A 1091941-nucleotide genomic window follows, 5' to 3' on the forward strand; every position below is an offset into this window, starting at 1 on the left:
AAGGTCAGAATGAGGGCCTAAGATTTTTACTAGTATACTGGCAGCACAACTTGCCCCTTATATGCAGGGCCTCATAGAACCTGATCAGGCTGGGTGCATCCCAGAAAGAGGTTGCAGTGACAACACTTAGGCCCTGATTTCTATTTTTTGGGGCAAAACTGCATGAACACAGTTTTGCACCAAAAAGTTTAGCACCGGCTTGCACCATTTCTGTGCACCAGCCGGGCACCATATTTATGGAATGGTGCAAGCCGGTTCAAAGGGTAGGCTAGTGTAAAAAGAAATGACGTTAGTCAGGTGGGGCTGACGGTATGGAAGAAGGGGGATTTGCACCCAAAAATGATGCTAGGCAGGGTAGAGTAAAAAAAAAATGACTCTAACCTGCCTAGAGTCATTTTCTGATGCAAAACCATCCATACCACGACTCCTGTCTTAGAAAAGGCAGGAGTCATGCCCACCACCCCAATGGCCAGCACAGCGGACCCTGTGCCATGTATGCGGACCCTATGCCATGTATGGGGGTCCATTTCAGGGCCCCCTATGGCACTTTAAAAAATAAATTAAAATACTTACCTATACTTACCTGGGATGGGATCCTCCATCCTCCGCTGTCCCTCTGGTGTGCGTGTCCGTGGGGCCTGGGGAGGGCACCTGTGGGCTTATTCCATGGTGTTTCACCATGGAAATAGGCCCACAGGTCCCCTAACAACTGCCCTGACCCAGGCGTTAAAAAATGGGGCAAAGCAAGCTTTGCCCCATTTTTTGACTCCTCCTCCCTCCCGTGCACCATTTTTGCACGGAAGTATAAATATGGTGTTAAGGCCATAGAGTCATTTTTTGGACGGAAACATCTACCTTGCATCTCATTAAGGCAAGGTAGGTTTCCACGTCCCAAAAATGACTTTAACTCCATAAATTTGGCGGCAGATGGGTCTAGCGCCAAAGTATAAATATGGAGTTCGTTTTGCACTGAATTAGAGTAAAACAAATTACGCTAATTCAAACAGAGTATAAATATGCCCCTAAAAGCCTTTGTCACTTGATAGACAAAATCCACCACTCCCGTATGCCTGTGCTCTTATTGTTGGTTGATGCAGAATAGGCCTTTGACCGACTCCATTGCCCATATCTCCAGTTAGTGTTCAAAAAGGTTGGCCTTTGTGATTGGTTTTGGCGCTGCCTATGGTGCAGCTACACGAACACCAGGGCCAACGGATGGCTGTCACAATTGTTTCCTATAGGGTGTGGCATGAAGCAGGGCTGCCCCCATTGCCTCTCCTTTTTTGCTCTTTACATGGAGCAATTTGCATAGAGAGAGCACAGACATTCTGAATAGCTGGAATTCAAATAGAAGGTAGAGAGCATAAGTATGCTGACAGTGTTCTGATAGTGGTGTCAAATCCTTTGACATCCCTTCCCCTGCTGATGTGGAAACTGGAGGCTTTTGGAAGCACTTCAGGCTTTAAAGTTAACCTTCAAAAATTGCAAGCGCTTAATCTTACACTCCTCAGTTGCCAATCCCAGGTAGAGCAACTTTTGCCCTTCACATGGGCACCCCATGAGGTCACTTACTTGGGCTTACAAATACACTCTACTCTAGAACGTACGGTGCAATGTAACTACGCCAGAGTCCTTGCAGAGGCCAGATCAGACTTGCACACCTGACAGGGGCACTCTCTTTCGTGGGTGAGGAGACTGGCAGCAGTCAAAATGACTTTGTTGCCCCAGATACTATAGATAATGTAGACACTGCTGCTGCAGCCCCCACCTCATATTCTTGGTAAACTCCAACACTTAATTGAGGGCTAGATATGAGTAGGGAAAAAAGCATGTATGGCCAGAAGGCAGATGTATTTATCTATGGCTGGCGAAGTGGAGTTGGGATATCCCTCACTTGACACGCTACGCCAAGCAGCCCAGCTCAGATACTCAGTAGAATGGTCTCTGTCTCAATCAGAGAAACACTGGTGCTTTATAGATCCAGCAATAGCCAGGATACATATTTTTAAGATACCCAGGTTGCCCAAACGGCATTGCCCACCAGGGGTATATATCTCACCTACAGTCAGGGCGACAGTGGGCACGTGGGACAAAGTACAAATAACACAGAAAATTTCCACATGCATATCACCGCAAACACCATTCCTGGGGAATACAGACTTTCCACCCGCTCTACAGGGCACTACATTCTCGCCATCGCAAGACGCTAACTGTAAACAATTCGAAGACTTATTTGATTACGGTGGCGTCATGGACTTTGCTCGAGTTTAGGTTGCGTATGGCCTCCACCCTAGAATACACGGCAATGAGATATTGGGTTACACAGCCATCCATGAAACCCCATGCAAGCCGCACCCTCATTGCTTTTGAGCAACGGCTTCTCTCTTTTGTGACACGGATAAAATAATCTAATCTAACATAAATGCTTTCCTTAATGCCCGGACAGCTCCCACCAAGTCCCCAGCACAGCGCAGATGGGAACTAGAGTGTTAACGCACCTTCACCCGTAGGAAATGGGCAGATATTCTACATCGATCACTCACATCTGCTTGTAATATCTCTGGCAAAGAAACATTGATCAAGCTTGCACATTATTGATACTACACACCTGTCAGAACAGTTAGATGAAAGCCAGAAGGGAGGATGGCTGCTGGCGGCAGTGCGGGCCCCTAGGTACATTGACACACATCCTCTGACACTGCCCCAGATTTCAACAATACTGGTCAGAAGGTCTGGCCGACATTTGTGAGATGTAAAACACACACATTCCCAGGTTCCATAGTTGCATCCTGCTGGGACTACCTAATGCACTGACCTATTCCCAACGCACTGTGAGGGGCTGCGCAATTACCCTTGCTCTCTGCATAGCAAAGCAAGTTATATTGTCTAAATGGATAACCAATGGCATCCCAACAAGACCGGAATAGCTGTATAAACTCTGTAGACTCCTGGCTATGGAAAAACTAACAGCAGCAGTGCAGCACAAACTGTCATTTTAGGAAAGTAGCCTTTTCTTGGCATGGCTGCCCCCTTTTATTTCCTGATGTCAGTGTGTTTGACTGTGTTCACTGGGATCCTGCTAACCAGGACCCCAGTGATTATGCTCTCTCTCCCAAAACTCTGTATTTCACCCATAATTGGCATACTGGTGCCCCATTATAAGTCTCTAGTACATGGTACTTAGGTACCCAAGGCATTGGGGTTCCAGGGGATCTCTATGGGCTGCAGCACATATTTTGCCACCCATAGGGAGCCCAAGCAAAGAGTTGTGCAGGACTGCCATTGCAGCCTATATGAAAAGGTGCAAGCACCCTTTCACTGCCACTTTTCACTACACCCGGTTACTTATAAGCCACCCCTATGGCAAGCCTTCAAGCCCAGAGGGCAGGTTGCCAAGTACCTGTGTGTGAGGGAACCCCTGCACTAGCAGAGGTACCCCCATGAACTCCAGGCCCATTTTCCCGGACTTCATGAGTGCGGGGACGCCATTTTACACGTGTACTAGACATAGGTCTTTACCTATGTCCAGCTACATTATGGTAACTCCGGAAATAGGCATGTTTGGTATCAAACATGTTGTAATCATACCCCAAGGCTCTTGCAAGCATTGGTTGTATGATTCCATGCACTCTGGGGGCTCCTTAGAGGACTCCCAGTATTGCTATTACAGCCTTCTGAGGGTTTACAGGCAGGCCAAGCTGCTGCCACCTCCCAGACAGCTTTCTGCCCTCCTGTTGCTTGAGAAGCTCGAGCCCAGAAAGGCAGAACAAAGGATTTCCTTTGGGAGAGGGGGGTAACACCCTCTACCTTTGGAAATAGGTGTTACAGGCTTGGGAGGGGTAGCCTCCCAAAGCCACTGGAACAGCTTTGAAGGGCACATTTGGTGACCTTATTGCATAAACAAGTCTACAACGGTGCAGGGACTCCCAGTCCCTGCTCTGGTGCAAAAATGGACAATGGAAAGAGAAGTGACCACTCCCCTGTCCATCACCACCCCAGGGGTGGTGCTCAGAGCTCCTCCAGAGAGTCCCTGGGTTTTGCCATCTTGGATTCAAGGTTGGCAGGGAACTCTGGGAGCATCTGAGTGGCCAGTGCCAGCAGGTGACGTCGGGTCCAGCTAGGTGACCAGTCCCTCTTTTAGGGCTATTTAGGGTCTCTTCTTTGGGTAGTTCCTCAGATTCGGATTGCAAGACTCCAACAGGAATCCACTGCACCCTCCATTTCGACTTCTGACCAAAGAAATTGCATCTGGACTCTTCAGGACCCCACAAGCTGCAACAAAGAAGCAAGACCCCTTCCGCAACTCCGGCTCCTTCCAGCAACTGCAACATTTCCCTGGTCGTTTATCCTCTGAGGACAGCCCATCTTCAGCCTGCATCAGAAGAAAGAAGGAATCTCCCTTGGAGTGAAGAAGTCACTCCCCTGCTTCTGCAGGCACCAACTGCGACAACTACCGGCTGCTTGGATCCCCTCACCAGCTGAGTTATGTGGATCCTGCATCATGGGTGGTGGACTGAAGTAGTCCCGAAGGTCCTCTCTTCCAGCTGTCCAACTTGGATGAAGGTAAGCCCTTGCCTGCCCACGCAGGACAGTAACTCAGTGCACCTCATCCTTTGCAGCTGCCAAAGCTTGTGGGCCGCGTCCTTTGCAACTGCCAAGGCTTGTTGGCATCCTCCCTCCAAGATCTTCAGGCATCTTGAAGCTCCAGCCCCCAGCTCTCATTCCTGCGACGCACAGCTCCCTGAGTGGTTCTCCGGCGGCGTAGGAGCCTTTCCCGTAGTGCTGCGTGGGCCTCTTCTGTATCCCTCCTGTCCCTGTCCTGTGGAACTCCATTGGTTGCTGCCTGGGCTTTCCGTGGGCTTTCTGTGTTGCTGAAGGCACCCTTTGACTCTCCCTTCTAGAGGCCACCTAGTCCTTCCTGGTCCCCGGCAGCTCCACTTTCCGCTAACCACAAGTTTTGCATGTGCCAAGGCTTGTTGGCAGAATCCGAAGACGCAAACCCGACTGCAATCCTCCTTCCGGTGTGGGACATCACCTGCATCCTCCAGGAATGTGACTTCGTCTTCTTGGGAGCAGTGCTGACTCTTCTTCTTCACCGGTGGTTCACCTTTTGCACCTTCATCCTGGTGGGTAGGGGCTCCTGCCCTTCCTGGACTATGCTGTGCCTCTTGGACTTGGTCCCCTTCTTCCACAGGTCTTCTTGTCCAGGAATACACTATTCTTCTTTACTTCTGTGAGTGTGTTCTGGGAAACTTACTGTGATTTACTCCTGTTTTCCTGGTCGCTGGGGTGGGTTGTGGTACTTACTTTTGGGCTTTCCTAGTGCTCCCAGCTCCCCTCTACACACTACACTTACCTAGGTGGGGGACCGACTTTCGCATTCCACTTTCTTAGTAATTGGTTTGTGCTCCGCCTAGGCCCATTTCTTCCTATTGTGATTTTCCCTAATTGCACTGTTTTCTAATTGTTTTATGCCTATTTCTGCAAACTAGTGTATATAATTTGTGTATTTCTCACCTCCTAAGGGAGTAGAGTCTCTATGGCATTTTTGGTATTTTTGTCACCGAAATAAAGTACCTTCATTTTTGTAGCACTGAGTGTTTTCTTTCATGTGTGTAAGTACTAAGTGCAACTACAGTGGTATTGCATGAGCTTTGCATGTCTCCCAGATAAGCCTTGGCTTCTAATCCACATCTACCTCTAGAGAGCCTAGCTTCTAGACACTGACTACACTACACTAATAAGGGATACCTGGACCTGGTATATGGTGTAAGTCCCATAGGTACCCACCACACACTAGGGCAGACTCCTACAGCCACAATTTGATCAAATGTGGGGACTGTGTATTAGATTCCTCTCCCAAGAATTTAAGGAGCTTTCCTGTCCAGCACACCTACAAGTTATTTGCCTACCACAGATGCAAATTGACATTGATTCAGGAGAAGCCGCAACAAACTAACTGACACTTTTCTTCTCACCCTACACATATGCCATCTATACTATTTCAATGTAACTTATGAAGCAGACCACTTACTATCCTGTTGTTGTTTTCCTCCGCTCTCTCCCATTCCCTGGTTCAACAACCCACATCCTGTATCCCTTACTGTTTTCAATGCCCTGATTGTACCTCACAGGCCTATGGAGGTAGGCAGGTTGTTATGTAATGTTTCTTCTATTTTCTGAAAACAATAAAATAGATTTAAACCATAAAATGTGTTTTATTTGAAAATAGTAATGTGCTGTTCAATTCATTTGCATTAGCCTAAGTGAGGCCTGATAGGCCCTGTATTTCGTGACTGTGCAGAAAATGTCAAGTTATACTGATGGGCACTGTTCTCATTACAAACCTGGGAAAGCATGAAGATGTTACAAGTTGGAGTCGTATGGTTGATTTTTATTAGATGATGCCCCTTCAATGTCAAATGAACTATAGCATTGACTAATCTGCTTGCCTTATGAACACTAAAGTAGTGATGATCAGCAGGACTTTGGTAGGAATCCCTGGAGCTCTGAGACAAATCTTTTCGCACTGTGTCCTGAATGCTGAGCCCCTTGGAGAGGTATCTTCCTCTCTGCCCTTGCCCCTTAAAATGCCTTGCTGAGTTTTAAAGAATTTCTCCCTAACCCTCAAAGAAGACTCTTGACTGAGTTTCTAATAGGCTGACACTTTCCCTTTTTGCCTACTTTTTGTCGATCTTGGTTAGCAACCTGTTGTCTGAGATACCCTTTTTACAAATCATTTTTATCTTTTGCCCGCTTGTGTTCCCCCCACACATTATTCCATAATTGGCTATACTAAAGGGGCTTCCCTATGGCTAGCTAAATTGAACATTGATGATTTGATCTGACTTAGGGCCTGATTCTAACTTTGGAGGACGGTGTTAAACCGTCCCAAAAGTGGCGGATATACCACCTACCGTATTACGAGTTCCATAGGATATAATGGACTCGTAATACGGTAGGTGGTATATCCGCCACTTTTGGGACGGTTTAACACCGTCCTCCAAAGTTAGAATCAGGCCCTTAATGTTTATTAAAACTTTGCAAAGCTTGTTTTCCATTCATCAAGTTATCTTACTTATGTTCTGTATTGCTTTTGTTTAGTGCCCAGCTCTCTTAATATTAGTCCGTCTGAGCTAATTTTGTCTTCGCCAGCCCTTGCTGATACTGTATCTTTATAACTTTGCTTTGAGAATTGTCTACATGACTTTGAGATTAAGGGCCTCATTATGACCCTGGCGGGCGGCGGAGGCCGCCCGCCAGGATCGCGCCCTCCAAATTACCGCGCCGCGGTCAAAAGACCGCGGCGGGTATTACGAGTTTTCCCCTGGGCTGGCGGGCGGTTCCAGTTAAACCGCCCGCCAGCCCAGGGGAAAACGACCTTCCCACGAGGATGCCGGCTCGTAATCGAGCCGGCGGAGTGGGAAGGTGCGACGGGTGCTACTGCACCCGTCGCGTATACATTTTGGGGCCCTCTTACGGGGGCCCCTGCCGTGCCCATGCCATTGGCATGGGCACGGCAGGGGCCCCCAGGGGCCCCGCGACCCCCCCTACCGCCATCCTGTTCATGGCGGCTTTCCCGCCATGAACTGGATGGCGGTAGGGGGGGTCAGAATCCTCATGGCTGCGGAGCGCGCTCCGCAGCCATGGAGGATTCCAATGAGCAGCGGAAAGTCAGCGGGAGACCGCTGACTTTCCGCTTCTGACCGCGGCTGAACCGCCGCGGTCAGAATGCTCATTGGAGCACCGCCAGCCTGTCGGCGGTGCTCCCGTGGTCGGTGGCCCTGGCGGCCACCGGCCGCCAGGGTCAGAATGACCCTCTAAGTATGTAATAAACCCCTTAACTTTATTCCTGACCGGAGTTTTCCTTGTATAGCAACATTGGTTGTACTGTGTAATTTAATTCGGTTGTATTAAAAATGTGTTGTTTGGTTCTACCACATCCTATTCAGGGACCAAAGATCCGTTGACCTTGATGAGCATTGATTCCTGCAAAGGATTAAAATGCTCCAGCAAAAGTATAAAATAGTGTTTTGGGAGAGACAGACAGTCGGAACTCTGAGCAGCATTCAGCACTCAAAAGAGCAATTCTTGAACCCCAGTTTCAGCTTAGTATCCAGGAACAAGTGGCAAATGTAAGGCTCTGTGCTCAGACCTCCAGGTTGGCAGGGTCACAGACTAAAGCCGGGACAGGTAATCAGTGCAGTGCTCCAGATTGATTTTCCAATCACTAAAATCAGGCAATCCCTGTGAGCGATGCAGTCCTGTTTACATTTCATGTTTTACTTGACCTTGCATTTTGTATAAGAGTATATGTTAGTACTTGATGTTGTGTTTCTATAGCCTGTTTATATATAAACATGTTACTCTTGTATAGTGCATAAACAAGGAACTGATTTGCCTCTAGTGTAAATTCAGGTTATATATGGTGTAGGAAGCTGGCCTGGTTTGTAGTGGGTACCTAAGGTACTTACACCTTATAACAGGTCCACTTATCCCTTATTAGTGAAATGCAGGCAGTGTTCTAACAGCTTAGGCTGTCTAGAGGTAGCTGTAGCAGAGCAGCTTAGGCTCAACTAGGAGACATGCAAAGCTCCTGCAATACCGCTATAGTTACACAGTACTTATACACAATAAAAGACAATACTCAGGGCTACTAAAAATAAAGGTACTTTATTTTAGTGGCACAAGGCCAAAAATATCTTAGAGGGAATACTCCTTCTGAAGGTAAGTATTATACAAAATATATATATACACTAGTAACCAAAATCAGCCATAGAATAGTGCAAACAGTAGAAAATACAATAGATTACAATGGGCCTAGGGGCAACACAAACCATAAACTAAAATATTGGAATGCAGGTGTCAAATTCCCCCCTAGGCAAGTGTAATGTGTAGAGGGGTGCTGGGAGTGTAGGACAACACCAAAGGTAGCTAAGGAAAGCAGAAGTACAGCAAGTTTCCTCAGGACACACTACAAGTCGAGATAAAGGATTTTGCAAGAACCAAGCAAGACTGCAAGCAACAAATGATGGATTTCTGGACCTGAAGACCTGTGGAGAGAGGAGACCAAGTCCAGAAGTCGAAAAAGAGTCCAGCCACCCTAGTAGAAGGTGCAAAAGTGGATTCTCCGGTCAGAGGAAAAGTACAGAAGTGCACCAGAGAAAATGGCTGCAGGTTCATGCAGGAGATTTCCCACATCGAGTTCTTGGATGCAGGCTATTTGCATCGCTGAATCCTGCCAACAAGCCTTGGTTCAAGCAAGTATGCGGTTTGCATCAAAGAGGAGCTGCCTGGACCCAGGAGGGACCTGGTGGTCTCAACTCAGACTGAGGAGACAGAGGGATCTCTCAGCACTTCAGAGAGCCCTCAGAAGACCAAGCATCAACCACGGGAGTCCCAGATCACGGGGACAAAGAAGGTGCAAAGTGTGCAGCACTACACTGGAATGTCCCACACCACCGGAGAACAACGCAGGGAGTTGTGCATCGCAGGATGGAGTGCTGGGGACCTGGGATACGCTGTGCACAAAGAACTTTTGGAAGAAGTGCACAGAAGCCCAAGGAGCGGCAGAGGACGTGGTGCACAGGGGTACTGTCACAGCACGGGGAGGCAAGCTCTTACCTCCTCCAAATTTGGACAGCTGGACCTTTGACAGTCTGGGTCACTTCGGTCCACCACTTGTGTTCCAGGGAGCGCCCTCATCATCAGGAGAGGAGTCCCAGAGTACTGGTTGTCATCGCAGAAGGGTGCCTGCAGAAGCAGGGAAGTGACTCCGTCACTCCACGGAAGATTCCTTTGGTTCTTCTGGTGCAAGGTGAAGACAGGCAGTCTTCCGAGCGTGCACACCTTGGAAACTGTTGCAAATGCTGGCTGGAGCTGAAGTTGCAGGTCACAGGAGGTATCCTGGATACTTTGTTGCAGTTACAAAGGTACCTGGAGCAGTCTGCGGTTGATTCGACGGTCAGAAGCTGAAGCAGAGGAAGCAGAGGAGACCTGGAGGAATCTTGCAAACCGAATCTGAGGAAACACCAAGAGGACAGACCCTAAATAGCCCTGAGAGGGGGATTGGCTACCTATCCAGGTATGCACCTATGAGGAGGGGTCTCTGACGTCACCTGCTGGCACTGGCCACTAAGAGGTCTCCAGAGGGCCCCCACACCTTGGAATCCAAGATGGCAAACGCCAGGGACATTCTGGAGGACTCTGGGCACCACCCCAGGGGTGGTGATGAACAGGGTAGTGTTTACTACCCTTTCCTTTGTCCAGTCTTGCGCGAGAGCAGGGACTGGGGGTACCTGAACTGGTGTAGACTGGATTATACAAGGAGGGCACCATTTGTGCCCTTCAAAGCATTTCCAGAGGCTCTGAGAGACTGCCCTTCCGTGCCTGAAACACCTATTTCCAATGGGAGAGGGTGTAACACCCCTCTCATAAAGGAAATGCATTATTCTGCCTTACTGGGACTGAGCTGCTCAATCACCAAGAGGGCAGAAACCTGTCTGTGAGGTGGCAGCAGCTGGGGCTGCAGTGGAAACCTCAGAGAGCTGGTATGGCAGTACTGGGGTCCATGGTGGAGCCCCCAGTGTGCATGGGATTGGCCCCCAATACCAGATTTAGATTGGGGGGTCAATTCCATGATCTTAGACACCTCACATGGCCATATTCGGAGTTACCATTGTGACGCTACATATATGTATTGACATATATGTACTGCACGCTTATAATGGTGTCCCTCACTCACGAAGTCTGGTAAATTGGCCCTAGACAACGTGGGGACATCTTTGCTAGTGCAAGGGTGCCCTCACACACAGTAACTTTGCACCTAGCCTTCAGTAAATGAAGGTTAGACATATAGGTGACTTATACGTTACTTGGTGCAGTGTGAAATGGCTGTGAAATAGTGTGTGCACTATTTCACTCAGGCTGCAATGGCAGTCCTGATGAAAGGTGTGTATGAGCTCCTTATGGGTGGCAAAAGAAATACTGCATCCCATAAGGATCTCCAGGAACCTCAATGCCCTAGGTACCTAGGTACCATATACTAGGGACTTATAAGGGGGTCCGGTGTGTCAATCAGAATTGGAAAATGGAATCACTAAATTGTAGTAACAAATTTAGTAAGTAGAGAGAGCATAAGTACTGACGTTCTGGTTAGCAGAACTTCAGTGGCACAGTTAAGCATACTGACCACATATAGGCCACAAACTATGGGCACTGGGGGTAACATGCCAAGAAATACATATGGGCGTGCATGGGAGTGCACAACTGAGAGTACTAGAGTTGAGGATTAAGGGAGTGAAAGTTTATTACTTTGCAGGTTGGTGGCTCATGAGGTCTTTAGATCACATGCCATTCCAATCATTTGCCTCTCCGCAAAGCCTGCAGAACAATGGTAAATGTATCCCTCAAAGTAAGCTGTGGCAGTGATGCAGGCCACATTTACACTTCATACGTTACTTCATTTTATATTCCCTAGAGAATATATTTTTAAATGTGATTTCCTTTAGTTTTTTGTTTCATGCAACATGTGACTTGTTTAGTGCATAGTCTAGACAGTGCTGTTTCTATGTTCTGAATAAGTTCAGGTTATGTGTGTGTGTTCATGCAGTGACACCACTGAGAACTTTGGAACTGAGACTGAAGTCTATGAGGATTTCTCACAAAGGTATGTGGGTCATAAAGTTATTTCAACTACATGGACATCCAATCCATAGCAGTTTTCAGAACACACAGGCCAACTGTCACACATCTTCCCTTTGTGCTATGTTATTTGAAAGTGTGTGACCACAGGTGTCAATATACTGACAGCCCCACACTTATGAAAATACACTGCTGTATTTACAGATGAGGAGAGAGGAAGTATGGGTGGGAGTGTGTGTGAAAGAGAGAGAACATGGTGAAGTGGGCACACAAGGAGGTACATGCAGGAAGACAGTGAAAAGACAGTGATGAAGAGGAAGGAGATGACTTGTGAGATAAGTAGATGGATGATTTCAGAAAAAATATGAAAATAAAAAGGGCGGCAAACAGAGTGAGAAACTGAAGAGGAAAATGGAGAACAGGAGTGATGGACGAGACCACTACCACTCCTTTCTACAGATGTGGTAATTTTCAATTAAGGTCTACGATTCTCGGAACTGAAACATTTTCTGTTCTAATTCTTCCAAACTAAATCATTGTGATTACTCATTCATCTGACACTGTTAATAGGCATTAGTAACATTATTAGGCCTGGCATCTATTGTTGTATCAGGGCCGGCTTTGGGCGGTGCGAGCGGTGTGACCGCACCGGGCGTGGACCTCAGGGGGGCACTGTGTTTAGCAATTACTTACGAAACTTGCGATTTAAAAGCATCTGTTGAAAAGTTCCTTGTTTCTTTAGCCTTCAAGAAACAATTAAAATGTTAAGATACCTCTTGTGATTAATGTTCCTGCTAAAGGGAGAGATCGGAGTTTTGCCTAGTGGCAGCTTTAACTCAACAAAAAGTAGCATAGAGGGTTAATAAGCCTGCTGCTAAAAACAGAACTATGGGGCATATTTAATAAATGTGGTGCTGCATACAGTGCAGTGCCACTTTTCTTGCACCCCTTAGCGCCCCTAACGCCACCATGTGTGCGTCATATTTAAAATATGGGGCACACACATGGCGGTAGTTAGGGGACTAACGTCAAACTTTTTTACACTAGTCCGGCGCTTTGCAGGATTAGCGTCAAAAATGTTGACACTAATCTTGAAGACCCAGATCTTGGGACCCAGAGGCCGATTGTAACCAATGGAAGCCTCCTTTTAATGCCTGCTCTGGCAGGTGTTAAAAGTGGCAGGAAAAAAATGACGCAAAAAATCTGACAGATTTCTTTGCGTCATTTTTTTGGCCCCCCTATCGGAGGGATGCCCTCCTTGCATACATTGTGCCTGGCACAGGCATAATATAGTGTAAAGGGTTACAAAGTGGCGCAATGCATGCATTGTGCCTCTTTGTAAATATGGCGCAGCGTTTTTGGCATTATAATACCACATTAGTGTAAAAAAGTGACAATAATGTGGCGTTAGAATGGCAGTAGGGGCTCTTAAATATGCCCCTGTGGCAGTGCTTAATTTGTGCTTGTTGTTTCCAGTGCGGAGCACCGTCACTTATTTTTGAGGGCCTGCGCTTATTTTTCTGCCTCAAGCATTTATTGTGAGAAAAAGACACATATAGGAAAGACGGAGGAAGAGGAAAGGAAAAAGCGTCACAATGGGGGAAAAGCAGAAATTCACAAGAGTGAGCTGAAGGGGCAGGGAGTACCTGTAAATGGATGGAAGAGGCCCGAGATGGCTTCAGGATTACGCTGCCTCTGTATTATATGTTCACACATTTAATTGCAGCAGCTGCATGTTTAAGAGGAGGGCTTTGGGCACCGGCACCTTTTTATTTACAAATTAAGCACTCATATTTGAAAAAAGCGGTGCTGCACACAGTACTCCGCCACTTTACTTGTGCCCCTTAGCGCCCCCCCTAACACCACCATGTGTGCGTCATATTTAAAATACGGCACACCATGAAGGCAGTTAGAGTACTAGCTTAAGAACTGTATATGCTACTCCGGCGCTTTGCAGGATTAGCAACACAAATGTTGACACTAATCCTGCATAGCACCCAGAGGCCTACTGTAACCAATGGAAGCTTCCTTTAAATGCCTGCTCTGAGCAGGCGTTAAAAGTGCCGGAAACAAATGAGGCAAAGAAATCTGTCAGATTTCTTTGCGCCATTTTTTTAGATCCCCTAACGGGCGTTGCCCCCTTTGCATACATTATGCTTGGCGCAGGCATAATGTAGCGCAAAGGGTTACAAAGTGGTGCAATGCATGCATTGCGCCACTTTGTAAATATGGCACCGCGTTTTTTTACACCTAACGCCACATTAGCTTAAAAAAAATAACGTGAATGTGGCATTAGAATGGTACTAGGAGCTCTTAAATATGCCCCTATATTTTATGTGGCTAACTGAGTGGATTAGGAAAGCCAGTCTTTACAAGTGCTTTAAAACACATGAATGTATGTAAAAGGGAAGCGATGGAGAGATGAGGGGCACATTTGCCGGTGGTAGTGAGTGAAACCGTGGAGGAGGTCATGGGGTGGGGGGCGCCACAATAAACTGTTGCACATGGCGCCACCAGTCCTAAAGCTGGCCCTGTGTTGTATGATATGTCTGGAAGTAGCAACAGAAAACTCAGAGAGACCCTTTGTTGGAAGTTAACTTTTTTGAATGGTAGTCCCCCAGATGGTTATCGTCCGTAGCTGAAACTAACATGTTCACAGGGCCTGTAAATGAAATGCTACTGGTGGGCTGCAGCACTGATTGTCCTACTCACCAAGGGAGCATTGTAAAACATGCCTACAGGACTGCTATTACGGCCTGGATGGGCAGTTTTAACCTTCCATTTCGACTTGACAAAATAAAACTTTTGCCTGGCCTAAATTCTATAAGTCCCCCAAGGTACGCCCTAAATGGCCATAGGGCAGTATGCACTGTATTTAGAAAGTAGGATTTGTATATTTAAAGTTTTACATATCCTAGCAGTCAAAAACCTCCAAAGGTATTTTTCACTCTAGCCAGGCTGGCTTTCCCATAGAAAAACACTGGGCTACATTATAATTATAACAACTTGTAATGCTTAGTTTCGGGTTGAGAGCAGCTATAAAAATGATTCAAGGACTTAGTTTAATACAAATTTAATATCCAATTTACTGCTAACGCTGAAATCTATATTACAATGTTAAAAATGGCAATTTTAGAAAGTTGTCCTTTTCCTTCCTAAGCCGAATGTGCCTTTCCTCCAGTGCACAGTGTCAAACAACTGGTGAACAGCTCCCTTGTAGTGGGATGTGGATTGCTCCCAGGCAGTGGATAATAGGCTTGAAATGGAGAGGTCTTTCTATTCCTTGAGAAGGATAGCATGGGGCCTGTGCTTCACCCCTTTATGAGCTTCAAATGGTGCCTACCTGTCACTGGAAAATACAGCTCACATCTATGGCTCCAAACCCAGTGGGAGCTACCCCATTACCATAGCCACACCTCTGGGTAAGCACAGATAGCTCTACCAGGGCCAGAAGGGTTCTGCCATGTTGGAGTTAGGTGGAGAAGGGCACTGTGGGATAGTTCACAGAAAACACAGCAAAAGGTGCTGAAAAAGGGGGTAAGGTCATTCCCGAGTACTTTTACCCCAATGGCTAGGGAGTGGCCAGGTGTTTCCTTCATCAACAGACTGCCACTGCGTAAAAAAGTGGCATCACCAGTAACACTCTCAGAACACCCCTGGACATGTGACAGTAAGAATAAGGACAGTCCTGCAGTCTGTATCCTGAAGGAAAATCAGGCCTGCTGCTTGTCTTGAACCCAGGACTCAAGATGTGACTCCAAGTGTCAGTAAGCTGACCTCCCGTCTGAGTCGCAAAGACACAGCCAGCTGCCACAGGCTTTTTTACTGCAACTGCACAGCTGACCAGTTCCAAGTGGACCTGCCCTGAACCCTGCTGCGGGACTCTATTGGAGTGAGTCCTAACCCCCAAGTGGCGCCTCTCAGGTCATGCACTCTTGGCTGGTTTTAAGGGTGTATTCCTCCTGTCCAAACTGCAAAAGCTGGGACTTAGAAACGTTTTGACTACTTGTCCTCAAAAGAAGCTAAAGGAAATCAGGATTGCCATTGAACCAAACCCATCAACAGTGTATTGCTGGTCAGATTCAACGTACCCTGAAATCCCGCTCTTCAGCAACCCTTCATTAAGTGCTGCATCCGATCCAGCTGGCATCTTGTCCTGCTAATGACTTTCTCCAAGTACATAGGTTATCTTTCCACCGGGATGAACTTGGTTCCTGTATCTGACCATCGATCTATCACAGTCAGCCTTAACATTTAACTTTTAATGTGCATATACTGCATTCTATGATGCATTGAATAGCAGTGTGCAACTATTGCCCATGTCTGAACCCAAAAGAACCCATTGACAAACCAAGCACTATTAATTTGTACCATGTGAAGAGGTGACAACGGAGGATGCATTAGGTACACATGATATTGAAAGCCATAGCATCATGTCCTCCATAGGTACCCGCTTTTATGATGGAGGATTCGCTAACATAGCTAGATACAGTTTTTTAGACCAGACTGGTAAATTATAAAAAGTGGCAAAAGGAGTATCGATCAAAAAGGGTATATTTAAAATTCTACCACAGCAAATTTTGTTTCACTGAGGGGACTTGATTGACGGATCACATTAAATCAGCAACTAGACTGGCAAAATATGCATATATTACCTTCACGGCTATTAAAATTAAGTAATTATTTTATATTTAACAATGAAAAATGTAATAATTTTAATCTGCAAAAACTGAAAAAAGTTTAAGAAGTCTGTAATTTAAGAATGTGTCAGTGGTGCCTACAACATAGAAAGCTAAAAAGACATGAAATTCCCATCTAAAGTTATTGCCTGTTAGGATGCAGTGCGAGAGACCCTTTATCCTAGTGGACCGCTTCCATGAGGGGACACAATGCTCCAGATCTCCTGGATATGTGAACTTCCAGGACCAGAAGAGGGTATGGGTGTAGGCACCATCTGGACAGTAGCCTATGCTAAACACAGCAAGAAGGACTGCATGTGCTCCAGAGACACAGAACTCACACAACACTTGCAAATCATTGTGACCATTTTAAACGCTTACCGTGTAAATTTCTTGTGATCCATAGGATATATAGTAACTGCAGCCAGGAGTTGCGGTGCAGAAGTTTGGAATCCTCATAACTGTATTCTGGGAATTAATTGGTTTACCAAGGCATGTGTGCACATTTGCACATTTCCTTAGCTCTCCTCTGGGCTCAGTGGGAAGAAGCCCTAGGTCAGGCTCTGGAGAAAGAACGGTGGTGCTTTATTTTTGAATACCCAACAAAAATCCCCATAGTTCCTGATTCAAATTCATCCAATTTTCACTGCTACACAGAGCTTCTTTCACACCACACAAAATCTACCCTCAGGATGCTCCAGGTGTCAAACTGACCCGGCAGACCTACCGCCTATGCTTTAGTCGTGTCCTTCTTTGTAAGCTTATTCGATGGATGTACATACTGCTCTAGCAGATATAGTGAAGGCCCCCCCCACTGGAACTCAATGAAACATCCAAAACCCTGTCCGGCTTAGTCGATCTTGCACTTTTCCTAGCCAAGCAACAGATCACCAGGCAATAGAAATCCCCATGTGCCCCCTTAACGACTAGTCGGCACGAGGACGTCCTACACTGGGGCACAGCTGAAGAACGGGCCTTATGCAGGGAAGAATACCGTAGCTATGGAGTGGGACGCCCTTCTAGAAACATAGGTCCCAGGTGGATGAGAACTAAACACCATTCTGGGATGGGCCAGGATTTTCTAAAACACTTCTCTAGCTCCCCCACACCACACAAGCCACATGGGCAAGACAACTCACTCACTTGGATGAGACCGCGAATCCTTGTGGTCTCCGCGCGGGAACCCATCCCCTCCTCACTCCTCATGGCCCTCCTACGCAAAATCACAGTCCAACCAATTGCATCACACAGAATACTAGTTGGAGTTAGGGTGAGGAGTATGTTTTATTGTTTTCTTTTCCATTTTCTTTCCTTTTCCTGTCTTTTGGATATACAAATGAACTGTATATTCTGGGTACGAAAGTCACATATACGCACAAATCGACTGATGCAAATATGTCTATGTACCACTGTGCTATATTCTACTGTGCACCGATCACTGCGATGGCGCAGTTTCTATTTTCTGATATCTGCATTAATCACTGTGAATGTCAAGATCATGTGCTGATATGCATCGTTTCCTTTTTCTCTTGAAAAATCAGTAAAATGTGTTTTGGAAAAAAAACTGCGTTATGGGAAATCCATGATTGACATTTCTGAAGAGGGATACTATAGTGCAACACTCGTATAAAGTTATACACTTGCACTTGCTTATTTCTTAACAAGGAGTTGTACACTAGGATTACAAACACTTATTTTGCACTTTTTTTATTTCCACAAAGAGTCATCCGTGGGATTAGGTACTCAGTATTCACTTGCATTGTTCTGCAAAATGAGTCAGTAAAATCTTGCTTTGCATAGAATAGTAGTTCTTAGAACAAGTGTGGTATTGAGCTATGATTTTGAACGAGTACATGATTGGTGATTGTGTAGGTGGACTGTGCGATATTAATGAACGCTTTTGATCTTACAATTATCAACCATTTATATTGAACGTAGTCAGAGTCCCACATAATTGGAGGTAGCTCTCTTTACCAAACAACACACACTAGAGAAGAGGTCAACTATGTCAACTTGTGCACTAAGGTAACTATAACTCGTGCTCCCGCCATGTATAGTCTTGTCATCAATTAAGTATTCACTTGCATTGTTCTGCAAAATGAGTCAGTAAAATCTTGCTTTGCATAGAATAGTAGTTCTTAGAACAAGTGTGGTATTGAGCTATGATTTTGAACGAGTACATGATTGGTGATTGTGTAGGTGGACTGTGCGATATTAATGAACGCTTTTGATCTTACAATTATCAACCATTTATATTGAACGTAGTCAGAGTCCCACATAATTGGAGGTAGCTCTCTTTACCAAACAACACACACTAGAGAAGAGGTCAACTATGTCAACTTGTGCACTAAGGTAACTATAACTCGTGCTCCCGCCATGTATAGTCTTGTCATCAATTAAGTTATGGCAGATGTTGCAGTCATACTATCAATGATGTAATACATAATTTCATTAATGATGTAATATGTAGGTTAATTATCAGGGCATGGCAAGGATTCAGTTATAGTTACCTTAGGACATGTTATAGTTACTTGAGATCATTACAACTTGTGAATTTCAGTGTTTTTTTTGTAGTTTAAAGCATTATGTTGTGACAGAAATTTTCATTTAACTATAACACCAGTTTAACTTTATTCTTATCAGTCAATTTTTAGGGTTCTTTACCGTAAAGTAGTACGTGGAGGGGAAAAAGGTGAGTTTCTCCTCAGGAATGATGTTCAGGGAGAACAAAGAGGCACTGGACGAAAGGAAAGGGTTTCCTTCTCCCCGATGTCTCTTTGGAGTGCATTCCTGCTACATGATCGCGCATTGGTCCCCCATAGGGCAGCAGGAGTGCCCACTAGGCACCAGGGATTGTTTTAGGGAATATGTTGTTGTGGGAAGTGACCCCTTGGGCAAGGGTTGCTCCCCTTTAGAGGTAACTATTCTGTCAGTTTCTGCCCCTCTAGGATGCAGATAGGCCATATGCTTTGAGGCCCATCTTCCCCAAAGGGGAATAGAAGCCACAAGACACCAGTGATTCTGTTTTGGCTAATGTTGTTGTGGGGAGTGGCCCCTTGAGCAAGGGTCACTCCCTTTCTGGGGTTGAATGTTGTGTCCATTTCTGCCCCACTTGTGGGGCAGATCGCTCATATATTATTAGGCCCATATTCCCCCAAGAGAGGGCCTAAGCCACTAGAAACCAATGATTTTTTTTATTTATAAACAGATTTTTATTGTTTTCAGAAAAGTATATGTCTAAACATTTGGTACAGACAGAACAATGCAGTTCAGTTTTACGTATTCTTAACATTTGCACATGTGACATTTGAGGGAGTATATATGTTGCTATAGCAAGGCACAATAGTGGGAGGGTTGTTTCGGTCCAATCTATGACAATGACCCTAGCCAGGGACCCCATATCTTATAAAAGTTCCTTATGCATCCTCTCGATTCATACACTCTCTTCTCCTGATTTGCACACCAATCCATTCCTGTTCTCCATATTTGTAGGGACGAGCCAGAGGACGAGATCCAAACCGCAGCTATATCTTGTTTTGCCACTAGCAGGGCCACACCAATGAGGGTGGGCTTTGTCCGTGACCCCCACTGCGTTCTCCATTATCCCCAGTAGCACCAGACCAGCAAAGAGCTGCAACTCAGTTCCCAATATCTTGTTTAAGTCGTTTAGCACCTTCTCCCAGTAGGTCTGCACAATTGGGCAGGACCAGACCATGTGGACAAATCTGCCTGGTCTCCCATGCAGCAGGGGCATCTGCCATCTGGCCTCAACCCGGCTCGATGAAGTCTAGCAGGCGTTAGGTATGCTTTGTGTAGATATGGCTAATGTCCTAGGGGCTCTCAATGCTTCCGCCCATTCCGAGTCCTCCAGGGCACCCACCCAGGCCTCCCATCCCATTCTGGTCAGGTCCTAGAACTCTGGTGTGTTGTTAACTAACATTTTGTAGATCTGTGAAACCCCTTTTCCGCCTAGGTTCCCCATAAGTAATTTTGCTTCGAGCGGGCTAAAGTCTGGCAGTGGGTTCTTCGTGATATGTGTTCCTATGGCATGTCTAAGCTGGAGATATCTGAAGAACTGTGTTTGGGTGAGTTGGAAGTCTGACTGAAGTTCCTGAAAGGTTTTTAGTGTCTCTCCCTTCCACACATCCCCCACTAAGGAGATACCTAGTAAGTCCCACTCCGCAAATCCCTCCAGTGCAGCCGTAGCGCTTATCCACCTCCCCTCCATAATGGAGTCTGCAGAGTGATCACAGCATTCCAACGGTGTGCCTTAGCGCCGCTCAACAAGCCAGAAAAACTGCCTTGGTGGTCGCTTCTATGGAGTGTGGGGGGGGTGTGCCATATAGCAGATCAAGGATGCGCGGGAAGCCCAGAATTCCTAGTTCCACCTGGTATGCCAGGTCTGACCAGCCTCCGTTAAACCAATCATGTATTACCAGTAGCTGTGTCGCCAGATAGTACAAGTATGGGTCAGAGCCCCCAGTTCCCCTTCATATATTCCTCTCCTACAGTACCTTGCTGCCACCTGGTGTTTGGCTCCCCCCCAGAGAAATAGTGTTGTGGCTGCTTACAGAGACCGGAACCCCGAACTGGGGATTGGAAAGGGGAAATTCTGGAAGGCATACAGTAATCTAGGTAGGATCATCATCTTATATAAGGCGACACGTCCCATTACATTCAGCGGCAGCGGCTGCCATCTCTGCAAGTCGGTCTTAACCCGCGTCAACAGCGAGTCTAGGTTCTTTGCCCAAGTCAGTTCTGGTAGGAGAGTCACCCAGACACCAAGGTATTTGAAGCTCAGTCTACGAAGGGGTATCATGTCTTGCCAGTCAAAACAGTCATGGGCATTTATCAGGGGAACTAGAACTGATTTTGTGGGGTTCATTTTCAAGCCTGATGACAGTGCGTAGCTTTTGAGGAGCAGGAGACTGCGTGGACCAGATACACTTGGTGCACCCATATATAGCAGCAAGTCGTCCTCGTATAGAGCTATTCTGTCCTCCCTGGCGTGATCCCATTTCCAGCCACAATATTCCGGATCCGTTCGAAACATCTGAGCTAAGGGCTCTATAACTAGGGCAAAAAGAAGGGGGGGATAGCGGACAACCCTGTCTCATGCCCCGCCTGACTTTGAAAATTGATGACATGGTTCCATTGACCTGTACACGGGCCGAGGGGTCAGCATACAGCGCTCGAACAGGGCGACAGAACCTCGGTCCAATGCCTGCCTTTTGGAGCACCAAGAAGAGGAATTCCCAATCTACCGAGTCGAAAGCCTTCACGAAGTCGATGAAAAGCAACGTCAGATCTCGGGGCAACCAGTTTCACTCAGCGAGAGCCACGTGTAGTCGACGAATACAATGATGGGTGCTTCTGGTTGTTATGAATCCATATTGGTCGGAATGGACCAGTTGTGGCAGAACATTCTTAAGACGCGCTGCAAGAATGGTGACGAGGATTTTAACCTTGCAGTTAGTCAAAGATATCGGTCTATAGTCCGCACATTCTATCGATGGGTGTAGGGACTTGGGAATCACTACTATGGTGGCGTCGTCTAGTCCTCTCGGAAAGGATTTCCGTTCTTCCACCTCTGCAAAGAGAGTCGCCAGACGGGACACCAGTTCCTTCCCATATTTCTTATAGTATTTCTGATGGGTAGTCGTCCGGACCGGGGGTCTTTCCAGTCCCAGTCCCGAGATGGCTCAGTCTATCTCTTCCTCGCTCAGAGGCTCATCTAAGGTTCGTTCCTCCGAAGGGGGCAGCCGGGGCAGGGAGATGGTGCCCAGTAGCCTACGGGCATGGGCCAAGTCTACTGAGTCTGAGGCTCTATATAACTCTTTGTAATAGCGGGCGAAGGCCTCTGCTATGTCTTGGTGTCTCTCAACCTTACCATGTTCTTCGTCCCAAATTTCGGGAATAATGCTCGAGGCTCTATGGTGAGAGACCAGCCAGTGCAGCAGTTTTCCAGTCTTATCCCCCCACCCATATATTTTCGCAGTGCTCGCCCGCCACAGGGCATTCGCTGCCTCTAGAGATCAGTCTTTGATTTCCTTGCGTACGAGGGAGAGCTGTTGTGTCGTTCTCTCGCAGGGTTCCCCCTCCTGTGTGTGCTCGAACTCTGCCGCTCGTTCTTCTAGTAGTTCGATATTGTGGGTTCTTAGGCATTCTATCTCGCGTATTAAGCCCTTGGCCGTTCCCCTCAATACAGCCCTGCTTGCGGCCCATAAGGTACCAGGAGAGTATACCGACCCGTCATTAAGGGTAAAAAATTAAAGCAGCGCCTTTTGTAATTGCTCCCCAAACCCTTCATCCCTCAAGTACCAGGCATTAAGGGCCAGATGTAGGTAGCCTTTTGCGCCTCGCAAAACGGCGAAAAACGCCATTTGCGAGGCACAAAAGGTCTCACGCGATGCAGAATCACATTTTGCGAGTCGGTACCGACTCGCAAACTGTGATTCCGACTCGCAAATAGGAAGGGGTGTTCCCTTCCTATTTGCGACCGCATCGCGATGTAGAGTTGATTTGTGACCGCGAAAGCGGTCGCAAATCAACTCGCAGTTACCATCCACTTGAAGTGGATGGTAACTCATTCGCAAACGGGAAGGGGTCCCCATGGGACCCCTTCCCCTTTGTGAATGCCCAAAACAATATTTTTTCAGAGCAGGCAGTGGGCCACTGCCTACTCGGAAAAACCCCGAAACTAATGGTTTCGGTATTTTTTCTGTTTGCAGCTCGTTTTCCTTTAAGGAAAACGGGCTGCAAAAAGAAAAAAAAAAACTGCTTTATTAAGAAAGCAGTCACGGACATGGTGGTCTGCTGTCCCCAGCAGGCCACCATCCCCGTGAGTGCCTAGACTCGCTATGGGGTCGCAAACTGCGACCCACCTCATAAATATTCATGAGATGGGTCTTTGCAAACCCATAGCGAGTCGCAGAAGGTGTCTGAGACACCTTTCTGCATTTCCTTTTGCGAGTTGCAAATTGCGAGTCGCTGGGACTCGCAATTTACAACTCGCAAACGGAAACCTACCTACATCTGGCCCTTAGTCTCCACATGGGGCGATTCGTCGATTGGGCATGTCCTATCGCGAAACAGAGTGGTGCGTGATCAGATATACCTCTTGCTAGAATTTCGATGTGAGTCAGGGTGTTGCAGTCTGTGCTGGGTAGCAATAGTAGGTCAATTCGGGACTGTGAGCCATGTGCTGCTGAGGTGTGGGTAAACTGCCTGTGTCTCGGGTGCCACAACTGCCACATGTGGTGGACCCCTGCCGCTGACAGCCAGCTCGTGAGGTATGTCGCCATTTCGCGCCTATGGGTTGTTATTGGGCCGTATACAGCCAAGACAGGGTCTGGGGCTGCATTAAAGTCCCCCCCTAGTACCGTGAGTCCCGGGGGTAGTCCCAAGAGAAGCTGAGTCAGCTCCTTGGTTGTTCCCCGTTGTAGCATTGGGGGAAAGTACACACTGACGATGTTGACCGTCGCCCCCTCCTATCTACCTGTGATGGCCACAACCCGACCCTGGCTGTCTTTCAAGACTTGCACCACCATCAAAGGAAAGGAGCGGTGTAGTAGAATCGCGACACCTCGTGAGCCTCGTGTGAACTCCACATGGTAAATTCTGTCTGACCCTCTTCGCGCCAGGAAGGGGCATCGTTCCCCTGTAAGGTGCGTCTCTTGTAGTAGGAGCACCTCGGGTCGGTATCTATGTATGTAGGTAAATACTGCTGTGCGCTTGATTTTGTCTAACAGCCCATTAACATGCCCAAGACTTTCTCATCTTCTCTAAGCCTCGGTGGCAGTTGGTGGTCTTTCACATTGTCAGACGTGGCTAATAGTGGGGAGTTCGAGCAGGAGCCGCGGCGCTCCTGGCGCCTCGTGACCGTGTGCGGTGTCTCATAGTATTTACTCGTTTTGGTTGGGTATTGGTTCGGTTTCCGCTCTGTGTGAAGCCAGACTACTAGCTGGTCAGTCTGAGTGGCAGTTCCTCTGTCAACCATGTCCACGCCGCAGTCGGCTGCTCAAAGAAGTGTGTTTTGTGCCCATTAACCACTCGTATTTCCGCGGGGAACAGCAGGCAGTATTGAATATCCGTTGCTCTCAGTTTTTGTATGACTTCAAGAAAGGAGCACCGTTGTTGTGTACGTCTCGCGTGTAGTCGGGAAAGAGGAGGATTTTAGCCCCGTTACAGAAGAGGTCTCCTTTAGAGCGGGCCTCTTGTAGGATCACATCCCTATCTTGGAAGTTAAAAAGGCGAAGTATCACCGGTCTTGGTGGAGATACCGGCGGGGGCTTCATCTGCAGAGCTCTGTGGGCACGTTCAACGGCAAACCATGGGGTGAGGCGTTCTGCTGGGATCCAGGAGCGAAACCACTCTTCCAAGAACGTGGCAAGGGTTGCCGTCGCCGTGGCCTCCCTGAGATAATTTCATCTTGACCTATTCTCGGCGTCTTCGGCCCTGCGGTAGAGCTCTAATGTACGTGCCGTGAGTGTGGATAACTGCTTCTTAAGAGCGTTTACTTCATCCTCAACTGTGGATATCCTGGTCTCCGCCTCAGTGATACGGGCTGTGGCATTACGAAGGTCCTGACGGACCAAGGTCACTTCCTCCCTGACTTCTCCTATTTTGGCCTCCACCGCGGCCTGGGACGTGTGTATGGCTCGGAGAATCGTCTCCAGATCTCCCGGTGCCACCGATTGGTCTGCCTTTTCACACAGGGGTCGGGCCTCTGCTTGGGAGCCATTTGCGCTCGTGGTAAATTGTTCTATTCGCGTTTGGGCTGTTGGTTGCCTTGTCTTTGCCCATAGTTCTCCTGCAATACCCCGTTGATTTCTAGGTCAGAGTCTATTTGGAGATTCCCTCCGTGCGCGGCGCCAGGCCTCGGGTATCTAGCATTCCAGAGGCGGTCCGATCTGTTCTGTGCCCCTTGCTCCCCCCCCAGTGGCCACTGTCCATGCCTTAGGGGGTAAAGACCGTCAGCGCCAGGCCGCGGCTCAGCACAGATCTAGGGGCTTGCCGGTCCTCCCGGTCTCTGTTCCTGCATCAGGGGGCGATCCCACTGCGGCCCCGGGCACTGCGCGGCCCCGGGTCTCACCACGTCCTGATCCGTGTCTCCGACCCAAGAGGTGTCACGATTCACCCTGGGCTTACCGTCGATACTGGAGAGGGATGGTGAGCAGCCCGGTTCTGCAAGTCCTGCTCTGGCCGAGGTAGGGGCGACCCCTTCCGGTAGCCACGGTGCTGTTGACAATAGTAAGCCACTACAGTCCGTGCCCTCCAGAAGGAGTCCCAGAGGAAAAACCCCAAGGGGGAAAAAACCTCCAACAGAAACTCCCTGAAACAGAATGAGGACACAAGGATTAGAACTCAGGATCCTGGAAATCTGGAAGACTGAAGACAGAACAAGAACGACTGGCGTCTCAAACGAAAACCAGCTGGAGCGTGACCACCACCGCTGAAGTGTTGCAACACAATGAGAAGAAGAAAGGATTCCCCTTATATACCCCTAGACAGGAAGTGATAAACAGGAAGAAGTTACACCACCATCTTGGCTTGGGAAGAAGCCATAACTAAAGATAGAAAATATACCCCTGTACAAGAGGAACAGATGCATGCAGGGAAGAAGGGGAGTGCACAGCATGCTGGGAAGGAGAAGGCATGCTTTAAAACCATGCATGTCGAATGAGGAAAGCCCTAAGGCGCGTGGCAGGTGAGTAAAGCTAGTGGGGGGAGGCCCAGACACCCTAGAGCAGTGTGAACTACGTGCGCCGTGCGCAGCGAGAACCACAACCCAATTCTGGGTCTCCGGCCCCACCACGCTCTGAGAACAGCGTGCAACCGGAGAAAAGGGCTGCTGCGGGCGCCGTGACCCTTGACCCGGACCGCGGCTTCCCCCGCGGCCCGGCCACGGGCTGCCGCGGCTTCCCCCACGGTGTGGCCGGGATGCACCGCAGCGGCCCGCGGCGCAATAGTAGGTCCCCCCCGAGGCCCCAGGTTTGTGAGGGAAAAGACGGAAAAAACGACGGATCAAAAGAGGGGCATGAACCGAAGGTGCATCTTCCCAGGAACATTCACTCATAGGGTAGCCCTTACAATGAATGAGGTATTGGAGACGACCACGGAAGACCCGAGAATCACAGATTTCCTGGACCTCGTATTCAGGCACGTTATCAATCAATTGAGGAGGAGGGCAGGTAAATTGTCTGTGAAAAGGATCAGGGACGTAAGGTTTGAGTTGTGAGACATGGAATACAGGATGTATTTTCCAAGTCAGAGGCAAGCGAAGACGCACAGACACAGGATTGTTTTTCTAAAGAATCTGGAATGGACCATAATATCGAGGTTTAAATTTATTTTGGGTTAGTCGGAAAGGTAAGAATTTACAGGAAAGCCAGACCTTATCGTGGATCTGATAACGCTGGGCCTCACAACGTTTCTTATCAGCCATCCTTTTCATGCGTGTCTTAGTGGCTAAAAGATTAGAATGTATGACACGTTGGATACCCAGTAGTTCCCGGACATATGAGGTAATGGCAGGAAGATTGGAGGTTTCTTTCAGAGGAATAGGAAAGGCCTTTGGATGGAATCCATAAGAACAATAGAAAGGGGAGACTTTCGAAGCACTGTGTACTGAATTGTTGTAGGAGAATTCTGCAAGTGGTAGATACGTAGACCAATTAGCATTACAGAAACTACGTAAATATTGTTCAAGGCCTTGATTCAGCCGTTCAGTCTGTCCATTTGTTTGGGGATGGAAACCTGATGATAAGGCCACTTCTATTACTAGTGTCTTACAAAATTGTTTCCAAAATTGGGAGATGTATTGGGGACCCCGATCTGAGATAATTACTTGTGGTAGGCCATGAAGCCGAAAGATGTCCTGGATAAAGATTTGGCTTAGTTCCTTAGCCGTAGGTAGTTTTCTTAATGCTGTGAAATGTGCCATCTTTGTGAAGGAATCAATTGTTACCATTATTACCCGATTCCCAACCGAAGAAGGCAAAGAACACATAAAATCAGTGGATATAGTGTGCCATGGACCTGGTGGGACAGGTAACGGACGGAGTAATCCTACTGGTTTATTACGAGGTGTCTTGGCTTGTGCACAGATGGGACAGGAAGACACATAGGGGGTCATTCCGACCCTGGCGGTCATAGACCGCCGGGGACCGCGGATGCACCGCCAACAGGCTGGCGGTGCATCTAGGCCAATTCTGACCGCGGCGGTAAAGCCGCGGTCAGAAAAGGGAAACCGGCGGTTTCCCGCCGGTTTTCCCCTGGCCTGAGGAATCCTCCATGGCGGCGCTGCAGGCAGCGCCGCCATGGGGATTCTGACCCCCTTCCCGCCAGCCTGGTTCTGGCGGTTTTGACCGCCAGAACCTTGCTGGCGGGAACGGGTGTCGTGGGGCCCCTGGGGGCCCCTTGGGGCCCCTGCAGTGCCCATGCCAATGGCATGGGCACTGCAGGGGCCCCCTAACAGGGCCCCACAAAGATTTTCAGTGTCTGCATAGCAGAAATCGCGACGGGTGCAACTGCACCCGTCGCACCCTTTCCACTCCGCCGGCTCCATTCGGAGCCGGCATCCTCGTGGAAGGGGGTTTCCCGCTGGGCGGGCGGGCGGCCTTCTGGCAGTCGCCTGCCGGCCCAGCGGGAAACTCAGAATTACCGCGGCGGTCTTTTGACCGCGCTGCGGTATTCTGTCGGGGGAACTTTGGAGGGCGGCCTCCGCCACCCGCCGAAGTCAGAATGACCCCCATAGTCCTCAGTATCTGCTTTGATTGTGGGCCACCAGAAAGAGTGAAGCAGGAGCTTTTGAGTAGCCTTCATTCCGCGATGACCTGCGATGGGGGAGTCGTGGCACATACGTAGGGCTTCTGTCTGGACCATCTTAGTAGGTAGAAACAGGGCTTTTTTGTAATAATAGTATTCCTGATCTTTATGAAGCTGTGGCCGTAAATTGTTCATTTAAGTTATTTCAAGGTTGGAATATTCAGTCTTAACCTTGTCTAGGAATGTCTGTACTAGGGCAATGATCTTATTATTTTCGAATAGGTTTTGTACAGTAGAATCTTTACACTCAGGGTAGCGACGGGACAGGGCATCTGCCAAGATATTCTGAGAACCAAGGATATAGGTGATGTAAAAATTATATTGACTAAAAAAGAAGGCCCATCGAGCCTGCCGACTATTTTGGCACTGAAAGTTTCTCAAACACTGTAAATTCCTGTGATCTGTCCGTGCCTCAAAAGGTTCTTTCAATCCCATAAGAAAGTGCCTCCATTCCGTGCAAGCTGTCTTCAAGGCGAGTAGTTCTCATTCTAACACTTAATAGTTACGTTCGGAGTCGAATAGTATGTGTGAGAGATAGAATACAGGGTGCTCTAGCCCATCATCATCTTGTTTTTGTAGCAAGGCAGCCCCGATTGCTCTTTCTGAGGCGTCCGTGACAACAATGAACTGTTTGGTGGTGTCTGGATGCCGTAGAATTGGGGCTTGAATTAAGGTTTTCTTTAGCTCTTGAAAGGCAAACTCAGCGTCTTGGGTCCAACAAAAACCCTTCCTTAGATTGTCCTTCTTAAGGGTTTGTATAATATAACTGGTTCTCTGGGCAAAGTCAGCTATAAACTGTTGATAAAAATTGGCCAATCCCAAAAAACACTGAGTTTCCTTGATGGAAGAAGGGGACGGCCAATCCAGAATGGCGTGAATTTTATCGGAATCCATGGCAACTCCTACTTGGTTAAAGCAATCCCCCAAGTATTTTACCTCAGTTTGGTCAAATTCGCATTTTTCTGGCTTGCAGAATAGATGATGTTGTCTAAGTCTTTCCAATACTTGGAGTACATGTTTAGTGTGTTGTTCTGGGTGGACAGAGAATATTAGAATGTCATCCAGATAGACAACAACAGTCTGGTGTAGAAGATCAGAAAAAAAGCGTCCATGAATCTTTGAAAGATGGAGGGAGCATTGGTTAGTCCAAAAGGCATCAGCCGATATTCATAATAGTCGAAAGGTGTTCTGAAGGCGGTCTTCCATTCATCACCTTCCTTTATTCTTAAAAGATGGTATGCTCCTCTAAGATCTAACTTGGTGAATTTCTTAGCCCCTCTGACGGCTTCTAAGATGTCCTTAATAAGAGGCAGAGGGTAGCGATCCTTAGTAGTAATCTTATTTAATCCTCTAAAGTCTATGCAAGGACGCAAGTCTTTCATCTTTTTTGGTACGAAGAAGAGAGGAGCCCCTGCAGGTGAAGAGGAAGGGGCAATCAAACCACTTTGTACATTTTCCTCTAGATATTCCTTGAAGATCTTTTTCTCAGGCTTGGTTAGAGAATACATTCGCCCAAAAGGAACCACGGTATCTGGTTCCAAAGGAATGGCGCAATCGTATTCTCTATGGGGTGGCAGTTCTGGTCTTTCTGGTTTCTGGAATACATCGGCATATTCTAGATAATGTCTGGGTACTCCTTGTAGGAAGTTAATGGAACATCCCACCTTAGGTGGTGTGAGTAAGAGACTCTTCGGGGACCAATAGTTTCCTGCTAAATAACAATGGTGTTGGCAAAAGTGGGAGGAAAGAGAAATGGTTCTAGTTTCCCAATTAATGTAGGGATTATGCAGAGTTAGCCATGGGATTCCCAAGATCATTACGTGATGCAGTGAGGACATTAAGTCAAAGGAAATGTTTTCTTGATGTTTCCCGAACTGCAGACATAAGGTAGGAGTGGTATGCCGGACAGGTCCCGAGGCTAGGAGTGAACCATCCACTGTGTGGACTTGTTCTGGTACTTCCTTAGGTATTTGCAGAATCTGTCTTTCCGTGGCCCAGGTCTGGTCTAGATAGATACCACTGGCTCCACAATCCAGCAAGGCCAGTGCTCTTTCTTCACGGCCGTCTGTTAAATGTAAGGTAACAGGTAAGAGGAAAAGAGCAGTTGCTTCTTCCCTTGAGGAACAGATGGAAGGTATCTCGGAATATCCTGTCCTCACCCTTCTCACAGAGGACGGGAGTTGGCGTTTCACAATGGACGGACGGGACAGGTACGAAGTAGATGACCAGCAGCACCACAATAAAGGCAAAGTCCTTTTCTTCGCCTGTTTTCCCGCTCACTAGGTGATAATGGCCCTCGTGCCATGTCAATTTGCATAGGCTCTTCATCAGTAGTACCTTTAGGTTCAGAACGAGTCTCCTCGGAGCGATGAGGAAGGGCGCGGGACGTCATCGAGTGTGATGGTATACAACTCTTTTTCTTCTCCATCCTTCGCTCATTTAAACGATATTCTATTGCAAGGGTCAGATCCATTAAACCCTTGAGGTTCTCCACTCTGGCGGAGTGCACTAGTTCGTATTTGATGTCAACCCTGAGACCCCTGCGAAACAGGGTCACCAAAGTACGCTCCACCCAAGAAGTTTCAGCTGCCAACTGTCTGAATCGTGTGATTGTACACGTCCTGACTTCCTTGTTGAATATCGCATAGAGCTTCTTCTGCTGAAGACTCCAGTCCAGGACGCTCAAACATTTGTTTAAAGGCAGCGACAAAGCTTGAATAATTAGACAGGCTGGGGTCGTTGCCTGTCACCAAAGGGGTTGCCCAGGCCAAGGCTGGCCCAGATAGAGTGCTGATAAAATATCCAACCTTGGTCTTGTCTTGCATGAACTGTGAAGGACGGAATGCGAAATAGACTGTCAAGGCATCCAGGAACTCTCGCAACTTGTTGGGGTCCCCAGAGAAGCGAGGTGTGGTTGCAGAGACAGTAGGAACATCTGTGGCTCTAGAGGCTAAGGCTTGTCGGAAAGCCGTATTTTCGGAACGTAGCTGTTGGAGTTCTTGGGCCTGTTGTTGGATCGTCAGGAGCAAGGTCTGACTTGTTGGTTCTGTACTTATCACGGGATTCTCCATGGTTCCGGTCAGCGACTGGAGTTTTGGGCGTTGCAATCTGTCACGATTGACCCTGGGCTTACCGTCGATACTGGAGAGGGATGGTGAGCGGCCCCGGTTCCTGCAAGTCCTGCTCTGGCCGAGGTAGGGGCGACCCCTTCCGGTAGCCACAGTGCTGTTGACAATAGTAAGCCACTACAGTCCGTGCCCTCCAGAAGGAGTCCCAGAGGAAAAACCCCAAGGGGGAAAAAACCTCCAACCGGAACTCCCTGAAACAGAAGGAGGACACAAGGATTAGAACTCAGGATCCTGGAAATCTGGAAGACAGAACAAGAATGACTGGCGTCTCAAACGAAAACCAGCTGGAGCGTGACCACCACCGCTGAAGTGTTGCAACGCAATGAGAAGAAGAAAGGATTCCCCTTATATACCCCTAGACAGGAAGTGATAAACAGGAAGAAGTTACACCACAATCTTGGCTTGGGAAGAAGCCATAACTAAAGATAGAAAATATACCCCTGTACAAGAGGAACAGATGCATGCAGGGAAGAAGGGGAGTGCACAGCATGCTGTGAAGGAGAAGGCATGCTTTAAAACCATGCATGTCGAATGAGGAAAGCCCTAAGACGCGTGGCAGGTGAGAAAAGCTAGGGGGGAGGCCCAGACACCCTAGAGCAGTGTGAACTATGCGCGCCGTGTGCAGCGAGAACCGCGACCCAATTCTGGGTCTCCGGCCCGCCGCGCTCTGAGAACAGTGCGCGGCCGGAGAAAAGGGCCGCCGCGGGCGCTGCGACCCTTGACCCGGACCGCGGCTTCCCCAGCGGCCCGGCCACAAGCTGCCGCGGCTTCCCCCGCGGTGTGGCCGGGATGCGCCGCAGCGGCCCGCGGCGCAACAAGAGGTGTCGATCAGCCGGGGGGGGAAGAGAGTCTGAAACAGGAGGAAGGTAAAGGGGGGGAGAGGAAGGAGGGGGGTCCCTCCTGAGACGCCTCACCCCCAGCCCCTCCGCTCACCAGATGTCTCTTTTCGTCTTTGCCCCGGGGGGGAGAGACCGGCAGAGGCAGGGGAACCAGAAGAAGGATCAGCTGCTGGGGTGAGGCCTCTCCCCCACAGATGTCAGCGCTGCTCTCTCCGCCACATCCCAGACCCCCGGGGGGGTCACAGCTCCAGTTGCTCTTGGTCGCAGCCGCTCCGGCGGCACGTCCCACTCGCCCGATCCCGTGCTGCACCCAGCAGCTCCAGTGTTTCAAATCAACCACTGCAGCCTGGGCAGGCCCTCCAAACGGGTTTCTCCTCACCAACCCCTCGCTCCGTCCACCATCTTGGGTGAGGCTTCCGGTCTCTCACCATCGGGGACCCAGCCTGGCTGTTTGTCTGTCGACGAGGGAAGGGGGGAAAAAGCAGGCAGAGAGGGAAGGAGGCGATCTCCCACTCCCGCCTCCGAAGCTACTTCTAACACCTCGGGCCCGCTCCTTCGGATCCTCGACTGTCTCAGCGCCGCCAGCCGTCTCCGTCCACCGGCACTGGGGTCTCCGAGCACTCGGGCCCCGCCGCGCCCCGCCGTCCGTCTCAGGCACCAATCCCCATCACCAGCCCTTCAAAGGGAGAGTACTGAGGCATCCTCAACAGGAGGATGACGCCAGTTGTTGCGGATTCTGGGTGGAATCCAAGGCGGATAATGGAGGGGTCCGGAGCACTACAAAAGTGCTTCCACCATCTTGACGCCTTGACCACACACCCCCCACTGATTTATTTATATGGCAATTTGTTTGAGCAGTCACTTGGGCAAGGGGCGCTCTACTTTTGGGGGAAATGTTGGCTGGCGGTGCGTGTGCACTTGCACTTGGCTGGCAGTGTGTGTGGACTGGCACATTATTTGCATTTTTGATCGTAATGTTTTATTTCTCCTTTTTATTGTAGTGCAAAGCTTTTGATTCGTTTGCTGTGACTCCTGCTTGCGGTTTAGGCACTGGTAGATCTGCAGTTTGTGCAGGAGCATGGGTTTGGTAAGAAAAACGTTTTTGTACTGCTTTCTTCAAATGAGTATCAATGCCATGCATGAATGAGTTTTTTGTAAATGGTGTAGTAATAGCAGCATAGTTAGCTTACGTTTTATTGTGTGTGAAATTCTCCTTGGATTTGTGCACAATGTGTATTGTGTTGTTTTATGTGTAATTTTAATTTGTTTTTCCTTTTTAGTGAGATATGGTTGGTGCTTGCTGCGGCAGTGCAGAGTAGGTGCTGGTGAGTCTAGTCGTCTCTGGCAAGTGAGTGTTGTCGTTTTTGAAGTATATAAGTCTTTGTGATAAAGCCACACTTTGTTTATTAATTATTTCACACAGTGTTAGTTGTTGTTAAGTTATTTGTCAAGTTATTTTTATTACTAAGGATTATGGCTAGCCACAAAACCATCATTCAGCAGGTTGTTGGTATGCTTTTTGATTCTTCTTCTGACCATGATTATGAATTTGACTCTGCATCTGAGGCAGAGGAAGAAGTCCAAAATTCTGTCACTGAATTTTCTGTCTGAAAGGAATCATCTGATGATGAAGCCACTGGCAAAGCAGAGGAAGTGCCTGCTTTAGAGGAGGACAATGATGTACTTATAGTGCAACAAAAGGCATCTGGATTGCAGCCTGGGGCTGAAAGGCTTCCAGTTGGAAGAACTGAACTCTGGGTTGCCCCAAATATGGTGCAGCTAGTGTTGCCTGTCTTTACTCGTGTCACAGGTTGTAAAGTAGATACTGAAACATTTTTGCCTATAAATATCTTTCAGTTGTTTATGGACAATGTATTTTTGGATTAAATTGTTGAATCAATTGTTTTGCATGCTGAACAGTATTTGAGGGGCAATAGTGCCAGACTTGAGCCCCGCTGTAGAGCTACCTGGTGGACTCCCACAAATCTGGATGAGTTGAAGAATTTCTTGGGCTTAACTTTTTTGATGGGCTTGATAAGTAAGCCATTGGTGTCCTCATATTAGGCTGCCAGTCCCTTGATGATAAAGGCCATATTTCCTGCAACCATGAGTCGTGATCAGTATTTGCTTCTGCTTCAGATGTTGCATTTTGTTGATAATGCTTAAGCATTGTAACAAGATCACTCTGATTGTGGCTGTCTTTTTAAGATTCTTCCTGCCCTTGATCATGTTATAGATCGATTTTCAGAGATCTATGTTCCAGGGAAAGAAATAGCTGTGGGTGAATCTTTGATCCTGTTCAGGGGGCGTTTGGTTTTTAGGCAGTACATTCCTAGCAAGAGGGCACATAATGGAATTGAGATGTACATGCTGTCTGAGAGTAGTACAGGATATGTCTATAATTTCAGGGTGTATTCCACTATTGACCTCCTCCCCTAGTTGTCCACCCAAATTGTATGGGAGCTTAGTAGAGGAATTTTTAACAAAGGTCACCATTAATACGTAGATGACTTATACACATGTGTGCACTTGTTCAGGGAATTGTTCAAAGTAGACACTGTTTCTTGTGGGACAGTCCGTACTAACAGTAAATGTTATCCAAAGGAGCTTGTTTGTAACAAATGTGAGGGGACAGTTGTAAAAAAGACGCTCCACTGTAGTTACATTACGATGTCTTCTTTATTCAGTATTCAGGTTATAAACAGCTCATCCATCCGAGGCCCAAATCTTATCAGCTCCTCAAAGTTGTTCCCTTCACCCGATCCAACCACCATCTGCCTCACCGCCTTGAACACCGCACCTTCCCATTCTAGAATCCTCAAACCCCAACTCGAGAATACTACAACAGTGCAGTACCTTGTTGCAGACAGGAGAGATGTCTACATGCTGACTACCATCCATAATGAAAGACCTTCACCTGTGACTGTTTGGGTCAGGTTGCTGAATTGCGCAAACCTGTGTTCATTTTAGACTACAATATGCATGTGGGTGGTGTAGCTAGAGTAGATCAGAGGTTGGCACCCTACACTGCTGTTCAGAAGGCTTACATTTGGTATAAGAAGTTGGCTATCCATTTCTTTAATCTAGCAACCTTCAATGCTTTTGTTGAATTTAAAGATTGTTCTCCAGAGTTAAAAATGACATTTGTTCAGTTTCAGAAGTCCCTCATAGGCAGCCTTGTTGCAGAGAAACAGACGGGTGTTCCTAGAGTTGGAGTGGTGGAGGATGTGGCTAGATTGAAAGATCGCTACTTCACTGAATACATTCCTCCCACACCCATAAAAACAATCCCTGTAAGAAATGTAGAGTCTGTACGCGAAGAGGCGTGTGGAGAGTCATATGAATGTCAAAGCCCAGCTCACCTGAGTCCTTGTTCAGTTCTGATGGAGGTTGAAGACAATCCGACCCCACCCTGAAACTGCTTGTTCCAGCACACTAGTTTTTAAAACAGTGCACTAAGAACAGAAGCTCAAGGGAAGGGGGGAAGTGGATAAAATAAAATAAAGAGACAACAGCGTTCTTGCGTTTCCACTGTTGAAGTGCTGCACAAATCTGCGGCCCTCTCTGACTTCGGTAGAAACTGGTGCCTAATGAAACATAAACAAAGAACAGATAAGTACATCCTATTCCTAACTGGGTTCCTGACTATCCCTTTATTTATTAGAAATTTTCTTCTAAAAGTACCTCTTGGATCCTGGTCTCTGGTTTCCAGGTTTGGAATGTGTTACTGCTCTGGGATGTGCTTTCTATTACTCTAAAGCTTCTAAAACATTAAACAAATACCGTTATCAGAATTATCAATATCAAACATTCATCTTAATATAACTAAAGCCTAAATTGCCAATAGCAGACTCACTTTTCCCATATTTCCAGAATCTTTTATAAAACTTTTCACAAAGTTCCGCAAAGTATTGTTGTAACAAAGAGTTTGAATCACAATGCTCGTGGAAGGTATCTTGTTTCAAATTGTCTATACACGAATCCAGAAATTGTTGTCAAAGTTCTTTCAGGTAATAAAAGTTTTTGCACTTACTTGTTGCTGGCAAGAGATACTGATCAGTCTAACCTTGTCTTCTTTCTCTTTTGCAGGTTGCTTGTAGGAGAGAGGCTGAGGCAAGGAGGAACCGGAAACCGGAAGAAGGAAGAGCCAGCAGCTGCGCCCATTGAAGCCAATGAAAGTCTGTAGAGACCAGGAGTGCCAGCGCCGAGGGATCTGTCCTCAGGTAAGCGGGAGGTAGACGAGCACAAGCACTGGGCGAGGCTCGAGGGCTGCCTTTTATAGACAGGGCTGGGTGTGGTCCTCACATGCTGCACATGTTCTTGAAAGGTGTGCAGAGCTGGGTGTGGTTTGAAGAGCTGGGTGTGGTCCTCACATGCTGCACATGTTCTTGAAAGGTGTGCAGAGTTTCAGTTATTATGCAAATGAGTTAAATTAACACATGGCCTAGAGAGGAGTGTTTTAAAGAAGCCTTGGTAAAAGCAAGGCCCAATGTGTAAACAAAACAGCACATTAAACAACATACACAGAAGCCTGGGGGGGGGAAGGTGAGATAACAAGAAAGGCTTTCAATAGTAAGTTTAAAAGGGAGCTATTACAGAACCCACTAGTGCAGTGAGAGGGGACATGCTCTTTGCTGTGCACAAACCCTAACAATGAACTGCCCAAATTTCCTTCTAAGCGTGGGCTTTGTGCGCTTGCATGTTTTGATTGTACCACCCGCAACAGAGTTTCTGGGTGCAACCATGAGCATAAAAGTTAACTGATTGGTCCGTATCATTTTATATTTTTTATTCAGTTTCGTAGTTGGCATTAGTGTGATGTATCTAGTTAGAGCTGTTGTGTTTGTAGTTATAGTTTTGCATTTTCTTCCAATTGGTTTCTGTTTTCTTTTTTGTACAAAAAAATGTGTGTGGACTGGCGCTTGGCTGGCATGTGCGTTGGCTGGTGCTTGGCTGACAGTGTGCGTGAACTGGCACTTGGCAGGTGGTGTGTGTGGACTGGCATTTGGCTGGTAGTGTGCATGTGCTGGCACTTGGTTGGCAGTGTGTTTGTGCTGGCATTTGGCTGGTAGTGTGTGAGTAGTGACTTGCTACTGGTCACTTCACCCACCGCTAGCCAAACGCCAGTCCAAACACTCCATCAGTCACCAGCCTGTGTGATTGCTGTGTCAGTCATCTGGGTGTATGAAAGTGATGGATACTTGAATGGTGCTGTCTTTTGATGCAAGTGCTGTAATGTGCTGGGACCGCAGCTGGGGGTGTGAATGGTCTTATGTGTGTCACGTATGAAAGGTGTGTGAAAGGACTGTAAAGCGGTTGGTGCCTTGACACAGCTTTACAGCTCACAAGCTGTAAGTCATCGGTTCAGTTTTTCAACTTTTCAATTATTAAGTGTATTTAATTTTTGTGACATCTCTTGTTAACATCATTTTACATTTTGAACCATCACTCACTCTTGTGCCAAATCTATGTGTGTGTACTTGAGGAATAGATGGCTGTGCAGTAATGTTTGCCTTTGGTGCCTTGACTCGCCTTTATAGCTCATGAGCTGTGAGTCATTGGTTCACTGTTTAACCTTTCAAATATTAAAAGTGTATTTAATTTGGGGGGCGGAGCTTGCCTGGCTGCAAAATGGCCCTGCTGTGAAAGCGCTCTGTCAGCCACTTCACAATCCGTGTATAATCCTATACTACGAGCAAGCTAAGAAACCTGTTTAAGTACTGAAATTGCAGGCACCGGTGTCCCGGCGATGAAAATTGAGGTGGCAGCTGCGGAGATTGCCCACATCTGTGGTAGCTGGGACTGAGGACTAGAGAGACCTGTGTGCAGGCGTGCCTGGGAGCGGACCAGACTGGGTGGCTCCTCCTCCGGGCACTGGTTAGGGCTTGGCGGCGTCCTGCGGGGGAGCCGCAGAGGAATGTAGTGGCTGCTGTGGCCCGGATGTCAGCTGGGGTCGGACACCGCGTTGTGGTGTGCCCTGGGGTGGCGGCGGCGAGAGGGGAGGCTGCCTGATGCAGGGCTGAGGTGCGGCGCTGGAGGGCCCCTCTGTCGGAGTTCCGCGCATGGCGCGGGAGCGGCCCATTGCTGTGAAGCCCAGCGGGGAGTGTTATGCGACTGTCCGGCCGCCTGTCCAGGAGTGCGACAGTGAGATTCTCCATGCTTTGTTGAAATTGGTCCCCATTTGAAATCTGCCTTCTGAGGATGACTGCCCTGGGGCAACACACTGACAGCCCCTGCGGACTGGGGGGCAGTAGCATTGGATTTGCTCCTTGGCCAGCTTGTGATGCGGCACATCGGCTTGGATCGGGCTCCTGCCAAGGCAAGACAGTGTGGCTGGCTGGTAGTGAGTGGGGCAGTGCGGTTGGAAAGGTACGGCTGTCCGGAGAATAACAGTGTGGTGCTGCACAGAGTAGATTTGGTGCCCATGAGCAGGGGCACGTGACATTGCTGTGGTGTGGAGAGTCTTGACTGACATTGCGTGCCTCCTGAGGTCCATACAATGGGCAGGTCAGAGAAAACTCAGGCCAGGCTGCAGATCAACCGATGTAAGACAGGCGGTCCCCCCCCGGCGATGATTTGGGACCTGGCCAGACAGGGGGATCGGGTGTGCCGGCAGGTGAGGAACAGGACTTGAGACAAATCTTGGTGGCGATGCAGCACAGCTTGAACCAAATTGATGGGAAGATAGACTCCCTCTCCTACCGCATGGACAGAATGACCGAACGCTTAGACCAACATGCAGAGAGGCTGGACCAGTCGGAAAGGCGTGTATCCATGGTAGAGGATGGTCAGATGGAATTGACCACTGGGCAGACCAAACTGAGCAAAAGTGTGAGGTACTTACAGGCCAAAGTGGACAACTTGGAGGCCAGGTCAGGAGAAACAACTTACGCATAGTTGGTATAGCAAAGTCCACCGCGATCGACAACATGGAAAGTTTCATTGAACGCTTGCTAGTCCAGCTGCTGGGACGAACCACCTTCTCTGATTTGCTGGTAGTTGAAAGAGCCTTTCGCTCTTTGGTGACTCGTCCGCCTCTGGGTGCCCCTCCGCGCCCTATCATAGCGAGATTACTAAACTACAGGGAACTGAAGACTCTGCATTATGAAGGCATGACGATCTCGCTATTGCCGGATTTCACACTGCAAGTGCAGGAGGCGATACAACAGTTTATTGCTGGGGAAAAACAACTTAGAGACCTACATCTGGAATACTGTATGCTTTACCCAGCCAAGTTAGGTGTAGAGGCAGACAGGAAGCCCTTGTTTTTTACTGACTATAAAAAACTTGTTCAATTTATTAAGCGTAGAGCGGCGAGGAGTGAGGATTTTGGTGGTGAAGACAGCGATTCCCAAGCAGCTGGAGATTGAATTGTCCTTTACTTTTGTGTGCCTTTGGGGGAGGCATTGTTAGCACCATGGTGTTGTGAACTATGCTGTTATGATTTATGTGATTCGCTGTCTACAGGTGGGCAGTTGTGGAACTTATGCTCTGCTGGTTGCCATTGGCACAATTGGTACTCTTGTATTCTCTGGTACTAATGGAGGAGCTTTTTGATCCTTGCTTATCACCTTCTTAGAATATGATTCATTCTACTGCTTGCTAGTTTGTTTGTTATAACTGCAGGTGGCTGATGCATAGGTGCAGTACAAAGCGGCTGGGTAACATCCACCTAAGCGTGTACCACACTTATAGAAGGGAACAGGGTAGTTTACTCAAGTAAGGGAGGAGGTTAGTTGAGTGTTTAATGTTAGCTAGACATGTTGGGGTAGTGCCTGCTGTGGGAGCGGGGTGGGAGTTGAGGGGTATTTTGTACTTTTCACAGTAGATATTGTGCTGTATGTATCCAATCAAGCGATTGCAGACATATGAATGGGACGGGACTGGCAGGCTAAAGTGATTACCATGCACTCAATGTCACATGATTCTTTGCACTCAGATAACGAGAGGAGCCCGGGCTGACCCAGCAGAAAAGTTATCCTCTCTTGGTAAATATGATTGACTCACAGCCTCACCTAAAATCTATGCAGGCAAACCTTTCAACTTTCTAACATCTATCACCCCCAGATCCTCCTTTTACCCCACCACTGTTTGTCCATGTATTCTCTCCCCTACCCATGACACTAAGACCACTGCCAGTCCACTGAACAATCATGACAACGATGCACCTTCCATCTTGCAGGCGCATTGCCCACCAAACCAAGTGCTGCTGGCTAGGCCTGCAAGCACTTCCCAGATCAGGACCAGGTCAGTTCCAACAGAGGAACATCACCAACCACCCCAAGCCCCACGGGTAAACATTGGTATCAACCCATTTCTGCTCACTCAACCACATCTGCCAGACCAACCCCCGACAGCCAACCATACAAACCCCAGGCATTTAGACAGGATAATTCAGCCACAAACCGGGGTACGACTTGTTTCATGGAACGTGGCAGGTTTGAAATCTATTCTTCCCCTTCCATCCTTCTCCTCCTTTATTGACGAACATGACATATGTCTCCTCCAAGAGACATGGTCACTCGACCCACTTTTTCGAACAGGCTACACAAATTTCCACATCCCCGCTGTGGCCAGCACGAGAGACAGGCCCTCAGGGGGTCTGACCATCTGGATCAAAACATCACTTAGCTGGCATATATCACAGCTACCTACCGACTCTCCCGACCTGTTAGGCCTTCGTCTATCCTTTGGGCCTGACTCTGTGGTGAACATCTTTAATATCTACACTCGAGGGGTCAGGGGGGGGTCAAGTCTCCAAAACCCTCTGCGACCTCGTAGCCCTCTTACAAAATTATCCCCGCCATAACAAAACCATTGTGGCTGGGGACTTCAACGTCACATTCAAACCCCTTGACTGGGACGATCTCAGGTCCACCAACGAGGAGGATCAAGCCTGGTCTATCCCCGCCCTGTCAATCCCACCCATCAAGAGATGGACGCAGGTCGCTATTCAGGTCAAATCACTGACCATGGAGTTCGGGCTCAGGGTGCTAAGTGGCAGAACCAATTCAGACACCAATGGCAGTCACACGTTCAACAAAACCAACCACACCAGCAGAATCGACTATTGTCTATTCGATATAAGACTATGGCCTCTAGTCATCGACATGACGATCATCGAAAGGACTGAAAGTGATCACAACCCTCTCTCTGTCCACACATTAGCTCTAGGTAATCTCCCAGCCACGTCTAACTCCCCAGCAGTAGCACCCGAGGGTATTAGCCTGGCCAACAATAAACAACACTTAAAATGGGACAAGGTCGTGGCTCGGCCCGCACTCATCAACGCTGCCAATAACACCCTAAAATCCACACTAATGGGCCTAGAGGCAGGTTCTGCAATTCCCCACCAGGAAATAAGCTTAATTCACACCTCCTGCTTTAGGGATATCGCAGCTCACTTCTCAGTACCCACAGCCCACGACGACAAACGATCCATAGGTAGGCACCGCTGGTTCAACAAAACGTGTCGGTCCCTAAACAAGCGCTTAGTTCAAGCCATTAAATCCAAGGACCCCACCGCCATCCGCGTAGCTAGGAAGTCCTATAAATCTGCAATACGCATAGCCAAGTGTGACCAAGATAACAAATGGTGGACAGCACTCAGTGACGCTGTGCGCGAGAGGAACCACAGTCTGTTCTGGTCCCTGGCAGCGCGAGGCCCAGAAACTAGTGGTCTGGACATCACAACCAATATTGCCCCAAGAGACTGGATAGTTCACTTTAGTAGTCTGTACTCCCCTGATCATGATAGCCCCATCCCTGTTTGCACGGGCCCCCACCTAAATCACTCATTAGCACCCACCACTGCAGCACCCCTGTTGTTTTCCCAAAATGACATAACCTATTCTCTAAGCACTTTAAAACGCGGCAGGGCCCCTGGATCAGACTGCGTCCCAGCAGACCTGTTCTCAACAGACCTAGCATCCTGGTCAAGATACCTCACCATTATAGCTAACGCAATAGCATCTGGGGCGCCAATTCCCGAGTCTTGGAAAGCGGCTATTGTTATTCCAATCTTTAAAAAGGGCGACAGATCACTTCCTTGCAACTATAGACCTATTAGCCTAATTGACTGTGTCCAAAAAGTCTTCTGCCACTGCCTCCTAGGAAAGATCGAAGAATGGATGACTGACCGTGATATCCTTAGCCCCCTCCAAGCCGGTTTCCGAAAGAAGATTTCCACCACTGATCAAGCCCTCAGATTCCTATTATTATATTGGAAAACAGTGTTCATTGGTAAAGGCAGCCTTTATGTAGCTTTTGTGGACCTCAAATCTGCTTTTGACCTAGTACCTCGCAACAAACTATGGGACACTCTCTTTCAGATGGGAATCCCGGAGCACATTCTTGCCATTTTGATAGGACTCCACGAGGACAACTACGCACAAGTCAGGTGGGGCAACAAGGGCCAATTAACTGATAGAATCCACGTTTCCCGGGGTGTGCGGCAAGGGTGCGTACTTGCCCCGACCCTCTTTTCCCTGTATATCAATGAAACCGTCCCCTCCCTCCTCAGACTGCAAGCTGACGCACCTTCACTTGGCACACAAAAAATCCCAGTCTTACTTTTTGCCGATGACACTCTTCTGATATCCAAGACCCCCAGTGGTCTAAGGAAACTCCTTGCGTGCTTCAAGCATTTCTGCTCATCACAGGGACTCGAAATCAACACCTCGAAAACAAAACTAATGACCCTTAATCCCCACAGATCTTTTAAAGGGAAGTTTACTTTAGAGGGCTCCTCACTTGAGAAGGTGGGCATTTTCAGCTACCTGGGCATAACATTCACTGACAACATGTCCTGGAAGCCACACATAGGAAAACAAGCCCTAAAACTAAGACAAATAACAGGGGTACTACTAAAAAATTTCCACCTCTCACACACAAAACCAATTCATCCAGCATTACAGTTATACGAAGCCCAGGCTGTTTCCTCAGCGCTTTACGGGGCTGAACTATGGGGCTATACCAAAACCCAAGACTTAACCACCGCTGAAAACAACTTCCTAAGAAACCTTGTGTCCCTTCCGCTAAGCACCCCACTGTTCCCTCTTTTCAAGGATCTCGGTATCAAACGCATTGGTCACAAAGCCCGCCTGCGACCTCTGCTGTACTGGTGGCGTCTCTGGACCACTCCGGAGCTCGACATCTTCACTGAAGCTCTACAGGTCATCCTAAAAGCCGACCATCTTCACAGAATCCCCTGGCTACGATGCATCAAGGGTTCACTGTACTCACTTGGGCTCGATGATCTCTGGAACTCAACAACCACGTCAGTCTTCCCCTCGAAAAGCGAACTAAAGAAACTATACTGGCAAATGGCTAACTACGAAGACACAAGGGCTGCACTCCACACTACACTATCTTGTGACTTTGCCAACCTAAAAGAGTCATGCAAGTACGAAGCTTTTTGGGACCTAATCACGGCCCCAAGGGAAAGGAAACTGTACTTCCAGCTCCGCATTGGAACACTCCCATTAAGACTTCTCACCAGTAGCTGGTCACACAATGAATCAACCGTATGCCCAGCTTGCAAAGCCCCCGTCGAGAATCTCCTTCACGTCCTTTTTGCCTGCCCCGCGTACACCGCCCCCCGTAGGAAATGGCTGGCCCCGGCATGAAGACTACTGGGAGTCCGCAGCTCTGCGCTAGCCCTGCGAATCCTCAGATCAGACACTAGGTCAACGCTAGTGATCGCCATCGCCAAATTCCTCAGAGCTAGTTGGCTTGTTAGAGGGAAAACTCTTCTGGATAAAGACTCCAAATAAGATTGTCCCATCGTCCTGTGCAGCACATTTTATTCCATTTTTATTCAATTTTTATTCCACTTTTTCCATTTTCTCTTATCTTTTACTCCCTTTTATCATTATATTTACCTGTAATTTTCATTATGTGTATTTATTTGTATTTATTACTGCTTGCGCTTTTTTGGCTCTTGTAGCCGCAATAAAGCTCCTTTGAAATGAAATGGTTTAGATTGGTCACTTGGAATGTGAGAGGCTTAAATGATGCTCGAAAAGTTCGTAAGGTGGTCGCCTACTTACACAGACACAAAGTGGATCTTGCCATTTTGCAAGAGATGCATTTAGCGCCGGGCAGCCCCATGCTCACCCCTAGAAGGTTACAAGGGCAATTTGTGGTGGCAGGTTTCACTACTTATGCACAGGATGTATAAATCTTGGCTTCACGGTTCTCGGGTGTGGGCCCCAGGGAGGTTGTGGCAGATCCAGGATGGATTTATATAGTGGCACAGTGTGATGGGAGTGTTGCTCCGTTCTTGCTGGTGGGGATCTATGGCCCAAATTTTGATAATACTCAATTTTACTACGATTTGGCTGCTAAGGGGGCTCTTGGTGGGGTTGCCACAGATCTGGGGGGAGACTTCAACTGTACGCTGGATCCCATGCTTGAAAGATCTGGCGGGGGCGACCGTAGGCCGGCGGCTGAAGGTAGAGCAGTGGCGAAAGTGACATCTGTCTTGGGGCTGATAGATATATGGTGAGATAGGCATCCAGAGAGGGGCGGGTATACGCACTACTCGGCTGCACACAATCTGCACACACACATTGATTTGTGGCTGGTTGCCAGGAGCATCTTGGGCAGCTCACACCCGGGGGTTCCGTGACCGAGGACATATTCTGATCTCTCCCCAGTCCCATTGAATGTGACTGTAGGCATGCAGGTCCCCCCCTTCTCATGGCGATTCCCTCCCTTTTCACTGTTAGATTCAGTCTTCTGAAAAGAGCTTGCCACGGCGATCAAAGACTTTTTACAAATCAATAAGGGTTTGGTGGCTAGTGCAGGCATGGTGTGGGAGACATTCAAAGTGTATATCAGATGGGTCACAATCTCCAAGCATGCTGGAGTTCTGCAGTCGATCAGGGGGCACCTATGCACGCTAGAACCGGAGCTGGCGCAGTTAGAGCAGGAACAGGTGCTCGGCGCTGATGACCAGACTTCAGGCCGCATGCGCGCTAAATTGACTGAGTTTCAGGAAACGGCGTTGGCTGAGGTTCAGCATCCGGGGAAATATGCTACCGCTCGGGTGTATGGAGAGACCGGGATTGGCCTTGGCGAAAGTGATTCATCCCAACAAAGAAAGTAACTTGATTATAGCGATACAGGCAGACGATGGTAGGGAAATCCAGGAACCAGAGTTAATAGCCAGCAGATTCTGTGACTGCTAGGAGCCTCTTTACACTTCAAGGGTCGCTCTGGATTCAGAGGACTTGCTGAATTATTTAGTGCATATTGAGCTGCCAAGATTGGTAGACGTAGATAGAGTTTCTCGGTGCACCCCTGACACTACAAGAAATGGTCAAAGCGATAGGTGGCATGGCAGAAGGAAAGGCCCCAGGCCCTGATGGGCTCACTGTGAGGTTTTATAAAGCCTACAAAGACCTACTGTTCCCCATCTCAAAGAGGTTTATGAGGAGATGGCAGAGAATGGTCTTATGCCCCCTTCAATGCGCGAAGGTAATGCCTATCACACTACTCAAGCCGGGTAAGCCCCCAGTACAGTGCTCATCTTATCGTCCGCTGTCTTTATTAAATGTGGATGTTCAAATTTATGCTAAGATATTGGTGGACCGGTTAGCCAAGCTGCTGCCGAAAATGATGCAGCCAGAGCAATCGGGGTTTGTACCACAGTCTCACCACGGACCTCCGAACAATATTCAGCGCCATACAGAACATAAATTCAGAACTGAAGGCTGTGGCAGTTTTCTTGGACGCTGAAAAGGCATTTGACTCGGTGGAATGGTGCTTTATGAAGGCGGTTCTGCAGCGGTTTGGAGTGGGGGACATTTTTATGTGCTTGGGGCCATATTTATACTTTTTGACGCAAAACTGCGCAGACACAGTTTTGCATAAAAATTTTAACGCCATTTCATTGCGCCACCTGGGCGTCAAATTTATACTTTGATGCACGGTGGCGCTAACCACTGGTTAGAGTCATTTTCTTTTACTCAAACCAATGCGCCACATCGTAAAGAAAAATAACGTTAAAGCGGCGAAAATGACTTTAATCCGGTTTACGACATCGCAAACCTGATACGCGCCATAGTAAGAGCATAAAAAAGTGCCACAAACACAGCAAAATGTGTAAAGAAGCCACAAAATGGATTCCAGAAACTATGAGAGACCCCAGGAAGATGGCAACTGACCAGGAACCAGCCAGGAGGACACACACAAGACCCAGGAGAGGGAGAAGAAGAAAAGGAAGTGTTGGTTCAGTGCAGAGGAGCATCAAATATTGGTGAAAGAGGTCACGGAACACCAGCACCAACTTTTTGTCACCTCTAAATTGGCAATTGGTAGGAGAGAGGCAATTTGGCAACAAATTGTTGATAAGATCAACAGTGTGGCAGAAGTACAGAGAACAGTCACTGAGTGCAAGAAATGCTGGCATGACTGCAAGCGCAGGACCAAGGAAAAGATCGCGAGGAACAGGAAGGCAGCACTGCAAACTGGAGGTGGGAGTCCAGCACCGCAGGAGGCCCTGGACCACATGGAGGAGATGGTGGCAGCCGTCATCCCTGAGGAGATCGTCACAGGGATTCAAGGACAGGACAGCGCAGACTACCACGAAACAACACAGATGCAGGGTAAGTGGCAAGGGGAACTAAAATGCCTAATTGTTAACTGCAAGCGGGGAGGACATACCTACTACACAATGAATGTAAGCCATAATAATCAGGTAGTGGAAAGGGCAAAGGGGCACGGCGCATGGGCTGTGCAGGGGAAACCTCATAATCATCATCACTACATCAACAACCTTTGCATGGGGGTACTCTGCCATGCCAAGGCTGTTTGAAAAGCAAAGCCAGTTCAGGAGGGTAGGGTACAATGTAAAACTGGCCTGCTGTCACACGACAGCTGGAATTATTGCTACATGAACTAGGCCTTAATTTCCAGTCTCAGGCCATATCCACAAGTGGTATTTACCATTGACAGCAGTTGCCACCACCACCTCTGCTGTGTTTGCAGGTCAAGTAGCTAATGGCTGGTATGTGCCCATGGGTCAAACACACTCAAATTAGAGGGTTCAGGATGACAACGTTATCAGTCGCCTGCAATGAATATAAATGTGAAAATCTGGTCAAATGCCCATGTCCATAGGTGCAACAAACATCAGGTATTGTATTTAACAATATGAGGTACACAGCAGTAATGTCATAACCATGCTGCACATGTCTGGGTCTACCCTGTACCTGGGTCACAATATCTGCAATGCCACCATGCAACATCTCAAGTGTCATAGTGCAAAGACAACTGCATTGAGGGGGAGTACATATGTGTGTAGGAAGGCAAACACACCGCACTGTCATAAGGGGAAATCGAACACTGCTAGGACCATCATTGCAATCCAATGTAGCACACATTTCCCAACATCAGCAGTACACACTACCAATTCTGACACCCGTATCGTGCCATGCCAATGCAATACATAGTATATGCTAGGTCTCAGCAAAATATAGGTGGATGTGAAATATCAGAGACTAGGTCAGTTCCAGATTGTTAAGTGTTGTGCAAGTGCCAACAGAACACCCACAGCCAGTGCAAGGCACACCATGATAATGGAAGTAGACGGAGGGTTGAGTAGGACAAGAAGGTGGCAACATCCAATTTGGGCAGAACCTACACCTAGAGGATGTGACGAAGACATTTCCCCAAACTGCCCACACTACATGTGACATGCAGGTGGGGCATGGGCCCGGGATAATGCTAATATTAATGACAGGAGCAATGAACAGGAACTAAGATCACAATGTGCAACTAATAGGAAGTCAGGCAGGTCACATTACAAATGCCACAACACAGACACACTAATTGTACAATATCTCATTGCAGAGGACAATGGCTCTCTTGGGGATATGCCTGTTCTGGACTTCCCTGATGACATGAATGACGAGCTGACAAACATCAGCCAGCAGACCCTCCAAGATCTCCTTGGAATTTTCTAGACCCCACCTTCAGTCACAAGGGGAAGCACAGAAGTAGCAGCCATCACAGAGGACCCACCCACCACCCCAATTGTCCGACCTGCTAGCTCCAACCCAGCTGAGGACACTGGCACCAGCTTTGAGAGGACTGTTGTTGGAGTACAGCAGGAGCTCGCCAAGGAGGTGTAGGTGGGGATGCAAAATATGGCAGCCAGCCTAGAGAGGGTGCGTTCGTGAATGACGTCATCTGCAGAACAGGCAGCAGCCATGCAAGGGCGAACATCTATCTTGCAAGAACTTCGACAAACTGTGAAGAAAATCAGCACAGCAGTAAGGGAGTTGCCACAACACCTCGCACACTACACCTTTCACTGGGTGCACAAATACAATATTGACCCCTTCAGGGCCGACCTAGCTGCCTACCACATTGATGTAGCTGCTATACTTAAGAACCAGCAGCTCCTCCTTGCTGCAGTACTGCCCTTAATAGCCCCACAGTTGGCAGCTACTCGGATTTCTGACTCCACGTCTTCAAACGTCTTCAAACACTGAAGTGTGTGTTGCCCCTTCAAACCCACCACCACCAAGGGCAAAGGAGACAACACACACATCAGAAGATGAAGACGATGAAGACGTGGATCAGATCACCTTCACCCGTAAGAGTACCCGGTAGCACAAGTCCATGCCAAATGGGCCCTTATATCCAAGGTCCTGTGCTTCTTAATATGCCAGTCTTGAAACAGCTGCTCACATGCACATGCACTGTTCTCCAGCCACTGTTTACCTTGACACTATGCTCTGTGATTGTCTCTCACTACCTCATTGTCAATTCCTGTTCCTCTGCACTGTATGACACTTCACCCCAGCATGTCCAATGACATGTCCCTTTGCACTTGTGTAGTATCACAATAGAATGCGTCACACTAATGGACTCACAATCCTGGACTATGTAAATATTGCACAACAGCACTTTCAAATAAATAGCACTTACACAACCACTTTGTCCCTGTGTAATGTGACACATCAACCGTGTAGGAGATTAGTGATGTATGTCACATGTCAATGGCCATAGAATGTCAATACAACTGCCTTGAAAGATTGTGGGCTGATAACTGCACTGCGGTCTGGATTGTACCATCATCTGCCTTTCCTGAGGTTTATTTCTGAAGTAAATAGAAAAATAACAGTATAATGCTGTGTTGGACAGAATAAGTCCGCTTCACTGGATGTTTAAGCAGAAAAGAAGAACAGAAGTGTTCAAATTTTCCTTCTAGGTATGCGACATCTGACACTAAAATTTCATCACACACACACACCCTACAGTAGGAATGGATGTGTATGGGTCTATGGACAAATATGTGACCTTGGAGTACAATGTAAGAAATGATAGCCGTGAGTTATGCATACAATACTACATAAGATTATAACATCACTCACCTTATCATGGTTCACATGAACATCATGCTGCAGGCAGACGTACAACAGTGCCCAAGATTCCAATTCAGATCTCAAACTATAACTGACTGAAAACACACATCCAAACTTAACAACACATTTGGAGCCATAGTAACCTTGAGTGGTGGGTGCATTGGATGGCAGATGCATTGAGAAGTAGCTTTGGTGTAGCTGCCAATGTGACAGCTCAATTGGAAGTGGAAATAACCATGTCAATAATGCGATTTGGATGCCGGATGGAACACAAATGCTAATATTAAATTGACACTGTTCATCCATGCCAAGGCCCTGATCCCCAAGCATTTGACACATACTGTAAAGGAGTACATAAATATTTATTTAACAGTAAAAAACGGATACTAAAACTAGGGGAAACACCTTAACTAACCTAACCTATCCTAACTACGCATTACCCACAATTGGCCCCAACTACCCTAATCTAAACTTACTTATTACATTTAACTAAACATTCTAAACATCAACCCCCACCCCCTTATATGACGGGACACATGGAGGACAACATATACTAGCCTAAACACATACTATCTTATCCTAAACAAATATATATATATATATATATATATATATATATATATATATATATATATATATATATATATAATATTTTTAATTTTAAAATTTTATTTTTATACACAAAAACCCAACATCATCCCCTACCCACCCACCCACAAATAAAACACATGTAAAAATATAATCCCCTCCACCCCCAACCCACTTATACTAACTAATCTAACAGCCTATTCTAACCTAACACCAAGCCCCCTAAACCCACTAAATATAAGAACCAGGAAAGAGGAGGGCGGGGAGGGAATCATAGCTGAGGATCCAACAGTTACAAGTTTTCCCTCAGCAGGAACTTTTTTATCCCACGCAGTCTCCTGCTGTTGCGGGACACCTCCTGCTGCAGCCTGTCCATCCTGCGCAACATCCTTTGCATGTCACGTTGCATGTTCCTAAATTCCACATTGTCAATGACTGCAGCAGGGGTGGTCTGTGTGCCACCAGTGGATGGTTGGGCAGGTGCTGGTGCCATGCTTGTAGGGGGAGGTGCAGGAGCTGATGTTAGTGGTCCAGGAGCGGATGATGTTGAGGGACCTGCAACGGTGGCTGTCATCCTTGGTTCCACTTGGGTCAGAGTGGTGGTGCTGGTGGTGGCGGCTGTTGTGGACACAGATGGGCCCCCTTGGGCAAATGCCCTCCAGACCCCAGTGTCTCTCTCATGGCAATAGCGCTGTGCCATGTTGCGGAACCCAGATTCCACATCCAGAATGTGGTGGTAACACATCGCCCTCCTCTGGAATTCTCAGATCTGATTAGCATCCATATTGGCAGCTGTAAAAAATAAGATAGCCAAACATTAATTACATCATTGTGTGATACATCTACTAATGATATTCAAACACTTCCTCAAAATTAGCTTAGCAGTACAGATGATAGATTGTCCCTGAGGAAGTACATGCCAACGCAGCCTACACATCTCCTATCTAACAGTACAGCAATGCTCAAAATGTGGGTACCTACTTAAATGATTTATGCATCATTGTTCTGTCATTAGTCACATAACAAATGCTGCAAGTAGTCCACATGTGACAGGCCAACTAATGACTATCTTCTGGATGACAATCAAGGCCCACAAGATCTGTGATTTGTAAATGGAATTGCCAGGATGGTATGCAATTGCTAATCATGAGGGGGTATCCTAGGTCGGAACAAATGAATGTTGGAATTACATGTCTGTCTTCTACACTGGGATCCTCACACCTAGGTACACATATTTCAGAACCCTAACACTGTGCCTCAAGGGGTGATGGACATGCAACACATACTTTCAAACATCAAGGACAGCCAGGAAGCTGTGGACAGCTGTCCATGGGTATAGTCAGTCCCCCACAGGTAAGGAGGTCTTCCAACTAGCATAGACACAAACATTGGACAATCACATCCACATTTATGTTCCTAATTGCAAACAATTGTCCACATCATTTGCTACCACTAATAACCTTTCCAAAAACAAGCACATAGATTCAAGCACCCATCTGGGCTTGAGCTGCATGCACACCTATGACATTCTACTCAAGTGCCACATAAACGTAGCACAACATATGGAGCTAGATGCTGCTAGGAAGTCAAACATACAGTCCTACATGTTCATTAGTTAACAGGGAGGCTCAAGTCTGTGGGTAATACTTTGGCATCCCTGCTCTGTGTGAAACAGGGTATGAATTGCTGACTAAATAATGAAAATGGCTACCACCAAAATGTTCATTGGCATACATGTAGCAACTAATATCACCCTGTTCACCTGCCCATGCCTACAGCACAGCACTAGATTCCCAAAATATGACTCAACTCCACTGATTGTCCAACGCAAATATGGAAAAACAAGGAAAACGCCAGTCAAGTCCCATATTAGATCATGTGCCAGCACATCATACCTTGCTATGTGTCCGATATACAGGAGTCAATCACACAACAGCTGCAAACACAACACAGAACTAATATATCAACACTTACTGGATATGTCTGGGTCCACAAATCGAGCCACTTCTCCAATTGTGTAGGGGGCTGGTTCACCTGTAAGACATGGAAGGGTGAAATGTGCTTAATGTCTGCGCACTGTACAACACTTGGAACAAAATATTACTGTGTGTGACATTATATATGGTAGACCAACACCTCAGGTATGTAGACACCCCAACAGACATACCACTGCAAACATGTACTAACCCTGTCACTCCAGTGAGTGCTAAACACACATAAGCACACATGCAGTGGCCCTAACAATCATGTGGTGACAAACCTGTTTACTCAATTGGTTGCAGATTCATTTATAGAGGGTATCCATTTCTTCATTTGTTGCTATGAGAGACTTGTAAAGCCACATTCCTGTTGCACTACAATACCAGTCACTCAGGTATTGTGGCTTGTGCATCAAGGGACAATCTGTTACTGTGTGATGCTCATGTGGGTTGAGTTTAGCTCATTAATTATTATGCTTTCTATGGTCCATTACACGTGGGCCTGTGTTGTCTGTAGGTTACATATGTCACATTGCCAGTGTACCCAGAGCCGTATATGCCCCCTATAACACCATGATGGCAGGGATCCTGTGTGTTACTTGATGACAATGTTACGCTAAACATGGATTGGCCATTTATCACAATCAAAACAACAAATAAATATATGCTGACAGTGTCTATTTTGATCATCCGTGACAGAATGCATGGGCACAGGTGTAGTCATTGCACCTGAAATGTGTCATTCATTGCCCTGTGTACCTATATCGGGTATTGTAAATCACAGTTAGCCACATTCATCATCTTACATTTGCCAAGTTGGGTGATCTGCGGGTATACAACAAACTTACACTGTCCCCTAATTGAAACATGGTTTAGCAAATGTCCGGCTGTGGCAGTCTTGATGAGGTAGGTCTCAATTTGTATGCACCTTGGGAATGGCAGCAGTCCCAGGAATGCTGGTCTGCCGATCTTAGCATACACCCATGTCTGTGATAGCCCTCATACTGGGAAGTTAACTATTGTACATATGCTGCACTAGATCAGCAGGGGTGTACCAAATGTAAACTAGCAAACTATGTTGTCACTTTATATGTATGATGGAAGCGGTCAGGGGTCCCTTGCCCAACATCATGCAAGTAATGATTTGTGACCATGCATTCACCAAGTTCAGGTATCCCATGATGACCATTAACTTATGAGAATAGCATGGCTATAAAGTGACACGGATGGCAAATGCATCAGCTCTGTTCCAGCAACTGTACCCAAGGCAAATTAAAACACAGGAACAATGAACAGAGGGCCAGATATTTTGGTTCTTCAATTTGGAGCATTTGCTTCATGTTTTACACTACAGCATTGGAAAGTAGCACCAAACATTTAGATATTATCCTGTGTGCATTTCTTTGGCATCCATTTCTAATTTAAATGCTGCACAAACCAAGTCAAAGTATCAGATTAGGATATTGCCAGAGTTTAGGAAGAACTTTGCACGTATGGCCATGAATACAGTTCAGACATGTATTCCAAATAATTGAGGACTACAGTCATTCCTTGTTTTAGCATGTGAAATACATCTCATTCCTGGTAAACTCACAGACCATAAATAAATCATAAGTTTGAGCAGCATTATCATCATCTATTGACATCAAAGCAGCACTAATTTACAAGATCAAGTTGTGTTTTGTAAGTTTGTGCAGCTTTTGCATCAACAAATGACGGTAACGTGTGGTAAATATTGTATAAATCAGGGCCACTGGATATTTAACTTGCATTCCACATGTCCACAAACATTGCATGCAGCATGTCAACAAATCTGCTACTGTCACTACAGAGCATTTAACTGTGCACATTAGTCTGAATTGTACTCACCAGCAGGGCCAACAATCACCACACCCAGGTGGTCCAGCAGGTCTTGCTCTCTGGCAACAAGGTCAGCCCAGTGATGCTTGAGTTGGTGGTTGTTGCGCTGTGTGTTGAATATTCGCTTCAGATGGTACAGCACCTTGGACCACCTGAGCCTCTTCGCCTCCGTGTGATATTCCTGTATCCCCCTGACACCAGCCTCTAACATCAGGGGGAGGAAGTGGCACACCAGCCAAATGAATGCCCCCAGCTCCTCCTCACCCATTCTCCCCAGACGTGGCCTACCCATCATGGCAGAAATTATAGGGATAGGAAAGGGTAAAGAGGAAAATACAGGGAAAGGAGGGAGGAAAATGAAACTTAAATAACCCACAAACAGCCCAACAATACCCCAACTAACAATACCCACTGCACACTCCCCACAGTACAAAGACAAAATTAGACACCAGAAAAGACAAAAACACACTTACACTGAATAACTGAGACAATTACAAAAATAACAGATGACAAATAGAATGGCACACAGGAGAAAAAAGCACAATTTGGACAGACAAAACCCTCAGCACAGCGACACAGTCTAGAAGAATCACAGACTGCAAAGTGAAAGTGAAAGTACACCCACTGAACCATTTCTGTAAACAGGATATCCTATTACATCACTTCCTGTCTCAAATGTGCTGCGTTTTTATTATAATGCGTGGAAAATTTATGACGCTTATGGGCTATGCGTCAAATTTGTTTGACGCAAATGCTTCAAAATTCCCCTGCATTCAAAGTTCAATATATTTTTCATTGATAACCAATTTCATGGGGTGCAGTGTAGGAATTACCGCTAAGGACCAATGGATGTATAATGGCTGGGAGCGTCATTTTTCAACACTTATGCAGCAAAATTTGACGCATATGCGTCTTTTTTGACGCGTTTGCATCAAAATATCTCTCTTTAACTGTGTTTGTGTCATTTCTCTCATTTTTAACGTACATGAAAGCTGTAACTGTACAGAGATAAGCTGTTAGCGCCTGCATTGTGTGTTCCAGTGTTTGGGCACATGTGGCAGACCACACTGCTGCGGACCATAATACTCATGTTGTGCCGGCTGAGCACTCTTAACTGACGTAACAGTGACCCAAAGATTTGGAATATAAATTGGTACTCCAAGGTTTGAGCAGGTGGTGCATCAATAGAGGATAGCAAGGCTACGCAACGTAATACATTCACTCATTGCCTGTGTGTTTATGTCTGAATTGGCTATTTCAATTGTGTTGTGCCTCTGTGTGAATGTCACGTGTTTTTATTAATGTGCTTGTATGCATGTGTTGTAAATGTGGATAACCATCAGATGCCATTCAGTGTGGTACATCAGTCAGGATATGTGTTTGTCATACCCGTAGCATCTAATGCTGTGTGAACTTCCCTGACTTTGGGAAGCAAACATCTCCCATGACAAATTATGCACATGATAGCTAGAGGACGGTTGATAATGGCAATGTTACAAGGTAAGCCATAACATGTACTGGAATGTTGGATACCACTTCCTGGTCACTTGTTTGTATACTACCCATGAGTCAGGCATTTGAACATGCTAGGTAGGTACAGTGTTTGTGACACAGTGTCCCAAAACCAATCCAAAAATTTTATGTTACACCACAGTTTAAGTCATATAAATGACCTATGTTTCTCCTGTGGCAGTGGAGGACCAGCAGACCATGCTGCATGTGTTCACATATTTCCATTGGTTCAATGCATAAAGGTGTCTAGTTCAAGTGTGTGGCCATGTGTACCCTGTGTCAGTATTGGCCTCCATGTTGTCACAGTTCCGTGCAGGTCTAGTCATGAGTCTGAGGTGCCATTTCCTGCATTAACAGAGTATCCTTCAAAGCAGAATTGACTGAAAGCCAAAGAGAAATTGACAACACACATGGGGATAGTCTAGCTATGGCACACAGAACTTATATGAGGCTGACAACACGGCAACCTTGGTGTGCTCACAAACTTTATGGATCAGTAATATGAAACAGGCAGGTTTCATCACAACATTTACACACAGGGTAGCCTCTAAATGTCCCACTGCAACAGGGAACATCAGTGCCTCTGTGCTGATTAATCTCACAGCTAGTCACCACGCAAGCACCATCACTATGTTGCAGCCAATGTGAATCTGTGTGTGGACCGTCAGGGCACAAACATGTTTTGTCCTTTCATACACATTAGCAACCCTTGTTTGTTGTGCTGGTGGTACCCTACCAAATCCATGCATACAGCCATAGTACACTGTCAGTGTTTGCCACTCATGAATACATGAAACCCAGACAAGGGATGGGGGCTGGATTAGGCTATTTGAATGCATGTCCCATACCATGGTACGATAAGTAAACTGATTACACTATACAATCTATTTGAGGATTCATCGTAGACCTACCAGACACAATACCCCATGAGGAAAGAGAGGGCATGGAAAGCAACTATGAGACAAATGCAGCCACAGGGAACTACTATGGTAACGCAAAGACAGGAACCAGTCAGGCTAACAGGATGCAGGCTTTGTCAGGACCAAACATGAACAAGGCAAATACACAGTGAGCAGACTCTGACTGGGAAAAGCTGGGACAACACTGTGTGAACTAAACACTGTATTTGTGCTGTGGGCTGCAACATTACACAATGCCCCAAGGCCTGTGTTACACAAGTGATTTATACAGCAATGTACAACAAGGAAATTCTGAAAATGGCAGCTTCTAAGCAGTTCCAGGCAGCAGCAATGGCAGTGCAGATTGAAATGGATGGTCTGCATGGAAGTGCTCACAGGTGTGTGCAGCTTCAGTCTCTCACAAGTCCTGTAGGTGTGGATGAAGTTCAAAAGGCCAACAGTACCTTTCACATGGGAAGCAATAGACAGATGATTACAGGTCCTATCGACTACCAGGCAGTGCATTATCGGACCTGAAGTCCATGCAGACAGATGAACTATAACTATGGCATGCCATACTAAAGAGGGAAGCACACAGGAGTCAGAATGGGAGTCTGTGTGTATGTAGATGAAGGTTATCAGGGTACAAATAGTCAATTTAGAGGGGCCCCTAGAGAAGGGTGGGGAGAGACTGAAAACTTGACAGTGGCAGGACTTATTACCTGGGATGGCATGCACAGGGCATGTCTTGTAAGCAATGCTTGTCATACCTGGAGCACTCGTGCTATCCATTTTCAGCTTAGATGGACTTCTTGTCACACATGCTCCTTGCAGAGATAGCTGAGGTCACACTTACTGCTGTCAAGGGTGTGGTCATACATTCCTGTTACCAGTGCAATAGCACATCCACAGCCTCCCTCATGTATGAAACACTGGTTGACCTTAAGATTAATGGTGTCTTAGTTGTGTGTCATGTGCTGCAATGAACCATGTTGGCAACATGGATGTGTTTCATAGCTGTGGTCCTCTGATATTGCCCTTCACATGTGAAATAGACAGGACATATGTCATTTCCACTGTGTGTGATGTTGGGTGTACATTCATACCCATCAAATGTGATGTGGCTTCTTCAGTATCCTAATCTGTATTTCTGCAATGCTCCATGAGGCTAAACTACGCTTATGATTCCTAGGGATCATGTGATGCATAAATAATTACACAGACCATGATTGAGTGGTGAAGTGAGGTAGGTGTTTAGTGACATATGGTAAGAAAGTTGTGATGGTGACTATAATTAAAAGAAGTTTTGTACAATGTGTTGTCTCTAACCTGGACATCACCAGAGGCAGCCTCCTGTACTCCCCTGAAATGGTGTGCAAGATAATTTTGACCTGTGCCACCCTGCACAACATTTGTGTAAGGAGGAGCATTCCCCTCTATGCACCAGACCCACAAATGCCTGAAGAGGAGGAAGAGGAGGGTGCTGCTCCACTACTGAACCTGGTCCAGGTAAGCTGGCTAACTTGGTTGTGGGGGTGAAGGTTTAAGTGTCAGAAGGTCCATATGCTTTTGTGTATATGTGTAATGTTATTGATGTGATATTGTAACATTCATCTTCCAAGCTGTACTGCCAGTTAAGGCCATGTCATTGTCACTGTATGGTTTAAAATTGGTCCCTTGTCGCTCTGGAGTGGCATCTGTTGTTATTTGCATCTGTCATTTGTCCATAGGTGTATATCCCATTGGGTCAGGATATCAAACATGACTAGCAGTGTCACAACCTCAGTGTCTTCCTGACCAAGTGTCAATGTAGTGGTGTATGTGTTGTATGTCCTACAGGGTTGCTGTGCTGTGTGTCACTTACTGGTTTTCTGTACTTACCAACAAGTAGGCCATTTCCATATCGTCCATCCTGGAAGTGTTGATTGATGGGGCAATGGCGGAAGATGAATGAATCATGTACACTCACAGGATACTTTGCCACGATGTTGGTGATCAATCCCCCGTGATCCACAATGGCCTGCACATTGATGGAGTGTGTGTGCTTCCTGTTGCGGTATAGATGCTCCATTGCAGCAGGTGGAACAATCCGTACATTGTGCAGTCAATGGCACCAAGCCTGGGTGGGAAGCCATTGATTTGGTAGAAGCCCTGGTTGGTCTCCTGCTGCTTCAGCTGTGTGTTGGGGAAACTGATGTGGCGGGGTGTGAGGGAGATGATGGCATCCAGTACCTTAGATAGGAAGGCAGAGAATGAGAACTGTGAGATCCCGGCAACCAGGGCACCAGTGGTTTGAAAATAATCACTTGCTAACATGTGGAGGACAGCTAGCAGCTTGGTCTCTGGTGGAATGATGTGGGGTGTCTGCAAGCTGGGTGCCAACTGTGGCTCAATGTTGTGCAGCAGCTGTTGTATGGCTTGCCAGTTTAGTCTGTACCTCTAGATGATGTCATGTTCCCTGAGGCCCTGAAGGGTTGTCCTGGTCCTCTGATGTTGCTTCTGTGTGTTTTCCTTAAGTACTGGTGTGTTTGCCCCATTTTAACACCTGCCCTGACCCCTGGCGTTAATTTTTTACACAAATCGGGCTGTGCGTCATTTTTCGACTCCGCCTCCCAGCCGTGCAGCATTTTTGCGCGGATGGATAAATATGGCGCACAGGTGTTTAAGTCATTTTTTGGGATGGGAACACCTACCTTGCATTTTATTAATGCAGGGCGGTTTCACGTATCCAAAAAATGACGCACACAGCAAATTTTTGACGTTCGTGGGGTTGGGCGTCAAAGTATAAATATGGTGTTAGGTTTGAGCCGAATTTGCTTTAAAAAAAAATGACGCAAATCCGGCGCAAGTAGAGTGTAAATATGCCCCTTGGTGTCCACATTGTACGGGTAACCATCGGCTAGAGTGAGAATCAATGGGATGGTTACTGATGCATTCCCTATCACTAGGGGCACCAGGCAGGGGTGCCCGCTGTCCCCTCTCCTATACGCAATTGTAGCTGAGCCCTTGACGTGTGCCTTATGGAATACCACAGTCATCGGGTCTCCGCTTTTCCGGCTACACCCTCCTACTCTCAGCCTATGGGGATGACAAGTTACTATATATTAAAGACCCGCAGCGCAATGTTGCTCCGGTCCTGCGGGAGATTGCGCTATATGGTACCTTTTCAGGTCTTAAAGTGAACTGGGGCAAATCCATTATGTTCCCCCTGACGCCAGAGACATCACAGGTAGATGTGGGATTCCCCCTCAAGTGGGAGACACGCTCGGTCAGATACCTTGGCATCAGAGTCCATTCTGACCCAAAGGTGGTGATGACAGATAACGACACGGTCGCTCTTGAGGCACTAGCAGGTGACATTGAGAGGTGGATTGGACTCCCGCTCTTGTTGATGGGCCGCGTAGCACTTATGAAAAGGGAAGTGCTCCCTCGATTTCTGTTTCAAGTTCAGAATATCCCTATGTCATTATCGAAAACATACTTTGCAGCTTTGAGAGGGTTATTTATCGAACTAGCATGGGTGGGTAAACAGCCACGAGTTCGGTGGCACACCCTGACGCTCCTATATAAGCTGGGTGGCCTAGGAGCCCCGGACCTGGAGACCTACCATACGGTTGCGCATGCTGCGGCCGTTCATACCTCAGTCCATGGGTCCAGTGACATCCCGTTTTTGCAAATAGAGCGTGAGCTGGCATCCCTGTTACCGTTGCAGAGTAGGATATTCCATACTCCAGATAGACGTTGTAGCTAGCTGGCGTCTCTGAACTCTGTTGCACGTGCTTGGCATGGCTTATCACATAGGCAGGGGTTAGCTCTACTATACTCTTCGCATGTGCCCTTAGGGTAGTGTGCTTGGTTTGAGTTGTGGCGGGATAAGAGTTTAACACAGGCCCTGGGCACCCTAGATATCACCACTATGGGGTATCTGTTTGAGGACGGTGTTATGAGACCATGGGAAGTGATACAAGAACGAGTTGCGGGGACGACCACACTGCTCCAATATCAATATTATAGGGTGAGACATGCCTCGGCAGCTCACTTAGGGGAGGATATGGGGGAGCCTACAGATATGCTGGCCTTATCCATGGTGCTGGTGAATGACCAACCCCGGAGACTGGTATCATGTTTATATGCACACACACAGAAGACGCGTCTCAATGACTTGAACAAAGCACGACTTGCATGGCGGAGAGATTTGGGGGGTGCAGCTCACTGATGATCAGTGGCGTTATTGTTGTTCGTTGACTCGTACTGTCTCCTTGAATGGTCAACAACGTCTGATCCATTTTAAATATCTCAATAGAGTATACTACACTCCCTTTAGACTTTATAGATATGGCTTCCTCACTAATGCGGCTTGTCCCAGGTGTGGTGAAGACCACGCAGACTTTTTCCATATGTCCTGGGCCTGTGTGGGAGTGCAGCGATTCTGGGAGTCGGTTTTCAGGGAGCTGGGGGTGATATGCGGACAGCGATTTAGTTGCGAACTGATTCTGACGCTTCTGGGGTGGGACAGAGATATACTGAAATCAATTAGACGGTTGGTGGCTATTGGCCTGCTGCCAGCCAAGCGTCGAATTGCTGTACGTTGGGATCGTGGCCCAGTGCAGACAGCTGAAGACTGGCACAGAGATATGGTGTATTGTAACACACCAACAGACGTTTATAGCGAACTACTTCCACCAACTAACAAACCAGCAAAATATTGGGACATCTGCAAACAATATTTAATAGGTACATAAATAGGTGAACCAGAGGGCACGTGTGTGGGCACTTGAGGGGAGAGTGGGGTTGGATCTGTGACAGCATTGGTTTGGATGTGGATATTAACAGTAATGTGGAAGCCTCCTGCTGGAACTGTCTAGACTACGCTGGGACGGTCAGGTTCTGTATAATTGTCAGTTATACTGTGATTGGATGCAATTGTCCTCTTTTTTTGCCTTTACTGTATGTGAAAGTGTTTAAAAGCATAAATAAAATATATATTTTTTAAAACTGTATTTAATTTTTGTGAAATCTCTTGTTAATAAAATTTCACATTTTGAACCATCACTCACCTTGTGCGAAATCCAACCAGTATGTGTGCATACTTGAGGAATATAAGGTTGTGCAGTAATATTTGTATTTTCTGTCTTTCTCTGCCAGGGTTTACATTCTCTCTTCATGTGAGTATTGCAATCTGCTGGGTCCGGGGCTGGTGGTCTGAATGGTCTTATGTGTGTGACATATGTGTCTGAATAGCCTGTAAAGCATTCAATGCCTTGACTCGGCTTTACAGCTCACGCACTGTGAGTAACTGGTACAGTTTTTTAACCTTTCAATTATTAACAATGTATTTAATTTTTGTGAAATCTCTTGTTAATAAAATTTTACATTTTGAACCCTCTCTCACTCTCATGCCAAATCCAATCAGTATGTGTGTAGACTTCAGGAATAGATAGTTGTGCTTCATATTTGTCTTTTCTGTATTTCTATGCCAGGGTGTACATTGTCTCTAGGGAAAATCTACCAACTCTGGATATTTTCATAAACTAGACAGCCAGAGGCGTAGAGGGTGGTCTACCTCTTGTGGATCCCAACAAGTTTTCTTACCCACAATGCCCTGCACACTTCAAAATGTGACTAACATCACACATTATCCTTACATATATGCGCCATATTCTTCAAGAATCAGAAGGAAACCAGAACGTTTCTACCACCCAGCATTTCCCCACTTGTCCCAATAAAAATGCCGTCCCACTTGTGTGGCTGGGTCTAGAGCCCCCAACAGGAACTGATCAAACTAACATCATTGGGAGTCCTTGCAAAGGGACACCCTTGAATTGGTTTGATTCATTCTGGTGCAGGCACTAGGCCCAGACACACAAGTGAGGTACCATTTTTATTGAGAGACTTGGAGGGATGCTGGGTGGAAGGAGGTTTGTGGCTCCCCATGTATTATAGAACTTTCCATCACAGAAATTATTTGTCAAAGTTTGAGGTTTGCTAGGAATTCTGGTTAACAAAATGTGGTGAAACCCATATAATTCAGTCCAACCTAGATACCCCTAGGTGTGTAGTTTTCAAAAATGTATAGGTTGGCTGGGTTTCCCTAGGTGGCAGCTGAGCTAGGGTCCAAAATCTAGAGCTACCCACATTTGGAAAAGAGGGTTGGTTTTGTGAGGAAAAATTTACTTGCTCCATGTTGCGTTTTGGGCCGTTTCCTATCATGGGCACTAGGTCTAACCACACAAATGAGGTACCGTTTTTATCGAGAGACTTGGGGGAATGCCGGGTGGAAGGCAGTTTGTGGCTCTTCCCGAATTCTAGAACTTTGCATCACAGAAATCTTAGGAAAATGTATTTTTTTGTCAAAGTGTCAAGTTTTCAAGGGATTCTGGGTAACAAATCATGGTGAGAGCCAGGCAAGTCAGCCCACCCTGGATACCACTAGGAATCTAGCTTTCAAGACTGTATAGGTTGGCTAGGTTTCCCTGGTGGCAGCTGAGCTAGGGTCCAAAATCTAGAGCTACCCAAAGTGGGAAAAGATGGTCAGTTTTGAGTAGAAAAATGTGCAGCATCCATATTGCATTTTGGGCCATTTCCTGTCACAGGCACTAGGTCTGCCCCCACAAGTGAGCTACCATTTATATAGGGAAACTTGGCGGATTGCTAGGTGGAAGGAGGTTTTTGTCTCCCTGTGGATTCTAGAAATTTCCATCACAGAAAGGTGAGGAAATGTGTTTTTGTCAAAGTTTTAGGTTTGCAAGGGATTCTGGGTATCACAATGAGGTGGCAAATCAGCCCATCCTGGAGACTTGGGGGAATGCCAGGTTGAAGGAAGTTTGTGGCTCCCCACATATTCTAGAACCTGCCATCACAGAAATATGAGGAAAATGTATTTTTACATCAAAGTTTCAGGCTTGAAAGGGATTCTTCGTAACAAAATATCTATGCGTCATTCCACCATGGATACCCCTAAGTGTCTAGTTTTAAAAAATGTACAGGTTGGCTAGGTTTCCCCAGGTAGCAGCTGAGCTGGGGGCCAAAATCTAGAGCTACCCACACTGGAAAAATAGGGTCAGTTTCAGGTAGAAAAATTAGCTGCATCCACGTTGCCTTTTGGGCCTTTTCCTGTCAAGGGCATTAGGTCTTCCACACAAGTGAGGGACCATTTTTATCGGGAGGCTTGTGGGAGCATAAAATAGTAGAACATCTGTTATTACCAATTTGATTCCGCTGTATTTGTGCCTTTGAAATGTATACCACATATAAGAAAGATGATATTTTGAAAAAATAACCTCCAACTCATTTGCTTGTATGGGTACCCACAAATTCGGAAATGCACAAAAACACACTGCTCCAAAGTTCTATATTTTGTGCCTATTTCAGAAATACATATGTTTCCTTGATGCCAGTTTTTCACTCTGCCTATTTCACTATAAGAATTAGTCTATACTCGGTACTAAATGAAAACCCACTGTATGGTGCAGCTCAGTTGTTTGCTCTGGGTACCTTGGGTTCTTGGAGACCCACAAACCCTATATATCCACACAACTAGGGGGGTCTAGCGGACATAATTGCATATTGTTTTTGTCGATCTGCCATTGTGACAAAAAGTTACAGATGAATATGTTGTCACAAATGCCCATTTTTCCAGCCCTTGCTGAATTTGGAATTTTGTCTAGTTTTCAGAAATTTATAGCTTTTTTGAATCACCCATGAGTTTCACACTGGTTTCCACCACAAACTAGAAGTAAGTTGAAAGCACAAAAATAGGGAAAATAGGCTACCTCTTAGAAAAATGCAAAACTGTGGTATAACATAATTTTTTTCGATTCAGCTCTGAATGTTCTGAAAGCTGGGAAGATGGAGACTTTACTACAGCAAACTGTTTGTGGATGCCAGTTTTAGGACAAAAACAGACACTTTTATCTGGAGCAACTTTTCCCAATGTTTTGTTTTTTTAAACTCAGACTTTTGCTATATTTAGTTTTTTTTTTGGTTCCCTCCAGGGGAATTTACAAACTCTGGGTATCTTTAGAATCCCCAGAATTCTGGAAAAAAGGACACAAATTTGGTGTGGATGCCTTATGTTGAAACTACCCCTAATAACCAAAAAAGGCACTTGGGTGGGGAGAGTGGGATGGCCTAGCAGCGAAGGGGTTAACAGACTTTTAATTAAAAAAAAAAAACAGAACATACCTGTTCATCTTTCTGTTAACATAGGTTTTATTAGTGATGTTTGTGTTACAAGAAAGCCTCAGAGACATAATAGTCTTTAAAAAAAAAAATACAACCAACATGTCATGGAGGCCGTTTTTAACATTCATCAGCCCACAAAATGCAATCATAAAAATAGTCACAAAAGGGCCCTTCACTCCAGCTGAGGAGCACAGAGGTCTAACAATGAGTATTTAAAAAAAAAAATGGCAAGCTCTTCTGGGATCATAGATTTAATGTCCCAAGAGACTTGACATTGTTTTAATGTTGCTGGAGAGCTGCTGCAATCCCTGTAGCCCCTCCTCCCACAACATTAAAAAAGGCTTGCTTGTTGGTGACCCTGCCTCTTCTAGGGGTACAACCAGCAAGAAAATATCTATTTGAAAGAAGCCCTTGGACATTAATTGGCGCTTCTGTGCTTCTTGCTAGTAGCAGTGAGTGGCTCTTGCTGCTCATTTACTATTCATTTGACTCTTTTTTATTTTTTTATTTTTTATTTTTATTGTAGCTGTTCCAGGCCCACCATGGACACCCACCACCTTGTTTTCTAGGCGCTGGAGGGAGAACGCAATTCCTTCATTTTTTAAAAATTGGGAGAGGGTCCAGCACTGGCACCGGGGGGGGGGGGGGCATCCCCCTTGGGCAAATAGTTTTTGTTTTTTACAGGGAGGGGGCATGCAGCCCCACTCCCTGAGCCAATACTGGCCCCGGGAATCCAAACCTCTGAAGCCCAAATTCCCTTCAAGGGAGGGGGCGTGCAGCCCAACTCCCCAAGCCAACAGTGGTTTCGGGGATCCCATCCCCCAGAGCCTAAAGTGGGTGTTCTGAATATTTATGAATTAATAACAGGTAAAACAGATAAATGCCAGGCGTTCCTCCCAAAATCACTGGTTACCTTCTAGAGTTATGTTTTGTTATATTTTGTAATGTTATGTTATATTATGTTGATTTGTTCAGGTATTCTTGTCCTTTGTTGTGTAGGGATTTGTATGTTTGTGTGAGAAGTTTTAATTGGCTGCTGTTGTGAATGGAAAGACAGTGAAGCTTCCTGGGGTGTGGTGTAATGTGACTGCAGCATGGGAAGTTGAGAATGAGTCTTGCATTGGTGTCCTGGATGGTGTGGAGTCTGTGTAGTTGCTGCAGTCCAGCCTGTAGTCCAGCCTGCTGGTGATGAGGGCTTGCATGAGGGTCCGTCTGGTGTTCTGAGGCAAGCATTTCACAGCAGACGTAGGATGTGGAAGCAAGAGGTGCACACTGCTTTGACTTGAACCATCATGCTGAGTTTGTCATCTAGGATGATCCCTAGATTTCTTGCTTGGTCTGTGTGTGTTGGTCCTAGCTCAAACGGCCTCCAGAGCCCCATGGGGAAGTCTTGTTGCCGAAGACCAGTACTTCTGTCTTGTTGGAGTTGAGCTGCAGGCAGTTTGTTCGCATTCAGCCTGCTACCATGGTCATGCACCTGATGAAGTTGGTTCTGGTTGTGGTTGTTTTGCTCATCAGGGAGAAGATGAGTTGGGTGTCATCGGCGTAGGAAAAGACAGTGATGTCTTATAACCGGATTATGTTGGCAAGCGGTGTAATGTATACGTTGAAATGGGTGGGGGTGAGGGACAATCAGGGAGTTCTGTCGGTGGTGCTGTGGCTGGCTCTACATTTCTTTTCTAGCTGTTTACAGTGTTGTTTGGTGTCTCAGAGGTCTTCTGTGTATCAGCTGGCCTGCTTGTTTGATCTACTATGATTGTTGGGTGTGATAGATGTGAAGGAGTTCGCTCAGTTCTAGATCCAGTTGTTGAAGTTGTTGATGTCCTTATCAAGGTTGTCTCTGGGTTTAAGTGAATCTGTGCTGAGGGTGCTGAGCCAGTCTGCTTCTGTGATTTTGCCCCAGCTGTAGCTTGTAATGCTAAACTTCATAGGGGTATTGACTTGAGGTGTGTTGATTTGGAAGTGGATGATGGAGTGGTAAGTCCATATGAGCTGCATGGTGGAGTTGTATTTTGTGTTCGTTCTAGGATGAGTTGGGTGAGTCAGATGTTACTCAAGCTTTCGAGGAGTGCTGTGGAGCAGGGGTTGTTTCAGTCTTCCAAATGAAAGTTGAGGTCACCAAGCAGAATGTAGGCTCTGGGGTCGATGGTGAGCGGAAAGGCAAAGTTGGTAATGAGGTCGGTAAGGATGGCTAGTGATCTGGGTGATCAGTAGGCAAGGGTTCTGTTCTGGGTGACATTTTCTGACATTTGCAGCTTGAAGTGCAGGTGTTCCATAAATGGGGTAGTATTCTCTGTGGATGTGACGCGTTTGATGGATTCCTTGCAGATGACAGTGAGTCATCCTCCTTTCTTGTGAAGGGGGTCCTTTTGTGAGATCTTGTAGCCCACTGGGATTGCCGTAGCAATGTCAGGAACCACTGAGGGGTTGAGCCAGGTCTCTGTGATAAAGAGGATGTGAGGTGCATCAATACAAAGCAGGTCCTATATTTCTGTTGTGTGTTTGCTGAGTGATCGTTTGTTGAGAAGCATGCATGCGAGTGGGTGGTGACTTGCAGGTTTGCTGTGGCATGTGGGGTAAGGTGGGCATGAATGCATTGTTGGTGCTTGTGTGGCATGTGTTTTGAGAGGGGTTGTTGAGGGCGTTGTTAGAACTTGCAAGGGGGGTGTAGAAGTGTGGCTGCTGGAGAACCGGCAGTGGATGCATGGGTAAGCTCCTACTGCGGTGTGAGATGCAGCACAGCAGCAGTTGGGGGAACAGCGTCTAGGGACCTGGGGAATGTTGTGGAGTATTGCTCGGCAGTGATTGGACCAGGGTTCCTGGTGTTGGGCATGGTCCAGTCACGGACAGGCACAGACAGGCTTGCATTTGGTGCACCTTCCGCTGTGCATCTGTATTGCAGCTGCCATTAAGTAGGTCCTGGGAGGAGGGGGAAGGAGTAGCGCAGGGTGCTGTGTTGATACTTCCTGTGCTGATGGGAACGGAAGTCCTCTTGCTTGGCTTCTTCTTTAAAATATGTTTTTGGTGGGAAAGCCAGTAATGTCACTTCCTGTCTAGATTGATGATGGGAAATCCAGTGATATCACTTCATGTGTAGGTGAATAATGGGAGATCCAGTGATGCCACATCCTGTGCTGATGGGTGATGCGAAATGAAGTCCTCTTGCTTGGCTTCTTCTTTTAAAAACAATTTTGTTGGGAAAAACCATTAATGCCTCTTCCTATCCAGATGTACTACAGGAGATTCAGTGATACCACATGTTTAGGTGGAAGATTGGAGATCAAATCACTTCCTGTGTTGATGGGAAGTGAGTTAGTGTATTAATACCAAAATCCCAAATTTTCAGAGAGAACAAAATATCAAAAATAGTCATTTTGATCTGGCATCTTCAGATAAAATTCATTTATTCAATAGTCCAATTTTCAACACAGCTCTACTTTCTGATAGTTCTTATACAATAGTATTCAAATATATCATATGGATTAAAATAATAATAACAACCAGCCAGCAGGTTTGGCGATATAATTGCTTCTTCAGGGCCATCAGTTGACACAGAAAGAAAATAGCTTATACATAGAGTTTGAATACTGCAAACCAATACAACCTTCATACCTTCATTTTAACCACTTCCCCATTATACAACAATCCCACACATTTCATACTATATTTTTTGTGACTGACAAAAAACGATGACATTAAAAGTGAATCAGATTATCAAAGGTAGCCAACTTCAACTTCTTTTACAGTCCCTTTTAACCTCCAGTTTAAATAATATAACCAGGGTTGTAGCTTCAGGGGGTGTTTGGGGTGTTACACCCCCCTACAATAAATAGTTGGGTACACTTGCTTTCAGTCGGGTATAGTGAGGCCTGTGTTGGATTTTCACACACACACAACTCGTGTCTGTTTTGAAGCTCTTTAAAATGTTGGCTAGTTTGAAAAATAGTGGGGCATATTTATACTCCGTTTGCGCCGAATTTGCGTCGTTTTTTTCGACGCAAATTCGACGCAAAACTAACTCCATATTTATACTTTGTCGTTAGATGCGTCTAGCGCCAAAGTTCATGGAGTTAGCGTCATTTTTTTGCGTGAACACCTTCCTTGCTTTAATGATATGCAAGGTAGGCGTTCCCGTCTAAAAAAATGACTGCGATGCTATTGCGTCGGATTTATACTCCCGGGCAAAAATGACGCCCGGGAGTGGGCGGGACTAAAAAACCTGCATTTGCGCCGGATTTTTGCACCTGGGTCAGGGCAGGCGTTAAGGGACCTGTGGGCTCAGAATGAGCCCAGAGGTGCCCTCCCAAGCCCCCAGGGACACCCCCTGCCACCCTTGCCCACCCCAGGAGGACACCCAAGGAACGAGGGACCCACCCCAGGGGAGAGAAGGTAAGTTGTGGTAAGTATTTTTTTTTTAAAAAAATTTGGCATAGGGGGGCCTGATTTGTGCCCCCCTACATGCCACTATGCCCAATGACCATGCCCAGGGGACAGAAGTCCCCTGGGCATGGCCATTGGGCAAGGGGGCATGACTCCTGTCTTTGCTGAGACAGGAGTCATGTTAATGGCGTCTGGGCGCCCCAAAAAAATGGCGCAAATCGGGTTAAGACGTTTTTTTTGCCTCAGCCTGACTTGCCCCATTTTTGGACGCCCAAACGCCATTTTTCCCTACGCCGGTGCTGCCTGGTGTACGTGTTTTTTTTTCACGCACACCAGGCAGCGCCGGTCGGCTAACGCCGGCTAACGCCATTCAATAAATACGGCGCCCGCATGGTGCTTCAGAATGGCGTTAGCCGGCGCTAATTTTTTGGGCGCTAAACTGCGTTAGCGCAGTTTTGCGTCAAAAAGTATAAATATGGGCCAGTGTGTCTTAAGTACTCCTAACAATACGATCTGCCCCTTAAGCCCCCTCATGCCATGCTTCTCATGTAATGTATTTTCACAATATATGCAAGAGTGACTGTTCGGAAATCTCAGGTTCACACCCCCCCAATCTTACTGACCAAGCAATGCCCCGGCATATAACAGATAAAAAGCCAATTCATAAAAAAGCTACAATTCCACAAACGATTCTTGACTTTAATCACAAAAGCAGTGTATATCATTCAAGATCCCAATTATATGCAAATGGAGAGTACCCATGAAGTGTAATCCTTGTTTGTGACTCACTGGCTCTAATTAAAACCTCATTATGACTCAATTATGTAATTGATCACAATAATCTGTTTTAAAACCCAATAAAAAGAACAGATTTGTCAAGGATCAACTCCCAGTATTTAATTGCAAAACTTAAGAGAAGGCTAAATAATTAATACATTATTCACCCTAAACGGCAAGATAAAATAGTCCAATTCTCTCAGTCTCTCATTCTTAATATATCACTTTTACTTACCTATACAAAGCTTTGCAAAGTTTACAATTATCACATATCTTTCACAGCCACCAATAAATACTGACTTTTCAAAAGCTTATTATATATTAGTCACATGAATCCCTAATATCTGAAACATATCAAAATACCACCATCAACCAGCCCATATATTTTTACAACCAAACAGATTATTAGAATTGTTCTTGAATCAACAGAGTTTGGGCCTGATTACAACCTTGGCGGAGGGAGTTAATCCGTCCCAAATGTGACGGATATTCCGCCCGTCGTATTACGAGTTCCATAGGATGTAATGGACTCGTAATACGGCGGGCTGGATATCCGTCACATTTGGGACAGATTAACCACTTCCGCCAAAATTGTAATCAGGCCCTTTGTCTGGCTACAAATACAAGCCGTTATCAATCTACCTGGATTTATACTATATTCCATACCTTATTTACCATATGGCTTCTCACATCCAATTTCAAGTACTCAAAAACCATTCTCAGTTTCTCTCCAAACTAGTAGCCAAAGTCTCACACTCATAACCTCTAACAAAAATCTTAATCAGAAAAACAATATATATTTTTATTCCTGGACTACTTATCAGACTAATAAAATCTAGTGTTTATTGTATAGAAACCAAAGAGGAAGTTCCACAAACTAATTTTTAGTGGCGGCATAGGAAAGCTGCCTTTTCTTCAGGTTCACCTTAGATTGTTGGCCTTTTTGCTGGACCCTATATCTTTGCTGGTTGTAGACCTACGTGCACTTTACCACTGCTAACCAGTGATAAAGTGCCAGCACTCCCCCTTTCAACATGGTGAAATTGCCCTACTATATGGTACAAAGTGTACCCAGGGCCAGTACATTAAGGCCCATATTTATACTTTTTTAGCGCCACATTTACGCCGCTGTTTGATGCAAAATCGTCGCAAGCTTACAATATACAATTGTATTTTGTACGTTTGCGCCGATTTTGCGTCAAAAAGCGGCACAAATGCAGCGATAAAAAAGTATAAATATGGGCCTAAATCTCACCAGTAGACCTCTTTTGAAATCAGTGTCAACCCCTGCTTGAATATCAAATCTTGCTTGACAGGTCTACTGAGGATTTATATAAAAATGCTTGGGTGTGAGTTTCAAGAGGTGAGAACAGAATGCCAAAACAATTCTTGTGTATCCACTGTCTGGTTGAAGGAAAATCCTGCATTGTTGTACCAGACTCCTTTCTCTGGGTGTATTGGGTATGTAGTGACTCCTCCAAACTGAATTTTAGTGTAAGTGAATTGTAGATGTGGGAGAACACAAGGATTGCCGTTGTACACTCATCAAACACACAGCCCCCAGAGCCAGGTTTTTTTGTAAATATGTTTATTGACATGTTTTCTCATAGTGTAACGGGTACAACAAATCTCCAGTATAGTACAAAATCAAAATATTGTGGCATCAACAAATGATCTTGTGTGTCTTCAATGAGTGGTAACATGGTGCACAATCATCTTCATAGCAGGCACAGTATGCAAGAGGTGTCAAAACAATGTTAAACAATCAAACACCAGTATCCATTCTCTGTCCATATCTGTTGATCAACCAACCACCAGTGGCACAGGTCAGTGTATATTTATCCTATATACAGGATCATTCTGGGGACACCATAACAAATGCTTTTGACTGGCCCATGCTAAGAGTGAACACGCATAATAGCTCTGCATATAGAAAAACCACTCACTTAGGCTATCTGATTCTTTACCAGTACAAATCAGTCACTTATCAGCTCTCTAATCTCTAATGTCTAAGGGGGCCTGTCACCAGTTTTAGATTGCACCACTAACAATATAGTTTCCTGTTGTGTTATGCCAGTAGCTCCCCATTGTCCTCTATTCAGCCCGTTCGGGCTATTATCTCTGCCCTGCTTCATTTCTGGACTTCCGTTAGCCATGTTTTATGTCTGGGAATTGCCTGAATTTCCCTGACATTGCTATGGCATGCTAAGCTAATATTAGCCTCAAGTCTAGGAATCTGAGTGCATCTGGCCCAATATGCACGTCAGTATATCCTGAGGTGTTGATATGCCTGTTACCTTTTTGAGGATTGATATAACTTGGGTACTGTATGGTACCAGTCCAGACCATATGTAAAACATCTGCACTAGGTGTTTGTTAACAAGGACTATAGACCCCGGGTACATCTTTTTTACTCAAGCTGGAGTTAAGTATGTCAGAGGTAAATAGATAAATTCGATATATTTAAAGCATGGGGTCCTAGTAACCATCTTTGTGTATTGTAAAATCCTTTCCCATGCACTGTCCACAAGCTGTCTCCTCAGAGCATACTCCTATTTGGTTCTAATGGGCCCCAGGTTCTGTACAGTGCTGATGATTTTGCACTATGTAGGCATGTTCACACCTCCCCTCGGTGTGTAAGTATTGTACATAGAGGATCATTAAAAGGAAGTTAAATCTCTCTCTTCCCCGACATGTCTTTAATTCCTCCATGCAGGTGATGGACTGTGAGGAAATCACCAGCTCCCAGGTGTGAGAAACTGGGTTGTTGGTTGACTGGAGTGTGAACCCTAGTCTAACAACAACCACAATCCTAGTCAGGGTGTCAGGCAAACCCTAAATTAGACTGTGCTCAGCCTCTGGTAGCTTGGCACAGGGAAGACAAGCTTAACTTGGAGGCAGTGTGGAAAGTATTTGTGCAACTCTTCAAATGGTAAAGCAGTAAAAACACCACACACAAAAATACCATACCAAGTTAGAAAAATAAATATGACTTTAATTTTAAAAAAAGACTAAAATGACAAAAATCCAATAAGTAGAAATCAACATATTGATTTTTAAAGGTTTCAGGTAAAAATAGCACTAAGAAGCGTAAACCACTAAAAAGGGGTTATCTGGTTGTGATGGACTGGGACAGAGTCAAAAGTTCAGGCCAACCTCAAAGGAGCAGAGGCTGTCTACAGAGACTCAGTTAGGCCTGCTGAAAAAAAAGTAATTTAATTTGAGGTTAAGGAGCGTTATATGGAATAGGATTGAAAATGCGGTGTGCAGCAGAGGCGATGTGCCATTTCCAAGATGCGGTGAGGCTGCAGGGTGAGATTGTGTTGTGTAGACATCAGGGATCCTGTCGACGGGGTTTGCGATGTGAAGGTCAATATTGACGATGCATTGAGCAGTCAAGGCGATATGTTGGTTCCGATGAGTGGTGAAGCTACGTAGTGGCGCTTCTGCATCGTCACCAAGGCTGCCGTCAACAAGTATGCAAGGACCTTGAGCTGGGAGAAAGCGTATCACAGTGATGGTTCTGAAAGCAATTTATCCGGTCCAATCCACGTAGCAGCAGCGATGCATCAGTGTGCTTAAAGTTGAGTCGCTCAGCTGCGACTCACAGAAGGCAAAGTCCAGGTGCAGAAGCAGGGTGGTTGGAAGTCTTTTTTGTCACTGACACTTCAGATCAGGATGCCAGCCAGCTAATCCTTGGAGTCACTCTGGGTTCAAGTGACATAGGTCCAGTCATTCTCACCCAGGCAGGGGAACAGCAGGCAGCAGGGCTGCACAGCAAGGTGGGGGAGTCCTCCAGCAGCACAGCAGTCCTTCTTCCTGGCAGAGTATTCACAGGTCCAGAAGTGTACTGAAGTTGTGTTGTCAATGGTCCAGTACTTATACACAGTTGGGCCTTTGAAGTGGGGGAGACCTCAAAGAAAGGCTTTTGAATTTCACAGAGGTCCTGCCCTTCCTGCCCTGACTCCAGACTCACTACAGGAGGACACGTGGCCCTTTATGTGAGGATAGGACACAGCCTATTCAGATTTAAGTGAGGCTGGGTCCAGCTCCTCCCTCACATCCCCCCAGGATGGCCCATCAAATCACATCTAAGTTCCCATTGAGGGTGGCAGTCTAGGGGGAATACACAAAGCCTAGCTGTCACCCACTGCAGATAAGAGACCAGAGACCGTCAGCAGGCAGCAAATGGCTAAAGTAAGAAAATGTCAACTTTCTAAATGTGACATTTCCAGAACTACAATTTGCAATCCAACTTCACCATAAGGTGTGATTTTAAATTGTGATTGCAGAGACACCAAACTCAAAAGGTTTATCTCTTCTAGATTGTGAATTACACGTATAACATGTAATAAGTTAATCCCAATGTTATCCTATGGGAGAGATGGACCTTGCAGTGTGAAAAACTACTTTAGGTGTTTTTCACTGCCAAGACATATAAAACTTAAAGGTACATGTCCGTTCTTTTAAATCCCTTCCACCATGCCCTCCAGGATGTCAACGGCCTACCTTTGGGGTGACTTATATGTACAAAAAAGGGAAAGTTTGGGCCTGGCAAAAGGGTTATTTTGCCAGGTTAACATGGCAGTGAAAAACTGTATAAACAGGTTATGCAATGGCAGGCCTGTGACATGATTAAAGGGCTACTTAAGTAGGTGTCACAATCAGTGCTGCAGTTCTGCAGGCAGTAGCATTTAATGTACAAGGACTGAGCACATGTAGTGCACTTTCCTAGGCACTTATAAGTAAATTAAATATGCCAATTGTGGATAAGTCAATATTTTAAGGGGACAGCACAAGCACTCAGCAGTGGTAACGTGCACAGAGTCCTAAAGCCACCAAAAACAAATCCAGTTAAAATAAGAGGAGGAAGGCAAAAGGTTTGAGGATGACTCTGCAGAAAGTGGCAGGTCCAACACCAGGCGTCAGTGAGGTTGTCATAGAAATGTAAGGTTCCATTAGAAAATAGGCTCCCCACCGTCAGAACCTCGCCTCAGTGCACGCCTGGTGGTTATAATAACTCATAAGTGCTTTAAAAGCCAGTGAAAGCCAAAAAGAAATCTCTGTGGCTTATAATTCATCAGGTCCTTGCCTCCTCTTGAATCGTTGTGAATACTGTCTAGCCACCTAACCAGCTTGTGGGCAGTCACCTGGCAAAGGCCCACCGCCCAATACCGCCTCATATAGTGAGTTGAGTCCAGTGAATGGACAGTTCTACATGCATGGTGTATTACCCCAGTGCCAGCCATCGCATTAGCTACTGAAGATACACCGCTAGATAATAAGCCTCATAATTTGGAGCGCTGAGAACATCCCCTTCGGCAGGTCATTGAAGCTTACAAAGCAGTACTCTGCTCCTGTCTTTGCCTCACATTAATTGTCTGAAAAGAGTATTTATGTCTCTAAAAAGCCCATGGGTAAAATATTGAGAGAGATGTAAAGTAATAGATGACCAGAGGGGGAGCAGCCACATCATAGCTATTGCTATACGCCCCACAGGAGACAGTGGTAGGTTATGATAAAAATTAAGAGACTGTCTTGCATTGCCCAGAATTGGTGCAATATTGTCACTAAGCAAATAAACCCCATGTATATCTGCAACCCCAAGCATTGGTACGTATCATCTTCTAAGAGCACAGGGATGTCCCATATCTCCATCCAGTCGGGTCTGGGCATGGGATGTAGTGGATTCAGGCAGAGCTTATTCCAGTTAACCATCAACCTGCATAACCGGCCGATGGTTGTCAGCAGCGACATCACCCGCTGGAGAGTGAATTGGGGTTCTTTATGTACAATAAAATATTGTCTGCATACATGGACACAATGGGGGTCATTCTAACCCTGGCGGTAAAAACCGCCAGGGCGAATGACCGCGGTAGCACCGCCAACAGGCTGGCGGTGCACCGCTGGGCATTCTGACCGCGGCGGTTCTGCCGCGGTCAGTAGCGAGAAACCGACGGTCTCCCGCCGGTTTCCCGCTGCCCTGCAGAATCCCCCATGGCGGCGGAGCGCGCTCCGCCACCATGGGGATTCTGACACCCCCTACCCCAATCCTGTTCCTGGCGGGTCTCCCGCCAGGAACAGGATGGCGGTAGGGGGTGCCGCGGGGCCAATGGCATGGGCACTGCAGGGGCCCCCGTAAGCGTGCCCCAAAAGGAATTTCAGTGTCTGCTTTGCAGACACTGAAATTCGCGACGGGTGCTACTGCACCCGTCGCACTCCAGCAACTCCGCCGGCTCCATTCGGAGCCGGCTTCATTGTTGCTGGGTCTTTCCCGCTGTGCTGGCGGGCGGCCTTTTGGCGGTCGCCCGCCAGCACAGCGGGAAAGCCAGAATGGCCGCCGCGGTCTTGTGACCGCGGTGCGGTCATTTGGCGGTAACCACATGACGGGCGGCGACCGCCGCCCGCCGCGGTTAGAATCACCCCCAATGTGTGTTCCATGAAGTAATGTAAAACCCCATTTGTTTCCGTCCTCAGAGACCAAGTTTAAAACACCAAACCCTCATCAGCTGAATGTATTGCCCTGGGAGTACAAAGAGGAACCAGGTTTTGATGCCATTGACGTGCCACAGCATAGCAAAACTCTAGGGCTTCCTTGGCTGCGGTTACACAACCCCACTATAGATTGGGTGTTAGGATCCCTTCACTTTACATCAGAACACTGAAGGAGAAATGCATATCCACCACTATAACCACAGGCCACATTCAAGTTGAAGGGTTACTTAACACATACGTCAAATATGAGGATGTGTTCAGTGCCCAACAAATGGCCGACACTATGCCTCCACATCGCAATTTTGATTGCAAAATAGTTCTTGAATCAGGAGGACAGCTACAATGCAACCGTATTTATACTTTCACTGAACCTTAGACCAAACACCTGGATACCTAGATAAATAACTGGCCAATGGTTTCATACGTCATTCTAAATCCCCTGTCTCATCGCCATTATTCTTCATTCCTTAAGTAAACGTAGAATGGAGAATCTGTTTCAATTATAGGGCCTTGAATAATATCGCACCAACAAATTGTTACCCCCTTTCACTAATTCCTGAACTGCTAGATCAGGTCAAAAGGGCAACCATCTTTTCCAAATTAGACCTATATAGTGCATATCATTTGGTGTAGATGCGCGAAGGAGACACGTGGAAGATGGCGTTCTGCACCAAATTCGGTCTGTTTGAATATCAGGTAATGCCTTTCGGCCTGTGCAATGTCCCACTTGTCTTTCAGAATCTAGTGAACTGTGTATTAAAAAAGTACTTAGGCATCTTTACGGACGTCTATATTGACAACACTCTCATCTATTTAGCATCTGAGAGTAAACACACTATACACATTAAAAAGGTGCTCCAAGTCTTATGTGAGAACCATCTGTATGCAAAGATTAAAAAATGTGAATTCCACGTCCCATCAATCCAATTCTTAGAAAACATCATCTCTGCTGAGGGATTCATAATGGACAAGTTCAAGGTACAGGAGGTGCTACAATGGTAGAAACCCACAAGTGTAAAACAGGTGCAAAGATTTATGGGCCTTCTGAATTTTTATCATCGGTTCATTTTGAACTTCTCTACCCTTGTGACACCAATAGTAGTGCTTCTCTGTAAAGGAACCACCTTTTGCTGGTCACCAGAAGCTGACCAGGCCTTTATCAGACTCAAACTAGCATTCACCCCTGCACCCATACTCCATCCTGACACCTCACTACCATTCTAAGTCGAGGCCGATGCTTCCAATATTGCCATTGGAGCAATGTTATCCCAAAGGAAACAGGGCACTGGTCAGCTGTGCCCTGTAGCATTCTTCTCCCACAAATTAAATGATGCGGAAAGGAAGTATACATTTTTTGATTGAGAGCTGCTAACGATTAAGGCCTCCTTCCAGGAGTGGAGGCGTTACCTTATGGTGCCATTACCCTATCACTGAATATACCGACCACCGAACCTTCAATTCTTAAAAACAGCCAAGGCCTTAACTCCTAGACAATTGGTGTGGTCACTCTTTTTTGCAGACTATGATTTCATCTTAAACTATCGTCAAAGGGTAACAATTGTAAAGCTGAGGCCTTATCCTGACCCTATGACTCTGAAGAAACTCACTCAGCAAAACCTGATATGGCCAAAGCTCTTTTACAACCTACATATATTGTTACTCATGTCTGTGATTCCTTAATCACCTGGGAAGCCAAGTTGAGACAGGCTGTACATCAGGTTGACGTTCTTACTTGGTTAGCTGCAGATTCCAGTTGACAACTGGATCAGGGTCTTTTGTTCCATACTGAGAATAGGGGAGGGATCAGGAGGAGTTATGGTCCAGTGTATATTCTCCTTGTGTGAGTATTGAAAATAAGTGATACACTGTTCCAATCATACAAAACAAAAAATATAGTGACCGGGGTCCTAAATTCTAGGAGCAAGAGGCCTCACACACCCATGGGGTGTCATGCTTCATCATAGGCACTGCTCCTCGTCAGACCGGCGCTGCAATGTCTGACGGGCACCACCCCTGATGGGGGGGCTCTTTGCCGGAGATCTTAATATATGGTGGTGCCGTGACCCCAAAGATGACTAAAGTGTCAACGGAGATCAGAAGAGAATGTGGTTAAAATTGACTCTCAAAACCGCCACTGAGACTGTGGATTTTATTGGACCCAATGGACGGTCAGGGCCAAGGTTAAAAATTAGAATCAAAAGAGTGAATAAAGAAGTTAAGATCAATCACTCTTGTAATGCAGAACATATCAAAGAGAGGAGTTTGGGAATTCTCCAAAGACTACCCCCTCATGGGTCAACATGTTTCGCATCCTGGTGGTCCAAACGGATCCAGTGATGCTTCATCAGGACCTTATGTGACTGTATGTATCTCCTGAATAATGAGGGCCACATATATTTACAAAGAAGTTAATACAAGCACCTCTAGACCAGCAATTAGTTGGGAGGCGTAATAATCACTTACATGAATTTGGAATTAGTAATTTCCTAACTCGTACCCGTCCTAAAATTGAAGACGAGCATCCTAGGAATACACGGACACGTAGTCCAGCGTGGAACCACGGACCGGGGTAGGTCTCTGCCTGGCCAGAATTGCTCCAACAAAGGTTGTTTAGCGCTGGACTATGTGTCCGTGTATTCCTAGGATGCTCGTCTTCAATTTTAGGACGGGTACGAGTTAGGAAATTACTAATTCCAAATTCATGTAAGTGATTATTACGCCTCCCAACTAATTGCTGGTCTAGAGGTACTTGTATTAACTTCTTTGTAAATATATGTGGCCCTCATTATTCAGGAGATACATACAGTCACATAAGGTCCTGATGAAGCATCACTGGATCCGTTTGGACCACCAGGATGCGAAACATGTTGACCCATGAGGGGGTAGTCTTTGGAGAATTCCCAAACTCCTCTCTTTGATATGTTCTGCATTACAAGAGTGATTGATCTTAACTTCTTTATTCACTCTTTTGATTCTAATTTTTAACCTTGGCCCTGACCGTACATTGGGTCCAATAAAATCCACAGTCTTAGTGGCGGTTTTGAGAGTCAATTTTAACCACATTCTCTTCTGATCTCCGTTGACACTTTAGTCATCTTTGGGGTCACGGCACCACCATATATTAAGATCTCCGGCAAAGAGCCCCCCCATCAGGGGTGGTGCCCGTCAGACATTGCAGCGCCGGTCTGATGAGGAGCAGTGCCTATGATGAAGCATGACACCCCATGGGTGTGTGAGGCCTCTTGCTCCTAGAATTTAGGACCCCGGTCACTATATCTTTTGTTCCATAACCAGGCCCTATACCTATCATCCGAAGAACTAGGGGGTGAGGTTTTAAATTGGACTCATGCAAATCCATTAGCAGGACATCAGGGGCCACTTGGACATACGATCTCTTAAAGTGATCCATCTGGTGGGCTTCCATGTTGAAAGACTGCAAGCAACAGATATCTACTTGTGAAGTTTGCCAAAGGGTCAAAGGTTCTTCCCAAAGACCGACCGGGTTATTGCAACCCCTGCCCAACCCTCAACAGCCATGGCATACTCTTTCAATTTCATAACCTGCCTCCCCAAAGACCAGGGATGTATCATCATCCTGGTGATTGTGGATGTATTAACCAAAATGCATCACTATATTACCTTGCGAGGGCTACCAACCGCCCCAAGTTGGCAGAGTTATTTCTGCAGCATATTGTACGCTTACATGGTTTGCCATCCAATAATCATTTCTGACTGGGGACCCCAGTTCATCTCCAGGTTTTGGAGAGCATTTGGTAACTCCTTGAGGGTCACTCTCTGTCCATCCTTGGCTTATCACCCTGAATCGGATGGACAGACTGAGCGATGTAATCAGGCCCTGGAGAAGTTCCTCTGGTGCTTTGCCTAGGAAGAAGATCCTAGGTAGCCAACCTCTGGTTGGCTCAATTCTGCCACAAACATGCCATACTCTCTTCCAACTGTTATTCCCCTTTTTTACACTTACTGGGATCCACAATCGGGTCCTTCCAATTCTCGAACCTATTACTGCTCTTCCAAGTATAGAAGACAGGCTGCACTTTGGCTGCTTGAACAGGAAGTCAACCAACTGACTCTTGTAGTTCACCTTTCCTGTCTGGGGTTAGGGGATGACTTTTCCTCAAGCATGGCACTATAGGCCCAGCCCTCTCCTTGTTAGCAGAGAGCAGCAGATGCAGTCCTGTCTTTGATGCAGCCTCTCGTTGCGCAATCCAGGGATCAGCAGGACAGTCCATCTTCGATTCTCTCTCCACTGCAGTCGTGATCTGAGGCCTGGGTGCCAGGGGTGCCACTTTTATGACCACAACCTGTTGTCAGGGGATATGGTGACCACTAGACAGTGGACTACCAAGTCCCCTCCCGCCTGTTGATTTCCTGCAAAATGGGGCATCTGGATATCCCAGAGTGCAATATTCTGCGCACTCCAAAGGTGGTAGGACCCATCTCTCGGTGTATGTGGAGCTTGACAGCCCACCCTAGAAGTGTGGCTCCCTCAGGGTTACACACACATGGAAAAACTGGTTTGGCAACTGTTTTCTCCTCTCTTTCCCGAAAACCAGCCTGTCTATCCTGTCTATCAGAACAAAGAGCAGCCCCTCTTGTGTGTGTCCACCATTTGCACTTCAAAGACAGCTTCCCCTTTCAAGCTCATCCTTTGAGCTCACTCCCTGTGTAGCTTCCTGCCAGGGAGAAGTAACACCTCTTCCAATGGCAGGCCTTTATGATGTCCTTTCCTGGGAGACGTTTACTCATCTCTGCAGGCTGGCAGAAGGCTGTCTTGTGGCTAGCAACTTTAAATGGTCACTAGAAAACTTGAGCAACATATTGCAGCTTTGTAAAGTTGCCTTTTGCTCAAACGTTACATTAAATTTGACTTGGGCATCAAGTCAGTTTTAATGCACTGATTCTTTTCATACCTTGAGCTACTAACTTTAGCAGTCCCATTCAGTAGTTATCTATAGTACACATGATAATTTAGGTATTTTTAGTGTTAGGACATATAAAACAATTGTCCTACTTTTTAATATACATCCACCATGCCTTGGAGCCCGACAGGCTTACCTTAGGGCTGACATATTTGTTCAAAAAGACGTCTGGACTTTGTCATTAGTTGAAATGGCAAAGTCGAGTTAGCAGTTTAAAACTGCTCTACCAGTATGCAGTGGCAGGCTGGAAGCCATGTTTTGCCACTCACAGTGGCACAATAAGTACTGCAGTTCATAAGGGACACTTTAACTTATATGGTGTGGTACCCCTGGTACCACATTCCAGGTACTTATAAGTAACTTGACTTATGTCAATTGGGTGTCTGCCAATCACAAATATACCTTGGAGGGTCAGAGCACTGGCATGGAAGTCCAGTTATTAGGCCTCAGTGCACTCTCAGTCATTACAACAGTACATGATAATCAAAAGTGGATGTAAACCTTCAAAAAGCCATTTCCTCACAATTAGTTAATATGTTATTCTTTTTTTATATTGTTTTCAGAAATAACAGTTAAACTTACAACTTTGTTTAAGCTCCCAACCCCAGACCTACAGTCCCGCAAAAAGGAGCATGTCATAGCAGTTCAATTTTTTTTAATTAGTTTGCATTTTAAATTAGCCACCAGACAACATATGCTTCTCAAATATACAACATATATTCATTGTACCCCCCCTACATTTCCATTTCCACCCCCTCCAATTGAACTTCCGCCAGTTCCTCTGCCGGAGTCTCTACTGATTCCTCCACTTCCTCCTGTAAAAGTACCTCCTCCACATCCCATTTCGCAAGACCCCCCCCCAGCCTGTTCCATTGTACACCAATCTGTGGCATACCCCGCACTCAGCCCATGTCCATTTTGCAAATTCCCACAACCATTATTTATGAGTGGGTAGCCTGTTTGTCGCCCATCTCAGGGCTACACATTTTTTGGCCACTGCCAGGTCCATCTCTACTATTTTTTCCATACATCTAGTGTGTTGAGCTCAAGTCACCAAGCCCATCAAGCTTGGTGGATTGTTGGTTGAATTGTCAGCTCGGTCATTTCCCTCAGTGTACTGAAAACCTCCTTCCAGAAGACATCCACCCTAGGACATGTCCACCGCATGTGTATGTATGTTCCAACTGCTATCTTGCTCTTAGGGCAATGCTCTGGTTTAGTGGGATCCAATCTATGAAGCCACTGCAGCATGACATAGGCCCGCATTACAACCCTGGCGTTCGGTGATAAAGTGGCGGTAAATACCGCCAACAGGCTGGCGGTAACTACTGCCAAATTATGACCATGGTGGTGAGAACTCAGATAGACAGCCACTTTACCACACCGACCGCCAGGGCGGAAACAACAGCCACTACGGCGGTAACCACCTACAGCCAGGCAGAAGACAATGTTCCGCCCACCGTATTAAGACCCAGGAAACCGCCACCTTTTCCGGAGAGGTACCAGCAACATCAAAAGCTTGGTGGAAACACTGCACAGAAGGGAGAGGACTCACCTTTGGAGACACAAGGAAGAACCATGCCGCCATTGAGCCCGAACTGCATGTTTTCCCAATGATTTTCTACGTCCTGCTCCATCACGAACATCAACGACATGGTGAGTACAGCCGCCTAGCACACAGGGGAGGGGGGAGGAAAAAGAGAGTGACACACACACGCACAACACACACCCCCACCCCCAACTCCATATACACAATCAGCTGCAGTAATAAAACATATTTACCCTGTACCCCTGATGAATAATGCAAGGACAATAGGAATGTACGAAAGTGAGTGTAATAAGATTAATAAAGTAGAAATAAGAAAATGCAATGTAACTGTTTTATACATATCTACAGTTCAAGGGACACTGCCCAGTCCTCAGTCTGCGTGGGCCACAGGGCCACAGGCCGAAGTCCAAGGCCCCACTGGTCACCTGCATCAACACAGAGAGAACACTGCAGGGGCATCAGTTGGAAAATAGGCAGGCACCTCATGGGGATGGGGAACGGGGGGCACCTCAGCCGGCAGATGAAAGAAGACCACTGGTTCTGGAGAGGGCAATATGCTCTGTGCTTGGTCCTGGGGAGTGCAAGGCCACAGTCTCTCAAGTGGGTAACTTGCCCACATGCTCTGGAAGGGGCAACATGCCCTGTGCTTTGTCCTGGAGAATGCAAGGCCACAGTCTCTCAAGTGGGTGACTTGCCCACATGCTCTGGAGGGGGCAACATGCCCTGTGCTTGGTCCTGGGGAGGCTGGGGTAGGTGGGTGTCTTACCCACTGGTTCTGGAGGGGGCATCGTACCCTGTGCTGTTGATCCTGGGGCAGCTGGGGTTGGTAGGCTCCTTGCCCACTGGTTCTGGAGGGGGCATCGTGCTCTGTGCTCTTGATTCTGGGGAGTGCAAGGTCACTGTCTCTCAGGTGGGTGTCATACCCACTGGATTTTCAGGGGGCAGGCCACACAGCAGCCCATGGATGCAGGACTACATACCGTCCGCCAGGGGTGATGGCTTCTCAGTGGTGGTAGTGGTGCTGCTGCAGCCGCTGGTGGGGGGAGGCTCCAGCCCATCCCTTGCAGCCTCGGACAGCTGCCCACTGGTGGTGGTAGTGCTGCTGCTGCTGGTGGGGGGAGGCTCCAGCCCATCCCCTACAGCCTCAGACGGCTGCCCACTGGTGGTGGTGCTGCTGCTGGTGGGTGAAGGCTCCAGCCCATCCCCTGCAGCCTCAGGCGGCTTCCCATTGGTGGTGGTGGTGCGGCTGCTGCTGGTGGGGGGAGGCTCCAGCCCATCCCTTGCAGCCTCGGACGGCTGCACCACCCTGGTTGGTGGTGGGGTCTCCATCTGAGTCCCTGCACCAGGCCCCTTGTCCTTTCTGCCTGCTGGTGCTGGCTCCTTACCCTTCCTGGCAGCAGCCGGTGCTGGCTCCTTGCCCTTCCTGGCAGCAGCTGGGGCTAGCTCCTTGCCCTTCCGGGCAGCAGCTGGGGCTGGATCCTTGGTCCTCTGGGACGCAGCTGGGACAGGCACCATTTCCTTGATGCTGGCAGGTGCATGCTCCTTCATCCTCTGGACATGTGCCCTAGATCCCTTCCCACCACAAGTGGGTGTGGAGACTACTGGGCCCATGGACTGGTTGGCTGAGGTGCTTGCCTGGGATTTTGCCACTCTGGCCAGACGTGAAGGATGGGGGGTAGGGAAGAGGTCAATGGTGGAGAGGAAAAACTTCTTAGAGACATTGAGGCAGGAAGAAGGAGAAGGTTTGGGAGTGGAGGAAGAGGGAGTGGTTGTAGGAGGTGTCTGTCTGCTCAGTTTGGGTGCAGGTGCATGGGCTGGATGCTGTTGTGAGGTGGATGGCTGTTGGGTGTCTGAGTGCTTGCGTTTGTGTACCTTGGGAGGGGGGGGACAGACACAGTGGGAGAGGACACAGGGGACGGGTGCATGGCTGTTGTGAAGGTGTCTGCCACTGAGGTGTGTGTTCTGCTAGGTGTGGTGGTGATGCTGGTAGTGGATGAGGATGTAGTGCATGCATGTGTGAGTGTGGACGGAACTGGGAGGGAGGTGGAGGAGGAGAGGGGAGACAGTGGAAATTGTGGATGTTGGTATGTCTGCATCTGGATGGTGTTTGTGTGAGTGCCTGTGGGATGATGTGTGGTGCTTGTGTTTTCCTGTGACACTCTTGTGTGTTGTCTTGTGTGCATGCGCATCTGCCTGTGTGCTTGGGATAGGTTGGGGTTGAGGGGAATGGGATTTGGAAGAGGAAGTTGGAGGGGGAGGGTGGACACAGGGACAATGGCTGTCATCAAAGAGGAGGGCACAGCCTGGATTGATCTCTGTTGGGCAGCCAATCCAGTGTGATAGCCCTCCAGAAATAGCGGCTATACCTGTAGCTGGGGTGGTCACAGAGGTGTCCACCACCACCAGGGAGCTTCCATTGGAGGAGGTATCTGTGTCAGAACTGTCCCCTTCAGTCTCCGCTGTGGTGCTCCCCTCGCCCTCCATCCCACTGGTGCCCCCACTGTCGGTGGACTCTGCCTCCTGGGTCTTGTGGGATGCAGCTCCCTCTGTCACCAGTGCCTCTGCTCTTCTGCCAGATGATGCTAATGCATATAAGGACAGGGTGACAAAACAAAAAGTGGGGGGGAAGAGACAAAGGATACGCTGGGTCAATGGCTGCACCAACACCACTGTTGGCGTACACACCACTCCCACACACAGGGAACAGTCCTACGCACTATGCATTGCACTACCAGTTATATTGCTAGCCACCAAGGCATGGGGAGGGGCACACACCGCCAAATACAGCACACCTGGGACCCACACAGCCCTGACCAGTAGTGGATGCCTACGAGCTAGGTAGCACGTTGATCACTTCAGAACCCTGGCCACCATGGGATCTACTCTGCAATGTCAGGCCTGGCCTAGGGGCACCCACTGACACATATCCCCCACTCGGATACCACCCTACCATGAGTAAGTAGTAATGATGGGAACTGTACTCACCCCCTTGTGGCTGCTGTGATGCCCTCAAGCGCCCATCCAGCTCTGGATAGGCCATCGCCTGTATGTGGGCCATCAGGGGGCTCAGGGTTCAACGGGCACCCCTTCCTCGTTGGGAGGCCATCCCCAGCTGGGGCTCCGCCATCTTCCGTGCCCAGCGTCTCAGGTCCTCCTACCGTTTCCGACCGTGGGTGCTCCACCTGCCATAGACCCCCAGGGTCCACACGTCCTTGGCAATGGCATGCCATATACCCTTCTTTTGATGGGCGCTGGCCTGAAAGGAAGTACACACAGTAAGATAGTATCAGTCAGAAAGTCCTGCCTGTTACACTTTTGGCCCAACATACCCCTTCACATCATCATTTACACACACATGGCCCTGCACACAACTTGTAAGCCGCCCAGGTGACTTCCACCAACTCCCCCTTACATAAGGCATTTACAAACACCACTCCATGCATTCATGCCACATACATCGTGCCCACAGTGTACTCACCTGTTGGTCTGGAGGCCCATACAGCAGTCCGTATTGGGTTAGGACCTCATCCACCAGTCACTCCAACTCCGCTGAAGTGAAGGCAGGGGCCCTTTCCCCAGTCACATGGACCATAGTAGGTTACAGACACAGGTCACAGCAGCACATGCAGTGTAGGTCCTCTCCTGTTGAAGGTCAGGTAGCAAGTGAGTGATCAGATAAAAAATGGCAGTCACGTCCGCTGCAGTGCATAACGTCACCGTTGGTGTACATCACTATTGGCCACTGTAACCCATAGGGCCTAATGTTAACCAATGAGGAGTTACACAGCGGTTCCCGACTGTCTCCTGCAACGGCACACAACGTCAGCGGAATTACCGCACTTCCACCTGTCCCTCCACACAGGACAGGTGGACACCATTTCAGGTGGGGGGGGTAGGCACTGGATAATAACTGTGTTACAGTTATAATTTTGACATACAGGACAAATCCCACTTACCCATTATAAATTAACATCATGCATTGTACTGTTGTAGCTCCACTGTTCAGTTTGTGACCAACTCTTCACTCTTTTGTCCCTTAGACTGATACCGCTGCGGATGAATAGGAGATGGAGACATACCCCACGTATAGACCCCTGGTGGACTTGGCAACTAAGGAGGGCAGGCACATTATCCTCACCTATAGACTTGACAGGGCCACAATCACAGAGCTGTGTGCCCAATTGGAGCCTGACATGATATCTGCTATCCGTCACCCCACTGGGATCCCCCTCTTGTGCATCCTATCTGTGCTCCATTTCCTGGCAACTGGTTCTTTCCAAGTGACAGTGGGCTTGGCAGCAAGAATGTCACAGCCAATGTCCTCAATAGTGCTGACAAGAGTTTTGTCTGCCCTGATTAAGCACATATGCAGCTATATTGTTTTCCACCATGTGAAGGATTTGGCCACAGTGAAGGCTGACTTCTATGCAATGGGACATATCCCCAACATAATTGGGGTGATTGATGGAACTCATATTGCATTTGTCCCCCGCCAGAATGAACAGGTGTTCAGAAATTGAAAGAGTTTCCACTCCCAGAATGTCCAGATGGTGTGCTTGGCGGACCAGTACATCTCCCATGTCAATGCTAAGTATGAAGGGTCGGTGCATGATGCCTTTATCCTGAGCAATAGCAGCATCCCAAATGTGATGGCTCAACTACAGAGGCACCGGGTGTGGCTAATAGGTGAGCCCTGGTTCCCACCCAGTAGATGTTGGTGTATGGGTATGGTGTGGGCCATATGGGATAGTGTTTGGCTAAATTCTGTCCCTCGATATTTGCAGGTGACTCAGGTTACCCCAACCTATCATGGCTACTGACCCCTGTGAGGAATGCCAGGACAAGAGCAGAAGAACGTTAAAATGAGGCAGTTGGGTGAACCAGAAGGATAATCAAAAGAACCTTTGGCCTCCTGAAGGCCAGGTTCAGGTGCCTCCATCTAACAGGTGGATCCCTGTGCTACTCACCCAAGAAGGTCTGCCAGATAATCGTGGCATGCTGCATGTTACACAACCTTGCCTTGAGAGGCCATGTGCCTTTTTTGCAGGAGGAGGAGGATGGAGATGCCCTGTGGACAGTGAGGATGAGGAGGCAGGGGATGAGGACAAGCAGTGATACAACACTATTTCCAATGACACACAGGTAAGACAATGTTAATTCACATTTCTTTGTCATTATTTAGATTATCTCTGGCACTGGCATGCTGTTATTTCCCACTTCTATGCCCACTTACTGAACCCTTTGGCAATTCATTTTGCAGATGTTGGTGCCCCATTATCGCTCCTGGTGTGATCACTGCAGGAAACTACAGGTCTTTCCTATGTGAACAATTACTGTACAGTTGAATTGCAATGTTTGCACCTGGTTAAACGAATACATACTTTACAAATGTAACGTACTCCATATTTGTAGTTTTTTCAAAGGGTGTTTATTGAAGTGCTAAGAAGAAGAGGGGCAAGTGCATTGGGATTGGGTGATGATGGAGGAACATCCAGGGTATTGTCCCAGTCTATTTGTAGCACAGGTGCATTGTCCAAGGGGACATAGGAAGGGGAGCAATGGCAGTTCAAGGTGGACAGGGCGACTTAGTGGGATACAAGGGTGACAATCAGGAGAGTCTCATTTCCTGGCAGGGGTCTTGGCAGTAGTCTCTGTCTTCTGCCTGGATCGCAGGGAATGTTTGCGGAGTGGTTCACCTTCTGCAGGGGGAGGGGTGCTGGTGGCCTGTTGGCCCTATGGCTGAGCCTCCTATCCATTAGCGGCAGCAGAGGGGGAAGGCAGTTCAGATGTCTGGCTAGTGGCAGGGGCCGGCTGTTAAGAGACTGCCTCCCTCATAATGTTGGCCATGTCTGCCAGCACCCCTGCAATGTAGACCACGATGGTGTTGATGGCCTGCAAGTCCTTCCTGATCCCCTGGTACTGTCTCTCCTGCAGCCGCCAGTTCTCCTGCACATTGTCCAGGATCTGGCCCATCATGTCCTGGTAATGTTGGTAGGCTCCCAGGATCTTGGTGAGTGCCTCCTGAAGAGTCTGTTGCCTGGGCCTGTTCTCCCCCTGGCGCACAGCAGTCCTCCCAGTTTCCCTGTTGTCCTGTGCCTCTGTCCCCTGAACCGTGTGCCCAATGCCACTGACCCCAGGTCCCTGATTGTCTTGGGTATGGGGGGGTACCCTGGGGTCCCTGTAGACACACTGCTGATTGCCGTGTCCTGGGGGCAGAGGTACGGATACGCTGGTTGGGTGCTGTGTTGGTGTTTCCAGATGGAGGAGGCTTTGCGGTTGTCTGTGACTGGGCCTGGATAACCGACTGTCCAGAGGTCCCTGATGGGCAAGGTTGGTCATCCAGATCCAGGCGACCAGAGTTGCTATCATCACTGTGGGTCTCTTCAGTTGAGGGGCCGGATAGTGCTGGCACCTCTTCTCCGCTGACCTTGGCTGTGATACCTGTGGGGATGTAAATGCTGTGTTATTGTTTCTGTGTCTGACATTTTGTGCATTCATGGCTTGCTCTCTTTGATTGTATTTACCCAGGCAGTTTTAACTTGTGTAAGTTGGTATGTGGTGGGCTAGCTGATTCTCTCTAGTGTGCATGCTTTGGTGATAGGTGTCCATGCAGGGCTGTGAGTGATGTCCATGCATTGGTGGTGCATGCAGGGCATGCCATTGGGATGGGTGGGATGTGATGGTGGGGTTTGTGGGAGGTGGGAGAGTGATGGGAGTGAAGGTGAGGGTGGGGGTATGTGATAGCATGCAGGTAGGGGGGTGAAAATAGTATAGATTTGACTTATCAGAGTCGAGTCCTCCTCCTACTCCGGCCATGCCCTCAGGATGCATGATTGCCAAGACTTGCTCCTCCCATGTTGTTAGTTGTGGGGGAGGGGGTGGGGGTCCACCGCCAGTCCTCTGGATAGCTAGCTAGTGTCTTGCTACTATGGAACGCACCTTCCCCCGTAGGTCGTTCCACCTCTTCCTGATGTCGTCCCTGGTTCTTGGGTGCTGTCCCACGGCGTTGACCCTGTCCACGATCCTCTGCCATAGCTCCATCTTCCTAGCAATGGATATCTGCTGCACCTGTGCTCCAAATAGCTGTGGCTCTGATGATTTCCTCCACCATGACCCTTAGTTCCTCCTCTGATAATCGGGGGTGTCTTTGTGGTGCCATGGGTGTTGTGTGAGTTGTGTAGGTGAGGGTGTGTGGGGGTGTGTGACGTGGGGTGCGTGGGTGGTGTATAGGTGTAGGTAGTGTGTGGCTCTGGTTTTGTCTGTGGTCGTGGTGTCTGTCTTGTGCCAGTGGTTTGTAGTCGTAAGGGGTTGTGGTAATGTGGATGTGTGTTTTATAGTGGTGTGGGTGTGGGGGTGTGGTGCGTGTATGTGTGTCAGGTGTGTGCAGTTTGAATTGTCCAATGTGATGTTTTTTGTTTGAATGTGTGTATTTTGAGCACGACGGTATGTACTGCCAATAGTTTACTGCCATTGAATGTCCGCTGTGGTGATTCGTAGGTCATAATGTACTGGGCGTAGTTCTGTTGGCATGACAGTGTGGGTTTTGATACCGCCAGTTTATCACTGACCTTTGGTGTGGCTGACTTGTGTCTGTGGCTGAATTCTGTTGGATTGTAAGTGTGTGTCATAATATGGTAAACGGATATCCACAAGGGTGGCGGTATGTTGGCGGCAGTCAGCATGGCGGTAAGTGGGATTTACCACCAAAATTATAATGAGGGCCATTGTCCTTATGTAAACACTTATAATGGATCAATTTCAAGCATGCTTTACATGTGACTTTTCTTAAAGTGCTCATCATGGACAGCCACTTGGGTTCCATCAGCTCCGCCCCCAAATCATCCTTCCATTGTGACTTAGGTTTTGCCATAATGGTAGCCGTAGTCGGCAACAGCAGTGCGTACAACTGAGTTATCAGTTTACCACTATCCCCCATATCAGGTAGAGTTTGGTTTAAAACAGGTGTCCCCGGTTCCAGAGGAAATCCTTCTCAGGCCCTGTGAATAGCTGCCACCTGATCAGCATATGCCAGGAAGCCACCACCTCCCACACCCCATCTAATACAAAAATCTGCATAATTAACCATCCTGCCATCCACATGGAGGTCCCCTATGCTCTGTGGTGGGTCTCCCCCTCCTCTGGCTCTATAAAATGCAGGCATCGATGGGCTGAGACCTGTACGCCACAGAATCAGATACTGTGCAAGAATATACAGATCACCCTCTCTTTTAGATGTCCATTCTCATATCTCCAGTAGTGTCCTGACCTACAGGGGTATAATAGCCCTTTTTTCTGAGGGACTAAAGGCAATGCCAGCAGCTCCTGGGGGTGAATCAGATGCTTCAATATTCCATAAACAGGATCATTGCTCTCCCCGAAACAACGGTACTATATATTGCAGGTGAGAGGTCCAATAATAAGCCCTGAAATATAGTGCCTGTAACCCTCCACCATCCCAGGGTCAGGACCTCCAAACTTATCCTCGCCCTTCCATCTTCCCAGTACAGTAATCTGAGTAATTCATCCAGCTTGGGAAAGCAGGATTCTGGTATGCCCATCTGCATATGTTGTAACACATATGGAATTCTAGGTAACATAATAATTTTGCTGAGGGCTATGCACCACATTAGGGACATTGGAACTCGCAACCATTTATGTCTGCACTGCTCCATATTCACCAACAGATTACCCACATTTGAGTCATAAGTTTCATTCATATCTAAACTTAAGTGTACTCCTAGATATTTAACCGGAATGGTCTGTACTCTTATAGTGTGTACAGGCTTGTTCCTCACCCATTCCGATGGTGTCGGATAAAGCACTGATTTGTACGCATTCAATCTGAACCCCGAATGAGCCCCCACCTCAGTTACAGTATTGTTGATCGCTTGCCAAGTGACCATTGGATTACTCAAGGTCAACAAAACGTCATCCGCATATAGTGAGATTACCTCCCCCTTGTTCCCCAGCAAGACCCCAGAGTCTGTGTCTATGTTGTATAATCTGTGCCAGCAGTTCTATGAACATCATAAATATCAGGGACATCACTGTTGTGTACCTCTTTCTATCAGCCAGGCTCCAGATAACCTGTGCTCGACATTCATTCTCGCTTACTCTCAGTGTATAGTACGTTCACCCATCTCGGGTAGTCCACCCCTAGGTCATATTGTCTCAGTTTCCTGTCAATGAATACCCAATCAACTGTAATAAATGCCTTATGGGCATCCAAGCTGGTCATAGCACAAGGATCCTCTTGCGTTGCAGCATGTTCTATGAGAAGTAATGACTTTTGTATTTTAGTGGATGTGTTACGACCCCCAACAAAACCCGCCTGATTGGTATGTACGATCCCCTCTGCTGTTTCACCAGTCTCTTCCCTAGTCTCTTTACATCCACTGTGATCATTGATAGTGGGCGATATGATTCACATTAGGTAGGATCCCTCCCTGGTTTAGATAGACCTACTATGGGGGTGATTCTAAGCTTGGCGGTCATTCTGGGTTTCCCACTGGGCTGGCGGGCGACCGCCGAAAGTCCGCCCGCCAGCCCAGCGGGAAACACCCTTCCCACGAGGACGCCGGCTCAGAATGGATGAATGCAAAGCAGACACTGAAATTCTTTGTAGGGCCCTCTTACGGGGGCCCCTGCAGTGCCCATGCCATTGGCATGGGCACTGCAGGGGCCCCCAGGGGCCCCATGGCACCCCATACCGCCATCCTGTTCCTGGCGGGCGAACCGCCAGGAACAGGATGGCGGTATGCGGTGTCAGAATCCCCATGGCGGCATGGCGGATTCCCATGGGCAGCGGAAAGTCGGCGGTACACCGGCTTTCCGCTTCTGGCCGCGGCTGTACCGCCGCGGTCAGAATGCCCGGCGGTGCACCGCCAGCCTGTTGGCGGTGCTACCGCCAACCTCCGCCCTGGCGGTATTTACCGCCAGGGTCAGAATGACCCCCAATATGTGCTTCCCTCAGTGATGCAAATAGCACCCTCGTTTGCAATGCTTCCCAATACATGTCTAACAGTGGTGCGCACAGCAAGTCAACATAAGTTTGATAAAATTCCACTGTCAGCCCATCATTGCCCAGTGCCCTCCCCGTATTCATTTGTTTGATAGCCCATCTAATGTGTGTTTCATCTGTGGTGCATTCAGTAGGGCCCTCATGTCCTCGTTGTAGTTGCACCTCACCAGTAAGTGCCTCTATTCCTGCTTCATCTCTCCGGTTCTGTTTTGTATATAGCGCTGAGTAAAACTCAGCAAAACGATCCATGATGACATTTTGGGCCATCAGTATCCCACTGTTCACGTCCCTGTGGGCTACCACTGCTTGCACCCCCCATCTTTCTGTTTACAGCCATGCCAAAAGCCGACCAGCAGTATCACCCTGCTCCTGTTGTGTTTCCAGGTATGTGTGGTAATCATGTTTCCCTAATATGTCACGGACTTCATCTAGTTCGCCTGTGGTTTGTGTCTCACTTCCCATATCTGTATGTGGCGCCTGCCTGTCTATGTTGGCTATCTGTTCCAATCGTGTGACTGTGTCTCCTTGTGATCTACGTACCCCATTTGTTGCAGCGATACATATTCCCCTAATCATCTTGAAGGCCTCCCACACTATTCTGGCAGATGGGACCATTCCCGCATTTAGAGCAAATATTCCCGCATTGCCTCCCCCAAATATCCCCTCCTTAAGTGCCTGATTGTGTAGTACCCAGGACTGAAAGTGCCACTAAGGCACTGGTGCTACATAGGACCATCCTTGCACCTCTGCCGCAAGTGGGGCATGGTCTGAGAGAGTGCGATCCAGGTACTGCACTTCCCCAAATTCTCTGTATATGAACATGTAATCCATTCTGGAGAACGTCCCATGTGGTGATGAATAAAATGAGTAGCCCTGTGTCTGCCAATGGAGTGCCCGCCACAGTTCCATTAACTTTAGAGTATCCATACCTTCTAATAGGCCCCTTGAGGACCAACCCAGTGGTCATGTCATGGACCTCGAGCTGTTTAGGTCCCTGTTCATCACACAATTGCAGTCCCCCATCCAGAAAATGTCATAATGTCCATATGGTTTCTGGAGACGCATCTCTCCCTCATAAAAATCTGGTGTGTTGATGTTCGGTGCATAGGTATTTAACAGTACTGTGTGTTTACCACCAAGTTCCCCCTCCATTCCAATGTCATGGCCATCAGCTGCCTTTAAAATTGTCTCTGCTTTGAGAAGTATGCTAGCATTTACCCATAATAGAACGCCCCCATGCCAAGGAGGTAAAACTGGCATACCATAACTGGCCTCCCCGATTAATGGGATTTTTTTTTCATGCTCTTGTGGTAGTAGATGCATCTCCTGTAACATTACTATTCTTGCTTGTTGTTTGCGTCTGTATGACCATATTTGCTAGATATTACTTTCACCCCCATGTAGGTAATGCCCCTTCTCTATTGTGAAATAGTTGCTTCGCTTATGACATGAACTCCTCCCGTCAATGCCCCAAAATGTTACTACCTCCTCACCCCCCTCCCATGTGGCCCACCCCAACCTGGACTCCACAATTGACACATTCGGTGTCGACCCAATTCCCTCAGTACAACAAACAAACCTCTCTAGTACAGTGCGTTGCTCATTCGATTCCTGGAGTCAGAATTGTCCAATTAGCAGCGCTACCATTAAACATGCATACATGAGAGAGTGCTGTAATTAATCAGGGGTCCGAAACAACACGGCCGCTCAGGCAGCCATTTTAGCTCCTCCGCCCCAATATGCTATTCTTAAATTTCCTCACTTTCTACCAATTTGCAGTACGATTAAAGTCCATAAAAATGTCAATAATACTCCCATGTGATCGATATACCAGGGTTTGATTCAATGTGTCTGCCGTTCACTAAATATGTAGGTTTCATTCTACAATAATTTGTACCTAAAGTAATAATCGTTTAAAGAAGAAGCAGCTTTTTAATTAAATTGTGCAGTTTTGAAACAACATGATGTGTTCTACTGTTTGAATGTGATTTAAAAAAAACATATATTTTACCTAAGCACCAACCTCTGATATTGTAACACAATTAATTTAGTTATGCAAGGCAATATTTTTCAAACATTGGAGACACAACTCTCAATTATGCTGTTATTTGTATACATAGATTTGAAGTAAAAGGTATTTTACAGCTTCAAGACTGGAAAGATAAGTTTGATGTATGGTGGTGGTACACGGACAATAGTTTTGAGATATGGCCTGGATCAGAAAAATAACTAAATGAATCTGACAATTGTTTAACAGCATAACTGAATACAACTAATATTGAAGAAATTAAAACCTGATGTTCACTTTCTAGTTGTGAAAGTCAACTTTTGTATTAGAAAACTAAGGCCCTCATTACAACCCTGGCGGTAAAAGACGCTTACCGCCGTGCTGACGCCGCCAACATACCGTGACCGTGGCAGTAATCCGCTGCAGGTATTATGACCCACACATAGAAATCCTCCACTATGCAGACACCCACACAAGTCCGCCAGACCAAAGGGCAGTGATAAACTGGCGATAACAAAACCCACACCGTTACGCCAACAGGAATACGCCCACAGTATCACGACCCATGAATCAACGCAGCGGTCTTTCAACCGCAGTAATCTACTGGTGGTACACACCGCCACGTTCAAAATACACACACACTTACAAAACTACACCACATTGGACAATTCAAAATACACACACCTGACACACATACACACACCACACTCACACAACTATAAAACACACAAACCCATTACCCACAACCCTTTATGACCAAAAAAACAATTGCGAACAGAGAGAGACACATGCCAGGAGCACCCACTCAATCTGAGCCACAGAACACCATCACCCATACACCATCCACGCAACTCACAGCACACACAACAACACAGCACCCCACACCTCACCCCACACATCCTCACACATATCACTTACACCACATCCATGGCACCCCAAAGACATCCCAGGTTCTCAGAGGAGGAGCTAAGGGTCATGGTGGAGGAAATCATTCGGGGAGAGCCACAGCTATTCGGATCACAGGTGCAGCAGACATCCATTGCAAGAAAGATGGAGCTGTGGCGGAGAATCGTGGACAGGGTCAACGCCGTGGGACAGCATCCAAGAACAAGGGATGACATCAGGAAGAGGTGGAACGACCTACGGTGGAAGGTGCGTTCCGTGGTCTCAAGACGCCAGATTGCTGTACGGAGGACTGGCAGTGGACCCCGGCCTCCTCCCCCACAACTAACAACATGGGAGGAGCAAGTCTTGGCAATCATGCATCCTGAGGGTCTCGCAGGAGTAGCAGGAGGACTGGACTCTGGTAAGTCAAATCTTTACTACTTTATCCCCCCCTACCTGCATGCCATCACAAACTCCTACCCCCAGCCCTATCACTCCACCAACTAACATATACCCCACTAACACAACCCACCCATGCCAATACCAAGCACTGCATGCACCCCCAATGCATGGACACCCATCACAGACATGCACCGACACCCGTCACCCCAGCATGCCCAATACAGAGACTCACCCAGCCCACAAAATCACCACTCACACAAGTCAAAGACGACAGGGAAATCTCATTGATAGAGGGAAACACAGCCATGCACAAGATGGCACACGCAGATACATTGACAATGCATTGTCTTCCCAACAGGACCCCTACCCAACGTCACCGGAGAGGAGGTGCCAGCCACATCCAGCCCCCCCAGAAGAGGCCCACAGTGATGACAGCAGCTCTGCACGCCTGGATCACGATGACCAACCTGGCCCATGTGGGACCTCCGGATAGTCGGTTACCCTGCTAAAGTCCCAAACCACCAGTGAGCCTCCCCCTCGGGAAACACCAGCACAGCACCCACCCAGCGGGCCCATCCCTCTGGCCCCAGGTCACGTCAATCAGCAGTGTGTCCACCACTACAGGGACCCCAGGCAACCCCACAAACACAGGACGATCAGGGACCTGGGGTCAGTGGCAGTGGGCACACGGTTCAGGGAACAGAGACACATGACAACAGGGAAGCTGGGAGGACTGCTGTGCGACAGAGGGAGGACAGGCCCAGGGAACCGACCCTCCACGAGGCACCCTCAAACATCATGGGAGCGTACCATCATTCCCAGGAGACCATGGGCCAGGTACTGGCCAACTTACAGGAGACCCAGCGGCTGCAGGAGGGACAGTACCTGGGGATCAGGGTGGATCTAACAAAAATATACATCATCCTGGTCACCATTGCAGGGGTGCTGGCTGACATGGGCAAGACCATGAGGGAGGCAGTGGCACAACAACGGGCACCTGACACCAGCCAAACCGAGGAACAGCCTTCCACCTCCGCCAGCACTAGTGGAGAGGAGGCCCCGCCACAGGACCAACAGGCCACCAGCACCCCACCCACTGCAGAAGGAGAACCACCCCGCAAATGGCCCCTGCGATCTAGGCAGAAGACAGGGAACATTTCTAAGACCCCACCAGGAAATAGGACTCTCCTGATTGTCTCCCTTCTGTCCCACCATGTCACCCTGTCTACCTTGAACTGACATTGCTCCACTTCCTATATCCCCTTGGACAATGCACCTGTGATACCAATAGACTGGACTCTAACTGGACAACCTCCACCATCACCCCAGCCCCTTGCACATACCCCCATACTTATTGGTACAAAAATAAACACCCTTGAAACAAATACCATATTGGAGTCAGTGTCATGAATCGATAAATGTATTAGTACAACATTATCAAAGCATTGCAATGTATATGTACAGTGAAATGTACAACAGGATGACCTTTGGTGGGCAGCAGTACATATAGAAGGAGCCAGAATGGGGCACACAGATATGAAAATACAGAATCAAAAGGGTGCAGTCAGTGTCCATAGACAGAGGGTAAGAGGCAGCCATGTACAATGTCCAAAAGATTACTGAAAAGTAAAGTTGAGTTACAGTCTCATACTTGTGTGTCACTGGAAGTACTGCTGTATAATGTTTGTTCTGTTGTCCACATCTTCTTCATCTGCCTCCTCTTCCTCACTGTCCACAGGATCCACTGCTGCCACAAGACCATCTCCAGGCTCATCCTCCTGCAGAAAAGACACCTGACGTCTCAAGGCCAGGTTGTGCAACATACAGCATGCCACGATTATCTGGCACACCTTCTTGGGTGAGTAGTACAGGGATCCACCTGTCAGATGGAGGCACCGGAACCTGGCCTTCAGGAGGCCGAAGGTTCTCTCACTAATCCTCCTTGTACGGCCATGTGCCTCATTGCAATGTTCCTCTGCCCTTGTCCTGGGATTCCTCACTGGGGTCAGTAGCCATGACAGGTTGGGGTAACCAGAGTCACCTGTAAATATCAATGGACAACTGTTAGACACACACTAACCCTTAGGGACAACCCCATACCCACACACCTACTTATGGTGGGTGGGAACCTTGGGCTCACCTATTAGCCACGCCTGGTGCCTTTGGAGTTGGCCCATCACATAAGGGATGTTGCTATTCTTCAAGATATAGGCATCATGCACGGAGCCAGGATATTTGGAATTCACACAGGAGATGTACTGGTCCGCCAAACACACCATCTGCACATTCACTGAGTGATAGCTTTTCCTATTCCTGTAAACCTGTTCATTTCTCCAGGGGGAACAAATGCCACATGTGTACCATCAATGGCACCAATGATGTTGGGGATATATCCCAGGGCATAGAAGTCAGGTTTCACTGTGGTCAAATCCTCCACCTGGGGGAATACGATGTAGCTGCGCATGTGTTTCAGCAGGGCAGACAACAGTCTGGAAAACACGTTGGAGAACATTGGCTGAGACATCCCTGTTGCCATGGCCACTGTAGTTTGAAATGAAACACTTGCCAGGAAATGCAGCACTGACAGAACCTGCACTAGAGGGGGTATTCCTGTGGGCTGGCGGATAGCTGACATCAGGTCTGGCTCCAATTGGGCACACAACTCTTGAATTGTGGCACAATCAAGTCTGTATGGGATGATAATGTGTCTGTCCTCTATTGTTGACAGGTCCACCAGGGGTCTGTACACCGGAGGATGCCGCCATCTCATCATCTTCCTCAGTTGTTGTAGCCTATGGAAGAGAACGGTGAGCAGAAGGTCATATTTCCACATAGAATGCACAACTGTTGCAGAAGTTAGGTCACAGAAGCAGTATGTGAAGTCAAGAGTCAGTTGATGGACCAATGTCTGCTGTGACGCAGTTAGGTGCCATGCCATGTGCCCCCCTGAAATGGCGGCTGCCTGACCTGTGAGGAAGGACAAGTGGAAATGAGGTAAGTGCGCTGGCGTTGTGTGCCGTCGCGGTAGGCGGTCGTTGACTGCCGCGCAACTTCGCATTGGTTATCATTGGGCAACATGGGTTCTAGGAGCCAATGGCGATGTACCCCGGCAGTGACGGTACGCACCGCCGCGGATGTGACCAACATTTTCTAACTACTCACTCACTTGCTTCCTGACCATCAACAGGAGAAGACCTACACTGCAAGTGCTGCTGAGACCTGAGTCTGGAAGCGACAATGGCTACAGTGTCTGGGGAAAGGGCCTCTGCCTTCACTGCGGAGGAGTTGGAGAAACTGGTGGATGGGGTCCTACCCCAGTACACGTTACTCTACGGTCCTCCAGACAAACAGGTGAGTACACTGAGAGCATGATGTGTGGGCAATGCATGTTTGGAGTGGTGTTGATGTAAGCCACATGTTGGGGGGTGCTGAGGATTCCTGGCCTGAGTGCTGCATGAGAGGTGGTCAGTGTATGTGCGTCAGGGCATGGGTGGGAACTGGGGGCAATGAGTATGCCGGTCCAGACGGGTGAGTAATTTCCTTTCCTCCTGTCTTTTCCATCTCGGTCAGCGCCCACCAGAAAAAGGGTATTTGGCATGCCATTTCCAAGGAGGTGCGGTCCCTGGGGGTCTATCACAGGCAGAGCACACACTGCCGCAAGAGATGGGAGGACCTGTGCCGCTGGATGAAGAAAACGGCGGGGGCCCAGCTGGGGCTGGCCTCCCAACGTGGAAGGGGTGCCCATCGCATCATGCCCCCCTGATGTTCCGCATCCTGGCAGTGGCCTATCCGGAGTTGGATGGGCACTTGACAGCATCACAGCAGCCACAAGAGGTTGAGTACAGATTCTGAATCCTGACTTTGCGCGCTTTAGGAGGTAGCTGGGTGGGATATGTGGGCTGTATGTGACCCTAGGCCAGTGCGATCATGGCAGGGTAGGTCCCTTGTGTGCAGGCTCTGAAGCACTCCACACCCAATGGTGTAAGTGGGCATATACTACTAGGCAGAGTCCTGTGGGTGTCAGGTGTGCAGATGCTGGTCTTAGCCATTGTACCCCATGGGCTTGTGACTACCTTAGTGACTGGTTGGGCATGCCTAGTGCATAGGGCAGCTCCCTGTGTGTTGTGTACACCAAAGGTAGTGTTGTTGCTGGCATTGACCAAGTGTATCCTCTGTCTCTCCTCCCCCTTTTTGTTTTGACACCCTGTCCTTGTGTGCATTAGCCTTATCTGGCGGAGGAGCAGAGGCACCGGCGACAGAGGGAGTTGCATCCCACATGGCCCATGAGGGCAAATCCACTGAGGGTGAAGACAACAGTGGGACGGAGGGCAAGGGGAGCACCACGACGGGGAAAGGAGGGGAGAGCAGTGACAGCGACTCCTCCTCCGAAGGAAGCTCCCTGGTGGTGGAGGACACCTCTGTGCCCACTCCAACAACAGGTACAGCCGCCACCCCCCCTACCAGCACCGCCCTCCCAGCAGCCCCTTAGTGTGTTTCCCGTGCCCGCTCACCCAGGAGGGTGGGCATCTCCTTTGCCCCAGGCACCTCAGGCCCTGTCCCAGTCAGCCCTGCTACCCTCAGTGATGAGGCTATTGACCTCCTGAGATCCTCACTGTTGGGCAGTCAACCATACTGAATACCATCCAGGGTCTAGCAGGGCATTTGCAACAAACAAATGCATGCCTGGAGGGCATTCACTTTGGCGTGGCGGCCCAACAGAGAGCATTCCAGGCTCTGGCCAACTTACTGATGGCAGCCATTGTCCCTGCCTCTAGCCTCCCCCTCCAACTTCCTCTACCCAGTCCCAATCCCCTCAACCCCAGCTTAACCCAAGCACACCTTCAGACCAACAATCACCCAAAACAACACACAGAAGTGGCTCAAACACAAGCACCACACTTCATCCCACAGGCACTCACACAAGCACCATTCTCAGGCAGACACACCAACATCCACTGGCTCTACTGTGTCCCCCTCCTCCTCCTCGTCCACCCCACTCCCAGTATCATCTCCACTCACACCTGCATGCACTACATCCTCATCCACTAAGTCCATCACCAGCACACCCATCACAACACACCCCTCACAAGCAGTCACCACCCCCACAACCATGCACACGTCCCCTGTGTCCTCTCCCAGTGTGTCTGTGACCCCTCCTCCCAAAGTACACAAACGCAATCACCGACCCACCCAACAGCCATCCACCTCACAATAGCATCCAGCCCATGCACCGTCACCCAAACTCAGCAGAAAGACACCTACTACAACCACTCCCACTCCCTCCACTCCCAAACCCTCTCCATCTTCCCGTCCCAGTGTGTCTAAAAAACTTTTCCTTGCAAACTTTGACCTCTTCCCTACGCCTACCTCCCATCATTCCCATCGGGCCATGGTGTCAAGATCCCAGCCCAGCACCTCAGCCACCAAGTCAGCGTCCGCTGTGGTACCTGCAAGTCACAGGGGATCAAAGGGGGCACCCGTCAGGGCTGCCAGTGTGCCAGCGACCCCTGCAAAGGACCAACCCATTCCACCACCTGCCAAGGTGAATAGGGTGCCAGCAAGCAGCACGGCCAAAAAGCACGACCCACCCAGCAAGGTCTCCTCCAAAACTGCATCTGCCAATGCCAAGGTCCCAGGAGCAGCTGGCAAGGTGGAGAAGGGCAAGAAAACCCAAGGCAAGGCACTTCAGGCCTCCGAGCCTCGAGGTGAGGGACTGGTGCCCACCATAAGTACTGACAGCCCAGCAACCTGTACCGCGGAAGGCACCGCCACCTGCACCGCTATCTGCCCCGCCACCTGCACCGCCCCCCTGCACCGCTGCTGCCACAACAACAGTCAGCAGCATCATCTCCAGTGGGCAGCCGTCCGAGGCTGCAGGAGACGTCCTGGTGTCTCCCTCCCCTACTACCAGCACCTGCACCACGGTCAGCACTGGCAGCATCTCCGCCGCAGACACCGCCGCCAGCACCGCCACCTGCGCCACCATCTGCACCACCACATGCCCAGCTGGTGCCACTACATCTGCCATCAGCAGCATCCCAGTTGGGCAGCCGTCCAGGGATGCAGGAGGCGGTCTGGACCATCCACCCACCACTTGAAGCACCAGCACCGGCACTACCAGCAGTTTGCAGCCTAATTCGCCGCAGGATGGAGTGTGGCTCTGCCTCCATGGAGTATCTTGCTACCTGTTGCATGCACATCTCATGCCTCAAACACCCAGGTGAGGGAATGGGAACTGCCACACCCCAGGTGCAGCATTACTGGACACAAGGCTATCACTTTCCTTGGCAGGATGAAGCAGACTGGGCACAAGGCCCCCTCCAGAACCAGTGGAGATATGCATCCACTATAACTTTCCTTGGCAGGATGAAGCAGATGGGCACAAGGTGTAGGAAAGTACCATCTTGCCTGGCATGTTACCCCCATATTTCACTGTATATCTGTTTTTTTAGTCTATGTGTCACTTGGACCCTGCCAGGCAGGGCCCCAGTGCTCATAAGTATGTGCCCTGTATGTGTGCCCTGTGTGATGCCTTACTGTCTCACTGAGGCCCTGCTAACCAGAACCTCAGTGGTTATGCTCTCTCTGCTTTCCAAATTTGTCACTAACAGGCTAGTGACTAAATTTACCAATTCACATTGGCATACTGGTACACCCATATAATTCCCTAGTATATGGTACTGAGGTACGCAGGGTATTGGGGTTCCAGGAGATCCCTATGGGCTGCAGCATTTCTTTTGCCACCCATAGGGAGCTCTGACAATTCTTACACAGGCCTGCCAGTGCAGCCTGCGTGAAATAACGTCCACGTTATTTCACAGCCATTTACCACTGCACTTAAGTAACTTATAAGTCACCTATATGTCTAACCTTCACCTGGTGAAGGTTGGGTGCAAAGTTACTTGGTGTGTGGGCACCCTGGCACTAGCCAAGGTGCCCCCACATCGTTCAGGGCAAATTCCCCGGACTTTGTGAGTGCGGGGACACCATTAAACGTGTGCACTATACATAGGTCACTACCTATGTATAGCGCCACAATGGTAACTCTGAACATGGCCATGTAACATGTCTAAGATCATGGAACTGTCACCCCAATACCATTCTGGTATTGGGGTGACAATTCCATGATCCCCCGGGTCTCTAGCACAGAACCTGGGTACTGCCAAACTGCCTTTCCCGGGTCTCCACTGCAGCTGCTGCTGCTGCCAACCCCTCAGACAGGTTTCTGCCCTCCTGGGGTCCTGACAGCCCTGGCCCAGGAAGGCAGAACAAAGGATTTCCTATGAGAGAGGGTGTTAAACCCTCTCCCTTTGGAAATAGGTGTGAAGGGCTGGGGAGGAGTAGCCTCCCCCAGCCTCTAGAAATGCTTTGATGGGCACAGATGGTGCCCAGTCTACACCGGTTCAGGGATCCTCCCAGCCCTGCTCTGGCGCGAAACTGGACAAAGGAAAGGGGAGTGACCACTCCCCTGACCTGCACCTCCCAGGGGAGGTAACCAGAGCTCCTCCAGTGTGTCCCAGACCTCTGCCATCTTGGAAACAGAGGTGTTGGGGGCACACTGGACTGCTCTGAGTGGCCAGTGCCAGCAGGTGACGTCAGAGGCTCCTTCTGATAGGCTCTTACCTCTCTTGGTAGCCAATCCTCCTAACTTGGTAGCCAAACCTCCTTTTCTGGCTATTTAGGGTCTCTGCTTTGGGGAATTCTTCAGCTAACGAATGCAAGAGCTCACCAGAATTCCTCTGCATCTCCCTCTTCACCTTCTACCAAAGGATCGACCGCTGACTGCTCAGGACGCCTGCAAAACCGCAACAAAGTAGCAAGACGACTATCAGCAACATTGTAGCGCCTAATGCTGCCGGCTTTCTCGACTGTTTCCAGGTGGTGCATGCTCTGGGGGTAGCCTGCCTTCACCCTGCACCAGAAGCTCCGAAGAAATCTCCTGTGGGTCGACGGAATCTTCCCCCTGCTAACGCAGGCACCAAAAGACTGCAACACTGGTCCTCTGGGTCCCCTCTCATCCTGACGAGTGTGGTCCCTGGAACACAGCAACTCTGTCCAAGTGACTCCCACAGTCCAGTGACTCTTCAGTCCAAGTTTGGTGGAGGTAAGTCCTTGCCTCCCCACGCTAGACTGCAAAGCTGTGTACCGCGTGATTTGCAGCTGCTCCGGCTCCTGTGCACTCTTCCAGGATTTCCTTTGTGCACAGCCAAGCCTGCGTCCCCGGCACTCCATCCTGTGGTGCACAACCTTCTGAGTTGTCCTCCGGCGTCGTGGGACTCCCTTTTGTGACTTTGCGTGGACTCCAGTTCACTTTTCTTCTAAGTGCCTGTTGGGGTACTTCTGTGGGTGCTGCCTGCTTCTGTGGGGGCTCCCTGAGTTGCTGGGTGTCCCCTCTGTCTCCTCCTCCAAATGGCGACATCCTGGTCCCTCCTGGGCCACAGCAGCACCCAAAAACCTCTACTGCAACCCTTGCAGCTAGCAAGGCTTGTTTGCGGTCTTTCTGCATGGGAACACCTCTGCAAGCTTCATCGCGACGTGGGACATCCATCCTCCAAAGGAGAAGTTCCTAGTCCTCTTCTTTCTTGCAGAACTCCAAGCTTCTTCCAACAGGTGGCAGCTTTCTTGCACCTTCAGCTGGCATTTCTTGGGCTCCTGCCCACTCTCGACACTGTAACGACTATTGGACTTGGTCCCCTTGTCTTACAGGTACTCAGGTCCGGAAATCCACTGTTGTTGCATTGCTGGTGTTTGTTCTTCCTGCAGAATCCCCCTATCACAACTTCTGTGCTCTCTGGGGGTAGTAGGTGTACTTTACTCCTACTTTTCAGGGTCTTGGGGTGGGCTATTTTTCTAACCCTCACTGTTTTCTTACAGCCCTAGCAACCCTCTACAAGCTCACATAGGTTTGGGGTCCATTTGTGGTTTGCATTCCTCTTTTGGAGTATACGGTTTTTGTTGCCCCTATACCTATGTGCTCCTATTGCAATCTATTGTAATTCTACACTGTTTGCATTACTTTTCTTGCTATTACTTACCTAATTTTGGTTTGTGTACATATAACTTGTGTATATATATATATATTACCTTCTTACTGAGGGTACTCACTGAGATACTTTTGGCATATTGTCATAAAAATAAAGTACCTTTATTTTTAGTAACTCTGTGTATTGTGTTTTCTTATGATATTGTGCATATGATATAAGTGGTATAGTAGGAGCTTTACATGTCTCCTAGTTCAGCCTAATCTGCTTTGCAATAGCTACCTTCTATCAGCCTAAGCTGCTAGAAACACCTCTTCTACACTAATAAGGGATAACTGGACCTGGCACAAGGTGTAAGTACCTCTGGTACCCACTACAAGCCAGGCCAGCCTCCTACACAAGGCCCCCTCCAGAACCAGTGGAAGAAGGCATCCACTTGAGAGACTGTGACTTTGCACTCCCCAGGACCAAGCAGTGGGCAAACCACCCCCTTGAGAGACTGTGCCCTTGCACTCCCCAGGACCAAGCAGTGGGCAAACCACCCACTTGAGAGACTTCAGAGACTGTGGCTCTGCACTCCCCTGGACCAAGCAGTGGGCAAACCACCAACTTGAGAGACTGTGGCTTTGCAATCCCCAGGACATCGCTGTGGGCATGTTGCCCCCTCCAGGAGCAGTGGCGTAGTACCATCTTCCGGCTGAGGTACCCCCCTCCTCTTCCCCCTGAGGTGCCTGTGTGTTTTCGACCTGATGCCCCTGCAGTGTTCTCTCCGTTCTGAGGCAGGAATCGAGTGTAGGCTTCACCCATGTTTGTTTGCCCACTGGGCCACGAACATTTGCAAAGGACAGTGTACAGCCTTCTGTACATATTGTAAATATTTGTATATACTGTTGTTTACAATCATTAACTTTATCTGCATATTTCTAAATATCACTATTTGCCCTCAATTCCTTTTGTCCTTGCGTTCTTCCAGGGGATTACAGGGTGTAAATGTAGTGTTGCTGCATGTTTTTGTGTGTAAGGTGTTGTGGGTGAGGGTGGGGGATGGGATGTTGCGTGTGTGTGTCACTCTCTTTTTCCTCCCCCCCTCCACTGTATGCTAGGTGCAGTACTCACCGTGGTCGTTGCCGCCGCCTTCTTTGACATTTCTGGTGTATTAGCAGATACACCAGCATTGGCAGGACCTGTAGTTCAGGCTCAATGGCGTCCTGGTTCTTCATTGAGTGTCGAAAGGTGAGTGATTCCTCTTCTGTGTACGGTTTCCGCCGTGCTTTTGATGGCGTTGGTAACGCCCCAGAAAAGTTGGCCGATTGGTGGGTTATGATAGGGTGGGCGGTACATTGTCTTCCGCCTGTCTGTTGGCGGTTACTGCCACGGTGTTTGTTGCTACCGCCCAACACCGCCACGGCGGTAGCAACAAACACCGTGGCGGTCTGAGTGTTAAAGTGGCTGTCTGTGTTGGCGGTTTCAGCCTTGGTCGTGATCCCATTTTTTTTACCGCCAGCCTGTTGGCGGTGTTACCGCCGCTTTAAAACCGACCGCCAGGGTTGTAATGAGGGCCTAAGTAAATATGCTTTTTTTTAAACAAACTGATAGAAATCTATTATTATGGTCTATACATTTTCATCCAGATTCAAGGAAAAAGGGCTTACAGTTTAGTCATCTAGCAAAATTCAGAAGTATAGTATCCAAATAGATAATTTATTCAGAATCACATACAGTTCTAACACATGCAGCAGAACGAATTAAAGGAATACACTTGCTGAATAGATTACAATTCCCCTTGGGTAGGCAAAAATGAATGTAAAGAAAAACAAATGGGGGCGTGGCCTGGCAAAATGGCCATTAAGACGTATCCTGGATTGGCTCCTACCAGGCCTGTTATCAATAGACTTCCTATATACTGTGATCCATCTGAGATTATTTTTGACTTGACAGCACATACCTTGAGGCTTTCACACCAGTGATGTAGGCAGCCATCTTAATCTGGCTACATGGAAGGGCCCTGCAGGCATGCTGCACAGTGCTCCAGCAATGCCAGACCCCTGGCTGTTGATGAGCCGCCGGAGGATCCTGATGCAAGGTGGAACAGACTTTGACAGCCCACTGAGGAGGGCTCCATGCTCTGATGTTCCCTGGCTGTATGATGAAGGATGGCAAGAGGTGCAGTGTCTCCTCGGGGCCAGTCACAATCACAGGCCCTAGAAGGAGTGTTGCGTCCAGCACTATGTCCCTACCCCGCGAGGAAATATTGAAACTTCTTCAGAACATAGAAATTTGGACGGAAATGTTGTGGCTCCAGGAGCTGCGAGGTAGGCATGGAGGGAAGCATCACCACCAAACTAATTTCTAAGGCTATTTTTACATCCCCCGCTCTTCAGTCCTAATGACTTGTCCACTCCCCCGTGCGCCTCCATGCTTTTTGGGTAATTTCTATATACTTAATATAGTGCCGGGACAAAGCAATACCTAAGCAAACTACCACATAAAATGCTGCATAATACTGCATGTTCAGCTGTGGGCCTTGAAGACAGACTATGATATTGGCCACTAGTCATCCACTTATGAAATGGCTCGCCAGACTTTGAAAGCTATGCACACCATGAACCTGTAGAAAAACAACCATGCCACCAAAGAAACAGACAAAGAAAAGCATTACCGTCTTCATTGGCACACAAATGACCTCCAAGCTTTTGGTTCCCTTGCAAGACCCCAAGGCACTGAGTGAATTGTCTACCACCATAGTGATCACTAAATCACAGCAACTAGGCAGCCTCTCTATCTGTAGGGGTGAACTCTAGGTGGAACGCAAGGCAGATACTGACAAAAGCCTTGAAGATCTGAGAAAGACTTATGCCCCAAGTTATTTCAATTGAAAGCAGACGTGGAGTCAGTGGGCACAAAGATGGTGGAACTAGAAACCGCAGTGGCGTATGTTAAGGCTACGAGTCGGGCTATGGAAAAGAGGCCCCTTCACAAATCAGCATTAATGAATAAAACAATGCTAAAATATGAAGGTCTGCAAAATCGCTCACGTTGTGAAAATATTCATGTTAAAAATCTAGCAGAGGGCACAGACCTGGAGCCTTTCTTATAGGGTCCCTTCACTTACAGCCTTGAAGATCTGAAAGCTTGCCTCCTAATCGAGAGTGCTCATGGAGTGGGGTCCAGGCGAAGATGGAACATGAATAAAGCAAAATACATACTTTTAAAATGTCTAGGCCTTAAGACTAAAGAGTGCATCCTTCAAGCTGATAGGAAAATTGAATAGATCTCTTTTCAGAATTACACATGCAAACTTACTATGAAGTCAGCTGTTCTGGCTAAAAATTGACAAATTAAAGAAAGACCATGTAAGGTACAGATTAACATTCCCAATTGGCATTACATTACCTGCCTGGGACTACCAATTTTGTCACTTCTAAACTTGTTCCACCAACAGCTGATTTTGACTGCAATCACTACAACTATTCTACCTCTGTTACCTCCTTTCTTTTCTCATACTGTTTCATTCTGGACTGCTTCTTTTCAGCCAAGCTATGCATAGCTTCCTTCTCGTTGGTACTGTCAATGGGACCCCTTCCCCTATTTTTGAACCAATAGGGCTGCAAATTGTTTGAGGGGAATCTACCTCCGAATAATTCCTATATGTGTATATATATACAGTCAACGTCTTGCCAGCATCCTTGCAAAACTGGCATTCCTATATATATATATATATATACACACAGTCAACGTCGTGCCAGCATCCTTGCAAAACTGGCATTCCTATTTATATGTATATATATATATATATATATATATAGGAATGCCAGTTTTGCAAGGATGCTGGCACGACGTTGACTGTATATATATATATATATCAAAAACGAAGTTGTCCTCATGTGAAAGCGCACTCCCAACAGGTTATATAAACGGGAAGAAAAAGCAAAGCCAGCAACTCACAGTGAATTTCTTTAAGCAGTTTCATTATTCCAGGCCTTTGGTTATAAAATCATCTCTGGACACGTGTTTCTAGGTCAATCCTTTCTTCAGCAGAGAAAAATATAGAAGTGTTTCACCCTCGTAGGTGCAGCCAGTGCTGGAAGTGTTCCAGGCATTTCTTTCTTGTTGAAAAGACCGGCATGGCTTCAGCTTGTCTAATTGCAGGCACCTGATTAGTCTCTTTAAATACCAGTCCGCCCCAGTGGGCCTCTCAAGTGAGTACAGTGCATGCTGGTTATGGTGGTCCTGCAATTTTTTTATTTTTGCCCCAAGTGGGTTGCTGGAGCCAAACGAAATAATGAACCCAAGTGCAAAACCTATGTAGGCAAATCCAAAGTAAAATTGTCAGATTTGCTGTGAATAACCCAACCTGATTGCTATTATGTGACAATCCATTTTTAGTCACACAGACCTGCTTCGATGTGCAGTGGTGCTGCTTTCCCGACTGGACGGGCCAGTTAGTTATCAAAAACGAAGTTGTCCTCATGTGAAAGCGCACTCCCAACAGGTTATATAAACGGGAAGAAAAAGCAAAGCCAGCAACTCACAGTGAATTTCTTTAAGCAGTTTCATTATTCCAGGCCTTTGGTTATAAAATCATCTCTGGACACGTGTTTCTAAGTCAATCCTTTCTTCAGCAGAGAAAAATATAGAAGTGCTTCACCCTCGTAGGTGCAGCCAGTGCTGGAAGTGTTCCAGGCATTTCTTTCTTGTTGAAAAGACCGGCATGGCTTCAGCTTGTCTAATTGCAGGCACCTGATTAGTCTCTTTAAATACCAGTCCGCCCCAGTGGGCCTCTCAAGTGAGTACAGTGCATGCTGTTTATGGTGGTCCTGCAATTTTTTAAATTTTTTTAAAACTTCGTTTTTGATAATTAACCGGCCTGTCCAGCCGGGAAGGCAGCACCACTGCACATCGAAGCAGGTCTGTGTGACTAAAAATGGATTGTCACATAAGAGCAATCAGGTTGGGTTATTCACAGCAAATCTGACAATTTTACTTTGGATTCGCCTACAAAGGTTTTGCACTTTGGGTCATTATTTCGTTTGGCTCCAGCAACCCACTTGGGGCAAAATGAAAAAATTGCAGGACCACCACAACCAGCATGCACTGCTCACTTGAGAGGCCCACTGGGGCGGACTAGTATTTAAAGAGACTAATCAGGTGCCTGTAATTAGACAAGCTGAAGCCATGCCGGTCTTTTCAGTAAGAAAGAGATACCTGGAACACCTCCAGCACTGGCTGCACCTACGAGGGTGAAACACTTTCATATTTTTCTCTGCTGAAGAAAGGATTGACCTTGAAACACGTGTCCAGAGATGATTTTATAACTTAAGGCCTGGAATAATGAAACTGCTTAAAGAATTCACTGTGAGTTGCTGGCTTTGCTTTTTCTTCCCGTTTATATTAACCTGTTGGGAGTGCACTTTCACATGAGGACAACTTCGTTTTTGATATATATATTTATATATGTATATTAATCCATGTCACAGCCCATAGATGCCTACCAGTAATCTATTCTTAACTTCCTTCTAGTGCCAGTCATGCTTGTGTGTCCCTCGTGGGCTAACCCAATAATACGGGGTCTTAAAGAAATGACACCAGCATGTCACTTCTTAATGACTTAATTAATGATAACCAACTCATCTTTCACCTTCCAGTATTTTCTTTCATAAATTTATCAGGATAAACTTCAGAGACACCAAATATGTAGGGTGCTTTACATGGGTACACCAACATACAAAAGATTTGCAGTTCATACCAATTCAAACTTTTAACTCCCCAGTAGACAACATATACCTTGGCTTGTGTTGTTCTATCACTGCAACCTAAATTGTCACTAAAGACACCTTTAAGGATAATATTGTGCCCCTCATATGCATCTGGCGTGATGCAACTAGGTTGCAGTGTCTCTTTATTTGTAGTTTATCATACTCTTCTTTGGAGATGATGGTGATACGTGACCCTATATCAACCAGAATTTCAACATGGCCAGCTACGGCGGGTTCTAAGGCTATTAGAACATTCTGCCACTCGGGGGCAGACTGTTCTATTAAATAAAACAAATTCCTCACGAAGCCCGAGGAGATTAAAATCTCCTCGGGCTCTGTGAGGCTTTGTTCACAGCTGTTGCTGTGAACAAAGAGAACATTGGAATGTTGGCTCCGGGCTTTTACCGGCCAGTAAAAGCCTGGAGCACTCCATTGTCTCCAATGAAGATCTGAACATTTCAATGTTCTAATTAGTATTACATTTGCCCACGATGGCCACTAATAGTACAAGCTTGCCCAATTGTTCATTAATATCAGTGCACTCATTATCATATTCTTGCACTTTCTTCAGGTGGGTACTTGCTCGACACACCTTGGCAAAGTGGTATTTATTTCCACATTACAATATTCCTTGCCAAGTGCAGGACAATTTCTGTAGGAAGGTATGTGATTGTTAGATCCACATCAGCAGTATTCACTTCTGCTAGTTTCTTCTTGTTTATGTCTTGGTAGACTAATTTTTCCTTTAGTCTTTGAATGTTCATTTTTGTTTTGAACATTATTTCGGACAAGATTTACATTCTTGAATTTTTGTTCTGGTTTCTTAAGTAATTTAACACCTTTAGCAGAGTGTTTACAACTTTTAACCGTGTAATAACATAGTCAGGACAATTTTTTTTGTGACACAATAATCTTTCCTGTGCTTTAGCGCATAACCAATTGGTCACGTATCATTTTGTCTGTGTTGTTATCATTTCGTCTGTGTTGGTGAGAGAACACATGGATGCTAATGTGGGTAAAGGTGCAGCATATGCCTCTATGAATTTTCCTGGAGACTGGTGTCTCTAACAGAAATTATGATGTTCCATGATTATACTAACGGTAGTATGAAAATATTACTCTATTTACTATTGGGTTTCAATGTAATGATCTTCTGATTTCTCTATGGGCGTCACATTATGATACAGTCGTGTTCCTTCTGCTCCTAAGCAAATGTATAAGAAAGCATAATTTGTGCAGTGCACTATACTTCATTCCGTTAACTGCTGCTAAGTGCATCTCAGAGCTTTTTATCCACTGATACCACCTTTCCCTAGGAGGTCCCAGAAGATTTTTTAAAAAGTAGTTGGCATTGGCACTGTGTTCATCACTCCAGTCATGGTGGACTTAAGGTAAATGAGGGTACAATGTACTTGGAGCGTAAGAGAGGCTAGCAAACTTGGTGTGACCACAGCGAATAATGATGAAGATGAAAGACTAGGCATTGTTTTAAACAGAAGCAGAGATCAACTCTAATGTCTGAGCTGCAATACTGAATTGAGACAGGTGTCAGTAGAGCTTAACATTTCCAATGAATGACAATGAAGGATTGGGTAGGCTGTCCATTTGACAAGCCACCACTCAATATAGCACAGAGTGGATACTATTAAGAGGCGGCCCCCTGAACGCAATGCCCAGAAGGTAAAACTAGACTCTGCCAGAGTGAGGAAGTGACGTGCTGGAAGGAGACAGAGGTGGCAGCTAGGAAAAGGTAAGGAAAAAAAGAGCAGCACAAGAAAGGCAGTAGAGGATGCAGTAACACACCAACAAGGTCTGAAAGAGATGGATGGTAATTAGAAAGTGTTAGAGTGGGAATTATGGTAATGTTTTAGTGGCACAGAAGTCAGCATTAGGTGACTTTATATTTGCATTTAAAAAGCCTAAGATGCACGAATATGGATTTTAAAGTGTACACATTTTGTCTTACGGTAGACATTGTGTCTACCATAGGTAGGTATTGTGTTTACCATGGCAGATGTTGTGCCCAATCATGTTTTTTTTATAAACAAGTATTATTGCATTCAATGGAATTCACCAGTTAGCAATAGAAGTAATTAATAACCAGAACCATAGCCAACAAAATATACTAGGTACGAATAGCCCAGCCCTGTCGATAACCACCCACCCCGTGCAGTAATCCGGAAAGCATCAATTTAAATTAACATAACAGTCGACCTTCTCAGGAAGTCTAAAGGTGGCGAAGTTCATCATCCCGCAATTGTACAGGAGTTCATAGTGGAGGAAGGACTATACCTTGGTAGGTGGCCCACCTCGTCCATTTCTTAGAATGTCTTTGATGGGACTCTCTAGCTTGGTACACCAGTATTTCAAGTCCCATGCAATAATCCATACCCTGCTTCCATAAACAGAAGTAGCAGTGGTTGTTTTCCATGCCCTCGCTATAGCCCATTTAGCAAGTGTGAGTCTGAGGAAGAGGAGTGGGCGCTTGTACCTATTGCCCCCCAGATCACCACAAATATGTAAGAGTATCAGTTGGGGGTCCAAGAAAATAGACCATGCGAGAACCTCTCCAAGGCATTGTGTCACTTGGAGCCAAGATTGGGTCAGTCCAGGGCAGTCCATACTGTGTGCAGAAATTTACCCTCTGCGGCCTGACATCGGAAACAAGAGGGGTTGGCGATTACTTCCATACGCCACAACCCACGCCTGGTATAGTAAGCCCTATGAAGGTATTTCAGTTATATCAGGCACACGCATGCTGACACCTCCGCCTCCCTGGGCAACTTCATAGCTTCCACCCAGTCATCATCCTCCATTGCGTCAAGATCAGCCTCCCATGTTTGTTGAAGGGTTATCAAAGTGGATGGGCTATTAATTACCAATGAACAATATACATTTGTTAGAAATGGGGTCTTTGGTTGGCAGTCAGGTTACCCCCCGTCCAAGCAAGGACCCTCACTCTAATCAGGGTAAGTCACACACAATCCACATTATCATCTGTCCACCCCCTGGTAGCTTGGCACTGAGCAGTTAGGTTTAACTTAGAAGGCAATGTGTAAAGTATTTGTTCAATAAATCATTCAATAACACAGTATAAACACCACAAAAATACACCACACAGGTTTAGAAAAATAAAGAATATTTAGCTGGATAAAATTGAGTCAAAATGATCAAGGTTTGATAAGTACACATTGAAATATCACTTTGGAAAATGATAAAAAAGAGTCTTAAAAGTTCTTAAAAGCAATAAGTGTCTCTTGCAAGAACAATGTACCTGGTTTGTGTTTAAATTATCCAAAAGGGACTGCAGAGGAGGAGATGCGTGGAAAAATGGGGAGGTGTGCATTGGTTTCTCTGGGCGCACACAGACAATGGGTCAATATTTTTCACGCAGCCAGGGCCTTACGTCGATTTCTGGCATGCGGACTTGGATCCTGGGCATGCACGACGAAGTCACAGGAGCTGCGTTGATCGGGTGGGCGATGCGGGGAAATTTATGTTGCACGCAGGTGCTGCTTCGAATCTTCTCACAGGAATTCGGGCTGCGTAGTTCCGGCTCAGCTATGCATCTATCCAGTGGGCTCTAAGTCGAAGTTCCGGTCGCAATGCTGGCGCTACATCGATCTCCACTTTGGGAGCCGGGCTGCATCGATCTGGTTCAGCATGTGGTGATTTTCTCACTGCGATGCAGGCTGTGCGTTGTTTCTGGCAGGCTGTGCTTCAAAATTTCGGCGCACAAGTAGTTCTTTGCAGAGGTGAAGTCTTTTTGGCCCTGAGGCTTCTGGAACAGGAGGCAAGCTCAATCCAAGCCGTTGGAGAGCACTTCTCAGCAGAGCTAGAGGGCAACAAGGCATCAGGGCAACAGCAGGGCAGCAGTCCTTTGCAGAAAAGCAGTCAGGTGAGTCCTTTGGGCAGCCAGGATGCTTCTTTTGGCAGATTTCAGGGTCTGATTCAGAGTTCCTTTCCCAGTAGGTATCTTGTCAAGAAGTGTCTGAGTTCTTAGGGTCAGATGCCCTGTTAAAATACAGAAATGTGTCTTTAAAGTGGGGGAAACTTCAAAGAGTGGCTTAGAAGTGGACAAGTTCCACTTTCAGTTCCATCCTGTCTGCCAGGATCCCAGTAGGGGGTTTGGCAGTCCATTGTGTGAGGGCAGGCCACTGTACTTTGACATGTAAGTGTCAAGCCCTCCACCCTCTCAGCCCTGTAAGACCCATTCATTATGAAGATGTGTGCAGGTGTGACTGAGCATCCTGTGTTTGGGGTTGTCTGAGTGAAATGCACAAGGGAGCTGTCAACTAACCCAGTCAGATGTGGAATGTAAGGCACAGAAGGATTTAAGTGGAGAGAAATGCTCACTTTCTAAAAATAGCAAAATAGAAGTATTAAATCCAACTTCACCAGTCAGCAGGATTTTGTATTACCATTCTGGCCATACTAAATATGACCTTGTTACTCCTTTCAGATCAGAATCTACTAGTCAAACAGTAAAGGATGGTAGCTCTTATGTTAGCATATGAAAGGAGCAGGCCTTGCGGCAGTGTAAAACAAATTTAGGAGTTTTACACTACCAGGACATATAAACTACACAGGTACATGTCCTGCCTTTTCCTTAAATAGCATCCTGCCCTATGGGTTACCTAGGGCCTCCCTTAGGGGTGACTTATATGTAGAAAAAGGGGCGTTTAAGGCTTGGCAAGTGCTTTTAAATGCCAACTCAAATTGGTAGTGCAACTGCACACACAGGCCTTGCAATGGCAGGCCCGAGACGTGTTTAGGGGGCTACTTATGTGGGTGGCACAATCAGTGCTGCAGGCCCACTAGTAGCATTTAATCTACAGGCCCTGGGCACATGTAGTGCACTCTTACTAGGGACTTATAAGTAAATTAAATAAGCCAATTGGGCATGAGCCAATGTCACCATGTTTTAAGGGAGACAGCATATGCACTTTAGCACTGGTTAGCAGTGGTAAAGTGTGTAGAGTCCTAAAACCAGCAAAAACAGTGTCAAAAAGTGAAGGAAGGCAGGCAAAAAGTTGAAGGTGACCACCCTAAGACTGTCAGGTCTAACAACGTTAGTGATTTTGTGGTCCCCCCTGGCCCCAGAGAGGAGCTTCCCCTCCGATGTCCAATCATGTTTAATAAAATGCTAACCTGATTTATGACAATGTTTGAGAATAATTAATCATTAGAATGAATTATTCGGACTAGAACATAATTATGATTTATGATGATTTATGTGAGTTATAAGTTAAAGCTACAAGATTGCAGAAGAATAAATGCACGTCTCAGTCATATTTAGTGTAATTCCTTAACAATGATTCCAATTATTATTGAAATTGTTTTGCACATTTTATGATATATTATTATTAGATATTCATGAGTTTTCATATATTTCTTGTTTTATTAATGGTTATATTAATTCACTGAATTTCTTGTGTTAGCATAACTAAGCCCTAAGTCTCATGTTTGCAGCAGTAATGAAAAAGCTGACTCATTTCTTTCCCTTTAACCTGAATTTTTCCATTAAGTTGTCTCACATGTTTAGTAAAGAGTTCTATTGTATTGTGTGTAGGTTCATCCTGCAATAACCTTGGTTGTTGCAACACAAGAAAATGAGGACTGGAAAGTAAAGCAGTACCATTGTTTAAATGCGTGTTACCATGTGAAAGGGAAAAATTGTCATGATCCATGGGAAGATTTTGGATTGTATCAACTAATGTACAGAGTTACTAGCTATTGCTGGTGTCACACGGAAGGAGAGATGACTTCACACCTACCCTCAGAGAATCTGGAGATGTTGCAAACCCTATGGGCATTCTAACTCTCATTGGATAATTGTCCTTTTACGAAATATGATTCTACACAGTGGACCAATCAAATTATATTTTCCATTTCTAGTTAGGCAGAGACTTTTTCAACTTTTAGTCAGTTCCTTCTTTGTCTCTGATGCTATTCAGTTTTCACATTGTCAAGTCCTTCTTGTGTTGCTAAATTGCCTCTTGAATTTAATTGTCACATGCATGTTCCTGATGTGCAGCTCGTGTCTGTATTTTCCTTTGATGATGGTCCTGATGCACTTTGCTGAGTCTGACATATTCTGCTGCTAAACCTGACCTGTACGTTGTTTCCGGAAGACGTATAAAAATTACGATCCTATTTGGCCTCTTGCCTTATTTTAATTAGTTTAGCATGCTGACACTTGGTTTTTTTCCGTTAGCCTAATTTAACCCAACATAGCATGTCTGCATGTGTTAGCTCGTTCCCACACTTGCTTGTCCTACTTTGCAAGATAAATAAGCAAAACCATCCTCCTGACATTTTATGTATTAATCTTTGAAATTGAATATTGACTGATGCCACCATCTAATGAATTGAAATCTGTTTCTGTTGCACATTCCTTGTATGTGTAATTCTTTTGCAATATTTAAAGGTATTGATGTTGAGTAGATTAATCTTGTTTTGCAGATTTGGTCAGCCTATGCTTTTCATTTATCTTTATAACTTTGTTTTACATACTATTTATGTGACTTTGGCTTTGGGGTTATAATAAAGCTTTGAAACTTTTCAGTGATTGAAGTTAAGTTTCTATGACCAAATCGGTTATGGTGTTAAAATTTGTTGTTGTAGTGTTTGGGAGTTCAATTAATAAGTTTGGTTTTACTCCGCTATTCACTGGGGCCAAAGATCCCATCGACCTCAATGCAAATGTTTTAGAATCCTGACCTGGAAGAGAAAACGCACTCTCAAAAGCATGACGCAATCTAGCGCTCATCTCCAACAGAAAACTCTAAGAATGACGGGACCCTCAAGAAGAGTGCAATGATTTAACTACTACATGGCAAAGTTGCTCACAACAGAATGCCCAATTGCCCATTCCCAACCACCCTTTCTGGCCACAGCATTCCAAACACAGCATGTGATAGGATGTTGTGGGAGTGGGGGACTGTGGGAAATTGGTGATTCAAAATGTACTTTGAATTATCACTTACTCTATCAGCATACCATATGAACACTAGATTGTATGTATGGAAAATAAATAAAAAGTAATGGTTAAAAAAAATCAAGAAAAACATAATGGACCTATTACATTATTTACAGGACTGGTGTTATTTATCTGGAGGAAAAGTACATAATAAATCTGAAATACTTTGAGATATCTCGAACAGTGATGAATAGAAATTCAATATTTCAAAACCTTTAAATTATGGACATTTCAGAAAATAATAATTGAAGAAAACACATTAGAAGCCTGGGAAAAATGCCCTTGTTTCAGTTTTAGACTGAACCAGTTAACATATATTTCAGTCTGATGTCTCATTATTGTGCGTACCCGATATGAAGCTGGTCATTTATTTTTGCCTGCGTATCAGCAAGTTGGGGGTAAAAAACAAAAAAATGAGAAAGGACCATACAAAAGTTCCCAATTGCAGTGATAAACAAACAAAATCTGAAGGTCAATAACAGCTGTTGAAAGTTTTATTCTATTAAATGTTTTTGCATTTTATTGACATTCACGTGCAAACACACACGTGCATTAACAGAGCATAACTCGCCTTTAGATTTACCATCCCTAATGCAGGCTTCTGTTTAAAATGGTTAACGTCAGGGTGTCATCTGTTTTCATGAAATGTGCATTTTTATTTCTAGATGAAGGTGATCTCGCAATTTACAAATGCAATGTGCCTTTTCTTTCTTTCCCATGTGAAATGTATTCTTTTACGTGATAACTGTAGATTGTCCTGATTACACAAGTACACCTTCCAAATACAGGAAAATCCAATCTACCTTGTTTTGTTGCAGATAAATGTAAGTTTGAAAGATCCTTAGAGAAAATGTATTGTGGGGATCCCTAGATCCAAATGAGTTTAAGATTGTATTTTTGTCCTTCTACCTGACTGGATCATTTTTTATGAACTATGTGTAAGTGTAACAAATGTTAGAAGTGTAATTGCAGTTATATTTATACAGCACTTACTACCCCAGCTGAGACGTTAAAGCGCTTTTTGGTGGGTAGCACTTTACTCCAGAACCAGAAGTGGATTAATGGTGGATTAGTATAGGAAAATAGAAGTTGTTAATTCGAGCGGTGGATATGTAAGTCTATTAGTTGAACTGAATAGGCTAAAGAAGAGATAGAGGAGTTTTATTTGGGAGATCATAGTAAAATGAGGTTTAGGATGAGTCAAAGGAGGTATAGAGGAGGAAAGAGTCTAGAAAGGATTATTATGGAAATCGCAGCATTAAAATGAGGTTTGTGATGCATAACTACTAATTCTACTCCACATTAGGACATCTGCAAGTATAACACCCCCTTCACCTACAGGATACTTGGACTGCTCACTGGTACATGGCAATGACAGCATTGATGACCACAACCTAATATACTACAAACACACAAAAGCACTACCCATCAGCCCTTAAACATTGCCAGTGTTCAAGCAGCTGTCATTGCTATCACTGGAAAGCATATCAAGGCTATGATTGCAAACAACCATGTGACCAACAAGTACATTTCAACAATGTAACACACTTCCTCTCCATCCACAGGTATCCCTACTACTGCCACCCAGCAGAGGATGCCAGAGACAGACAATCAGCCCCTGGAAGTAGGGCCAATTGAGGAATACAACTCTGGATGTTTAGAAGGGGATGCCTCACCTGGTCCATCTGGGATGACCGTCAGTCCGCCACTACTAGCCTCACTTTGCCCACATCTGTGTCCCCAACCTCTGTGGCTACTACAGCACAGGAAACCCTCCTCCCCAAACCTGTGTCACAAGGACAGTTCAATATATAGTGTGCCCCACAGTAGAGGGACCTGGGTCGACCCCTAACATTCAAGATGTTGAAGGTCCTGGTGTCAGTGGGAGTGGGCACTCTTTGCCACGGTCACAGCCACAGGAGGCAAGGGGCAGTGGGATACGATTGGCCAGGAAGGCCATCTCCAGAGTCCTGGGAGCAGACCAGCAATCCCAGGACAGGATGGGTCAACTACTGACAGCTTTACAGGAAAACCAGAGGCTGCAGAGGGAATACCACCAGGAGGCCATGCAGCAGTGGCAGGAACTCAATGCCACCATGGCCTCCATTTGTGGGGTGCTCACTGAACTCAGCAGCATCCTGTGTGTGTCCTCAACCCACCAGCAGGCCCCTACCAGTAGCCAATCAACACCTGTGCCATCTACATCTGCTACAGCTACTGCAATGGAGGCCCAGCAAGAGGACCCACAGGCTATGAGCACCCCTGCTCCTGCAGCTGAGGATCCCCCATGCAAACGAGGTCGTCCATCCAGGCATCCTGCAGGACCTGAGGCGAAAACCAAAAACACCGCCAGGAAGTGATCTCTCTCCTGAAAATTCTCCCTTGTGTGCCACTGAGACACCCAGTTGACTGTCCACTGCCAAATCTCCATTTCCCAGTTGGCCCTTGGAGACTGGACCTGTGAAACCAACAGCTGGGCCACCTACGCTGATGCTTTCAAACCCCATGACCCCACTCCTCAACAAATGCATTTTGAATCACAATAAACGCACTTCAGCACAGTAATGGCTTACGTGTCATCATTGTCACCAATACCATTTAATGTGAAAGATATAAATTGGAATGCACGTATAGCTGTCAATAAGTCTGACAGATGGACAGATGTGGCAGGAATGTTCAGCATGTTGGTCATGATATCCTTCCTGTATTCTAATCCAAGGGTGCCAACAGTTTATCAGAAAGCAGATGTAACCACACATCTGACCTGAAGATAGAACAAGATAGAGTAAAGCTTCAATGATGTCTCCCATGTTGCCCATCCAATTCACATATAGAACACAATGCAATCTATAGGAATCATGTTGCAGTGGGGAGGTCACCACATTTCTACAAGGTAGCTCTGTAGGTCACAGACATGCAGAGTAAAAGAACCATTCCTCATTGCAATGTCTAAAATGGGTAGGTACCAGACATCAGCTTTGGGAACAGTGTGGATGGGTAGCAGGACTGCCATGTGATGGGATTAGGCCAGACCATTCACATCCAAACTGCAGTCTTGAATCCATGCAACATGGACAGCCCTATGCTAAAGTCATGCCATGCCAACAGCAAGTACCACATGGCTTTGGCAGTATAGCAGTTACACCTCCCCTGTTGGTAAATCAGCATCCCATCAAATTGCTTAACACAGACTGATGGATGTAGTGCACTCATAGCTCCTGATGCAAAACATGAGGAGGGACAATGTCAATAGGCAGACAGGGTTAGAGGTCCCATTAACTTTAGACCATATATACATGGCATGCATTGGAAGAATTGCCGAATCAACTCAGGTCTAGTGTCAGCTGCATCCTCCCAATCTGCCTCCTCGTCAGTTCCAGAGTCATCAGCCTGAGCCACTGGTCCAGCTGCCACCTCCTCCTCATCCAACAGTGGAATGTGTCTTCTCAGGGCATGATTGTGTAGCATGCAACAAGCTACAATGATTTGGCAGACTTTCTGTGGTCTGTACTGTAGGGCACCACCGGACACATGTAGGCATCTGAATCTTGCCTTCAGTAGGCCAAATGTCCTCTAGATTACACGCTTGGTTCGGCCGTGAGTCTCATTGTAACTGTCCTCCACATCAGTTGTAGGGTACCACACTGGTGTCAGGTGCCAGGGCAGGTTGGAGTAGCTCAATCAATCAATCAATCAATGCTTGTTAAGCACGACTACTCACCCGTTAGGGTCTCAAGGCACTTGGGGAGAGTGTAGCGTTCACAGGTGGTTCTTAAAAACATCATGGTGGTCATTACAACCCTGGCGGTCGGTGTTAAAGCGGCGGTAAAACCTACAACAGGCTGGCAAAAAAAAAATGGAATCACGACCTTGGCGGAAACTGCCAATAGACAGCCACTTTAACACTCCGACCGCCAGGGCGGTACAAACACTGCGGCGGTAACCGCCAACAGACAGGCAGAACACAATGTACCGCCCACAGTATTACAACAGTCCAATCCGCCACCTTTTCCGGGGCGGATTCACCGCAAACAAAAACACAGCGGAAACAGGACTTGGAAGGGAAAACGCTCACCACTACACACCCCACGAAGAACCAGGACGCCATGGAACCGGAACTTCAGATTCTCCCTGCTTTTGTCTTCCTGCTCCTCTACCAGGAGCACGAACGCCGCCAGCAACGGACACGGTGAGTACTGCACCTACGACACAGGGGTGTGGGGAGGGAAAAAAGAGTGACACACACACGCAACACTCAATGCCCCCACCCCCACCCTCACCCTCACCCACCACAACACACACACCAGTACATCTCAATACATTACAGTTACACCCCCCAACCCCCCCCCCGGAAGAATGCAAAGACAAAAGGAAATGATTTGAACGTTTGTAATCTATTAAAATCCAGTACTGAAAAATATATATATACACTATAAACAAATATATACACCAAGAATACAAGTCCAAGGTATTCCACCATTAAAGTCTGTGGCCCACTGGGCCCAAAATGAATGGGCGAGGCCCACACAAGTTACCCGATCAAAACGGAGAGAACACTGCTGGGGCATGAGATAGAAATACAACAGGCACCTCAGGGGGAAGTGAAGGGGGGGCACCTCAGCCGGATGAGTGCACGACGCCAGCTCCACAAGGGGGCTCCATGCCCAATGCTGTATCCTGGGGAGTGCAAAGCCCAGTCTCACAAGTCTCTCAAGTGGGTGGTTTACCCACTGCTTTATCCTGGGGAGTGCAAAGCCAGTCTCACAAGTCGCTCAAGTGGGTGGTTTGTCCACTGCTTTATCCTGGGGAGTGCTAAGCCACAGTCTCTCAAGTGGATAACAGTCTCCACTGGTTCTGGAGGGGGCTTTGTGCCCAGAATGCTTCATCCTGCCAAGGATACAGGTAGTGGATGCCTTTCTCCACTGGTTCTGGAGGGGGCTTTGTGCCCAGAGTGATTCATCCTGCCAAGGACTGAGGTAGTGGATGGGATACTCCACTGGTTCTGGAGGGGGCTTTGTGCCCAGAGTGCTTCATCCTGCTAAGGACTGAGGTAGTGGATGCCTTTCTCCACTGGTTCTGGAGGGCGCTTTGTGCCCAGAGTGCTTCATCCTGCCAAGGACGGAGGTAGTGGATGGGATACTCCACTGGTTCTGGAGGGGGCTTTGTGCCCAGAGTGCTTCATCCTGCCAAGGACTGAGGTAGTGGATGGGATACTACACTGGTTCTGGAGGGGGCTTTGTGCTCAGAATGCTTCATCCTGCTCGTGGCGGCCTCAGTAGCGTTAGAGCTTTTGGCGCTCATTGGCCTGCGGTGCTGGTGGCGGCGGTGTCCTGTGAAGCAGTGCTTGTGGCGGCAGTGTCCTTGGCAGCGGTGCTGGTGGCGGCGGTGTCCTGTGAAGCGGTGCTTGTGGCGGCGGTTTCCTTGGCAGCACTGCTGGTGGCAGTCTTGTCCGCTTTGCAGGTTTTTGGCGACTTGCCTGTCTTTCTGTGCCTCTTCCCCACCTTGGATGGTGGCACAGCTGTCATCCCACTGCCAACTGTACTCCTGGGAGAGGCTTTGGAGGTAGATATCTTGCCTTTCCCCCGCCGGGCATTGGCCAACTTTTTATGCTTTTGAGGTGGGGGACTGTCCGTGGTCTGGCTCCTTGGTACACTGGCTGCCTTGCTGCTTGGCGCACTCCAGAAGCCGGTTACTGCTGGCACCACTGTTCCGCTGATGTTGTGGCTGAGGTGCTGGGTTGGGACCTGGAAATGCGGGCCCTAGGGGACTGAAGGGGTGGGGGAGGTGAGGGGAAGAGGTCAAGGTTGGACAGGAAAAGTTTTTTGGACACACTGGGACGGATAGATGGAGGGGGTTTGGGAGTGGAGGAAGAGGTAGTGGTTGTAGGAGGTGTACGTTTGCTGACTTTGGGTGAAGGTGCATGGGCTGGAGGCTGTCGTGAGGTGGATGTCTGTTGGGTGGGTGTGTGGCTGCGTTTGTGTACCTTGGGAGGTAGGCTCACAGTCACACTGGGTGAGGACACAGGGGATGTGTGAATGGTAGTGGGTGTGGTGAGTGCAAGTGAGCGGGGTGTGGTGATGGGTGTGCTGGAGATGGACGTAGTGGCTGAAGATGTAGTGCATGCAGGTATGAGTGGAGACGAGACAGGAGGGAGATGAGGAGGAGGGGGACACAGTGGAGGCAGTGGATGTTGGTATGTCTGCCTGGGTATGATGCTTGTGTGAGTGCCTGTGGGATGTGTGGTGCTTATGTTTGCCTGAGCTTCCCTTGTGTGTTGAGGAGTGTGCATGCTGGTCTGATGGTGTGCTTGGGATAGGCTGAGGTACAGGGGTTTGGGTCTGGGTGGAGGAAGTTGGAGGGGGGAGGCTGGACACAGGGACAATGGCTGCCATCAGTGCTGAGGCCAGAGTCTGAAAAGCTCACTGTTGGGCTGCCTGAGCAGAATGAATGCCCTCCAGGTATGCACTGGTCTGTTGCAACTGCCTCTCTACACCTTGGACGGCATTCAGAATGGTAGACTGCCCAACAGTGAGGGACCTGAGGAGGTCAAAGGCCTCCTCACTGAGGGCAGCAGGGCTGACTGGGGCAGGGGCTGAGGTGCCTGGGGCAAAGGAGATGACCACCCTCCTGGGTGAGCGGCCACAGGGCACATGCTGAGGGGCTGCTGGGAGGGCGGTGCTGGTAGGGGGGGGGTGGCGGCTGTACCTGTAGATGTGGGGGGCACAGAGGAGCCCGCCACTGCAAGGGAGCTCCCATCGGAAGAGGAGTCCGTGTCACTGGTCTCAGCTCCTGTCCCTGCCGTGGAGCTCCCTTCGCCCTCCGTCCCACTGGTGGCTTCAGACTCTGTTGTCTCGTCCTCCAGGGCCATGTGGGATGCAGCTCCCTTCTGCTCCAGTGCCACTGTTCCTCCGCCTGATGATGCTAATGCACACAAGAACAGGGAGACCACAAAAAGGGGGGTGGGGGAGACAGAAGAAAGACATGTTGAGTGCACGCAATACCGCTACCGTTGGCGGACACTACAGACACAGAAGCCCCCTGTACTACGCCATGCACTTTGAGTTTCCTAATTAATTACAGGGACATGGGGTACAAGGCCTATGCCCTATTGCTGCACACATGGAAGTCACAGGAGCCTGACTGCAGTTGGCTCTGAACACAGGTGGGGTGGGGCGCCACATGGCCTGCCTTACGAAGGGACCTTGCCTACTAATCTCGTCCTGGCATAGGGGAACCCACAGCCCACCTCCCCCACTCAGACACCTCCAATGTGCGCAGAATCAGCTGAATGAGAGTGTACTCACCCCCTTGAGGCTGCTGTAGTGCCCACAAGCGCCCATCCAAATCCGGAAACGCCACCGACAGGATCCGGAACATCAGGGGGGTCATAGTTCGACGGGCGCCCCTCCCACGTTGGGAGGCCATCCCCAGCTGGGCCTCTGCCATCTTCTTGCTCCAGCGGCGAATGTCCTCCCATTTTTAACGGCAGTGGGTGCTCTGTCTGTGGTGGACCCCCGGGGTCCGGACTTCTTTGGTGATGGCACGCCAAATATCCTTCTTCTGGTGGGCGCTGACCTACAGGAATAGTACAGGGGAAAAGGAGAAGATATAACCGTCCGCACCGTCACAGTCATTGACCCGCATCCCTACCCTTGCCATGACGCACATGCACTCACCGTCGTTTCATGCACGCCTCATTCTCCCCCCTATCTTCCTTCCACACCACTCCACACACGCATTGCCCATTCGGCATGCTCACAGTATACTTACCTGTTTGTCTGGAGGACCGTAGAGTAGCGTGTACTGGGGGAGGACCCCATCCACTAATTTCTCCAACTCCTCTGTGCTGAAGGCAGGGGCCCTTTCCCCAGACACATGAGCCATTGTCTCTTCCAGACTGAGGTCACAGCAGCACTTGCAATATAGGTCCTGTCCTGTTCAAGATCAGGTATCAAGTGAGTAAACAGATCGAAAATGGCGGTCACGTCCGCAGCGGTGCATACCGTCACCGCCGGCGTACATCATCATTGGCTTCTGGAACCCATAGGGTCCAATGTTAATCAATGCAGGATTGGGCCGCGGTCTTTGACCACCTACCGCGACGGTGTACAATGCCAGCGCAGTTATCTCATATCCCCTTGTCCCACATTATAGGTCAGGCAGACGCCATTTCAGGGGGCCACATGGCATTAAATGTAGATGAGTCACACATATCTAGGCCTTGCATACACACTAATACAGGCACATAGCGCTTTAAAAAAATTGTGGAATAAAATTGTGTTTACGTACCTCAGTGCTGGTTGACTCTCTGCTCGCTGTTCTCCTCCATAGAGCACGTCCGCTGGGGGAGGGTAGGAGATGGCGGCATCCTCCGGTGTACAGACCGCTGGTGGACCTGTCGACAATGGCGGAGCGACATGTAATTGTCACCTACAGACTTGATCGTGCCACAATCCTGGAACTGTGTGCCCAGTTGGAGCCAGACCTGATGTCAGCTATCCGCCATCCCACAGGATTCCCCCCTCTAGTGCAGGTGCTTTCGGTGCTCCATTTCCTGGCAAGTGGGTCTTTTCAAACTACAGTGGCCATGGCATCAGGGATGTCCCAGCCTATGTTCTCTAAAGTGTTATCCAGAGTGTTGTCTGCCCTGCTGAAACACATGCAGAGCTACATCGTTTTCCCTCAGGTGGAGGATTTGCCTACAGTGAAAGGTGACTTCTATGCCCTGGGACATCCCCAACATCATAGGTGCCATTGATGGGACACATGTGGCCTTGGTACCCCCACCCAGGAGTGAACAGGTGTACAGAAACCGGAAGAGTTACCATTCTATGAATGTGCAGATGGTGTGTTTGGCCGACCAGTACATCTCCCATGTGAATGCCAAGTTTCCTGGCTCAGTGCATGACGCTTACATTTTGAGGAATAGCAGCATCCCTTATGTGATGGGGCATCTCCAGAGGCACCGTGTGCGGCTATTAGGTGAGGACATGGACCCTATACAGTGTGACTAGGTGTCTGGGTCTCGGGATGTCCCTAAGAGTTAGTGTGTGTCTAACAGTTGTCCCTCGACATTTGCAGGGACTCTGGCTACCCCAACCTGTCATGGCTACTGACCCCAGTGAGGAATCCCAGGACAAGGGCAGAGGAACGCTACAATGAGGCCCATGGGCGAACTAGGAGGGTTATAGAGAGGACCTTCGGCCTCCTGAAGGCCAGGTTCAGCTGCCTCCATATGACAGGTGGTTCCCTATTCTACTCACCAAAGAAGGTGTGCCAGATCATCGTGTCCTGCTGTATGCTTCACAACTTGGCTTTGTGACGACAGGTGCCTTTTCTGCAGGAGGATGGTCCAGATGGAGGTGTTGTGGCAGCTGTGGAGCCCGTGGACAGTGAAGTCGAGGAAGCTGAAGAAGAGGACATCGACAACAGAAACACAGTGATTCATCAATACTTCCAGTGAGACACAGGTAAGAAGACATCACTGCCTGCTACATCTGATATAATTGTTCTACCTCTCATCTTTCTGTCACTTTCACCCAGTGTATGGACCCTAAGTTGTCACTTTCCCTTTCAATTTCACAGATGTGGGTCCCACCGTGTGACATCTGCTTTGTTTCCGCATGGACTAGAGCTGTGTGACATAGGTATGTTGACAATACAATGGATACAAAATTTTTACATAGTTATTGCAAATACAAATTTTCGAAAGCACAGACTTACTCCAGATTGTTTTGTGGTTTAAGGGTGTTTATTTAAGTGCAAAATATTGGAGGGTGTTGTAAAATGGTCAGGGGTGATGGTGGAGGAATGTCCATGGCAGAGTCCAGTCTATTAGTCTCACAGGTGCATTGTCCAAAGGGGCATAGGAAGTGGAGCTGGGGCAGTTTAAGGATGGACAGGGTGATAAGACAGAAGAATGACAATCAGGGTGGTCTCATTTCTTGGCAGGGGTCCTGGCATTGTTCTCTGTCTTTGTCCTGGTTCTCAGGGACCGTTTGCGGGGTGGTTCTCCATCTGCAGGGGGTGGGGTGCTGGTGTTGTGGTCCTGTGGCGATGCCTCCTGACCACTAGCGCCGGCGGAGGTGGTGGGCAGTTCATCGTCCAGGATAGTGTCAGGGGCCCCTTGTTGTGCCACAGTGTCCCTCCTGGTGTTGACGAGTTCCTTCAGCCCCCCTACAATGGTGCCCAGGGTGGTATTGATGGCTTTGAGTTCCTCCCTGAACCGCAAATACTGTTCCTCCTGCAGCCGCTGGGCCTCCTGAAACTTGGCCAGTACTGTTGCCATCGTCTCCTGGGAATGGTGGTAGGCTCCCATGATGTTGGAGAGGGCTGGTTCCCTGGCCGGTCCTCCCCCTGTCACACAGCAGCCCTCCCAGTTCCCCTGTGTTCCTGGGCCTCTGTCCCCTGAACCGTGTGCCCACTACCACTGCCCCCAGGTCCCTGGTGTTGTTGGGGTGGTGGGTTGGCCTGGGTTCCCAGTAGTGGTGGACACACTGCTGCTTGACGTGTCCTAGGGACAGAGGTATGGGCCGTCTGGGTTGGTGCTGTGCTGGTGTTTCCAGAGGGGGGAGGCTCTGTTGTGGCTTGTGCCAGTGTGAGGGGAACCGACTGTCCCGAGGTCCCAGATGGGCTGGGCTGGTCATCTAGCTCCAGTTAGACAGAGCTGCTGTCATCACTGTGGGCCACTTCTGTGGGTGGAGTGGACATGTCTGGACCCTCCTGTCCGGTGATGTTGGGTAGGAGTCCTGCAGGGGTGTAAAGGCATAGTTTTAGTATCTGTGTGTGCCATGGTGTGCAATGGGTGGGTGACCCTGTACCCCAGTGCTTGCCTTCTTGTGTGGGACCTTGTGTAATAATTGTTTAGGGGGGGTTTGTGGGTATGTGCAGTGGCCATGCATTGGTGATGGGTGTCCATGCTTTGGTGTTGCATGCAGGGCTTGGTGTTGAGATGTGTGGGTTGTGATAGTGGGACATATGTGAGGAGTTGGAGTGATGGGGGTGAGGGCGAGGGTGGGGGTATGTGATAGCATGCAGGTAGGGTGGGGGATGAAATAGTGAAAGCTTTGCCTTACCAGAGTCCATTCCTCCAGCTACTCCTGCGAGGCGCTCAGGATGCAGTATAGCCAAGACCTGCTCCTCCCATGTTGTTAGTTCTGGGGGAGGAGGTGGGGTTCCGCCGCCAGTCCTCCGATATGCAATCTGGTGTCTTGAGACCACGGAACATACCTTCCCCCGCAGGTCGTTCCACCTCTTCCTGATGTCATCCCGTGTTCTTGGGTGCTGTCCCACTGCATTGACCCTGTCCACGATTCTGCGCCATAGCTCCATCTTCCTAGCTATGGTGGTGTGCTGCACCTGTGATCCGAATAGCTGTGGCTCTACCCGGATGATTTCCTCCACCATGACCCTGAGCTCCTCCTCAGGGAACCTGGGGTGTCTTTGCGGTGCCATGGGGTGGTGTGGGTGATATGTGGGGTGGTGTGTGTTGTGATGTGTGGGGTGATGTTTAGGGGTGTGTGGTGTTTTGTGCGTGGATGTTGTGTGAGTGATAGTGTTGAGTGTCTGTGGATGCTAGTTTGTAGATGGTGGTGTCTCTCTCTGGCCTTTAGTCGCAATTGTGGTCGTAAGGGTTTGTGGGTGTGTATTTTATATTATGGCGGATTGTGTGGGTGTCTAAATTTTGGCAGATTACGAGCTGTGGGTCATAATAGCTGTGGCGGAATTCTGTTGCCGCAGCAGTGTGATGGCGGTCTTCTGCACAGCGGTAAGCAGCATTTACCGGCAATGTTGTAATGACCCCCTTTGTCTTCAGTTCCTTCATGAAGCTGAGGAGGGAGGTGGTTTGTCTGATGTGGAGGGAAAGGGCATTCCAGGTGGTGTCTGCGAGGTAGGAAAAGGAGTGTCCTCCTATTCTGGTCTTCCTAATGTGTGGTACTTCAGCAAGAGAGTGCTGGGCTGAGCGTAGGGTCCTGTGGGGTACGTGGAGGTTGAGTCAATGGTTGAGGTAGTCTGGTCTGGTGTTGTGGAGGGCTTTGTGTGAGTGGGTGAGGATCTTGAAGGTGATTCTTTTATCTATGGTAAGCCAGTGCAGTGTACACAGGTGTTGCGAGATGTGGCAGTGTCGATGTAGGTCGAGGACCAGTCTGGTAGTGACATTCTGGATGTTTTGTAGTTTGTGGATGAGTTTCTTGTTGATTCCGGCGTAGAGTGCGTTGCCATAGTCCAGTCTACTGGTGATGAGGGTGTGTGTGATTGTCTTTATAGGTTTGAGGGGATCCATTTGAAGGATTTGAATAAGAGGCGGAGGGTGCGGAAGCAGGTGGAAATGACTGAGTTGATTTGATGGTTCATGCTGAGATTGGAGTCCAAGATGATCCCGAGGTTGCAGGCTTGTCTGGTGGGGGTAGGCGGGTTTCCAAGGGTGCGTGGCCATCAGGAGTCATTCCACGTGTTTGGTTGAGGGCCCATGATGAGTACTTCTGTCTTGTTTGCGACTGCTTCCATGCCTTCGTGTAAGCTGTGCCTGGCTTTGTTGGGTTAGTAGGAGAGGGGAGAATGAGTTGGGTGTCATTGGCATAGAAGATGATGTTGATTCCATAGCTTTTGATGATAGTGGCTAACGGGGCCATATAGATGTTAAACAGTGTGGGGCTGAGGGAGGATCCCTGGGGAACTGCACAGCTGGTGTGTGTGGGGTCTGGGAGGAAGGGGGTGAGTCTCACTCGTTGAGTTCTGCCGGAGAGGAAGGATTGGATCCAGTTGAGGGCCTTGTCTCTGATGCCGGCTTCGTGGAGTCTTCGTATCACAGTGTGATGGGAGACCGTATCGAAGGCCGCCGAGAGATCTAGCAGGATGAGTGCCGCCATCTCTCCCTTGTCCAGCAGGGAGTGGGTGTCATTGTTGCGCCCAGGAGGGCTGTTTCGGTGCCATGGTTTTTCCTGAATCCAGAATGGGAGATATCAAGGATGTTGTGGTCTTCTAAAAACATGGCGAGTTGGCTGTTGACTGCTTTTTTGATGACTTTCGCAGGAAAGAGGAGTAGAGAAATGGGCCTGAAGTTTTTGAAGGCGGTGGGGTCTGATGGGAGTTTCTGAAGGAGGGGGTTGATCTCGGCGTGTTTCCAGTTGTTGGGAAGGTGATGGCAGCTAGTAAGTGGTTGATGGTGAGGCAGAGCTTGGGGGAGATGGTGTCTGCAGCTCTGTTGAAAATGTGGTAGGGACATGGGTCCGTGGGGGTCCCGGAGTGTATGGAGTCACCTGTGTGCACAATGGTACAAATCATTAGTGAAATATGACAGGCATAGAGCTGACTGTGAAGTGAAGAAGCATAGACATTAGACATAGACAGTGGTAAACTTACCAATGAGCCAGGCCCTCTATCTCTGTAGTTGCAACATCATTTGTGGGACACTGCTGTTCCTCAAGATGTAAGAATCATGTTCAAATCCAGGAAACTTTGCTGTCACGTGGGCTATGGCAAGACACACCACCTGCACATTGATCGAATAGTGATTCTTCCTTTTCCTGTAGACTGGCTCATTGGCCCTGGGATGAACTAAAGCGATGTGGGTGCCATCAATAGCTCCTATTACATGTGGAATGTGTGCAGTGTCATAAGAGGCAGACTTCACAGTGTACAGATCACCACGTTGTGGGAACCTGATGTAGCTGGTCAAGTATTTGACTAAGGCATGCAGTACATCCTATAACACAAAACCGAACATCGGTTGTGACATTCCTGCAGCCAGTCCCACTGTCACCTGAAAAGATCCTGAGGCAAGGCAATGCAGGACAGATAACACCTGTACTGTTGGTGGGATGAGATGTACCATGATTACGTATGGCTGGCAGGAGATCCGGCTCCAATTGGGGACACAGTTCCCTGATGGTCTGATGGTTCAGACGATCCGTCTGTATAATGTGTCTTCATTCCAAGGTAGGAAGGTGGACTAGGGGCCGGTAGACCGGTGCTTTTCTCAATCTCCCCATTGGATGGTATGTAGGCATAGGACCAAACACATTTCAGGACATCTGTTACACTGTTGTTACTATAGTACACCATAGAAGTGGAAAACAAGACAAGTCATGTAAGGTATTTGGAACCGACACAGGGACAGTTATTCACAAACTACACAACTGCGACATCCTGGCTGTCAATTCCATTGCTATACTTGTCACAAGGGGTCTGTACAGAGAAGGAAGTCAGACATAGTAAACTCGTCCCTAAGTCGGATACAGTTATCATACATCCACACATTGAAAAGATTACACATCAGACATTTTGGCACTTCACTAGTGAGTTCACATGAGTAGACATTGTACATCAAGCAACTTGTGATTGACTTCATACTAGGATGCACTAGGATGACATAGATATAAAAAAAAAATGTAAAATGACAGCCGCCTGTCCTGCATGCAGAGGAAGTGACCTCATCCCGCTGGCGTTAGTCGTCATGGAAGAAGGCGGTCGGAACCACTGTGCAACTCCTCATAGGTTAACATTGATGTCTATGGGAAACTGGGGCCAATGATGATCACTGCCAGCAGTGACGGTCATGACCGCAGCGGCCGTGATCACCATTTTCTAGCCCAGCTGCCTGACTTCTGACACTCGAGCAAGCAAGACCTCCACTGCGTGAGCTGCTGTGTTCTGTATCTGGAAGCCACAATGGCACATCCTTCAGGAGATAGGCCCCCAGCCTTCACCCTGGAGGAACTGGAGAAGCTGGTGAAAGGGGTCCTACCCCTGTGTGGACAGTTGTATGGGGCTCCAGATAAACAGGTCAGTATAATGTGGTATACTTGTCAGCTCGGGTGGTGTTTGACGGCGAAATTGTGTGAATAAAGATATGGCATGAATGACTGCTAGGGTTGTGTTGTATGAATGATAATGGTGTATTGTAGACTCTGTATGAGCATGTGCTGTGCATGCTGTGTGTAGGCCACTGCTGTAGGTGTACTGTAACTTTACATGAATATCTCCTTTTGTCTGTGTCTCCCATGCAGGTCAGCGCCCATCAGAAAAAAGGGGTAATGGAGAGCCATTGCCATGCCAGTGCGGACCCTGGGGGTCCATAGCCGGCAGAGCATCCACTGCAGAAAGCGGTGGGAGGACCTGAGATGCTGGGCCCAGAAGACCACAGAGGCCCAGCTAGGGATGTCTTCCCAATGATGGAGGGTTGCCTTTCGGACCCTGACCACCCCTAATGTCCTGCATATGGCCTACCCAGAGAGAGATGGATGCTTGAGGGCAGCACAGCAGCCACAAGGGGTGAGTACAGACTGTTTAATATCAGTTGTATGGGCTTCTATTGTGTCAGTTAGATTACATAGGTACTAATGAGGTGTGTGTACATTAGGTAAGATTATAGTCCTGGCTATTACTTCGACTGTTTAGAAGTGATGGGAATTAGCTTTTAAACACCATGCAAGCAGTAATATGTTGGTGCGATACCTCCTTGTCCAGTTACGTTTAGTCACATTCCTATGTTGAGTGATTTCCAAACCTTATTTCCCTATCCCTGAGTCTGCTTTATTTAGCCCATGTCATCTAGTTAGGGCTGATATTGGGTAATAAGTCCTGTGAGTACGGAAATTCTACTGTGAAATCATTGCATTCTCAATGGACTTCGGTACATCAAGAGTCATTTACCAACCTGTCATATATTTTGTGTGCCATGTACCTATCGAGGACATTTTAAAAACAATGGCCCTCATTACAACCCTGGCGGTCGGTGATATGGCGGCGGTAATACCACCAACAGGCCGGCAGTAAGAAAAATGGAATTATGACCACGGCGGAAACCGCCAACACATACAGCCACTTTAACACTCTGACTGCCACGGCGGTAGCAACAAACACCGTGGCGGTAACCACCAACAGCCAGGCGGAAGACAATGTACCACCCACTGCATTATGACACACCAATCCGCCGCCTTTTCCGGGGCGGTACCAACGCCATCAAAAGCACAGCGGAAACAGTGCACAGAAGGGAAACGACTCACCTCTCGACACACAAGGAAGAACCAAAACGCCATGGAGCCCGAACTGCACATATTTTGAATGCTGGTCTACCTCCTCCTACACCAGGAACACAAACGGCGGCGAAGATGACCACGGTGAGTACTGCACCTAGCACACAAGGGAGGGGGGGAGGAAAAAGAGAGTCACACACACATGCAACATGCAACACCCCCACCCCCAACACCATAGCCACAAAGAGATGCAACAACATCACATATACACCCCGTAACTCTCAGGAATAATGCAATGACAAAATGAATTGATTAAAGTGAGTGTAATATTACAAATGTAGATAAATACGTCCTAAAAGCAATAAACAGTATGTACAATATATACAAATGGAGGGCCAATGCCCACGCCAAAATGTCCGTGGCCCACAGGGCCATAACACTTAGGCCAAGTCCACACTTGACTCCTGCCTCAATACGGATAGAACACTGCAGGGGCATCAGGTCGAAAACACACAGGCACCTTAGGGGGACAAGGAATGGGGGGGGCACCTCAGCCGGAAGATGGTACAACACCACTGCTCCTAGAGGGGGCTACATGCCCTCTGCGATGTCCTGGGGAGTGCAAAGCCACAGTCTCTCAAGTGGGTGGGTTGCCCACTGCTTGGTCCTGGGGAGTGCAAAGCCACAGTCTCTCTAGTAGGTGGTGTGCCCACTGCTTGGTTCTGGAGGGGTGCAAAGCCACAGTCTCTCTAGTGGGTGGTGTGCCCACTGCTTGGTCCTGGGGAGTGCAAAGCCACAGTCTCTCTAGTGGGTGGGTTGCCCACTGCTTGGCCCTGGGGAGTGCAAAGCCAGTCTCTCTAGTGGGTGGGTTGCCCACTGCTTGGTCCTGGGGAGTGCAAAGCCAGTCTCTCTAGTGGGTGGTTTGCCCACTGCTTGGTCCTGGAGAGTGCAAAGCCACAGTCTCTCAAGTGGGTGGGTTGCCCACTGCTTTGTCCTGGGGAGTGCAATGCCACAGTCTCTTAAGTGGATGGCTTCTCCACTGCTTCTGGAGGGGGCTTTGTGACCAGTGTGCCTCATCCTGGCAAGTAGGGGGTGAGTGGATGCCGTCTTCCACTGGTTCTGGAGGGGGCTTTGTGCTCAGTGTGCGTCATCCTGGAAAAGAAGGGGTGAGTGGATGCCTTTTTCCACTGGTTCTGGTGGGGGCCTTGTGCCCAGTGTGCCTCATCCTGGCAAGAAGGGGGTGAGTGGATGCCTTCTTCCACTGGTTCTGGAGGGGGCTTTGTGCCCAGTGTGCTTCATCCTGGCAAGGAGGGGGTGAGTGGATGCCTTTTTCCACTGGTTCTGGAGGGGGCCTTGTGCCCAGTGTGCCTCATCCTGGCAAGGAGGGGGTGAGTGGATTCCTTCTTCCACTGGTTCTGGAGGGGGGCCTTGTGACCAGTGTGCTTCATCCTGGCAAGGAGTGGGTGAGTGGATGCCGCCTTCCACTGGTTCTGGAGGGGGCTTTGTGCTCAGTGTGCTTCATCCTGGCAAGGAAGGGGTGAGTGGATGCCTTTTTCCACTGGTTCTGGAGGGGGCCTTGTGCCCAGTGTGCCTCATCCTGGCAAGGAGGGGGTGAGTGGATGCCTTCTTCCACTGGTTCTGGAGGGGGCCTTGTGCCCAGTGTGCTTCATCCTGGCAAGGAGGGGGTGAGTGGATGCCTTCTTCCACTGGTTCTGGGGGGGGGCTAGTGCCCAGTGTGCTTCATCCTGGCAAGGAGGGGGTGAGTGGATGGCTTCTCCACTTGTTCTGGAGGGGGCTTTGTGCCCAGTGTGCTTCATCCTGGCAAGGAGGGGGTGAGTGGATGGCTTCTCCACTGGTTCTGGAGGGGGCTTTGTGCCCAGTGTGCTTCATCCCGGCACGGAGGGGGTAAGTGGATGCCGTCTTCCACTGGTTCTGGAGGGGGCTTTGTGCTCAGTGTGCTTCATCCTGGCAAGGAAGGGGTGAGTGGATGCCTTTTTCCACTGGTTCTGGAGGGGGCCTTGTGCCCAGTGTGCCTCATCCTGGCAAGAAGGGGGTGAGTGGATGCCTTATTCCACTGGTTCTGGAGGGGGCCTTGTGCCCAGTGTGCTTCATCCTGGCAAGGAGGGGGTGAGTGGGTGCCTTTTTCCACTGGTTCTGGGGGGGCATAGTGCCCAGTGTGCTTCATCCTGGCAAGGAGGGGGTGAGTGGATGGCTTCTCCACTTGTTCTGGAGGGGGCTTCGTGCCCAGTGTGCTTCATCCTGGCAAGGAGGGGGTGAGTGGATGCCTTTTTCCACTGGTTCTGGAGGGGGCCTTGTGCCCAGTGTGCCTCATCCTGGCAAGGAGGGGTGAGTGGATTCCTTCTTCCACTGGTTCTGGAGGGGGGCCTTGTGACCAGTGTGCTTCATCCTGGCAAGGAGGGGGTAAGTGGATGCCGTCTTCCACTGGTTCTGGAGGGTGCTTTGTGCTCAGTGTGCTTCATCCTGGCAAGGAATGGGTGAGTGGATGCCTTTTTCCACTGGTTCTGGAGGGGGCCTTGTGCCCAGTGTGCCTCATCCTGACAAGGAGGGGGTGAGTGGATGCCTTCTTCCACTGGTTCTGGAGGGGGCCTTGTGCCCAATGTGCTTCATCCTGGCAAGGAGGGGGTGAGTGGATGCCTTCTTCCACTGGTTCTGGGGGGGGGGCTAGTGCCCAGTGTGCTTCATCCTGGCAAGGAGGGGGTGAGTGGATGGCTTCTCCACTTGTTCTGGAGGGGGCTTTGTGCCCAGTGTGCTTCATCCTGGCAAGGAAGGGGGTGAGTGGATGGCTTCTCCACTGGTTCTGGAGGGGGCTTTGTGCCCAGTGTGCTTCATCCCGGCACGGAGGGGGTAAGTGGATGCCTTCGTCCACTGGTTCTGGAGGGGGGCCTTGTGCCCAGTGTGCTTCATCCTGGCAAGGAGGGGGTGAGTGGATGGCTTCTCCACTGGTTATGGAGGGGGCTTTGTGCCCAGTGTGCTTCATCCAGGCAAGGAGGGGGTAAGTGGATGCCTTCATTCACTAGTTCTGGAGGGGGCATTGTGCCCAGTGTGCTTCATCCTGGCAAGGAGGGGGTGAGTGGATGGCTTCTCCACTGGTTCTGGAGGGGGCTTTGTGCCCAGTGTGCTTCATCCTGGCAATGAGGGGGTGAGTGGATGCCTTCTTCCACTGGTTCTGGAGGGGGCCTTGTGCCCAGTGTGCTTCATCCTGGCAAGGAGGGGGTGAGTGGATGGCTTCTTCACTGGTTCTGGAGGGGGCTTTGTGCCCAGTGTGCTTCATCCTGGCAAGGAGGGGGTGAGTGGATGCCTTCTTCCACTGGTTCTGGAGGGGGCCTTGTGCCCTGTGATGCTGATCCTGGATGGTGCAAGGTCACAGTCTCTCACCTGGGTGTCACACCTACAGGTGTTGCAGGGGCCAGGATGCACTACAGCCCATGTAGTCACAACTACACACTGCTCGCCGACGGTGACGGCTGCTCAGTGGATGGCAGTTGCAGTGAAGGTGGTGGTGCTGTCAGTGGTAGGGAGAGGGTCCAGCCCTTCCCCTGCAGCTCAGACAGCTGCCCATTGGGGCTGCTGCTGCTGCTGGCAGTGGTGCTGCTGGCGGCGGTGCAGGTGGTGGTAGGCTCCAGTCCTTCCCATGCAGCCTCGGATGGCTGAAGTGCCATGGCTGGTGTTGTTTACCCAGATGCTGCTCCAGCCCCAGGCACCAGATCCATCCTGCCTGCCGAGTCAGTTCCCTTTACATTGGCCTTGGCAGCCTTTGTCCCCTTCCTGCCCTTGGCAGATAGTGGTGCCTCCTTGCTTCTGCCAGCTGGTGTTCCCTTCCTGCCCTTGTGGCTGGGTTCCCTCCTTCCCCTTGCTGGCTGGTGGTGCTTCCTCCCCCTTGCTGGCTGGTGGTGCCTCCTTCCCCTTGCTGGCTGGTGGTGCTTCCTCCCCCTTTCTGGCTGGTGGTGCCTCCTTACCCTTGCTGGCTGGTGGTGCCTCCTTCCCCTTGCTGGCTGGTGTCCCCTTCTTGCCCTTGCTAGCAGGCGGCTCCTTCTTGCCCTTGGCAGGTGGTGCAGGCACACTGGTTGTGCTGACGATTGCCTCCTTGGAGCCTCTCATACCAGCAGTAGCTGCAGAAATTACAGTGGCCGTGGACTGGGTGGCTGAGGTGCTGGCCTGGGTTCTACCCACCCTGGCCCGAAGTGAAGGATGGGGGGGGAGGGGCAGGGAATAGGTCAAGGATGGAGAGGAAAAGCCTTTTAGGGACAACGGGCTGGAAGAGGGTGAAGGTTTGGGAGTGGAGGAAGAGGGAGTGGTGGTAGGAGGTGTCAGTCTGGTGTGTTTGGGTGCAGGTGCATGGGCTGGATGCTTTTGTGAGGTGGATGGCTGTTGGGTGTCTGAGTGCTTGCGTTTGTGTACTTTGGGAGGAGGGGGTACAGACACAGTGGGAGAGGACACAGGGGACATGTGCATGGATGTGGGGGTGGTGACTGCCAGTGAGGGGCGTGTTGGGATAGGTGTGCTGGTGATGGAGGTAGTGGATGAGGATGTAGTGCATGCAGGTGAGAGTGGAGATGCAACTGGGAGGGAAGTGGATAACGAGGAGGATGGGGACACAGTGGAGGCAGTGGATGTTGGTGTCTGCATCTGGATGGTGCTTGTGTGAGTGCCTGTGTGATGAAGTGTGGTGCTTGTGTTTGCCTGAGCCACTTCTGTGTGTTGATTTGGGTGCATGCAGGTCTGAAGGTGTGCTTGGGATAGGCTTGGGTTGAGGGGATTGGGACTGGTTAGAGGAAGTTAGAGGGGGAGGCTAGAGGCAGGGACAATGGCTGCCATCAGTAAGTTGGCCAGAGCCTGGAATGCTCTCTGTTGGGCCGCCACGACAGAGTGAATGCCCTCCAGGTATGCATTTGTTTGTTGCAAATGCCCTGCTAGACCCTGGATGGTATTCAGTATGGTTGACTGCCCAACAGAGAGGGATCTCAGGAGGTCAATAGCCTCCTCGCTGAGGGCAGCAGGGCTGACTGGGGCAGGGCCTGAGGTTCCTGGGACTAAGGAGATGCCCACCCTCCTGGGTGAGCGGGCAGGGGAAACTCGCTGAGGGGCTGCTGGGAGGGCGGTGCTGGTATGGGGGGGTGGCGGCTTTACCTGTAGTTGGGGTGGCCACAGAGGTGTCCATCACCGTCAGGGAGCTTCCATTAGAGGTCGTGTCACTGTCAGAACTGCACCTTCCTGTCTCTGTCATGGTGCTCCCCTTGCCCTCTGTCCCACTGGTGCCCTCACCGTCAGTGGATTCGGCCTCCAGGCTCATGTGGGATGCAGCTCCCTCCATTGCCGATGCCTCTGCTCCTCCACCAGATGATGCTAATGCACACAAGGACAGGGTGACAAAACAAAAAGGGGGGGGAGACAGTGGATACACTTGGTCAATGCCAGCAACAACTTTACCGTACACAACTCACGGGGAACAGCCCTATGCACTAAGCCATGCACTACCAGTTACAATGCTAGTCACCAGGCCATGGGGTACAATGCCTACTGCCATTAGCTGCACACCTGAAACCCACATGACCCTTCCCAGTAGTAGATGCCCACTAGCATTATTGGGGTTGGAGTGCATCTGAGCTTGCCCATTATGGAACCTACCCTGTCATGTTCGCCCTGGCCTAGAGGCACCCACAGACCCACATCCCACATCCAGGTAACACCTTAACGCGCACAAATTCATGATTCTGAATCTGTACTTACCCCCTTGTGGCTGCTGTGATGCCTTCAAGCGCCCATCCAACTCCGGATAGGCCACCGCCAGGATGCAGAACATCAGGGGGGTCAGGGTTCCAACGGGCACCCCTTCCTCGTCGGGAGGCCAGCCCCAGCTGGGCCTCCGTCGTCTTCCTTGCCCCGCCGTTTGCGACAGTGGGTGCTCCGCCTGTCAAAGACCCCCAGGGTCCGCACCTCCTTGGCAACGGCACGCCAAATACCCTTTTTCTGATGGGTGCTGACCTGCATAAAAGGATACAGAAGAAAAAGTATTATTCATACCGTCGAGAATGTTATACTCATGGCCCACCATATCCGTCCCATCCCCTTACGCACAGACATTGCCCACCGAACATGCAGCACTCTGCCCAGGATCACTCAGCCACCCCCCCACACAAGGCTTACACACTCAGCACTCCATACATTCATGCCCAATGCATTGTGCTCACAGTGTACTCACCTGTTTGTCTGGTGGACCATAAAGTAAAGGGTACTGGGGTAGGACCCCATCCACTAGTCCCTCCAACTCCTCCGAAGTGAAGGCAGGGGCCCTTTCCCCAGACATTCGAGCCATGATCGCTTCCAGACACAGGTCACAGCAGCACTTGCAGTGTAGTTCCTCTCCTGCTGAAGGTCAGGTAGCAAGTCAGTGAACAGATAGAAAATGGCGGTCACGTCCGTGGCGGTGTGTACCTTCACTGCAGGTGTACATCACCATTGGCTCCTGGAACCCGTAGGCCCCAATGATAACCAATGATGTGTTGCACGGTGGTTGTCGACCGCCTCCCGCAACTGGGTACAACGTCAACGGAATTACCTAATTTCCACTTGTCCGTCCTCATAGGTCAGGCGGCCGCCATTTCAGGGGGGGGCAGAGGCCATAGCACCTAACTGTGTCACAGCAGACATAGGCACATCAGTGGACCTACACATTCACATACTGTTTCTGTAAAAAAGCAAGGCATATTAATCTGAGTAATGTTTGAATATGACCATCTGCTCACCGTTTTTCACCCTAGAGTTCAACCGCTGAGGATGAATAGGAAATGGAGACATAACCCCGTGTACAGACCCCTGCTGGACCTGGCGACAATGGAGGACAGGCACATTATCCTAACCTACAGACTTGATAGGGCCACAATCCAAGAGCTGTGTGCCCAATTGGAGCCAGACCTGATTTCAGCTATCCGCCACCCCACAGGTATTCCCCCCTCTAGTGCAGGTCCTGTCAGTGCTCCATTTCTTGGCAAGTGGTTCCTTCCAAGCGACAGTGGCCATGGCATCAGGGATGTCATAGCCTATGTTCTCAAACGTGCTGACCAGAGTGTTGTCTTCCCTAATTAAACATATGCGCAGCTACATCGTATTCCCCCAGGTGGATGATTTGGCCACAGTGAAGGCTGACTTCTATGCAATGGGACATATCCCCAACATCATTGGTGCTATTGATGGTATACATATTGCCTTTGTCCCACTCCGGAGAAATGAACAGGTGTTCAGAAATCAAAAGAGCTTTCACTCTCTGAATGTGCAGATGGTGTGTTTGGCTGACCAATACATCTCCCATGTCAATACAAAGTATCCTGGCTCTGTGCATGATACCTTTATCTTGAGGAATAGCAGCATCCCATATGTGATGTCTCAACTCCAGAGGCACAGGGTGTGGCTAATAGGTGAGCCCATGATCCCCACGCAGTTGATATAGGTATATGGGTGTGGGGTTGGCCCTAAGGGTGAGTGTCTGGCTAACAGGTATCCCTCGATATTTACAGGTGACTCTGGTTACCCTTAACTCTCATGGGTACTGACCCCAGTGGGGAATGCCAGGTGAAGGGCAGAGGAACATTACAATGAGGCACATGGGCGAACAAGGAGGATCATTGAGCGTACCGTTGGCCTCCTGAAGGCCAGATTCCAGTGCCTCCATCTGACAGGTGGATCCCTGTGCTACTCACCCCAAGAAGGTATGCCAGATCATCGTTGTATGTTGCATGTTGCACAACCTGGCCTTGAGACGCCAGGTGCCTTTTCTGCAGGTGGATGAGGCTGGAGATGGGAGTGTGGCAGCGGTGGAGCCGGTGGACAGTGACGAAGAGGAGGCAGAGGAATAGGATGTGGACAACAAAACTACTATCATTTAACAGTACTTCCAGTGACACACAGGTAAGACATTGTAACTTCACCTTCCATTGCAGTTTTGTGGTGGACATTGTACATGGCAGCCTGATTTTACTATTTCTAAGGTCACTTACTGTACACTTTGGCATCTCTATTTTCAGATATCTCATGGTGTGTTTACTGCTGCCCACTACAGGTCATACCTATGTATATATAACTGTACATTTGAATTGCAATGTTTACATCTTGTTAAACTAATACATTTTTAATCAATTGACAGTCTCCATACTTGTATTAGTTCCAAGGGTGTTTTTTTCTGTGACAATAAGTGTAGGAGGTATTGCAAAGGGCTGGGTTGATGGTGGAGGAATGTCCAGGATAGAGTACAGTCTATTGGTATCACAGATGCATTGCACAAGGTGGCATAGGGAGTAGGCCAATGGCAGTTCAAGGTTGACAGGTTGACAGAGTGGGACACAAGGGTGACATTCAGGGGAGTCTTCTTTCCTGGCGGGGGTCTTGGCAATGTTCTCTGGCTTCTGCCTGGAACACAGGGAGCTTTTGTGTGGTGGTTCTCCTTCTGCAGGGGAGGGGTGCTGGTGGCCTGTTGTTCCTGTGGCCGGGCCTCCTGTCCACTAACGTCGGCGGAGGTGGAGGGCTGTTCTTCGGTGTGGCTAGTAACAGGGGCCCGTTGGTGTGCCACTGCCTCCCTCATGGTGTTGGCCATGACTGCCAGCACCCCTGCAATGGTGACCATGGTGATGTGGATGTCCCTCAGTTCCTCCTTGATCCCCAGGTACTGTCCCTCCTGAAGCCACTGGGTCTCCTGCAGCTTGGCCAGTATCTGGCCCATGGTCTCCTGGAAGTGGTGGTATGCTCCCAGGATGTTGGTGAGTGCTGCGTGGAGAGTGGGTTCCCTTGATCTGTCCTCCCCCTGTCGCACAGCAGTCCTCCCAGCTTCCCTGTTTTCCTGTGCCTCTGTCCCCTGAACCGTGTGCCCACTGCCACTGACCCCAGGTCCTTGATCATCCTGCGTTTGTGGGGTTGCATGGGGTCCCTGCAGTGGTGGACACACTCTGCTGATTGATGTGTCCTGGGGACAGAGGTATGGGCCCGCTGGGTGGGTGCTGTGGTGGTGTTTCCTGAGAGGGGAGGCTCTGTGGTGGTTTGGGACTGTGGCTGGGTCACCGACTGTCCAGTGGTTCCTGATGGGCCAGGTCGGTCAACCTGATCTAGGCATGCAGAGCTGCTGTCATCACTGTGGGCCTCTTCTTGGGGGACTGGAAGTTGCTGGCATCTCCTCTCCAGTGACATTGTGTGGGTGTCCTGTGGGGATGTAAATGCAGTGTTATTGTTTCTGCGTGTGACATTTTATACATGGGTATGTTTCCCTCTATGGTTGTTATTACCAAGGCAGCTTTGGCTTGTGTGAGTTGTGATTTGGTTGGCTAAGTGATTGTCAAAAGTGTGCATGCTGTGGTGATGGATGTCGCATGCAGGTCTGTGATGGGGGATTCATGCATTGGTGTTGTATTCAGGGCTTGGTATTGGGATGGGTGGGTTGTGATGGTGCGGTATATGTGAGGTGGTGGAGTGATGAGGGTGTGGGTAGGGGTAGGAGTTTGTGATGGCATGCAGGGGGGGGTGAAAGTAGTAATGATTTGACTTACCAGAGTCCAGTCCTCCTGCTACTCCTGCCAGGCCCTCAGGATCCATGATCACCAATACTTACTCCTCCCATGTTGTTAGTTGTGGGGGAGGAGGTGGGGGTCCACCGCCAGTCCTCTCTACAGCTATCTGGTGTCTTGCAACCACGGAACGCACCTTCCCCGATAGGTCGTTCCACCTCTTCCTGATGTCATCCCTTGTTCTAGGGTGCTGTCCCACGGCGTTCACCCTGTCCACGATTCTCCACCATAGCTCAATCTTCCTAGCAATGGGCGTCTGCTGCACCTGTGATTCGAATATCTGTGGCTCTACCCGGATGATTTCCTCCACCATGACCCTTAGCTCCTCCTCTGAGAACCTGGGGTGTCTTTGTGGTGCCATGGGTGTAGTGTGTGTGGTGTGTGTGTGAGGGTGTGTGGGGTGATGTGTTTGGGTGTGTGCTGTGAGGTGCGTGGGTGGTGTATGGGTGATGGTGTTCTGTGGCTCTGATTCAGTGGGTGCTCCTGGCGTGTCTCCCTCTCAGTTGTCAATTTTATTGTCGTAAAGGGTTGTGGGTAGTGTGGGTATGTTTTTTTATAGTGGTGTGGGTGTGGGGTGTGTATGTGTGTCAGGTGTGCGTAGTTTGAATTGTCCAATGTAGTGTTTTGTATGTGTGTGTGTATTTTGAGCACTGCGGTATGTACCACCAATGGTTTATCACAGTTGAATGTCCGCCGCGGTGATTTGTAGGTCATAATGGTGTGGGCGTATTTCTGTTGGCGTAACAGTGTGGGTTTTGCTACCGCCATTTTATCACTGACCTTTGTTCTGGTGGACTTGTGTGGGTGTCTGTATAGTGGTGGAGTTCTATGTGTGGGTCATGATACGCGTAGCGGTATACCGCCGCGGTCGCTGTATGTTTGCGGCAGTCAGCATGGCGGTAAGCGGCACTTACCCCCAATGTCATAATGAGGGCCAATGTGTCAAAAGTGTCAGATTGGTAAGTAAATGTGGGTAGTTTGTATTTTTTTATCATTGCAGAACGACTGGTGACAGACTGCAACATGTCCAAACTAGTCATTTTATTGGAATTAGGAGGTAACAGCTTGCATATTGGATTGGTATGTGTACTAGTAGGTATTGACCCTTTCCTCCATTTCTTTCTCTTCCACCCGCTCTCCCTCTTCTCTTCTATCCTTGTGTGCATCAGCATCATCAGGCAAAGGAGAAGGGGCACCAGTGAGTCGGGAAGCTGCAGCCCACAGGACTCAGGAGGCAGAGTCCACCAATGCCGAAAGGACCAGTGGGACAGACAGCAAGGGGAGCACCATGTGGGAGACCAGTAAAGCAACATCATATTCGGATTCCTCCTCTGATGGAAGCTCCCCGGCGGTGGCGGACCCATCTAGGTCCATCCCAGCACCATCCTTGTCTGCCACCCCCCCTTACCAGCACCGCCCCCCCTGTAGCTCCTCACCCAGTTGCCCATGCCCACTCACCCAGGAGGGTTGGCATTTCCTTTGCCGCAGGCACCTCTGCCACTGTCCCAGTTAGCCCTGCTGACCTCAAAGAGGAGGCTATTGACCTCCTGTGGTCCATCTCTGTTGGGCAGTCAACCATCGTGAATGCCATCCAGGGACTGGCATCCCAGATGCAACAAAGTAATGCCTACCTGGAAGGCATTCACAGTGCCTTGGCTGGGCTGCAGAGATAGTTTCATGCTCTGGCCTCTTCTTTGACAGCAGCCTGTGTCCGTTCATCTTCCGTCCAGCTACATGTGTCCAATCCAACACCCCTCTCCCCTCACCCATCCAGGGCACACATTCAGACCAGCAGTCACCCACTACAACAGTCAAGGTGCACAAAGACAAACACAGGCACCACAAGACACACCACAAGCATGCACACAGTCAACACACACCTGCAGACACTACAACAGTCACACCCTACACTGCCTCCCTACCACCTCCTCAACAGTCACACCACCACTCACACTTGCCTTCCCTACACCAACACTCCCTGATCCTGCCACCAGTCCTGTCATACCCAGAGACACCACAAGAGAAGACCTGCAGACATCCACCCCACACACCACACCCGCACTCACCATGACAACGATCACAACCACATGCAGCACATCCACTTTACTTGCAGCCACCACCCCAACATACACTCACACATCTGGCATACCATCTCCCTGCATCTCTTCCCCCCTCCTAAAAAATACAAATGCCCTCACTCACCCACCCAACATACAATCACCACACACAAGCACACAGTGCACTCACCTGCATCCACGTCCAGCACACCAACAACTCCTACAACCACTTCCTCTACCTCCACACCTAAATTTTTTGCCCATGACTGCCCTGTGCACCTAAAAAAGTTTTCCTTGCCAGTCGTGACCTGTTCCCTGCTCCTGTCTCACCCTGTGATGCCCCTAAGTGTCACGTCTCCCTGCCTCAACCCAGACCTTCCACCTCCCAGTCCTCCCATGGCCTCCCTAGTAGTGTCCGTGCCCCTCCCCCTGCAAGAAACCACCCCTTCCAAAGCCTAAGTCCCTACTCCTACCCCTAACTCCAAACCCCCTCCCCCACAATCTAAATCTAAGCCTAAACACCCCCTCCAAAACCTAAACCCAAGGACCCCTCTTCCAAGCCCAAGACCCCCCATGACCCTTGAGGTGCCTGCCTGCCCCAGTAATGCCCCTGCCATGTGGAGGCCAATTTGCAGTCAGGGGTCAAGTTGGGGCATGTGACTGTGCCCAATGTGCCTGGGACACTTACGATATCCGGACTGGCCAGTGGGCCTTACCTGTACAAAGTTTTGAATATTTATTTGAATTTTAAATACATCTTCCCACATAGATGTGGATGTCAGGTTTGAGAAATTGTCCTGGATTCTTCAACATGTTTGTGTTATATCTGTATACTTTGATGTTTGTGTTGTATGTGTATGGGATGTATCTATGTTGCTGCATGCGCTGGGTTGATGAATTGTGTCATGTGCTTGTTGTAATGTGTTGTTATGGTTGTGTGTGGCATTGTTTGGTAGTGGTGTGTGCATTCGTGTGTGTATAGTGATACATCTTTGATGTCCTTTGTATGTTGGTTGGATGTGGTGTGGCAGCGGAGGCCTTGTTTGGATGTCTGTACTATTTATATGATTGTGTGAAGTTGTTACATATTGCTACCAGTATGTGTTGTTGGGTCAAGTTGTGCGATATGCCTTTCTGACAATGCGTTTGTGATTCTGTTTTTGTGTGTGATTGTGGGGTGTTGTGTATGGATGCGTTTAACAGTGGCGGTGGTGTGCGTGTGCGGTGTGCTGTGTAAATGCCACGTCTGTTGGCCATGGTGTGTGTATCTGGCATTCGCGTTTGTGTGTGTGTCTGTAGATGTGTGTGTTGATACGGGCGTTTGTTTGCGTCTGTGTGTGGCCATCGCTGTACGTGCCAGATATGTGTGTTGTGTGTTATACTGCCCCTCCCTCTACTGTGTGCATGGTAGGGGTACGTATGGTTGTCATCTTCGTCTTCATCACTTGTCCTGGTAGTGTATGGCAAGATACGGCAGTGAGAAGACTTTCAGTTCGGGTTTGAGGAAATTCGATTTTTAATACGATCGTATCGACCCGCCATTTTGTGGCCCGCCGCCATTTTATGTTGCCTTCACTCAGGCAGCACAGCGAACGAAGTCCATTCTGCCTTTTCTGCTTATTCTGCAACATGGTGTTCAAAACAGCCTTCTGCCTCTATCTTTACAAGGCTGGTATTAAGGTCTGACCGAGTACACTAATCCCTGTCTGGTTTTCTAATCCTTGTTTCAACTATCTGTAGGCTCACACTATTCTCCGCCGATCTTATCTTATCGTCTGGCCTTCGCTGTCCTTTGCTAGTATTCTCTCATTTCACAACTGTCCTCCAAACGCACACAAAGTTATCGCACCACATGCAACTTCGTTGTGGATCGGTTAATGAATTAGTTCAAGGGAGGGGTGACAAACACAGCTGGAGGGGAGGCAACCTTAAGTCACTTGATACTTTGTTTTCCAATTCCTTCTATTGGTGCTGTCTTGTTTTCCGACATTTCTATTGGCTCTGTTCTATCTTTACATTATTCTTACTGGCTCCTTTCTATGTGTTCTGGGAGTGTATGTAGTTAATAAATGTTTTTTATACGGTATATAAGATTGTGCGCCACAAAGTAAAGTGGCAGTCTCCTGAGAACATACCTTGTGTACTTCTTGGACAACTGTACTAGCTGCAGCTAATAAAATCTGATCTTTTACGCCTGACAGAGTGTCCCGTGTCTCTGTTAGTTGAGGCAGGTGAATCCAAGGAGATTTCAGGCGTACCCTGCGCCGCCAGGCCCATAAGGTTCTGGTCCTTCAACTGGCGCCCAACGTGGGGCGGCTTCAGCGGTACCGGTTCTGCCTGAAGGTCGTGAGGAACCCCGCAAGAAAATTCTGGAGGAATCGCGAGCCACGTCAAGCGACCCCTGTATGTCGAAGTGGTCCGAAGGTCTTTTTCAGCGCGGTTACTCCTTCCTGACGGCTACTGACGACTGCTGCCCTGACTGCCGCCCTGCCTTGGCCCTTTCTTTGATGATGTATGGTAAAGCGAGACGATAGACGGGCCTCTGTTGGTGTAAGAAGACATCCTTAGTTAAGTATTTGGTGGGTCGCGCCCACAAATTTTGGTCTTTGTTTTGTCCTTAGGTCCTTAGATTTGGCCATTGCAGTGGCCAAAGCCGAGGGGTAAGTGCATTTGTGCTGTGTAAACTGAAAGTTTTACCCCCTTGATGTTTGTGAACAGCCAGTAAAAATCGTGAGATGTCTGGTCTGACTAAGTTTGGAAAACTTTGTTGCTTTGGTTGTAATAGGGACTCCCAGCTTGAGGACTCCTGTCCGATTCCTTCGGTTGGAACTCCCACATATGAGCTCTATTCTAAACATGGTGTTGGTCCTATTGCCTTTAATAAGACATGGACCCGATATACAAAGAAAGATGGTGTTTTAAAATGGCCAGAAAATGGTAGTTTCGAAACTGATGTGCTAGATAATTTAGAAGCAACGTTATTTAAAAGAAAAGCCCGGCCGGCAATGTTTGACTCTTTTCGCCTTTGGCGTAAGGAAGCCAAACAGAGAGAAATTAAACAAGCGAAACGAGATAGGAAAACACAGGGAATGACGATTATACAGGCTGCTCAGCAATTCAAAGATGATGAAATAGATAATGCAATGGAAATTTCAGACAGACAGCATCGAATGGCAATAGATAAATGCTATCCGACGTTGCCTATCTCTTCCCTTGATAAGAGAAAAGATTTTGAGGAAGATTCCTTAATGTCCCACTTATTGAAATTGCCTCCGCCCTATGTACAAGGTGCTAATGCACCCCCGATGTTACAGCCTGTTCAGCCGCCAGTTGTGCTTCCGCCTGCTCCAGCTTTTCCACATTTGCCTCCTCAAGTATTGCCTATGCCAGCTTTGCCTTTAACTCCTTTGCCTTCTGCTCCTTTGGCAATTCCTAATGCTCCTTTAGTTAATTCACCTAATACCTTGTCCCCTATCCTTATGTCAAATTCTCCATCTATGCGTAAGCGATTTGCAGATACTGTCTCTGGTCTCTTATCACCTTTCTTTGAAGCTTTAAATGTGTCTCCAGCTTTTTCTCGAAGACAGTCTCGTAGTCAATTCCCAGACTCCGAAGAGCGAGAAAAATTGGACTCACTTGCTTGTAGATGGATCAAGAAGGGTCCCCAATATAGTACGTCTGATATTATGTCCACCTTTCTGCAATGGAATGCACCTACGCAGAGATATGTTTTTAAAGTTATGTGCGATACTCTCGCTAAAGAATGGGAGGATATGAATTTGGGTTCGGTCCCACAGGATCTGTTAGATGTTCAGGCTGACTTTGACAAAGGACTTATTGTGGGTCCTAAGGTTGAAAACGCTGTCAGAACACTTATTTCTTTCAGATCCCTATTGTTCTCACAGACTTTTCCTGATTCTGATCCTTCAGTTAGGACAGCACTGAAAAACTATCCCATGAGAGAGGTTTCTCCAATATGGAAGGAAGAAGTTGCAGCAGCAGGTGCTAATCCAGCTATTCCTGCGCATTTTCAGCGCATATGGATACATGTCCCCTGGAAAAGGTCTGAAGTTTTAGCACTTAAACAGTCACTACCAGATCCACGCAAAAATCCTGCTGGTTACTATAAAGAGTTGTCGCAAACAGTTGATGCATGTACTATGAATCTAGCAGATATTGACATGTTGATGGGAAATGTAGTTCCACAGACAATATGGGCTAAAATTCGTAGAGAGGATCACGCTCAAGAATTAGGCGGCGATTGGAACGCTATTATTGCCGCAGATAGAGGTCAAGTAGGTGGTGCAAAGCCCGACGCTTTGATCTCAGAACTCCCTGGTAGGATTATTACATTAATGAAAACAATGATGCCTGCTTTGAGAGTTAATTGGGATAAGCTAGCAGCATGTAAACAAAAGAAAGATGAAAGTGTTTCCGATTTCTTTACCCGATTCGAGGAGACATTCATTGATCACAGTGGTCAAGATATGGCTACAGAAGGGGGACAGCGATTATTTGTGGATAAGTTCGTATATAACTTGCTTCCTGAACTATCACACAAGCTAAAAGACTCCGAGAGTTCATGGGCAGTTTCTTCTTCCGCCCAGATATTGGCTACTGCACAATATTATGAAAATAGAGACAAAGAAGAAAGGGAAAAACAAGAGAAAAAGACGAAAGAATTAAAAACTAAAGTTCTCTTGCAACAGGCTTATCCTCCTCGTTATGTTCAGCCTCAGTTTCAACAGCCTCCGCAGTTTCAGAGGTTGTATCAAAAGCCTGAACCATTCATTCCAAGACCTTTGCTAGGTCCCAATCAATGTGCTTATTGTAGGGAGGAAGGTCATTTTAAGAACAGTTGTCCGGCATTGTTGCAGCGTAATGGAGCAACATCTGCTTCACGAGGTCGTGGTGGTCTTCAGTCAGCAAATAGAGGTAGAGGTCGAGGTGTGTTAACCCAAGAGCAGCGTTCTTTTGTTCCTCCAAATTCCGGAAATTACTTTGACCAGCAAAATGTTAGGTCTACACAGTATTACAGTGAGGATCAGTATATTGAAGGAGGGAATGAAAGTCTTCATTTTGAATAGGACAGTCATGGACAAAGTAAGGGGGTTACGTCAATTCCAGTGGATCAGAATGGACCTTATGTTAATGTCACTACAATGGGTGTTTCAGAGCCATTTCTTTTAGATACTGGTGCCATGAGAAGCTCTATCATTCATTCTAAACTCCCTGGCGCACCTTTGTCTGGCTTAACGAATGTATCTGTAGGATTTTCTGGCGCCCCTGTTCGCAATCCAGTTTCTTGCCCTTTGCCTGTTTCAATAGGCCCTTATGATTTAGAAGCTCCGCTTCTTCTGACGAATGGTTGTGGTGAAAATCTGTTGGGTTTAGATCTATTAAAAAGAATGCATGCTACGATATATTGTTCACCTTCTGGTGTATACCTCACTCTAGGACAGAAAATGACTAGTCCAATGTACTTATCAAAAGATCAATTCCCACCTGAATTGCTTTCTCTTCCCGAAACGCTTTGGGCTACGGGTCCGAATGACGTTGGTTGTCTTGAGATCCCACCTTATGTTGTTACTCTTAAGCCCAATGCTGAAATGCCACGTATTCCGCAATACAGAATCTCTACTGAAGGTGAGAAAGCACTTCTGGAAATTGTCCATGATTTGATTCAGAAGGGTGTGGTTGAGGAAACGAGAGGAAATACATGTAACAGTCCTGTTCTTCCGGTTCTTAAACGCACTGATCCTTCTCAGCCTCCTGTTTATCGTTTTGTAATTGATCTTCGGGAGGTAAACAAGATTGTCGTACCGCAGTTTCCTGTAGTCCCAGATATCACTGCTCTGTTGACGATGATACCTTCTACAGCGACTTGGTTTTCAGTTATTGATCTAAAGAATGCTTTCTTTAGTATTCCCATCGCCGAAGAGAGTAGAGATATTTTTGGTTTTTCCCTCGGAGGCCGAAGCTTCCGGTTTAAACGCGCACCTCAAGGTTATTGTGAAAGTCCCTCTATTTACAGTCAAGCTCTAAAATGTCATCTTGATGCCTTTTCCTTACCGTCCGGTGCCGCTCTCATTCAGTACATGGATGACTTATTAGTTGCAGCTGATTCAGAGGAGATTTGCAAAAACGTGACCGTTGCACTGTTGCATCATTTGTTTGATCTGAATCACAAGGTTTCTCCTTCTAAATTACAATATGTCTGTCGCGAGGTGACTTATTTGGGTCATCTCTTGTCAAAGGAGGGACGACGATTGACCCCCGAACGAATTCAGGCAATTGCACAAATGTCAGTGCCATCCACACAAAGAGAGGTACGTGCTTTTTTGGGCATTACTTCTTATTGTAGACAGTGGATTCCGAGTTTCTCTTTATTGGCTAAACCGCTGTTGGCGCTAACTTTAAAAGATACGCCTCAGCCTCTTCCGTGGACTGACGAATGTCAGAAGAGTTTTACTGATTTGCGTATTGCTTTGTGTTCTGCTCCTGTATTGGGTACTCCTGATTACAGTAAGCCCTTTACGCTCTATGTCCACGAAAGAGAGGGTTGTGCATTGTCAGTCTTAACGCAGCGTTTTGGAGATCAACAGCGACCATGCGCATATTTCTCAGCTACGTTAGATCCAGTAGCTAAAGCATTGCCTAGTTGTCTTAAGGCGACAGCGGCAGCAGCAATTTCTATTCGACAGTCTGCTGGAGTAGTGCTAGATAATACTCTCATTGTTATGGTGCCACATGCAGTGGATACTTTACTAAATAGGACAAAAACGCAGCATCTTACGAGTGCTCGGTTGTCCGGATATGAGCTGACGCTTTTGGCTAGTCACATACACATCAAACGATGTAATACCCTGAATCCAGCTACTTTGTTGCCTCTTCCAGAAGAGAAAGATGTCTCTGAACAGCATGATTGTTTTCTCCGTACTGAAGAAGAGACTAAGGGTAGAATTGACCTAAAAGACACGCCATTAGTGAATCCAGATGGAACACTATGGGTAGATGGTTCTTGTTTCAAGCTCCCGAATGGAGATACAGTTTCAGCCTACGCTATTACTACTTTGCATACGATTGTGGAGACAGCACGCATTAGACATAATTCAGCTCAGGCAGCTGAATTGATAGCCTTAACTAGAGCGTGTGTGTTATCCAAAGGAAAAAGAGTAAACGTGTACACTGATAGCCAATACGCTTTTGGTGTAGCGTTTAACTTTGGGCGTTTATGGAAGGAAAGAGGATTCTTTACTTCCCATGGTACTAAGATACAACATGGTCAATTAGTGACTGAACTTCTTGAGTCACTTACAATGCCTACTCAGATAGCGATCGTGAAGTGTAGTGCACACAAAAAGATTGTGGACGATGTTGGTCGAGGAAATGCATTTGCAGATGAGGTAGCGAAAAAGACAGCCAGAGACAACACAAGTCGAATGTATGTTGCAGGTCCCGCAAACTGCGTAAGAGAAAAGGGAATGTGTGAAGATACAGTAGAGAGTGTGAAATCAATTCAAGGAGAGGCTACGGAGAATGAGTTGAGAAAGTGGAAGGAAAGTACAGGAATGTTAGATGAGATGGGATGTTGGGTTGAATTATCAGAACATCAACGTTGGCTGTTACCAGATGCTTATGTACTACCTGTAGTTACTATGGCACATGGTCCAGCTCACCTAAGTGCAAAAGGAATATGTAAACTTCTGGCTCCAGTGTGGCAAAATGAGGGGATCCCAAAGTGTGCAAATAATGTAGTAAAACATTGTATTGTTTGCTTGATGTACAATCCGGGAAAGGGAACCCCAACTCCAGCAGGTCATTTTGCTCCTCCAACATATCCATTTGAGGTGTTGCAGATCGATTATATTCACATGGAACGATGCAACAACTTCAAATATGTTCTGGTGGTAGTATGTGCTTTTTCTAGATGGGTAGAAGCCTACCCTCTGAAGGACAATACTGCTTTATCAACTGCCAAAATACTTTTGAAAGAATTCTTCCCTAGGTTTGGTTTGCCGCGCATTGTCTGGAGTGACAATGGGAGCGAATTTGTGGGTCAAGTCATGCAAAAAGTTTGTGCAGGTCTTGGCATAAAACAGAAGTTCCACGCGGCGAATCACCCACAATCGGCTGGTTTAGTAGAATGCTACAATGGAACCTTGAAGCTTAAAATTGCTAAGGTGCAAGCTAGCACAGGACTTAATTGGCCTGATGCTTTACCATTGGCTCTTCTGTCCACCAGAACAGCAGTACACTCTCGTTTGGGGCTTAGCCCTTACGAAGTGATATTTGGTCGCCCAGCTAATGTATGGGGAGTTCCTCGCCCTAAGAAATACTCAGACTTGCCATACCCGATGTTGATTGACTACTTGCATGACCTTACAACTAAATTGCGTGTTCTTCATCAACAGGTTCAGAGTGCTCTACCAGAGGCTTCCACAGACCCAGGTCATTCCATCCGACCAGGTGACTGGGTCTGCACGAAAAATTTCCAACGACAGAGAAATTTGGAGCCCAGATGGAGAGAGCCACGCCTGGTTCTTTTGACCACAAGAACAGCAGTTAAAGTCGAAGGAAAGAAAAACTGGGTGCATGCCGTGCACTGCAAGAAAGTGCCTTTGCCCTTGCCTTTCGATCAGTGGGTCCGTAGAGGCATCAGTGACTCTGATAGTGAGAAAGTTCCGCAATTTGTACCATTCAGTGATGCGCGTCTAATTGGAACACTTTCTGAGAAAGAGGACGACGACATCCTTCAAGAAGCAATACCATCGCATCGTCGCTTGAACACGACAAATCCAGGAACATTGTTTCAAAACCAGACTGCCTCTGGACAGGAACGCTATAATTTGAGACCAAGACCAAAGAACTTGTAAATTTCTCTCCTATGTAGTACTCTATCCCGGTTGCAGGGTCACGGTAGGAGTCTTAGTTACGACCTGAGTAAGTGGCAATAGGCCTGCAGGACCTCACAGTGTCATAGGACGGTAGATAATCGTGACTACAGTGATTGAGGAAGATTGCCGTGAGCATCCACTTAGAAAGATGGAGGCTACATTAGATAAAAGAGAAAGTAAAAATGTAAAGAATAATTGTAAAGAAATATATAGTCGTTGTAGTATTGCTCTATGCGTCATTATATTGTCGTGTATTCTTTTGGCATCTGTAAACTGGATCATTATTACTCTGCAGCAAAAAGTTGTCTCTTCTCCTACCTCTACATCTTCTTCTACTATCTCTCCGCACCTATTTCACACTCTTCCCCAGCATGAACTCATCAGAAGAACTGAATACTTTAACAATTCCTTTGTCCAGTTGTTACATCAACATCAGTTAGTGATCAATACAACTGACTGTTGGGTGTGTGGACTCATACCACATATGGTAGAAAAAGGAATGCCATATTTAGTTCTTCCATTCTCCTATGAAGGTTCCGCTTGGGCTTATTTTGTCATTTTCAATAATGCATATCAAAGTAAAATTAAACAACCTGTCAGTTCACATAGTGTTGGTTCAGATTTCAGTCATAGTTTATTGATAAAGGGAATGGTAGCTATGGCTAAAATCATGGAAAAAAGTGAAGCTTCCATAGATGAAAGAAAAGCATATACCAATTGGAACATAACTAATTACATTTCCAGCCTCAATGATAAGGTTAAGCAAGGAAAATCTCCTCCGATACGGGTCATACCCCAACAAGGAAATTTCTGTCTGCAAATAAATGGTAGAACTCCAAACACCGGACAAAGAGAAAGTTTATGTTCCCATACATATGTTTATTCAGCCCTGAATTCACTGCCGTTAGTACCATCTCAAGGTACATACTTCGTTTGCCACGATAGGGCTTATACATGGTTGCCAGCTGATTTCTCTGGTACTTGTTATATAGCCTTTCTTCTTCCCCCTACATACACCGCTCCTGCGAACCATCATAAAAATAGATATGGCAGAGGGATTGTGGATTCGAAAGACACAGCAGGACAAGAGGGAGGAGATTTCCTCAAAGGATTTCTTCCCTTCTGGGGTCCAATGGCCAACAGCAGAAATATAAGGCAATTGGTTTGTGTCGTAGAAACCACCATAGACATCACTGTAGGAGCTTTAAGTAACATTACAGCTGAACTACAGGCTGATCGTCTTATGACCTTGCAGAACCGTGTTGCCTTAGACTTTGTTCTTGCGGACCGTGGTGGAGTATGCAAATTGATCGGATCAAGTTGCTGTATTTTCATACCTAATGACGCTCCGACAGTATACCAAGCTATCTCTAAGTTACACATAATCTCCGAGTCGATTCATCAGGACGAAGGAGATTGGTCCTTTTCAGAGTGGTTTTGGGGATTACTGTCCAAATGGGGTTGGAAGGTATTGACATTCTTTGGAGTAATTTTAGCTTTTATATTCTCTTGTTGTCTTTGTATGCACTGCGGTCCTGCCATCTGCAACCTATGTGCTACTGCATGTATTCCCAAACCCAAGTCACAAAGAGCAGAGAATATCAAAATGATGGTACAGCAACAGCTTGATGACCTCATGGCCATAGACATCGACTCAGATTAACATGAGTTTGTGTATCTTGCCTGAGTTCTGGCAAAAGGAGGGTCTGAGGAAATTCGATTTTTAATACGATCGTATCGACCCGCCATTTTGTGGCCCGCCGCCATTTTATGTTGCCTTCACTCAGGCAGCACAGCGAACGAAGTCCATTCTGCCTTTTCTGCTTATTCTGCAACATGGTGTTCAAAACAGCCTTCTGCCTCTATCTTTACAAGGCTGGTATTAAGGTCTGACCGAGTACACTAATCCCTGTCTGGTTTTCTAATCCTTGTTTCAACTATCTGTAGGCTCACACTATTCTCCGCCGATCTTATCTTATCGTCTGGCCTTCGCTGTCCTTTGCTAGTATTCTCTCATTTCACAACTGTCCTCCAAACGCACACAAACTTATCGCACCACATGCAACTTCGTTGTGGATCGGTTAATGAATTAGTTCAAGGGAGGGGTGACAAACACAGCTGGAGGGGAGGCAACCTTAAGTCACTTGATACTTTGTTTTCCAATTCCTTCTATTGGTGCTGTCTTGTTTTCCGACATTTCTATTGGCTCTGTTCTATCTTTACATTATTCTTACTGGCTCCTTTCTATGTGTTCTGGGAGTGTATGTAGTTAATAAATGGTTTTTATACGGTATATAAGATTGTGCGCCACAAAGTAAAGTGGCAGTCTCCTGAGAACATACCTTGTGTACTTCTTGGACAACTGTACTAGCTGCAGCTAATAAAATCTGATCTTTTACGCCTGACAGAGTGTCCCGTGTCTCTGTTAGTTGAGGCAGGTGAATCCAAGGAGATTTCAGGCGTACCCTGCGCCGCCAGGCCCATAAGGTTCTGGTTCTTCAGGTTCCATGGCGGCCGCGAACACGTCTGTGTACCCGGAGGCGAGTGTCTCCTTTTATAATGCCAGTATCCACCAGGCTTTTAGTGGCGGTCGAACCACCCCGGAAATCCTGGCGGTCTGCTGACTCGTAATACTAGTGGCAGTGAATTGGTCCACGCAGACCTGAGATGCCAACGCCCGTCAGCGCTGTCCAACCACACTGGCAGTACTGGTGGTGACCGGGCTGTGTTGCAGTTGGATCACCGCCGTGGTCGTAATATTGTGGTCTGCACTGCTGCCACCGTGGCGATCCGGTGACCACCAAACTTGTAATGAGGGCTCAAGTGTCAAGTGCTGCTGTATAAACTATGCAGAAACCTATCTACATGTTAAGCATAAAATAATATACATACATTTTAACAATAAGTACAATATACATTTGTTAAGCGGACCTATAAGAATATCAAAATATTTTTAAACCATAAGTATTATATATAATTTGCCAAACAATGTGCATATCTAAATAGATATATATAATCAAATTATGCATGTTTACATACACAGGCATATGCTGTTATTTATGTGTTTTGACCATGGTGGTCATGTAGGAAAGAACCAACTCTTGACTAGTCTTATGAAGATGATAGTTATTCACAGATCTTATATTCAGGGTTGTGAATTGGTTGTGAATTCCCTAGTGTGGCTGCTTGAACCAAGAAAGATGTGCCACCCGTGTTTTTTTCTTGTATGTTGGGGCTTTGAGGCAGGCTGCCAATCTAGATTGGAGGTTCCATTGTTGTATGTATTTTGTGATTTTATTCCAGATGAAAAGTTGTCCTGTTTGATATATTGCTTTGTCGATGATACAAAACAGATTGAAGGTGGATCTTCTGATAACCGGTAACCAATGTAGGACCCTCACGGCAGATGAGATGTGGCCTTGTGGCTTTACATGTAGGAGTAGTCTGGCAGCAGAGTTCTGAATTTGTTGTAGTCTTTTCATAGTTGATAAATATCTGTGTCATAGGTCATTGATGTAATCAAGTTTAGACAGTACAAGTACAACAGAGATAGTAGCTTGGACTTTGTGTGGAAATTCTAGATGGGGAAAGATGTGTCAGATTTTTCACAGAAATTAAGCTTTATCTTGCTAAATCATCCACTTGGGCATTCATTGATAGCATGGAGTCGATGGTAATTTCAAGGTTTCTAACTTCCTTAGATACTTTAGGAGGGGGTTCCCAATTTTCAGGCCAGGCACAGAGTGGGTCATAATTTTTCAAATTGCCACATGTGAGCATTTCTGTTTCATCCGCATTGGATTTGAGGTGGCTCCATGTCATCCACTGATCACTGGCTCGGAGGCATTGAAGATTTTTGAGTTTCCAACAACTTTGGGATTTTTCAGTTTCAGAAGTATTTGTGTGTCATTTCTGGAGTTGTAGCATGTGAACTAAAATGCATTGGTCATTGCCTAAAATGACTGAAGGTGGATTTTGAAGTGCATGGGTGAGATGATAAAACCTTCAGGGGCCCTTGCTTATGTGCAGTGCAGTTTGGATGAGAAAAGAGGAGTATGGGTGACTTTTATTCTGTTTTGAAGGTAGGGTGCTATCCAGTCAAGTCTTTGGATAGAGTATCAAGATGAACTGTGTCAAAGGCAGCTGAAGGGTTCAAAAGTAGTGGGGCTGCAACCCCGTTCTGGTCTACTTTGTTTTTAAGGTTATCCCAGATGGTGATGAGGGCAGATTCTGTGCTTCTTCCAGGATGAAATCCTGTTTGGAAGATGGAAAGTATGGAGTTATCTTCAATGAATTGTGTCATGTAGGTGAATGCTGCTCTTTCTATCAGTTTGCCCAGATAAGGTCCATTTGTAATCCGTCTGTAGTTGTTTGGGTCATGTGGGTCCGGGTTTGTTTTCTTTATTAAGGGTTATATGTATGGCTTTTTTAAGTCTTCTGGAAAGACTCCAATAGTCAAGGAATTATTGATGATTGTTCTGACTGGTGTGGCAGCAGAGATAGTTAAAATAATTTTCTTGAAGATTTGTGGTTGACAAGGGTCAGAGGACAGCTGGCTGGTCTCCTTGCTTTAACAATTTCCATAATTTTACTTTCTGATAAATGTTTGGCAGAATGTTAAGACTGGGTTGGCCTACTCTTGTAGGGGATTGCTGGAAATGGGTTGGTACTGGTGCTTTTCCTTTGTTTTAAATAAGAGTCCAACATATCTGTTTTGGTTGAGTAATGATTTGCCAGATTGTCAGTAAATACTTGAGAAATAGGATGATTTTTTCTGTGCATTTAGGTTTATGAAATTCAGTGAGAGTTTTATAAAATACTATATTTGCACATTTAGCATTTTGAATTCTATGCTGACCTATATATTCTGTTAAGTTTGTGTAGGTGAAGTTTGTCTTGATTGTTATTTCTTTTAAGGCAAGTGCTTTCCAGCTTGGCAAATTGTTTATTTTTATTTTTAGTTCTGCATTCATCAAAGGTACTTTGTTTTCTTTTGTCTTGTTTTGTTGTTTTGGTGGTATTATGATATCAAAAGCTTCCTGGAGCCATTTTTTTGTTTTGGAACTGATTTTATTCTGCTTAGATCTGAGTTGGATGTTATTTGTGGTTCTAAGTATTAAAAGTTGAGTTGTATGTAAGGTGGCTTAATGTATGGTGATTTGTGGTGTTTTGTTTTAGAAACCTACCAGAAAGTGATCTGTCCAGGTGACTGGAGTAATCAATTGAAAGGCAACTGTAGGAGTCTGGCTTTCTATGTAGAGTGTAAAACCAGGCACACTGTGCAAAGAGTCCAGGCCTCTACACATTGGTTTACAGAGGTAAAAACTAGACCACCTAATGCTCTAATTTCTATGGTAGCTTGGTCGAGCAGTTAGGCCAATCTTGGAGAAATGCAAAACATTTGCTGTACTCACAGTATCAGCAAATATGAACACACACTCAAAGGAATAATTTGAGACCAATTTACACAAATAATTCACATTTTTATAAAAAGATTTAAGAGCCAGATCATCAAAATCAGGTAAGTACTTTTTAAGTTATGATTTTTCAAAGTTTAGAAAGTGTCTTGATTCTCTGTGTAATTACGCACCATAGGAATCAATGGGAGAAACCTCTAAAAATACATATAAAATCAGGCAATGTGTTTACCAATGTCTCCTTTTGCTTTTAGGTCGAGGTCGTCAAGAAGTCTTGTGGGCTAGCCAAGGAAGTTTGGGCAGCTCCTGGTTTTGGTGGGAAGAGCTGCTGACAAGCCCTTGGTGCTGGTGCAGGACAACTGCGGGGACCACTTGGAAAAGCAATGCACAGGCAGACTTCAAGGTGAGTCAGGTGGGTCCACTTGGAGTATAGAGGTCGCAAGAGGTAGGGGACCCTTAGAGCACAGCTGGTTCTCGAGTGCATGGCCCAGGGAGGCCAGGTGCAGAGCAGATAGGTGAGCCAAGAGCTGTGCGCAAAGGTGCTCTTGGAGGGAGGTCACTTTGAGGGTGGATTGCAGATCAGAAGGGCAACTCAGAGGGGTGCTTCTTACTTGTCCTGAAGTCCCTCGACTGGGGTTTGCGCTTGGTTCTTTTGAAGTCCGGAGTGGACTTTTTTCTGGGTGTCCAATGTTGGGGGTCCAGTACCACGGGCTATTGCACGGTTCAGCCACTAGAAGTCGTGGCGTTACCAAACTTGGCACACTTGCAGGATTTGTCCTCCGGGCCCACTGGGTGAAATTTGGTCTGGCTGCTGTGTCTAGTTTCTTGGTCAGTGGGCGGTCAATGAACTGGACTTCACTGGTCGCTTACTTCTTTGTTGCAGGGAGTGATGTCTTCACTCTGGAGGGGGATCTTTGGTGATTTTCAAAAGGGTGGAGGCCCTCTGGTGTTTTGTAGATTCTATCCGAAGTCCATGCAACCACTCAGTGGTGATTGCTGAGTCCTAGGTGCAGCAGGCAGGGTTTGGTGCCTTTTTCTTTATGCAATAGGAATGCAGTTCTTGAGCCTTGGGTCTTCTTTGTTGCAAGCCTTCTTGTGTCCTTGGAATCTGATCTGCAGGTCTAGGGGGGGACCACTAAATATTGCATTTAGTGGACATTTAGGGAAGTACCTAGTAGTGAACAATGGGCCAGCTACCTTAGAGTGGCTACACCCACTATGTGACCACTTCATGTGGGCAGAGGTCACTTCCCTATCTCTGATAGGCTAATTTACTACCATGCAAGATGGAGAAACATTAAATGGAGCGGTCAACTTGCATGCGCCTCCTTAGGGGTGGTGCAAGCTGGGGGTGGCCACACCTTATGTCCTATGTGCATGTTCCCACTGTTGCTCCGGCCAAAAGTGGGGGTTTGAAATGGGGGCAGCAATCTGCTACTTGCAACAGGGTTGGGGGTCGATTTCAAGGGTGGTAAGCCCTCTGAAACCCTTGGGCAGGGCTGTGTGCATTCCTAGGGGAGGAGGTGTAACACCTCTGCGCAGGAAGGTCTTTGCTTTCTGGACCCAGACAGCACAGGCTCTCACCTCAGGGTTCCAGAATCTTGTCTGGTTGTGCAGGCTGGTTGTCACCGGCCAGCAACCGTGTCAGGGTAGTTAGCTTTTGCAGGGTGCACCTCTAAGGTAGCACCTGGTTACATTTTGCAATAAATCCAATACTGGTACCAATTTGGATTTATCATTCTGAGTTTGATACCAAACAACCCAGGGTGCAGAGTGGTCATCATGTAGCTGTGAAACTCGTACTGACCAGTGTCTGGCACATGCATGTAAAATGGCTGCTCTGTTTCCTTACTATGCCCCAAAGGTTTGAAAACAGTTACAGAGCAAGGCAGAATTGGAGAATAAGGGTATTCTCTTTACAGCAGAACTGATTTAATTAACTGTTCCTTTTGATGCAACTCTATGTTAGTTTGTCGTCTTGCTCCTATGACCTTTATTTGAACCTCATATGGATTTATGCCTTCATGTGTTGATTATTGACAGTAATTCGATGATTTTCAGTCCATAAACCTTTTTAACCTTTAATGAATGTTTATGGCTTGAAACTTGACCATGCTGTACCTTTCTTGTATAGCCTAACGTGCTTCATGTTTGTAGGAAGCTGGCTATCTATGTAGTGTACCAATGTAGGAGTGCACCATGCAGATAGTCCAGTTGATCCTTATTGATTTACAGGACTTAAATTAATAACCCCAAATGCTCTCTTTGTGGTAGTGAGGGTGAGTAGTTCAGGCTTATCAGATGGTAGTATTACACATTTGCTGAGCACAAAAGTCAATAAATGAGACACACTGAAGAAGAAACTCTGGACCAATTTAGAAAAATAACAATGATTTTTATGTAAATTTAGACACCAAGATCTTCAAGATTAGTTAAATACTTTTCAAGTTAGAGATAAGTACAATAAACACAGATGCCAAATCTGAGGCATGAGCCTCAAACGTGGTAACGTTTTCCTATGGGGAAAGAATGCACTGCATAGGGTCACTTGCATACGACTCACAGGCCTGTTCTTCTGGACTTAAGGTAAGTGTCAGCCAAGGTCCAAGGAAGCACCAATAGTTTGGATTTACCTTCCCTGGTGTGTCTGAGTGCAAAGGGACTTCCGGTGGTAGTAGCCATGAATGCTTTGCGTTGAAGTCAATGGGAAAAGTACACGTAGTAAAGAGGCTGCGGGTGGGGGATGGGGGACCAGTCCAGCAGAATCCAAAGGGTGGCCTAGCTCTTGAGGGTCTCAGGACCACAGAGACACCATTGGTTTCAATGGAGTTGGGCAGAGGGGCTCAGGTGCACAGATGTTTTTTCCGATGGGTTGGCAAGTTTGAGGCTCTCACGGTTCTCAAGGTACCTGCAGAAGAGGGGAAGAAACTTAGCAAGATGAGTTATGAAATGGAGCTGGCCTCCCTCAAAGTCGATTGGCGTGCAGGTAAATTTTGGTGGTGTCCCGCTGAACACAAACAAGCCTTGGTGCTTTCATTGGCGGTGGTAGCCTGGGTATTGGTGCAGGATGGCTCAGGGCAGGGTCAGCATCTCGAAGACTGGGTGTGTCAATGGAGCTGCACTCCTGGACACTCGGGATCCTCCTCCTCGTGATTTACTTCCTCGGTTGTCCAGATGGTTGGGAAAATGAAGAACCAGTCAGTCATAGTTGGTGCCTGCTGGTGCAGAGAAGTGGCTCTTTCACTCATAGGAAGATGCTGGCTGGTTGGTGAAGTGCTGGCAGGCCACCGAGGCTCTGGGTAGATGCAGAGCTGCAGGACAAGTCAGGTCTTTGTATTTATCGGGACAGGAGCAGGTAGGAAGGGATTGGCACCAAAGTCCATAGTACTCGCGCTAGTTGACTCTCCTTTTTACTTCTTCTTGTAGTCAGACGAATCTAAGTTCCTGGTACCACCTAAATACTCACTTTAGGGGCGTGAAGGGTAGTAGCCAATGGACTACCTACCGCTGGGGTGACTACATCCCTTATATGACCACTTCCTGTGGGGAGTGCGTATAACCTGTCCCAGAGTTCCTAATTCCATCAAAACCAAGATGGGGGAACCCTTCCTTCGCAAAGCACATCAGGCAACGTACTGTAGGGGTGTGAGATAGCATGGTGGTGAAACACACTTACTTGCATAGCTAATGTTCTGCCTGTTCTGGTACCAAATGGGCCTCAGGGCAGGGGTGGCATCCCCCAGGTCTGGAAAAAGCCAGGATTGCATATCAAAAGGCAGCAGAGGCTTTGAAGCCTCCAGTCCAGATATGCTGATTTGCCACCATCCTGCTGGAGGAGGAACACCTTCCTCCGGAGCAGGCATTATTTCTCAACTCTGAGAGCTCTGGCTCTCACCTCCATGGGGTTGGAAACTTGTTTGTGGTGCCAGGCTGGTCGATACCAGTCAGCCAGCATATTAGAAGACTAGTACGTTTTTAGGGGCACATCTAAGGTGTACTCTAGGTGCATGTCATAATAAATCCAATACTGACATTGGTATGGACTTATTAAAATGAGGTGTTTAATACCAAACACCATTATTTTCGGTGCAGCCATCATGTAGCTAGGGTACTCGTGATGACCAGTGCCCAGTACTTGTCCTTAAGATGGCTGCCCAGTCACTTGCAATATCTAGTAATGGAACTACATTTCGCAGAGGCATATCTGTTCATGCAGATATGTCCTCACAAAAAAAATAATGTATCCTGCCTTGGGGCTTCAAGGCCTGCTGTAGAGGTGACTTGCATATATTATATTATTATTGTATGTAGTGGCTTTGTCCATGGCACACAGTGAGTGTGCCTTGTTGTGTTTTCACTCATGGTTTTTCCTATGACACACAGGCCCTCATTCCGACATTGGCCGGCGGCGGTCGCCGCCGGCCTGTCGGGGGCCGCCAGAATACCGTTCCGCGGTCGAAAGACCGCGGCGGTGATTCTGACTTTCCCGCTGGGCTGGCGGGCGGCCGCCTTCAGGCCGCCCGCCAGCCCAGCGGGAAAGAGGCTTCCACGATGAAGCCGGCTCGGAATCGAGCCGGCGGAGTGGAAGCTGTGCGACGGGTGCAGTTGCACCCGTCGCGTATTTCACTGTCTGCGAAGCAGACAGTGAAATACATTTAGGGGCCCTCTTACGGGGGCCCCTGCAGTGCCCATGCCAGTGGCATGGGCACTGCAGGGGCCCCCAGGGGCCCCGCGACCCCCCCCCTACCGCCATCCGGTTCCCGGAGGATTCCAATGGGCGGCGGTACACTGGCGGGAGACCGCCAGTGTTGCCCGTCCGACCGCGGCATTGGAGCACCGCCGGCCTGTCGGCGGTGCTCCCGCGGTCCTCCACCCTGGCGGTTTGAAACCGCCAGGGTCGGAATGAGGGCCACAGTCTGCAATGGCAGGATGTGTACAATTTGTATGGAGGTTCTCTTAGGGTGGAACAATATATACTGCAGCCCTTAAAGACCCTCTTTAGTATCCATGCCCTAGGTACCAGGGGTACCATTTACTAAGGACTTAGAGGGGTGGTAAAGTGTGTGCCAATTAGGTTACAATTAGACCATTTTGCCTTTCTTTTAGGGAAAGGATACTGGCACTGGGGCCTGGTTAGCAGGGATCCAGTACACATCAGTTGAAAAATGTCAGTACAAGTGACAAAAATTGGAGATGACAATGACTAAAAAAGAGGCACTTTCCTACAATATTATTTAAATAACCGATTTGGTGATTAGCCTCAGTTTTGATTGCTGATTTATCAGGTAGTGATTATGGCCCCACATTCACACAAAGAAAAGCACTAACACTACTGTAGAGCCAGGCAACATGTTGATGATTTCTACGATGACAGATGAGACTAGAGCAACAAGAACTTTCTTCATAAATTAATACATCCTACAGACAAAATGCCAGAACCTTGGTCTTTGCCAAAGCTTATAGTTATTTAGCAGCAATCTAGAAGTGCAAAGAAGTGCAGCCAGGGTGTTAACTGAGCAGGTATTGAGTACATGTAATTCATTCATTTTAATGGCACAGTACCTGCTCTTCTCAACCGATGTGCAACACTTACATTAGGAAAGTACCACTTTCAAGACGTAAATAGGTATCCGAGATAGTAAATACCCGTTCTTTTATATTCCCAGTTCAAGTTCTCGGTGCAAGTCTGATTTTTAAGAGGTCAGCCATGTAGATTGCCGACCTATATCCAAAACGAGAACTTACCACGTCTACAAACTACGAATTGCAGATTGTGAGTGTGTGACTGCAAGCCCTACGCCCCTGCATAAGTTGTAATGGTGGTAGAAAAATAAATACCATTAATTTGCACTCTTGGAACCCACATATCGCTCTCGCTGGAACAGTTGCACTGTTGGTCACAGGAATCCCATAGGCCCTATTAGTCTGGCATGTTTGGCCCCACAAAAGGCAATTCGTGTGGAGATCTTCTGACTTGTGTGTGCTTTTGTATCTTTCAATTCTATGTCAGGACCGGAGGCTTCAGATTATGCTTGTATCTCTTTACTGCATAAAACACGGCAGCCAATGAAAACAAGTAAAAACACAAAACTACAGATCCCATGATCCCCAGTAGTCCATAACACTGTCCTATCAAATCTATTCTTCATATATATGTCTCATGAAACAAAGTCCTTCCTCTTTCTTTGCTGCTCGCAGCCCGAAATAAGTGTTTTTCATTTTTATGATACTGAAGTACAGTATTGTACTGTTTCTTTTAGGCAACGTGGAGCCGGAGCCTAACCCTGCAGTCCGGAGTGCATCTTGTCTGTTGCGCTCGTGCACGACCCGCGTTTGACATATAAAGTGGAACCGTGCCATGTGCAATACGTTAACGCCCTGATTTGTGATGTCAATCCTTGTGCTTTGAGTTCTTCTTCGCCTGCGTTCAGAATTTCACACCGGTTCGGTGTGTGAGGCTCGACGCGGGTTCGCACGCCACTTGCGGCTGCTGGGGCAGAGGACGAAGTCCTCTGTTTCTAGGGCGGCGCATGCGCAAGGACATCCTGCTCCGAAATTTGAGCTGGTCTCCATGTGCAATGCATTCTGTCCTCACAAACCCTTTGGGTATCTTTGAAAATGGTCTCTGGAACGCCCGACGGGGCGCAAAAGCAGTGTAGGGCTTTGCCCTAGGGGTTCAGCAGGTGCTCCCTCCAAATTTATGCTGTTGCCTTCAATTGGGCACTTGGTGCTTTTTTGACTGCTTGACCTGCTGTGTTGCCTCCCCATTTAACCCTCCATCCCTCCTCGCAAGCATAATGGGTTACTACGCCGAGGAGGATGAGTACTACCAAGACTTCCCAGAGGGAAATGACGGATATCAGATGAAGGAGAGGTTAGATGAATCCCTGGACTACCATGTCCAGGACTCTGTAAACCAGGCTCTAATTAAGGCCTTGAAGCCTTTCACCCCACCATTGAGGAGATATGGCCAGCGCAAACTCAGGGGACGAGCCCCTAATTTGAAAGTATCCCGGGGTGACCGAATGCCTGACTTCGGCCTTGCCCATAGATCCTCCGTTGGTCCAGCTTCCTCAGCGGAAGTTCTTGCGCAGATGGCTGCATCGGTACTAAAGGATCATGAGTATGACCCCTTCAGTTCTTTGAGAGCTTCAGACCCTGCTCTAGGTCTTTCCACTGTTTCATTGGATGCCTCGCCTCTTCCCATTCCTCTGATTCAGAACAAGAACTATGTGAGCTCAAATCTTCAGGTAAACGCAAATGCAAGTCCAGGCATGTGGAAGAAGATAGCCAGACTCAGAGAAATGTATATTTCGATCCGGAAGCCATTATCCATCCCAGTTCCACCAAGTGGGTACCCTGTAGTGAGGTAGTGCGATATCTATAGAACGCAGACGGCCTTTTCTCGTGAGAATGGACTTGAAGTTGGTGCCAAACGACGCTGGAACATTCACCAACGGCATGTTGTTCGGTGACAAAATTGTAAAAGATTTGGGGAAATATGTTGGCACCTTTTCTGCCTTAGAGAACACCCAGTCTTCCATGAAGAAAATGTCCAGTGGGGGCCTTTTTGCTCGGCCGGGTGCTTCAGAGGTCGGGTGCCAGGCTATGGATATTATGAGGTCTCAGGAGGCTACCCTCAAAGAGGACGAGGAGGTTCCTATGTCGCGTCTGGGTTCAACCCATCCAGATCTAGGAGAGGTCAGGCTGCGGCTTCCACCAAGGTACTTCCTCCACGTCATACAGCGCTACTAAAGGTGAGACTCATTCCATTTTCAGAAGTAATTCTGAGGGAAGAATACAAAGGTTTGTACACAATTGGCAAAATATCTCATGAGATCCTTAGATTTTGCAAACTGTGTTGGGTTTCAGAATTCAATTTTAAGCTTCCCCCCACCAAACAAAGCCTCCCAGAAAGCTTCTATTTTCACAAGTAGAGACAAATTTCATAGATCTAGAGGTCTCTACATTGCTTCGCAAAGAGGCCATAGTCATGTCAAGTCCTCATCCTGCGGGCTTTCACAGCTCAATCTTCCTGGTCCAAGAGAAGGGCGGAGGCTCTCGTCTCATTCTCAATCTTTGGAGATTTAAATTTCTGGATTGTCTATCATCATTTCAAGATGGAAGGCATCCATCTTTTGAGAGGTCTGTTCCAAGAAAAAGACTATCTCATTTGACTAGATCTCAAAGACGATTACCTTCCCGTACCCATCTTTGGGCCTCATCGAAGGCACCTTCAATTCCTTTGGAGAGGCCAATGCTATGAGTTTTCTGTCCTTCCCTCCGGTCTCTCTTCCGCCCCTTGGTGTTTCACCAAACTCCTAAGACCGGTGGTCCAATTCCTCAGAGAATGAGGAGTACGCCTCATCATTTACTTGGACAATATTCTGATTATGGCCCAATCACAGGATTCGGTGCTAATGCATTTGTCTTGGACGATGCAACTTCTTCAGGATCTGGATTTCCTCATCAACTCAGAGAAGTCGGTCTTAATTCCATTCCAGGTCATAGAATTTTTAGGATTCCGGGTAGATTCTATCAAAGCATAGCTATTATTACCCCTAACGAAGGGGACTTCTATCAAGAAGGAGTTGAGGAAAGTCCTTGTCTCTCCAACAATATCATTGAAGACCCTAGCTTGCCTGGTGGGTCTCCTAGCCTCGTCCATCCAGGCAATCTTTCTGGGACCTCTTCACTATCGGGCCCTCCAACACTTAAAAATCTTGAATCTTTGTAAGGGTCTGCCGTACTCAGAGCAGATTCCTTTGTCTGAAGTTGCCAAAACAGAGATAACCTGGTTGTTAGATCATATGGATGCCTGGAATGACAGAGCAATATTTGCAGCTTCCCCAGAGGTAGTGCTAGAGTTGGACGCTAGTATTTGGGCCTGGGGAGCTCGTTGCGGGTCGGTGGAAACGTTGGGGGGGGGTCGGTGGTCCTGTCAGGTGATGAAGCTCCTTATCAATTGCTTGGAACTTCTGGCGGGGCTTTTGCGATTCAATCACTCTCCCCTCGCAAAGCGAGAAATATCCTGCTTCGCACGGACAACATTTCAGCAGTGCGATATATAAATCGACTGGGGATACCAAATCACAGTTGTTGGTAGCGATAGCCAAAGAGGTCTTGGAACTTTGTCTTCAACACCAGATTTCAGTGATGGCGGAGTACATTGCGGGATGTTCCAATCTAGTAGTGGACTAGAATTCTCACTTCCTGGGGGATGGCAGCAATTGGAGACTGGATCCTCAGAAGTTTGCCAACCTGAATCTTGTGCCATCAGTCAGTTTGCATCTCGACTGAATACTCTGTTACCCCGGTTTCTCAGTTGGAGACTGGATCCCCTTGCGTCGGGGTTTGATGCATTCCTCCAGTCATGGGGGACGGAGCTCTTATATGCCTTTCCCCTGTTCTCCATGATTCAGAGAGTACTCTCTCAGGTGAGGTGACTAGCAGCAGAGATGGTTTTGATAACGCCTCTGTGGCAGGCTCAACCTTGGTTTCCAGTAGCAATGGTACTGTTGTGCGCTCCCCCTCTGCGCATTTTCCACCATCCATCTCTTTTGCTGGACCCAGCGGGGTGTCCACATCCCATGATTCTGATGGAGCGGTTGTATCTCATGGTGTGGAGACTTTCAGAAACGTTGTCAAATGCCTAGAGTTTCGGACAAAGCATTGTTTTTCTTGTCCCAGTCCTGGGCCCCATCCACTCACAAGTGTTACAAATTGTCTTGGAAAAGATGGACTAGTTGGTGTGATGAACAACTTATTTATCCCCAGGTATTAATGTGATCGTTAATTTTCTTTCTGATTTGGCATCTCATGGCTTGGCCTATAGAACCATTAACAATTTTCAGTCAGCAATATCTGCAGGACATCCCCATGTAGAGGGTAAACCCGTCGGGGAACACCCTTTAGTTGCAAATTGTTGCGGGGATTCAGGATGATCAATCCTCCCTAGCCCAAATATTCAGTTTTGTGGGATCTTGATATAATTTTATGTTTTTTGAGAGCTTGGCCCTGCAACGAGGAGCTTTCACGGAAACAGTTATCAGCAAAACTTACTTTTCTTCTATGTTTAATTTCTTGCTGAAGGGTATCAGATGTGAAGGCACTAGATTTAGCAGGTAGAGTATTTAATGGGAGTGTCTTTTACAATTTCCATAAAAACTAAAATGGCTTCTAACTGTATTTCGTATCCTGCATTTCCTCATCATCAAAAGTTATGTGTTGTTAAATGTTTGAAAGCACATGAAGGATCTATGCAGGAGGTTAGACGTGATGCCCAGGGACGATTACTTATTTCTTTGCAGAAACTATTTGGTCTGTTTCATCTGCCACTCTGGCCAGGTGGGTTAGATGGCTGCTTAATGAAGCTGGTATAGATATTTCTGTGTTTGGGCCTCACTCTGCTCGGGGTGCAATGGCATCCAAAGCCTTTTGTTTTAGCTCTCGTCTAGAAGACCTTATGTCAGCGGCAGGCTGGTCCTCAGGTTCTTCTTTCAGCGTGTTTTATCATAAACCTATTGTTGATATAGCATCAGTGTTGGTGAATCAGCTTTGAACTAGCATAATCCGAAGCCTCCAGTCCCGACATAGAATAAAAAAAGTCTAGCTTTCATGTCAAGAATTTTCAGTTCTATTAAGGACACGGAGGCAAGGATTATCCCACCTGTAGGAATGTTAAGATTATGTTGTATCTGACTTCGACAATGTCATGTATTGCTTAAATGAAATGTTATTAACATCCACCCCCTGATCCTTATTTGAAAGGCTGTTATTGGTATGTTTTTCTTTATCCTGGGTGAGGATATTAATAAAAACGCTTTAAATTCAGAATTTGGAGTTCTGTTTCCTGGCATGTTGGAGCCCTGTTGATCTCGTCGTTGGGAGGGAATCGTGAGATTGGTTTCACTCAGTTCATGAGTCAGGTTATGGGCTGTTCGTCGCAAAGAAAGAGGAAGGACTTTGTTGCATGAGATATATATATATATATATATAAATAAATGAGGAATACGTATGATTGGACAGTGTTGTGGACTACTGGGGATCATGGGATCTGTAGTAGTGGGTTTTTTACTTGTTTTCATTGGCTGCTGCATTTTATGCAGTAAAAAGAGAGGAGCATAATCCTTGCCTCCCTGTCCTTAATAGGACTGAAAATTCTTGATGCGAAAGCTAGATTTTTTTTTTATTGTTTTCACACCAGTAACGTGATCTTTTATCATTACTAAATGCTCCCCATTCTTTATTGCCACTTTCCTGGGACTGGCAATTTTCATTCTTGTATGTTTGGCACCAATAAGGACAATTACTGAAGAGATCAGATTCTCGTGCGTTTTTGTATCTTTTACTTGCTTCTTTTTATACCTGTAACGTATTTGTTTTATCATGTAAAGGTTTTGATTACCTGCATCATGATTAATAAATATAATAATACAGGAATCCCATGTTTGTATTACTGGGCACTGCCTTTGGGCAACACGAGCACCATGAAGTCATTTTTTAAAAAGAGTTGCAGGAACCACGCTTCATGAATACTTGCATTTAGAATATTTAATTTGTGGGTGGGGCTTGGTTTAACTTTACCTTTCCTCTTGTATTTGAAGAAATTTCCGCGAGACCCACTCTGCCAAAGAGGTCCTTCGGTGTTTACTGTGGTCAGCAGTATAACTTCCAGAATACAAAGGAACAACGCGATCAGTGTTTGACGCTTTAAAAACGAAAACAAAAAATCTTGTATGTCAGGCAGGTGGCGTAGTCTGGGACTGATATTTCCGGTGCGGCTTAGGCCTGGGCGGTCTCTCTCTGGGACGGGTGGATTGTCTTTTCCGGGGCATGTTCTTCTCTTCTAACCAATCGCAGGCTTCCCGAGCCTCTACAGGCACGGAGCCCGCCCATCACCTAGTTAGTCCGTTTAAAGTGGCTTTCTGATTGGCTCTCTTCGCTTTCACTTTTTGAAGTCTTTGGAGAGTCGAAAGCAAGTCTGAGTCGATCAGAATCTTGAGACCCTTTGCTGGGCGCTTGGAGGTAAGTCTCACGTTTTGGTCGTGGGGTTTTCATGTCTCTTTGCTAACCCGGCTGTTAAAGTGTCGGTTCTTTTCTGAAAGCCTCCGAAAGCGGACCAGATTAGGAGGGTCAGGTGCTGTTTACCTGCTGTCTCTATGCTGCCGATTGATCAGGTGTTAGGCTGCCACCCCGCCCATCTCCTTCCTGGGAATTGGTCTGTCTGATTTATCAGTATCTGTCTTCAGTGCTCCAATGATAAAATAAATATCACGGATACAAAAGGTTAATAGATGTCGTGATAGTGCACTTATGGAAACAGCAGGCTTGGTTTTAAAGGAGAGCAGTTCCTTCGAACTTGTTTGAGTCCTCAGATCTGTGGCTCCCAGTGCGCGTTAAAAGAAAGCTCTTGTCAGATATGGTATGATGCAGTGTCCCGTGACTGACTCCGTGTAGTTCAACTCAGGCCTGACCTGCCAGTTGAAAGAGGCGCGTGATAAGACTGTCGCAAGTTGGCCTTTCCCCCTACTTGGTGTGATTAGTCTTGCTAAGTTGTTTTTTTATACATTTGCAGTTAGCTTCTCTACCCCATCCCCCTACAATTCCGGCATTAGGATAGGAGGTACTAGGCGGGGAAGAGAGGTAGCGGTTGGGTTTTGGTCTGTAGCGATGTTAACCCAGGTTAATTTTGACTTCTTTATATTTTTTTTTTGTTTTTATAATTTTGGTTGCTTTCAACACAATCAAACGTCAGAGGGAAATCCTCAGACAACACTGGCGAATGAGAGTAGTTAGCAGACAATTTTAGGAGAGAAGAGTTGGGAACCGGTCTTCACAGACATGGGCTGAGGTTGCTCTTAGGAGGCGCATTAAAGTTATCATATGACTACATCTCTAAACCGACGTCATGGTGCCATGCTGGTAGTTTAGTTAAGAAAACTGTGCATTCTGGGAGTTGCAGTCCTGGTTCACTTAAGTTGTTTCAGTATGATTTCAAAGTGTCATGGTTTGCAGAAGGAAATGGTGATCTGAGCTATAGTGTCCGTGTTGCCAATGAGCCTTCTGGCAATTTGGGTTGAGGGTATTGGACCTTTAGTAAATAATATCTGGCGAATGCTTTGCAGCTGTTGTTTTACTAATTCTATTAAACTTCATTGATACTGAAGCAGAGTACGTTATTTTTGTTTGTTTTACTTTTTTACTGACAGTTGTGTACGACAGTTATAGTAACTCGATTTGTATATATCCGTGTTTGCAGTTCGTTATATATATGTTCACTCAAGCGTATTTATTCTTTGATTCCCATGTCTGTTTTTCTTACTAGGTTGGACAAGGTAAATGGCCGATGCAGGTTTTTTTTTTTTTTTTTCATAAGCTTGCTTTTCCACATTCTGACACTTTAAGGAGTTAGGGTCAATCTGGAGTCCGATAGATCTTGGTCTCTAGCAGGCTATACAGCTCTTCTCAGTGTGTTATAGCTGTATTAACAGAATAAAGGATCATAATTATTTTGGTCTGTCGATAGATTGGGGAGGGGGGGCGGGGGAAGAGAGTAGCACATTCCAAATGTCACCCTTTAAAAACCAGAGCGGTATTTGGCAACAAAATCACTTCGAGAAACTTGCATACGTAGCTGCAAAGTCCATTCTTCTTTTATTCCTGCCACTTTTATGCTTACTTCTATATTGCTATCCTGATTTATTTTTTCTGACAGTCTTTCCAAATGGTTTAAAAGGACCGTATTGAGCGGATGATTCTGCAGATTTGTCAAAAACTTATACTGTTCAATGAAACCCCTGGCTCAGTGTCATGATGACTACCGGGGATGAATAGTCGGCGAGAAAGCATTACTACTAGTAACGTTTTAAGATGTACAACGCATTCTAAAGAAAGGACCATTTCCAAGAATTTTGATCTATTTGTGTTGAAAACAAAGGATGCTTGCGAAGTTCGTAGGGGAAGTCATCAAACTGGTATATCAGATTGTGACACTTTTCACGTTTTTTTGGTTTAGATGGTTTCCCGTACCAGAACTGATTTAAAAATTGGTCACCCTGTTCTTTCTATCATCTCGTTAGGTTATGTGCCCAGCAAATGTGAATGATGGCACACTAGCCCTTCATTACGACTTCGGCAGATGGAAAAGGCCCTCCGCCGAAGTTCAGCAGTCTGGTTACTGCCAGTGCAGTCCCCTTCCAGCAGCCCTTATTAAGAGTTTCCCACTGGGTCAGCAAGCAGAACTCTGTTTCTGCCTGCTGACCCAGTGGGAAACAGCCCACAACATTGATGCCGGCTCATAATTGAGCCGGCAGCAATGTTGCAGTGCATAGGGTGCACCAGCACCCATTGCGCTTATCACTATCTACAGTGAAAAGTGCGTTGGGCTGGCCATGGGGCCCCTGCACTGCCCATGCCAACTGCATGGGCCCCCATGGGCCCCCCTGCATCCCATCTCCACCAGCCTTTTCATGGCAGGCTACTGCCATGAAAGCGTTGGTGGAGGGACTCTCAGTCCCCAGGGTATCGCTGCTTGCAGTGCTGCCCTGGCACATTAGGACCGCCAGATCGACAAGTCGTAATCTGGTGGTGCCTGCGGTCTGACTGTGGGGCATCTGCCACGGTTGTAATGTGGCTGCCGGAGTGCCACATTGGCGGCGGTCCAACCGCCATCGCGGCGCGGGCAGTCTTCTCAATGATTAGCTTAGTGTGTATTTGTAAGGAACTAAAGCAGAATGCAACCAATGGTTGTAGTTGCTGTTTTTTATATGCATTTGTCTGATTTGCAAGGAAGTTATTAAGTTGAGTGACTAGAATACAAAAACCTCTGCTTGTTTTGTGAAATTGGAGTAATCTTCTAGAAACTGCCTCCATATGGTGTGATTGTTGTAGCAAAGCACCTGAACTGATATTATTTAAATTGCACAAAATGTGCAGGCAGAGTTGTCATAATTTTAGCTTTTGCACTGAGGGCCAGCAGTGGCAATTAATCTATGCATGTTACTGCTAGTGCGCCCAGTCCTTTAATAAGTAAACTTATAAGGGGATGCGTATAGGTCGATGAACCTTTTGATTCGCTTGGAGTAGCCTAGCTACGGTGTAACCAATGATCAACAGTAATCGATACACAAATCAATACCATTAAGCAAAAACATTAATCAGCAGTTAATAACATAGCACCATGACATGCAGTCATGAATAACCACAACTCAATATGCGTTTTATCAATTTAATTTCCCTATTAGTTACAATACTAAGTGGTGGAACTAATTCAAACTTTAATCATAGCACATCAAGATTAATTCATTAGTGAACACCAATAACCTAATCTAATCAGAACTTGCAACAATATATATTGTAACGAATCAGCATTAGCCAAAATATGAATCAAAGGAGAATACGTCAACATGAGTAGCAGAGTTCAGCAAATCAGTCAGTCAATCATTTGTCACTATAGTTGTCAATGTGTAAAATAGGAACCTCACCTAACCCAGATTAGCATGTGGGACTTCATGCGAAAATAATTTTTAACATGAATTTGGAAAAACATCTAGCTAAAAGGAAAACTTATGAAAACAGCGCAGTCTGTACCTATAAAGAAAAGGCAAAAAAAGTTAGTTCAGTCGCATTGTCATAGCTACTTATCCACGATATGGATCAGCAGCAAAGTTGGTCTTCGTCTTCAGGTCATAAATCGATCAGCATCTCATCAGGCTCTCAAGAGCATGAGCCCAATGACAGAATCTCGAATCTCTTCGGACATCCACGCTTAACCTCCTAACCTCTCCCTTAACACCTCTGTTCTGAAGTTTTCCCCCTTTGTCATGACATTATATAAAAGTCACCCAGACTATCCCCTAATTCGTAATTGGTCAGTTAATCACCAGTTATGATGCTGTCCAATTCCACATTTAATTTTAATATTGTACAGTTCTTAGATTGTTGATTGGTTCACTCTGTAATGTCCTCATCATCCGGCTCGTCGGGTATCGAAAATGTTGCATCTTCTTCTCCAGTCAGTGTCTCCATTGTTCGAGTGCTGGGAAAGTACATCCAGTCTGCTTTACGCAGTCCTTGATACAAAATTGATTCCATCATCTCCTGTTCGTCCGTTCATCGCAGAGAATTTTAACTAAGCAGATTTTATTAAACAATGAGCGGTTCATGGTCCGTTCAGCACATCAGTTTCTCTACATTGCGCGTTAACATTCAGCTTCTGCATGAGGCCTGGCAAAACTAGGCCACAACTTCGGCTAATGCGAAACATACGTTATATATCTTAATATGTCATACTACTACATTATTCAGTTCATTTTTCTATATTTCATACAGATTATTCATTTTTATTAGTACATTTGTGAAGCTTGGTGATCGCTCTCCGAGGGTACATTTTCAAACGTGCACATTTATTTTTCTACGTCAATTACTCAAACTACTTAAACATTCATTAATATTTTCTAATTAGTATATCTGCATTATCATTACCTTGTTTAGTATGTTCAGGCGTCTTTCAAATACCATTCAGTGTTCAGCACTACATTATGAATTGAACTATTCCTTCACTTAATAATGATCTATTGTACTCCTTACATATAAATGCCACAAAACTATATTTGAGCTTGTTGCCAGAGAAGCCGCTGTAACAAGGGAACCAATATAAAATGTAGCAATGTATGTGATGTGATGTTACTAAGATAGTGTCCTGACATCGGTTGATTTTAATGTTGGCGGTTTGTGGTTTAAAAATTCCTATTGGAATCCTTTTTTTAATTTAAATATTTTTCTTAGTGCTCATATTAACCTGAGGTCCTCCTTTTCTTACAACTTAATGTCATATCACAGATGTTGTCAGAGTCCATGCTTCTGTAGAAAGCTCTACTGAGGGTCCAGGCACCAATGAGGACAGGGTGTAATCATAGGACTACAACAGCCTGAATGTCACCATCACCCATTGAGATTCTCACCAGTTGCCTGAAGGCTGCCACACTTGTGAGGGTTAGTCTCTCTCTTTCTTCCCCTTTTTTTTTTTTTTTTTTCTGTGCACAAGTCCATAAAAGATCTATATCTTTAGAGAAGTTGTCAGTTTGTATTCTGCATAGCTTGCCAATAGCCACAAAGGGGCAGACAAAGCAAGAAGATGTGATACCATTAACGCCTCCAGCATCACATAAGCAAAGCGCTATGGAGGGACCAGCATTGACTGCACCATAGCGATTTGTTTTAATTTACTTTGAGCCATATTGCACAGCTACATGTTCTGCTTTGCAACCTCTTTAAAACACATTCATTCCAACAAAATCTTGAATAGGTGAGACCTATTGGCTTTGCTAATACTTGTTTCTTTATGCAGTAAAAATATGAAATACCAAGTAACGTGTCATATTTAGGCATAACTGTAAGTTGTACCCATCAAATTCTGGAACATTGAATGTTATGCTTTTTCATGACACATGACATTTAAAATCTCTGTATGCCACTGTAATCTATGTGACCTGTCTATTGTGACGAGTGTCCTTCCCGGTAGATAATGAATAAAACAGTCTGTGACTGGACAACTGTGGTCTGAAATAATATGTACTCCCCTAGTGAATGGAATGTGAGTGTCAGTAATAGGGCAAGTTTGGAGTGCTTTATCATGTCGCATCAGCTAGGACACACAGTGTAACAGATTTTATTGCATATTAGTATGTCTGGGATCGCAGGAAGTGGAAGACTGATTGCCATTACACAGGAACCTGATATTACAGACACTTTCCTGCTTTCCATGTTGCACGTCACTCATTTGCAATATAAGACACAGGGTGGGGCTAGCGATTTTGCCCAGAATGACTTGTTTTGTGCCCACTCAGACACCGTAATTAAAACATTAAGCGTCCAGAAGGTGTGAGTGTTGTGGTTGGCAGGCCCTGCTGGTGCTGTTGTGACCCAGCCTGTGACTTGTCTGGAATGTGCCCTATCATTGTATCGGCATCATTTGGCGGGGATGAAAGAGGGGATGAGTTGGTGGCTGCAGACACATGCACTCTCTAAGAGTCCCATGCCCCACAGTACAAAAAAAGCAAGCATTTGTAATGCATTCAGTCTCACATTTGCAAAAGTTAGAGCTTTTGCCATTGTAAATGAAAATGTATTTTAGCCATGTGTTTTGGTTTCGAGTGGAGTGGATGTATTTGGTTTGGAGTGGAATTCTGTAGGGTGAATTGGAATGGTTACTTGTGAAATTGTGTGGTGTGTATTGTATTTGTGTAGTGGAATTATGTGGCATGGTGAATAGATAGGGCTGAGAGTTGCACAGAATGGATAGAAAGGAAGATAGAGTTGGATAGGTGATTTGTGTGTGAAGTGGTGAATGAACTCCAGACAGAGGAACAGAAAGTGTGTGAGAAAGAGAGAATGAATGGGAGATTAAGCCACAAATCCATAAAGAGGGAGTGCCTGTGTACGCAGACGTCACCCCAAGAAGAGGAGGAGAGCGTGGGTTTGAAGGACGAAAACCTTGAAAAGACACTGGGAAGAAACTGAGCTTGAAGACCTGAAGTCAACCACATGAAATAGGTGGGAAGAGTGAATAAGTGAGCAAGAGAGAGGGAGTATGAGAGAGAGGAAGATAGAGAGTTACAAGTGGGAGGGGCACCCAGGGGAAGGGCAAGAGGTGGACCACTGTACAGATCTAGGAGGTATAGGAAGGTAACGTGAGCAGGCAGTGTGTAGAGGAGATTGAGTGTGAGGGAGGGATAATAGAAGCAATGCAATTGCAAGATTAGGGGGTAGTTGGAGCGTGAGGGAGAGATGAGAGGGGTAGTGGGAGTATGAAGGAGAGATGAGAGGTTTGTTAGAAGTGGGATGTGGGAATGGGTTGTATTGGAATTTTCTTTTATGGAATTGTGTGTTGTGTGGGTAAAATATGTGGCATGGTGTGCTGTAGAATTATGTGGATAGTAATTAAATGGTAGTAACTGTAGTGGAATTCTGTACCCTGAGGTTGTAGTTTAAAGAGTTAGTTATGTGAAATTTCCGAAGTGGTTCTACTCACCAGACGGGGCAAAGGTGAAGTTTGCTCTGAAGACTGAGCTATTTTTGTCCTTATAAAAAATCAGATATATGTCCTGTGTCAGTTGTTTCCATTATTGAGCACTCAGAGTCTTGAAGCTTCCCTCATATTTTAATATTTATAGACCAGTGTCAGATACGATGACTGAGTATCACTGTGCACGAGGAACTTAACAATGCCCCAGTTGCATCAAACCTGTCGTATTTCAGCTGTGTGCTGAGATAGTTATCCATTGCCTCAAACTACAGAAATGTACATTTAGCAAGATAAAGTTTTTTGTCCTAAAGCAGTGGAAATCCCTACTTCACTTCACTTGTAAAAACTGACATTTTGCTGCCTAGAGCGAATGGACAGTGTGGCTGCCTAGAGCAAGTGGATAGTGTTGGGGGGAAATACCACAGCCTTGACATTTGACTGTAATTGAAAACGTCGGACTCAGGTTATGTCTTTTTTTAAAATATATTTTTATCAACATTTTAATTAACATTTTGCTGTCATACACATACTGTTCATGACTTGACGGACACCGGCCACCGTTCTGTTCACCCTCATCCTTGTAGACTTCTTATCTCTTTCTTGTATATACTATTAATTGTTTCGTTAGACCTTCTAGCCGTGCATCATGTTTAGTTTTACTACGTACTCGAACTACTCGGGTCTCCTGATCATATATACATCTTGTGAATGCACCATATTGTCCTTTCTACTGCGATGTCTACATGACAGACTTTAACAAAAAATAGTAACTTTACTTGATGGCACCAGTGTTAGTGGGCGGGAGCAGCTGCAGGGAAGGATCGTATACTTCTCCACCGGTTTGTGGGAATGGTCTCCCATACCTTCCCGGCTGGTTCCATGGGGGAGGGTATCCGACCCGTTCAGCTCCTGCCTATCCCTCATGTGCGTTCCATATCCCACATTGTTTATTATTATTATTATTATTATATATATATATATATATATATATATATATAATATATTTTTTAAAATAATTTTTATTTTTTATTTTCATTTTTGGGGTTCTCTTCCTCGGACTGTAATTGCCCCCGTTTTACCCCGCATGTGTAGCCTCAGGTCTTCCCTATACACTATGCCCCGGCTGATATGACTTTGTTGCCATCTCCCTTATCCTACTCCCGTTCCTGTCACTTCTACATCCTCCCCTCTTGTTGGATCGCCTACCATCACTATACGGTTCCATTTCATCAGTACTTCCTCCCAAGCTGGCGAGATAGGAGTCTGTCGGAGGCCCCGCGCCTCCTCGCTAATCAGGACCTGCAGTTCTGCTCTCGCCCATTTCGGAACATCGTGTCTCCATACCTTCAGTAGAGGGCATCTGGGCGATTTTCCAGCCCAGTGTGATCAACCTTCTATAAAGGGCCTGGGCTAGTTCCAGGCATCGACTACCCACCTTCCCACGTGGGAGTCTTGTTCCAAGACCCAGGAGGCACAACGTCGGGGCCAGGGACAGATCCACTTCAAATAATTTATTCCGGTCAGTCAGTACCGCTCCCCGTTGGAGTTCTGGGCAACTCCACACCATATGGTCGAAGTCTGAATCTGTCCTTGCATCTGGGGAATGACCTTGGGGGGCCACCATATATTAGGGACAGACGGTGTGGGGTAAGGTACGTTCTGTGAATATAATTGTATTGGATGTATCTTAGTCGTGTGTTTCGTGAGACCGTCCGGGGGTATGCCAGTATTCTCTTCCTTTCCGTGTCAGTTAGGTCCCTACTCACTGACGCCATTTCTCCCTTTGTGTTTGGAGTGGGTCCAGGGCGTGTTCATTTTGGGACCGGTATAGTCTAGTAATTACGTGGGCCTCGCCCCCTGATAGCAAAATTAGGTGTAATATCTGGTGGGTTGGGGGTTCCGCATTAACTGTTTCCCAGTGTTCCCTCAGATTGTGGAGCAACCTCTGGTATAGAAGGAATTTCCCCTGTGGTACCCCATTACTCTCCACCAGATCGGCAAAGGATCTCAGCACCCCATCCCTAAATAGGTCCCCCACTGTCTCCACGTCCGCTTTTTTCCATGTTCCCAACCCGGGGCCCGTTTGACTTCTCTCAACGACTCCCAGCATCAGCGCCGATAGTAGTAGGTTGGACCCACTCCCACACGTTTCGTGCATTTCTTCCAGCACGATGCAGTGACTCTTGTCATGAGGCTGTCAGTGTGGTGTGCCACCCGCCGGTTAATCAAGCGTGCAATAATCAGGTCCATACCCTTCACTCCACTGGTAGTGCATCTGTCCAGCTGACCCTCTCCGGTGAACCATCTGGAGACCCACTGCAGCTGGGATGCTAGGTAATAGGACTCAAAGTCTGGGGCTCCTAGGCCCCCCGACTGAGCCGGTCTACAAAGAATGGAAAGCGATGTTCGCCTACGTCCTCCTTCCCATATGAGCTCCCGAAGCAAGGTATTAAACTCACGGAACCGTGCCGATGGGATCAATAGCGGCAAGTTAGCGAAATAATAAAGGAGACTGGGTAACATGATCATTTTGGCTAATGATATTCTGGCCATTCTAGACAGTTTCAGGGAGCGCCAGAATCTGACAGATGCCCTCAAGGAGCGAAATACCCTCCCGATGTTACCGTCCCTGAGGTCCCCCAGTTCATGATACACCTGAATGTCCAGATACTTAAAGGTGCGGGGTGCCCACACCATGTCCTGTGGACACGTGGTGGGGTGCTAACACCTTGGCAAAATGGGGAAGACAAATGTCTTGCGCCTATTGAGGTGCAGTCCCGACAGGGTACCAAATTGTTCCAAGTTTCCCAGGGCGCAAGGGGGACCAGATTCTCCATCCCTGAGATAGATGAGAATGTTGTCAGCGTACAATGAGACGACATGCTCTGTTTGCCCCCACTCTACTCCTCTACCAACTCCGTCCATCCTCAACCTGGCGGCCAGAGGTTCAATGGCAAGGGCGAATTATAGTGGGGACAGAGGACAACCTTGCCTGGTTCCCCTATAAATGGGGTAAGTATCAGATACCATCCTACCCGTCTTGACCCTTGCCAACGGGGCACCACACAATAGGTCCACCCATTCCACCCAACCCTCCCCCAGGCCCATCCGCAGCATCACCGCCCTGAGGTAGTCCTAGCATACCGAATCAAAGGCTTTCTCAAAGTCCTCCGCTAGTAACACTCGTGAAGTAGGTCTCTTCTCTATGGGCATGTGTAGGATGGCGAATAACTGCCTGAGATTCAGGGAGGTACTGCGGTTCGGAACAAATCCGTTCTGATCTGTGTGTACTAAAGCAAGTATACATTGGAGTAGGCAGTTGGCCAGAATCTTACTAAGGATTTTGAAATCATTTTTCAGCCTTGATAAGGGGCTGAAGTCAGTTACCAATGCTTCTTTAGATTTCAGTTTGGGTAGGGGGACCACCAGTGCTTCCCTGAGCGAGTCTGGCAACCTGCCGTGATGCAATGCCTCTGTGTACATCTCCACTAGTTGTGGGGTCAACAGCGTTGTATATTTTTTGTAAAAGTTCATTGGAAGGCCATCCGTCCCCGGAGTCTTCCCTGAGGCTAGTTGCGAGATGGCCTCCTGCACTTCTTCCGCTGTCACCGGCCCTCCAGTCTGTCACGTTCCTCATGCGTCAGGGTGGTCAGGGGGAGTTGGCGTAAGAAACCGTCAATTTCCTCTGTGTTGAGCTCACCTGGGTCCCTATACAGGTGGGTGTAGTATTCTTTAAAGGCGTCATTTATAGGGCCCGGTCTACATCTCCGCTCCCCCTCACTGTCTCTTACACTCGTGATGGGTTCACTATCCCCTCCTGGTCGCACTAACCACGCCAGCATCCTACCTGATCTGCCCTCCTCGGATTGCAATGAGGCTAGGTATTTTTGCATATTATGGCAGCGTAGTTGTTCCTCAACCTGGGAATGGGACCTCCTCACTCGTTCATATTCCTCTAATTCTGGCCCCTCCCCGCCCCTTCTTCGTTCCCCCTCGTGTAGATTCTTCTCGAGACTGGTCAACTCCCGCTCCAATGTACGTCTCACCCCCACTGTCTGTCCCATACAGTGACCTCTCGTTGCTATTTTAAGCGTTTCCCACTCCGTGGACCTAGAGGAGGTGGACCCCTTATTAATTTTAATATGGTCTGCCAGATATGAGCGGAGGTCATCCCTGAATGCTTGATCTTCTAGTGAAGCCGGGGACAGTCTCCAAGTTAGGATGGGGGGGGGGGGGGGGGTCTGTCTTTGGTTACTCTCCATGTTATCAGTAAAGGGCTGTGGTCAGACAGGGTACGACCAAGATATTCAGAGTGCGTCATTCCCCGTACCATGTTTGCTGCGCACACCACTCTGTCTATCTTGGTGTGCACCCGGTGGAGGCCCGAGCAACATGAGTAGTCTCTATCAGAGGGGTGTTGTTCTCGCCAATCGTCCACCAGACCCCAGGAGTCCAACCACTCCCTCAGTCTCCTGGATACCTTGTGTGTTGCCACCCCTGGCATCGGTGGGGTGGAGCGGTCCATGTCCACATCTAGAATACTGTTAAAGTCCCCACCTATTATCCGTTCTTCTGTCTACTGCCGGGTGAGTTGACTCGATAGGTGCGCCATGAAGGTGACCTGATCCTGATTGGGAGCGTAAATACTACCTAGGACAATCGAGGTACCATGCAGCTTCCCACTGACTATCACAAATCGGCCCTCACGGTCTATATTGGTTGATACTACCTCGAACAGTACCCCGGCCCAGACCCAAATCAGCACATTACGTGCGTACGCGGAATATTCCGTGGCGAACACCTGCCCTCTCCACCTGCGTCTCAGTTTCTCTGCTTCCCCTGTTGCCAAGTGGGTCTCCTGTAGCATCACCACCTGGATACCCCTTCTTTTTAAATAGGACAATATTCTAGGTCTTTTGGCTGGAGACCCCATCCCCCGTATGTTCCACATTATGAAGTTATACTCTGCCATGTTGATGTGTCATAAGCATTGCCATTTCCCCATCCCACCCCGGTGGCCCAATCCCCCCCAGATCTTATCGCATGCCCTACACCATCAAACCCTCGCCCCACAGGCACCATCTGAACTGGTAAGAATAAAACCCAAAGAACTGTGCAACAGTGCACCATATTCAACAGTTTAGTGCTAGTTCTCGCCAGACTGGTGGATGGTCGAGAATCCGGTGGGGGGTGGCGTGCTCGGGGGGCCCCAAGCTCATGTAACTCTCCTCACCTAGAGGCCAACTGTACCGTTCAGTTATCCAAGTTCACCTGCAGAGTCACTTTCGGGGCACGCGCCAAGCTCTCCGAGCCCACCACGGAGGACCCTGCTGTGTCATCTGATTCACCTCCTGATCCCTAAGGAGGGGACGCCTCTCCACTCATGGAAGCCGCCGCCTCCAGGGCCGCTTTCTTTCCCAACTCCCTCTGTGCCTGTGTTGGTGCCATGCGGTTGCGATTTCTGCTCCGCCGCCTCCTTGGGCCCTTGCGGGGACCGTCCTCAGCTCATTCCTTCCTCGTGCGCTGCCCAGGCCGGCATCCGCGTGCTTCCAACCATTCCCACTCCTCATTGGGGGATTGGAAGAATGTAGTCTTGTCCTCAAGAGCTACCCTCAGCCTCGCCGGGAAGAGGAGTGAGTACTGTAGTCCCTCATCTCTGAGGGCCCTCTTAACCGCCTGGAATGAGGCACGTTTGGACTGGACTTAGAGTGTGAAATCTGGGAACAGCGTCACTTCCCCATTCGCCACCTTAAAAGGGCCTGCTTCTCTGGCCGCTGCAGCAAGGTATCCCTATCCCTGTAGTGAAGCAGTCTAGCAACCACCACTCGGGCTGGTCTACCCGGCGGCAGGGGCCTCGAGGGGACCTGGTGCGCCCCTTCCAATGCAAACAAGGGGGTCAGCCTGTCCGGTGGCACGACTGTGCGCAGCCACTCCTCAAGGAAATCCACCATATTCGAGCCCTCCGCTCCCTCTGGAAGTCCTACGACCCATACATTGTTCCTAGGGTTTCTCCCCTCAGCGTCTTCTGCTCTTTGTTCTAGCTGTGTCACTCTGTCTGTGAGGTTCATCACTGTGGCTGTTAGGTCTTTTTGTGCCGGCGCTATTACAGTCAGGGCGGATGAAGTTTCCATGACTCTGTGGCCAGCTTCTGGTGGTCCGCCCTCAGGAGGCCCACTTCGACTGCAACTTGATTAATGTCGTGCTACAACACTGTTTTTGTGTCCTCAATTGCACTCAGGATTTTGTCCAGGGTATCCTGCACTTTGGATTGCGGTGGGTCCTGAGGCTCCCCACCACCACATTCCACGGACGGGGTTCGATCCATGGTTTTACCCTTGTGCCTGCTCTTGGAAGACATCGGGGATATTGTGGGTCGCGTCCACAGGCTTACAGCGGGGGGCCTGCCAGCTGTTTCAAAACCTCTCCAGCGCTTTTGGTGACCACACCGCTCCACCTTCCCTTCCACGTTTATGGGTTGTTCTCCCAAAGAGCGGCTATACCGTCCTCACCAGATCCCATCTCAAGTAGGATGCGTGCCCAACAGGGCCATGAAGCTCACACGAGGCTTATCTCTCCTGTCCTCCAAGGCCCGTCGGAAGGTCCGTGCCACCGCTTCCCTGTCTCTGCAGGGCGAGAGGCTTTGTTCAGCTGGGTCTACCTCTGGTGTTACTAGAGCCGCTCCGTTCCCTCCGTCTGTCTCCGCTCCCGGCAGCCGCCCGATTTCTCAATTCTGTGTTCCCCTGGGGGTCGCAGTGGCAGTCTTGTGGTGGTTAGGGAGGGACTCGTCCTTCTTTATATGGGCAGCGTTATTGCCTCCTTATATTCATTATTTACCTTTTTGTTCACCTTTGTTTAATTTATTATTTTCCTTATTTTATTTTACCTACTTTCCTTTCCACACATTATACTTCAGGCCATGAATAGGGGTATTCCGTCTGCTCCAGTGTGGAGCTACTTTGAGCCTATGTGCACTGTCCGAGTCATCGCTGTTTGCACCTTCGTCCGTATTGCAGCATGGCACAGCGCCTTCAGTTTTTGCTTCTCCCGGGCTCCAGGGCTCGACCTTCCTTTACCGGGTCTCGACAGCGTAGCACACGTGGGTTCTTCTCCCCCTGTGGTGGGCTGCACATACAGCGCTCCTATCGCGCTGGACCTCTGACCTCACACCGGGTCCCCCGCTGTCTGTCTTAGCGGGACCGGAGCACCTTCCCCCCGGGGTTGGCACACCCGGTAGTCAGTCGCACTGCGCCTGGGCGCGCACGGCAACTTTGGTCCCCTGTCACGGGGTGGGGCACTAGGCCACTGTTGCCTCATTCCTGTTTAACCTCCAGCGAGCACCCTCGGGCGCTCAAGGCAGCATGCCTGGCTCCTCGTCAGGTCCGCCGCTCCGCAGCAGCGGCGTCCACATTAGGGCGCGGCACCGTGTCTTCAGTTTTCGCTTCTCCCAATCTCTTGGGCTCAGTCTTTCTTTACCGGGCCTGATCTCACCGGACCTCCGACCACAATCCGGGTTCCCCACTGTTTATCTTAGCGGGGATGGAGCAACTTCTCCCCTGTGGTTGGCATGCCAGGCGGTCAGTCGCACCCCGCCCGGGCGCGCGCAGCAGCTTTGGTCCCCGGTCTCAGGGTGGGGGGCCAGGCCTCTGGCTCCTCGCATCTGGTCCACTTCCAGCGAGCACCCTCGGGCGTTCAGGGCAGCATGCCCGGCGGCTCGTCAGTTCTGCCGCTCCACACCGGCAGCGCTGACGTCCGGGTCAAGGCGCAGCACCGCGCCTTCAGTATTTGCATCTCATAATCTCTTGGGCTCAGTCTTTCTTTACTGGGCCCCGGCAGCGACGTGTGCGGAAAGTCTTCTTAGTTTCCTCACCTTGTGGTGAGTTGCACTTGCAGCGTTCAGATCGCGCCGGACCTCTGATTACACTCTGGGTTCACCACTGTTTATATTAGTGGGGATGGAGCAGTTTCACCCCGTGGTTGGCATGCCCGGCGGTCAGGCGCACCCCGCCCGGGCACGCACAGTAACTTTGGTCCCCGGGCTCAAGGTGGGGCGCCAGGCTGCCAGTTCCTCGCACCTGTTCCACTTCCAGCGAGCACCCTCAGGCGCTCAAGGCAGCGCGTCCAGGTTTTTATCAGATAACTCGTAGGCCCCTCCACAGCAAAAGGTTTATGCGGCCGCCATCTTCGGCTGCTCGGCCACGCCCCCTGACTCAGGTTAGGTCTTTTTGAGAATGGCCAGCTGTGATATGGCGTCTTGTGCTGCTGACCCAGGCCAATTTATTTTCCTCATTAACTTCCTTAAGCGCTACCTGCTCATGCTGGGAAATTATACAGAGGCGGATAGAGAGATTTTTTCTGCTCCATCTTCGTACAGTATAGATATCTTGCAAGATCTAGTTAGGTTGAGAAATCTATCAAGATATTGTTGATTAATCCTAAGTATCAAATGAGTGATACAATGCAACCCCTTACTCTTAATCATCCAGCAGGATCTGCAGCATAGAATAGCTGTGCGTTTGGTTCCTTTAATGTATCAGCGTTTTCAGCCTCTGTTTATTTAGATCAACCTGTGTATAAAAGAGCTTAGCGAACATAAATATGTAAATACTCTGTAGTGGCTGTATGCTTGTGGAAGTATCAACATGTGAATGCTATACTGACTTTTAACCTTAAGCAGTACACTTTGAAGGAACGCATCAACCAGGGTGAGATTTGCTGGCGGCTTTTATCTGTGTAAGTGTGAAAGCCACAGCGGAAGTGTAGCCCATACAGCTTTCAAAGCGTTTGAGTCTTATCCGTTGTAAACAGACAGGTTTTTGATTTTAGGTGCTCCCAATAGAGTGTGTATGCATAGTAGTGTAAGACAGTTGCGATGCGAATTGAAGCTGCTGAGTGAAGTCAGTGTGACGTAATTTGGTCCGCGCTGGGGTTAGTCTGTTAGTGGAAAGCTGCACACATATCGTGGACACTACTGCGTTATTGGTTGATTATAGCTTGTGAAAAGGATTGTGGGATTGAAATTGCTTCCTGATTTTCTAAGAATTCGTATTTGTGAACTGAAATTAGTTCAAAAATGAAAAGCTTTAAGAAATGTGCTGTGTTTATTCCAGTTAGGGAGAGTGAGCCCACACCACCCGAGGGAACTCCAGTAAATAAGGTGATGGAAGCAAGAGGAGTTTCTGCAAGCATTTGGATCAAACAACAGTGTATAATTACAGAGAAAGAGGGTTCACTGGCTTTTCCATGTTATGTAACCCTTAACTTGAGGGTTCTAGAGAATTTGAGGAGAATATTGTGCTAATTAAAGCCTCCTCTGAGACCCACATAATTTGAAACTCTTGCTATTAGGGAACTAATGGCGAGACAAAAGTGTGACTCAGAAGACATGTTTATAAGTCAGCTTTTGATGAATCGTCCCCCCACCCTATCATGTAGCTGAAATGACAGTACCAAATGTCGTCCGGAGTGTACCTGCAGCTCCAGTTTCACAAGTCTGGTTCAGGTAGTGCTAAACTTAAATGCCAGTTCAGTGGCACAAGTACCTGCAATGCCAGTTGTTTACACAGCATATTAGTGCTCCAGTTGTGAACTAGATAGTGCCAAACACAGGGATGACTCCGATGGAATCAACACCTTACGAGTTAGCATCTGCACATAATCTGACGCACTTACTCATAATATCTTCACTGTCCCGACTTATCCTATCATTTGTTCAAATGATTTTGTGGGGCCTGCAATGACTATTAGTTCTTCAGATACTTCTACTTTATCTGTATTTCCGGTTTGTGTTCTGGAGTGTACTCTTGTTTATATCTTGCTGCATTTATATTTTGTTGTTGTGCGTATCTGAACTTTTTAGATTGTTGGCTAATATTGTTCTCATTGCATTTTGGCATATTTCTCAGTATTCTAGTCTTTGTTGCACTTCTCATATTTGTGTAAATTCTGGGACAGACCAGCACATCTGACGTTCTTACAGTCCATGCATATCTCTTTTATATATAGGAACAGGACACAGTCAAAAATATGCCTCTTTTAAGTACCTGTGAAGTTTTCCACTTGATTGCGTTTAGGTGTGAATCTCCTGATAGCCCCAAGCCAGGAGACTCTAACAAAATGAAGCTGGGTGGCTCCTTAATTTCAGCATTTGCTATGGGCCCAGCTGAAATCTGATAAGCCCATCACCGCCTGCACCCTACGTGTTGCTAGTTGGAAAGAAAGTGAGAAATGTGCAGGCGCTGCTGAATGTGTCCAGATGTCTGAAAATTACACCAGCACAAGTTAATCATATATTTGTGGTGACAAATCTCTTGGGCAGGGTAGGCGGTGTCCACCCTTTGAAAATAATGGGTGTACGCAGTCTACCCGCATGTACCTTCAACTCTTGTCATGGGTGTTACAGGATGTTGTGCTGTATAGCTATCTCTTCTAATGGCTTTTAGGGCATAATGTGTTCTTCCCACTAATCCAGTTCTGAATTACTATAATTAGGCCCATGCTTTCAAGCTCACTATGGGCAGAGGGATCCCTGGAAGCATGCTTAGGTAACTTCCTTATGGGCCTTCCACTTTTGACCTGACCTGTCCTGTCCCTGTTTTTCTCTGTGTAGTTGGCGTTTGAATGGGCTTCCCGTTAGCCCTTCTTTGGCCATCAAATTCACAACATTATGGCAAGTTCTTTTGTTTTTCTTGTCCCTGCTAGCGTGCCTGGTCCTTAGTAATAAAACTTACAAGGGGACGCGTATTGGATCGCATGGAGTATCCTAGCCATGTAGTGACCAATGTTATCAATATTCAATATGACCCATCAATAACCACTAGGAGAATCATTAATTATTAGACAATTATATTGATACTTCATGAATAACCACAACTCAATATACATTTTAACAATTTTTATTTCCTGATTAGTTACAATTCTAGTGTATAAGGTTAACTCAAACTTTATTAAATCAGCTTAGAATTAGTTTATTAGCGACCCCCAGTAACACAATCTAATCAGAACTTGAGAAAACATATACTCCAATGCTTCAGCATAAGCCAACAAAGATGAATATGTCAACATCAATAGCAGAGTTCAGCAATCAGTTTGTCAATCTTTTATCACTGTCAACATCACCCAAAGAATCCTACCTAACCCAGATTAGCATTAGCATGTGGGACTTCATGCAAAAACAATTTAAAAAAGTGAATGTGGAAAAACATCTAACTAAGAGAAAAACTATTGAACAGTGCAGTTGGTACCTAGAAGAAAAGGCACAAAAAGTCAATCAGTCACATTGTCATAGCTACCTATCCACAGAATAGATCAGCAACAAAGTCAGTCTTTGTCTTCAGGTCATCAATCGATCAGCAACGCATCGGGCTCCTAAGAGCATGAGCCCAATGACAGAATCTCAAATCGTGTCTCTTGACGTAATCAATTCTCCCTTCACATCTGAAGTTTTAGCACTTTGTCATGATTTTTTATTAGAGTTTTTCAGTCCATCCCCCTAATTCGTAATTGGTTAGTCAATCACCAGTTATTAGCCTAACCAATAATATTATTGTTACAAATCTACGAATTCTAATATTTCAACGTTCTCAGTTCATTGACTGGTTCATTGTACGATGTCCTCATTATCCAGTTTATCAGGTGTTGAAAATGTTGCATCTTCTTCTCTAGTCAGTGCTTCTATCGTTTGAGTCCTGGGAAAGTACATTGTTTGCCTTACACCAAATTGTAACAATTTTAGTTCCATCATCTCCTGTCCATCGGTACATTGCAGAAAACTCTAGAAAAGCAGATTTTATTAACACAAATGGTCAAGGTTAGTTTAACATGGTCGCTTTCCTCCAGCATGCTCTAATAATTAGCTTCTGCATGAGGCCTGGCAACTAGGCCACAACTTCGGCTAAGTTAACTCTACAATATAATGAAAAACATAGGATATACATCTTAATATAGCACATTACTACATTATTATTATATTTTTTCATTATTTCACGTATTTTTTAATAATCTTAGTAAAACGTTTGTATAAGTGGCTGCCATTCTCTGTGAGCACATTTTCAAACGTGCACAGTATTTTCTCTACACTTAATTTCTCTATGAACTTTTGTTAATCATAACATATAAACATTTATTAATAATTTACAATTAGCATATCTGCTTCAGCAGCCCCTCCTCTGATGACTAAATGGCCATCACACCTTTCTTTCTCCATCATTTCACAATTCTGTTTCTGCTGTATTTTGTCTCCTTCTCAAATCTTCCCTATAAATTCTTTCCCCGTTTCGTTCTTCCCTCCTCTGATTATTTTTAGAACTTTTCAATTTGATCTTTTGACATAATTTACATCAACGCCATAATCCTAATACACAAACAATCATAATTAATATCCCTCGTATGATTTTTACTAATACCCCATTCCAAATTTGACTAAGCCAATTTCCAGCTGAAGTAAATCCTTTTCCCAAACACCTGGCTCCTTCATATCCTTACTTGAGTTAGTCAGATTAGTGAGTAAGTCTCTTATCATTGTCCGGAAAATAGGAACAACAATGGCGAGCATTAATCATCTTAGTTACTTCGCCGTCTTTCGCTAAAAGAATGTCTAAAGCAAGCCTATTTTGAAGCGCCATAGCTCTATCCACGGCTAATTCAGTATCTATCAGAAGTATTGCCCCTGTAAAATTTGTCGGCATGTTATCCACAATAGTAGACAACTTTTCGTACCTTGATCGAAATCAGAATGACTCCCACTGAAGGAATCCCTGCACCAAAGATATCTCCCACAATTGCAGAAGAGGATTCCCTCTTCTGTCACTTATGATGTAATTCAGTCAATTTCGGAAACTTATTTAAGTCATCTATCTAGTAAATTTTAGGGGAAAGTATCCCCAAATAACATGTCCTATACCATCTTCTTGGAAGACGGTAATAAGCATTGTCCACAAATATAATAGATCCCAGGAATAGCAGGGTCCTGACCATTCAACATAAATGTCCACTTACTCTGAAAGAGAAACACATGCCTACATTCACTCGTACCCACAAAGTGTCAGTGCGTGATTTTGGCCTAAATATACAAAGCTTCCCTACATTCTGGTCCATCTAAGGCTAATTTCTCTTTCTTTTTTAATAGCAGTGTAAGCATAATCATTCTTGAAAGTCCTTTTTCTCTAAACATTTTTCTAATTTCTCCTTTAATGCTTTTCTTCTGTCATCAGTATGCCCTATGACATCTTGTTTTCTAAAGGTGTAAGCAAATGTGAGGTTATTTTTGTGTGTGTATGCAGTTCCAAATGTTAGTGTAGGCTCAAAGAATCCCCTAACTAAGACTATATTGTGCTCTTTAGCTACTCTACTCCGATATCTAATGATAGGAACAAATGAAAACACCAAATCATAATTTGAGTAAAAATACTGTATATACACCCTTGATTATAGAACCTTGTTAGCGGCAAGCTACAGCTTATTCCATAAGTTAGCGGAAGACTATGGTACGCAACCCCTTCTTCTACTGATGAAGGAATTTGCGTACCCACAAGACAATTCCTTGCATCCATTGTCTCAACATACTCCATAAGTGATAGAAAACGTTAGAGGAAAGCTCTCCTTGTGCATTAGTATAATCATGCAAGTACTTCTCATCTAACTTAAACCTCTCTAAAGCTGTTAGAGTAGTAGTTTCAGGAGCAGAAGTAAAAGTAGCTCTTTTCATATCATGAACAGACATTCCCACACTCATCACTAAAAACAAAATTCCACACATAACTGCCAACCCAACACTCGTGTATCTACGGCACCTAGCAATTCTATCTTAATTATTTAGCTCAGCCATGATCTGTAAAGAATCAGAAAGCAGGAGTAACTCTTATATAAAGTGCAGTAAAACCAAAAATAAAGAAAGATTCTTCTCTCACAGTTCAGTTTCACACCCAGGAACCCTTTTCCTTTGTCAAATCGATTAGCAGCTTGTCACATTCAGTTTTCAGTGTCAAATCAGGTTATGAAGTTCCTTTTCAGTTTTATTTTCAAACAGTCTCTTTCTTAGGGTTTTCAGATTAGCTCAACAATTCTGCTTCCTCGATCACCTTTAGGTTACATCAAAGTACTGGCTCTGAACTTCTCTATCAAAACAAAAGGATATAAACTTGTGTTGCCATTCATTGGTATTTGCATATGCCCATTCAGGACCTGTGTAGCGTCGACTTGCTATTCTTTCTTTTCAACCGTCGATCACCTCTTAGTTCTCCATGACTCAATTCTTCTTTTCTCGTAGTATCTACTTCTTCCTCCTATTGCTTCATTTATGACCAGTTCCTTTTTCTTCCCTATCTGCGATTCAGGCCAATTATCTCTTTTTCTTGTTCCATCTGTTTAATATTCTTCTCAGGATTGGACTCTTCTTCTCTTTCTCTATGGTGTTTTTCTCTTGATGAACCTGTGTTTTACTTTCACTAATGTTGAAGCTGAAAACAATCTCTGGAATGCATTTCTTAGTTTAAAGAAGGCATTTATTATTACTTCACCATGAGGTTCCTGAGAGAAGAGATTAGTAGGTTGGAGGCACACGTTTAAAAGTATTCACAGCAATGAAAGGAAAATATATCAAAGTGATTCTCGAATGCAATGTACACAGCAAATATATATGATTATATTATAGCATAACTGTCAAAGCAAAGAATGAAAGTCAAAATTCATCACCATAGTAGGGCCCACAGAAATGCTTCATCTTTCTCATGCCAGCAAGAAGAACAACTCCTGTTCTTGCAATTGAAAGATTTTTCACCCCCACGGGACAACGTCAGCCAGCTGGTGCCCGCTCCTGACTGAAGTCTCGGAATTCCACGCTACTGAACAGAGTCATCTGTTTTATATCTTTTGAATAGAGAACTTTCTAGAAAGCCCTCCCCCTTGGAGGAGAGTTATAAAAAAAATGCTGGCTACTGTAAGTCAGAGTTGGAAAAGAAACAACAAGCGTCGGAGGTTGGCCAGGTCTCCAAAGTCCGTTCTCTTTCCCAAGGCTGAGTAGAGGGGAGAAAAAAACAAAATGTGCACTCCCTTATCATGCTAGGGTTTGGGGAGAACAAAATACAGGAAAAGAAACACAGCTTGGTCTACCATGTGGAAAAACACAGCTCATCTGCAATGTCTCAACTGCAATGACTTACTCCACTATACTGCCAATAGGCAGTTAAACTGAATACAGAATGTAATGTCTAATGCCACGTTGTTGGAAAATGGGTTATTGGTAAGGGCAGGTAAGTACCTACACTCAGCAATAGGCCACTAACCTCCACTTAGGCCCAGTTAGGTCTCAGTAAATTAAACCTAGCTCAACCCTTGGTAGCTTGGCAACGCGCGACAAGGCTTAACGTAGGAGACAGAATGTAAAGCATTCAAATATCACAAAACAGTAATCAAATAAAACACAGGAAACTGTTTAAAAATCCAAAACCAATTTATAAAAAATAGATTATAATTTTATCTTTAAATCTTTAAAATGACACAAAAACGAACAAAATCGGATAAGGGGAAATGGAGATATGAATTTTTTAAGAATTATTGTTTTCTAGCACCTAGAAACAAAAAGTGCCAATCTGGTCGCACCTCGACTGGGGCAAATTCAAAGTTTAAGGCCGATCGCGATGGAGCCTGGCTCGGCTACAGCCTGCAGGAGGCCTTGGTCAAAAGTTTACCTCAGGACTAGTTTTTTTGAAGATTTTCTTCAGCGGGATGACCTGCCAGTCCAATCCGACCTCTTGGAACTCTTCTTCGGATATGTGTTGTGGGAGCCCTAGGTGGAGATTTTTACCTTCGGACTTAGTCGTTTTTTCGAAGTGGAAATCCTTCGACCTGGGCAAACCTGTATCTTGATCCGACGTCCTTGGAGCCCTACTCGGATACACTGGCTGGGAGGTCCCGGTCAACTTCCTACGTTTGGACTTAGTCTCTTTTTTGGAGATTTTCTTCACTGGGAGAAACCTGCAAGTCAGGCTGGGCCGTGGTTGAGGCAAGTCAGCTAGAGTTGCCGCGGCGGGTCAGTCCTTCTATGGAGCTTTTTTCCAGATGTTCCTTTAAGGTTCTTATGGGGTCCACAGCTCACCCCAAGGTTCCAGCAGCTCTGAGATGCTCCTTGGGGGTGTGGACTACAACTCCCAGAATGCACCTGGCGCAAACTCATTTTTGGCCACTGGACAGTGTTCAGCTGGTTGGTTTCTTCAGGAGTTGGTGCAGGGGACTCTGGTTAGCAATTTTTCACCAATAGCAAAAAGGGAGTCCCTCCTTGAACCAGTTCAAGCCAGGCAAAGTCCTTCTTGTGGTAAAGCCCAAGTGTGCAGCTGGTGCAGTCCTTCAGAGTGCAGGGTCCAGGTGCAGGCCTGGGGTCCAGCAGGGCAGTCCTTCTTCTGTAGTTCTCCCTGGTAGGGATCTGGTAGGGAACTGAGGTGTGGGTGCAGGTCTGCTAGTTTTATCCCTGCTCCTGGGTGAAAAACAGGAAAGCCTGGTTCTCCAATTAGGCGAGGGTCCTTCCCCCTGTGATGACCACTTCCTGGGAAGTGTGGCAAAAATCAATCCCAGGGAGCAACATTCCTCAAAAATCCATCATGGCTGAAAGTGATTTTTGGAGGTTACATCTGGCTGAGCCCACCCACTGGTGTGGCTAAAAATCCTAAACACACCCCTCGCCTGCCCTCTCCTAATCTAATCAAAGGGGCACCTAATTGTCTGTCTGGGTTTGCAGGATGTGGGGGTGTTGCTGGGTTGCTCCAAATGTCCTTCTCTGCCTTTGAAGACCAGTTTGGCATAACTCCCACTTCCTGCCTCAACATCAGTTGAGGGGAGATCTCCTCCCACAGGCACATCTCTGTGTGGAGCCAGGCCACTTCCCACATCATCAAGGCAGCCTGGCCAGGCTGCCAGAGGCTGGCCAATTAGAGCAAAAACACTGCGGGCTGAAGTTGGCAACTTTTCAGGTAAAGTTTAAAACTCTTTACCTGAACAAGTTATATTAAATCCAACAACTGGAAGATGTGGGATTTATTATAACAATTAATTTGATACCAAACTTCTGGTATATGTTACTTTAGGGGACTTTAAAAATTAAAATAAAGTCTCCCCATTCTAGCCTATGGAGGCCATTCACTACAATGAGGGAAAAACTAATTTGGCTGTTTTACCTCGCAAGGGCTTATAACACTATTTTTATAAGGTCCCTGCTTATAGTTACGTGGCACCCATCCCTATGGGCACATGGGGGACACCTTAGGGGTGACTTATATGTAAAAATAAGGTAGTTTAAGACTTTGGAACTACTTTTAATTCCAAAGTCAAATTTGCATATAACTTTAATTTAAAAGCAGCCAGCAAGGCAAGCCTGCCTTTAAAATGACACTGGTCACCTCAGCAGTGCACCTATGGGTGCACTACCTATGCTGGGGTCCCTAAACCTACATGCCTTACCATATACTAGGGACTTATAGGTAGGTTGACTTAGCCAATTATAATTAGCCTAATTTGCATACTGAGTTTATACACAGCACAGGCCCTGGGACTGGTTAGCAGTACCAAGGGCACCATCAGAGTCAGGAAAACACCAGCAAAAAGTGGAAAATGGGGACCTTAAGTTAGGGGGCCTCTGCAGTCGTCCCTGTTCTCTCACACATGTTAAAGCCAATAGGCAGCTAAACTGAATATAAAATGTAATGTGCTACTGGTGAACATTGAACAACTAATATGCGCAGTGGTGAAACAAAGTCAGTGGTCAAATCCAATTATTTTCACAATAACCTGCAACGGGCTCAGGAGGAGTCGGATCACCTTGACTTGGATCCGTCTCAACTCTTTCCCCCTCTTGGTCTGCCTGCTTTTCAGCACTGTCTGCTTCTGGGAGAACCTCTGCTGAGCTTGACTCTCCTGCTGTATCCAGTGTGATAGATTCTTCCGCCCCCCTCCTGTAATTCTTCACTTTCGTCTCTTACAGGAGTGATAGAACCATCTTCCACCAGTTCTGGTTCAGCTTAAGGCTTTCTTGGCTCCTTTTCTGGTGCAGTTGCGGCAACCTGTTTCACTGTTGTTGGTGCTCTCAACAACACTTCTTCATGATCCTGTGGACATACCACTCTCTTGGTATGGCTTGTGTGTATCCAGTTTGGAAGTCCTGCACACTTCACAGCTGTCATAGTTGTTAACACCACCTAATAAGGACCCCTCCAACACGGTTCCAAACAGGTCTTGCGAACATGCTTTCTGACAATGACCTAGTCACCGGCTCTCAGGTTGTGCCCTGGGTCGTGGATGGGTGGCAGGGTGGTGGCCTGCACCTGCTGAGAGAAAGAGCAAACCACATCCGCCAAACCCTTGCAGTAGTCAAACACCATATCATCTGTAATGTTTACAAGTGCATTGGCTGGAACTGCTGGTAATCTCATTGCTCTGCCCATGAGGACCTCATGGGGCGACAGCCCTGTCTTCCTGTCAGGTGTGTTTCTCATTGACATCAACACCAAAGGCAATGCATCTGGCCATTTCAAATTCGTAGCTGCACATATCTGTGCAATTCGTCTGTTCCACCAGTCCTGATGCTTCAGGACGATAGCAACAATGCAACTTTTGCTCGATGTTTAGTGCTACACAAGAGTTTAATCACCTTGTTATTGAAGTGAGTTCCCCTATCTGATTCTAAAGAGATCGGAAACCCGAAGCGTGGTATCAACTCCCTAAGCAACAGTTTTGCTACTGTGAGACTGTCATTCCTTCTGGTAGGGTATGCTTTAATTCAGTGTCTAAAGACACACACAATCGCCAACACGTACTTCAAACCTCCACATGCAGGCATTTCAATTAAATCCAACTGCAGTCTGCTGAATGGACCTCCTGCTCTTCCAATGTGGCTCAAATTCACCACTGTCCCTTTTCCCACTTTTAGTTGCTGACAAATTATACAGCGATGACATACTTTCTCTGCTGCCTGCCTGAACCTAGGGTTAAACCAGTCAATCTTGGAGAACCTAACCATAGCATCCTTTCCAGTGTGTGCCTGACAGTGGTAATATCTGGCCATTTGCGACACTAAACTATTGGGCAGGACCATCTGACCCTCCTCAGAAACCCAAATCTCATCAGGATGTTGGACACATTTCAATTTGGCCCAGAGCCGTTTCTCTTCCTTATCAACATTACTTTGCAATGTTTTCAACTCTTCCAGAGTATCAATCCTTTTCAATGCAAAACTTGTACATGGGTTATCTTCTTCTGCCATAAATTCCAATTTGTCCTTGACCGATATACATACAAATTCTTGTGAGTTGATCCGCATATCCATTTCCCAGTGAGATGTAATCCTGTGCCTCTTGATGTGCACTGCATTTCACCACAGCAATTTCTTCAGGTAACTGTATCGCATACAACAACTCATTTATCTTGTCGACATTTCTTACTGGTGTCAGGAAACCTCTTTCCGACCACTATTGACCAAAATCATGAACAATTCCAAATCCATATTGGCTGTCAGAGATTGTGACTCTCAGTCTCGCAGAAACATGGCACGCTCTAGTAAGAGCTACCAATTCTTCTACTTGTGCAGAATATACACCTCGAAGCCAGGAAAATTCTAATGTACCTGTGATTGAGAGCAGGATACGCTGTATGCACAATGTCCCTGTACCATCTCTGAGACTTGAGCCGTCAACAAAGACAATTTGATCATTTTCTTCCAATCGTGCATCTTGAATATCAGGCCTTGGTTTTGCACACAGTCCAGTTACCTCAAGACAATCATGCTCGATGTCTTACTCTTTTTCAATCTCAACAGTATCACTCGGAAGTAATGTTGCCGGGTTCAACACTGTACATCTTTTCAATGTTACATTTGGAGCACTTAGTATGCTGGCCTCATACCTTTGTCAATCTTGCACCAGTCAAATACTGTGTTTTCGTCCTGGTCAGTAAAATCTCAACAGGTCATGTACCATTACCATCAAAGGGTATCCCATCACTACTCCCTCACATTGAGAGAGACTTTGACCAACTGCGGCAACAGCATGCAGACAACCTTGTAAAGCTGCTGCAACTGGGTCCAGTGTAGCTGTAAAATAGGCTACTGGGCGATAAGCACCTCCATGGACCGGTGTCAAAACAGACAAAGAACAAGCATCACGTTCATGACAAAACAATGTGAATGGCTTCATGTTATCAGGCATTCCCAACGCTGGAGCTCTGCACAAACTCTCTCAACTCAGTGAACGCTTTAATCTGATACGCATCTAAAGTTATGGGGGTCAGTAACCTCCTTATGTGTAAGTTGCTGCAATGGTTTGGCAATCTCAGCAGAATTTGGAATCCACTGACGACGACAACCTACTATTCCTAGAAACATTCTGACATCTCTCTGTGAAGTCGGAGGACTACTCTGCAGTATCATGGTAATCCTCGCTCTGGAGATTCTCCTCGACCCTTTCTCAATCTGGTGTCCCAAGTATTTCACTGACTTCTGACAGTACTGCAATTTCAAAGGTGACACTTTAGGTCCAAATTTTCCTAAATGATTCAATAGGGCAATCGAGTCATACTTACACTCGTCCCTTGTCCTGGATGCAATTAGCAAATCATCAATGTACTGCACCAGAGTCGATTGGTACGGTAGCTCCAATAATTCCAAGTTCTTTTTCAAAATCTGATTGAACAGACAGTGGCTTTGTGTACGTTTTTGTGGAAGCCTGCACCAGCTGTAGACTTTGTCTAGGAATTTGAAACTAAAAAGAAACTGACTATCCTCATGAAGTGGCACAAAAAAGAAAGCTTGTGACAAATCAACCACTGTGAACCGTCGCAAGGAATCTGAAACAGTATCACTGCTGGGTTCGGCACTACAGGACAGCACTTGAACACCATGTCATTCACTTTTGGTAAGTCCTACACAAAGTATACTTTCCCACACGGCTTCTTCAAGCCCATTATTGGTGAATTACATGGACTGCTCAACACTTCTTTCAAAACCCCTTGTTTTAGAAAATCTCCAGTTATTTGCGCCACTTTCATCAGAACAGTCTGTGCCATGTTATACTGTGGAAGCTGCGGAAACACTACATTTGGCTTCAAAGTAATCTTAATCCATTCCACTCCCTTGATCAAGCCCACTTCTTTACCTGTCAGGTCACACACGCTCTCCTGTACTGTTCCCTGCAAGTCTGCATGCAATTCTTTCACAGTAAACATCAGGAAAAACTCAGTAAGCGGGTACACTTCTTTAATATTTTCCTTCTCAGTTTCAGGTGCCTGTTCTTCCTCATCATCACTATTAGTCTGAACCTCTATTCCTACAGTCAAACAACTAATGGAACATTTGGTCTTGCACAACAAGTCCCTTCCCAGTAGAGATGCTGGACTTGAGTCGCAAACTACAAACATATGCAGTCCCTGAAAGTTACCAATCTCAACTTGTCCTGGATCTGTGATCGGATTTGTCAATTTTCTGTTTTCTACCCCCCTCCCCCACCCTGAACTGTTCTGTCTGAAAGAGGTAAGTTTGAAACTTCTGCACTTCTTACAGTAGAGCGTGTAGCTCCTGTGTCCATTAGAAATGAAACCCTGTGACCCATCACCTTTCCCTTCACAAAGGGTCCTCGTTCATCTACTTCTAATGAGGCTGCAAACATACATGGCTCTTCATCCGAACTAATACTCATCCATTCATCGTTTAACTCATTCTCACTATGTAACAGGAATTATTGTACTTTGTCGTTACTTCTGTCTTGTCTCTGACTTGTGACCTGCTGATTAAGCATCATCTGTTGCTGTTCCATCGGGGCTTAAGGTATCTGCGTTTGCCGTCTATGTACCATAAGAACCTGCTGCTGCATTGGTTGTAACTGTGTCACTTGTGCAATCTGCACTTGCACCTGCTGCAGGGGTTGAAAATTCTGCACTTGATTCTGCAAGTTCAGATTAAATCCTCTCATTCTAGGGACTTTCAGAGTTTGAAATGTATTGACATCACCACTCTGCTGAACAACACCATCCTGCACCATCAACGGACACTCCAGCTTCCAGTGTCCCATGTTTCCGCATAGATGACATGGCAACATCTTTTTCATCCCTTGCACACCTTTTTGAACACCTACAGTACTCAAATCCAGACCACGAGTCATATTGACTCCACTACCCCTACCTCTCATCTGGGGTTGGAACATGACAGTTCCCTGCTGCTGCGGCATCTGTTGCACTAAAGCTCCTTGCACTCCTTGTTGAGCTGCATTAATTTGCATCACCATCGCCTTCTCCTTCAACTTTTTCTGCTTCAACTCAATCTCTTCACTACAGTATTTCGCATACTGAAATACCTCATCAATCAGTTTTGCTTGCCAACAGATCAAATGACTCTTAGGGCAGATGATTATTTCAGGTCTCAGTCCTTCGAGGAACCTAAACACAAAGTGTAACATGTCTTTCCGCTCAATTGCTTCTTTACCACTGTACTCCTAGAACGCTTTCAGCAATCTTTCATAGTAAGTATGTATTGACTCTTTCACCACCTGCAGGGTCCTGTCAATCCTCTACCAGTATTTTTAGGCGAGATTCTCGTTTTCAGGAACTCAATCACCTTTATAATAATGTTTCATCATTTCAGGTGATGGTGTACCTGTAACTCTATCCCTTTCCAGTTCACTCGTCGGCCAATCCACCTCTCTCTTACATTCAACCCACAAGCCAGCTCTCCAAATCTGAGCACTCTGCAATAATTCTTTTAGATGCACCTTCATCCCTGCTGACCTCATGTGCTCAAAATCCTTTGCCTCAAAATCTAACCTGTAGCTTTGTTTCAAGCGCTTTGTTTTCTCAATTTCTGTGTCATGTTTATCTGCCAATTTCTGATGTATCTTGCCCAATTCTTTCGTAATCCTCGGACACAAGTACCTCTACTCTTCTTCTGTGTAGGCATCTAATCTATTCACTCCCATCGTTCTCTCAACTAGCTCGGTTATTTCAGTAGCCAACCTTACACGATTTATCTGCTCTTCACCCTTGGACACGTTTCAAGGAGTATTCAAACTATCCAACCACTCAATCAGTTGTTGTGCTGCCATTCCCTGTAACAAGATGTTACTTGCACTCGGCAATGGCACAAGCGTCAAAAGCTTCAGGCTCTGACTTTCACTCAGGACATTTACCGCATCTGGAAGCGCAACAAGTGGACTAAGATCCATTAACGGTCTTGATCCATCAAAGGTCTGCCCTATAGACGATATCACCTGTACATGATCTTTCACTCCCCTCCTCACGAGGCTCTGTGACATTTCACCCTGTTCTCCTGTATTCAATTTCTTTTGCGCAAACAATGGTACTGCTGGACTAACAGTAATCAGCAGCGATATTGCATCTAGTGCTGCTCTGACCCTCTCATTTTGTGGAAGGGCTATTCCCATACTCTGATTCATCACTGGTGTCACATCTGACTGTGTCCCTGTTACTGGTGTGAACTTCGGCTGTGCCTGAGGCAACAACATTGGAGTCGGCTCAGTCTGAACTAGCATTGGCCTCTGAACCACTTGCTCCGTCGTCACCACTAAGTTCGAAGTTGTCTCAAGAACTGGTACATCTGGAAACATTCTCTGTATCAACGATGGGTGCATCTGCGCTTGGACCACTGAAGTAGTCACTGCATTAGGAGTACTCTGCACTACCCCTTGTACGTGCCCATTATTTGTCTGCACTGGTCCCACTGTTCCTGTCACTTGTGCTGGAGCAGTCTGAACAGAACTGGTACTTGGACCTTCGTCATGCGCAGCCTATGGCGGAGGTGGATCCCTCAATATCTGTGTGATAAGATCCTCAACATCTGAATCTTCTTCTTCCAAATAAGTCTTTTTCTTTTTCTTATCTCCTGAACCCTTGTCTCTCTTGCCAGCATCCTCTTTCTCTTCTAACTCATCTTCCTCTGCAATAGCAATAAACAACTTAACACCCTGTAACGTCGTCATTCTCCACTTCTGTTCCCAGGCCCACCTTGCCTCTGCTAAGGACTTTTCTACCTTCCTTATTCTCCTTTGGAACTTCATCTCTTGCTGCTGTCTGGCTACAAGCTCCCAAACCGCCAAAGCCTCAAACTGTGCTGGCCTCTGAAGTGGCTTAGTCTCATATAATGTCATTCACAACTGATCCAAAAATCTCAAATTGAATGTTCCATGCTCTGGAAACGCTAAAGCTCCTTGTTTCTCTGTCAATTTGCACCACTGCTTTAACCAAAGACATGGCGCGACACCTCGCTCCTCCATCACAATAAATGCCAGAGAATATTCCAGTGGGGTAGGCTCCCCAACTGTCGCCTTAATGTACGAATCACCCTTCATGGCATTTCTGAATGCTTTGAAAAACTTCATCTTGCTATCTTTTGTGTTTTCGATTCAATAAGGAAGTGACTTTTACTCCCAAGATTCCTTTCACCCGCTTACTCAACCAATTTTCTCTTAGGGACGGCTGCCAATCTGCTAGCGACTCTTCTCACTAACCAACCTATCCCAGCACAGCTCACTCTGAAGTCACACTCGCACACTGCGGCTGACAAAGTCTTGCGGCTTGTCCTCCTAAACTTCACTCACAAACCTAATGCAAAATTATTGCGACCACTAACCAGAAACCAATAACCAATAATCAAAAACAAACCTGCTGATTTATTACAGGAAGGTACACAGTCGCTTCAGAGATCTTACGGATTTTCACTGATGGCCCTTTCGCTCATGCAGCTATTCCTCTTTTTCAGTCTCCCACATTTGCAAGCAAAATTCGACCCACGAATTTCACTCTTAACTGATCAGTGGGTCTTTTCTGGTGCACATAGGACTCGCCAAATCTCAGTCGAAAATTTCCCTTACTCTTTTAACTTAAACACCGACTTGTTGACCACGGCCCATCAACCTACTAAACCAGACAGATTACAACATATAACCAAGTGTCTCCTGCACTTGTCAATATACTCCAGAGTGTTAGACCACGCAGGGTCCGTACATCAACAACCAAGTGAACAATTTTTTTTAAGCAAAAAGCGCCACACATGTATGAAGTTCGATGACTTCCCTACTCTTATACTACGGAGTACGCACACTCCTACTAAACCTCAACTGGAGTACGCAAACTCTCTACTTCCATCACATACATCACAAATCACCTGCGGTCTGCTTAAGCCTTTGCCAGCGCAACCTACCACTTTCACACTATTGCAAATACACTGGGAACATACCCAACTTTACTAGTGTGATACAGGATCTGGGAAAGTTATTTCTGGGCTTAAGGGGACATCATCTTTGCTACAGTTGCCATTACGAAAAACAAAAAAATTAAAACCTCATAAAATGAACAACTAACCCTAACTTAAACTACCACCAATCACCACATAACTAGTTCTCCAAGGAAACTAACCAACAAGCTGCTAACAAAAACTGCTAGCGCGCCTGGTCCTTAATAAGTAAACTAACAAGGGGAAGTGTATAGGCCGATTAACCTTTGTGGATCGTATGGAGTATCCTAGCCATGTAGTGACCAATGTTATCAATATTCAATATGACCCATCAATAACCACTAGAAGAATCATTAATTATTAGACAATTATATCAACATTTCATGAATAACCACAACTCAATATACGTTTTAACAATTTTTATTTCCCTGTTGGTTACAATTCTAGTGCATTAGGTTAACTAAAATTTTATTCAATCAGCTCAGAATTAGTTTATTAGCGACCCCCAATAACACAATCTAATCAGAACTTGAGAAAACATATACTCTAATGCTTCAGCATAAGCCAACAAAGATGAATATGTCAACATCAATAGCAGAGTTCAGCAATCAGTTTGTCAATCATGTATTACTGTCAACGTCACCCAAAGAATCCTACCTAACCCAGATTAGCATTAGGATGTGGGACCTCGTGCAAAAACAATTTAGAAACGTGAATTTGGAAAATCATCTAACTAAGAGAAAAAGTATTGAGCAGTGCAGTTGGTACGTAGAAGAAATGGCACAAAAAAGTTACCAGTTGCACTGTTATAGCTACCCATCCACAGAATGGATCAGCAACAAACTACGTCTTCGTCTTCAGGCCATCAGTCGATCAGCAATGCATCAGGCTCTCAGGAGCATGAGCCCAATGACAGAATCTCGAATCACATCTCCTGACGTCATCAATTCTCCTCTCATATCTGAAGTTTTAGCCCCTTGTCATTACTTTTTATTAGTTTTTCAGTCCATCCCCCTAATTCTAATTGATCAGTCAGTGACCAGTTATTACCCTAACCAATAATACTATTTTTACAAATCTATGAATTCTAATATTTCAACGTTCTCAGTTCATTGATTGGTTAATTGTACGATGTCCTCATTATCCGGCTCATCAGGTGTTGAAAATGTTGCATCTTCTTCTCTAGTCAGTGCTTCTATTGTTTGAGTCCTGGGAAAGTAGATCGAGTGTGCCTTACACCAAATTGTAACAATTTTAGTTCCATCATCTCCTGTCCATTGGTACATTGCAGAAAACTCTAGCAAAGCAGATTTTATTAACATAAGCGGTCAAGGTTGGTTTAACACTGTCGCTTTCCTCCAGCATGCTCTAATAATTCAGCTTCTGCATGAGGCCTGGCAACTAGGCCACAAATTCGGCTAAGTTAACTCTACAATATAATGCAAAACATAGGTTATACATCTTAATATGGCACATCACCTACATTATTATTACTATTATTATTTCATTGTTTAATTATTTCACATATTTTTTAATCATTTTACTACAACTTTCGTATAAGTGGCTGCCATTCTCCGTGGGCACATTTTCAAACGTTCACATTATTTTGTCTACAATTAATTTCTCTATGAACTTTTGTTAATCATAACATATAAACTTTTATTAATAATTTCTAATTAGCATATCTGCTTCAACACCCCCTTCAATTTCTGTCTATCTTTTAACACTCATGATGCCTGTCGAATGATTAATTTGTGTAAAATGAAATAAAAAAACCTCACTTATTAATAATTACAAATTATTTAAGGAGTCTGCTGCCGAAAATGGAGTCATCCAAGTGCTTCTCTTCAATTGCCCTGCCCTTCTGTTCTTTTTTTTTTCCTCACTACTGAAGGTTCTTTTTAACTGCGCTGGTTTGGTCCTTTATTATTATTCCTGATTTTCCTCTTACTCTTTATACCTTAGTTCTGCTCTTGGTCGGTGCCTAATGAAAATTGCATCCAGGTTCTCTAAAAAGGAGCGCCAGTGCTCACTATCTGAAACCACCGGCAGTGTAGTCACCCACCGTTCCCTCGCTGTTCCCAGGAGGGTGGGAGTTGAGCTCCCTTGGCTAATTGTTTCTTCACATTCTGGACAGCATCAGTTACAAAAGTGGTCTGAGGGTGTACACGCTCTCTTGCTCCATTAGCTTTTGTGAATCCATCTTAACCACAATTGGTCATACCCAAAACAGGATAGAGTTGCTGATTCTCAGTTCTTCAGATAATACATGTGTGGTCCAGTGGGTGATAGGTGCTGTTTGTGTGCACCTTCTGTCTATCATGTATTTGTATCAGGTTGTTTTCAGGCTATTTTCCTCATTGGGAACAGGTTCTGCTACTATCATGCAGTAACAATGCTGAGAAATCTGTCTTCTGTGTGACCTTGGAGTATACTAGAGCACTGTGGACGAGATGGTGAAATTAAATAAAGAAAATAAAAAGACGATTGTCTTTATGCGGAGTGTGTTGTGTATCCTCTCACACTTTTATGTGTAGAGAAATTTTGAGTTTTGTGGCATATATCCCAGACCACTTTAAGTGTTATGCTATATTTCTCAGGTAGCTAATTATAATTATTTGAGAAGTACTCTGGTTGCTCCAACTGTGCACTTACAATGAGATGATTACCAGTAAATTTCTCGGAGATTAAGTTAATGTTGTGTACCCTTTACTTTCACTCAAGAAATCTACTTCTAATTTATAGTAGGCATGATATGGGAGTCTCATTTATAAAGCATTTTGGAAGACTGTGGTCAGTATTACTGTGAGAAATTTGGTATCAGTATAATTCCCTTTATTTGTATGAATGTGAAATACTGCTCCATCTTGTGTGCAGTATGGATCACTTCTCTGCTACAGTGTATCTTTCAGTTTACCCTTACTTTGGACAAGCCTCTATTTTTGTTTCCTTCTCTGTTTGGTCCCTTCTAAGAAACACTGACAGGATGTGCTGGTTTTGTAAACACCCCCTCCCACCTTCCTATTAATTTGCCCCACCAAGTGGAAGGAATAATCACTGTGACCTAAGAGTTATACATGATATGCCTATAAATGTAGGAAGGTGGAGTAGTTAGCAATGCAAATTAAAGTATTACCAGGCTTTCATGGTAGTATATGGTGTGGGTGGAGATAAACTACTGGGTAACTTGTTTGTTCACATTTTAACTGAACAGGGTAACTTAAACTGCATCTAGTTCAGTTTAGTGTGGTTGACTGATTTTATTTTTCTCCATAATTGTGTGGTTAAATGAGACGTTTGCATATTAACCAATCAGCAATATCTCTTACTTCATAAACCCACCTCAAGCGGGGCAGTGTACAGAGCAATCTTTCAGGTTGCACGTATCTGAACTGGTAAAGGCTTCCAGTAGACCCACCAAACAAGACAACACTGACATAGACATGTCATGTCAAATGCATCCACATTTAAACAGAAAACAGGCTCTAGATTGTTACAAAATCCTCAAGAGCATGTTGTGAAAATACCGAAACCTGATAGCGTTGCGAGACCATGCTAATGGCAATATGGAGCTATATAAACCGCTGTATACATTATATATCAGTTCTGTTTGATTATTCTGTCCTTGTCTATTTTAATCTCATTTCGCTTTGGATCACCTTGCCTAGTAAGCAGACGTGCAGTATGAGTCAATACACAGAAACAACAATTTGGTAGCTTAGAGAGCAGAGGTCTTCTTAGTCACCTTATTTGCCTGATTAGAAAGTGTAGAGGCTGGGTTACAACCTGGATTTGGTCTTGCGTGGAGTGAATATATAAAGGACAGTTGTTGGATCAGTGCTTTGTATGTGTTGAAAAGGACATTATCATTTCAGTGGTCTCAAAAAATGTAAGAGTATATGTTTTTTTCCTCTACAATTTGGCTACACTGATGGCTTAAGTCTTTTGATTACTAAAGTTTGGAGCTCAACTTCTATAAGTTGCAGCGTCCCATCCAAATTGTGTTAACACTAATACATTTCACATGGCTAGTTCAAAAAAAGAGTTAATATCCTAGTTTAAAGTGGTTCACTGGGGCCTGTTATGGCCTGGGAGGTTTCAAGGACATAAAGTAAATGAAGGGAAGTCAACCCATTAGTATATAAACGTGGTCAACAAAACACTGCCATTCCTTTGTAATATGGTTGAACTCACGTCTACTCCTATTCATGTTTTCTCTGCATTACCATTGGAGCACAGTATAACGGGCGTTACAATCATCCCTTACATATATTAGAACAGCTTGCTTTGCCTTGGCATTCTTGCCTTTGGTTAACAGCACTGTCTAGGAGGTTTATTGCACCACAATTCAGACACTTCATTGTGTTCTCTTAGAGGCATGTTTGAAACTTACAGATGAAACCTTGAATCTAGACTGTTCACAGGGAACAGTTCCAGTTCCAGGTGGCTCCACAATTGGTGTTCCATGGGGGAGCTGCAGGCTAACTTGCATTCCCAGTGGCAGATCCACGGGAATACCAACCTTCAGGTGCTAAATATTCCAAATGACAGAGTGAAGTGTGTGTGTATATATGTATATATATTTATCATTTTATTTATGTATTATTTCATTTATTTATTTGTATTTTTTTGAGTGGTGGTGACATTCACAGGGCAAAGCCTTTCCATCTGAAATCTGGAAAAGCCCGTATTTAGTGGTAGGGTCATCCTGTTATTCATAAACCAAATCCCTGACACCATAAGGCTACGTTTTTCTGGTTCCGGACTAAGGGCAATTGTGCTTAGCAGTTGCGACCTACCCAAAAGACCTAAGTTAAATGTGACAAAGCCTTATGTTCCTCTTGTGCTGGGTGGTACAAATTCAGACAGGTCAAGGGGCGCTAAAGGATCCCCAGCGGTGATCTTAGGAATCTAAGCATGTCCTCAACCTTCATGTCCTGGAATTTGTGCTACTGTGCTCCTTTGAGGTTGAAGCATATCAGGAGTTGTAGTATGCAAGTGATGAGGAAATTATTATCACATTAATAACTGCAATGCATTGAGGCGTGAGAATCTGAGCTATTCATGCCTGCAACTGTGCTTCAACAGATTAATTGTAAAATAGACATGGTCTTTAAAACAATGGATAACCAGAAAAGAGGCATGCATGGCTGTTAAATCTAAGGTAGATACTGACAACAGTTCGTTGAAGTGTGGGCACAACTAACTAGGTTAGAGGGGGCACAAAAATCATAACGTCTTCCACCATTCAATGTATATTTAAACTCTCTTATAGCTGGAACTTTTGTTTTTACAGCTAAGAGGAGTTTGTGTTATAAGGGCCTTATTTGTAATAATATTCTGACAGCCTTGCTAGGCCTGCAAATGTGTAATGCACTAGGCTCTCCAGGGGCTGAAGGTTGATAATTGCCTGCGGCACTACTAACTCGGCCGGCTCCAGAGGGACATCTAACCACAGCCAGTGGTATTGCACCTTCTGCCAATGCACAAACACAGTTTATTTCTGATAAAGGTTTATTGTGTAGCGTGGCTAAATATGTCAGCCATTTCACTGAGGATCTGGTACTTCTCCAGCCGTTTCTGGGTTTGGGGGACATTCTGATCTTCTGACGTCAGAAGACGTTCTGGCAGCGTTCTGTGATGCTGTACTCTGAGTGCTTTTGGCTCCACAGGGACATCTAGCCACAACCAGTTGTACTGCACCTTCTGCTGTTGACTCTACAGGAACATCTAGTACCGACCTGCGGCACTGCACCCTTGTGCCGCTGACTTAACAGTTAAACTATAAACTATATTTAAAAGGCTTGCTAGGCCTTCAAATGTGTAATGCACTGTGCCCTCAAGGGACTGATTATATGGTCAATGTTGTTTGTCATTCTTTTTTCATGTGTTTGTGCCCTCTAGGTGCTGACTATATGCTTATATAACCATGTTTCTTCCAAATGCTATTTTTACTGTGGTGCTCTTTAGGGGCTGTTCAGACCATTACAGTCTAATGACAAGTGTATGAAGGAATGCACAAACAGTTTATTTCTGATAAAGGTTTAATGTGCTGCATGGCTAAATATTTAGAAGGTTCCAAAAGCCAGGTTGTCATTATCCTTTACGACGCCAACAGCTCTATCTCTTACTAATGCAAGACCTATTGCATTGCAAATGCTTGTTATAACTTCTGTTCAGAGTTTCCTGTGTGAAATTTGAAAAATAAACTGTGCTGTTTCTAAACATTGAACATATTGAGTTAAATGTTTAGTTTTACGATGCCTTAAGAAATGTGTTCTTTACCTTCCGATTATTATTTTTTTAAACTTTCTTTTTCAGTGTTTTTCAAACCAGCTTTGGAAAAGCCAATAACTTAGCACTCACATCATGGAGGGAACATCTGTTGTCTGACTAAAGTGTTATAAATGTTGTGCATACTGGAAATGTACAGCCAGCCAGTGTTATGGAAGGTTAAGTAAACCATTACCTAATGGTAAATCCACATTTCGATGAGTCTGAAAAAGAAAGGGCCACTTCTGAGGAGGGTATGTTTGGGAGAGCTGAAGCTCACTTGTTCTGTTAGAGTATACAACAAGATGACTTAATGTTTCTGCACCTGCCAAAGCAGTATTGCTGCCATAGGGTACTAACATGTGCATTTGGTCATAGTTCACCTCACCATATCAAACTGTGGATGGTCGATGAGGCAGAGAGGTTTATCTACGGAGCAGGATGTGTGATAAAAGGAGTATTACCTAGAGATCTAAATGGTGACAAATGGCCTCCATACTCCACTATGGTCCAGGGTGGGAGAATAGGGTAAAGAGACTCTGTCTGACCTCTGATATGTTCTTGTGATGAACAAAGTTAACCTGGGGTATCGGACCACATGGATTCGAATTTTTGATCAATAGTAAGCTTGGAGGTGGTGGTGGCAATATAAAGGTGCATGGAGACACTCCATGAGGGAATAGATCTGACTTCTAAGAAGAATCAATATAGGAGAGTTGAATTGTGCGACAGGAGGTACGGTGATCCAGCTGGGACTACATCATGAGGAATAGCTGCAGTGCATCTTTAGAACTAGTTGGAGGTAGAAAGACACTGAAGGAACCTATGGAGTAGAACGAAGAAGGGAATCCAGACTGAGCACCATAAGGAGCAGGTTGGCAGATCGAACCAAGGGTTAGAAAGTTAACCCTTTTTCCTTGCCAGGTAAATTGAAAATGAAAAGTAAAACAGTTTCACATAAGCCAGCCGATTCACAGCGCTACGGCTGCCATTAGCACCAGCGTGAAGAGACACACAAAAGGAAAAAAGTTCACAGGCAACCCACGCATCGGCAAAAGTGCAATTAGCCATTTAACAAGAGCGATGGCCAAGGTGGTAACCGAACAGCCCCAAGGAGGGACAAACTTAAAGCATTTGCCAATGATAACAAAGGATTTTTGTAGGACAAACCCACGAACGAGTGAACGTGAGGGGCGTGAGGTGGGTGTGGTTAAAAACCCAAATAGATAACTACACATTGGGAAAAGCAGCGCTTGTGAGCTGCTGTGCTCAACCTAAACAAGAGGGGGTTTAGTTGTACTTGTGTAAGCTTAATTGGTAGTGTCCAGATAGCAATCAAATTATCCAAATATCCATGAGTGAGGGATGTGTGTGTATAGCAGAAGGGGGTAAACTTATTGTGTGTGTATATATATATATATATATATATAATATTTTATAGCAGACGTGAAAACATTGATGTCACACAGGATAAACGGAGGAGAAAGCAGAAAGAACAGATCAGAGGTGGGTAAAGTGTTGAAATGAGAACCAATAGGAATGCTGGGGTAAGGTTGGACATCCGTACAGTGCAGAGTATAGAGACCCAACCTTGAGGCCTTCGAGCAGGTGGTAGAGAATGCCATCATGAATATTGAAGTTCATTTCATATTATGTGAAAAACCTGTGGCTTTAACAGTAGGAAAAAAGATCTGTCTTCGAACATTAGACTCGAGTCAGATTTCATTAACTAAGTTCTCATTGTTTTATCTTAAGCTGCTCGTTTCAGTTTTTCAATTACACATGGGAGCTACTAAGGCAGTGGATTCTGGTTAGCATATTGTTCAGCTCTGCTGATGACTTACTATTTGAAAGCAATTTGCAAAGCACTTTGCTACTAGTTGGAGTTATTTGGGTCATGAGATGAGCATTTGTGTTATCTGTCTACATATTTAGCACAGAGAAGCAGCTAGAAAACACAACACTTTAGTTGAGTGCTTAAGTAAAAAGAAAAATTACTCCTAATAGTGAGCTGGGGAAGAACAGAGGTGTAGAGGCTATGCTTCAAGGGAAGAGCAAACACAAGATGGACAAGGTAAGCCATTGAATAAGAAGCAAGCAAATGAGTGACCAAAATCGCACCATTGGTAAGTGGCCAGAATGGCTAATATTGCTGCGTTTTGCCTTCTGCGCAGGAATATTGCCCACCTCTGCTAGCTTTGATCCAATATTGAGAATACTTGATTAACTTGTGCATGAGCTTGTGTCATCTGGGATAAATGACTGCACAAAAAGAGCACAGTGAAGGTGGCAGCTCACAGACCTCAACTCTTTGTGAAGCACAAAGCCACATTGTTTTGACCGTACATATTTTGTAGAAGGGCAATCTTTCTTTAGTGGCTTTGTTAACCAATGAATGACAAATCACATTGAAAATCAGTCGTGGACAAGCAAATTGTGGAATGTTGATGCCCTTGCAGAATGTTTGGAAAGTACACGTGTTGCAATTGACTTAATTTTTCCTGCAACTAAACGGGTGTTTGGTTTCACAGCTTGCTTTCTCGGCCTCAGTGTATTTGACAACTCGGGCCAAAGGAAATTGTAACATGTTTTTAAATATACTGATTTATTCATCCTAGTTTGGTCAGTTGTGAAATGGAGTGGTCCTACCGTAACCCTTGTGTCCCACAAACTCAAGGACACCAACAGCTTTGGTTAGGGTGTGTCAAGTTTACTTCAGACCCAATAAAGTTACAGGCGCAGAAGGCTCAACCACGCATAAAAGATCAGTGTGTAATTACAACACAAATGTTACAAAACAAATCGCACACATTTCCCATTTACATCCTATTTATATCCAATTTAATTTGCGGGATTGGGCAGGTATGCCAACCAGAATAGCATACCACATATATTCATGAAAACATCCAGTAACACAAGACTGATGTTTCCCAGGGACTGCTTACCTACTTGTCCCTGCCTGTGAGCCATGCCACAAAACCTATGGGATTCCTGAGGTGGGGCTAGAAGTGTTGGTCGACCAGCAGGTCAGGCTGTCTTCCAAACAATCTCGTTACCTTGCCAGGCAGCTCTCTTTGGGAGAGGTTATCATTCCCTGATGATCTCCCTAACTGACTTGTCTTTTTGTGACATGTTTTTGCCTTCCTACATTGTGAGATGGAAGGTGTTCCTTTGATCAGGGTTGTGCTGCTCCTGGGGGGACACAGAGGGTGGGTTGTGGTCCACACCCCCTTCTTATACTTCTTTGCACCCCTCCCCCCCCAAAAGATAATCCTTAGTCGCCTGCCTTTCACCACTTCTGGTCGCTGTCTGGGCTATCTGTTCAGGTTGTGGAGCCTCTGAAAAGGCCCATGTCCCAGCACCAGTGAAATTGGTTACACCTCCTCACTACCCTGTGCTCTTTGTGCCCATTTGCTATTTGTAGTGAGCTTGCACCCGAGTCTGGGTTGCGTATCTCTACAGTGTTAAACATTTGCTTTGTAGTTTACAAAATTAGAAATTAATCTGTGTTGGTATCTCTATACAAGTTCTGTTCTTAAGCACATTCCTTGCTCTGCAAACTATAACAAGGCATAGTGTGTGTGTTTTTTTTTTTTTTAATTTTATTTTAAAACAACCGATTTCTTACTCTGGTGTAATAAGCCGGAAACTAACGTTGTGAGCGAATATTCACTAACCTAAATTAAAGAAATATAAAAAAAATGCTCTTGCTTCCTTGACAGGTGAAGTAAATGCAGTCGGGCAAACAGAAACGGCTTTGGAAATTACAGAAGTGGCATCTCTGGTTCACTTCAGATTTCAGCCCTTCGTTGAGTGGTTTCAAGTGCTTCTCTTTCCCCGCTCTTGAGGGGTGTCTTAAGAATCCACTCAAAGACTTAAGAACATATTTCTGACCACCCCTCAATCTGCTTTCTGTTTATTCTTTCCTCAATAATTAACCAGAGAATGACAATGAACGAGTTTAACTCAAGGAAAAAAGCACACTGTCTATCGAAATCGGCAGACTTGTGAAGTCATATAAGTGCCTTCTTATCCACTGATATGGCAATTAAAACAGTACCTTGCCTTTCATGTTATGTCCTGTACAGGAACATCAAATATACAGAAGTCAAACTTTTTCAGAGTGGTTGATTCAAAATCAAGTTGCTTCAGGTTTGTCTTTCCACCATGACACTCGGCCCAACACTGCTCTGACTCGTAGCTTTGACCTAACAAAAGTTTTGTGTTGAAGAAAACAAATGCTGGTGCAGCTGCAGCATGTTTGGGCCGGCCACAGAGGGGTGAGGCATGACTGGATCAGCCTGTCCATCACAGGACAAGTTCCATCCAGAGTTATGGTTCGTGACGGTGAAAGCAGAACTAGGTAGTATGCTTTTCTGATCTGTCCCTCATTAGACACTGTTGAAGCAGGTCCCTCAATCCCGGTGTATTCTCAGGATGTGTATGCGGCATTGGCTACTAGTACCACCTCAGGAACTGTGGCGGTATGTATTTTTGTTTCTCCACTGCACACACTGCTGGCCTCCCTGCCATCTCTATGTAGGCTGCAGTGATTGTAGTTTCTAGTGCATGTCTGCATTGAACTGGGCCAAAGTTGTGCATCTTGGCAGGAGATTCCAGAGGGTTCATAGTACTCCCCACGTTCTCTGTAAAGTTCTTGGCTGTGTGTGTGTCAGTGAAGCAGCCTCTAGACTAGTGAAGTCCTCTTCTGTTTGGAAGCACCTCTGATGTTACTGTTGTAGCAGTTGCCAAACTGCGGTAGTGGTTTCTGATCTTTGTCCAGTAGTGCTATTTGTTTTTTGGTTGCTATATTGTGGCACTTGACTTATTTGCAGCAGGTTCGCCTCCTTCAGTTGGTGGTCTTGTTTCCATCTTATTCACTGATATAAGAAATATGCATTTCTCAGCTTCCTTGCTTATATTCGCTTCTTTACAAACTTATTGCACCGGCTGTGTGCCCTATTGTATTTTATGTTTTCTTAGATGGCTGGTTTGTGGCTTGTGGGGGGGCATATTATCTTCAAGGCGCTTACCACTGTCATCTCTGGGAAAATGGAGAAGCATACCTGGTTAAAGAAGAGTGGCATGTGTGGTTGAACCTGCAAGTGTTGTACTGGCTATTCTAGTTGAAAACAACACTTTAAACTAACATTGACTATCTATAATGAACTGAAAATGGTAATAGAAAATAGTTATTTTAAAAAATGATTAAATTGCATTGCCTTATATAAATTGGTACAATACAAACTGCTGTCAGGTGGTTTCCACTCAGCTAATTAGCTGGGGTTGTTGTACGACCTCATTCGGAATGCCACACACTATGCTGTCCGTTTGCTGTGTCATGGACCCAGTCAAGTCACCCTAGACTGTTGTCTTGTGGCCCAAACAGAAAATGAGATCGCTCCATCACATGACTGCATTCAAAATGTTTCAGACTGAGCATTGGGTTACAATAATAATGGCACACAGTAGTTGGCTAGCGTTTACTGGAATAGCTAGTATTTCGGTCCAAGCCCTGTGAACAACTGCAAGAAGAAGAAACGGTGGTTGCAAAGAAAAAAGCAGTGCAGTAAAATAGACCATCAAGAAAAATCTGTATCAAGCACTGGCAACGACGACTGGTCTGTGCTCTAAAATGGTGAGCAATTGCATTTACCAATGCTTGTTTTTCAAACCGCATGCATTAAGGCACATGTTCACTCATTGCTTGCAGTCTTGGAATGCGTACTTACATATTTGTCGTAGCACAGGCAGCCATTTTAATATACCAGTCCATCATGGTGAACCACCATGTTAGAGCAATAAGTTAACAATTAAAAACAAAAAAAAAAATATATATATATATATATATATATATATATATATATATATATATAACAAGTGGGAAACTGAAAGAGCGATCAGACACTATTTTCCAGCTTTGACTTAAAAAATAAATAAATAAACCATAAATAAAATATTTAGAAAAAAACGAAGTTTGAATGCATGGTGGGAGTGTTCAGTCGGGACATGGGAAGGGATAAAAGCGAGAGCGGTCCACAGCACTTTGCAGCTGTCAAGCCTTTGTAATAAATAATAAACAAGAAGGTAAATAGGATGAGGCGGTGAGTGATGAGAGCATTCTGGGGCAGAGGGAGGAAGAAAAGGAAAACAAGGAAATTCAGGCACTCCCATGTCATGCTTAAAAAAAAAGTGTCGCCTCAGGCATGTGGTGAAAAATACAACATGTCTAGTCTAATGGGAACATATTTGAATACGAAGCAGGCACCTAAGAAAGACAACAAAGCCATTCAGTCATGAGCAAGAGGTTCACCAAAGCCCACTCCAGTACTTGGGGAAACAAGATGTGTTGCAACATATAGCTTAAGTGGTCTGAAGCCAGTACCTAAAAATGGGTGGCAAATATAAGAAAGGGTTAAAATAAAGAGATAATTTGAAGTAAGATCACTGTTTCAGTCTCCAAACATCTCCCCACTCACTCTCCGCTATCAGGGTGTTTGTTTTTCATTGGAACTTGTTTTGGCGTGGACAAATTATGCTTTCTGTGTGAAGACCCACGTACCAACACTGCTGCTTTTATTATAAAGAGGCTATACTCTTGCTGAAACAATTCCTTAGGCCACTAAGATAGTTGGACTAATGTGTCCTTTGTAGAGATGTGTGTAGCCTGGAGGTCTCTGGATCAAATCCTGTTGGCTGCACTCAAATGGGTATGGAATTTAATAAAAAATCTACTTATCATAGCTTGATAAATCCACTTGCCCTGTTTTAAAAAAAAAAAATAACAAAAATCCATATGTCCCTTTTGTGCCACGTAGTGTGGCGATGAATTATGACTGCAATTTCATTATATAGCAGCTCTTATTATACCATCTCTGATTGTGCTAGGGGTCATACTATGGTAGAGTTTGAAAACTTGAAATTGCCTTCTATTCATACCTTTCCAGAGATCTACATAATGGGGCTGGAGGTAGCCCTAATATTTCTAGGGTTGGAATGCCTTTTGAGTTGGTGCAAACCTGCAAACTTCCATATTTTATTTAGGGTATTTCATCAGCCCATTACTAATCTTTTCCATTACCAGGAAAGGTTGGAAATTTAGTCCTGACAAGGGCAGAAGTAACATTTCTTCCATGCATAATCGCTAATGTTACGACAGTTTACAAATATTTTGTAGGGGTATGATTTCCTGGCTTACTTCTGTAAATTCTTGTGAGTTAAAGAAAGCCGTAAATATGCACTAATGCAAGGACATACACCATGGGTGCACTTTCGTGACTTTTTCTTTAAAAAATGGACCCCTAATTAGGTCTGGCATTGACCAAGACCTTTTATTTTAATTTTATATTTTTCTCTATCTACCTATTGACTGGCTTCACTGTGAGTGGCATTTTGCTCTTTCACAAGGAGCATATCGGCACACAAAGTACTGTTATTCAGTGCCAGGAATGTTGTGGCAATGTGTGCTTTATGAGAACAAACAATATATTTTTTTTTTGCCAATGTTTATTGGTATTGTGCGGACAGGCATCTCCCACAGCTATAAACTTTTTCAGAAACCATGTCAAAACAAGGCATGCATTGATAAAATCACAAGGCTGACCACCAATGTCAGACCTTTTTGCTTTGCAGATGCTTGTTTATTTTCTATTTTCCTGTTACCCTGATTTCCCATTCTGAATAATTTTGGGAAATACTGTCCTAGTTGTGTTTTTTGTGGGGGGTTTTTGGGAGCATTATACGTAGCCTCGTATTGTTAAACTTTGCAAACGTGGGTATACGTTTTTTTATTTTATTTATACTGGAACCACTGTCAATAGCGCATTCCGAGGATTACAATATACTTTAGAGTGCTCACCGTAATAATACTGGCTTTTCATTAATGAAATATAAATACAAGTTCTGAACAACATTAATATACGAACACAGGGAGTGTCCTTCCCTGATCCCTAATGTGCTGTAAACTGGCAGCTGAAGGGTGTTAAACCTATTTGTTCCAAGGACAAACTAGACATGAAAACTTGTTGTCTTTGACCCCCAAATATATGTCCTGGGTATCAGGCTATATGAATTCCGCATCCCTGCACTAAGCTCATCCTTTTGAAGTCAATACAATTACACTAATAATTAGGTAATTAAGAACACCTGTTAACAGTATTTATAACTACGTCTATATAGCATACCCCCTCATCTTTCTAGGCTCTAGACACTGTGCACTCATACTGTTATTATTGTACATGGTTATCCAGCCACACCGAACATTGAAAACCCAATTTCAAAACAAAAATTGAAAAAAAACAGGTGCAAGAAATATATTGGAGCAAAAGCCTCCTACCTCGAACGCAGCTAGACCAGTCCAGAAACTTCCCCCCCAAAATTGTACATCATCAAACAAGCATTCCCCACCAGTGTCCCGAACATGGCTGCCACAGTTGAGCGCTGCAAAGACTTTGCAACATTTTTTTGCAGAATTTTTTTTAAGGTTTGAACCCCCTCAATGTAGAGCTGCTCTTGAAGCAGGTAGTTACACTAAGTACACCCACACATCAAAATCAATGTATCAATTCTTACCAAACTGCCACACACCTTCTCCCCCACTCCCTGAAGAACAAATCAGAATTGGATTCATGTAAGGCAAACTCATCAAAGTCATATCAGCCCTGAAAATATGTCCCATATTTCCTACTCTCTACCCTCCATCCTTGTCAAGGAATTAAAGTTTTTCCTTTTACCTTTGCAGCCCTAAATAATCAATATGCCCTTCTGCAGACAGGTTTTAGGTGTCTGTTAAAAAGCTAGTGTGTACAATGCTACTACTAAGAGTGGAGTTAGGGTCTGCCCATTCCTTATCATTTGTTGGCTTTTCTTGTCCATCTCTCTTTTGTGTGTTTTTTTTTTTTTTTTTTTTTTTTTTTTTTTTTTTTTAATGGTTTTTCTTCCTCTTGTAGTACTTATCCCTCCCTTGAAGCTTAGCTTCTTTCCCATATTTTTTGATTAGGTGGTTTGTATCCTTCTACGGCTCACACCAGGGAACTAATTTTTTTATGCTTCTTTGAGGACTCCATGGGAGTGCTTATGTTGTCTTGCATCTCAGTCTTACTACCCTCTGTGTTGCTCCCCATCCCTCACAGTTCGTCTGTAAAGCACAGCAAAAGGTACATTTTGTTTGAGTAAAGAGCAGACTTTACAATGTTTTCTCATTTATCTTTTTGCATGTTGTATGAAAATCCAGGTCATGAAACTCAAAGACAACGTTTATATGAGTAGGGGAAGTTACAGACTGCTACCGTCTGACTATTCAGCCTGCATTTGAGGAAAAAGGGTGACTGGAAAAATGTCTTGCCTTGTGGGGGCCCATAAATCTGCTCCTTGGACTGTTGCAGCACACCAAAGGGCTGAAGCATTTGTTCCAGCCCACTGTTATTATGTGCAGTAGTCTTTATATTCTGTTTAGAGTTTCCTGTGTAAAATTGTAAAAATAAGACATGCCATTTCATGACTATTGAATTAAGTGTTCTTTTTCAAGATACCTTATGATATGTTTTCACTTTTTCTCCAGTATTTTGAATGTTTTTCTTTTATTTTTCTTAGCTTTAAAAACGAGCATTGGCAAAGCCTGTAGCGTAGCACTTTCATTATAAAGAAATGACCTCTTGCCTTTGCCAGTGCTTTTTCTGTCAGTAAGTGGAACTTATTTCTGAATTTTCAGACTCTAATGCTGCTGAAGTTGGCATACAATTGGTGCCTGAACCACATACGTAGTAAACGCGCAAAGGACGCATCTGCTCTGTAACTTTTTTTTTTACAGCAGTCCTCATTCTTTTATCAAAATATGCCAGTCCATGTTATTAATCCTAATTGTTTGAAGTTAAAATGCTACTAGGCTTCGGCTAGACTGGGTGACTTGACTTTGTTCGCACCCACTTCTCCCGGCCTCCCTTGAGAAAATATGTCGCTCCCCTTTTCCCTAACTGCCTCCACGCGCCACTGCTGTGATTTTGGCATTGGCAAGTGGACTTGTAAGTCAAGTAACACGTCATCGTTTTTATGTGGTTGCGCCTGCAGCACACATTTGATCTTGGACTGCAAACAGAACAACATTTCAACAGTTCGTCAAAACTTCTGTGGCACATGGAAAGGGGAAATGCAGAAATGAATACTTTAACATTACTCGGTCATGCGGCACACGTTGGATGTTTCGTCCTGAGGAACAAATTGCTCCATTTGTGGTTGCAGCTTGTGACTTTGTATCATTTTTCGTACTATCTTCGTACATTCTGTCACTTTTATCTGCTGCTTGCAGAGGTGAAATAGGTTTTCTTGGCAGACTGACTACATTTAACACTTGCTCAGCATACGGTTTGTTCCAGAGGAAACTGTCTGGTGGGTATGCTCTTGATTGTAGCCATGCGGATGTCTTACCTTTCCTAAGCAGAAAGAGTTCACCGCTTCCGATTTCGTCTGTTATGTAGCTAAGTATTTTATAGACTGAGCTACAGCATACCAGCCCAAAGTGGGACTGGTGGATTTCGACGTGCGAAAAAATGGAGCGACCCTTGACCCAAGGGTAGGTCGCTCCCCCTGCCGCTGCAGCTCCTCCAAGTTCCCGAGTTCCTGTGTTCCTGAGACCCACCTAACTGTAAGTACCCCCCTCCTCCCAGCCCCTCGCCCTGCCCCGCGCCACTCACCTTCTCTCCTGCTCCGGCTTCTTTTCCTCCTCTCTGTCTCTTCCTCCTCGCTCCCCCTCTGCAATCTTCTTCTGTATTCTTCTGTTCTTCTCTTCTGTTCTTCTGTTCTTCCCTTCTGTTCTTCTGTGTTCTTCCGGTCTTCTGTGTTCTTCTTCTCTGTTCTTCTCGGTGCTTCTGTGTTCTTCTTCTCGGTTCTTCTCTGTTCTTCTCTGTTCTTCTCTGTTCTTCTGCTCTTCCGATCTTCTGTGCTTCTGTCTTCTGTTCTTCTGTTCTTCTGTTCTTCTGTTCTTCTGTTCTTCTGTTCTTCTGTTCTTCTGTTCTTCTGTTCTTCTGTTCTTCTGTTCTTCTGTTCTTCTGTTCTTCTGTTCTTCTGTTCTTCTGTTCTTCCGGTCTTCTGTTCTTCTGTCTTCTGTTCTTCTGTTCTTCTGTTCTCCTGTCTTCTGTTCTCCTGTCTTCGGCTCTTCTACCTCCTCCGTCTTCTTCCCCCGAGCCTGCCCTCCTGCTCCTTCCTCATCCCCCTCCCTCACTCGCCTCCCCCTCTCTCACCCCTAGCTAACCCGTTCGCTATCTACCTCCCTCACTCCTCCTATCTTCCTATCTCTCTAGCTCCCTATCTCACTATCTAACTCCCCCACTCTCCACCTCCTCCTACCTACCTATCTGTCTATCTATCTATTTCCCTATCTATCGACTTCTCTATCTATTTTCTCTATCTATTTCTCTCTCTCCCCCCCTCCCGCCACCCCCTCTACTACCTATCTCCCTATCCTCTCACTCTACCTCTCTCCCTCACCCACCTCTACAACCCCCCCTCCCCTATCTTCACAACCCTACTCCTATCTCTCTCCCTAATCTCCAAACCTCCTAACACTCACCCTCCTCCACCCTAAACCCCCTCCCCCAGCTCCTCTCACTCTACCTGTCCCCCCCCCTCCCTCGCGCTTTCCCGCCGCGACCTCCTGCACGCCCCCGCCCCCCCAGCTCCCATTCGCCCCCAGCTGACCCCTCCCCCCCCTCCTACCTCTTATGGCGGCCGCTGCGCGACAGTGGTAGCGACCTTTGACCCAAGGGTAGGTCGCTTCCCCTGCCGCTGCAGCTCCTCCAAGTTCCCGAGTTCCTGTGTTCCTGAGACCCACCTAACAGTAAGTACCCCCCTCCTCCCAGCCCCTCGCCCTGCCCCGCGCCACTCACCTTCTCTCCTGCTCCTGCTTCTTTTCCTCCTCTCTGTCTCTTCCTCCTCGCTCCCCCTCTGCAATCTTCTTCTGTATTCCTCTGTTCTTCTCTTCTGTTCTTCTGTTCTTCCCTTCTGTTCTTCTGTGTTCTTCCGGTCTTCTGTGTTCTTCTTCTCGGTGCTTCTGTGTTCTTCTTCTCGGTTCTTCTCTGTTCTTCTCTGTTCTTCTGTTCTTCTGTCTTCTGTTCTTCTGGTCTTCTGTCTTCTGCTCTTCTGTCTTCTGCTCTTCCGGTCTTCTGTTCTTCTGTCTTCTGTTCTCCTGTCTTCGGCTCTTCTACCTCCTCCGTCTTCTTCCCCCGAGCCTGCCCTCCTGCTCCTTCCTCATCCCCCTCCCTCACTCGCCTCCCCCTCTCTCACCCCTAGCTAACCCGTTCGCTATCTACCTCCCTCACTCCTCCTATCTTCCTATCTCACTATCTAACTCCCCCACTCTCCACCTCCTCCTACCTACCTATCTGTCTGTCTATCTATCTATTTCCCTATCTATCGACTTCTCTATCTATTTTCTCTATCTATTTCTCTATCTCTCCCCCCCTCCCGCCACCCCCTCTACTACCTATCTCCCTATCCTCTCACTCTACCTCTCTCCCTCACCCACCTCTACAACCCCCCCTCCCCTATCTTCACAACCCTACTCCTATCTCTCTCCCTAATCTCCAAACCTCCTAACACTCACCCTCCTCCACCCTAAACCCCCTCCCCCAGCTCCTCTCACTCTACCTGTCCCCCCCCTCCCTCGCGCTTTCCCGCCGCGACCTCCTGCACGCCCCCGCCCCCCAGCTCCCATTCGCCCCCAGCTGACCCCTCCCCCCCCCCCCCCTACCTCTTATGGCGGCCGCTGCGCGACTGCGCAGCGGGCGCGCCGGAGGCGCGCCAGAGGCAAGCCCGTCTGCGCCTGGCCCGCGCCCAGCGCCACGACCCCTGGTCCCCAGCTCCCCCAAGCCCCGCTGATCCGCTACGACCCCACCACCCTCCACGCCCTCAACCCAGGGCGCTCCAAAACCTGCTTCCTAGCTCACCCCAAACGCACCCATGGACCCTTCGCCTGCAACTCCTGCAAACGCATCTTCCACCACGCAACTACCACGACCACAAGCCCACGCGCCATCAACCACCTCAAGTGCATCCTGATCAACGCTCGTTCCGTTCACAAGCACGCCGTTGAACTTTGGGACCTCCTGGACTCCACAGCCCCGGACGTCGCCTTCATCACGGAGACATGGATGAACGCCTCCTCTGCTCCAGACATCGCTACCCGCCATCCCCGAAGGCTACAAGATCTCCAGAAAAGACCGCACCAACCAAGTAGGAGGAGGTGTCGCCATCATCTTCAAAGACTCCATCAGCGTCACCACCTCCACTGAAGACCCCCCCCTCGCCGCTGAACACCTGCATTTTCAGATTCGCACCGACCCAAGGACCACCCTCAGAGGATCCCTCGTCTACCGTCCTCCCGGACCTCGCGCCTCTTTCAGCGACGCCATCGCCGACTTCATCTCCCCGCACGCCCTCGCCTCACCGGACTACATCCTCCTAGGCGACCTCAACTTCCATCTGGAACAAAACAACGACCCCAACACCACCACCCTGCTCGACAACCTCGCCAACCTCGGCCTCAAACAACTGGTGAACACCGCCACCCACATCGCCGGACACACGCTCGACCCTATCTTCTCCGCCAGCAAACACGTCTTCTTCAGCCACACCTCTGCCCTACACTGGACCGACCACAGCTGCGTCCACTTCACATTCCGACGCGAGACCTCCCACCTCCGCACTCAACCCACCCCTCGTCGACAGTGGAACAAGATCCCTGAAGAGCAACTCTTCTCCGCTCTCGCCGCCAACCAACCCACCCTCACCACCGACCCCAACGACGCAGCTCTCAACCTCACAAACTGGATCTCCAACTGCGCTGACAACCTTGCTCCCCTCAAACGCACGCATCGACAGACCAACACCAAAAAACCTCTCTGGTTCTCTGACACCCTCAAAGAATCAAAGAAAACTTGTCGTGCCCTTGAGAAGGCCTGGCGCAAGGACCACACCGCGGACAACATGACCGCCCTCAAGAACGCTACACGCGAACACCACCACCTGATCCGCACTGCCAAAAGGAACTTTTTCACCGACAGACTAGACAAAAACAGCCACAACAGCAGAGAACTCTTCAGCATCGTCAAAGAGTTCTCCAACCCCAGCGCCAACGCCGTCACGCCCTCACAGGATTTGTGCGAATCCCTCGCCACTTTCTTCCATCGCAAGATCAGCGACCTCCACGACAGCTTCGGACACCAGACCCAACCATACACCACTGAACCCGCTTCCCCGGACATCACCCTCAACAACTGGACCCACATCAACACGGAAGAAACCAAATCCATCATGAACTCTATCCACTCCGGCGCCCCTTCGGACCCCTGCCCGCACTTCATCTTTAACAAAGCCGACGACATCATCGCCCCGCACCTCCAGACCGTCATCAACTCTTCTTTTTCTTCTGCTACCTTCCCCGAATGCTGGAAGCACGCTGAAGTCAACGCCCTACTAAAGAAACCTACGGCTGACCCAAGCGACCTGAAAAACTTCCGCCCCATCTCTCTTCTACCTTTCCCAGCCAAGGTAATAGAAAAGACCGTCAACAAACAGCTGACCACCTTCCTCGAAGACAACAACCTGCTCGACCCTTCACAAACCGGATTCCGAACCAACCACAGCACGGAAACCGCCCTCATCTCAGTCACAGACGACATCAGAACCCTGATGGACAACGGTGAAACAGTCGCCCTCATTCTCCTCGACCTCTCGGCTGCCTATGACACCGTCTGTCACCGCACCCTAATCACCCGCCTACGCTCCACCGGGATCCAAGGCCAGGCCCTGGACTGGATCGCCTCCTTCCTCGCTAACCGCTCCCAAAGAGTTTACCTCCCTCCGTTTCGCTCAGAACCCACCAAGATCATCTGCGGCGTACCTCAAGGCTCATCGCTCAGCCCGACACTCTTCAATGTCTACATGAGCCCCCTCGCCGACATCGTACGCAAGCACGACATCATCATCATCACCTCCTACGCCGACGACACCCAACTTGTACTCTCCCTCACCAAGGACCCCGCCAGCGCCAAGACCAACCTACAAGAGGGTATGAAGGACGTCGCAGATTGGATGAGGCTCAGCCGCCTAAAGCTGAACTCTGAAAAAACGGAAGTCCTCATCCTCGGCAACACCCCGTCCGCCTGGGACGACTCCTGGTGGCCCACGGCCCTCGGCACCGCACCGACCCCCGCAGACCACGCCCACAACCTCGGCTTCATCTTGGACCCTCTTCTCACCATGACCAAGCAAGTCAACGCCGTGTCCTCCGCCTGCTTCCTCACTCTCCGCATGCTCCGCAAGATCTTCCGCTGGATCCCCGCCGACACCAGAAAAACCGTGACCCACGCCCTTGTCACGAGTCGCCTGGACTACGGCAACACCCTCTACGCCGGGACCACCGCCAAACTCCAAAACCGCCTGCAACGCATCCAAAACGCCTCGGCCCGCCTCATCCTCGACGTACCCCGCAACAGCCACATCTCCGCACACCTGAGACACCTGCATTGGCTCCCAGTCAGCAAAAGGATCACCTTCCGTCTTCTCACCCACGCACACAAAGCCCTCCACAACAAGGGACCGGAATACCTCAACAGACGCCTCAGCTTCTACGTCCCCACCCGCCCCCTCCGCTCCGCTGGCCTCGCACTTGCTGCCGTCCCTCGCACCCGCCGCTCCACGGCGGGTGGGAGATCTTTCTCCTTCCTGGCGGCCAAGACCTGGAACTCCCTCCCCACCAGCCTCAGGACCACCCAGGACCACTCCGCTTTCCGGAGACTCCTAAAGACTTGGCTGTTCGAGCAGCGATAACCCCCCCTTTTTCCCCCCTAGCGCCTTGAGACCCGCACGGGTGAGTAGCGCGCTTTATAAATGTTAATGATTTGATTTGATTTGGAACATATGTAAATATCTTTAAACTTCGTGCTCATTGGAGACCTAGTCACGAGATCACCACGTGTATCAGTTTGCGCTGCTTTTAGGGTTGCTTACAGGTTGCTACAGTTTGCATTTATTTTATCAACTGTTATTTCGAAATTCAGAAATGCTGACATTTACTGCGGAGAATGTACAACGCAGTACAATTTATATGCCCATGCGTTCTATGCCTATTGCTCATAATACACGAAAGCGTAAGGGTTTATTTTAATAGTAAACGTTGAGTTACGTCACAACTAGGTACTGTGGTGAGGTTTGGCTTTACTAGCGAGTCATGGAGTCTGAGGATACTAGAGACCGAGATAACCTACTTATTGAAAGCTGCCTCACATTGCTTGTCAAAGTGCCACATACCTGTTCAAGTGGGAAAGAAGGCGCTGCAACTAACATTGCACCTACATATGCCTTCAGCTCCCACACTAATCTTTAGCTACTTCGTACCTATCTTTCCACTGTATCCCCCATTACCTCATGTGATGCCAACCCATGAAATACCCTGCCGGTGCACCCCTGTGCAAAATTAACACACACCGTACTTATCTGTTACACTGCTGCCGAGCGATCAGGGCCCATCTGCCGTTTTGCGTTTGTGGTTTTTTTAATTGGCCCCCACCTCGTTTTGCACTTGTTGCATGTACCTTTAGCTATATTGTTCCACTTTTGCCCACTTCGTACCTAAATGTGCATTTTAGATGTTTTTTGCTACTATCTTCTAAACACCCTTCATGCTGTTCAAGATATTCCATTAACCTGCTTATGGCTACTTTATCCAGACTATGCACCACTGCCACTGCAAACTCTCCCTCCTTGACCTATTCTCATCTACCTGGATTTCAGACCTGTCGGATCAACGCTCGCCATTTTACTCCGCATCAGGCGTTCTCTGTCAGTATTTGCTAAGCCCTCTTACTTAGCAGATGATTTCAGCTTCCACCCTTAAATTTCAGTTTTCACATATGTATCAGTAAAGGCTAGATTTACCAGCAGCCCCCCTTCATAACTACTCCCTACTGATTATCCTAGAGACCTAAACCTCGATGTCAAAAAATGCAATCAACAAATTCTTCTCATTTTCTCAGCGCTCTCTAACCAAAACCTACTCTGCTTTCACCACACTTATATTGTACCTCTTGACCCACGTCTCCTTTCCTTTTCTCTGAAGCTAATTCATCTTCACTATTTTCTTTTGCTCATTCTCTCATCCACATATCTACTACAAAACCATTTGGCTACATCTTCTAATATATGACCAACATAAAATTTGGCCTGAGACGATCCTTTGTACTATACTCAGTTAGACTATGATGTGGAAACTCAACTGAATTTCACCTCCTGTTGTAGACTTCTAGCAAACACTCTTCAGTCTGCTTTAAGGGTTATTACTCTCACTCGTGCCTTAACACAAGCGTCTGGCCCCCAGTACTTATCGACCACCATTAATTTGCAAACTTGCGACTCCCTTTGCGTTCATTTACATAAATGGAGAAAGGTAAGAACACCTCAGTACTGCACTCGATATTGCAAAGTCAGACAATTGACCAAAAAAACTCTTGCTCCGTTCTTGCCCTCCTATCTCAAACTCCCTTAACTGTGCTCTTCCTCAGGACAATTAAACTATCCTATGCACTCCTCCCCCTTACAACAGTCAGCCTGCTGGTCCTGCTCCCAGATTCCAGTCCTGTGCCCCTGCACTTCTTACATTGCAGTGATGTAAGCCACCATCCACATCATCTTTACCTTCAACAATCAGCACTTACTTTCATATTCCTTATGTTCTCAACAATATTCAGCAATATAGAGCACTATCTATGCTTGGTAACTTCTGGTTGCTTACTAAGCATTTGTTTCTTCTGTCTAGTTGACATCATTTAACAGTAACTTGTTGCATACGTAGTGCTTCATACATCCTTTCTGCCGTTTTAAAGGCATTGTTAATAGCAAGTATTACAACTACCCACAGTCTATTGGAACTTAATTCACTTATCTTGGAAGGATGGATGACTGAGTGGACCTTACAGAAATTTGAGCTTGTAACCAGCAGATCCCTGCATACCTCAGTGGCAAGCGCTGAAACTCATTGTCATCTTGTCAGCTCTGAGCTATATTACTTCTCATATCCTGGTGCTCATTTTAATCCTTTACTTTATTTCTTGTGTTGGCTTCCCCAAGGATCTGCCTGAGGGCTCTCCTCTCAACTCTTTACACCACCTTTCTCTGTGACTTCAATTATTTCTTTGACTTTTCATTTCTATGTTACATTAACAACACACAATTATTATTCTCCTCCCTTCTCCAATTTTTACCCTCTAACTGCCTTATTGCCTTCAGACACTGGTTTAGCAAGCATTTCAGCAACTTAATGTATGCAAAAATCGACCACCACTCCACTTCCACACAGCTGAAACATTGATCATCTCCACGGTCATGAGAAAATTGAATAGGACAAAAGGCCTTGGTCTGCCTTTCTCAACCTTTCCTCCTTTGCCAAAATCTTTATACGGTCACTAAAACTTTTCAGTTTTTTCCTTCACTCCCCTAGATACCACCTTCAGGCCATCATTTAGGTGGCTCCACTTTCTGTGTAGTTTGATTATGGCAGTACATTGGTCAAACCATAAACCCCCATCTCCACCTCTCCCGTATCTTGGTCATGAACCATTATGTGCTTTTTTCGGCCCCGTAAAGTGGAGTGTTCTCTCAACTAGAACAGTGTTGACACCTCCAGAATTCCAGAATTCAAAACGGCCATCAAAGCTCAGCTATGCCAGATAAACACACCCGATGAACTCCTGGGTATCATTATCCAGCAACCTTGTTATTTCATATGCTTCTTGGAACTGTAAACATGTAAATAACGTTGTGTAAGCTACTTTTCTCAGTGTGTACTATTTTTGATAAATCATGCACATCAACTCAATGTAAACGTAATCCACTGAAGCACTTGGCCGTCAGTGGGGCACATAAAGATGTTAGGACCATCTGTTTCCTGTAGAAATGTTAGTTACACAAATAAAAAGAATACTGAAACCTAGGCACCCATTCTGTTTTATTCTACTTTGAGCTTAGCTAATAAATCAGTAAAGTCACCAAAATTGGCAAGTCCGAATTTACAATTTAAACAGTTACTGAAGCAGCAATAAACCGCGGACTACAAAGGTGTAAATGACACCGCACTTTTTTTCTCCCTCCCTGACTCTTGGAGAGCCAAGAGTTTGCAACACAGCCCACCAAGCATTCCCAGGGCCACCATTGCGCTAGTATATAGCATCAGCCCGTTTCTGACACGTCTGATTGCATAATTTCGAAACTGTAGTGTGAAGTGAATTAAGTTCAGTGTTCGAGTGAAAAGCAACACTTTGATTTGTATATCGTTAACAACGTACATCAAAGTCTTGGCCCTACCCCATTAATGCCAACCCTTAACCCCACACCGTGGCCTGAAGACCTTCCGTCCCATACACTTAAACATCTAACCCTCACCCCTTACTCATAACCGTTTCTAAAGCCCTACCCCTTAACTCATTCCATTAACACCCTCTACCCTTCTCCCCCAATCCTATATGTACCCCAGACGCTAAACCCTATACACTAAACCCTTAACCCTAAAATATGATCTCCGCATCCATAACTTGTAACCCTTGCCCTGACCCCTAAGTCTAAATGACTTTCACGCTGATCTTCAGTATATTATTGGGAACTGATTTTTTTTTTTTTTTTAAGTATTGTTTAAGAACTAATAATTGAGAACAACGCTTACAGTTTGAAATGTTTTGAGGTAGTGCCTCGTTAATAGCCTGATATTTCTCTCCCATTTGAAAACATTTCTGAAAAAGATTAGTGTTATGCAGAAGCCTGGGGAAACTGCCCTAGGAATATCATCTCAGCTCCTGGTGTCCATGGTGTATCAGTTCATGTCCTTATTGCAGCTCTTGGTGCAAGAAGGACCGTACATCCCCTCAAGATCTACTAGTGCTAGGCCTACTGACCCTTAAATGTCCACTCCTGGATGTTTCAGCAGGACCATCAGTGAGGAGGTCATGGGGGGGGTTGTAAATTGGGGAGCTTAGACATCAAGCTCCAGCACTCATCCTAACTCTTCTACTCACCACTATTAAAGGCCTTCAAGCCTCCATATATAGGCACTGGGACACCTACCTACCTGACTGACTATGAGAGCATCTTTGCACTGTGGCAGGGGACTAGTCGCCCCCCGGCAAACTTGGTATGTGCATTCTGCAAGTGATGTTAATAGCTAGGGTTCAGCACTTCATTAATAAAAGAATCCTCATGTACAAGGACATATTTGACATGGTGTGGAAAGATTTAGTAACTTTATTTCCTGCATGTTCCACTTGTGGGCGGTGGAAAATTCAAAGTGGTAATCTGCATTCTCACCAATGCTGTAGGATCTGTAGGCACAGTTCAGTAACATATTCTTTCTCAAGTCCACAGTAGTATGAATGTTCTAGTGTTCCTGCAATTGGCAAATCTGAAACCGTACCTTTGTGGCCCTTAGCAATTGGTGGTTGTTTTTCAGTGACACCGCATTGATCTAATTTTCTGTATGCACTTCTTGTGGCACATCGTGTTTTGCTACGTATGATTAGTTACTGTAGGAAGTGCCCTTTTAGATTGTGGGAGTGACACATTTTGCTGTAGATGCTGTTGGTTATTACTCTGAAAGTGCACTGGAACCTGCTTACCAGGGTCCAGGGCCAGTGCTCTCTCCCTAAATTGGTAAATGTGATTTGGTGTCCTCAATTGGCAAGTATTTTAACCCTCTTATACGTCCTAGTATGTGGTGCCAGGGCATGTGGGTTAAAGGGGTCACCTGAGCCTGAAGCACTGTCTTTGCCAGTGTGAATGAGCCAAGTAAATTACTGACAGCAGACCTGCTATTGCAGACTGCAGGAGTTGTGCAAACAACTTAAACTCGACTGTGCCCACACCTAGTGTGGCACAACCAAAATCACTTTCTTTAATATATGTCATTCACCCCTAAGGAAGGCCTCTGGAGTTCCGGGAGGAAGGGTGTGTTATATTAAAGGTGTGTACATATATGTGCAAGCTTCTATGTCTATAAAGTGACCTTTCCCATTAAAGGCTACTATACGATGGTCCGTGGGATAACATGGACTGGCACAGGGGCAAACCCAAGGTCGCCAGCTCCCTTATAGTGCGGTAAACATGAGTTATGTTTGGTATCCAACAATGTGCTTTCTCACCCCAATGTGAATCGTGTTGAAGGCAATGTGGCATGGGCCCAGAGAGCAGCTTGAGAGGTTGTCCACCGAGTTGCCCCACCTAATGTACTCTGGCTTCCAGCTTGCAACTGCTGCTGCCAAGATGGGTTTCTGACCCCCTGGGCAGAGGTCAGGAGTCAGGACAATGGCCTGGATGGGAAGGAGGTAACACCTCCCTTACTGCAAGGGTAGTGAAGTGGTGCATCAAGGCGATGGGCTTCAAAGGGCACACTGCCCCCTCAGTGGAGGACAGAGCTGCCGCCCTACTCCCTGACATGTTTGCACCCGGGCAGGTGTGGAAAATTAGTCATAAGGCGTACACCCACAGATGACTAGCCACACCTCTAGGGTGGGCAGCCTGGTCTGCATGGCTGAGAAAGACTTCTGCCATCTTGAAAAGTGGCAAAATAGGGGGTTCTGGGTAGAAAAGGTTCCACAACCCACTGGATTTGGTCAGCCCAAGGGTGGATTAGCCACCGGGGCTAGGAACCCTTTGGCTACTTGCACCCCCACTCTTAACACCCCTAAATCTAGGAATTAAGGAGCTCCCCTGGCACCAGAACTGCAGATCTGCAACGACTTGTGAAAAATGGGCAAGAGAAGGCCTGCATTGACGGCAGCAGGAACATGCAGTAGCAAAAGGCTTGACACCTTGAAGCAGTGGCAACCTTCCTGGAACTGCTCAACTGTGGCTCGTCCTGGACCGAAGACTGCTTCCCCCAGCAAAAGGGACCCCTTTGTGAGCCAAAGGCAATACCAGACTCCCTTGGACTGGTGGCAGTAGTCTCCAGCTCACTGCAGGTAAAAAACATCTACCAGAACCGAAGAAGCGCTGGTCATTGGGCCCTCCATGAGATCGTCCAAAGACTGGTTGTCCTGTGCATTGTGGAAAGTGTAGACTGGCTCTCCTCTAAGTTTCAGCCAGCTACTATGTTCCACTGGACCTCCGGAAAGGGAGATAACTTCTCCACCTCACCACTGCCAAGGTTTGTTGGTGGCTAGCTGGATCATCATCATCACCACCACCTCTACTCGAAGCAGCAACTCGAGGGCACATTGTAACACCATCCGATGTCACCTGTGGCTCCATCGTCAAGGTTTTGCATCAGCTTCCTCACCTGCACCATCTGTGGTAAAACCAGCAACCGCAGCACCTGTTCAGCAAAAATGATAGGCAAGCACTCCTCCGCACCCGAGAGGCTCAAGCTAGGTGTAGATGTTCTGCCTGGTGCTGGTGAATCCTGATCCAGGAGACTACACAAGCTTAAGCCCCTGTGGGTTCCCACAAACTCGACCTGCAAGTGACCGTGTGTCACAGGTACTAATTTTCAGTATCCGTGGCTCCAGCGTTCAGCACCAAGGGCAGCCAGGACACTTCTGCACCCGGGCTCCATGAGCCAGATAAAATTGGTCTGACTGTTGCAGCTTGGTCCTGGGACCTGCACAACCCTAACTATCAGTGGGTTCCTCTGAACTCACCCCACAACAGACCGACTGTCACTAGTGATTTTCCCCATTGACCCGCAGTGGTAAAGTTTGACGGCTTACACATGTACTGATTTATTTTTCTTTTTTTTCACTTTTTAAATTCCATCACTCCAGTTATATACATCTGATTTACTTTGTTTTGGTGTCTAAACGTATATAAAAACCTGCTTTATTTTTATAAATAGCTGTCAGATTTGTTCTGAGTCATGTTGATTACTTAACATCCATGTTGGTACTCTGAAATGCTTAACACATTCCTCTAAAGCCTGATTGCTCTTTGCCAACCTTAACAGGACTCAGCTAAGGATTGTGAATCCTAAGGACCATCTTTGGGGTATTCTGAGTATTACATAGTGAAGCCTAACCAGCATTGCTGCATAATAGTTCACTTTACTACAATTACATTGATAGCTACCATGTAACACACTGCTACTAAAAACAATTCTCACTGCTCTTTGAATTGTGTAATTGTAGCTGTGAACCTTACATTGTAATCCCTGCAAATATAGGTGCTTTATAAAAAAAATAAAAAAAAGACCTTTTTTTTAAGAAGTGTGACTTTCTTCTTTAGCTTAAGTTTTTACTTGCATCTCATTGGGAAGTTGATGGGCCTAAAAGCTACCCTCTTAAAGGCAACGGATGACCGGTTGGACATTCCATTGGCAAACATTTTTTAGCTGGTAGTGAAAAAAATGACACCTATTTTGTCAAGTAGTGTTTGCAATTTTCAAACTTTTTATGAGTTAGACAGTTGTTCCAGCTGTCCCCAAAGTTTGGCTTTTGCAATTAGAGAAGTACTTTTGTGAGGCACGCAGCAAACTGAAATTTTGCAAGACAGGACGTTATCTTGATTGCAGTTTCACAGCAGTGTTTGTCGCAATTGAAAATGCTTGTGCACTGAACCTCAGCAGTTTTGAAATTTGAACTCGGATTGAAAAACATTTTAAAGATTGCTAAGAGCTTGATCATAATTAGTTCTGTTTTTTTCTTGTGAACTCGAAGGGCGAGTTTTTTTTTCCGCAGCGTGTCAGCAGTGCTTAATTTGTAAAACAATGTGCAGCACAGAGACTTCCTCGGGACCTGTGCCTCCGAATGCCTATTTTGCATAATACCAAGGCTGCTTAAGTTTTGATTGCACCGCTTGCCTCTGTTTTTCAACACTCCATAGTTAATATTGTTCTCTTTCACTCTTGTGGACTATTTTTCATCCCCGTTTTCTCCATTTAGCACTAGAATCCTTTTTTGTCATCCTTCTTTTTAGGTCTATCTTGACTGCAAAGCTGTCACTTTACCTTATGTGATCAATAAAAAATAAGCTGCAAGAAACACTACTGGAGAGGGATTTTAGCTTCTCCTAAATGTTGATTTCTTAAACTACAGCATTTGATTTGGCAGATGGTGCATGCTGCTTCTGACAGATTGCCTGTACTACACTTTGTGCCTTTTTGGAGAGCTTATTCTCGGTACATTAGCTCTGAATTGGTGTGGTGTAAATCAGTAATGCTATTGGTCAGATGCCATAGGGTGACCTGTCATTGTGACAAAAGAAACAGGCCTGACTCATTTAGGGTGATGAGCATATGTTAGTCCTTAGGCCTAAAAGGGCTGATTTTTACTACTCTGTTTGTAAAGCCAGTGTGAAGGTATTTTGTTATATCGAATCTTAACAATTTACAGTTGTGGACAAGGTTTTTAGTGTTGCTTAATCTCTCTAACAACCCTTGGGGTAGGAGATATGTACTGTGAGACTCCCTCATGGGCTCTCTTAGAAGGGGTGTATATTGTTTGTCAACTGTACTTTTGTGACTGTATACAAATGTTTAGCTTGTGGAAAAGCTTATATTTAATACAATAGACCTGGTGACAAGCTAGTTATAAAGGCTATAGGCCTGAATGAATCACGGGGAAATGCTAAGTCATGTGCTGTATGTTACGATGTGTTTATTATGCAATGTTACAACAAAGGCAATAGGTCTGCCTTATTTTGAGAAGATGCAGGTTAAAGCCAATAGGCATATACGTGTGGAATATTATGTTTTGTCAAAGTATATAGACAATATTTTGCTAAACAGCATCTCTGATCACTGTAGTAGGCAAGGGTTTTGGTGTTGGCTAACCCCTCTGACAAACCCTGAGGGTAGAAGATTTGCCTTCTTATAACATGCACTAACATTTGACAAGCCCTGGGTGGGGGTAGGAAACTTTCAACATAATCCTTGTTCTGCCCTTTTAGAGGAGGTTGCATGTTTGTCAACTGTAATTGTGTACATATTTATAATTTTATGAGTGTATGCAAGAAGGATGCTTTATGAGAAAGCTTAGGCTCAATGCGGTAAGAAGGAGCTTTTTTATGCTAACAAGCCAATGACAAAGTATATAGACCAGATTGATTTGTTTGAAAAAAGGTAAATGCCATAGGTCTGAGCTGTTTAGAAAGAAAGTTACGAGAAAGCAGTAGCTACCATACATTAAAACCAATAATCCTTTTAGGTAGATTGTTCCTACTCAGTGTTAAAACCTGCAGAAAGGAATGTTGTTGTGCTGAATCTGAAAGACTGTTGTAATAGGGAAGGTTTTTTTTGTTTACCTCCTTCCCTCGACAAGCCTGGAAATGGTGGAAGATTGTAACGTGTTACAACTCTTAGGAGGGGTTATATGTTTTGCAACCTGCAATATCTACAAGTTTGTCATTTTATGTTTAGCATTAAGAAGTGTGTGTACTAATGTACTGTTTAGATCCGTCCGACAGTTTTAGCTGCCTGCTGAGACATACCGCCACTAGGCTATATATTGCTATATATAACCTAGTGGCGGTCGCCACTAGGTAGTTATAGCTAGGACCAAGTTTCTATAGAAAGAGCATTTTTTGCTTTGATAATAACTTTGACTCGTTTGAATCTTGACAAAATTTTCTAAGAAAATACAAAGCTCACTTCAGCTGCTGTCTGGAAAGTTTGAAGTTGATCCGTCGAGCAGGAGCTGAGAAATGTAGGCAGGGGAGAGGGGAGGGCCCAATCTCAGAACATGTTTTCCCCATTCATCTTCACATTGAGATTTTGATCAGCGATAGCGATAAAAGCGATGGACAAAATTTACACCAGATATGGCAGCAAGGTAGCTCTTGGTCTAGAAAGAGACCTTTTCGTTACTTGGTGTAAATCTGTCCAGTAGTTTTTGGGAAATTAAAGGAAATTTGTATATATAGGGACATGAAGGATTTGCAACCCCTGGGACATAGTTGTTTGCTGTTGCTTGGCTGCAGCTTTGACAGCTGCAGCCAAGTCACACTGTCCCGCTGTGAGAAAGAGGAGTTTTCATCACTGTTCCCTGCATGCAGATACACATGCAGGGAACCGAGATGAAAGCATTGCTCGAGCAACCAAGGAGCTACTACCCTAAGCAGCTCCATGGATGCTGGAACAATGGGACCATGGGGGAGGCCCTGAGGCTCCCCCCCTACAGTCTCAGATAGTCCGTTAAGGGCTAAACAAATATATTTAAAAAAAATGAATAGTTCAAGTGTGAAGGTCACATACCTTAACAATGAGCGTTGAGGGTTCTAGTCCCGGTGTATCCCTGATCATTTCCTTCCTTTATTTGTTTATTTTTTCTTGAAGTGCAAATGTTTAAGGCTCGAACTGAAAGGTGATCCTACTCCTTTTTAAATGACAATTTTTTCTTTCCAAATTGTGCAGACATATCTCATTCTAAACATATCATGCATCAAAACCTAAAAAAAAGCTCTATCTCTCCCTCTCACTGATCCAGTCTGAGACTCACAGACCCACTCAGACCCTCGTGCACCAACTCGCAGCCCCAGTCAGACCCTCACACACCCACTTACAGACCCACTGACACAGTCATACACCCACACACAGACCCAGACACACACTGACGCATCAACTAAAACACAATGTACGCACTCACACCTAGACAGCCACTCTCTCCCCTAGATACCCCATCTCACTCCTATTCTCAACCAGAGAGGCTGCGGCCTACTCCTGCCGCTCACGGCGAAAGGGATGTGCACAGCCTGGGGTTGGGTAGTTAAGGGGGTTGGCTGCAGGGTCTGGCTGCAGGCCAGGTCTTGTGAGCAACCTCTGTTGCGCATGGGCAAAGACTGTTCAAGGTTGGGTGCTTATAGGAGCTTGCCCTCGGGCCTGGTTGCAGGCCAGATCCTGTGGCCACCGCCGACGTGCACATCCAAAAGCCGTGCTTGGTGCTGGTTAGATTAATGTATAGTAATAAAAATTACTATATGTTTAAAAAAAAACAATAGTAATTTGCTGAAAAAACAAAGATTACAGGGACGTTAAATATAGGAAATAGAATTTAAAGAAACAGACGTTTACTTAAAACTCTAAAGGTTAAAGGATGTTACAGTATAAATTCGCCAGTTATAGTTAGTTACCTCAAGTAACTATAGTATATATATTAGTTGTGCTCTAAGGTGACTATAACTCTTGCCCTCGCAATGTGTTTTTATTGTGGATGAGTAATAGGATGAATATACACGTGAGTCGGTGGGTGGAGGAATGGGTTACGAGTGCAAAAATGAGTGACATAATATATGTATGTTGAAATATTAAGCACCTAAACTCACTAGTAGTTGAAAAGGCACTTTCAGTTATAACCCAGACCTACCGGCATTTGCCAATGGTTCTTTATTTCCTTTTTGCCTTCTTTACTCTGAGTCAATGTTGGATGATGACTAATGATGCTTCAAATATGTCTTGTAATTTCTTTAGGGTCGAGCCTGGGATACCATCGTCTAGCACAGTGGTTCCCAACCTGTGGGCCGGGGACCCCTGGGGGTCCGAGAAGCCTCCTCAGGGGGTCCGCGGCTGCTTAAAACATTTAATAATATTAGGTGCCAGCTATCAGTAATGACTCCTCGGGGGTCCCCGTGTTCCAATAATGATTCAGTGGGGGTCCCCGGGCTCCAGTATTGATAAAATGGGGGTCCACAGAAGTCAAAAGGTTGGGAACCACTGGTCTAGCACATGCGTAATGCTTGTGATATAGCTCCTGTAATTGGAAAAGGGCTTCAAGCCCGCTTGTTGCTTTTATGTGTTGGATTGCGTGGCACTCTGTTTTACAGCATCACAGTTGGTCACGGATGGCATTTCGTAATTTCCGTTCCCGTCTGTGGAGCAGGGACCAAGCACTGATTGTTTCAAGTTAATCAATGCCGTCCACTGCTCCTAATGTAAGTGAGGTGCTACTTAGTTTTTTTTGTTTTTGTTTTTAATTCTAGTGCTGTGCAAGCAGAAGATGCATAACTGACAAAAGCGTGGTCAGTAGGACAAACAAAATGGCAAAGTTGTTGTATTTTCTATAGTTAACTTTTTGTTTTATTTTGCCAAGTCCACTTTCTAACTTTGCGCTCACGTTTTGTTTTCTTTTTGATTGTGGGTGCGGTTCTCAAAAGATAACAATAATCTTGTTCTAAATATAGCAAAGTAGCATTATTTCTTATATGTAATTTTAGAAATTATGCTTTAACACATAATCTTGCAGAATGCCCCAATCCAATCCAACCCACTCCAATCCAGTCCACCGCACTTCAGTCCAAACCACTCACCCCATTCACCGCACTCCAATCCCCCCCAACCCACCCCAGTTCAACCTGCCCAACTCCAATCCAAAACAGTCTGCCCCTCTCCAATCCAAAATGTGCCCAACTCCATCCTACCCCACTTTAAGCCAAAACAATCTGCCCCACTCCAATCCAAAACGATCAACCCCACCACACTTCAATCCTCCCAACACACCCCACTCCATTCTACCCAACTCCAATCCAAAACAGTCTGACCTACTCCAATCCAAAACAGTCTACCCCAGTCCAATCCAGAAAAATCTGCTCCACGCCAATCCAAAACAGTCTGCCCCACTTTCTAACAATCTCACTTTGCACTCAAGTTTTGTTTTGTTTTTGATCGTGGGTGCTGTTCTCAAAAGATGACTATTACCTTGCTCTAAATATTGCAAAGCAGCATTGTTTCTTATGTGTAGTTATCGAAATTATGCTTTAACACATAATCGTGCAGTATGCCCCAATCCAATTCAACCCATTCCATTCCAATCCAGTCCGCCCCACTTCAATCCAAACCTCTCACCCCATTCACCACACTCCAACCCACCGTAGTTCAATCTGCCAAACTCCAATCCAAAACAACCAGCCCCACTCCATCCTACCCCACTGTAAGCCAAAACAATCTGCCCCACTCTAACTTAGTCCATTCCAAAACAATCTGCCTCACTTCAATCTGCCACTCTCCAATCCAAAGCAATCTGCCCCACCACAAAACGATCTGCCTCACTCCAGTCCAATTGGCCACACTTCCATCCCAGTCCACCACACTCCAATCCTCCCAACACACCCCACTCCAGTCTACCCAAATCAAGTCCAAAACAATCTGCCCTATCCCAAACCAAAACAGTGTGCCCCACTCCAATCCAAAACAACCTGCTCCATTCCTGTCCAAATCAGTCTGCCCTACCCCAATCCAAAACATTTTGCCCCATTCAAACATGTCGCACTCCAATCCAAAACAATCTGTCCCACTCCAATATGACCCACTCCATCCAAAACAATCTACCCCAATCCTATCCAAATCAATCTGCCCCACTGTTCTGCTTTCCCTCTTATCTCATAACCGAGCTTACAGAACCTCTCTGGAATGCACTTCTGAGTTTAAAGAAGACATTTATTGTTATTAATTCTCCACCACGAGGTTCCTGAGAGATGAAATTACTAGATTGGAAGCACACGTTCAAAAGTAGTCGCAGCAATGAAAGCAAAATATATCAAAGTACTTCTCAGTTGCAATGTACACAGCAAATATATGTGATTATATTATAGCTTAACTTCAAAGCAAAGCATAAAAGTCAAAATTCATCACTGTATGTGCAAGGCTGTAGGGCCCATATTCAGCTTCATCTTTCTGGGGTCTGCAAGTTGATGACTCCGGTCAACTGCGAGAAAGAGATTTTCTACCCAATCGGGAGACAGGCAACTGACGTCTTGGTTCCTGTCTGAAGTCAAGCAGATTCAATCTACCTCTCCTGTAGCCCAGAGTCATCCTTAAAAGCAAACTCAGTGTGAGAACCGAAGAAACCTGGAGAGTGGCCAATTCTCCCAAGCTCCCTCGCTCTCAGACTGGATTGCGAGGTAAACACAAAATCTACGTGCTCTTATCAGCTAAGGTCTGGTGTGAAGAAAACGGCTTGGTCCATCTTGTGGGAAAACACAGCTTGGAAAAACACACCTCATCTGCAATGTCTCAACTGCAATGTCTAACCCCACTTTAAAGCCAATAGGCAGCTAACCTAAATATCAAATGTAATGTCTAATGTCATGTCAAAGCCAATAGGCAGCTAAACTGAATACAGAATGTAATGGCTAATGCCATGTCAAAGCCAATAGGCAGCTAAACTGAATGTCTAATACCATGTCAATACCAATAGGCAACTAAACTGAATACAGAATGTAATGTCTAATGCCATGTCAAAGCCAATAGGCAGCTAAACTAAATACAACATGTAATGTGCTACTGGTGAACATTGAGCAACTAATATGCGCAGTGGTGAAACACAGTCATTGGTCAAACACAATTAATAGCATCACATCCACTCCAATCCAAAACAACCTGCTCCATTCCAGTCCAAAACAGTCTGCCCTACCCCAATCCAAAACAGTTTGCCCCATTCAAATATGTTGCAATCCAAAACCATCGGTCCCACTCCAATATGACCCACTCCATCCAAATCAATCTGCCCCACTCCAAACCAAAACAATCTGCTGCACTCCAAAACATTCTGCCCCACTCCAATCCAATCTACCTCACCTTTATCCACTCTGATCTGCCCCAGTCCAATCCAAAACAATCTGCTCTGCTCCAATCCACCCCACTCAAATTCATTTCATCCTACTTCAGTCCAGTCCATCCCTCTCCAGTCCAATTCAGTCCACCTCACGCCATTCCTGTCCCCACCACTCCATTTCTATCCGCCCCATCAAATCCAACTCACTAAACCCCACCTCAGTGCATTCCACCCCTCTCCAATCCACCCTACTGCACCCAATGCATCCAAGCCACCCCAATAGTCCACCCCTCTGATCCATCCCATCCAGTCCACCCAACCCCATTTCAATCCACCCCACTCTACTCCAATCCTCCCTAGTGTACTCCATTCCACCCCATTCTAATCCAACCTTACCCACTCTGCTTCAGTCCACTGCAGTCCAATCCATACCACTCCAATCAAATTCACTTTAACCCTCCCCACTCCAGTCCAGTACAGACCACCTTAATCCACCCCACCCCACGCCTATCCAATCCACCCCACTCAAACCACCTCAGTCCAACCAATCCCAACCCACACCAGTTGAATCCACCCCACTCAGTCCACTCCATTCCACCTGCTTCATTCCATTCCACCTGCTTCATTCCAGTCCACCACACCCCATTCCAGTCCACCCCACTTAGTCTATTCCACCCCACTACATTCCACCCAACCCAGGTCCACTCAAGTTCAGTATACCTCACTCCAGTGCAGTACACCCCACCTCAGTGCAATCCACCCCACCCTAATCCAACCCACCACACTCAACTCCATACTGCCTCAGTTCAGTCAACCCAACTCCAGTCCACCCCCTGCAGTCCAGCCACTCCACTCTAGTCCAGCCCACCCCAGTTCAAACCACCCCACTCTAATCCATTCAGCCCACCCGACTCCAATACACCCTTCCCCACTCTAATTTATCCACTCCAGTCCAAACCACCCTTTTCCCATCACTTCAGTCCAATCTACCCACCCCAATCCAATCACCCCACACCAATTTACCCTACCCTACTCCAATCCACCTCACCCCATTTCAATCCACCCCATTCAATCCACCTGCTGTACTCCAGTCCACCCCACCCCACTCTACTCCAATCCACCTCACTCCACCCCACTCTTTTCCACCCCACGCCGCAAAACTCTGCCAGTGAACTCTCCTCCACTCAACTCTGACACTCTACTCCCCCTGCTCCACTCTACAACACTACTCCCCCTGCTCCACTCTACAACACTACTCCCCCACTCCACTCTGCGACATTCCACACCACTAACTTTTAGCCATGCCGAACAGCAGCCACACTGATGGACAACATGGCGAAACACATTACCATAGTCAGTAGCTCATGTATAGGCGAGACCTAATGGTTTTACAGTGCTTGTTTTTGTTTTAAGGTTGTTATACCTGTCTGTATTAAAAAATCAGACTATGAGCCCTTATGTATGTGTCGTGTGCATATGAAAATTGATCAGCAGAGGTTTTCTAATCTTGATGCTACTACTTGTATTTGCTGAGAAAATGAAAATCCCCCGTCCAAGCTGGAAAACTTCAGTAGTAAAATGTGTGGACAGTTCCCCTATTGTCAACAACAAATTACACATTTTTAGAACCCTCACGTGGTTGAGAGCAGTAAACAATGGGTCCAAGGAATCGTCAATATGTATCCCTCTTTCTGTTACAGAAAACAATGTGGTGGTGGTAAGTGCAGTCATTGATTGTACCTGGTTTATCTTGTCAACAGAAGCTCCAGTGTAAACGAGAAGTCAAATCACGTTATTAGGTAAACAAAAATATATCGGCTTTTTTTGGTTTGATGTAGGTGTGTAGGCGCTTGAGCCCTTTGAGAGACTAAGCCTACAGCAAACTAGAAAAGTTGTTAGATGACAACGTTTGCAGAAAGGACAGGTGTCTTTTTGAGGTGATACTAACAATAGCTTGCTTATTACATGGTGCTTCCTGCCACAGTTCTGGTTCTGAGAGCTGTAAATATTTGGATTTCCTACTACTCTCTGTAACCTTGTATATTTTACCAAACTCGGAAGGATGGAAATCTGCTGGGATTCGAACTTGTGACCTTCAGCTCATGGCTTCTCTCAGTGGCGACATCTAAATCACGGAACCGTCCTTCTGTCTGTAGAATGAGGTCAGTCCATATTTTTTTCTGATGGACAAGAAAGATCTGAATGTGAACACCCTTTGCCCCCTCTCTCTGCACCCTTAAGTCTTGGGTGCATGGAGTTTATTTTGATCTTCCCAAGAAATGCTTATCCCTTCATTGCGAAAATCGATTTACGTCAGCCTCCTTTTCTCACTTTGACCCCAGCCCCCACGTCATCCCTTCTTTGCCTCTACCTATGTGTTTTCTGTTTCACTTTTAAGAAATAATTCTCTAGGCTGATTATGGATTTCAGTGATCGCAATACTATTAATCGTATTTGTTACTGCCCCACACGAGATTGGATCGCTATATTGGCCTGAGAAGCCCAGCCTGAATTTCAAGATGAATTTGATCACTAAGCTAATTTTCTAAAAGACAGCAAGAACTCAAGAAGCAAGACGTGTTGTCCATTCTAAGCTTATTGCACAAGCCAAGGAGTGATCTATATAATTTGTACATTTTGCCACCTGAAAGGTTCCTTGAATCTCTTCTAAGGAGATAAAAGGACTGTTATCCTTTCCCTAGTTTGAAATTGACGGACTGGTTACATTAAGATCTTTGCGGATAGGGCATAATGATACTGAGCTAATCTCCTAAAAAAAGCAGCAAAATGAAGGCTGCAGAACTATTGCAAAGCGCACGCCATAAATGGGTTTCTTGCTGTTACAACAATAGCTTGCTTATTATATGGTGCTTCCTTCACAGTTCTGGTTAAAGGTTAATCCTAAACAAAAGAATCACAGAAAGGGCGTTACTTATATTTGCGGAGATGGAAACTACCTTGACAGAACAGAGTTGGTGTTGAGAGGAAATGGAAACTACCTTGACAGACCAGAGTTGGTGGTGAGCCAATGGAAGGAGATGGTGTCCTTGCACTGTGCCCGGCTACATGTATAGCCCTTGAAGGATCTGAACATGGCCTGTTGTCGCACAGGTGGTTGCATGCACATGGGTTAGAGGTTCTTGGAAGATGTTTTCTTATTAGGGGAGACATAACCTATCGTCTCTATGGGGAGTGGGCAATTTTATAGTAAAGGACATGCCGCAAGGACTTTAGAAATACATAAAAACACTTATTTGGGATTTTTGACACTTTCCACGGCTTTTTATACTCTATTTTAATCTGTATTTAGAGCCAACAAACCCTTTTGGGTGTCTCGAGGCTTTATAGATCTATAAACATTTTTTTTTAAATAGCCCTGTTGAAGGTAGAATCACTGTCATATTTTAAACCTAATATTAAAACGAGGCACTGAAACCGTTTACATTACAGAACATGGTTTTACTGAGTTCAACTACTAACCCTCCTTAGAAAAAGATGTACGAATTCTCTGTGGAACAAATCAGTTGAAGGGACGTAATACCTATTAGAAAAAACCTACAAAAGGCTGAAATTCGTCTTTTCTAGTTGATAATATTGTCATGTGCAGTGCATGAGCTATTTTTACACAGTCAGACAGGATGTCTCTGGCCATGCTCATCTGCCCAAAGTCTCAGTATGTAGTGCACACTGAATATGTCAAAGGCCCAGTGTACCCTACTCCCCTTTATATTACTGGTAAACTACATGTCTGATATCCCACCCTGTGCTTAGCACATTGAGATGAATGCCAGTGTCAACCATTAACCGCCGGTGATAAATCAATGTCTTCAATACGAGTCACTTTTTAATTGTTATTTTTTTTTTTACAGTTGAAGGACCAACATACTAATCGATAAAACATGCTGCAAGCGGAATTGTGGTAAACAAGCAGCAGCCAGTTTTTTTTGTCTTTAATTATCCGTTTTGATGACTTTATCACCATATTCTTTCACACAAGGCATCTGAAATTTAGTTTTTCTTGGCAATATTTAATACTTTTAGCAGTATTTATTTTTTATAAAATACTTACTGCGTTTGATAGTTATGTTACACCTGAAGGTTATAGGAGCGCTTTACACAGAACAGGTTTAACTGTATCCAGACACAGCCTTTGCATATAATTAAGAGTTATCTGTAACACAGTCCAATTCATCGCTCTTGATGTATTCCCTGATGTTACAACAGTATCCCGCAGTTTCAGTCATCAGCGATTTCACAGCTCCTACCCAAAATGCACACCTTCCTTTTTATATTTTTATTTACTGTATCACTAATGCTTGCCAGCACCCTCTCTCCCTCATATGTGTTTTTCTACTCCCACTCCCTCTTCTGTCTCTTAACACAGGCTGCTTTTTAGGGTCGAGCCCGTGCGTGCATGCGCTAGCACATGTCTCCCTTGCGAGACTCTGTTTTGTACAGTAAAAAGCTTGGAGCCCGGAAGTCGCTTACAATTTGTTGGCTTCTGTGGTACTCTTCTTTACAGCCTCGTAATGCGTCACTGCAGGCCTGGCATAATTTACGTTCTTTTGTTTAGAACAGGGACCAAGCACTAATTGATTCAACTTAATCAGTGCCCCTCTGCTGTTCCCAACGTAACTGTGGTACTATTTTGTTCTTTTTAACTTCTAGCACCATGCAAACAGAAAGCTTGTGACTGTCAAAATATGCCCAGCAGGAAAAACAAAATTGCACCGTTTAAAATTTTTTTTTTTTATAGCTAACTATTTTATTTTGTCAATTCGTCTTTTCTCACTTTGCACTCATGTTTACTTTTGTTTTTTATTATGGATGCTGTTCTCAAAAGATGACAATTATCTTGTTCTAAATATTGCAAACCAACATTGTTTCTTTTATTATGTGTAATTTCTAAAATTATGCTTTCACAAATAATCGTGCAGTACACCCCAATCCACCCCACTCCACTCCAACCCACTGCACTCCTCCCCAGTCAGCTCCACCCCAATTCAATCCAATCCACTCCAACCCACCCCACTCCAGTCCTCCCAACTCCAGTGCGCCCCATTCCAATCCAAAACAATCTACACCACTCCAAAACAACCTGCCCTACTCCAGTCCAAAACAATCTGGCCCACTCTAATCCAAAACAATCTGCCTCACTCCAATCCAAAATCACCTGCCTCACTCCAATCCAAAACAATCTGTCCCACTCCAAACCGTCTCACTCCAATCCGCTGTACTCAGTCCACCCTAAAACAATCTGCTCCCTTTCAACTGGTGTACTCCAATCCAAAACAATCTGCCCCACTCCCATTCGCCCCCCCCAATCCAGTCCATCCCACTCCATCCCATGCTAGACCAAAACAATCCACCTCACTACAGTCCAGCCCACCCCAGACCAATCCACCCTACCCAATCTAGCCTAGTCCAGTGCACCACATGTTAATCTAATACATCTCACCCCACTCCAGTCCAATCCACCCCACTCCAATACAACCCACCCTACTCCAATCCAGTTCACCTGTTCCAATCCACCCCACTCCAATCAAGTCCACCCACACCACCCCCAATCCATCTACAATACAATATCCTTTAATCCACCCCTCTCAAATCCAATCCAGTCCACATTAATCCATCCCACTCCAAACCACCTTCATCAACTCCACTCCAGTACACCCCTCTCCAGTTAATCCACCCCAATCCAATCCATCCCACTCCAGTTCAATCCAATCCACCCCACCCTACCCTAATTCAATCCACTTTAACCCACCCTAGTCCACCCCAGTCAATCTGATTGACTCCAGTTCACCCCACTGCAGTCCACTCCTCTCCAATCCGCTCCACTCCAGTCTGCTCCCCCATTCTACTCTGCTCACTCCAGTCCACCCCATTCTATACCAATCCAATCCAATCCATAACCTCTCCAATCCAGTCCATCTCACTGCAATCCACCCCACTCTAGTCCAATCCATCCCAGCCCTATCACTCCTATTCAAACCACCAATCCAATCTAAGCCACCCCAATCCAGTCTAATCCGTCCCACTCCACCCAATCCACCCCACCCCACAGAGTCCTCCTCACTCTAATCCACCCAACTCCACTCAGTCCACCTCACCCTATTCCACCCTACTCTACTCAATACATCCCATTCTAGTCCAATAGAACCAACTCCACCTTATTTCACACCACTGTACGACACACTCTGCCATGGAACCACTGAACTCTACTCAACTGTACAACACTCTAGTCCCACCTACGACACTCCAGCAAATCGACCTTACTACACTCTACTCCCGAATCCACTCTACGACACTTCAACAAATCAACCTTACTACACTTCTCCACACCCCCAACTTTTAGCCATGCTTGACAGCAGCCACACAGGTGTACATCATGGCATAACACGTTGTCAAAGCCAATAGCTCTTGTATAGGTGAGACCTATTGGCTTTGCCATTGCCTGTTGTTGTTTCTTTCCGCCATGTATTGTTTATTGCGCAGCTTGGTGGAAGAGTGCTGAGCAGGTGTCGGGGGAGGTCTCATTTGCACGGTCTTATTATAGACCAGTACGAATCTGTCTCCCAACCTATAATTAGGACATTTATGGAAGGAAATTATAGGCATCAACCCTCACCCGTGATGATGAAGCTTGAATCACGAAATCATTTCTGCACAGCCAGAACAAGAGCACCTCTGTGCTTCACACTGAGCCTGTTTGTTGAAGATACGGGAGAGCGGAGCTGACGTCAGCAGGGTCACGTGATAAAATTATACTTGCATCAGCGTCCACTTATCCTGAACAAGGGAGTGTCCGAGCGCGCAGCAAAAATGCATTCCCATGCTTTACTTGTCTTAATTAGCATACCCCTTAAATTAACAGCAATTTATATTAAAAGTATCAAATATATGCAGTTATAAGTACGTTAACAATCTGGAGGGCATGTTGCGCTTTTCCAACAATACACATGGTATTGCGTGAGGCTGGGGAAGAGAGACATTGGACCTAAAGCTTTCACGTGGACTTTTTTTTTTTTCATCCTTCAACCGAAAAAAAGTTTCTTTGGAGAGTTGCTTGTTCCACACACTAGCAGTTCTCCGTTGTCTAAAGCATTATTTTTTAAAGTACGTTTGCCATCCGTAAGGAAATCAAAGAAGTAAATGGAGTGGAAATGCTAAACACTTTACTGTTTTGTGAAAAGTATGCATGGGGCTCTTAACCCGGCCCAAACTAACGGGTATGGAACTGGCTGAACATGCTCCCGAGAGCTACGGGACACCTGCTCTGTGTGGCACATAGGCAACTCTTAGTATATCTAGAAGCTGAAGTGGAGTGCTTATTTCTGTCTCCACAAGGATCCTTCTCTCTGGCCTAAAGGCATCCAGGAGTTCCTTACTGTTCCAGGAGTGGTGTCGTAGGTTGCAGCAAGTGCGGGTTTTTTCATGCCCACCTAGTTAAAGCTGATCCCATTCTCAGACCTAGCTCACAGCGCCCCAGGTACTAGACGGCCCTTCTTTGATAAACGGGCTTGGTGAACTCACTCTCGTAGCGACTTCAAACATGCAAAGGCTGCAGTTTATTAAAAGTCTCCCACAAGGGATGTCCTCCTTCAGAAATAATATATGCTTCCATTGAGTGTCCTGCCCTTGTTGTGAGGCTTTACAGCTCCTGTGGCCTGAAGGGCCTGTTTATTCTGGAAGTACAACGTGTTACTAGGTGTATGTCTCTATCCTCCTGTATCTAATTGTCTTGTTGATTTGAGACTGGACTTTGAGTCAGTTTCTCAATTTTTGTTGGGAATCCATTAGTGTAATTCTATAGTGTAGAAGTTGGTGGCTCTGCAGCCCACCTTATGCCTTGAAGGAGGGTGCGGATTCAAGAACAAGTTATACATTTCGAATTTTAGCAAACCTCTCATTTTCAACTAACAGCAGCAAATGCACACAGTTCAGTATCCATACTGCGGGGGTGAGCAGGCAGCAGTCCCTTGTACCTCTGCCTACTACCCGAAAATGCCCAATCAAGCATTCCCGGAGGAGAAGCTGGCCCCCAGATACAGCTTCCCATTTTCGACTCGGTTACCAGTACCACTCCGACAAGGTGTTGGTAACTTTTAAATGATTTGCGCCTCCCAGTTGTGTTTACAAATCATACTTCTCTACTATGGCAAATTAAAATTTGCAATCCTTTATCTATTAAGCCCCCTTCTAATTGCAATGTGGAACAATTCACAAAGCCCCTTTTATGAATTGGAAAGGCTTTTCTGACTCTCAAAAGTAGTTTTAGGACATAGTCAACACCATTTTGTGGTCTCAAATCCTGTGACTTTGCAAATTGCATGGTTTGCATCCGCAAAATGGTTTAGTACATCTGGCAGTCTAAGGGCAGTAAGTCCTTCAGTTGGTGAACATGTCTGCAAGGTTATGGTATAACCGCAACTTGTCTCTCTATTGTTCTGTACCCTTTGAAAGGAATATTTGCTGGCTCTATCCTTCAGGTGAAGAACCCTCCTAAACTGCTACTGAGACTTTCGGATTCCCACACAATTCGGGACCTGTAGAAATACTCCAGAGGTGATTATAGTATATATTTTGTTTTATCAGAAATACATATAACAATAGATATTTGAACACAACATAGTCAAGTAATCAAAGACACGAAGAATCCATTCAAAAGCTAAACGTTATATATTTCTACCCTATGTAACTTAAAAATAGCACATAAGAAAAGTCCCTTTAAAAATAAAAATACATACGCAATGAATAGGCAACAAGGGGGAGAAAAAGGTTGAAGAAAACATAAGCACTAGGCACTCTGCGGTCCTATCTAGTGCTTATAACACTAAAAGCAATGTTCAACACAGATTCTATCGTGCACTTCCAGAACCTCAGTGGTTTAATTTGGATCCATTAATATCACAGTTGTCCGTAATTATTAACATTACATATGAGTGTCGAAGTACAACACAACATTTTTGTGGGTTCACTGCATTTCAGTGTGTATAGAATATCAGCATACATAGAAGTACAGATAACAGGTAAACAGCGTGTGCAACAGATTCCAGTTCATTTTATGCTATTCAGGCCTCAACTGGGGTATTACTAGTAGCGAACCAACACCTACAATATGCGTCCCGTTTGCATGTGAGAGAGTATTAGGGCCTCAACATGGCAGATCATTGTGTATGTCACATACTGGGCTAGCTTTGTTCACGCGGGGTGCCTGCATATACCGGAGGTGGGCGCCCTACTCCTCAGTTTCTGTAAAGACCACAATTACCTTTATCCATTGTGCCACCGGTGTATCTTTGGCAAGCTCTTGTCTTCCTCCAGGTCTCCACACCTTGCTTCCATGTTACAAGGTGGGCGTTCGGGGACTTCCACTGTGGCGCACTGTCCCTGCAGGCTACACTCAGAGCTAGGACTTCAAATCTATCACCAGCCTTACTCGCAGTCTGTCGAACATGTCAACCAAGCAGGCAGATGCCTGCAATGTTCATATCCTGGCAATTGAGGCTTATCCCCAGGACGGACGTGACTTGTGACTAGAGGCGGACAGTCATTGATCAGTGCCATACCGGGTGTGCGAAATACGCATCAACAAGATCACATCTGGGTAACTCAGATTGTTAACCTACGTTATTACATTCAACCTGTGGGGCTTGAGTTATATCGTTTTCAAGTACTTAAATTGATGAACTTCATTCTGCCTGCCCAGCATCCCCTCCAATTTGACACTTGCATCTTGCCTTATATAGCCAAAAAATCAGCTGGTGCCCATCCTGGAAGGTTAGTATGGGCTGCAACAGTTCGCTAACCTTAGGCTCATGTCATGTCCCTACTAACGTGCTACGTAATGCCTACATTACCAACCAATACACTAAGAGTTGTAGACTATGTAGCCTATTTTCAGCTGCCAAGCAGACCAGGCTCCTAAGGTCTCCCTGAGAATAAAGATCCCCAGGGGTCTTAATCTCCGCTACTGTCAAGTCCCTCATAACTCTAGTGTAAAGTATGCTTCCCTTGATGTAGATAATCCCACCAAGGGCAGTGCTGGCACAATGTAGCCACACAATAGTGAGCAGGTCGAAAATGCATATCTCTGGTAACAGAAAAAAAGTTGAACAAGCATTTGCAATGCAACAGGTCTCACATTATGTCGAGTTAGAGCTATTAGCGCTGTAAACCCCTAACCGGACCTATCTTGCTACATTAAATGAAAAAAAAATAAAAAAATGAAAAAACGCGATCGTGCTGTGAAATAAAGAGAAAAAGTAGTCCAGAAACCATATGGAAAACATGGAGCCTCGTATGTTTCCAGCAGTTTACCGGTGCTCTCGAGTAGGACTTTTACCAGAAAAGGCATGACATACTCATGCCTTTCACGAATGAAAACAAGCAGATTTTAAAAGGCGAGTCCACGAACCAATGAAAGTGATTGCCGTAACATGGGTGTGGTTAAAATCCCCCTAAGGAGAGATTAGAAGAGGGACGGAGCGCTTTGCGCTCGCCCATAAAAACTGAAGTATAATTAGGGGTGTTTTCCAAAACCGATGAGATTTTTCCCCCACACCTTAACCTGACATCGTACCAATATCTGGAAGTACCATTCTTTATGAAACAAAATAAAATGTCTTTGCCTCAGACAATTCCAAAATCCTGAGTCACCTATTACTTCATGGAGCGTTTAGAGCCTCGCTAGCAAGTTAGTCCCCATGAAGGGGGGCATGCACAAATTAATCAACATGAGTTGAACTGCATTTTAATAATCTCCAGAGAGGACACATGCTACCCGGGGACATTAAATTGATTACCTAAAGTAACTTTTGGGTGCGATCACTTTTGTCAGAAGTGTGAGCAAGCTTCTGGTGGATCAGCCGAGAAGGAAAATCAATTTCCACAGGACGTGAAGGCAAAAGAGCAAGTTCACGACTCATGTCAGAAGGACTGTAAAGTTTTATGCGGATAGCGACATCGCGTTACCAGCAAACATCTCAGCAACCGAAGTAGGTAGAGCTCTAGTGCATCTTGTGCCTCATGAATAGGGTCCATCTGTCATTTCTGCAGCAATTAACTATGGGGTATTTCAAATATCACGAGATAGTAGGTACAGGGCCCATGGGGATATTTTGGTAGTTGAGTGGTTATGTATCAGAACGAAAACATGACAGTGTATGGAGATAAATTAAGAGGTGATCATGCGTAAGGATGAAAATGTACATAACTTACATATAGTTTTATTAAAATGCAGGAGCAAGCACTTTTTTTTAATCACTACCCCAAATTGTTGGCTCGTATTGTTGTTTCTTTTCGTTCGTTTTATGTAAGTCCCATTAAAGCCCTGAATCTGGGCAGCTAAAGTGCACATTACAATAAAACCAGGCTGTAGGACATATTCTGAGGCTCAAAAAGTCCATACTCCCCTTCGTCGCAGGGCAAGGTGCAGTTTCACATTTGCAAGCCCCTTAAAAATGGTGTAGTTTTTAAGCAGAGACTTTCATAAAGGAGGGCACATCCAGTTTTAGCTGCTGTTTAGAACTCAGCCCTCCCGCAACCCCAGTCTGTTAAAACAGCATATGGGGAATGCCAGGACAGCCAATTCCATGAGTTAAACCTGAAATGTTATGTTGGATTCCCACTGTCAGCCGCTACTAATGGTGCTGCTGGAATATGAGGCTTACTCTGTTGAATTTCCTGTGAGTGGATTCCTAACCACAGTAATGTTGTTTCATATATTTGCCAGTGACAAACATTTAGGCTGTGGTTGGATCTAGTAAAATTATGGGAGTCAGCCGTGAGCTTTTACTGTTGTGGAACTATTTGCACAGATCTTTCAAGAATGACAAGTGATCCCAAACTGAAAATCTCTAAATTACCCTTGCGAATATGTAGCAAATCTCCATAGTCCAGATTTTTTTTTTGTTGCCTCAGTTAAATTGGTATTTTCTTCGTTGTTTGTTAACCTGCACGAGAAGAAACCCCAGAGAAACCTTTCCATTGTCGGTTTTGGCATGGGGTCAGACGATTGCTACAAACTAAGGGCCTGATTACGATCTTGGCAGATGGAATACTCCATAACAAATGTGACGGTTATTCCGTCTGCCATACTACGAGTTCCATAGGCAGGCCTCAAAAAATCATAAAAATTTTACTAGACCTGCAGGCCGAGTAGCTTGAACAATCTACTCGACCGAACTGTGACTTACTTGAACATTGTGTGATCCTATGCAAATATTGTATTTTACAGTCGTCTTTTTCTTCATTCTAACATGAGTGCACCTTCAAATATGCAAGTTCAGCATTTCTGCTGTAAAAAGACCTCTTTTGTTTGATTAAATACACTAAACTTTTGCTCCATATGTAATAAATCTGGCCCAGCTATAGTGTTCACATGATCCACTCATGACTTGCCCCTTAGTTTACCAATAGCTTAGCCATCAGGGCAGAAGTGTTTCTCAGTTTGTTTAAACAGTCACTTTAAATAAGTATATTACAAACGCATTACGTGGTAGCGCGCTGTCATTTACAGTCAGTAAATTTCAAAGAAATGTCCAAAAAACCTCCCACTAACTTCCAGCTTCACTGATAAAACTGTATAGTGTATTAACAATAATCTGTGAAAATAAGGTTTCAGAAAAAATATTTATCATTTGCACATCACCAAGTAAAGTGTTCTGACTTTTTTTCATCCTATTAAAATATTTTTTCATCACACAAGTAAAGAAAAAAAAAATCTTTCACAGCTCCTGAAATATATTTTGAAGTCTTGGTTAAGTTGACTCAGTTATATAAATGTTGTGTTAGGAAAGATCTGATGCCCACAGCCTTTCATTTCACACAGGTCAGACAGTTCACCTTAAAAAAAATCCTGGAACTCTGCAGTCACAAATAAGGAAAAATATTTGCATTGCAAGAAGAGAAACTGGCTTTTGACCTTTATCTCTGAACACAGAGCTAATGTGACCAGAATAAGATTTAAAGGCATCTTAATTGTTAATTCACTTGTTCTGAGCAGAACATCTGTTCTTTGTACACTCAGAACGATCGAGTAGTTTCTAAAAGTGGTCGAGTCGATTTTTCGAGCCCTTATAGGATATAATGGAATTGTAATTTGGTGGACAGAATATCCGTCACGCTTGTGACCGAGTAACCCCATTTGCCAAGATCGTAATCGGGTCCTAAGTTACTATATTACAGCAGACTTAGACGATTACTTTGTTTTACTTAACACACAAATATTAAGTCTTCTGATTGTATCTTAAATTCATAAATACGCTCAGAAATTGCACCTTTTTTACTTTCTTTAGGATTGCATATCTATCGTGAGATGCAGCAGACAGAGAGGGAAATTAGGTTTTTGTGGGGCCCACTGCACTCCAGTTGATTCTCTTACTGTCCATCTGAGGAGCGTGTGGAACCCATTTTCCATGGTTGCATAAGGACCACTGAGGCATCTTTACCACATCACTCTTACGTTTTCTTTTTCTTCAGTTTTCTAACGTAAATTAGCAGGTAGCTGGAAATAATTACAGGTACAATAAGTTTAATGGTGGTGGGGGAAGGAATCAAGGTTACTGGCAAAGATGCTGTAGCGCACACTTAAGTACCACTTTCAAGCTATGTTTTGGACTTCCTTATGCACCTTTCAGGTTGTAAGGAGCCTATCTCAAAGTTATCTCGTTTAAAGCTAAATTAGTGGATTTCACCTAGCTGTTCCTTAATAAAAGGATCATTCATATTGGTATCTGCTCTTCCTGCTTGTTGTATACAATGAATGCCTTGTTTTGTGAAGATGCTGATATAAAAAGCGCTGTGGGTACAGACTGGCATGAGCTATTTATTTTCACTCTGCTCTATCGCTGAACAGCGTAAACACTTCTGTTCCCCCCCCCCCCGACAGGAAAGTTTTAATTTTAGTTTAGGAGTGCAAACCTTGCTCAAAGCATCAAAGATCTTCTCTTGTAGGAAAGGATAGGGGGTACAATAGAATAGGATACCTACTTATGTCTGAGAGGTGGAACGGTTGGTGTGCATTAAAAAGGGTAAACAGTCTTAACTGAGAGATGAGCGGTGGCCTTTAATCTATATATGCAGTTGTTAACTGAAAGGGAGCGTTTTCACTTCTTCCTTCAATCTAGCAAGCTGAGTGCAAGTCTGATGATGAGAAAGGGAAAAGATGAGAAGGGAAACTTATGTGCCATTCCAGAGACTCTGCTTAGCCTGAAAAGACAAGTTTTTATTTTTATTTTGTTTTGCCAAGCAAGTTTCATTAAATTGTCTTTATTCTGTATTCTTCGTCGAAGAGCTTCTAGCCAGCATGTGTTTCGTCAGACCTCTTCACCTAGACGTCCTCAGTGTTAGAAAATATACGCACAGTAATGTCCCTTAGTCTAACAACTAACGTAAAACAGTAATTTTTCACCACAATTTAGTGATATCACATACATGGAATGAACTGTAGGAGTCCTTTGCCAAGACCAAATAGCGTTCTGCACAGCCATTATTCCGTCTCCCATAGTAATGAGTATAGGTAACAGTGCTTAAGTTTAATGTTGGGTGGTCGTGCAGAATAGTAAGGTACCCTTAGTTTCATAGTTCATAGAAGAAAGAAATCTCAACCATAATAGTGAGTCATTACATTTGAAGGGAGTCACCAGACAAGTGTAAGTAAGAGCATAGTGAAGTGGGCTCCAAATAAAGTACAAAAGTACAAAACGCACTTTAATAAATAAATATGTATAATATTTGTAGTGAGGTATGTGTAGAATGAGTAGAGCCAAACACTGCTTCTTCATACCCAATGGGTTGTGTTGGGATTTTGACGTAAGCCATGTCAAGGCAACTTTGAGGCTGAATAGTATGAGTAGACAGAGCCTATGGCTGTGGACTGTAGAAGGGGCGACACTCTCCAATAGTTGAAATGAGTTGGTCTTGGTGCTGTTGTAGGACTTAATGCCTCACTGGTAGTTCAGGAGTAGGTGTGTGTGTTTGTCTGCTTCAGTCTAGAGCAGGCAAGCAACCAGCCTATGTGATAGTTACTTTTTTACTTATTGAAAGTGATGATGTGTGGTGGGAAGGTATTTTCTGACTGTGCTAGATCAAAGTGACATTTTCTGTTAATTATGTCTAATTTTTAAGAGGGATTCAGTTGTGTGGCCAATAAGGACCTTGAATAACAGGGTGCGTAAAGGATGCCCATGGGGATCTCTCATAGTTACGCCATGAAATGTGTACTAATTTGGGAATTTAAGTGACAGTGTAGATGACAGGTTAGCAGGTTGGAATATTAGACAATTTAATCTTGTTTATTTTATCTATGAAGGTTGTGTTAATGGAGGACCTGATCGTGCTATATATGGATGGGTAGTCTCATTGAGCTTTGTCATGTTGACCTTCCACGGTCAGTTCCGCAGCCCAGTCAACTTATCTGATTTCAGGTGCATTCAGTTGGTGTGTAAACCCTGGTTGCTCCCACAAGGCACGAAAATGGCCTTTGAAGAATGCACAATTACTGGAGAGAGCCATCCACACTTCAGAGAAATAAATATATATGTTGCTGTGGCCAACAACTCAGTTTTCAGCTTAGTGTTGGACTGTTATTGCCAAGATCAGCTTCAATAACCGATCAGAATCACTGGAAATTCTAAAAAAATTAGTTAACATCTGATTAATAGACTGGCTGTGATAACCTAGCAGATCTGCCCTGTCTGAGTCCAGGGACTTGCATTTGGAAGGAAGTGCTCTTAGCTCCAGTTTGACATTGAAATGGGCGATGCTTCTTCCCATGAGAAGTAAGAAGGAAGGAAGTGACAGCTGAGGGGCAGTACCGCTCACAATGCATGAATTAGTACAATGAAGTATAATTTTAAGATGGTGTGTTTTAAGGGGTCAATGCAACACTTAAATTGCTGATATAGCTGCTCCTGTTGCCCGTCCTGCTGCCAGTCCGAGAAGGAAGTCATTATAGGGACTCAGGATTTTGTCACTCATGGAAACCAGTCTAGTTTGCTGCACCCCGATCTCTTGAGGCCGGTTGTGTGAAACAAAGGGGGTTATTCTAACTTTGGAGGAGGTGTTAATCCGTCCCAAAAGTGACGGAAAAGTGACGGATTTACCACCAGCCGTATTACGAGTCCATTATATCCTATGGAACTCGTAATACGGCTGGTGGTATATCCGTCACTTTTGGGACGGATTAACACTCCTCCAAAGTTAGAATAACCCCCAAAGTCTTACAGTTTGGGCAAATAGTTGAGGTTTCAATGTAAATGGGGTGCAATGAGAAATTAACCTCCCCTTTTACTTTAATTAGCTGTTTCATTTAACCTCTTTTGCTTTTTGCTGTCAATTTTATATTTTTCAGTTTGTTTGTATGTGTTGGCACTTCATGTTGTTTTACACATATTAGGGTTGTGATTCCATACTTCCCCTGGACCTGTAGTCCAATATTTGACTCTAAAAAATGTGGAGCTGTGGTTGTTACATAATACAAATGTATTGCAAAGTGCTAACCACTTCGGAATGATTGAACTAATAATACTTAATTGGTGACTGGTGTTTGCTGGGTTTTTCTATTCTTCAAAACGTCAATAAAAATAATTTGATTACAAAAAATAAGTTGGTGGAAAATATAATTTAGGAGTTGTTAATTGTTCTCTGAAAACCTACCATAAAGGATTGGTGTGGGGACATGTCCATTTGTAGGTGGTGGGTTGTCCATATGTAAGGTCCTTGTTTGTTGCTATGGCTAGGCTGTGGAAATGGCAGTTTAGATTTGTGTAAGAGTTGGGCTTGAATGGAGAGCAGCTTAAAAGTTCATTAATTGGTAATTGTGAGATCTTCATGGATATAGCAGTTAAATGACTTGCCAATTGAAGGCTTTGTTCTACGTAAGGTGATGTTACACACAGGAATGTGATAGTTTGTGCAGTTGGCGGGTATGTGGCAGAAAAGGATTTCATATGATGTAATTGGCATCACTTCTATGCGCAGAAAGGGGCAGATTTACTTTTTGGGGATGGGCATGCTGTGATAGTGAGAAGCATGCAGGCATTAATTCAAAGAACACTAATGTTATCCCTCAAACAACCTATCACATTCTAGCTAGCTCTCCCTCTTTCAGTTGTGGGGAGAATTGTGCTTTCCAAAATGGTTTACTTTGCTATATTGCTATATTTTTTTTCTGCTCTGTCCATACAGATCCCCATGCAGATAATCCAGAAACTGAATGGGATGTTCAACGTGGTTGATAGGAGAAAATAGTAGATGCAGGATAACTCTGGCAAAGATGCGACTTCCTATAGATGAAGGTGGTCTAGCAGTCTGGGATCTAGGGGTTTATTATATGGTGGCACAACTGCAGTGGTCATTTAATTTGAGGGATGCTAGCGATTGGGGGGCACTGAATGACTGCACAGTCAATGCTTACCGCCTGTTGTCACATCCCTCCAAGGGAAAATGGAATATTCTTTAATAAAGGTTGCATTTTGGGTAGACAAGAGCGCTACAGAGAACGTGCAGTAAGCCTCCTTACGCATGTAAAATCCCTATCACCGCATTGCAGGTGCTCCTCTGTAGGAAAAATTGATTGGATTGAGGGATGGGGGTCTGGAGGGGGGAAAGGTCTTATATCAGTGGGACACTTGTATATAGGGGGTCGGCTTTGCTGGTTTCTGAGGGCTAACTCAAGAATATGGGATCCTAGATGGACATTTTTTTATGTATTGGCAGTAGCTGCTTTTGTTCGCAAGTGGTGGAAACCAGGTAGTCTAGAACTTGCTGTTTATTCCTATCCAATCAACTTGTATACACTGGATCTTAAAGGCATAGCACTCACTGTTCAGTACAGATCACTGGTCTCATTAGCTAAAGGTAATTTTTTATCTTCACATGTACACTATATAAAATTCCCCACTGACCGATGACGAATGGTCTACTATATTACAACATACACCCAGAATATCCTGGAACCCTTGGTTCAGATGAATACAATATTATCTGCATAGGGTGTATATTACCCCTAGGAGGATAAGCAGTATGTTCTCTGAGGTGAATACAGGCTGCTCTTGATGTTACATTTGTTGGGCTGACTTCTTCCACCCACATGGGGTTGGGGGGGAGCTGTCTGGGTTTGTCTTGCAGCTGGGCAAGCGTGATACAGTTTATTCAAAGAGGTATGGAGAGGAACACTCCCAATACATTGGCAGCATGTGTATTAGGGTTGTTTCCAAGGACTAAGGCCAACAGGTTAGCCAGTAGATTTATAGATCCTGTGCTTTTGCTTGTCTTGGCCAAGCGATGGATCTCTGTGAGTTGGAAAAGTGCAGCTGGACCCAGTTGGTCAAAATGGTGCAGTGAGGTTATAACGTGGAACCATTGTGAAGAGACTGCTTCAAAAAGGTCAGGAGAGGTGCTAGTCTGAAGCTGCCTAAGTGTGGCGTCGAATTATGGCCATACTTGTCCGTGATGGAGCTGGAAGGATAATCCTAACTATTGGCAGCCGTGATGTTGATGTTCATGTTAATACTAGTTCATCCTGCTCTTTGAATCATTAATGGAAGTAATGATCACTTTCAACTTGTATGCACTCCTCTGTTATGTGCTTATTGGTTACTTCTGTTGTGAAACCTGCAATAACGCATGCCATAATAGATGTTGTCATATTGCCATATTTGATTGTGTCCAAAAAAACGCCTCACCCAGCAGTGTCATTTTCAAGGTTAGCATTGTTACTATTGGTCGTTTTTTGTTCTGAAATGCATGATCTGTAATGCTATAGCTGATGTCCCATTGTGGGTGAACAAAAGGACATCTGTATTTATATCCCGTAATGCTGAACTAGCTCACATCGAATGGGAGTAGCAGGATCAGTTCACCCCCTAAATGCATGTGCAATCTATTAATATAAAACGATTTACAAAACAATCAAGCTAGGCGTGGGGTGGGCTTTGGAACATTCAGTTTGGAAACACTTCTAAAGTAGTATGGGAGTGTTACCATTGCGAACTATGACAGTACAGATCTTGCATTGAGAAGCACTAGTGAGATGTTCTATGTACTGGACTGTATGAGCAGTATATTGCTTAGGTGGTTGATGTTTTTTTTTCATTAATGCACTGGTTCAATTTACTCTTTAGTAGCCTTTTAATTGGAGTAAGGATCACATATGGTAAATGTGGGTTTTATGACGTTGGTTACTGGTTTGATGTTCACTGGCTTGGTGAGAGTGCAGTGAAACGTTGGCCCTTTGTAGGTTATGGGTGAGGGGTGAATTTGTAATGAGCAGAGTTATCTTGCATATCTAAATTTGCTCTAGGAATACACATTTCTTAATTTAGTTGCTTACTAGAGAATATCGCTCATTTCCCGGAATCCTCTTTTTTAATAAAGCATTTTATTAATTTTGAATCATATAACTTACAGCAACAACAAATTAAAATCCACTTACTCTCTCCCCCAACATCTCTCCTTCCACCCTCCCCAGTCACCAACAATCCTTTTGTTCATATACTGCAAGTCCAGCCTTTTCATACTTTGTCAAATTTCTCAGGACATCCTCTGCCTTTATGTATTCCTTTTTCTTGTTCATAGCTCAAGTCCATTTCCTTTTCCCAGTCTCCTATCTTTTGAGACTCAGCAACTCCCCATCTGTGTGCAATCTTCCTCTTTGCCAGGAGGAACCCTAGATTAATACGTATCTATTGCTGTGAAGTGACGTCAGTCGGTCCGTATTCCCAATGAAGCCTGAGGCGCCTTCCTCTCAATCTCCACTCTAGTATTTACCTCTAGCCTATAATGTCCCTTCTCCCAGAAAATCGTCAAGGACGGGCTGTCCTAAATATTGTGGAAGAAGGTCCCCCAATCGATCACATTGTCATAAGCAGGAGGGATCAGATATTTTCCCTGTTGTATATAAATGTGCCCCAGTTTAGTAGACTCTACATAGGATTTTAAGTTGTGTTAATTTATAGCAGGCTTTAATCGCTACCTGCTTGGGGTGTTGTAACGCCGCAATCCAGTCGTCATCATCCATCTCTCCAATATCTATCTGCTACTTCTCAGTGTGACTAAATCTTTCTGGGTGTTTCTCGTGATAGTCTTCATTTCCTGGAATCTTTACATCGGTTTTACACCAAAGGTAACACTCTTGGATGTTTCTCACATGCACACAGCGGAAACATCGACAAAATAATCACATTTGATTGTATCTCAGTCATTGTTTATTAAAGTAAACCCCCTATTTTTATGGTAATGTGAGTACGGATTTGAAATACTTAAAGATAAACCCTTCGTTGGATATGCATTTTTAACCAACCATGAAATCACTTCAAAGCATTTAGAATATATACCCTTTGCGTTGGAATCACAAAATATGAAATAGAACATTTAACTTTTATTTTTCGCCTAAAAGAGGATTGAATACACATGAAAACAATATAATTTAGATTATAGAAAACCATCAACCTTCATAACCTTCTCTTAATCTCATATCTTTGTGCTGCCACAAACCATTCAAAAGGTGTCTTGTTTTAAAAGTACTTTAGAATATGCTTTTAAGGTAGGCCTTCATAGTTTGACTGTAACTCCACCTCGGTTGCCTGCTGTGTTCTCGCAATCTGCGTAATATCCAAATGCTTTGAAGAATACTAACTGAAGGTGCCTATATTAAGATCTAACAGCATGCTTATTTCAACTTCTTGTTTGAGTGACTAACCTACATTTACTCTCCATACAGAATCACACGTCTGAAAATGTTCAGCTGGCACCTGTATTTTCAAACTGTGACGTGTTAAGAAATTGGCCTAGATACAAAGCACGATGTGTTATTCTTTGTCGCCTGTTACATGTTTTCACACTGAATCTGTCCTTGACTACAAAATGTATAATTCACACAAGCTACAACAAGTATTTGTAATGCAATAAATAGGTCCCGCATTTGCTAGAGCTATTGGTGTTGTAAGTGCATACATAATAGGACTTTTCTTGGTACAAAAATTGGTTAACTCTTCTGCATAGTTTGGTCCTCTCCTGTTACATAATTCCAGTGGCCCTGCATATAACTAAAGTACTTCTATTTACCTTCTTCCCTTCCCCTGTCTGCAGCAAACAATGAAATGTTGCCATTTAGCATCCTAATTTAAATCTGTCATGTTAATCACAATAGAATACCACTTTCATTGTCCCACCATCAGAGTTGCTGGCTGACTAACACAAACTAACATTAATTACTAATGAAATTTCAACCTGATGATAGTTCCTTGCATCACAGTCTGTGGCGTCATTGTGTGCTTTATTTGAGCACAAGCAGCAGGTTTTCCTGTAACCAGCTATAATAACTGTGCCGCTGAAAAATCCAGATACACGTAAAGGCAAACACACTTTGCAGCATATTTGCATACAGAGTATTTGTGTCCGGTCTTCAACGGGAAATGTTCTACATTTTATATAACCTCCTTACTTAATTTCAACCGCAGAGGTTAGGTGAGATTGCTGTTTCGCTATACATTTACTGACAAAATTGAAAATATTGCTAAAGTTTGAAAGACTTGTACGAATAAGTTTGGCATGAACTGTGATGCCTTTAGAGTGTTTCCAGGAGATTGAAACAGATATAGGGTGGCGGCGGGTCTGATGTTGAAACTTAGACTCTAGAAATGTCTTTCAGATGTTTCTCTTATTATTTGTATCTAGAGAAGGTGGAAGGACAGATGGTGTAAAGGAGCTGCAGGGGGTGGACACTCAGACCTTGCACAGAGTACAAATAGTACCTTAATTATATTGGGAGCAGTAGATGGGCATTGATTACGTTTGATTAATCTGTGCTTTGTCCCTGCTCCACAGACACAAACAGAAGTGACGTTAGGCTGCCACTGGCCAATCAGAAAGCAGAGAAAGAAGACTGAAACTGCAACCAACAAATGGTAAGCATGGGCCAGCTGAAATGCCTTTACTGAATAGAACAGCGTCTCGCAAGTGAGCGCATGCTATCGCAGGCTCAACCCTAAAAATGGTCTCATTCACTGACAGTCTAAAATGTAAACTACATGTGACATATTCAGCATTTGGAGAAGTTTTTATGTGCAGATCTTCATGTTCGTGCTTGTAAAACTGACTGCTCTTTATATTTCCTATGTGCCAGGCAAAAGAATGCCCTGCGTCGTTTACTACAGCTGATTATGTATTTTTTTTTTTTTTTTTTTTTTTAAGTAACCTAAAGTAGCATTTATGCTAAATGTCTAGAGTCCAGTCTTGGTTGTTTCAAGTCATCAATAACAATGTCCGTGTGCCTCCACTAGACCTACTTTATAATCTCCGTACGAAAAAGCCATCTTTTTTTTGTGGTGTAACCCCCAGATTTTTGCCCTGTTCTGTTTTGCTGGCTTTAAAACTCTGTGCACTTTCCTCTGCTAACCAGTGGTAAAATGTCTTGGCTCCCCTTTAAAACATGTTCGAATTGTCATAGTCCTAATTGGCATACTCAACTTCCAGGCTTGGGTAAACTTCGTACCCTATACCAGAGACTTGCAAGAAAGTTAACTGCCACTAGCGGACTGCAGCACCTGAAGGAAAGTTCTACATTGAACATAATAATAGATTAATATTGGTCGCTTTACATTTGGAATTACTCATGTGCACTGACAAAGAGCAATTGCAGTTGAATCATGATCATTATAATGTTTAAGTATGTTTTTGTGGTTTAAGTATGCCTCAGATAGACCTCCGCTCCATGGTGACTAAACTGAATGCCCTATAATAGAGTTCATATTTCTTGTTTGCCCTTAAATGCAGCCAGATTTGCGTTGCTTATTTTGCATAACATATTGTTCTTTAACCCCTTCCCCGCCATGGACGTAATGGTTACGTCCAAGGCAGCGCCTGTGTGGCGCCATGGACGTAACCATTACGTCCTGCTACCGGCCCTCGGGGGAAGCGCTAGCGCTCCCCCCTGAGGGCCACCCCCCTAACCCCCCCCCCCAGATTTGCATTGCTTATTTTGCATAACATATTATTCTTTAACCCCTTCCCCGCCATGGACGTAATGGTTACGTCCAAGGCAGCGCCCGTGTGGCGCCATGGACGTAACCATTACGTCCTGCTACCGGCCCTAGATTTGCGTTGCTTATTTTGCATAACATATTGTTCTTTAACCCCTTCCCCGCTATGGACGTAATGGTTACGTCCAAGGCAGCGCCCGTGTGGCACCATGGACGTAACCATTACGTCCTGCTACCGGCCCTCGGGGGAAGCGCTAGCGCTCCCCCTGAGTGCCGCCCCCCTACCCCTCCACCCCCCCCGGTCAGGGCTGAAAGGGGAATCCCTTCCCCTTCAACCCCTGAACCCCCCCCGATCCCCCCCCCCACCACCCCCTTGCTGACAATCACAGAGCCTCCCAGGCTTCAAGGGGAAGGAAATGTATTTCCTTCCCTTTGAAGTCTCTCACAGGGTTTCAAAAGCCGGATTGCTTGCAATTTTGGTTTCCCTAAATTTCTGATCTCAGACTCCTGTGTTGAGACTGTCCTCATTGACTGCACTTTGAAATCCTGTTTTGAAACCTGCCTCTAGGAATATATTGCCACATGGACTTTGAGGGTAACACCGTCTCCAAACCACATAATTTTGGGCATGCCACTGTTATAGATTTTCAAGAAGTACAGTGTGACCACAACCTATTGTGCCATCCACACAGTGGCAGTGCAAACATGGCTTCAGGCCTACCAGTGTAGCCTGATTGTAGCAGTGTAAAAACTGCAGTTCGACTTGTCAAAATAAACCCCTTTGACCGGTTAAAAGCCTCCTTTTTAAACATTACTAAGTCACCCCTATGTAGGCATTGTAACCTACAAGACAAGGAGCGTGGAATAAAATGACTTATAGGATGTAATTGTTAACATGTCCTTACAGGGACTAGCACTGAAAATCTATTTTCACTGTGGAAGGCCTAACTGTCCTATGTAGAAAACCAGAGTACAGGTTGAAATTGGTAATACTGTATCTCAGGAAGGAGACCCGCTAGAAACCTAACTAAAACAACTATTTTTAATAGTAGTTAAAACTCAAATTCAATAGTGGTCTGATTTTCAATAAATATGAAGGAAAGGTGACTTTTAGAAGTTTACCCCTTACCTGCCTGAACTATCAAAAGGCTACTTAACATAAGCATCTGCCAGCTCCCAGTTTTTAACCTTTAATAGGTTGGGAAATGCCTTCCAGGAGCAAACAGTAGGCTGATTGAATGGGTAGGGATGACTCTTCGGAAATCCACAGAGTATGCAAAGCGGCAGCTGTGGGCATGCTTTTTGACACTACAGTGGCAAATCCTGCTAAACAGGTCTGTTGGGTTAACATATCATTCTTGGGACACACTTCAGAGGGGAGAGAGAACAAGATACCAAGATAATTCTTATTGTTCCACTGTGTGGTTGCTGAATGACTTTTTTTTGTTTTGTTTTTTTAACTCTACCAGTTTATTATGGGTACAGTGGTTGCCTTTTAATGTTGGATGCGGTAGAACACTAGAATTGCGATGTTACACTACACACAGATCCAATCCCCCCCTCCCAGGTTTAGTGTTACCAAAGATTTTCACCAACTTGAAAATGGGTACTCTATTCGTTAAATTGTGCTCAGGAGTCATTCCCACCCACTAAATTGTGCTAGGCATAAATGTGGCATTTCCTGGCATCCGTTTAAGAACACTTCCTGGACCTGCAAAAGATTAGGAGAGGACTGGACCTGATGCCTGTGACCTGAGAGGAGCCCTGAAGGACTGCACCTGCTCACTCTCGTACTCAGGACAAAGAAGTTGACTCCAAGGGTCATCAGGCTGACCTGTTCAAGCTGAAGAGACCCAACAAGCTACAAGAATATTTTTTCCTGGAACTACCCACGTGACCAGTGGCAAGTAGACCTGGATTGGACCCTGCTGTGGCCCCCGCATGACACCCTGCGAGCCTTTTAAGTGCGCCACCCCCATGCCCGCTGGTTGTTTAGAAGTGGTGTCATTTTGTTTATTAAAAATCACCTTATGAATACATTTTAATTTGGTTTGGAATTTTTATTGTTTTGCATTTTGACTTTATTGCTGTTTTGTTAGGGAAATGTGCAAAGTACTTATGCAGTAAGTTAAGCCTGTATGCTCTGTGCTAGGATTACCAGAGGTTTAAGCCCACTGTAATTTAGTGGCTTTGCTTGTTCACAATGGCAAAAGTTTGTGATTATTCCTCGAGGTGGTTACCCCCGCCCCCCCTCCCCCCAATAATAATCCAATTTCTTACAATATACAATCAGAAAATGAAAGTAAAAATGACTGCCAATTCTTGTTGGGTATATGGGACACTGCCTACCGCTAGCATGTCCTGAATATAACAAGGCAGAAGAGAAAGAATTCACATCCTCGACATAGGCTATCAGAGTATGCAAACCAAGGATGTAAGGTACTTTTGCCCAGCGAGCCTAACTTGGTCCCTGTTTCTGGTCCGTGCTTCTTTGCTGTCGGCCTGAACTTGTGACTTCCCGGTCCAGCATAACTAGATAACCACAGTTGGCCCTTGGTGCGTTTAGGCATTATCTTTAAATAAATCTTTTAAAATTCCATATCTCAAGTTATAGTGATTAGATTTTTGTGGTTTAGGTCTCAAATATTTATTACATTTGACTCTTTTTGTTGTGGTTCCACTTTATTACTGTTTGTGTGATGCAAAAATACTTTACACATTGTCTCTCAGTCAAGTGTTACTGCTTGTGCCAACCTACTAGAGGGTTAAGCACAGGTTCATTTGGGATTTGCTTGCAACTTTATCCTGATATGACATATGGTTACTGCTGGAGTAGGATTTCAGCCCTCTCAACCAGCAACCCAATTTCCAACAAGGATCAATACCCCTGCAACTACACCAGTCTCTAAAAGCCTACTGCCACTGCTGGAATACTTAAATCAAACTCATTAGAAGCCATTCCTTTATAAGCTGACTCCATCAACCTTGAGGTGTTAAAACTGTGACAAAATTAGCTGATGCTGGTCTGGGAAAATCGGAGGAGAAGGAAATGTTGGAGACACCTGTTCTGGAAATATCGGCATCTGACCTAGAGGAGGATCTCAGAAGGCAAAGGGCCATGCAAGAGCTGTCAGGGCTGCTACAACCTTCTCGCTAAGTATACCCTGAGAGATCGGAGCAAAAGGGGGGTGTGGGTGCAGAGGAAGCAAGTGGAAGGTCCTGGGCCAATGACAAGATGGAGCATCTATCTCACAAGACCACTTTTTCTTCACTCCTGAGCATAACCATTGGAGAAGTGTGTTCTTTCGCAAATGTTTGGCAGCTCCCCAAGTCATTAATTTGACAAATTCACACTCCTCTTCCTATTTCTTTTAAGTATTCCAGGCAAAAAACTAAAAGACCTCTGGATATTGAATTTTTTTTAATGTATTTTTTTTTTTTTTTTTTAATAAATTCTGCACAACCCTCTTTTTAGCCTAGCGGGTTCCAGAATTCCAGTAAGGTGTATCTAATTTATTGACTAGTTTGAAGACCCCCAAATCCTTCAGCAAACACCATGGCAAAAATTTTCAGCTCCAAGTCCCGAGCTAAAAGCCACATTAAAGGTTTTATCTCCTCCAGCAGCTGATTCCTATAACTTTTATGTGTTCAATATTGCTTTATTTCTCTCATTCAAAATCCGGTGAATAGTATGACATCCTACATGTTTTTGGGGCCAACATGAAAGAAATGACTAAATGTTAGAACCCTACAATTCATGTTTTGGCTACAGGGAGACTTGCAATTCATACAAACGTTCACCACTTTCGTTCGAGTCTTTAAGATATATTGGTGGTTTACCAAGGAGATAGTGACTTTGAGCTGACCATTCTATACCATTGGTTGGATTTCCTGTCACTCATTTGGTGCTTCTTATTTGAAGGTGTTTTGTCAGTATTGTGTTTGACCTCTGGTGGAACATGACCTATTTACCTTCTCTTTGATTAGCTGTCTTAAGCTTCACCCGCTCCTTTTTTGGAAATTAATTTTTGTTTAAGAACTCCGTAAGAGTGGATGTGTTTTCCATCTGTGTCCTGTCTGTCTCTAACTCTGTCCACGTTCTTCTTTCTCTCTTGCCACACTGGTATTTTTGTTTTACATTTTTTAAGCCATGTTGCATAGCAGCCGTGATGCTGTATAGCATGGTTGAAACCATTAGCAAAGCCAGTAGATTTTATAGGCCAGACATTTGGATTTGACAATGCTTGTTAATATGCACTACATTGTAACAACTATTAAATGAAAGAACAGAGCAATAGCTCCAGCCAAAGGACTCTGGATTTTCTCATTAGCATAGCTTCACTTCGATATGAGGTAATTTTTAGGTTTGTTCAGTTAAAAACAGGGATGCGTCAATGAACACCTCACTCATTCTACCGGATATAAAAGTGCTAAAGAAAAAGAAAACATTTTATCTAGAAGCTTCCTGTTGGACGACATGTAAATATTTCAACCGTGAATACACTGGCCACTGTGAGCAAGGAAGTGAGCAAGAACAGACAATCCATTTTTAATTTTGTTAACTTGTTCTTAGTACTTCCAGTAACACATCACCATTGAACTACCTTTATAAAGGTCTTGCAGCTTTATGTAATCACTATGACAAATTGTAAGACAAACAGAGTTAATTGTATTTCTTTGTTTACCTATGTAAGTTCTACTCGGTTTGGATAGATGTAATTGCACACCTCTTCAGCCAAAGTACGTCTGTTTGCGCAGCTGCTAAATGAATTCTTCTGATGGATACAACTACCTGTGGATTCCTCCCCTTATGAATTCGTCCTTGCGCCAGCATCCAACGGAAAGTCCTCTTCCTAGCTGTCCATGTCGACGAGGACGTCATAATGGCACGGCTCCACGTGACTCCGTCTGATGTCACCGTGCCAATAAGAGGTCCTCGTCGGCGTGCTGACATCAGTTTTCCTTTTTTCCGTGCCTTCGACACCAACAGTTTTTCTTCCTGGCTCGTTGATTACTGTTGCGTTTTTGGTGGTTACAATGCCTCCTCCAAAGAAGTCCGGTTTTAAGCCCTGTAGGCAATGTCGAGGTTGGATGTCAGTGACCGATCCACATTTGGATTGTATCTGGTGCCTTAGCTCTGAGCACGACGTCAAAAGGTATAGGTTGTGCCAGAGTATGAACCCTAGGGCTCTAAAAGAGCGAGAGGCTAAGCTTTTCATGGCGAAAGCCAAGAAGAAGGGCCATAAGAGAGATTCCTCCCATGCTTCACCAAAGAAGCATAAGAAGCGGCGTCACCATGATTCACGACGCCGTCATGTCTCTCGGTGCCGGTCTGAGCGGAGCCGGTCGAGGTCTCCGTCTTCTCGATGCCAAAAGACATGGGAGATGAGCCCTACTGTGACGCCTCAACCCAGGAGTCCGGAGATATCTCCGGTGCCGTCGGTCTATGAGGTGACTCATCATAGCCCTCAGTTTTCACCGGCGTCGCAGGAGCCTGATGTGCAGCAGGCTCAAGGACAGTCCTCTACTCTTCAATATCCTGCTTTCCCGGCTCCAGGAGCAGATCCGGCTGCATTTTTTAATGCAATGTATGCCATTTTCTAGTCCATGGCTCCTGCTAGTGCACCGGTGGGTCCCACGGGCCATTGGCGTTTTGATTGGGGCTCTCCGGCGCTGTATAAGGCGGCTCCGTTTATGCCGTTTTGCCCTGCTGAAGGTGTCGGATCGGCGCCGAGGTTGTCTCCTCGTGGAAGATCTTCACCAGCTGGGTCTGTGGCTCCATCATCACGTCAGCTGATGCCATCGCCACGTCATTCGACGTCTATGATGTCTCCTTCCTGGCCGGCCCCATCGCCTTCCTGCCAGCCGACTCCGCAGAAGACGTCTTTGGAGTCCGTGTCGGCGCCGGGTGATGCTAGGAGTCATCCATCTCTTCTTGTGCTCTACCGGGATTCGAAGTCTTCGGCGTCAGTGGATTCGTTATCGACGCCGGCTTTGGAAACACGCCTTAGGTCTCGAAGAAAGGCATTACAACTCCTGGAAGAGGAAGAGTACAGGCAGTTGGAAGAGGGTGAGATTGGGCCTTGTGATGAGTACCAAGGTTTGGGGTCTGCAAGCGGCCTGGATACTTCCCCAGAGTGGGACATTGCATCTCCGTGTGAGTTTACAGAAGAGGGAGCATCCTTTCATACAGTGATCAGGAGAGCAGTAGAATTTCTAGACTTGCCCTTGTCTGTGGCGGAGGTGAAAACCAACCTGCTGACTAAGGAGTTGCACCCCTCTACGTCCAGTGCCGATCCTTTGCTGCCCTTCAACGAGGCGTTGACTGAGCCCATTCTGGATCTGTGGAGGAATCCGGTTATGACTCCGGCAGTGAACAGGGCAATAGTGAGGAGGCATAGGGGCGCACCCGGGGATCCGGGTTTCCTGTCACGCCATCCGACTCCTGAAAGTTTAGTAGTCCAGGCGTCTTGCTCCGCGAAGTCTGCTCCTGGAACATTCCCTGTGGTTCCAACTGATAGGGAGTCCAAGAGGATGGAGAAGTCTTCTAAGAAGATCTTTTCATCCTGGAGCATGACGCTCAAGGCTGCAAATTCTACCTGTGTGCTGGGCAGGTATGTCCACGCCCTTATGGACTCTGCTAAGGAGATGGTCAGAGATCTACCGCAGGAGGTACAGAGGTCCTTTGGGTCTCTTTTTTTTTTCGGATGCGCAGGCGGCTGCACAACAGATTATACAGTCTGGCCTGGACACGACTGATTCGGTAGCCAGGGCCATGGGGACATCTGTGGCTCCTAGGAGGCACGCCAGGTTGAGGTCCTCTGGGTTTTCCTCGGACGTTCAAACCACCTTGTTGGATCTACCATTCGATGGTGAGAAGTTGTTTGGAGAGAAGGCGGATTCTGCCCTTGAGAGGTTTAAAGACAGTCGGGCAACAGTTAAGTCTTTGGGCTTACAGACTACCACTGCTACATCTTATAGACCTTTTCGCAGATTCAGGGGGTTTGCACGTGGTTCTGCCTTTCGGAGGTCCCAGTACTTGGCCCAACAACCTGCCAATCCTGCCCCATCGTTCCTTTAGAGGGCGGGGTAGGGGTAAGGGTAGAGCTAGAGGGGCAGTCCAGCAGCCTTCATCATCATCCTCTTCCTCTGGTGGACAACAGCAGAAGCAGCACTAGTTTTCCCCACTTTATCGTTCATACCTCTCCTGTAGGGGGAAGGCTGAGTCTTTTTCTCCGCAAGTGGGAGTCGATGACAACAGACTCTTGGGTGTTAAGGATTGTGGAAAAAGGATATGCTCTCCCCTTTTCAGGAGTCCCCTCCTCCCTTCCCCCCCGTCCTTCATTTTGTTCAGAAGACCATCTTCTGTTGTTACAGCAGGAAGTTCTGGCCATGTTATCAAAGGGCGCAATAGAGTTGGTGCAGGAAAGGGGTCAGGGGTGTTATTCAAGATATTTCCTGATTCCCAAAGCGGACGGTCGTCTAAGACCGATCCTGGACTTGAGGATTTTGAATTTGTTCCTGAAACAGGAGAAATTCAAAATGCTGACCCTAGCGCAGGTGCTATTGGCGTTGAATGAAGGAGACTGCATGGTGTCTGTCGACTTGCAGGATGCGTACTTTCATATTCTGATAATCAAGTCGCACAGGAAGTATCTCCGGTTTGTGGTGGGGTTGCAACACTACCAGTTTGCGGTCCTTCCGTTTGGACTTACTTCAGCACCTCGAGTTTTTACGAAAGTGATGGCAGTGGTTGCAGCACATCTCGGAAGGAAGGGAGTAGCTGTATTTCCCTACCTGGATGATTGGTTGATCAAAGCCAAGTCTCCAGAGCTTGTCTCATCTGCGGATGACAACCCAGTTGTTGTTCGATCTGGGTTTTTTGGTAAACGTACCCAAATCTCACCTGAAGCCCTCTCAACGCCTCCTGTTCATAGGGGCAGTACTGGACACAACATTGTTTCGGGCCTCATCGGTTTCGGGTCAGGCGCTGATTCCAATGTTTCAGAATGGGGCAGCAGTTCCAGTCCCCAAAGTCTTACGCCTGCTAGGTCTGTTTGCTTCTTGCATTCTGTTGGTCACTCACGCATGCTGGCATATGAGGGCTCTTCAGTGGTGCCTCCGTAGGCAGTGGTTCCAGCACAAAGGAGATCTCGAGGATTCGATAAGGATCTCCAGGGACACTGCAGCGGACCTTCATTGGTGGACGGTGGATGGCAACCTTTCCCAAGGAAAACCATTTTCACGGCCACCGCCGGTGGCCACAGTGGTATCGGATGCTTCCACTCTAGGGTGGGGAGCTCATCTGTGGGACCTGGAGATCAAGGGTTATTGGTCTCCAGCGGAACAGATGTTGCACATAAATCTGTTGGAGTTGCTGGCAATACGTTTGGCGCTCAAGGCCTTCCTCCCTTCCCTTCGCGGTCAGTCGGTTCAGGTCCTGACGGACAACACTACCGCGATGTGGTACATAAACAAGCAGGGAAGGGTAGGGTCGTACCTTCTCTGCAGAGAGGCTCTGCGACTCTGGTCCTGGGTTCAGGACCATCAGATTTGCTTAATAGCAAATCATTTGGCCGGAGCTCTGAATGTACGTGCGGACGGTCTCAGTCATCACTACTCAGTAGATCACAAGTGGCTTCTCCATCCGGACCTGGTCCTCTTCATCTTCGGGATGTGGGGTTCGCCTTGGGTGGATCTATTCGCCACTCGGGAGAAGGCACACTGTCAGTTGTTTTGCAGCCTCCAGTATCCGTTGCAAGGAGCGTTGGGGGATGCGTTTCAGATGTCCTGGAGTGGCCAGTTGCTTTACGCGTTTCCCCCCATACCCTTGATTCCTCTGGTTCTGAGGAAGGTTCGTCAAGACCAGGCCCAAGTCATTTTGGTGGCACTGGACTGACTGAGAAGGGTGTGGTACACAGACCTTCTTCAACTCTCTCAGTGCCCTCTGCTCCATCTCTGTCAGGGAAGACCTCCTCTCACAGGGGCAGGTTCTACACCCCCACCTCCAGAGCCTGCACCTTCATGCCTGGAGATTGAACGGGGCAACCTGAGTTCCTTTTCTCTCCCACCGGATGTTATTCTATCGTCCAAGTGACACTCCACTAAATCCATTTATGCCGGTAGGTGGGCAAAATTTGTGGTTTGTTGCGGAGAGAATCAAAAAGATCCCTTAAAGGCCCACCTTTCAGATGTTCTTTTGTTTGCTCTTGATTTAGCAAAGAAAGGCTGTGCGGTAGCTACAGTTAAAGGCTATTTAGCTGCTCTGTCGGCCTTTCTTTGTCTTCTGGACCAGCCTTCTTTATTCAAATCTCCGATTGTAAATAGGTTCATTAAGGGATTAGTTAATAAGTTTCCTCCCAAGCCCTTTCACATGCCTCAGTGGGATCTAAATCTGGTTTTGACATTTCTGATGGGTTCTCCTTTCAAGCCCATGTATTCACGCCCATTAAGCTCTTACTGTTTTCTTGATTGCAATTACCTCTGCTAGAAGGGTTGGGGAGCTTCAAGCCCTTTCTGTTAAACCCCCCTTTACCATGTTTTTCCCTGATAAAGTGGTGCTGAAAACCAGGGCAGCTTTTCTGCCAAAAGTTGTCACTCCTTTTCATATGGGTCAGACTATTACCCTTCCCTCTTTCTACCCTCCTCCACACCACTCTAAAGATGAAGAGAGGCTCCATCGATTGGACCCTAAAAGGGCTCTTAGTTTCTACTTGGAGAGAACAAAATACTTTCGTCTGGATGATCAGCTGTTCGTGGGGTATGTTGGACAGCGGAAGGGCAGAGCGGTCCAGAAACTAACAATCTCCAGTTGGGTCATCCTGTGTATAAAAGTTTGTTACTCACTGGCGAAGAAAGTTCTCCCTGAGGGTATTAGGGCCCATTCCGCTAGGGCTAAGCCGGCCACTTTGGCCTTCGCAAGAGGGGTTCCATTAGTGGACATTTGTAAGGCGGCTACTTGGGTGTCCCTCCATACCTTCGCAAAACATTACTGTTACGATTCTGAGGTGAGGAGGGGTGGCCATTTTGCACGCTCGGTATTGCAGGATTTCTTGGTGTAGTCAGGCGGGCACCCACCACCGAGTGCGGTACGGCTTTGGGACTCTATTCATAAGGTGAGGAATCCACAGGTAGTTGTATCCATCAGAAGAACAAGTTACTTACCTTCGGTAACGCTTTTTCTGGTGGATACACTAGCTACATTTGGATTCCTCACTGTCCCTCCCGCCTCCCCGTTGCCTGCCTGATTGCACATATATCTTGCAAAAGTTTATATGTATTTATGTATATATATATGTATATATGTGTGTAATCTGATACTTATACACAAGAACACTTCTTATAATTGCATATATTCAAAAGAAATATATGTATTTTTCTTTACGTTTTTTTATGGGTCGGTTCTCACCTGTTCGCCTCAAAGGCATGTAAAAAATGGGGTGAAACTGACGTCAGCACGCCGAAGAGGACCTCTTATTGGCACGGTGACGTCAGACGGAGTCACGTGGAGCCGTGCCCTTATGACGTCCCCGTCGACGTGGACAGCTAGGAAGAAGACTTTCCGTTGGATGCTGGCGCGAGGACGAATTCATAAGGTGAGGAATCCACAGGTAGCTAGTGTATCCACCAGAAAAAGCGTTACCGAAGGTAAGTAACTTGTTCTTTGCAGCATCATTTTCTTTATTAATTAAAGGTTATTTGAGTTATCTGACTCTGTGCACAGTACAGATTTTCAGGTCATAACTTTATTTCACAATCACACTTTGAGATGTTAACTCTTTGAGATGTTCACTCTTTTCACAAGGCATATTGGATCCTTTGTTTGTAAAACCATCTCAAACTTGCACATCAGGAGGATTGCCAAAGGTGGCGTTTACCTTGTGGAATTTCTTGAGAGTGAATGGGTTTACTTCACCCACTCTAATCTCACTTTATACATCAGTCTTACAATACGTTTTGCAAATCTTTTGATACAACCATCAGAAGCAATATATGTGTCGGACTATAGACCCTATCTATACAACTTCATCATAATATTGTATGAAATTTGCTGTCTCTGTTAGGTAATTGTCTGATTGGCATGCTCGTTTTGAAAGGCATAGTCCTCTGAACGTGTGTCTGTCTTCTCCACCTTTGTTGAGAACTCTGGCAAGTTGCCTTTTGCTTCTCTGGATTATAGAGTCAGAGGCAATGTACATGATGCTGGTTTCTTGACCATATGAGGCTAAAGTAGTGCTTCATTTGTTAAAAAAAAAATATATATAATAATAAGTGCCAAGGCCCCCATCAGGAGGCCACTGCAGCTTGGACCACGTGCTGTTCCTGACGGCATTGCCTCGTCCTCCTACAAGTGTGACAGTTCAGACTGTTCCAGGACCCTAAAGCGGTAAGAAATGCTTGGGTGCCCAGCACTAGTCCTTAATGATTATTGAATTAATAAACTACTGTTACGCTCCTCTATAAACTTGACAAACAGCGCCACCATGTAGTACCAGAAATCACCAGCTCAAATTAAGCACTGGGCTAATGTAAGATGACCTTCATGGGTAGAAGCGGGATATGTTCCAGACGAGGCTCCAGAACCTCAGCAGTTCCATGTAGAGATATTCTGACATATCTGGAGCCTACTTGCACCAGCGCAAAGATCATGGAGGTCTGACGGACTCTTGAAGATGAGAGAAAAGATGAGATTTTATGGCAGTTGCCACCTCCTGCACAAGGCTATAAGGAACATTATTTGTACAAGAAAACAAAACTTTGCCTGTCAGCAGACAGTAATACACTTAGGTCACAAATGATAGAGTACCTTGCAGATAGTTTACTAAGGTTTCTACAAGTTAAGTAAATTCAGAATAAATTCAGTTTTCCTTTATGTTCCTGGCAAAAGCACTCTGGATATAAATATTCGAGCAGTATGTATTTTGCAAGGTGCCAGCTCAAAGTGATCAAAAACAGCAGTTCTAAAGTGTTTCTTAAGCTCTGTCTGATGGCATTGAAGAGATTAGGCCAGACCTCTTCTACATCTGCTGTAGTCAGACGTTTTGTGGGGGGTTCTCTCTGAATTCCTTAACACTCCGACGCAGATCGCTTATTGCTGCTGAAAGGAACTGCAGGGCATGCCTGCAGGATGTGGTGTTTGAAAGGAAGTGGTTGAAAATGATCAACCACGTACTGCAAGATTTTCAAATCTTTCAGTTGTCTGATGTGACCATGTTAACCCTGAAAGAGTGGTGACTTAGAGGATTAAACAATGATCACTGAGCATAATTCTGTGTGGACGTGGCTTTAGTCCATAACTGAACCTAACCATAATTTTGAATACCTGTTGGGTAATAGACACATCACTGAATGTCACACTGGTTGTCCTTGAGTTGCAGACACTGAGCAGTTTGCAACAGTTGCTACTAAGGACCAGTGGCCGGAAGCCAGTCCTATACAAGAAGATAGCCAGAAAGTACTGTGGAGCTAAGCCGCTCTGCGGAAGAAGCCGCAGAACGAGTAGGTTCAGCTGTGACCGCATTCTTCACAAAATTCCGGTTCATTTTTGTTCATGGCGACTTTGTGAAGCACACAATTTTGCGCAAGATGGTATACCTGGACAAAATTTTCAGGCTGCCAAGAGTGATTCTTGTGACCAAATTCACCCAGTTGATTAGTTAGTCCACAGTGGATAAACGTGAACTTCAGCTATCTATTTGAACGTGCCTGGGGGAAAACATTAACTCAGTGGGATTAAAAGATGCTTTTAATTTTTGCTACTGTTCATTTGGCACTACAAGTGTTAATCCTGCACAGACCAGCAGTATTGGGCCACCAGAATGCAGGAGAGCTAAAGTCTTGGTGTTTCAAAATGCACTGCCATTTTGACTTGCTTGCACAATCAGACCGCCTTCTCCTGTGGTCTGGTAAGAAAAAAGCGTTTTGAAATTAACTTGACGCTGGACTGCTGAATTCCTAAAGCATCATTGTCCACTGCAGCACTAAATCGATCAGCGCAACTAATTGAATTACTTTTTGACATTAATATATTTTTTACGCATCAACCTTTTTTCCCTATAACTGAATGTGAGCTTGAAGGTAGGAAAAGAGAACAATCATTTGCAGTGCAGTAGGTCTCGCATTTACTTGAGTTGGATCTATTGGCATTGTAAATGCATAACTGGACTCTTTTTTCCACATTAATTGGTCAACCCTGCCGCATATTTTGATCTTTTCTGCCACATTATTCTAGTGGCCCTGCATAGAACTGAAAGACTAGTAGGCCTACAGGAATATATATATTTTTTTTAAACAAGGCCCTTAAAACACAAACTACTCCTAGGTGCAAAACATATTTACTTGGCAGTTGGTACAGACGACAGTGCCAGCGGGACAGTGAATAGATAAATGTACTCCAAGAATGCATGCTTACTGGATCAATGTTCCTTTACTGCAGTCTGGGAAGTTGAACAAAACACCCATGATTTTTCATGTGCCTGATGAGAGCCATCTTGCATGATATTAATAATCCTCAATCAGTCTTGAACTGAAATATTAGTTTTTAAATATTGACCATTGTACAGCATAATCAACTGTAAACTCTCCCAGAGATGAGTTTTATAAATGCACACACAAGTCAAGTTTTACAGACTCAAACGTGTGCAGTTCATATAGTCTGGTTTCTGCATTGTATTTGTAGGAGGTATAACATTATAAAAATAAAACTACAAGTCCCGGAATGTAAAGCAGAAACATAAACTGAGCGAATTACATTTTGAAATAGGGAGTTGGACAGCTCTATGAATACTACTCCAAGGGCTGGCTTCCAACTTTACTATATTACACTTTGAATGCCCTCTTGAATAGTAGTGTATCGCAGTAAAAACAGGGCAAATCCAGGATTTCAGCACCTTATCTGTTCCATCAGACTGCAGCTACAGCTCTCATGAGCTGGGGCTGGCTGCCTGTGCAGGGTTTGGAAGCGGCCGCAGTGCTCACATTTCAAAGATACTTATTAAGGAGTTCAGTAAAGTTGTAATATTGCGCTCAAACAAATAACTAATTATTCCTGAAGGCCCAAAAAACAAGCCTCTTCAAAGCAGAAGATAGTTTTAAAGCGTTATGCAGTCAACACGGCTGCTGCATATAAATGTTAAAGCACTAAATACTGAGGCAACGTCATTTTAAAGCTATATCGGGCCTAAATATATCCCATGTCCAGCCACTCCCGGCCCCGTCAGCTCTCTTACAGCTGTTTTTTTCCATTTGTGAAGTTTTTCTGTTTACGGTGCACCTAATGTAAAAATATCAAAATAACTCTGGTGATTAATGTTCTGTCTGCATTAGATGCTGTTTTCCTTCAAGGAAAACAGGCTCTATTTTAAGACATTGCTTAATTTATAAGCAATCTCAAACATAATGGTTTGCCGACTACAGCAGGCCACCAAGTGTATGATTGTAGCCAATCGTCACTGGTCCCATTTTGCGATCTAATTTTTATGAGGAACATCGAATTGTGACCCCCTGCAGTTCTCTATTTTGTGAAACGACCTATCAATACATAGCATTGGTTTGCAAAGTAAGAATGTATTCATTGAAAGTCAGTGCCCAAATTGCAACATCTTTTATAGAATGCATTCTTCGCACAAGGCTCAAGGTGTGCAGAAGGGGGAGTGGAGTGCATCTGATGTGCTCTCGAGGAATTATGGTCACACCACCGCTTATTTTCTCCAATCTTACACATACTGTATGTTTGAATCATCATGCCCAAGAGTAGATGTGCTCTGTGGGAAAGTAACGTCTTCCATTAAGTAGTTACATCTGCAATGGATTGCTAGCAATTGCAGATCTCCAGTTTTATATAGTGTGCTGTTTAGTTGCATGATGGCTTTTGATCCTCACTCCCTTTAATGGGAGAGGTTACTTAAGGCAGTCTTCTCTGGGATTAACAGTTGTGTTTGCTTTCTTTGCATTTCTTTGATATCCAATGGGAGAACTTGGTTTATGAGTGGGGTTCAGTGACTGTCGTGTTGTGGGGTCCATTCTTCTTACAAGAAGCAGTTGTATGTAGAATGGAGGGACCATCACACTGTGAAATATTGGTTGACATCACAATCTTAAATATTGGTTGACATCACAATCTGAGGACTTGGAACTGATGGGTTAGGAGTTGTGGCAGAGACGTGGCCAGGGGTTTAATCCTGTCTGCTTTGTCCCAGAATAAATACTGTTGCTGCTTTTAGCAAATGCACTGGCTAGAGATGGGTGCAAAGAGCTCTTCTGGCCCTAAAAACCTGACCAAAGACTATCTTAGTACAAGTCTCTCTTGCATCCATTTGCATACAAGTCCATTTTATTGTACTTGCATTAGGCTGCCAGGAAAATCTGAACCTCTTTCCTATACACTAAAAAAATGCCCAAAGACTTAATATTGGATTTCATATGGAGAAAATTTGACAAATGTAAAGTATTTTTGCAGTTAGATGATTTTACTGCCTAAGGAGAGTGCTGACCCAACCACGAACGCACTTTGTAGAAAGTTTAAAGGTTAAGGTGAAAATTAACTTCCGAGTGGGTTTGCCTCTTGACCAAAGACAAATAAAAAATAGTGTTGTCTGAAACTAACCATGTAAGAAAACACGTATTTCTGATAAAGGCTTCTAGTCGCAGATTCCTCACCTTGGAATATTCCCCAGGTGTCAGACTGGATCTGGAAAGTATTGAGCATTATCTCTGCGTTTCCAGAAGGTGGCATTGATCGGCTCTGCATGGGAAGTGATATTTCCATGCCAGTATATGCACCATCCTGGTGAGCTGACATCAGTTCATTTCTTTCTGCACCAAAAGCGTTGATCTGAAGAGCTCCCCCTGTATCATCACTTATTTATCATCACTTATTTTAATCTTTATTCAACCCCTTTTTGAGTAAATTGCTCCCAGTGTGCTAGGGACATAATCTCTACTAAACCTACTGGATTTAAGCCTTGCGGGGAATGTTACAGGCAGATGTCTGAGCCCCACTCGGTCTCTCTCAGATGCTTGGGGCAAGTCACGACTTCAAGACTTTTATCTAGTGCAAATCTGTGCACCATATGGTGATTCGTGAGCAGGTGATGAAGCTCCTGGCGGTGCCGTTCTTGCCCCGCTGGTGCCTTTTTTCACCCGGTCTCCCTCTTGGCTGGTGCAGCTCGACGACAAGGAGCCTATCCTTATCCTGGTCTCTGAGCCTAGGTTGCTTGATATTGTTGCCTCTCCGTCCAGGCCCTACTAACCCCTGGACTTCCAGCCTCTTGATTGTCCCTTCTTCCTTGCAGGGCGGAATGAGCCTCTTGATAGTCCCTTCCTTCCTGCAGTGAAGGATGAGGAGGAAGGGTTTGATCTAATTGAGGAGGACCCTGATCCAGCCGAAAACTGTTATGAGGAGCTGGGTGTCGCCAGTGGTTTGGACACTTTCCCAGGCTCTGGCATGCTCTCCCCTCCCAGTCCGGTTTCAGAAGAAGATGCATCCTTCACTGCTGTGATGCGCAGGGCAGCAGAGGTTCTCGACCTGGAGCTGCAGGAAGTAGAGTTCAAGAACAATATCTTGACTTTCAGGTTTTACTCTGGAGTGGTCTCGGCTGAGCTCTTGCTCCCTTTTAATTATGGCCTCACCAAAGAGTTTCCAGGGTCTTGCGCTAGCCCTTGCACAAGGGCTTCTGTGCACCGCATGATTGCCATTGCCCTAGAAGTCCCAGGCTTCCTCTCCCAGCACTGCTCCTATAAGAGCTTTGTTGTGTAGGCCACAACCTTCAAGGTTAACCTAAATGGTTCACAACCTGGAGAGGGGAATCAGAGAGGCTGGACAGCCTTTACCCTGGTGACTGAATGGTAGCATTTGAATTGCATGATGCTTATTTTCATTTCCCAGTCCTGCAAGCCCCCAGGCTTTACCTGCGGTTCACAGTGGGCCACAAGCATTTTCAGTTTGCTGAGTTCCTCTTTTGCCTCACCAGCGCCCCTCGAGTGTTCATGAAAGTAATGGTGGTGGTTGCAGCCCATCTGTGATAGTCAGGGGTTCCAGTTGTCCCCTACTTTCACAACTGACTCCTGAAGGTGGGCTTTCTGCAGGTAGTTGTCCCCAACCTCCAGACTGGAGTTGGACCTGCTGCATTCGCTGGGGTTCACTATCAGCATGCCGAAGTCTCACTTGACTCCTTCCTCTCAGATGCTCCCTTTAAACAGAGCCATTCTAATGAATGCATCTACCTGCAGATTCCTCACCTTTTGAAAAGCCAGAAGAGGAGCATGTGTGTAAGGCAATGCTGGCAAATGTGCCAGAGATGGAGTTGGTGTGACCTCCTGAGGATCTTCCTCCTAGTCAAACTCAACAATTCCCAGACCAAGAATATGGAAACACTGTGGGGTGATGGAAAAAGGAAACTGACATCAGCATGTTGACTGGGGATCATTATGGCTCAGGTGAAGTCACACAGTGCTGCGTGCAGTGCAGTGTATATACCCACACCCTCGGTTGACATGGGCGAGGTATCAAAAACGTTCCTATCCAAGCGGACACATGGGGATATTCAAAACATGAGGAATGTGCAGTTAGATACTCAATCCACCAGAAAATGCTTTACAGAAGGTAAGTAACTTGTTCTTCTGGATATAAAGCAGTTCCGGGCTTACCCTCCAGAGCAGAGAGTCCAGAAAATTCGGGCTATGATTCTGATGTTTCAGCTTCAATCCTGGCTTTTGGTGTGACATACTCTGAGGCTGCTGGGTCTGATGGCCTCCTGCATCCTGCTTCTAAAAAATACCAGGAGGCATATACGAGCTCTGTAGTAAGATCTGAAGTCCTAGTGTTCATGGACAACACAACTGCCATGTGGTATTGCACTAGACAGGTGTGGTGGGTTGTAGACCCTGTGCCAGGAGGCTCTTCGCATCTGGACTTGGCTGGAGTACAAGGACATTTTCCTGGTGGTACAGGGACCTGGCAGGCTCCTTGAACGCCAGGGCGGGCAAACTCAACCATCAATGCCTTGTGGATCACAAATGGCAACTACACTCAGAGGTGGTACAGGTCTTATCTAGGAATGGGGAGAATTTTGGCTTGATTTGTTCGCCACCACTGAGAATGCTCAATGTCAGCACTTCTGGGCATCAGAGTTTCCAAAGCTGGTCTTGCTTGAAGATGCATCCTGCTCAGAATGGAATTCTGGACTCCTGTATCCCTTTTTGCCAATCCCACTCCTGCCCCAAGTTCTCAAGAGTATCTGGACCAGCCAGCCTGCCCCGAATCATCCTAGTTGCTCCGGATTGAACATGCAGAGCATGGTATTCTGAACGTCTGATCATTAGCGTCGGACCTCCGATCAGGCTTCCCCTTCGAGAGGCTTTCCTGCCCCAGCAGCAGGGCATGGTCCTGCACCCAAACCTACTCACGCTCCACTTTCATGCATGAAGATTGAGAGGTGTTCTCCTCCTGAGGTCTCTAATATCATCTTGGCAGCCAGGCATCCCTTCATCAAGCTGTATATGCCTGCCATTGGAATAAATGTGTGGCTTGGAGTTCCTGAATGCCATGTGGACCCCTGTCCGAGATGTTGATTTTTGTTCTGTTTTTGGCTCAGCAAGGCCTTGCCCTGGACACTGTTTAGGGTCACGTATCAGACATTTAGGCTTTCCTACGCCTGCCAGATCAACCCTACCTGTTCAAGTAACCTGTTGTGACTCGTTTTTTGAAAGGTTTACAAACACTTATTCCCTCCTACCCCTTGTGTGATGCTCCAATGGGACCTCAGTTTGGTCCTCACATTTCTGATGTGTTCTCCTTCCAAGCCACTATACAGCTGCCCTTTGCAGCTCTTGAATCTAAAAACTATCTTAATGGCCATTACATCAGCTAGGCTGGTCGAAGAGCTTCAAGCTCCGTCAGTCCGTCCTCCTTACACCAGACTTTTCCTTGATAGACTAGCTCAGATGTGTGCCTCTTCCTTTCTTTTTTTTTTTTTTTGTTTTGTTTTTGCCTAAAGTTGTCACTTCTTTTCATGTTATCCAGAGCATCACTCTGTCTGCCTTTTTCACCCTGCCTCATCCTTCCATGGAGGAGTAGGGACTCTATCGCCTTGAAGAGAGCCCTATCGTTCTACAGTGATCTCACCAAAGGCAATTGAGTGGACTATCTGCTCTTCATCTGGTTCACTGGAGCGAAAAAAGGCAAGGCTGTGCAAAAGCAGACCATCCCTAGATGGATTGACTCTACTTTAAGATCTGCTATGCACTAGCTAAGAAGCAGCCCCCTGAGTGCTTGCGAGCCTACTCCACCAGGGCCCAAAGTCACTACTGCTGCTTTAGCAGACTGGGTACCTTTCCTGAACATCTGCTAATGTGAGCCTTACTACACACGTTCACGAAGCAGTACTGCTTGGACAGCCAGGTCTGACAAAACAAGCATTTTGCCTGCTTGGTCCTCCAGGACGTTGTTGCTGTTTGAGCCAGTTTGCAGACCCACTTCTTAGGAGGTATTGCTTTGGTACCTATTATAGCCTTAGAACCCGCCGTAGCGGGCTCTACCGGCTATTAAAGGCCCGCTCCCCGCGTTAAATGCCCAAGCCGAAGGCGAGGGCATTTAACAAGGGAGAGGGACTTTAATAGCCGGTAGAGCCCGCTACGGCGGGTTCTAAAGCTATTAGAACATTCTGCCACACAGGGCAGAAAGTTCGATTTTAAAAAATAAAAAAATGTTCACGGATTAAATCCCCTCTTGCTCCGTGAGGCTTTGTTCACAGCTGTTGCTGTGAACAAAGAGAACATTGGAATGTTGGCGCTGCGGGCTTTTACCGGCCAGTAAAAGCCCGCAGCACTCCATTGTTTTCAATGGAGCCCCCAGCATTCCAATGTTCTAATCTAAGGTGAAGAATCTGCACCTTGATGTCTTTCTCAGAAGAACAAGTTACTTTCCTTCAGTAACCCTTTTTCTGGTAGAAACTCTAACCGCAGATTCCTCACTGACTCTCCCATCCTCTCTGCTCTGGGAATTGGGCTTTTGATCCTCAAAATCCCATTAGACACACACATTGGTCAAAACATTGGTTTTTACGTGGCTCCACCTTTTTGGTGCAGAAATGGTCTCAAAAGAAACTGATGTCAGCATGCCACCATCATGGGCACCGCATCGCAATGTCACTTCTGACGCAGAGCAGAGAGATGCCACCTACCCATGTGCGCAGAGGTGTTGATCAAGATTTTCTAGATACAGTCTGAAGCCTGGGGCATATTCTAAGGTTAGGAATTTGTGGTTCGATTGTAGCTACTCGAAACAAGCAGTGTGAAGGTAAGTAAATTGTTCACCAGGACATTAACTTGTAAGTATTCTGTTATTCGTATCTTTTATTATTTATGTAATATTACTTCAGTGCTTATATTGCATAAGTGGTGGACCCGGCTATGTTTCTTATTGCCGTCTTTCTGCAGACATATGCAGCTCTTATTTGTTGCTTTCACCTTTTTCTGCTTTTTGGTTTCCCCATCAGTAGTTAAATCATTCGTCTCACTTCAACTTCTCCATTGTGTCTACGAAAATAGAGCCACGTTTGAATCCTCGTGTGCTGCATTTCTTTGCAACCTAATGGTCACTTGAAAAACTGCAGCAGATATGTGAAATGAAATATACAAAATTAATCCTGAGAGGCTTTTGAAGGCTACCATAAATAGGAGTTGGCAATCCCAATTGATCTTGCTTCTGTGTAAATATAATCCAGGCCGCATTGACTACGAGTTGGCCGTCAGTACTGTCAAATGCTGGGGTTGCTGAATACCAAAGCTGCCGTGTCATGATTCCACCTCATGCCTTTATTCCACCAATCTACACTTTCTGTCGCTTCATCACGGTCTCAAGTTCCTTCTCTTTCCTGTCTTCTCTGCTTGTCGCTGTTTGTCTCTTTTTTTTTTTTTTTCTTTTTTTTTTTTTTTCCCCTCCTGGTTTTGTCCTTTTTTGCCTTTCTTGTTTTGCGTTAAATTCTGATGATAAAAATAAGTCCTGGTGCCCACCACTGGCACAAATTAAGCACTGCATGAGTTTCTAATGAGAGTTAATACTAGGCAGGTGCGCAGAGACCGTTATAGAACGATGGGACACTTTATGGACAAATACCAAGCCCTTGGGCGACTGTAAGATGTTTATTTGTCGGGCAGGCGGCGTGGCAAAAAGTCATTTCGTTTATGGTGCCAGAAAACTGTATCTGTTTATCGAATAAATTAAAAGTTAGATGTTCAGTTTGAAAGTCTGGATTTTCTGCATTCCCTGCCTATGTGCTTCAGTGACCTTGGGGCCTGTGTGACGGGTGTTTCATGCTCCTAGACAGGATGTCAGAAAACGTAATACTATTTAGTTATTTTCAAAATTTGAAGTCTGAAATGCAAACAAAAGCATATTTTTCCAAACGAAAATGCAAGCCTCGGAGTTTTATGGAATGGCTTTGCAGCCTAGAATTGCCTCACGCAGAAAAAGTGTAGTTATTTTCCTAGGAGCAATCTTGGGGGGGAAGAGAGACACCAGTGTGTTCAGCGAGTTCAAGTACGGGCTGTTCAGTTTCTTTTTTTCCAGCACATCAGCGTATACCACTTGTCTAGCTCCCTGCTTGTCCATATTTTATTTACGTCAGGAGCATTCCTTGAATACATTTTTGTGACTAAACGAGGAAGGGACTGCGAATTTAACTCCTGTGTGCTTAGCTTTTAGGCATGCCGCCTTTTGCTAAGGTTTACGATTAAGTCTGTTTTGTTGCTCTTATTCCCCGCTTGCACAAGCACAGCTCGCTGATTTATTTTGCTTTTCAATTTGGCAGACAAAAGGTTTTATTTCTGAGTTTATCGGTATAACTGTTGGCGTTTTTAATGAGTCGACAAAGACAATTTCTTTCACGCTCGTTGAGTAATTAGAAGTTTGAATGTCTATGTTTAACGTAGCAGTTTTATTTCATCTACAGTTTATATACATGAATTAGGTTTATTGTTGGATGTTGAACTTCTTATCAGTATCCGGTTATCAGCAACCATAGCCCCACCTCCCCCCCACGAATAGGAGTACTGTTTTGCCGTGGTGTTTTTTAAACAACACATTTTTGATGTATTGTAGCTCAATGAATAACCAAAACTGATCAATTTGACTAATTTAATGCTTGACTATTTCGTGGGCGGGTCTCTAGCCAACCTGCACATTTTGGTGCTCATACTCCAATCCTTTCATAAAAAATTCAGGTTTCACTAAGTCTGTAGACCTCCTTTTAGGGGGCGGGAGTTTGAATCCCACCAGAGAAAAGGTACAGGTCCAGCTTTTAATTATGTTTGTGTTGGCTTCGTAAGCAGCTTGAGGTACATCTAATAGGCTGAGATGGGAGAAGAAAAGAGTAGCCTGGGGTATGGGAAGACAACAGAAGACTTGTGAATAAGAACAGTAGTCTCAAATCGCTTATGCCAGTCCAGCTGGGCCTTGTTGTTTTTTTTTTTTTTTTTTTTTTTTCATTTTTTTTTTTCTCTTTTGAAACTCTGTTTGATGACCTATCACATCTGTACAACAAAGCAAATGATCATAAGTATGGAGAACAGGTGAAGCACGTCCTCTCTTTCCTTGAGCACCTGCCAACCTCACCTAGTACTTCTTTCCCGTTGCCTAGGTGCAGGTATCCTAGATGCCACATCTTCTCCCTTTCCTGACAATAGAATAAATGGAGATAACTAATTACAAACACTACAGTATAAGAATACAGATTACTAAAATAGAGACATAAAAGCAAATACTATAAATAAAATAAAGTGTACAAATAATGTATACTAATAAAAGAATGTTACATTAGAAAAATTGAATAATAACACGACAATAACATTTGATGCAAGGTAAGCTACAGTGGATTGCTATAATGCAATGTGGAGAATCAGCCCATCACGTAATCATTGAATTTGGTTGGTAGCAACACCTTTTCTGCCTATGCAAGTGGACTTTTCCTAGAATTTGATTCAGCCCTAAGACTTGCTCTCGCACTCTACATACTGGTTCCAGGGTCCGATCTTGGTCCAATGCCACCTGAATTGGGAATACCTTGATTACTGATGAATTATTTACCACCATTAGAGTTTTCCCTTTCTACACCATAATCATTCCACAGCCCTGTGTCAGATTGCAAAACATCCATTCCCATTATGTTGCCAATCCAAAATTATATTACAAAGCGCCATCCTACTAAAATGCCAAACCTTCTTATTGCTGAACAATGCTGATCTTTTATACACTTCCTTAACTTACATAGGTTCAAAAACTTGCTACATCCTTTGCCAACTCTACGTCCTAGCTTATCTCTTACCCAATCTCCAGGTACAAGGTACACTTCTTTTACTCCTTGTCTTCTGTCATAATTGTCTTTGTAAGATTCTTGCATCTTGAGTATATTGTTCTTCACACAGAAGGAGACCACGTGCTGCATAGATTGTTATCCTTCGTGAAAGGTCCCCTTTCTGTAAGAACCCTAAATGGGTTATAACCATTTATCGTAGGTGTAATTCTGTAAGCCCACACAGTTTTCCCTAATTCCTTCTCCCAATCTTGCCCAGTACTAATGGCTGCTTGTACACTGCTCACTAATACCCTATTTAAACGATCTACCACCCCATTGCCAGCAGGGTAGTAAACTGGAGTGCACTTTCCATTGATACTATTCCTGGGTAAAAAATCAATTAACTTTTCGCCCTGTGAATTGCTCACTGTTATCACTTACTATGTATCTAGGTATTCCCTCCCTCAAGAATAATCTTTCCAAAAAGGAAATGATGGCCTTGGTATATCCAGTTTCTGCAGCCTCATATTCTGGGCATTTCTAATAATTGTCCATGACCCCAATTACATGTTTCGCTAAACCCCAATTATCTAAGATAGGTCCCAGAATATCTATACTGAGATCTTCCCATGGATTTTCTGGGCATCTTCTGTCTCCAAGCGAAGGATGAAACACTGATTGAGCTTTATTGGAATTGATACACATCACACCATTCCTTATAAGGCTTTCTGCATCCATCTCCACCCAGGCCACCAATAAGATAATTTAGTCTTCCTTTCAAGTTTAACAATTCCCAGATAAATCATGAGGGTTATTTCTAAAACCCTTTGCCTTAACATCTTGGGAACCAAACACCCTGTCACTTCTGAGAATATGACTCGTTTCCCTAATGGACAATTCATCTTTAATCTCCCAAAGTTTTCAGGATCCTTTCTGCAATTTACTCTTCTCTGTCCATCCATTGGTAATATACAATCTTACCATCTTAAGATCCTCATCTTCCTCGTAACTTATTTCCCAATCATTATCCATTATAGCCATGCATCCTTCACTAAATAAGGTTACACTGTATTCATCCCAGACATTGATGACATCTTCAATTAATGGTAGAGGTGAACGACTTAAATAAACAGCAACCTTATTTTTGCTCCCTGGCAAATACTCCATATCGTTTGTGTAATCTAATAACTGGAGTGTCATTCTTGCTATGCGGGGAGTCGCTCTAACTATTCCTTTGGGAGTAAGCACTTTCACTGGTGGCTTCTGATCCACTCATAACATGAATCTGCTTCCCCATAAAAACTGCCTGAATTTCTCTATGGCCCAAATGTTTCCTCCTGCGGTGACTGGGTGCGAAAAGCATACGCTATAGTAATCTCTTCTCCTGTCACCGAGATATGGGTTAATACAGCCACAAAGCCTTTTCCACTAGCATCAGTAGTTACTATAGTATACGCACCTATCTCAAATCCCTGTAAACGGTTATCATTGCATAAGTCCTGCTTTTATTTTCAAAATCACCATGCAATTCCTCATTCCACTTGAACTCTTGTCTATTCTTCAACAGTTGTCTTAACCCATATGTTTTTGTAGCAAAAATCTTTACAAATTTGGAATAAAATTCTGCAAGACCTAAACATCATCTAACATCGTCCTTAGACAAAGGAGACAGTGCATTGCTAATTGCTTCAATAATATATATATATATATTTTTTTAGGTGAAATACCCTCTATACCAACCTCATGCCCCAAATATGACACCGATCTTAAGGCAGATTTGCATTTTTTCAATTCATCCGTAAGCCATTTATCTGCCAATTTGCTCAACACTTGTTTCAACCTACTATCATGTTCTTGTTTGTCTTGGCTCAAGATTAATATATCATCCTGAAAATATGTTACACCCTCCATACTCCTGAATAATCTGTGCATTAAGTGTTGGAAAACAGCTGCAGCTGAAGCCAGTCCAAATGGCATTCTCACAAATCTGTAACAACCAAACAGAGTAATGAAGGATGTTAAGTTACAACTGGATGGGTTTCACTGAATTTGGTGATAAGCTGCAGCTAAATCAATGGTGGAAATCCATCTACACCCCTTGGATTTCAATAAGAGCTCATCAATCTTGGGAATTGGAAAAGTGTCAACCACAATATTTTTGTTCATGTCCCTTAAGTCAATACATACTCTTATGTTCCCATTAGATTTACGCACAACAACAATCAGGGATAACCACTATGCACATTTCACAGATTCAATAATCCCTTTTTTTTCTTTCTTCAAATTATCTATTTCTTTCATAACCCTCTTTTTGACACCCACAAGTATGTTCCTGACTTTGTGACAGACGATACTTCTCCATCCTTCAGCACAATTTTATGTATAAACCCACTCAATTTTCCTACACCACCTGAGAATATACTGGGGAATTGTCTGTCTATGTCTTCTTCCATAGTAGTAGTAGGCTTGCATAAGGGCATGACCTGGTCATTACTGTTGGGATCTAGTGTAGTTCCCAAAGCTCCTTGATCTTTTCATCCTAACACTGATGGACCCTTTTCAGATACATATAGTTTTCCTAAAGCCTCCCCTCATTTAAATTGGAATTAGACTTGTCCTTAACCTACCATTGGAATTTTTTCGCCTGTGAAGGTAACAGGATGTACTTCAGTTATATTCAGTGTATCTCCCAGCACGATAACAAATTGGTGTTCTGAAACTAAGCCTTGTATTATAATGTAAGGAGACCCTGAGTCAGCCGCAATTTGTAGTTCAACTCCCTCAATAACCATATTACACAAGGGCTTCCTTTTTTTTGTTAAGTCTATCACATCCAAAACAACATCTTCAATACTGAGTATGCCCTCATCACTCAAGAACTCATCACCTTCATCCAATTCTTCTTCATCATTCTCTACAACACATTTAACAGATCCACCTTTGCTTTTCGTTTCCCTGGTCGCTTGGGCAAAATGGCCAATAATTGCACAGAACGAACACTTGGATTTATGTGCAGGACAATTTTCATCCTTAGCTATGTGCCCTCTAGTTCCTCACTTAAAACATACCAAACATTTGTCTTCACGTCTAATTTGATCCTTTCCCACTGTTTCTCATTTTGTTTTTTTTACTCCACCTTTCAGATTTGTTCTATTTTCATTAGTGGTGTACACTCTTCATACAGGATTTGCTTCACCATTATTTTTGAATGCAGCCTTAGTACACCTTTTTGACATTTCCACCTTTTTACAGTTGCAATAATCTCATTTAAAGGTGCTTCACCACACACCAACAACTTTTCTTGAATACCTGCATTATTAGAGTGCATGACGATTTGGTCCCTGATAAAGTCTTTGTGTAATGCCCCAAACTTGAATGATATAGCTAACTTTTTAAGTGCTGCAACATAATATTCCACTAAATCAATTTTAAGTTGTTTCCTTTGAAAGAAATTAAATCTGTCTATAGCTACCCACACTGTTGGTTGGTAAATACGTATCTCAATCCTCCAAAGCTTCCTTGACTACAGCTGTACCTGTATCTGGTCTTGGTTTTTTCTCTATTTGACTATACACTTGTAAGCCCTCGGACCAAGATTATGCTGTAATATTTTCTTTTTCCTTGATGAAGAGCACTCTTCACCATTCTCCTCTTCAACAGCAGACAAATAATTAACGAAGTAGTCTAGACTTTCCAATCCGACCATTTTATTTGAGGCTGTCCTCCCCTTGGAAGAAATGATATAGGTGGATTTAATCCTATATTTGATAAACTCATGTTTAGGTGGTTCGTTACCTTACTGCTAGTTGAACACTTTGCTTGCACACGTAAAGGTTTTTAATTACCATAAAATTCCTGGACTATTCTGGGATAAACACTAGTTCTTTAATGATAAGTACACCATTTGTTGTGCTTATCACTGATACTGCACTGTAAAACACTTTTTTTTTTTTTTTTTGTTTAGTTATAAAAAAAAATGTTTTTAACAAGCAAGTGTGCGCATCACTGATGCACATGAATATTATTACGGTAACACCTCCCAGCAGACGTTCATGGTGTGCGTGTACTGTTGATGATGGTATACGAGTACTCGATGTACTGCAAGACACGCTATATTTAAAAAATTTTTTAAAACAACTATAACCAGTAGGTGTGCGCAAAACAACCATAACCAGTAGGTGTGCGCATCACCGATGTGCATCAGTGTTATTATTGCTGTCACTCCTCCACAATTATAACCCGTAGGTGCATGCATCACCGATGCACATCAACGTTAATATTGTAGTCACTCAGTGGCCAGGCTCACGCAGGGATGTCCACCATCTATAGGAGCTCTGCGGTTCCTAAACAAGTAAATCTGTAATCCGGCATAATTTGGCAGCTTCCCACGCCGTAAACAAAAGGGGAAAGAGTCAGGCCGTCGGGACTGCAGCAACCGGGGTTGATCGATCCCAGAACTTTGGAAGGACGGCCCGCCATCTCCTGTGGCGGGCTGCATGTTAGATCCGATCGGGCTGGGAGCTGGAAGTAGGTCTCGCCTGTAAAATAGGTGGTGGTGAACCCTGAGGTCTGAACTTGAGGCCGGTGCCCCGAGTAGCGATCCAACGGCCTAGGCCACGGCCCTGAAGGGAGTTGACCGCAAGAAACCAAGCGGTCTCGTGAACTGACCGATGCTGCGGCCAACCGGAGGCGCGATGAGAAGAGGCCATGGAGGTGAGAGAGGTCAGCTGAGGCCACACCCGGGAGAGTGAACGAGCCTGGAAGCCGTACCCTGTAGAGACAACAGGCGGGAGAGGGAGGAGCCTGCAGGCACAGCGAGGGCCCTGGAACTAGAGGCTGCAACAGAATGCAGGCCCTGGGGTGAGTGCAACCAAGATCGGGATTCCTGGGACTGAGGGGAGTGTGGATGAGGTCTGGGCCCTCAGTGAAATCCTGTAGGCTGACTGACTTGAGCGGACTGAGGTGGAGGAAGCCAACGAGCCAGCAATGATGCCAGAACTAAGAAGGAAGTGGGGTGAGACAGCGACAGAGGCCGGGATCTGGTGAGGGGGGCCAAGCGGGGTGGGCCCCAGCAGGAAGAAAGTAGCAACAGGGCTGCAGGCTGGACCATTGTGTAACCCCCCCCCCCCTCCCTGCCACGGCTGCAGGGTGCTGTAAATGGGGGCTGGCCACAACAACAGGAACACTGGGGAGGAAGATTTGACGCTGAGGAGAGAGGGCTCCCTTAGGAGGGAGCGTGTGGCGGGCTTGTTGCCCCGTCTGAGATTAAGATGAAACCAAAGGGCCAGGCCCCCACACAGTCCAACAAAATGGATAAATATGCAGTGCAAAAGCAGGCTCCCGCATCCAATGGGTCGGAGGCGGCCACACCAGAAAAGAAGAACCTTCACTTAGGGCCATCATGGCGGCGGTATACTACTTAAAAAGCACGCTGGAGCCTAAACTAGATACTATGACTGCAGATGTCTCCTTTTTGCAAGCGGACTTCCAAAAAATGTCCGATAAAGTGTCCACTGCGAAGTCCGACATTGTCAAGGAGTCCCGATCCTCAGGGTTTGCGCCTGTTCCCAATAAGTCCACCTTTTGGCAGCTCCATACTCTACTAGCCGTTATAGCACAGAGTTAATGAATGGCCAAGCGGAGGAAGGGGTTTTAGGTAGGGAACAGCGTGGAAGGAGACCTGGGAAAGCAAACGTGGAGAACCCAATAATCAGATTATACACTTTGACTTTCATAGACTTTGTTCAGGATAGCTATGGACTGATAACATGAATGATCAAGAGCCTTTATATATCATAACCTTATTAGCTCTGAGTACCTGGAAAATAAATAAGGATTATGCAAGCTTTCATAAAAGCATTTCTTTAGAATACAATCTGAGGCTCTGAATCTTGAACTAATTCAAGTTATTCTTTAAATAGAAACTACTTACTAACAGTGATCAATAAACACATTAGTTTTCAGTAATAATATGCGTTAGGTTCATGAATGATACTGCAAAGGCACACTATAACAGTAATCAATGAACACATTGTTTTTTAGGAATAAACTGTGATAATCTCATGAATGATACTGCAAGGACACACGTTGTCTGGATCTTCAAGATTCAATTGCTTAAGAAATATTATACACTTTAAATATCAAAACTCTGCATCAAGATTTCAATGTCTAGAAATGATTGTGCTTTCTGCCGATCTGAAACACAAGGGTTAAATGCTAAGAATAACTTTCGCACTCTGCCTTTTGATTCAACCATCAAGATCCAAATGTCAAAATACGATCGAGCACTCTGCCGATCTGAGTTGCAAGTTTTAATTGCTAAGAATGAATCGCGCACACTGCTGGCAATTCAAACATCAATGTTTAAATGCCAGGATACGATCGCGCACTCTGCCGATCCGAACTGTGAAAGTTAAATGCCAAGAATGAATCATGCACACTGTTGCCGATTTAACCACCAAGGTTTAAATGCCAGAATATGATCGTGCACACTGCCGATCTGAACTGTGAAAGTTAAATGCCAAGAATGAATCGTGCACCCTGTTGCCGATTCAGCCATCAAGGTTTAAATGCCAAATTACGATTGTGCACACTGCTGATGCGACCTGCAGGAGTTAAAACATCGCACACACTGTGTAACCAAAAGGCCCAAAACTCAAGTATTTTTGAAAACGGAGTCTGGGGCCTAACCCGACCTCCGTTTTGCCACCCTGCTTGAAGATCACCAAAGGAAATTAAGACAGGTCCTGGAAATTCTAGGTAGGCCTTCGGCACAGGAGCTCAGGAAAATGCTGCTGCTCTGCACCGGGACCTCTGAATAGTGAGCACGTGGAGCTGGACTGGGTCCCTTAAATAGACCCAGGCCCGCCCACGTGCCACACCCAGCCAGGCTGCAGGAAGGGATTCTTGAAAGGCTTAGAATACGGACCACACCCTACCCACACCCTGTAGTACTACAGCAAAGCCTTGAAAATGCACAATACATTGCAAACAGCATTAATGATGTTTCAACATGAATCTCTGCAATGCAAAAGGTTAACATACTGCATTAATACATAATTCATGAATTATTACATTTTATAGGAGTTAGTTTATTGCATTACGTCGCCCGTAGAGCGCGCACTGTCCTGATGTTGACAGACATTGAAGTATTGCAAGCTACGTCTAAGAAGCTGGAAGAACAAGTGCAATACCTCATGAAGCAGACTGGAGTGCTGGCTGCCAGATTGGAAGACCAAGAAGGGCGAGCACGAAGGAACAACATCAGGGTCGTTAGGGTTCCGGAAGGGACAGAAGGGTCGAACGTAGATCTATTTTTGGAAGACCTCATTGTCAACACTCTCCGTCTGAAGCGCCTATCCAAGTTCTTTTTGGTAGAAAGGGTGCATAGGGCCCCGATTACTCCGCCAAAACCAGGGGCACCCCCAAGAACAATAATAGCGCAAATTTTCAACCATAGAGACCAGGATGCTATACTGCAAGCTGCCCGGACGCACGGAGATATGTTAGACAATGCCACAGTGCCGTTTTTTTTTTCCCCTGACTTTACCCTTCAGGTGCAAAACAAAAACCCAGTTGTGATGAAGTAAAGAAAGCTCTTCAAGTGAAAGAACTGAAATATATGACGCTCTTCCCGGTGAAACTACCTGTCCTAGCAGAGGGCAAATCATGGTTCTTCACATCCCCTAGAGAGGCATGGGACTGAATGGAGGGATGGCGCCAGTGGGTCTACGAGACACAAGAGGAGAGTCAAGAGGTCGACTAAGGGCGCAGAAATCGGACAAGCCCACCGAAAAGTGAACTGGAACATTCTGAGACAGGGGTGAGGGAAGGGGAAATGATCTAAGGAGAAACCGCAGGCTGAAATCGGGGGAGGAAGGGTGATCTTCTTAGCTGGTCAACGATGAGCGTTACATCTGGCAAATATATATATTGATGATGGGGTCAGAATTAAAGGGGGCCACAGGATGTCCTGTATATGGTAACTATACATTCACCCTTGAGAGGAGTAGAGAAGAGGAACTCTGGTACTACAGCTGATGAGTGGGAAGCTTTCCATACTAACACAGACCGTAAGTTAATCAACTATCCGATGCACTACAGGAGCCGTCTCTGTTTAGCCGGTCAACCTGTATCACATTTTATGTTACTGTTGGGGCGACAGGCACTCTGCAAGTTTGGGGGGGGGGGGCATTTTTAGGCATACTGAGAAGGGTAGCAGGGAGGGAAGGGTGGTGTTGGGGTGTTCAGGGGCAACCAGAGTTGAGACCCACTGTAAACTTTCATGCATATTGCTCACTACATACACTACAGGAATGGATCGAGGGACCCCTAGGAGACGGGGGTGGGGGTGGCAGGGGGTCGGGCAGTTGCAGATCCGAAGGATCAACCAAGTACATACTGACGACCGTTAGACCCCAATAGAATTAAACGGACACTGGTCCCACAATTTCTCCGTAGACATGCACCAGACGTGGCCCTTCTACAAGAAACACAGCTGCAAGGGAACCGCTGCAGGCATTAGACCGCATGGGCTACTACCTGAGGGCACACATGGGATTCACCTCTAGCTCCAGAGGAGTGGGTATCCTATTTAAAAGGTTAACACCCTTAGAATCAGTGCTGGTAAGAAAGGATACACGGGGGAGATTTGTAGTGATGACTGGGATCTGAAACGGACAGATGGTGCATTTCTGCTCCGTATACATACCACTAAATCTACATGCTAACACTCTCCCAGCACTGGGAGCCGCATTGCTGGAACTGCCCCCTGGCGTTCTTATACTGGGGGGTGACATGAATGATACAATGAACCCGACTCTGGACCGACTGTCTGCGGGCAAGGGGGGAGGGGAATACTGAAACCTTGAAGACCTTTGCAATCTCGTTAGGCCTGACAGACTTCTGGAGAGCCCATAACCCACATGAGAGGCAATGCACATTTTTATCTGCAGCACAAAGAAGTTTCTCACGTATTCACTACCTATTTACACAACACACAGAGGTGGGATGCTTTAGGGAAGTGACACATCTCGCACCTGGTGTGTCAGATCACTTCCCGGTGGTAGCAACTCTTGTGGATACAGTGAACGATGCAGGATTGCCGCCCAGAATAGACCCCTGGTATCTAAAGGAAGGAGACTTCACTGACAAACTATGCGAAGGGCTTAAGAGATATTTCGAGGATACCTTTGAAAGTGTGACCTCAGAAGGAAGGAATACACTGGGAGGCCTTCAAGACAGTCATCAAAGAGCAAGCACAGGCATTAATAGGGGGACTTAAGAATGAGTGCCATCTCCAATGTGAGGCGCTCGAGGGCAAGATTAGTAAATTGGAGGCAGAAATTCTAGCTGGGGGCCCGATAAAGCGGCACCATTGTCATAGTCTCTTACTTAAGCAAAAGGAGTTGAGGGACCTGGTGGACAATAAGGCACGTGCACACGCTATGGCCACACACTGACAACTGTACGACATTGGAGACAAGGTGAACAAGCTACTGGCCTGGCTGGAAAAAAGAGACCAAGATAGGAGTTGGGCGAGGGAGATTAGAGATGACGCTGGCGAGCGACGTATCACAGGGAGGGATATAGCTGAAGCTTTTGCCACGTATTATGAGCAAGTCTATTCTGCTAAGACGGACCAGCCATATGAGAGCTGCATGGAACTCCTTGGGGACCTGCCGATGATAGAGCTCTGAGCAGATGATAGTGAGGCAATCGACCAAGATGTAACAGTAGAGGAGGAACGAGGGACTATTATGGAATTAAGGTTGGGGAAAGCGGCGCATCCGAATGATCTGCTGGTGGAGCTCCACAAGCTAATATTGCAGTGCCACATATGTTGGCTATGTTCCAGCCAGCTAAGGCAGAAGGTGTATTGCCTCTGGATCAAAGAATAGCAACTATTGTCGTAATACATAAGAAGGGCAAGCTACCCATGGAGTGTGGCTCATACAGGCCTATATCGCTTTTAAACCTAGAGGTTAAAGTATTGGCTAAAATTATAGTGAATAGACACCGGCCAGTAATGGGTTATCTGATAAATCGCGACCAAACAGGTTTTATGCAACACTGGAACACAGGACTAAACCTGAGGCACCTATACGGGATCCTGCACTAGACTGGTGGCCTGAGGCAGAGGAGGCAGTTTTGCTTGCACTTGACGATAAGATGGCCTTCGACAGCATCAAATGGCCCTACCTTAGGACAGTCCTAACAAGATTGGGCTTTGGCCCACAAATATGTGCATGGATGCAACTGCTGTACAGCGACCCACGAGCATGGGTGAGGGTCAGTGGGGTAACATCTCGCGCCTTTGCCCTACACAGGGCATGAGACACGGCTGCCCACTGTCCCGTTGGTGTTTGCTCTGGCTCTAGAACAGTTGGCCAACTGGGTGTGACGAGACCCTTTTGTGTGGGGTATTCCAGAAGGTGGAGAGTGGGAGGCAAGGATCTCCCTATATGCGGACGACATCCTTCTGTATGTAATGAAACCCTGCCGCTCCATAGACAGACTTGCGCGTTTTCCAGATTTTTGGAACATATTCCGGGTACCAAAGAAACTGGGAGAAATCGAAAATTTACCCGTTAACGGACAGAGAACTGAGCAACCCGGTGGGATGGGTGGCCCAGCTGGGGAGGTAGGGATTCTCCTACTTGGGAATATATGTAACAAGGCACCCCGAGGAGTTTCACAAAAGGAATCTGTACCCACAACTTGATCCTCTCCGCGGGGTTGTGTCGCACTGGCGGAGACTGCCGTTGTCCCTGATGGGGTGCGCTGTTCTTTTTAAAATGATGTCCCTGCCACAGCTACTATACGTGCTCCAGAACACACTGTATCAAATGCTGCTGTCCTCCTTCCCCCAGGTCAATAGGAAATTGCCCATGCTACTGTGGGATTGGGGCAGCCCTTGGGTTGCACTAGGTAAATTGCACAAAGGGATGTTCAAAGGGGACCTGGTGATACCTCCCATCCAAGCATGCTATTGGGCAGCTCAGTTGATAGTGGTGAATGGGTGGACATTCACGGATAGGGACAAACCGGCCTACAGAGTGGATTGGGCGGCCATAGGAAGGGGAGGGCACCTGTCAGTGCTTTATGAGCTGACATACGGTGTCAGTGGCATGAGCGTGGAGAGAGGCCTGTAGGTTCCAGAGATGGGAGGGCCGACTCATGGACATGACCCCACTCTGGACTATCGATCAGCTTAGCGAACTCCGTAGCTTAAAAGGGCTCTTGTGCTGGGGTCTTATTGGCATAGACCGTCTGGGAGACATATGGAGGGCGGGGACTCTAGTCTCCCTAGAGCTAGAGGACCTACAAAAGGAATACAAAATGGGGACCAAGATAGACTTCCAATACCTTCAACTGAAGCATGCACTAAAGAAACACATACTGGTGGGCGAACAGCTCCTGGAGTCGGCTCCGCTATAGGAGAAGGCAATTTCCCTGACCTGTAAAAAGCTTATGACCAATGCTCCGGAACTCAGTCGGTCGCTGCAAAGGGCTTGGGAGGTTGACCTAGGAGAAATAGAAGAGGAGGACTGGCAGAGTCCACGAGTAGTGGGAATTAGGGCTAGATTCCACCTAACACAATTTAGAATCCTACATAGATCATACCACGGTAGCTCTTTGCTGCTCCGTATGGACCGGAGTGAATCAGCATTGTGTACGAGGGGGTGTGGCATGGAGGACTCCTCTTTTCATATCCTGTGGAGCTGTCTGCACATACAAGACTTCTGGCAGTGGGTGGTTAACACCATGTCTAGGTTCATGGGCCAGATGATTCCACTGGATGCCTGTTGGTTAATACTACCTATAGTAGGCGAAGAGAAGTGGCAACAAAGTCAGTGGACGTGGCTAATGTTAGCGGCAGGGGTTGCTAAAAGAGACATAGCGAGGGCATGGGGAGCAGCCAAACCACTAGGAATACAGGACTGTGAAAATAACTTGGACTGGTGCCAGCGAGTAGAACAGGTGATTTATTTGAGCCGAGAGTGCCCTCCGAAGTATAGTAAAATCTGGTCTCAATGGGAGGCCTATGGGAGCAGGTGAGGGTTGGGAGTCATTGGGGAGAGCGTGGGGAAGAGAACATAGACCTACCATTCATTACTACACATGTGGGACACAGCATATAATATAGATTGTTGATGGAAGAGAGGGGCATTAATTCAAATGTGACATTGTATTGTTGATAAAGGACTACTGATCTGTAACTGAGGGACTCCATGTGATCCTCTGCAAAAACTTTATGTAAAATGCATGGTGGTGAGCACCTGGTGATACCAGTAAAAAATATATATATTGTAGTCACTCCTCGATAGAAAGATTCAAGGTGTGCGCATTACCAATACGCTTCCACGCTATCAAGAAACCAACGTTACAATTGCATCAAAGTCGGCCGCACGTTGGCGTCACAACGTCACCACATGTTCTTACGCTCCTACACCTTCAGCGAGTTAGCGTTTCATTTTTCTTTGAAGATGGCTGACCTTAGTGTCCACGTCATTAAAGTTCATGGGAGATCGCGTAACAGCCACAGCGCATGCAAGCTCGTGCAGGATGAGGTAAGACACTCAAATAATGCATTAGCGTGAAATTACCATTACTTTTGGAGATTCTTAATAAAGACTTAATATTTGCTTAACCCCACCTTGCAGTTCTTACTGGCAAAGTACTATATTACTGCCTTAGTAATTGTCACTGCTTACTTTATTAACCTGTTGCTTGGCGCAAAATCTTCCAGTTCCAACGGACGATATCCACCTGTTCTCCCCAATAATATCTGCTGAAACGTGGGTACCGTAGCATGTGGCTCTCCCTCGTCGCCAAATTGTAGTAATGAAATACTCCAGTAATTAGTTAAAACGTAGTTTATTGGAGAAGATAACCGTTGTCTAGATGCAAGTATCCTAGATACCACAATATCAGGCCAGCTGGGCCTTATGTTTTTTTGTTCTAAATATTTTGTTCTCTTTTGAAACTCCTGTTTAATGTAATATTGATGACCTATCACTTCTGTACAACAAAGCAAATTATCAGAAGTATATAACATATCTACTGTTTGAAAGGGCAGACAAAAAAAAGAATGAGGCAGGAAAAAATTCCCACTTCATGTGCGAATGTGCCCAAAACATTACAGAAGTTATTATAACTCCACTTAGCCATATAAAGTTGGATTCAGTATGCGGTCATTTTGAAAAATGGTGCCTGTATTGCCTTTGTTTTCAACTGTGATCTCATGAGAAGTTGTGTCTTACACAATAAGGTTCTCACTCGTGAATCCAAAAATGGTTTCAAAGGGATCTATTTCCAATGAATTATGAACATGCCTGGTTGAATGAACGGGAAGGTAGAAGCAGAAAATGTAATGTTGATATAGGCTTGTGGATAGAGGAGGGGGTAATGAGAGTAGGAAATATAATGAATATGTAAGTTAGTTGAGTAAATATATGTTTTCTTCAATGTGTTTTGCGAGGAAAATGTGGGCCTGTCGTGACTAAAAATTAAAGGTAGTCTGCTGGGGTTATAGGATAATTCCTGGGAAGTATATCTGTTATATCTTCCCTCTCTAGCGGTATCTGCTCTCAAACCACAGCAATCTGCTTCTTCGTGCTCAACACATTTACCTACAGAGCCCACAAGCTGAAGAGGTAGATGGAGACTGATAGATGCACACACTTCATTTCTCGAGGTTATCTGACTTTTTGCAGGGTTATAGAGGTGTTAGGGTTTCAGAAAATACTGTGCTTGACAAGGCCTCGGCTAGGCTACTAGAGTGCAAGACTTTCAAATTAGTTTTCTAGGTGGCTGCTCTAGTATAGCCCTAATGCTCTTAGACCAACCAGGGTTCTTATTTGGGCAAGTTCTTGATGTGTGGAATTGTGCCAAGAGCAAATTCAGTGTAGGATTTCGGGATATTAGTCCGCTGATGAAGTGCAGTGCCTTTGTGGGATATGATGGGCATGCCTGTTGGAGTTACCAACAGGAGCATTTTTTAGCTTGAGTTGAGGGGGTATAGAAGATACTGAAGAAGTAGAAAGGAGTATCTGTAAGAAGTAACACAGTGTCGTTTTTCATGATACAATTGTAGGGAGTGTTCCATAAGTCGCCGCATTTATCAGTCAATTGTAATTAGGAGTTGCTACTGCCAACATGCTTGGCAGGGACATAAGGTCCCACATTTTATAAGGAATGCAATAGCACAAATTGTACATTATAAGGATATTGTATGCCACTTTGTAGTTGTGGGACCTGTAGCTTCTTGCCTTTTTTCACAGAAGTCTTTGAAGACCTGCTTAACATAATGCACCTATATCAAATGAGCTAATCACTAACACATGTTTTGGTTGTTGTACACCATCTTATAAAAACAAAAACATAAACTTTCTGCAAGTCGGGAAATACTTCATTTGATTCCGTAGGTCTGAATCACAAAGTTGTGAAGTTTCCAACAGTTATCAGTGAAAGCAAAAGCTTTAATGACATGTTATATACATTTGTATTTCAGACTGTGCTTTCCATAAAGAAGAGTAGCAAAATACCAAAAATACTGTAGTTAAAAATCTTAGTAAATTATAACTGGACTAGTTCCATAAACTGTCTTGCATAAGAGGGCAACCCCTCTAATCAGACAACAATTTAGAGGACCTACCCTCTCATTAATTATTTCTCTACATGAATGTATTTCCTCGTGGCCCTCAATTCCTACAAAATGGTAGTGTAGCATCTCAAGCTGAAAGCAGTTGGGTGTTTGCTATTTTACTGCCGTCAAAGGATGGTATTAGCAATTTAGTGTGTGAGGTTTTGTACATGAGGCAAAATATGAATAAACCGTTTCACGCAAGAGGTTGCCATGATGTTTTGGGGAGTGTAACATGGTCCTATATAAATGGTTAAATAGTTTTAGTCTTGCTAAATAAGTTATTATACTGGTTATGTACCGTTCAAGAGGGGTCTACCAATGGAAGATAATGATTCTTTCCCCAGACATTCTTATTTGCGGGTTAAAATAATCAGTGTCCCAAGTCCCCACAAATGCTTGAAAAGAAGGGACCCCCAAATACACCCCTGCCCTATGATTATTCTGCTCTGTCTGTCTGGCAAAGTCTTCTTCCTTCCTGATATGCATCATTCACCACCTAAAGTTGTTTTCAGACTGAGATTTAAGGATATTCGCTATACACAAGAGATCAAGTCCCAGGAATGCAGCTCACAAAAACCAGTTCTTAGGCTCTTAAGTATCCCAAAACCGACCTAAACGGTTATAGGAGCTGGTGTGGATTAACCTCTAATGTTATCGAAAATGTAGGTCTTCAGAGTGCTGACTCAGTCAGCATAGTGTTGGTAAGCAAACCCTAGCTTTAAAGTGATGACTGTGGCACCTTTTTGTGGCCTGACTCAACAATGCAGCTGTCGCCAGACAATTGTCTGAGAATCACCTGGAGAGAGGCTTTGGCTCAATCCACCAGTTCGGAGTCGGATGTACATGTTTTGAAGTACACCAATATTATTCTACAGTTCTTTGCCCCAACACATATAAATAGGTACACCATGCTATCTTCTTGTAACGCTTCACATTACCATACAACATTCCTTTGAGGCCAGACCTCTTGGGATTGGCAGTGATTGTTTACAGTTGTTACAAGAAGCCCAACAACCTATTTTCAGGTTGATACATTCTGTATGACCCCACCTGAATGCATTCCTAAGGGATTGAACTTCTGCACTTCGCTCTGTTGGCCTAAACATGGGTAAAGACAGATAGTCCTCTAACCATCAGTGTAATGTAATCCACATCCTTTCAAGTGAGGCAGCCGACATTTCCTGCTTCTGATTTCGGCTTGTATTTTTCAGCTTCTGTGTACGAAGCTCTCCAAGGTGAAAGAATGAACGCTTAATAAGCCTGAAAGTGGTAGTTTGTATCTAGAAACAGTAGCAGTGGGCTCCAGTTGATTGATTTGATCACTCCTATTCTCCCATACCAACCCCCATAGTTAACCATACGCCATTATTAGAAACTCTAGGCTGTGGAGGGCAGAGTTACCAGGGTGGCTAATGGGAGTCCTCATAGTAAGGCAATAAGTTTCTTCTTTCTGTCCAGTGTAGATCATTAACATCCAGTAGAAACAGGTTGACGTTTTCAAACATATACTGGAGATGCACCAAATGTGAAATTGGTATCTCTGTTTTACGATTGCTTTTGTACTTCGTATGTTGTCTTGCTTCCGCTCCAATAATCTACGTATTTTTGATTTGATTTGTATTGGGACTGGACCAAAAACCTTTGGGTTTGAGAAGGCAGGAGATGTTAAAAAGAGCAAAAAAAAGAAAATTGTATATGGACTATTTCATATTTTTGCAGATTCAGGGTAGTGAGTGTTAAGGCAACTACATTTCTTTTTAATGAGTGTTGTCTGCCTTCAGTTTATGTATCCTCCCCCTATAATGATCCAAGCTGACTTATGGGAGGACCCGCCAGCTTATCAAGTAGGATGCATACTGCATTTTGAATAGAGAATAATGGAATGACTCTTATTGACTGAATTCCAAGGTTCTCTGCCTTGTCTAACAGCTAAGTACTGTGAAGCAATTTAAGATTGTTATTGTGAAATGTAGTTGTGTTGGAAAATACTAAATCTGAAACTAGGCATTCAAGGAGAATGGCATTTAGGAGGGGGTATGTCACAAGCATGGAAGAAACGATTTGTCTCGGTGCACAGCTCCCAGATTGAAAGAGTTAAAGTATTTTCCAGAGTAATCTCAGGAAGCACAAATATGCCACTGAAAAGGATTTGCAGAAAGACCATTCTGTTCTTGTATTCTTAACAAATAAAAATAAATCTAGTGTGATTCTGTGTGCTGCTAGGTCACTCAATGGCTAAAGACATGAACAACTATAAAAGGTGTGTATGGGAGAGTGTTGGGTGAGTGTTCAGTGTTGGCAAATCACAACTGAACATACTCATTGCTCAAACCTACAATACCATACACTCCAAGAAAATGGCATTCAGATAGACAATAATCTGAAACTCTTTGATTGCACATTTAACTATTAATCAGGCCAAGAGCCAAATCCTTCAGAAGCCTCCCGATTAATTTAGAAGTGAGCCTGCTGGAACTGTCTTGCTTTGCTGCAGAAATAATGGAAAGAGGCAGTCTTCTATACCAGATAGTATTCCTTCGATGTCTCTTGTGCAATAGGCATATGATGGAACTGCGTGTATCTAATCTTATTGTTGCATTCACATGCTGCCTCTACCAAAGCATAACCAACAAAATATTTCAATATCTAGGATATTAATCTATGGCCTGATTCACCAAGGTAACTAACACTTTTGAGCAAGTTTACTACTTTTTGGTGTTCATGAACAAAAATTTTGTAGTAATTCACACTTTTGTTTTAAGATCAGCACTGCACATAGCCATCAACGTGCAACACTGTCCCATACAAAATTTTGGAGGTAGGGTAAAACCTCATAGGAAGTAATGTTAAAGTGCATAATTTCAAGTTGTTGAAATATAAACACTATAATTTAATGTTAAAGATATGTAAAAATAGCAAAGTACTTCATTGAAAAATATTTCTAAGTACATTAATTTTAATTACTACTATTAATCCCTTTAATAAATACATATTAAAAATAACTTTTTTCCTGTGGGAATTAATTTTTTTAATTTAAACTTCAGATTTGGTTTGTAATTTTCCATATATTTTGACAAAGGAAGACTCCGCAGTCAGGGCAGAGATCGCCGCATGGGGAAGTGTTGGGAGCAAAATATATCTGCCTACAAAATAAATCTTAAAACATTTTTGTGAAATATTATTGTAAATTAATTTTATATACAACTTTACACAATTAGAACACAATAGAAAAAAATACATTTCAGAACACAATAGAACAAATACTACAGCACTACTAAATCAATTTTGAATTACATTTTAATGGAAATATAATTTAAATGTTGTTGTTTTTTTTTTAAAGTTTAATTTAAAAAATAAATTTCCACCTGAATAAAAAAATATGTGTTAAGTGTAGAATTCATTAAAATGTATGTAACTATTTAAGGAAATAATGTTCCATTGTTTTAATTAAAATCTTATTAAATGTTATATTAAATATGTGCCTTTTATATATTGTGTAACATTAAATTATATTTATTCATATTTTGAACTACTTTAAATAATCTAACTTGATTTCAACAATATTTCCTATGGAAGGGTGTTCGGTTCCAGTAGATGGATGGCTCTGTGCAGAGCTGAACTTGCTACAAAAGTGTAAATTACTACAAAGTGTAAGTTACTACAAAAAGTGCAGTTTGTGAATCCGGTCCAGAGTACCTATTACTCAAGATGATCCAGTTTTGCTACCAAACATATTTCTACCTGTACAACAACCATATATAAATTCAAATGGGGACAGTCAGAAAACACCCCATACCACCTATTCACCCATTTATGTACATTAAGCAACAAATACACTCAAAAGGAAAATACATTTGCTTTTTCATTTATTAAAGGCAGCTGTATAGTCTTGGTTGAAAAATGTTAAGCTTAGTGCAACTTCCATAATGTGGTGCACAATAAGAGCAGGCATTTATTTGACTCTAACCTTGGTGTTTGTACGGAAAAATCAAGTTTAAACATTTTGTATATCTCTTTTTACAGATGCTGAAGAATGCTTTGAATTAACTAACAAGGTAAAAATATATTTTTTTTAATTTGTGAATTAGGGAGTCCTTGCATGCAGTTGTCAGTGCAAACCAAGCTGCTTTTATTCTATATTTCAACAGTGAAAGCAGATGCTTAATTCCAGTGTGGTTGTTTTACATTGTAAACAGAACTTAGCAGTAGGTTTGTTCCTGCTGTCTTAAGATTTTATTAATTTGATGGCAATGTACATCTTTTACTGTAACCTATATCTGCTGTTTGTGCTTTAAGTAGGATTTTGCTTCCATTTTGAAGCAGGTTTCCATCAGACGCTACTCATTTAAACACCTAAAAGAGAATTAAGGCATACTGTTGTAACACTTGTTTTAAATACAAAATTGTAACTGCAAACATTTCATATAGTGGCTTGGACCTGCAGCTCTTTGGAGAGATTAATCAAAACTCTGTGGACCCCAACCTTCTCCACCCTTCTCCTCCCCCCCCCCCTTTTTTATTTTATTTTTAAGATAATCACCCGCAGCCCGCTTGAACTTACTGAGACATGGATGAGTATCTAGCAACATGGGAAATGTAAAGAGTCAGCTGCTTAAAATGCCCTCTATAGCAATAAACTCCTGTAAAGTCTAACTTCAGTGAAAGTATTGGAAGATTGAGTTCTGCATCTGTGGGCCCTTTGAGTATCAAACAGACTGGATAATATTTTCCATTTCTAGCCCCACTGCAAATATTCAGAGATCTTAGTCTTGCGGAGATATGCAGAATTGATTGACCCTTTCCTGCAATAATGTCTCCATTTTATCTTCAGTCCTTCCTGTGTAGTGTAAACATTGATATCCAAATAAAGAAATGTTGCTGGTGGCTCTGTTTCATAGTTGGGTTACCTTTCTATAGGCTCATGTTGTGTATTTGTATTGCTAGGGCTCATTTGTAATTTTACCACTCTTAGATGGGATACAGAAAAATTCATATATGTATTATTTTCTGCCTGAACAAGTTCTTTATAATTGTGTTTTTCCCCTTGCATCCTTGCATAAACCCTTGATATCGTAAGGTAATGAAAATGAAGCAAGCAGATGAAAAAAATTCTTCTACTACTTCTGTTCATTAAACTGTTGCAGAATACCAGTAGAAAGTGTAATTAAGTTAAACTGTAAACACCAGTAACACTTGAGTGCTTGACTACGTTTCATATAGAGTAGTCTCTTTGGCTTGGTATGTTGCGGTGGGCAGTTTTCAGCTGTTTATTTCTCAACGTTTTGCAGATGGATAACCGAAATCAAAGCAGACCTCTTGTGCAATTCGTAGACATGTAAATTAGATACCAATGTGCATTTTTCCAGTGCTAACTTTGGTGCGTACCTCTTAGAAATATTAGTTACATAGTGGTACCCACCTACATGTAGAACATGGAAGGGCAGAAGTGAGTCCTGGGTTGAAAGGCACTTTAGGCACACATTGCTTCTGTTTGTGCGTCATTGCACTGAAGGTTTCAAGGTGCATCTTGTTTGTTAGTAAGCCTTGTCACTCCTGCATCTTTCACAAGCTTGAAATGAATGTCCTCGGTAGTCCCAAAAGCCTAGAGGTGGTGCGGTTTACAGAACACATTACACTATCACTTTGTTTCTAACGCTGTAGTGAGCTTAGAGCAAACCTCTTCTAAATTGCAGTTAGTTTGTTGTATGTTTCTCACAAGATGTCCACTTCGAAATACATTGCATGTTTGCAGCTTTGGATTTTTTTTTATGTTTGTCTTAGCTTGTGCTTTGTAACTCAAATTTATTTGCTTTCTATTTGATGGCTTTATTTATTTTATTTTTGTCTGTCCAGGTTCAGTTTGTCCCACCCAAGGAGCAAATCCTTTTCAAACTACCTCACCTTGCATTCTTCCACTATTGCTACTTTCTATAAACAGGCCTGTGTATCCTGTTATCTTGTCACATTTGCTGTGCATTCAACCTCCGAGGTCAAATGTCAGCTCTGTTTTCCAATGTGATGTACATTTGATTGCAGGTGCAGCATGTTGTTTGATATAAAGTAGGCCTAGAATTAATTAGTCGATAAAAGAATAAGGTTCTGCTTCTACAAAGCCATTTGAAAGCCCTTTTTAGGTCGAGCGTAAGCGTAGGATCTCTTATATACTTTTAAGTATATTTCTTCTGTGGGCTTAAAGCCATTTCAGTTGTTCATGTCTGTCATTTAAAAATCCTTGCTTGCCACTGGTCCGTCATACCTGTTTGTCCCTCCTTTTTCTCTTTAGGAGCAGGGACCAACTACTGTATAATTACACTTCGTCATGTTTATCTGTTTTGTGAGGGATTTTTTTTTATTGGTTTACTGCTTGTGGTACTGTTTGCTTGTGCTCAGGATTGGTGTCGTAGCTGCTTTGTAGGCAGCTCACTTTATTTTTTCAGCACGGCGCCCACTTCATGTTTCAGCTGTGTGACTAACTTTTATGTACACGGCGCACGCTTTCAACACTGCCTGGTTTTCTTTTTAATTTTCATCAGGGACCCGGACCTCGCTGTCCTGTGTACGTTCTGTGTTCTCCCTGCGCCGTCCTATGTAATCAGGCCCCCACTGTGCATCCTTTAAAGTCCTGGCTGCTGCTCTTTCAGCCGTGCACCTAACTTTTATCCACACAGCAAAATGAAGGGGAAAAATAGCCTACAAGTCAGTAGATACATTTGTCTTTCAGCTTGTTTCATTTTGGTATGCTGCCAGTGGTTTGTCTTCTCTTTCCATGCTTGTTTTGCTACAGTTGGCTACCTCTCCGTGAGGATATAGGATAGGGAAACAGGGAGTCTTTCCCCAGCTTTACAATCAGCACCGTCCGCAGCTGCTGTACGGGCTTTCCTGGCCCCTTGTGTGGTCTAAATGGCCCTCATCTAGCCATGGATGCAGATCGGATAGTTTCAGGAAACCTTGACCTGGGTGTGGGAGGTGTCCTTACTGCCGGTCATGATTTGGCACTGAAAGCAATCTTCCCTCTTAAAATCAAGCAAAGTTAGATTGTGCTCATCTTTTGTATTTATATATTTGTTTACTTAGGCTGGAAAGTGACAGTAGATCTTGTTTCTTTCTGTTTGAGCATTCCACAGAGTGCTCACATTTTCCTTTTTACTTGCCTCGTTCTCAGTCACCTCATTCGCCCCTCCCACCCGCCTTAGCAATTCCAGACAAATTGCCCTCACAATGGCCACATGCTTAATGTTTAAAAAAAAAAAAAAAAAAAAAACACACACATTCAAACACTTGTTACTGTATGGACCTATCTCAGATTTGTAAATGATAAGCGCACATGCATGTTTTAAACAAGGGTTACACCTGCCTGAACCCTGTCCGCATATCATGGTTTAAACTAACTTGATAGTTTCGGGAAGCCCTCTAGCTTAACCTGTTACATATGTACGTCTGAAGTATGTGAAGATGTTGAATACTGTGACTCTTCTGTCATTTTAAATATCTGGAGGGCCAGAATATGCCTCCTTGAGACATGTATCCAGTTGCCTCTCTGCCTTGACCATTGATTCCATGACAGCCTTCCTCACTTAATAGCTGTGTTAAATTGAAGATGGCTGGCAAATGGAGTATTTCTGTGCCAGCATTCATGGATTTTTTTTTTTCTATGCCTAGGAAGTAGTTACCTCCTCTCTTCGTGGTGTGGGTAATCCCTCCATTAGTTGCATTTGACATGTGCCATTATCTGTGTATTCGCTTTTGAGGATTAGATGAGGGGTACCTGGTGGTGGGTGTAACTAACACCTGAGAAAGTATCCCTGTGTAGCAAGTTATGATTATAAGTGGGGCACGTCAAACTACCTTTTTCATATGGCAATGTGTGTGGCTCCCAATGTATTCTATCTAGTCGGTTGCCTGAAGGGTATTTTATTACTAAGAATCAAAAGAATGTATTGATTTAGATCTTGATCGCAGGTCAACAATATAAATGTAGTACTTTTTTTTTTTTTTTTTTACATTTTTAAATAGAATACAAATTACCTTATATCTTAAAAACAATTAGGAGTATCATGAAAGATATGAAAAAATTAAAGATTATAACAAACAAAATTATTTGGAGGAGACATTACTAAGTTATTCAACTCATCGCCTTTTGTTATGTTGCTTTTAAAAGATAATGGATGATTATAACGTTTCCTTGATTGCATCAGGACAACCAAAAAGTGCATGCTTTAAGTATTGCAAAGTATTGCACCTCACCATAGTAGAGATCACATATACTGTCCACCGTTCGCAGATTTGACCAATGCTTTTATTGGAGCTTGAAGGGACAATACCCAGATCGAGCATTCATATTACATGTCTTATGCTACTGTCTAGAAACAAGGATCAGTATTTTCAGGCTGTTTAAAAACTATGATTTCGGGTATAACCTTGTACAGTTTCAGTGTTATTACTAACCAAACATTGCCTTGGTAGATGGAAACCAGAATACAGCCCATTTTGAAAGGTAGTCTTCTGTTAACATGTCTTTTCCTAAATCAGCAGGCTAGTGGCACCATTTTATTGACCAAAAGCATGCAGTGTGACCTCCCCTGTCTGATACCCCTACTGATCTCGTATGGGTTTGTTGTGATACTGCTTATTCAAACACTGCTTAATGATGCAAAATAACTACTCCACCATAATGTTTTGAGTGCATCTGTTTTTGCCACACTGCCTCACAGATGGAGATTTCTAGCATACTAAATGTTGATTGGGTGCTTCTCTGGAGAGCACCTTCAGAATAGTTCTATAGTGTACACTGTAGCTTTAGTCAGCTGACAACAACATTGCTGCGGTGTAATTTTGTATGTCATATCAGTAGATCCAATGTTTACCAGGTTCCTAATGATGCATATCGCAGTTGACATTCCTGGCATGTGCACACATGCTCTCCTCCTCAGTGTGTCAAGCATAAGTACACGTGGCAGGTGGAGCTGTGTCTGTAACCATGAGGAGCAGCTTTTCTGGCAAGTGGTTGGCATCACCATTGTCCATGTTACGCAGCTTCTTCACTCTTTTTGGGTTGGCAATTCAGCAGATCTACAACCACAATCGCAGATGTCTGGAACACGGGTAATTAGAGTGTTCACGCACCTGTTGATTTGTCATTCCCAAGGGATTATCTCTCTTTTATACTGTTCAAAATCTAAGCATGTCTTCTGGCACTGTTATTTCACCAGAATTAAGTGAACTTCAAGATGTATGTAGCTAACATTAGTGAATTTCCAGATATATGCATCTAACATCCAAAACTACTTAGGACTATTCCACAGACCAAATCTTCCACCCGACATCACGTTGTGTTTGACCCATTTACTGAAATGAATGAAGGTCAAGCTCCCTTGGCATGAACCAGAGCCAAGACAAAAATTCTGGAAATAAAAGAAACCAAGCCATTTGCTTAATCTAGCTTCGGACACAGGAAGTCCTCCATTAGTCACCCTTAGACTTAGGTACCTGTGAATACTTTTTGACTCTGAACCTTTGATCAATCCCAAAGTCTTTGCAGTGATCCTGGATATCAGTTTGAAACTTATTCTACTTTAAAACCTCCTCCGTGCATTCCACACCTACGCAAAGTTGCTATAAGACCTGCCTTAAAACCTCTGCACAGGCTCTCTGTGAACAAAACCATCAAAATGAAGGGTTGTCTGTAATAAGATTGTTTAACAGTAAGGGAAGATGTTTATTTATATGGGTGTATGTTTGAAACTTGTATATATGCTTCATTAATGTAAATCCTTTACTCTTAGTGTTGTAAGGAAATGCAATGTGCTCAACTTTTTCAGTGTGCCAGGAAACCATATTCCTAGCAAACCTTTGTGAATTATTTTTTAGATGAGCAAATATACATTGTCACAGGCCTGAATCTCAGGGCTTCACTCAGTCTTTTATCCTCCAAGGTTGATTAAATGAGTATTACTGAGTTGGGTAACAATACATGTTACTTCTTTGACAAGAGACCTTGTGGTCAGTGTGCACTTAATAAAATACATGTGTTGTTACGTTATATTTGCTCATGCTAAAATCGGCTCACCTATAGCAAATTGCTTTTTCCATAACCTTTTTCAGATCGTGGAAGGTCTGCTCCGACCCTTGTCAGAAATAAACGTCAATCTTATTCAGTGTAGGAAGAGATTGGGAAGGAGTTATTGAATACCCTTCAAAATGCAAGTTAATGAGTTTGCACAGACTTGCAGGACATTCCTACCTTGGACCTACTGCTTTCCACATACTTCCGGCCAGAAAATCAGAGCCCATCTAGAATCCAAACCCTAATTTAATATGAACACAATCAAAGAGGCTGCTATCGGAGTTCTAATATATTGAGAATGCTGCCATAAGTTCTAATCACTGCATGGCACCAAAAAGGACAAATAGATGTTATTACAGGACAAGTTGGTTTCTGAAGCATTGTGTCCCTTAGAAAAGTTGATATTTTATAACAATCCATTCCCCTGCTCTTGAAGCTCCCCTGTGTCGACTACAATTAACCTTGTGGAGAGGGTGAAAGTGACGGAAGCACCTGGAGCTGCCCTTGGCTTTCAAAACTGGCCTCCAAAGGCCTCAACGCACCTGGGAAATGCTTGGTGGAATAAAAAGGCCTGTCCAGCCCTGGGTCCTGAGATGTTTTGGTGGGATGGAGGGTTCGATTTGCCTAAAGAGGTGAAGTTGGAAAGATGCATTTTTGGTTAAACTAGAGGTGTGTTTTGCCATAGAAATGCTTTGGCAGAGGGTGCATCCTAAACATTTAGCAGCAGGTATTAGTGTTGATGTGAAGCCCAGTTCAGTAGGATTCTGAAGCCAGAGATGAACTCTGGAGGAGTGTTCTGTGAGTGTAGCAGGAAGAATTCAATTTTAGAGGGTTTAGGTTTAAGAGTTTACATTTAAGGGAGAAGGCACTCATCCATTTTGTTAGGCTTTCCATGAACAATTTGAAGGTAGAGATATCTGAAAGGTTCAATAATTTGAAATATGTTTAGGCATGGTCTTTATGCTAATTAATTGAATGCCCATTCTTGTGAAGCATGGGACCTACGGGTTCCATGTAAAGTTTAAATAAAAGAGGTGAGAGGATAGATCTGTGGGGTACACCAGAAGAAAGTGGGAGTTAATGTGATTCAAATTTGACGATTTTTCACAAATTGTGTGATCTGGGAATGAAGAAGAATTGGGGTCAGATGCTGGAGTTTGAGAATAACTCCAGGCTTTTTCCAGTTTCCCAGTCATTCTCTTGCTGGTATTTAGGCCTGAGTTCTATTGGGGGCATTATGTTTTACTTTGATGTATTTTGTGATTGGAAGGGAGGGCTAACTTGATTGTGTTTGATGTGGCTTGAGCATAGTGGTTTCAACTTCTGTGAAATTGTGAGTGGGTGAACATGATGTTTTTGAGTTGTGCAGAGATGTTCTTTGTAGTGATGAAGAATGGTAGTGGTGATCAGATCAGACTAATTTGAATGGGTACTTCTGATTTGTGATGTATGTTGGCAGATTATGAGGTTAGGATGTTGCCTTTAATGTATGTTGGTTATGAGATCAGTTGGGACACATCATGATATTGTAATTGCATTTATATAGTTCTTACTACCCGTGATGAGGCGTTAAAGCACTTTTTCGTCGAATAGCATGCTACTCTAGAATCCAAAAAGTATTAATGGTGGATTAGTATAGGGAAATGTGAGTAATTTCAGTGGTGCCATGAGTCTGTTAGTAGGATTGAACAGGATAATGGAGAGATAGAGTAGGGAAGAGACTATAAAGTGTTTTTGGGAGATCATAGTAGTAAAATAAGTTTTGGGATTGAGTCAAGGGAGGGGTATATGAGGGAAGAATTTAGAAAGGGTTATTCAGGAGATCATAGTAGTAAAATGAAGTTTAGGTGAGCCAAAGAGGGATAGAAGAGGGAATAGTCTAGAAAGTGTTGTTTTGGAGGTCATAATCGTAGAATGAAGTTTGCTATGGTGGATCCATGATGGTGGATAGTTGTGTGTGGATGGGTGAATGAATGAATGCATGCATGTGTGCTAGTTGATGAATTAGGATGGCTGGTATCCCTACCTCCATTTAGTTGATTGCTGGCTGGTATCCTTATACCCATCTCCAGTTACTTTTACTCTTTAGGTCTCCTTTCTTTCCCACATTTGCAGTACTAGCACTGCTGGTCCCAGATCCCCAGACCATGGTATGTTCAGACCTGCAAGATGAAGGCACTTTTACATAGTTAGCAGATGAAGAGTTAACATTTTGGAAATGGGCACATAACCCTGTAAGTCACACAAACCCACCAGCCCTCATTCCACTTTCCTCTTCCGCTTGAGGTGATCAGATGTGCTTTGCTACTTTTCTTTCAGTTCTTGAGCATCCTTCTTGTAATGCCTCTGCCTGTCCTGGTTCCAGCAACTGCTCACATGTCAAAACCTACATAATCTATCCTGCTCGCACTGCATAGGTGATGATTACGCCTGGCCGGATTGGATACCTTGTAATGTTATCTCTTACAGGGTATTGTTAAATGAGCTATTATCACTGGCTTCTCATATTTGGATTGAATGCTCAGGAGTTTATGGCTAGGAGGAAGAGTCCTCGGCGACCTAAAGTGGGTGATCACTTGGTTTTATTGGCCTCCCGAACAGGAGATTTGTCCTTTTAGGAATTTGTTTCTTGGTCTTCGCAGAAAGCCTGGTAGTATTGGGGCCAGCATGGAGTTCTGTCACAGCTAATCACTGTTCGGTACTGCGAGGTGCCTGTGCAGCCAAACATAGCCCATATGACTTATCAACATACCCTTCTATGCTAAGTCCGCTGGTTCTGATACTGAGGTGCTACCTTAAACTATTTCTGCTGGGATGCGTCAGCCAAAGGTCCCGCCCCCCCCCCCCATGAGACATGAATCCATGACTGTTCCTGACTAGACATCAAAGCTGTAGTGAGATCCACAGTTGATACTGCTGGGGACAATAGTGCTGGTTTGTTTCAATACGCGGATTGATCTTCAACTGACCTGCAACAGATGTACTAACACTACTATAACTCATGTGTAGTGCAAGGGGGAACAAAGTGTGGTCACAAACTTCGTCCCATGTTCAAGGACAGAGGAACATGGAACCCGGCTGGGGAAGTAGACCAGCTGCTGCCTACATGGAAAGGGTGCTGCTGGATTGAGCACCTTTAATGATAAATGACCTTTTTGGCCACAGTTTTGAGCGGACGTCCAGGGATAGTTTAGGATTGCTCTCTGCTTCTATCTCAGTGTTTCAAATTAAGTATTTTTTCAGTAACCTATGCAAGTTTTCGTGTCAGTATCCCAGTAGTGAATAACTAATGATGTAAATAAAAAAAAAAAGAACATTCAGATGATCTGTTCTTCGTGTGTACTGATTTGGATATGAACTGTTTTTTACAGAACTCGGATACTGGAAGAGAACCCATTCTGAGAACTATGGCTGTGAAATCTTCTCTCCTCAAAGTGATATTGCTGGGAGATGGCGGTGTTGGAAAAAGCTCACTCATGAATAGATACGTCACCAACAAGTTTGACACGCAACTGTTCCACACAATTGGTGTAGAGTTTTTAAATAAAGAATTAGAGGTGGATGGGCATTTTGTCACCATGCAGATCTGGGACACAGCAGGTCAAGAACGATTCCGAAGCCTGAGGACTCCCTTCTATAGGGGATCAGACTGCTGCCTCCTTACTTTCAGTGTAGATGATTCCCAGAGCTTCCAAAATCTGGGTAACTGGAAGAAGGAATTCATCTACTATGCAGATGTGAAAGAGCCAGAGAGTTTCCCTTTTGTTGTTTTAGGTAACAAAATCGACATCAGTGACCGACAGGTGCCTTCAGAAGAAGCTCAGGCTTGGTGTAGAGAAAACGGCAACCATCCCTATTTCGAAACTAGCGCAAAAGATGCCACTAATGTTGCTGCAGCGTTCGAGGATGCAGTTCGGAGGGTTTTAGCAATTGAGGATCGATCAGATCATATGATTGAGACAGATACAGTGAATCTGCATCGAAGGCCTAAACCCAAGCCTAGCTCATCCTGTTGCTGACTGCTATGTTTAATGTTGAATAACTACTTTCTGTTATGTTCCAATTAGAACATTAATTGTATGGCTATATTCGTTGGTGAAATACCATTTAATGAGTTGACCTACTTCTAAAATGGTAGCATCTTAAGCTTTTAAATGGTGAATGAAAATATCCTGATGTAACCTTGCTTAATTAATGTTTGGGTAAGTTGTGATACCACAGCTGAAAGTTTTGAAGTACTTTAGCTTACAATTCTAAAGAAAAACTTGAAAGTTCTAAACGCACTACTTTGGAGGGATTTTGTGTGCATTAAATGCAGAGCAAGCTTCTATTTCATACATAAGTATGTTTGTGAGTATATATTTTTTATGAGATCCGGTTTCTTCGATCAGTGAATAGCTAATATTGGAAGTAATAATGCATGAGATGGATCTAGTTTTAATTTTAACATTCCTTTGATTTAAGTGGTACGTCTTAGTTTTAATATTTTTGTTTTATAATAGAAACTACAATTGAAAAAGATCATCCATTCCCATTACAGTACTGTTTAAATTACTAGAACTTAAGAGTTTGATTTTGAAATGTGTATTAATCCTTGTTAGCATGAGCTTGCCATGCATTCATAGTCACTGGCTGTGTTAGGAATTAAAATGTTTTAATGGCAGAGTTTCGGACTTTTGGACTTAGCCCACAATTGTGGTAAAATTGACCCATACGATAGAAGTATACAGGTCACTATCCAAGTGTCAAACCTTCCTACACTCAGATGAACCTGCTTGCTTTTAAGACATTCTCGTTGGAACATAAGAAACCATTTGAATGCCACAGGTCCATTGTGGAGGAATTGAATCTTCTGTTCGTTAAAAAGTCTGTTTCTGTTTAAAGAAAAAAAAAAAAGTAAAAACTTTAGGATGGCAACTGCTGTATCATAGGATCAGCAAACGAGACATACTGCCATTCATTGGTGAATATGTATAATTTTGTTAGTGCTTATAGATATATTACAATTATCGTACAGTGATTCACTATTAACTTCTAATACAGAGATCTTGTTTGGAAAGTAAAATTTGCACAGCCATAATGGGCAGTCCAGAGGGTTGTGTTTTTTCCTTAAGTCACAAAATTTTCACAAATAGACAAGACATCCGATGTCGTTCTCAGTGGTAAGATTGCAAAAAAAGTTAGATATTACGTGGAATGTTATTTGAGTACTTCCTGCAGTGCCAAAATCGGTTAGGATTTTCAGTCTAAGAATTTTAAATTAATTAGAATGACCAAAACTGAATGTTTGACTAGAATGTGTCCTTCATATTTGTGCTGAATGGATAATACTCGGTGAAGCGTCGGTGGCTTGCGGAACTTGCACATTTTCTTTAAACGTTCTTTATTACCTCGAAACACAGTCTCTGGCATACTAGTCTAAGACACAGGTACTTTGTTTCACGTGTTTCTCTTCATTAGGGCGTGAAATGAAGGTCTTCAGATTGCGTTCTCCAAACGGTAGCTAGCTTCCAAAAACAAATAGAAGTATTCAGATCTGAGCATAAGGATGAAAGTGAAGGTGCACAGGGTGGATTTCTGTTATTGCTCACGCTCTTTTCCTGATACAGATTCCTACTTGGAACTCTCCTTTGGCTACTCGTGGAAAAAGATATTAGATGCTGTATTTCAAACAACCTCGCTGTAATACATTTCACAATATCAGAAAAAAGAGGCATAGAACCAAAAGATGTGATTGCAAGCGGTGCAAGACAGACGCAGTTTATCTAAATATCTCGTTTATTTTACTTAAACGAAAAATATTAGAAACACTCGTGAGGGTAACTCTGCTCGTTTTCAAAAAGTTGTCAGGGGACACTTGTTGACATTCATCCAAACTTTACTTCTTGAACTAGAAAAACATAGTACCGCAGATGCTTATTTACTGTTCAGCATATTAATTCTCTCTAATGCATAAAAGTTGCCTTCCTGAAATTGCCATGTCATTGTTCATTCCTTAAAACTGGAACCATGAAAGGTGTGTAACAACTTATGCAATGTATGCTAAATGTGCGAGGTTAGAGGTTGGCTAATGCAGAAGTAAATGTCTTGAAATAGTTACTTTTCGAGGGAAACACTTTAATTTCAAAATAATTGAAAGTTTTGGCCAGTTCTATGTAATATGTGTGAAATAACTATGTACATTTGTTACAACAATGTGTAAATAGTAGAGGTACTTGAATTTGTCTGTGGTTTTCTTTGGTATTATTTTTTGTTGTCAAGGGGGCATAGACATGTTTCAGGGAATCATTTACAATGTGGGTTGTTCATAACTTGTTACAAGACTGTGATGTCAAAGCTTCGTGTTATGGACTTTGGTGTAAAGCACATCCCTTGCCAAATGCCTGACTTCTTGGTGCTTTTGGTTAGGGTCTATATGATTCTGATTTTTCCATGGAGGTTGCAGTAGTTTATACTTGTATCCTTCCACCAAAGTCTTCTTAGTGCGACCAATGTGTTTCAGTTATGGTGTGCTTGTTCGTGTCTATGCCCTAGTGGGTGGGTAGCTGGGTAAGTATATCTCTGCCCAAGTGTCTGTATTGCTGTCTTCCTGCCCTAGTATAATTAAGTGTTTATCACTATCCCCCTAAGCCCAGTGTGTGTCCTAGTGTTATCAAGTTCTCTGTCTTAGTGTTGGTGTCTTCCTAGCCGCTGTATAGTGCTCTCTGTTGAAAAGTTTACTGTCCGGTGTGTAATTCAAGATTGCTTGATGTGTGCTTGCCACCCTAGTTTTAGTGAAATCCGGTTTGTGTAGTAACTGTCCCAGTGTACGTTTCCCTCTTTCTGTACCTCTTTTTTTATTTTTGTTTTCTGTCATGTCAGCTTGCTGTTCAGTGTAGTTGTGCGTTTATGCTACCTTAGAGCTCATCTTTTTATTCTGGCGAATTGGCCTCACTGCTGCTGCAGCGCAGAGAAATCCTAGCTATTATCTCAGACCAAAATAGTGGAGCTCGCTCCTTAGGCCGATGGACCGACCCGACATTGATTATAGAGGATGTCAATAGTGCATGTCATAATCATCACAAACAAGAAATTGGCAATCAGATTTCACTACAATGCCCACACCAGTTTATTAAGAAGATTTGAAAAATGTATTTCCCTATATTAACAATGCCTAGGTCCTGCAAATAATTCTCAAGCACAAATTATTATATATATAAAGAATCATTAATGGCTAATTAGAACGACTTATATATCTAAGCTTGATCAAAGCAAGTAAACAAATTAATTCAAGAGTTATAACACAACTTAATAGCACCAGAATCCGTGACAGCGAGATAATATACATTTAAGCAATAGATCAAAGAACGTCAGTATGTATCATGAGCATGTAATGATAAACTCCCTCGCTAACCACTATTTAGCATTAACATGTTGGGCTTCAGGTAAAAGTTTTATAAACCCAAATTTAGAAAAACATACTAACTCGGGTTATAACAAAATAATACTATAATGCAGCAAGTAATTCATGAGTTGCATCTGGTACCTGTACAACAAAAGACACATATAATAATCACAATTTATACATTACCCATAGGATAACAATTGGAAGATTGCTTCAGTAAGGGGACACCATCAGTAGGAACGATCTATAAATCCCCTAGTCTACATGACTGGAAAACGCCCCATTAATTCTAACTCTGGAAATATCACTGGAAAGTCTCTGGAAAATCTCGTAAAGTCTGCCAATAGCTCTCTCTGCCTCACTCACTGAACCCAAAGGATAAGTGACAGAACGTTCTATTAATGTTTACAAAGCTCACGATTGGTCAGAACATGGGGTGTTGAACATTCAGCCAATAAAACTACTGTTAGATAACTAAAATTTATTGACAACATCATTAAATATTCACAATTATAACAGTTTCTTCTTCTCTTCCGTTTCGTCTGTGGCTCCATTGTTCCAACTCGTCAGAATCTCAGGTTCAGAAGGAAACATCTAACTATGTTGTATCTACTTCCATCCTTGAGGAAGAAACCACACATTGAGGACTTTTTCTAAACAATAGGACAGTCAAATTCCGGCAATGACTTAATAAATCTGACCTTGTAAGGCATAATAAAAAACTCCAGTAGGAGAAGCTATTCACTCGTCTATAAACTATTACACACACTCTCTTTTGACTAAGCATTGAGCAATGAAAAGCAACTGCAAAGTTAGTTAAAGTTAGCCTAAGTAGAAAACAAAATGGATTATGGTGGCCATTTACAAAGGTCACCCATTTTGTTAGCAATCATTAGCTCAATCACACATTAGTTCATCAAGATCAATACATTATTAATCATAGATTTCATCAGTAAAATCTCTCCTCCTGCACTGCCCTTATGTCAGCAAGTTCTTTGTATGAGACTGTATGCTTCCTAATGCACCAACGTAAATGCCTGATCCTACAGTGCTTGTTCTCTTGCTCTAATGTAAGTGTATTGCCTACTCAAATATTAAATTCCTTACTCTGTTGCTGTACTCTGTTCCAGTGTACAAGTCTACATGTTTGGGTGCCCATGCCCCTGTCAGCCCAACACTCCCCTTTTTCAGTGTATTTAATTCCATATTCTGGTGTCCTTGTATCCTTTGTCAGTGTGTTCTGTGCCTGTTACTGTATTTTTTTTCCTGTATCCCGTGTCCCACTGTGCTTGCTGCTTTATCTAGTTGTATCCCTCAGCCCTGTCTCAAAAGTAAATGTTGCTCTGTCTTAGTTTATTCCTTTTTCATTCTTTACTCTTTCTAAATATTTATTTCCTGCCTCAGTGTGTACATTGCTTCCATGTTCCAATGAGGGTGTAACCCTGATCCAGTGCCGGTGTATTCTGTTTCTGTTTTCAAGTATCCTGAGGCTTAGACCTATCCATGGTAAAGCCAAGGTCCAAAACATGTTCTGTGACATGGGGGGGGTGACCCAAGTGTGCCTGCTGTAATGACATGGGACTGCTGTCCATGTCATTGGCTCTTTATGCGCAGTGGCAGCATGATCATTTCTGGATATTGATATTTCTGGGGAGAGAGAGAGCGGGGGAAAAAAAATAAATATATATATATATGTTCGATGGCATGTGTAGCTGCAGATACACATGCTGTGCATATCCCGCCATCTAGTGTTGGGCTCGGAGTGTTACAAGTTGTTTTTCTTCGAAGAAGTCTTTTCGAGTCACGAGATCGAGGGACTCCTCCCCTTTCGGCTCCATTGCGCATGGGCGTTGACTCCATCTTAGATTGTTTTCTTTCCGCCATCGGGTTCGGACGTGTTCCTCTTCGCTCCGTGTTTCGGTTCGGAAAGTTAGTTAAATCTTGGAAAATTTGACGGTATTGTTTGCGTTTGGTATCGGGTTAGTTCTAGCAGATCGACACCAAATAAAAGAAGGGCTCCGGTAGCCCTTCGGGGCTTCCATCCCCCAGCGGGGCCTGGTCGGCCCAACCGCGTGCGTCTTCAAGGCTCATGGAACGGACCCCATTCCGCTTCTGCCCCGAATGCCACAATAAGTATCCTTACACAGATCAGCATTTGGTCTGTAATTTGTGTTTGTCCCCCGAACACAAAGAGGATACTTGCGAGGCCTGTCGGGCATTTTGTTAGAAGAAAACGCTACGGGACCGGAGAGCTTGAAGGCTTCAAATGGCATCGACGCCGTCAGGACACGTCGAAGAAGAGGAGACTTTCTCCATTGCCGATTCGGACTCGGACGAGGCGGAAAGTGAGCAGCTGGCGAAAACCGTGAGTAAACCTGCCCCAGCCAAAACTGACGTCAAAATCATGAAGGCCCAGGGGACGCCACCGCCGGCAGGCCATGGCTTAACCCGTAAACTCAGTGACCAACCATCGGCACTGAAAAAGGGCACACATGTGTCGAAGACATCTGACTCCGGTCGAGATACCGGCACAGAGTATACTCAGCACCGAGATACTGGCTCCGACCAAACTCGACACCGAGATACCGGCTCCGAGCAAAGTCGGCACCGAGAGATCGGCACCCCGAAACCAAAAAAGGTGGCTTCGGAGCCGAAAAAGACTGTGGAAAAAGTTTTTGGGCCGAAACACCCAGCATCGGAGCCGAAACAGTTCTTATTCCGAAGAACAAGGCCTTTCAGCACAACTACAAGGCCATAAATTTGGACAAGAATTAGAGATGGGGGAGCCAGACTATACACAAAGAAGGCTCCATATTAAAAAAGAAACAGGGAAAATAAGAACTCTTTCCCCTATTAAAATGAAAAGGAAACTAGCTTTCCAAGACACAGAGAAACAGCTGAAAGCAAAGGTGGCGAAAGAAAAAAACTTCACCGCGTTTTTCGCCACAACCATTGCCACGGCACTCACCGCAACTATCACCAATTACAATACCCCCTATGATGCAATCTCCAACGCCCACAGGGATGTCCCAGATGCATGGGATCTAAATGATGCACCAGTATCTGACAATAGCCCAGACTGCTACCCAGCAAGACCGTCACCACCTGAAGACAGTACTGCTTACATGCAGGTGGTGTCCAGAGCAGCTACTTTTCACAATGTTGCACTGCATGCTGAACCTATTGAGTATGACTTTTTATTTAATACTTTGTTGTCAACACACAGCCAGTACCAGAGTCTGCCGATGTTACCAGGGATGTTAAAACACGCAAAACAAGTGTTTCAAGACCCCGTCAAATGCAGAGCCATTATACCTAGGGTGGAAAAAAAGTACAAGCCTCCCCCTACGGACCCTGTGTACATCACGCAACAACTAACACCTGACTCAGTGGTAGTAGGCGCAGCACGCAAAAGGGCAAACTCACAGACTTCTGGGGATGCACCACCACCCGACAAAGAAAGTCGAAAGTTTGATGCAGTGGGTAAAAGAGTTGCAGCACAGGCAGCCAATCGATGGCGCATTGCCAATTCACAGGCTTTATTGGCAAGATATGACAGGGCTCATTGGGATGAAATGTAGCATTTTATTGAACATCTTCCCAAGGAGTTTCAAAAGCGTGCACAGCAAGTGGTGGAGGAGGGCCAAAGTAACTCCAACAACCAGATACGATCGGCAATGGACGCAGCGGACACAGCCGCCAGGACTGTGAATACAGCGGTCACTATTCGGAGACAGGCATGGCTCCGCACCTCCTGGATTTAAGCCAGAGATCCAACAGGCTGTGCTTAATATGCCTTTTAATGGACAACAGTTGTTTGGGCCAGAGGTGGATACAGCTATAGAGAAGCTAAAGAAGGACACTGACACTGCCGAAGCCATGGGCGTGCTCTACTCCCCACAAAGCAGTGGCACCTTTAGAAAGCCACAGAGGGGGGTTTCGAGCCCAAAGCACAGAACCCTCAACCTCACAAGCCAGACCCACATACCAGGGCCAGTATCAAAGAGGAGGCTTTCTGGGACAATATAGAGGTGGACAGTTCCCTGAAACCAGAGGGAAATTCCGAAGCCCAAAGGCCCCACAAACTAAACAGTGACTTCAATGTCACAAATCCCCAACACATAACATCAGTGAGGGGGGGGGGGGGGTAGGAGGGGGGGGGGGGGGGTAAGAGAGAATCACAGATTATTACAAAAATTGGGAAGAAATAACTACAGACTCGTGGGTCCTAGCCATTGTCCAACATGGTTATTGCATAGAATTCCTACAATTACCACCAAATGTGCCTCCAAGAACACACAACATATCCAAACAGCACTTAGATCTATTACAACTAGAAGTCCAAGCGTTGTTACAAAAAGAGGCAATAGAACTCGTACCAACCATCAGAAAGGAACAGGTGTTTATTCCCTGTATTTTCTAATACCCAAAAAGGACAAAACTCTGAGACCCATCTTAGATCTCAGAACACTAAGGGCCTCATTATGACCCTGGCGGGCGGCGGAGGCCGCCCGCCAGGATGCCGCCCTCCATAATACCGCTCCGCGGTCAGAAGACAGCGGAGGGTATTATGAGTTTTTCCCTGGGCTGGCGGGCGGTCTCCAAAAGACCGCCCGCCAGCCCAGGGAAAAACTCCCTTCCCACGAGGATGCCGGCTCGTAATCGAGCCGGCGGAGTGGGAAGGTGCGACGGGTGCTACTGCACCCGTCGCGTATTTCACTGTCTGCTACGCAGACAGTGAAATACTAGCGGGCCCTCTTACGGGGGCCCCTGCAGTGCCCATGCCATTGGCATGGGCACTGCAGGGGCCCCCAGGGGCCCCACTACAATCCTTACCGCCATCCTGTTCCTGGCGGGCGAGCTGCCAGGAACAGGATGGCGGTAAGGATTGTCAGAATCCCCTCGGCGGCGCAGCGAGCTGCGCCGCCTTGGAGGATTCTTAGGGGCAGTGGAAAACCTGCGGGAGACCGCCGGTTTTCCCGTTCTGACCGCGGCCAAAGCGCCGCGGTCAGAATGCCCAAGGGAGCACCGCCGGCCTGTCGGCGGTGCTCCCGCCCCCATTGGCCCTGGCGGTTCTCTACCGCCAGGGTCATAATGAGGCCCTAAATCTTTACATCAAATCAGATCACTTTCACATGGTAACACTTCAAGACGTAATCCCCTTGCTCAAACAACAAAACTACATGTCAACATTAGATCTAAAGGATGCGTACTTCCATATACCCATACATCCTTCACACAGGAAATACTTGAAGTTTGTAATCCAAGGAGTACATTACCAATTCAAAGTGTTACCATTCAGGATAACAACAGCACCAAGGGTATTTACAAAATGCCTTGCAGTAGTAGCGGCACATATCAGAAGACAGCACATACACGTATTCCCATATCTAGACGATTGGTTAATAAAAACCAACACTCAGAAACAGTGTCTTCAACACACAAAATACGTCATAGAAACCCTTCACAAATTAGGGTTCTCAATAAACTACCTAAAATCACACTTACAACTGTGTCAAATACAACAATACTTAGGAGCGACAATCAACACAAAAAAAGGGATTGCCACTCCAAGTCCACAAAGGGTACAAGCATTCCAAAATGTAATACCAAGCATGCACCCAAACCAACAATATCAAGTAAAATTAGTGATGAAACTTCTAGGCATGATGTCTTCATGCATAGCCATTGTCCCAAACGCAAGAGTACACATGCGGCCCTTACAACAGTGCCTAGCAACACAATGGACACAAGCACGGGGGTCAAGTTCAGGATCTAGTTTTGATAGACCGCCAAACGCACACCTCGCTTCAATGGTGGAATCCTATAAATTTAAACCAAGGGTGGCCCTTCCAAGACCCAGTGCCTCAATACGTGATCACAACAGATGCTTCCATGGTAGGGTGGGGAGCACACCTCAACCAACACAGCATCCAAGGACAATGGGACACTGAGCAAAAACAACTTCATATAAATCAACTAGAACTACTAGCAGTGTTTCTAGCATTAAAAGCATTTCAACCACTAATAGCCCACAAACACATTCTTGTCAAAACAGACAACATGACAACAATGTATTACCTAAACAAACAGGGAGGCACACACTCAACACAGTTATGTCTCTTAGCACAGAAGATTTGACAGTGGGCGATTCACAATCACATTCGCCTAATAGCGCAATACATACCAGGAATTCAAAACCAGTTAGCTGAAAATCTCATTCGAGATCACCAACAGATCCATGAATGGGAAATTCATCCCCAGATACTACAAACCTACTTCCAAAACTGGGGAACACTGCAAATAGACCTATTTGCAACAAAAGAAAACGCAAAATGCCAAAACTTCGCATCCAGGTACCCACAGCCTCACTCCAAGGGCAATGCGTTATGGATGAGTTGGTCAGGGATATTTGCTTACGCTTTTCCCCCTCTCCCACTCCATCCGTATCTAGTAAACAAATTGAGTCAAAACAAACTCAAACTAATACTAATAGCACCAACTTGGGCACGACAACCTTGGTACACAACACTACTAGACCTGTCAGTAGTGCCTCATATCAAACTACCAAACAGACCAGATCTGTTAACTCAACACTAACAACAGATCAGACATCTGAATCCAGCATCGCTCAATCTAGCAATCTGGCTCCTGAAGTCTTAGAATTCGGACAGCTAGACCTTAAACAAGAATGTGTGGAGGTCATCAAACGGGCTAGAAAACCTACTACAAGACATTGCTACTCAAATAAATGGAAACGATTTGTTTATTACTGTCATAATAAACAAATTCAGCCATTACACGCATCCACGAAAAACATTGTAAGCTACTTACTACACTTACAAAAGTCTAAGTTAGCATTTTCATCTATTAAAATACATCTCACAGCAATTTCTGCCTATCTGCAAATTACACATTCAACTTCTCTATTTAGAATCCCAGTCATAAAAGCATTTATGGAGGGTCTAAAAAGGATCATTCCACCAAGAACACCACCAGTTCCTTCGTGGAACCGCAATATTGTATTAACACGACTCATGGGTCCACCATTTGAACCCATGCACTCTTGTGAGATTCAATACTTAACCTGGAAAGTAGCCTTCCTAATAGCTATCACATCTCTCAGAAGAGTAAGTGAATTACAAGCCTTTACCATACAGGAACCCTTTATACAAATACACAAACATAAAGTGGTTCTACGCACAAATCCCACATTTTTGCCAAAAGTTATATCACCGTTCCACTTAAATCAAACGGTGGAACTCCCAGAGTTCTTTCCAGAACCAGACTCTGTAGCTGAAAGAGCATTACATACATTAGACATAAAAAGAGCACTAATGTATTACATTGATAGAACCAAACAAATTTGCAAAACAAATTTTTTTTTGTAGCTTTCCAAAAACCTCATGCAGGGAATCCAATATCCAAACAAGGCATTGCCAGATGGATAGTTAAATGTATTCAAACCTGTTATGTTAAAGCAAAGAGACAACTGCCTATTACACCAAAGGCACACTCCACTAGGAAGAAAGGTGCCACCGTGGCCTTTCTAGGAAATACAGGGAGTGCAGAATTATTAGGCAAGTTGTATTTTTGAGGATTAATTTTATTATTGAACAACAACCATGTTCTCAATGAACCCAAAAAACTCATTAATATCAAAGCTGAATATTTTTGGAAGTAGTTTTTAGTTTGTTTTTAGTTTTAGCTATGTTAGGGGGATATCTGTGTGTGCAGGTGACTATCACTGTGCATAATTATTAGGCACCTTAACAAAAAAAAAATATATACCCATTTCAATTATTTATTATTACCAGTGAAACCAATATAACATCTCAACATTCACAAATATACATTTCTGACATTCAAAAACAAAACAAAAACAAATCAGTGACCAATATAGCCACCTTTCTTTGCAAGGACACTCAAAAGCCTGCCATCCATGGATTCTGTCAGTGTTTTGATCTGTTCACCATCAACATTGCGTGCAGCAGCAACCACAGCCTCCCAGACACTGTTCAGAGAGGTGTACTGTTTTCCCTCCTTGTAAATCTCACATTTGATGATGGACCACAGGTTCTCAATGGGGTTCAGATCAGGTGAACAAGGAGGCCATGTCATTAGATTTCCTTCTTTTATACCCTTTCTTGCCAGCCACGCTGTGGAGTACTTGGACACGTGTGATGGAGCATTGTCCTGCATGAAAATCATGTTTTTCTTGAAGGATGCAGACTTCTTCCTGTACCACTGCTTGAAGAAGGTGTCTTCCAGGAACTGGCAGTAGGACTGGGAGTTGAGCTTGACTCCATCCTCAACCCGAAAAGGCCCCACAAGCTCATCTTTGATGATACCAGCCCAAACCAGTACTCCACCTCCACCTTGCTGGCGTCTGAGTCGGACTGGAGCTCTCTGCCCTTTACCAATCCAGCCACGGGCCCATCCATCTGGCCCATCAAGACTCACTCTCATTTCATCAGTCCATAAAACCTTAGAAAAATCAGTCTTGAGATATTTCTTGGCCCAGTCTTGACGTTTCAGCTTGTGTGTCTTGTTCAGTGGTGGTCGTCTTTCAGCCTTTCTTACCTTGGCCATGTCTCTGAGTATTGCACACCTTGTGCTTTTGGGCACTCCAGTGATGTTGCAGCTCTGAAATATGGCCAAACTGGTGGAAAGTGGCATCGTGGTAGCTGCACGCTTGACTTTTCTCAGTTCATGGGCAGTTATTTTGCGCCTTGGTTTTTCCACACGCTTCTTGCGACCCTGTTGACTATTTTGAATGAAACGCTTGATTGTTCGATGATCACGCTTCAGAAGCTTTGCAATTTTAAGAGTGCTGCATCCCTCTGCGAGATATCTCACTATTTTTGACTTTTCTGAGCCTGTCAAGTCCTTCTTTTGACCCATTTTGCCAAAGGAAAGGAAGTTGCCTAATAATTATGCACACCTGATATAGGGTGTTGATGTCATTAGACCACACCCCTTCTCATTACAGAGATGCACATCACCTAATATGCTTAATTGGTAGTAGGCTTTCGAGCCTATACAGCTTGGAGTAAGACAACATGCATAAAGAGGATGATGTGGTCAAAATACTCATTTGCCTAATAATTCTGCACTCCCTGTATACCAATGACAGAAATCTGTAAGGCCGCCACATGGTCTACGCCTCATACATTCACTAAGCATAACTGTGTGGATGTGTTAACAACACAACAAGCCACAGTAGGACAGGCAGTATTACGAACATTATTTCAAACAACTTCAACTCCTACAGGCTAAACCACCGCTTTTGGGGAGATAACTGCTTACTAGTCTATGCACAGCATGTGTATCTGCAGCTACTCATGCCATCGAACGGAAAATGTCACTTACCCAGTGTACATCTGTTCGTGGCATGAGACGCTGCAGATTCACATGCGTCCTCCCCGGGAGCCTGTAGCCGTTATAAGTTGATAAAAATAAACTTGTACATATAACACTTTTAATCACATTATGTACATACATACTTACTCCATGGCATGGGCACTATTACTATATACACAACTCCTACCTCACCCTCCGCGGGGAAAACAATCTAAGATGGAGTCGACGCCCATGCGCAATGGAGCCGAAAGGGGAGGAGTCCCTCGATCTCGTGACTCGAAAAGACTTCTTTGAAAAAAAACAACTTGTAACACTCCAAGCCCAACACTAGATGGCGGGATATGCACAGCATGTGAATCTGCAGCATCTCATGCCACGATAAGATGTACACTGGGTCATTTTCCATATATATACATATATATACATATATATATATAATATAATATATTATTGTGGCTGTATGGTCACAGAACTCCAGGTGCTCAGAGTATGGTGGGTGGGACCAGTGGGACACATTTTGGATTGCTCCTGGTTTTGTATGGTATATGATAGAATTGTGGGAGGTGGGATACAGTTTCCCCAGACGTTGAAGTGCACTTCCTGCATTCTTGTGGCAGGAGGGTGGATGCCTAAACACTTAAGTAAGAGAGGATGGAGACAGAGATACTGTTAGAAATTCTGTGAAAAGTTTTTTAGCAACAGACTGAAGATTAGTCCTTGCTGAGCACTGTCATTTGTTTGAGTGGTAAAGGTTAGTGGGGGAGTCATCACATTCTGTCGTTAAAGGTGATGAAGTTTCTAGGCATGGCCTGCCACTTTTATATCCTTAATTGCTGCTTGAGGAGGGCTGATGCCTGCCAAGTTCAGAGGCTTCACACTTCATTGTGGTCATGTTTCCAACTCAGTTAGAAGGATCACCCAGCCTATCTATGTAGTTTTTTTCCTGCCCTACAGTAAGCATCATCAGCTGTATGTCCACTTCACACCATGACCTGAGACGCTTGCCTGCTGCCACCATGAGCTGTGCATCTAGATATTGCCATGCTGTAGCTGAAGACTTTCCCGATGGCCCAGAGCAAAAGGAAATACTGCTACTGACCTCAGATGTGCATACGACAACTCTCATTTGACTGCAGAGTCAGGGCTGCTACTGCACTGCTGTTCCCACAGCCAGAGGGCTCTGCTGTGTGACTGGGAAGGGTGCAGCACGACCACATCACAGCCAAACAGTACTCTGGACAGCATGAGGGGATGTGTTTGAAGGACTGACTGGCTTGCCCTAGAATTGCACATTAAAATCCATCAGGAGAATGATCCGGGCTGCTAGTAAGTTGGTCGAAATATATTTTAAGTCTGCTGACATCAGCCATGTGTCTCCCATTTTAATGGGCAGGATAAAACAGGCTCACGGAGGCGGTGCAATATCTGGGCATGCAGTACAACACAGACATTACACGATACTTCGGGAAAACTATGGCTGCTGTATCTCCAACATTTCCAACTTAATCAAAAGGTGGATCACACTCCTATCTCAGTGGCAAGCAGGATCGGACTTATGAAGATGGTATTCCTGCCTGAGCTTCTCTAACATTGCAATTCCACTAAACAAGTCATTCATTGGGCAGCTCAAATCTTTTATAAACTGCTGTAGGGCAGCGGTCAGCCTAGAATAACCTTGTTCAAGATGCAAGTGCCTATTAAATTAGGAGAGTTTGCTGCCCCGAACTTTGCGCTATACTACCTGGTGGCCCGGGCTCAGTTTGCCCATTACTGGATACATAACACATGACTGTACCTGAACTTGAAAGACTGACTGGTTGCCCCTGTCACACTACGACACACTATTCTATTACACCATTCACCCCTAAAGAAGAAATACACAGTGTTAAATTCAGAGTGTGGGCCTAGTCCAGACATGCTGGCTTCACTGTCTGTGAAAACTACTCCCAACAAAATCCCACTACACAATAATCCCTTACTGCCACTTAGATTAGCAGGTGTATAACACCAACAACAAGCGAAATCACGGGGTACTATAGGTGATTTATTTTTGTTGACACTTTATCCCGTACACTGACTTCTTTTAGCGCTCTCCCACCAATTCTTTACAGGATTTACTCCTATTGTCGCCAGCGCGACTCTCTAAAAGACATTTACCCATCCTTTCCAGCAGAACCACCTTAATGGTCACTGATCACACATACATACAATACAGCTGCACAGCACTGCCAAACCTAACTCTCTCTATAAAGGGGGACTTGAGCTAGGACACAGCATAATGAATGCATAATGGGCATATTGTTTTGAACAGACCACCAACAGTTGTTTTAGATTCATTCACCTCTAATTCATTCACAGGGCATACTAAAATCCTGTGACTATGTTGCGCTACGGCCTGTCTCTTGATTTGGCATGCTGGCAGTGTGCTGCTCCAACTTCAGGATTCTTCCACATAGATTGGACATGCCCTGGAATTAACTCATACTAGCAGACACTTGTTAATGAAATGAACTGGACATAACCCCAATATGTACCCAAATCTTACATCAAATTTGTAGCTTTGGCTCTCTTGCTTCCCAAACGTAGGGTGACCATGCACTGTAAATTGCAGGCTGTTCCCAGATACGCATAATGAATCTGCAACATTACCACATGCACTTAACTGGCAGTTTACCGTGAATTAAGTAACTTTCTTCTGAGGAATTCTTGTACCTGAAGATTCTTCACCTTTAAATAAACTCCCAAGTAATATTCCCAAGGAAATGGTTCTGAACGAAACTCAAAGAAAACCTGGAAGATGAAGTTTGCAAAGTGGCCGTTCATGCACATACGCCTGTCTGCATTGTAGTGATTAGCTTTAAGCTTAGAGGGAAGCCCACAATGTTGCCTTACATGTTTACCACTGGTACTCTCCTAGCCAATTCTGTAATGGAATACTTTGCCCCCTGGAGAATGAGCTCGGTTTACTTCAGGTGGATTTTAGTTTGGTGGCATGTGGCAGATCTTAATGCTCAGAAATATCCAGTGAAAAATTGTTGAACTGGCTTGCCTTTTTTTGTAGCCTATGTACTCCTCAAAGAGCTGCTCGTCAAACCTGATCTCCTTCGTGAAGCTGATCTAAAATCTGACCACTCGCTTGTGGTCCAGTTGTGCAACTGCACCTTCTCCTTCATTGGATGGTTGATTAAAAACTGGACAAGGTGATGGACTGGCCAAGATGGAATGTTGATACCGCCTTAGGTAAGAAGGCTTCCTTACTTTGGAAGACTTCTTTATCTGGGAAGAAGCTCATGAAAGAGGGCAGATATTCAGAGCTTGATGCTTGCTCACTCTGCAAGTGAAAGTTATAGCAACCAAAACTACAATCTTAAACGTAAGTAGTCTCAACTGGCAATTATGCAGGCGCACAAACTGAGCGTTCATCAAAAAAAATCTACACCAAATTCAAGTCTTGATGGCGTAATAAATGGGACTGACAGAAACCTGATGGTGAACCTTTCGAAAAAGCTGACTCACCTAAGACTTGAACAAGAAAGGGCAGCTGGAGAAACATATAGGGTGACAGGGCCATGGTGTATTCTTTAACAGAAGTGAATGCTCAACTTTGCTGCTCCAAGGAATACAGTACATTTCTAAAAAATATTTGCCATCAGCTTCTTCAACTGAACAGTATGGTTTTGTGAATACCAGCTAAAAAACCTGTTCCATCTCTGTGTCGCAGATCTAGTTGAAGGGTGAAATGTAGAAAGGATCACATCAATCACCTCTGGTGGAAATGTAAAAAATCGCCGTTGGCCCCACTTAATATCCATGCACGTTAGCGACGCTCACAGAGGGTACTTGAATTTGGTGTTTACTTTTTTAATGGACTCTGCTTGAACACCTGCATAGTTGCCAGTTGAGACTTTTTACGTTTAAGACTGTATTTTTGGTTACTATAACCTCAGGTCGTCAAGTTTGCAAGCTTCAGGCTGTGTATGTCCTCCTTTCATGTGCTACTTCCCAGATAAGCTGATCCTCCAAACTAAGGTGGCTTTCTTACCTAAGGTGGTCTTCACATTCTTTCTAGGACAGTCTGTCACCTTATTCACCTTATATCCACCAGCCTATCAAACCAAGGAGGAGAAGCAGTTGAGCATGTTGGATCTCGGGCATGCAGTGATCTTTTGCATAAGTTGCATGGAGATAAGGAATGACAAGTTCTTTGCTGGATACACAGGGAACAAAAAGGGCAATGTTGAACACTTTCTCCTTGGATCTTTGCTGTGCATTAAGATCTGCTATGCGTTGGCAAAAACAAGTCCACTGGAATGGATCCAAGCCTATGCCACTAAAACAAAGTCTTAAATAGTGGCTTTGGCTAGAGGCGTGCTGGTGGTGGACATCTGTAAGGGGGAGATGTAGGCTTACCTCCACACCTTTGCGATGCACGACTGTTAAGATTCAGAGTTGTGCAGGGGTGGTCCACTTCACAGCTCTGTCTTCTAAGATTTCCTTGTCTGCGTTTCCTTCAGATCCACCTCCTTGGGGGAGTATTGAGTGGGAATATATTCAAAAGTGAGGAATCTTTATGTGAAAGAATCCATCAGAAGCAGTAGCAGTCTTTATGGTGAATACTCCTCCCTCACTGACCCTTCCCTCCTCCCCCATTCTGAAGGAAGTTGTTAAATATTTATAAGATGCCATGTTAGTTGTCTGCTGCACCAATATTGTATAGTCATTCTTCCCATCTCCACCTTGAAAGTCACAATGAAACATAGGAGAACTGACATTGGGTTCTGGCGTTTGGCTCCAATGATGTCACAGCAGATCCATTTCCAGTGTCCATGTGGAGCCAGAGCTCTGTATAGGGTCTGCAAACCTATGTCAAATGTTTCAGGGTGCAGACTTGCATCCTCAACATTCAAAGATGAGGAATTTACAGGTAGAAGTATACATCAGAAAATGTACTTTCACCTGAGCCTATTTTTAACATAGCTTTGAAAGAACCCTGTTACTGAAACCTAGTCTTGTTTTTAGGGTCCCAGTTTGTCATATTATTGAATAAATACTTAAAAAAATAAAATAAGACAACCACTGGGATGGACAACATACTATTTTGTCTGAGGGATGGCTGTTGAAGCTCTGAGCAGACAGCCTCAACCACCTAGGTTGGGGCCCAGTAAAGCCTGTCTGCCCTGTTGCCTCCACCCACCCACCCCCCAAACAGGATCTGATAGTCCCTGAGTTTCGTTCTCTCTATTCTGCGTTGTGCCTGTCTTGTCAGTGTCTTTAATCTTACACTCTGTTTTACAGAGGCATCTATACTAACAGAGTGGCATATACAGGTGGCATTGAGATCCAACATGCTCGACTGCTGCTCCTCCTTGGTTGGATAGGCTGGTGGATACAAGGTGAATAAGGTGACTGACCGTCCTAGAAAGAATGTGAAGACCACCTTAGGTAAGAAAGGTGGCAGTGCTGAAGTAAAAAAAAAAAAAAGAAAAGACCAAAAAAAAAAAAACATTTGTTTGGGTACTCATGGGTGGCCGGCCATTACTCATTTTACTGAGGCTATTTGTGCCATGAGCACGCTAGGAGCTCAATGTGAGTTCACAGACAGAGAGGTTCCACGTGTTCAGAGACCAACTCATAATGCCTGTACCGCAGGAACGTTTGCTGTTTGCTATGTGAGAGGATAACTTGGCACTCACAATATATTAGAGGTGGGCAAGCCACTGAACGCTTAATTCTGATGACTGGCTCTGGTTCAGCTCTAGTTGCTACTGGAACCTTGGCCCATACATGAGCAGAAGGTTAATTTGGCTCTTGATGTCCACCCTTACTTCAGTCGTCAAATCTCCTGCTGTAACTAAGCCCGCCTATTTTCCAAAGCCCCTGCCTCTCCTTTAGCAGAGTTGGTGCTGGTCCCTGTTCTTTTGCAGATGGGTCAATAGTGAAGCTCCTGCAGAATACTGCAAAAGTGTTTGGAGAGGGAGGTAATGCTAATGAATTTTATCTGAGCACTTTCACAGCACTCTGCAGAGTCATGACGGTCAATCCATCTGAAGTGCCACCCCTAGCTGTGGAACACGTAGTGTTTTTTTGTGCAGTGCCTTTGTGTGGGTAACATAAACAATATCAGAGGTATGCAGTTTTTGATAGACCCAGGCTTAATTTGGCAGAAGAATAAGGTAACACGAACATTTTAAGTTTAAATTTCAAGTTTATTTATTGCGTCAGCCTTGCGGGTCTAGGCCATATAATATAAAAACACCATATCTTACATTGAAGTACTAATACAAAGGATACAATGTACAAAACCCCCATTTAAAAACTGAATATAGTTTATGGAGCATACAAAATTTAAAAGGCAACCCTACTGCCAGAGAAAAGTGCAAGTGCTTAATTGCTTTGGTTATTTTAGAAGCATTAACATCAAAGCCAATTGAATGGAACATCCCAGCTAACCTCTAGTCCTGGATTCATAAAACATATGCACACTTTATTGCACTAACCTTGATCAGTCCTGATTAAAATAGCATCAAAAGAGTTGAAAAGTCATGCAGCTTTATAGTGCTTTGTGCGGCCCTACCACTTATGGGCAGCAGTGCTAATTTGTGGGCCTTAGGCAACCCTTTACACATAATAGTAGGGGTAAAAACTCATCCAAGTTTACGTCGCTTTCATACCATCCAAGGACACAAGTGCTAGTGTATCAGTTTTGAACACCATCCCCCCCACCCCCCCCCCCCCCATCCCATGACAGTCATTTTCCATGAACCTTAGTTTTTACCTCCTGTTCCACCAATCTCCTGCTGGATTATGCTTAGAAGCTATCATATGTTCATGTATATGCATAAGGGCTGTTAAGGCAGTGTTTGCTTTAGGGACCCCTAGACCTTCATTTGCCTGGCAATATGAAAAATCTTTTATTTATGGTCCCAGTGATCCAACTGTTTATCACTGTTTAGCCAACAAAAAATACACTATAGCCCTACTGATGAGGCTATATAGTTATTCTCCATGCTGCATATGCTTATGTGGATACTCTGATGACAACTTGCTCATAGTCTGCGCCCACGGACAAAGCATTCTTGTAGCTTCTTATTGAGTGTGCTTACATATTCATAGCAGGCAGGCATATTATTTTCCAATCCCAGGTAAGAAAGTGCATAGCAGCATTAAGTGTGTTACAGTCTCCTCCTTTCCTGAGAACATCCTCAATCAGATGAGCTAAGCCCATTTTATACATTACCTGGTGTACTCCTTCACTGGCAAAGCACCTAGTCTAAAATTGACATACAACGACCTCTTGAAAGGGGGATTGATTTGGTCCATACATGATTCAAAAGAAGAAAGAGGCTTAAAGGCCCAAAGATTCTTCAATTTCTGACCTGCCTGACTGGTGAAAATATAGTTCAAGTACGTATCCTTCACAAATTGAACAGTTCCTTTTGTAATTTTTTTGTTTGGCTTGGTCCAGTATCCAGAGCAACCTATGATCTGCAAGATGCTGGCCACATGGCTATACCAGTATAATTTAACTTGTTTGGCAAAAGACCCGACCTCATGTACGATGGTCAGGTCAGAATCCAGCTAAGGTTTGGTCCATACCTTTATTCAGTCTAAGATTGGGTGAAGTGCAGTTTGTAGCTCTATTGATCTAATAACTAGATTATGCATGGCCAGCTTGGTGCGAGACAAAAAGACTGCATTGTCCACAAAGAGCACAATTGTGATTTTATTGCCCCTAGCATCATGGTTTAAAGCTCTCAAGAAATCAGCAACATCCATAACCTCCCCTTCTTCACCGTGTCTGACTAACGAGACATTATTACTTTAAAGCTTTTTGATAGCTGCCAATAGCCGTACATTAGTAACGTTTGCCAGAGAAGATCATGGTTGACCGTGTCAAAGGATGGTCTGAAATCTATGAGCGTCAAATACAGTTTGGATTTATTTAACGCAAGTATACTTCAAGCAGATATTAAATAATCATGTCATTCGTTCCTTGCCCTCTCTGGAACCCAGCTTGGATGTTCTTGATCACCTTTTTTATGTCGAGCACGCAAGCGCTTTGACCTGTTGTAACCACGCCCACCTCACACCCATGACTTTAGTTCTTGGGCTTGCTTTTCAAAAATCACTTGTTGTGGTAAATGCTTTACGTTTGTCCTGCCTTTGGGGCGGTTTTATTACCACTATGCAGACTGACCGTGTTACATAGATTGTTGCATGATTGCGGACGTACTTTTTTTTTTTTGTCTGCGCTTGAGGGCTGCTATGGCGCTCACAGTGCGAACTCGATCCGCGGTTTTGGAGAGCTGCTCACATTGTTTACAATGTTACCTAATAAGAGTCATTTCATTTTTGCTTTTGCCATTTATTTGCGTGATCTGTAGGTTACTGGATTACCTTCTCGGATTATGCATGGTAAATATTTATGTATTTGTTTTTTATTAGCGCTAGCACTTTTAGGCACATCAGAAAGCATTTTCTTTCAAGTCCTGATTTGGTAAAAGCACCGTTGCCCATCATTCCTGAGCAAGCTGTAGGCAGGTGTCACTGTGTCCAGTGTGGGAAATGAGTTGTCTGTGGAGTCGGAAGCAGGGAGTAGCGAGCGTGCACAAAACAAAGGGTCACTAGGACACAGCAGAGACCTCGAGTGAATTCATAATTGAGATTTGACCCGGAGGTGGAAATTCAAAGCTGTTCTCCCTCCAGAAAGAACATTAATCCCCAGAGTTATTTTGACATTTTTACATTATATGTACTTTGTGATTTGCTTAGTACATTTTCTTTGCAGCAGGCACATAAGCCCTCTGGGCTACCTTATAACTCCAAGCTTCCACTAGATAAAAGTAAGTTCTCTCTGCTGAAAACATTAATCGGCAGAGTTATTTTGACATTTTTACATTAAATGCACTATAAAAAGAAAAAACGTCACAAATGGGGGAAAAACAGCTGTAACAGTGAGCTGAATGGGCCGGGGCTGGCTGGACATGGAATATGTAGGCCCAATATAGGTTTATCATTACTTTGCTATTTTATGCTTTGAAGATGTTTGGGTTTTTTTGGGCCTCCAGGAATAATGTGTTATTTGTTTGAGTATAATATTACAACTTTACTGAACTCCTTAATAAATACCTTTGAAATTTGTGGACTACGGCCGATTTTAAACACTGTGCAGGCAGCCAGCCCCAGCTCATGAGCTGTAGATGCAGTTTGTGATGGGAACAGTCAGGTAAGGTGCTGAAATCTTGGCTTTGCTGTGTTTTTACTATGATACACTGTTATTGAACAGGGCATTCCAGATGTATTTGTAGAGTTGTCCAGCTCCCTAGTTCAAAATGTGATTCGCTCATTTAGTTAATGCTTCTGCTTTACAGGCAGGGCTTGTCATTTTATTTTTATAATGTAATACAAGCTGGAAACCATCCCTTGGGGTAGTATTCGTAGAGTTACCCAGCTCCCTAATTCGATGTGTGATTCGCTCATTTAATTTGTTTCTGCATTGCATTCTGGGACTTGTAGTTTTATTTTTATAATGTAATACAAGCTGCAAATACAAAGCAGAAACCTGACTAGATGAACTACACATGTTTGAGTCTGTGAAACTTAAGCTGTGTGTGTGTGTGTGTGTGTTTATAAAATTAACCTCGAGGAGACCTTACAGTTGATTAGTAGTTTGGCATATATTTCCTTCTATGTCCAACATAGAAATATGGTGATAGTTGGCCGGGTCATTCCGTGGGCCTTTCTTGTACAGAGGTACAATTATTGCTGCTTTCAAGGATGCTGTAACTGTTTCCTGGCAGCAGATAGCATTGCATTGATACCGTAGGCAGTACAGATGTCCAGTGATTAATCTGTGCTCTAGTCCCATCGGGCCTGGTGCTTTGCTCAGTTTCTGTTTGAGGATTGCCAGACATACCTCACCTCCCTTTTACAGAATTCCATTTTGTTTGTTGTGTCGCCCTCTGACAATTTAAATGTGAAATACCTTGAATCTTTTCTGATTGGTGGTTAAGCGTTTGATCTTCTTCCTTTCCTCATACTTGACCCCTGGAACTAGCCTAGCTTCGGAGCCTATATAATGACTAAAAGTGGTTGAATGAGGTGAAGGAAGTAATTACATTTTTCAGCGGCCTTGCAGTCCTTTGTTGTCCCCACCATACTAGCTTCCAGAAGCGCCTACTGGCCTTATGTTTGATTTGGCTATTCCTGATCTTAATAAGGTTCTTGTATTTGTGCTTTAACTCTTTCAGATGCCTTTCCCCCATCAGGAGCAGAATGCCATGATTTCAGTAACCGTGAGAGTTCATGTTTAAGCCTACCGCACTAGTCGTCAAACTACCCCACGTTCCATTTGCCATTATCAACAGCCCTGCATCTGCCAGTTTGTTGTCAGGCGCTGGGCCCCTGCCCCCAGGGTGCGATAATTAGGGTCTCAAAGCTGCAAATGATTTTTGGATCATTTAGGTTCTCATAATCCATGTAATCCCTGGAAGCCTATTTCATAAGAATGCTGATTCTGTCTGAATATAGATCTGAATCTGAATTTAAATTCAGCGACCCACACCATGCAATTGATTTTCTGTTGACAGACACTTGCAGTTTGTGCTCCGGAGCTAGGTACATGTTTAGTTAACAATTGATTCTCCAGTGGAATTTTTAGGTGAGCTATCAATGGATTATGATCACTCTCAATTCGTTGCTCAGTTATGAAATCATTGATCAGGTGCCAAGATTCTAAATTAATCAAACTGTAGTCTACCTGACTTGTATGCTGGTGTTTTAGAGGGCGCGGCTGCATTTAGTTGTCGAAGATCATAATTGAGCGCTTCAGAAGTCATTGCAGCGCCACTTTTTGCAAGCAGGTTAATAAAGAACATCAATATGATGGTTTACTCAAACCATAATTATAGAGCACACCTAGATTAGTCATTGCGTCATCAGGTTTTTTGTTAAAGTACCCACTTACAAGTAAGACATGCTTTGTTCGTACTGGATTCTGTGGTATGGAAAACTGCTAGTTGTAGCTGATACTATCAATATGCTTTTCCAGGTCATCCATCTGCCTGTGATAATCTGTTTGCATGCCTGGTAGAAAATAGATTTACACCCGGTAATCACCAGAAATTACCATTTAAAAAAAATGCTCATTAACTCGGGTAAAAACTTAGTTGTCAGTCCTTAATTGTGTAGCGATCCAAATTGTGAGGCCACCTCTCGGTCTGCCCCTTATTGTCTTTGTGGCACTTGTTGAACGCAGTGAACCCATCCATATTAAGCTTGTCTAGGGCCCAGGTTTCTTGGAAACAACAAATGCTGTTTGATTTAACAAAGTTTACCCATTCCATGTCATCCATCTTTGGTTTTAGGCCAGAAATATTCCAACTAAGCACCTTTAACATGCCTGGAGGATTCACTGCAGTACCCTGTTCCTATGGGCAGTACGTGACATGAGGTGGAAGTTGGAGCTGTGCATAAGTTTTCTGCGACTCCTCATGGGTTAGATGGGCCTTATTGATTTGACTTTGGTTGGTCTCAACAAAATACAAAATACTGATTAAGGCTTTCCCTAAGTGCCTGTATATTAACTTTAAGGCTACGTGCTTCCTCTTTGGAGATGGTACTGATTGTATTGCAGACAGCAGGACCCCCACCTTGTGTAATTTGACTACCTTCTGCCTTGTTGCCGCAACATACCCTAGTTTGAATATTGTAGGGTAAGGCTCTGGGCTACCTTCCTGGATCAGTATTCCCCAATTAGCCAATATTTCGCTTTTGCCAGAAATACCGTCTGTCACCTGCTTATTCGCCCACCATCTGATCGTGGAGTCCCCCTCTCCAGTATGACTGGCATTTGTAAAACCAACTCTTAGTAGCTCGCATTAGGTAGCTTCCCTTCCTGCTGAGTATTGTGAATGAATCAAACAGAATATCATTCAATCAAACTAATTTAATGTGACTGTTAAATAACCTGAAAACACTGCTTGCACAAAGAATACATTGGTGGGCTCATTTTGGGACAGCAGCCTTTTGGGCATCTCTGATTCAGCATTTGCACTGAACTGAGTCCCTGCGCTGTGGGTTTGAGATCACAACCTTTCAGTTCTGGAGCAACTCTCCAGAATTTGTATCAATAGCAGACTCAAAGAAGGGCAGGGAGATTGTTGTTCCTAATCCTGAAAAAGGCCTGGGACCTCAGCAGTTTTAAGCCTCCGGCCGCTTTTCTGTGAAAGGAAAAACTCAGAATGTGCACATTTGCCCAGATTATATCTGTTTGGACCCAAGAGAGTCAATGGTGCCCTTGGACTGGCAGGATGCCTATTTTCATATATTTATTCTGCAGTTCCACAAGAGTTACTTGCCGTTCAGGGTGGGCCAGGAGCATTTTCAGTTTTCCATGCTACTCTTCGGCCTCACCAGCACCCCTCGGTTGTTCATGAAAGTGATGGCAGTGGTTATTGGCCATCTTTGGAGGTTGGAATTCCTATATTCAAGTTTCTTAGAGATACAAAACTGCAGATTCTTCACCTTTTGATTTTTCCTCAGATGCCAGACTGGAAACTCTTCAACAGTACCTCCGCACTGGTTGGTGGCGGCGTACAGTTGTGCATGGACTCTGTTCCACTCTGGAAATGAGGTGCAGGGCCAGTATAGACACCACTCCTGCTCGCGGATGTCAGTTCCTTTCTTTCCACGCCAGCAGGCGCAGGACCAGGGCTACCTCTCGTCTCTTCAGAGACTTTCATACCTCTAAAAATATTACTAAAGCCAGTGTGCCTGGGACATGTTACCTCCAAATATGACAAGGTTCCAATCCTGTAAGGACTGTCATGAGCAAATGTCTGTGACAGATCTTCTCCAGGTTTGCCTCTGGTCGAGCCATGATACCAAGGCCCACAGTGACAAACCCAAAAGCCATACAGAACCAAAAGGTAAAGCTTTTCGTTGCCAAACCTCTGAAGACTTTGGGCCTGATTACAACTTTGGAGGAGGTGTTAATCTGTCCCAAATGTGACTGATGTACCACCAGCCGTATTACGAGTTCCATAGGATATAATGGACTCGTAATACGGCTGGTGGTATATCCGTCACTTTTGGGACGGATTAACACCTTCCTCCAAAGTTGTAATCAGGCCCTTTGTGTTGATGGGTCCAAGGGTTGGTCACATTGCCGTTCCCGGGGAAGGAGCAACACAAGTGGATTGTCTTCACACTCCAAATCTTCAGGTAAGTTGAAGAAGAAACTCAATAAATCTAAACTGGATTAGACCCTTTTCTGCCACTCTCAAGCTCCTGAGAGGGCACGCGTTGATCCCTTGCCTCAGTCACACTCCTGAAGGTGGCAAACTTCAGAGCCCATCCCTCAGCTTGTTCCAAACACAATTAAATTTTGTGGGGCCGTCTGTGACACTAAGGCCAATTCAAGAGTACAGCCAGACCATTATCTGCCACCAGCGTGCCCCACAGGATTCTGCATTCTTGTCTCAGCCCTCCCATCCCCATCCCGAGAGCCTAGTGATGCAAGGCTGTACCATTCAGACTAATCTGAACACTTTCCATACTACTCGCCCCAATGGGGAGTCCGAAAGTGTTGAATGTTTTGGGAAGAGGTTATTTTCTTTCATAAATTTGTCACTCTAGTCCATCAATGCCACTTGTCTCCTGTGCCATTATTCCCACGCTCTTTGGCATTCAGTAGCTTAACTCCTCCCTGGTGTCCAGGTAGGCCTTTGACCTACCCTAACCCAGCCAATATTGACGGTTGTGACACAGCCAGATTTACAATTCACTGTGGCCTAGACACCGATTCCATCAAGCAAGTCATTAGCAGCAGTGTCGCCATCCGTGCCTAATGTCCAGTCATCCCTTTTAAACATGCCCTTTGGCAGGACTCGCCTTGGGGACAAGACAGAGTTTGCTTTAGGGTGGTTCAAAGAAAACAGGGCCACAGCACGTGTTCTGGGCTTAACTGGCCCACCTCGCCTGCTGCATCAACCCTATTGTTCTTTTTGTGGTTTCGGCAGAGGCACCCCATTCCAAGCAACCGCTACACCCTCAGCACAGTGTCCAGCCATTTCACTGTAGTATCAGCCACAGTACCCACAATCAGGGCTACTGAGACATTCAGATCACTCCAAAGGAGGAGGAGAAGCTTCATTGCTTGGACCCCAAGAGAGCACTGAGCTTTTACATTGATTGTATTTGCTAGAGCAAAACAAAAAGAAAGAAAAGGCAAGGCCTTACAGAAAAGGACCATCTCCAGCTGCATCGTACTCTGCATCAAGAAGCATTGGCCAAAAAGCAGCCTCCAGAAGGGCTGCAACCTCATTCCACCAGGGTCAAAGCTGCTGCCACTGCGTTGGACAGAGTTCCTGTCCTGGCCACATGCCAGGCAGATATGTGTGAGTTTGCCGTGAGAGTCAGCCTATAACATCTGGATAGCCAGGTTTTTTTTCCAGAAGGGCATTTTGCCCACTTGATCTTAAAGGACTTTTTGGTTTGACCAATGAACAGACCCACCTCCTAAAAGGTAATGTGCTGTTATCTATTCAGCAGGAGAGAAATCTGCTGTTAGAAGTCTCTAACAGAAGAACAAGCTACTTACTTTTAGAAACACACTTTCTGGTAGAGACTTTAATAAACTGCAGATTCCTCGTTGAGCCTCCCATCCTCAGTTCTGTGAATTCGGCTCTACCCATTATTAATATTCCAAGTCTAGGCATCTGCACACTGGTCAAAGCCAATTTGCTGTTGGGGCTCTGTGTCTGGGTGCGCAGACAGCTCAGAAAGCAACTGATGTCAGAGCACAGGAGTGGCACCTATATGTGGCCCACGTGTAATTTCTGGGATGGTATCAGTGCAGAACTGCACAGCGCCACCTATGGACCCACAGAGGTACTGTTGAATGGTTACTGAATAAAACATTTTCAAGCTTACCCGTTAAGAATTTTCAATTCTATTAAGGACACGGAGGCGAGGATTATGCTTCTCTTTCTATGCTTTAATTAACACAGCAGCCAATCAGAAAACATGTTATTGAAACCAAACATATTCCAGAGTTCCAAGGATATACAACAACCATAGATAACCAATAGTCTATATAAACCTCAGAGGTAATGGAACTTCCTCTTTCTTTGCAAGTTCAGTCAGTAAAGTCCATGAAGACAAATAAAATCGAACCCAGCACGGAAACAACCAAAGTCCAGGAAGAAAACAACGGATCAGACATCGGAAGGCCAATTTTCCAAGAATGAAGGTCTTCAACTCTGTTTGAAACCTGAGAGAAAGGAAGAAAACGAGAACCAATCATAGTATATGGCATAGAATTGATATCCACCAAATTACATGTACTGATACAATCACTGAGTGGGTAAGACAATGAGACGTAATAGCAAAACAGAATACTTAACTCGTAAGCAGAGGTCTTATTGTCAACTGGGGGGGGATAATCCTCGCTTCTGTGTCCTTAATAGAATTGAAAATTCTTAACACGTAAGCTTGAAAATTTTGTATTCTATGTCAGGACCGGAGGCTCAGATTATGCTAGTTCAAAGCTGATCAACCACGATTGATGCAATGTCTAAAATGGGTTTATGATAGAAGGTCTTAAAAGTAGATTCCGAAGACCAGTCTGCAGCCTTCATAATGTCTTCTAATCTCATGCCTAGGTTAAAGGATTTTGAAGCCATAGCTCCACGTACTGAATGAGCCCTAAACCTGGAGACATCAATTCCTGCTTCAGAAAGAAGCCATCTAATCCATCTGGCTAATGTAGCCAACAAGACTGGCTTGAAAGGCTTTTGCAGAGCAATCAACAATTGACCTCTAGGGTCCGTACGAAATTCCTCTGTGGCCGCTTCATAGGCCTTCAAACATTGCACCACACACAGTTTGGGGTTATGAGGAAAAGAAGGGTAAGACACTGCATAGGTGCCTGTCTTAGTGCGTTTGGAAATCGAAAAGGAAACTCCCGTAGGAGAAAAATTCCTGCCCTCTAGGTCCAGGGAACGGACGTCAGATACCCTTTTGCATGAAATGAGGCATAATAATAAGGCTAATTTGGCCGAGAGTTGTTTGCGTGACAGGAATCTGTTGTCTGGCCAAGAAGAAATGAACGAAAGAACTACGTTCACATCCCAAAGGGAAGAATATCTAGGCCGAGGAGGGTTTGAAAGACGAATGCCCCTCATTAGTTTGCAGACAATAAGGTGTTCACCAATAGGTTTACCTAAAACTGGTAAATGACCTGCTGAGATGGCGGATCTATAATTATTGATCGATCCGTAAGCTAGGCCCGCAGTGGCCAGTGAAGCAAGAAAATTGACTACTAAACTGGCATCCGCATTAAAGGGATCGGAATCCCGTTCCTCACACCAATGAACCCATCGCTTCCAGGCAGAGGAATATCGTTTGTGAGTATTGGAAGACCAGGCTTGTAGGATGAAACTGGAAGCCTGTTCTGAAAGGCCTGGCAAGAACCAATGACGCCTGAAATTCTCCAGGCCACCAGGTGCAACTTGCCCTGACACAATCAAGGGATGTGGAGACCCCAGAGGGTCCAGGAGAAGGTTGTGACGAGGAGGGATCAGGAGAGGGAAATCGCACAGAAGGTCTAGTGCCAAAGGGAACCAGACTTGAGCCCTCCAAAGGGCGGTTATCAACACAATCTCCGTTTTCAGACGGCGGACCTGGGAAAGAACACGAGGAATCATGCTGAACGGGGGAAACGCATAAGCCCGATGGGGTGACCAGTCCTGGAGAAAAGCGTTGGTGGCAACCGCTTCCGGATCTGGTCTCCAGCTGAAGAGAGGGAGCTGGCGATTCAGTCTCGAAGCAAATAGGTCTATCGAGAAGGGGCCCCATTTCTGATTCAGGGTGGCAAAAACTACTGGGAGGAGCATCCAATCGCTGGAATCCCGAAGAAATCTGGCGTTCCAATCCGCCACAGTGTTGTGAGTCCCCGGAAGGTACTCCGCAATCACCGAAATGCGATGCTGGAGGCAATACTGCCAGAAATCCCTGGCAATGCAAGCCAAGGTCTGAGATCTCGTGCCCCCCAGCTTGTTTACATATCTGACCGCAGAGATGTTGTCCATTCTCAAGAGAATGCAACAATCCGCTTTCAGAGGTGAGACACTCCGGATTGCAAAGGATCCGGCTAATAGCTCCAGGCAGTTGATGTGGAGGTGGAGTTCCTCTGCTGACCAACGGCCTCCCGTGGTCACATCCCTGCAACGGGCTCCCCAGACCCATCTGCTGGCATCCGACTCCAAACAAAAATCACATCCGGGGATGTGCCGAAAATCGCCCGTCCATTCCAGGCCTCCATGTGCTCTAACCACCAGGTTATCTCCAAGCGGACCTCTGGAGTCAACGGCACCAAGTCCGTGTAAGACAAACCCTTCTGGAGGTGGGAAATCTTGAGCCGTTGAAGGGCCCTGTAGTGTCGGGGACCCGGGAAAACAGCCTGGATCGAGGATGATAAAAGATCCACCATCCTGGCTAAGCTCCTCAAGGACACTTTCTGTCTGGACAAGAGTAGGCGCAATTCCATCTTGATATTGCGCACCTTCAGCGGCGGAAGGATCAATTGAGCTTTCACGGAGTGTATCCTGAAGCCCAGAAACTCGATCAGCTGAGATGGGCGGAGACAAGACTTGGGCTGATTGATTATGAAGCCCAGATCCTGAAGAAGTTGGATCGTCCAAGACAATTGGACCTGAAGGAGAAGGGGGTCTTGAGCCATAATGATCAGATAGTCGAGGTAAACTATCAGACGCACACCTCTGGCGCAAAGGGATTCCACCACAGGCCTCATTACCTTGGTAAAGCACCAAGGAGCGGAGGAAAGTCCGAAAGGAAGTACCTGAAACTCGAAACATTGGCCTCGCCAAAGAAACTGAAGGAAACGTCGATGAGGTGGGAAGATAGGAACGCTTAGATAAGCGTCCTTTAGTCGAACCAACCAATCTGCTTCTTGCAGTATATCCCTGAGGAGATGGATTCCCTCCATTTTGAAATGTCGATAGACTAGCCATGCACTGAATTCCTTGAGATTTAGGACCAAACGCGATCCCCCTCCTTTCTTGTCTACCAGAAAAATGGGGCTTAGGAAGCCCCTGGGATGGGGACAGTCTGGCAAATAGCACCCTTCTTGAGGAGCACCTGAACCTCCAGGTCTATGATGTCTTGATCGGGATGGGAAAAATGGAGAAGAGGAGGGGGGAATTGCTGATAAGGAGTCTGGTAAAATTCCAATCTGAACCCTTGAACAGTTTGTAACACCCAGGGGTCCCTGGATAATTGTTTCCATTCTGACAAACAAGTCTGAACTCTGCCCCCAAGAATCACCTCTGAAGGGTGGATTATTCTCACCTGAATTGGAGGGGTCCTGGGTGGCTCCTTGTTGACCTTTATATGAGTTGTTGCGGTAACGGCCCCTACCTCCTCGGGGTCGTGATGGATAGAAGGTGGAGCCTGCCTGCTGTTCTCTGTAATACCACGGCCGCTGGAAAGGGCATCTCGTCTGGGGCCTTGATAATAGGAGCGGCCAGACGATTGACCCCGCAGACGTCTGGCTCTCCGAAAAAGAGTCTCTCTGAAGACTTTTTTAAGTGACAGTTGGCCTTATCCATCGTACTGAAGGTCGCAGCAAATTTGGCCAGGTCCTTAATGAAGGGGGCCCCAAAAAGGAGGCCCTGGGCCACAGGACCCGCTTCGGAGGTGGTGAGTTCAGTGAGTTGAGGGTCAATTCTCATTAAGATAGAGCGTCTCCTTTCTGTAGATAAGGCCACGTTGGCATTGCCCAGGTGACAAATGGCTCGCTGCGCCCACCCTACTAGGATGTCAGGGTCGATAGGGGACTTAGATTCCTTAGCCACGTAAGCCATCTCTTGGATTTTTGCCAATGGGCCGGAAAGGTCCAGGAGTTTGTCTTGGCAAGAGCGCCAAGCGCGGTCCAGGCCCTTCTTGGGGTCTTTAGCCCATTTCTTTAAGAAGGTGACCATAGTAGGGTCAATGTCTGGAGTGTCCGTGACTTTACCCTCTAAGTCTGGACGAGGGCACTCAGCGCGAAACCCGCTCTGATATGATTTTGAAGGTATTATGCCACTTCCGGAGGTGGAACCCAGCTTGAGGAGTGGGGGTGAATGATCTCCTCCGGGCTGAAGGTCAAGACACGAGGTGCTTTGGGAGGAGGGGCTTTAGCCATCTCCGACTCCTTGCGTTTGCTCGGGCCTGGCCAGTCCCCGAGGTCCTCCTCTGAATCCAATTCGGAAGAAGGTTTAGAGGAAGATTGGTCTGAATCTGAACCATAAGCGTCTTGCGCTTGAGAGGCGCTATATCGGTGCTCCTTTTGAATGGAGGAGGCCAGTTTTTTAAAAAGATCAGAGTGAGCCCAGGTCTTGGCTTTTGATTTACCCTTGGAAGTAGAGGGCTGGTCAGAGAGAGCCTCATCAGATGGCGTAATGTGGGGCAGCCAACCTTTTTGGCGCGCAAAGCTCTCAAAATGATGGGTGAGGGGGCCCAGAGCTTTTGCCAGCGCTTTATTTACTGATAGCTGCACGGTATTGTCAAGTGCGCCCACCAAATTATCATCGAGAAAGGGAGGTTCACCCCCCAAATATTCATCCTCATCATAGGCATATGACTGGGCCATATTATCTCGGTCATGTTGAAAACGTGGATTCAGGGTAGTTCAAGACTACAATCAGGGGGAAGTGCAAACCCCAGCAGGCAAAAAAAGCAGAAATAAAAACACTGCTTTAAAAAGCTTTAGAATGTAGAGGGAGCCAGCCTGCAGCACTCTAGGCAGCGCCTAATCCAATGTATCCAACCCTGGACCCAGCGTGAGGTCAGGGCGTCAGGGAGCGAGGTAGAGGTGGTCAGGCAAATTTCTTTCGAATATATGCCTGGAACGCTCACACAGGGTAAACCAACGTTGAAATAATAGCGCCGGGATGAGGAAAAGGTTTAGAGCACCCGCGCTGTCTCGTTTCTTGGCCGCGCCGTTGAAATTTGAAACGGGCGCCAGAAAAGGACGAGCGAGTGCGGGCGCGCGACCGCCAGTGTGCGCGCGTGCGGGCGCGGGAGACACCAGCCGACCAGCCTCTACCTGCGGAGGGAAAACCTCTGAGCCGGGGAATAACCCGACAACGCTCCCACTCCACAATAAACGCTGCGTGAAGGAGAACACAAGCGCAAAGAATCATCACGGCAGTAAAAGCACTGAAAAGGTAAAAGGGGCAATGTACTTAACTGGCTGCGGAAGCAGCAAAGAAAGAGGAAGTTCCATTACCTCTGAGGTTTATATAGACTATGGGTTATCTATGATTGTTGTATATCCTTGGAACTCTGGGATATGTTTGGTTTCAATAACATGTTTTCTGATTGGCTGCTGTGTTAATTAAAGCATAGAAAGAGAAGCATAATCTGAGCCTCCGGTCCTGACATAGAATCCAGACTGACAACTAGTGAATATTTAAAAGGTGAGGAGTCTGCAGTTAGTCTCTATCAGAATGTAGGTAACTTGTTCACCTCAACGTCTGGCTGCTGAGGGTAGGCTTGTCACAGTCATTTGTGGACCACCTCCATATGATAATGGGCCTCTGACATCAATGGGTTTAATTAGAAACGGGGTGAAGTCCCACTTGATTCTTTCACAGAGAAGCACCAATTCATTGGGGTGACACTGGAGTTTAGGGCTTTTTCTACGGTAAGTGAGTCCAGGACATTGGAGTTATGATGCTGATATTTCAGTCTCAATCCTAGATTACTGTGAGGATGACTGAGGCTTCTGAGCCTAATGCGTCATCCTTGTTGCCTACATCAGGTAGTGCATGTGAGCTTCAAAGTGGAACCTGAATTACCAATGTCCCAGCGTGCAACCTGTCTTTCAGACAGCATTCGGGTTTCTGAGGAGGCAGCTTGAGATATGCAATGGTGACTCATCTGCCTATATTTGACCAGGGACAGGCCCCCCCTCTCTCTTCCCTACCCAGAGCTGACAGTGGTGATGGACATATTACTGCTGGATTGGGTGGGTCACCTGGAAGATCAGATGACTCTTGTATCCATATTAGCCTGCAGGACATTCACCTGGCCCTGAAGGCCTTCCCATCATCCATTAAGCAAAAGCTAGTGCTGGTTCTCAATGACACCAGGGCCATCCGGGTGGGGACCTGGGTGCTATGACAGAAGACTTTGCATTTGGAGGAGACTGGAATGTTTACTTGCAATACCAACATCTGTGCATTGGACGTCCCACAAGAGCACTTGAGAGGAGATTCATGGAACATGGGACTCCTGTCGGCCTTCCCACTACTTGTTCAGCCTTGCATATCAAAGAAATCAAAGAACAACTAGGTCCAAGTTGTTTTAATTGGGCCAGGACAGTGTGGTACCTGGAACCAGGTGTGCCCTCTAATCAGAATACCGCTTCACAAGGACATCACAGGGCAAGGTCCTCTCTCTGAATCTGCTCAAGCTACACATCCATACTTGAAGGGTTATTTACAAGCCGCCAGTGCGTCACTTTTTATATGGGTAAAAGTGACACACCGGCAGCGCAAGGGGCTTGTAAATAAGCCCCCTAGTATTGGCTATTGGTTCGTTTGACTTGCTCCCCGAAGTGGTGAATGTGAGCCTTTCCAACAGAAGCCCTTCTAAGAAATCCATTTATGCTGGGACAAATTTGCAAACTTTTGCAGTGTCTGAGACCTTGCCCAATTACAAGCACAGCTGTCCAATATTGTATTGTATTGTATTGTAATAGTATTTATATATCACTTACTACCCCTGACGAGGTGTCAAAGCGCTTTTTGACGAGTAGCACACTACTCTGGAACCCAAAACAAAGTAGTGGTGGATTAGTAAAGGGAAATAGGAGTATAGTTTTAGTATTATTATAAGTTAATTTGAGCCACGGATATGTGAGTTTGTTAGTTAGATTGGCTGGAGAAATGGAGGGGTTGAGGAGGTAAGAATCCAGAAGTGTTAACTGGGAGGGGAGTTTATGGTAATAGCATTTAGGCTTGAGATGAGTAAAGGGGGGATGGAGGAGGGAAGAGTCTGTGGAAAGGGTTAGGGAGATCATAGTAGCAGGGTGAGATAATTGAGGGAGAATTTAGTAGGATTGTTTGGTGGGATCATGGTAGTAAAGTGAGGTTTGGTGAGTTAGATGTGAAAGAGGAGGGAAGAGCTTAAGCAGGGTTATTTAGGAGATGAAAGTAGAATAGATTTGGGATGAGTCAGAGTGGGAATGGAGGATAGATTGATAGAGACATGACAGAGACATGGTGATGGGTAGACAAAGTGTGATATAGAATGCGAGAAGGGATTCATAAGTATCTAATATAACAACTTATCTGGGAGTTATGCAATGACCTATGAACATGTTAAGCGTAGGATAATATACATATATACACACACACGAATATATACACACATATATGTATATACATATTTAAACCATGAGTAAATATACATTAAACAGGTTTAAAGAGTATGTGTGTAGTTTACTGTTATGACATAGTAGCGATATTTTCTAAAGAACTATATATAACTAGAATATACTCAATCATATAAAAAAATATTTATCAACATAGGCATACACAGTCCATAGCTGTTTGAATATGGTAGTTATGAAGGAAAGAGACACCTCTTGAGTAGTTTTCTGATGACAAGATAGTTATCTGTGGGTCTTATATTTGGGGGGTATGAATTCCATAGTTTGGCTGCTGGAACGGAGAAGGATGCACCACCTATAGTCTTTTTCTTGTATGGTGGTGTTCTAAGGCGGGGTGCTAATCTTGAGCAGAGGTTTCTTTGTTGAATGCATTTGGTTATTTTGTTTCTGATAAAAAGCGGTCCTGTTCCATGTATAGCTTTGTGGGTGATACAGAGCATCTTGAAAGTGCATCATCTGGCAACGGGTAACCAGTGTTGTGCTCTCAAGGCAGGGAAGATGTGGGCTTGTGGCTTTACATTTAATATTAGCCTGGCTGCGTAGTTCTGAATACGTTGTAGTTTTTTTCATAATAGATAGAGATGATCTATGGTAGAGGCCACTGGCATAATCCAGTTTGGATAGTACAAGTGAGGTAGTAGCTTGCACCTTGTGTTGAAATCCGAGGTGGGGGAAGATGCGTCGTAGAGTCTTCAAGGTGATGAAGCTTGTTTGTGCTAATTTGTCCACTTGGGCATTCATTGTTAACTTGGAGTCCATGGTGATTCCAAGGTTTTTAACTTCCTTGGATAATTGAGGAGGTGGTCCGAGATAGTCAGGCCAGGTGCACAGTGGGTCATAATTTTTCCAGTCACCGCATATGAGTATTTCTGTTTTGGAGGCATTTAGTTTGAGATGGCTCCAAGTCATCCACTGATCAACGGCTCTGAGGCAACTGAAGATTAGTGAGTTTTCAATGTTTTTGGGGCATTCTAATTTAAGTAGTATTTGTGTGTCATCTGCATAGTTGTAGCATGCGAGATGAAAATCATTGATCAGTTCTGGTAATGATATCATGTAGATGTTGAAAAGCAAAGATGAGATGATTGATCCTTGGGGGACCCCTGCTTTTGTGAAGTAGGGTTCGGACGAGAAGGGGGCGAATAGATTATATTAGTTATTTTTTGAAGGTAGGATGTAATCCAGTTGAGAGCAGTCCCTTCTATGCCTGCTTTGTGGAGTCTTTGAATTAGGGTGTCATGGTCAACCGTATCAAAGCAGCCGAGAGGTCCAAGAGAAGTAGTGCAGCAACTCTATTGCGGTCGACTGTGTTTCTAAGATCATCCCAGATTGCTATGAGTGCAGATTCAGTGCCTCTTCCTGGGCGGAATCCAGTTTGGAAGCCTGAAAGTATAGAATTGTCATCAATGAATTGTGACAATTGGGTGAATGCTGCTCTTTCTATCAGTTTGTCTAGGAAAGGTCCATTTGTGATTGGCCTGTAGTTGTTGGCGTCTTATGGCTCTAGGTTTGTTTTCTTTATTAACGGTCGTATGTATGCCTTTTTCAGGTCTACAGGAAATGTTTCTGTAGTGAAAGAGTTGTTGATTCTTCTTACAGGTGTGGCAGCAGAAGTAGATAAAAGAATGTTCTTGAAGATGTGTGGTGGGCAAGGGTCAGAAGGGCAACCGGAAGGTCTGCTTGCTTTGACCAAATCCATAAATTCACCTTGTGATATTTGTTTGAAGGACTGTAGAGGTTGGGTTGGTTTATTCTTAGAGGGTATTTTAGGAAAGGGGTTGGTTCTGATGCTTTTCTTCATTTTAAGTAGGAGTCCAATGTGTCTGCCTTGTTTGTGAAATCTTGAGTAGTGGGATGAGTTTCTTCCATGCATGTAGGTTTTCGAAATTCATTGAGAATTTTATAAAATTCTTTGTTTGCAGATGTAGCATTTTGAATTCTGTCTGAGTTGTACCTTTTTTTAGCTTTTGTTGATTGATGATTTGTATATTCTGTTACGTTTGTGTAGCTGCAGTTTGTCTTGACTGTTGTTTTGTTTTGAGCCAGGTCCGCTGCAACTTTCTGATTTGTTGCTTTATCTTTTTAAGTTCTGTGTTTCTCCAAGGTGTTGGTTTTCTTTTGTTGTGTTTAGTTTTTCTGAGCGGTATTAGGATATCAAAAGCTTCCGGTAGCCACTCAAAGTTTTAGAACAGAATTAATTGTATCTAGATCGGTGCTGGCTGTTAGTTGTGTTTCTAAGTCATCAAAATTGAGTTTGCTCCAAGGTCGTTCGGTGCGTGTATGTAAGTAGTTGTGGGGTGTTCATTTGTGGAGTTTTATGTTGGAAAGTTATCAAATGGTGGTCTGCCCATGTGATTGGAGTGATGCTATGAATGATAACTAGTTCAGGCTTAGCAAAAATGACATCTAGAACTAGAATGTTTGTGGGATTGTTTACAGTCTGATGTAGGTTCAATGCGACTAGGCCAGTAGTGATAGCTTTTGGATGGGGCATTATGGGTTTGTCAAACCAAATGTTTAGGTCCCCAAGAATGCATAGGTTTGAGTATAATGTCATAAGGTTAGAGACTGTATCTAGAAAAGCATCTGGGAATGTGGAGTTGTTAGCTGGAGGTCTGTAAAGGAGGAGAAAGTTGCAGGAGGAGGTTGGAGTAGGATGGCATCTGGTGAGGAAGGCTTCACAAACTTGTATGGAAATGTCTGTTTTACTGAGATTTATTGCCTATTTGAATATAAAAGCTAGTCCACCTCCTCTCTTGCCTACGCAGTTTTGTGTGATGGTTTGATAGTCCGGAGGAAGGGCTTCATGCAACACTGGGCCATGTCATCTCTCAACCATGATTCTGTTATGAATAGTAAGTCAGGTTGTGTGTCTGTGAGCAGGTCGTAGATGTGGTGCTTGTTTTTTTTAGAGTGACCGAGCATTTATGAGCTGGCAGTTTAGAAAACGTGTGTTAGTGGCGGTGTTGTTTTGCTTAGGAGAAGGGTAAGCAGTATATTTTGATCTTGTAGCAGGTGTGTTGTTAGTTGTGATAACTGTGTGAGGGTCACAATAGTCTTGTTTTTCAATATAGTGTTCCTCTTCCAGCAGGTTTAGGAGGCATTTTGTTAGGTCTGTGTGTGTTGGTGGTGGATTTGGTGGCTGAGAGACTTGAAGAGTGTACTGTTTTTTGTAGGGTAGCCTTATTATGTAATAGACAAGGGGATGCAAAGTTAAGAGTGGCATATTGTTCATTTTGTTTGCGTCTGTTTAGTGTGGATGGATTATGGGTTAGGGGTGGTGGAGGAGCATGTGGATCATGATGTAAGGCTCTAAATTGTGCAATGGAGGAGAGGTGGGTGAATTAAAGTTGCTGGGTTGGGGTGCTTGTGGTAGATGTTTGTGAAGAGTGAGAATGTAGGGGTAAAGATTGGACGGGATTTGTATTCTTTGTTTAGTCATGAGGGTGGGTGTGACGTGAAGTATAATGAATGTTTGTGTTGATTAGATGTGCTGATGTTTGTGGTCTGTATTGTTTTTGTGGAATAGTGAGAATGTATATTGATGTAGTTTTTTGAGGGATTTGTATGTGAGTTAGTGCTGGTGAGTGGAATTAGAGTATTACAGGGGGCGTTGATGTGTTTTGGAGATTAATGTATGAGGTGTGTAAGAGGGGATGGGTTTGTGTCAGGGGAGTTTGTGTTGTGATGACTGGAAGAGGTAATATGTGTGGTGGAGTGGAATGTGAGGATAGTATATTTGATTTGAGCGTAATTGGCGAAGAGATGGGAAGGGTGTTTGTAGATGGTGTGCTGGAAGGCTGGGTTTAGGAATTGTCATGATGAAAGGTGGGGTGTGTGGAGCAAATAGAGGACAGTGTTGTTGGTTTGTATGAAGAGGGAGTGTATCTGGAAGGCTCAAAGTAATGTATAGTGTGGTTTTGTGTTGTGTGGGTGATGCAGGTAGTGCTAGTGGGAGTGAACAGAGTAGTGTTTGCTGTGAGAATTAAGGTGTTTTACTGTTGTAGTGGATATGTGTATAGGTGTTTAAATGGGGTATCGTGTTGTATGATGGGACATTGCAATCTGTATGCAGTCAGTTTGTGATGCAGGAGTTGGATGTCTTTGCAGATAACGTGTTTGCATGTTGATGGATGTGTAGGGTGTAAAGTCCTTTTTGGTAAATGGAAAATTGGGCAGCATTTCTGGCCCTACCTGTCCTGTACAGGCCCAAACAGGCAACTGCCCTTGTCTTCCCTGCCCCTAGCCTCAACGCCTGAAATCCCTTTGTTTGTTTTGTCCATCAACCAGCAAGGCCTTACAGTGGGCACATTAATATGTCAATTGTCAGCCCTTTTTGGCTTTTTCACATTTGCTGGATCAAAAGCCCTTGTTCAGATCATGTCTGTATCAAAGCCTTTTGTCATACCCCTGTGGGACCGTAACTTGGCCTTCACTTTCCTCATGTGTATGCCCTTCGAGCTCAAGCATAGGTGTCCTTTGCAACTCCTTACTTTGAGGACTGTTTTTCCCTTATTGTGATTACATCAACCAGTTGCATGAGCAAACTGCAGGAGCTGTCAGTGGACCACACCCTACACCACATTGTTTCTGGAGAAACTGGTGCTAAGGACTTGGGTGGCCCTCTTACAAAAAGTCATGAGTCCTTTCAACATTTGGCAACCCAGCGTTCTTTGCTCTCCCTCACCTCTTGAAAGGTTGGTTGGACTCCAAAAGGGCTTTAGGTTTTTACATTGGTCATGTCAAGATGGATAGTCCTCTGCATAAAGATCAGCTATGCAAAAGTCAAGAAGTGGCCCACAGAGGGTGTGAAGGCCCATTGCACAAGGACAGACCACTGCAACTGCGTTGGCACACAAAGTGCCTGTCCTTAACATCTGCCAGACTTAGACGTGGGCAACAGAGCATATGAAGGACTACTGCCTTGACAGCCTAGGCTGACAGGAGTGACCCTTTACTTAATCAGTTCTGCAACACTTTTTGGTCTGAGCCCACTCCACACACCCTCCACCTTGGGGAGGTACTGCTTTGGTAGCTCTAAAAAGAGGACTCTTTATTTAGGAGTCTCCGGTATTATTTTTGGTAATGCACTTTCTGGCGATTACTGCGTCTAACCACAGATTCCTCACCTCCACGAAGTAGCCTCTATTTGACATCTGAAAAAGTCCCAAATAATAATCAGCTCACTCTTACCAAGAATTGTTCACACTCTATATCTGAGAGCATGGAAAATGAAAAGCTGAGCAACTAATGTCAGCATGCACGGGTGGCTCTTATAGGTGTGTCAGCTCTCTCACTTCTAGGATGGTGTGGAGCTGCAGAGCACTGCTACAAAAATAAAAATAAAGAAAAATCTCTGGATCTAATCTAGCACCTGGGGGATATTCTATGAGGAACAAGAGCCTGAATCCTTAACATTCATCCGTTTATGCATCTATATGGAGGACTGCTATGATGTACGTCGTGCTGCTCTGGTTTGCTGGGAGAAAAATTCTGAGATAAGTCCCCTGTATCTGGACTATACCTGTCCCCAGATTACAACTTTGTGAACTGAATAAATAGGAATTGTATGTGGTTTGCATCCATGGCAGCTTCATAAACAGTGTTTCAATTGGATATCCTTCCATTATGAATAACCAAAAAGGCATTCAGACTACAGGTCTTCAAAGGAACAGATGTGCCCTACACACACAAGGTTTTGATTCTTTAGAAATCACTTAAACCTTTGGTTGCAGGCAACTAGTTTCTGGTCTATTAGCACTATTGGTTTATTCCTCAAGGGTGCATCACCTTAGAGGAATTTAGGTTTTCAGTTTTCAGTGTGTGCAATGCCACAGATTTAGCATAGAATAAAATATCAGGTTTTGGCCAGTGGGCCCAGGTATGTATTAGCTTTTGAGTTTTTGTTTTTATGCATGCCAGAATGTTTTGCTGCAAGTGTTAATGTTTCTCAGAAATGTCTGTGGTATCCCAAGCAGTAGCATCCCAAATACAGTTAGTTCTGCAAGGGATTTAATATTTTGAACCCTTTTCAATAGCAAACAATGTAACTGACGTGTTTTTTTCAAGTAGGTATTGGTTAACATTATCCACACGATTTGGTATGACCTTGGGTTTCACTCATAGTGGGGTTCTACATAGGCAAAACATTACTATTATCCCAATTCAATTTATACATTTAAAAGGGCGAAAAATGGTTTAATACTGACATTAACTTGCTGACTGAAGGCTTTGCAATCTTGAGAGGGAGTCGAGTTATCTATTAAAAAGTATCATTTGTCTTCTCCAGCTCTAGCTTCAATGCCATCAATGAGGACATACTGGACACTAAAGAACCATTCATGATTTGTCTCTCAGATATGTTTTGCTCACTGCCCAGAAAGCTTGGTCAGAGCACAGTTAGCCCTGATTTTCCTCAAGGTATGACTCTTTGAACAGGGAGAATTAACTGACCATATAGCCATTCAGCAAGGGAGGGGGGGGGAGGTGGGGTTGCCATCAAGGATGTGTTCTTTTACCAACTCTATTTATTTATAAATGAGGTGGTGCTTGCTGTGTCCTCCTGTCAATATGACGCCCCCGCCCTTAACACGTAGAATATTCCCATATTACGTTTTGCAGATGACGCCCTCCTCATCTCTAAAACCCCTATAGGTCATCAAATTATTGTCGACAGGCTCAATGCTTTCTGTGTAGACTATGGCCTAGAACTCAATGCTAGTAAAACCAAACTGATGGTACTTAGTTAAGGACCAATTAGGAGAGTAAGAATTACAAACAACTTTAGTTGGGAGGATGAGATCAGTAAAAGTGTATCACTTCTTCAGCATAGGTCAGGTGCCATTCTGCGCTTTTATAAAAGCACTGCCACGAAAGCTGTCTCTCCGGTTATTAAGATCTATGGTGCTGAGGTGTGGGGCTTCTCTAATAATAACAAATTGTCTGTGGGCGAAAACAACTTTGCCAGAGCCCTACTTGCATGTCCACATAGTACACCTTTGATTCCGCTTTTTCTGGACCTTGGGCTTAATCGCATCTCGGATGTGATAGCTCTGAGACCCTTGCTATTTTGGGTGAGGATCTGGACCACACCAGAGCTCACCGTTTACAGGGACTCCCTCCTTGACATTCTAAATAGACCTAATGCAGCTTCCACCCCATGGCTCAGGCATGTGTCCAAATGGTTTCACACACTGGGACTTGGGAACTACGGGGTGAACCATCAGAATCTAAGAAAGGCCCAGAAACAGCTTTTGAAATCTGCCTATTGGTCCTTTGTCAGAAATAACTATCTTCTTTGTACATCATATGGACGACTGACTACTCAATTCCTTGATTTTAAGTGGTATCCCCAGTTTGAGTTCTATTTAGATTTTATTCCTGACTTATTGGGTAAGAGCTTGTATGCTTGTTTTAGATTTGGGTGTTTACAGCTAATGCCCTTAACTGGTAGCTGAAGACCACTATCGACACCCGACTCATGTCCTGCTATAATGATGTTTCTGAATCTGCTGCCGGAATATGGGCATAAGACAATGTAGCATCGCCCTTAGGATCTTGAGGCGCAATACCTCACTTGCCTTAATTTGTGCTGTTACCAAGTTCCCTGTGGCCGCATGGCACACCCGTACTCGTCTTTTAAAAAATAGTAATCCGTAAATATGTATGCTGCAGGATATGGAATGAGTTTTATCTTATTATAACTGTTGATTAATGTTTTTTAACTTTCTTATATACTTTTTTATCAAGTATGTAATTTTTGGATTGTTGCGGTTTTATGCTTTGATGGTGATTTATGACCGAATAAAGCTTGTGTTGATTGACTCTTTGAACATTCGCAGTTTGCATTTTCAATATGACAGTTGAATTTAGTAATGTATACAATCAGGTAAATGTCACAGGAACAATATATATATGGAAAATGTCACTTACCCAGTGTACATCTGTTCGTGGCATGTTGCGCTGCAGATTCACATGCTGTGCACTGTTCCTGCCATCTAGTGTTGGGCTCGGAGTGTTACAAACTGTTTTTCTTCAAATAAGTCTTTTCGAGTCACGGGACCGAGTGACTCCTCCTTTTCGGCTCCATTGTGCATGGGCGTCGACTCCATTTTAGATTGTTTTCCCCCGCAGAGGGTGAGGTCAGAGTTGTTAGAGTAAGGATACTAGAGGTGCCAATGCAATGGAGTAAATGTGTATGTACATAGAGTATTAAAGTCAAAATTATTTCCATATATACAATTTCAATGCAACTAAGATGGCTACAGGCTCCCGTGGAGGTGGGAGGGCGCATGTGAATCTGCAGCGCAACATGCCACTAACAGATGTACACTGGGTAAGTGACATTTTCCGTTCGGTGGCATGTGTAGCTGCAGATACACATGCTGTGCATAGACTACAAAGCAGTAATCTCCCCAAAAGCAGTGGTTAGCCTGTAGGAGTTGAAGTTGACTGAAATAATGTTCTTAGTACAGCCTGTCCTACTGTGGCTTGTTGTGCTGCTAACACATCTACACAGTAATGCTTAGTAAATGTATGAGGCGTAGACCAAGTGGCTGCCTTACAAATTTCCGTCATTGGTATATTACCAAGAAAAGCCATTGTGGCGCCTTTCTTTCTAGTGGAGTGTGCCCTTGGAGTAATGGGTAATTCTCTTTTAGCTTTTAGGTAACAGGTTTGTATGCATTTGACAATCCATCTGGCAATGCCCTGTTTGGATATGGGGTTACCCGCATGTGGTTTTTGGAAAGCTACGAACAATTGTTTTGTTTTTTTAAATTGTTTTGTTCTGTCAATGTAATACATTAGCACTCTTTTTATATCTAACGTATGTAATGCCCTTTCTGCTACTGACTCTGGCTGTGGGAAGAAGACTAGGAGTTCTATCGTTTGATTTAAATGAAACGGTGATATGACTTTTGGTATGAATTGTGGATTTGTACGGTGAACCACCTTATGTTTATGTATTTGTATAAAGGGTTCTTGAATAGTAAACGCCTGTATTTCGCTAACTCTTCTAAGTGAAGTGATGGCTATTAGAAAGGCTACTTTCCAAGTTAAAAATTGGATTTGACAAGAATGAATGGGTTCAAATGGTGGGCCCATGAGTCTTGTTAACACAACATTAAGATTCCACGAAGGCACTGGTGGCGTCCTTGGGAGTATGATTCTTTTTAGTCCTTCCATAAAGGCTTTAATAACTGGGATTCTAAAAAGCGATTTTGTATGTTTAATCTGCAGATATTGCAGTGAGATGTATTTTAATGGAAGAGAAGGCTAGATTGGACTTTTGTAAGTGTAGTAAGTAACTTACAATGTTTTGTGTGGAGGCGTCTAGTGGCGTAATCTGATTAGCCTGGCAGTAACAAACAAATCTTTTCCATTTGTTAGCGTAACAATGTCTGGTTGTGGGTTTTCTTGCTTGTTTAATGACCTCCATACATTCTTTAGAAAGGTTTAGATACCCAAATTCTAAGATTTCAGGAGCCAGATTGCTAGGTTGAGCGATGCTGGATTCTGGTGTCTGATCTGTTGTTTGTGTTGTGTTAACAGATCTGGGCTGTTTGGTAGTTTGTGTGGACAGATAGGTCCAACAGTGTGGTGTACCTCGGTTGGCGAGCCCACGTTGGTGCTATATATATTAGTTTGAGTTTGTTTTGACTCAGTTTGTTGACCTGATAAGGAATGAGCGGGAGAGGGGGAAAAGCGTAAGCAAATATCTCTGACCAGCTGATCCATAGAGCATTGCCCTTGGACGGAGGGTGTGGATATCTGGACGCGAAGTTTTGGCATCTTGCGTTTTCTTTTGTTGCAAATAGATCTATGTTTGGTGTCCCCCAGCGGTAGAAGTGATCTTGTAGAATCTGGGGATGTATTTCCCATTGTGAGTTTGCTGTTGATCTCGACTGCAAGTGGCGGCCAACTGATTTTGAATGCCTGGAATGTATTGTGCTATGAGGCAATTTTGTTGTGAATTGCCCAATGCCACATTTTTTGTGCTAAGAGACACAGCTGTGACGAGTGTCCCCCCCGTTTGTTTAGATAATACATTGTTGTCATATTGTCTGTCTTGACAAGAATGTCTTTGTGGGCTAGAAGTGGCTGAAACGCTTTTAATGCTAGAAATACCGCTAGCATTTCCAAGTGATTTATGTGAAGTAGTTTTTGTTGATTGTCCCATTGACCTTGTGTGCTGTGATTGTTGAGGTGTGCTCCCCACCCAATCATGGAAGCGTCTGTTGTGATGATCAGGACGTGAGGCACTGGGTCTTGAAAAGGCCGCCCTTTGTTTAAATTTACAGGGTTCCACCATTGAAGCGAAGTGTGTTTGGCGGTCTATCAACACTAGATCTTGGAGTTGACCCTGTGCCTGCATCCATTGTTTTGCTAGGCACTGCTGTAAGGGCCGCATGTGTAGTCTTGCGTTTGGGACAATAACTATGCATGAGGACATCATGCCTAGTAGTTTCATCACAAACTTTACTGTGTATTGTTGGTTTGGTTGCATGCTTGATCTTACATTTTGGAACGACTGAACTCTTTGTGGACTTGGAGTGGCAATTGCTTTTTGTGTGTTGAGTGTTGCTCCCAAGTATTGTTATATTTGGGATGGTTGTAGATGTGATTTTAGGTAATTTATAGAAAACCCTAGTTTGTGTAGAGTATCTATGACTTATTGCGTTTGAAATTGACATTGTTGCTGAGTGTTAGCTTTTATTTGCCAATCGACCAAATAGGGGAATACGTGCATGTGCTGTCTCCTTATATGAGCTGCTACTATGGCTAGGCATTTTGTAAATACTCTGGGGGCTGTTATTATTCCGAACGGTAGCACTTTGAATTGATAATGTTTGCCTTGTATTACAAACCTGAGGTATTTCCTGTGAGATGGATGGATGGGTATGTGGAAATACGCATCCTTGAGATCCTGTATTGTCATGTATTCCCCTTTTTTTTAGTAAGGGAACTACGTCCTGAAGTGTTACCATGTGGAAATGATCTGATTTGATGAAGAGATTCAGTGTTCTGAGATCTAAGATAGGCCTTAATGTTTTGTCCTTTTTTGGAATAAGGAAATACAGGGAGTAAACGCCTGTTCCCTTCTGGTGATATGGTACTAGCTCTATGGCTTGTTTTTGTAGCAGTGCTTGGACCTCTATGTGTAATAGGTCTAAGTGTTGTGGAGACAATCTGTGCAGTTTTGGTTGAACATCTGGAGGGAATGTTGTGAATTCTATGCAATAACCATGTTGGATAATTGATAGGACCCACATGTCTGTGGTAATGTGTCCAATTGTGGTAGTATTTGGTTAGCCTCTCTCCACCCCCCCCCCCCCCCCCCCCCCCCCCACTGGTGACAAGTGTTGGGGTAGTGTGACATTGAAGTCACTGTTTGCTAGGGCTTGGTTTGGCGGGCTGGAATTTCCCCCTTCCTCTTGGGAATTGTCCTCTATAGGAACCAAGAAACCCCGCTCTTTGGTATTGTGACTGGTAGGTGGGTTTTGTTTGGGAGGTGGATGGTTCAGATGTCTGTTGTCGAAACCCCCCTCTAAATTGTGGTTTCCTAAAAGTGCCTCTGAATTGTGGGGAGTAGAGGGCACCCATGACTTTGCCTGTGTCTTTTTTCATCTTCTCGATCGCGGTATCGACTTCCGGCCCAAACAACTGATGTTGGTTAAACGGCATATTTAGTACCGCCTGTTGTATTTCTGGTTTGAATCCAGAACTTTGCAGCCATGCATGCCTTCTAATCGTTACAGCCGTGTTGACAGTCTGTGCTGCTGTATCTGCAGAGTCTAATGCAGACCGTATTTGATTGTTTGATATGGCCTGTCCCTCTTCAGCTACTTGTTAGGCATGTTTTTGGTGTTCCTTAGGCAAATGCTGGATGATGTCTTGCATCTCGTTCCAGTGTGCCCTGTCGTAGCGTGCAAGTAGGGCTTGCGAATTTGCAATTTGCCATTGATTGGCTGCTTGTGATGCCACTCTCTTGCCTGCTGCGTCGAACTTTCAACTCTCTTTATCAGGTGGTGGGGGCATCCCCCGATTGTGAGTTCGCCCTTTTTCTTGCAGCCCCCCACAACCACTGAGTCCAGAGTGAGCTGTTGCGTTATAAACACTGGGTCTGTCGGGGGTGGTTTATATTTCTTTTCGACCCTGGGCGTGATAGCTCTCTCCTTTACAGGCTCTTGGAAGACCTGTTTTGCGTGCTTGAGCATGCCCGGTAGCATTGGCAGGCTTTGATAGGATGCGTGGGTTGATGATAGAGTGTTGAAAAGGAAGTCATCCTCCACTGGTTCAGAGTGCATTGTTACGTTGTGGAACGTAGCTGCCCTGGCTAGTACTTGCGTATATGCTGTACTGTCCTCTGGTGGTGAAGGCTTGGTTGGATAACACTCTGGGCTGTTGTCCGATATAGGTGGATCGTATAGACCCCAGGCATCAGCATCATCTTGGGTCATCCCAGTATGTGTGGGTCACGTTATCTGTGTACCCACTGGTGACAAGTGTGGTGAATGCAGTGGGGATGGTTGTGGTGAGACCTGTGGTGGTGGTGACTTGTCGCTAACCACTTTGGCTTTTGGTTGCATTTCTGATTCTTGAAAGGCTAGTTTTCTTTTAGATTTGAGTGGAGGGATGGTCTGTATCTTCCCTGTATCCTTCTGGATTTGTAACCTTTGTTGCGTTTGGTCAGGTTCTTCTACATCCAGATCTGAAGGTAGGAAGAGGTCCCCTGTGCCTCTCCCATTCTATGCCATTTGGCGAATTTTATTGTTTTGATTTAACTCAGTTTTAAAGATTTTATATCTGTGTAAAAGTGAATTTGAAGTGGATGCTCTTAAAAAAACTGCATTTAGCATTAGGGGGCTTTAGAAACGGGACGCGCGCTACTTCGTTGTCTGCTCCGTTTTTTTGGCCGCCATTTTGGGGGGTTAGCGCTCCAGCTTTGAAGGCTGGAGGGCTATATTAATCACAACAGGAGCGCGGCGCAAAGGCAAGCCCGTCTGCGCCCGTCCGCGCCAGAACGAGCCAAGAGCCCAAAATCTATGCCCGAAACCCAACCGGAAGGATAGGCATTACGTATTCAAGCGAGGAACTTCTCCATTTTAATAAAAATGCTTCAGCTCTATGCTATAACAGCTTAGAGCCAGGTAAGGTTAATTTTAGATGCCCCAGCTGTGCCTGGTTACATAAAGCACCCACAAACCACCAACAAGCGAAGAATGATGACAGACTCCCCATATGTTTAGTTAACTGCCGTTCATTAGGAGCACATGCTAGGGATATTTACCTCATGATAGAACAAAAGGAACCCCTGGCCCTGTTCCTTACTGAAACTTGGCTGGATGAAAGTTCCTCACCAGATATTGTCATGGCCCTGCCCTCGGGATATAAGATTAGTAGAGTGGATAGACCTAGCAGAGGAGGAGGTATTGCAATTATCATCAGAGACACATGTAAGATTGAGTGTTCCCCCGCCCTAATTAAAGGATGCGAAAGCATGCTGTTTGCAATCAATGTAAACCCTCACTATACTCTCTCGGGATACTGCTCTACCGTCCTCCTGGTTCTATGGGAGATTTTATAATGTCACTAGCAGAATACACTTCACAAATAACATACACCAAATCTAATTTTCTAGTGTTGGGTGATTTTAACCTCCATATAGAAAATTTAGATATTGCATCCTCCAAGAGGCTGATAGCAGAGTTGAATGCATGTGATTTAAATCAAATTATTCAGGGCCCCACACATGTTAGGGGCCACACTCTTGACCTGGCTTTCTCCAATAATCCTGATCTAAAATTTTTATTATCCTCCCCGCTGGTTTGGTCAGATCATTTTCTTGTAGAAATGGAACTACACCTTGCACACTACAAGACCCCAGACAGAGGGATACCCCCACGTCGGAGGAAATGGCATAGGCTAAAACCTGTAGACTTTGTCTCCGCACTGGAGAAAAATAGACCAGGGAGCATAAATACTAACAATATAACTGTCTTTTCGCATTCTTTCAATAAATGGATAGAGAACAGCCTGAAAGAGATTATACCCCATTGTACTCGGCGTAAGAAGTCACCCCCATGGTACAATGCCGATCTTCTAGAGAAAAAAAGAGAGTGTAGGAAATTTGAGAGAAGATGGCGATGTACCAAAAATGAATCCATGAAAAAGGATTATAAAAATGCGATTCGAGAATATCACCTTGATATAAAAAAAAGCTCAAGCAATATACTATGCAGGAAAAATTGAAGCTGCGGCCAACTCTCCTAAGGAGATTTTTAAGGCCCTAAAAGATCTTATCCATCCTAGAGAGGAAGTAGAAAGTAGAGATTCCCCCCAACAACATGTTGAAGAGCTAGCTAATTTTTTTCTGGACAAAATCCAGACTATTTACCTGGCATTTCCTAATACGTCGAATACAGGACAGGAAAGAGCAATCCAGAAGGCCGGGGAAATAATTACCTTTACTAATTTTACCCCTATCAATCTGGATAGAGTCATCAGTCTAATGAGACTAACAAAATCGGGCTCTCCGCTTGACCCGGCCCCTCCCCAGGTCCTAAGCTTGGGAATCTCAGTCATAGGGCCTATAATAAAGAATCTTATTAATAATTCCCTGAAGGATGGCATTGCACCTGACCACTGGAAACAAGCCATTGTCAAGCCACTCCTAAAGAAAGCTAGTCTGGACCCTAAGATACTAAGTAACTTTAGACCAATTTCATTGTTGCCCTTAATCTCTAAACTGGCGGAGAAACATGTACATTTTCAGTTATCATCTTTCCTAGAAGGAAATAAGATTATACATCCGACTCAGATGGGTTTCAGGCCTAAACATGGTACGGAAACCGCCTTAATTGCCATAACAGAAGAGGCAAGGAAGAGGATGGACGTAGGTATGGAAACCGCGATCATCCTTCTTGACCTAAGTGCCGCTTTTGATACAGTTGATTGGAAAATCCTTTTAGAAAGGGCACTAGAATGTGGGATTGACGGGTCCGCGTTGGAGTGGATACGTTCCTTCCTTCACGGTAGGTCTTTCCAGGTACTTGACAGAGAATGTATCTCTAGAAGCACTTTTAGCAGCTGTGGTGTCCCCCAGGGCTCGGCCTTGAGTCCACTGCTTTTTAATATATACATGAGGCCATTAGCAGGCATAGTTGAGCCCTTCGGACTGAACATAGTTTCTTATGCCGATGATACGCAGCTGATAGTATCCTGTTCCAACTCCCACCCGGACATGGGACTAGCTTTAGGCCCTTGTATGAAGGCAGTTGCTACTTGGATGGCTGATAGTAAACTAAAGCTTAACGATGATAAAACAGAGGTTATGATTTTTGGAAATAAAATTCCTCCTGCCAATCCTAGCATATTGGGAGGGATATCGATTTTTTCCCCCCCCTAAAGGCTTGATAAAAAGCCTGGGGATATGGCTTGATCCCTTTCTTTCTATGGCTCAACATGCAAACAAAGTAGCAGGAACGACCTTCGCTCTGCTCAGGACCTTAAGGAAGGTGTTAACTATTCTGCCTTTTACAGCGAGGAGAATGGTCATCCAGGCATTGATTGGGGCCCGGATTGACTATGGAAACGCGCTGTTCATTGGCTCCCCGAAATATGTAATTCAGAGACTGCAAAGAGTACAAAACGCAGCGGCTCGTCTACTACTAAACATTCCGAAACATCACTCAATACGGCCAGGAATTGTCTTGTTACACTGGCTCCCGGTGGCAGAAAGGATCCAATTCAAGACTCTGTGCCATGTTCATAGATCCATATTTGAGAAGGGACCTGACATGTTGAAAACCCTTGCTCAGGTCTATATTCCAGCTAGGCCTCTTAGATCTTCCTCAGCTAATCTGGTTAAAGTTCCAACTATGAGGAAAGCTAGATGGGGAGGTAGATCGGTAGCCTATCAAGGCGCGTTACTGTGGAATAGCCTTCCTCTCAAGCTGAGAAACAACTCTCAAGAGGTATCGTTTAGAAAAGAATTGAAGACATGGCTATTTAAAACTTAAAACTGAATAATCTTGTGTTTTTAAACAATACATCGTCACTATGGCTGTATAAGCGCTACGAGGCCATTGGCAGTTGGGCGCTATATAAATCTTTATAACATAACATAACATAGATCTTGCTCAAATCTATGCCTTTCTTTGAGCTACATCGAAAGCCCTTGCTCCTCGGTGTATGATAATCGTTTCAGCTCTGAAACCGTTTTTTTCGGTACTGAAATTCCTAATGTAATTGTCTTTTTCGGGTCCGAGGAGCTTTTTCGAGGCTTGCTTGACTCGACAACTCGATGCCGAAATTTCTCAGTGCCGGAATCTCGACCGGAGTGGGATGTCTTTGGCAATTCTTTGGCCTTTTTCGATGCCGATGTTATTTGGTCACCTTCCTTTCTGTGGGTTGAGCCCTGGCCTGCTAGCGGTGGCGTCCCCGTGGGCTTGAATTTTTTTGTGTGACCCTGGGTTTGTGACTGGGCATGTTTACACAGTTTGTTGCACCGTCGGATTCATCTGAGTCCGTTTCTTGGATAGAAATTCTTTCTTCCTCCTCGACGTTGAGATCTTGTTTCGGCTTCGACGCCATTTGTAGTCTTCTTGCGCATCGATCTCTCAAGGTTTTCTTCGATCGAAATGCTTGGCAAGCTTCACAAGTATCCTCTCTGTGTTCGGGCGACAAACACAGGTTACAGACCCGGTGCTGGTCTGTATAAGGATACTTGGTGTGACACTTAGGACAGAAACAGAAGGGGGTCCGGTTCATTAGTCTTGGGCGACGGGTGTGGTCAGGCCGACCTGGCCTCGATGAAGAGTGGAAGCCCCGAAGGGCCGCTGAAGCGGTCTTGATGTTGGTGCCGATACACTAAAACGGTACTGAACGAGAACAATACCGACTAATTTTCGATACTTAGCTAACTTTCCCGATTCAAAATACGGAGCGAAGAGGAACACGTACGAACCCGATGGCAGAAAGAAAACAATCTAAGATGGAGTCGACGCCCATGCGCAATGGAGCCGAAAGGGAGGAGTCACTCGGTCCCGTGACTCGAAAAGACTTCTTCGAAGAAAAACAACTTCTAACACTCCGAGCCCAACACTAGATGGCAGGAACAGTGCACAACATGTGTATCTGCAGCTATACATGCCATCGAACATATATATATATATATATATATATATATACACACACATACACATACACACACACACACAGCAAATATTGGAGAAACATTAAAAGATTTGCAGTGCATGATACAGTCTCTAAAAAAGTTTCAGAGTAACTGGTGCTAAATCGAGCAAGTACTAACTAGCATAAGCCGACAGAACCCCCAAAGTGGGAAGAGGATTTCTTGATTATTTATTTGTTTGATGGGTTTTAGAAGAGTGCTAGGATTGTCTAGGGCTACATGTTAAAATTGACTGAGCAATCATTGGTTTATACAAGCTGGGCTCCTCTCCTTAGTACAGTCGGAAATTACAGATTTGGTTTTGACCCTTAAGATATCCATCCCTCTATTTTGTGCATGCACTAGGCTGGGTCTGGGTCACAGAGCCCCCCCTCACCCCAAGCGCCTTGAGACCCTACCGGGTGAGTAGCGCGCTTAAGAAATTTGATTGATTGACTAGGCTGGCAACTATACTTGCCTGTCAATCAGCATATTTGCAGATTGTGTGTCATTTAAAAAAAAAAGCAAACTCATTCTCCTTGGAAAGCCAGCAAAACTTACAGGGTTTGTATTCTGGCAGGACCACACAAAGAAACTGCTACCTAGAAAGCAGCCACACTTGAATCATCCACCTCTAAGAGCAAGCGATCATGTGTGTTTATTGCAATAAAAATGCAGGCCGAAAAGTTTTAAACATGCTGGATCACTTGTGGATCCATACTGGTATGGATTCTACTGTCAATCCTAGTACTCTGTGATACCCATGGACTAGTGAAGCAAAAAATAAATAGCGGACACATCAGATTATGTTTCAGAGATGTCCAGGTGAAATTTAAATTACAGCGGTGCATCTAGCGTAATTTTGGGAATTTCGCATTATGCTGGTTATGCAAAATTCCTGAAATTATGCCAGCTGCTTAATTACTGTGTGAATCACTATTGTTTTTGGCAAACTGTGTTTTTTCAAGCTATGTTCTTAAAGCAAATTGCATCCTTATATCAAAAATTGGCATAAGGTTGCATTTCACCCTAATGTAGCACAAAATTAAAAAATGTGCATTTCAGAAATGTTGTGTAATTACATAAAAGCACTTTACTCACACCCTAATTCTGTTACTATTTGTTTAAAAAAACACATTAGATTTTCATCTCATAAAAGGGTATCGCCTCTCCTTGTTAACAAGCAGCAGCTGCAGTCTAGGTGTCATTGTTTTCACAGTGGCTGTACGAACTTGTAACACATTTAGGGACATATTTATACTTTTTGATGCAAGACTGTACTAATGCAGTTTTGCGTCAAAAAGTTTAGCACCAGCTTGCGCCATTCCTGAGCGCCAGATTTATGGAATGGCGCAAGCCAATGCAAAGGGTGGCCTTGCGTAAAAAAATGACGTAAGGCGGGTGGGGGTGGCAGTATGGGAGAAGGGATTTTGCACCAAAAAAATGAGGCTAACCAGCCTAGCGTCATTTTCTGACGCAAAACCATCCATACCACAAGACTTCTGTCCCCTGGGCATGGCCATTGCAACCTGTGCCATGCAGGGGGCCCCTGACGGCAATTTAATTGAAAAAATAAAAAATACTTACCTGGATGGGTCACCCCTCCTCCCCCCCCCAATTCTCTGGTGTGGGTGGTGGTGTTGTTCCTGGGGCTTGAGGAGGTCACTTGTGGACCCATTCCATGGTGTCGGACCATGGCAATGGGTCCAAAGGTCCCCTAACGCCTGGTCTGACCCAAAGCAAGCTTTGTACCATTATTTAGCTTCTCCTCCCCCCTGTGCGTCATTTTAGCACGGGGATAAATATTGGGCTATGGAGTTAGCACCATTTTTTAGATGGGAACGCCTACGTTGCACCTCATTGACGCAAGGTAGGTTCATGCACCTAAAAAAATGGAGCAATCGCCAATATTTTGACGTTAGACGTGTCAAACGTCAAAATCAAAAAATTTAGTTAGTTTTGCACCAAACAAATTACGCAAATTCGGCACAAATGTGGAGTGTAAATATGCCCCCCATTTTTGTAGGGAATGTGGCCCTGAAAATACTTATACACAGTTTCAATAACGTGCAGTATTTCTTCTTTTAATTGTGGTTGCATTGCAATTAAAAAAACATCAGTTTAACATATAAATAACTTAATTACTTCAGGTTGATTAAAAATCCTTCGAAGTGAGTGTATAAGGCAAAAATGCTGTCACGATTGGAACAAGGAAGACAAAAACATTAAAAGATGTTTACAATATTATTAAAGCAGGCACAAAAGCGACCAGTTGTAACTACAGGCTGTGCATCGCTCAGCGTGCTAATTTAATGTAATGTTCATGAATGTAAAACAAACAAGCGCATATACAGTTTTTTTTAATTATTATTTAGCTCAGAAGGTGTTTCTTCCCAAGGAACTGAACTTTTCTGTCAAATGCACTTGACCGGACTGGAGAATTTGGCTCATAAAATGGGTTCATTGCAAACTGGAAAAAAAAGAATACGAAATCAGTATTTTTTGGAAACAGATATGCATAAGAGGACGGTGATGCCCTCTCGCATAAAGAAGGCACTAGAAAATCGTTTTCAACACAAACATATTCCTAAATGTCGACATTTTCGGACATCTACTGAGAGGTCACTATAATGCTACAATAAAATACAAAAATGTTCTACCTGGTGATAATTCCTTAGGAATTGAAGCGTTTTACTATTGCTTAGGAATGCTGTTTTCCTCATGGTAACATACCACCACATCGTCCAAGTCGTATCCTAGCTGACTCTGCACTAAACCTCCTAAGCGAACCCTTTCCAACCCCCAGTACCACTTATCTGAAAGGTCTGCATACAGGCCAAGCCACGTCACAAAAGACAAAGAAATTGGAATTCAGTACTTTTTCCACTGATGAAAGCATGGCCTCGAATCGTTCACCCTGCTCAAAATACAGGATTTCAATTATCTTGGTTTATCATGATCTTGGGGAACACAAAATTAGTGTTTAGAAATGAACAACAAGCGAACAAACATTCACACACGGAAAACATGAAACCTACAGCCACGTCCACATAAATGAGTTGGTCTTCTCTTGGAACTTAAACCTAGTCAACCAAAAGCTTATTTCTCTGCCATAGTCAGGTCAAGCACTTATCTGCACTCTGCAAGTCAAGAACCAGTTCAGAAGGTCGTTTATCAGATCCATTAACAGTCAGCAACTCTTGGGATTAATTGTCATGTTCTGTAAGTGTGTAATGCGGTTAAAGCAGCTCAGAGTGGCTACACCATAACCGAATAAACTTCATTATTATTATTAATATGGTCACTACCCCCTAACACAGCAATACCTTATCTGCTACGAAAGCAAACAACAAATTGTTCCACCATAATCTTGCATCTCTGAAGAAAGAAAACAAATAAAACAGATAGGAGAAAGTGAGTGGCGCCAAAAAGTTAACTTCCTGAAGAAAGTTGAAAATATCTTGAGAATGTGTTAGCAGCCATTCTTTGTGGTAGTATATTTCCAAAATTGATGACAATCTCTACATTTTCCTTAGGTGTGGTTAGTAGTCTGCATGTTTTCTGGCCTTATTGTTGGTGCTCAAATGAAAACTTAAAATATATACTTGGCTTGTGATATAAAGAGCACAATCCGCTTGTATTCCAACTTCTTTCAACAGAACTGAAAAAATTGGAGTCTTACTGAATACAGACATTTCCTTTGGACTCTGCAAAGCATAGCAGCCAAAGGAACATACCTTCAACTATCTCCAGTAAGAAGGGGGCTCCTGCAGCTCGAGGCCAACCACCAAGTTGAACCAAAGACTTCCTAATACAATCTAGGTTAAAAAGCTGTAACATTATTCATGATCGTCAATCTATGACATGGATAAAAAAAAACTGCAAATGTATTCTGCATCGGACACCCGTAATGTGTCATATTGAAAAATTAGGCGTATATAAACCTGTCTTGTGATCGGTCTAGTGGCTCCAAGTACACCAACAGATTCAGTCCAAGGTTCTTTGCATCATGCACAGAACATACAAGTCGTGCTATATATCTCCTGGGTGAGACCACATTTTAGGTGGAAAGCAGCTCCTTCCTATCACTTTTCAGCTTGATATTAACAGCACCAGCTAATCCTAATCCTTTGCTAAAAGATTTGTCTATAGTAATAGCAAAAAGCTGTGTCATTTTGCTGGCTTCGTGTGGATGGAACTGTACTGATCAGGTGCTTAAAAACTCTTCTTGATAAACAGGTATTTGAGTCTCAGTGGTGTTGTAGAGTGTCCCATATAAAGGAGCTGCTCTTCACCTATTACCTGGCCCTATATGACCATCTATTCAACTAGAACACTTGATTACAATATAGGCTCATATTACACAGTTACCTGACATATACATATATATATATATAATTATATATATATATATATATATATATATATATATATATATATATATATACACACACACACACACACACACACACATATACACAAACCAAAGGCTACAGGCACATTATAGTTAGGTTCTGAATTTACTCATACAAAACCACAGAAATTCAGCAGTTAAAGTTCTTTCAAGTAACTTAAACTTGCGCCCTGAGGCAACTATAATTGGCACCCTCGCCTTGCACAATTGCCTCATCAAAAATTTTATTGTAAATGTTGCACTGAGAATATGAAAGATTGCATAGAATAGGTCATCAGTGATATAATATGTGGAGTAATTAGCTGTGCATGGCGAAGGCGCAAGTTATAGTTACCTTAGGGTGCGAGTTTTAGTCACTTGAAAGAACTCAACTGTAACTGCTGAATTTCTATGGTTTTGTACTAGGCAGTTCAGAACCTAACTAAAACGTTCCTGTAACCTTTGGTTCCCCCTTCTCCCCTCCCACCAGTGAATATCTATGGTTTAACGTATAATAATTTTAATTGCTATTTGTGATTCCAACCACCACTGCGCAAGGCCGCGGCCAGGCCCTGAAGCCAACCCCCTATAAGCACCCAACCTTGCACCGTGTATGCCTTCTCGCATACGCAGTAGGGGTTGTGTGCAAAGGGTGGCCTGCAAGCAGTCCCTTTGGCCAACCACGCAACCTGATGTTGTGCACGGCCCTTTGTGTATGCACAGCGTAAGTTAGTCACGGCCCCTCTAGGTGTGAAAACAGGTATGGCAGGGTGTATGTGGAGAAAACAGTGGCTGTCAGAGTGTCTGTGTGAGTGCGTACATCAGTGTTTTAGTGGTTGTCTACGTGTCGCTGCTAGGGAAGCCTTAGTGCTTCACTTGCAGTGTCATTGCTTCAGCAAGCACGGAGCTGCTTTGACAGCAGCTCCGTGTTTGCTGAAGCATTTCAAAGCGGGACCTGTTTGAAAGGTCCCGTTGTCAAAACCCGTAGTGTGTGCTTGGCTTAGCTGCAGCGCTGCAGCCAACCTACAGCAAACAGCTATGTCCCGTGAGTGGGCACCCCCGGGACATAGCAGGGGCTGGACCTGTAAGGTGGCAGTCCCCAGGGCCATAAGAGACTCCTCAAGGGGGGTTCGTGGCCCCCCCTCCAACGTTTACATGGCCCAAGGGTTGTGGTCCAAGGGGCTTGGAGGGTCCCCGGGGGGCACCCCTGCATGTATTTAAATAGAATCCCCGGTAGTGGGGATATGATATAATAGAAGCCCCGTGTGGTGGTAGTCTCCACAGAGCCATGGGCCCCCCATATTTAAAAAATAAAAGCTCTGGGGAGATGGCAGTCCTCAGGGAAGTGGGGGGCTGTGGCAGTGCTAGGAATTTTTTATGCCCCCAGGCCCTGGCCCAACCGGGGGCCCAATGAACAAAGAAAAACTGAAGCCCGTGCTTTTTTTGTATTTTTGTGCCCCCTACACCTGTGCTAAGGGGGTCAGGGTATGTCTACCTTCACCCTTTTTATATATATATATATATATATATATATATATTTTTTAACTTTGTTTGTGGGACTCGGCTCAAGCTGAGTCCCAGGACGGCTGGCAACACTTCCTGGTTTGAAGTGTTGGCAGCCAATCAGAGCTGTGCATTTTTGTCTTTGTTCGTGAATACTTAGTGGCCAGAGATATACAAATTAGAATTTCCCTAAATTACTCAAACTACTGAAGCTTTTACACCAATTAACAAAAGCACAATCTGCGTACTGACCGCTAGCTTTCTGCCAAGTTTGGTGTTATTCCGTCCAGCTGCTCTGGCTGTGGACATGTTGACAGATCCTATGGGAATGAACATGGGAAACTCAATGTTTCTTAAGCCCCCTTTTTCTCGGCCCCCGCTTGATGGATCACCCCGAAACTTTCAATGCACACCAAGAATCATTGTGCCACTTTGTTTTGGAAAATTTCGCAAAGATTTGTCAAATGGTGCCAAAGATATAAGCAAGTCAAGAAACGCTTTTTCTATGGAAAAATTGTCCTAACTATAACTGCCTAGTGGCAAATAGCACGAAAAGAGTAAAGACAAATGTAGGAGTAACCTGCAAGAATGAAGGACATTTCCAATAGAACATGATGGATCCAACTCAGATAGTCCCACCGAATTATAATGTCTCTCTTTTACTCAAGGACTGACCCACAGTGCTAAGAATGCACCAAACCTGGACTTCAAACAGAGGGAGCCAATACAGCTCTAAATCTTACCACTGTTTGAACTGACTACCACAGGGACTAGAAGACCAATCACGGAGTTTACGGCACCCACCTCAAAGAGAACCATGAAACAAAGTAATGGACATTCGTCATCTGGAGCCACCATCAGGCACTCGGATTAGTGGTGAAGTGTTAAGTATAGACCTATAAAAAATGCCTACAAAAATTAAGAAAACCGATCACCAATAGTGAATTTCATATGAAAACACTCTTCACTTCTTATTAGGAGCAGCCAAACGTTAAATTTCAAACACAAAAGTGATAGGAAGAATGTTTGCCAAAAGCTGAAATTACTGGCAATTGCTCCGATTAGCATTCCAAACTAATTTTTCCACTCACTGCGCCACTATAGAATAGGCCTGCCTTAGGCAAATCTGTACTGACTCTGCTCTTCATAGGAACAGCCCATCTTAAACTACCAGACGGGTCGCCATCCATAAGGAAATATAAGAAACCCCAGAGTGGTTTTGGCTTTGTTAGTTCCCATGAGTGAGTTATAGCTTGGCTTCTGTGCACAGAGAGCAAGGGGCCCATGTCGGGGCGTACTCCTGCCCACTAAGTTTGTTACAGCATACACTCAGAAACAGTAGAAGAAATGCTTTCAAATAATCAAAATCAATGGCAGTCACTCTGGTTGTATTACAACCTGCTCCATTTTGCCCAATGTGACACTATAGACAGAGGCCCACCTTATGCAAATCAGTACGGACCTGCTCCTCATGGGAACAGTTCATCTCAAACTGCCACACAAAGCATCCTCTAGAAATGGATATAAACAACCCCAGACCAGTTTTAGTCCTGTTAAGCCTTGTTGAAAAAGCTGCTTTCCTTAAGTAATGCTCTTTCTGTTGGATACTCTAGCTAGCCACAGATTCCTCATCTTTTGAATATTCTGCAGGTGTTAGACTGTAGCCGGAAACTTTTCAGCAGTACCCCATAGTGTGCCTCTGGTGCTGACATTCTGCTCCTGAAGTGATGTGCAGAGCAGCATTTAAGCAGCACTCATTCATGATGACGTCAATTGCTTTCTAGACCATCCATGCCCCTAGAAGCAAAGCCCAAAACAAGATTGGCTTTTACCAGTGTGCTGATCTCTACACTTGGGACTTTTTAAGATGGAAAAAGAGCCCACTTCAAAAGAATAGGGAAGAAGGGTGGGGTGGTGAGGTGCCACAGGAATGGTGGTGAGGAATCCGCAGTTAAGGTATCCATCAGAAAGAGCGTTACCAAAGTTAAGAAACCGATCCTTCTGATCGATAACTCAAAGTCCAGATTACTCACCTTTTGAGTAGATATCAAAACAGTACCTCCAAGGTGGTGGGTCTGTGAAATGAATCAGACCAAATGGTCCTGCAGGACCACAAGGGCACTCTACGAACCTGGCTGTCCAGACAGTAGTTCTTCATGGCCGTATGAAATGACACCCATGGTCCAGCTTGACAGATGTCCAGAAAAGGTACTCCATGTGCCAATGAAGTGATAGCAGCTTTGGCTCTGATGGCATGAGCCTGCAAACCTTCTAGGTGCTGCTTCCTAGTCAGTGCATAGCAGATTTTCATGCAGAAAACAATACAATGAGAAATGGTTCTTTTCTGCACATTCTTTCCCTTCTTTGATCCAGCGAGTCTAACAAAGAGGTCATTGTCCACACCATGATTCTTGGTACGATCAATGAAAAAGCGGAGGGCTCTTTTAGGGTACAGCAGATGATGTCTCTTCTCCTCCTTAGAGGGGTAAGGTGTAGCGAACAATGATGGGGGTCTGATGTTTTGCCTGACCTGAAAAGGCGTTACCGCTGTTGGAAGAAAAGATACTTGAGTCCTCAGCACCAGCTTGTTTAGAAAGAAAGTTGTACACGGCGGGTTGACAGATGGAAGTGTAGCTCACTCACACGCTGCAATGATGGTATGGCAATAAGGAAGACTGTCTTTAAAGTGATAAGCTGCAATGCACAGCTGTGCAGTGGTTCAAAGTGATATACGTTACGAATGTGAGTACTAAACTGAGGTACCACAGGGGGATGATGAACGGCATAGGTGGGAACAATCATTGTTGTAACACTTTTAAAAAAACAAATCACAACAGGCGATTTAAATAAGAGGGTTGACCCAGCAACAACATAAAATGCTGAAAGAGGCAAAGACTAACCTGTAAGTGTGTTCAAAGCAAGCTCTTTCTAGGTTACAGCTAATGCAAAAAACAAGACCTCAGACAGCCTGGCCTGAAGTGGGTCAAATTGACAATTACCACTCCAAGCCACAAACTGGTCCCAACTGCAAGTGTACACCAGTTTCCTTGAGGGATGCTCAAGTGCCAAGATGACATCAATGACTGTAGGATGGAGGTTGAATACAGTTCATGATCACGGCTCAATCTTCACACATGGAGATGAAGATTTTGCAGGTCTTGGTGCAGGACTCTGCCCTGTTGCTGCAACAGAAGATCTTCCCAATGTTGCGGTCTAATCGGAGGACAAATGCTCATGCCCAGGAGTTGTGTACCTCACATTCTTTGCCCAATCTGCTGCCACTAAGGTATTTGGGCTCATTTGTTCCTGATCTTATTCAGAATCCTGGGCACAATAGGTTTTGCTGGGAAGACATACAGGAGTCCCAAGGTCCACGGTAGGTTGAATGCGTCTCGGAGGTAAAGCAGTTGTAAGAACTCCAAAGCGCAAAAATGTTGACACTGGGGGCAAGGCCTGTCTGGGAATAGAGTAGTACGCAGACCGTCCATGCTCTGGCTTCCCGTGGACCATAAAGCTTCTAACAGCTCACCTGCGATGACCGATGATGCCCCTCCCCAAACACCCTGATAACACTTAATTGTGACTTCTCACATGAACTCCCCCTAGGTTCCTTCCCCGACTGGATGAGGGGCGAACGCAAACTCCACACAACATCAATATTTCCTATTGCTTCACTGTGCATCCACCCCCCTCCCCCAAACACCCTAGCGGCCACTTGCTCCGACACACCTTTCAAAACCCTGGTCCATCACTCTGAAGGCACCCGAGGCCTTATTTCTAAGACCTACGACATGCTGCAACAATCTTGCCACTGGCATCAGCTGAAATGCGCCCTCGAAGGCACCCAGGTCATCTTGGGAAACAATGTAGTGCGAAATCAGAAAACATTTACAGAAGCATCCCCCAACAAGAAATGGCTTACAAGACCATGGTATAATGGTACTATACCCCTGCTCGTTTGCACACTATATACCCTGCAGCATCAGCCTTGTGCTAGAGGTGCGGGGCCCAGATGGGCAACTTCCACCATATATGGTGAGCATGTCCGCTTGTTGCCATATTTTTGCGGGAGATTCTGTGCCACATAAAAGGAGCCCTGGGCTATCCAGTCCTAGCAGACTACCTCACAGTTATTCTGGGGATTCACCCCATGACATCTGAAGTGATGACTCATGCAGACTGGTACCTCATAAGACATATTACAGGTGAGGCGAAGCAGCTCATAGCTTTAGCCTGGAAGTCTCCCACTGCCCTCGTGGAGCATCCTTTAACACACCCTTGCAATGGAGCATCTGACCACCCATAAGCTATCCATCTTGGATAAAAAATTCTTGCACCTCTGGACACCCCTTATTGATTACATGTCCTCGTTAGACTATTTATCCTTCCAGCCACCTAAGCTCTGCACCCTTCACTTGTTTGGTTAAACTAAGAAGGCTCTGAGGCACCTTTGCCTCCACTGATAGGCTATACCAGTGGAGACAATCCAGAACCCACGGCTACTCCCCCCCACCCATCCCACTCACTCACTCTTTCCACGGCTGAATGGCACGGCCATCCTTGCACACCACCTAAAGACTTTGCTATGTTTGGTTCTCCCCCCCTTTCTTTCCATGTTTTTATACCAAGGCAAGGCACCAAGGGATCCCACAGGCCTTCACTTGGGACCCAACACCCCTAACTCAGACACAGAGTAGACCACAGGGGCCTCCAATTCTCATCTACTTGGTGGGAGTCTTGCTCAGCGGGTATTTTCCTACCCATCATCATGGCACACATGACACACAAGGCCATACTCTCTTGTCACCAGTGCCCGCTCGCCAAGTAGACCCTCCCACCATAGTCTTGCTATGTTATTGTATGTACTCTTTGGGACAAATGCACTTCTGCTTCAACGTTTGTATCTTGCACTGCTGTGCTGTGTTGCTAGATCTTGAAAACTCAACATGGATAGTGAACAAAATAAATAAAAAGTTGACATTGTTCTGTGGTGGTGAAAAGATCGAGGCAACTAGCCAAGGTTCTCATTCATGGATGATACCCTGCACCACATCCAAGTGTAGCTGCCATTCATGATCTACCCAGCACCTGTGGCCGAGTTTTTTCCCCTGGTGTTTAAACTTTGCACCAGATGGTGCTCCATCCACTTCCAGAGGTGTAGTGTCTCCTAACGCAGAATATACAACCACCCCTCACTGTGCTTGATGCAGTAGTGATGTTGTCCATAAGCACTTGTGCTAGCTTCCCTTTGGTAGATGGCAGGAAGGCTTTCAAAGCCAAATGGATGGCCAGTAACTCCAGTAGACTGATGTGGTGTTGGGGTTCCACCAGAGCCCAGATGCCTCTGATCTCATCTCTCCCAAACTGTCTCCCCCAAACCAGACTCAATGCGTCCTTCACCACTGTCAGCTCAGGGTAGGGTAGGGAGAGGGGTCTGCCACTGACCCAATCGCGGTCCAAAAAACAACACTGCAGGTCGCTTGCAGTCTGTTCCTAAATATGGAATCAATAAGATAGCGCCACCTGGTGCTGTGTCCACTGGGATTTCAGATTCGATTGCAGAGTCCGCATATACTATCTGGTAGGCTTCACCAGCAGGATGGAGAAGGCCAGTAGTCCCAACAGCCTCAGAGCCATCCGCACTGAGCTCTAGGAGAGGCGATGAAATATCAGGGTCATAGGCTGAAAGTCCAGGACACTGTGCTGCTGAGGGAAGGCATAAAATTGAACCGTGTCCAGAATAACAACGAATGGGAGCAACTGCAAAGGTGTCAGGCATGACTTCGGCATGTTGATAGTGAACTGCAACAATGTTAATAGGTTTGCTGTCGTCTGGAGTTTGGTGACGACTGCTTGCGGGTAAGCCTGCCTTCAGCAGCCAGTTGTTCAGTCGCCAGTTGTTGAGTTGCATGACTTGGGAAGTGAGTCCGACTCTATCTCCCCAACCGAAGTCACCTGAGGTGTCTCCAGTGCCGTCTTCAGTGGAGATTTCGGAAACCTTCGAGTCCTGTGGCTCAATTTTCTCCTGCATCCACTCAAGGTCAGGAGTTGAACGATCAGGCCTCAAATCAAGTCCAACCTCCACAAGACAAACAAGAGTATCCAGCCTTCCCGACTCCAGGAGTGGATCGTCTAGGTTCTTAAATGCTATGTTTAACATTTTACACACAGCAATGGTCCCCTCTGGTGAGCCTGCTGGCCCCATGGGTCCTTTGGCATTTACGCTTGGGATGCCAGCGCCGTTTAAGCAGGCTCCATTCATGCCTTTTCTGTCTTTGACTCCATATAAATAGACTGGGTCGGTGCCGAAGACGACACCACCTCTGTGGAAGATGACGGCATCAGTGGTGCCGATTCCAGCGTCAGACCTCAACCGGCATCGACTCAATCTACTCGGACACTGAGCAAGGATCCGGCACTGCCTCCAGCATCTCCTTTGCAGGCTTCTTAAGTGTCGGTAAATTCTTTCGACGCTGTGCCTGAAATCCAAGCTGAAATCAAGAAGGGAAGCTTTGAGACTGCTAGAGGAACAGTAGTATTTGGAGGAGCAGCAGCTGCTGGAGAAAGGAGAGATACCAGTGCCTTCCGATGATTATTAAGGACTTAACACAGAAGGTGAACGTAATAATCACGAGGGGGAGCTGTAATTTCCTGGAGGTATGCTTTCTTCAGAAATTACTTCATACCATGGAGTAATTAGAAAGGCAGCAGAACTTTTGGACTTGTCTCTGCCTGATTCAGAGTTGAAAACAAATATTTTTTGCCTGAGGTTCTACATTGTTCTACCTCGTCATCAGATCCCCTTCTTCACTCGAAATCCATCGCCAGGAGGTACAGAGTTGTGCCAGGTGACCCGCAGTTCTTAAGTCAGCATCCAAATCCTGAAAGTTTGGTGGTGCAAGCTTCTTGCTCATCAAAATCAGCCCCAGGATTGTTTCCTACAACTTCTGCCGGTAGAGAATCTAAGCGTATGGAGCAATCGACAAAAAAGACCTTCTCTTCACGAAGTATGGAACTGAAGTAACTCAATGCAACTTGTGTGCTTGGAAGATACATTCATGTGTTGATGGATTCAACAAAGAAAGTCATCAGTAACTTCCGGCAGGATGTACAGGGCCATTTTGCAGAACTTTTGCAAGATAGACTGGTGGCAGCAAAGCAAGTGATACAATGAGGCCTGGACACCGCGTACTCTGTTGCTAGAGCCATAGGGACTTCTATTGCGACCAGAAGGAAAGCATGGTTCAGAGGATCTGGGTTTTCCTCTGATGTACAATCTACTCTATTGGATCTACCTTCCATTTGACGGATCTAGACTTTTTGGTGCCAAAGCCAATTCAGCTGTAGAAAGACATAAGGACAGTAGGGCCACTGCTAAATCGTTGGGCCTTTAGACTTTATCCACAACTGACAAATCATTCTGTAGTTTCAGGGGGTTTGGCCATGACTCCTCTTTTCGACAGAGGCGGCGGTTCCAGGTTCAACAGCCTACCAAACCCCTCTACAGATCTTTAAGAGGTCATGGAAGACCTAGATTGCGTGGTGCCGCCCAGCAGCCTTCCTCCTCCTCTTCCACTGGAAACCTTTCAGGGAAGCAGCCCTACTTCTCTCCTCTTTCACCAGCATGTGTTGCTCGTAGGGGGAAGGTTGATTCATTTTCTTCAAGAGTGGGAGTTAATAACATCAGACTCACGGGTGCTGAGTATTGTGGGAAATGGATATTCCCTTTCAGGAGTTTCCACCCACCCTTCCCTTCCCAACATTCATTTTGCTCAGAAGAGCATCTTCTGTTGCTTCAACAGGAGGTTCAAAGTCTGCTGTTAAAGGGTGCAGTAGAGTTGGTTCCGAGGCAGGAAAAGGGTCAGGGATGTTATTCAAGGTATTTCCTGATTCCCAAGAAAGATGGTCGTTTGAGGCCTATTCTGGATCTGAAGACTTTGAAATGGTTCCTTAAGCAGGAGAAGTTCAAAATGTGGACCCTGGCTCAGGTGATTGTAGCGCTAGACAAGGGAGACTGGATGGTGTCCACTGACTTGCAGGATGCGTATTTTCACATCCCCATTCTGAAGTCGCACAGGAAGTATGTCTGTTTCATGGAAGGGTCGCAACATTACCAGTTTGCGGTCCTTCCATTTGGCCTTACTTTCGCACCTCAAGTCTTCACGAAGGTGATGGCAGTGGTTGCAGCACAGAAGGAAGGGAATATCAGTATTCCCTTACCTGGGCGATTGGCTGATCAAAGCCAAGTCCCCAGAGTTAGTGTTGCACCATTTGCAGATGACAACCCAGTTGTTGTTCAACCTGGGTTTTTCGTTTAGCGTGCCCAAATCTCACCTGGAGCCCTCTTAGTGCTTCTTGTTCATAGGGGCAGTGCTAGAAACAACATTGAATCATGCCTACCCTCCTCTTCAGAGGATTGTGGGCATTTAAGCTATGATTCCAATGTTTCAAAATGGAGCAGTTGGCTCCAGTCCTGGGGGTCCTACACTTGCTCGGTCTGTTTGTTTCCTGAATTCTTTTGGTCACTCACACACGTTGGCACATGGGGAGTCTCCAGTGTTTCCTCCGCAAGCAGTGGTTTTAGCACAAGGGGGATCTTGAGGAGGTGATTATTCCCAGAGGCGCAGCAGCGGATCATCGATGGTGGAGTGTGGACAGCAACCGGTCTCAATGAAGGCCAGTTTGACTTCCACCTCCGGTCACCACAGTGATAACGGATGCTTCCACTCTAGGGTCGGGAGCACATCTGGGGGACCGGGAGAGCAAAGGCCTTTGGTCTCCAGTAGAACAGATGTTTCACATCAATCTGTTGGTGCTGTGAGGATAAGTCTGCATCTCAAGACCTTCCTCCCATCCATTCGCAGTCAGTCAGCACAAGTCTTGACAGACGACACTACCACGATGTGGTACATCAACAAACAGGGAGGAGTAGGGTCGTACCTTCTCTACAAAAAGGCACTACGGGTTTGGTCCTGGGCTCAGGACCATCGTATCTGCGTAATAACAAACTATTTGGCCAGAGTTCTCAATGTACATGCAGACAGTCTCAGTCGGCACTTTTCGGCTGATCACGAGTGGCGTCTCCATCTGGAGGTAGTTCTTCACATCTTCCATTTGTGGAGAAATGCCAAAGATAGACGGGTTTTCCACTCGCGAAAATGTGCACTGCTCGTCATTCTTCAGCCACAGTATCCGATGCAGGGGGCATTGGCGGACGCGTTTCAGCTGAGCTGGAGTAACCGGCTGCTTTATGCGTTTCCTCACATATTCTTGATTCCTCGAGTTTTGAGGAAGATTTGTTAATACCGAGCCCAAGTCATTTTAATAAACCCGGATTGGTCAAGAAGGGTGTGGTACACAGACCTTCTTCACCTCTCACTGCGCCCTCCTCTGTTTCCCTCACAGGGCAGACCTCCTCTCGCAGTCCAAGTGGCAGGTTCTACACCCCCACCACCAGAGCCTGCACCTTCATGCCTGGAGGCTGAATGGGGTAATTTTGAGTTCTTTTTCTCTCTTCCTCTGAAGTGGTGGATGTTATTTTATCGGCCAGGTGACACTCCACCAAGACTGTCTATGCTGGCAGATGGGCAAAGTTTGTTAGTTGGTGTGAGGAGAGATACATTGATTCTTTAAAGGCCCATTTGTCAAATGTGTTACAGTTTGCTCTTTCCTTAGTGCAGCAAGGTTGCACAGTTGCGACAGTAAATCTGCTTTTATTTGTTTACCTGATCAACGCTCTTTGTTTAAGTCCCCTATAGTATTAAGGTTTCTTAAGGGTTTGACTAATAGGTTTCCTCCCACTCCATTTATAATGCCTCAGTGGGATTTAAATTGAGTCTTGTTTTTTTGATGGGTTCACCGTTTGAACCAATGCATAGTTGCCCATTGAGGCTCCTGACATTTAAAACAGGTTTTTTTTTTTTTTTAATAGTGATCAAGTCAGCTAGGCATGTTAGCGAGCTTCAGGCTCCTAGTGTTAACCCCCCTATACTAACTTTCATGCTAATAAGGTGGTTTTGAGAACCAGGGCAGCTTTCCTACCTAAGGTAGTGACACCTTTCCATTTAGGGCAGTCTATCACCCTTCCGTCCTTTTACCCTCCTCCCCATCCATCTCAGTAGGAAGAAAGGCCGCATCATCTGGATCCGAAGAGGGCCCTGGACTTTTATGTGGAAAGGACAAGGGATTTCAGATCAGATTATCAGCTCTTCATTGGCTTCATGGGTAACATGAAGGGCAAAGCCGTCCACAAAATAATACTGTCAAGGTGGGTCATTTTTTGCATAAAAATATGTTGTTCACTGGCAAAGAAGAATCCTCCTGAAGGCAATAGAGCTCATTCAACCAGAGTGAAGTCTGCCACTTCTGCTTTGGCTAGAGATGTACCTGTTGTTGACATTTGTAAAGCGGCAACTTGGGCTTCTCTCCACACGTTCACAAAACATTATTGTTTAGATTCGGAAGTGAGGCGGGATGGTCATTTTGCCCATTCTGTGTTGCACGACTTCTTGGTTTAACCAGTCAGGTACCCACCTCCAAATGCTGGACTGCTTTGGGATTCTGTTCAAAAGGTGAGGAATCCGCAGGTAGACGTATCCATCAGAAAAAAAGTTATTTACCATTGGTAACACATTTTCTGGTGAATTCAGTATCTATCTCTGGATACCTTGTGGTCCCACCCGCCTCCCCATTGCCTATCTTGCAACACCAAGAATGATATTATTACTTGTATATACATTTTTATTGTATATATGTATTTCTGAAATATATATATATATACACACACACACACACACGTTCAATATGAATGTTTATATAAGGATGTATAGATATATATTTTTATGCATTGAGTTCGCACTTGTGCTTGTAATCTTGGTATTCACCCGTTCACCTCAAAGGCACCGTATAAAAGTGGGTGAAACTGATGTCAGCACGCCGGCGAGGACTTCTTATGGCTCCGAAGACATCAGATGGAGTTGCGTGCGGAGCCCTGCTATTGCGACGTCCTCGTTGATGTGGAGAGCTAGAAAGATATTTCCATTGAATGCTGCCGCACTGGGAGATTTCAAAAAGGTGAGGAATCCAAAAGTAGATACTGTATCCACCAGAAAAAGTGTTACCGAAGTTAAGTAACATTTTCATCTGCTGCAGTGTTACCAATGGCCTCGGAAATCCAGGTTGTCTTCAGAGAGGAGTTAGAATTGGCCCCAAAAAAGGAGGAGTTTGAGAGCGAGGCAGAGGCACGCTTAAGTCTTCTCAGGAGTTAAAGAGTGTCAGGAAGGGTCAGAGTTCCAATTGCACTTCTAGTGCTTCTTTTTGACATGCATTGACTGACTGTCAATCAGTTAGTCATTTGTAGAGCGCGTCACTGCCATCCCTGGAGGTATCTGGTCACTGGGGTGCGATGTCTGTCGGACAGCCAGGTCTTGAGTCTTTTCCTGAAGTCTGCCAGTGAGGGTGCAGTTCAGAGGGGGTAGGTCGTTCCAGGCCTTAGCAGCAATGTAGGAAAAAGAGCGGCCACCATGTGTCAGAGTGGAAGAGCGCAGGAGTCTGGTGGGATGGTGGAAGTGTAGATGGTGGTTGATACAGTCCGGGCCTTGATCGTGTAGGGCTCTGTAGGTGTGTGTGAGGGGCTAGTAATGACACCTTCTGAACGAGGGGCCAGTGGAGGTTTCTGAGGAGGGGGGGGTGATATGAGTGAGCCAGGGAAGGTCTGGTATGAGTCTATGACATAGATCTGCTGCAGGAACAACTTTGGAAGCAGGAACGAGACCTTCCTAGCGACCCATTACAGCATGGAGCCTTTCTGTCCTTGGTAATGCAAAGCTTCGCCTCACAGTTCCGTTTGGCCTTCGGGCACATCTGGGCAGAGTGACCGCAGGCCTTGGAGATGTGTTCCAATCCCAAGCACCAAAGAAACCTTTGAGAATCTGTCACAGACATTTGCTTGCTACTGTCCATACAAGGTCTAAACCCTGTACTTTTAGGTCATAACATTTCACTTGCAAACTGGTATCATTTATGTGATGAAATTTAGAAAGAACGGTCTATCAGAGATATGGGGTAGCTCTGGATTTACCTTGGTGGTGTAAAAAGAAAGGAACTGACCACAGCATGATTGGATGAAGTTTATAGGCAGCTCCACACACCACTTCTGGAGTAGGACAACATTGGCATGGAGCCACACAATGCCACCCGTAAGCAATCAGGGGTATCCCTAAAGAGTTTTCATATCCAGTCTGATGCCTGGTGAGTATTCAAGTATTCAAAAGGCAAGGTCGCTGTGGTTATAAGTATCCATCAGAAAGTAGGCTACAGCCTACATCCTTTGGCACAGTGAGCAGGGACCAACGTTTGGCCATATTTTAGGCCAAAACAACTCTCAGGTTGGTGTGGTTCACCTCTTTAGGAGGACTGGCCTGCCAGTTTGGGATGGGTTGCTCTCTTAAGATGCGGGTAAGTGTTGATTTGCATAAGGCTGGCTTCTATCATTAGAGCGACACAGTGGCTGAAAAGGTACGCACTTTTGATAACACTTTCTTGTGGATACTCTGTCCAACCACAAATTCCCCATCTTTAGAATATCTACAAGTGTCAAACGAGGTTCTAAGAATTTTACTTCAATGTTCCTGTGTGCCGATAGATGGTACTGTGTGGTTCTTTCGGTGTCTCTGTACAGGAACTGATAATGCAAAGCCACATATAAGCATCACCCTGGTGCACTGATGACAGTGTTTCTCCTTCCCCGTTCTCTGATGTGGAGCACTCTGAACAAAATGCAGTTGGCAGAGGGCCATACTAACTTGAAGCCCTATTACAGTGTTCAGGAGTCTATTCCACAGAACATGTAGGTGGGAGTGCAGTGAGGAATCTGCGGTAAGATCCAACATCCACCAGAAAAAGTGTTACAGATCGTTAGTAACTTCTTCAAGTAGATCATTCAAACTGCAGATTCCTTATCTTTAGAACAGAGATCACAGCAGTACCTCCCCTAGGTGGAGGGACTGAGAAGTGGACTCAGATTAGTAAGTCTTGTAGGATAGTGTGCTCATAACACCCCTCTCATTTAACTGACTGTCAGGGCAGTAGTTTTTCATGACCACATGCAAAAATATCTATGTGGCAGCCTGGAACAGGATTAGAACCGGCACCATCTTGCCAATGTCATTGTAGTGGGCTTGGCCCTGGTGGAATGAGCAAATACGCCTTGAGGGGTTGGGTTACTTCTCCGCTTAGTAGATTTTGATGCAAAGGATCTTCCATCTCAACAAGGTCCTTTTCTACAGTTTTCCCTTTCTTGGCTCCAGAGACTCGTACAAAGAGCAGATCATCCACACAATGGTCTTTTGTACAGCCGATATAGAAACTCAGAGCCATCTTCGGGTTGGGCAGATAAAGCCTTTATTTTTCTGTGAAGGGTGAGGTGAAGCAAATAAGGTTGGCAGTGACAGACAGGCTCAAGTGAAAAACTGTCATGATACTGGGAAAAAAGGCTTCCCAGGTCCTCAGCACTAATTCGTTCAGGAAGAAGGGGATGGAGGGTGGTTGCATCAAGAGTGCCTGCAATTCACTCCCACAATGCATAGAGGTAATGGCAATCAAGAAAACAGTTACGAGTGTCAGCAGTTAAAGAGAACAGCTGTGCATCAGCTAAAAAGGCATGGCTATAAGAAGGTGATTCAAAAAGAAAGGATTGATCAAGTAAACATAAAAAGACTGAAAGGCCAGACAGATAACTTAAGTATACCCAGTGCAAGGCCAGAGATAGAAAAAACAATAATACATTCAAAGGATTGGCCAGCAAAGGGTTATAATGAGAAACACCACACCAGAAAACAAACTTATCCCAGCAGAGACAGACTTTGTTGAAGGGCATTGGGCTGCAAAGGTGACTGACTACTGCGGTCAGCAGATCAAAAGCATTTACCTGCTGCTGCTGCTCAGTCTTCAAGCCTGGAGATGTAAGTTGCGGAGACTCTGGTACAAAATCTTCCCCTGTTGATGAGACAGGAGGTTTTTCTCAAGTGGTAGATCCTGAGAATGAGTGTTTATCCTCGAATCCAACTCAGTATCATATTTTCCGAGACCAGCCTGTCCTAACTTTCCTCAGAACTCAAGGCAAGAGAGGAAGTGACAACAATAGGTAGAGGAGAACCATATTCCTTCGCAGCCGGAATGCATCTCCAAGTGACTTTCTTGGAGGAAACTTCAGTGTCTAGTAATTTTGACACTGCTTTGTCGGTCACAAACAGATCTAACCAAGACATACTACTGATCAAAGATGTCTCTTGCCATCCAAGGCTGGAAATGCCACTTGTGATCAACCAGTCACCATTTGCTCAGACAGAAGGGGGTTTGGGAGCACACTGCCTCACATACCAGCACAATTCACCCCTTAGCACCTTGGTAACTGCAGTTCACAATTAGTGCTTACTTCAAAATTAGCTGTAGTGTTATACCAAAGTTGGTGCAGACATTGCTATACATCTCTAGACATGCGTTTCTGGGTTTAGCCCTTCATCAGTAGAGACCAGTAGTAGGAAGCAAAGAATATTCATCTGGGGTTGCTGGAAATGCTGCAAAATTCCTCTCAGGTCACAATCTGCTCAGGAATTCAGAGATTCTTCTAGATGGTTGGCTACCAGAAAGATGTTCTGCTGATCCAGCTACCTCCAGAGATAAAAGGGCATCCTGGTACAGGATCAAGGTCCGCCACATCAAGCGGTTTGTTACAGTACCACTTAGGTTCAAAGTCTGCGAGGATCAGCAACAGCTTCCCCTTGATGAGCGGCAGGAAGGCTTTCAGGGCCTAACACAGAAGCTCCAGAAGTCTGATTTGGAGATGGCTCTCCGTTGAAAACAAGAGGTCTCTGATCTCCAACTCTCCCCTTATAAACCCCAAATGAGCAGCTCTGTATCCGTCATACATGTGAGGTTCTGTGTGGGGAAGGAAGAGGAGGACTGTCGAAGGCATACCTGCCCAGAAAGCACACTGTATTCAATTATCTTAAGGCTAAGCTAGCCATAGAGAACATTCTCTTTATGCAGGCATCAATGCATTTTGACTCCCGACCCAGAGGATTAGTTAGAAACCCATTAGGCTTTACTTTACTTGTTGATGCCTGAACTACTAGAGTTGCACGTAGAGTATGCTGTGGTTAAAAACAAAAAAAACTGGGATTACCAGGGGTGGAATATGTTATCTACCAACAGGCCAACTGACAGGGGGGGGCAAGAACAGCAGAGACCAGGTGGCCATGGGATGGCTTGTGAGGGCTATGTTGAATGGCAATAGTGGCTTGGAAAAGGTGGTACCTGGTTGAAGCATCTCAGTTAACAATTTTGCCTTCATTACAACCTCGAACATCAGTAAATCCCGCAGTTCTGCTGCCCTTACTAAAGCTACTGAGAAAGAGGCACTTTCTTGCATGGTTGCTCAGATGGTGAGTCCACCCCAGTCCCTTGAGATGCACCTAATCCACTGGATTTTGTAAATCCATGTATAGCCCATTATCACTATATTGAGGTGAGAAAAAGTTGTCAGCCTGCACATCAGCATTAGTCCCTTGAGTAACATTTTGCATTCCCTGAATATGTCAGAATCAGATAGTAAAAAAGACTCCAGCGTCTCATGGTAAAAGCAATGAAGCAAGGGACAAGGATTAGAATTTGGTTGCAAATTGACTGGCTTTCCATTTGCAATCTTGAAGCACAACATAGGCCTAGATTGGCTGATGGCAGCTTGTGATCAGAGACCAATGGAGTAGCGCCTGGGGGCTGGTTGAGTCAGCATTAGCACAGAAGGGAGTGACGTGGTCCCAGGGGTCTGGGTGGAATTGTGAACAGGCCCTGGAACGGACCCAGGAAGGAGTCCCATGGCGTCAGTTGGTGCCAAGGGAGGGCATAAGCAGTGCTCCCTGGTTTGCATCTTGTAATTGTTGGGCGAGACATCGTCCCTGGCGCTCAGTCTGAAGTAAAATTTGTCAGAAGACCAACAAATTAGGGAGCCGAGCGGCATGGAAAAGGGCATGGAAGGAAAGGAACTGACATTGGTTCCTAGAGGTTGCACATGCAGGCAGCTCCTCTTTACTACTTCCAGGATGGTACAGACACCATGCACCAGAGTAATGCTGTCAAACTTTTCAAATCCAATCTGGCACCTGGGGATATTCTATAGCAGAGAAATCTGTGGTTAGAAGTAGCCCTCAGAATGGATTATTGTAATTGCCTCTTCCATGGTCCCCCAAAAAGGCAGATTTACCAGCTGCAGTTGATTCAAAACATAGCAGCATCTTTCCTGTTGGGGATCTAGAAGCACACAACTATATCTTGCCACCTACGATTCCTTCCTTGGCTTCATTGTGAAAAAAGATGCTTGTTTGAAGAGCTGTGCATTTGCCATTGGGGTATACATTCTAATTTCCCTACCAATCTGCAATACATCTTTCAGAAATATAAATTCTGCTTGCACACTACATTCTGCACACCTACTATTCATTCCGTGTAACAGTAAAGCCAGGTTAGTTGGCTATTCATTTAGCTACCTAACAGCAACTGCCTGAAATGCATATCAAGCTCTCTGTACTGTACTATCTCACGTTTGGAGTATGGATAACATTAAAGATAATATCACCTATCGGATTACTCAGACATCGGACTGACTAGCAAATTATAATAAATCTACTTCACAAAACAGACCTTTCACTGTCAAGATATTAAAAATATCCTGTCTCAATGGATATTGAAAAGAACTCCCAAATAATTGCAATAGAAAATTACACATGAAACCGGCAAACTTTCAAAAATCACAATTTATGTGAATGTTCAAATTATTGCTTGTCTTAAATGGTTTGCACCTTGAATTAGAGCACAAGTTTCATGTTTGAACCGGCCACTTCTTTTTCTACCACCACAAAATCTTTGCTGTTTCACTCACATACTTTGGCTTGGGAGAGCCAATATCTGAATCGACATCTCGCCTAACCATTTAAAAATAATCGCCCACATTAATTTTGCCAGGCTAAATAAGTCATCTGATAATTAATACACATTTGTTTTGTACACATCTCTTCGCCGGCATACATTGTCACGATTAACCAATTTACTGGTACTCAATTTAAAAATCTTAAAGGCTGGGTTGGCCTTGCTGGATGCACATCAGTGACATGCAAATCACACTAGACATCATCAGCAGAGATGGAGTATATCACACGTTGTGCTGTCTCGCAAGCTACAAATTGCAGTGCACTTATTTTGTAGATGAAAGTGTCTGCTCCATGTGACTTCTTTAACTTTTCCATTACCCAGTTACTGAGATATGGGTGGTATTATGGCAATGGGCAAACATCTGTTCATTGTTGTTACAGAAAGGAGCTTTGTGAGATCTTTAGGAATTGCCCACCATTACAGAAAAATGTAAGCTTGCTTGTTGTGATTGCTTTTAAATGTAGCTAGGTAACACAAAAGAAATAGTGGTTAGCACCAGAATATAAACTGAGCAACTAAAACACTATCATGTTTTGTTAGAAAGTTGGAATGTCGGCAGTTCCACTAAAGACAAAGAGGTGCTTCACAGCTGATAATGGCTGGTATAGGTCCTTCTGCTCCAACACTCAAATGTCAGTATTTGCTTCTATCCGTTTATTTTAGAGTATTCTACCCTCAGTGAGTGAAATGTTCTAATAGCCTTACAGACCTGTTTTTCCCATATACTGGTGTCTAAAGATCCTCCCCCTTGTTACTGGCCTTTGCTTGAGTCTCAGGCCTCTGGTTCAGGGCAACGGTCTATAAAGCATAAAATAAATGGTTGTAGGCATCATACTATTTTGCAACAGCTGCAATGAATGTAAAAGAAAATATAATAAATGTGAGTGTATAACACGAACATACAAGGAGAAGAATGAAGATGTTCCAGCTCCTTCTACAGTCGCTTCTATGGCCTACTGTCGAGCCAAGGAAAGAGTTCTTACAGAGATAAAATCAAGCAAAACAGCATAAAATATCGACATTATCACTTTAGTACTGTTTCACATCTTCTTTAAGTCAAGAATATAAATATGAAAATATAACTTCCTACCTTTATGTACAAATCATAGACGTCATTAAAGAAGTTTTTGATGCCATCTTCTTGTCGTACGTCATGAAGCATGAGGAATCGCATATGTAAGATAATTAAGAAAACAACAGAGGGAGAAACCATGGAAAAATAAAAAGCACTTAATAAAATCAGTGCTGAAACATAAAACGTTGGTTTTAATTGGTCACAAAAAAAAAAATATATATATATATATATATACAGACATACATCTTATAATAAAACAAAGGTTACAGGGTCGTTATAGTTAGGAAATAGAATTTAAAGAAACATAGAAATTCACTTAAAAACAAAAGGTTACATGGGCCTTGTAGTTGGTCTCTCATTTTAAACGTACAAAACCATGGAAATTCACCTGTTATAATTAGAGTTCTCTCAAGTCTCAAAGTATATATACTATAATTTGCACTTCGCCAGGCAGTTTTTTCATCAAAAATGTTTCTGCACATATTACATTGATATTATCAATGATGTTATGAAAGATGTCATGAGTGCCGTAATTTGGGGGGCAATTAGCAGTGCATGGCAGGGGCACGAGTTACCTTAGGGCACAAGGTATAGTTACTTGAATAACTCCAACTATAACCTTGGGTTTTTTAAATGAATTTCTATGTTTTTAAAATTCTATTTCCTAACTATAATGTCTCTGTAAGCTTTGTTTTGTTTTTTTTTCAGTGAATTTCTATGGTTGGATTAACCTTTAGTAATAAAAATTATTTTACGTTAAAAAAAACACCGCCGCGCATGGCCTGCCGCCAGACCCTGCAGAGCAATTTAGAGGCAGAATTGACAGAGAGGAATTGAGAGAGAGTTTTTTTAGGCTTTGATGAATGATATACTTAGAATAAGATATTTCCGGACAAATTAAAAAAGGAAAATATTGTTGTCAATTAAAAAGAGTGAGATCACCTTTCAGTATGTAACTTAAATATTTATAGTTGAAAAGAAACTAAAGCAGGAAATGACCACAGACTCACCTAGCCTGGAACCCTTAACCTTCAGTGTGCATGCTTTACTTTTAGCCAAACAGCAAATAGCCCTTTACCGGGGTAGCTCTTGTACCCTGACTAGCGCTGCCTGGCTGCAGGATATGACTTTCTGTGATAGTACCAGCGAACTCTATGCCTCTCTGCAACCCAACACACCTCCAGATAGAAGGACGTCGGGCAACCCCTCCAGGATTACCTTTTGTCACTATCCCCAGATGACGACCACTCAGATACTAACTAAATCTAGCAACTGTGTTCCTTCTTTCTATGCAACATGGGAAAAACATGTAGCTGGGGACTTGAGTTAGTGGGATGCACATGTGAGTCCCCTTTTTCAAATTAAAATGTCTGTGGTTCATTGTATCCCATCCTACACTCCCACAGGTCTCTTCTTTATGTACAGAGTGTTTTGAGAGCTGTGCAAATGATTTGTTTCCTCAAAAATGATAAAGGTTAAAAAATAAAAAAACACCTTCAGTGTGCATGTCTGAGACCTTAACCACTAGGCCAGAGGTGACTCCTTACTTTGAAGTGTGCAGACTAAGGTATATTCAACCCACCGATTTTGAGGGGGAAAAGACTTCAATGTTCCATCACTAGGAATGTTTAACAGTCAAAACACTAGAAAATAAACAGACACGGTCAAGAGAAACTAGAATTTGAACCTTCAGTGTGCTGACAGTCTAAGAGCTTTACCGTCAGGCGACAAGTGACCCTGGTCTGCTGTCCATCAAAACCAAACATCTTGCAAGTTTGACACTTTGTTGTTACAATGGTCACTCCATGCAATGACTTCAATCAATTGCTTTCTTTCTTTCTTTCTTTCATCCCATTATGGGATGGCCCATGCTCCCCCTCCATTATTTCAACATGCCCCTGGGACCTGGCCCACCCCGGGGTTTCATAAAAACAAGCGCAGGACCTTGCACTTATTATTTTTTAAAGTTTTGCTGTGAATTTGTGACATCGTGAATTTGCAGCAAAAATTAACAAAATAAGCACCAGAGCTAAGAGGTCATGGTGTCCCTACCCCAGCTCCTTTTCTTTTACACTGAAGCCGAGTCCCAAGATACCTGCCTACACTTTCTGGGTTGACATGTTGGCATCCAATCAGAGCTGTGCCCTAGATATACAAATGTATTTTCCCTTTAATATTTTAAAAACTACTGAACGGTTTTACACCAAACAAAAAGTGTAATCTGCATACTGAAACATACAATTTTGCTGAATTTGGTGTAATTCTGTCCAGGAGTTGGGGCTGTAGTTGTGTTCAAATCTCCTATGTGAATTAACATGGGAAACACATGTATTTTGATCCCCCCTTTTTCTCTAGCTCTCACTTGACAGATCACCCCAAAACTTCCCATGCACAACAAGAATCACTGGCACACTTTTTTTTGGAAACTTTCGTGAAGATTCGTCAAACTGTGCCAAAGATAAAGGCAAGTCAAAAAACAGTTTTTCTATGGAAACATGGTCCTAACTATAGCTACTGGCAACCGCCAGTAGGTTATTATTATATATATATATTCAAAATCAAAATAGTCTTTATTCAGCTATTTCTCAAGCCATTAAAGCACAGAGTAAAACTTTACACTCAAAACTACACAACAGGGATAATAAAAACATAATTAAAAAATAAATTGATTATAATACAAGTGATCACAAAAATTCATAGGTTCATAAGTTCATATGCTTTCATGCAAGGCCCCATAAAAGCTTGTAATCATTTCTACGCAACAATCAAAGTATAATACTATTGCACGAAAGTCCAGCTCACACAATATCTATATAGGGGAGTAATACTTCCCTATGTATCCTAACTTTAAATGGACATTGAATTTAGCTCATGGTGCTCCTCCATGGGTTAGAAGAATAAATAGCAGAATAGAATAAAATGCAAAGTGCTTTGCTTTAAAAACACTACAAAACAGTTTTGAAAGATTAAACGCCAGACAGCTTCATTAAAAGGGCAAACTATGGTAATTCTCTTTGTTCGGTCCGAGTATAGACCAGTTAAAGCAATCAGATATGCAACTGTGCGTAAGGAGAGAAAGAACATTTTTAGACTCATTTCTACAGTCTCCTCATGTACGTTATTAAGTTCCCTTTCATAATTGTTTGACATAAAGTATATTAATGACATAAAAACTATTCAGGCACTGGCAAACCGAAGTGCAAATGCTATCTGTTATCATAGTTTTAACACTATAAATTACAATATAATTTAAGTTTAAAATAGCATATCTAAATCCTCGAAATAAAAACAATGAGTGAGGAGAGAACCTTCCCAGGGGCATGCCCATCTATGGTTCCCCAGTGTTCCTGGTGTTTGTCCCAGTATTAAAAATCAGACGCTGGAATTGCCCTGCGACTAATAGACCAAGCTGCTGTCAGGAACTTAGATACCGCACTTACAACCAGGGTAGACGATTCATATTTACATATTCTATAAGCATTGACTCGATCATGTAATTGCAGGGCTTTGCACAGAGGGATAATGCATTTTTCCCTTGGATTCTAGTATAAAGGGCAGAAAACAGGTGGTGTTCAATTGATTCCTCACATATGTTACAATTTGAACACTTATTAGCCTCTGAGCTAGTCTTCAGCCCACGAGCGGTTAAACTATTGACTGGTAAGGTTCCATATCTGAATTGAAAAAATAGGGCACGTGCGTATGCGGGTATGGCTAGATCCAAGAATTGCTCAGGCCTTGGTTCTTGTTTGGCCATCAGGAACTCAGAAGTTAATCTTTCCACCCCGTTACTATGAAGAATCGCCTCGTTAGCCTTCTCTCCCAGTACCTTTGTTTGACTATTGAGGCGGCATTAGTGGGAATCAACTCTGGCCTCTCCCAGAAATGAGGGACAGCCAGTTTGTCCCAGGCCGATTTCATCTCCCTCAACCAGCTGACCTTTCTCCAGTTACACTCAGGTTTTTGTGAGATCTTTAATAGCCTCTCGAAAGGGTGCCCGTTCTTCCTTTTTCCATAGGTGGATCCAATATAAGAGAGGTTTCAAGCCTGCTATATCTTTAATGCTGTTTATTCCAAGATCGAGTCTAAGGGGGATTATCGGCGTGCCCTTCACCAATTTGGTTATATATCTAACAAAATGATTCTCCTTAATTTGTAATATATCTATATATATATATATCTATATATATATATATATATATATATATATATATATATAGATATATATATATATAAATATAAATATGCATACACACACACACACACACACACACACACACACACACACACACACACACACACACACACACAACAATTCACTGGAAAAGACAGGTTAAAGTAACGCTATAGGAAAGTGAATATGTCAGTGACAACATTAACGTTTTGAGCTTAAACAAAAAAAAAAAAAAGTAAAAGAAAAATCAAACTTGCGCCCCAATAGGCACTGCTTTTGACATCACATATTACATCACTCATGACATGGTGTATGACATTACTGATGTACTCTTAAATGACATCATTGAGGACATCACTCATGACTTCATCAGATGAGTGTGCTAGTTTGTTTTATAGTTTACCTAGTGGCAGGTAGCTATTGTATTACTTTTCTATCTAATTTTATACAGCCTCTGTCCAGGCACTGTGTATGAGTGTTTACAAAACGCATGTGCTTCTAATGCATCATAGATGTGTAGAGGTAATGAACACATTATAAGTCTTTTTTTGAAGAGTAACTCTGTGTGCAGATGACAGTTGATGAGTTCTGTCCAGTATGTTCCAAACAGGTTTTTTGGCTCTACAGAAAGAGTTTACAACACAGCAAAGATCCTACGTAGTAGATACTAAGTACTGTAAGTAGCTTACATTATCAGCCACACAACAGCTTACCTAACTAACTGCCAATGGTAATATGTGAAGTTATGGTCCTACCACCTGAAATAAATGCTGCGGAGGTTAAAAAATAAAACCCCCAAAACATGAAATTTCCTATAGCTCACAATGCAAACCATATCTTAGGCACCAAATACAATGTTCATGACTTCACCTTTGATGTAACATCACAAATGGCAAAAGCATTATATACGAAGAGGGGCATGGCTTAGCTAGCGATGGAGTGAGACAGGTCTCTGTGTCTCCAGACTCCCGTTGGCCCTTTAAGCCCAAGTACAGCACCATGACAAGGTAAAATTGCTCCAATAAGAGCCTCTACCCCATAACACCTTCAGTCATCTGGGGGAGAGAAACTGATTCCAGGCGCCGAGCTCTCTTATGGTCCCTGTGTTTACTGATCAGAGCCTCATAATGCAAGATCCGCCATCCTGTGGCCTTGCCCTCAGCACTAGGACTGTGGTATGAGAGTCCACCCCAGAAGTGGTTGCCATATGTCCTGGAGGAGACCGTGCAACTCTGGTTAGCTCTCCCATGCCCCATTTCTAATTAGGTCCAGAGTGATAGCAGGCCCAGCGCGACTCACCTGTGGTGGATGGTCAGTATGGAACCACCATCTTTGCCAGAGAAAAACCGCACCCTATGAACACCACATCCACTGTGCAATGCTGTGCCAAGGAACCAATGGCATCTCAAACCAGCTATGGGACAGAGTAATGAAGATCGTTGTGCCACAGGACATTTACCATACAAGGGGGGACGCCTTGTGGGTCCATCTCTCCCTTCCCTCTCTAGGACATACGGAGGACTGCATTGAGGCCCTGCAATAGCAACCCCTTCACAGGCGGATATTGTGCCCTGGCTTCAATGCCGACTGGAGGATTTAGGCCTGCTCGTGCAGCGTGCTTACAGATGGCACGCTAACCTTCAAGTGGCAACCTCACAACCTGGTGAGCTGCCCTGAATTGTTTTTCTGTGATATGCCCAAGACTCAAGGGGGTTAATTTGGGCAACTCTTAATTTTGTTGAAAATGATAATGCTTTGGGGGGCCTTACCTGTGCTGCTGTATAATGCATGTGGACTGGATGGTCACTGAATAGAGGGCAATCATTGGACTCCTGAAACGGGCCTCCTGCCCCTCTCACACTTACTTCTGATCACCACCAAGTTGTCTACTCCTGCTTGGGTCCACATGGGTGGCAGCCTCTCTTGTCTGGCCCCAAAGTCAAGTACCACAGATGAGGGACACCTGTGATCCTCCTCTGGTGGGTAACGGCAGAGTGCTGATGAACTGGGGCGAGCATAGTATTTGAAACTTACTGAAGTTAATCCCACTGTAGCGGCGCCCTGTAGGTATGAGCCCACTCCCATCCCATGCACTGTGACGACCACCAACAATAGAATTGGACCTGCACTGGCTGTAGGGACCCATGCCCCAGTAGCACACTACGATTTGCTTCACTCTTGGCCACGGAACTTGATATATTCCAAGGGAACTGTCAGTCTTTTCTGCCACTGTGGGCTGCTGGGTACCGCCCCCTTGCTACAACGGGGCTGACACTTCACTGGCCTTTTTTTTTTTTTTTTTGCAACGTCCACCAGCATTGTGCCCCAACACCTACTGAAGAGCCTCACGCCGCCCAGTCAGTCCCCGATCCCACTCTCCCATTCAGGAAACCTCGGGCTCCGTGTTGTCCAAGGAGGAACCTCAAGGTTCCAATATGCCCATATGCTAGGTGCAGCCAAACAACCTATTGCCCCATTGATCTCCCAATGGTTTACACAACTTTGGCACATCATGGCCATGGAACACTTGTATCATACGGTAGCCCACACAAATAAAATGTTTACCCACATATGGCAACCCCTACTAAACTACTTTACTCAACTGTAAAATTCCTGCTTCACACACTCCAGACTAAAGGCTCTCCACTTATTTGTTTAATGCTCCCTGTTGGACCTGGCAATTTTGCAGGGTCATCCCCAAACGTTTTACCTTCCTTCTCCTGTTTTTCTGACCCTCTTTTGTTGGCTATAGGACTCCGGGCACTTTATCACTGCTAATCAGTACTAAAGTGCATGTGGTCTCCTTTCTAAGCTTGGTATGATTGGCTTACACCTGTTTGGCACATTTAATTTACCTATAAGTCCCTTGTACAGTGGTATCCCATATATCCAGGGCCTGTGAATTAAATGCTACTAGTGGGCCTGCAGTGCAGATTATGCCACCCACAGAAGTAGCCTTTTACACCTATTTCAGGCTTGACACTGCAAGGCCTGTGTGCGCAGTTTACTGCCACATTGACTTGGCGTCTAAAGTTACTTGCCAAGCCTGGAACTCCCCTTTTAGTACATATAGGTCACCCTTAAGGTATGCCCTAGCTAGGTAGGCTGTGCAGGTGAAAGGTAGGACATGTGCCTTCATTGTGTGGCATGTCCACGTGGTGACAAACAGCCTATTTGGTTTCTTACTCCTGTGAGTGCTGCTCCTCTCATAGGTTTGCTTTAGGAATTCACTTATTTATGTCTAAGTGGTAATTTCGGATCTATGAGGAGTAGTGTGGTCATGTTTGGAATAGTAGTGAGAAATCCTGCTTTTTGGTATAGGTGGATTTTTTTATTACTATTGTGGAAATGCCACTTTTATAAAGTGGGCATTTCTCTGTGCTTATGACTTGTGCTTTGTAGCCTGACTCCAATTCACGTCTTGGGTAGAGTGACAGCTGGGCTGTGTTCATACTTTCCAGACAGCCATCACACAGGGAGGGTGGGGGTGTAACAGGATTACATCTGCTTTCCAAGTGGTCTTCCAGAGCTGGAAGAGTGCGAGAGGGGAGGGGGCACACTTACATTTGTATAGGCTGTATTCTGCACTCTCACAAAGGGCTTGTTTACCCCCTACTGATGCCTGGAGCCAGGGCTGGGGTTGAAAGGGGTGGTCTGCACTTCTAAAGTTCCTTTGATTTGCTCTCTAGACTAAAAGAACAAGTTACTTACCTTCGGTAACGCCTTTTCTGGTGGATACACTAGCTACCTGTGGATTCCTCACCTAATGAACTTTCCCCATGCGCCAGCATCCGACGGAAATTTTCTTCTAGCTGTGCACGTCGACAATGACGTCACAATTGCCCGACTCCCACGCAATGCCGTCTGACGTCATCCAGGCAATAAGAGGTCCTCGTCAGCGTGCAGACGTCAGTTACTACCATTTTTTACATGCCTTTGAGGCGAACATTGATACTACATATTTGACATGAACACATCAATCAAAACTTATATCCCATCATTTAATTCAACCAATAGAAAAGAATATCGAGAAGAAATATACATCATACTGTATACAGTTCCACAATATCAAATATATATATATATATACACACAAATATATACACATATATAAATTGCATCAGTATATACATAACAACATACAGATGCTCACCCAAGGAAATCTTGGTAAGACCAGCCAGGCAACGGAGAGGCGGGTGGGACCGTGAGGAATCCACAGGTAGCTAGTGTATCCACCAGAAAAGGCGTTACTGAAGGTAAGTAACTTGTTCTTCTGATGGATACAACTACCTGTGGATTCCTCACCTAATGAATAGAGTCCCAAAGCAGTACTGCACTCAGTGGTGGGTGTCTGAATGGTCAAACCAAGAAATCCTGCAGCACGGACCGTGCAAAAAGGCCATCCCTCTGGACTTCAGAATCCAAACAATAATGTTTAGCAAACGTGTGGAGGGATGCCCAAGTTGCGGCCTTGCAGGTGTCAACCACAGGAACACCTCTTGCTAAGGCCGAAGAGGCAGGCTTAGCCCTGGTGGAATGGGCTCTTATCCCAACAGGAGGTTCCTTCTTTGCTAAAGAATAACACAATTTGATGCAAAGAATGACCCACCTGGAAAGCGTTCTCTTGTGGACATCCTTGCCTTTCCTCTTTCCCACGTATCCGACGAAGAGCTGATCCTCCTGTCTAAAGTCTCTCGTCCTGTCGACGAAGAAGCTCAATGCTCTTCTTGGACCTAGTCGGTGTAGTCTCTCTTCCTCCTTTGATGGATGAGGTGGAGGATAGAAGGAGGAAAGTGTGATGGACTGTCCTACATGAAAGGGTTTAACAACCTTCGGTAAGAAAGCCGCCTTGGTCCTTAACACCACCTTGTCCCTATAAAAGGAGGTGTATGGGGGTTCCACAGTAAGAGCCTGGAGCTCACTCACCCTCCTAGCTGACGTAATGGCAACCAGGAAAACAGTTTTTAAAACTAATAACCATAAGGAACATGAATGCATTGGTTCAAATAGTGAACCCATCAGACATGCTAACACTAAGTTCAAATCCCACTGCGGCATAACGAATGGAGTTGGCGGAAACTTGTTAGTGAGACCCTTAATGAACCTCAAAACTACTGGGGACTTAAACAGAAAGGCTGACAGTGCGGACAAGTAACCCTTAACAGTCGCAACTGCACAACCCCTCTGTGCTAAGGACAGCGCAATTTACAAAATGACCGATAAGTGGGCACGCAAGGGATCAATTTGATTCTCTCCACACCAAGTCACAAATTTAGCCCACATGCTTGCATAGATAGATTTGGTGGAGTGTCACCTGGCCGATAATATAACGCCCACCACTTCTGGTGGGAGAGAAAAAGTACTCAGATTGCCCCGTTCATTCTCCAGGCATGTAGGTGCAGGCTCTGGAGGTGGGGGTGTAGAACCTGCCCCTGCGACTGCGAGAGGAGGTCTGCCCTGTGAGGGAGATGGAGCGGGGGCCACAGTGAGAGTTGGAGAAGGTCTGATACTACACCCTTCTTGGCCAATCCGGAGCTATTAAGATGACTTGGGCCCGGTCTTGGCGAATCTTCCTCAGAACCAGAGGAATCAAAGGTATGGGGGGGAAAACGCGTAAAGCAGCTGGACATCAGAAATGCGTCCCCCAACGCTCCTTGCACCGGATACTGGAGGCTGCAGAACGACGGGCAGTGCGCGTTCTCCCGAGTGGCCAACAGTCTATCTGAGGAAACCCCCCACATCTGGAAGATGTAAAGGACCAGGTCTGGATGAAGTCGCCACTCGTGACTGGTCGAGATGTGCCGACTGGGACTGCTGCACGTACGTTCAAAACTCTGGCCAGATGGTTTGCTACCAAGCAAATACGATTGTCCTGTGCCCAGGACCAGAGTCGCAGAGCTTCTCTGCGGAGAAGGTACGACGCCACCCCTCCCTGCTTGTTTATGTACCACATTGCAGTAGTGTTGTCCGTCAGGACCTGGAGCGACTGACTGCGAAGGGAAGGGAGGAAGGCCTTGAGAGCCAGATGTACCGCCCGCAATTCCAACAGATTGATATGAAACATCTGTTCCACTGGAGACCAATAACCTTTGATATCCAGGTCCTCCAGATGAGCTCCCCACCCTAGAGTGGAAGAATCCATTATCACCGTGGCCACTGGAAGAGGTAGCGAGAACGGCCGTCCTTGGGAAAGGTTGCCATCTGCAGCCCACCATCGTAGATCCGCTGCAGTGTCTCTGGAGATCTTTATCGACTCCTCGAGATCTCCTCTGTGTTGAAATCACTGCCTGCGGAGGCACCACTGAAGAGCCCTCATGTGCCAGCGTGTATGAGTGACCAACAGAATGCAAGAAGCGAACAGACCGAGCAGATGAAGGACCGTGAGGACTGGAACGACCGCTCCATTCTGAAACATTGGAATCAACGCCTGAATGTCCTAAATCCGCTGAGGCAGAGGAAAGGCCCGACTCAATGTTGTGTCCAGTACTGCCCCTATGAACAGGAGGTGTTGAGGGCTCTAGGTGAGATTTGGCCACGTTCACAGAAAAGCCCAGATCGAACAACAACTGGGTTGTGATCTGCTGATGGTGTAGCAGAAGCTCCGGAGACTTGCCTTTGATCAACCAATCGTCCAGGTAAGGAAATATTGCTATCCCCCTCCTCCTGAGCTCTGCTGCAACCACCGCCATCACCTTCGTGAAGGCTCGAGGTGCTGAAGTAAGACCAAACGGCAGGGTTGCAAACTGATAGTGTTGCGATCCCACCACAAACCGGAGATACTTCCTGTGCGATTTGAGAATCGGGATATGAAAGTAAGCATCCTGCAAGTCGACAGACACCATCCAATCCCCTTCGTTCAATGCCAATAGCACCTGTGCTAGGGTCAGCATTTTGAACTATTCCTGCTTGAGGAACCAATTCAAAATCCTCAGGTCCAGGATTGGCCTCAACCGACCATCCTTTTTGGGGATCAGGAAATATCTTGAACAGCCCTGACCCCTCTCCTGCTCTGGAACCAACTCTACTGCACCTTTCGACAAAAGAACTAGAACCTCCTGTTGTAATAAAAGGAGATGGTCTTCTGAACAGAAAGATGGGTGGGGATGGATGGGAGGGGGAAACTCCCGAAAGGGAAGAGTATAGCCTTTCCCCACAATATCGGTGACCCAGGAGTTCGATGTTATTGACTCCCACATGTGGAGAAACTGAGATAACCTCCCCCCTACAGGAGATGCACGCGAAGGGATTGATGGAGGACTAAGGCTGCTTTCTCTGCTGCACCCCTCCGGAGGAAGAAGAAGAGGCAGAGTGCTGCTGGGTGGCCCCTCTGGTTTGAACCCTACCCCTTCCCCTATATGATCTATAGGGGTGAGTAAAGGCAGCCTGCTGGCCTGTCTGCTGAAATCTCCCTCAAAAGGAAGAGCCACGCCCAAATCCCCTGAACCTCCTGAATGCTCGTGAAGGAGTGGAGACGGAGGCCTGCAAGCCTAATGACTTTACAGTGGCCCTACTCTCCTTGAACCGCTCCAAGGCAGAGTCAGCTTTTGTCCCGAAGAGTTTATCCCCATCAAAGGGTAAGTCAAGTAAGGTCGACTGCACATCAGGAGAGAATCCTGAAGATCGTAGCCAGGCATGCCTTCTTTTTGCTATGGACGTGCCCATTGCTCTGGCCATGGAATCAGACGTGTCAAGTCCAGATTGGATGATCTGAGTTGCCGCCGCCTGAGTGTCCGTCAAAAGGTTCAGAACCTCCTGAGACAATCCAGGATGTGTCATCTTGGCCTCGTCCATCAGGGCATAAATGTACATGCCCAAGATACAGGTTGCATTTGTTGATTTCAGGGCCATGCTGCATGAAGAGAATGCCTTTTTGACAGATTGGTCCATTCTCTTGGATTCCCTGTCCGAAGGGACCCCTGGAAAAGATCCTGGAGCTGTGCGGGAGGAACATGAGGGCTGCACCACCAAGCTCTCTGGAGTTGGATGTTTTGACAAGAAACCTGGATCCCCAGGAGCCACCCGATACATCCTTGTCACAGACCTATTCACTGCTGTTGAAGTCACAGGCTTCTTCCACACCTCCATTATAGGGTCTATGAGCGTCTCATTAAATGGAAGAAGTGGCTCCGCCACAGCTGAAGAAGGGTGCAATACTTCAGTGAGAATGTTAGTTTTTATTTCAGCAGCTGGAAGAGGAAGGTCAAGAAAATCCACTGCCTTCCTCACCACCGAATGGAAAGAAGCGGCCTCTTCGGTGTAATCCCCAGCAGATGCTAAGTCCCACTCCGGGGAAGTGTCCAACCCACTGGCAGTGTCCAAGCCCTGTAGGTCTCCCAGGGGCTCTGCGATCTCACCCTCTTCCAAGAACTGTCTCTTGTATTCCTGCTCCTCAAGCAGCCCCAGAGCCAACCTCCTGGAGCGCAGCCTGGCCTCAATTCTCGGCGTCGATAAGGCGTTTGCTGATGCTGAAGACCTTGGTCGGTGTCGATCCTCCGATTCATCAGACGCCGGATCCATCGGCGCCGTAGGCTTCTTCAGCGTTGACTGAGGTTGTGGTGACGTGCCTTCTAGGTGACGCCATTGGTACCGGCGCCGAGCCAGCACTTCCCGCGGGAAGGAAAGGCATGAAGGGCATCGGTCTGTACGTAGCCGGAACACTCATGTCATATGCCAAAGGACCTGAATGTCCAAACGGGCCACCTCCCAGAGCCATGTTGGCAAAAATGCTAAACATCGCATTTAGAAATGCGGAAGGGTCTGTACCTGGCGCCAGGAACGCCAGATATCCCTGTGGGGTCGGTGCCTGAGGTGACACCGGCGTCGGTTTGGGCCGGTGAAAACTCCAGATCCTGATGAGGATCGACCTCAGACATATAGAGGAGATGCAGGAGAAATAGGAGTCGTCTGAGGCGGTGGTCTTACCATCGGACTGACCTCCCATGTCTTACGGCGGTCGAGCTGATGGCGACCTCGAGCGGGATCGGTCCTTACTCGACCGACGCCGTGATCCATGCCGGCACCGGGAGTCTTGATGACGTCTGTGGGACTTAGAAGATTTGGAGGAAGACGTACGATGGTGATGTCTCTCCTTCTTTGATTTCGCCAAGAATAACTTGGCCTCCCGCTCCTTGAGTGCTTTTGGATTCATACGCTGGCATGAACCTCACTCCTCGACTTCATGGTCAGAACTCAAACACCACAAGCAATTCTCGTGTGGGTCTGTCACCGACATTCAGCCACCGCACTCCCTACATGGTTTAAAACCAGATTTGCGTGGCTGACACATAGTAACACTCGGAGTGAAACAGTAGCTCCCTGGAGCCTCAAAGAAATAACCATTACTCGAAGGCACAGAAAAAAAGGAACTGACGTCTGCACGCTGACGAGGACCTCTTATTGCCTGCATGACGTCAGACGGCATCACGTGGGAGTCGGGCAATTGTGACGTCATCGTACAGCGCTAGAAGAAAATTTTCGGCGGATGCTGGCGCATGGGGAAAATTCATTAGGTGAGGAATCCACAGGTAGTTGTATCCATCAGAAACATTTTGAGTATAAATACAGGGGCTGTAGCACCATATTTTTAGGGTAAGCATTGTAGCGCTCAAGCGCTACTTTTCCGACGTGTTGGTATCTATGTGGCCTTTTAACCACGCCCACCTCACACCCATCACTTTCACTCGTTTGTGGGCTTGCCTTTCAAAAATTATTTGAGGACATTGGTAAAGTCTTTACTTTTGTCCCTCCTGGGGGAGGTTTGGTTACCGTCTTGGGGATCGACCCTATTACAAAGATAATTGCATGTTTGCCAATATGTTTGACTGCAAGCAAACTTTTTTCCTTTTGTGTTTCTCCTTCGTGCTCATGCTAATGGCGGCCGTGGCGCTTTGATTTGACCTGCTCATGTCAACTGTTTTCCTCTCATTTTCAATTTATGAGGCAAGAAAAGTCCAGTTAGAAATTTACAACGCTAATAGCTCTAACTCGAGCAAATACGAGATCCATTGCACTGCAAATGCTGGTTAGACGTTGTATGGACATGTGACCAGTCGCTGCTGGCTCCACAGATTGCACCTTGCCAGAGGACTGCCAGGAGGAACTGCCATTGGACTTAGCTGCTTTGGAGTGCTGTCCTGCTGCCTCGCTGAGAAGAGGACTGCCACCTCGCTACAAAGATCCTTGTGCTTGCTTACGTGCCTGCACCCTGCTTTTGGTGGCCCCATTTTCTCTCCAGGGACTACGTGGTGTGTCCACCTCCCTGTCTTAATCATCGACAACCAGCATGTGGTGAGCGTTGAACCAAGAGAAAAGTGCTTAGTGAGCATTCCTCTGCCTTGTGGCTTCGTCAGGTTTCAGGAGAAGTGGCGAGAGGAGAGCGCTGTTCCCAAACTGCAGGAAGTGCGCAGTGAGTGCTTCTGCAGTCCCTGTGGCTGTGGGTCCCTGTTTGGTACCGCACTCCCATATGCCACGCTGTTCTTCCCTCCAGCCCCCCATGTCCTGGAGGAACGGGGAGGAGGAGTACGGCAGTGGGCGCCAGCAGTGTTCCCTGAAGTGCGCATGAAGCATGCACTCCTTAGTGCCCCCAGGGCACTAGCAGGCATTAACTTTTTAGGCGGAGACGGCAAGTGACGCAGCGCTCCTCTCAGCTGGGGATTCACCTCCTGAGCCCGAGCCACAGTGAGTGCGCGAGCCGAGGAGCTGGCTCCACTGCCGAGGCACACAAGAGGAAGGGGTGCCGACATGTAAGTGGGTGCACTGCCAAGAGGACGTCTGAAGCCTCCCATTACCATTTTCTCTGTGAGTGGGAGGCCATGGAGTTCTCCTCGATACCCTGTGCAGTGTGTGCTTTCCCCCTCCAATATGGAGACTTATCTTGGGGGCGTGGGATCAGAGGAGGAATTGGAGGGAAGAACCTCGACGGAGGGCCCCGGAGGAGAACCGATCCGATGAACCGGGATTACTGCAGTTTCTTTAGCAGGCACACATCTGCTTCAGCGCCGTTCGATTGTTGTTTGATTACCATATCCACTACTATAGGTGTGCAGGGCTTCCTGTAACCTACGAGTGATGTGCACATGACCGCCTAATACGTAATAGATGTGCAGGTGCACAATATGTGGTTACGAGGGTGAGTGGGGATACAGTTATTACTGATGATATGTAGCAATCATAAGTGGTGACTTATGTATAGTGATTTGTGGTAATTCATGCATTTTCTCTCCCTAACTTATGTATTTCATGACCTGATGTTATTTGTCATTTTTTGCCCTGTGGGGATAACAAGTACATCATAATCTGCCTTACATGCATTTGGAGGGTGTGTTTTCATGACGTGAAATGTGGAAATGTTTATTTACACTCATCTGGATGGTCGACAGTTTCCTAGTTGTCAAAGTTATAACTGTTTTATGTGGCTTTGGGTCGATAATTTATTTATATATATATTATATTTTTTCATAATACTGTGTAGAGTCTCTTTTGTGATGTACTTATTGTTTCACTGGTGTGTGTTGTGCAAACGATTTACACATTGCCTCTGGAATAAGCTGGTCTGCTCTGGCCAAGCTACCAAGGGAGGGGGGGGGGGAGGGGGGTAGGCAACAGAGTAGCAGGAGTTTATCTTGGGTGTGTAGCTCCCTTACCCTGACTAGAGTGGTAGAGTGGTGGGTTCTGCCTGGCTTATGTGCATTCCCTAGCCAACCAGAAACCCCATCTCTAACACTCCCCCTGGCTGTAATGGGGAGGAGGGGAAAGGTCTCAATGCCTCTAACAGTAACACTCACCCCCCTGTACTCAGATCTCTCTGCTTTACCTTCTGGCCTATCCACTACCATATCTCTCCCCAGAACTACACTACCTTCCAAAGGCTCAATTTCAACCTTTGCTATTTTACTGTTCATTATACCTCTATTATTATTTTTTTTCCTTTCTTTGTCTATGTTATTTGTAGATTATTATGCAGATCCAGCATTTGTGAGGCTCCAATGCTAGGGTTCACTATTAGTTTTGACTAGTTACACTTCTTCCTCTATCAGACCACAAATGTTAGATATCCTTATATGTGATGGAAAGCTGTGTTGCATGTCACCTTCCCTTGAGAATGTGTCAACAAAAAAAGCATTTAGTAAAAAAAAATAAAAAAAAATAACAAAAAACATTTTTTTTTAAAACGCATCATAAATAAATGACTACCGATACACTATGTGTTGTAATTTAAAGATTTGTTGCAATTTAAAGATGTGGTCCTAACATGGTTTCTAAATATTATATTTGTATTTGTAAAGGCACATTTAGCCCGTAGGGCAGGGGTCTTCAAACTGGGGAGAGGAGGGGGGGGGGGGGGGGGGGGCGCCAGCCTCGGACCAAAAGAAGCATTACACAGTTAAGTGTTTTGTTTTAAGCAGAAACACGTTACTGCACTAATAAAAAAAAATTAACATTACTTAACTGCAATGTTTAAATACGTCTAGACATATTTAAACATTGCCATCTTTATAAAATAAGTGGGAAAAATTCTGGGGGGGGGGCAATGATTTTTATTTTGCAACTGGGGGGGGCGGCATTAAAAAGTTTGGAGACCACTGCCGTAGGGAATTTTTTGGCACTGATCAACATGTGTCGATTCTTACCTACCTTAACGGTACTCATTTAATTGACCTTGGAAGGAGCAAAGGTAGAGTGGGTGTGCCAGATTTTAACCTGTGACCATGAGTTCAAATATAGACTCCTGGAGCACATTCATCAGTCCACTAAGCCATGAAGCCCAGCTTCAACCTCTCCATCTTTCTCAGTGTAGAACAATGCACGTCATATCCTGAAATGGCTTTACACCCCTACCAGACTGATGAGCAGCAGTAATTCTTTCTGTGAGGCTGTCACAGTCCTAGGTATGATGTTTTTCCTCAAACCTGAATACTCCAGGCCAAACATCAGAGACTTAATTTATTTGCAAGTGGAATCACTACCAGATGATCAAGAAATTGAGTGTATAAGCAGCAATTGTTCCTTATTATGTTCGTAACAGATAAGGAAGCAGTAATGGTGCACTTTCTTTCTCACACAAGGCTTTACAATGTTTTGTTTAGTGAATAAAATGTGTGTGTGTTCTTTCTTCAAGTTAGATTTATCAACTGTTGTGACTTGTTGCCGACAAAGCAAATGTCAGATATATAGTAAAACCATAGAATCGTAGAAGTGTGTATCATTAGCAGTCAGTGAACCTCAAACGTTACAGCTTCCACACATGTTGTAATAATTACTCTCATTTTACAAACTACAGGAAGGAAAACGGACAAACAGTTTATCAGTAAGGTAAAATAACTCACCTGTAAGCCTACTTTTCTATTATATGCAATCTTTCTCGATCGATAAACAGTAACTCAAAAAGCACTGAATTAAGCCAGTTCTCATTTTGCAACTAACTATGAATTGAACCCCTACGTTGCACTGCTCAAGTCCTCACATATTACATCACTCAGGATATGTTAAATGGCATCAATGTTGACACCACTCATGACATTTCGGTAACAGCCTCCCTGCACCCAAACCACTTTAGGACTTGGGCTCAGTGCAGAGGCTTCAGCAAGGCACTGCACTCTACACTCCGCAAGCATCAAACTTCTACTGAACAAGATCTTCAGCTATACATAGGACACTAAACTAAGCCTGAGGCCAGGGTCTGCTCTCCTTCATCTACAGGGGGTAGACCCCAACCATGCTCAGAATTTGGACATACACAATAGGAGGTTGTCAGCTGGTCCTGGTGTCACATCAGACCCTGCATTCAGCATACAATAGGAATTGGGCAGTGTGCTTACCCTATGGCCACACCTTGCACCACAACCATGCGCATCTAGCCAACCCTAGGCCTTCAGCCGTGCTCAAAGGGGTGTTTTTCGCGAGCCTGTCCTTTGTGCCCACACCCTCATGACCACACAACACCCTACTTACTCAGCCTTCAGCCCTTCACAGAAAAGGTTTACCAAAGAGTCAGTTACTTAATGAAGTTCAGTGGCCAGATCTCTGCAAGTGACCTACACCCATCCAGAGTGCTTCACTTTTTAAATGTCAAAATAGTTTTGCCTCTTTCGCAAGCTTACAGTCAACTTTGTAAAAGAGTCCACCCATAAAGTTAGGATGTCATAATACTACTCCTACACAAAGCCTACAGTACAATGTTAGAAGCATTGGTTGTCTTATACCTATTTTCAACAATGTTATTTTAATATAATCAGTGATGTCATTTAATATCTCCTGAGTGATGTAATATATGAAGTCATAAGCAGTGCAAGACACACACATTACTTTATATATATATATATATACATAACAAAAGGAAAACGTGACCAAAGCTGCTGTATCAGTCGAAACGCGTTGTGTGTAGATTAAACTGTTTTTCTTGTTCCTGAAACCTGAGTGTGCGAGTATTACATATTTTTCCTTTTGTTTTGATTAATTACCGGCTTGCTCGTACCGGTTCTCGCACCACCCCTTTGGGCTGATTGAGATCTTACTTCGAGCATTTTGTAGTTATATTTATATATACATATATATATATATATATATATATATATATATATATATATATATATATATATATACATACACACACACACACACACATACATACATACATCCTCCCCACCAAAATGTTACTATTTTAACATTAGGGAGTTCAGTAACTGAACATTTGGGTAGACTGAGTAAACATGTGCAAAAGGGGATGCTGTACTTATGCAGAATTCTCTCATTTTCGTTTTTTTTTTTGCCGATTCCATGTCTGCCTTAACATCTCAATGCTAATTTACTTCAGCCTGCTCCTCAGGAAAGGTATTAAAATTCATCAAATTATATTCCATATTATATGCCGCACCTCTGTCTTCAATATAAAAAGTTAGCACTTTAGTTGTTCAATAGATCTCTGTGGTGACGCTGCAGCGGATTACTACAGAGTTAACCGACAAACTGCTGCTGGTATTGGAAACACATTTCTCTCTGCATATCATAACGTTTTACTGAAACAGATGAGGAAGCTGTTCGAGAACTTGAAGAAATGTTTTCCTTGTTTTAGCATTCTAAATCACAAACCATAATTTCTATGCCAAAAAAACCCTTCATTTTGTTAATGTAGTGCTATATCCTGTGTAGGAAATTCCTTTCAGTTTTAGAGCTTTGATTCCATCAAGATAACATTCAGGTTTTGCCATCAACTTAGAATGGAAGCACTCCCGTTATTTATTAGAACTCTGTGGTGACGCCGCAGATGATTACTACGGAGCCAACTGACAGACAGCTGCTGGAAGCACACATTTCTGTCTGCATTTCAGAATGATTTAATGAAAAGTATGAGGAAGATATTTGAAAACTCAGAAATTATGGTTAGTGCTCTAGAAAGTCAAAATTAGGGCACATTTTCTATGACAAAATGAACCTCCCCTCATTTTGTTAAATTCTAAAGCAAATATTTCAAGTTTTACAGCTTTGATTCAATCAAAATCGCTATCAGGCGTGCCACACTTTAATCATAAAAAACAGAATGTTAGCACTCAAGTTGTTCATTAGAACACTGTAGGAAGCTGCAGTAGAACAATGGGGAATCAATTGACAGGCTTCCTCCTGCTCTTGGAAGTGCATGTTTTACTCAGAATCTCAGACTTTATTCTCACATTACAAAGGAAAATATTTTATTGAAAATGTGCTCTGATTTAGCTTCTGGAGCACCTTCCCTAATCTTAATGAGAAAATCATTTGAGAAATAAGTTTTCTTCCAAACATGGTTCATCAAATCCCAATATAGGATCTGCTTTGTCACTCACCAAATTTCCTAAAATGAGTACAGCATCAGCAATAAATTATTTATATTGTGATTAAAATCTGTCATCACACTTTTTATGTGATCCTTTTTGAAGTCCTTAAAACGAGGTAGTCACAACAATGCATTTTATTGGGGACCATGACCTTGATTCCTGCTATGGTTGCCACAACATGTTGGGCCAGCTAATCATTGTGCGGTTCCAAATGGACTGCATCCCTCATGCCACCAAGACGGTCAGTATGTGCTCATCATGCCCTCTTATATATTTTTTTAATTCATTTTTAGGACATAGGGACCATGCCCCTGAGTCCTGTAAAAGCTACTGTAATGTATTGCCCATGTTGTGGCCAGCCAATCAGGATTGAGTAGTCCCCTCTGAAGTAGACAATATGAACATATCTAGACACTATTGTCCAGATATGCATAACCTTTTAACCACTTCATGTCCAACCCTGAGACTTTCTTTAAATGCCAATTCCATATTCCAAGTATGCTTCCTTGGTAAAGTTCTGACGTTTTGGCAAATTTGGTTTTATTCTTTTCAGCCATGTTTTCCTGTATTGGCAGCCAAATTTCCTATGGGAATTAACCTGGGAAAATTGCACTTTTGGGTCCCCCTTCTTATTCTTAACGCCCCCTGCCCACTTGATGGATCAGTGTGAAACTTTCTATGAAGGAACCTGGATAGATTAACTATTTTGGGGGAAAGGTTTGGGCAGATTCGTCAAATGGCGCCAAAGGCATAAGCAAAACAAAAAAACACTCTTCCTAGAGAAACTATGTTTTTCAAGTTTTTTTCCTTTTTTTGTAGTCACTTAATTACCAGCCACTGCTTTGCACAGCCTTTGGCTGGCCAGTGCTGGCTGGGTACAGGGCCTGGCATCCTGCCAGGCCCTCTACCTTATTCGCTCTGGGCTAGCAAAGCCAAAGCCTGTGCCCAACACCCACAGCATTAGCAGTGGGTGTTGGGCACAAGCTTGGCCACTGTTCAAGCCATGCGCCCAACCCACTGCCGAATGGCCACATGCACAGCACATGGCTATGTGCGGCTGGAGTTGGCTGAACGGTCTGGAATATAGCCATGCACTATGCCCAAACAAATCTATTGTTCGGTTTTTGTGTTACATCATTTTGTTAGGTGCAGTGATGTCATAGGTGATGTCATCAATGTCACTTGTGATGTCATCAATGTTGTCATGGGGACATACGTTTTTGTTTGCGCCGCAAACCATAAGTGGTCAGTTTTAGTGTTTTGTTGTATTTGAGCCAGAAACATAACTCTCTTTCTAACTATGTTTTTTTCAGTGAATATTATGATTATTATTATTATTTTTTTACATTACCCACCCATGCAGCGCATGGCCTTTGAGTCTGTGCAACAGGGGTTGGCTGCAGAGCAACATCTGACAGGGCCTTACACAAACCACTGGTAGGCAGCCCACCACGCTGTGTAGAACCTTTTGCGGTTCACATTAGGGGCTGCCCTCAATAACATTTAGAATTAGTGAACAGAGTTGTAATATCATCCTTTTATAATGAGGTGGAAGAGTCATAAAAATGGAATCAGGAGACATAAGAATAAGGTGGAATAGAACCTGAGATATGCATTACCATCAGAATCAGCTTTGTTGTTAGGACAGATAATAGACCAATTTCGACTGAAAAATTCCAACCATGCATTTGCAGAAACATTATTCAGGTAAAGAAGGGAAAAATGTGTTTTCAGGGGGGTAGTGTGCAATAACCCTGGTGAGCAACTAGTAATCCATACGTACTACTAGAAGCAGCCCACCGAAGCAGTGGGTGTGCAGTTGCCTCTATGCCTATGAAGAAGCCATCACAATTCCTTAACAACCTCTTGTTAACGTGAACACATGCGATAGTCAGTCAGTTAGCAGAAGTTTAAGGCCCCCCTGCAAATTAAGTAGCATACCAGTATCCAGTAAAATTAAAGCCTGCAGACCGCCAATAAGAAAGACCTTGCAATAAGGCCTCATTCTATCCAGCGAAAAACAAAAACGGTGAAAAATACTGTATGAGATTTTTTTAAATCTCCTAATTTACGTGTTATTGAATTAAAAAAAACAACTACAAAATGTTGCATTTACATAAGCATTCTTTTTAACAGGTAGAGAGTTTTTTTCTTCTCTGCTAATACAAAAGAACGCTTTGTGCATGCCTGATTTATGCTTACTTAATTCTAACATTTCAAATTATGTGATTAATGCCTCACTGCTGTCAATATTAGAAAAGGACTGAAGGTAACCATAAGGGGCCATGGTAAGTTATGCCCCATCTGAGTAATTGTTTTACCTACAATCAAGAAGTCATTTTGTTTTCTTTTAAGTATAAAGGTTTCACTTGATTGGCCTCTTAATGTAGACCATGGATACTCACAAACATTATTCCAGGGGCCAAAAGGTATTGTCTGTGATGTGACCGATGGCCGCATTGATGCCAGCAGGGTGGCTGTACATAGGATGCACTGATATAATAATGTGATTTACTAAGGTGACACAGTTCTGCATGTTAATGAAATACTCTCTGGAATTTTAAATACCTTATTACATTTTTGCTGCAGGATGCCTTTAGAAACACATTTATTTTTAAAGTTAGCTGGTGCGGGATGACTTAGTTGCTTCCTTTATTTTTAACTTCAATTAACCTTTAAATAAAGGCTTGTCTTTTTAAGTTAACTTCCTTCTCAGTGTTAGTGCTGAGATAAGAAAGCAGCAGCCCAGTGCGCCCCTGACCAGGGGGCCGCATGTAAAGGTCACGAGGGCCGCATGCGGCCCCCGGGCCATACTTTGAGTATCACTGTAGACAAAGACTGAAGCAGGTGCAACTAGAGATTTGACATCCTTACACAAAAGGCGTCACAAAAACTTGGCATATTAACAAGAAAAGCAAATCTGACACATTGCATCTGTACGATTTAGGAGTATAAACAGGTTAGAAAACGCATAAAAAAAAAAAAAACACTTAACACCTGGACAACAATCACTGCAACCGCGTAGACTACTGTGTATATTGCAACATTTAAATTATATGTCGAAAACAATTAAATTAACAGTCAAGAAGTTCAACGAAAAGACTACACAATTGTTTTTTAAAGAATGTGCTTAGTGTTTCTCTTGATCGTTAAAGAGTAAAAAGTAAAAAAAGGATATGCCCTGCAGTAACAAAAGCCGAGACAAACCATTCATTGAACTTATCCACAGTCTTCAAGTACATATTGTTGGACAGCCACATATTCTCATCAACTAGATCGAGAGCAGCATGAGCAATGAACTGGTTCAGGTGACGATGATCATCCTGTATCAGAAGGAGAAGAACAACATTTACCTTTAGTGAAGAGTGTACTTAAGAATCACAAGTGTAACGTACCCCTAGGAGTAGCCTCCCACCCGAACATGAGCAAATGGATCACTCTTTAAATGAAGTTTGCAATCGAGACGGCATTAAAGGCACACATACTTAATTAGAGGAATGTCTCTAAAGTGGTGTGTTCACTGTGTTGAGTAAACTGGATATGTTAAAAATGCCACATAGCTACTAGGAGGCATAGAATCAGTATCTCCTACTGTAAGATATTAGTACGTTCAGGGTGGCCCAGCTATTGTTCAACAGGTTTCATAGCTCAAATATGCTAGACATTACACTTTATACAATTTGCACTATGGCCCAATCAGACTCTGGGTTGCAGAACCATTTGGAAAGCCACTTTCAGATCACTAAAAGCACTGCAATATTTGGGTGTGCAATTCAAATGCAAGTAACATTAATATTCTAATCTCGGTTTGCCTTCCGTTGAGAGAGTGACGTTCGTCCAACTAATACTTGTGGTTATTCAGGCACGTGATGTTAGAGCTTAACCATGAATTTCTCCTTTCCCTCTCACCCACCCTTTTGCACCTGCAGATCTGCCACCTCTCTTGCTGTCGGACCCCAGCAAACTTTGACTCTCCCCCTATAAACCAGCATCAATTGTGCTGTATCTATAGCTCTTTCCCTCTACATTACCCACTACGCAACCATATACAAACAGTTTGAACCCCAACCCACACCTACATACTTCCTCAATAGATACTTCCCCACCCTAACTGACACGAACCACACATAGACTACCTGGAACATGCTCTCCACCCAGGACATCACCTTCACCATGAAATCCGCCCACTCAGGAGCTTCCTCAGATCTATGCCCGCACCACATCTTCAACCTTCTAAACCAAAGTATCATCCAGGAACTCACAACCCTGCTCAACAATTCTATCACTACTGCAACATTTTCCGACGTCTGGAAACAAGCTGAAGTCAGACCATTACTCAAAAAAAATCTCCACCAACCCCAGCGAACCAAAAAACTACTGGTCAATCTCCCTGCTCCCATTCCCACCAAAGGTACTGGAAAAGATCACCAACAAGCAACTCATGACATGCCTGGAGCAGAACCAGCTACTTGATGCCTCCCAATCTGGCTTCCACACCAATCACAGCACCAAAACTGCCCTGATCGACATTCAAACCCTCCTTGACCTTGGAGAAGCAGCAGCTTTGATCCTCCTATCAGCAGCTTCGGCACTACATCCCACCACATGCTCCACTACATCAGCATCCAAGGGGAAACACTCAGATGGATCACCTCCTTCCTCACTGGAAGAGCCCAGGGGATCCACAACCCACCTCCGAACCCAAAGAGATAACCTGCGGTGTCCTCCACGGCTTATCCCTCAGCCCCACACTCTTCAACACATATATGATGCCCGCTGGGTAACATCATCAGGTCCCACAGTCTCAACACAATTTCCAACGCAGAGGACACCCAATTCATCCGCTTACTCACAGACAACCCCTCCACCACCATAACCAACTTCCACAGATGCATGACAAGTGTCACTGACTGGATGAAGAACAACTGCCTGCAGCTGAACACTCACAAGACCGAAGCACTGATCTTTGGCAACAGCAGTAACATTTGGTACGACTCCTGGTAGCCATCAGACCTATGATCCGCCCCCACTCCCTCTGACCACACCAGAATCCTCAAAATCATCACTGACAACAAGCTCACCATGAAATCAAAGATCAATGCTGTCCCCTCGGTCTGCTTCCTCACACTACCTATGCTACGTAATATCTTCAAGTGGCTACCCTGACACAGATATCCATCACCAACCGACTGGACTACAGCAACCCCCTTACATAGAAATTATAGCACACCTCCTACAGAGACTTCAGGACATACAGAATGCCGCAGCCAGACTCATCCTCGGCCTTCCCCGATAAATCTACATCAGACCACCCCTCAGGCAACTCCACTGGCTCCCTGTACCAAAGAGGAGCCAATTCAAGCTGCTGACCCACGCACACAATGCTCTACACAGCCAATTACCTGCATACATTAACCACTGCCTGAATCTCCACCAACCGTCGAGAAGACTACGCTCTGCCTCCCTTTCACTTGCCCATGCTCCCTGCATCTACCAAAGCAGAAGTGGAGGACCCTCCTTCTCTCACATCGCAACAAAAACCTGGAACAGCCTCCCCACGCACCTCCAGACCATCACCTCACTTCTGAAATCCTGAATGGCCCTCAAGACCTGGCTTTTTGAATAAGCCTCCAGGACCTGCAAGCACCCAGATTCCCTTTCAGGTGATAGGCGCGCTTCATAATCCCTAAATCATTGACTGATACAACCCCATCCTGTGCAGCAGTTGTAACTCGGCATGCATTGCAATTGTTACATACAGGTGTACAGACTAGATAATCATCTAAGCAATTTACAAGGACTGGAAGCTAAATTTGCTGAATACACCTAGATATCTGAAATGGGCACCTTGAGCTTTCTTACCAACTTACACGCTTGGCCAGCAGATCAGTCATGTAGGTCAATAGAAGAGGGAACAGGAAGAGGCAACTGGTTTCACTTTTCCTGGATGATTTGAGGTACCTGCGATTCTAAAGGAAGGATTTGATCCATTTGTGCTTCACTGACTGCCATCAGTGTGATCTTAATTCCACTCAAAGCTGTGAAACCTCACTGGTGGGCACGGAGTAGTTTTAGCAGTTGTCTGGTTACCAAACTCCGAGTTCTTACTGAGGTGAATTTGGTTTTAGGGGGATAGGAATAGATGGGCTTTTGCAATATGCCATTTATTGCTTTTCATGGAAGAGTCTACTGTTGCATGCATCATAGCTTTAAGGAGCTAGGCTCTAGTGAAATAAAGTGTTCAAAACCTCTCTGAAGCTCCGTGCAAGTGTGTAAGAATTCTGTAGAGCATGACATTGAGCAAAGGTTTGCCAGCTATTTGCAGGATGCGATTTTAACTGCAGATTTCCAAGGTTCGTTTCAGGAAAATGAAAGAAAGGGAGCTGTGTATTAGCAGCTAGCAGGTCAGGCAAGAGACCAGACCATGGTAGGTCAAAATTGTTTTTTTGTGGTTTGCAGTATTGGTCTTCCTGTTTTTTTAATATTTTCGTATCAAAGGCCTATGCAATATTATTGCAATTAAAATAAGGTGTACATATTCATGATCTCATGGAAGATGGAACAGTTACTTACTAGTTCGTCACCATGGGAATATTCATTTAAGTCATAAAAAGTGATGACCTGGTCAGTGCGCAGGCTTCCAGAGGGCTTCTTACTAAAGGGCAGATCTCTCTACAACCCCTTGTTTCTAGATGTGCTTCATAAAAGGAACACCTCTTTAACTAAACCTGGGAACTACCCATAATTCTTAACTTTGTTTTGCATGTATTCTTTATATACGCCGATGTGTAGAGTGCAATATGCTATTTATTACCAAATGTAAGTGTGGGAGAGAGGTCATGACTCACAAGAGGCTAAGCCTCAACAGAATCATTATGCCTCTCCCCTTCCTCAACAGTGGTAACAGCATACAAGAGTGCACATCTGCAGAAATGGTTATGCCATACCATTTTCATAAATATGTGTTTTAACAAAAAGTGGGTACAGCCAGGATTGCAAGCAGTTAAATGTGTGCAGCAAGGTAAAATCTGAAGGACGAGACCTCCAGATTATTCGATTTTTTTCTCTGTGTAAAGTTAATTGTTGCATCCAAACTGTGTTATGAGTGGACAGTAAAAATAAACGATACACAATAACTAGAGCAATTGTACTAATAAACATGTATTCCCACATTTACTGTTACGGTGTTATGGTATGATTCAGGTTTATTACTACAGTACAGCATAAGTGACATGAAATAAAAACAAATTTTACTGCCTCACAGATTGCATTTAAAATTACCTTACACGTGGAATGTACATAAATGTAGCCCTTGTATACTGGTTTTGGTTACATGCATGCTAGAACAAAAGTATATGGGTGCATGCCTTGGGAGTCCTGGGTGGTGGTCGCAACTTAATGGAATTCCTGCTGTAAAGGAGACAACAGTTTATTTATGGGATCCTGAAGGTGCGTGCAGATGCTGGCTTTCTAGAAGAGAGTGATGCTTTCAGAGGTGCCGACATGTTACGTTTACTAAAGTTCATTTGAGGAGATTTATGAGCATGTAACTGATTTAGGTTTGTTGTTCTGAAATGCTCAGTCAAGCATGAAATGAAGGTTTTCCAGGACCACAACACTCCAGTTAAAGGCATAGGTCAAACAAGCTTTGGCAAAGCCAATAGGTAACGCCTATGCAAGAGCTATTGGCTTTGCCAATGTGCTTAGCCATGTTGCAAACCAGTGTGGTTGCTGTTCAGCATGACTAAAAGTTAGCGGCACAGGTAAAGTGGCGTGGAGTGTCGTAGAGTGGAATGGTGATGAGTGGAATAGTGTTTTGTAGTGTCGTGTATTGGAGAGACAGTGTGGAGTCGTGTAGAGTGGCCTACACTGAAGTGGCAGAGTAGAGTGGAATGGCGAAGAGTGTATTGGCTTAGTGTGTTGCAGAGTGCAGAAAAATGCAGTGCAGCGTCGTAGATTGCAGTGGTGCATAATAGATTGCAGTGGTGCAGAGTGGAGTGATGTACAGTAGAGTGCAGTGGCAAGAAGTAGAGTGATGCAGGGTAGTGTGGCACAGGGCAGCGTGTCAAAGTGTGGTGCAGATGGCAGTGGAACAGAGTCGAGTGGCATAGAATGCAGTGGGGTAGAGTGGAGTAGAGTGGTGCAGAGCAGAGTAGTATAGAGTAGAGTACAGTATTGTGCCAGAGTGCAGTGGGGTAGTACAGATTACAGTGGTGGAGAGTAGTGGTGTAGAGTAGAGTGGCGTAGAGAACAGTGATGTGGAGTAGTCTCAAGTGGTGTAGAGTGCAGTTGTGTAGAGTACATTGGCAGAGTACAGTGGTTAAGAGTAGAGTGACGGAGAGTGCAGTGGCATACAGTGGAGTGATGCAGATTGGAGCAGAGTGGCATAGAATGCAGTGGCATATAGTAGATTGCTTCAGAGTAGAGTGAAGTGGGGTACAGTGCAGTGGTGCAGGGTATAGTGCAGTGGCATAGAGTGTAATGGTGTACAGTAAAGTGGTGTAGAGTGTATTGGCATCGACTAGTGCAGTGGTGTAGAGTCCAACGTTGCTAAGTGGCGTGAAGTACAATAGCTTAGAGTGAAGTCGTGTGGAGTACATTGGTATGGCCTAGAGTAGTGTAGCATGCAGTGGGGCAAAGAGTGCACTGACAGAGTACAGCGGTACAGGTAGAGTAAAGAGACATAGCGTAAAGTGACATAGAACGGAATGGTGTAGAGTGCAGTGGCATAGAGTGGTGTAAAGTGGAGTGCTGCAGCGTGGAGTGGTGTAGAGTGGTGTGGAGTGAAGTGGCGCAGAGTGGAGTATTCGTGGTGTAGTAGTACACTGCTATTATAGACAACACATTTTCAATTGGAATGACCATTACATTTGCACAGACATACAGCTTTAATAATAAAACTAAACAGGGCACAGACAAAAAAAAAATTGGAAACTGCATCACCTAGTTGAATGGTGTGTTTTGATCATATTAATGTATTTGTTTCCAACACACTTCAGAAATAACAAAAAATTTGCTTCTTTTGTGCATTTATAATTCTGATATATTCTGAAATGCTTACACAGTTCATTTAAATGTTGTTGTGTGCTAGGAAAAAACCTGTTTCCTATCCCCATTATCCAGCAAGAAAAAGAAAATTGAACAAGCGCCCTCAGCATACAGCACCTGACATTTGACCTCAGCCTTTAAGTGCATAGCAAATGTGACAAGATAAGAACACAATTTAAATTTCTGTTTACAGAAAGTGAGTTTTTGTAACAATACAGAAAACACAGTTCCAGCAACGGGAGGGGCAAACAACCTGGAAAGCCTAAAGCAAATAAAGCCAGCAAATGGAATGCCAGAAAGTGTGAGTTACAAACCCCAAATCAAATGGTAATCAAATAGCGGAATGCATTTCTAGGGCAACGTTCTGAAAGTTCAAGATGTCCTTAGTAAACCAGACTGTGTGCTGCCTGGTAGGCTCTGACCTAAAAAAAAGTTTCTGTCTTTCAGAAAAGACATAAGCAAACTAATAGGAGCACAGAGAGGAATGCAGTAAATTTCTTTATTTATGAATTGGAAAGTTGACTAACATTGGGCGCATGTTTTGTTGAATGAAAAACAATGAAGTGAACACACACATATATGAAACATGTACTTTTATAACTGGAGGGCATTTTGAAATAAATATATCTTTTGATGCACATGAGCCTCTGTGTTCATCTTGACAGACTTTTGTGCACTCATTTTTTTTTAACCCTTTTTTATTGGTATTTATAGATGGTACAGCACAAACTATGCATATTACAACCAGCATAGCATACCAATACATCATCCGTGCGTCTATTAGACAAAGTCACCAACCCAGTGGTGATCAGCTAAAAGGTATAGAAGGGTACATGCGAAACAGTCATCTGTGCACAATGCTACCTTCACGGTACATTTAGTATTCTTAGTGCGGATTCCTCTGCTAGTGCAGGACCTCCCTCTTCCACCTACAGTGGGGGAGCTGTGGGGAGGAGATCCCCTTGGGGGGGCGGGCTCCAGTGCATGGCGAGGGTCTGCCTTGTGAGAACTAAGGCCAGTCTCAAGAACATAGTTCACACTCCTTTCACCTTAGGAGACAGTCCTAAAAGACATACCTCAATCTTCCAGAGTTCTGTCCTGTACAGTGTGCGTTCTATGTCTGCCCTCACATCCTGCCGGAACCGTGTTATTTCTTATCAAGACCAGTCATGTGTATAAAGTCGATATCTAGGTTACTGCATCAGGGACATTTTTTGTTGGCTGTGCTCTGTATCATGTTGCAACGTGTGGGGTAAGACATGCCATGTGGAGGTAATTAAACTGGTTGCAGCAGAACCTGGTGTAGTGTCATACAGTATGGTCATGTTTCAGTACAATATTCTTTGTTGTTGTTAACACCTGGTTCAATGAAATTTCCCACTGTGGTCTGAGAAGCAATAAATCGGTCTGGATCTGTAGAGCCGATGTATTAAGCCAGGAAAACAGCTGGCAGCAGCTCCTGAATGCGAGTACAATTTGTAATTCTTTGTGTGTCAGTGCTTCAGTCTGTCCTGTCTGCCACAGCACATGTATTACCTGGGTGATTGACGCATACGTTAGGAACTGAGGAGGTGGTTAATCTGAAATCTGTTATGAGCACCTCTAACAGGTATAGTATGTCCTCATCTAAACAGTTGCAGGCAGTAAGTAGGTCTGCAGATGTCCAAATGCGTAATGTCCATGCTGGGTAGTGTCTGCCCCTCGAAGCTGGGAGGCATGCCAGTGGTAACGCTGTGGAGTATGGTCGAGGGAGACCCTTGAGCAGGATGAATTTCCCCCCAAGGGCTAGGGTTATTTGGAATAGTAAGGGGAGTGGACTAGTTAGGTGGACGCTCCCACAGAAGAAAGGATATCACTGCCTCCTCCCTGCGTGGGGTGCTGTAACATGGCAATTCTTCCTAATAAAGTCCGGCGAGGCCAGCCATTGCATCTGGGCCACAATATAGTACAACTCAAAGTTTGGGACTCCCAGACCCCCCCTCCCTACTGGGGCGTAGACAGGTTCTACATTTGCCTCCATTCCAAATCAGTTCACATATCTGGGCATCCAGTGATCGGAACCAGGAGCAGGGTTTCTAGAGTGGGAAGTTCATGAAGAAGTACAATACCCTGGGCAGTATGATCATTTTGGTGAGCGCTATTCTTGCCATTAATGGGAAGTGTAGTGTGCGGCAAGATGCAACACTATCTCTCAGCGGACGTAGCACACCACCCAGGTTTCCTTCCCAGCTATCTTCATCTTTCCGATAAATTTTATCCCAGAGGTATTGGAACTTCAAGTTACCATGGTATACCATGATTTTGGAGCACCTGAAGGATTTCTCTGCAATTATCGTACACTGGGAATACGCATGTCTTCCTCCAGTTTGTGTGAAGGCCTGTTGCCTCCCCCAGCAGGCGCAGCATAGAGGCCACACAAGGAACTCCTGTCTACGCATCTCGCAGGAAGAAGAGCATTTCATCTCTGTACAGGGAGATATTATGTTCCCCATCATGCAGCAGTATGCCACTACCCAGGTGCTCCTTTTAGATAATACCAGCAAAAGGCTCAATTGCCAACACAAACTGTGGGGACAGAGGGCAGCCCTGCTTGGTACCCGTTCAAACCTCGAAGGATTCTAAAATATTTCCCCCCTCCACATTCTTCACCCTCGCCTGGGCTCCACTGTACAGCAGCGTGATCCATTTTACCAAATCAGGACTTCGGTTCAAGTGTCACCTCCCAGCGTGCATGTATCACCACTGTAGTGAACTGAACACCTTTTGCAGGTCAACAGAGGACAACAGCATTCAGACAGACCTCCAGGGAAGACTCACAAAAAATTCGATGGAGGCATAGGATATTTAAGTAAGTGCTTAGTGGGTGGGATGAATACATTTTGTCTGTATGTACAAACAGGTGTATGTGGGGCTGTAGGCGCGAGGCCAGGGTTTTACTAAGTACTGTCTGTATTCAATAGACAGAGGGTGGTAAGAAGAGCTCTCCTCTGGGTTTTTACGCTGCTTTGGTAGGAATAGCAGTGAAGCTTCTCGGTGGGATGGGCGTACAGTACCAGTCTCCCAAGTCTCCTTGTACAGCTCTACCAACCGGGGGAGCAAGGAGAGAGGTAAAAGCCTGGAAAAATTCCGCAGGAAACAGCCTAACCCTAGAGTTCTCCCAGCAGCCAGATCCTTACTGGCCCCTCTAATTTCCTTTTCCATAACCTGGCGGCCAAGTGACGGTTGTACATCATCTGGGAGAATGGGTAGGGTCGGTGTTAGAAATGGGGTTTTTGGTTGGCAGTCAGGTTGCCCTCTGTCCAAGCAAGAACCCTCACCCTAGTCAGGGTAAGTCACACACAATCCAAAACCAGCCTGTGCTCACCCACCGGTAGCTTGGCACGAGCAGTCAGGCTTAACTTAGAAGGCAATGTGTAAAGCATTTGTGCAATAAATCATACAATACCATAATATAACACCACAAAAATACACCACACAGTGTTTAGAAAAATATATAATATTTATCTGGGTATTTGCAGGTCAAAACGATCAAAGTTGCAATATGAATTTGTAAAGATATCACTGAAAAGTGATATAAAGTGTCTTAAGTCTTTAGAAAGCAAACAAAGTCTCTTTCAAACACAAAGTACCTGGTTTCTGGTGGAAAATCTCCTCAGAGGGCCACAGGAGAAGGGATACGTGGAAAACTGGTGTGGGCATCGATTTCTCCTCAGCACACACGGGCTTGCGTCGTTATTTTCCACGCTGGAAGTCGTGCGTCGTTTTCCGGCGCGCGGACAGTCTCTTTCTGTGGATCGCGGGGAGTACCAGATGTCCCGGGTCTGTGCGGGTATTTTCCTGCTTGTTTTCCGGCTGCGCGTCGAAGTTTCGATCTCACGGCAGGCGTTGCGTCGATTTCTCCTTGGAAGTCTGGCGGCATTGTCCTTGCGAGGCCGTGCGTCAAAGTTTCGGTCGTCCCGAAGGCGTCGCGTCGATCAGCGTCAGTGTGCGGCGTTTTTCTTGCCGCGGAACAAGCTGTGCGTCGAAAATTTCGCCGCACGGAGCGTCCAAGTGGAAGAGAAGTCTTTTTGGTCCTGAGACTTCAGGGAACAGGAGGCAAGCTCTATCCAAGCCCTTGGAGAGCACTTTTACAGCCAGACAAGAGTTCAGCAAGGCAGCAGGCCAACAGCAAGGCAGCAGTCCTTTGTAGAAAAGCAGACAGGTGAGTCCTTTGAGCAGCCAGGCAGTTCTTCTTGGCAGGGTGTAGTCTCTGGTTCAGGTTTCGTCTCCAGCAAGTGTCTCATGAGGTAGGGCAGAGGCCCTGTTTTATACTAAGTTGTGCCTTTGAAGTGGGGGTGACTTCAAAGAGTGTCTAAGAAATGCACTAAGCCCCCTTTCAGTTCAATCCTGTCTGCCAGAGTCCCAGTAGGGGGTGTGGCAGTCCTTTGTGTGAGGGCAGGCCCTCCACCCTCCCAGCCCAGGAAGACCCATTCAAAATGCAGATGTATGCAAGTGAGGCTGAGTACCCTGTGTTTGGGGTGTGTCTGAGTGAATGCACAAGGAGCTGTCAACTAAACCTAGCCAGACGTGGATTGAAGGGCACAACAAGATTTTAGTGCAAAGAAATGCTCACTTTCTAAAAGTGGCATTTCTAGAATAGTAATATTAAATCCGACTTCACCAGTCAGCAGGACTTTATATTACCATTCTGGCCATACTAAATATGACCTTCCTGCTCCTTTCAGATCAGCAGCTGCCACTTCAACAGTGTATGAGGGCAGCCCCAATGTTAGCCTATGAAGGGAGCAGGCCTCACAGTAGTGTAAAAACGAATTTAGGAGTTTTACACTACCAGGACATATAACTACACACGTACATGTCCTGCCTTTTACCTACACAGCACCCTGCTCTAGGGGTTACCTAGGGCACACATTAGGGATGACATATGTAGAAAAAGGGGAGTTCTAGGCTTGGCAAGTACTTTTAAATGCCAAGTCAAAGTGGCAGTGAGACTGCACACACAGGCCTTGCAATGGCAGGCCTGAGACAAGGTTAAGGGGCTACTGAAGTGGGTGGCACAACCAGTGCTGCAGGCCCACTAGCAGCATTTAATCTACAGGCCCTAGGCACATATAGTGCACTCTACTAGGGACTTATAAGTAAATTAAATAGCCAATAATGGATAAACCAATCAATAGTATCATTTACACAGAGAGCATATGCCCTTTAGCACTGGTTAGCAGTGGTAAAGTGCCCAGAGGTCAAAAGCCAACAACAACAGGTCAGAAAAAATAGGAGGAAGGAGGCAAAAAAGTTTGGGGAAGACCCTGTCAAAAAGCCAGGTCCAACATGACCCCCTACCAGCCTAAAGCCAGGGGAGAACAATCACTATCCTGATGTACTTCCCTGTTTGAGGCGACAGAACAAGGACCCAGGCCCACAACAGCAGGGGCATGCTCCAGTTCTTCGCCTTCCTGACTCCAATTGGATCCCTCTGTCCATACTCTCAGGACCCACTAAGCCAACCCATGGGGAATCTTTCTCCTTACCTGCGGATCTCATCTGTGCAGCACCTAACCTTACTTTGCTCACAGATGTATCCCAGGAGCAGGATAGTACCACCATGACCAACACAGTGGTGTTGCCCACTCTACCCCCGGGGTGTGACACTTGTCCCCTCCCCAGGGATAACTCTGTGGCTTACTGTCCGGGTGGACAGTGATTACTGACAGCTGCCAGGGATGAGAGCCAGGCCCCAGGCCCCTCAAAGCTCTCCCACCACTGTGGCTGTGGAGAGTGGGGGGCGGTAGCCCCAGGTGCTGGGCACCCTTTAACCACTCTCCCTTCCACCAGCTCAGGTGTGACAGCCTGAACCTGGTCCTCCCCTCTGGGGCTCTGTACCCTCCCTCCTGGAGCGGTACCCCCAGAGTCCAACATGGTCAGGGTGCTTATAGAAGTCGCCCTGTACCATTCCTCCACCAGTGCAGGGCTGTTAACCTGCAACTGGCCCTCCAACCTGGGGTCTGTACCTTCAGGTTGGACTAGGGCCCGGGGTGAGGCTTCCCTCCCCCTGCCCTCCCTTCTGGGGTCCAGCACCCTCCAACTAGGAGTGGCCTCCTCAGAAGACAACATGGTAGGGGCACTGTTATCAGTAGCCCCTCCCTCCAGGTCCGGGGGTACACCCTGAACCTGGTCTTCCAGCCCAGGGTCTGTACCCTCAGACTGGATCACTGCCTGGCAAACCAGGACTTTCTGGGAGGCACACCTACCTCCCACCAGGTCAGAGTTTAACCTCTGCACCTGACCATTCAACTCAGAGTCACCACCCTGAAGTTGAACAATTGGCTGGCACGCCAGGACTTCCTGGAGGGCACACTGACCCTCCACCAGGTCAGAGTTTAACCTCTGAACCAGATTCTCCAACCTAGGGTCACCACCTTGAGGTTGGGCAACTGCCTGGCACACCAGGACTTTCTGGGAGGCACACCTACCTCCCACCAGGTCAGAGGTTAACCTCTGAACCCGGTTATCCAACCCAGAGTCAGCACCCTGAGGTGGGACAACTGCCTGGTACACCAGGACTTTCTGGGGGGCACTAGTACCCCCCACCAGGTCAGAGTTTAACCTCAGAACCCGGTTATCCAACCCAGAGTCAACACCCTGAGGTTGGACAACTGCCTGGCACAGCAGGACTTCCTGGGAGGCACACCTACCTCCCACCAGGTCAGAGGTTAACCTCTGAACCTGGGTATCAAACTCCGAGTCACCACCCTGAGGTTGCACCATTGCCTGGCATACCGGGACTTTCTGGGGGGCACACCTACCCCCCAACAGGTCAGAATTTATCCTCTGAACCTGGTTAGCCAACCCAGAGTCACCACCCTGAGGTTGAACCATTGCCTGGCAGGCCAGGACTTCTAGGGAGGCACACCTACCTCCCACCAGGTCAGAGTTTAACCTCTGAGCCTGGTTCCCCAACCCAGGGTCACCACCCTGAGGTTGGGCAATTGCCTGGCACGCCAGGACTTTCTGGGGGGCACACCTACCCCCCACCAGGTCAGAGTTTAACCTCTGAACCTGGTCATCCAACCCAGAGTCAACACCCTGAGGTTGGACAACTGCCTGGCATGCCAGGACTTTCTGGGGAGCACACTTACCCCCCACCAGGTCAGAGTTTAACCTCTGAACCTGGCCATCCAACCCAGAGTCAACACCCTGAGGTTGGACAATTGCCTGGCACAGCAGGACTTCTTGGGAGGCACACCTACCTCCCACCAGGTCAGAGTTTAACCCCTGAACCTGGGTATCCAACCCAGAGTCACCACCCTGAGGTTGAATCTTTGCCTGGCATGCCAGGACTTCCTGGGGGGCACGCTCACCCCCCACAAGGGACACACCGTCCCCAAGGGCCACACAAGAGTCTGGTTGGCGCAGGTCTCCCGACCTCTGCCCATCCGGCAGAGTCTGGGTTTCCCCCAAACCAGAAACTGTTTCACCTGGGTCATTCCTGGGGGGCTCTGCTCTCAGAGCTGACCCCTGACTCTCAAGGTCCTCCACTGGGGTCTGCAACCCCCTCTCAACCCTATGTCTGGACTTCTGCACCCCCTCACTAGGAGGGGTACTGCCAGACACCAGAACTGTTGGGATGCTGGCTACAGTCACCCCCCCCAAGTTCTTCTGACACTGCGGGGCTTCCCTCAAAAGGTGGCCCTACGGTACAGGCTAGGCTTCCCTCCTGGTGTTCCCTCATGGAACCCTCTAGGACCTGGGACCTACCTGGGACACTACAATCCTTTCCCACCTCACTCGGTTGGGAACCACCTAGATCACTCCCTTCAGGAGCACCCCCAAATGCCTCTTCAGACTCTGGTACTCACCCAGAAGTCTGCCTCCATTGTAAGTTCCCTGGGGTCAGAGAACTCACACTCCACCTGGTGTTGGCGTAGCTCTGGAAAATAAGGACCAGACATATGCTCTCCAGCAATTACATCACTCTGCCCTTCACATGTATTAACCACAGTACCCTTCACCCAACCACCCAGTAACTCAACCTTGGAAAAGCACTCTACCTCACCCTCCTGAGACTGGTGAGACAGTATCTGTCTGTCCCCGACACTCAACCCATACTCTTCTGGGATGTCTCTACACTCTATATCCAGGACGTCCACCAGGGGGGAACCCTTTTCTCTGTCACTCTCTGCTAGAGTCAGTAAAGTGTCCCTCCCCCAGTAGGAATATGACTCCATGTGCCAGTTCCCCAATCCTTCTCAGGGACCCTGTGCATAACGGGAACTACCTCATACCCTTGAACCGCCTGGGGTGTGCCAACTCCCTTCTTCAAGTTGGGCACCACATCTCTGGGCTTGTGCCCTTCTTCAGCAGTACTAGATGCAAGATTTTTGCTGCCACCATCTGAACTGGACTCAGCCCTTCCGGCCTCCAGTTTCAGCTCTTTACAGCTCAGCTCTTGAGCTGCAATCTTTTCTTCTTCCAGGGCTAAGAGTCTTTTTGCCTCAACCCTTGCAAGATACTCCTCTAATTGTTGCTCCTGTCGCCTTTGACCTCGGAGCCATTCATCTATCTCTGGGTCTCTTTCCTCATCTGAGTAGTCTTCCTCCTCATGTGAGCAGTCTTCCTCCTCATGTGCGTAGTCCTCCTCCTCATCTGAGGGGTACTTAGTCATTTGGTTTCTTGCTGCCTCTCTCTCTGCCCATCTTTCCTCCCCCAGGACTATGTAGTTATGTAGCATCTCCGCCTTAGTAGATCTCCTTGCTACAGGAAGGCCCCATTTTCTGCAAAGCTTCCTTAGGTCAGCCTTAGTGAGGTGGTCAGTACGAACAAAGAATGAGTAGGTAAGCAATCCCATTCTGGTAAGATCTTACCAGCAAAAACCAAAATCCAAAGTCCAAAATATCAATAGTATATCCAGGAGGACATCAGAGAATCAAAAGCCAAAAAAGATGAAAAATCAAGTTGACCTTCAACTGTGGGTAGGTAGTGAAATACTTAGCTACTGTATGTCACTGCACAAACACAAGTCCTATCCCACCGCTGCCACCAATGTTAGAAATGGGGTTTTTGGTTGGCAGTCAGGTTGCCCTCTGTCCAAGCAAGAACCCTCACTCTAGTCAGGGTAAGTCACACACAATCCAAAACCAGCCTGTGCTCACCCTCCGGTAGCTTGGCACGAGCAGTCAGGCTTAACTTAGAAGGCAATGTGTAAAGCATTTGTGCAATAAATCATACAATACCATAATATAACACCACAAAAATACACCACACAGTGTTTAGAAAAATATATAATATTTATCTGGGTATTTGCAGGTCAAAACGATCAAAGTTGCAATATGAATTTGTAAAGATATCACTGAAAAGTTATATAAAGTGTCTTAAGTCTTTAGAAAGCAAACAAAGTCTCTTTCAAACACAAAGTACCTGGTTTCTGGTGGTAAATCTCCTCAGAGGGCCACAGGAGAAGGGATACGTGGAAAACTGGTGTGGGCGTCGATTTCTCCTCAGCACACACAGACTTGTGTCGTTATTTTCCACGCGGGAAGTCGTGCGTCATTTTCCGGCGCGCGGACAGTCTCTTTCTGTGGATCGCGGGGAGTACCAGATGTCCCGGGTCTGTGCGTGGATTTTCCTGCTTGTTTTCCGGCTGCGCGTCGTTCTGCGGGGCTGCGTGTCGAAGTTTCGATCTCACGGCAGGCGTTGCGTCGATTTCTCCTGGGGAGTCGGGCGGCGTTGTCCTTGCGAGGCCGTGCGTCAAAGTCTTGATCTCACAGCAGGCGTCGCGTTGATTTCTCCGGGAAAGTCGGGCGGCGTTGTCCTTGCGAGGCCGTGCGTCAAAGTTTCGCTCGTCCCGAAGGCGTCGCGTCGATCAGCGCCGGTGTGCGGCGTTTTTCTTGCCGCGGAACAAGCTGTGCGTCGAAAATTTCGGCGCATGGAGCGTCCAAGTGGAAGAGAGAAGTCTTTTTGGTCCTGAGACTTCAGGGAACAGGAGGCAAGCTCTATCCAAGCCCTTGGAGAGCACTTTTACAGCCAGACAAGAGTTCAGCAAGGCAGCAGGCCAACAGCAAGGCAGCAGTCCTTTGTAGAAAAGCAGACAGGTGAGTCCTTTGAGCAGCCAGGCAGTTCTTCTTGGCAGGGTGTAGTCTCTGGTTCAGGTTTCTTCTCCAGCAAGTGTCTCATGAGGTAGGGCAGAGGCCCTGTTTTATACTAAGTTGTGCCTTTGAAGTGGGGGTGACTTCAAAGAGTGTCTAAGAAATGCACCAAGCCCCCTTTCAGTTCAATCCTGTCTGCCAGAGTCCCAGTAGGGGGTGTGGCAGTCCTTTGTGTGAGGGCAGGCCCTCCACCCTCCCAGCCCAGGAAGACCCATTCAAAATGCAGATGTATGCAAGTGAGGCTGAATACCCTGTGTTTGGGGTGTGTCTGAGTGAATGCACAAGGAGCTGTCAACTAAACCTAGCCAGACGTGGATTGAAGGGCACAGCAAGATTTTAGTGCAAAGAAATGCTCACTTTCTAAAAGTGGCATTTCTAGAATAGTAATATTAAATCCGACTTCACCAGTCAGCAGGACTTTATATTACCATTCTGGCCATACTAAATATGACCTTCCTGCTCCTTTCAGATCAGCAGCTGCCACTTCAACAGTGTATGAGGGCAGCCCCAATGTTAGCCTATGAAGGGAGCAGGCCTCACAGTAGTGTAAAAACGAATTTAGGAGTTTTACACTACCAGGGCATATAACTACACACGTACATGTCCTGCCTTTTACCTACACAGCACCCTGCTCTAGGGGTTACCTAGGGCACACATTAGGGATGACTTATATGTAGAAAAAGGGGAGTTCTAGGCTTGGCAAGTACTTTTAAATGCCAAGTCGAAGTGGCAGTGAGACTGCACACACAGGCCTTGCAATGGCAGGCCTGAGACAAGGTTAAGGGGCTACTGAAGTGGGTGGCACAACCAGTGCTGCAGGCCCACTAGCAGCATTTAATCTACAGGCCCTAGGCACATATAGTGCACTCTACTAGGGACTTATAAGTAAATTAAATAGCCAATCATGGATAAACCAATCAATAGTATCATTTACACAGAGAGCATATGCACTTTAGCACTGGTTAGCAGTGGTAAAGTGCCCAGAGGTCAAAAGCCAACAACAACAGGTCAGAAAAAATAGGAGGAAGGAGGCAAAAAAGTTTGGGGATGACCCTGTCAAAAAGCCAGGTCCAACAGTCGGTAACTCCATTCAGGAATATGTTAATTACATAATCCTCTGGCAGACAGGTCCCACTGTACACATCCCTGTAGTGTTGTACACATGTTGTGGAATGCAGCCTGTGCGTGTTTCAGGGTTCCCTCATTAGCACGGAGCACCCGCACTGTACCCTAGCTGTTTAACCAGACAGTGTTGCCCCATCACCATTTTGAATGCCTTCCAAACCGCAAATATGGGTGCAATGGTAGTGTTGTGTCAGAAGTATTCTCTGTGGGCATCCCCAAGGAATCCTTAAAGACTGCTGTGCAAAATCTCTGGACGAAGTCTCCATGAAGGAATTCGAACAAGTCTCTTTACCCAGCCTAAGCACATCATGAGTCGGCTGTGGTCTGAGAATGTACAGATTAAATACTCTATCTGGGTAATCATCCCCACCACTGTCGGCAAGACCAGTATCTTGTCCAGCTAACATGTAAGTCATGTATGGGGGAGTAAAATGAATATTCCCAGGTCATCTTATTTCTGTGTCTCCACAGATGTAGGAGGTTCCAGTTCTCCATCCACTTCTGAAAGTAGCTGGCCAGCCTTCGAGTCAGGGAACAGAGAAGCAAAGGCGAAGACCAGCCGAGCAAAATGTCTACTACGCAGTTATAGTCCTTGCCTAGTATTCAGAGTTTAGATGTCAAGTCGCCCAGTATCGGTGCTGAGGACTCACGGAATGGAATCTGGTTAAAAAACAAACATTAGTGGCCTCCGATCGGAGGTCTCCTGAATTAACACATTTCTACTGCCTTTGTCTACCTTCTGCAAGGTGCAGCTAAACAGGACCGCTGCGCAGAACCAGGTAAGTGTTGCCCTGCTTGTGTAGACCTTTCCTCTCCATCTTCATTGTAGATTAGTGACCTCGGATCCCACCAATTGAGTTTCCTGGAGTACGGCAAAGGCAACACCTCTTGTTTTCAAGTAGAAATAGATCAGGTGTTGTTTACGAGTGGAAGGCATGCCACATGAGGACGCTATAGTTAAGTACTAGGGATGCCATATTTGAGTCTATACAGTCGGCAAGGACCTGTCTGCCGACCCCAGGCACATAGGACAGCAGTCAGCACGTGTGGGAGAGTTGATCTCTGACCTCGTCTAGCTCAGGCAGGTTATCCTAGAAAGCATGCCACTCAGAACATCATGTGCCCTGACAACTTGAACAAACAATTCAACACGCACCCCCAGGCACCCAAAAACCCATCAAACTAGGAACCTGGGTGTATCAGTGCTCTAACTGCCAAGACACTGAGAGGAGGATACACAAGGGGTAGCCATTCTTTGTGCACTCACATACATATGCGCATGCAGCCTTCTGCTCACTGCTTCAGTCCTCAGTTCGATCTGCAGTGCGCTCTGCATCAACTGTTATATGCCTAGGAAAAAAAATGGACAAGGAACAAGGAAATCTCAGGACCATCACGTCCTCTCAGTTCCCTAAGTGGCGATGACCAGGGGTGACGGGAGGAAATGGAACAGAGATCGTCAGCCGTGCATGCGGTTTATGTAAATAATTTCTACTACTTAATGACTGTCCCTATTAGCCTTTTTGTTTTTCTGAGAGTGGGAGATCTTTATTCCTTACCAACTCCTGATTTGTTTTTAACATTGACCAAGGTCCCCCACTTCAATAAAACTCACTGTTAAGAGGTCCTTGGGCCAATTTTATTTTGTTCTTTTTCTCTTCTGCTTTTCAGAAGGGTAGGTTTGAATATTTCCCTAACCCTGGTTTTGGCACACGCTGTTATTGAAGATCTCAGGCTAAGTGCCCCCCCCCCCTGGTGCGCCGGTCTGGCATGGAGCAGGCCCCATAATGAAGCATGACATCCAATGGATGTGTGAGGGACTGTCCTTCTGAGTGTTGGAAGGGTTGGAGTTGAACCTGTGCCTTTATTTTTGGTGTTTAGGGACTGTGTACTCTTTTTGATGTGCTTGGGATCCTCCAAGGCCAGATCTGAGTCTATGCCTGCATGGGATGAGTTTGAGAGGCACTCTCCTGATGGTGTGCGTGACAGGCTACAGATATGACTCACAGCCGCTCAAGGTCCATCTGCCTTCTGGTCCTGCAGCCCTCCGCTGGACATGCTCCAAGGCATCATCTATGTCTGTGTGGTCAGGCAGACAATGGGAGGGGACACTGGCCAGGTCATTGCAGTGGCTTTCAATCCAGTCCCACACTACTGCCACTGTGTCAAAGAAGGGCTAACAGTCTTTCATGCTGACGTTGAGGCATGCAGAGAGCAGTAGCATAAACCGGAGGCTCAGCTCTCGGAGTGCATGTTTTGTCTACAGAAATAAGATTCTTTTGTGTTGGACCGCTAGAGCGTAGTCTGGCAAGATGGCGATGGGGTTACTGCCGACCCACAGGGAGGCAGTCAAGTGAGCTGTACATAGTAGGGTGTTGCTGTCCCTGTAGTTAAGCAGTCTCGCAACAATGGGGTGCAATGGAGTAGTCGAATGTGGGTGTTGTGCCCTCTCCAGAACAAAGAATTGATAAAGGCCCTTCAAGGCCACTATAGGGTGGAATACGTTTCAAGATAGTCCACCATGTGGTTGTTTTCGAACCCCTCAGGGAGCCCTACCACTCACATACTAGTGTGTCTGTTACGGCCCTCTGCGTCTTCTGCCTTTTTAAGTGAGTAGCTCAACCTTTCCAGTAAGGGATGCAACCTGTCTTTGTAACTCCTCTACATCTGGGTTCATACTATGGATGATATTCTCACTGGATTTTACTTTAGCCGCAAGTTTGCGGTGGTCGTCACACAGAATGTTCATGACCATCTCCGCTCATTCTATTTCAGCCTCGAGGGTCTTCCTGGTGGTATTGATGGCAGCGAGTATGCAGTACAGCTTGTAAGTGGCCACGCTTCTCACCTGGGGCCCCCTGTTCATCTTGTTCTGTCTCCTGCACTTAAGTCAGTGTGATGTCCGGACCCGATTGAGTGCACCCCCCTGGTCGATCTGGTGTGGCCCATTCTGTGAAAATTGTGGGATTTAGGCACCATGCTGGGTTCCCCTACTACCAAGTGGTTGGTCCAGGAGTGATTCACAGCCGAGTATGAGGGGCACAATGCGGTCACGGTAGCCTGTATGTCTAGGAGTTGCCATCACCAGAGGTTCTGCCTCAGTAATAGACCTTGTCCTGGGGCAATATGGGAGGAGTTGGTTAAGAGCCTGGTGTAGTCCGTTGAGGCCCCACAGGTGTAGATGCCCCCCCCGCACCTAGTAGGGATGAGGTAACAGGCCTACTCCACTGCTGTGGCCCGTGGGTTGCAAATTATGTAGTGCCCTTTGTGATACTGCCCGCCAATCCAGGAGTGATGCACCGGGCCTCTGAGAAACTGCTTTCAGACTGCCACTGGTCCACACTGAGCCAATCGGACTTTCGCTCCACCCCACTGACCGCCCCCACCTCCCCACAAGCCCCTCGCGGATCCCCAAAGTACTCAGAAGACGCTCCTGTTGGCAGATAGGCATCCGAGGAGGACAATGTGGTTCCAGTGATCTCTCCAGGTCTCTTGGGTTGCAGCTCCAAAGGTGGGTGTGGGGTTGAGGCCTCCACTCCTCCAGACTGCTGGGTTCGGGAGCCTCATTGTCTCTGCGTCACGCGCAGGAACAATGGGTCAACTAGCCTCATCCAATTTATTTTTCAGCTGCAGCAGATGGTTGCCAAAGGGGCCCATAGGTCTTGGGGATCCAATGAGTCCTGCCGATGGAGCTAAGGAGGTGCGTCACTCAACCTTGGGTGCCATGTTCTGCAGCAGCACTCCTGAGCACCACAGCAACACTGCTGGTATGAGGTCCACAGCCTTCACCTCTCTCGCAGCACCCTGGCTCCCGGAGCAGCAAATTTCACCCTCAGGTCCTTGCACCTGTCAGGGCGGCAGAGCAGTACTTAGACTAGGTGGATGGGGCACAAATTTCAGCAGGATTGCAAGTGCATGGGGTAAAGGCAGACGGAGCGCTCCAATGCATGCATCCATCCATCCATCCATTCCTGTTTCTGGTGGGGCCACGCCCGAGCAGCCTTTGTGAGCTCATAAGTTAATATCATTTTGCTTTCTTCAATCACCCCTGTATCCGCTAAATCTTCAATATTTAGCTGTGTCTGGGTTGCAGTTTAAGGCCCTGTTAATACCAGTGCTGCCATTTCAGTGTGTTATAGAAAGATTATGGGATGGAGCAGACAGCTTTCTTTAATTTCAAATACAAATAATCTTTCAGGTTTGAAAAATGCTGTCTTAAATATATCTCATATCATGGACCATTCTTACTCTCCTACAGAAGCAAACGCAAAACTATCAATCTTTAAACGTGTCTTTAAACCATAATTTATTTAAAGGGAGAACTTCAGATTTTTTTTTTGAGCTTATATCCAGAAAGATAAGAAAATGTGTTAACTTCCTCATAAAAGGCTACTAAGGAACTTGCACTGTTATTCATGTAAAACAGAACATCCTCTGCATGAGCAGAGTGTTTAACTTCAATAGAACCAAAGCGAAACTCTTCAATACTGAACTTTTGTTGTATCCTGGCTGTTTATATTTAGCTCTTTATGCTTTCAGCCACCTAGGACTGATCCAAGTCGCCTGCAGCCTCTGCACGAAGGCCTCTCTCTCCTGCAGCCTTGTGGTGAGAGAAAACCCCTCACCTGCAGTAACCACTGCACTCATCCCCCCCTCTGATCCGAGGTGGGTCACTGGTGTCAACGACATACTCCTAGGAGCTCGAGTCCACCCTAGGTCTACCACTGCCGGACTCCCCGACGATGCCTGCATCCTCAACACACAGGGCCCCCGACCACACATTCTCCCAGACGAGAAAACCAGACCCATAAGGACCCCCCTGCATTTGTTGCCCCTAGGCCCTGGAGAAAAAGACCAAAGGTGCATTTATGTCCACTAGCACCTCCAAGTCTACAACCTACCTTTTTGATGCCCTTGACTAGCTTCCAGGCCAGAGCCTGCAGCCTGTTTGTCATGAGGTTCAACTCCCAGAACCACTGGGCACCCAACGCCTTACTGAACCCCTGCACCCGGCCGCCCCAGTGCTGCCCAGTGTGACCTGATGGTATGGTTCTGATCAGTGCCCAGTACTTACCTTTGCTCTCTAAGCTGACCCCATAAGTCATTGTTAACCCTATAACTTGCTGAACATTAGTTTTCCTCCATAGAAAAACACTGAAGAACTCCAAATATTGCAATACATGTTGATTTTTGAGACTGAAAAGTATTTAAGCTTAAAAGTCTATTTAACCGATTATGAAGTTCTTGGGTTTGCAACATATATAAAAAGAACTGTTATTTTTCGAATTTTGTCTTGGATTTATTCTTTGACTGTGTCTCATTTATTGCCTCAATGGGTGCAACAAACACTTAGCACTACCCTCTGAAGCCCAATTGCTTGCCCACACTACCACAATAGAACATTAGTCCTATCTACTTTTGCCTCTGCAAACCAATTGGGGATCCACTGGACTCTCTACAGGGTGTTCCTTTTAGTGCACCATATAGAGAGCCAGCTTCCTACAATTTGTTTTATGGCAAAATAAAAAAAACTCCAATATATTTCTGTACACACTTAAACTATCCACGGGAAGAAGAGAAGTTAAATTCCTTGTTTTTATTGACAATTCTCTCAGGCAACTCAGATTTTTGGCACAGGATTTGCCTTTTTATGGTCCTCTGATTTGGTTGAAGAAGTTTTTCCCCTTTGTCCATTTTAAAAAAAATGTGTGCACTGTTTCAAACTAATATGCTTCACCCATTTTGTACAATAAATGAAAAAAAGTTGTGCAGACACAGATGTGTGGCTAATGCAATTCTATGAAAATGAGTGGATTATTTTGCTCAACTAGAGAACAAGTATAACCTACCAAAATTGTGTTGCAGTAATATCATAGATTAAATGAATCCATTTCTAATTCTTTACATAATGATGCTATAGCCAAATTGGCACTTTGCAGAATGGCACTTATTTATATAATTTCAATTTACCCCCGAAAACATTGGCAATGTATGCGTTATTGAATGTTTCTACGGTTGGTAATGTTAAGTGCAAAATAGAGACAACAGGAGATATAGCTTAAAAAAAATCTTTCACCTTTAATTTGGAGTAAAATATCGACAAAGATTAGGTCTACCTCATGTGCTGCCAAAAGTACTCAAACTATATTTACAAATCAAGCATCTGTTTGCTCCAGTTTCTGTTAATAAATGTAATACTCCAATCTCTATTTCTTGGTGATCATGCTAATTTTCTCCTAGTACTTTTATTTTTGATCTTTGGGTGAAGTTTAGTTCAGCCCTTTTAGAAACTGATTTTGGGAAAATATTAATGTTATATTACAAATCAAAGCTCCTCTATCTTTGCAAAAATATGTTTTGGGAAGCATATCAGATAATTTACCTTTCATTGGAAGAGATTGAAAATCATATCTATGTACAGCAAAGTTCACTGAATTAGAAAGTAAATTCCAAACTTTCTTTTATTATGTGGTGCTATTTGAAATGTTATGCACATAAAATTATTTGTATTTATTGTTCTTCACCCTAGTTATTCATGAATAATAATAGACCATGGTTAACTTTGACAAAATACTTCACAAAAACACCTAGGTCTCCAGATTATTTTACAACAGCAAATGATGTGGCTAAACCTCCTTGAAAACATTGTTATGATATGTGAGCTCCATCTATGATTAAGAAAGAATTTTATTTTTGTTTCATTACATTGATCGCTGTAAATATTGCATTTTATTACATTTGCATTTTTAATGCCACTTTTTCCCCTGTCTTCTTCACTGTTTTCTGATTTTTTTTCTTCTTCCTCTTCCCATCTTTTGCGTATCTTCATGTTTAAGCTATCCTTTCATTCTCATATTAGGATATTACATTATAATGTATTTTGTTCATATTTTTCTAAATCATATTATTGTTTTTTCTTGCCATTATTAGTGATGGTTTTATTTGTTGTATTGGTTTTCCTTAATTAAATAAAATGTAACTAACATACACCTAAACAATGTAATGGCATAAAACCTGTCCAGATGTGCACCTAAACAATGTAATGTGCAGAGTATAAAATTTTATTTATTAGCATTGTTGAAGGAGGAGGTTGTTCTCACACGTTTAACTTTGCCACATTCATTCAGATTTGTTATTCGGTGCCAGTCAGTTAGCATGTTAAGACCATTCCTGGTATCTTAGGTTGTATTTAAGACAAACTGCATCAATGCCCATAGCAAATAAATCAAAGCTTTCAAGACCCTCTGCATTTACATTTGACCCTTCTTTACAGATTTCTACAAAACTTGAAATGCCAACACTGGTATCAAGGGTAACAGCTTGCCAAATTTCATAGAGATTTTTCAACTGGCATCCAAGTTATTCACAAACAATTACTTTTTTGACCCACTTCTTTAACTCTTTCCTTTGGTGAATGAGTTGCATGACATGAGTGCACAGTCCTATTTTCAGTGTTTAGTTTTTGGGGTGATTTCAGTGGTGTTTCCTTAGCATTTTCGAAAACATTTGAAATTAGTGCTTATCAGTGTTTATTCAGCTGCCTAACCCTCAAAATAGATAAAGACTGTTTTCCAGTGTTTACAAAACACATTTTTGCAGTGATTGTTATAGAGCATATATTTAATTTAGAGAAGACTCAATGCAGGGTATGTATTGGTGTCCAAAGGACTTATATTAGGCTGTTTTAAGCACAGGAAAATCTGTGTATTGCACTCACACCTCATCACCTCTGGCACTCACTCTGCCAGGACTCTGTCTGGTTTCCAGGACCATTAGTGGATTAAAAAAGTAAGAGTACTATATTCCGATTTTTTTAATGAACAAATTCCTGGACACAATTGGGCATCATTCATCTACTCCCACCTAACTCTTACTTAATATTGTAGAGACAGTCAACACTGCCAACAGCATGGTAGTTTGGGAAACAATTAACATTTTGAATTACACCAGATTAATCTGTAACTCTGCATTCTAAGAAATATCGAACAATATTTTAGTGACACCCCTAACCAATAAAGCTAAAGCAGAATAATCTTATATCAGTCTTTTTTGCTGCTACTTTGCAGAGAAAAAGTTACATTTTGTTTTAGCCCTTACATAAAGAAATAAAAAAATGGCTCATTCTCTCTCACTTTCCTTCCTTTCTTTCAATGGCATTTTGGTTTGTACACAGATGAGGGCAGTTTCCTTTTGGGTGGGGTTTTATCAGTTATTACAGGTATAAAGCTAAAACTGGATAGCCTATTCATGAGATTCTGAGAGTGAGCTAAACAAGGTAAGTTCCAGACACATTTCTGAAGATAGGTCAAAACGGAGCTATGGTTAAGAGCAAATCAAATACACATTTTCAACTATCAAGCTATCCATATGTTTAACTCGTCCAAGTACCATCAACATCTTTTTATAATTGAAAATCTTAAACAGTACGGAATAGATCTACAAGAAACAGAAAAGAGAATCTATTCCTAGGACTGTTATAATTTCATGACAAGGTTTGTATACTACTGTTCAGCCGGGTCAGTGAAAAAAAAATCCTAATGGCCCTAAAATCGATAATGTTCCTGTTTTTTGACAGTCCCTTACTCATCCAGCAAACCCTTCCCACCATGACAAATATTAATGAAACATAACAGAGAAACTTGGCCGATTGCACTAATTGTGTTCCAAATTCTATAAAGACACATCAAATGCCCTTAATGTTTTTAGCAAAGCACAACAACCCGTTCCAATTATAAGTGAAACTTAACCATAACTATCATCAACTCTATGATAGATAAAATATAGACTACAAAAGAAATGTTAGGAGTGAATTAGGATTAGTTCATATTTAGTGATTGTGCCACAAAGCCCAAAAAAAAACTAAATTTGAAAGCTATCATCACTAATCTTCTACCCTCACCACACAAACTCAAACCTCAGCTATCCATCACTTCTGAACAGTAGAAATGAGATGTGAATAAAGAGCCTGAACGTGGTTATTAGTGTGTAAACCTCTGCATGACTATGTGATTTACATACCTGCTACCAGAAATTATAATTATGGAATGGTATTTATTTTGAGATGGAATGCATTTTTTATTTTAATAACGTATATTGCGGAATTGTTGGCTGTTATGGTATTGATGTGTTATTGGTGGTTATAAATGGTTCTGTATATGCTAGTTATGATATTACTTTGTGTACGTTGATTCTACAGACTTTTGTTGTTTAGAACTTGGTTTCCATTTATATTCAAGGATAATACTTGGACCCTGTTTTGGGTGCCTAGAAGCAAAGTGTTAGAGCATTTAGCAAATGCTGTAAAAAATGCTATTTGAGCAAAACTCCAGTCTTGGAGGATTGCTGTAAACTTTTGCCATTTATAACTCATGTGTAGCTTTCTTGAAGAAATTTCCTGACGGCATATGCATTCACATGCTGCACATCAGGTAGATTTAAGGCCTTAATTACAAGATTCATGGCTTTCAACCGGAGGCATGGGCTCAGAGCTTCAAAAGATAGAGTTCTTAACCTTCTGCCACCTTGCTTGCTTGGATAGTAGGTATGTTTCGGTATTGTCCGTGTGACTAGAATTCTTTGGCTCTTGAATGAGATACATAAAGCCTGGAAAAGGTTGCCTGCACACCCCTAAGTTCTGCTAAGTTTAATTGGTAGGTCATTCCTTTTCCCAAAAATGTGGATTGTCTCTGAAAGGGCTCCTTAGGTGCACCTTAGCTTGTGAAATAAAAGTCTAATATCAATGCCCTGACTGAAGTCTATTGGATAAATGTGGTGAATACTGAATCGCTATTTGAGACAGTTGCAGGGTGTTGTCCCAGTGATGAAATTGTAGTTCAGCTGCTCCTCAAAACATAATTAGAGAGGTCTCATAAGTAATCTCTGTATTCAAAAATGAAGATTCAACACCCTATGGACTCCAGGAGAGATAGAAGTTGATGGCCCATGGGATAAGGTCCTGCACAACGAATGCAACATTTCTCTTGAATACAGAAATCTCTCCTCCAAATGAACATGTTTTTCTCCACTATGTTCAGAGGTGTTTTTCAACCACTTGTCTAGGTAAGGATAAATTAATTTTCAACTCTTCCTGAAGTGAGCAGCCACTATCAACTTGCCTGTGAAGTTCACCAGAGGTCAAACAAAAGGACTTTTCAATGATAATTAATAATGCTATATTTTAAGAATGTGAACTTCCAAAACTTTTAGAAAATGAGTATGAGGAAGTGGACGTTTTGCGGATCAATGGCACACATTAGAGCTTTTACTTTAGTGGCACAAATTCCTTCCACAGTACAATTTAGTGTGAGTGTATTTAGGGCACTGGTTGCATGTTTGTTGTATTTCTGTGTTCTCTTTCCTCGTACCCCATTCTCTTCCTCTTCTAGGATTCAATAAAGCCAGCTTCTCCATATTACTCAATTTCCCTCTGGAGCTTGGTCAGGGCTGTATACCCGCTGCCAGGGCCATCCATGTAAAAAGTCCTCTGTTAAGGACCCTCCAGCTCAGGGAAGTTAACCTGTGCCTGCATCCGGAAGCAATGGTGTGGTCTGATCTCAAAGGGTTTCCCCTCAAGGCCATTCATCCTCTTCATGAATGACAAGAAAGAAGTGCACTGGGTGTCAGAATCCATGCCAAATGGAAAATGCACCAAAACAGACTTGGTATTGTTGCTGCTTAATGGTGGAATTCGTGCATGTACTGCCTTTTTGGGCACATCAGTGTTACTTTGTTCGTATGAGTTGCAGGTTTCCTTTCTACTTTCTTGCCTCAAATTGTTGACTTAATTGTTAAAGCCTATTAGGGACAGGAAGAACCCTGGTTAGAAATTCTGCCCCTTCATGCAGATTATCATCATATTCACCACAACACGTTTTTGGTTTGCCACCATCTTTCTCCAATAGGTTTCCCTAGCTGAACATAAAGGTGCCATGTTTGCTGATATGTAAATCTGTATTTGTCTATAAAAGAATTAAACTATGGGCTTCACATATACTATTACTTGTACAGTGATGTGAAAAAGAAAGTATGCCCTCTTAAGATTCTATAGTTTTACATATTAAGACATGTTTGGCCATCTAGTTATCACCAAGTCCTAATAGTAGACAACCTCAACCTTGTGTGCCAAATATCACGCACAATTTCACTTTGTAATAATGGTGATTTAGGAATATATCTAGCTTTCTTTAGCAGCAATAACTTGAATTAAATGTTTTCTGTAAGAGTTTATGAGTTTCTCATTTCACCTGGGAGAACTATGACCCGCTCCTAGTTACATAACTGCTTGATGTTTCAGAGCATTTGTCTATGCAAAACTTATCTGTAGTTACTGGCAAAAGACCAGGGAGTGAGGTCTGGACCTTGACATGGACATTCCAAAATCCTGAATATTTTCATTTTCAGCCATGCAGTCATACATTTAGTGATGTTTTCGATCACTGGTCTGTTGCATTACCCGCTTTCAGCTAAGTTATTACTGTTGAACAGATGGCCTAACACTTTTATATGGAGTATGCAGCTACAGTTATGACTTCAGGTAGACCAAGGTTCTACAGCTGCAAGGTAGACCAAAATTATCACCACTCCCCCACCAGGCTCGACAGTTGGTATCTGGTTCCAACGGGGATACATAATTTGATTCGACAAACATTTTGTTGTGCATTACAGCTAAACTAGTCTACTTCGGTCACCTATGGCCAGAGGACATTTTTTCCAGAAGCTATGGGGTTTTGCAAAACCCAAGCAGCAATGTAAGTCTTGGTGAGCAGGGGTTTTCTCCTGGCTACCCATCTATGAAAGACATACTTATTCAATCTTATCCTAATGGTAGAGTAAGATCCTAAAATTTACTGTACTGACAGAGGCCTGTAGACCCCAAGAGTTCTTTATGATCTATGGGACCATCATATGGTGTGATTTTGCTTGGATGCTCACTCCTGGTTAGGTTGTCATTGTTATGAAGTCCATCATTCCACAATGTGGAGACTATTTACAAGTGAAGACAGTTCAAGACAAAGAAAGTCACACATGTTGTGCCATAGCTAGGATGTCTGGCTACAAATCTGAATTCACCAGACCAAACTCACAAAAAGTCTGACTTTATATACAAGAGGAAGCACTTCCTAATGATCAGGTGATCTTGGTCACTTGTTAGCAGCACATGATTTTAATTATCTTTTTAACTGACAGTAGAAAGGGAGCTTGTACTTTTTCACATAAGGCTAATGATGACAGAGGGAAATTGCTCCATTATTTGTAACATGAGGTTTGAGTTATCTACTGTCAGGACTTGGTGAGGTCTAGATAAACGTCAGAAATATATCAATATTTAAACCTCTAGTCTCCTAGAAAAGTCTTCTTCTTTTTTTGCCTTACTGCAGCTTAACAGTTGCTCCATGGGATAGGACCCGATCGCTCATGGGTGGACTCCATACAATATTTTACAGCAGGCTTACCACTTAATCCTGGAGTTTGGCATTCTTCTGCACTTGGGCACATGCTTGTGGCGTGTCACTGCTGGCTTAACAGAGCCTCCAGGTGTTTGTGCTTATATTGCATGTGTGTGGACTCTGCATAATGCTTGGGTAGTTACTTAAAAGTACATCCCAGAGGTTAGGCTTCTTAAGTGCCTAGGTGGATGCCACACACTGTGGTACTGCAGTCCTAACACCGTCTTCAGATGTTTACGCTTTTACTGTGCCTGGGTGGACTCTCTCCAGAATTACATAGGGGACTAAACAATGCCTCCTAAGATTGGACTTATATTGTACCTGGGCGGATTCCACAGTGTTTGACTGCTGGCTTAACAGTGCCTCCTTATGGGGGATGGGCATGTCCTATTGCTCCTGGGTGGGATCCACACAATATTTTACTGGTTGTTTAACAGGGCTTCTATTGCACCAGGGTAGACTCCATATAATGTATTACTGCTGCCTTAACAGTACAGTCAGGTGTTTAGGCTTCTATTGCTCCTGAGTGGACTCCAAACTGTTTTCCACTGCTAGCTTAACAGTGGCCTCAGGGGTTGTGTTTCTATGGAGCCACGGTAAATTACTTATAATATATAACTGGTACCTTGATTTTTCCTCCATGAGTTTGAGCTTTTATTGTGCCTGGGTGCTCACCATAGGTTTTACTGGTGGCTTAACAGTGCATCCTTCAAGCCTCAGAACATTCTGCAACACTTTGTTTAGTGGAGGGTGGTCCGACCCAGTGTACAGGTTGAACTGACTGAGATGGGCTTTGATGCTGGGCTGGGGATGCTCTACTGCACCCCCATTGCCCATACACTCACTAAGGTAACCAGAATAGTATTTCCCTGCTGGTGTGCTGCTCTTTGACACACGGGGTGGGACTCCAAATATACGATGCAGACCCTCTTGTGGAGGGACCCTGGTTAAGAGAGACAGCCGGCCTACAAGGCTTTCAACAATGGGTATTGTTAAGCATCTCCTTACTGGGAGATGTCTGTTCTGGCAAACTCATGCACTCTTTTCAAGAGCTTCACTCGACCTATGCCCTATCACCCACTCAATTCCATAAGTATCTCCAACTAAGACATGCCCTGAGGGTGCCCATTCCTTCGACATGGAGCTCCCTTAACATATTTCCCTAGAGGCTAAGCTCCAGATGGTTGTGTTTCTTAAGGGGAGGATCTCTCAAATCTATCACTCTCTTGTCATCAACACCCCAGACAATTTTGATTAGTTGCGATCTCAGTGGGAATAATAGGTGGGGCTCTTGGAAGATGATAACTGGCACATGCCAAACTGCCCCGTACTATGACCATCTCCTCTAAATTAGGAATGGTACAAGTATATTACCTTCATTGTGCCAACCTCACCCCTGGACAGCTCTATTGAGCCGGTCTCCTCCCTACTCCTGCATGTTTGAGATGCACCCATGTCCCTGCAGACTTCCACCATACGCTATGGACATGCCCTTTTAGTGCTATTTACTGGGGTGACGTAATTCGGACACTCTCACAAGTGTTTGCGTGGGAGGTGGAGTTGTGCCCGAAGATTGTTTTACTGTAGATTTTTTAAGATATAGGGGGCACAAGAGCCAAAAAAACACTGATCGGAATCACCACAATTTTTACAAAATATGATGTGGTCCAGGGATTGAAAAGACCCACACCGCCCTCATTGGCTCAATGGTTCCAGGGAGTGGGTTGGTGTGCACAACAGGAGAAGCTGATATGTGAAGCTTGGGGCTGCCAGAGTAAACACCAAAATATGAAGAAAGTGGTGGGACCACTTTGGACTTGGGGGCTTGCAGGAATGAGCAAGTTACTTTACTTCAGTAATGCATTATCTGCTAGAGACTCCACTGAGCTGTAGATTCCTTACCTTTGAATTTACCCAGGCATTCGACTAGATCCGGAAAGGTTTGCTCAAACAAACTGCTGCGAGTGCCATCAGGTGGCTCCATTCAGCTGAACGTGGCGTTGTTGGTGCCAGAAGTTACGTTGCAGTCACCTATATAGGAGCCACCCAGGCTTGCGGGCATCAGTTACTTTAATCACGACTTTCCACGCCAGGAGTGCAGAGCCATGACAAGAACTGGTGCATATGTGTGTCCAAACTAGGGCCATGAAAGGAGACAACCCTGACTCTAACATGGGTGAGTGTAAGGAATCTGCAGCTAGGTAGAGTCTCTACCAAAATAGTGCGCTACCAAAGGTAAGTAGCCTGTTCATCTGATGGAGACTGCTAGCTGCAGATTCCTTACCTTTGAATAGATACCTGAGCCATATCATCCTGGCAGTGGGCTTCGGATAAATGGTCTAAACCAGAAAGTCCTGCAGAACCAAACAAGCAAAATGCCCGTCCCTGCAGACCAGAGTGTCCAGGCAGTAGTGCTTGGCAACTGTGTGCAGAGATGCCCACTTTGCTGCCTGTCAGATTTCCAGGACTGGGACTCCACATGCTAGCACTGTGGTCACAGCTTTTCCACTGGTGGAATGGGCTCTTAAGCCCTCAGGAGGCTGCCTTTTAGCCAGGGCGTAGCAGATCTTTATACAGAGAATGACTTGGCGCAGAATGGTTCGTTTCTGCACTGCCCAACCTTCCTTTGCACTCACATATCCCACAAAGAGTTGGTCGTCCACCAATAACTCTTTTGTGCGGTCAAAGTAGAACGAAAACGCTCTTTTTGGGACCAGCTGGTGGAGTCATTCCTCTTCCCTGGAGGGATGCGGGGGAGCAAAGAAGGTGGGCAGGGGGACAGTCTGTCCCAAATGAAATGGGGTCACCACCTTTGGAAGGAAGGAGGCACAGGAGCAAATCACTACCAGGTCAGGAAATACTGTGAGATGTGAAGGCTTGGATGACAAGGCCTTCAGCTTACTCACCCTCCGGACAAATGTGATTTCCACTAGAAGACTGTCTTGATGGTAAGCAACCGGAGGGATCAATTGTGCAGTGGCTTGAAGGAAGCACACATAAGGTATGTGAGAACTAGATTAAGATTCTACTGAGGCATACTAAAAGGCGTAGGGGGAAACATATGTACAAGCTCTTTTAGAAACCTATTTATAATAGGGGACTTAAATGAAGAGGGTTGGTCAGACAGCTGCAGAAAAGCTCAGAGAGCAGACAGATAGCCCTGGAGAGTGCCCAGAGCAGAGCCCTGCTGGGCAAGAGACAGAATGCAAACAAGAACATCAGAGAGAGAAGCAAAAAGAGGATCTAAAGACTTCTCTGTACAATATTTTACAAATCTTTGCCAACGGCAGGCATAAGCCATTTTTGTGGCGGAAAGCCTGGCTGCTAAAATACCATTACAGACTTCGGGTGGAAGGTCAAAAACTGTCAACTGCCACCGCTTTATCTCCAGGCATGAAGACGTAGAGTTGACAGGTTCAGGTGGAGAACCCTCTCCTGCTGCTACGACACTAGATCTCCAGAAGGCGCAGCCTGATTGGAGGATCGATGCTTAATTTCAGAAGCTCAGTGCCCAGTCCGGGACCAAAAGGTTTACTTGGGCCTGATCGTTTGTTATCTTCTTGAGAACTCTAGGCAGGAGTAGTATAGGTGGAAAAGCGTACAGGAGGCCCAAGCTCCACTCGTGACAAAAAGCGTTGCAGAGCGATTGCCTCCTTGTACTCTCCAACATGCAATACTGCTAACATTGCACATTCTCTTCGGAGGTGAACCAAGGCTCTCGCAACTGCTGAAAGAGATCTTGTATCACCTCCAGATGGAGGCGCTGCTCGTGAACCACTAGGCATTGATGGCTGAGTATGTGCGCCCTGGCGTTCAGAGAATCCTGCCAGGGTTGTTCCAGCTATGTCCAGAGAAGCAAGGCCTATTGACAAACGGTCCATGACTCCACCCTGCCCTGCTTCGTGCAGTACCACATTGCGGTAGTGCTGCCCATGAACACCTGCACTAAAATTCCCTAGACAGAGGGAAGATATGGTTTCAGTGCTAGCCGGATTGTACATAACTCCAACAAACTGATGTGGAGTCCGCATTCCGCCGGGGACCAGAGCCCTCTGATCTCCACTTCTCCCAGATGGCCGCCCCATGCCAGAAGAGATGCATGTCACTACTGTGCGATCTGGTTGGTGAAGGAAGAGGAGTCTGCCTCTGACCCAATCACGATTTATGATCCCAGATTATTCACTGTTTCCGCCGAGGTCTGGACCATGTTGGAGAGATTTCCCTGAGGCTGCGCTCACTTGAACTTCAGGCCCCACTGCACAGCCTGCATACGCCATCTGGCATGATTTACCAGCAGCATGCAAGAGGCCTTTAGGCCCAGCAGCCTCAAAGTCAGTCTAACCTAAACCCAAGATAGAGGCCGAAACAACATTATCACAGCCTGAATATCTTGGACTCACTGCTCGGGAGGATAAGCCCAAAACTGCACCACCTCCAGAACAGCTCCTATGAAAGAGTGTCTGAGAGGGAGTCAGGTGTGACCTCTGCACGTTTGTAGTAAACCCCAGCAAATTCTGAATGTTCGCTGTATTCTGGAGGTGGGAAACAACTGCCTGGGACAACTCCGCCCTCAACAGCCAGTCATTGAGGTAGGAGGAAGACTGAAACCCTGCCATCACCTTAGTGACCAGGCAAGGGGTACCGGTAAAGCCAAATGGCAGCACAGTGAATTGAAAGGGTTTGTGGCCTACCTTGAACCACAGGCAACACCTGTGGGCTGGCAGGATGGGAATATGAAAATACACATCCTTTAAGTCCAGCTCTACCAACCAGTCTTCTAGGTCTTGGGCAGTCATGAGCATCTTGAACGTGTCTTTCCTGAGGAAGAGATTTACGGTCTGTAGGTCTAGAATAGGGCGAAGACCCTTGTTCTTTTTGGATATCAGAAAGTAGCGGGTATAACGACTGCTTACTTCTGCTATCGGAACCCTTTCTATGGCTCCCTTGGCCACGACAGCATAACTTCCTCTCCTCAAGCCGTTTGAATGAGGACAGGATTGGAAAGGCAGGGCACAGCCCTTCTGAATGGTCTGTCTGCAGTACCCATGCGTCCGATGTAAGGGACTGCCAGTGAAAGAGATGATGGTGAATTTTCCCTCCAACTGGGCAAGCGTCGTCCTGCAGAACCAAATAGGAGGGCTTTGAGGCTGCAGCTGTGGCGGGGGATGGAGGGGGGGGGGGATGGGTGGCGACTACTTCCGGCTTCCAGACCCTCTAGTTCTGAAGGCACCACACCCATGTCCTTGCGTAGCCTGGGGAGGTTGCGTAGGATGGTGGCTGGCATAGAGCTGGTGCAGTGCTTTGCCCCTTCCGTAGCCACGAAAGGCAGATGGTGGATGAGGGGGTCGCTGTGAGGCCCAAGGACATTGCCATAGCCAAGGGGTCCCTAAAGTGCTCCAGCACCAAGTCTGCCTTCTCGACAAACAAGTGAGTCCCATCGAAGGGTATGTCCATAAGGTTTGCCTGGACATCCTCCGAAACACCAGATGTTCTCATCCAAGCATGGCACCATAAGGCCACCGTCGACGCAACCGCTCTGCCCAGTGAGTCAGTGGCCCCTCCCACTCTTCCCCAGGCCTGGCTGTGAAAAATAAGGCTCAGGGAACAATTTGGCACCTGTGGGCACTGTTATCGGCACCGTGCGACACCGTTCTGGTCCTGGACTGTCAGGAATCAGAATGGGGATGGTGCCGCTGGCGGACACCGGCGACGGGACAGATGTCAGAAAAGGTCGCCTGGGTACGACCGGTCCAGAATCGGATCTGTGACACTCGATCAGAGCCCAGGCCGAAGCCACCGGTGCTGAACCTGATGGGGCATCCGACCCTGCGGGGCCCGAAGGCGCACCAGAGAGGTAGGCCCACTCAAATACGCAGCGCATGGCGCGTAAAATTATTTTATTTGAGCGGGTGTCAATCCTACTCCCGGAAATGGGGGGAGGCATTGAGTTAAACTGGCCAACGGCTCTGCAGAACCGTGCTGGGAACGCTGATGTTCCCTGCTCATCTCATCAGCCAACGGATGAGGTGAAGTCAAAGTCCTCTTGGACTTCCTCTTTTTGTGTCTCTTCCCCAAGTGTCCAGAGGTCCTACAGCGTGACGAAGAGGACTTGGGGCTCCTGAAGCGGTCCTGTGACCTCCTTCACGACCGGGACTGGGGCCTCCAAGGAGTTGTGTGTGGGTGTCAGTGAGAGCTGGTCTGCAAGCAGCAAAGCCTTCGGCACCATGGCCCAGCAGTCCTAGCACCACTTGGAGTTGTGGTCGTGCTCGAGTCACCAGAAGCAGATAAGGTGAGGAACTGTAACTGACAAGGTGTGGTGACAGGTGCCACACCATTTGAACCCTACCTTCTTAGATGACATTCAACACACAAACAAGAAAAATCTTCAACAAAACGTAGAAAAAAATCCTATCAAAAAGTGACAGAAGGGTAGCTCTCTCCGAATTTGTACTAACTAGTGCAGAAGGAAAACAACTGATTCTTGCGCACCTCGGTGACGCCTTTATAGGTGACAGTGATGTCACTTTCGGTGTCAATGACATCGACAACTCCACGCGGAGCCAAACGAAGCCACCCGACATCACACACAGAGAGGTATTGCTTGAGCAAAAGTTTCTGGATCCAGTCTGACTCCTGGGAAAAACAAAAAAATCAAAAGGCAACGAATCTGCAGCTATAAGTCTCTATCAGATGCCGTTTGTAAGGGCCAAGGGAGAACTCTATCTCTGTTGAGTTGTGATTTGAACCTTTAACTGCGATATGCTAATTATAATTGTTTTGGTGGCTAAGCATGGCAGTTTGTAGCCTATGTTTTGTTATGCAAAAACAATAAAACATTTTACAAACTGCAAAATACTAGATGTACGTTTCCACATATTTTCTATGAATCTACTTACCTTCGATTCCACTTTCCCAGGTGGCAAAAATTCCATTTCAAACACTGGATTATCATGATGACCAACAATTACGAAGTAGAAACTCCCAGACATTGTTGTGGGGGGATGTGTTTCAGCCACTTATACTGGTGTGAAAAAAAAGACACCATAAACATTTTTCAATGTGTTTTGATGCATAAAAGATATCTTCACATAGTAAGTACAGCATGTAAGAATGCCAGCTAAATAAACATGGCAATATCTACCGCCAATGGTCTTTATTCCCTTTTCTTTGTTGATCAAAATGACCTTAAATCTCTCAACTAACATCAAGAAAGTTTGTATTCCTCTCAGCCTCGGTGATCTATGGAGTCCAGCAGATCTAGACTATTTTATCCCACATCTAATATTCAGGTAAAACCTCTTCAAGACTTGTTTTATCAGCGTATTATATATCAATCAATGCTTAAGACTTCAACATTGCAAGAAGACAAGAAACCTTTATTCAAAAAATACTCACCTTCTACACTTATATCGGTTTTCCAAACATGGATACCACTGAACTATTTGAGCATTAGTGCATTCCAACAAAGTTGTTACTTTTATGGTGATTCGTATGCTCCTAAACGATCTCTTAATTACCAACAAATGAAAGCCATCACCAAGTGTTGATACCGGGAATTTTTTCTTTAAAAACTATTGAAAATTAAATTCTGCAGGGCCTGCTCCCATTGAACGAGTTCCATACACTTGTTTATGGTAAAGAATTATCCAACATTCATCCAAGTTCCATTTTCAAAAGTCAGTTAGTTAACTGAAATGTTCTTCTCTACTACTCAGGCACATACAGCACAGCTGTCCATTTCATAATAAGGGGAAGGCTGAAAGAAATAGGTGTGTAAATAACTGTCCTAGAGTGGATCCTATTCTTTCCCCATACCTCCAGCCAATGAGTGCATATTGGGTCAGTGGAATTATCTAAACACACAATGGTATGCAGCTTAGCAAACAGGTCACTCTACTGCTATTCAACATTTGTGTGTGCCTTCGGGTAGCTTTTACAACAGTACACACAACACCACCTCTGGCTGTAAAATAAACCACGTAATAAGGCCAACTCCACCTCATGACTAGAACTTATGTCCCAACCAATGAATTAAAGATTCCGCTGAATGAATACATACAAAGCTGTGTGAGAATCTGGTCCTTTGCAAGCACAGATATACTCACTAAAACCTGCTCAAAGCAATACTGTTTGCTGTATAATTGGCCTCCAACCTAGAAATGTCTTGACCCAGCTTGTTGACTGCAAGAAACCTTGGAGCTCTCTTTAGCACCGAGCTCTTGTGCATGCTGAAAATCAATGCAATAGTCAATCCCATTAAATGTCAGCTCTACATACTTCAAGAACATCCTCCCACTCTTCCAGGCAGACCACATGTGAATGACCAGAGCACTGGTTAGGGACCGTGTACACAATTGTGACATTGTGTTTATATTGTTCTACCAAAGAAACCCATCAAAAAGCTGCAAATCAGACAGCAAGACTATGCTTTGCTTTCTGAAAGGAAGACCATTGAAGAACAGTGTCAGATGCACGTCAATGTCTCCCTGCAGATGCAAGGGTCTAATCCATGTTCTACTGCAGTGTGCATAGCAAAGGTCCTAGTTATTTTTAGAAACTGAATCAGTTTGTCCTCATATCCGTGAGATATCCCAATTTGCTCATGTAATGTATTTCATTACTGACCTCATTTAAATACATAAATAAATTATTGGAATTGTACATGTATTAATGCATTGGTATAAACAGTATAATGAATATAGCTCTCTTTAATTAAAGTATTACAAGTTGATGAGCAATGATGTCCCTACTTTGTTTGCTCTGAGGTAAAAACTGTATTGAGACCACTGTCTTGTCTTGATGATGGTCCTAAGGACAAGTTACAAAGGAGCCGAAATGTCAACATTTTTATGTACATGTAGAAAGTCAAAATGTGTAACCGGATGTCCAGGAGAAGTTTCAATATATATGTTGAGTCCTATATTGTATGTTTTTTTGTAAGGTAGCATGTCTTGTGAATTATTTTACATGAATGTGACATCGCTTCTCATTGCTATTAGTGTAACACGTACAAGTACAAAAATTAATTTTAAAAAAAGTTTGCAAAATAATAAACCATTGTTGAGATTTGTATAAATGTAATGTGTATTATAATATATTTGGTTTCTATCCAAGAGCAACATTGTTTGTAATTAAAGAAATCATCAGGCATACAAACCGGCTCTGGTTGAGATCTTTATGTGTGAATATTTCCAAATCAGCACACTCTCAACCCGTTATCACCTTCCTGTGTCTTCACCCACAGTGATGGCATGAACAATCAGTCTATCTTTTCCATAGCACATCAATGTCACAAACCTGTCCCTAGTGTCTACCTATTTAGCAACTAATTTCTCTTTCACAATTACTACAATCAGAACAGCTTTAACTACATTACTCACAAGCCAGCTACTCCATTCCTAGACTTCAATAACCTTCAACCACAATCTGCTCTACTCTTTCAATTAATCAGCATATCATCTGCAGAGACTATTCTTAGAATTAATTCTGGAAACCCCTCCATAGCTCATCTAGAACCTTTCAGCTCACAAACTATATAAGCCCTTGCTTTAGTCTCCAAATGCATCCCAGCTTACCTACTTCATTCATTCCTTCATCCCCTCACATCTGGTATCTATCCTTCATGGTCAAATCAGCTGTTGTACTACCATTATTTGAACTTTATAGACTAATACCGAAAATATTCAATTTACCAATTTGAACCCCATTGATACGCCCAAACTCCAGCTAGCAGTGTCCAGATACACATCTCATTTTCTTCTAGGTCCATTTCTCTGGAAATCCCTGCACTATGACATTCAAGCGAGTACATCCTTCTTTGAGTTTTGATTTTCCCCAAGAATCACCTCATGCATACATAGAAGTTAAATAACAAATTAATTGTTTGTATTCTATGCATAAATATATTGTTGGACAACAAAAATGTTTGGAACATATGTGCCAACATTTGGAAACAGGAAAGATTGAAAAGACTGAGATTTTGAAAAAATAATTGGGCTTACAATTAAGTGGGGGAAATATTAGGTGGAAAAAAGCCATATTAAAAGCTAGTTTGGACTTTAAAAAAAAAATTATTAGAGATTAGTTAGCATTGAGGGGCACTCAGGTGCAATACTGTGTGTGGTCTCACTTGCTGCGCATCACACATCCGAACTTAGGGCCCCAGTACCGCTGCTTCCTCTCCCTCAGCAAGCCGGCCCCACTCTCTCCATCCTGGCAGCACTTGACCTTTCAGAGGCATGCTACCCTCAAGAAGATGATTGGCCTGACCTATGGGCTCTGACAATTGCAGTGTCCATTCACCATGGTACATGAGGACTGTATGAGTGTTATGGCCATAATATAGCCCAGTAGGCGGAGTGCCAGCTGCAGTCATCTCAGGAATTGTCTTTATCTTTTCTGGGTTGATAAATGAGGGCCACTGAGTTGGATGATAATAACCCCTGTTGTTGAAGGAACAGGAACCAATTCATGTTGCAGTGTACAATTTTGTAGAATCTCTGAAATCATTGTTTTATACCCGACACCTGGTGACTGCCATTGTAAAGAAAGAAAGTAGAGAGGTGGCAATTTGATGAGGGTTTTCCAACAAGGAGCCAGGGAGCTACTGTTAGCTCTCCGTTTGCCCTGTAAATAGCTCCCCTGTGTATAGCTCAACCTAGTAAATTAAACGCTTTTGTGTAGTTAAACTATGCATGCTTTCAAAATTTTAAAGGAAATTCTTAAAAGTACAATAAGTCTACTTTCAAAACAGATAAGTTGATGGTTACAGATAAAATGTATTTAAGACGGATATTGAAATGACTGCATTGGGATCTCTTATTACTGATGTTCTTTCTTAGGTGTCAGGTGGAATGGAGTACATGGCGGCTATGATACATAAAGGCATTACAAATTAAAATTTGTAATGTTTTTTCTTTACATTATTGCTGGTGACCTTTCCTGATACACTGAGGTGGTCACTGCTAGTAATACACAATGCAACAGTCACTAATGGATTCCTGTCTGAAGTGGTCACTGCTGTAACACTGAGAATTTGGGTTAGTAGCACTAGATGATGTTTATTGACCAATAAGTAGCTCTTCTCATAGAAAATATTGGTGATCCAGACTTAGATGAACTTGGAGACACGGAGTGCTCTGCAGCGTGCTGTTACCATGTTATTTCTGACTAAACACCCGAGCTAGGTGGAATTCCCAAAGCACTTACGAAAACACAAACTACCGCAGTTTCGGCATGGTTGCAAATGTTAAAAGAAAGTACTGCTGCGGAGGAGGAGGAGGGTGCTCTTGAACCTGGATGCAAAAGCTGGCAAAAAGGTAAGAAAAGGCCTAATGAAAAATTATTCATTTTTTCCGTTTCTTCATATGTGGGCGGTTTCAACATGTTCATCACCCACGTGTTACTCGTTTTCTTTGTGTGTGTGCCTTTATAATGCTTAAACACTGAAGAATAGCTAGGCATGCTGTGTCTACAAATGCTAACAAGTTTCACTTTTACTTTTTTTCAATGGCGGAATTTGGACTGAGCAGCTAGAGACAGCCAAAGTCTAAAGAAGTTATTCAGGGAAACCACATATATATGTATATTAGTTTTACATATTGCACTTAATTTAAGAGTTCTTTGCCTGCAATATACATCAATTTTGTAGCTTTGGCCCGGTATAAAGTTCCTGTAGAAGGTTTGGGGCATGTGCACATTTTCATGTGGTCTGCTACAGAACTGTCCGTTCCAGCCAGAATAAATTTGGACATCAATGTGGTTGATGCTCAACTGCAGAGACTTTGCAGAGTTCATAGAGACCGGCCTACTACACAAAGTGACTATCGGCTTGCCTTGAAGCCCTCTTGCTGAAGTTGCATGGTGCACTTCATCCTGTCAGCTGGACCCACAAAATTATAATAAGCGAGATTTTAATTAGCCCACTGTCCTCAAACATATGGGCACCGCTATGTTCGGTAGCTAGTTTCCTCCAGATTGCCAATTACTAACAGTCACCATCAGGCTTATTTGACTGACTTTGATGGATCTCTACTCTGACACTAAAAGGGATAGTTATGGTTTGCTCTGTGGTATTTTCAAGTGTTCTTCTTGTCCTCATGTCCTGGTGTTTTTTCGGCTTCCCTGCAGTAGGGATGTTTGTGCAATTTTGAGTTACATTTTATAAAATGACCAAATCACTGATAATCCCATTCCTTGTCTTGGTTTTTAACGAAGCATTGGCTAAGGGTCACTCAAATGAAGACTTTACCAGAGCCAGTATATTGGTAATACTTACAGCTGGTAGGGATCCATTACACTGCTATAGATATTGCCCTACACCACTGATAAATACAGATATAAAGATCTTAGCAAAAGTATTAGCGGACCACATTATAACTGTAATAATTACTGCAGATTGGCTTTGTACCAGTGCGCTCATCGGCGCACTCTTTCTCATATAATATGGAAGACAAACGAGGACTTGGATGAGAAGGTTCTACTTTCACTTGATGCCAAGAAGGAATTCAATGTGGTGGAATGGGACCATCTAATTAGGACGATAGAAAAGATGGGCATTGAGCAAGATTTCATTACGATGACAAAGGGGATGTGCCATACTCCGAACATGCCAGCTAATTGTGGCAGTTTTAATTCTCTTTATTTTCAAATCCACTGCAACACGTCAGGAGTGACCACTATCATCTTTATTATTTCTACTCGCTTTGCAACCCTTTGCGTTAGCCATCCGCGCCAATATGGATATTAAGGGAATTGCAATAGCCACCGGGGAAGTCAAAGCATTCTATTATGCAGACAATATGCCCCCCTGTCCAACCCTTCCCAATCAGCGTCCTCATTGATGACTCAACTGAACTTGTTAATTATATTTTCTAGTTTCGAGATAAACTGGGATAATTGTGAAGCATTACTGCTTACTTCATCCACCACAAAGGCGCCACTGGGTGACCATCCCTTCAATGGATACAAAAAAAAGTGAAGTAACAAGGGATTTACATAAACCCAAGGCTCCAGGAAATGATACACAAGAACCTGACACCAATCATTCAAAAAGTAACATACGACTTTGGCAAATGGTCTCAAATGAATCTATCACTATGGAGTCGACTCCAAATCATTAAAATTAATACAATACCCAAATTTAATTAGGTCTTCAGCCCGATAGCCCTTCATACTAGCCAATCTTTATTCCCACTTGTCACGTGGGACAACTCCTGTTTTGTTGGGGGAGTGGATAAACCCAGATTGAAAGGATCTAGATTGAATGCATCCACTGAGAAAGGGTGCCTATGATTACCTCATGTAGAGAGTTATTGGTTGCCACAACAGCTGCACACTCAGTCTAGATGTTAGAAATGCACAGGGCTATGCTTACGTCAGTTATTATTGAACGCCCTGCCTTGGATGTAGGCGACAACCTGATGGTCTATTACACTAATCAACCCAGAATCTCACCTCACATAAATCCCATAATACACACCTCCCAACAGGCATGGAGATATGCTCACAAGTGTATTATGGCTTCTGACTGCATGTATTCTAAAGACTGCTACGCTGTAATACTAACATTACTGTAGGTATTAGTTTTTTTATCAACTGGTCCATAAGAACAGCACGAAGAATACTTTATATTAGCAAAGTTTTGTCCAGTGGTTCCCCAAAATCCTTTACCACTCTTCAACAGGAATTTGGCCTCCCGACTACTCAGAAATGGAGGCACTTCTAATAGGTACATTCATTGACTCACAATTTAGGGACATTCTCGATTATACTAGAACACCCTCATCGCGCAATACCTACATACTTGGAAAAACTATGAAGGATCGGTCATGGTGTTGTATGACATCCTGATTGATTGTTTATCCCTCGACGTATCCTGTTCTTTACATGCATGATGGGAGACACACACACATCAACAGTGAATTTCAGTAGGATGACTGGGATACAATTTTGATTGAATACAACAAAGGGCTCGAAGAATCCTGCCTGAAATACAATGTTTAAGGTTCTCTATTACTAGCATTGGTCACCAGCCAAAGTCTACAGAGCAAAACTTAGCGTGAAATCACACTGTTGGCAAAGTAGTGAGCTTAATGGCGATACTGTTAATATTCTGTAGAAATGTGGGTGCCTCAAAGTTTACTGGCAACAAGTGTGGAGTTCATCCTTAAACCGGACACCACGCGTACATACCAATAACCACCTGTCTGGCTCTTTTGCATGATCTATCAAATCTACCAACTCTCACAACCAACATTAATACATGGTTGGCCACCATGCTGAGGGTAGCCAAACTGGGCATACAGCATTTCTGAAAATCAACCACTATCCCAACACTTCATAGATGGCTGGAGAATATCTATGAAATGGTAGCATTTGAAAGGTTGATGTACAAGAACAATGATTAACTGCACTTGTTTAAGGAAATAAGAGGTTCTTTATAAGACCATGACCTATTGATTCACTCCCACATTCAAGAGAAAGGGGTACAATTGTGTCAGTGCAACACGAGCTGTCTCAGGTTATTGTCAATTTTTGAGTGTGGTTTAGTCTTTATTTTCACCCCCTTAGCATGAGTATAGCACCTAACTTTCAAAAATAGCAAATTGTCATTCCCAGGTGGGTATTTTTGGCATTATTATTGTCACAGTGGTTGCTTTTTTTTTTTTTTTTAAATCTTCTCCTTCATTTCCATTTTTTTTCTTTAGTGCTAACTGTACTGGTAGTAGGGATAATCAGTCTAACGTCCACACCTGGAGTTGTGACACCCATGAGAGCTAGACTGCACTATATTGTAAAGGGTTACATTTGTGTGGAGACAAATGGGAAGCAGGTTACAAAACCCCGTTGGAGATACATTTTGTACTGTAGGGGGACTGGGCATATGTATGCACATTCAAAGTGTACCAAGGACATGTTTTCTTTCAACTGCTGTTCTAGCTAAATAATCCAAATAAAAATGTTAAGGAAATGTAAACAAACCAAAATAAAGTTCTTCCTGCAAAGTAACAATACTCTTCTCTACCACATCTATTAACCCCACAAACTATGAGCATGAAATAACATATCACTCCACACTAATGATCACAACTAACTCTTAATATAATCTACCAAACAGATTTATTCATAGGTCTGGGGAAAAAGCTAACTTTTCCCACCTGGACACAAACACCCCAAACTTAATAATGAATTAACAGGACTATCACATCCCTGACAAAAAGATGTAACAACTCTTTCAAATTACATTACTTCCCTAACCTCTCCAAGAATACAGCAAAGAACTTCAAGCACAGGCAGCTGAACAATCTACCTGAAACACTCCTCTCCAGCACCTACTACTGCATGAGCAAAAGAGCCATAAAATATTAACGTATCTTTTTTTTTTGCACATATCAAACAGCCTGATAGAGAGTCACTTAATGCAATTTTGCAAATAGCAAAGTTAGCCAAAATATCCCATGGTCGGAAACCATCCATCTCCATTTTTCCATATGGAGGCAGTGATATCAATTGATAGAGACGGTCAGTCTTATTCAAGCCTCTGACCCAAATCTCAAGATGTTCGAACAGATCTTCTACAAGTTAAAAGATCACACCACACCCAAAGAAGCCTCGTCTATTCATGTGATTTATCAGCTCCCCCAAAACCCAACTAAAACTTTGGCACTCTGCATAGGCCCTTTACACCAATGAACGCCACCGAACACAACCCCATCACACCAATCCCAGCCAACTCAGACATAACCAAGAACAGTGAGATGTGACCTACTGCTTGTCACACGTTCTGAGGAAGTCAACACCTCAGACAAACTGCCACATGGAGCCACTGTTAATCTGAGTTGGGACACAGACGGACACATGACTCAAGTACAACCACTACAGGACTTAGTGACACTAATTAACACAAACTACCTAGTGCCCAACTAGGCAGACCCCCAACGTCTTCACGTACACCCCACCTCAAGTCAAGGAAGACCCACACAAGCTCTGATCCATCACAGAAAATCGATCACAGAAACTCAGATCTACCTACGCTAATGGAAAATAAGAGCCCCACACACAACTCCACTAGAGCCAAGTCATCCACACTCTTCCAGCAGAGAGACACCCTCCCTCCAGAATACATCTGACTTACGTACATGGACTCCCAATGAGCACTCATATAAAGCATGCAGCACAGCTCACCAGACACTAATTAGATCAACACCTGTACAACAGAGTAGATCGACCTCTAGCACCAGAAATTCTAGCGTGTACACACAGGGGGAAACGCACCAGAGAGAACACCAGTTAAATTGTTGTCAAGACAGCTCCTGGGAACATCGCTAACCTCAGTCATGACCCAGCATCACCCTTGCAACACAGGTTCAAAAGTATGGAATACAAAATCAACCTTCTTAGCAAGAATCTAAAAGGCATCATTACTAACGTAAATATGACCTCACTAGTAATACAGAAAATAAAAACATGCATGCAACAGAGGCTTTCACATACCTACATTTACCATCCAACACACTTGTGCACTAGACCACAACTACAACTTCTACTGAAATGTGAAAGCTCTCAGAAATCTATATGAGGCAGATATTACAGACCTATTACAATCCTACGATGAAGCTGCACAGACACACTTGACCAACCTGTCATACTGATTGTGTTAATCACCAACACTTAAAAATCATGCTGCAAGGCAGAGAAGGTGAATCTGAATAATTTGATCTCAATGGCAATTATACCCGACAGCAAGAACAAGTCTCATGAGTCTGAGACAACACTACATTTTATGTTACAAAATGGCAGACCTGGCTAAACACTAACATACCAGAATCTATCTTGCTTCATGATATAGATGTGATATTCCTAACTGAGACTTGGTTAAATTAGTCACCCGGTCTCTTGATGGATACTCTTCTAATTTCATCATCAAACTCCCTGATCATCTGTAACGCTATAGTGGAGAGACTGCAGTCATGGTCCATAACCCCCCCACATTAAGTCGTTCCCAGTGGAAAATCTGTCCTCCTTTGAAAATATGAGGGTTGAAATTCACACAGCGAAACTACATCTCACCTACCACCCACCTGGGAGCAACCTATCATTCCTAGAACAACTAAGGGAACCTTCTCATGTATACTTCCTAACCACATCTTTCTGGGAGACGTCAACCTCCAATGGAATGACAAAGAAGCATTACATTTTGCTACTCTAAATAAAAAAAGCCTGTACATATCACAACCTGGTACAAGAGTGCACAGGCGCAACACATACCAAAGAGGCCGCGCTTGATCTAAACATATCAAAGAGGTGCCATTACCATCTACTCCTTTATCCCTACTGACAGGTTAGGCCATCACCAAATCATATTCCACATCACTCACACCCAGAAATCAAAAAGGTCAATAGGTCAAAACACTGGATGAGAAACACTAGAAACAAACAGGCATTTCCTGACTTTCCTATGCCAGCTGAACCGTACACCACCAAGTGAGCTATCAAGCATACAAGAGCACTACAAGCAACAAAATGTCAGACATATTCAAGGTGGTAGCCCTATTACACCTCAACAGGCACAAAACAAATATCCTATCCTTGGTTCAAACAGAATGTAAATAAATTTTTAAAAAAAGGAGAAAAGTCAAAATAGCAGAGATATTATTGAGACAAGAACGGTCAGCGGACCATCTAAAATAGTTACAGGTGTTAAGACACCTACAAAAGGCCATTTGAAATGCAAAATCATCCTTTTCAGATGTCAACTACACAGAGCCAAAAATAGGCCAGGAAAGTTCTTCACAATTGGCAAGTAAAAAGCATGGTCATGCAATACCACCGTAATCAAGAACACCTCCCAAGAAAACTGTGAAGCCTTCACACTCTTTATGAGAAGAAAATATTGAAGATATAAAAGCAATCGTTGTGGACAACTCAAGGTTATGAAAGCAGATCATCAAGACACTACACGATCAACAGAAAACCACTAATATGGGCGATCCCTAGACCCACATCTAGTCCAATGAGCTCAAGAATGGGGTCACACGGAGAGACTTCAAAACAATCACTAAAGGGGAGATCAGCAAAAGCCCAGCATATATGGAACCAAAATAGCTTTTCAATGATCCAATCCCTCAACAATCATAAAAAACAACATTCATTTGGTCTCCCCTCTCTTTCCAAAATAGTAAACTCATCACCATCTCAAAGAACCATACTCAAATGTTTGAAGACAGGACAAGTGACAATTGCCCTGAAAAAAAACAGAAGCTGATTCTAAAGATGTAAATAACTTCTGCCTGGTGTCGAACATCACCTTCCTAGCAAAATTGTTTGAGAAAAGTGTATATAACCAAATATGTCACCACATTGAGCAGATCAACCTATTAGACAAATGCCAGTCAGGTTTCAGACCTGAATCAGCCATCCTTCACATCAAGGATGATGGCCTTAACATACTGGACTAGAACGACTCCTGCCTCTTCATCCTACTCAACCTATCGTCGGCGTATGACATTGTCAACCATGACTGCCTTTTGGGGTTACTTGACCAGGGAATGGGGCTATCGGGAAAAGTAATAAAATGGTTCACATCTTTTATTCAAAACTGCCAAACTAATCAAACTAGGAAGATCCCCATCTAAAGCATCCCCGGTCAGGCGGGGAGTTCCTCAAGGATTCACTATTGCCCCAACAATTTTCAACTTTGCTATGGAACCCCTGACAGAGATCTATCTTCAAACAAACAAATCTGACATACCACGTGTAGGCAGATGACCCTCAGCTCTACTTGAAGACTTCCTTCACGGAAGATGTCACCCGGCTTAATTACGCTTTTATGAAAACCCAGACCTGGCTGTCACAAATCCACCTCAATCTAAACGCTGCTAAAACAGAATTCCTACTTTCCTACCCTCGCCATGGCTCCCACCCAATAAGAGAGGATGAGGCATATGATCTCCTTCAAATGCACATCTGTAACCATAACAGCAATAAAATCCCTTTGAATAACCCTGGTAAAAAAAAAATAATAACATTCAAGCACACACCAGAATATCCACATGCAGTGCTTTTCTCTAGCTTAACATAAAGAAGGAGTGAGAGTGTGAATTTTCTAATATGTTTATTAATGATTTTCATACTAAAATGTGTAACGAACTAACGTGTAAAACAAGTAACTTTTGAAAAATGATTGTTAACCCCTTCGCTGCCAGGCCTTTTTTTGGGCTATTTGGGGCATAGCGCTTAGGCCCTCATAACTTTTTGTCCACATAAGCTTCACACACCAGATTTGTGCCCTTTTTTCCAACATCCTAGGGATTCTAGAGGTACCCAGACTTTGTGGGTTTCCCTGAAGGAGACTAAGAAATTAGCCAAAATAAAGAGAAAATGTTGTTTTTTTCTTTTAAACAAAATGGAAAAAAGGGCTGCAGAAGAAGGCTTGTGTTTTTTTCCCTGAAATTGGCATCAACAAAGGGTTTGCAGTGCTAAAATCGCCAGCTTCCCAGATTTCAGGAACAGGCAGACTTGAATCAGAAAACCCAATTTTTCAACACAATTTTGACATTTTACTGGGACATACCCCATTTTTACGATTGTTTGTGCTTTCAGCCTCCTTCCAGTCAGTGACAGAAATGGGTGTGAAACCAATGCTGATCCCAGACCCCTAAACATTTCTGAAAAGTAGACAAAATTCTGAATTCAGCAAAGGATAATTTGTGTAGATCCTACAAGGGTTTCCTACAGAAAATAACAAATGAAATAAGAAAATATTGAAATTGAGGTAAAAAAAAAAACCTGCAATTTTTCTCTACGTTTTACTCTGTAACTTTTTCCTGCAATGTCAGATTTTTTAAAGCAATATACTGTTATGTCTGCAGGACTCTTCTGGTTGCGGGGATATATAGTGCTCGTAGGTTCATCAAGAACCCTAGGTACCCAGAGCCAATAAATGAGCTGCACCTTGCAGTGGGTTTTCATTCTATACCGGGTATACAGCAATTAATTTGCTGAAATATAAAGAGTGAAAAATAGGTATCAAGAAAACCTTTGTATTTCCAAAATGGGAACAAGATAAGGTGTTGAGGAGCAGTGGTTATCTGCACATCTATGAATTCTGGGGTGCCCATACTAGCATGTGAATTACAGGGCATTTCTCAAATAGACGTCTTTTTTACACACTGTCTTATATTTGGAAGGAATAAATGTAGAGAAAGACAAGAGGCAATAACACTTGTTTTACTATTCTGTGTTTCCCCAAGTCTCCTGATAAAAATGGTACCTCACTTGTGTGGGTAGGCCCAGCACCTGTTTTAAAATTAAGTATGTTTGACCACTGACTTAGTGTTTCACCACCGTGCATATTAGTTGTTCAATGTTCACCAGTAGCACATTACATTTTGTATTCAGTTTAGCTGCCTACTGCCTTTAACGTGGCATTAGACATTACATTTTATATTCAGTTTAGCTGCCTATTGGCTTTACTGTGGCGTTAGACATTGCAGTTGAGGCATTGCAGATGAGCTGTGTTTTTCCACATGGTAAACCAAGCTTGTGTTTTTCGTATTTTCTCTCACCGAACACTAGCATGATAAGGAAGAGCATATTTTGTGTTTTTCTCTAGTGCATGGAAGGACTCCGACTTGGGAAAGACAGCCTTGAAAACTTGGCCAACTTTCAACGCTTGTTTCTTCCAACTCTGACCTACAGTAGCCAGCATGTTTTGACTATTAGAGCGAATGGCCTTTCAGCAGGCTTTTTCATTATTTAATCTATAAAAGGTGTCCCTGGGCAGCACCGAGGGGAATTTTCTGAGACTTCAGCCAGGAGTGGACGTCAGCTGCCTGACCTGTCCCGTAAGGGTGGAAAATCTCTCTCTCGCAGTTGAACAGGGGTCATCAACTTGCTGGCATGAGAAAGATGACAAGCAGTGATAGGCCCTACGGGGATGAATTTGGACTTTTATTCTTTGCTTTGATAGTTATGCTATAATATAATCACATATATTTGCTGTGTACATTGCAGTTGAGAATATCTTTAATATATTTTCCTTTCATTGCTGTGACTATTTTTAAACATGTGCCTCCAACCTACTAATCTCCTCTCTCAGGAACCTCGTGGTGAAGTATTAATAAAATGTCTTCTTCAAACTATGAAGTGCATTTCAGAGATTCTTGTCAGCTCAGTCATTAGAGAAAGCAAAACATTTTGGCATAGTCGATTGCAGGATTCGAAGGGGAAAAAATGTTTAACAAGTTAAAGGAGTGATTGTTTCACTGTGTGCCCTAAATTGTCTTGAAGTGCATAGTTCTGTTATTCTAAAGTGTAAAGCAAAACATTTTGTTGAGTCGCCAGTCTGGGAGTCGAATTGGAGATTGGAAGTGCACGATTTAAAAGTGTAATTGTTTTTGTTGTTTAGTGAATTAAGGGAAGCACCGCAGACCATATTTGAAAATGCATGTGAAGTTAAAATGCCTTATGGTGCTGTGACAAACATGTTTTCTCGTTTATCAGGACTTTCTAAGTTTTGGGATGAGTGCTTTAATAAAACAAAAGTGCTTTCATATTTAGGAAAGGTGCTTTTTGAAAGAAATGATGTCCCTTTTGTTCTTGACAGAAGGGTTTGGATACTTTTGTCTTCTTACAGAAAAATGCATGAGAGATGGAAGCATTTAGAACATGAAAAAAGGAATTTACGTGACCAAATTAGCCAGAACAAATTATTGCAAGATAAAACTGAAATCTACAAAGTTGTTGCAGGAGAATCTGGCTTTTCACATACCAGTAATGAGGAGGTTAAAAAAGGTGTGGGCCAATGTGAGCTTCATGAGCAGAGCGTAGATCTCTGTGAACAGATCAGCCCACAGTTTTTGGAAGGAGTTGAAGTGCATTCTTTAAAAGATTACACTGATTAAGAAGTTGAGGATGTTATATTCAGACCAAGTATGCAAAGTACGATGTGTAAAATTAATTCAGCCAAGACAGAGGTACTATCGCAAAATGTGCAGTTTCTTGGAATTCAGAACATAGAGAGATGTTGTTACAGGGCAAACAAAAGATTTTAGAGTTTCTTACTATGTACATTAAGCAAAAGACACAGTTTCATAAGCTTGTTTGATTTTTGGAAACATTATAGCCCTCAACTGAGTAAAATCCTAACACTTTGGTACAAAGTAACTAGGAAAAAGATGAGTTTGAATGGAGTGAGAAGCAGCTGCATGCTTTTGATTTGGCAAATGAAATAATTCCACAGACTTTAGATTTGTGCGCAGTGCAAGAGGGAAACACAGATGTAAACTTGAGTATGTGGCAGAAACAGGGAAGGACAAGGGTGCCCCTGGGGCTTTGGATTAGAAACCTATCTGACTTTGTGGAGCGCTGTACTCCTTTTGAAAAACAGTTTTTGACTTGTTATTGGGCTCTAGTGAATACTGACCAAATGACATTAAATTATAATGTAATTTTGAAACCTGAATTACCAATCAGGCAGTGGGTGATGAGTTCACCTAAATCTCACAGTATAGGACAGGCACAAGAGGCTAGTATCATACTTTGGATCTGGTACATACAAAACAGGGCTCAAGTAGGACGTACAGGCACTGCAGCCCTACATGAACAGGTGTCACAAGCCCCTTTACAGGATTAGGAGAGGGTGTAGGGAGTACCACAGGTAAAAGAGTTAGCAGTGAAATTGAGTGCACCATTTGAATTCTTGTCCCCTGAGGATAGAAAGCGTGTTTGTTTGACTAATGAATCATTGAAATACGTGCGTACTAAAAGACAATGGAAAGCACTGTTATACAATCCAGTTACTGAATAGTTGTTGTCTACCACAGGAGAAGAAAAAAGTAACCAATATGCAGAGTTGTACAATGTGTGTCAGTCTTTAAAGCAGGAGCTGTTTGAGACGGGTCATTTTTACACGGATTCTTGGTTCACTGTCAATAGACTAGCCGTTTGGCTTTCCACATGGCTTGCACATAACTGGTTCATTAATTCAAAGGAGATGTGGAGCAAAGAGTTGTGGCAGGAAATTTGGGAAATGTTAAAACAGAGCATAGTCATAGATGCTCATTGTCCCATTGACTCATTAGAACGCTGGTTCAAATCCCTTGCAGATTTGAAAGACAAAAGTACAGAGGCAGAAGTGTTAACCCAGAATTCTGACTTGGTGGGAATGGCTAAGTGGGCGCACCAGAAATGTGGACATCTGGGAGAAAAAGACACTTACAGGTGGGCAGAGATTAGAGAGATGCACATTCCCCTAGATTTGATAAAAACTTTGATTTTGCAATGTCCTATTTGTCAGCACACACAACAGAGATCTGTCCCACAAACAGTCAAAGATCAGTTGGAGAGAGGAAAGTTACCAGGACAGATATGGCAAATTGATCAGGTTTTAGGGGGAGTGATTGCTGCAGATTACCAAGGAGAAATCAAAGTTATTCTGATAACTAGAATATAATCTGATTTATTCATACAGATTGGAGACAGAATTGCCCAACTTGTCATAAGTTCAGTGAATGGAGGTTTGGTAAGGAAGGAGTCTGCCACAGCCCTTCTGACAGTGCAAGGAAAGGGAAGCTGTGGTGCAGCAGATAAAAATCTCAGTGCCAAGGTGTGGGTTGAACCCCCATATGACCCTCCAGAACCTGCAGAAATCATAACAAAGGGCCCCAATAACATCCTGCTGATTATAAAACAAGTAAAAGAAAAAGAAGGGCACATTTCAGATGACAAATGTTATTTGCAAGAAAAGTCATACTTTTTTCTTTTGCAGATCCTACTACGACTCACCACTGACCATGATTGTGCTGTGTGGTCTCCCTTCGGGTGTTTGCGTGTGGGATCAGGGGAGGGACTGCACCCCCAACCTGAACCTGATTGATTAAAGTACAAACCCCATGGATCCATTTTGCGCAACTGGAGCCTTCAGTTCAAGTTCTACATGGGATCAATACAGAGTACCATTGCAACTTGTTTGATTACATTCTTCCACTGGAACTAACTCATGGCTTAATATCTGATGTCTGCTGCCAGTCTCATTAAGCAACATTGGCAGTTAGCGGTCTGTTTTTCGTGTGGAAACCTGACTTTCACTTACATTCCAGCAAATCTTTCAGGTGGACCATGTACCTTTACATGAGTAGAATTCATGCTACATGAACTTGCTATTTTAGAGACACTATTCAATCAGTTATTATCCCAATCAGAGTGTATAAGCTTCAGTCTTTTCATTGTAGGTGTATCTGATTTGAAAGGTTATGAGATCAATACATTAATCCACTTCCATTGCTTTACAGTGATTGCTTTTATCATTCAAACCTGATTTGCTTATAATGTTTTTGGTTTTTCTATGAAACAAGAGAAAAGTAAACAAAAGTAATTGGTCAGAGCAGAGAGTGGAGATGTATTGAAATTAAGTATGTTTGACCACTGACTGTGTTTCACCACTGTGCATATTAGTTCTTCAGTATTCACCAGTACCACATTACATTTTGTATTCAGTTTAGTTTTGGGTTTAACGTAGCATTAGACATTGCAGTTGAGACATTGCAGATGAGCTGTGTTTTTCCACATGGTAAACCAAGCTTGTGTTTTTCAGATTTTCTCTCACCAAACACTAGCATGATAAGGAAGCGCATATTTTATGTTTTTCTCTAGTGCAGGGAAGGACTCAGCCTTAGGAAAGACAGCCTTGAAAACTTGGCCAACTTTCAACCTCTGACCTACAGTAGCCAGCATGTTTTGACTATTAGAGGGAAGGGCCTTTCAGCAGGCCCTTTCATTATTTAATCTATAAAAGGTGTCCCTGGGCAGCAGTGAGGGGAATTTTCAGAGACTTCAGTCAGGAGTAGACGTCAGCTGCCTGACCTATCCCGTAAGGGTGGAAAATCTCTTTCTCGCAGTTGAACAGGGGTCATCAACTTGCTGGCATGAGAAAGATGACGAGCAGTGATAGGCCCTACGGTGATGAATTTTGACTTTTATTCTTTGCTTTGACAGTTATGCTATAATATAATATAATCCCATATAGTTGCTGTGTACATTGCAGTTGAGAATCACTTTAATATATTTTCCTTTCATTCCTGTGACTATTTTTAAACGTGTGCCTCCAACCTACTAATCTCCTCTCTCAGGAACCTCGCGGTGAAGTAATAATAAATGTCTTCTTTAAACTAAGAAGTGCATTCCAGAGATTGTTGTCAGCTCGGTCATTAGTGAAAGCAAAACACGCCTGCAACAGGAAATGCCCCAAAAAAACAACGTGGACATATCACATTTTCCCCAAAGAAAACAGAGGTGTTTTTTTGCAAAGTGCCTACCTGTGGATTTTGGCCTCTAGCTCAGCTGGCACCTAGGGATTTTTTTAAACTAGAGACCTAGGGGAATCCAAGACGGGGTGACTTGTGGGGCTCTCACCAGGTTCTGTTACCCAGAATCCTTTGCAAACCTCAAAATTTGGCTAAAAAAAACCCACTTTTTTCCTCACATTTCTGTGACAGAAAGTTCTGGAATCTGAGAGGAGACACAAATTTCCTTCCACCTAGCGTTCCCCGAAGTCTCCAGATAAAAATGATACCTCACTTGTGTGGGTAGGCCTAGTGCCCGCAACAGGAAATGCCCCAAAACACTATCTGTCAACATACACAAAGGGGGTACCCTGTAACCCTAGACTGCCTTGGGTACGAACATACACATAATGCAATAAATAGACAGTCAGGGACACTATCTGGACACATCAAAAGTATCAAATAGAAAACTAACTGTTTTGCGGGGGCACCTGCGTTTTTGGTCCTGGGCTCAGCAGCCATCTAGGAAAACCTACCAAACCCACACATTTCTGAAAACTAGACAGCCGAGGGAGTCAAGGGAGGTGTGACTTGCTTGGATTCCCCAAGATTTTCTTACCCAGAATCCTCAGCAAACCTCAAATTTAGCTTAAAAATAAAATAAAAAATAAAAGAAATCACATTTTCCCCACATTTCTGTGTGGGACCACCACACCAGGACAAATTTCCTACCACCCAACATTCCCCTCAGTCTCTCGGTAAAAATGATACCTCACTTGTGTAGGTGGGCCAAGTGTTTGTGACAGGGAAGAGCCAAAAACACGTTGAAATTGAGGGGGAACCAAAGTGGGTCCAAAAGGGTAGTTTGAAAACTTTTTAGGCTGACAAGTGCAGCAGAACTTTTATCGGTATAGATGAGACAATGCTGGGTGGTAGAAATGTTGTGGATTCCTGCAGATTCTGGAAGGTTCCATCACAAACATGTGGGGAATATGTGTGCTCTCCAGCAAAGTTGCAGGTTTGCAGGGTATTGTGGGAAAGGAAATGGTGTGGGGTGCATGTGAAGCACACCACCCTGGAATCAACTAGATGTTTAGTTTTCAGATGTGTCCAAGTCTTGTGGATTCTTCTACATGGCAGAATCCCAAAGTAAAAAAAAAGTGCAGCCCTCACCATTCCAAGTGGGACAATTTTGAGAGTTACCAAGCTCTCATGGCCCAAATGTAAAACAAAAAACAAAAATAATCAAATGTCCTCTTGCTTGCTATGGGATAAGATGTTTTAGTGTGCAGGAGAGAGCTGAAAGACTGTTAGCCCCTTCAGTTCGGGTGGGGGCATAACCAGGCCCATACTGGCTGGTAACCACCACCCCACTATTTTCTTTTATTCCCTGGCATCTAGTAGACTTTGTCCCCCCGGCGTGCAGATCGGGGGTAATTGCCCAATCTGTCCACTGGTGTCCAGAACAACTTTGGCCCCATTTATTTGGGGTGGGGGTATGGCCATACCCCCAACCTCTTATTTTGAAAAAAGAATCTTCCCTGGTCTCTGTTGGGCTTTCTGCCCCCTTCCAAAATAAGGCCAATCTGCCCCCAGGGGGGGCAGTTATGGCCTACAGTAATGTGCCCCCATGGGGAGCGACCCTTGCCAAAGGGGCTGCCCCCCGCAAACAAAACACGCACATACATACACACACACACACACACCAATCCATGGTGTCAGGAGGTTTCTGCCCCCTTTGAGGGCAGATTGGCCTAACAGAAATAAGCCGATGGGGCAGAAATGGCCTAAATACAATTTGCCCCCAAGGGGAGCGACCCTTGTCTAAGGGGGTCGCTCCCCATACATAAAAAAAAAATATATATATATATATATATATATCCCTGGTGTCTAGAGGTTTCTGCCCCCCTCGGGGGCAGAAAAGACCTCAAAATAGTTTGCCCCCCCCGGCAGGTGGCCCTTGCCCAAGGGGCCGCTACCCTTATGCGTTAGTATTAAAAAAAAAAAATCCCTGGTGTCTTGTGGTTTCTGCCCCCCCCCCCTCCGGGGGCAGTTCGGCCTAATTATATTATGCCGATCTGCCTCCAGGGGAGGCAGAATTGGCCTAAAAATAATTTGGCTTCCGAAACATAAAAAAATAAAAATAAACAAAAGAATAATTGCTCTGGTGTCTAGTGGTTTTCTGCGCCCCTCCCCCCCCCCCCCCCCCCTCCGGGGCAGATCGGCCTAATATTAGGCCGTTCTGCCCACGGGGGGCAGAAATGGCCTAAAAATCATTTCCCCCCCTGGGAGCGGCCCTTGCCCAAGGAGCCGCTGTCCTTATGTGCAAGTATGATAAAAATAAATAATCCCTGGTGTCTAGTGGTTTGGCCTAGTAATAATTTGCCCCCCTGGGAGTGACCCTTGCCTAAGGGGGTCGCTCCCCAAACATAAAAAAAAAAAAAACATGTATCCCTGGTGTCCAGTGCTTTTCTGCCCCCCTTCCACCCCCCACCCCCCAAGGGGCAGATCGGCCTAGAAATAATTCCTCCCCCCCCCCCGGGGAGCGGCCCTTGCCCAAGGGGCCGCTCCCCTTATTTGAAATACAAAAAAAAAAAAATCTCTGGTGTCTAGTGGGCATTTCTGCTGCCCAATCGCATTGTGATTGGGCAGCAGAAATGCTCAGAGAGACATGAAAGAAGAGGAAAGGCCTTTCCTCTCATTTCATGCCTCTCTGCCCCCTCCACATGATCGGAGAAATGCTTTTGCATTTCTCCTTCGATCGGCACTGGAAGCTCAGCTTCTAGCGCCGGGGGGGGGAAGGCCTCTGATGAGGTCAGCACACGAAAGTGCGCTGACGTCATCAGATGCCACGGGGGGTGTCAGGGGCTCGCGGGGTTGAAGGGGAAGCGATTCCCCTCCCATCTCTGCCTGGGGGTGGGTGCTTGGCCATCTGGGGGAGCGCTAGCGATCCCCCAGGGGGCCCAAAGCAGGAGGAGCTGGTCTTGTCCGAGTGCCAGACCAGCTCGTCCTGTGCACCCTAGGGGTTAATGTTCATTTTCTGTCCCTAAATGAGCAAAATGCTAACTAAATGTGATGGTTATTTTTCATAATTCAAAGCTTACATAAAAGTGTTTTGAAGTTTGTGTAGATGTGCCCACAGCTACCCCTAGTGGGTTGTTACATTATGTCTTACAAGGTCATGTTTTAACCAAGCATTGCATAAGTTGAAATGTCCTATTGTTTGAGAATGTTACTAATATCTGGCCTCTCCTCAAGGATGGAAGTGAAGTGAAACAGTAAAGGTTTCTTCCTGAGATGAGGTGCTTGAGAGGCGATGAAACAATGGAGCTACAGACGAGACTGAAGAAGAAATGCTAAAGTTGAAGAAAATGTTCTAGTTAATGTAGAATTGTTGTGTTTTAGGTCATCAATTTAGTTGTTGATTGGTTGACACGTAACCACCCCATGGACTGACCAATCATAAGCTTATTAGGATTTAGTAGAACAACTGATGGGGGCAGAAGAAGAATTAGATATCCTATCTTAGAGAGGAAGGGAGAATTAAGACTTGAGAGAAGGATTCCGATGGTTTGAGTTTAGCTGTCGTTAGGCCCAAGTCTTCTGATGATACAAATGATGGTGTCCCCTGGCCGAAGCAAGCTATTAGCTGTTCATTTATGGTAATGTATGTCATTGTAATGTATGATGTGTCTCTTTTGCTATTCATGTACCAGCTGCAACCAATGATTAAATTGCTGCACATGAATAATATGTCTTATTAATCAAGTTAAAGTGTTTTTTTCTAAATTTGTTTTACTAAATTATTTTCAATTGAAGCCCAACATGTTGATGCTAATTTGTGGTAAGGGAACTAATTGAAATGCTCATGACTTATCTTGAAATTATTTTAATGCTGAACTAATGTATACTTTGCCATTATTACAATTTTTTGTATTATTAATAAGCGTGATGTTTTAGGATATGATTTAATTGTTTTAATCAGATTGAGATATATAAGACGCTTTAATCAACCGCTATTGATCCTATATGCTTATCATTTGTGTTTGCGAGTTATTTTCGTGACATTAGCATTGTTAATATAGGGAAATAAATTAATTAATTTGTCTTAAAAAAAACTGGTGCGGTTATTGAGTATGGTTTATTATTATTGAGTATGATGACTTTTGTTGATGCTCATAATTCTCATTGATGATATTCCCTCAAAACCTATGTCCCTTTGATCCATCGTCCTCTAGCGCAGAATCCACTATTCAGTGTAAGTAATAGCTAGGATTCCGCGCCGCTGCAGCAGTTTTTGGTAGCAGATTCAATTACGTCATTGTTTTAATGATGTCAGAATGAGGTTGTGAGGTTTGGGTACGAATAAAATTGTTGGATTGTTGTTTTCTTTTCTAAGTTCTAATACGGATTTAACAAGATGAGTTGCTAGTTGCCTTAAGTGACTTTCCCCGGTTCTTGGAGACCCCCTAGGTTGAAGGGTATGTTCTTAGCGGTGTTTGGTTAAATTTGAATGGAGTGTTTTTGCGCTTGCACAGCTTTAGCTAATTTGCAGATGATTGTGATGGATATGAGGCTAGAGGAGGAGAGATACTCAAAATAGTTAATTAGGTGGAGTGGGCGTACTCCTACAGGTTCATTTGAGTGTTGCGCTTGATGCAGGAAAAATTATCCACATGAGTGTAGATGACAGACCTAGGGCGAGAGGTCTGGGACTCCGGAGTATATTGATAAGTGTGGAGAGACACTTGGTATATGTTACAATTCCTTCATTTGATAGACCGATCCATCGAGATTGGTAAATCCAGTTTGTGAGAAATTGGTGTGCATGAAATTATAGTGAAGACTTGGTGAGTACTAAGTGCGCTAGACAATAATCCAAGGAACAGTGGAGAAGTGAAGTTCGCGGGTCGAATTTTTACTCACGATTGTGGGAACTGTGAAAAAGGAATAGGAGAAAGCTGAAGGTTTGGAAGGTTCTGAAGTGTTTGTATTACCCTACATGTAGTAAATGAGCAAATTTGTTTTCTTATTTTAAGTTAGCTCGCGAATTAATATTGTGTTGATTTTGAGTGTGGGTTGTGAAATATTGGTACGACAGACTGTCAGCATCTCAGTGAAAGGGGGGTGAATGTGTTGGGGTGACGTAGTTAGTGCTGCGCTGGGATTGGTTGATTGATAAAAGGAGTCGCGCATGGATTTGTCAATCAGTCGGACAATAGAGTAACGCGATTGGAGGGTGAGGGGGTTGAAGAGACTTGTGGGATCGTAGTCACTTTTCATGATTGATTATTCTTTCTTTATCCTTTGTTCATTATTTGTATTTGCTTAGTTTAATTGAGTTTGATAATAATTTTTGTTGTGGACATCAGGTTTGAATAAATTCAGTCGGAAATGAAGTTTTTCAAAGCTTTGAGGAGTGCGTTTAGGAGTGATGAATACATTCCAGCACTTGAAAGAGAGGTTTGTCTGCCAGAAAATACACTGACATATATTGTGTTTGAGGAGAGAGGTGCGTTGGCATGCCTTTGATTGAAACATTGAGTCAAGATTACAAAGAAAAAAGGTTGTCTGGCTTTCCCAGAACATGGTACATTTAATTTACGAATTCTGAATAATTTAAGGTCAAAGATGTACAGTTTAAAACCTTCACCGAGGCCAGCACAATAAGAAGCATTAGTGATATGGGAGTTGGTAGCAAAACAACAACAGGCTTTAAAATTTGAAAAGAAAATTAGAGGAGTAGAAAAGACGTTATCTGAAGCTATATGGGATGAAGAGCAGAAAAGGTGGAGAGTAGAAACATTACATGGGGTCAGATTATTTCCTGCCAGAACAAAGAAGGATGAGATTGAAACAAAAGATGGGAAAAAAAATAAAAAAGGGTTAATTAGATGTTAATGAACAAAACATGAAAGACTCAAAACAAGTTATGTTTAATGATGATGAAATGGAGGAAGATGAGATAGTGTCTCAAATTTTAGAGACCTATCCTCGACCAAATGTGAGTCAGCAAAATGATAATAGATCAAATGGGAGTGGAATTAATAATAGAATTCTTACTGCACCATCAATTTCAGAATCAGCAAAGAGTATCCTGGACAATGAGAGAGTTCAGATGCAGAGTAGTTTTAATGACTCATTGAGCAGGGATGTGGAATTCCTATCGCCCGACGCCCGGGACATCTTGTTTGGGGTCAAGGGCAACAAGTTTTCATGTTTACTTTGTCCTTGGGACAAGTAGGCCCAACCCTCTGCAGCACAAACCCTTTGGCTGCCAGTTTACAGAGAGTGGAACTCTCTGCAGTTGAGGTAATGTGTTTCCAAAAGATAATGCTGTTCGAACTTGTATTTATGGTTCATTATTTGAAAGCCTTCATTATTAGGGTGAGTGCTTTAAATAAATGTTTTAAGGTCACACTTCACTACTGACATTGGTTCCAGTACAAAAAAAAAAAACGTGTACACACATGTTTGAAACGTTTAGGGTATGAGGCTAAGTATAATGCTCCCAGAATGCTCTATGATTAGATGCAAATGTTTGCAGAAGCTTGTAAGCAAGAGAGAAGAGTCTTTGATTTTAAAATAAAATGTTCCAAAAAAATGCAAGTAGGGAAAAAGGTTCGCTACCATGACATTTTAGGTGCTATTTCTTTGAAGTGTCATTTAGTAAAATGTGTTGATGCATGCTAGTATTTCCAAAAAATATTTCTAATGGAAAATCAGTGTAACCATTTTCAACACCATTATGGGAAGCATGAAAATAAACAAACACTGAAAAAAGTCAACTGATCCGACATATTTTTATAAGTCTTTTAGTTTCATCAATGTGTGTCTTGTTTTGACATGGCTTTTGTAACACTTTATTGTTGTGGGAGCTACCAGGCCCTCAACATTGTAACAAACACTGGCAAACCCCCCCCCTAAAAGTTTTTGAACTCTAAAAGCACACGTTGCCACCAGTGCCATAACAAAGGCCCCACAGCCGCCCTCCAGGGGACCCCTTCAGCACAGCACCTGCCCTGAGTGAGTCTGAAGAGGGGGCTCCTCCATGTTCTTTGCAAAGGGGTACCCTCCAGTTTCGTTACATCACTGATTGCCGCTGTAGTTCCTGACACTGAACAAAACTACTTTGTGTGCCAATATGCTTCTTGTGGAAGAGCAGAATGCGATCACTCACAGTAAAGGCAGCCGATAGAGCGAGAAATAGAAGTTTAATAAAAACAAAATGTTTTTGTTAACACCAGACCTAATTAGGGACCAAGACCCACATGTAGGTAGCTTTTTGCATGTCGCAAACAGCGAATTTCCGTGTTTGCAACGTGCAAAAAGCACATTGCGATGCACAAACCCAGTTTTGTGATTCGGTAACCTGGTTACCGAATCGCAAAACGGGTTTGCGACTCGCAATTAGGAAGGGGTGTTCCCTTCCTAATTGCGACTCGCAGTGCAATGTAGGATTGTTTTTTGACCGCGGGCGCAAACCAATCGCAGTTTGCACCCATTTCAAATGGGTGCTAACCCATTCGCAAAAGGGAAGGGGTCCCCATGGGACCCCTTCCCCGTTGTGAATGTCACTGTAAACATTTTTTCAGAGCAGGCAGTGGTCCACAGGACCACTGCCTGCTCTGAAAAAATGAAACAAAAACATTTCATTTTTGTAATGCATCTCGTTTTCCTTTAAGGAAAACGGGCTGCATTACCAAAAAAAAAAAAAAAAAAACTGCTTTATTGAAAAGCAGTCACTGACATGGTGGTCTGCTGTCTCCAGCAGGCCACCATCCCTGTGAGGGCCGCCATTCGCAAGGGGGTCGCAAATTGCAACCCACCTCATGATTATTCACGAGGTGGGCATTTGCGACCCCCTTGCGAATCGCAGATGGTGTCAGGGACACCATCCTACATTCGGATTTGCGACTTGCCAATTGCAAGTCGCAAATCTGAACCTACCTACATGTGGCCCCAAATTCTTAAAGAAAGTCACAAAAGTGCACCCATGGTATATGTCTTTGAAGTAGTGGCTTTCAAGAGAAGTATACCAGGAAATCGTACCCCAATAAAATATTTGTGAACTGTATTTTAGCATGGGTAAATACGCATGTGTAGATTTGCTCAAGTGAAAATCTATTGAGCATCTGCAAGCTCATTTTCCCTCCAGCCACTTTCTTCCCAACCCTGGAAGAAGTTCTAATTCTGCCATTGTCAGGAATAAATTTCCAACCTTTCTTATTATGGGAAAATATTAGAGAGAAGCTGGTGAAAATCTTTAAAAAACATGCAGGTTAGTAGGTTTGCAGACTCAAAGGCATTCCAGCCCTGGAACTATTGCTTACTGCTTCCTCCAGCCCCAGTATGCAGATCTGCAGAAAGGTGGCAAAATAAGGAAATTGCTACAGTAGGGATTGAAACTGCAAGTATTCAAGCCCTACTATGGTAGTAGCCACTGGCATAATCAGAGAGTTTATTATCAGAGCTCTTACATAATGAGATTGCTGCCATAATTTGTTGCCACACTACATGGCACCAGAGGGACAAGTAGATCTTTTTACAGGACAAGTAGATTTGAGAAGCAACCTGTCCCCTGGACAAGTAGATATTTTAATAAATTCCACACCCCTGATTGAGTAACAGACAACAGTTTGAAATGAACATTCCTGGGATACAGCCAGAGGCTCAGATTGTGAGAACAACTACTAATTTAGTGTTGTCAGAAGGTCGGCAAGGGATGAACTTAAGAGAACCTGTTCATATACAGATTCCGCAGATGCAGAGCATGGGTGAAGGACAGATGCAGCGGGTTGGAACATTGATTAATCCAGATGCAATTACTGTACCTATAACAATGGGTCCAGTAACTCCATTATATGCTCGTGTAGACAATACTGGAGTGAATGCATTAATAAATGTGCAGGATAGACAAGGGACAAGTTTGAATGTGGCAAATTCTTTAATAGATCTGCCACCTATTGAGAATTCGGGAACAATGGCCTCACAACAATGTGCGGGTTCAGGGCAAGAGCGAGATGTAGGTGCTCAAGCCAATGGAGCATCATTAAAAGGCTTGTCTGCACAAGAAATAACAAAATAGCTGGAAGATTTAAACAATTCAAAACAACAAGAGATAAAAGATGAAGAGGAAGAAACAATAAACAGAGTCAAATTGAACATGGAAGGGAGTAAACTTTTAGAAGGGAAATTGGTTATGAACAGACTTGAATCCTATACTGAAGGTCAGTTGAGATATCTATATAAAATAATTACAAAGGGAGCAGACAGAGTTTATCAACAGTTACAAGAAGTAGCAGACAAATACGACATTAACTTGTCAAAAATTAAAACTCTGAAAAGAAGTTACAGATTAAATCCGGAGGAGGAAGTCTTTATTCACATGAGATCTGCAGGAATGAGAACACATCTTAAAGAATTACTTGAGAAAGTGCAGGTTTGGAGGGCATTAGACAAATGGGAGAGCAGATGGGACCGGAAAAGAGAAAGACCAAAGAAAGATGATGTGGCACAGATGCAGGAGATGCAGTGAAAATACTGCCAATGAGGGAAACACCAGGAGGGAATGTTATACATGTGCCTTGGAATAGGAGCGATATTATAAGTTTTACAAATGATTACCCAAGACTGGGAGGGAAACCAATGGAGTGGTACCAGCAGACAGATAGCTTTGTGAAACTTTCGAAGTGTCTGTGGGAAGACTTGAATACACATTTTGACATTGTTGTTTCAGCAGATTTATGGATTGAATGCAAAAGAAGTGTTGATTGGCAGACGAGCGAACCGCAGAGGGATTTAAAAACAGGTGCGCCATCTCCTGAAGTAATGAAACATTATTATAAAGTAATTGAGTTTCTGAAAACGGGAAATTTGCCGAAAAATGTTGATTGGCAGCGCATAGATAGAACATCACAGGAAGGGAAAGAATCAGTTCATGCATATTATGAAAGATTGTTGAAGGCGTTCAAACAATTCAGTGGTGTAGAAACAAATGAAAAGGAGAGCATGAATCATTTGGCGTTCAGATTTGTTGAAGGGTTGAAACCAGAAGTAAGTCAAATGATCAAGAATTATTTGGTCTGCTGGCAAAAAAAGTCTGTTGGTGAGGTTTTGCAGTATGCTAAATACTGTAGTGATGAAATTGAGTTGAAGCAGAAAAAGCTAAAAGAGAAAGCAATGGTGATGCAGATTGAAGCTGCACAGACAGGATTGCAAGGACATTTTCAACAACTACCACAGGGAAATGGTTTATTTCGGAGTCAAGGTCAAGGCAGAGGTCGAGGTGGAATGATGTTACCGGTAGTCAATAGAAATGTAGATTTGAGTTCAGTGGTGATGCAAGATGAGCAGCAAAGGCGAAAGGTGTTACCTTGTCATATATGTGGATTAGTGGGACATTGGAAAAGACAGTGTCCAATGTTAAATCAGAGAGGAATGGTTCAGCAAACAAATGGTGTCAATTCATTTCAGGGCATGAGAGGACCTAGAATGGGGGGTCAAAATCAAAATTTCCAGAACATAAATAATATGCAAGGTTTTCAGCCTTTACAACCGATGCAACAGATGCAGAATATACAACAGGGACAAATGCCACAAATACAACAAATGCAGCCACAGGTGCAGATGGTGCCAGTACAGCAAATGCACATACCGAGAAGAGGTTCAAATGATACAGAGCCCAATGGAACAGCAACAAGTTATGCTTTTGCAAGTGGTCACAAATCAGAGTAAAGCTAAAAGTCTAAAAACAGTTGAGCAATTTCCTTTACACAGTGAGAATAAAATAAACATTGAATGGCCGTTGGATAGTTCAGATGAGGAGGAGTATATGATGGTCGCATTATTAGAAGTGGATCAGAGAGGTCCTTATATGCAAGGTGAAGTACATGGTCATGAGGTTAGTTTTCTGGTCGACACATGAGCGACACGCTCAACAACAAGGACAATAGAAGTTCCAGACATACCCGTTTCAGAAAGGACAGTGCAGATAGTAGGAGTTGCAAATAAACATTTTCTATTTTTAATATAGAAAAATGAATAACTTTCATAACCAAAACAGTGGGATTAGTTGTTGTAAAGTGTTTAGTATTGGTTTGGTGGTAGTGAGTGTGTTAATATGTTTATTGTTGTTTGTAGGAGTGTCTGTTTATGAGATGGATGGAGCCAACCAGACTACAAAAATCAAAAGTTCTTTAGATTTGACTGATAAGTCACTAACAAAAGATAAATTTAGGATAGATGTCAAATACTTACACGAAGAGAAAGAGCTTTCTTCTAATGTTTTCTATTGCTTATTGCATGAGTATGTTGAGGTGATGGACGCAAATTATTGTTATGTATGTACACAGATTCCAACTTCAGTGGAAGGAAGAACTACTTATCATAGCTTACCGGTGGCTTATGCTGTAAGTTGCAGTCTTTTGCTAACGCGTTTCTATAATAAAGAATATATTCAGTATTTTTATTCAAACTATGACATGGCATTGTCATTTGTACCTGTCATAGGTTATCTGAATAAAATAGCCAAAGAAAATAACATAGTAATTATGAAAGATTTCTTTGAGCCTACTTTAACCTTTGGTAGGATAACCTGACTTGTTTACTAACACGAGTAGAAAAGAAGTTCTAAGATAATACAGAAGAAGAGAAATAAAGGCAAAGATAGATAAGGGAATTATAAGTAGAAAGCCTGGAATGGATTATGCGTATACTGGCATTACTAAACAAGGAAAACTAACAGTAGATGCTGGGCACGTAGGGAAACTTTGTATATATAGACCTTGGAGTAAGAATGATAGAGTGTTTGTTGGAAAGAGTGAATGTAGACATGTTTTTATGTTAAGGAGTAAGTGGGATTTTATGATGAATGGACAGGACACCCCAGTACCTGGGATTTATTATATTTGTGGAAGAAATGCATATTACCGTCTTCCTAGAGGATGGTATGGAACATGTTATTTGGGGATAGTCTTTCCAAAAATTTATCAGTTAGAAGACTTGAGTAAGATTCCTGAATCGATGAAATTTCAAACGAGACACAAGCGAGAATCAATTTCTTGCGTTGTGGGGAAAAATTTTTAGGCTATAATTCCTTCAGGTGGGAGTAGTCCTAAATTCAATTAAAATTCAGAAGTTGTCTACAATAGTAGATAACATGTTGACAAGATATTCTGGAGCTATCATTCTTCTGGATACAGAATTGGCTGCTACGAGAGATCTGGCACTTCAGAATCGCACTGCGTTAGACATTCTTTTGGCGAAAGAGGGCGGCGTTTGTAAATTACTGGGTTCTAATCATTGCTGTTCCTATGTACCTGATAATTCAGGTAAAGTTAAAGAGCTGATTAAAAAAATGTAACTAATACTAATAGTGAAGATCTAAAAGCACTAACAGAAACTACAGTTCGGGAAAAAGCTGGCAAAGGGATTAATGCTGTGGGGAATTGGTTTAGCAATGTGGGGAGAAATATTATACTGACAATAGCAAAATGGGTGTCAATTATTGTATTTTGTTTAATTGGCATTTGGGGAACATATAAAGTGATAAAATGTTTTAAGAGAAGAAAATCTGAAAAGAATAGAAGACATTTTGAAATCCAAATGAATAAATTCAACAGAGGGAATAAAAGAAGAAAGAGAAATAATGTGAAAATGAATGAGACAAATTTTTGAAATTGATGATAATAAATGAATTTATTATGGGTTGATGTGATGACATAAATAGTCATCAAAGGAGGGAAAGAGAGAGTGTGAATTTTCTAATATGTCTATTAATGATTTTCATACTAAAATGCGTAATGAATTAACATGTAAAACGAGTACCTTTTGAAAAATGTTGTTAATGTTTGTTTTCTATCCCTAACTGAGCAAAACGCTAAATAAATGTGATGGTTATTTTCCACAATTCAAAGCTTACATAAAAAGGTTTTGAAGTTTGTGTAGATGTGCCCACAGCTATCCCTAGTGGGTTGCAGCGCTAGGTCTTACAAGGTCATGTTTTAACCGAGCATTGCATAAGTTGAAATGTCCTATTGTTTGAGAATGTTACTAATATCTGGTCTTTCCACGAGGATGGACGCAAAGTAAAACAGTAAAAGTTTCTTCCTGAGACGAGGCGCTTGAAAGGCAATGAAACAATGGAGCTACAGATGAGACAGGAGAGGAAATGCTACTGTTGAAGAAAATGTTCTAGGTAATGTAGAATTGTTGTGTTTTTGGTCATCAATTTAGTTGTTGATTGGTTGAAACATAACCACCCCATAGGATGGCCAATCATAAGCTTATTTAGTATAACAACTGATGGGGGCAGAAGAAGACTTAGAGATCCTATGTTAGAGAGAAAAAGAGAATTGAGACTTGAGAGAAAGATTCGGATGGTTCGAGTTTAGTTGAGATGGTTTAGCTATCGTTAGGCCCATCTCTTCTGATGATACAACTGATGGTGCCCTCTGGCCGAAGCAAGCTATTAGCTGTTCATTATTGGTAATGTATGATGTGTCTCTTTTGCTTTTCAGGTAACAGCTGCAACTAATGATTAAATTGCTGCACATTAATAATATTTTTTATTAAACAAGTTAAAGAGTTTTTTTTCTAAATTAGTGTTGCTAAATTATTTTCACATGAAGCCCAACATGTTGATGCTAATTTTTGGTTAGTGAGGGAACTAATTGAAATGCTCATGACTTATCTTGAAATCATTTTAATGCTGAACTAGTGTATACTTTGCCATTATTACCGTTTTTTGTATTATTAATAAGCGTGATACTTTTGGAGATTATTTGTTTAATTGTTTTAATCAGATTGAGATATACAAGACGCTTTAATCAACCGCTATTGATCCTATATGCTTATCATTTGTGTTTGAGAGTTATTTTCGGGACATTAGCATTGTTCATATAGGGAAATAAATTCATTAATTCATCTTTAAAAAACTGGTGTGGTTATTGAGTAAGGCTTAGTATTATTGATTATGTTGACTTTTGTTGATGCTCATAATGCTCATTGATGACATCCCCTCAAAACCTATGTTGCTTCAATCCATCGTACTCTAGCGCAGAATCCACTATTAAGTGTAAGTAATAGCTAGGATTCTGTGGCGCTGCAGCAAAGGCAAAACCTTTCCTCCTTCCACCATACTTCAAGATCACAGTCCAATTACAGAAATAAAGCACAGCACCACTCAATGTGACCCTGAATGTAGCAGCAAGACTAACTCCCTCTCGTTGGAACCACCGAGATTCAAAAGAAGAAGATCTACGCACACAGTTTCTCTGGAGTCATGCTGAGAATATAGAACTGTCTCCGGCCGGAGGTCCAGCCCATGGACAAATGTGGTTTCAAGAAAGAGGTTAAAAGGATTTTACTAAAAAGACTCTTAATATAAGTTTTAAAACCTGCGCTCTAACCACAATCTCTTGGACCAAAAACTATCGTAATTATTTTGCTTTATATTTAGGGGATACCATATGTTAGGTAACAGGCTTTGAAGGCTGCCCTGATACCTCATCCATCCTAATCTGCCATGCTATGTATTCCTTCCCAGTGTATGTTTCCTTCGGACTCTCCGTATGACCCAATGCCATTCTACCTTTAAAAAGGGGCCTAAGACACTTCTCTTTGAAAGACACGGGCTGAAATTATGATTTCCCACATACTCTTGGATGTCTGCTTTTCTCTTTTGTGAGCTGCATCTGAAACGTACTCTCGAAATGACGGTAACCATACACTTGCAAAACTCTATGATGTCCCTGTGCAATGTCCCTGCTACACTAAACAAAAAAAAAACGAATACATACAGTGCACCCTTTATGGGATGCTGTAAACCTCCTTGCCTCCAAAGACGCGAACATCCAAAAGAAAATGGCTACATACATTATGCTTTTTTATTCCTTCCCACACACAATGAGCTGTAGAAATACCTTCCTCTATAGTGGCCACCAGGTCATAATTTCCACGGCCCGTTAGTACTTTGACAGTCGTCTTCGGGGAGAAAATTAACATTAGGCTGAGTGTCTAGATGCTAGGAGCCAATTTCCTTGGCGGAAACACATTTTATAAGGGGGACAAAAGCAATATGTCATTCGATTGGCTAGGAAGCCTCTTTTGTGCGTGGGATCGGCTAACCGAGTCCTCGTCGTAGATTGGCTGATGGTGACTGGAAACTGTATTGTGGTTTACCATTTGCTGTTCAGCATGATTGTCGGTTGATCCCGGAAATTTTACTTTCAGAATTTGCCTCATGCACACTCCAACTTCACTCAGCGAGCTGGTTCTTTTTCTCTTCACTGGGTGTCTTTGTCTGTCCCGCTAGGTTTACCGGCATGCAGGCCTGAGAGGGCTGGAGGCCACGGGGGCAAGTGTATCTAGGCTGGCATGTTTACCTCTCCAAAGCAGGACTCCGCCCAGCCGCAGGGTCCGTGGCTCCTTGTGCAGCCGCGAGCCACCCTGTGAATGTAGCAACGACAGCCCTTAGCAACGGCGTACTTTCACGTCCGCGTCCTCTCACGTGACCAACGGAGGTAAGAGCGGCTCCTTTCAATCGCTGAGTGAGATCTGTAGAAAATTGCATGGTGAAATGCTGACCGGAGTTGGGGGCGTTTAGTGAGAGAGGGGGCTCTGGTGGTGGTTTTACAGCGCGAGGATTTTGAGCCGACATTTGTGTCTGATGGGCAGTTAGGACACTGCGAAGTGGGTCATCTGTATCAAGAAGAAGAGGGTAATTGGAGGGCCTCAATATACGGTGACTGGTTGAAACATTTATGCAGCGCTTCCGATCCTTATGTGTGTCGCTGAAGTGCATTTTCGGACGGGTGCCACGCTTCTTCTTGGGCGGTGCGTGGTTGTTATTTTGGAGTATTGTATTTGTTGTGATGCTTTAGGTGAAGTTTTTTTTTGTGTCAGGCACCAATGACCAGAAAGATACACTCGGGCGCAGACCCAACCTGTGTTCTGGTGGAGGAGGTGTGCGAGATTGGGGCACACATTATTATTATAACTATGGTTAGGCCCAAGGTTGCAACTATACAGGACTTTTAGGGGTGCTTAACACTTCTAAGAATGGCGTGGAGCTAGCCTTAAAGCCAATGCAATAAAACAGAATGGTAAATTGCTCAATATAAACATATCGGTCAAAACCAATACGATTACAGCAGGTATGTTTTAGTTGCTTTTACCAATTTATTATCTACTTACTGAGATCTTTAAAGAAGGGAATGAGTGACATAACAAGAAAAATAGCTACTGCAGGTTCTAATAGAAAGCACTTTAGAACCGGGTGTCATAAAGTTATTTCAGAACAATTCCTTCAGTAAAATGACAATGATTTAGCTCATCAAGTATTTTAAATTCAAACTTTAGAAAGACTCCCTTGTTCGATTGTTGACCAAATGGTACGTTTTCAGTATGCTCATTGGAACGTTGCAACACATACTTATTTGAGGCTGCACACGTGTACATATCTCAGAATATGGAGTTAAGTGAGTTAACACACTTGATTTTGGGATGTGTGGCTGGCAAGACTCAGGTTTGATCCCTTCTATTCTTCTTGAATTAAATACGTGTTAGCCAATTAGTTGGAAATATTACCACCTGTAAATTACTTTGCCAAGAATCTGCGCTATTGTAAATCCAAATAAAATAGTTGTTGTTAATGTCTCACATTGAGCAGTTCTTGCGTGGGATAACTGAGCTTACATCCATTCTTAAAACCACCAGGCTTAAAATACTGCCAAAAAAGGTAGTTGCTTTGAGATAACTCTGGATTTTATGGTGGTCTAACATGGAAAGGATACAAATATTTCTTCACGCTCCAATACACATAGAATGTGTGGCTGATGGGCGTTGCCCCACAAAGAGGTCACTGCCACAGAAATAGTGCATATTAACAGAATATGAGATAACAACAGCAACCATACTTTCAACTCTGCTCTGAAGCCCCTGTACATAAATTGTCAAATCCACCGAAATACAAATATCGTTTTTAAATACTCCATGACCAATGTTCATTACACAATGCAATATTTGTTGCAAATGTCTCTGATATTCACTATAATTGTTGTTCCAAAAAGTCTATACTGATTATAGCAAATAGCATGGCCTGGGTAAAGACAGGGACAACTTTGCATGGAGCACAAGAGACATCAGGCAGACAACACGGTTACCAGTTTATTATTGTTACAGTGGATTAAGTGGTTCACACAGTAGTGTTTTTATTGTGCAATGCTTTTGAATTGGTAACATTTTATATACAATATCAGAATTATGCAGCTTTTGACAGACCCATGCTTATTGTGACAGCAGAATGAGGTTTCACAAGCATTTTGCTGCCAAACTACACTTGTCTACAGAGGCAGGATAGTGTGGTAACTGAGCGTTCAATCTCTGTTGGCCTATCATACAGCACTTTAAATAGCGCACCTTGTCCCTGATTACAAGTTGTACAGTACCAGCAGGGTGCCAATTCGGCAACAGTAATTCAGTCAATCAGCCAGTGCATTTATATAGCACGACTAATCACCTAAGAGTGTATCCAGGTGCTTGAGGGCCATGAGAGTTCAGATGATTCAGTTGTACAGCCAAGTCTTGAGTGCTCTCTGGAATTCCAGAAGAGAGTTGGAGGCCTGTAGCTGCATGGGAAGGTCATTCCAGGTTTTCACCATGGGGTTGGCAAAGTAATGTACTCCAGTCTTGCTTTGGTGGATGCAGGTTATGTGGGCAAGTGAGAGGTAGGCAGAGTGTAGTTGCCTGGTAGGTTGGTAGAAGTTCAGGTGGTACTTGATGTAGGCTGGTCCTTAGTTATGCAGTGCTTTGTAGGTGTGGATCATAAGCTTGAAATGGCATCTCTTTTCTTTAGGGATCCAGTGGAGTTTTTTGATGTGGGGGTTGATGTGGATCTGGCTGGGGAGGTCGGGGATGTGTCTGTCAGCTGAGTTCTGTATGGTCTGGAGTCTCTGCAGAAGGTGTGTAGAGATCCCACCATAGAGGACATTGGCATAGTCTAGATGGCTGGTGACTGGAGCGTGAGTGACGGGACATCTAGTTTTCAGTGGGAACCATTTGAAGGGTTTTCGTAAAACACGAAATGAGACCAAGCAGGCAGAGGAGACTGCGTTGGTCAGTTTGCTGAGACGTCTTGGTCAGTTTGCTGTCCAGGATTGTGCTGAGGTTTCTGGTATGGTTGGTCAGTTTGGGTGATGGTCTTAGTTCAGAGGGCCACCAGGGGTCATTGCAGAGGGTGGTGCTGTTGCCGAAGATCAGCACTTCCATTCTGTCTATGTTGAGCTTCAGGCAATTGTCCTTCATCCAGTTATCGATGCTCGTCATGCACCTGTGGGTGTTGGTTCTCGTGTTGGCGGGGTCTTCTGAGAGTGAGAGGATGAACTGGGTGCCGTCTCCATTGGATATGATGTTTAGTCCATTGGATCTGACGATGTTGGTCAAGTGGATCATGTAGGAGTTACAAAGGGAGGGGCTGAGGGAGGTGCCTTGAGGAACACAGCAGATGATGTCCTCGGGTTCAGAGGTTAATGATGGTAGGCAGACCTTCTGTTTTCTTCTGGTGAGGAAGGAGGCGATCACTTGAGGGTGTTTCCTTGGGTACTGAAGTGATGCAGTCTTTTGATGAAGGTGTGATGAGATACGGTGTCAAAGGCTGCTGGGAGGTCGAGGAGGATCAGAGCCACCATTTCTACCAGGTTGAGGAGGGCTCTGATGTCATCGGTGGCTGTGATCAAGGTGGTCTTGGTGCTGTGGTGGTGCGCAATCCAAATTCGATGGTATCTGGGAAAAGGCTGTGCTCCAGATATTTTGTGAGATGTCTGTTGATGGCTTTATCCAGGACTTTGGCAGAGAAAGGGAGACAGGAGATGGGGCAGTAGTTTTTGAGTTCGCTCTAGTCGTCAGGCGGTTCCTTGAGGAGCGGTCTGACTTGTGCTTTGGGAAATGTGTCCGTGGCAAATGAGGAGTTAGTTGATGCTGTTTTCTGTGGCTGTGGGTTGGAGAATTCTCGGACAGTGTTGAAGAGCTCTTTGCTGTGGTTGGAGCTGGACATGACACAGTTGGCTAGAGCATTCCTCTGCACCTCTCAGTAGCCGATGGTAGAGGTTGAGGGAGGTCTTGAAGGTGGTTCTGTTTGAGATATCAGTGCGTTTGTGCTGTTTCTGTTCCTTGGTGTACCATCTTGCCTGCTTGGTGGATCTCCTGTGCTTGCTGGTGTTGATGGGGGCATGATGTTGACGCAGGTGGTGATCCAGGAGTTTACATTTTTGACAGCCTCGTCCAGGCTTGATGCAGTGTTAGAGCGTGATGTATTGAGGGTGTCAGCCTATTGGCTCTCTGATACTTTGCTCCAGCTGCGGTAGGAGGTGCTGGAGATGTTGAAGTGGGCAATGGAATGGTTGGTCCAGGTGAATTTGGCGACAAAGCTGTACTTGACCCTGTTGCTAGAGGTTAACGGGAAGGAGCAGCAGCAAAAACAAGTATGAGTAAAATGAGGGAAAACGAGTCTTCGGCAATGAGGAAGGAAAATGCACAAAAAAGAAAAAGGCATAAAGGGCAAAGTCTGAAAGAAGACACAAGTCGGGCAAGAATCCAGGGGTCAAGGGGCAGACAGTGAGAGAGTGAGAGCACCGCCAGGGACCTGCTTGTACCAGTAATGTGCAGGGAAGACACACCAGTACTGTACAATTGAGTAAACCACAGGGAATGGGACATAGCATATTCTGCATGATATTAATTCTTCCTTGGGGCTTTTACACACACTTACCACTTGCTGTGATCAGGTGGCAAAGTTTGCTGGGAGCTGTTGTATGGCAGTGTCGGAAGAAAGGGATGAGAAAAGTGAAGCCAGGAGGATAGAATGATGGCTGGTGGAGGGGGGGGGGGGGTCATGTAATGATTGAGGTTTGGGCAGTTTTATGGTCTACAGTATAGACTTTTCCTACAGTGATTTTAACTAATGGATTTTCTGGCTGGTACAATTTGGTGCTTTGTTCCTGCACCCAATAAATCCAGGAACACCGGACCATTTATAATTGTGGGGAACATAATTTAACACATGAATTCTGCTTCACACAATTTCCAATTGGTGCACATGTCTTTTAGGGGCACCTTGCAAGTGGGAAGATAAGGCGGAGAGAGCGGAACTTTGTAATAAAACAACCATATTGATGGACATAAAGCCATCCTTCAGGTGCCTTTGGGTGAAAAGGAAGGGGTAGGAGGGTCTTTTCTTCTGTAAGCCAGGGAAGAAGCACACAGTGAAAGAAGAAGTAAGCCTTCTCTGCAGGGTGCCTGCTACCCAAAAGACATTTAAATGTGTGCAGTTGGTTACTTAGCAAATCTGTAAGTTGCTTGTGGGCCAGTATATGGCTTTAATTGATGCAATCATTTGGTGTTATCAGATGAGCTCTGGCGTGTTTTCTTTTAATCTAAACTTACAAAAAGGTTTCCACTAATTACAGTCAGATTGCATAGCGCTAAAAATATATGCTTATTTATTTTTAGATTGTTTTTCAAATTTTGCAGCAGCCTATATGGTACTGCATGTAATACAATTTTAAAATGTCTTACATTCTTACAGTGCTTTTAGTCGCAGGCTTGTTCTTCGTAGCACTATCAATACACTTGGACCAACCAGGATTTAGTCTGTGAATAGTTACACACACATAGATCTGAAGTGACTACATTAACTGAGCTTTCATAGCCTTAAAAATGCATTTCCCACAGATTACTTTTACATGCATTTGTTTTTAATTTAAAGTGTGTGCATTATATTTTATATGTGTTTTTCTGAAGGTGAAAGGGCAATAAAGTACTTGCAGAATAACCTGTTCGTTTTTTAGCCACATATCTGGCCCCACCCCCATTACACTCAGTATAGCAGTTCCTATAGTGTTCTTTATGCACTTCAGTCTCTTGACCTATGAAATACTTTGTGCGGGATTGTCATTAGGGCTCCATCTCCAACAAAACCTAGTACATATCAGTTGAAGAACTGTGTATGTCCTGGACGTTGCAGCAGCCAGTGTTAAGACACATGATTTGACGGGCGTGGGGACGGAAGGGTGCTGAAGCCCTTTGAGTTCACTGGGTGATGCGCCTTGTTCAGACTAAGACACAGTCAGCTACACAGCATCAAACTAGTCAGAGGAGCAGTTGAGTGTTGTGGTATAACCACAAAAGTGGGTAATCGGAGATGGCCTAGTATTCAATATGTTAGCCATGCACCATTTTTAGGTCGAGCCAAGGCAGCATATACGCTGTCTCTGCGAGACATGCTGTGTTCGGTATAGGGGTTAGGCCAATCCTTCTTTTGCCATTCGTTCTTTGTTGTGCTTATCTTAAAATCTCCACTTTTATTGGTGCATTGTAGTAAATGTCCCTTCTTTGCGCGCTAAGTTCCCGCCAAGGGAGCATTCACTAAGAGAACATTTTTGTTGGCAATCACACTACATCACACTTCCTCCAGCGTGTGATGGCCCTGCCTTCCTCCTTCCTCCTGTCTGGTTTCAGTTTTCCCTTCAATCTGAGCTGCGATCCTTTCTCCTTGATGCTCGGCACTGTGCTTCATGTTCGATGGTATGTTTTTTTTTGTTGTTGTTGTTTTTTTTAACTGTTGAGCCTTGTTTTCCTTTTGTGTCTCTCCGCGCTAATGGTGGCAGTGGCGCTTTTAATCAGCTTGCTTGTGTCAACTGTTGTACTTTTAATTTTCAATTTATGTGGCAAGAAAAGTCCAGTTAGGAATTTACAACGCTGATAACTCTAACTAGTTTTTGTGTGTTGCTCTTCATGAAATTGTCCAGATCTGAAGGGTCATAAATCTACAACGCAACTCCTGGTCGCCGGCGCTCATACACCTGACTTTGATGTTCTATTTACATCCTTGCTGCTGGGCCCAAACGTGCTTAAGCTCAGTGCTTCCTGAAAGGTTGGAAAATCTACTGTGTACATGAAATCGGGGGCCCCGCACCACGCTAACCTGTTTAGCCATGGTGTACTGCAAAAAAAGGCACTATGACGCGGTCAGTGTTAACCTCATCATATCGCTTTTTTTCTTTTAGCCATGTTGCTCAGCCACCATTCTGCTGTACTGCATGGCAAAATAAAAAATAATACATTGCCAAAGCCAATAAATCTTGCATAGGTGCGACCTATTGGCTTTGCCAATGCTTGTTAAAGATGGGATACTGCCTACTACTGTACCAATACACATCATGAACGAGGAAAGAAGAAGAGAGCATTCAAGGTTGACAGCCTGAGCAAAAACTGTTCACTCTTTAAAAAGGCACACATTCCACCTAGTCCTGCTAGGCTTAAGGAGTCCATCTTTTTTAGCAGGATTTTAGACCCCAAAGCCATAACATGCTCACAAAAGCAGAGGGGCATCAATTGGGTAAGCCTTTTCAGGTCATGGCACATACCCTAGCTAGAAAGACATCCTGCATACGTGACTGTGAGAGACGAAGCACTTGGTAAGTTGCTACCCCCTAGAGTGCATGAGTAGTTTCTACTGCCATATGTTAACCTTGTGTCGTCGCCCCACCATGTGAGCACAATACTTTTCTGAGATCTCAAAGACCTTTTTTGCAAGAAAAGGCAATTGCTTTTCTAGAATCTTCTCCCAGACAACTTCCAGTTTCGTTATTAGTGAATGACATTTCTGGATGAAAAATAATTTAAAGTGAAAGAAAGCTGACTGTGTTTCTTTTGTTTCTTATTGTATAATTGAAGTCAATTTTAGCCCAGCTTTTCTGTGACTTGTGATTTTTGTGAAAATCAGCTTTTATATAACCCCTCACAAGCTGATTCTCATTCCTATCTCCTCTGTCTCATTCCTCTCCACCCACTGTCCATCCATTAACAGTGCTATCACCTGAAGCAACACTCCTTTGTTCCAAAACAATAATAACTAGCAGATGTTATTGCCTGTTTCAGACAACCCCTAACTCCACCTCCCTGAATGACAGCCTCAGCAAGGAAAGTATTTTGATCTAGCCTGCAGCTCGCATGTGCCCTGAAACATTGGCCATTACTCGCCTTTATATATCCAAGAACTCTGGGATCTGAGCCCTGTAGGCACCTGTATGGATAAATCAAGCTACTCCATCCTACTTTAATGCTGATCCCAATGTCTCGGACTAGCCTTCCTAGTACTTAGTACTACCCTTCAGAACCTTAACAATCTGCTTTTATGGGGTTTTAGAAGGTGATCATGTTCTCAGATCTTCCATCTAGGAAAATCAGTCTACCCGTACTTTTTCTGACTGGTCGCAACATTTTAGGTTAGCCTTCCTGGTTCCTAGGCACGTGATCCCACTGTGTTGAACCTTACCAATCTGCTTTTTTCTGTGTTAGAAAGTGAAGCATGTTAAACCTTGCCAAGCAAGAAAAGTTAAACTATCCCCTGCAACTTTAAGGTTATCTACAAACTCTTAGGCTAGCCGTCCTGATTCCTGTGCACTCTGTCTCATCCTGATGACCCTAAGATCTGCGAAACATCACCTGCAACCTGCTGTTCTACAAACGTGAGATTGGAGTACATCCAGCCCTTTGTACTAGTCTTTTTTTTTTTTTTTTTTATATATATACTTTCCTTCAGCTAGAAATGTCTTGATGCCAATTTTGTAGTTGCTTTGACTTAGCAGTTCAAGTCTGCCTTTTAGGAGCAGAGCCTTTAGCTCACTTATAATATTGTATTTGAACTTTTATGAAACAATATATACTGCCATGTGGGTTTCTGAAGCACATTTACGGGCATTTAGTAATACGCTGAAAAGCAGTTTCGGACAGGACACCTTGGTGGAGTATGTGGTGAGTTCAGTATTGTATTTGTTGGCCAGGAAGCGAAGTTGAGAGTGACATTACCAGTAGCCACGCATCTTTTTTCAAAGGCAGAGATTTTTCCTACCGCTGTACAAATACTCCTTATAAACAAGGAAAGAAGTGGTAGAGTAATCAAGTTTTGTAACCTGAGCAGGAACTACACAGGTCTAATAAAAGTCCCAGATCCCAACTATTCATGCTGGCCTTAAGGAATCCAATATTTTGAGTAGGGGTTCATGACCCAAGCCATTTTTATTCACTACAAGGCTCCCAGAGGTGGACAAGCACCAGTCAGGAGTGTTCTAGTTGGGTAATTGTTTGCATCCTAGCAAGACAGTCACCCTGCACATTCAATGGTGATGGACAAAGCACTTCACAGGTTGCTGCAGCGCAAAGCAAATTTACAAGTCCTGTGTTTTCCTTCCCTCCCCTCCCCCTTAATGCAAGCCCAATACACTTCTTACTACCCAGTGACCCTTGGTCTTTCTAGGTGGCATCTGTAGAAACACATTAAGAATCACAGAAGAAAGGGCAGAACTGGGCCACTGGGAGAATAGAGAAGACGCACTGACAAGCCGTTAGTAGGTCAGAGAGACAGCAGTTTTTCCCATTTGGTGCTATATGTACCAACCAAGTTCATGGTGTTGGGGACTTTTAGTGATGTGGCACCATGGGGAGAGGAATACGCAGTTTCAGAACCAATTTGGTGGCATTTGTGGAGACTAGACTCCTGGCGTCAAGGGGTCTTTGAGGATGTGAGAAACTGAGGTTGGGGAGAGGTGATCTCTTGGCACTGAAAAGTGCTACATGGCTTGTGGAAGTGGCCACAGGCATATAGGTTATACACCCTAATTATAGGTGCGGTAGTGTATAGCTCTTGTTAGATTTCACAGCTCAGTAAAACAAATGTGAGTTTAGACCCATGAGGTAAGTGTAGACACAGCACAGGTTGAAGAGGTCTGAGATGAGATTTAAGACAAACACATAAATAAATAAAGAAAATTGCTGCGAAGGTCGAGGATAAGAGGACCAAATGGATGGAGGAAAAGAGGGAGGAGAGCGAGTGGCTGCTGCGCTTGCTGTCCAACCCAGTAGTTCCCAACCTTTCGACGTCTGTGGACCCCCACTTTATCATTACTGGAACCCACGGACCCCCATTGAAGCATTATTGGAATCCGGGGACCCCTTTCCTAAGCCATTACTGAGAGCTGGGGACCTAATCGGTTAATAGTATTTAATTTTCTAAGCAGTCGTGGACCCCCTGGGGAGGCTTCGCGGACCACGGTTGGGAACCACTGGTCTAACCCATTTACTGTAACCTCAACACAATTTCTGCTAGTCTAGTGTGTCTGCATTCTAGCCCAGAGTTCTCTCTGCTCGGGCGATGCAATCAGAGGGATTGTTAGTTCAGCCGATAGACTTTCATAGCACGCTATGCATGCTTAGTACTTATAGGCGCTGCAGTAGCTAACCAACACACACACAGTAATAGTGTCCACAAGGCGGATAGACACAAAGGTAAAGGAATGATTATCAGGAGTGGCTAGTGAGTGACATTTGAAAGTGGTAGTTAGACTAATTTGACGGGGGGTACAGGACTATTATTAATTTATTCCTGTTAGCCGTCCAGGAGCCCCGACACCTGCTGCTCTTAAACTGCCCCACCACTGTCAAATGTCACTAGTCGCTCCTGCCTGCTGCAGTTCAAAACCAGGCATTAATTACACCCCGGTGTCAGAGATCTAGTATAAGTAGACCATTGCCATAATGTTACCTCACTCAAGGACCACAATTGACATGCTTAGAGGACAAGTACCTTTTGGTACAAAAAATTGTTTTTTCCACATACTTGCTCTATACATGCAAGAGTGCTGAGAACTGTGGTGTGATTGAAGCACTATCATCTTTATATTGACAGATTTACTGCTACCTCTACAAAGGAATACTGCTTAAGTACACTGCCAATGCAGTATTTATACGTTTCTATGTATTTTTAAAACTATGTAGGTGTGCTGTCGTACTACCTTGGCAGTACCTCAAATTTTTGTTTAAAAAAAGTAAAATAAATTGGCTAGAACACTATAATACACTATATTTCACAGATATAGTGTACTACAGTGTATTTACAATTGTTAATATATTTTATTCTTTGCAAAAAATATATGCAGTACTTCGGTAAAACCCACAAATTACCAAAGAACGTAAAAAAAAAAAAAATATATGAAAAAAGAAACTATTAAAAAAAAAAAAGCTTACTTACTAGGTACTAACGCGGTACTACCAAAACTTATTTAAAAATATGTAAAAAAATATATTAAAAAATGTCCCTACCTATTAATTTTATAAAGTGGCAATAGATAGAGAACAACAATAAAACCTACTTGTTACCTATAGCTAAGGCCCTAACCCAGAACACAGCCAAAGTGTAGTTAAAACAATATGGCTGCCTTTTAATTGTCATGGCCATGTACCACGCTATACTGCAAAGTTACTGCGGTACACCATGACACAATATATATAGCTAATACCTACTTGTATCACGTTACCCTTGTTTCCCGCATGGTGTTGCGCAAGCAACAGAACACTTAAGTCAGATTTACAAAGCAACGCCAGGCCATCATTGTTTGGTAAATCTGAATAAACACAAGGAGTGCAAATCTCTGTTTTGTATAACTCTGAACACCATAAACTAAATTTCTGGTAAATTTCATTTACATCCGTATGCACTCCACTGTCTGCCTCTCCACTATACACCATTCTACGCTATGGTATTCTACTGTATGTCACTCCACTCTACGCCACTCCAATCTACTTTATTACATGTACACAACTTTACTCTATGCCACTACACTGTAAGCAGTGGTTCCCAACCTGTGGTCCGAGGACCCTTGGGGGTCCACGAAGCCTCCTCAGGGGGTCCGCGACTGCTTAGAAAATTAAATAATTTTAACAGATTAGATCCCCAGCTTTCCGTAATTACTCAGTGGGAGGTCCCCGGATTCCAATAATATTCAGTGGGGGTCCCCGCGATTCAGTAATGATAAAGAGGGGGGTCCACAGAAGTAAAAAGGTTGGGAACCACTGCTGTATGGTATTCTCTATATCCTAGTATACTGTACCCCGCTCCCTACTAGGCCACTACACACTATTCCATTCTACTCCACTCTGACACTCCACTGTACATCACTCCACTCTACACTACATCACTGTACATAATTCGACTCTATGCCACTTTACTGTATGGTATTCCAATATACCATACACTGTATACCACTCCAGTCCATACCACTCAGCTATACACCTCTATGCTATTCCTCTGTATGCCACTCCACTGTACGCTATTCCACAGTATGCAAATCTCCACTGTACATTACTCAACACCAAGCCATTCTACACTATTCCATTGAATGCCGCTCCACTCTATGGCACTCAAATGTATGGTATTCCACTTTACCACCCTCCACTGTATTCCACTCCAGTCTAGTCTGTATGCTGCAACACTCTACGCTGTGCCACTGTATGCCACTCCACAGTACAGCACTGTACCCTATTCCACTGTATGGTACTCCAGTCTGCGCCATCTCACTGTATGGTATTCCACTTCACCCCACCACTGCATGCAAATCCACTCTACCCTATTTCACTCCACTCTATGCTAGTCAACTGTACACTACTTCACTCTATTACACTGTACTCAACTCTAATCTATGCCACTCCATGGTATGGTATTCTACTCTACACCACTCCACTGTATTCTATTCCACTATATGCCACTCCACTCCACTGTTCACTATTCACTGTATAGCATTCCATTCTGCACTATCCCATTCTGCACCATCCCATTCTGCACCACTGTAGTCTACAGAACACCACCTGTATGATATCCTACTGTATGCCATCACGCTTTTCCACTGTACGCCACAGAACTTTATGTTGTTACACGGTCCACAACTCCACTAAAAACCACTCTCACTGTGCGGATTTCCACTTTAAAGCACTGTACGCCCCTCCAGTCTACTCCAGTCCACACATCTCCACTATATTCTACTTTACTATAAGCTGTTCCACTCTGTCACCCCACTCTATTTAATTCCATTTAATGCCACTCCACTCTTTCACTTCACTGTATGGTATTCTACTCCACTATACCCCACTCCACTGTGCGCTATTCCACTCTATGCAGCACCACTACACTGGAGTCACTATTCTACTATATGCCACTCCATTTGACATGATTTCATTGTATGCTGCTGCAGTCCAGCTGTATGCTATCCTACTGTACACTGCACCACACTATTACACTGTAGGGAGCTCCACTTCACATCACTCCATTGTATGGATTACCACTCCACCCCACAAAAATGAACGCCACTCCAGTCTACTTCACTATACACCACTCCACTGTATGCTACTCCACTATTCCTTATTCCACTCTACGTCACTCCACTGTACGCAACTACACTGTAAGCTATTCTACTGTCTGCCACTCCACTGTAGTCCCCACTACTGTACGTAAGTCCACTCTACACTATTCCACTCCACGTCACTCCTCCATACTTCATTCTTTGCTAATTGACTGCACGGCACTCCACTCTATTCACTTTATTACACTGTACGCAATTATACTCCAGGGTATGATATTCTACTGTACACCGCTCCACTCCACTGTACATTATTCCACTCCATTCTACACTATCCAATGGTGAGCCACTGCAGTCTATGGCACTCCAGCTGTATGCTATTCTGCTTTATGCCACTCCACGCTTTTCCACTGTACGCCACTCCACTCTATTACGCTGTCCACAACTCCACTCTAAACCACTCCACTCTATGGATTTCCACTCTACCCCACTGTATGCCAGTCTACTCCACTATACGCCACTCCACTATTCTCTACTTCACTATACACAATTCCACTCTATGCCCTTCCACTCTATGCCAGTCCACTCAACACCACCCCATTCTACGTTATTCCATTTGATGCCACTCCACTCTGTCACTCCACTGTATGGTATTCCAGTTTTACCTACTCCACTATACGCCACTGTGCGATATTCCACTCTACGCCACACCTCTACACTGCAGTCACTATTCTACTGCATGCCACTCCATTCAACATGATTCCATTGTACGCTAATGCAGTCTATTACACTCCAACTGTATGCTGTTCTACTGTACTCCACTCCACACTTTCCACTGTACTCCACTCCATGCTAATACAATATATGCAACTCCACTCTTCATCACTCGACTATATGGATTTTCACTCTACCCCACAAAACTGTACGCCACTCCAGTCTATGCCACTATACACCACTCCACTGTATGCTACTCCACTATACCTTATTCCACTCCATGTCACTCCACTGTACACAACTACGCTGTAAGCTATTCCACTGTATGCCACTCCACTGTTCACTACTCCACTCTGCTCAACGCCACTCCATTCTACTCTGTTCCATTGGATGCCACTCCACTCTACGACACTACTCTGTATGCTATTTCAATCTACTGCTCTCTCCTGTATGCCACTCCAGTCTATGCCTCTCCACTACATGCCACTGCACTCTATGCTACTCCACGGATCCACTCTATACAATTCCACTATATAACACTTCAGTCTACCACACTACTCCACTCTATGGTGTTCCATTGGACACCAATCTACTCCATGGCTTCTAGTGTGCCACTCCACTATACCCCACTCCACTGTATGCTATTCCACGCTACCCCACTCCGCTGTATGCCACTCCAGTCTCCGCCTCTCTGCTATGTGTCACTGCACTCTATGCTAATTCATTATACTCTATTCACTCTACGCCACTCCACTCTATACAGTTCCACTGTTTGCCACTTCAATCTTCAACACTGTACTGCACACTATTCACGCTATGCCAATCCACCATACTCTAATCCAGTCAATGCCACTCCTGAGTATGCTACTCCACTCCACTCTACACTACTGCATTCCATGCTATTCCATTGAATGCCAATCCGCTCTATGCCATTCCACTGTTGTTCACCCCACCCCAGTGTATGCCTCTCCACTATACACTGCTCCAGTCTACGCCACTCCACTTTACACTATTACACTGTATGCAACTCCACGCCAGTCGACTGTATAGTATTCCACTGTACCCCACACCTCTGTAGGCCACTCCACTATATGCCGCTGCACTCTACGCTACTCCCCTCTATGCCACTCCACACAAATCCACTGTATGACACTTCAATCTACGACACTCTCTCGTACACTATTCCACTTTATGCCACTCCACTGTACGCAAATCTACTCTATGCTGTTCCACTACATGGTGTTCACTCTACCCCACTCCAGTGTATGCCACTTCACTATTCCACTCTATCCCACTCCACTGTATTCCACTCTACACTATTCCACTGTAAGCCACACCACTCCACTGTACGCCAAGTGTACAGCACCCTAGTTTCGCTATGCCACTATACGACACTCTACCCCTCTGTATAACATTCTGTGCAACACAGTCTGACACTCCTCCTACTTTTCTAAGCTCAACTGTATCACACTCCACTGCACTCTGTTGTACTCCACTTTAAACTACTCCACTCTACCCAATTCTGTGACAATTAATTCATGACACTGAATGCCACGCCTCTCAACCACATCAAAAACGCCGGACAAACAAATAATGACATCAATGTATACTAACAAATAAAAAGTTTGTCCGGCATTTTTGATGTTGTCGTTTGTTTTGGTCGAGTATGTCTGTTTGTGTTGTAGTTTTATCTGTATATAAGTTGAATTATTGACCTTTTTGTTTTGTCGTTGGGGGGGGGGGGGGATTTGTCTTATTACATATGTGCTTTGGTTATTTTCATTCATTTATATGTATATATGAATAAAATCATTGTGTGTTTAATACAGTGTTATTTCAGATTAATTAATACTTTAAACATTAATGGGAGAGTGATGTTTGTTTTACTTCTATTGTATTTCCATAGATCTCTCTCCATATCTGATCAGGGACCCTCTTTTTGATTTTTTTTTTTTTTTCTCTACACGGCAGTCAACTCCACTCCACTCTATGGCACTTTACTACACTCTATGCTATGCCACTCACTCCACTCTACTGCACTCCACTCTTCTCTACAGTACATTCCTTGACACTTTCATCTACTCTATTCTATGCAACTCCAATCAACTACACTGTTAGTCACTCCTCTCTACACTGCTCCACTCTACTGTACTCTCCCCCACTCTGCAACTCCACTCTTCAACCTCTGTTATACTTTATGCCTCTCTACAACACTGTACTGCACTTCATCCGCATACACTACAATTTACAACACTGTACTCCACTCTGTCCTGCAACACTGCACTGTACTCCACTCTACAAGACCTTATAACACTTTATGACACACCACTTCATTGTACTGTTCGACACGCTACTTCAATTTGACACTTTACTTGTCTGCACGCTATGCTACTCCACTTTAATGCACTTAATGCCACTCTACTGTACGAGATGTGACTCCACTTTGACTCCACTCTACGACACCACACTTTACAACACTCTACTCCACTGTACTGTACAACACTCCACTCGACAACACTCTACTCTACAATTTAAAGGACATGAAAAAATTAAAATATGTAATTGAAATTTAATCATTCAGATGTATCCCCCATATATCAGTCCAGTTGCGGTGCGCCAGAGGAAAGGGCTGTCACCCTTTGAGGGAACCAGAGGTCTTTTAAATTGAACAATTCTGTGTTGGTGCGCATTATTTCGTTTTGGATACCGTAATGGCCTCATTGAGGGATTACTTCTTTAAGATTCCAGCTGCCGGATTCAGGTGCTGATATGCATTGCATTCAGTAAATCTAATACGTGTCTTGGTGTTCATTATGTTTGGGAAGTCAAAACAATTACATTTAGCTACATTGGAAAGTAAATGGGAGACTGTCAGTATGGCTTGTTTGTTAGAAGAGGGGGGTGGAGGCTGATTACTAGTATGTGGCCACTTTCTATTGTAGAATCAGTAGTCTGGATCTTGAAATGGATATTATTGTTTACACTTTCTTTGGAAGAACTTCACTTGGATTCATTCAATATTACACGATATTAAGATGGCAGCCGCGTTGGGGGACTTAATTGGTTTTGGATTGTCGGCACTTTTTAAAGCAGACAAGATGGTGCCCATGCTGGATGCCAATTCACACTTGGAATGCTCTCTGGCTGACTCCGTTTCTGATAAGTAGAAGATTGGATGTATTGGAACAGGTAAGGAAAATTATGGTATTTTGATGTCACCAGTCGAAGGGAGACTGAGGGTACTTCTGGCTTCCACAGGGGTCCCTGAGGTTGGGAGTGATGAGTTTCAGCCAAGGACGAAAGCCAATCATGCAGTTCCCAGTCCCAGTCTGTTGCATCAGAGACAGAGTTCCCCTCTTTTGCTTTCTAGGAGTTGTCAGAGTCCGGTTGGGGGTGATGCAGAGGTTACCTATGTCCTTTCTTGAAGTTAGTCCATCAAATATGAGGTTCTGGTGTCAGGGGTGTCCCTTAAATCCTGAATTTAGGGGAGCTAGGGGTGTGGAGACTAGTGGCCAATGGGCAGCTTGGTCGTACAGCTAATCCGCCCCTGAGTTGACTACATCTGGTGGGACATGTCCCCTTTAGCTACCCAGAACCCTCTATTGTCACTCCTAACATGGTGGAAATGAAAATTTAGTGCACAGATCGGGCTGCTCACCCTCGAGGTGTGGTCAGCCTGCCGGGGGTGCGCACAGTCATGCACACCTAATTTCCTGCCTGCCCACAAGCAAATGTGCCTGGGGAGGGCTGTTCCCTTGCTGGAGGTTAGTGCTGATGGCTATCAGGGGCAGTGAAGCCCTTGAAGCTCACTGCCCTGATGGCTCTATTCACTAGCCCGGCTTGGGGTGGCGATGGGTGGGGGAGTTACGGGAGGTGTGACCTGCCTCTCTCAGATTTTTCTTTCTGACCTCTGGGACCGCCTAGGCTGCCTGCCACAAGATCAGAAACCTGTCTTGGCGGCAGCAAGTGCAGGAAAAGTGTGGGCTGCTCAGCCAGAGCACAAAGGAGGGTGGCAAACAGGTGGGCAGCCTCTAGTGTGCCACCTGGGTGCATGCCAGCTGTTCCTCGATACAAGATTTGTGTTGGGGCAGAAAAGGCAAGTTGTTTGACACCAAACTCGTCATATCTAGGTAGTACCATAATGGAGCTAGCAGTCCTGGTCAACCGGCGCTTAAGTCCCTGTTATCCTTTGGACCAGCCTGCACTTATAGTTTACTTTTATGGAATGGATGCTATAGAGACAAATGAGCTTGTGTTCATATGTCTGCACCTTAATTATAATGCATTCTGCCTCCTGGACTGGAGAAGCCTTCCTTAGGGGTGTCTGATGTATATGCATGGGACTTTGCCACTCTTGATGACTGCACAGCCATACTAGAACACCTTGCACTGCTCTGGCAGTCTGCATAGGCAAATGCAAAAAGAACAGATGATTGACAGAATGCAGGGCGAAATCAAACATTCACCCCCAGTCACAAAGTTCTGGTTTCAATCCATCATTTTTTTGCTCATCACGCCACCCCAGGTTGGACCCAGCCATATGCAAATCAGTCTTGACCCTGTTCCTCATGGGAACAGTCCAGCCCAAACTGCCAAGCCAGGTTCTCCCTGGACCGGAAACAAGCATCCTAGGACCGGTTTCAGGGTATCACCATTCATCAGCTAGGCTAGCTTGAATCCAGTGAGGACAGAACCCACGTCTGGGCATACCCTTCCCACTTGGAGCGACAAATGCAAAAAGAACAGACGATGGACGGAATGCAGAGCAAATCAAACATTCACCCCCAGTCACAAAGATCTGGGTTTAATCCATTGTTTTTTTTGCTCACCACGCCACCCTAAGTTGGACCCAGCCATATGCAAATCAGTCTTGACCCTGTTCCTCATGGGAACAGTCCAGCCCGAACTGCCAATCCAGGTCCTCCCTGGACCGGAAACAAGCATCCTAAGACCGGTTTCACGGTATCACCCTTCATCAGCTAGGCTAGCTTGAATCCAGTGGCACAGTGAGCACGGGACCCACGTCTGGGCATACCCTTCCCACTTGGGGCACAAAAGCAAAAAGAACAGATGATGGACAGAATGCAGAGCAAATCAAACATTCACCCCCAGTCACAAAGATCTGGGTTTAATCCATTGTTTTTTTGCTCACCACGCCACCCCAGGTTGGACCCAGCCGTATGCAAATCAGTCTTGACCCTGTTCCTCATGGGAACAGTCCAGCCCGAACTGCCAAGCCAGGTCCTCCCTGGACCGGAAACAAGCACCCTAGGACCGGTTTCAGGGTAACACCCTTCATCAGCTAGGCTAGCTTGAATCCAGTGGCACAGTGAGCACGAGACCCACGTCTGGGCATACCCTTCCCACTTGGGGCACAAAAGCAAAAAGAACAGATGATGGACAGAATGCAGAGCAAATCAAACATTCACCCCCAGTCACAAAGATCTGGGTTTATTCCATCATTAGTAGTTTGTCTGCATCACCTAGGGTGGCACAACCCCATGCTGCATCCCCAGAGACCCCTTTACCACTTATGCCCTGGGTGCCATCTACTGGGGGTTTACAAAGGGGGTAAAAGTTTGCCAATCAAAAATTCACCATGTCAACAATTAGGGAAAGAACACATACACTGATTCCTTGTTCGCAGGTCTCTGTGCACTATCAGAATCGAAAAACCAGCATCCAGGGGTTCAAATGGGGGCAGAAAGTGGGTGGGGCATCTGCAAAGAGCACAGTTTTCCTACAGTGCTCTGTTAAACCTCTGACTAATACTGCCAGTCTCTCTCCCACTCTAATGACATCATACAAAGAAGGAGCAATCAAAGACTTATTAAATCTGTAAAATTGACCCTAAAGACCATCACCAGCTGGTGCTTTACCATACGGCAGGTCAAAGATCACAGTTAGAGTTCCTCAATCCTCATTTTCCCTATCTGTCAAGCCTCTCCCTTCAGCCAAGAGAACAGTAAGATGATTGTCACTTAGAAGGTACCTCTTGGCATACTGGTGTCATGGCAGTCTGATGTATAGAGGTGATGAAAAAAAGAGGCAAAAGACCTTTTAATATTGTTTGTCGTTGTAAACCCTGGTATGTCAATCTGTAATTCCCTTTGTTCTCCTGCTTGTAATGTCTCTACTGCAGCTGAGTGAAGGCTTATTCTGTACTATATATAAATAGTCAAAGTTTTTGTGAACCAGGTTGCATCTTAGATGATGGAAATGGTAAGCATTGCAACTGACTGTCAGATACCTAAGTTTACATTCAAAAGTGATCTGATTATGTATAAGATTAGCCTTGCACAAATGGTCTTTTTAAATGACACAGTTCAACAGACATCTTGTCTAGGCTTGGCAAACAATGTAGGAAATGAATGCACCCAGTATCCCCTACACTGGCAAAATTTACCAATTGGCAGTCCTTTCTAAATGTCACAGAGGAAGAATTAGATGCAAAGTTTCAGGCTGGTACCTATAATTCTTCACTTTGTAGTCCCAGTGTGTGGTTATTGTGGCCAATCATCGCAAATGTGTGTCAGGCACGTTTTGTTAATTCCTCCGGGGGTTTCAAGATTAGCGGGCCAGACCCTCGGTTTGTCTCTGGTCAATACTCTGCTATAGTTACTACATACAGTATGGGTAAACTGTGCCAACAATGGTTGTGGGCTAACACTTTAGCAGCAGTTAAAGAACATCTTAATACGCTATCTGAAGACATAGACTTACAAGATTTCTTGTTAGGTCCCAGGAAGCCTCGCTTTAAGAGATTCATCTATGCCATATACAATGAGATCTGAAGCTTTCTCAAAAGGAAGCAGCTGCACGTTTAAGGCAGATAGATATGGAAAATTGGAAAAAGCTTTAGCTGTTGTCAATAATGGCATGAACACTCTGTCCAACAGGATATATTCCCTTAATAACTTAGTGTCATCTGAGATGGACATCATTAAGAATGAAAAGTCCTTTTTACACCATAGACAAAGTCAACTGCTTTCCATCATGTAATTAGGTTGGAAATTACAGATTCTGAAAAATGGCTGCATTCCATGGAAATATATTAACGGTAGTGAATTTTTGCTGCTTATAATTTATCCAGGGAACAACAGTCAATGGCTGAAAGGGAAGCAAATTTTACCAGGCTTCATATAGAAAAGTTAGACAAATTGCCTTTCACAGTTGCAGAAAGTACATTGACAGTATGGCTTGTACATGGCATTATAAGTCTGCCCATTTCTATCTTTCTTTTTTCAAAATGCTTAAAACATCTTGCTGTGGGCAGATACGAGCGGCTAGGCGATAGCTATATTAAAGAAGAGTGTGAGTTGCCCTTTGAATATAAATGTGTGAACGGCAAAACATAGGTCTTTCTCAGCTGAAGAGAATGTCAGATTACTGTTAGTCATTCAATGATTTGGAAACAGGTGTCCCTTCATGGCCTTTGCAATACTGGGGTCGCAAAATTAGTATGTTTTCTGAAGGGTACTCTTGTCTCTTTGATTCGTCCAGCATTTCATATTCTTTCGAATGGAAGTTAAGTGGTCCTGAATGAACAAAGCTGTTGCGATATGAGACCAGGAATTGCCCACGCAATTTCAGTCTCTAACATTGTAATGTGTTGCAGACATTTTTTATTCCCCCCCACACAAGAGGTAAGAGTAGCAGAAATGTGGCCTCAAATTGACTACTACTAATGTCAATTATGACAAGCTGAGCAGACTAAAGGCGCTGCTGTTCCAAAAACAAGTTGCTTTGACATCAGCAAGAGAGACGTTGTGACGGGCTGGATCCTGATCGCTCGCACATGGCCCTGTCTTGTGCTGACTCTGCCTCTGTCGCTCTCGACCTTGCAAGCCTCCCGTCCCGTGATTGGTGGTACGGTCAATGGTGGCGGGCCGACGGGAGGTCAAAACTGTCACTAGCAGAACATGCAGTTGTCGGAGGTTCGGAGGAGGAAGACGAACGACCACAGGAGGAGGAAGACGAACGACCACAGGAGGAGGAAGACGAACGACCACAGGAGGAGGCAGAGCGGTGTCAGCCCGGAACAGGGGGACAGCGAATCCAGTCTTCCACTCGAGAAGACATCCGGTGACGCCTGACGAGATCAGCGGAGACAGGCAACCGGGAGGACGGAACGTTACAGCCCGCCACGCTTCTGGAGAAGTGTGGCAATTCCAGGTGCGTGGGACCACGTCCCTGTGAGAAACAAGTGAGAGAAAACTGAAAGAGAGAAGTGGGGGAGGGGGTTGAAAAGGAACGGCACGGGCACTGAGAGGGAGGAAGGGGGGGGAACACCATCAAGCACAATAAAGCACCGTATTTAGCGTATTTCACACCAAAGGCTCCACGCACAAGATCGGTACAGGCACCAAATAAAGAAAAGAGGCATGAAGCAATAGAACAAGGCAAAACGGAATAAAAGAGGACAGCGCATAGAAAGAAATAAAAACAGAAAAGGGACAGATAACGAAACTCTGAGAGAGAAAGGAGAAAGACAGGAAGAGAGACAAAATAAGGCTAAAACAAAGGAGACCCAGTACACTTACCGTATTTCTTCTGTTCTCTCCACATTTGCTTCCCGGGGAAATCTGTGAGACAAGGAGACAAAGAGAGAGAAGAGTGAAGAACGAACCACGAGAGAAACAGCCATCCTGCCCACGAAGAAAAGCTTAAAACATACTTGTACTTTAACTCACCAATTGCCAAATTGAAACAATAAAACTCTTGTACACAGGACACGCAAGTTTTGAGCAATCCCTCTGCGCGACCCGGTTACAAGTGGTGTCAGAAGTGGGATCTTGAGGAAACCCACCACCATGGAAGAGAAGGCAACCATGGCCGACGTAATAGCCGAATTGGCTGAAGGACAACGGCATCTCCAGTTGATATGGGAGCAACAAATGAAAGAAGCTAAAGAGGAACGTGAGGCGTTGCAGTCTGCTCTTAAGAGCCAAGCAACAATTATGGCCAACAACCTGTTGGTGCATGAAACAGCATTGGGAAAACTTACCGACACCATCGCTCATACCAAAGTACTCCTCAATGTACTGAGTAGTGTGTTGCAACGTTATCAGGAGCAGGAAGATCCCGACTCTTTCTTCACAAACTTTGAGAGGGTAGCAAGTACAGCTAATTGGCCTGAGGATAAATGGGGCCAGTATATCGCCCCCCCTTCTCACTGGTCACCTGCAGTCTACTTACCAAGCCATCAATCCAAGTGGTACCCATCCTTACAGAGAAATCAAGAAAACCATTTTAGAAAGAGTGGGTTTAGATAGCGAAAGCTACCGCTCCAGATTCCGACAAATGAAATGGCAGCACCAGGAGAACCCCGCACCTTATACTACAGAGTCCAATACGCAGCTGGAAGATGGTTGCATCCCTCGGAAAAGTCCAGGGAAGAAATGTTTGACATCATAGTCTTAGACCAATACCTGGATGCCTTACCATCTACCACCCGCAACTGGGTACGACAACATCCCGGTCTCACTAATGAAACTGCTGTGGATCTAGCCTGTGCTTATCTTAGGGGTCCGGACTTCAGTGCTACCGTGAGGCGAGCCCCTCCACCTCCTGTCCGACCGGTCATAACTAGGAATGCCACCCATCGGCCAGTAGTGATCCATGGCCCTGACCGTACCCAACCCACGGGCCCGGTGGCTTCCGGGCACCCAGGCACCGGACCACAGTGCTATAACTGCTCAGAGTGGGGACATATTGCCAGGTATTGCCCTCAAAGAAAAGACGCAGAGGAACCCATGGAGATAGGTCTGACGAGAGGGAGAGTGTTCTGGACCGGAGGAGAAAAACCAAAATATACCCTCCCCATCATCATCAATGACATAGAAAGAACGGCTCTAATTGATTCAGGTTGTAGCCAGAGCGTGATCAGGGGGGATCTAGTACTGCCAGGCTAGAAAGATACGGAAACCCAAGTCCTCATCGCCTGTGTACATGGCGATCAACGATACTACCCCCTTGCCACCATAAGGTTGAAGTGGAGAGACCGAACTGAGAGCCTCCAGGTCGGGGTACTCTCCAAATTAGATGAGGACATTATTCTAGGGACAGATTATGAGGGTTTTCCCTCTTTATTAGAGAAAGCCGGGCAAGAGCACCTTTTGAGGGACTGGTGGAAGGAAGCACCCAGTGGGGTGGTTATGGAGGAGCACAGACCAGTACGGAATACCCTCAGTAGGAGACAAAAAAGGGAGCAACGGCGTTCTTATGCCCAGAATAACCCCCCCCCCCCTCCTCTCAAGATGAACCTACAGTCACGAGGAAAGTTCTCACGGTCACAGGTGGTTTCCGGCGGAGTCGGAATGAGGACCCCTCACTGAAACATGAATGGCAACAGGCAGTATCCGGAGCAGCACAAGGGTAGGTCCCAGATTCCTGATACGTAATAATCTATTATACCGGAAACCCACCACCACAAGGGGAAATGAATTACAATTAGTTGTGCCTAGAAGTCACCGCCAACAGGTGTTACAGTTAGCACATGGGGATAACGGGGAAGGACACTTGGGGAGGGAGAAAACCGAGGAAGCAGTGCTTAGACGGTTCTACTGGCTTGGGGTTTATGGAGAGAGTCGCAAACATTGTTCCAAGTGTCCCAAATGCCAACTATACAACCCCTCCACACAAAGACCAGTTCCCCTACAACCTCTTCCGGTTATCGATATTCACTTTACCAGAGTTGGGATGGATATCATTGGTCCTCTCACCCCTACTACTCGGGGTAGACAATATGTCTTAGTATTGGTAGATTATCCCACACAGTATCCGGAAGCCATTGCCCTCCCTAGTATGCATACTAAAGCCATTTCACAGGCAATGATAGAGTTTTTTTCGAGGCTGGGTTTCCCGAACGAAATATTGACTGACCAAGAATGTCCAGACTGATGACTGAAGTATGTCGATTGCTAGGTGTGAGACAGATCCGTACCTCAGTATATCACCCCCAAACAGATGGGCTAGTGGAAAGATACAATAAGACCATTAAATCTCTCCTAAGAAAAAGCATATCTGAGGCAGGTAAGGATTGGGAAAAGAAACTCCCTTTGGTTCTATACGCTAGCCGTACCCACGTACAGGCCTCTTTAGGTCATAGCCCCTTTGAGATGTTGTTTGGCCGACAACCTCGTACATTGCTGGACATGTTAGCAGAACAGTGGGAGGACACTGAAGAAGAGATAAAACACTTGTTAACTTATACCCGAGATTTGAGAGAGAATCTTCATACGGTTTGGGAAGAAGCCCACACTGCTTTACGTGAAGCTCAGAACAAGCAGAAGCAAATATAAGACACCAGAAGCGCTGTTCGGTCGTTAGCCATAGGGGATAAAGCACTGGTCTTACTCCCTAGCACTGAGAACAAATTATTGGCTCAATGGCAGGGTCCATTTGACGTGATTGCCCAGATTAACCCCACCACTTATAGACTGGCCATACCCCAAAGTGGCGGAAGGGAACAGATATACCATATCAACCTTCTAAAAAAAATGGTTAGATCCCACTGGCGGGCAATCCATCCACTACATTAACTCGGATGTTAATGAAGACATCCCTTGGATCAACCCCGCTCTTACCGGGTATCATCTTAGCCAGTTAACCCACTTAGTAACCCAAAACCAAGACGTGTTTTCTAAATATCCGGGAAGAACCACCTTAGTCCAGCATCCCATCCGACGCAAAGTAAATACAGTATCCTGACAGACGCCATACCGCATCCCAGAAGCCAAACAGAAGATTATAGAAAAAGAAGTCCAAGCCATGTTAGCAGCCGGTATCCTAGAACCATCAGCCAGTCCATGGTGCTCCCCAGTTCTATTGGTTCCCAAGCCAGACGGCAGTACCTGGTTTTGTGTAGACTCTAGGGGGGGGGTCAATAACTTAACCTACTTTGATGCCTATCCCATGCCTAGAATTGACGAGCTGGTTGAGAGATTAGGCCAAGCCAGATACTTATCCACGCTGGATCTCACGAAGGGTTATTGGCAAATACCCTTGAGAGGGGAAGATAAAGAAAAAACAGCATTTGCCACCCCTTTGGGATTGTACCACTTCACCATCCTGCCATTTGGGCTCCACGGGGCCCCTGCCACCTTCCAGAGACTCATGGATGAGATCTTACGACCGTACAGGCAGTATGCTGCGGCCTATCTCGATGACATTGTTATATATAGCAAAACATGTGCAGAACATATGTCGCACCTAGATGCCATTTTACGTGCCCTGAGGAAAGCCCAGTTAACTGCCAATCCAGAGAAATGTCGACTGGGGCAATCTAGTATTAAATACCTGGGATACATTGCAGGGGGTGGTAGGATTAGCCCCCAAGTGGAAAAACTAGAAGCCATTTCCCAAATGACTTTCCCAAAGAAAGAAAAAAATATCAGGTCTTTCTTGGGTCTAGTTGGCTATTACAGACGCTTTAGTCCCCATTTTTCCACGATGGCAGAACCCCTTTCTAACTTGCTACAGAAGACGTGTCCCAATACCCTTGGTCCTCCTTCAGTATCTTAGTTACGTAGTTTTGACAGTCTAAAGACCGCTCTCACTTCTGAACCAGTGCTATGTTGCCCTGATTTCCGTAAACCCTTTGTGTTACTGACTGACACCTCTGAGGTGGGCCTTGGGGCTGTACTATCCCAACCGCAGGAGGATGGAACCCTACACCCCCTATTGTACATCAGCCGGAAACTTCTACCTCGAAAAAGGCATTATCCGGCTATAGAGAAGGAATGTTTGTCAATTAAATGGGCTATTGAATCTCTCAGGTACTATCTGTCTGGCAGGACCTTTACCCTGGTTACTGATCACGCTCCTCTCACCTGGCTAGCCCACAATAAGGACACTAATTCCCGTGTTCTACACTGGTTCCTTTCCTTACAGCCTTTTTCATTTCAGATTCAACATCTCCCGGGAAAACAAATGGTGACTGCGGATTTTATATCACAGTATCCGGCCTCTCAGCGTCCCGACCGGCTGCTTTCTAGGGGGAGTGTATGTGACGGGCTGGATCCTGATCGCCCGCACATGGCACTGTCTTGTGCTGACTCTGCCTCTGGCGCTCTCGACCTTGCAAGCCTCCCGTCCCGTGATTGGTGGGACGGTCGATGGTGGCGGGCCGACGGGAGGTCAAAACTGCCACTAGCAGAACATGCAGTTGGAGGTTCGGAGGAGGAAGACGAATGACCACAGGAGGAGGAAGACAAACAACCACCGGTGGAGGAAGACGAATGACCACAGGAGGAGGGAGACAGTAAATATCAGACGGACGAGGGAGAAGGAGAGCGGTGTCAGCCCGGAACAGGGGGACAGCAAATCCAGTCTTCCACTCGAGAAGACATCCGTAGACGCCGGACGAGATCAGCGGAGACAGGCAACCGGGAGGACGGAACGTTACAGCCTGCCATGCTTCTGGAGAAGCGTGGCAATTCCAGGTGCGTTGGACCACGTTCCTGTGAGACCCGAGTGAGAGAGAACTGAAAGAGAGAAGGGGGTTGAAAAGGAACGGCACGGGCACTGAGAGGGAGGAAGGGGGGAAAACACCATCAAGCACAATAAAGCACCGTATTTAGCGTATTTCACACCAAAGGCACCGCGCACAAGATCGGTACAGGCACCAAATAAAGAAAAGAGGCATGAAGCAATAGAACAAGGCAAAACAGAATAAAAGAGGACAGCGCCTAGAAAGAAATAAAAACAGAAAAGGGACAGATAACGAAACTCTGAGAGAGAAAGGAGAAAGACAGGAAGAGAGACAAAATAAGACTAAAACAAAGGAGACCCAGACCACTTACCGTATTTCTTCTGTTCTCTCCACATGTGCTTCCCGGGGAAACCTGTGAGACAAGGAGACCAAGAGAGAGAAGAGTGAAGAACGAACCACGAGAGAAACCGTCATCCTGGCCACCGCCCACGAAGAAAAGCTTAAAACATACCTGTACTTTAACTCACCAATTGCCAAATTGAAACAATAAAACTTTTGTACAGAGGACAAGTGAGTTTTGAGTAATCCCTCCGCGCGACCCGGTTACAGATGTGTTCCCTCCAGTAGCAAGATCATCAGCCGAGATACAGTCCCTATTAAATACCAACTTTCCCAAGCACTTTGGAGAGCTGGTATCCAGAGTATTCAACGCTTCGAGAACTGCAGGGATTGTGCACTTCTTTAATGCTGTCGGGTCTGGATTTGTGTCCATCTTCCAGACTGTCTCCCAAGTCATTCCTTCAGCCATCCATTCACTCTTTTCAAGTGTGTTTGGCGGTTTTCCTGTAACCTTGGCATTGATCAGCAGGATACTGCTGCTGTTGTTCCTGATACACAGTGGTTGTTCCTTCACAGCTAAGCAGAGTGATGGAGCTACTACCACAGACCCAGCTGTGCCGTTATGCATTGGTGCAGTTCTTTGGTGCTCCATTGCTGGAAGAATTGGAGCATAATTGGTCACTGTCTTATGGTGTGTGCAACCGGTCTTTCACTACACCTGGTGCCTCTTCGAACATCTACCTTCGGTGTGCCTTGCTGTTCCGCCAGTGTCTCCCGTGGACCAAGAACTGCTGATGTTTCTGATGAGGGTCGGTTCATGGCTGTGCCCCATGAGACTGAGGCTGATTCGCTAGGTCACTCAGGAGCCACCCTTGGACTATCTGGCTCTTTTAGGCACTTTGGATGGTGCTGCTCTCGCAGGTGATCCTGCGTTTGAGGCTGCTGAGCACTACTGCTCCATTGTTCCGTCTGCCAATCCTGTCATCAATCTGACGTCTGATGATGTGGTTTCTTTCTTGGATACCCTTCCTTTTGATTGATTTGAAGACCTTCTTCAAGATCCTGACTACTGTTAAATGAATTTGACCACTGGCTTATTCTAAAGTTTCAAAGTTTTGCCAACATTGCCTTTAACTTTGGTTGCTGTGCTTGTCATGGTCGACATTATGGGGGTCATTACAACATTGGCGGTAAAAGCCGCTTACCGCCGTGCAGAAGACCGCCAATACACCGCCACACCCGTGGAATTCCGCCACAGCTATTATGACCCACATTTCGGAATCCCCCGAAATTCAGTCACCCACACAAGTCCGCCACACCAAAGGTCAGTGTTAAAATGGCCAAAACAAAACCTCCACCTCCACGCCAACAGAAACTCGCCCATGCTATCACGACCCACGAATCCACGTTGCGGTCTTTCAACCGCGGTATTCCATTGGCGGTACACACCGCCGAGCTCAAAATACACACACATCTCCAAAACACCGCCACATTGGACAATTACAAATACACACACCTGATACACATACAAACACCACTCCCACACACCCAACACAATATAAAACACACACCCACATCACCCACAAACCCCTACAACAACAATTCTGAAAGCAGGCCAGAGAGACAGAACTGATTAGACAATCCCACCACACAGAGGCACACAACACCATCACCCACACTACATCCACGCACAAAACACCACACACCACTACACATCACTACACTCATCACCACATACACCACCTCACACATCACACACACCACCCCATGGCACGCCAAAGACACCCCCGCTTTTCCGAAGAGGAGCTCAGGGTCATGGTAGAGGAAATCGTACGGGTAGAGCCACAGCTATTTGGCTCACAGGTGCAGCACACCTCCATAGCCAGGAAGATGGAGCTATGGCGAAGAATAGTCGACAGGGTCAACGCAGTGGGACAACACCCAAGAAATCGGGAGGACATCAGGAAGAGGTGGAACGACCTACGGGGGAAGGTGCGTTCAGCGGTCTCCAGCCACAACATCGCGGTATAGCGGACTGGCGGCGGACCCGCACCTCCTCCCCCACAACTAACAACATGGGAGGAGCAAGTCTTGACCATCATGCATCCAGAGGGCCTCGGAGGAGTCGGTGGAGGAATGGACACTGGTAAGTCAAATCTTAACTATCATATCCCCCACCCTACCTGCATGCTATCACACACCCCCACCCTCACACCCTCACCCATCACTCAAACTCCTCACTGATGTACTAAGAACACAAACCACACATCCCAACACCAAGCCCTGCATGACACAACTAAGCATGGTCACCACTCACCAAAGCATGCTCACTGCACATACCCAGAACCAGAACAACCCCCTAACCATCATCACACAAGCGCCCACACAGGAATGCTAGCACTGGGGTACACAAAACCCACCCATTGCACACCATGACACACACAGATGCAATAATCATGCTCTAATGCCCCTGCAGGATCACGAAGGACCGTCACCACACCGGAGGGTCCAGACATCTCCACTCCACCCACAGAAGAGGCCCACAGTGACAATAGCAGCTCTGCCCTACTGGAGCCTGATGACCAGCCCGGACCATCGTGGGCCTCGGGATAGTCTGTTCCCCTTGCACAGGCACAGCCCAACACTGACCTTCCACCCTCTGGTAACACCAGCACAGCACCCACCCAGCGGGCCCAAACCTCCGTACCCAGGACAGGTCAATCAGCTGTGTGTCCACCACTACAAGGAACCCAGGATAACCCACCACCCCAACACCAACAGGGACCCGGGGGCAGTGGTAGTGGGCACACGGTCCAGGGGACGGAGGCACAGGAACACATGGGAACTGGGAGGGCTGCTGTGCGACAGGGGGCAGACAGGCCAAGGGAACCCACTCTCCACGAGGCCCTATCCTCCATCATGGGAGCATACCACCACTCCCAGGAGACGATGGCGACGGTCCTGGTCAAGTTTCAGGAGACCCAGCGCCTGCAGGAGGAACAGTATTTGGGGTTCAGGGAGGAGCTCAGGACCATCAGCTCAGCCTTGGGCACCATCGTAGGGGTGCTGAAGGACATACAGCAGAACTTGAGGGACACCGTGGCACTCGGAGGGGCCCCTGACACTAGCCAGGACGATGAACTGCCCACCACCTCCGCCGGCGCTAGCGGACAGGACGCCCCGCCACAGGACCACCACACCAGCACCCCACCCCCTGCAGACGGACGACCACCACGCAAGCGGTCCCTGAGATCCAGGAACAGGACAGAGCAAGATGGCAAGACCCCCGCCAGGAAATGAGAGCACCCTGATTGTCACCCCACTGTCCCACTTTGTTATCCTGTCCATACTTTAACTGCCCCAGCTCCACTTCCTATGCCCAGATGGGCAGTGCACCTGTGAGACTAATAGACTGGACTCTGCCATGGACATTCCTCCACCATCACCCATCACCATTTAACTACCCCCCTCCATTTTTGAGCACTTAAATAAACACCCTTGAACCACCAAACATTCTGGAGTCAGTCTATGATTTTGTAAAATGTATTATCAAGGACAGTGTCAAAATGCTTTTTTAGTTGTTAAGGCAACATACCAATGTCACACTTCACAAGTCCTTGAAGGATGCATGCAGATGACACACGTTGGTAACCACACCTGTGAAACCGTAATGGAAAGGAACAACTCAGTTACCAAATAATCCCAGTAAATTACACACAGGATAGAGTAAGACGTGTGACAGTGAATGTAATGTTATAAATGAAAATGTTCTCACCTGTGTGTCATTGGAAATATTGCTGTATGACTGACTCCCTGTTGTCGTTGTCTTCTTCCTCAGCTTCCCCCTCATCACTGTCCACAGGCTCCACAGCTGCCACAACACCGTCATCTGGACCATCCTCCTGCAGAAAAGGCACCTGGTGTCGCAAAGCAAGATTGTGAAGCATCGAGCAGGCGATGATGCTCTGGCACACCTTCTTCGGTGAGTAGAATAGGGAACCACCTGTCATATGGAGGCACCTGAACCTGGCCTTCAGGAGGCCGAAGGTGCGTTCAATCACCCTCCTAGTCCGCCCATGGGCCTCATTGTAGCGTTCCTCTGCCCTGGTCCTGGGATTCCTCACTGGGGTCAATAGCCAGGACAGGTTGGGGTAACCAGAGTCCCCTAATAGCCACACACGGTGCCTCTGGAGTTGACCCATCATATCAGGGATGCTGCTATTCCGCAGGATGTAGGCGTCATGCACTGAGCCAGGGAACATAGCATTTACCTGCGAGATGTACTGGTCTGCCAAACAGACCATCTGTACATTCATGGAATGATAACTGTTATGGTTCCTGTACACCTGTTCACTCCTGTGGGGGGGGACCAGAGCTACATGGGTCCCATCAATAGCACCTATGACGTTGGGGATATGTCCAAGGGCACCTTTCACTGTAGCCAAATCTTCAACCTCAGGGAAAATGATGTATCTCCTTACGTGTTTCAGCAGGGCACACAACACTCTGGACAGCACGTTGGAAAACATAGGCTGGGACATCCCTGATGCATTGGCCACTGTTGTCTGAAAAGACCCACTAGCAAGGAAATGGAGCACTGACAGCACCTGCACGTCAGGGGGGGATTCCAGTGGGATAGCGGATTGGTGACATCAGGTCTGGCTCCAACTGGGTACATAGTTCCTGGATTGTGGCACGGTCAAACCTGTAGGTGACGATTAAATGTCGCTCTTCCATTGTCAACAGGTCCACCAGCGGTCGGTACACCGGAGGATTCCGCCATCTTCTCAAATGTCCCAGCTGACGGCGCCTAGGAAGGACAACAGCGAGGATTGAGTCAACTATTTTCCAGGTATGTACCCACAGTTACACAGAACCCGACACCAAACGCAAAACCCTTCCTGTATGTGTGTTGAGTGTAGGCCTAGCTATGTGTGACGCAGAAGTAAATGGAGCCATGTGGGCCCCTGAAATGGCGGGTGCCTGACCTCTAAACTGGGACAATGGGATTGTGGGCTAACTGCGTTGGCGTTGCATACCGTCACGGTAGGCAGTCGTAGACCGCAGCGCAATGCTGCATTGGTTAACATTGGACCCTATGGGTCCCAGGAGCCAGTGAGGAAGTGCGCCGGCGGTGATGATACGCACCGCCGCGGACGTCACTGCCATTTTCTATCTGTTCAATCACTAGATACCTGATCTTCGACAGGAGAGGACCTACACTGCAAGTGCTGCTGTGACCTCGCTCTGGAAGCGACGATGGCTGCTGCGTCTGGGGAAAGGGCCCCTACCTTCACTGCTCAGGAGTTGGAGAAACTGGTAGACGGGGTCCTCCCCCAGTACACGCTACTCTACAGTCCTCCAGACCAACAGGTTAGTACACAGGGAGCACGTTGTATGGGCTAGGCCTGGGTGGAAGAGTGAAGGGGGCAGAGTTCAGGCAACATTAATGTATGTGAATGTATGTGCCACATGGCTAGGGTAGGGAGGGGGGCCACGCACATTGACGGTGCGGTTGTTAATGACTTCTCTTCTTCCCTTGTGCATGTCATGTAGGTCAGCGCCCACCAGAAGAAGGACATTTGGTGTGCCATCGCCAAGGACGTCTGGACCCTGGGGTCCACCAGAGACGGGGCACCCATTGCCGTAAACGATGGGAGGACATTCGCCGCTGGAGCAAGAAGACCGCAGAGGCTCAGCTGGGGATGGCCTCCCAACGTGGGAAGGGTGCCCGTCGCCCCATGACCCCCCTGATGTTCAGGATCCTGGCGGTGGCCTACCCTGAGTTGGATGGGCGCTTGAGGGCATCACAGCAGACACAAGGGGGTGAGTACAACTTCATTCTGCGGACTTTGCGCGCAGTGGAGGGGTCTGGGTGGGGGAGGAGGCCTGTGGGTGTACCTAGGCCAGGCAGAAATAGGTAGACTAGGCCCCTCTGTAATGCAGGCCATGTGGCACCCTACCCCACCTCAGTAGAGTGGCAAGTACAGGTATAGATGCCCCTGTGGCATCCATGTGTGCAGATGTCCACCATAGCCATGTAGGCCAGATCCCAGGAATTGCATCTGTAGAGGCCAGGAGCACGGCGTAGTGCAGGGGGCTGCTGTGTCTCTATTGTCTGCCAACGGTCGCGGTATGCCATGCACTCAACCTGTCTTTCTTCTGTCTCCCCCCCTCCCCCCCTGCCCCCCCTTTTTTGTGCTCTCCCTGTTCTTTTGTTCATCAGGCGGAGGTACAGTGGCACCGGAGCACGAGGGAGCTGCAGCCCACATGGCCATGGAGGGCCACACCACGGACTCAGAATGCACCAGTGGGACGGAGGGCGAGGGGAACTTCACGTCGGCCACCGGATCACCAGCCAGCGACACAGACTCGTCCGCCGATGGGAGCTCCCTTGTGGTGGCTGCACCATCTGTGCGCCCCACTTCTACAGGTACAGCCGCCACCACCCCTACCAGCACCGCCCTCCCAGCAGCCCCTCAGCGTTCGCCCCGTGCCCGCTCACCCAGGACGGTGGGCATCACCTTCGCCCAGGCACCTCAGGCCCTGCCCCAGTCACCCCTGCTGCCCTCAGTGAGGAGGCCATTGACCTCCTCAGGTCACTCACTGTTGGGCAGTCTACCATTGTGAATGCCATCCTGTGTGTAGAAAGGGAGTTGCAACACAGTAATGCATTCCTGGAGGGCATTCATTCTGGTCAGGCTGTCCTTCAGCGAACCCTCCAATCTCTGGCCTCAGCACTGATGGCAGCCATTGTCCCTGTGTCGAGCCTCCAACCTCCTCCACCCAGACCCAATCCCCTGTACCCCAGCCTATCCCAAGCACACCTACAGACCAGCATGCACACACCTCAACACACAAGGGAAGCTCAGGCAAACATAGGCACCTCACAACCCACAGGCACACACGCAAGCATCACCCACGTGCAGACACTGCAACATCCACTGCCTCCACTGTGTCCCCCTCCTCGTCGTCTCCCTCCTCCCTCCCAGTGTCATCTACACTCTCACCTGCATGCACTACATCTACAGGCACTAGGACTCACAGCAGTACACCCATCACCACACCCCGCTCACCTGCACTCACCACCTCCACTCCCATTTACACGTCCCCTGTGTCCTCTCCCAGTGTGTCTGTGACGCCCCCTCCCAAAGTACACAAACGCGGCACCCACACACCCAACATCCATCCACCTCACAACAGCCTCCAGTACCTGCACCCAAAACACCTAAAGTGACACCTCCTACAACCACCTCCTCTTCCTCCACTCCCAGACCCCCTCCAACTACCCACCCCAGTGTTCGTCAGAAACTGTCCCTGTGTAAAGTTGACCTTTTTGCCCCCACCCCCCCCCCCCTCCAATTCATCAGTCCCGTCGTAGCGCCTCAGCCAAAAAGCCTCCAATACCAGTGGTGCCTGTTCAAGGTGTGTGGAGTGCACCGGCCACCAGGGCAGGCAGTGTTACCCGGAGCCAAGGCACTGGCAGCCCACCCCCTGTTAAGGCTCTGAAATTGGAAACTGGCCGATGGGACCCTGTGAAGACTCCTGGTGGCAAAACAACTCACAGGGGTTCCAGGGGGATTGCAGAGTCAGCTGTGACTCCTCCAAAGGTGGGGAAGGGCTAGAGGAAGTCTGCACAGCCTAGTGTGAGCAGCACGGCGGAGAAGGGCGGCATCCTTCCCGGCGGTCGGGACGCCACCGTCGTCACTGGTCAGAGGAGACCACCGCCGGAGTCAGTGCCCAGGAGGGCTTAAGTATCGTCACTTGTCAGGAGACCACCGCCACCGCCGGAGTCAGTGCCCAGGAGGGCCCAAGTATCGTCACTGGTCAGGAGACCACCGCCGCTGAACAGTCCAGAGCCGCCATGGCAAAGCACCGCTGAACAGTCCAGAGACCGCCATGGCAAAGCACCGCTGAACAGTCCAGAGACTGCCATGGCAAAGCACCGCTGAACAGTCCAGAGACTGCCATGGCAAAGCACCGCTGAACAGTCCAGAGACTGCCATGGCAAAGCACCGCTGAACAGTCCAGAGACTGCCATGGCAAAGCACCGCTGAACAGTCCAGAGGCCGCCATGGCAAAGCACCGCTGAACAGTCCAGAGGCCGCCATGGCAAAGCACTGCTGAACAGTCCAGAGACCGCCATGGCAAAGCACTGCTGAACAGTCCAGAGACCGCCATGGCAAAGCACCGCTGAACAGGGCATGCACCGGGGAAGAATGAAAAGGCCGCCACATCAATCATCGTTATCCCATGTGCAGGTGGGACAGTGACGGGACAGGAACTTCCACGGGGAGACTAATCCAGTGTGGGCACCAGTCCCCCTTCCAGAACCAGTGGAGGCTGTTATCTACTTTGGAAACTGTGGCTTTGCACTCCCCAGGATGGAATAGTGGGCAAGTCACCCACTATAGAGACTTGAGAGACTGTGGCTTTGCACTCCCCAGGATTGAACAGTGGGCAAGCCACCCACTGTAGAGACTTGAGAGACTGTGGCTTTGCACTCTCCAGGATTGAACAGTGGGCAACCCACCCACTGTAGAGATTCGAGAGACTGTGGCTTTGCACTCCCCAGGATTGAACAGTGGGCAACCCACCCACTGTAGTGACTTGAGAGACTGTGGCTTTGCACTCCCCAGGATACATCAATGGGCATGGAGCCCCCTCGCGGATCTGGCTTTGCACTCCTCCGGCTGAGGTGCCACCCATTCCCTTCCCCCTGAGGTGCCTGTAGTATTTCTATCTGATGCCCGGCAGTGTTCTCTCAGTGTGTGGACAGGTATCTATTGTGGGCCTCGCCCATGCATTTTTGGACTAGTGGTGCACGGACATTTCTATGTGCATATCTGAACTACTTCTCAGAATGTATATACTTTTGTATGATTTTCTAATATATCTGTATATTTTTGAGACATGTATATTGATAGATTACAATGTTTGGACTGATTTGGTTTTGTCTATGCATTCTTCCGGGGGGGGGGGGGGGGGGGGGGGGTTTGAGGGCTGTTACTGTGATTTTTGTGAATGCATTGGTGTGTGTGTGTTGTAATATGCGAGGGTGGGGTGGTGGTGTTGGTGTTGCATGTGTGTGTCCCTAACTTTTGCCTCCCCCCTCCCCTATGTCATAGGTGCAGTACTCACCGTTGTCGTCGCCGGCGCAGGCGTTGGTCTTCGTAGATGAGTAGGAATACAAGGGCTGGTAGGATTTGGAGTTCCGGCTCCATGCTATCCTCCTTCCTCGTGGGATGTGTTCAGGTGAGCGTTTTCCCATTGCAGTAACTGCTTCCGCCGTGTTTTTATCCACGGAGAATCCGCCCCGGAAAAGGTGGCGGATTGGCGGGTTGTGATACTATGGGCGGTACATTGTCCTCCGCTTGTCTGTACCGCCGTGACGGGCGGTATGTTAAAGTGGCTGTCTTTGTTGGCGGTTTCCGCCAGGGTCATAATTCCCCTTTTTTGTCCGCCGGCCTGTTTGCGGTATTACCGCACCTTTAACACCGTCCACCAGGGTTGTAATGACCCCCTATGTCTCTTTGTATGTTTTAGCTATTTTTAAACTAGTTTTTAATTAGATTTTAATAGTATTTGTATAATATTTTAGCTTGCTTTAGTCCAGAGCATTTTTATCCTGCACCTTCTCTGGAGTCGTCATTATGGTTTCATACTTGTTCTGACATTGGGGAGGGTGTGGTGGATCCTATTTAGCTTTAACGGGGATCAGGAGTTTAACTTAGCCTCCTGGCTTGTAGGCCTGTGCCCCTGTCACCTAGTGACTTTTGCCCTACTTAATCTGCTCTCTTTTAGCACATTTATTTAATTATTTCTTTCAAGATGGCTGCTATGTTTATAGATAGGAAGATGTTTTGATTTCACATTATCAGTGCCACTCTGTGAAGGCATCACTTTAGCGTCACAGACAAGTGATATACGTAGGTATTCACATCGTGTTCTTTCCCACTTGCGTGTGACAGTAATTAATGTACTTTTGAAGGGAATTGTTTATGGATTGCTGCCCCAAGCATGCCTTCTTATCTATTTGGGAACATATCTGCATCAGGGCTCATACAAGATCTGTATAAATACATCTCACGCAGACAAGGTTATCAGAGGGATTTCTACCAGATGCCATCAAAGCTATCTATGCTACATGTCTCCTTGATGCAGACCCAGCCTTTGTGTCCCCACGGAGTCTGATCTAGAGACCTCATTCCAAGGTAACAAGGGTTAGGGGGCTCTTCTCATGGGCATAGTCCTGGCAGATTAGGTTTATCACACCTAGCTCTCTCTAGAAATTAGGTTCATCATGCTAGGGTATCAGGGCCTATTTCACATCTCATGTTGTTGCAAGATGGTGGGGGTCTTTAGAATCACGACTCTCATTTTTACAATTCTGTTTCTTTCATTGTTCATTATCCTAATCATTTTAGCCCATGCAATTTACAGTACATTGCAGTCTTGTTAATAAAACCTATTGAAAATGTTACTGCATCTCTTTCATTGCCTGTGTGTGACTGAGACTTGTTGCTCATGTGAGAAAAAGGTAATCTCTATTTAACCACAACTCTCCTGAGATGTTGCACTCTTGAGCCCATGCGTGAAGGCCGCCACAAATCACCTTTTACTATTTGGGTTTTGGTGAGGTACTGCTTGTGAGCTGGGAGGGTTGGGCTAACAGTTTGGACTTGTTGTAGGACTGGCCTAGGCACCTACGAAAAAGTGCTGTCATCCCTAAACCAATAATCTTGCCTAGAGCAAAAGTCAAATTACGACAGAGTCTCCCATCACAGGTAAGCAAGGTCCCTTCGTCTCCTGACTGGAGATTTTGTGAAGAGGAGACTTAGGGGGTCATTACGACTTCGGCAGATGGACAAGCCCGTCCGCCAAAGTCCCGATGTGTAGGTTGCCGCCAGTGTGACTACCTCCACGCCGGCCCCATTACGAGTTTGTCACTGGGTCAGCAGGCGGAAACAGAGCTTCCCCACCGCCTGCCCAGCAGGAAATGGCCTACAGCATTGACTCTGGCTCGTAATAGAGCCGGCGTTAATGCTGTAGTGAGTAGGGTGCCCCAGCACCCTTCGCGGTGTTCGCTGCCTGCAAAGCAGACAGCGAACATTGCAACAGGTGCTGGCCAGGGGGGTCCCTGCACTGCCCATGCCAGTGCCTTGAAACCGCTGGTGGAGAAGGGAGTCGTAATCTGCAGGACCGCGCTACTTGCAGCTCTGCCCTGGTGGATTTGGACCGCCGGCGCTGCCACAACGTTGTGTCAACGAAAAGTGGCGATGCTGGTGGTCCGACAGCGGCACTACTTCCGCGGTTGTAATGCAGCAGTCACCACTGCAACGTCATTTAACCGCCAGGGTCATAATAAGGCCCTTAATTCTATTTATTAAATCAGTCACTGAATTGCGACCTCAGAGAGGCCTTGGCCATTGGGAGTTTGTACCTAGAGATATTTGTCAGCTAACCTTTGGACATTAGGATGACATAACAGAAGCCAAGAGCTACATGAATTTGCCAGTGGTCCGAGATTCTCTCATTGGGCACAGAAGATTAGAAAAAAAAAGATGTGCAACTGAATGGAATGTGAGAAATAGTAAATTCTGGAACACAGTAAAAAATGGTGTATACTCTGTTCCTCAGAAGCATTGGTAGCTGGAGGTCCACACATTTGTGGTGACTCATTATGTCATGTATTATTGCTGTGTCTCTAGCACTGTGCTATTGGACCAGATCGGATCAAGGGCTACATTTCAGTGTCTTGGATTATAGTTTGTGTGGATTTCAGTTTTTTGAGATGGCTGACAGGAAGAAGCCCTTCTAGAGTTTGGGGCAAAAATAAAAACTTCTTGTAGTATAGTGTCCAGTTTGGTGAATTTGGCAAAGGCATACATTCCTTGCAGGTCATCCCTCATCTTTAGGACTGTGTATTATTAAGATCTGTGGAATAAGATTGCTATCTCACATTTCTTAGAGGATGAAGAAAGGGTGGATCTTGAGGGGAACTAGCTTGATGTCATGTTCTGCTCCTGCTTACCACCTACTGTACCAAGTCTCTTTTCAGTTTCTCTGACTCGGCCATTGATAGGAGAGTTTCCTGGATCAGGGAAATGTAAGGAATCTTAAGGGCCACATACAGTAGTACTTTTGTAATGAAACTTGCCACTGACATTGAGAGACAGCAAAATAAGTGGCTTTCATCTGGATGCTGCTACTTGGGCAACCGTTGCAGTAAACTGGTATGACATGATTTTTATACATCATTGTGTTTTCACCGGGCCGGTATGATAAAGGGAGATTGAGGGGAATGAAGAGGTTATGGGAAAATGGGACAGACAACAGCCCAGAAGGGATGTGTGGATGGAAGAGATCAGATGATGTTGCTACGGTTGAAGCCTTTTCTCCAAGAGTAGAACATTAGCATGGGGATAAAGCAATGGCAAGAAACCTAGGCGATTGTAGTGACACTATACTAGCCTTAAAATATTTAAGATGTGAACTTACCACCTTAGTCCTCCTGCTCTGCACACCCATTCCAGCCTCAAATATCCTAAGTCAGTGCTTATGGATGGTAAACATTATAAAATTCAAGAGGTGAGTACTATAAAAAAAAGAAAAAAGCAAGTCAGACTGGAGCGAATGGAAAGAGAAAACTAAGATCGTGTATGCACCTTTGCTTCCCATAGCATCTGTACCAGTGTCATGACAGGTGTGTGGAATTTAATAAAATGTGTACTTGTCCATGGGACAGGTTGCTTCTTAAATCTACTTGTCCTGCAAAAAAATGTACTTGTCCTTTTGGTGTTATGTAGTGCGGCGACAAATTATGGCAGCCATCTCCTTACGTAAGAGCCCTATAATAGCCTCTCTGATCGTGCCGGGGCTACTACTATAGTAGGGCTTGCATACATGCATTTTAAAGCCCTGCTGTAGCAATTTCCTACTTTTGCCACCTTTCTGCAGATCTACATACTGGGGCTGGAGGAAGCAGTAAGCAATAGTTCCAGGGCTGGAATGCCTTTATGTCCCCAAACCTACAAACTTGCATGTTTTAAGGATTTTCAACAGCTCTTCTGCAATCTTTTACTATAATGAGAAAGGTTGGAAATTTACTCCTGACAGTGGCAGAAGTAAAAGTTCTTCCAGGGTAGGGGAAAAAAGTAGTTGGAAGGAAAATTAACTTATAAACGCTCATTAGATTTGCACATGAGCAAACCTACACATGCATATTTGCTCATACTAAAATACAGTTCACAAATATTTTCTAGGAGTATGATTTCCTGGTCTACTTCTGTAAGTTCCAGTGAATTAATGAAAGCCACTAATTGAAAGACATATACCATGGGTGCACTTTTGTGACTTTCTTTAAGAATCGGGTCCCTAATTAGGTCTGGCATTAACAAAGACATTTTGTTTTTATTAAACTTCTATTTCTCTATCTATTGGCTGGCTTTTCTGTGAGTGATCGCTTTCTGCTCTTCCACTAGGCGCATATGGCCACACAAATTAGTTTTCTTCAGTGGTAGGAACTACTGTGGCAATCAGTGGCATAATGAAACTGGAGGGGGCCCCCCTGCAAAGAACATGGAGGACCTTCACTCCAGACTCACTCGGGGCATGTGCTGTGCTGAGGGGGCCACCTGGAGGGGTCCCCCGCACTGCAGGCAAGTGGGGCCTTTGTTATGCCACTGGTGGCAATGTGTGCTTTTTGAGACAAATAAACTTTTTTGCTTTTTGCCAGTGTTTGTTACAATGGTGAGTGCCTGGAAGTTCACAGAACAATGAAGTGTTACAAAAGCCATGTCAAAGAAAGGCTAGCATTGACAAAACCAAAAAACACAGCAAATGTCGGATCGGTTGACCTTGCCAGTGCTTGTTTGTTTTCATGCTTCCCATAATCTAGATGAAAATGGTTACACTGATTTTTTCATTCGGAATATTATTTTGAAATACTAGCATGCATTAACACATATTACTAAATGACGCTTCAAAGAAATAGCACCTGAAATTTCACAGTAGCGAAATGTGTTTTTTTTTCTTCGTACTTGCATTTTTTCGGAACAAAGAATCATCACTAATGTTACAAGCTTTTGCAAACATTTGCATCTAATCAGAGAGCATTCTGGAAGCATTATACTTAGCCTCATTTTGTTAAACCTTTCAAACGTTTGCGCACTTTTATATTTTTTTTACTGGAACCACTTCAGTAGTGCAGTGTGGCCTTAAAAAGTTTATTTACAGCGCTCACCCTAATAATAAAGGCCTTTCATTAATGAACCATAAATACAAGTTAGAACAGCATCAACACATGGACACTCATATTACCTCAACTGCAGACAGTTCCCTTTTCTGTAAACTGGGGGTTGGGCCTGCTTGTCCCAAAGACAAAAAAAATATGAAAACTTGTTGCCCTTGAACCCAGACAATATGTCCTGTGCGTCGGGCTATTGGAATTCCACATCCCTCCATGAGATCCCATAAAACAAAATAAAAATACAGTTCAATATGCTGGTTATGGGTCTGCGTTTAGAGCAATGGGTTGGGTGACTCACACCTTTTGTGGCATGTATATGTGGAAGTTTTGGAGTGAAAAACTTTCCAGATTAAGGAGATGATTAAAATGAGGGTGAGGAATCTGGCAGATTTGAATGCGAACAGGTCAATCTTACGATTTCAGTTTGCGAACCGGATTTGTCTTTTAATCTTGAGAAGAGATCCATAAGTAAGAGTTTCAGTTTATTGATCCTAGCCAGACCTGTGCACTAGCGATGTTTTTTCTGTACAAAGAAAGATTCTAGTGGCTAAATCCTCAGGTGGTTGAAGATTGACTGGGCTGAGCTCGTGGTGCATGAAGTTGCAGAATTAAAGACCCCTCAACAATGTAGTGAAGGGAAAGCTGCAGTACTAGTCAAGATTTCCTCAAAAATAGAAGCATTTTGAAAAGTAAAAACTCTTAACAGCTCTGTACATGCACATTGCCTATCAGGAGTGGCTAGCATGTAAAATACAAACCAATTACAGTCCCAGATGGGCCAAGACGTGTCTGAATTAAGACCAAAGGCAAAATAAAAGAAGCACAACAGGTACCATCGGATACTGCCACTTGCCTATGGCTATTGGGGTTTGTCAGGAAAGTGTGTGGCGCATGTCCACATAGATAATTCCTGCCCAAAAGTCAAGACTCATGGACATCACAGTCAGTCAGTCAGTAGTTTGTTTTAGTAACAGAAGAGAAGAGCCACACATCAACCCTGTGATAAAGCGATGAGCAGAAATGAAAAACTGACAGGTGTCACCAATGATGCAATCAGAAAAAAAGCCCATTTGTCATGAAGCACCACAAAACTGAAGCGAGGCTAAAGGCATTGCTTTCTGTTATGATACGCCTAGTTAAATGTAGGCCCTCAAATCTCCCAGGAAGCAAGCTAAACTGTGTCTCCATCTTATACAAATTAATTGAGGTATGCTATTTATCCATGAGATGCCTTGCTTGCACCAACTGACATGACGATATGAAATTTCCTACTCCATTTGTAGCATACAGATTCAAGTTCAGAGTGGATGTTGTAGCTATTCTGTACCACAAGAACGTGAAAAAGACCAGACTGACACACATTTCCTTATCACGAGTGTTCTAAAAATGACCTTTGCTAATGTGTACACAGCCAATGCAGGGATGGCTCAGTTCTTTATTGATTTCTTGTAAATTGTGGCTGAAGTTTCAGGAGACGTTGTGGGAGTCAATGGTATTTGGTTTAAATGGCACTTTAGACTTGTCATGGATTGAAGGCAATAATGCCAAATAGCCATTAAGTAACAGAAGGTAACTAAGAGGGAAGTGGGGCTAATAAATGTCCACCATTTGAAAAAGAGGATTACACATTTGTCTAGCATATCCACGTAACCTTTACGTAATAAGATTACCTTTTATTATGGATGCTCTCCTCAAAGAGGTGGGGGAAGTGCACATAGATCGTTTACATGCTTTGATCATACTGAATACGACCTAGTTGAAAAGCATGTAATTGGAGTGAGGGTACATTCTGTTGTTGCCTTACTGAGACCGAGAGATTACTAAGGGGTTCTACTATTGAGGCAGAAATTGGACACTGCATCCGGGTTTTCATAACCAATGTACAAAGCAAGATGGAACACTGGCCATAAATTGGGACAGGCTCAAGCGCTCTTGTCTGATGCCGCAAAGAGGAAAAAAAAAAAGAAGAGTCACAAGGATGCAAACGTGCAAAATAGCACATACAAGTCATGATGCTGCTTGTGGCCACGTCGTTCTGCAGGCATATGCGTCTGTGATGTAGGCATGCGTCTCCATGCATGATGGAGTGATGGCGCCTGCAGTATGATATGGGGGGGGGGGGCATGTATTTATTTATTTGCTGATCCAAAAAGGCAGATGCTACTTGGAATGGTAAATAAAAATAAATGTACTTGCTCAAAACTGCTTGTTTGATAGTGCAGCAGTACAGCAGCAATTGACATCTGCCGGGTTCTCCGAAAGATAAAAAAATAACATCTTTATTTAAGACCTGCAACGATGAGCAGAGCAACAGAGATTTGAGGGGAGGGTGGAAGGGGTGTAGCATTGGAAGAACGTCAGGCTGAGGGAGGGATATATAAAATAAAGCTGGGAAAGACAAGAAATGAACAAAGATGGGGGGGTAATATTATGGAGTAATAAAACGCATGTACACTCATAGAGTGCTTTAAGCCAAAGAAAAAAGTTGTTCCCTATATGTGAGGACTAGAAGTAATTCACACAAAAACGTGCTCAATAAGCTAGGCTCCAGGGCAGAGACAAACACAAAAAGAGGAAGGAAAGCCATCAAATAAGCAAGCAAATTAATGAAAAGTTAGCCCTCTAATGGTTAGCAATGGACGTGCTCTAATCGCACAAAGTATTTGGCACAAGAGGTCTTTTGCAAACAGCTAAAAGCTGTGTCTAGGCAAGACTTAAGAAGCATTGGCAAAGCCAATTGGGCTTGCCAGTGTGGGAGCTGTTGGACTGCCAATGTCTTTTAGCCATGTTTAGATCAATGTGGCTGCTGTGCAGCATGGCTAAAAGTTATATAAAAAAAACACTATAAAAGTTATTTAATAAAGCGCTATGATGGGAGAAAGAAAAAAACAAACAAACCGGTTCTAGCGCCATTTTAAACAACTTTTAGCCTGCTGCACAACAGTCAAGCTGATCTACAAAATGGCCAATATGCCAACAACTTTCACATAGGCAAAACTGCTTGGCTTTGCCAGTGCTTGTTTCTTACCGGTTCAGTTCTGAATGTTGTGTCCCGTTGGACCAGCTAACAGTCATGTCTTAATTACCATTGTGGTTGTTGCCAGACAGTGAACTGTCATCCTTATCCCAGCTGCAACCTGCAAGAAGAGCTCTGCTGGGACCAACATAAGCGATGGCCACTACAGCATCCATTTTAGGACATGCTCATTCTTCAGTCCTCATCCTTACTTCTCATCCCTGCTTCTTATCCATTGTCCCTACTTCTCATCCATCATCCCTGCTTCTCATCCATTATCCCTACTTCCCATCCCTGCTTCTCATCCATTAAACCTACTTCTCATCCATGCTTCTCATCCATCATCCCTACTTCTCATCCATCATACATAATTCCTACTTCTCATTTATCATTCCTGCTTCTCTTCCATCACCTCTACTTCTCATCCATCATACATCAGCCCTCCTTCTCACCCATCATCCATCACCCTTACTTTTTATCCATCACCCTTACTTTTTATCCATCACCCTTACTTCTCATCCATCATCCCTACTTCTCATCCATCATCTCTGCTTCTCATCCATACTTCTCTTCCATCATCCCTACTTCTCATCCCTGCTTCTCATCCGTCATCCCTACTCCTCATCCCTCAGTCATACCCACACATTTTCAGTTTTGTGAAACACACCTTCACACTGATTGGTTGGCAACGGCCAATCAGAGTTATGAGAGAGGCCTGCATTCTATTTCACTGAAAAGCAGCCTTCTCATTGCATGTGCTGGGTGAAGATGGAGGAGAGGAAATGCAACTTGGAGACCAAGAAATTCGCCGAAATACAACAAAAATTTCATTTTAAAATACAAAATGGGAAAAAAGGGCTGCAGAAGAAGGCTTGTGGTTTTTTCCCCTGAAAATGGCATCAACAAAGGGTTTGCAGTGCTAAAATCACCATCTTCCCAGCTTTCAGGAACACTCAGACTTAAATCAGAAAATCCAATTTTTCAACACAATTTTGGCATTTTACTGGGACGTAACCCATTTTTACTATTTTTTTGTGCTTTCAGCCTCCTTCCAGTTAGTGACAGAAATTGGTGTGAAACCAATGCTGGATCCCAGAGAGCTAAACATTTCTGAAAAGCAGACAAAATTTTGAATTAAGCAAGGGGTAATTGTAGATCCTACTAGGGTTTCCTACAGAAAATAAAAAAATATTGAAATTGAGGTGAAAAAAACAGCAATTTTTCTCCACGTTTTACTCTGTAACTTTTTCCTGCAATGTCAGATTATTTAAAGTAATATACTGTTACGTCAGCTGGACTCTTCTGGTTGCGGGGATATGTAGGGCTTGTAGGTTTATCAAGAACCCTAGGTACCCAGAGCCAATAAAGGAGCTGCACCTTGCAATAGGTTTTTATTCTATACCTGGTATACAGCAATTAATTTGCTGAAATATAAAGAGTGAAAAATAGGTATCAAGAAAACCTTTGTATTTTCAAAATAGGCACAAGATAAGGTTTTGAGAAGCAGTGGTTATTTGCACCTCTCGGAATTCTGGGATCCCCATACTAGCATGTGAATTAAAGGGCATTTCTCAAATATACAGTTGTTTTGCACACTGCCTTACATTTGGAAGGAAAAAATGTAGACAAGGGGCAATAACACTTGTTATGCTATTCTGTGTTCCCCCACGTCTCGCAATACAAATGGTACCTCACTTGCATGGGTAGGCCTAACGATCGCGACAGGAAAGACAACATGGACACATCACATTTTTACATTGAAAACTGACGTGTTTTTTTTTAGAAAGTGCCTAGCTGTGGATTTTGATCTCTAGCTCAGCCGACACGTAGGGAAACCTAACAGACCTGTGCATTTTTGAAAACTAGTCGTCTAGGGGAATCAGGGATGGGGTGACTTGTGGGGCTCTCACCAGGTTCTGTTACCCAGAATCCTTTGCAAACCTCACAATTTGGCCTAAAAAACACTTTTCCCTCACATTTTGGTGACAGAAAGTTCTGTAATCTGAGAGGAGCCACAAATGTCCTTCCACCCAGCGTTCCCTCAAGTCTCCCGATAAAAATGGTATCCCACTTGTGTGGGTAGACCTAGTGCCCGCGAAAGGAAATGCCCCAAAACACTATCTGGACACATCAAAATTATCAAATACAAAACTACCTGTTTTTGCGGGGGGCACCTGCTCTTTGGTCCTGGGCTCAGCAGCTATACAGGGAAACCTGCCAAACCCAGACATTTCTGAAAACTAGACACTCGAGAGAGTTCAGGGAAGTGTGACTTGTGTTGATCCCCCAGTGTTTTCCTACCCATAATCCTCAGCAAAGCTCAAATGTAGCTAGTTCTGTGGGATAAGATGTTTTAGTGTTCAGGGGGCGAGCTGAAAGACTGTTACCCCCTTCAGTTGGGGAGATAGGGGCATAACCAGGCCCATACTGGTTGGTAGCCACCACTCCACTATTTTTTTTATTTTTTTTATTCCCTGGCATCTAGTAGACTTTCTCCCCTCCCCCCCCCACCCCCCCCAGGCCCCCAGGATGTGGATCAGGGGTAATTGCCCTATCTGCCCACTGGTTGGCAGAACAACTTTGGGCCATTTATTTGGGGTGGTGGTATGGCCATACCCCCACCATCTTATTTTTGGGGAAAAAAAACTTCCCTGGTCTCTAGTGGGCTTTCTGCCCCCCCCTTGGGGGCGGATCGGCCTTCCAAAAATAGGCTCATCTGCAACAGTAATGTGTCCCCATGGGGAGCGACCCTTACCCAAAGGGCTTCCCCCCTAAAGAAAACACACACACACCAATCCCTGGTGCCTAAGTGGTTTCTCCCCCCGGGGCCGGATCGACCTAATAGAAATGGCCAAAAATAAATTCCCCCCCCCCCCCCCCACCCCCACCCCTCCCAGGGAGAGACCCTTGCCTAAGGGGTCGCTCCCGACCTCTAAAAACCAAAAACAAAATGATCCCTGGCGCCTAGAGGTTTCTGCCCCCCGGGGGCAGATCGGCCTAATAACAATAGGCTGATCTGCCCCGGGGGGGGCAGAAATGGCCTAAAATAACCCCCCCCCCCCACCCCACCGGGAGCGCCCCTTGCCTAAGGGGTCGCTCCCCTTGCGTGAAATTGGTTAAAAAAAAAAAAAAAGATCCTCAGTGCCTAGTGGTTTCTGCCCCCCTTGGGGGGGCCTAACAAAAATCAGCCGATCAGCTCCCAAGGGGGGCAGAAATGGCCTAAATATAATTTTCCCCCTAGGGAGCGACCCTTGCCTAAGGGGTCGCTCCCCAATACTGGTCACTAGGATTCTGGCTTTGGCCCTTGCTGAATTCAGAATTTTGTCTACCTTTTAGAAATGTTTAGCTTTCTGGGATCCAGCATTGGTTTCTCACCCATTTCGGTCACTAACTGGAAGGAGGCTGAAAGCACATAAAATTGTAAAAATGGGGTATGTCCCAGCAAAATGTCAAAATTGTGTTGAAAAATGGGGTTTTCTAATTCAAGTCTGCCTGTTCCTGAAAGCTGGGAAGATGGTGATTTTACCACCGCAAACCCTTTGTTGATGCCATTTTCAGGGAAAAAACCACAAGCCTTCTTCTACAGCCCTTTTTTCCCATTTCTTTTTTTCTTTTTTAAAACAATGTTTTCCTCTATTTTGGCTAATTTCTTGATCTCCTTCAGGGAAACCCACAAAGTCTGGGTACCTCTAGAATTCCTAGGATGTTGGAAAAAAAGGACACAAATTTGGCGTGGGTAGCTTATGTGAACAAAAAGTTATGAGGGCCTAAGCGAGAACAGGCCCAAATAGCCAAAAAAAGGCTTGGCACAGGAGGGGAAAAGGCCTGGCAGCGAAGGGCTTAATGTTTTGATGAGTAAAGAATCTTGTTATAACTGCCAGTAATTAGTGGACCTTGCTATGTGTACATGAGCTGGATCACCATTATGCTTCTGCAAGCCTGGGACTACGTTGTTAATATGAAAAAAATTGTTATCTTTTCCTTTGCCTGTTACATTCCGAAAAGTCCAGACTTGACAACGTTGATATGGAAATTAGTGCTTCCAAATTGAAAGGAAGACAATTGGGTTTTATTAGATATGTTTTGTTGGAGGTGGTCAACCAAATCTTTATCGATTTATATTGTTACAGAAATACTTGCCTAAATCCAGATAAAGCACTGAATAATGTAACCACAGAACCTACTAGCAGTATCAATAACAGGCACCTTTGGGAAAAATTAATCAAAACAAGCACAGGTTCAAGGGGCATGATACCGTCTCCATGCTGACTGAGCACCACAAATAGGGCCTAAAATAGCTGAAGCAGACTCAATCAGAAGATCATTTATCAAAAAGACTGGAGGGACTTGTGGAGAGATACAGCTCATGAATAGAAATGTATGCTGCACAGAAAACATAATCTAAAGTAGTGTTCAATTTGGTGCCTCACTTCATGGAGAGTCAAAAAGAAGTGCCAAAAGACGAGGCCTTGTTGGAGGTGTAGGCGCTCTCAGGGCAACCCTTTTTGTTTCAGTGATCTTAACCCCCTACCTAGGTATTCCTATAAGCGGATGCAGTGGTACCACTTGGATCGAGAAAGAGAGTGATTACTCAAACTTCTAAAGGTGACATAATACTTTAGTGTCAGCTAGTAGACACAACAAAACAGTTGATAGCAGCAGACTAGAAGAAAGATAATTGTGAAAAACATTTACAGTGCCATCAAAGACTGATGTACATGCTATCTTAAAAAATTAAGATAGTGAAATAACAGAGGAACACATTTTTATTTACTTTCTGGAAGCTTTTACTATATGGAACCTCTGCAGGACTAATTTGCCATTGGTAATGGAACAATAACAGGCCACAGAGGTTAAAAGCACTGTCCAAGTTTCTGATGGATCAAAAAATGTCTTTCATATTTGATGACCAAGGTTTAGAGGTAGATGTGGAGAGAGTGTCTCCTCATCGTATCTCAAGTCAAAGCCTGTATATGTGCTGGAGATACTTTAGTCTTCCTATCTGCTGAGACCATTTTCATTTATTTACTTATTTATGGATTTATTTATTATGTTTTAAGCAGGGGTTCTCTGCATGGCGAGCTGATGTTTAAAAGATAATATGTAGAATGCTGATGCTATATTGTTTTTGAAGATGAATGAATGTAAATGTGAAATCTATAAAGTGATTGTTCAACACTTCAGAAGTATTTTCTGAAAGAGGCCCTTTAATGTTCTCTCATACAAATTCAGTTGTCCTTCCATAGTTTTTAAACTTTTGTTTTTTAAGTAATCTTATGCAAGTTTCAGATATAGTGCATGTTGCTTCACCGTTATTTTCAGAGGCGTGATATCTGTTTTGTTTTCTTTGCTTTTATCAGACCTTTGACTGACCACAATGTCTTCCGATGAACTACAAGCCTTGTCCCAAGATGAACTACGGAAACGGCTTTACCAAACGTTTAAAAACAGAGGAGTTTTGGACACTCTTAAAGTAAGGTGTACATTTTAGGACATTAAGATATTATATCACTGTAGCTCAGATGAAGACATACCTTGTCAGACTTTCTTCTGTGAGTGCATTCCCACAAAGCTCTACCAACTGAATCACATTTTAAAGCTGGATGATCCCGAATCTCTCCCCACACTTGACGGGCATTCCATGTCTGGTAAAAGATGTGCTTCGGTTTCCTCAGTTCAACTTGCAGTTTCTCTCAGGCAATGCTGTTTTCCTGTTTGCTGGTACATAAAAGACCCTGTCTGACTCTCCATACCATTGAAGTAGTAAATGTAGGTGTATGAATCAATATGGTCATGGTTTCATGTTTGAAATCCATAAATGGTCAGCAGTTATACCTTGTTTCAACTGTACACTTTCATATTGTATTTGGATATAAACATCTTCTGTCTACCTTTCTTTGGGCTTCACTTATGCTAAGAGGCGGCAAAGAGTTGCAAGCTATTTAGTTGTATGATCCAAAATGAGCATGGCATTTAAATTGCCCTTTCACCTGCCTGAGTGGGTCAAATAAATACTGGTAAGAAAGTGTGTATATTTTTCGTCCTCTAGATGTTATATTTTTTCGCGTTCAAGTAATCATTTTTATTAACCATTTAATTCATTGGAGTTCCTAGATACAATCCTGACTGCAACTGAGTGTGCAAAAACTCTTGAAATGTTTATATTTATTGTCATACTTATATTAGAGTCGAATATGAATTGCACTAAGGTCAGTTTATAAGACTCTCCACTTTACACAATGAAGAAATTACCACATGGATGCACGGCAAGCTGAGCCATAAACTAACAAGATCCTGCAAATATTTTTACCGTGTTGGAGGAGGTGCTACATGCTAGCCATCCATATAATGCACTTATGGAAAAAAACTGTACCACAAACTGGGAGCCCCAATGGTTAACAGGAGATGGATCTAGGTGAAGCCCTGTCAAACATAGAGCGGTACAGTGCCCTCAGACTTGTGCCGAAAATACCCAAAAACGAAGGCTTCTATCCTTTCCAAGCGAATTACTTATACCGTACACATCTTACCCCATAGAAAGTGAATAGCATGTTCCCTGTTACTAATAAATGCCCTAAGTGTAAAGATTCAGAATTCTGCTTTTTATCACATGGTCTGTCATGCTCAGCTGTAGTGTCAAACAATCCGGCATGCAGGTGGCCAATTCCATGCAGAGGAATCTCCGAAAAAGAACAGCTCTTTAAGCTCCCTCGTAGAAAAGAGGAGGCAATGTTTCTGCCCGTTATAGGCAGCCAATAAATTAGGCAATGTGTCTTTGGGTACCCATTGGTCGGTTGCTAACACATGTTGACAGGAGGGTGATAAGAGTTTTTTTTAGGAAGATGCACATAAGTACATCCTGGATCAAACAATCCAACATTGTGAGAGGGTCATTCAAAGAAAATAAAAAGTCCTATATATAAGATCAATGAAATCAAAACTTCAGGGAGGGATTTTTTAAGAGGAGGTTGAACATCCTTCCTAACAGCATATGTGATGAGACACACACAATATTGCACCGTCTGGCTACGCATGCAGTGGTGTCCAGTCTTGGAATTCCATCTACAATGTAGTGGTTTTGAAAGCTTTGTGATGTAGGCTATGGTATTTAAAAGTATGTCACAGTCAATCACCACTAATGGCATGCTTCATCACTGGTCTTGATCCTGAGTGAGAAAACAATGTCCAACTGAATTGTCACGTGTGTTGAGATGGCAATAAGGCAAACAGAAGAGTCAGTCGGGAACATGAATAGATTGTACCTAAGGTTTCTTTTGGATGTCCAACTCCTAGTCTGTCCATGTGTGTAAAACTACTACTGTTAGGTCTACTTACAAGGGTTCCAAACCTTTTGACTTCTGTGCATCCCCACTTTATCGTTACTGGAACCCGGGGACCCCCACTGAATCATAATTGGAACCCAGGGACCCCCACTGAATCATAATTGGAATCTGGGGACCCCCACTTAATCCTAATTGGAACTCGGGGACCCCCCCCCGCTGAGTCATTACTGAAAGCGGGGACCTAATCTGTTAATATTATTTCATTTTCTGAACATTCGCGGACCCCCTAAAGAGGTTTTGAGAACCCCCAGGGGTCCCCGAACCACAGATTGGGAATTACTGCACTATGTGACTCAGAAAACCCTAAGACTAAAATTGTGTAAGGGTTAGAGGAAAATTTCATAGGCACTCCCACTGCGAGTTTAAAACCACCAAGATATTGATCGTGAACACTGACTATCACTGTGTGTACACATATTTCAGATTTTCGTATGGCCTCTACGGATCACACTTTTCAGAAAAACTTGGGTTTGGTGATATTAGTCATTCATATAAAAAAAAAACTACTTGGTAATTTAAACAATCTAGGATGCAAAATGTTATCACCCAATTCTATTGTTGGTGGTGTGAGCTGAGTGTTTAATATAGAGACCCTTCATTTTTAGAATAGTTTTGCCACTGCTTCTTGTTTTGGGGTATGTCCCATCTGCATTAGCTGCTCATAAGATGACTGACTCATTTGCCTTTCAAGGCAGGAACACCATTGCCAAGAAGGAAAGAGGTGGTTATTGCTAGGAGGAAAGCCAGCACCAAACTCCGTGATAAACAAAGCATATCTTGCATGTGGATAGACAAGGGTCTCAAGCTGTGGGACATAGGGATGCCCCCTGAGTGGGAGAGCCAGGAAGCAGTCTCCCCACAGGGGCACATGTAAACTAACCTATACCTCTAGGTCAGGGGTCTCAAACCTTTTCTCTAGCGAAAACAACTTCTAGTCAGTGAAAATCTTTGTGCGCTACTGATGGCTAAGCAACTTGTGCATTGTTACTGGCACACCCAGCTTCATTGACTTTGAGCCTAATGTCCACAGAGCCAGATACTATTTTTTTAACAAAATACCTTGACTCGGTGCACTATGATAAGACTGTCATGCATGTCACTGAGAGCGTGTTTTTATTTTTATTTTATTTTATTTTTTTAGACAATATTAATATGTGTGCCTTTAAATGGAATATATGTTTTTGGGTGAATAAGAACCTGTGTCGCATGTACTTGTGGCACAGGAAATAACTTTCACCACATTTGTCACTGTTACGTGTATAACACAATCAAACAACCATTTTTTTTAAATGGGAGAAATGTAAAGTTTAGTAAAATGCTCTGCAAAAGTGTTTACAATATAGAACCATTTTCTGCACTTTAAATTTCTCCCACTTAAAATAATGGCAGTATTTCTCAGTTGTAGACATGGCACTGTGTCTACCAGTCAGTGAGAGCAAGATGCCCACTGTGTATAAAGCCAACACTTTGTAATGGGAGAAAATGAAACTGAAGCGTTAACCCTGGGGCCAGCAATGTTGTGAATGGAATCATTTTAAACAGTTCAGATCACACTAAAAGTATCCTGAAACTTAAGAAAAATAAACATACCCCCCACCCTCCTCCTCCTAAAAGCATAGTTAATCTGGGGGCTTCAGTAACTGTTGGGCCAGGGGATAGCAGAAAACTGGGTATTCAGGTGTGGTGTGTAGGTGTGCATGTTGATTGCTGGTCCAGTGTGTGGAACAGGCACAGTAGTTTGTGATAGGAAGGGCAAGTTACTTTGCTGAACTCTGTCGACAGGATCTGTATGCAAGGAGCCCAGTCTGTGGCATAGTCCTGAAGTTGCTGGTTCAGGGCAAGCGAAAGGCGCTCTATGCCTAGTATATGCCACAGTTTGTGCAACCAGGTGTGTTTAGGGGTGTTCTATCAGTGCCCCAGAGGGTGACGATCAACAGATGTGCAACTCCCAGTGCTAGGGCCGTTTGCTTGCCTCGATGGGAGCATAATGGTAATGTCAGGGGATTGGGTAGCCCTAAGATCATGTAGGACGTGAACCGTGAAATTGAGGTGGCATCACATCAGTGTTGTCCAGTACATGGAACCAAAATCATGAGGGCTTAGGGCAGTGCCATAGTAGGTGAAGGAGGGTGCCCATACCTCTGCATCCCTGCCAGCATTCTTTGTAATCCTCAGGATTCCAGGTGCCGAGCCGGGCTGGATTTAGGTACCATTATGATATTATCTTATATGCTGTCTCTGTGCTGGAGATGTTATGGGCAGAATGCCATGCTCTGTAATAGGTGTCGGCCCAGTCATCGTCGGATAGAGCCCGGAGGGTCGCTCTGCCTACTCTTTCAGCTTACCTCCTTTCAACACAGCATAGTTTGGCTGGTGAAAGACAATGCTAATGTGTTTAACACCCCAACTGGATTTTGGGAATATCACGATTTCCGGAGAAAACGCAAACAAGTCTGGAGGGCTCAACTTTACATAACTAGGTAGAGGTCCACTGAGCCAACAAACTCCAATTCACATATGGATTCCTGAGACCACTTACCACCGTCATGGTTTTCTTTATTTTCAACATGCAAGTCCTAAGATCAGTTAAATGTCAACACAACATCCAAATAGAAGGAAGCGCAAACATACCCCAAAGGTGTACGTTTAAAGTCTGTTTTACAAGTCAGGTCACCTAAACCTCTTGGTTTTGTTGGGCTGTTGAAAACAATGTTAACAGCAACATATACCTCAAAACTGTACGATGTTTGCAGTTCTATTTGAGGAGTAATCACAAAGACCACATGATCAGCATAAAGAAAAGAAAGGAATTCATTATTATTTAACATCGAGAAAATGCATCTGCTTTAACAGGATAGTCTAGAGATCTACTGAGAATGTAGAGGCTCAAAGACACCCAATAGGCAGGTGCTGAAACTATATCATGTGTGTTCATTCTTATAAGCAGTACATTGATAACATCTGGAGTGCCAACCTACTATAAAGGAAGAAAGGTAAAAAGACTAACGTAACAGGTAGCATACAAGAAAGAGGCACAAACTTGAGCTAATAATTGATCACAGCACATGGACTACTTTGATTACTAGTTAGTAAATTAAATCAATAAAAAAATCACCTTATTATCAGGATACTAATTACATTTTTGGTAAGAAGTCTGATCTGTGCTTGAGTTTGCCCACAATCAAATCCCAATGTGATATATCTAGTGATTGATCTGCCCTCTTAGGTATTTATTCATGTACCCTTAGCCAGTGTCCACTTCTACATCTCCACTTGCCATTTGGTGCAGGGGAGGAGAAATGGGAGGTCTGATGGCCTGGCTGGTCTCCGAACTGCCTGCCAGTACCCATGCCCTCTGGCTTGAACGGACAGGGTGACTGCTGTACTGGTTACAGAGGCTGCCTTCTCCTTATACGCCAACCCTCTGGAATGGCCTCTGAACGTTTTAAAGTGGTGTGGGAACTGCTTAACTGGAGCAAGTAAACTTTTTGAATTGTAGTGGGAACTGCTTAACAGGGGTCAACAGACCCACAGAGCTTAGAGTGGTCTAGTCTCCTTAAATGGCTCCAATGCTGAATTTTCCTTTTCAGCGACAAGGGGTGAGAGATCAAAAGATATTTCCATGTGAAAGGCATGTACATCGCAAAAAAGTGCTGTAGAGCACGTCCATGCATGTTGACCAGGCACAATGCTGGGTGCTGACTTCCCTCCCCGGGCAATTGTTAGCATAGAGTCCTATCTATCATGAACTGTCTGAGCCAGGGAGGATGTAAGGTATTCCAGGACTGCCAGCTAGGTCTCGCTGGCCATGGGTCACAGGCCATGCTTGTAGCGACTCAACAGGCAGACTGTATTTTCCAACTGCAACACTAAACTGGCGAAGGAAAAGATATACTTGCCAAGAGCCTCAATCTTTTTGGACTCCGTGTCAGGAGATGTCATAGAGAATTAATTGGGATTCACCTGTCTAGTTGAGGCTGTTATGTTAACATATCATGCAGGAGAGCCAGTTATACCAGTAAGTGAAGATTTATTCTGCTATAGTGAAAAGCCTTTATAAGGCTGAAAGGGAAGTATTTCTAAGTGTCTAAAGTGATGGTATTGATCCTTTAATTATGTCTGAGCACAAAATTATGATTGGTGAAAAACCTGTTAATGTTTTGCTTGATTAATGTTCTCCGTACATAATGGTTGGAGATAAAGATTGGGAGAAGATTTTTGGTTCTGATACAGGGCTGGGGAATTCATACCGTCTGATGCCTAAGACATGTTAATTTGCATCATGGGGCAAGAAGTTTAAGCCCTCATTATGACATTGGGGGTAAATCCCAATTACTGCCATGCCGACTGCCGACAACATACTGCCGCCGTGGCGGATTTTCACCAACCATATTATGACACACACATACCAGTCCGTCACTAGACAGTCACACACACAATTCCACCAGCCCAAAGGTCAGTGATAAACTGGCGGTATCCAAACCCACACTGTTACACCTACAGAACTACGCCCACAACATTATGACTCACGAATCACTGCGACGGACATTCAGTGGCGGTAGACCATTGGCAGTACATACCGTCGCTCTCAAAATACACACACATATACAAAACAACACAACATTGGTCAATTTAAATAACACACACCTGACACCTATACACACACACCACACCCACACCACTATAAAACACACACCCACATTACCCACAACCCTTTACCACTACAAACCATTGCCAACAGAGGGAGAGAGACAGCAAGAGCACCCACATAACCAAAGCCACATACCACCATCACCTATACACCACCCACGCACCTCACAGCACACACCCCAACACATCACCCTACACAACCTCACCCACACCACTCACACCACACTCATGGCGCCACAACAGCACCCCAGATTATCTGAGGAGGAGCTCAGGGTCATGGTGGAGGAAATCATCCGGGTAGAGCCACAGCTATTTGGATCACAGGTGCAGCAGACATCCATTGCTAGGAAGATGGAGCTATGGGGGAGAATCGTGGACAGGGTCTACGCCGTGGGACAACACCCTAGAACAAGGGATGACATCAGGAAGAGGTGGAACGACCTACGGGGGAAGGTACTTTCCATAGCAGCAAGACACCAACTCGCTGTCCAGAGGACTGGCGGTGAACCCCCACCTTCTCCCCCACAACTAACAACATGGGAGGAGCAAGTCTTGATAATCATGCATCCTGAGGGCCTGGCAGGAGTAGCAGGAGGTCTGGACTCTGGTAAGTCAGTTCCCTATTACTACCACCCCCCTACCTGCATGCCATCACATACCCCCACCACCACCCCCACCCTCACTCCCTTCACTCAACCACCGGCCCCACACCCCATCACAACCCACTCATCCCAATGCCAAGCCCTGAATGCAACACCAATGCATGGACACCTATCGCCACAGCATGTACACTAGAGAGAATCACCTAGCCCACAAAATAACAACCCACACACGGAAAAGCTGCCAGGGCAACACACCCATGCACAATATGTCACTCACAGAAACAATAATACTGCACTTACATCCACATATCCTCCTCGCCAATGTCACCGGCGAGGAGGTGCCAGCAACATCCAGTCCCCCCACAGAAGAGGCCCACAGTGATGACAACAGCTCTGGTCGCTTGGATCTGGATGACCAACCTGGCCCATCTGGGACCTCTGGACAGTCTGTTACCCAGGCACACTTTCAAACCACCACAGAGCCTCCCCCCTCAGGAAACACCACCACAGCACCCACCCGGCGGGCCCATACCTCTGTCCCCAGGACATGTCAATCAGCAGTGCCCACCACTACAGGGACCCCAGGCCACCCCACAAACACAGGACAATCGGGGACCTGGGGCCAGTGGCAGTGAGCACACTGTTCAGGGGACAGAGGCACAGGACAACAGGGAAGCTGGGAGGACTGCTGTGCGACAGGGGGAGGACAGGCCCAGGGAACCAACCCTCCAGGAGGCATTCACTGCAATCGTGGGAGCATACCAACATTCCCAGGATACGCTGGGCCAGATTCTGGACAAGTTGCAGGAGAACATGCAGCTGCAGGAGGGACAGTACCTGGGGATCAGGGAGGACTTGAAGGACATCAACACCACCCTGGTCTCCATTGCAGGGGTGCTGGCACACATGGCAACAGTATGAGGGAGGCAGTGGCACACCACCGGGCCCCTGAAACTAGCCAAACCACTGAACAGCCCTCCACCTCTGCTGCCGCTAGTGGACAGGAGGCCCCTCCACAGGACCAACAGGCCACCAGAACCCCTCCCCCTGCAGAAGGAGAACCACCCCGCAAACATTGCCTGCGATCCAGGCAGAAGCCAGAGACTATTGCCAAGACCCCGCCAGGAAATGAGACTCTCCTGATTGTCACCCTTGTGTCCCACTCTGTCACCCTGTCCACCTTGAACTGCCATTGCTCAGCTTCCTATGCCCCCTTGGAGAATGCACCTGTGATACAAATAGACTGGACTCTAATCTGGACATTCCTCCATCATCACCCCAGCCCATTCCACTGCCCCCTCTTCTTAAGAGCACGGCAATAAACACACTTTGGGGGGTGTGTGTAAATGTTTTAAAAATGTATTCGTTTAACCAGGTTCAAACATTGTAAATCAACTGTACAGTAATGTTTACATTGTAAAGACCTGTAGTTGGCTGCACTGAACACACCAGGAGAAGTAGTGGGGCATCAACAGCTGCAAAAAGAGATGCCAAAGGGTACAGTGAGTGGGCATACAAGTACAGAGCCTGCCAGTGACAATGTCACACATCAAACTGTCAATTATATGTCTATTAACAGTGTCTTACCTGTGTCTCATTGGAAGTATTGACAAATAATTGCACTTCTGTTATCCTCATCCTCATCTTCTGCCTCCTCATCTTCACTGTCCACAGGATCCACTGCTGCTACATGGCTATCTCCAGCCTCCTCCTCCATAAGAAAAGGCTCCTGGCGATGCAAGGCAAGGTTGTGCAACGTACAGCATGCCACAATGATCTGGCAGACCTTCTTAGGTGAGTAGCACAGGGATCCTCCTGTTAGATGGAGGCAAGGAAATCTAGCCTTCAGGAGGTCGAAGGGCCCTCTCTATAATCCTTCTTGTTCGCCCATGTGCCTCATTGTAACGTTCCTCTGCCCTTGTCCTGTCATTCCTCACAGGGGTCAGTAGCCATGAGAGGTTGGGGTAACCAGAGTCACCTGCAAATATCGAGGGGCAACTGTTAGCCACACACTAAACCTTCGGGCCCACACCATACCCATACACCAACATCCACTGGGTGGGAACCAGGGCTCACCTATTAGCCACATCCTGGACCTCTGGAGTTGGGCCATCACATTTGGGATGCTGCTATTCCTCAGGATAAAGGCATCATGCACAGACCCAGGATACTTTGCATTGACGTGGGAGATGTACTGGTCCGCCAGGCACACCATCTGGGCATTCATGGAGTGAAAACTCTTTCGATGTCTGAACACCTGTTCATTTCGCCAGGGGTGGGGACAAATGCAATATGTGTTCCATCAATTGCCCCAATGATGTTGACTATTGAGAACATTGGCTGTGACATTCCTTCTGCCAAGCCCACTGTCACTTGGAAAGTGCCACTTGCCAGGAAATGGAGCACTAATAGCACTTGCACAAGGGGGGGTCCCAGTGGGGTGACAGATAGCAGATATCAGGTCAGGCTCCAATTGGGAACACAGGTCTGTGATTGTGGCCCTGTCAGGTCTGTAGGTGAGGATAATGTGCCTGTCCTCCATTGTTGCCAAGTCCACCAGGGGGTCTGTACATGGGGGGATGTCTCCATCTCCTATTCATCTGCATTGGTTGCAATCTATGGGGCAAAAGAGTGAGAAGCTGGTCATTATATCTACATTCCAGCCACTACAGTTCAATGCATATTGTGATTATAACATTATTTTGTTAGAGATGTCCAAATAGTGCATTTGTGTACTGTGACGCAGTTAGGATCCATGGCCTGCACCCCCCCCTGAAATGGTATCCGCCTGTCCTGTATGGAGGGACAGGTGGAAATGAGGTAATTCCGCTGACGTTGTGCACCGTTGCTGGAGGCGGTCGAGAATCGGCGTGCAACTCCTCATTGGTTATCATTGGGCCCTATGGGGTCCAGTGGCCAATGGTGATGTACGCCGGCAGTGACGGTAACCACCGTCTCAGACGTGACTGCCATTTTCTATCTGTGCACCCACTTGCTACCTGACCTTCAACAGGAGAGGACCTACACTGCAGGTGCTGCGGTGACCTGTGTCTGGAACCGACCATGTCTCATGTTACTGGGGAAAAGGGCCCCAGCCTTCACCTCAGCAGAGTTGGAGCGACTGTTAGATGGGGTCCTACCCCAGTACCGACTGCTGTATGGGCCTCCAGACCAACAGGTGAGTACACCGTGAGTACGATGCATGGAGCGTGAGTGCATGGAGTGCTGTGTGTGAAGGCCTCATGTAGGAGGGGGGGTTGGTGGATGGGCCCTGGGCAGCGTAGAGCATGTATGGTATGGTGGGCCATGTCTGTGCTAATGTGGATAGGAAGGGGCATGGTGGGCCATGAGGGTAACAGGCAGGACAGTCTGACTAATACCTTTCCCTGTGGCTATTTCTCTGCAGGTCAGCGCCCATCCAAAGAAGGGTATATGGCATGCCATCGCCAAGGACGTGGGGTCTATGGCAGGCAGAGCACCTACTCTCTGAGACGCTGAGCACGGAAGGCAGCAGAGGCCAAGCTGGGGATGGCCTCCCAACGAGGAAGGGGTTCCCTTCGAACCCTGACCCCCCTGATGGCCCGCATACTGGCGGTGGCCTATCCGGAGCTGGATGGTCGCTTGGGGGCATCACAGCCACCACAAGGGGGTGAGTGCAGTGCCCTAATTTACAGCTTACGCCTGGTGGGGTGGTATCCGGGTGGGGTGTTGGGCCTTGTGGGTGCCCCTAGGCCAGGCCTGGCATTGCAGAGTAGGTACCATGTTGTGCACGATTCTGATGTGAAAGTCCTCCATTCAAGCTAGTAGGCATCCATTACTGGGCAGGGGTCTGTGGGTCTCGGGTATGCTGCAATTTGCATTAGATGTCCCTATCCATGGGCTGGTGACTAGCATTGTGACTGGTAGGGCTGTTCCCTATGTGGGAGTATGTTGAGTACGCCAACTGTGGTGTTGTTGCCGCCATTGACCAAGGGTATCCTTTGTCTCTTTCCCCCCACCCTCTTTTTTGTTTTGGCTCCCTGTCCTTATGTGCATTAGCATCATTTGGCGGAGGAGCAGAGGCACCGACGACGTGGAGAGCTGCATCCCACAGGAGGCAGAATACACCGACTGTGAGGGCACCAGTGGGTCGGAGGTTGAGGGGAGCACCACGGCGGAGACTGGAGGGGACAGTTCTGACACGGATTCCTCCTCCTACGGAAGCTCCCTGGTGGTGGCCGACACTTCTGTGCCCACCCCAGCTACAGGTACTGCCGCCACCCCCGTACCAGCACCGCCCTCCCAGCAGCCCCTCAGCGTGTTTTCCGTGCCCGCTCACCCAGGAGGGTGGGCATCTTGTTCACCCCAGGCACCTCAGGCCCTGCCCCAGTTAGCCCTGCTGCCCTGAGTTGAGGAGGCTATTGACTTCTGCGATCCATCTCTGTTGGGCAGTCAACCATTGTGAATGCCATCCAGGGGCTGGCAGGCCAAATGCATTTCTGGAGGGCATTCACACTGGCTTGGCGGCCCAACAGAGATCAATCCAGTCTCTGGCCTCCTCTCTGCTGGCAACCATTGTCCCTGTTTCCACCCTTCCCCCTCCAACTTCCTCCACCCATTCCCCTCAACTCCAACCTATCCGAAGCGAACAGGCAGACGAGCAGGCACCCAGGACAATACACAAAAGAGGACATGGCAAACACAAGCACCACACTTCATCCCACAAGCACTCAACATCCAGAATCAAACATACCAACATCCACTGCCTCCACTGTGTCCCCCTCCTCATCCTCTGCTTCCCTCCCAGTTGCGTCTACACTCACACCTGCATGCACCACATCCTCATCCATTACCACCATCACACCTATCCGTACACACCCCTCACTGGCAGTCACCACCCCCACATCCATGCACACGTCCCCGTGTCCTCTTCCACTGTGTCTGTGCCCCTTCCTCCCAAAGTACACAAACGCAAGCACTCACACCCAACAGTCATCCAACTCACAACAACATCCAGCCCATGCACCTGCACCAAAACACAGCAGACTGACACCTCCTACCACCACTCCCTCTTCCTACACTCCCAAACCATGTCCCTCTTCCCGCCCCAATGTCTCTAAGAAGCTTTTCCTCGCCAACATTGACCTCTTCCCTAGCACCCTTTTTCCTCCCCCCCCCCCCCCCACCCCCGTGTGCTGGGTGGCAGTACTCACCGTGGTCGTCTTCGCTGGCGTTGGTGTTCATAGTGGAGCAGAACGTAGAAGAGCATGGGGAACACATGCAACTTGGGCTCCAAGGTGGCGTGGTTCTTCCTTGAGTCTCCTGAGGTGAGTTGTTTCCCTTCTTTGCTGTGTTTCTGCCAGGCTTTTGAGGTGGTTGGTACCACCCTGGAAAAGGTGGCGGATTGGTATGTCAGTATACAGTGGGCGGAACATTGTCTTCCGCCTGGCTGTAGGCAGTTACCGCCGTGGTGCCTGTTAATTTCGTCCTGGCGGTCGGTGTGTTAAAGTGGCTCTGTCTGAGCTGTTTCCGCCATGGTCATAATTTCATATTTATTTTTGCCGGCCTGTTGGCGGTATTACCGCCACTATGTCACCGACTGCCAGGGTTATAATGAGGGCCTTAATGTCTGATTTGTCCGACGGACAACTATACATTAAATCAAAGTAAACAAGAGCAAAGCTGAAACACTTGATGGTTTGGCATGGGAAGTGTGCCCTCAGGCACTTGCTCTCCTTGAGGTTGACGATCTGGGCCTTAACAGGGCAGGCTAATTTATTTATAATGCATTCCAGTGCACAAGTGTCTGGCAGGAGCCCAAATTTGTTTACTGCATTTGTCACTCTTTCTGTGAAAAAGAGGCTGTACAAACCAACGGTTCTAAAAAACATTCTGTCATTTTTGCAACTCTGTGATCAAACGTGCCCAAGGCAAACCCTCTGGTGAGCGATGTAACCCTTCCTCCCCCCCCCCAGCCTCCCCTCACCTAGTGCCAAAAAGTACTTGTGAATGTGAATATTAGCTTCAGCTACCTCAACTAGCTGCAGCTTTCTAGGACGGCATGTGTGTAGTAAGTATATACCTACTGACAGTTGTGTTTGTACTCAGTTCTGTAGTTGCCTGAATTGCGCTGGTGGTGTTATGAAAATAATAGGCACCTGCTTGCGGTGATATCAGTTCTGCTTAGAATTATCAGGCATGCCCCCATTAGTTCATCATTGCAAACAGATAACGCTCTCCATGCTCCATTTACTCTGCCATGTGTCCCACAATATGCTATACCTACACAGTTTCAAGTTCTCTCATTGGTCCTACGCTATGGTGTGTGCGTATGGTCCAAGGCTGTCAATGCTGTACAGCGCCTTGAAGGCTTATTCACTGTACCATCTCCTCACAATATCAATGAAGATAGCACAGGGGAGATAGGGGCTCTGCCTGTTTGAGTCAGGCTCTACTTCCTGTCAAGACAGTGGTGTTAGCAGAATATATTCCAAATTAAAGTAATTAAGTTAAGAGAGTTAAAAATGAAGTCCTTTCAAAATATAAAGCAACCAAGCTCAGAACCTTAAGTTATGTTTATTAATGCCATCTATTCTGTGCTTGGTGGGGTTGCAAATTTTAGAACATCACATGTGAAAGAATGGAGAACCCTAAACAGCCAAAGAGACTAGGGGTGATCTGGGCAGAGGAGGACCAAACCCATACTAGATGTTTAGGGTTATCACACAAAATAAACAGATATTCAGTTAATCTCATTAGAACTCATTTGGATAGTCCGGGGTAATTCTGAAAGTCTGGCCCTGGATTCTGACCTGCCCTCTTGGACATATGCTGGACATCTCTCCCTCATAATGCAAAACTTTATTGAAACCCTTCCTCTTCTGCAACATACATTTGTATTTTTTTTTATACATTTGTAGAATGTCCCTTCTTAGAATAGAAAAAGAGTGGCTTCTTCTAGCCCTTTTTGAAATTCTGTGGATTTCTTTGTGGGCACTATCTCTCCTCCAGTCAGACCCAATTTAGGCACATGTTATGCATACCTTACCTGTTAGGGGTTGCCTAATGCATAAATGACTGTGCCCATGCTGCCAAGCAGATCAACGCACCAGCCTGTCAGTAAGCCTTGTGATTTTTTTTTTTTCTATTAGCATAGTCATCTCTGACTAATTTGGTATAAAATAGCATCAAGAATTGACCAGAGCAGATTATCACATTGGGGCTAGGGAGAAGAGATTTTCCCTGCAACACTGCACGCTTCCTACAGGAACTGTGCAGTCATGTCTGATGTTGCTGTGTTTGCTTACATGGTATATGGGGTGGGGAGAGCTGAATCAGAGATTTATTGCTCAACCCAGCTTTAGAAGCAATTTATTTTATTTTTAGAGATGCTAAAAAGGTGGATTGCAAACATAGAGTACAGCAACCCCTCCCTCCCCCCCCCCCCCCCCCCACTGCCAAAGGGCCAACTATCAGCCAGCTAAGTACTGGCCCCAAAACCATTGGTGCAGCCTAGTCCATCCAGCATTAACTGAATTGAGTTACTGGTCAGTCCACTACTAGCAAGGAGGGACTCTGACTGCCCACTCATCTCTTTCTTATATCTTCAACCACATTCTGGCAGACCTGCTCACCCACGTAACAGCAATTTGTGCAACTGCATGAAGCCATCCACTGATCCATGCAGCAACCTCTTCTGTTCGGGAAGTGCCTAGGAAGTTGGTTTGCTTGAGGGTAATTGCTGCTCAAAGTATGCATATTGTGTGTCTGTGGGGCATGTGAGTCTCTGCAGAGTATGCAAGCATGTTTATGTGCAGAAAGTATCTCTGTCCTTTGATTGACTCTCTCTTTGGCAATCTATATCAGATGTGTTGTCTGTCTACTGGTATGTCTCTGCAGGATATATGTGTCTGTGCAGGCCAAGTACATCTGCAGTGGGTGTGTGTCTACACAGAGGTTATGTGCTTGTATAAGAGTTTGTCTCTTTCTGCCCTGGAGGAATAGTGAGGGGTTATGCCTCTCAATAAGAAGTGCATGGGTCTTTCTATAGTGGGTGGGGGGGGGGGGGAAGAGTCTCGGGAGTGTGCCTGCATGGGGTTGTGTGGCTATGCAGTAAGTGATCTATCAGTCGATGTGTGAATCTGTAGTGCAGGTATGTGTATGTGCAATGGGGTAGTTTGAGTGTGCAGTGGGTGTGTGTGTCTGTCCCAGGAGTGTGTGTCATTGAAGCTGGGTTGTGTGGATGTGCAGTGAATAGGATGGTAAGGCAAGACAAAAGGGAATGAACCAACTAGGATGGAATCAGGCCAGGAGTCTCGTGGCAGACAGCACCTTCCCAATGCACAGAATTTCTGATCCATTTCTTTGTTACTGCAACACTGATACTGACTTCAGAAAATTGTGCTACCAGAATATTATATACAAAATATTGAGGACTGAAATATTGAGAAGGTGAATGATAAGTAAAAGTTTACTGTTCTTAACTCCAGACTCTATATTTTGGTCCCCAGACTTTTGGCAACATGATTTTTCTGTAGTTGATATTTCCACTTACAACCACATGAATGGATGTGCTAATATGCTTCAGCTTGCTTTTTCATCCAGTATATCCAAACTACTGTACCTAAAGTAAGTTATTCAAGATAATTTATTATTGTGTTTCAGTAATTAAGGAAACTATCATTTTTCTTAGCAGTTAAGTGCAGTTTTACAGTTTAACATTTTTGCAACTCATAGACACCGTTGGTCAGTTTTAATAATGTGTCTGTGTCAGCCCATATAATTGATTTAGGAATAGGCGGGACAAGTTGATTGTCTTACAGGACATGTAGGTTTTTGTTGCATTTTGTCCCATGGACAAGTAGATTATTTAAAAATGTCCACAACCCTGCAGTATTAAATTGTTGACATCAGACACTACGAGATGGTAGTGTCAAGATCAGTGTACTTGGTTATACTGTTAGAGGAATGAAATTCCAGGACAGAGAAACTGTAGGAAAAATGTATTTGACCAAAAGAGGGGACAGTTTATGGGATAGCAACACCACTGTGATAGGGTATCACACTAAATCCTAATGCTGCAAAGAAAGCATTTCTACTGTCTGATCCTTTGTTATCGCTTTAAGGTGGCATATAGGTCCTCCACAAGTCTTTTGGATTGGTATCAGCAACTGTATGCTTTCAAAACGTTAATATGAATGTTTTTTCTGGGATACCCAAAGTAATGATGCTTGTTTGTCCGGGTTGGTGTCTATTTTCTCTGAAGTTGTCGATGGTGAATAAAGAGTAATAGCTTTTGCTTCACACACTGTCTGAGGGGTTGAGGAGAGAAAGTCTGTGTCTGAGTATGAAGCATTGGCGGTTTCTTGGGCTCTGCAGCATTTCAAATCTTTTTTGTGGGGTATATCATTTTCAGTAGGGGTGCACCATTGCTCTCTTGTGCAAATATCTTTCAGTAAAGTAATGTAAATCTGACACCAACAATTAAAAGATGGTCTGGGGTTTGACTCATTTCTGTTTCCTTGTGGAGTAAGTTCCTGGTGTGACCATTAAAGCTGCTGATTGGTTGTCTAGATTATGTACACTGAAGCTGAATAAAGTTTCACTTATCTGTATCCTAGCTTTCCTGCGTTATATGTGAACATAACTAAAGCATGAACCACAAGGCTGTCAGGAGTAAGATGTTTAGTAAGAAAGTCAGGAGCACCAGGAGGGGTTTTGAGATACCTGGCTATCTGCGTATACACCATTGGACAGGGACAGGTCTTTGTCAAAGTGGCCCACAAGGTATTAGTGAGGGCCTTTTTAAAAGGCAGCAAAGACTCTGACATGGTTAGCTCAGGTGGTAAAATTTCTGTAAGGGCATTCATTTTGGTGTCAACTAGGAGTAGCTGTAAATCGAGGATTAACAGCCCGCTGGCTGATGATTACAAAGCAGGCACTTTATTCTGTGGCCCTAGTGGCAAATCAGATCCTACCTGTGGGAATCTGTCAGGCCCTCTGGCCTGTCTAAGTGCAAGTAAAAATTATCATCTGTGTAATGAAGAAAACAGTCACTATCACCATTCCCATCATCCTCATCACCCATCTTGGTGTGTCTCTTGTTCAGAGTCAGAGGCAAAAAGCTAATAGAGCCTCTGCTGGTACATCTGTTGTGGAAGAGACACTGGGTTAGGGTCAGGATGTATGACGATCATTTGCGTTTTTCTTACCTCGTCACTCGACATCTGTCAAAATCAAGACAGCATCCGTTCGGTTTCTGTCATTCGAATCAGCACTGGATCCTCTTTCAGCACTGGTGGTTTAATTACTGGCATCAGCGAGGAAGGGCCCGTTGTAGGTCATGGAGTCTGAGATGAGGCATGTACCAAAGTCGATACAGGGTCAAACGGGGGTGGCAAAGAGATAGGTGGCGCAGAGGATGGATCCATTGGTGGTAATCCATAGGTCCATGACTGGAAACCTTGAGGCCGAAAAACTCCTTTCATGTCACCCTAATGCCTTTTCCTTGGGTTCAAATAGCAGGTTGGGTGGAACCCTTGCTTTGCCTTTTTTATGCTTCCAGGTAGATTTCTACTTGGACTTGAAGGAGGATTTTAAGTGCAAAGCTGATTGCTTGCGGGGGTGGCATTGGTAGTGGGACTGAGTCCAAACCACGAATTGAAGCAAGATTTACATGAAGGCTGCAACTCTTCTTGTGTTCAGGCAATGTATAGTATTGCCTTCCTGTCCCGGATCACCTTCGTTGCATGAGTATACATATTTTGCGCAACTTCGAGTTGAGGCCTGAGCCCAGACTCCCAGAGACACACCTTGTGTGGGTCTGTTAATGACATATGTTTCCTGCAGTCATGGCATGATTCTGACATAAAATGAGGAAAATGCATTGTGTATTTTGAGAAACAAATATTGTGTTTTAAAGTACCTAAAGTAAGTCCACAAAGTTCATTGTCACAAATCCGCAGACTTGAAAATATAATGTTCCTCCAGTTTGCAATAGGTAGTTTTTGTGTGTGTGTTTTATTTTTTGCTAAACATCTTTCTTACACTAACAGATTCAATTGCGCAATCAGTTGATCCGTGAATTGAAAAACCCAGGTTCAGGTGGAGAAGTTTACCCGAAGTCAGTGTCCACTGAAGGAGATTCACTGCTTTTCAGAGCATCAAACAGTCTGGTGGCTGATCATCTGCATAATGCTGGCTATGAATACACACTTTCAGTGTTCTACCCAGAATGTGGCTTGGAAAAAGAGCGGGTGAGCGCAATCTGCGTTTGTCAGCATGCACCTCTCCTTATCTCAAGTGTTGATAGTTTTTTTAAAATAGTTCTTCTTTACTTTTACGAAATAGGCTTTTACCGTACAAGATCTTCTGCATCTAATGAAAGTCAACCCAAAATCTCGTTTGTACAAGTCTTTGGTAAGTATCTGATAATTGTAGCATTTTTAATTAGACAACATAGGCATCCTGCATAGAAGCTAATCACCTTCTTTTTTCCCCAACAGACGTCAAACAATCAGCAAGAGAACAGACGAGGTAGAGGTTTCTAATTTTTCTAAATATAAATTTTCGTAAGAATAGGTTAATACTTGATCTACAATCTCATTAACTATTTGTTTAATTGAGTATACTAACCAGTGAACTGTTAGTAAGCTATTGGTTAAGTAGAGGTGGAAGAAAAGGTACAACACACCATTGTCTTGCACCTGGATCAATGGATCTTTTTTGATAGTCGTAAACATTAAGGGTCCAATTCACACAGGCGTTTTTGACCAAGTGAGGCTTGCTTGACTTATTTGACATCTTCCTACATGCCACTATGAACTGATCCCAAAATAATAAAATAGAAATAAATGAGGAACATTTATATTCTCTTGGTACAAACTGGACTCTTTGCACTAATAGGGAGTAGGAGGTCACAAAGGCATGTAGGTGTATGTAAAAACATACTCTTGTGGCACTTAGTTCTGCTCATAAATGCTTTTGTGACTTGTCTCCATGGGGCCTACTTCACACAAAAGTAGTAAATCTGCACCCATAAAATATTTCTTTGGAATTCAAAAACATTGGCAGGAGAATACCTTGAAAGCTGAAGAAATTGCAGGGTTTCCACATGGATACCACTGAAAATATTATCATATGTGCAATTTGTCTTTTATACATTACAGTTCTGCATTAGGGAAAGAAAGCTCTGCTGTGCAATAGTATATTTTTTCTTTCCACAGTGGAAACCTTTTTGCCACTGTAGGGAAGCCCCTCATCATAGAGCCCCACAAAGTTTTGGGGTGTTTCATTCTCCTTCTCCCACCCCAGAAAGGTCAGAGGGGAGAGTGTGAATGGCAACAAACTTGCAGGTTTGTGACCATTCACAAACTCTCAAGGCATACCACGCCTTGACCTGCCCACTTCTTACCCTTTGTGTGCAGTTTAAGACTGCATAATTGTACACAATGATGAGAACTGATAAGTGCCCTTTGATCCTCACTCACTTGTCATGGTGAATGGAGGGGGTCTTGCTCCCCGCCGAGTCTCTGTTTGTCACCTACCTGCACCTACCTCAGTGATATGCATGCTTCTGTTCTGTTGCTGCACTTTCCACTCCACATTTCCCAAGGACCATCTTCCCAGTGCCTTTACTGTTTACTTTACTGCCTGCCGATTGGATCACTCAGCCCTCAACTTTAAAAGCTCTGGTTAAGCTCCTTTGCTCATGTCAGGTCTATTCACCTATCCCTGTTAATTATTCATTAAAGGCTTTACTTATACACAAGGAAGGAAAGTTATTAAAACTGAGAGAGATTTATTTCATCACATCATACAACATGTATGTGAATAGTTGTGATAGCTTCACTCCTAGCACCTACAACCATTAGTCTCTGCCATCTTAGAACAGTGGAACAAGACGAGAGGTGGCTTTCCTTCTGCAAAGGAGATACCTGTAGGGACATAGTTTGTAGGCTTTTCTGTGTCAAGGGATACTTGGCAGCTATGATGTGCACCAGCTGAGGCATCTTTAGTTCTTCGAACAAGACACCAGCATCAAACTGATTCCCTTATTAAATCCTTTAGAGAAAAACAGACCAGGGAGGCTGTAATGAGTGATGTTTCTGGCTGAGCATGTAAACCCTGTAATGTCTCCAAAAGGGAAAAGGTCAGTTCCCATCTATCTTTCGCTGAATCCCTACAAAGCGAGGCATTCTTGATTCCCTGAATACATGCACTGAGTGTTATTTGCTTTTTTTTGCAGCATTTAACTTTACAGTGATCCTTGCAAGAACTGTTATGGCAATGCTTATTGTACAAACAGACTTTAACTTGAGAACATGCATCTCTGCAAAATCCCTGGTTGGAAATCATGTCTTGCTTATGTTATGAATTTGATGATTCATTTACAGTCATTTGTGTAAGTCTGGGGTGCAGTGAGATAGCTGAATGAGACAAAATCAGAGTTATTGATAACTGGTTGTTGCCTCAATGCCATAAAAATTGTCAGGATTGGATATCAGATTTTTAGATGTCTTGCAAACAGTGGTTAACCTTTGAGGTGATCATGTTTCCTCTTTCATTCAATTTGTATTATTATCATTTTGTTTCCCTAATTATTATCATTTTGTTCACGTTCCTGCACAAATGATCACGCCTCATCTTCCACATCTCCCAGGGATTCTTCTCCATGTTTTAATGGAGTTGACAGAGTATCATCTGCAAAAAGAGAGTCGTGATGTAGACACACAGACAGTCTCAACACCTACGTATAAAGAGTCAGTTGGTAAGATGAAACTTTTACATTCTTTTTTTTTTTTTTTGCAGTCTTAAATATTTTATAGTAATGTCATGTATTGCTTATACAATTGTATCAGGAGGTGTAAACAAACAAATCTTACTTTCCTTTTGGCTGCACTGTTTTCACTGTATGATCCTATTTGCCCTCAAAGTTTAAATAAACTCCCATGCCCCCTTTCTTCACTAAGAGGTGATCCATCAATATGATGCTTATCCCAAAAAAGCAAGAAAAGGATTCGGATGGATGCCACCGAAAGCCTCTAATTAATTTACTTTTTGTGGTAATTGTCTCATGATACAATCCTACAACAGTAATGTGAGAACTGATGGACTGAAATCATGCCTATATCATGGAGAGTTTACAGCCTGCCGAGACAGCACAGGCCCTTAACATACTCCGAGTGTTTGCACAATGGTCTACAGCAGAGGTTCCCAAACTGTGCGCCGAGGCTTCCAGGTGCGCCATTAAAGCCAGCCAGGGGCGCCGTGAAAAGATGCACTTTATGATACAATTATGTGCTGATGGTGCCAATTAATCTTATGACCTAATAGGAAATCAAATTTTAAAACTGTAAATTTATATAAAAATCATTTTTGTGTTCATTCCTTTGTTACTGGAGTTCGTTAAATTGCACAAAAGTCACATAATTCAAATATACAAACAGATACCAAAGCCCTAATTTGGCATTTTCATCGAGGACTATGCTAGTTCCATAGACAGCATTTCATAGGCTCGGACGCCACCTACTGGAGAGGGATTGAATATTTCATGTTAAACTACTTAATTTATTTCTGTATGATATACATAGCATGGTTATTTATTACCTAATGAACTTGGTTATTCCAATGCTCAGCATTTGGGCAACCTGCCGGTTGAGAGGGAAACTGCTTACATATATTTTCCCACAGGTTCTGTGTAAACACCTTTATGTTTTTTATTGAGCAAACACATTCCTGCGCATGGGTAACAATCCGCGTTTCTCAACTGAGAAAATTCCTCTGTGATGTTAGCCCAGTTTGGGTCTATTGTTTTAAAAAAATCCAAATGTACACCCAAGTGTTGAAGAGTATTGTTTCTGACTTTACAAATTAAAGTTTGTTTTTTTAAATTAAACAATTGTTACATTTTAATTTTGTTATATTTATGAATATGGTACCTTCATCGGCTCCATCCCAATTATGTTTTAGATTGAAAAAAGGAACTACTCCAGAGGCCGGGTTTACATCCCCCCACCCACCAAAAAAAAGTAACATAATGGGGAGCCATGGCCAGTGGCCAATAGGTCAGGGGAGCCGCGGGTCAAAAAACTTTGGGAACCACTGGTCTACAGGTAAGCTTATACAAACAAAAAGCTAAGGACATCTCAAACAATCAGGATTTATAAAGTGCAGCTAATCACCCGATAGGGTATCCAGGTGCTTGCAGGTCTCGGAGGCTTAGTCAAGTGAGGTCTTGAGAGCTATTCAGAATTCTGGAGTGAGGTGATGGTCTGGAGATGCGATGTGAGAGAAGAAGCGCCCTCCAGTTCTGCTTCGGTAGATGTGGGGAGTATGGACAAGAGAAAGGGAGGCAGAACGTAGTCTTCTCAACGGCTCGTGGAAGTTCATGCAGTGATTAATGTACGCAGGCCCTTGGCTGTGTTGATCCTTGTGTGCGTGGGCCAGCAGCATGAATTGGCTTCTCATTTGTATGGGTAGTCACAATTGCCTCAGTTGCCTGAGGTGGGGTGTGATGTTGGTTCATTGGGGAAGGTCGAGGATGAGTCTTGCTGCAGTGTTCTGTATGATCTGAACTCTCTGTAGGAGGTGTGTGGTGATTTCTACATAAAGGGCGTTGCCATAGTCTACTCGGCTGGTGATGAGGACCTGTGTCACTGTGCATCTCGTGTAGAGATAGCCACTTGAAGATCTTACATAGCATGCGCAAAGTGAGGAAGCAGGTGGAGGAGAATGCGTTGCTCTGTGATTTCATTGTGAGCTTGTTGTCAATGACCCCCAGGAGTCATTCCATGTGTTTCTGCTATTGCCAAAGATCAGTACTTTGGTCTTGTCTGTGTTCAGTTGCAGACAGTTGTTCTTCATCCAGTCAGTGACTCTTGCCATGCATCTGTAGAAGTTGGTTCTGGTGATAGAGGGGTTGGTGAGTGAGAGAATGTGTTGGGTGTTGTCTGAGTAGGAAATTATGTTGAGACCATGGGATCTGACATCTACATCCTGTCATGTGAATACATCATCAATTTGTTATATAAATGAATGCGCTTACGTATAACCTATGTGAGTTTGAAGAATCACAGTTGATAGAGTTGTCAGTAGCAATTCATAGAATATGATGGCATTGAATGACAACTCAAGAGAAAATCAAAAACTTCATCTTGTTTAAGATGCTGGTACACAATTCAACTGTGTAAAGTTAATTAGAGAACTATAATGAGAACAGAATAAACTGGTGTACAAAAAGTGAGGCAATTTCTGTGGGGTGGTGCCTCTTTTTGACATGGTCGTCCCCATTTTTTGGCTGGTATTTGATGCAATTTTGACTAAAAGTGCACTGTGTTCCTGTTAACCAGGCCCCCTGTGCCTTATCTCTTTCCCTAAAACTGTGCAGTTGTTTCCCAATTGGCCATACCTTTAGCACTCCTGTAAGTCCCTAGTCAATGGTACGCCTGTTACCTAGAGCATGGATACCAAAGAGGGACCCCGAGGGCTACAGCATGTATTGTGCCATTCTCAGGGACCCCTCACCTACCACATGCAGACTTCCATTGCAAGCTGAATACCTTGGTGCAGCTAGAAGTGAAAACACAACATGGCACGCAGCCTGTGTGCCATGTCTCCTAACACTGCATGCAATATATAAGTCACCCCTACAGTAGGACTCACAGCCCTAAGGTAGGGTGCATTATATTACATGGGAGGTCATATCTGCAAGAGCAGATATGCCCCTGATATGTCTTTGTCAATTCTCAGACATAGTAAGTGAACAGGGAAGCCATTTTAAATATGTGTGCTGGACACTGGTCAGTACGAGTTCCACAGCTACATGATGGCTTCACTGAAAATAGGGCTGTTTGGTATCAAACATCTCGTATTAATAAAGCCTCACTGCTACAAGTGATGGGTTTATTAATACATGCACCCAGAGGGCACATTGGAGGTGCCCCCTGAAAAAGCTACCATTACCTGTATGCTGGCTGACTAGTTCTAAGTAGCCTGACACCGCCAGACATGTTTTTAACTGCCAGGGGTGAGAGACTTTGTTCTCAGGCAGACAGAAACAAAGCCTGCTGTGGCAGGAGCATAAGCAAACCCCTCCTAACAGGATGACCTGTGAATCTTCATTCCAAGGCAGGAGGCTTCAAAGAAACCCACTGCCCTTGATATGTAGATCTGGCTTTCCTCAAATGGGAGGACGCCCCCCCAAACCCACCCCCCCTCTTTCACTAGGGCCCATTTGACACCTGGGCCGTTGTGAAAATTAGTAGTCAGGGACTCTTGCTGACCTCTTAAGGCAGACCCACCCCTAAATTGAGTAGCCTGATGTGACACAATTTTTGAAAGTCTCATCTAATGGTAGAACTAGAGACTCTGGGACAAGGGTTCTGTCTACTTTCCACAGGAAGTGATCATATAGGGGGTGTAGTGACCCCAGGGGTAAGTAGCCCATTGGCTAATACCCTCCCCAAAACACCCCTAAATTCAGTATTGAGTATGGCACCAGGAAATCAGATCCTGCTGACCTGAAGAAGGACACCCCAGAGACCCAAAATGCAAGAACTGTGGACAGTGACTAACTCGGCACCAACCCTGGCAGCCTGTTTGCTGACTTAACAATTGTGAGAAAGATGCCTCGTCCTCCAGCTGCTGAAACTTCCAAAAGTCTGGGAAGACTGCCAGCATTCACCTCTGAACAAGGAACTCCAGCGGAGTAGCTTCCCTGCTCCTTTGCAAGCAACCACGAAACACTGAAAAGGACACCGGTCCGCCAAAACCCGATGCCGAACAGCACTACTGCACCTGTGCCCCCTCGCCCGTCTTGAAGAAGGGGCCATGGTGCTGGTGTGGTCCCAAGCCTCTCCAGAGTCAAAGTCCATCCTGGGTTTCCCCACTAAGACCTTCACACAGATGCCTACAGCCTCTTTGTACAGACCCCCCTCAACCTCCACCGCCTCCAGTGACAGCAACCTGATGGTCAACTGCAACTCTCTACCTAGACATGCCAGATCAAATTGAAGATGACCACTGTTGTCTCTGAATTCCCCAGGCTTGTGAAACTGACCCTTTTGTTTCACGTGGACTGGTCCCCGAGCCCCACTTGCAGCCTGTTTCTGTTGGCCCCCTCCACTGTGACTGCCACTGGTGATGGACACCGGGCGGTTCGAGAACCCTCTGCACCCGGACACCCCGGACCGAAGAGAAGAGGACTACTGGTGTCCCTACGTCCCAGAGCATCGCAAGATCTGAGTCTACTTGGTGGTTCACCCTGGCTAGACTCCAAGCCCTAACCTGCAGCCTTTTTTCAACTGGACCAATCCCCTTTTAACTAACATTGGGCACCTGAAGCTATACTACACCTCTTCACCCGGCCTCCCCAGTGCTGCCCGTTATGACCTGTTGGTGTGGCTTTGACCCTTGCCCAATACTTACTTTAAGTCCAGGAGGTTGGCCCTGTAAGTCACTGTACTATACCTGTTTGTGGTATATGTTTTTCCTCCATAGGATAACATTGCAGCTTTCAAGAATTGCAATGTGCCAACTTTTCTAAACTGTAAAGATTTTTCTTGCAATACCTAGTTACCTGATCGTATTGATTCTGGTGCCAAAACATATGTAAAGCTATTTGCAATTTTGCAAATTGTTGTGGATCTCCTTATTGAGTCGTGTGTCTCATTTATTGACTGTGTGTGTATTTGCAAATGTCTAGCACTCCTCTCCAATACGTCTAAGGCTGCTTGAGACCACACTACCCTCTAAAAGAGCACCTTGGGATTGCTAGAGCAAGCCCTGTCCACTAGAAAGAGAACCCCTGGACTCTGTGCATGGCATACCTTTTTTGGTATACCATATAAAGAGCCAGTTTTCTACAATATCCCTTATAATATTAACAGTCATATAATAAAAAAAACTCAATAAAAGGGCTGAGGGAGCTTGGCTTAAGCATTATAGTGAGGAAGGTAAATCTGCCTACTGGGCAAATTTAAGGAAATACCATTCTTCAGTTAAGGCTGCCAAGAAAGCTTATTTTGGTGATAGAATTGAGGCAGCAGGAAATAAGTTGCGGGAGGTGTTTAAGATCGTAAAAAAATGCTTTCACTCACTACCTGTGATAGAAATTTGCCTCCTTTGGAATGTTGTGAAATTAGCCACCTTTTTTCATAAGGTTCTTTAAATACAATATAATTTTGGCAGAGTCTCTTTGAATGACGTGATCAATTCTCCTCTTGGTGTAATGGCAGAGGATACGGAATATTTTTTGAAAAACCCCTACTGATCCCAGCACACTGACTAATTATAGATTTATTTCTCTACCACCTGCGTTGTAGAATATTCTAGAGAAATTTGTAAATCAGCAGCTCTCTTATCATTTGGAGTCCAGCAATCTTCACTCCAATCAGTCTGTGTTTCGGCCTAATTTGAGTACTGAGACTGCTCTTCTGGAGGTGACAGAACACATCAAATGCACTCTAGATAAAGGTGGCATGGTTGTGCTAATATCTTTAGATCTTTTGGCAGCCTTTAATACGGTCTCACATTCTCTGCTCCTCCCCTGATTAGAGGACATTGAGTTTTTAATGGCTTAGCCCTGAGATTGATAGAATTCTTTCTGGGAAACTGATATCAAGAAGTTTGGACCCTCCCTCCCCCATTTTTCAACTGGTACCAATGTTTTAAGAGTAGCAGTGCCACATGGCTCTGCTTTAAGTCATACCATTTTTATATCTATTTCACTCCTCTGACACACCTTTTAGAATCCTTCGGAGCAAAGAAATATCTTACGTTGATAACACACAGCTTCTCTTTTCCTTTAGTAAAGGTGAAATAATTGATCCAGACCTCATTACACCATATGTGGCTGATGCTTTCCCCTGAATACATCAGAATCAGCTGATGTGTAATGCAGATAAGACAGAGGTCCTTCACTTTGGCCTTGACTCACTTTTTGATTGGTCCATTTCAGAGTATGAGAGGTTTTCCACCCCCATGCCCTCAATCGGAAAAGTGTAGGAACTTAGAGGTCAAGTTTGATAAGCTGCTCTTTTTTCAACTTCTTGTCTCAGCAGTGGTGGGGACCTGTTTTGGGCTTCTCAACTGATTCTAAAAATGTTTGCATTTCCTTTCCTTACCGGCTGGAAAATAGTGATTCAGGCCTTGATTACTTCTAGGCTGGATTATCCCAGTGTTCTCTACTTGGGCATACCATACTGCTTAATAAAAGGCTTCAGGTTGTACAAAATGCGGCGGCACGGCTTCTTCTTAATCTTCCTCTGAGAACTATGATTTCCCTGCATCTCCTCTGCCTTTATTGTCTCCCACTTAAGAAAATGATTCTTTTCAAGATGCTTGTGCTGACCGTTAGAGCCTTACATCATGTAGGTCGTCAGTGTCCTGCAACAAGAATACATTTTTACTCTCCCACTCGGGAACTCCCCTCCTCCAGTCTAGCCTCGGAAGTGGTGCCAAGGATTAATCTCTCGAGCAAAGATATCCACCCTTTTTTCCTTTCTTGGGCTCCCTGCGTGGAAAAAACTTCCTTTTTACCTTTGCCTTATAGAGTCTGAACAGATATTTAAGAAAAAGTTGAAAACATGGCTTTTTGTTCAGGTCTAACTTTTTGCCAGTGAGCTCTAGCTCCCGGACACTCTTCAGAGCATCTGTTGTGCTTTATAAATAACTGCTCATCATCATCATCATCATGATTCTCAACTGCTAAAATTTGATTCTGAATTTGAGACATATTGTGTCTGTTTTCCAAAATATGGTGGCCAGCTGCGGGGTTAGGGCTCTTACTGAAAAAGCTATGATACTCTACTACAAGTATCTTTTCCACTATAATCCTCTTGGAGCAGCTTCTAATGTGTTTATTAATGCCAGCTTCTAATGCTTTTAATAATGCCTGTAATGTGTACATTGAAAGCTTTGGTTGTGCTTACACTCATGCTGCTTAGGGGTTCAGCAACTCTTCTGTGTCTTTGGTAGCAGTCTTCTGTTTTAAATTCCACCACTTACTGACCATTTGAAACTGTTTTGTTTTGAAAACCAGACAGTCAATGAGCCCTAAGGTAAATGTTGCTTTTCCCTCATTGTGGTTTGATGTGTCTCACACGAACATTGCGTCATTGTTCTCCTTTAAAGTTGCACTATACTAGGCTTGACAAAAGTAACAAAATGTGCACGCTCGCACTTCATTGTGGTACTGAACTCCTTTTGTGTCAGCCAGGTGCATAGCGCACACATAGTACGGCACTGTCTGTCCCCTAATGAATGTACAGGTACTAGGTGCTCTGCTTTCTCCTGCATTTACCTATAGGCTATAACGGCCATATAAAATCGGCGGACCTGATCGAGAAATCAGCATCCCCGAAATAGGTTTTAAATGGTCTCCCTTCATGATTTCTTTTACCGTCTTCATGATTAACGTGGTAGTGAGGGCAAATGCAGAAGGTCGTCCACAACACACAATGGTGATGCCTAACCTCAATGTGCTGAATGTGAGTCTCTTGTGTGAACCACGGATTTCTAACAAGAATAGCATGCGTTGGGCTGCACAGTAGCAGAATTAGAGGTGTGATGACACATCCAGTGGCTTTCTGTCCTTAAAACGTGAATTTACTCCTGGTCCTCTCCTGATGTGCACATAGTAATGTGATAAGTCGTGTATGCACTACTGTATGCCCGCTTCACGCTATACAAGTGCAAGTCATTTTTCATATGCACGATAATAAGTTGACTGGAACTTTAAGAGTTCAGCTAAGTGATGTTCCCCTATGAAGTGCTGACCAAATTTATGTCAGTAGCTTTTTTTGTACATATCTCTTGTTATTTCATTTCCTTGACAATTAAAGTATTTGAATAGCTCTGAAGTTTAATATGTTTGTATGTTATTTGTTCTTGGTTATGTTCCAGTTGAAAAACTGCAGCTGATTGATGAACAGTTTGCAGACATTTACCCCAAACGTCAGAAATTTGAATCGTTGGAAGGAAAACTAGCTGTGTATCGCAAAGAAATTGAGCAGCGTCTGCAGGCAGAGATGTCCCAAAAGGTATGAGCAAAACATTGTGCAGTTTTCTTGATAGCTGGGCTACATAGATCTATGAAGATTGCTCTAATGCAACTAACCTAGATTTGTCAAAATCACCCTACCCATTGCTTGTCTGCATGGAGCATACGCCAGAGAAAATGAACAAGTGTGAATGAGAGGATACATACGACTGTAGATTTCACAAATAGGTAGTTCTAAAATTGATTAAACTCTGGATTAAAAATTTAGAAATAAGAGTGACTTTAAGGTGTCATAATGTTTTATTTAATTCACTTTTCTCTAAAGCTATGTAATAATTTTAGGGGAATATTTGTGACTAAACTAATTCAATACGCACCTTGATCTAATAACTCTGAAATTTATTGTGGTATTGTTTTTAATCCTGCACAATTTCATCGAAAGTTGAAAATCTGTGGAGAGAACTGCCTTCTTGAAACCTGGAGGAATTTGTGTACTACGTTTAGTTAAGTACTGCTTTTCAGTCTCTTTCTCTAGTTTTTCCCTTTCCAATATTTTGTATGTGCTTTTTTGACAGTTACAATATTTTAAAGACATTGAGAGTGTCAAAATTCGACTAGAGGAGAAAGAGAAATCTAGAAAGGAAATGTCAGATCTTCAACAAGAGCTTGAGAAGGCCTACCAGATGAAGTCAGATGGTCTGATTACACGTGAAAGGAATGCTATTGAAAGGCTTCAGCAGCATCAAGAGGTAAATGTGAAACATTGTTTGCATCTAGAAAAAAACCTAAGTATTCTAAATACCCTATATTTGTTGAAATTGCATCTTGAATAAGTAATACTCAGAATCAGAAGTCACTGCCACCTTTGGTTCTTGCACCTGCTCCTGGAGATTCTTCTTCTTGCAATAGCATCTCAAATAGAAGACATTTAAAAATGATAAGACAGAGAGAAAAGGTCATTACTACGGTTGGTACCGATTTCTTAGGAATCCATATTTTGCAAATAGCTTTTGTATTCGTAGGCTATTTTACAAGATACTCTACCTCAGTCTCCCTAGCATACTACTACTATGAAGTCAATAGGTATGAATTTGCATTAGGGTTTTTTATTACAATTATGTCCTTACTAGCTATTTTGTATTTCTAGGAGTGAATGCTGTTATTTGCCTCTCCAGACAATTTTGGCTTTTCCCATTTGAGCCTTTTTATCTCCAGATTAGGACTTTCATCTTCTAATTTATTTTTTGTGCGTTCCAGATACATTAATTATTAGCTTGCGGGGGTCAGAGAGTAGTGGTCTTTAACTCCTATTAACACTTTCGACATTTCCCCTGCTGTATTATGTTGCCCAGCTTGTTGCATGTGATTGTACAGGAGCTCCAAACAGCCTATGTACTCTGCAAAAAACATCACAAAGGCAGTGATGTTTTCTGTTTTCTTTGGCCTCTTAGACTGCACTTGAGTTAAATAAGATAGTCCTTTAACTATTGTTGGCAATTTAACCTACAATTTGCAGAGCTACAGCCTGTGGCTGACCCTAATGTCAGGGACAGGCATAGAAATAATCCTATATGTTCCTCTAGAGCTGAAAAACAAAACGTAGCTACAAACCTGTGCACCTATGATTCTGACTTTGAAAAATAACATTTAATTTACATGGTGCTCTTTCACTAGGTTGTTTCTAAAGCAATAAAGATTCAAACTTATTATTTTAAAAAATAATTTGCTAAGGTCTCTTTTTTTAGATTAGCTGCCACTACTTCAGGTACTACCTCTGCTTATTTAAAAAATGTCTGTCATGTATTAGTCCATTGCTGTGTGCTGCACGTTGAATTTTTGACCCTTCCATTCCCAAGGCATTGGTTTCAGTGATCAAGGTTGGTGGATTCTAGTCTGTTAAGATGACAATTTGTATGCACAAGCAGGCTTTAAGACTAGGGTCAACATGATTTAGATACCCATTCTGATCCTGTTTATTCTGAGGGGAATGCTGGGATAATTACCAGTGATCTCTGCATTTTCACAGCCACCAGAGTCTCTCTGTGGATCATCTGGTTTTTATACAGCGTCCTATGGTTCAGGGCCCCAAATTGTTCTTGCATTTTATGAAGCAATTACTGCAAGACTTTTATACTGGTCTACCTCTACCATTGCATTACTTCTAGAATCAGCTGGCACCTCAAACCTCTCATTCTGGTCCTTTAAAACTGTCACTACCACATGGAAATCCTGCTGAACACCTCAGACATCAGCTGCAAATTCTGCTAAATAGGGCATGGGTCATGATACTGATTGTGAGGATGTTGATAGCTCTGAAGATAAAGAGGAGATGCGACAAAGAACAAGATGGTACTCTGCAGCAACAGGCTTCTGATGTCATAAACATTAGTAATTTCCATCTGCATGCGGGGACACCAGAATAGTAAATATCTAATATATATTTCAAAGATGGTGATGAAGAGTCCAGCATGTCCAAATGCAAAGGATGCCCCTCAGAACCCCCTACTAAAGGCAAAGTTTCTGAATGTCAGGTTGCTTAAAAAGGTGTGCCTGAAATTCAGAAAACTTTGCCTTGTGGTACTACTTTGTATTTGAATATGCTACACGCTTCATCCTCTTTCAAATATATATTGAATTGAAAGTGATCTAGTGTCCCCATATGCAGCTTGGAATTATTCTAACATTTACGATTATCAATGAAGATCCTATGATGCTGAATCAATTTACCAAAAACTTTTGTCAAAAATACTTTGTTCATTGTTGATTTTAAAGTTGAATACAAAAGATATAGCAGATCTATTCCAGTTGCCTATCATGTACAAACAAACAAATAACAGGATATACCTAAGTTGTCATTGTGGAAAAAATACATGGCTCCTGAATCAGCCCCTGTATGGCTTTTAAACAAGATTAAAACTATTTAGGTGTCATTAGCAGCAGTCCAAAGACGTTACCAAACAGTTGTCACTGTACTTTGTCCCTCTAGGCCACAAAGCCAGTCTGTACACCACAGGGAAAAGGCTAAGCACCTTTGCAGCAGCTCTATCAAGATAGCAATGCTAAAGTTATCCAATCATGGTGCTACTGGCAACTATGCCATAAAATTGCACAACTCAGTATTCCAGTCTTCAGCGTATTGAAACAGTCCAGAGGCTGCACCTGTGTAACGACAAAGGCTGTATATCCAACAAGGTCTAAGATCATGCCATATGTATTTGACTCTCTGGGCCAGCCATTTCCCTTATTTCCTGTTACAGTGGGATGAAGGTACAAGATATTTTTCCACGTAGGTATCAAATTTCATCTCATCGTTGGGTGCTGAATATCATTCAGTATGGTAATAGAAGCAGACTATGGGGGTCATTACAACCCTTGCGGAAGGCGGAGAACCGGCGGTAAGACCGCCAACAGGCTGGCGGTCTTACTTTGTGGAATTATGACCATGGCGGTTACTGCCATGGTCATCCGCCGGTTCTCCGTTCCGCCCGCTGGGCTGGAGACCTGGGTCTCCAGCCCGGCGGCCGTCACTAGACTGCCGGCGGTATTCGGACCCGGCTTACCGCCGTGGATTTCCAGCGGTTTGAACTGCCATGAAATCCATGGCGGTAAGCACTATCAGTGCCAGGGAATTCCTTCCCTGGCACTGATAGGGGTCTCCCCCACCCCGACTCTCTCCCCTACCCCCCCCCCCCCACCCCTGCCACCCCCCAAAGGTGGCAGAGCACCCCTCCCCACCCCAACATCCCATACCCACACGACACGCACGCAGGCACCACCTACACACTTACACGCACACTCACTGACATACATGCCTACATCCACACACACACACAGTCAGACACGCACACCCATATTCAAACATACACGCACACATCCATACAGACATACCCACAGACATACACGCACTCATTGCCATACACACAACACCCCCGCAAGCATACACGCACTCACACACACCCTCTACATACACACACGCACACCCCCCTGCACCCACACAACACCCACCCCCCTCCCCTCACGGACGATCGACTTACCTGGTCCGACGATCCTCTGGGAGGGGACGGGAGCCATGGGGGCAGCTCCGCCGACACCACACCGCCAACAGAACACCGCCACGGCGAATCACAGGACGTGATTCGCTGGCGGTGTTCTGTTGGCGTGGCGGTGGAGGTGGAGCAACCTCCACTTCCCCACCTCCCGCCAGTATAGCTGTTGGCGGCTCTCTGTCCGTAAAAGGACGGAGAGCTGCCAACGGTCATAATAGGCCAAGCGGCAAACCACCACCACTGGCGGTCTTCCGCACGGCGGTCCCTCCGAGGTCAAAATGACCCCCTATGTATCAAAACCATTGTTAAAGTCTCAAAAGAAGGAACACTATCTGTGCTTCATGGTTTTGCACTCGGAAATCTTCTGCCCAGGCCAACAACAGAGCCAGTGCAAAGGGCTCAGGGACACCTGGGTTTGTAACTCAAGGACTTTCCTCATTGGCATGAAATGTGCATTGTGCCACACACGGTTGGAGAATGATAAATAAGCTTACCAAGCAGCAAAGCTTAAGGATGGTTTCACTTGACATTCTTCAGTCTATCAATTGCAGAGATTACCTGCTTGTCTTAGAGAATGGTTAGTTCCACTTTTCCATTCACCTCCGCTTTCAGAATTGCCAGCTCTTTATGGTAGATGGACAAAGCTACCTATTCAAAGCATTGCTGTGTGGCCTCAACTCGGCACCATAAGTATTCATTACGTTTGTGGTAGCATACCTGCGGCATTGAGGGGTAAGAATCTTTTCATACCTAGAATACTGGCTTGTTAAAGGTCATTCACTCCGGTAACCTACGAGAGTAATCATCTTGACTCTGCACCTCCCTGAGTACAGACATTCTCAGGGCTTACAACTCCTGGCAAAGAGGAGCAAGATTCTAACTGTAGCTCAAGACACACCACAAAGCAACACTTCATGGTCCGAAAATACAAGGTCCCTTTTGGGAATTAATTTTACCTCTGTTTCCTTGTTACATCTGCGTCGCCTAAGAATGAGGTCACTTCAGGAACAACATGACCTACAAAGGCATCAAGCCACAGGAGAGTGGGATAGGATGATTCAGATTCCCCCATCTAGGGTAAACAAACTCTAACTTGGTGGGATCCAATGAAAAACCATGCAGAACTACACTTCACCTCATGACAGACACCGTTCTAAAGAGGTGAGGTGGAGATTTTGCTTACAAGATCTTTCGACATACAGTCTCTTGATACATCAGGAAGGTGGCCTGCATATCCACATAACAGAACCCATAGTGGTCCAACTTGCTCTGGAAGCCTTCTTATTACACTTCCTACCCCAAGTGGTGTTGTTCCAGACAAATAATATGACTGTACTTCACTATTTCAGAAAGCAGAGCAACACAAACAATTCAGTGCTGTCAAAAGGAGTGCTGTGCTTATGGCACCAGAGGCCACATGTAACAAAGCATTTTTCTAGACGCAAAAGGGCTGATTCACAGAATCATCCTTTTGCAACTTGAAAATGCTTTTTGGGATGTGCAAAGCCCAAATTGCGATTCAGGAACTTGTTACCGAATTACAATTTAGGTTTTGTGATTTGGTATTAGGAAGAGTTAAAGGCATCCCTTCCTAATACTGAACCACAGTGTTATGTGGGAATGTCTTGCGTCCAAAATGCAGGTAACCCATTCGCAAATGGTAAGGATTCCCCCAAGGGACCCCTTCTCCTTTGTGAATGTTCCTAAAAGCATTTTTAAGAGGAGGAGGTGGTCCCACGGACCACTCCCTACTCTTAAAAAATCAAATAGAAACTTTTTATTTTCTTTTTTAAACACATCCCGTTTTCCTTTAAGTAGACCAGGCTGCATTTAAGAAAAAAACTGCTTTGTTTAAAAGCAATCACAGGCATGGTGGTCTGCTGGCCCCAGCAGGCCACCATCCCTGTGATTTTTATGATTCCAAATGGGTCGCAAAGCAAGACCTACCTCATTAATATTTATGTGGTAGGTCTATTTGCAACCCAATGGGAATCGCAAGTGAACTCAAGAGTTTCCTACATTTAAATTAGCGATTTTCCAATTGTGATTTGCAGGGATTCGCAATTAGGAACTAGCTAATTTAAACTTTTTGTACATGTGTCCCTATGTCCTTTAATACGGAATCACACTGATAGCTGAGCATGTTCCAGGACTGTAATATCGGAGCAAACACCCTACATAGACACATATAGGTTGAAAGGAATAAGAGCTAGTTGCAAAACCACATGAGTTGGTCTTTCAAAAATGAAACATGTCTCCACCAGAACTCTTTGTACTGCTGAAGAGCTCTAAGTTCCAATATGTTTGCAGCAGTTGGTTTCAGCTGAGTCCAAGATGTCAAGGAGAAGCACTTTTGAATCTGTGGTCAGGAATATTTTTACATGGTCTTCCACTTATCCTCCTCATCCTAAAATTCCTTCACGAGCTGAAGAAATAATCAAGGGAACTCATCCTTATTGTATTTGTGTGGGCCTAACACTTTTCATGCACAGACCTTTGGCACCTCTTCATGGGTACTCCAATCCAGTTATGTCCCAGATTGATTCCCAGGAGCTTAAAAAAACAAAAAGCTGATTTGTTGTGATAAACAGGCTTTTGAGAAATGTTTGGATATCGGTTGTAACCCTGAGGACATCATAGAAGGTTTCCACAGCATTGCTAGGGGCATTAAGGAGGGATTGCTGGTTCCCAGCAGGAGGAATAATAATAATAATAATAATAATAATAAAAATGGGTGGTTTGATGGATCATGTACTAAAGCTCATAGTACATTGAAAACAGCCCTACACAATATGAAAACAGCCCTACACAATAGTCCATGTTGTATTCATGAAATCCGGGCTGCCTGGAAAAACTATAGTCACGTTCTAAGTCAGAGGAAAAAAGTGCTGAAAGAAGAACTGTGGGATAAACCACAAGAAACCAGTCTTAGTAAAAATTCAGCCTCATTTTGGCCTTTCATTTTTTTCCCCTTATTTTAGGCCAGATGCTGGGCCATACCTGCAAATTGCAATTAGTGAGGCTGATTGGATCTCGTATTTCTCTGTCATTTATTCTTGTCGGTTAAGTTTAGTCGACAATGAGGCCCTTGATAGCTGTTCCCTTGCCTCCGTTAACTTTCCAATTATTCTGGAATTAATTCTCGAGGAAGTCATTACAGCTGTAAACGCAATCAAAGGTTGTAAGGTGCTGGGGCCTTATCTTATCCCTATAGACCTATTTAAAGCTAATATCCACCTCTGGGGACCACTGCTCACTCAAGTGCTAGGTGCATGCTGTGAAATTGGTTTATTAGAGTCCTGGACGGAATCTCTTATCATGCCAATCTTCAAAAAGGGGGAAAGGCGTAGTCCAAACTGCTATCGGCCAATCTCCTTATTAGATTCTATGGTGAAAGTGGCTGGTCATATTGTTGTGGAAAGATTGCAGGATTGGGTTCAGGAGAAGAACGTCCTATCTGATCTACAGTATGAGTTTCATGCTGGAGTGGGGACTGTTGAGCAGGGCCTCAACTTAAAGATGCTGATCGAGAAATATTTTATTATTAAACAAGGGAGATTATACCTGGCTTTTGTTGATTTGTCAGCTGCGTTTGACTGTGTAGTTCACAGTAAATTGTGGATTACTATGACGAAAGGTGGCTCCGGCGATCATAGAATTTCTAAGGCGAATGTATCCAGGTTTTAGGGCCAGATTGCAGTATGGATTACTGGGTGAATGTACCCAATCATTTAGCATATAGAGGGGGGTAAGGCAAGGATGTATTTTGGCTCCTTCTCCTTTTTCCTTATATATTAATAGTTTGAGCAGTACGTTAAGTGCAGATTGTAAAAGCTTTCCCCAAATAGGTCATCACTGTATCCCCGCCCTGCTCTATGCTGACGATGCTTGCTCATGGCACGTACATCTCAAGCACTACAGCAGTTATTAACACGATTTGTATCCTACATGGAGGAACTAGGGTTACTAGTAAATAAAAGCAAAACATTTGCCAGGGGGTGTGGGAAAGCTGCTACAGAGTCCTCACATTCTTATGATAAAAGGCACTAGAATTGATTATGTTAATTCTCTTTCAAACCGGGGATTCATATTGGACTGGGATGGGTCATGGTCGATGGCAATTGAGACTAGGGGGGTACACTTCCAGAAAACTATTTCCGCGTTGCGTAGACTTGCCTGCAAGCTTGGAAAAAAAACCTAGGGAACTATTGACAGTATATAAAGCTAAATGTGTGTCAGCAGCCTTGTACATGCCAGGCCTCTGGAGTTATGCAAATAGCAAATCTTTGCAAGTTAGTGAAAACGCTTTTTTGAAGTACCTCCTTTCTCTTCTGCTGAGTAGTCCATCCTATGTATGCCGTGACGAACTAGGGGTTTCTTTTATATCGAGTTTAATCAAGATTCAGCTGATTTTGCTGTGGCATAAGGTATGATCCTCTGAGCATACCAAATTGAAGCAAGGGATTAGTGGAGACTGTTTTAGGACCACTCAAGAAGGAAGAGTACAGTGGCTAGAATATGTAAAGAACGTTTTGACTGACTTGGGGCATCAAGATCACTTTTTCAAACCTGAAACGCTAAGGTCAGTTTCAAGGAAATCCCTAAAGAAGGAGTGCTTGATACACTTGAAAGAGCTAAGGTTATCTGTAGAGCTGCTTCAACCAAGTGTTGTAAAAAAAAAAAAAATCAGCAGAGTTTTAACTCATTTGGCATGCAAGTGTATTTAACTGAGGTAAGCAATGATCAGCATAGATTTGTTTTGACCAGGTTCAGACTGGATATTTTTCGCCATTTGTTGAGTTTTCCAACTATGAATGACCGGTTGCGACCTTTGGTAAGATGCCTGAGTGACCAAAAGCACCTTTCATACAATCCTTTTCTGTAATTTGTACAAAATGTAAAGAAAGGCATTGTTATTACCGCTATTGAGATCCATGAACCTGGTACAATGTCACCCAGCCTATGTGTTTTCACAATCTTTGACAACTATCTATATTCGTAAAGTTTTGTCTAAATTTTTATCGGCCATTTTAAGGCATTGAAAGCCGATACTTTTTATAGAGAACGGAAGCTAGTTTATATTTTTGTCACAAATTAACGTTTAAAGTACTTATTACAGTTAGTTTTTATGCTGTACTTTTATTATTTTAACAAAAATCAAATAAAGCAGATTTTGACCTTTGACCAGTTTAAGTTGGCTGCATAGATACTTAAGAAAACCAAGGCCAGGTCCTGCAACTCACTCACTTCTCTACACTAGACTGCCCAGCTGCTTCAAACTTAGAATGTTGCTCTCGCAATATTCCCCAATATGCCTAAAAATTCTGCAGGTGAATAGAGGAGCTTCCACTCTTAATATTTACTCACTGAAATGGAAGCATTTCTGTATCTGGGTGGTTTCCTATCATCTCACCCCCATTTACAATGTGTCCTCATGACCTTCTACATCTGGTTAGATCTGGTATTGCACGTATTCTTCTGTTCAAGAACATCTGGCCCCTCTCTCCAGATATCTTAGAACTGCAAGCACCTATTTGTTACGTACACAAGCTGTAAGGGAATTCATTAATGGACTATTACACAGTTTTCCTAATTTGGCAAATCATCTGCCCACTTGGGAGTTGAATACTGTTCTGTTTGTTCTCTTCAAGAGTCCATTTAAACTTTTTCATAAAGTTGCCCTTTAGGTGCTTTTATGCAGGGATACTTTTCTCCTAGCTATAACCTCAGTAGAATGCAGAGATCCAGGCATTTTCAATCCAACCACAATATCTCTAGTTTGATAAAAATCAATATAACTCACTATCATTCCTTGATTCATGACTACAATGCCATTGTTTTTCGACTTCAATGAGACAATTAATTTGTCAGCATTTTTTCCTCAGCCCTCTTTTCCAGCAGAAATAAATCTACAGTCTTTGGTTGTTCAACAATGACATTGATAGACAAAAGTATGTTTGCAAGTCTGATCAACATTTCATTTCCTATGGTAGATCCAAAAGTCTTGCCTGTCTTGAAGAAGGTCATTGCCTGTTGAATCACAGTTTACGTCTCCTTCTACTGTATTAATGCTGGATGGCCTCTCCAATAGAGAATAGGAGCTCATTCTACCAGAGGGGTTGCTGCCACAGCTGCACTTTTTCCTCAGAATCCTCAAGGACATTTACTCACGGTAGTTACTTGGACTTCCACCCACAAGTTTATTAAGCACTGCTACCTGAGCAATCATTCAAAATGTAAGATAGCAAATGAGCAGGCAGTGCTTCACAACTTGTTTCAGTAAAGTGAGCCTCATTTCCACCTTTTTAGTCCTATTAAAGTGGTTCTGATTTGGTAGTTTTATTTAGACATGTGAATCTATGAGTGGCCCGAAAAAGTTAATTTTCTGTAACTGTGTTTGTTTAACATTGGTATCTTTCATACATTTGTTTGGATGTCAAAATGTTGCTTGCAAAAATATTGTCCTCAATCAATCAATCAATCATTCAGTTGAATTGTCACCCGTGAAGGTATCCCAGGCACTGGCAGGGTCCAGGGTCTCTGTCGACGAGTCAGGTTTTCCCCTTCCCACAGAACTCCTGTAAGTAGAGGATGGCCTCTGGTGAAGGGTGGAGGTTGTTAATGGGCTTTGACTATGAGGTAGGAGGAGTGTCCTCCTGCTGTGTTGTATGAGGGGGGTATGGCTCAGTGTTAGGTAGTTGGATATGTCTGGAGGGATTGTGAAATCTCAGGCGGTGGTCGATGCAGGTGGATCCAAAGCCGTGCAGGGCTTTGAACACATGGGTATGGAGCTTGAACAGGCATCTCTTCTGAACCGGGAGCCAGTGGCATTTTTTTGGTGGGGGTGATGTGGGTATAACACAAAGGAGATCCTGGATGTGTCTTGCAGCGGTGTTCTGGATGGTCTGTAGTCTTTGAACTAGATGGGCTTCGATTCCCACACAGAGGGTGTTTCCGTAGTCCAGGTGACTGGCTACTTGGGCTTGGGTTATGGTGGTCTCACATTTTGGGGAAGCCACTTGAAAATCAAAGGAAACATGCACAGGAAGAATAAGCAGGAGGATTGCTCTGTGTTTACCTGGGGGCCTTATGGTGAGTTTGCTGTCCAGGATGATATTGAGATTACTTGCATGCTCAGCTGGGCTTGGGAGTGATCCACCTAGTTCTGTGGTCATCCAGGACACGTCTCAGGACAAGTTCTTGCTGCCAAAAATCAAAACTTCCATCTTGTCTGTGTTGAACTTGAGGCAGTTATTCCTCATCCAATTGGAGAGACTGGTCATGCATTGGTGGAAGTTGTTTCTGGAGGCGGTGGAGTTTTCAGAGAGGGAGAGGATAAGTTGCGTGTCGTCGGTGTAGGATATAATGTTGAGTCAGTGGGATCTGACTATGTTGTCAAGAGGTAACATGTAGATGTTGAAGAGGGTGGGGCTGAATGATGAGCCTTGAGCAACTCCGGAGATGATTGGTTTGAGTTTAAAGGTGAAGGGTGGAAGGTGGACTTGTTTTCTTTTGGTGAGGAAGGAGGCGATCCATCTGAGGGCAGCTCCTTGGCTGCCTATGTCATGAAGTCTGGCAATAAGTGTGTGGTGGGAGACACTGTTGAAGGCTGCTGAGAGATCGAGGAGGATATGTTGAGTCAAAAGAAAAGCGTTTGGCCCATGTCTGGGGGTTGAGGGGTAGAGAGTAAATCACTTAAAGTAGTTAAAAATACCCTATTAAATATCAATTAACAAGGGGGTTGTAGGAATGCCTCATAAGGAAAACTACATTGGAGCAGCCCAGCACTAGATTGGTGCCATTGCATACAAATTCCTCCATTAAAGTTGTGCAAGATAGAAAAAAAGTAGCCAATACCATAGATAAAATGTCTACCACCAAAGCACAGATGACAGCCCAAGCAAGACTCCTTTCCATCATCCATCTGCAAAGTAAGAGACCACTGGATTTCACATCATCCATCTGCACAGGAAGTGACATCACTCTCCACGCATCCTGGGACTTACTTAATGGCTGCCATGGTGCACACACAGCGGGTGTGCTGCTGGGGCGCAAAAGGGAAGCACATCTGCATCCGTCTGTGCCTGTACTGCACGCAGACACAGGAACCCTGGAGCTTCATAAATTTGATCACCACCTGTGCTGTCTGCCTGCCCCAACCCCCCCCCCCCCCTCAAACACAGCAATATAACAAAATCCAAACTCTCGGCCAGTTGGTACACAGGATAACTCAGACTGATAAAATGCCACTTTAAATAGCTGGAGCGTGAATGGAAAATGAGCCAGGACAATATTAACAGGAGCTTATTCAAATTTCCTAACACTAACACCAAATGATTTGAACCTCCAAACGCACTGCTCCAGGGGACCACATCAATGCCACCACCAACAGAAGCAAAATAATATTTGCCATTGTGAAAGATTTCACTTCACCGTTGGCCACTGCCAACTCGATCACCCTCTTGCAGGACCTCTGCAACAGTCTCTCAGTTATGCAACAAAAAACTACCATCATTAACACCTACTTTAACCTTCAACCAATGCACCCCGATCTTATCAAGGAACCAATGCTAACTATTTAACCTGCCATCACTCCAGAAGAAACTGCCGGCATCATGAAGTCCATCCATTCAGGGGCTCCATGGGACCACTGCCCTCATCATGCCTACTCCAGAGGACTGCAGTGCCATACTCGCGCCCATTCTGAATGCCTCCACTTCCTTCCTGACTTTCCCAGATGCTTGGAAACATGCAACTGCACATCCATTGCTGAAGAGTCCCTCTGTGGACCCATCAACGCTCGCCAACTACAGACCCATCTCCATGCTACCATTGCCAGCCAAGGTATTGAAGAAAATAACAGACTCCTTGCCAAATACCTCAATGACCCTCAACTCGTCAACACCACTCATTCTGTTTTCAGACCCAATCACATCATGGAAACTTTCCTCATTGCCACCACGGATGGCATCCACATGACTCTGGACATGGCGGCCCTCATCCTTCTGAACCTTTCCGCAGCATTTGACACAGTCTTACACCCACGTACTCCGATGTATCTTTTCCTTACTTGATGGAAGGACCTAGTCAGTCAGCCTAGCACTATTCACTTCGGGTGTCTGCAACCTCAACTGCAGAGTTCTGCAAAGATCTTCACTGAACTGGACCATCTTCAGCACATACAGAGTCCTTCTAACCAGCATCATCAACCTCACAGATAAGACACCCAGTACCTGGATCAAGTTCAGTGCCTGCATGACTAAAATCGCCTATTGGACGAAGGCCATCTATCTAAATCTGAACATTGAAAAGAATGAAATCACTATCTTCAGGAGGAGCACATCACTGTAGGACGCTACCTGGTGGCCAACAGAGTTAGGGCCGACACCCCCGCAACTACCTACAAGAACCTTGGGATCATTAGTGACAGCAAAACTGACATGACAGACAATGATGTCATCGCCTCATACTTCTATACCCTGAAAATGCTGAGGTGGTTTTTCCAGCGGCTCCCCTTTAGCACCTGGAAAACCATCATGCATGCCCTGGTTACAAGCAGGCTGGACTACCAGAACACCCTCTATGCCAAGATTTAAAATAAAACAAATCTCACCAGGAGACTGCAGACCATTCAGAACTTAACAGCCAGAGAACCACTTTCAACCTACTATGCTGCACTCACATCACATCACACCACACCACACCACACCACACCACACCACACCACACCACACTACACCTGAAGAAGATCCACTGGCTCCCCATTTACAAATGACCACTGTTCAAATTTTTCATCCACATTTTTTTTCAAGCCACCAAATAACACTGGCTCAGCATACCTCAACAATTGCCTCTGTTTTCAGAAACCTTCCAGACATTTTTGCTTGTCTGGAATTCTATTTGCACAAATCTCACGCACATGAATAACTAGATCCGACGGTTGAGCCCACGCCTTCATCGCTCCTAAAGCGTGGAACAACCTCCTGCTACACACAAGAGCCTCCTCACTTTTTGAAGTCTGCAGGAGCACGACCTGGATTTTTGAGTAATCTCACTAGACACTAGGAGTGACTAGACTAACACCTGCTTAGGGCCAGGACATACCTACAGGTAATAGTACATAATATAACAATAACTGTTACAGTGACCATGCACATAACAGCAATAGGCAGCACTCAACTCAGTAACTTTGTTGCTGAAATATTAGGATGTAAAAACTGGAAGTTACTTCATACCCTTCTCTGTTACCTCCTATACTAGCAAATCCAAACTTCACACTTTGAAAAGTACAATTCAACCATAGTGGGTGAACTGTACTCGGAAGAGGAACCCACTCAGTGGGAAACGAGTGTGGAGCACTTTATTTATTCCCTAAGCATAGTCTTTGGTGTAAATAAAGGAAGCGTTTAGAGGATAAATAAGTCAGGACATACAGTTATCATTAATACTAACTATTCATTTTAACAATTAAATTTCCAACTGCCATGTTTGTGTAGGTCTTTAAATAACACATCTAATGTATGTTGCACACTACAGGGAGTGCAGAATTATTAGGCAAGTTGTATTTTTGAGGATTAATTTAATTATTGAACAACAACCATGTTCTCAATGAACCCAAAAAACTCATTAATATCAAAGCTGAATATTTTTGGAAGTAGTTTTTAGTTTGTTTTTAGTTTTAGCTGTTAGGGGGATATCTGTGTGTGCAGGTGACTATTACTGTGCATAATTATTAGGCAACTTAACAAAAAACAAATATATACCCATTTCAATTATTTATTATTACCAGTGAAACCAATATAACATCTCAACATTCACAAATATACATTTCTGACATTCAAAAACAAAACAAAAACAAATCAGTGACCAATATAGCCACCTTTCTTTGCAAAGACACTCAAAAGCCTGCCATCCATGGATTCTGTCAGTGTTTTGATCTGTTCACCATCAACATTGCGTGCAGCAGCAACCACAGCCTCCCAGACACTGTTCAGAGAGGTGTACTGTTTTCCCTCCTTGTACATCTCACATTTGATGATGGACCACAGGTTCTCAATGGGGTTCAGATCAGGTGAACAAGGAGGCCATGTCATTAGATTTCCTTCTTTTATACCCTTTCTTGACAGCCACGCTGTGGAGTACTTGGACGCGTGTGATGGAGCATTGTCCTGCATGAAAATCATGTTTTTCTTGAAGGATGCAGACTTCTTCCTGTACCACTGCTTGAAGAAGGTGTCTTCCAGGAACTGGCAGTAGGACTGGGAGTTGAGCTTGACTCCATCCTCAACCCGAAAAGGCCCCACAAGCTCATCTTTGATGATACCAGCCCAAACCAGTACTCCACCTCCACCTTGCTGGCGTCTGAGTCGGACTGGAGCTCTCTGCCCTTTACCAATCCAGCCACGGGCCCATCCATCTGGCCCATCAAGACTCACTCTCATTTCATCAGTCCATAAAACCTTAGAAAAATCAGTCTTGAGATATTTCTTGGCCCAGTCTTGACGTTTCAGCTTTTGTGTCTTGTTCAGTGGTGGTCGTCTTTCAGCCTTTCTTACCTTGGCCATGTCTCGGAGTATTGCACACCTTGTGCTTTTGGGCACTCCAGTGATGTTGCAGCTCTGAAATATGGCCAAACTGGTGGCAAGTGGCATCGTGGCAGCTGCACGCTTGACTTTTCTCAGTTCATGGGCAGTTATTTTGCGCCTTGTTTTTTCCACACGCTTCTTGCGACCCTGTTGACTATTTTGAATGAAACGCTTGATTGTTCGATGATCACGCTTCAGAAGCTTTGCAATTTTAAGAGTGCTGCATCCCTCTGCAAGATATCTCACTATTTTTGACTTTTCTGAGCCTGTCAAGTCCTTCTTTTGACCCATTTTGCCAAAGGAAAGGAAGTTGCCTAATAATTATGCACACCTGATATAGGGTGTTGATGTCATTAGACCACACCCCTTCTCATTACAGAGATGCACATCACCTAATATGCTTAATTGGTAGTAGGCTTTCGAGCCTATACAGCTTGGAGTAAGACAACATGCATAAAGAGGATGATGTGGTCAAAATACTCATTTGCCTAATAATTCTGCACTCCCTGTATATAGATGAGGCATCAGCAACACAATTGACCTTTGTTTGGTTTGACAATGAGGAGAGTTGGTGTATATTGTGAGGTGATTGTGGAAGGCTTGGTAGGTTTTGGACCTTGAGTACTGCCCATCAAGGTTGAGGTCTCCTAGCAATAAACTATGCAAAGAGAGCATTGGGATTTGATTAATGTATGCACTGATCTTGTGAATGAAGTTGGTTTTGGTTTAGATGGGTGTAGAATAAATGCATGTATGTGATGTTGCCAGAAAACTGAGACATACAGAGTGTAATGCTGTGATAATCATACCTGTCAACATGCATCGCGCAGACTGTACTTGTTGAACTATTTACTGTGTTTTTCAGTCCTCTGCAGAAGGGGGTATGCAACATAGAGACCTTTGTCTGGATGATGAAACATCCCAGATTGCTGTGGTAGCCATTTCGTATTGTCCTGACCCAGTAGTTTCTCCTAGTCTGGAATGAGGTGGTTATTTTTAGGTGATGCTCAATGAGATATTTAGCCTAGTTTGGAAAAATAAGTAGGTGAATGCAAAATTAATGAAGATAAATATTTTTTTCTTAGATCGAAGCCAAGGAAGGTTACGCACAAAGACAAAGTCTTTTGAAAGATATCGAAATTGTCAAAAGCAGAGAAGCAAACCTGAAGCAGCGGATGGAAGCATTTGAACTGTAGGTGAATCTGGGTAGATAATCTACAACTTTTGTTTTGCAGTATATACTGTTAAAGCAGGATTAACATGTGTGAGAATAATCTTGTTGGATCAGTTGTTTCCTTGTAAGTCAGTTACCTTACATGATGCCAATTATACGCGATGGAACATGAATTCAATATTTTACTCGGAAGAACTTTCATTTTCTGATTATTCTTGTTATGCGTCAATCTTTTGCTATTTTGTGGCATTGTGCTCCTACTGCCTTCCTTCATCATTGATGACTAATTGTGACAAAAACACCATTTCAAATTAGGCATGCATATTTCAAGGTCCCAAAGCTTTTTCATTTATTCAGTCTCCAAACATGGTACTTTTAAATTGGCGACTTGGTGTCAAGCTTTCATGGTATATTCAGGAGTATTGTGTAAGGTAGCAAAAGAAATTTCAGCATGCTCAGGCAAATGAACCTCTGCATTCACAGTTCCTCCAGCCAAGGAAGCTTTTTGTGGACATTTTGCTCAGGCCACTGTGGTAAGATACATCAGGCCCTATGCAGGTTGTTGAGGAAAAATGTGGAAAGCTACAAGGGGCATCAGTCGGAATGCACTCTGAGGTGCTCCATGTCCTAATGTTATTGTTCAATGCATAGAGGTACAGTAGCAGCCAAGGTCTCCCTATCATTATTTTCTTAACTGAAATTCTGTAAAAGTTCTATACATCAGTAAGGTTAAACCCAAAAACCTGGAGGCTTAAAGTGTCACATAAATTACGCAAATCACAAGCGAGGCACTAACGATAGTTTTTCGATTAAAGTGGAGAACTGCTCTTTAAGGAGTGCATCACCAACACCAAAAAGACTCTAAACCTGTCCATCTTACAAATCTCTTTTTCTAGCAGAATTTTTAAATATTGAATTCACAAAGTGCTACTGCCGATGAACTAGAAACATGGCTCGGCAGTTTGCCTTTTTTTTTTTTCAGCAGAGTTTTTAACCATTGGCTTAGCAAGTGCTGTCCTGGCCGAGCAGAAACACAAGAAGGAAGTTTACCATTCAGAGCATAATATTGCAGCTTTGGATTGGTGTAATACCACCCAAGCCAATCTGAAATAATTGAAAGCACTTCCTGACGCGTGGTTCAGTCTCATTACAGTTGGTCACAGAAGCATGGCTTTTGTCAGGGCACAAGGGAGCACCCAGTATAAGTCAAAAACTAAACACTCACAAACGTATAATACTACTAAAATTATGCAGACCACAAGTTAAGAACTCTGGGTAGTTCCTGGATTTAACTGGAGAGCTGCTCCTCTTTACGGAGTGCATCTACCATACCAACAACCACTCTACCACCCTCAAATGTCTGTTTTTTTTAGCAGAATATTTGACCGTTGGATTAGCACTTCTCAGGTGAACACATTTAAAGTGTCATTGATGTTGTAGTTGCAGTCCACAAACTAGAGCAGATTTCCACATAAATCCGAGAACTTGCGAAGACTTCTAGCTGGTGATTTGCACATCAATTAGATTATATACATGACATGAAAAACATAATTTGAATCAATATTATTGATATATGTAAAAGAAGAGGAAGATGAGAAAATGAGTAGAAACCATTTATTCCATAACTATCTTTCTTGAATGCAACCACTTGTCTAAATTTAACAAAGCTATCACCTAATACAGCTCCCTGGTGTCCAAATTTTAACACTTTGTTAATTAATGCCACCATTCTTAATAAGTGGGGTCTTTTGAATTTTTGGAGTTTTTGCAAAGCAAACACCTATTGCGTAGAAATCAATTTTTCCATTGGGTGTCTAAAAAAGATATGGTAGGAAATATGTTGCACAGGGGTATCATTGACACTCAGAATAGCCCATAATGTTTTAGAGACATTAGACTTAAAGTCTAATAGCATGGACAGGTAGCAAACAAATAGTCTGAGTTGGATAGATGTTATATAGGCCCTAATTACAACTTCGGCGGACGGAAAAGGCTGTCCCCCGAACTCCAGCAGTCAGGTTACCGTCAGTGCGGTCCTCTTCCCATGTCCCTTATCACAAGTTTCCCCCTGTGTCAGCGGGAAACAGCCCGCAACATTGACACAGGCTCATAACTGAGCCAGTGGCAATTTTGCAGTGCGTAGGGTGCACCAGCACCCGTCGCGCTTTTGACTGTCTGCAAAGCTGGTCATGGGGGCCCCAGCACAGCCCATGCTAAGTGCATGGTGTGGTATCCTCTATGTGGGTTCCTCTGGCACGAGCATAAGAATGTGAAAGTCAGAACGAGCGTAAGAATAGGGAGAATGTGGAATGTTGGTAAATGGAATGTGGGAGGCGTGAGTGAAGAGGCCGTTGAGACGGAGAGAGAGAGATGTGAGAAGAGATAAGGACGTGGTTGGTGTAGGACTTGTTATACGACCATTTCAGAATAAACCTGCTTTCATTCAACCTCCTCGAGTGTCTTACCCTGCTGGTCATTCTTACATTTTGGCGACGAGGATGGGATCCGAACCCACGCGTGCATAGCACAATGGATTAGCTTCTGGTGGTCCCGTAGAGTCAATCTTGGTTAACGGTAAATCTCTGAAAATTCTCTTTGACTCTGGGGCAAAAATCACATTAGTACCAAAAACATTTTATGATCATAATTTAAAAGGGTCGGTTGAGCTATTCAAACCAGACGTGATACCCAAGGGATATGGTGGTGAGCCAATAAAACTGTTGGGTTACTTTTGGGGAAGTATAGAATTCAAAGAACGCCTAATTCCTGCAAAGATATACATTTCTGAAAAAGGAGACTCTTTAATTAGTTGGTTTCATCAACGTGATCTTCGAATTTTGCTTGATCCAAATGAAGATTCCCCAGTAAGACTTAAGGAAAATCATATGGTTCAATCTGTGTCGGAAGACCTATGTGGTTGGGTGGAAGAGTTTCCAGATGTATTTAGCAAGAATTTAGGTTGTCTTAAGAACTATATACATAGAATCAGACTTAAACCAGGAGCACAGCCGAGGCCAGCGAAAGTAAGGAATGTTCCCTTATTGGTAAGAGAGAAAATGAAAGCTGAGATAGACAAACTCATTGCGAGTGGAATTATTCAGGAGGTGGAAGCTTCAGAATGGGTGGCACCAGTGGTGATGGCAAGGAAAGCCAATGGTGACGCTAGGCTCTGTGTTGATCTTAGAGATCTAAACAAGAATGTCATAATAGATCACTATCCACTCCCAAATATTACTGAGTTGTTGTGTTCACTTTGTGGAGCAAAGCACTTCTCTACCCTAGATTTGACCTCTGCTTACCATCAGATTAATTTGCATAGGTCTTCTCAGGAACTGACCACTTTTATCACACCATTTGGTACCTTTAAATTCCTAAGAATGCCTTTTGGGTTAATTTCAGCGGCATCAGTCTTTCAGAGGGTCATGGAAAGAATTTTGGGAGGCATGGAAGGGGTGAAAGTATATCAGGATGACCTACTTGTCACAGGGACCAATCTAGTGGAACACAATACGAGAATGAGAATGGTCTTAGAGAAGCTACGCAACAATGGTCTGACACTCAAGGCTGAGAAGTGCAAGATAAACATTCCCAACATTGAATATTTGGGTCATGAAATTTCGGCAAGGGGAATTCGTCCCAAGACAAGTTTAGTCAATACTATCAAAAATTTACCAAGTCCACAAAATAAGGAAGAACTTATGAAGTTTTTAGGGATGGCGGAGTTTTATAATAAATTTGTCCCATGCTTTGCAGAAAGAACTTATAACATGAGACAGTTATTAAAGAAAAGAGCGGAATTTAAGTGGGATCAGGCATGTGAAAGAGAGTATCAAGACATCAAAGCCAGCCTAGATCAAGCAGCAGATTTAGGAAGTTTTGATGCACGTGATGATATCATTCTGATGACTGACGCTAGCTCAAAAGGGCTTGGTGCGGTTTTATTGCAAAGAAAACAAGGTCAAGTGAGAACGATTCTTTTTGTGTCCAGATGTTTGAAGGAAGCAGAATTGAACTATTCTGTGGTTGAAAAAGAGGCGCTTAGTGTCTTTTGGGCAGTGAGGAAACTGAGGAAATTTTTGTGGGGACATAAATTTCAGATAGTGACGGACCATAAGCCTCTCATAGAGGTATTTACAAAAAAAGGAATAGAGTTGATTTCTCATAGGATCAGAAAGTGGGTAGTGGCACTGCAAGAATTTATTTTTGTGATCTCCTACATGCCTGGCACATTAAATATTCAGGCGGATTGTCTTTCAAGACTTTGTATAAACACAGGAAAAGAAGATGAGATTTTCGAAGGAGGGTGTTTTGCAGACATAGTGGCTGATGAGGAGATAAAAGTTTGTTTAGTTACAGAGGGAGTGATTTCAGAATCAACATGGATGGATGAATTGTCTAAAGATACCACGTTGCAGCTAGTGCTGGATAAGGTCATTAATGGTTGGGGTGTCAAAGAAAAAGTAGATGAAGAATTGTCAGGTTACTGGCAGGTTAAAAATGAATTATCTGTGGTGAAAGGGCTTATAATGAGAGGCAGTAAGTTGGTTCCCCCAACTAATTTGAGAATGGAACTTGTAAATTGTGCTCACTCTAGTCACATGGGCATATCCAAAACAAAGGAGAGATTAAGGAATGCCTACTGGTGGCCTGCCATGGACATGATGGTAGAAAGGGCAGTGAGGAATTGTCAAGAGTGTGGGTGTTCGGATAAAGTATTGAAGTGTAGGATTCAACCCATGGTCATGCGTGAAGAGTCCTCCGGTCCCTGGGTTGATATAGCTTTGGACATTTTAGGTCCAATAAGACTGAATTCTACTGACCGATATATATTAGTCTGCATTGATATGTTTTCACGTTGGCCAGAAGTCAGATTCGTGAATTCTGTTGAACCAAAGGACATCATTCATTTTTTAGATGATCTATTTGAAAGAGAGGGTTTCCCCTGTACTTTGTTAACTGACAATGGAGTGCAGTTTGTTTCTGAAGCAACGGAGTCCTTCTTGAAAGAAAGAAATGTAGTACATAAGAGAACAGCTCTTTATCACCCTGAGTCCAATGGAGTTGTTGAACGCTTTATTAAGGTGTTGAAGCAATGCATGCAATTAGCTCTAGTTAATGGTGTTGAGTGGGAGGTTGGAGAGAGAGAGAGAGAGAGAGGTGAAAGCGAAAAGAAAGTCGTGGTATGACCAGCGTAAAGCTGTAAAGAGGACAGTGTTGTGTGAAGGTGATTATGTTAAAATAAAGTCCCCTAGAAAGGAAGGGAAATCATCTAAATTTAAAGGTCCTTTTAAAGTCATAAATTTGTTCAAGAATGCTGTGAAAACGGAAGATCACAGGATTTGGAACTTGAATAGAGTGGCCAAATGTTTGAGGCCTGTTGTAGGTCACACAGATGTTACTGCTCGAGAGGCTCGAAATGCTTTAAGTGTTCCTAGCATACGAGATCCAACTGAGACTCGACCAAAGAGAAATGCATCAACACCGTTATGGTTCAAAGACTATGTAACGTGAAGATTGAGCTTTGCACTTTCTTCATGGATTTTGTGATGCTAACTTCAGGCGGGTTGTGTCGGATTGCATGTAACATAATGTACTTATTGCTCAAGTGTTATTAATATTTAGGTGTTGTTAATGTGTAGTTCCGTTAATACGCTGTTTATGTATTTATTTATTTATTTCTTTTCGAGTTGATATGAGGAAGATGGTGTGGTATCCTCTATGTGGGTTCCTCTGGCACGAGCATAAGAATGTGAAAGTCAGAACGAGCGTAAGAATAGGGAGAATGTGGAATGTTGGTAAATGGAATGTGGGAGGCGTGAGTGAAGAGGCCGTTGAGACGGAGAGAGAGAGATGGCATGAAGAGATAAGGACGTGGTTGGTGTAGGACTTGTTATACGACCATTTCAGAAAAAACCTGCTTTCATTCAACCTCCTCGAGTGTCTTACCCTGCTGGTCATTCTTACACATGGGCAGTGCAGGGGCCCCCATGGGGCCCACTGCACCCCATCTCCACCAGCCATTACATGGCGGTGCTACCACCATGTAATCGCCAGTGGAGAAGGGACTCTTAATCCCCAGGACAGCACTGCTTGCAGCGCTGCCCTGGCGGATTAGGACTGCGAGCACTGCCAGCCCCTCCAGTGGAGGAGAAGTGGGGGTCCGGTGGTCTGACTGTGGCTCAACTGGCACTGCCTTAATGTGCCTGTCGGACCACCACATTGGCAGCAGTCCGACCGTCTTAAGACCGCCAGGGTCGTAATGAGGCACTTAGTGTTTGGTAATACTGAGCTTTTAATTTGGTGGGTACTCCTATAGTATGTCTCAATTTAATAGATTTGGCCAATATGGATATCAGTGCTACGCCAGGATCACCATGTCTTGCCCACATACCTAAATTGGCTAAATCGTCAGGGCAATCTTTGATTAGATGTGCCTAAAAGGCTGGAATTCATTAAAAAAAGAAAAGACTGGAAATACATCGCTGGTGAAGGGGTACAAAAGTAATCTGTAATTTGTAGATTATTTTCCTAAACCATAATCTTCAAGCTGTTAAAAATATTGAAATGTAGTTCAATCCGAAAAAGTCTGTAATTCTTTGAATGCTCTTAGTTTACCACAATTCACAATATTGATCACGAAATATTCTTGGCTTGTCTGGATTGTCCAATAGTACGGCTGGGATATGTTGTGAAGTAATTTGGAAAATTCTCTTAATGTTGCCCTATTTCTGAATGATTGTGGCCAAAATCTTGAATTGACCTCCCTAAAGTGTGTTGTATGAATGGATTTGAACAATATATCCCAACATTTTCAGAGTACAAATCTTTTTGGGCTATGTTTACTCAAGCAGTACAACTCTGTTACCAGAAGATGCCAAAAATGACAATTTCCAGTCTGGCAGAGCCAATCCCCCTTCCTAATGGTAATAACAAAAGTAAATGAGCTCTCTTGGGCTGTTTATTAAGCAGGTGGCAACATAATGTAGTTGCCAAGCGTAGTGACTACCAATGTAGAAAGGGAAGCTCTAAACAGATATAGAAATGTAAATAATATTACCAACTGAATTACAATTATTGTGGCCTACCAGGGACATCACTAAATTTCTCAGTTCAACTATCAGGGGCAGTGAGCCAGCAAATGTTCATAATTTGAAACTGACTTTTAGATTTTCAGCAAGAGTAACCCCAAGATGCTATGCTATTCTACTAATGCTAGGGTTTTGTGAATACATGTCACCTTCAGGCAAAGTTTGGGGTTTGGGCAGATTCAGTTTCTTTCCCAATATTACGCCAAATTCAGTTTCCATTTGATCACTTATTACTGTAGATTCATCCAGCCCAGGTGTACTAATGACAGCATCGTCTTCGTTTGCAGTAACACAGATCAAGCATCCAAGGCATATTAATGAGAGTATTGATTGTAACAATTAAATCAAAAAGGTCTCCAAATAGATGGCATACGAGGATGGTGATTAGTCATTCCGTGATTGGTGTCCCGTTTAATAGATACCGTGGTTGTGGTGCTGCTATTAACACATTGATGCTTGCGAGTTCTTACATTGTAGCGAATTAATTTAGTACATTTCTGATGAAGTCAAGTGTGGCATCATCTTGCACAAAACTGCCACGGTGACCCCATAGAATGCCTTTTCAAGGTCTAGTAATATCAACGCCATAGGCTATGAAGAATATTAGCGCCATCCGTCAGGTGTTTTAATAAGTTTGTATGGATGGTGCCTTTACCCAGGATGAGATCATTTTGTATGGGAAAGTTATCTAGACCTTTACAAAGAGTTTTAATAAACGGGTTTTATATGTGTTTATTAGGAAATCAGGTTGATAAAATTTACAAATCATACCAATCTAGAGAGGGTTTTTCTGTTTTTAAATACAGTAATTGTGGCTTTGTACTATGACTTCGAACGGCCACCGAAGCAGAAGCCGCAGTGAGCATTGTAAGTACTAAAGGATCATTCTCTGTGGCTAGCAATGTAGACCTCAGTAGTAACTGATCAGAGCTTCATTCCCTGAAGCGAGTTCCATTATACTTGCCAAAATATAAATAAAAAAACCCGAGCAGAATACTTATTAAATCTGAAACATTGTGTCCCGCTGCATTTCTAATGGCTCCCACTGAATTTTGGACTCCCTGCTGCTTATTCGTGGGTGCAAAGACTCAGCCTGGTCGTTCCCAGTCTCCAATATTTCTTCCTTCTTTGCCAGATACAGTTGGTTCACCTTAGTTGTGCGCAGTTCTGTAGGTTGACATCATACCGTATTAACTATTTAAAGTTATCTGCCTGATACTAGCTCATCAGTATATCATTCTTGCCTGGGCAATGCTCTGATTCTTGAAGGTATTAACAAAGACTGAAATTTCTTGAATTTAAACAATGTTAATATGCCAGCCTGTATTGTTTATCGCAACATAACCTAGATAAGCAGTTTAGTGCAATTAGCTGCTAAGTACGCATTTTGATCATAAATAAAGCAGCCTCTTCTCCTACGACACTGGTTTTTGTTCCTTTCCACGTAAGAACATATGGCCCAACAGTCCGCCAGAGGGCGCTCAGCATTTGAATATTCAACAAGTGTCTCCAGTAAACCGAGTTTCTTCGTAATTGTAAACATGTCTACAGAAACCCAGATGAGCAAATCACTGTTAGGAAAATAAGACGATGGCGCACAAGCATTATTTGTTTAAAAAAACGTGCACGCGCTATGTGAATTACTGACTGAATGTACAGTTCAGCAGAGCCGGCACGTGCCATGCTCTGCTTATGACCTCACATATCCCAAGATTCATGATCTGTTTTTTGACATCATTGATGACATCACTCTTCATGGCGAGGGTTCAATTTGTAGTAACTTGAGTTAGCTAATACTGGTGAATTTCAGTTTTGTAAAAATAATTTTTAGTTTGGAATGTTACTTTTGTTTCCAGGAAAACACTATTGAGTTTTCCAATTTTACAAAGAAGCACTCCTCCCACGATGTAGTACATGACAGCTGCGTCCTAATTAACCAGATATAAAAAATTGGCAGGTAGATGGCTTTGCATAGATTAAACAAGCTTAGTGTCTAAATTTGTTACTTTTTATCTGACATATTCACCTAACTATAACACCACTTTAACTTTTTTTTCCTTCAGTGAATTTTTAGCGGTTTTGCAAGTAAGATATAACTACCATACCTAAGCTCTCTCTCTCTCTCTCCCTCTCTCTCTCTCTCTCTCTCTCTCTCTCTCTCTCTCTCTCTCTCTCTCTCTCTCTCTCTCTCTTTTTATATAAATAAGGGTTACAGGAACGGTATAGTTAGGTTGACGTCTCCAGCACAACTTTTAGTTTCTTGGTATAAGTATAATTACTGTTTTTTTTTGTTTTGTTTTTTTCTTTTTTTAAAGGATGAAAACCCAACTATAACATCCCTGTAACCTCTACATTTTCAGTGAATTTCTATGGTTTTTGTTATGCACACATTAATATTTATGTCAGGTTGTGGCCAGCCTATCAGGGCCTTGCTTTTCCCTTGGATTCAAGGAGGAGAACCATGGGTGATTTCTTTGCCCATGAGGGGTGCCGACCACTCCATGTGTCCTAAGGGGTCCGGATACCTGTATCCTGACTCCTTATATGTTTTTATACTGTTTTTTTCCCCACCCCCAGACAATGTTAGAAACAAAATGGCAGCCAAAACGTTTTTGTCTGTTTGTGTCCAACCAATCGGGCCTTGCTTTTCCTCTGGATCCAAGGCGGATCAGGAGGATCTGCGCCTCTAGATAAACACATTTGTTTTTACTTTAATATTTACCAAAGTACTGAATGGATTTTCAGCAAACAACAAAAAGCATAATCTTTGTTCCGAAAGCTACCTTTCTGCCAAAGTTGGTATAAATCCGTTCAGCAGTTCGGGCTGTAGTCTTGTTCAAAGCTCCTATGGGAATTAACATGGGAAGTGTACTTTTTTAACACCCCTGCTGCCCCTCCACCACCCTGTTTTCTCGTCCCCTGCTTGACGGATCACCCCAAAACTTCCCAGGCACAAGATTCTTCTGCACACTTTTTTTTTGGAAACGTTTGTGAAGATTCGTCAACCGGCGCTAAGGATACAGGCAAGTCAAAAGACACTTTTTCTATGGAAACTAGGTCTTAACTATAACTACATACTGGCAACTGCCAGTAGGTAATATACATATGTCACAGAAAAAACTAACGTTTAAGGGACGTTATAGTTAGGCACACATTTTAAACCTTCACAACCATAGAAATTCACCTGCTAGCATTATCTCAATTAAGTATAACTTGTGCCCTACGGTAACTATAACTCACACCCCCTCCATGGACAGTTTTTTTTTGTCAAAACTGTTATTGCAAATGTTACTTTGATATTATCAATGATGTTAACAAAGGTGTCAGGAGTGCTGTAATTTGTGGGTGAATTAGCTGTGCATTTCAGTCGTGTGAGTTATAGTTACCTTAGGGCACGAGTCATTGTTACTTGAGATGACTCGAACTATAAAAGGTGAATTTCTATGGATTTGCACATTTAAAATGGGAGCCTAACTATAAAGTCTGTAACCTTTGTTTTTTACGTGAATTTCTATGTTTAAAAAAAAAATCAATTTCCTAACTATAACATCCCTGTAACCTTTGATATTTTCAGTGAATTTCCTGGTTTGTTTTTTAACATAGAGTAATTTTCATTATACTTTAGTCCCACCACTGCTGTAACCAACTCCTTTCACAACCCAACCTCGCACTGCAACAGTTCTTCAGCCATGTGCAGCAGGGGTTGGCCACAGGGACTGCAACCAACCCCTATTTTGGGGTTGGTTGCAGGCCCCAGCTTTCAACTGTGCGCAGCAGGGTTGGCCGCAGGGCCTGGCATGTGGCCAGGCCCTGTGACCCATCCCTATAACCACCGAAACGCATGCCACCCACAGCTTAATACGTGCACAGCGAGGTTTGGCCCCAGGGCCTGGCTTGTGGCCAGACGCTGCAACCAATCCCCCTAACCTTCCAACCCCATACTGCTCACAGCCTTTGGTTGTGCGTGGTGGGAATTGGCTGCAGCCTGTCTCTCTGAGTGTGAGAATAGGTGTGAGGGAGTATATCTGGGTATGAGAGTGTCTGCTAGAGTGTCTGGGTGTGAGAGTGGGTGCATCAGTGTCTGTGAGTGGGTGCGTGAGTGGGTACATGAGTGTCTGAGTGGGTCTGTATGTGGGTGCACCAGTGTCTGAATGGCTGAGACAGTGTCTGGGTTGGGTCTGTGAGTAGATGTGTGTCTCTATGACTGAGTAAGAGTGTCTGTCTGTGTCTGTGAATGGGTTTAATATCATCTGAGTAGGTCTGTGAGTTGGTGTGTCAGTGTCTCTGTGGGTCTGTGTGTGCATCAGGTGGTCTGAGTGGGGGCATCAGTGTCTGATTCAGTCTGTGAGTAGGTTCAATAGTTCTTAATGTGTCTGTGTGTCAGTGTCTCAGTGGGTCTGTGAGTGGCTGCATCATTGTCTCATTGGCTCTGTTTGTGGGTTCGATAGTGTCTCAGTGGGCCCATGAGCCCACTGAGACATGTGTGTTAGTGTCTCTGTGAGTGGGTCCATGTGTGTTAGTGTCTCTGTGAGTGGGTGCATTTGAATCTGAGTGAGTCTGTGAGTGGGTTCAATAGTGTCTTAGTGGGTCTGTGAATGTCTCTGTGGTGGTCTGTGAGTGGGTGCTTGAGTGTGCGAGTGGGTGCGTGAGGGTCTGAGTGGACTGTAGTCTTGTTCAAAACTCCTATAGGAATTGGGATGGCAAACAAATGTTTTTACCCCCTCCCCCCTTTCTTAACCCCGCTTGATAGATCACCCCAAAACTTCCTGTGCGCAACAAGAATCACTGGCACACATCTTTTTGAAAGTTTCGTGAAGATTTGTCAAACAGTGCCAAAGACTATAACTAGCTAGTGGCGACCACCACTAGGCTTTATTTATATATATATATATATATATCAATAAATCCAAAGTTCCGGTTCGGGGGCCACTAGTGTGGCAGTCCGTGTGGGGCTCCGGTAACCCAAAATACACCAAAACCAGACTCTTCAATACAAGAGACGACATGGACACCAATATGCGGCATGCAAGGTGAATATTTAATGTGTTGGATTCACCAACACATTTCTGCCATAGCCTTGTTCATGACTACCAGTAGGTTTATATATATATATATATATATATATATATAATCACCCACGGCCGAAACATATTGGTGAAGCCAACACATTAAACATTCACCTTGCATCTCTTGGATTGGAGAGTCTGATTTTGGTATATATATTATTTTTTCACTGATAAAAAACAAAGGTTACAGGGATGTTTATAGTTGGGAAATAGGATTAAAAAAAAACATAGATATTGATTAAAAAAAAAAAAAAAAGTTAAAGTCACATTATAGTTGGGCTCACAATCCACACATACAAAACCATAGAAATTCAGCAGTTAGTTACCTCAGTTAACTAGAACTTGCACCCCCATAATGCACTGCCATGACCTCACGTTACATCACTCATGACATGGTCAGTGACATCACTGATGACATCTCAAATGACATCACTGATTACATCATACAAGGAACCACTCATACACCCACTTATAGCCCCATACAAACTCTTGTACATCAACATACAGCAACTCACATACTCATTCACAAACCCATAAAACTACTAACACGGCTGACTGCCTAGCAGCATTTACAAATACCTGGGAGTTGGATGCCCCCACTGTATGTCCCCAGATAAAAAGCTCAGAGAGAGTCAGACCGTGCCTCCATTCAATAACCGTTCCCTTAATGCCTTGTCCATTCTCCAAAAATAACATTCAGGTATTAGTAGACCTGTGGAGGGCTTTAATTTTATATATTGTTGAGGTTCCCAAGAAAGACAGAGTGTGACCGCCAGTGCAATACATCACCCCTAAACTGTGGGTTGATAGTTTGAGATCCGTGATTTTTCCTGTCATAGTTTTGACTCATGATAAAATTCCATAGATGGTTTATGTTCCCACTGCAAAGCACAACATGTAATATGCAGATCACAGATTTGTATTTTGTATAGATAGATCATTGGATTACTGCTTGTGTCACAGAAATCCCTTTGTTGCTTGTAGTTCATAATTTACAGCCCGTCTAATATAGCACATTGCGCTATGCACTTGCATCAGAATGCTGTGTGCAAATTGCAAGGCATAGATTTAAAACGTATTGTTTTTTTCCTCAATCTTTCATTTTCTAAGGTTGCTGAAATAGTTCCTTTGGGCAGTAATACTATTTTGTTAGTATGACACCCCCAATAATGGTGTTTGTAGGAGCCTGGCCTGGTTTGTAGTGGGTACCAAATGTACTTACACCTTATACCAGGTCCAGTTATCCCCTATTAGTGAAATGTAGTCAGTGTCTAGAAGCCAGGCTGTCTAGAGGTAGCTGTAGGCAAAGCAGCTAAAGCTGAACTAGGAGACATGCAAAGCTCTTGCATTACCACTGTAGTCGCACAGTATTTACACACATGAAAGTCAGTACTCAGTGTTACCAAAAATAAAGGTACTTTATTTTAGTGACACAATGCCAAAAATACTTTGGAGACTATGCTCCCTTAGGAGGTAAGTAAATTACACAATATGTACACTAGTAACCAAAAACAGGTAAGTAAATAGTCAGAAAATAGTGGCAACAGTGAAAATCACAATAGGTTGCAACGGTGCAATGGGCCTAGGAGGAACACAAACCATATACTAAAATAGTGGAATGCGAAAGTCAGTTTCCCACCTATGCAAGTGTAGTGTACTGTGTAGAGGGCACTGGGAATGTACGAAAATACCAAAGGTAAATAAAATACGCCACCCCAGAGCCCAGGAAAGCAGAAGTAAAACACAGCAAGTTTCCTAAAACGCACTAGAAGTCATGATAAAAGATAATGCAAGAACCAGAAGAGACTGCAAGACACCAACAATGGATTCCTGGACCTTAAGACCTATGGAAGAAGGGGACCAAGTCCAAGAACCGATGAAGAGTCCATGGAGAACTGGAGCCCCTGCTAACCAGGATGAAGGTGCAAAAGAAGAACCACCGGTGAGAAGACAAAGTCAGTATTTCACCAGAGAAGACGAATGCGGGTTCCTGGTTGGTGCAGAAGATGTCCCACACCAGATAGATGAATGCAGTCTGGTTTGTGTCGCTGGATTCCGCCCACAAGCCTTTACTCACGCAATACATGCGGTTGGTGGAAAATGGCGCTGCCTGGGACCAGGAGGGACCTGATGGCATCTATCCAGGAGACTCTCAGTAACTCGATGGGGCCCTCAGAAGACCAGGTAGCACGTGCAGGAGTCCCACAGCATGGGGACAAAGGAGGTGCAAATGGAGGCCTATGTAGTACGACACAAAGGATTCCCATGCTGCCGGAGAACCACTCGGGAAGCTGTGCGTCGCAGGATGGAGTGCTGGGGGCCTAAGCTGTGCTGTACACACAGAACTTCTTGGAAGGACGCACACAAGCCTTGGCTACTGCAAGTCATGCGGTGCACGGGGGTACTGTCTTGCGTGGGGAGGCAAGCTTTTACCTCTACCAACTTTGGACAGCTAGACGTTGGAACTGTCCGCGTCACTTTAGTCCACCACCCGTGTCGCTGGATCCATGCCTGTCTTCTAGAGAGGGGACCCAAGCTGCCGGTTGTCGCTGCAGAGAAGTGCTTGCTGAAGCAGGAAAGTGACTCCGTCACTCCATGGGAGATTCCTTCGCTTCTTCTGGTGCAGGCTGAAGACAGGCAGTCCTCGGAGGATGCACAGCCTGGAAACTGTTTCCGTTGCTGGCAGGAGCTGAAGATACAATGTTGCTGAAGTCGTGTTTGCTTCTATGTTGCTGAAGTCGTGTTTGCTTCTTTGTTGCAGTTTTGTAGAGTTCCTGGAGCAGTCAGCGGTTGATCCGTCGGTAGAAGATGAAGTAAAGGATGCAGAGGATTCCTGCTGGAGTCTTGCAATCTAAATCTGAAGAAACACCCAGAGGAGAGACCCTAAATAGCCCTGAGAGGGGGATTGGTCACCTAACCAGGTAAGCACCTATCAGGAGGGGTCTCTAACGTCACCTGCTGGCACTGGCCACTCAGATGCTCCCGGAGTGCCCCACCACCTTGGAATCCAAGATGGTAAAACCCAGGGACACTCTGGAGGAGCTCTGGTCACCACCCTTGGGGTGGTGATGGACAGGGGAGTGGTCACTCCTCTTTCTTTTGTTCAGTTGCGCGCCAGAGCAGGGACTGGGGTTCCCTAAACTGGTGTAGACTGGATTATGCAAGGAGGGCACCATCTGTGCCCCTCAAGGCATTTCCAGAGGCTCTGGGAGGATACCCCTCCCAAGCCTGGAACACCTATTTCCAAAGGGTAGCGGGTGTAACTCCCCTCTCCTAAAGGAATTGCATTGTTCTGCCTTCCTGCGATTAAGCTGCTCAAGCCCCAGAAGGGCAGAAGCCTGTCTGTGAGGTGATATCAGCTGGGGCTGCAGTGAAAACCTCAGATGACTGGTATGGCAGTAATGGAGGTCCACTGTTTAGCCCCCAGAGTGCATGGGATTGTGCAACCAATACTGAAATCAGTATTGGGGTACAATTCCCAGTTGTAACAAACCTTACATGGCCATATGTGGAGTTACCATTGTGAAGCAGTACATAGGTGTTGACCTATGTACAGTGCACACTTAAAATGGTATCCCTGCACTCACGAAGTCCAGGAAAATGGGCCTGGCCAGCATGGGGGCACCTCTTCTAGTGCAGGGGTGTCCTCAAATACAGGTACTTTGCACCCAGCCTTCAGGGTCTAAAGGCCTGACATATAGGTGACTTGTAAGTGACATGGTGAAGTGAAAATGGCTGTGAAAAAGTACATGCACTATTTCACACAGGCTGCAATGGCAGTCCTGTAGAAGCCTTTGTATGGGCTCCTTATGGGTGGCAAAAGAAATGCTGCATCCCATAAGGATCCCCTGAAACCCCAATGCCCTAGGTACCATATACCTGGGACTTATGCCAATTTGGAGTGAAATACTGGGTTACCAGAATGCAAGTACAAATTTGGAACCAGAGAGAGCATAAGCACTGAAGTTCTGGTTAGCAGGACTCCAGTGACACAGTTCAACATATTGATAAAAACTGTGAAACAGACTGACAAGTAGGCCACAAACCATGAGTACTGGGGTCCTGGCTAGCAGGATCCCAGTGACACAGTTAAAACACACTGACAAACACTGACAAATATGGGGGTAACCATGCTAGAAAGAGGCTACTTTCTCACAGTGTTACATTTCAAATCCTGAATGGGGTGATTTGGTTACACTTTGTGCCTGGTTTGCATCACAAGCATGATGGGGTTTACTTTCCAGTGCAAATGCTGAATTGTGTTGGAAAGCTGTCCTAAAGTATCACAAAGTAGCACTGTGTGGTACTTTGCTTCAGGAAGGCGTACCATGAGTAGTTTGTGGGCATTTCAATGCATTCACACAGGGATGTTGATGGTAAACCCCATCTACTAACTTTGGTAGAAACGGATTTAAATAGAAAAATTAAAGCTCCTCGAGGCAGGCATCAAATTGGAGAAAATATGTATTTTCTGCAAACCTTTCCAAGTTTGCATGTGTGCTGCACAATACAGCACACATAGAAAGTGGTCAAGTGTTAAACCTTGCCAACGCGTAGAATTCTATGAGTAACTCTAGGATATCCTCTCACCATCACGGCATTCCTGGCCAGCAACACTAAATGCCTAACAGTTTACCATTAGCTTCTGGCTGTCTAGTAGCATTTACAAATATCTGGGAGTTTGATGCCTCCACAGTATGTCCCCAGATAAAACGTTCAGAGCGAGGCAGACAGTGCCTCCATCCCATAACCATTCCCTTAATGCCTTGTCCAGTCTCCGAAAATATCATTCAGGTATTATTAGACCTGTGAAGGGTTTTCATTTTATATGGTGCTGCTGTTCCCAAGAAAAGACAGAGTGTGACCTCCAGTAAAATACTTCACCCCTAAACTGTGGAGGATAGTTTAAAGATTCCCTTTGAGAAATTTACTTACATTTACATAGATTCCTACATCACTGAGAACCTATGTACATGTGCGAAATGGGCAATACATATCCCTCCGGGGTTCCCAGGTCGTGAGCCAGAAAATAATTGATATAACTAGGAATCCTGGATATTTATCAAATATTTTTTTTAGTTCACGTACCCGATCCACAGATCTGGAACATATCATGGGCATAGAAACATATCATATCTTCACAACTGTGGTCCGACTCCATTCCCCATTTCCATTTATATAGAGTACATTTGCGGCTCCAGCTTAAGTGCGAAAAAGGAATGTGGGCCTGGAAGCATCCCTGCTTTACTCCACTCCTGAGGTGAAGAAGAGATTAAACTGATCCCTTCATCTTGCCGCCGTTGTGACCTTAGACCCTAATAACCCTGTTTAAGGGGATGGGGCACACCACCATTAGATTTGTTGGCTCAGAACAGTAGGAGGACTGGACAATGCCATACGACAAATAATTTAATGATAGGTAAGGATAACTGACAAGCGTTCTCTTTACCCACTTCCATGAACGCACATATATTTGAACAAGACATTATATTACCAATCGTAGACTGCAGCAAATAAGCAAGGAAATTCAGACCCAGTAACTTTGCATCACTGTGTGCACTCCAAAAATGGTACAACAATATTTATCATCATATTATCAATATCTAATAGAAATGTTAAACCCTCCTCTTAGCATCATTTGATGAATCAGAATAAAAAGCATTCAGATAACACTGGCAATTATTTGTGCAAATAATAAGCAGTCTCTGCTTTAGGGTGGTGCGACTGGTGCCGCCTCAACAGGCGTCAAGCTTGAGGGAGCGACCTTTGCATGACATGCCTAGGCGAGATAAGAGCAGTCTGCAGATATCTTTGTGAGCCCAGCGTCTTCAGAGGAAAATAAAAATGGCTTGATAACTCTGGTGGTTAAAGCACTTGATGGAGAGATCCGTGATTTGCCCGTCACAGTTTAGACTCATGATAACATTTCATAGAGGGTTTATGTTCCCACTGCAATGCACGGAATGTAGCATGCCAATCACAGATTTGCATTTTGTATAGATCAGTGGGTTGCTGCTTTTGTCTCAGAAATCCCTTTGTTTTTTGGAGTTTATAATTTACAGTTCGTCTAATGTGACACACATTGAGCTATGCACTTGCATCAAAGTGCTGCATGCAAATTGCAAGACATAGGTTTAGAACGTTATTGTTTTTTCCTCAATCTTTCATTTTCTGAAGGTTGCTGAAATGGGTTCCTTTGGGAAGCAATGCAGTTCTGTTAGTATGACATCCCCAATCATTGTGTTACATTTCAAATCCTGAATGGGGTGATTTGCTAACACTTTCTGCCTAGTTTGCATTACATAAGTGATGGGTTTACTTTCCAGTGTAAATGCTGAATAGTGTTGGAAAGTTGCCTTAAAGTAACACAAAGTAGCATTGTGTGATACTTCGCTTCAAGAAGGTGTACCATGGGTAGTTCATGGACATTCCTATGCTCTCACCCATGGATGTTGATGGTAATCCCGATCTACTAACTTTGGTAGGAAGGGATTTGCATCATAAAATTAAATGTCTTGAGGCAGGCATAAAGTTGGAGAAAATATTTTTCTGCAAACCTTTTCAATTTTGCATGTGTGCTGAACTACACAGCACTCATGCAAAGTGGTCAAGTGTTAAAATTTTGTCAAAGCATAGAATTTTATGCTGGAAGAATACCCTTCCAGTATAAACCTATGCTTGACATCACACATTCACACATCCTTGCACTAGGGTGCAAAGGTGTGTGAATTGGCACAAGACAGCCTAAGGTGCACCTGCAGGAGAGGAGAGAGTAACAGCACTCCACATATTAGTAACTGTAGTACTTTTGTTCTCTCTCGTTTTCATGCAAATCAACGCACAACTTTCCATGCTGTGCTGTGTGAAAACGTAGTAAATCCGACATAGAACGTGATTCTACACTTTGTAGTCCTTATCGTCTTATGTAACATTTCTTATACGTTGATTTTCACACTTGTAAGACTCATTGTCTTGGCATAATGTTTGTCATGAAAAACACTTTGACACTACATTGGGATAAGTAGCATTACACAATATATAAATGTGAGAGAGAGGTGAAGGAGAGATGTGGGCCACCACTGGAGGGTGTTAGTGAGGGAATCCGTGAAGAAGATGATCATGGGATGGGGTAACCAATGCTAAAGCAGACTCTGGTAATGTGAAAAATAGCAATGAAAAACGAGGATATAATTTTGTTATAAAAAGATTTAAAATCCTTCAGTTTTTTTTGTTATTCTGGTATTTGTTTTTTATAAAGTGCAACACACTTCCTCAAGGAACCTCGTGGTCCTAAGCTTTATAAATATTTAATAACTACATTAGGCTGTGGGAAGAACCCAGTTCTCCAGTATTTGATCTTTCATAGATTTACATGCTTTAATCATTCCCCGTTATAGAAGTGGGAGTCCCACAGTAACTTAGAAAGCAGTAAAGTACAGTCTGCGTAGAAGTCGGTATTAGAGACATTAACTTTTGCAGCTTATTAGTATCATTAGAAATGACCTAAAGTCCATCCAATCAGGCAACAGCACCCTTTAGAACCTCACCACAGAGGCTCCAGATTCTCTCATTTTCTACCACATTCGTGTGATGGTAGACTTCCTGAGCTCTGCAAAACAGTTACTTCACAAAGATTCCTCTCAGGTCAGATACATTTTTCATCTTATATCAGCCTAGAATTCTCTGACCATGTCAGAATATCCAAAACAGGGGTTTATTTAAGCCATGTAAGACCTGTGGCAAAAAGAGATCGCACTCAGAGGACCCTCACACAAAGTATATTTACTCTCTCTCATCAGAGCACAAAGTCAAAGACTGTAAGATCTGCCACTTTTTCACAGAAAGCCCTGAAGGACAGGGAGGGAAGACTACTCTTGTGGTTGCAGAGACTTAACTCAAGGGAACACCCAATTTCTGAAGAAAAGAGTGATGACTTTCAAAAACTGAAAACTCCCACTAGAGAGACAGATCACAGGAATACAAACCTTCAGAACAAGCTAGTAAGGCCTTTTAAAAGTCTCACCATCTTCAAATCTGTTAGGAGAATTTACCGAAGGAAATAAAAGATTCCTTTAAGGTTTGTTTCAGAACTTACAGCAGCTGTTCTGAAGGACGTTTCTCTGAGAAAACCTCCAAAATCGCTTCTTTTATCAAAAGAGACTGTTTCTGGTAAAAAATTAAACGCTTCTTCATTTGCTACAACAGTGTTGTCAATGACATCTACCACCATGACGTCGACATTTACAACAGCTGCGTCGTCAATGATAATTTAATCGTCTCAATTAGGGTTGACAACCATAATATCCTGCAAATTAACATTGACGCCACCGCCAACGCAGCCACCTAACATATTGTCGATGACCTCAACAAAGACAAAGCCACCACTGTCAACTGACTCAGTGATGAACAAACTGTCAATGGTAGCACGATTGCCGTCGATGACAGCATCTTCGACAGAGACACCGTTGACTACAGTCCCATTGACAAGAACATCACTGACGACCACATCGTCAACGAGACACTTGTCAATGACTGTTTCCTACATGAAAATGCCTGTAAATAAAACACCAAAGAAACCATTGATGATGACAAAATCAACTGAGTCACCGACAATGGAGACAACAAAGGCGTCTTTAGTGCCTACTTTAATCCTGTCACTTTCTGGAACATCTGCCATGGAAGTCATTCTTCCTGCACACATGTCGCCTAGCAAAATCCATTCTCACCAGCTCATCTGCTAGATGAGGAATCAGATGATGAAGGCCTCTTTGGAGTGGCTCATAGCCCCTCAGTATTACATGTTAAATATCAAGATAAGGACAAAAATGATGACTATTACTATCAAAACGTGTGAGCAGACACAAGAACAAAACCCTGTCTACTCTCCACAAGGTCCTCAAGAGCAAACAGTTCAGATGCCACAAGGGTTAATATCCAAACCACACGTTTTCCAGAACTTGCTACATCTTCAAACACCTATAAGGTCTCCATGTCAAACTCCACTAACTCGTCCTACCACACTGCCTCTATCAGTGCCTCCCTTGTCAATACTACCTTTGGCAGAACCACCAGCAGATGGCCATCACAATTTAGAAGGAGAGACAAAGGATTAGGCTTTAACCACTACTAGTGGGATGATTATATAATACGCACACCATCTCCGCCTCTTGCACCTCCAGTTGACTCGCCACCAGAAGATAAAGGTGCCTTTCATAAAATCCTGGAGCAAGCAGAGAAGCACTTCCAATTACCCCTGAATACCAAGCAGGCAGACTGCTTCCTTTACAACTTTAAGGAGCCCACGAAGAAGTCGGTGAAGGCAAAACCCATAGTAGATTTCATCTGGCAAGAGGGCATTCACACTATGAAGAATCCAGCCACTGAATCGGCAGTCCTGCCTAGACTGAACAAAAAATATAAGGCACCAGATGTGCTCCAGCATGCCTAGTTGGTCACCCCAAGCCAGAATCGGTTATCAGTCAAGTGGCTCAAAGGTGCCCGAAGAACCCTTCCACACCTATCACTACACCACCAGAGAGAGAAGGAGGCTGCCTTGTCTTTATTGGGAAATGTTTTTCGAGCAAGGCAGCACTGACTGTGCGAGCAGCTAATTCCCTAGCAATACTAGGAAGATTAGTCAGGCAAATGTGGTTGGATATGTCCCAAATTATAGATCTTCTGCCAGAAGAATCTAAGGAAGAAAGAGAAAGATTCTCCATGAGGGAGAGTGAGCCTCTGCGGAGATAATAGACTGCGCTATTGATATCTCCTCAACAGGCTTTCAGCAGTTAGCAGCAGGCCTGGCTGAAAACAACATACTTCAGACTAGAAGAACAGAGCAAAATCTTGGACATGCGTTATGATGAGGAAGCATTTTTCGGCAAACATATACAGGACTCTCTCCAAGCCATCAAGACTGACACGCATACTGCCAGATCCAAATGAAGATGCAGCCCTTTCAAGGAGCCAGGGGCGGGGGTGCTTTTTCCTCTGGAGTAGTATTTCAATCCCATGGGCAGCAGTATCTGCCTTGTCCAGGGCAATATCGTTCTCAATACGCACAACAGTACAGACAACCACCTTCGGCAGCTTACATACTACCAGCAAGAGGGAAGCAGCCCACCAAAGAGCGAGACAGTGCTAGGAAACCGAGACCTTACACGGGTGCTGGCATTTCCCTGCACTCTGACAAAACATCTTGGGGTTCGTATTTCCCACTTGATTCATCAATGGTCTCTCATAACAACGGACAAATGGATTCTGGATTTCATAGCTCTGAGACATACCCTCAAATTTGTCAGCTAGCCACCAAATGTCCCACCCAAAGGACCACCCCCTCCACATCTAAAGCATCTACTGATGGAATTGTTTCTGAGGGCAATAGAGAAGGTTCCGAAGTCTCAGAAGGGAATCAGTTTCTACTACTGTTTCTTCCTCATGAGGAAAAAGTCAGGAGACCGGAACTCGATCTTGGATCTTCGGAAGCTAAACAAGTATTTAAAAAAGCAGCTATTTTGGGTGGTCATCTTAGAAGACATTTTACACCTTCTCAATCATGGGGACCTTATGATAGCTCTCGACCTCCAGGATACATATTTCCATTTCCCCATTCATCCCAAACATTGAAAGTACTAACTATTCCAGATAGCCGGCACCTACTACCAGTTCAAGGTTCTCCCTTTCGGATCAAAGTCAGCCCCATGTATATTAACCAAATGTCTTGCACCTGTGGCAACTTAGCTGTATTTCCATACTTGGATGATTGGTTAATCAAAGATCCAATGTCTCAAAATGCCACAGCCACCACATCCTATACAAACCTGTGCCTCTTGTTGTTCAGGAAACTGGGTCTCACAACAAACATATAAAAGTCATCTTTCACTCTGAAGACAAGGCTAACCTTCCTCAGCGCAGTTCCAGACACCAAAATGGACAAATAGTCTGTCTCTCTGGAACGACAGAACAAGATCCAGCAATTGGCCCAAAAGCTCACCAAAGAAGAGACTGTTTGAGTTTGGTTGTATAAGTCACTCCTGAGAATGCTATCTTGTATTCCTCTGATCCCAAATTGCAGACTGCATATGCATCCATTGCAGGAAGAATTAAACAAACAGTTGATGCAAGCTCAGGGAACTTTCAATTATATCATTCAAATTACCCCAATAATGATCTCATCCATAAAATGGTGGGCTCTGAAAGAGAATTTATCAAGGGGATTGGCAGTTCTATCACAGGTGGCAGACTTTGGGCCTTATTACAACCTTAACAGAGCCTTTTCCTCCATCTCAAATGTGACGGCTATCCCATCCGCCATAGAACGATCCCCATAGAATATATATTGGGATCATAATACGGCAGACGAGATATCCTTCACATTTGTGATTGAGGAAACCCCTCTGTCAAGGTCATAATAAAGCCCTTTGTCATCGCGACAGACGCGACCCTACAAGGATGGGGTGCTCATCTCCAGGATCTCTCAATCAGCAGTAAATAGTCCACCAATGAAAAGAAACTGCACATAAATCGTCTGGAACTAAGGGCTATAGCCCTCTTCTCGTTCCTTCCCAGAGTTGCAGTCTCATCCGTACTAATCAGAAAGGACACCACCACCATCATGCACTACTTAAACAAAGAGGGAGGAACAAGATTGACAGCTCTGCCTCAACAAGCACAGGAAATTTGGAAGTGGGCTACACAGAACAAGATATCACTAAGAGCAGAGCATTTGCCAGGGGTGTCAAATGTGCTGGCAGACACACTAAGCAGGTTGACTTCAACTTGCCACGAGTGGGAGCTCGACCATCAGCTCCTGCAACACATCTTCACTCCTGGCACACCTCGACTAGACCTACTTGCAACAAGGAACAACCGCAAATGCCAGTACTACACAAGCTGGCATCAACAGAAAGGATCATGGGGGGAAACAAATTTTTAATAAGATGGCCAAAAATACGTGCATACGCTTTTACCCGGATTGCTTTAATCCCATGGATAGTATGGAAAATGAAGAGAGAACCATGTTGGCTCATCCTCATTGCTCCGAAATGGCCCAGGCAGTTCTGGTACACAGGGCTGATTCTACGTTCGGCCCAACCCCACATCCAACGAACATCCAGTCTGACATTAACAACGAACAAGGGCCGGAAAGTGTGCCCCAATCCGACGTCTCTACATTTTCTGGCCTGACTCCTGAGTTCGAAAATCTAGACATTCCCACAGATTGTAGAGAAATCCTCAGTAAGGCAAGAGCAGACTCCACCAGGAAGACATATAAGCTCAAGTGGAAATGATTCTGTGTTTGGTGACAACAAAACTGTTTACACCCATTCTTTTCAACCCCTGAACAGGTTTTGGCATATATCTTACATGTAGCAAAATCTGCCCTTGCTCATCTAGCCATAAGGGTACATCCAGCATCAATTTCTCGCTGTAGGAGAGCTGACCAGTCACACTCACTTTGGTCATCAAGGATCATCAAACAGTTCATTAAAGGGCTTTCCAGGGCTTTCCCTCCTGTGAAGGAACCCCTTCTGCTTAGCATCTCAATAACGTGTTAAGCCAGTTAATGAAAGCCCCATTTGAACCAGTCCACAAATCAGACTTAAAATATCTCACTTGGAAGACCGGATTACTACTAGCACTTACATCAGCTAGAAGGGATGGTGAACTGCAATCATTTACTTAAAAAGAGCCCTTTTGTACAGTTTAAGAAAGACAGTGTTGTTTTGAGAACTAACCCTAAATTCATACCTAAAATACCTTTAGAGCCCATTGTTTTAAAGAAATTTTTTACAAACCCTCAAACAATGGTGGAACAATCTCTCCACACCTTGGATGTTAAAAGGTGCATTAAGTTCTATTTACACTGACTTCAACAATTTTGCAGTCAGGCCAGTTGTTTGTAGCGTTTGGCAGTTTAAAAAAAGGATAGTGACACAGAGAGTCAAGGCCCATTCTACAATAGCCATGTCCACATTCACGGCCCTGTTTGCTGGTGTACCAATTCTGCGGAGCGGCAACATGGTCCAGCAGACAGACCTTCACCCAGCATCCCTGTCTGGACGCAGATGACCAGTCTGATGCTGCAGAGGGCAAGCTGTTTTACATCATCTATTCCAATAAGGTGAGCCAAACTCTAATTCCTTCTTTCCCACCGTCTGCTTCCTTTCGGTAATACTGTTAGTTACATATACATACTGCTGACTATTCTGATTCACGCATGTGAATCGATGAAAGATCCAATACTGGAGAAGAAAATACAGTTACAGGTAAGTAACTTATTTTCTTACTAGTCAACGGGAAAAAGAGAGGTTTCAAGTTGTCCATTTTTTCTTCTGAAGCAAAGTAATTCTGTTCTATATCTCCGCTATATGCATTGTAAAAGTCCTTCCATCTTTGCTTTTGGCTTTAAATGTCGGCATGGGAAATATGAGCACCTAATTGAGATCTCCTTGGGCAATTTACAATATATTTTACACATATGTCAAGAAAATTGTTATTTACTTTTGTAAAAGATCTTATATGGGAAACAGGCAGCTTTAATCATTATTTGTTTAGGAACTGTGAGCCAGTGTAGTTGGTTCAGATAGGAAGACCCACTATCAAATGTTCTTATGTTGGAGATCAGTCTTGCCAAGGCATTTTGAATTAATGGGAGAGTATGCAAGTTTCTGTAGGAGAGGCCAATGTATATTGAATCATAACAAATGATTCACAAGTGAATGAAAGTATTGGCCACTGCAGTTCTGTGAGGGAAGGAGAAAATAATAAATATATTTCAAGGTGCGAAGGTGAAACAGGCATGAATTGTCTGTCGGAGCAACATGGTTAAGTTCAAGGTGGCATCAAACAAGTGTCCCAGATTCCAGACCTTGTGAGATGGGACGGGGAGATTTCACATCGATTAAGGCCAAAACCATTTATTTTAGCTGCAGTTATCAGGATCTCATATTTCAAGGAGTTTAGGTTTAGGATGTGCCTTACCATCCAGCTTTTTGCTGTCCTTAGGACACCCGTGACTACTAAATTGTAATCGGATTGTTGACCCTAACATTAATTACAATTAGAGTATTGGGTTGTTGACCCTAAGAGTAATTACAATTTGAGTAATGTTTAAGGCAAATCTGCTTTTCAGCTGGTTCAATTAATATTTCTTGTCCAAGAACACTAAACCTTTTATCTGACAAGACATTCCCTAACCATTGATTATAAGGTGTGCTAAGCCACAACATGATGCCTATAGACATACATAAGCATACCTCTTAACAAAAGGTGGAGCAGAAATAAAATTGCCCTGCAAGAAGTCTTCATTCGTATTTTCCCATACGCTATGAGACTAAGCAGGCTGTGCCAACGTAATCCTCTTGGTCTTTGCCCAGCCTTTGACACCTTCAGCCACATAAACTCACTTATTTGTCAATTTCCCCAAGCCTAAAACACCCTATCCAAGCCACTATTACCATACACCCTTGCATTACGTATCACCCCATATGCTCTCATTTCCCACATCAACCTTGACATCACTGGCCAGTTATCACCCTAAATCTCCTTGCTCTTCTTTGTCTAATAACCTGCTCTTGATTTCTGCACACCAAGTCTCCCACAGCGATGTCCTAAATTTGCTTGTTCCACATTTCATACAATCTAGCTCCAGCATACTGTTCTCTTGCAAATAACAATGAAAACAGGGCTGAAATTTCACATTTGCTTTCATTTGTATATCCCATCCAAACATTCCTCTTCTTCTGACCCCGTCAGTTTCCATCTACCCCTGACTGGCCTGACCTCCCTTCCCTATCTTGAATCCTTTACCTCTATTTGATAAACTGCTCTCACAGGTTTTAGTGCACCTTTGAGACCACTGTGCCCCCACCTCTAGGTGTCTTTTTGTAGAGAAAATTTGGAGTTGAGCAATACAAACAGGTTATTTGGGAGATCCAGGGAAAATCTCTTGTTCTGTGACAAGATGTCATTTGGTGGATTTGTTTACAACCCCAAGTGCTGAATTTAAGAGTAAAATACAGATAACAAGAGGAACGCATCACAGCTGCAAATATTGCAAAGAAACACAGAAGCATACTTGGTCAGATTTATTTTACCTTTGCACGACGTGAAATACCGTGGGACTCTACACACTGGAAAAAGCAACAAATTCAGCAATATGCTAACAAACACAACTCTGCTTTAAAGTCTCTTTCCCCTCAAACATTACTTCCACCTTATCCATCACCTACCTGCAGCTTAAGTTCATCCCCATGTCTCCCCAGGACCATCACACCTGTCCTTCAATTCAGGAAAAAGTTGAAGACAGCCCTCTTCAGAGAACACTACATCTTGATGTTGTAACAATTCACAAAACATCTACCTCAATCACTTGTTAACTGTATCCTTGCCTTTTACTCTGTGCCTTGCTCTGCAGTCTTGTGGCTAGTTTCGGACTATGCAAATACCACGTACAAACATATATATCTATTTGTGTGTGTGTGTGTGTGTGTGTGTGTGTGTGTGTATATATATATATATATATATATATATATATATAATAATAATATAGTGAGATTTGTATGCTTAAAGGAATAGGGAAACACTCCATAACTTTTTGTTTTACTGCTAAGTGAGTTGTTTTGATGGTGCTTGAATAATTTACCTACTAAAAGTCTCTAGTTGAAAACATTTTGAGGAGGACCAAATTAGTAGAATTCTTGTCATGTTCTCATAAGGATTAGTAACTTCAACGTGCTTATTTTTTCAGTGCTGAAAAACTTCATGAAGAAAAAAAAAGAAGTGCTGAGGATGCTCTTCGGCGTAGAGAACTTGCAGTGAAAAACATAGAAGACGCCTTTGAACAAAAGCTTAAGAATGAAGTCTTGAAGTACAGTATTGTATATTGTCTTTTTAAAAAGGAAAAACAAAGTGGAATGTCCATATGCTTATATGAAATGTTTAGGAATGGAATCTTTATGGTGGTCGTTCTATGATGATATCCCTTTTATATGGTTGTGACTTAGTACCTGCTTTTTTAAGCTGCATTTAAGTAACTTATTAGATGAAACTACCAAAAGATGATTAGAGCTGCATTTGTCAGTCTTTTGTACATGTTGTATCAATGGACCAATGACATGTTTTTAAAGTATTTTATTTAAACTGTGCACTTGTTGTGCCTTTGTTTGTAATTTTATCATTTAATTTCAGGGTTCAAATTGAGTTGAAGGAAGACTATGTAAAGAGAACTTTCAAAGTCACTGAAGACGAGCGAAGAAATAAAGGTTACATCTTGAAAATATTTATGTATCCTTCTTGCTAAGATTGATAATTTTATAATATTGTAAATGGTCCAGGAAACTGTTTGCAGCATATTTCAAAATTCTAGATGATGCCTTTTCTTGTTGGTTTATACCGTGCCGGCAAGGCTCCCTGGGGCTACACCTAAAGAGAATGCTGAGGGACCATCTGCCCATGGAAATGCAGACAGGGAAACGGAGGAAACTTTTCTCTCACAGGAGGTGGGGAGCAGGCTGAGACCGCAGGGACCTTCAGTCACTCCCTCCTATGGTCCCCAACATTGTCACTAGGTGCCCTGCTGGGCCCCAAGGTCACATGGCCAGGCCCTGGGGGATGGGGCCCCCGGTACTGAGATTTGCTTGGGGAGGGGGCCTGAGTGGCCTCCCTCCCCCAAAAATTCAATATTTTATTTAGGCTGGGACCCAGGGGGTGGGGTCCCTGGGACCGAGATTAGCCGGGAGGGAGCACCCCTCCCCCCAAAACAAATTTTAAATGCCAGCCCCAAAATATTAGGGTCCCCATGGCTGAAATCAGCCGGGGTAGGGGTGCCCGGGTGCAAGGTTGGGAAATTATCCGCCACCTTGCATGGCCATAGGCTCTGTGGTGGTTGGATTAACGTATAGTAATGAAAATTACTTTCTGTTAAATAATTTTTTTTAAAAGCTGAAATTCACTGAAAAAAACCAAAGGTCACAGGGACGTTATAATTAGGAAATGGAATTATAAAAACATAGAAATTCACTTTGAAAAAAAAAAAAAGGTTATAGGGACGTTGTAGTTAGGCTCAGATTTTAAATGTACCAAACCATAGAAATTTGTCTGTTATAGTTAGTTATCTCAATTAATTGTAACTCATGCCTTAAGGTAACTATAACTAGCACCATCGCTATGCACTGCTAAATACCGCACAAGTTACGGCACTCATAATGTCTTTGATAACATCGTTGATAATATCAATGTAATATTTACAGGAAATCTTTTGACGAAAAAATTGTTTTCTATTTCCTAACTATAACGTTCATGTAACCTTTGTTTTTTTTCAGTGAATGTCTATGGTTTTTTAATTACTATACATTAAGCCGAAGCCTGTCTCTCTGAGTGTGAGAGGGTGTCTCTGGGTATGAGAGTGGGTGTGTGAGTACCTGTCTGGGTATGAGAGTCGGTGTGAGAGGGTTTATATGGGTGTGACCGTGGGTGTGAGTGTCTCTGTGAGTGGGTGCATGTATGTGTGAGTAGGTCTATGAGTGTGTGGGTCTGTGAGTGGGTCCTGTGAGTGTGTGTCTCTCTGAGTGGGTCTGTGAGTGGGTATGTGAGTCTTTGAATATGTCTGTGAGTGGGTGTATGTGTAAGTGGGTCTATGAGTGGGTGCCTGAGTGTTTGAGTAGGTCTCTGAGTGGGTACTAGAGTCTGAGTGTATCTGTGAGTGAGTGTATGTGTTTCTGAGTTGGTCTGTGAGTGAGTGCATGAGTCTATCAGTGGGCCTATAAGTGAGTGAGTGAGCCTGAGTGGATCTGTGAGGGGGTACATGAGTGTCTGAGTTGGTCTGTGAGTGGGTGCATGAGTGTCTGAGTGAGTGTCTAAGTGCGTCTGTAAGTGGGTGTGTGAGCGTCTGTGTGGGTGCGTCAGGAGCTGTGTGAGTGACAAGGCCACAAAGGAACTCATCAGCCCTTTTATCCAACAAGATTCCACAGCTTTGCACGAAATATCTACCCAGGTGAAGTTCTTTCTGCCTCCCTGGGTAAATTTCCAGTATGTATTCTATACTACTGCTGTGGAATAGAGCACAAGGAAATGTCACCAGTGACTTGTGTGCGTTTTAGTAACATGATTCCTGTTGCCTCTTTCTCTAGAGTTCTGTGATAACATTAATCCTCCTATAGCGAGACCAACAAGACCTCAAAAACTTAAATCTCCACAATAGACCAGGCAGGGCAGGCAAAAGAAACTTTTGCAGAACACCAGATCATGGAGGGCAGAAAGGAGTGGCAGCAAAATGTACAATGGAAAACGGGGAAGGGGATAGTGGGATGGAACTCGGGCAGGCAGGGTGGAGTTGGCAGGGACTGGCAGCAGCCATCTGGGTAGGTGGGAGGGGTAGTGACAGCTAAACAGAACATTCAAGAGTAGATAGGAGGGGCAGTAGCAGGTCCATGGAACATGGTTAGAAACAAGGTGGGAGCAGTGACATTCACAGACATGGGAGGACAGGGGAAGGGGAGTAGGTACAGCAAGCTAAGCACAGAGTCTAAGCAGGAGAGAAATGGTGGGGCGTAGAATTGGGCAACGGAGGGCAGGAGGAGTGGACAGGGACATCAAGCTAAATGAAGGGCAGTGTCCGCACACAGGACCATGCAGGGCAAGAGGGAAGAGGCTGGTACATGGACTCGGACAACAGAGGGTGTAGAGAGGAGGTGGATGAGGCAGCAAGCTAACTGTTCATAGCAGGCAGGAAGGCCAGTGGCAGAAAAACCGCCACACAGGGCTGTTATAAGGGAGCAGGGGCATGGACTTGGAGGGGCGGGTCAGGTGCAGTAAGTTTGGGTGGGGGCAGCACAATGCCAGGCTAAGCCTTGCGTCAAATACCTCCCCCAATGCATTGCAATGGACATCATACTTAACATTTAAAAAAAAAAAAACTAGAACTATGTAGATATATACAAAAAGCTAGGTCCCACTAACTCGTGCCGAACTCCAGGAGGGTACTGCCAGCAATGTGAGGGTAGGTCTCTCAGAATAAGCAGTCTAGTATTGTGGGGCACTCACGGGGTAGATTGATAGTTTCTTTAATTAAAGCAGAAGCGTTTCAGCTATAACGCCTTCCTCAATGCTTACAAATAAAAAATGTGAATGGCACACACAGTCTTTAAAAAGTTACATCACTCCCATTGGAGGGTTTTCCTTTGTTGCCAGCGACAAAGGCCTACAGCCGTCCTTTACTGAATGACATGTTAGCAAGCTGTTACAAAATTAATTCAGTGATAGATCTGAGATAATGCGGGGTACTGAATACCCTGGGGGGAGAAAACGTCCACACAATTGATTTAAGGAATAGAAGGTGAGAAGGATAGAATCCTAACCATGGCGGGAAATGGCTTTACTCATCAAATAACTGGAGCTCTGCCTTCTGGGTATGAGGACGCGACAAGGGGAGAGAGGCAAAGCTCCCTTGCAATTCTTAAAAGGAAATGTAGGACAAGGAGGGGCTAGCGGAAGAGGTTGGGGCCAAAACAGGGGACTATAGCGAGGTTCGACAGTGATGTTGAAGTGAATGTCCCATCCTTGGTTGTGAATATCTCTTACATCAAGTTACCAATGAATCAGGAAAGAATACTTAACCTGGGCCTAACATTCTGGCCCACTGTTGCCCCTAATTTATGGATATAAGGATAGAACTATACAAATACATTATAAAATAAAAACTTCACAAATACCATCAGATGAAATCCAAGAAGACATTAGCTAGCAGGAATCCTGCAGCAGTACCTTCACAATTTAGAATTGCAGACAACCCAGATACATTAACCATCCATGAGTTATCAAATGAGGATTCCCAAGTACACTTTGGGACACGTATAAGGTTTCGGATAAGGGAAGTGCAGCAGGAGAATTGCTGCCTATAAATCTGTGGAGCAAGAAGTGTTTGCAACAACTTCCCAAAGGGACACTCTAAATGAGATGAGATTTATAACAGATCATTCAAAGGGTCGTGGATTGAAATCAAAATATTGGTTTTGTTCTCAGCTTCACCTGGCAATAAAATAGGTATATTCCAGGAATGGTAATTGATGATCTAAATGGTCTACGAAGGGAAAGGTGGAGTAACAGAAAAAAAGAGTAATTTTTCACCAAAGGACTGGAGGGACATTGCAGCCATGAAAATGAATCCCATATTATTAATCAAGCTGTAGGATAAGGGGGGCAGTGTTGTCTTAATGGATAAGGATATGTACCTTATAGAAGCCAGGAAGCAGCTAAATAATACAACACATTATAAATGGTTCACCCAAAACCCTATTAAACAAATGGCGAAGGAATACCACCTGAAGCTGAAGGAGTGGCATGAATCTAATTTGTTGGAATAGGATGGATATCAGTTATCTACGGGTGAGCTTGCAAAAATTGCAACCATTTACTTTCTCCCCAAAATACACAAGAATGAAAAGGTGCCATTTGATAGACCAATAGTGAGCTTGATTGGGTCTTTGCTGGAGAATACCTTGTGGTATTTGTATGGCCAGCATTATGTAACAGGGTTGCCATCATATTTGAAAGATTCAAATGACTTTCTGCGAAAGCTGGATGCGATTCCTTGGCAAGACAACTATATATTATGGTGACATTGGTCACTGTGTCCCCTCTACACATCGATTCATCATGAGCATGGGTTCCACACAGTAGGGATAGGCCCACAGAGTACTTAGAGCCTACACAAACAATGATTAATATGCTCAGATATTGTCTCACAAATAATTTGTTTATTTTTAATAACAAGTACTATTTTCAGCAACAGAGCACAGCAGTGGGCACCTTCTTCACCCCTACCTATGCTAATTTATTCATGGGATGGTGGGAGAAGGTGGTGGCATAGGCTGATGAGAATGAACAATACAAGGGAAAGATGGCACTATGAACATGATTCATAGATGAGTTATTTGTGCTCTGGTAGGGGAATGAGAGCTCAGCTTTATTGAGAATTTGAATTGCAATAATTTCAATATTTGGTTTACAAGTGAACACAGTGGGTCCCATTGCAATTTTTTGGTCGTTGAGCTTGATGTGATGGATGGGACGTTGATTACCAGGATACATAGAAAGCCAACTGCCACCAATTATATATTGCATGCCAACATTGCACACCCGCGGGTATTGATATGGAGTAACTCCTATAGCCTGATGTTGAGGGCAAGGAGAATTTGCTCAACGGATGAGAAATTTGATAACAAACTTTATGGAATGATGGAAAGATTCCTGGCAAGGGGTTACTCACGGCGAGTCTTAGAAAATGCAAGATAAAGGGGCCCTGGCAAAAGAGAGGGATCAGGAAGTGTACCAATGGAAGTTGGAGAAGGGACATGGTAATGTGACAAGGTTATTCTTACACTTTAGTGATGTGGATTCTGAGGTTAAGAGAATAGTACAGAGAAATTGGCATGTACTGATCAAGGATGAACACTTGAAAAGTATTACATATATGGGTCAATGCATAATCTCTAAGAAGACTAGGCCTTTGAGTGATATCCTGAGAAGTAATCATCTTGACCCTGTGGCGAGCAGTTGGGTGCAGCAAAACATCAAGGGCTTTACTAAATGCAGTGCTTGTAAAGCTTGTGGATATTGACTAAGTCCAAGAACATACCCCACATTTGAGAGTCCTGAGATTGTAATCAAGGATAGGATTACATGAAACGGGGATTATGTGGTCTACGTTTTGTGTTGTGGCTGCAAGAAACAATATGTGGCCAGCATGATTAATATGTTAAAAATACGTATCTTGCAGTATGTGCGTGCTATAAAGCATGGTGATAAGAACTACCCCATGGCTTCCCACTGTGAACAACATCATGGGCTCCCATTTACAAGCTTCCATTACTATGGTATAAAGCATGTTAGAGCCCACCAGCAGGGAGGAGACGGAGTGAAAGAATTAAGGAGAGAGGGAGTCATGCTTAATTTTGGCGTTGGGCACAGAGGTCCAGTGGCGTAATAATATAGATGTTGAACTACATGGCCATTTATAAGACCAGAGTACAGGTGGTGGATAGCCTCTAAGAAATACATGTTGTGAAGTATCTCGATTTGCAACTTGTTGGCATGACTTCTGGTGGCCTGTACCTCAGGAATTACAACATATTTAAAGAGAATGTTTGCATTAGATGTGATTACAGTGTAGTTTGTTGGAATAGCGTTGATTGTGAAATATTTGATTAATCGCCCCTGTTAAATAATGAGTATTATCCTAGGCCCGTATGAAATTTCCTCCCCATTTTTATACATTAATGCAATTCATAAAAATGGTTTGTTTGATCTATGGCACTCGTACTTTACTTGACTCTTGAGTCTTATGCAGTTTGTTATCCCAAGGGAGAGGTGTATGATAACAATGGGGTTGTCCTGTCCATTGTAAGATGAACATATGAGTATATAATGGGCAGTCTTAAGACATGTAATATGAATTCTTATGACCTCTAAGAATGGGGTAGTGGTTTATTTCATGCACTTTAATTGATGAATTCTCTTTGGACTATAACAAATGCTATTTTAGGAAATTGGGTACTATCTTATTCTACAATGGTTTTAAGATCAGCTGTTCATTTAATATAGAAAATTTCTGTTTACATAGCACAGATCACTTTGCACAACTTATGCGGAACAATCAGCATCTACCACGTTACACAGGACTCCATATATAGGTTATTGAGATATAGATTGGAGTGACCTGCTTTTAGGGTCTAGAGCTCGCTCCCCACGCGTGCAGCTCCACCAAGTTGTGCCCGTGTCCTTCACCCCGCCCACGCTGCTGTCGCGTGTTCGAGGCCCTCCACCACCCGCAGGCACCCGCCTGCACCTCATCCCTGGGGTCTAGTGGGCTGCTCTGGTAAGCGTTCCTAGAATTGTGCCTTATTTTCTGTGCTTTTACTTTATTGTGCCTTATTTCCATTGCTTGTACTTCATCTGTGCCGTTTTGTGCCCCTTGTGCTCCGTTTTCGGCTCTCCTGAGCCGTTTCTGCCTCCCACCTCTGTGTCCCTGCGGCCCTGTCCCCCTCGCGCCCCCATTCACTCTTCCCTCCCGCCTCCCAGCTGCTCCTCCCACCTCCCCTTCTTAATGGCGTCCGCTGCGCATCGCAGTGAGTGACCTCTGACCTGCTTTTAGGGTTTAGCTCCTTTGAGACAGCCACCTTCCCGGAGAGCTGGAAACACACCGATGTCAACGCCCTGTTGAAGAAACCGAAGGCGGACCCAGATGACCCCAAGAATTACTGGCCCATCTCCCTCCTCCCCTTCCCAGCAAAGGTCATCGAGAAAATCGTGAACAGCCAACTATCCTGCTTCCTGGAAGACAACAAGGCGCTCAACACCTCCCAATCCGGATTCCGCAAGAACCACAGCACTGAGACCGCACTCATCGCTGCTACAGACGACATCAGGACCATGCTCGGCGAAGGCGAAACCGCAGCGCTCATCCTCCTGCACCTCTCTGCAGCCTTCGACACCGTTTGTCACCACACCCTTCGCACACGCCTCCACAACGCCGGGATCCGCGGCAAGTCTCTCGACTGGATCTCTTCATTCCTCTCCGGCAGAACCCAGAGAGTCCGCCTTCCGCCTTTTCTGTCCAAAACCTCCAAGACCATCTGTGGCGTCCCCCAAGGATCCTCCCTCAGCCCAACGCTCTTCAGCGTCTACATGGCCCCACTCGCCAACATCGAACGAACCCACCACATAAACATAGTATCCTACGCAGACGACACCCAGCTGATCCTCTCCCTCACGAAAGACCCTACAACCGCTAAAAACAACCTCCACAATGGACTTCACGCCATCGCCAACTGGATGGAATCAAGCCGCCTCAGGTTAAACACTGACAAAACAAAGATCCTCATATTCGGCACCAACCTCAGCTTGGAACGACTCCTGGTGGCCTACCTCCCAAGGAACCACACGCACACCCACCACTCAAGCACGCAACCTAGGATTCATCCTGGACTCAGCACTCCGCATGACTCAGCAGTCAATGCAATCTCCTCTTCCTGCTACAACACCCTTTGCATGCTCCGCAAGATTTTCAAATGGATTCCCGTCGAAACCAGAAAAACAGTCACTCACGCTCTTGTCAGCAGCCGATTAGACTAAGGAAACGCGCTCTACGCGGGAACTACGGCCAAACTCCAAACAAAAATGCAACGATTCCAAAATGCATCCGCCCGCCTCATTCTCGACGTCCCACGCTGCGACCACATCTCAGCCCACCTCAGAGACCTACACTGGCTACCTGTAACGAAGAGGCTCACCTTCAAACTCCTCACCCACGCACACAAAGCCCTCCACAATACTGGTCTGGCCTACCTCAACGACAGACTCACATTACACTCTCTCACCCGCCATCTCTGCTCTGCCAGCCTTGCCCTCTCCTCCGTCCCCCGCATCCGCCGCACCACTGCCGGAGGAAGGTCCTTCTCTCACCTTAAGCCAAGACCTGGAACTCCCTACCTCTCCACCTACGCCAGACCCAGGACCTCCTGACATTAAGAAAACGCCTCAAAACATGGCTATTCGATCAGTAGCTCCACCCGCCCCCCCCCCCCCCCCCCTCCCCCCCCAGCGTCTAGAGACCCTGATGGGTGAATAGCGTGCTTTATAAATCTCTTGATTGATTGATTGATTGGACTATGGAGTCTTAGGTTCATACATTTGGGATGTGATGTATGATTGGTTCCAATATTCATGTATCACATTTTTAAAATACAGAATCCTTTTGGACATGTAGGGTTGGTGCAGCGATCAAATGTAAGAGTAATATTCTTCAAAAAGGGCGATGGAAGAATGAGAAGAAATGTGATTGATATATTTTATTTGAATTAATTAGATTTGCACAAAGCACAGGCACTTTATATCATGAGCCCTGTATATAAATATTATATACAATCTGAAGGAGGTGTAGATATCGTGGTTTATGTCATGTACCTCAATTAATGGAGCCATGCTGTGTTAATAATGTGATCATCTCTTGGAGAATGGGTAAAGCATTGTGCCTTAAAATAGCAGGTACATTATTTAATGAGTGTAGGGAATCTGTTTTGTATGGTACATGCTAGTACATTTTCTCGCTGATAAATCTGATAAATCTGGTGAACATCTTGACAAGTTATACTATACAAATCTGTTCACTTGTATTTCTAAATTGGAATGTGGACCACAATAATTGAGAATCTGACATGTGGTGATAATTATTGTGATTTTTGAGATTCCTGTATATAAATGTGTGACCTTTGAGATGCATACTTTTGTTGGTGATATTGGCACTGTTTTGCATATGGGATCTAGGGCTACATGTACAAATATGTATGTAAGAAACTCTATTGAGATTCTTTTGTGATTCCTGGAGGGTCGCAAATAGGCCTGCCTCATTAATATTAATGAGGTAGGTCGCAATTTGCGACCCGCTGGGAATCGCAAAAATCACAGGGATGGTGGCCTGTTGGTGTCAGCAGACCACGATGTCTACGATTGCTTTTAAATCAAGCAATCTTCTTTTTTTTTTTTCTTTTTTTTAAACGCAGAAAACAGGCTGAGTTTAAAAAAAAAAAAAAAAAAAAACAAGTTTGTTTCATTTTTTGAAGAGTAGGCAGTGGTCCGTGGGGACCACTGCCTGCTCTTAATAACGTTTTTGCATGCATTCACAAAGGGGAAAGGGTCCCTTGGGGACCCCATCCCGTTTGCGAATGGGTTAGCACCATTTGGAAAATGGTGCTAACTGCGCTTATTTTGCGACCGCATTCAAGGTCACAAAACAATCATACATACCATTTAGATTCAGTATTAGGAAGGGATGCCGTTAACACAGCCCTTCCTTATACCGAATCGCAAAACCCAAATTGTGATTCAGTAACAAGTTACCGAATCATAGTTTGGGTTTGTACATGCCAAAAAGCATTTTTCTAATCGCAAACGGGCCGATTCTGTGAATCGGCCCGTTTGTGACTAGAAAAATGCTTTGTACATGGGGTCCATAGTGCCTTATTTGAACGTTGGAGTCATAGTTCCCATGGAGGAAGCTGAAAAAAATGAAATGGAAGTGGAATACGCTTTTTATTTTAAAATGATTTAAGTGCATAAGTATATTCTTAATTAATGTGGATCCTTGATTCACACATTTTTAAAGTGTTAAAATGCATAATCATGATTGCGATGAAAGAGGTTCCTCAAAATTGTTAATATGTGATTAATTTCCAAATGAGAATGGTAGACGGAATGGGCCTACTTGAGGGTATGAGTTGAAAGATGGAGCGGTTTAGTTGTTGGGCTAAAGAAATTAAGGAAGGACTATAAAATATAAGGATGACCATTACCAATGACTGTGAGTCCCAGTTGAAGGTGCACTGCCGAAACGCATAGGACATTGTTTGTTTGGTATCTGAGAGTACCTGAATAAACAAACACTCTTCATCCATGTGACCTTTTGGAATCATTCAATTGTTAAAAGTGAATCAGGGATTACTTCAACGGTGTGCTGCTGTATCACTGGTCGACAAGGACCCTGTGTGGAGATGTGTGTGGGTATATGGGTGTATATATATTCGATATGTATGGATGTGTGTTTATTGCCCTCTGTAGTTATAGTTAGGGTGACCAAGAGTTGATTGTTTTCATTTTTGTCCCTTAATAACTTTTCATCCGGTTGACAGATGTCTGCAAAACTTTGTAGACCAGTTGCCCCCGTGTCATTGTCAGAGTACTGAAAGTTTTGTGATGTATGATCAAGGTGTATAAAGAAAAAAAAGGGTCCTCTAAAACAGACTTGAAATCCAATTCATTGATCTATGTGTAGCGCAAAAACTGGCAGTCGGATTTTGCTGAAATTTGGCACATTAGATATTAGAGTGCACAGATGATTCTTTTGGGAACTGCAAATTAATAGAATAAGTATTTCTTATGTTGTAAGGTTTTTCAGTTTAGTGATATCTTGTGGCCCAATCCTACTGAAATTAGAAAGGAAGCCTAAAAACTAAATTAGACCGCATATGTAAAGTTTCATATTTACTACATGAACAGCTCTAAGAACAGACATGGTCACATGCTAATGAAAAACCTTTGAACACATAACAAATAGACTATATGTTAATCGCCATAAGGTTCCTTTGTATGCTATCTGGCTCACATAATAAAAGAGGCCCAACAAGCCAAACAAAAAAAAGCTTTCCTGTGCAACGCGTGCAACAAAATGAAAATTTGCCCTAGCAGTGAGCCACACAAACTACTATTTGAAGGATATAATTGCCCACTGGGAAAAAAAACAATAATCTTAAATTGTATGACAATAAATAATGATTGCCTTTCATTCACTTTAGCCTTCATATGTTGCACAATCCTACTAGAAGTAGCAAGGATACCCAAAGATTAAACTAGACTGCCTATGTAAAGTTTTAGATTTACTTCATGATTAAAAGAAATACCCATTTATGGTTACATGGTAATGGGAATCTATAAATAAATATATAACAAATAGAATACATCTTACTGTACTTAACTTTTCTTTGCATGCTCTATGGTTCACAAAAAAAAAACTGTGCCCAGCAAGCCAAATAAACATTTTCCTTATATACTCCTGTGCAACAAAATGGAAAAGTGACCCAGCAGCGAGCTACACAAACTACTATACAGAGGACATGATAATTGACTATTAGGAAAAAAATAAGCTTAATTTTTAATACAACAATGGTTGGCTTTTTTCACTTTGGGTTTATATGTAGGACAACCTTACTAAAAATAGCAAGGAAGCCCAAACAAATAAACTTGATTGCATATGTAAAGTTTCATAATAACTACATAAATAACTAAAAGACACATTTATGATCACATGTTTATGTAAACCAATAAACAAATGCTTAACGAATACAATAGGTAAAAAGAAAGAAATCGCATTAAATCAGATTGCTACTCTGTAGTTATAGTTAGTATTCCCAAAGATGGGAATTCCTTGAATATCAGCACCCTAATAACTTTCCACCTGTTTGATGAATCACCACAAAACTCTCCAGACCTATAGAATTTACTACATTTTGAGATGATGTAAATTTTTATGGTGAATCCTTAAGGGAGTGCAAAGATAAAAAAGGGGTCCCAAAATGCTTTGTTCTACAAATGCATTTTCCATAGACTATTGTATTTGATATAGCGCAAAAGCGGCCGAATGAATTTATATGACATTGGGAAGGATTATACATTATGGTGCAGAGATGATGCTTTTGGGGGCACTGCAGTTAAGGAGGGTAAGTATTCTTCTAGTTATAAGGCAATGTGACTTAGTGATATGTATCACTGCAGTATTTTCGCAGAATTGCACAAACTTATGTGAAACTATACTGATGCATGGCTTCTCCAGTATTGGGGTATCTTTCATAGATTCACATGCTTGAATCATTCCCCGTCGTCGAAGTGGGAGTCCCACGGTACATAGAAAGCAATAATAGAGAAAAAACTTTTTTTTTTTTTTTTTTCATTGAAGTCAATAGGAAAAAACACATTCAATTGTAGAACAATCAGCCTCATTATAAAGAGCCCAAAATTCAGCCAATCAGGCGAGACCACCCCTTTAGAACCCTCAGCACAGAGGCTCAGTCTCTCAGATTTTCTACCGCACGTCGTGTGTAAGGGAGTCTTCCTGAGCTCTGCTCAGTTTTTCTATCTCTTCAAGAGAAATCTTTGGAAATTTTCACTTGACTTTTTCTACAGAAGTTTTTTCCATCATGTCTACAAGAAAAGGTCTGTTTAGGCCTTGTGGGACCTGTGGCAAATTGAGACTTCACTGTGAAGATCCTCACAAAGAATGTATCTATTGCTTACATCCAGAGCATAAGGTCAAGGACTGTAAGATCTGCAGGACCTTTCCCAACAAGACTCTGAGGGACAGAGAAGCCAGGCTCCTACTTTGGCTCCAGAAAAGAAAGGCAAGGGAAGCTCTTTCTGAAGAGGAGAGTGACACTTCAGTGACCTCAAAGAAAAGGAAGAGGTCCGTGGAGAACCTATCCCCTACAAGCAGTAACTCAGCTAAGAAGCTGCATGCATTTCAGGACAAGCCGGGGGATCTACCTTCAACATCCAAGGTAGCATGTGGCAAGGTTCACTCAGAGCCATCCACACCTGCTTCTTCTTCAAAGAAGATTAAAAAGCCTTCAAGCTCACTGCCTCCGTCGACGTCCAAAAAATCGACACCGTCGACGAGCGCTCCGTCGACGACAGGTCTTCCTTTGACGACGACTACAGTGACGGCCACGTTTACAGCTCCTCCATCACCGATGATAGTAACTTCGTCTCCGCTGTCATCTACGACGATAACATCGGTGAGTCTGAAGTATGGTCCGTCGTCGTCGCACACTTTGAAAATCACAAAGAAGCCGTCGACGGGTAAGAAGCTGAAATCCTTGCGGTCGACGCATTCATCGACGAGAAAATTCAGAAGATCACCGTCGGTTTCACCGATGAAAGTACCGACGACGCACCGATATTGACTTCGTCGACGAGACCTTCGTCGACACTGGCAGCACCGATAGCAACTACACCGACGACGGCTCCGTCGACGCCTGCACCGTCGACGAGAACACCATAGACGAGTGCTCCGTCAACGGCTCATTATCTTCACTCTGGAACATCTCCTTACCTACCGCAAAGAATTTTACCTGTGAAGAGCAAATCTTCCTTATTGCTGCCATCACATACATCGCCCAGCAAGGTTACACCAACTCCTCCGCAGCATCTATTTGCTGATGAAGATGACGACGGTGATGGTTATTCTGATGACGGCTTTTTGCCAGTGGCACGTAGTCCATCCGAACTACGTATTAAGTGCCAAGAGGAGGATGAAGAGGAGGATCTTCAGCCCTATTCGGACCAGCAAGATCAAGGGCATTTCCAACAACAAGAGCAGACAGTACAGATGCCGGTCTTGTTGATAAACAACCTTCAACAAATGATGCAGGACTATTATTCGAGATTTCCTCCAGCTGGTTCTTCTACACCGGTACAACCTCCACAGACACCAGTGTCCACTCCGGCTAGACCTTCAGAATTTCCGGACCCTACAACAGCACCTCCATCGGTTCAGGGTATTGCTTCACCTTCCTCCGAGGAGGAACAGGAAGAAGGGGAGATACAGGACTCGGATTCTCTCATTCCGGAGTGGGATGAGTATCAAATCCAAACTCCATCTCCGTCTACACCACCGCAAGTGGACTCTCCACCGCAGGACATTGGGGGTTTCCATAGTGTCATGGAAAGAGCTGCGAAAAGATTCCAGCTGCCGATTACTTCGAAACAATCGGACTGCTTTCTTTATGACTTTAAAGAAGACACTAGGAAATCGGTAAGGGCCATTCCCATTGTCGACTTCATTTGGGAAGAGGGCCTAAAAGTCATGCAGACTCAGTCCTCCATTCCTGCAGTCTTACCGAGACTAGAGAAAAAGTATAAGGCACCAGACAACTCCCCAGCATGTTTGATCAGCCATCCTAAACCGGATTCGGTTATTTCGCAAGCAGCTCAGAGGAGGATCAGGAATCCATCGGCATCTCTGACTGCCCCCCCAGACAAGGCAGGACGTCGTTTAGACTCCATAGGCAAGAAATTTTCAACTATGGCTGCCACCACGGTTAGAGCAGCTAACTCTCTAGCAATACTGGGGAGATACGATCGCCAGATGTGGTCTGACATGTCACATTTCATAGATATGTAACCTGAGAGCAGTAGAGTAGAAGCTCATAGAATTCTGCAAGAAGGGGAAAAGATTTCGGCTGAATCATAGACTCTGCCATTGATGTTTCCTCCACAGGATTTCGACAGTTGGCCGGGGCGGCTGTGCTCAGACGCCAGGGGTGGCTAAAGGCTACCTCTTTTAGGCTTGAAGTTCAATTGAAGGTTCTGGACATGCCGTATGATGGCGAGCTTTTGTTTGGCAAACATGTCGATGATGCATTGCAGTCTATTAAGGCAGACACTGAAACAGCCAGATCACTTGCAACGCTTCAGTACAAAAGGCAACCCTTTCGGGGAGCGAGAGGAAGAGGAACCTTTTCATATAGAGGAGGCTCTCAACAATATCGCCATTATTCCTCTTACCAAGGTCAATTTCGTTCAACCTCCGGCCAGCAACAACCGCATTCTTTTCGTCCGTAATCATCAGCTCGCTTCAGACAACAAACGAGAGGAAAGTCTGCCTTTAGGGCCAAAGATACAGCAAGAAAACAGTGACCCTCATCAAGTGTCTGCACCCAGCCCCTATATCAACACTCTTATAGGGGGCACAATTTCCAAATTTCTACACCAATGGTCCAGAATAACTACAGACAGATGGGTATTGGATATTATTAATCGGGGGCATACATTAGAATTCAACCAACCTCCCCCTCAAGTACCACCAAGAGGCCCCCCGCCAGCCCATCTCAACGAGCTTATGGAACAGATTGCTATCTTAATGAGGAAGGGAGCGATAGAGGTCGTACCAAGGAGCCAGAGAGGAACAGGTTTTTACTCCCGTTTTTTCCTTATCCGGAAGAAGACCGGAGACTGGAGGCCTATTCTAGATCTTCGTTCGCTCAACAAATACCTCAAGAAACAATCTTTTCGCATGATCTCTCTTCAAGACGTTCTGCGCCTGCTCAACCGAGGGGATTTTATGACATCGTTAGATCTTCAGGACGCATATTTCCACATTCCCATTCACCCCAATCATCGGAAATGCTTGCTGTTCAGGGTTGCAGGCATTCATTACCAGTTCAGAGTGCTGCCTTTTGGCCTCAGGTCGGCTCCCATAGTGTTCACCAAGGTTTTGGCACCAGTGGCGGCCCACCTCAGACAATTAGGGGTACAGGTGTTCCCGTACTTAGACGACTGGCTAATAAAGGCACGTACAGCATCGAAGGCTGCCAGAGACACAGAGACATGTCTCTCCCTTTTCGGAACTCTGGGCTTGACAGTCAACTATGCCAAGTCTCACCTAGAGCCCACTCAGAACATCACGTTTCTAGGAGCCATCTTAGACACTCTACAAGCGAAAGCCTTTGCTTCACAGGACAGGCGAAAGAAACTTCGAGACTGAGCAGCACGTCTCAGCAAAAGAAGGTCCGTTTCAGTGCGAACTTACAAGTCTTTTCTAGGGATGCTATTGTCTTGCATTCCGTTGATAAGGAACTGTCGTCTGCACATGAGGACTCTTCAACAACAATTAGACAAAAAATGGAAACAGATAGAAGGCTCTTTCGACGAGGTAATTCGAATAACCCCTTCAGCGAAACAGGCTTTCAGGTGGTGGAAGGAAACTCCCCTTGTCTCAAACGGACTGTCTTTTCTGAAGGACAGGACCATGCACGTAGTAACAACAGATGCATCCCTAGAGGGATGGGGTGCTCATTTACAAGATCTCTCAGTGAGGGGAAAATGGTCCACTCAAGAATCAACCCTCCACATAAATGTATTAGAGTTAAGAGCGGTTGCTTTGGCACTCAAATCCTTCCTCACGAACATCAGAGATTCTTCAGTTTTGATAAGGACGGACAACACCACGGTCATGCATTACATCAACAAGCAGGGAGGCACAAGGTCTCAGGCATTATCACTGGAGGCGCAGAAGCTGTGGCATTGGGCAATTCAGCATCGAATCTCCATCAGAGCAGAACATCTCCCAGGGATCACCAACACCTGGGCAGATGCCCTGAGCAGGAGTCGAACCAGCTGCCACGAGTGGGAACTCAATCAATCAGTTCTCGACAGTCTCTTTCGTCGTTGGGGCAAACCCAGTCTAGATCTGTTCGCGACCAGAGACAACAAGAAATGCCAACACTTCGCAAGGTGGCGACCGCAGAGGGGATCAAAGGGGAATGCGTTTTTGATCAAATGGTCAGGGATTTATGCATACGCTTTTCCCCCGCTTCCACTCATCTCGAGACTTCTGCAAAAAATGAAGAGGGAACAATGCAGGATTATACTAATCGCTCCCAGATGGCCACGCCAGTTTTGGTTCACAGAACTTCTGTTACTTTCGGAACAACCTCACATTCGGCTGAAGGCAATACCGGATTTGTTGACAATGAGCCAGGGTCAGGTTCGGCATCCCAACCCGACATCTCTTCGTTTATCAGCCTGGCTCCTGAATTCTATTAATTAGATGGATTAAATATTCCTCCGGATTGCAGACAGGTGCTTGCCTGTGCCAGAGCTCAGTCTACAAACCGAACATACAAGTTCAAGTGGAAGAGGTTTTGCTTATGGTGCTCAGCTTCCAACATCCATCCTCTAAGGTCATCTCCTGAACAAATTTTGCCATATTTATTGCATTTGGCTAAATCCGGTCTTTCGCATTCATCGATTAGGGTGCATCTGGCTGCCATATCCCGTTTCCGACAGACGTCTCAGTCACCTTCACTATGGTCCTCCAGAATAATAAAACAATTTTTAAAAGGTTTATTTAGGATGTTTCCACCAATTCATCGTCCTGCAACGCCATGGCACTTGAACATTGTGCTCTCACAACTAATGAAACATCAGTTCGAACCTATTCATAGAGTGGATCTCAAGTTCGTTTCTTTTAAAACAGCCCTTCTTCTAGCCTTGACATCGGCAAAGAGAGTCAGCGATATCCAGGCCTTCACAATTTCTCCACCTTTCCTTCAATTCAAGCAGAGGTGGTCATTTTGAGAACAAATCCAAAGTTTATACCTAAAGTTCCATCATCTTTTCACCTAAATGAACCAGTGGTTCTCAGAACATTTTTTCCAAATCCACAAACGGCAGCGGAACGAGCTCTACACTCTTTAGACATTAAACGCTGTTTAAAATTTTATATTCAAAGGACAAGCGGCTTCCGTAAATCTGAACAATTATTTATCAGCTATGGAAATATCAATAAGGGTAAAGCCGTTACTAAACAGAGTATAGCGCGCTGGATCTCTTCCGCCATACAATTGTGCCACCAGTTGGCAGGGAAGCCATTAACATCCAGTGTCAGAGCGCATTCCACTAGAGCGGTATCCACTTCAACAGCTCTGTTCGCCGGAGTCCCTCTGAACCAGATCTGCAGGGCGGCAACATGGACACGTGCTCACACTTTCATCCAGCATTACTGCCTAGAGGCTACTGACAAGGTGGATGCTGCAGTAGGACAAGCAGTATTGCGTAATTTATTTGCATAAGGTGAGCCAATAACCTCCTACCCTCCGTCCTCTGTGTTTTGTTTGATGAATAATGTAAAATATACAGTGTCATGTGGGTGGATATAGGTATATGTATTTTATATGTATATATTTATTTATATATATATATATATATATATGTGTGTATATATACATAGTTTGTATAGCTAATATGTCTAGCACTTAATTTGCAATTGTTAATTGCCTATATAAAGTCAGATAGCATGCATTATACTTAGGCATACTATTGGTGTTACAGGAATCAAATTTTTGTTCTTACTGCTGGCTATTCTGATTCAAGCATGTGAATCTATGAAAGATACCCCAATACTGGAGAAGAAAATGAGTTACCTGTAACTGTGGTTCTCCAGTATTGGTATCTTTCATAGATTCACATGCGACCCACCCTCCTCCCCAGAGGGGCTCACCTCTTTTGTTTTTTTTCCTGTAATCTCTAGTGTGGAGAAATCTGAGAGACTGAGCCTCTGTGCTGAGGGTTCTAAAGGGGTGGTCACGCCTGATTGGCTGAATTTTGGGCTCTTTATAAAGAGGCTGATTGTTCTACAATTGAATGTGTTTTTTCCTATGGACTTCAATGAAAGAAAAAAAATAAAAAAGTTTTTTCTCTATTATTGCTTTCTATGTACCGTGGGACTCCCACTTCGACGACGGGGAATGATTCAAGCATGTGAATCTATGAAAGATACCAATACTGGAGAACCACAGTTACAGGTAAGTAACTCATTTTCTTTAAACATATTAAAAAATATATTTAAAAAACTAAATACATTTCCCTACCTATTACCACTTAAAGTAGTAATAGGTAGGAACCTACTACTTAACTATATCGAACACCCTTATACTGAACACAGCCAAAGAGTAGTAAAAACAATATAGACACCTATAGAAAACAGCGATTGCGCAATTATATACTGGCTTCTCATTGCCATGTACCACGGTATACTGCAAATTAATCACTGTATACTGTGCCCCAAATTATAACTAAGGCCTAGCTTTTATTATTGGATTGTGGTACCCATGTATCACTCAGGGTGTCACATGGGCAATGCAGTGCTTAAGTCAGATTTTCAAAGAACTCATGGCCACCATGCGTGGTACTGCATTGATTGGTAAATCTGGAGAAATGCGAGAGAGCGCAGTTCGCTGTTTTGTATTAATCTGTACACCACAATCTACATTGCTGCTAAATTTCACCTACATCTGTATGCCACGCCACTGTAGCCATTCCACTATACTGTACATGATTCCACTATGTTATTTCACTCTGCGACACTCCACTGTACAAGGCTCCACTTTATGCTATTACACTGTACGCAACGCCGCTTTACATCACTCCACTGGACTGTACTCCACTGTACCCTATTCCACTTTACCACATTCTACTATATGTCACTCCACTCTGATGGTTTCTACTGTATGCCACTCCACTCTATGCCATTCTATGTTATTCGATTGAACCCCACTCCAATGTACGCCATTCCATGTATACTATTACACTCTACCCCAAGTCACTGTATGCCACTCCAGTCTACACCACTCCATTATATACCACTGTACTGTACGCTACTCCATTTTACACTATTACACTCTGTGCCACTCCACTGTTCAACAATCCACACCACACTACTCTACGCTATTACACTGTACACAACTCAATTTTACGCAGTCCACTCTACACTATCATACTGTATCCAACTCCAATTTATGCCTCTTCATTGTGCACCACTTTGTTGTATGTGACTCCCTTATGTGCTGCTCCAGTAAATGCTATTTCGCTCTGCCCAGGTCCACTGTGTGCCACTCCACTGTATGCTACTCCACTGAATGCTATTGCACTCCACCCATTCCAGTGTACACCACTTCATTGTATGCCACTGCACTCTATGCCACTCCACTATAAGCTACTATACTCTTCCCCACTCCAGTTCATACCACTCCACTCTACACCACTCCATCCTACACTAGTCCATTGGACTCCATTCCACTCCACATCACTTCAGTGTACATTACTCCAGTGTACACCTCTCCATGGTACGGCACTGCACTGTATGCTATCCTATCTACACTATTCCATTGCACGTTGTTCTACTATATGCCACTCCTCTGTAATCCACTGTACACTATTCCAATGTATGCCACACCATTCTACACTATTACTCTGTATGCAACTTCAGTCCTTCCCCCTCTACTGTATGGTACAGAGGTGTGGAATTTAATGAAATATCTACTTGTCCATGGGACAGGTTGCTCCTTAAATCTACTTGTCCTGTAAAAAAAATCTACTTGTCCCTTTGGTGCCATGTACTGCGGCGACAAACTATGGCAGCAATCTTGTTATGTAAGAGCTCTGATAATAGTATCTCTGATTATACCAGGGCTACTACTATAGTAGGCCTACTATAGAAATGTCCTTATTTTGGTACCATTACGCAGATCTGCATACTGGGGCTGGAGTAAGAAGTAAGCAATAGTTCCAGGGCTGAAATGCCTTTGAGTCTGCAAACCTACTAACTTGCATGTTTCAAGGATTTTCACCAGTTCTTCTCTAATCTTTTCCCATGATGAGAAAGGTTGGAAATGTACTCCTGACGATGGCAGAAGTAGAAGTTAATCCAGGGTTTGGAAAAAAGTGGTTGGAGGGAAAGTGAACTTGTAAACGCTCAATAGATGTTCACATGAGCAAATCTACACATGCATACAGGGAGTGCAGAATTATTAGGCAAGTTGTATTTTTGAGGATTAATCTTATTATTGAACAACAACCATGTTCTCAATGAACCCAAAAAACTCATTAATATCAAAACTGAATATTTTTGGAAGTAGTTTTTAGTTTGTTTTTAGTTTTAGCTATGTTAGGGGGATATCTGTGTGTGCAGGTGACTATCACTGTGCATAATTATTAGGCAACTTAACAAAAAAAAAAATATACCCATTTCAATTATTTATCATTACCAGTGAAACCAATATAACATCTCAACATTCACAAATATACATTTCTGACATTCAAAAACAAAACAAAAACAAATCAGTGACCAATATAGCCACCTTTCTTTGCAAGGACACTCAAAAGCCTGCCATCCATGGATTCTGTCAGTGTTTTGATCTGTTCACCATCAACATTGCGTGCAGCAGCAACCACAGCCTCCCAGACACTGTTCAGAGAGGTGTACTGTTTTCCCTCCTTGTAAATCTCACATTTGATGATGGACCACAGGTTCTCAATGGGGTTCAGATCAGGTGAACAAGGAGGCCATGTCATTAGATTTCCTTCTTTTATACCCTTTCTTACCAGCCACGCTGTGGAGTACTTGGACGCGTGTGATGGAGCATTGTCCTGCATGAAAATCATGTTTTTCTTGAAGGATGCAGACTTCTTCCTGTACCACTGCTTGAAGAAGGTGTCTTCCAGGAACTGGCAGTAGGACTGGGAGTTGAGCTTGACTCCATCCTCAACCCGAAAAGGCCCCACAAGCTCATCTTTGATGATACCAGCCCAAACCAGTACTCCACCTCCACCTTGCTGGCGTCTGAGTCGGACTGGAGCTCTCTGCCCTTTACCAATCCAGCCACGGGCCCCTCCATCTGGCCCATCAAGACTCACTCTCATTTCATCAGTCCATAAAACCTTAGAAAAATCAGTCTTGAGATATTTCTTGGCCCAGTCTTGACGTTTCAGCTTGTGTGTCTTGTTCAGTGGTGGTCGTCTTTCAGCCTTTCTTACCTTGGCCATGTCTCTGAGTATTGCACACCTTGTGCTTTTGGGCACTCCAGTGATGTTGCAGCTCTGAAATATGGCCAAACTGGTGGCAAGTGGCATCGTGGCAGCTGCACGCTTGACTTTTCTCAGTTCATGGGCAGTTATTTTGCGCCTTGGTTTTTCCACACGCTTCTTGCGACCCTGTTGACTATTTTGAATGAAACGCTTGATTGTTCGATGATCACGCTTCAGAAGCTTTGCAATTTTAAGAGTGCTGCATCCCTCTGCAAGATATCTCACTATTTTTGACTTTTCTGAGCCTGTCAAGTCCTTCTTTTGACCCATTTTGCCAAAGGAAAGGAAGTTGCCTAATAATTATGCACACCTGATATAGGGTGTTGATGTCATTAGACCACACCCCTTCTCATTACAGAGATGCACATCACCTAATATGCTTAATTGGTAGTAGGCTTTCGAGCCTATACAGCTTGGAGTAAGACAACATGCATAAAGAGGATGATGTGGTCAAAATACTCATTTGCCTAATAATTCTGCACTCCCTGTATATGCTTTTGCCAAAATACCGTTTACAAATATTTTCTAGGAGTACGATTTCCTGGTCTACTTCTGTAAGTTCTTGTGAATTCATGAAAGCCACTAATTCAAAGACAAATACCATGGGTGCACTTTTGTGACTTTCTTTAAGAATTGGGTCCCTAATTAGGTCTGGCATTAACAAAGACATTTTGTTTTTATTAAACTTCTATTTCTCTATCTATTGGCTGGCTATACTCTTCTACAAGGAGCATATTGGCATGCAAAGTAGTTTTGTTCAGTGCCAGGAACTACTGTGGCATTCAGTGGGGTGGGGGGGGGGCCTGCAAAGAACATGGAGCCCCCCCTCCAGACTCATTCAGGGCAGGTGCAGTTCTGGGGGGGCCCCCTGGAGGGGGGCTGCGGGACCTTTGTTATGCCACTCGTGGCAATGTGTGCTTTTTGAGACAAAAAACTTTTTGTTTTTTTTTGCCACTGTTTGTTTCTATGGTGAGGACCTGGCAGCTCCCACAAACAGAGTTACAAAAGCCATGTCAAAACAAGACACACATTGACGAAACCAAAAGACTCACAAAAGAAATGTCAAATTGTTTGGCTTTGCCAATCCTTGTTTATTTTCATGCTTTCCATAATCTTGTTGAAAATGGCCACACTGATTTCCATTTGGAATATTTTTTGAAAATACTAGCATGCATCAACACATTTTTATTAAATAACACTTCAAAGAAATAGCACCTAAAATTTCATAGTAGCAAAACCTTTTTTTCCCCTACTTTTCTGTATATTTTATTTTGAAAGCAAAGAATCACCACTCTTGCTTACAAGCTTCTGAAAACATTTGCATCTAATCAGAGAGCATTTGTGGGAGCATCATACTTAGCCTCATATTGTTAAACTTTCCAAACGTGTGTACACTTTTTTTTTTTGTTTACTGGAACCACTGTCAGCATTGCAGTGTGACCTTAAAACATTTATTTACAGCGCTCACCTGATAATGAAGGCTTTTTATTAATGAACCATAAATACAAGCTTGAACAGCATTAATATATGGACATACACATTACCTCAACTGCAGACATTTCCCTTCTCTGTAAATTAGCAGCTAAAGGGTTTGTGCTGCAGGGGCTTGAGCCTAATTGTCCCAAGAGCAAAATAAACATGAAAAGTTGTTGCCCTTGACCCCAAACAATATGTCCTGGGTGGCCAGCGATATGAATTCCACATCCCTGATGGTATTTCACTCTACCACACTCCGCTGTACCCCACTCCTCTGTAGGCTATTACACTCTACCTCACAATATACCACTCCAGTCTAAACCACTTCACTGTACAGCACTCCACTGTCTGCTACTACACTATACGCTATTACACTTTACGCCACTCCACTGAACGCCACTACACTATACGCTATTACATTGTATGCCTCTCCAGTTTATGCTACTCACTCTACACTATTCCACTTTATGCCACTCCACAGTACGCTACTTTAATTTACGACACTTCAGTGTACTCTCCTCCACACTAAATAACTCCAATCGACAGAACTCTACTAGAACCTGCTCCACTCTATCCACATACACTCCACTGTCCAAATTTGCACTTGGCTGTATGTCTGTATACTCTATTTCACAACACTCTACTTCACTCTGTGACAGTTTCCAACACTGTATGGCACAGCACTCTACTGTGGGAGATGCAGCTACTGTTTATAATAGTTTATTCGACGAGACGGTACACCACTTCAGTGTATGCCACCCCACTCTACACTACTCCACTGTACCCTACTCCACTCTGTCACTCTGGTGTATACCACTCCACTCTATGCTATTCCACTCTGTGCCACTCCACTCTTCTACTCTCCACTGTACAGTATTCCACTGTGCCCTATTCCACTTCACTCTACGCTATTACACTGTACACAGCTCTACTCTATGCCAGTCTACTCTTCGCTATTACACAGTATGCAACTCCACTTTTTTTCTCTTCACTCTACACCACTCCGCTGTATGCCCCTCCTCTAACTGCTGTTCCAGTATATGCTATTCCACCCCACCCAATTCCACTGCATGCCACCTCCAATGCATGCCACTCCACTCCACGTCACTTCAGTGTGTCACTTTACTCCATTCTACGATATTCCATTGAACACCACTCCACTGTACGCCACACCACTGTATGCTATTGCACTGCACCCATTCCAGTGTACACCACCTAAGTCTACACTACTGCACTGTACACCACTGCACTGTACATTACTCCACTGTACACTACTCCACTCTATGCCACTCCAGTGTTTACCACTCCACTCTACGCCACTCCATTTGACACTAGTCCATTGGACTTCACTCCACTTTACTATATGCTACTTCACTCTACCCCACTCCAATGTACATTACCCCAGTCTACACCTCTCTACGTGGTACGACACTCCACTCAATGCTATCCTATCTACGCTATTCCATTGTACAATATTCTACTGTACACCACTCCTCTGTTCTCCACTCTACTGTATTCAACTGTATGCCACTCCATTCTACACTGTTACTCTGTGCACAAGTTCAGTATTTGCCCTTCTACTGTATGGTATACCACTCTACCCCACTCCTCTGTAGGCTATTACATTCTACCCCCACAGTACACCACTCCAGTTTAAACTGCTTCACTGTACGGCACTCCACTGTATGCTTCTACACCATACACTGTTACACTCTACACTACTCCATTATATGCCACTCCAGTCTATTCTGTCTCTACACTATTCCACTTAATTCCACTCCACTGTATGCCACTCCACTCCAATTTACACTCCTCCACTCTAAATAACGCAAATCGACAAAACTTTACTACACTCTATATCACTCTACTAGAATGTACTCCACTATATCCCCATACACTCCACTTTCCAAATTTGCACTTGGCTCTATGCCTGTACACTGTATTGTACAACACTTTACTCCACTCTACAACAGTTCCCAACACTGTATGACACAGCACTCTACTCTACTGTAGGAGATGCCACTACAGTTTATAACAGTTTCCTCTACTTTGTGGTACATTACTTCAGTGTATGCCCCCCCACTCTACACTTATCCACTGGACTCTACTGCACACCACTCCACTCTATGCTATTCCACTCTGTGCGACTCCACTCTTCTACACTCCATTGTATAGAAGACCCCAAGCATCCAACCTTGCATTGTGCATGACCTTCACCCGTGCGCAGCGGAGGTTGCACGCGAGACCTGGTCTTCAGCCGGACCCTGCGGCCAACCCCCTTAACCACCCGACCTCATGCTGTGCACAGCCCTTTGGTCGTGCGTGTCGGGATTTGGCTGCAACCTCTCAGGGTGTGAGAATAAATGTGAGAGGGTGTATCTCGGGGGGAGAGTGCATACATCAGTGTTTTACTGGGTACGTCAGTGTGTGCAAAGGTCTGTGAGTGGGTGCATAAGGGTGTTAATGGGGCTATGAGTGGGTGCAAGAAGATCTGAGTGGGTCTGTGAATGGGTGCATGAGTGTCTGAGTGGATCTGTGAGTGTCTTAGAGGGTGTGTGAGTGGGAGAACGAGTTTGAGAGAGAAAGAGGGAGAGAGATGGAGACTTTTTTAGACTTTGATGTATGATATACATAGAATTAGATATTTCTGCAAAATTTTAAAAATAATGTATTCGTCATTTAATAAGAGTAAGACCACCTTTCATATGATCCATTAACTTTTTTTTATTTAAAAATAAATAAAGAATGGAAACGTTACGGCTGAACTCGAACCGTGAATGCTCACTGTGAAGGTCTGTAACCTTCACACAGAGCTATTCATTTTTGTTTCTAATTTTTTGTATCCCATTATGGGCTATCTGGGACCATGGGGGAGCCCTCAAAGGCTTCCCCGTGGTCCCTACTGGTTTTGTTTTATTTTTTTTATTTTATAATCTTCCCTTTACAGACTATCTGAGACAGCGGGGAAAGCCTCAAGGCCTCCCCTGTGTTCCCATTGCTTCAGGAAGCAAAGAGCTGCTCTAAACAGCAGCTACCTGCTTGCTGAAGCAAAGCTTCATCTCTGTTCCCTGCACATATACCTGCATGCTACGTGCAGGGAACAGAGATGAAAAGTCCGCTTTCTGGCAGCAGGACCTGTTCGACAGGTCACATTGTCAAAAACTGGAGTGTTTGCTGTGGCTTGGCTGTCGCTCCAAAGGTACAGCCAGGCCACAGCAAACGGCTATGTCCCGGGGGTGGGCATCCCGGGACAAAACAGGAGCAGGCCCTGGTGGTGGCTCCCCAGGGCCTTCAGTGGCTCCTCAAGTGGGGCCGCGTGGCCCTGCTTCAACTTTCAAGAAGCCCGGATTACAGCTCCTTCCAAACTGGACAAATCTATCAGTCTCAAACATCACAGTGTCAGACATAACTGACCCATTGTCTCAGGGCCAGCAGGAGTCACCAGGTGCAACAATCTTTTTTGGCACCCTATGACCTCCTTTTCCATGGACTGTCCAGCAGTGCCCCATATCTCTCCAAAGTCCATCTCTCTCAAACAATTCATTTGTTTTATAGCGCTTCTCATAGCAGTGCAGAGTATCAAAGCAGTTTACATCACAGACACGTTACACAAAGACAAGGAATTATATATGTGTATATCAGTTTATGAAATTTATATAAAACAGTGAGGATTATAAGGTGCATGAATTGCATGTCAGCCATACAGGTGGGCAGTATATTTTACAAGTGTTTGGTCTGGAGAAGCACAAACTCAGGATTTAAAACGTACCACAGTGGTTGGGGTTGGCTTTACTAATAAGAATGCATTTCTACCCAAACTAACAACTTTTAGCAACATAAGGTTGTGTGATATGCATGATACTGTAATTTTTCACCTAGGTGATTCTAATGGTCCTCTCTGCAGACTGTACAGTATTGCTTTGTATCTAATCTGCCGCTGTAGATTGAAGTCGCAGTGAAGTGGGCATGGTGTGGCATGCTATCTTCAGCACCATGCTCTGCACCTTTAGACACTCAGCCCCTCCTCTCACTGTGACTGGATACAGTCCCTGGCGACCCACCACCAATGAGCAAGATAAGGCAGCACATATCGAGGAGGTGAAGGAGGCCACTCATCCTTAAATTTAATTCTGGCAGTAGCAACAGCATTTCTTGGTGGCCCAGGCTGGCTGTGGTAGGAACTAAAAATTACAAACATCCTGTCTGCACTGACTGGAGCCATTCAGTCACTGTCAGTCCACACATGAGGTGGCTGCTGAACTTCCTTCATCAGCACTAACACTGCTCGGGCCGCCTGGCAGTAGTAAACCTCATTGTGATGGGCAGGACATACGGCCGCATGCACGTCCGTACTGCTATTGACCAATTAGTGCCAGGGGGATTTAGGCAGGTCAGCCTGAGCTATGCAACGCAAACAAACACAGTCCAAAAGGGTGAACCAGACGGTCCCATCAAAGCATAACAGAACATCCATTGGCTGCGTTGCACCGCCTGCTTCGTGCGTGTATCACTGTAGCCTCCAAAGAATAGTGGATTCTTCAAAATATGAGAAGAGGTAATACACTCAGCTTTCTAGTAAGTTGATTTGCGTGACAATCTATTTGCGGAAATGTAGTAGAGTAACTTAAAATGTGTTTAGTGTAACGAGAGATGTGTGACAATTGGCAGGACTGCACCTCTCACCACACCACTCTCCATAAGCCATCTAAAGCCCAGAACTACATCCCACAGCCACTTAGCACTCTAGCAATTCCCAACCTTCCTTCCAAAGCTCCACACACATTCTCAATGGTGTAGATAAGTAGGTGTCCTCATGATGGTATCAAATTCTAGGCACATTTCTCAGCATCAGAGTAGGCCCTCTGGTGGACATGAAACCCCATTGTACAATAATAAGCAGCAATTAGTCAGTATTTTCATTCCTTCTGTATGATTCAAAGAAATAGCAAGCTTGCTCATGGTGGACCGATCTGGACAGGCTCAATGACCTGACAGACCTGCTGACCCAAATTTTAAACAATGCAGAGTAATTATCTCCAGTGCCTTCCTTTTGATTAATAATTTGATCTTTCATTCTTGCTGTATGCTATTTTGCATATCTCATTGCAAACGTCTCTACAGTTCATGTGGCTCTTCATAGTAAAAGCCTTATGATGAGTCGTTTTCCTGAAAAATTTGTAATGTTTATTAGTAGTAGCAGAAATGTCTGAGTCATTAATCCAGCGAAAAGCGGGGTTACTGGTGATCAGAACTACATATGTGATGTGGAGCTGCGAAATAACAGTTCATATTGTTTGGAATATATTTGCTTTGATTTCATTTTGTGTTGACATTGAGTTCTGCTTTTCAGAAGAGGCCATGCGTCTCCGTGAGGAAGCAATGTTTATAAATACAAAGAAGGAGGAAATGGAGAATGCAGTATCTCATGGAAAAGAACTTGAGGTAACAGAAGTAGAAGAGCTTTTGTTTTACAGTACTGTTCAGGGTGCTATATTTTTGATGTTGAAATATTTCTAATATTTCAAGACTTTGGATCTTTCATGCATTCTGATGATCTTTTCAGAATGATTATATGTTTTTGGGAACCCTGCATTCCATCCATGATTCTGGGGAATAGTCATGAAGCATTGATCCTTTGAAAAATATCAATGCTGGCAATCTAGTTTTATTTGTATATCAAAAATGTAAGAATTAAGTTATGGTTGTTCTACAATACTTTGACACTCGAGAATGTGATTCATGACAAGGAACCCCCTTTTATCCTTAACTTTAGTAAGCAATTTCAATGAATTGTTTAACAAGAGTTTACAATATAAGTTTTTATAAATGTTGAAAACTATCTAGGTTAAAACCCAATACTAATATTATAAGATTATTTCTACATAAAGATGGAATTAAATTCAGTGAAGGCTCAGCTTTCCTTGATAACAAGGCAAAATCAAGTACTGAATCTTCAGCTACAAGAGACAACGGATTATCCCCAATTAAAGGAAGAGAATTCGAATCTTCTTACTCAGATTAAATGCCTCAAGGAGCAACTGGAGGAAATTAAGAATGAAAATAAGCAGTTAAGGGACAGTAAGTTATCTCCTTTTAAACCTTTTCTGAAAATGTTATACCTTTATCTGTATATTGTACATGCAGATTGTTTCTGCTGTTGTGGTTCTTCCCATTTTTCTGCATATTGTTTTAATGCCTTTTGTCCGTCAGAAGCAGCCTCACAGAATGTGAATGATTTCTCACTGTACCGGACGTTTTAGAAGCCTAGATTGGGGAAATGCTTATTTCTGGTACATTATATTTCATTATATGTGCTGCAGGTCAGGCACTTCAGTGTTCATTTTAGGAAGAAGATGTTAAAGTTACCAGCAGGCACAATGGGAAAATGGGGTTGTAGTGTGTGTGGACAAATCCTTATGTGGGCGGCATTGTGGTTTACATCTCTTGGTATTACAGAAGTGTGTTGCGGTAGGCTTGCATGATTAAACAACCTCTGCGTAGGATGTAAAAGGAGAGCTGCCACACCAAGAATATCCAAGGCTGTAAATTTCACTGAATTTCGATTTTATGGATGTAATACTTTATTGTATGATTCCTTACAAACTTTACAATACCACTGTAGCGCCAAATGACACACAAAACAAAAATACGCCAATAAAAACCCAGACCAAGGGGTCTATAGTCAAAGCAGACAAAGTAAAAAATAAGAGTCCATTTATTCTAAAAGCAAATTAAGACAATGCATCACAGAAAATTTAAAACGGAGCCGGGAAATAAACATAGCATAGTATTCAAAAAGCAAGGTGCCTAGTTATCAAGTAACATCATAACTGAAGGAGCAATTACAAGTACATTTCTTTCAGGGCCAGATGCCCAATCTGTGGGTCGGCAGACACATGCATGATATTCAAAGTGCCAGAATGTTATGGCTTATGAAGGGACACAACCGTGGAGTCTGTAATAGAAGCAGACAAAATAAAAAGCAAAAGTCCATTTGGTCTAAAAGCAAATGAAAACAACGTAGTATATGGTATTCTAAAATGCAAGGTGCCAAGTTATCGAGTAACGTTATAACTGTAAGAGCAGCTATAATTACATTTCTTTCAGGGCCATATGCCCGTCCTGTGGGCCAGCAGATACATGTATGACACTCAAAATGGAAAGTGCCAGGATCAAGTGACTCAAGACCAAGCCCATTAAAGGCCGGGTGCTTGAAGAAAGGTGGAATTTCTTTAAAATGCCACAAGCTACCTCAAGAATAATTGTTGGGCAGATGTTTCTTCTAGGTGCAAAGGTGCCAAGTAACACAGGAGTATGGGGCCATTTGAAGAATGCCAGACCTATAGGCCGTTTGCAAGGTGCCTTACCTGTCGGCCAGCAAATTTGCATAGCTTAATAATTACATTATAGAGATGCAGCAATATTTGTAGGCAGACGTTATTTTCAGTGTGTCAAGAGTCCAGTTATCAAGCCATATTAAGTCTATCATTCTTGAGGTTGTTCTTGAGGCTATCAAATAGATGTCCCCGGGTGTGGGCAGGTGTCTCGCAGCAGCCTGCCAGCTATGAAGGAATCAATTTTTAAAACCGGATTATTTTGTTACTTGACCATTAAAACCAGTTCTGGAGTAAACTGTTACTAAAGTCTCATGGTCTGTGGTGTCTGATTCTGCAGCTGCGTTCATAAAGCACCAACGACAGATATTATCCGTATCCAGGATGTTATTGGTCAGGGTTTGAATTCTATCAGGGCTCTGATTAGCCACTCTTCTGTCTATACTTGGAGGGTTGCTGTTTCTCTGATGCATTTTGGATGGACACCCGACTTGAAAGAATTTAGTTAGTTTTTGAACATGTGTGAAAGAAGTTCTCCTAAAATTGAAAGTCAGTGGTACCAAGATTTGGTTTCTTTAGTAGATTGGAATAAGACCAGTTATGAGTGTAGAGGGAAATGTGTCTTCTTCTATGAACTAGCTAAATCTTTGACATGTTCTTTTATTGGTATTCTGGGGTGTGGTTTGCAGTATATGTAGAGGTTATAGCTGAGGCAATAATTTGTAGCAAGGACAGGGTGTCAAGTAGCGTTGTGGTAACCACTAACGGATCTTTCCTTCTGACATGATGAAAGTGGTAGGCTAGTCTGACATCGTTTTAACTTCTTGTGCATTTGAGTATTTTTTCTGAGAGGTTCACTGTGTTGGAATCTATCATATATGAGCTTGGGTTTTTCTACCTTTTAATTGTGGGCTTCTTGATTTGTTCATTGTAGAAATTAGTCTTTATGAGAAGAGGGAGGAACTAATGGAGTTTTCTTTAGGCTTTCGCTGCTTGAAGCGTTTTAAAGGTTTAAACTTTCCTCCAGGATTTCACTAGTTTTCAAGTTGACCTTCTGCTGATACTAATATTCTGTTCAAGAGGCTATAGGGTTTTATCTTTGGTTGAGTTTGACCAGCTTGCTTTTAGTGTTTAATGTAACTTGGCTCTACTAATTAGCGGTGTGCAGGTTGGTTCGATATGTAAATGAGATGATTAGGAAGGTAGCAGACAGCTTTGCTAAAAGATTAAAAAATATATTTAACACCAAAATGAAAAGTAATCGAGAATTATTTGCACCTTGAAAAGAATGGAGGGAGAGGACCATTTTGAAAAGTTATTGTTAATTTTTAAGAACAACATAAAATATTATTCCTTTCTAACACAAATGAGAATTATTGTATAACCATTATTTGCAGCATGTACGGAAACAATTGGGAGGCCCATTCTTAAAGTCACAAAAATGCATCAGTAGATCTATGACCTTGCATTGGTACAAAATTATGACTTTCAGGAATTCACTAGAGTTTACGGAAATAGGCCTGGAAAACTGCAACAGTTCCAGGTTTCCAGTCATACTCCCAAAAAACTATTGTGAACTCAATTTCCACTGGAGCAAATATAGTGCGTTTATTTGCTCATGTAAAATCTGCAATATAATTGCAAAATCACTTCATTAAACATTTCTTCTTTTTGTTCTCCAGGGGAAAATATTTCCCCATGCCTCCTTTCTCTACAACCCTTGTGTGCCAACACTAGAACAAATGATATTTCTGCCCTTGTCAGGAGTAAATTTCCAACCATTTTCATGGTAGGAATGCTTGAAAAGATGTTGTTGAATACCATAAAATACCATTAAGTGTGTGTGTCTTTGCACGTGTGACTGTGTATGTGCATGCACAAACTGACAGGGAAATTCTGCCTAGGGACAACCACATTGAAACAAATCCTGGATATTTACTCTAGAACTGCAGGAGTGGGATCTCAAACCCACAGTGCAGAGGCTCAGTACAGTGCACATGCTGAGTTAGAGATGCCCAACAGACCCCAGTCCTAACACGAGCCCACCAAGCTATTCTGTGCACAGGCAGTGTTTTCCGGTTAGTCAGCAGCAGTCTCAGTTACTTATCAGCAGTCCTGTTAAATGAGTTCAGGGACACTGTGGTGACAAAACCAATTTGTTTGTATTGCAGACAACACCCTCAAACCTTGCACTAATAAGTCAATACTTATGGATTTTAAAGTTTATTTTAATAGTCTTGATTTTGTGCAAATGGAATAAACAGTACTAACACAGAACTAGAATAAGATTGTAGCTTAAATTGTTACTTTTAATGAGAACAATACAAACATGTCAAGCATGTTTGCAAGTTAGATAGCATCCTAGCCGCTGATGCTATTTCTAAACCCTACACTAATTTAGTAGGCTAAAATAATAGCTAGCATCCCTACCTGTTAATCATTTGGAATGGATCGCAGTGCATAATGTTTGAAACGGCGAGCCTGGCTGTTTGTTATCAGAGTTCTGCCACAGAAGGACAAGCTTGTGCTTCAATGAAGGACGGGAGTCCCAGCACGGCTGCTCCCAGCTCCTACAGTTGGCTCTCTTGATGTATCTTTCCGATTGAGAATGGAGTCTGAATCCGGAATCGGCAAATCAGCATTGACCTCTCTAGCGCAAAGACCTCTTCTAATCAATGTCCAAAAACATGGGCTTTTGGTATGGATTTGGCCACCGATTTGATCCAATGTTTTCAAAACTAATCAGAGTTTGAGGCATTTTTATCTTATTAGTCTCAACTATCATAGCTTAATATATGTTTGCTTAACGCCATATATTTACATTTAAGGATAGAGCTACGTTAGCTTAGAGCACTCTTAGAGAGCTGCCATGACAGGTTTGTAAATATATACATAATAAAGTAAGATGTCAACCTATAATGCGGGGTTCCATTGTAAAGATAAAATTTGATACCTGAAATATCTGCCCACAATGTAGGCATGCATGTTTGTCAGTAGTTTGCATGGAAAAAGAATTTCACACCTTCTAATAGAGTTACCAATGTAATTGAAAGCAAAGCACACTTACTCAATTCTAGATGGAAACTGTAATAGTTTTCATAACATTCCCCAGATTGCGGGGTAAAAGATAACGTTTTAGGCATGCGTTTTCTAATCAGCATTAAACAATAGGCATTCGTCACGTTTATAATAAAAAAGCATAGTATAGTAGTAAAAACATTTGAATTGGGGAAAAAATGTAAATTAACTTTTTACATAGTAATATATTTAAAAGCATGGTATACAGCCATGATATAAACATATATGCGTGTTGATAAAGCAAGTTAAGCAGGCAGCCTGGTAATGTTCTTATATGCATCTGGCTTAATGCAAAAAGATAAAAGTTGAAGGTTGATACAAAACTGTTCAAGTAAGTTCTTCATCATTTTATCACAAAAATGCAAGAACAGTTATTTTCCTTTCATGATAAAGTTTTTACACCTATTTCTTTCCAGTAGGGGTGATGTTGTTATGTGATCCCCATATTGTTCTGGAGGCCTTTGTGGGGTGCGAGAGCGACTCACATAGCCGTGATCAATCCAATGGTTTATTTATTTAGGTCTACTGCCAACTGCCAGTGAAAATAAGGTGGATGGACAGATGCAGTCAAGCAGATCCTGTAATTGCACAGCGCTTGGAGGTGATGTTATAGCGGCTTCTTCAAGTACTGAAGATGCTGTGGGCTCGAACTGGGAAGTTTGTCCTACATACCAAGCATATTTCGCAATCAGTATATGCATCACTTTGCAGTAGGACTGGGGCACCCTCAAAGGTTTTAGAGGCTGTCACACATTGATTGATGCCATGGGGAGCAGCTCCAAAGGTAGATCGAGTACTGTCTCCTGTAGGCAGTTCACTGCCCCAGAAATTGGGTCTCACTTGGGGAGCACCCAGTTGACTAAATTAAATTGTTCACTGTTTGGTAAATACTGATTGCCATTCAAGCCCAAATAGAAGGCTATGGTTTCTTTGCATTGATTCCATGTTGGCTAGGCGTATTCCATCTTGTTCCATTGGACGGGGTTATTTCTTTATTAGAAGAAAAATGAAAAAATTCCCAAGCCAAAATGATCAGATATATTTTGGTAAATTCACTATTCTGATAGAGACTTCTAGCTGCTGATTCTTTACCTATGAATTATCCCCAAGGGTCAGACTGGATCCGGAAGATTTTCATGAGCAGTACCTCTGCGCACCGGTAGGTGGCATCGATCGGCTCTGCTTCAGTTTTCCGCACCAGATATGATGTTGCAGGTCCTAAATAGGCACCACTGTCAGTTCTTTTCTTTCTGTGCCAGCTAAGCACTGATCCGAAGAGAGTCACCTCTCAGTCACTTTTTCACTTGCTGTATTTTACTTTTTGTCGAGCCTTTTTCGAGTTTCATGCTTGGTGTGCCAAGGATGTCTTCTCATCCCCACCAAGTGCCACACATCTTGGGTCGGGCTAATGCTTCATAGCAATTTTCTCGCACTCCCGCAATGACCCAACATTGTCACCCAATGTGGGGCACGGAGCAGGGCTGTGCAGGATGAGGTGTACAGTTTATGAAGAACATTGATTGTGCCTCACGCAGCACCGCCTGCTCCGGTTTTCCCACTGCAGTAACAGTGATGATGGGGCCCAGCTGGCGCTGTTCCTGGCCATAGCACCTACACTATCAGGAAATTAGTATAAGATGAGTTTCATTTAAAAGTTTAGAGCTTGGAAGCAAAGCGTCCTGACACAAGACACCGCACCTGCAGCTAATGTGGGGCTGTCCTATGGCTGACACAGGGCCACCCCACCCTCCTGACTGCACACTTAAAATGAGACCGCTTGGTCTTCTCAGTCTCATGTTTTCCAGGTAACTCAGCAGTGCATTAACCTGTAATCTGCCGAGCAGCTGCTGAAAACCACAGAATGAGCACGTAAGATTTTTAATAAAAAATTCGATTTTCCCTCCTCAGTTAATTTTGGTTTGCAGTCTGAATATGGGGCTGAGGACAGGCAGCACGGCGTGGAGATACACAAAGCATCCAAGAATGCTTTGCTGCTACGAGTAAACATGACTATGTCTAAAGCTCAGCATCCTTTCACTTTTTCAAGAGGCAAACGAAGTATGTTATGATGAATGGTGCAGTATTGTCCATAAAGTGAACTACATTTTAATGTGGAGAAGGGCCATGACACTAAATCAATAAATTGTTACTGTACTGTGCTTCATATGTGCGTATCGTTGTTAACTGCTGCATGCAAGATTTGTTACTATTACGGAATTTAATGGCACTTTGATAGTTCAGTTCTAAAATTGCGAGAACCTCGCTTTTCTCTTTGTAAAATGTTTGGACTTACGTTGTAAGCTAGTGCAACAAATGTTTACATTTTTCATTATGATCCTATTAGAAAAGAGACATTTTTTGCAGTCACATGACTTTAGGAGCGTTGCATTGTTCAAACACAATTTGAGTGTAAAAAAAGTACTCATTAGTGAACTATATATATTTACATGAACATGACTACTGCTTTGCTGTGCTCCTGATAGTGTCACAGTGTCAAATCTACGGTATTGAAATGTCACACAAATCATACTGAAAAAACAGAAATGTCACCATAATCCCAACGAAAACTTGGTAGCTACGTGTTCTAGAAAGACAGGGTTGTCTTGCGGATCCTGTCATCGGGTGTCTTGTGTGTCTTTTGTGTCTGGAACGCAACCACATATGAAGTTGTGCTCCGAGTGCCAGGCCATGCATCTGAAGGCTTTGAGGGGGAGGTCCCTAAAGCTGATGGTGGTTCGGTACTTGACTCTGTGCAAATTGAGGTCCCAATCAAGAGGACGGTCCCAGGACCGGTTGCGGAGCTCAAAGCCATTGTCATCCCACTCCAAATCCTCGGGCGATCAGGTAAGTGGAGGCATAAGAAGAAGTCCAAGACGCTAGCACTCTAGGCCTCATTCTGCAGAGCCTGGCCAGACTCCACGCATCCCTGACTTTCCAGGAGCCCGAGCAACCTTTGCCCAACTCTGAGAGTTTTATGAGGCCATGTGCCTCATTTTTGGGGCAGACGTACTCTGCTGGAAGTGCCTTTGGGCCCCACAGGGTCAGAAGGGGGCCCCCTTGGGTTCCGTACCGGTGGCTCCGGCCCCAGCATCAAGGGTCTCCCAGGGATCCAGTCCTGGATCCAGAATGTCACCAGGCGTGCCACCTGGACCTTCTCCGACGCCAGTCCTACTCTCCCAGTGCCATCCGGGCCCACGGGTAGCCCCATCCCCATTGTAATTCCTTACTCTGATATGGAGCTGGATGGGCGTCATACAATGCCGACTCCAGCAGGAGCCTTGAGGCCTCATTCAGATCCTGAGCCCTTTTCCTATGGGCTAGGCTTCGGGGATGAATGGGGGGGTCGCTGGACCCTTTAGAATACCATCCTCGAGAAGAAATGGACTGGTGTCAAGACTTGGGTGAGGCCAGCGGACTGGACACGTCTCCAGACACTGGCATGCTTTCTCCCCCTACCATGGCTACACTGGAGGGAGCTTTTTAAGCTTTGGTGGTGAGGAGGGCAGCTGAGATCCTGGACCGTCCTCTGCCCTTGATGGCCATTAAGACTAATCTCTTGACAGGTGCTGCAGCCGGGAACTTCTTCCTCCGAACCCCTGCTCCCGTTTAATGAGGCCCTCACTGATATCCTACTGGGTACCGAGTCCAAACCCAGCATAGAGGCTTCTGTCAACAGGAAGATTGCCCACCAACATCACCAAACACCTGGGGACCCAGGTTTCTTCTTGCAACACCCCACCCCTGAGATCTTGGTGGTCCAGACCTCTACCTCCCGTGGCATGTTCCCTTGTGCTCCCCCAGGCAGGGAATCCGAAAGGTTGGACTCAGTAGGGAAGAAGATGTTTTCTTCTACCGGCCCTGAAGTGTGGTCAGTGAACACTGTATGCCTTTTGGGTCGTTATTCCCACACCCTCTGGGATACAATGGCGCAGGTGCTGCACAGGTCCCGGAGGAGGCCCGGGCTGTACACTCTCAGGCTGTTGTCAATGGGACAGACATGTTCACAATTCCTTGTGGGCTTGACATGACGGACTCACTAGGCAAAGCGGTTTCTTCAACAGTGGCCTGCAGACAGCACACATGGCTGAGGACATCTGACTTTTTAGGGGATGACCAGGCTTCTTTGAGGGACATGGCCTTTGATGGCACCTGTCTCTTCGGAAAGGCAGTATCAGCGTTCAAGCACTTCAAAGATTATTGGGATAAGGCCAGGCTCTTGGGCCTCGCAACAGCCCCTTGTCGCCCTCAGTCTGCCTTTCGACCCTTTTGTGGATACGGAAGGGGTGTCCAACTGGGCGTATTCCTGATCAGCCAGTAGGCTGCACATGCTGCCCAGCCTCTGTGTGGTCAAGGGTGCGGGATCCACCAACCTCGTGAGTCAGGTGGGCAGCAGTCTGGTCAGTCCACCAAACCCCTCCCCCCTACCCACACCCCCCAAAAGGAGCAGCCTTTAAACCTTCCTAGTGAGACTTTCCCCCACCATGGGCCAGCTGGCGGTAGGATTCACCATCAGCTGCTCTTTTAAAAAAATATATTTTTATTAACATTTTATTATTTAATAAACAGTATCATGTTTACAGCACCATTTTTGTTGCTTCGTGTTAATGCATAACAGTGTTAATATCACTACTGTCTACATTGTTTGAGCGTTCTACTTCATTATTCAATAACCTTTATACTTTGAACTTATGCAAGAATAGAACATCAGTGGCGCTTCTTCTCGTTTGGGTTGCCCAATTGGCCGGGTGTAGCAGCGTCATGTTTTTCTAGTTATTATATAACACATTTAATTCGTTTCAAACAGTAATCAGCTTAAATTTAAACATGATGGCAGTGTAGGGGGTGGAGGTTGCTTATGCAGGGGGATGCCATTTCCTGGCTTTTCCAGTATATATGGTGTCATTACTCATAGTCTTGTCTGGTTTCAGGTGGGTGGAGCGTCTACCGGGTTCAACCTGTCTGTTACTCAATGTCCTGGGTTCTATCCCCTGTTGTCCGCCTTTTATTCAATCTCGGCCTTGTCGTGTCTTCCCTTACCATGTCCTAGAGGGTGAGGCAACATCTCCTCCCTCCCTATGTTTACCCAGTCTCCACTCCTGTTGGTGTGTCTGTCTGTGTCCGCTGTTCTCACTATATTGTCCCAGCTTGTCATTGCTACTTCCCATTTCTGTGCAATAGGGTGGCGACGCAGTCCTCTCCCCATCTCGCTCTTCAGGACCTGGAGTTCGGCTCTGGCCCATGTTGTAACGTCTTATCTCCACCCAACCCGGGGGGGCAGAAACTGTGCCTTCCAGTTCTTTGCGTTCTGTCTCCTGTACAGTACCAGTGCCAGACTCAGAAAGCGGGTCTCCACTCTTCCCCGCGGCAGCCCATCCCCAAGGCCCAGCAGACATCTGTCAGGGGTCGGAGTCAGGTTCTTATTAAGAAGTCTCGACAGGTCGGACATCACCTCGTCCCACCCCAGTTGGATCTCTGGACAGGTCCATACCATGTGGTCAAAATTCGCGTCTACATTTTTACATCTGGGGCACGCCCTAGGATCTCCCCCATAGATTACTGTTAGTCGATGTGGGGTGAGGTACGTTCTGTGGAGGTAATTATATTGTATATATCTCAGTCGTGTGCTGCGAGCGACGGTCCGGGGGTAAGCTAAAGCTCTGTTCCATTCCGCATCTGACGGTTCCCTACCGATTATCCTCCCCCATCTCTCTCTCAGTGGCCGCAGGGAGTCTAGTGCATCCTCAACCTGAACTCGGTAAAGTTTAGATATCAGATGGGACTCATCTCCTGAAGTCAATAGGAGATGCAGCACCCTGTGGGTGGCCGGTTCAGCGTTGACTGTGATCCAGTGCGTTTTCAGCATATGTATCAGTTTATGATACATAAGGAACTGACCCGGGGAGACTCCACTGTCAACAAGATTAGCGAAAGACCTCAACACTCCCTCATGAAACAGGTCTCCCACCGTTTCTATTCCTGCTCTCCTCCAGGTTCCGAGGCTCATGCCTCCCAGGTTCCTCTCACCTGCCTCAATCGTGAGTACCGCCAGGGGTAGGGCCGGGGAGTACAGGGGGACAACGCCATTCCTTTTCACGCACCTCTTCCAACATGCTGACGCCACTCTTGTCATCAGGCTGTGCATGTGGGGATTGAGGTTCCTGTTTGTCATTCGAGCAATGAACCGATTTATGTCCTCCACTACTGGATCGGTGTACCTCTCCAGGTGACCCTTACCTGTGAGCCACCCGGCAACCCATTGCAGCTGGGATGCCAGGTAGTAGGCTTCAAAATCTGGCACTCCTAGCCCCCCCTGGTTAGTTGGCCTGCATAGTATTTGGAGCGAGGTGCATCTACGACCATCATCCCATATAAGTTCCCTAAGTAGGGTGTTTAGTTCACGAAACCCCGCCGTTGGAATCAGAAAGGGCAGGTTAGCGAAGTAGTATAGAAGCCGGGGCAGCATGACCATTTTGGACAATGCTACTCTGGCCATTATCGTTAATTTCAGCGATCGCCAGAACCCCACCGAGGACTTTAGGGATCGTAGAGCTCTGCCCAGGTTACCCTCGCGCAAGTCTGCCCTGTCGTGAAACACCTGTATGCCCAAGTACTTAAAGGTTCGTGGGGCCCAAATCATATCCCCAGGGGATGTTGTCGGGCGTTCGCCACCAGGAGCCATAGGGAAAACGCATGTCTTGCTACGGTTGAGGCAAAGTCCAGATATGGTCCCATAGTTCTCCAGCACTCCCAGCGCCCATGGGAGATCCTTCTCTCCGTCCCTAAGGTAGACAAGTATATCATCAGCATATAGCGAGATGATATGTTCTTGGTGTCCCCATTCCACTCCTCTACCCACGCCTTCCCGCCGCATCTGGGACGCCAGCGGCTCGATGGCCAGGGCGAATAACAGTGGGGACAATGGGCAGCCTTGTCTGGTTCCCCTGTAAATTGGGTAAGTTCCGGACACTGTTTTTCCTGTTCTCACTCTTGCCAGCGGTGACGTGTATAACAAGTCCACCCATTTGACCCAATCTTCACCCATTCCCATACGGAGCATCACTGCACTCAAGTAATCCCATCTGATCGAGTTGAATGCCTTCTCAAAGTCCACCGCGAGCAACACCCCTGCTGCAGGTCTCGTGTCGCTAGGCATATTCAGGACCGCAAAGAGACGTCTCAGGTTTAAGGAGGTGCTGCGATTTGGGACGAACCCATTGTTGATCTACATGTACCAGAGTTGGTACAAGAGGGAGTAAACGGTTGGCCAAGATCTTGCTTAGTATTTTAAAATCACTGTTTAGCATTGACAGGGGGCGGAAGTCGGTCACCGAAGGTTGCCTAGATTTTGTCTTAGGGAGTGGGATTACCAATGCCTCTCTCATGGTGCACGGCATTATCCCATTCTGTAGCGATTCTGTATACATCTCTACCAACTGGGTGGTCAGTTGCTTCTCGAATTTTTTATAAAAGTCCATGGGGAGGCCGTCTGTTCCCGGGGTCTTCCCTGAGGCTAATTGAGCTATAGCTTCACTGACCACCGTCACTGGGCCCCCCAGCCTATCCCTGTCTCCGGCCATCAGGTTCGTTATAGGTATATGTTGTAGGTAATTATCAAAGACCTCCGTACTGATTTCAACCGGTTTTCCATATAAAAAGGTGTAATATTCCTTGAATGCATCATTTACAGGGCCTGGCCTACTTCTGCATGTCCCTTCCTTATCCAGCACATTTGTGATGGGCTCGGCCTCTCCACCCGGCCTCACCAACCAGGCTAACATTTTCCCAGACCTACCCTCTTCAGATTGTAGGGAGGCAAAGTATTTTTATGTGCTGTGGCATCTGAGTTGTTCTTCGATCTGGGAATGGTCCCTCTTTGCCTGATTATATTTCTCATTTACTAGTGTGCTCGTCCCCTGATTAAGTTCTCCCTCATGTATTATCTTCTCTAGCTTAGTCAGCTCCCTTTCAAGTGTGCGTCTCACTCCAGCCGATTGTCCAAGACAAAAAACCCTTGTCGCCACCTTGAGGGCCTCCCATTCCGTAGATCTAGAGGTGGTGGATCCCCTGTTAAATTGAATATGGTCAGTCAGGTGCTGTCTCAGGGTGTCTCTATATGCTGGGTCCTCAAGTGCTGTAGGGGACAATCTCCAGGCCGGAATGGGGGGCCTAATCTCTGCCGCCATCCATGTTACCAATAGAGGGTTGTGGTCGGACAGTGTACGGCCCAGATATTCTGAGTGAACCATCCCGCGTGCAAGGTCTGCCGTACATGCCACCCTGACGATTCTGGTGTGGAGTCGGTGAAGGCCCGAATAATATGAGTAATCCCTGTTGTGTAAGTGTTGTTCCCGCCAAATATCCACCAGCCCCCAGTAGTTCAACCATTCACTAAGCTTCCCAGCTATCTTACTTGACATTGCACCCTGCAGTGGGGGGGAGGATCTATCCAAGTCTACATCTAATATACTATTGAAGTCCCCTCCAACCAAAAGCTCCCCTCTCCTCTGGCGGGTGAGGTGGCTCGACAATTTCGTCAAAAAGGGGATCTGGTCTTGATTTGGGGCGTACATGCAGCATAGGACAATCGGTGTGCCGTATAGCCTTCCCTCCAGAATCACGAACCTCCCCTCACGATCTATGTTGGAAGCTTCTATCTCTAGGGGGACCCCTGCACGGATCCAGATCATTACTCCCCTTGCGTACGCTGAGTACTCTGTTGCGAACACCCGCCCCCTCCACCTACGTCTCAATCTCTCAGGTTCACCAGCCGCCAGGTGGGTCTCCTGTAGCATTGCTACCTGTATATTCCTCCTTTTTAAATAAGCCAGTATTTTGTGTCGTTTGGCCGGTGACCCCATCCCTCTAACGTTCCACGTTAAGAAATTGTATTCTGCCATGTTGGTGATTTTTAAATTTACATTGGCTACTCCTTGCCACTCTTACCGTCTGCTCTCCCCTGTTCATCAGTGAAGTACTGTTGTTACGCAACCATTCACCACCCCTTGCCATCCTAATTTGTAACTGCTTATCCCAACTCCCCTTCCCCAGGGCACCTCTCAAACAGTATGCTGCCCAAAAACAGAAAAAACACCTGTGCAACAGTGCAGCATGTTTCATCTTTTAGTTGCAGTTCTCGCCAGTCCACCTGTACAGGCGAGATTCCAGTAGGGGGGTGGCCCTGCACGGAGGGGCCATTAGTGCACCATTTGCGCCTTCCCCGGGGTGTCCGGTAAGCCTCTGGGCCTCAGAGGTCATCTGCAGTCTGTGGGGTCACTACCGGGGCCTGCACCGAACTGCTCGAGCCCCCCGCCGATGACATCACGGTCTTGTCCGATTCACCACCAGAGCCCTCCGGGGGGGTCCCCTCTCCGTTCACACGGGCCGCTGCCTCCAGTGCTGCTCTTCTGCCACTTTCTTTTTGGTTCCGGGATGGTGCCAAGTGTGGGCGACTTCGGGTCCATCTTCCCCTGGGGGGCCGGCGCGGTCCGCCTCCAGTCGGGCCCCCCTCCCGAGCCGCTCTGTCTGGGTCCCGTGGGCTTCCAACCATTCCCATGCCTCCTCCGAGGATTGAAGAAATGTTGTTTTACTGTCTAGCATTACTTTCAGCTTAGCCGGGTACAGCAACGAGTATTGTATACCTTCGTCCCTTAGAGCCCTTTTGACTGCCATGTATGAGGCACGCTTACTCTGTACCTCTACTGTAAAGTCCGGGAACAGCGTGACTTCGCCATTTGCTACTTTAAATGGGCCCTCTTCTCGCGCCCTTTGTAGCAAGATGTCCCTGTCTCTGTAGTGCAGTAATCTTGCGATCACCACTCGGGGGGCCTGCCCGGCGCCAGGGGTCTCGCAGGCACGCGGTGTGCTCTTTCCAGAGTGTAGAATGAAGTCAGCCGGCCCGGTGCCACCACTGTGCTCAACCATTTTTCCAGGAATTCCACCACATTTGATCCCTCTGCCCCCTCCGGGAGGCCCACCACTCGCACGTTATTCCGCCGGCTTCTCCCCTCTGCGTCCTCAGCTCTTCGCTCTAGTCGCATCACTCTATCTCTGAGATGCGTCATTTGGGCCTGCAGGTCTTTTTGTTTTGGTGCGATATCGGCCAGTGTGGTTTCTGTCTCTTTGACTCTGTCCGATAATTTGTGATGGTCAGCCCTCAAGAGGCCCAGTTCGACCGAGACCTGATTGATGTCGTGTTGCAGTGTTAACTTAGTGTCTTCAATCGCACCTAATATTTTGTCCAGGGTGTCCTGTACATTGACCTGCAGTGGACCCTGCACGTCCCCCCCCCCCCCCCCCCCCCTTGCGCCCGGGGGCCGCTGTGCTGTCTATGACTTTGGCCTTGTGGCGGTTCTTAGGGGACATCGATTGCGTAGGAGATCGTCCCCCACAGTGGCGAATCGGACCACGGTGCGTTAGTTCAGGGGATCCCCCATCTAGGACTTCCGTCTCCAGCAACGATCAAGGCCCGAAGAGGCCGCCAGGTAGAATCCCACCAGCACCAGACACCCGTGCTTTCTCGCTCTGGATCTCAGTGGACTCTGAGTGTGTTGCACCAGGACAAGAGGAACCACACCGGATCGATCACAGTAGTCGCCACTTCAGGAGCCAGGCCGGTCCAGACAGGCAAGGCGCCCACTATAGACCACCCCCGTGGTGGACCACCGCACGGGGCACCGCGGATCGCTCCCATCCCGTTTCGGCAGGCGAGCCCCGCTAGGCAGTTCATCCACTCTCAAGGAGGTGCCGCGAAGCGCAGCGTCGCTGTGCCTTACCACCGGGCCATCGGTCGTCCGCTGAGTGGCATGCCCCAGTCGGGGTCACCCCGGGATCCTCATCTCCCCAGATGCAGCTGGGTGATCCTTAATGTTCTGTGAAATCTAACAATGGGGGTGGATTATGAGTGATATGGCGCTCCTGCCTCTATAAATATAACAACACTAATATTGTGGTGCACGGTGCCAAATACTGGGGTTGCACCCTCCAATCTCCCCTAAAGAGGTAACCCAAAGTTACCTATAGTCAGATCAACGGTATTAGCACACATGCAATAATGCATAGAAATTGTATAATGATCAGTAAATTATCATGCTAATTATTTGCATAGAATTATACACACCCCAAAAGGAAATAACACATTTTAGTATAACAAAATTAACACACTTAAAGGAGGATTTCATCAAACCGATATATACAATAAGGTTCATAAGATTATTATCATCTAATTATCCTAATTTCCACGTCGAAATATTATTACTTCCAAAATGAAATATTCTTGCTTTACAGTTGCATAAATTAAAATCCCAAAAGTTCATCTAGTTCCAGAATAAGTGTAATCCAATTCAAAAATTATTCATAAGTAAGTGTCCATTCCATCGTCCCGCTGTCACTGTTGCATCAATTAAATCCCAAAAGTTCATCAAATTCCAAAATAAGTATAATCCAATTCAAAAATTATTCATGAGTAAGTGTCCATCCTATCGTCCCGCTGTCCCTGCTGTCAACACGTGTTTCATCCTGGGAGTGCCCACGGATTTCTTCAGGACCTCCTTTAACTAATTGTTCCACTAATGAGATTGATGATGTGTCCCTTGTCATCTGTTTAATACTATACGGTCCGCTATTTATATATTATCGTCGTCGCACGAGTACGCTGCTCTGACGGCTTCCAATATCTATTAATGTTCTGTGGCCCGGGGCTCGCCGCGCCAGCCCCAAGCCCAGGGGCCACCACTCCGTCCGCGCAGTAGGCCACCACGGGCACGACCATCCAACAGGGGGGCCCCTCTCTCCGCCGATCATCTCGTTCGGTCGGGGCCCGGTACTCTCCTCTTTCAGGGTGGGCCCCTCAGGACCCGGCCCGTCCCACAGGCGTGTGCCGGTGTTCAAAGTGGGTGTCCGCTACACCCGAGGCCCCTTCCGTTAGCCACACCAAGCCGCATGCAGGGTCAGCGCCCTAGCAAGGCTCCCAGCAGCCGGGTCCTCCGCCAGGCCCAAGGGCTCCGGTCGTGCACGTTCCTGTTGCTTCCTCTTACTCGCGAGGATGGGGGCAGAGGGCCCGCACACCGCCCAGGCCGCCGTCACACCGTCCTCCGCTGTTGCGGGAGCACGAGGTTTTCCACGATCGGCCCCACAGGAGTCCCTCCGCTCACCAGCAACCTCCAGGCAGGAGGGGGGCCGCCCCGCCTTCCCAGCCGCGGTCAGCCGGCTCCCCTCAAACGGCACACGGTCCCGTGCCCGGCCGTGCGCCCGCTCACTCGCTCAGTCGGGCTCCCGGCACCAACGCGGCGACAGGCCCCAGGCCGCGGGGCTCGCCGGCCACCTCCAAGGTGCTCCGCCAGGCTCGCTCTGGGCTCCGATGGTGCTCGGGTCACCCACACGGGTCCCCTCTCTCGCTCCCCGTCAATTTGCCCCGGGGGGTGGCCCAGGATAACAGGAGAAATTTGGGCCCCTCCGGAGCAGACGGATCAAGCGTGCGCCATCTTCGGCTTCGTGGCCACGCCCCCCACCATCAGCTGCTCTAATGGCAATCCATTACGTCGGACATGTGGGTTTTGCAGATAGTCCGAAGGGGCTAATCCCTCCCATTCGGGACTACCCCTCCATCTATGCCAGCATCCGACGATTGGATGATGGAGGATCATTTCTCTATTCTCCGTGAGGAAGTTATGACTCGCTTGGCCATGGGAGCCATAGAGAGGGTCCCTCAGCCAGAAGTAGGTTGTGATTGCTATTCCTGCTAACTTTCTGGTCGCCAAAAAGGGCAAGGGTCTCCACCCTATCCTAGACCTTTGGTCACTCAATCTCTTCTTGAAGTAGAAGAAGTACAGGATGCTCACTTTGTCTCAGGTCCTATCTGTCCTGGACCCAGGAGACTGGATGGTAGCGTTGGACTTGCAGGATGCTTATTTTCACATCCCCGTCCTGCCTACCCACAGACGTTACTTGTGTTTCACAGTAGGCCACAAGCACTTTGACCTTAGCAGTGCCCCTGAGGGTGATGGCGGGTGTTGCAGCTCATTCCTGGTGATTAGGAGTTTCAGTCTTCCTCTACCTTGACGCGTGGCTGTTGAAGCAGAATTCTCCCCAGGTTGTCGTATTCCACCTCCAGACCACCTACGGACCTCCTGCATTTGCTGGGGTTTACTATAAACATGCCTAAGTCAGACCCAACTCCCCCTCAGATGCTCTCTTTCCTCAGAGCTGTTCTGGGCCTATCCTCCCGGGAAGCAAGTCCAGGATATTCAGGCTATGATACTGATGTTTCAGCCTCTATCATGGATTTTGGTGAGAATGACTCTGAGGCTGCTGGGCCTCATGTCCTCCTGCATCCTTCTAGTAACACGTGCTATATGGCATATGCAGGCTCTGCAGTGGAACCTGAAGTTCCAGTGGGTGCAGCATCAGGGGAACCTCCAACAGAATCCAGATTTTTGCGGGAACTGCTCAAGACCTGCAGTGGTGATTAACAGACCACAATTGGGTTCGAGGCAGATCTCTCTTTCCCTACCAGATCTAACAGTAGTGACAGATGCACTGTTGTAGGACTCCCTTTGTAGTAACCAGACTGCTGGATTTTGGGCTGCAGCACTACCGAGCATGGATGACTGAGTCTGATCCTTCACTGTGTGACAGCTGTCAGCCTAACCCTTCCGGCTAGCTAGCAGCACCTCACCAGCACCAGAGGTAAAGATGATTTGTGGCAGCCTATAGCATGACACTGTGACTCCGCAGGGAAGTTGTGGTAGAACAAATTGTACCCCTTCCTCTCAATTATACAAGTCTCATACATGCAAAGACAAACTGAAGCAAAGTTTTGTTTCAATAGCAACTGCGTTCTGTGTAAAAAGGCATGAATTGTAATTGAGGATAGTGAAACAGCACTCTTACAGCAGTGACCAGGAAAATGAAACACAGTAAGAGTCCCATCATATTGTTACAATAGTGTATCTATTATTCCTACCTACACTACTACTAAGTTTCTACATGAAAGCAAATAGCAGTGGTTGCCCTAATCCGCCCATCTGGTGTCGGGACGGAATCCCAATCCCCATACCTGTGTTAGAGGTAAAGAGGTCTGTTGGCCTGCTGCAAGTCCTCCCGTGTAGAGGAAGCAGTAACTTTCAGCAGAAACTGTGATGACGTGCGGCATGAGATGGCAGGCTGGGCGGAATGTTCCCTCTAAGTTTGTGGAGCAGCATGTTGTTTTATAATAAAACATCTTGTTGTTCTCCAAAGTGCCCTGACATGACAACACATATTTTTCTGTGTAGGGAAGACATTGTACTCTCTGGACCAGCAATACCATGTAAACTATCATGTGTAGCCTTGGTAGTGACAGGATGAAATGTTGTGCAGAGAAATGAATAACAAAAATCTGCATAGAAGGACAACAGATAAAAATAACAAAACATCACCACTAAAATGAAGTCTTGCTAAAATAATGAGAATAAAATGACAAGTGACTAGGTGAGAGGGGACATGCATCAGACCCAAGCTAAATAAATGTGCCTACATAACGCTATAATAACCTCACCACAGCGTCACTCCTGGGATGGAGTGACACTTCGGAGAGGTGGAGATCAGAGGCATCTGGACACTGGCAGAAACGGGATTCCACATTAACATGCTGGAGCTCTGTGCAATCCAGCCAGCATTGAAAGCCTTCCTTCCCTCTGTCAAGGGAAAGGTGGTGCAGGTGTTGACGGTCACCACCACTGCCATGTGGTACTGCAACATGCGGGGTGGGGTCGTGGACCTGTTGTCTAGGGGCTCTGCGCCTATGAAGGTGACTAGGACATCAGGGCATGTCCCTGGTGGTTCAACATCTTGCAGGATCTCTGAAGACCAGTGGATCACAAATTGCTTCTCCATCTGGAGGTGGTTCAAGATCTCTTTCAGCAGTGGGGGAGGGCCTTGGTTAGATCTGTTCGCCTCCATAGAGAACGTGCAATGTCAGCAGCTTTGCGCATGGGAATTTCCAAGGTGGCAAACGCTCGGAGATGCTTTTCGTCTTAAGTGTAGTTTAGGTCTCCTGTTTTCCTTCCTCCCCATACCATTCCTGCCTAGAGTTCTCAAGAAGATCAAGAACGACTGGGCCCAATTAATCCTGGTGGCTCTTGACTGGACGTGGATAGTCTGGTATCCCGAGCTGCTAAGCATGCCCATCGATCCTCTGATCTGGCTGCTGCTTCGAGAGGATCTTCTGTTGCAGCAGCAGGGGAGGGTTCTGCACCTGAACCTGTCCACTCTCCGCCTTCTTGCGTGGAGATTGAGTGGCGGCAGTTGACAGCCTTTAACCTTCCTCTCAAAGTCTGTTACTTAATCTAGACAGCCTGGCGTCCTCCACCAAAACAATATATGCCTGTCGTTGGAGGAGATTTGTGCCCTAGGGCACAGACAAGTCTGTTGACCCCCTGTCTGCCCCTCTCTCTCAGGTCCTGTTGTTCATCCTTTCCCGTGCTCTGCAGATCTTTGTTCTGGGAACTCTTAAAGGATAATTGTCTGCCATTTTTTAGGTTGCCTGATCAAGTCTCCTATTGTTCATAGGTTCCTCAAAGGTCTTACCCATCTTTTTCCTCCATCCCCATTCATTATGCCCCAATGAGATCTGAATTTGGTTCTGACCTTTCTGATGAGCACTCCTTTCGAGCCTCTCCACAATTGTCCTCTCAGGCTTCTCACCTTGAAAACAGCCTTCCTTGTGGCAATTACATTTGCCTGCAGAGTGAGTGAGCTGCAGGCATTGTCATCTGAGCCGCTCTAACTTTCTAGCTATCCTGACAAAGTGGTGCTTTGCACTAGAGCCTTTTTATGGCAAAAGTTGTCATGCCCTTTCCTGTAAGCCAATCCATCACCTTGCCTTTTTTTTTTTTACGCACTCCTGTATCCTCCCAAGGAAGAGGAGAGACCCCACTGGCTGGACCCAAAAAGAGTGTCGTACAAGAGTTCCTGGTGGATGACCATCTCTTTGTAGGGTATGTGGCTGCGAAGAAATGTCGGGCAGTGCAGAAGCGGACTCTCTCTAGATGGATCGTACTCTGCATTAAGATCTGCTATGCACTGGCCAAAAAGGAACACCAAGGGTTTGGGCGCTCATTCTACCCAAGTTAAAGGTATGACCACTGCCTTAGCACACAGAGTTCCAGTCCTGGACATCTGTCAGGCAGCCACGTGGGCATCTCTGCACACATTTACCAAAAACAGCTGCCTGTACACTCAGGTCCCAAGGGAAGGACACTTTGCCCAATCGGTCCTGCAGGACTTTTTAGTTTGAGCTTGGTACGCTGACCCGCCTCTAGGGATGGTATTGCTTGGGTATCTATTCAAAGGTAGGGAATCTGCAACTAGAAGTCTGTCTCAGATGGACAAGTTGTTTACTTTTGGTAACATCTTATCTGGTATAGACTATATGTAGCTGCAGATTCCTTACTGACCCACCCATCCTCCCTACAAACTAATTTCTAGAGGCAAGGGCTCCCCTTTCAGGGCTTTAGTTTTGACACACCAGTAGTCTGTGTTCTACATGGCTCTGCACTTCTAGCATGGAAAGTTGTGAAAAGAAACTGGCGTCTACACACCAGAGTGGCACTATATAGGACCTTCAACACAGATGCGGAGCAGGTTGACACCACCGACAGGCATGCAAGGGTACTGCTCACACAAATCTTCCGGATCCAGTCTCAACCCCGGGGAGAATACAAAGGTAGGGAATTTGCAGCTAGATAAAGGGCCTGATTTAGACTTTGGCGGACTGATTACTCTGTCACAAGGTTGACAGATATCCCATCCATCAGACTATAAATCCCATTATTTCCTATGGGATTTATATTTCAGCAGACAGGATATCCGTCACCGTTGCCTGTCCACCAAAGTCTAAATTAGGCCCTGGTCTCTACCAGTGCTACTCAAGGTAGGTAACTTGTCCAATAAGCTTGAGAATAGGGAACGGAAGAGTGAAGGGATATATCCAGACAGTTTCAAAACCAGTTAAAAGTCCAGAGCCTAGATTTTTGAATAAGTACACCACACCAGTGGTGTTGGATGAGTTTAAAATTGTCTACCCAAATGTCACAAACTGTATAGGATTCAGAGTCTGCAGGAGTTTTTGAATCTGATGCACAGCAGCAGTATGTAAGTCGAAGTTCTCAGCCGTTGTGGTCATAGTCACCGGTTTCTGATTAAAAATAGCTACTAGTTTACTCAGTTTATCAAAGCTTCTTGTATCAGTCGTGATTCGAGGCCAGTGGACACTTTCACGTCTCCATCTCGGAGGGGGATACAGAGTTATTCCACAGCATTTAACTATTTCTGATATATTTAGTACTGAATGATGACCCTGAGTCATCCCACTGCAAGCTTTGTTTGTTGAAATAGAGTAGGACCATTGTTCAGAAGTGCATTGTGGGACAGAATGTATGAAACCTGTGCATCTGAAAGAAAGCAATTCATCCCTGGCATCCAAGGATTGCAGACTCCAGGCAATATAATGGATTCTCAGAGAAGAGAATGACCTAGAATGTTGCTGCAACCGGATTCGCTTATGAAACCGGGATTGCCTTGTGTGTAAAATTTATGATTTTTTCATAACAATGTAAGGACTTGTACTTTTGGCATTCGTAAAAACGGAAGGTTGTGATGGGAAGGGAAATCACTCCATGCAGAAGCTGTGTTATAGGAACATATAGTGCTACTTAAAAAGGACCCTCTTTCATCTGCTCTATACTTAATAGTGTATATGTAGCTTCTTTTTAGCCACTGCTTTAAAAAAAAAAAAAAAAAAAAAAACTTTTTATTTAAACTCCTAGTCAACTTACAACATGTATCAGTCATACAATTTGCATGTATCAATTAAGTAGCAGTCCCAAGCCTGAAAGAGCGAGTAAACATCTTTACGATCATTATGGTGCTTTTACGACCCAATGGTTTATTTCAGTCAATCCAATCCCTCTCCTCCCACCCCCGTGTCCCCTGTGAGCCTGTATGTAAATCGTCCCCTCAGTAATTCCTGCAGTTTTTCCACACCTTTTTACATTTCCTGGTGCACTCCCTACTTTGGTAAATCACCTGTGGCGCCCTCTGGTACCAGTCTAAATCGAGCTCCCATTCTGCCACCACAGGGACATGCGAGGCCCCCATCGTTGTTTTATGTTGCGTTTTGCTATCCCCGTCGCCAGTCTTAGCCGAATCTCCGAATATTTGGGCCTTGGTGTGTCATCTGTGGTCCACAGAAGCATGCACCCGCATTCCAGGGAGACCTCCAGTGACGCAACCTGGGACATCACAGCCATGACCACCCCAATAGTATGTTTGTATCATCCCCGAAAGATATGAAAGAACATTCCCTCTTCATGACAGCCCCTATGGCAAAGTGGAGTTTCTGCCCTCCCCAGCTTGTAGAGGAGCATCTCTGAGTAATATTCCCTATGAAATAGTTTCATTTGACTCTGCCTAAATCGAGCTTGTATCGCTAATATTCTTGGGTTTTGTAGGGCTACCTCCCGTTCCCCATCTTCTAGGTGGCTTAGATCTCTTTCCCACACTAACCGCTAGGGCCTCATGGTGTCAGGTGAATTCCGAATTTGTTTTTGGTAAAGAATTGACACTCCTTTTGTGAGTATCGGTTTGGTGAGTACTCGGTCCTCCATTGGGGAGGAGTCGTGTATTTGCCCTCCCTTTGTAATGTGCTGTTTGAGAGCGTGTCCCAGTCTCATGTATGGAAAAAGTTCTGTTTCTGCCAGGGCAGATTCCTGGCTGAGGTCCTCAAAACTAATGTATGTCTGACCTATCCAGACATCACTCAGGTTTTCTATGCCTATCATAGCCCAGCCTGAAAATCCTGATAGCTTCTTCACTTCCAGAAGCAAGTCGCTGTGTTTCAGTGGGGTCAACCTTGCTTGTTTTCCTTTCCTTCCTACTGATTTAGTGGTTTCCTCCAAACCCCAATAGTTGTCCCTGTGTGGAACGGGAGCTTTTTTCCCTTCCTTGTCCCATACAGTAGGCTCTCATAATCCCCCAACCTATTTCCTCCCTGTCCACCCGGTGGGCCGGGCTCGTTTGCTCGACGAAGACCCACTCGTTTACTATGAGGAACTGCGATGAAAAATAGTACTTCCGAATGTTGGGGATTAGCAGCCCCTCGTCGTATACTCCTCTCTGCAATGTTAGATAGCACAATCCTAGAAGCATCCCTGTGCCACAATTGTCAACAGACGTCCCCCACCTATCTTTCTGAAGATTTCTGGAGGGATCTGAAATGGCATATTTTGCATAGTGTATAAGAATCTGGGTAAACTCATCATTTTGAAGCGGGCTGCTCTTCCCAGTAGAGTCAACAGCAACTAAACTAAATGAATCATAGTATTAAATCCAACTAGATGCTCAATTTGAATTTAATGTCACTATTAAAGAAATGCAACTTTTAGAAAGTTACCAATCTGTGGCCCAGTTTGTCCTGTACCAGTGGCCTTATACAGTCACTAGACACCAGACAGCTTTCTAACCATTCTGCCAGCACTTTTATCGTCAGGAAAAACAATGCAGGCCACAGGAGCAGCCTTGTCTGGTTCGCTGGCCTATAGGAACTCTGTTTACTTTAACCTGGGCCTTTGGTGTCGCAACAAAGGAATCCACTCCAAAGAAATATTTGGGCTGTAGCAATATTGTTATGCAGGCAGTGGATATTACGCCTAGTCGAGCTATGGGGCATAAAGCCATTCTGGTCTGGATGGACCAAGTCCAGGTTAACTCTCCACATAAGATTCACTAGCGTTTTGGAGATAACTTAGCTTCCGAAATTAAGCTACAATATCTACTGGTACGAATCCCACCGATCCACTGGTTTCCCCGGCTTTGCGATTAATACTGTAGACGCCAGATCGATATTGCGAGGGAGCTCGCACCATTGATATACACCCCATGGAGGTGTGGAGTCACCATGTCTGCTAATTTCTCAAAGAATTCAGCCGGCAAACTGTTTGGGCTTGGCACTTCTCCTGATTGTAACTAGGTCAGCGCCTGTTGCACCTCCTCAAGAGTCAAATCTCCCTAGCTGTCAACAGGGGCAGTCCTGCACAAAGCCGTGCAGGTCCTCCATGACCAGCCATATCCAACTCACATAGAAGTTCCTCAGATAGGCCGCCATTGTCTCTGCAATAGCTTTAGAGACAACAGGTAAACCCACATCAGGGCCCACATCTCTTTTATATGGTGCCTACCTTGGTCCTTCTTGCTCAGCCATGCTAACATCTTTCCCGCCTTATCCCCTTTTTCGTATAGACGCTTCCCCTGGGCTTAATAGTCCAGTTTATTGACATCTGTTACCAGGAAGTAGTATTCCTTCAACTTACTAAGGAGACATGCCTTTCCAGCAGCTGGTGGGTTTACTTTGGGTCCTGTTGAGGCAAGCATCCAGCCCCATGTTAAAATTACTCCTCTCCCCACCCCCCACAATAGTGGTGGTCTGCGGTAGCTCAGTGAGCAGTCTGCCTAGATAAGTCAATGTGTGCATTTGGAGCCCCGGTGGGACATAGGCATTAGCAAGGGCAAGCCGCTTTCCCTCCCAGACACCAAAAACTGCTGTACAGTGTCCCAAATCAATCACCCTAGTCTTGCTTATGTGAAAGGTCACTATTTTTTTTTTAATTAAAACTGCCACCCCCCCTCACACTAGAAGAACAGCCTGCTTGACTGTGCATTGTGTATTTCCCCCCACACTGCCCCATTGGTGCCCCTCATATGTGTCACTTGTAAAAACACAACATATGCAGCATAGCTAGCCAGGACTTTAGCCACTCCTTTTTAATCTTGTTCCCTAGAAGACCATTCACATTCCGGCTCAACAGACGTAGGGTATGATATGCCATCTCTCCCTGTGCCTCTGCATCCTGCCATGGTAAAGAAGGACCTCCCACTAGTCGGGAATCCGCACATCACTGCAAACTATTGCACATTATCCCAACTAACAGGGTTGCGGCCCTTGAACCAGCCACTACACCAATTCATGGTATGTCTGTTGCCCTGATATATACACTGAGTAGAACACAAACATCAGGAACTTATAATCACAGTTTCCTTATTTCAGGCCGGTTGGGGCCCCCAGCAGACCTACGAGCTCCCAGGCAGTCGTCTGAGGGCCTTCCATTTCCCAAATCTCCCGCGATCAAGAGCCTGCATTTTAGTAATCTCGTCCGATGACATGGTGTGACCCAAGGCAGCAACCCATCCCCTTGGGCACCCTCACAGGACTCGTCCCCATCAGGGGTGTTTGACCTGTCAACCTTAGGGTGATCTTCTCCCAAACCTTTTGACTGCTTGCCTCCATCTTGTCTGGATTTTTTCTCTGTTGGCCTTAGGATTCTGTGCACTTTACCACTGCTAACCAGTGCTAAGGTGCATGTGCTCACTTCCATGAACATGGTTTGATTGGCATACACCTATCTGGCATATTTAATTTACATGTAAGCCCCTTATAGAGTGATATATCATATACCAAGGGCCTGTAAATGAAAGGCTACCAGTGGGCCGGCAGCACTTATTGTGCCACCTACTTAAGTAGCACCATAAAACTTGTCTCAGGCCTGCCATTGCAGCCAGAAGGCAGTGTCCCACTGCCATATCGACTTAGCATTTAAAATCCCTTGCCAAGCCTTAAACTGCCCTTATATTACATATAAGTCACCCCTAAGGTAGGCCCTAGGTAGCCCATAAACAGGTTGTTGTGCAATTAAAAGGTAGGGCATGTATTTTTTAGTTTTACATGTCCTTGTAGTGAAAAACTCCAAATGTGTTTTATCACTACTGAGAGGCCTACCTCTCTCATGGGGTAACATTGGGGAGTCCTTATTAAAATTAATAAGATGTAATTCCCAAACCAGAGGTGGTGAAATATCATGCTTGGTATCTATGAACTTGTAATGAAACCCTTTTAATGGAAATGTCAAATGTATCATTACAAGTTTGAAAATGCCACTTTTAGAAAGTTGGCATTTCCTTGCACTTAGCCTGCAGCCTGCCTGTTTTAGATCACATGAATGGGTGTAACTGACAGTTGAGATTTTGTGAATTCACACCAGGCAGACACACACTAGCGGGATTAGCAGAGCTCGAATGGGCCATCAACCGACTGGATGGGGAGGGGGAGCAAAGCACAGTCTGCTTTCAATTGAATAGGCTGGGCCCTGCCACCGCACAACAGGCTTAACAACCCTGTATTGTCAGTGTAGCCAGCTAGGAGCCAGGACAGGGGAGGCAGGAAATTCCTGGAACTTCTGAGAATCCTTCTGGAAACTTCTCCCAAATTCTAGGGGCAAGGTACCAGCATATAAAAAAGGCCTCTCAGACCAACTCTTCAGTTCACTACTGGCCCAGCGGAAGGGCTCTTAGAGGACTGCCTGCTGCTGTGCACTCTGCCAGACTGTTGCTGTACCTGTACAAGCCTTGCTGTAGAGCCCTGCATCACCAGCTGCACCTAGGTCTTCAGAAGTAACATCAGTTGCTAGTTTAGCTGCACTCCTGTTCTGAGCCACAGTGACATAACAGGCTTCCACCATCTTAAACCTGCTCCTGGGCCAGCCTGAGTGAGACTTGAACCCAGGCTGGGCCTGACTAGTATCTCCTAGTCGGCAGCCTAAAATCCCGCTGCTCAAGCCAGTCTTAAAACCCAGTGGCAGAAGCAAAAAAGTGGGAACAGTCCTTATCAATAATCCTCAGTTTTGCCGGGAACAACAAGCCATAGCAGATGTCCGAAGTTCTCAAGTGGTGTTTAACTTACAAAAATGTCTCTCTCTGTCATTTGACCAGTACCATGTAATCCGGATAGATAGTAACAGGTTGCCCCTCCACAGTCCAATGGCCATGCATGCGTGCCACCTGCAGGATTGCATCCCGGTCCCATAAGTTAAAAAGTCTAGCAACAATTGCTCTCTGTGGGTCTCCAGGCGACTTAAGACGGTACCCTGTGCACTCGTTCATTTAGAGGCTTTTCTGTCCCGCACCACCAAAACCAAGCAGTCTAGAAGAAAGAGATCCATTTGCTGGCCCTCAGACCGTTCCAGGGCCCCTACCATTCGAATATTGTTACAACAGGAGCGGTTCTCTACACCTCCTAGTCTCTCCTGCAACTGGTCCACCTGCTGTGCCATCCGCTGGAAACCTGTAGAATTCTTTGTCATCGTCGGCCAAGTTAGAGCTAGAATAGATTCCGTCTTAACAGAACAATCTACCAACTTCCTATGATCAGCCCAGAGAATATTCACTTCCTGGGTCAGTGCATTAGTTTTGAGTTCCAGGGCTATCTGTGTCTTTTATGGATGCCAGAATAGTGGCTGTGTAGGATTCCAAGCCGCAGTCAGGGAAGCCTGCCATTGGAACCTGTTCATGCCCCATACAGGGTGGCAGGTCCATCTGCAGGACCTTGACCACATTTGGCCTCAGCATGGTCTCCCCCTAGGGCACTGTCCGGCCATGGGCCCGGACGCCTCAATTAAGGGTGGCCACTGACAGTTTCCACATTGTAAAAGATCAGGGTATTGCAGCACTAAACAACCAGTTCCGCACTGTCACCCTTAGTTCAGTCCTTGCAGACAAAACCTTGGGCATGAGCACACCCAGATGATGATCCATACGTCAGACAGTAACCACCACAGGGAGTGGTTCTTCCTGCTCAGGCACCACCCCGGGGCATCACCCCTTTGGGTTCTCCAGTGGTCCAGCCTCTGCCAGGCATAGACGGCAAAGAGAGAAGGCAGGCGATCGGGGGAGAAATTTCGACTCCAGCGGACCCCCTCAAGTAGTTGACTCGTGGAAGAAAAACAAATGTGTTGGAGTGGGGAAAGTGCCACTACCGACAGGCACCACTACTGCCTTGAAACATGAAGCTAGTGGACAGCACTCCATAAGTCCCTTAGCAGGTGGGTAAAAGGAAGAGAGAAGAACAAGCATATAGTTTGTTTCCCCTCTAAATCCCCGCCCATCTCCAATTGCAACGTGGCACCCCGGGCACGAGCACCCCACCAGGACTTGTCTCCAGTCACCTCTTCACAGGATTCAGCTCGGTTCCTGGCCTTCACCACTAGTCAAATCTCTGTGGCCCCACATGGGTTAATAGGGGCCACGTATGCAATTCTCCACTGGTAGTGGACCAGTCAAGAATAGATTGTCTGTGCAAGCCCCCCACCTAAGGAGCCCCCAGCAACTATGGAAGTTTTAATGGGCTCACATAAGCTCCACGAAGCACACACAGGCGTCACCCACCCACCTCCACAATCCTGCCCGCAGGCCTCGGCTCCTCTCGCCTCTCAGCTGCGCTACATATACTATTGTGTTTGCATGACATCAGCCAGTGGCTCCGCCCAAGTCTACACATCACTGCTATGCCTTTGCGGCTTCCCAAGGCCTCGGCTTCTCTGCCGGTCTTTTTGAAGCCTCTGGGCACCTGTGCCGCTGTCTGGTCGGCACTAAGACACTCTCCATGGAACCTGCTTCTTGGTGTAAAGCTAGGGATCCAACCAGTTCATTAAGTTATCAGACTCTCTACTTTCGTCAAAGACTACCTCCTTTAGATTAGGGACGGGTGGTGAAGCTTTACTCTGAACGTGTCTCAGAGGGTCTGATGTACAGAATCCACCACATAATGCTTTTAACATGATGGAGATCTGTTTCTTTCGAACCAGACAATGAAGCAGAATAGTAATTCAGGTGCCTTGTATTCCAATAAGTGGAACTAGTGGTCTGCAGGATGGCTCAAACAGTTGTTTATTGGGGATCTTCTCTTGAACTAGATTGCCTACTTTAGGGAATCCACCCATGAGCAGCTTTAAAAGGTGTTTCTTCAGCAGTGGCTGAATCTGAAGGCTTCAAATAAGGCAGCTTGCCTTTAACATTTTGGATATTCTACAAAACAGCCAAGCTGTACTCCAGGTCAGTCGTTTTCCTCTTCAGCTACCTTTCCAGGATTATCTAGGACTGACTCAAAATAGTATCTCATACGGTGTGCAACCATCTGGTAGTTTCCTAGGCAAGATATTTAATGCCCTCAGAACATCCTATAAGTGATGCAGCCAGCTAAGTCCTGAATATGATACCCTAGCAGTTAAGGCTTTTTTTGAGCATGCCATTGGCCCTCTCTATGACTCCATTGCTGTCTGTGCGATATAGCTCGGAGTAGTGCAGGCACACTCAGAGCACATATAGAATCCTTGTAAGCCCCTGAGCTGAACACAGAGCCTTTTTACAAATTAAATGTGTTGACTTCCTCTATTTGCTACTGGGCACCTCAATAGTCTTTTACAACTGCTCGAGCACCTGCATTCCTTTGTGACCAGACCCATAGACATCTGGAGTAAGAATTGAGTGCAACTAATATATATTTGTGCTTGGTAATCAATGTGATTGGACAGATATGATCCAAATAAATCACAGTAAAACGGCAAAACACGGTTTGAGATAGTTTTAAGGAGTCTGCCCTTGTCTTTGGATTGTTGAATGTTCAATCTGCTAGCAAATGTTACATAGTCCTTCGTATGTTTAGCTAAATACCAGTACCTATGCTGTAGCATTAATACAGTAGCACTCATGCCAGTTTGTGCAGACACTAATCCTTAATGAGCTGTTGATTAGATCTAATCTAGTTTGCTTTTTAGGTATTATTCTATTTTCCACTCTCTGTATGGAACCCAAATGTTTAAAAACAAACCAGAGTTTGCAGCATTGTTGTCCTCAGTCTAAACTGTTGCAGCTCAATGCACCTAAACGTAACTCCACTTACTTACATTTAGGGAGAGAGCCACGTTCCTCTTGATCACTCAAAGAGAGCTGTCATGATGACGTGTGTAAACGTGCATATTCAATCAAGTAAGCTGTCAGCCTATGATGAAGAATTGCATTGTGAAGATAAAAAAGGAAATAAGAAATGTCAGCCTGCACTGGGAGCGTGTATGTTTATCAGCAGTTTTAATGGAGAAGGAATCTCACACTTTCTTTTATAGATGCTAATAGGTTTGAAAGCAAACTTCGAAAATAAACCATTCTAGATGGGAACTAATGTAGTACTCAGAATAACATCTGGCTGTTTTGGAAGGTTTGCTGACATAAAAATCTCCATGCATGCAAATCCTTTTATGAATGAAGCTTTGACTGATGCAACCCAAAATTACATGCAAAATTAGGATGTTTTGATGCTGACAACACTTAGCAGAGTTTACATAATTGTAAAATATAACAGTTTAGTCATTGACATAGTGCTTGGCATATGTTAAAAATAATGGCAGACAAGGTATAAGCGTTATAGTAAGATAAAGTGATCTTCCTTCGACATACACAATGTGTCCCAGTGAAGCATGTCCGACTCAGGGTGAGCTCCTTGGTACTTATTTGCCAACCTAGGCACCAGACTGCAAGCTGAAGCTCAGTTTGTTTATAGTAGAATTTTGTACAATTTTGTAAATGCTTAAAAGTAAACTTGCCATGTCAATTCAAAAGTTATTTTCTCAGAAAATAAAGCAGAAAAAGTAATGGATTCCAGCATTATGAACGTGCTGCCATTTTAAGAGCCCTTCAGTGATCAGAAAACTAGCCTAAACTGAGCACATTCATAAACCAATCCCCTGGTATGCCGGCCCTATGAACTTTCAAAAATCTGACCTAAATAGAGCCCTGATGTGGTCAGTCTGGTATAATCAGAAAACCAGCATAATCATATCCTTGCTGGAATCTATGTGGACCTAATATGAGCCCTATCATAATCCGAGAGACTACTAAAAGACCTCTGACATAATAAGGTTTCTGTAATTTGTCACCTCTTTGCATGACACCAGATTGGATGTGTATATTTGGAAGAATTGGTCAAGTTGATATAAAGTTCGACACCCCTGAAGTATGCTGATTTTTTGCAACACATTGGGCAATCTTGATATAATTTTGTACTTATGTAGCCTTCATGTTGCCCTCCCCATTAAATGCTTATAGGTGATAAACAGCAGTATGTGGCGCTATTGCCAGGGAAAGCTGTTAGATATATCAGGGCCCCTAACCAAAACTCTTGATGTGGCAGAGGACGCAAAACAATAAGGCGCCCTGATACACGCTGAAGTCCTCTCCAGTTCATCACAAAGGGCAGTCATCTTCCTGGGGAACACAAACTGCTCGTTATCAGCAGAAAAATGCCTGTTCTTACTGATTAAAGTTGATTCCAAACTTGGGGACTTGGTGACCTCAGAGGCGGGTCCACTGGAGCAAGGCGGTTTGTTTGGTGATCCTTTTATCAAGGAACTGGGCAGATTTGTCTCTACCTTAAAATCATAAGACAAGGCGCAAACCTGGATGAAGAAAATCTTCGCCAATAAGGTTTTTGGAGGGGCCAGTCATTGCAGGGGAGCTTGTCTGGCTGCTTTGCATTCAATGCTCCCCAGTGAGGCCTTGGCTCCTGACCGGGACACTGGCAAGATCTGGTGAAGTGTAGCAGGTTTTACCCATCCAGAAGCTTCCGGAATGGACAAGGGGCCAGAGGTGCTGGTCGAAGCTCCTAAGGATCTACCCAAAGAGAGAACTCTCCTTTCTTCCCAACTATAAGTGGATGGGCGCTATTAGCTCTGTTTGTAAACAACTGGAGGAAACTGTCACCCGATGCTGGATCTTAGAAACAGTCCAAGGTTTTCAAGTAGAGTTTAAGGAAACCCCAACTCATAGGTCCAGCCCACAACCTCCCTTTTTCTCTCAGAAAAACTTAGCTGTCGTAGATCAAGAAATAGCAGAGTTGCTGAGCAAGGACGCGATTGTTCCTACTATGCTCCACCCCAACGGTTTTCTGAGCAACCCCTTTTTGGTAGAGAAACGGGATGGGGTCATGACCCTATGATAAATGTCAGGAGTTCACAAGTGGCTGGTACATCGCCACTTCAGGAGATCTCTGAGATCTCCTGGAGCCAGGAGATTGGTTGGTGAGACTAGATATCAAGGACACCAATCTGACTGCCCCGATCTCTCCCCTTCCTCTGCACCGCAGGTTCCTGCAGTTCATGTGGCACTGCCTGATATATTTAAGTGCCTTTCATCAGCACCGAAGTGCTTTACCAAGGTCCTCAAGCTGGTGATAGAACGTCTTAAGTCAATGATTATGCCTCATCGTCTACCTGGACGATATTCTCCTGATAAATCAGTGCCCGCGGACACTCACGGAGGAACTCAAAAAGGCGGTGAACCTGCTGGAATCTCTTGGACTCTGCATCAACAAGAAGAATTCCTTGCTGGTTCCCGCACAGCACATGACATTCCTGAGGCTTGTCATAGATGGCACAGAGTTGGTTTTGTACCTACCGACCAGAAAGATGGCAAAGATTCGGTATTAGATGAAAAAGACTTTGTCATCAGTGAACTACATTCCTACGACAGTTGGCCAGTCTAGTGGGCCTGTTGGTTTCCTCGATTCACGCCATCTTTCAAGGAATGCCTGCACTGCAGGACTCTACAGCAGCTGAAGGCATTTAATTTAGGCAAGGGGCTGAAATACTCTGTGTTGGTGCTGTTGTCAGGCAAAGCCCGGGATGAGAGCCATTGGTGGCATGGAATTGTGGAATGGGAGAGCAATCTTCGGTTCCAGCCCGAACCTCGTGACAGATTCAGATACCTGCACAACAGATTGGGTGGAAAATGGTCCTCAGAGGAATAACGCATGCATATAAATTGTCTAGTGCTGTTGGCCGGGTCATTTGCAGCTTATTGTTGGACAAAGGGGAGAGTCAACTGTTGTGTGGTTCGGAAGATGGACAACTTCTTGCGGTACGCTACATAAATCATCTGAAGGGTACTAGATCCAAGATGCTGGTGGAACTAACTTCTGGCACGACTGTCTGGACAGGCACATCTCGATGACCGCGGAATATCTTCTGAGGACGTCCAATGAGGTGGCCGACTGGCACTTAAGACATCTGCGAGATCTCAGTTGCATGGAAGTTGCATCTGGAAGTCTACTGAACGATAGAGGAACTCTGGGGACCCTTCACAGTGGCTCTCTTTGCTTCTCATCTGAACAATTAGGTGACCAAATTCTTCAGCTGGAGGCAGACCCGCAGCTGGCAGCGACAGATGCCGTACTTAAGGATTGGAATTTGGAAGAAGGGGATGCCTCCCCTCAATTCATAATGCTCATGAAAAAGACGGACTTGAGGAACTCTCAAGTATGGTTTCCAGTGATGATAGAACTTTCCTGGGAGTCTCCAATCCTTCTACCTCCACAAAATGGATCTTCTCCTGGACGATCAAAGGAACACTCGCCACATGATTCTGGACGGCTCGATCCTCCTGTTGGCCTGGAGGATTAAAGGAGTCGATGGGCAGTCCGCAGACTTTCTGAGGAAGCTGTCTCTCTCTTATCCAGAGCATGGGCTGATGGAACCACCAAGAGATATCACTCTGCATGGGGAAGATGGTTACGTTGGTATGTTTAAAGGGATGAGGATCCTCTAGAATCTGATGTCATCCACATTCTGACTTTTTTGTCAGCCCTGGTTTCTGAGGGGTTAGCCTATCATTCTGTAAACACCTTCAGGTCAGCTTTTCAGGGCAGCACTCCCCTCTAGTTGATTCTCCAGTGGGGGAACATCCTCTGGTTCTGAGACTGATGACGGGAATCAAGACTATTGGTCCTTCGGACCCCCGAGTCCTAAACATCTTTTTAACTTTTCTGTTGAGGCCAAGGAAAAAATAATTCTGTCCAGAAAAAAGTTATCAGGTAATTTGCCCATGCTGTTGTGCCTGATCTCCGGTAAAAGGGTGTCGGATGTGAGAGGTCTGGATATTACAGGTAGGGTATTCACTCAGGACGGGGTGACTTTTCATATTTCTAGATGTACCAAATATCGTATCTAGGTGGTGCCTTATCAAGCATTCCATAAAATGCCTAGGTTATGTGTGGTTGAGTTCTCCAAGGTATATGAAGCCATTACGGAAGACATCTGCCCAGCGGGAGTACAACAACTTCTCATATCCTTGTGCAAAACTTTTAAGGCAGTCGCTTCCCCTACTATAGCCAGGTGGTTTAAATATGTCATGCAGTAAGCAGACATTGGCACATGTGTATTGGCACATTAGGCGGGAGGTGCGATGGCTTTCAAGATGTTTTTTGGGGGGGCTAGCCCTGGAAGATATTTTGCAAGCTGCGGATTTGTCTTCCGAATCCACGTTCAAAACATTTTACTTCAAGCCTGTACTTAACATGGCAAAGGTGGTTTTCGATAAGCTTCGAACTAGCTTAATCCTCTCCTCCGGTCCTGACATATTAACAGAAAGTTTCAATTCTATTAAGGACATTGAGGTGAGGATTATTCCCACCAGAATCAGGGAGTTTTTTCCCCTCCAGGTGACAAGAGGCTGGATGGTGCTTTTGGAGCTGTGTTGGTATAAGTATATGATTCATTTATCATTTAGATGGAAATCTTATGAATTGCGATGTTCATCTGCATTTGATGTCGTTGAGTTATTGTGCTATTAGATACCTGTCAACTCTTGAATGGTTGTGTTATAGAATTATACCTTGTATTCTTTGAGGAAATAAAGGAGGCAAATGGGAATAAAGTTTTCAAGCCCGAAGGAACTATTTGCACAAGTAAAGAGGTGGATAAACAAAGAAGATGGACTATGTTTGAGGACACTGACTTGGTATTAGTTATTCATGTTATTCCTAACCAAAGGGTTATGGGAAGGGAAGGTTTTTCTTTAATTTGTTGGCTGCTGTGAATAAAGTGAAGAAAGATATGGCATAATCCTCGCCTTTGTGTCCTTTATTGAACTGAAACTTTCCATTACTAAAGCTAGGAAATGTTATGTTATTTGTCAACAGTTGTGGGACTGTGCTTAATTTTCAATTTGAAGTTATGAACTACCATCTTCAGCATCATAATTCCACTGAAGCAGGCTTTTCTATGTTATGTCACTGTGGTGGGGATGGCCACACAAGCTAGCAACCATCAAGTCAAAATTTGTAAGATATGCATAGTTTGTTGAACTGTATCCAAGCATAGCACAACTGTGATCTATACAAATATAAGTACGCTAGGATTATTTTGATAAGAAAACATCTGGCATGTCAACAAAGCACAAATACTGTTTCTAATCTGTTGTGTAATATACATAGCAATCAAATAAGTTGCATAGAGCTATTTTTATATTAAAGGAATAGCTTCACCAACAACCAATGAACTGGTGCTGCAGGCGCAAGTGCAAAGAGTTGAAAATGCTAGAAAACTGGACCAAGAAGAGTTTGAAGCTCGTAGAGATATATTGGAAAAACAGTTGCAACGTGAGGTAATCTTTGACATATTTATTAAAAATATAATAAATGATATGATGACTATCAATAATATTCATGGCCACAGCGTTGTTGCAAATTTAAAATTCTATGCAATTATTAAGATTTAGTATGCCTTTGGTAGGTTGTGTGTTAACTGTGAGCACCTAAAATGTTCTTGTTTACTAAAGCACCTGAAATTTGGCAGAAAGGTAGCTCTTGTTCTAGAAAGAACCCTTTTTGTTATTTGGTGTAAATCCGTTAAGTATTTTTGAGAAATTTAAGGAAATCCATATTTGTATATAAAGGGCCGCAAAGGATTTGTGACCCCTCTCGATCTCGTGCTGAGATCTGATTGGCTGCAAGAACTTGAAATCAGGAAGTGTTGGCATCCATCTTGGGACTCTGCTTGAGTTGAGTCCCAGAAAAAAAAAAAAAAAAAACACAAAAGGGGTCAGGGGATGGACATCCTGACTCCTTTGCTCTTGTGCTGGGGTCCCAAAGACATAAAAGCATTTTTCTTTTTCTTTTTTTTACGGCTGGAGTCACGATGGATCCACAGATCCTCCGTAGAAAGTTTTAAAAAACAAAGAGCAGGTGGGCCAAGTCCCAGGGGCATGTGTGCAGGGGACAGAAATTAAATTCTTCAGCAAGCAGATCCCTCCTTGTTGAAGCAGTGGCGCCGCGAGGGAAGCCTTAATGCTTCCCCTGCGGTGCCAGATAGCCAATAAGGTGCATTTTGTTAATTATATAAATAAATACATAGGCCTTGAGGGCTCCCTTGCGGTCCCAGATAGCCCATAAAGGGCTAAAAAAAAAATAGCAAAAAAAGAAACCAGTAGCTCAGTGTGAATGTCGCAGACCTTCATACTGAGCATTCAGGGTTTGAGTCCAGTTGGACTGGCTTTCCTATTCTTCCTTTTTTTTTTTTTTAAATACTAAATATTTAATTATTTTAAATTTTAAAAAACTGTCAAATACATTTTTTATTTTAAATTGTGCATAAATATCTAATTCCAAGTATATCATACATCAAAGCCTAAACAACTCACTATCTCCCTCTCACTTTCTCTCGCTCTCTCTCTCTATCAGTTTATACAACTCACACTTATGCACCCACTCAGTCTCAATCAGAGCCTTCTGAACCCATTCACAGCCTCAGTCAGACCCTCATGCGCTCACTCACAGACCCACTCAGATTTTTATGCACCCACTCACAAACCCACTCAGACTCTCACACACCCAATCACAGACCCATTGACAATCTCATGCACCCACTCACAGGCCTGCGCACACACTGACGCACCAACTAAAACACATTCACACCCAGACAGACACTCTCACCACCCCTCTCACCTCTGATACACCCTATCACAGCCAGAGAGGCTGCAGCCATTTCCCACTGCAAATTCCCCAAGGAGCATGCACAGCATGCTGTTGGATGGTTACCAGGTTGGCCGCAGAGTCTGGCTGTAAGCCAGGTCGAGCAGGAAACCTTTGCTGCACATGGGTGAAGGCCGTACTTGGTGCAAGGTTGGGTGCTCAGGGCCTGGCCAACCGCCGTGCAAGGAGGTGGTTGGATTCACATATTCTATTGAAGTTAATATATGTTAAAAAAAAAAAACATACAAAATTCACAGGTTACAGGGACGTTATAGTTAGGAAATAGTATTTTTAACAAAAGTTAGGCTACCATTTTACACATACAAAACCGTTGAAATTCACCACTTATAGTTAGAGTTACCTCAACTAACTATAACTTATGCCCTGAGGTAACTATGATTCATGCCCTCGCCATGCTCTGCTAATTAACCCACAAATTACGGCATTCACGTCATCTTTGATAACATTACTGATAATATCAGTGTAATATTTGCAGTAAAATTGTTGAAAAAAAAATTTGCATAGCGAGGGCACGAGTTATAGTTACCTTAGGGCACGAGTTACAGTTAGTTGAGGTAACTATAAGTGGTGTATTTCTATGGTTTTCGATGTTTAAAATGTGAGCCGAACTATAACGTCCCTGTAACCTTTGTTTTTTTTTAAGTGAATATATACACACACACACACACACACACACACACACAACTGGTTACATTTTATTCAATATTTTGTTGCACTCATATTTGCCAGACACTTCCGGACGCAGGGGGTTATGTGTGTGTGTGTGTGTGTGTGTGTGTGTGTGTGTGTGTGTATATATATGTGTGTGTGTGTATATATATATATATATATATATATATATATTTCCTAGATTACCTAGTGGCAAGTGTCAATCCACTAAGTAGTTTTCAGGAATTTTGGTTTAAAAAGGTTCTCAGGGTGGTCATGAAGGGGTGGGGTTACTTTCCTAGCTCTCAGTGCCATGAAAAGGTGGGTGAAAAGAGAGAGAGAGAGAGATTTTTACCTAGTGTCAGTCGCCACTAGGTAGTTATAGTTAAGACCTCGTTTCTATAGAAAAAGCGTTTTTTACTTGCCTTTGTTGCTGGTTGACGAATCATCACAAAAATGTTCCCCCAAAAAGTGCAACTCATGTGAGCTGCTGTCTGGAAAGTTTCAGGTGATACGTCAAGTGAGGGCCAAGAAAAATGAGGGGGGGGGGGGCAAAAAGCTTTTTGCCTATTCATTTTTACCTAGGGATTTTGAACACCGATAGCATCCGAACCCCTGGGCAGAAGTACACCACATTTGGCAGAAAGGTAGCTCTTGGTCCTGGAAGCGACTTGTTTGTTATTTGGTGTATATCAGTTTAGTAGTTTTTTTAGTAATTGAAAAAAAAACAAATTTGTATATATAGGGATGTGAAGGCTTCTTGAATCCTCCTGATCTTATGCTGAGATCTGATTGATTACACTTCAACAAGGAAGTGATGGCAGTTATCTTGGAACTCAGCCGAGTCCCAGAAAAAAAAAAAGAAAAGAAAGAAATGGGGCCATGGTAGGGACACCGGATGTCGTGGCAGATCCGACGAAAATGAAAAAAAGAAAACAAGCCTGGGCTCCCACACTTGTTTCTGTGAGGCCTCTGGATGGGCCAGGTCCCAGGGGCATTAAAATTATCAATGTGTAGGTGCTGCCCCCCCCACCCATCCCCAGGGACCACCACCTCCCCGGGGCACTACTCACAAACAGTGCAGCTGACAGCTCCCACCAAGTCACAGCAAACACTCCACTTGGATGAAGTGAGAGCTGTCAAAACAACTCTCACTTCATGCGAGCAGAAGTCTCCTCTATTTCCCTGCCCATGTAGATGCAGGCAGGGAAACAGAGGAACATTGCTTTAGCTACTTCCTCTCTGTGACAGCAATGCTGGCTCCCTCAGCAGGTGGGGGGCAGGCTGGGACCTTGGGGGTCTTCAGGCTCCCACCGCGGTTCCCAACATTGTCACTGGGTGCCCTGGGGTGGCACCCAGGTCACATGGTGAAAACGGCCTGTGGAGGGGGCCGCGAAGTCCACCTACCCCAAAAAATTAAATATTTAGGCCTGGCCCTGGGGGATGGGGTTCCAAGGGCAGAGATTGGCCTGAACAGGGGGACCTAGGCGCCAACTTCCTCCAATCCTCCCCCCCCCCCCCCCCCCAAAAAAATCATTTTTAGAAGGCCGGGCCCCAGGGATGGGGTCCCCGGGGCTGAGATCAGCCCTGGGGACGGGGACCACACAGCCCTACTCCCCCCACACCCCCTCAAAAAAAAAATTAGGCTGGCCCCAGGGGGATGGGGTTCCTGAGGCTGAAATTAGCTTGGGAAGGGGGGCTCTGAGGCCCTGTCCTAGGCAAAAAACATTAAATATTTAGTCCGGGCCCCGGGGGATGGCGTCCCCGGGGCCAAGCTTGGTTTGAGGCAGGGGGAGGTCTCTTGGCCCTTCTCCCCCACAAAAATAAAAATATTTAGACTGCTACCCCCGGGAAGAGATCTGCATGCAGGGAGGGACCACTTAAAAAAACAAAGGTTACAGGAATGTTATAGTTAGGCTCACATTTTAAACATACCAAATATAGAAATTCACCTGTTGTAGTTAGAGTTATCTCAAGTAACTGTAACTCACCCCCTAAGGTAACTATAACTCGTGCCCTCGCCATGCACTGCTAATTACCGTACAAATTACTGTACTCAAGACATCTTTAATATCATTGATAATATCAATGTAATATTTGCAGTAAAGTTTTTGACAAAAAAACTGTGCATGGCAGGGCACACGTTATAGTTACCTTAGGGGATGAGTTATAGTTTCTGGAGATAAGTATAACTGCTGAATTTCTGTGATATTGTGTGTATAAAATCTGAACATAACTATAGCGTCCCTGTAACCTTTGGTTATTCATTGCACATACACACACACACAAATTGATAAATATACATATACAATATATACGTGTGTGTGTGTATGTATGCATGTATATATATATATATGTTCGATGGCATGTGTAGCTGCAGATACACATGCTTTGCACATCCCTCCATCTAGTGTTGGGCTCGGAGTGTTACAAGTTGTTTTTCTTCAAGAAGTCTTTTCGAGTCACGAGATCGAGGGACTCCTCCCCTTTCGGCTCCATTGCGCATGGGCGTCGACTCCATCTTAGATTGTTTTTTTTCCGCCATCGGGTTCGGACATGTTCCTTTTCGCTCCGTGTTTCGGTTCAGAAAGTTAGTTAGAATCTCGGAAAAATCGACGGTATTGTTTACGTTCGGCATCGGGTTAGTTATTACAGATCAACACCGACTTTTGAAAAGCTCCGGTGGCCCTTCGGGGTTTTTCGATCCCCCGTCGGGGCCTAGTCGGCCTGGCCACGTGTCTCTTCAAGGCTGATGGAACGGACCCCATTCCGCTTCTGCCCAAAATGTCACAACAAGTATCCGTATACAGATCAGCACCTGGTCTGTAACTTGTGTTTGTCTCCAGAACACAAAGAAGATACTTGTGAAGCTTGTCGGGCGTTTCGGTCGAGGAAGACATTAAGAGACCGAAGAGCGAGAAGACTGCAAATGGCGTCGGCGCCGACAGGACAAAGGCATTTGGAGGAGGAAGAAGAAGAAACCTTCTCCATCCAGGAGTCGGACTCGGACAAACTCGATCCCGAAGAAACGACTAAAACCGTGAGTAAGACGTCGAAACATAACACTCACGAGAAGACCACAAAAGCCCAGGGGACGCCACCGCCAACAGGCCATGGCTTAACCCGAAAAATAGGTGACCGGTCATCGGCACCGAAGAAGGGCACGCTTGTGTCAAAGTCATCCGACTCCGGCCGAGATACCGGCACACAGCAATCTCGAGCCCGAGACAGCGGCTCCGAGCAAGTTCGGCACCGAGACAGCGGCACCGAAATGGGTCGGCACTGAGTAATCACGACACCGAAAATAAAGAAAGTGTTGTCGGAGCCGAAAAAGGCTACCGAAAAGGTTTCCATTCCAAAACCTCCAGCCTCGGAACCGAAATCAGGTTCCTACACAGAGGAACAGGGATTGTCCTCCCAAATGCAAGGACATAAGTTCGGACAAGAACTAGAATCAATGGAGCCAGACTACACACAAAGGAGGCTCCACATTCAAAAGGACACAGGGAAGATAAGCACTCTTCCCCCAATTAAAATGAAAAGAAGACTTGCCTTTCAAGAAAAGGACAAGCAGCCACAGGCAAAGGTGGCAAGACAAACAACTCCGCCACCATCTCCACCACCATCAATGCACACATCACCGGTAGTCACTCCACCACTGATGCAATCCCCAACTCATACTGCAATGAGTCAGGATGATCCCGACGCATGGGACCTTTATGATGCGCCAGTATCGGGTAACAGCCCGGACTGTTACCCAGCGAGACCGTCGCCACCTGAGGACAGTACATCCTACACGCAGGTGGTCTCAAGAGCAGCGGCTTTTCATAATGTCACCTTGCATTCAGAACCAATTGAGGATGACTTTTTGTTTAATACACTATCCTCCACTCATAGCCAATACCAGAGCTTACCTATGCTACCTGGAATGCTAAAACACTCCAAACAGGTGTTTCAGGAACCTGTGAAGGGCAGGGCCATAACGCCAAGGGTGGAGAAAAAGTACAAGCCACCGCCTACAGACCCTGTGTATATCACGCAGCAATTAATACCAGACTCTGTGGTAGTAGGGGCAGCTCGCAAGAGAGCAAACTCTCACACCTCGGGAGACGCACCACCTCCAGACAAGGAGAGTCGTAAATTCAACGCTGCGGGGAAAAGGGTTGCAGCACAAGCAGCAAACCAATGGCGCATTGCCAATTCACAAGCACTTCTGGCAAGATATGATGGGGCTCATTGGGACAAAATGCAACATTTCAGAGAACACTTACCCAAAGAGTTCCAGAAAAGGGCACAACATGTGGTGGAGGAAGGACAAAGTATCTCAAATAATCAGATAGGGTCAGCAATGGATGCAGCAGATACAGCTGCAAGGACAGTAAATACTGCAATAACAATAAGGAGACACGCATGGTTGCGTACGTCCGGATTCAAGCCGGAAATACAGCCGGAAGTGGACACTGCTATCAAAAAACTTAAAAAAGACACTGATACGGCCAAGGCCATGGGCGCACTCTACTCCCCACAGAGCAGAGGCACATTTCGCAAAACACAGTTTAGAGGGGGGTTTCGAGGACAAGCTACAGAACCCACAACCTCACAAACAAGGCCCACTTATCAAAGCCAATATCAGCGGGGAAGTTTTCAGGGGCAATATAGAGGTGGACAATTCCAAAAGAATAGAGGGAAGTTCCAGAGCCCCAAAACTCCTCAAAACAAACAGTGACTTCCAAGTCACAAATCCCCAACACATAACACCTGTGGGGGGGAGACTAAGCAATTTTTACAAACATTGGGAGGAGATAACAACAGACACTTGGGTACTTGCAATTATCCAGCATGGTTATTGCATAGAATTTCTCAGATTCCCTCCAAACGTTCCACCGAAAATACACAATATGTCAAAACAACGCATGGATCTTCTAGGACTAGAGGTCCAGGCATTGCTACAAAAAGGAGCAATAGAATTAGTACCAAATCAACAGAAAGGAACAGGAGTTTACTCTCTGTACTTTCTCATACCCAAAAAGGACAAAACACTAAGACCTATATTAGATCTCAGATTATTAAATACCTATATCAAATCAGACCACTTTCACATGGTGACATTACAAGACGTAATCCCACTGCTCAAACAACAAGACTACATGGCAACACTAGACCTAAAGGATGCATATTTCCATATATCAATACATCCTTCACACAGAAAGTACCTAAGATTTGTATTCCAAGGGGTACATTACCAATTCAAGGTCTTGCCATTCGGAATAACAACTGCGCCAAGAGTTTACAAAATGCCTGGCAGTAGTAGCTGCGCATATCAGAAGGCAGCAAATACATGTGTTCCCGTACTTAGACGATTGGTTAATCAAAACCAACACATTAGAACGGTGTTCACAACACACAAAGTATGTCATAGAAACCCTACACAAACTAGGTTTCTCAATCAACTACACAAAGTCACACCTTCAGCCGTGTCAGACACAGCAATACTTAGGAGAAACAATCGACACAGCAAGAGCGATTGCCACTCCAAGTCCACAAAGAGTACAAGCATTTCACAATGTAATACAGGTCATGTATCCAAACCAAAGAATACAAGTCAAAATAGTAATGAAACTCCTAGGCATGATGTCCTCATGCATAGCCATTGTCCCAAACGGAAGATTGCACATGCGGCCCTTACAACAGTGCCTAGCATCACAATGGTCACAGGCACAGGGTCAACTTCTAGATCTAGTGTTGATAGACCGCCAAACATACACCTCGCTTCAATGGTGGAACAATATAAATTTAAACCAAGGGCGGCCTTTTCAAGACCCAGTGCCTCAATACGTAATAACTACAGATGCCTCCATGATAGGGTGGGGAGCACACCTCAATCAACACAGCATTCAGGGACAATGGGACTATCAGCAAAAACAGTTTCACATAAATCACTTAGAACTATTAGGAGTATTTCTAGCGTTAAAAGCATTTCAACCAATAATAAGCCACAAACACATTCTTGTCAAAACAGACAACATGACAACGATGTATTACCTAAACAAACAGGGAGGGACACACTCAACACAGTTGTGTCTCCTGACACAGAAAATATGGCATTGGGCGATACACAACCACATTCGCCTAATAGCACAGTTCATTCCAGGGATTCAGAATCAGTTAGCGGACAATCTCTCTTGGGATCACCAACAGATCCACGAATGGGAGATTCACCCCCAAGTACTACAGACTTACTTCCAAAATTGGGGAACACCACAAATAGACCCTTTTGCAACAAAAGAAAACGCAAAATGCCAAAACTTCGCATCCGGGTACCCACAAGATCAGTCTCTGGCCAATGCGTTATGGATGAGTTGGTCAGGGATATTTGCATACGCTTTTCCCCCCTCTCCCACTCCTTCCATATCTAGTAAACAAGTTGAGTCAAAACAAACTCATACTCATAGCACCAACTTGGGCAAGACAACCTTGGTACACAACACTACTAGACCTCTCAGTAGTGCCTCTTATCAAACTACCAAACAGACCAGATCTGTTAACTCAACACAATCAACAGGTCAGACACCCCACTCCAGCATCGCTGAATCTAGCAATTTGGCTCCTGAAGTCTTAGAATTCAGACACTTAGACCTTACACAGGAATGTATGGAAGTCATAAAACAAGCTAGAAAACCAACCACTAGACATTGCTATGCAAATAAGTGGAAAAGGTTTGTTTGTTATTGCCATAATAATCAAATTCAACCCTTACACGCATCTCCTAAAGACATCGTAAGCTACTTGCTACATTTGCAAAAGTCAAAACTAGCTTTTTCATCCATTAAGATACATCTTACCGCAATTTCAGCTTACCTGCAAATTACCCACTCAACTTCACTATTTAGGATACCAGTCATAAAAGCCTTTATGGAAGGCCTAAAAAGAATTATACCACCAAGAACACCACCAGTTCATTCATGGAACCTCAACATTGTCTTAACACGACTCATGGGGCCACCTATTGAGCCCATGCACTCATGTGAAATGCAATATTTAACATGGAAAGTTGCATTTCTAATTGCCATCACATCTCTAAGAAGAGTAAGTGAAATCCAAGCATTTACCATACAAGAACCATTTATTCAAATAAACAACAATAAAGTAGTTTTACGGATAAATCCAACATTTTTACCAAAAGTCATATCACTGTTCCACTTGAATCAAACAGTAGAACTACCAGTGTTCTTCCCACAACCAGATTCTGTAGCTGAGAGAGCACTACATACATTAGACATCCAAAGAGCGTTAATGTACTTCATTGACAGAACCAAACAAATTCGGAAAACAAAACAATTATTTGTTGCTTTCCAAAAACCTCATTCAGGAAATCCAATTTCCAAACAAGGCATTGCTAGATGGATAGTTAAATGCATTCAAACCTGTTATCTCAAAGCAAAGAGACCACTGCCTATTACACCAAGGGCACACTCAACTAGAAAGAAAGGTGCTACTATGGCCTTTCTAGGAAACATTCCAATGACTGAGATATGTAAGGCAGCCACATGGTCTACGCCTCATACGTTTACCAAGCACTATTGCGTGGATGTGTTAACAGCACAACAAGCCACAGTAGGACAAGCAGTACTACAAGCTTTGTTTCAAACAACTTCAACTCCTACAGGCTGAACCACCGCTTTTGGGGAGATAACTGCTTACTAGTCTATGCAAAGCATGTGTATCTGCAGCTACACATGCCATCGAACGGAAAATGTCACTTACCCAGTGTACATCTGTTCGTGGCATGAGACGCTGCAGATTCACATGCGCCCACCTACCTCCCCGGGAGCCTGTAGCCGTTTCGAAGTTGATTATGAACATTTGTAAAATTTTTAAATATATCACTTTAAGCTACATTATGTACATACATATTTACTCCATTGCATGGGCACTATTACTATAATACACAACTCCTACCTCACCCTCTGCGGGGAAAACAATCTAAGATGGAGTCGACGCCCATGCGCAATGGAGCTGAAAGGGGAGGAGTCCCTCGATCTCGTGACTCGAAAAGACTTCTTTGAAGAAAAACAACTTGTAACACTCCGAGCCCAACACTAGATGGCGGGATGTGCAAAGCATGTGAATCTGCAGCGTCTCATGCCACGAACAGATGTACACTGGGTAAGTGACATTTTCCATATATAAATATATATATATATTGATCCTTCTCGATCTTTCGGCAGCTTTTTCATATGGTGTCTTATTACATTCTCCTGCACCGTTTCGAAGACATTGTGGTGAGTGGATCAACACTGGCCTGGTTTCGTTCCTTTCTGACTCGCCATAAACAATAGGTCTGGAGGGCTCCGTTTGCTTCTGATCTCAATCCTTGGAGACTGAGGCCCTCATTACAAAAGACCACCGAAGCCGCTGCAGTAAACAGACCACCAGTGCTGGCGGTTTTCTGATGCCTTATTAGGAGACCTGAAAGGATTTCTGCCTGTTTACGGGTGGAAATCCGATTCCGTCGGCCTGGCTGACGCCACGGCAACAAGACACCGCCCACGGCATTACGATACCTAATACAGTGTGGTGGAGTCCTGTCGGCAGTGTGGTGCTGGTGTTGGGAAACCCCAGGACCCATTACCCCCGGACGACCACCTCGCCGGAAAAGGTAAGTTGATCACCCGAAAGAGGGTGGGTGCTGGTGTTGGGTGCATGTGTGTGTGTATGTGTGTCTGAATGGGTTTTTGTGTATGTATGTGTGCGTGGCGGCTGTGTGTGTCTACATATATGCGGAGGAGAGGGGGGGTGTCGGGGTGTGAGCGTATGTGTGTTTGTAGGCAGATGGGGGGTATTTGTCTGAGTGCATCTATGTGTGCGGATGGGGTGTCTGAGTGCGTGTTTGTGAGCGAACAAGTGGGGGTGTATGGATGTATGCGTGCGGTTAGGGGTGTGTTCCTGCATTTATGTGCAGAGAGGGGGGTGTCAGGGTGTGAGGGGGTAGAAGTCACGATTCACCAGTGTTACAGGGGGGCAGCGGGCGGGGGGTGGCAGGGGATAATGAAATTTAAATTAAAAAAATAAAGCAGTACAAAATAAACTTACCTCCGCCCCGCTCCTCTCCTTCGTCTCCTCAGGCTGCAGGCAGGCACAGGCTCCTAGCCTGCCGTGCGGCCAGTCCTGACACTACACAGAGCAGTGTCAGGATTGGCTGAAAGCACCCTAGCTGGGCGCTCCCGGGCAGACTAGGAGCAACACTGTTGCAGGGCTGGCGAGAGCCTACTGCGCATGTATGTCTGGCTGGCCGGAGACGGCCGGCCAAACATACATGTACAGTGAGGGGAGTGCACAGTGCACTTCCCTCACTGCTCGTCACCCCATGGCCCGCCCCTTTTACAAGGATGGGACAATAAACATAGTTTGTTGTCCCTTCCTTGTGAAAAGTTTGCAACTTCTGCTGTTGTGGGCGGGGGGGCAAGGGGAGAAGACACTTCTCCGCCCAAGTGGCGGAGCCACCACTGGTGAGTAGGTGTGTGTATTGGGATGCATGTGAGTGGGGGTGCATGTGTGCAAGTCTGCGAGTGAGTGGGAGGGTCTGTGTGCAAGTGTGCGGTTGAGGGGTGTGTGTACAAGTGTGCGGATGAGGGGAGGTGTGAGCAATTGTCCATATACAAAGGGGGGAGTGTGTGAATGTATGCATGCCTGGAGGCGGTGGGGGTGTGCATGATTGTGGAGGGGATATGAATGGTTGCAGAGGGGGGTACGTAAGTGTGAGTGCGAGTGGGGGTGTGTGTATGTCAGTGTGAGAGTGGGTGGCGGTGTTCATATAGATATGTGCGGTTGGGTGGAGGGTAGTTTGCAAGTGTGTGGACGGGTACGGGGGTACATTGAGGTGTGTGGACATGTGGAGTGGTGGGGGAGGGCCGGCGACAGGATTGGGGATTCCTGTCGCCAGGTGCGTTTCCTCCAGGGTTTTTGTGGCGGGGTGACTGCCACAAAAATCCTGCCAGTTTGCTGCCTCTTAATGAGGTCGGTGGCCTGAGGCCTGCCGCCGGCCCCAGGCCCAGAGGAGCTCACTGATGGCCACGTTGATGCCAAACCGCACAACTTGTAATGCAGCGGTCTTTACCGTAATGAGGGCCTGAGTGTCCCACAGGGCTCCACCCTCAGCCCAACATGTGTAATATTTACATAACCCCCTTGCAACATTTGGGAGCCATTTGGTGTACAGATTGTGTCCTATGCAGATAATATGCACCTTTTTCTTACTCTGCACAGGAACATGCCTAATGCTGTTTTCCAATGCTGTTTTCCATGCTGCTCAGCAACCTTCAGTGTAATGCCACTAAAACTGAAATCCTCCCATTTGGATCTCCCTCTCCCCCCTATCATGGGATTAGAATGCTAACCCAGTCATGTCCCAGCTCCTCCTGCTCCGGCCTCCACAGTGCACAATCTGGGGGTGAAATTTGATAATCTTGATGTAATTCATCCCCACGTGGCAGGGTTGGCGTGCTTGTGCTTCGGACTTATAAAACCAGTGAAGAAATGTTTGTACCTACTGCCTTTATGCTCTCATTACTTATCAGCTAGATTACACCTGTGCTCCTTCCTGGGGCCTTCTGACTTACCAGCTGAAGATACTTAAGTTGGGCCAGAATGCCACAGCTCGGCTTCTACTGAAGGTCCCCTGAGGGGCTCATATACATCATCTTAAGGAGCTGCACTGGTTACCGTTTAATGAGAGGATATGGCTTAAAGGTCTATTTCTGGCCCATAGAGCCTGCTACTAGTCTGGCCCAGTATATCTTACAATGTGCTGACTCCATACCATCTGACGAGAACTCTTCATTCCTCTGATGCCGTTTTAGCAGTTGTGCCTGGATTTTAAAGGAAAAGACGGGGAAGCACTTCCTTTCCATATCTCGCTGACGCTGCTTGTAATGCGCTCTGTTTACACAAATGGTCTATGAAAGATAAACTCTGCTTTAAGTGAAATTTGAAAACTTGGCTATTTCTCTCAGCATATTAGTAGGTGTATTTGCTTTTGATGGATCATTTTTTCTGCTTAGCGCTGGGACACTCGCTTAGTGGTCGTGCACTTTATACATGATTTTTTTATTATATATACATATATATATGCAATCATTTTTCAACATGTACCTACCATGTAGCAATTCATATAGTAAAATCTAAGAAATGAAAAATAGGTATGAAGGATACCTATGCATTTCTGAAGAGTGCACATGATACTGAGTTTAGGAGTAATGGTTTTTTGTATACTTCTGAATTTGGGGTTGTCCATGCTAATGTGATTCAGAAGACATGTTGCAAAATTTGTTTCCACTGCCTTATATTTGGAAATAGTCTGGAGAAACCCAGTTAGTAGTAGCAAATGTTCTACTACTGCTGCAACAGAGAGACATCACGTCTCTCAGCCAAATCCACACTTGTTTTTACAATTTTGGGCCCTATCACAGCTGCCACAAAGGAAAACCTACAAACCCAGACATTTCTGAAAACTAGACACCACGGGGAGCCCATGGTGATCTGACTTGCTTGAATTACTCTACATTGTTTTACCTATAATGCTCTGCAACCCCCAAACATTTTCCTCACATTGCTGTGGCAGAAAGCTCAAAGTTGTGGAGATCCACACAATCCTACCATAGCATTCCCATACTTTTATCTAGTGCCCGTTACTCAAAAGGTTACAGAACATCAACATTTCATGTAAAAATATAACCTGATTTGGCAAAGGATGTAGCTGCAGTAGTGGGCTTGGGTTCAGAGGCCACCCAGGAAAAGGCTGCTCCCCCTTCAAATAAAATATCGCCGTTGTTCTATTGGGGTTTCTTCTTCCCCCGGGGCAGATCAGCTTCAAGAAATGTCCAGCTTGCCCACGGGGTGTGGAAAACAAATATAGTCTGCTTTGCGGGGACGGATCCTCAGCCAGTAGGCCACTTCAAAGAAATGCCTAGTGGGGTCTCTGATTCATGGCGACAGATCAGCCTAAAGATGACCGATCTGCTTATGGAAGGGGCAGAAACCAAAAACAAATACATGCCCCCTTAGGGAAAGTAATTGTTAGCCAGAGAGTAACAGTTACTCTGTGCTTCTTACTTAGACAAAAATAAATTCCCATGTGGTTCAGCGGGGTATTCCAACTTGTGAGAGACACAAAGGGAAAGGAGAAACACTCACCTTTCCCTGGGTGTGTATTTTCAATGTTGATCACTCTCCAGCAAGCAGATCTTACTGCTTTTAGGTCCTGCTTGGAGACCTGCTCACAGGAAAATTGCTCCTAGCACGTCTCGGATCATGACGAATACTTCACATAGCTGAAGGTAGGTTGATTTATTTAGTTAATCTACTTATGATGGACAATCAGGATTTCACGTAGCTAATCTTTCTGTAGTTTTGTCTTATTCTACCTCACTTTATTAATCTTTTACTAAATCAAATAACATGTTTAAACTGATTTGACTGAGAGTTGCTTTACAACTCTTTAGATATGTATCATGTACTGCCCTGTCACTGCTGTGCATAGCAAGCATGCCAGTGGTGTAGTGTCACAAATTATTCCTAATGTTGTCTGAGGCTTTGCTGAAGGGGAAAAATAGAGGAACATGTTGGTCCATAACTATAAAAAGGTAAATTAGAACTCTGCACTGTGCATTACTGCCTTTCCTATTACAGATTGCAGCTCCCACCATGAGATCAGGGGTTTAGAAAGCCTATCGCAACCAGATTTCACGCACTATATTGTCCTATCAGTAAGTCAAAGAATTTTTTTCTAATCAGACAAAGCTTATAAAATATTCACATACAAGGAAATGGTCTTACATTATACAGGGCAATTTCCAAATTAGAGAGATGATAATAAGTGTGTCTTCTCTTTTCAATTTCATGCAGGTGGCACTCTGTGCAGAGTTGAAAAGTGAGCTTTTAACTGTAGAAGACTCAAACAAAAGGATAAATGCACAAATGGAGGATTTAAAACTTCAGTTACAGCAAACACAACAAGGTTTGATCAATTCAGAATCTTTCTATTTCAGCCTGTGAAAGGGAGAAGAGGATGGGTTTAAAAATTGAATAATTGTCAGTTATAGTAATCGTAATTACATCATTAGTACTACTACTATAAGACATTGGCATTGTTGTATCTTTTTTGTCTGTATGTATTTGAATAGTGCACACCTAGCCAAAAGACAGAGGTGCACTGTAGAAGGTCAAAAGCAGATACAGTCAATGAATGAAAATAGAGGTATCTGTGAGCAAAAAGGTACTGTTACTGAATTGTGATGTAGTGTTCTTTAAAGAGGTGGGCTTTAAACTCTTTATTAAATTGCAGCAGTGTTGGTGTGATTCTGATGGATTTGTAAACTTAATAAATGTTTAAAGTGGCAGCCATAATAATATACACAGCTGTGCAAATACATCAACTAAGTATTTTATGCCCTTTATAGTTGCTAATATCTCGTTGTAGAAAGGTTATAACATTTAACATGACTATGTCATACACAGCCACCCTTCGTTGGACACTTTACTTATAGAAAAACTGCAGTTATATTTGTCAATACACCCATTTAGCGACTGAGAAATATGTACACCCAGTGATCGAAGTGGGTGTCTCTGAGGGGCATGGTATGCCCATACTTTTTTAATTTAAGAAAAACAGTTCCCCTACGTTTTGTGAAAAGACAACCATCCAGGGACGGTTAATTCCAAAATTGCACAAACGTTTTTCACTACATTCACTTTCACTGCGTCATCACTATAGGAGCGCACCATAAGGATTGAATTCAAAATCAAGAATTACTGTGTTTTTTAGTAAAGATATAATAAAATATGAATTCTTGACAAAATTTGCACGTTTGAAGAGTGTTTAAAAATTGTTTACCAGGAAGACAACCATTTTACTTCCCCACTGTAGGACCATAATTACTTATTTAGCTACCCAGGTTCTAGGGTTACGGGGTATGCCTCATTTTCTCTAAATAATCACCCCGTAGTAGGGCAGAGCAAGAAGAGTTGCATCAATGTCTAGATGCAGCAGTCGTACCCCGCCTAGTTTGATACACGTGAAAAAGTGGGTGCCGTGTTGTGAATACTCTTGAGAAATGGCATGAAAACAAATGTCAAAAGATTATAATAAAGAAATAATCATCAGCCTCCATCCGTGTAAGGTGCCACAAAAAGTATACATGAAAGGATTAGAGACTACCAGATAAAAGGAGTTAAAGGTAGGTAATGAGACAAACAAGACTCAATAATGCGTGTTCCAACTAGTGGGTTCTTTCTTATAAAGGTCACTAAGAGGTAGCCAAAAAAATAAAGGCAAACTGAAATAGTAGTATTGGCACAAGATTGGGCCATGGAAGGGCGGTCTGTCAGTGGTGGTCTTCGTTCAGGGAATGCAATTCGTTTAGACAAATTGCAACAAAGTGTAGTAGCATCATAATTATTTTTTTTTGGGTTGTAATCTAATGATCATACAATAAAACCAGTAGTGTTACAGGTAATTACATTAAAAAATGAGTCTTGAAGAAGTCGTCATGTAGGGTAGTATGACTAAGGGTTTCATAATCTTAAATGAATGACATCTTCATGGGATCCAGGGAGGTGACATCATATGAACATGTAGCAGGTGAAATAATGTTGTTCCAATTCATTCCGAGGAATATCATTGTGCAGCCTTCTGAACTGGATTTTTACTTGTCTGGTGGTCATTCCTAGGTACCTGAGCCCGCAATGGCAGGTAATCATGTGTATACAATTCTTGGTGTTGTAATTGGTATGGTTTTTTAGAGTACAAGTCTGTTTCGTGTTTAGAACTATTTCTTTTGTGAGTTTTGTGAGGTAACAAAGGCCACAAATATGACAGGGATAGTGATCAGTGATGGGTGGCAAGTCTCAGAGGTTACGCTGTCCACTTTGTGGTATGTCTTTAGGTCTCATGTGGACTGCATGTCACAAATATTATTGGTCCGCTTGTAAGCAAAGCAAAGGATAGGAAGGTTCAAGGAGCCAGCTGCCCAGTGATGAAGCATGCCACCCATCTCGGTGGGTGAGGGCTCTTGCTCCTAATTTTACCATATCCTTTTGACCTGTTTTATATCAGGGAGTGACATAAGGTGTTTCTGCCCTTGTTATTTTAGGAACTGCATACCCCCTTTTTTCATTGACTTATGTTAGTGTGCACAAATACTGGACCTTGATGGCTCAGAGTCCCCCTCTTTTGTTTGATAAGCTCAAGACTGCCCCATACCTGTGACTACCTGCATAGATAGACATTCAAGATATTCCCAGACAACCTTGCATAAATTAGGGACCAGGTACCTCCTGACTCACTAGTGGTCCACACAGCGAGAAAACAAGCCTCAGTCCAGGCGACTGGAAATGCTGCTCCTTTAGAGAAAGAGAGCCAAATGATAGATTCTCCAGGGTTGGATGTGGCGATGTGGGCTGTCTCCCTGTGGAGAACGGCAAACTCTTTTGGCTGAATCTTCTGAAATGACTGCTTCTATTGGGAAGAAATGAAGGAGCTGAACCAGCACCTCCCTGCAGCCCATTGGAAAAGAGGCAAGAATAGATAGTTGAAGGAAAAGTAATTTCCAGTGTTAATATTAGGTGTGCATTGGATGCTGCCAACACTGCCTCAGGGGAGATCAATAGGAGCACTCTCTTGTTAGCCACATGCTTTGCTATCAAATTCTGGATTCTAGTTAGAGGTTCAGCAACATCTGTTAATCATCAGGCAAGAAGAGGTGCAAAAACACCTATGCGCCCAGAACCTAGGCTCGTAACAGCAGAATAGCTTCCAGGATAGACAGAGGATTTGTCCTTCTCCAGTGACAGGAGATAATTGTTGGCAAGTGGGAGCTCTCAATTGAACAGCAGGAAAGGTCCTTGAGGTCAACAGCATGTTATTAAACACTCCATCTTGACGCCATGTTCTGGGGCTGCTAGCCAAAGGTGCCACTGACCCATGCCCCCACATCAGAATGTCGAAGGAATTTATTCCCTGTACTTTTCTATTCCCACAAAAGATGATCCCTTAATGGCCAATCCTGAACATCAGGCTTTTACATCACTACTTCCTTTCAGAGCACTTCCACATGACCACCGTGCAGGATGTTATCCTGCTCATATGAATAGAGGACTTCATGTTGACGCTCAATCTCATGGATGCCTACGTCCACACCCCCATATGTTCTGCCTTTTGGTGAAAGGACAACTCTACCAATTCAGAGTACTGTATTGCTGATAACTGTGACTTCACAGGTGTTTACATAGTGTCTAGTAGTAGCGCTTTTGCTCAGAAACACCATTCATGTCTTTTCATATCTAGACGACTGGCTGACCAAGACCAGCAGTAGATATCAATACCTAGCACATACTCAGACATCAGTGCCAGCGTTCACCACCATCTGCCCCAATAGATTCATCCCTTTTTGAGGTCGATCTTAAATGATGTTATGTGAAAATCCTACAATAAACAAGAGAGAGTAGTGGCATTACAAAAGCTGCTGACACTTTTTCAGATAGGACGTCTTTCAACTGGACAGAGGGTGACGTAGAGGATGATGGCTTCATGTATCACAATAATACTGCTCCATATACTGCACCTCTGTCCTTTGCAATAGTGCCTACTGAGGCAGTAGTCACAGACAAAGGGTCTTTGGGAGGCTCCAGACTGCACATCCGTCCTTAGCAAGAGTGCCTAATGAGGTAGTATTCACAGGTAAAGGGTCCTTGGGTGAGGATCTAGTAAAGGTCAAAACACAATGCACTCGCCCATGGTGAACAGCAGCACCTTGCTGCTGGGCAGGCCTTTTCTTGACCCGATTCTGCAAGTGACGATGACAAGGGATGCTTCACACATCTGTTGGGGAGCACATCTCGGCCACATGACTATACAGGCTACATGGATACCAAAACAATAGGGTTGCCTCATCAGCTACCTTGACTCTGCCTGGCACTCAGAGCTTTTAACATGCTCCTTCAAAGCAAAACAGTCCTCATAATGCAGGTCAACATGACATTCAGGTACTACATCCAGAAACATGGAGGAACATACTCTTCCCATCTGTCTATGATGGATCAATAGATATGGCACTGGGTCATTCTCAATTATGTTCTGCTTCCAGTGCATCATCTCCTAGGCATGGAAAATGACTTTGTGGACCTACTTAGCAGGTGCAAGTCTGTGAGTGGTAAATGAATCCCCATGTCCTCCAACAGTACTTAAACAAATAGGGCATTCTCACCAGAGATCTGTTCGTCACCTCATAAAGTGCAACATGCCAAATCTTTACCTTCAGGTACCCACTCTCACAGTCCATGGGCAAGGCATTATGGATGAACTGGTAAGGGATTTTTGACCTCACTTTTCCTCTATTTCTCTTGATCCTGTATGTGGTCAGGAAAATGAAGCAAGTGTTACTGGCCCTCATTCGGGTGGCACCAACTTGGGGTACATAAACATTGGTCTCCATTCTTTTTGGAGATGCCAGTGCTCTTGCATGGGAAATGTCCACTGAGGCCAGATCTTCTATCTCATCCTTCGGGTCAGTTCAGGCACCCAGACCTCCATCAATTTAAACTAGCGATCTTTAACCTGAAGCCTTGGAGTTCAATTACCTCAAACATATGGAAGAGTTTGTGTAAATCCTGTGTGAGGCACTGAAACCCACTAAGGGTTCCTGCTATGCTACCAAGTGTAGGAAAGTCTCCCTTTTTTGACGTGGTCACCCCCACCACCTCCTCCCTCTCAGTGAGGGGGTTGTAGCCCGTACCGTGACAGGGTATCACAGTATGAGGAAATTCCCATTGATGAAGCATGCCACCTAACGTGGGTGAGGGAATTCATTTTTAAAAAAAGGTATTGCACTGGAGTTAGCTCTGCTTTTGAATCAGTAACCAGTTTAGACCCAAGTGCTTCTTGTTGTGTGAACACCCCCACCTTTCGCCTGGTAAATGCTAAATTTTGACCGAAGGTGCACTGGGCTTCTGCTAACCAGGTCCCCAGCACCAGATCTCTTTCCCTAAAACTGTGCAATTGTTACCCAATTGGCAATACCTTTGGCACCCTTGTAAGTTCCTAGTAAGTGGTACCCCTGGAAGCAAGAGCATGGGTACCAAAGGGGGTTACCACGGCTGCAGCTTGTATTGTGGTGGGACCCCTCACCTAGCACATGCAGACTGCCATTGCAGGCTGCGTGTCTTGGTGCAGCTAAAAGTAAAAACACGACATGGCACACAGCCTGTGCCCCATGTCCCCAAACACTGCATACAATATATGTAAGTCACCCCCACTGCAGGACTTACAACCCTAAGGCAGGGTGCATTATGTTACATAAGTAAGTCACCCCTATAGCAGGCCTCTCAACCCCTAGGCAAGGTGTACTATATTACATGGAAGGGCAAATCTGCATGAGCTCCTCCTATGTCTTTGTTGATTCTTAGACATAATGAGTTAACAGGGAAGCCATTTAGGTACATGTGCTGGACACTGGTCAATATGAGTCCCACAGCTACATGATGGCTTCACTGCAGAGAGGATGTTTGGTATCAAACATATTGTATTAACAAACTCTCACAAATGCCAGTGATGGCTTTATTAATACATGCATCCAGAGGGCACCTTACAGGTGCATCCTAAAAACATACCATTTACCTGTGTGCTAGCTGACTAGTTCTTACTAGTCTGCCACCACCAGACATGTTTTTGACTCCCAAGGGTGAGGGCCCTTGCTCTCGGACAGACAAGAACAAAAACCTGCTCTGGCAGGATTGTTAGCAAACCCCTCACAACAGGATGCCCTGCAAATTGTTTTCCGAGGCAGTGGTTCTCAAAGAAGCCCACCGCCCTTAAAATGCAGATCTGGCTTCATTCAAAGGAGAGATGATGACCCCCTTCCCAGGGCCCATTTGACACCTGGACAGGTGAGAAATTTAGTAGTCAGAGGGGTGTGTCCACCCCTCAGGTCAGTCCCACCCCTAAGATGAGCTGCCTGATGTGGACACCACATTTATAAATCTGCCATCTTGGTGTTGGCAGAATTAGGAAATCTGGGACAGGGCTATGCCCACTTCCCACAGGAAGTGGTCATAAAGGGGGTGTAGTGACCCCAGGGGTAAGTAGCCAATTGGTTGCTACCCTGCACGCCCCAAAATGCCCCTAAATTCAGTATTTATGGGGGTCCCTGGCACCAAGAAATCAGATCAAGCTGACCTGAGGAAGGACACTCTAGAGATGCAAAAGGCAAGAACTGAAGATCAGTGACTGATTTGGCACCAACCCTGCCAGCCTGCCTGTTCGCTTCGACAGTTGCGAGAAAGCTTTCTCATCTTCCAGCTGCATAAACTTCCAAGAACACAGAAAGACACCAGCCTTCACCCCAGAAGAAGGAACTCCCGTGGGGCAGTGGAGCTGCTTCCCTGCACATTTGCAAGCACTCAAGAAACACTGAAGAGGACTCCAGACAGCACCACTTCACCTGTGGCCCCTAACCTGAGTGGAAGTGTGCCAACTGTGCCATTGTGGTCTCCAGCCTCTCCAGAGACAAAGCTCATTGTGGGTGTCTCCACCGTGACCTTCACACCAATGCCTGCAGCCTCTTTGTGCAGGCCCCTCATAACCGCGACCGCCTCCTGTGATGGCAACCCGACGGCCCACTCTTCCTCTGCACCTGGATGCCCCGGACCGAGGAGAAGATGACCATTGGTGTCCCTGTGTCCCCAGGCTTGTGTGACTTGAGCCCACTTGTTAGTTCAGCCAGCCTTGTTTATGTGGGCCCATTCCACCATGACCACCACCAGTGACGGAAACTTGATGGTCCAAGAACTCTCTGCACTTGGACACCCCGGACCAAGGAGAAGAGGACCACTGGTGGCCCTACGTCTCTGAAATCGCAAGAACTGAGCCAACTTGGTGGTTCACCCTGACTGGATCACCAGTCCTAACCTGCAGCCTCTTTTTAACCGGACCGATCCCCATTAACGAACATTGGGCACCTGACGCCGTACTACAACTTTGCCCCCCGCTGTCCCGGTGCCACCTGGTGTGACCTGTTGGTGAGGCCTTGACCAATACTTACCTTAAGTCCAGGAGATTGGTCCCGTAAGTCTCTGTACTGTACCTGTTTGCCGCATTTGTTTTTCCTCCATAGGATAACATTGCAGCTTTCATGAATTGCACTAAGTGTCGACTTTTCTAAACTGGAAAGATTTTTCTTGCAAAACGTACTTACCAGATCGAACTGATCCTGGTGCCAAAGCATATATAAAGATACTTGCTATTTTTGTAAATTGGTGTCATCACCTTATTGAGTTGTGTGTTTAATTTATTGAATGTGTGTGTATTTGCAAATGTCTAACAGTTCTCTCTGATGAGCCTAGTGCTGCTCGACCACACTACCACCTAAAAGAGCACCTTGGGATTGCGAGAGCGAGAGCGAGCCCCTGTCCACTGGTAAGGGAATCCCTGGACTCTGCATGGTGGTACATCATATAAAGAGCCAGCTTCCTACACCAAGAGGTAAAATTTTGTCCACTACTGCATTGGCAAGCTTATTGCATTGGCAAGTGTATTGGCCCTCTAAAAGCCTGTGTGCTAAGACAGTTACATTTGCAGAAAGCAAAATTTACGGATAGATCTGCATCTATCAATTAGATTTGAAATAGGGGACATTTGTCACTTTAAAATCCCTGCATTAAGTCCTTCATCCAACAAGGACACCTCCAGTGCCTGTTTGGAACTTTAATGTAATCCTCAATAGGCTTAAGGATCCACATTAAAACCACTACAGTCCTGTGACATGCAGTTCGTATTGAAGAGGTTGGCCTTTTCAATGGCCGTTGGTTCCCGAAGATGGATAAGTGAGTTCCAGGCCTTGACTATAGAAACACATTTTATCCAGGTTCAGGGAGAGATGGTTGTCCTCGAAACTAACCCAAAAAAGCATTTTGTTTTGGATTACCGCTGCATGGGTAATGCTGAACAGTCATTGCTCTAATCCCCCTGGCAGCGAGGTCAAAATGTGAATAATAAACCTCTCCAGCTCATATAATATCTTTAAATGCATTTTGAAAATTCAACCATTTTCTCGAAACATCAGCTTATGAGTTCTGAAAATATACCCTTTGCTGTTTCAAATTAATACTTTTTCATTTTGGTATGCTTATCATAATTCAACTAAGCAAACACTTCTATATTAGTTGGCTGGGCTTCATGCAGAAGAGCTACTCACAGGTCTGGAGAGCTGCTGATAGCGCACAAGCTACTAGATAGAGACACCTGATTTATAGTATGTGGCGCTGTAGATTCCCATGCTCCCACCCACATCCCCTGAAGCCCCCACTGACCACACATGCTTTCTATTTTTTTTTTTTTTACACAATGGACAGTTCTGACTACTCTGTCTTCAGCATTACACTCCACTTACAGTACACACCTTTGGGACAAAAAACAGTGTAAAGTGGAGTATTTGTCCTGTTGAAATGGGGACTAAGGGTGGAGTTACAAAATGTCTTGTAATTAGAATACATTTTTAAATTAAAACAATTTGCAAATGTCTGCACACAGCTCTAGTTGGGAAGGGTGTGCAGAGCATGCTAATTTATAGTATTGTGCACCACGAGCAGATGTTTACAGGGTTACATTTCCTTTAATTTGGAAGGCCATGCTTTATTTTCTAGTTCAAATGTATTCTGGATTACCTTCCTCTTCACTCCTGTCCCTTTGGGTGAAATGTACCCTATTATACACCTCTGTCTCTATACGAATGTGCTTACTGCTTTATATTGCTGTAGTGGGGTTCATTACTTTCTGCTTTCTGCTTTAAATTTTCCACTCCATGCCTGTGGCGTTTTTTTACAAGACTGTGGTGTCCAATATCCTTTCTTCTTACTGTTACAATCCGATAATGTTTAATTATGGGATGTTGCCTACATGGAATCTTCATTATTAGTCATAGGAACATAATAGTCCTGAACCCCTTACAGAATCGTTCATTGCATATGACGATAATGAACAATTTCCTGATTGAGGGCTAATGGTATAGGTATGTGACTTTTCTTTTCTTCCCATCTGTGCCTTATGTTAGATGCTTCAATCCCTGGAGATATATTTGTTAGTAAGGCTATTGCCATACTTTGTCCTCTCTAGTCTTTGTAGCTATTCCTGCATATACTCCAGGTCTACGTTTCTGAATTTCTGCAGTTTAAGTAAATATGCATTCAATACTTCAAAGAGGGATAATTTTTGTTGAGCTATGATTCCGTAGCATGGGATCTTTCTTAATTTCCTAAATCCAGCTCTATCAGCTAGGGATGCTTTGCAAGATTAAGTGTAAACCCCATTTTAACTATCAATCCCACCTCACACAAAAACATGCTTATAGGTTTCCTGATGAAATTGGGTCCTCCCAAAATCGAATGATCATAATAGAATTAAGAACTGCCATTCTTGGCCCTTCAAGCCTTCTTTCCAATCTTGGAAGGGGTAATGATGCTTGTACACAGAGACAACATTACCAGTATCTTATGGCATATTAGGTTACTGGGTATATATGTAGTGTTTCCCCTCTGGTAGATGAACATAACATGCCGTGATGCCTGGCCGTCTTACTAGCCCCCATCTGGGCAAACTGACATAGTACCAGTGTCTTCTTCACATGTTCTTCAGCATCCTACTACTGTTAAATGTTCCTCTCTGACTCTTGTCCAGAAACAAGGGCAGAACTCCTTCCTGCAATTCCAGTTATCTCAATTTGGCAAACTGGTGCATGTGGTCAGTTCAGTCACCATTGTTTATCTAATGAGTGCATGACCATTTTCAACCACGGTGGTTGTGGATCGATCAAGACAATAGACTACAAAAAGCTGAAGATATTGTGCCTGGTGTCAAAGCAATATCATTTAACAGGTTAATTGCAACCCATGAAACTTTACCTTACCATGTGCATCAAGCCTCCTCAGGTCTACATTACGCTTCCTTTAAGGGCACATTGAAGCAGTGTGAATTTGAAGAAAGAAAGAAGCCAGTGAAACATTGCTCTCCCACCTTATTGTGAAATAGCTCTTGGGAAGTGAGCTTTCAAATTCTATCTGTACTCCCCGCCCCTGCTCTGGCATTGGAATTAAATAGGGTACTTTCAAGACTAAAAGCAGCTCGTTTGAAGCCAAGACTTTCTTTTGGAAAACGTAGGTTGGGTTGGACATTGCTTCAGCTTACATTAGTAGAGCGATTCTGGCTTTCTTTGCAAAAAAAAAAAAAACACCCATATAAAGTTTCCTTTTGACAAGTAAGTAATTGTTAGGACTGTTTCACACTTTTTCCCCAACGATCTGTCCACTTCCATTGAAAGGGCCTTCCAGGGTAAACAATTGTTGAAACAATTGTAAGTTACTACGTTGAAAGAGTATATGACTTCTGAAAAACGACAAGCTTTTGCTCAGCTTACGGCCTGCCCACAAAAGTAAATCAAGTGATTTGCCTATCCAGGTGAAAAAAAAGGTAATAACTGTGGAGGGTCTGTGAAGTGGTGGTGTTGCTAGACAGTAAATTTGAAGGGAAATTGTAATTTACTGAAAACCTATCTAAGGGAATGATCTTCTCTGATGACCTCTGCTCAAGAAGGTTTAATTTCCAAGGTATCTGTTGTATTTATTGATTAGAGTATTGTCAGTCCATGTCCTCACACACCCTCCTTCCACAGAGCATAAGTTGAAGAGGTAGACCTGGTCTGTCTTCATTGTTGGTAAGTTAGTAGAGTTTGGTCATTTACATGAATTCACTTTTCTTTGTTTTGCTGGCCAGCCAATTCTTACTCAGCTGTGCTGTTGCTTATCTTGTGTCGAAGCTTAGAAAAGATTATTTAAATATAAAGCAAACTCCATTGACAAAAACGTGCTTGTTGATGGCATTAAATATGTCTGCTCAATAGCTAATATGGGATTGCCAGGCACTGTGGCAATACTCTACAAAAGAGGAGAAGACACCTTAGCAGCATTCCTAGCAAGTGCGCCACTTACTGAAAATCTGCAAAGCAACAATATGTAGAACGCGGAAAATGTTCTGCTGCCCTTGCTTCCTGTTCTGTAATACCAGGATGAACAGTGATGGTGTGTAGTGAGAGGTGCATTATGTATGGCAGGTGACCCTCAAACTTTTTTGAGCAGTGAGGAACATTGGTGAGTGTAATACATTGGGGAATTAGAGAAGGGGGTGGTGATGACCCACCTTAAGCAATAACCACAATCCTTATTGGGGTAAATGACTAAAGTCTCTCAATTATCATTTCCTAACCCTACCTGGTAACTATGGCATAGAGCAGACAGGCTTAACTTAGACCTTATAGGCAATGTGTAAGATATTTATGCAGTATCATGAAAGTAATAAAGCCTGAACACAAACAAACAAAAATCGCAAACCATTTTAGAAAAGTAGATTTTAATAAATAAAATTATACTAAATCTTCAATATCTAAAAAGGGAAACCATAAAGATGAATGTTTAGAGTTTAAGATTCAAAATAGCGCTAATAACGATAAGTGGGAACCGCGGTCATCTGGTTGTGCTTGACTGGTACATAGGTTCGAGTTAAGGCAGCCCATAAAAGTGCACAGTTATGATACAGAAACCATGTTCAACCCATGTCAGAGGTTTTACCTTCAGACTCTGTATCTCAAAGTCAAACTTTTTAGTGGAGCAAGGCACAGGCTATGGCCGACAAGGGCGTCACGAGGTTGGATAGCCGTCTAACAAGGTACAGGTGAAACAGCTGACTAATAGCAGGAAAGCTTGGAGCTTTAAAAATTAAAATTTCATGCCCAGGAAGATCCTTCACCAGCCGTATATGTTTTACTCCTTTCCCTGTGAAGATTTGTATGCTTAGACTTTGTCACTTTTTTAAAACTCTGAATCTTCCAGCAGGGCAAGGCTGCAGGCTGTAGCTGAACAGGGCTCCGCAAGGCTGGATTCCTTCTCCACAAGAATCAGATTTACTGCTGTGGAAAAGCTCTGAGAAGGAGCAACCTGAATCTTCAGCCCATTGGCAACACACCTTAGTATGATCTGCTTGGCAGGTTGGTCCCAGACCCTCCAGAGATCGTAAGAGCCAAAATGTTTCAAAGTCTCAGCTTTCAAGGGATGATAGGAGAGGAGTACACTGACACATCTAAGGGTTCCAGGACCCCAGGGACAGCAGTTGGTGATCAAAACTCAGTCCGGCACAAGCTACCAGCAGGTTCCATTCGAATCTGTCCATCTGGACGGTTGCAGGGCGGGCCTCTTGTAACGTGTTGCGTCTCTGTTGTGTTAACAGAAGGTCAGTCTTATGACATTTGAGTCCAATCTTTCCTCCTGACTCGAAGAGGAAAGCAAGTCCATTTTTCTAGGCTCTTCTCAGATCTCAGAGAGCAGTTTCAGTCTTCTTTGATCTTCTACAGTTCCAGTACTGTCCTCAGGAGGGTGCAGTGAGTGCAACATCCATGCCTAGCACCAGCATTTGGGTAATGCCCCTCCTTACCGATTAGGGAGAAAACACTCAAGGATAGTCCTATCCACTTTTGTAGCACTTCCTGTGTGCCTTCCAGCTCACACACCCACAGTGCCCCTCTCCACCAGTCCAAGATGGCAAGATCTTTTTTCCCCACTGGAATGCCTGTGTACCCATCCTTGAGTTGTGGTCAGGAAAAAGGCACAGCTTCTTCTGTGGTTACTCTAAACCAGTTCTGGGGGGAGCTTCTCTCCTATTGTGATTGGTGCCTGCCTGCCTGGGAGAACAAAGGAAAGGGATACTCTGGTATCAGCTAACATTTGCCTGTGAAAGGGTAGGCCCCCTTTAATTTAATCAAATTCCAGGGCAGAGTCCACTGGCCATCCTGCCAAGGAAACAATAGCATCACCCAGCGTTTTGGTCCTGCTCCAGGCACAGTTTTGACACCTTGTCATGGGGACTGTTGCTGCCCGATAACAGTTGAAGTGTGTGCAAATGGGCCTCCAAGGGCTTTAGGCAAGGAAAATATACTTTTTTAAAGTACTTTTTTCTTAATAGTAATTAAAATATGAGTTTATCATTAAATTGGGTTTTGAATAACTATTAAAAAGATACTTTAACCCATATTTTTAGCTGTTTCATAGCCAAAATTAGCATTATCAAATGTAATAATGTAACCCAGTGTTTTCCTTGCTACAATGTAAATAGCCTTTGGGGCTTTTTCTCTGTAAGGACATGTTTAACATTTAACGTGTTCTTCTTTTAAATTCTGTGCCATATGGGCAAAAAAGCCTACTTAGGGGTGACTTTTTAATATTTAAAAGGAAGGTTTTGACCTGTCTCTGTCTTTCTCTGCCATGATGCTCTGCTCATAAGCAAGCTCCTGGTGGCTCCTGCTCTTGACTTAAGTGGGTATTTTAGCAGAAAACTTGCCGCTTCCTTTAAAAAATAGCAACCCAGCATTAGAGATTACCTGGCTTTAATTTGTCAGACCTGGAGATTCTGAAACCTTTGTGATTCTTCCAGGCAATTTCTCAGGAAACAAGTGTCAGGGGGGGTAAATGGAAAGAGAAGTTCTAATCAGGATAGCCACTTCAGCTTCCTATTTTAAAACAAAATACGTGGCCAATGAAGCACTGATAAAAAACATAGTTGTAGGGATCATCTGGTCACCAAGTCTTCATGATGCAAAGTTGCTCACTAGTTACACTTAGGGGACCACTGTCATAGAGGATTCCTATCCTGGCATCTGGCAATACAGAAAAACATGCAAATGGATAAGATACACAAATTGGAGATTTGTATGGAACTATATTTTTGAGGCACGTTTGGCTTTAGCTACACATGCTTAGTGTAAACCTGCCATCTAGTGTTGGGCTTGGATGTGTGCAAGTTGTTTTTCTTTGAAGAAAATCTTTTGAGTCACAAAGGAAAGTGACTCCTCCTCTTGCTGGTAATGCGCATGGTCCTAGACCTCATTGTAAGATTGTTTATTATCTGCCGTCTGGTAGGGACGTGTGCTTCTCTGCTCCGTTTAGAGACTGTTGTCGGTCAGTCCTTTCCAGAGTTTTCCATTGGTATTGTTTTTGATAGCAGTTTCCTTAGTCTCCCTTGTCTGTTTGTCAATGTAGACTTTGTTGCGGCAACTCCAGTCTACCGCGGCCTGTGCTAGCCTACACCCGTCGGGGCAAAGCTTCATATATATTTAATGCTCCCTCCGCACCATGTTCATCAAGTGATGGAACGGATGCCCTTCAGATTCTTTCCGCGCTGTCATGCCAAGTACCCAGGCACCGATCTCCACCAGGTGTGTAAATTGTGTCTCTCCCCCAGAACACGGGGAGGATACCTGTGCGACCTGCAAGTCCTTATGGTCGAAGAAGACACTGCATGACCGTAGAGGTTGATTCCTCGAGATGTCCCGCCACAGCATCGAGGATACACTGGATCTGTTCGGACCAGAGGAACCTCAAGTGGAGACACACGCCCAGGTGTCAGCTGCTGATTAAGGCACCTTCTCCCCCAGCGACAGGTACGGCTCCGAACTGGAGATACAAGATCTCAGACCAGGTCAAACAGTAAGTACTGAGCCTCGTCCACCCAGACCACAGCCGACCATGGCAAAGGGTTGCCTAACTACCCCACACTGGCCAAAGACTGTTGTTGGGCCACCTCTGTCTTCAGGCCATGGTCGGCACTGACTGGCTGCATCTGACAGCTTCAGCACCAAAAACCAGCACACGCCGCATGGTCCCAAACCAACTCTTCCTCCATCAGAGTTGAGGCAATCTTCGCAACAGAGACCCTCTGCATCGAAACACCGCTCCAGTTCCGTGTCTTCGTACCTGAAACCCTCTGCACTGAAAGTACCAGCACTGAAATCTTCAAAGTCAGCGGGGGGAATCGTACATCCTCGACAAACATGCACATAGTTCAGAGCCTCTGGAACCTGGTTCAGTGGCTGCAAGAGGAGATAGACTCCAGACAAAAACACACTATGATACACCTGGACACTGGTCGGATGATTACGAGACCTCCTGGTGCACAGCCAGCAAAGAGACAATTATAATTTGAAGAAGCTTTGGAAGTACCAAGCCGACCAAAACAAAAAAGCAGACAAGGTAGGCCAGGTGGAAATCATTCCACTACCAATGCCTTCTGTGCATCACACACAGTCTCTACTGCCTTTACCTATAGAACACACACACCATACTCTCCAGATAGTTCCATCCACTCTTACACACAGGGGGAGGAGAGGGAGACTAATTTTTCATCCCACAACACAACGACCCATGAGATTTCTGTGACACAGACCCACCTGCTGATACAGTCCCTGATCTGTATCTGCTAAACCCTCTTCCCCAGACAACACTAGCACCTACCACGTCCTAGGCAGAGCTGCAGGCTTCACAATGTCTAGCTACACAAAGAGCCTTTCGAGGATGATTCCTTTTTTGAGACTCTCTTCCAGCCAAAGCTTGGCACAGTACCTGCTGATACTCAAAGGCATGCTGGGCCACATGCCAGACATATTCAGTAACCCTGTTAGGTCATGGGTCATCACACCCAGGTCAACAAAAAAATACAAGGTGTCACCCAACCACCCTACACGAATAAGAGGACAACTCCCACCTGACTCGTTGGTAGTTGCCACAGCACATAAGAGGGCTAACTCTCCAACATCTGGTGAGGCTAACCCACTAGATAGAGAGCAAAAAGATGCTACACCCACCACAGCTAGAGGCATAAATTCTATTGTCCTCCTTCGGAGGCATTCCTGCCTTTGAGTAATCAGGTTTTAAACTGAGGTCCAACAACATTTCTTGGCTCTTCCCCTCGACAGAGAACATCTTGTTAGTCCCCAGGCCGACATCCTCCTGAAAAAAATGTGAAGATAGATAATGAGATGGCCAAGGCCATAGGGGCATTCCAGACACCATCACAGCATGGCTCCTTTCACTCCTCTTATTGTGGAGGATCTAAGACCACCTCCTCTGAGCGGTCCACCTCCTACCAGCGTCCCTAGGGGCAGACCACCTCACCTAGGGGATACTACAGAGGCTCATAAAGGGGCAAAAATTCCAAGGGTAGAGGCATGGGCGGTTTCACCAAGCCTTCCGCCAACACTACCAAACCCTGACTTGCCACCCATCACCCTGAACCACAGAACGCCTGTCAGGAATCAAATACACAGGTTCTTTATCCTTCTGGCATAATATCACTGCTGATCAGTGGGTGTTGGATATTGGCTAACATGGTTATTGTCTGGAGCTCACTTTCACACCTCACAAACGCAAACTCTTGTCACATCAACAGTTGCTCAAGGAAGAAGTTGAAGCACTCCTCAAAAAAGGGGCCATAGAACCAGTGCCAATACACCAGTAAGGTAGAGGAGTTTATACACTCTACTTTCTTACTCCCAAGAAGGACAGGTCCCTAAGACCCATCTTAGACCTCAGACCTCTAAACGAATGCATTATTTTAGAGCACTTTCACATAGTTACTCTTCAAGATGTCATTCTGTTACGGCAACAAAGTGACTTCATGGCCACACTTGACCTGAAGGATGCCTTTTTCCATATTCCTATTTATCCAGCACATTGCCTATACCTCATGTTCATATTACATAGGCAGCACTTCCAATTCAAAGTGCTACTCTTTGGGGTGACAATCATCCCCATGGTCTTCACTAAATGTCTTGCAGTAGTAGCTGCTCTCCTGTGCAGTCAAAACATACACGTCTTTAATTATTTAGACAATTGGCTCATCAAAAGTGCAATTCACAAAAATTGCTTCCAGCACACTCAGGCCACAAAAAACCTACTTCATCATTTAGGCTTTATCATCAATGCCGCCAAATCCTACCTCCAACTCATTCAAATACAACCCTACCTGGGAGCAATCTTCATCTCACAACGTGGGAAAGCTTACCACAAACCCGTCTGGATTTAATCCTTCCAGGTGCTTATTCCTCAGTTCCAACCTCATCAGCAGGTACCAGTGAGAACAGTCATGCGTCTCCACGGTTTGATGGCTTCATGCATAGCCATAGTACCTCCTTCCAGACTCAAAATGTGTTGGTGGCAAGAGTGCTTAGTGCATCAATGGACTCAAGCGGAGGGTCAATTGGAAGATCTAGTGTTGGTAGGCCTTCAAGCTTTCCACTCTTTGTAGTGGTGGAAGACAACAATGTCCTAAACGGACAGTCTTTCTTAGCCCCAGTTCTGCAGAGAACCATAATAACAGATACCTCACTTGTGAGTTGGGGAGCACATTCACAAGACCTGACTGTCCAAGGACTCTGGACACTCAGCCAGGGATATCTCCATATCAGTACCTGGAGTTGCTAGCTGTTCAGTTGGCGCTCAAAGCCTTCTTTTCCCACCTGATTGGCAAGGTAGTCCTAATCAAACAGACAGATGGCTGCCATATATTATCTCCAAAAGCAGAGGGGCGCCAGGTCCCCTCAGCTGTCTCATCTAGCCCATTTGGCAGTAAACTCTACGGTACAACATTCACCTGCTAACGGCGTACATCCCGGGAGCAAACAGCAACTTTGCAGATCTCTTCAGCAGGAGGCACCAACAAGTCCAGTAGTGGGAACTCTACCCACAGGTCCTCCTCCCATACGTCCAGTGTTTGGGTCACGGAGAAATTAACCCTATTCCACAGCAGAAAATTACAAATGCCCAAACTTCACCTCCATGTTCCCACAGTCCAGGGGCGCGCACTATGGCTGAGTTGGTCAGGATGTTTGTTTACGCTTTTCCACCTCTCCCACCGTTTCTGTTTGTGGTTCATAAACCTCAGCAGACATCCCTTTTCCTCATCTTGGTGGCTCCCACATGGGCGTGACAACCATGGTTCACCACACTCCTTGCTCAGTAGTCCCCCATGAAGTACTGCTGAACAGACAGAACTGTCTAACACAGAACCATGAAGAAATCCGACACTTGGACCCCAGATCCCTCAATCTTGCAGTCTGGCTCCTGAAGTCCTAGAGTTTGGTTATCTGAGTCTCCCACAACCTTCTACGGACATTATTAAAGTTGCATGCAGGCCCACTGCCTGTGCCTGTTATGCAGCAAAGTGGAAAAGATGTATTCACTATTTCCATTCCAAGCACATTGATCCTTTAGCTGCCAAGGTGCAAATCATTGTCTGTTGCTTATTTCATTTACATACCTCTGGCCTAGCTTTTACATCTATAAAACTACACCTAGCAGTAGTAACCATGAATCTACAAGACAGACAACACACATCCCTATTTAAGATTCCTGTCATCAAAGCCTTTCTGGAAGGTCTTAAGAGTCATTCCTCGTAAGCTCCCACTTGGAACTCAGCATTGTATTAACAAGGATAATTGGTCCTCCATTTGAGCACCTCTACTCCTGCCTCCTCCAGATTTTATGCTGGAAGCTTTCATTTCTAGTTGCTATCACTTTACTCAGACGTGTCAGTGGGCTTTAGGCATTAACTTTAGAAGAACCCTTCTTCCAACTACATAGAGATAGGGTAGTAGTACATACCAATCCTAAATGTCTTCCAAAGGTGGTGTCTCAATTACACCGTAATCTATTGAATTGCCAGTATTTTTTCTCCAACATGACTCAGTTGCAGAATGGACTCTATAACACAACAACTGTTGCCTTTTCAAAACCACACAAAGAAAATGCCATTTCTAAATCAGGCATTGCACGTTTGATTGTCAAATGCATACAAACATGCTATTCTAAGGTTAAAAGAACTTTAGCTATCCCTCCTAGAGCTTTCAAAAAAAGGAGCTTCAGTGGCCTTCCTAAGGACTATACCTATAGCTGACATATATAAAGCAGCTACATGGCCTGCTCCGCATACATTTACAAAACATTATTGTGTAGATGTGCTAGCCTGTCAACAAACCAGTGTTTGCCAAGCAGTTCTACGTCCATTATTTAAAAGAAATGTAACCCCTACCAGTTAGCCACCGCTTATGGAGGAGGACTGCTTTACAGTCTGCTAACCATGTGTATCTACAGCCACACATGCCTTGAATGTAAAATGTTACTTAGCCAGTAATCATCTGTTGTGGCATATGGTGCTGTAGATTCAGATGTGCCTATCCTCCTCCTTGGACACTTGTGTTTTTTTTTACAGTTACTGTTACGAGTCACCACAAATCCATTTAGCATGGGTAATCTTACCATACTAAGATATGCTTTTTTTAAAAAAAATCGTTATTATGATTTTTCAACAAATATACAGCAGTGTGTGACTTATGTCACATTGGCATAGATGTGAGTACATTTAAACCAGGCAGACAAACAGTGAAAACCACTACACCTATAGTCAGGGCAACCAGACTTCCAGTAGATAATACTGTTTCAGGGTGCATTGAACATTTCAATGTGCATAATCATATCAACACTACTTCATTTGAGCATACCTAGATTCTGGTCTGGACAACAATAGTTTACAACAATTACCACAGATGCTCCCAGGATGTGTGGTGCAGGAGCATATCTAAGCAGAGGTACCCCATCTAGGATAAATTCATACATAGGCTGCGTCCCCCAGGGTCCATCTACCCAACAATCGCACCAGTTGCTCCCCCTCAACAAGTTTGTCCACTCCAACTCTATTCAAGTAAGCCTGGTAGGGTCCCCAGATATCCTTTGGATGGCTGCCTGTTGGGAGCAGCTCACGGTATTATCAGACTGAGTTTTGCAGTACACAATATCATTGTGCTATTCACTCAGCGTTGGTAGCGGGCCGTGAGCCCAATGCATTGCTATCCTACACTTCGCAAGCAACAGGCCTATCGCCCCCAGTCGCCTAATTCCACCCTGTAACTCTTTGTCATAACCCAGCAGTGCCATTGACTCACCAGTGATCGCCTCCAGTTCCTGGACAACTGCCTGCCAAAACCTCTGCCCCCCAGGGCAAAACCATGCTAAATGCACAAATACCACCTCCACTTCATCACAGTGCCGGCCGCCTGTTCTATTGCGCAGCCCATATAGGAATAGGTGGGCTGGAGTGTAGTACCCCCTGTTGATGTATTTGAAATGCAGGAGTCTGCTATACAATGACATAGTCTTTACAATCGAACAGCAATACTTTCATTGTTTTTCACTGATATTGATACCCAAGTCCCTCTGCCATTGAAGCCTGACTTTTGCAACCTCTGGGCCTTCGTGCATCATGCGCAAACTTAGTCTTGTCTCTGTATGGCAGGGTGCTGTTTGCAGGAGAGAAGACACGTCAGGCATGTCTGGAGTGGAGGGTGCAGTACATCCTCCCCAAGAGACCCTTGCAATGTGTGTTGTGCTCTGTAAAAATGAAATTGTGTTATAGCAGTTGGTCTATTGCCTCATTCTCAAACCAAGTCCCAGGTGCACATTGCGCCATGACTGAAGTCCACCATAGTTTGTATACCTAACTCTTTTATTGCATTTATAGCACACGTTCTTGGCCTAAGGGCAACCATCAACACTGGGTCAAGGGCACATGGGGCGAGTATAATAGCGACCCAGCTTGTCATTCCAGGAGTTGCTACCTGGAGCAGATCGTACAGTTTACGTAGTCAAAGACATTATGGTCCTGTACCCGCCTCTCAAACCTCGCCTGGGGTAATGTGTGTTGGGCCACAGCATCTCGCTTCAACCATAAATTTGGACCTAGTAATGGGTGAACATGCACTGTGGAGCCTAGTGTCTAGGTCAGGGGCATTATGTCCTTCCATATCGTAGGGTAAGGGTCAAGGACTCCCGCCGCACTTGCGTCTGCTTCCCCACCCAGGCCAAATGGACCATGAGGGCCTTCAAGTTATCGAGTTCTGCACGGGGCAATAGCATTGAAATATTTGTGAACAGGAACAGAAATTATGGTAGTACCACCATTTTCATGATAGTTAGATGTCCAGCAAGTGACAGCGGCAGTCTGTTCCAATGCTCTTTTGCTTCCGATAGCTTCTGCACTGTCCTGCCATAGTTGTCTAACATTGCTACTGCAAGGTCTCTGTGCACCTGAATCCCTAGATAGATCGCATTGACAGTTGTCCACTGCAATGGGTAGTCTGACTGTACAGGCTTTGTGGCAGGGGTGAGTGGAGGAAAAATAATGAACTTATACCAGTTTATACGAAACCCGAGTGCCCCCCGAACAAGACTACCTCACGCAGCACCCAGAGCAAGATTATGCTCAGAGATGCGTACGTAAAGCAGAGTGCGTACACTGAGACGATTAGATTGTAATTTGGGAGCCACAGGCCCCGATGTGCGTGGTACTCCCAAAGTGCACAAACAAATTGCTCGCCCACCAAGGCATACAGCAATGGATACAGGAGGCACCTTTGGTGCCCTCGTAATATCTTTTGGAGCGGTGACAATGGCATTGATCAGAACCCGAACGGTCAGACATATTTAGAGCACCTCCACAACTTGAGGCAAGACACCACCCACCCCTATATGCCTCAGGACCACAAGGTTGATGCCCCACTCCACCAAAGCGAATGCTTTTTCTGCATCTAGGAAGATCGCTGTGGCAGGCATCTTGGGGGCGAGGCATAGAATCACGCCAAAGAGCATCCCGAGATTGGACCTGCATGATGAGGAGTAGTCCACCAGCTTACCTGGATTCAGAAGAGTAACCAGAAGAGCCTCGTGCATAGTAGGAGGGCATATAACTGTCCATAACCATTTCCTCCTATAAACTGACCAGATAGGGGAAAGTTGGTTTTGGTAAGACTTATAGAAGACAACTATGACCTCCATCCATACCTGATGCTTTCCTGGACACAACATTGCCTTTTGTGCTGCGTGTACCTCCTCAGGGCACAGCAAGGCCATAGTGCTCCCTGTGTTAACTTGTGAGCTATTCCATTGCAATATGTGTGAGATACTCTGTGGTAGCATTGTCGTAGGCAAGACGTGACTTGAATAAGTCAGCGTAATACCTGCAGAAGCGGTGCATGATCTGCTCAGTCATGCATAAATGTAGCCCCTGTTCCTCTTCCACCTCTAGGATTGCATCATCGTCCCACCAGGGGTGCAGCAGCGTAGAGCCAAAGTTGCTCCAGGGAGTTCAACTTGCAGTACATCCGATCAATTGTGTATTTCTCTAAGTGGTTCACTTCACTGTGCTCTGTTTCATGATATTTATCTACCTTGGCCTTGATGGCACCCAGTAGGCCTCTCTCTGCCGTCTCCCTAAGCTGCTGTTTCAAGTTTGCAATCTCTGCATCCGGGCGCGCAGGCAACCCCACAGTGACTTGAGCATGTTTAGTCAAGGTAGCACCCTGTATGTAGACCTTAAAAGCCTCCCATACCATGGCAAACTTTTCTACAGAGCCTACATAAGTGCATAAGAATTTATTTGATTGCCTGCACTTGTTCTTCCCTTAACGCAGTATCTAAGAGAGAACATGGGGGAAGCGCCATGTGGACATGGCCGGTCACGAGGAGCGCATCTCTAGCTTTAATAAAACTGGTGAATGGTCAGAGTAGTTGAGCAGAAGCGGTTCACACTGTCGGACGTGTGGGTCCAGCTCCGGTGATAGTAGTCACAAATCAATGCGGTGTGGATATTGTGTAAAGTAATGTGTGTACTCTGACCCTGTGAGTGATCTGTGACACTAAATATCCAGTATTTCTCTATGGGCAGCTATGTCCGCAATAGCTGGGCTGCTGCCAAGGGCCACCGAAGAGTCTTGAGAGCAGTGCTAGTCCAGGCATTAAATGCAATTAAAATTCCTGCCCCAAATTTGCGACAGAATGCCCCACTGAGCCAGCCAGGCATTGAGAGTATGATAACACTGTGGGCCCAACCCGCAGCCCGAATTGCAAAAACATCAGGTCATCCTTGCAGCATTGTGCCACCACTTATCTACCTCACGGATCTGTGCACACCTCCTGCATTTTGAATCCCGAGCCCCTGTGGGACCAAATTTGGACAACCCTGGCATGTGCGGTGAAGTCTGCCATTCAGTAAAGGCCCTGCATTCTGTGGTGCAACAACACTTCGCTCTGAGGTGCTAAATGTGTTTCCTGCAATATTGCTAGATTAACTATGTGCCTCTGCAGATAAGCTACTACCTTGCACCACTTCCTGCAGTCATTCAGGCCTCTGACGTTCCATTTGATAAACCGCAGCAACAAAAGGCCTGGAGGTCTTGACGCTGCATTATGTGTGTCATCCTCTGCCATAGAATGCTTCCACTCTCTCATGCACACCTGTTCATGTAGCATACAATACTGGCCACCCACTTTAGCACATAAAGAACTGCTGTAGAATATGATACCCACCCTCCACCCATACTGTGAAACCCCACAACTTACACAGCAGTACATTCTACTCCCCAATTCCACCCCATCCCAACCAATGAACTCTCGACCAGAACTAGATGGTTCACACATAGACAGAGGCTGCCCAGCTTGTCTCCCCGTACTTCATCTAGCCATAGGGGGGTGTATGCATCAATCGCATAACACTTTGAATATAACAGTTCCAGCCATGACCTCTGGCACATCCTGGCATACTTTGGGCTCAGTATAGACCCTAATGGCTTCGACATAATACTCAAATACAATACAACAGCAACAAGAACCCCTTTACCACGTTACATCATATTTGTCACCTGTGGTAATTTGCTACAAGTTCAAATGCATATGTCCAGCAGCCCCTAGGATCCAGTATCGACAACCTTGTGTTCGTTCAAACAGTCACAGTGTAGGGTAGTGCCCCCTGATCAAGACTTGCCATTGGAGCATCCTCTTTGGGAAGCCAAACCTCACTGCCTAATGGGCGTAGACTTACTCCTCCATGTCTTGTAAGTTTCCAGCATCACCATCGTCTAACCTAGGGGAGCAGCATCAAGTCCCTTCAGCCTCCCTATGCTTGAGGAATTGCTGCATTTGCTAAGCATCACTGAAAATCATAGCTTTGCCATCCATCATTACCCATAGCCTTGGGGGATACTGCATGCAGTATTCTATCCTCAGCTCCTTTAGTCTTCACCTGCCCAGAATAAATAGTTTCCCTGCTTCCTGCATCTGCTAAGTGAAGTCTGGATGCAGTGATAGGTCAGAACCCTCATGTCGGAATACTTTTAGGTCTCGTGCTTTGCGGAGAGCAGCATCATGGTCCCTGTAATTTAGCAATCTCGCTAGGATGGGGTGAGGCTTGGCCCCTGGGACCGGGCAAGGAACGAGAGAGTGGTGGGTGCATTCCACTACAAAGATGTCCGAAAATGTCTCTTGCTCAAAAGATCAATCAGGAGATGTTCTACATAACATTCCGTGTTATCTATGTTGGTAGACTCAGGACTGCCCACGATTCTGAGATATCCTCTGTCGTTGACTGCAAGGCGAGCAGGAGTTTGCCCATCCGCTTTTGGGAGGCACACACTATGATTTACTCATCTTAATCTTTGGAGACATGCTGCTCCCCCATGTTGAGGTGATCGACATGTTTGTCCAACCTCTCAGACGTACGATCCATCCTAAAGATTACAGTGTCTTGCCATCCATTTTCCCAAGACTGTGCTACATGGCCTCTAGGACCTGCTTCAGTTCTATGCCCTTCTCCGCGCTAAACTCTCCGTGCACCTCAATGGATACATGGAACTGTAGTTTGAACTTTGCCTTATCTGCTTTGCCCATACTGTCGACCAGGCACTTCAGTACTCTGCACTTGGCATCACTGCCGCAAACAGGCACTCTGGGATCACTTTATATGACCTGCTCCGCAGGGGTGCCCCCTTTCACGTGCCAAGACAGCCCAGGCAGTTGCTACAGGTGTGGTGTCAGTGGCCACGGGCGAGTACACTGCCACACACAACCCAGACACTCATGCCCGATCAGGGGCCAAAGCCACCGATTCGCCCTGGGTCTCCAACACCGCAGCAACCCCGAAGATGGAGGTCGGCATCAGATGGCACAGTTTCATATCTGAACACTGATTGATGTGGAGCCCCAGTGGAGGGCAGCAAGGTCCGCAGATGACAGATCGTTCCCTCTCCAGTGCAGCTATTCCCTGAGGGATGGGCCCTCCACTTGTGATGTCTGGGCAGGGCACCAGTTGCATACGAGTGTCCCTGCTGTGCACAGTCTGCTAGGGGGTTGGCATATGACACTTATGGGATGGAAACAGTTCTTAGTGCCTCAGCAGTGGCCATGATTAAATACGTGTGGAGGACCACTCTCGAAGTGGCCTAGGCAGTCATGCAGGCAAGGCCGGATGGGGCCCTCAAGGTACCCCTCCATAGATATATTGTGGCAGTTGGAGGGTACTACAAATAAATTCATGGTGGGGCTCTTGAAGTGTGGTGATGCCCATCTCTCTGTATACCCGGTAGGAGTCTGTGCCTGTCTACTTGCTCTTGCCCGCTGACAAGATCTCACCCTTTGCACTGTAGTCGAATCTGTGCCGAAGTGATCCTCCTTCATTGCTCATGCCAGGACCCCGGTAACAGGCGCCACTCAGCTCTGGAGCCCACTTATACTGCAAAGGGGCTAGTACTCCATTCCTGTGGACCCCCGCTTGCTCACAGTAATGTCCTCTTGCTCGGCTGGTCCAAGCCTCCAGCTGCTGGTTGCACCCGCCAGGGGCTCAGATGACAACGTTTTTCCACATGACAGCCGCTTAGCCCCGCCCTACAGCAAATAGGCGACGCAGCATTTACGCCCTCATTACAACTCTGGTGGTCAGTGTTAAAGCGGCGGTAAGACCGCAAACAGACCGGCGGTAAAAAAAAAAAGGGAATCACGACCATGGCGGAAACCGCCAACATAGACAGCCACTTTAACACTCCGACCCCCACGGCGGTACAAACAAACAGCATGGTGGTCACCGGCAATAGACAGGCGTATGTCAATGTACTGCCCACACTATTTTGAGAGGCCAATCCGCCACCTTTTCCGGCGCGGAACCAACGCGAACAAAAACACGGCGGAAACAGGACTTGAAAGGGAAAACACTCACCTCCTACACAACCCACGAGGAAGCAGGAGGCCATGGAGCCAGAACTCCAAATCCTCCCTGCGATAGTTTTCCTGCTCCTCTACCAGGAGCACGAACGACTGCGCCAACGACCACAGTGAGTACTGCACCTACAACACAGGGGAGGGTAGAGGGAAAAGAGAGTGACACACACATGCAAAACGCAACACCCTCACCCACAACAATACACACACCAATACATGCTGCAGCATTAGATTTACACCCCCCAACCCCTCCTGGAAGAACGCAATGACAAAAGGAAATTATTGTAACGATTGTAATCAATAAAAAGCCGTTAGTCAAAACTTGAAATACAGTATAAACAATTATGTACACCAACTAAACAAGTCCGGATAGTGCACCATTCATAGTCCGTGGACCACTGGGCCCAAAATGCATGGGCGAGGCCCACACTCGATACCAGACTACAAACGGAGAGAACACTGCTGGGGCATCAGATCGAAATTAAACAGGCACCTCAGGGGGAAGGGGGTGGGGGGGGAACCTCAGCCGGATGAGTGCACAGCGCCAGCTCCACGAGGGGGCTCCATGCCCATTGATGTATCCTGGGGAGTGCAAAGCCACAGTCTTTCAAGTGGATGCCTTTCTCCACTGGTTCTGGAGGGGACTTTGTGCCCAGAGTGCTTCATCATGCCAAGGACTGAGATAGTGGATGTCTTTCTCCACTGGTTCTGGAGGGGGCTTGGTGCCCAGAGGGCTTCATCCTGCCGAGGACTGAGGTAGTGGATGCCTTTCTCCACTGGTTCTGGAGGGGGCTTGGTGCCCGGAGTGCTTTATCCTGCCAAGGACTGTGGTAGTCGATGTCTTTCTCCACTGGTTCTGGAGGGGGCTTGGTGCCCAGAGGGCTTCATCCTGCCAAGGACTGAGGTAGTGGATGTCTTTCTCCACTGGTTCTGGAGGGGGCTTGGTGCCCAGAGGGCTTCATCCTGCCAAGGACTGAGGTAGTGGATGTCTTTCTCCACTGGTTCTGGAGGGGGCTTGGTGTCCAGAGGGCTTCATCCTGCCAAGGACTGAGGTAGTGGATGTCTTTCTCCACTGGTTCTGGAGGGGGCTTTGTGCCCAGAGTGCTTCATCCTGCCAAGGACTGAGGTAGTGGATGTCTTTCTCCACTGGTTCTGGAGGGGGCTTGGTGCCCAGAGGGCTTCATCCTGCCAAGGACTGAGGTAGTGGATGTCTTTCTCCACTGGTTCTGGAGGGGGCTTGGTGTCCAGAGGGCTTCATCCTGCCAAGGACTGAGGTAGTGGATGCCTTTCTCCACTGGTTCTGGAGGGGGCTTGGTGCCCAGAGTGCTTCATCCTGCCAAGGACTGAGGTAGTGGATGTCTTTCTCCACTGGTTCTGGAGGGGGCTTGGTGCCCAGAGTGCTTCATCCTGCCTAGGACTGAGGTAGTGGATGTCTTTCTCCACTGGTTCTGGAGGGGGCTTGGTGCCCAGAGTGCTTCATCCTGCCAAGGACTGAGGTAGTGGATGTCTTTCTCCACTGGTTCCGGAGGGGGCTTTGTGCCCAGAGTGCTTCATCCTGCCAAGGACTGAGGTAGTGGATGTCTTTCTTAACTAATTCTGCAGTGGGCTTTGTGCCCAGAGTGCTTCATCCTGCCAAGGACTGAGGTAGTGGATGTGACACTCCACTGACTGTGGTGCAACATGCAAGCTGGCCAGGCTCCTGGAACTGACCACCAGCCTTGTATGATTGACCACTGGGGATGGCAGCCAAGTCTGCGGTGGTGCCACTGGCTCAGGATATCGCAGGGCCGCTGGCGGTAGTGTCAGTAGCGGCGGTGCTTGCGGCGGACTCTGTGGCATCGGTGCTGGCGGCGGGCTCTGTGGCATCGGTGCTGGCGGCGGGCTCTGTGGCATCGGTGCTGGCGGCGGGCTCACTGACTGCGGTGCTGGCGGCGGGCTGAGGTGCTGGGTTGGGACCTGGAAAGGCGGGCCCTAGGGGACGGACGGGGGTGGGGGTTGTAGGGAAGAGGTCAACATTTGATAGGAAAAGCTTTTTAGACACACTGGGACTGGTAGATGGAAGGGGTTTGGGAGTGGAGGAAGAGGTAGTGGATGTAGGAAGTGTACGTTTGCTGACTTTGGGTGAAGGTGCATGGGCTGGAGGCTGTTGTGAGGTGGATGGCTGTTGGGTGGGTGTGTGACTGTGTTTGTGTACTTTGGGAGGAGGGCTCACTGACACACTGGGAGAGGACACAGGATGTGTGAATGGTAGTGGGGTTAGTGAGTGCACGTGAGCGGTCTGTGATGATGGGCGTGCTGGTGATGGAGGTAGTGGCTGAAGATTTAGTGCATGCAGGTGTGAGTGGAGATGTGACAGGGCGGGAGGAGGGAGACGTGGAGGAGGGGGACACAGTGGAGGCAATGGATGTTGGTATTTCTGCATGGGTATGGTGCTTGTGTGAGTGCCTGTGGGATGTGTGGTGCTTATGTTTGCCCGAGCCACCCTTGTGTGTTGAGGTGTGTGCATGCTGGTTTGATGGTATGCTTGGGATAGGCTGAGGTACAGGGGATTGGGTCTGGGTGGAGGAGGTTGGAGGGGGAGGCTGGACACAGGAACAATGGCTGCCATAGGTGCAGAGGCCAGACCCTGAAATGCTCGCTGTTGTGCTGCCTGGCTAGAATGAATGCCCTCCAGGTATGCATTTGTTTGTTGCAACTGCCTCTCTACACCCTGGATGGCATTCAGAATGGTGGACTGCCCAACAGTAAGGGATCTCAGGAGGTCAATAGCCTCCTCACTGAGGGCAGCAGGGCTGACTGGGGCAGGGCCTGAGGTGCCTGGGGCGAAGGAGATGCCCACCCTCCTGGGTGAGCAGCCACGACACACGCTGAGGGGCTGCTTGGAGGGCAGTGCTGGTAGGGGGAGTGGCGACTGTACCTGTAGATGCAGTGGGCACAGAGGGGCCCGCCACCTCAAGGGAGCTCCCATCAGAGGAGGAGTCTGCGTCGCTGGTCTCTGCTCCTGTCCCCGCCGTGGAGCTCCCCTCACCCGTCCCGTCCCACTGGTGACTTCAGACTCCGTTGTCTCGCCCTCCAGGGCCATGTGGGATGCAGCTCCCTCCTGCTCCGGTGGCACTGCTCCTCTGCCTGATGGTTCTAATGCACACAAGAACAGGGAGACCACAAAAAGGGGGGGCAAAAAGAAAGACATGTTCAGTGCATGCAATACCGCTACCGTTGGCGGACACTACAGACACAGCAGCCCTCTGCACTACGCCATGCACTTATAGTTCCCTAATTAATCACAGGGACATGGGGTACAAGGCCTATGCCTGATTGCTGCACACATGGAAGTCACAGGGGCCTGACTTGTTGTAGATGGCTCTTACCACTGGTGGGGTTGGGGTGCCACATAGCCTGCCTCACAAAGGGTCCTTGCCTACAAAGCTCGCCCTGGCCTAGGGTAACCCACTAGACCACCTCCCCCACCCAGACACCTCGTAATGCGCGCAGAGTTAGATGGATGTGACGGTACTCACCCCCTTGTGGCTGCTGTGATGCCCTCAAGCGCCCATCCAACTCCGGATACGCCACCGCCATGATCCAGAACATCAGGGGGGTCATGGTGCGACGGGCACCCCTCCCACATTGGGCGGGCCATCCCCAGCTGGGCCTCCGCCGTCTTCTTGCTCCAGCGGCGAATGTCCTCCCATCTTTTCCGGCAGTGGGTGCTCAGTCTGTGGTGGACCCCCAGGGTCCAGACGTCCTTGGCGATGGCACGCCAAATATCCTTCTTCTGGTGGGCGCTGACCTAGAGGAATAGTACAGGGGAAAAGGATGATCTTTACCCGCTGGTGGACCTGTCGACAATGGAAGACAGACACATCATTATCACTTACAGACTTGATCGTGCCACAATCCAGGACCTGTGTGCCAAGTTGGAGCCAGACCTGATTTCAGCTGTCCGCCATCCCACAGGAATCCCCCCTCTAGTGCAGGTCCTGTCAGTACTCCATTTCCTGGAAAGTGGGTCTTTTCAAACAACAGTGGATGTCCCAGCCTATGTTCTCAAACGTGTTGTCGAGAGTGTTGTCTGTCCTGCTGAAACACATGCCCAGCTACATCGTTTTCTCTCAGGTGGAGGATTTGCCCACAGTGAAAGGTGACTTCTATGCCCTGGGACATATCCCCAACATCATAGGTGCCATTGATGGGACACATGTGGCCTTGCTACCCCCCAGCAGGAGTGAACAGGTGTAAAGAAACCGGAAGAGTATGAATGTGCAGATGGTGTGTTTGGCCGACCAGTACATCTCCCATGTGAATGCCAAGTTTCCAGGCTCAGTGCATGACGTTTACATTTTGAGGAATAGCAGCATCCCTTATGTGATTGGGCAACTCCAGAGGCACTGTGTGGTTAATAGGTGAGGACAAGGACCCTATACCGTGTGAATGATTGTCTGGGTCTGGGGTTGTCCCTAAGGGTTAGTATGTGTCTAACAGTTGTTCCTCGACATTTGCAGGTGACTCTGGGTACCCCAACCTGTCATGGCTACTGACCCCAGTGAGAAATCCCAGGACAAGGGCAGAGGACCGCTACAACGAGGCACATGGGCGAACTAGGAGAGTGATTGAAAGGGCCTTCGGCCTTCTGAAGGCCAGGTTCCGGTGCCTCCATATGACCGGTGGTTCTCTCTACTACTCACCAAAGAAGGTGTGCCAGATCATCGTGCCCTGCTGTATGCTGCACAACCTGGCTTTGCGACGACAGGTGATTTTTCTGCAGGAGGATGGTCCAGAAGGAGGTCTTGTGGCAGCTGTGGAGCCGGTGGACAGTGAAGAAGAGGAGGCAGAAGAAGAGGATATCGACAACAGAAACAATGTGATCCAGCAATACTTCCAGGTAGACACAGGTAAGAAGACATCACTGCCTCCTACATCTCATACAGGTGCCTCCTGTCCACTAGCGCCGGCGGAGGTGGTGGGCTGTTCATCATCGAGGCTAATGTCAGGGGCCCCTTGTTGTGCCACAGTGTCCCTCCTGGTGTTCACAAGGTCCTTCAGCACCCCTACAATGGTGACCAGGGTGGTGTTGATGGACTTGAGTTCCTCCCTGATCCCCAAATACTGTTCCTTCTGCAGCTGCTGAGTCTCCTGAAACTTGGCCAGTACCGTTGCCATAGTCTCCTGGGTATGCTCCCATGATGTTGGAGAGCGCCTCGTGGAGAGTGGGTTCCCTGGGCCTGTCCACCCCCTGTCGCACAGCAGTCCTCCCAGTTCCCCTGTTTTCCTGTTCCTCTGTCCCCTGAACCATGTGTCCACTGCCTCTGCCCCCAGGTCCCAGATGTTCTTGGGTTTGTGGGTTTGCCTGGGTTCCCTGTAGTGGTGGACACACTGCTGCTTGATGTGTCCTGTGAACAGAGGGATGGGCCCGCTGGGTGGGTGCTGTGCTGGTGTTTCCTGATGGGGAGGCTCTGTAGTGGCTTGTGCCAGTGTGTGGGGAACTGACTATCCCGAGGTCCCAGATGGGCCGGGCTGGTCATCTATATCCAGTTGGACAGAGCTGCTGTCATCTCTGTGGGGGGGTGGACATGTCTGGAACCTCCTGTCCGGTGACGTTGGGTAGGGGTCCTGCAGGGGTGTAAAGGCATGATTATTGCATCTGTGTGTGCCATTGTGTGCAATGGGTGGGTGACCCTGTACCCCAGTGCTTACATTTTTGTCTAGGACCTTATGTGATATTTGGTTTGGGGATCTGTGTGGATATCTGTAGTGGACATGCTTTGGTGATGGGTGTCCATGCTTTGGTGTTGCATGCAGGGCTTGGTGTTGGGATGGGTGGTTTCTGATAGTGGGACATATGTGAGGTGTTGGAGTTGAGAGGGTGGGGTATGTGATAGCATGCAGGTAGGGTGGGGGACGTAATAGTTAAGATTTGACTTACCAGAGTCCATTCCTCCTGCTACTCATGCGAGGCCCTCAGGCTGCAGTATAGCCAAGACCTGCTCCTCCCATGTTGTTAGTTGTGGGGGAGGAGGTGGGGGTCTGCCGCCAGTCCTCTGAACTGCAATCTGGTGTCTTGAGACCATGGGAACGCACCTTCCCCCGTAGGTCGTTCCACCTCTTCCTGATGTCATCCCGTGTTCTTGGATGGAGGTGTGCTGCACCTGTGATCCGAATAGCTGTGGCTCTACCCGGACGATATCCTCCACCATAAACCTGAGCTCCTCCTCAAAGACCCTGTGGTGTCTTTGCGGTGCCATGGTGTGGTGTGGGTGATGTGTGAGGTGGTGTGTGTTGTGGTGTGTGAGGGGATGTGTTTGTGTGTGTTGTGTGAGGTGCGTGGATGTTGTGTGAGTGATGGTGTTGTGTGCCTGTGGATGCTAGTTTGTTGATTGTGGTGTCTCTGTGCTTCTTTCTCAGTTTTTGTCATAGGGTTTGTGGGTGTGTGTTAAATATTGGTTTGGGTGTTTGGGAGAGGTGTGTGTATGTTTATCAGGTGTGTGTATTTCGATTTGTCCAATGTTGTTGTGTTTTGTAAATGTGTGTGTATTTTGAGCACGGCAGTGTGTACTGCCAATGGAATACCGCGGTTGAAAAGACCGCCGCGTGGATTCGTGGGTCGTGATAGTGTGGGCGTATTCCTGTTGGCGTGATGGTGGAGGTTTTGTTATCGCCAGTTTATCACTGACCTTTGGTGTGGCGGACTTGTGTGGGTGTCTAGATTTTGGCGGATTCCAGCCTGTGGGTCGTAATAGCTGTACCGGATTTCCGCAGCCACAGCGGTGTGTTGGCGGTCTTCTTCATGGCGGTAAGTGGGATTTACTGCCAATGTTGTAATGAGGGCATTAGTGTTTAGCCACTGGAGTCACCCAGCCTGCCAACATGCTGCAGCCGATCAGCAAATCTCCCCGTTGAAAGCACCTCAGCAGACATCAGACCGCAGCTTTTCCCACATGGCAGCCCTACTACAAGGCAGTCTTAGAGTTGGCTCCATAAGAGTGCAGTGTCGCTAAGGGTGTGTTTTGGCCTCAAATATTAATGCTCCCAGAAGTGGTCAGCAGTAGGTGGGCCGTCACAGCTGATTTTGTGCAGTTTATGCACCAGGATGGTAGAGGATTGTTGAACGGCCAAAGGACCACACCCATCTGCTTCACATTTCGTCATCTGCCTTGCAGGAAAACAATCTAACAATGCCATCAATGGCCATGCACATTAACAGCAAGAGGAGGAAAGACTTTCTTCAAAGAAAAACAACTTGCAAACATCCAAGCCCAACATTAGATGGCAGGATTATTCTAAGCATGTGAATCTATATCACTACATGCCACGAAAAGATGCTTACTGGGTAAGTAATATTATCCTTCTGTCAAGAGTATATAATTTTCCTGACTCGGCTGACCATCCACAAAGTAAATTCTTGTCGTCATAAAACTGCTTCAAAAATGTGCTGAAAGGAATGTTGGAAATCACAACCTTGTGGTTGACCAGCACAGCTCATTTAAGTGTCCTTCAGTTTTTCATTTCCGTATTAAGGAATTTATTATCTTTAACATTTATGAAAGATGCCCATTATGGACACCAATTGTTATGATAAGTAACTTTTCCTTTTTGTCTGCAAGTACACTGAAAACAAAGTTAATGGGAGAGCAACTCTTTGTGTGTTTCAATCAAAATCTATCCTTGACTTTCCTGCTTCTGTACCGTCTACAAATGTTTATTTTGAAGGGAGTGAGGGGCAGGCGAAATTGCAGAGGAATGTGAGTGGGCAACTAACTCTGTGAATGCTTGTTTGTATTCTTTTAGAAAATTTTCACTCTTTCCAGGGTTTTACTGGGGCATACTGAGGAAATCACTGCATGTAAAAAAAGACATATCTGAAAGTATTCATGACACAAAGTTAATGTATCATTCTTATTAAGCTCGCCACACATATCCAATAAGCCAGAGACAGTGATTTCATTTTCTTGTGCATGGTTGCTGTTCATCACCTGACATTATTGTAGTTCACATATTGTACGTGTGTGCATAAGTTTGCTTTGAACTTTCCCTTTCACTGTTCAGGAAATAAAGTGGAACCGTTGTGATAAGTCTGCAATTTCCAGCAGAATGCAGGAAAATATATTTCTTCATCATGGAGTTCTCTCTGGCCTCCAGAAAAGGTAGCTTATTTCCATGCTTGTGTGGGAAATGGAAACCTATTTTATAAAAGTATATTTTTTAAATTAAATTAACTGTAAAGCATGCCTAAAAAGGCAGTATATACAGTGTTTCTTAAATAATCGGCCAGTGTGTAAAGCACCAGTACAATTAGCCTAAAACACCACCACAAATTAACAACAGGAGTAAAAAAAAAAACATGAAACCGTGTCCTATTACAAAGCACTGGGCCTCCCTGACCAACCAAGTCTCAACCTAGTGGCCCTGTTGCATTGGGTATGAAGCAGTCCAAGTGGAGGATCTGAAGGAGTTGAATCCTTCATCTCTATGGTAGGTGCCAAGAAGCAGAATCACAGTCATGTGGAAGTGGAGATCTCATTGCGGTTGCGGGTACAAGAAGGAGTCCATTTGGTGAGACTAGGTGGGATCAGCATTAGATGGGTGACACTGGGAGCAGCAAGTTGAAATGGGCATCTTCGCAGTCGTTGCATGGGAGGCTCCCCTCTCCATGGTTCTCGTCTTCATCTTAGGGCTATGGATGTACCAGAATGCATACCAGAATCAGGCTTCAGTGACAAAGTACTTTTAAACTGATGGAATCTCTTTTGAGCCTGTACACGAGGCCGGTTTGCAACTTCTCACTAGAAAGTTTGATTTCTTTTAATTGCCTCTCACATGAGGCAGAATGTGAAGTAAGCTTCTGTCTTCACACACAGAGAAACTATGCATGTTTTTTTTAAATCAAAATAAAGTATCTGTAAATATTCAGACTTGGTCTCTACTTAAGGTTATTTCTGAATTTCACATTAAGTAGCCCATTAGTCGACCTTTTTTCCGAATTTTACTTCCCTTATGGGAAGTTCTCTGTGTATCCTTGATGTTAAAAGGGATTTTTGTGACTTCTCAAGGAAGATGAAATATATTGATAAAGATGGACACCTTTTATGAACTATGATTGATATTCTGTATTTTGACTTATTATAAAGCTCTTAGCTTTTTACCATATAAGTCGCAGGTTCTCTCCACAAAACATAAACCAGCAGCCTGTGTTCTGTTGAAAAAGGTTTTAATCCTAGGCTTTCTTATTAGGCTACCGTATGGGAAATGGTCCATACTTTAGCTAAGCAGTATGTTTAAACTCCGACTCCAAGGCAGTTGCATTGGTGTGCCCGCTTTATCTATGTAATTTATTTACATAAGATTTGATTCTGTTGTTCTGTTGCACTTTTTAAATAACTTGCTTTTAATCACTTTATTTGTTAAGTTTTCATTGTAATACACAGTGTGCAAGTCTGAAAAACAGTATTCATCTCTAGTCATACTAGTTTTATTATGATATTAGAAAGACAATACTGCATTATCCATCCAAGTGTTAAATAGAGTGGACAGTTTGTGCTTTCAGATTGTTGCTTTCTGGGATGTTTAAGCCACATATATCTGGGCCTAGAGTAGCCATTGTGAGGTATGTATCTTTCTCTTGTTCCCCCACTCCATTTACCACTTTTTCGCTTTCAAGAGAGAACTCTTACATTCTACGCATGCACCCTTCTTTCCAAGTCAGGAAAGTGACCTTCCCAATTAGCTTCTCACATAATTGTTAAATGGTTGCCAGACCTACTTGAAACAGGGTGTCTGATAGAGACTTCTAGCTGCAGAATCCTTACCTTAGAATTCCCTGGCTCAGCTTTGAATCTGGAATTTTTCATCGGGTGGCGTTGTTCAGATCCGCGCGTGGCGTTCGGCTCCGCGTGGCTTCGTCAGCATTGTTGATGCATCTGTGACGTCACGGTCTTCTATATAGGCACCACCCTGACGCGCTTACATCAGTTCTTTTCCTTCTGTGCTGGTCAAGCACAGATCTGGGAATAGCTATCCTTATTCTCTGACAAATTTTGTTGAAGTTTTTAGATTATTTAAGATGTCTTCAAGAAAGACAGGATTTAAGCCATGAAGTGCATGTCATCGCACCATGTTGGTCACGGATCCACACAGAGTGTGTCTCTGGTGTCTGGAGAAGGCCCACGATCTGACTGTCGGGCCATGGCTCTGAAGGCCTTGAGAGCTCTCAAGCTTCTAGCGGCCGACAGCCGTCTTCGAGTCCAAGGAGGTCACCGTCCCGGTGTAGGAAGAGGTCGCGGCTTCGCTTCCGGAGCCCCAAGTCCTCTTCCTCGCATTCGAGGTCATCGGGGCACTCAGGTAAGTGGCACAAAAAGAAGAAGAAGAAGTCCAAGCGGACTTCAACTTTGCCCGACGCGGCATCTAGGAAACGGCAACGTTCCGAGCACGGCTCCGCGGAGCGGTCGGCAGGGCCGACTCCGTGTCTTTCCCCTTTTCTGGGGACCGGAGTAACCCCCGCTCAAATGAAATAATTTTACGAGGCTATGCGCCTTGTTTTTGAGCGGGCTGCACCCTCAAGTGGGTCTTTGGGCCCCACGGGGTCAGCAGAGGCCCCATCGGGTTCGAGTTCGGCAGCTTCGACCTCGGCGCCATCGGGGACCCCAGGATCCGATAGCAGATCCGGACTGGCATTGGTCTCTCACAGTTGACCTCCTCCGGTGCAGGGTCAGACATCGATGCTTCCACCACCACCGACGCCCACTGGTGGTGGTCGCCCCATCCTCTTCCGGATGATCAGGATCCGAAACAGCGTTGTACGACACCGATATCGACCTTGACTGCGCCTATTAGGCCCAGATCATTTCCCCAGCCTTATTCGGAACAACCAGGCACAGGAGAGGAGTGGGAGGGGTCTGAGGACCATTTAGAGTGTGAACAGGAACTGGTATGATGATCTAGAGGAAGCCAGTGGACTGGATACTTCTCCAGATTCTGTCATGCTCTCTCCTCTCAATGTGGCTACGGAGGAAGGGGCTTCTTATGCCATGGTGGTACGTAGGGCAGCTGAGGTCTTGGACCTAGACTTGCCTACGGTGCCAGTCAGGACGAATCTCCTGACGGAGGTGCTTCAGCCAGGGGTGACTACATCGGAGCAGGTGTTGCCCTTCAATGACGCCCTAACTGATGTCCTTCTGGGAACATGCAAACCCACACGGGCTCCTGTGAATAGGATAGTCGGCTGCTGCCATAGACCTGCTCCAAATGACCCTAGTTTCCTCACCCAACACCCCACCCCGGAGAGCTTGGTGGTCCAAGCCTCCACTTCTCGTGGTGCCTTCCCTTCCGCCCCCTCCCCCGCCCACGGATAGGGAATCCAAGAGGCTGGGCCAACTTGGAAAGAAGTTGTTTTCTTCCTCCAGCCTAGCATTGAGGTCAGTAAACACCTCTTGCCTATGGTGCAGTTTTTCCCATACTTTATGGGATACGGTGGCACAGGTGCTACCCCAGGTCCTGGAGGGCAAACGGGACACTCTCACCCAGGCTGTCAGGAATGGGAGAGATGCAGCCAAGTTTACTATTAGGTGTGAATTGGACACGACCGACTCGCTGCGTAGAGCGATTGCATCGACAGTGGCCCTTCGTCGCCACGCCTGTCTACGTTCTACTGGCTTTTCAGGGGATGTCCAGTCGAGTTTGATGGACATGCCTTTTTATGGCTCTCGCCTTTTTGGTGAGAAGGCAGACTCTACGCTTGAGAGGTTCAAGTATTCTCGAGCTACGGCCAGATCCATGGGCCTCTCTGCGCCAGCTCATCGGCAGTCTGTCTTCCGTCCCTTCTGAGGCTTAGAGAAAAGGGGCGTGGTACCATGCGAGCCACAAGTTAGCCACCGTCCTCTGGCTTCATAACATCCTGTGCGAGGACCCAGAGGGTCTGGCCAGAGGTTGGCCGCCACACAGCCCCCCTCCACAGCACCGAAGCCCTCCTAGTGTGGTTCTGCAAGACCATGTCCACCCAGTTGAAGGGAGGATTCAATTTCATCTCCCTCAATCCATCACATCGGAGAAATGGGTCTTGCGGATCATACGAAAGGGCTATTCCCTCCCCTTCCAGTCTTTCCCTCCCTCTATCCCTCCAGTATAAGAACAGCTGATGGAGGGTCATTTAGTTTTGCTCCGCTAGGAAGTTACGGCTCTCTTGGCCAAGGGAGCTATAGAAAGGGTCCCGTTGTCAGAAGTAGGCAGTGGTTGTTATTCCCGCTGCTTTTTGATTGCGAAAAAGAACAAGAGCCTTCACCCTATCCTGGATTTAAGGGACGTCAATCTCTTCCTCAAAAAGGAGAAATTCAAGATGTTCACTCTTGCTCAAGTCTTGTCTGCCCTAGACCAGGAAGACTGGATGGTAGCGTTGGTCTTGCAGGATGCGTATTTTCACATTCCCATCCTGCCAGCCCACAGGTGCTACTTGCGGGTTCAAGGTGGGCCACGAGCATTGTCAGTTTACCGTGCTCCCTTTCGGTCTCACCAGTGCCCCTCGGGTGTTCACAAAGGTAATGGCAGTGGTGGCAGCTCATCTGCGCAGGTTAGGGATTTCAGTCTTTCCCTACCTAGACGATTGGCTGTTGAAGGCTCCGACGCCCCAGGCTCTTGTCACCTACCTCCAGATGACGGCGAACCTCCTGCATTCACTGGGGTTCACTATAAATGTGCAGAACTCACACCTGACTCCCTCTCAGAGGCTCACTTTAATCGTAGTTGTTCTGGACACAGTGCACTATCGGGCCTATCCTCCGGAGCAGCGAGTGCGGGATATTCAGGTTAAGATACCGATGTTTCGGCCTCTATCCTGGATTTCGGTGAGACAGACTCTGAGGCTATTGGGACTCATGGCTTCCTGCATCTTATTGGTCAAGCATGTCAGATGGCCTATGAGGGCTCTGCAGTGGGGCCTGAAGTTCCAATGGGCACAGCATCAGGGAAATCTTAAAGACGTGGTTCAGATCTCGGAGGGACCTGCAAAGGATCTGCAGTGGTGGTTAGTGATCTGCGATTGGGTCAAAGGCAGACTCCTCTCCCTTCCCCAACCAGATCTCACAGTAGTGACAGATGCGTCACTTCTGAGGTGGGTCGGCCATCTAGGAGAGGTGGAGATCAGGGGTCTCTGGCAAACTCCGGGCTCCATATCAACTTGTTGGAGCTTTGGTCGGGCGATACAACTAGCATTAAAGGCATTTCTTCCTGTTGTGAAAGGGGAGGTAGTGCAGGTGTTGGCAGACAACACTACCGTGATGTGGTACTGCAACAAGGAGGGCGGTGTGGGGTCATGGACTCTTTGTCAAGAGGCTCCATGTCTCTGGACATGGCTGGAACATCAGGGCATAACCCTGGTGGTTCAACACCTGGCAGGTTCTCTGAACGCCATGGCAGATGAACTCAGCCGGCGATGCTCAGCAGATCACGAATAGTATCTCCATCCGGAGGTGGCGCAAGGACTCTTTCAGCTTTGGGGAGATCCTTGATTAGATCTGTTCACCTCCGCAGGGAAAGCGCAATGTCAGCAGTATTGTGCGTTGGAGTTTCCAAGGCGGCTATCGCTAGGCGACAGTTTTTGCAGTGAGTGGAGTTTAGGCCTCCTGTATGCCTTTCCACCCATACCACTTCTGCCCAGAGTTCTCAAGAAAATCAAAAACGACCAAGCCCAAGTAATCCTAGTGGCTCCGGATGGGGCACGAACAGTCTGGTATTCAGAGTTTCTCAAAATGAGCATCAGTCCTCCAATCAGGTTGCCTCTTCGGGCGGATCTTCTGTTGCAGCAGCAGGGGAAGGTTCTCCACCAAAACCTGTCAACTCTGTGGCTTCATAAGTGGAGATTGAGCTGCAACAGTTGATGGTTTATGACATCCCTCCCGAGGTCTGTGATGTCATTCTGGCAGTCAGGCGTCCCTCTACCAGGTCGATTTACTCCTGCCATTGGAAATGTTTTGTATCATATTGTACAGAGAGGTCTGTTGATCCTCTTTCTAATATCCTTGTGTTCATTCTGTCACTCGCCCAACAGGGCTCCTCCTTGGGGACTCTTAGGGACTGTCTTTCTGCCTTATCGGCTTTTCTTCCGTTGCCCGATCAACTATCTTTGTTTAAGTCTCCCAGTGTATAGAGATTCTTAAAAGGGTTTGCACATATGTTTCCACCTACGCCTTTTGTTATGCCCCGCGGGACCTTAATCTAGCGCTCATTTTTCTAATGTGTGCTCCTTTTGAGCCTTTACATAACGGTCCTCTCCGGCTGCTCACTATCAAAACAGGCTTCTTAGTGGCGATCACATCTGCCAGGAGAGTGAGTGAGATGCAGGCTTTATCATCGAAACCGCCATATCTCACAGTATATCCTGATAAGGTAGTCCTCCGAACTCGTGCCTCTTTCCTCCCCAAGGTGGTGACTCCTTTTCATCTGGGTCAAAATATCACCCTGCCCACCTTCTTTGCTCCACCGCATACCTCAAAAGAAGAGGAGCGTCTCCATTGGCTGGACCCAAAAAGAGCGTTATCGTTCTACCTTGAAACACACAAGAGTTTTGGGTGAACAACCAACTCTTTATGGGGTACGTAGGTGCAAAGAAGGGTCGGGCAGTCCAGAAACGGACCATTTCGCACTGGGTCGTTCTCTGCATTAAAATTTGCTATGATTTGGCTAAGAAGCAGCCTCCTGAGGGCTTGAGAGCTCACTCTACCAGAGGGAAAGCTGCTACCACTACGATAGCTCGAGGCATGCTGGTACTTGATATTTGCCAGGCGGCAACGTGGGCTTCCTTGCACACGTTTGCAAGACACTACTGCCTGGTTAGCCAGGTGAGGAAAGAGGGGCATTTTGCTCACTCGGTCCTACAGGACTTCCGTGTGAAGTATATTTTTGCAGTCCACCACCAGGACTTATAGCTTGGGTATCTATTCTAAGGTAAGGAATCTGCAGCTAGAAGTCTCTATCAGATGAACAAGTTACTTCCCTTCGGTAACTAATTATCTGGTAGAGACTAACTAGCTCCAGATTCCTTACACCCACCCAAGCCGCCCCGCTCTGCAAATATATACATTCTGTTTTTTCATACTTTTTTTCCCTTACTCAAGGGCATGTCTTTTTACTCAAACAATCAAAAGAAAAGTAAATAATTATTGGTTCTTCCATGACTATGCTTGTGGAGTAGGAAGTTGTGGAAAAGGACTGACGTACACATGCTAGGGTGGTGCCTATATGGAAGACCGTGATGTCACAGACGGCTCCAACGACGCTGACAATGCCATGCGGATTCGAAAGATGCCACCCGACGACTTTCGCAGGGTGCTGCTCATCAAAAAAAAAATCCGGATTCGAAGTTGACGCCAGGGTATTCTAAGGTAGGGAATCTGCAGCTACATAGAGTCTCTACCAGATAATTTGTTTCCAAAGGTAAGTAACTTGTTCATCTGAACACAACTAGGGCCTCTGTTACATTTTTGAGGGTGGTGTAGATTGTTTCTGTATTCTGTCTTTTACGGATATCAGAGGGAATGAGTTGGTTTAGAAGAAAACGTTTCTTAGGTCTTAACCGTTGGTATTCTCTTCAAATACATTAAAGCCTCACCTGTCGCCCTGCATTTTAAGGCTGCCCTTTTGAGCACCCTCCTATTGTTTTTCTCATCTTTTATATGTTCCTAAACAAACTGCTTAAATGACTCAGGCGGTCATTCTGACCGCGGCGGGCGGCGGTCGCCGCCCGCCATGCGGTTACTGCCGAATGGCCGCTCCGCGGTCAGGAGACCGCGGATGCCATTCTGGCTTTCCCGCTGGGCCGGCGGGCGACCGCCAAAAGGCCGCCCGCCGGCCCAGCGGGAAAGCCCCTGCAACGAGAAAGCTGGCTCCGAATGGAGCCGGCGGAGTTGCAGGGGTGCGACGGGTGCAGTGGCACCCGTCGCGATTTTCACTGTCTGCAAAGCAGACAGTGAAAATCTGTATGGGGCCCTGTTAGGGGGCCCCTGCACTGCCCATGCCAGTGGCATGGGCGGTGCAGGGGCCCCCAGGGGCCCCACGACACCCGTTCCCGCCATCCTGGTTCTGGCGGTGAAAATTGCCAGAAACAGGCTGGCGGGAAGGGGGTCGGAATCCCCATGGCGGCGCTGCAAGCAGCGCCGCCATGGAGGATTCCCTGGGCCAGGGGAAAACCGGCGGGAAACCGCTGGTTCCTCTTTTCTGACCGCGGCTTTACCGCCGTGGTCAGAATAGCCCTAGAAGCACCGCCAGCCTGTTGGCGGTGCTTCCGCTGCCCTCCGCCCTGGCGGTCAGAGACCGCCAGGGTTGGAATGAGGGCCTCAGTGCTTAATTTGTGCCTGTTGTTTCTGGTGCGGGGCACCTCACTTATTTTTGAGGGCCGGCACTTATTTTTCTGCCTCAAGCATTTACTGTGAGCAAAAGACACATATGGGAAATACAGAGGAAGAGAAAAACAAAAAAGCATCTAAATGGGAGAAAGCAGAAAACTGCAAGAGTGAGCTGAAGGGGCAGGGAGTGGCTGTAAGAGGATTGAAGAGGCCCGAGATGGCTTCACGATCGCGCTGCCTCAGTATTCTGTGTTCGAACATTTAATTGCAGCAGCGGCATGTTTAAGAGAAGGGCTTTGGGCGCCGGCATATTTTTATTTACAAACTAAACACGACCATGCTGGACGTAATTGGGTAGAGCACTTCTTAAAAGGGCATGTTTAGTTTGCACTGTTTCACAGTGGCTTTATTCTTACTTCAAATGTTAGGTAGCCGTGGTATTGAACAATATGAACTGTTATTTTTGCAGTCTAGCTAAATAGTTGCAAAAAAATGTTTACTGATTGGACATGTTTTCTAGATGTTTTGTTTGATTTTAAACATATTTCGTTAAAATATGTGCTGAGATCTTATATGTGAACAGTTATTCCATCTTTTATAATTCAAAGAGAGTACCCAAAGTCAAGAACTTGCATTACAAGAAATATATGTTTCCTTATCTGCAAATACAGTATTTTTTTTCTAATGCGACTACATTTTTTATTTAACTTTTTCCATGTGCATTGTTGCTCACTACTTGTTGGCTGGATCCGACTTTCTGCTTCGTGGGTACAAATTTGAATTCTGTGTGTGCTTTTCAGCCCATTAAGAGAATAGCATGCACTTGATTCGAAACATCTAAATAATCAGTGTGTGAATATTTTTTCTGCTTATCTGCATGTATGGTGTTATCAATCAAAAATATATAAATATGCATCTTTTAAAAATGGGTTTTAAAGGCCGGTTGGTGGCAGTCGAAACGTTTTACAAAATGATCTTATTTGCCCTGCCTGATTTAGTTACGCTTTCTTATTTTGCCACAAAATGATCATCCTCTTTGTGTGTCTTGCTTGCTTGTACAGCTCTCGAAAATGAAGTGTATCGCAATCCCAAGCCCTCTCTGGTTGATCGTTCTGTTCTTGACCACAGTACAGACAGGATTGTTCCTCATGATATTTATGTTGATGGGACACTCTTGAAGAGCCAGCTTTTGTCTGATCCTTTTGTTGAAGCAGGTGGAGTCCTCAGCTCCAGGTATCGGCAGTCCCCATTGCGACGAAGCAACTCTCCAGACTCGGACATTGAATTTGTGGCTACTACCAAGGCCAGGATCAAAGAACTGGAAAAAGAGGCTGATTACTTGGAAGAGGCTTATCGCAATTATCAGAACAGAGTAATTAGGGCTGAGAAAATTAGCCCCCCGACAAAGCCCACTTCTCTTCCGCTCCTCAGAAGTGTTCTCAATAAAACTCCCTCTGTCTTTCCTCACAAAGTTACGTTTGCGGAGAACACATTTACCTCCCAACAACAGCCTTGGACCAGGTTGACTGAAAAAAGAAGTGACGGAATGTATTCTCATCACGAGGACTGGCAGGCTGACAACACTCCTGTACAAAAGAAGGCACCCTCTTCTAGGCGTCACTCTTCAACTCCCATTCCTAAAGTGAAGGCGAGCTTCAGTGACCAGAATTTTGCAGAAGGTAAGCAATGTAAACTAAGTGTATATTTGTTTCGGTATGGGGATTTTTTAAAAATATGTCTGTGAATTCAGTGTGCAAGTTAGTGTGGACATCGTTATTGTTTACTACAAAAAAGGAATTGATGATCATGTTTCCATCTTTCAGCAGCATGTGGCCTCCCCTAAGTTTTTCTTTGGTTCTGATTTTATTGGATTCTGACACCAAACCCTGTTTGAGAAGAAAATCACTGAGAACATAGCTGACAACAAGCTGATGGTCATTAAAGTATACTTCTTTCTACTTACCCTGGTTACATTCACTGAGGAGGGAGATAAAACCTCGTATTATCATTTAATGAGCCTGTCATGGACACCCTTCTAGTTACTTGGGCAAACTATGTTTGGGCCACCAGTTAATAGGCAGGGTGCTCAGCGCCATGGACCAGCCCCAGGCAATGCTGCCTTTCGTACACAACATCCAACCCCACAGAGCTTGGTGGTGCAAGTGTCCTCCATTAAGGTTAATCACAACACTTTCGTCACTGCCCCACCTGATCATGAGTCTAAAAGAATAGAGACATTCATGTATATTTTGTATAAGTATTTGATACTCATAATTAACTATTCTGCATATCTGTAAAAGTATATATTTTGTATAAGTATTTGATGCTCATTACTGAACCATTGTGCATGAATGTATGATGGAACAATGCATGCGGGAACCACGCATGCCTCAACAATGTTGTCGGAACAATGACTGCGTTGTTTCCACGCATGCGTTTACAACAATTTTTCATTATAAAAGCATGCCTAGTAAAGGGGTATGTGGGAACAGCATGCGTGGTTCTATCAGTCCACCCCCACCCACCCGAAGGCCCAAAAGTACCCCACCCGTAATACTTAAAGTACCCTGACCCCCCCCCCACCTGCCCTAAAAACAAGACTACCCCAACCCTCTCCCACCCGCCTCTAAAAACAAATATAAATCGACCCACCCTCCTACCGGCCCTAAAAACAAAACTAGCCCGACCCCCCCCCCCACCCTCCCTAAAAACAAAACTAGCCCGATCTCCCCTGCCCTAAAAACAAAACTACCTCAGAGTATGTGTAAATTACTCCTTCAGGAACCAACTCTTTTATGATTCCGTTTATACCCAGTTTCCTGGGGGAATATTCGGTATGCCAGTATAGAGATATGCACACCGGTCATGCCAATCTGCTGATAGGCTGTGCATCTGAGGGCATGGAGAGCCTATGAAAGCAACTGACATCAGCGCACATGGGTGGTGATTATATGCAGCTCTGCTTGTCATTTCCAGAGCAGACTGACATTGGTCAGAGCCTCATGTGCCATCTGCCAGCACGCCGGAGTACTGCTTTAAGGTCTCTGGATTCAGTCTGACACCAGGGGAATACTCACAAGGTGAGGAATCTGCAGTTAAGTATAGAGTATCCACCAGAAAGATCATTACCAAAGGTAAGTCACTTGTTCTATATGGAATTAAAAATATGCTGCTTATTCTCCTTCATGAGTAGCCGGTCTTATGAGGTTGACATTCAACATCCAACCACTGAACTGATTGCACACTTGAGTGTTCCTTGATCAGATAATGTCATTCTTCATTGGTTAATCTCTCTTGTACATGCTTGATGACACTGATCAAGTATCAAGTAATCCAGCCTAGTGTACTTCAAAAAAGTGAAAAAAATCCTCCTCCAAGAGGGAGCTATTCAGCCATGTAATATGGTGACCCCCTGTCAGCAAACCATTGTCTCCTTTCACTCAAGATTTTTACTGTGCCTAATAACTTTGTTTTCGTTTAAGTCTGCATTCATGACTAGAATGAGGTCTTAACCCTCTACCAGATGCCCCCTGTAGGAGGCTGGACTGGCTTGTAGTGAGTACCAAGGGGTACTTGCACCTTGCACCAGGCCCAGTTATCCCTTATTAGTGTATAGGGTGTCTAGCAGCATAGGCTGATAGATAATGGTAGCTTAGCAGAGCAGCTTAGGCTGAACTAGGAGACGAGTGAAGCTCCTACAGTACCACTTAGTGTCATATGCACAATATCATAAGAAAACACAATACACAGTTATACTAAAAATAAAGGTACTTTATTTTTATGACAATATGCCAAAGTATCTTAGAGTGTACCCTTAGTGAGAGGATAGGAAATATACACAAGATATATGTACACAATACCAAAAATATGCAGTATAGTCTTAGAAAACAGTGCAAACAATGTATAGTTACAATAGGATGCAATGGGGACACATAGGGATAGGGGCAACACAAACCATATACTCCAAAAGTGGAAAGCGAACCACAAATGGACCCCAAACCTATGTGACCTTGTAGGGGGTCGCTGGGACTATTAGAAAATAGTAAGGGTTAGAAAAATAGCCCACCCCAAGACCCTGAAAAGTGAGTGCAAAGTGCACTAAAGTTCCCTAAAGGACATAGAAGTCATGAAAGGGGAATTCTGCAGGAAAGACACAAACCAGCAATGCAACAACAATGGATTTCCAGTCGAGGGTACCTGTGGAACAAGGGGACCAAGTCCAAAAGTCACAAGCAAGTCGGAGATGGGCAGATGCCCAGGAAATGCCAGCTGGGGGTGCAAAGAAGCTTCTACTGGACAGAAGAAGCTTAGGTTTCTGCAGGAACGACAAGGGCTAGAGACTTCCCCTTTGGAGGACGGATCCCTCACGCCGTGGAGAGTCGTGCAGAAGTGTTTTCCCGCCGAAAGACCGCCAACAAGCCTTGCTAGCTGCAAATCGTGCAGTAAGCGTTTTTGGATGCTGCTGTGGCCCAGGAGGGACCAGGATGTCGCAAATTGCGTCAGGAGACAGAGGGGACGTCGAGCAAGACAAGGAGCCCTCTCAGCAGCGGGTAGCACCCGGAGAAGTGCCAGAAACAGGCACTACGAGGATGCGTGAAACGGTGCTCACCCGAAGTCGCACAAAGGAGTCCCACGTCGCCGGAGAACAACTTAGGAGGGCGTGCAATGCAGGTTAGAGTGCCTTGGACCCAGGCTGGACTGTGCACAAAGGATTTCCGCCGGAAGTGCACGGAGGCCGGAGTAGCTGCAAAAGTCGCGGTTCCAAGCAATGCAGTCTGGCGTGGGGAGGCAAGGACTTACCTCCACCAAACTTGGACTGAAGAGTCACTGGACTGTGGGAGTCACTTGGACAGAGTTGCTTTATTCAAGGGACCTCGCTCGTCGTGCTGAGAGGAGACCCAAGGTACCGGTGATGCAGTTCTTTGGTGCCTGCGGTTGCAGGGGGAAGATTCCGCCGACCCACGGGAGATTTCTTCGGAGCTTCTAGTGCAGAGAGGAGGCAGACTACCCCCACAGCATGCACCACCAGGAAAACAGTCGAGAAGGCGGCAGGATCAGCGTTACAGAGTTGCAGTAGTCGTCTTTGCTACTATGTTGCAGTTTTGCAGGCTTCCAGCGCGGTCAGCAGTCGATTCCTTGGCAGAAGGTGAAGAGAGAGATGCAGAGGAACTCGGATGAGCTCTTGCATTCGTTATCTAAAGTTTCCCCAGAGACGGAGACCCTAAATAGCCAGAAAAGAGGGTTTGGCTACCTAGGAGAGAGGATAGGCTAGCAACACCTGAAGGAGCCTATCAGAAGGAGTCTCTGACGTCACCTGGTGGCACTGGCCACTCAGAGCAGTCCAGTGTGCCAGCAGCACCTCTGTTTCCAAGATGGCAGAGGTCTGGAGCACACTGGAGGAGCTCTGGACACCTCCCAGAGGTGGTGCAGGTCAGGGGAGTGGTCACTCCCCTTTCCTTTTTCCAGTTTCGGGCCATAGCAGGGCCAAGGGGTCCCTTAACCGGTGTACACTGGCTTATGCAGAAATGGGCACCAAAAGTGCCCATGAAAGCATTTCCAGAGGCTGGGGGAGGCTACTCCTCCCCTGCCTTCACACCATTTTCCAAAGGGAGAGGGTGTAACATCCTCTCTCAGAGGAAGTCCTTTGTTCTGCCATCCTGGGACAAGCCTGGCTTGACCCCAGGAGGGCAGAAACCTGTCTGAGGGGTTGGCAGCAGCAGCAGCTGCAGTGGAACCCCAGGAAAGGCAGTTTGGCAGTACCAGGGTCTGTGCTACAGACCACTGGGATCATGGGATTGTGCCAACTATGCCAGGATGGCATAGAGGGGGCAATTCCATGATCATAGACCTGTTACATGGCCATATTCGGAGTTACCATTGTGAAGCTACATATAGGTAGTGACCTATATGTAGTGCACGCGTGTAATGGTGTCCCCGCACTCACAAAGTCCGGGGAATTGGCCCTGAACAATGTGGGGGCACCTTGGCTAGTGCCAGGGTGCCCTCACACTAAGTTACTTTGCACCTAACCTTTACCAGGTAAAGGTTAGACATATAGGTGACTTAAAAGTTACTTAAGTGCAGTGTAAAATGGCTGTGAAATAACGTGGACGTTATTTCACTCAGGCTGCAGTGGCAGGCCTGTGTAAGAATTGTCAGAGCTCCCTATGGGTGGCAAAAGAAATGCTGCAGCCCATAGGGATCTCCTGTAACCCCAATACCCTGGATACCTCAGTACCATATACTAGGGAATTATAAGGGTGTTCCAGTAAGCCAATGTAAATTGGTAAAATTAGTCACTAGCCTGTTAGTGACAATTTGAAAGAAATGAGAGAGCATAACCACTGAGGTTCTGATTAGCAGAGCCTCAGTGAGACAGTTAGTCACTACACAGGTAACACATTCAGGCACACTTATGAGCACTGGGGCCCTAGGTGACAGGGTCCCAGTGACACATACAACTAAAACAACATATATACAGTGAAAAATGGGGGTAACATGCCAGGCAAGATGGTACTTTCCTACACCCCCTTACGATGTCTAATGATTCTGAAGCGCCCTTTGCAAACAGAGTTCCTGATCATGACAATCGAGCCACTTTGTGCGGCGCATACCGATAATATTTGCAATCACTTTGGAGCCCCTGGCGGCTCGTGTCTGCCAGCACAGCACTGCCCACAGGCTCCATTTCTCTTTAATGAGAGACATAGTTTTCATGTATGCAGACAACATGACAGTTTATGAGGGAACCAGACATTAACCTACTACCCATTCTGCATGAATTCATTTGATTTGAGTGGCTCACTGGGATCACCGTTAATTGGACCAAATCAGCCATTCAGTCACCTTCCCTTTAAGGCGGGCTCTCTGCAATTTAGCATCGACTTCCCCCTGAAGTGGGCTGACAGCATGGTTAACACCTTGGGGTTTGGGTGAGCAGACATATGGGGGACCTGTAGCAGGTGGAGTAGCGGGTTCCTCAATGGATCACCCTGCCACCCTTCAAGGCCGGGAGAACAGCAGATGTTTAAATATTTCAATACCTCTTTATAAACTTCCCATTGTCATGGGCTTTCCTAGATCGCCTGAGGGCCTCATTAGTCACATTGACCTGGGGCGGTGAGCAGTTGCTGCTAGCATGAAAGTGCTGGCCCTCCACTTTAAGCAGGAGGGCATCTGTGCCCCTCAAATTGACCCACTACAACTGTGCAAAAGCACAAATCGCACACCAGAGGCTAAACCGGGCAAGGTTTATCCCACATTGAGCCGTTGAACAGGATAGCATTGCTCCCTGCCCACTGAATATGGCAATATGCATGACCCTGATACTCACAAGAGGCAGCACTGATGTTGTGGGCTGTACAGTCTTGGCCTGGGCAGGACTCCACAGACTAGCACCCCTGTCAGTCCTATATCCACCTGCTTTGCCACTAGCACAGAATCCGTCTTTGAATTGAGCATGCCGCACATTCCTCAAAGTGTATAAAATGAGGCTTACCAGAGATACGATATGTGCTCAATGTGAAGGAGGCGACGCTGACTTCCTCCACTTGGGGTGGAAATGCCCTCAAATTAGGTGCTACTGGGAAAATTGTCTACATGGAAATCAAGAAAATCACTGGCTCTGTAATGCCTGCCGATCCCTTGGTGGCTTTATAAGGTTACATAGAAGACGTGCCACTTGGGGTGCAAAGGCAGTGCTGCTTCTGATGTCAAAATGCCAGATTGCTTGACACTGGGGGAGGGCAGCCCTATCCAAAGTTGATGACTGGATAATAGTTGTAGTGCTCTGCCAGGAACCGTTGCCTGACTGTTGACTGCTGATGCCGGCCACTAGTAGGCTGCAAATATATGGGCTCCATTTGATCTCTACCTGGCAACACAATTTGCATGGAGACACAACAACAGAGAGCTAGCCAGATAGCGCCTTTGACAATTTCTGTGCACACTGAGGGTGTGTGGAAAGACAGACTAACTTTGAGAGAATGACATGAGGTGGGGAGGGATTGGGATCCCCACCCAGCCAAGTGAGAACTGTCGGAACTCCGTACAGCAGTGGCAAGATAACATTTAAGCCCCTAGTAAAAGAGTTGTGAATAACAAATGGCTCTGTACCTGCAAAACCTAATCTCCCTTGTATAATGCATTTGGTGAATGCCTATATATACCTGTTATACTACTAACTAAAACTCAGTGGGGAAAAAGAGTTCCTGATGAGGATCATCCTCATTTGCACCATTAATCAACAGCCATCATCCTTCAGTATTCCTTCATAACTCTTGGATATTCTGTGGGAAAGGCTAATAATATTCCCCCCTGGTAATTTCTTACCAGATATTGAAAGAACTGTATCCCCTCAGAAACCAAAAAAACAGTAAACTTGCTTAAACCAAGAGTAGTATCTGACCAAACTCCTCCAGAAAACATTTTGCAAAGCAAGATGAGCCGTCAACTTTCTGGCCTACCATATATTGGGCTCTAGAAGGATTCTCCCATACATACCTAGTACATAATTGATTGTAGTATTGTTATTTTTGAAGCACACGATCACTGATGTTTCCTGGCGCTGACTTATTGTCAAAGTGGAAGATTTTGTAGAACAGCAAAATAATGACTAAAAACAATTCAGGTGAAGAATTACAAAATATAAGTTTTCAAACATTAAAACAATTGACAGCATAAATAAAAAAAGATGAGAATTCCACAGTTTTACTGCCATAGTGGGGAATGATTTTTCACCTGAAGTTGCAGTCCTTGCTAGGGATTTGAAGTAAGAACTTATTCTTGGACTCTAATTGCCTGGTCAATTTATGCGATGTAAATGTTTTGCAAGAAATTCAGATTTCTTGGAAAAGATAGAATTGTGGACAATATTGAATGCTTTAAAAGCCATTTTCTTCTGAACTTGGAGCCCAGGTAATTTCTCAAATATAGGAGAAACTGAATAATATTTTCTGTGTCTGGCCAAAAGTCATGGAGTTGCATTTTGAATAAGTTGAAAACAAACAATTGATTCCTTGGGGATTATCTAAACCTATGGTGTTCCTATAGTATGGTCTCTGTTGGATCATTGTAAAGTTGTGCAGGAGGAAGGGCATGATTATCCGTAGAGATTTCAAATAAGAAATGTCTTGCTCACATTTAAGATACGAGTCTCAAGGCCTAGTTTTGAGTCAATATAAATAGATTTTTTACACACAGGGCTGCTGCAGATTGGGCGTCAAGTCAAACAGGCGAGTACATATCATTTATGTGGACTTTTGGAGATGTATAAAGCATAACAGTTTTCCTAGGATTCATTTTAAAAAACGGGTCCACAACTACCTTTGGGTCACCATCAAACAGTCAGATAACAGTGATTCAGAATTAGGTTTCGTTCTTGAGTAATTTGAAAGTTCAAATATGATCTGAGGTTCATCAGCATGCATGTAGATTTCCACTTTCATCTGATCTAATATGTAGGCTAAGGGACACATACAGATGTTGAAGGGTAATGGGGACAGAATCGGCCCTGAAGCATAGAGCAATCAATAGCTCTGAGACCAGAGTACAGAGAATGGGTCATTACTGTTTGCTGAAGATCAGACACAGAGACTTTTAGCCAAGCTACACTGTGCTGCTGATGCCACTTTCTCTGAGTCTGGTGATTAAGATGTTGTTGTCTCTGGTGTCAAAGGATGCCAGGAGGTCCAGGAGCACAAGAGTCCCTGGGGTTTCTGTGTCCATTATTCTTCACAATCCTCTAAGATGGAGTCTTCCTTTTTTTCAGGGCTCTTTCCTTGAAGGAATCCTGGCTGGTAAGGATCAAAAATATTGTTAAATTCGACAAAGTCAAGTAATTGACAAAAAGCTACTTTCTCCATTAGTGTAGGAAAAGAGCAGGGCAAAGAGATTAGTTGGAAGATGTTAGGATTCATCAGATCCAGCAAGGGTTTTTAGTGAGAGTTTCACCACCGCTTTATTCCAAACCTGGGGTACAGAACAGGTCTTAATAGATTCCTGCATACGTGTAGCAGGATAGTGATCAAGTGGGGATCCTGAGAGGTGACCATAAGATGCAATCTCAATTAGGAGTGACTAAGCAATGGGAAACAAATATTAGAGGATCACCTCTACAGTTCCTTGGGCTATTAATGATGGTTTATGGATGACTTACGAATTTGTTCCATTGCAGAAGCAATTTTATCAATAAAAAACTTTGATAGTTTGTTCTGAAAATCAACAGAGGATGCTACTTCATTTTGAACAGATCTCTGCTTTCACATTTCCTCCACAAATGTAAAATGTTCCTTAAATAGTTTAGGGACAGTTGTTAACCTATACAAAATATAAGTTGTATTTTTTTGTGCTTCGTTAATGTAGCCAATTACTTTTGGGAACTAATGAATTCACAAAATGTTTTTAAGCAATTGAAGGGAAAAGAACCAGGGCAATATAGGTATGTAGACTACTGCTACTCTAAGTTTAAAACCGACTCTACGCCTTTTTGTCATTCTAATCATCTTAATTATCCAGGAGAGATCTAAGTTAACAACAGGCATGGTCTGCTAAAGAGCATTACAGAGGGCATTACTTTTTGTTGCAGAAAGAAGCCACCCACTTATTTTTTCCTTCACATTGTTCACATGTTTGAAAGCCCCTTCCCCTCCAATCTTCTGCTCTTTCCACCTGCAGAGGATTGAATGTACCCAGTGTGTCCACCACAATATTAGTATTTTATTTATTTATTTCATTCGTTCTAGAAATCTGGACCATTTAGAGTAACAAAGATAACAATCATACATGATAAAAAAATATGTGTTAAAAAACATAATAACAGTATAAAAACCAATAATAATCAGAACAATATAACAATAAAATCAGCAGGACTAAGCTTTTGTTCATGGATATAAATACAATAAATAGGACATGGATAAAAATGGTAAGAGCGAAGAAGATAAAAGCTAAGATATAAAACTTTTGTCTAACATACCAATGTGTGCAGCTATTTTCCCATAAGACCTGGCCCTCGTCAATCCAAAAAACAAAGAGTTCCCATTTAGATATAAGATACTTTGTCAAGAAGCCTATCAGATTTTGACTATAAAAATGGCTCTATAAGCTTATACAATCTCTATTGATCATATAGAGGGCAACAAGTTCCTACTGAAAATTCCTACTGGTACTACATAGAAAGTAACAGTTGAGACTCCTTCTGTAGACTGATGCCAGGATGGCTCAAGTGCCCTTTGATACAATAAACCTACGACGGATGTACCAAACCTCCGATAGATATTTGGTAACTGTAATAGCTACCACGGAGGATGAATCATATGTACAGATTCTGGTGGCGTTTGCTCTATCCTGTAATGGCATGTTTTTGCAGAGGGGAATAATCCACCTCTTTCTGGGGCTCTTATACAAAGGGCAGAAAAATAGTACATGCTCTGTTGTTTCTTTACAGTATTGGCAAGAGATACATCTATCATTTGAAACGATGTTGGATGGCCAGTGAGCCGTAAAACCATTGATAGGCAGTGTACCATATCTTAGCTGGAGATATAGAGCACGGGCATACGGAGGCATGGGAAGGTTCAAGAAATTCTCAGCCCAGGGTTCGTGCTTGAGTTGAAGAAATTCCATTGTTAGCCTACCTGCCCCCTTTTGGTGCAAGGAGTCTTCATTAACTTTCTCCCAATATCTTCTTATAACAAATCTCCTAGCATAATCGGGGATTTGATCCGGATATTTCCAGTAATGGGGAAGACCTATTTTATCCCAGGCAGATTTCATCTCCTTCAGCCATGGAATTTTCTCCAGTGCCTGGGGGGCGGCTATGAGCTCTCTTATAGCCAGCCTATATGGTTCGAGTTCAACAGATTTCCATAAACGAATCCAGTAGGAGAGAGGTCTAAGGGCCGCTGTGGTTTTAATGCTATTTAAACCTAGGTCGAGCCTTAGAGGGGTCATTGGTGTGCCCATACCTAACCGGGACACCTGCCTAAGGAAATGATTTTCCTTAGTTTGCAGAATGTCCAGATTTTTGTGGGACCCCCTAAGTTACGCTCCATATAGGGCCGCTGCTCTAATTTGAACATTGTAAATCTCCGCAAGTATGTTCAGGGGGGGGCTCGGAGCCTTTCTAGATCTACGAACAAGGGCCCCACCTCTTTGGCTTATAATAAGAGCCCCTTTGTCAATGGCTGCCTTCCATTTACCTGTGGTCGATAGTCTGAAGCCCAAATAGCCGAACTCTTCAACTTTCTCCAATGGAATCGAATTCATTTCTATGCTAACGCGCAATCGTTTCTTGGAAGTACTATATGTCATAAGTTTTGTTTTCTTGACGTTTACATCCAGACCATAGTCACTACAATAAACACAGAATTGATTAATCAGGTTTTGGATTCCCATTGGCGATTTTGATAGCAGAATTGTATCATCTGCGTATAGCAGACACTGGATTTTTTTCCCAGCCAGTTTAGGTGAGTCATTTATACAATTCTCTAAGTAGTGGATGCAATTATTGATATAGAGCAGAAAAAGAGTGGGTGCCAGGACACATCCCTGTCTAACTCCTTTTTTAATAGCTACGGGGTCAATCAACTCACCCCCATGGCCACATCTAATTTGAGCGAAAGTGTTTTCATGCAGTTGAGCAATGAGTTTCAGGAGACCAGATAGCACTCCCATATTAGATAAAGTTGACCACAGCAAGTTCCTGGGGATCAAATCAAATGCGGCTCTGAGGTCTATAAAGACCACGTAGAGATTACCCCTCCCCAGGTCAACATTCTTCCATTTTATTGACATGAATCTTAGGGCTTGGTCAACTGTACTCACTGCAGGTCTGAATCCAGCTTGTAGGTCAGAGAGAGCTTCAGACTCCATAATCCATTCCTCAAGATGGAGCAGAAGATGCTTTGCGTAGATTTTTTGGGAGTTATCAAGGAGACTAATCGGACGATAATTGGCAGGGGTATTTGGATTTCCTTTTTTAAAAATGGGTACTATTTCAGCCCCTTTCCAAGTAGGTGGAGCGGGGCCCCCGCTGCAATTGCATTGCAGATAAGATTGAGATATGGTGCCCATATGTCGGGTCTTGATTTGTATAGATCGCCTGGGATCTTATCTGAGCCAGGGGCCTTTCCCCATTTCAAAGAATCTATTGCTGCTCTTGTTTCGGTTAGAGAGAATGTGATCGGGGTGGTCTCTTGGTTTATTGAGTCATCAGGGGCCCACAGAGAAGCTTCAGATGGCCCTTCGTATAGTTGCCCAAAGTGCTCTACCCATGATGCTGAGAGAATTGAGGAGCCAGGTGCGGCAGGGGAATCACTACAGTCATCAGCTATTAGTTTCCAAAACCTAGATGTATTGTTGGATTTGGCAGTCTCCAGAATGGTAACCCATCTGGCCTCTTCCCAGCTTCTGCGTGCCTTGGAACATTCCTTCTTGTAAACCTTCCTGGCTGCTCTTAACAGCTCAGCATGGCCTTCTTTTATTGCTTCCAGGAGAGATAGTTGTGCTTCTCTGCAAGAATTGTCGAACCAGGGAACGCAGTGCTTTTTATTTGGATTATTGAGAATCTTTTTTGTAAAAAGATGTTTTAAAGATTGGAACAAATCAATGTGGGCTGCTAAAAGTCTGTCGCCCTCCCTGTTCTCGTTAAGCCAAATCATACACTCCATTTGGTTGGCAAGCAGGTTGTAAATAGATGCCAGGTGTTTAGGGGAAGAAATAACAGATTCCCATTTTAGGTTGCGTCTGTTATTTGTTAGGGCCAGCTGGGAGGCATGGGTCTTAGGGTAGGGCACTTTAAGCGAACGAAAAAGTCCTCTGGTTGATAAAATCAACGGGTCATGATCGCTCTCAATCTGCTCTTGGACCCTCAAATCCAACATGTGGCTCCACAGTCGGATGTCAAGAAATATGTAATCAATACGACTGCTGTGCCCTCCGCGCCTAAAGGTAGCTTGCAAATTTGCATCCGAGCGCGAGCGACCGTTGCAGGCTCGGAGGCCATGGGCTAGTGTGATATCAGCCAGTAAGCACGCAGATTTATTCAGTCTTGGTCTTTTGTTGGAGACTAGCTGAGGGATGCCCCAATGGGCATCCTCTTCTTTACATATTCCTTGGACTAAAGGATTGGGTTCGAAAGTGACATTAAAATCCCCTCCAATCAAGACAAAGGAGGGATTGTTTTTAAGAAAACTGTCCAAAATGGACAGGACATCGGGATCAGGGTGGGAGCTCACATTCCTGTTATAGATATTAATTAAAAGTAAAGGCCTTTCTTCAGAAATCATTAATAATAGGGCTTGCAAATCAGGGCAACCCATATCTATTTCTTCTAACTTGCACCTAAGAGAAATATTTATCCACACAAGCAGCCCTCCCGCTGGTCTCCCAGAAGATGACTTGCGTGCTGGGACCCAATAGCTTTTAAAGCCTAGTCTATATTTGGGTTCTAATGCCCACGTTTCTTGGAAGAGGCAGATCAGGTGATCATCAATAAGGTTGCCCCATCCTGGGCTTTGTAATTTGCTTTCCAACCCTGCTATATTCCAGCTGAGTACCTTATCGAGATCCTCTGTTTTTGTGGACCCAACTTTATTCTGGGGATATTTCCTACAGGGGGGGGAAACTGCTAGGAACCATGCTATTTCCCTCAGGTATGTTTGGACCAGTAGGTTTCTCACTCTGTGCCTTGTAAACCTCGCTGGATGTGACCCCAGCTATATTTAAATTTGGTAATTTGGCCATGCGGGTAGACCCCAGAATGTAAGGAACAATTGACAGGTTCGGAATACATTCCTCATTTGCTTGGCATATGTTGCTTTTGAGTGGTCCCTGGTTAACAAGATCTGCCAAGGTCGAAGGGACAAAAGGGTTAGAGATGCTGAGGACAGTAGGGTGAGTGTCCTCAGCTTCACAATTACTCGGAGCCACTTCCGAAAGGTCATCTCCTAGTCAGTCTGTCTCAGAAAGAGATGACGAAGGGCATCTAGGGCCGAGTGCAGGGATAGACTGTGTGTGGATAGCCGGGGGAGCCCTGTGTAACGGTGGCGATTGTCTACTCCAAGATGGCATGGAAGGTGGATAAAACACTTGTAACCTGCAAAGAGAAGCTTTGCCAGTTATAGGATAAGGTCTATTAGCGTTTAGAAAAAGCCGTTGGACAAGGTCAGGAGAGTTAAAGTTGATGATAATGCAGTCCCCTGATCCGATCTTCGCTAGGGAACTCACCCACCCTACCCTTCTCAACATCAGTATTGAGGGTGTCATGGGAAAAGCAAACCCCGCATTCGCGTGCAACCAATGGATAACCTTGTTTTTAAGTTTGGTGAAAGATTCAGTGGAATGAGGTTTGAGTTCAGGTACATTCGATATAATGAGAACATAAGGGCATGATTCTGGTGGTAAATGAAGCACTTTTGGTTCTAGCAGACCCCTGGTCTTGTCCCTCTTCTGGAGTTCTGATTGCGGGTGCTCCCAAGTGGGGTTACCATCTCCCGGATTAATTACTGGGTTGTTCCATGGGGCGGTTCCTTTTGAAAGGGGAACTGAGACTATATGGGGCTTATTCATTACGATACTAGGTGTTTTGACGGAGCTGGGCCAATCTTGGTTTAAAGAGGAAAAAGGGATTTTGGGTATTTGGCCAGTGGGTCTGCTGGCAGTGATGAGATCATGATTGGGGAGGGGATGGGATTGAGTTTCTACGGGTGGAGCAATTATTGGTAGCTGGCTATTAATAAGACTTTCCAGTTTATCCTCAATTGTTTGGAGGCGAGTTATAATAGGAAGGAATAGTTTTGAAAGCTCATCTCTTATGAGATCCCTAGTATACTCATTTGCATGAGGGTCATTGATGTTGTGTGAGGGGATTAATACCGTATCCTTAATAGAAGGTTGAGCCAAGTTAGAGGGGCTCAAAGTCCTGGATCGTTTGTTTTTAAAAGCGGGTTCCCTTTTTTTTCTTTTTTTCTTTAGTATTAGAATCTATTGAGGTAAGGGGGCCTTCAATTGAGGGACTCTGAGCCACCAAAATTGGTGCAGCACGGGTGGTGATTACAATTGGAGTTTCATCTTGGATCTCCTGGGGGATTTTAGAGGGGGAGGGGAGAGGGGTAGTCAGTACAGACTGTAATTCTGTTCGTAGGGGGGGCTGTGGGGCTGAGCTATCATGAACTAGGCTATTAATTGAAGAAGGGGGGGCAGCTAAGCGTTGCTGCACTAATTCTATTTCTTTTTCAAGTTCCCCAACAGCCTTTTGCAGAAAACCATCTAGGGTTTTGTTAGAGTGCTGCTTTCCTTCCAACCTCCCCCCACGTCGTCGGCCCATTTTTCTTGAAACCAGGGACCTTTAGTGAGCCCCCGGCTTATAGGGGTGTTTAGGCCTTTGGGACCCACCCTCTACCACTATAGCACGATTGATGAGCTTCTCAGACCCTACTGTTCGCAGATCCCAAAGACAAGACCACAATCAAATACCCCAAGTGTATATGTATATATATATATATATATATATATATATAGCCCGGCCCAACCACTTTTCGGGCGCAGACGGGCACAGGACGGGTAATGAATTTTAGGCTCCTGCCCTTGGAAGAAGAATGGTGCTGCCTCCTTCCGCCCTCCAAGAAGCGTGTTTCAATAGGGAGTTATATGGTGAACTGAGGTAAATTCAGCTGAGTACACAGCAAACCTGCGAGTATCCGGTTTGGGTTGGTAGTTTTCCACGTGCTTGGTGGGGCCTGGGGCTCTATAGGAAGGCTGTCCACGCACCGAGCAAAGGAACTTGAATTCTCCTTCAGGCAGCCATGAACAAATTAGCTCTCTGGACCACGTCTTTGAGTAGATGTCAGGGGGGTGGCCCTGCCCTGCCTATTCCTGGCAATGACTGGCAAGGACGGGCCCGCCCTTGGCCCGGGTTTTGCCCGCGCAGCGGGAGCGTGAGAACAATTTAAAGGGCTCCTGCCCCTGGACAATCCTCCTGGCACCAAACAGCGATTCCCGCGACGGCGGGAGCGCGAGAACGATTTAAAGGGCTCCTGCCCCTCGACAATCCTCCCGGCACCAAACAGCGCTGCCCGCGACGGCGGGAGCGCGAGAACAGTTTAAAGGGCTCCTGCCCCTCGACAATCCTCCCGGCACCAAACAGCGCTTCCCGCGACGGCGGGAGCGCGAGAACAATTTAAAGGGCTCCTGCCCCTCGACAATCCTCCCGGCACCAAACAGTGCTTCCCGCGACGGCGGGAGCGCGAGAACAATTTAAAGGGCTCCTGCCCCTCGACAATCCTCCCGGCACCAAACAGCGCTACCACAACATTAGTAAGCTTAGTAAACTGTTTCTGCTCCCAAGTGTGTCACCTGGTCCCATCCAGGAGATCTGCTGTTTCGAAGAAAAACTAATATACTTGCTCCATCAGTAAAAGAGATCTAATGCCTTCCAGCGCATTGGAAGGGCTAGGCTTGGTGGCACCCTGCTTAGGTATTGTACCAATAAATGCCATTTAGCTTCAGTGGCCAGGTAGGACCCCTGTATGTTGCTGATTGATCACTTCATGGCTAAAATGTCCCACAGTCTCTGGTGTCACTGTATACACGTCCTCCCAGAATGGCCAAATTACTGGACACTCCCACCCTATGTGAAGTGCATCAGTTAGTGATCTGCATCACCTCCAGCACCTAGGAGAGGCATTCTGGTACATGTGGTGTAGTCTATGGGGAGCGTGCTGCCATCCACACTATATTTTGTGGTGTATCTCCCACCCCAAAGATGAAGTGGATGAGGAATGTATGTCCCTTTGCTGTTTAACCCATTTTTGCAACCACACTAGATCCCATAGGGTTCGTTGGACTATGGTGTTGTCCATCTGCCACCACTGATCTTAACTGTGCAGCTGTATAGTAGTGCTGAATCCTGTGAACCATCATGCCTCCCATTGCCCTTGGCTGAATCATAAGATACAGCTGGAGTCTTGGAGTCTTTGAGCTTTGGCCTTCCAAATGAATGTCAGCAGTTTTTAATGGATGGGTTTCAGGTAAGGGTGATCCAGCCAAATCAGGAGGGCCTGAAAGAGATGGAGTATTTGTGGGAGAATGTTAGTTTTGATTGTATTAGTACACCAGAGCCATGAGAGCATCAGATTGCCCCAGATGTTTTGGAAAGAGCAGTAAGCAGGAGAAGGTAGTAGCTGTGAATGGAAATCTCACATATTGCATAGAGCAAAATCTCAAATAGTTAATTGAATCTGTGATCTAACGAAAATGAAAGAAGGACGATATGCTTGCTATCTCATCCGTTGTGAAGGTTACATTGAGTATCTCAGATTTATTGATCTTATTTGTCGTTCGGCGTCAGTCTGCCGGATTAGGCCTGCCAGGGATTCAATAATTGGGACAAAAAAGGAAAGGTGATGGGGGCATCCCTGCCTGGTGCCTTGATTAGTCTAAATGGTCTGAAGCTGACCCTGGTGACTGTGTTAGTGTTGTTAGAAAAATAATCATCCATAGGAACATAGGTCCCAGTCTCATTTTCTGGAGCATGAGACAAAGAAAAGTCCAGCCCACCCTATCAAAGGCCTTCTGTGCGTCTGGAGAGAATAGAATTGCTGGTATATTTGTAAAAGAGGCCTTCTCTATCAGGTGGGTGGCTGTTCTGATATTGTCATGAGCCTGGCGTCCTTGAATGAAGCCGCTGTAATCTGGGTGTACCAGAGTGGAGTGCATTGTGTTGAGCCGGGTCACCAGAATCTTTGTATATAACTTAGCGTTGATGTTAATCAACTAAAGACCAACCTTAAAGCTGTAGGGGGATAGGAGGCACAATGCTTGGCATCTTATGAGAGTCTGGAATTACTGTCACTGCTGCTATTCCCATTGTCTAGCTATCCCAGTTGCACAGTGGTTGAATACAGCAGTAAGTTTCAGGATTATTTGGAGTAAATACGTTCTATGGAGCTGATCTGTGAGGACGTCGGGGTCCAGAGTCTTGTTGGATTGAGGGTTTTAATGCCGAGACGCACCTCCTATGGAAGGATTGGACCCTCCAGTGAGTGTCGTTGGGTGTCCTTAAGTTTTGCTAGTTGAAACGATTTCAGAAAGGCGTTCCTGCCCCCTGGAGTTTGGAAGCACCCTTGTAAATTTGTTTGTACAATATGCAAAATTCATTGAATTTCCCTTTATCGTCTAATAATTGGCCTCAGAAGCAGCCACAATTTCTTGCACATATTAATTTTCCTGTTTGCCTCTCAGGAGTCGGGCCTGGAGGGGATGCCCACTTTGTCTCCTGCTATATTGGATCGGTCTTTAATGTGGAGCAGGGAGATCTCTGATGTATTGGTGTAACAGATTAATAATTGGCCTCTGGCCAGCCTGACTGCTCTAGCTATACAGTGAGAGGGCTGATGCAGCCTTTCTTGCTCAAGCTGTCAAATCTCATCCACAAGTTTCTGTTCCTCGAGCTTGCACAGTTGTGTGAGTTTGCCAGCCACTGCTATAAAGTGTTCTTGCATAACCACTTTAAATGTGTCCTACAACCTTGGGATAGGGAACTCTCCACTCAAAATATTCCACTATTTTTTTGATAACTGGGTCCCTAAGTAAGGATGGGTGCAACCTCCAATTTCCTGGAAGTCTCCAATTGCCCACTTCTACCTGGATCCTGACTGGTGCATTGTTAGAGATCAATATGGGTTTAATTTCTACGGTTCAGGTAAGCCCTGTCAGGGAGTTGCTCAGTAAAATATAATTGATTCATGAGTGGATGATATGTACATGAGAGTAAAAGGTTTAGGCCTTGGTTAATTCATTGAGCTCCCACCTGGCATCTGGTCCAAGTCCTCAATGGTCTTTTTCAGCCTTCTGCAGAAGTCTCCTGTGTCTGTCCCTCCCCCCCCCCCCCTTTTACTATCTGTATGTGGATTCCAAACCATATTAAAATAAGATATCTGACCACCTTGTCCACGTAGGTGTGCATGATTGATACGGGAAGGTAGCGCCTTGAGTATATTGCCACCTCCCTTAGTTTAGTGTAGGCTGAGGAGTGATAGATCGTGGGATTTGTTGTGTGTTTCATTTTTCTCTGACCTCTGTGAAGTGGGTCTCTTGTAAGCAGGTAATGTCTGGGTTGGATTTTCAGAGTACTCGCCAGAATGCTTTCTTTTTATTTGGTGAGTTGAATCCCCATGTATTTAGTGAGATGAGTTGGATCATGAGTATGTCTGGGCGAGTAGTGTGCAAATGTGGACTAGCTCAAGGAACTTAAAAACTAGTCAGAATGGCAGATGCCCTGGTGCTCCCCCCTCGTTCAATACCAAATTTCCAGCAAGTATTCTTAAACAGATCAATAAACAACTGGCATTGGACCCAGCATAGTGCCAGGATGCTTCAACAATATGCTGGGTGAGGATCCCCTGTGCCATCAGCCTCACCGAGAGCAGGGACATAAAACCCATCCCCCCAGTTTGAACAGTCCAAACCGGAGACAAACGAGTCTCTGATTTATAATATCAATACTTTTCAGGAGGTTCTGATCAGATGGACGAATAAATTAAATACTCCTCTGCAGTACTGACCATATCCACTGTGGTAATATCTGAAACACGTCGCCAGAAGTAATTTGCCAGACCTCTACTCCCTCTGATTCTTGATTCTTGGACGTGGCTATGGAGTTATTTTTTACTTCAGTCCCCACTAAAACAGCTTTTTCCAAGTTGCAGAAGAAATACAAACCTCCTAACTGGGACCTGCTGTTTTTGCGACTCGGCCTTCCTGATTCATTAATAGTTTTGGTGGCAAAGAAGTACTATGCCACTGTTCCTTTGCCTGCTGTCCCACAAGACAAAGGGAGCAGGAAGCTTGACACTCTGCAGCACTTCCTCTACCGCCATGAAGATGGCAAGTGCCACTGCCCTTTTAGGCATACACAATAGACTGTTGTGGGACTGACTCCCACAGTTTGCAATCAATATGCTAAGAGAGCACAGAGAAGGCTTCGTGATTTTTTTTTAATGAAGGTCTGTGTTGTTGAGTCAAATCTTCAGTGCAGCAGCAGACACATCTATACTAGCCACACATGGACCCAATCACTGTCATGCATTATGACGTTCCTCATGGTTGAGGCTGACTGGGCTTAAACCAGAAGCTTGACAGAGAATTTTAAATTGACCTTTTGTGGCAACACTTAATTTAGAAGCAACTCTGATGACAAAATGGTGAGATTTAAATCTGAGATAGAGCCATTCAGGGCTTTAGGTCAGGAAAAGAGCAAAATAAACATTTGGATAGGCCCTACGATCTGCATTATTCCTGAAGAGGGTTCAAATCATTTACTAGCCTTACGATCAACAGCATCAAAGTTCTTTCTAGGACCAAAGGCACCAATCCAAAGTAAAGGGGGTCATTAACCAGTTACAGCAACTGGTAAACTTCTCACAGGAACAAAGCAGTGACTCTTCTTCCTCTTCTATCACCCACTCCTTTGGAGGGGAAAGATTTCAAACTACTGGAAGAGTAGAGTTTCATCACAAAAATGCATGGGTGCTGATTACTGTTCAGAATGGCTACAGGTTAGGATTCAGTTAATATCAACAAGTATGCTATCCTCGCAACATCTGGTGATGCCTCAGCAAGAAGTAAACATCCTCTTGTAGAAACCAGCAGTGAGACATTACCTGTTTCTCAGATAGGATTGGGAATTTATTCAGAGTATCTTCTGGTGAAATAGAAGAGGTTCAAGAACAAATTCTGACACATTTTGGACTAAAACTGACAAACAAATGGATACAGAATGAAAAAAAAATCAGGATGCTAGCATTCCATCTAATCTACCCACAACTCTATCAACGAAAATGGCTATGCTCCAGAGATGTGCTAGGTGCATACATCTATGTGTGCATTGTCAAGAAACATCAGAAGTTCCTGAGACTTGTGGTTGTAAACAATCACTATCAGTGCAAGTTCCTTCCATTTGGCCTCGGTCTACACGGAGGGCCTTCTCAAAATGCATGGCTATTGTTGCGTCTTTTCTCAGGAAATGGAAGATCTTCGTCTATTAGTATCCAGAAAACTGGCTGTAGAAAGCATCAACATCTCAGCGAGCTAATCAGCCTTTACATATAACATTCTCTAACTCTCAACCATTTAGGACTGAATGCCAGTCACAAGAAGTCAACATCATCTCCAGTGCCATCACTGAATCATCTGGGCGCGGTTCTGGACACATTAAAAGCAAAGTGTATACTTTGGAGGAGAAACTGTTATGTATTCATCTGAATGTCATAATCTTCTGAAGACGACCCATTTGGCAGTTGGAAAATTATCTTTACTCTGGGAATCAATGGATTCCTGCATCGTCCTAATTCTGAAAGTCCTTCTCTATATGAGAACACTACAGCAGTGCCTGGAAGACCAGTGATGTCAGTTCTCAAGAAAGTGTAAAGACAAACTCACCCTATCTCCCCATGCAGCTCAGTTGTATAATCTGGAGAACCTCCTTTGTGGTATGCTCTGCCATCAAGGTATTTTCATCCCAGACAATAGTGACTGATACCTCCCTCTCAGGTTTGCGTGCTCATATGGATTATGTGCAGCTCCATTCAACATGTTCTTTGAAGGAAATGTTGTACTACCTCAGTCAGCTAGAATAGACGGTAGTACACCTTTGTCTGTAAGCTTTCCTTCTGTTCAGTACAGACTCCCTTTTTGTCCCAGATGGACAGAACATCATTGCATATACCTGAACAAGCGGGGAGAATCAAGCGTTCACTCCAGTGCAATGCAGACCATATCTTCTATACCAGTTCGAGGCCTGATCCTTCATTCCAATCCCCCATCCTTGAATTTCACAGCCTGACTCCTGAACTCATTCAATATGGAGACTTGAATATCCCTCAAAAACGTATGAACATTCAAACCGAAGCCAAACAACCATCTACTAGAACTTCTTACTCTTTCAAATGAAAGAGATTCTGCATGCAGTGTTCTCGAAACAGCTTTGATCCTGATACATATCTTTTTTATTTGGCCAGACAGGCTTAACATTTTCTTCCATTAAAATTAACCTGGCGGCCGTTAGGGTCTACAGAAAATGTCCTTCACAAACCTCTTTTTTTCAAAATTCCTGCGGTAAAAGACTTCCATGATGGAATTAGAAAAGTATTTTCCTCCATACTGAGACCTACTCCTTCAGGGTAGAATACTTAATTGATTTACCATTCAAATCAATTCACAAAGCTTCCTTGCCACACATTTATGGAAAGCTGCTTTCCTTGTGGCTATGATTTCTCTGTCCAGGGTCAGCTAGATACAGGCACAGTGCTCCCATAAAACATATACCGTGTTCCACAAAAACAGGAGTGTTATGAAAAGGCATCCAAAATTTCTGTCCAAGGTAGTTTCAGGCGTCCATGTGATTCACATGAGTAAGTTACCAATGTTCTTTCAGAACCCCATTTCTCCGGCAGAAAGTTCTCTCCACATACTTGATGTTAAGATTAAGGATATAAAATAATCTAAACATTTGTTTGTAAATTATGGCCCTTTACGGACAGTCTTGGCATATCAAATCAGTCATTGTCCAGATAGGAACTTTTCTGCATTCTGTTATGGCACTGAAAGTAAATAAAACTTTACCTGGCAAGGTTACTTTGCTGAGAAATATTTAGACTGTTGAAATCTGTAAAGCGACCTCCTTGGGGGGGCGGAGGGGGTGTATGTTCACACATTTATGAGACACTATTGTATGGGACCGATGGTCATAGTCGGACGGTTGGTTATATAGGCCGACCAATATTTTTAATGCCGAATCCTCTGTTAATACAGGCGAGCTAACCAAAGGTAAAATGTCTTACCCAAATAATCAGGGTGAGTACATAGTGCCGGATAGAAACCATCCATGGCCCTCATCGTGGTTAGAGAACCATTCGAAGCAGGAAAAGTCTGTCTGCGATTCGCCGCCGCAGTTTCAATACCGCCTTACCGACAATGACCATCATGAGGTCTCCGAGATGGCTCTCACATGAGAAGAACTCCTTACCTCCCTGAGAGACTTTAAAAAGGAACTAAGAGAAGAATTGAAGGCGAACATGACCTCCTCGCTAGAAAAACTGCAAGCAGATCTCAATGATAAACTATCAACGCGGCGGCAAGATATGGACTCTGTGGACACCAGGATGCTTGACACAGAGACGAAGACTGGAGAGCTGGAAACTCGGGCCAACCAATTAGCTGCACTCACACAATCTCTCCAGATGCAGGTTCAGACAGCTACAATTAAGCACGAAGTCATTGAAAATAGAGCTTGTCGGGAACAACATCAAGATTAGGAACCTTGTGGAGGGAGCAGAGGGTCCTGACCTCGAGGCCTTTGTGATGGGCCTATTCCAGGAGATAACGGGCGGGGCACAGCTGAAGATAAAGATAGACAGAATCCACAGAGTGGGCAGCAGAACCACCAGCGATAAGCCACGGCCATGAGATGCTCTAGTTAAGCTGCATTCCTTCAAGGTCAAAGGAGCCATCCTCCAAGCAGCAAGAAAGACAGGTAAGGTGATGTTTCAGGGAGCATCCTGCACCCTGTTCCAAGATATAGCTCCAGCCACATTCCTTGGAGGCAACAATTCAAGCCAATCACAGACAAATTTAGGGAAGATCATGTCAAGTACCTCTGGACCTTTCCGTTTGGCCTTTGAATTAAACAGACCGCACCACGTCACTGACCTCTCAAAGGCAATGACATTGCTTGGTATCTCTCACTCAGGAGAGAGCGGAGAGGGGGAAACTTCAGAGCTGAGATTGGGGAAAAAAAACTCAGATCTGGATTGTGGTTGACAAGCTACTTCGACAAGTAAACTCAACCTGAATGGTCAGAGCCCCTCCTTAGGGAGGGGTGGGAACAGTGGACCCCTTTCTTTAAAGGTCAGACTCCTTATTCGCCTGGACAGAGGAGCATGCTAAACCGATAATGAAGATGCAAGCCTAATGGTGCCTCTCACAATAGTTCAAGTTAATGTACATGTTACCAACACCTCATTTACCCCTACAGTTAAGCCCAACATCTCAAGATCACAAAGTGACATAAGCGGCATTAAGCCTTAGCTCAAGCTGTTGTTAGCAGAATTGAAGAAATTTACAAGTTCTGGACAAGTTGTCCCTTTGTTGTTTGAAGTTTTGTTTTTTATCAGGACATTGGAGATTCAGCATGGTTAATGAGGAGCAAGAGGCAGATAATGGGGGGAGTAGAGGCAGAACAAATCCCTTATGTATTTTTGTGGGGCTTCGGAGGAAGGTCCCGAGGGCAGGGAGAGGTAGACAACGGTCTGGCCCCAATATCAACTTTTGTGATAAAAAGGTACCCCTGACATAATTATGGTTGTAACACTGATTACATGGAATATTAAAGGGCTAAACTCACCAGCAAAATGCAATGAAATGTGGAAATACATAACAGACCAACACTATGATGTAATAGCGCTGCAGGAGACCCATTTTAGACGGGGAGGAACATAAACTCAAACATAAATAATACCAACAAATTTTTAAATCCTCCGCCACGACAAAACATAATGGATTGGCAGTTATGTTTCATCAAGCTTTACGATTCAAACCCACCGGTCACCACACAGATAAAGAACTGCGCTACGTAATGGTGAAAGGGGAAATATGGGGACACAAAGCCACTGTCGCCTCAGTATATGCCCCCAACGCTAACCAAGAATGATTTATTTGCGGAGGAAGATGGGTTTATGATGGGTGACTTTAACCTCACTTGGCACGCGATCCAAGATAGCACACACCTGGAGGACACTTCACCCTAATGATAAAGACTACACATTTTTCTCACACACTCAGTGCACATATTCTGGAACTGTCTATGTATTCGCCAGTCATGGGGTGGTCCAGGAGCTTCATAAGGCAGCAATTCACTCTGTCTCCCTCTCAGACCATGACCCAGTGGAGGTCACACTGGACTGTAGAGGAACCAGATCGAAAACCCCTGCAATGGTACTTCCCGTCCTCCCTGAGCAGAGGTAAATCCTCAAGAGATGACATACGCAGCACCATCAGGGAATATTTTACACTCAACAACCCCGAGGATACTAATCTGAGCATAACATGGGATGCATTTAAGGCAGTGCTCCGAGGGTAAATGTATATCTCTAATGGCAGCACTAAACAAACAGAGGAAAAAGGAACGCCTCGCATTAGAGGTGGAACTACGTACTGCCGAAGGAGCCATACCCCTCCAACGCTCGGGGATGGCTCTAAGGGGTAAATTGAACTCTATATACTATAACAGAGAAGAACTTGCATTGCAATGTATACAGAGAACATCTTACGAGCAAGGAAATAAGGTGGAACCACACCTAGCTGGATAGCTACGGTTGAAAAGGAAAACAGAATACATAGGTGACATACGACAACCTACCAATGAACTGACCAGTTCAGATATGGAGAAGACAGACATTTGGGATGTTCTATCGAGACCTTTAGAACCCTCCTCTGGTGCTTCCCAAATAGAGTATCTAGAAAATATTGGCCTTCCCAAGGTCACTGCAGCAAACAATGATCGTCTGGTGGCGCCTATTGAGGAGAATGAGGTACAGGTGGCGATAAACCACCTCAAACCCTCAAGTCACTAGGGACAGATGGTTTGACAGCTCAATTCTATAGAAACTATAGCTCGGAGCTGAGGTTGTACCTGATCACCCTATTTAACTACATAGGCACGCCAGGAGCCACCACAAAATTAAATGGGTGATGCTCCTATCTCGGTCATTCCCAAACCGGAGAAAGACCTTCATGACTTTAGCTCCTATAGACCCATAGCATTCTTGAATCTAGATGCAAAACTCTACACTACAATATTAGCATCTCAAATTGAAGATTTGTTTCCTGATTTGGTTCAACCGGACTAATCAGGATTTGTAGAGAGTCGTCAGGTACACAACAAAATCTGCAGGGTGATACACCTATTCCAAAAAATTCCATAAGAAAAAGGTTCTGGACATTTTACTGAGTCTTGATGCCGAAAAGACATTTGATTGAGTTGACTGTGCCTTTATGACTCATGTCCTTAGGACCTATGGATTCTATGAGCAATTCATCAGGATGATTAAGGCAAATATGCAGCTACCCATTCCAGAGTTATGGTGACCGGTACCAGTTCAGCACCAATTGCTTTGGCAAGGGGGATGAGACAAGGATGTCCTCCCTCCCCATTGCTGTTTTTACTAGTATAGAGCCTTTAGCGGGCATGTATTCGAGTATCTCCCACCATTCATGGGGTCACCGTTGGGACGACAGAACAGAAAATATCGATATTCGCTGATGATGTTCTTTTGACAGAGGTAGCAGGATTCAAAGTTAATCTTTCCAAGTCCTCCATGATGAATCTGACCATGCCCACATTGGAGATGAAAATGCTGGCAACCTGCACACTTTTCCAATGGGCAAATAAGGAAATAACCTATCTAGGTTTTAAAATCACACCTAATATAGCTGACCTCTACAAGGAAAATTACCCCCCCCAGCTTCTGACAAGCATACGAGAGGATCTGAAACGGAGGGCGCAGTCTTCTCACATGGTTGAGGAGGATTAATGCGATAAAAATTACACTTTTGCCCAAGATACTTTATCTATTTCAGAGCCTTCCACTAGACGTTGACCGCACATTTTTCTCAACTCTGCGTACCCTTATTTTACGATTTATATGGCAAGGGAGACGAGAAAAATTATCTTACAAAATATTAAGCACACCATAATAGGCGAAAATAGATGTTCTGAGTCTACCAGATTTCCAGTACTATTACAAAGCTGCTCAGCTGAGAGTTATCACGGAACAGCCCCTTTAAGAGTCTGATAAACACTGGCTACACATGGAACAGGCCATAGTGGGGAAGGTAATCTGGGACTTACTGTGGAAGCCTAAGGCAGACCGTCCCCGTAATGCATATCTTAGCACGCCAATAAAAAAACACTCTAAAGGTCTGGGATCAGGTGACAAAAACAAAAGGGTGGACGACCTTCCCCTCCCAGCACACACCATTACATTACAACAGCCTTTTCCCCCAAACCGCAACCAGGGCCGTTTGATATTTGGAGAGAAGGAGGCTGCCTTGTGTTAGCGGACCTGTTCAACAATACTGACATATTGACATTTGAAAACTGCAAAAGAGAATTCAGTGTCCCTCACACGGAAATCTATTGCTACACACAACTCTGCCATTGGGTACTAAAGCCAGAGATTCAACTTGCAGCCGCAAGGGATTTAACACTATTTGAGCAATTCATTCACCGGGCAGGCCCCCCTAGGACGGGCTACTACCCACCTTTATGCCCTTCTATCTACCACAGTTAGCGCTACACTACTCCGCCACTGCGCCTTCTGGGAGCGTGAGCTGGAGGAAGACATTCCTGACACACAGTGGGACAGACTATATTGAGACATACGAAAATGTAATCGCTTTATGGCCTTGAGAGAAGCCCACTATAAGATTCTGTACGGTTGGTACCTCTACCCTACCAAACTGGGGAAAATATTTCCGACTACATCGGACCTGTGCGGTAGAGGGTGTGGTATACGGGGCAACTTTAGACATATATGGTGGGACTATCCCACGATTCATCCCTTTTGGAATTACATTTTAGCTCACATCAAAGACATACTGAGATACCCTGTTCCGGATCCAGAGCACTGCGTTCTCATGGGACTAGGAGATGAAACGCTCCAGTATCAACTCTGTGGCTGTGTCTGGGTGCAGACAAAATTGTGATAGCAGCAGCCTGGACAAAAGAAAGAAGGCCCGGTGCTTACTCAGTGGCATATCCGCCTTTGGAGAGCACTGACAATGGAAAGGATGGCAGACATTTTTGCAGATGACTTTAAAAACTTTGAATATAAATGTGGTCCCTTAAGGTCATATTCGTCAAGGGACATCCAGCTGTTTGCTTGCCCACTAGAACCAGAGCCCTGCACTTATTTCAGATTTAGAGGGGTGAACCACTCGTGGGGTTGTATCCCTCACCCAGCTCTGGTGACCATGAAGTATGATTTACGACAAGCTCCAGAGTCTTCAATTGAAGAGGACCTACATGACCGCTTTGTCTGCCCTAGGACTAGCGGACTTCATAATGTGGCCTTCCTATCTCCCAACTCCATTTTATGTATTTATACTGTTATGTGTTGTATGGTTTCTCTTTTTTTGTCCTTATTAACTAATGGAAATGGTTGGAAACTCGATGTATGTCAATGTAGATGAGAATCTCTGTCTTGTAAAAAAATAAAAAATACACTGTATACTTATATAGCAACCGTGTTCAGACAGGATGCACAAAGTTATATTTCAAATGTAATGCTTGTACCAAATTTCAACCTAATAAAAACAAGTTTGACAAAAAGAGAAACCATTCCTTCTTTGGTATCACACTAGTGCTACACTCTGACCTCTGTCTCTTTCACTTATGCATCCCGTTTAAACCCAGGATGGTAATAAAATGTGTTATACATATGACTTGGATATCTCCTTCAGCTCCTCGTAGTAGACCCCTGACATGGATACTCTTCCTTCTTTATCTAATTTCATGGTCTTCTTGCTTCTCTTGAAGGATGACAATCACATCTTCCAACTTAGCAATTCAATATCTCACTTAGTTCTGATGCAGTGAGCGCTCCTCCATTGTGTCTTCCATGCAAACCTCCTGCTGATAAATTCTGAAATCTGAATTCCTTGTTGGGAATTCATTCTTTATTTCACTCACCAACCCCCTCAAGGCCATGAAAAAGGCCTCCTTAAATCTCATTATCACAATCTAAGTTGTTTTTTAAAAGGCATATTTTATAAAGTTTTCACAAAATAATAAAATTGCATGCTGTGTGTAGATGGTTTTCTAAGTTCTTTACAATCTAAATTATAATCACAGGACCATTACAATAATTGAGTATATTGACAGTTTTCCGCATTAGTTATTGCATCCTACTTTTTATATTTTTTTATTTAGCCATTAGAAGAACAAACATTTAGATAACAGAATCAATCAACAGAGGTGTGTAAACCAGCATCCACCTCAGATTGCGTTACCACGTTTTTGTCACTGGAATACCATGCAAGTTGAATAAAGTCTGCTTCTAGAGCATAGATCTATGACAGTCCAGATTAATGAATGGATCAAACCAATGCAGCATGACTCGACTGTAATATAAGCAATGTACTAATTTGAAGTTTACCGGTCTTGATCTATGATTTATACAAATATGTTCAATCTGAACACAGAAGTAAGGCCAACAGTTGTCACTAAGCAAGACTCTAGTAACTGTTCCTCGAACTAGTTACTTCAGCAACACCACATCTGTTTTCTCATTCATGAACATACACTGCAGTTTAGCTACTCACCAACTGCAGTTGTATGAAAGTGTAATCTGAGTCGGTGGCTCAAATGAGGTTGTTTAGACGAAAAAGGCAAGAACAGATCGAAAACGTGGCCTAACATAACCAAAACCAAGTAAATTACTTAAGTGGCAAAGTGTGTTCATTCACCTTTTATTGTGCTACAGTTAGAATGTGTCATTCTGTACCTATCTATCAAGTGAGGCAGTAAGGGATTATAGACGAACACAGGTGGGTAGGGACATGTATGTCCAGCAGCCCTACCTGTCATGTAGCACACCCAGTTTGTGCATAGGACCACATGTATGATCGAATTTGTTTTATGTATTCAAGCGGTCGAGCCAGTCTGCAATGAGTCTCGCTCAACCTGTTCTTTCTCAACCACCAGGTGGGGTAAATAGTAGTGAGATTAAACCATTCAACAGCAAAGTATGCCTGAGCTGCATAAAAGTAATGCTTAAAATCCGGAGCCGAAAACTCATGTTTGTTACAGAGCAGCTTCATTCTGCACCAGTGATTACTAAGCTGCTTCCCCTCCCAAACAAGCCAGAGTGTGAGAATATTAGCGAACAATATATTACTTTTTTGTGAAGACCACCATTTTAATTAAGGCCCCTCTGCCTGCCAAAGACACTGGTGGACGATCCATCAGTCTGCTTGTAAAATCAAAAATTTCCATCTCCAGCCCACAGTTGTCCATGATTACTCTCTTAATTTCCCTTTGGTTTTTGATCCCCAAATAGCTAATGTAATCTGTGTGCTAGCCTAAGGGGTATTTTATTTCTACCTCCTGTGGGACAGGAATGAGCACATTTAGCTCAGATTTTTCCCAATAGATAATAATGCAGGAAAAAAACCTCAGAATCTGACAATTTCTCGATAACAAGAGAAGGATTAGACTTGTGTAGTGACCTTTTGGTAGTAAAGGTCAACAACCCTCTAGACATCATACTCAATCAACTAACACGTCAGTGGTTCCATCACTGAGGCTAAAAGAAGGGGGTTATCCCTGCCAAGTACCCCTGGCTGTTTCACACGTTTTGTGAGTCGTATTAGGTAGTCACTCCTGTTAATTCTCCACATGACAATCTAGTGGATCAAAAATCTCTGCAACAAGCAACACCAATACTGCTTCTAGTTTAAGCTTAATTTGATGTACCTAAACGAAATACAGGTTATAATTTGTTGTACTCATTAGGTTGCATTTGGTTTACTTCACCATGACCAGCATATCTATCTGAAGGTTAAGTTAAATAGCAATGATATGGACAATTATTTTTATTTTATTTTATAAGTGCTGCAGAGTGGTAGGGCTGATGCAGCGTGCTTTCTTTGTGGGTTTTCAGCAATACTAGGATGGGTTCTCTAGAGTGAGGGGGAAAAAGCCCCTTCCTCCGGTGCTTTGAGCAGGTGACAAACAGATCTGGGATCAATATAATTTTTATATTGCTTATAGGTGGAACTGTAAGGCCATCTGCTCCTGGAGCCTTACCTCTACCAAGACCAATGATGGCCACTTGACAATAATTTGCTTTACCAACAGGTGCATATGCGTGTGAGTCCTGCTGTAGGCTTAATACCCAGGAATTAAGTGTCTGTTTGCAAATTGTCGAGCATCATTATGGAGGTATATCATTTGGGATAATAAGCCACAAAAGTACCAAGAAGCTTTTTAATTATTATCTACACCCTGATTGGGAGTATCATCTGCTTCTGTAATGGAGTTATGTTGGTAAAATTAATGCCTGTTTTTCACTGTTTCACCCTCCTCATCTACAAAATTAATATTATTTTTTTGCTGAGAAAAAGTACCTCTCTAATAACAGTATCTTTAAAATCAGCCATGGACACACAACTCTGTGAAGTTTGTATCATGTCCATTAGTCAAGTGTTATTTATTGCAGACCGAGAAAGCTGGTCAAGTTAGTTACTTATACACCAGAGAATCCCTGCCTGCTTTGCGATGTGAACATCCAGGTTACCTCCCCTATATGTATCCCAGACTATAAATTATTTAGTTCCACACTGATCTCAAAGTAGTCTGCAGCAGAAGAACTTACCCCATTTTTGTGATATTCATATTTATTACAATGAATCAAGCAATGCATCTCTATGGAACATCCACAACCTGCTTGGTGAGAAATGAACTGGGATTCCTGGGAACTGGGTCAGCCTAATCAGAGAATGATGTAGGTAAACATCTTGCACCCCGGTTGTTCTGCCTCCATCTTTATACAGTTTCAAAACCATGCTTCTTCAGATTATATCTTACCAAGTTGAAAATTGCCCTGTTCATGGAGCTGTACTAAGTCTGCATTTCCTTGAACTCTGCGTTTGACTGTGTTAACCAGCCAAATCAATGGTAATCTATGCTAGAGGATGGGAATGAGAGTGAACTGGTATCCTATTATGACTCTAGGCAAATAGTTTTCATTGTACCCATTGCAGTAACTGAAGGGCAAGGCTATGCAGTGTAATGGATTTCGTTTTATTTAGTATACAGGGAGTGCAGAATTATTAGGCAAATGAGTATTTTGACCACACCATCCTCTTTATGCATGTTGTCTTACTCCAAGCTGTATAGGCTCGAAAGCCTACTACCAATTAAGCATATTAGGTGATGTGCATCTCTGTAATGAGAAGGGGTGTGGTCTAATGACATCAACACCCTATATCAGGTGTGCATAATTATTAGGCAACTTCCTTTCCTTTGGCAAAATGGGTCAAAAGAAGGACTTGACAGGCTCAGAAAAGTCAAAAATAGTGAGATATCTTGCAGAGGGATGCAGCACTCTTAAAATTGCAAAGCTTCTGAAGCGTGATCATCGAACAATCAAGCGTTTCATTCAAAATAGTCAACAGGGTCGCAAGAAGTGTGTGGAAAAACCAAGGCGCAAAATAACTTCCCATGAACTGAGAAAAGTCAAGCGTGCAGCTGCCACGATGCCACTTGCCACCAGTTTGGCCATATTTCAGAGCTACAACATCACTGGAGTGCCCAAAAGCACAAGGTGTGCAATACTCAGAGACATGGCCAAGGTAAGAAAGGCTGAAAGACGACCACCACTGAACAAGACACACAAGCTGAAACGTCAAGACTGGGCCAAGAAATATCTCAAGACTGATTTTTCTAAGGTTTTATGGACTGATGAAATGAGAGTGAGTCTTGATGGGCCAGATGGATGGGCCCGTGGCTGGATTGGTAAAGGGCAGAGAGCTCCAGTCCGACTCAGACGCCAGCAAGGTGGAGGTGGAGTACTGGTTTGGGCTGGTATCCTCAAAGATGAGCTTGTGGGGCCTTTTCGGGTTGAGGATGGAGTCAAGCTCAACTCCCAGTCCTACTGCCAGTTCCTGGAAGACACCTTCTTCAAGCAGTGGTACAGGAAGAAGTCTGCATCCTTCAAGAAAAACATGATTTTCATGCAGGTCAATGCTCCATCACACGCGTCCAAGTACTCCACAGCGTGGCTGGCAAGAAAGGGTATAAAAGAAGGAAATCTAATGACATGGCCTCCTTGTTCACCTGATCTGAACCCCATTGAGAACCTGTGGTCCATCATCAAATGTGAGATTTACAAGGAGGGAAAACAGTACACCTCTCTGAACAGTGTCTGGGAGGCTGTGGTTGCTGCTGCACGCAATGTTGATGGTGAACAGATCAAAACACTGACAGAATCCATGGATGGCAGGCTTTTGAGTGTCCTTGCAAAGAAAGGTGGCTATATTGGTCACTGATTTGTTTTTGTTTTGTTTTTGAATGTCAGAAATGTATATTTGTGAATGTTGAGATGTTATATTGGTTTCACTGGTAATAATAAATAATTGAAATGGGTATATATATTTTTTTGTTAAGTTGCCTAATAATTATGCACAGTGATAGTCACCTGCACACACAGATATCCCCTAACATAGCTAAAACTAAAAACAAACTAAAAACTACTTCCAAAAATATTCAGCTTTGATATTAATGAGTTTTTTGGGTTCATTGAGAACATGGTTGTTGTTCAATAATAAAATTAATCCTCAAAAATACAACTTGCCTAATAATTCTGCACTCCCTGTATACATTTGAGAACCTGTTCAGGGCCCACATATCAAGGGCCTATTGGGCCTCACTGGGAGAGAAAAGGTTGTTTTGCCTCTGCTGCCCTGAGATCCGTCCTACTATGGCTCTGCAAATTGGGCCAAGAACAACCTCTTCAGCACTTGAGTGTCAGTGGTAGCAATTGTAACAGTCTCAGTGTTCTCTGGGTGTTAGTGTCAGGGTGTGCAAGCTCATAACTCATCAACTGTCCGGCAGCACAATAGCTGAGTTTCCAACCTAGTGCATTAATTAGAAAAGTGATTTAATACACAAACTAAAACAGAATACTACATACGTAAAATTAGGTACAATAAAATGTACTAGTGCTTGGGCTTCTGTGATTTAGAATACTTCTCACTCCTTCCCTTTACCTAGGTGTCACCCCTCTAATGTGTCTACGAAGGTCCTCCTAGAGTTAAAGTGCCTGTGACCTGAATCAAGGCTCAGGTACAATTTACCCCAGCCTAGTGACAATAGTATTCACTTTAGTATGGTCCACTCGATACAGTGTCAACACCACCAGTATCTCTCTGTGGCCAGCAGTGGTACTGCAACACGCATTTCCATTCATTTATGTTTCTGGGAGCAGAAGCACCGTTTGCAGGAGCAGCCCCCAGCTGGGGTAAGCATCAGCAATGTTTGGCTACAGGAGCCTTTTGAAGTCCTTTGAAGCCTCCAGGTATGCAGGGCCCAAAACAGGTGTTGGACCCACTTCCGGGTTGCACAGTAATTTTGTATCAGGTGGGCAGGACATGGGCACAGTGGTATGATAACGGCTGCATTCACAATCTGCCGGCTACTACTGATGATATGATTCTTGGTTATGGTGGCTAATAAAATAGCAATGAACTCTTTTAATTGACGTTTTTTTTTTTTTTTTTCTGTGCATCTCGCAGCGGGAAAGGGGAGAACGCTCCCGTGCCCTTGTGAGGAAACTGCCACTCGTTGACTCTGTAACATGTTCCTGTAAGGAAGGTACTTTCAAGCCAAGGTTGTGATCTACTACTGTGGATCCAGTGTGTTCAAAAGGCCCTCATCTTTATTAGTCTTATGTCTTCTTGGGCTGTTCTCTATTTGATTGCTAAGGCATTAGGTCAGAGGTTCAACTTATGTAGTTGGTAAGAGTAAAAGGTATTGAAAGACCATTAGTTTGAAAGCTTAAAGTCTGAGTCTGATGTTTTACAGCATCTTCAGAGACCTCATTGGTGAGAGGGGTGTAACATATGCTCCGGAGCAGTACTCTTCTCTTTGAATGGGAGTGTTCCCTTCTGGCACTCTGTTTTGGCTCTGTTGCCCAGCCAGTCTCTTACTTACAGTCTTGATAGAATCTTTGGGTGTGATGTCTACAGTTCTACCTGTCTTCTTCCTCCCCCACTTCCACTCAGTCTTGACAATTAGGTACAGTCTGTAGAACGGTCTTCTTAGTCGAGCTGTATTGGCTACTTGTTTAGTGCAGCTCCTCCACTTGGTATTTTGTTGTGTTGTGTGTTAAGGTTTGCAGTGGTTCTAAATCCTCTCCTTGTAAGTTGGAGATACTTGATAATCCTTCATTTAGTCTGGAGGAAGTAGGGCTGGTTCTGCCAGTTAGTACTACATATTCATTTGTGAATCTTGCACCAGTTGTCCAAAGCTCCTCAAATGGTCCATCCTTCTGGCAGATATTGGGGGCTGGGGATTCTGATTCGAAGGATACAATAATGACCAGAGACAAATTAGGCATTCCTTGGAGTCTAATTATTACCTATGTTGTGCTGTACACAAGTCATGTCCATGCCATTAGCTTCCAGCTATTCCAATATGTTGTTCAAATTAAGCTTTGCTTTACTTACCGTCTGTTTTCTTCATCCATATTTTTTCACTGCTTCCATTACTTTCCTTGTGCTCATCTTGGGACTTACCTTCATTGCATGAATTCCATTCTTAGATGCCATTTGAAGTGTCGTTTTACATGACCACATCTTTTTAAGCATTGTTGCCCTTCCAACCTTGCCCTTTCAACATTAAAATGTGCTTTTTGTTTATCAACTTAATAGCTTTTCTTACTTTACCATTCACTTGTCGATTGTAAGCTGAAAAGCCAACAAGTTTAATACCCTAAACACTCAAAAACTAGCACATGCTCCTTCAACACAATGATCTCCATTGTTGATAATTACCTGTGATAGAATACCTTTTCTTCTGAAAAATTCAGTGAATAATTCATTTGTGTTTGAATTGCTATTAGTGGAATTGATTTCTATATGTTTGGATCAATAATCATTTATGAAGTTCAATTAATAAGATAATGTTAAGAATGTTTTTCCAGCATTAGATCTTTCGTAGATTCATATGTTTAACGTATTCCCTGACGACAGGCTGGGAACCCTCTGTAGTCCATGTTAGCTAGGCAGTATTCCAGTAAAGCAACCAACATTGACAAAACAACCCTTATCAGAGGCATCAACTGTCAGCGTTACTATGTGTATCAGTCAACTCAAAATCCCTTGAGCTTTGCTCGTTTTTTTCAGATTGTGATGCATTTTTGGACTTATGTTTTAGAAAACTAAGACATAATTTTTTAATTAAGACCATGGCTGAAGCTTTGCATTCAACATCACTTCTGAAGCCATGGTGCTTTTCCACCTGGTTTGCAAACTTCTTTTTTCTTTTTCCTGTTTTCGTATTTATTTTTGTCGCTCTTTTTTTTCTTCTCACAGACGCAAACACTTGTGATACGTTATGTTTTTTCCTCCAGTCCTATTTAGGCATGCCATTGAATCTTCCAAACATAATGCTCTGTTCAAGAATTGCTCCAGTGGTGTATATACCAAAGCCTTCCTTTTAATTTCTTATTTGAACAATCCATTGACAAGGTACATATGTGTCTGAAAAGGGATACATATTTCTCTATAATTTAATTAGTCCCTGGTTGTGAAGGTACAATTATGTCTTTTTCATGACGGCTTCAGCTTCAAGATGAATTTCAAGCCTCTTGAGTGGTTACTCGAACAGTAGACGGTGCTCAGTGCTCTAGTTCTTGTAGGAGGCTGGACTAGCTTGTAGTGAGTACCAAGGGGTACTTGCACCTTGCACCAGGCCCAGTTATCCCTTATTAGTGTATAGGGTGTCTAGCAGCTTAGGCTGATAGATAATGGTAGCTTAGCAGAGCAGCTTAGGCTGAACTAGGAGACGTGTGAAGCTACTACAGTACCACAAGTGTCACTTGCACAATATCATAAGAAAACACAATACACAGTTATACTAAAAATAAAGGTACTTTATTTTTATGACAATATGCCAAAGTATCTTAGAGTGTACCCTCAGTGAGAGGATAGGAAATATACACAAGATATATATACACAATAGCAAAAATATGCAGTATAGTCTTAGAAAACAGTGCAAACAATGTATAGTTACAATAGGATGCAATGGGGAAACATAGGGATAGGGGCAACACAAACCATATACTCCAAAAGTGGAATGCGAACCACGAATGGACCCCAAACCTATGTGACCTTGTAGAGGGTCGCTGGGACTATTAGAAAATAGTGAGAGTTAGAAAAATAACCCTCCCCAAGACCCTGAAAAGTGAGTGCAAAGTGCACTAAAGTTCCCCTAAGGACAAAGAAGTCGTGTTAGAGGAATAATGCAGGAAAGACACAAACCAACAATGCAACAACTATGGATTTCTAATCTAGGGTACCTGTGGAACAAGGGGACCAAGTCCAAAAGTCACAAGCAAGTCGGAGATGGGCAAATGCCCAGGAAATGCCAGCTGCGGGTGCAAAGAAGCTTCTACTGGACAGAAGAAGCTGAGGTTTCTGCAGGAACAAAAAGGGCTAGAGACTTCCCCTTTGGTGGACGGATCCCTCTCGCCGTGCAGAAGTGTTTTCCCGCCGAAAGAACGCCAACAAGCCTTGCTAGCTGCAAATCGTGCGGTTAGCGTTTTTGGACGCTGCTGTGGCCCTGGAGGGACCAGGAGGTCGCAAATTGGACCAGGAGAGAGAGGGGACGTCGAGCAAGACAAGGAGCCCTCTCAGCAGCAGGTAGCACCAGAAACAGGCACTACGAGGATGCGTGAAACGGTGCTCACCCGAAGTCGCACAAAGGAGTCCCACGTCGCCGGAGACCAACTTAGAAAGTCGTGCAATGCAGGTTAGAGTGCCGTGGACCCAGGCTTGGCTGTGCACAAAGGATTTCCGCCGGAAGTGCACAGGGGCCGGAGTAGCTGCAAAAGTCGCGGTTCCCAGCAATGCAGCCCAGCGAGGTGAGGCAAGGACTTACCTCCACCAAACTTGGACTGAAGAGTCACTGGACTGTGGGGGTCACTTGGACAGAGTCGCTGGATTCGAGGGACCTCGCTCGTCGTGCTGAGAGGAGACCCAAGGGACCGGTAATGCAGCTTTTTGGTGCCTGCGGTTGCAGGGGGAAGATTCCGTCGACCCACGGGAGATTTCTTCGGAGCTTCTGGTGCAGAGAGGAGGCAGACTACCCCCACAGCATGCACAAGCAGGAAAACAGTCGAGACGGCGGCAGGATCAGCGTTACAGAGTTGCAGTAGTCGTCTTTGCTACTATGTTGCAGGTTTGCAGGCTTCCAGCGCGGTCAGCAGTCGATTCCTTGGCAGAAGGTGAAGAGAAAGATGCAGAGGAACTCGGATGAGCTCTTGCATTCGTTGTCTAAAGTTTCCCCAGAGACAGAGACCCTAAATAGCCAGAAAAGAGGGTTTGGCTACCTAGGAGAGAGGATAGGCTACTAACACCTGAAGGAGCCTATCAGAAGGAGTCTCTGACGTCACCTGGTGGCACTGGCCACTCAGAGCAGTCCAGTGTGCCAGCAGCACCTCTGTTTCCAAGATGGCAGAGGTCTGGAGCACACTGGAGGAGCTCTGGACACCTCCCAGGGGAGGTGCAGGTCAGGGGAGTGGTCACTCCCCTTTCCTTTGTCCAGTTTCGCGCCAGAGCAGGGCTAAGGGGTCCCCTGAACCGGTGTAGACTGGCTTATGCAGAATTGGGCACATCTGTGCCCAACAAAGCATTTCCAGAGGCTGGGGGAGGCTACTCCTCCCCTGCCTTCCCACCATTTTCCAAAGGGAGAGGGTGTAACACCCTCTCTCAGAGGAAGTCCTTTGTTCTGCCATCCTGGGCCAGGCCTGGCTGGACCCCAGGAGGGCAGATGCCTGTCTGAGGGGTTGGCAGCAGCAGCAGCTGCAGCTGCAGTGAAACCCCAGGAAGGGCAGTTTGGCAGTACCAGGGTCTGTGCTACAGACCACTGGGATCATGGGATTGTGCCAACTATGCCAGGATGGTATAGAGGGGGCAATTCCATGATCATAGACATGTTAAATGGCCATATTCAGAGTTACCATTGTGAAGCTACATATAGGTAGTGACCTATATGTAGTGCACGCGTGTAATGGTGTCCCCGCACTCACAAAGTTCAGGGAATTGGCTCTGAACAATGTGGGGGCACCTTGGCTAGTGCCAGGGTGCCCTCACACTAAGTAACTTTGCACCTAACCTTTACCAGGTAAAGGTTAGACATATAGGTGACTTATAAGTTACTTAAGTGCAGTGTAAAATGGCTGTGAAATAACTTGGACGTTATTTCACTCAGGCTGCAGTGGCAGACCTGTGTAAGAATTGTCAGAGCTCCCTATGGGTGGCAAAAGAAATGCTGCAGCCCATAGGGATCTCCTGGAACCCCAATACCCTGGGTACCTCAGTACCATATACTAGGGAATTATAAGGGTGTTCCAGTAAGCCAATGTAAATTGGTAAAATTAGTCACTAGCCTGTTAGTGACAATTTGGAAAGAAATGAGCGAGCATAACCACTGAGGTTCTGATTAGCAGAGCCTCAGTGAGACAGTTAGTCACTACACAGGTAACACATTCAGGCACACTTATGAGCACTGGGGCCCTGGTGAACAGGGTCCCAGTGACACATACAACTAAAACAACATATATACAGTGAAAAATGGGGGTAACATGCCAGGCAAGATGGTACTTTCCTACAGTTCTGCTTCCCAAAAATGAGCAAAACCATCTTGTCTGCTTAACGTTTAGAAAACTATTGCTTTTTTTCTTGCATCTTTTAAAATTGTTTTCCAAAGGTGTCTGTAATAATTGTCAAAATATTGCCCTCCGATGCTTTAATTCCACTGTTGGATTTTCTGGATGTTGCTAACGGAAACATGCTAATGGATTATTGGTGTTTCTTCTGCCTTTACAGATACCAATGGGTCTTATATTGGCACTTCCCACTACAGCCCCGACCATCGCCTTTCTCCAATACTAAAGGAAGAGCGTATTCCTTTTGCTGGAAATGCTTCGGTTGTCAACCAACTTGCGTTCCCAGCAGATGATGAATCTTTGATAAGGTAATTTGAAAATTTATACAATTTGGTAAGCCATCCAAAACACTTTCACAAAAAATATTTTTAAATGATTTATGCTATATATAATCAGCTATTGAGGTTAGACCTGCACAATAGCCTTTTAGGTTGGAAACTTCCTGACCTTAGAATATTCCACAGATGCCAGACTGAATCTGAAAATCTATCTCTGCAGTACCTTTCCACTAGGTGGTGCCGTGCTGCTCCGTGCTGGCTCCATTAGAACTGGTAGTGAAAGTGGAGCCATATATATTTGAAAAACCTGCTCGTGGACGTTGGTTCCCTTCTGCAGTTTCAGACATGGATCCGAAGCTCTGCTCTTGTTTCTGTTGGTTTTGTGACAACTTCCAAACAATCCACAGAAGATGAGTGCAGTAAGCAGATGTCGGTCAAGGTAACTCATGAGGTGTGTCTCTGGTGTCTCTGTATGGGACACAACTCTGAGTCATGTGATATGTAGCCCTAACGCACTCAAAGGCTTTCTGAGACTGCAAGGCAAAGTTGTATGTCGCCAAAGACGCCACGTCCTTCATGTAGATCCTACTCACGCTCGTTGGAGCTAGACTCAATCCCAAGGCCGCTTCCGCTACCGTTCAACTTCACGCTCTGGTAATCCAAAGTCCAAGCACAAGAAAGCAAAGGGAGGCTGTGGCTCATCCCACCATCCTGAATCCAAAGAAAAGGTGCCAAGCTGTCAAGGTGCTAGTGTCAACTTCTCAACATCTACAGTTATGGAACAGATGCTGCAGTTTATCCCAATGTGCCTCAAAAGTATTTCCTGGGCTGTCGTTAATGGTGCCTTCAAAGAAGGTGTGCTGCAAATTTTTGGTGCACTTCAGCCCACCTACAGCGTATCATCGGGCCCCATAGGACCACAGAGACATCACTGGCTGGTTCCTTCCCGATGCCATCTGCCTCGCTGGGACCTTTTACCGGTACTGAATCGATTCAGATACAGACTTGCACTCTGTCCCCTTGACCCATGCTGGTTCCTATCATCCCAAAGGCGGTATTGATGCCATGCCTGCTGGAGGATGATCTGGTGCCAATGCCATTATTGACCCTGATCTGACTTCGGCTCATGCCAGACCAGTGGAGGTTTGTAGTATCAGACACCCTCCATTGAGACCCAAATAAATGTGACTGAAATTGTGCAGCCGGGTCCAGTGACTTCTGAGCTCTTACCTTCTTTAATGATGCCAGCCCAGACATTTTTAATGTCAACTTGGTCAGAACTTGCCCAACAGAACTTGTTCTTGCCCCCTGTGAATAGACAGTTAGCCAGACATCACCTGCTACAAACACCCACTAAATTGCTTTAGTTTGGTTTTAGCTTTGCATGGCTAATCAGTGTGGGCAGGATCCAGCATTTCCACCCAGGTTGGCGTACCATCACACCCAACAGATGGGTCTTTGACATATGCTAGGCCACAATGTGGGTGTCAGTGCACATGTTCATGAAACATTACTGCTTTGACTACCAGGCCTGGTGGGAAGGGCTCTTGGCCACTTGGTCTTACAAAGACTTTTTGGTCAGAGTCCACTCCACAGATCCTCCTCCTTGGGAAGTACTGCTTGGTATCCGTATGGTGAGGGATCTGTGGCCACAAGTTTCTATGTGAAGAACAAGTTACTTACCTTCGCTTATGCTCTTTCTGATGGTTACCTTATTTTACTGCAGACTCCTCACTGCCCTCCCACCTGTTCTGGGGAGTGGCCTCTTTTTAACATATAAAAAGATCCCAAGTTCTTAGGCAGCACACTGTAATCAACAATTCTTCATGCCTTGTGTCTGAGAACATTGAAACGGTAAACTAAGAAATTGATATCAGCATGCAGGGGTGGCTCCCATAAATGGGGTTCTCTGTCCTGTCTGGGTGGTATGGAGCCAGCGAACAACTGCTTGACACCACCGAGCTGCTTGAGGGCATACTGCTGTGAAAAGTTTCCAGATTCAGTCTGGAGAGTGAGGTATATTTTAAGATGAGGAATCTGCCACTCAGTATAGTGACCACCAGAAAGAGCATTACCAAAGGTTAGTAACTTATCCTTTTAGCTTACAGTCTTTAAAGAACAAACAAGCAAGACATTATCACATTGTGGTAAATAAATAAAAAAGTCACTGATACTTTAAAAACGTTACAGACAAGTAAGTGAATGGCTTACATGATCATAATAAACAATTAAAGCTATCTCGAATGGGATCTAGCATTATCGCTGTTGGCCAAAAACCTGCAGGAAAAAACAACAGCAGCATCATCATCATCATCAATGTCATTCTGTTTATTCATTTTTTTAAACAATTCTTATGATCCACTCTAGACTTACATCATACAATACAAGAATCACAGATGTTGGCCATCCATTCAGTACTACAGGTACCACCCAATAAGGTGACTCTTTCCTGCAAGAAATCATGGTTGCAAGCATAATGAACTCTGTGTGTTTCATAATGGCAGCATCTATAAAATCAAGCAGTTGGTGAAATACTGTGCCAATTGAAAATACTACTGAGATAGCCAGCCACCTCCAGTGAAAAGAAGGGGGCAATGCCAAGCCAGCTGGGTGAGCCGCAAGGCAGCTGCGGCTTGCAGTCAGATAATTTACATCAATTTTGTGCAACTTAGCCATACTATAGTACAGACGAACAGCATACTTATACTGGATAATTTGTACTTTGGAACCAACCGATAAATAGGCCCAAAATATGTCATATAATATGCAGCAGTGAGAAAGGTAATGGAGCCATGAGTAAAGTAACTCTGTTGCAATGCCTGTTGTGCGGACTCAGTCAAATCTAAACTTGTAGTGAGCCAAAGGCAAGCATTTGCTAGAGTCCTAACTAGGAATTTGTAGGACAACTCAGATATTTCAGCATCCACTTGTAATGGGGATTGAGTGTTATAATCCAGTGCCTAGCAAAGTGTGGCTGGGAAGCCACCTATTGTAACAACAAATAGAGACAACCCAGTCTACCTTCAGAGTATGGCCTAGTCAGTGTATCAGAGATCTCACATGAGTTCTTTCTGACACATATGATTTAAGTCATGCACAATTGCAGTTTACTGAAAATAGCAGGTGACAGCTGTAGGAAAGTACCCTTTTTTGGCATGGTTACCCCCAATTTTTGCCTGCTACCAGTGTGTTTTGACTGTGTTCACTGGGATCCTGCTAACCAAGACCCCAGTGACTGGGCGCTCTCCCTCTAAATTTGGTTGCTTAGGACTTAGCACACCCTACAATTGGCATACTGGTGCCCCCATATAAGTCCCTAGTATATGGTACTTAGGTACACAGGGCATTGGGGCACCAGGGGTTCCCATGAGCTGCAGCATGTATTGTGCCACCCATGGGAGACCATGCAAAATGTGTCTGCAGGCCTGCCATTTCAGCCTGCGTGAAAAGGTGCATGCACCCTTTCACTAAAGGTCACTGTACCTTGTCACTATAAGTCACCCCTATGGTAGGCCCTCTTAGCCCAGAGGGCAAGTTGCAGGTATCTATATGTGAGGGCACCCCTGCATGAGCAGAGATGGCCCTACAAACTCCAGGTACATTACACTGGACATCGTAAGTGCGGGTAAGCCATTTTACCCATGTACCCAACACATGTTACTACCTGTGTCCAGCTACATAATGGCAACTCCGAACCTGGGCATGTTTGGTATCAAACATGTCGGAATCATACCATAATACTGTTGCCAGTATTGGTTGCATGAATCAATGCATTCTGAAGGCTCCTCAGAGGACCCCCAGCATTGCTCCTACTAGTCTTCTGGAGTTTTTCATGCAGCCTGCCCTGCTGCCACACCTCAGACAGGTTTCTGCCCTCCTGATGCTTGACCAGCTCAGGCAGAGGAAGGCAGAACAAAGGATTTCCGGTGGGAGAGGGAGGTAACACCCTCTCCCTTGGAAATAGGTGTTATATGGCTTTAGAGGGGTTGCCTCCCCAGGCCACTGGTATGCTTTGAAGGGCACATTCCTTGCATAAACCGGTTTGCACCAGTCCAGTGACCCTCGGTCCCTGCTCTGGCACGAAAATAGACAATGGAAAGGGGAGTGACCACTCCCCTGTACATCACCACCCTAGGAGTGGTGCCCAGAGCTCCTCAAGGTGGCCACGTGATTGGGCCATCTTGAATCCAAGATGGTCAGAGGCCCCTGGGAGCATCTGAATGGCCAGGTCAGGCAGGTGACGTCACAGTCCCCTCCTGATAGGCGGTCACCCTGCTAGGTGACCAGTCCCCCTTCCTGGGCTGTTTAGGGTCTCCTTCTTGGGTGGGCCCACAGATTCGACTTGCAAGATTCCAGCAGGACTCTTCCTCTGTATCGATTACTTCATCTTCTTGGCCACCGGGACTGCAACTGGACCGTCAAGGAACCGACAGTCTGCAACTCCAGTGATTATTACGCTCTGCAACATTGTTTCTCTGGCTCCTTCCAGCAACTACAACATTTCCAAGGCTGTGCATCCTCTGAGGGCCATGAGTTTTCAGGCTGTACAAGAAGCAAGAAGGAATTTCCCTTGGAGTGAAGGAGTCACTCCCCAGCATCCGCAGGCACCAACTGCAATGACCACAGGCTGCATGGATCTTCTCTTCTCTGGAGCTGCGTGGATCTTGCATCACAGGTGGTGATCCGGAGTGGTCACCTTAGTCCTCTCTACGAGCTGTCCAACTTGGGATACGGTAAGTCTTTGCCTGTCTTTGCAGGGCACTACCTCTGTGCACTGTGACTCCTGCAGCTACCAATGCTTGTTTGTTCCTCCTAGAAGGGATCTTCAGGCTATATTTATCCCCAGTCCCCAGCACTCCTTCCTGTATAGCACAGTCTCCTGCCTGCTGCTCCAGCGATGGGGTACTCCTCTTCAGGTGTGGTGAGTAGGCCTCAACGCGATGCCCATGCCTGCTGCCTGTGGGTCATCTGTAGGGGCTGCCTCCTCTTCTTGTAACTGTCCCAGCTGCTGAGGATCACCCCAGACTCCCCTCCTTGGGTCGAGTCCCCTGGACCTTGCTTGTCCTCTTCAGCCTTGCAAACCTTCTTCTCCGACTCTTGCATTTGCCAAGGCTTGTTGGTGGTTTTCCAGCACCACTGACTGACTGCATCTGGACCGTCGACGTGGGACATCACTTGCATCAGTTCTAGGACTCCTCTTCAGCTCCTGTGCTGCACTACTGACCTTTTTCATCCACCGTCGACCTCGTCCTGTATCCACAGAAGGGTGGGCAGTGGCTCCTGCCACAACCGGACACTCAATCTAGAACTGCACTTGGTCCCCTTCCTTTGCAGGACCTCTTCTGTCAGGATCCACCTCTGGGTTCTTCCAGTCTTGTTTGGGTCTTGCACAATCCTTGTCCAAAGTCATCCTGTTTGTTTTGGGGAAACCAGGTGAATCACCTCTGCTCTCCTGGTCGCTGGAAGGTCACTCTGGTACTCACCTCTTGGGGTTCCTAGTTCTTCCAGCTCCCTTCTACTGATTTCCCTCCCTTGGGTGGGGGACTGCCTTTCACATTCCACTTTTTTAGTTTATGCTTTGGCCCTCACTATTTGCTATTGTTTTTACCAAAACCTGTTGCTTTCTATGCTATATACTGATAGCTAACATGTATATAATAGTGTGTATACTTACCTCTAGTTGGGAAATTGCCTATACAATACTTTAGTATTTGTCTTACTACAATATAATACCTTTATTTTTGTAACACTGTGTGTTTTTTTTCATATGTGTGAGTGCTGTGTGGCTATAGTGGTATTGCATAAGCTTTGCATTTCTCCTAGATAGGTCTTGGCTGACATCCCAGCTATCTTTAGAGAGCCCTTTTTTCCTAGACACTGCCTAGACTTCATTAATAGGGGATACCTGGGCCTGGTATAAAATGATAACGCCATAGGTGCTTATCACACACCAGGCCAGCTTCCTTCAATGGAGAGACTGTGTCATATTGGATAACATAATAGAATGCGCACTGCAAATGATTTTCAACTTACCCAAATATACCTCAACAGCACAAATGAGGCAAGAATTTAGCCCACAGAGGCATGCAGTGGCTTGTCAAGGAGCCTACATCAAATGCTGACATAAGAGCAGGGGTGCTGAACCAGGGTCTTTAAAATGCCCACTTATTGAATGAATTGTCGACTAAGGAGAATGTTGCGGCTAGAGTCTGCCTGCAAGACTCAATTAATCAGCTAGGTCTACTGGGACTCAGGAAGGCTGCAGGATCACACAATAATTTTAAAAAGCTTGTTATCGAAACTGTTAAAAGAAACTCCCTGGTAGAGGACAAAGTAAGGCTTGCGGAAAGGGCTCATGGTGGGTTTACCATACAAAGGTATGCCAAGGCAGCCCCTCAGATCTACCTAGGTTCAAGCTTCATGAGGTCCACTAAGCAGAAGTACCTACGGTATTGCCTCAGCATTTTACCCTCAGCAAGACACCATGGAAGTGCGCTTCAGAACTAAACCACTGTTGCCTGTTTGGCGAAGGGAAAAAATACTTTTTCCATGTACTATCCATATATAAGGAACTGAAGAAGGATTGTAGAGTGGTGTTTAGGTTCCTTTTTAACCTAAAAAGGCTATGTACATGCAGGCAGGCAGCAAAAATGTGCTTTGCTGGTGAAGATGTACATCTAAACTGCCACTTAGTAAAGTTCCTGAGTATTGCTGAAAAGTGAATTAACAGTAAGATTGAATTGGAGGAAGCTGAGGGCACATTCTAGCATTATTATGAATGAACTAACAGCACTCTGCACTTTGTGCACCTTCTTAACCTTTCCATGTAACCAGGAGATTGGCCAGCAGTTAGCTTTTGACCTTAATTTATCCAGGGTATCTTAGCATTAGGAAGGAAATAATCAACAGTACTTGCCACTTTAGGCACCCTCTCGAAGATTGTGTGTAATCAAGAGATCACTGTGCAGTCAGTTTTACCATCAACATTTAGTACTCTCAGGGCACTAATTATGTTTTTATTGTGATTTGTGTTTTTTTAAAAGGTTGTGATTTATTTAGTTTATTTGCAAACACAAATGGAATGGTTTTAATTAATCATGCAAATAAAGGTTACTTACATTTGATAAATGTATAGGTAGAGTAATGCATTTTCAGATGGATTGTGGGTGTAAACGACATCTGGATAGGAAGAATTCTCTGAATCAGTGTCAAAGTATTTAAGTATTTTGTTTGTTTGTAGTATTTAACATAGTTAAATCTGTGAAGTAGAGTATTATTAAGTTGGTCCAATTGTATTGCTGGGCCCTTAATAAACTATAATGTTTGTAGAAGCTTTCTTATACTGAGTGATGGGTGGAAAGCATTTCAATGTGATGGAATGTAGAATTGCACATCTTAGTATCAAAGCAGGCTAAAAAATGTCCTTGTAGCTTTGTGATGTTCAGAAAAGCGCAAGTGTCCAGTTTTGGATTTGTGATGGTTTTAATGAGGCAAAAAGGGTCCTCAATTTCAGAATGGATATATTTTTTAATGTTGCACATAGATTTACAATTCCATTCATAGACGTTTGCTTTCCTTATCACCTGAAAATCATCCTCAGGCAGCAGTGCAATATAATTTTTTCTAAGCGTACTACAGTGCAATGTAATACTTCATAATCAAATTCTTCATCTGTCACGGGTAGGACCCAAGTAAAATATAGATTGAAAATCTCTCGATTGAAGTATGGATCTGTGCTGCATGTATAGCTCGAGGTTCCTCCAAAAACATTGCAAACGTTTATTTTTGTAAGATCTTTGTTACATGGCTCATGAATTTTGTATTTTTCAATTAAAAATGTAAAGTTTTTTTATCCAATTAATAATTAAAATGAAACATTTATTTTCACTATAAAAGCTTTTTCAGCAATATAATGAACATGATGTTTTTATATTATTTTATCAGTCTTCTTCCTTTAAAAGGGAATTTTTGAAGTAAATTAGCACATGCCCGATTTTTAAAATGTTTCATTATAATATTTATATTATTGACTCTCTTCTTGTACAACTATGCAGTGCAGTTAAAGGGTCACTTTTGGATGTGTACGCCTAGTCAGCAGAAATATTTGTTGTTTCTAAGACCTTTTTGCCACTTATATGCTTCATATTAGTACTCAGGTGATGATAAACATGCACACATGTGAATTTCCATAGATAAATGCAAACTTGCCATCTCCCCACTGCACCACAACCTGTCCTCTGCACACACTGAGCACCATCTAAGACAGGAAAGGAGTGTATTCATCCATGTTGTACAAGTAAAGGAGATGAATTGATCCAACTTTCTCATATTTATCTTTTGGCCTGAGGGTTGTCTCAATGCAGCCTCCTCAGAAATTATTTAAGGGATGTTCAAATCAGGATTTCGATTGATATTCATGTACTATTTTATTGTGCTATTCTAATGTAACAATGTTATTGGCATGCGTTATCACAATATTACAGCTATGGTTTTAGTCCCTAGTGGAAACCGAACTGACAGCTGAATTTCCTACACCCTTCATGGTACCCTGCTCCAGTGAGAGCTGGGTTGACATAATATAATTATTAAGTTCACAGGCTCAAGAGAGAAAATAAATAACCTAAATGTTGCTGAAGATAATCATTCCAAATGCAAACTCTTTAGTACAGCACACAAGCAGGGACATTTATGAGAGTCAAATAATTGCCCTGTGTCTACTGAAGCAGCAACAGAGTTCCTTGCCAGGGATAATTTGGCCCCACATGAAACTAACTACATTGGTTGATGCTGGTGCATCGGCCTGGGATAAATCCCAGTTGTTCTCAGTGGGAAAGGGCCAGGCTGTCCAGAGCAGATTCAGTGAAATAATCTTAGCCAGGATTCTACAATGTAAATTAAAAAATGGTAAGGGGCTGTAAGCTCTACAGATCTCTGCTTTCTCACCTGATTTAAATAAGTAAGAGTGATGACTGCTTCACACATACTGTTTGTGAATTATTTCTTGAGAATGCATTTCCCACCAGTCCCTGTGGCAGGAAAGGCCCCCAATGTTTCTTTCATGCCAAGAGGCACATCTTTATAAATCAACCGAGCTCCCCACAGCACGGGACACACCCAGGCATGTGCCCGGTCCAAGACAGGCCCATTCGCTTGGCCTTTGGTTTTGGGGATTTTGGCTCTTGGAAATGGGAAAACGAACGATAACCCAAGGAGGGGGATACAGCCCTACAAACAAAACAACCATGTGCAATAATCAATAATTTTATGGTATGGGCTTCTCCACTTCCCCCTCAAAGGGCCAGCACTTTAGTATCTGTGTTAAACCAGAGACCAACGAGGCAAAGTAAGTTACTTATTCAAATCCTCTCCCCATTATCAACCTTGCACCAGTGATAATACTGGCAAATGTTCAGCGGTTGCCAGCAGGCTCTTTGGATTCAACAGCCTCCCTTAAAAATAAGGTGTTATTTTAGTTAAACCAAAGAGTAAACTTTGAGTGGAATTCAGTAAATTCTCAGTGGGATTTGACCCAAGAGATCTTATTTGTAAGGAGAGTGAGTGGTATTGGCCCTCTTGAGAAAAGTTATTCTGGTGACACAGTGCTTGTGAATTGTTGTAGGACCAAGACTGCAGGTGATATTTTATCTAAAGTCCGTCTAGGTATGATAAAATCTGATCTTTGATGATTTTACCTCTCAGGTTCTTTTTACAGTCATTTATATCCTTCAACCCATAAGGTTAGTGGGACGAAGTGCGCAAGTATCACTCAGGCCAGTAGGCATCCAGTCCCCTTGCTCTCACTGGCGAACCAGTTTTCTGTGCTGTCCAATTTAGAGATAAATGATTGACTTTGTCACTGGAGTAGAAAGGGGACCCTCTTATTTACGAGAAGAGGATGGGCAGCCCGAAAGGAAACAGAATATACGAGAGGACTCTAGGCCTAGACAAGGTGTATCCTTTTTGTCGTGGATTGTTGCAGTGATCCGAAACAAACTGCAAAATGAGGAGTGGCTCTCCTTCATTGGGAATCATGATGTGATTTGCTGTCAGCAAAACTGGGCTTTGGATAGCCTACATAAATGTTTACAAATTCTATTGTTTGATTGCAACTCCCTGTATTGTGGGCAGAGCCATTTATGAGTAACTCCCTTAGGAATGTGGAGATTAAATTAATAGAATCGGGGCCAAATTTTCAAATTTATAAACTACATTCTCCTAGGCAATTTAATATTTTTTAATCAATTTTTATTTTTATTTTTTTACCTCACACCCCACGCACATCATTGAAGATTTGGATAAGAAAATAGCTTGTCTTGTTGAAAGAGGGAATTCTTTTTCCATTGTTTGGGCTGGTGATTTTAACATTTCTAAATGCCCTTATGAGGGAAGACCATATATGTGGTTACAATAGATTTCAGGGTAATGATACTGGTCACTTTACACATTCAACCTATGGAGAAGCATTAAACCTCCTGATTCTATCCTTAAATTCAACTTTTGCATCAGATGTTCAGGGAGAAGGTCATTCAAATTTGCCTACTTTACCTGAAAGAGGAAAAGGATCTACGATTGATCTTATATTCATATCAAGAGATTTGGTCCAGCATGCTCTTGGTTATTAGGTTCTCCCACTTCCATTTAGTGACCATAACCCTGTCATTTTAAAGCTGGGTTTGTGTCAGGTTCCCAGTGCAGCTGGAATTTCCATGGCACCAATAGCTTACACACCGAGCAGAGGGGTCCGTTTGCAATGGAGTTCTATCGATTGAAAGAAGTTTTGTGAAAGTTTGGTTGTTAAAAATCGTAAGGATTTCAGTGGACCCCATAAATATTTTGAAAATTTTTAATGGACTATCTAAAGCAATATCTGATGGGCTTACTCATAGAAAGCCATTTAAAGCCCCAGTGGGTAATTCATGGTTTTCACATGGATTTATATCAACTTTGCAATTACTCAAATCAACCACCAATTCCACTCCACGTAATACTGCAGATATAAGATTAGCAAGATCTAAATACTAACAAACCCTTCAACAGAGGAAATCTGAAATCAGAATCAAAGCATGGGAGGATTTATGTATGGCAGATCAACTTAAAGATTCTAAATTATTTTGGAGTGTAGTCAACTGACCATTTCTCAAAGACAATTTGTCTGGTGAGATCACATGCCAAATTTCGGAAGAAGATTGGGTCGACCATTACTCTACAGTCTTTAATCCTTAGAACAAAGAAGGATCGACTAGAAATGAAGGTGCGTTTGGGTTCGAGGACAAATGGGTGGCTCTGATGCCATAAACATTGCATCAACTGGCAAAGCTATGAGCCCAGATGGGGTCCCAGTTGATTTGTATGAATCAAATGTAGACCTTTGGGCCCCATTGGTTACAAATGTTTTAAGGACATCAGTAAAAGGTAGTTTGGTGCCATCTTGGAAAGAATCAATAATTGTCCCTGTCAATGAGAAAGGTGATCGGAAGTTACCCTCTTGTTATCGCCCAGTTTTGTTGTTCGACACAACGTTTAAGCTATTGGGACGGGTAATCCTAAGGAAATTAGAGTCCTGGGCTGAGGAAACCTAATTCCTCAGCCCAGTACTGTATGGTTTCCGGCCTGGTTTGGGAACGGTGGAGCAGGTGCTAAATCTCACTTTTAATATTTGGTAAATATGTGAAAACCAAGAGAGGTGTACTTCATATGGCTTTCTTGGATCTCTCCTGAGCCTTTGATCTAGTAGATAGGGACATATTGTGGGGTCTGATGGAGCAGGCAAACATAGATACTGCATTATTGCACCTTTTAAGGCAGCTGCATCAGGACTCTTCTACCAGGGTATGCTACACACATAATGGGGATTGCACACCCCCCATCAGGGTGGTTCGGGGAGTCAGGCAGAGTTGTATATTGGCCCTCTTCCTCTTCCTCTTCTTATTTGATATTAATTCCCTGGATACAGCTCTAAGCGGATGTACTGAAGATGTTCCCAGGATAGGAAATCACCCAGCCTCAGTTTTATTATAGGCGGACGACACAGTCTTTTTGGCACATACTGCGAACGGTCTCCAAAAATCCTTGGAGGGTTTTAATAATTTTATGCTGGGACTCAAGCGTAAGGTTAATCATGAACAATTATTTGTAATGCCATGTGGCCCAAAACATTTGAAGTCAAAGACTTTTTTCATGGGAGTAAGTCCTATTACAGTTATATCATCTTTTAACTAGTTAGGCATTTTATTTGTGTCTAATGGGACATTGACTAGGTTAATAGCTCAGAGGGTGAAAAAAATGAGGGGAGTAGGAAAGGCTATATTTAGGTTTGAAAAAAGACTAGGACAAAAACCAGTGCTGATGATGTTCCAGTTTTATAAGAGCAAGTGCCTAGCAGTAGGAACATATGGAGCAGGGATTTGGGGGTATACAGCTGTGGGGAAACTCCAGGCTACTGAAAATAGTTCTTTTTATGCAAATTGATGGCAATCCCTAGGGTAACTGCAGGCTTAATTATTCATACAGAATTAGGGATGGGCTTTATTGAAGACCGTATAAAGCTGGTGCCCCTACCCCTGTGACTTAAAATATGGTGTACACCCCAGGCCCACTTTTCTAGAAGAGTGTATGGTGATTGCCTAAAATTGAATAATATGGCTCTAATTCCATGGATGGCTTTTGTAAAACACACTTTTTACAATCTAGGTTGTAGATCTTTCTGATAATCTTGAAAATATTCTTGTTACCGATAAAGTGAAGCTAACACAGTTCTATAGTTCAGTAAGAGATTAATATAAGCTAGTAGAGTTTCTAGATAGGCCTACAGTTATGAGATGTATGCAGATTTGCACAACATCCAGAAACCAGAACACAGATTTTATTTAACCATGTTAAGGCTGAATATGGTCCATCCTTTAGTGGCCTTTCCTGTCTATGATACCTGGCATGCCTCCCCTCCTCCATGTCCCTGTGATGGGCTAACAGAACAATTTGCTTTGCACTTTGTTTTTTTGCACTTTGTATACTTTGCCAAGGGTAAGATTTCTGCGCCCCATTCTGTTACACAAACATTGTACTTCATACAAAGGGAGGCTGATTTACTTACAGTCTGTCGACTGTTGATGTATGTATGGCAGTCCTTAGTTAAATGATTGTTGATATTACGTAACAAAAGGCTATGCACTTTAATGTGGAATATTGTTTTTATTCAAAGCGAGAGCCTCTGTATTACTATACGTGTAAAAATGCATTAAGTTACTTAGGTTGTATCATTGTTAGATTTGATGGGGAAAACATTTTATGATTTTATTTAATTTTATATGTGTGCTTTTATGCCAGAGTGTTTTCTGCTGAATAAAGTTTGACTTGTCTTGACTTGACTCGGGTCTTTGCAGACTTTTATGTGGGGGTCAAAAACTGAGAAAGTGAGTGCTTCCCCAAGTTATGCTAAAACTGTAAAAAAAACAATTAGTTTTTTCCTCCGCTGGTGATGTCAGAGCAGAGAATATCCAGATTTCTAATATAGTGTTGATAACGTGTCTGTACCTCTGAGGATTGGTAGTGCTGGGCAGTCAGTTGTGTGCGTGCCACACTTGATTGGAAACCAGCCCATTAAGCCTCACCCTCTTTGTGCCCTGCAAACACATCTGTGTTAATATGCTAGCTCATTTTTTAGATATTTTATTTTGGACTTAATTTACTCCCAGACCCTTTGGCACATCTAGCAGTTCTGATTCTAGTAAGTAGGATATTGTCTCTCATAAAAAAGAAAATGTTAAAATAGTGGAACTACTTTTCTTTACAAATGGCTATAATTCCTCAATTGTCTTTGACCACAATGGGTAGCAAAATCCACTCAGTGGAAGCGTAGCCTTTGGATATTTGAATATTGTCACTGTAATGTCACGAATGAGGGGAGATGAAGAGCGCTGGTGCGTGGAGGGGTATAGTGTTAGAGCCCTCTAAAAATGTAATGCTATTGCAATTTCTTTTATGACAGGAACTAACGTCCCCAATAAGTTGTTAAAGAGGGGGAAGCAGGAACTTGTAGTGCCCGGGTCACCATTATGGTAATAGTTTGTGACTTGACCGGTATGTTTGTGGTTCTTGTGTGTTGTTTAATATGTTTGCCCTTATGTTTTCTCTTAAGTAATCCACTCCATCAGGCAGATTGCCAGGAAATAAATGATCCTTCAATGCCTCCGAAGTTGATGATGGAAGACTTTGAACAGTCTGATTCTTCCCATCACTGTAAGTAGTATTTTTGCACTTTTTTTTTTTATCTCACTTACAGGTTGGAATAAGTTGTACAATCGTTTCTTCTATCCCCTTGGAAAAAAGATCTAGACCCACACTCTCTCCCTTGCCTCAGTGAGATCAAAACTGGTTTGATCATCTCTGCCACCGCCCAAAGGTGGTCTTGCGATCTGTCTTCACCTTGTACTGTACCCATGGTTCATGAAGGACAGTAGCTATATACAATGAGTAAAGAGAATTAGTGCTTTTCCACTATATCTTTCATGTTGTTCAAAAGCACGTACAATGCTATTATTTCTGATGGATACTTTTAAATACAGATCCCTTTAGAAAATTCCACAGGCGCCAGACTGGAGCAGGAGGTTTTCATAGCAGTGCTTCTGTGTGCCTCTAAACAGCATCATATGTCTCTGCGTTCGTCTCCTTCTGCCCCAGAAGTGACAAGGCAGAGCCACGTGTGAGCCAACCCCAGTGTGCCAACGTCTGTTCTTTTCTTTACCTGATTTTGTCTGCAGATCTAGAGCCCTACTTCCTTTCGTTGGTTGACTAATTCCTTTCAAAATTCTAATGTGAAGGGGAATTAAGTGCCTGCTGAAGACTAAATGGTTCAACTCATGCTGTGACTGTCAGAAGCAGATGCTGGTGACAGAACTGCACCGGGTCTGCCTCTATTGTTTGGGTTCACTGCAAAGAATGTATTCTCATGAACCTGAAAGAAAATCTGGTTTATTCATGCAAATCTGCATGCCGCCGAACACAAATTAAGTCATAAAGCTCCTATAAGTCCTGCTTCCACTGCCAGTTGAGGATATGGACTTGTTCCACTCATGAGTCAGCTACCACAGCAGGCCCTCTTTGTGGCCAAATAGTCCAGTAAGTGCAATTATAAGAAGAAACACAAGAAGTCAAGGCAAGGCTCAACCCATCCTGCCAGTCTGTGACCAAAGAGAAGTTAGAAGGGCAGCAAGGTGCCAACTGATCTCAGTCCCTGTCCCCAATTGGAGAGCTGGTCTCACATCGGGCCTGTTGCACCCGTCTGGCCCGTTGCAGCCCTAGGACAGCACTAATGCAGAATGTTGAGCCCTTTAAGGAAGCCATGCTGCGTAGTATTGCCACCCTTCTGGTTCCCTCTAGTGGACCTTCGGGCCCCTCCAGTCAGGTCACCATCGGCGGATCCATCCTCTATGCCATCTGGGCCCTTAGAGCCCACCTTGGGTTCCACACCACCTCCTGTGCAGACTTCCACTCTGTCTCCAAGATCTGTGTCAGTCCCTTCTCCACTGAGGTCGATCCCAACATTGCAGGCACCAGAAGTGGATCCCTTGACAATTTCAGTGCCTGACGTAAAGCCAAATCAGCTTCACCCTGACCGAGGTTATACCTTCTCTCCACTCCAGTGCACCTGGTCCCAGCTTGCTCTGATTCTACAGAACTCTCCCTCTCATATAGGACTGTCTTCAGAGGCTTCATCACCTTTTTGTTTTGACTCTCTGATCAAACTGACACTGATGACAATGATGATATTTACATGGACCTGCAGGAGGTCTGTGGGCTGGATTCCTCCCCAGACACAGGGTTGAGGTTACCCTTCAACATCCACTGTTGAGAAAACATCATTTTCTGTGGTGATTAGACATGTAGCTGAGGTCCTGGAACTGTAACTGCCTTCAGTGGAAGTCAAGAAAAATGTCCTTATGGAGGTTTTCCACCTAGGCCAACTGTTATCTGAGTCCTTATTTTCATTTAATGAAGCCTTGGCTGACACCCTTATGAGCACTTAGGTGAAGCCTACCAGTGAAAATGCATGTGGTCAGACACCATAGACCTGCGCCAGGAGACCCCGGCTTTTTACCCAGCACAGAGCTCCTGAGAATTTGGTGGTCAAAGCTTCCATCAGTAAGATTTAACTGTAATGCATTCGCTCAGACCCAGCTAGACAAGGAGTTGAAAAGGAATGAGGCATTCAGAAAGCTTATGTTTTCCTCTACTAGTTTGGCATTGAGATCTGTTAATGCGGTTTGCCTATTAGACCTCTCTAAGCATGCCTTTTGGGACATGGCTAGAGAGATCTCGCCGGTAGTCCTGGAGCAGTTTCCGGCCATTTTGGCTCAAACAATTCAGGATGCAGAAAGTATGTCATTAGGGCTGGCCTGTATGCACCTGAATGCATGTGGTGTGCGGTGAGCACTAGGTTGGTGTATCGCCGCCATACATCAATGCAATCCACTGGTTTTCTTGCCGACATATAGGTATCTCTAATGGTTATGGTTTTTGATGGGTCCCACCTCTTTGACAAAAAGGCTGATTCTGCCTTGGAACTCTGAGGCAAGCAGAGCCACAGTGTGTTCCTTGTGCTTTTCTGCTCCTCCTGGCAGTTTCATCAAAAGCCATTTCAAGGCTACTCTAGTTGGCTGCCATATAGGCACAATAGCAGCAGTTACCATAGTCCTTTCCTGGCCAATGACGGGGAACAAGCAGGCATCATGCAGCTCACCATGGACACCATTCCACCCAGCCCTCTACCACTGCAGCATCAGCCTTCAAGCTGCTTTAGTTTACCATTAGTGGCACACTGCCACCTAGTGGGTGGCAGGATCTGACATTTTCTTCCAGGGTAGATGTTCATCATATCTGACAGTTTGGTTCTCCAGATCGTCCAGCCGGTCTCTGACCTACCATTCCTTTCTGACCCATCTAAATTCCCTCCCACATCAGAGCAGCTTTCAAGGGGCACCTACCCATCTTGTTGAAAGAGGTGCAACTCTGTTGGCCAGATGGACCATCAAGAGGATGCCAGCCTCATAACAAGTGGTGAGTGACACTTGTCAGTGACAAGCTTCTAGTCCTGCTATTTCCTCATGCCAAAGAACGACAGAGGCCCTTGTCCTGTTTTGGAAATTCATCCTCAGAATACCTTCCTATGGAAGGACAAATTCAAAATGCTCACTTTGACCCAAGTTCTCTCCGCCCTGGATCTGGGCAACTGGGTGGTTGCCCTGAACCTGCAGGAATGCTTCTTTCTTGTGCCTATCCTGCAGTTTCACAGCCACTAAACTCAGAGAGGGACTAGGAGCGCTTAAAGGTCCAGCATACAAGATCCATAAGATACTATGTAGTACAATAAGTGAGCAATTCCTAAGAAGGGAGAAAGGGAAGAGAAAGAAAGTCTAGGCCAGGGTAACTGAGGCAACAGATTGGGGGATCTCACTGATCAGAAGCAAGAGCCCTCCCACACTCCAGAGTAGCAGAGAAGGGGTAGATTACCACTGAATCAAGGTTCTGGAAACCTTTTGTTCCACAGTAAGGCGTCAGTAGCTTACCAAACTTGGGTCGGGTTTTAGACATCCCCATGTATACTCAACTGTGAAGATTTGGACTTGTGCAATTTGGGTACTTCTTGCTAAGGGTTGCAATTCTCCCCCATCACAAGTAGATTAGGTTTTTAGTTATTCTGTCCTTACGAATTGCCCAGCTCAATAGCGACACTTGAGGTAGGAAACATGTCGACCTTTGCACACACTAACCTATGTGCTGGATGGGACTGTTACTTCCACATTCAACCACCCACTGCTTTTAACCATATTTGAGGAACCCACCAATTAAATGTTATTGAGTATCTCTTAGCTATTTTTATTCCACTATTCACATTACACTAATCTACATCTAGAGCACCTACACCTCACATCAGCATATTGTGCTCAAAAGACCTGTGGCAAAGAACTCTCCTGGAGAGGCCCGTTGAGCATTCCAGCTTCGGCCCCGTGAGGAGCTGCCCATTGATGAACGATGAAACCCACCTGGGTGTGTTAGGACTCTTGCTTTTGAGCAATCAGATGCCCCGATCTGTTGCCTCAGTTTCCCAGGCCTAGGCTTACTTTCTCTTCCTCTTCCCTTTAACCCAGGACAGTCTCATTTTCGGTTTGCTGTGCTTTCCCTCTGCCTTACCAGCACCCTTTGGGTGTTCGCAAAAAGCATGGCGGGTATCATTGCCCATCTTTGGAGGTTAGGGATACCAGTTTACCCCTTACCTCGACGACTGGCTGTTGAAGGCAGGCTTGCCACAATCAGTTGAAAAGCACCTTGAGAGGATGACAAACCTCCTGACATCATGGACATTTTTGACCAATGAGCCAAAAGCACACCTGACTCCTTTGCAGAGGCTTTTTTTTCTAGGGTCTGTTCTGTACACAGTGTAGTTCAGACCCTCACCTCTGTTGCACCGAGTCCAGGACATTGGGGCTTTGATGCCAGTGTTGGCATATGAGGGATTTGCTGTGGAATTTGAAGTCTCAGTGGACCCAACACCAAGGAAACTTATCAGATGTCATCTAGGTTTCAGAGGACGCTGCCAAGATCTGCAGTGTTTGCTGCTTGACTCTGATCTGAAAAGTAGTAGATCCCTCTCTCTGTCCCAGAGTGGACAACGGTGATGGATGAGTCCATGCTGGGCTTGTGCGCTCAGCTTGGAGAGTAGATCAGAGGACCCTGGTCTGTCGCAGAAACCTAGCTTCTCCTAAATCTGTTGGAGCTGCGGGCCATTCACCTGGTGTTGAAGGCCTTCTTCTCATCCATCAAGTGAAGGCCAGTGCAGGTTCTCATGGCCAACTCCACTGCCATGTGATACTGCGTTGAGCGGGGTGCTGGGTCCTTAATCTTGAACCACCGGGCTGGATCTTTGAATGCCAGATCGGATGACCTCAGTCAGCAAGGCCTCACAGATCACGAACGGCAGTTGCATCCTAAGGTGAAGCAGGACTTCTGATAGTGGGAAGAGCCCTGGCTAGATCTTTTCACCACTGTTGAATGTGCAGTGCCAGGACTTCTGTGTTTTGGGGTTCCCAAGAATGCTCTCTCTGTGATATGCATTCAGAATAGAGGGTAGCCGAGGGCTTTTATATGTCTTTCTTCATTGGCCTCTCCTGCCCCGAGTTCTAAAGATGACCAGGAACAACCGGGGCCAAGTCATCCAAGTGGCTCCGGATTGTACCAAGAGAATGTTTTACTGAGCATGTGCATTTTTCCTCCAATTAGGCTACCACGGTGGGAGGATATTCAGTTGCAGCAGCAGGGCAGGCTTCTTCACCCGAACCTCTACAATTTGCACCGCCCCATGTAGACATTAAGCAGCAGTAGTTGATTACAATTGATCTGCCACTTTAGGTTGTGGATTTCATACTTGCAACCAGGCGTCTTCTACAAAGTCCATCTACATGGACCCTAGGAACAATCTGTGACCTGGTATGGAGTGCACAACACAGACCCTTAAAAGCCAAACTGTTGGCTTTATTACTATTTGATTTGTCTTTGGACTTGCAAGATCACACAGTAGGCACTACAGAAGGCTGTTTGTCTGCTTTTTAGATTTGTTTTTGTTTGCCAGACCAACCTTCTTTGTTTAAATCACCTGTTGTGATGCAATGTTCTCGCCTAAACCTTTTGAGATGCCAGAGTGGATCTCAATTTGGTCCTGACTTTCCTTATGTGTACTCTCTTTTAACTTATTTACATCTGCTTGCTGTGCCTTCTACTCCCTAAACAGTATTCCTTATTGTGATCACTTCAGCTTGGCACATGAGTGACCTCCAGGCTCTGTTTGTTCAGCTGCCCTACACCACCTTTTTCCCAGACAAGCTGGTGTTAAAGACTGGGGTGGCCTTATGCCTGAAAATTGTGTGTCTGCTTCACTCTGTACAATCCTTCACCCTCCCAATGTTCTTTGCTCCACCTCACCCCTCGATAGAGAAGACAAGACATCATCGACGGGATCTCAAGAGAGCTCTGAGCTTTTATATAGATCACACGAAAGACCATTGAGTGGAAGATCAGCTCTCTTTGGGATTCTCTGGAGCTACGAAAGGCAAGTCTGTGCAGTATAGGACTCTGTTATGGTAGACAGTCCTCGGCATTGAGGCCTGCTGTTAGGTTTTTGCTAAGAAGCAGCCTCTGGGGGGGGTCTGAGGGCTCATGCCATTAGGGCCAAGGCTGTTAGCACTGTGCTGGCACGCTGTGTACCTGTTCTTGACATTTGGCAGGCCACGACATGGGTATCAGTGCACACGTTCTTGAAGCACCACTTCCTTGGAATCCAGGGCTGACGTAAAGGAAATTTTGCCTGGTCTGTCTTTCAGGACATTTTGGTCTGACACCCACCACCTTTCGGAAGTGCTGCTGTGGTAGCTATTCAAAGTTGAGGAATCTGCAGTTATAATTATTCATCAGAAGATCAAGTTACATACCTTTTGGTAACTCTGGTGGACACTAACTAACCATAGATTCCTCCCTGTCCTTCCGTCTCCCCCTTTTGTGAAGTGGTCTCCTTTTTGTTATCTAAAAATGTTCCAAAGTAGACATATGCACACTGATACCTCTGATTATTTTGTGCTCTGTCTTAGGGCACAGAAAGAGTTTATCAATGTACTGATATTGGCACGAGAGGAGGTGACTGCTATGTCACTTGTGGAGTGGAAGCAAGCCAGGTTTGTGCACATGATGCCAGCTGGCAGCCCACAAGAGGACTGCTATGGAAACCTCTGGATCCAGTATGGTGCCGGAGTAATATTTTAAAGGTAATGGTCCCTGGTGTAGGAAGCTGGCTCTTTATGTAGCGGGTCAAATGAGGTACGCTGTACAAAGAGTCCAAGCAATCCCCAGAGGTATCACAGAGGCACAAATTACATTGGGTAAGTATGGTCAAGCAGTTAGGCATATCAGAGGGTAGTGCTTAGCATGTAAGGCACACACTCATGCAGTAAGTGAGAAACACACTCTCAATAAAGAAATCAGACGCCAATTTATAAAAATAGCACATACTTTTATATACATTTTGATACTAAGATCTCCTGAATCAGGTGAGTGCTTTTTGAGTTATGAATTTTCATAGTTTTCAAAAGATGACAGTGCAATTTTTGGTGTGGTAATGTTATCCTATGGGGAAAATAACATATACTGCATACTGGTACTTAACAACGACTTACAGGACCAATGTTCTGGAGTTAAGGTAAGTACAGGGCAAGGTCCAAAGCAGCACCAACAGGTCACTTGGGGGTGGGGGCACTGTGGCATCCGGGTACAGAGGTTATTTTCAGTATTGGGTGGCCAATGTTTTCCTCTGTGGGAAAAATATGTACTGCATGCGGGTTCTTAGCGACGACCTACAGGACTCTTCTTCTGGAGTTAAGGTAAGTATGGGGCAGGGCCGAAGCAGCGCCAACAATTCATTTTGGGAGGCACTGTGGCTTCAGGGTGCAGAGGTGCATTTCAGTCTCTGGTCCTCACTGTTATCCTATGGGGTAAAACGGACACTGCATATGGGCACTCAGTAACATCTTACAGAACTGTTCTTCTGGACTTGAGATGAGTATGGGACAAGGTCATAGGCAACACCAACAAGTCACCTCGGGAAGCTCTAGTGCGTCCGAGTGCAGAGATGTGTTATAGTGTTGGTTGTCCCATTCAAGTCTATGGGGATCAGTCTAGTTACGAAGTCGCTGCAGAGATGGACAGAAAGGGCAGTCCAGGGGAACTCACATGGGGGCTTGACCCTTGAGGACCTCTGGCATGTAGGGACATCGTTGGTCCACTCCTCCTTGGGCTTTAGGGCTCAGGTGCTGGGGCGTCTTCTGGAGTTCCTCACACTTACATGGGGAGCCACAGAACACTCTGCAGGCGTGGACTGGGGGTCCAGTCCGACCAAGCTAACAAGTAGTCTCAGGTCTCACAAGGTGGTGAGGTGTGGGGACACCCTGGGCTCTCCTCTTTTGGGTCCAGGGTGTAGATGTGTCCTAGGGTTGTCAGGTTTTGCCTCCTGATCACTTGTGGTTGCAAAGGGTCTACAGAAACAGTTAGCAGATGCCGTGGTGAATTCCACAGTGGTGAGCACAGTGTGGGCTTCTCTTCTGGAGGGCCGGGGGGCCACGCTGACACCTTTGGCCCACTTCAACACGGGTTAGGCTGCTCAGTGCAGTGGTTACGTCTGGCATTGGGATTTTAGCAGCCCCAGCTCTGAGGAAGTTCCTTCTGGTGATTGTGGACCATTGACAGCTCTCCTAGTTTCTTGGAGGCTGCAGCTGCAGGACAGGTCAGTTGTTCCTCAAGGGTCGGGTGCAGCAGGCAGGCCAGCTTTGTTGGCGCCAAGTCAGTTGTGCTCCTTGGTTCTTAGTTTCAGCGGTTGTCTCGACCACTTCCCAGCAAAGATCTGAGGATCTGGTATCAGTGGTCCCCTAAATGCCCAATTTAGGGTGCATAAGGCGGTGGTGATGGGTAGTAGCCAATTAGCTATTGTCCTTGGGGTCACGCACCCCCTAGATGACAACTTCCTGTGGGGAGTGGGCATCACCCTGTCCAGAGTCTCTAAACTCTACCACAAGCAAGATGGCACATTTTCTAAAGTCGTGTCCACTTCAGGCTGGTCACCCTAGGGGTGTTCCCACTCTGGAAGGTGACACCTCCTGCATAGCTAATTTTCCTGCCTGTCCAAGTGCCAGATGGGCCCTGAGGCAGAGAGGTTGGCACCTTCCTCCGAAGAAGGCCAGCTCTGGATATCCAAGGCGATGGGCTTCTGTAGGAGGCTGGACCGGCTTGTAGTGAGTACCAAGGGGTACTTGCACCTTGCACCAGGCCCAGTTATCCCTTATTAGTGTATAGGGTGTCTAGCAGCTTAGGCTGATAGATAATGGTAGCTTAGCAAAGCAGCTCAGGCTGAACTAGGAGACGTGTGAAGCTACTACAGCACCACTTAGTGTCATATGCACAATATCATAAGAAAACACAATACACAGTTATACTAAAAATAAAGGTACTTTATTTTTATGACAATATGCCAAAGTATCTTAGAGTGTACCCTCAGTGAGAGGATAGGAAATATACACAAGATATATATACACAATAGCAAAAATATGCAGTATAGTCTTAGAAAACAGTGCAAACAATGTATAGTTACAATAGGATGCAATGGGGAAACATAGGGATAGGGGCAACACAAACCATATACTCCAGAAGTGGAATGCGAACCACGAATGGACCCCAAACCTATGTGACCTTGTAGAGGGTCGCTGGGACTATTAGAAAATAGTGAGAGTTAGCAAAATAACCCACCCCAAGACCCTGAAAAGTGAGTGCAAAGTGCACCAAAGTTCCCCTAAGGACAAAATAGTCGTGTTAGAGGGAGAATGCAAGGAAAACACAAATCAGCAATGCAACAACGATGGATTCCTGTCTGAAGGTACCTGTGGAACAAGGGGACCAAGTCCAAAAGTCACAAGCAGCTCGGAGATGGGCAGATGCCCAAGAAATGCCAGCGGTTGGTGCAAAGAAGCTCTTACTAGGCTGAAGAACTGTGAATACTGCAGGAACGACAAGGGCTAGAGACTTCCCCTTTGGAGGATGGATCCCCCACGCCTTGGAGAGTCGTGCAGAAGTGTTTTCCCGCCGGATGGACGCCAACAAGCCTTGCTACACGCAAATCGTGCGTTTGGCGTTTTTGGACGCTGCTGGGGCCCAGGAGGGACCAGGAGGTCGCAAATTGGACCTGCAGAGAGAGGGGACGTCGAGCAAGACAAAGAGCCCTCACTGAAGCAGGTAGCACCCGGAGAAGTGCCAGAAACAGGCACTACGAGGATGCGTGAAACGGTGCTCGCCGAAGTTGCACAAAGGAGTCCCACGTCGCCGGAGACCAACTTAGAAAGTCGTGCAATGCAGGTTAGAGTGCCGTGGACCCAGGCTTGGCTGTGCACAGAGGATTTCCGCCGGAAGTGCACAGGGGCCGGAGAAGCTTGCAAAGTCGCGGTTCCCAGCAATGCAGCCCAGCGAGGTGAGGCAAGGACTTACCTCCACCAAACTTGGGCTGAAGAGTCACTGGACTGTGGGGGTCACTTGGACGGTGTCGCTGGATTCGAGGGACCTCGCTCGTCGTGCTGAGAGGAGACCCAAGGGACCGGAGATGCAGCTTTTTGGTGCCTGCGGTTGCAGGGGGAAGATTCCGTCGACCCACGGGAGATTTCTTCGGAGCTTCTGGTGCAGAGAGGAGGCAGGCTACCCCCACAGCATGCACAAGCAGGAAAACAGTCGAGAAGGCGGCAGGATCAGCGTTACAGAGTTGCAGTAGTCGTCTTTGCTACTATGTTGCAGGTTTGCAGGCTTCCAGCGCGGTCAGCGGTCGATTCCTTATCAGAAGGTGAAGAGGGAGATGCAGAGGAACTCGGCTGAGCTCATGCATTCGTTATCTAAAGTTTCCCCAGAGACAGAGACCCTAAATAGCCAGAAAAGAGGGTTTGGCTACCTAGGAGAGAGGAAAGGCTACTAACACCTGAAGGAGCCTATCACAAGGAGTCTCTGACGTCACCTGGTGGCACTGGCCACTCAGAGCAGTCCAGTGTGCCAGCAGCACCTCTGTTTCCAAGATGGCAGAGGTCTGGAGCACACTGGAGGAGCTCTGGACACCTCCCAGGGGAGGTGCAGGTCAGGGGAGTGGTCACTCCCCTTTCCTTTGTCCAGTTTCGCGCCAGAGCAGGGGCTAAGGGGTCCCTGAACCGGTGTAGACTGGCTTATGCAGAATTGGGCACATCTGTGCCCAACAAAGCATTTCCAGAGGCTGGGGGAGGCTACTCCTCCCCTGCCTTCACACCATTTTCCAAAGGGAGAGGGTGTCACACCCTCTCTCAGAGGAAGTTCTTTGTTCTGCCATCCTGGGCCAGGCCTGGCTGGACCCCAGGAGGGCAGCTGCCTGTCTGAGGGGTTGGCAGCAGCAGCAGCTGCAGAGAAACCCCAGGAAGGGCAGTCTGGCAGTACCAGGGTCTGTGCTACAGACCACTGGGATCATGGAATTGTACCAATAATGCCAGGATGGCATAGAGGGGGCAATTCCATGATCATAGACATGTTACATGGCCATATTCGGAGTTACCATGGTGAAGCTACATATAGGTAGTGACCTGTATGTAGTGCATGCGTGTAATGGTGTCCCCGCACTCACAAAGTTCAGTGAATTGGCTCTGAACAATGTGGGGGCACCTTGGCTAGTGCCAGGGTGCCCTCACACTAAGTAACTTTGCACCTAACCTTTACCAGGTAAAGGTTAGACATATAGGTGACTTATAAGTTACTTAAGTGCAGTGTAAAATGGCTGTGAAATAACGTGGACGTTATTTCACTCAGGCTGCAGTGGCAGGCCTGTGTAAGAATTGTCAGAGCTCCCTATGGGTAGCAAAAGAAATGCTGCAGCCCATAGGGATCTCCTGGAACCCCAATACCCTGGGTACCTCAGTACCATATACTAGGGAATTATAAGGGTGTTCCAGTAAGCCAATGTAAATTGGTAAAAATGGTCACTAGCCTGTCAGTGACAATTTGGAAAGAAATGAGAGAGCATAACCACTGAGGTTCTGATTAGCAGAGCCTCAGTGAGACAGTTAGTCACTACACAGGTAACACATTCAGGCACACTTATGAGCACTGGGGCCCTGGGTTACCAGGGTCCCAGTGACACATACAACTAAAACAACATATATACAGTGAAAAATGGGGGTAACATGCCAGGCAAGATGGTACTTTCCTACAGCTTCTTTAAAGCTCTTGCCTTGTAATGCAGGTCATCATTTGGGGAGGGGTGGGTAACACCCCAGCTCAGGCAGGCTTTTGTTTTCTCACCTCTCAAGAGTGGATGCTCTCACTCTGGGAGGGCACATTTGTGTTGGTGGGTGGCAGCTGGCCAGAACCGGTCAGTGAGCTCACCAGAACTTGGTATGTTTTTCATAGGGCACCTTTAAGGTGCCCTCTGGGTTCATTTATTGATAAATCTGTTACTGGAATCAATGAGGGCTTATTAATTGGAGATGTTTGATACCAAACATCCCTAGGTTCAGAGGAGCCATCAAGAAGCTGGGAAACTCGTAGTGACCAGTGTCCAGCACATGTATTTAAAATGGCTTCCCTGTACACTTACCATGTCTAAGAATCGACAGAGATGCAGTAGGGGCATATATGTTCTCACTTGTAATATAATGCACCTACTTAGGGCTGGAGGCCTGCTGTAGGGGTGACTTACAGATATTACAAGCAGTGTTTTAGGAGACATGGAACCCAAATGTGTGCCATATCATGTTTTCAATTTTGGGAGCACCTTATCACACGGCCTGTATTAGCAGTCTGCATGGGTTTGGTGCTGGGTCCCTCAGAGTGGCACAAGTTATGCAGCATCTCTGGGGGGCCCTCTTCAGTTCCCCGGCCCTAGGTACCAGGGGGTACAGTTTACTAGGTACTTACAGGGGGCTGAAGGGCCTGGTCACTTTGGAATCCTGCGACCAGGTGTCTTGTTTTAGGGATGGAACACTGGCACTGGGGACCTGTTCAGCAGGATCCCAGTTCACTTCAATCGAAGCTGCATCTAAAAACCAGGAAAAGTGTTTGTGGGGCGGGGGTGGGGGGTACAGCAACCAGAACCTACCTCCCTACACAAGGTTAGAAAGAGTAGCCATCAGAAAAAGGTGTTGCAGAAAGCAAGTATTTGTCCACGTAGGTAAGACATAATAGTCTATTACAAGTTCGCTAGACAATTACAGCATCAACAGCATTATACCAGAGCTCGAGACAGAGAAGCAGTTTCCAAACCACTGGGTCAGTCCTGGGTCAAAACAACAGACTCAGCCAGTTTACAACCAGGAGAAAATGAAAGGGCAGAAGAGCATCAGCCAGTTGGGGCCATGTTCAGGCCTTTCAGGTATGACTTCCTTTCACACCCTTACTAAGAACAACCACTCTTGAAGTGTTGAAAATACTAACTCCCATTCTTGTCTAGAACATCATCATCACTGTGTATCAGATATGCTCTGTTAAGGGCATTCGATGGAGTTTATTTCTAAGCCCACTCCGAGGATCCCAAGTAAATGAACTATCCCAAATGGAGGTCCTCTAGGGAAATATGCACAAATTACTCCTTAAGAATGCTGTAGATTATATACCGGAGACACAGAAACGCCAAGGTTTCTAATTACGGTTCTTTTTCAATAGGAAGTAATCTGGAGAGTGGCACCCCTTCCTGGAACTCTGTGTTTTTTCCTGGCATCGCTTTTTGATAATTCCCCCTCATGTGGCAAGAGGAAAGCTGTCTCAGTCTGACGCCAAGTTTGTGTAGTGTATCTGCCGTTGCTTTCGGTGAAGGAGTGTGATTTTTGTAAGAAGATGACAAAGAGACCCTAAAGGATAGAGAAGTGGTTAGGCTGTGAGGGGAGCTGAAAGATTTGAGTGCAAAGGAGAAGAAAAGACTTAAAAAGCTGCCAAGGGAACTTTGTTTCTACCGGATGGTTCCAAGAGCTCCAAAACGATCCCCTCACAGGAAGATACAGAGAGAGGTCAAGAAAGGGGAGAAATCGGAGTAATGACATTGCCTCATCATTCTTAATACCAACGGTCCCAATCGCAGTCAAAGAACACTGCGTCATCGTCAGAAGCATGGGCTCTGATGTTTGCCGTTGAAGAGCAGCTTGATGTCGACAAGACAACATCATTGTAGTAGCTCTTTGACTTCAAAGCACTAAGGCATCTGCTTTGCTAATTACGCATTCTGGAAGCACAACATCTCCTTCAACAACAATTCATGTCATACAGTCTGCATCAGAACAACATTTTTTGATGGCGCTATGTACATTTTCACCTCGGCTGTCAAGAAGAGGATGAGACTGATGCCCTTTGCAGAATGATTTCTGCAGTCCCTGGGGCCTCCACATTTTATCACCCTACTGAGGGACCCATTGGAGACCCAACAATGACCTCTTAATCTTCCTCTGTGTCGTCACAACCAAACTCAATGATCAGAAAAATGCAGTCACAACAGTATTATCCAGATCATCATATTGTTCCTCAACTCCTCATTCTTTTTTGAGAGACTCTGTTTCTCCACACACAGACCTATGAGATGCCAGTGTCAGAGCTCTCCATCACTATTTTATTTGTCGTCTCATTCACTTCATGGAGATTCCAGATCTCTATACACACCCAAATGGTCAGAACGATCGCCGGTGAGGGTGTCTCCAGTGGACGATACATAACCACTTTTCAAGGTGTACTAAATATCCTCATGGACGCACCCCAGACAACAGTGTCTATAATTATGGACACCCCTCAACCAAGGGCATCTCAAGGCCCCTCCTTCCATTGGTGCCAGGTCTCTTGGAGCTGGCAGAGGATACATTTCTAACACTGGCCACAGCCCTCCTTTGTTGCTGAGACAGAAATTTTGAATGGCCTTTAGTCGTATGCTGAAGTCATACAGAATCATCACAGGCAAGACTTCAAGTAAACGGGGGGAAACGTTCATTAGTGTCCAGACAAGTCACCAGTGTGTCCGTAGGCAAAGCTATTGTCCGCTACGAAATCTTACCAAAGAGTTACATTGAGGTGCTCTTCATTGTGCTTTACTACGCTGAAGCCCGACTCACAACTGAAAATGTTGAACATCCCATTATAAGACTCTTCTTTGTTTGGACAGTATGCCGAAGAAGAGATGGTTCAGAATGAAGAATGAGACATAAACACTCAAGGTAGGTGAGCCTTAAAGAGATAATAACATTTTGAAAGTTCCAATAGAAGCATTGAAGCCACCATTACAACCCTCAGAGGGCAAAGTCCACTTTCTGGCTCTATCAGCAGCATCAACAGCAGGGTCAGAGATACCCCTATTAGTTGGAAGGCTCTAAAAATTAAAGGCTGCTAATCACAGCTTTCCAGCATTTCGGGCCACTGGCCCTCCCACAACCATCAGTAATATCTCAATATCTCCTTCTCTGTTCACCACTCCAAGTTGGGAAGTGGTATATTTATACTTACAGAAGGTCTTCAAATGGCTACACCTATACACAAGACACACTGTGACACAGGCCCTCATCACCAGCTGACTGGACTGTGGCAACGCCTTCTACGTAGGTATCATCCTACAGAGACTTCACACCACACACAATGCCTCAGCCAGACTCCTCCTCTGCCTTCCCAGACAAACCCACATAACACCCCATCTTAAGCAACTCCACTGGCACTGGCTCCCCATACAGAAGAGATGCCGATTCAAGCTGCTAATCCACGCACACAAGGCTCTACACTGCCATGGACCTGCTTACATTAACCTTCGCCTGAACTTCCACCAACCGCTGAGAAGACTGCGCTCTTTCTCCCTTTCACTTGCCCATACTCCCTGCATCTATCGAAGCAAAAGTGGAGGACACCTCTTCTCTCACCTTGCAGCAAAAAGCCTGGAACCACTTCCCCACGCACCTCCAGACCATCACCTGACTTCAAGAATTCTGAATGGCCCTCAAGACCTGGCTGTTCGAATAAGTCTGTGGGACCTGCCAGCACCTGGAAACCCTATCGGGTGATTAACTGTGCTTTTATAAATCCTGATTGTTTTTCCCTACTCTTCCCAATCAATCATTCACAAAAGACAGGTGGGAGACAGCAATTGTAGCACACAACTATTCTTTACACTTCAGGACAAATACCACAGCTGATTCTAACAAAGCCAACTTCAAGGTTTCAATTAGTCTCTCTATAGAAACAAGACCTCTGTATTAGGAAATAATTGGGCAATCAAAACAGACCCAGCCCCATACAACAGAAAAGGGATATATTCAAGACAATTTCTGGTGCAGAAAATGGTTCAAGGAGGGAGTTGAGTTCAAACCTACATTGGAGCTACACAAGTCCAACCAGTGGATGGAAATCATTTCATCAATTTTTCTCTCATCTCAGGCAAGGTAATTGAATGTATGTGTTCTTCACAACGCCAGCTTCCACTTGCCAATATCATTGCACAAGAAGTACCTAAGGTTTGAAGTAGGAACATAACATTATCAGAACGCAGTAGTTCTTTTTGGACTAAGATTCTCTTCTCAAACTTTTTAAAAATGGATGGGAGTAACAGCAGTGCACAGCTCATTTGAAGGGATATATATTTTTACCTTTACCTAGACAACTGGCTCATAAAGGGGCATAGTTCATAAAATGTAGAACTGGAGTTCTGGACCACAAAATATAACTCAGTCTTGGTTTACAGATAAGCTTTCATAAGTAGTTCAGATCTCCCATTCAGGTTCTCTCTGAGAGTAAAATGAGACAGAGAGCGAGGAAGTGTGTTTCCTTCAGAGACAGGGGTCTGCTGGGAAAAATGGTATCTTCTACTGAAGACTTTCAGTCCAAATGAATGTCTGATGTACCCTCTACTAGGGTTTGTGACTTCAATAATGTCTATTGCCACAGATGCAAGACTACATATGAGGCCAGTCCAGCTGGTCTCAGAAGAGCAATTGGGGTGCCAAACTCTACATTTGTATATCTGCAAGCCAGTCTCTTGTGTTGATGCAAGAGAGCAAACCTACTTCAAGGACCTCCTTTCTAACAGGAACGTCCAGCTCAAACTATTATGACAGATGCACTTCTCTCAAATGGGGTAGCTAATCCGGGAACACTGTGCAAGGCCGTTGGTTGAAAGAGACATTTCATTGCATCAGTTACCAAGAACTAAGGTCAGCCCATCTATCTCTCAAGGCCTTCCTACCATTTCTGACAACAGAGTTCTTCCCTAATGGACAAGATAAAGACCATGCACTATCTAAACAAGGAAGGGGCACGAGATCAAGACCTCTATTGTTGGACTAACAATAAATCAGTTTTTTGACCCAGGGCAAAGCTCTGTCGATAGAAGCACTATACTCACCAGAAATTGTAGATCATCATGCTGATTCATAAGGGTGTTCTACGTGGAAAGTGATGGATTCCAAACAGTAATATTCCTTATTAAATCTTCATAGATTGGTTCTATTCAAAAATAGATCTCTTCACAACATCTCAAAACAAAAAATGCCAAGACTTTGTGTTCAAACTACTGTAACTCAGCTCACTAGGCAATGCCCACTTGATAAACTAGTGAAGGAAGACATAATTTTATGCATTTCTTCCAAATCCATTGATACCTGTAGGCCTTCTGTAATTGTCAACTTAAAATGACCCTCATTGCTCCAGAGTTAGCAAGACAGTGGTGGCATCCAGGACTGCTGCAAATTTCTGTCAAGACACAAAAGGGGCTGCTTTGCAAACTGAACCAGATGACCAGTGTCGGCTATTCCATCTGACTCTGACGTCCTTGAATTTGGCAGACAATACGGACGTTTAAACCTTCCTCAATTATGGAATGATATCCAAAACCAATACAAATTTCTTTCGACCTGGGCTTATAGATTCCTTCAAGTGAAACAGATTTTGCTAATGCTACCAACAGAGAGGCAACAATTCTATCATGTTCCAGGAGATGGCATTCCTTCATACCTACTTCATCTAACCCAATCAAAGTTGCAGTTCCTCTCTGTTAAAGTCTATCTTACTGCAATCACAGCTTGCATAAAAGTTCGAAATGAGGCGTCCTTTTAAAAAATTTCAGTCAGCAGAGATTTTTTAGAAAACATGAATAGAGTTGTCCCACCCATGAGGACACCACCTTCTTCTTGGAACCTCAGTTTTATTTATTTTACCACAATGGGTGCTGGCAAAGAAGCCAGCCGGGTCACAGAATCCATGGGCCTCCGCCTGAGGACCCCAGCCCTTATACCATCTGAAATCATAGAATTTAAAAAACACTTCAAATTCCATCATTTCTAAGAACACAGTGCATGGTAAAGTGTCTAGTTATAGTTAATGTTGTGTGGTTAATGAGCTAAAATCAGTGTGTATGGAGGTGCATCAGTTATAATAAAGTGACAGTGGAGCACAAGTTATAAAGTGAAAGTATACTTGTAATTTTTAAGTATTTTTTGTGTACTTTAAGTATAGTTGATATAGCAATAATAAAGTTGTAGAAATGTAAATGTGGTGCGTACATTAGAAATGTAAGTTATATCTATAACTTTAAAATGTATAATGTTTGTGTCATTTAAGTTTGGTTTGTATAGAAAAATAAATACATTTTTTCTAACTATAAACAAAAAAATAATCATTGCATTTCAGTGTTTTTTTTAATTTTTAATAAAATGTGTTTTCCAAATTGTAGAGTCCAGTGTTGTTGAGTGGAGTGCTAATATATGGAGTGTTGTACAGTGGAGTGGAGTAAAGTGGGGTGGAGTTGAGTGACATAGCGTATAATGGATTAAAGTGTTTTACAGTGGAGTGGCGTCTCCTAGAGTACAGTAGTGTGGAGTGGCCTGATGTAGGGTCAAGTAAAGTGTCAATAATTGGAATGGGATCTCATAGAGTGCAGTGGAGTTCTGTGTTGCAATGTGTTAAATAGAGTCTTGTAGAGTGGAGTAGAGTTTTGTACGGTGGAGTGTCCCGGGTAGAATTGCATACAGAGTTTTATAGTGGAGTGTACAGGATAGAGTTGAGTAGAGGCTCTTAGAGTGGCATCAAGTATAGTACAGTTTTGTAGAGTGGAGTTGCATAGAGTGGAGGAGAGTGTGCCGTAGAGTGAAGCAGGGTAGGGTAGAGTGGAGTGTCGCACTGTGGATTTGAGCGAGGTCAACTATTGTATAGTGGAGTAGAGTCAAGTGGAGTTGCGTAGGATAGAGTGGAGTTAATTTTCATAGAGTGGAGTGTTATTTTACCTAGTAGAGTAGTGTGGTGTAGAGGCCTGGTGTAGTATACAGTGGAGTAAAGTGTCAGAGTGGGGTGGTGTGTCATACAGTGGAGTGGTCTGGCATGTGGTACAGTCTTGGAAAATGTTTGAGTGGAGTGCCACAGAGTGCACTTCACAGGTATACAGTGGTGTAGCATCAGGTGGCACAGAGTAGCATAGAGTGGGATAGTATAGTAGAATACAGTTGAGTAGTGTATCATAGAGTCAAGTGCAGTAAAGTGTAGTGAGGTGGCATAGAGGGAGTTGCAGAGAGAATAATACAGTGGAGTAGAATGTTGTACAGTGCCATTCACTAAACTAGAGTGCTGTAGACTCGCATTGACAGGAGTACATTTATTGTACAGTGGAGTTCTATAGAGTGGGCTATAGTGTGGTAGAGTTGAGGTGTGTCGTTGTAGTTCAGTGGAGTACAGTGTTGTTGACTGGAGTACAGTAGATTGGTGTGCTGTGAAGTTGAGTAGAGTGTAGGAGCATACACTGTAATAGAGTAGAGTGGAGTGACGTAGATTGGGAGGTATACAATGTGGTGGCTTTCAATGTGGTGACGTACAGTGGAGTAGCATAGACTCCTATGGCAACTATATCTTCCTTTTAAACCTGAAATATTGGCTTATCCAACATTTCTTTTCCAAACACAAAAGGCTCCTACAAGAGCCACCCTATATTATGTATAATATAATTTAATATTATGATTTTGTGATATATTTTTTCTTCAATTTTACTGGTACTGCAGTAATTACTAGAAACTGCCCCAGTAGTCTGTACATTCAAAAAAATAAAATATATATATATATATATATATATATATATATATACACATAATAATAAGTGGCATATCCCTACCACTACAACCTTATGGGGGCTTTCTGAATCCTAGTTACTGTACATGTATAACCTCGTCCTCTCTATTTGTGATATTATTATACAGCACACTGCCAAACATCTCTTGGTAATCCAACACGGCTGCCTTTCCAATGTGGACTGGCTGTAGCTAATAATATATTGTGATGTTATTGCTATGCACTACAGTAGTCTGCCCATTCACAGTAGTACTGCGGTATTGCCGCAGCAATAGATATCACTAGTTGTTTTGCTTTACAACTTAACAGCCACTAACCAATTGAGTTGCCATGTGAAAGAGAATCATCTACATAGTATATTGTACATTCCTGTGAATTTTCATTTAAATCCGTACAGTCATTTTAGTGCTACATTCAATAAAAAAGGTTTATGTAAAATGCATTGGGCTCCCCATCTGTTTTAGCGCTTCCCTTTTTTTCTCTGCACCCCCTTGACCAAATGCTGCACCACTTTCCATCATCCATCAATATACAATGAGGAATTGTTCTAAAACGTTTCAGAGGGATTTGTCAAACAGGTGCAAACTTATTAAGATATAAGCTAAGATATAAACTGTATCTCTCTCTCTCTATATATATATATATATATATATATATATATCCATCCAAAGATCTGAGACATAATGTTTGTTTCACACAGTCTTTGATCTTCAGTCAAAAGTTTATTATTTGATTCTAAAGTCCCTCATGTTCTGAAAAATTGTTAGTTGTTTCCATCATTTCATTGACCTTAGCTCCAGACATTACCACTGACATTATTTTAATCAACATAGCCAAAAATTGTCAAATGTTTCCGCCAATTCATTGATCTCAAATCCAAAAGTCACCAGTTAATCGAATCAGCACAGCCCGGCCGAAGGCAGCGGAGGCCATCGCCCAAGAAAACTAATTTTAAAGATACATTCAATTGTCAAGGATTGTCATTAGATGTCTTCTTGCAGAGCTCCCACATAGTCGTTCCTAGTCAAACACAGAAAATTTCAGTAGACCTTCATTTTCAAAATCCACATTTGTCTTTCTGAAAAATGTGACGATGGGGGACTAGGAGGTGCACATAGAAGAATAAACCATGACTTATCTGTTAACTGTACTAGGTCACTGCTGCTGATTAGCGTTCCTACAGCTATGGGCTTTTTGGAGGGACCTACAAGCATTCCTTCAAAGGTTAACAGGCCCGCCATTGTTGATTAACACTGACAGCGCCAACTCCATGTGCTGTGTCATAAAAACAGGAAGGACGAGATTCCATGTTCTGCCATTTATCACAACATAACTTTAAAAACAGGACATCTGCCAGACACCAGGAACGATTGAAACAAGGGACTCAGCATGTTGCAAGAAGAGTGCCACAAATAGTAGTTGGGTCAGAGTCCGCTGGGCAGAGCATTACTCAGATGAGGCAAGCTGCAACTGGATCTATTTATCACTGAGGCCAGCAAAAATGCCACACTTTTACCCAGATTTATGACAAAGGGAGAGGTTTTTGGATACATTGGTATGGGGGGGTTCACACAACTGTACATGCTTTTTCCCTGTTTGCCTTCCTTCTGTGGTCATCCGCATTATCCAAGAGAGAACTGTGCCAAATCAATCTCATCGTCCCCATATCCCAAATCTTCTAATATACAGTCTTTCATAAATTGGCCTATGTGAGCTAAAGACCAAAAACAATTTTAGGTCAATATAGTGGCAGCAAACATCTTATGGCTGCAACCATACCTAAGGAATCAGTAGGTAGTTAATATAATATTAAACACAGAAAAACATATTACCCACATATGTAGGTTATGTTCTGAAAGGATTCTGCCTTTTTGTGATTAATTCTGTTTTATTGAAAATGTTCAGGAAATACATATTCCCACCTACAACCAGAGGCCAGCGGGGCACACAATGGGAACGAAAAAAAGAACAGCAAAATTAACCCCTAGCTCCCCCACTCTCCAACCATAGCACAACTGGCAAAAGGGTGTCTATCCAGGCATGTTAAATTAGCAAGGGCAGGAACCCGAAACCTTCAGGCTATAAGGGCCTGAGTAAGTGCCTAGCTTTTAAATCATATTATAGTAACCAGCACGTTGTGTAGTTCCAATCTAGGATTATGAGAGCATAATGGCAGGGCTCTGTGTTATCTGGGAGTATGTTATTCTTTAAATAAGTTAGAAAGGAATGAAAAACAATAATCCTAGAGAGTTTCAGTGTTCTCCTCTCTCTGATCTAGAGACCAGGACATCTTCAGCATAGCCATTAAGTCCTAACGTCTGTATAACCAGGAGCTGTTATCAGATGTTTTATCTGTACACCATAACCGTAAAATGGTTCATTTAGCAGATCATAAGCACATAGAACTTAACTTACCCTTTAGAGAGCAGAGAATAGAAGCCCCAGGATAATGTGCGTAGGGAGTCTAGTTAGTACAGTGTTTAGCATCTTTTCTGTGTCCTCCAGGACCGTGTCCCAAGACTTATGTAATAGAGGGCAGTGCCAAAGTAAGTGTAAAAGGGATCTGGATTTCTGCATCCCCTCCAACACTCTCTGGGCTTAGTAGGGTTCCAGGTTTTTGACTCTAACCTGTATATAATACCAGTGAAGCAGCTGTAGACCTGGCAGCTACAACACAGGCTCTTCTGTAAATGCCTCCCCATTCAGAATCAGAACACATGCATCCTAGCTCCCTTTCCCACTACTTCTGATAAGTGCTCTTTTCCCTTCCTCTCAGACTTGTAGTTCTGAGAGAGGGGGAGAGAGAGGAGACGGAGAGATTTTTTCCCTCTTTCAAGTGGGTGTTAGTTCTCACTAGCTAAGGGGTTAATATTGTTGCAAGTGATCCAGTGTCGAATTCGAAGGTAATGCAAAGGCTCTTTTTTGGTGAGCCCATATAGAGACGTAATTGTTTCAAAAGGTTTGAGCCTCAGCTGGTCATAAAATTCACATAGTCTCTTGCTGCCTGCTTCTCATCTCTCATATGAATCGTCTGTTAGTCCTTGGTTGAATTCAGGATTGTTGATTAATGTAATAAATGGAGTGATAGAGGAGGGAATTGTTCGCTGCCCTCTCTTGTTGTCCACTTTATCCCAAGCCTCAAGTGTTCTGGTACCTAGGGTGCTGTACAAACACCATGCTGTATGCTTCCTAGGTAGCGATGGGATGTTCCAGATGTGAATGGCAGCTATAGTTGGCCAGTAAAACACCAGTATTATAGGATATCTGGGTGGTTCCTTTCTAGAATATATGTAATCTGAGTATCAAGGTAATAGGTGTTCAAGTATTCCCCCCTCCCACCCCTGTATCTGTTGTGTCTTGCCACTCTTTGTTTCTGTCCTTCTCTCTCATTTTTTGAAAGTGTCACCTGCAGAGGAAGAAGATTTTGGACAGAGTAGACATTGTAATGCTGCCTGGCTGCATAGCCACTACAGACCACCCAGTTAACAGCTTTTCTCATCACTCTTGATTGCCTGAAGGAGGTCCCTATAATTTACTTGAATTGTTTTGCCTAGGGAGACTGCAGTCTTGAGGCCTAAGTATTTGATATAGGCTTAAGCCCATTGGAGTGGGAATAGACTGCGTTTTTCCAGGAAGGGTATTGACATTAAGGACTGTGGCCTTTTGAATATTTATTTTAAGGACAGAATTCCTTCAAGCCAATCGAATTTGCCCAGAACTGTCAGAATGGAACATGTCGGGTCAGTTAAGGCCAAGAGAAGAGAGTGAACTCATTAGGTCAAGGAACCTTATATAGATGTAGCCTGTTATTGTTTGAAACCATTTCCTCTGTGGCGGTAGGTTTCCCCAAGCTTTCTGTTTTGGTGGTTGTGAGGACATACATGCTTGAGGCCTTAAGGTAGGTTGAGGTGTCCACCACAGGCTGTCACTAGCGGAGTTTAGCTCACTATAGAATGCCGGAAAAGCTTAGGCTATTTTCTTAGTCTGATGTCACTGACCCTGAGTGGGTGTTAATGGACTGTATCCCACCCCTGTTTATTTTAGCTATAAGTTTGCAGGTCAGTAGCCTGCCTGTTTAATCACCTCCTTTAAAAACTTCTGTCTGGTCAGAGCAGGGCATTTTCTGCCCTGTCAATATCTAAGAGCTTAAGCTAAGCTTGGGCTTTATTAAATAAGCGCCACGCTTTATGTACTCCTGCACTTTTGAGTGCGTATTCTCTGAGTGTTTCTGATGTCACTCCTTATTGTGCGCAGCTATAGCAATCAGTGGATCCCCAATTACTGCCTTTATGGTATCCCTTATCATTTCCATTCTAATGTCTACACATACATTTTGGAAAGGTATCATGAAAATGCAGGTTACATCTCTGTATTAATTTTTACATTTCTAGCCTCTTATTGGTGCAGGTATGTGTGGCTGGGAGTTCCTTTGTAACAGTTAAGGGGGGGCATGATGAGAAATGACAGACAGCCCCTAAATCTAAATGTGTAGTCCTCCTGGCTATCTGATAGCGATCCCCAAGAAGTGATTTATCCTAGCATACTTGTTGTGGGACCTGAAATGGTAGTGTAGCCTTTTGCGTTTGAATGTATGTATGTACGTGAAGACCTTATGGCTATTAGACCGACCTCCTCCAGCCATTGTTTTTTCCTATGAGGTCATCACCATCATCTGCCCTGACTTTTATCCATGTCCATGATGGCGTTCATCTCAATGTTAAAGTCCTTAAACCCCCCCCTCCCCCCCCAGACCCTTTTCCCCACCACCCACCAACATCTTTCTGTGGCGTGTAATACTTTTGAAATGTTGGTGCATAGTAAATTATCATGGCCCTCCTTAGGTCCTTAGATCGATGCTACAATAAAGGCCTGCCTGTCTAGGGTAAATCTCATTGCCAAAAACCTTCTGCAACTAAACATACAACCTCGCCTCTGACAGCACTGGACAACAGATGGTGATCCTCTTTTGGCTGAACCCAGGAACAGAAACTGTCTTGGGAGCCACCGGAGATCTCTGTGGTGACCAGTCTTTTATTTTTGTTTTTAGCTAGGTGTGATTCCTGCAAAAAGTTGATCTTGCATCCTGTATCCCTAGGGGCTGACAATGCCACCAAGACGGTGCATTCAGTCTTTGGATATTCAGACTCTTTAGATTTTAGATGCCTCATTTGTCGGCTAGGTTGGTGTTTACGCTGAGTGTGGTTGGCTGGGATTCTGGGGTGTTCCAATGAAGGTTATCTGTGGTCTCAGACACCGTTCCCAGTTGATGTGTGTCTGCATGAGTAACGTGGCAACCCCCTTCTTGAAATAAAGCCTCCCCTCAATTAGAACCAACAGAAAAAAGAAACATCAATCCTCTCAACCTGTTTCGAGAGACTGGGGATGCAGGAGTCAACATCTTCCTCGATTGACCGTCATCTCCCATGTCCAACTCCTCCAGGCAGGCTGGTCCTAGACCCCTTATGTGATTAACAAAAATGAGAGTAGGTGTCGTCTCCCTCTATTCTAACTGCATTCAAGACCCTCGTTCAACAAGGATGAAGCTAGGTCTGTGACGCTCGTGCAAATGATTGGATTGCTTCTCCATAGCTGTTGAGGGCCTTGCATCTTCTTGGCTTTTCCCTCTATCTTTTCTCTGTGTGTCTATAGGCACTACTCTGATTCTGATGTTGTGACTGAGAGAACAATTCACAGGTCTTCCAATAGGCACTGTAGTGGAGTGTTTTTCGATACTGTACCTCCATCATCTCTCCTGCTGGAATATCCTTATTCCTCCCTTGTGTGCATCTCCAGAATCTTTGGAGGCTCAAATCTCTGGTGCCCAGATAAGTCATGTCATGTTTTATTTCTTAGAGTTCCCTGGTTACCTCACCACTTAGTGATGCTATGTCTTCCTTTAGGTTGCAGAACAATCCTCCATAAAGCAGAGAGTGATGTCAGCATCCAGTTCCTGGAGTTGTAAATCTGTCACATGAGCCTTTGAGGGAGAGGGGGTGTCTGGGTTCAGAGAACCTCCATCATTTTGGCCGTAGCTTTAGAGAGTTGCTTTTTTATTGATTAAAGTGTTTCTCCTCGTGGCGTAGGTCATAGTTTCAAGCTTTAGGTTGACCTGGCTGACTTTTTGCATACCCAGCTAGTGGGGCCTCAGGGGACCAGGGATGTCTCCAGGGCCCCCCATGGATCACATTTTTTGGTTTCGATTTGTTCTGACCTCAAGGCTTCTAGTTACATTTCTCAATCAGTCAATATGCCTTTATAAATGGGCACTTCCAGCAAGGCCCACCTAATTGTTATGCCTCCACTGGGCCCTCCTGTAGGTGGGGCACTGCTAGTCCCAGACCGAGGAACCCAGAGCATGCATCATCAACTGGTTCTTCAGAGGATTTCTGCTTCTGCACTCTGCCTAGACTCCCATTTCATCCTGGTATGGCACATTTTCTCTGTAAGATCAAGAGATCCAGAGGAGGCTTGTAAATGCTGCCCATTATCAAAATCTAGCAGGGTGTGGGGGAAACCCAGTCTTCAGACCCCCTCAGTGTGGCCCCCATACTTTCATTAGAGGCCTAGAGCACCAGCGTGGCAGGCAGGTTTCAGGGCGTTCTGGTGCCTTGTGCTCTCTTACTGAGGACCCCTCTGCTTGTGGGGCGTGGGGGGTTGCTTAGCTCCATTCCTCAGCTCCTGGAGGCTGGTTTGGGCCTCTTCCTTTCCCCTGTGGCGAAGGTCCGACCCAGAGAGTCACCCTTGCCATCCCTTGTGGCAGTCAGCCATAGATTGAGTCAGGCAGGGAGAGGGTGCTGGAGTCTGTCTTCTCTAAAAGGAAGCAACCCCTGCAGTTGCTCTTTCCCAGGTGGGGGCCTCATGCGTCTCTCACCGTCTTCAGAAGTCATTCATCCGAGTGCGCAAGGTCCTAGCCAGAACTGATATTGGGTGCAAGCTTATGCCAGGACAGACTGTGATGAGTGAGGTTTCAGTCAGAGAAGTGCAGGGAGTGTCCTACGCTGCTGCCATCTGGACTCCCTTCGTATTGTCTTTTTTAAAGTCCACTTGGCTCAGATTTTAACAATCCTCTAAAAATTGCGTGATAAACTCAAGGTAGAGTTTTGTCCTTTGCTTTCTGTTTTGCCCAATGATAGCTTACTTTTATCTGTAGAATATCATTAAAATATTTATTTTGCTCTTTCCTGTTGTGGTGTCTTAGACTCTCCTTAACTGTTTAAAAATGACTTATTTTGTTATATAGTCTAAAACACTATTACAAAATACACTTGGTTACTGACCTTCCTTTGGCACAGGGGTTTATAAGATGTTGCACAGACTACATAGCATTTATTTTATAAAAATTAAATTAGAGACCCTTTTCAAATTTTTTTAAGGAAAGCCATAACATGTAGTTTATTTCATTGACAGAAATATTACTGCACTGAGATTTTTTAACTTTAATTTGTTAGTTGGTTTTCAGAATCAAAAGAAGTGTCATTAAATTCACTTTTGTTTTGCAGTTCGAATAATTTATCTGACATCACAATACATTTGAATTTCCTAATTCACAGTTCACATCCCTTCTGACCTGACAATTAGGATCTCTCCTCTAATGATTTAAAAATACAGTCTAATACAAAAGGCGGTCTTCCATTTCTCAATACCTACACAATTCCATCATGAAGTGTAAAGCCCACTCCATTCAGACTCCTTGGAACTTATGACTGGGAAACTCAACTACTGGCATTTCCTACCACAGTGGACGCCTGACACTCTCTAAGTTCCATAGCATGTAGCCTTCAAGCAGTGATTCTCATTGCATTCCATTCAAGACAACGCTCATCCCCCCCCCCCCCACCCCTGCCTAAAGGAGATATTACTCCCCTGTCAGTCCCAACTTCACACAGTATGGAGTCATTTATGTATCACAAAGCTCAAGGGTTTCCAGGGTTTGGACTGTCCAAGGCACTCAGAACACTACAGCTCTATTGAGAATTGATGGTAGTGTTCCATTCATAGCGTTTTATTCAAGAAGCAAGTATTGGTACTGTTCTGTTTGAGGTATTGTCAGTTCTACAGATAAGCATATCATTAATGCAGTGTAGTACTGGAATAGTCCCACAAGTAAATTCACATTTGAGGTTGTGCTAGTATAGTAGAGTCCTGCAGAGCCGTAAACGTTCTGTATACCTAAAAGCAATTAATTTTTACATGGGAGCAGCTCTGCCTCTTTGCATAAAGAGGTGTTGGTCTGAAGTGTTTTTCTAGTTGATAACTGTTTCTGTTAAAAAAGAATTGCTCTTATGTGGCATATGATCAGAAAACTTCTTCCATAATTCATGTGAGTAAATATTTCTTTTTAAGAAGAATGTAAGCCTATTTCTGAAGGATACTTCTTCGCACAAATGCCTCGTCTTTGAATGTCCTTTAACTGCCACACCGGAGCGGGTCACTTTTTCCTCGGCTGTAGCTCCGTAAATAGCTCTCATGGCATTGTTGCAGACCCAGCCACAAGTCTGTTTCTCCACTAGATGTGATAACACTCTACAGACTCTGAGCTCACTCCATTTCCTATGGTACAGTATTTCCTTTTGGTAGTAATGTGCCAAAACATTTAGTTTCAGGTTTATCTGACACTTCTGTGGGGGTTTAAGTTGCTGCTGAGAATCTCTGCTTTTTAACCAACCCAATCCTACAGGAAACACAAGTTCGTCTTTTCACCGCGCAGTGATTTATGCTTCAATCTGGAACCCATCTGATGTAGTGTGATAAATTAGAAAGGTTCATGTTTTTTTCGGCTGAAGCCCTCCAGGCGGTCCTTCTTGATATTGCTCCCTTTAGCTAAGTAAGTCACCACAGAAATTTGAATATTCTGAGAAGTGGTCTTATCATGGCAAAAAAGGAGGAAGTACAACGAAGAGTGATATTCATTTTACAATAATCCTTCATTGAGACTCTAGCCCTGGGAATCTTAAGTTGGCATTTTTATCTCCCTCTAATAATGTTTCTGAGACTGAATATTTTAACCTGGCTGAGCTGTATTTTTTCAGATCGCCTTCCCTACCTATTTGTGCACCACCTGCCAGCAAGGTGGATTCCGGACCTTCAACTCAGCTGGTTCATTTGGTCGAACCTCACTGTCTGGCATACTTAACCAGACAGCAAAAGTTTCTGCAGGGCAGGTTAATCCAAGTAGAGGTTAGTGCATGAAGCCAGTGGGTCTGCCCATGAACTCATTGGTGGCACTAACTGTGATGCTGTCTTGTCACCTTTCTGGACCGTCTTTCTTAACAGGACAGATCCTTGCCATAACTAGGACAATGGTGGCTGAATTTCAGGAGCAACCTCTTGCAGAGTCTTTCCCAAGGGACCTAAAATTTGCTTGTTGAGAGAATGTTTTTGCATTTATTCAGATACTTTTGCTAAGCTGGCCCTAGAAGGGCAGTGGTGAGAGGATGACATCATTTAAGGAGGTAGTCTTAACCTCCTGCATATTTGGACACAGGCCTAAATAGCTTATAGAATGTTAGGGGGCTTGCCATCTCACCTGAGGCACACATGACATACTTTTCAGAGTCTTCTCTCAAAGCATTATTCTCTTCTATGATTTAAGAAAATCCCAGAGGTGTTAGTTTTTTTGCAGCAGCAGGTCAGATCAAACTTACACACTCAATCCTCTAGCCTTTGTAATGTCTACAAATCTTCAGCTTCTCTTGAACAAATTGCCAATAGGCAAGTGGTACGAGAGCATAAACTGGCATAAACAAATCTCGAATCCCAGTCTTGTCACCTATTCCCTAAAATCTTATTCAAGCTTCTCCAGCAAAACTAAAGGTAAACACTTTTTCAATGGTGCCTTTTTGTGCTAGACAGAAGAAGCGCCTGGACACAATGGGTTGCAAAGGTTTTACATAGAGCTGCTTGTCATCAGGTACTGCTAATGATGCATAGCTGCTTGCATATTACATTCAGGTTTTGTGGAAAATGGCTATTCTAGATAACCTTAGTCTGCCCGATCACAAGAAAGGGCTATTTTCACATATTTTCTGACTTCCACTACCCACCTGTTTCTTCAGCTGTAACATTACTATTTATGTTACTCTAGAGGACAGCTGAATAGATAGCGGTTACCTGCTTTACTAGTCCAAATACAAACAGATATTTCTGCTAAACATGGGTAGACAGGGGGTGATGTTTCTAGATTTTTGCAGAAGTCTCGCCTCTGACCAATATGTCTTTCGGATTTATTGGTGTAAAGCTCTTTCTTTCCTGGGAACGCCACCCCTCATCCGTACTTCTTTGTCAGCTCTTCCCTAGAGCTCCATCTTGTTGAAGTAGGTTCTGTCATTTTTAGAATGAGGCATGATAGAGGGTTCTGTATGAAGAAGGAGATTTGGATTGTTACACTCAATATGCCCTGGCTCCCAAGAAGGATAAAGGCTTATCTTTGATGCTTGACCTCATACTCCTCAGAAAGTACTTTAGGAAAAATAAGTTGCCAATACTGTTATTGTAATGAGTGCCATAATCCATAAATCAGCAGGATCGGACACCTACTTCCACATTCCGAACCTCAAGATTCACAGAGTTTTGCTGTGTTCCATTGCAGAAACAGCCCAAAACTAGCTACTTCCCACAGTTGGAAGAAGTCCCATAAGCACTCTTGTGAGGCTGCTGAAAACGTTAATCCAATTTAAACACTAATTTAATCAAAGTTGTCTCCAAGATGGGCCACTGAAGTGAGTCCAGTGGCACCCTGTGTCAAACCCATCCCCTCGTAGCATAATCATCTTAAGTAGCGTAATCTGTGCCATAATGGGGAATTATAGCAGGTCCCAAAAGTCTACATATGCACTCAAGGAGCTTAACACCACCCGGAGGTTGCCCTCCCATAGATCTCTTAAGGTATGATAAATCTGAATCCCCAGCTACTGGAACATTGAGGGGATCCAGCTTGTTCCCAGCATCAGCATCCACGGTCAATTCAAGTTGGGTAGCACCAGGACAAACATGTCTTCGCCAGCTTCACTCTAAGCCTGGGTATTTCCCCAAACTTGTGTATCAGCTGCAACATGAATAGGACATTGGTATCCATGTCAGACACATACAGCAACAGATCGGCACATAGCAATATCAAATACTCAGTACCCGCCACCTCAATGCCACTTTACAGTCCCTGCAACCTACACATCTCTGCCAATGGCTCAATAGCAAGGGCAAACAAGAGCGGGAACAGTGGCCACCCGCGTGTGGTACCCCGACACACTTCAGAGGAGTCTGACACAGTCTGACCTTTTTGGACCCTGGAAGTGGGTTTGGTATACAACAAGCAAACCAATATCACCCACGAGGCCGACAGCAGCATCCGGCCCATAACTACTCTCAGATAGACCCAGCTGATGGTATCAAATGCCTTCTCGAAGTTCACAGGTATCAGCTATGTTCTTCATCATGCCAGGTAACGAATAGTACCCAGTACAAGCGGAGCAGATTAACGGAGATATTATGTTGTGGAATTAATCCACACTGGTCGGGGTGCACCAGTGCTTGAATGTGTGGGAGTATGTGCCTTGCCAGTATCTTGCTTAAGATCTTAATATCCATGTTCAACATGGACAACGGCTGATATGCCATGGTAGGTGCCCCTGCGTGGTTGTCTTTGAGAGGGGAATAACCAACGCACTGCTGATGGTAGCCGTCAGTTCCTGCTTTTCCAGTTCTTTATTATACATGTCAGCTAATCGTGGGTCCAGCAAGCCAGTGAAAGTGGAATAAAATTCCACCGGTAGGCCATCAGGTCCTAGCGACATGCCCCACACCATGTCCCTAACAGCCCCTTTGATTTCCTCCTTGATTTCCTGAGGTGTAATGGGATCCCCTCCCTAGCTCCTCCATGGCAATCGGAGCTAGGGATCGCAGTGGCAGGGGGGACAAGAAGGCTTCCACCAGCTCCCTTGATCTCTCATAGAGTGTCTCCCATAGAGTCAAATCTAGTGCTCTCAAAAGATGTCATCATTATCCACTTTGGGAGTACACCTGCCACCTATCTGGCTGGGTCAGGCATGTAATCAGGCCCTTTGTTTTCTCAGGAAGTACCAGCCAGGCCAGCAACCTGCCCACCTTACTTCACTATCATGCACCCTAGCAACATTGTCTTTATAGTTATGGCATCGAAGCCTCTCCAAGATGACTTTATATCATTCCTTTGCTTCTGCCAACTGCATTCCCAAGGCAGGGTCAGTGTCTGCATGGTTGTCCAGATCATGTATGGTCCCGTCCAAAACACCAGTTCCCGATCGAGATCCGTCTGGATACCAACCACCGTGCAAATGCAGTGCTTTTGAACCACCGTCTTAAAGGCAGCCCATTTGCCGAGGCAGAGGTCATGCCTGTATTGTGGGCAGAATAGTCCGAGATGGCCTCCTGTAAGCCCTCTCAGTAAGCTTCATCTTTCAAGGCACTGGGGCAGAGGCACCACATGGCGATCACCGGCCTAGGTGCCCCCAGCTGTAGTCCCATCAGGAGTGGGCTATGATCCGAGCTAGTGCGACAAAGGTATTCAGTGTGATGAACAAATTGGCAAAGGGGTGCCGAACACAGGAAGAGTATCTAGGCGGACATGAAGGGCGTATAGATCAGAGTAAAAAGAGTAATCCCTCTCCACACCGTGTTGGATCCTCCAAAGATCCTCAAACCCCCAACTGGTCACCCAGTCCTGAAAACTTCACAGTCCTATGTGCTGGCGCTCCTGGGAGCGGTGAGGTAGAGCGATCAACGGTAGTGTCTGCCACACAGTTAAAGTCCCGCCCAATAATCAGATCCTCCCCAAGGAGAAAATCCAGCTGATACTATAGGTGGGTCAAAAATGGTAGTTGGTCCTGGTTTGGGGCATGCACACATCCAAGAGTCAAAGGTTTACCATCTAGCCTCCCTTCCACTAAAACATATCTACCATCTCTGTCCACTCTTACCTACGCAGGCTTGCAAAGGGATGCCCGCATAAACCCAGATCAAGGTGTCTCGAGCATAGGCAGAGTACCCTGTGGTGTCCACTTGTTCTCTCCAATACCTGTGCATTCTCTGCGCTTCAAAAGTGGTAAGATTTGTCTCCTTGAAAAGAGCTAATGCACCACCCTGTGCTTCAGAAATGTATGTATCTTGTGCCGTTGAGCTGCTGTCCCAACAACTCTAATGTTCCAGGTCTACAGTTTGATCCCAGTGCGCATCATGGCCATACTCATGCTGTGAAAGCTTAGTCAATACCCCCCACCCCACACCTCCTCCTCCTCCCACTGTACACATTGTATTTCTTGGGAAATTACCACACTAACTCTGGAACCCAGATGACAGGTAAATAAATCCCCAACTCCTCAACCCTAGAGCAGCATGGCAATGGCCAGCCACTCAAACGTAGATATTATGAAAAACGTATGTATCATGAAACCGTTATCCACTGGTCAGTGGATATGAGCGTGTGTGGAGGGGAGTAACCTTCACAAGCAGTGTGTGCCAACATCTACTCTGACTCAACAAATTGTCATCTCGCCAGCCGCAGAGCAGGGGGAACAAAATTAAACCCCCCACACACACATCCATTGGCTACCACTCCAGTTACCAGTATCAATGAAAGGTCAGGACTCCTCTCGCAAATAACCGAAGTAATAATACAGGGGCATTAGGGTAATTCAGCCCCAAGCCGGGAGGTTCTCCTCCCAGTCACATGGTAGTCATACATTTCCAGTAGGGCTTAAGCATCATGCACTCTACCACCCACCATCCCCCTCCTGCATTTCTGCCTTACCAATATGTGATTTGAAACTCAAAGTCTTCTGCTGTCTGCGAAGTAACTTGAGGTATAGTCTGTTTACTGACAGCAGTGTCATCGGAGATGAAGTCCACAGACTGTCCATCCAAGTGGATCCCTTCATCCGAGCCTGCATTCTTTTTGGGGGTAAGGTCATTTGACACCAGCAGCGCAGCCGCTTTGCCCCTACCTACCTTGGCCTTCTTCATACCTTGAACCACATCCCACTCTGGTCTGATCTCGACGTCCCCTCTGCAGCCGCTATCTCAGGGGGATTCACCTCTCCACTGCACCTTCATTCGTGCCCTCCGCCTGATACTTGTCCAGCCATTCCAGGTAATTATAATAAAGGAGGCAACAGGGAGTTTATTGGTCCAGTGTACACTCTCCCAAATATGACTAGTGAAAAATTACAAAGTACACTGTTCCAGAAATGAAAAAGTAGAAAGAACACACACAGGGCTGTGGATAGTCAGGAGCTTTAGGAGAGCCCTCACACACCCAATAGGATGTCAAGCTTCATCACTGGGCAAGCTCCTCGTCAGACCGGCGCTGCAATGTCTGACGGGCCACTCCTTATAAAGGTGGTGGTACTTAACCTCCTAGAAGGAAGTCCTTTTAGCCTGCATTGCCGCAATATAGTCCAGATACATTGTCACGGCTGCATTATCTGTTCGGAAGGGGCTGCCCATAGGTGCACTTGGGAGCAAGGTGCCACGATCCCAGTAGTGCAACAGCCTGGCCTCCGCAACTGGCCCAGAGCCGGGGGCCTTGCAGGAACTCTGTGCGCGCGGTTGAGGGCAAAAAAATTGAAAAGTTCAGCAGGGGCCACTTTCCAAGTATGCAATCATGTCTCTACTCTCTGCTCCCTCGGGCAGCCCCATAATCCGCAAATTGTTGCACTGATTGCAGCCCTCAGTGTCTTGTTCTCACTCACCAGGATTATCACCCGCTCTGTAAGATCTCCCATTTGTTGCAGCAGGGACTGTTGTGCCGGTCGTAGCTCGCAAACTGTCACCTCCATCTCCTTGACCTTGTCTGCAAGCTTAGAATGCTCTGCCTGAAGAAGGCCCAACTCTGCTGACACACTGCTTATTTGCATCTGTAGAGTGTCTTTGGAGTCAACAATGGCAGTCATAATTTTGTCCAGAGCCTGTTGTAGGGTAGAGGACACCTGCTCCACACCACTGCCAATTGGTAATCGCTCTGTTGCGAGTGTCCCTGCAAACCAGTTGTTGAACCAGTGTCTCTCACCATAGATTTCCCCATCGCTGAACCAAACGACTACGTCTTTTCAGGGTAGTCATTCTTCAGGGCCCTCCCCAAGAGTTTGAGGCTGACCTTCAAATCCGGTGGACGCCACTCACCATAGATCACAGCTAGTCAGTCCGCTGGTGTCAGCACCTCCCCTTAAATGCCAGTTGGGACCAGTCTTGTAGCAGCTACAGTGGGCAATAGTCCCCACTCACCTAATCTTTGCTGGTTGCTAGTCCATGTCCGAGGGCCCACCATGAGGCCTTGTCAGGGTGCCTCCAGTGCCTACGGTTGTAAGAACAGGCAGCATCACACATGTTCACCTCGCCTCATCAGAACCTGCTCATCCTCCAGGTTGCAGGCCTCCCAGCCTCTGGCTGGCCCCCCACAGCTGCTTCGCACTCCAAGAATAAATTGCCGATATATGACCTGCCCCTTCTATGATATAGGGATGGGAGCCACATGTCTCCCCAGGCTGGTCCTCGCCTAGGCCAGTCTGCCGGGCCCCCCGAGGCCACCCATTTGATGCATCCTGGCCTACCTCAAGGCTGCAGGTCCCACACCCATTGCTGCTGATCCAAGCTGCGCCTCAGCCCTGCTACATCTCTGGGTCGCAGCAGTCCAAAAGAGCTGTACTTGAGAGCTGGTGGAGGAGGATTAGATTGGAGATATAGCAGGATCTGAGTGGAGCGAGTCTCACACTTCCCTCTGCCCTCGTAGTAGATGCTAATGTCTGTCGAAACCAAGATTGGGATCTTTTTGTTAGTGGTGGGTAAGCCAACAAATTAACTCTTAAAGCTATGCCTAACCTGAGCCAAGAGTCTGGCTTGACTCTAGGAGTCCACACAAGAGGAGCCATAAACTTTTTTGGCATGTAAATCATGCACTAACCATCAAAATAATAGTCTTCTCAAAATCGAAAAAAGTGCATTTCTTTAACATGCTGAAGCCTTTCACCTTATTACATTGGATTATTTTGCTGCATTAGGAAGTACTGATTATAAGTGAGAGCTCTTAAAAATGACCTTAGAAACATTCATGCCGCTCCGCCCTGATGACTATGGGTCTGATTTAGAGTTTGGCAGATGGATTTCTCCATCACAAACATGATGGATATCCCGTCCGCCATATTCCGATTCCGATAGGATATCATGGGATAGTAATACTGCAATCAGAATATTTGTCACGCTTGTGACAGAGTAACCCAATCTGCCAAACTCTAAATCAGGCCCTATGCTATTAGCGAACTGAGGCATTTCAGTTGTTATGTGTATCCTCTGTGCGCTTAGGTTCTTACTATAGATAGATCAACATTATAGTAAATTAATCAAAACAGTAGAGGTTTTTGTTCAGCACTCATCCTGAACTCAGTATTTGAAGGTGCTGTCATGTGATAATGAGGATGTGTATATCTTTCTCACATCAAGGGTTAATGCTTTATCTTTCATTGATGGCATATGTGGTGAGAGGCAGAACCCACAATTTTGACAGTTTTGCATAATGCAAACCTGGCCCAAGAACCAGGGGCGTAGCTTGGTCAGTATGATTAAGGGGTTGTTGGCTTCAGATTTCCTGGCAATCACCCTGGCACATATTGTTAAGATACATTATACGACAATCAAGGTGCACAGGAGGGACTTATGAGGCAGTAGAAAGGGAGAGGAATGCAGACTTGCAGGTGTACTAAGTGAGAGAAAGCACATCATTATTTCGTGAAATAACAATTTTTTAAGTCTTTCTAAACAGAGAAATGGAGAGAGTGTGTGTTCATTTTTGTCTGAGTGTGTAAAAACTCTTGACTCCCGACTGAAAGCACCCAACTATTTATAATAAAATACATTTATTAGTGGGGGGTGTAACACCCTATACACTCCCCCCGAAGGATACGCCCCTGCCAATGACATAATAAGAGCGCATCACAACAGACTCAGACTACCTTCCATTTATTTCGGCCCAGAGAAATAAAGGTGAGTAATGGAATGTTGAGGCCAGGCCTGATCCGAACCTGGTCCCCCATGTTCTAGGGTTAGCAGCTCTTACCACATCTCATTCCATGAAAGCTAGACTCGATTTGGGTTTAAGGTTCTCAGGGTACTTGAGCCAGAGCCAGCCATCTGGTTGCAACTTTAAGTGATTTCGACCACTAATTTTTGCCCATTTATCTGTTTATATTTCGATTCTGGCATTTGCTTTCATGTGAGCGAAATACAAAGGAGTCTTCTATTGGAACCACATAAAAAACTGCTGACTGTATTTTCTTTTTTCTGTGTCATTCAATGTGAGAAAGCAAAAACGTATTAGGGACAAGCCATATGCCACTACGTTTGCACAAACATTTTTGTAATTGCTCATTTTCAGAAAAAAATCGGAACTTTTTTTTTTTATATATCTTTGTCTACAGTCCGAATAAATCCTGCCTGGATGCCGATGTAGTCCTTAGCACCTGTTACGTAAGCATTTTTTCATGCCATCCTGGGAGCCTGAAAATGTTGAAAGCGTTCCATCTGGACTGTCCACTGTTTGCTTCTAGCGAGTCTCTCAGGAAGGGATTTCTTAATTAATTTCATTTCTGAAGCTTGCTTATTCAGAGGTCGCCCATTCCCACACTGCGCGGCCATCTCTATTGTAATTGGAGACTAACGAGGCTTTTGTTCCCGCTTCGCCCCCAGCTGAAGAGGCCATCCCGGAGCAGCTCGCGAGCGACGCGTCACATCCATCTGTGAAGAGCGACAATGGAAGGCCTGTCACCGCCACCTTGCCAGCCACCGGCACTTCACAGCAGGAATCAAGTGAGTTCACCTCATAGAAACCAAGCCCGAATGCCCCCGCCACAAGGCAGATGTTTGCGGGTGCTCAGTTTGATGGCCAAAGAGTTCATCAGTGTCGAATTCTGTGTTGAAAAAAGCTTGGGGCAGTTTGCATTGCACGAAATTTGAATGATTGTGTCTAAGACCATGTGCTCTTGTATTATGTTGTGTGTGTTGAAATGTAACATTTTCTTTCCCGAAGAACGGCTCATTCGTCTGAAGAGTGGGAGGGAGCCTTAAAATAGTTACTGCCGCCACTTTTAATGCTTCTTTTTTGACTAGTCATATGTTTGAATTTACATCGACTATTTTTATTTTGTCTAATCGTGCATTGCTTCGTCTGTTTTGATCGGAGTTGCTTTACTCCTTAGCATCTTTTCAGCATAATAATGGAAATGCCTTTCTATTGTCATCCGGCCACAGTTGTTTGCACGTAAAATATAGAGATACAACGATGTGGAGATACCTCGAGTGGACACCCCCCTAGGGTGACCACCTGGCATTGATGCAAGTTCTGGACAGGACTGTACAAAATTCAGGACAAAGGGTCAAAATTCAGGACAAAAATTCAGGACAAAGGGTCAAAATTCAGGACAAAAATTCAAGAACAAATGTCAGTTTTACAGACACACGCAAGAGAGGCCATGCCTCACTATGCTGTCAGTGGATTTATTTACTCTTTTTTAGCATAGAACTATTTATTCACTGGGGTCTTTTTGTGATTGCCTCCTGGTATGCTACATTCAGGTGTCACATTACGTCCTTGTTCAGTACTAAATTAATGCCCTTCAGTACTGTGTCAAGGACATCACCCCTATCAAAATCTACCCAATCTTTCTTGAAGAGAAAGTAACAGCACATTTTTGATTATGTTTCTGAACATTTTAAAACCCCTGGCAAATAGTTTGGGAAACATCATAGTAATTAACCTTATGCTAGTTTAAACAAATTGAACAAAAGCATCTGGCGTAGCTTAACCGCCCATTGACTTTCAACCTAAAAAAAAATTAAAGAGGCAGGGCAGATGGTGTGGGCGACAGTCTTACACCTAATGTCAGGATGTGAGGTACCCACAACTTGTCTGTAGTCTTACAGCACTAGAGTGTATGTCTGAGACTCTACATTTATCTCACATGAGTCTACTCTGCACTCTGACATTGCACCACTCTGCATTACTGCACTCCCTGCCACTCTATTGTATGCCACACTACTCCACTGCACTCTATGCTACTCTACCCCATGCCACTGCACTCTGCACTCTAAACAACTGTACTGTGCGCCACTGCCCTCTACTCTGCACCACTTTACTCTACACCACTGCTCTCTGTGCCACTCTGCTCCACTCTACATCACTGCACTGACACTCTGCTCTGCAACATTGCACTCTCCGCTACTGTACTGTACACCAATCTATTATGTACTACTGCATTCTTGCCACTGCACTGTAATCCACTCTACTCTGCATCACTCCACTCTACGCAACTGCACTCTACAGCACTATACTCTACACTGCACCACTCTACACTACGCCACTGCACTCTCTGCCACACAAGTCTTCTCTGCACTCTATGCCACTTCACCACTCTACACTACTGCACTCTATTGCATGCTACTCTACTCCATGGCACTCTATGCCACTCTACTCTGTCCCATTCCACTCCATGCACTGCTCTCTAAACCACTGCACTCTACACCAATGCACTCTAAACAACTGCACTGTACCCTGCAATACAGGGCTCTCTGCCACTACTCCTATGCTGCTCTACTCCACTCCACACCACTATGCCACTAACTTTTAGCCATGAACAGCAGCCACTCTGGCGTATAACATGGCTAAAACACATTGGCGAAGCCAATAACTCTTGTGTAGACTAGACCTATTGGCTTTGCCAATGTTTGTTAGTACTATGAAGTACTGAGGCCCCTGAAAGAACTGTGAATGTGTAAGTCCTTATTTTAAACATGCATTCGGTGCCTAGTCAGGGATAGTGACTGCTATATAAACACAATTACATCATATATAGGCTGCTACAAAATGCGCAAATACTTTTTGGTTAAATAAAAAAAATGCTTCTCACATACAGATTTGAATAATATACAGTTTATACTTAGTACTAACATTTTTTATAACACTCCATTAAAACCACACACTCCACAGATCACCTTGGAACACCATTGCAGTACCTCTCTAAAAGAAAATATCTTTGCCATCAGAAAGCTTCAAGGGACTCCTTTAGGTTAAAGTGGATGTAGGTTTTCAATCTCCTTTACATTTGCAGATTAACTTGTGGCTCACATTTGCATTTCTTTAGGGGAAGGAGACACCCTGGCAAGAAGGTCTGTTTCTGTTCTGTCTGCCCCCCCCCTCCCTCCTTCTGAGCACAGGAGACTCCCTGCCTTCCACTCCAGCTGGGGAAACTAATCTGCCCATAATTTGGTCCTGCCGTCCTCTGTCCTTTTGGTGAAAGGCTAAAATTACGGACAAATGCCGTCCGTTAACCCTTCCACCACGGACAGCAGGTCGAAATTACGGCAGTCCGTGAAATTTATGGACGGGTGGTCACCCTACACCCCCCTCGTTCCCTGTCGAGAAGGTAGAGTCATATGTTTCCAGCCTGCCGATTCAGCTTTGAATACAGGCCTCATATCAAAATGAGTATCAGCAGCAAAAGCCGGATAGACCGTCATAATTTAACAACACACTGAACTTGACTTGGAGTCGACCATTGGCAGTGCTTGAAATGGAAAAATAGAAGTGCCAGTACTTTCCAATGAAAAGGATTATGTTCTTCTTGAAGTGCAGGTACTCTCCCTCTCAAAATGAAAAAGTGCCGGTACTCCGTACCAGCCCACTTAAAGCACTGACCATTGGTGCATGCGATTGATCCTGAAACCGGTGATACTGCAGCAGCCCGGATTTCCACAACAATTGTGAATCCTGTTCAACAAAAGCATCTTTCATTCGATCCCAACTTTTACTAAAACTGTGATCCTTTCATATACTGCAGAAAATTAAGGGTATGCATGTACGTTCTACGCTTAACAAGGGATACCTCAAGTCACCTCCTATAATGCCTATTTTTACTTAACATATCCTTGTGAACAAGGGACCGAAACAGAATGAGTGAGCCAGAAGACCATGATCTTGACGAAGGGTAGAGGTGAGGAGGAGGATAATCCTTGGAACAATTACCAGATGGTATCACCACATGAATAATGGCTGTATTACTATGCAAACTGCTAGGTGACATGTCTGCTTACCATGCAGTCAGTGAGCAGCTCACCATCAAACGGTCTCTATGCATATAAGTTGAAAGGTCACTTCTTAATTGAAAATGTTAGTAGCAGTGAGGGAAGAGAGAGTATTTGCCATTGCACAATATTTCCTATTGCATAAAACTGTCATGAAACCTGTGAAAAACAATGATGCACGTCCATTAACAACAATGTATGTTACCGTTGAGGAAGCCTAATTACAAAGCTGCCCCTCAAAACCTAATTTACAGCTAGGCCATATGGACCCTAACGCTACAGTTGTATATACTGCTAGTAAGCATTTCTTCAACAACGGTTATGCTGGATGTTCTCCCCCAGATAAGTAGGACATGTACAGAGACATTACAAGATGGTGAGCAGCGACAGATGCAGCTATAAGCTGGCCTGTACCCAGCTCGCAAACTTTGTTCAGTTCATTCAACAGATTGTAGAGGGATACAATAAAAACATCGAATCCAACGCTTTCCAGGGGCTCGGTGTAAACGTGTAGATGAAAGGTTGGAAAAGGCCTCTGATGCAGGCTTTTGTACTTCATCGGTTTAAGGAAACTGACCCAACTGTCAGCTCAATATTGCTCATCATTTATGCAGGAACGCTTGATTTGTTGTGTCAGACATTTGTCCAGAAACAAAACTGTGTCTCTTAAACCTATCATTCCGTGCATCATACTTGTTTGGCCCAGATGCTGATGAGATTCTGAAACAAAGAAATTGATCCTTCCAAATACATAGGCCTCTGCAGAGACAACATAGGAATACCATTGTTTTCTCAGGACACAGAATTCTGCGCTAAGAACATCAGTACTTTTGTAGACAAAGCATGGTGTGCCTAAATATCAATTTATTCAACATTTGCAACTCAGTTGGACTCAGTTTAAAAATCCAATTTCAAAATAGGGTTATTGGAAATGATAATACAGTGACATGATTGTGTGCAGTGGTAAGGATGTGATTAGTAATACAACTCAGAACCTCACCATCACAAAAACGGATTGAAGGGTCTTGAAAAATACTGAAGTTCATCAGTCAATCAAAAGGGTCTGAGCCAGGCACTTAATGTCCATATTGGACCAGCCCCTACAAAGTCTTATCGACTGTGGATGGAGTAAGGACATTAATGTCTCAAAATTTCATAAAACCTGAAATTCCCCTTTCCGTTCCCCCAGAGCTGATGAAGTCTGGTCTTGTCAGTGATGGGCGATTATTAGATGTTCCACCATTTCAAGAAAACACTCTTTCGATATATTGGTCATGTCCAGATTAATCACTATGGGGCAGAAAGATATATTGACATCACTTGTTGTCATAATGGTCTGGAAGATGCCTTCTCACCATTTGTACAACTTTGTAAATAGGGCGAATACATAGACTTAGCATCAGGCCGAGCACAACATGGGCAGCATAACTTAGGCTTATTTATCGACTGCCATTGCTGGGTTATGTAGAAGTCAGAAGTTGTTTGATAGTGTTTAATATTGCATTTAGAGATTGAAGAGACCAAACGAAGAAAGTGGATGGAGTCTTAAAATAATTCCTTGTGTACTGATTTATTAAACTTCCTAGGCCATTGGTTTGACCACTCTGCGATGCCATTACCACATTATCCTGTAAGTTAAGTGTGGAACTCTGGTATCTTTGGGCATGTTGGATCTACTAACCGTTGATATTTGAGAACAGGCAGACAACAACTCACATTGAAGAGAGTGAAGTTACATTACAGGATGCTGCACAGAACAATTGTGAAGCCTTATTGGAGTTAACTCTTCTCTTAAATTATTTTTATTTTTGTCCAAGGACTTTTAACACAGTGAAGCCCTGACTAAAAGGATGCATGACATGTTTGAAACACAACATGTTGGTGGGTGTTTTAGCAATGCAGGGTCATGTGATGGAATTTCTGTTTTGTTAAGGAAGAACTACAAAAAGATCTAATGAACTCTATTATAGATTCTAGAATTGTTCTCTTGACGGAATTGTAGCAAGAAAAAGCTTTAGTCTGAGGACCCTCACAAAGAGCCTGTATTTGTTGCCTCTATCCAAGCAATAAGGCTAGTTAATGACTTGATTACCGAAGTCAAAATGTTAGGAAACTCAATACTCCAATAAACAGTTAGATGGCACCTAAAAAAAGAACATGAAACACCTAAAAAGGGCATATTCAGTTGACAGAGGCCTGAGACATCAAATTCAGAGAGAATGTCATCTACTTTCAAACAACCTCCAAAGAAGGTTCACATGAAAACCAAAGACAAAAGTTATTTTTCAGAAGATAAAATCCTGCTTCAGCCTACCTCAAAATCAGCATCTGAACCACCAACACCAAAGGCGAAAATACCTTAGGTACCTGACAAAGATAAATATTCAATGAGAATTTCATCATCATTACCATCAATGGTGATATAATTGACAAAAGTATAGTTAACTGGATTGTCGTCAATGAAGAACCATGAGACATTGCCAAAGAAAGTCATACAAGCCCAGTCCTTACAGTCAACAACATCGTCAACGGCGATTACAAGAACATCCACAATAGTGTTGATGGTGATCGCATGTACAAGGACAATAATGTTAATTTCATTGTCAAAACTTCATTTATTGCACCATCAATGGCGATCAACTTGTTGACCACCTCTCTTGTTGACTATTCTACTCTCAATGACAACACCGTTGTATATGAAGCAGTCTCCATCAATTTCATTGTCAGCTTCTCTTAAGCCTAACCAAGACATCAAATACCATATTAAACTCTGAGAGCGGTGCCCCAACCCTTTTGATACCCGTGCACATATCTCAGAGCAAAGGGTCTCCAAATCCTCCACAATACCTCTTTGATTCAGAAGTCTGAAGAAGATGAAATGTTTGGGCTGTATAGCCATACACAACTGAACATAAAATACCAAGACTCTGATGACAATGGCTAGGGAAAGCACTGAATACCAATATGAGAAAGAGTCAGAAGTCCCTGCATCCATAGTTTCTTTAAAAAAAAAATCACAAACATAAGGAAGAAGGAAGAATAATGAACATTTTTAGAAGAAAATGTTATGTTCGTCCTAGACCTACAGGATGCGTACTTTCATATGCTCGTCCATCCAAAACAAAAAAAATATCTCAGATTTGAATTAGTGGGCCGCCTATATCAATTCGAAGTTCCATTCAGCCTCAAATCAGACCCTAGAATTTTCACAGTGTGTGGTCCAAGTAATTGCACGTTTGAGAACACAAGAACATCAAGTTTTCTCCTACATCAATGGCTGGCTAGTCAAGGGAAGGTTTCTCAGGGTAGAAGAGAACTCTGTGAAGGCTCCTCTAAAACATTTTCAATAATTAGGGCTTACACTAAAGAAGGACTAATCAATGATATACCCCTCAAGAATATGCAATTCTTTGGAACAGTTTTGGACACAAACATAGGCAAAGCATTCCCATCCAAAGATCATTTAATTCGATTAACCAACTTAACATAGCAGCGCCTAAAAGCGAAGATGATTGCTGTGAGACTGTACAAACATCTATTAATGAGTTCATCTAATCTCAAATTGCTGCATGCATAAAATTCAGTCATTGCAGAGCAAAAATACAACTGTAGGATTAACCTTCCTTCAGAAGAAATCTTGCTTTGTGATGACAACAGATGCCTCCCAGGAAAGCCTCTACAGGATTTGGGAGTAAACAGTTTAAGGTCAGCAGACAAGGCACAACTTTACATGAACCTTCTAGAGATGAGAGCCAGTGCTCTAGGTTTGCAATCCTTCCTCAGAAGAATAAAAAGAAGCTCCATATTAATCTACATGTACATTACAACCTCTATGCACTATTTAAATGAGTAAGGTAGTACTTGGTCTCTTCCATATTGAAGGAGGCTCGCAGTTTATGGGATTGGGCCATCAAGCACCACATCTATTTAACAGCTGAGCAGAATAGACAATGCACTTGCAGCTTCCCTAAGCAGAGCCTACATTGAATGCCACAATGGGGAGTTACGGCAAACCCAGCTAAACAAGATCTTTTGACATTTGGACAGACTAAGGTTAGACCTGTTTGCGACCAATCAGAAAAGGCAATGCCAGCATTATGCCAGCAGGCATAGGCTACCAGGTTCTTGGAGGAATGTGTTTTTGGTTGGTCGCGAACCCTTGCTTATGCATTTCCCCCTCTTCCCCTGATCCCCAATTTTCTCATCAAGCTAAAGAGAGAGCCATGTTTGATAGTTGTGATTGGCTAATGAAGGCAATGGCACTATTGGTTCACAGAGCTTTTTCGCTGCACATACTGTGGCCACCTCTTCCAAACCTGCTTTATTGCAACAAGGGCCAGTTACTGCACCAGGAACCAAAAAAGGTTGTAACAGGGTTCATGAATATAATCAATTTTACTGCTTAGATAGTCCAAATGACTGCAGAGAAATTCTGGCTAAAGCCAGACCTAGGCCAACAAATAAATTCTACATATTCAAATGGAAACACTTCTGTATTTGGTGTAGCCACCTGAATTTTCACTAGAATTTGGCTGCTTCGCATCAGATCTTTACGTGCCTTCTGCAGTTATTGCATTCAGGCCTGAGCCATGCTTCCATAGGAGTGCACTTGGCTGCAATTTTATGCTAATCTGATCAGCTACTTATAGCGTTGATCCTCCCAGAAAAGGACAACCCTTATCAAAGCAGAGTATAGCACACTGAGTGTCTGGGGGCATAATAACTGTCAGAGTAAGGTGGGCCATCTTTCACAAATAAGAGTTTCAGCGCATTTGACAAGAAGTGTATCTACATTCGTTGCAATGGTTGCTGGAGTATTGATAGTGGAAATGTGCATGGAAGCTACCTGCAAAAATAAGCACACACATACGCAGCATTATTGCTTGGATTTTACAGCGCAGAGGGATGCTGGTCAGGCAAGTGGTTTTAAGCCATCTTTTTCAAATGAGGTGAGTCATCTTTTGAATTATTTACCCAGCATTTGCAGGCAATTCTATAATATAAAACCACTGCTTACTATTCTGATTGAATCATGAATCCATGAAAGATATAATTTTGGTGAAGACAAAAAAAGCTATTTATTTGTAAATGTAATCTCCAGACTTGGTGTCTTTCATAGATTCAGATGCATTTCCCCCACCCTTTCAACAGACTTGGGCTAACCTTACAAACCATTCTCACACTTGTATTGAGAATTCTGAACTAGGCTAGCTTTTCAGGGAGTGGTGTTCCATGAGCTAACTCCTCAATGTTTAGTCGTAGGTCCTTTCTACAATGATGTTGATAGGCTAATGATGTGAATATATTAAAGCTTTTCAGGCAATGTTTAACATTACATGTGCTCACTATGACTACTGCATAACTCCCAGACTAACGAGGGGGATGATTCAAGTATGTTTTTTTTTTATGAAAGATACCACATTCTTGAGAACTACAGTTACAGGTAAAATAACTTTTTTCTTATCACATATCTGCAGATATCTAAGAAACTGCTGGTGGGGAATCACAAATTATGCTTTATACATCTGGTGAACAAAAGGGAAGAATGTGCTCGCTTGTAGCAATGCAAAGAAAAAAAGTTGAGAAAGATGGTTCCAGACAAGTCAAAGAACATAATATATTAGTGTGTTTTGGTGTTTGACAATTTGTGATGTTTGACCAATTATTCAACTTGAAGTAGGGCTACCCAGTTTGCTCATAGGGCTTGGGTCAAATATGCAAAATGCATAAGGGACCCTCAGGAGCTTTAATTTAGAAAACAACTATACTAGATTTGGCCACAAAAATCAAACATGGCATGTATTGAATGTATCCATTACACAGTTCAATATACATTAACAAGAGCTTTAAGATATTTATTTCAAAACTTTATATTTATTTTAATATTTACATAGCCACTGAGAAAAAGTTTCTCCCTTTGGAAAACACAAAACAAAAATATTACACAAACATTAAGCAATCAGACAAAAATAAAAACTTTTGGGCAGTCATCAGTATCTTGTATAAACAAAGAACCTGCAGAACATTCATGCAGAGATAGTCCAGTCAGAAGAAATAGTCAATATTTTTTGTCAGAGTAATAATTTGCCAGGACCATCATCAGGGCAGAGGTGCTGACCACCATGGATTATTCTCAGTGCTATATAGCATAATTAAATCAATACCACCACCAGCTCTTGTCACTGTCATTGTACTACATACATGTTAAGGTATACATACAGTTGTGTTGCAAAACTATTTATATATTCAAATAATTAATAATCGAGAACCATGACCAATAACAGCCTGTGGAAAGTGCCACATTGTCATCGTAATTAAAACAATCATGTATTTCGTTATAACCTCCAATGTGTGCAATTTATCACCATTGTAGATACACCCAACATGTATTTTATTTTAAGTGGCAATTTAGTGCAACCTTTTTTTTAACATAAAATGAATACTAAACCTATCCAAAAATCGAACATAATTGAATCCTACACCGAGTTGTATATAAACCAATGCATGAAAAACAATGAGACACCATCAACACTTTAGTGACAGAAACAATGCAAATGGTCTGTGGTGTTTTATACCAGTTTTTCAGTAATTCAGGGAACCAAAGCTTCTTTTAGGCACACAAGGCCTTATTTCCACAACCATGCTATAATTGAATCCTACCCCATTCCATACTTTAAACAAATAGCAATGGTCAAGGCTCCCCAGTTTGAAATACTTACTGACTTCCATGGTGCACCAAAGTTCAGGACTAAAGCAGGTCAAATGGGGAGGGGGCTGTCGCAATAACTACAATGGAAAATTATAAGCATAGGTCATGCCACCAAAGTTGGATGGCCTGGCCTCACGTCTAATTGTATACCTTTGTCAGTCTTCTGCTGTTGACACCAAAAGTCATGTCTCAGACTAAGTACAAAGTTCTTGTTATAAAAATGATTCATATCTGTAGAGTACAAAGTTCTTGTTATAAAAATGATTCATATCTGTAGACCTGGGACTACATCATGATGGTCTTTACTGACGTGGTACTGAGAGCCTGTTTTATGTACTTGCCCTGCATAAATTGAATTAATTTAATCCTATTCTTCTCTGAGTTAGTGCTTTATTTTCAGATAGTTAAGTGGTAGAGCTCAAACAGTGAACAAGGTTTGCCTCATTCTGTTTCTGTCCTGGCTGCAGACTAAGAAGTGTAAAAAAGAAAAACTGAAGAGAGTATGCGGAAGCATGGCTAAGCACTCAATGGAGTAAGACGTGCTCTGCAGCTGCTCTTGCTCAGCCACCCCTGCACACATAATCATCCTTCGTAGATGCCACAAACACAGACGCAAGGGATGTGCTGCGCATGAAATAAGAAAGCAGGAATGGTGCAATGCATGCCGTGGTGCGCTATGAGTGGTGAAATTAATGATTGTGTCAAACTCTGAGCGAGTGAAACACATGTGACAGACATCCCTGGTCTGAAATTACACCAGAAGCAGATTGGTCTTGTTGAGACTAATGATGTGAAGTGTGTACATCCTGGAAACATGGTTTCATGTGGCCCAAACTGTTGGAAGATTGGAGCACATGGCTCCGGGGCACAGTGAAACCAGTGGGAGAAGGGCGGGTAACTAAGTTGCCCTGTAATAAGAGACATGGGTGATCTTGCATACTGGAGGTGTAATGGTCCTAACTGATTTTAGGGTCACTATTTTGTGTAGACCATGAGGTGAATAAGAAGCTCTGTGATCTGTAAGAGGCTACATTTGAACTCTGCAGGGCATGTGAACTCAGAACTGACGGCATATGCAAAAGTGAAGTCAAGGACAACCAAGTGTCCCCTGGTTACAAACCCCAGGACTTGAGTGGTGGAGCTGGAGAAAATGCAGAATGCATGTTGCATTCTATTGAAACAGCACTTGAGGGGCACGCTGAAACATTCCACACTATTCCACAGGCCACTTTATATAAAAAAACACACTCAAACACAAAGTTGACTCAGTCGCTATAGAGGTAAACCTGCTTTGCACAGATCACAAGAAGATAGCGAGAAGAGTGACCATCAATGAGTCCACCCTGCTGTGTGTCCAACTGTAGGAGAACTACAGGAACAAGTGCAAGATTGTCTTGATGATACTGCGTTGAAGGGGCAAGGGCGTTCTGGGAACAAAATGTTTTCCTGGTGGTGGCCTCGAAAACATAAAGGGGCAAATTGCTGAAATATTTTTTGAACTGTGGTTGAAGGAAAACGTATATGAAGAGATACTACAGCAGCTCTTGGCCTGATAGTGGAAAGAATGAAGTGTACCATGGTGGCTGCCGGTGCCTCGTGCACCTTCTAGACCCATGGAGACCAAGGTCCTGAAATTCTAGGACTGCGTTCACATTCTGCAGGTGGTGTGGGTTCATGAAAAAGCATAAGACACATTTGTCCGGATTATACAACTGAGTTTCAATGTCAGAGGCATGCCTTCTTGCATGTTTTTTTGCAGTTTTTTATAGCACAAACTCAGTGGTATTGGAGCGCTTTATATGAGCACCAGTTACATACAAAAGGACACATTCATTTTTTTTTGTGTCTTTTAGTCACAGGGAAATTAAGTGATTTGCCCAGAATCAAAGGATGTTCAACACCTAAAATAGAACCAGGTCCCCCAGTTCCAAAGTCAGCAGCTCTAGCCATTACTCAACATCTGCTCCACAATGTTAAACAAGAGCTGCGTAAACAATACATTAAATATACCTTATAGGATACAGCAAAGCTCAAGCTTAGTATAGAGGGGGTGTCATGTTTTTTGCCATGTCAGGCAAAGACTAGACTTGGATTGAATATGCTGGTGTGCCAAGGGCTGATTGCCTGTAACAGACACAAAGGGGACACAGGTTCCAGCGCACACATCAAAGGAGAAGGAGGGACCTACACAGACACCAAATGTCTTAGCAAACAAGTAAGGAAAAGGAGAAAGTGGTAGCTGAGGTTCCTACCTACAGGGATTTAGGAAATGCACTTCAGACACAGATCACAAGAATACTACTAAAGAAAACGACTAAAATGAGGTCCCCATATAAGACGCCTGGGAGGGGAGACCTGTGGTAACGCCTGGGAGGTGAGACCTGTGGTATGACAGCAGAGCACATAACTTGATGCAGATATGAATGGAGTGTCTCTGTTCTAGCTGGGGTGGATGACCCCACTCACTTACTGGAAGGCCACCAGTTAGAAGATTGGTACGTCAAGAGAAAAAGGGGTAGCTTAAAAGGTACACTGTGGGATGCTCAGCTACAGAAGGCGTGCCTGTGGGTGTCAGGAAAAGCATTCTACTACGAGTATTCATCTTCTGACACACTCGCCACAGCCATTTTTTTCATCCAGCTGGAAATAAGAGTTGCATAGTTTTGGGGTTCTTAAAGTCTTAAGCCTAGAGGGAGGAAGATGCAACATCCAGGGGGCATAACATGGAACACTGATATCTGTCTAGGACCATGTGTGGTATACTGATTATAGGCAGCAGACGTGCCAGGATTATGTATACAGTGACTGCTACATTAAGGGATGCAAGAAAAAGTAAGTCTGAATCCTTACTCATCATTACAAGGTGGTAGTGCTTGTGCCTTCCAGAGGAACCCAAATGACAAGTGTTAACGTATATAATTCTATAATGTGAAAGGTAAGAGGATTAGGGACTCCATCCAAGCACCATCACTTATTTGAAGTGTAGGATAATACACATTGCATGCCTCCAAGAGCGTGGCGGTGGAAAAATTATGCCAGAAACGGCAGGGACAGCTAATGGGCACCACTTTTTTAGGATACTTATGTGGGGCACTAATAAGAATTTCACCTGGTGTTCCATGGCATACAATGTACTCAAGGATGGGCAAGGCAGATTCATTGTATTAGAAAGTACAATTGTAGGGGAAGATATGTCATAGCAAGCCTATATGCCCTCAGTACTAATCATGCTCAGTTTTAGATCTACTTGATGAAAACCTGGTTAGAAGATATGAAGCAACAAGAGTGTCGGGAGGAGATTATACTATGGTAGTATATATTTATGATGATAGATCAAGTCCGCCACTACTTGGAGCCACCTGCAGGAATGCACCACAAAAATGTAATATGTGAGACAGCAGCAGTTTCATGGTACTTGGAAGGAGAAGTATCCAGAAAAGAGAGAGCATTCTTTCTATTCCCTGGTTCATAGGAAAAACACAAGGTTAGACTTGCTTTTGGTTAAAAAGGGGAGGATGATGGTGGTGACCTCAAGCGATTCTGTGCGTCACACCAAGTCACAACACAATCTATTGCAATTGCAGATAGAAGGCGTTCAGTCACGTATGACACATTGAGTTTGTGCTATAAAAATCTGCAAAAGAAACATGAACGAAGGCATGCCTCTGACATTGAAACTCAGTTGTATAATAACTTCATACCCTCTTGTAGGTTGGTCTTGGCGCTGGCAGGGTCCTTGGTGAGGGAGAGTATAAGTTGGGTGTCGTCGGCGTAGGAGGTGATGATGATGTCTTGCTTGCGTACGATGTTGGCGAGGGGGCTCATGTAGACATTGAAGAGTGTCGGGCTGAGCGATGAGCCTTGAGGTACGCCGCAGATGATCTCGGTGGGGTCTGAGCGAAACGGTGGGAGGTAAACTCTTTGGGAACGGTTTGAGAGGAAGGAGGCGATCCAGTCCAGGGCCTGGCCTTGGATCCCGGTGGAGCGGAGGCGGGTGATTAGGGTGCGGTGACAGACAGTGTCGAAGGCCGCCGAGAGGTCGAGGAGGATGAGGGCGACTGTTTCACCGTTGTCCATCAGGGTTCTGATGTCGTCTGTGACTGAGATGAGGGCGGTTTCCGTGCTGTGGTTGGTTCGGAATCCGGTTTGTGAAGGGTCGAGCAGGTTGTTGTTTTCCAGGAAGGTGGTCAGCTGTTTGTTGACGGTCTTCTCTGTTACCTTGGCTGGGAAAGGCAGGAGAGAGATGGGGCAGAAGTTTTTCAGGTGGTCATCTATAAAGGCTTCCATCCCCTTTTGGTGTAATCTCTCACTGTCACCACTGGTGAGGGTGATCATAGTAAATATATTGATTTTTGCCAAGGTTATTATACTGTTTTATGGTGCTCTCCATAAAACAGCATAGAACATTCTTTGCAGAAGTACATTGCCTACTGTCAGATTTAATATGGGTTCATAAGAGAAAGAGTATATCTATAACAGGACCATGAGACGTTTGCAGGAGCTTGGAATGGTAACCCTGTTCGTGGAAGTATATTGCTTATGACACAGTTGATATGGCCAATTAGGTTTTTAGAATGTGGTACCAGGCAGAGAAGGACATAATTGCCATATTTGGCAAAAACTCCACTAACTGCTCAATGGCTGCGTAACTGCCACTTGCTCCACTTCACTTACTGACAGTATGGCCCAAAGTGGGGCAGAGATCCATTGGGGGGCATGCTGGTTGGGTGCACGTGCTGCCTGACCGCCTTGGGTTGGCAAGCATGCTTACCACGGACCTTCTAGGTGCCATATGTGAATGCGGGTCCTTCCCACGCCTGGTGCAACATTGGAGTCTTCTCACTAGCTCAGATCGGGAGATCTCAGTACTTACTAATGTTGCACCACAATAAGCAGAGGATTTGATATGATGTAAGGCGTTATCTGGAACAAACTGCTCTGGAGTGTGGATACCTGGAGGGAAGTTCTGATAAAAATGCCTTCACTTGATCGGCTGTGGATTGCATATCCTCCACCCAATCCTCTTGGAGCATGACACAGTGACTATGTATTTGGTTCCTGTGCTTGCAACAGATGAGATGGCTGACATCCCGCATGTGATACAGTTGTGTACATGCCAGTGGACCCAATTCAGGTGGGAGACTAACGATTTTTAATTAAAAAATAGCTTTATTTTGGCTGTCTGGCGCCTGAAATTGCCTCTTCTTCAAAAGAAGTCAATGTGGAAAATACATTATTATTTTTTTAAGTCTCGCACTTTTCTCTTCTAAAATGTTGGCATGTATGTGGTTGTTGCTTCCCATCAGATGACCCATGTCTCTGCCTCCATGAAGCAGTAACCGGAGTGCTGGTCTATGTTCAACCCACATAGATATCAGTTGCTTATTTCTGCCCTTTCTTCCCTATTTTTTCTTTATCTCTCTTCTTGATAGGTTCATCGCTTTCCACTTCTTCTTCCCCCTGTTCCTTCTTCCCTGCTTTATCACCTTTAGAGCTCATTCCTTTTCATGTTGTTTTTTTACTGTGTGATTGGGCGAGGTATTGTTCTTAACTTGGCCCTGGGTACACAATGTTAATTTATTTCTTTGTTAAACTCTCGAAAGACAGCATACTGACTCTTGCACTAGATTATTTAACGGTGCCTGATGCAGCAGCTCTCAGACACTATCTGGGCTGGACTCGAAATCTGGATCTGCGGGTCACAAAAGGTGCAGAGCATGTGACTGCTTGGTGAGGGCATTGTTTCTATCTTACTGAATGTCATGTCCTACTTTAACACATTTAACTTCGTTACATGCAATATCAGTTAGATTAGTCAACTGACCAAGCGTCATGTCACACTTTCCTACTTGGACAGGTGCATTGCCCACATTGCTCTACTGCAGGAAACTCACCTCAAAGATCTGGGGGGGGCAATGACTGCACTCCCACTGGAAAGGCCAACTTGTTTATATCACATTCTTGGTGTACTTCAGCAGGGTACTGTTTGTGATAGCGCTGGGTGTACCGTTCCAGCTGGAGTGGCAGAAGGTGGGTGTGTTTGTGACTGAGTGGTTGGATGGGTCTTGCGTTTGCCTTCTCAGACACTACTCCTCCAACCCAGGCTGGCGAAACATTTTCATTTCTTGGTCAATTTAATGGGAAGGTCCTTAGGTGAGCTCTTGTTGGGTAGTGGAGACTTCAGTTGGACTTCAGTTGTGTGCTTGACACTATGGTGGACAGGTCTAATTTTCCCCTGCCATGTGCTGTAGCACACCCACTAGCCAGTGAATACTCCAATTTCTCTCATATTCACGCCATACAGACAAGGATAGACATGGTCCTCATTTCCCAGCATCTTGCAGGGGCAGATCATAGCAATGAATACTTAGCGATTACCACTTGGATCGCTTCCTGCTCCTCCTGTCTTTGCAGAAGAGACCTCTGAGGATGCAAATTCCCTTGTGGCACCTGCAGTGTTCAGCCTTATAGGACACTGTATATTGTGACACTGTTGGCGACAAGATCAGACATTAATTTTAAGTCAAAATGGATTTGGTCTCCATTCCCCTGGTCAAATTGCACTCTTTTAAAGTATACTTCTGTGTCTACTGCACCAATAATGTGAACGCCAATGATAATGCTACGCTGCACTATTTTGTTTTGTAATGTTTTGAAAATTGAATTATACATTTTTTTAATTTAAAAAAGTTTACATTTGCTGGATCTTTTTTTAAAACCTCTTCTGGGGTCGTTCTGCCCTGCTACTTCAAATGTATTGGACAGATTGAGAATTACTCCTATTTGAGCTGAGAGCAAGCTCTGATGTGGATGCACATCGCCATCATAACACACTGACTTCAGCTCTCAGTTCGCTCAATGCAACTTTAAGGCAAACATGTCACAGGGTGTACACTGAAGGGGACAGGGCCAGAAGACTCCTTGCGGGTGTTATGAAAACAGAGCACCGTCTGGCTACAATCACTGCTGTCGCTCACCCAGACAGACACTGTTAGCATAGGCAGGCATACATAACTTATTTTTTGTTTTATTTGGACTACTATCGAGTCCTGTCCTGAACAGACCGTCAGAGGATGCTGGGGAGGGCCAGTTGAGTGGTTTCTTAAATAACACCCTTCTTAAGCACGTTGATGGCAGAGAGTAGACTTCATTTGGAGGGTCCCACCAAAGAATGTGTGATAGCTCTTGTGATCAAGCAGTCGGCAATGGATAAGACACGTGGAGTTTTTTAAAATGCTTCCGGGCAGACCTCATCAAAGAATTCGCTCTGTTATACAATTGCCACCATCTTTGCGGCAAGCCCTTATCGATAGGATCACCAAACACGTGAGAGAGCCTCTAAACAGGAGCTCATACGTCAACTGTCTAGCCTTAATTTAGACTGTAAAATTCTGGAGAAGATTATAGCAAACCACATTCAACCACATTTGCTGTCCTTGCTCCACCAGGATGAGTGCAATTTTGTTCCAGGGAGGAGTACATCCTCAAATATCAGGCACTTCTTCCATGGCCTGGACAGGTGCCTGTAGGGGCATCCGCGAGCAGTAGCAGTTTCAGAGGATATGGAGAAGGCATTTGATAGCTAATTCTGCTTATATCTATTTATACTACTGGGTTGGATGGTGTTTGGTAAGTATTACTATCCTGGATTAGAATGCTCTACGTGAACCGAGTCATGCAGGTTCAGATTGTGTGGGAGTTCTCAGACGAGTGGCAAATTCATAGAGGCTCTAGACAGGTGTCCATTGTGGCCTCTGAACTTTGCATTTGCAATGGAGCTACTGGTAAGCAGGGTTTGACTACAGACTGGCAGACACAGTTTGCAAATAGAATGTTAAGAGCATGCCATCTTGGAATACCTAGATGGCATTCTTTTCAATATGAATGTCACCTCCGCCTGGCTCTGATTATGGACATTCTGGACTTCTTCTGTGCACCTTCAGGTTTCTGTGTGTTCAAGAGGGAATCCTGCATCTGCCCACTGTTGGATTCGTGTGCATCTGTCCTGGAGGAGACCAGGCCATATGCCATTGCATTCGCCCTATCTGTTTTTAAATTTTTGGTGGTACATGCCTATAGGAAGCTTAATGAAGTCCACAAGGGTAACCTTGGTGGGGGTGATTACATCCCCTTGATCCTCATTAGCTTTTTGGCAGAGCCTTCCTCTTTAACCAATGGGCCACATCTCATTATCAAAAACGGTGGCTTGGCCATGTCTTCTGTATCTGTTTGCCAGTGTTCTTTTTCTGCTGCGCCAATGCATGTTTTGGGATCTCAGTGGTTGGAAGGAGGCTAGAGTCTGGGTGCACTGAACTATGAGTCATGTTATTTAGCTGTGCAATTACAATGGCTCCTGACCTGGATTGCCCTGGAGATGTAGCCCGAGGAGTGGTACCTCTGGCTTAGGGTGAGTCTCATGTTGGTATTTTGAGATGTCCTGGGGATAGACCCTTATGGTACACGGTTGCCACTCTTGCTCCGGTTGGTTTGGCAGTGCTAATCCTGCTTTCTCCATTGCAGACATTGCATGGCGGCGTACTCTCTGGATCTTCCTCTCTGGTGTCTACCCAATTTTGCTGAGGTCAGGATGACAGCATATAGATCATAGTGGAGACATACTTCTATCACATCTATAGGGCAGATGTTTGAGTCGGTGTCGACTCACATTTGAGGGGCTTTGTGAGCTGTACGTGCTGCCGTCAGGACAGTTTCTGACACACACTACGTAACCCAGAGTAACTGGCCAACAGGATTTATTCTAAATACAGTTATCCTTCCCAAATAATAGGATCTTTGTTTTCTCCCCATTGAGCTTTAAGCAGTGGTACTGTATTTGATCACCTACTGATGATAATAAACCTACAATGTTCCCTCTTGTTGATTAACAGTTTTCATCAGTGAAGGAAGTTAACTGGGTGTCATCTGCATACAATGTAATATCAGATCCCCAAGCTCTAACAATACTATCCAGAAGAGTCATGTGTACATTAAAAAGCATAGAGCTCAGCGATGATACCTGAGGGAAGTCACAGTTTACCACTACTGGCTTAGACCTGAAGGGAGGCAGATGAACAGACAGGGACCAGTTGCTCAAAAAAGAGCATAACCACTTAACAGTATTTGACTACTGCTCAATCTCATGTAATCTTTGCAGTAGTGTGCAGTTGGACACCATATCAAGAGCAGTGGGTAGGTTGAGGAAGATGAGGGTGGCAGACTTACGTTCATCCACCATGAGCCTGATATTGTCCACCACTGGCAGCAAAGTTGAATCTGTGCTGTGTTGTGCTATAAATCCCCTTTAAGAGAAATCCAGCTAATTATTATACTCCAAATATTATGTGAGCTAGGTATTAATTAGTTTTTCCAGAACCTTAGCAGGATACGGAAAAAGGGAACTAGTACAGTAGTTAGCCATATGTGCCGAATCCACCTCACTAATGTACCAATAAATTCTTGAAATGCCTTGGTTGAATTCTGATGCGAGTCATATATGGAACAGGCTTAAACTCAATATATGTACTTCATGTTGGAGTGGCAATAGCCCATCTCCCCTTTGGATGTATAATCTTAAGGAGTTTTTCTGTGACCACAAGAGCACCCCCTTTAATCAATGTGACCCCCAGGGCCTGCACGTCCTAAGCGATGGCACGCCATATACCCTTTTTTGATGGGCGCTGACCTGCCGAGAAATACACATAGGAAAAGGTATCAGTTAGACCACCCTGCCCGTTACACTCATGGCTCACCAAAGCCCTCACATCCCCTTACACACAGACATTGCCCACCATACATGCAGCACGCTGCCGAGGGCCCTTCTGCCGCCCCCCCGCTCCTCCAAACACACACAACTCCATGCATTTGTACCCCATGCATCGTGCTCACAGTGTACTCACCTGTTGGTCTTGAGGCCCATACAGTATTCGGTACTGGGGTAAGACCCAATCCACCAGTCTCTCCAGCTCTGCAGCGGTGGAGGCAGGGGCCCTTTCCCCCGTGACACAAGCCATGGTCGGTTCCAGACACTGGTCACAGCAGCACTTGCAGTGTATCTCCTCTCCTGTTGAAGGTCAGATAGCAAGTGAGTAAGCAGATAGAAAATGGCGGTCACGTTCGCAGCGGTGCGTACCGTAACCGCCGGCGTACATCACGATTGGCCACTGTAATCCATAGGGCCCAATGGTATCCAATGAGGAGTTGCACAATGGTTCTGGACCGCCACCCGAAACGGTGCACGTCAGCGGAATTACCTCATTGCCACATGTCCCTCCATACAGGACAGGCGGATGCCATTTCAGGGAGGGGGGGGCAGGCCATAGCACCTAACTGCATCACAGTACGCAGAGGCACCATTTGGGCCTATCCAACAATATACTGTTACAGTCACAACATGCAATGCAGTGCAGTGTTTTTAAATATGGAATACTGACCAGCTGCTCACTGTTTAGCCCCCTAGATTGCAACCGCTGTGGATGAATAGGAGATGGAGACATCCCCCCTGTGTACAGGCCCCTGGTGGACTTGGCAACAATGGAGGACAGGCACATTATCCTCACCTATAGTCTGGACAGGGCCACAGTCACAGAGGTGTGTGCCCAATTGGAGCCTGACCTAATCTCTGCTATTCCTCAGCCCACCGCGATCCCGCCTCTTGTGCAAGTCATATCTGTGCTACATTTCCTGCCAACTGGCTCCTTCCAAGTGACAGTGGGCTTGACCGCAGGAATGTCTCAGCCAATGTTCTTAATGGTGCTGACCAGAGTGTTGTCTGCCCTGATTAAACACATGCGCAGCTACATCGTTTTCCCCCAGGTGGAGGATTTGGCCACAGTGAAAGCTGATTTCTATGCAATGGGATATATCCCCAACATTATTGGGGCTATTGTTGGTACACATATTGCATTTGTCCCCCCGCCCCGGAGAAATGAACAGGTATTCGGAAATCGAAAGAGCTTTCACTCATTGAATGTGCAGATAGTGTGCCTGGTGGACCAGTACATCTCCCATGACTGTGCAAAGTATCCTGGGTCTGTGAATGATGTCTTTATCCTGAGGAATAGCAGCATCCCATATGGGATGGCTCAACTCCAGAGGCACCGGGTGTGGCTAATAGGTGAGCCCTGGTTCCCACCCAGTTGGTGTTGGTGTATGGGTATGGTGTGGGCCCTAAGGGTTAGTGTGTGGCTAGCAGTTGTCCCTCGATATTTTCAGGTGACTCTGGTTGCCCCAACCTCTCATTGCTACTGACCCCCGTTAGGAATCCCAGGACAAGGGCAGAGGAACGTTACAATGAGGCACATGGGCGAACAAGAAGAATCATAGAGCGGACATTCGGCCTCCTGAATGCCAGGTTTCGTTGCCTCCATCTAACAGGTGGATCCCTGTACTACTCACCCAAGAAGGTCTGCCAGATCATCGTGGCATGCTGTATGTTGCACAAACTTGCCTTACGTCGCCAGGTGCCTTTTCTGTAGGAGGATGAGGCTGGAGGCGGCCGTGTGGCAGCAGTGGAACCTGTGGACAGTGAAGATGAGGAGGCAGAGGATAAGGATGAGGACAAACAGAATTGCAATATTACGATAATACTTTCAATGACACAGGTAAGACACTGTTACTTCACTTTTCATTGACAGCTTTGTGTTTGACATTGTCACTGGCAGGCTGATTATCACACTTTTCTGGCCACTTAAGGTACCCTTTGGCACCTATTTTCAGATATTTGGGCCCCACTTTCGCTCCTGGTGTGTTGGCTGCAGCCAACTACAGGTCACTCCTATGTATACATTACTGTACAGTTGTATTGCAGTGTTTAAAGCTTGTTAAACAAATACATAGTTCAGTCATTTGATAGACTCCCTACTTGTATTTATTCAAATGGTGTTTATTGCTCCTTCAGCAGGGGGAGGGGTCTAGTGGCTGTTGGTCCTATGGTGGGGCCTCCTGTCCACTAGCGGCAGCAGAGGTGGAAGGCTGTTCAGTGGTTTGGCTAGTGTCAAGAGCCCGGTGGTGTGCCACTGCCTCCCTCATGGTGTTGGCCATGTCTGCCAGTACCCATGCAATGGTGATCAGGGTGGTCTTTATGTCCTTCATGTCCTCCCTGATCCCCAGGTACTCTCCCTCCTGCAGCCGCTGGGTCTCCTGCACCTTGTCCAGTATCTGGCCCATCGTCTCCTGGGAATAGTGGTATGGTGAGTGCCTCTTGGAGAGTCGGTTGCCTGGGCCTGTCCCGCCCCCTTTCGCACAGCAGTCCTCCCAGCTTCCCTGTTGTCCTGTGACTCTGTCCCCTGAACCGTGTGCCCCCTGCCACTGACCCCAGGTCCCTGATCGTCCTGTGTTTGTGGGGTTGCCTGGGGTCCCTGTAGTGGTGGACACACTGCTGATTGACTTGTCCTGGGGACAATGGCATGGGCCCACTGGGTGGGTACTGTGGTGGTATTTCCTGAGTGGGGAGGCACTCTGGTGGTAGGGACTGTGCCTGGGTAACTACCTGTCTGGATGTCCCTGAAGCTGCTGTCATAACTGTGGGCCTCTTCGGGGGGGGGGCTGGATGTTGCTGGCACCTTCTCTCCAGTGACATTGGGTGGGGGACTTGTGGGGATTTAAATGCAATGTTATTGTTTCTGCGTGTGACATCTTGCGCATGGGTGTGTTGCCCTCTATGATTGTTAGTGCCCTGGCAGCTTTGCCTTTTGTGAGTAGTTATTTGGTGGGCTACGTGATTCTATCTAGTGTGCACGCTTTAGTGGTGGCTGTCCATGCAGGTCTGTGATGTGGGTCCGTGCATTGGTGTTACATGCAGGGCTTGGTATTGGGAGGGGTGGGTTGTGATGGTGGGGTGTGTGTGAGGTGGTGGAGAGATGGGAATGAAGGTGCGGGTAGGTTTGGCATGCAGGTGGGGGGGGGGGGGTGATAGTAATAGAGATTTAACTTACCAGAGTCCAGTCCTCCTACTCCTGCCAGGCCCTCAGGATGCTTGATTGCCAAGACTTGGTTCTCCCATGTTGTTAGTTGTGGGGGAGTAGATGGGGGTCCACCGCCAGTCCTCTGTATAGCGAGTTGGTGTCTTGCTGCTGTGGAACGCACCTTCCCCCGTAGGTAGTTCCACCTCTTCCTGATGTCATCCCTTGTTCTGGGGTGCTGTCTCACGGCGTTGACCCTGTCCACGATTCTGCGCCATAGCTCCAGTTTCCTTGCAATGGTTGTCTGCTGAACCTGTGATCCGAATAGCTGTGGCTCTACCCGGATGATTTCCTCCACCATGACCCTTAGCTCCTCCTCAGAGAATCTGGGGTGTTGTTGTGGTGCCATGAGTGTGGTGTGAGTGGTGTGGGTGAGGTTGTGTAGGGTGATGTGTTGGGGTGTGTGATGTAAGGTGTGTGGATGGTGTATAGGTGATGGTGGTGTGTGGCTGTGGTCTTGTCTGTGGTCTTGCTATCTCTTGAGGCAAATGTTTTTAGTCATAAAGGGTTGTGGGTAATGTGGGTGGGTATTTTATCGTGGTGTGAATGGGTGTCAGGTGTGTGTTATTCAAATTGTCCAATGTAGTGTTGTTTTGTTAGTGTTTGTGTATTTTGAGCGCGGTGGTATGTAGCGCCAATGGTTTACTGCCTTTGAATGTCCGCCACAGTGATTCGTAGGTCATAATGTTGTGGGCTTAGTTCTGTTGGCGTAACGGTGTGGGTTTGGATACCACCAGTCTATCAATGACCTTTGGGCTGGCGGACGTGTGTGTGTAGCTGTATAGTGACGGATTGCTGTGTGTGTGTCATAATATGGGTAATGGTATGTTGGCGGCAGTCAGCATGGCGGTAAGCGGTACTTAACGCTAGTGTCATAATGAGGGCCTGTGTGAGATGGTAGCTTGTCAGTATATTTTATATTTTACATTGTTGTTTTTCACTCATGTACCTTCCAAAGTAATGTGAATTCCTTGTTCATTTGATAGATTGCAGCTTTACTTCTGCTCAGTAGATAAATTGCAGTTTTACTTCAAATTTTCCGTCTTTATTAACATTCCTTTAATTAATGGGAGAAGAGAGGGGGGTGTTATAATGTAAGTTGTATTGCATTTCCATGTGGTCTATTCTAGATTGTGAGGCAAATGGAGTTCAAAGATTGTCAGTTGCTCCTGGTGTTTTGGAAAGCACAGACACCAGGTTGTGTTCTCCAATAAATCTTTATTCAAAGATTACTGGTGTCAGGTGTACACTATAGCTTCGCCAAAACACAGTACTTACTGGACCTTAACATCAGGCAGGAGGGTCCTACAAATTGTAAATAAGAGATATGCCCTACCGTTCTTGGTGGCTCTTCTGCACCTTTTAGCATCCCTGGAACACCTGACAGAGGACCATATATCCATCTTATGGCAAGAGGTGCAAGCCCTTTTGGCTAAGAATGCTATTGAAGGGTGCCTGCATCAGAATTCCTGCTACGAAAAGAAGGACAAAAGCTTTTGTCCTATTTTAGAACTGTGCCTCTTAATGCCTGTGGTGGTTGCCGGACTGTGGTTGAGTCAGCAGAAGTGATTGATGCATCACTTGTGGCTTGCCACAGCCACTTGGGAGAAGTTGAGATGAGAGGTCTTTGATCCCTGGCAGAGTCCGGGCTCCATATAAACCTCTTGGAACTGGGGGCCATCCGCTTGCTTTTTAAAGCCTTCATTCCATCCTTCACTGGGAGGCTGATATAGGTGCTTATAGACAACACTGCTGTATGGTTTTGTAACAAGCAGAGTGGAGTGGGGTCATGGGCCCTGTACCATGAGGCACTATGCCCCTGAAAGTGGCTAGGCCATCAAGGGTTTTTTATGGGGAGGTATCACCTGGCAGAATCTTTCGCTGAAGATTATAAAAGTTCTGCAGTAGTGATTGCTAGCCTGAGATTGGGTCAGCAGCAGATCCCTCTTACTATTTTACCCAATGCTCATAGTGGTGATCAATGTGTCACTTCTGAGTTGCTGCGGCTATCTGGGAGAGGTGGAGATCAGAGGTCTTTGATCTCTGGTAGACTCCTGGCTCCATATCAACCTCCTTGAACTGAGGACCATCTGTCTGGTGTTTAAAGCCTTCCTTCTGTCCATCAAGGGGAGGCTGGCACAGGTGATCACAGACAACACCACCGTATGGTATTGCAACAAGCAGAGTCGAGTTGTGTCCTGGGCCCTGTCCCAGGAGGCACTACTCCTCTGGAATTGGCTTGGCCATCAAGGAATTTTCCTGGTGGCGAACCACCTGGCAAGATCTTTTAAAGCCAGGGAGGACGAGTTCAACCGCTGAGGCCTAACAAATTACAAGTGGTAGTTACACCCCAAGGTCTCTCCCGTGAAGAGGGGAGAAACTTGGCTAGATCTGTTCACCACTACTGAATGTCAGCAGTTCTACACGTGGGAGTTTCAAAGGCTTTTCTCGCTAGGAGACTCATTTCACTAGAGTGAAACTCAGGGCTTCTGTATTCCTTCCTGCCGATACCTCTGCCCCTAGTTCTGAATAAGATCAATAACGACTGGGCACAAGTCATCCTAGTGGCCCCCGGTATCCAGAGGACCTGGGCTTGAGCATCTGCCCTCCTATCAGACTGCCTCTCCAGGAAGACCTGCTGTCAAAACAATGGGGCAAAGTTCTGTAGCCAGATGTTCGCAATCTGTACCTTCATGTTCGGAGATTGAGCGATGACAGCTGAACATCTTTGACCTTACTCCGGAGGTGGTTGGTGTAATCTTGGCAGTCAAACAAAAATATATGCTTGTAGTTGAGACAAGTTTGTAGTTTAGTGCAGCACATGCCAGATTGAGCCTGTCCAGACCAAGTTATCTGATGTTCTGTTGCTGTGTTGTCTCTCGCTCAGCAAGGCTTTGTTTTGGGGTTGATTATAAGGTGAAAATTGGGTGGGTTGTGTAGTGGTGTTCGGTCTGGGGGGAAGGGGAGGAGCTGGGGAAAAAAACAAGGAAAGGAAAGTTGAGGACTACGAGTGGTCTAGCGTCACAATTAGTACACTACTGACCCCCCCTACTTTATAAACAACCCCGTACTCCCCTTTTTTGTGATTGTGTTCTTGTGGGAGTCGAGTACGGTTTGGTTTTCCCCTTGCTCCCATCCGCTCTCCCTTGTGTAATGTGTTGATTATAAGGTACCTTTTTGCTCTTTCATCCTTTTTACAGTTGCCAAAATAGCCCTCACTTTAAGTCACCAGTTGTGATCCATTTTTTAAAGGTCTGCAACGTTTCCTCCCTGTCCCTTTGTCATGACAAAGTGGGACCTTATCCTGCTTCTCACATAATTAATGTGGTCTCCCTTTCTGCTGCTTTACATCTCTCCTTTACGGAGAGACAGTGTTAATTGTCACCTTAACATCGGCAAGTGAGTGAGCTTCCGGCTATCTGGGCCAATCTGCAATACACCACCTTCTTACCAGACAAACTGGTTCTGCAGGCACAAGCATCCTTCTTGCTGAAAGATGTCATGCTGCAGCACCTCGGTCAAACCATCACCCTTCCGGAATTCTATGCTACGCCTAAACCCTCTTAAGGAGGAGGAATGACTCCATCACTTGGACCCCAAAAAAGCCCTGAGCTTTTCCCTCAATCATCCCAGAGAACACTGAGAGGGTGATCAGCTCTTTGTGGAGTTTGCTGGAACTAAAACAAAAATTCAGGGCTGTATAGAAGAGGGCCATCTCTCCCTGGATCATATTCTGCATCAAGATCCGCTACCCACTGGATAAAAAGTAGACTCCAGAAAGGCTGCAAGCTCATTCTAACATGGCGACTACCACTTTGTTGGCGTGCGAAGTTGTGCTGAAAATCTGCCAGGCTACTATGGGGGCAAGTTAATTCCCTTATTGTTAGTTCTGTTAGAGACTCCATCTAAGTGCGGATTACTCACCATTCGTCCAATCTTTCCAGTTCCATGAGTTGGACTCTATTCATTAATAGGTTCCCAGGTTTAGGTATCTGCACACTGGTCAAAGCCAATATGTTATTGGGGCTTTGTGCCTGGGGGCACAAACAGCCTCAAAAGCAACTGGCGTCAGCATGCAGGAGTGGCGCTTATATAGCCCGCACTTAATTTCCACAGCAGAATGGCGTTGATGCGGAGCTGCACGACAAATGTTTCTGTATCCAGACTGACGGCTGGAGAATAATTAAAAGGTGAGGAATCTGCGGTTAGATGGAATCTGTATGGGAAAGAGTGTTACTGAAGGTAAGTAACTTGTTCTTTAGGAATATTTGACATAGAAACCTGCCGATCTTCCATGATCTGTTCTCTATATCTATATATAAAGATGACATGATTATTCCCATTTCCAAGTTGTACAGAGCCTGTCCCTTCGGTGAGATACTATTCTGCCCAATTATAACTAGCAGAGTGTTCCTGCACACTAATTCCCTATGTGCAGGAACACTGAGCCTAATTTTTCTGACCAAAAAATCCAGCTGGTAAACTCTTATGAGGCTTAGGCTTCAATATCACCCTCCTCTGGTGTCAAGGGAGTACTGGACACCTCACTCTTCCAACCCAACCCTCTCCTGCCCCTAACACTCTGCTCACCACCAGCCTCCTGCCTGATTAGGTGATTCTCCCCTTCCCATCCCTGCTTAGAGTAGGTAGTAAATGGAAGCAGTTTTGTCTCCAGGGACTCCAGATGCATATTTGGACCTTTTAGCTCCAGGTTTGCATATTATTTTCTTTTCTGTGAACAATTGCTCAGACTAGCCAGATTTAGGTGCAGGGATACAAGCCACAATTGTTAGTTCCAGCCACACAATATCCCTGCACTTAAGTCCTCATGTTCAAATTTGTTTTATTTGCGGTAAGGCAGTGAAAAAAACAGAGAAGCAAAACAAAAGCATACTAATACTCATTAAACAACTAAGCGCAAATAGAAAGGTAATTCTATATCTGAACAGTTACCAAGTAACTTTAACTGTATCTCTGGTGGTTTCAGCCTACAATACTTTAGGTCTGGCCTGTGCCTGTACTGGTGTGATGTACTTAATCAGTCAGTGGTAAGCATGAGTTCCTGAGCAGAAAATCTTCTCCTTTGGGTATTTTTTTAGAACGGCACTTTTAGCTTATTTGCTGCTGGCCCTAATCCGTACACCTGTGTTTCATGTTCTGTGTGCGCAGTACTAGCAGGGGTCAAATTTCTCTTCATTGTTGCATAGGCTTCTTGTGGGACCATTTCAGGAGTTTCAAGCAGACTGGTGGCTGAGATCAAAGGGTGACAACCTGGGACTTTTACCATTGATTTCCTTGGGTTTAACTAAACTGAGCCCAGAACTGAGCACCAAGCACAACACGCCAGCACTTGACCCTCAGAGTACAGAGGCTGAGCAGTCAAAGGCTTTATTAGGGAGGGTGGTGTAAGGTTAGAGTCTCAGAAATCAATGTACTATCCAATACAGGTTAATAATCCAATGCTGAGTCAGTGTTTAGTCTTTAAAAAGAGTACATATTGTGCCATATACAGCACAATTCACTAAGCCTAGCATTTCAGAGGCCAACAGTTGTTACTCTTTATTTTAGTAATACGTTCAGCATTTTCTGGGGGTTCTGCAGTACTGTAGTGTCTATTATGATCTTTCTGTGATGAAATCAAGGCCATCAATGTTGGGTGGATATGTACGGCATGTGGCCCACTGAGCAAGAATGGCCACTGAGCAAGAATGGCAGCAGCCTTGCTCCATCCTAATCTATTGAGTATGAAGGGTAATGTTCCTATCCAAAAGCAAAGGAAGCAAGAGAGGAGGACGGTTAATAGGAATCCTAGAGGTTGCCTGTTGGGGCCCTCATACATCCCAAGGGATGTCATGCTTCATCATATGGCTTGCTCCTTGTTGGGCCGGTGCTGCAATGCCCTACAGGTCCCCCGAAGAGTCACTGTAGTGGAGATCTTTTGGTTGGTTTACCGTATGATGAGCGATGTCTATATGAGGGCAACGTGAATATGCGAGGTGAAGTGAGTGTGTAAAGGGAAATGAAGGGAGGTTAAAACTTTCTAAGAGATACCACACTACATTTTAATATGGTTGCTCCCATGGCAGGATTAAAAAACATAAAAAGGTTGGGGCTACCATGAGCTAGTGATGTACCCAAGTAGCTGCAGTCTCTAACTGTGATCATGTCAACATTCTCTTTCTACGATTCTCTTTATTCTTTCCCTTGCCCAGCAGGGTTCTGCCTTGGGGACTCTCAAGGGCTATCTTTCTGCCTTATTGGCATTTCTTCAGCTGCCTGATCAGCCTCCTCTGTTTAAATTCCCCCACTGGACATAGATTCCTCAAAGGGTTTGTACATATGTTTCCCCCTACGCCCCTTGTTATGCCCCACTGGGTCTTAAATTTGGTCCTCACATTTCTGATGTGTGCTCCCGTCGAGCCTCCTTGGCACAGCTGTCCCCTCCGGCTGCTCACCAACTAAACAGCCTTCTTAGTGGCAATAACATCTGCCAGGAGGGTGAGTGAGATGCAAGCCCAGTCATCGAAGCCACCGTATCTCACTATCAATCCAGACAAGGTGGTACTCAGAACTCGTGCCTCTTTCCTCCCCAAGGTGGTGACCCCATTTCATCTGGGTCAGAACATCACTCTGCCCACCTTCTTTGCCCCGCCGCATCCCTCTAAAGAAGAGGAGCGACTCCATTGACTGGACCCAAAAAGCGCATTGTCGTTGACTGCAGAAAAGAGTTTTGGGTGGATGACCAACTCTTTGTGGGGTACGTTGGAGCAAAGAAGTGTCAGGAAGTGCAGAAGCTAAACATGGGTCGTTCTCTGCATCAAGATTTGCTATGCAATGGCCAAGAAGCAGCCTCCTGAGGGCTTGAGAGCTCATTCTGCCAAGGGCAAAGCTGCTAACGCTGTGCTAGCTCGAGCCGTACCAGTCCTGGAGATCTGTCGGGCGGATACGTGGGCATCTTTGCACATGTTTGCAAAACACTTCTGCCTGGACAGTTGGGTACGAAAAGAAGGGCACTTTGCCCGTTCAGTCCTACAGGACTTCTTTTGTGTAAGGAGTACTACCCGCAGACCACCGCCAGGAGGTTAAGGCATAGGTATCTATTCAAATATAAGGAATCTGCAGCTAGAAGTCTCTATCAGACAAACAAGTTACTTACCTTCGGTAAAGCATTAACTGGTAGAGACTCTATCTAGCTGCATATTCCTTACACCCACCCATGCCTTCTCACTCTGTGGATATATCTAGTAGGGTTAAGGTTTATCCCTTTCAGGGCCCTAGTTTTGCACAGACAAAATTGTTGGTTCTATCCTTGACTGCGCTTCTGTCGTGGAAGTTTTGTGGATAAAAGAACTGGCATACGCCTCCAGGGGTGGTGCCTTAATATGCCACTGTGACATCACAAACTGCTCCAATGACGCTGACAAAGCCACACAGAGCCGGACTACGCACGCGGATCTGAGCGACACCACCTGACGGCGCCCACGCGCAGAGTATCGATCAGCAAAAAGATTGCGGATTCGAAGCTGACACTAGGGAATTCAAAGGTAAGGAATCTGCACCTTAATAGAGTCTCTACCAGATAATGCATTACAGAAGGTAGGTAACTTGTTCTTCAAAGGGATTATCTCTGTGAAGATATGTTGTTCTTCAAAATAGGCCATATAGAGTCATGCCCGGCTTGGGGAAATGTACTGTCCATAGATTTCTTTTGTATGTGATGGTAGATCTGGGTCTTAAACTTGAAAAAGTTGTTCTTTAATGCTAATGTGGCACATTCAATGGTAACATCGATCAGTGAGGCACTTGTCCATGCCTGAGCTCTGAGGCAGGCATCAATGACTTCTTGGGTAGCTTCTTGGGGAATGTTGGTGTATAATCTCTCCACATCCAGGGTCACAAGGAGGTGAATTTCCTGTTGGTCCTTGGTATCAATGATCAAATTCAGCACTTCCCTGCTGTCTTTGAGGAAAAAAGGTGTTTTTTGAGACCAGTGGTTGCAAGAAGTGGTCACAGAATTTACTGAGAGGTTCTAGCAAGGAGCTGATACCAGCGACAATTGGTCTGCCTGGAGGAGGGTCAACCCCCTTAAGTATTTTTGGTAGTATATACAAATAGTGAATTCAAGGCAAAGTATTCACCAGGAACTTTGCTTCATTTTTGGTGACCTAGCCTTGATGTCGTGACCATGGATTCAGTCTGTTTCCTCAGAATGTCAGTTGGATCAGAGCCCAGAGGATGATACTATTTCTAATTTGCTAGCTGTCAATGGCATTCCTGATCGTAATCAGTGATATCCATCACTACAATTGCTCTGCCTTTGTCTACTGGTTTGATTAAGATTGAGGGATCGTTACTCCAAGCCTTGATCGTTTGGTACGGTCTGTGTGGCATGTTGTTAAAAGTCCTCAGACTTTTCATCTTTGCAGCCTCCTTTAGGATGGCTTTCTCAAAAGTAGGGACCTGGCCAGGTGTCATGGCTGCCGTGGTTGTGAACCTCAATGGATTCCTTAATCCTGAATCCTCAAGATCCTCCAGATCCAAGGTATGCATGAATTCATGTTTTCTAAGTTAAAGTGAAAAAGCAAAGTTGCACCAATCCTGAACATTAATGGCAAAGTGAAGGAAAAATAAGATGAACTTAGAGGATTGAGCAATGGAAGTTACCATAAAGGTCCATGAGGTCCTTGTGTGGCACTATACAAAACATGTTGCCAATCACTTCACCATGTCTGTGGTCATCAGTGTTCATGAAAGATGGGAGTAGAGAAAGGTGGCATCCCCAGGGGCAGAGTGGATGGACGAGGATACAATCTGTATGATATTCAGAGTACCCATCCTCAGCATGGGAAATTCCTCCACAGCATGAGTCAAATATTGCAGTAGTTGTAACTAGAGATTATACCTTGTGCCATGGAATTTCATCATTCAGGCCCAGGCTGTCGGTGGAGAATCAAAAAATCCATTATTGTTCCTTATTGTTTTACGTTTTGTTTAACCCTGCCAAGACAACCACCATATTGAAATTTAGTGTGGTAACTCTTAGACAGTTTTAACCTCCCTTCATTTCCCTTTACACACTCACTTCACCTCACATATTCACGTTGCCCTCATATAGACAAAGCTCATCATTTGGCAAACAAACCAAAAGATCTCTGCTAAAGTGACGCTTTGGGGGACCTGCAAGGCATTGCTGCACCAGCCTGATGAGGAGCAAGCCCTGTAATGAAGCATAACATCCCTTGGGATGTGTGAGGGTACCAAAAAGCAATTTTAGGATTTCTGTTACCCGTCATCCTCTTGTTTCCTTTGCTTTTGGGTCTTCACGTCCCTTCTGAGCAGCATCTTGCTTATGTAGAAGGATCTCCAAACCCCCTCTTGAGCAGTCTGAGAGCTGTCTCCCTTTAAGCAGGTAAGCAGGGTCCAGACAGCTGCTCATAGCTGCCTAGTTGAAGTCCCCAAGCTTCTGTGCTACAACCTGGCAAGGGGAGTTGGCAGTAATTACTCCAACCCTGGAGCACAGTGTTCTTTGGGTGCCACTGGTATGGAGACAATGGATTCTGGTAGCAAAATCTAGGCACACTGGCTGAAAGTTTCTTTGCCATCCATAACAAAGTTGAAGACAGTGATTGTTTATTCCAGTAGTCAGTTCTGCAACCAGTTCTGGGCAGTTTCTGCCTTTTGCATTATTCCAAACACCCGCAGAGTGATGGAGGAATGCTTGGAAATAGTCTAAACCTCTGGCAGTCACTATGGGGTAGCAAGCCAACCCATTCTTTTTCATCCACTATGTCACTATAGACAGTGCCATTGTAGACAGAGGCCTGCGTTATGCACATCTTTACTGACTCTGCTCCTCAAGGGAGTAGTTTGTCCTGAAGTGCCAGGAAAGGCCCCCTCCAGAAGATAACACAAGCAACCCCAGACTGATTTGAGTTTTGTTAGGTCTCTTTTAGTGAAGTATAGCTTGGCTTTTGTGGCACACTGAGCAAGGGACACACATCTAGGCATACCAACAGCCACTTAGGAAATTACATCACACACAAGCAAGGAGATGGGAGGATAGCTTGCAAATAGCCTAAACCACAGGCAGTCTCATTGAGAAGCATTCCAAACCATCACTTTTCAGCCTCTGTGCACAGAGGTCCGCCTTTTGCAAATCTGTTTATTATGCTCCTTAAACTGGTCCTTCATTGGTCTTGTCAGGAATTAGCATAAAAGTGGGGTGGAACTGGATGTCAAAAGTGAATAAAGTCAAGATTACAGCAGGGTGGAATTTACCCCACTAAACTAGCTATTAGTCTGTGGATCTAGAAAGGGTGGAGATTAGCCCTTCCAGTGATCAATAGAGCTGGAAAGGGCAGGGGAAACTTCCAAAGGGACAGATGTCTCTTTTCCTCCAGACCTCAAAGTCTGTCTAACTACAAAGAAGATCCTGGAGGAACCTTGCAATTTACAAGTGCTACCTGGCGCTCTCTCCACCCTCCACCTTTGGTATCACTGTCATGCAGGAAAACAAAATGGAATCCAATGTGAACATACATCCATTGCACACAGAAGTGTGAGCAAAGCACTTGGTTGCAGGGGATTAGCCAGCCAGTCAAATACTGGTGAAAGCCAGTAAGTGACTCTCCCTGGCAGAGGCACAAAAAAGGCATCTCTCTGCCATTGTAGTCTCACAGCAGTGTCAGTCTTCCACAGTCCAGCAAACGGATGGTAGTTACACTCAGTAACAGGGCATGCTTTGGTGAGCCCTTTCAGACCATATAGGTCTGCTATGAGTCTCATTCTGTGTCACAGAAAAGCCTATGAGCACATTTATGGTTGTTGTGTGCTGAGGTGGGGATCAGAAATCCATAGAGCTTGCTATGATGAACTCTTGGCATGGATGAATGCTTAAGAGTTGAATGTGGGGAGACGTTCTCTGTCCCAACACTTCTTGAATAGTAATGGGGTCATATAAAGTGTGACAAAATGAAGAACTGCCATAAATTGGCAGTGGTATGACCTTGCCAGACTCTAATTTCCCCTGCAATATGTAGAACTGGGGAAATACTGGATTTCTGTTGCTGGAAACCTCCGAGCTGCAGCTTGCCTTCCACAGGGTTTGTCTGGTCATAGTGACAATTGTCCTGCCCTATTTAGGGCAGTGTGACAGCTACTAGATTTCACTGCCCGCACTGCCATAGAATGGCAGTGTGGAATGGTAGTTTGGGGAGAGAAAATCACCCAGGGTCCTGCACGTGCCTGAAGTATGCTTCCTGGTCATTTGGGTCATTTTTTGTGTTTTTCAAGAATAAACTCTGTGTGTATAGCTTCCCCCTCTGCTCAGGATGAGCACAGGAAGGTGCCAGTTCTGCAGATGCCAGCTGTACCAGCAGTCTTGCATCTGGTGTTTCCAGACCTGGAATTACTGGGCCTGTATTTGCGCAGCTGGTAATTCTGGTCACAAATACACTGGACTACTGAGAAATGCTGGAGCCATTTTAGGTGAGATTGCTACAGTTGAGCTACATTTGAGGTACGTGTCTGAGTGGAACCAGCTCAGCAGGTTTGAGGCTAACCAAGTGCATGTGTCTCCACAATTGAACAGATCACACATTCGTGATCTGCTACTTGGAGAGACTTTCCAGCCATAATGACCATAGAAGATAATTGTGACATCTATCCCAGAAAGAGTGGTATGCTCACCTATATTACTGGTTTAATGGCCCACTTAAGTGCCCAGGACAAAACAACCTTCACATATGTATGCTGCAGTTTCTGGGGCTTATTTCTAGTGTCATTTGCTTTCATTTCTCTCTTCACAGCTTCTCATTTCAGCAATGGTTTAGATGAACAAAAGAGGAGGCATTTGCCAAAAAACATTGTCCAAGAAACAGAGCTAGCTGGGGCTGAACGTGGCCAGTTTCTGTCGCTGGTCATGAGAATGCCCCCCTTCCTTAGCTTAGGATGGTGCACAAGGGCACTAGATGGACACCAGTGACACAGATCTTTGGATTACATCTTAGGAGTCCCTGTACTTGCAAAGGTGAGGTCTGCAGGGCTTAACGGCACAAAGGTTTAGAGACAACTGAGCCAGCCACTCTACCTTTCTTACCCCTCTAGGACAGTGCTAAGATGGAAGAGCACAAACTCAAGGTTGTGACCGCTTATAATGCTTGTGCATGCCGACGGCAAAGTCATCCAGTCAAATAAGAGGCTCCAAGTGGCAGCTGAGATTAGATACTGTAGAAGTATGATTTTGGAGCAGCAAAAGAATCTAGCGTTACTTCCAACCCTCGTGGAGACTCGAGGAGGTGCAGAGGAAACACCTAGGCAACCAGTTAGTGAGATTTGCACTCCCCAAACCTACTCCTGTGAATAATTATGAACAGTTAGATACTTTGTCTTGTTTTTTAATGCTAAGTATGCTGGTTAGATGACTGATCAAGTTAACTTTTATCCCACTATATCACAAATGGCAGAAAAGAGGAAGTTATTATTGTTTTAAAACATTGTCTGAACCCTAAAGTGGTGTGGATGAAGCAGACACTAAGAAGACACAGACATGTCCAAGTGGTAGGATAAGCACTATTGAAATCCCTTAGACCCCCTGCTCAAGGAATTAAATAGGAAGACTGAAAAGATCAAAATCTCGAATAAAGCTGTCAAACTCAAACTACAAAAAGCGTCTTGTAGAGCCATAGGGCCTGGACCAGGCTTACAGGTAGATGCTAACCAGACTAAGGTCACTGTCAAAGCACAAGATGACAGTGGGCTACTTATTATAGTAATAATGTAGTGACTTCCCTTAGTATGCAATGGGAAATATTTTCAGCATGGAGGTAGGAATGAAAATATTGAACAGTCTATGGGGAAATGTGCAAAGAAATCGACAACATATGCCTCACATATATCTCTCAAACTTAACTGGAGAAAACATGTTTTGGGCACTTAACAAACATGCCAGAGAGACAGGTAATTTGATTCATTATAGTGAGTTCTGACAACCTTTCACCCCATGTCGCTCATACATGAAACCCACGAGTTATAGTAAAGGCTTTATTTTAAGCCAACTTTAGTGCAGAGTGAACCTAAAGTATAACCACAGAAATCGATTCAACAGTAGCAAATGCAAAAGCACATGATAAAAACAGACAACATATTACATGGCACATTTTTAAAGATCACGCATGCCTAATCTTACCATCAAAGATTTGGTGTTGTGAGGGTTCAGTATTTCGGTATGGTCATCTCACATGCCTACCTGAACTTTATTTCCAGTTCATGGTCTATGTCTGTCTCCAAAACAAGGCCAACTTATGCCTCTGTGAAGTAAGGTCAATCACACATAACTGTCTTGATTGGAAAATGAAGGAAAAATAACAGCTCCTAACCTCTGCATGACAGCCAATTAATAGGACAAGCACAATGGGACTGTAGCCACAGATCAGTTATAATTGCTGTTACTCAGCTATCGTAAAGTAAATGCAGGCGGTGAAGAAATATTTTGTGTACGGACTAGGTTTAAAAAGGAGCCTTTCTGGAGGCACTTGTCAACATTTTGGCCCCAGACAAAAAGTCTTCATTAATTGCTTGCTGTTCCCACCTAATTGGCTAGCATGCTTCATGCATGGATAGTATGGCTAGTCATATCTTCTGTATGGCTGCTGGAAACAAATTGTATGCGTGAAATGAACTGAAATTATTTACAATATAGTTGGAAGGAGTTGTTTAAGAATTTGTATGTATGGGTATTTATGTATCTCAAACCTGCTCTTTTAGGGAAGAGCAAAAGATCATATACAATCATGAAAAAGAGGATCATTGCAGAAATAGGCATGTCTGCGAGGGTTGAGTGTAGCCTCCATTAAGTTGTTATAAGACTATAGCTTTTTTTGGCATTCTGAGTCCTGCAGCAGGGAGATATGGCTTCAGTTTAGTCAACCGTGTGCTCTGGTATCATGCCCACATTGTCTTCTTAGAAAGGTGTGCTTTGAAAGCGTGGTCTAGTTGAGAGCGAATCCAAGCAATTTAGTGTTAGTAGCGAGATGAGAAGTTAATTTGTGTGGAGTCATGTTGGAAGTCTGTCTTGAGTCTGAAATTGTCTGCTCTTTGTGGACAGGGGAAATTTGGTTTCGGCCCAGTAGTGGATGAAAGGTCCTAGACTTGCAGTGCAGAATGAAGGAAAACCACTTCTTGATGAGGGAGATCCTCAGTTATCATTAATAAGATAAGACAGGAAAAGTATTTACATTTAGAACCCAATATATGATGAAAGGCTGTTGAATGGCTAACATAGTGATGGCCAATGCAGGCTCACATGTTCACCACCAAGCCGGATAACGGACTCTGAAAAGATACTCCTCTTTCCCCCCTGTGTTTTAGCATGCAATATTAATATGGATGACCAATGAAAATACTTTGCACTATGGATTCAGAATGAGGCATGTACTCACCAAAGGGAAATGATGGTGCCACTGGTTGACATTGCTCCACTGAAGGGATAGGACCACATAACATTGCAGACCATACAAAGAGTCATCAGTACATGCTTACCTACTCTTTTTATGTACATATGCTTTGCTAACTTTGTACCAGAGGCATAGAAATGTGCACTTTGTATCATTAAACAGTAATTCATGCCAAAGATGTTAGACTGAGTAGAAATGTTACAGTTGTTTAAGTAGGTTCGCATGTTTTAACGTTTTGAGATGTAATATCATTGATCAGTTTGATTTCTGTCACATGATGAACACATCAGTGTTATTTATGAGAAGTCAAAGCTAAATTGTAAAAATCTTTTTTGTTTCTATGCAGTCAATTTTTATCACTATCAATATTTTCTAATCACTTATGTATTCATATGTCCTAAAGCCATTGGGCAGATTTACATCAAACAGGTAGATCTGGAAGATGAAGATAAAAAGTGGGAGGAAGAAAGAAGGGAAAGAGAAGAAAGAAGACAGAGAGAAAGACAAGAAGCTCTTGAAAGGGAACAAAAAGAACTTGAAGAGCTGGAGAGAGAAAAGGTAGTGTAGGTTAGCTCTATTTCAGTTTCTTCTGAAGTTGCTGTAGGATTCCTGTTTAATGTATGTAATCAAGTGGGTAGGATGCTGTTTGCAGATTTAGGAAACTGTGTTTGCGTATCTATCAAAAACATTGTTTTCGACTTGCTTCAGCTCTGTCCTCGATACAGGCCCGATTCTGAAACTGCACTTTGTAGTGTATTTTTTAGTAATACAAAACACAACTTTTGCCTATACTTATGTGTGAAAAGTTCTCGACCCCCCCCCCCCCCATTGCAGAGTCTCCACTCATGTAAGTATAGATTTTAGTGATAAATGTGGAAGGGACACAGGTGAGTGGGTATGAAAAGGGTTTGACATACTCCTATAGGGAATGGGATTGGGGAGGAGTAAGAGTTGTTTAATAAGGGTTAGGGAGACACACCACCCACCTAGACAAGAGTCTAGGGAGCTGGAGACATGTGACTTATCTTTTGTAGTAAGTGTCTTTGTTTGGGAATACTGATAGTAAATATACTGCAAAGTGTAAACCTACTCAAAATTGTAATTTACCTTTGTGAATGAAACCCTCCATGTTCTGAAACTCAGGACTCTAGAATGCTTGCATCTTACAATACCTATTATCTCATAGAGACTTCTGATAGCCACAGATTCCTTACCTTACAGTATTCCCCAGATGTCAGACTTGATCTGTAAAGGTTTGTTGAGCAGTACCCCTGCATGTGGGTACGTGGCATTGGGTGGCTCTGCGTTGTGTCATCCGCACCAGAAGTGATATTCTCAGTGATGCATAGGTGCCACCCCAGTGCACAGGTGTCAGTTATTCTATTTCTGTGATAGTCGTAGCAGATCCGGGAAGAGCTAGCCTCCAGTCTTTTTTGACTGACCCTTTTTTGGCTTTTTGTTGAAATATTTTTGAGAATGTGTCTCCTGGTACGTTAGGATGGCTGCCAGGAAGGCCGGCATGGCATCTCTCACCGACAGATCTCGGTGACAGGCCCACATTTGGAATGTCTTGGAGCGCCACCATGATGCCAAGACCTGTGTCGACTGCCATGGCATGCACCCAAAAGCCTTGAGCAAATAGTCCCTCAAGCTCCTGGTTACTCGACGTGCGATGCCTAAGATCTCGGTGGACAGGAAGGTCCTGAGATTGTGAAGGAGCTACTCCAGGTGCTTGTTGCCACAGTCAAAGTCATCAGGAAAATCGGATAAGTCCCATAGGCATAAGAAGAACAAGAAGTCGAAGAGATGTTTGACTTTGCCACATCTGTCGATGACATCTGATGAAACAAGGGAGCACAGGTATTTGAGACCTAGTTCTTTGGTGGAGCCTCTGTCTGGGCCGTCTCCATGCCTCCCAGAGTTTCCAGGATCCAGAGCGAACCCCGCCCAGTTATGAGAATTCTATCAGGTTATGCTGTGATGCATCGGGAGCGGTGCCGGTCGAGTCATCTTGACCGTTCCCGACCTGCGCCAGTGCCTACCCCATAGGCGCCCTATGGCTGCACCAGCTCCATCATCATCCCCCACATTCCCCATCCCCCACATTCAAGCCTGCTCTGGGGCCAACGGAGGCAGACCTCTAATGTCGGGGCCAGTGCCTTATTCCTTTGATAGACCTAGACTTCGGGGCGAATGGGAGAGGTCTGAGGATCCTTATGGTTACCAGTGCCCTGTTGAAGATGCAGAGGCCAACTGGTATGAGGATTTGTCAGATGACAGTGGTTTGGACACCTCCCCAGACACTGACTTAGTCTCTGCCTCTACCATGGCTACAGAGGAAGGTGGCTCATTTGACAGAATGCGGAACCAATCACACATTCACCCCCAGTCACAAATCTGGGTTTAATCCATCGTCCTTTTGCTCACCATGCCACCCCAGTTTAGACCCAGCCATATGCAAATCAGTCTTGACCCTGTTCCTCATGGGAACAGTCCAGCCCGAACTGCCAGGCCAGGTCCTCCCTGTACCGGAAACAAGTATCCTCGGAGCGGTTTCAGGGTTTCACCCTTCATCAGCCAGGCTAGCTTGAATCCAGTGGCATAGTGAGCCCGGGACCCATGTCTGGGCATACCCTGCACACTTATGGCAGCCAAAGCAAAGCAAAACTCAAATGATGGACAGAATGCGGAACCAATCACACATTCACCCCAAGTCACAGATCTGGGTTTAATCCATTGTTCTTTTGCTCACCATGCCACCACAGTTTAGACCCAGCCATATGCAAATCAGTCTTGACCCTGTTCCTCATGGGAACAGTCCAGCCCGAACTGCCAGGCCAAGTCCTCCCTCGACCATAAACAAGCATCCTGGGACAGGTTTCAGGGTTTCACCCTTCATCAGCCAGGCTAACTTGATTCCAGTGGCATAGTGAGCTCGGGACCCACGTCAGGGCATACCCGGCACACTTAGGGCGGCCAAAGCAAAGCAAAACACAAATGTGTTAACATCAGGACACAGATGCTTCAGCCTGGAGTTACCCATCCGAACATTTACTCCCTTTTAATAAAGCACCTACATATGTCCTTCTTTGGGCCTGGTCTATGCCCTGCACAGAGGCGTCTGTGAATATGACAATTGCCTGCTGCTGTCGCCCGCTCTTGGGCAGTCCAATTTCCTCATCCAGTACCCGTAGAGCCTGGTATTCCAGGCCTCCACATACTAAGTTAACCCGGTCACGTTCACTTTTACGCCATCAGACAGGGAATTCAAGAGGCTGGAAATCTTTGGCATGAGGGTTTTCTCTTCCACCACCCTAGCATTGCGAACAGTGCACACCACATGCCTTTTGGGCTGAAAAACCAAAATGATCTTGGTTCATTTGCACAAGTGCTGCCAGAGGTCTCAGAGGAGGCCCGAGCCACGCTATCACTGGCGATTGCAGATGGCAGGGGTGCAGCAAAGTTCACCATGCAACGTGGACTGGACACAATGACTCACTGGATAGGGTGATTTAATCGTTGGTGGCATTGAATCAACACACCTGGCTGAGAACCACTGGCTTTTCAAGGGATGTGATGTCCAGGGTTCTCTCATGAAGATGCCCTTTGATTGACCGTGTTTCTTACGAGATAAGTCAGACCCAGAACTGGAGCACTTTAAGGACCTTAGGGCTACGGTCAGGTCCTTTGGCCTTTCCATGGCTCCTCGTCAATCCCAGTCTGCCTTTTGACTTTTTCATGACCACAGAAGGGGCTTCCAACCATGTCTTTACCTGCCCAGCCACCATGCCGAACAGGCTTTCCAATCTATTTGGGGCTGAGGACGCACGTGGGGCTTCCAGCCAAAGGTCAAGCCAGACCCCTGGCAGCAGCACTCTCCCAATCCCTTTAGCTTGCATTTCAACATCATGGGCAGCTCGTGGGAAGCAGTTTATGGTCAGTAACATCCGACCAATGGGTTTTGCAAATTGTCCAAAAGGGCTGCCCCCTCCCTTTTCTGAATATGCCCCTCCCCATGCCACCCACTTACAACAAACTGATGAAGAACCATCTCTTTGTGCTTAGTCAGAAATGGTTGGCTCTATTGGCCAACGGCGCCATAGAGCGAGTGCAGGCATCAAAAGTAGGGCATAGTTGCAATTCCTACTACATCCTGGTGCCCAAAAAGGACGGAGACCTTCGTCCTGTCCTCAACTTGCATCTTCTCAACTTCTTCCTGAAGAAGAAGTTCAAGATGCTTACTTTCTCTCAGGTTCTGTCTTCCCTGGACCCAGGAGACCGGATGGTTGCATTGGACTTGCAGGACTAAACCTTCCGCACTCACTGGGGTTCACTATCAACGTGCCAAAGTCGCACCTGAGTCCCTCTGGGACACTCCTTTTCCTCAGAACTGTTCTGAATGCAGTGTTGTTTCGGGCCTGTTCTCCTGAATGGTGAGTTCAGGATATTCAGGCTATGATACAGATGTTTCAGCCTCTATCCTGGGTTTCGCTGAGACTAACTTTGAGGCTTCTAGACTTCATGACCTCCTGCATCCTGCTAGTGACTTATGCCTGTTGGCACATGTGAGCTGTGCAGTGAGACCTGAGGTTCCAGTGGGCGCAGCATCAGGGGAACCTCTCTGACATGGTCCGGATTTCAAAGGGAACTGCAAATGACCTGCAATGGTGGCTAACAAATCATGATAGGGTCAATGGTAGACCCCTCTCCCTTCCTCGACCAGAGCAGGCTGTGGTGACAGATGTCACTGCTCGATTTGGGGCGGCCACATTGGTGGAAATCTGGCTCCACGTCAGTCTTCTCAAGCTTCAGGTTTTCCAAATGGCATTGAAAGCCTTTCTTCCTTCATTCAAGGGAAGACTAGTGCAAGTGCTCACGTACAACACCACTGCCATTTGGTAGAGAAATATTAAGGTCAGGGTGGGGTTTTGGACCCTTTGTCAAGAGGTGTTGCACCTTTGGATGTGGCTGGAACACCAGGGCATATCCCTAGTGGTTCAACACCTTGTGGGGTCTCTGAATGCTAGAGCAGACAAACTCAGCCGCCGATGCCTAGTTAATCACAAATGGTATTTTCTTCCGGAGGTAGCACAAAGCCTCTTTCAAGAGTTGGGAGAGCCTTGGTTAGATATCTTTGCCATTGTTGAGAACACACAATGTCAGCAGTTTTGCCTGCTGGAATTTCTAAGGCAGCTCTCGCTCAGACCTTCTTTTCATCTTGGTGAGCGCTCCGGGCTCTTGTACACCTTTTCGACAACACAACTCCTACCCAGAGTTATCAAAAAGATCAGGAATTTGGTACCCAGAACTCCTGTGCATTAGCATCAGTCCTCTGATCAGTCTGCCTCTTCAGGTAGATCTTCTGGTGCAGCAACAGGGTAGGGTCCTGCACCTGACTTGTGAATGCTCTGCTTTCATGCAGCAGCAATAGTTGACAGGTTTTGACCTTCCACCTGAAGTCTGCAATGTTATTCTAGCAGCCAGGCGTCCCTCCACCAAGACTGTACGCCTGCCAGTGGGACATGTTTGTGGCATGGTGTACAAAGAACAAGGTTGAGCCCTTACTGCCCCTCTTTCACACGTTCGCTTGTTCATTCTTTCTTTGGCCCAGCAGGGCTCTGCTTTGGACAACAACAAAGGATACCATCTTTTCCTTTTTGCGGTTGCCAGACCTGTTGCGCCGCGGCCGCAGGCTCAGGCGGCCGCGGCGCGGCATTTTACCGCACCCTGCGTGCGGGCCGCAGGGAAGGCCGCGGGGGAAGCCGCGGCTTGCATGCAGACTGCGGGGGAAGCCGCGAGTCCGGCCAGGGGTCGCGGCACTCGCCGCGCCCCCTTCTTTTGTCTTTACAGCAAAGACAAACGCGGCAGGAGATAAGACCCTGAGTTGGGTCTAGATCCTGCCGCGCATTGCGCATTTAGTGCGCTTTACATTTGGACATTAGGTACTTCTGCACTTACCAGTATGCACAGGCAAAAGCCGGATACCTGCACATGATGGTGCTGTTATGCATGCCTTTTCCCTTTCCCAGCATGCTACCCACTTCCTCTCTTCCCAGCATGCATTGTTTCTTTTTGTTGGACGCATGTTCTTTATTCAATGTTATACTCTTTTCCCCAATCCAAGATGGTGGTGTTTCTACTTCCTGTTTCCTACTTCCTGTCTAGGGGTATATAAGGAGAATTCAGCTGCTTGTTCATTGCGTGGCAACACTCTTTCGGTGGTAGTCACACTCCGGCTGGTTTCTTCTTGTGAATCCAGTATTTCCTGACCTGTCTTTGTCTCCAGTCTTCCTGTACTCTCGGATCCTCAGTTCTAACGCCCTTGTGCCCTCCTTCTGTTTCAGGGAGTTCCTGTTGGAGGTTTTTTTACCCTATTGGGGTTTTTCCTCTGGGACTCCTTCTGGAGGGCACGGACTGTAGTGGCTTGCTATTGTCAAACAGCACCGTGGCTACCGGAAGGGGTCGCCCCTACCTCGGCCAGAGCAAAACCTGCCGGAACCGGGGCCGTTCCCTAACACTCATCAACTTCGACGGTAAGCCCCGTGAAAACCGTGAAAGATTGCAACGCCCACAAATCCAGTTGCAGTCCGGAACCATGGATAATCCAGTGGCAAATACGGAACCCACCAGTCAGACCCTGCTCATGACAATGCAACAACAGGCTCAAGAACTCCAACAGCTACGAACTGAAAATACCGTCTACCGACAAGCCTTTGCATCCAGGACCACTGATGTCCCCTCAGTATCTGCCACTACACCTCGTTTCTCCAGGGAGCCTAACAAATTGAGAGAATTCCTGGATACCTTGACGGTTTACTTTACCTTTCGCCCCTCGCAATTTGTGCAAGACAAGACCAAGGTGGGGTATTTGATTAGCGCCTTATCGGGGCCAGCCTTGGCTTGGGCCACTCCTTTAGTGACAAGAAATGATCCCTGCCTGTCTAATTATTCCACCTTTGTCACTACCTTCAAACATATGTTTGAGCGCCCTGGACTTGAGGCTTCAGCAGAAGAAGCTCTTTGCGATATCCAACAAGGGAATCAAGATGTATTACAATACATCACCCGTTTCAGACAATAAGCAGCAGAAACGTCCTGGGTGGAACGTACCTTGGTGACACTGTTCCGCAGAGGTCTCAGAGAGGACATTAAGGACGAACTGGTGCACTCTGCTAGAATAGAGAACCTTAAAGGATTGATGGATCAGACTCTGCCAATAGAATATCGATTGAATGAACGAAGAATGGAAAAAAGGAAGAGTCATTTGCCATCACACTCAGTGACATCTCGCACCTTCTCTCATCGTACCGAGGAAGTCCGTCCTGAAACTAAGGGGGCTACCGAGGAAGAGCCAATGCAAATTGATACGGCTCGAGGACCTTTATCAGCTAGTGAAAGAGAAAACAGACTAAGGAAGGGACTTTGTCTATAGTGTGGTGCAGCTGGTCACCTAATTCGCGCCTGTCCCATTCGTCCAACCAAGCCTTTGGGAAACGCCAACTCCCGTCCTCCGTGAGAAGGGTGAGGACGGGATATCGTGAAATACCTTCCATTTGTTCTTCCAGGGAGGAAGGAACTGCTCTTTTTCTTTTACCAGTTATCCTTCACTTGGCTGATGGCCGAGAAGAAAGAACCCTGGCTTTATTTGACTGCGGAGCCAGTGGCATCTATGTAGATGAAGCATGGGCCAAGGAACGACAGATAGCACAACTACCTAAGGAAGTACCAGAACAAGTACACAGGGTGGATGGGTCACTCTTGGCCTCAGGACCTGTACAATATACCACCCCTACTTTCTGCCTACAGTTTGGGAAACACCAAGAAAACCTTTTGTTTGATTTAATTTCATCGCCACACCACGTCATGATCCTGGGAATTCCATGGCTCACACGACACAACCCCTACATCAACTGGGAAACAAGAACTATTTCTTTATCCTCTCATTTTTGCCAGCACCACTGCTACCTAGCAGGGGATTATTGGTCCCCAAAAGGTCTTCTAACCGCACCCCCTAAGGTGGGATGCTCTATTAACGTCCTACAGGGAGTTCCCAGGCAATATCAGGAATATGCCGACGTATTCCAGAAGCCAGAAAAACTTGAACTGCCACCCCATAGAGAGTATGATTGCGCCATTCCTTTAGAACCAAATACAGTGGTTCCTTTCGGGCGAATGTACTCTCTCACAGAACCTGAGAAGCAGATTCTTAAGGAATACCTTGATGAGAACCTACAGAGCGGGTTGATTGCTCCCTCCTCTTCACCGGCAGGGGCTCCTCTCTTTTTTGTTCCTAAGAAGACTAAAGATTTGCGTCCCTGTATTGATTTTAGAGGATTAAACAAGATCACTATTAAGGATCAGTACCCGTTACCCCTCATTAAGGACATCCTAGAAGCAGTCAGAGGGGCAAAAAGATTCACCAAGCTGGATCTCAGAGGAGCCTACCATCTTTTAAGAATTAAAGAAGGTGATGAGTGGAAGACCGTTTTTAGAACACCTTTTGGTCACTACGAATATCGAGTAATGCCATTCGGACTCACCAATGCCCCTTCCATTTTTCAAAGGTTCATGGATTCTATCTTTTCCGATCTTTTGCAACAAACAGTAGTGGTTTATCTCGACGATATTTTAATTTTTTCTGTTCACCCAGAGGAACACTCTAAGCATTTTCGCCAAGTTGTAGAGTGACTCCGACAACACCATTTATTCTGCAAACCGGAAAAGTGCGAGTTTGACCAGACGGAAGTAAAGTACTTGGGGTATTGCATTAACCAAACCGGAGTCGCCATGGATTCAGACAAAGTGCAAGCTATATTGAATTGGCCATCTCCTTCTTCCATCAAGGAGACTCAGTGTTTTTTGGGATTAGCCAACTTCTATCGACAATTTATAGCAGACTTTGCACAGAGAACCAGCTATATTACTCAAACCCTTAAAAAAGACCATCTAAAAAAGGGCTTTTGTTGGACACAAGACGCAGAGTTAGCCTTTCAAGACTTAAAGAAAGCCTTTATTCAAGCCCCCATTTTACGACACCCAGACACCAGCAAACAATTCATTGTGGTCGCAGACGCATCCGAAAGAGCCATTGGGGCTGCCTTACTGCAAAGACAAGACGATGATGATCTAGAGCACCCAGTATTCTACCTTTCCCATATCTTATCCGACTCAGAACTGAACTATTCCGTGCTAGATTGTGAATTACTCGCCTTAAAGACCGCATGTACAGAATGGAGACACTTTCTGATGGGCTCGAAAGAACCCTTTGAAGCCCGGACAGACCACAGAAATCTACAGTGCTTAAGAAACTTTCAGTTTCAGAATAGCCGGCAGGCTCGATGGGCTTTCTTTTTCAGCCAATATGACTTTTATATCACATACATCCCTGGTTCGCAGAACATCCTGGCGGATGCCTTGTCCCGGCGTTACCCTGAGTGCAGTGATTCTCCTGTTCAGAACCTATTTGACAATAACAAAATCATTGGTTTAGTACAGACTTTTTTAGACCAAGTCAGGTCCGAATATGCCCGTCTAGAAGACACAGAGTTGAATAAGTTGCGGCCGCAACTTCATATAGATCAAGGGTATTACTATCATGATAAGGCCCTGTTCTTACCCACTAAACTAGTACAGACTGAAGCCTTACGTATGTGCCATGATTCCCCCATTGCCGGTCATTGAGGAATGAAAGCTACTCAAGAACTTCTGCTTCGCCCCTTCTGGTGGCCAACTCTCAAGACAGATACGGAAGAATATGTATCATCCTGTCCTATATGTGCTCAAGCCAAGACACCCCGTACTAAACCAGTAGGTTTACTTCGCCCCACTACCAGTTCCCCCAGGGCCATGGCACACCATCTCCACAGATTTCATGTGCTCATTACCCTCTTCAAATGGAAATCGCGTAATAATGGTAACTGTGGACTCCTTCACTAAGATGGCTCACTTCACGGCCTTAAGAAAGTTGCCAACGGCAAAAGACTTAGGTCAAATCTTTACACAAGAAATCTTTCGACTTCATGGATTACCTCAGGTCATTATATCGGATAGGGGTCCTCAATATATCTCCCTATTCTGGAAACAATTCTGTAAGACCTTAGGAATCGAAGTGGCCTTATCATCAGGGTTCCATCCTCAAACTAACGGACAGATGGAACGACTCAATCAAGGCTTCGAACAATATTTACGTAGCTTCTGCAATGCTACACAGAGTAATTGGGCTACCTATTTACCGCTTGCAGAATTCTCCTACAACAACTCCATACACAGCGCCTCGAAGGTCTCCCCTTTCTATGGCTCCTACGGTTTCCATCCAAAGGCCTTTCCGACTCCCCTGAAAGATACTTCCAATCTTCCTGCCATCTCCTCCTATGTCCGAGAACTACGGGGTGTCCTACGTGTTCTCCATTCCAACCTTGTGGCCACTAAGTCTCGCATGAAGAGGATAGCTGATAAGAGACGTGAGGCTCCTCACTATCAGGTTCATGATAAAGTTTGGCTCTCCTCTAGATTCCTACCTCTCCGACTCACTCAGAACAAATTCAGACCCCATTTTTATGGTCCCTTCCTGATTCTCAAAAAGATTAAACCAGTGTCTGTGCGACTTCGCCTGCCCCGGACGTGGAAGATACACCCTGTATTCCATGTCTCTCAACTTAAACCTTACCTTCCTGATCCTTTTCACAGACAATTCTCCTGTCCTCCCCCTCTGTTGGTTGATTATGTGCCTGAGTACGAGGTCCAGGAAATCTGTGACTCGGTTTTTCCATGGGCGCCTCCAATATCTTATTCATTGGAAAGGCTACCCTATGAGTGAGTGTTCCTGGGAGGATGCCCCTTCAGTCCATGCCTCTCTTTTGGTCTGTCGCTTTTTCCACTCTTCCCTCACAAACCTGGGGCCTCGGGGGTGGGGGAACCTACTGTCGCGCCGCGGCGGCCGCAGCATTTTACCGTGGCCTGCGTGCGGGCCGCGGGGGAAGCCGCGGCTTGCATGCAGACCGCGGGGGAAGCTGCGAGTCCGGCCAGGGGTCGCGGCACTCGCCGCACCCCCTTCTTTTGTCTTTACAGCAAGGACAAACGCGGCAGGAGATAAGACCCCGAGTTGGGTCTAGATCCTGCCGCGCATAGCGCATTTAGTGCGCTTTACATTTGGACATTAGGTACTTCTGCACTTACCAGTATGCACAGGCAAAAGCCGGATACCTGCACATGATGGTGCTTTTATGCATGCCTTTTCCCTTTCCCAGCATGGTACCCACTTCCTCTCTTCCCAGCATGCATTGTTTCTTTTTGTTGGACGCATGTTCTTTATTCAAAGTTATACTCTTTTCCCCAATCCAAGATGGTGGTGTTTCTACTTCCTGTTTCCTATTTCCTGTCTAGGGGTATATAAGGGGAATTCAGCTGCTTGTTCATTGCGTTGCAACACTCCTTTGGTGGTAGTCACGCTCCGGCTGGTTTCTTCTTATGAATCCAGTATTTCCTGACCTGTCCAGTCTTCCTGTACTCTCGGATCCTCAGTTCTAACGCCCTTGTGCCCTCCTTCTCTTTCAGGGAGTTCCTGTTGGTGGTTTTTTACCCTATTGGAGTTTTTCCTCTGGGACTTCTTCTGGAGGGCACGGACTGTAGTGGCTTGCTATTGTCAAACAGCACTGTGGCTACCGGAAGGGGTTGCCCCTACCTCAGCCAGAGCAGAACCTGCCGGAACCGGGGCCGTTCCCCCAACTCTCATCAACTTTGACGGTAAGCCCCGTGAAAACCGTGACAAGACCAGCCATCCCTGTTCAAGTCCCCTATTGTAAATATATTTTTAAAAGGTCTTCAACACATGATTCCACCAAGGCTCTTTGATACGCCTCAGTGGGACCTCAACCTGTTTCTGACATTCCTAATGTTCGCTCCTTTTGAGTTGCTACACAATTGCCCACTTAAACTCCTTGCCACCAAGACGGTATTTCTTTTGGCGATAATAGCTACCAGGAGGGTCATTGTGTTGCAGACACTGTCTGCTAACCCTCCACATGTCTCGTTCAGCCCAGACAAGCTGCTCCTTCGGACTTGAGCTTTCTTCTTGCTGAAGGGGGAAACTCCATTCCATGCAGGTCAGTCCATCACTCTGCCTCCCTTTTACATCCCATGGCATCCTACTAAAGATTAGGTAAGACTCCCCGCCTGGACCCAAAAAAAAGATGCTGTTAAATCTTGATCGTACCAAAGAGTTTGGGTTTGACAATCAACTCTTCGTAGGAAATGTTGGGAGCAAGAAAGGGTAGGTGGTTCAGAAACATACCATCTCATGATGGATAGTACTCTGCATCACAGTTTGCTGCGCGTTGGCCAAGAAGCAACCCACAGACGTCTTACCTGTTCATTTCACCAGAGCCAAAGCTGCGACCACTGCATTAGTTTGCGAAGCCCTGTCCTCGGCATCTGTCAGACAGCAATTTGGGCCTCTTTGCACACATCCACAAAACACTATTGCTTGGACAGTTGGGTCTGTCATGATGGGCACTTTGCCCCTTCGTTCCTGCAAGATTTTCTGATATAACCATTTTCGCAGCCTCACCTCCGCGTATTGTCTAGGTGTCTATTTAAAGGTAAGGAATCTGCGGCGAGAAGTCTCTATGAGATGAACAAGATACTTACCTTTGGTAATGTCTTATCTGGTAGAGTCTCTATCTAGCCGAGGATTCCTTGCTGACCCACCAATCCTCCCAGATCTGCGTACGGATTACAGTGATAGGGTTACCCCTCTTTAAGGGCCCTAGACAGGCACACCTGTTGACAGTGTTCATTGTGTCTCTGCGCTTCTGGCAAGAAAAGCCACGAAAAGAAACTGGCAGCGTATTGGGATGGCGCCTATACAGGCACCGTGAACATCACTTTCGATGCCGACAAAGCCATGTGGAGCTGAAAGATGTCACCTTCTGGCACGCAGGGGTACTGTTCAACAAAAGTTTCCAGATCCAGTGTGAGACTTGTGGAATATTCTAAGCTAAGAAGGAATCTGCTGCAGGATAGACTCTACTAGATAGGGCATTACAAATACCTTGTTCACTGATTCTATGTTGTACATTTTTCATTTTGAAGCTTCATATTGATTGATTACTCAACAAATATTTTAGTTTTAATGTCGAGTTTTTCTTTGCAGAACTTGAATCTACTCCTAAGTCTTGCTGTCTCTTGTAACCAATTAGTGGCTGGCATTTTCGGTTCCATAGAGCTATACTACAGAACAGAAACAACAGGCATAAACATGATAAAACCACTTTGCTAAAGTCCAGAACTTACCCAGATGAAACAACAGCCACCTCTGTCTCCACTGCTACAGAAGCTACTGTCTCAACAGCTGGGTGCCCCATTGTACAAAGCAGAAGGGGATACCCCAGAAGGTGATGCAGAGGAAGGAGACAAACATTGCCTGCCAATAACACACGATTCAGATGAATGTGGCCAATATTGGAGTTTGTGAGCTTGAAGGGGTTGCTGGGCTTCTACATCACGCTGGTTTTGATGTACATCATATCATTCCACCATACGACCTGGATGTTCAAACTCGCATACATGAAATGCTCTTTCTGTGGAGTCCCTGCTTGGTCACCATTTTGATGATGCCCTCATCAATATGAAAACAAATACTGAGACTGCAAGATTTTTAGGCATATTACAACTTCTCTGATAGTAATCCTTTTGGTCATGTTTTCTTATAGCAATCCTCTTGGGGAGCATAGCCTGGAAACCTTTCATTGCACTTATGAGACATTTTCCAAATGACAGCAGCAGTTCCACCAGCTCTGTTATAGACTGGCATATTATTTCCTCCTTTCACCCTTCCTCCAGAAATAAGCCAGAAGGCCCTGATAGTCTTATTGCACTCTGTCTAAGAAGCGAGGAGGTGCACATTCCAAGACGCAATACTCCAGACAAAAGTAACTTCCAGGCACCAGCTACCTTCTCTCCCATCCCCATCTCAATGGACTGAGAATTGCTGCCTTTTGCAAAAAACATGTCCACTGTCACCTCTGGACGTGGTCCAGTTTAATATGGCCCTCTACTTTGTCCAGAAGTTGCCAGGCCTTCCTCCCCTGTGAGAAACTCACTGACGTCTTCCACAATGGCTGACAGAAAATCTTTCTGCTAAAAATGGGAGTCACATTTGTCCTCAAATCCCAGCGCTACTGGGATCCTAGTCAAGATTCTTCTTCGTAAATAAGAAATCTGGAAAAGAATGCCTTATCGCAGATCTTCATCTGTTACCTAAAAATCGTTCAGAATGGTCTCTATGCAGTAGATCCTTGAGCTACTACATGAAGGGGAGCACATAATATATGTAGACCTAAAGGATGTATAGTTTGGTCTAACAATGCATCCCAAAATTTTAAGTATCTCTGCTTCCAAGTAGCTGGTTGCCACTACCAATTATGATTTCTACTCTCTAGACTAAAATCTACCCCTTTATATATTTACAAAATGCTTGGCCTCAGTGGTGGTGCTCCCGGGTGCCATGGGCATTAATTCTTCTATTACCTTGATGATTGGCTAGTCAAGGAAATATCAAAGCTTGAGATTGCATCCTCTTCTTCACTGCCCTTGAACTCTCTGATAACCATGTGTCGCCTAAGGATGAGGCAGCTGCTAGAAGAACTGGGCACCCAGCGGGTTCAGGGCATCTTTGAAGCCAGGTTACATTTGACAGTCAATGTGAAAAAATCCCTTTAATAGTGGGCTGTTTTTTCATTCACAGTTGCTGAGCTGTGTAATAACGATGCTTGTCTCCTTGAATACTTAGGAGGCACACTGTCAGGAACTCTCAGCAAAAAGGCTATGGACCCTAGTAGAGACAAAAACGAGACATCAATGTTCTTGTGCATGGAGCTGTAACTAGAGGCACACCCTCAGTAATTCTCAGCACAATGACTACGGACTGTAGTAGAAACAATATTACAGATAAAGTTGTTTGGGCTTAGGGCGATACATGGAGACCTTGCTTTCTTCCTTGCCATAATAATCAAAAGTCCTTGTTTAGACAGATTGCATCACATCTGTGTTTCACATAAACTAACTAGGCAAGAATGCATCCCCTGCCACTGTCTGGAGAAGCACCACTGCCATGTGCATGGCAGTTCAACACAGCAGCTCACTCCGATTGCAAGCAAGGACATGCTCAGTCGATCAGTGGTAGTGAAACTCACACTGTCACAAATGGGGAGTTAAACTAGCAGTTCCTTGCGCAAGTAATTCGACAGTGGGGAAAAACCCAGTTCATATCAATGAAGTCCAACAAGAATCTGCAGTAACTTTCAGCTGGCACTAACAGCCCGGGGTATGGGGATACATATTTTTGATGACTTAGAGCAAAACATTTGCTTAAGCCTGTATGTCTTTGCCCCTACTAGCAACAGCCAATTGCAAAGATCAGTCAGGAGGAATCTAATATTATCCTAGTTGATCCAACATTCCCCATACAATTCTACTAGAGTGATCTCCCAAAGCTGTCCACTGCTCTTCCTGTTCTTCTTATTCTCCCCAAAAAGTAAGATGCTTCATCCCTGTCCATCTCCACGCAGTTTTGCTGTCTGGCTCCTGAGCTCAAGACACTCACCAATCTAGAGGTCCTGAGTGACTGTAGGAAAATACTCAACAAAGCCAGGTCACTGTCCACTACTAAAGCATACCAGGTGAAGTAGAAATCTTTCTGTATCTGGTGTGCATCTCAAGGTTTACACAAATGCATGCTTAACTGCATCTATTGCTTCCATACTTACTGGCGCAATCAGGATTTATTCTGTAAGAATGCATCTAGTGGCGATCTCCAGATACTGTTGTTCCAGCCCCCCACATTCATTATTTTCTAATGGCATAGTAAAAAACTTATTAAAAGGTTTCTTCACAAAGCATTGGAAAAGAGATTGAAAGTTTGCGAGGATTTTATTATAGTGACTTCCAGATGGACTGTACATATTTTACCTGGATTTATTCCAGAATGTAATCCAATTCAGCTAGCAGGGTCTCTCTTTGCTAAGGGTACGACAACTGCCTGATGTCCCCTGTCAATTATGTATTATAGTATGGCTTTGGCTGAAAAAGGGATCTTGAGATGGAAAGAAATAACCTACTTGTAGCCTGTGATGGGAAGAGGCAGGAACCCTGTGGCACTCCAAATTCAACAGGATGGGCCGTGGATAGGTTTTCCCTGGGCTTGACTTGAGCATTTTTATCAGGCAGGAATGATTCAAATCATTCATTAACTAGATCCAACGTCCCCACTACCTCATACAATCTGTTAAGCAGAGTACAATACTCTGTGATGTTGAAAGCTGCCAACAGATCCTGGAACATCAGGAGGGCCGGATCTTCTCTAAGAGGCATACCTAGGATTGTTGTTTGTGCATACTGGGGTGTTGGCTCCCTGCCTTGTTTGCCCTGAAGCATTATTGAAGTTCCCCTAACCTGTTGATGTTGCAATGATGGGCTTGCAATTGAATTGTTGCTTCCTTTTCCAGAACCTTAACTAAAAAGGGAGTTACTGGCAATCAGTCTAATGTATTTCGGGTCCAATGGAATCCTGGATGCCTTTTTTCACGGTGCCTTCCAGGATCTCTCCAAATCTTTTGTGATGGCAACAGGTGTGCGGAAATCAATCACTGCTAGAAAAGAGGTCAGACTTCACTATCCTGCTTAACAAGAATTTGTTGGGCATGAGTATACTTGGTGTGCAGTGGGGTTAATCCCATTAAGAATCATACTTTTTATTCAAGGGATATTGGATGCAGAAGATGGCCTCCTCTGCTTACTGAATGGGTTATACTATTAAGAATGGCTTGTTTGGTGCTGAGGATTTTGTCATTAAAAGCTCTGCATAACTTGACACTATTAAGTTGTAGGATGAGATGCACTATTGCATAACACTTTATCAGTAATGGTTTCAAATGGTTTGAACCAAGGGAGTAGCCAGAAAATTAAAGTACCCCGACTTTGATCCTTTCCTCTAATGCCATCAAATGAGCAAAGGAAGTATGCCCTACCCAACATAGATGAGGTCCCTTCATCCCCCCTTCCATCCATCTATCTTTCCATTCTTTAAAACTTTCATTCTTCCATCCATCCCTTTTCATGCTTCCATCCATTCTTTCACCATTCCGGCCATCCTTCATTTAGCATTCTATCTATCCCCTCCTTTCATCAGCACGCTCTTACATTAGTTGTTCTATCCTCCCACTTTCATTTCCAGTAATTCATCCATCCTTCTCCCATCCATACACCCATTCATGTTTTGTCCATCCATCATTTCACCCTCCCTTTATCAAATTATCCTTTCAGACTTCCATTCCTTCATCCATCCACTTGTGGATCCAGCCTTTCATCATTCCATCCATTCTTTCTTTCACCCACCCATGCAAATATTGTTTTACACTTCCATCCATCATTCCTTTCACCCTGGATGCATCTTTTCATGCGTATTGGCCTTCATTCTTGTTAGTTTTAGTAGTGTAGCCAGTGGGTTGTGAGCCTTATTTCAAGGAAAAATATGTTGCCCCAGCTTCTATTTAAGTGATAGACTACAGCAAAAGTCCAAGTTCAGTGAGCCCTTTAAGTCTCTGGGCCTCGGCGCCAATGCACCTGCTGCACCTATGGAAGCAACACCCCTGTAAAATATTTTCCTCTCTTTCCCTCATCATTGGCTCTCTTTTTAGTCTTTTTTTAGCTCAAAGCCTACCAGACAGTACAGCTGTCTGGTTTGCCAAAGACATCTTAGAGACATTCAGAAAGTTTCCCTGGGAATGCATTCCGTCCGTTGCTTACCATTGGAATTGTGGTTTAAAACTGACATTTTATTCTACTTGCTGCCTTTATATGTTTTAGGCTATCTAGGTTCAGTTCGTGCCTCTCAAGGAGCAAACTTTTTCACAAAAACTCCCTTTCTTTCACTAGTGCTCCTTTCTGTAAACTGGTCTGTAAATCTTGTTCTTGTCTTGTCACATTTGCTGTGCATTCAAAGACGGAGGTCAGATATCAGCCACTGTATTCCAAGTCACCTTCTTGTTTACTTTTCTTCCTCTGACTTCAAAGTGAGAGGATCTTGCTGCATACAGAGGGTAGAAGAAAGATTTGTTTCCTAGCACACATTTAAATGAACTTTACAAGTATTTCAGAATATATCAGAATTAGCAAAGCACAAATGAAGCAATTTGTTAGTTAATTCTGAAGTGTCTTTAAACAAATACTTTATTTAATATGGCCAAAATAAATCAATACACAAGGTGATTCTATTTCTAGACTGTTTGTGTGTTGTATAGTTTTATTAGTTAATCTGTATGTCTCTGCAGACGTAATGATCATTTCATTTCAATGCATGTTGTCTGTAATGGCAGTGTGCTTCCACGCTGTGCATACTGCACTCTATGCTACTGCACTCTACTTTGCACCACTCCACTTTACACCACACCGCTCCACTCCGCACCACTCAACTGTAGGCCACTGCACTCAACGCCACGCCACTCTTCGCCTCTCTACTCAACTCTGCACCACTCTACGCCTCTGCACTCTATGCCACTCTACTGCAGTGTAGGCCACTCCACTCTGCTCAGCTCCACTCTATGCCACTCACTTTACTCACATCTACACTCTACGCCTCTGAACTCTATCCCAATATGCTCTACACCAATGAAGTTTACTCGGTACCACTCCATTCTGTGTCCCTGCACTCTATGCCTATCCACTGTATGCCACTCTAATTTACACGGCACTCCATACTACTTTACACCATTACTCTACACCATTATACTCTACCCTACACCACTCCACTTCACTCTACTCTGAAATAATTTTCTCTATGGCACTGAACTCTACGCCACTCCACCCTATTCCACCCTACTTTACGCCACTCTGCTGTTCATCACTGAACTCTACTCTGTACCACTGTAGTCTGTGCCACTTATCTCTGTCACTATCCCACTGCACTCTTCAACACTCTATTCTGCAACACTGCACTCTTCACACTGCACTGTACCCCACTCTACTCTGCAGCACTCTATGGCACTCCATTCTATGCTGCTGTACTCTGCACTACTCTATGCCACTGCACTCTAAGACACTTTACTCTGCCATTTTACTCCACGCCACTGTACACCACACTGTACTCTACCGCTGCACTCTGTGCCACGCTAGCCTGCACCACTCCATTCTGCAACACTGCACTCTACTGAGCACCATTCTAATCTACGCCACTACATTATACACTGATAAATTCTATATCGCTGCACTCTACATCCCTGTACTCTGCAATACTTTACAGCAGTGCACTGTATACCAGTCACATACATTACGCCACTCAACTGTATGCCACTGCACTCTACTCTGCACCATTGTACTCAATGACACCCTACACCACTCCACTCTTCAACACTGCACTCTGTGCCACTGAACTCTACCCCACTCTTGTCGGTACTACCACATTCTATGCCAGTGCACTCTATGCCAGTGCACTCTATGCTACTCTACTCTGCATCACTACACTACACACCACTGCAGTCCACAGCACTCCACTCTAAGCCTGTGCACTCTGTCACTATTGTCTACTTTGCACTGCCTTACCCCTCTCTACTCTGCACCACTCAATGCCACTGCACTCTACGCCACTGTACTCTGCACCAATCCACTCTACATCACTGCATTCTATGATGCTGCAATGTGCGCAGCTGCATTCTATGTTGCTGCACTCTACACCACTGCACTCAGTGCCACTATACTCTGCAACACTCTACACCAATGCACTCTATGCTAATGCTCTCTACATCAGTCCACTCTGTGCCACTCTGCTTCACTTTATGCCACTCTACTTCACTTTATGCCACTCCAGTTCATGACACTCAGCCACTCCATTCTACGAAATTCTACTCCACTTTTCGAAATTCCACTCTGCAACACTCCACACCACTCTCCTCTATGCCACTAACCTTTAGCCATGATGAACAGCTGGTGTACAACATTGCTAAAACAACATTGGCAAAGCCAATAACTCTTGCATTGGCGAGACTTATTGGTTTTGCTAATGTTTGTTTCTAAATTTGACTTTGCATCAATTACCTTTGCTGCGATATTACCTTATTTTTTTCCCTAAGTGCTTCTATCTGCAGACAGAACAGGCTTGTAAACACATACATGTCAAAACCATCCCCACCTAAGCTGCGAGAGTGTGGGAGCTGAAGCGTCCCGAGTGGAGTGGCTTCTCTGAGAAAAAGTAATGATTGCCTATTTGCTTGGCAGTTTTATATTTCCTTACGGAGGCTATGTAGCAGAATGGAATCACTCAAAGTTGGATTTTTCTGCTAGCCCACTGAGCTAGTCTAATCTTTACTGGTGTTGTTTTAGGTTGAGAGGGAGAGGACCAATCTTGATGTCGGGTCAGAGACAGAAGTGAATTCTTTATGTTTGATACCGACACTCCTCTTTGCTACTTAAAACTGAAAGTAATTTGACATATAGTTGCATAAAGTAGCTGGCTGATTGTTATCTTGAGAAAGGTGTGCTATAACTATACAAATAGTTATAAATATACTAGTAAATAGAATGTGCTCGGGAAACATATGTTCGGAAGTAGGTGCATTAAATTAAGTAAGCATTTTGTCACGTCTTGTTTTGTGGTAATTCCAGTGATATTGTCCATCGCCATTTATACTCTCAAGCGAGGGCCTCGGTATATTTTTCTGTTTGGGAGAATTTTAGATTGTCAGTCCCTAGATATAGCATACACCGTTTATTTTCAACTGTATGCAGCTTAAACCACAATATTATGAATTCACATAAAAAAACAGTGTTTTATCACCTAGCAATCGTATAGCCGAAATATTTCCCATCTCCGTAGTAACTTTGAAAAATGGTGGTGCATTGTACCACATAATAAGCCAAAATAGATTCCTAAATGCAAGTGTTTTGATTTATCTATTTTGAGTTTGAATTAACTTATATTTACAGTGAGTGCATGACATCATCGACTTTTATGTAAAATATTAAATTAGTTTGCCAAATGCGTTCGCTCCTTTTCTCCATGTGAAAGAGGGAGGAGTCTCTTTGAGGAAGGTAATTTTTGTTAATGACAATAACTGACGCTTTGAAGTTCTGCACAATGCCAACCAAGTTTTGAAAATGTGTTGAGCTGCCCCGTGGTGGAGCTTTTTAAAAAAAAATCTTTTAATATATTTTAAAGGAGGTATGACAATCTTACAACACATATATAATATTGCCAGCATGTATATATAAAATAATTCCTCAAAATATTTCCTCAAATTTTACTAAGTGCATCAGTTCTTAAATAATAATAAAGTGCTAAGTGTCGGTTACTGCCATAATAGTCATATACTCAAAAAGAGCAGATGATAGTAGGAATGCTGAACAACGTCAAACATTCACCCTCAGTCACAGATCTGGGCCTATATCCATTGTCTTTTTGCTCACTACGCCATTCAGTTTGGACCCAGCCATATGCAAATCAGTCTTGACATTTTTTCCAATGGGAACAGCCCAGCCCGAACTGCCAGGCCTGGTCCTCCCTTGACCGGAAAACAAGCATACTGGAACCGGTCACCTATCATCAGCCAGGCTTGCTTCAATCCAGTGGCATAATGAGCAGGGGTTCCACGTTTAGGCATACCCCTCCCACTTAGGGCATCAAATGCAAAAAGAACATATGATGGACTGAATACTGAACAATGTCAAACATTCAGCCTCAGGCACAGATCAGGGCTAAATTCATTTTTTGTTTGTTTTGCCGCGCCATTCCAGGTTGGACCCAGCCATGTACAAATCAGTCTTGACCAGTTTAGCCCGAACTGCCAGGCTAGGTCCTCCCTCAACTGGAAAACAAGCATCTTTGGACCAGTTTAAGGGTCTCACCCCTCATCAAACTGGCTAGCTTGAATCTGGTGGCATAAGGCGCACGGGACTCGCGTCTGGTGAACAAAAAAATGATGAATTTTACCCCTATATGTGTCTGGTGGTGAGTGTTTGACAATGTTCAGCATTCAGTTCATCATCTTTTTGTTGCGCTATATTTGCTCTAAGTGGGAAGGGTGTGCCCAGACGTGGGTCCTGCGCCCGCTATGCCAGTAGATTCAAGCTAGCCTGCTGATGAGGGTTGATACCCCAAAACCGGTCCTAGGATGCTTGTTTTCGGATCAGAGAGGACCTGGCCTGGCAGTTCGAACTGGACTCTTCCCATGGGGAGCAGGGTCAAGATTGAGTTGCATATGAATGAGTCAAAACTTGGTGGCATGGTGAGCAAAACAAATTTTGATTTAACCCAGATCTCTGTCTGGGGGGGTGAGTGTTTGATAATGTTCAGCATTCTGTCCATCATCTTTTTGTGTTGCTATAGTTGCCATTAGTGGGAAAGCTATGCTCAGAAGTGGGTCCCGTGCTCACTGTGCCACTGAAATAAAGGTAGCCTGTCAAATGAGGGGTAATACCCCGAAAGTGGTCCCAGGATGCTTGTCTGCTGTCCAGGGAGGACCTGGTCTTGTGTGGAATTAGGTTGAGACTGATTTGCATATTGCTGTGTCCAATCTAGTGTGGCATGCTGAACAAAAAAACAATGGATTTAACCCAAATATTTTGCAGGGGGCGAGTGTTTGACAATCTTCAGCATTCCATCCATCATCTTTTTGTGTTGATATAGTTGCCCTAAGTGGGAAGGGTATGCCCAAACTTGTGGGTCCCGTGTTCACTGTGCCACTGGATTCAAGCTAACCTGGCTGATGAGGGGTGATACCCCGAAATCGGTCTCAGGATGCTTGTTTCCGGTCCAGGGAGGACCTGACCTGGCAGTTCGAACTGAAGCAGGGTCAAGACTGATTTGAAGTGGCTGGTTCCGAACTGTGGTGGCATGGTGAGCAAAACAACTATGGATTTGACCCAGATCTGTAACTGGGGGTGAGTGTTTGACATTGTTCAGCATTCCATCCATCATCTTTTTATGTTGCTGTAGTTGCCCTAAGTGGAAAGGCTAGGCCCAGACATGGGTCTCGTGCTCACTGTGCCACTGGATTCAAGCTAACCTGGCTGATGAGGAGTGATACCCCCAAAAACGATCCCAGGATGCCTGTTTCCAGTTGTGGGAGGACCTGGTCTGGCAATCCGGACTGGACTGTTCCAATGGGAAACAGGATCAGACTGATTTCCAAACTGGGGCAGCATTGTGAGCAAACAAATGATGGATTTAAACCAGATATGTGACTGGGAGTGAGTGTTTGACAATGTTCAGGATTCCCTCCATCCTCTTTTTTGTTGTTGCTATACTTGCCCATAGTGAGAATGGTATACCCAGATGTGCTCACGGTGCCACTTGATTCAAGCTAGCCTGGCTGATGAGGGGTGATATCCCCAAAACAGTCCCAGGATGTTTGTTTCGGGTCCGGCGAGGACCTGGCCTGGAGATTCAGGGTTGACTGTTCCCATGGGGAGCAGGGTAAAGACTGATTTGCATATGGCTGGGTCCAAACTGGGGTGACGTGGTGAGCAAAATAACATTGGATTTAACCCACACCTGTGACTGGGAGTGAGTGTTTGAAAATGTTCTGCATTCCGCCCATCATCTTTTTGTGTTATAATAGTCATATATAGCAGTCTGTTGTAGTCCAGAAAATGCAAATCCAGCAATACATCCTTAGGGGAGCAGAGGTAAAAAAAAAAAAGGACAATGAATTCACTCCACTATACCCAGGGCCACTGCAATTATGCGATTGTGCGGCCGTGGCAATTTTCGCATAATTATAGATTTGCCGCATAATCCGTCCCCTGCCGCATAATCTGCAGATTTTATCAAAAATGTGTTTCTAGCACAAACGCTTTAAAGGTTACTAAAAATGCAGCAACATATATTGCCGAGCAGTGAAAGGCCGTTTGCAGAGCTAGACTTGTCACCTTTTTATTGCTTCTTGCTATACTTGGGTATTGAAATGGTGCTAATGAGGTGCAACCAATGCCCAGTCAGTATTCCCAAATTTACAAATGACAAAATAATGAAGTAGTACTATTAAAAAATGTACTGTATTATTCAGCATAATTTTGCCATATAATTTACTCAACCGTTCCGCATAATTTGGCCATCTCCTGCCCCATAATTCTAATGGCCCTGGCCATACCTTACAATTCATTTGATATTAGCAGCAAATAGATTTAGCATGATATTTCAAGTTTAAAATAATATTTAAATCCATGGGCTGAATTAAAATCCAGATAGCGAATTCAATTAGAATTCATAGGACCTTAGCAGCAAGTATGTTTAGCATAACGTTTTAAATTTTGCATAATAATAGTGCGTTGACTTAATTGTTACCCAGATTGACGGTTGGTGGGAAGGTAAAAAATACTTTAAATACAATCCCCGTATTTTACAATTCATACAATATTAGCAGCAAATACATTTAGCATAATGATTCAAGTTTTCATAAAAATGCTTAGGCTGTACTAGAATCCAATTGCCTATCCAGGAAGAATTGATATAACATTAGCAGCAAATGTATTTAACATGATGTTTCAGATTTTACACAGAATAAAGTGTGTATACTCAATTGTTACCCAGATTACCGGTTGAGGGAGAGGAATAAGAGACACTAAATTCAGTCCCTGATAGCAACATCTTATCTCCATACCCTATGCTCTAAATTGAATCAGACAGTGGGGACCATAATCTAAGCTCCACAACTTCCAGTATTTACACTCATATAAACTCTTTGCCATATTATACATTGATAAAAGTAGAGGTCTCCATTCTGGAAATGTTGGAGAAGGTGATGCAATGCACAGGTGGGCAACTGCCATAGCCACAAATACAAAATATACCTGCCCTTTCGGCCAACCAGCCACTTTGTCAATTCCTAACAGGATCGCTGCAGAGTCATCTTTGTCTGAGCCCCAATACCATGCTAATGAAAGCCCCTATTCTTTCAAATAAACAAATTTGGCCCTGGGCATTTACAAAACATATGAATAATACCAGCTTGAACTTCTACGCATCGTTAACACTTTGCATTAAGCTTCCTTCCCCACTTACGTAATCAGTATAAATTGAATGTCTCCCCACCCTCTAATGATTTCTGAAGGTTTGGCCCCTGTATCCCCCAACCTTTTTTCCTATTTGATGTTATGAGCCTTTAAGCCATCTGGCATATTTTGTATTAATAGATTATAGATTTGCCCAATTCTGGCTCCACCTTCAACAGCATCTATAATTGTTATTTTACTGTTCAAGACTTGGTTCTTGTCCATTTTACAGATAAAATATAATATCTGCAAATATTTATAAAAAGCCCTCCTGTAGTTTGCTGAATGAACCTAGCTGTCCATAACAAAAGAGACCCTCCAGTCTTACAATACTCTGCTCCCATCCCTTACCAACGTTATCATGGAATACAGAGGGGAAAAATAGGGACCCTCATATTAGAGTATACTAGATGAATTTCTCAACACCTTTTCTCATCCTCACTTCCCTCAATGTCTTAAATGCCCCCTTCACAGTTTTTAACCTAAACTTTTTGTATTAGTTGTTTTCTATATTTCTAAGGCACCCCTTAGCCTCGGAGCCCAGAGTTAGTTCACATGTAGTTGGTGTTTCAGTATGTCCTATGAAATGGGTACTTCTGGTAGTCTGTATTCCCATATGCTGCAGCATACAGGACCAATAATAAAGCATAAAACTGAGGGCTGCCCATCCTCCCCTACTCCAGGGAACCTTCATGTATTTAGAGTCCCTCCTTACTTTTTTGAACTGCCACATAAAACTAGAGTGAACACTCTCAAACCTAGAAAGCCAGTACTTATTAACCTCCAGAGAGGTAGCTCTACACATATATAAAATTGTTGGCATTACTAGCATTTCCAGTATATTGCATCTACCCACCAGAGAGATGTAAATTATTAATTCTACTCAAATCATGTCATTGGTGTTAGATTCAAATCAACCATCTGATCCAGCATGGATGTCATTGTAACCTCAAAATACATTGCATTATCCACCATGCGTTGATCCCTCAGAACAATTCTCCAGGTAAAGACAACCTGGGTTTTCCCTTCATTTAGATGAAATGCTGCTTTTGCTCGAAGCTTTTGCCCTTACTCAATTCTGTCAAAGATTTTGCAGGGTCTGAAGTTACCACTCTGGTATCTTCTGTGTAGGCCAGGACTTTATAGTTGACGTTATTTACTGGCATCAGCCTAGTTATAGGGTTCAACTCTAGGTAGGCAATAAAATGAAGGGGAAAAAGAAGCGATGAGCATCAGCAAACCCTGTCTTGTACCCTTGGTTATTAAAATCCTGTCTGACTCTTTTCCCATTATCTGTAATCTGGTGCAGGGAGCCTAATACAATGCCCTAATGGCCTTAATAAAGCCATGACTGTGTCCCTTCCACTTTAGAATCTCCCATAGGTAGTTCCAAGAGACCCAGTCAAAGGCCTTTCCTGCATCCAGTAAGGTTAGGCCCATAGGTGTTTTTGTGGCCTCGACTATGTCGAATAAGATGAGTACCCCTCTTACATCTGCAGTGCCACGACCAGGGGTGAAGCCATGCTCTTGGGGCGATACCAGATTGGCAATAACCTACCTTAAGTGCATTGCCCATATTTTTGCATACATTTGGTATCCCTATTTATTAATGAAATTGGTCGGTAAGACCCTGGATTCTATGGGGACTTACCCCTTTTTTTCTGAAGACGATAATATTTGTATCTTTCTAGGAGAAAAGAGCCTGCCCCTCATGCTGTACCCCCAAAAAGTAGAGGTCATGTCAATCCCTAATTCTGGAAAAAAGGTCCTATAGAATTCCACAGGTATTCTATCTAGACCTGTGGATTTACCTAGCACTCAAGGATCTCATGGCTTCAGTTCTTTGTGCCCCCATCAATGGGACCTTAAATGTGTGTAGCTATCTGATGATGGTATCTTCTGTATATAGCTGTTCATAAAACTCATTAAATTTCCTGATGATCTCTTCCATAGTATCGTGCTTATGCCCCTCTCTAGCCACTATACACTCTGTCCTCCTTTCTGTCTCACCTTACCTAATTCAGAGTGCTAGAAGTTTCCCGGTATTTTACCCATTTTCTTAACATTCGGTTCCATAACTTTGAAACTTTGCAGCTACTACCTTACTATAATAGTGATTTATCCAGGCTTTAAGCACAGCAATCTTCTCTTGTACCTCCTTGTCGTCCCCTCTCCTCATTATCAGTTTGATTTGTTGTGCTTCCAGAATCAAGGGTTCCTCTTAGAATCTCTGAATATGGCTACACCTCTGTTTCTGCCTATGAATACTATAACTCATAGTTTCACCTCTAACCCCTGCCTTCAATAAATCCCGAACTGCATTGCCTGTAGCAGTTCCTTTGTTTGTTGTCAGGTACTCTGATATCCACTTACGCACGTGGTCAACATAATCTGCCTCAAAAAGAAGCCTTCTGTCAAATGTCCAAATTGGCCTTGGCTTAGAGAAGCCCTAATCTAGGTTCTCTAGGACCAATGGGTTATGGTCTGATAGCACCCTTGGGTATCTCTCAATCACCTTCTAGAGCTGCCGAAAACAAAAAATAATCCAAGCAAAACCATTTCTTGTGAGGGGAGGAAAACAAGCTATACCCGGGGTCTGGCATTTTTACTCTGTCCCAGATAACGATCAGCCCATGATCTTCTATCAACCGGCGGACCGCCCCATACGCCAATGGCCTTCTTCAAATATACTGCTTATGTTGCCCCACACCCCCACTGACTTCCAGAGTAATACGGAGATCACCACACAAAATAAGGGGCGCTGGCCAAGGTGAGAGCTCCTGTCTGGATAGTCCATTACAGCAGCCTTGTCTAATTTGAACCCATAAACCGAGCATATGGTGAATTTTCCGCTCCCCACCTGAAACTTGAGGATTACCCATCTCCCGAGCTTCTCTGAAGACCTATGTGTTACAAGGCATCTATTCTTGCTAGCTAATATTCCTACCTCCCACCCCCAGAGTCATACCTTCAGTTGTGCAGCTGAGGAGTCGATGCCTCATATCCCCTAGCAGTTTCCTCTTTTCCCATGCAACATATCTCCTGAATACAGATAATATCCGGCCTCATTGACCTAAGACCTAATGCCACTCATTTAGCTCTATCGCTTAGCCCGCAAATTTGATAGAGCAGATACGTAGTCTGTTATATGACATCCTGTGCTCCAGGTATAGCTGCAGTTATAAACACCATTATAGTTTCACTCTGAACGCCAGTCATATTACAAAAAAGGCTTTTAGTTATATACCTACTCCTTTGGCTGCTGTAACAGAGTCTTAAGCTCCAGTTTCCTTTCCATCTCATCCCCCACCCTCCCGTCCCCAGACTCCACCTTAGCCCCCTCCGCGCCCCCCCCCCCCACCCCCCCCAAAAAAACACCCATTAGAATCAATTGGACTATCTGTGGTCTATTCATAGTTATGTGCCCTTTATCCTTCCCTGACCAATTTAAATCAAATCAACATCATTAATGTTGCCTGTAAAAATATATTGTACCCACTTTGTAGACCTTCTAACAAAACAGCACAGAAAAAAAGACAAGAAAAGATAGGAATTCCAAACATGGAAACATAAAGCTAGCATTTTTTTAAATAAAAGTTATCTAGAAATTCCTTAGCCTTGATCTCTGAATGAAAAATAGCTGTTTTATCATGCAAAACTACTTTCAGTCTAGTTGGATTTATCAAAAAGGATTGCCCCCCCTTGTCCTGAAAGGGTTTAATCATCTGCCTCAGCCTCCACCATCTTTCTACTGTGACAGGGCAGACGTCTGGTCTCACAAAGACAGTGTAACCGCCAGCAGTGCACCTAGGATCTGAGTGTGCCTTTTCAAAAACAGCCTGCCTGAGGCAGTAGTTCCCAAGGATGACTAGAATGTCCCAAAACAACAATCCATGGACTCTCTGTTTATGTGTCCGTGAATTCTACCCTGCCAGCTCGAGGAGGCATCCTTGAATAGCTGAATTACATTTGACCTAATATCACTTTCTTCCAGACCTTCTGCCACACCCAAAACCCTGAGATTGTTACATCTCAGTCTGTTTTCAAACTCCTCCAGCTTCCATTGAGTGTCAGTTAACTGTGACTCATGTGCTGCTACTGAAATTTTGTTTGGCAATAACCTCTATCTCAACCACCCTGCCCTCCATTTTACCCATTGTTTCTGAAAATTCTGTGTATATCTTTGCCACCTTCCAAATGGCACCCTTTAACTTCCTAGTGGCATGCGGAGACCGGCAGCTATCTACCCATGTTTCCTCTCTATGGGACATAATCCCCAGGTAGATAGCATCAAGTGTGGCTGAATGGCCTGCTCCATCCTGAGACTCAGTTAAGCTCCCCTCTAACTGGGGCATTGCAGAGTAGTCCTATTTAAGTCCAGCGCCATCACTAGCCTTGTCTCCAGTTTCTCTTAGCAGAGACTTCTTGACTGTAGCCCTTGAGCCTTCATTCCCCAAATTTCTATGAGGGGGGATCGCCACATGGCTTTCTTCAATTACAGTACCCATGACATTCTGTTTTGGTCCCCTTTTGAAGTCATCATCGAAGGATTCTGTAATTCCCCCCAACCAGTCTGATTGTTCTGACAAGGAGAAGCAATTCTCCGTTAGTTCAGTTTCTGCAGCTATATCTATTTTAGGAGCGCCTCTCTTTTCACTCTCTCTTTTTAGAACCCTTAGCACTTGGGGGTTGCAGAGAATTACCAACTCTGTCTCTCATACCGGTATCACCCTTCCAACCAGCAGAACAACTACTAAACCTGTATCTGCTTTAGATTGATTTTTAATATCCCATCCCTCTTTTAATCTCATCATAGGCCCTCCTGCCACCATGTCACTGATCTCTTTCACTGTATTGCTTGTTGTGGGTGAACCACTTCTTGATGGGGAAAGGGTGTTCCTATTAGCCCTGGTTGGACGAAGCAGGAAGGTCTCAGCGTCCAAATTGGCCTCCAGTCCTTGCATTTCATTCTCTGTATGGCAGTTCTAAGGAGACTGTCCCGTCAAGGCCTCTGTTCGAGACTCCAGGTCTGTGCCTGCATTAAGGCACACAGGGGGCGAGCTTTGAAGTGTGCCCTCTGTAAGCTTCTCCTTCTGCTTCTCTGTTGTTGTATCAACCAATATTGATACAAGCTCTCTGAAAATAGAGGCTACGGTTTAAGGGACGTCTGCTGCCGTAGCACTGTCTTTTCGCTCACTTATCTCCTTGCCAATACTAGGAGCCTCAGCTGTGAATCTTTGCATGCTAGGTCTCCCATGGCCCGTGCTGCCTCCAGATACATTCCCACCCGGGCTTTCGAAGTTCCACTGGTTTTTGGCCCGATGGCCTTTGCCCCTGTGCACCACAGGTGTAGCGTTGTAGCACCAGTTAATTTTCAGTTTTGCTGCTCTTAGTCTCACCCTTAGCTTAAGCGACCAGTGCGTACCTAACTTAAGGCACGGGCAAGCCGACTGTACCATGATTGCACACCAAAAGGAGAGGGGTGAGTGGTGGTGGGGGGTAGGGTGCGTGGCAGGCTGGACTTCCAGGGATTGCCTCTAGGAGAATGAAGGGGCACATACAGCCATTCTCAAACAGCAGCCATCTTGCCTCCCAGAAAGCCACATGGTGAAGCTAGCTTTGCCTCTGTGGAGTTTAAAACATGTATGTGCATTTTACCCTTTTATAGATAATGGGGAAAATCATCATTGACTGAGTTACCAACATTTATTGCAGCGATAATTTCATTTATCGTAACTAAGGAAAACAATGAAGAAAAAACACAAGTTTTAATTTGTTTCTCCTCAAAAAAGTGAAAGTGTGGTTTCTCATGCTGGAAAAAGTAAAATCTTAATTTATTTTTAACATTTGTAAAATTAATTTACCATTTTCCTAATATTGAAATGTAGATGTTGGGTTTTTGGCAAAAAATGGGCAAACTTCTACATTGGTTGTTTTTGTGCAAACAAAATAATTCTGGTGTTTTTAAACTTATTTAACATATTTGTTTTCCTGTGAAAACTCCCATATAAGTTATTAAACTTATTGGCTTATTTTGTGTGGAAAATTTACCTTTTGTATTATTAGGAATTGCCCAGTGTTGTAACTTTTAAAGAGTTATTTTTTCTGTAAAAAATTGTATAGAACAAATTCCTTACCTATTGAGCTCTGAAAAAAAATACTTGCAGGAGAAATACTCAGTCGATGTTTTTGTAGGAAAAAAAAACATTCCATCCAATTATTGAATAGAATGGTCAACTGTTCAAAATGTAGCAATGTTCATGAAGTTCAAAAGTAGGAATTTAACAGTGGAATTTGAATTCTGCGCCTCTGATTAATACTCAGACACCCTGTTAATATTGTCAAACGTCAGTCTGGTCATCACATGTTTTCTGATATGAAGACAGCCACTTCTCTTCCCTTTCATCAGATTTTTGTCAAAAGAGAAGAGCAACACATGATCACTAATACCTCCTTTGCTTGACCTGTGGACACCAACAAATGCAACACATGAATTTTCTCATGTTGAGTGAATTGTTGTACATTCAAAGTGTAGCATCCTTTTCTTTCAGAAAATTGAAGCAGTTTTGCGTAGATGTAGTCTGTAGACAAAGTTGTGAATTATACAACCAGAATGTGTGTTATTTTGGGACTTACAAGTATAACCAAATCATGCAAATTACTTTTCGTACCAGCCCCTGCCGGTATTTCAATCTGCAGTGTGATCAATGTGGGCAAATTCATCTGTTCATTTAGTCAGTTAATTATTTCTAGCCATTTTGGACCCTAAAGAGCAGATAATCTGAAATGATGGGCTCTGCAAAATCACATTATCTGACCTGAGTATATTCATATTTTGATTTTAATTCACATTTTGATGAAGCTTAATTGTTCACTAAGCTAAGCTTGTCAGCCATTTTTAAGACATTTTAAGGCAGTCACTTTTCTGCTTTTAAGTGCATCGTACTTGTTTCTTAGAGCCTACGAGAAGATTCTCCTAAACATGAAGAGAAAAAAGAAGACATTGAATCTGAGAAGACGATCAGTGAAGTTCTTAAACGTGAAGATCTTTCTGCCAATCCCATTGGAAACCCATTGGAAAAATACATGCAAATAATTTTGCAAAATAAGGAGCAGGAACTGGACAAGGTGAGAAATTATAAATTCCAAAATGTCAGTAATAATATAACACTGGGTGGTAATTTATTCATCATGATATAAAACACATCATGTTTCATACTAAAACATGCAGCATACTAAAACATTTAAATTAATTCTCTTAAAACATATCCACAACCGCTGGCTCCTCTCCCTTTCTGACTGTTTGCAGGCAGGGGTGGTAGTACTATTGGAGTAACACATATGACAGTAAGCGATGGTGGGCAGAGCCATGACTCCAATTATGAAAGTGGACAGAGCCACCAGTGCTTGTGGGCAGTGGCCTCCAAACAAAATCTTTAGTTCCTGGCAGTATTATTGCAGTTGTCGTTCTTATCTGATAGAGCCTTCTAGCTGTAGATACCTTATGATACTCCCCAGGCGTCAAACTGGATCTGGGAACTTTTGATGAGCACTACCTCTGAGCACCAGTAGGTGACATCGTTGGCGCAAGAAATTAAATGCACCACCCCAGCGCGCTGACATCAGTTCTTTTCTTTCCGCGCTAGTCAGTGCAGATCCAGAGATAGCAACCTCCAGTCACTTTTTGACTGACCTTTTTTCAGCCTTTTGTCAGATAATTTTCGAGACCTTGTATCCTAGTCTGAGGATCTGCACCAAGAAATGAGCTTTCAAACCATGTTGCACCAGTCACCTCCAGATTTTGATGTTGGACCTGGATTCAATTTGTCTTTGGTGTCTGGTGGGCAGTCATTACACCAAGACGTGCAAGGATCCCAATATCATTTACAGAGCCACACCCGGCGATCGCCGTCTCACTCCAAGTCATCAGGAAAATCAAGCAAGTCCCACAAAATAAGATGTAATTGAAGATGTCTTTGACTTTGCTGCACAAGTCTTTGGATGAGTATCAGAGCTGTTGGCACTCAAGACCTACCTCTATTGTGGAGCCTGCATCTGTGCCTTCTCTGTGCCTCCCTAAGTTTCCAGAAGCAAGAGCAACCCCTGCCTAGGTAAAAGAATTTTATAAGGCCATTCACTTAATTTTGGGGTGACTCAAGCCCTCTTGAGTGCCCTTGGACCCCAAGGGTCCGGGAGGTCCCACTTCTGTTTTTCCTCTGGTGGGCTTGCCCTCAGAGCAAGTGATGGATCCAGAGCAGCACCGGTTGACCGACCTTTACCTTCCCCAGTGCCCGCTCAAGTGCCGACACCCCCAGCACCATTGATGCCCAGCAGTAGCGCTACCCCCATTATCATTTGTGACTCTGACATGGAGCTGGACGTCTGTTGTCCGATGCCGGTTCTGGTGCTGTCGGAGCCAGTAGCTTATATTATGACATGCCCGGACTGAGCGCTAAATGGGAGGAGTCTTCAGACCTAGGCAGGGTCCGCTCATTACCCTCGCATCGAAGACCCTTAGGACACCTGGTATGAGGATCTTGCGGATGTTAGTGGACTGGACAGCTCACCAGACAATGGCTGGGCTTTTCCCCCTACGTTGTCTATTGAGGAGGGTGCCTCTTTCACTATGGTCGTGAGAAGGGTCGCTGAAGGCTTGGACCTTCAATATCCCTCAGTGGCAAATGCCTTGATGGAGGTGCTTCAACCGAGAGTCACCACATCCAAACCACTTCTCCCCTTCAATGACGCCCTTACTGACATCCTGTTCCGGGTCTGGTCCAAGCCCTGCACAGGAGCTCCTGTGCATAGGACAATTGCCCGCCACCATCACCCCACCTCAGAGGACCCCAATTTCCTCACCCAGCACTCCACCCCAGAGAGCATGGTATAACATGCTTCCACCTACGAAATCAACCCTGGCGAGTTCTCAACTACTCCACCAGATAGGAAATCAAAGAGGCTATCCGCTACCTGCGGGAAGAGAATGTTCTCTTTTGCCAGCCTGGCACTGCAGTTGGTGAACACTTCGTGCCTCTTGGGCCAATAATCCCATTCAATCTAGAACTCAGTTGCACAAGTGCTGCCTATGCTGTGGACCCGACAGAGGCCCGAGCCATAGTATCTCAAGCAATTGCCTACATGAAAGATGCAACTCAGTTCGCCGTACAATGGGGGTTGGACACAACAGATTCACTGGGCAGAGCAATTTCTTCGTCAGTGGTCCTTAGGTGTCACCACTGGCTTTTCAGGGGATGTCCAGGCCTCGCTCATGGACATGCCCTTTGATGGCTCCTGTCTATTTGCAGAAAATGCCTACTCATCGCTGGAGCGCTTTAAGGATAGCAGGGCTCTGCCCAGGTTCTTGGGAGCTTCCATGGCCCCTTGCCAAATGCAGTCTGCCTTTTGCCCCTTTAAAGGGGCTTTCAACTGCGTCTCTACCCTCCCAACCACTACGGCCCAGTCTTTTTGTGGCCGAGGACACTGTCCACCCCCCCCCCCCCCCCCAGACCACACGGGACAGGGACAAGTAGCAAGAAGTCGGGCCAATGCCCCCCCCTCTCTCTTCTTCCCCCAACATCATGGACATCCAGCGGGGGTTAGAATACGTGTCACCTGCACCACTGGAGGTCAGTAGCATCAGACCGCTACTTTTGTAGCTCATCCAGATGTTGTGACTACCCCTACCACCCACTTACGACAGGCAGATGGAGGACCTGCTCTCCTTGCTCCATGAGGAAGTGCTGACTCTCTTCGCCGAGGGAACCATGTAGAGGGCAATGGCAACAGAAGTAGATGTTTATTGTTATTCCTGCTATTTTCTGTTGCCCAATAAGGATGAAACACTGCGTCCTATTCTAGACCTATGACTTCTCAAACTCTTCCTGAAAAAGGAGAATTTCAAAATGTCACACTCACAAAAATCCTGTCTGCCCTGGACCTGGGTGACTGGATGGAAGCGTTGACCTTGCAGGACACATATTTCCACATCCCCGTCCTGTCTGCCCACAGACATTACCTGCAGTTCACGGTGGGTGAAGAGCACTTTTAGTTTGCTGTGCTTCCCTCCCTACTTGCCAGTGCCCCTCGGGTGTCCACAAATGTGATGGCAGTAGTTGCAGCTCATCTGCGGAGGTCAGGGTTCCAGTCTTTCCCTACTTTGACGACTGGCTGTTGGAGGCAGACATGCTCCATGCTGTCACTTCCCACCTCCAGACTCTGGCATACCTCCTGCACTTGCTGGGTTTCACTATCAATGTACCGAAGTCACAACTGACTATTTCTCAGATGCTCCCTTACACTGGAGTTGTTCTGGGCACAGTGCAGTTTCGGGCCTATCCTCCCGAGCGACGAGTCCCTTATATTAAGGCTATGATACTGAGGCTTTATCCTCTATCCTGGATTCTGGAGAGACTGAGGCTGTTGAGCCTCACCGCCTCCTGAATCCTGCTTGTTACTCATGCTCATCGGCATAGGCGGACTCTGCAGTTGGACCTGAAGACCCGTTGGACACAGCATGAGGGGAATCTCTCCGACATGGTCCAATCCTCCAATGGAGCTGCAAAAGATGTGCAGTGGCAGTTGATGAACTGTGTTCGGGTCAGTGGCAGACCTCTCTTCCTTCCCCACTTGGACTTGACTATAGTGACAGATGCGTCACTCCTGGGCTGGGGCCGCACCCTGGGAGAGTGACTCTGGTCTCTAAATCCGGGCTCCACATCAACCTGTTGGAGCTTCGGGTGATCTGTTTGGCATTAAAGCCTTTCTTCATTCATTCAGGGGAAGGCTGCTATATGTGTTCACAGACAACATCTCCAACATGTGGTACAGCAACATACAGGCCAGGGTGAGGTCGTGGACCCTTTGTCAAGAGGCGCTGCGCCTCTGGACATGGCTGGAACACCATGGCATATCCTTGCGGGTTCTCTAAACGTGGACAAACTCTGTAACTCAGCTGCCAATACTTAGCGGATCCCGAATGGCATCTCCATTCAGATGTGGTACAAGCACCTTTCAAGAGTTGGGAGAGCCTTGGTTAGATCTGTTCGCTGTGGCAGAGAATGCTCAATGTCAGCCTCTTTGTGTGTTGTATCCCGTGGGAGTCTCACTCTGAGATGCTTTTTCTCTCGAGAAGAGCTTCGTCCTGCTGTATGCTTTTCCATAAATACCACTCCTGCCAAGAGTTCTCTAGAAGATCAGGACCAACTGGACCCTAGCCATTCTTGTGGATGTAGATTGGGCACAGGGGGAGAGTCTGGTATCCAGAACTGTTGAGCATGAGCTGTGGTCCTCGGACCAGGCTGCCTCTTCAAGAGTATCTTCAGTCGTAGGAACAGGGCAGGGTCCTGAACCCAAACCTGAAAACGCTTTTCCTTCATGCGTGGAGATTTAGCAGTGACGGTTGAAAGCCTGTGACCTTTTGTCAGAAATGTGCAATGTTATCTAGACAACCAGGTTTCCCTCCAGTAAGATGGTAAATGCCTGCATTTGGAGCAAGTTTGTGGCTTGGTGTACAGACAAACATAATGATCCTCTGCACCCCTTTCCCTAGTTCTCCTGTTTATTCTTTCTTTGGTCCTTATGCCCCACTTCATCCCTCTGATGAAGAGGGGAAACTTCACCGGTTGAACCCAAAAACAGCATTATCATTCTTCCTTGACCGCACAAAAGAGTTTGTGGTGGACAGGGAACTCTTTGTTGGAGATGTAGGAGCCAAGAAAGGAAAGGTGGTGCAGAAATGGACCATCTCATGATGGATAGTGCTCTGCATCAAAATCTGCTGCACACTGGCTAAAAACTAACCCCCTGAAAGCTTGTCTGCCCACTGTACCAGAGTCCAAGCTGCAACCGCTGTGTTGGCTTGCGGAGTTCCTGTCCTGGATATCTGTCAGGCAGAAACGTGGGCTTCTTTGCATACTTTGACACAGTTCTTCTGCCTGGACCATGAGGCCCAGTGTGATGGTCACTTTTCCTGTTCGGTCCTGCAGGACTTTTTAGACTAATCCATATTGTAGCCTCACCTCTGGGGGATATTGCTTGGATATCTATTTGAAGGTGAGGAACCTGCAGCTAGAAGTCTCTTTAAGATGAACAAGTTACTTACCTTCGGTAATTCCTTATCTGTTAGAGACTCTAGCTAGAAGATTCCACACCGAACTTCCCATCCTCCCCGCTCTGCAAATCTACTATAGCATAAAGGGTTCACCCCTTCTTGGAACTCTAGTTTCACACACCAGTAGTCAGTGTTCCTCACTGCTCTGCTCTTCTGGCATGGAAAGTTACAAAACAAAACTGACGTCAGCACACTGGGGCGGGTGGCGCCTAAATAGGCAGCATGCATGTCCTTTCCGGCACAGACAAACAACACCATTTAAAGCTAAACAACACCACCTACCAGCGCACATAGGTGTACTGCTCATCAAAGGTTTCCAGATCCAGTCTGACACTTGGGGAATATTCTAAGGTAAGGAATCTGCAACTAGAAGGTTTTACCAGGTAAGGCATTACCAAAGAAAAGTAACTTCTTTAGTATTTCTATTTCTAATATTTACAAAATAAGCAGAGCTTTAGACCTGTGAAATCTGAATGTACTCACTAAATTGGTGTATAATTCCTTTCTAACTGATGCATAAATCAGAGCATAAGTACATATATTAGAATTTATCGAGTAGCCAAATGTTATATATAAATTCAGGGTTTGCAGCATGTATAACTGTAGATCACATTTTGTAAACTTCTGCCATCTGATAATGGGCTTGGATCATTAGAATTTCTTTTTCATTAAAGAAAAGGTTTTGGTTTCAAGGGGAATTGTGATACCTTCTCCTGAGCCCACAATACAGCAGGACACAGACTCCACCTTACATTGTTTTTTCCCACCATTGGGTTCAGACATGTCCAGGGCGTCATTGAAGAACATACCAAAGAGCAAGCCTTAATGGAACCAACTGTGGACAGATGAAAAGTTTATCATTGAGTACTTGTCACATCCTTTGACCACTTCAACAGCAAATCAATGTAAAGTTATACAAGAAAGCCTCATTGGTGTGGCAAGCATACAAACACACATTTATATTTTGCACATCCTGTTACCACAAATTCCCATTGTCCTACTATGATAGGGATTGTAATCCCAGTCTACTGAGGGACCACAACAAAAGTGCGTGTTTGACTTGTAATGCCTTTTGATGCACAAAGATGATTCAGCACTGACTCAACATTAGTTGGGTGCATTGCACTGAAATGCAGTGACATGATTCTAAATCCCTCTCCTCAGTGGTGGTGCAGATGATTGAAGGATTTTTTTCAGACAGCAAAATGAGATCACCCTCTAGTAGCCGGGAAGCCTTAGAAGAGCTGAATGCCACATGCATCTCCTCATACGACTCCGACTCTGGAGATGAGTCTTCAGGGCCCTCCACAAAACCCGCACCTAGGACACAGATCACACCTCAGGATTCCAGTTCAGACACAGCAGCCTGGACACAAGAGAACACTAACGTGGAGCCAGCACTAATTGATATCAAGGATAGCCCTCTGGGAATCTACATGAAACCCCCAACTCAAAACCAAGGACCAGCACTGAAAGCACCATTACTTGCTCGAGGAACCATCCTTGGAAAAGCATCAACCATCAACACCAGCCACAGAGGTGAAAACTGGTAAGCACAAAAAACTGTCTTCAGCACCAGAGACACCTTGAGTTTGACCACAAGGCTCTCAGTGCTAAGAGAAAGCTGATAAGCCATTGGCACCAAAACATTATTCGAAGCAGTGTGCTTCTTCAACGTCTATTGCACCTGTGACACCTTCTGCAGACAATGAGCAACTAGTCAGTGCTCAAAATAGATAGACCCACAAACTGAGCACATGTTCTCCATCAGACACTGAAGGTCCTCCATAAAAAAAAGGAAGCTCACTTTTATTGAGGCAATTTCAGAGGAATTAAGAGTGTTAGAAATGCGGTCTCTAGTTGGCAGAGGTATACACCCTTGTCCAAGTAGGGACCATAATCCTAGTCAGGGTAAATCACACACAATCCAAATTATCCTGTGCCCACCCTCTGGTAGTTTGGCACTGAGCAGTCAGGCTTAACTTAGAAGTCAATGTGTAAAGTATTTGTGCAATAAATCATGCAATAACACAGTGAAAACTCCACAAACATACACCACACAGGTTTAGAAAAATATAAGATATTTATCTGAATTAATTAAGGTCAAAACGATCAAGATTTGATAAGTACAAGTCGAAATATCACTTTTGTAATGATAAGAAGAGTCTTGAGTCTTTAAAAAGCAACAAGTGTCTCTTGCAAAAACAAAGTACCTGGTATGCATCAAAATTACACGCACAGAGGCCGCAGAGGAGGAGATGCGTTGAAAACGAAGGGTGCGCTTCGGATTTCTGGACGCACACAGACAATGCATGGATTCTTTTCCACATGGCAAGGACTTTGCGTTTAATTCCGGCACGCAGGCTAGAATCCTTTTTGCCATGCAGAGTCTTTTCATGCCCAGCGATGATGCGTGGAAATGCTGGGCGTGCAGACGAAGTCACAGGTGCTGCGTCAATCCGGGGAGCAATGCGTTGAAGTTTCTTCCGCACTGCAGGCGCTGCGTCGATTCCTCCTGCAGGAAGTCAGGCTGCGTTGTTCCAGCTCGGCGATCTGTCGATCCAGTGGGCTGTGCGTTGAAGTTCCGGTTGCAGCACTACTGCTGCATCGATCTCCACTCGGGGAGCCGGGCTGCTTCGTTCCGGTTCGGAGATGCAGTGATTCTTTCACTGTTAGGCATGCTGTGCATTGATTTTCGCCACACAAGGAATTCCTTTCCAGAGATGATGTATTCTTGGCCCTGAGACTTCAGGAAATAGGAGGCAAGCTCAATCCACGTCCTTGGAGAGCACTTCAAAGCAGAGCCAGAGGTCAGCAAGGCAGCAGGGCAACAGCCAGGCAGCAGTCCTTCCCAGCAAAGCAGTCCAGGTGAGTCCTTTGGGAAGCCAAGCAGCTCCTCTTGGCAGGTTGCTGGGTTTGGTTCAGAGTATCTGTCCCAGGAAGTGTCTGAATTGGTGGGGTCAGGGACACAGATTATATACCCAAAAGTGCCTTTGAAGTCGGAGAAGACTTCAAAGAGTGGTTTTGAAGTGCACAAGGTACCCTTTCAGTACAACCCTGTCTGCCAGGGTCCCAGTAGATGTCTGGCAGTCCATTGTGTGAGGGCAGGCCCCACTGTCCCTTGAAATGTAAGTGTCAGGCGCTATACCCTTCCAGCCCAGTAAGACCCATTCAGTATGCAGGTGTGACTGAGCATCCTGTGTTTGTGGTTGTCTGGGTGAAATACACAAGGAAGCGGTTAACCAGCCCAACCTAAACGTGTATTGGAGACCGGCTGTAAGGCACAAAAGGATTTTAGGTGCAGGGAAATGCTCTCTTTCTAAAAGTGGCATTTCTAAAATAGTAATATAAAATCCAATCTCACCATTCAGCAGGATTTTGTATTACCATTCTGGCCATACTAAATATAACCTCTCTACCTACCACTCAAACAGTATATGAGGGTAGCCCTAATGTTAGCCTATGAAAGCAGCAGGCCTCACAGCAGTGGAAAACAAACTTAAGAGTTTTCCACTACCAGGACATATAAAACACACAGGAATATGTCCTGCCTTTCACCTACATAGCACCCTGCCCTGGGGATTATCCAGGGCCTGCCTACCTTGGGGTGACTTATATGTAGCAAAAGGGGAGTTTCAGGCTTGGCAATGAAACTGCCCACACAGACCTGGCAGTGGCAGGCCAGAGATATGGTTAAGGGGCTACTTATGTGGGTGGCACAATCAGTGCTGCAGGCCCACTAGTAGCATATAATTTACGGCCCTGGGCACATGCAGTTCACTTTAATAGGGACTAACAAGTAAATTAAACATGTCAGTTGGGTATGAGCCAATGTCACCATGTTTTAAGGGAGAGAGGATATGCACTTTAGCACTGTTTAGCAGTGGTAAAGTGCGCAGAGTCCTAAAACCAGCAAAAACAGTGTCAAAATGTGGAGGGAGGCAGGCAAGAAGTTGGGGGTGACCACCCTTAGGCTGGCAGGTCTAACAAAGTGCATACACAATTCCTAAAAAGAAAAAGGGGATATAGTCTTGCCTGTGGTGCCTATCCCCCTCTATTTTCACAAGAGCAGTGGAATTGCCCAGGAACAAGACGTAACACCAGCTATACACACAGCAGATCAGGATTTAGAATCGCCAGAATACCTGGAAGATGCATGGGATGACTATAGGATAGGCCAGCAACATGCTACTTTACTTGAGCCTTATCCAACAAGAGCATCACCTCCAGAGAACACATCAACATGCTATGCAGTCATTCCTACGGCAGCTGCACAATACAGGGTGCCACGTCATGTGATGAAGAAAATTATGATTTTTAAATTGATACTCTCTACAGGGTGGGCACACAACTCAATTCATTCCTATGCTTGAGGCCATTTTAAAGTGCTTTCTGGGACAATTGAAAGACTCAATGAAATCTGAGATTATGACTCCCAAGGTAGAGAAGAAAATTCATACCCGCTCCACAGGATCCTATATTTATTAAAAGACATTTGCCACCCGATTTGTTGGTGGTACATACTGCAAGAAAAAGAAAACATATGCAGAGAACTGGTGATACACCACCTTCTGACAAGAAGAGTAAAGAAATTGATGTTGCAGACGAGAGGGTTGAGCTCACTGCTGCAACACACTGGTGCATTACTAATTCTATGGCCCTGCTTGACAGATACAACAGAGGCCAATGGGATGAGATTCATGATTTATTAAATCATCTCCATGGCACATGTTCTGAAAGAGCTGATGGAAATTTGTTGGAAGAGAAATAATACTGAACAGAAATATTAGATGTAGTGTGGCTGATGCTGATACTGCATTATGGCAAAAAATACAAGCATCCTACTCAGATGACATGCAGGCTCAGGGTCTCACGGTTTAGACCAGAGGTACAACACAACATTATTATGCCATTCAATGGGGAAATATGTTTGGTCCTCAAGTGGACGAAATGCTTGAAAAAATAAATTGATACAGTTAAGGCTACGGGTGTCGTGCAAAATACATCCTGGCAAGGATTTTGGTGTCCATGAGCACAGGCAGAGGGTCGAAAGCAGCTTTCAATTCTACCAAGCAACAGTACCAACCTCCACAGCAGTCCTACCAAAAGAGTCAACAGCAAACCAAGGATGAGACCAAAAAGATGGATTTCATGGCAACAATAAGGGAAGACACTGACGTGCCCAGGACATTGATGCAACTGCAGCCAAACAATGACCAACAGGTCCCCAACATCTGTCCAAGGAAGAGTCAGGTTGTATTTACCTCAATGCCAAAGTATAACCTCAGATCCATGAGTACTTTCCATCATCGCCCAAGGTTACTGTCTCTGGTTTCATGCAACACCACTCAGTCTACCATTGCAACAACACAGTAGGACCCTCTAACATTGTCAAGTGCTGCTCGAGGAAGTCCAATTACTGGTTCAAAAAGGTGCAATGGCGATAGTGTCAGATAAACAGTAAAAAAAAAAAGGATGATTCTGCCCGCAATACTTTCTCATTGCAAATAAAGATGGTACTCTGTGCCCAACTCTAGGTAAAGGGTCTTGAATTCATACATCACTTCTAACCACTTCAAGATGACAACCCTGTGGGACATCATACCTCTTCTATAGCAACTTGGCAACTTTCAACCTTAAGTGCGTGCATTTCAGCATCCCCATGCATCCTGCTCATAGTCAATACTTGAGGGTTTTTGGTGTGTGGAATATGTTACCAATTAAAGTTCTACCATTTGGAATCACAACTGCTCCAAAGTATTCCCAAAATCTCTGGCAGTTGTGGCATCCCATCTGAAGCACAACCGTATTCATGGTTTTCCCTGTACTTGGGCAACCGGCTGGTAAAGTGAAGGAGTTGTGGGTAATGCCTTGCTAACATACAGCAAACAATTGTCGTACTTTACCAATTAGGATTTGCAATCAATGTGAGAAAATGCAACACAGTCCCCCAAGTAGTGCAAGCCTACATGGAGGACAACACTCAGTACAGTGACTGAAAAAGCCTTGCTCAGACTGGAGATGATAAATACCTTCCTGGCTCCTTCCTTTCAGACTTTGCAACCTCTGAAAGTGAGGGTGATTATGAAACCACTAAGGATGATGGTGCCATGCATTGTGTTGGACTGCATGCCAAGTTGTACATGTATCCACTCCAGGAGTGTTTTACCAAAAAGTTGTTAAAAGTGACTAGGGTTTGGAAGGATCTAGTGGTTGGTGAAGCCCAGTATTCATACAAACAGCATGATAGTGATGTACTAAGTACAAAAATAAGGAGTAATACATTCAACCACCTGTCCAAGTTAGAGTAAGAAATCTAGCATAGGGCCATATGCCATTTAATTCACCTACTGGAACATCTGCCAAAGGTTGACAACAGTGTGGTGAATCTCCTCCTCATCAGGAGTCCTCAGCAAACACTCAAATAGAAGTTAAATCTCTAAGCACTATATATATAACCCCACCTTTGGGGAATGCCAAGAGCCCATTTGTTTGCATCACAAAAGAACACAATATGTCAAAGCTTGTTCCCTCACCATCAGTCAGTGGGCAGTGCATTATGACTGAACCGGACAAGGATATTTTGCATACTTTTTTCCCCTGCTATCGCTTACCCCTTATGTGATCAGGAAAATGTGGCAGTCACATATGTCACTAATTATAGTGACTCCAACGTAGGTGAGACAACCATACTCATCTCTTCCTCGTGACAAGTCTATCTACAGCCTCAAGAATTTGCAGCCTCTTCCAGACCTGTTACTGGAGTTGCGGGCTGATTACAAATCTCGGTTCAAAAGTGATTTGGCAACTGAGGTCCTAGGATTCAGTTATTTGCAGCTTGCAGAGAGATTCCCTGCTCAAATAAAGGCACCCAGCAATTTCAAACTACAACAAGGGATATTGTTTGCCACCTACTACAGTTGCAAAGGTCAGTATTGGTTCATGATTAGGGTTCATCTAGCCACAGTTGTAGTGTATCTACAAAATAGAGAAATTCAGTTGATTTTTAAAATACCTTTTATTAAAGCATTTATGGAAGGACCTAAGAACCATTCTCCCTAGCGCACTACCTTTTTCATGTGGGCAAAAATTGTCCTTATAAGGTTAACAGGCCTGCCATTTGAGCCACTGCACTCATGTCTGCTACAATTAGTTTCTTGCAAAGTGACTTAGTAGAATGAATGAACTGAAAGACTTAACATTTGACGAACACTTTCCTCAGGTACTCAAAGAAAGAGTAGTTTGCAGAACCAACATTCAATTCCTTCCTAAAGTAGTCTCATCATTTCATCCCAGTCAGAATATTGACCTGCTGTTTTTTATATCCACAACTGGTAGCAGTAAGGGCACTACATAAGCTTGATTTCGAAACAGCTTGAAGATATGCTGATCGCATGCAAACTGTTCAAATGACTAAACAGTTGTTTGTTGTTTTCACATAATCACATCTAGTCAAAAACATTTCAAAGTCTGGCATTTCACCATGGGGTATTAGATGTATTCAGCAATGTTAAGCTAAAGAAAAATATATGTTGCCTTCTGTTCCTAGGGCACATTCATCTAAAAAAACAAAAAGCAGCCACAGTGGCATTCACATGTAACATCTCATTAATGGATATATGTAAAGCTGTAGTATTAAAAACATTATTTTAATTGTCTTCCATTCTTGCTACCAAGGCACCACTCTTAACAGGAATTTCCTGTTTTTTTTATGTGATCTACAGCCAAACATGTCGCAAACAGCAAATGTTACTTACCAGTATCAACGGGTTTGCATCCTGTTTTTTGTATATTTACACCCGCTCTGTCTGCCTCCCCAGGTGTGAGTTCACATAACATGTGTGGTCAACATTATATTGTGCATTACATACAGTTCCTGTCCACAGACAACAAACATATTGCTTAGCATACCTACTCGTACTTACCCGATGGGAAAAACCTTGATCTGAGGTGAGACTTTGCCCTGGGACATTGTGGGTTTCAGGGCGAGGTATTGCGATTCACCTCAAAACCTCAACTGCTTCTTTGAAGAAAAACAACCTCTAATGAGCCGCGCCCAGCACTAGATGGCAGGAGTGTGCAGAGCATGTGAATCTACATCAGTACAGGCTGCACACCAATTGTCACAGACAAGTAATGTTTTCCTTTTGAATATATTCTGTTGCTGAATTTGCATGCTTTTTCATGGAGATAACTGTAGACTGCACACTTGTCCTTCTTTGCTTCCTGAGATTGTATATTATTTCTGTTACAACCAGGCTGTATGTTTGTCAGATATTTTCTCTAATTCCAGACTGCCATTTAAGTAACCTTTGCATACAATAGAAGTTCACCGATTTTACTGCCATTGCATAGTCAGAGCGAAACATTTTACATGCTTAAAACCATTGTGCCATGTAGACAATTGGAGGATATGTCTAATTAGAATTTACCTAGACATATGCGGTCCCTTATAGATGTTTGTGCTATCAGAATGTCAACTGACCCCCGAGAGGGTACTTAGAGCACAGACATCACTGTACCTTTTCAGTGTTTTCACTGGTCTAAAATGTGTCAATGATACTGATGCAAGTGGGTTATTAAAATGCATCTGTAGACTAGCGTAGCCTTCAATATTTAATAGATTTTGTTTCTTGTGATCTTCCAGTGTTCCAGAAGAACTACCATTTCTGTTAACCAACATACTGCAATCCCACAATTCAAAGTCACCCTAATTATGGCAGTTTGTTTTCATAAAAATCAGCAGTATGCACACTGTTGTCATTTTATATTCAGCTGTGCTATCGCTCAGTCTGCACATCAGAATAAGTGAGAAGAATTTAGTTTCCTGAACGAAAATATTTGTTGTGATTTACCTTCAGAGTTCCAGGAAAGAAGTACCCGAAGATACTTCAGTAACAGAGAGACCATCTGATGAAAAAGATGACAGGTAAGATCTATAGATAAATTATTCATCATAAGTAATGTTGCAGATGAAAAACAACATCCGAATATGTTGGTTACACTGTGTAATTATGTGTGTATTGATGTATAGAAGAAACACTACCCATTATCAAGAGCCAAGCCATACAGTCTTTAGTACTAATGTCAAATCAGTTCACCCAAAGGCGTGCCCTTCACTGGTAAATATCAATTTTTTAAGCTTCAGTTCCTCTCTTAAGAGTTATTCTCTCAGAATAGTGTCCTAATCTGAATACAATACCAATTTTGTCACTCAAAGAAATATTCTTATTGATGTTACAAAACTCAACAGTATATATCTCCATTTATGTGGTTTTCTTGCATTGAGAAGTAATACCATGTCCTGTAACTGTTCTAGACACATTTCCATGTTGTAGTAAAATAGCAAAATATCTCTGTTCCATTGTGTGTCTTTCTCCCCCTTACAATCATTATTTCCAAGATGTCTTCATAATTGTACCTTTCATAGATTCACATGCTGGAATCTTCCTCGTCGTCATTGTGGGAGTCCCTTGGTAACAGTAATAAAAGCAGGGCTAACATATAACATAAGCATTAGGATTCCCATCAGGAGCAATGGGCGTTGTTAGCCAATTCACATTGTTTTATTGCATCCAAACTTCAACCAATCAGAGCAGAGACCCTGAAGCACTCATCCCGTGCAGAGCCAACACACCTCTGATTTTCAGCATGAGTGCAAATAAGGAAAATAAGAGGTATAAAGAGTGGTGAGCCTTAACGGGGAAGAAGCAGGGTTGCATGTGAATCTATGAAAGATATAAATACAGGAGAACCACAGTGTACAGGTAATTAACTTGTATTTTCTCCAGTATTGTATCTTTCATAGATTGGCATGTTTGAAATGGACTACTAAGATGTACCCAAGCAAAAATGGCAGTAAGGCACACAATCCCACCATGAAAAAACCGAAAAACCTCAATATCAACGTTACCAGTATGAGTTCACCATAAAAATGTGAAAAAAATGTTTTGCATAACATAATCTATACATAGGTATACAGGGAATAGAGCACTATAAACATACAGAATATGAATAATAATAACATTGTGTACCTTAATGAAACAGTAAACGTAAGACTGCCTGCCCAACAGCGGCATCCGCCTTTTCCAAATAATCTAGACAATAATGCTTTGTGAAAGTGTGGGCATTACCCCATGTAGCTGCCTTGCAAATATCTGGTAACGAATCACCTGCAAACAGGGCTGAAGATACAGCATCCTACCTTGTAGAATGTTCTTTCCCCTTCGCAGTCAACTATCTTTTTGCCTTTTCATGACAAAAAGGTGATTACTGCAGAAAACCAACAAGCAATACTTGCCTGTGATAACACATGACCCTTTCTCTGTGGAGCAAATGAAATCAGTAGTTGATCCGATTTCCTAAAAGTCTTGGTTCTATCCAAATAGAATATGAGACAGCGTCTGACATCCAAAGAGTGTAATGCCCTCTCTGCTGCAGACGTAGGCTTACTGAAGAATACTGGCAACACAATAGTTTTTTTAGGTGAAACAAAGTTGGCACTTTTGGAATGAACTTACAATTAGTTCATAATATGACTGTCATCCTGGAATTGTAAATTTGTTTTATGAATTATTAAGGCGTGAATCTCATTTATCCTCCTAGTGGAAGTAAGTGCCAATAGAAAAGCCATTTTCTACGACTCATATTTCATGTCTGCTTTATCAATCGGTTCGAAATTACTTCTCATCAGTTGAAACAAGACTGTGTTGAGTTGCCATGCCACTGGGGAAGTCTTCAATAGAGGGTAAACTAAAAAAAAAAAAAGCCTCTCATGAGCTATTCAATCAGTATGTTAGACCACAACAAGAGCTCCCGCTGGTCTCCTCCGAAATATGGAAACAGCTGCAAGATTAACCTTTATAGATGAATGTGTTAGCCCTGAGTTTGCTAAATACAGCACACAAGGAAGTATTTGCTGTGGAGCAGCGGAAAGTGGGTGCAGATCATACACCATGAACAAAATCTTTTCCATTTTGTCCTATAGCTTTTACGTGTAAAGTCTGCACAAGAGTACTTGAGAATTGACCTGCAATCTTCTGGCAAGTTTAGTGTCCTAAACTCATTGTCGTCTGGAGCCAAGCTGTGCTAACCTATCTGTGGGTGTACCACCTGACCCTAGTTCCTAGTACATGGAGAGAAGATTTTCCATCCGCTGGTATAGATAATGCAGACACTCTGATAGGAGAATAAGTTCTGTGAATCAGTACTGCCTTAGCCACTCTGGAGCTATCTCAGTGAGGCTGTATGCTTCATGTTTAATTTTCCTAATGACTTTTGGAATCAGCCGAAAGGGAGGGAAATTGTAAGTGAACATTCCTGACCAAGCCAGTTGGAATGCATTTCCCCAGGACCCTTTCTGTCGAAACCTGCTGGTGTATGTTCTGCATTTTGTTTTGTTCTGAAAGGTGGCAATGAGATCCAGATTTGGGGTATCCCATCGATGGAGCACCTGCAGCAACGGACACTGATTCAATTACTGTTCGTGGTACTGTTTTCCTGTTCTGCTTAAAGAACCTGCTCATTTGTTCTCTTTTCCTGGAACATGTTCTACTTTCAGACAGATGTTGTGTGCAGACTATTTCCATATCTGTTGAGCCTGAGTGGACTAGACCTGTGATCTTGTTCTTCCTTGTTTGGTGAGACAAAACTTTGTTGTGATATTGCCTATTCTTACCAATGCCAAAGAATTGCGGAGCCTGGGAAGAAAAGCCTGGTGGCCCAAGAAGACTGCTTTAAATTCCATAAGGTTACGTGCTCCAAATTCTCCTACACAGACCATTTCCCATGAATTTCCAAGTCCAGACATGATTGCAGAGGCTGAAACGGCAGGCCCATTAACCTTATAAGGACAATGTTTATCCACAGTGGAAAAAGTGGTGCTATAGGTAGAATGGTTCTTATGTCCTTCCATAAATGATTTAATGACAGGTATTTTAAAAATAAACTGAATGTTTTAATTTTGTAGATACACTACTACTGCGGCTCGATGAATCCTAATCATAAACAAATCCTGACCTTTGCAAGTGTAGTAGGTAGCACACAATATCCCTTGTTGTAGATTGAATTTGCTGCAGGCCTTTGTTTGAGCAGGGAACAAAGGTCTTCAATTTCAAAGCAGAGCAGGCTAGAGTAGTTTGTTTTCTAGTTTCTCTTTGAAAGCTGCAAATAACTCTATGTACTAGCACTGTTTTTGTTACTAGCACCTTGAGACCTTGAGACTTCCACTATGACGACAGGGAAAATCCAAGCATCTGAATCTGTGAAATATATCAATACTGGAGAACCACGGTGTACAGGTAAGTAACTTGTTTTTATTGTACCAAAAGTTGTGTGTATAAGACACTTTCTTATTTCAGTGGACACCACCTGAAACAAGATGATTATTGTAAGGAAATGCCTCCTTTACATGGTTACCCCCTGACTTTTTGCCTTTGCTGATGCTATGTTTTGAATTGAAAGTGTGCTGAGGCCTGCTAACCAGGCCCCAGCACCAGTGTTCTTTCCCTAACCTGTACCTTTGTTTTACACAATTGGCACCCCCTGGCATCCAGGTAAGTCCCTTGTAACTGGTACCCCTGGTACCAAGGGCCCTGATGCCAGGGAAGGTCTCTAAGGGCTGCAGCATATCTTCTGCCACCCTGGGGACCCCTCACTCAGCACAGACACACTGCTTGCCAGCTTGTGTGTGCTGGTGAGGACAAAACGAGTAAGTCGACATGGCACTCCCCTCAGGGTGCCATGCCAACCTCACACTGCCTATGCAGTATAGATAAGTCACCCCTCTAGTAGGCCTTACAGCCCTAAGGCAGGGTGCACTATACCATAGGTGAGGGCACCAGTGCATGAGCACTGTGCCCCTACAGTGTCTAAGCCAAACCTTAGACATTGTAAGTGCAGGGTAGCCATAAGAGTATATGGTCTGGGAGTCTGTCAAACACGAACTCCACAGCACCATAATGGCTACACTGAAAACTGGGAAGTTTGGTATCAAACTTCTCAGCACAATAAATGCACACTGATGCCAGTGTACATTTTATTGTAAAATACACCCCAGAGGGTACCTTAGAGGTGCCCCCTGAAACCTTAACCAACTACCCGTGTAGGCTGACTGGTTTTAGCAGCCTGCACACTCGAGACATGTTGCTGGCCACATGGGGAGAGTGCCTTTGTCACTCTGTGGCCAGTAACAAAGCCTGCACTGGGTGGAGATGCTATCACCTCCCCCAGGTAGGAGCTGTAACACCTGGCGGTGAGCCTCAAAGGCTCACCCCCTTTGTTCCAGCACCGCAGGGCACTCCAGCTAGTGGAGTTGCCCGCCCCCTCCGGCCACGGCCCCACTTTTGGCGGCAAGGCCGGAGGAGATAATGAGAATAACAAGGAGGAGTCACTGGCCAGTCAGGACAGCCCCTAAGGTGTCCTGAGCTGAAGTGACTCTAACTTTTAGAAATCCTCCATCTTGCAGATGGAGGATTCCCCCAATAGGGATAGGAATGTGACCCCCTCCCCTTGGGAGGAGGCACAAAGAGGGTGTACCCACCCTCGGGGCTAGTAGCCATTGGCTACTAACCCCCCAGACCTAAACACGCCCTTACATTTAGTATTTAAGGGCTTCCCTGAACCTAAGAATTTAGATTCCTGCAACTTACGAAGAAGAGGACTGCTGAGCTGAAAAACCCCTGCAGAGAAGAAGAAGACACCAACTGCTTTGGCCCCAGCCCTACCGGCCTGTCTCCCTCCTTCAGAAGAAACCTGCTCCAGCGACGCTTTCCCCAGGACCAGCGACCTCTGAATCCTCAGAGGACTGCCCTGCTTCCAAAAGACCAAGAAACTCCTGAGGACAGCGGCCCTGTTCAACAAAGACTGCAACTTTGTTTCCAGAGGAGCAGATTTAAAGACCCCTGCAATCCCCGCAAGAAGCGTGAGACTTGCAACACTGCACCCAGCGACCCCGACTCGACTGGTGGAGAAACAACGCTACAGGGAGGACCACCAGGGGACTCCAAGACTGTGAGTAACCAAAGTTGTCCCCCCTGAGCCCCCACAGCGACGCCTGCAGAGGGAATCCCGAGGCTCCCCCTGACCGCGACTGCCTGACTCTAAAATCCCGACGGCTGGAAAAGACCCTGCACCCGCAGCCCCCAGCACCTGAAGGATCGGAACTTCAGTGCAGGAGTGACCCCCAGGAGGCCCTCTCGCTTGCCCAGGTGGTGGCTACCCCGAGGAGCCCCCCCCTTGCCTGCCTGCACCGCTGAAGAGACCCCTTGGTCTCCCATTGAATCCTATTGAGAACCCGACGCTTGTTTGCACACTGCACCCGGCCGCCCCCGCGCTGCTGAGGGTGTACTTTCTGTGTGGACTTGTGTCCCCCCCCGGTGCCCTACAAAACCCCCCTGGTCTGCCCTCCGAAGACGCGGGTTCTTACCTGCTGGCAGACTGGAACCGGGGCACCCCCTTCTCCATTGAAGCCTATGTGTTTTGGGCACCACTTTGAACTCTGCACCTGACCGGCCCTGAGCTGCTGGTGTGGTGACTTTGGGGTTGCTCTGAACCCCCAACGGTGGGCTACCTTGGACCCCAATTTGAACCCCGTAGGTGGTTTACTTACCTGCAAGAACTAACATTACTTTACCTCCCCCAGGAACTGTTGAAAATTGCACTGTGTCCACTTTTGAAATAGCTAAATGTGTTTTATGTAAAAAGTATATATGCTATTGTGATTATTCAAAGTTCCTAAAGTACTTACCTGCAATACCTTTCAAATGAGATATTACATGTAGAATTTGAACCTGTGGTTATTAAAATAAACTAAGAAAATATATTTTTCAATAACAAAACCTATTGGCCTGGATTTGTCTCTGAGTGTGTGTTCCTCATTTATTGCCTGTGCGTATGTACAACAAATGCTTAACACTACTCCTTTGATAAGCCTACTGCTCGACCACACTACCACAAAATAGAGCATTAGTATTATCTCTTTTTGGCACTATCTTACCTCTAAGGGGAACCCTTGGACTTTGTGCATGCTATTCCTTACTTTGAAATAGCACATACAGAGCCAACTTCCTACAATTATGTTTTTTTTAAATGTAGATTTAACCAGCATGTTGGAAAAGGGACTGCTTAATCCTGAAATTCCTGCATATAGTTGTTGGGTGTTTTGTTTTCTCAACACTGTCAATAACTTTTACTCAGAATATTATTCCTTCTGCAGTTATATCTTACATAAAAAAAAAGAAATCACAGCCCTGGACACAAAAAACTTTACATGATGCCATGCCATCACTTAAGCGATAGCATGTTCAAATGTTGGATGGGCAATGCCTGTTGGTAGTGACAATACCCAGCACATAAATGTCACCTCCCCACCTGGGTCCTTTCAGCTCCCTTTTCCACCCAGGTGTTGATCAAATAAAATAAATGGTATGGATGTCCAGCAGCTACAGTGGTCATGCAAGCTGATGTTAAATGTACATTTTTTCTTATTTTTCTTGTTTATCTATTTTTTGATCACCATAAGTAAGTGACCATAGTGGTTGAAAGGGTGCTGCAAGTAGGTCATGTAAATGAACATGGTACTTTGGTGTTAGTCAAGATAATCAATAGTGTGATGATTATTTGTGCATCACCTCAAAGACGGGGAGATGACTTCTACGGTGTGCAGATTGGCCTTAGAGTAATAGACTTGATCCCTCCACTTGAGGGTCTTGACCTTCCATCAGGGTCATTCAGCATGACATGCTCTAAAAGCATAATTGAACAGATGTAGGTCCTATATCAAATTCGACCCTTTTAAGATCATTAGTAACTCTAATGGGAAGTTAGTTTGCAGTTCTAAACCCAAATGTGCTTTTTTCACAGTATGGAATCAGGTCTGTAGTGCCACAGATGTGTCAGACTTCAGCGGTGCTACTCAGATTTAAAATTGATAACGTTATGTTGAGAGAATGTGTCTGATTTACTCTGGGTAATCTGCAGCCAAATTGATACTCATTCTCAAATGTTAGCTGCAGCCTGAATTTCTGATCTGTTACACATAACTGTATGCTTTTTCTCTACAGTGATATAATTGACTACTGCTTGAACAGTGGGACACAGTATTTCATCTCTGTCCTGATATTTGTGACATGTGGCTCCTTAGTGATTGTGAATGGAAGTGGGGAAAGTGGTCAGCTCTGCTGGGTACCTCTCGAAATTCTGTCAGTGGGGATATAGTATTGTTCTTGTATATTGTGGCAGCGGGTTTGGTCTTGAACAGGTGGCCATTCTTTACTCATTGATAGTCTCATAGTCTCAAATGTTGCGAACCATCACTGGTGTTTAGATGCACACAGAGTCCTCTCCAAAGATTATGTGTTGCATAAGTTACAGTCCCTCTCCCCCACAGGTGATACTAATGAACTTAGTTCAATACACCAGTGCTGAGTGTGAAGGACACTTCATTGTAGCCCTACAAGACACTGTTCAATGTGTTATTGACATAGAAGTATTGCTTCTAGGTTACTATTAATCCCATGAAGAGATTAGGGGCACTGTGGAAACTGCAGCAGCCTCTGTTCGTTATTCACCTTACCACAGACACCGTACTAAGAAGAATAAAATACTCTTATGTTAAAAGTACTTATTACTACAGAAATAATCTGTTTCTTAGCACACCTAAAACAACTACACTGAATATTATAAAAACAGCCAGGAGACACGTTACTACTAATGACAATAAAATTAACATTTTCAGCAACTCTAAAACATCATTAAACAATATTATTTATAACCTAACACCCTACTGCTTATTTCTATGTGCTGTTCCTTGAGTGCATGAAAGGCAAAGAAACTTACAATCTGATAAGAGACTTCTAGTTGCAGATTCCTTACCTTAAAATTTTCCCCAGGTGTCACGCTGGATCCGGAGACTTTTATTCGAGCAGTACCCCTGCATGCCGTCAGGTGGCGTCGGTCGACTCCGCAGGCGTAGTTGGCATCATGATGATGTTGCAATTTTTCTTCAAGCAGTACCCCTGTGCGCCGTCAGGTGGCATCGGTCGACTCTGCATGCGTCGTTGGCATCGTGATGATGTCAGTCATATGTAGGTGCCACCCCGTTGCGCTGACGTCAGTTCTTTTCTTTCTGCGCCAGCCTACGTGCAGATCCAAGAGGAGAGCTACCCCTGGTCATTTTGTAACTAACTGTGACACTTTTGTTGAAAACTTTTTGTCAAGTTTTGGATGCATCGAGGGATGTCCCAGAAGACCTGTTTTAAACCCCTGTCACTGAATGATGTTGGTGATGGATCCGCATCTCGTCTGCCTCTGGTGTCTGGAATGCGACCTGAAGTCATGCTCCAAGTGTCGGGCCATGGACCTGAAGGCTTTGAGGTAGCAGTCCCTGAAGCTCATGGTGGCCCGGCACCCAACTCCGTGTCGCTCTCGTTGGAGAAGAAGATCACAAGACGGCTCGCGGATTAATCACCGCTCCTCTTCGTCCAAGTCATTGGGGCGATTGGGTCACAAGAAAAATAAGTTGAAGAAGGCCAAACTTTCTTCGACTTCACCCCGTCACTCAGATGAGACGACACAGGAAGGGTGTCAACGCTCTAGGCCTCCGCCTCCGGAGCCTGACTCTGGGTCGGCTCCACACCTTCCTGACTTTCTGGGAGCCGGTGCCACTCCTGCCCAGTTGAAAGAGTTCTCTGAGGACATGCACCTAATCTTTGGGCAGAGCAACCCGTCCTCTGAGCGTTCGAGCCCAGGAGAGTCAGTGAGGGCCCCTTTGGGTTCTACGCCGGTGGCTTCAACCTTGGCTTTGGGGGGGCACCTCTGGATCTGCTCTTGAATGTGTACCAACATCGGTCGTGCCAATGCGACCTTCCCCGGCGTTGGGACAGACGTGGATACTCCCAACGTTGGTTGGGCCTGCAATCAACTTTGATCCTATACTTATCAATGACGACCCAGAGCTGGAACGGCTTCACTCAGTGCTGATTCCGTTTGCCATGGGCTCTCCTGGTCCCAGGGCTGATCCAGACCCTTATCTCTAGGGGATAGTGTAGAGGGGTCGCTGGACCCTTTAGAATACCAGCTTGCACCTGACATGGACTGGGTTCAGGATTTGGGCAATACTAGCGGACCAGATACCTCCCATGACTCTGCCATTCTTTCTCCTCCTAATGTGCCTACGGAGGAGGGAGCTTCATACTCCATGGTGGTAAGAAGGGCTGCTGAGGTTTTGGACCTCAAGCTTTCTTCTGTGGAGGTCAGGACTAACCTCCTGACCGAGTTGCTTCAGCCTAGGGCTTCCGGTTGGGAAGCGCTCCTACCCTTTAAATAAGCCCTTACGGACGTCCTACTGGGTACCTGATCCAAACCCAGGACAGGAGCTCCTGTGAATAGGACAGTTCCCGCCGCCATCAGCCTGCGCCGACCAACTTAAAATTCCTGACCCAACATCCTACTCCTGAGAGCCTTGTGATCCAGACTTCCTCTTCTTCTGGCGCATTCCCTTCCGCTCCCCCAAATAGGGAATCAAAAAGACTGGATAACTTTGGGAAGAAAATGTTTTCTTCCGCCAGTCTAGCACTGTGATCCGTGAACACAGCATGCCTTTCGGGCCTCGAGTCCCGGAGGAGGCTCAGGCGGTTTTCTCAGAAGCTGTTACAGACTGGAGAGATGCAGCAAAGTTCATGATTTGCCTAGTTGAGGACGGCTGCCTTTTCAGGGGATGTCCAGCAATCTTTAATGGACATGCCTGTAAACGGCAACCGTCTCTTTGGAGACAAAGCGGGCTCAGCACTCAAGCCCATTAAGGATTCCCAGGCTACGGCTTGGTCCTTTGGCCTCGCAGCTGCTCCTCACCTCCCACAGTTGGCTTTTCACCCCCCCCATTCCCCCCCTGGTTACCGACCCGCATATGCTTCACAGCCTATTTGTGGACATGGGATCCCAAGTGCTCATGGATCAGGGAGCCATTGGTCTACCCAGTGCACCCCCACCGCCTCCTCTGCCTCCAAGCCTTCCTAGTCCCTTGGAACATCCAAGACCAGTTAGCAGCAGGGTATGCCATCACCTGCCCCACTGGGAACCCTTCACCACAGACAGGTGGGTGTTGCAAATTGTCCGAAAGGGTTGCTCCCTATCCTTCGGAACTTCCCCTCTGGCCATGCCACCATCCTTCGATCATCTGTCGGAAGATCATTTGTCACTCTCCCAGCACCAGAAGTAGGTTGTGGTTGTTATTCACGCTACTATCTGGTGCCCAAAAAGGACAAGGGCCTTAGCCCTATCTTAGATCTCCAGTTCCTCAATCTCTTCCTCAAGAAAGAGAAGTTCAAAATGCGGCCATTCTCCCCCTTCTGCAAACTGATTTCTAGGGACAGGAACATCCTATTAAGGGCTTTGTTTTGGTGCACCATTCTCCGTGTTCTTCATGGCTCCGTGCTACTGGCATGGAAAGTCGTGAAAAGAAACTGATGTCAGTGTGCTAGAGTGGCACCTATATATGCCTGCACCGTCATCAGTTACCACAACGACCCCGCGGAGTCGACCGACGCCACCTGATGGCGTGCAGGGGTACTGCTTGAAGAAAAATCTCCGGATCCAGTCTGACATCTGGGGTAAATTCTAAGGTAAGGAATCTGCAACAAAAATATCTCTCTACCAGATATATTGTTAGCAAAGGTAAGTAACTTGTTTGTCTAGAGTTTCTTAGGGAGTAGGGGCACACTGCATACCTTGTTGACAGCAAAGGCTGGGTGAGGCGTAATGACAGTTCCACGTGAAGGGTAAACACCCACTGCGGTAGCAGTTAATCAGTCTTCCTCCGGGACTGGGCTCTACTAGCTGCAGGCTTCAGGCGAGATGGTCATCTGTGAAGTGCACTGGTAGTAGGTGAGATAATCTCGGCAAAGGAGTCTCTACCAAGTGGGGAAATGACACTTCTTATATCCTAAATTTCATCAGAGATTAAAATGTTTGTTCTAGATTGTGGAATTCAAAGTATATGCTTCCGACGGTGGCTTTATGGATATATAGAGGAAAAAGACATAAATTCAGATTACACTCCTTTGATTAAATACATAAATTGGTTGTAATACATCCTTGACTTAAGGAGGAATCAACATTTGACTCAGAAGAGTGCCACCTTAGAGTTTGGATCTATGTCACTGATCATAGAGCAGGTCCGTATTATGGGCCCACATTATGACCCGGGCAGTGAGTGATAAAGTGGCGGTAATACCCCCATCAGGCTGACGGTAATTACCATAAAATTATATCCATGGCGGAGAAAACTTCCATAGACAGCCAATGTGCCACACCAACCGCCAGGGCTTTAACAACACTGACCACTGTGGTAGCGAACAACAGACAGGAGGAAGAGAAAGTACAACCCACCCCATTTTGACTTTTTAATCTGCCACGATATCCGGGGCAGTACCAACGCCATCAAAAGCCTGTCGGAAACACATCACAGAAGAGCAAAGACTCGCCAACGGAGACACAGGGAAGGACAATGCCACCAGGGAACCGGAACGGGAAGTCTTCCCGATGCTCATCTACGTCATGCTCCACCTTGAACACCAACGAAGATGATAACGTTGAGTACAGCCACCTAGCACACAAGGGAGGGAGGGAGAAAAACAAGAGTGACACACACACACGCACAACACACACAACCAGCTGCAGAGAAAAAACAATGGCACACGATACACTGCAGAATAATGCAAGGACCACAAGAATGCAGTAATGAGAATTTATTGATATAATCAGCTACGAAATGTACTGATTGTACGAAAAACATATATGTACAAATGTACACAAAGGGCCAATGCCCAGCCCAATGTACTAAGGGCCCACATGGCCATAGGGCACAGTCCAAGGCCCAACTCGACTCCTGACTTCATCCGGATAGAACTCTGCAGGGGCATCAGTTTGCAAGTGGGAAGGCACCTCAGGTTGATGAGGGGCACCTCAGCCAAATATGGGAACAAGCCCACTGGTTCTGATTACTCTGTAGTGGGGAGTGCAAGGCCACAGTCTCTGAAGTGGGTGACTTTCCCACTGGTTCTGGAGGGGGCTCTATGCCCATTTCTCTGTCCTGGGGAATGCAAGGTCACAATCTCTCAGGTGTGGAACAAGCCCACTGCTCCTGGAGGAGGTCCCTTGTACAGCAGTCCCTGGTGGGTGGCCTACATGGCTTCCGCTGGTGGTGATGGCTGCACTGTGTCATCTGGAGGTGAGGGCTGCACAGTGTCAGCAGGTGAAGGTGCCTCCTGGGCAGCCTCTGCTGGAGGTGAGGGTTGCACTGTCTCGGCAGGTGGAGGTGCCTCCTAGGCAGCCTCTGCTGGAGGTGAGGGATGCATTTCCTCAGCTGGAGGTGAGGGCCACGTGCCCACTGGTGGTGGCAGTGGTGGTGTCACCCTGACAGCCTACGCTGGAGGTGAGGGCTGAACTGTGTTGGCAGGTGGAGATGCCTCCTGGGCAGCTTCTGCTGGAGGTGAGGAATGCACTGTGTTGGCAGGTGGAGGTGCCTCTGCTGGAGGTGAAGAATGCACTTCCTCAGCTGCTGGTAGGTGCCCGGTGACTACTGGTGGAGTCAAGGGCTTCTTCCCCTTCATAGCAGGAGGCGTTGGATTCTTACCCTTCCTGGCAAGGGTTGAGGGTTTCTTCCCCTTCATGGCATGTGTGTGTTCCTTAGCCTTCCGAGCAGGAGTCGAGCGCTTCTTCCCCTTCACAGCAGGAGGTGCGGGCTCCTTCCCCTTCATGGCAGGTGGTGTGGGATCCTTAACCATCCTGGCTAGTGGAGTGGGATGCTTCACTGACTTGCCACCACGACTAGGTAGTGCCACCACTGTCCATGTCGACTGTTTGTCTGAGGTGCTGGAATGGGTCGTTGGGACCCTGCTCTTACGGGCAGGAGGGGGGGGAGCAGGAAGGAAGAGTTCAAGTTGGGCCAGGAAAAGCTTCTTAAGGATGGTGGGGCGGGATGAGGGAGGAGGGATGGGAGTGGAGGTTGAGGGAGTAGTTGTAGGAGGTGTATGTCTGCTACCTTCCAGTTTGACGAGGGGCAGCACTTGGAATCAGTTTCCATAGTGCAGGTGTTGGGCTGTCATGAGTGTGTTTGAGAACTGTCAGTCCAAATCTCTGAGACATTCACCCATGGACTGTCTCCTGGCAATCTTGATTTGTCTGATTCTGAATAGGCGGTGTCACATCTCTTCCAGCCACCAAGCAATCTGGCTTGGAGGGTTTGCCTTAATGATATCCCATATAAGCGTTTTCCTAGATGCTCTGATGTTAATGTTGAAAACATGGGAGGCTCTCATTGCCCAGCTGGAGTTGTTTCTGTCTCCTCTTATGATTCACTGCTACATGTGGTGCATTTTCCATATCCAGATCTGTTTGTGATTCTCCGCCATCTATGGTGCAGCTTGAAAGCCGGGTTATCAATTCATGGCACCACTTCCCTGCCCCAACCAGCATCGCTGTTCTCCAGTATTGGATCTTTCATAGATTCACATGCTTGAATCATCCCCGTTGTCGAGGTGGGAGCCTCACGGTAACCTCAAATACACAAAGCAGTAGGTTTAAAACCACTAGGCGTAGGTAGGCCACATAGGCTATTTTATAGCCTATCCATTTTGTTTTGTGAAAAGACCCAAACTTTAGTGCCATCCAATCAGTCTTCGGCACCCTCCCAAACACTCCCAACAGAGGCTGCTTTCCCTCAGATTTTCTACCACACGTCGTGTGAAGGGAGTCTCCCTGAGCTCTGCTCAGTTTACCTTTTCTGACAGGAATTTTTTCTCTCAGTGAACACAGCTTTCCAGCTATATCATGTCTGAAAAGACAAAAAAGGGTCTGTTTAGAGGCTGTGGCAGTTGTGGGAGGAAGAGACTACATGTTGATGACCCGCACAAAAAGTACATCTACTGCCTCCACCCAGACCACAAGGTGAGAGACTGCAAGATCTGTCGCACCTTCAGTCAAAAAACCCTCAAGGACCGTGTGGGTAGGCTTCTCTTGTGGCTACAGAAACAGAAAGCCATGGAACATCCTTCCTCAGATGAAAGCGAAACGTCATCTCATGCTTCTCACTCCCTATAAAGAACAAGTGAGAAGGGAAGATTGCCTGACGAGCCACAGAGAAAGATGGCCAAAAAGATGAAGCATGTCTCTACTGAGGCACAAAAGAGACATGAAAAGAATATTTCTCAATCAGAGACCCACACAAGGTTGCCAAAAAAGGTTCGTTCAGAGCCTACTTCGCCTCTGCAGAGGAAGATTCCCGCTAAAAGTGCATCCCTGTCTCTGTCACCACAGAAATATCCGGTAAGGCTCTCCTCAGGCAAAAAACGCCCATCGGCAACCACCCCGTCAACGATGGTGACATCAACTACAGTGTCGTCGACGTTTACAACGGCGGTCTCACCGATGATAATGACATCATCACCATTATCGTCAACGACTATCATTACAGCAAAAATATTTAAGAAATCTTCGCTGACGAAGACATCGTCGACGGCGGAGGCATCGTGGGTCCACCAATCGACTAAGGCACTACCGTCGACAAAGCACCTGTCGATGAGGTTTAAGAAGGCACCGTCGTACAGCACACCGGCGACGACAGCACCGTCGACGAGACAAATGGCGACAGGGGACTCGTCGACGAGGGAACCGTTGAAGGAACTGTCGGCGAAGTAACCATTGACGAAGACACCGTCAACAAGAATACGGTGACAACAATGGCAGTGGATAAACCGTCGACCCTCCTGGGGATTTCACCACAGCAGTCGTCAACAATGATGATATATTCTCAAGAGGACTCAACAAGATTCTTACCTCTTTCACTCATCACCATAGGGGGAGAAATTCTCCTCGGTAGCGGCAATCACTGTAAAGGCAGCTAATTCCCTGGCCATCCGAGGGAGATATGATCACCAGATGTGGGCAGATATGTCTGCTTTCTTGGATCTCTTGCCGGAGGATATCAAGGTGGAAGCGAAGAAGGTATTGCAGGAAGGTGAACGGATTGCGGCAGAAATTATAGATAGCGCAATAGACATTTCTTTGACAGGTTTCAGGCAACTAGCAGGGGCAGCAGTCCTGCGTAGGCAAGGATGGCTAAAGTCTACCTCCTTCCGCCCGGAGGTCCAGAGCCGGGTTCTGGACATGCCGTTTGATGGTGAAATTCTGTTTGGAAAGCATGTCGACGACATGTTACAGGCCATCAAAAGAGATACGGACACGGCTAAATCACTAGGTACACTGCAGTATAGGAAGCAGCCCTTTCGTGGAGCAAGGGGTAGAGGAGGTTACTCATTTCGAGGGGGCTACCATCAGTACAGACCCCAGTATCAGTCTTCCTCCACAGCACCCTGGCAACAGTACCACCAACAGCAGCAACATTACAGGTTGCCACCGGCCGCGGCTTATAAACATCCAGCGAGAGGAAGAGTGGCTGCCTGAAGAAGGGATACAGGCAGGAAACAATGACCTACCAGCCATAAAAGTGTACTACCCTTCACCAATCTCGAAGATTGGAGGTCGCATCACTTCTTACTTCCTTCAATGGGCAGCAATAACATCATACAGGTGGGTGCTCGATGTAGTGGCCAGTGGCCATACTCTGGAATTCACGCAGACACCACCGGACGTCCCTACGTCAGGCCCTCCACCCCCGAGAGTGAACCAACTCCTCAGGGAAGTACAAGTGATGCTGCGCAAAGGAGCGATAGAACTGGTCCCTTTTTCTCACAGGAACAGGGGATTCTATTCCCAGTTCTTTCGGGTAAAGAGACCCTCCGGAGACCTGAGCCCCATTCTGGACTTAAGAGCACTAAACAAGTTCCTAAAGAAACAATCGTTCAGGATGCTGACACTACAGGATGTCTTGCGCCTTTTAAATACCGGAGATCATATGGCACCCCTAGACCTCCAGGATGCTTACTTTCATATTCCAGTACACCGCAACCACCGCAAATTCCTCAGGTTCAAAGTAGCTGGTATGCACCTTCAATTTCGAGTCCTTCCATTCGGTTTGAAATCGGCCCCCAGAATTTTCACGAAAATGTTGGCTCCTGTGGCAGCACACCTCCGCCAGTTGGGCATGCAGGTATTTCCCTACCACGGCGACTGGCTCATAAAGGCACCTTCAAAGCCTCAAGTGGTACGTCACATTTTGGTTTGTCTCCAGTTGTTCAACAGCCTAGGGCTTGTCGTCAATTATCAAAAATCTCATTTTCACCCCTCACAGACATTGATTTTTTTAGGAGCAATACTAGACACGGTCCGCAGCAAAGCGTATCCATCTCAAGAAAGGAAGCAAAAGCTAAGCTCCTTAGCACGCAAACTCTCTTAAAAAAAGTTTGTTTCAGTCCACACCTAGAAATCCTTGCTAGGGATGATCTTGTCATGCATTCCGCTGGTCCCAGATTGCTGGCTCCATATGTGACCCCTGCAAGAACAATTGGACGCAGAGTGGACTCAGGTGCACGGCTCTTTCGAGGACAAACTTCGCATAACACCAGTAATGCAGCCCCCCATGGCTTGGTGGGCAACGCTGACCAATTTGTCCAACGGGCTCACGTTCCTTCATCAGGTGCCCAGTTACATAGTAACAACGGACGCTCGAGGGATGGGGTGCACACTGCCAGGATTTACAAATCAGCAGATCTTGGAATGCAAAAAAGGTTCGACTCCACATAAATCAACTGGAGTGCAAAGCAATAGGTCTAGCTCTCAAAGCCTTTTTGCCAAAGCTTCAAAACTCAAGCGTCTTAATCAGAACGGACAACACTACCAGCATATTTTATCTAAACAAGCAGGGGGGCACAAGATCTCTACAACTCTCGCAACTGGCTCAGGACATCTGGAAATGGGACATCACGCACAACATTTCTCTGAAAACAGAGCATGTGCCAGGACAGACCAACGTTCTGGCAGACACCCTGAGCAGGACAGTTATACCATACCATGAGTGGGAGCTAGACCAAGAAATTCTCGATCGACTCTTCCTGTTATGGGGCAGACCAAATCTCGATCTGTTTGCCACGTTCGAAAACAAGAAATGGCATTATTATGCAAGTTGGCTTCCCCAGAAAGGATCATGGGGGAATGCGTTTTCGATGAGATGGTCCGGGGTCTATGCCTACGCTTTTCCTCCGATCCTGTTGATACCAAGAGTCATCAAGAAAATGAAGACTAGAGGGTTGTCACCTTATGATAATAGCTCCCAGATGACTCAGACAGGTGTGATACACGGAACTCCTAATGCTCTCAGAACAGCCACATGTGCAACTCAAACAGAGTCCAACCCTCTTGACGATGCACCAGGGACAAGTCAGACATCCGGATCCTTCATCTATTCACTTATTGGCTTGGCTCCTGAATTCACTGAGTATGTAAATCTAAACATCTCCTCGGAGTATAGAGAAATCTTAGCCAAAGCTAGAGCTGATACTACCAATAAGACTTACAAATTTAAATGGAAACGTTTTTGTGTATGGTGTGCAGCAGAAGGTATACATCCTATCTCTTCTCTTCCGCAGCAAATACTGCCATATCTGTTGCTTTTGGCAAAGTCAGGACTTTCATACTCCTCTATTTGAGTACATCTGCCAGCGATCTCGAGATACCGTAGATCACAAGATATGGTCTCGTTATATTCCACCAGGATTGTAAAGCAATTCCTGAGGGGCCTGTTCCGTGCTTTTCCACCAGTTCGGAGACCTCCGCCTTTATGGTCCTTGAATGTTGTCTTAATGCAACTCATGAAAGCTCCTTTTGAGACGATCCACAGAGCAGATCTCCCGTTCATCTCATGGAAGACCGCGTTTCTACTGGCTCTTACTTCAGCTAAAGGAGTAAGTGACATTCAGGCCTTCACTATTAAACAGCCTTTCCTCCAATTCACTAGTTCTGGTGTAATCCTGAGAACAAATCCTAAGTATATCCCTAAAGTTCCTTCAACTTTCCACTTGAATGAACCAGTCATCTTAAAAACCTTTTTTCCAAATCCGCAGACAGTAGCAGAAAAGACATTACATTCGCTGGATATAAAAAGGTATCTAAAATTTTACCTGCAGAAAACGCAAGGCATACGTAAATCAGACCAGTTATTCGTGGCCTTCAGAGGGACAAAAAAGGGCCACTCAGTACCCAAGTAGACTACAGCCAGGTGGATTGGCCTGGCGATCCAATTCTGTCATGCTCAGGCTGGTAAACCGCTCCGCAGCAGGGTGAGAGCCCATTCTACAAGGGCGGTAGCCACTTCGGCCGCACTCTTCGCAGGAGTACCACTGCATAACATCTGTAGAGCGGCCACATGGTCCAGCCAGCATACGTTCACAAAACACTATTGTCTTGAGGAAACGAGTAACATGGACACAGCGGTGGGGCAGGCAGTGCTGAGGCATTTATTTCGCTAAGGTGAGCCTCTTACAACATCCCACCCCCACAATCAAGGTATGTGCAATATGGTTCTTCAATTTCATTGACATTTACTTTTATATTACAGTGCTTATTAGCATCATAGTTCGCTTGGTACTGGCCGCAATACCAACGCTTGTTGATATTGTGCTAAAATGTTTTAAACTTCATAAAAACAGGGGCACATTTTTATAGCATAATAATATGCAGAGATGCAATTTTTCGTATTACTGCTATATTTATTACGATTATTGATATCAGTCGGAGAATTGCTATAAAGCAAGATGCAGATTAATTCACTGGTTCTCCAACATTACTGCTCGCTACTCTGATTCAAGCATGTGAACCTATGAAAGATCCAATACTGGAGAAGAAAATTAGTTACTTGCCTTTAACTGCAGTTCTCCAGTATTGGTATCTTTCATAGATTCACATGCGACCCACCCTCCTCCCCTCAGAGTCAGAACAGCTCCCAGACTTTGTGGCCTGCTGCCTCATGCATCCGCCTGTTCACTTTGCTGGCTCTGCAGTGGGATCTGAAATCTATGTGGGCCCAGCAATAAACCTTTCAGATGGCATCCAGGTTTCTTCAAAGATCTGCAGTGGTGGCTGCTCGACCGCAACCTAGCCTTTTCTGGAGACATGCAGGCATCCCTTATTGTTATGCCTTTCGAAAAATCCCGCCTGTTCAGCAAAAAGGCCAATTCTGCCCTTGAACGCTTTAAAAACAAACAGAGCCACAGTATGCTCCTTGGACTTTTCTACCCCTGCTTGACAATTTCTTCAGGAGTTTTGACCTTTCCGAGACTGTTCCAAAGGATTGCCGTGTGGACAGTGTAAGGATTTACGACTACGGCATCAGCCACCCCATCCTTTTCTGGCCAGGGATCAGGCATATATCGCACAGGTCACCAGGGGCAATGTGGTGGAGCCTCTTTAGTTTCCCCTTATTGGTACACAACCTCCATATGGAAGGCATAATCAGGCATTTTCTCCGAGGGTGTCACTGCATTACATCCGACAGATGGCTCCTGCATCTCATCCAGCAGTCTTAGCCCTCCTGTTTCTTTTCAACCCACCACAGCATCCTCCCAGATCAGAGTGGCTTACAGAGGAGCACCTACCCATCTTGCTGCAAGAAGTGCAGGCTCCACTAAAAAAGGACCCATAAATTGGGCGCCGGCCTCGGAAGTAAGAACGGGTTGTTACTCCTGCTATGGTGAATGACAGAGACCTTCGTCCTAGTTTAGACCCTCACATTCTGAATGCCTTCCTACGGAAGGACAAATTCAACATACTTACACGGGCCCAAGTTATGTCTGTGCTCGATCCAAACAACTAGACTGTAGTCTTGGATTAACAGGATGCATACTTTCATGTGCCCATCATGCAGTCCCGCAGACAGTACCTGGCATTCAAGATCGTCCAGGAGCATTTTAAGTTTCCTGTGCTCCACGTTGTCCTTACCAGAGTCCCCAGGTGTTCTCAAAAGTGATGCCAGTGGGTGATGCCCATCTTAAAATGATGGGAATTCTGGTTTTACCCTAACTCAGTAGCTAGCTGTTGAAGGCAGGCTCAGAACAGTCAGTTGTAAACCACCTCCAGATAAAGATGAGCTTCCTGAATTTGTTTTTTGTCCTTAACCAATGAGGCGCTTGTACACCTGACTCTTTCACGGAGGCTTATTTTTAAAGTAGCTGTTCTTGATGTAGTGATAAGGTGAAGTTCAGGGACTCTCCTTCTTCACAGCGAGTTCAAGGTATTTGGGCTATGATCTCAATGTTTCAGCCTTAGCCTGGAGCTCAGTCAGAGCAGCTCCCAGACTTTGTGGCCTGCTGCCTCATGCATCCGCCTGTTCACTTTGCTGGCTCTGCAGTGGGATCTGAAATCTATGTGGGCCCAGCAATAAACCTTTCAGATGGCATCCAGGTTTCTTCAAAGATCTGCAGTGGTGGCTGCTCGACCGCAACCTAGCCTGCTGCAGACTCCTCTCCCTTCCCTACCAAAAGTTGGCAGTGGTAGCGGATGCATCCCTGCTGGCTGGGGAGGATATCTGGGATATGTGGCGATCAGAGTACTCTGGTCTCTGGTGGAAACCCAGCTTCACATATATTGGAGCTGCATCCACCTAATTTTTACCTCCTTCCTGCTATCTTTCAAGGGAAAGCTGGTGTGGGTTCTCTTGGACAATACCACCACCATGAGGTGCTAAGCCTCCAGAATTGGCTGGAATGTTGGGGCATTTTGCTGATCGTGAATTGCCCGACAGGATCGTTAAACAGTGCGAAGTCAGCTGTTGATGCCTGGTAGATCACAAATTATGATTGCATTCAGGGGTGTCACAGTTTTCAACAGTTAAGAGAGCTCTGATTGGATCTCTTCACTCCTGTTTATAATGTGCACTGTCATATATTTGCCTCGATGTTCCCAAGAATGCTCTCTCCAGGAGACTCATTAAGGCTAGAGTGGCTCACGGGACTCCTGCACACTTTTCTATCCCTACCTCTCTTGCCCAGAGTAATGAAGAAGATCAGGAATGACCAGGCTCAAGTCAGCCTAATGGCTCCAGATTAGACTAGAAGTGTGTGGAATCCGGAACTTCTGGGAATGATCATCTGTCTCCTGATGAAGCAACTTATTCTGGTGGATGTTCGGTTGCAGCAACAGGACAGGGTTCTGCTCCTGAACAGGGGCAGCTCCTCCATAAGGGTGGGGAAGCGTCGACCCTCTCCTCCTCCCATCCCCCATCCGCCCTCCCCTACCAGCACCAGCAGCAGCAGCAGCAGCTGCAAACCTTTTCCACAAAAACGATAATAAACTTTGTTTATTATCGTTTTTGTGGAAAAGGGGCGGGGCCACAGGGGTGACGAGCAATGAGCACTCCACCTCAGAACGCATGTATGTTTGGCCGGCTGTCTTGGGCCAGTCAAACACATGCGAAGAGGGCTCCCGCCAGCCCGGCAACTGTGTTGCTGGGCTGGAGAGAGCCTACACAGCCTCCCAGTCTGCCTGGGAGTGCCCTGGCTGTATTGCCCTGAGCCAAGCCTCCGATTGGCTCAGGGCAGGGTGGGAGCCTGTGCCTGCAGGCAGAAAAGAGAAGAGGAGCAGCGCGGTTCCGAAGGTGGCGGTGGCACAGGTAAGGTTTTTTTCTTTGTTTTTTTTAATTTAATTACCCCCTTCCCCTGTTAGTCCCCCTATACTCCCCACGTGTTCCACACCGACCCTTCAGTGTATCGAGAGCCGCGACTGCACCTGAATCTGGACAATCTGCACCTCCATGTGTGGAAATTGAGTAATGGCAGTTGACTGCATTTGATCCACTACTTAAAGTTGCAGATGCCATCCTTTGTGCCAGGCTCCCATCTATGAAGTCCATTTATGCCAGGAACTGGGGCAGGTTTGTGTCCTGGTGTAGCCTTTGCACCACAGACCCTTAGTAAGCCTAACTGGCAGATGTTTTATTGTTTGTTTTGCCTTCGACCAAGGAAGTTATTGCTGTGGGCACTATTAAAGAAGTTCTTGTGACAAGTCAAACATAAATTTGACAGTTTCATTAAACGTGGCAATTATAGCAGTGAATAAGATCTAAGAACCACCTCTTGCTACAGGAGGTCATTCAGCAAACCATCTGAATGATACATGCCATCTTGAGTTTAATTGTACCCTCAATACTGTCATAACAGAGCCTTGCAGAGATCCAGTTATCTACTCTCTTTATGTTTAAGTGGAACTGGTAATGGTCCTGTATGTGAAGAGATGAAAGCATGCCATATTTGATTTGTGAATGAATATGCAAAAAAGCTCTATAATAAAACAGCTTAAAGAGTAGTTTTTGGTTACACCAAAGGGGGGTAGGTACAACCACTATAAAGATAATTCTGTTCCACTATCAATCAATCATTCAAACATTAGCTGAGCGCGGCAAATCACCTGTGAGGATCTCAAGGCGCTGGAGCTGTATGCTGCTGCGTGGAGGTGTGATCATTTGAACATCAAGGTCTTTAATTCTCTTCTGAATCGCTAGAGTGACAGTGCAGGGGGAGGTTGTTACAAGTCTTGGCTGTCATGTGCAAGAAGGAGCGTCCTCCGCGTTTGGCTCAACAGATCCGTGGGGCATCTGTGAGGGAGAGGGAAGTTGATCGGAGGTGTCTGGTAAGGTGGTGGAAGGTCACTCGTATGTAGATGTATGCTGGTCCTTCATTGTGCAGGTGCTTTTAGGCGTGTGTCAGCATTTTGAACTGGCATCACTTCTGAATCGAAAGCCAGTGTATTTTCTTGGGATGGGGTGTGATGTGGGTCCTTCTGGGGAGGTCGAGTAAGAGTCTTGCCACTGAGTTCTGTTTGTCTGGAGTCTCTTCAGGAGGCATGCTGTGATTCCTATGTAGAGTGTGTTTCTGTACTCCTGTCTGCTGGTGATGAGGGCCTGCGCGACGTTCCTTCTGGTGTTTGCTGGGAACCACCTAAGTAACTTGCAGAGCATGTGAAGGGTGTGAAAGCCGGTGGGTGAAACTGTCTCTCCTTTTTTTGTCATGGATAGCTTGCTATCCAGGGTGATGCCAAGGTTACAGACATGGTTTGTTGCGGAGGGCGTGTGCTGACTTCTGCGGGCCACCATTGTCAGTCCATGGCAAGGTGTTGTTCCTAAAGATGAGGGCTTCCATTTATTCGGTGTTGAGTTTGAGACAGTTGTCCTGCATCCAGTCTGCTACATTCATCATGTATGTGAAATTAGCTTATGAGGTAGAGGGACCTTCGGACAGCGAGAAGATGAGTGGTGTCTCGTCAGCATAGAAGATGATGTTGAATCCATGTGATCTGACTGTGTCAGCCAGGCGGGTCATGTAGGTGTTGAAGAGGGTCAGGCTGAGGGACGATCCTTGGGCGACTCCACAGATGATGATTTTGGGGTATAAGGTGAACGGTGGGAAACGGATCCTTTGTGTTCTGCTGGTGAGATACAAGGCCTCCATTTGAGGGTGTTTCCTTGAATTCTGATTTGGTGGAGTCTGTTGATGAGTATGTGGTGGAAGACTGTGTCAAACATGGTGGACAGGTCCAGGAGGATGAGGGCTACTCTTTCACAATGGTCTGGGAGGGCTCTGTTGTCATTGGTGACTGTAGTCAGGGTTGTCTTGGTGCTGTGGTTAGCTTGAAAACTGGTTGGGAGGGGTCCAGGAGGTTGTAGGTGAGTTGGTGGTTGATCGCTTTCTCAAGGACTTTTGCAGAATAGAGGAGCAGAGGGATGGGCTGATAGTTCTTCAGTTTGGCTGGGTCAGTGGATGGTTTTTCATGAGGGGCCTCACTTCAGCATATTTGCAGACCTCTGGAAAGGAAGCCGTGGTGATAGAGGTATTCATGACCTTCCTGAGCTTGTCGCTGATTGTCTTTCTTCCGAGGTTGAAGATGTGGTGAGGGCAAGGATCCGTGGGTGCTCCCGAGTGTATGGAGTTCATGATGGAGATAGTGCCTTGCATGGTGAGGAGTTCCTAGTGTGTAAGGAGGTGTTCGGTTTTTTTTTTGTGCATGTGAGTTGGTTGATGCTGTCTGCGGCGAACTGCTGGTGTTCAAAGTTTTCATAGATGGCCGAGATCTTGTTGTGGAAGAAGTCCACAAGGTTGTCGAACAGTTCCTGGGAGGGAGTGATGTTGTTCTCAGTGGCTGTGGGATTGGTGAACTCCTTCACAACGGCAAAGGGTTCTTTGCTGTGGTTTGTGCTGGCTTTGATGCGGTCTGCTAGTGTGTTCTTCTTGGTTTCTTTTAGGAGGCAATGGTACTGGTAAACAGCGGTCTTGAAGGCGGTGCAGTCTTCTGTTTTTTTGCTGGTGCCCACTTCCTCTCAAGTTGTCTCCAGTTGCATTTGGTAAAGTGCAGTTCCTCTGTGAACCAGCTTGCTCTTTTGCTTTGTCCTTTGACTTGGCTTTCTTGTCGGGGGCAAAGGGGTCGGCACATTCTGTGATGAGAGAAGCTCTTTGCTGCTTGTTTAGGGTCATGTGTAGAGTCTGGGAGGTGGGAGCGGAGAGTGTCGTTCAGCTGGTCTTCAGATACCTTTTTCCAGTTTCTTTGCATGGATCTGGAGGACAAGGTGCCGGGGTATGTGGGTCCTGAGATGATGAAGTGTATGCTATGGTGGTCGGACCAGGTGAGTGGGGTGGTGTGGCTGTTCCTGACTCCATTGCTGAAGGTGAAGATGAGGTTGAGCATGTTTCCTACGATGTGGGTAGGGTCGGTGACGAGCTGCTTGAGGTGGATGTTGCTCAAGCTTTCCAGGAGGTCGGTAGAGTTGGCTTTGCTGGGGTCGTAGAGGTGGAAGTTGAAGTCCCCTAGGATTATGTAGTGCTTGGAGTCAATTGCTTGCGGGTGATGAGTTCCGGGATGGCGTTGCAGAAGCTTGAGCATGGTCCTGGTGGTCTGTAGGCGGGTGTCTCTAATGTGCTTTTCCCATCTGTGTGGAGTTGGAAGTTGTGATGTTCCATTACCGGTGTTGGGTCGTTGGAGGAATTTGTGCAGTGGACGGTGTCCCTGTAAATGAAGGCGATTCCACCTCCGCGCTTGTTGGTTCGGTCCCGGTGTGTTATTTTCTAACCTTTGGGGATGGCGAAGGTGGGGTTGAGCCATGTTTCTGTGACGAAGATTGCATTCGGGGTGAGAAAGGAGATTGTGTCTCAGACCTTGGTGGCAAGTTTAACTAGTGAACGTGTGTTGAGTAGGATGCACTGGAGTTGTGTCAATGTGGTCTCAATCGATGTGTCAGGTATATTGGTTTTTTCAGTGCTGAAGGTGAAGTGGCAGTGTCTGCTGGAGAACAGTTCTTTGGTAATATGCGGGGATGTGTAGCAGCAGTGGTTGTTAGTGCATCCGGTGCCCAGGGCTTGGAGGTTAGTGTTGATGTATCTAATGAGGTGGAAGAGCCAGGATCCCTGCCACTGGGCAGGGTCCAGGCACGGATGGGCGCAGATGGGCTTACCTTTGACATGCCAGCAACATGGCCGCGCTGCGGCCTCCATTAAGTAGTTCCAGGCAGGAGCACTGGGAGGCGGTGGGCGGGGCCTGGGCAGTAGGCAGGAAAACTGGTGGCAGGGGGGTGCGACAATGGGCAAAAAAAAGCAAAGAACAGTGAGAAAAAGGAGGCAGAAAGCACTCAGAACAAGCATTTGCAATGCAACAGGTCTCACATTTTCTTGAGTTTAAGCAATTGGCATTGTAAATTCAGAACTGGAGTTTTCTTACCACATAAATTGGTCAACCCGTTTTTTTCCTGCCATGTTTTGGTGGTCACTGGCGGCTACTAATATCAGAAATACTGCACTACCTCGCGTTGTGTAAGTGTCTGAACACAAATTGGAAAATAAGATTGGAAAAGTATTTTATTTTTATTTTAACAGAATGAAACGTCTTGCCTCTCATTTTAACAGTAAGAGCAGCCTGAGAAGATTTATGTCACCAATAAAGGAGATGAGCAATGCCCTGTGTGCAGTGTCCTGAGTGCTGGCAGGGAGGAGCCTTGGAGAGAGAGAGAGAGACTCAAGATGCGATGTGAAGCTATGCAAGTTTCACATCATTGCTTCTAGGGTTTTAGCTACATTCTACCATAAAGGACATATTGTGGCCTTCATCAGCAGTGAGCTAAACGACTGAGTGTTTCTTTTGTAAAATAAGCTTATTTTAGGAGCCAGAAGTAAACAAGGACAGCACTGGAATGAAGCCAAAACAAATGTCAACCACATGGGAGGAGATGGGAGGAACGGAATGCTGCAATAAAACGCAGGCAGCTACCAGCCTAAAACACCCACAGTGAAAGGGGAGCACCAAAGAAATAACAAAAATAGTCTGTCACAGCAACAGATAACGAAACCAAAGTGGAATAATACAGTAGTTGGTCACTGCTCTGAAACAGAAAAAGGAGGGAGAAAAGGGTAGAACTGACCACTAGCAAGCAAGAATTTTTAAAGGACACTGCAACCAACAAATGAAATTGCTTTAAGCCATAAGAAGTATACTAAAAGTATACATGAGCTCGAACACTTAATCTCAACCTAAAAACTGAGGAAAATAAGGGAGAATGCGGTGAAAACAAGGCAAAAAGTAGGAAAGTGCAATTAGAAAAATGGGAGGAGGGGAGCAGAAAGTAGTAAAAACGAGGCAGAAAGCAGGAGAAGGCACTTACAATAAACCCCTCAAAGCTTTTCCCACTTCTTCCCAGGCTTGTGCGTCTCATATTCTTGCCAGAATAGTTTTTGCATTATTCAGCCTGGCTATGCGCACTGACACTGCGCCCTCTTGGCCAGTATTGTCCACACCTTGGGGGAACTTGTTCAGATGACCGCAACCGTTCTCCCAGTCCACATTAAGAAGCCTTTTCCTGTTCTGGTCAGCAGTGGTTTGAACACCTTCAAACTAACCTTGAAAAGCGACCTGGATTCTTCCAACAACTTGATTCTGTCTATGGCCACACCTGTTAATTTATACTAGCACACTTGCATGCTTTCTACATGCTTTTTGTGAGATGTCTAAGAGGCTTTAATGGATATGCCCCTTGGATGGCGAAGAACACTTGAGGAGAGAAAGCAGACTCGTCCTTGGGCTGCTTAAGAATAGTTTTGCCATAGAATGATGATGGGTCTGGTCTCCCCTGTGAAGCAGTTGACCCCTTACATGCCCTCTAGGACTCTAAGGTCCCCCACTGGACAGTTAATGAAAGTGCCCAGAACTCACAAATCCAGGTGGGACAGGACTGTTCCTTTCGGACCTCGTTCCTAAGCTTTGGAATTCATTACCCATAGATTTAAGATGCCTAGATAACAAGCTCTGATTCAGAAAAATGCTTAAGGCTCTTCCCTCACTAATTATTTTATTCAATTGTCCCCCTCGGTGCACCACTTTTTTCAATTCAGCTCTGGGAAGCCTGAGTGTAGCCATGTGCTTTATAAATCTGTATACTGTAATGTAATTAGCAGAAATTTTGCTTTTGGGGTTATCCAGAAGATAATCCTTAAGACAGTGGCAGCCCTTCCAACTGTTCAGGCCTCCCGGCTGTTTTATCCCTCCTATTGGGTCAGAGTTGGAACTAAAGAACCTCATTATAACCACCAGCAGTAGATCCAGTCTTCCCTGTCTTTTGCTGCCTCTGGCTACCCCCTTTCACTGCCAGGTTCTGGTGGGTGGGGATGGTCCCACTATGCCACTATTTTGGAGATAATGAAGATGCATTGCTAAATGCTTCAGCGTGTTTACAGAAGTTAGGCCCTTTCCACTCTCCCCACCTGACCACCCACCTTCTGCAAGAACGGGCTCTTTGAAATACACCTTAATCTTGGAGGTGGGAGGTCCTTGCCTTGTTGTACAAAAGGTCATGGAAATGGTGCCCAAGGAAGAGAGATACCAAGATTCTATTCCCTTTGCTTTTAGGTCCTCAAGAAGGGAGCAGGTATTGCACCAGTTCTGAGCCTTGTGATTCTTATTCATCTGCATTTGTTAGGACAGATCTAAAATGCTTTCTCTGGGCCTAGTACTGATAGCCCTCGATGTATGGAATTGATTGGTGTCCTTGGATCGCTAGAACACCTATTTCCATCTGCTGGTCTTACCCTCTCACGGGTAATGCACCTGACTCACCATAGTCCCAAAACAGTTTGCAGTACTGCCATTTGATATACTGAGTGCTCCGCAGATATTTACCAAAGTATTGGCTGTGGTAACAGCTTAACTCAGAAGGATAGGAGTCCATGTTTTTCCTTATCTGTATAGCTGGCTCACGAAAGCTTGTCTCCTGCATTACCAAAGGAACATCCTCAAAGCACATGGCTCTTATGCATGTCTTGGGCATTTTTTGTCAATGCCCTGAATTCCCTCCTTGTCCCCATGCAGAGTCTAAACTTCTTACATGTGCTATAGGGCTGGAACTGCATGAAGTATTTTCCTCGTCCTCAAAGGTTTGGAGCTATTTGGGGTATGATTCTGATGTTTCTCAGTCAGACTTTGATTCCTGTTCTGCAAGTGTTGTGTTGATGGGCCTGATGAGTGTGCATCCTGTTGGTACTTGTGAGAAATTGGATTGTTGGATGACTGGGGTGTGAGCCCTGGTCAAGCAGCAGCCACAATTCTTGTCAGGGTAAGGCACAAGCAAACCCCAAATTAACCTGTGCTCACCCTATGGTGGCTTAGCATAGACCAGTTAGGCTTAACTTGGAAACAATATGTGAAGTATTTGTGCAATACTTCAAACAGTACAGCAGTGCAAATACCACAAAAAATGACCCCCCACCAGGTAAGAAAAATTGAACTTGATTTAATAAATAAAACAAGACTAAGACTGCTAAAATCCAATATGCAGGACTTGTGTTGTGAATTGTTAAAGAATAAACCGCAAAACAGAGCTACGAAGCACCAACAGAATTTTGTGCACTAACTTATAGCGCTAAATAACAGATTTATATGTGGCCTACTTCCATTTAATTTGTTCAAATGTCATTTAATTATGCAAAAGTGAATCTTGCAATGTTTGCGAACCCCTATTCACATGATCTTAACAACAGACAAACCATCAGGAAGGGATATTCTTATTATTAATGGGCTCCATGCATGGGTTGATGCATTTAAGGGAAAGTTTTGTTGGTTTTAAGTTAATACTAATAAATCTACATTTCAGAATGTAATTAAAACCTGGCTGCTTGCAGTCTAAGTTCATTCAGGAAGTGTTCAGAAGCGCTGTTCTTTAGTCTTTGTACAGCACCAAGAGAGCTTTATTGAGGAGGAACTTGCACTCTATATTCTGCAGATAGATAGATCGAGAAACTTTCATAAAGGTCTATTACAAATAGACCACTCCAATAATGACAAATATTGCACAAGTGGGGTCATCGGAAGGCACTGCACAATTTTGTTAAGTAGAAGGTACATATGTGACATTAATTATGTCTCCTGCTACAAAATGCATGCTGCATGCAGCTCTACTGAAGTTAGGCTTGGACTCTGTAGAGACGTAGGTGCCTGACAGATATGAAAGCAGCTCCCTTGTTCTTCTCTGAGCAAATGTTGATAGAAATCAAACATAATGTGCTACACTGAAAACATATTTCTGCTTTGTGTTGGAAAAAAGTCATACTTGATTTGTGAAGAAGAAAGGGGTGGGTGTCTAAGGGAAATAATAGGTGCACACTTCCTTAATTTAGAATAATCGGTTAAGAAAAGCAAGAAGTACTTAAATTATATGCTGAGCAGGAGGTACAACACATTACTCAAGAGGTTTTTAGTCAGGAATACAAAAGTGTGTCTTGTCACAAATGTATACAAATACTTATTTTGTGTAACTATTTCAAGAAAAGTCCAATCTCAAATTTTTCTTCAGATACAATGCCCAAAGCTTTCACAAAGGACGGGTTCACTTTCCTTCTGCCAACATGTGCTTCATCTAAAGCAGAGATCTTTAAACTTTTTTTGCTCTGAGTACTCCTAAGCAAAATGTTTTGATGTTGGGCCCCTTTCAAAAGTTTATGGCAAGAATTGAGGAAGTGAGAGAGGCAGGGCAGTTGAGCAGAGGGAGCTGGGCTTATGTGATAATTTCATGGATACTTTTCTGTAGTTCGTAATCAACACTAAATGTGAGACTTCTAAAAAAAGCAAATATATCAAAACAGAAATTGACCTCAAAAACACCACTCTCTATAATTGGGATGTTGTTAGCTGGGCACACTCCTGGGCACCAATGCAGCTGCACTAATGAAAGCTGTGGCCCTGAGTAGCAGGTTGCCTTGTCAGCCTTTTTCACCCTTCCCACCGGGCTTGGCCATCACTCAGTACTAAAACAGACTCTCCCTTTCAGAAACTAATGAGCTCCCACATATTGCATCACCCTTTGCAGCAAGGGCATGTTTTGCCCTAACTCTTGCATGGAAAATTAACCAATGCCCCTTTTGTAAAGTAAAACATAATTGTGATGGTTGTGATGAGACAATTTCACACAGCCAGGCCTCAGTGCCTCTGCATCTGCTTCAGTAATAATAAATAGTTACTGCCTTGCCAAGTGGTATCCTTCTTTTCCCTTTGTTAAAAATATGGTCACCCCATGCCTTATTACCCTCTCTGTCATCTCTCTGATGCCCAGCTAAGGTGTGTAAAACATAAAAAGGGGGGGACACATCTCAATGCTAGGAGGGACATCCCTCCCCCCCTTTTCTTTTAGTAAAGCAGTCATATTTGAGGTGCAGTGGCCCCTTAGACCCTGGCCTCGCTGCACCTGCTTCCCTTACAGCAGTTACAGCCCTATTATCCTACTCCCATCCACCCCTTCTGCTCACCTGAAAGGACATCTGAATAGAGGTTAAAGTGGGAGAGATTGGTGGGGACTTACCTGTCCATGCTTTTTTAAGTTTTACAAAAACAGTTCCCATACTTTTTGTTTCAAAAACAACAAGCATCCCTGAATGATTAATGTGGGTCTTGAGGTGTCTCTTGTGGAAAGTTAATCAATGGCAGGAGAGGGATGGGGGTGTCTTCTGTGCTTTGAAGCTGAAGGAAAGTTAAGAGAGCTAAAGAAGAAACAACCTTCTCTCCAGTGTAACTGCTACCTGAAAGAAATGTAAAAGTGTGCATTTGGTTATTTACCAGATTCAAAGGCTGCTTGGGAGGCAGTATAGGCTTTAATTGATTGAGTCACTTGAAGAATAATGGAGACAGATATTTATTCTTTTTGAGAGGTGGTGTAAGGGTGTTGTCAGGAGAGGTCTGGAAAGCATACTTTTTAGAGACCTGTAAAAAAAATAAAAGGACTAGATATAGGGGGTTATTACAACTTTGGAGGAGGTGTTAATCCGTCCCAAAAGTGACGGAAAAGTGACGGATATACCACCAGCCGTATTACGAGTCCATTATATCCTATGGAACTCGTAATATGGCTGGTGGTATATCCGTCACTTTACCGTCACTTTTGGGACGGATTAACACCTCCTCCAAAGTTGTAATAACCCCCATAGTCTGATTACCCATCACTCAAAGATATATATATATATATATCTATATATATATATATACATATATATATATATATATATATAGATATATATATATATATATATTGGAAGCAGTTGTTCTGCAGCTTGAATCTTTTCTGGACTCACATGCTGTACATCAGTCCGCCATCTAGTAGTTTGGTCTGGAATTTCTCCACCTGTTTTCTAGTTTACTAGTCCCTCTTCTCTTTTTGATTTTGTTGTTGTTGCTGAGCATCGATGGAACCCCCATTTGGTGCTACCTGTGACGTTGTATGCCCTTCCCAGAAGCTCTGTCTTTGTCGCCATCTTCATATATATTTTTTTCCGCTGTTAGGCATGGATGCTGGTTGATGGCCCTCCAACGCAAGAAAGGAGAAATTTCAGGAGAATTTCCCCGAAGAAGTGGTCGAAATTTATAGTAGTTCTACAAAGAAGAGGTACTGGAGGAGATTCTTAGAGTGAAAAGAATGTTTTTCCTTGATGTTTTTGAGAATGGGAGGGAAGGGGGCTCCTTGTTCGGTGTAACGGAGAAAACTCCCTTTCAATTCTGCCAAATTGCCACAGAATTGACATCAGGTCTACAATCTTTGCCTTCCCATCAAATGTTGAAGTAATGACTGGAACGACTGTGCTGGGTTCTAGTAAAAAATGCTGAAGGTGACGGACTACACCATGTAGGGACAGAAACTAACACTATCCCTGAGAGAACAGGGACTGTCGAGTGATGAGGAGGAAAATATCCCAATGGTGCAGAAGAGGAAAAGTCCAAGACCGACCTGAGAATCGTCAAGGGGGAGGCAACCAAGAAAGACAAGAGTCTGCAAGTAACACCAAAAAAGTGGCCTGAGTCGCAAAAATCAGACTCCATGTCATGGATGGAATCCTCACAGTCGAACAAATCACCGACCAAAGGCAGGTCCGAGACTAGGATACCTTCGGATGCTTTGAAAGAGACTCTGCAGGAGGAAAGTCTCTAAAAAAGACACACTTGTCAAAAGACGGAAGAGGTTGAGATGCTTCAAGGTTGAAGCAAGATAGATCTCTGGACGAGGCAAAAAGCTCAAAGACTGATACGTTGTCGAAAGAATCTTCAACGTCGACCCTTGATTCTGAAGAACGCTCAGCGGAGATCAAGCGCAAAAAAACAATACCTTGAATCGGAAATGGTTGCTTTAATACGGAAATGAAAGACTTCAATTCATCACTAAAGGAATTTAAGAATTCCTCAAAAAAACGTAGGAAGTGGTAGATTGTTACCCATCAAGGCCTTTGCCTCCGGATTACGTTGGACTGTATAATCATGTAAAAGAAACTCTGATACCATCCCAAGCAACGATTCAATTCCTACACTTGTTCCCTAGTGTCCTGGACCAAAGAAGGAGAGGTATTGAAGGAACCCGCCACTTGTAGAAGAGTGACTGCAAGGGCACAAAAAAATTGTGAATATTCCTTGGTGGACCTGGCATACTTCAAGGGTTCATTGCCGACGGATTCTATTATCACCTGTACGGCAAGGAAGAGGGCCTACATCCCAACAACATCTGGGCTATCTCCTGATAAGGAGAGTAAAAAGATGGACCTCATGGAAAGGAAATTTGAAAGGAGCACAGCAAATCAATAAAGTTTTGCAAATTCAAATGCCCTCCTAAACTGGCATGCCTACCTGCACTGGGAGGAGATGGCAGAGCTCATGAAGCACCTGCCAGAGCAATAGAAGAAGAGAGCGGCAAACCGTTTGGAAAGGGGGCAAAAATATTGCTGATACATGCTTGAAATTGGCATTGGATGCAGCGGACACAGCAAGCTGGCAAATGATCACACTACACTGTCATTCGTCGCTAGGAATCTTAGGTTTCTAGCCAGAAGTACAGGTCAATATAATAAATGCCCCTTCCAATGGTGAACAGTTACTTAGCAGTCTAATTGCCCTTTTAAGTTGATGCAGTGTGTCATCATCCATACTCCCAAGTCAGTGAGGGTGTTGCAGTTTCAGGGTAACTTACGAAGAGGGGCAGAAACACATAGGCCTATTGGGAGAGGCAGCTTCCAATCTGGCATGTCACATCAGGCCTTCAAAGGAAGTAGCCAATCTTCGTCACCATAGTAGCAGTGGCAGTACTAATAGCAAAGCCGACAATCTTTTTGAGGAAGCTCACATGGGAATGGACACCCTCACAGGAGAGACCAGTGACTTGCCTTACACAAAGAGCCTCTCACGCTCAACACTAGTGGGAGGCAGAATAGAGAACTTTCTTCAGGCGTGAAGGTAAATAATGTCAGACAAATGGATATTAAACGTCATAAGTTTTGGATATTGCATAGAATTGATAAAGAAACCACCAAAAGGGGACTAAAGAAAAAGGTTCATTCAGACGAGGAAACATCATGTCTGCTCAAGAAGGTAGAGCAATTGCTGGGCAAAAGAGCAATAGAAAAAGTACCCAGAGAAGAGACCAACAGGAGAAATTACTCAACATATTTGCTAATACCAATGGTAGACGGATCTCTACATCAAGTCCTAGACATCCGATTCATAAAGATTCAAAATTTAAAATGACAGCCTTGTAAGAAGTCATTCCACTATTGGAAAAAGGAGATTACATGGCAAATATAGATATAAAAGATGCATACTTTCATATCCCAATGAATCAAAAACACAAGAAATACTTGAGATTAATGGTGAACAAGACTCATTACCAGTTCAGAGTTCTAGCTTTTGGATTAAGGTCTGCTCCAAGAGTATTTACAAAGTCTCTAGCAGAGGTGGAAGCTCACTTAAGAAGACAAGGGATACATGTTTGCCCTTATCTGGATGACTGGCTGATAAAAGCAGACTCTCACGAAAAATGCAAACCGCAAATACAACAGGTGATGAAAACACTCTTCACACACTGGGGTTCTTCGTAAATATAGACAAATCGTCCCCAAATCCAGAACAAGAAAACTTGTTTCTAGGAGCAAGATTCAATTCAGCACTGGGTAACGTGTATCCCAGCAAGAAGAGAATAGAGCCACTACTGCAGGAAACTCACCTTTACAAGAAGGGGCAAGTTGTGGCAGTAAGAACGGTGGGGAAATTGTTAGGGAAAATGGCTCCTACAACGCTATTGAACCTACGCCCTATTTCCTAAATCCCAGGCCTAAGTAAAATGATTAAAAAATTAGTAAAGTCTCAATTGTTGGCATTTCTGGAAGCTTCCAACATACTGCACCCCAGATAATCAGGTGTTTGCCTTAAATATTCCACAGAAAACTCATTGCTGCCAGTCGCAGATACTCTCAAAATGACACTAGTTGCAGGCCAGAACACTGTCCTGATCTTGTTGGAACTTTTGGCAGTATTCAATACCATTCTCACATGAGATCTTACTGCAAAGGCTACAAACCTGCAGCATTTCCTATTAATCTCTGGCCTGGATTAAATCATTTTTATCCAATACGAGGCAAGCAGTGATGTTAGGCCCTCCTACTGCTCCCCCAAAAAATGCATAAGCCTATGAGTCCCTCAGGACTCCTCATTGAGCCCTGCATTGTTTGACATATATATGGCTTCTCTGATTTCATTGATTGCCTCCTTCGGCATCAAAGTTACATCATAGGCCGATGACACGCAATTGATGCTGCCCCTGGGGAAAGAATCTCTTGGCTTAGAGCTTGATTTTAAAAATTGCTTATCAGATGTTATGTGATGGATGAAAGCTAATCACCTTAAGTGTAATGCTGATAAGACTGAAATTATGCTGTTTGGAAAGTCCAACATTTTTAACCCCTTGACATGGTGGCCTCCTACTCCTACCCCGCCGCCAGCAGTTCAGGTGGTAAGAAATCTAGGAGTCAAATTTGACAACAACTTGTCTTTTCACTTGCAAGCGTCTGCAGTAGGAGGTTTGTGTATTAGCCTTATTAAATCTCTCAAAAAGTTCTGTAATTTTCTCCCTTTGGAGGCCTTAAAAATGGTTGCTGTGGCACTCCTCACTTCCAGACTGGATCATTATAATAGTCTATATGCAGGGGCCACCAAGCAGACAATTAAAAATTACAGAGAGTCCAACATGCAGCAGCTAGACTAGTCCTGAATCTGCCCTTGCGGTCATCGGCTTCCACGGCTATTAAAGTCCTACACTGGCTGCCCATTCATAACAGTCTTGTTCAAAATTCTCGCTTGTTGAAGCCTACAGAAATTTGGGAGCTAATTATCTCAGTGAAAGAGTTACTCAACACACTACCTCTCGTCCACTTGGGTCTTCTTCAGCCAACTCGTCAAGGTCCCGAAATTTAGACTCAAGCGTCAAAAGGAGGAAAAAATGTTTCCGTCTTTGGGGCAAAGGCATGGATTCACCTGCACATGGAACTGCATTCCTAAACTTTGGAGGATATTTTCCGGAAGCAACTTAACACCTGGATCTTTGGAATCCCAGACACAGTTTGCTACTCCCTGATACTGTAATCCCCATAGCCCGATAGTTGCTAGTGTATATCTCCTGTCTCTTTCTGCAGTGCCAGGATGCTCCTTTTGGAGTGACAGTTGCGCTTTATAAATACCCAATCAATCATTTGTGCCTCCCTTTAACTCCAAATGCTAAATTACAAGTGAGACTGATTCGGGAATGGCTACAAAATCAGTGGTCACAAGTAAGAGGAAGTTGGGAGGATCTAGTGGTTGTCATGCAGAAACTACAAGAGGAAATGCTGTGGTGAAAGAGGTCACATATAACACAAGAAAGGGACTTTGCACAACCAACTACAACTGTGACCATCACAACAGATGCTTCTTACATGGGCTGGGGAGCTCATGTGTTTGCTCAAAGTCCAAGGGGTGTGGAAACAGCAGGAGGCAGTATAGCACATCAGTGTTTTGGGGCTAAAAACAGTATTCATAGCCTCAAAAGCCTTTCAGAAAGAGCTATTAGAGAGAACAATATTGAGCCAAACATCCAGTGCCAATACAATGACCTACATCAACAAACAAGGGGGTGACTCAATCCTTTGCACTATCAAATCTAGCCCAAGAAACCTGTAAATGGGCATTGCAGAGGCAGATGCATTAAAAATCATTTCATATACCAAGGTAAGACAATGTAGAAGCGGACAGATTGAGCAGGCAAGCATCATGCTCTCACGAATGAGAACTTAGTCAATCAGTACTCTAACAGATTTTCATGAATTGGGGCACTCCAGGTGCCAATTGAAGACTACCCCAGGAGCACACTCAACAAGGAAGAAAGGAACAACCCTCGCTTTCCTAGCAAATATACCCTTACAGGACACCTAAATGGCAGCCATGTGGTCATCTGTACACACGTTCACAAAACACTACTGCATGGACATTGAAATGAGCAAGGAAACTCAAGTGAGACAAAAAGTATTAAAAAAATCTATCTGATAGAGACTTCTAGTTGCAGATTCCTTACCTTAGAATTTTCCCCAGGCGTCAGACTGGATCTGGAGATTTTTTTTCAAGCTGTACCCTTCTGCGCCATCAGGTGGTCTCAGTCGACTCCCCGTTTGTCATCGGCGCCGTGGACACTGTGATGATGTTGGGGTCGTATGTAGGCACCGCCTCGGCGTAGTGAAGTCAGTTCTTTTCTTTAAGTGCCACACGCTGATCTGGAGAAAAGCTACACTGCTCATTTATTGACCAAATTCGACCCTTTTGTCGAGTTTTTGTGGTGACCCTAGGTGCGTCTAGGATGTCCATGAAGACTGGGTTCAAGCCTCTGGAGGCCTGTCACCATATGATGTCAGTAACAGATCCGCATCAGTTCTGTTTGTGGTGTCTTGAGCACGACCACAACCCGAAGTCGTGCTCCGAGTACCGGCGCATGCATCTGAAGGCTTTGAGGGAGCGGTCCTTAAAGCTCATGGTGGCCCAGCGCCCAACCTCGCATCGTTCATGGTCTCGCTCGAGAGGAAGGTCTTGAGACCAGTCACGGAGTCCCCATCACTCGTCATCATTGAAATCTTCGGGTCATATGGGTAAAAAAGAAAAAAAGAAGCCTGGCCTTCTTCGACTTCACTGTGTTGCTCAACCGATGTGATGGTGGAGGACCGTTGATGCTCCAGGCCTCCGTCTGCCGAGCCTACTTCTGGGTCTGCTCCGCACCTATAGTTTCCAGGACCGGGGCAACCCCTGCCCAACTCAAGGAGTTTTATGAGGCCATGCGCATCATATCTGGGCAGTCCGACCCCTCTGCGGCTCCTTCGGGGTTTGGGGGTTCGGATGACTGCCATTCAGGTTCAGCGCCAGCAACTTTAGCCTCGGCCTTAGGGTCCCTCTGGATCCGCTACCGGCTCCATGCCGACAGCTGTCGTGCCATCGCGACCATCCCTGGCGCCGGCCAGGTCATCAACACTTCTGACGTCGGTTTGAAGAACCAGAACCTTATGGGCCTGGCGGCGCAGGGTACGCCTGAAATCTCCTTGGATTCACCTGCCTCAACTAACAGAGACACGGGACACTCTGTCAGGCGTAAAAGATCAGATTTTATTAGCTGCAGCTAGTACAGTTGTCCAAGAAGTACACAAGGTATGTTCTCAGGAGACTGCCACTTTACTTTGTGGCGCACAATCTTATATACCGTATAAAAACCATTTATTAACTACATACACTCCCAGAACACATAGAAAGGAGCCAGTAAGAATAATGTAAAGATAGAACAGAGCCAATAGAAATGTCGGAAAACAAGACAGCACCAATAGAAGGAATCGGAAAACAAAGTATCAAGTGACTTAAGGTTGCCTCCCCTCCAGCTGTGTTTGTCACCCCTCCCTTGAACTAATTCATTAACCGATCCACAACGAAGTTGCATGTGGTGCGATAAGTTTGTGTGCGTTTGGAGGACAGTTGTGAAATGAGAGAATACTAGCAAAGGACAGCGAAGGCCAGACGATAAGATAAGATCGGCGGAGAATAGTGTGAGCCTACAGATAGTTGAAACAAGGATTAGAAAACCAGACAGGGATTAGTGTACTCGGTCAGACCTTAATACCAGCCTTGTAAAGATAGAGGCAGAAGGCTGTTTTGAACACCATGTTGCAGAATAAGCAGAAAAGGCAGAATGGACTTCGTTCGCTGTGCTGCCTGAGTGAAGGCAACATAAAATGGCGGCGGGCCACAAAATGGCGGGTCGATACGATCGTATTAAAAATCGAATTTCCTCAGACCCTCCTTTTGCCAGAACTCAGGCAAGATACACAAACTCATGTTAATCTGAGTCGATGTCTATGGCCATGAGGTCATCAAGCTGTTGCTGTACCATCATTTTGATATTCTCTGCTCTTTGTGACTTGGGTTTGGGAATACATGCAGTAGCACATAGGTTGCAGATGGCAGGACCGCAGTGCATACAAAGACAACAAGAGAATATAAAAGCTAAAATTACTCCAAAGAATGTCAATACCTTCCAACCCCATTTGGACAGTAATCCCCAAAACCACTCTGAAAAGGACCAATCTCCTTCGTCCTGATGAATCGACTCGGAGATTATGTGTAACTTAGAGATAGCTTGGTATACTGTCGGAGCGTCATTAGGTATGAAAATACAGCAACTTGATCCGATCAATTTGCATACTCCACCACGGTCCGCAAGAACAAAGTCTAAGGCAACACGGTTCTGCAAGGTCATAAGACGATCAGCCTGTAGTTCAGCTGTAATGTTACTTAAAGCTCCTACAGTGATGTCTATGGTGGTTTCTACGACACGAACCAATTGCCTTATATTTCTGCTGTTGGCCATTGGACCCCAGAAGGGAAGAAATCCTTTGAGGAAATCTCCTCCCTCTTGTCCTGCTGTGTCTTTCGAATCCACAATCCCTCTGCCATATCTATTTTTATGATGGTTCGCAGGAGCGGTGTATGTAGGGGGAAGAAGAAAGGCTATATAACAAGTACCAGAGAAATCAGCTGGCAACCATGTATAAGCCCTATCGTGGCAAACGAAGTATGTACCTTGAGATGGTACTAACGGCAGTGAATTCAGGGCTGAATAAACATATGTATGGGAACATAAACTTTCTCTTTGTCCGGTGTTTGGAGTTCTACCATTTATTTGCAGACAGAAATTTCCTTGTTGGGGTATGACCCGTATCGGAGGAGATTTTCCTTGCTTAACCTTATCATTGAGGCTGGAAATGTAATCAGTTATGTTCCAATTGGTATATGCTTTTCTTTCATCTATGGAAGCTTCACTTTTTTCCATGATTTTAGCCATAGCTACCATTCCCTTTATCAATAAACTATGACTGAAATCTGAACCAACACTATGTGAACTGACAGGTTGTTTAATTTTACTTTGATATGCATTATTGAAAATGACAAAATAAGCCCAAGCGGAACCTTCATAGGAGAATGGAAGAACTAAATATGGCATTCCTTTTTCTACCGTATGTGGTATGAGTCCACACACCCAACAGTCAGTTGTATTGATCACTAACTGATGTTGATGTAACAACTGGACGAAGGAATTGTTAAAGTATTCAGTTCTTCTGATGAGTTCATGCTGGGGAAGAGTGTGAAATAGGTGCGGAGAGATAGTAGAAGAAGATGTAGAGGTAGGAGAAGAGACAACTTTTTGCTGCAGAGTAATAATGATCCAGTTTACAGATGCCATAAGAATACACGACAATATAATGACGCATAGAGCAATACTACAACGACTATATATTTCTTTACAATTATTCTTTACATTTTTACTTTCTCTTTTATCTAATGTAGCCTCCATCTTTCTAAGTGGATGCTCACGGCAATCTTCCTCAATCACTGTAGTCACGATTATCTACCGTCCTATGACACTGTGAGGTCCTGCAGGCCTATTGCCACTTACTCAGGTCGTAACTAAGACTCCTACCGTGACCCTGCAACCGGGATAGAGTACTACATAGGAGAGAAATTTACAAGTTCTTTGGTCTTGGTCTCAAATTATAGCGTTCCTGTCCAGAGGCAGTCTGGTTTTGAAACAATGTTCCTGGATTTGTCGTGTTCAAGCGACGATGCGATGGTATTGCTTCTTGAAGGATGTCGTCGTCCTCTTTCTCAGAAAGTGTTCCAATTAGACGCGCATCACTGAATGGTACAAATTGCGGAACTTTCTCACTTTCAGAGTCACTGATGCCTCTACGGACCCACTGATCGAAAGGCAAGGGCAAAGGCACTTTCTTGCAGTGCACGGCATGCACCCAGTTTTTCTTTCCTTCGACTTTAACTGCTGTTCTTGTGGTCAAAAGAACCAGGCGTGGCTCTCTCCATCTGGGCTCCAAATTTCTCTGTCGTTGGAAATTTTTCGTGCAGACCCAGTCACCTGGTCGGATGGAATGACCTGGGTCTGTGGAAGCCTCTGGTAGAGCACTCTGAACCTGTTGATGAAGAACACGCAATTTAGTTGTAAGGTCATGCAAGTAGTCAATCAACATCGGGTATGGCAAGTCTGAGTATTTCTTAGGGCGAGGAACTCCCCATACATTAGCTGGGCGACCAAATATCACTTCGTAAGGGCTAAGCCCCAAACGAGAGTGTACTGCTGTTCTGGTGGACAGAAGAGCCAATGGTAAAGCATCAGGCCAATTAAGTCCTGTGCTAGCTTGCACCTTAGCAATTTTAAGCTTCAAGGTTCCATTGTAGCATTCTACTAAACCAGCCGACTGTGGGTGATTCGCCGCGTGGAACTTCTGTTTTATGCCAAGACCTGCACAAACTTTTTGCATGACTTGACCCACAAATTCGCTCCCATTGTCACTCCAGACAATGCGCGGCAAACCAAACCTAGGGAAGAATTCTTTCAAAAGTATTTTGGCAGTTGATAAAGCAGTATTGTCCTTCAGAGGGTAGGCTTCTACCCATCTAGAAAAAGCACATACTACCACCAGAACATATTTGAGGTTGTTGCATCGTTCCATGTGAATATAATCGATCTGCAACACCTCAAATGGATATGTTGGAGGAGCAAAATGACCTGCTGGAGTTGGGGTTCCCTTTCCCGGATTGTACATCAAGCAAACAATACAATGTTTTACTACATTATTTGCACACTTTGGGATCCCCTCATTTTGCCACACTGGAGCCAGAAGCTTACATATTCCTTTTGCACTTAGGTGAGCTGGACCATGTGTCATAGTAACTACAGGTAGTACATAAGCATCTGGTAACAGCCAACGTTGATGTTCTGATAATTCAACCCAACATCCCATCTCATCTAACATTCCTGTACTTTCCTTCCACTTTTTCAACTCATTCTCCGTAGCCTCTCCTTGAATTGATTTCACACTCTCTACTGTATCTTCACACATTCCCTTTTCTCTTACGCAGTTTGCGGGACCTGCAACATACATTCGACTTGTGTTGTCTCTGGCTGTCTTTTTCGCTACCTCATCTGCAAATGCATTTCCTCGACCAACATCGTCCACAATCTTTTTGTGTGCACTACACTTCACGATCGCTATCTGAGTAGGCATTGTAAGTGACTCAAGAAGTTCAGTCACTAATTGACCATGTTGTATCTTAGTACCATGGGAAGTAAAGAATCCTCTTTCCTTCCATAAGCGCCCAAAGTTAAACGCTACACCAAAAGCGTATTGGCTATCAGTGTACACGTTTACTCTTTTTCCTTCGGATAACACACAAGCTCTAGTTAAGGCTATCAATTCAGCTGCCTGAGCTGAATTATGTCTAATGCGTGCTGTCTCCACAATCGTATGCAAAGTAGTAATAGCGTAGGCTGAAACTGTATCTCCATTCGGGAGCTTGAAACAAGAACCATCTACCCATAGTGTTCCATCTGGATTCACTAATGGCGTGTCTTTTAGGTCAATTCTACCCTTAGTCTCTTCTTCAGTACGGAGAAAACAATCATGCTGTTCAGAGACATCTCTCTCTTCTGGAAGAGGCAACAAAGTAGCTGGATTCAGGGTATTACATCGTTTGATGTGTATGTGACTAGCCAAAAGCGTCAGCTCATATCCGGACAACCGAGCACTCGTAAGATGCTGCGTTTTTGTCCTATTTAGTAAAGTATCCACTGCATGTGGCACCATAACAATGAGAGTATTATCTAGCACTACTCCAGCAGACTGTCGAATAGAAATTGCTGCTGCCGCTGTCGCCTTAAGACAACTAGGCAATGCTTTAGCTACTGGATCTAACGTAGCTGAGAAATATGCGCATGGTCGCTGTTGATCTCCAAAACGCTGCGTTAAGACTGACAATGCACAACCCTCTCTTTCGTGGACATAGAGCGTAAAGGGCTTACTGTAATCAGGAGTACCCAATACAGGAGCAGAACACAAAGCAATACGCAAATCAGTAAAACTCTTCTGACATTCGTCAGTCCACGGAAGAGGCTGAGGCGTATCTTTTAAAGTTAGCGCCAACAGCGGTTTAGCCAATAAAGAGAAACTCGGAATCCACTGTCTACAATAAGAAGTAATGCCCAAAAAGGCACGTACCTCTCTTTGTGTGGATGGCACTGACATTTGTGCAATTGCCTGAATTCGTTCGGGGGTCAATCGTCGTCCCTCCTTTGACAAGAGATGACCCAAATAAGTCACCTCGCGACAGACATATTGTAATTTAGAAGGAGAAACCTTGTGATTCAGATCAAACAAATGACGCAACAGTGCAACGGTCACGTTTTTGCAAATCTCCTCTGAATCAGCGGCAACTAATAAGTCATCCATGTACTGAATGAGAGCGGCACCGGACGGTAAGGAAAAGGCATCAAGATGACATTTTAGAGCTTGACTGTAAATAGAGGGACTTTCACAATAACCTTGAGGTGCGCGTTTAAACCGGAAGCTTCGGCCTCCGAGGGAAAAACCAAAAATATCTCTACTCTCTTCGGCGATGGGAATACTAAAGAAAGCATTCTTTAGATCAATAACTGAAAACCAAGTCGCTGTAGAAGGTATCATCGTCAACAGAGCAGTGATATCTGGGACTACAGGAAACTGCGGTACGACAATCTTGTTTACCTCCCGAAGATCAATTACAAAACGATAAACAGGAGGCTGAGAAGGATCAGTGCGTTTAAGAACCGGAAGAACAGGACTGTTACATGTATTTCCTCTCGTTTCCTCAACCACACCCTTCTGAATCAAATCATGGACAATTTCCAGAAGTGCTTTCTCACCTTCAGTAGAGATTCTGTATTGCGGAATACGTGGCATTTCAGCATTGGGCTTAAGAGTAACAACATAAGGTGGGATCTCAAGACAACCAACGTCATTCGGACCCGTAGCCCAAAGCGTTTCGGGAAGAGAAAGCAATTCAGGTGGGAATTGATCTTTTGATAAGTACATTGGACTAGTCATTTTCTGCCCTAGAGTGAGGTATACACCAGAAGGTGAACAATATATCGTAGCATGCATTCTTTTTAATAGATCTAAACCCAACAGATTTTCACCACAACCATTCGTCAGAAGAAGCGGAGCTTCTAAATCATAAGGGCCTATTGAAACAGGCAAAGGGCAAGAAACTGGATTGCGAACAGGGGCGCCAGAAAATCCTACAGATACATTCGTTAAGCCAGACAAAGGTGCGCCAGGGAGTTTAGAATGAATGATAGAGCTTCTCATGGCACCAGTATCTAAAAGAAATGGCTCTGAAACACCCATTGTAGTGACATTAACAGAAGGTCCATTCTGATCCACTGGAATTGACGTAACCCCCTTACTTTGTCCATGGCTGTCCTATTCAAAATGAAAACTTTCATTCCCTCCTTCAATATACTGATCCTCACTGTAATACTGTGTAGACCTAACATTTTGCTGGTCAAAGTAATTTCCGGAATTTGGAGGAACAAAAGAACGCTGCTCTTGGGTTAACACACCTCGACCTCTACCTCTATTTGTTGACTGAGGACCACCACGACCTCGTGAAGCAGATGTTGCTCCATTACGCTGCAACAATGCCGGACAACTGTTCTTAAAATGACCTTCCTCCCTACAATAAGCACATTGATTGGAACCTAGCAAAGGTCTTGGAATGAATGGTTCAGGCTTTTGATACAACCTCTGAAACTGCGGAGGCTGTTGAAACTGAGGCTGAACATAACGAGGAGGATAAGCCTGTTGCAAGAGAACTTTAGTTTTTAATTCTTTCGTCTTTTTCTCTTGTTTTTCCCTTTCTTCTTTGTCTCTATTTTCATAATATTGTGCAGTAGCCAATATCTGGGCGGAAGAAGAAACTGCCCATGAACTCTCGGAGTCTTTTAGCTTGTGTGATAGTTCAGGAAGCAAGTTATATACGAACTTATCCACAAATAATCGCTGTCCCCCTTCTGTAGCCATATCTTGACCACTGTGATCAATGAATGTCTCCTCGAATCGGGTAAAGAAATCGGAAACACTTTCATCTTTCTTTTGTTTACATGCTGCTAGCTTATCCCAATTAACTCTCAAAGCAGGCATCATTGTTTTCATTAATGTAATAATCCTACCAGGGAGTTCTGAGATCAAAGCGTCGGGCTTTGCACCACCTACTTGACCTCTATCTGCGGCAATAATAGCGTTCCAATCGCCGCCTAATTCTTGAGCGTGATCCTCTCTACGAATTTTAGCCCATATTGTCTGTGGAACTACATTTCCCATCAACATGTCAATATCTGCTAGATTCATAGTACATGCATCAACTGTTTGCGACAACTCTTTATAGTAACCAGCAGGATTTTTACGTGAATCTGGTAGTGACTGTTTAAGTGCTAAAACTTCAGACCTTTTCCAGGGGACATGTATCCATATGCGCTGAAAATGCGCAGGAATAGCTGGATTAGCACCTGCTGCTGCAACTTCTTCCTTCCATATTGGAGAAACCTCTCTCATGGGATAGTTTTTCAGTGTTGTCCTAACTGAAGGATCAGAATCAGGAAAAGTCTGTGAGAACAATAGGGATCTGAAAGAAATAAGTGTTCTGACAGCGTTTTCAACCTTAGGACCCACAATAAGTCCTTTGTCAAAGTCAGCCTGAACATCTAACAGATCCTGTGGGACCGAACCCAAATTCATATCCTCCCATTCTTTAGCGAGAGTATCGCACATAACTTTAAAAACATATCTCTGCGTAGGTGCATTCCATTGCAGAAAGGTGGACATAATATCAGACGTACTATATTGGGGACCCTTCTTGATCCATCTACAAGCAAGTGAGTCCAATTTTTCTCGCTCTTCGGAGTCTGGGAATTGACTACGAGACTGTCTTCGAGAAAAAGCTGGAGACACATTTAAAGCTTCAAAGAAAGGTGATAAGAGACCAGAGACAGTATCTGCAAATCGCTTACGCATAGATGGAGAATTTGACATAAGGATAGGGGACAAGGTATTAGGTGAATTAACTAAAGGAGCATTAGGAATTGCCAAAGGAGCAGAAGGCAAAGGAGTTAAAGGCAAAGCTGGCATAGGCAATACTTGAGGAGGCAAATGTGGAAAAGCTGGAGCAGGCGGAAGCACAACTGGCGGCTGAACAGGCTGTAACATCGGGGGTGCATTAGCACCTTGTACATAGGGCGGAGGCAATTTCAATAAGTGGGACATTAAGGGATCTTCCTCAAAATCGTTTCTCTTATCAAGGGAAGAGATAGGCAACGTCGGATAGCATTTATCTATTGCCATTCGATGCTGTCTGTCTGAAATTTCCATTGCATTATCTATTTCATCATCTTTGAATTGCTGAGCAGCCTGTATAATCGTCATTCCCTGTGTTTTCCTATCTCGTTTCGCTTGTTTAATTTCTCTCTGTTTGGCTTCCTTACGCCAAAGGCGAAAAGAGTCAAACATTGCCGGCCGGGCTTTTCTTTTAAATAACGTTGCTTCTAAATTATCTAGCACATCAGTTTCGAAACTACCATTTTCTGGCCATTTTAAAACACCATCTTTCTTTGTATATCGGGTCCATGTCTTATTAAAGGCAATAGGACCAACACCATGTTTAGAATAGAGCTCATATGTGGGAGTTCCAACCGAAGGAATCGGACAGGAGTCCTCAAGCTGGGAGTCCCTATTACAACCAAAGCAACAAAGTTTTCCAAACTTAGTCAGACCAGACATCTCACGATTTTTACTGGCTGTTCACAAACATCAAGGGGGTAAAACTTTCAGTTTACACAGCACAAATGCACTTACCCCTCGGCTTTGGCCACTGCAATGGCCAAATCTAAGGACCTAAGGATAAAACAAAGACCAAAATTTGTGGGCGCGACCCACCAAATACTTAACTAAGGATGTCTTCTTACACCAACAGAGGCCAGTCTATCGTCTCGCTTTACCATACATCATCAAAGAAAGGGCCAAGGCAGGGCGGCAGTCAGGGCAGCAGTCGTCAGTAGCCGTCAGGAAGGAGTAACCGCGCTGAAAAAGACCTTCGGACCACTTCGACATACAGGGGTCGCTTGACGTGGCTCGCGATTCCTCCAGAATTTTCTTGCGGGGTTCCTCACGACCTTCAGGCAGAACCGGTACCGCTGAAGCCGCCCCACGTTGGGCGCCAGTTGAAGAACCAGAACCTTATGGGCCTGGCGGCGCAGGGTACGCCTGAAATCTCCTTGGATTCACCTGCCTCAACTAACAGAGACACGGTCACTCTGTCAGGCGTAAAAGATCAGATTTTATTAGCTGCAGCTAGTACAGTTGTCCAAGAAGTACACAAGGTATGTTCTCAGGAGACTGCCACTTTACTTTGTGGCGCACAATCTTATATACCGTATAAAAACCATTTATTAACTACATACACTCCCAGAACACATAGAAAGGAGCCAGTAAGAATAATGTAAAGATAGAACAGAGCCAATAGAAATGTCGGAAAACAAGACAGCACCAATAGAAGGAATCGGAAAACAAAGTATCAAGTGACTTAAGGTTGCCTCCCCTCCAGCTGTGTTTGTCACCCCTCCCTTGAACTAATTCATTAACCGATCCACAACGAAGTTGCATGTGGTGCGATAAGTTTGTGTGCGTTTGGAGGACAGTTGTGAAATGAGAGAATACTAGCAAAGGACAGCGAAGGCCAGACGATAAGATAAGATCGGCGGAGAATAGTGTGAGCCTACAGATAGTTGAAACAAGGATTAGAAAACCAGACAGGGATTAGTGTACTCGGTCAGACCTTAATACCAGCCTTGTAAAGATAGAGGCAGAAGGCTGTTTTGAACACCATGTTGCAGAATAAGCAGAAAAGGCAGAATGGACTTCGTTCGCTGTGCTGCCTGAGTGAAGGCAACATAAAATGGCGGCGGGCCACAAAATGGCGGGTCGATACGATCGTATTAAAAATCGAATTTCCTCAGGTTGTGCCCATGATCGTCGTCGACCCGGTCCTTATCCCTGATGAACCGGAAAGCGTCGGCCAATGCTGCTTCCGACTTCGAAGGGGCCTTCTCACCCCAGGTTGGATTCAGACCTTTATTACGCTGGGTGCCAATACGAGGAAGGTTTGGAGGGGAAACTGGATCCTTTAGAATCCCAACTAGAGAACCCCGATTTGGACTGGGCACGGGAATTGGGCGAGGCTGGTGGTCTGGATACCTCTCCAGACACTGGCATGCTTTTCTCCTCCTATCTTGGCTACGGCAGAGGGAGCCTCTTATTCTGTGATGGTCAGTAGGGTGGCTGAGGTCCTTGGTCTAGAGCTGCCTGCTGTAGCGGTCAGGACGAATCTCCTGATGGAGGTGCTTCAACCTGGGGCTTCCACCTCAGAGCCTCTCCTCCCCTTCAATGAAGCCCTCACTTATGTCCTTCTGAGCACTTGGTCCAGACCCAGCACAGCGGCTCCTGTGAACAGGACAATCGCTCGCCGCCATTGGCCTTCTCCGAACGACCCTAAATTCCTGTCCCAACACCCCACTCCTGAGAGCCTTCTCATCCAGGCATCCTCGTCATCTGGCGCATTCCATTCCACTCCTCCGGATAGGGAATCAAAGAGAATGGACCAACTAGGGAGGAAGATGTTTTCTTCCTCCAGTTTGGTGTTGCGGTCGGTGAACACTGCTTGCCCTTTGGGCTGCTTTACCCACTCTTTGTGGGATGCTGTTGCGCAAGTTCTACCGCAGATCCTGGAAGGAGGCTCAGGCTATCGTCTCTCAAGCAGTTGCTGATGGGAGAAATGCTGCTAAGTTCACCATTCGATGTGAACTGGACACCACCAACTCTCTAGGTAGGTCGGTTGCATCAACTGTGGCCTTTAGGGGCCAGGCCTGGTTGGGGACACCTGTTTTTTTCAGGTGATGTCCAACAGACCCTTATGGGCATGCATTTTGACGGCACCCGTCCGTTTGGGAACCAGACGGACTCGGTGCTTAAGAGGTTTAAGGAGTCCCGGGCTACGGCTCAGGCCCTTGGCCTTTCTATTGCCCCTCGCCCCCAACATTCCACCTATCGCCCCCACGGAAGGGGCTCCCTGTTGTGTCCCTTTTCCAGCCACCGTGCCACCCACGCTGCCCAGCCCCTGCGTGGCCAGAGACGCGGAATCCATGGGCTCATGGGACAGGGACCCAGAGGTCTGCCCAGTCCACCCCGACCCCGGCTGCAGCCTCCAACACTTCCTAGTCTGTACCCCCTCATATATCAGTTGGTGGCAGGATTAGTCATCACCTGCCCCACTGGAAGACCATGATGGATAGGTGGGTTTTCAGATGGTCCGAAGGGGCTACTCCCTCCCCTTCGAGACTAGCCCACCGGCCATGCCTCCTTCTTTTGGCCCCTTACTTGAGGATAATCTGCCACTTAGTCACGGTTTTCTTGGCCAAGGTGGCCATAGAAAGAGTCCCTGCGCCAGAAGTAGATTGTGGTTGTAATTTCCGCTACTTTCTGGTGCCCAAAAATGACAAGGGCTTACGTCCTGTCCTAGACCTTCGGGCCCTCAGTCTCTTGCTCAAGAAGGAGAAGTTCACAATGCTCACTCTGTCTCAGGTCTTGTCTGCCTTACACCCAGGAGACTGGATGGTAGCGTTGGACTTGCAGAACGTTTATTCCATATTCCTGTCCTGCCTGCCCACAGACACTACCTATGATTAGTGGTAGGTCATGAGCACTTTTAATTTACTGTGCTCCCTTTCGACCTTACCAGCGCCCATTCGGTGTCCACGAAAGTGATGGCAGTGGTTGCAGCTCATCTGCGCAGGTTAGTGGTTTCAGTTTTCCCCAACCTCATTGACTAGCTGTTGAAGGCAGACACTCCCCAGAAAGTCATCTCCCACCTTTAGACTTCACTATAACCATGGCGAAGTCACGCCTGACTCCCTTTCAGATACTCCATTTCATCAGGGCTGTTTAGGACACAGTGCATTTCGGGCCTGTCCTCCCTAAAAGAGAATCCAGGATATTCAGGCTTTGATTGCAATGTTTCAGTCTCTATCCTGGATTTCAGTAAGAATGACTCATGGCCTCCTACATCCTGCTAGTGACAAATGCCAGATGGCATATGCAGGCTCTGCAGTGAGACTTAAAGTTCCAGTGGGTGCATCATCAGCAAAATCTCTCCGACATGGTCCAGATCTCAGAGGGGACTGTGAAAGGTCTGCAGTGGTGGCTTTCGAATCAGCATTGGGTCAATGGCAGATCCCTCTCCCTTCCCCATCCAGATCTGACAGTAGTGACAGAAGCATCACTCCTGGGATGGGACAGCCACATGGGTGAGGCAGAGATCAGAGGCCTCTGGTTTCCGGAGGAGTCTGGGCTCCACATCAGCCTCCTGGAGAACCGGGCGATCAGGCTTGCATTGAAAGCATTACTTCCCTCTCTTAAAGGGAAAGTAGTGCAGGTGTTCACAGACAAAACTACTGCCATGTAGTACTGCAACAAACAGGGCGGAGTAGGGTCCTGGACCTTTTGTCACGAGGCTCTGCGCTTCTGGACATGGCTGGCAAATCAGGGCATATTCGTGGTGTTTCAACATCTGGCGGCATCTCTGAAGGACAGAGCAGACAAACTCAGCCATCAATGCATAGTTGATCACGAATGGCATCTCCATCCGGAGGTGTTGCAAGGTCTCTTTCACAAATGGGGAAAGCCGTGGTTAGATCTGTTCACCTCCGTAGAGAACATGTAATTTCAGCTGTTTTGCGTTTTGGTATTTCCAAGAAGGTCCTGCTTTACACTTTCCCGCCAATACCACTTCTGTCCAGAGTTCTCAAGAACGCCCAGGCCCAAGTAATCCTTATGGCTCCAGATTGGGCATGGAGAGTAAGATATCCAGCGCTATTGAGCATGGCCACCGATCCTCCAGTCAGACTTCCTCTTCGGGAGAACTTCTGTCACAGCAACAGGGGAGGGTTCTCCATCCGAATCTGTCCAATCTTCGTTGTCATGCGTGGAGATTGAGCGGTGGCAGTTGACGGCTTTTGACCTTCCACCCGAAGTCTGTGAGGTTATCTTGGCAGCCAGACGTCTCTCTACCAAAACGGTATACCCCTGTCAGCATAAATTTGTGGCATGGTGTACAAACAAGTCTCTTGATCCCCTCTCTGCTCCTCTCTCTGAGGTTTTTCTGTTCATCCAATCTTTAGCCCAGCAGGGCTCTGCACTGGGCACTCGTAAAGGTTACTTTTTGGCCATCTCAGCCTTCATATGGTTGCCGGACGACCTTCTCTTTTTAAGTCTCCTCTTGTGGGTAGATTCCTTAAGGGTCTTACCCATTTGTTTCCTCCCACTCCATTGATCATGCCTCAGTGGGACCTTAATTTTGTTCGTACTTAAATGATGTGTTCTCCCTTTGAGCCGTTACACAACTGTCCTTTGCGGCTCCTTACTCTTAAAACTGCCTTTCTTGTTCCCATCACCTCTGCTCGCAGGGTGAGTGAGCAAGCTCGAGGCTTTTTTTTTCTAAACCCCCATTCTTGTCTGTTTTCCATGATAAGGTGGTGCTCCGTACAAGGGCCTCCTTCCTTCCCAAAGTGGTCACATCCTTTTATGTAGGCCAATCCATCACTTTGCCTAATTTTTTTACGCACCCACACATTCTTCTCATGAAGAGGAGAGACTCCACTATCTTGATCCAAAAAGAGCATTGGTGTTGTACCTCAATTGTACCAAAGATTTCCAGGTGAGCGATCAACTCTTTGTTGGATATGTGGGTGCGAAGAAAGGGAAGGAGGTGCAGAAGCATATCATCTTACGACGGGTGTTTCTTTGCATCAAAATGTGCTATGTTGTGGCTAAGAAGCAACCCCCTGAGGGCTTGCGTGCTCACTCCACCAAAGCAATTGCTTCTACCACAGCGTTAGCACTCAGAGTTCCTGTCCTGCATATCTTTCAGGAAGGAACGTGGGCATCTCTGTACACGTTTACAAAGCATTACTGTCTGGACAGTCAGGTCCGCAGAGATGGCTACTTTGGTCGTTCGGTCTTGCAGGACTTTCTATGATCTTGGTTCGCAGCCCACCACCGAGGATGATATTGCTTGGGTATCTATTCTAAGGTTAAGGAATCTGCAACTAGAAGTCTCTATCAGATGAACAAGTTACCTTTGGTAGCAATTTATCTGGTAGAGACATAATCTAGTTGCATATTACTTACCGACCCACACATTCTCCCTGCTTGCAAACTGATTTTGAGGGACAGGGATTACCCTTTCATGGCCTTATTTTGGCGCACTATCTCAGTGTTTTCATGGCTCTGCGCTTTGGCATGGAAACTTGTGAAAAGAAACTGATGTCACTACACTGAGCCAGTGCCTATATACTACCCCAACGTCATCACAGCGACCACAATGCCAACAACGGACGCAAAGTCGACTGACTCCAGCAGATGGCGTGCAAATGTACCTCTTGAAGAAAAATCTCCGGATCCAGGCTGACGTCTGGGGAAAATTCTAAGGTAAAGAATCTGCAGCTAGAATGTCTCTACCAGATAAATCGTTACCAAAGGTAAATAACTTATTCGTTTACAAATCTAAGTTTATCTTCAACCCAAACACCAACAAACCACTACAAAATGTAGGCGCAGCATGTAAATCCAGAAAAGATTCACTCTACAAAAGTAAATAGTTTCTTACTTCTAGATGTAGTTTTGTAGCTTGAAGAACTTTCTGGATTCACAAGCGACCCACTCACCTCCACTAAGAAGATGAAAGGCGAAAAAAGAAAAAAAAGAATCTTGAGATGGCGACCAAGACCGACAGCTTCCAGGGGAGAGCATACAATGTCACAGGAAGCACCAAATGGGGGCTCATTTGACGCCCAGCAACAACAAAGAGAAGTACTAGTGAACCTTAAAACAAATGGAGAAATTTTGGGCCCAACCACTAGATGGGAATAATGCTCAGCACGTGAATCCAGAAAATACTTCAAGCTGCAAAACTACACCTTCCGGTAAGAAACTATTTTGTTTTGTCTTTACCACAAAGTAATTTTATGGTGGCCTATCTTATACTATGTGTAGTGCCATTTTAAAATAATGACTTACATATTCACAGTGCTTTCTGTTACAGGCTGGGACCTTGCAGTACTATAAACACACGTGTTGATTCCTCACTGAGCCAACCAGGATTCAGTTCTATGACTCTCTGATCACACACACACACTGACATCTGGAGTAATCACATTAACCGACCAGCTTTCATAACGTAAACGGGTGCAGTTTCTACTGATTAGTTTAACTTGTATTTATTTTTCAGTTTAGGTTTGTGCATTATTTTATATGCAGTTACCTGAAGGAATACAAAAAGCAAGATACTTACAGAATATTTTGTACTTTTTTAGCCACTTATTTGCCACCACCGTGGCAATCAGGATAACAGTTCCCATATGATTTTTTAAGCACTTCAGTTACTGCATCTAAATGAATATAGCCTAAAAACACACTAATAAACAAAGTTGTGCTTCCTGGCCATCTTCATTTACAAGTACTTGTTAAGGCATTTGTGTGCCATTGGAAATACAGCCACAGACACACGCCCACCCCTGCAGTGGTCATGCCTAACAGTTTGAAGTCCTGGGCTATAAAGGGTAATCCACCTTTTGACTTCCTCAGGGCTAGAAGAGGCAGCTGCACAATATTAAAAACACAATCTAACATTTAAATCCCATGGGAAAAAAGCCCTACATCCAAGGGTTGCCATCTGTTCTTAAATCCAATGACCACCACCAGTACATAATCATATTTACATTTTACCCAGACAAAAGGCCATATACCTTTTACTCCTGATTTACAAAATAATTCACAAAACCTAAAACCAGTATTGAGTATATGTGTAAAATATCTCTTCCCTTTATAGTTTCATAGGTAAGTCGGTATTATTAGATACCACAAATTAAAAGGTTCATTTCGAAAATATTGGAACTTTTATGGATTCAGAGCCTGAATCATTCTCACTGCCAGACTGAGAACCCACAGTAATTTTAAATAGAAATAACCTGTGGTAAAATTGCAATAGTGTTTGTTTAGTAACACATCCAGATCATTTGAAACAGCCCAAAGATCAGACGTTGTGGTGTAAGTGCTGAGCTGTCTAGTTCCATTGAGACTGCCATAGCTTACATTTCTGCTGCATGTCATGTGAGAGAGTTCCTGAACAGAGCTCTGCTCTTACCTTCCTCAAACCTTACCTTGACTGAAATTTGAACTCTGCTTGGTCTTTCCTGGATATCTGCCCGCTCTAAATTCAACCAAAAAAAAAAACGCTAGTTGTTTCTGACATTTTGATCCTTTGATCTTCTGGCAGAGGGTGACACCTCAAACTACCACTAAGGTAGAGAAATAGAAAAGGTCTCTCTTCAAGTCCTGTTCAGATTGCAGAAGATAAAGGAAGATTTATACATATGATATGCGCAATTGTTGTGTTTATTGCCTTTATCCATCTAACAGACCATCTTGCTGTGACCTCTGCAAAACATTTCCCAAAACACACTTAAGAGTAGAGAAGGAAGGCTGGACTCCTAACTTCTTGAAAAGAAGAAATATTCCCCCACTAAAAGAGATGCCCTTCATCTTGGGATGATTGTGTGAAATTTGCTCTACCGGGCATTTTCACAAAAGTGGCTCAAAAGAGACAGATTATAGGGCTTTCTCAGCTAGAGTTTGCAATTGAATTGCTTGCATCCGACACCCCTCAAAGGGCAAAACCAAGTCTTTGTCAAATAAGGTGTTGAAAAAGGCAGAGGACCAACTTGCACAGAAAAGGCATGTAAAAACAGTTTGACCGTCACCTTCTCACTAAGCTCACCTGAACTGTTGTCAACAAAGGTACTGCCATTGAAGAAAATGAAGCAGACGTTATCAACAAGACTCCCATCGACAACAAAGTGCATCCTGTCAGCACTCAAGGTCCTCTCGACTACAGCCCCTTGAACCTCATGAACGGCAGCTCCAACAATGATCCCAGTGACGACAACTCCAGCGAGCGGCAAAATTCTCGTCAGTGACAGCCACATCCACTATTAGTATATCTGTAGACACAATACCAGCAATGATGATGTTGGCAGTCCTGTTGATGATGGATTTTGACTTTTTACCTGCTGTGGAGCCACCACCAGCCTGTTCACATTGACCATTGAAGGTTTTAGCTCAACTGCTCGTGCAGATTCTGAACTGTGACTTAGAGTCTGGAATTAGCGACCATGTCCCGGCCTCCGATACAGACTACAGCACCACACAGCGAATGTGCGCTACATTCTGGAGCATGAGAAAGGGGATTATTAGGAGGAAGGTAAGGATCTACAGTTTCATCTGTCAGGTTATGAGGGGTATGATTCCTAAGGGCTATCATCTGTTGGCTGCGAATAAGCTGTGGACCTTTATACATACCCAGACATCCTTATGGTGAAGCCCTGTGATGCAGCTACAGGTTTCCTTAATGACCACTCTACAGCACAAGATGGAAGCTTTCTAAAGAATGGTTCTCAGCCACAACATTTTTACCCCGGTTAGGGGCCTTTAGCAGAGCTACCACCAGTCCTGCCTTTACCAATGTCTTGTGCTACAGGTGCCAGCATCACCACACTCACCAACACTGCCTCCAGCACCTCAGCTGGTACCACCAAATATGTGGGGATGAGGAACACTGTTCCTGATGAAGAGAAAGGGGAAATCATAGATGAAGAGCAAAAGGATGATGGAACCTTTGAACTTGATTGTGCTCTACATAGCCACACAACTACTGAATTTTCCAGAGAAAATATATTTTTATTCATATGATCTAATACTTTTTTTTTTTTTTTCTAAATCCGGTGTAAACGGTATAGGTCTTGTCTGCATAATATATAATTATGATTACAATGCGGTCACTGGATTTGTTAGATCGTAGTATTAAATTTTACATTTAGTTTTGAAAGTTATAGGGATATCCTGTTTAGCTTTGAGTAGGTCGAAGTGTAAATTACCCGTTAATAAAACATACGTTGGTAGAAGGAATACCAACAAATAAGCTGGACTTTTTACTTGCTGACAGTTTTGATAATGGGCATTTCTTGGACTACATGTACAACATAAATTGGAGACTTTGTATTGGTGTGCAAGCATTTTTACTAGATTTTGTGCTGATGTATAACATCTAAAGGAAAAATCAAACAGTGGTACACAAAATATTTGTGAGTTCTTGTCTATATCGTATTACTGTTACAGCCATCGCTTACAGAATCCTCTCTTATGGTTTCTATTAGACAGCCATTCTTTAAAGATCAGGAACGGATTCCTTGAGTGTTTCAGATTAAAAACTAGGGCCCAGAATATTTTTTTTAAAACTTGTAGCACAGTTCTGCATGAAAATCAGTGTTGCGTTGCGCAAACTGAAAGAAATTCTGAAGTCATATCAAAAAAGCATTGCTCACTGATGAGGATGTCATTAACCCTGTGCCACATTCTGTTTCAGTAGAAAAAATTGCGTTTTGGACACAAAAGCCGATCAGTGCTTCGCTTTGCCCCTGTTTGCATTATGGAGTAACACTTGACTTCACGCAAATGATCGAGCTAAAGTAAATCTAGGCAAACATCTGATTACACTCTCCCCTACAATATAACGAGAGACTCTTGCTGTTGATCTACCTTGCCTTAGACATATACATTTTGTACTCGAAGTCCTTTATTAATTTAATTTATTACCGAACAGAGTGTAGTGAATCTGCGTTTGGCTTAATCCTCAAACTTCAGTTCAGTATTGTAACACTGGTCCTGTTCTTCAAACAATTTATTTACTCTATACATCATAATATTGTGATATTTTAATTACTATTCTTGCATTAAATAATAGTTTTGAGCTTACTTTCGGTCACTGTCGTTGATTTAGAATTAGTGCAGTTTTTTCCATGCATGAGATCTTTTATATGGAATTTTATTGTAAACTGTTTTTTTTCCAAGGAGGAAGTCAGTTCACTTACACTTGCCCTAATTCTAGGCTCCCAAGAATTCCTTTTGCCGTTAGGTAGATTTAAGTGGCCTTGGCAAGGCAGATTTATGGTACTGCCTACACAGTTAGTACCAAGACACCTTTTTAGCATGGTTAATCTGATTTCTTTTCCTATAAACCCCAGTCAATTAACACCATCCACTTGCTGGGTATGTACCCCCATGCATTATAGAGTTTGCTTGCAGAGATATTATTACCAGTAGCCCTAAAGGAATTCTGCACCAAATTGGCGCAGACCATTGAGAATGGCTAAATGTATCATTTACTCAGCTCTGGACATGACCAAATGTTTAAGCAGAGAATGCAGAACTATTGTTGTACTCTACATGGTGAGACCCACAGGCCTTTTGGGTGACATCCAGGTGTCGCTCATGGATATGCTTTTGATGGGTCTCACCTCTTTGGTGAGAAGGGCACATCCTCCCTTGAGCACTTTAAAGAAAGTAAGGCCACAGCATGTTCTCTTGATATTCCCGCAAGGCAGTTTCCACAACAATTTCTACCCCATTCAAGGCATCGCTAGTGGTTTTGCTTCCAGACAGTATCAAGTCCCAACTCCCTGTTACCAGCCCTTTTGGAAACAGCTTCCAACTGCTTTGGTTTGACATAGCGAGATACAACCACTTTGTGGGAGGCAGAGTCACTCTTTTTGTTTCACAGGTGTCATGCCATAACATTCGACAGGTGGGTCCTGCACGTTTATCCAACGGGGATACGCACTGCCATTCCTTTTTGTCCCATGCCGTCTTCCACTAACATCGAACCTGCTTTTGGAGGAGCATTAGTCCATTTTGCAGCAGGAAGTTCAGGCTCTTTTAACAGAACTGGGTGTTATTCTGGTTATTTCCTAGTGCCATAAAAAGCCAGAGACCTTCATCCTATTTTAGATCTCCAACCTTTCACTTTCGTCCTATGGAAGGACAAGTTCAAGATGTTTACACAATCTCTGGTTCTGTCTGGCTTCAGGACACTGGTTATTTGCGCTTGACCTGCAGGACGCCTATTTTCATGTTCCAGTTCTGCATGCCGATAGTCACTGTCTGGGGCTCAGGGTGGGCCATGAGCGCTGTGAGTTTGCCATGCTCCCTTTCAGCCTGCCATGCTCCCTTTCAGCCTCACCAGTGCCCCTGAGGTGTTCACAAAGGTGATAGAGGTGGTTGCAGTAATCCTTCGGAGGTCAGGGCTACCACTCTTCCCCTTACCTAAATGGTAGTTTCATCTCGAGATCCTGAGGGCGTCTTCCAGCAATCTTCACCACCACTGAGACCGCAAGGTGTCCACACTTATGAGCACTAGAGCTCCCAAGAAGGCTCCGTGAAATTCTTTCTGCCTAGAGTGTAGCACAGAACTCTTACATGCCTTCCTGGTGCCACCTCTTTTTCCCCTAATTCTGACAAAAATCCGGACCGATGGAGCCCAGGTCTGCCTAGTGACTGGATTGGGCCCAGGGAATGTGGTGCCTAGAACATCTAGGCATGAGCATGTGTCCTTTAATCAGGCTGACGCTTTATAGGCTCAACACACAAGACAGGGTCTTAAACCCTTGGCCTGTGCAATCTGCACCTCCATTTGTGGAGATTGGGTGAGGGCAGTTGATTGCATTCAGTCTTTCTCCTGAAGTAGTGGATATCATCCTTGTGGCAGGCTTCTTACAAAGTCTGTGTATGGTAGAAGCTGGGACAAGTTTGTCACGTGGTGTGGCACTGTTAATACAGACCTTTTTGCAGCCCAAACTGTCAGATGTCCTGCTGTTTGTTCTATCTTTTACTGAAAAAAGAGGTTTACCCTTTTAACCCTACTAGACCTGGGTAAGGAAACAGCGATAATTGAACGTGGTCAATAGGTGGGAAAGAATCTACAAATTTTATACCTTCAAAAAATGGGGTTATTAATACTCCCTTCGTAGTGAAATTCAATTTCAGCATTTATTCATTCATTGTAGAGATAGGAAGAGAAATCAATACAGACAAGTCTCTTAAATACAACACATAACACACAAATACAAACATATATGTTCAAAAATCAAAAATATAATGTGCAACATTGTTTTCCTGCATTAGTAAACACTGTGGTTATATCATCCCCTAAAACCATAATCCATATATCTGCGATGGTTGTGCACTAGACAATGTGCATCTGATACTTTACAAACGATTTCTTTTCAAGTCATCATTGGATGTGTAGTACATCCCTTAAAGGTTCAATGAATATTTCATACAACCTCGCAATCTACCACAAAATGTTGCTGGGGGTCGCGTAACTAGTTAGCATGAAGGATTCTCATCCGTTAACGGAATTAACCAGACAAATCGTTCCACCAACTAAGAACGGCCATGCACCACCGCCAACGGAATCGTGAAATAGCTATCGATCTGTCCTTCCCTTCCGTGTCCGGGCGGGTTGAGGTTTTCCATGTTGGCCCAACCAATGAGTTGCAGTGGGCATGATTAAATGTCATCTGTCTGCCCTTTCTGCATTTTTGCGTTTACCTGCCCAGCCATCCTTGTCAATCCCCTGTTGTGATGTGAATTCTTAAATGTCTAATCAACATGTTTCCTCCTAAACCCTTTGTGATGCCACAGTGGGACCTTACATTTGTGCTTAGTCTTTTTATGTGCACCCCTTTTGAATTACTGCATAGCTGTCCATACATCTTCTTACACTGAAGATGGTCATTCTATTCGTGATAACTTTAACTTGATGTGTGAGTGAGCTTCAAGCTTTATCAGTCTGACTGTCACTCTTCTGATTTTCTTTGTTCTGCCTCTCCCCTCAAAAAGGGAGGAGAGACGCCATTGTTTGGACCTAAAAAATCACTGAGCTTTTACTTCGATCATACCAAAGAGCATCGGGTGGATGGTCAGCTCTTTGTGACATTCTCTGGGGCAAATAAAGGTCAGACAGGGCAGAAAAGGACTTTGCCTAAGTGGATAGTTATCTGCATTAAGGTCTGCCTTATGTTGGCCAAGAAACAACCTCCAGAAGCATTAAGGGCATTTGCCACAAGGACCAAGGCTGCTACCACTGCATTGGCACGTGGAGTGCCTGTCCTGGAAATTTGTCAGGATACAATGTGGGCTTCAGTGCACATGTTCACAAAGCATTATCGCTTGGCAACCTGGTCTGAGGGGAAGGACATTTAGGCTGTTCAGTCCTGCAGGACTGCTTAGTCTGTGTTCTTCTACGAACCTGGCAACAGGCAAAGTATTGCTTTGGTATCTGGTCTAAATGTAAGGAATCTGTGGGTAGAAATATCCCTTTGAACATCCAGTTACTTACCTTTGGTAATGCTCTTTCAAATGGAGACTCTACTAACAACATTTTCCTCACTGACCTTGTTACAGGAAATGTAGAATATGAATGTGAAAATATAATACAACAAACAACATTGGCAGAAAGTGCTATGCAGTTGTATTTAGTAAAAGAACATTGCAGACCCAAAACCAATACTGACGGAATAAAGTGAAGAGTTCACTCGAGAACATACTGAAATAAGTAACTTCAAAGGGTTGCAATTAAACACTAGCTTGTGTTTAGTAACCATGTAGGTAGTTACAACTCCTAGCACACAGGCTTACTGGGACATACTTCGTGTTTCCAAATAGATTGTAACCTGATAGGACAATGGGTGCAGGAAATCTAATCAGTTCAGACTGCAAGGAGGTCTTAGGGTTATAGTGATAAGGCACACATGGCATTAAAGTTGTATTTACCACAAATTTGTATGTATTCTAGAGTGAAGAATGATTAGTTTGCTGAGCATTGTTTAAACCACAAATAAATGTGTAGAAGAGTAGCTTAGACTTTTGGGTGTTCAAATATTTTTCTGTTTCAATCTGTCTAGCCAGTCAATTACTATTTACTGTTTTGTAATATACCATTGTGTGATTCTGTATACTTGAAACCTGCTGCCTGCCTGTGTTAGGAGGGTCGATCTCCCTGTCATGACAGTAAAGGGCTGGCTATACATTGCCAAAAAGGATTTTGTGGGGTTTTCTTTCTCCATTTTTTTATATTTTGAATTACCCTGCAGCAACCCGCTACCTGCAGATTCTGTGAAATTGACTTTTTTCGATTTAAAGGGTCTAAAATAGATATCTACGCACTGCCATCAATATTTTTAGGCTCTGCATCTGAGGGCATGTACAGTGTCCAGAAAGAAACATTTCACCATGCTTTGGTTGTGTCAAATATGGCTCTAGTCATCACTACAAGAGCAGAGTGTGGTCAATGTAGAGCCACACAACACTACCTACTGGCTTGCAGAGACTATGCTAAAAACCAACTGGATCTAGTCTGGCAAAGGTGAGGAATCTGAAGTCAGATACGTTATCCACCAGAGAGAAAGTTCCCAAAGGTAAGTAACTTTTCAATTGTTCTAGTCTTGCAGCACCCTACGCCAGCATTGCACCATTTCTACTCACATTTACAATCTCAAATTCTGAATATCTCCGTGCAGATGTAAAGTATTTCAGTCCCTTCTGGTGCTGCTATGGAAATCATCCCATTACTGTGGGGGAAGAAGAGCTGGAAGAGTTGTAACACACAAGACCAAACCTTGAGTAGCTTATAAATAGCAAGACTTATGGCGTAATATCTTAAATAATTTTCCCTTGTGTCTGTATGAAGAACTGCAGTGAGATCAAAACTTTGGAGTGCTTCAGGATTTTACTATATTTGCATTAGGATTTCAACATTGCTTGAAAAAGGGTATTATAAGCAAACTGCTAAATGCATGAGATAGCAATTATAATAAATGCTATTTTCTTATGTACTATTTTTTTTTAACAATGTGGCCCAGGAGGACTTTAGGGGTGCTGTGCAACAATTTGAATGTGTATGCAGGAAACATATAGTAAATTATCATATAAGACAGTTAATGAAAGTAAGCAAAAAAAAACATTGGGATGAGAGGGTACCAGATACTGAGTTGGGAAATCAGAGTAGACGCATGTTGTGCCTAGGGGCATTTAATAATATTTTAGGACTATGCCAGAAAAGGCCGCAGACAGCTGTATTTCAGTAATGGGGCATATATATGAAATAACCATGGAGAGTGAACCTATAGAAATGTTGAGTTACTTATAATAGCCCTACCGCTAGTGTGGACTGGAGGAGTTGTTTATGAAGCCTTTGCTGTGCAACGTGGCAGGGCTCTCTCTTGTCCTGTGTGCTGTTTGCGTTGGCAGTAGGGCACCCGTAACAATGCTTAGAAGGGAAGAACTTCAGAGGGGAATAACCCTGCAGAGGCATACGCACATTTTATCTCTCAATGCAGATGATTTATTGTAATAACTCTGCAACCCTACTGAAGATCTCCGAGAGCTTTTAGTGAAGTCTGGAATTTACCTAAGCCCCCTAGGCAACAAAAACAAAGCATGTTTATGCCCCCTAAAGGAACAGGATTCTTTCTACCAGTGGGGCGGCTGACACAGATTTGCTGCTGAAATGGTGCCCAAGGTCCTTCCATCATCTGGCGATACAAGTGTTTCACAGTGACCGAGACACAATAGAGGCTAACCTGGGTAGGATGCTGATTGTATTTAGAGTCGGAGAATTTTTGGAAGTTTTCCTATCTCTGAAGTGAGCAGGTTGGTCCTACCTACGATGTTTATATTGCCTCAATTTTTATATTTTAATGCCATTGTTCCCGTTGTGGTGCCTAGTAACCTGTTTCGAGAATGTAACAGTTTAGTGCTCGAACTAACCTGGGGTGATCAATGGAATAAAGTTGTGTTACTTAAATTACATGGTATAGCCGTCCTCTGATTTTTAGAAACATTACTTTGCAGCGCAAGTACAGTGGGTGGGTGGTTGGATAGAGGGAGGACATTTGTCACAGATGTCCTGTACCAGGAACATTAAAGTTAGGAAATAGCTACTGAAAGATGTGTTGACGTCTGGAGGTAATCTATGACAGCTCTTTTGACTGTCAAAAGTTGTCACATACTGTTGTAAGAAATGTGCTGCTTGCAGTCAAATTGCAGTGCCCAGTGCCAGTGAACTACCCTTTTGGATTGACTCTGCTCTCTGTAGTGGGAGAGTTGCCCAAACGGAGATGTTGGGTCCCTCACTAATATTAATACAATGTATTTGATGACCGTAATTTGCAACCCTTTGGAGGGCCACAGCATAGCACATTATTACCGATAGGCCAGGTTCTGGCTCAGGCGGCTCTGACTAGGAGCTGATTTGGAGGCAAGGAAGTAAAGAGCTGCCTACTCATGCCCCGCTATGACACTTACCGATGCATGCAGGAAAGCAATTACAGTCCTATATTGTTTTATTACTTGTATTATTTTTAATGGGTTTTGCAAAATGTTATTGTTTAGAAAGCTGCCAGGCCCTTTTCAATCGAAACAAAAGTATTGGCCAATGCCAAAATTGTTGTTTTGGTCTCAAAACTGCACACATTGCCATAGTACTCCATGGCACTGAAGTGAACAACTTTGAGTGTTGATGTGCTCCTTGTGAAAGGGCAGTAAGCTGTAACTCGTAGGGAAGTCAACCGGTGGCTGACCTGGGTTGACACATTGCCCCTTGATGAATGCTTTAGTGGAGGAACAACAATGTGAATGACAGAACCACAGACTAATGGGCAAAGCCCCTAAAGCTAATTATGTTATACACATAATTGTAGTAAAATCAAAAGGTCTTGGCAAACAAAAGACTTAAAACCTAAAAAAGTTGAGAAGTCTGTGAAAAATTGGTCTGGTCAGTGCATTTGGATCAGCATTATTTTACGCTCATTTTGTAATTTTGTTCCAAATAATTGTCTTGAGTTGATTTTGATAACTGTTAAAAATTTGATTGGTAATTCTCACTTTCAAAACCAAAGTAATCGCTTGGCGCCTGGATGTGCGAAATAGCCTGAAACAAATGTTCTTTTTGCTCTTCTAATTTAAAGTCATGATTTATTCAGGAACAGAATCTGGTGGTATAAAACGTTGCTGCTGGTTTGCCCTATTTTCAGCTGTAACGCTGTGTTATAAAGATAAGCTGCAGAACCTCTGTTCGATTAGGCATTACGTCATCACTATAGTTAAGGTCAGGATGGGCGGTTTCCTTCGGTTGGTACAATGACCTTTTCCATTTAGAGCTCACACAATATGAATTCAACATTCTGGCAGATGGTTTGTGCTGTTTGATTCATAACGTCGTGCTTCTGTTTTCCCAACTTTTAGCGTTGCTGCCATTTCTCGTGCCGACACAGATGAAGATTTCTGGTGAGCTCCGGCTGGACAAGGGCATCACGTTGTCATGAAAATAAAGTGCGTTTGAGTGCATTTGTGTCTACTGTTTTTCCAAAAGAAGTGTTGTATTTATTTAACAATCGCTTTTTGATAGGTATAATTATGTTGTGTTCCCCTAGCAAGGTGACTCATGTAAACAACCAAATAGTACAGCTATGTGAAATTTTATTTTGTAGGTATTTTAGTTTCTATTAAATGCAACCATTTTCCCCGTTTTAGTCATATTTGTTTTTGTGAAATTCGTTTGAGTTAACAAAGCTCTACATTTTGTACAAAAATAAAATCATATTTTACAGGGTGTTGTGAATGTTTCTTTCGTTTAAATTGGTGCATGCATAGCACTTGCTCCTTTACAGAATTTGGCCATTTGAAAATTGACAAAAACATTAATATGTCGGATTTTTGTGAGTTTGCAGCAATTCTTACGAGATATATCTGTGAGCCAGATACTTTGCTAGACATCTTCACAAACAACCTATGCGTATGTTGTTATCTCAATTTGCATCTAATTCCGGCTTGTCAGACGTTTTTATGGGGCCCAGGTAAAAAACTGAGAGGCAGGTTTACAAGAAACTGGTGCAGTGTCAGTTTTCTTGCATCGCCCCTGCCCCACCTATCGACACCATGGGTGTGCCGTATTTATAATACGGCGCACCATGGAGCATGTTAGGCCAATAGCGTCAACATTTTTGACACTATTGTGCCACTTTGCATTAAAATTTTTGACGCTAATGGAGCAAAGTTCAAGGAGGCCCATAGGTTAATATGGCTGTGTCATTGTAACGCCTGCTCTGAACAGGCATTGAAAATGATGCCAAAAATGGCGCAGTGAAGTCTTGTAGATTTCACTGCGACATTTGTACGGGCCTCATAGCGACAGAACGCCCCCTTGCATACATTATACCCGGCACAGACATAATGTGGCGAAAGGGGATGCAAAGTGGCGCAATGCATACATTGTGCCTCCTTGTAAATCCGATGCAGCAAAAACACCTTCCTAACTCCCATTAGTGTAAAAACAATGACGCTAATGTGGCACAAGGCGGTGCTAGGAGCTTGTAAATCTACCACTATGTGTGGCCCTGTTTCATCAATTTAAGCTTACTTGTACCTGATTCAAAGTTAAAAAGAAAAAGAAAAAAGTCGTCCAGGGAAGGAAAACAGACTGTCCTAGTTTTTTATATATCATATGGCGCCTTAGAGTAGCACTTTCATGTTACTTACCTCATCATTAATAATACATATTAATAAGGGCATGCATGCTTTCTTTTCAAATTTGTGAATAGATTTTGAAGCAGGCGTGTGCAGCTCCGCAAAGGTGTGGATCTGGGGCACAATACTACCTCTTACAAAGTCCTCCTCCCACCCTGTTTGCTCACAGACCTTTTGAATTTGTTGCATTTTGAGCCGCTCCTCTGTTCATTTAACCTAAATATGCTGTCTTTTCGAGACAGCATGTCCACACCGTGTTCAAGCATCCAGTCATTAGTATGAACTCTGCATTTCAAACTTCAAAGGTAACCTTTGACATCTTTGTGCACAGAACCACAGTTTTTGTTATTTTCATCTGCCTAGCGATGAGTTCTTTTCTCCATAAAGATTCTATTTGTAAGTCCTAATGTTAGGCATCTCTTTTTCTTATGTTTTACTAGTTTGGGCTATATGGGAGGCTTTGGTCCTATTCCATGAATTAAGTTCTCGCACAGTTTTCATCCATCTTGAAGGTGTTCTCTTCCTTTCTTCATGTGTCTCACAAACACTCTGCAACTATTATTTTGGCTTCCTAAAATTAGCACTACTACTCGGTCTCCCATTCCTGACTCTTTTCATTAATTTCCTTATTTATTCCTAGGAGTTTGTGGGGAAACTTATTACCGGAATGGAATTTCGGATTGACACTGTCATGTTCAAGGTTAGTTCTTCTGTTACTAACATCTGCAACATACAGTTTGGAACAGCTCCAGCTATCAATACACAACGCTGTTACACCACAAGTGATACTGCTGATGTGTTAGTAAACCAGTCCCGAGGTTGGGTGCTAGAATTCACAAGGAACATGAGCATTGCTGGTCAGAAACAGAGATGAAGCATGTCCGCTCATCTCGCCATCTTGATTATGCCTAGTAGCACGCTTTATTTACTTACTAGATGAGTGTGCAACCTGGGTATTAAGGGTATTAGAAGATCTTGCAAGTACTAAAAGTATTGTTAATTAACAACAAGAGCAAGGTAGTGCTCTGCTAGAATCTGCAATTAATTGAGTGATGGGCAGGTAATTGACTCCAAAAAAATGAATTCACACCTTATGTCTGCTAAGGAGGAAAGACACATTGCAGCCAAGCTTATATTCTTATGCTCCTTTCAGTCTAAACAGCTGTCTTGAGTTAGGGGCATGGCTATGATGGCCAAGTTGACCACTTCCTATGGCATGGTAATGTGTTTGGCAGCCAAAGTCGTTGACATTCAACTCCCCACATTTGAAGTCGAAACTAACATATTGATAGAAGTTGTCCAGACAGACATCTTTTGAGCACTTTTCACTATTTAAATAAGGCACTAATGGGTACCTTGGCCAAACCTCGCTCCAGCCTTCCATTCAACAAAACAAATTGCCAGGCATCATAACCTTGCCCTGGGTGACCCTGAGTTCCTCTCTCTACACCCTTCCCCTGAATGATTAATGGCTCAAGCCCTGAGCTCAAACCCCGACATTTTCTCTACTACTGTGCCTGAAAAGGAGACTAAATGGTTGGAAACATTTGGGAAGCTAGTTTTTTCTTCCACCTGCCTGGCTGTCTGATTAGTAAAGGTCAGCTTCCTCCTGGGTTGCTATTGCCACACTGTTTGGCATTTGGTGACTCAAGTCCTTTCTGATGTCCCTAAAGATCTCCAACCTCTCCTCGCCCACGCTATCCAAGATGGTTGTGATGCGGTCAAGTTCACAATTCTTTGTGAATTGAACACCACTGATTCCATCGTACGATGCTTTGGTACCAGTGTTTCATTCGCCACCATGCTTGGCTGCAATCAACTGGGTTCTCAGGTGATGTCCAGTCCTCCTTTATGCCCTAAAGTGTACAAAAAAAGAGGGCTGAAATACTTGAATTAATCTCAGCCACTGGTAATCACTCGGGCTGCATCCCAGCTGAGGTACTGGGTTTTTCAGAACCGGTACTGATCCGGTAACCCAGCGGTGCCAGGGTACACCCAAAGACCTCGGGTACTTTCCTGATTCAGACCACAGAAACTCAGAGTCTTCTAGGTGAAGTCAAAGATCGAATTTATTGGCTGCAACCAAGTAACAAGCGTCCTAGAAGTACAACAGCACGGTTTGTATGTTCTCAGGAGACTGTGTTTCAATGCAAAGTCAGGTTTCCTTATATACAGTTTTTTAAGCTTCAGGCAAACATTCTTGACATTTTGGTTGGTCATTCACATGTTTTCACTACAAAGGAAAAAACAGTGTCATGATGAAACCTCATATTTCATGTCATCCAACCCATAATAAATTACCCGGCAAGGCCTAGTATTTTACATCAGATAAGTGTGGACCCCCAATAAAAACGGGCACCTCCCCCTCGTAAAGTAAGAAGAAAAGAGCAGGTGCAGGTGTGAGCAAGATTAGGCAGGGTGTGTGAGCGATAATAAGGGTTTTATGGCATGGTGTGCCTTGATGCTATCTGATTCGGCCACTGGGAGAGGGACTGACCAAACAGGTTTGGCCTGAGGCAATGGTTCCAGCTTGCCCAGGTCAGAAAAAAGTCAATCAAGGTGTACGTGTCCTTGGAATCAAATCTGACTGTATTATAAGCCTATGTGAGGGCAACTTTTAAAAATGGGAGCCACGAGTGCAGGAAGAAAATGGCGATTTCGAGGTGAAAACGCTGCTGGAATTGAGCGAAAATGCTCATGCTTAGTGTACTAGTCATTATCGGTCTTTTGATACTAAAATCGTACTGCTGTGGCAAAGTAAATTACATGGGTCCAGAACCACAAACCCTCCTTTTGCCCTTACATAGGCAATAAACCTATTCTCATGCTAATCTGAGTCCAGGTCTATGTTTCTAAAGTCGTTGAGATGTTGCTGTAACATCATCCTAGTATTTAGCTCGTCTCTTGGTGCAGGTTTCCTTATGCATGATGTAACACAGAAACCACATATCGCAGGAGCACACTGCACGCATAGACAGAACAGGAAAAGAATGGCCAAGATCATCCCAATGACCATCAGAATCTTCCATCCCCATGCTGATATCAGTTCCCAGAACCATCCCATTAATGACCAATCTCCTTTATCTAAATGAATAGATTCGGAAATTCTATGCAGTTTGGAGATGGCCTGGTATACTGTTGGAGCGTTATCTGGGACAAAAACACAGCAACTCGATTGGATCAATGTACATACTCCACCCCGGTCTGCAAGTATGACATCTAATGCGACCCTGTTCTGAAGGGTCATAAGACGATCCGACTGGAGCTCAGCAGTCAAGTTACCAAGGGCACCAGCGGTTTCAGCCACGGTGGATTCAACCACTCTTATCAATTGCCTTATGCTCCTGCTGTTACTTATTTGTCCCCAGAACGGCAGAAAACCCTTTACGAAGTCCCCAAATTCTTGTCCTGCAGTGTCTTCTTCACTGAAGACACCTCTAACTATCCTTGTCTTGTGGTAATCTGCCGCTGATGTGTAGGTAGGGGGCAACAGGAACGAAACGAAGCATGTGCCCGAAAAGTCAGGGGGCAACCATGTAAAGGCTCTATCATGTCAGATGAAATAGGTACCCTTAGCTGCCAAGAGCGGAGGGGAGGTCTGAGATGCGAAGACATATGTCTCAGTGCAGACGCTTTCCCCTAGCTGAGCTCTGGGATTCTTGCCAGTACCTTGCAGACACAGGTGACCCTGATGGGGTACAACCCAAATCAGGGAAGATATCTTAGCTTGCTGTTTCTCACTCATTGTGGCTTCATATCCGGTCATGTTCCATCCTATATATGCCATTGTCTCATCTCTGGGGATAGTCTCGTAGAAGATATTGTCCTTCATCATGTCTATGATACCTTTAACTAAAGCATCTTTCTTAGGGTTGTCTTGCGCAAAACGTAGGGGGTAGTGTGCATAGATGAATATCGTTCTGAATGCCCACACGGAACCATTGTGGCTGAAAGGCAGGATCAGATAAGGGATACCTTTATCTGCTGTGTGAGGCATAAGGCCACACACCCAACAGTTAGTTGTATTTATCACTAGTTGGTGTTGGTGCAAAAGCTGGATGAAGGAGTTATTAATGAACTCTAGTCTCCTAGCAGATTCATGTTTAGGGAGGAGTTGAAAAGAATGAGGGGAAACAGTGGAAGGAGGAGGTATAGACGAGGTAGTGGGTGCCAATATCACGTTAAAACAGAATAAAATATATCCTATAAAAAACATAAGTATACTAAATAACATAAAAATGCACAGCAGCAAAAACAGTTTCCTGGTTATCGTTTCACATATTCTCTTCTTGAAACTCAGTCTTTCAACATGTTCTCCATTTTTTAAAGATTCCATCCTCTAACCGTTGCTGTTCGTGGCGGTTGGTTTACTTCACTTAGGAGTGTTCTGAATGTTCCAGGCCGCCCTAGAACAAACCAGACCTGTAGACCTTGTGTCCATAGGCTACCCCCTAAGTCTTTTCAGCCACGATCCTACAGCTGAACCCGGATGGAGGTTCAAAAAACACAAAAAAAAGCAAAAAGTCATTCAAAAATAATTTTCCATATTGGAGAACTTTGCTAAAGGGAAGAAAAGTAAACTGTTTTATTTGTCCTTTATTCTTGGTCGTAGATTATAACGGTTAGTCCCAGGTATCGTGTGGTCCTGAAAAAGGAGTTCAGGTTCTGTAGTGTCCAATCGAACTGACGGTGATACTGCTGATTGTAAAATGTCATCACTTTCTTTCTCAGTGAGTGTTCCTTTTATTCGTGCATCGCTGAAAGGCAGAAAACATGGCACGGTTTCAGTCTCTGAGTCGGCGACACCTTCCTGGACCCACCGGTCATATGGCAGAGGTAGGGGTACCCTTTTGCAATGGGTCCCATGGATCCAGTGTTTCTTCCCTTCTACTCGAACAGCTGATCTTGTGGAGAGAAGAACGAGGTGCGGTCCGGTCAACCTGGGCTGCTCGTTTTTGGTTCGCTGAAAGTTCTTTATTCAAACCCAGGATCCAGGCTCAATGGGATGACCTGGAGATTCAGAGACCGGAGGCAGGGTGTCGTGGACCTGTTGATGTAAGGCACGCAATTTAGCCGTCAATTCATACAGATAGTCAAGCAAAACAGGATGCTCTATCTCGCTAAACTTCTTGGGCCTAGGCACTCCCCATATATTGGCTGGGCGGCCGAAGACTATTTCATAAGGACTAAGTTTTACTCGTGAATGCACAGTCATTCTGGTTGATAGGAGTGCTAAGGGTAGAGCGTCAGGCCATTTGAGATCAGAGCTCGCTTGTATCTTGGCCAATTTTAGCTTTAGAGTGCCATTATAGCACTCCACTAATCCAGCTGATTGGGGGTGATTTGCAGCGTGAAACTTTTGGTTTATGCCTAGCCCTTCGCATACTTTCTTCATCACTTGACCCACAAATTCACTTCCATTGTCACTCCAGATCATTCTCGGCATTCCGAATCTAGGGAAGAACTCTTTCACAAGGGCTTTGGCTGTGGATAGCGCAGTATTGTCTTTTAGGGGATAGGCTTCCACCCATCTTGAAAAGGCACAAACAACAACGAGTACGTATTTTAAGTTGTTGCACCTCTCCATGTGGATGAAATCTAGCTGCAAAACCTCAAACGGATACGTAGGAGGTGCAAAATGACCAGCTGGAGTTGGGGTTCCTCTACCAGGGTTGTGTTTCAGGCATACCATGCAATTTTTAACCACATTTTCTGCGCACTTGGGAATTCCTGCATTTTGCCATACTGGGGCCAACAACTTACAAATCCCTTTCACACTGATGTGAGCCATTCCATGAGCCATTGTAACTACTGCAAGCACATACGCATCGGGTAGCAACCATCTTTGATGTTCTGACAACTCGACCCAACAACCATTCGCATCCAATTTACCCGTACTTTCTCTCCACACACTCAATTCTCTCTCTCTGGCTTCAGCTTGAATCGATTTCACGCTTTCTATCGTGTCTTCACACATTCCAACATCACCAATCCATCTTGCAGGGCCCGCGACATACATTCGGCTCATCACATTCCTTGCCGTTTCTTTTGCGACCTCATCAGCAAATGCATTCCCACGACCAACATCATCAGTCACCTTTTTATGTGCGCTACACTTCACAATCGCAACTTGCAACGGTAAAGTAAGTGAATCAAGGAGCTCATTTACCAACTGACCATGCTGTATTTTAGTTCCATGCGAGGTCAGGAACCCACGTTCCTTCCACAAACGCCCAAAACTATGGGCCACACCAAATGCATATTGGCTATCGGTATAGATAGTCACTTTCATTCCTTTTGATACTGTACATGCTCTTGTTAGGGCTATTAACTCAGCTGCTTGGGCTGAATTATGTGGGATACGTGCAGCTTCAACAATCGTACACAAAGTTGTCACAGCATACGCCGCAGTCGTGTCACCATTCGGGAGCTTAAAGCATGAACCATCCACCCACAAAGTACCATCACTCTTTGCAATGGGAGTGTCCAGAAGGTCTATTCTCCCTTTCGTTTCTTCTTCTGTTCTATGGAGACAATCATGTTGTTCAGAAGTATCTAACTCCGTCACAATTGGCAATAACGTAGCTGGGTTAAGTGTAGTGCATCTTTTTATATGTACATGGCTTGCTAACAATGTCAACTCGTAACCTGACAATCGAGCACTAGTTAAATGCTGTGTCTTGGTTCTGTTTAACAACGTGTCCACTGCATGTGGAACCATTACGATTAATGTGTTATTCATCACTAAACCAGCAGACTGTCGGATAGAAACAGCAGCTGCAGCTGCCGCTCTTAAGCAGCTCGGTAGTGCCTTAGCTACTGGGTCTAAGGTTGAAGAGAAATAGGCGCATGGACGCTCCCTGTCTCCAAACTGTTGTATCAAAACTGCTAACGCACAACCTTCTTTCTCATGGACATACAATGTAAAAGGCTTGCTGTAGTTGGGGGTACCCAACACAGGAGCTGAACATAATGCATCCTGTAATTCGACAAAACTTTTCTGACAATCTTCAGACCATGGGACGGGATTTGGTATATCTTTACAAGTTAATGCCACCAAGGGTTTGGCTATTAACGAAAAATTAGGTATCCATTGTCTGCAATATGATGTAATACCCAAGAAAGCACGCACTTCTCTTTGTGTTCTTGGCACACTCATTGCTGCAACAGCCCTGATTCTCTCTGGGGTCAGTTGCCTTCCCTCCTTCGAAAAGAGATGACCTAAATAGGTCACTTCTTTTTGACAATACTGTAACTTTGAAAGGGACACTTTGTGGTGTAAATCAGACAAATGACGCAATAATGACAATGTTGCTTCTTTGCAGATCTCCTTAGTATCTGCGGCAACTAGCAAATCATCAACATATTGAATGAGAGTGGCGCCATCAGGTAACATAAGAGTGTCATGTTGTGCTTTCAAAGCCTGACTATAGATAGATGGACTTTCACAATAGCCTTGAGGAGCTCTCTTAAATCTGAAGCTTCGTCCTCCCAAATTGAAGCCAAAAATGTCCCTGCTCTCTTCTGCAATAGGGATGCTGAAGAAAGCATTTTTCAGGTCTATTACTGAAAACCAAGTGGCTGAAGCTGGAATCATTGTGAACAATGCAGTGATATCGGGGACGACTGGAAACTGTGGCACAACTATTTTGTTCACCTCTCTAAGGTCAATTACAAACCTATAAACAGGTGGCTGAGTAGGGTCAGTATGCTTCAAGACAGGCAAAACAGGACTATTGCAAACGTTGCCTCTTGTCTCTTCAATTACATCCTTCTCAATCAGATCACGAATAATTGCCAACAACGCTTTTTCCCCTTCACTAGAGATCTTGTATTGGGGAATACGTGGCATTTTAACATTGGCTTTTAATGTTATCACATATGGCTGAATTTCCAAAAGACCTACATCATTAGGTCCAGTAGCCCAAAGAGTATTAGGAAGAGACGAAAATTCTGGTGGAAATCTGTCCTTTGACAAATACATTGGTGAAACCACTTTCTTACCCAATGTGAGTTGCACTCCAGAAGGAGAGCAATACAATGTTGCATACAATCTCTTTAACAGATCTAATCCTAACAAGTTCTCGCCACAACCTGTCGTCAAAATAAGGGGTGTTTCAAATTTACAAGGTCCAACAGAAAGAGATATAGGGTTAGAAATCGGATTTCTAACTGGGGCGCCGGAAAACCCTACTGATACATTTGTTTCGCCAGACAAAGGTGCGCCAGGGAGTTTTGAGTGCATAATAGAACTCTTGGTAGCACCAGTATCCAACAGAAAAGGTTCTGACACACCTGATGCAATCACCTTAACATAAGGCCCACTCTGATCTACTGGAACTGAAACAACTCCCTCTCTTTGTCTATGGCTGTCCTAGCAATCATTACTGTCCAAATGCTCATCCTCTGTATAGTAATCATCAGTATAGTACTGAGCCGTCCTACCAGATGCATTAACCTGTTGATCAAATCTGTTCATTGAGTTTTGAGGGAGGAATGGGCGCGCGCTCTGGGGAACATATCCACGTCCTCTTCCTCTAGGTGCTTGTGGAACACCTCGACCTCTTAAACCGGAAGTACCATTTGCGCGCTGTAGCAAAGCAGGGCAACTATACTTGAAATGACCCTCTTCCTTGCAATATGAACACTGATTGGGACCTACTGGGATACGTGGTTGAGCATACTCGGTTCTTTGCGAGTTTCTCTGAAACGGTTGGGGCTGATAGTTATTCTGATAGTTGTTCTGTGCACCACTATTCTGACCACCACATGGCGGGTACGCTTGTTGTAACAGAACCTTCGTTTTCAATTCTTTTGTTTTCTTCTCTACTCTATCTCTCTCATCTTTATCTCTATTTTCGTAGTACTGTGCAGTAGCCAATATCTGTGCTGAAGAGGAAACTGCCCAAGAACTTTCTGAGTCTTTTAACTTTTTACACAACTCAGGAAGCAGATTATGCACAAATTTATCAACGAACAAACGTTGACCACCTTCCGTGCTCATATCTTGACCACTGTGGTCCACAAACGTTTCTTCAAACCTGGTGAAGAAATCTGATACCGTTTCTTCTTTCTTTTGCTTACATGCAGACAATTTATCCCAGTTTACACGCATCGCAGGCATTATAGTTTTCATGTAATCAATAATCCTACCAGGAAGCTCTGTCACTAAAGACTCAGGTTTAGCACCACCAATTTGTCGGGCATCTGCAGCAGCAATATTAGCCCATGTGTCACCTAACTCTTGAGCATGGTCTGTATGGCGAATCTTTCCCCATAAAGGCTGTGGAACAACATTCCCAAACAACATGTCTATGTCAGCTAAATTCATAATGCAAGACCCCGCAGTCTGTGACAATTCCTTGTAATACCCTGTAGGATTCTTACGGGGATCAGGCAATGTCTGCTTAAGGGCTAAAACTTCAGCTCGCTTCCATGGAACGTGTACCCATACACGCTGGAAATGAGGCAGGACAGGTGGATTAGCATTTGGGTCCCCTTCCCTCCACTGTGGGGAAACTTCTCTCATGGGGTACTGTTTCCCTTTCTTTTTAGCAGAAGAATCATATTTAAACAATAACCTGGAAACACCTTCAGTCCTAAACGACAATAACATCGCAACTGCTTTCTCTACATCTGAACCCACAATCAAACCTGTCGCAAAATCGAACCGTACACGACACAACTTAGGCGGATTGGGCTCCAAACCATTTTCCTCTAAATCCTCAGAAAGAAAAGTACAAATTTTCTCAAAAACGTATCTCTGTTTCGGTTCTTCCCACTGATGGAAGACATCCATAACAGACTCTAGTTCATATCTCGCTGGTTCAGTAACCCATTTATGCGCCAAATAATTCAGTGTCTCTTTCTCCATACCATCAGGCAATTGGCTACGCAATTGTTTACGCTCTGAAACTGGGGTCGTAGCTAATGACCCAAAGAGAGGGGATAAAAGACTAGTCACAGTGTTTGTCATTCTCTGACGGATAGAGGGAGAGGTTGACAAATGAACAGGAGGAAAAACAGAATGAGACAAGGCAGAGACAGAAGCAGTGTCAGAAACAATACCAGGAGTGGTAGTCGCTATAGTAGTCAAAGTTGTAGGAAGTAAAGGCAGAGCAGATGTCAAAGCTGGTGGCCCTTGAGGAGGCTGCACCGGAGGAATAGGAACCAACTGAAGAATAGCTGGTGGGTGCTGGGGAGGAGCAGGAGGCAATGCAACCACTGGTTGTGCAACTAGAGGTTGCGGAGGTGCCGTTGCATTCTGCGCATAGGGTGGTGGCGAACTTAGCAAATGCGACATTAGGGGATCTTTTTCAGAGTCTTTTGCTGCATCTTGCTGAAGAGGCGGCAAAACTGGATAGCATTTATCTACTGTCATTTTATGTCGCCTATGCAACTGCTCATTCAACTGTTCTACTTCGTTATCTTTAAACTGTATAGCAGCTTGCATAATCGAAATACCTTTTTCTCTCTTATTTTTCTTAGCTAATTTAATTTCCTTTTGCTTGGCTTCCTTACGCCATAAGCGGAAAGAATCAAACATTGCCGGCCGGGCTTTCTTCTTAAAAAGTCTAACTTCGAGGTTATCTAAGATTTCTGTGTCAAAGCTACCATTTTGGGGCCATTTTAAAACACCATCTTTTCTGGTGTAACGGATCCATACTTCATTATATGTGATGGGGCCTACTCCGTGCTTCACATATAATTCATAGGTTGGAGTTCCAATCGGAGGAACCGGACATGAGTCCTCCAACCGGGAGTCCCTTTTACAACCAAGACAAAACAAATTTCCAAGTCTGCTAAGACCAGGCATCTTCGCTCACTAGTCTAGCTTCAAACTTCAAAGGATTATCGTTTACGATAGTCTCGTGAATACACGAGTCCTTCGGCTTTGGTACTTGCAATTTCCAAATCAAAGTGATCCCGAAGGGATACCAAACCAAATGTCCAACTAAGGACCAAACCAAGTGTCCAACTAAGGACTGGGAGACGCTCCACTGATACTTAACTGAAAATATTGATGACGTCACCAGAAGACTCGTCTTGTCGTTTCGCTCTACCAAACATCAAGGGTCCAAATCAGGGCGATAGCCAGGGCAGCAGTCCTTCGTAGCCGTCGGGAAGCGGGGAACCTCGCAGCAAAGACTTTCGGACCACGTCGACATGCAGGGGTCGATGAAGTGGCGGCCTTCCTCCAGAATTTTCACACGAAGCTCCTCACGGACCTCAGGCTTGGACCGGTACCGCTGGTATCGCCCTACGTTGGGCGCCAACTGAGGTACTGGGTTTTTCAGAACCGGTACTGATCCGGTAACCCAGCGGTGCCAGGGTACACCCAAAGACCTCGGGTACTTTCCTGATTCAGACCACAGAAACTCAGAGTCTTCTAGGTGAAGTCAAAGATCGAATTTATTGGCTGCAACCAAGTAACAAGCGTCCTAGAAGTACAACAGCACGGTTTGTATGTTCTCAGGAGACTGTGTTTCAATGCAAAGTCAGGTTTCCTTATATACAGTTTTTTAAGCTTCAGGCAAACATTCTTGACATTTTGGTTGGTCATTCACATGTTTTCACTACAAAGGAAAAAACAGTGTCATGATGAAACCTCATATTTCATGTCATCCAACCCATAATAAATTACCCGTCAAGGCCTAGTATTTTACATCAGATAAGTGTGGACCCCCAATAAAAACGGGCACCTCCCCCTCGTAAAGTAAGAAGAAGAAAAGAGCAGGTGCAGGTGTGAGCAAGATTAGGCAGGGTGTGTGAGCGATAATAAGGGTTTTATGGCATGGTGTGCCTTGATGCTATCTGATTCGGCCACTGGGAGAGGGACTGACCAAACAGGTTTGGCCTGAGGCAATGGTTCCAGCTTGCCCAGGTCAGAAAAAAGTCAATCAAGGTGTACGTGTCCTTGGAATCAAATCTGACTGTATTATAAGCCTATGTGAGGGCAACTTTTAAAAATGGGAGCCACGAGTGCAGGAAGAAAATTGCGATTTCGAGGTGAAAACGCTGCTGGAATTGAGCGAAAATGCTCATGCTTAGTGTACTAGTCATTATCGGTCTTTTGATACTAAAATCGTACTGCTGTGGCAAAGTAAATTACATGGGTCCAGAATTTTTAGAACCACACAGCCAATTGTTATTTTGCACACCATGTCACCTTAGTTTGGACCCAGTCCTCCCTTATAGACATATCCTTCGATGGGACTCACCTGTTTGGGGACAAGGCTGATTCCGCTTTAGAGCTTTTTATGGACAGCAGGACTACTGCACGCTCTTTAGGCATATTCTGGCTTGCCTTACCAACCACACCAACCTTACCATTCCTTTTGCTGTTTTTGTAGCGCTGACTTACATCGCCAGCCTGTCTAGCCTCCAAAAGTAACCCAGCAATTTCATGGTCGAGGACGTGGTGTCTAGTGCCCCCATGGCCAAGGTCAGCGGGCTGCCCATTCCACTGTCCCAACAGCCCCTTCTGTAAACTCCCTTTAGCGTGCCCTTAAGAGAGCACAGCCACCAGGTGGGAGGCACAATCCCACAACTCATCCCAGGTTTGCAACTTTAATATCAGACTGGTGTGTCCTGCAGATCGTTTGCAGGGTATATGCCTTACCCAGAGGTCAGAGGTGCCAGTCTTTCCCCACCTCAAAGACTGGCTGTTAACAGTGGGCTTGCCAAGGCAGTCATCAACCACCTCCAGACTACACCAAACCTCCTATTATAGTTGAGGTTTTCTATCAATGTGTGAATTTATACTTGACACCTTCACATACGCTCCCCTTTATCAGAGGTAATCCGGACACCAGGATAGAGATTCTGGGACATTCAGGCTAAGATCCCAGTCTTTCAGCCTCAGTCCTGGATTTCATTGGGTCAACTCTGACACTGCTGGAAGTAATGGCCTTCTGCTGGTTGAGCAGTGGAATTTGAAGTCAGTCTGCTCAAAACCAAGGGGACCTCTCTGACCATTTCCATATTTTGGAGCAGACTGCAAAAGATGTGAAATGGTGGTTGCTGGCCCGCCATTAGACCACCAGCAGGCCCCTATACCTACCCCTCCCAGAAGTGACAGTGGTTACCAATGCATCATTTCTGGGCTGGGATGGCCATGTGGGAAAGATGAAGATCAGGGGCCTCTGATGTATGGCGGATTTGCGGCTTTGTATCAACAATCTGGAGCTGAGATGCGTCTGTTTGGCATTAAAAGCCTTTCTTCTATCCATCAACGGGAGGCTGGGAGCAAAGTCTAAAAGTATTCAATACAAACACCTGCAGAGGGCCTACACGACCCCCAAGACCATTGGAAAAATATATGCTATATTAGAAACAGAATGTCCAAGATGCAGAACAAAGGAAGTGAGACTTTGGGCCTTATTATGACTTCGGCGGAGGGGATTACTCCGTCCCAAATGTGACGGATATCCCGCCTGCCGAATTACGAGTCCATTATATCCTATGGAACTCGTAATACGGCGGGCAGGATATCCGTCACATTTGGGACACAGTAATCCCCTCCGCCGAAGTCGTAACCAGGCCCATTGTGATCATTGGCTGTTTTTCTTTGGCATGGAACTACTTCTTTTATCCATTTAATTGAGATAGACTTTGGAGTGCTTTCTTTCTAGGATTAGAGTCTTGGTTGATTTATTTGGGGCTTGTGGCTTTATATGTTTATTTGGTGGGAGTATGTTTTATGTGGGGGAGGGTTACCTTAGGGATTTCTTAAACTGTGCTGGCTAAGGGTGATGGCTCATCTGTTTCATTGTGGATCTATTTTTTCTTTGTATTTCTCTCTATTATTTCTTTCTTATTATCTTATTACTTATTGGGATCATATTTAGTCTCATCCTTTTGTTGAAGTGAGGTATTTTGTGGGGTACTTTATACTTTATGATAGTTATTTTTGTCTTATGAAAATCACAACAAAGAAATGTGTAAAAAATAAAGGAAGTGTTGTTTACTCGCATTACCTAGGGCTGCCCGGTGGTGATGAGCTATTTGGAATCTGTGAACGATATGCTGACTTAAATGACAGGATGGAGTCTTTAACAGCTCAGAGACTTGCATGTTAGCATTGTCCATGTTTGGGTCATCTGTAGTCATGGATAGGTGTGGCACGATTTATAGAACTCACATTAATCTTAGCCAAAAAGAACAATTTCAGTGAACTGAAGTCGAATAGCTGATTAGTTCTTTTCTCAATGGATTGAAACGGTTCATAGATAGGCTAAGTGCATGTGTCAGGCTCTGAATGGAGAGAAAACTAAGGGATGAAGGGAATTTCCCTATTTCACGTTATGAGGAATGGGGTATATTTTATATGGTGGGGTAGTAAAACCTCACTGTGTAATACACTTATCAATCCCTTTAGGACCCTTGGGTTTCGCCTATCGAACCCTCAGTTCAATTCCGAGTGGCTGTGGCACTGAGCAGCAAGGCTTATGCAGAGGAACAAGTGTTAAGCATTTAAACAGTCCCAAAACAACTGAAGAAGCAATCGACATGACAATCAAGAAATCCGACACCAATTTATAAAAATAGGTTGTATTTTTATATGAATTTAAACACTAGAATGAAATAGATCCTGAGATATTGCCTCCCACAAGGCCCTCTCCGAATTGGCCGAAGTCTAGTCGCCACTAGACTAACAATCTCCCAATGTCACGGTCACAGGCCAATCCTTGCTAGGTCGATAACTTGCTTTCAGAGAGTCAAAAGGTTGGGAACCACTGTATATAGGGCATTTCTCAAATAGACTTCTTTTTTACACACTGTCTTATATTTGGAAGGACAAAATGTAGTGAAAGACAAGGGGCAGTAACACTTGTTCTTCTATTCTGTGTTCCCCCAAGTCTCCCGATAAATATGGTACCTCACTTGTGTGGGTAGGCCTGATGCCCGCAACAGGAAACGCAACATGGACACATCAGATTTGTACATTGAAAACTGACCTGTTTTTTTGCGCAGTGCCTAGCTGTGGATTTTGGCCTCTAGCTCATCCGGCACCTAGGAAAACCTAGCAAACCTGGACATTTCTGAAAACTAGACACCTAGGGGAACCCCGGATGGGGTAACTTGTGGCGCTCTCGTAAGATTCTGTTATCCAGAATCCTTTGCAAACCTCAAAATTTGGCAAAAAAACCTTTTTACTCACACTTAGGTGATAGAAAGTTTTGGAATCTGAGAAGAGCTACAAATTTCCTTCCACACAGCATTTCCCCAAGTCTCCCGATAAAAATGGTACCTCACTTGTATGGGTAGGCCTAGTGCCCGTGCCAGGAATGGATCACACAACGGTCAATGTTAGCCTATGAGGGCAACTGTTGACCCTGGGGTAATCCATTGCTGACTCAAGCAGTAGGTACGGGCACTCAAGTGGGGGTAGAGCTTTTATCAGGACAGGTGGAGAAACAGTGGGTGGTAGGAATTTTGTGGATCCCAGCATATTCCTGTAGTTTGTGTGAAAGAAATGCAAGAAAAAATAGTTTTTATTTAACATTTCACCTTTGCAGGGTATTCTGGGTGAGAAAACTTTGGGGAATCCACACAAGCCACACCTCTGTGGACTTCCCCAGGTGTCTAGTTTTCAGAAATGTCTGGGTTTCCCTATATGGCCACCGAGCCCAGGACCAAAAACGCAGGTGCCTGCCTTACAAAACCAGGTTGGTTTATCATAGATAATTTTGATGTCTCCACAATACGATTTGGGCAGTGGAATTTGGGGCTGAAGTAAATCGGGGAGCTCCCAAGAGAGCACTCTCTTTGCTTGCTGCTGCATGCACCTGCTCTCTGGGTTGGGCTAACCTGCTATTGTCCTGCTGCACTGACTGTGCTTGCGAAGGGACAGCAGGACTGTCCTCCTCCCCTCCCTCAGAATCACTGGAAGAGAAGTTGTCGGATGAGACTCCTCTGACTGAAAAATCACTCCCAGAGTCTGTGCCATTGTCCTATCCCTCAGATGCTGTCTCAGTCTCTGATCCTACGTCAGAGCTGTCCTCTATAACCCAAGTTAGGGCTTGAGCAGACGTCATCCATTGAGACACCATCTCTGCTACTGGCTAAACTGTTGCTCTAAAACACTAGCCTTAGTAGACAGTCACAAAATTGCTGGTGGGTGTGTGTGTGTGATGTTTGCAACAGTAAAATCAGCACGTTCTCTCAAGACATGCAAAAAAACAAAAAAGACACACAATTACTTCACATACCAATCATCAGTCTTTAGTGCCTCTGGTAGCCAGCCCGACAATCGTTATTGGTGCTCCCACTCCCACAGCCTCCACCTCGGATTCCCTCATTACCACCCAGCAAAAGTGTCCTTTATGTTTCCATAGCACCCCTTGCACATACATTTCATTTGTATTATAGCGCAGGTAATGTCTGGCTTTACTAATCCACTCAGCTATTCACATAAAATACAGATTTGATCTTTGCAGTAGGCATATAAACCTTCTGCGCTACTTTATGGCATCAAAACTGACACTAGACAAAAGTCAGATCCTTTACTAGCAGAAGCATAATCACAAGAGTTAGCTTGACTTTTTTATTGCTGCCTAAAACCTACAATTGAAACTCATCGGTTGGAGTTACATGCATTGCTTTGAAGACGCAAGCTGCAAGAGAACTGGTGGCGAATAAAGAGATCACATTTATATGTGGGTGTGGCTTCCCTGGGGGCTGCAATCAGACACCAGGGAAACCGTACATGCATTGACAAAAGTGATCTCCATATATATTTATATATGTATCTATATATAGATATTTTTTAATAGCTGTATGGTTTCCCTGGGGTGGGTGATCGTGGCCCCCAGGTAAACCATACAGCTCTTTTTTTTTTTAAATTGCTCCCACGGGGGGCAGCCCTGCTCTCTGGCAACCCCCTGTCAGTTTATTTTATTTATTTTTAAAATATTTTTTAAATTAATTTTTACCCCCTAAGGGGTAAACTAATTAAAAAAAATATATATATGCCCCCCACGGTGGGGGTGGGGGGGGGTAATGGCCCATTTTCAGAGTGGCCGACCCCCCTCGCCCTCCCCAGGTGTAATCCCTGGTGTTTAGTGGAGTTTCCTGGCCATGGATCGCAGCACGGCCAGGAAACCATTTCAGGAAGGCCTCGTTTGAAAGGGGAGACTCTTCCCTTTCAAACAAGGCCTTCCCGAACGGTGGGGAGGCCCTTTTGGGCCAGTTTTCCTCACCGGAGCAGAAAACTGCCTTACCTGCTGCCTCCTCGTCCGGTGGGCAAAACAGAGTGTGACGTCAGGCGCTCTGATGTCGCAGAGGGGTGGGCGGGGGAAGACACGCACGCTCTAACGTCTCCCGAGAGACCGAAGGATTTTTCCAAACCCCTCCCTGGCATCAGCCACTGGTCATGACCTGCACGGGGGAGAGGGGTGTGCAGGTGTCGGACAGTGGTTAACGCCCGCACTGAGATGTGGAGTCACATATAATGTTGACCCAAACGCACTGACATCAGTTCCTTCCTCTCTGTGCCACCAGACATGGATCCAGAGCTATCCCTTGTCTCTTTGAGAATTTATTTTCTAAATTTTTAACTAAAATTCCAATGTGCTAGGAGAAATGTCAACTCCTAGATCTACACGGTTTAAACCTTGTAGGGACTGTCACCTGGGGTCAGAAGACAACTCCAAGGTCTGCAGTGGCTGCAACTTGATGAACCCCCAAGACCAGCCAGGAACACAAAGCCAAACTCTACGTCGCCAAGCACTGGAAAACTTTACATCATGACCTATTGAGGTCAAAGGCAAGTTCCCTGACCTGGTTCTGCTCCCTAAGTCGTTCCCGTGACCAATTTTCATCACACACGGTCTTCCAGTAAATTGAAGAATAAACATAAAAACTCAAAGCAGGACTCCTACCCCTTTCTGCCACACTCAAGCTCAAGAGAAGAGCATTAGCGTGTCTCACTGTGAAGCTCCCGAAGCCGATCTCCTTCGGAGTTTCTGAGCCAACCCACATTTTCTGCTCCATTAGTGACGCCACCGCAATTCCAGGAGTTTTGTGAAGCCATGCTACACTTATTCAGCTTCTTACTGGCTTCCTCTTGTATGCCTCCTGGCCCCAAGGTACCGCAAGGGACTACATCTGGGATTCCGCTGGCGGGTTCAGCCTGGGTGCCAGTTGGACTCTCAGGCTCCATTGTGGCTTTGATGCCATCTCCGATCCTGGGTATGCATGGGTTCATGGAGCATCAACGGTGAGGAAACACAGCCCTTTATTCTTTCCTGAGTCAATGCTGTGTGGACCTCAACCAAGAATGTTCCCTGACCCAACTGGACTGCAGACTTTTTGTGTCCCGTCAGTCTCCAATACTCTGCTCTTGCCTCAAGGAAGGACCCACACACACTACATGCCTTATTTAGAACTGATTCCGTTAATAATTCCCCATGATCCTGGGGATGAAATTGCCCAAGTTACAAAAACGGAGTATGCAGTTCCTTTGGGAAAAAGATTGTCATTAATTTAAGGTTGATAATAAACTGAGAGATTAGATGGGGTCATCTGATTGCTGAGGAGCAAGAGCCCTCACACACCCAAATGGGTGTGATGCCTCAACATTAGGCATGCTCCACATTGAGCCAGTGCTGCAATGTCCAAAGTGCCCCGCAGAGAGGCTCTTTGCCGGAGGTCTTTTGTTTTTTGCTGTGTGAGAAGTATAGGTATTCTAGGTGTAGATTGGAATGGGTGTAAGTGGGTTAAAATAGAGTAAGAGCCAGATGTATGATGCATTTTCCCAGTCCAAATAGTCCACCAGGCTGTTTGCGACCAGTTAAATGCATTTTGGCATGTACCGAAGGCAAAATGTTAGTCAGTAACTTGTTACAGACTCACATTTTGCTTTTGCAATTCGGAACTAGGAAGGAGCATGTAAAGAGCGTCCCTTCCTAATAGTGAGTCGGTATGTGTGAATGTACGGGAATGTGGTTGGAAACCATTCATACTTTACCAACTCCTTACAGGTATAGGTAACAGTCCAAAAGGACCCCTTCCCCTTTGTGAACGGAGTGCCAACATTTGTTTCAGAGCAGGCGGTAGTCACACTGCTCACTACCTACTCTTAAAAATTGAAATGAAAACTTTTCATTTTCATTTTTGAAATGCATCCCTTTTTCCTTTAACTGCCACCATCACTGAGCGTCGCCAAGTCCTTTGCGACCCATTTGGGAATCGCAAACTGTGTCTCAGACACTGTAGTACAGCAGTGTTTGCGACTCGCAAAAAAAATGCAAATTGCAAGTCACAAACACTGAATGTCATACATCTGCCCTAAGTGATACCCTGACAATTTTAATATGTGGGTCCTCTTGGCTAGATTAAAAACTATAATGATGATAGCTAAAAACAGAAATAATGGTCTCCCTTATTTTCATTCCAGGTCGGTTTTTACTTTACACATAAGAAGGACGCATACCATCTGTGACTGGGCACTTTTTACCAACACTTCACATCTCCCTCCTCCCCATCCCCCTACAACTGTGTAGATTAGGTCTCTTGGTCGTGATGAATTGCCGTTGAGAGATAGCAACTACACACAGCAAGAAACATGTTGACCTATTTGTACACCACAGTTTGAGCTGGGGCAGACCATTATTTCTGTTTTCAATCATTATCATCATAGTTTTTAATCTAGACAGGAGGACCAACATATCAAAAATGTTAGGGTATCACAGTCTATTTCCACCCAATTACACCCATACCAATCAACACCTAGAGCACCTACCCCTATACTTCTTGCATAGTAAAAAATGAAAGATCTTCGACAAAGAGCCCCTCTCCAAGGCCCATTGGGCTTTGCAGCACCGGCCCAACGTGGAGCACGCCCAATGATGAAGCATGACCCTATATGGGTGTGTGAGCGCGCTTGATCCTGAGTAATCAGATGCCCATTCAGATGTTCATTATCAACCTTAACTTAATGACACTCATGTTCCAAAAGGAAACTGCATACTATTTTTTTGTTCATTGGATTGTTTGGGAGCGCATGTGCTGGACCTTTATGCGCTCTCAGTCTCTCCTCTTTTATATTGATGAAATTGCCCAACCATATATCACAAAAACTGGTCTTTGGACCACCAGGATGCCAGTGGCCAGGACACCTCACCATACACTGGGCTAGTTTCTCCATCAGGCCTTGCTACAGAAGATAGTTTCTTCATCACAATGGTAATATGGAGGTCAGCTGAGGTCCTTGGCTTACAGCTGACAACAATGGAGGTGAAAAATTGTGTAGTCACTGAGGTGCTTCAGCCTAGGCAAACCAATACAGAACCATTACTTTCCTTCAATGACAAACCTATACAGACACCTTTATTGAGACATTGGTGAGACCCTGTCCTACACCTCTAGTGAACAGACAAATTGTATAGCGCCATCGCTGACCCCAAGGGATACAGACATTTTGCCTCATTACCCCATGCTAGAGGGTCTTGTTGAGTTGGCCTCAGCAAATATGGTCAACCTAAACGTGTTTACTACCATTCCAACAGACAGGGAATTGATGGGCTTCGAAATATTTGGGAAGTGTATGTTTTCTTACACTAGCTTGGCCTTCCGTTGGATGAATAGCAGTTGTTTTCTGGATTGCTATACCCACACCCTTAGGGATTCTGTTGGCCAAATCTTACCTGGTGTTCCAAAAGATTTGCATGTGGCTCTCATGCAAGCCATTGAGGACATCCATGATGCAGCTACATTTTTTTTTTTAATCCAGTGTGGATTGGACACCTTGAATTGTCTCTGTAGGGCAATTGGCACCAATGTGGCCATCAAATGCCATGCCTGGATGAGTTCCAAGGGACTCTCAGTCGATGGCCAGTCCATTTTCATGGATGTGCCTTTTGATGGGCCTTGCCTGTTTGGAGAGAAAGCAATCCCTGCCTTTGAATGCTTTAAAGATAATAGTGCCACAGTGCTTTGTTGGGTCTGGGTGCTCGCCACACCAACAATTTAGTCCCCTCCATGGAGGTGGTAGGGGCTTTTAATACCACCACAAGATGCAGCCAGTGCAGCAAACTCCTTAGACCTTGTGTGGCCGAGACCGTTGTACCGTCACACTGTTTGCACACCAGGGACAACAAGCAACCCAGTCCTCCTCCCCCTCAACTGCTGCAAAACCCCTTTAGTCTGTCCTTCACGGCATACAGCCACACTGTTGGAGGCAGAAGCTAACACCTTCTACCAGGGTGGCAGGCAGTGACTTCTGCAAAAGTGGGTCCTACACAGATTGTTCAGCAAAGCTAAACCATACCATTTATTGCCCGCCCGCTGCATCTTCCACCACCCCAGAATGACTGTCTCTTTTGCAGCAGGAAGTGCTGGCCCTTCTGACCAAAGGAGCCATAGAAAGTGCGCCAGCATCAGAAGTAGGCTTTGGTGGGTATTCATGCTAATTTCTAAAAAAAAAATTAAAAAAAAGGACAGTGGCCTCCGTTGTATTTTAGACCTCTGTGCCTTCAATGCCTACCCGAGGAAGGACAAATTCAAGGTGCTGTCCCTGGCCTGGATCTTGTTTGCCCTCGACCCCTGAGACTGAATGGCAGCGCTTGACCTGCAGGACGTGCGTTTCCACATTCCTGTGCTGCAGGCCTATATTTATTATCTGCAGTTCACAGTGGGGCAGGAGCATTTCCAGTTCACTGTGGTCCCCTTTGACCTCACCAGTGCCCCTCAGGTATGCATGATGGCAGTAGTTGCAGCCCATTTTCAAAGATCAGAGGTTCCACTCTTCCCCTACCTCTGCGGCTGACTGCTAAAGGCAGGCTGACGCCCTGACAGTTGTCACCCACCTCTAGACTACAGCAAACCTTCTGACATTGTTGTAGTTTACTATCAATGTGAAGTCACACCTGAATCCTTTGCAGACACTCCCTTTCATTGGAGCTGTTGGGACAGAAAAGTCCTCTGCATAGTAAGAGGCATGTACCCCAGCCCTGAGTGCCCAATTGTATGGTTGTCTAAATTCCTAATTCTGATTTTTTGTCAGAGGTGAACACAGATGATGCGTGCACACCGTGAAATAGACCTGGCTCACAGATTGTGGTCTTGTTGAACGGGGAGGAATGCCCAAAGAGCTACCCTCACAGTTGTGGAAGGCTACAGCCTTATCCAGGAGTCAAACAGGACAAGCGTGGTGGTGGCAGCAGTCTCTGCAATGATCAGTAGTAGTGAACAGGACCTTTGTTTTACCCTGCGTCACTGGAGTGGCAGCAGACTGTGTAATGATCAGTAGTAGTGAACAGGACCTTTGTTTTACCCTGTGTAACTGGGCTGAGGCCTACAGACCTTTCTAAAAGTTCTGCTGCTGTGTGCTTAACTCACCCTGGTGCTACATAGCACAGAGGTAGTGACTGCTGGGTGTATGTGTGCCTGGGAAGGGTACCGTACAAGGATAGAGCAGTACCGTGTAGTGTAGTGTGTATATATATATATATATATATATATATATGTGTATATATATATATATATATATATATATATATATATATATATATATATATATATATATATATATATATATATATATATATATATATATATATATATATATATATATATATATATATATATATATATATATATATATATATATATATATATATATATATATATACACACATACACACTATATATATATTCAGTCTGTACACACAGTTCCATACAGAAGCTTTTCTGTCTTTACCCAGAGAGTGTTATTTCAAAATACACGCACTGCCAGGACAGACTCCCACTCTGTGCATACTACACAATTCTTCACCATTTGTGTATTGTATTTCATGCAAGCACACATACACCCAACACATGCAGGTCCTGTGCACGCACTGCAATACATCTCCTCATCTAATGTAGTCCTCTCAGGCACACATACACTTGGTGTGTGTATATATATATATATATATATATATATATATATATATATATATATATATATATGAATGTGTGTCTGCTGAATTAATGTGTACATGTGAGGATACAATAAATAGAGGTATTAGTGCTGAACAGAAAGTGTGCTATGAATGTATACTTAGTGTGCCTGCAATGGTACAGTGTATGGAGGACCCTAGGTTCCATTTTGAGAAACCCAGGACTGCCTGGTGAACAAATGAGGGAGGAATACCCTCCCTCCCACCCCCCACCCCACCGCCGACAGATTTGTGTATTGGTGCATTCCTCCATCCTAGGTGAGGACACACTGAAGAACAGGAATATGTCAAAGGAGTACTCTTTGATTCAGTGATAGATCACCAGTAGGGGGCCAGGGTACCTCTCAAGAAGGGAGACGGAACTGAAAAGAGTCATAAAGTGTAGGACTGGGGACCTGGAATTAATCCTTTGATGCGCATATCACTGTGGATGACATCCAGGTGTAAACTCTGACCACTCCCATGAATTATGTTGTGGACAATCAGTTTTGGCGTTGTGACTGGTGTGATAGATCGCTTTCATGAAGTAAGATAAAAACGGGAAGTTTCCACTTCAAAAGAATAAGAACCGTAACAAAAAACGTCAAAGACCGAGACACTAAGTTTAGCTGTGTGGAGGGGAGAATCTGCAAGCCCTATACACCAGAAGTGGCTGCCGGTTACACTGTGGCCAACTATTGGGACCGTGGCCCCGGCCGTATAAATATTGCTGTGACCTCGGGGTATAGCCTGACAGCTGCACCTGATTATTTCCCTGAGGATCGCTGGATACTGCTAAGGATGTCCCACTGTTGCCAGACCTCCAGGCAAGAGCAAAAAAACTCCCCTCTTTGTTAGGGGCAGCGCAACTAACCTTTTGGAGCCGCTGAGCGAGAGCATCTCTGGTAGCTGAAAAACAACCGGCATTACTCCTCAACAGGAAGAGCCTGTGCCGCTGGGTGCTGCCACGTCCATCGCAAGCGGCCAACTTCGCTGTACCAAACCTAGATTTGGGAGTTCCTGAGGAGAGGGCAATACTGCAATGCTGAACACTGTCACACTGCTGGAGCGAGTAAGACTAAGACTGATACTGGGTCTTTGAGGCCCCAGGGGATTTAGGGGGTTATTCCAACTTTGGAGGAGGTGGTAATCCGTCCCAAATGTGACGGATTTACCACCAGCCGTATTACGAGTTCCATAGGATATAATGGACTCGTAATACGGCTGGTGGTATATCCGTCACTTTACCGTCACTTTTGGGACGGATTACCACTTCCTCCAAAGTTGGAATAACACCCTTAGTGCTGAATGTGCTGTGGCACCAGAGACACTTTTGACAGAAAGCCTGAGAGTCAAAAGGGAATTCTCAAGTATGGCCTAGTAGTTGGCATTCCCATATGCGTCCACCACTGACTGAAGAATAACCCTGAACACTATACATGATGGAGATTGGGACAGGGATTAGCCTGGAAACTACTAGAGTCCTGACCTCAATGGGGATTGTGTCACTGCATTTGATTATCGTATCTCTCTTCATGTGCAGAATTAAAAATAAAAATAAATACTTTTTGTTATGAAAGCAATTATTTGGCAGAACATTGATTTCTTGTTCATACTTTCTGTACTCTCCCCTTAAGGGACCCTTGAATGCTCGACCAGGGTACCACTGAGAGTCAAGTGAAGAAGGGGCACTTGGCCCAGTTGAGCAGAATCCACAGCAGGTCCGACCCCTGAATATCAGCAGTAAAAGGCCTCAGCCACCACAGATTAGCTCAGTAGCCCCTGTCTGCCCCTTGGCCCTCTGTCCTGAATCTCAGTGAGGATGACTCTAAGGCTGCTGGGAGTGATGGCTTCCTGCATCCTGTTGGTTAAACATGTCAGGTGGCATGTGCCTGCTCTACAGTGGCATCTGAAGTTCCTGTGAGGACAGCACCAGGGAGACCTCCGATCAAGTCCAGAATTCGGAGGAGACTGCAAAAGACCTATAATGGTGGTTGCTGGACCACAATTGGGTCAACGGTAGACCTCTCTCCCCGTCCCGCCCAGAGCAGACAGTGGTGACCAATGCATAGCTTTTTGGCTTGGGCAACCACTTGGAGAGGTGAAGATCAGAGGCATCTGGTCTCTAGCAGAGCTCCGGCCCCACATCAGTTTTCTGGAACTGCAAAACATTCGTTTAGTATTGAAAGCCTTCTTACCATCCATCAGAGGGATGCTAGTCATGGGCAACACCATCACCATGTGGTACTGCAACAAGCAGGGCAGGGTGGGGTTATGGAGCCTGTGTCAGGAGGAATTACTAATTTAGAAGTGCACTAGGAGATGTTTGTGTTATTCGACAGCAACACTCCAAATGCAATGGAGGACAAGCTCAGCCAGAGATGCCTAGCAGATCATGGATGGAAGTTACACCTATATGTGGCAACAGTTCTCTTCATTAAATTGGGGGGAAACTTGGATCGATATTCTCACCACTAAAGAGAATGTGCAGTCAGCACTTTTGCACTTCGGAGTTCCCAAGGCATCTCTCCTTCTAAGATGCATTCTGTCTAGAGTGGAATTATGGACTCCTGTACATCTTGTGCCTTGAATACTGTAGAAGATCAAGAACAACTAGACTCAAGTCATCCTGGTGGCTTGGGATCGAGGAAGGAGAGTGTGGTATCTCAAATCCTGGGCATGAGCATCTGTCTCCAATTAGGCTCCACTTCTGGAGGGTGTTCTGTCACAGCAGCAGGGCAAGGTCCTGCATCTGGGCTCACGCAGTCACAACCTGCATGCTAGGAGATTGAGTAGCACTTTTGACTGCTTTTGACCTCCCCCCCCGAGGTTGTCAATATCATCTTGGCAGCCAAATATCCCTCAACTAAGTACATATATGCCTTCTGTTGGAATAAATTTGTGAGTTGGTGTTGTGACTGCCACACTGACCAACTTCACACCACACTACCCAAAGTGGTGTTGTCTGGTATGTCTTTAGTCCAGGAAGACCTTGCTTGTGCACAATGTCTGCTGTTTTGTTTTTTTCACCGTTGTCAGATCAGCCTTCTTTGTTTCAGTCACCTTTTGTGAAGATTTATTGAAAGGTTAAAACTTATGTTTCTGCCGTCTCCGTTCAATGGGACTTGGCTTTTGTCCTTACTTTCTTCATGTGAACTCCATTTGTACACCACTGCATAGCTGTCCCTTACGGCTCTTGACCCACACCACAGTCTTTCTTGTCACCATAACATCAGCTGAGCAGGGGAGTGAGCTGCAAGCCCTCTCTATCAACTTGCAATACACCATTTTCAACCTCGACAAATCAGTTCTGAGAATGCAAGCCTTCGTCTTCCCCAAAGTGATGACTGTTTCATGTTCAGCAAAATGCCACTGTGCCAATGTTCTTCTCTCCACATCACCCCTCTAAGGAGGAGGAGAGGCTCCAGCACCTGAATCCTAAATGAAGTCTTAGCTTTGACAACAATAGTAAAAGAGAACATTGTGTGGACAATCCCCTCTTCTTTGTAGGATTCGCAGGAGCAAAGAAGGGCAAGGCAGCACAGAAGAGGACCATCTCTTGGTGCATTGTGCTCTGCATGAAAATCGTCTATGCATTGGCCAAGAAGCAGCCCATGAAAGGTTTGCAAGCAGTTTTCACCAGAGCCAAAGCTGCGAGCACTGCAGTGGCACATGAGTGCCTGTTCTGGATATTTGCCAGGCTGCTACATGGGAGTCGCTCCACATGTTTACAAAGCACTACTGTCTAGACAGCCAGGTCGGGTGAGATTGGCCCTTTGCTCACTCAGACTTGCAGGACATTCTGGTATGATCCGATTCACAGATCCACCACCTCGGAGGTACTGCTTTGGTATCCATTCAAAAGGTGAAGAATCTGAAGTTAGAAATATCTGTAAATGGTTGGACTATGCAGCATTGCACATTTATCAGATGAGTGGAGGTAGTACCAGCACCAGGTGTAGAGGCAGCAAGTGTGTTGTGGTGCTCTTGCTGTAGTGGTACTTCAGGTATTACTGGGTCTCACCCTCGTAGAGCTGTGCAAATCCTTCTCCAGTGAAAAGTAAACATCTATGTCTCATTCTGCTAAGATCCTTCACAGCCCCTCATCTTCAGAGCAGCATCTACCTTTTGACAACACCAATGTCCCTTAGGAGCAGTTGCTCAGCTCTCACATTCAAAGTAGAGTTTAGGTAGCCTCTTCTGGCCGTTAAAGTGAAGTTTCCATGTTTTTGGTCCCAAACCTGGCAAGGAGGAGTTGGTGGTGGCTATCCCAACCCTGGAGCATAGAGATATTTCTCGTCCCCTCAGGTGTGGAGATACTAGAGCCCAGTACAGAAGCCTTGGCACACTGACTGAACGTTTCTGCTCCATCTTTATACTAAAGTTGCAGACATTAGTCGTGTATTTTAACACTCAGCTCTGAGATTGTGCCTGATCCGTTCTGCCCTTTTGCTCATTCCATTCAGACTGGTCTAGTCAAAGTCTTTGTCACAAGGTGTGAGCAGGATGGTGAGGTGGAGCTGGGAGTCTCTTAATAGGAAAAACCCACAACAAAAGCACTATCACTCTCTGTATGTGCACCCTTTATAACATATATGTATGTTTCCCATGGATGGGCAAATGAGCCATTTGCAGGGGAGTGGCAGACCACTTTAAACTCGGGGACATGCAGAGAACCCGCTCTCATTAACAAGCGACAGGTAAAAAGACCTGTCCTGAAATTTAAATAAAATCGCTACCACTTCTGTCACACCTCTACAGGTTGGTGAGCTGAGAGCAGTAGTAGACAGTAGACGGCCACACCCCTTCAAAGGTGGTACATTTTGTGGCCCTCTGACCACAGAACCCAGCTCTGCCTCTCAATCCAAGTCACAGAAAGTTACCTCCACCATACTAGCATATTTATTGTGTGTATTGAGGTTGTGGGTGCAGAGACACCATTCTGAGGGCCACGGGTCAGTAGGAACTACTCCTCCATAACCATGGGAACTGGGGATTGTTTGCATCTGATGTCCAAGACTAGTCCAGGTACAACCCCTTCAGCACTTGCCTCTCTGTGATAGGGATGGCAACTTGTCACAGGTTTTCATGGGGGTTAGTGTTGGAACAGTTTCAGTATTCAGCAGACACCCAAAAGCACAATTAAATGAATTCTTCAGCCAATGCTTATGTTTCTAAGAAGTACTTTGTTACAAAAAAACTCCGTACTGCACACTAATACAAAACATATCAAAAACCTGTGTTACGAGAGTGAGGTTAATACCTATAAGTAAGGTTATACCCACTTATCACTCCACCCTCCTCTCGTTACTGTAGGGTTGCTCTGATGTGGGTAGTAGTGCAAAACTTTGGCAGTAATAGCACTCAGTCTCCCACCATTGTTTTGGAGCTGCATTGGCCTCCCACTCCTAAGTCTGTGTCCCTTCCTCACTGGGGAAGAGCTACGTCAGCCGCAGTTGGACCAGATGGCTGCTCCATTCTTAGCGGGCAGGGGGCCGCAGAGCCGTGTCCTGGAGGCAGTGCGGTGTGCGGCTGTCTTCAGACGGCAGCCTTGTCCTGGGCATATAGTATCGGGAGCAGGGGTCGGTTTCTCGGGCCTCACTGGAAAGACCCTCTGATGCTGTCCTCTACTTCTAAAGTGAAGGTCTGCGTCAGTGAATCGGTTGCTCTGAGGTGCTTCTAAAAACCAGCAGCTGCTTCCAATTGAGGGCACTTCGGGATTGTGCCACAGACACACAGTCACTTTGGCACACTTGCAATTGCTTTGAAGTAGCAGCTTCCACTTCTTTTGAAGTTTTGTGCACAGGAACACGACAGACGAGTGTTGGGGCTATCTACAATCCTTTGTTCTACACACTTGGGCGAGTGCCAAGGATTCACTGGTTTCTTCCTCCGCAATGCAGACCACTGGCACAGACATTGGCGAGTGCAATGGCTACGTCAGTGAGTCACTTCAAGCACGAGCCAGTGCACAGAGTCAGGACTGGGCCTTTTGTTCAGCAGCACAGACTGCTCCTGTACTTATAAGCAAGTGCCAAAGCTGCAAGGGCAGGGTGGACAGGCAGATCCACTTATGCACACTTTAGCAGTGCCACTAATACTGCTCTTTAGCACTGGTGGTCAGCTCTGAGTCAGGAGCATGCCAGGCATGTTCTTCATGAGTCTCTGGTGGACAGACCCGCCGCACCAGTGCCAACTGCTCTTGCACACACTTGTGGTCAGTTCATCCTACACGGATGACTCACTCCTACCCTAACCTTCCAGGCACGACTCTTCAGGCCTTCCGGGACGGGGAAAACAGTCCTTCCTTCAGATCAGATTTCAGGTGATGTCCCTTTCCATGAGGATGCCAGCTGTTAGGCATGATGCACCTCCTCTGGGCACACTGCGGAGCACCCCCTACTTGGTCAACCTAGACTAGAACAACTAGTGGGTCAACAGCTCCCACATTTATGCAGGAATGGCAGACAGGGAGGTGTGTATTCTCTGTGCCTTAAAAAAAAAACAGGTTGGCTCCATTCTTTGATGTGACTATCTCATACTATCTTTCAGACTGAACCTTAGTCTAGAATAATGCTGTTTACAGCAGGGTCATCGTCGAGCAGGAGCACCCATAACAAAGACACGAAGATCTTTGAGCAGTCTGCACCTATCAACAGCCACCTCTGACAACAATAAACCGGTAAGAGAGACAAAAGTCTAATGCCCTTCTGGAGTACCCTTCACCCTGTGACAACAGGACCTGCAGTCCCACACTTATCCCCTACCTTACACCAAATGGAAGTCTCAGGAAGACTGGTCAGGATCCCTCTGCATCAAAATGACCTAATTAAATGTCTAAGGGAAAGCCTGTCTCCTCTTTTCCCACTCTAATGACTAGGTTTCCACCCTCAGGTTTCTGCAATACACGTCCACTATCTAGGAAAGTACCCTCACCTCCATCTTGTGCACACGACCAGGCTAGAGGCTTCCCAAATGGAACGCTTATGCCTGTGCTACTCTGGTTCACTCAGAAAATCATTTGATGTGTATCATACTTACCACATATATCATGCATCTAGCCATGTGCTCAAGAAGTCAGTGCTAGGATCAAGGTTTATTGTAAGAGTATTATCTTACACAAGTGAGCCAGTAGTCTTTCACTCTAGTAACAAACAATTCTGGTCATGCTACGATTGCTAAAAACCATGGTATGCTGCCACCACTGTGCTACATGCATAAACCTGCCACAGGGACTGTAATGCTCTGCCACGATGGCAGGCAGGCTTGATGTGCCCTTCCAGGTCCTCAACAGGTCGGTGACTGAACTTTTTATCAAAGACAGGTCTAGGTTGTCACACACATGCTAGATCAGTGTGAGGCTGGAGCCAAAATTCTAAACTTGGTATAGCTGATGCTTGCAATTTGGCACAACTGTATGCCATGCAGAGGAAATTCCTGTCTCCAGAGATGCCCACCGCAATATCGGATTACCTAGAACCTTATTCCACCAGAAGTCTAGTTGTCAGATCAGCAAAACTGCCAAGAAAGTCCATCTGCATTCTTGTGGCTCGTTCCAGCTTCATGCTCAAGTATGAAATCTAGGCCTTGCAATGAGGAGGACTATCTCAGCAACTTTTACTGTCGGTGCATCAAAAAAAGTGACTGGGTGTTAAGTACTGGACCCCCAACCCCTCCAAATCAGTACTCTTCTGGATCCGAAGGATATTCTGCCAGGAAGAAGGACTGCGGTGGTGCCAGGAGGGACTGAAACTCTGCTCAACTGCATTGCTGTGTTGGCCTGCTGCCTCTTGCATGAGAATGAGAAGGACTGGACTTTGCTCTCTTCATCCTCTACAGTACCAAGCGACTCCAAGGGCTTGCTGGCTTGCCTCCTGTTTTCTGCAGTCTCAGGGATTCAAAGACTGCTGGCAACACTGCTCCTGCTGCTGGACTCGGCCTTCTGTAAGTCCTACCCTTGCCTGAGGTGCCAATCCAGTCCTTGGTCTTACAAGTGTGTGTTGCAGCTGGTTTCCTGCACAAAATCCATGCATCCGAGCCGTTGCGCCTCTCAGAGCTAACGCCAATACATTGCCGATTCGATGACAACCGGGTACCCAACTGCAAGATTCGACGATAACACAGTGTCGATCTGAGGACAGATGCTGCGCAGCTGGATGATGACGCATCTACCCAACTGCGTGGATCGGAACCAATGCTTCACCTTCACATCACTCTTTAATGTCGACGCCTGGTCCATCCAAGGCACTTTTTTTCAGCGGGCTTTGCGTGAGTTCCAACCTGGCCTGCTCTCAATTGCGGTCGGCCTGAACTTTGGATTTGTATTTTGTAAGTTTGCGACGCTTTTGCGTCAAAAAGCGGCGCAAATGCCAATGCAAAAAGTCTTCTGTCATGCTGGAGGGCACACTGTGCGTTCCTACAGGTCCAGGTGAGGACTAGACTGTTTATCTAAGACAGGCCTAGGCTATCATGCAAATGCTAGATCAGCACGAGGCAGGGCCAAGATCCAAAAACCTGGATACCAGATACTCGCAGTTTGGGCAGATAGGTCAGGGGACACAACTGTATCCCATTCAGGGGACATTCGTGTCTCAAAAGGGACAAAGCGTCATAGCTCACAATTGAGAGTTCAAAGCAGGGGTGCACTCTTCCCATGACCATTCAGGGAACTTCTCTGTGTCCCAACACAACCCATTTACATCCCTCAATTAACCTCACAAAGGCCTATTTAACTAAAGGTTACCCATGTACCCATGTTTTCTATTTCTATTTGATACTGTGCACCTCTCTATGTCCTAGCAAATCAGAGCAGTGACTGGGCACATTTACTAAGATTTGGGTAGTGCTGCGCAAAAATCAAATGTGTTCCATGAACGGACAAAAATAGTGCAGCGTAGTGTTTTGTTTTTTAATGCATCACACCACAATGGAATCACTTACCACGTAAAAGCAAATGAAACTGTTCTTGTGTGATGCAACACATGATTTAGGTCTGCCCCATAGTGTAAAGGATATTGAGCAGGGTCAATCACTTAGTATGTGTACTTGACATGATTTGTATACCTACTACCCACTCAAAAACCATGCAATCATTCACTACGTTTGCCCATTTAGTGCTAGTACTCCATGGAATGATAGGTTGATTTTTTCAGTTTATATCCGTAATGTCCACTTTGCAACTATTATCAGGTTTTTTTTTGGCTCCAAGCAACAAAATGCCATTTAGAGCTGCACTCAGAGAGATATTTGGCGCAAAAACTCATTTGGTCATGAAAGTTAATCAACGCTATCAGTCATTTTACCTTGCGTCATGCAAGCGCCCGCTCAAAACTTTAGTAAACTTGGACTGGGCCCCAGTGTCATAATGTGAAAATCTGAGTCAATTGAAGGATCTGGATGCTTTTACTTTTAAGTAACTTTTACATCGAGAGTCGCTACATCGCACTAGTATATTTCAAGAGCCATAACATTGCAGTAGCATGTATAGTTAAGTATTACGATGGATTGAGGTTAGTGGTGGTAAGGGATCTTAACCCCTTAGCTGCTGGGCCTTTTCCCCCCCAGTGATGAGCCCTTTTTTGGCTATTTGGGGTAGTTCGCGCTTAGGGCTTCATAACTTTTTGTCCACATAAGCTAACCACGCCAAATTTGCGTCCTTTTTTTCCAACATCCTAGGGATTCTAATGGTACCCAGAGTTTGTGGTTTCCCCTGGAGGAGACCAAGAAAATAGCCAAAATACAGTGAAAATTGTGTTTTTTCGAAAAAAATGGGAAAAAAGGGCTGCCGAAGAAGGCTTGTGGTTTTTTCCCTGAAAATGCCATCAACAAAGGGTTTCTGGTGCTGAAATCACTATCTTCCCACCTTTCAGGAACGGGCAGACTTGAATCAGAAAACCACATTTTTCAACACAAATTTGGCATTTTACTGGGACATACCCCATTTTTACTATATTTGGTGCTTTCAGCCTCCTTCCAGTTAGTGACAGGAATGGGTGTGAAATCAATGCTGGATCCCGGAATGCTAAACATTTCTGAAAACTAGACAAAATTCTGAATTCAGCAAGGGGTCATTTGTGTAGCTCCTACAAGGTTTTCCTACAGAAAATAACAGCTGAAATAAAAAAATATTGAAATTGAGCTGAAAACAACAGCCATTTTTCTTTATGTTTTACTCTGTAACTTTTTCCTGCGATGTCAGATTTCTGAAAGCAATATACCGTTTTGTCTGCTGGACTCTTCTGGTTGCGGGGATATAAAGGGCTTGTAGGTTCATCAAGAACCCTAGGTACCCAGAGCCAATAAATGAGCTGCACCCTGCAGTTGGTTTTCATTCTATACTGGGTATACAGCAATTCATTTGCTGAAATATGAAGAGTGAAAAAGAGGTATCAAGAAAACCTTTGCATTTCCAAAATGGGATCAAGATAAGGTTTTGAGGAGCAGTGGTTATTTGCACATCGCTGAATTCCGAGGTGCCCATACTAGCATGTGAATTGCAGGGCATTTCTCAAATAGACGTCTTTTTTACACACTCTCTTATATTTGGAAGGAAAAAATGTAGAGAAAGATAAGGGGCAATAACACTTGTTTTACTATTCTATGTTCCCCCAAGTCTCCCGATAAAAATGATACCTCACTTGTGTGGGTAGGCCTAGAGCCCGCGACAGGAAATGCCCCAAAACACAACATGGACACATCCTATTTTTTTTATAGAAAACACAGCTGTTTTTTCCAAAGTGCCTACCTGTAGATTTTGGCCTCTAGCTCAGCCGGCACCTAGGGAAACCTACCAAACCTGTGCATTTCTGAAAACTAGAGACCTAGGGGAATCCAATGAGGGGTGACTTGCGGGGCTCGGACCAGGTTCTGTTACCCAGAATCCTTTGCAAACCTCAAAAAGTGGCTAAAAAAACAAGTTTTCCTCACATTTCGGTGACAGAAAGTTCTGGAATCTGAGAGGAGCCACAAATTTCCTTCCACCCAGCGTTCCCCCAAGTCTCCCGATAAGAATGATACCTCACTTGTGTGGGTAGGCCTAGCGCCCACGACAGGAAACGCCCCAAAGCGCAACGTGTACACATACAAATTTTTGGAAGAAAACCGAGGTGTTTTTTGCGAAGTGCCTACCTGTAGATTTTGGCCTCTAGCTCAGCCGGCACCTAGGGAAACCTACCAAACCTGTGCATTTCTGAAAACTAGAGACCTAGGGGAATCCAAGGAGGGGTGACTTGCAGGGCTCGGACCAGGTTCTGTTACCCAGAATCCTTTGCAAACCTCAAAAAGTGGCTAAAAAAACAAGTTTTCCTCACATTTCGGTGACAGAAAGTTCTGGAATCTGACAGGAGCCACAAATTTCCTTCCACCCAGCGTTCCCCCAAGTCTCCCGATAAAAATGATACCTCACTTGTGTGGGTAGGCCTAGCGCCCGCGACAGGAAACGCCCCAAAGCGCAACGTGGACACATCCACATTTTTGGAAGAAAACAGAGGTGTTTTTTGCGAAGTGCCTACCTGTAGATTTTGGCCTCTAGCTCAGCCGGCACCTAGGGAAACCTACCAAACCTGTGCATTTCTGAAAACTAGAGACCTAGGGGATTCCAAGGAGGGGTGACTTGCGGGGCTCGGACCAGGTTCTGTTACCCAGAATCCTTTGCAAACCTCAAAAAGTGGCTAAAAAAACAAGTTTTCCTCATATTTCGGTGACAGAAAGTTCTGGAATCTGAGAGGAGCCACAAATTTCCTTCCACCCAGCGTTCCCCCAAGTCTCCCGATAAAAATGATACCTCACTTGTGTGGGTAGGCCTAGCGCCCGCGACAGGAAATGCCCCAAAGCGCAACGTGGACACATCCAAATTTTTGGAAGAAAACAGAGGTGTTTTTTGCGAAGTGCCTACCTGTAGATTTTGGCCTCTAGCTCAGCCGGCACCTAGGGAAACCTACCAAACCTGTGCATTTCTGAAAACCAGAGACCTAGGGGAATCCAAGGAGGGGTGACTTGCGGGGCTCGGACCAGGTTCTGTTACCCAGAATCCTTTGCAAACCTCAAACAGTGGCTAAAAAAACAAGTTTTCCTCACATTTCGGTGACAGAAGTTCTGGAATCTGAGAGGAGCCACAAATTTCCTTCCACCCAGCGTTCCCCCAAGTCTCCCAATAAAAATGATACCTCACTTGTGTGGGTAGGCCTAGCGCCCGTGACAGGAAACGCCCCAAAGCGCAACGTGGACACATCCAAATTTTTTGAAGAAAACAGAGGTGTTTTTTGCGAAGTGCCTACTTGTAGATTTTGGCCTCTAGCTCAGCTCTCACCTAGGGAAACCTACCAAAGCTGTGCATTTCTGAAAACTAGAGACCTAGGGGATTCCAAGGAGGGGTGACTTGCGGGGCTCGGACCAGGTTCTGTTACCCAGAATCCTTTGCAAACCTCAAAAAGTGGGTAAAAAAACAAGTTTTCCTCACATTTCGGTGACAGAAAGTTCTGGAATCTGAGAGGAGCCACAAATTTCCTTCCACCCAGCGTTCCCCCAAGTCTCCCGATAAAAATGATACCTCACTTGTGTGGGTAGGCCTAGCGCCCGCGACAGGAATGGATCACACAAGGGTCAATGGTAGTCATTGCTTGAGGTCTACTGTTAACCCTGGAGTGATTCATTCCTGAAGCATGCACTAGGCGCAGGCACACAAGCGGGGTTGTGTTTTTATCAGGACAAGTGGGGAAACACTGGGTGGTAGGAATTTTGAGGATCCCTGCAGATCCCTGGACTTCTGCTCATTGAAATGCAAGGAAAATGTGTTTTTTAAGCACATAATGTAATTTCAAGGGGATTCTGGGTGAAGGAAAACTGGTGAGAGCCATGCAAGTCCTGCACCCTTGGACTCCCCTGGTACTAGTTTGTTAAAGTTAACCCACCACTCACACTGGTTGGTTTTAGCACCTCCAGAAATTATGGTTTCAAAGCATGATTACTTATCAAAGTATCTGAATATTGAAACCAAGCCTTCTGAAGGTGGGCCATAAAGCCGCGTCCAGACACCAACCTCTTTATGGTCCATTCACACGCCATTCACGCACAACAAACAACCCTTTCATATCGCCAGCCACGGGCCCAATCCAATCAATCACTCCACTCACATTAACTTACCGCTGCGAGACAAGGGCCCATCACATTCACACGCCACAGAACGGAATAAGTTTGACTACATTTTACCACCTGTCAAGTAACTGCCTCCTTCTTCCTTAACATTAAAAAAAATGCATGCGTAACAAACCTTTACTAATGACTCCTGTGACAGCCACCTGAGGCTCAGGAAGACATGTTTTTCATGCGCCTTTAACGCACTCTCTGTGCTAAATCCAACTCCTTCCAGTTTGTGGATGCAAGTTGGGGGTGTCCGAGTATGCCGTACAAAGCGATTCCTCGAACTGAGTGTGCATATCTACCTTTGAAACTAAGGGAGACATGCTGGGGATTTCTCATGCTGTTACCTAAAGAGAAGGTCATAGGCTACCTGCCTCCTTCTTCCTTAACATTACCAAATGCATGCGTAACAAACCTTTACTAATGACTCCTGTGACAGCCACCTGAGGCTCAGGAAGACATGTTTTTCATGCGCCTTTAACGCACTCTCTGTGCTAAATCCAACTCCTTCCAGTTTGTGGATGCAAGTTGGGGGTGTCCGAGTATGCCGTACAAAGCGATTCCTCGAACTGAGTGAGCATATCTACCTTTGAAACTAAGGGAGACATGCTGGGGATTTCTCATGATGTTCCCTAAAGCGAAGGTCATAGGCTATGGAAAAGGGTAGTGTTTGGTACATAGGGGAGTCCATTAGAACGTAGCATATGTCCCAGCCAACATTATGTGCAGTGATGTGACTATAATGCACTTATACAGCAAACTGAACATCTACTAAGTTCTGATGGAGGATGAACATGAAAAGCAGGTCAAACACTGTCCTATACAAGTCATTCTCCTTCAGTGCTGGGATGGCACCAATGGGTTTGAATCCATAGGTGTAGATGATGTACATCTGTACTACCTTTACTATCTGCCTTCTACCTGTGTAATAACCCTGTGAAGGCACTCCTACCATAAGCTTTCCTTACCCATCCATGTCTCTGTTCTCATCAGAGTCCTGGCTAATCCTGTATAATAGCCAAGTGAACCTATACTAGTTTGTGGAAGCAAGTTGGGGGCTTCCAAGTATGCCCTACAAAGTGATTCCTCGAACTGAGAGAGCATATCTACCGTTGAAAGTAAGGTAGACATGCAGGTGAAGAAAGGGTACTCCGTGGCAAATGTTCTGTCCACTAGTATATGCAGTAGGGGGAAGAAAATGCATGTTAATTGAACAGAACACCGACCATGCCAAAAGGAAGTCCATGATGAAGTAAAATTCTGTGGCTCCTTGCCTAACGAAGCAGTGGCCCATGGACGTTCGGTATCCATGCACTGCCACTGAAAGGATTACCCAACAGCAGCTCAACCTCAGTCGATTTCCCAGAACTTTGCTTTAGTATGATACAACGTAAAGCAAGTAGGGATACAGAGGCCTGGTTGTGATGGACACTGGGGACAGTAATACCGACTCTCCTGCCGCTTTCCATGCTTTGAGCACACTTTACAGCGACGACATGGACGATCCTTTTTGGGTGTTTTAGGTATGCGATCAGCAAAGTGTCGCTCCTGCAGCCTTGCCACATCCTCCAGAACATATGAGGTGGAGGCTGCTGCTTCTTCTGTAACAGCAGTGAGGCTTTCAATTACAGACAACTGGAAGTCAAGGAAAGTCATGAGTCTTCCTGTTGTTGTCTGACGGTAAACAACATACGCATTATATGTTGCCATCTGAATCAGGTGGGTAAACAGTTTCTTGTACCAAGTGCGAGTTTTACGACACGCATTGTATGGTTGAAGAACCTGGTCGTTCTTGTCCACTCCACCCATGTACTTATTGTAATCGAGTATACAGATGGGCTTGTGGACTTCGGCCATCTGACCCCAAACCGTGATGGGAGAAGTGCTCTCATCATGAATTGTAGTGAGCACGTATACATCACGTCTATCTAGGAACTTGACTGCGAGCAGTTCGTTAGAACGCAATGCAGTACTCTGTGATTTCTGGAGCTTCTTGCAAACAAGCACCTGCGGGAATCCTTTGCGGTTACAACGAACTGTACCGCAGGCCACAGTGCCAGCTTTGTAGAGCTCACTGAACAGCTCTACTCCTGTATAGAAATTGTCCACATAAAGGTTATAACCTTTGTGAAGAAGTGGCTGGACAAGTTCCCATACAATCTTACCTGTGACCCCTAACACGGGAGGGCAACCTACAGGGTTTAGGGTAGAATCCTTCCCTGTATACACTCTCAGGCTGTACACATAGCCAGTAGAGCTCTCACACAGCATGTACAGCTTTATGCCATAGCGAGCTCTTTTGCTCGCAATGTACTGTCTGAAAAGCAGCCGTCCTTTGTACAGGATCAAGGACTCATCGACTGCTATATTCTCTCCAGGAGTATATATCTCTGGAAACCTGGCAGACAAATGTTCCACGACAGGCCGAATTTTGAACAACCTGTCATGATCTGGATGGTCCCAGGGCAATGCAGCAGAATTGTCATTGAAATGCAGCATGCGCTGCAGTAGTAAAAAACGATCTCTGCTCATGTATGGTGCGAAGATGGGAGTTAACCAAACCGTGCGAGTCGTCCAGTAGGACTGCAAGGTGGGTTTCTGTACTAACCCCATTTTGAGCGTAAGGCCCAAAAATATCTTCAACTCCGCCAGCGAAGTGGGAGTCCACTGGCGTGCCCTAGAACGGGGCCCTAGAGTGCCTCCGCGCTCCCTCAGAAATTGGTCTGCACGCAAATTTGTTTGCTGCACAACTTTCTGAAGAAAGTCAACATCCAAAAACAGATAGATGTAGTCGACTGGCAAAAAGTTAGCTGTATCGACTTTACATCCAGCGTCACCAGTAAAAGGTGGAATTTGGGGCTGAACCAAACAGGGGGGCTGCCAAGAGAGCACTCTCTCTGTGCTTGCGGCAGCAAGCACGTGCTCTCTGGGTTCGGCTAACCCAATGTGAATCCGCTGCCCAGAATGTGCTTGCGAAGGGACAGCACAGATGTCGTCATTGTCTCCTTCAGACTCACTGGAAGAGGTGTCGTCAGATGGGACTCCGCCGACTGAAAAATCACTGCCAGAATCTGCCCCATTGTCCTCTCCCTCAGATGCTGTCTCAGTGTCTGCTGTCTCAGTCTCTGAGCCTACATCAGAACTGTCCTCCATAACCCGAGCTAGGGCTTGATCAGCAGTCATCCAACGAGACGCCATCTCTGCAACTGGCTAAACTGTCCCTCTAAATTACTAGCCTACGTAGAAGGCAGATAGTCACAAAATTGCTTGTGGGTATGTTTGTTGTGTACAACAGGAAATGTCGTCACCTTACCTTTGCTTCTTCTCCAATTCTGCAGATTTTTTTAAAACACTGAAAAAAACAAAAAAAGAATGTATTACTTCACCTTACCACACACCTTGTGCAACAGTCATTTTTGGTGCTCTGCCTCCCATTACCTCCTCTTCTAATTCCGTCAGTACTACCCAGCAAAAGTGCCACTCATATCTCCATAGTCCCCCTGGCATTACATTTGTTTTAAAGCGCAGGTAACGCTTGCCTTTACTAATCCACTCAGCTACTTTATGGCAACTGCCACTACAAAAAAGACATGCATGCATGCATATATATATATATATATATATATATATATATATATATATATATATATATTGTGTGAACAAGATTCTCACCCCACTCCACGAGGTTCAAATTGACATCTTTTATTGCAAGCAACAGCCACGTACGCGTTTCGACTCTCAAGGATTCTTGATCACAGTAAATGAGTCCCTCTTTTCTTTCATTGTTTATACTTGCGATAAAACATGTCAATTTGAACCTCGTGGAGTACGGTGAGATTCTTGTTCACAAAATATTTTCGAGGTTGCTCTTCTCCATCACTGAGCACCGGCAGTGGAGTGCACTGCGCAACAGTCTTTTTAAACAATTTGTGTTGCATATGTATATATATATATATATATATAATATATATATATATGTTTAGAAACAAAGTGGTTGAAGGGTTGCTGGGCGGCACACTCCACTGCCGGTGCCCAGTGACAGAGAAGACCAATCTAGAAATGATCTAATGCCGAAAAATTTCACTGCACTCCACGAAGTACAAATAAAAGTGTATTTTATTGCAGTCAATAACCACCAACGTGTTTCAACTCACCAAGGAGTCTTGATCACGGTCCTCGTGGAGTGCGGTGAAATTGTTCACCATTATAAAACAACACACACAAGAATAACAAGCATGTACAATGTAATGGGTCTCGCATCTGCTCGAGTTAGAGCTATTAGCGTTATAAACTCCTAACCCAACTTTTCTTGCCACATAAATTGATAATTGAAAGTTAAACTCTTTCACATAAGAGAGCCGATTCACATCGTCACGGCCACCATGAGCATCATGTGAAGAGTTACACAAAAGGAAAAGAAGTTCGCTCGCAGTTAAACGTAACAGCAAAAGTGCAATTAGCCATGTACCAGGGGCGATGGCCAAGGCGGTAACAAAACCTCCCCAAGGAGGGACAAAGGTAAATCATTTTCCAATGTCATCAAAGGATTTTTGAAGGGCAAGCCCACGAACGAGTGGTAGTGATGGGCGTGAGGTGGGCGTTGTTAGAAGCCCAGATACACACCAACAAGTCAGAAAAGCAGCACATGGACGATGCAATGCTTGTCCTGAAAAAAATATATATATATATACAGTATATATATATATATATATATATATATCTATATCTATATATATATATATATATATATATATATATATATATGTGTATACATATATACACATATATATGAGAGAGAGAGAGAGAGAAAGAAAACACGACACTCATGTCACAAACCTTTTTTTTTATACATGTGTGCTTGCCCTTGGCAAAGCACACATGTATAAAAAATAAATTGGCCCCATTGATGGTCACCCTAAGGGCTGACCACCAATTTTTTTTTATTTTTTTTTTTTTTACCCTGGGGGGGCCATCGCCCCCCCCCCCCAGGCAAAACTACATGTTTTTATTTTCCCCCCTGGGGTCGGCCCGTGTTCCAAGGGCCGACCCCGCCATTTATTTATTTTTCTTTCTTTTTTTTTTTTATTGTGGGGGGCGCGATCGCCCCCCAAAACTGTGTAAATTATTAAATATTGCCCCTGGGGGGGGGCGGCCCGTTTACGAGGGGGCCGACCCCCCCAAAGAAGATCCCTGGTGCCTAGGGGCGTTTCCTGGCCGTGGATCGCAGCCGCGCTGCGATCCACGGCCAGGAAACGGTGCCAGGGAGGCATCGATGGAAAGGGGAGAGCCTCCCCTTTCCATCGATGCCTCCCTGGCATCTGGGGAGGCCGTTTTGGCCTTGTTTTCCCCACCGGAGAAAGAGAGAACGCTTACCTGCTTCTCTCCTTCTCCAGTGGGGAAAAACTGTGACGTCATAAGGGGGCGGGAGGGGGGTGGGATGGAGACGCAGAAGCTCTTCCGCGTCTCCTACGGTCAAAAAAATAAATAAATAAATCCTCCGGTGCATTGCACCGGAGGATTTTTAACCCCATCCCTGGTGTCGGCCACTGGTCGTGACCCGCACCAGGGAGGGTGTGTGGGCGTCGGCCAGTGGCCGACGCCTGCACCAAAGAGGTTAAGGGGTGAGGTTGGTTTTAGGGGTTGTAAGGGTTTAGGAATAGTTTGGTTTTAGGGTTCATGAATAGGTTTAGGGGTAGTTAGGGGCTCTTAAGGGTAGTAAGGGTTCCTTTCAAATTCAGGGAAAGAGTGTTTGGTTTAGGGATAGAGGGATAGTAATGGATTTTTAGGGTTTAGGAAAAGTTTAGGTCTAGGGGTATTAAGGGGCATATTTATACTTTTTGATGCAAAACTGCACTAACGCAGTTTTTTATCAAAAGGTTTAGCACCGGCTTGTGCCATTCCCGAGCGCCAGCCGGGCGCCTTAATTATGGAATGGCGCAAGCTGGTGAAAAGGGTGGGATAACGTAATTTTTTTTACGTTAGCCGGGTGGGGGTGGCGGGTGGCGGTATGGGAGAAGGATGTTTTGCACCTCAAAACAACGTTACGCTGGTTACAGGCAAACAAAATGCCTCTAACCAGTCTAGCGTCATTTTCTGATGCAAAACCAGCCATACCACATGATTCCTGTGTTAGAAAAGACAGGAGTAATGCCCACCACTCCAATGACTAGCACAGGGGACCGGTGTTCCCTGGGCATGGCCATTGCACCCTGTCATATTCAGTGGGCCCCAAGTTGGGCCCCCAATGGTACTTTAATTATTAAAAAAAATACTTACCTCTACTTACCTTACTTACCGGGGATGGGGTCCCCCATCCTCTGGTGTCCCTCTGGTCTGGGTAGGGGTGTTCCTGGGGCTTGAGGAGGGCACTTGTGGACCCATTTTATGGTGTTTAACAATGGAAATGGGTCCACAGGTCCCCTAACGCCTGGTCTGACCCAGGCGTTCAATAATGGTGCAAAGCAAGATTTGTACCATTATTTAGCCCCTCCTCCCACCCGTGCACTGTTTTAGCATGGAGGGGGATAAATATGGAACTATGGGGTTAGCACCATTTTTTAGATGTGAACGGCTACCTTGCATCTCATTGATGCAAGGTATGTTCACGCATCTAAAAAATGGTGCGAACTCCAATATTTTGACGTTAGATATGTCTAACGTCAAAATGTAAATATGGAGTTAGTTTTGCGCCAAATTTGAATAACAAAAACGCTAATTTGGCACAAATGGAGTATAAATATGCCCCTAAGTGTTTTTATGGTTAATAGATGGAATTAGGGTTAGCAGTCTTACTGTTTTCTTGGGTCCAGGGATGGGGATGGCTTGCAGGGTTTCAAATAGTTTTTAAGGGTAGTAGGGTATTTTGTTTAGGTCTGAGGAGTGGGTTGAGTTTAGGGCAAGGTTTCTTTTAGGCTTCAGTGATGGCTTGAATTTAGGGGTAGTAAAGGGTTTGGGTTGGGGTAGTAGGGGAGTTTCAGGATTCAGAGATGGGTTGCTTCATAGGTATTAAGGGTTTCAGGAATTTCAGTTAGTTCTAGGGGTAGAAAAGGGTTTTTTATGGGTAGTAAGAGTTTTTTAGCATTCAGAGAGGAGATCTGGTTTAGGGTTAGTAATTGTTGTTAGGCCTTAGGTATGGATTGGGGTTAGAAGTATTAAGTGATTTTTCGGGTTGAAAGATAGGTTTATGATTAGCTATGGTAAGGGTTTTTAGGTCGGAAGGATAGGGTTAGTGTTATGATTTTTAAGTTTTTTTTTAAGGTTTGTAAGGGTTTTTAGAGCAGAGTGGGTGGTTATATGATTTGTAAAGTGGATCTGGGTAGGAAGGGGATTTTGGTGTTCTAGAGGGAGTTGGGTTTAGGAGTAGAATAGGAGTTTTTTTAGGAACATTAATGTTTTTTTTTTTAACTCAAAGAAGGGTTAGGTTTAGAGGGTTTAAGATTGTTTTGGTGTGGTAAACATTTTTGTAGGGATCAGTAAAGATGTTGGATTTAGAGGTAGTGAGGGATTTTTTACAGTTTAGGAATCAGTTGGATTTAGGGGTATTACAGTTTTTTAGGATTCAAGGATGGGGTTTCGGATAGGGGTAGTAAGGGGCTTTAGCATTCAGGGATCAGGTTTGTTTTAAGGTTTGCAAGGGGTTAGTAACGATTTTCAGGCCGATGGATGGGTTGGGGTTAGAGATAGTAGTTTTTTTTTTAGAGTTCAGAGATTATTAGGGTTCAGGGGTAGGAATATGTTTTTAGACTTCAGTGATGGGTTTAAGAATAGTAGGAGGTTTTTGGGTTCAGCAATGGGTTTGGGATTAGCAGTAGTAAAGGGATTGTAGGGTTCAGGCTAGTTTTGGGTTTTAGGGGTTTAGGGACAGGTTGCAAAAGTTAAAGAGGTCATGGAAGGGGAGTGGATTAGTTTTGTAGTATACTTTATTTAAAATATTACTATTCATTTTTAAGGTTCACCTTTATTTTTAGAGGTGCAGATATTCATCTTTATGCTCTTTGGTTTAGTGTGTTATGTTTAAGCCATGAGTTACAATGGTTATAGGGAGCCCTATGTGGGGTGTGTATTATTTTTCGTAATTAATTCAGTGGAAAGGCTTATTTATTTCTATTGATCTTAGTGGGTATGTTTTTGAGGGTGCAGGTATTTGTTTTGTATTTATTCTGTAAAGTTAATTTTTAACATCAGGGATGCAAGGTTTAAAGTCGTCCTGGGGGTGGGGGTAGGGGAGGAGTAAGGGATTCTTTGACTAAATAAGGGGAGAAGATTTTTTTTAAAGTATTGGGGTTATTTAATTTCAGGGTTCTGGATGGGTATTTATTTTTTCATCTGAGGACTAGTGGTTCTTTAGTTTAGGGATAACTAATTCTGGGGGTTTTCAGATATTTAATGTTGCTTATGTTATACAGGCTGAGTTTTTTTCTTACAAAATACACCTACAAAATTACACAAATCACAGTGTACAGTTTAAAAAAAAAAATTAAACTAATTTTAATTACAACTATTTCATTTTCTTAATATTTTAACGCTGGTTTATTTTTAATATTTTGTAAAAAAGTAGAAAGTTCAATAACACTTTTAGGCCCATATTTATACTTTTTTTAGCGCCGCATTTGCGTCGTTTTTTGACGCAAAATCGGCGCAAACTTACAAAATACAATTGTATTTTGTAAGTTTGCGCTGCTTTTGCGTCAAAAAGCGGCGCAAATGCGGCGCTAAAAAAGTATAAATACGGGCCTTAATGTTTAGATTTTTTTCTAACACTTAATAACATTTAGGCCCGTATTTATACTTTTTGATGCAAAACTGCACCGACGCAGTTTTGCGTCAAAAATGTTAACGCCGGCTAACGCCATTTCTTAGCGCCGCTCGGGTGTCAAATTTATACTTTGACACACAACGGCGCAAACCACTGGTGTGAGTCATTTTTTTTACTCAAACCAATGCGTCACGTCGTAAAGAAAAACGACGTTAACGCAGCGAAAATGACTTTGATCCGGTTAACGACGTCGCAAACCGGATAAGCGCCGTTTTTTGACGCAATTGCGTAAACAAGCAGCGCAAACACTGCAAGATGTGCAAAGGAGAGCCAAAATGGATCCCAGAAGCTCTGAGAGACCCCAGGAAGATGACAACCGACCAGGAACCAGCCAGGAGGACCCACACAAGAACCAGGAGAGGGATAAGAAGAAAAGAAAGTGTTGGTTCAGTGCAGAGGAGCAGGAAATACTGGTGAAAGAGATGACGGAACACCAGCACCAACTTTTTGTCACCTCTAAATTGCCAATTATTAGGAGAGAGGCAATTTGACAACAAATTGTGGACAAGATAAACAGTGTGGCTGAAGTACGGAGAACAGTCATTGAGTGCAAGAAACGCTGGCATGACTGCAAGCGCAGGACCAAGGAAAAGATGGCCAGGAACAGGAAGGCAGCACTACAGACTGGAGGTGGGATTCCAGCACCACAGGAGGCCCTGGACCACATGGAGGAGATGGTGGCAGCCGTCATCCCTGAGGAGATCGTCACAGGGATTCAAGGACAGGACAGCGCAGACTACCAGGAGACAACACAGATGCAGGGTAAGTTGCATGGGGGAAAAATGGCTTTTTGTAAACTGTAAGCAGGGGGGGACCTACCTACTACACAATGCATGGAAGTCATGATATTCAGGGAGTGGAAAGGGCAAAGGGGCACGGCAAGGGGGCATGGGCTGTTCAGAGGTAACCTGGGGCACAGTACTACACTACACCAACAACATTTGCATTGGGGTATGCTGCCATGCCAAGGATGTTGTAAAGGTAAAGCCAGTCCAGGAGGGTAGGGTACAATGTAAAACTGGCTGGCTGTCACATGACAGCTGGTATTGTCGCTACATGAACTAGGGCTCAATTAACAGTCTCAGGCCATATCCGCCAGTGGAATTTAACATTGACAACAGATGCCACTACCACCTCTGCTGTGTGTGCAGGTCAAGTAGCTAATGGCAGTTACGTGCCCATGGATCAAACACACCCAAATTAGAGGGTTCAGGATGACAACTTTATCAATCCCCTGTAATCAATACAAATGAGCTTATACTGTCAAATGTGAATGTCCATAGTTGCTACGAACATCTGTCATTGTTATAAACATTATGAGGTACACACCACACAATCCACACAATACAAAACTACAACATACAATTCTGTCAGTTTCAGTCTCCCAGATACACACTCTCTGCTCATACTAACCAAAAACACGATCCGCTGTTCACTCCACACAGACCGCCTGTCTTCATAACAATGCCCAAACCCTGCCTTCAAACACATCATCTACAAACACTCTTCCCCTCTCCTCACCAATTACACACAACCATACAATCCCCACATTTCACTCCACCACACATATTACCCCTTCCGGTCATCTCAACTAATACTTATTTCCCTGACACACACCCATCACCTCTTACACACCTCATACATTCATCTCCAAAACACTGCAACACCCCATCTAACACTCAAATTCCACTTAGCAGCACTAACTCACATACAAATCCCTCACCAAAAACAACTACACCAATAGCCCCTCTCATTCTTCCACAAAAACAATACCGACCACAAACATCAGCACATCAAAGCAACACAAACTTACATCGTCATACCCACTCCCACCCCCAGGACTACACAAAGGATACAAATTCCATCCTATCTCCACCCCTACCCCCCCCACTCCTCACAAACACCTACCACAAGCACCCCATCCCAGCAACCTTCATTCACCCGCCTCTCCTCCATTGCACAATTTAGGGCCTTACATCATGATCCACATGCTCCTCCACCACCCCTAACCCATACTCCATCCAAACTAAACAAACGCAAACAAAATAAAAAACATGCCACTCATAGCAACCTCGCATCCCCTTGTTTGTTACATAATAAAACTACCCTACAAAAAACACTACACTCCTCATGGCTCTCTCAGCCACCAAGTTCACCACCCACACACACAGACCCAACAAAATGCCTCCTTAACCTGCTGGAAGAGAAACACTATGTTGAAAAGCAAGACTATTGTGAGCCTCAAACAGTTATCACAACTAGCAACACTCCTGCTTCAAGCTCACATTATACTACTTACCCTTCTACTAAACAAAACAACACTACCACTAACACACCCTATCTAAACTGCCAGCTCATAAATGCTCGATCACTCTCAAAAAACAAGCACCACATCTACGACCTGCTCACAGACACACAACCTGACTTACTATTCATTACGGAATCCTGGTTGGGAGATGACATGGCACCAGTGTTGCACGAAGCCCTTCCTCCGGGCTATCAAACCATCACACAAAACCGTATAGGCAGGAGAGGAGGTGGACTAGCTATTATATTCAAACAGGCAATAAACCTCAGTAAAACAGACAACATCTCCATACAAGGTTGTGAAGCCCTCCTTACCAGATGCCACCCTACTCCAACTTCCTCCTGTAACTTTCTCCTCCTTTACAGACCTCCACCTAACAACTCCACTTTCCCTGATGCCTTTCTTGACACAGTCTCAAACCTTATTACACTATACTCCAATCTATGCATTCTTGGGGATCTAAACATTTGGTTTGACAAACCCAATATGCCCCATCCAAAAGCTATCACCACTGGCCTACTCGCATTGAACCTACATCAGATTGTACACAATCCCACACACATCGCTGGTCACATCCTAGATGTCATTTTTGCTAAGCCTGAACTCGTTACTATTCATAGCATCACACCAACCACCTGGTCAGACCACCATCTGATAACTTTCCGACAGACAACTCCACAAATCAACACACCCCACAACCACTTACATACATACACCTATCGACCATGGAGCAAACTCAATTTGGATCACTTAGAAACACAACTAACAACAAACACAGATCTAGATACAATCAATTCTGTACCAAAACCTTATGAGTGGCTACAGGAAGCTTTTGATGTCCTAATACCACTCAGAAAAACTAAACATGACAAAAGAAAACCAACACCTTGGAGAAGCACAGAACTTAAAAAGATAAAGCAACAAATCAGAAAGTTGCAGCGGACCTGGCTCAAAACAAACAACAGTCAAGACAAACTGCAGCTACACAAACTTAACAGGATATACAAATCATCAATCAAAAAAGCTAAAAAAAGATACTAGTCAGACCGAATTCAAAATGCTCAATCTACAACCAAGGAATTTTATAAAATTCTCAATGAATTTCGAAAACCCACATGCATGGAAGGAAGTCATCCCACCACTCAAGATTTCACAAACAAATTGGCAACTCACTACACAACCAAGGCAGACACATTGGACTCCTATTTAAAACGGGAAGAAAACCATCAGCACCAACCCCTTTACTAAAATACCCTTTAAGAATAAACCATCCCAACCTCTACAGTCCTTCAAACAAATATCCCAGGATGAATTTATGGATTTGGTCAAAGCAAGCAGACCTTCTGGTTGCCCTTCTGACCCTTGCCCACCACAAATCTTCAAGAACATCCTGCTATCTACTTCTGCTGCCACACCTGTAAGAAGAATCATCAACAACTCTTTAACTTCAGGAACTTTTCCTACAGACCTGAAAAAGGCATACATACGACCATTATTAAAGAAAACAAACCTAGACCCGCAAGACCCCAACAACTACAGACCTATCACAAATGGACCTTTCCTGAGCAAATTGATAGAAAGAGCAGCATTCGCCCAGATGTCACAATTCATTGAAGACAATTCTATACTTTCAGACTTCCAAACTGGATTCCGCCCAGGAAGAAGCACTGAATTGGCACTCATGGCAATCTGGGACGATCTTAAAAACACAGTCGACCGAAATGGAGTTGCTGCACTACTTCTCTTGGACCTCTCAGCTGCCTTTGATACGGTTGACCATGACACCCTAACTCAAAGACTCCACGAAGCCGGCATACAAGGGATTGCTCTCGACTGGATTACTTCCTATCTCCAAAATAGAGCGAATATTATCCACTCGCCCCCCTTCTCGTCCGAACCCTACCTCACAAAAACAGGGGTCCCCTAAGGGTCAATCATCTCACCTTTGCTTTTTAACATATACATGATATCTTTACCAGAACTGATCAATGATTTCCATCTCACATGCTACAACTATACAGACGACACACAGATACTACTTCAATTAGAAGACCCCAAAAACATTGAAAACTCACAAATCTTCAGTTGCCTTAGAGCCGTTGATCAGTGGATGACCTGGAGCCATCTCAAACTAAATACCTCCAAAACAGAAATACTCATATGTGGTGACTGGAAAAATTGTGACCCTCTGTGCGTCTGGCCTGAAGATCTCGGACCACCTCCTCAATTATCCAAGGAAGTGAAAAACCTAGGAATCACCATGGATTCCAAGCTAACTATGAATACCCAAGTAGACAAATTAGCACGCACAAGCTTCATCACCTTAAAGACTTTACGACGCATCTTCCCCCACCTCGGATTTCCACACAAGGTGCAAGCTACTATCTCACTTGTATTATCCAAACTGGATTATGCCAATAGCCTCTACCATGGATCATCTCTATCTGTTATGAAAAAACTACAACGCATCCAGAATTCCGCAGCCAGGCTACTACTACATATAAAACTGCAAGCCCACATCTCCCCTGCCTTGAGAGCACTACACTGGTTACCCGTTGCCAGAAGATGCACTTTCAAGCTGCTTTGTATCACCCACAAAGCTATACATGGAACAGGACCGCTTTTTATCAGAAAGAAAATGACCAAATACATCCAACAAAGAACCCTCCGCTCAAGACTGGCACCCCGCCTTAGAACACCACCATACAAGAAAAAGACTGTAGGTGGTACATCCTTCTCCGTCCAAGCAGCCAAACTTTGGAATTCATTACCCCCAACTATAAGAGCCACAGATAACTTTCTTGTTTTCAGAAAACTAGTCAAGAGTTGTCTCTTTCCTTCATAACCACCTTTTTCAAACAACTATGAACTGCATATGCCTATGTGGATAAATATTTTTTCAGATTATATGTATATTTCTATTTATTTATAGTTTCTTTGGAAAATATGTATTGCTACTGTCATAACAATAAAATACACACACACTCTTTTAAACCTGTCTGACTAAGTATTTTTTACCCATGATTCTAATTATGTATTGTATGTGCATATGTGTGTGTATTCATGTGTGTGTATAATTATATATATATATATATATATATATATATATATATATATATATATATATGTGTATGTATGTGTATATGTTGTTTCTGTGCTTGGCATGTTTGTGGATCATTGCATGGCTCCTGTTTTTTTGGGTTGTTATACTAGATATCTATGAATTTCTGCTCTCATTTTTCATCACTCTTATGTCATGTCTCTATCAAACTGTCCTCCATTCTCACTCTGACTCATCCCAAATCCCTTCGACCACTTTCATCTCCTAAATATCTCTGCCTAAACTCTTCCCTCCACCTCCACATCTAACTCACCAAACCTCACTCTACCTCTGTGACCTCCCACACAACCCTACTAAATTCTCCTGCATTCATCTCACCCTGCTACTATGCTCCCCCTAACCCTTCCACATACTCTTCCCCCCTCCACCCCCCTTTATTCATCCCAAGCCTTTGGATTGAGTAAATGAAGGATATACCCCCAATTAACACTTCTGGATTTCTTTCCTCCTCCACCCCTCCATTACTCCAGTCAATCTAACTAACAAACTCTCATATCCGCGGCTCAAATTAACTCATAATAATACTAAAACTGTACTCATTATTAAATGATACTAATCCATCACTAATTCTTGTTGGGTTCCGGAGTAGCGTGCTACTCATCGAAAAGCGCTTCGACGCCTCGTCAGGGGTAGTAAGCGCTATATAAATACGATTACAATACAATACAATACAATGTCATACCCATGCTACATATGTCAGGGTCCACCCTGTGCCTGGGTCATAATAGCTCCTATTACACCATGCAACATCCCAACTGTTATACTGCTCAGAAAACAGCATTGAGGGGGAGGACATATGTAATCGGCTAGTGAAATACACCTGCACAGTCAGAAGAGGAAATGGAACACTGCTAGGACCATCAGTGCAATCCTATGTAGCCCACATTCCCCAACATCAACATTACACACTACCAATGCTGACATATGTAGTGTGCCATGCCAGTGCTATACATAGTATATGTTAGGTCTCAGCAACATATAGCTGGATGTGAAATATCTGACACTGGGACAGTTCAAGATTGTTAAGTGTGGTGCAAGTGTCATCAGAACACCCACAGCCACTGGAAGGCCTCACCATGATAATGGAAGTAGACGGAGGGTTGAGTAGGACAATAAGGTGGCAACATACAATTTGGGCAGAACCTACACCTAGAGGATGTGATGCTGACAAGTCCCCAAACTGACCACAATACATGGGACATGCAGGTGGGGCATAGGCCTGGGAGAATGCTAATATTAAAGACAGGAACAATGAACAGGAACCAAGATCACAATGTGCAACTAAAAGGAAGGCAGACATGTCAAATTACAAATGCCACAATACAGACACACTAATTGTACAATATCTAATTGCGGAGGACGATGGCTCTCCTGGTGATATGCCTGTCCTGGACTTCCCTGATGACATGGATGACAAGCTGACAAACATCAGCCAGCAGACCATGCAAGATGTCCTTGGAACCCTCCAGACCCTGCCTTCAGTCACAAGGAGGAGCACAGATACAGCAGCCATCACAGAGGACCCACCACCCCAATTGTACGACCTGCCAACTCCAACCCAGCTGAGGACTCTTACGACACTGGCAACAGCTTTGAGAGAACTGTAGTTGGAGTACAGCGGGAGCTGGCCAAGAAGGTGCGGGTGGGGATGGAAAATATGGCAGCCAACCTAGAGGGGGTGCGTTCGTGCATGACGTCAACTGCAGAACAGGCAGCAGCCATGCAAGGGAAAACATTTATCTTGCAAGAACTCGAAAAAAATGTGAAAGAAATCAGCACAGCTGTAAGAGAGTTGACACAACACCTCCAACAAGAAATCTTTCAACGCATGCACAAATGCAACATTGACCCCCTCAGGGCCGACCTGGCACCCTACCACAGTGATGTGGCTGCTGTTCTTAAGAACCAGCAGCTCCTCCTTGCTGCAGTACTGCCCTTAATAGCCCCACAGTTGGCAGCTACTGGGACTTCTGAATCCACATCTTCAAACACTGAGGTGTGTGTTGCCCCTTCACACCCACCACCACCAAGGGCACAACCAAGTCAAACTATCAGCCTAAGATATTACCTGAGGTTAGAATGAAATTGGTACGTATGGGCCAGAATACAGTTCAGACATGTATTAGAAATAATTGGGGAACACGTTAATTCTTGGAATTATCTGGTGAAAAACATATCTTTCATGGTACACTCACAGACCGCGGCTAAAGCATATGTTAGAGCCACATTTGCATCATCTATTGATGTGAAGGCAGCACTAATTTACAGGCTCCAGTTGTGTTTTGTAACTTAGTGCAGCTGTTGCGTCAACAAATGGCGGTAATGTGTAGCAATTATTGTATAACTCAGGGCCACTGTATGTTTAACTTGTAATCCACATGTCCAAAAACATTGCCTGCAACATATCAACAAATCTGCTACTGTCACTCCAGAGCATTTAAATGTGCACATTACTCTGAATTGTACTCACCAACAGGGCCACCAATCACAATACCTAGGTGGTCCAGTAGGTCTTGGTCTCTGGCAACAAGGTCAGCCCAGCGGTGCTTTAGTTGGTGGTCATTGCGCGGCGTGTTGTAGAAGCGTCGCAGATGGTACAAGACCGTTGACTACCGGAGCCTCCTCGCCTCTGTGTGATACCCCTGTATCACCCTGCCACCTGCTTCAATCATCAATGGGAGGAAGTAGCACACCAGCCAAATGAATCCCCCCAGCTCCTCCTCACCCATTCTCCCCTGAAGTGGCCTACCCAACATGACCCAAATAATAAGAAAATTGAGGAGTACAGAGGATAATGAAGGGAACGGAGGAGAGGAAACAACCCAACTATCCCCAAACTAACAATACCCACGACAGACTCCCAACAGTACAAAGACAAAATTAGACACCAGAAATGACAAAAATAAACTTACACAGGATACCACACACACTTAGAAAATACCAAAAGACAATATAAAGAGCACTCAGGAGACAAATTCACAATATTCACAGAGAGACAAGTCCAAACATAGCCACACAGTCAAGAAAAATCACAGACTGCAAAGTGAAAGTGAAAGTACACCCACTGTACCAATGATGTAAACAGGATATCCTATTACATCACTTGCTGCCTCAAATGCGGTGCGTTTTTATCATGATGCGTCAAAATATTATGACGCTTACAGTCTGTGCATCATTTATTTATGACGCACATGCTTAGAAATTACCCCGCATCCATAGTTCCAAATATTTTGCATTGGTAACCAATTTCATGGGGTACATTGTGGGAATTACCGCTCGGGCCAGTGGATGTATCATGCCTGTGAGGGTCATTTTTCTAAGCATATGCGGCGGTTTTTGACACATATACCTCTTTTTTTACGCTTATGCGTCAACATTTATGTCTTTTACTGGGTTTGGGTCATTTCTCACATTTTTATAGTACATGACAGCTGTAACTATACAGAGATAGGCTGTTTGCACCTACATTGTGCATTCCAGTGTTTGGGCACATGTGGCAGATCACACTACTGCGGACCATGATCCTCTAGTTGTTGTACCGGATTAGCACTCTTCACTGACGCAATTGATACCCCAACTTTTGGAACACAAATTGGTATTACCCTCCATATAGACTCGGGCTGACCAACTTGGTGGGCACTAATTTTATTTCTAGAATTAGGTGGTGTGCTTACATAGAACGGTCCTTCTCTCATCTTGGTTTGGGGACCTATTGGAAGGATCCTTCTTCTATCCCTAAAAATGCTATACAGATCTTGAAAGATGCATTATGGCTCAATGTTCAAACTTTGCAACTGGCCGCAGTTCCACCCTCCTCTATGACTGATAGCTTCTTACAAATCAAATGTCACCATGAGTTTGAACATTACATGGATGACACTTTCTCCATTTGCACGTGGCCTGTATACCAGATTTAGAATAGGGTCTCTTCCTTTGCGTACCCTAACTTACAAATGGTTCAATACAAACAATAGGTCCAAGCTATGTCCGGTGGGCTGTGAGAGTGAAGAAACTGTCACCCATGTTCTTTTTCAATGCCTTGCATATCGCAAACAGATTTTTTTGGATTATCCCTCTATGTAAACAAATGGGTTTAAGGAACTGCTTATCTGCATTGAGAGTACTCAAGTCAGATTCATCTGTACAAATTGCGTGCCCTCTGGCAAAATTTCTTGAATCCATTTGGCATTTTAGAATAGGGTTTTTAAAGAACAAATCTTAGCGACAGATACCAGAAGTAGGTCTAGCAGACTATGGCTGAGATATATTGTGCATGGATATCAGCTTATTGTATTTATTATTCAGTTGATGTTGGATGTTTCTTTTTTACATTTTATACTCATGGACATTTTTAGTCATTGTATTGTCTTGTCTTAAACTGCTGATTTTAGAGTATGACTCCAAATGTTATTACTTTTACTCTTAATCTCATTTTATGGATTGTTTTGTATCGTACTTTTATGATAAGTTTTTACCAAAATGAAGTGATGATGATGAATTGGTATTGCCCAATTTGAGCAGGTTGTGCGTCAATAAGAGGACAGCAAGGCTACACAACTTAATACAGTAACTCATTGCCTGTGTGTCAATGTCTGTGAATTGGCTATTTCAATTTTAGTTGGCCCTCTGTGTGAACATCACAAGACGTGTTTTTATAAATGTGCTTGTATGCATGCGTTGTCAATGTGGATAACTATCATATGCTATTCAGTGTGGGAATGAGTCAGGAAATGTATTTGTCATACACGTAGCAACAAACGCTGTGTGAACTTCCCTGAATTTTGGGACAAACACATCTCCCATGACAATCCATGCACAGGATAGATAGAGGACGGTTGATTATGGCAATGTTACAAGGCTAAGCCATCACATGTATTGGAATGTTGGATACCACTTCCTGGTCACTTGTTTGTCTACTACCCATGAGTCAGGCATTTGAAAATGCTATGTATGTACAGTGTTTGTGACAGAGTCACAAAACCAATCCAAAAATGTAATGTCACTCCACAGTTTGACTCATATCAATGACCTATGTTTCTCTTGTGGCAGTGGAGGACCAGCCGACAAAGCAGCATGTGTTCACATATTTCCAGTAGTTAATTGCACAAAGGTGTCCAGTTCAAGTGTGTGGCCACGGGTACCCTGTGTCAATATTGGGGTCCGTGTTGTCACAGTTACGTGCAGGTCGAGTCATGAGTCTGTGGAGCCATTCCCTGCATTAACAAAGTATCTTTCGCAGCTGAATTGAACGAAAGTCAAAGAGGAATTGAGAACATACATGGGGATAGTCCAGCTATGGCACTGCAGACGTTTTATGAGACTGACAACAGGGCAACCTTGGTGTGCTCACAAAATGTATGGATCAGTAATTTAAAACCGGCAGGTTTCCTCACAACATTTGTACACAGGGTGGCCTCTGAAATTCCCACTACAACCGGGAACATCAGTGACTCTGTGCTGATTAATCTCACAGCTATTCACCACACAAGCCCCATCAATAGGTTGGGGCCGATGTGAATCAGTGTGTGGACCGTCAGGGCACAAACATGTTTTGACATTTCATGCACATTAGCAAACGTTGTTTGTTGTGCTTGAGGCACCATACCCAATCCATGCATACAGCCATGGTACACTGTCACTGTTTGTCACTCATGCATACATGAAACCCAGACAAGGGATGGGCCGTGATTAGGGTATTTGAAGACATGTCCCACCCCATGATACGATAAGTAAACTGATTACGCTATACAATGTCTTTGAGTATTCATTGTAGACCTACCAGACACAATACCCCAGGAAGACAGTGAGGGCATGGAAAGCAACTAAGATACAAAAGTAGCCACATGGAACCTTTATGGTAACAGAAAGACAGGGACCAATCAGGCCAATCAGGCTAACAGGTTGGAGGCTCTGTCAGGAACTAACATGAACAAGTCAAATACACAGTGAGCAGACTGAGACTGGTCAAAGGTGGAACAACACTGTGGAAAATTAAAACTGTATTTGTCCTGTGTGCTGCAATGTTACACAATAACCAAAGGCCTGTGTTACACAAGTGATTTATACAGCAATGCATAACAGGGATATACATATCAGCTTTTATGCTGTTCCAGGCAGCAGCAAGGGCAGTGCAGGTTCAAATGGCTGGTCTGCATGGAAGTGCTCACAGGTGTGTGCAGCTTCAGTCTCTCACAAGTCATGTAGCGAAGAATCAAGTCCAAAGGGCCAACAGTACCTTTCACATGGGAAGCAATGGACAGGTGATTACTGGTCCTACAGACTACCAGGCAGTGCATTATCTGACCAGAAGTCCATGCAGACAGATGAACTATGACTATGGCATGCCATACTAAAGAGGGAAGCACACTGGAGTCAGAATGTGAGTCTGGGTGTGTGTAGATGAAGGATTATCTGGGTACAAATAGTCAATTTCCAGGGCCCCCTAGAGAAGGGTGGGGAGAGACTGAAAACATGGCAGTGGCAGTACTTATGACCTCGGATGGCATGTGCAGGGCACGTCTTATGAGCAATGCTAGTCATACCTGGGGCACTCGTGCTATCCATTTGCAGCTTGCATAGGCTTCTTGTCACACATACTCCTTGCAGCAATAGCTGATGTCACACTTACTGCTGTCAAGGGTCTGGTCATATATTCCTGTTACCAATGCAATAGCACATCCACTGCCTCATGTATGAGGCAGTTTTTTACCTTATGAATGAGGGTGTCTTAGTTGTGTGCCATATGCTGCAAAGAACCATGTTGCCAACATGTATGTGTGCCATAGCTGTGGTCCTCTGATATTGACCTTCAAATGTGAAATGGACAGGATACATGTCATTTACAGTGTGTGTGAAGTTGGGTGTACATTCATACCCATCAAATAGTATGTGGATTTTTCAGTATCTTAATCGGTATATCTGCAATGCTCCACGAGGCTAAACTTGGATTATGAATCCTAGGGATAATGTGATGCGTAAATGATTACCCAGACCATGATATAGTGATTAGAATAGGTGTTTAATGACATATGGTAAGACAGTGGTGATAGTGACTATAGTTAAAAGAAGTTTTGTACAATGTGTTGTCTCCGACGTAATCCTGCTACAGTGTTTAGATGGTCCCCCTCATGATGGACAACATCCTCCTCTTCAGGCATTTGTGGGTCTGGTTCATAGAGGGGAATGTTCCTCCTTACACAAATGTTGTGCAGGATGGCACAGGTCAAAATGATCTTGCACACCATTTCAGGTGAGTATAGGAGGCTGCCTCCGGTGATGTCGAGGCACCTGAATCTTGACTTCAGGATTCCAAAGGTCCTCTCTACTATGGGGCATGTCCTCCTATGTGCATCATTATAGGCACGTTCTGATGCTGTGCTTGGATTTGCAAACAGGGTCATGATCCATGGCTGGATCCCATACCCCTGATCATCTGAAAGAGAAAATGAGTGAAAATTGGGATTTTGCTTGCACCATGATTATCACTTTGCATGGCAGTTGTTCTCTTGTGTTGTCTGTGACTCATCTGTGTTTGTGTTATTGTGTGGAATCCTAGGCTTCTAGGATGTACCATCGGCATTGGGATGTTTCATTATCTGACCTGGTGTTTGGCTGATTGACCGGATGTCAGTGGTATTTTTGTAGACTTGCAGTACATTGTGTACTCCCATGCATTATGTCATGTGAAAGAGGTGCCCATGTGTCTTAACTGGGGGTGACATGATACTTCCATACACATAATCAATTCCACAGCGATGGTAACACGGTTGCATCTATATGGCCTGGACATGCCATCCAATTTAACATATGCAATAGAATTTGTTAAACATCAGTGAGGCCCTTTGATTTGGCTAGGTGACATTGTACAACACATCTCCATAAGTTGGCAGCACTGACGTGTTGACAATTGACAATGCACAAATATCCCATGTGTGACAAGTTCTCTGCAGACCTGTTTATCTGGGGTTGTGAAGTTGACAGTTTAAGGGTCAGAAGGTCCATATGCCTGTACATCTGTTGTGTATATGTGTAATTGTCTCAAACTTTATGTGTAGGAATGTGCACTTTGCAATATTGTCACATCAATATGTCTTCTTAGCACAGTCCACTTGCTTATTGGTAGTGGGCAATGTCAGACCAGGAGTGATGTGAGATATTGGTACAGCCTCAATGATTCCATGTCTCCTCCGTTTGAGTCGTCATCGTCATGCCATGTGTGTCATGGTATTATGCCTGCATCGAAACACATTGCATACCCCTTACACAGTACATATTGTTTGGAAGGGTGTGTGATAGAGTGTTAATGATGTGATATTGTAATATTAATCTTCCAAGTTGTACTGGCAGTTAGGGCCATTTCATTGTCACTGTGTGGTTTTAAATTGGTCCAGTGTGGCTCTATAGTGGCATCTGTTCTTATTTGCATCTGTCATTTGTCCCTGGGTGAGGATATCAAACATGCCTACCAGTGTCACAACCTCAGTGTCTTCCTGGCCACCTGTCATTGTAGTGGTGTATGTGTTCTGTGTCCTACAGGGTTGCTGTGCTGTGTAAATATAAGCAGGTTTCTGTACTTACCAACGAGTAGGCCATTTCCATATCGTCCATCCTGGAAGTGTTGATTGATGGTGCAGTGGCGGAAGATGAATGAATCATGTACACTCCCAGGATACTTTGCCACGATGTTGGTGACCAATCCCTGGTGATCCACAATGGCCTGCACATAGATGGAGTGTGTGTGCTTCCTCTTGCGGTATAGATGCTCGGTTGCAGCAGGTGGCACAATGCGTACATGTGTGCAGTCAATGGCACAAAGCACGTGTGGAAAGCCATTGATTTGGTAGAAGCCCTGTTTGGTCTCCTGCTGCTTCTACTGTGTGTTGGGGAAGCTAATGAGGCATGGTGTGAGGGAGATGATGGCATCCAATACCTTGAGTAGGAAGGCAGAGGATGAGGGCTGTGAGATCCTGGCAACCAGGGCACCAGTGTTTTGAAACAAGCCACTTGCCAACATGTGGAGGACAGCTAGCAGCTTGGTCTCTGCTGGAATGATGTGGGGTGTCTGCAAGCTGGGTGCCAACTGTGGCTCCATTTTGCGCAGCAGCTGCTGAATGGCTTGCCAGTTGAGTCTGTACCTCTGGATGATGTCTTGTTGCCTGAGTCCATGAAGGGTTGTCCTGGTTCGGAATATCCTCTCCTGCCTTCTGCGTTGCCTTTGGGGTTCCTGCTGGTGTGGTGGAAGCTGCTGGTGTTGGTCCTGTGCTCTGCATCTTCGTGCATGCTGGATGAATAGCACCGCCATGTCTTCCTTCTGGGGCTCTGCTGTTGCTTCTGTGTGTTTTCCTTAAGTACTGGTGTGTTTGCCCCATTTTAACGCCTGCCCTGACCCAGGCGTTAGTTTTTTACGCAAATCGGGCTGTATGTCATTTTCTGACTCCACCTCACGGCCGTGTGGGATTTTTGCACAGTATGATAAATATGGCGCACAGGTGTTTAAGTCATTTTTTGGACGGGAAAACCTACCTTGCATGTCATTAACTCAAGGCGGTTTTACGCATCCAGAAAATGATGCACACAGCGGAATTTTGACGTTCGCGGGGTCGGCATCAAAGAAAAAATATGGTGTAGGGTTTGCGCCGAATTTACATCAAAATGTTTGATGCAAATGCGCAGGCAGAGTATAAATATGCCCCATACTATCTTATATTAAACAAATATATAGTTTTGGCATTTTTCTTTTTAGATATTTTTTAATTTATTTTTTATTTTTTATATAATACACAAAAACCCCAACATCATCCCCCACCCACCTTGGACAATCCCATCCATATTTATGTTTGTAATTGCAGACAATTGTCAGCATCATTTGATACCACTAATATGTGTCCTTTTGGGACAAAAGCATCTCCCATGACAAACTATCCACAGGATAGATAGAGAACTGTTGATAATGGCAAAGTTACAAGACTAAGCCAACACATGTACTGGAAAGTTGGATACCACTTCGTGGTCCCTTGTTTGTATACTACCCATGAGTCAGGCATTTGAAAATGCTATGTATGTACAGTGTTTGTGACACAGAGTCACAAAACCAATCCAAAAATGTAATGTCACTCCACAGTTTGAGTCATATAAATGACCTATGTTTCTCATGTGGCAGTGGAGGACCAGCAGACCAAGCTGCATGTGTTCACATATTTCCAGTAGTTAATTGCACAAAGGTGTCCAGTTCAAGTGTGTGGCTATGTGTACCCTGTGTCATTATTGGGGTCCAAGTTGTCACAGTTACGTGCAGATCTAGTCATGAGTCTGTGGAGCCATTCCCTGCATTAACAGAGTATCCTTCAAAGCAGATTTGAACGAAAGCCAAGGAGGAATTGAAAACACACATGGGGATAGTCCAGCTATGGCACTGCAAAAGTCTTATGAGACTGACAACAGGGCAACCTTGGTGTGCTCACAAAGTTAATGGATCAGTAATTGTAAACCGGCAGGTTTCATCACAACATTTGTACACAGGGTGGCCTCTAAAATTCCCACTACAACGGGGAACATCAGTGCCTCTGTGCCGATTATTCTCACAGCTAGTCACCACGCAAACACCATCAATAGGTTGGGGCCGATGTGAATCTTTGTCTGGACCGTCAGGACACAAATATGTTTTGTCCTTTCATGCACATTAGCAAACTTTGTATGTTGTGCTGGAGGCACCATACACAATCCATGCATACAGCCATGGTATACTATCACTGTTTGTCACTCATGCATGCATGAAACCCAGACAAGGGATGGGCCGTGATTAGGCTATTTGAAGACATGTCCCAGACCATGATACGATAAGTAAACTGATTACGCTATACAATCTATTTGAGGATTCATCGTAGACCTACCAGACACAATACCCCAGGATGAAAGTGAGGGCATGGGAAGCAACTATAAGACAAATGTAGCCACAGGGAGCCTTTATGGTAACACAAAGACAGGAACCAATCAAGCTGACTTGATGGAGGCTCTGTCAGGAACTAACATGAACAAGGCAAATACACAGTGAGCAGACTGTGATTGGGAAAAGCTGGAACAACACTGTGGAAAATGAAAACTGTATTTGTCCTGTGGGCTGCAACATTACACAATCACCCAAAGCCTGTGTTACAAAAGTGATTTATATGGCAATGCACAACAAGGATATACATATAATGGCAGCTTATAAGCCGTTCCAGGCAGCAGCAAGGGCAGTGCAGGTTCAAATGGCTGGTCTGCATGGAAGTGCTCACAGGTGTGTGCAGCATCAGTCTCTCACAAGTCCTGTAGGTGAGAATCAAGTTCAAAGGGCCAACAGTACCTTTCACATGGGAAGCAATGGACAGGTGAATACAGGTCCTACAGACTACCAGGCAGAGCATTATCAGACCTGAAGACCATGCAGACAGATGAACTATGACTATAGCATGCCATACTAAAGAGGGAAGCACACTGGAGTCAGAATGTGAGTCTGGGTGTGTGTAGATGAAGGATTATCTGGGTACAAATAGTCCATTTCCAGGGTCCCAAGAGAATGGTGGGGAGAGACTGAAAACATGGCAGTGGCAGGACTTATAACCTGGGATGGCATGCGCAGGGCATGTCTTGTGAGCAATGCTTGTCATACCTGGGGCACTCGTGCTATCCATTTGCAGCTTACATGGACTTCTTGTCACACATACTCCTTGCAGAGATAGCTGATGTCACACTTACTGCTGTCAAGGGACTGGTCATACATTCCTGTTACCAATGCAATAGCACATCCACTGCCTCATGTATGAAGCAGTTTTTTACCTTATGAATTATGGTGTCTTAGTTGTGTGCCATATGCTGCAATGAACCATGTTGCCAACATGGATGTGTGCCATAGCTGTGGTCCTCTGATATTGACCTTCAATTGTGAAATGGACAGGATATATGTCATTTACACTGTGTGTGAAGTTGACTCTACATTCATACCCATCAAATGTGATGTGGATTTTTCAGTATCTGTGTACCTGCAATGCTCCATGATGCTAAACTCTGATTATGAAACCTAGGGATCATGTGATACATAAATAATTACCCAGCCCATGACTTAGCGATTAGATTAGGTGTTTAGTGACATATGGTAAGACAGTGGTGATGGTGAATAGAGTTAAAAGAAGTTTTGTACAATGTGTTGTCTCCGACGCAATCCTGCTGCAGTGTTTGGATGGTCCCCCTCATGTTTATGGACAACATCCTCCTCTTCCTCCACTTCAGGCATTTGTGGGTCTGGTTCATAGAGGGGAATGTTCCTCCTTACACAAATGTTGTGCAGGATGGCACAGGTCAAAATGATCTTGCACACCATTTCTGGTGAGTATAGGAGGCTGCCTCCTGTGATGTCGAGGCACCTGAATCTTGACTTCAGGATGCCAGAGGCCCTCTCTACTATGGTGTGTGTCCTCCGATGGGCCTCATTATAGGCACGCTTTGATGCAGTGCTTGGGTTTGCATACCCCTGATCAGCTGAAAGAGAAAACGAGTGAAAAATTGTGATGGAGCTTGCACCATGATTATCACTTTGCATGGCAGTTGTTCTCTTGTGTTGTCTGTGACTCATCTGTGTTTGTGTTATTGTGTGGAATCCTAGGCTTCTAGGATGTACCATCAGCATTGGGATGTTTCATTATCTGAACTGGTGTTTGGCTGCTTGATCGGATGTCAGTGGTATTTTTGTAGACTTGCAGTACATTGTGTACTCCCATGCATTGTGTCATGTGAAAGAGGTATCCATGTGTCTTAACTGGGGGTACACTGTACATATTGTTTGGAAGGGTGTGTGATTGAGTGTTATTGATGTGATATTGTAAGAATAATCTTCCAAGTTGTACTGGCAGTTAAGGGCATGTCATTGTCACTGTGTGGTTTTAAATTGTTCCCTTGTGTCTGTGTACTGGCATCTGTTGTTATTTGCATCTGTCATTTGTCCCTTGGTGTGTATCCCATTGTGTCAGGATATCAAACATGGCTAGCAGTGTCACAACCCCAGTGTCTTCCTGGCCACGTGTCAATATAGTGGTGTATGTGTTGTGTGTCCTACAGGGTTGATCTGCTGTGTGTATATAAGTAGGTTTCTGTACTTACCAACAAGTAAGCCATTTCCATATCGTCCATCCTGGAAGTGTTGATTGATGGTGCAGTGGCGGAAGATGAATGAATCATGTACACTCCCAGGATACTTTGCCTCGATGTTGGTGATCAAACCCCAGTGATCGACAATGGCCTGCACATTGATGGAGTGTGTGTGCTTCCTGTAGCGGTATAGATGCTCGGTTGCAGCAGATGGCACAATCCGTACATGTGTGCAGTCAATGGCACCAAGCACGTGTGGGAAGCCGTTGATTTTGTAGAAGCCCTGTTTGGTCTCCTGCTGCTTCTGCTGTGTGTTGGGGAAGCTGATGTGGTGGGGTGTGAGGGAGATGATGGTATCCAGTACCTTGGGTAGGAAGGCAGAGAATGAGGGCTGTGAGATCCCGGCAACCAGGGCACCAGTGGTTTGAAACAAGCCACTTGCCAACATGTGGAGGACAGCTAGCTTGGTCTCTGGTGGAATGATGTGGGGTGTCTCCAAGCTGGGTGCCAACTGTGGCTCAATGTGGCACAGAAGCTGCTGAATCGCTTGCCAGTTGAGTCTATACTGCTGGATGATGTCATGTTGCCTGAGTCCCTGAAGGGTTGTCCTGGTCCTGAATATCATCTCCTGCCTTCTGCTTTGCCTTTGGGGTCCCTGCTGGTGTGGTAGAAGCTGCTGGTGTTGGTTCTGTGCTCTGCGTCTTCGTGCATGCTGGATGAATAGCACCTCCATGTCTTCCTTTTGGAGCTCTGCTGTTGCTTCTGTGTGTTTTCCTTAAGTAGTGGTGTGTTTGCCCTATTTTAACACCTGCCCTGTCCCAGGCGTTATTTTTTGACGCAAATCGGCTGTGTGCCATTTTCTGACTCCGCCTCACAGCCGTGCAGGATTTTTGCGCAGTAGGATAAATATGGCGCACAGGTGTTTAAGTCATTTTTTGGACAGGAACGCCTACCTTGCATGTCATTAACGCAAGGTGGTTTCACGCATCCAGAAAATGATGCACATGGTGGAATTTTGGCGTGCTCGGGCGTCAAAGTATAAATATGGTGTAAGGTTTGTGCCGAAGTTGCGTCAAACTTTTTTGACGCAAATTCTGCACAGGCTGAGTATAAATATGCCCCTTATTGTTTTCACACATTTCCATTAAACTCTGTGGAAGAAATAATCAATTTTTGCTTTTGCCACTTCTGAAATCTTTTTGACATTTCCCAGTTGCAGCATCTGTTGATTTAGTCGGAGCACTGCAGTGGAAGATGGATGGATGCAGCTACATAATATTAGTAGTTTTGTAGGTTACCTATATTTTAGGGAAAAGGTAGGAGATGTCTTGTTAGTCAGTATATAGCACACTGTGGGGCATATTTATACTCCTTTTGCGCCGAAATTGCGTCGTTTTTTTTGACGCAATTTCGACGCAAAACTAACTCCATATTTATACTTTGGCGTTAGACCCGTCTAGCGCCAAAGAACATAGAGTTAGCGTCATTTTTTGCCGTGGACACCTACTTTGCGTTAATTAAATGCAAGGTAGGCGTTCCCGTCTAAAAAATCGACTCCGAGGCATGTGCATGGGATTTATACTCCCGGGCAAAAATCATGCCCGGGAGTGGGCGGGTCCAAAAAAATGACGTACGGCTGCTTTTGCGCCGTTTTTTAGCGCCTGCAAAAGGCAGGCGTTAAGGGACCTGTGGGCTCTGAAGGAGCCCAGAGGTGCCCCCCCATGCCCCAGGGACACCCCCTGTCACCCATGCCCACCTCAGGAGGACACCCAAGGCTGGAGGGACCCATACCAGGGACATTAAGGTAAGTTCAGGTAAGTGTTTTTTTTTAAAATAATTGTGGCATAGGGGGGCCTGATTTGTGCCCCCCTACATGCCACTATGCCCAATGACCATGCCCAGGGGACAGAAGTCCCCTGGGCATGGCCATTGGGCAAGGGGGCATGACTCCTGTCTTTGCTAAGACAGGAGTCATTTCTATGGGGGTTGGGAGTGAAAAAAAATGGCGCAAATCGGGTTGAGGCGAAAAAATTGCCTCAACCTGACTTGCCCCATTTCTTGACGCCCAAGCTCCATATCCCCCTACGCCGGCGCTGCCTGGTGTACGCCGTTTTTTTTAACGTACACCAGACGGCGCCGGCGGCTAACGCCGGCTAACGTCATTCAATAAATACGGCGCCTGCATGGCGCTTCAGAATGGCGTTAGCCGGCACTAATTTTTTTGACGCAAAACTGCGTTGGCGCAGTTTTGCGTCAAAAAGTATAAATATGGGCCTGTATTTTCTTTAACTTTGTGTTCTTAAAATAATTTATTCTATGCAGATTTTTGAAGTTTATGGTTGACGGAGCACTTTTTTTGGGTGCTTTCATTTTTTTTACAGAAATTGAAGAACAGTAGTAGAGTGAAAGGTTAATTTAACTTACACTTGTCCTATACTCTCTATGTTTTTCAGGTGTGATATGTGTTTCCTTTTTTTTTCAAACATATGGTTGCCGCTGCTTTGGATCAACTTCTTGGCACTTTGGATTTAATTGTAGGGAGGTGTCAGGTGGAAATGTTTCCTATCTACTTTCTTTTCTTCAGAGTTTTTTTTAATGTAGTATATTAATACTACATTGCTCTTTTGGTTTTATGAAGACTTTTCTTTGTGGATTACATGTCAGTGGATCTGAATATTTGTTTATAACAAAACAGAACAGATTTAAGTGTATTGAAATTTTTAGCATAACTAGCACAATGGAATAAATACTCATGTTCTGGGTGGTTTTGTACTGTATTGTGGATTTCTGAAGCGTATTACTCTAGGGTGGAGATGGAAGTAGTTTCTTAAAAACATCTCTACTAAAAAAAGAAGACATCTCAAGGTGCAACTTTTTTTATGTATTTAAAATATTTTGGGCATTTTAATGATTTTCGAATATATTGTTTGGTGTTATGTTGAGAAATAGGAGTACAGAGGGGTTTGTTTTAGCCAACTGGTATTTTTAAAGGGCAAGGCGGGCAAGTAAAATGTCAGTGTTTAGTTAGTACTGTAGTGTATGTGCCATATTTTCCCAGTACTCTTTACAGCCAAACATACCAAATTGCTGAAATTCAGAAACCAGTTGTTTTATTTGTTTCTTTAGTTCTTTTATCATCTCTAGAGTACAAACTACCTGAAAAATATTGTGCTTGTCACATTTCCTGGAAACATTCCTCCTTTTTCAAAATTTTCAGAATATGGTAGAAAAACAGGATGAGCTTTGCCAATACAGGACAAAAAAGATATGCTGACCTTCTACAGCATTATTAGTCTTTGCTCCTCCCTCTAAGCAGATTAAGTAGGAGTTCCACTAGTAAGTATGGAATGCTTTTGCAACCTGAACTATTTAAATTACCAATCCATGTTTCTTTAAAATAAATTAATAAAGGTGCCATTTTTCTTCATTTTTGAAAAAGAAGCACTGTATAATTGCAGTTTAGAAATCATCTAGCAGTTCAGAAGGATCCAAAGCTAATGCAGACAGTTTTTTTTAATTTCAACTTGTAGCTTACAGTCAGTCATATAGGGCCTCGTTACGAGTATGTTGGTCTTTTGGCAGACCGCCACGGAGGCAGCCGCTAAAAGAACACCATGTTAGTGGTACTCCAACCGCCGTATTAAGAGTAAAACTGTGAAGTCTGCCAAAAAACAGCCAAATTTCCAAAACCGCCAGGTTACTGGAGGACGGAAAAGAGGCAGTCCCACCACCAGCACTGCCAGTCCGACATAAATCTACCTATCTGATTACGATCCACAAATCACTACACCGGTTCGAACAGCAGTGGTCTCAACTCAAATCACACTGAACACAGCACCACATTGGATAGTTTGAATACCCCACACCTGACACACATCCACACACCCAACATACCTATACACTCCACAATAAAACACATCCCTACACAACCCACAATCCTTTGCAACCAAAACATCACACACAGCCACAGACAAGAAGCAGTTTAGAGAGAAACAGAAAGAAAGAATAGGCACCATTTACATTTCACTATGCACACACCACACACCTGCACAACATACACAACACACATCTTACTACCACACGCAATCCACAACAACCATCGCCCACTCACATCACAGCACCTACACCTCACCATTTATCTTTTTCTGCAGCCTTTTTACTTTGAGCACTACCACACTGACTTCACCTCCACTACCATGTCCCTACAAAAACACCCATTTTTCAAGGAGTTGAGGGTCATGGTGGACGAAATTGTCAGGGTAAAGCCACACCTGTTTGGAGCACAGGCCCAGCAAACATCTATTGCCAGGAAAATGGAGTTGTGGCAAAGAATAGTCAACAGGGTCAATTCTGCAGACAGCTATCTATGCACAAGGGAGGACATCAGGTAGAGGTGGAATGACCTCAGGGGGAAGGTACGTTTTATGGCATCCAGGCACCAACTAGTGGTAATGAAGACTGTAGGTGGGCTCCCACCTCCTCCCCATACTTTCACATCTTGGAAGGAGAAGGTCTTAGACCTACAGCATCCTGAGGGCCTGACAGGAATACCTGGGGGAGTGGAGTCGGGTAAGTTCCCACAAAATCCATGTCACCTAATTGTCATGTCCTGCATGCTCCCTCACCACCTTAACCCACCCCATTCAACATACCACCCACTACACCTCTGTCCACAAGTTCCAATACCCCTCTCTGGCATGCCACATATCCACTAAACTCATCTGGCTCCACAGCCTTTGGGATTAGCACGTGAATTACGAGGCAACTCTTAGCACTACTGCTCCCAGAATGCAATATCCCACCAATGTGAACACCTAACAGCGCACCAAATGTAAGATGTCATGCATGTGAAACTAACTACCAATCTAACCCATCTTGTATGTGCAAGTGTGAAACAGTTAATGCCAATGACAGCAATGCAGTGACCCACTCCCACTATCATCACAAGCAAAACACAGCTGTAGCTGAGAGCACAATTCTAATGCTCTTAGAATAAAGATTCCTAAGAATGTAAATTACTCACCTGCACATGCAGTATATCCAGTTACAGGTCAATGTCTATTGCTTACTCCCATACTGTGTCCCTACTCTGACAGTTTTGTGCATTGTACACTTCTTTTTTGTATCATGTCAAACACTTCACTGGGTAACAAAGATAAACACCCATGTCAATAATTAGGCAACATAAGATGGTATCAGCAGTCCAATAACTACCAACATTGTATAACAGCTTCATGCATGGTGTATAGGATTAAAATTACAGAGTCACATATTGTACTAAGTAAGATTGTGCAGCAGCCATCATTGTCACTTCTGAGGATCATATTAAGGCACTGGCTGAATCTCACACAACATCAATAATACTCTAACTGTAACAGCAACTCTATGTTCCACTTCTCCCACAGGTATCCTTGCCAATGTCACCATGGACAGGATACCAGAGACTGTCACTACCCTTCTGGATGAAGGACCCAGTGAGGACAACACCCCTGGATGTGTGGACACTGAAGACAAAGCTGGCCCATCAGGGACACCTGGTCAGTCAACAACTCCCAGCCTCACTCTACCCACATCGACTCCTCCCAGCCCTGTTACGTCTACATCACAGGCAACCATTCACCCCCAAACCTGGGTCCCAAGCACTGTATCATCCACAGTGTGCCCCACAGTACAGGTACCTGAGTCTCCTCTTGTCCCCCTGACAATGATGGTCCTGCCACCACTGGAAGTGGGTGCACTGTTCACAGGAGGTAGGGTGCGTGGGGGGGAAGGTGTGGGTCAGAGGATGGGGGCTCAAGGGACAATACTGACCAGGAAACCATCTTCCAAGTCTTGGGAGCCTACCAATTTCCCAAGGCATGGTGGGCCAGGTAATCACCATGATGGGGGAAATTCAACTGCTGCAGAGGGACCACCAGCAGGAAGTCATGCAGCAGTTGCAGCTACAAAATGCCTGTATGGCTTCCATTGCTGGGGTGCTGAGGGACATTAACACTACCCTGAGTAGGTCTGCAGCACAACATCAGGCCTCTTCCACTAGTAATGACTCTTCAGGACCTTCAACATCTGCGGCTGCTAGTGGAATTGAGACCCTGCCTGGAGAAGGACATGCCTTAGACACCCCACCCTATGTAGCAGAGGAACCCTCCCACAAACATGGACATCCACCCAGACATCCAGGATGGGCAGTTTCCAAGACCAAACACTCTGCCAAGAAGAGAACCTCTCCTGATTGATTCCCCTTGTGTGCCACAGATACACCCTGTTGACAGTTCTGAAACCAATCTCCATTTTCCCATGGTACAAGGACACTGGGCTTGGGTGTCCTAATGGTGTAGCAGCTACCCTCATGATTCCAGCCACCATGACTGAACCCTTCAATGTTTATATTGTGTTTTTGTAAGTTACTAGTCACACATATTGTTTTACTGTTCACAATAAATCACCCTTGAACACAGATTCTGTGTATGTGTCATTTATTAACCATGTACCACTGTTATGCATGGCAACTCTGCTATCAATATGTCCCTCTGTATTGTACAACCTATGTTGTGGACATAACACATGGACTTTATCAGCAGGAGAATCATTACATTAGGATTCCAACGTTGACAGATTCCAAAACAGTTGTATGCTACATCTACACACATTTATTGGTAGACATGCAAACAGCACATAGATTATAACTGAAAGTATGATCAGGCTGTTTGCTAAGGTGTCAAACACTGCTAAACCACAGGATACAGATGTTAGGCACATGTCAGTTTTCCTACAAGGCAGAAGGCATACAGATTGGTCCTTTGTATCATCTGGTAAAGCCTTACCACATAATCATACCTTAGCTTCCCAATATTCATACTCCATGATACAGACAGATATCAGTAGATGTCCTTAGTCCAGGGATTTTTCACTTACATTGGTCACATACCTGTAGGCTTGCCACTCACCTTTGTCAGTCCACACTGACATGCACATTGGTCTGCAAAGTAGGAACACACTGACAGCTAGGTCGAAGGTAGGTTACATACATCAAAAAACCATTGTGCTGGTAGAGGCTATGGTTCTACATTTTCACACGTGCCAGACACATATGGACACACAAATGACACCATTTGACCACCTCCAGTACCCTACAGGTTATCTTGATGGGAAAACACAATTCAACCCAAGTGTCCTGACAGTCTGGCCATGTTTATTTGCACTCCATATGCTCATTGCAATTATTAACAGGTTTCAGCCAAATCCACTTCTCACTTCTGCCTGCAATTCCAATCTGCTTTTGACACTGTCTGTGACTTGCCAAGGATGAGGAGCCAAACTGGAACACCGTAAAACTGTGATTGACACAGATAAGCGATAGGACATAGCTGAAAACATCCCTCAATTCAGACAAGTCATGTTCACAAGAGTGACTTTGCATGTGCATTAACATAACATGACACTGTAGACCACTATTTTCTGTCCACAATACAAAATTGCAGTCTCCATGCACAACACACTCATAGGCATTGGAGCTACCTAAAACCTCATAGCTGATGGTAAAAAGGAGGTGACATGCTACCCATCAACTCTAGATTACACATTTAAATCACTGCATCAAGAATACATCACATACCTTGAGTCAGTTGAAATACTGATTGATGAAATCTGCCCTGGAGTCTCCTGCTTCATCTTCATCTGGCTCATCATCACTTGGCAAATCTGCATCCCACCCACAGGTTCTACTTGCTCCCCCTCATCTGGTAGGAATGGTATCTAATGCCTCAGGGCAAGATTGTGGAGCATGCAGCAGGCAACAATTGTCTGAAATACCTTTTTGGGTGAGTAGAGGAGGGCTCCTCCTGATCTGTCCAGGCAGAGAAATCTTGCCTTTAGGAGCCCAAAAGTCCGCTCCAAGACACGCCTTGTCTTTCTATGGGCCTCATTGTAGCAGACTTCCCCTGGTGTGGTTGGGTACCTCATTGGTGTCAACAACAATGATGGTTAGGATAGATAGAGTCACCTGTAAGCAAATAGGTCGAAATGCACAAACATATGTCAAGGACATGCACAATTGTGATAGCAGGAGATAAACTTTGCAAACACAAATGACAAATCTGACTTACCAACCAGCCAGGCCCTCCTTATGTTGAGTCGTGTCATCATCAGTGGGATATTGCTATTCCGCATGATGAAGGAATCAAGGACTGATCCTGGATACTTTGCACTGACTTGAAAAATGTACTAGTCTGCCAAACAAACAACTTGAACGTTGATGGAGTGTTTAGTTTTTCTTGTTCCTATATACCTGTTGATTGGCACTGAGGAGAACCAAGGATACATGGGTGCCATCTATAGCTCCAACTACATGTGGAATGTGTCCCATTGCATAAAACTGCCTTCACATAGGCCAAATCGGCACATTATGGAAACATGATGTAGCTGTCCAGGTATTTCAACAATGCTGACTGTACATCTTTCGAAACCAGACTGAACATGGGTTGAGACATCCCTGTAGTTAGGGCCACTGTATTCTGAAAGGACCCAGTGGCCAGGAAGTGTAGCACTATTGTTACTTGAATGATGGGAGGTATGCTATAGGGATTGTAAATGACAGGCATCAGATCTGGCTCCAACTGAACACAAGAATCCATGATCGTATGCCTATTCAGACAATATGGTCATAATATGGCCCTATGTCTGGATGGTATGTCTCTCCTCCGTGGTGTGCTGGTCTACTAGTGGACGGTACACTGAAGGTTATCTTCCTCTCCTCATGACAAGATAACTATGTGGAAACATAAATGTTGTATGTGTCAAGAGAAAAGCACACATAATGAACGTGTACATATACAACTCACACATCTGCAGTCGAGGCTGGCGACAACATCTGACATGTACAGTACAGTATATTGCTATGTATTTTATGACACTCCCCTTGGAGCACATTCTCTCAATTATTTAATGTACTATAAATGCATTTTTATCTGTGACTGTCAGTGTTTGTTAGTCCAATCAACTTTACATGTGGAACACATTTTATAGCACCCATTCTACACAACTTATGCAAATAGGATGCTGACAATAGGTGTACAACTGTATCACCACAAATCCCTCTGTTAAACAGCTTTAACTACTCAAATGCACAAATTGATCACTAAACCTGAATGCAGTTCTTACTGATATTTAGCACATTATAGTTATTTGTTAATGACGCAGATTCAAATACTTTTCCATACATGAAATCTGCTCAAAATGGCAGCCGTCTGACTTACTGTTCTGGACATGTAGAAGTTACCTAACTCCGATGAGGGATGTCGTCATGGCAGTAGGCGGTCACAACTGCAGTGGAAATTGCCATTGGAACACATTACTGCCTTTGGCGGTCTTGGGCCAATGGCAATGTCTGCCGGCGGTGACTGTCCTGTACATGTCGGACGTGACCCCCATCTTCTGCAGTATTGCTCACTTGATTCCTGACACTTCTGCCAACAAAACCTCCACTACCTGAGCTGCTGTGTACAGCCTATGGGAGCTACCATGCCACGTCCTGCAGGTGACAGGGCCTCAGCCTTCACCCCAGAAGAGCCGTACAAGCTTGTGGAGGAGGTCCTACCCCTGTATGAACAGCTATGTGGTGCAACAGAGGAGCAGGTGAGTCAAATGGCATACCTATGTGTGAATGATATTATGTATGATGGTGTACCTGAAATTTAAAGTTGTGAATGTATTGATGCATCCAGATGTTTAATTGTGCATGAGTGTGCACTGAGAGAATGGAAATGTTTGCCTACTTGCTGTCACTGAAGTGGCTGTCCACTTGTGTTGGTATGGAGCATGTGGACATGACTTTTTGCTTTTGTCTGTATCATCCATGCAAGTCACCGCTCATCAAAAAAAAGGGAATCTAGCATGCCATCGCCAAGTAAGTGAGGGCCCTGGGTGTCTACAGCCAGTAGAGCACCCACTGTAGGAAGAGGTAGGAGGACCTGAGTCGCTGGGCCCAGAAGACCGCAGAGGCCCAGCTAGGATGTCCTCCCAAAGAGGGAGGTGTGCCCATTGGACCTTGACCCTCTTAATGGCCCGCATTTTGCGGTAGCCTACCGTGAGGTGAATCGAAGGCAGAACAGCAGCCACAAGTGAGTAAAACACATATACATGCCTCTGCCAGTTAAGCGTATGATGTCTAAGTATCTCAGCTGTGACAATGTGGTAAGTGGTACAGAGAAAAGGTCTCCTAGGAAGACATAGTGCTACAGTAACCACCATTGATACACAGGTGTGGACATTGTATAGTGTATAGGGGCATGTTACTCACCTATGTTAACCAAATAGTATGACAGCATGTGGTGATGCACATGTGACAGTGTCATATGTGTACCTCTACACTGCTGTACATATGTGTAACCTGCTAACCTGCTGTGTCATCCTTCACATCTACTGATCCACAGTACATATACCCAATTGGTAAGTTGCCCAGCTCTCTGCTCTCTGACAAGTCCTATTCCACTGGATCTAACTCTATGTGCTACATTGGGTCTGACAGATGAGTAATAGGACCAATTAATCCTGTGTACTGCAATAGATGGAAACTTCATGTTAGGCTGGCACCCCAAACAAGAATTAGACATGGCATACTTACTACATCCCTCAGAGGTGTGAGGAGGTGTCCCCATTTTAATGTTTGAACTATACATTAGCAAATGTGATATTTGATCAGGGTTGACATACTACACTGTGAAAAGCATGGTGGTAATAAAAGATTTACAGTACAAGACATTTCATTTTCATGTGTTTTAAATCATTTTGTACCATCTATATGGTATTGAGAAGGTAGGTAGCTAGCCTGTTGATCCCTTAGACCATATTTATTGTCCATGCTACATAGGGTAGTGTCATACTTATATGGGTGAAACATACGTGTTGTGCCTACATCATGTGTCAATTGGTACTTCGTGCCTTTTGTTATGTTGAGGCCTCTACTTTGCCAGACTTACCTTTGCTGATCTGAGGCTTTTAAGGCAGATTTTGTAATTGATAAGCTAATTTCAGCCTGATTTAATAGTGTAGCAGGTGTACCATTTGACATGGACGTGTTGGTGGAATGGAATATGTTGCCAGTCAATTTGCTGGGCTCTTGTTGTATGTGTCCATCATGGTTACATTAGAAGTGAGTTATGTCAGTGTTACTTCAGTCCTAAAATGTTAGGTTACACATGTCTGGACAGATGTTAGTGATGTGGATTTTTTGATGTAGTCATGTAGAGGTTTCTACTCGGCATGAATAGTGGAATAGTATGTGGCCTTAATCTACATGATTCATGTCCATTTTATTGGAGCGTTTGGTATGCACCTTGTGGTTGTCTGTGGCTTTTCATGTGTGCTAAGTAGGCCCCTATTGCTGGACATTAATTTGTTGTCTATGTGTCAATGTATAATATAAAGTAGGTCCAGAAACTCTAGCTAAACATTTTATAGGACTTTTGATAGATGTTTTACTGACATGCGATGTAATTTTATGAGGCTCACTATTTGGCTATGTCATGTGTGGTGTTTTCATCTGAGGTATTTGACATTGTGAATGTTATGGACAGAGTCATATGTAAGGTATGTGATTTCAAAGCAACATGCTGTGTTGTAGTTGAAGTCAGATGGGTTTGCTTTCATGAAACATGAGTACTGGTGAAGGACAGGGCAACTGTGGATTAGGGGTAGACATGATATTGCAATGATAGTTAACAGCATTTGCTAAGAATGATGTGTTAATACACAGTGATGATCTGTTTAGGGAGAGACTTTTGATGTTGCCAATTCATCTTGTGCATGAATAGTTAGTGTTACAGCTGAACTGATGGGATGGTGATTTAGTGGTCAGATAGTTGGCTTACATTGTGGGTGAGACTGTTGTTAGTATGTAGTTGTGAATGATACATGCTCTAAATGGTTCCTACCTGGGGCTTTTTAATACATAGATTTGATGTTACTGTAGGGTATGATGTAATGTATGTGTATCTCCCTGCCCCTGTCAGCCCTGCTACCCTCAGTAAGGAGGCTATTGACCTCCTGTAGTCCATCTCTGTGGGTCAGTCATCCATCATGGATTCCATCCAGGGACTGGCAACTCAAGTCCAACAGAGTAATGCATTCCTGGAGGGCATTCACAGTACACTTGCTAGCCTACAGAGATCCTTCCAGGATCTGGCCTCCACTGATGGCAGCCACGCATCTTTTGTCTCCTGTCCCCCTCCACCTTCCTCTTCCCAATCCCAAACCCCTCTTCCCCAATCCAGCCAAAGCATACAAACCGACAAGGATGCATCCACCTCAACATCCAAGGGTAGCTCAGACAAACACAAGCACCACAAGACATACCACCAGCATGCACACAAGCAACATACACCTCCACACACAGCAACAGTCACAACCTGCCCTCACACCTCCGCAGCCCCCAGCATCACTGACAGCACACCTAACACGCCTGCAGACACCACACCAACATTAACAGATCCAGCCACTACACCTATCCTACTCACAGACAGCACCACAGCAGGCCCTCAGACTTCCACCACAGTCACGACACCCGCCAACGCCACAACCACTGACACAACTTCATGCTGCACATTCACCATACATGCAGTCACCACTCCAACAGACACTCATCCACCCACCACAGCATCCCCCAGCACCTCCACCCCCTTCTCCCAGGACATATAAAAGCCAACAGACACCCACCACCCACAAACCTACCACGCACAAACATGCACCCAAAACATCCACAACAACACTTCAGACAACCACTCCCTCTCCCTCCACACCCAAACCCTTTTGCTATGACAGTCCCTCTGTTTCGAAAAAGGCATTCCTTTCGGAGTTTCCCCTTTTCCCTACTCCACTTCCACCCCATGATACCTCTAATTGGTCTGTGTCCCTCCCTAGTCCGGCCCATCCACCTCCAAGACCTCCCCTGCCCCCCCTGCAAGTTCACATGCCCCTCCCCCTGTCAGTCCATCCATCTAAATGCTAACCCTCCCCTAAACCTAGGTCCAATCCCAAACCCCCCCCTCCCTAGCCAGATCTCAAACGCCCCCCTCCAGGACCAAAACCCAAATGTAAATTTTACAAATATTATGGTTCTAATAATCATTTGAACCAACCAGTTGCTGGTTTCCTGGTTACATCTTTGTCATGCTTTTCCTTCCCTAGTATGGAGCTGATCCTGGCTGACATTAAGGGTGTGTGTGTGTGTGTGTGTGTGTGTGTGTTCGTTCTTCTTGGGATACGCGTGTTGGTTAGGCAGTATGTGAGGTTGTGTGCATGGCTTTGTCTGAAAGTGGTAGGGTATATGTTGTGTGATGGACATTTGTGTGTCCTAGAGGTAATATTGTGTTGATATTATGTGTTGTTTGTATTGAGATGTGTTTGTTGGTGCTGGGTAGCTTTCTGTTTTGACTCTGTGTGTGTTATTTGTTTGAAATGTTAGATTCAGTCGACTGGTAAGTAGTAGGATTATGTATTTTATACCTGTTGGTTTTACGTTGTGATGTATGTGTGATTGTTACCTGGCTAGTGTTCCCTGTGTGTCCCTGCCAAGAGATTGGAGACGGTGCAGTTGGGTTGTGGTTCTGACGAGTTGCGGTGCTGTGCAGTACTGTGTGAGTGTGGGCCTGTGCAGTGTTTCAGTGCTTACTTGTGTGTGTTTGTCATGTGTGTGTGTGTGTTTGGTGACCCTGGCATGTGTGTTGTGTATTTTTGAGTGTGTGTGTTAGTGTGCAGTTACATGTGGGTGTCACCCTCTCACCCCCTTCCTGAATGTCAGTTGTGTGAGTGTACAAAACTTGACAATCTACATCAGTAACAGGTAAGAGTGTGTGCTTGCGGTTGTCGTCGTTGCAAATTTCAAAGTCTTTGGGTGAGCAGGAGAAGCGGGAAGACGCATAGTTCTGTTTCTATGGCGGCTCCGGACGCATATGGTTTCCTGAAGGTGAATGTCTCCGTTTATGCAGCTGGTTTCCGCCTGTGTTTCCATAGTGGTGTGACCGCAGCGGAAACCTTGGCGGTGTGCAACCTCGTATATGTCCGGTGGGATCATGGTCTTGGCTGTATTCTGTTGTGTATACCACCATGGTCATAATTTGGCATTCTCCTCTGCCAGCCTGTTGGTGGTACGAGACCGGCAAACTCGTAATGAGGCCCATAGTCTCCTGCATGGGATATTTTCTGTATGTTTTCCAGACTGCCTGAACTTTTTCTTATTGCTATAATCACTGCCAATTTGAAGTCAATTATAATGTTACCTGGTGTTTTATTGCTACATTTTTTTCAGTTACTGTTAAACATTCTTGATAAAAAATGTAACTGTCATTAATTATATTTTCCCTTCAAAGTACCAATATCGTTATTTATTTGACATGTTTATTTATTTTAGCAAACCCAATTTGAAATTGCATTACTATCACCCAAATAGCAGGTGAATAGATTTTTCTATAGTGACTTTAAAAACAAAAAAGTAAGTTGTTTTAATTATTCATACCATAGTGAACACTGTCTTGGTTGAGATTCCAGCAGAACCCTTCTTCAAAAAAAAAAAAACAATGTTCTTTGCCCACTGTTCGTTTGAAGCGTCCTCTTGTATTTTTTCCTCAGTTAGGTGTATGGAATTCTCAATATATGGACATTAATAAAATAGTGCAGAAGCAAAAATGGAGAAAGTTAATGATATGTTTCTGGTGAAATTACCTTGTAATCATTTCGTACATTATTTTTCTTTCTTTATTTTTTGCTCTTACCTTTTACAAACGATAGATGGCACTGTGTAGTGAGGCTCGCACAGCACAGTCCTAATCATCTGATCTTCTGTGACACAAAATGGGGGTTGTTGCTTATAGTGTTTTTGTGTGCTGCTATATTTTACTGGAAGAAATTCATCGGCGTATGCTCACTTTTGCGTGTGATATGACTGAAAACAATTTTAATTTTTTGATGAAAATTATCAATTTAACCTACATATGTGTGTATGTTTGAACCGAAATCTAGTTTGGGGTTATAACATTTATAGTTTACTTTCTGTTTTCTCGGTGAAATTTGCATGAATAAGTTTATAATAATGTTTTATCTTTAATTAAGCATTGGAGTCTGTAGAGATACATTTTAAATTGAATAATATATATTAAAGTATATTTTTTAGTAATTGCGATGTTAATCATGCAATACAATGTACTGGTTTGTGTTTTAATGGTTTATTATATAGTGATACTTTACAACACAATGTAAAAGCTCCATTGTAAAAACTGCAATGGAAATTAATCTAGAATAACAATTGATATTCATAATCTCTCCTTGGCTTCTAGAGAAATTGAACAGATATTGATGGCCCATTAGTAAAATGTTGAGGTTAGTGACTCAAGCATCTCCACAAGTTGATGTCCATCTTTCAGTCAAAACCCGATTTAATTGGAATCATCTTATTTAGTGACCCTAAACTGATGTACACATTTATATGTATCTTGTGTTCCCAGTATTCAAATATGCAAATGTATCTTTTACACCTCTTTGCTCCACCCGGCAATTAATCACAGCTATACGTTTGCTGTGAAATAAGATCACTTCTCCAGTCATCACAAATGGACACCAAAACACTTCTCCATTAAGCTGCACTCCAACAGCTAAACAAACCTTGGGGCAGATTTAAGGAAAGTGACGCTGCACAGAGGGCAGCCCCACTTTCCCTGCGCCCTTTAGCACCCCCCCAACCGCCATCATGTGTGCGCCATATTTAAAATACGGTGCACCACTTCCCAGGGTGGCGGCCAATAGCGTCATCTTTCATGATGCTATCGATGTACTCTGCAGGAGTAGTGCCAAAATAATGGTGCCACTTCTGCAGACTACATAGGGCCAGATTCTAAAGAATGGAAGGCCCCTTTTAACACCTGCTCTTGAGCAGGCGTTAAAAGTGCCATAAAAAATGGCGTAAGGAAATCTCATAGATTTCCTTACCCCATTTTTTGGGCTCCCCTAATGGGGTAAATCCCCCTTTGCACACATTATGCCTGGCGCAGGCATAATGTAGCGCAAAGGGTTACAGGGTGGCGCAATGCATGCATTACACCACCCTGTAAATACAGCGCGGGGATTTTAGCCTCGTTGGACCACATTAACATCAGAATAAATTAGGTTAATGTGGCGCAAGGTGGCGCTAGGGGCCTATAAGTATGCCCCCTTAAGCGCAAGAGACTCGTATCTTTCACTCATTTTTGTTCCACTTCACGCCTGAGAGCAGCTGCTAGGGACACAAAGGCCCATATTTATACTTTTTTAGCGCCTCATTTGCATCGTTTTTTTATGCAAACACAGTGCAAACTTACAAAATACTATTGTATTTTGTAAGTTTGCACCGATTTTGAGTCAAAAAAATGAGGCAAATGCGGTGCTAAAAAAGTATAAATATGGGCCAAAATGTGCAGCTATGCTGTTGATACTTTTGGGTGAAAACAGGCTTTGGTGCAACCCTTGCCCAGTGCTTAATTTAAGCCAGTGGTTGCCAGTAGGGGCGATCCACACTCAGTGTTGGGTCCCTGCACTTATTTTTCTGAATCAGACATTTAATGAGACTAAGAGAGAGAAAAACACATTGAAAAGAAGGAAGAAGAGAACGCTGAAAAACCGCCATAAAAGAAGAAAGCAGGAACATGGAAGAGTGGTTTATAGGGGAAAGGATTGTCTGGTAGTGGACTAAAGAGACTTGAGGTGGATTCAAGACTATACAGCGTTGGTAGAGGGCGCGCAGACATTTAATTGGACCAGTCACAGGCTTCAGAGCAGAGCACTCATTCTTTTACAAATGACTCACTGCCCTTTCCGTGTGGGAGCCGGCTTCTCAGGGGTGGGACGTACAACCTAGCAGTAACCTTCGCTGCAGCGTGCAAAATCCGAAGGAGGAAAGACAGCAAGCAGTTCGTTTTAGTGCTTTTTTCTCTACTGTTGTCTATGGCATGTGTACCTCAATCTGGAGAAGACCTCTTCAGATCCTAGAGTGGGACAGATGGTGGAGAAAACCACCAAACCTCCCGTAATATTTAAGCGTCATCAGATTTAATCACGATTGCTGGCTCAATGTATACACATTGTCATCTGTTTCCCCCTCAAAACTGCACAGGATAATACACATAAACCCCACTAAAATGCTCTTGAAGTGTGTCATGTTTTAGGTAATGTCGTTTGACCGAAGTCATTTATAAAATTATCTTCAAACATCAGTGTCAGCTAAGAATTGCTGGAATATTTTTGCACAATGTATACAAAAACCTAAGCACATTATTGGTGCCCATTCGCACTGTGCAAGAATTTCTGGGGCCTATCACTATTTCTTTAAGTGCGGCACATCATCATGTGTTACCGCACTGCCTAGGGTACAGGACAAAGAGGACAGACTACAATGGTAGCTGCTCCTTCAGGTACTGTTTTAGATTAAAAAAATAGTAAATTGAGAAGCCATATTCATAAAGGTGACTAATACACCATCTTTGCGTCCATCTTTGCATTCCCTGTGTGTGCATTGCAATATAAGTGCCTCTTTGGCAAAACAAAGATATATGATGAATCCAAGTAGTTTCAGGTGCAAACTCTGCTTTGGGAAAAACACCACTTGTGGAGGTCATCTTGCGACTCTCGGCACTGCCTTTGCGACCCCTGGCCTCAGAGGTGGGCAAATCAGTGCCTGGAACACAGAGGCAACTCGTCGTAATAGAAGACCTTTGCGGCTTCAGTTTCCAGGTTCCCTATCATTTTTTTTACACTAATTGTGAATAATATTTACTATTAGTGTAATACAATAATATAGTTATGACACTTTGTCAGCTAAAGTAAATAAAAATGCTATCAAATGTATGTTGTATGCATGCTTGCCTGTAAGAGTGTGTTTATGTGAGAGAGTGTGTAAATCGGTGTGTATGTGTTAGCATGTGTGTGGGAATCAAAGTAAACGTCATGGCGTGTGATGTCACTTCCACTATCCCTGAAATTTTGGTGAATTGATGCCCATGCCCACCACTGCAGTTCTTTTTGCGCAGAGGGGTCAATATGCCACAATGTAATGTTTCCATCTCACGCGTTTGACTGCACCCCCGTCCAGGCAGTGTTTTGACCACACCATCAGAGGCACAGGCTTCTAAAGGCTTTCTGAGCAGGAGGAGGAGATGCAATAACTAAGCAGTTTTCTGTATGTGAGATAGAAATGTGTGTGCAGCTCCTTGGTCACCGGTTCAAATGTCGGTAAAGTAGCAGGCACCACATTGTTTATACCTCTACTGTAGCTATCTACGTGTAACCTGCTAGTCATAGGTCAGAGAATGAATGTCGGACCTGTCCAGCGCCTCCAGGCAGTTCATACTGGACAATTATTCTGTATAAGTAGAAACATTAATTTTTTTCATTTTGTCTGATATTCAGATTTCATACTGAAACTTGGCAAATAGCTGTCGCGATGCTCATTAGACAACTGTCTTTTAGCCAGTGCTTCATTATCCAGTGGGATTGAGTCTTCTGTGGGGAATGGCACTGCTACGCACTGGATTGATCTGTGCCATTCTGTGTGTAGAGCCTGAGAAGTCTGGTAAGATAACCTGGTGGGTTAAAGTGCCTGCTACATTGAACTTTTTGTAAATCAGTCATATAAGGTAAAGGAATTGAGACAGTGAGTGGAATTGATTTCCCAGGAGTTTGAAATGTGTTCAAGTGTGGAACTCTGCACAGTCCCCTACAGGAGCAGGGGATGGGACTTGATCTTCAGGTGCATTTGAGGGGCAAACTGTTTATTGAGCCGTAATGCAATGCATGGTATTAGCAAGTTGCAAGTTAGAATTGTAGGAGAACCTTTTGCTGTTTGTGCAGCACCATAGCAGACGATGGTCAGTGAGGAATGAAGATATATTGAAGTGTTATGAGATAAAGATGTAAAGCATTTTCACTTTTAGGAACTGTTAGGGGATTGTTTTGGTCAACAGAATAACTTTCAGAGTAACAATCAAACTTGTACTTCAGGTCAATCTTTGGTCTTAAGTTTCCTGTGAGGTGGGAGATATTAGGTCAGCCTCTTAACTCTGGAGCCGTAAATCCGCCTAACAATAGTAATACTAATCATAATAATATATTTTTTTCTATAGTGGTTAACAACATGGTTTCCTTTCCTGAGCCCTGTCAGTGATATGTGTATATATTAGAAGTTTTTTTGAGATGGGGAGACATGATGTGGCCCCCATCAACATACCTTGCACAGTGGGGACCCGCAGTTTTGTTACCCCACTTGGCAAACAACACCAAAACGATTTCCAAATAGCCTGCACTAAAAATCCACACTTTTCCAAAGAAGGGCTACTGACAGAGTGCTACATTATTTGTCCATCAAAATTGGCCTCATGACCTCATCAGGAGAGTGAGGCGCTATACAAATGCAACCACAGTTCAAAACAACATGCGTGATTCATTGTCTGACTCAACAACACTTAGAACCTAGCCACGTCCGTGTTTCTCTATGTCCAATTTGTAATCAACCAGAAAGAAGTGAGGCATCTGTAGGTGAAATTACAAAATGTTTACCGTGGCGCTCATAATGAGGACTTAAGTAGTTGACATTGCAGTTCAGCCCCTCCATCTACACCGTTTTTTAAACGCCTGGGTGAGGGCAGGCGTTAAGAGCCCTGTGGGCTCATTTCCATGGTCTTTGACCATGGAAGCAGTCCACAGGTGCCCTTCCCTGGGGGCCTAACTTGGGCTCCCCTACATGCAACTGTGCCCAATGACCATGCCCAGGGGGGCATGACTCCTGTCTTTCCTAAGACAGGAGTCATTTCAATGGGGTTTGTGCGTCAAAAAATAGCACAAGTCCGTTTAGAGCTATGATTTTTTACTCTAACCTGACTTGCACCATTTTTTGATGCACAACCCCCATTCTTCCCTAAGCCTGCGCTGCCCGGTTAGAGTAATTTTTTTAAACTCTAACCAGCCCCCAGCCCCCAGCACTGGCTAACGTCAATCCATAAATAAGGCGCCCGCCTGGCCCGTTGGAATGGCGTTAGCAGGTGGTAAATTTTTTGACGCAAACCAACGCTGGCGCTGGTTTGCATCAAAAAGTATAAATATGGGCCTTAGGGCCAGATGTATCATCTAACCCTTTTGCGATTCGGTAATAGCGATTTTTAAGAAATCGCTTTTTCTGAGTCACAAAATGGTATGTATCATATTTGCGATTCAGTAATAGCAATTTCTTAAAAATCGCAAATGCTATTACCGAATCGCAAATTGCGATACAGACCCCATTCACACCTACGGGCCTGTAGGCCCATATTTGTGAATTTTTTGCATATCCCAAATTGCGAATTCCTAACTGGAATTCGCAATTTAGGAAATGCAAAACCCCAAGGTGCTGGGGGCCTAAGGCCCCCTCTGCTGCCCCCCAAAATAATATTTTAGGACATGTAAGACGCACAGATGCCAAAGGGGCATGTGTGCGTTACATGTTAATTTTAAAAATGCATTTTTAAAAATTTGCACATGGTTACCACCAAGTAAAACTTGGTGGTAATTACGATTCCTTAATGCCTAATTCTCATTAAGGAAAAGCTTCATACATGTGGTTAAGAAATCGCAAATAAGGATTCCTTATTTGCGACTTCTTATGTAGAGATGCAAAAAGGCTTGATACATGTGGCCCTTAATCATTCTGCAGGCCTTGTAGAATCCATAGAGATGGTAGACCGATGCCCACCTCTATTGGTATGCCAGCCAGGAATCCTCAAGAACAAGGTGCCAGTTCCTGGGTGACACCCAAAAACATACCAACAGTCCAGTGGATACTGCTGTAGGCATGTCTAATGCCATCGTTTTCTGGCCTTCACTTTTTTGCTAATCTACTCAAGAGGATATTTATGTATGGGAAAAAAATAATGACTGAGAAATGGATCATTCTTACTTGTGTGTCTCGGTGGTCCCAGGCAGGGAAATCAGTAGTATAGGCCTAGCTGCCCCTGCAACCCAGTGTTCAATTCACAGGTCCAGGCAGCCTATTCAGTAGCTATCCCAGAGTCAAAGGGGCAGAAGCCCCTTCAGTTTATGGTACTTAATTCAGTATTCAGTTTTCAGTTTATGGCACAAGTGCCACTCCTACACATCCGACACCATCCTGAGTGTTTGATGCTTTCCTTGGCTATGACATTAAACTGTTGAAATCGGCCATGGAAAACTAGCAATTGCTAGTTCCTTCCAAACCTAGAACAAAGCTGATTTACTAGTTTTTATCCTGGACCAAGAGCCCTGCCTGCATGTCCTTATTTAATCAATAATAAGGTCTTATAACTGTTAGAGATAGTTTCTGAGAAGAAAAAAAAATAAGGGTGTCATACATATAAACAACTTTGAATGTTGACTGAGTGCTGATTATCTCTATATCAAGTCAGGGAGTGTGAGCTTGAAAGGCTATCTCACTTCACTTATGACTCTCCTTAAGGGAATGTTGTACGCCTCAGTCCAGTCCATTTCTGAAGGTAAATGTATTAATTATAACATGTATACATAAGGAACATTAGAAATCCTATCGCAATGCTCAAATTCCTTTTTACCTTCATTCACTTTCAAGACATGTCTGCTTCCCGACTGGGGTCCTTCCAGATCAGTTCTTAATTCCATCCTCTTGTATGCTATCATCTATTTGAGAACTCAGGCCCATATTTATACTCTGTTTGTGCCGGATTTGCGTCAATTTTTTTTACGCAAATTGGGCACAAACTTAACTCCATATGTATACTTTCGTGCAAGACCCGTCTAACGCCAAATTTATGGAGTTTTAGTCATTTTTTGTATGTGAAAACCTACCTTGCACTAATGACATGCAAGGTAGGTGTTCCCCTGCAAAAAATGACTCTAAGGCATGTGCGCCTTATTTATCCTCTGGCGTCAAAATGACTCACAGGAGGAGGAGGGCCTTAAAACATGGTGTCCAGCTGGACTTGCGCCGTTTTTTAACATCTGGGTCAGGGCAGGCGTTAAGGGACCTGTGGGCTCATTTCCATGGTGGGAGACCATGGAAGCAGTCCACAGGTACCCTTCCCTGCACCCAGGGACATCCTCTGCAACCCTCGCCCACCCATGGATGGGGGTACCCATCCATGGTGAGTGCAGGTAAGTATGTGTATGTGTATATATATATATATATGTGTGTATATATATATATATATATATATATATATATATATAAAAAAAAATTAAGTGGCATAGGGGGGTCTAACTTGGGCCCCCTTACTCCCTTACATGCCACTGCACCCAATGGCCATGCCCAGGGAACATAAGTCCCCTAGGCATGACCACTGGGCAGGGGGGCATGACTCCTGTCTTTGCTAAGACAGGAGTAATTTCCATGGGGGTTGACCTGACCTGCACCATTCTTTGGCGCACCCCCCCCAGTCTTCCCTTCGCCTCTGCTGCCCGGTTAGAGTCATTTATTTTGACGCTAACCAGGTCGCAGCGCCAGCTAACGTCATTCCATAAATAAGGTGCCCGGCTGGCGCGTTGGAATGGCATTAGCCGGCGGTAAACTTTTTGACGCAAATCTGCCCAAGCACTGATTTGCGTCAAAAAGTATAAATATGAGCCTCAATATCTGATTTTTTATCTAATACATGTGTTTAAATATCTTTTTAACTCTGAACTTAACACCTTGACTCTACGTGATAACTTTATATTATCATACACTACAAGTTTAGAATAGTACACTTGGATACACTGTGGGTATCGCAAATTTCTTCAATTTCAAGACTTTAATCAGGGCAAATTGGTCCATACCCCATTCGATAATCCACATTTGGTTCAGAAAGGGCATTCTGAAGGATGCGCGAGTTGGACCATAGGAACACTATTTCTTGAATCATCTTTTTTTGTGTTTCACAATCAGCATACTTTTATCTGCATGATTTTGTTAAAACAAATCAACAATACAGTTCTGTTCTAAAGTTACCTTCTCTCTATAAATTCAAACTCTACTTCAGTGTAAGGCGTTCTGACGTCATCTTGACGTGCACATTATAAAAATCCTCAAAAAACTAAAAATAACCTTCATTGGTTGCCATTCGAAAGTGATAGTGAAGTTACAGCTAGCCTTCATAGTGTGCTATTCATCTAAATCTCCCTGTCTATGTGAACTAAAATAAGACTATCTGATGAAAATAGGGGATTACAAAGTCACTATATCTGGAGGTGTTTAGAATTAAGAAAGAAAGTGAAAAACTCAGGGCATGCTATGGAGTTTTGGATCGAATGGATTCACAGTTGCATACCTTTGCACCATTATAATAACTATTATTATGCCACCATTATGTGTGACCAGGAGGGGTAGGCAATTTTTATCACACTGATAACATCTGATAGCCAAAGGATTGGAATTTAACAAGATACCCTGGGTGATAACAATCAGGTTTTGGGGCTTTCTGCACCAAAGTCTGTATGCCCCTGGAATTTACTGTTCTTTTCCATTTGTGTATTTTGGTGGGCTTGACCTGCTGCATTGTTCCAGGGAAAATTTACAGTTTTTTTGGAGACAGTAATTACCATGTGTGGTAAACTTCACATTGCCTATACTTCCGGTTCCAGGGCAAAAATTGATTTTCGCAGGGATCGAAAAATGGCTAACTCATAATCATCCCATTATTGTACATTGCTTTGTCTTTAATCATTCAGTTTCAATCACATATATGTGTGGGCATATGTATGGTCATCGTAAAGAACTCAGAACATCCCTCCCTTGGTTAGTAATAACATAAATTAAATGAAACATATTTTCACTACATTTGAACGAAACTATCCCATTTCTAATTAACATTTTTTACACAGGAATATGCCACTGCTGTGGCAGACGTCATGTGTACTCCCTTGTAAAAAGCCAGAATCCATTCCACAAAATCATCCCTTTTCTCTGCTCCTGTTCCTCCATTTCACTCTTATCCCACATTGACTGTAATCTCATCCCTCTTTTCCCACAATTCTCCACCTCACCGAGTACACACGTTCTTTAGCCCCCTTTGAATGGCAGAATAACTTAGTGGGTTATAGTCTCAGAGGTGCAATGTTCGCTGAAACAATCATATTAGCAGGTGTCTGGTTTGATTGCCAGCAAAAAGTAAAACTGTGTAAGTGTGTAGAGCACAAGATGATACTGATAGCATAACTTTCAGATATGCTCCCATAACTACATCACCCATTGTTACCCTACACTCAAACAATCTTGAACCTAGAGAAGCCTCTTTCAGTATGTTACGTAGTATTGCTTTGCAGTAGCCTTCCTTGACTTCCTCTAAAGCACTTTTGTGTCCAGAATACTACCACAAGTATTTTTAAATACATGAACCCCTCTTAATCGGGAAATGGGCTAGCCAGTGTAAATCTTCCTGCTCTGTTCATCCCCATTACCTTCATCAAGACAAGCTCAGCAAGGTTTTATTCAATAGATTACTGGCTTCAGAATTACTTTTGGCCCAATTTACAAATGTAAATATAGTTATTCACTCAGTTTTATATCTACACCCCTTGTGCCACTGTGGCAGATTCCGAACAACTACACCCGTCCTCACAATGTTACTCCAACCCTTTAACTCTCTGTTATTTGGAGTCAACACAGTCAGTAGTCTTCATATAATTCCTTATGGCAAACATTCTGACCTCTATCTAACATAACCACCCAGCTCTAGTAATATCAACAAGATCACAGCCTATTTAAAAAATGGAAAAACAACTGTTAGACCTGACATGCCTTAGGGCGGTCACCCCTAACTTTTTGCCTGCCTCCCTCCACTTTTTGGACCCTGTTTTGCTGGCTTTTTAGACTCTGCGCACATTACCACTGCTAACCAGTGCTAAAGTGCATATGCTCTCTCCCTTTTCAAACATGGTAACCTTGGATCATACCTGATTGGACTATTTAATTTACTTATAAGTCCCTAGTAATGTGCACTATATGTGCCTAGGGCCTGTAGATTAAATGCTACTAGTGGGCCTGCAGCACTGGTTGTGCCACCCACTTAAGTAGCCCCCTTAACCTTGTCTCAGGCTTGCCATTGCAAGGCCTGTGTGTGCAGTTTCACTGCCACTTCGACTTGCCATTTAAAAGTACTTGCCAAGCCTAGAACTCCCCTTTTTCTACATATAAGTCACCCCTAATGTTTGCCCTAGGTAACCCCTAGAGCAGGGTGCTGTGTGGGTACAAGGCAGGATATGTACCTGTTTAGTTATATGTCCTGGTAGTGTAAAACTCCTAAATTCGTTTTTACACTAATGTGAAGCCTGCTCCCTTCATAGGCTAAGATTGGGGCTCCCCTCATACATTGTTGAAGTGGCAGCTGCTGATCTGAAAGGAGCAGGAAGGTCATATTTAGTATGGCCAGAATGGTAATACAAAATCCTGATGACTGGTGAAGTCGGATTTAATATTACTATTCTAGAAATGCCACTTTTAGAAAGTGAGCATTTCTTTGCACTTAAATCTTTCTGTGCCTTACAATCCACGTCTGGCTGGGCTTGGTTGACAGCTCCTTGTGCATTCACTCAGGCACACCCCAAACACAGGGTACTCAGCCTCACTTGCATACATCTGCATTTTGAATGGGTTTTCCTGGGCTGGGAGGGTGGAGGGTCTGCTCTCACACAAAGGACTGCCACACCCCCTACGGGGACCCTGGCAGACAAGATTGAACTGAAAGGGGACCTGTTGCACTTCTTAGCCACTCTTTGAAGTCTCCCCCACTTCAAAGGCACATTTGGGTATAAAACAGGGCATCTGCCCTACCTCATCAGACACTTGCTGGAGAAGAAACCTGAACCAGAAACTACACCCTGCCAAGAACTGCCTGGCTGCTCAAAGGACTCACCTGTCTGCTTTCTACAAAGGACTGCTGCCTTGCTGTTGGCCTGCTGCCTTGCTGAACTCTTGTCTGGCTGTGAAAGTGCTCTCCAAGGGCTTGGATAGAGCTTGCCTATTGTTCCCTGAAGTCTCAGGACCAAAAAGACTTTTCTTTTTCACTTGGACGCTTCGGGCATATTTATACTCCGTTTGCGCCGGATTTGCCTCGTTTTTTTTCACGAAAATTAGACGCAAAACTAACTCCATATTTATACTCTGGCGTTAGACGCGTCTAGCGCCAAAGTCCATGGAGTTTGCGTCACTTTTTAGCGTGGACACCTACTTTGCGTTAATGATATGCAAGGTAGGCGTTCCCGTCGAAAAAATTGACTCCGAGGCATGTGCGCCGTATTTACACTCCCGGGCAAAAATCACACCCGGGAGTGGGCGGGTCAAAAAAAATGACGTCCAGCCGCTTTTGCGTCGTTTTTTAGCGCCTGGTCAGGGCAGGCGTTAAGGGACCTGTGGGCTCGGAAGGAGCCCAGATGTGCCCTCCCATGCCCCCAGGGACCCCCCCGTCACCCTTGCCCACCCCAGGAGGACGCCTAAGGATGGAGGGACCCATCCCAGGAAACATAAGGTAAGTTCAGGTAAGTATATATATATTTTTTTTTTGTGGCATAGGGGGGCCCGATTTGTGCCCCCCTACATGCCACTATGCCCAATGACCATGCCCAGGGGACAGGAGTCCCCTGGGCATGGCCATTGGGCAAGGGGGCATGACTCCTGTCTTTGCTAAGACAGGAGTCATTTCAATGGGGGTTGGGAGTTTAAAAAAATGGCGCAAATCGGGTTGAGGCGAACATTTTGCCTCAGCCTGACTTGCCCCATTTTTTGGCGCCGAAGCTCCATATTCCCCTACGCCGGCGCTGCCTGGTGTACGTCATTTTTTTTCACGCACACCAGGCAGCTCCGCCGGCTAACGCCGGCTAACGTCATTGAATAAATACGGTGCCTGCATGGCGCTTCAGAATGGCGTTAGATTTTTTGACGCACAACTGCATTGGCGCAGTTGTGCGTCGAAAAGTATAAATATGGCCCTTCGTGCACCGAAATTTTTGACACACAGCTTGTTCCGCGGCGAGAAAAACGGCGTACACCGACGCTGATCGACGCGACGCCTTCGGGACGACCGGAACTTCGACGCTCGGCTTAGCAAGGACAATGCCGCCCGACCTCCAGAGAAGAAATCGACGCGACGCCTGCCGTGAGAGCGAACCTTCGATGCACTGCCCCGCAGAACGACACGCAGCCGGAAAACAAGCAGGAGAATCCACGCACAGACCCGGGACATCTGGTAATCCCCGCGATCCACAGAAAGAGACTGTCCGTGCGCTGGAAAACGACGCACAAATTCCCTGCATGAAAAATAACGACGCAAGGCCGTGTGTGCTGGGGAGAAATCGACGCACACACCATTTTTCCACATATTTCTTCCTCTGCGGCCATTGGCGGAGATTTTCCACTCCAAACCAGGTACTTTGTGCTTGAAAGAGACTTTGTTTGCTTTTTAAGGATTTAAGACACTTATATCACTTTTCAGTGATATCTTTACAAATTCACATTGCAACTTTATTCGTTTTTACCTACAATTATCCTGATAAATATTAGATATTTTTCTATACACTGTGTGGTGCTATATGGTGGTATTGTATGATTTATTGCACAAATATTTTACACATTTCCTTCTAAGTTAAGCCTGACTGCTCGTGCCAAGCTACCAGAGGGTGGGCACAGGCTAATTTTGGATTGTGTGTGACTTACCCTGACTAGAGTGAGGGTTCTTGCTTGGACAGAGGGTAACCTGACTGCCAACCAAAAACCCCATTTCTAACAAAAACGTTTAAGTGGAAAATGGACTGGCGAATCCCCGATTTCAAACCTCACTAGATTTGTAAACTTTGAGGGAGAGGTCCTTGGATGCTCAATCATCGCTTGCCCTCAAACATGACGTACAAATTAGAGGTTGGGGAGATGCGAGTCCAGCAAATCTGGTGCGCCTTACAATAGCTCCAGTGCAAGGACCTAGTGCCTGATTTATGAAAAGTTAAGTGCAAAGCGTCACAAACTTACAAAATATAATTATATTTTGTAAGTTTGCCTGTGCGGCATGTTTTGATGCAAAAGCGGAGCCAACTTACAAAATATAATTATATTATGTAAGTTTGCACCGCATTTGCTTCAAAACATGATACACAGGCAGTGCTAACTTTGCATAATTCAGGCCCCTAGTATCAAGCCATCCAACACAATTACGTGTCAGTTTACGAGGCACCTCCACATATCAGCCGAATATTAATTTACCCAAAGTTTAGCATCACATAGTCTACCCAGGACTGCCTCAAGGCTGAGCCTCCTTGACCTCTGTTGGTTCACGGATTCACCTCAGGGCCAAACCCAGAAAATAAATTTGAAGGAGGATTATTTTCCGATAGATAACAATGAAATGGAAAAGAGGGATATCTGTGCTTCCGTGTGCTTTACTCCTCTTGTTGCTTCTGTGAAGAACACCCTGCACAAACCCTCTATTTTAGCACCAGTTCCAGCATTATAGGACAGATTTACTAAAAGCTCCAGCAAATTAGCAATTAAAGCTGTGGCAGTGTGTGAAAGAGCAGGAAAGCTCTGTATTTACTAAGGTTTGGCATTGTCCTGCTCTCTCCCTAGCGCTGGCTCACAATCAGGTTGCCTATTGCCATCACAAGATAGTCCAAGGGTTTCTGCTGTATATCTGGCATAGGTTCTGTTCTGGAAGGGTATGTTTCTAGTGCAAAATACTATTCCTAGACACACTTTAAAACTTTTCCCACCATGGATGTGTGCTGTACAGTGCAACACATATGCAGAGTCAGAAAAGTTTGGAGCAATAAAGGCATTTTTGTGTGCAAACCAAAGTCTGCTATTATTAGCAGATAGGGTTTTACAGCAAAATCCATGAGTGGTTGCATAGGAATGCCCATGTACCTCCCATAAAAGGCCCACTGACGCATGTAATGTAAAACAGTGCAAAGCACAGATTTGTGTTACTTTTAGGTAACTTTCCAGCGCAAAATAAGTTGCGGATGAAAAATAAAATCTAAATAAACATTTTGTGTGGTTAGTATCACACAGTACAATGCAAAATGTTAGTAAATCTGACGTTTAATCTGGAGAAATAAATTGTAGCGTTCAGTCTAACAAAAGAGACAAAACTCCACCTGCCCTACCAGTGCTCTTAGTTATGAGGAACATGTGTAGAATGTTGAATGCTGCAGAAAATGATCTGCCATCACAGTGATTGGAAAATGAAGGCCCTGACACTGGTTATGCAAGTGTGTGGCTATGATCAGCAACAAAGTGGAACAACTGGAGTAGGCTATGGCAGACACATTAAAATACTGTTGCCTTGAAGAAGTCTGCTGAAATTGTAACTGTTCAGCAATTCTGTCCTGATTGGGCAACAATTGTACTACAAACAATATTAGAGGATTGCAAAAAGATCCTAAAGATCAGCCAAAGGCCCCCTGACCAACCAGCACCCGGTAGTAACACCTGTATTATCTCCTCTACTCACAGGAGTAAAGGCTTAATTAGACCCAAACCTGGCATTAAAGAGTCCCCCAAGACACAGTATACTGTGAGCTCTGATATAGAGCATGGCAAGAAATTGAGGAATAAAGTAAACTATTACAAAAACTTGCCAACAAGAACTTGGGAGGAAATCACTGTTTTTTAGTAATGCAAAACCAAACAAGCTAGGGCCCGGAGATGCCCTGAGAAGTTATATGAAATCCCACTCTCTAAGGAGGAGAAACTGGAGAAGGAGGAAAATGATTTTGTGTTCTAGGACAGGATTCACAAATATAAAGCATATATTTATTAAGGGTTTCCTCCCCCCTTGCACCATCCAAGTGGAGGCATGGGTGATGCAAAACCTAAATGAAACTGGTCCTGCAGCTGATCTGCTTCCAAAAGCCTAGGAGGAGTGCCATCACTTTGAGAAGTAACCAGGATCTCCTGTGGAGTAGTGGAGCTGCTTTAGTTTATCTGACCCCTTTTCTGGGCTTAATCAGCACTTCTGGCTTTAAATCTATCTCTTATGTGGATGATACACAAATTTTGATCCCTATCTTCAATGATGAGGAAGAGGTGGCCTGCCGCTTTAGCAACTCTATGCTAGTCATTATGGCCTGGATGAGATCACATTGTCTGAAGTTAAACTCAGATAAGACCGAAGTAATGTTATTTGGTCACAATACATCTTTTTGGACATCCATGTGGTGGACACAGTAACTTGGTTCTCCCCCTATCCTGGTGACAAAGGTGCGAAATCTGGGGATCTTGTTTGACCCTGGTCTTTTTTTTTTGAACAAGCAAACCACTTAACATCGTCTTACTTTTTTATTATAAAAATGATCAAAAATGTCCTTCCATGTAATCCACAAGAGACGCAGAACATAGTAGTTACGTCCCTAGTTCACTCTAAGTTAGACTATTCCAATGCATTGTACGCAGGCGCTCAAAGAAGGATTTTAGACAAGCCTCAGAGGTAGCGAAATGCAGTAATATGTACCCTTCTCCACTTTAAAAAAATATGATTCAGTCTCTTCAGCAAGATGTAATCTTCACTGCCTACCGATAAAAAGAGTGGCGTTTAAATCTGTGTATAGCAAATAAAATCCTCTTCTCTAGGGGTCCCCGCATATTAACTGAGCGCATTTTATGGTATATCCCTCAAGCTAAACTCAGGTCTGCCACGGCCAAGAAGATTTCCATTCCAAAAATTCGGAAAGCATCTTGGGGAGGTAGAAGTTTCTCTTACATAACTTGCAGGCTCTGGAATCAAATGCCATATCATCTCAGAAACCAGCCTAACCTTCTATTACTCAGGAAGCAGTTGAAAACTTGGCTTTTCACTTTTTTGCTACTAAGTGTTAGGCACAAGTTATCCTTTTTGAGCTAATCACTCAGTTTCCCTGGTGGTAGCGCCAAGATGCCCTCAGGCAATTGTGCGCTTTATGAATATCAAAATCAAATCAAATTTGCTTCCATGCACCCTGCAGGCACCAAAGAAGACTCACTAGGACTCCAGATCCCAAAACCCAACACCGGACAGCCCCACTGCACCGGTGTCCCCTAGCCTGAGTTGAAGTGGGTCAACTGTGCCAGCGTGGACCCCAGACCCTCCAGAGCCAAAGCCCACTTTGGGTTTGCCAACAGTGGACCTCCCAAAGCCACCTGCAGCACCTTTCTGCAGGCTTCCTCCAACCACGAGTATCCTCTCCCCCTGGAACCTGATGGCAAAAGACACCCCAGCTCCTGAGCTGCAAAGAATGAAGAGAACTGAGCCAATGGTGTCCCTATGTGCATTAAGCCCCCATGTGGTTTCTCCAGGCTGCCCACCTCCAGCCCCTGCCCGTAGCCTCTTCATGACCTGACCTGACCATTCCCCATTGAAGTGAATGGGATACCCAACACAGTAAGACACCTCTGAGAGCCCCCAAGGTGTCCTATAGGCAGTATATGTTGATTCCCCACAAAATAACATCACAGCTCCAGAAACTGCAGTGTGAACTTTTGAAACTTATGAAAATTCATATCTCAAAAAGTACTTACCTGATTCTGATGATCTTGGTATCTAAATTAATATTAAAGTATGTGTTCTTTTTATAAATTGGTGTTGGATTTCTTTATTGTGTGTCTCGCTTGTGGACTTGTGGTGTGCAATAAATGCTTAACACTGTCCTCTAATAAGCCTAACTGCTTGCCCACACTACCACAGAAAAGATTTAGGTGTATTATTTTAGCCCCTACCAGCCAATAAGGGTCAACCTGGACTATCTGCATAGTGTCCCCTTACATTGGTACACCACATAGATAGCCAGCTTCCTACTCCATGCATCCTACCATGGATTCTAATACATTCCCAAATTTACCAACATTGATAGACCTGGGAATGCGTCAGAATTGTATGACTCGCCTCCAAAGGGGCAACAAGGAGAAATATCCTTATTTCTCCTTGTTGCTTCCTCTTTCTAAGTTTGCTGCATTTCACTTCTAAAAAATGTTCATCCATCTCAGTAACTTCCTGCCTTCCAGGAAAGTTTCGGGGTAATCTGTCAAGCGGGGACCGGGTTACAAGGTGAGTGTCCCAAAAACCAAACTCTACATGCAATTTCCACTGGGAGTTTTAGACACTTAACCAGCCAAAATTGAGGAAAGGAATTACACCAAATTTGGCAGAAAGCAAGATTTTTACCCAGAAAGTATGCATTTTGTGATTTGGTGTAAAATACAGTCAGAAATTAAGCTTTCGAATTTATGGATATCCAGACTGGTGGGCTGAAATTTAAAAAATCAACATTTTATGTGGACTGAGACTGCTTTTCCTGAGTGAGCACTCTGATTGGGTGGCCACCACATGGTTTTTGAAAATGGGCGCTTGTTGGTTGGATGGTCCAGGAGGGACCTCCCCTTCCCCAAAATGTAAAAAAATAATAATAATGAAATATTGGGGGTTGCCACGATCCCACCGGGACTCACAAGGGACCCGAGGGAATGGGAACTGGGAAACAAATTAAACAAAAAATAAAATGTGGGCTGGTGTCTGTGGATAGTTGGCCTCCCCTGGGTGTAAGCCTGACCCTGTGTCCAACTCCATGCCATGGCCCTGCACGTGGGTCTTTGGCTGCCATCTAGGCATTGGGTATGTCGATAACATCTTATTTTACATTAAAGAAACCTTTGTAATTCACTGAAAAAACAAAGGTCAGTAGTTTTTGAGAAATGAATGTTCAAAATCTATGTATATATCCTGCGGCTGAGGATCCATGGACCCAACAGATCTTAAGATAAGATATGATTGGCTGCCAAAATATCAACAAAGATGTGGTAGCAACCATTTATTTTAAGACTTGGGTATTCAGTCCCTTGTCCTGGAAAAAGAGAAAGAAACATAAACATTTGCTACAATGGAGTGCTTGGGTTACAGTAAGGGAAAATTGTGGACCTATTCCTTGTGCAGGCCTCATATCCTGTACAACTAATAACTCAGTTTCTTAGACTTACCATATTTAATAAAGCATCCCGAGCTGGAGCTCTGTACCCTTCCGCTGAAGTACAAGGACCCCTTGCAGTTGGTTCTATGGCTGTACTTTGAGTCTTTTTTTAACATTTTTCTAAGATACGCTTCATGTTATTTTAAATAAAATTTTATTGAAAATAGTTTGTGACAATTGCAATTATTATCATTATTATTTGATATTATTATTTTGTGACATTGCAATGTGTGAATTTGTTTCAGTGAATATATATATGTATATACAAATATATGTATTCACTGAAAAAAAAACAAAGGTTACCAGAACATTATAGATATGTTGATGTTTTACCCATACAAAACCATTGAAATTCAGCAGTTTTATGATATACTTATAGTTATACTTATGTTAAGAAAATATAACTCGTTGCCCAAAGTTACTTTCCAGCACGAGTTATAGTTTCTTTAGCCAACCCACTTCATCCAAACTCATGCTGGGCAAGGCCAAGGGCTGTTGGCAGCTTGGGTTTGGGTGCATGCATGAGGGTTGGCCGCTGGGCCTGGTCATAGGCACTGCTTATATTTACGTTTGTGTATCCTAAAAAAATAGAAATTTACTGAAAAAGCCAAAGGTTACAGGGACGTTATAGTTAGGTTCTGATTTTACTCGCACAATATCTTAGAAGTTCAGCAGTTATAGTTAGTTCTTTTAAGTAAATATAAGTCGTGCCCTAAGGTAACTATAACTTTCGTCCTCGCTATGCACTGCTAATTACCCCAAATATTACATCACTCATGACAACTTCTATAACATCATTATAAATATCGATGAGATATTAACAGTCAAATTATTGAAGAAAAACTGTGCATAGGAGGACGCGAGTTATAGTTGCCTTAGGGTGGAAGTTATAGTTAGGTCCTGGAAGCTCACAATGAAGAGTAACGTTACCTCTTCTGAAAATATTATTTTTCATTTTTTATACTTCTTTCATTTTCTCCTTTCTTCTGAAATCCCATTCCTTTGATCTTTCTCTTTCTTTGTGGTTTCTAGCCTGTTTTTCATCTTGATTCTTTTTTCTCTCTTCTTTCTTGCTTTCTCGTTCTTTGTTTCTTCATTTGTTTTTTTATTTGCTACTTTCTGCTTTGCATTTATTTTTATTTTCTTCATTTCTCTGTTTCCTGTTTTTCTTTCTTTACTGTCTTCTCTTATCTGCTTTCTTTCTCTACATTTCTCACTTCCCTTTATTCTTTGTTTATTTTTACTTTCTTTTGCCTTTGACATTTTCTTTTTTCTGTCACATTTTTTCTTTCTTCAGTTAGGATCCAATTACGAGTTTGGCGGTTGAAGTGCCAGACCACCGTGTTGGCAGTCCCAAAAAGACTGCCGCCCCAGTGGTCCATAGTATGCCGTATTACGATGTATACAGGCAGAACCACTACCCACCAAGTAAAAAGTCTCTGACCATGGAAGTAGGCCTACAGGTCCCTTAACGCCTGCCCTGACCCAGGCGTTAAATAATGGAGCTAAACAAGCTTAGCACCATTATTTAAGGCCCCCACCTCTCCGTGCGTGATTTTATCACAGGGGGATAAATATGGCGCTAAGGCCATATCATCATTTTTTGGGACGGGAACCCCTACCTTGCATCGCAAGGTAGTTTCCCGCAAGCAAAAAAATGACTTTAACTCTAAAACTTTGGCGCTGGATGGGTCTAGCGCCAAAGTATAAATATTGAGATATTTTTTTACGCAAATTTGGCGCAAATCTGATGCAAATTCAGCGCAAAGCAAGTATAAATCTGGGCCCAAATGTTCCTTAGATGCCCTCAATGATGAAGGCACTCCTGGCCTTGTAGAGCACAGAGAACGGTCCTGGCCCATCCAGGCAATCTATTCATACCGCAACAGTGAGTCTCACTGTGGCCATAACGTCTCTTCCCTGCACTGTTGCATCAACATCCCGGGCAATGATGCACCCACAACCTGTGTGCCTAGAACAGTTTCCAATATCTTGTGCCCCCAGTCCTGGATCCTGAGTTGAACTTGACACTCCTGACACTGAGGGTCTAGGACACAGTTGGAGAGGGCATCCCGTGCCAAGGGCACAGGCTTGTGGGGGTAGGGTGTGTAGGAGGGATGCTGTGGGCCAGTGTAGTGAGGCCACTGGGGTTGCTGTTGGCCAGACACCATCAGCCATGTCTCTGGGGTCTATCAGGGGTCCCAAGGCATGATGGACCAGGTGCTGTCTGAACTCTGGGACATTATGCAGCTGCAGAGGGTCATGATGGACAAAATGGATGCCCACAACGACAACAGGAGCATCCTAACAGTGTTGCGGAGGGAAATAACCACCCTATGCAGGGCTTTCCTCCCACCATCTACCCCTTCCTGTGTGGCAACTACATCACAGCAAAGTACATCTGCAGCACCCACGGGAAGGGAGGTCCTGCCAAAGGTACAACCAGATTCAGACACCTCTGCCTGTGAAGCAGCTGATCTCTCTCTTGCAAACGGGGACGTCCAGCAAAGAATGCAAGCGGTACAGATAGCAGGACACCCACCACTGCCAGCTATAATGGCCTTCCATAATGTCCTCCTTTGTGTGCCACACAGTCACTCTGTTGACTGATCCTGAACCAATTTCCAATGGGAGGAGTACTCTGGACTTTGAACTTCCAATGGTGTGACTTCTACTCCAATGATTTCATCCACCATGACTGACCCCTTCACTTCCCTTTGATTTTCATTTATGTGCCAATTGTAATTTATGTTTGTGCACAGACTCATTGTCTGCTGTCTAATTTCACATTTAGCCATGTAGACATGCAAACCATGTGAACCATACAATGATGATCCAAGGTACTTGTGCAATCAGGGAAATGTTGCATGTACACAGCGTCCAGCTCAAGAGTACAACCATTCCACACAAACACATACATACACGTATCTTGTCAAAGAAGAAATGCATTGTTCAGTGCATAGGCTGTCTGTAAATCAAAAACATGGCAAATCATACGCATATGAATCATGCTGGGTGAATGTTCAAATTTGCATGTACGGACCTCCACACCATGGAAGGCAGGGATTTACCAGACATTGTCCTGTAGAATAGGACATTTAAGTGGTTGATGTCATCAGCTGGAGCCATAGCGCCTACCACACACAAGTAATCCAACATCAGATAATGCAAGACTCAGATAGGTGGCAGTTCAGCAGTTTCTGATCACTGGGTCATTACCATCCTTGCTTCGGCATCTGGTGACTTGACACAAACAAATGTCAGTGATGTGCCACAGGTACTTTGTCCTACAATGATGAAACACATCGACAGCTACATACAGTTCATACAAAAAGAGTGTCTAGCCAATGTGAAGGGAAACTAACATGAATTTGACTACATATTTTCTGACCACACAATGACACACATGATGCATCAGGGCCACCACACAACAAGTAACAAGTCCAATGAAGTCTTCAAAATTTCCATCTTATCACTGTGCAAGCTGTCTTGGCACTGGTCTTCTACACCCAAAGTCTGTGACCTATATTCCCTGGAATCCTTTATTTTGGATTTTCTGGCTTTGGTAAGGATTTGCAAATCCCAAACTTTCAAAGGATATAAATGTATTAACCTTTTAAAGCCCACACAGCGATTTGTAGATATTTATAACCCAAAAACTACTGAACATATTTACACCAAACCAAAAAAAGCAGACTTGTTAAGTAAACTTCTACACACTTTCATCCTAATTTTGGTGTACATCTGTTGGAGGATAACTTTTAGTAATGCTTTTAGTGCACTAGAAGTCAGCAACAGGTAACCTTTATATTCATGTTCAAAAAGCCTAACCTAGAGAGAGCTGCACTTACACATATTTTCAAAGTGTACACATTTTATATTATGTGACAGACATTGTGCTTACCGTGGCAGACACTGTGCCTACCAGAACTGACAAAGTGCTAACATAATTTAGAACAATGTTGAAAAAGTTTTAATCATTAGAATGAATAATTATTAGTAGAGATGAATGATATAGTGATTTATGATTAATAAGTTTAAAATGTTGTGTGCACATATAAATGCACATTTCTGTAGTGTGATCTTTTAACAAAGATTGCTTTTAATAAAATGCGTTTGCACATTTTAATGATATATTATTAAAGCTGAATTTATAAGTTGCATATTATGTGTGTTTTATTAATGCATTGTATTTGTGTTAGCATTACTAGGCCTAACGTTTTCATATTTGCAGCAGCATAAATTGTTGAGTCATTTCTTTCGCTCTAACATGAATTTTTCCACTAAGTTGTTTCACATGATTAGTCATGAGTCCCATTGCATTATGTGTAAGTTTTACACTCCACTGTCCTTGAATGTTTCCACAGTGGAACATGATGACTGAAAGAAAAGTAATATGATTTAAAGGACTCTTCCCATGAGAAAGGAGAAAAACGTATTGCGCCATGGGAAGGAACATGGATTGCAACAAGTGTTGTACAAATTGTTAAACTACTGAAGTCACACAGAAAGAAGAGATGACTTCACATCAACCCTACAAGAGTTTCTTGATGTTTCAAATTCAACTTGTGTTATGATTCCTATTGGACAGTGCCCTTTTTGTGTAATGTGGACTCCTTGAATGGACCAAACTAAATTGGGTATTTCTAATCAGGGAAAGATGCGTAAGTTTCAGTGGCTGTCTCTTTTTTAATCTTGTTTTGTTAACTTGCCCCCTTAGATGTTCCTGATTTCCATGTGCAGCCCATGTTCTGCACTTTCACCCTGATGGTGCTTCTAACATACTTTGCTGATGATCTACATGCTTTGCTGATGAAACTGAACCTAGGAAGGTATATTTTAATGCAAATGTTATTTACCCCTGACCTCCTTTTCTGACTAGAGTTACCCCGCTGACACCTGTCTTATTTTTCTTAGCTAGTTTAATTTAGCCCAAGATAGAAGTTTTCCAAATTATTTTTGCCTTTTCGGTTTGACTTATGCTCACGTGTGCAGCCCGTTCCCACACATGCTTGTCTCAATTTGGTTAGCAGTAGGGAGAACCTATGTCCTAATACCTGAATTCTGAATCTTTGCAAATTGTCTTGCCTAATGAAGTCCCTGTCTGAGCTGAAACACGTCTCTGTCTCACGTGATTGCTTTATTAATATGCATTATTCTTCTTCAATGTTTAATGGTACTGATGTTCAGTAGATTAAACTTGTTTCATAGATTTGGTCGGCCTATGTTCATCTATCTTTACAATTTGATTTTGCACACTATATGTGACCTTGGCTTTGTAGTTCTAAAATAAAGCTTTGAAACGTTAATTGATTGGAGTTTCCTTCTGTGGCCACATGGGCTATGGTGTTTAAATTTTGCGTGTGTGTTTGAATTGATTGTAAATGGTTACCACTCACTTCACTGAGCAAAAAGATCCATAGACTTGAGAGAAAGGAAACGTTTTTCAAACCCTGCAAAGGGTGAGGGAAAACACATAAGCAGAAGCTGGTAGCAGAGGATGGTTCAGTCTCATGAAGAGGGGAACTGTTTATTTGATGAGTGTTAAGGGTAACAAATTTTGTAGTAGTTATTCTATGGTTAGTTTGAGAGGTTGAAGTCTCAGTGTTGTGTTATAAGTGTACAGTTGTATAAGTAGGGATTTGCGCTTGTGGTGCTTTTTGCTATGAATTGCGGTGAAGTATGATGTTGTGTTGTTTTGTGTTGGTCATGAGGTGCCATTGACAATCCTAGTAGTTTTCCTTGAGTGAGTGTGGGTTGTTGGTTGGTATTACGAGAATGCTGAGTGCATGTGGAGGATCCTTATCAACCAGGGTGAGATTTGCTGGTCAAGTCTTATTTGTGTAATTGTGAACGCCACAGTCAGTTGTGTAAGCCATACAGCTTTCAAAGCATTTGAGTCCTACCCGTAGTGAGCAGACAGTTTTTTGTTTTTTTTTAGTGCCTGCAATATTTGCATTTAGTGTATGAGTGATTTGTGTCAGACAATTGTGAAGCGACTTGCAGTTGCTTATTGAAGTGAGTGTTATGTCATCTGTGCCGTGCTGAGATTGGTCAGTTAGTGAGAAGCTGTGCATGTATTGGTGGACGGTACTTCATTTCCATTGGTTGAGAACAGCTTGCGAAAAGAATTGTGGGATTGAATTTACTTCCTGGTTTCATTGAAACTCGTATTAATACCTGAAATTAGTATAAAAATGAAATTTTTCAAAACTTTAAGAAGCGCAATGTGCCTATTCCAGTTAGGGAGGGTGAGCAGACAGTGCTCAAAGGAACACCAGCATATGAAGTGGCAGAGGCAAGAGGAGTTTCAGCATGCATTTGGGTTAAACAGTAGTGCAAAACTACAGAAAAAGAGAGTTCATTGGCTTTTCCATGTTACAGAACCTTTAATTTAAGAATTTTAGAAAATTTGAGGTGAGTATTGTGTGAATTAAAGCCTCCTACAAGACCCACAGTTTGAAGCTCTTGCTATTTGGGAACTGGTTGCGAGGCAAAAAGAAACTGAACATTTTCAGAACAGAATGAGGAGAGCAGAGAAGACATTAGGAGAGGCCTGAGGAACAGAAAATGTAGAGAAAAGAAACAATAGATGGGGTGAGATCATTTCCAGCTATTACAGAAGAAGGGGATGGTAGCACAAAACCTAAAACAAAAAAGAAGCAGACAGACAAGAGACACCAGATGAGAATAAAAAGATAGCTGCACATGAGAGTGACTCAGAAGATGGGTTTGTAAATCAGATTTTAAAGAATCGTCCTCCCCATATCATTTAGTTGAGAGAGTAGTTCAGAGTGCAGTTCCAAGTGCACCCACAGCTCCAGTCTCACAGAGTCCGATTCAGGTAGTCCCGAGTACACCTGTTAGTTCAGTAATGCAGGTACCCACAACTTATTCAGCATTTTCTGTTGTTAGTGCACCAAATTAAATTATTAGCCCAGCTGTGAATCAGGTAAAGCCAAGTACAAAACTGATTCAGATGGAAACCCCTAATATGACAGTACCCATGTAAAATTGTAATCACAGACAGACAATGCCCATGTATTCTCCAGTACCGGCAACCCGAAATATTGCACCATATCAAGCAGGACAGACTTTTAGTACAGTATTAACAGGTCATAGTGCAGGAATGATGGTTCCATAGAATCAAACACATCTGACAGGACACAAAGCATTGACAGTCCCCATAACAATAGGCGCAGCTGTCCCCACTGTATGCTCCAGGTAATACTGGGAGTAGTCTCCCGACACAAAGGGGCATATTTATACTCTGTTTGCCCCAAATTAGCATATTTTTAGTTTTTTTTAACTCTAATTCGGTGCAAAACTTATTTTTATACTTTGGCGCTAGTGGAAACCTACCAGGCCTTAATGAGATGCAAGGTAGGCGTTCCCGTGCAAAAAGTGACTCTATGGCCTTAACACCATATTTATACTCCTGTGCAAAAATGGTGCACGGGCAAAGCTTGCTTTGTCCCATTTTGTAACACCTGGGTCAGGGCAGGCGTAAGGGGACCTGTGGGCCTATTTCCATGGTGGAACACCATGGAATAAGCGCACAGATGCCCTCCCCCAGGGACCCACTCCCCCACACACCAGAGGGACTGCGGAGGATGGGGTCTCCATCCCAGTTAAGTACAGGTAAGTATTGCATTTTATTTTTTTTAAGTGCCATAGGGGGCCCTGAAATGGGCTCCCATACATGGCACAGGGTGCAATGGCCATGCCCAGGGGACCCTGGTCCCCTGTGCTGGTCATTGGGGTGGTGAGCATGGCTGCTGTCTTTTCTAAGACCGGAGCCATGTGGTATGGATGGTTTTGCATCAGAAAATGATGCTGATTTGGTGCAGAGTATAGATATGCCCCATAGCAGGTTAGAGTCATTTTTTTTTTTTACTCAAACCTACCTAACCTCATTTGTTATTTATTCTAGCCTACCCTTTGCACCTGCTTGCACCATTCCATAAATCTGGGGCAGAGAAATGGTGTAAGCCGGTGCTAAATGTTTTGGTGCAAAACTGAGTTAGTGCAGCTTTGCATCAAAAAGTATACATCAGGGCCCAAATCTAATATCCGCAGGGGTTTCACCATGCAAAATGCAGAGATCAGTGTATTCAACTAACTCAGAAGCGGAAAGATTAGCTAAATCTGTCCCAGCTTTGACCCCCATGCAGATTGCAGATCCCAACCAAATGTTAGATCGAACAGGCCAATAATAGATGTGAGATGTCCTCCAGGAACCCCAGTTACACAAATGTCCGTGCCAGAACAGAGTATAAGAGTACCATGCAATACGCTGCAAAACCTGACACTGGGAAACAACATCAGTTTGCAGGGATTTTCAGCACAGCAACTATAGTAGCAGAACAGAAGAAACCCCTAAGAGAGATTGGACAGTGAATGTGCGGAGATAAAAATTAGAACTATAATAATTAATTGAGGGAACACTTGAGCTAGAGACACTGGATATGTACACTGAAGAATTGTGCTTCACGTGAAAGGTCGTCACAAATCGTGCAGGACAGACTTATGATAATGTACATTAAATAATCTTTTTTGAAAATTCGAACATGGGGAGTATTAGATAAATGTGAAGGCAGATGGTCAAAGAAAAGAGATTAGAAGAAAGCAAAGCAGAAATGGCCTCTGGCTGGAGCAAATCAAGCTGATGAGAGTGTAAAGATGCTGTCAATGAGGGGGATTCCAGGTGTAGATTATGTACATGTCCAGTGGAACAGAAGTTACATATTGTCATTGAAAAATGAGAATCAGAGATTGAACGCAAAACCAGTAGAGTGGTAGAAGCAGAGAGGTTTGTGAAACTTTCAGAATGCCTGTGGGAAGATTTAAATACATTATTTGACATTGTGGTTCCAGTCAATTTGTGGGTTGAATGCGAGCGGAGTATTGATTTGCCAACTCGTGAACCACCGAGAGATCCAGTAACAGGTGTGTTGTATGAAGATGTGATGAAAGGGTATTAGAAAGTGATTGTGTTTCTGAAAAATAAAGGGGTTACCTATAAACCCCTTGTGCCACCGGTGCGTCACTTTTTAGATTGGGGGGGTGGTGCCCCGGAGGCGCAAGGGGCTTGTAAATAAGCCCCAAAGTTTCCCCAAAAGATTTTGATTTGCAAAAGATTGATACAACAGCACAGGAAACAAAGGAGTGTATTCATGCTTATTATGCGAGGTTGCTGCAAGCATTCAAACAGCATAGTGGGCCTGAAGTTACTCAGCCGAAAGACATGAGTCATTGTGTGTTCAGATTTGTGCAAGGATTGAAACCTGAAATTAGCAGCATGATTCAGAATAATTGTATTTGCTGGCAGAATAAACCAATTGATGAAGTGCTGCAGTATGCTAGGTACTATAGTGATGACATTGAATTGAAGCAGAAAAGGTTGAAGGGGAAAGTGATGTAGATGCAAATTAAATCTGCCCAGACCGGAACACAGAATCTGCAAGTGATGGTGAACACTAGTGGGATGCAGGGTATGCAACAGTAGGTTAACAACATGCCTCAGTTTAGAGGTAAAGGACATGGTATGCGGATAGATCAGAGTGGTAATGTGGTTGATGTTCAGTCAATGAAGATGAGCCCATGTCATTCTTGTGGTAGTTTTGGACACTGGAATCTGGAGTGTCCATACAGCAATGTAAATAATTTGCTGTAGAATGATGGTGTGCTTAGACTGTGGACAATGGTCAAACTCAAAGGCAGAGTCCAAAGTACCCGAATTCAAAATGTGCCTTTTTCTAGTGGATTACAACTGATGCAGGCCCCAAAAAAAATTCAAGTCCCTCAGCAAATGCAGGTTCCTGAAGCCCCAATGCAACAGCAGCAAGTGATGGTTCTTCGGCAAAACATTAATCTAAGTGCAAACACAAATGTGAATCAGTTAATCACACAATATCCATTAACTGATTTCAGTGACGATGAAGTCCCCGAAATATATATCTGTGACAGTTCATATGAGGAAGAATGTGTACTGGCAGCATCCTCGGAGGTGGATCAGTGTGGTCCCTATGTAAATGCCAACGTTATGGAACATGTTTCATTCCTGGCTGACACTGGAGCAACGCATTCCACTGTGAAAACCACAGAAGTGCCAAATGTGCCCTTGTCAGGAAGGAAAGTAGAGGTAGTAGGAGTAGCAAATCAATGGTTATCCAACCCGATTACAGAGCATATTCCAGTTAAGGGGTCACTTGACGATTTGCACCAATTTGTGGTTTTTGATTCAAGTCCTGTAAGCTTGTTAGGATGTGACCTGTTGTGCAAAGGCAATTGTTCTATTAGTTGCCGCCACAGTGGAATTGCCATTCAAATAGTGATGATGAAGTATCCAGCAAAATTGATGAAATGCATCCTCTCATTTCCTTATTCCCAATGATGACTGCTAAAGATTTCCCCGAAGAGTTACGAGACAGTTATGGTGAGAGTTTGGGATTTTTCAGGGAAAGCTAATGGACTCGGAGGAGTTGAGCCAGTTAAAATCACAGTAAAGCCAAATGCAGTATTTCCTAGGATACCACCCTACAATATCGCTCCAGAAGTAATTGCAGGAATGACACCCATAATTGAGAACTTTGTTTAACAAAGTGTCCTGAAAGAGCTAATGGGAAGTCTATGTAATTCCCCTATATTAGGACTACGGAAGCCCAGTGTGGAAGCATTGTTATGGGTCATCCCCCAAATGTTTTTTGTGCCACATCTGAAGAGGTCCTTTTGATCCGAACTAAGACACAACATCTAACTAATGCCCTGTTGTCCCATTATGAGCAGCTAATCCTTGGGTCAGCTAATGTCAATATTAAGCATGTACAGTGGTGAATCCTGTAGCGTTTTTGCCCAGTAATGTCGAAAAATGTAGTGATCAAGATGAAGGGGCGCATTAGTGTCTCGAAAATGTGCAGCACACCAAAAGTCAAGTGTTTACATCATGTTAGGCAATGCCTATGCTGACCAAGTGGCCAGACACTGTGCTCTACATCGCACATCCTTTAAAGAGGAATGGAGCAACGAAAGTAGCATCAGTGAGACAAACCAAAGTTTCTTGATGACTGAAGAGGAACGCACAAGTTGGAGTAGAGCAGGCTGTGTTCAAAGAAATGAAGATGATATTTGGGTTTCCAGTGAAGGAAAAGCAGTGTTGCTAAATAGTTTGTTAACCTCAATGGCAAGGTATTACCATGGGCAAGCACATATTAACAGAGATGCCATGATTCAGACTTTCAGACAGACGTGGTACAATCCCAGACTCCGAGTGGTTGCAGAAGCTGTGTGTCACAGATGTGTTACATGTCAATAGATGAACATATGGAAACGCACTGTGGTTAACCTGAGCCACACAGGTAGATCAGGAGATCCTTTTGCCCAAATGCAACTTGATGTCATTGACTATGCCTGTGTGCAATGGATTGAGGTATGTATTGCTGGTGGTGGTCTTTTCACGTTGGGTGGAAGCCTACCCAAATCCCAGGAATGATAGCCTCACCGGAGCAAAGTTGCTTTTAAGGGAGTTGATATTTAGGTTAGGATTTCCCACTTCTTTGGAATCAGATCAAGGATCTCATTTTAACAATGAGATAATAACATTGTTGCTTGCGGCATTACAAATTGAGCAAAGATTGCAGTGCAGTTACAGACCAAAAGGATATGGAATGGTCAGGCAAATGAATGGAACTCTAAAGTCTAAACTGGCTCAAGTGTGCGCATCTACAACGTTGAAATGGCTGGATGCATTGCCACTTGTTCTGATGAGCAAGAGTAGCACATGCAACAGGAAGACAGGATTGTCCCCCACAAGATACTCATGGGTCATGCTATGAGGTTGCCAGCTGTTCCTGCAAATGCACATGTGAACATTTCAGATGACTCAGGGCCTTGATTACAAGTTTGGCGGACGGAAACATCCTTCCACCAAACTCCCGACAAGGGATGTCGCCGCAGTGCTGGAGACCTCCCCGCTGGCCCCATTACAACCTTCCCACTGGGCTGACTGGCAGAAACCAAAATTTCTGCCGGTCAGTCCAGTAGGAAAAGTGTGGCAGCATTGCAACCAGCTCATAATAAAGCCAGCAGCAATACTGCCACATGCAGGGGGCACAAGCACCTATGAAATGCGCACTGTCTGCAAAGCAGACAGTGCACATTTCAAGGATGCTGGGAAGGGGGACCCTCTGCACTGCCCACCTCATGGGAGGTGCAGGGGCCCCCTTGTGGCCTCCTGCACTTGTTCTCTGCCACCGTTTTCATGAAAGGGCTGGCAGAGAACAAGATTATCATCAGCAGGGCCGCCCTGGCCGATTCAACCTCCCATGTGTGGGAGTGGGCTACACATGCTTGTCCTTATTTGGTTAGTAGTAGAGAGACCCTATGTCCCAAGTCCTGAATTCGGAATCTTTGCAAATTGTCTTGACTAATGAATGTCCTGTCTGAGCTGAAACATGCCTGTCTCACAAGTGATTGCTTCATTAATAAGCATTACCCTTCTTCAATGTTTACTGGTGTTGCTGTTGAGTAGATTAAACTTGTTTCATAGGTTTAGTCAGCCTATGGCATTGATTCATCTTTACAATTTGATTCCGTGCACCATTTATGTGACTCTGGCTTTGTGGTTATAAGATAAAGCTTTGAAACTTACACTGATTTGAATTTTCTTCCATGGCCACATGGGTCATGGTGGTAAAATTAGTTGTTTGGGTTTGAATGGATAGTAAATAATTACCACACTCTTCACTGAGCAAAAAGATCCACTGATCTGAGGGAAGGGAAGCATTTTTCAAACCCTGTGAAGGAACATCCCTTGAGTGGTTTGGGCTGTAGGCACAAGCAACCTTTCTAATCTGAGCTAAAAAATTTACCCCACACCTAAAACTTTTTTACACTGCATGGATTAGCGCAAAAATCTGCACGGGACCATAGTGGACTACACCAAGCATCAGCCAAATTTGGTGCAAACCTGTCTCAAACGTTAAAGGCATATTACAAATAGTTTTTCAACAGAAAATATGGCTAAATCATAACTGCATAGTGGCAACAGCTACTGTGTAAAATTCACATATATCACTGACACAACCACAGTTAAAAACTGAGCTATGGCTCTGGTTGAAAAGGGTAAAAGCCACTGATGTTTACTAGTTATGGTCTATGATGCAAACAATGCTCACTAGAACTAAAGTCATCCGACATGTTTACTCTTGCTAGACTGCCTTTTTTCCTGTGCCATTGGCAAATACTTGTTTTAAGTATGAAAGGCGTCGTTGCCATGAACTAGAACTGGTGAATTTTAATGATTGTACATATTTTGGAGAGAAACATAACTCAGATTTTAACTGATTTTTTGGTCAGTTTCAAGAATTTTTATTACAATAAACTGTTCCCAAAAACCCGGCTGTGCATTGGATGAGCTTAAGGGGTGGGCTGCAGAAACTTGCCTGCGGCCGGCACTGCACCCAAGCCTACCTTCAGCAGCAAACCCACATTGCAAACAGCATTCTGCTGTACACAGCAGGGACTGGCCTGCACCACACCCATCACAACTGCTACCCCCAATGTGCACACACCATGATTAGCAGACAAATCTACTACTTAAAATGACATCTTGCATTGTTGTGCTTTGACTCACAAATCATGCTGCTTTCTATTTTTTATTTCCTAGTGCGCTACTCAATTTTCCCAGGCCTCTTGGCCTCCAACCACTACTCACTCTGGGCTCCAATATCTCTCATGGGGCTCCCAGATTGCTGCGGATTCTCTTCCTGAACAGTGCAAAAAAATCATGATTTGGAATAGATCTGAGTTTTTTAAAATGGCAAAAGAATTATGTAAAGCCCTTCTCCAGTCAATTACATTGCCCAAAAATTCAAATGCGATTGGCCTAAATCGAGACTTTAAACATCAGAAATATACACCTGATCCCTTGAAACCCACCTGATACATTTGAGATAAAAATATTTAAACAAGCTATCACAAATGTTACATCAAATGAACAAAAACGGACTCCGAGTGAACTTCTACTTTCATCCAAAGTTTGGTGTAAATATGTACAGGAGCATTAGGTATAGGTGCAAGCAACATTTCCTATGGGAGCAAAAACAAATGGGATAACATGTTTCACTTGCATGGATCTGCACAAAAATGAGCAAACTGGCCCATAGCGGACTGAGCCAAGCAAATCCCACCTTTGGCACTGATTTGCCTATGGGGTCAAAGGATATATGAAAAACAAAAAATGCCAAAGTGCCTTATCAATGGAAAATGCGTCTTAACCACAACTGTACATAGGTTGTCTATGTGAGTAGTTCCCAACCTGTGGTCCACGGACCACCAGGGGTCCGTAACTCATTCCTAGGGAGTCCGCAGGCCTGGGACGGTAGGAAGGCACTTCGCCAGCTGGGGCCACTGGACAGAAGAACGAGTTACTTACCTTCGGTAACGACTTTTCTGGTGGATACATTAGCTACCTGTGGATTCCTCACCTGATGAATACTCCCATGGCGCCAGCATTTGACGGAAATCTTCTTACTAGTCTCTGCACGTCGACGAGGACGTCACTCTAGCCCACGCGACGCCGTCTGACGTCATACAGGCAATAAGAAGTCCTCGCCGACGTGCCGATAACAGTACCAACATTTTTTACGTGCATGAGAATAATAATAATAACCCAATGCAATGAAAGAGCAAAGCAACATCTCTTAATATTGTAAATCACACAACATTGCAATAAAATAGCTGTAGATTTAATATAACCTTTTTTTTTTTTTTTTTTTTAAACAAATAAATATATTTATACATACGAATCATGTATATACCCAATATATATATAGATTTATATATAAATATACACATATATACAAATATCATACATGCAAAATGTATTGCAACTTTGAAGACCAAAAGGAGCACACTCAAGGATTGCTTGGAGAGACCAAAAAGGCAACGGGGAGGCGGGTGGGACCGTGAGGAATCCACAGGTAGCTAATGTATCCACCAGAAAAGTCGTTACCGAAGGTAAGTAACTCGTTCTTCTGATGGATACAACTACCTGTGGATTCCTCACCTGATGAATAGAGTCCCAAAGCAGTACCACGCCCGGCGGTGGGTGCCTAAATGGTCAAACCAAGAAATCCTGCAGCACTGACCGTGCAAAATGACCGTCCCTTCTGACCTCAGAGTCCAAACAGTAATGTTTCACAAAAGTGTGAAGGGACGACCAAGTTGCGGCCTTGCAGATGTCAACCACAGGAACACCCCTGGCCAAGGCCGAAGAGGCCGACTTAGCTCTGGTGGAGTGAGCTCTAATGCCCTCAGGCGGATCCTTCTTTGCCAAAGAGTAACAGATTTTAATGCAAAGAACAACCCACCTGGAGAGTGTTCTCTTGTGGACTGCCTTTCCTCTCCTCTTGCCCACGTATCCGAAAAACAGCTGATCCTCCAGCCTGATATCCTTCATTCTGTCGATATAGAAGCTCAACGCCCTTTTTGGGTCCAGGCGATGTAGTCTTTCTTCCTCCTTTGAAGGATGAGGCGGAGGATAAAACGTGGACAAAGTGATTGTCTGAGCCAAATGGAAGGGTGAAACAACCTTCGGAAGGAAAGCAGCCTTGGTCCTCAACACCACCTTATCCCCATAAAACGTTATATAAGGGGGTTTAACCGATAAGGCCTGCAACTCACTCACTCTCCTTGCAGATGTTATAGCTACCAGGAATACTGTTTTAATAACCAAATACCTTAAGGGGCAAGAATGCATAGGCTCAAAAGGGGACCCCATAAGGAAAGTCAGGACCAAGGACAAATCCCATTGAGGCATAACGAATGGTTTTGGAGGATATTGATTCAGAAGACCTTTCAAGAATCTGAGAACAATAGGGGATTTAAATAACAATGGTTGGTCTGGAAGACAAATGAAGGCTGACAAGGCCGACAAATAACCCTTAATGGTAGCTACTGCACAACCTTTCTGCGCTAGAGACAGTGCAAAAGACAAAACATGTGACAGATGAGCATGTAAGGGATCAATCTGTCTCTCTCCACACCACATAACAAATTTAGACCACCTATTAGCGTAGATAGATTTAGTGGAGTGTCGCCTGGCCGCTAAGATAACATCCACTACATCAGGCGGGAGAGAGAAGGAACTCAGGTTGCCCCGTTCAATCTCCAAGCATGTAGGTGCAGACTCTGGAGGTTGGGGTGTAAAACCTGCCCCTGCGACTGCGAGAGGAGGTCTGCCCTGAGAGGGAGACGGAGCGGAGGGCACAGTGAGAGTTGGAGAAGGTCGGAGTACCATACCCTCCTTGGCCAATCCGGAGCTATTAAGATGACTTGGGCCCGGTCTTGGCGAATTTTCCTCAACACTCGAGGAATCAAGGGTATGGGGGGAAACGCGTAAAGCAACTGGTCGCACCAGGTTATCTGAAACGCGTCCCCCAACGCTCCCTGCATCGGATACTGGAGGCTGCAGAATAACGGGCAATGCGCGTTCTCCCGAGTGGCAAACAGATCTATCCGAGGAAACCCCCACATCTGGAAGATTAAACAGACTTGATCTGGATGGAGACGCCACTCGTGGTCTGCCGAGAATTGGCGACTGAGACTGTCCGCACGTACATTCAAGACCCCGGCCAGATGATTTGCCACCAAGCAAATCTGATGGTCCTTTGCCCAGGACCATAGCCGAAGAGCTTCTCTGCAGAGAAGGTACGACCCTACTCCTCCCTGTTTGTTTATGTACCACATCGTGGTAGTATTGTCCGTCAGGACCTGTACCGACTGACCACGAAGGGATGGGAGGAAGGCCTTGAGAGCCAAATGTACAGCCCGTAACTCCAACAGATTGATATGAAACACCTGTTCCTCTGGAGACCAAAGCCCTTTGATCTCCAGATCCCCCAGATGAGCTCCCCATCCTAGGGTGGAGGCATCCGTTATTACCGTGGCCACTGGTGGCGACTGCGCGAACGGCTTCCCCTGTGAAAGATTGTTGCCCGCAATCCACCACTTCAATTCCACAGCAGCATCTCTGGAGATCTTGACAGTACCTTCTAAATCTCCCTTGTGTTGAGACCACTGCCTTCGGAGGCACCACTGAAGAGCCCTCATGTGCCAGCGAGCATGCGTGACCAACAGAATGCAGGAGGCGAACAGACCGAGCAGACGAAGGACCTTGAGGACTGGAACTACCGCTCCATTTCGAAACATTGGAACCAATTCCTGAATATCTTGAATCCGCTGAGGCGGAGGAAAGGCTCGACTCAATGTTGTATCCAGTACTGCCCCTATGAACAGGAGGCGCTGAGAGGGCTCCAGGTGAGATTTGGGCACGTTCACCGAAAAGCCCAGGTCGAACAACAACTGGGTTGTTGACTGCAGATGATGCGACACAAGCTCCGGGGACTTGGCTTTGATCAACCAGTCGTCCAAGTAAGGGAATACTGCTATCCCCTTCCTTCTGAGCTCCGCCGCAACCACTGACATCACCTTTGTGAAGACTCGAGGTGCTGAAGTAAGACCAAACGGGAGGACCGCAAACTGATAGTGCTGCGACCCTACCACAAACCGGAGATACTTCCTGTGCGACTTGAGTATCGGGATATGAAAGTAAGCATCCTGCAAGTCGACAGACACCATCCAATCTTCCTTGTTCAACGCCAAAAGCACCTGTGCTAGGGTCAGCATCTTGAACTTTTCCTGTTTGAGGAACCAATTCAAGATCCTCAGATCCAGGATTGGTCTCAACTGACCATCCTTTTTGGGAATCAGGAAGTATCTTGAGTAACAACCTCGACCCTTTTCCTGCTCTGGGACCAACTCTACCGCGCCCTTTGAAAGGAGGACTTGAACCTCCTGTTCTAGCAACAGGAGGTGTTCTTCTGAACAATAAGATGGGCGGGGCGGGATGAGGGGCGGGAACTCCCGAAAGGGAAGGGCGTAGCCTTTTCCCACAATGCCGAGAACCCAAGTGTCCGTTGTGATAGACTTCCACTTGTGGAGAAAACGCTGTAATCTTCCCCCTACAGGAGAGGAGTGAGTGGGAAACGGTGGAAGCCTAAGGCTGCTTCCCCTGCTGCACCCCTCCAGAGGACGAGGAAGAGGCAGAGTGCTGTTGAGAGGCTCCTCTGGTACGGACCCCACCCCTCCCCCTCCCTCTAAATGACCTATAGGGGAGGGAAGAGGCGGGTTGCTGGAACCTCCCCCGAAAGGAAGAGGAATAAGAGCCACGCCCAAATCCCCGAAACCTCCTGAAAATTCGAGAAGAGGCAGAGGAAGAAGGAGCTTGCAGTCCTAACGATTTGGCTGTGGCTCTGCTCTCCTTAAATCGTTCCAAGGCTGAATCTGCCTTGGCTCCAAACAGTCTGTCCCCATCAAACGGGAGGTCCAGCAGGGTCGACTGCACATCCGCAGAGAACCCTGAGTTTCGGAGCCAGGCCTGTCTTCTTGCCACCACAGCCGTGCCCATCGCCCTGGCCACCAAGTCGGTCGTGTCCAGCCCAGACTGGATAATCTGGGTCGCGGCAGCCTGGGCGTCCGAGACCACATCCAAAAGACCCTGGGGAAGCTCCGTGAATGAAGACAAAATATCATCCATCAGCGCATGGATGTACCTCCCCAGAATGCACGTGGCGTTGGTGGCCTTCAACGCCAAACTGCATGACGAAAATATTTTCTTGGACTGCGCATCCAGTTTCTTGGAGTCTCTGCCTCCAGGCACCGTCGGGAAGGAACCAGGCGCTGACTTTGAGGAACAGGAGGCTTGCACCACCAAGCTCTCCGGCGTAGGGTGTCTAGAAAGAAAGCCAGGGTCAGATGGTGCAGCTCGATACCTCCTGGCCACAGCCCTATGAACGGCCGAGGAAGACACCGGCTTCTTCCACACCTCCAACACCGGATCCAGCAAAGCCTCATTAAATGGCAAGAGAGGCTCAGCTGCAGCAGAGGCCGGATGCAATACCCTGGAGATGAAAGGTCCCACTCAGGGGAAGTGTCCAGCCCACTGGCTGTATCCAGACCATGCAGTCCGTCTCCAGAGTCCTCAATCTCTCCCTCCTCTAGGACTCGCTGGTACTCTTGCTCTTCTAAAAGACGGAGAGCACGCCTCCTCGAATGAAGTCTCTCCTCGATACGCGGAGTCGACATGGCCTCCGCCGACGTCGAAGAACGGCGCCGATCTCCAGAAGCATCTGACGCCGCGTCCGGCGCCACAGGCAGCTTCGGCGCCGAGGCAGGAGCCGGAGGACGAGGTCTTGGAGCCGATGGACCAACCGGAGTCACAGGGCAAAATCCTGACTTCGACGGAGGGGCAACCTCCGGGGCCGAAACATCCGAAGCCACCGGAGCGGCCACCGACGCCGGCACCGGCGCCGAGCCCACATTCCCAAAAGGGAGAAAGGGCATAAAGGGTGCCGGCCGAAGAGGCGCAGGATCACCCAACGAAAAGGCCAAGGGCCCCGAAGGACCAGCCGGAGCAGCTCCTGGAGCCATCTGCTGAAAGATGGTATACATCGCATTAAGAAACGCGGTACTATCGGCTCCAGGAGTGGGAAAAGCCGGATACTGGGGTGCCTGGATCGAGGGTGACCCCGACGCCGGCCTCGACGTCTGCGACGCCGGAGAAAACACAAGAGGCTGCACCACCTCAATCACTGACGCCTGACCAGGTGAAGTCGGTGACGCCGGAGAGGGCAACGGCGTCGATGGATGCGGCGTGACCGTGGGGCTGACCTCCCAAGTCCTCCGACGCCGAGCCGAAGGTGACCTCGAATGAGACTCCTTGCTGGAGTGACGTCGTGAGTCTCTACGGCGCCGGGAGTCTCGATGACGCCGGTGAGACCTTGGCGAAGAAGACTTCTTATGATGTTTCTCCTTCTTCTTTGACTTTGCCATGAATAACTTGGCCTCGCGCTCTTTGAGGGCCTTCGGATTCATGTGTTGACATGAATCGCAAGTCGAGACGTCGTGGTCGGAGCTCAAACACCATAGACAGTCGGAGTGAGGATCTGTAACTGACATCTTGCCCCCACACTCTCGACAGGGCTTGAAACCCGACTTCCTCTGAGACATTGTTACCGCAGAGAAGACTACGCAGCAGACAATACACTGTAACCACGAAGGTAACAGTAACTCCCTCGAAGATAACCGTTTCGAATGCACGGAAAAAAGGGAACTGTCATCGGCACGTCGGCGAGGACTTCTTATTGCCTGTATGACGTCAGACGGCGTCGCGTGGGCTAGAGTGACGTCCTCGTCGACGTGCAGAGACTAGTAAGAAGATTTCCGTCAAATGCTGGCGCCATGGGAGTATTCATCAGGTGAGGAATCCACAGGTAGTTGTATCCATCAGAAACATGTTTTTATATTTACTACTTTATTTGTGCAGCAGTTTTAAAAGCACTGCAAAGTTTCTTGTACAACCAACAGCTTTCCGGCAAAAATAAAAGTGTCAAGATAACTCTGGTGATTAATGTATCTGGTGGAAAGAGATGGAAGTTTTGTCTATTGGCAGTTTTGGCTCATCTAAGGTCGTACAGATGGTTAGTATGCTTGTTGCTAAGTATGTGCACCATGCAAAGAACAGTATTTTATGCGCACAGCAGAGTGGGTTACTGCTTTTGTCACAGAGATTCTTTTGTTACTTTGCAGTTCCTAAGTTACAATCGTAATCTAGCACAGTGAGCTATGAACTGCCATCAAATAGCTGCAAACTGCATGGCACAAATTAGAAAGTTTGTTTTTCCCCAGTCTTTCATTAGTCTTATGCTGCAAAAAAAAAAAGAAGTTTGCTTGTGTCTAAATACAGTATTATTATTAAAGTGAAAGCTAAACATGTTATGTTCTGAATCCTGAGTTTGTGCTTCTCCAGACCAAGCGCTCTTAGAAAATGCCTACCAGTGTGGATGACATGCAAATCCTACACCTTGTAGTCCCCTGTAAAGTGCTCTGACAACCTACCCTGGTATGAGAAGTGCTATAAAACAAATGAATTACATGTGACAGAGAAGCTATGGAGATATGAGAGTCCATTATGGTTCAACTTCTTTTCCCCACCACATATTTATATGAAAAAAGCCTTCTCAGACGTTATGCACCTAAAATATAAAAACCGAAATCACTTGAGAAATGTAGAATCTGACCTGAGGATTTAGCTTTCCAAAATAAAACCAAACATTGAAAAGTTTTTCACCAAGATGAAGCACTAACCTTTCCTTTAAAATGTTTCGATTTTTGCATATTTTTTCAATATAAATTAATATCTTTAGTAATTCGTGTATTTGTTTGGCGTGCACTTTGTGTATTTTTTTGCAAGTTACTCTTTTAATGTTTGGAATTCAAATTATACAAATTGCTTAAGGGTCTCCGGCTTCCAGTACTGATTCAGTGGGGGTCCTCAGCATTCAAAATCTTGGGAACCACTGTAACAGAGGAGGTGTTGAAACCTCTGTAATTAGGATTAGGTCAACGTTTTTTTAGTTTTCGCATTAATTATCCAATTAAAACACCCACTTGTTCTTTTTATTGTCAAGTTTATTGTAGATCCAGCAAGCAGGGGCCCAAAAAATGGGCGATCCCAAAAGTGACATTTGTAATTTTAGCTCCAACATCATTCTTTGCTTTTCGAGTCAGAAACAGCTGAACAGAATTCCAACAAACTTAAGAAAGTAGAAATGTAATCTTTGTTGAGGGCAACAGAGGTTTGCCATCTGCAGAGGTATAGACACAGACTGTGGTCGTAGGCCAGGCCCTGCAGTCAATCCCTAGTGTACACTGTCTCTGGCTGTGCACAGTGGTGTTTGACTACACATGGTGCATTGATCATATGCAGTGGATTTAGCACAGAGCTTGAGTGGTTGGGAGCCCATGTCAGTTTGGGTACACAGCCCAGTGGTAGGCCAAGCCCTGAGGCCAACCCAGCTGCACACAGCTGACATTCATCTAACATGGAAATTGGTAAACTAGGCACATCTGTATTGGGTACAGGCCTGTGGATTGGGCGAAGGGCATGTTGCCAATCCCAGTTGCAAGTGGCCGAGTCCATGTGCTGCAGGGGTTAGCCATAAACACGTGCTGATGTTCAAAGCAAAGTTGGATGCAGAGTACAATAAAAATACCCCAGAAATGAATTGAAAAAACATTAAATTGTAGTTATGGTTAGCTTTAGTTACAACACCTGAACATATGTTAAAAAAAAACCTTGGAAATGCAATGAAAACAACATTAAAAAAATGCATTCATGGTTACATAACACATCAAAACCTAAAAACTACTGAAAGTCATCAGTGAAGATCCGACAAACTAATCATAACTTTCGCTCCTGTCATGCACTGCTGGTGACATTGTATATGACATCACTATAAAATATAAAATCATATTAAATGATATCTCTAATGATAATATCACTGATGACATTTCAAATTACATTAGAATTTTCTTTTTTTAAACATGTTTATGAGTTATAGCCAAAGCTAACTATAACTTTACCGTTTTTTTTTCTATCTCTCGCTCTCTCTCTATATATATATATATATATATATACAAACTGCACTCTATTGTGTTAATAAACAGGAAACTGGACTCAGGAAATCTGCATTTATGGTTTATGTCATTGATAAAATCTTTGAGTTATCTGCTTATGTACCCCATTGT

At 44.9% G+C, this 1091941-nt stretch overlaps 3 protein-coding genes across 5 annotated transcripts; 2 read left to right on the top strand and 1 right to left on the bottom strand.

The window, feature by feature from the left end:
• Nucleotides 1-171508: 171508 nt before the first annotated feature.
• On the top strand, nt 171509-317839 carry RAB9A (RAB9A, member RAS oncogene family). The gene is made up of 4 exons (XM_069204714.1): nt 171509-171635; nt 262462-262541; nt 305580-305611; nt 314991-317839. Exon 4 carries the CDS (start codon nt 315027-315029, stop codon nt 315636-315638), a length of 612 nt encoding a protein of 203 aa, XP_069060815.1. The 5' UTR covers nt 171509-171635; nt 262462-262541; nt 305580-305611; nt 314991-315026; the 3' UTR covers nt 315639-317839.
• Nucleotides 317840-370276: 52437 nt separating this feature from the next.
• Nucleotides 370277-485048, bottom strand: TRAPPC2 (trafficking protein particle complex subunit 2). Its single transcript, XM_069204719.1, has 5 exons — nt 484910-485048; nt 451599-451723; nt 415116-415264; nt 391977-392058; nt 370277-370474 (listed from the first exon to the last, which is right to left on the bottom strand). Exons 2-5 carry the CDS (start codon nt 451689-451691, stop codon nt 370376-370378), a joined length of 423 nt encoding a protein of 140 aa, XP_069060820.1. The 5' UTR covers nt 451692-451723; nt 484910-485048; the 3' UTR covers nt 370277-370375.
• A 163-nt stretch (nt 485049-485211) lies between these two features.
• OFD1 (OFD1 centriole and centriolar satellite protein) lies at nt 485212-972000 on the top strand. 3 transcript variants are annotated; one of them, XM_069204717.1, is made up of 23 exons: nt 485212-485509; nt 535288-535400; nt 553556-553756; nt 553851-553919; nt 554006-554036; nt 556162-556269; nt 564405-564541; nt 565077-565250; nt 581218-581324; nt 609212-609331; nt 609652-609725; nt 638258-638349; nt 638796-638985; nt 674482-674612; nt 689551-689662; nt 732992-733609; nt 772599-772746; nt 786851-786951; nt 824071-824190; nt 861985-862139; nt 893577-893747; nt 907590-907657; nt 971634-972000. In XM_069204717.1, exons 2-23 carry the CDS (start codon nt 535305-535307, stop codon nt 971677-971679), a joined length of 3069 nt encoding a protein of 1022 aa, XP_069060818.1. In that variant the 5' UTR covers nt 485212-485509; nt 535288-535304; the 3' UTR covers nt 971680-972000. The 3 variants fall into 3 exon arrangements, with proteins under 3 accessions (XP_069060818.1, XP_069060816.1, XP_069060817.1); XM_069204715.1 differs by lacking the exon at nt 485212-485509 and adding an exon at nt 485546-485822; XM_069204716.1 differs by lacking the exon at nt 485212-485509 and adding an exon at nt 485569-485706.
• The last annotated feature ends 119941 nt before the right edge of the window (nt 972001-1091941 follow it).

This window comes from Pleurodeles waltl, chromosome 8, assembly GCF_031143425.1.
Source record: "Pleurodeles waltl isolate 20211129_DDA chromosome 8, aPleWal1.hap1.20221129, whole genome shotgun sequence".
NCBI classification, from domain to species: domain Eukaryota; kingdom Metazoa; phylum Chordata; class Amphibia; order Caudata; family Salamandridae; genus Pleurodeles; species Pleurodeles waltl.

Bases quoted from the DNA above. Each gene is read 5' to 3' on its own strand.
- RAB9A (XM_069204714.1), top strand. From the start codon at position 315,027: ATGGCTGTGAAATCTTCTCTCCTCAAAGTGATATTGCTGGGAGATGGC.
- TRAPPC2 (XM_069204719.1), bottom strand. From the start codon at position 451,691: ATGTCTGGGAGTTTCTACTTCGTAATTGTTGGTCATCATGATAATCCA. The intron at 392,059-415,115 runs CCTTTTTTTACT...TATCTTACATAT, and splicing joins TTTGTTACTGCAGGGCATAT to GCGATTCCTCATGCTTCATG. The intron at 370,475-391,976 runs GTAGGAAGTTAT...TTTTTTTTCCAG, and splicing joins TCTATGATTTGTACATAAAG to TTTGCAATGAACCCATTTTA.
- OFD1 (XM_069204717.1), top strand. From the start codon at position 535,305: ATGTCTTCCGATGAACTACAAGCCTTGTCCCAAGATGAACTACGGAAA. The intron at 638,986-674,481 runs GTAAGTTATCTC...TTTATATTAAAG, and splicing joins AAATAAGCAGTTAAGGGACA to GAATAGCTTCACCAACAACC. The intron at 689,663-732,991 runs GTTTGATCAATT...TTGCTTGTACAG, and splicing joins GTTACAGCAAACACAACAAG to CTCTCGAAAATGAAGTGTAT.